At 37.6% G+C, this 1,153,433-nt stretch overlaps 5 protein-coding genes, 1 long non-coding RNA gene, 1 other non-coding gene and 1 pseudogene across 41 annotated transcripts; 3 read left to right on the top strand and 5 right to left on the bottom strand.

The window, feature by feature from the left end:
• Positions 1 to 31,125: 31,125 nt before the first annotated feature.
• On the top strand, positions 31,126 to 364,230 carry NELL2 (neural EGFL like 2). 5 transcript variants are annotated; one of them, XM_084957200.1, is made up of 21 exons: positions 31,126 to 31,228; positions 32,164 to 32,249; positions 32,716 to 32,844; positions 83,771 to 83,921; positions 113,546 to 113,719; positions 113,807 to 113,903; positions 116,212 to 116,284; positions 116,455 to 116,537; positions 117,787 to 117,915; positions 119,659 to 119,761; positions 168,447 to 168,538; positions 172,129 to 172,231; positions 181,111 to 181,239; positions 215,196 to 215,321; positions 269,260 to 269,382; positions 272,722 to 272,817; positions 337,920 to 338,060; positions 349,803 to 349,996; positions 351,714 to 351,890; positions 353,655 to 353,879; positions 363,510 to 364,230. In XM_084957200.1, exons 1-21 carry the CDS (start codon positions 31,209 to 31,211, stop codon positions 363,558 to 363,560), a joined length of 2,502 nt encoding a protein of 833 aa, XP_084813326.1. In that variant the 5' UTR covers positions 31,126 to 31,208; the 3' UTR covers positions 363,561 to 364,230. The 5 variants fall into 5 exon arrangements, with proteins under 5 accessions (XP_084813326.1, XP_020948236.2, XP_084813327.1 ...); XM_021092577.2 differs by having other exon boundaries at positions 31,126 to 31,464; XM_084957201.1 differs by lacking the exon at positions 31,126 to 31,228 and adding an exon at positions 31,692 to 31,774.
• A 15,183-nt stretch (positions 364,231 to 379,413) lies between these two features.
• LOC146403485 (E3 ubiquitin-protein ligase RBX1 pseudogene) lies at positions 379,414 to 379,883 on the bottom strand (annotated as a pseudogene).
• A 5,645-nt stretch (positions 379,884 to 385,528) lies between these two features.
• Positions 385,529 to 953,131, bottom strand: TMEM117 (transmembrane protein 117). 13 transcript variants are annotated; one of them, XR_014804026.1, is made up of 9 exons: positions 952,307 to 952,621; positions 943,462 to 943,766; positions 872,663 to 872,795; positions 702,212 to 702,311; positions 635,418 to 635,515; positions 549,623 to 549,782; positions 481,144 to 481,273; positions 467,033 to 467,732; positions 385,529 to 385,656 (listed from the first exon to the last, which is right to left on the bottom strand). XR_014804026.1 is itself a non-coding variant. In XM_084957212.1 (9 exons), the coding sequence occupies exons 3-9, from the start codon at positions 895,427 to 895,429 to the stop codon at positions 467,086 to 467,088; spliced, it is 1,320 nt and encodes a 439-aa protein (XP_084813338.1). In that variant the 5' UTR covers positions 895,430 to 895,522; positions 943,462 to 943,766; positions 952,307 to 952,621; the 3' UTR covers positions 466,744 to 467,085. The 13 variants fall into 13 exon arrangements, 10 of the variants coding, with proteins under 10 accessions (XP_084813338.1, XP_020948226.1, XP_020948227.1 ...); XR_014804025.1 differs by lacking the exon at positions 385,529 to 385,656 and adding an exon at positions 419,111 to 421,727; XR_014804024.1 differs by lacking the exon at positions 385,529 to 385,656 and adding an exon at positions 462,510 to 465,087.
• Positions 953,132 to 976,174: 23,043 nt separating this feature from the next.
• Positions 976,175 to 1,001,459, top strand: TWF1 (twinfilin actin binding protein 1). Of its 3 annotated transcripts, XM_084957226.1 has the most exons (10): positions 988,885 to 988,959; positions 990,613 to 990,690; positions 992,251 to 992,429; positions 993,850 to 993,945; positions 995,091 to 995,195; positions 996,038 to 996,058; positions 996,831 to 996,956; positions 997,229 to 997,379; positions 997,551 to 997,672; positions 999,301 to 1,001,459. In XM_084957226.1, the coding sequence occupies exons 1-10, from the start codon at positions 988,935 to 988,937 to the stop codon at positions 999,469 to 999,471; spliced, it is 1,074 nt and encodes a 357-aa protein (XP_084813352.1). In that variant the 5' UTR covers positions 988,885 to 988,934; the 3' UTR covers positions 999,472 to 1,001,459. The 3 variants fall into 3 exon arrangements, with proteins under 3 accessions (XP_084813351.1, XP_084813352.1, XP_005664212.1); XM_084957225.1 differs by lacking the exons at positions 988,885 to 988,959; positions 996,038 to 996,058 and adding an exon at positions 976,175 to 976,392; XM_005664155.4 differs by lacking the exon at positions 996,038 to 996,058.
• On the bottom strand, positions 977,273 to 1,008,561 carry LOC146403483 (uncharacterized). Of its 2 annotated transcripts, none has more exons than XR_014804084.1 (4): positions 1,008,240 to 1,008,531; positions 1,003,498 to 1,003,635; positions 990,868 to 990,992; positions 977,273 to 979,653 (listed from the first exon to the last, which is right to left on the bottom strand). It is a non-coding gene; the product is annotated as an uncharacterized LOC146403483 (long non-coding RNA). The 2 variants fall into 2 exon arrangements; XR_014804085.1 differs by lacking the exon at positions 977,273 to 979,653 and adding an exon at positions 983,735 to 985,533 and having other exon boundaries at positions 1,008,240 to 1,008,561.
• Positions 982,707 to 982,813, bottom strand: LOC146403484 (U6 spliceosomal RNA). Its single transcript, XR_014804694.1, has one exon. It is a non-coding gene; the product is annotated as a U6 spliceosomal RNA (small nuclear RNA).
• Positions 1,008,562 to 1,009,980: 1,419 nt separating the features above from the next.
• Positions 1,009,981 to 1,035,450, bottom strand: IRAK4 (interleukin 1 receptor associated kinase 4). 10 transcript variants are annotated; one of them, XM_085024369.1, is made up of 13 exons: positions 1,034,900 to 1,035,450; positions 1,032,579 to 1,032,646; positions 1,027,713 to 1,027,882; positions 1,026,141 to 1,026,286; positions 1,025,199 to 1,025,381; positions 1,024,570 to 1,024,730; positions 1,022,831 to 1,022,895; positions 1,020,259 to 1,020,373; positions 1,019,453 to 1,019,562; positions 1,015,881 to 1,016,064; positions 1,014,814 to 1,014,876; positions 1,012,086 to 1,012,244; positions 1,009,981 to 1,011,963 (listed from the first exon to the last, which is right to left on the bottom strand). In XM_085024369.1, the coding sequence occupies exons 3-13, from the start codon at positions 1,027,871 to 1,027,873 to the stop codon at positions 1,011,928 to 1,011,930; spliced, it is 1,383 nt and encodes a 460-aa protein (XP_084880495.1). In that variant the 5' UTR covers positions 1,027,874 to 1,027,882; positions 1,032,579 to 1,032,646; positions 1,034,900 to 1,035,450; the 3' UTR covers positions 1,009,981 to 1,011,927. The 10 variants fall into 10 exon arrangements, with proteins under 10 accessions (XP_084880495.1, XP_084880493.1, XP_084880494.1 ...); XM_085024367.1 differs by having other exon boundaries at positions 1,035,377 to 1,035,450; XM_085024368.1 differs by lacking the exon at positions 1,032,579 to 1,032,646.
• PUS7L (pseudouridine synthase 7 like) lies at positions 1,034,141 to 1,066,858 on the top strand. Of its 7 annotated transcripts, XR_014804023.1 has the most exons (11): positions 1,035,651 to 1,035,681; positions 1,038,441 to 1,038,562; positions 1,039,038 to 1,039,966; positions 1,049,133 to 1,049,292; positions 1,052,036 to 1,052,228; positions 1,055,374 to 1,055,472; positions 1,059,166 to 1,059,247; positions 1,061,374 to 1,061,654; positions 1,062,753 to 1,062,806; positions 1,063,830 to 1,064,328; positions 1,066,618 to 1,066,858. XR_014804023.1 is itself a non-coding variant. In XM_021092565.2 (10 exons), exons 3-10 carry the CDS (start codon positions 1,039,054 to 1,039,056, stop codon positions 1,064,154 to 1,064,156), a joined length of 2,109 nt encoding a protein of 702 aa, XP_020948224.2. In that variant the 5' UTR covers positions 1,035,651 to 1,035,681; positions 1,038,441 to 1,038,562; positions 1,039,038 to 1,039,053; the 3' UTR covers positions 1,064,157 to 1,064,710. The 7 variants fall into 7 exon arrangements, 5 of the variants coding, with proteins under 5 accessions (XP_013853409.3, XP_020948224.2, XP_084813333.1 ...); XR_014804022.1 differs by lacking the exon at positions 1,038,441 to 1,038,562; XM_021092565.2 differs by lacking the exon at positions 1,066,618 to 1,066,858 and having other exon boundaries at positions 1,063,830 to 1,064,710.
• The last annotated feature ends 86,575 nt before the right edge of the window (positions 1,066,859 to 1,153,433 follow it).

The raw sequence follows: 1,153,433 nt of genomic DNA, 5'->3' as shown, positions 1-1,153,433 counted from the left end.
TGCTCTGGAATAATGCACCATGGAACAAATCAGAGAAAAATCCTGTCTCCATGAAGCTTCTATTCTATTAAGGACAGACAATGAAATAAATAAGGAAAATATATGGGATTTAGATGTTATTAAATACTATGTAGAGAAAATTCTGGGAAAGACAATAGAAAATATGTGTACACAGTGGTTTGCAATTTTAAAAGAGGTGGTCAAGTCATCCAAAGAAGACATACAGATGGCCAACAGACACTTGAAAATATGATCAGTATCGCTAATTATTAGAGAAATGCAAATTAAAACTGCAGTGAGGTACCACCTTAAACCAGTCAGAATGGCCGTCATTAAAAAATCTACAAATAATAAATGCTGGAGAGGGTGTGGAGAAAAGGGAACCCTCCTAAACTGTTGGTGGGAATGTAAATTAGTGCACCCACTATGGAGAATAATATGAAGGTTCCTTAAAAAATTAAAAAAATAGAGTTATCACATGATCATGAAATCCTACTCTTAGGCATATATCTCGAGAAAACTCTAATTCAAAAATATACAGGCACTCCAATATTCATTATGGCACTATTTACAAGAGCCAAGGCATGGAAACAACTTAAATTCCATAGATAAAAGAATGAATAAAGAAGATATGGGGCAGATATGCAATGGAATATTAGTCCTAAAAAAGAATGAAATAATGCCATTCGCAGCAACAGGGATGGACCTGGAGATTATTATACTAAGTTAAGTCAGTCAGGCAAAGACAAATATCATATAATATCCCTTATATGTGAAATCTTTAAAAAATGATACAAATGATATTTACAAAACAGACCTAGAAAACAAACATATGGTTACCAAAGGGAATGGGTGGGGGGAGAGATATATTAGGAATTTGGGATTAACATATATGTACTACTATACATACAACAGATAAACAATAAGGACCCACTGTATAGCACAGGGAACTATACTCAATATCTTGTAATAACCTATGGTGGAAAGGAATCTGAAAATTTGCTATGTTGTGTTAGCTTGAAGTGTACAGGAAAGTGATTCAGATATATATCACAGCATATTAAATTAACCGTAAGTCAATAAAAAAAACTTTCTTATAAAAGAAAACAGGTGGTCAGGGAAAAACCTTATGGATACGGTGACATTTGAACCACATGAACATCTGCAGGAAGAATTTTCCAGGCAGAAAGAACAGCATGTGCACAGGCCTGACTGGCTTGTTCTGGAAACAATAAGAAGGATGAGGAGACAGAACTGAACAGGGGAAAAAGAGATCAGAGGAGTTATATCGACGAGATCATGGAAGACCTGGCAAGGACTTGGCTTTTATTCAAGCAAGATGGAAAAGCACTGAGAATTTTTGGGCAGAGGAGTGACACCATCTGACTTTTGTAGTGACGGGATCACCCCCTTTGCTTGCTGTTTTGAGCATAGACTAAGGGGAAGGACAGTAGCAGGGAAAGCAATTAGGAGACTGGAGTGGACCAAGGTGGTTATGGGTAGAAGTGGTACATAGTCAGGCTTGGGATAGGTACTGAAGAGGAGAAAAGAGGATGTACTGGACAGTTGGATGTGGGTTGTGAGAGAAGTGGCTCCAAGGTGTTTGACCTGAGTAATCAGTGTGATCCATACGTTTGCTGAAATGGGGAATATGGTTTTATTCAATCTGGAGGAAAAAGCCTGTTACCACCTTGTTATTATGAAACATCTATAAGAAGACTTCTCAGTTTTAATCCTCAGAATTTGAGTTTCTAAACTCTTTCTTACAATTTTACTTTTAAGGTAACTCTGAATCCTTTTTTTTTTTTTTTTTTTTTTTTTTTTTGGAGAGAAGTACAGTGACCTGAATTTTTAAGCAGCTATGAATTGAGTATGAATCATTATTTTTTAAAAAAACATATTAATGTTCGTGGATTTTCAAATTAAGAGTTTTGGGATGGCTTTGGTAAATTCACATCTGTTTCTAATTTGAAACATATTGCTTAATTCTACCTTGATCTCCCAATTACAACTGGCCACTATTTTTTGAATTGAGAAGGAGAAAAGTTACTGTATTGCATTCATCTTTGTTTCTAACTCTAGTTTGAAAGTTGACTTTTTTAAGTAACATTTTTTTTCTGAATATTAAAATAATGCATACTGATTTTGGGCAATTTGAAAAATGGGAAGAAGTACTATAAAGAAGCTAGCAATCAACTTTATTCCTTCATCCTTCTGTTACATTTTTATATCCTGACTTTTCCAACCAAGTTTGGGGAGAAAATAATGAGAGCCAGGAGACTGTGGCTCACTACCCAGGGTAAAGATTGATATTTCCATAAACTTTCCTACTTAAGAATCCAAATGGCCTTCTTTTATCTTACTTTCACCCATCTCTAAACAGGCTAAGGATTTATTACACACATTTCCCAGAATAAATGTGCAATGAAATACTTTGGGAAAAGAAAGAAAAACACCCCTACTGACCCAGCATATTTATTTTATTTACTTGACATAAAAACACATTGTGCTTGTTATATACTTTGCACTGTTCTAGGCATTTAAAAATATTAACTTACTAAATTTATTAAATCATCAGAACAGTGCTGACTTAGGTACTGTTACAGTTCCCATTTTACAGAGGAGAAAATCAGCACAGATTGGTTAAGTAATGTGCCCAAGGTCACACAGCAAGTAAGTGGAATAGTTAGGATTTAAATTCAGACAATTTGGCTCCCGAGTCTCAGTTCCAACTGCCACTATGGCCTGATGATTTTACAATAAGAATCCAAGTTCATTTTTGTTTTGTTCAGATAAACCCAGTAAGGATCTAATATTTTTATTCCTGTGACCATAATTTGAATTTCTGAGGCTTGAATATTTTTGTGCATGATTAATCTTAGCATGTAGAAGGTACTAAAAAATGTTTGTTGGATGAGGAATAGGTATATATGATATCACATGGTAAAAAACTAGTTTATATTGCAGTGATTTCCTCTTTGGCCCAGTAGCATCTTTCAGAATACATTCTCGCAGAACATTAGTCTTCTAATATGCTCCTTAAAAGGGAGTTCTGTGGTCAAATTACTTTGTAAAACTATATATTTTCTTTTTGAGATTCACAATGTCTATTTGTATATTAAGAAGGGCATATAGGAGTTCCCGTTGTGGCTCAGTGGTTAACGAATCCGACTAGGAACCATGAGGTTGCTGGTTTGATCCCTGGCCTTGCTCTGTGGGTTCAGGATCCGGCGTTGCCATGAGCTGTGGTGTAGGTTACAGGTGCGGCTCAGATCCCGCGTTGCTGTGGCTCTGGTGTAGGCTGGCAGCTACAGCTCCAATTAGACCCCTAGCCTGGGAACCTCCATATGCCGAGGGAGCGGCCCTAGAAAAGGCAAAAAGACCAAAAAAAGGCATATAAATGTAATAAAATTCATTGAATTAAAAAAAGGGCAGAAAAGTCTGAAGTAAATAAATCCTTTAAATTTTGTTTATTTGATCAGAGTCATCTTTTTCACATAATATCTGACAACACCTCACAGAACTAGTATTTATGGAACACACTTTGCCAAATAACTACTCAACAGTGGTAAAAACAGTCTGCTTTAGTCTAACAGACTACTTAACTCTTCTAAAAATAGATTACAAGGCTACATGCGTTTCCAATTTCATTTCACAAATGTAACATCCATTGTTTTTCTCCTCATAAACCATACCTCTCTCTTCACAATTAACCTAAATGTCCTGTGTATTTCATTCCTCTAGATTTTTCTGATGCTTTTCCATTTGCATGAGCTTTTTGCTTCCCGGTACCACCCTCTCCCAACACACAGACATACATAAACCTCCTTCAGTCTAAGCCCTCACTTGGTCCTCAAGCTTAGTTCAGATATCACCTATGGCCCTCCTCTGACTCAGAAAGCTTTAATCACCTCCTCGTTTTCAGGCTCCTAACGCTTGCTATGCAAATGTATATTTTATATATGTATATATAGTGTGTGTGTGTGTGTGTGTGTGTGTGTTGTTCTTTCTACTGTATGGGTGACTTGAAGGCAGGGATGTGTCTTTTACTAGTTTCTGTTTGCTTATCACATAGTAAATATTTTCAAGACAGCTATCTTGAAACCCTTCTTTAGTTTGCATTTTTAGTTGACCCTTGAACACCTTGGGTTTTAACTGCCTGGGTCTACTTAGATACAATTTGTTTTCAATACTAATGCTGCCGTAGTACATCATGTGCAGTTGGTCAGATCCCCAGATGTGGAACAACAGATACAGAGGAGTGGTAGATATGGAGGGCCGAGTGTAAGTCATACTTGGAGTTTTTTCAAGGATCAACCGTACTTTTGATTTAGATATGCTCATCCAAATCAGGTTGCCCGTAAGAGCTTTGTAGCTTTCTTTTTGGGTGACGGCAAAGATTAAAGAGATACATTCACTTTTTTGTAGTGTTCCATCTGTTTCGCCTTGTGAATAGTTATACTTTATGAGTATAATTGAAAATCTAACTGGGAATATTTAGTGTTTGCTGCTGAATCACAACGCCGTCATGGAGGTAAATGGTTACCACTAGAAATACATGTTATTGCTTATAGTCTCCCTAAGTTTGAACAATTCAATCAATGTTCAGAATGATTGCAACAGTTGTCTGAAAACTATGGATTTTCCTACTGATGTAGAGTAGTTAGAATACTCAGAGGAAATAATCTCATATTAAATGGCTCCTTCTTTATTATTCCTCCTGCCCCCATATTTGGAAAATTGTAATTTATTTTAAAATATAACTACTTACTCATTTTTTTAAACTTAATAGAGCATTGTATTGATTTCATAATTTCTCTGTTCTTAAGTGCTCTGTGCATAGGTATTGTTCTAAGGTCAAATATTTGAAAAGTAAATCTAAATAAATTATGTCAGCTGATTCTTCTTTCAGAGAAAATTGAAATACGTTAGTCATATGGAACCTTTTCTGAAGGATTCCTACAAAATAGAAGGGCATGAGCCAACTTTAAAGATGTCTAATGATTTACCCACTACTTAATAGAGTCCTTTTTAATCTTGATTGTTGAAATGGCTTTCAATTATCTGTCTTTCTCCTGTGGTCATTAATATTCTCTAAAAGGCAAAAGCAGATTACCATTCCTTATGATGAATACTTATCTTTAGTAGAACAAAGGTTCATCAACTCCTTATTGAATATAACCTTATTAATTGAATATTTTAGCTTCTGGCTCACTTCACTTCTCCCAAAACTTCTTCTGCTATAATTCTTAAAGATTTTTTTTTTTTTTTTTTGTCTTCCTGCCACCTCTTTGGGGCCGCTTCCGTGGCACATGGAGGTTCCCAGGCCAGGGGTCTAATCGGAGCTGTAGCCACCAGCCTACGCCAGAGCCACAGCAACGCAGGATCCGAGCCGCGTCTGCAACCTACACCACAGCTCACGGCAACGCCAGATCGTCAACCCACTGAGAAAGCGCAGGGACCAAACCCGCAACCTCATGGTTCCTAGTCGGATTCGTTAACCACTGCGCCACGACGGGAACTCCCAAAGATTTTAATATCCATGTGAATCTTGCTTCTACTACTTTAGCCAGTTGGTTCCTTGACATCCTGTCCTCTGTTATTCCTCAAATGCATTCTATGTTCATTCAAGATGATATCCTACTTAATAACTGTAGTTTTGCCATAATCTCGCTTTCAAGCATCCTTCCCCAACTATAAACTCTTATCTCCAGTTTATTTCCTAATACGCTGATTCAAAAATCCTTTGATCCCTACCTACCTACTATCCCCTCATTTCTTCATAGATTACTTACTGCCTTTTAAACCTAGCTTAAATTTCATGATTAATTACTATATCATTCTTTTGTATATACCCTCTATTCTTTTGTCATCATAAGACTGGTTAAATACAAATCTTGATCCCTGAACTCAAGTAGACATATAATGCTGCCTGGAAATCATATTTCTCCATGTCACTCATACTTCCATACTTTTACATGTCCATCTTATACCTCCCAAACTTCCAATATCTCTACTTCATCCTAACTTTAAACAGATGGGCCTGTTTTCCATTCCATTGAGAAAATAGAAACAACCAGAAGAGAACGTGCTTAAGCTTGTACCACCCCATTTAAGTTGTGCCTAAGCTCTGTCTTCTCTTGTTAATATGGATGAAGAGCTATCTGAATTTTCAGCAAATGCCATGCTTGTACATTAGATTCTATTTCTAGAAAGTACTCCAGAGCATCACTCCAGTGATTCTCCCTTTTTTTTCTTCAATCAACAGGTTTTTTTTTTTTCCCTCCCAAATGGTTCTTTTGCACCATCTTACAAAAGTAATGATACATCTTCTATTTTTTGAAAAAAGAAGCACCTCGTCCTGCTTAGCCCCCACAGGGGGAGCTGCACAAGCTGCTCCTAGTTATAGGTTCCTGGTCACTTATGATGGTCACTTATAATGTGAGAAAAAAAAATGTGTACATGTATGTGTAACTGGGTCACCATGTTGTACAGTAGCAAATTGACAGAACACTGTAAGCCAGCTATAATAAAAATAAAAAAATAAAAATCATTAGATATATATATTAAAAAAAGGCAGCCTTCTTTGATCCTACACTCCCTCCTCTCCTACTACCACCACATTTTCTCTTTCCTTTTGTGGCAAAATTGTTACAAAAGTTGTCAATCTTTACTGTCTCTAATTTCATTTTTCTCATATTGCTCTTGAGGTACTCCAAACTGGCTTCTGCCTCCGTCATTCAACTGAAATAGCCTTGGCCGAGGTTACTAATGACCTCCATGTTGCTAAATCCAAAGATCAAATATCAATCTTCATTTCTCTTGACCTACAAGCAGCGCTTGACACTTCCATGACACTGCCTTCTTTTAGTTTTGCTCCTGAGTCGCTGGCTTTTGTTCTCAGTCCTTTGCTATGTCTTTTTATCTTTCAGAACTCTTAACGTTGGAGCACCTCAGACCTCTTATTATTTTCTTTCTGTCTATTCTCATAGTTTTGGTGATCTCATTTGGTCTTTGGCTTTAAATGTCATCTACCTGCTGATGACTCCCGGATTTATATTTCCTATGAATGCCTTTCCTCAGAAGCTGCATCATGAAAGATACTTCCAGCTTAGTATCTCCATTTGGATGCCTGATAGTCATCTCAAGTATGATGTGTCCCACACTTGCCTTCTGATTCTTGCTTCTCTCCCCTTAACCATTTCTTCCTCTAGATTTTGTTTCGATAAATGTCAATTTTATTTTTCTTAGTTGTTCATTTAAAAGACCTTAGCATTTTCCTTGTTCCTCTCTTTTTCTTTTACTCCACATTTGATCTGTCAGCAAATTCAGTCTGCTCTGAAATCAGCTTATATCCCGAGTCTTACTACTTCTCACCATATTTACCCCTGATTTTCGTGGTCCGAGCGTCTTCATTCTCCTCTGGATTATTGCAGTGATCTGCTAGCTCCTCTACTCTTTTCTCCTCTAGCCATTGTCAGCACAGCCAGAATTGAGTGTTTTAAGATGTCATTTAATATCATTCCCTTGTTCAAAATCCTTCAGCAACTTGCCACTTCAAGAAAAAGCCAGCTTTCTTTCTTCTTTTTAAATTAATTAATTAATTAATTAATTTTTATTGTTATTTTTGACTCACAGGCTCACATGACTTGGCACCCTGTTCCATCTTTGCATCTCCTCTTACTCTGACCCAGCCCCAGCCGTACTGTTCCTGCTCTAGGCACACTATTCTTCTGTTCCTCAGTTCTGCCTAGAACACTCTGCCTCAAGCATCTGCTCTTCCCTCTGCCTAGAAACCCTGTTCCCTCATATATTGTCACTGCTCACTTCATTGCTTCCTTTAGGTCTTGACTCCAAGGCCCATCTTCGTGAGGCCTTTGCAAAACACCCTACTTAAAATTTTAACCTCTAGATGAACTTCCTGTTTCCCTTTCCCACTTTATTATTTCCCTAGTGCTTATGACCATCTAACATACTGTGTAATTAATTAATTGTAGTTAAATTAGTTTATTTTTTGTCTCTCCCATTTCCCTCAAAGTAAGCCTCTGGGAGAGTAGCAATTTTTGTCTGTTTGGTTCGTTAATATATCACCAGTTTCTGGCACGTAATAGACCTTCATTAAACATTTTGTAAATGAATATGTGCATGATAGTCACACCGAAAAGTTGTCTATTTGTGAGGATTCAAACCAAAGGGCCCCCTCTGGGGCTGTGAGTGCTGGTCAGTTAATACATGATCTGCCTGAGGATTGCAGGATACTTTGATGATGATATTGGCCAGAAGAAGACTTGAAATAATTCAGTTTGTCTTAAAGAATGATTTGGGAAGTAGGAGGAAGGCTCCTCTTCCACACAGTCATTCAGAGATTTGCTCTTCCGTCATGTGGCTTTTGTTGTATTTTGTTTTTTAAATCTTCAGGAGTCTCAGAACATTGCACTGGATATTTTTGCATCTGGCCAGCATGTGAGGAAAGAAAGAGAGTATGGAGGTTTTAGGAGCTAGTCTTTGGAGAGTTGAATATCACTTCTACCCATGTTCTGTTGGCCACAACACAGTCAAGAGCATTTCCTGAACAAAAGAGCTTCAGAAATCTATTCTTGCTGTGTCCTTAGGCTAAAAGAAAATCGAGTCTGTTGAACATATAGCATTATTTCTACTGCAGTGTCCGATCTAGATTTTTTCCATTTCCTCCCGTATTTAAGATACTTAATGCAGGAAAATGAAGTACAGTTTTTCTAAAATAACATTTAGTCTTTTAACTTGCTTTCTTTATAAACAAAAGAGTCCAAAAGAGCCCAAGACATTTGATAGCTTTGTTTTGAGTGCTCCTGGCTGTGCCTATGAATTTGCCTAGGCTCTAAAGATGCTAAATTTTAACATGGGAAACCATTCTTCTTTCCCACATCTTATTTTGTAAATATGGACCTTCATTGGTTTTCTGTTGTTTCTGAGAATGTTATGATCAGTTTCTGAGCTGTGTTCTACCACCTGCCAACCCTGACAGATATTTGACCAACCTCAGTAGGTGATTTTTACTCATATTTTCTTGTCAAATTTGAGAGGATTCACAGCTTCTTAAGATTCTGGTTTCACCAGCACTGTAAAGATTGGCCTTTTTATAAAAGCATGTTGATAAGATATTTACTATTTATTTGTACAAAAGAACAAAGGACAGAGCTCTCTTTGCTTTGAGAACTCTTGCTTATGACTGGGTCACTGTGTAGCAGAAATTGACACAACAGGGAGTTCCTGTTGTGACTCAGCAGCAATGAACACAACTAGTATCCTTGAAGATGCAGATTCAATCCCTGGACTTGCTCAGTGGGTTAAGGATCTGGTGCTGCTGTGAGCTGTGGTGTAGGTCTCAGCTGTGGCTTAAATCCCATGTTGCTGTGGCCCTAGAGTAGGCCGGCAGCTACATCTCTGATTTGACCCTTCATCTGGGAACTTCCGTGTTCCACAGGTGCAACCCTAAAAAAAGAGAAATAGAAAAAAGAAATTGACACAACAGTGTAAATCAACTATACTCTGAAAAACAAACAAACAAACAAAACCCAAAATATTCTGGTTTCCTGTTGTCTTCAAAATAAAATCCAGAGTCATTATGGCTTTCGAAGCTATGGGCTTCACTCACCTGTGCATCTTTAACACCTATTTGTCCACTTTATTCATCTAAACTATATTTTTATTCTTCACATGGGGAGGAAACATATGCTTACGATATACCATCTGTTTGGAATGTCCCACATCCTCTTTTCTACCCTTTAAAAATCAAGTTTTTAAAGTGCCAGGTTAAACATTCCTTTTTTAAAAAATTATTAATTTGCACTTGTGGCATATGGAAATTCCTGGGCAAGGGTCAAATTGGAGCTGTAGCTGAGGCCTACACCACAGCCAAGGCAATACCACATCCAAGCTGTATCCATAAGCTACACTGCAGCTTTGCAGCAACTCTGGATACCTAACCCACTGAGCAAGGCCAAGGGTTGAACCTGAATCCTCACAGATACTGTTTGTTTGTTTGTTTAATTGTTATTTCCCAATACAATTTTTTTTCTACTGTACAGCATGGTGACCCAGTTACACATACATGTACACATTCTATTTTCACACATTATCATGCTCCATCATAAGTGACAAGACATAGTTCCCAGTGCTACACAGCAGGACCTCATTGCTAATCCATTCCAAAGGCAATAGTTTGCATATATTAACCCCAAGCTCCCCACTCCCTCCCCTTCCGCCTTGGCAACCCAGTTCTTAACCTGCTGAGACACAATGAGAACTCCTAAACACTCCTTTTCTAAGAAAACTCCACCTGTCTCCTAGTTAATGTATTGCTTTTATCTTCTGTGCTCCTCTAATACTTTAAGTAATTTCTCTCTCATAAAACCAATTATGCTTTATTTTGGCCAGTAGTTTGCCTGTGTGTGTGTGTGTGTGTGTGTGTGTGTGTGTGTGTGTGTGTGTGTGTGTATATGTCTCTGAGGCTAGGCTACACAGTCCTTAAGGGCACATGCCCTTAGAGATAGATAACATTGCAGCTTTTACCACTCCTGTGTATACCTTAGCTATTAAATCCTTTATGGTATGTGGGTTGATTTTGATTAAAATTTTGAAGTTATGTTATTTCCTGTCATTTATTAACAAAGGGCACTTGACCAAGAGATGGAGATGTTAGAAATCTCTTGTCACCTTATTTAAAGAAGCCTATAGAGCTAACCTCAGCTGGGTATCCTGAACTAAAATATTCATTTTCTTATTTTTTTAAACTTTGCTTTGTGTTTCATATTAGCTTACACTAGCAAATATATTTAGCAACCAACAAGAAATGCTTAGTTGGGTGATTTTTGTGAAGTGGCACAACTTTTAGCCTTTAAGAAAAGACGTCTTGCTTTCTGATTCAGCCAAACTAAGAGCTGCCCTGATAGCCCTTCTCTCTGTCTTACTGAATAGTAATTACTCTTCTAACTACTTTGACCTAAATGGAGATCTCAGACTTTTGCTTTTTTTGTAATGTATCGGATGATTTATTTTTTCTAGTCTAATCAGAGAAATAGCAACTAATAGAAAATAGATTTTATTATCAGACTATGGTGCTTTATAAAACCAAAGGGAGCAAACTATTTTCTATTTATAGAGTATGTATTATGGTTTTTTTTGTTGTTGGTTTTTTTTTTTTTTTTTTTTTTTTTTGTCTTTTCTAGGGCTGCACGTGCTACATATGGAGGTTCCCAGACTAGGGGTCTAATCAGAGCTGTAGCCACTGGCCTACACCAGAGCCACAACAATGTGGGATCCGAGCCATGTCTGCAACCTACACCAGAGCTACGGCAACCCCAGATTCTTAACTCACTGTGCGAGGCCACGAATCAGACCCGCAACCTCCTGGTTCCTAGTTGGATTTGTTAACCACTAAGCCATGACAGGAACTCCTGTATTATGTTTTATTAATTGTCAAATTCAAGGTACACCAGTGTAGACATGTTAGATGGTAATGTAACCCAGTTGTCCACTTTTATGTTGGCAATGTAATGCCACCAAAGAAAGGTTGAACGATTCCTTTAAGGATAAGAATCTCAAGGTGGGAAGATGTGCCATGATGTGGTCGTGTTGGTATCACATTAATTGTGGGGGGGGGGGGCGATGTATGATTTCATAATATAAACTATAGAAAATAAAACACCAAAATTTTATTGAGTGGTATAGATACAGATCAGAATCCCCTGGAATTATGTTTAAAGGGAACATGAGTTTGGAAGAGCTTGAGAATTATGGCTTTGGGGCTTCCCACTCAACTACATGGGATCATGAAAATTGCAAGATGAATTTTCCTTCTTTTTTTTTTTTTTTTGTAACGGAGAGTTAGACCAAACTGTCATTTTGCATTTATTTGCAAAAATATATTTTTTATTTAATCATCTTATGAATATTAATCAACTATATAGATAGATGCAGAAAATGAGAAACTGATTTTAAGCATGACTAAAATAAGTAGAAATCTTAGCTCCAAATTGAGATGTCCTTTTTGCATTTCAACTGTTCCACTCTGTTTCCCTTAACTGAACTAAGAGCTCTTTACTAGATTGCTATAATCTCATCATCTCACCCTTTGAACAGAATTGACACTCAGTGATCCTGGTAAATAGATGCTCTTTTAGCACCAAAGCAAGAATCCAATATGCTACTGTTTTCTAAATGCCTAGAGGAAAGACTGCAGGAGACTTCCTTTCTACTTTCTCTACTTCCTGTCTTTTCTCTTGGCTAACTTCAACCATCAAATGTGAGAATCAATATCACCTTTTTTTTTTCTACCAGCTCCCTTTTGATTCATATCTCTCACCACATGTTTACTACTTATTATATCTTTTAGCTCCCCTCTCTCTGTTTTTTTTTTTTTTTTTTTTTTTATGCCTGTCATAGCTTCTACACTGTGTTCTAGCTAGACTTATGGAAAGGGACATTCTCAACTCTACCAGCCCTCTTCATAGTCTTTTTGATTTATGAAAACATAACATGTATATTTATGAGACATAGTGTATTTATGATAATAAAAGATAGTGTATTTATGAAAACATTCATAGTGATATCAATAGTTAATTGAAAATTCAGTATGCAGCACCCTCAGTTTCTACTTCCATATCATGTTACCATGGTATTTAGAAATCAGAATGCAATTGATGTTTAATTTTTTAAATCAAAACTTTGAAAAAAAAAAACTTTGTATAAAGGTGAACTTAAACACTTTTTTACTTGTATAAAGATAAACATAAATAAACATTTATTGTACTAGTATAAAGATAAACAGATAAATATTTATTTTCACATTTAATTAAGTATTTATTTTCTTGCATGCACTAAATGAGTTTAAATGCATAAGGCTCATAAATTATAACTATGATATATTAATTCTCATCAGATTATTGATTTCAAAAATCCCACCTGTAGCTGAAGACCTCAGATATCTAATTTTAAAGTTATAGAAATGGCAGCAATGCAAATACTGATGCTAGTAAGACAGGTCAAAGTGGATATATTTAATCTATACCATAAATTCAAGGCAAAATGTCATCAAAGTGAAAAATAACAAATTCAGAAAATCAGTACCTTCCTCATTATATTAGAGATAAATTAGGGCAGACTTATCTCTTTGCTGCAGAGAAGTGGGAATGAAAAAATAATCCATAAAATGTGAAAAATCATTTGGTAAGCCCAAGAAGATTTTTTTTTTTTTGCTTTTTAGACCTGAACCTGTGCCATATGGATGTTCCCAGGCTTCGGTGTCAAATGAGGGCTGCATCTGCCGGCCTATGCCACAGCCACAGCAATGCCAGATCCGAGCTGCATCAGCTACCTACACCACAGCTCGTGGCAGTGCTGGATCCTTAACCCACTGAGCAGGGCCAGGGATTGAACCCGTGTCCTCATGGATACTACCCAGGTTCATTATCACTGAGCCTCAATGGAAACTCCAAGAAGGTTTTTTTTTGTCTTTTTTTTTTTGTTGCTGTTGTTGTTGTTGCTATTTCTTGGGCCGCTCCCTCGGCATATGGAGGTTCCCAGGCTAGGGGTTGAATCGGAGCTGTAGCCACCGGCCTACGCCAGAGCCACAGCAACGCAGGATCCGAGCCGCGTCTGCAACCTACACCACAGCTCACGGCAACGCCGGATCGTAAACCCACTGAGCAAGGGCAGGGACTGAACCCGCGACCTCATGGTTCCTAGTCGGATTCGTTAACCACTGCGCCACGACGGGAACTCCCTCCAAGAAGGTTTTTTAAAGCAGAGAAGTCTTATGTATATTTTTTGTCATTATTAATACTGACTCAGGGCAAAATTCTAAGTTTGAACACTGAGAAATAAGAAAAGAAATTTGAAGTCAGAATGCTTTGCCTTCTCAAGGTATAGCATTGACAACTCCTCTCACAAAGCCTAACACATGATGAATTCATTCTTTGTGTGAAAGGCCACAAGCATTCATATGGTACATATGCAGGATCTGGTGTTAAACGGCCTTCTTCCTGCCTGATTCTTATCTGTGTAAATCTCTGCTCTTGACCTTAACATGCTTACCAGCTCAGTTCTCTAACTTCATATCCTAGAACCTAGCACAGCACTTCCTATAAAGTAGATTCTCAGTAAATGATTGTTGGAAAAAAAAAGAAACAAATAAGCAAAAGAACAAAGATACTTAAATAAAGAGAAAAAGAAAGACAAGTAAAAGATGAAATTTTGGAGTTCCCTGGTAGCCTAGAGGGTTAAGGATTCAGCATTGCCACTGCTGTGGCTCAGGGTCACTGCTATGGTGCGAATTCAGTCCCTGGCCTGGCAACTTCCGCATGTGGTGGGCATGGCCAAAAAAGATAAAATTACATAGATTATTACTGCATTGTTAAAAAAAAACTCAAAATGATCTCTTTTGTGACTTCTTTTTCACATCTAATTTTTCTTCCATATATCTATCCTCCTTTATCTTTAAGAGTTTCTTTTATTGCCATTTGTCCTAATTTTATCCCCTACGCCATATCCAGTTCCTTTTTTTCTGACTTCTATGACCAGGAAAATAGATATAAACCTTAGCCACTCATATAATGAGCAAAAATGAAATCTACACTAAGTCAGGTACTAAACTAGGATCTTGCACCTCAAAGGGTGAACAGGAATTCTTGTTTACAAGAAAGATACATTCTAGGTAGATGGAGTATAGTTAAGTAGTCAACTTTGTAAAGTGATGGAATATTTGTTTCAATAGAGGTGAATACTGAGTGCCATGGATTTGAAGAATATAGTAGAGAGCTGGGAGCACCCAACCCCAGCTGTGTGTGTGTGTGTGTATGTGTGTAAGGAAAGTGATAATCATGTGAGTCTTGAAGGACGGATGGAGGTTTGTCATTAGAGTGTAGAATGAGAGTGGGGCTGCAAGCTGAGAAATGGAAGGCTATTCTAGACAAAGCAAAGGGCATGATACAGAAAACCTAGCTTGTTTTGTACTTAGCTTTCTGTTATTTTGTCCTGCCCTCCCTCCCTTCCCATCTTATCTCACTTCCCCTTCTTTATTTCTTTTCTTTTTTACCTCCAGAAGTCTCGGGGCCTAAATAGTTCCTAGAAGGATGCAGTCGTACAATCAAAGGGAGGGGTCCTTTTTCACTCTTGCTACCCAGTGAATCTGAAAATGTTATTTTATATATTTTTCTAAGGTATGAGACATTTTTGTGGCTGTGCCTTATAAACTGCTGTAGAAAAAGTCTGTTTAGTGCATATTTATTGTACACCTGCAGTTTTCCTGACATTTGGGATTTGATGATAAAGGAAGGTAGACATATTCTCTGTCCCTACGGTGGTAGTGCGCTAGAAGGGAACCTAGATATTAAACAAATATCTATAAAGATGACAAGTTCATCCTGTCTATACTGCACATCTATACTGCTGGAAGCATGGAGTGTCGAGTGGCAGAGAGCATAGGGTATTCACGTGTGACCAGAGCATAGAGAGCTAGAGGGAAAGTGGCACAAGTTGAAGCTAGAGACCTGAGTGAAGATGACTTATACAGAGTCTTTAGGCCAAAGTTGCTCAAAGCATGGTGCTAGTTTTAAAATGTTTATAATGCATCCACATGAGATAACTAAAGAGCAAATGTTTAGAAACTCATTGCATTTTGACATTACCGCAGGATCTACATAGGTGGTTTGCAGTTTAAGTTTTATGTAGAAGTATCTTTTACTGGTGCAACTGTAATAATAGAAAAACATTCTGGAATAAATACCCAGATTTAGAAGCTGGTAAATTAACACACTGCTTTCTTCATCAAGAAAAAGCCTTGTTATGAGAAAATTTTAGCTGAACGAACAGCGTGTTTAGTAACAGCAAAAATTGTGAGGTATGGTAAGGCTAATGGGTTAAATCCTACTGCATTATTCTCTTTGTTTTGTGATGATGTGAAGGCTGAGCATAAGCAGCTATTTTTTCATGCTGAGTTATGGTGATTATACAAGGAAAACATTCTCTTGAGACCATTTGAACCATAAAAGTTTTATCCAATCATTTTTCTTTAGTTTTGAGAAATTTCAACATTTTATTTATTTTAAAATTTATTTATTTTAACTTTATCAAAGTATAGTTGACTTGCAATGTTGTGTTAGCTTCAGGTGTACAGCAAAGTGAATCAGTTATACATATACACATATCCATTCTTCAAACATTTTAAAGTTGTAAATTGGACAGCATAGATTTGGTTATGTATCTGACATCTTTGATATTTTAAAATGATCTAAATACATTCATGCAAGGGAGCAATGCAGACTATATTTCAAAATTAGATTAAAACCGACAAATAAAATTGAGAGTTAGAAGCTTGGAAGAACAATTTCTATAGATAGTTATGACATGTTCCATAATTTAATGAAGAAGATCAATGGGATAATTGATGATCTTGTCATCTTGACATCTGTGGGTATTGTACAAACTTGAATGAATGTTTGAAATTTTATTTTGTATCAAAAGAAGATCTGCACATAAAGATATAGTGGATCCAGCTTTCCTTTTAATGTTTGAAAGATAATGTAGGTTAACCATGATTTTACGTGATAAATTATTGTAACTTTACTGATAAAGGATTAAAGATGGATTTTGAAAATACAGCATCATTTGCTTCACTTTGGATAAAAATTAAGAACAAATACCCTGAGCTTACAGTAATTCATTTTCTTCCATTCCTGCCAATATAACTTGTGAGACTGATTTCTCTATTATGAGTGTTAATAAAACAAAACATAGATGTGTGTTATCCCCTGAGAGCAGCATCGTCATCAATCCAACCCAGATAAGTTAACAAGCAGAAAATATGCTCAATGATCGATAGACACAGTGTTCACTCAAAGTGTGTATAAAGCAATTTAATACAAGGGATTTTTATTTTCTTTATAACTTTTTGTTTTTTTATGATTGTGAATGATAAAAGTTATGAGCATAATCAGCAATTCTCTGTTTTAATCTCCTACATATGCACACTTTCAAGAAACAATGTATATGGTTTCTATAATTTTTCTCTGTTGTTTGTTTTGATTAGATTTATTGAAATGTAATTTTAGATCTGTTGAGTTTCTCTGTCTTTTAAGATTTATTTTTCTGGAAGTTCATTTTCTCATACTTTACAAACATAAGATTTTAAATCTCTAATCTGTTGATGGATTAGAGATTAAAAATTTGTCTGAGATCTCAATAAAACTACAGAGAAAATTAGTCTGTCCCCAAGATGGTTTGAGAAACACTTCTATGGGCAGGTTTAGGATTTTGGACACAGTCCCAAGGCAGGAAGAAGGCTTTAAATGTTGAAAGAGAGCTGTTATTCCCATTGTTGGGAATGCTGCATGGAAATTCACAGTTAGGAGGTATGAGAGACCCCAGCTGTCAGGCTTGCTTAAATGCTCAGAAGAGGCACACAGCTGATCTCAAACCCTGTGGCCAGCTGGGTTGAAGTTAGTACAAGTGGTGCCCTGTAGTCACTCCTGACGTGCAACCTCCGCCCACTCTGCACAAGAAAGAGTACCAATCAGACCCCAGAAAGACCTGATTTAGTTGCATTTAAGTAACATTAACAACTGTCTTTTAAGCGAGGGATGGCCTTTTAGGCTAAATTATTAGTAAAATCCTAATTATATGATCATGGACAATTACTAAATATAAGAAGGGTAATTTGGCTATGCTTTATTTAGAATAATCTAATTTTGGAGTTGAAAAGGACTTGGTGTTATTTAACTTAGGTTTAGGACTTGGTGTATTTAACTTGGGTTCAGGGTTTTGATAGAAAGAACTGATTGAGAGTTTGGGTCTTGGAAGTAAAGATTAGAGTTATACAGCCACAAACCAAGGAATACCTAAGGCTTCCAGGCACTAGAAAAGGCAAGAAAGGATCCTCCTCTAGAGGCTTCAGACCATCACCTTGATTTCAAACTTCCACCTTCCAGACCTGTGGAGAGGATATTTCTGTTGTTTTAAACCACCAGGTTTATAGTATTTTTTTATGGCAGCCCTAGAAAACTAGTGCATATGCTGATAGAGTGTTGTGAATAAATTTCTTTCGTGTGTGTACTTCCAAATGAGTTAAACTAACATGCTCTCCAGGATTGATTAGCATTTTAGAAAAGAGTTGGGGTGTTGGAATCAAGTTGTTATGATTTGTGGCCTAACTGTTCTCTTACTTGATATTGACCTTGGGCAGGTAACTTCATTTCTCTGTGCTTCAGCTTCTTCATCTGTAATAGTTTGGTGGTGATAATAATACTGATATTTACCTTATCATTTGTGATGTGAATGATGATGAAATGGAATAACTCATGAACACTTTTAAGCACAGTGTCGACAAGTTGGTAGGCACTTGTATGTGTTGGATATTTTCATGACTATGATAAATTGGCGGTGGTGGTGGACAAGATCCTTTGACTGTCCATTTGGACAGTGAGAGAAATGACAGCAGAGACACGTATGCTGTTTTTGTCAGTCTGGTGATGTTTTCCCCTTTAATCCAGTCATTCCGCTAAACTATTCATTCATGCACTTTGGAGATTGATCTTCACATACTGATTCCTTGTTCAAGTGCTCACATCACATCTTTTTTTTTTTTTTTTAAAGTTTTGTCCATGTATGGTTGATTTACAAGGTTGTGATAATTTCTACTGTACAACAAAGTGATTCAGTTATACAAATACACACATCCATTCTCTTTTGGATTCTTTTCCCTCATAGATTATCACAGAATATTGGGTAAAGTTTTCTGTGCTATCCCAAATGTTAACATCTTTAAAAAAAAAAAAAAATGAAATCCTGCTCCCAACCATACCCATATTCTCTCCGCTTGATGGTAACCTCGTGAGTTTTCCAGATGTCTCATCCAGTGTGGGAGAATGATTAGGAGATAGAAAGGTAGTTGCAGCATTATAAACATACGATTGCAATAGGCTCATTTCATTTCTTTTTTTTTTTTTTTTTTTTTTTTTTGTCTTTTTGCCACTTCTTGGGCCGCTCCCGCGGCATATGGAGGTTCCCAGGCTAGGGGTCCAATCGGAGATGTAACTGCCAGCCTACACCAGAGCCACAGCAACTCGGGATCTGAGCCACGTCTGCAAACTACACCACAGCTCACAGCAATGCCGGATCGTTAACCCACTAAGCAAGGGCAGGGACTGAACCCGCAACCTCATGGTTCCTAGTTGGATTCGTTAACCACTGCGCCACGACGGGAACTCCAGCTCATTTCATTTCTGACACATACTTGAAAACATCTTCAGTATTTAAATTATACTGTACTTTGCCAATATAGTCAATAGATATAGCTGTATAATTTGTAAAAGATATTGTTCTGAGTTCTTCTCAAGGCAGAATATGGAATCCCAATCTAAGGAATTGAATAGAAAAAGAGAGAGGCAGCTCCATTTAAATTTAAACAAGGATGCACTGAACCTCAAACTTACTTCTTAGCATTATTTTTGGCCTTAAATATGCAGCTCTGACGAAGATAGGCACCTGGTAGGAAATGCGGAAGAAGCTTTTTCTCTACAGAGTCCTTATCCACAGAAGGAAGAAGAAATCTGTTCTGGAAATAAAAATAATCTTTTTTTAAAGAAAAGTGTAACATATGACCACTTTAAAAGTTAAGAATGAACAAAAATTTTCCAATAAAAATAAAGGACTTTGACTCTTTTTTTTTTTTTTCGTATTTTTAGGGCTGTACCCGCAGTATATAGAGGTTCCCAGGCTATGGGTTGAATCAGAGCTCTAGCTGCTGGCCTACACCACAGCCATAGCAACTCGAGCTTGTGACCTACACCACAGCTCATGGCAACGCCAGATCCTTAACCCACTGAGCAAGGCCTGGGATTGGACCTGCATCTTCATGGATTGCTAGCCAGATTTGTTTCTGCTGAGCCATGATGGGAACTCCTAAAGGACTTTGATTCTTAAGGGGCATGATCCTGAGGTACCCAAGCTCCTGCAGAGGCAGTGGCTGAGCTGAGAGCAAAGGGCCTTTTATCAGTGTGTCCTGCAGGATAACTTCAATAACGTGGCCTCTTTGGGGGAGTGCATGTTGAATATGGATCTGCGTGGAATTGAAGCATGAAGAATTTTAGCAAGATCTGTTCCCATGGCTTCAGTGACCATTTCTGGGCTAGCCCAGACCTCTCTTCTTGATTCCAGTAGATTTGACATTGCTACCCAGATATGTGACAGATCCGTCAAATTCAGTGAGCTGTGGCCAGAGTGGCAGGGCAGAGGGAACAAGGATGGTGTCCTGTGAGTAAGGAACATCTCAAAAGAGAGCAAGTGAGCAGAGTGAAGAATTTGGACACTAGCAGCACACCCTAATCTGGAAGGATAATGATGGAGAAGATGCCTTCTCCACCGCTGTCCTGATAAAGTGTATGTACCCTTGGAGGCAGTGATACGGAGGGGGAGAATTTTTAATCGAGTTTAAACTGAAATGACCCAGGGGAAAAGAGAAGTGATTGAATCAGCCTGAAATTCACTAGATTAAGTTTTCTAGCAACTTTAAAAGGGGATAGCTATCATGGAGTGGTTACGAAAATCAATACCGGGGTCACACTATGTTTGAATCCTAGGTCTCCAAATATCAACTGTATGATCCTAGTGACGATACTTAACCTCTCTGTGCCTCAGTTTCCTCATCTGTAATATGGGTACCTCATAGCTTTATTATGAGAATTAGTGTGTTAATTCTATTAGACAATGTCTGACACATCGTAAGCCCTCAATAACAATAGTTAATTATTCCTTCACCAGGAAAAAGTGAGGTCTTACGCTGAATGTGAAGTATAAAAAATAAAGATACGCTTTTGCACATCTGAGTTTTGTCAATTAAAATAACATATCACCTATAGAAGGAAGTAGGATGCTACAATAGTTAAGCCAAAGGAAAAAAATATTTTGATGTGTGGACAAAGGGAATAGATAGGCAAAAAAGTGAAAAATATGTCTGTAATGTTGGAAAAATAGTTGTCAGTCATGTTGATGCAGTTTCCTGTGGAAGAGGGAGGAAACTCAAGGAAACGAAATGAATGTCAGTTCTTCATCCTAAGTTGGAGGCATTTTTGAGGCACTTTCTTGTGTACAATCAATAAGAGCCTGAAGTACTGAGATAAATAACAAGTGAGAATAAGTTGTCAATTTATTTTTGTTGCTAAAACACTTGTTACAAATCTGCTAATTTTACACAAGAGACTTTGCTTAGAAACTTAGACATCCATCAAAAATTGTTGAACTCGTTTTGAACCTGTAGTAGTGATCAAGACATGCACGAGATGAGCTTTTGCTGTATCTTAGCAGCTGTATAGAAGGTTCTGTAGACGCATGGGTGGTGCATAATTTTCTTGGAAGATCAAGAGGCAGTAGTCATATTTTTAAACTGACCTGTCACTGTTCATAAGGTCCCTTCGGACAAAGTGGTGCCTGGACCCTTGTTAGGATTTGCTGATCTGAGGCGTGGGAGCATGGGTGGACCTTGTTATATAAATGACTGAATTTGGAGACTGAGGCCTGCACTCTAGCTCTGAAATGAATGAGTTGTGTGATTTTGAACAGATTGTTTGATTTGTTTGTGTCTTGGTTTGCAAAATGAGAACTTTTCAAGCTTTCCTATTGAATGATGGTGAATGATGGCCAGTTTTCCCAGTAGGTCCCAGACTTAGCTCTGTGAACGTGGTGAGTCAGCTCACACAGGGAAAGGCTAAGGATGACCTGAAGACCCCCTGCACCACTTGTACATTTATCTCCCTGCTCACTCAGCAGCCCTGTCTTTCTTGTTTGCCTTCTCACAGCTCCAGCCTGTGGCCAGGACCGTAAAGCTGGAGATAGAGGCTGGCCCTGGCAGGGTGATGGAACTCTTGAGGCTTTTCTTCCTGTCAGAGGATTTGATGATATGTGTAAATAGACACCGTGGCTGGGTTCATGCTGAATCTGGGTCCCTGCCAGACTCTTTACGCTCCTAACACAAACTTGTCCTTGTTCTCAAGTTGTGGATTTGGGAAACCTGGTTTGGACTTTCCATCTAGTAACTACAGGTTCATCAAAAAGAAGATTCTGATGTCAGCATCTGAGCATTAAGAATTATGTGATGAGTCAGGAAAGATTTTGTATTATTGTGTCTTGAGGCCTGAACTTAATAAATTTCCTTTAAGGTATGGGCTATGAATAGCCTTAGAAAAAGAGAATGATTTTTGATGATAGCAGAGGCAGAGTCAAATAAAAATCTTCCTTTGAAAATGGAATTTTTAATGACTTCTATATTTACCATTTCTGGAGTTAAGTTATAGGATGAAGGAAGAATTCTGATATAAGTAAAGCTGGTTTCTAGGTATCACTTAGAATATCCTGGCCGCTAGCCCTTCCTGGGAGGGTTACTTTGTCTCTTTACGTGAGGCATAGCTCTATCCTTTAAGAGAAAGCCTTAAGCAAGGCCTGAAGCCAGCAGACCGGCTGGGTCCACATGGATGCTTTATTCTATTGAGATAAACACTATGTACTGCAGTGCATTGGCAGAGCCAGCCAATGCTCATTCTGCCTGCCTATTGGCAGTTAAAAATAAGGGCTGCATGGTGGGATGTGTTTTTAAACCGATGATTCATGGCTGTTGCAGACTGGTAACATTTGATAAGCCAGTAAGTCAGTCCTGTCCTCAGAACTCTGTCTATATCCATATCTGTCTATCTATTTATATGAAGTTAAAAAATATTTCAACCAACAAGGCTCACCAGGTAACAGTGCTGTTTAGTTAACCATTAGCTCATTTCCCCTTCCCTTTTCCTTGTTTATTCTTTTTTTTTAAAGTTTATTGAAGTATAGTTGGTTTACAATGTTGTGATCATTTCTGCTGTACAACACAGTGACTCAGTTATACATGAACACACGTCCATTCTCTCTCAGATTCTTTTCCCACATACATTATTACAGATTATTGGGTAGAGTTTCCTGTGGCCAGTCATTCCATATACTACAGTGTGCGTAAGTCTTTCTTATGGACTGATTTTAATTAGCAATATTTTGCATTATGGTAACTGAATCACAAAGGAGAATGACAGAAACAGACTAACCCTGATGTGGCACAGTTGAATGTGACAACACCAGGAGGAACTTGCATTTATGTATTTTCAAAGTGGACTTGACCTCTGCAGCCCTGGACTAGCTAGGCATTTACTCTTACGCTGTCCTGATGACAGGTGCAGGGAGGTTATGTTTGGCTCAGGAAAGAGGCAGTGGGCCAGGACCTCAACCCAGAGCTCCTGACTGAGTTCCAAGCTTGTTTCTTTTTGCCGTGCTGCCCCTAGAACTGAGTTTGAAATACTATTTCCCTTATTTTTCTTAGGGAGTTTCAGTTGAGTTGTGTAAGTAGTTCAAAGGACATGGAGAATATGAAGAATGTTGACTAAAAACCCAACCTTCTTCCCTATTTCAAACGGGCATCTCTTTTACCTTCTACTGTCACAAGTGAAAAACAGTGAGCCTTGGAAGGAAAGATGTCTGTGTTACACAAATTCTCTTCTCTCACTTACCATTCTTTTTTCCATGTTGTATGTAATCATTCTCATTTTGAAATGCTGCTTCTTGGAGTTCCCGTTGTGGCGCAGTGGTTAACAAATCTGACTAAGAACCGTGAGGTTTCAGGTTTGATCCCTGGCCTTGGTCAGTGGTTAAGGATCTGGCGTTGCTGTGAGCTACAGTGTAGATCGCAGACGCGGCTTGGATCCCACATTGCTGTGGCTGTGGTGTAGGCTGGTGGCTATAGCTCTGATTAGACCCCTAGCCTGGAAATCTCCATGTGCCATGGGAAGCAGCCCTGGAAAAGACAAAAAGACCAAAAAAAAAAAAAAAAAAAGAAAAAAAAAGAAACGCTGCTTCTTTATTATACTTTTTCTTTTACACTTTTTCTTTTTTCTGTTCTAATGTTATCAGTCTCCATTGATCTCTTTATACCCCTTCTAGTTTAATTCTATTTATAGAATCATTCTATTATGTTCTGTGGTCCTATTGCTTTGACAGAACCTCACAAAGTCTTGAAGGGGTCTTGTTAGGCCCTTTCAAATGACATGTAGGGTGAGAGAGGTGTTCAAGTCTATGGTTGGTTAAATAAATCTGAGCCACTCTGTCTTGAGTCCTGGAATAGAAATAAAAACTAAAGTACCCAGTTGGGGTTTTTTGTTTGTTTGTTTGTTTTGTCTTTTTACGGCTGCCCCTGAGGCAAATAGAAGTTCCCAGGCTAGGGGTCCAATCAGAGCTATAGCTGCTGGCCAATGCTACAGCCACAGCAATACCAAGCCTGAGCCACGTCTGTGACCTAAACCATAGCACATGGCAATGCCGGATCCTTAACCTACTGAGGGATTGAACCCTCGTCCTCATGGTTACTAGTCAGATTCATTTCTGCTGAGCCACAACGGGCACTTCTGTTGGTTGTTGATATAAAATGAAGGAAACAAGAAAATGTGTCAGAAATTACCCCATCGTTATCCCAATTTTTGTAACAGTCTACGATGCGTCAAAGAAGTGTATCGATCTATGTATTAGTAATGTGCTCCTTTTCATTGATGAATTGTGTTCCATTGCATGAATTCACCGTAGTTTATTTATCTATCAGTCTATTGGCATTTGGGCTGTTTCTGCATTTGGTTAAAATGAGTAAAGCTACTATAAAACATTCAGAAATGGATCTCCGTAAGGAGATCTGGTTTCATTTCTCTAAGTACCTAGGAGTGAATATTTCTCTTTATACGGAGCTTCCAAACAGTTTTCTAAAGGGCCTGTACCATTTTGATTCCCTCCAGCAAAGAAAGAGAGTTCATGTCACTTTTCATCTTATTGGTGCTTGGAATTGTCAATCTTTTAAACTTTAAACATTTCAGTAAGTGTGCATCACATTGTGGTTTTAATTTAGATTTCTTTAGTAACTACTGATATTGCACTTTTCATGTTCATTTTGGCCATCTGTACATCTCTTTTTGTCTATTTAGAAATTTTGTCTGTTTTCTTTTTTTAATTGAAAATCTTTGTCTTACTGAAATATGACTTTATATAATACGAATACAAGTGCTTTGTTAGATACATGTTTTGCAAATATTTTCTCCTACTCTGTATTTTGTCTTAATTTTCTTAACTGCATCTTCCAAAAAGCTAGTTTTTAATTTTAAAGTTATGCAAATTCTGTGCCTAGCCCAAGTCACAAAGATTTCCTGTGTTTTAAAGTTTTACTTTTCACACAAACTTCTGATCCATTTCAGATAAATTATTGCATGTAGTCCAAGATCAAGATTATGTATAAGAATTCTCTCCTTTCCTCTTTTCCTCTCCCTCCCTCCTTTCCTCCCTCCTTCCCTCTCTCCCTTCCTTCCTTTCTACCCATATGGATGTCCAGTTGTTCAAGCATCATTGTTAAAAATTATCCTTTATCCATTGAAATATCTGGATGTCTTTGTAAAAAAAAATCAGTTAAGCATATATGTGTGAGTCTATTCCTGTACTCTTTTTTTTTTTTAATTTCATTACCCTTATCCCAGCACCACACCATCTTGATTACTATAGGTTTATAGTATAATCTTAAAGTCAGTTTGCAGACATTTGGCCCTGTCCACACATCCATGACATTCAGTTCATGCAAAAAGGTCCTTGAAATTTGGTTCTATCCAAGTCCATGAGCATATTTGGTTCATGCCAGATGGTTTTGGACAGGACCAAATATCAAGGACCTTTTGGCATGGACCAAATGTCTCCATGGTCATTTTGGAAAGGACAAAATGTGGCCAAATATCAAGGACTTTTTGGCATGGATCAAATGGTCCTGCAAATATCAAGGACCTTTTGTTGTGGGCCAGATGTCTTATGGACATTTTGGACAGACCAAATATCCAAGACCTTTTGACATGGACAAAATATCTTCATGGACATTTTAGACAGGACCCAGTGTCCCACAAGGTTGACATCAGAGAGTGCAAATACTATAAATTTTCATTTTTTCTGGCTTTTAAATTTTCTTTACTTATGCCATATAAATTTTATAAGCAGCTTGTCAGTTGCTTCCAAAAAGCCTACTGAGATCTTGATTTTGAGTTTCTTGAATTTGTAGATAAATATGAGTATAATTGATACCTTAAGATATTAAATCCTCTTATCAATAACCATGGTAAATCTTTTCATGCATTTAGGTCTTCTTTAATTTCACTTGGCAATATTTTGTAGTCCACAGTGCAAAATATTATCTATATTTAGATTTCTCTGTAAGTATTTTGTTTTTAAATGCTATTATAAGTGGTGTGTGGTTTTTTTTTTTTTTTTTTACTTATATTTTCAGTTATTCTTTGCTAGCATATAGAAACAAAGTTGGTTTCCATATGTTGAACTGGTAACATTGCTGTACTCACTAGTGCTAGTAGCTTATTCATGGATGCTTTGGGAAGCTTTAAATATAGATGACCAAATTATTTTAGGAAGGTATTATTTCTTCCTTTCCAATTTGAATGGCTTTTATTTCTTGGCTTCTTGCATTGATTGCAAACTTCAATACAATGTTGCCTTCTTAATGTAAAATCTTTAAAAATGTCCTTTATCATACTGAAGAAGTTTCCTCATGTTGTTACTTTTCAGTTTTATCATCAATAGTTGCCGAATTTTGATAAATGCTTTTCTTGTGTCAATTGATATCCTAATGTAATATATCTTCTTTATGTTGTAAATGGGGTAGATTATACTGATAGATTAAAATGTTGGATCAACCTTGCATTCCAGGGATGAACTCTACTTCATTGTAGTTTATTGTTTTTTATATATTACAAATGTGATTTATTAATATTTGGTTGAGAATATTACAGGTATGTTCAAAGATACATTTTGTATCCATAGTTAAAAGGTATATTTTGTGTCTATGTTGTAGTTTTCTTTTTTGTTTTCTATTGTCTGTCTGATTTTGTTATAGGTAATTCTAGTCTCATAAAAGAGGTAAGAAGTGTTCACTCCTCTTCTGTTTTCTGGAAGATTTGTGTATAGTTGATGTTATTTCTTTAAATGTTTGGTGGAATTTAGCATTGAAACTATCTTGGATTGGAGGTTATTATTAATTATGAGAGGGAAATGTAGGGAGTTTCTAAGTATAATTGTGGCTTTTCTTATTTTTCCTTTAATTCTGTAACCATTTCTTTAGGGTTATGGTTTCATGTATTTGGAAATTTTGCTATTAGGTGCATACACATGTGGGATTGTTATGTCTTATTTGTGAATTGACTGTTTTATTATTAGTAGTGTACCTCTTTATCCCTGGTAATGTTTTTTGCTCTAGTCTTACTTTTTCTGATATTAATATAGCTATTCCAACTTTCTTTTGATCCATCTTTGCTTTGTATATCTTTAAAAAATACTTTTACCTTATTTGAAATGTTTGTTTGTTTGTTTGTTTGGTTTTTGCCACGCCCATGGCATGCAGAAGTTCCTGGGTCAGGGGTCGAAACTGCACCTCAGCAGTGACCCGAATGACAACGCTGGATTCTATAATCCGCTAGGCCACCAGGGAACTCCTGAAATGGGTTTCTTTTACCAGCGCATAGTTGGGGGACATTTTTCGAGTCCGTTGCAACAATCTTTGCCTTTTAATTGCTGTGTTTAGACCATTTACATTTAATGCAGTTAGGGATAGGTTTGGGTTTTGGGTTTCTATTTTATTTCTTTTTTCTTTATTCTTCTATTATCTATTTCTTTTTTAATCCTTTTTCTGCCTTCTTTCAAGTTACCTGAATGATTTTCATTTTATTTTGTTTTTCTATTAACTATGAATTTTTGTGTACTTTTTTAAAAATTAGCATTTTGGAGACTACAATATGCATACCTAACTTTCCATGGTCTACTTAAAGTCAACATGTTACACTTCAACTGGAATGTAAAAACTTTTCCATCATATTGGCTCATTTATCCTCATCTCTTTATGTTGTCATTGTCTTATGTATTACATCTACATGCATTTAAACTCCTTTGGACAATTTTTATTTTTATTTTTATTTTTTTGTCTTTTGTTCTATTAGGGCCGCACCCACAGCATATGGAGGTTCCCAGGCGAGGGGTCGAATTGGAGCTGCAGCTGCTGGCCTACACCACAGCCACAGCCACAGCCACATGGGATCCGAGCCACATCTGTGACCTACACCACAGCTCACGGCAATGCCGGATCCTTAACCCACTGAGTGAGGCCAGGGATCGAACCCACAACCTCATGGTTCCTAATTGGATTCATTTCTGCTGCGCCATGATGGGAACTCCCCTTTGGACAATTTTAAAATATTCTCTTTCAATCATTAGTGTAGCCAGAAGAATGGCTTCCCAGAGGTATCTACAGTCTCATTCCCAAAACCTGTGTATAAAGAAAAGAAACTTTGCAAATGTGATTATGATTAAGGGCCTTCAGATAATTACCCTAGATTATCAGGTAGCCCCAGAGTCATCATATAAGTCTTTAAAGCTGAGAACCTTTCCAAATTGTAGTGAGAGAACCAGAGAGAGTGCATTGTGAGAAGGACTTAGCCTGCTGTTGCTGGCTTTGAAGATCAGAAAAGGGGGCAGTGAGCTGAGGCATATAGACACTCTCTAGAAGCTGAAAAAGTATGAAAGTGGAGCTTTCTCTAAAACCTTTAGAAAGAAATACAACCTTGTCAACACTGAGCTTAACCTGATGACTAGTGTCAGATTTATGGCCAACAGAATTGTAAGATCATAAATTTGTATTATTTTAAGGCACTAAGTTTGTGATAATTTATTACAGCAGCAGTAGAAAACTAGTACAACCATCAAACTTATTTTAAAGGACTCAAGAATAATCTATTATATTTACCCAGATATTTGCCATTTCTATTCCTTTTTTTTTTTTTTATTCTTAATATGCTATTTGTCTTTCTGTTACCATTTCCCTTCTGTCTGAAGAACTTTCTTTAACAATTTTTTAGAACAGGTCTCCTTGTAATTAATTCTTACGTATTTTCCTAATCTGAGTTTGTTTTGCCTTCATCTTTATTCATAAAGGATATTTTCACCAGGTATAAAATTCTGGGATGAGAGAACTCTTTGCACACTTTAAAAAAATGTTGTTCCTCTTCTTCTCATCTACATAGTTTCTGATGAGAAGGCTGAATTCATTGACACTGTTACTTTCCTATAAGTAATGTATCATTTTCTTCTGATTGTTTAAAATTTTTTTCTTTGTGATAGTTTTCTTTTACTGTGGTTGTATCTGTTGATAGTTTTCTTTTCTGTTGTTTTAGAAATCCATGATATACCTAGTCATGGATTTCTTTTTCTTTTTTTTTTTTCCTATTTGGAATTCACTGAGTTTATCTATCTTTTTTTCCAAATTCAGTAAGTCTTAGGCCATTATTTCTTGAAATAATTTTTTTGGTACTGAACTCTTTCTCCTCTCCCTGGATTCCAATGACATGAAGGTCCAACCTTAAAATGTTAATAGCTCTAAGGTTGAGAACCCCTGCTTAGGTTGAGACCATCTCCCTAAACTAATACAATGACTTATCTTTATTATGGTTTTCTAAAGCTTTGCACTTTAGTTTTATAGAAACAACTCCCTCCCTCCTTACTCATATTTTAATGGTTTTCATAAATTTAATTAGATCACAGAATTACTATAGTAGGTTCAACTGGAATAATTTTGGATACAAAATACCATTCTTCTGGAGAGTTATTGTTGTGACTTAGTGGTAATGAACCCTACTAGTATCCATGAGGATGTGGATTCAATCCCTGGCCCTGCTCAGTGAGTTAAGGATATGGCATTGCCACAGCTGTGGTGTAGGCTGGCAGTTGCAGCTCAGATTAGACCCCTAGCCTGGGAACTTCCATATGCTTTGGGTGCAGCCATAAAAAATAAAATAAAACCAAGCAAACAAACAAAAAACAGGTTGTCAGAATACTATTCTTCTGGACAGAGCATAAATGTGTATGCCAAGTTTACTAACCACCAGGTTTCAGCCTATCATAGATGAGAGTCAGAGAGGTTAGAGAGTCCCCTTGAGTCTATGATTTGGTTGAATTTGATTAGGTTAGGAGAACTTCTACGTGAAAATATGCATATATATATATTTACTTTTTTTTCCTCTCATATTATCTTTTAGGTTTTAATGTAACTTTTGTAGATCCTTATTACAATTCATTATTTTAGATGTACTGCTATAAAAAGATTTTTAATTTCCTGATAAACAGTGTCTTTGAATTGATTCAGTTATATTAATTTCATTTTGTGTAGTTTTGCAAATTTAGGAAGTTTCATAATACTTCATCACATATCACATCACTTTGGAATATTTCTCAGTTTCTCAAAGTTTATAAAATCATAAATAGAATACAATGGAAAAATAGATAAGGAGAGATAATTGAAGATTATTTTGGAAAAAATTCCAGATTCTGATTTTTTTCCCTTAAAAATTCCAAGGTCAGAGCTAAACATGTTCCCACCTCCCCACTATAATGTAATATAGCACATATTGCTCTGCTGGAGTCCCAAACTGTACCTGGTAGGCATTTTGGTAACTAGCTGTGTAGCATCTTTTTGGAGAATTCAGACTCTACTTTTTTGAAAGGAAAGTTAAGTAACTCAATTGATCTTTGTACCAATGAACATTTTAATTGCTTTTGAGACTTGCTTTTCCAGAATGGGAATTTAGTGTCATTCAAAATTTGCCTCAAAATTTTAGGGCTATATTGAAAAATACTCTATGCCAATAACCTTGAGTATTTGATTTCAAATGACCTCACTGTTATGGTCTCACTGCCTGTGGTGAAGGATGGGTAGAGCTGCATGAATGTGGTCAGCAATGGGTGGCTTTTCTCTCTTGTCCAGGCTCCATTGTCGTCTTCTACTCAATTCTTCACCCCCTGGTCCCATTCTCCCTTCCCCTCACCCCCACTCCTATGTGTCATCTCTCTCTCTCTCATCTGTCTATTATTTTTCTCTTCTTTTCGGTGTGGGCAGACAGACTGGCTTTGCTACCCATGCCTCCTACTATGTGCCAGTCCTGGAGAACTAGAGATCGGTCTAAAAGCAGCGTTTGGCAGGGGGCGCGCGAGGTCCCGGAGCTGTCCAGCAGTTCCTGGCTAAGTTCTCCCTTGCGCTCTTCGCGCTGGGGAAGCTCTCCGCCGCCCCGCCCTGAACAGGGAACCTCTCCCTAATGCTACCAGGGCTTCCCAGGTTCCCCATCTGTCTCTGCCTGTTTCTCTCTACTTCCAGCCCCACCTCGGGAGCCTAGCTTGCCTTAGTAGTCTTCCTCCGCAACCCCCCGAGGGGGGTCCCCTCCCCAGTCCTCGCATGGGCTTCCCTCCTTTGCCTCAAGGGCGGGCGAGCGCACCTCTTTCTAGCCTTGCTTTCTGCTGTTGGGTGGTCCTCCTCTCAGTCTGTCTTTCCAGACACGCGCCCGAAATCGAGGGGTGAGAGCAAAGACCGCACATCAACTTAGCACCTTGAAATAAGATCATCCGATCCCGGAGGTTGACGTTGCCGGGGTCTGGGAGAGTGAAAAGGAGGGCGGAGGCTGCAGCGGCTCTGAGGCTCGCTAGACGGGGCTTGGAGACCGAGGAGCCCTTGCGGGAGAGGGACACCGGCGCCGGGCCTTGCCCGCGGGCCCTTTCCTTTCTCCTCCTCTCCCCGCCTCCCCGGCCCGCCCCTCCCTCTCCGAGGAGCAGTCTCTCCTCCGCGCGTCTCCGGGCGCTCTCTCCATTGTCTCTGCTTTTACAACAGGTTCGGGCGGCGGGGAAGGCGGGCGGGTGCGGGGCCGCCCCAGCTCCGGCTTCCTAGAGGCGGCCTCTCTTCCTTTGGGTGTGCATGCCTTCGGCTGCTTTGATTCGGCTTCAGGAGCTAATTCCCCGGTGGAGTAGCCCCCGGCGAGTCCGACCCCTCCCTTCGGGCCCCCTCCCAGCCCGCGGCCCGCCGCCTGGGCTCTGCGTGTGGGAATGATGTGCGCATTGGAGGGTCTAAGTTCTTCACGTGCCTGGGGGGTCCTCCCTTTTTTTTCTTAGGCAACCAAATCTACTAATTTTACTAATCAGTAAATCCAAGGCAGCGGCTGGAGAGACAAACGCTGTTTTCCCGCTTGATTCCAAGAACCTCTTCGCTTTTTATTTTTAAAGAGGGAGACGATGGACTGAGCAGATCCACACCATGGAGCCTCGGATCTTACTGAGAACATTCTGTTTGATCTTCGGTCTCGGAGCAGGTGAGTGGCCGCAGAGCTGGGGCGGGAGAAGGGATGGCCCCCGCCTTGGGGCAGCCCGAGCTGCCTGGGGACGCCTAGCTTTTCCTCCACCCAAAGTAGGTCTGGAGTGGGAAGCTTGGAGTAAGGAGTGGGTTTGGGTTTGGATTTTTTTTTTTTTTTTTTCCTTCCTGAGCTTGTCTTGGAGACCGCAGGGCGGGTCACACCCCTAGTCTAGGGTCTGAGGACCAAGGGGAACTTTACACTGAAAGGGGTTTAAAGTAGGTCACAGAAATGGGACTGGGTGCTTCGCTCTTTAAAGCTTGGCTGATCATCTCAGGTAAGGCTCTCAGCGGCGGAGGGAGTCGCCTCTCGTCGTCAGTTTCCAATATTGTCTCTAAGACGCGGTTCTTTGCTGCCCTGGAGGAAGAGGCTTGTGTTTTGATGGAGCTTTTCCTTTCTTTCCTCCTCCCTTCCCTACTCCCACCAGTTTGGGGGCTGGGTGTGGACCCCTCCCTACAGATTGACGTCCTAACGGAGTTAGAACTTGGGGAGTCCACGACCGGAGTGCGCCAGGTCCCCGGGCTGCATAATGGGACGAAAGCCTTTCTCTTTCAAGGTATGAAGAACGTGCTCAATCCCCAGTGTGGTTTCGGTTCGGATAACCCAGGAGGAGCTGGCCCCACCGTTCCTCCTAACTTCTGTTTTGCCTCATGGTTGACAATCTGAGCTGAGATGTGGAGGGTCATTGTGAAATACACCTTCCATCTCTTTTTAAGGGCTTGGTTTCTTTCCTCTCTCGCCCCTCTTCTTTCTTACTTTGTACTCTTGCCAGTTCTAATAGTCCCTTAATTACTGTACAGAAACTCCGATGGCAGATGGTTGATTTTGGAGTCTGGGGAACAATGAATTATAACACAAACGCCTCATTTGGGTGAAATTGACTTAGGTAGGAAATAGGGCAGCTTAATCTCTAGTTAAGACGCTGCTCTCTGAAAGTTTCAGGGACAGTGGTGCCCAGCTGGGGAGGAATTTCTTTATGTGGGTAGCTTTGTGGAAAAATTAATACCTCTCAGTAGTTTTATCTACTATCTGTAGTGTTTATATCACTGCCACAGTGTATTTGAGACAAGATTCCTTATTGAATGATCACGATTCTTCCTTCTCCATCATTGACAAGAGAAAAGAAATAATATTCTCTTAAAAATTTTGAAAATATTTCATATAAATGTTAATTCAAAAGTATTCCTTGTGTCACCATTAATCATGTACTTAGGATTTTAAAACTTCTTTTTGAAGTCCCTGAACATTGGCTATGCACAAATGTCTACGTTTAAAATTATATTTAAATGCTGTGTAGTCAGAAGCAAATTCCGGTGTATCAAGCCTTCAGCTTTGATTTACCAAAGCTTTTGAATGTTGCTTGGTTTGTGGGAAGATACTGTAATATGAGCTTCTAAAAGGTAGCTAAACACACACAGAAAGACTAGTTTCACATATGGTGAAGTATAGATGAAGGCAAAACAGAAACGGAATTTGGTTTAACATATACGATGGATTGGCTAAATCATCCCCCCGCCCCTGATTTTTCTTCTGTGATTATGGTGCTGTGGCTTAAAAAAAAAAAAAAAAAAAAAAAAAAAAGTGCAACTAATAATTAATGAAACGTTGGATATGCACAATAAAACCACTTCAGCAAATTTGCCACCGAGCAATAGGCATAAAATCAAACTTGAGTGTTTCTGTAGTGGTGTTGTTGCCTGATACAGCCAGTATGTGTCACCATGGACAGTAACACCAAAGCCTCCAGTTAAAAGGAGGAAATTGACATGTGTTGCATTTGTTTAAAACAAGTTCACTCTTAAAATAAGTTAAATGTAATTTTGTTTTAATTATGGTGAACCTACTAAATGTTTTTAGTGTGATGGATATTTGTTATAATATTCACTTAAAGGTCTTTTTTGTTGTTTTGGTGGGGAGTGGGGTTGTGACTTGGGACAATGAATCCTTTAAAAACGACCAAATCTGATAAAGGAAGTAAGGCTAGACTGTTGGCAAAATTCACAGAGTGGAATAAAAATGTCATTATGATTAAACTTCCATTTTTTCTTTTTCTTCTTCTTTTTTTTAAATCTCTGATTTTCAGTCCCTATCAGCTGGAAATAAAATTATTTCAGGACTGCCAATTTGAGTAACTGGGAAGCTTTACAGAAGCTAAAGCTCTTGATAAACAAATAGCACTGAAGCACCCTTAACATTTCCAAAGGTCCTTTAAATTATGTTCGTGTTCTTCTTGGCTTCCTCTAGAGAGTGTCTGAGCTGTCACACATGGAAACCTCAGGACTGTGCATTTTATGTTCTGATGCTAGATAGTTAGATAATTTCCAGGAAATAGTCTCAAAAGCATCAGTATATTTTCCTGGTTAATTTTTTAAAAGAAATGTTTAATATTCATTGTTATTTAAATTGTCAGTTCTTCAAGGTAGGCATTGTGTTGCAATTGAATTGTCCATAGTCATATAAATGCACATAGATGAATAGTTTTTGTTTCCTTGTTGGACCAAGCCCAATATTTAGGGTAAATACCTAACAAATATAGTTTTCTAGATTTGGAGATGTAAACTTTATTTCCTGCCAATTATGAACTATTATTTCATAAGCAAGTATTTGCTACCTGCTGTGTTCTCAGTAGGCATAAATTACTGATGTGCTTATTATGCTCTAATAATTTCTCTTATTCTAAGATTGAGATTATAGAATTGACAACAGGTGGATCTTTGGCCCTGCTTGGTAGTTCTGTGTTACCTTGGAAAGGTCTTTCCTCCGTTATTAGAGTGGTGAAAACTGTTGTTAAGGAGTCAGTCCTGACTTCCACTGCTCCACTGGGATTCCATGAGTTTTAAAGAGACGAAAGCTTTCAGCCTCTGAAGATTTTATGGATTGGATTTATAGTGAATTGAGAGTGCTGCAGATCTTTTTGTATAGTCTGTAAAATGTCATAGAAGGAATAGTAACACATTACAAAACCTGTGAGATGCTCTCAGATTTCATATAAACCTATCAGATAAGTTACTTTATGCTATCAGGTATGTTCCAAATAGATGGAACAGATTTTTGAACCATCACATTTCTTCTGCAGTAATACAACTATCTTCTTTTGTCTCTCATCTTTAAAGAAATTTCAGCATACAATTTCCTAGTGATTTTTGCTCATTTCATGTTGCTTCTCCTTTTGGTCACTTCATTCTTCTCTTTATTGGTTTGTAAGATATTTATGATTCAGTACTTTTTAAAATTAAATAATGTTTGTAAATTATTGTGTAATACCAATCTGTTACTTAATAACTATTCACCATATATGTATAATAAAAAAGAAATGTATTTCAAAGTCATATCTGATTTTCTTCATATATGGTATAACTAAAATTGTTTTGTTGTTGTTTATAGCTGCTCTGGAAATTGAGGTAATAAGATTCTAAATTAGATCATCCTTTGATACATATGGTTTTTGATCTGTGCCAATTACAATAATTTTCAAAGAAAAAAGTGAGCAGGCAACAGTTTGGAATCTGTATCACTCTCTTCCATGTATTTCTAGCTGCACTCTGACCCGTAGCCACAAAAATACACCTATGTTTTTAAAAATAGAGGAGTTGATACTGACAATCAAAAGACCTATGATAGGTTGTAAACAGTTCTGAAGTGTTAAGGACTAGCGCAATTATAAATAGACGTCTACCAACCTTGTTTAAAGTCTAGGGGATGTTCTTCGAGACAGTGATCATAATAACATTCTTTCCTCTTTGCACGTGAGAGACCAAGAGTGAGAGTATACAGAAGCATGGTTCTAGGACTTTTCTAAAAAAGAAAGTTCTTTGTAAAAAAATCTTCAGGATTTTTAGATCTTTGGTTTTAACATTTTGTTTGGCCAGGTTCCCAAACTAGATAGTTTCAATAAAATTTCTTCCAAGGTGTTCACAGATATTATGAGTCGTTAATCTCCACAGGAGAACTAGATAAAAATCAAAGTATACTTTTTCCCCTGAGTTGGTAATTTGAATAAATATTTTAGTAATTATTTTTAAGGAACGTTAAGATTTTAAAGGAAAAATGGTGTTCACAATCTACTCTTATGCCAGTATATGAAAACAGGAATGAAATTGGGCATTTGGTGGTGGGCCATTGGCTTGACTAGGCACAGGTAACTGCATTAAAGAAAGTGAGGTGGCATTGAGTGTCTTTAGTTTGATAGTTCATAAATGTTTGTGGACTTAGGTGGTCTTTGATGCTCCATTAGAATAGAATGAGTAAGAGATGGGCTTAGAAGCCAGATAGACCCTGGTGGAGTTGCTTAATTTCTCTGAGCTTTAGTTCAATTATAAAATTAATGTTGTTATGAGGATTTTTTGTGTGTGCAATTACTATTCCGCTAGGTGTTAGACATGTAACAAATGAAGTTAGAACTTTACTTTCATAGTGCCTTAAAAATAGTCATTAAACAAACAGTTACACAGATAATAATTTAATTGGTGTTAAGATAAATGATACGAAGAACAACTAAGGGTGTAATGGGAATCTATAGTCTTGCTTAGGGAGTCATAGGATCAGGGAAAGTGTTTTTGAAAAAGAGACATGTAACCTGGGAGATGAAGGATAAAGAAGGATAGTCTGGGAAGAGGAGCTGTGAGGATTCAGAAAAGAGGGGTAACACTGGCAAAGGACATAGCATGAGCAGAGATCCTGGGCCTGGAATGAGCCTGGTACATTTGAGAAAAATGGAAGAAATCTAGAGTAGTGGAGACACAGGCATTTTGATAGGAAATGAAGTAAAGAAAGAAAGCACAGATCAGGTTCCATGGTCGAGGATATTTATATGAAGAACCAAAATCTTTTCATTACACAAGATATATTGTGGTGGACAGGCTAATAGTATCTTAAAGATGTTCACCTCATAAGCCTAGGAACCTGAGAATATGCTGTGTTACATGTCAAGGGGGGATTGAGGTGGCAAATCAGCTGACCTTAAGATAAGAAAACAATCTTGGATGATCTGGGATGTTTTTGGAGTATGTGGGTAGGCCTCATGTAATCACAAAAGGTCCTTTAAATCTGCAAAAATGAGGTGGAAGAGTCATTGTCGGAGTGATGCAAAAAAGAAAGACTAGACTTGCCATTGCTGGCTTGGACTATAAAAGTGAGCCATGAGCTAAGCAATGTGGGCAGTCCCCAGAATTTGGATAAATAAGAAAACAAATTTTTGTTTAGTGTGTCCAGAAGGAATGCAGCATAGTGACAGCTTGATTTTAGCCAGGTGGCAGATTCCAATTTGGACTTCTGACCTCTAGAAATGTGAAATGATAAATGTGTATTGATTTAAGCCATTAAATTTGTCGTGATTTGTTATAGGAGCAATAGGAGATGAATATGGATTTTGATACATAGAAGTGGGAGTTGCTGTAAGAAATATCTAAAAATGTGGAGGGTGATTTTGAAATTGGGCAGTGGGCATAAGATGGAAAAATTTTGAGGAGCATGATAGAAAAATGTTAGGATAATAGACTATTAGTGGAAGTATGGATGTTGGTGATTCTACTAGAGAGGACTCAGAAGAAGATAGAAGAGCATGGTAGGAAAAACCCAGATCATCTTAGAGAAGACCTAAATTGTCATGAACAGACTATTTGTAGAAATATGGACATTAAAGGCAATACTAGTGAGGGTGCAGATAGGAATCAGGAACATGTTACTGGAAACTAAAGGAAAGGATGTCCTTGTTATATCGTGGCAGAAAACTTAGCTGAATTCTGTCCTGCAGTTATGTGGAAAGCAAAACTTATAAACATGAGCTTAGGTATTTCGCTGAGGTGGTTTATATATATAAAAGTGCATTCTGGCTTTTTCTTGCTGCCTATAGTAATATGTGAAAGGAGAGAGAGAGTATGAGGGAAGAACTGTTGAGCAGAAGGGAACCAGAACTTGATATTTGAGAAATTCTTAGCCTATCCAGCTTGCAAAATATGCTAAAATTAGGAGATTCACTGGCAGGGGAAAGTCTGCTCTGGAAAGAAAACCAATAGTATGGCTGAAAAACCGTTTGCTAGTGCTTCAGAAGTAAGGTCAGAGTATTCAGTCACATAGGAGGCTCTTTGAAGAAATTGCCGTGTGGATTCCCTCAAACATCTCAGCAGAAGCCTGGAAGAGAGATGGATTTATCTAGGAAATATTTGTGGAGGAGCTTCCTGTCTGATGAAGTAAATCTCCATGACACACGTGGGAGACCCACAGGGTTCTTGAAAAGACCATACCAGCAATAACACTCCGAGATTGGCCTGAAAGGGGAAGTGAGAGGATGCAATGAAGGTTGTTGGGACCACAAAATTCCACAGGCAAGAAACAGGCTGATTAAACTACTCAGCTGCAGATATACTCCACCTTCCATGGGCAGAACTGAGAGCCTGTAAGGCAGAGCTTGGGGCTCAGTTGGTAGAGCCAAGAATCACAGAGGATTATTCCCATCTTGAAACCAAATGCAGTTTGCCTGGCTGGATTTCAAAATTCCATGTGTCTGGTGTCTATTTTTTTTTTTTAACTTGCATTTTCTCCTTTTTTTGAATGGGAATGTCTATAACTGTTATCCTGTGTCTATCCCACCATTGAATTCTGGGGGAGACAACTTGTTTCTTGAGTTTCACAGGTTCACAGATGAGAGGAATTGTGTCTCAGGATGGATAATGCCCAAAGCCTCATTTATTTATTTAGTTATTTATTTTTTATTGAAGTGTAATTGGTTTACAGTGTTGTGTGTTGTGCTAATTAATGCTGTACAACAAAATGATTCAGTTATATTTATAATTTTTATATTAAGAATATATGAAGATATATGTATTCTTTTTTATATTATTTTCCATTATGGTTTATTATAGGACACTGAATGTAGTTCTCTGTGCCATTCAGTAGGAATTTATTGTTCATCCCCTCCGTGTGTAATAGTGTCCATCTTCTAACCCCGACCTCTCACTCCATCCCTCCCCCCTCTCCCTCTCCCTTGGCAACCATGAGTCTGTTCACCTTGTCTGTGAATCTGTTTCTGTTTTGTCGATAGGTTCATTTGTGTCATACTTTAGATTCCATGTATGTGAAATCATGTTATTTGTCTTTTTCTCTTTGACTTACTTTGCTTAGTATGATACTCTCTAATTGCATCCATGTTGCTGCAAATGGCGTTATTTCATTTGTTTTTATGGATGAGTAGTGTTCCATTGTATATATGTGCCACATTTTCTTACTCCATTCATCTGCTGATGGACATTTATGTTGTTTCCATGTCTATTGTGAATAGTGTTGCTGTGAACATGGGGCTGCATGTATCTTTTTTAATTATAGTTTTGTCTGGATATATGCCCAGGAGTGGGATTGCTGGATCATATGGTAATTCTTTTTTTTAGTTTTCTGAGGAGTCTCCATATGGTTTTCTGTAGTGGTTGCACCAACTTACACCACCCCCCTGCCAATGGTATAGGAGGGTTTCCATTTCTCCACACCCTCTCCAGCATTTGTTGTTCATAGACTTTTTAATGATGGCCATTCTGACCAATGTGAGGTGGTACCTCATTGTAGTTTTGAATTGGATTTCTCTAATAATTAGTGATGTTGAGCATTTTTTCATGTGCCTACTGGTCATCTGTACATCTCCTTTGGAGAAATGTCTGTTTAGGGCTTCTGCCCATTTTTAAATTGGGTTGGTTGTTGTTTTTATTGTTGAATTGTATGAGTTTTTTATATATTTTGGAGATTAAGCCCTTGTCAGTTCTGTTGTTTGCAAATATTTTGCAAATATTGTCTGTTTGTTTTTTAAATGGCTTCCTTTGCTATGCAAAAGTTGTAAGTTTGATTAGGTTTGTTAGTTTTTATCTCTGTTGCTTTGGGAGACTGACCTAAGGATACATTTGTATAATTTACGCCAGAGAATGTTTTGCCTACATTCTAGTCTAGGAATTTTATAGTTTCATGTCTTATATTTACAAGACCAGTGCTCTAACCCCTGAGCTATGGAGCCAACTGCTCATGTCTTATATTTAAATATTTAGGCCATTTTGAGTTTATTATAGTGCATACTGTGAGGGTGTGTTTTAATTTCATTGATTTTCATGTAGCTGCCTAGTTTTCCCAGCACCACTTGCTGAAGAGACTGTATTTTTCCCATTTTGTATTCTTGCCTCTTTTATGGAGGATTAATTGACCATAGGTTTGTGAGTTTATTTCTGGGCTCTCTATTTTGTTTTGTTGATCCTTATGTCTGTTTTTGTGACAATACCACATTATTTTGATCACTGTAGCTTTGCAGTATTGTCTTAAGGGTGGGAGAGTTATGCCTCTTGCCAAAGCCTCATTTGTACTTGATTTATATGGTGAAATTTGGGGCTTTGCAGTTGAAAAGATTTATATCATATTTTAAACTTTGGGTTGATATTCTAATGGGTTGAGACTTTGGGGGACTTTGAGATAGAGTAAATGTGTTTTGCCTGTGGGTTAGGGTAAGGGTCTTGCTGAAGGACAGGTTGTGGTAGGCTGAATAATGGTCCTCCAACTGTCCACATACTAAAGCCTCAGAACCTGTGAAGATGTTATGTTATGTGGTAAGGGGGTGCAGCTTAAGGTTGCCTAAGTAATTAAGATTGCTAATCAACGGACTTTAAAATATGGAGATTATTCTGGATTACTCATGGAATCAGGGGGTACCCACAGGGCCTTTGGGGGGTTAGTTCTCCCCAGGACAGCACCCTGGGCCATGGCTGTGACACTGTTTTAAATATGGAGGAGGGAGGAAGAGGTGTCAATGTGAAGCAATGTGAGAAAACCTTGATATTGATTGTTGCTGACTTTGAAGTTGGAAGGTGGTCATAAGCCAAAGAATATAGGCAGTTTCTGGAAGCTGTACAAAACAAGGAAATAGATTTTCCTTCAGAACCTCCAGGGGAAACACGGCCTCACAGACACCTTAATTTTAGCCCAGTGAGATTCGTTTTGGACTTCTGAACCACTGGAACTATGAGATGGTAAATTTGCAGTGATTTAGCCAGTAAGTTGGTGGTGATTTGTTACAGCAGCAGTAAGAAACTGATGTATATGTTAAACATTAGCATTCATTTATTTTGTAACTGAATTAAACTTTTTTTTGAGCCCTCCCTCAACTATGCATGAGAAAATACTTGCACAGTGGTTGGAAATTTGAACTAGCCAGTTAAAATTATCTTAGTCATTTGGAGCTCAACAGTTTTTTAAGTGTAAAGTCAGAGTCTTCATGCTAAATGCTGAGTCTTTAAGGAATTCTCTCCACCATTTAATTATGAGCTCATTCTGAGAACAAGCAGAGTAAAGCCAAGTGGTGGATTTTTTTTTAATTGTTTTTTTTTTTTTTTTTTTCAAAAATATACCCGTCCTCCCCATAACAAGTTAATCCAGAGGCTGAGGGGGGAAATGAGAAAGCATTTAGCATGGTGTTTGGCACCCAGTGAGGATGGTAGTCATAACTATGGACAAGGGACAGCCTAAGCAGAAGTACCCTATCAAAAGTGCCAGGGATCTCTGTAGGTTAGCAACTAGGTTTGATTTAGGAAGAGCAAGCGCAGTCATGACAGGCTGTGACAAGTGGATGACTTCGAATGTCAAGGCAGCGGTGCACCCTGGATGACAGCTGAAGTGAAGGGCCTTTCTTCGGCTTTACTCCATCCCCCACTGCCTCATTCTCCTCATGCTGGTCCCAAGCCCCACTCTTGCAGACACCTGTTATCTGTCCATAATTCACATAATTATCTGTCCATATGCTAACTCATAATTTCAGTATTAGATGCTGAGGCTTTATGGTCTGAAATGTCTCCTGTTGATTTTAGTTTAATTCAACTTAGCAAATATTTATTGCACTGCTACCATATGTGAGGATAGAATATACAGTATAAGAGAGGAAGGATGATGGCTACATGAATTATTACAGAAAGTACAGCAGGAACCAAAACTTAACTGTAAAGAGTGAAAAAGAAAATCGGGGACTTTTATCTTAAAGAAGGTAGAAACTATGAAAATATTTGTCCTAGTCTGTATTTGATGAAATGTAGGTAATCCTTTAACTATGAGCCAATTATAAGAACAAATGGAATCATGCCCTATATTTCTCCTGGCCACTAACAACTATGCGGCAGTTCCTTTCTCCAGATTATTTTTTGTGTTTCTTTTTCCCATTGAACTTTTATATATCATTCAGGACTCAGTTTGGCTGTCACTTAGGTTACAAGTTTTTCCTTTGGTAGAAGCATTGTTTCTTCTTTGGTGCTCTCTTAGCTTACTCTGCTAAAACCACCTCATGGTATTATAGCTAGTTTTTGTTTTTTTTTTTTTATGTAAAAACTCTGACCACTTTTATTTTCCTTGCTGCTACTTCCCTGATCCACATCGTGGCCTCTTTTTCCCGGATTCTTCCCCCGCAGCCTGTTCTCCACATCATCGCCAGAACAATCCCTATACATGATACATATCATGTCACTCACTGCTTTGCCCCAAACATTCATTGGTTCCCTGTTTCACTCAAAGTAAAAGGTTAAGTTTTTATTATGCCTGATGAAAACTTATTGAACACTCCCACCCCACCCCACCCCCTTACTTTCTGGCCTAATTAGCTGCTCTCTCCCCTGCTCACTTGGCTTTAACTCTGGTGACCTCCTTGCTGTTCCTTAAATAGGCCAGGTACTCTCCTGACTCAGGGCCTTTGCACTAGCTGTTTATTCTGCCTGGAACGCTATTCCCCCAAATATCTACATGTTTTTCCCCTTACTTTCTGCGAATCTTTTCTCAAAAATCAATTTGTTCATGAGGCCTACTCTGACCGCTGAGAAAAATTTCAACTTGTCCTCCACGCCACAGGTATTCTTGATCAGATTCTTATTCTGATCTGTTAGTTTCCATAACATTTGTCATCTAACGTGTCCTGTAATTCACTTATTTATCATTTGCATTTTTAATTCTATCTCTTCTAGAAAGTAAACTCTGTAAGAGCAAGACTTTTTGAATGTTTTATTCACTAGTATATCAGCCAAGTGTCTAGCACATGGTAAGAACTCCATAAATATTTGTCACATGAATCTACTTGTCTGCTGACTAGTTTGTGATCTCCTTGAGGCTTGGGGCTCTGAGTTGTACGCCTAGTGGCCTCCTGGCCTATTGTGGTGGTACATATAATGTACCACAGAAATGTACTATAGGTACTATAATGTACCATAATGTACCTCAGAAGACTATCAGTAAATGAATATTTTAACATTGAATTGGATCCATTTAGTCATGGCCAGTCTGATTTCTTTTTGTATGACATTATGATGTTTTATATTTACGTAACTTTAAAGAAGGCTGCAAAGCTCTTCTACGCAAAACACTTTCTTCTCTAGCCATAAGAAAAGGTAAGAGTTTTGAGAGGCATGGAAAAGATAGTTCTGCTTAACTTAGTCTCTGATTATTCTGAGAGGGCCCTTCTCCATCCCACGTGAGGTGTGCCGCAGAGGAGACGGCAGCATGGTGAAGAACTGGGACATCCTGAACACTTCTTGACAGTGAGAGTTTAAAATTTTAGTTTGAAGTATTTATTATGAATTCACCATTTTCTAGAGACACTCATACTCCTAGGAGCGTACTAAGAAAGATTTTGGAGGCAGGTAGGATTGACTTGACTTGGATTATCAGTGCTGTGGTACTTCTCCACTACTGCAAATAAACCAGACAAACTAGAGTATATCTAGAGGACAGCAACCGGAGTTGAAAGGTTTGGAAACCGTGTCAGATGAGGAGTTGAGAGCTTGGAATTTTTAGCCTGGAGAATACAAGGTAGTGGAGATATGACCCTATATTTTAGGTATTGGAGGGACAGTCATGTATAGGAGGACTTAGACTTATTTGGGGTTGTTCTAGAGCAGTGGTTTCCAAATGTCAGACTCATGATCACTGGTTAATTGACTGCCTTGTTGCAAAGATTTTCTGGCCTTCCTGAACCAACTAATCGGGAGTGAATCGTAGGAACTGATATTTTGAAAAAGCTTCCTGTGATTCTGATATTCAGCCAAGTTTGTGAACCATTGTCTAGAACTAAGCCATCCAATATAGCAGCCACTGGCCACATGTGGCTCTTGAGTGTTTGAAATGTTCCTGGTATGGACTGAGATGTAATGTAAGTGGAAAAATACACTTGAGATTCTGAAGGAAGTATAAAAAAAGAATATAAAATCTCAAAATTATGAAAATTAAAATCACCTTTTTTTCTTTGCTTGAAATTATTTATGGGGCTCACATTTGTGGCTCTCATACTTCTACTGGGCAGCACCATTATAAAAGGCAAAACTAGGATATGTAAAGAAAGTTGGGAAAAGGCAAATTTTGAGTCAGTGTAAAGAAAGCATTTTCAACAAATAAATCCAAAAATTAAGGGGCTTATTTTAAGCAGTATTTGTCTGTCTATCCACCCATCCATCCACCCAAGCCATCCATCTATCCATCCATTGAGAAACATGCTTCTAATAATACTCAAAGATTATTTCAGAAAAATACTCCTTCTCCCATTTCAGGGAAAATGTTTCAGTGGGGATGGGGGTGGGAATTAGACTAAATGATTTCTAAGATTACTTTAGTTCCAACTGAAAGTAAACTATCATGTTCCCTTTTTGATTAACTTTTCTTTTTATTGTAACCACAGATGTCCAGGACACCTTCTTTTCCGTCTATCTTACAATTCGTGACACGCTCTTCAAAGCAGTTTCCATTTAGAAAGCATCTTGGATTCTAGTACTGTGGAGTTTGCTACTGAGAGATACCCTCTCCTTTACTAGTGTGCTCTGCATTGTGTATCTGTTTTATCAATATTCCTCCTTAATGACAGTGATCTGCCTTACTTCTTCCATACACTGGTGTTTTAGTGTTTAATCTGTTTTGCTTGTCTATTTAAATGGAGAAATCCCCTAGGCAAGTAGTCTGAGTAATTCTAGGTTCTTGCAGTCTAACGCATTGTATTGATGGACCATTAAATGTCCCAGAAAAAGTGCCAAATAGATTAAGTATTTCAGAGCAGAACATAACCTATATTTTTAGAACCTATTTATATTTCCGGCAGGAATTGGTAGCTGAACATCCTCATTCTGAGTTGTGTGTGTTGACGTACGCTTGCAACTGAGTGGAGTTCTTCCTGGGACTGACAGACTGTTAAAAAGGAAAATAAAAATGGCAAATAAAGGTGGTTGCTCTGTGTTACCCATGAGATGCAGTGCTCCTAGTAACTGAATATTGAACCTGGGTGTTTGCTGAGAGCCTGTCAGTTTTGGAGGAGGATGTGTGGTTCACACATATGCTTTGGTATATTCTTACTACATTTCACCAAATTGCTAATTACACTGTAATTTATTTAAAGTGTATAAATACTCGTGAGAAACAGTTTATTTTGTAATACTATCATTCATATATTTGTTCTTCCTTTTGAGACATCTTCCAAAGTTCGCTTGAAATGCAAGTATTAATGTTATTGCTTTTGTTAATACTTTCTATCCCCCGATGTTCAGAGTGAATTTATATGGGATATTTAGTAGGTAATTTGATTCAGACATCTCAGAAAAGCACTGTGACTCTTATCTTCCTGTTTTTGCCTTTCAAACGAAAACAGAAGTTTTTTTTTTACTACAGGGAAGAAACATCATACCCCAGGAAAAAGGGAGAGATGCTTTAAAATGTCTCAGATGTGAAGTTGTTGAACTCGAATTTGAGTCCAGAGCATCCTAACTTGGGCTTTTCTGGGTTTCAGGACATTTCATGTTTCATTATTATTCTGAAAAAAACAAAACAAAACAAAACAAAACACATGGACATGACCACCAAATTTCTGTAAGATTCAGAGAACAGAAATTGGAACTCTTTTTTTTGTTTTGTTTTTTGTCTTTTTGCCTTTTCTAGGGCCGCTCCCGTGGCATATGGAGGTTCCCAGGCTAGGGGTCTAACTGGAGCTGTAGTTGCCGGCCTACGCCGGAGCCACAGCAACGCGGGATCCGAGCTGCGTCTGTGACCTACACCACAGCTCATGGCAACGCCAGATCCTTAACCCACTGAGCAGGCCAGGGATCAAACCGGAAACCTCATGGTTCCTAGTCAGATTCGTTAACCACTGAGCCACGACGGGAACTCCTGGAACTCATTTTAATTGGATTTTAACCTTCCTAACTCAAATCTGGGTTGCCTTTACCATATCCCTTAGCCAAATTCCTGCTGGAAGTTCATAACTAATTTCTGTGATAAACAATAATGCTAAAAAGACAGAATATTGTTTTGCTATACTTTTTTTTTAATCAAGCTATTATGGGTTAAAATTAAGAATTAGTTGAGGATTGAAACCAGTTGAATATAAGAACTTGACTTGGAGGGTGACTTTGCCATGTGGGGATTTGCAAGAAATCAGGCCCATGAAGGGAAAGAAAAGAGTGTAGAATAGATGATATGCATTGCCACTCACCTTGAAAACACTGACTGACTCTGCAGAGGTCAGTTTTTTTGAAGTTGCTACAAAAATTTCATTATCCTTATCATAGATGCCTCTCTACAACAAAGCATCTCAGAGTACATTTCATCCCTTTGCTGCTGTGGGTCCACTTTTTAATAATTGAGTTGCATTTCCAGTGAAAATAGTGTAATTTAAATTGTTCTTTGATAACACACTTCCAAATTAGAACATGTATCAGAGACTAATGGAAAAAAGTGAGTGTTCACTCTGTGAATCTTGACCAGGCAGGAAACTGTTGGGTGGGGAGAACCCACCTATTTAATGGATGACTGCTTTTTGTTATTTTCATCAGCAAATTAGTAAATTCAGAGGGCAAATTTGGGAAAAGGCCAGATAGGCTATGGAAAGTTGCAGGCTCATCTTCTTTGTAAAACTTTCCAGGACTGATGTTAATTATGCAAGCATCAGGCATGAAAAAAGCTGTGTTTTAAGTAAACACTCTCCGGGCTGTGACATGAAGAAACTAGAGGGAATGTTTAAACCACAGCCATCTGTGTGTAACAAAGCTTTTCTCTCATGGGAAAAGCACAGAATAGAGGTAGAAGTGCAGAACTACTTCATTTTAGACTTTCTGAAGTTATTATATAACCATGCAACAAATAGGTACTATGGGAGGCTTCATTTTTTTTCCCCCACACTGTCTTAGTAGGAGAAGTAGGTAAGGAAAATATAATTTAATTTTTTTCCAACAGTATATTTTGAGATATAACTCCATGGAAGGAAATGTTTAAATCCTTGAGATATAGAATTTCAGGTACAAGGTCCTCTATTCAAAGAAAAATAGTAAATCAAATGCTCTGTTGATGTTGATGACCAGTAGACAGTGAATGCATTAATATTTAGTGGATTAAATGGAGAGGACTTATAAATCTATAAAAATGAGAAAGAGCAAAGGAAAGTGTGGAATAAATGTTCTACGTTCTTGCTGCAGAGAAACTTACTTTTAATTAGACAACTAGAATGGAGTACACTTTCAAACAAAAGATTAAATGTTTTTGAAGGGCAAATTCTGTCCTTGTGGCATTGGAGGTACTGAGGAAGAACAAGATGATGACATAAGACACTACAAGCAGATTCAGCTGTCAGTGTGTGATGCATGAAAAGACCTGGGTATTGCTGGCTCTGGAACTGGGTCTCACTGGCACAGATTGCTGCCAACATTTGAAACTGAAATAGGCCATTTTGCACACAGCACATCCTCCCTCTGTAGGAGGAGTAGGGTTTATAATAAATGTTAGTCAGCCACTCCTCCGTCCTTCACATAGACCTGTTAAGCTTTTTTGTATTTTGATTTTGAAAGCACTGTCATCTTTGGAGCTATAGTTTAATTCTATCTATAGCTTTAGCTGTAAATAAGCAAGTCATTGGTGAGAAGTGAAAATTCATCAGGATGGTAAAAAAGGTTTTAAAAAGATAAAACTTTATGTCATTCTGTTTAGTATTACTGTGTACTAACAGTGGTTGCTTATCTTTTTTTGTAGGTACATATATTATTTATACTGACATGCAATCCTAAGCAAAAAGCCCAAATTTGGACTTGTCTAAAGTTTTAGTCCATTTAATGTTTCAGTATTTTTCTGATAGAAAATGCATAGAAATGGCTTTACCAAATCCATCACCAATTTTCCCTGAGGTTTACCATTAATATTTATGTACGTATGTAAATTCTTTACTCCTCTTGATTTGTGGTGGTGGGTCATGGTGGGTAGGTGTGTTTGGAAGACTAACCCAATCAGATATTGCTTACTATTTCCAAGAAAGTAGTGTGCTGATCAGAAAGATTGAAATATTTGTCTTATAAAGAAAACCTGTTTAGGGTTCTCCTGTTAATTCTTTGAACAAAAAGAGAAATGTTGGATTACTTGATTAATACAATGTGGATAGCATTCTAGCCCAATTCCATCCACAGTAATATATGTACCTACAATGTAGATATTTAAAGCATGCTGTATGGAAGGTAATTAGGCCCCTACACCTCCTGATAACCCCAAGAAGGAAATTGTTTTTGTTTCATCTACTCCCTTCTTCTGGATTCACCAGATTCTTCCTCAATTGCACTTTCTCCTTCCTGATCTCGTTGGCTCTTCTCTTTCATTGACATCTACATTGCTGTCATTGTCATCAAAGGTTTATCCAGCCTTCACGGGCTCCATTTAGTAGTATTGCCGGGGCTTTGTTACAAGTCCTTCTCATTTACAATTATTTATTCATTTTATTACCGTTCATTGTGTTCTTCAAGTTAGTAAATTTTGCAACCTTTGAGAAACTTATAGTTTCATAAACTTCTTTTATTCAATGAGCTGTACCCTATGGTTTTAGTGTGTCCTTCTGATGTTAACTTTTTACAGAAAAAAAAAAAATACTGTTTTGTATGGATACCCTCTTTGATGAAAGAAGCCTCACTCTCTAATTAAATGTACTCTTCAAAAATGGAATTATGGGAGTTCCCACTGTGGTGTAGTGGGTTAAGGATCTGGTGTTGCCATTGCTGTAGCATAGGTTGCAGCTGTAGCCCAGATTTGATCCCTGGACTGGGGAAATTCCATATGCCTTGGTGTGGCCAAAAAAAAATTAAATTATAAAAATCATCTTTAATAACCATTTGTAACAAAACCATTAATATATTGTGATTTTAGAACAAATCAAAATATTTTTGAAATGTCTCTCCCAGTACCATTAAAAAAATGACCAAGTGCATAGAATAGACATCCTTATCACTCCATTTTTTATACTTTTCCACCTTTGTGGGCACTACCCTTCCTACCTAGTTTGTTTTTATATTGTTGAAATTATTTATGTCAGCATTTTTTTATAATCATGAAAAATAATAATTAAAAAATCTTTTTCAGGTCTAGTAAATTAGGAGTTCTGTCTCTCACAGTGATCATTATTCTCTATGGGACCATGTTGGTCTATAGATACGTATATACTCACTGAGACACAATTAGCATACAACTGAGTGTATACATCTTGAGTGCTTAGTTTGATAATTTTGATAATTGTGTACAAATGTGTACCTACTATGCAAAACAAAGTAGAGGACATTACCATTCCCCTGGGAAGTTCCCTGACTCCTTTGCAGTCTGTTTTCCAGCCTATACCCTACAACCACACTCTGATTTCTTATGTGATAGATGAAGTTTGCTTATATTTTGGAATCATGAAGTAGATTTTGTGTCTGGTTTCTTTCACTTAACACCATGTTTTTGAGTTTATCCATGTTGTATGTATTAGCGATGCATTTGTTTTAATTGCTGAGTATTATTCTATTGTTTGAATATACCACAATTTGATTATTTTCCTATTGGTAAACATTTGGTATTTTTCTAGTGTTTGGCTATGTGAGTAAGGCTGCCATAAAAATTCTTGTACACATCTCTTTTGGACATATGCTTTATTTCTTTGGGGTAAATATGTCAGTGAGAAGTTTCTGGATAGATGTGTATTTAACTTTTTAAGAAACTGCCAATCAATTCTTCAGAGTGGCTCTATTATTTTGTATCAATTTGTGTTCATATAGAAATGCTCCACATCCTTACATTTGATTTTGTAGTATTTTTTTTTTTTAGCCAGTTTTGTGGGTATGAAGGGGTATATGTCTTTTTTTTTTTTGTCTTTTTGCCATTTCTTGGGCCGCTCCAGCGGCATATGGAGGTTCCCAGGCTAGGGGTCTAATCGGAGCTGTAGCCACCAGCCTACACCAGAGCCACAGCAACGCAAGATCCGAGCCACGTCTGCAACCTACACCACAGCTCACGGCAACGCCAGATCGTTAACCCACTGAGCAAGGGCAGGGATCGAACCCGCAACCTCATGGTTCCTAGTCGGATTCGTTAACCACTGTGCCACGATGGGAACTCCTATATGTCATTTTGGATTTAATTTGCATTTTCCTGATACAGCATGATTTACTATTCAGTTACTTCTTCTTGTGATATGTGTTCAGTTTTATTGATTCAAAAAATGAGTCAATCATCTTTTTAACTGTTGGTTCTCATAGACTATCTTCTTATATTGTAGAGGCAAATCATTTATCAGCTATATGCTTTGTGAATGTTTTCTCCCAGTTTTGGCTTGTTTATTCATTTTCTTAATGGAGTCCTTTGATGAACAGAGATATTTAACTTTGATGAAGTCCATTTTATCACTTTTTTCTTTTATGTGTTGTGTATTTTGTGTTCTGTCCAAGAAATATGATGTTCATCTAATTTTAAAAACCTCCTAAGTTGTGAGTTTTTTCTTCCCAACATGTAAATTCAGCAGAAAGAAATAGACCTATATCATTTTAATATTTTAAAGCAGATTATCACAAAATTATTGCTTACATGGTCAAGGCAAGTAACATAAATAAGCTTATTGAACCAGGTATGGGACTATAAGGAGTCATGAACTCAATAGCTAAATAGAAAGTTTCAGTTTCACTTAAAGCTATTCAAATTCAAATTTACATGTCCTGAGAAGGATGGGCCTATGGAGGGCAGGGTTGTAATCCCTACCTCAAGGAATTATTGAAATAGGAGTTCCCATTGTGGCTTAGCAGGTTAAGAACCCAACTAGTATCCATGAGGATGCAGTTCAACCCTTGGCCTCACTCAGTGGGTTAAGGATCCAGTGTTGCTGCAAGCTGTGGCATAGGTCACAGATGTGGCTCAGATCTGGTATTGCTGTGGCTGTGGTATAGGCCTGTAGCTGCAGCTCTGATTTGACCCCTAGTCTGGGAACTTCCATATGCTGCAGATGTGGCCCTAAAAAGACCAAAAAAAAAAAAAAAGAATTATTGAAATAGATTCTTATTAAATGATTTTTGTTCAGTGACCACTGCTTAAAGCATGAGCTCTTTTCAGGTGAGGAGTGATTGGTCTATTGATTAAAAAAAAAAAAAAAAAAAAGCTCAGTTTCTCAGATAAGAGAATCTGTCCATGCTGACTTTTTCTACAGTGGTGATGGTTCATGGAGAGAGGGGTGTGGCTTTGGTGACTTCACACGTAAATGGAAGACTTGAGATCTTGGGAGGCTTAATGCCCTGGTTCTTCTATTTGCCCTGTGTGTATATGTGTGTGTGTGTGTGTGTGTGTGTGTGTGTGTGTGTGTGAGAGAGAGAGAGAGAGAGAGAGAGAGAGAGAGAGAGAGAGAGAGAGAGAGAGAGAGGAGAGAGAGGTTGTCTGCTGTCTGTCCACCTCTATGCTGCTCTCTGGGGTAATGCCTTGTGCCCTCCTGAGGCCTGAGTCTCATTCCCACTGGACCCTAGCCTGGGTGCTTTGTGCCTCTGCATCACTCTCTCTTAAAGCCACCTCACTGCTTGGTATGCTCTCTGGCAAGGTCCCCAATCGGACCTTGGGAAAGTTAGATCTCAAGACATATCTCTTCCTTAGCCTGTTGCACTTCTGAATTTACCTCGAGGTAGCTATGCCCCAAGTTGATACAATTCAGCCCCAAAGCCATCATCTTCCAAAGTTCAAAGGGAGTGGCAGGAGGCCTCCTCTGTTCTCTTCGATGCCCTCCCTCATTTAATGCAACTCCCTCTCTCCAGGCCAAAGCTCCCATAGAAGAAAATCTTCTCTCTTTGCTCCTCTTTTTTATTTTCTTCACAAGCCTTTCCAGTCTTGTAAGGAATATTTTTAAATTTTAATTTTTTAATTAAAAAAAGCTCTCTTGCCTCTCCCTTCTCCCTCGCTGTCATGGTAGAAGGGGTATATTTAGCACATTACTAGGGATTTCTAAGAGCTGCATTCAACAAGCTTGGCTCTTGGTAGATACAGGAAGGACTTGAGAAATTTCTTAAATCCTCCCTGGAGATAGTAGCAAGTTTTCAAGGCTATGGTCTTCTGCAAAATCCTATTTTTGGATTACAGAAGTTGAATATTACTTAGGCTTTTATTCTTTGCATTCCTTCTGCACTGAGCCAAAATCATCCTCCTAGGCAGAAGGATGCTTAGGCTAGCTAAGGTGAATGCATTCAGAAAGGCACATTAATAATTTATAAAATATTATCCCTGTTACACATATGAAATAGAAATAAGTCTACTGTGTTAAATCTACTGTATTAGTCTCATTGGAGCTAAACAGTAAATAGTAAAGGGATATATGATTATAGTGCTTAAGGAACATGCACCTTAGTTTAGAAGAGAGGATTAATAGAAGTAAAATACATATATAAATAAGATAATAATCCAATGCACTTACTACTTGAGAATTATGATTTACATATTACATTCTTAGCCCTGTTTGTATCCTTTTGTAGCAGTGAGCTTGGCATGGGGTTAGGAACTGCTCTGCCCATAGTAATAAGAGTGATGGTAGTGACTGAACAGCTGAGTCTCTAGCCCATTGCCGTGGTCCTTTTTCTGTCCTGGCTTTTCAGCCCGGAAACCATCAGAAGCATAGAATGTCATATAATATTCTGAGTTCTGGTATCAGGCATTATACAGTATGGAGGAAAACTTTACCTGGTGATAATTAGCTGTTCTCTCTTATGCCCTTAAAAGGTATTCTGACATTAAAAGGCCACTTTCCAAAGACATTTCCAATTCAGAATGTTATTGTTTATGAGATGTCAGAGTGCCATGGAAGATAGATGGATTGCTTTTAATTTCAGAAAGTGGCGTAACTGAAAAATCCCAGGTAACATATGTATGTATCATACATAAAGATGGAAATAGAAAGGTCATTTAGAGAACTTAAAAATTATTGGCTTGAGAAGAACCAGAAAAAAAATGTTTTAGGATTTATTTGGCATTGATCATCTTAAATGGGTTCCATTGCTTAAATAAAATGTCATAATGCTTTGGCATATTGTCTGAAAGGTGAGGGGATGGAAGAGGAATTAGATTTTCTTTCACCTGGAACCCAGGCTACTCTACTATTGCAGCAACTTAAAATAAAATTGATTGCAGCAGGAGCAATATCAACATGATAAATGATAATGGTTCCAGAGGAGCTGTGCCGATCAATATTGTTAGTGATCCATAAACTGGGGCCTCTCTTAGTAAGATATGATATGATTTGACCACAGTGGCACAAGAAGCCATTCCCATCTGTGACATCCAGAATCTTTATAAGGGAGTTCTCCTGTGGCACAACAAGTGAAGGACCCAGCATTGTCACTGCAGTGGTTTGGGGTCATTGCTGTGGCACGGGTTTGATCCTTGGTCCAGGAATTTCCAAATGCCATGGGTGTAGCCGGAAAAAAAAAAAAGAATCTTCTTAAAAGCAAAATGTCCATGTAGATGCTGACATCATAGAGTGTCTGGCAATGCTGGACTTTTTTCTTAAGATAAATTCATCGTTAACTGTGATGGCTCCAAAGGAACTTTTGTGGTCTTTGAGGGTCAATAATCTGTAAATATATACTTGCATAATGAACCACAGATGTTATAAGAACACTTTTATAGACATCTGGCTTATAAGTTGTCTCTTAAATGGCCTTAAACCCTGTATATGGCCACGTCAGTGACTTTAGTGGATCTACCCCAATCATTAGTCCGTATGGTTATTAGCACTCCTGGTGTAAATGTTCCAAGTTTATTTTTATTATATTAGCATTTTTAAAAGTCCAGAATAAGCACTGCCTTAGCATGGAGCTCAAGTCATTTTCTAATCTAATATCTTAAATTTGAAAAGCCTTTAGGATTAAATCTTTAGCATGAATGGTGAATAACCACTACCTCTTGGCTCAAAGACTTTCCTGGGAAATGGAGGCAAATTGAATTTTGCTGTTACAAGATGTTTAGGGTGACTGTCATGTGAACTAAGAGTAGATGAGATAGTAAGACTAATTGGCCTTTAGTTTTCGCTTTAGGGCGCTGTATATGTGTGTGTATTTTATGAAAAATGTGTGGTTCATACAGTTTCAAATCTTAATCCTTCGCATTGGGTCATTTCTTTCCCTTCAGAATACCAAGTTTTCATTGAATTGAAAATGCAGCTTTTACCTTAAGAACTGCTCCCTTTCTCCAGCTTGCTTTCTAAATTGCAGTTGTCCAATAGAAAGATGTGCTGTGTGGAAATGTCCAGTATGGTGGCCATTAGCTACATGTGGTCATGCACACTTGAAATGTGGCTAGTGTGAATGAGGAACTGAACTTTAAAATTTGATTTAAATGTAATTTATTTAATAAATTTGCTTAAATAGACTTACATGTCTAGTGAACTGATACAGACACTGCACACAACACTTTAGGCCATATTGTACACTGCTGTCTGCTCTAATGAACGCCAGAAACTCTGAATACCGCCCGTCATTCCCGTCAGCTTCCCTGCGCCTGGTGAACTTTAAGTCAGGAATCATGCTATTTAATTAGGAAAGGCTTTTTACTCACTTAATGGTCTTTATCTCTTTATCACCAATTTGGGATAGGTAAGGTTTTTATTTGTCATGTACAACAATTAATAGGACAGTTGGCTTTTTATTTAATCTTCTTTTCTGAAGTTAGAAAGTGATCCACTACTTTGAATTTTTCTAGTTTATATAGAAAAAGAGGCTCTTCTTACATTTAGGAATCTTGCTGGAACTGTGGGACTCTCATTATTTCCATTTTTGAATGACATATATAGCTGATTAAGAGGCTATATCCAGAAAATATTCAGCAAAGGAGAAGTTGGAATTACCTAGAAGTTTATGGCTTGCCAGGATTAAAGTAATTGAATCAGTACCAATTGTAGTTTAAAAAATAGATTCCTTTTATATTGTTTGTACACAGTGATAAACTCTCTTTAAGGTGCTATTCTTCACTAATATGAGAAAAGGAAAATAGAGGTTTGCAGTGACCAGATCTCCAGAAATGAATACTTCCCACTTCAATAATGATTTTTTAAGTTATGGACTGAATTTTAAAATTAAGTAGACTTGTGCTCATCTTTAAAAATATTTTTCAGACTCTAATTTATATACAGCGAAATGCACATACATTAAGTACACAGCTTAGTGGGTCTGACGAATACACGTACCAGTGTATTCCTTATCTCATGACTCTAGGTACTCCAGCATTTCTCATGTAAAAAAAATTCAAGAATCCTTGTCCCTGTTTCCAGGTGATCCTTGCCACTCCCTTTCTGCCACCCCCACTTCTGAGGAAACTCTGATTTCCATAACTACAGCTCAGTTTTGCTTGTTCTATTTCCTCTGTGTAGATTCCTTTGTTCAGCATAATATTTTTGAGATTTGTCCATGGTATACACCTGAAACTTGTCTTTTGAAATTGTCATTGTATAAATATATCACAACTTGTTTTTACATTCTTTTGTTGATAGATATTTGGGTTGTTTCCCATTTGGGGTTCTTATTAAAGCTCCTGCAAAAATTCCTCTAAACACCTTTTTTGTACATAACCTTCCTTTTTTGTTGGTAAATATGGAGGAGTGGAATTTTTGGCCCATAGCATGGGTGTACTTTTTTTTTTTTGCCATTTCTTGGGCCACTCCCGCGGCATATGGAGGTTCCCAGGCTAGGGGTCTATCTGGAGCTGTAGCCGCCGGCCTACGGCAGAGCCACAGCAACGCGGGATCCGAGCCGTGTCTGCAACCTACACCTCAGCTCACAGCAACGCCAGATCCTTAACCCACTGAGAAAGGTCAGGGATCGAACGCGCAACCTCATGGTTCCTAGTTGGATTCGTTAACCACTTCGCCACGACGGGAACTCTAGCGTGGGTATACTTTTAACTTAGTAAAAAACTGTTAAACTATTTTTCTAAGCACTTGTACCATTTTATAGTCTCTCCAGCAATGTCCAAGAGTTCCAGGTGCTCCATACTTTCTCTTACATTTGGTGTTGTAAGAGTGGTGTTAACTGTAGCCATCCTCATGGGTGTATAGTGGTATCTCTAGCTTTAATTTGCATTCCTTAATGATGAGTAATGCTGAGTGCCTTTTCCTGTGCTTACTGGTCATTCGTATATCTTTTATGAAGTTTGTGTTCAGTTTTTTATTTACTTTTTATTGTATTTTTTAAATTATTGAGTTTTAGGAGTTCTTTTTTTAAAGTTTATTGAAGTATAGGTGGTTTACAATGTTGTGATCATGTCTGCTGTACAACACAGTGACTCAGTTATACATGAACACACGTCCATTTTTTTTCAGTTTTTTCCCCAAATAATCAAAGCTCTTTACATATTCTGATTAGAGATTCTTGATCATATATATATATATGCATATATGTGTGTGAATTTGTGTGTGTGTGTGTGTGTATGTATATATATATAGTAAATAATTTCTCTTATCTATAGCTTGGCTTTTCTTTTTTTTTAATGAAGTTCTTTTAAGGAGCAGAAGTTTTAGTTTTCTGGGATAGCTGCAACAAATTACTGTACATTTGGGGGCTTAAAACAATGGAAATTTATTCTCTTGCAGCTCTTAAGGCCAGAAGTCGGAAATCAAGATGTTAGTAAAGCTCCCTTTGAAGAATCCTTTCTTGCCTCTTCCTACCTTCTGGTGGCTCCCAGTGATCCTTGGTGTTCCCTGGCTTGTCTCTGCCTTATTCCAATTTCTGCTTTTGTCTTCATGTAGCCTTTTCCCTTCTGTGTGCGGGTCTGTTCTCCATGCTTTATACGGCCTTCTTTTTTGTTGTTGTTGTTGTTGTTTGCTTTTTAGAGCTGTACCTGGGGCATATGGAAGTTCCCAGGCTAGAATAGGGGGGGTTGAATCGGAACTGTGGCTGCCAGACTATGCCACAGCCACAGCCATACTGGATCCCAGCTGCGTCTGTGACCTATATCACAGCTCGTGGCAATGTCGGATCCTTAACCCACTGAGTAAGGTCAGGGATGGAACCCGCATCCTCGTGGATACTAGTCGAGTTCATTTCTGCTGAACCCTAACGGGAACTCCTACATGGTCTTCTTATAAGGTTATTGGTTTTAGGTCCCCCTCACCAGTTTGATTTGATGTTAACTTTCTTTACCTTAATATGAAATAAGGTCACATTCTGAAGTTACAATGAACATGAATTTTTCGGGAGACACTATTCAAGCCAATTTAAGACTTGCATATTTATTTTCCTAAAGTCTTTTGGTAAAACAGAAGCTTTTCACTTTGATGAAATCCAATTTATTTATTTTTAAAAAATTTTATGGTTCATGCTTTCTGTGCTCTGTCTAATAAAGCTGTGCCAACCCAAGTTGTGCTTTCTTCCAGAAGTTTTGTATCTTTTACCCAACCAACATTGAGGTCTATGGTGCCTTTTGAATCTGTTTTTGTTTTTATGGTATGAGATGGAATTCAAGGATGATTTTCTTTTCTATGTGGACATCTAATTTTGTCACCATGATTTATTGACAATATTGTCTTTTCCCCTTTGAATTACTTTGACGCTTTTGTAAAAATTAATTAAACATTATCTCTTTTTCTAGACTCTCTGAGCTATTCTTGTACCACTCTCTCTTTTTTTTTTTTTTTTTTTTGGTCTTTTTGCAATTTCTTGGGCCGCTCCCGCGGCATATGGAGGTTCCCAGGCTGGGAGTCCAATTGGAGCTGTAGCCGCCAACCTACACCACAGTACAGCAACACCGGATCTGAGCCACATCTGTGACCTACACCACGGCTCACGGCAACGCCGTATCCTTAACCCACTGAGCGAGGCCAGGAATTGAACTGCAACCTCATGGATCCTAGTCGGATTCGTTAACCACTGAGCTACACGGGAACTCCATACCACTCTCTCTTGATTACTGTGTTGAAATGAGGCTGTATAAGCCTTCCGTCTTCCTCTTTCCCTCCCTCTCTTCCTCTTTTCAGGATTGTTTCGGCTATTGTAGAATTTCTGTCTTCTTTTAGAGACCGCTGAGGGTTTTTTTGTTTGTTGGTTGGTTGTTTTGTTTTTCCTGATAGGCAGACACTTTACTGGAGGATTAGCATTATTCTGTTGGGGCTTGGTTTTAGGATTTGTTAAGGTGAGTCTGAGTAGCTGTTACTGTGTAGCTAAGGTGGTTCCACTACCTAAGGCCTGGCTTTTCTGGCTTGACTGCTTTTGGTGGTCAGAGAGGTCTCTCCACTCCGGATGGTCATAATCCAGTGGTTTGTGAGTGACTCTGGAGTTGCCGACCAGCTCCTCCTCTCCAGCAGCTGTTCTTCACTGAACTCTTAGTGTCTCAGTGTGTGCACAGCCGAATAACTGGGCTCACTTGGTTCTTGGGAACTCTATGTAGATTCCTAGAGCTCTTCCTCTGTGTAGTCATCTTCAGTCCCTGTGCAGCAAAGACTGCAGCTGTCTCTTTGAGCTTCATCCGTTTCCCTATGCCTCAGTTAGGAGCGCACACCTAGGCAGAAAGTCAGGATTCTCTCAAGGATCGCAGCCCTGTGGTAGTTGTCTGGTGATTAAAAATAGTTTCTTTCTATATTTGGTCTAATTTTACAGTTTTATATGGTAGGTATTAGGTAAGTCTGATAGCCATTTCTGTGTTATGGCTGAGACAAGAAGCAGGTGCTATCCTTTTGGAGAGAGAAAGGTAAATAGTATTACTAGTCAGATTCTTAGAGATTCTTCAAGATATCTAATTTTAAAAGATTTGATCTTTTAAAAGTTGAGGCAAGGTATATGATATAGAAGTAAGAGATGTGAAAAGGACCATGGGGTACCCTTAAAACCTTCAGCCAACTACTGGCAATCAGGGAGATTGCAGTAATTGTGAAATGTCATACCATAAAGCCTGCCAATTTCTGTTCTCTTCTCTCCATTATACTTTCAGCAAATAGATTTCTGAGGCATTACCCAGTGCTCAAGTGTTCACTGGTTTATTTGTTTTAAACTGTTGAATTTTAATAAAATTATTTTTATGGTTTCCCTCTAATAGGTAGTTATGCCAACAACAAAACACTACTTTCAGAATATTATAAATATCATGCTTAGGGGTCTGCCTGCTCATAGTGTTTTGCAAAGCTATTTGTTATCTCCTCAAATTCAGACACATAAACAACTGCCTTAGAAAGACATTTTTAGCATTTTAAAAGACATCTCTTTTCCTTGTATTTGACCTATTCCTGCCACAGAAAAAAAGAGAGAAAATGAATTGCTGCATTTGCGGGAGCACCTTTGACTTACTCGTGGTACAATTTGTTTTAAGTAGAGATCTATAAAAAAAAGTGGTTGAAACTTCTGTTGGTCAGGGAACCTTTATGATGCCTTGCTTAAATGGTTTGGTAAGAGAAATACAGTATATATCATGCCATTTAGAAAGAAAAATAAAGAGCCTTACTTAGGAAAGCACATTTCAACATCAGAGCAATAGGTATGCATTTTGAACCTACTCTGGTCCAGTTTGGAGTTTGCCTTTTTGGTTATGGAGAGTCATTAACTACTTAAAAAAAGGCCTCTATATAAAATGGCTGGGATGGTTTAATCAGTATTTGTCAACCATGTGTATGTATAAACCTTTTCCAAAGGGGGAAGAAAAAAATTCCTCTGAGTCCCATTATGTACCTAAATTATTTGTGTTATATTGTTCCTTAAATTTATGCAAACATAAAATAAAGTATAAATTCCTTGTGCTAATAACACTTATACTACTTTTAAATCAAAACATATTTACAAGTTAAATACAAACAAAGCTGTAAATATAAATTAGCAACATTAGTTTTATATGATGTATAAATTTTGCTGAAAAGCTGAATTATTATACACAATATAAATATGATGGTGACTGCTAAGATGCAAGTTCTTTAAAGCCCACTTCTTGTACTGTGGGATGACTCCATTTTCCCATCACTTTGCTGTAAATATTGCAGAACCTTTTTCAGCACTCATTCGGTATTGTAACTTGGCCATCTCTTAGTCTAAAAGCCATCATGTATGTGTATGTGTGTTACTTAAATGTATCTTTCTGTGTTTGTCAATTATTAGCATTTTAAAGAAATGCTGCAGTCAGTGCACTTATAAAGAAAAATACTAAGTAAGACAAACACGAATTTCATGACAGTCCTCCAGAAGGTAGTTTCAAGAGTGAATTGCTACTACTGTTAAATACTATTATCAAAACAAGCCTCAAAATGATATAATTCTTTAAAAAAAATTTTTTATTGGAGTATAAATTTTTTTATTGGAGTTATAGCAAAGTGACATTTATGTATATGTGTCACCCACACACACATATATCCATTCTTTCTCAGATTTTATTCTGTAATAGGTTATTACAGAATATTGAGTAGATTTCTCTATGCTATACAGTTGGTCTTTGTTGGTTATCTATTTTATATATATATATGTATGTGTATATGTGTATGTATATATGTATGTATGTGTATGTGTGTGTGTATATATGTATGTATGTGTATATGTATGTGTATATGTGTGTGTATATATGTGTGTGTGTGTATATATGTATGTATGTGTATATGTGTGTGTGTATATATGTGTGTGTGTATGTATATATGTATGTATGTGTATATGTGTGTGTGTATATATGTGTGTGTGTATATATGTGTGTGTGTGTGTGTATATATGTGTGTGTGTGTATAGTAGTGTGTATATGTTAATTCCAAACTCCTAATTTATCCTTCCCACTTGGTGTTTCCCCTTTGGTAACCATAAGTTTGATTTTGAAATCTGTGAGTCTGTTTCTCTTTTGTAAATAAGTTCTTTTCAAACGACATGATCATGATTCTTTTTTTTTTTAAAGGCATTTTTTTTTTGTTCTTTCCTTCTTTCTACTTTTTTTTGGGCCTCACCCACAGCATATGGAAGTTCTCAGGCTAGGGGTCAAATCAGAGCTGTAGCTGTTGGCCTACACCACAATCACAGCAACGAAGGATCCAAGCCACATCTGCAACCTACCTCACAGCTCACAGCTATGCTGGATCCTTAACCCACTGTGCGAGGCCAAGAATTGAACCTGCATTCTTATGGATATTAGTTGGCTTCGTTAACCACTGAGCCACAACGGGAACTCCTAAAATGGCATGATTCTTATAGATAACTTACTCTTAGGAATGCATCCTTGCTCATGCAGTTTAATAAACCATCGTTAGAATGCATTTGAAGAAGCAAAGGTTAGATGCAGGGAGGCTAGAAGACTATTGCAGCTGTCCAGAACTGAGACTGGAGCCTGAAGTAAAGTGGAAGTATAGAAATGGAAGAGAGTCAGTGGGTGGTGACTGATCACCAGCCCTGATATTCTAGTTTATTTGAAATATTTTATTTATTTATACAGTCATTTATTTCTTCATGTGATCATTCATTACTGGGGAGGCTGTCTTCTGAAATGATTGAAAATCTTGTCATCTGTCATTTCCTCATGGGATTGTTGAATGAGATAAAAAGTGTAAGATCTTGGTGTATAAGTTCTCAATAAACAAGGGCTATTATTAATCCATTCCCATTTATTGAGGTTTTTTTTAATTATTATTTTTTAAATAGTTATTTCCCCAATACATTTTTTTTAACTGTACAGCATGGTGACCCAGTTACACATACATGTACACATTCTGTTTTCTCACATTATCATGCTCCATCATAAGTGACTAGACGTAGTTCCCAGTGCTACGCAGCAGGATCTCATTGCTAATCCATTCCAAAGGCAATAGTTTGTATCTATTAACCTCAAGCTCCCCAACCAACCCACTCCCTCCCCCTACCCCTCCTCCTCCCCCTTGGCAACCACAAATCTATTGTCCAAGTCCATGATTTTCTTTTCTGTGGAAAGGTTTATTTCATTTATTGAGTTTTAAATTATGTCAGGAAGGGGACTAAACTTGGATAGATAAGGTAATGTTTTCAAGGCGTTCACAGGGTTACAAGTATCCTGTAACCTAGTGTGTTCTGCAGTGGTAAACTTCACAGCAGTTAGTGAACTGGCACTCTGAGGAGTAAGTTACCACCTCTCACAATCTAATAGTCTTCAAAACTGAGCTGGAACTTGGAAAGCATTTAGGTGCTTGTTTGACAGGTCACGGAGATAAGGAAAGACATTCTGGACAGAAGTACAGCATTTGCAAAGATATGGCAGTTCAAGAGCCTGCTGCACTTGGAGGCATGCAAGTAGTTGGGTATGGATGGACACGTGTGGGAGAGTGGGCTGGGATGTACTTGGAAGAGAAGCGACGATAAGGCCATGTTGAATTGTGAGAATCAGAATGGAAACCTGACCTGTGGTGTCTGTCTTGTAAGTGTGTGACACTGGTTATGGGAGGAACCAAGGACGCCTGGCTTGAGCAGTACAGCCAAGCCCAGCTGCCAGAAAAGCAATCCAAAGCTGTGTCCCCAGATGGCAGGCAAATTGTGTTATTCTGGGTGAGAAGAGCAGAATTATTATGGTTTTCTTTGGTGGGATCATGAACATTTTTCACCATGATCAGTCTTGACAGCACACTGAGGGAATGATAGTTTTCAAGTGAAATCTTCATTAAGTGAGTTGTGTTAGAAGTTTGAAAAAAAAATTCCAATAGTGGATAGAACTTTGAATTAGATTATTACCAGTATGCATTTCATATTAATGTTTCCGCATAAAATTGAAGGGCCTTTTTGGAAAGTACTTTTGTTTTGATATCATTCAGTAGTCAAATATTGATGTTATTCTTAATGCAGGATTCGTTTGGTTTTATATACTAATGCTCATGTTCTTAATCGATGTTTAGGAAGGGAAATCTTATGGATACTTAAAGCATTGATCTGGGTTATTGTTGCAAGTAATTCTGTTTTTATGACTTACGTTACATATCATTTATATATAATCGACCATCTCTGTTTTCTTCTAGTACAATTTTCTTTTTCTTTAGTACAATTGTTATAAGGAACATGAAAACATAACATAGATTGATTATAGTGCCTTAGTTTCCTTTAAAATATTTGTTTGGAGTTACCAAGGTTACCAAAGGGGCACATAAATATTCTGCAGAAACACAATTAGTACGATGGTACAAAATAGTCCTTCACAGATGGTATAAAGGAATGAGAGAAAAAATTTACAAAGATCATGATGAGAACAGGAAGTAGTGTAATATAAATTCACTCATGTGGCACAGATTGAAGTGTGCGTGGGGAGGTGTGGGAGATGCACAAAATTAAATCCCCTCATCACACTCTGAAAACTGCCATCTTGCAGTCATCAGGTCCTCCTCCTTCTCAGATGTTGAAGCTAGGCTCCCAGACCAGCAGAAGAAAATTTCATGGTTCAACATATTTCCACCTAAGTTGGTGAACTCATTTACACTTGTGGCTGTTAAAAGCTGTTGATGTGCATGTTGAAATGACTGTTCATATCTGCATCTGCTGGAGAAGTGTTCTCTTCTTCCCATGACTTTTCTGTCACATGGATTATAATAAAAATGTAAGTATTTCAGTTCTGCTAGAAGAGCTGTAGATGTGTCCTGGTAGCTGGCGTTGAGGCTTGACTGTTTATTTACATCTCTTTATTGATTTATCAATTTATACACATAAGTTTGAATTCCTTGAATATCAAAGTGTGAGTGTGTGTGATATTAATTGGGAACTTATTAGGTGCCAAGCTTTGTTCTAATATCCATATTAGTCCTGCCAGTGACCCTATATACTATTATTCCCATTTTACATATGGGAGGCAAGGTGACTGAGGCCCAGAGGGTTAAATAGCTTGAAAATGATGGATATAGCCTAGACAATCAGTATACACTCACTCCAGAGTAAATGTACATGTTCAAAAATGCTTATTCAAAAATGTTCCATTTGTGCCGTGAAGACCAGTACTCACAATTTGTAAATTACCTATGTAATTCATATTGACTCTACTTACAAAAAACATTTTTTTCCCAGTTGTTCCAAATGAGTAGTAGTTGTTGGGTTTTCAATATGGACAACATCATAAGTGCTCTTAGTGACCTTTCAAAGTATCCTCCATTGACACAATTTCAGACATCCTTTTTGTGCTTGTGATACCAAATTCTGGTACCGTATATCTCAGTGGGTTTTATTACCTTTAATAAAGGATATTTTCAACCTACATCTTCTAAATATTAAAGACAGGTAGAAGGATTTGAAATTAAACCCCTCAGACTCCAGTTCCTAGATACATTTTGAAAATGAGAGAGAGGGGCTCTGTGGATTGTGGTTTGCGCATGTTGCTCTTAGAGTCGAGGCTTCTTTGCAGTGCATCTGCAGCATTATAATCAAGTAACCCCTGTGCAGCTTTCACAAAGGCCATTTAACTCTTGGAACTCATATCTTTAGGAAGCTATTCTCTACTGACTTTAGGATATTGTAATAAAACTGACACAATATGAGTTCTTAATGGTACCTAGAAATCTGAGTGGATTTAATGTGGACAACCTAAGCCACTGAGTTCTGTAAGGAACATTGCAGTTACCAAACATGGGACAGAAGAGTCAGGGCCTTCGCCATCAGAAAACCAAGATGTAGTTCTAGTCCTCCCAAAATATTGGAAAAAGTATCTGGAAGATGTGAATCAACTTGGTAGGAAAAATACTTTAGATTATTCTTCTGTAGTGTTTGGTTTCAAGGTAGCTATCCAGAGGCACGACTATGGTGATGAGATGAGAAGGTGTGGGAAAGTGCTCAGAGGGTACCTGGCTCCTAACAAGCGGTCACTGAATGCTACCTGTGTGCTCGTCTAGCTGCTGTGATGGAGAAGTTAAGGGCATTCTTTGCAGTGGACAACCTGGCTTCAAATCCTGGCACTACCATTTATCAGCTAGTAACCCTAAGCAGTGGTCTCAACCAGGGACAACTTTATTGCCTAGGGGACATTTGGCCATGTTTAGAGACATTTCAGGTTGTCACCCTTCAGAGTGGGGTCCTACTGGAGGCCATAAATACTGCAGAGCATCACATAATGCTCAGAATAGACCCCTCCCCCAACAAATCATTCTCTGGTCTGAAATGCGAATCACGCTGAGGTTGAGAAACCCCAACCTAGAACAAGTAACTTTTTCCCTCTGTAAAATAAGAGCACTAATAGTGCCTACTTGGCTAACGTGAAGAGAGCACCTAGAAAAGTGCCTCATACACTGAGCACATGGTAAATGCTAGCTCTTGTTATTCTTTCAACAAATATTTGTAGAATGTTCACTATGTGCCAGGTGCTAGCCTAGATGCTAGGTATACATGCTAGACTGGTGTATTGCCTTTTTCTCTCTTTAACCCTCTGGTTATATATAATTTTCTCCTAATTTTCCTAATTTTCTCTTTTTGCCTCCCACTCATCCCTCTATTTCTTTAACTTTTACCTTCCTCTCTTTTTCCCCCTTTTTCCTTTGCCATCTCTCTACAACCCTTCCAGGGTATTTTTTTTAGCTTAATTTTTTTTTTTTTTTTTAAATACAGTAATCTCTCCAAAACACAAGTTTCCTTCATGTATTTCAGGACAGTGCTTTTTATATTGTAATTTTTGGCTCATTAGTGGGCCATGAAATTAATTTAGTAGGCCTTCACACAATGAAAAGAGACAAAACAAAACTGAACTGAATCCAAGAGAAGGCTCCAGTGCATGGCACATAGTATAGTTAAGTCTTGTTTAATGAAATTTTATTTGTATACATAAGTATAGCATTGTGGTAGTTCCTGCTATGGCACAGTAGGTTAATGATTTGGCTTGTCTCTGTGGTTAAGGCTCCGGCACTGGTGCAGCTGTGGCCTAGGTTGCAGATCTGGCTTGGATTTGATCCCTGGCCTGGGGAACTTTGATATGCATGGGTAAGGCTGGAAAAGAAAATACATTGTACCTGTTTGCCATGCAAAGTGCATTTCTCACTATGGGTAACAATCACAGGTTGGATTTATATGAATACACCTTTTGTGAAACCACGTAAATTAAAAATCTGAACTCTGAAGAGAGAGAGAGAGAAAGAGAGGAAGTCAAAACACTTTCCCTAATGGAAGTGGAAGGGAAAACAGGCCTGGTCTGTACCCTTCTGGAACTTGCCATTTCTAGCTTCAGGGGTCCCTGAAGAGGTGACCACTGTTCCCTGCGGCAGCAGCATTTATCATTGTTGGTGCTCTGAATGCCTCCCTCCTCTTAAAGTACAAGCTCTTTATCTCCTTATAAAAATCTTTCTTTTATACTTAGAAGAATCTAATAAAAGAAAAAAAATATTAACCCCTGCTTCCACGTCTCACAGTCATCTGAACTTGAGCATAACAAACCTCTCACCCTGATCCATATGCAAACACTGTCAGTATCTCCAAATGACCTTTGTCACAGGGGAGGTCTTTTTCATTCCATGTCACCACCACCCCCGCCACCAGGTAGAGAATGCCCTTCACCCTAGGACTGATTCTCTTCCTTCCTCACTAGCTTCGGGTATCTTAGTCTTTCTCCAGAGGTGCTGGGATCCCTGAGTTTCTTCTCTACCCTCCTTCTCTCATTGCTTCAGAGCTGCCAGGAGCATCTTAGGCTCCTGCTCTTGCTCTGGTAACCTAATATGGCCCAGGAGGGAGAACTTCCATTCCCTTTACAAGCACTGTTTAGGGAGGAGACATTCTTAGGGTCCTAAGTGCAAAGTTTAAATGTGGTTTCACAAGGAGGCCAAGCTGTAAAGGGTAGTCTGTGTCAGCACTTTTAGGCTTGGGGGTCTGAGTCCTTGTATGCCAGTCATTTCCAGTTCCTGAGCCAGTTCTGACCAGGACAGGGAATACACTGGAACTTCACCCCACTAGTGTGGGGTTACAACTCATTGCAATTCACTCTGCTAGTGACTGGTGCTTGGTGTTTGCAGGAGAGGCTGTATGCCTACCAAATCATACCTTTACCTTATGCCCCACTATGCTGGGCCAGGTCACATAACTGAGCTTCTGCTTTGGTTTTGTCTTAGCCCTACTGTTCTCTGAATAACAGTGTCTCTGCAAAGGCTGATCACAGAACCATGATTGGTTCCTGACCACCTGTCTAGACTCCCATTTCCCACCGCCCTCCTTCCCACACGCCGTATGTTCCAGCAGTATAAAATACCAGTAGATCCATGGAGGTGCATGTGGCTTTTTCTGCCTGGATTTCCCGACTTGAACCAAGCCAGAGTTCACCTTTCCCTCTTTGACTACTAGATATTAAACTGCGGCTCCCTTCTTCAGGGTCTAGTCTGTACTTGTTCTCTTATCCCATCCCTCTATTTCATCTTGGCTTCCAGATTTCTCCCTTCCCCATTGAGGTGCCAGGTATTCTGAGTTCAGTCTCCTGGACTTATGAAATCAGAATCTATTGGGTTTAAGTCAGCCACAGTAGACTGACTCACAGAAGACTGTTGAGTCTGAGGACCTAACCATCATGTATAATATTGCTCCTGTATAAAACTGTAGGTCAAAGTCCTAAAAACTGATCGATCAGTGATGTTTTAGAAATCGCCACATTTATAAATTGTCGTTTGACCATAGCAAAGTGTGAGTGTATGTATGTATATGTGCACACATGCACACACACATATACACACGTATTTATATATACCATATCTCTTCTGCATTTATGTTCATATTTTATGAAACAAAAGGGAAGAATGAAAAAGCATTCTCCAAATAAGAATTTAGAAGAAAAACAAAATTAGCGTATATTTCTAGTGAGTAAATGTGAAGTTGTACAGATAAGGGAGAGAAGGTATGCAAATGAGGAAATACATGCCTGAATCATTAGATGTTGGTACTTAAATAGAAAATATATTGTGGATGTTTGGGCTTCATTTTCTAAATTTGAAATGGGAATGTATCTTTCACATATCTGTATGTAATTCAGAGCCATATCTAAATGTAATATTAAGGTAGAAATACCATTTTTTCTTTCAAAATGCTAGAAAGAAAACAATTTTAAATTGGAATATGAGCCAAAGAGGAAGAAATATATGACTTGGGATAGCCTTAAAATAGGAAATTCTGGAATGAAATGAGACTGCTTTTTTAAAGCCACTCTCAGATATTATGGTTTCAAAAGAATTTTAAATCCTGGCAGTCTTCCTAGCCTGGAATAATGAGGTAGTTGGACCTGGAACTTAGTATGGGCCATACCTCCGTAAACCTGTGTGCAGGGTCAATTGTGTTTGCCTGAGATTATCAGACATTGCCTGGAGCTGTACAGCGAGTCTGAGTTGTAAAGCCTGCTTTAGTGGAGAATTAAGAGGGGGGAGGGGAGCGAAATCCTTACACAACCAAGGTAGGTATATTGTTTTGTCTTCCAAGCCTTAAAAAGGAAAATTAATTCAATTCTATTTAGCGAATATATATTGAACTTCTCTCTGTTTTAGGATATAATTACTGGTCGTTATTGGAATAGAAAAGTAAAATGTACAGTTCTTACCCTTAAGGAGATTAAGATCGGTCTTTCTGAGGATTTAAGACTGGCATATAAAGCAACTAGAAAAGAAACAGAAAAGGCTATAAGACAGCACAAAGTGCTACACTGAAAAAAAAAAAAAAAGAAAGAAAGTGCATAGTAAACAATCAGAGCTATAGACCGTCCTTGGAACAAAAAGAATTGTTAAGAAGGTAGGATGTGACATGTTAAATCCTGATGGCAATATAGTTCTAGGGTTATTTTAATGCCTAGATTCTCTTCTGTTTTAGTGTGTAAAATATAGTGAGGAAACTATCCATGGACTACTGTGTAGACTCTTGGCCTGAATAGTTTTTTTTTTTTTTTTTTTTTGTCTTTTTGCCTTTTTCTAGCGCCACACCTGCGGGATATGGAGGTTCCCAGGCTAGGGGTCCAATCGGAGCTGTAGCCACTGGCCTACGCCAGAGCCACAGCAACGCCAGATCCGAGCCTCGTCTGCAGTCTACACCATGCTCACGGCAATGCCGGATCCTTAACCCACTGAGTGAGGCCAGGGACTGAACCCACAACCTCATAGTTCCTAGTTGGCTTCATTAATCACTGAGCCATGACGGAACTCCACGCCTGAATAGTTTTTAAAAATTTAATTTTACACAGCAAAAGAAAAAAAAATACAAGAACATTAATTTGTTGAGTGTTTGAACATTTTATGTAGGTCAGCTCACAACTATCCCCCAAACTGATGGTGGAACTGAAAGAAGACAAGCCTAGTGCTTTTGTTTGGTTCTGGAAGGTGTTTCTGGACATTTAATTAGAAATTGCTTTCTCCAACATTCTGAAAATGTGTAGCATTTCTAAGAAACCACTCAACCCACACTGTTATCATGTCAGGGGAAAGTTTTGAACCTGTCATTAACTGAGGTCCTCTGTTATTCCTTTTTCTAGGAACATGCTCATCTCAGAGTGCTACAAGGATTAAGTTATTTTCCTAAATCTAGAGTCCTGCTGCAGACTTGCCTGTTTATATTCCAAGGGGAAAGGAGAGAGTCTTTGGTCTTAATACATAACAATATAAAGCATTATTGTGAACTTTTTGCACCATTCTAGTTTAGTTCATTGAAGTTATTGTCTTTTCTACCTTTTAAATCATACATATTAAACTGAGTGGCAATGCACAGGAATATCTGAAGGCAAAATGAATCTCTGACCTTTACTTGGTTATTTGAGCAAACAACAAATACTATTACAAGACTATACATGTACAGTATGTAGTAGTATAGAAATAGGTGGTGAAGTCATCAATGAACAGAGCAATTGGCCACACTGACTGTTTTCTGCATGGATTGTGCCAAAAAGGAGAATTACTGAATTGATTCCTCCTCTTGGAAAGCCTATCACAGAATGAGAGAAGACAGGATATGCCTCCAATATACATATCAACATCAGTGATAAAGGCAAGTATTTTCCTTTACAGGAAGTATTTGCCTCTTTTCTGATTCTGTAGCATCTAGACTTGCTCTGACTCCTTTTGGTTTCTGTTTGCATTTCTCCGATGATTAATGACATTGAGCATCTTTTCATGTGCCTCTTGGCCATCTGTATGTCCTCTTTCAAAAAATGTCTGTTCAGGCCCTCTGCCCATTTTTTTTTTTTTTTTTTTTTTTTGTCTTTTTAGCTATTTCTTGGGCCGCTCCCGCGGCATATGTAGGTTCCCAGGCTAGGGGTTGAATTGGAGCTGTAGCCACCGGCCTACGCCAGAGCCACAGCAACGCGGGATCCGAGCCGCGTCTGCAACCTACACCACAGCTCACGGCAACGCCGGATCGTTAACCCACTGAGCAAGGGCAGGGGCCGAACCCGCAACCTCATGGTTCCTAGTCGGATTCGTTAACCACTGCACCACGACGGGAACTCCCCTCTGCCCATTTTTTAACTGAGTTGCTTGTTTTTTGATATTGACTTATACTAGTTCTTTTATATATTTTGCATATCAACCCCTTACCAAATATATTGTTTGCAAGTATCTTCTCCCATTCAGTAGGTTGCCTTTCCATTTTGTTGATGGTTTCTTTGGTTGAAGTGATTCAAGTCTGAAGGAAAAGAGAGTGGAGAGTGATCAGCTTCCTTTTCTTTCTTTTTTCTTTTCTTTTCTTTTTTTTACTTTTTAGGGCTACGCCTGTGGCATATGGAAACTCCCAGGCTAGGTGTCGAATCAGAGCTGCAGCTGCCAGCCTGCACCACAGCACAGCAACACCAGATTCAACCTGTGGTCTGCAAACTACACCACAGATCGTGGCAATGACCAGATCCTAACCCACTGAGCGAAGCCGGGGATCAAACCAGCATCCTCATGGTTACTGGTTAGGTTCATTTCCATTGAGCCACAACAGGAACTCCCCAGTTTCCTTTTCAATAATATAAAATCTGGATTGTAGCACATATCACTTCTACTCATGTCCTTGTTACCAAACTTAAGTCACCCGAACTCTTTGGCTGGAATGTAGTTTCTAACTGGACAGCCGTGTGCCCAGATGAAAGTGGGGAGTTTTATTACTAAAAAGAAAATAACTATTGCCACTGGAGGACAAGGAGTAGTCTCTGCCACAGTAGAGAGTTCATCATATTGAATTATTCCTGATCTTTATTGCTAAGGCCCAGCACCTAGCAAGTACTCAATCAATGTATATTTGTTGAATTAATTAAAGTGAATGGGAAACTGGAGGCAATCCTTAGCTCAGGCATGGCTACTTAAGGAGAGATCCAAGTCTTGAAATGGTGGAGACATAAGCTTGGTAGCATTATATTTAAGGCTCCTGGGAATGGATGAATCAGTGGTGGAGATTATAGCTTCTAGGAAGGTGAAGTCCAGTTAAGCTTAGACAGTAAGTGAATCTTCTGTACTTTACTCAGGGATAGTATCAGCACTTAAATAGTGAATTTAATTTAGAAAAACTCAGAGGAGCAGGAAAAACTCCAAGAGGATGGATAGTAAGATGGGGTGGAGGAGGATATGAGGATGAGTGGGAGTTGGGGGGGGTGGTATCCAGTCTGCTTAATGGGACAAATCCAGTGGCCCTCACAGTTCAAAGTCAGGCAGCCATCATTTGATGGATCTGGCATCCTGACACTTTTTAGCAGGATTCATCCATTGCTGAGGATCAGCAGAGAGAATTGGCAAGATCCTGACTGAGCATCAGAGCCTCAACCAAGCAGATGGGTGTGCAGGGCAGAATTTCGAGTTCTAGGCTGGGAAACTGCAGTAGCAATTCAACTTCATAGATGGGGCCAACAGAGCAGGGCTGGGTAATGATTCATTTTAGAGGCTGCACAGATTCTCAGAGCTAATTTTTTTATTGTTGATTCTCTGAACAGTAAGATTTAATTCTGAGTCTCAGTTCTGATTTTCCAGCATCATTATTATAACTGGCCCAGAATTGGAGGGGAGGCAGATATGGGGCTTGGGGAAAAAAGGGCAGGGGTTGCTAAGGGGCTAGTGTCTGAGACTCTGGCCTGAGAAACTGATGATACTGTGTCCCATGTCCTCTGGTCCTTTATAATGCTGCTCTCTTTCTTGCAGTGAAAATGATAATTGTAAAAATATAGCACAATTTTGATATGGTGATACCTCATGATAATTGATATTTTTGTGTCTTATTATTCTTAAATAATTTAATTATTGTAATTAAAGAAAGGAAAAAGCAGCACAGACTCCCAAAATTGATGTCTCAGGTCGATTTGGCCTATTAGGTAGAAGATGAAAATGTGTATTTCAGCACTTCAGCTCTGCATAATTGATGGGGCACTAGGCACTATCTCTTTGGCTATTCAGCAAAGATTCGGTTAGCATCTGCTTGTGCAGTCTGAGGTTGCACAATTTATACACTTCATGTTTTAGAGATGTAAAACTGTCTCATAGAGCCCTATTCTTTATTCCTGTCAATTGATAGGTACAAATGAATGTCGAAGATATCTAATAAAAGCCTTGCCTGGATCCTGGATGTTTTCCTCCTTCTTTTTACATAATAAATCTACTAAGCCAAGCCAAACACTAGCATATATGTGGATAAAAAGATAGCCAGCTTTTTGAGTGGACAGACTTGTTTTTCTCTTATCTTCTCAGGGACTGTATGCCTATTGATCAGACTTCAAAGAAAATAAAGGAGTTAACATATGATTCACTATTCACTTAAAATTAATTTATATAAATTTCTTTTGAATCTCTAGTTACTCTCTTAATAAATGAACATTTTGCAAAGAGTAATTATATATGTATTTAAGATATACCTAGGTACCTATATATGGGATAATGTATAAGAGAGAAAGATTACTTAGTTGATGAATAGGTATATTTCACTATTAAGGTGAGTAATTTATTAGTTTAAGCACTACCTCGTCCATTATAACTGTGTCAGTATAGGAAGGTGTAGTTGAGCCTTTTCATCTACTCTTAAGGGTAACACCAATGAAAACTCAAGTTTTTCTCTTGTTTTTAAAGAAATTAAAATATTTCATATATTCAAGTTTTCAGTGGCTTTAGTTAAGGCAAATGGAAACTCTGTACATTATGACAGTCCATGACTCTAATTTTCTTTATGTATTTAAGACGTTGGCTCATATTAGTTAACATATTGTATGCATTCAGTTTGGGCTCAATCGGATATATTTTGAACTGCTTTGAACAAAGGTCTGCCAAATTACTGATTCTTAAATCTGCTTCATATGAGCAGATGAAGTTGTTGAGACTGCTGTCTATAGGTAATGAGGCAGGATCAAGAGAGGAATGTAGCCCATGGATTAAAGTTGTAAACGACGTCGTCATTATCATCATCATCGTTGTCATCCATCATCACATTCCCTCTTATATGCTTAGTATTTCTGCCCATTTGATCTTATTCTTGAGCAGTATTGCAGTTGGGAGAAGTGATGATAAACAGGTGTGCTGTTTCGGCTGGTTTACTTTCCTAATTTTGCTGGTAACAAAACAGCTGCTAACTTCACCAGTGAGGTTCTGAGGGACTGATAAACACTAACCAAAAACATCAATCTGATTATAAATCAAGTGCCAATTTTGATTTTAATCTTCAGTGAGGATTATAACCGTGAATGAAATCAAAATACTCATACTGGTTGATCTCTACTGCTCTGTCTGAATGAAAATGTACCTTGGAAGTCAGTTTTCAGAAAGTTGCTTTGTTGGTATGGAACCAAAACAAACAAAATGGAATAATCTTAATATCTTGTATTATGTCTGTTATGGGTAAACTTTTCATACTTTAATTTTAAGCATCAAAGTATAGAGATGTTTGGAGTTCCAACTGTAGCTCAGCAGAGACTAATCCAACTAGTGTCCATGGGGATGCAGGTTCGATACCTGGCCTCGCTCAGTGGGCCAGGGATCTGGTGTTGCCGTGAGCTGTGGTGTAGGTTGCAGATGAAGCTCAGATCCTGCATTGCTATGGCTGTAGTGTAGGCTTGCAACTGTAGCTCTGATTTGACCCCTAGCCTGGGAACTACCATGTGCCTTGGGTGAGGCAAACAAACAAACAAAAAACTATAGCGATGTTTTATTACTTGTAGCTCCCCTACATCCTGATTTCATTTTGTTCTACTTTATTACTGAAAATCTCAACATATGAGTCATAAATGAGTCACTTTAAGGCAAACATAGTTGCTAAATCCAGGAGTAGAACATACCTGTTCTTTTTTGTTTGTTTGTTTGTTTGATTAGTTAGTGAATGTTTATGTTTCGGATTTCTGGTTATATTCACGTATATATGTGCTTTTTTTTCTGAATTTTTTTTATTTTTTATTTTTTATTTTTATGTGGTTAGATATTCATAACATTAAGCCAGCAAACATTTCTGTAAATAATACATAATGATATATATGTTGATTATGCACTGAATAAAATCATAATTTGCTGTAGATGTGAAAGAAACATTTGAGATTATTTTGGGGTTTCATGAAGGGATGTTTCCGAGTTGACATCCTAGGAGCATGTCCTTGCCCTTCCTGAACCTAGGAATGTAAAGGCCATATTGATGTCTAAAGGATGAGGATGTGGCCTCATTAGATGATAGTTCACCAATGAAAAAGTTGTGGATTACTTATACATTTGTCTTAATAACTCTTTAAGGAGATTACTTGAAAAATGTCTTTTAAAAAAGCTTTTGGCTTTTTTTAGTGCACTTTGCATCTCAACAGGTTCAAGTATTAGCTGAGAGATGATGGGATATGAATAGTTTTGTAGTTTTGAAAAAACTAAATTGATCCAAGATCAAGAAAAAAATGGATTCATTTATCTTCAGAATGTATTTTTTAAAAAGCTACCTTAGAATAAGGACTGCTTTCCAGAGTGTGCGCCACCCTTGTGTTCCTGTGATAATAGGAAGCACATTGGCCTGGGTTGGGATCCTGGCTCCGCCACTTGGTAGGTTCATTTGTTAGGCTCATTCATATAAACTCTGCTGATGGCCTTGGAGAAGGTCAGTGAGAGGATGTGACCACCGGTTGACCCAGGAGGTAGTCCAGGGTAATCACAGGCCCTGCACCCCGTCCCATCCTTGGAATGTACATTCCACTGTTCCCACAGCGGGAGCTCTTTGTAAGGACACTGCCTTGAGGGAGCAGTGTGGTGCTGAGACCATTTGGATGGTATATATGACTGAACCCAGTTAAGCCCTCCATATAAACTCTGAAGATTCTGGAGGGCCACTGTGGCGATCTACTTGCCTTCAGACCTTCTAGAACAAGCCTGGTATGTAAGTTCCCTTGCTCATTAAACCTGCCACCTCCCAATCTGGAGCCGTCTACCTCTTTCTGCGGTTTTTCTTTGCCCTTCATGTATGGCACCCAGTTTCAGATTTCACTCAGGAAGCTCCTGAGTTTTGAACCAACAAGTTCCCAATATAGTAAGTTGATAGAAATCACCTCTGATTTTGAGCCACTTGTGAGGATAGTCGCAAGTGTCTGAGTTTCTCTAGTCTTCTCTCTCCTCATCTCTAATTTCTATTACTCTGGAGCTAATAATCCCATTTATTCAAAGTTGCTGTGGGGCTTAAATGAGTTGTTCATGTTTAAGGACTTTGCAAACTGCATACATCATGTTATCAAATTTTAATAGCTTTTAAAATTGTTTCTATTTTGCTGTTAAAGTTTGCACCATAAAGGCGTGGATATATTGATGGGAGAGTGGGAGAGATGGACGGCAACAATGAGAGTAATTCTAACTTCATCTATTTCTAACCTGAATTTAGAGGACAAGAACTTTTCATAGTTAGAGACTGGGGGGGAAAAAAAAAAAAGGTAACTTGGTGAGTTTTGGAACACTCTGAGTCAAACCATTCTGTGCTTGAGATTAAACTATTTTTATAATTGAATTTGCACATGGTATTTTTATTAGTCTGATTATGTGGCAGGAAATCAATTTAGTTTTCTTCACTCTCTGGACAAGACAGAGACCATCAGGGGGCAGAGACTCATTTGATTCATGATGGCAATTGCAGTGATGCAGTTTAAATGTGAAAGAAGAAAAGAATTCTTACCGATTTCTTTGTTGTTGAAAGATGGGCATATCCCTTCACTACTAATGGGCTAAAAATACTGAAAGAAGCTCCAATTTTGAGTCTTTTTCAGTAAACATCCGTATTAGCTACCACAGATAGCCTTGCATTAATCTATAGTCTATTTTAGAAAGAAAACAGCCTCTCTCTCCATCTCGCTCTCACTCTCCTCTGCCCTTAACCAGGTATGTGGTGGGTACACAGCACATTGTTTAAATCCCTAGGAATTGTTACTGCAGCTGCATGTGAACCGGTCACTCCATTCTGGTAGTCCCATAACTAAAAATGAATATTTGGATGTAATTGCTTCTGAGCTGTTTCATTATTTATTAATAACTGCTTTAAAATGCTATTCGTTATGTTCTTAGCGGGGTTTTTTTGGCTCTGCACACAATAAAAATGGAAAATGTTGAAACAAGTTTTGTTTTAAACGCAAGCAGTTTTCCAATTAAAAAGACCTAATGCAGCATGGGCATGCTGCTAAATCCTCCTGTAAGGCTTTGGAGTAGCATTTCAAAGCCCCCTTTTCAGCCAGTTTTTCTCTGAAGAGGCAGTTTCAAATGATCTTCAATATCCCTTCTTTGAGAAGAAATTCAGTTTCCTTTGGTTTTTGTCCTTAAAAGAATGCTCACTCACAGTTCTCTAGAAACAGAGGGTAGGCAAGTTTTTATCTTAAGAATAATTTGATAGCCAGAAACTTTTATGTCAATTTTTGTATGTGGAAATTGATATTTTGTGGTTGAGTTTAAGATACATAGAATGAAAGTAAGCTCAGAAAATCACCAGAAGGGTATATGGCTCTGGGTAGTTTTAGTGGGTTCCATAGCCTCATTGCTTGTACGAGTAATAATAATATGTGTCATAATCCTAAAAGCCAACACATGGTGTTGCTATATGCCAAGCACGGCTAGTCATCTGCATAGCTGGCACTGGAACCTCATGATTATGCTGGGTTCAGAACTTGTTCTCATAACCACCACATTTTTTTTTTGTTTTTTTGTTTTTTTGTCTTTTTGTCTTTTTGCATTTATCTAGGCCCGCTCCCGCGGCATATGGAGGTTCCCAGGTTAGGGGTCTAATCAAAGCTGTAGCCGACGGCCTGCGCCACAGCAACGCGGGATCCGAGCCACGTCTTCCACCTACACCACAGCTCATGGCAACACCGGATCCTTAACCCCCTCCTTGAGCGAGGCCAGGGATCGAACCCGCAACCTCATGATTCCTAGTCGGATTCGTTAACTACTGAGCCACGACAGGAACTCCACATTTTTCTTTTTATGTGTGCTTCCAAACAGGAGGTCTTGTTAAGTAATTGCTTAATACATACCTAAATTTAATTATGAATTCTTAAACCCTAAATGATAAAAATATAGTAAGATTAACTCTCATGTGGTGGTTTCTTTGACTTGATTTTCCATTGAGGACTAGAATTGGGTCTTAGAGAAATAATCACAGGAAGTCAGAAGTCTCTCAGAACATTATATCATCTTTGAGATGAAAATAGAAGGCAGGGGTGCTAATTTTACAAATTGGGAAACAGAAATGCAAATAGGGAAAGTGACCTTTCTTCATATCACTAGTAAGCTAGTCACTTAAGGAACTAAAAATGTCATCTTATGTAATTACTTTTTTTCTGGATTCTTTTCTGTATTGGTGCTCTCGAATTTGCCTCTCTGTAAGGGGCAGTAAAGCATGGATAAGGAAGGATGCCATGTTCAGGAGGCAGTGTGATTTATTGGACCGGAAATTGGCGTCTGCTACACCTCTAGCATGCAGGGTGAATCACAGGATTGTTCCTCGGTCTGCTTTTCTCACTGATAAAGGAAGTAGTAATAACTGTCCTTGTCAAGCTTTGTGAGAATAAAATGGAATGGTGATTCAAAGGGAAAAAGATATTATTTATACGCTTTGGAAGGACAAATGTTATTTGTACCAGATGTGCGGCATTATTAGTACAGGTATAAAGTTTTATGTGTTGTCCCTGCTGTGCTACAGCTTTAGTGTTTTTATGGTCCATCCTTTCATCTTCCTCTCATTCCTATGCTTCCGATGATTACTCAGGCACTCCTAGGACTTCAGATACTGTATTCTGATGGCCTCTACATCTAGACTGCCAACCTTGACCTTTCTCTTGGATCGCATTCTATAATGCCAGCCTCCTAGTGGACATGTCCACATGCATAGCCCATAACACCTCAGAGTGACCACTTCTAAAACTGAAATCCCATCTGGATACCATTGTGCTCCCTACTGCATTTCTGCATTCAGTCTCAAGCTGGAAACCTTGGATTCAATTAGATTCACTTTTTTTCCCCCATTCTTTTGCCTTTTGCTTGTATTTTATCAGTGACCAAATTCTTTAGATTCTGCTTCCTAAAAGAACTTCTTGAATTCTACCCCTCCTAATTTTTCTGAGCTACTCATAGAGTCCAGGCTCCCATCAAGTCCTTCCTGGACTTATGCATAATGAATACTTGGAAAACATGTTTTTAAAGGGAACAGTAAATTTACATATTATTAAAGTGAGGTCATAAGGGTTGGTGGGAGATGGTGTTCTCTTGACAGAAAGCTGGGAAGTATTATACTTCCTGTAGGAGCTCTCTCTGTCACATTTAGGTAACTTATGAGACTGATGTGCTACCTTCTGTGCTAACGAGGCAACTTATCTTTACCTGTGTCCTGGGCCCCTGGGCTGGGGGTGCCAGTGAAGAAGATTGTCCTGAGGCCATGGTAAGTCAGGCCAGCTTCTCTCCCTCCCGCTGGCCTTCTACATGGCCTCTCACTGCAACACAGGTGGGAAGTTCATGCAAGCCCCAGTGTTTAAACCTCTGAGAAATGAACTTGGTAATCAGGATGGAGATAAAAATAGTACCATTTTTCCTGTCTTTACATCATGATCTGAATGGGGCGTCTGTTTATCGTTTTTGTGCTGGAGGGACCGTCCTTCCTCCAAGTCACCCTAACCCCCATACAGGGAGAGAAACAGGAAGGTTATGGGCTGGGACAAGAGGTTGGACAGGGTGAGAGATCCCATCCTGAATTGTTACCCTGCGTGAGCACATAGGCTTAAGTCTAAGCTGGATGGGTCCCCACTTAGCACCCTGGTGGGACTCAGGATGGTTCTGCTCTGCAGGTCTCCTTAAGTGCTTCCTTAAGCATCTCAATGTAAATATCCATGCTGGTGTTCACCTGGCCTTTCTCTCATCAATGTGCCTGGCAGACAGTGAAAGAGCCAGTAAGTAGCTCTGTGTCACCATTCCTGGCGAAAGCCAAAAGCATCATTTTGACTTGGGGAAGGTAGTTTAGGGATGTTACAAATGTGAAATTTAACAAAAAGTCAGTGATTACCTGTCTTGCCAGTCTCTCAAGAGTTTTCCCTATGTTCGTTTTTTTTTTTTTTCTTTTTTCAACTAACCTTCCCTGGGGCTAATGGAGAAATTTTTCCAAAGTGCGGTTGACCAGTTTTTTTGTTTTTTGTTTTTAAATGGTTTCTCTCCAACTACATATTCCTTCATTGTATTTTCAACCATGGTGATTTATGTTTTCACCAACGATACTCAAATGTAGTCTGTTTTTTGCTCTTTCTTTCGGTCAATCTTCACATGTCATTCCATTTGAAAATGAAACAAACAAAACCCCACAAAAATAATAAAGCCTCTCAACTCTTCCCACAAATCTGACTCCAAATATGATAGGGAATTATATGGAGATTTAGTAAAGGTTTTCTTTGCCTACCAAATGACAGAACTTTCTAAAAACCTTTTTTTACATGTCTCTTCTCTAAAGTTCCACCTTGTCAGGTGTCTCTCATACCTTTCTCAGTCCCTTTTCTTTCACTATAAGAGCTCAAGCTCCCTGGGCCCCACCTTCCATCTATATCTCTGTAGCTCTGATCATCATTTTCTGTATTCAATGTAGTTCTTCTTCTTTTTCTCTCATTTGTGTCCACATCTATCACCCTGCTCAGCAAGACAAAGGATGCTGCCCAAGTTCTACCTGCCTAAAAAGGTGGAGGAGGGAGTATAATAAATCTTGAAAAAAATTTTTTAAATTATAGTTGATTTACATTTTTCTGTTAGTTTCTGCTGTACAGCAAAGCGACTCAGTCATACATTTAGGTACACTCTTTTTCTCATATTATCTTCAATCATGTTCTGTCACGATTGAATTATAGTTCCCCGTGCTATACAGCAGGACCTCATTGCTTAGCCATTCTAAATGTTATAGTTTGCATCTATTAACCCCAAACTCCCAGTCCATCTCACCGCCCCCCCCGCCCCGGCAACCACAAGTCTGCTGTCCATGTCTCTGAGTCTGTTTCTGCTCTATTGATACGTTCATCCATTCCATAATTTAGATTCCACATGATACCTGTCTTTCTCGTTCTGACTTACTTCACTTAGTATGGAAATCTCTAGCTGCATCCATGTTGCTGGAAATAGCATTATTTTGTTCTTTTTGTGGCTGAGTAGTATTCCATTGTGTATATGTACCACATCTTCTTAATCCATTCCTCTGCTGGCGGACATTTAGGTTGTTTCCATGTCTTGGCTCTTGTAAATAGTGTTGCAATGAACACAGGGGTGCATGTACCTTTTTGAATGAAAGTTCTGTCTGGCTACATGCCAAGGAGTGATTTCTGGATCATATGATAGTTCTATATTTAGTTTTTCAAGGCACCTCTATGCTGTATTCTATAGTGGTTGTACCAATTTACATTCCCACCAACAGTGGAAGAGGGTTCTCTCTTCTCCATACCCTCTCCAGCATTTGTTATTTGTAGTCTGATTGGTTTTTTTTGATTTTTATTTTTAGGGATGCACTTTTGGCATATGAAAGTTTCTGGGCCAGGGGTCAAAGAGGAGCTGCAGCTGTTGACCCATACCACAGCACGGCAATGCAAGACCTGAGCCAAGTCTGCGACCTACACCACAGCTCATGGTAATGCCAGATCCTTAACCCTCTGAGTGAGGCCAGGGATTGAACTCACATCCTCATGGATACTAGTTAGGTTTGTTTCCACTGAGCCACAATGGGAATTCCTGTAATCTTATTAATGATGGCCATTCTGACTGGTATGTGGTGGTACCTCATGGTAGTTTTGATTTGCATTTCTCTAATAATTAGTGATGTTGAGCTTTTTCATGTGTTTACTGGCCATCTGTATGTCTTCTTTGGAGAAATGTCTGTTTAGGTCTTCTGCCCATTTTTCATTTGGATTGTTTGTTTTTTTTTGCTTTTGAGTTTTATGAGTTGTTTGTATATTTTGATGATTAAGCCCTTGTCGGTTGCATCCTTTGCAACTGTGTTCTATCCTTCTGTAGGTTGTCTTTTCATTTTTTTTTTTTAAACAATGGTTTCCTTTGCTGTGCAAAAGCTTGTCAGTTTAATTTTGTCCCATTAATTTATTTTTGTTTTTATTTCAATTGCCTTGGGAGATTGACCTAAGAAAACATTTGTATGGTTAGGTCAGAGAATGTTTTGCCTATGTTCTTTATGAGTTTTATGGTGTCTTGTCTTATGTTTAAGTCTTTAGCCATTTTGAGTTTATTTTTGTGCATGGTGTGAGGATGTGTTCTAGTTTCATGATTTACGTGTGGCTGTCCAGTTTTCCCAGCACCACTTGCTGAAGAGACTGTCTTTTCCCCATTTTGTATTCTTGCCTCCTTCATTGAAGATGAATTGACCATAGGTGTCTGGGCTTACTTCTGGGTTCTCTGTTCTGCTCCATTGGTCCATATGTCTGTTTTTGTACCAGTACCACATTGTCTTGATTACTGTAGCTTTGTAATATTGCCTGAAGTCTGGGAGAGTTATGCCTCCTGCTTGCTTTTTGTTTCTCAGGGTTGCTTTGGCAATTCTGGTCTTTTGTAATTCCATATAAATTTTTGGAATATTTATTCTAGTTCTGTGAAAAATGTCATGTGTAATTTGATAAGGATCACATTACATATATAGATTGGGGAGCATAATACATCTTTATAATTCAGTTTTAATTTACCTCTATCAAATTAAAATGAAGTCATGAAGTTTGTGAATGCTTTACTTGTATACAGTTTGGAGTGGGTTAAAAATCAGCACTAAAAAACAAATTCATATTTACCAAAGGGGAAAGGCGGGGAGGGATAAATGAGATTAGAATTAAAACATACGACTACTATATATAAAGCATAGAACCAGTAAGGACCTACTCTATAGCACAGTATCTTTTAGTAACCTCTAACGGAAGAGAATGTAAGGACTACGTAGGCTAGGTAAGGCGTTCTCACTGGGGAAACTACTGGCATTTAGGGAGAACAGTCCTACATAGTCTAAAGCACAGAAAAGAGGAGAAGGCTTTGATAACAACAGAAACTGTGTTTCTGGCTCCCATCAACCCTCTGCACACACTGTGAATAGGAGAGCCTTATGCTCCCTTAGCAGATGGCTTGAATGATAGATTTTTTTCTTGCCCACTAAATCCATTTCTGTCCTTGGCTCTTTCTCCTGTATCCTCTGGGTCCTGAGACTGAGTACAAGACTCAACCAGAGGGAACTGTAGGGTAAAAATCTCTGCTCTCCCACTGCAACCTCTCTTGTCTATGCCTTCTCTAAGAGAGGGACGTGGAAATTAAGTTCCATGTATTTCTTTCAAAAATATGGTAGGATATTTGATTTTAATGTTTCATCCACTGCACAGAAGGCTGGGAGTGACTAATTTCAATGATCTTTTAAAAAATCTATTTATAGCAAGCCTTCTGGCTACAGATATCAACGTGGAAGGTGGCACATTGATTTAAATCCAGTTTTCTGTCACAAGGTGTCAGAAAAGCTAAATGGCTCTATCACAGTCTTTTAGGTCCTTTTCTCAGAAGGACATCTTTTGGTTCAGTGTGGACACTGACGTGGCTGTGGTACCCAGGATGTGGGAAGCATATGAGGAGAAAACTTGGGAACTTACTTCTTCAAACAGGATTCTTTGATTCTTTGCCTCAAAGACATTTTTTGAAAAAAAAAAAAAAAAAAAGGTCCCTGAAACACAAGCTCAGTAGTTCATGTGATTTACTGCCCCATGTCCGAGGTAGCAAAAAGTCTTCTTGAAATAATCTATCAGAAAAGTCTGGAATGGTATTTATCAGCAATTACTTGAAAATGTTTTCTTAAAGATGTTGCCTATCAAGGATGCTTTATAAAACCAAATTCTAGTCTATTTAATGTGTGTTTAATGTATGCACCTGTTTTCTTTTTCTTTTTTTAAAGATACTCCCAGAAGTATAAAAGCATCCACTGCTACAGCTGAACAGTTTTTTCAGAAGCTGAGAAATAAACATGAATTTACTGTTTTGGTGACCCTGAAACAGACCCACTTAAATTCTGGTGTGATTCTCTCCATCCACCACTTGGATCACAGGTATGTGTGGCTGCTGGAGTTTCCTTTGCTTTTTTTCCTATGTGGTGAAATTAACACATTAACATCAACAAAAGTAAGATATGCATGATTGGTTTAAAATAGCAAGAATAATTTTGCTACATTATGTAGAATCACCAACACAAGTAATTGAGATCAGCCTGGAAGGAGAAGGAGCTGCTGCTTTTGATGTTGCTCAGAGCGCACTGAAGTCACCATTTCTAAAACATATTTGTTAATGACTGAGCTCCTCATGAGGTATCTTCCTCAATGGGAAAGTCATGCATACTTCTAAACTGGTGGACAGTTAGCCACAAAAATACTGTATTCTGTGTCTTTAGGATATTAGAATGTCCTGGGTTTAGAGTTTAATAGTCTTATAATTTTAATCACAGATAAATTCTTTTTCCAACGCTCTTCTCAGACTGGGGCAGTTGCAGCTGTATCCTTGGATGTGTGTTGAATCAAAATGCTGTCGAGTATTTCCTAGCCTCTTGCACTTGTAGAAGCATATTCAGGAGAGCTGGTGGGAGTAGTGGGGGGGAGGGGAGAGGGGAAAGAAGAAATTCATTCATGACACTGAGCACATACATAAATTACTACAAAATAATATCAAACAGCTTAAAATGATTCCTTCCTGAAAGTTCTTTAAGTTCTGACAATGGAATTTCCTTCCTGTTCATATTTTGAATACCCAGTTCATGACTTTCTGCGGACCTTGGGCAAATCGTGTAACCTACCTGTGCTTCAGTGTCCTCATCTGTCATATGGGGATAGTACCAGTACCTCCTTCTTAGGTTGCTGTGAAGACTAAAGCGTTTTACATATACCGGGTTTTAATGGTCCTGTTCAGATGTGGGCAGAAACCTCTTGGTTTCTCTTATTAGAGATGGGGCAGCCTGGGACTTTGTGAATCTTTACTAAACCCTAAAAGGCAAACAGAGCAAATACAGGTTGAGAACAGGGTTCCTGATACATTCTGCCTGGATTACTCTCAGGGATTTAAGGCCCCATTTAATTCCATCTTTAACCCCAAAGGATGGACATAACTTCCCAGCCATCCCTCCCCCCAGCCTTGGGTTTCTTTCCCGCCAGGTTTTGGCCTGTGTTTAAGAGGAGGGTGTCATCCGCACATTCACTGGGTAATTGGCTTAAAGGGAGAGGTCCATGTCCAAGGGTTCACTGGGGCTTTTCCCCTTGGTGTGTTTCTGGTCCTCATCTTCAGGTGATTGATATCAGGTGAGCTCCTTGCTTACAACACTGTGACCCTGCCCTCTGAAGTTGGGCTTTAGGCAGCCTGACTCACACACTGCAAAGGATATTGTTCCTTCCCAGAGCAGCCTGATTTATTGCTGATTATTTCCCCTTGCTAAGAAAATTTCCCCAGTATTTTGGGCAGTAGATTTTTCTGCCCTGTGACTTTTTCCCGTTTGTAGAGACATGGAACTCACCCAACCTTTCTTCAGATAGCATCTCTCATGACCATCCCATCCAGATGGCCTGTTTTTGTTGGTCCCTAGAGTTGAATATATTAACTCCACAAATGTTTGACCAGTGTAGACGTCTTGTAATCTATGCATTTTCCATATGATGCTTATTAAAATAGTTTGAGATTTTTTTTTAGCGCCTTAGTCATGGTAAGGATATAGATAATGAAATACCCAACCTTTATCAGGTAGATCCTTGAAGAAGATATTCTGTCAGATAGATCCTTTCTTACTGTTCCTATAAAGTAGATTTGTTAACTGTAGAAAACTTGGAAAATTGACAAGTGTAATTAAGAAACAGGAAAACTCATGCAAATCGTATCACCCAAAGAAGACTGTTTTAATTTCTGTCATATTTTAATTCAATTTTTTTCCGTACATGTAGATATGCCATATTTTTTTTGATCAACTCCTTACTTTTGGATATTTAACTCATTTCTGTTTTAAACTCTAATAAATAATGCCATGATAAGTATATTTATACATAAATCTTTGTGCTCAGCTCTCATGCTTTCTAGTTATACTTGTTAAATTTATTGTTAAATCTCTAGTTTCTTGTTTTACTTATTCATTTTTCCTTTGTATCATCTACAAATTTGATGACATTTACTTGAAAAAATACCATATTTGAGATACAGGATATTTTCATATGTTATTAAAAATCATTTATATTTGTAAGGCACTTTTCCTTTGCTTAGTAAGCCATCAATTATCAAAGCCTTACCATTTTCCAGGCTCGGTACTCTGTGCCTTCCATGTGTTAGTTCATTTTATCATCAATATCCTAAAGTGGTTAAGAATGCAGATCTGGAGATGGACTGCATGCATTTCAGTCATAGCTCTAAGAATTATTGGCTTTGTGACCTCTTGCAAATTACTTACCTCTTCTGAACTTCAGAATCTCTGTTAATCTATATAAAATGCTTGATAATACTAGAGAAAAAAAGTCCACAATAGTCCCATCATATTGCAAGGTCATTATTATCATTATCATTTTACAGATAAGAAAAACAAGCCTTAGAGAGGTTAAGTTGTTAAAGGTTCTCAAGAGTAAGGGCGGGGTTTAAACAGGTAGTGTGATTGTAGAGCCGGTCTCCTGGACCTCTGTGCTATGCCTTCTCTCACAGTCTAGGAGAGATTGTCAGACTGGCTTCCCTTTTGCCTGGTGTGTGTGTGTGTGTGTGTGTGTGTGTGTTTACAGTATCACTTATCTAACTAGTGACAGAGTCAGGCTCTAAACCCTTTTCTTTTTCTTTTTTTTCTTCTAGTTTTATTGAGATATAATTGACATACAGCATTGTATTAAGTCTAAGGTGTACAGCATAAAACTTTTTCTTAAATACATCGAGAAGTAATTATCACAATATTTTTAGTGAAGATTCATCATCTCATATAGATACAAAATCAAAGAAATAGAAAAAAAGTTTTCCTTGTGATAAAAACGCTTAGGACTTACTGTCTTAACAACTTTTGTGTTTAACACATAGCAGAGTTAATTATATTTATAATAATATGTTCGTATTACTTTTTTATCTTATAATTAGTTTGTACCTTTTGACTGCCTTCATCCAATTCTCCCTGCCCCCCCGCCCCCAAATCCCTACCTCTGGGAACCAAAAATCTGATCTTTTTTTCTATGAGTTTGTTTGTTTTTGAAGTATAACTGACCTACAATACTGTTAGTTCTTGTTATACTACATAGTGATGCAATATTTGTGTAGATTTCAAAATAATCACAATACATCTAGTTAAGATATCATCATACAAAGATATTATATAATTATTGACTATATTTCCACACTATACGTTGCATACCTGAGACTCATTTATCTTGTAACTGGAAGTTTGCACCTCAAATTTGCACCTGAATCTCCCTCACTTACTTCTCCCTGCCCCCCAAACCCCACCTGTTGTTTCTCTGTATCTGGAACTCTGTTTCTATTTTATGTTTGTTCATTTGTTTTGTTTTTTAAGCTCTGCACATAAGCGAAGCCATATTCAGTATTCGTCTTTCTCTGTCTGACTTATTTCACTTAGCATAATTCAGATTCTTGAGTTTGGTATTTTTACCAGTCCACTGTGAAAGCTGCTAACCTCCCATCACCCTTACAGACCTTATGCTTTGCTTCGTGTTGTTTTTTTTCCTGTTATTGTTGCTGAAATTATCTTTCTGTCCTTAGTCTTACTCTTATCCATTTCTTTAGTTTCATCATTTCCTGAACTCTTATTTATTCTCTGCTTTTGTTTTTTCAAAAAAAATTCAGGTGCCTTATAGAGATATCCTTAGGGCAATGAGATAAAAGTAAAGTGAAATATGCAGATCTGGGCAAAGGAAAAAAACTGTCACTGTGGTTAGATGATTAAGGGAATGGAGCTATTCTTGGTTCTGAGACCAGATGCATATTTCTTCTATGACCTTTTATGGCAAAATGTAGTGAGTGCCTTTAGAGGAACAAGTTCAGAGGACCTTGTGTCAGCTGGTGGCATCAGGCCACAGTGCACTTAGGAGAAAGCAAGTCTATAGTGATGCCAGTACCATGCATCTAAGTGTAAAGGTGTTTGAAGTTAATAGCCTTTGAGGCTTTTGCTGGTGTGCACAAAAGTTCTGTGCAGCCAAGTTTTACTGCTCAAAATACCACTGGCACTTCTTATATGAAAGCCTGATAATATTCCATGTCCTGCTGGCAATATTCCACATAAATTGCTTTTCCCAGTGTAGCTCTTGAGTTACTGAATTCAAATTCAACTTTTCTGATAAACACCCGAATTGTAGTTATTCTTTGTTGATAGTTAAGTGAGAGTTAAGTGCTGAGATTCAACAGTAGTTGAATTGGAGGAAAAACTGATGTTTTATTATAAAAATTGAGGAGTCAAACAAAGACATGACTAAACAGAAGATGCCTACATCTGCCTGTGGTGGCTGAAATAGACAGTTCCCTAGGGCACAGTCAAGATTTTCCTGGGGAAGTAGTGTGGGTTCTATTCTCATAGTCTGATAGATTAACCCTCTAGCATATGAAATTTTAAATTAAGCTACAAATTTTAAACATTGCATATAATATTTATAGTGAATTTTACAAATTTGGAAAGTCATAAAGAAGGAAGCAAAGATAATCTGTGTTTTTACCCCCCAGGGATAGTTTCTAGTGATATTTTCAGTTGTAAGTGTCTTTAAAATGTATAGATTGTTATTTAAAACATTGAATCGTATTCTGTAATATATCTTATAACTTTTTAAAATTTAGCAAAATGTTTTGAGCATTTTCCTATGCCAATAAATATTCATTTATAATCTATTTGTTAATGACCAAAAAGTTTTCCATTACTGGATGCAAATTAAAACAGGGGAAATCTAATTCTCACATTCATCATTAAAAAAGTCAAACAAACAAAAAATGTCAAGTTTTGATTAATAGAATGATCTGAAGTACCTACTAAGTTGACCAGTTTACAAAATACGGTCCTGGATAAGTGAATACATTTATGTATTTCATAAGATGGTTTGCTGTAAACCAGATACATGTTGGAAAATGCCCATCAAACTGAACAGGTGATCTGTCATCCTTTATTGCAACTCCAGCTTTCTGTAAGGTCCATCTTGGGTCCATTTCCTTCCTTTTCAGGCAGAAGGAAGCTCATTTCCTAGTTGCTTTTGGGCATGGGAGAAGTGAGGTCCTAGTGCTCCACTGACCACAGGTTCTTGCCTTCTTCATAGGAAGCAAGAACTTGAGTTATTCCCCCATGAATTAGGCTCTATGAATTTGATCACAGAGTGCCTGCCACAGAACAAACACTCAATAAATGTTAGTGCTATTACCAGAGATGCGTGAAAGGGCTTCCCTCTTCCTCGTGTCAGTCGCTGACTTCAGTCTCATCTCCTTGCGGGTTGATGGCAGTAAGCTATCTTGAGATACCTGGCTAAGATACAGCTTGCTCTCACACCAGTGAAGTAGGGGGAAGTCAGTGAGAAACAGAGGCAGTGGGGAAGGTCAGCTCTGGCACTGGCAGAGGTGGAGATAGGTGGTATCATTCAGTAGGGTATAAATGCCAGGTCCAGTGGCTGGTCTGCTCATCATCTGCATGTCACTCCTTTCTCTCTGTTCATCCAAATCTTCTTCAGAGCTTCACTCACATCTCCATGAAGCTTTTACTGACCTTCCCAGTTTAGTTCATTTCTTTCTCCGTGCATTTTTTTTTTTTTTTTTTTTTTGTCTATTTGCTATTTATTGGGCCGCTCCCGCGGCATATGGAGGTTCCCAGGCTAGGGGTTGAATCGGAGCTGTAGCCTCTGGCCTATGCCAGAGCCACAGCAACGCGGGATCCGAGCTGCGTCTGCAACCTACACCACAGCTCACTGCAACGCCGGATCCTTAACCCACTGAGCAAGGGCAGGGATCGAACCCGCAACCTCATGGTTCCTAGTCGGATTCGTTAACCACTGCGCCATGACGGGGGGAACTCCTCCGTGCACTTTTTAAATTTGGGCCACCCCTCCTGGCTTGCTAACATGTAACATCTTATCTTGTTATTTTAATGTTCCACAGATATATGTCTGTATTAATTGCATATGACATTAAAAATATAATTTGCTGTAATCAATCACAATTATAACAATTGTGTATTGAAGGTTTAAAAATTTTAAATTGTAATTTAAAAAATTTGGTAACATGTTCTGTGGTTCAGTTTTTAAAAGGCACAGCAGGGTATAAAGAAAAACGTCTCCACCCCTGTCCTTGGCCACCTAATTTCTATCCCTGGAGGCAACCACTTTTATCATTAAAGATATTTTGAAAATAAGAAAAATGTAAAGAGGAAACTGTCTTTCAGCCAATCAGTGGTGTTCTGGAGTGGGCTTATACGGGCTGATGAGTTGAAACCTGGTGTGCTGGCTGGCATCATTGTTGTAGCTTCAAGTAGGCTATGGAAATCAGCACATGCTACAGAGCAGAGCTTTTATAAAAATGTATTTTTATTCATAAATATCTTTTTTTTCTTTTTGGCTGTACCCATGGCATATGGAAGTTCCTGAGGCAGGGGTCGAATCCAAGCCAAAGCCGCAACCTACACCACGTCTGTGGCAATGCTAGATCCTTAACCCACTGTACTGAACTGGGGATCGAATTTGTACCTCAGCAGCAACACAAGCTGCTGCAGAGACAATGCAGGATTCTTAACTCACTGTAGCACAGCGGGAACTCCTCAATATTCTTCTTCTTCTTCTTTTTTTTTTAAATGAATCTTTACTTTTTTCCTAATTCTTTTCTTCTCTCCCCTAAACAGTCTTAGAATTATTTCTCTAGAGAACAAAGAGCCAGTTGTAAACACTTACCAGCACCAGTGTCTATAGTTGTGGAATCTAGAGACAACCACAATAACACTCTGGAATGTAGCTTTTGTGATCCTTTTCCCAGGTGTACTTGTGTATTTGTGCAAAATTTTATGTAGTTGACAACAATATTTTATTAAATTTTTTTTTGTTATAGAGGATTGTGCATTAAACTTGCACACTCCATTCACCTGTCATGCTGTCATACAAAGTGAGATGCTAAATAAATATTTGGTGGATGAAGAAGTGAGTGGAAGATCAAGGGAAAGATTATCTGAGTACATCCAGAATCATAAATGACATCAGAGAATTTTCACCAGGCTAGGGCAAAGAATCTGGAGAATGTTCAAATTGCTCTATTGATGGGGGGTGCCTCATCTATCTTGAAATGTCATTAGCTCTAGGCATGAGGATTTCACTAACTGGCAGCTGCTGCCTCTGAGTGACTGTAAGTCAAGTTCTTAGGGAATAACAACACCTGTAATGAGCTATCTTGCAACATCTAAGCCACTGTGTGAAAGCTGGAAACCTAATCACACAATCTTGTTGGTTTGGACATATGAGTCTAACGGACATGCTGTGGGTTCTTGGGTGTCCAAAGTGAACTAAAAACAACATGGGAGTGAGAAAGGCAGACATCACAGAAGAGGGCTTAAGTCAAATCTTGGTACAGAAACACAGCTTCAAACAAAGCAACATCATCATGAAGCTCCTGGAACCTCATCAGCAGTGCCCTGGGCGGCTGTGAGCAAATTCTCCATTGGCCTTCCAACCTGAGATGCTGGTTTCAAATGGTGTTTTCCAAACAGGGGATAGTATTAAAAATTGGACCACAAAACTTCACATGAGCACAGTATAAAAAAGTTTGTGGCTCTTCTGCCAATTCTGTATACGTGTAGCCCATATCATTATTATCTAAAACAATAATGTATGGTACTTTAGGTCTTCAAAAACTAAGACACTTAGATCAAAGGAGTTTTCTCATCATTACCATTTTCTGGCTATTGTGTTTTGAAGGGAAAAAAAGAATAGAGAAATAATTCTAAGATATTAATTCACTTATCTCTTTGGATAAGAATTATAGAAGAGAAATAAGAAAACAATAAAGGCTCACTGAAAAGTGAAACTGTATTTATAAGTAAAAACAAACAAGAGAATTTCCCCAAATTCCAAAAGGACTCTGTTCTCTTTTTTCATGTTTTATGAAACTGCAGTTTCCTTAGGATAAATAAAATCCATTTGTTGTCCCTTGATATAGATTTGGTGCAGTCCCCCATATTCTGCACCAAATCTATGTAGTGTTATATTCTGTGGTTTATAATACTTCTCTTTATTTAAAATAGTTTTGAGATTTAAATATATAAATTGGTTCTCATGAGATTATAATTAGGAGTTTTCCTGATGTTTATGCCTCTAACTTTGAATGTTTTGCAAATAGCATACATGGAAATAGTTTGTGGTAATAAGTTTGCAAATATATACACAACTGTCTTGTAGTTTGTCATCATCTTCTATATTAATGAACTTGAGGTGAAATAAATGTAATTTTTTTCCTACTCTCTTAGTATTAATTATTATACATTCTAGATGAGTAAGAATGTATTTATGTAGGAGGCTGATAAAATATATCTCCATATTGGTGAGTGCCTGTCATGTATTAAGCCATTTCTTTCTTGATATTACTAAGTAAAAATTAAACTTACTGGCATTATTTGCTTGGCTTAATGGTTCTGAACTAAAAATAACTCCATTATAAAATTAACAGACTAGCATAACAGTTACTACATTTTCACTTTTTATTTGCACTTAATAAATAACATTAAAAATAATGGGATTAAAAATTTGAAACCCAAATTCTACATAATTAAAAATACTTTACTTATATTTTATTCTCTTCAAGTATGTTTCTACGTCATTATTTCTCTCTAACAAAATTGCATCTTTAATGTGTATTTTCATGCCTCCATTATTATTAGGAAAGTTGAAATGTGTATTTTAATGTGGTTAGGCCTACACATACCATTACAAGGCAGGGTGGGTTGCTCATCAGAGAAACTCAACTGAAGACTCAGCAAGCAAATGAGATTTCTCATATCACTTATATGTACCATGATTATATATAGGTGAAGTGGTGGAAAGAGGTATACATGTGGATATACAGAGGTTATTTCATGGAGCACAGGTCTGTTTCATGCGTAAGAAGCGAGGTTTTCTCTTTCCGGTCAGTGTTCCATTCTTTCTGCAGGGCCAATGAAGCAATCAGCTGCTGCAGCGGCAACTGTGGACTGACCGGCCACATCCACTCCCTGCACACATGTCACCTCTCTAGATGGAGATATAGAGGACAGGGGTATTTGTAGGCTCCTTCTTGTTTTGACCACGTCCGCTTATCAGACCTCAACTATCTTAAGTCATTACAAGACCCTTCTGCCACATCCATCTCGCGCTTCCTTATCTACTCTTTATAGCGGATAACAGGATATGAGTGTCTTGGCTGAATTGGCCCATGTAGCTACTAAAAATCAGCTTGCTACTCATTTTTTAAGTTTTCTTTTTTTCTTCTGGCATTCAAGTTATTTCTAATGATTAAATTATTTTTCTAAATATTGTTTCTTGGGAATAAAAAGTTTCAGAATGTTATTTTAATTCTTTCTTTTCTTCGATAAGCCCTTGTGACTTATTATTTCCCCTTTCACCATTTTTGATGAGGTTGACATGTTTAAATTTCAGGGAACAGCAAGCTCTCCTTGATTGCCTTCAAGGTATCAGCTTATGACTAAACGATTTACTTACTATCTAATCACATGTTTCACAAAGAATTTTCATGAAAAGATCCTGAAATGACTGACGATTTTCTTCAGTCATTAGCCCAGAATCTGTCTAGGATTAATTCCAAGAAATGTAATTTGTTGTGTGGTTGGATACAGTAGTATTTTCCCGTATTTTAGAAAAAAAGATTAAAAAAATACACAATGCCCAATTATCCTCAGAAAAGTTTATTCCAGTGTAAAGTGCAACAACCAAGATTGAGAATGGGAGTTTCACTGTATCCTGACTAAAATGGAGCATTATCACATTAAATAAATCTTTGCCATGTTGAGTTAGGAAATAGTATTTTGCATTTCTTTGATTACTAGTGAGATTGAACTTTTAAAAAGTGATTTTACTGTCCCTATACATTCTTTTTATAGATATCATTTTCTGTTGTTCTTTTCTTAGTGGTTTATATAATCTTGACTAATGACTACCTATGTGTCATAATTTTTTAACTTTTCATAATTTTTTTTGTTTTGCTAGCTGCCCATTAACTTTATCTGTTGTATTTTTATATTCATGAACTAAAATTATTTCATTTACTCTCATTTAATGCATTATTCCATTCAATCCTCACGATAATTCTGTGACATAGCAACTACTATTCCCATTTCACAGATAACTTAGACACTGAGATTAAATTTTTTGACTAAATTCTCATACTTAATAAGTGGTAGAGCCAGGCTTTTCACCCAAAACATTGGCTCTAGAGTTCTGTTCTTATTCATGTGTGTTTTTATTATTTAATTGTTATTTTGATTAATTTATTCCTTGTAGATCATTTATTTGAAGATGGCTTTTCTTACTCTGAAATTAGGTAGTCTTTCTTTTTTAAAATATATTTTTATGGTTTCCTTTTCATCTAATGCTTGAATTTCTCTAAAATTTTTTATCAAATAGGTAAGAAATGAGCTTTAAACATTTTTTGCCAAACAGATAACTGTTTTTTCAACATCATTTATTTAGCTCTTCATTCTCCCCTCATTTGGAACTTCTCCCTTTATCATAAGTTGGAATCCTATGTTTATATTAAAAATCGTTCTGGCCTCTCTCTTCTGTTTCATCAGTCTGTTTATTTTTGTGCCAGTGATACACTTGCATAAACTCTGTTTTATATTATAAATGTAGCTTTTCAATGTACACATTTTAGAAGTGCATATGCAAAAAAAAGTCACTGCCCAATTGTAATATTTTAATATATTGGCATATTCATAGGTGATATTCAGAATGTAGTGGGTGAATGTATAAATATAGATATGCCTATCCAACTTGGTGTGTGTATAATTTTCTACATGCCATGAATATATGAATACATATATGTACATAAAATATATATTTCAGGAAAGGCTTTAATACATGGTAATCTTAGCAGTTTAAAGTACCTATGTACTACTTTCTTCAGGGATTTTAAAAATTTACTAATAGGTGAAAAATAACACTTTGTTGGTGAGTTTGACTATTTTCTCAATACTTTATTGGCCATTTTTGTCTTCTTTTGTAAATATCCTATTTAGCTACATTGTTTATTTTTCTACATTCATTGATTTTACCGAAGTCCATTTAATAAGAATATGAATTCCATATCATCTCTATTTTTGAGTTGCCTTAAAATCTTTATGGTGATTTTTGATGTGCTATATTTTCTTAATTGATATGCAGTCAAATCAATAATTTATATCTCTAAAGGGTGGGATTATGTTAACGAGATAGGGAAGAAAGAATATGCTGTTTTCTCCTCCAAAGAAAAGAGAAAGCCAATTAGAAAATCACTGGAAAAGAAGAAAGTTTAAAACTTCCTTTATTAAAATTCATGGTCTATTATATAAAATAGAAACCAAGTTGGCATGATTTGGGGCAGTTTGTGGAAAGGAAGAAAAAACTCCATCTGTCCTTGATGTTAGTGACGTTCTTCTTTGGATGTTGATGACTTCATGCCAATGGGAAAAATTTTCTCCATAATATTTGACTCTGCAGTGAATACTAATATGTAGGCATTAATGTAAATACTGTTGATTAGTTTACAATTGATGTTTTAATTGGTGATCTGGAAAGGGGACAATACCACATCTATATTTAACTTTGCATCTTCATCTGCCACGCTGTATTTAACAAATGATCTTTGTCCAGCCTAATAAGAGCAAAGAATGGATGTCTTAAACTTAAATGTAGGTATACTTATCTAGTGTAATATCAAAAAGGTGAAGCTGGGTGGTACCAATGCCAGATACCCAGTAGCCCATTTTTTTCTCAAGTATTTGTCATGTCAAACGAAGAATCAGATCCTTATCAATTCCTAGCCTTTTATTCTGATGTGCTTATGACTGACTCCTGCAGCAAGACCACACTACTCTGATTGCTGTAGTTTTATGAGATTTTCTATCTCATAGTTCACATCTCTGTTCTTCTTGTTCAGAATTTTTTGCTGTGTTTAAGACTTCTTTCTTTAGCGTAAACTCTAGAATCAGTTTGATAAGTAAGTTTTATGAAAAAAAATTCCATTGGGATTTGTATTGGAATTATATCACATTTATAGATTAATGTGTTAGCATTTTTCTGATATTTATTTTTTTAATTCTAGTGGAGTGACTTAGCTCTTTGTTTTCTTTCATGTCTTCTTTTGTGTTCTTTATAATTGTCACCATAAATGGCATACACATATTTTGTTAGACTTATTCCTGGGAACCTTCTAGGCTGTGCTGTTACTCAGGTGGGATCTTTATTTTTTCCATTATATTTTCTAATTTGTAAAAAAAACAGAGATAACTATATTTCCAGAAAAATGGAATCTGCTTTGTATTAAAACTCACACCTTCCATGGTGTTTAATGGCTTTCCCTTTTGTCTCAGGAGGAAAGTTGGGTGCTTTGGTTACAACTCATGTTATAGTGAGAAGATTTTCAAGGTGCCGTCAAAGTTCATTTAATTATCTTTTCTTAATCTGACATACATAGATATGCACTGACATTTCAATGATCTTTTCCAAGATGAATGTTGAGGGATTGGTGTAATATATATTACAATTTTTCTCATTAAAACTTTTCCTTTTAGTCTTCTGATGTCATTATGAAACTTCCCAAATGCTCTTTAGGCCTTTGATCAATCCTTTATCATTTTTCAAAGATTCATTTAAAAGTTATATCTTTCTGCAGTTTATTGTCAAGTGACAGGAAATAGGATTCAGCTTATTTGTAACTCACTTTGTTATTTCTGTAGCTGTGGTGAAGCTTGTACCTTAAAAAAGACCTGTTCAAAATATTATTTTGTTGTCCTTTTTTGACATGGAGTTTTTTATCTCCATTACTTAAGAAACCTTATTTCCCCCGCTGTTGTACACACTTGAATTCTATTGATCTTGGCAAAGAATCATATTTTTTTGTGGTTGAAACCATGTATTGATGTATTTCATAACAGTTGAATACAAGTCATTCATAATTTTCCCCTTCTTTTTAGTGATTTGATCCATTGAGCATTTTGAAAGAAGGAGATAATTGACATGCTATCACCTTTCCTTTATACTTTAACCTTTGGTTATTTACAACACTAGGTGGTGTAAAAATTATGTTTGATTATTATTGAGGATGTTGAGTGTACCACAGAATACATGAATCACTGAACATTTTAGCTTAAATCCATTTAATTCATCTAGTAAAAGTACCCTAAACAGCACTAAAAGCGAAGTAAGATATATGTTTTGAGGAAAAAATTTGCTTTGCAAATGACTTAAGCTACATGCTTTGAAGCACTGAGCATTATATTTAAAATACTTTTTGCTAATATGGCATCTGAAAAACGGTTATCATTTCTAAAATTTACTGTTCTTTGGATATTAGTGAATTTTATGTTTTTAATATAATTATTAATAATTTGTTGGTATGTCTGATTTAATGAATAGTTTCTAAATACCCTTTGCCATTTTTACATGCGAATTTTGTTATTTTTCTTGTTTATTTCTAAGAACTTTTTTGTATGCTAAGAATGTCAACTCATTGTCAGTAATTTCTGCAGGAGAGTTCTCAGGTTAATAATTTATTTTAACTAAAACATTTTTTTTGAAATAATTTCAAGCCTACAGAAAAGTTACAAAGACAGTATGAAGAACTCCCATGTCTTCTCTTACCAGATTCCTAATTAGTAATATTTTTAGCTCATCTGCTCCCACCTTATCTCATTCCAGTGTGCCTTTTACTGACAGTATATACTCCATCACCTTTAAATACTCTACTGTTTATTTTCTTAAAATGACACTCTCCCTGTGTAACCAACACACACATTCCAATCAAGAAATCATCGACACCAAAATACCATCCAATCTCACACCCCACTCAAATTGCACAAGCTATCAAAACAGTGCCTTTTTTTTTTTATCTTGATCCATGATTCCATTCTAGAACACATGTTGCATTTGGTTGTCACATTTTGTTATTTCCTTCAGTCGGGAGTAGTTCCAGTCTTGACCTGTTTTTGCTGTCCTTTATGGTCTAAGAAGTAAAAGCATTTCATCCCTCAACCTGAGTCCATCTGATGTTTCCTCATCACTTAGCCTGTGCATTCTTACCACTCAGGCTATGTGTCTCATTAGGAACACCAAAAAATCATGCTGACCACATCTGGGGCTATACTAAGTCAATCTGTTTTACCATTGATGAGATTAACTTTGATCACCTGCTCAAATTAGTGATCTGCCAGATTCTACACTATTTTTTCCCTTTGATTTTGATTAGTACTTTATGGAAAGATAATTCAATTTTATTCCAATATTTTGTTTTTCATCAGACCTTCACCCACCTGCCTTAACATCCATTGATCAGTTCCCATCAATATCAGGTAGGATTGCTTCTTAGTGACATGAATAAAATGATAAAATCGAAAACTGAACTCATTCTAACTCAAACACATTTTTTATATTGTCAAAAAACTTAAGGAATATGTGCCATGTAAAGATATATTCATAAAAAGTAATAATTCAGACTTTCTTATATCTCCTTTTAAGTGCGCATCAGCACTCACTATGTAAGTTATCTTTAAATTAACTGCTGTATTTTTCTTTAATGAAAAGTACTCATCTATACTGAATGAAATTCAGAAAAAAATAATATGCTATTTTCCATAAAGGTGACTTGCTTAACTTTTCTACCTTTTTCTTGATAGCTTTATTTATAGTATTACATTAATTGCACTAAAAGCCACAGGCCTTCATTAAAAAAGGTCAGAGTGCATGTAAGATATATTTCCAGCAACTTTTTTTGAGGAACTTTTAAAGCATAGATGTCTTCTATGACATCTAGTTATTGGATTTTTATTTTCTGACATTTCTAATAGGTTAAAATGTTTTTTTCATTTAAAAATAAATCTGATTGTTTTCCATCAGTCAGTAACTGAAATAAATATATGACAACATCTTTCTATCCTCCAGTTTGTCAGTATGGCAGGAATTTTGTTCAATCACATTAAAAAAAGTTGTGCTTATTTTTTTTAAGCTCTCCATTTCTAACTAGCTTCGATAACATAGAGTAATAGGAACTAATAAATGCAAAAACAGTGTAAAAATGTCTGGTGATGTAAAATAAAGATTTGATAGAAATACAGACATTTTAGATATGAAAAGGGAAGGCCTGCATATACGGCAGATCATCATCCGGAGGAGTATCGATTCAGGAAAATGATGAAATGGGAAGCTCCTGGAGGGCTTGGGTTTTTCTCTTCTCCCCACTCTTCTCTGTGCCTGGTACAGTGCTTGCTGTAAAGAAGCCTAGTAGATATTTGAGGAATGACTATAGGAGGAGTGCAGAGCAGTTGCTGATATCTGGTGCTAGAGCAGTTTGCTGATTTTTTAGCTTCATTGAAGTGCTTTCTCTGCCTTATAAGGATTAACACTTTATTAGGTTCCTGTCCTGTGGCATGTAATCCCTTAAATACCTTACATGGATTAATCTCATTAAATGTGTATCACAATCTTAGAGGTAGATGCTATTATTATCCCTATTTTCCAGATAAGAAAATGGGGCCTTGAGAGGTTAAGTCTCATGTCCAAGATTACAGTAAGTGGCAGAATCAACATTTGAACCAAGCTGCCCGGCACCAGAGCCATTCTCCTAACCACTGTCTTGAGAGCTTTTCCATCTGCCTGTTTTAGAGCAGCACCATGGCCCTTCTACTTCCCTCCAAACCCAAGAATTCTATTGGCAGGGTTAATACTCATGCTTTCTATTGCCTTTGAAGACAACAGCCATATATTTTTCCTCTATTGAGCTTTTTCGTTATACTAAAAATTTTATCAGTAAATTTTCTTCCTTACAATTTATATCTTTATTTCAACAGCATCATCATGGCCTGTTGAAGTTGATACAGTATAAATAAAGCCATTGTGGTCTGCATGGTTGGGAAAATATTTTGTCTTTTCATTTTTTAAACTGTCTCTCCATAGAAAAAAGTTTGTGCTAGAAGTTAAAAATAAGATTCCTACCTTTTTGGCATATCCATCACAGTTATAATTTGGGACTGGGTTGCATCTGTTTTCTTTAGTTATGGGTGTACCCATTTTGATCGGTAACACTTGAAGTAATAGGCTCACTAAGAGCACAGTGTCATCTCAGTGGGTGACCTATGAATCCTGTTGCCTTCTTCCTTGGCTCTTATTTATTCTGAACAATAGAGGAGACATGATGACCCATGAAGCATGTCAGAAAACAGATGCTACAGTGTTGACAGCTTCCTCTCCCCTGTGACTAATTCCTTTCTTTCAAATACAGCCTGCCTAGAACTTCTAGCTGTCTTACATGCATCAGTGCTTTTCCTTTATTGTCTGCCCGTAGTTTCAGAATGTTGTTACATAGAAAGCTGCTGGAAATTCCTGCATGGGCCAACCTCTGTTGGCCTAAAGAAGTCTTATCGATTTTTCAGGACCTTAGGAAAGCAAAATGTTAACTTAAGAGGAAGATTTGAAACCAGATAAAATACTGCATGGAATCAAAGGGCATCAGGGGTCTTTGGGAGTCACTTAGTCACTCCAGATGGATGTTTTCCTAAAAGCATCATGAATCATTTTTAGGTGAAGGTGAAGATGAAAACTTACCATCTTGGGAATATAATTTGCTTCTGAAAATATTGTTTGTTGTTTATTCTTTGAAACAGTACAATTACATGCACACCTTAACACACTTGTAAAAGCATGGAAATTGAAAAGAATGTTGCTATATCCTCTTGGGAACACACACAGACACACACACACACACACACACACACACACACACACACACACACACAAATCCCAGTTCATCCAAAACTGTAATAGTATTTAATTTACGTATATAAATGTATATGGTTTTAAAGAGATCACTAAATTCTTTCTTTTGGGTCAAACTGACTTAAATAATTCTAACAGATAAAACTACATCCAGGAGAGATTTATTTATTTATTTATTTATTTATTTATTTATTTTCACAAAACTTGACTAAAACATCCAAATTCAGAAACTATAAAATGACATATTATCATTTTTTAAAAGTAAAATTAAGTACATAGTGTCATATATTCTAAATGATCTATTAACTAATTTAATGATTTCTCAATAAGCACATTTTTCCCTTTCAGACCATGCTCTACTTTTTTATGTGTATATATTTTTAGAGCTTTTCATATCAAAGTGGATGTGTTCTGAAAATTTGATATATAAAATATAATTTTTATATTTTTGAATTCTGTTTGACCATAAACACCTATCACAGATGGTTTCACAGATCCAAGGATAATTTATTCCACTTCCTTTCTACAGAAGTAGAATTGTACATACTCAGTTGAAAAGGAAATTCATGTTTTAGGTAGATCTTTTAAAATAACTTTCATCTTTAAATTCAAATGAAGTGATACCTCAGTTAATAAATCCCTTGGGATCAAATGTATTTCATTACTTAACTGTATTAAACTCACACAAGCACATTAAAGTCTTTCAAAACAGAACTGGTAGTTAGTGCTTTATTCAAATGACCAAATCTTTAAAATTTCTCCTCTAACGTATTAATCTGAGTTGTGTAGAAAAAGTAGAACCATTTCTGTAATTAGAGCAATATTACATATTTTAAAGGGATAGTAATTTAGAAAAGTTTTAGAAAGAAGAAAAGAGTGCAGTGCCCCATTCTCAGCCTACTACACTTCAATGTAAACCTCTTGGAGAGTTAGTTACTTTTCACTTCCTTTCAGATATCATTAATTAACCTCTCTACATTAGAATAAGGTCTTGAGGCAGAATAGCTTTGGAGATGCCCTCAGGAGTGGTATGGAAGTAATGCAGTCTCCAAATAGATGCCTTGAGTTTTCAGCAGTGGAGATTGTATTATATATAGCTTGGGAATTATTGCAAAGATCTTTTTTCTCCATGGATGTCAAACTAATGCTCCCCAGTTTTTGAAAGAACCATTGTTTTTCTCTTAGAATTGCAGTCACCTTGCTGTAATGAACTGAACCCAGATGTATGGGTCTGTTTTTAAACTATCCGTATGGTTCTTTTAGTCCATATTTCCATTCACGTACCCAACATTGCACAGTTTTAACTACTGTGGTTTTATAATAATTTTAGATATGGTAGTATAAACTCTCCAAATTTTGTTTTACTTCAAGTTTATCTTGGATATACTTGCATTTTTTACATTTCCTTGTAATTTTAAAAACAGCTTGATTTTTGGTTGGGATTTCATTAAATCTATACAAAAATTTGAGGAATGATTTACTTATTTCCATTAGAGATTTTAAGATTTCTCTCAGTAATATTTCATATACCATTTTATTTCACTTATTTTATAGAGTTACTGCACATTTTCTGTTAAATTTATTCTGAGGTGATGTTTTGATGTTAAATTTTATTTTCTACTTGTTAGCAATACAAGTGAATTTTGAATGACCTTCCAGTGACCTTTATTAATTTGTATTCTTTATTACTCATTTATTCATTATCCATTTACTGTTCATTATAATATTGACTGCCAATAATAGTGATAGTTCTTTTTTTTCAATGCTCGTACCTTAATATTTTTTTCCTATCTTATCGCACTGGCTGTTCAATTCAATATGGAATAAATATGGAATAAAATTATGTTAACTGACATCTTTATCGTCCCAATCTGATGGGGAAAACTTTTGCTATTCCATCATTACATATGATGCTTGTCATAGTTATTTTTATTGGTAGATTCCTCATCTCCTATAATGCAACTTCAGCTTTTATTCCTCAGAATTTAAAAAAGAATAAATGTTAAATTTTATCACATTATTTTGCAATTGCTAAACATTTAATTTTTCTCCTTTATTTGTTAATTTATATTGAGTTATACTGACTGATTTTCAAACTGTTAAATCAACCTTAAACTTCTGATATAAATCTCAGTAAGTTATGATCTATTATTCTTTTTAGATTATATCTGTTAATATTTGTTTAGGTTTTTTACATCTATTTTTATGAAATAAATTGGTTTGTAGTTTTCCTTTCTTGCAATGTCTTTAAAAGCTTTTTGCTTCATAAAATGTGTTAGGATATGCCCTCTTTTTACTAATCTCTGGAAGAATTTATAAAATATTGCTGTTAGTTTCTCCTTAAACTATTCAAAATAATTCACTGATCTAGCCATCTGAGATTGGAGTAAAGTTTGTGGGATGGTTTTAATTACACTTTACTTCTTTTTAGATTTAGTGTCCATATCCCTAACAAAGGCCAGCACTCCAACTGTGTATTAAATTGCATTCCTTCTTAGGGCCCTTCTTTGGGAATTCACTCATTCTTTTGCACTATTACTTTGTGCCCTCTCTGTTGGATATTACATAAGCACATAAATATGCTATAATATTTATATATATTTATATAATATTATATATTGATACAATATTTCATTTATTCAATATAATACAATTATTAGATAATTATACTACAATTGTACATACAATCATATAATACATCAATTATATAATATAATATAGTCTCAAAAATTCTCTACTGACCACAGTATTCAACTACTGCTCCTTGGTTTCCCTTTAGTTGTCTCCAGATCCCCTCCCTCACTCTTTATTGAGCCTTCTCCAGTGAGGCTCCAGCTCTCTCTGCCTCACTAAAAATGTACTTGTCAAAGTCAGCACAGATGTCTGCGTTTTCTTCAACTCTGAGTCCTCATTCTTTTGGACTTTGATTATTCCCTCCTTCCTGAGCTTGAGGAAGCTCCCACTTTTCTGGTTTTATTTCTCAGTCTCCTAGCCCCTTCCCCCTCACACCCAGACATCTGGATTTAAGACTCTTCCAGACTTCTTCCCTATATTCACTTAGTTCCTAAGTGATCTCATCTTGTCTAAGGGCTTTAAATCCCATCTCTATGAAACAGTTGTTTCCTAATTTTTTTCTCTTATCTTGATCTTTGCCCTTGGACTCCAGAATTGAATATTTGACAGTCCATCCCATCTTTACTTGGATATTAAGTTGAAATAACGAACTATGCATGTCAGAAGTCAAACTCACCATCCTCTTCCTCAAACTTGCTTTTCATTCAGTCCCCACCTCAGTAAATGGTAACTGCTTTCTTCTAGTTGTTCAGGCTGAAAACCTTGAAGTATTTCTTGATTTCTCTCCCACTTCACATTTAATCCTAAGAAAATCTTTTCACCCTTTTCATCACCTTCCCTGGTCCAAGCCACCTCTGGCAATAAGGTTCAAACTCATCTCTTTGATGCTGCTGCAACCTCCTATCCTCCATACAGTTTGTTCCTGGCACTGTAGCCAAATTGATTATATTAAAACAGTTCAAAAAACCCTCTCATGACTTTCTACTTACAGCAGCCCAAGTCATTTTATTAGACTCTGAGGCCCTAAATGTCCAGCCTCTCTCTTTCTGAGGCCTTTTTGACCTAACTTCCTACTATTCTGATCTTTCTTCATTTTACTCTAGCCGCATGGACTTCAGTGATATTCCTTGAATTTGCCAGGCAGGTTCCTACCTCAGGGTTATTGCGCATCTTCAGGGATTCACTAGATGTCACTTTTTCAGTGAGGCTTTTGCTGAACATCTTATTTTAAATATCCCCTTACCATACTCCTTATCCTCCTTCCCTACTTTAATTTTCTTCATAGATTTTTTTTTTTTTTACCGTGTAACCTATTTGTTTGATATGTTTTTTTCATTTACCTATTTCAATACACATTTTTTGTTTGTTTGTTTGTTTTTTGGCCACACCTGTGGCATGTGGAAGTTCTTGAATCTGGGATTGAACCCTCACCACAGCAGTGACAACACCAGATTCTTAACCCACTGAGCCACCAGAGAACTCCCTAGGACTGGTGTTTTTATCTCCTTGGTTCACATCCCTTGGAAACGTGTATGCCATTTGAATCAGCAATTTCATTTGTAATAATTTATTCCAAGAAGGTAATTGTGCAGGAGCACAAAGAAACATATATTAAAATATTTTTTAAGTATAAAAACCTGGAAAAAGTAATAGGAACTTGGATATTAAATAAATAATGGCACAGCTATACTGTAAAATACCATACTTCTGTTAAAAAGGATATGGCTTTACTTTTACTGATTTGGAAAGATTAAATTAAAAGGACTGCAAAGGATACATGCAGAAATATTGATGTTGATCATCTCATGCCAACGGTACCATTGGTAATCTGAATTTTCATCTTCATGTTTTGCGTATTTTCTTAAATTTTGTGTAATTATAACCAATTACTTTATGTCAAAAAATTGTATGCATATAAAACAAGTTGTCAAATTCTTCACAAGTAGCCACATTCTCCTTGGTCTTCTCATAAGGCAGGAATACTTAGCTTGGAGTCCATGATTGGATCTCATGGATCTGTGAACCCCCTGTAAAATCTGTAAGCCATATTTTCTACACGCTTTCTACACACTTGCACACATTCATTTTCAGATCATCGAAACAGTCCATATTCCCCAGCTGGCCTTCCTCAACCTTCTGTTTTCGTGTTCATTCCTGATAAAGTAGGGAAGACACATCTTCTTTGAGTCGGCCTCTCCTTTGAGCCTTTTGCTCCAATCTTTCACAAATTTCCATCTGCTTGGTCTTAGTCACAACTAAGTAGATCAAGGTGATGAGATGAGGGCCTAGCATTCAGTAGTTACCACCCTTTATCCAACAACTCGTTTCAGCTTTAGACTTCCATGGTTACTCTGTGCTATGGAGTGAATAGCCACTTATTATCAGTGCTTTATCATCTCTTTTCTTTCTCCATCTTTGTATAAGACCTTTCTCAAAGTGATATTTCACAAATACACAGATACCATTAAATTCTTCTGCCCTCCAGGATCATTCATAGCTCAAAGTGTTGTTTCTTAGAATCTGTGTGTGTGTGTGTGTGTGTGTGTGTGTGTGTGTGTGTGTGTGTGTTTGTGTGATGCTGGCCTTATCATTAGTAGTAATAAATTACCTCCACTTCATGAATGGCCATTTTTCCTTTTATTTTATTGTAAACTCAGTTACGTGGGGTAATAAGATGGACAGGTTTTCATTCAAGCATCATCTTTGATGCCAGAGCTTCAATCATGAATCATTTCCATTTGCTACTGATCTTTCCCCTTGGTGATATAATTTTGGCTCCTAGCTACATTATTCATGAAGAAGTTTTGTTACCCTCACTGACCTAGCTATATTCCTCTTCTTGCAGCAAGACTTTTATAGTATTATTATTATTAGTTTTGAAATGGCCAGACTTAATTTTCAGATAATGATGTGCTTATTATTGAGGATCTTCAGTGTTATTTGGCCTTATTCATTGCCATATTCTCAGCGCCCATAGTAAACATTTGGGGGAATAAGTGAATGAATAAATCCTAGTTTAAAAAACTGTCTTCCTTTTATGCTTTAATATAAGGAAGGTCTTTGTTTTGTAAAAACAAAATAATTGGCCTTAGGGAGTCGTGAATTATTGGTCACCAGATGAATTCAAACACATCGGATGACCATTTGATGGGAACATCATAGGTGATATTCAAGCATCGCTATTTGGGGTAGATTCTCATTAAATTACTTTCAGTCTGATGTTCATGTTTACACAAAAATAAACTCTGAAAATTTGCTGATGTTTAAATAACATGCATAAATATTCATTGGAAATACAAATCATCGTTGTAATGTCTATGGAGTGCTTACTCTATCGGGAACTGTGCAAAAAGTACTTCAGACTTATTTACAAAACAGCAATAGAAGGTCACAAATCTTACTACCTCTCTTCGATAGGGAAGGAAACTGAGGCTTGGAGATGATTTTTGACTTGTCCCATTATGAACTCTGGAGACAGAATTAAGATTCTGAGATTTTTTAAATTGCTGCCTTATACTGTCTTGCTGATGACCAAACACCATTAAAAACTAACAAAAATGGAATCATTTGATTCTAATGAAGAATGCCAGAAAATACACCTTTTACTCCCTACTCTCCCATCACCCTAAGTGTTTGAGGGAATCACTGGAAAAGGTGAGGTGAAATAGACAATTTTTTTTCTAATAAATAAACATAGCTGCCTAACACACAATAATTTTGGCCCTACCACTGGACTTCACATTTCATATTTTATTGGTTATAGCAGTAGAGCGTCCATAATACCAATGCCGTCAGCTTAGTTTCTATGAGATGGATTAATCTTCTGTTTTTATCTGTAACTTATGCCTCCTGATTTCTGCATTTTTTTTCAATTAAAATTCAAATTGCTTGTTATTCGCAGAATTGGCTATAAGGAGCTGGGTTTATCAATGATACCTAACCGGGACTCTGGCAATAATAAAAATAGTTACCATTTATTGAATGTTTACTTTGTTTCAAACACCATGCTTTATATGGCTCATTATATTGAATCCTTATTTTACAGATGAGGAAACTGAGGTGGTGAGAGGTCAGATCATAGGTAGTGGTAAGAGGTGGAGCTGGGTTTTCATTTTCAAAGCCTGTGCATGTTAATGTCTTTGCAGTTGTACCATCCATGAACCACATTAATGATATATACAGAACTAGAAGTGCAACGGCTTTCCTTTAGGTGACTAGTTTACAACTGGGTTGTAGCTTAATGTACTGAGATGATCCGATCATCTTTCTATTTATGTTTAATTTAAGGCAGCAGAAAAATTCTCATTTCATGTTGTGTGCAACCTTTTTGTCAGATGAGACATGACCTTGTTTTTATTCTTTGATCTTGAGTTATGAAGGAGGCTGTTAAAGTGAATGATGTCCTGCCACTGTTGCCTATTTCTCCCAAGCCTAATCTTAGTTTAATATTTCTGTCATTGCAAAGAATATTTGATTAGCAGAGGCATAAATTATTATAAATGGTGAACTTTATTTCTGATTTTAGTTACCTCTCAAAATTATGGATGGCAAATCAAAGAGACATTATACATTGAAGTGTGACAAATTATCTTCTTGGGATTTACAATGTGATTTTAATTTAAGGTAGTAAATGCTCATTAAACATAAAAGGGAAAATAAAGGACAATACAAAGAAGGTTAAAAATCACACATAGTTCTATCACTCAGTTGCTTTTAAAAACCTTGATACATTTCATTCCAATATATATTTTCCCCTTGGTCATAGCTGTAAGCAATGTGTTAGTTAAGGTTCTTGCTTGTAAGGTCAATTTGGAGCTGGTGGCAGACAAGGAGGGCAGTTTACAGAACTGATGTGAGGCTGAGACACCAGAATTTGGAGCAAGCACTAAGCAAAGGCGCCCTGATGGGCCAGCAAATCAAAAGCAAGATGCAGAGTGACGTTAATACAGCTTACTGGGATGCTGTTTCCCTACAGCAATGCAGGGGTCCCTCCTCTCCCCCACCTCCTTGCTGTGTTCCCTCCAGATTCCCAGTCCCATGGAAGAGCATCAGATGCTAGGGTGTGTCAGGGGCCCTCCCCTGGCTGCATAATGGGCAAAAAGGGAGAGAGAGGATTTGACCTTTGCTTTTTGAAATGAAAAAGATAGCGAATGTGTTCTGTATGTGCCTAGTAATGCTCTGAGTGTTTTCTAAAGTGAAATAACTCATTCTAATCCTCACAGAGGTCCTTTGAGGCAAGTACAATTCATGTCCCTGTTTTATGGTTGAGTAACCAGAGGAGGCACAGGAAGTTGAAGTAGCTTACCGCTGCTAAGAAGGCTACTAGAATGTGAACCTAGAGCTTGGGCTTTAGAGCTTGGCTGTCTAACCACACTGATCTGCCTCACCTCGGGGTGGGGGTATGGGTGACGGGGGAGGGGATCAGGCCTGCCTTTCTTTCAGATGTCACCCAGTAGGGGACAGATGGAGTTCTGGCAATAAATATGACTGTTAATAGAAAAAAGATGCATTGAGATATGCCCAGTGTTCATTACACATAGTTTTAAACTTGTATAATTGTATTTTCCTGTAATTTTATGTTTCCATATGGTTTTGTGTGTCTTAATAGTGACTGGTTTTGAAGTTATGGATTGACTCCTTTCAACCTGATTTCCCTTCTCTTAATGAGAGCCAATATTTGTTGAATAATAACCACATGCCAGGCACACTTCTAAATGTTTCATATCATTATTTTTCTCTTCCCAATTTTTTTTTGTGTATTACTTATCAATTTCATTTAAAAAAAAAACCTTATTGAATAATGCTGATAAAAATGTAACTTTTGGTAAAATATCTATTAACTTCTGAAGGGTCGTTATTGTGTGTGGAGCAGTGTTAGCCTCCTTGTTATTAAAGGATACTTGTAGTGCCTCAAGTTTAGGACTTCAGTACAGGTGACGTTTCTTTTTTTTTTTTTTTTTTTTGCTATTTCTTGGGCCGCTCCCGCAGCATATGGAGGTTCCCAGGCTAGGGGTCTAATCGGAGCTGTAGCCACCGGCCTACACCAGAGCCACAGCAACGCGGGATCCGAGCCGCATCTGCAACCTACACCACAGCTCACGGCAACGCTGGATCCTTAACCCACTGAGCAAGCGCAGGGACTGAACCCGCAACCTCATGGTTCCCAGTTGGATTCGTTAACCACTGCGCCACGACGGGAACTCCCCAGGTGACGTTTCTAATAATATCTAAGGATATTATTAGATATCTGATCCCAGACCAACAGCAGTGATATGTTTCTTGCCTCCATGTATAAAGACCTGAAGGTGTGTAGCAAGGGAGTGATGTGTTTTGCTGATGTTATCTTTTTAAAATGCAGGCACCTTTCCATCACTATAAAATTCACTAGTTGATTAGAAAATGAATACTTGGAGTTCCCGTCGTGGCGCAGTGGTTAATGAATCCGACTAGGAACCATGAGGTTGCGGGTTTGGTCCCTACCCTTGCTCAGCGGGTTAATGATCCGGCGTTGCCGTGAGCTGTGGTGTAGGTTGCAGACGCGGCTTGGATCCCTCGTTGCTGTGGCTCTGGTGTAGGCCGGCGGCTACAGCTCAGATTCGACCCCTAGCCTGGGAACCTCCATATGCCGCGGGAGCGGCCCAAAGAAATAGAAAAAAAATAAAAATAAAAATAAAGAAAAAAAGAAAGAAAATGAATACTTGTTATCAAATAATAAAATAGAAAGCCTCTCTGCTTGATATTTTCTGGATCAAAGACCAAATAAGTTGGCATTTTATTTATCCTTTATAAGTTCTACGCCTGATTTCTATTCTTGACTACTTAGTTTATTTTTTAAACTTAAAATAGAATTTTTACTGTATATGTATAAATTGATTAAAGAAGTGATATATAATTAATGAAGAAAATTCAAGGTTATAAAAATATTTGAAAAAGTTCTTCACATCTTTTTCCCTGAATTATACTCCCTTGGGGTAACTACTATTGACATTTTGGCTAATATCCTTCTTGATCTTTTTTTTCCTAACCATACACATACACAGACAATCTTGTCAAACTAAATGGGATCCCACAGAGCTTTTTTTAGTTTACTTAATAATGAACTATGGCATTGTTTCGCCTCAAAACTCATTCTTTCAGAGTGTGGCATAATGTGTTCCAGAATATGAATGTATCCTAATTCCCCTGTGAGTAGATAGTTACTATTTTAGTAGATTTCTACTATTTCAAATCTGCAGTGAGTACCTTCAGCTTTTACCATTGCTAATTTGTGCTATTAACTGCAGGATTTATTTTCAGTTTCAAATTGCTGATTTAAATATGCACATCTAATGTGTTGATAGTTTTACCAAACTGCCTTTCAAGAAACCCATGTCAGTTTATTTTGTCACAAATCATGTATCAGAGTGCTTATTTCCCTACAATCTTTTTGACACTGGATATTATTAATCGTTTTGATTATTTTGCTAATCTGACTTGTGAATCTGTTGAATTGCTTTTCTTTCTTTCTTTATTTGTTAGTGCTCTTCATGCATTGTGAACAGTAACCTCTGGTTTACATATATTTCATCTTGTGTTATGGAATGTTATTTGTTGTCTTAATTTTATTTATAGTATTTTTTCCAATGAGAAATTTTTAATTTTTATATAGTTAAATGTCATTAATTTATGTTTTATCTTATGGTTTCTGTTTTATCCTTATTTCTTTTCTTTTAAAATTATCATTTGTTTCCTTCTTTAGGATTATTCCTATCAGTGTACAAACACGCGTAGTATGTCTTATCAATCATAATACAGAAACCTCCCTTAGCACATGTCTTTTAGCAGCTACCTTCCCAGTTCTCTCAGTGTCTGTACTTGTCATCTCGTATTTATCTCTGCCATTGTTTCTTGAACTTACTTCAAGCAGGCATTCCTCCCTGAAATAGTGTTAGTGTTACCCAAAAGCCTTTGTTTTGCCAAATCCAATGGTTAAGTTTTTGGCTTACTTGACCAACCATTAGGGATATTTAATACAGCTCATTACTTCCTTTTGCTTGAGGCATCTTCTTCACTTTTTCCCTCTCTCTCACTAGCCTTTGGTTTCTTTTGCTAGTTTACCCTCATAATGTTAATCTGTCCTTTCATCTGTAATTACCTGGGTAATCTCTAGGTAATCCCTATGCCTTCATGGCTTTCAATACAACCTATATGTCTTTAACTCCCAAATTCTATCTTCATTATGGACCTCTCTCCATTTCAGACTTGAGATCTATTTGTCCTTTTTATGTGTCTCCTTGAGTGTTCATTAGTCACCTTAAACATAACATATCTAAGTTTAAAACTTCATTCAAGTTATCTTGTTTTTTTTTTTTTTAATTTGAGAATGTCTTGATTTCTTCATTTCTGAAGGATATTTTCACTGGATGTAGAATTCTGGAATAACAGCTTTTTCTTTCATCATGTGAAAAAATATTTTGCCACTTCATTCTGGCTTTCATTGTGTCTGCTGGGTAATCACTACCGTTCTAATTGATATTTCCTATACATAATATGTTAATTTTGTTCTGACCGCTTTCAATGTATTTTTCTTTGTTTTTAGTTTTTAGGTGTTTAATTATGATGAGTATTTCTTTGGGTTTATCTTATTTGAGGTTTGTTTAGATTCCTGTGAGTTTATATCTTTTTCCAAATTCAGAGATTTCAGCCATTATGTCTTCAAGTACTTTTTGAGTTCACCTCTTTCTCCTCTTTTATGGATTCTACAAATATGTTAGATCTTTTGTTATAATTCCACAGGTCTCTGTGACTCTATTCATTTTTTTTTTTCAGTCTATTTTCTTATTCAGGTTGGATAATTTTTCTTCTGTCTTCCAAATAACTGATTTTTTTTTCTTGGTCCCCTCCAATCTACTGGCTGGCCCACCCCTTGAGCTTTTATTTCAGTTATTGTATTTTCCAGTTCTGAAATTTCCTTTAGGTTCTTATTTGTTTAGATTTTCTGTTTCTTTGCTGAGGCTTTCTGTTTTTTTTTCATTTGTTTTAAGTGTGTTCAAATATGTTTGTAATTGCTTATTTTTTAAATCAATGCTTCTTTCAAATCTTTGGCAGGTGATTTTAACATCTGTATCATCTCAGTGTTGATTTTTATTGATTGTCTTTTTTACATTAAGATCTTTCTGGTTCTTGGCATGACATATTGTTTTTAATTGAAACCTGGATTTTTTTATACAATGTTCTGAGACTTGGATCTCATATAAACTCCATATTTTTTTGGGCTTTCTCTGTCACTGCTCTGGGAGGGGATGAGGGGGTATCATCTTGTTACTTCTAGGTGGAACTAGAAGTCCAGATTCCCTACTTGGCCTTTTCTTGACAATTCAGGGAGAACTTCTTTATTTCTGGGTAGAGAAGTCTAAGTTCCAACTCCCCACATGGTCTCTACCAGTCACTATGGTAGGGATGGTGTCATTACTACTGGGTTATGGTGAAAGTTCTGACCCTCCACTAGGTCTCCTCTGACACCACCCCATTGAGCAGAGGGCAGCGTGCTTTGTTACTAGGGATGGAAGTCTAAGTTCCTTCTCACATCCACTGATTCTGAGGATGGCTGGGGTGGGGGCAGGCCCTTACTGACTAATACAGTTAAAACCTAGGCCCTCTCTTTTACCTTCTCTGACACCTCTGGCAGAGGTGTTGGGTATCTCACTTCTGCCTCAAGAGAGGGGAAATCTGGGCTCCCCCTTAGCCTTTGCTGACATGTTTAGGGATAGGGTCAAAGTATTTCTAGTGGTGCTTGGCTGAATTAGAGTGATTGTTCTCTAGAGAGAAAGTTTTTATCTTTCTGGGCTTCTCCTTTTCTGATACTTTAGCTAGAGGGAGCAGGCTTTTGTGGGGAGTTTTTTTGTCTGCATCCATTGATATTTCTAGGTTTCTAGCTTCTTCAGCTCCAAGAATGGGATATACGAGGCAAAACAATAACCCAGTACACTCACCAGTCTGTTGTTACTTGGGTCTTGAATTCTTTAGATTTTTTTTCTCCATCTTTCAGACTCTTCTTATTGTTTGCTTTATAATATAATGTATAATTGTACTTACTGAGAGCAGTAGGAAAAGTATGTTGATTTCATCTTTCAGGATACAGTGGTCATGTCAATCACTTTTGAACCTTATTTTCAATGGACCCCATATGGCTCTTCTCTGTGCAGGTACCTGGAACTGGAAAGCAGTGGTCATCGGAATGAGGTCAGACTGCACTACCGCTCAGGTAGCCACCACCCTCACACAGAAGTGTTTCCTTACATTTTAGCTGATGATAAATGGCACAAACTCTCCTTAGCCATCAGCGCCTCCCACTTGATTTTACACATTGACTGCAATAAGTAAGTGAAATGTTCTAAGTTCAGAAAATGGAAGATTCTGAGAAATAGTGGTCAATTCATTACTTATTTGATGTTTCTTCTTTGCAGAATATATGAAAGAGTGGTGGAAAAGCCCTCCACAGACTTGCCTGTGGGCACAACATTTTGGCTGGGACAGAGAAATAATGCACATGGATATTTTAAGGTATCTTTTGGCTAAAGTCTGAGCATAAAGTGTAAATTGAAAACCTTCAAATGAGTTTGGAATAGTACCTTTTGCTTTTCATGGTGTAAAAGCAAAATAATGTGATTTGTATAGTTTTTTTTCTATTTGGTCTATTTCTATTTTTTTTTTTCACTGCTATTTTATTTAGCTGACTAATGCTATTTTCTCTTTTTTCCTAAATGAGTTTGATCTTTATACACAACAGAGATGGTCACAAGGCTGCAGTCAGGGCAGTTAACATATTCTCGAAATTAGGTATTCAAAAATAAGAATCTAAAATGTTAGTAAACAAGTAAACAAACTCTTCACCATCGAAATGTAACCTTTGATGATACTTTTATAGGGATGTGAATAATAGAAGATTAAAACTTTTCAACACTCATATTCATGGTCTCCTTGTACTCCTGAAAGTAAGAAAGGAAAACATATATACACAAATCTATCAAATTAGAAAGCAGTTATATAGATTTTCCTTATTGTCTGTTTAGAGAAACACTCCATAGAATTGCATCACAAGATCTAGAAGACATCCCATTCACCTTTCTGTATTTTCAAGATAGGGAAATAAAGTCTGGAAAATTGCTTGACTAAAGACCATAATGTAATCATTTTTCTCCCCAGTGATTCTGACAATGACTGTAATACAGAATTGCCTTTAAACAAAAGAATGGTAGATGATGTGTCTAACTCATGGACTTCTAGGTAGAGTAGGTACCAGTAACTTTAAAATTGTGTTCTAAGAAAGGTTTGTAATCCTAGAAAGATGTTTTTAAAACTTAACTCTAAATATTACCAGGTGTTTTCAATATAGTTCATCAAATCCTAGTCTTGCTGGCCTTGCTTGGTATAGGGACTTCTTTCCCCCTTTTTTACATGTGCATAAACCTGTTCAGAGAGGCTAAGTGATTTATCCAAAGCCAGTCACGGGGAATTGATCTCGTGCTTGTGAATCCTGAAAAATCAGTGCTTTTTTTTTTTTAACCCCCTTATGTCAAGGGTAACAGATTTGTGCTGTGAATGCCAAGTCCCTCCTCTGTTTAATCATGACAGTCATTCCCATGGAGCCCAGATGGAGCCTCAGAAACTTTCTCACATGTCCATTATGTGTGCTGCTCTAGGAGAAGTAATTTTTACCCAAGACCGTAAATGGTGCCCACTAGGCTTGGGCAGTACACAAACTGTAGAACTGTACATGGTAGCCTTGCTTCCGTGTTGCTACTTCCAAGTTTGCTGAATACAAGCTGCCTCCCTAATCCAAACCCTGCCACATAGTGGACTTAAATATTTATCATTTACACTGATATTCTTTTTATACCATGCTATCATCAGATTAAATATGTACAAGATATATAGGTCAGGACTTGACTGGTAAATCTTTGTAGTACACTCAGAATTGTCTTAATAATATCTTGGGACTGTCACATCTGTCATTAACATTCGGTTTGAATTTTTCAAAGGGATAAAGTGAAATATGAATGAAAGAAAATTTATAAAGGTGATGAAGAAAAGAGAGGGGTGCTGGGTGAAAGGATAGCTGGAGTGTGTCCGAAGAGGTCATTTCTGAGGTGCCATTTGGCCATTGCTTTAAGAGCTTTGTAAACTGGAAACTAATTATACCTTATTGATGGAGGATGCATATAAATTTTGCATATAAACATGTAATGTGACTCCTGTGTAAAATGAGTCATTTCCAGTTGGAATTTTGAAAAATTTAATGCTAAACTTTCTGTACTCCTAAGGATTCATCACTAAGTCTTGCTGTAACTGTTTAATAAATCTATTGTCCTTTTTAAATTGAGAAATTGATTTTAAAAGATCCAAGCGAGAAATGAGAAATGCTCAAATAAGCATTGCTCTTATGACTTAGTTTTTCCCTTCTTTTCTCTTCAATGATTGCAGTTAACTTAATATTGGTATCAGTTTCACTGTTGCTGAAACTAGAAGTGATTTTCAGGTTGACTTTTAAAGGTCATTTTCAAGCCTTTCTTCGGTGGCTAACTAAAAATAACTTCCCCAAACAACATGACTATTGCCTCTTAATTATATCTTGACATTTAATCTGAAGGCTTTAAAAATATTATCAATAAGAAAGTATGTGGGTAATCACCTATTTCACCTGATGTTTTTCTTTCCCGTTGGGTTGAAGTCAAAGCAATATATTCAAAAATATTTTACTGGGGGATTTGGGTGAGTCTGTCTTATAATGTTTCCTTTCATGAACTTGACTGTTGAACATAAAGTGAGTTGATGAAGGTAATACGTCTTTTTCAAAATTTTTCACATGCAGGGTATAATGCAAGATGTGCAATTACTTGTCATGCCCCAAGGATTTATTGCTCAGTGCCCAGATCTTAATCGCAGTAAGTCCATTAGTTCTCACACGATGTAATGAAAAGTGTGCTTCTTGCTTAATTTTGTCCGCAATGTCAGTTTGAAATTGGAGTGCTCGTATATTCGTTGTCAGCACAGACTTAACCATATTAAACTCCTTATAAATGTAACTCGACCAATACAGTATTTTTAATTGCAGCCTGTCCAACTTGCAATGACTTCCATGGACTTGTGCAGAAAATCATGGAGCTGCAGGACATTTTAGCCAAAACGTCAGCCAAGGTAAAAACTCCTTAGAAATGGAGTGTGGGGAGAGCTCAGAAATCCTTGGGATTCCTCACAGTTCCTTTTTTAAGCCCCATTATTCATCTGTGAGACTTTTTTTTATACCCTACCTTGTATTAGGACTGAATCAAAGTCTCTGCTCAAGGAAGGGGCATATAAATATTCAAACCCTAGCCATCTGTCTAACAAATGATTCAGTAAATCAAGAATGAGGTAGATTACTTGGTCTTTTTACTGCCTGCTACAATAGGATTTATTGTTTAATTCACTTTTGGTTATTATTTATTATTATTTAGTTTTTCTTTGCAAGGAAGGAGGGAAGAGGACATTATAAAGAATATGGACACTAGACTTATGTCAAGGAAATGGTCCCACAAAACCTTTCTACTGCTGTGCTACAGTTGTAGGATTATTTGCTCTCTTAAGCATGTGCCAAGTTCACTGACAACTTTGCCAGGCTTTGTCATGTTGTGTAGTAGTCACTGAGGTCCTGAATGTTGTGTTGTGTATGGGTGATTTGTTTCTGACACAAAATAAATTCTAAAATTTATGTTTGCACTTGAACAAACATATTCATGAAATTAAATATTTTTAAAAATGGAAACTGCTTTCTCTGAATTGTAGATGATGCTATTTTGATTTAGCCTTCATTTACATCTTATAAATCATATTTTTTTTTCTTCCAAAGAAGAGGGAGGGCATATTTATTATGAAAAGAAGAGAGGAAAAATTCTTTCTTTTAGATTAGGGTTTAAGTGATTTGCAGCAGCATGGATGGACTTAGAGATTACCATACTAAGTGAAGTAAGCCAGAAAGAGAAAGACAAGTACTGCAAGTTTTCACTTGTATGTGAAATCTAAAAGATGACACAGATGAACTAGTTTATGACACAGAAACAAACTCGCAAACATAGAGACCAGACTTGTGGTTCCCAAGGTGGAGGGTGAGTGGATAAGAGAGGGATGGATTGGGAGTTTGTGATAAGCAAACTATTATGTATAGAATGGATAAACAACAAGGTCCTACTGTATAGCACAGGGGACTATATTTAATATCCTGTAGTAAACCATAATGGAAAAGAGTATGAAAAAATAAAGGCTTAAGTATATTTATAAGCGATAGTTGATGGGCATAGCCATCATTACTGCTACCCACCAAAAAAACAGGTTGATACCCGTTGGAGTATTTTGCCTTTCTGCGTTGTTGGAACGGTGAACAATGTAAACCCCTCCCTTTGTGCCACAGCTGTCTCGAGCTGAACAGCGAATGAATCGATTGGACCAGTGCTATTGTGAAAGGACTTGCACCACGAAGGGAATTACCTACCGAGAATTCGAGTCCTGGACAGACGGCTGTAAGAACTGCACATGCCTGGTATGGCTTCCACTGGAGCTCAGCCTCAGGGAACTCAGATGCCCCCACTCTTTAAAAATTTATTAAAACAATGTAGTCATGAAAATTTCAAGACCCATTTCCTCAAGACACAACACTAAAGTGCCAGCAAACCCAGTCAAATCTAGAGAACTGTGTTGCATTATTAAAGACACTTTTTGGCCCATAAAGATGATTATGGTTAAAGAATGCTATAAAGTTTTAAATTTATTGGTACACATGAAGTTAATGATTTAAATTGGGTCAATAATAGGATTCCCAAAGGATTCCATTCTGTTTCCCTTAACTTTTCCAGGGATTTTCCCCCTCATTTTTTTATTCATGCATTTTGATATAACTAAATTATATGCAATAGGAAATACTCTGACAATACTGGGCTGTCAAGAGTATAAACAAGTAGTAGAGTTTAATCTTTAAAAATTTACTAAGAGTGAAATACAAATTAGAGAGTTTAAATAAAGACAATTTCTCTGCTCACAGTAAAGTAGAATATCTAGTGCATTATTATTTCAAACATATAAGTTCATTTTCAAAGAAAAATTCAAAATAAGTTTGGTTTTGAACTTTTATTTATTTTTTGTCTTTTTAGAACTGCACCCACAGTATATGGAGATTCCCTGGCTAGGGGGCTAGGAGTTGAATTGGAGCTGTAGCTGCTGGCCTACACCTCAGCCACAGCAACATCAGACCCAAGCCACATCTGCAACCTACACTACAGCTCAGGGCAACGCTGGATCCTTAATCCACTGTGGGAGGCCAGAGATCAAACCTGCATCCTCATGGATGCTGGTCAGATTTGCTTCTGCTGAGCCAGGACAGGAATTCCTGGTTTTGAACTTTTAAATTACTCATGAATCCATATGTTAAAGCTGGTTGACTGGGAAGAAGTCAGAAGTGTAAAAAAAATTTTTTTCCCAAGTTCATTCACTTTATCCAAAAGTGGAACACCCTGATGTAAGAAGGCCACAGTTAACTGCGAACTAACCATACAGGTGTGTATGTGTGCGTGTGTTTTGTATAATTTATATTTCAGGAACATACTATATTTCCACCAAAATTATAGCATTTTACAAATACAGTAAAACCTTTCCAACTTGTGAAATGGGTGCCAAAAATCAAATCGAGTAAAATACAAGCTTTGGTATGGTGAGGTCAATAAAATGACTAGAAAAGCAGCTAAGCTACCTGTGAGTTCTGGATAACCTTAAAGATTCAAATGCCTTGAGGTCCTCTTGGCACACTGGCATCTCCTTTGATGTTTGTCACCACCAGTTCATGGTGGTGGCCTATCCAAGCTTGAATGTCCATGGGAAGGTTTCTGCATCCTGAGACTGGGTCTCCAGGATGGCAGATTCCAGAAATCTCCTTTATCGATGCTCACTTTGTGAGTTATCTGGGGAGACTCAAGTGCCCCAAGCTTACCCTCAGCCTGTCAGTGGGTGCTCTTCCCCCCCACCCCTGTCCTCACCCACTTCACAACAGGAGGTGAGAACTTTGGCTCAGTTGCTGGACAGAAGATGGGACCAATTACCATCTGTGTTATGACTCAGTTTGTATTACTGTGGGTCTCTGTATTATGGCTCTTACTATATAATAGCCAAAGAAAACAGTGGTATTTATAGCATTTTATGTGAAGAGTTTGAAATTTAAGAAACATATTAAAAAATACTTGAAAGCTACCAAACTGCAACTTTGAAATCCTTTAAAATGCTGTTTTCTTCTTAGAATGGAACCATCCAGTGTGAAACTCTGATTTGCCCGAATCCTGACTGCCCACTCAAGTCGGCTCTTGCATATGTGGATGGCAAGTGCTGTAAAGAATGCAAATGTGAGCATAACCTTTATGATTAATACTTTTTTTGTCAAAAATAAAACTTGAATTAATAAATATTCACCCATCATTGGTTTAATCTGAGCAAGCCAAATAGCTTTTAGAAATGATGGAACTAGGAAGAATACCATCTCTTATTTGATTGAACAGTTCTTTTCCATTTTAAAATGCTATGTACTTGTATTCTAGCATGAACATTTTTTGGAGGAATTTATCCTGTAGAGTGACAGAAGTAGCAAAGATAGGTAAGAAACTTTGTGGAAGGCATTTCTGTCATTACAGTCCTTGTTACATTTTCTCCCAACTAAGTTAAGAACAGTCCACACTCAGCCAGGATAACCAAGGAAATCCATGATACAAGTGACCTACAGCAGCAGATGGTAACACAGCTCCACTAGTCCAAACCACGGAAGTACTCGTTGTTATAAGATCGGATGGTACAGTGTGGATGGGGTGGGGCCAAGGTTTTAATTCATAAAAAGAGGCTCACACTGATGAATGAGGCAGCAGTCTGCCTTTTAGTGGCTACTGTATACAGTTCGATTCTGAAGTCTGAAAATGCTCTTTGAATCGTAGCTATCCTCAAATGGGTTTTATAGCATTTATTAATAACAGAGAGCCTTGCATCTGTATTACACTTTAAAAGGTTGTCCTTGTTAAAAGTAGCAGTTAAATTTATCTGTTTTTTACCAAGGGCTAGTAACATGTGTGAAAACTGGGTAGTTATAAAGTGTGTAGAATATATAGGGTTATGTAAGTGTGATATAATCATATATGTATAATCACACATGCCCATGTGTGCAACTGCACACCCAAGACATGGGGTGGGGAGAAGAGGAGAGAGAGAAAAGGAGAGGGAGAGAAAAGTAATGCCTGCTTTTTCTAGGGTATCTCTGTTATGCTGGCTTACGCTAGCCCTCAGAGTGTGCAGGGTGCTACTTCTGGTCAGAGTGACAAGTTATCAGAGGAAAGTGAGGAAGTCTTTTTGTAGCCCATTTAATTCCCTTGGGAGCTCATTTATATTTAATTCTGTTGGGCTTTACATTGAGGCCGGTCCACCTCATGGGCATGTATTAGCTGAGCCAAGTAGATTTGGCTGAAGTGGGAAGGACTGAATGCAGTTGTTCTCACACATGGCACTAGAGAATATCCTTGGTGAAAGGTAATCTGTGTTCTTCCTTTAACTTGTCTTAAAGATGAAAAGCTTGTGAAGATATTCTGTAGTTTGCTTTGTAGGTGCTTGGAGATAGGAGGCCCTCTGTAGGACTGTAAATTCTTAACATGACAGTAATAGGAATCACATATTTTGCTTAAACTTCTTTTATCCTTTCCACGGATACTTCTACATTGTTACCTGTGAATGTGATGGATTTGCATTAAGTGATGTTGATTTTATTACAGACAGGCCCATTGAATAATGGACCATTGTGATAGATGGATTAGTCAGAAGTTGTGAATTTCAGTTCTGATTTTACCATTTGTCTCTGTTACCAACAGTAAGCTGCCTACTAAATCAGGCTATGCTTGAAATCTCCCCAACAAGCATGCAGTTAGACTTAATGAAATGGTAAAATACTTTGAGACTTATTAATGCAAAGTGCTTCTGGCAGCCTTTGGTGTTAATGATTAAAAATCAACTGTGTCTAGTATATAAAATAGTGAAAGCTTCAAGTAAGTGATCAGTGAGGGGACCACAACATCACTGGATAAGTACCGGAATAATTCATTTGAATCTTTCATTTCACATGGTTAAAAAATAACAAGGATTAACTGACTTTGTCTTTCTGGTTATAGTCACTGATATGAGTGCCATGAAATACAGAGGATTTGTGTCCTATGTTTGTATTTCTAGTATTTGAACTGGTTCTCATGAACTCAGCATTTTATGAGAGCTAGCAAGGTATTTTCAGTAAACACCCATTGAATTTTCTTTCCTGAGAGAAATAAGCATTTAGTTCATATGGTAAATATTATTAGGGATTATTTTGAAGTGTGTCTTCACATGCACGAATTTAAAACCAGTCACTAGAAATATTTCAGGAAATGCACTTCTGAAAAGTTTTACAAAGACCTATTTTATAAAAGATAGGTAATATTTAAAATAAATTTAATAATCATTAGCTGACTTGTTTGGATAATTCAGATTTTCCTATGTGCTGAAAGTGGGAGAAGCCAGTGGTTGTAGAGAACCAGGTTGTGTGTGTGTGTGTGTGTGTGTGTGTGTGTGTGTGTGTGTGTGTTTCACTGTTACATATGAGGGAAAGGAAATGGTCTTATTTTCCTATGTTAATTTCCCCAGTGTTATCATTGTTATAATTTTTGAGAACTTAATTTCAGTTGAATATAAGTTAATTTCTGTGTGTTTCACTTTTTAAAACACAGACATTATTAGCCTTCCTCTTATACCCTGCACTCATGATTTTTGAAACTCTTTGGTTCAATAGCCTTTTTAGTGACATAGGATTAACGAAATATATTCTTTAATGAGAACTGTTTGAAGAAATAAATCACTTACTCTTTCTCAAGCCCTCAGAATGTAAAACATATAACCCAACTGCTGAATGTTACTCTGCCAAGACCGTGACAAACAAAGCAAGTGCAGGCAGCCAGTCATTTTTGTTGTCCTTTATTTAATGTTTTCAGCCTCGCTTCATCGGGCCTGTTTGTGCAACTCAGAGTAGCCCTATTTTGCAGTCTGCTTTATATTTTCCCTCTGTAGCTTCAGCTCCAGCCCTTTATCCAAACATAAATACTGTTGAATAGCAAGAATGTTGTTGTTCTGGGAAGGAAGTCAGGGAGAACCAAGCCTGTCACTTTTCTTTATTTGAATCTACATAAGCAAAGTATTGGGTGGAGGGGCTTAACCTTTGATGCCCTCCCATTGAGCCTCTGTGGTGGAGTTCTACAGAGACAGGATGAAATGCAAAGGCAGGAATGTGATGATGCCAAACCATTAAGGTAATAAGAATCACAACTCTGTGTTAAGTCATATCACTTCCTTAGGTTAGAACGTACATACTTTGCTGCTCATGGGATTTTTACATTGTCCAAGAATACACATTTAGATTTTCCTGAGAATTTCTGTTTGAAAGTATTCAGTTTTGCCAGCTTGCTTTCTTCTTTAAAACCATCTACTGTAATTAATCTAAATGATCCACTTTTCTGCTGGTAACTAAGCTTACTAAACAGAGCCTTTTGGGGTTCTGGCTAGGTCTAGGGGATATTTCAAAGTAAGGAGAATTTGTTTCTGTCCCTTTATCTTTTCCCCTTTTAGCCGCCATTACCACACCCTTTATCCCACTCACAGGCTCTCAACTAGCCAACAGCAGGTTTGATTGACACAAATTCAAGGTAGTCCTAAAAATTATAAAGTATAAATATTTTGGGTGACATTAAATCTGAAATAAGATGAGGCCAAACTAATTGAAGTACATAAAAACCCAACTCAGGTTAAAAAAAAAAATCGGAAAATAATCGACTAAAGTTCTAGGAAATAGAAAGTTGCTGAAAATCACTGAAATTAGAAAAGCATTTAAAATATTCAGTGCATTCACTTATTTTCTTTCAGTGGATTGTAGGTTGATGTTTGAACACAAAGCTCTGCTTCACAGAAAAGGTGATTCATGAAAACAGGGAATCTGAAGCACATCTGAACTAATGCTGTAATGTATTTTGCAGAAGAGACTATATTTTAAAAACAACAAGGAAAGCAGATTTTCTCTCCCTTTCTAAAAAGGCATCAAATACAGGAAATGTGAATGTGGCTGTGAAAACTGGTTGGTACTTGCCTAGTATCCATAGTTATTTTAATTGGTATTTTCCCAAAGAAGCCAGTTTATCTGAATAAATTGAAATAATTCTATGGTTGAGTAAAATCAGAGTTTTTGTAGATAATTTGGTTACATTTTGATATGTTCTGTGCTGATTAGACATCATATTATTTTAAAAACCTTATCAGTTTAGGTGAAATGGACTTATTATAATGTCTTTGCCTATTTGAATAGTTAAAGCATGTGGGTTACAGAATCAGAGTGTGTGGGTTTGAATTTCAGTTCTCCTGCTTATTAGCTTATTAGTTGTGCAAATTTGGTCAATTTACTTATCCTCTCAGGGTCTCAGTTTTCTCATCCATAAATTATACCTAAGGGTTGGTGTAAGGGCTGAATGAGTAAAGCATGTAAAGTACTTAGAAGAGTGTCAGCTATTATTATTTTTATTTCAAGAACTATTCATGTTTTTATTAATGAAAATACAGAGTAGTGAAACTGTCTCATTGGCTCATACATCTTAAAGCTACACAGGACCTGAGAGATCTTCCCAATGGCAATTTCCTTTTAAAAGAAAGAAAAGTTTCATTATCCCCATTTTACACAGGAATAATGGAACCAGGGAGGTTAAAGGTTTTTCTAAGATCAGATAGTACACAAGGTTTTTTGTTTTTTTCTGTTTTTTTTTTTTTCAAATTCTGTTCTGATATACAGTACTGCTCTCCTCAAGGTCATTCCTCCCTCAGTATTTGGGATGGGTCTTGACCAGGGTTGACTTTATGCATTATATATTCTTTTGGTTCTGGCTTCTTTCATTCAAAATCATGTTTGTGAGATTCATCCATATTTTTCCATGTAGATGTTGGTTATTCATAGTTATTGCTGTTTATATTCATTTGTGTTAATGTTCTACTATTATTGAAGAATGAATTAGGTGGTTTTCAGTTTTGGTCTCCATAAATAGTCCTTCTATCAACATTCTTTATGTGTTTTTTTGGTGCTATGCATGCCTGATGGGTATACACTTTGGAATTTTTTGGCCACAGAGTAAAACTATTTTATTCTACAACAACTGTTTTACTCTTTGGCAAGATCATTTTGCCAACAGTTTTCTAAAGTGGTTATACCAGTTTGCCCTCCCACCAATGATGTATGAACATTCATTCCAGTTGCTCCACACTCTCTCCCACACTTGGCATTTTTGGTGTTTTTAATTTTAGGCAGTATGATAAATGATGTTGGTACATCATATAGTGTGTATTTCTGATTTGCATTTCCCTGATGCCTAATGAGGATGAGCAACTTTTCAAATATTTAGGGGCAAATTTCATTAATTTTAAATAATAGAAAATAAGAGTACGGAGTTCCCAATCATGGCTTAGTGGTTAACAAACCTGACTAGTTACCATGAAGTTGCGGGTTCTATCCCTGGCCTTGCTCAGTGGGTTAAGGATCTGGCGTTGCTATGAGCTGTGGTGTAGGTCACAGACGCAGCTCAGATCCTGCGTTGCTGTGGCTGTGGTGTAGGCTGGCAGCTACAGCTTCGATTCGACCCCTGGCCTGGAAACCTCCATATGCCGCTGGAGCGGCCCTAGAAAGACAGACAAAAAGACCAAAAAAAGAAAGAAAATAAGAGTAGATTTTAAAATATGAGCATTTTCCCAAAGAGCACTTTTCTTGCTTTGGCAGGAGATGGTAGTTTGAGAGGTTTGATTCTTTTATTTTCACATTAATGTGTAGGTATGAATGAATGTCACTTTAAAATACATAGTAAAGGAGGGGAGATTAAATGATTGTCAAGTAATTTGGGGACTTTTAAAAAAAGGAATGACAGTAATAAGGTTGACTCAGAGACTTTTAAATGTAAATAAAGAGAGGAAGTAGAAAAAGCAATGGGATAAATTCATCAAGCATCTCTTTATTCTTAAAAAAAAAGAAACGTAATTTATATAGGCTAACATTAAAAATGAAAATGATTTTGGAGCAACATAACCAATAAACTTAGCTGTCTGCAGTAATTCTGGAAGCATGGGAAATATGCAATATGCATTGGGGGTTGTCATGCATGAACACAATTATAAATTAGTTGGCTTTATAGCGACATGAGGACTACGTGACAGGAATGCTAATGCCGATTTAGGGGATCTATACAATAATGAAAAAGGTAGAAATAGCAATCAAAAGAAAGGTGTGTTCTTTTGTATATCAAGTGCAGTATTTTTAAAAAGTTTCCTAAAAGTCTTCAGTTGTTAAAGAATATTACATTAGCAAACCATTGAATGAGCTGAGAGATAATGGTGTCGCTATAAATCCTGCGCGTGGCCTTGGTCTGGATTCAGTCTTTTCTCCCCCCAAATTACCATAATTTAGTGTTTAAAATAATATTGGATAAATCATAGAATTAGGGCATTTTTCTAATTCTATAGGTATGTGTGAAAAATGGGCAAGAAAATAATTCACTTGTGCATTACTTAGTTAAGATCATTGAGATTATGTGGGGAATATTTTCACTAGAGACAGATGCTAAATTTTATTAAAGAGAGATTTCATCAAGATAATCCTGTAGGCTTCCTGAACACTGTCATCAATTTTGTGTTGATATTTTTCATAAATTCTTCAAATAGGCATTTGGCATACTGCTATCTTTCAAACATTATAAAAACTGATAAATGTCAAATCAGTGGAAAAAATACTGAACTGGCAATATATTAGGAAGCAAGAATAATTAACAATATAGCCTTCAGATTAATGACTATATGAGCCACTGCATGATGTATTTTAATGATCTTTAGAAAAATAAAAAAATCTGTTCTTAATTAGTCAGCTTATAGCAGAGCTGAGATGCCAGGAAAAGGCAAGGCAGATTTACAGGATGATGGCAATGTCACAATGATTTGCTGCTGTGTCCTCTATGCCACAGTTTGACTTAGTCATTCTTTCTTCCTAATCCTACTATGGCATTTTTAAAAAATTTTATTTTATTCAATTATAGTTGATTTACAATGTTGTGTTAATTTCTGCTGCACAGCAAAGTGATTGAGTTATAAGGCATAGAAGTTTTACATTTATATTCTTTTCCGTTATGGTTTTTAACAGGATATTAAATATGGCCCCCTGTGTTATACAGTAGGACTTTTTGTTTATCCATTCTGCATATAATAGTTTATATCTGCTAATCCCAAACTGCCAATCCATCCCTCCCTCACTCCCCACGCCCTTGGCAACCAGGATTTTTAATGTTTTATCTAAAATTAATGCACACATACAATAAATATTCAATCCATCCAAAAATATATAAAATAAAAAGCAAGAGTCTTCCTTCTCCCTCTCCCAAACTTCTAGTCCTCCTCTATCCTTACAGATGATTTTCAATGCATCCACTTACATATGCACGTGTAGACTTTTTCTGTGTGGTAAATAATGTCCTACATCTTCCTACACTTTTATCTTGGAGATGTTTCCATATCAACAAACTGTTAAAGTGGTTGCATAGTACCCTACTGTGTAATTTAGCATAATGGCATTTCTTCCCCCTCAAAGGGTATTTTAATTGTTTCTCATTTGTTGTTTCTCTTATGAGAAACTATATTGTGGGATGTCATTCATGCATAATCTGTGTGCACTTTTATAAAACTTTATCTATAGGGTAGGTCTCTAAGAGTGGAATTGTTATGTCAAAGATGATGGTGCTATTACATTTAGAATATATAAGCGATGAGGTCCTACTGTATAGCACAGGGAACCATATCGAGTCTCTTGGGATAGACCATGATGGAAGATAATATGAGAAAAAGAATGCACATATATATATATGTGTGTGTGTATAGATATATATATATACGACTGGATCACTTTGCTATACCACAGAAATTGACTCAACACTGTAAATCAACTATACCCTAATAAAAAATTGATTAAGTAAAATGATGGCATTTTTACGTATTGCCAGCTCTTGCTCTGCAATTACCCTCTGCTCTAAATTACAAAGACTGGCCCGGGGCGTTTTTCCCCTCTGTGAGGAGCACTTGGTGGCAGTGCTGAGGGAAACCTGAAAACAGCACTTTTCTCTGTTTCATGAGGTCTTTAAAAAAGGGCATCCAGGACATTTTTCTTTTTTCCAAGAAATGTTGACAAGGTAATATCAATTCATGGGAGATCCCTTAAGGAAAGACAGTCTATGGAAGCCTGAACTTTCTTGTTTTATCACAGACAGTGTTGTCTGGTGAGCTCATAGGGAATTATTGCTAAAATTAATTGCTGTTCCACATCTTTGGTAAATTCCATAGATGGCATGAGAATATATTGAATTTATTTATTTTTTTCTGAAATGAAAGTGGTTTTCCAGAAGATATAACTTGGTTACTGCCCTCTGATTTTGAGCCATTATGCTGTGCCTATTTAATCATGTTTTATTTTAAAATAATAGAAAGTACTCAGCCTCTAGTTCTTTACTCTGAATTGTAATTTCTCTTCATTATTAAGATTCTTGAATAAATGTATTTTGTGGATTTTATTATTTTTCATGCCCCATTACCTTTTCTGAAAAGGATTTCTCTGCCCATCTAATGACATTGCTTAAATGGCCTAAAACTCTTCAGAAGAAAGCTTTATGCAAATCTGTCAGTAATAATAATTAAATCAAACTGTCTAGCACAGTTCTTGGAGACTAAAAATGGGACTGTTTCAGTGATCAGGAGGCTAGTGCTCCTAAGTGGTAGAAGGCTTTGAAAGAAGTGAGAGGATTTCAGATTTATACCAAAGCAAAAGGGTGATGATCTGGATATCATTCATATGAGACAGAAGAGAAGAAAAACACTTAGGCAGAAAATGTAGCTTCTTATCTGCAGTGTTGTGAGATAATTGTTTTAAAAATGAGCTTATTTTCTTCTCAATAGAGATCACACAAAATGACATTTTGAAATCAGAATAGGGAAAAAATAAGATCTATGCAATTTATAGCATCTTACAAGTTGATTTCAGCAATTATGTGGCAAGTAGTAACTCGGGAAGGCCAACTGCATAATAAAGGTAAATGGACGTCATAGTGCCCATTGGAGAATAAAGCCACAGTGCCCTCCATCTCCAACAAAAAGTACAAAACAGCAACTCGGCAGACTCCCCGCTGGATGCCTCGAATACAGCGTGTGGCCCGTGTTCTCTGGTAACATACTTACAGACTGTCTAACATCAGTATAGATTAAAACATTAGATGACGAAAACACAATGATATGGGAGTTCAGTGTGAGGAAGGGTCAGAAGGGGATTCTCTTTTTCAGTTTAGAAATGCTTGTATAAAGTACAATTCAGGTACATTTCTTTTTTATACAAAAGCCTGCCTCATATTCAAAACTATTTAATTATGAAAAAATGCTTATAAAAATCACTTGAAATTGCTTTAAAAGGTGTTCCTAGGGTGGGTGATAATAATAAGATTGGAGCTGCATCCAACTCAGAAACATTAAACTTGTAAAAAAATCTCTTCCTTGGAATGGCTGCTACAATCCCATGGTCTGCTTCTAGAATATTCTATCTGCATTATATACTAGAACCTTTGCCTAGATTTTGCTTCTAAATGGCAACAGCTGCCATTCATACTCTGTTCACCCAGTTGCTGGAATGTTGTCTCTATTAGAAATTGGCTACATGGTCTCCAGAGTTTGAGCCACACTGGGTTTTTAGGATTTGATGTTCAGATTTTGGTCTTACTGTTTGTTTTATACTTTAGTTACAGTGTTGATGTAAATGCATCCCTGGGCTGGCTGATTTTCAGAATGGCCCTCGCTTGAATAGTATTTCAAGTTATGAAGACATGTCTCACAAACACTTGTGCAACAAACTCAGAAGCTTAGGAAAGAGAATTTTCAGTCTCCGCAGTTTCTTATACAGATAGAATATTTATGATTTTAACCATTGGCAAGTGACCCCAATGATCCGTGATAAATACATTCATAATTTTGTTGAGACCTGCATTTTCATTCAACAACCTGTGAGGCCTGTAAGTAGGAGCACACCGCTTAGCTCAGGGCCTCACAAATTTTAATAGGAATCTGAATCACCTGGGAATCCTAAAATGAAAATTATGATTGAGTGTTCTGGGGTGGGGTGTGAGATTTCACATTACTAACCAGCTCCTAGGTGATGCCGTTTTGGAACACACTTTGATTAAGAAAGATTTAGTTAGCGAGTGTGCTTTCCTGGTTGTTCAGCTTCTCCGTGGAGCTTTACTTTTCTCTCTTGGATCTTAAGTATGAAGTAAGGTCTCAGAATATGTTTTAGGATTTATGTTTTGAGCTAAAGCATCTGAGTATGAGAACTGAACATACGCCATTTCTGTTGCTTCTTATAATGGTTTCCAATTTATAGATGAGGAAACCAAAGCTTAAAGAGGTTACTTCTCTCACCCAAGATAATATAGGCAGTAAAGTGATGGCACCACAACTGAACACATGCACCGTTTCTCGTATACTGCCTCGTCCCCTTGGGATGTGTGATGTATTTCATTAGTGGAAAGAAAAAATCAATTTGAAAAGAGAAGTGAAAATTTTATGATGTTCTGGAGTCAGCAGTAATCATGTTAAAATGATATGGAAATACTTAAGAAATATAATTTTGTAATACTTTCTTCTGTACGCAGTAAGAAAGGAGAAAAGAATTGATATAAATTATTCTTCACACTACTGAAATGAAGTGTCTATGTCTATTTTGGAAGTGGAATTTTCATTGCTTTGTAGTATCTCATATGTGGGAAAGAGACAGTTGGTTCTGATAGTTCAAGAAAAGAAATTTTAAAAGCAAGTATTTTCTGGTTGGATTTTTATTTTATTTTTGCAAAGGACAGGGAAAACGCTTTGAATGAAAACTTAAAAGTGTCTACCGACAGGTGTATACTAACCTGGATTACTGACTAGAGTTCTTTTTTTTTAATCTGTTTTTATTTATTTATTTATTTATTTTGGTCTTTTTGTCTTTTTAGGGCTGCACCCATGGCACGTGGAGGTTCCCAGGCTAGGAGTCTAATCAGAGCTATAGCTGCCAGCCCATGCCACAGTGACAACACCAGATCTGAGCTGTGTCTGCGACCTACACCACAGCTCATGGCGATGCCACATCCTTAGCCCACTGAGCAAGGCCAGAGATCAAACCTGCAACCTCATTGTTCCTAGTCAGATTTGTTTCCACTGTGCCATGACGGAAACTCCTAGAATTCTTGAAAGTTTATAATTGCAGAGAATTCTTCCTCCTTGATCCCAAAATGTTTTTTTTTTTTTCCTTGAAGTTTTCTTTTCATTTTCATGAAATGAAGTCTTTTTCTAAATACTTTTGGTCAAATAATGCACATCAGTCTGACTTCCTGGGTCTTTAATAGCTTGCTACCATCTCATAAGGGCAGATAGTTTTAGCTTCTGTCAAGTGGTTCTGCTGAGATGAATTGTCCTGTCTCAATGTTAAATTAAACTGTTCTCTTCAAACTTATAACTGTTCGTGTCTGGTACAAATCGAAGTCTTTTTTTCTTTTCTTTTTTTTTTTTTCTATAAGTGTTGTGAGAGTAAGATTAATAAAAGCGACCTAGTGTTAGAAAACCTTGGGAGAATGCATTTTCCACCAGCTTAAATTCCCTCTTCTGCCTTGTGAAAATTCTCCAGTTAATCCATGCCTCAAAAGTGTGCCCTGTGCAGTTGATTCTTGGGGTTATGTCAGAGATGGTGGTCTCAACGAGTTAGTGAGCCTGCGCAAATGTACCACATGGTATAAAAGCGAGTGCATGCAGATGGACCTTGATATTCTCTCAAGTTTTAGTCAATTCAGGCCTTTTTGACCATTTTTAGATCCTCAAAGCTTATAGTAGCATGGTTTATAAGAAGACATGAAAGATGAACTTTTTTCACCTGAGTTATGATTAAATTTGGAAAGCTAATTATTATTTGGAGGAAAAGAATAACAAAGCATTGGGTAAGACAGTCTTTTTACACTGTATTGTGGCTAGGTATCATGTCCTCAAACCAATTAAAAAATCGAGGTTTTCTGATCACAAATGAGTTCATCTTGCAGCAAGCAGTGTTAAGAATTTCTCATTTGTGTTTATGCCTATAGTTTACCTCCAGCATTTCTCAGGCCCCGGATCTCAGAAAGGTCACTTTTATTTGTTGGTTGGGAAGGAGGGAGGGGGTGAGCTAGTATAGAACAAGATGAACATTGTACTTGTTCACTGATTTATTTCATTTGTTAATTTCCTTCAGTCTAGGGTTTCTAAATACTATAGGACTTAGAGCTGGGAGAGACAGTCATGTGAAATGGAATTGGATTAACTCTCTGGGCTGAGTTACCATATGCTCAGGAATGAGTTTAGGAGCTGGAGATCTTGGAATAATCCCAGAAATAGTAGGATGGGGATGATTGTTCTATGCATGTGGAAATTGAGTGAAAGAAAGTTAAAACTGTGCATCTTACCACTGTGTCTCTTGCCTATAATTTTCATTCATTTGAAAAATGGTTATTAAGCACCTCCTATGAATTAGTCCTTGCTAGACACTGAGAATATGGTGGTGAACAAAGTAAGATTATTCTCTGCCCTCACAAACCTAATAATCAAGTCAAGGAGAAGGACATTAATCATATAATAATCAAGTATACAGTGCACTGTTGTAGCAGTAAGATGTGAATAAAGCACCTGTAGTAAGTGAAATTCATTGAGCGTGGAGATCAGAGTGGCATCATTAGAAAATGAAGTGCCAGTTGAGATCTGATGAGCAAATAGCATTATACTAGAAAAGAGAAGAAAGAGGAAATGTTCAAGCTGAGAAATTTAATATGCAAAGGCTATGGGTACGAATTAGGATATTGTGAAAGGAGGCTTGTGTGGTTGATGTGCAGAGGGTCAAAGGCATGATGTGAGATGCAGCTGGAAAGGTAAGAAGGGGCCAGACTAAGGAGTTTTGTTTTTATCCTGAGAGTGATGGGATGCCAGTTACATATTTTAAGCAAGACAAATCTGTTTTTGCAATTATCCAGAGAGAAGATAATGGTAGTATTTTAATTAGATGGAAGTGATATATATTTAAGGTAGAGCCAATAGGATTTTCTAATGACTTGACATGGGTATGAGTGAAAGAGAGTCAGAGAGTTCCTTGGTGGCTTAGTGGTTAAGGATCCAGTGTTGTCACTAACTGTGGCTCTGGTCACTTCAATGGAGAGAGTTCAATTTCTGGGGGAAAAAAAAGAGGGGTGGGGGAAGAGTCAGGATGATTCCAAAGTGTTTGGATTGAGGAAGCGCAAGGATGGAATTGTATCGACGAAGATGGGGAAAGTTGCTATTTGAACTGGACTTGAGGGGTGGCTAAGATGAAGAGTTCAGTTTAGGTAGGTTCTGTTTGACATGTGTTATTAGCCATTTAAATGTAAACGTAGACAAGTAGTTGTATATTTGCATCTGGAGTCTCGGACAGAGGTCAAAAGCAGAATTGAAAAATCTGAATTGTTGAATTTTTTCCTATATTTGTTGTCAATTTTTATTTACTTTTTGAATTGATTTTTCATCTACATTGTCTGCTTTCAAATTCAGTTCTTTGTATTTTTGCTTCTTGATTTATAAAAGTTCTTTTTATAATAAAACATCTGTTATATCTGTTATGTATGTTGCAAACATTTTTTATAATGTACTTCTATTTATAGTGTTTTACAACATAAACATTTACAAATTTTATGTAATTGAATCTTTTAATCATGCTAAAAAAGAACTTTTCCTCTTTTTATTCATAAAAATATTTACCTTCTGATCTCTGAATGGCCCCTACTTTTTCATTTTAAGTTTAAACAATTTGAGATTTATTTTTCATACCTGAGATATTAATTCTAGCTCCATTTTTGTTTGTTTTTTTTTTTCCATACAAGTTAACCAATAATTTTGGTAGCATTCGTTTGAGAATTCTTTTGTTCAATGATTAACATGCTGCTTTATCTTACGATGTAAACTTTTAAAAAATATTCAAGTATTGTTGATTTACAATGTTGTGTTAATTTCTGTTATACAGCAAAGTGATTCAGATAGATAGATAGATAGATAGATAGATAGATACTCTTTTTTAAAAATATTCTTTTCCATTATGGTTTATAACAGGACATTGAATATATTTACTAAAGTAGGGTCTTGCTGATTATCCCCTCCGTGTATCATAGCTTATATCTGCTAACCCCCACTTTTCACTCTATTCCCCCTGTCCCTGTGGCAGCTACAAGTCTGTTCTCTGTGTCTGAGAGCTGTTTTCTGTTTCATAGATAGGTTCATTTGTTCCGTATTTCAAATTCCACATGTAAGTGATATCATATGGTATTTGTCTTTCTCTTTCTGACTTACTTCATTTAGTGTGATAATCTCTAATTGTATCTGTGTTGCTGCAAATGCCTGCCGTTTTATCACACATTAAATATTTACATATTTACATGTATTTAAGTTTGCTTCTAGGATTTCTCATGATCTATTAATCTATTTGTCTCTTATTGTACTGATTCTACAGTATTTTAATGATTGTAGCTTTCTAGTATGAGTTCTTATCTGGGAAAACCATTAGTGTTCTTTCTAAAAACTTCCTGAGCTTATTTTCTCTCATTTATTCTTCCAGATAACTTTTACATATCATGAGAATTATCTGCTCCTAAGTGGTTTTAGAAGCCCAGTCATATGTGTGTCTGATTCTGGTCCGGTACCTTTCTTGAGATAATTTTTCTTCTCCCCCTCCCCCCCATTTTTGGCTACCCTGCGGCATATGGAGTTCCCAGGCCAGGGATTAGATCCAAGCCATAGTTGTGACCTAAGCTGCAGCTGCAACAATGCTGGATCCTTAACCCAGTGTGCCTGGCAGAGAATTGAACCTGCATCCCAGCACTCCTAAGATACTGCCAATCCTGTTGTGCCACAGTGGAAGCTCCAAAATAATTCTTTGATGGATACCACAAGAAATGTTTGGGTGGTTATTTTTGTTTGTTATTTTGTAAGTATTACTGAAAGCAGTTTCATGGTTTAAGATTTGCAGTATTTCAGAACTTGCTGACAAGTTCAGGGGTATGACTATACAAACAGAATGCTTAAGTGGAAAAGGAATGAAATTTGCTGTATATAAAAAGGCAAGAAAACTTACATACTATGGGTTGAACAAGTTTTCCAAAGGTCTTTCGAAGTTTTCCAAGACAACATGGAGAGGAAGATTGTTTTTTAGGTTCCAGAGTCTCCAGTGACTCTGTCATAGACAGATGGTAGTAATGAGGAGAGATAATGGGGAAGGGACAGATGTCATAGAAATCAAAAGAGGATGGAATATTCTGTAAGGGTGAAAGAGTGATCTTTTGGAAATGACACTTCCTTTCTATTACAGGCATGCACGTGATGTGGGAAGATGAAAAATTTAAATGACATGGTTTCAGAGAAATAAACATTATCCTCACAGAAAATCTAAGTTTTAATCAGAGCAGGGAAGTGAAGGGTGCCTCTTGTGGGGTATTAGATTGTGGAGGGATATATATGGACAGTGGCTGAGATAGAGGATTAGAAGCCCTGTAGATCAATTGGTTTTTGTTTTGTAGAAGAAAATTACAAAATTTAGTAGCCTACAACAGTTTGGCAGGCTGAAATTCGGACTGGGTACCTGGGAATTTTTTTTCTTTTTAGTCTAGTTTTGGCTGGGTTTGCTCATGCATCTTACTTAGCTGGTGGGCTAATTCAGTTGGTTTATAACTGCCTCACATTTGGAGGCTGGGATAATGGCAGTCTCTTCCCATGTCTTCTTTCAACTTACCAGGTTAGTCCAGGGTTGTTCATTTTACAGTTGCAGATTTCTAAGGAAGTCCTGGCTTGCAGTCTCTTGAGACCTAGGCTAGGAACTCAGTCACACATTATTAATTCTACTGTATTCTGCTGGCTAGGTCAAGTCACAAGGCCAGTGCAATGATGAAAGACCTATAAAGTCACTTCAAAAGGGACAGGGAACAGAAAATGGTAGCCATTTTTCCAATCCTCAGTACCCTGGAAGGATGATTCAGGGGGAAGGAAATCCTGCGAGATACGAGGATGGAGGAAGGAGAGATGTGTCTGTCTTTGTTGCTTTCAAATTGTGGAGTTGTGGTCAAGGATGATGATATATGAAGCATGATGGGCTTCCCTGACTGCTAGGACTGGGTTCTTCCCTGACACTAACTTTCAACGCTGGTGCAACCTGCATTCTCAGTGGTATCTGGTGCTTGGTAAAACTAGAGGTCAACCACCATGTCTGAGGCCATTCCTGACTGAAGTGGCAGATGGTATGTTAGAGGCATGCAGTATTGCTTTTTGGAAAGAGTTACAAATAGAACAATAGAAATTTGGTATGGTGCCTTTGAAGAATACTATCTCAGAAAGGAAGGAACTAGGAGTGGTTAACTCTTGGGAGTTCAAACTCAAGGTATAAATAACAGTGGTCCTGGGTGAATGGCAAGGAAGGAGTGAGGCTTCTGAAGGAATTCTAATCCATATAGAACCAATTATTATTCTGTTTTACGCAAGGCAGGGTTTATTTGTCATTTATCTCCGTATCAACATCCCTTGATACTCTATCTATTGCACAGTGGATGCTCAATAAATGTTTTTACATCACTTAGTGAATTAGGTGTTCCATACTCTGACCCCATTTTCAAGAACCTTTATTGTACTATAGCTCTTCTATATATGTTAACAATAGGTTAACATTATGATATTTGTATATCTTTTTCAAAAGAATAATTTTTTTTTTTTTTGGTCTTTGGTCTTTTTAGGGTCACATCTGTGGCATATGGAGGTTCCCAAGCTAGGGGTCAAAACGGAGCTGTAGCTGCCGGCCTACACCACAGCCACAGCAATGCCGGATCTGAGCCTTGTCTGTGACCTACACCACACAGTTCATGGCAACGCCATATCCTTAACCCACTGAGTGAGGCCAGGGATCGAACCCACAACTTTGGTCAGTAGTCAGGTTCGTTAACCACTGAGCTACGATGGGGACCTCCCAAAATAATAATTGATTGCACTTTTGTTCACTGTCAGGTTTAGTCTTTCTGTATTTAAAGTGGGGATTTAATAAACAGAGTAATCAAGGGTTATGTGTGGCAGCAATTGACAAGGCTAATAACATTTTAAAGAGCATTCGTCTTGAAAAGAATAGAAGGAATTATCTTTTCTAAGTTCTTCACTTTGTCATGAATGTTGCAGATGTCACTCAGGGCAAGTTAAAACCATTTCCTGATTTTGAATACTTTGAGGATAAAAAAAATTCCCAATAATTCAATGATCACTGATAATATATCAGAAAACTAAGAACAGTTAACTGGGATAGTCTCTTTAGATTATGCTAAAAACAATGATGAGTTTGCATATATGCAGTATTAATGTTGGGTCGATATATCTCCTATGTCAAAAGAGACCTTTTCTATGCATGAAATAAAGTGTGTCCCACCAGATAAACAAAGCATGATGTTCATTTGTTTCCAGCTTTCACTATTGCAAAAATATTACCAATAATTATTATATCAAATTTAATCTATAAAACAAGAATTTATAGATCCAGCATTTTGACAGAGTGCTAAATTGTTCTCCAAGCTTTTACCAATTTAAACTTCAGTAATGTATGACTGTCTGTTTCTCTACACCACTCCAGACAAAGATATTCTCATCATTACATTAAAAAGAAACTATTTCCTAGTTTGATAGACGGTATATGATATCTCGCCCAGTGTGACTGAAGTACAATGAATGGTGTGGTGGTATAAGCAGGATGTTTTGTGATAAAGTTGGAGAAAAAGACACAGTACCCAGATAATACGGGTCTTTCAGGTAATTTGAAAGATCTTGATATTGAACTCCAAATTTCCAGGAAGCATTTGAAGGTCTTTAAACAGTAAAATGTGATAAAGTATTGCATTTTTAGATAGACGACTCTGCAGCAGTGTGAGAACTGGGCTGAAAAGAGCATGAGGGGATGTGGAGACATTAGACAACATTAACACTTAGCCCAGTGGGAGTGGTTGTAGTCTAGGGAAGGGTAATGGCTGCGGAACTGGAAAGATGTGAATGGATTTGAGTATGTAGGAAGAAGAACAGATTGTTTATCCTGCTTGGGTTTTGGGAAATAAAGGAGAGAGATGTGCTAGAAATAAGTTTCACATTTCAGATTGGAGAAAATAATGCATGATTATGCTATTTACTGAAGTGGAGAGCACCGGAATACACACAGGTTTGGGGGAGATTATCAGTTTAGTTTGATCATATTGAGTTGGAGATGCTCATGGATATTTAAGAAGAAATAATAAAGTTTGATGCATAAATCTGTAGTTTAGAGGAGAAGTCTGAATGGGAGATACAAATATATGGAAGTCATCTGTGTATAGATGATAACTGAAGCCATAGGAATGGTTGGAGTTATTTAGGGAGAGAATAGAGTGAGAGAAAATGGGGACAGGGACCAATCCATGAGGTACTTTAAGATTTAAAATCTATCAGAGGGGATGCAAACTATTGCTTTTGGAAAGGATTAGTAATGAGATCCTGCTGTGTAGCACTGAGAACTATGTCTAGTCACTTATGATGGAGCATGATAATGGGAGAAAAAAGAATGTATACATGTATGTGTAACTGGGTCACCATGCTGTACAGTGGAAAAAAATTGTATTGGGGAAATACCAATAAATAAAATAAAATAAAATCTATCAGAGGGGGATGAGCATGGAAAATCATCTGAGAAAGAGTTGCCAGAGACTTACATGGAAAATCAGCAGCATTTTTTGTACCAGGGAAGCTAAGGGAAGACTGTTTTTGGAAGGAGGGAGTGGTACATGATAAGAGAAGGCGCTGAGGGGATAAGAATGATGATAATCAACATTTTTCATCAGATTCAAAATATGGAGGCGATTGACATCATGAGAATACTTTTGTTGGGCCAGAAGGGAATCCAGATTAGAGTAGGCTCCGGGGAGTGGATGGCAAGAAAAATGGTGATGCTTTTTGCAATACATTTGTTTGTGAATGGGAGAAGAGATGGACCAGTTACTGGAAACACTTGGTAGGGTCCAAAGATTTTTTTTTTTCTTTTAATATGGCAGTGAATAGGAATAGATGATATTTCAATTTTGATGGCATGTATGAGAAAGAGAGAGAGATTGAAAATAGAATGGAGAAATTAATTGATGGTATAAACTGAGCAGAAATGGGATGGGTTCAGAGCATAATTGGGGGGTTTTGCCTTTGCTGGCTAGAGAGACACCCCCTGAATACAAAGGAGAAGGAAGGAAGAGTGGGTAGATACAGATGTAGATAATGTATTGATTTGATGGAAAGGAAGTTGAAGGAGTAGAGTCTTCTGACAGCTTTTATTTACTCCATGAAGTGAGACCCCAGGTGAATTACTGGGGAAAAGAGGCAGAGTCAAAGGTAGAGTAGAGACGGATTAAAAGATAGTTGCCTAAGAAATGTTAAAGTTGCTGACATCCATCTGTTGCTGCTCTTCATCCATCTGTTTATACAGTTTTCCCTGAACCTTTTGACAACTCAGATGCAGGCATGAGGAAAGTAGACTGTTTCATTCAAGGTTGGGATTTTGCTTTCTGGAAAAGCTGTTTATGATGTTGGCCAAAACCACATCAAACCTAGAGACTCATAAGATCTAAGATAGATAGATAAGAAGGTCTATCTATCCTAAACTGAGGGATAATAAATAAGGAGAATGTAAGTAAGCTCAGAGTGAATAGGAAGTATTAAGAGGACTAAAGAGGAAACGTGATGAGAGTAGTTGAGAAACAACTGAGACGTGTGAGGAGTTTGAGTCCAGAGTAAGTAGAATGTCTGATTTAGAGATTTTGGAGATAGAGCGGTTTGAGTGAGACCAGTGCAGAATAGGACCATGCAGATGAAGTGGAGGTGAGAGGTGAGGGTGGGGTCAAAGGAGCCAACAGGTGGGATGCTGAATGGATGAGTCACATGGATGCTAGAATCTTCCAGAATGTTGAAGACATTTGGATGGAGAGGGAGATTGGCTGGAAACCCAGATTTCAAAGTGAGCCATGAATTAAGAGGAATGTCCAATAGGTGTGTGTGTGTGTGTGTGTGTGTGTGTGTGTGTGTGTGTGCGTGTGTGTATGTGTGTAAAATGGTAAGAACGTTGGTGACATGAACCTCAAAGAGCAAGGCTTTTTTTGTAAGGGTAGAGAAGTGACACCAACAGTGTTTTCTGACTCTGAGGTGTGACTGTGTACTCGTGGTATACACGAATGTAGTATTTTCCTAGGCCTGCCATAAACAAAATACCACCGACTGGGTGGCTTAAGCAACAGAATTTTATTTCCTCAGAGTTCTGGAGGCTAGAAGTCCAGGATGAAGCTGTTGGCAGGTTTGGCTTCTCCTGAGGCCCTTCTCTTTGGCTTGTAGACATGTTCTCACATGTCCTCTTCTGTGTTCCTGCACGGTACTGTTGTCTCTGTGTGTCCAAATTTCCTCTTTTTATAAGTACATTAGTCAAGTTGGATTAGGGCTTAGGCCAATGGCCTCATTTTAACTTTATCACCTCTTCAAAGCCCTTACCTCCATCTACAGCTATATTGTGAGGTATTGGGGATTAGAGTCAACATCTGAATTTTAGGGGAACTCAGACCAGCCCATAAGCATGAAACATTCACGGTGGGAAAAGAGCATCCAGCTATCACTTGAGAGGCCCCTTAGGCAAATGGTATTCTTGTGGGAAAACCAGAAGGCCAAAGGACAAGAGGATGAAGCTATAAAAGGGATAGAATAGAATTCCAGAGGACTAGGTGAATTTGGCAGTGAGTAGATCTGTCGGTGTAAAAGGAGACTCATAATGCAGTTTAAAGATCAGTATTCAGGAGGACTGAATGCACAGAGTTCGTCTGGTTGGCTCACAAAGGGGGGAAAAAGGAGACATTTGACTCTTTGTTGAATTAGCTGTCGGTCTCATAGTATTGTCAATAGTCGGTCTTGATGGAAAAATTATGGGCTTGCAGTGCTTTTCACAGTATTTCACATTATTTTCTGCTGCTAAGTGAATAGATTTTTTCTTTTTTTAATTTTATACTTTATTATTTCTATAAAAGAAAGCTATTGATTTTGGTCTACTTATTTTATAACTCAATTATTGGTTCAAATAGTTTCTGAAGGATTCTTTTTTTCGGGTAATCATTCATACCATCCATAAATAGTGATCATTTTGCCTCTTTTCGAATATACTTCTAATCATATTAATTCTAATAATAATGATGACTCTAGAAATCCTTGTCATATATTGGCATATGGTAAGGACTAGATTTTATTCTTGGAAAATGAATGCAGTAGTCTAGTTAAAAGTTAATGGAATTTAAACCAGGGCTGGTGGCAGTGAAAATGAAAGAAAAGGAACAGCTTGTTCCTTTTAATACTTGGCTTTTGACTGAACATAGAGTCTGGAAGAGGAGAGCTAAAGATGGTTTCAATATTTCCCATTAGATAATAGGGAAATACAAGGAGGGTGCCTCTTGTATTTCACTGTTAAGTATAGAATTATTTCCTTATGGCAAATATTTGGAAGGATAAAAACTAGGATAAAGACTATTCATTATTTTAATACTTTTAGTCACAGACTACCAAACTGGATCTGTTATACGAGCTATGTTAACATTCTTCTTCATAACACTGGGTATCATTATTTAATTTTTTTTGTAAATCCGTAGGAGGAAACTGCTGTCTTGTTATTCCTTCATGAATTCTTTAAAAAAATTTTTAATTATAGTTTATTTACAATGTTCTGTCAATTTCTGCTGTACACCAAAGTGACCCAGTTATACATTTATATATATTCTTTCTTTTCTACATTATTCTCCATCATGTTCCATCACAAGTGATTAGCTATAGTTCCCTGTGATATACAGTAGGATCTCTTGCTTATCTACTCCAAATGCAATAGTTTGTGTCTACCAACCCCAAACTCCCAGTCCCTACCCCTCACCCCCACTCCTTCCTCATCCCTCTTGGCAACCACAAGTCAGTTCTCTATGTCCATGAGCTTGTTTCTTTTCTATAGATAGGTTTATTTGTGCCAAATATTAGATTCCAGAAATAAGTGATATCATATGGTATTTGTCTTTCTCTTTCTGACTTATTTCACTTAGCATGAGAGTCTATAGTTCCATCTGTGTTGCTGCAAATGGCATTATTTTGTTCTTTTTTATGGCTGGGTAGTATTCCATTGTTGATATGTACCACATCTTAATCCATTTCTCTGTCAATGGACATTTAGGTTGTTTCCATGTCTTGGCTATTGCGAATAGTGCTGCAATGAAGATAGGGGTGCGTGTATCTTTTTGAGTGAAAGTTTTATCTGGATATATGCCCAGGAGTGGGATTGTTGGATCATATGGTAGTTCCTTCATGAATTCTTAAAATGACCTTTCCTAATTGAGATCTGACAAATATTCTGTTATTTTTTTCTACTAGTCTGATTTTAATATTTAAACACATTTGGGGTTTATCTTTGCATATGGCACGAGATACAGATATGAATTTTTCCTCCAAAGAGTGACCTAGTTTTTATAACTTGACTTGGATGGCATTTTGAAAGAGAGAAATGCATCCTGGGAACTCTTTGTGAAAGGACAAACATTAAACCAACATACATTTATTAGAAAAAATTAATTAATTAGGAGTAAATTTAACAAAAAATATTAACACTATATTAGGTGCAAACTCCTCACTATGATATTTAAAACCCACAATCAGCAATGGAAAACTGGAAGTAAGCAAGCCATTATAGTACTAGCTAATATTTACTGAATGCTTACTGTATACCAGCCCTTGCACCAAGCATTTTGTATACTTATTATATACATTACCTCATTAAATCTCTGAAGCGGCCCTGTAATATTAAACTTATAATAATACTAAGTATTATTATTATTCCCTGAGGAAACAAAGTATGACCTGTATGCAGGTTACCTAGCCAAGTTGTAGGCCGCATTTCACCAACCTACTTACTATTCCCTCAAATTACCATATGTTTTACTAACTCCATGTTTTGTTTTGATGTGATTTGAGGCACACTGACAGCACTGTTCATGGTTAAGTCAAAGAGAGAAAAGAGAGTAGAAATTCATCCACTTATTCATTCATCAATTCTTTGAATGACTAAGTACTTTGATCTTCCAGGCAGGGGTTGAAGGGCAGGGGACAAGGTAAGGAATAAAAGATACGGAAATCTCTCTCTGACATGAGTAGAACCTATGTTTTTGTCGGGGAGAGAAGCAATAAACATAACGTAAATGACAAGGATGTGAGGTTCAAGGTACCATGAAGGGACAGTCAAGATAAGGATGTGGAGCAGGATGGGGCGGGGTGCTGTGGTCTCTGGAGGAGGTGGCATTTGAGCTGAGACCTGAAATAAGCAGTTATTTGGGAGACAGGGGTGCCAAGGCCCTAGGGAAGTCTTGTACTTGAACTGTGAAGAGCCTAGGCCTGGGGTAGCAGAGCCTGAGAGACATGGTGGGAGAGGAGGCCTGGCTTCCAAGATCCCTCCAGACTTTGTAAACTGTGTAAGGATCTAGGATGTTATTCTCAGCCTGCTCAGTGATTTAGGGGGTAGTAATGAGGACTCGAGCTTGGGCAGTGGCAGTGAGTGGGTCACCCCTGTGGCAGCGCAAGACTTGGCAGTTGACTGGAGGTATTTGTGGAAAGAGTCAATGACACCAACATTTTGAGGCTCAGCTGAAGTAACTGAGTGATGGTACTGTAGAGAGGAAAAGATGATTTGCAGGAAAAGACACCATCTGAAGGTGAGAAGTTGGGAAATGTATGCATTTAGGGAGTGGCAAATGGACCAGGAAGGATTAGCAACGAAGTAGGAGGGAAACTGAGGTAGAGTTGAGTCCTGGGGCATTTTCTAGGACTTCCTGAATGAAGATATAATGGTCTCTTAAGAATGCCCTTAGGTTTGCTGGGAGCCAAAAGCTGTAAGTGTGATGGTTATTAGCTGCATTTGGAATCAGATCTAGATTAGAGGTGTCTCTGTTTCTTGTTAATATTGTGAACCCAGGTAAGTCATTTAAGGTCACTTTAATTTCTTTCTTCCTTTGTTCTTTTTGTCTTTTTGCCATTTCTTGGGCTGCTCCCGCGGCATATGGAGGTTCCCAGGCTAGGGGTCTAATTGGAGCTGTAGCTGCCAGCCTACACCACAGCCACAGCAACGTAGGATCTGAGCCGCGTCTGCGACCTACACCACAGCTCACGGCAACGCTGGATCTTAACCCACTGAGCAAGGGCAGGGACTGAACCCGCAACCTCATGGTTCCTAGTCGGATTCGTTAACCACTGCGCCACGAGGGGAACTCTCCTTTGTTCATTTTTTATGTTATTTTTTGAAAGCTTAAATGAGGCACTGTATGTCAGCTGTACTGCTGGACAAAACAAGCCCGTATTAAATGGTTCTGTTATGATAATTAATCAATATTTGGTAATCATTTTAGGTGATATATATGAAATAATTTTGAGTGTGAAAGAAACTAGGTGTAAGGTGTTATTGATGTCAATAAAACTGAATTCCTAGTCTTTTCTGTATTGCTTTCTAACTCTAGTAGCTCCTATACTAATTTTATTACTTTAGACCATTATGTAGTAGTCAGTGTCTCATAGGAATATGTGTAAAGCAAAATGATGGTATTACCTTTTTGTAAAAATATTCAAATTGAAGGCTTAGATAATTAAAAGAAGCTCAGAATAATTTAATTTTGTAGTTCATATATTTAAAATTTTGATAACCTCATTTTTTTTACCTTAAATTTTAGCAGATTAAGAAAGACTTGCTTAAAAGTTGAAGTATTAATGTTTTTATGAGGTGTATAGCTTTAGAATTGTAGACTCAAAGGTAAATGTAGGAAAAATATGAAGTTTTGACCACAAAATAGTTTCTTATTTTGTCTTTCATGGATTTGTTTCTTGAAAACAAAATTAAATATTTGTAGCTAATAGTTAATTATTATTTTAAGAAGAAAGATAAAATATGCTTCAAATTTTCAATGAAATACATGGGAGATATCTTAGAGGCTCAAATGCTTCCAGCAACTGAGCCACTCCCTTGAGACCAGCAGGATCTCTACCTAAAATAGAATATAAAGAATAAAATATAACTGAATGCGAAAAGAAAATCTAAGATAGTCTTTGTCTTTAAAGAAAAAGTGATTTATCCACAACCAAAATAATATTAATACCTTTGCTATTCCTTCCGTCCCCTTTTCACTTACTTTGTAATTGTATTTTATTTTCTATTACCCTAGCTCTCATCCTTTAATGACCTCAATTTTCTGATTGGTCCTCTTTGACCTACACAGAAGCCTGCTTAAGCATTCAATGTGTCCTTTATGAAATTCTGTGGTGTTTTAATCTCCTCTGCAAGGTCCTTTGGGAGCTTTGTTCTGTTCTTTAACTGTAAGAGTGAAAGGGTGTTGCCAAGTCCTGATTTTTATTTTTCCTCCTGCTAGTAAGATGTTAAAGAGAACCCAACTATTGCCCACTCTGCTTTTATAATCACTCTTGTTAAAATTTTCTTTTGATATCAGGTAATTCTTAGAAATGCCTAATTCTAATTAAGTCATCTGACTTAAGTGCATTCATAACCTGCTATCTTCATTTTTCCATTTGAAATATTTTAATGCTTGTTATCAAACCTCATCTCTATGTGTGGTTTATCCAAACCCAGATGTGTAGAAACATAATAGAAAGAAGGGAGGGTTCCTGGAAGCTTGATCAGCCGTGTTGCTTTTGGCTGTTACCATGGCGCCTGGGAGAAGGGCACTGGAGAAGGGGATGAGGGGAGGCTTTTCCATGGGTAATGTTCACCCAAGTGCAGTACATTTTCTAATAATGCAAGTTTCTGACTACTGTATCTTCTATTAGTGATGTTTAGCCTTGGTAATCCAGAACTGTCAACTGAATAAATGGATTTTTCAAGTTGCTTGATTTTGCTTGCATTATGCAATGTAGTCACCTGAAAACATACAACTTATAACCCCCCTAAAACGTTTTGTTTCCTATCAATGAATCTTCAAGCATGAATGTATTAGGGTATAGCTACCTCCTAATAAAAACTTCAAAATTTTGTCCTAATATGAAATTTTCGTAAAATTTCCTCTTCTTATCTATTTAGCTCTGCTAGGCTTCTTCTAGAGGCTGTTAAGAAACATACCTCCCTTTTGCATTTGATCGGTAGCAGTACACACTTGTTAACTCTATTTTTGAAAAAAATGACAAAAGAAAAACTGGGTGACTTTCCCTTTGAAGAAGCACACTTTTGTAACTTTTTTTTTTTTTTTGGCTGTGCCCAAGGCATGTGGAAATTCCCAGGTTAGGGATCAAACCTGCACCACAGCAGTGATGCAAGCAGCTGCGGTGACAACACCGGACCCTTAACCCACTGCACCACAAGGGACCTCTACATCTTTCTAGTTTTAACTCCTGTGGAGGAGAGGTCTTTCCTCAGAATACGTATTGCACAAAGCTTGATATATGTATTCAGAATCTGTAATTTCTCATTTTCTCTTCCACTTTCCTAGGCTGGCTTTCATGGTTCATGTAATTCCTTCCCCCCTTTTGTGATGTTAATCTTATTGTTTGAGACTTTTTCCTGCCACTTCAGTGCCATGTACACTCACTCAGTGACAGAGTGTGCAAGACAGTGTTTTGCTTTGGGTTCTTTTTGTTGTTATTTATTTATTATTATTATTTTAAATTTCCCAAATACGTTATTTTTTTTCTACTGTACAGCATGGTGACCCAGTTACACATATATGTAAACATTTTTTTCTCACATTATTGTGCTCCATCATAAGTGACTAGATATAGTTCCCAGTGCTACACAACAGGATCTCATTGCTGATCCATTCCAAAGGCAATAGTCTGCATCTGTTAACCCCAAACTCCCAATCCATTTAGATAGTGCTTCTTATGTTATGGCCATTTCTCGGTTTGGGCCTCAACCTGCCTTTCTGCATAACTGCATTCTGAATGATGGCGCCACCTCTCCTGTTCTCCCACCACAATGTGCAGTTATTTCAAGAATGCCCGCTGTCTTCCCCTGAGCTTTCCTGCTCCTGTGAGGTATCACCTCTCTCTTGTTAGCTAAGCATAATGGCTTTGAAATATGTGTAAAAATTCTCAAATGCCATTAATTATTCTTACCCTCTCTTCTAAAGAGGTGACTAAATAGTTTCTTCAATAGGCATCACAGAAATTTTTGACCTAGGCTACATATGTCCTAGCTGGGAAAATCCAGAGGGAAAGAAAAATGGCCAAAAGTATATGAAAATAGAATCAGAAAAAATAGTAGGACAATAACAAACATTTATATATTTTTTCCCCCATATGTCAGTATACTGGAGAAAAGGATAAGGAAATATAGAGGGAAATTGAGATAACACTGAAGAAATATTAAGTATATGTAATAATTTTTAAAGAGCTGATAATGCATTTTTTATTCTCTCACCTTTATAGTAGTGATATAGTTGATGTAGCTGAACTGAATCTTTCTCCAGGGAAATTTCTTCTGCAGTTTGCCTTTAGCTAAACCTGTTGGGAGAAACTGAACTAAAGTAACAGGCAGCTTCAGGAGGTTCATTACCTGTTGATCTTTGATTTAAACCCTCGTCAATGCTAACAAAAAAAATCAGAATTAGTCCTTTTGGACCCATCTTTTTATTTAGAGGACTGATTTCATCATGCAAGATTGAAGTGGCATGAGTGATATCAATTGAGTGCTGAGATCTCTAATTCTATCAGAACCATTTTGCCACTCAGAGTCTCTAAATTATTTGTGTGTGTGCAAGTTTACCGTAATACAAATCCTAGAAAGTGGAGTAGTATTAACTTTGTTTTTATTTGTTTGTTTTGTTTTGTTTTTGGTCTCTCCCAATCTTTGTTAGCCTTTAATATTCCCTCTTTGGCATTCGATTTTATTGCTTGAATACTTAATTTGGAAAACTGATTTTAAATTCTGACTGCTTTAATTTGGTAAATGGACATACCTTTTCATTGCTTTCACACTGTCCAAGTTTGAAGAATTTGGTTTTTGTAAGCCAAAGCTGCCTGAATGTTTCCAATCCTATTCAATAAACAAAGTATGCCCTATTTAATTATAATGCCATGGAAACTAAGTATTTTTCAACCTTCAGTCTTTTACATGATCCCTTCTAAACCACATTATAAGTATAGTGAAGATAATAATAGTGATACTGATGTATTTAGGTTTGGTTCCTTTGCATACTAAAATACTAATATTTAGTATTTTAAGTATTAAAGAACAGAAAATAAAATCTGTTGAATACAGTTAATAAGATTTAATTCTATTATTTCTATAAAACATAGGATCATGTGGAAGTGCAAAAGAAGGAGTGATTCCTTGTCCATAGAGATTAAGGGATAGAGTGAATAATTTATGATTTATGAAAGTGTATCTACAAAGGAAAAAAGACTGTTTTTTGGTTGTGGTTGACTACATTTAAGACACAAAGAAGCATAAAGGGACACTTTCATTTGCATCTTATCTCTTAGCCTGTATGAATGTTAACGTTAACTTATGGTCTTAGACGGCAATATAGACAAATGTGCCCATCAGTTTTAAATTTCTGAAAAATGCTTTTGTGACTTCTAAACTTTTGCTGTCACTAAGTTCTGATAATTTACTTTGTCCACATTTTGTACAGTATATTGCTTCTCTGATGAAGAATCCTTATTTTATTTTATTATTATTATTTTGTCCATGCCTATGTCCTGCAGAAATTATGGGGCCAGGGATCAAACCCAAGCCACAGCAGTGACATTGCCAGATCCTTAACCCACTGAGCCACCAGGGAACTCAAGAATCATCATTTTAGAGATGAGAAAATTGAGAGTCAGATAACAGACAGTATAAATATTGATTAAAAGCCTGGACTCTGGAGCAAGACCTCCTGTTTTCAAATCCTGGCTTTGCTAATCACCATCTGAGTGAATTGCTATCATTTTAATTACTGTGTGACCATATAGATTGTCCATATCAATCCTGGATCAGAGTTTTTAATTTCCTGTCTGTTGCTATGCAACCACAAGCATGCTCTCCATGTACATGAGTTTGTTTCTTTTCTGTTGATAGGTTCATTTGTGCTGCATTTTAGATTCCAGATATATAAGAGATATCATATGGTATTTGTCTTTCTCCTTCTGACTTACTTCATTTAGTGTGAGAGTCTCTAGTTCCATCCATGTTGCTGCAAGTGGCATTATTTTGTTCTTTTTATGGCTAATATTCCATCATGTATATGTACCACATCTTCTAATCCATTCATCTGTTGATAGACATTTAGGTTGTTCCCATGTCTTGGCTATTGTGAATAGTGCTGCAATGAACATAGGTGTGCACCTATCTTTTTGAATGAAAGTTTTGTCTGGATATATGCCCAGGAGTGGGATTGCTGGATCATATAGTAGTTCTATATTTAGTTTTCCGAGGAGCCTCCATACTGTTTTCATAGTGATTATACCAATTTACATTCCCACCATCAGTAGAAGAGGGTTCCCTTTTCTCCACACCCTCTCCAGCATTTGTTATTTGTAGACTTACTAATGATAGCCATACTGACTGGTGTGAGGTGGTACTTTATTATAGTTTTGATTTACATTTCTCTAGTAATTAATGATGTTGAGCTTTTTTTTTTTTCATGTGCCTATTGACCATCCAAATGTCTTCTTTAGAGAAATGTTTGTAGGTTTTCTGCCTATTTTTCAATTGGGTTCTTTGTTCTCTTTGCTGTTGAGTTGTATGAGGGGCATGTGTGAATTTTAGATCTTTCCTTGCACAGAGGGTCACCTACATGTCAGCTGGTAACTGGTACAGAAGAAACCAAGTCTAAAACTAAGGAATATTTAATTCATATTCACTAGAATGAATACACATATCTATATCTATATCTATCTATATCTATATCTATATGTAAATGAACCACCATGGCTATATTCCAATACAACTGTATTTATTGATACTGAAACTTGAATTTCATATAATTTTCACATCTCATAAAATATTCTTTTCGTGTTTCCCTTGCCATTTAAAGATAGGAAAACTAGTTTTAGCTCCCAGGCTGTACAATATTCTATACTTGTAACTTAAATAATATTGTACATCAAATATACTTCAATTAAAAAATATTTTTTAAAATGATGATACCAGAAAAAAAAAAGAGTGACAGACGGATTTGCCCCGTGGGCCATAGTTTGCCAATACTGAGCTATCCCTTGGCTATTTTGACCAAGGAAATTCTAATCCTGATATTCATACATGTCGTAGGAACTTCCTTTTTCATACAATTTAGATAATAAAGAATATTCATTTTTCTTCTCTGAAACCACTTTTGGAAAAAAAAACTCCACAGGATTTTTTTTTTTTTGCTTTTATTTGTTTATTTATTTTTGGGAAATACATCTTTCTTTTGAGAGAATTTTTTAAATTCAAGTATAGTTGATTTACAATGTTTCAGGTATACAGAAAAATGATTGTTATACCTATATTTATAGCTATTCTTTTTCAGATTGTTTTCCATTATAGGTTATTACAAAATGTTAATTATATAGTTCCCTGTGCCATGCAATAATAGATCCTTGCTGTTTATCTATTTTGTATGTAGTGGATTTTGTTTGTATTTTTCATTTCCTGCTTTGATTTATAGATAAGGATACACACAGAGAAACATCATGACAAATTGTGTAGGAGGAATATAGGAAAGTATTAGAAACTATAAGAGGCAGATCTTGGGACTTAATTTATACAGTAATTCAGAAGACTTTCTATAAAAAAGTACCATTTAAAATCAGAAGGATGAATATGCAAAATGTGTGTGTGTGTGTGTGTGTGTGTGTGTGTTGAGAGACTATTCTAAAAAGAGGGCATAGCAAGTATTAAGCCCTCCAAGCCTGAAAGACCTTGGGCTTTAAATTCCAGTGTATCTGAATCAGCATCGTCAATGATCAGGAAGAGATAAGAAGTGGTACTTTTTTATTCTTTTGAGCAAAGCCTTAGTTCCAGGCACTTGGCTAGATACTTGAGATGTGAACATAATAACCCAGTCTTTCTCAATAACTTTACAGTTCAGTGAGGAGTGATAGATTACAGCATAATGTACTGAATGCCATGTAGAGATATGTGTAAGGTGCTGTGGATCCCTTGAGTAAAGGAAAATCTCTCCCTTTTGGGGGGTTCAGTGAAGGCCTCCCAGTGGAGGTCATATTTAATACATCTGAACTTTGCTGTAAGATCTTCCTTGAATAGTAACAGCTGGTTCCTTTGGCTTCATTATTGAGCCCCTCAGCAGATAATCTGTATTTTTTTCTTGTTATTTTGTAGTTGATCATGCATATCTTTGTAACCATTCTTGCCCCTCATTTGTATTGGGGTTTTAATTAGATCATGAGGGCCTGCAGAGTAAGAATTCTCTTATTTTGATACAGGGGGAGGGTATGCAGAGATAAGAGAAGAAGACTTAGTTTAATAATTAAATGAAAATATGGGATTAATGAAGAGTAAAACTTATGGGAAAGAACCAGCAAAAGAGTGGATGAATGATTCTCTGTTGGCCAATACTTGGTTAATGGTGGAATGTGATCAAATTGTTATGCAGCCAGGTAACAATGTTCTCATTGCTGGATTCATGTATTTATCATGGAGAACTATTAAAGGGCAATGAGAAGTATGTGCTAAAAAACAATGACAGGAAATCAGGTGATTTGGAATTTAAATAACAGTAGCAAGATCCTTAAAAATCTCTTCCATGAAAAATTAAAAAAGAATATGGAAAGAGTAGTCAAACAAATACTGAGTTTGCCTATTAAAGAGGTATAATTTTACCAACAAAAGAACAAACAGGCGTTTTGTTATTACAACTGATTATTGATTGTGAGCTCTGTGTGTGCTGTCGACACTGTTTGATTGCCCCACTTATTATAATGGCCAGTATTGCTATATTCTGAGCAATTATGCATGACCAAGAAAACGATGTTTAGCAGCTACACATGGGAAACTTAGAGTAAAATAAAATGCTCAAAAAGTGTGGGTGCTTAATATTAAACAAAGCAATTGTATTCTGAAATATTAAAAAAGAAATAATTTTATTAGTATATGGAGTTATTTAGAATTTTTTATTTTTTTATTATTATTATTTTTTGTCTTTTTAGGGCCGTTCTCATGACACATGGAGCTTCCCAGGCTAGGGGTCTAACTGGAGCTGTTGCTGCTGGCCTACGCCTCACCCACGCCAGATCCGAGTCACGTCTGCAACCTACACCACAGCTCATGGCAACACCGGATCCTTAACCCACTAAGTGAGGCCAGGGATCAAACCCACAACCTCATGGTTCCTAGTTAGATTCGTTTTGCTGCGCCACAACGGCAGCTCCCATAGAATTTTTTATATTTTTTATAGAATGAAGAAATATATTATTCACTCTGAATATTTTGATGAAAGCTTGTATAACTAAAAAGTAATCCTACAATTTTAGGTAATTAATTATAGCATTAAAAATAAAGCACAACAGTAAATCTGGTTAATGGATAGATGTGAAAATATTTACATTATGATAGTAATTTAAATGCATAAGTTTATACAATAAATTAAGGACATGTTTGTTACCTTAAATAAAAAACTTTATACTTGCATAGATAAGTTTGCAGGCATTATTACTGTATAGTGTTTTCTTTTTAACTTCATGGAGGTGGAAGACTAAGTATAAATTTGACTTTGCTGAGTCTATAACTGTGATTTTTATATAAAATTGCTATTTTCTAATGTCCTTGGCAATAAGAATAGTTGATTTAAAAGTTTAAGTTGGGAGTTCCCTTGTGGGTTAAGTGGGTTAAGGATCTGGTGTTGTCACTGCAGTGGCTTAGACCACTGCTATGGCACAGGTTTGATCTCTGGCCTGGGAACTTCCACATGCTGCAGGCACTGCCTAAGGAGAAAAAAAATAATAAAAATAAAAAGTTTAATTTGTCTAATGACAACTATTCTGGACTAACTGCTGATAGTAGACATTAGGTCATGACTTCCTTTTTGGTATCTCTTTGCCTTAGTGTTGATTTGTCAGAGCCACATGCTAGCAAAATTGGCTTTAATTAATAAAGCACCCCAGTAAGACTCCAAAGTTTACTTCTGATTTCTGTCAGTTTTGTTTTTGTTTTTTTAACAGAGCTGACCCTAAGATGTGTTTGCTGTTGAATGCTATTTTTAAAAGTCTGGTATCTACTTTGCAATTTAGACCTCTAGAATCTTAGTTTTGTAATTTCTATGTAGTATGGCTTCTGCGGGAGTCAAGAATTGTTTTAACAGCTCTTAATAGAGTTGTCAGCTTCTGTTTATTTATTTGTTTATTTGTTTACTTATCTACTTATTTATCTGAATTGAGTGCTTGTTTTTAATTTAGTTGACTAAAATTTTTATTATTGACTAATCTATCTTTAAAGTTAATTAGTTTTCAGTGACTAAGTGTTTATACTCTCCTTTTTTTTTTTTGTCTTTTTAGGGCCACACTTCTGTCATATAGAGGGTCCCAGGCAGGGGTCAAATTGGAGCCGTAGCTGCCAGCCAATGCCACAGCCATAGCAATGCCAGATCCGAGCTGCGTCTTCGACCTACACCATAGTTCACAGCAATGCAGGATCCTTAACCCACTGAGCAAGGCCAGGGATCGAACCCCTGTTCTCATAGATACTAGTCGGGTTTGTTAACCACTGAGCCATGATGGAAACTCCTCTTCTATTTTTAATCAATTAAAAAGAGGAAAGCTGAGAACAGAATTTGTTATTTTGGTTAAAGAAAGATTGTTATTTGAATTGACTTTTTCTGAAACAAACAAACAAAAAAAACTGAGAAAGGGAGATAAAATATTTTTTAAAGTTTTTAAAGAAATAAACAAAGTTGAAAAAAAGTAGGAAGAGATTACCAGACCAAAAATGAAGAGAAACCCAAAGAAGAGAACACAGTGAAATAAACAATCAGGTGAGATGAATTTAGCTGTGAGTGAGGGACTTTGTTCAATCCTGGAAATGTTGAGCTTTCCTTTCTGTGGCTTTTTGGAACAAAGGGGACAGAAATAAAGCCCAGTAGATATATAAGGTGAGAGTACACAGGACCTTCATCATAATAAACTGGCATTCTAAAGGCTGCACTTGAAAAATGAAGCCTGAGTTGCAGTCATCTTTTTTGTTCAGGAGGCCTCAAGCCTTGGATTTAGTTTAAGGTCCTGTATTATGCACTTGATATGCTCCTTTCTGGAGCAATCTGCCTTCATCTTAGACTTCAATTTATTCTTAGAAATATTTTTTTCAAGTACTATTAGGTACCTCAGGAAACAAAACACTAAGAATGAGAACTGGCAGAAAAGACAACTGAAATAGACTATAAAGAGGTCAGATTAGCATTAGCCAGCATTTAATATAATACAAGCATGCTTATCATGTTTAAAGAAATAACAAGTCTGGATTTATTTTCAGGGAACAGGAGAACATAAGATAGCTTTTTGGAAAAAAAAAAAAAAAAAAAAAAAACTCTGGAAATGGAAGAAGCAATAACTGGCTAAAAAGTACAACCTCAACAAATGGACTTAGTAGCAGAGAAGACAAAGATACATAAAGAATTAATGAACTGGAAAACAGGTCATAAGAAATTATCCAAAAGTCAGAAAGAAATTTTGTAAAAGATGGAATATATTAAAGAGAAAGAAGATTATGGTTGGATGTAGGAAATGTTTAGTATATGTTTCCTCTGAGTCCCAAAAGGAGAGGGAAGGGAAAATGGCTGAAAATTTTCTGGAACTGATAAAATACACTAATCTGCAAATTCAAATACACCAGAGAATCCTGTGAGAGATAGACATAAATCCTCATCTAGATACAATATAGTGAAATTTCAGAAAATTGAAAACAAAGAAAAATTCTAAAAGGGAGCCAATAACATTATTACTCTCAAAGGATAAATGGGTAGACTGATCACACTGACTTTTTTAGAGACTTTTTTTTTTTTTGGAGCAGTTTTAGTTAGGTTCACAACCAAACTGAGAGAAAGATATAGAGATTTCTCATGTACTTTGTGCCCTAGCACATGCATAGCCTCTCCCATTATCAACGTCACTCACCAGAATGGTACATTTGTTACCAAAGATGAACTGGCATTGAACATCATAATCACCCAAATTTCATAATTTATCTTAGAGTTTACTCTTGGCTTGTACATTCTATGGGTTTGGATAAATATAATGACATATATCCATTGTTATAATACCATATGGAGTATTTTCACTGCTTTAAATATCCTCTGTGCTCTGCCTGTTCATCCCTTTTCCCCAAGTCCCTGGGAACCACTACTTTTTTTTCTCTTTTTTTTTAGTGCCACACCTGTGGCATATGGAAGTTACCAGGATAGGGGTCAAATTGGATTTGCACCTGCCAGCCTATGCCACAGCCACAGCTATAGCGGATCTGAGCCGAATCAGCAAACTATGCTGCAGCTTGCAGCAACGCTGGATCCTTCAACCCATTGAGCAAGGCCAGGGATCAAACTTGCAAACTTGTGGATACTAGCCAGGTTCTTAACCTGCTGAGCCACAATGGGAACTCCCACCACTGCTCTTTTTATTGTCACCCTAGATTTGCTTTTTCTGGAATGTCGTATATTAGGAATTACACAGTATGTAGCCTTTCATATGGCTTCTTTCACTTATTAATAGGCATTTAAGACTTCTCTATATCTTTTCATAGTATGATAGATCATTTCTTTTTAGCACAGAATAATATTTCATTGTCTGGATGTACCAGAGTTTTCTTATTCACTCATTTATGGGAAGACATCTTGGTTGTGTCCAAGTTTTGGCAGTTTTGAATAAAGCTGCAACTTGCATCTTTGTGTGGGTTTTTGTGTGGACATAAATTTTCAACTGCTTGGATAAATATCAAGGAGAGTAGTTGCTGGCTCCCATGGTAGGAGTTTGTTTGGTTGTATAAGACACTGTTGAAATGTTTTCCTAAGTGACTGTAACATCTTGGGTTTCCACCAGCAATGTATGAGAGTTCCTATTGCTCTGCATCCTCTCCAGCATTTGGTCTTACCAGTGTTTTGGATCTTGGCCACTCTAATAGGTGTGTAGTGGTATCTTATTGTTTTAATTTGCATTTCCCTGATGACATATAATGTGGAGCACCTTCTCAGGTGTTTATTTGACATCTGCCTATCTTCTTTGGTGAAGTGTCTCTTAAGGTCTTTGGCTCACTTTTAAACCAGCTTAGTTTCTTCTTGAATTTTAAGAGTTCTTTGTGTATTTCGGATAACAGTCCTTTATCAAGATGTGTCTTTCGTAACTATTTTCTCTTGGTCTGTAGCTTATCTGCTAGTTCTCTTGACATTGTCTTTTGCAGAGCAGAGGTTTTAAGTTTTAATGAAATCTAGTTTTCAATTGTTTCTTTCATGAATCTTGCCTTTGGTGTTATATCTAAAAAGCCATCATCATATCCAAGGTCATTTAGATTTTATCCTATGTTATTTTCAAGGAGTTTTATAATTTTGGTGTTTTACATTTAGTTTTATTTTTTGGGGGGAGGGAGTGGGTGGTGGGAAACGCCTGTGGCATGTGGAAGTTCCCGGACCAGGTATCAAACCCGTGCCACTTCAGTGACGCTGGTAATCCACTGTGCAACAAAGGAGCTCCCACATTTAGTTCTGTAATCCATTTTGCACTAATTTTTGTGATGGGTGTAAGATCTGTGTTGAGATTTATTTTTTTGCTTATCTGGTTTCTTCAGCAACATTTGTTGGAAAGATTATCTTTTCTTCATTGTATTGCCTTTGCTCCTTTTTCAAAGATTAGGTGACAGTATTTATGCAGAGTCTGTTTCTGCCTCTCTATTCTGTTCCATTGATCTCTTTGTCAATTTTTTTTTTTTTTTTTTTGGCCAGTGTCACACTGTCTTGATTACTGTACCTTAACAACCATTCTTAAAGTTGGGTAGAGTCAGTTCTCGAACTTTGTTCTCCTTCCAAATTGTGGGCACTGACTTTTCAATAGCAGCAGTTGAAGCCAAAAGGGAGTGAAATGGTATCTTCAATATATGAAAGGAAAAGATTTCCTGACCTGGAATCCTATGCTTAATAGAAATAATTTCATCAGTGGAGTAAAGTAAAAATGTTTCAGAAAAATGAAAAGCTGAAAAAATTATTAAGTACATAGTGAGTAAATCTAAATAACTATTGATAGAATAAGACAATAATTATCATCATTCTCATAATATCTTATTTAAGAATGCATAGAATTAAAAAATACAGCAATAGCATTATGGTATAGTGGGGAGTGAAATGTGTTAAAATGTATTAGTGAGTGACAGTAGGGGAAATTAGAATGAGGAAAAAAATCAATCTAATGTAAATTATAAAACAGAAAAAGAAGCAGCATAGGCAGGGGAAAAAAGCACAAAATAAGATAGTAGATTTATAAATTAATTACATTAAATTTAATTAGGCTAAATGACCCAGTTTAAAAAAATAAATATTTTGAAGTGGAACTAATTATAATGAAATATATTTCATTATTCAAATATTCAGTTGAAATATTAATGAAATCCAGATCTATACTGTTCAAAAGATGCACATCTTAAACATAAGGATACAGAAAGGTTAAAAGTGAAATATTAGTAAAAGATAACCCATAGAAGAGAAAGCTAGTTTCTCCTGATTAGTATTAGGCAACACAGGCATTAAGGCAAGAAGTATTGCCAGAGTTTACTTCATAATCATAACATTTCCAATCACAGAGAAGACATAGCAATTTAAATTTGTATATACCTAATAATATAGCCTCAATATATATGAAACAAAGTTGACAGAACTACATGGAACAATAGATGAATTCACAGTCAGAGTGAAATTGCCAGAATTCACAGAATACAAGCACACACAAAAATCATCAAGAATACAGAGCAGTTAAATGTGATTAACAGTCCAAACCTAATGAACCTATTTGACCATTATGCTCCCAAAGTGCACTTTACATATTCCTTTAAACACCCCCAGAACATTTACAAATATGGATTCTGTCCTGGATGATAAAACTCATTCAACACATTTCAAAGAGTTAAATTATGTAGGATATATTATCTGAGCACAATGCAAGTAAGCTAGAAATCAGTAACAATAGGTAGATAAAAAATTCTTTCTTTTTTTTTTTTTTTTTTTTTGTCTTTTCAGGGCCACACCCGCAGCATATGGAGGTTCCCAGGCTAGGGGTCTAATTGGAGCTACAGCTGCCGGCCTATGTCAGAGCCACAGCAACGCCAGATCTGAGCCTTGTCTGCGACCTACACCATAGCTCACGGCAATGCCAACCCACTGAGTGAGGCCAGGGATCGAACCTGCAACCTCATGGTTCCTAGTCGGATTTGTTTCCACTGTGCCATGATGGGAACTCCAAGGTAGATAAAAAAACTCTATGCTGAAATTCATTCAGTTTCTCAAATAAGCCAAGATAATTTCCCCTCCTCCTGGAATATTTTCCTGTCATTTCCCCCCATGTTAGTTCCTCTCGGCATTTGGTCTCAGCTAAAACTTCATCTCCTAGAGAGGAAATCAACCCAAAGTAGTATTCCCTGATCAAATCCATGATGACCTCCTAGTTAACTCAGTGCCTGATTCTTGTTTGTTTTGTTTACTTAGATGAGGTTATTGCTTATTTGCCTGGTTAGTGGTTCTTGAATCCTCTATAGTGCAGATTTTTTCCGTCACTGTCACGTCTGTGTGCCCAAACATGAACTCGGTGTCCGGCATATAGAGGCCACTTGAAAAGTATTTATTGAGAGGATGAAAACAAACGTTTGCATAATTTTCTTCTTATTGAATGGAGGTGAGAGAAATTTAGCAATACACATGATAGCATCTTCAAAGCCATGAAAAATTATAGGAAGCCCTTTAATTTCTCCATTCCAGAGGCTTTGTGGGGAATGTAATCAAATTTTGACATAATATTATGAGAAGTCTTAAGTTCGGGGGTAATTTCATTCTTAATTTCCAGACTTAATGTGTTTAACATTTTAACCTCGATGTTTCATTTAGCATAGCTGTAGAAAATTCTACTTAATTGGCCCCCTAAGGGGTAAAATTGTCTGAGACTAGGAAAAAGTGATGTATTTTAACAAATATTTTGTCCCAAAATACAAGTACAGCTGTATTTAATGAGACTCAATCTCCAGTCTTACAGAGTGCATAAATTCTTCTCTTTCTGTCTGCCCCTGGCATCCCCTTCCTCTCCCTTATCTTCTCCTTTGTCCTCTGCTTCCATTAATCCTACTACTTTTTTTTTTTGAAATTACCAACATAAATAAATGATTTAGAAGTTAAGCCACTGGAGATAGATCTTTCGGTTTATGATGTTATCCTTAACTGTAGCATAAGAAGAAAATAATTTTGGCCAGATTCTTTTAGTAGCATCCTGTGTGTCACCCTCTGATATTATCCAGGCTGGAGATATATATTCCAAACTTACTGAATTGGCTAGTTGGGTTAATCTATACCGATGATGCTCATCACTGGCCATACATTGGAATCACCCTAATGCTCTTAAAAAATACTGATGCCCAGGCCTTTCCCCAAGAGATTCTGATTTGATTGATCTGGGTTCTATGCATGGGTATTTTCAATGATTGTTAGGTGCAAGCAGAGTTAATAATCAGTGATCTACAGTTTGGCTACCCAAAGTGTGATCACTAGACCAGCAGCATCAGTATCACTGGGGAGCTGACAAGACATGCAGAATCCCAAGCCCCACTCCAGAGCTGCCTAATCAGGATCTTCATTCATATAAGATCCACGTGATTTGAGAAGCACTCATCTGTAATTTCCATTGGCTTTGTTAAAAAAAAAAAAGTATCAGCTGAACTTGAGACTAAACCTGTACACTTATGCTGCCATAACAGCTTGAGTTAGATTTTTCTACCAAGAGGTAGATATTTGTTCCTAAACCTGTTTATGGCAACTCTAGTTGTATTATAGTTGTAATGTTATTGAAATGCCCTGAATGCATGTACATACATAATATGCAAGCCGATGATATATGAATGTGAGAAGAAATAAATTTTCTTCTGATAAAAATTAAGTTGAGTTGCTTTGGAAAAAGAAGATAAACTCAAACTGCTAAAAAATATACTCTTGAATTAGATGTCAGTAAGACAACTGTTAAATGTTATGAAAGAAAACAGGAGAAGAACAATCACTCTTCAGATTGCTTGGCGAGTATCTATCTTGTTTCACTTCAAACAAACAAAAACTTGGAAGTTGTAGGAGACACATTTTAAATTTTATTTATATAATCAAGATTACAATGAAGACAATCAAAGAATCCATACGCAAGAAAAGTGTTCTACTTCAAACATGTTTGAATGCATGTGGATGTGTTTTTGATTATAAAGTGCTTAAGGTACATATTTACTGCTGTCTCTGATTTCTCACTTTAACTAATCTTATTCAATGGACCAACTATCTCTTCAGATAATATGTAATAAGGAGGCTTCTATTGAATATCTATGTGACTGTCCCTATTTGAATATTAATTGTATTTTTCTCTTTTCCTAGTTCTTTTTTCTCTGCATAGTAAAATCCTTTTCAAGCTTAGCTGTACCTTGGCAGCTTTAAAAATTAAGAGGCCCAAGTCCTACCCTCTGAGCTTCTTATTATGCAGCTGGGCATAGAGTTTTCAGTGTACTTTGAGTGATTTTAATATGCATCCACAGTTGAGAACTGTTGGCCCAGTAGATGGGGAGTATATAAATTGGTTATAAAATCAATGTCTCATAAATCATTCCAGCTTACGAAGGTATCCTGACTAGATGTTCTTTAGGATCTGGGTTCTAAGCATATAATTATGATTATTATTCTATTCTATTCAATGAATGTATCGTGAGCACTATATCTGTGGTTTAAATCGCATCAAAGTGTTTCTTCCTCAGGGCTCATTTTTAAATGTTCCTCCCCTGGGAAGCATTTCCAGTTAAAACCTCAGAAGACTTTTTCTTCCTCTGAGTTGCTGGAGTTCCTTGTGCATGTGCTCATCTGTTTCCCATGCTAAGCTTCATGCTCCTTGAAGGCAGGAAGGTGCCTTCCTGGTACAGCACCTGGCTGAAGGAGGTTATCCTAGATGCTTCTTATTTCCGCCAGATATTGCCACTCTCGCTGCGAGTTTTTATGAAATTATTTTGCTTCTCTTTTGTTGCTTTCTGCTTTCATTTCTCCTGCTCAGTCTTGATTTATACTTTACAATCTTTCTGTCCCCCACTGCTTCCTCTGCATGTCTTATTCTACATGGAGCTGGCTCCCTTTAACCTTGTGCTTCTCTTCCTTTGGCTCATCTGTTTTGCATAATAGGAGGAGTTATGAACATACCCCCTCAGGAAACTGCATTTAAAATATGCCCAAGAGAGTTAACCTCCCCCACACCCCCACTCCTCACCCCCCCCCAACCTAATTTTTTCTTTGTTTTGACTGTACACAGAGGATGTTTTAATGATTCTTTCAGGGTCTTGTAATTTCTTAATTGAGCCCTGAAATGTGGTTTATAATGAAAAGAATCATGCTTTACAATTCACAAAGCATTTTATGTTCAATATCTTTGTCATTATAATAGTGAAACATACGCATGTCTAAAAGGTGCAGGTCATTTTGGGAAAATGTTCCTTAAACTGAAGATTAGGTGGTCAAATGGTCAAATTTTGACTGAGCTCACTGGATTCTTAGTGGTAAGAAAAGATACTCAGAAGGTCTATCAGATGAATTCTAGTCATGGCTTTGACATGGCAGTGTGTGAACTTTTCCTTATTATGTTATACATTATATTTTCTTTGTAAATTATAAAACCTGTCACCACATGTGTGTTCACATTGTCACTTTAATATTCATGTCAATACATGAATACTGTGTCCTTCTCTAAATCTTTATCTATGCTCATTAAATTTATTTTTCTTATCCCCAGGAGACTAAAAGAATTATTTGCATTGCTTTTTTTTTTTTTTAGGAATGCCTTCTATGGTATATAGGCTACGGTCAAGAATAAAGCCAGTGATAGAAAGGTAGCTTAATGAAAAGAATTTTAGCATCTATCCTAGTTATAATTTAAATGTATATAATTAAGTTAGGAGCAAAAGTACTGAATTCTTCCTTCCAGCTATAGACTTGGCCTTTTGGCTATGATCTTCTAAATTGCTTTCCCAGTATCTAGCCTTCTACCCAAAGGCTGATCTGAGTAGAGTGTTAGAATTTTTGCTTTTGTTCTATTCTGGAAGTTATTTTTATCTTCCTTTGCCTCCTACTCCTTCACTACTGCTAGTTTTATAGTATTTCAGGGTCTGTTCTCTTTTTGGAAGAACAGGCTACTGACCTAAATTAAGGCCCCCCAGGAGAAGCACTCTGGTCCTTTAGGAGCCCAAGGACATGATATGTATATAGGATGGGAAAGATGAGTTGTTCATCTCTCCTCATGATCTCATTTACTAACACTCTTATATTACTTTGGCAAACAACTAAATTCCCAAACAATTAATGAGATTTAGTTAAAGGAGGCAATCATGTATAATTAATGAATTTGTGAATTATTTAAATACTGAAATTCTGATCACTTAATAGCGTTGGCTCATAAAAATTGGTTTTATGTAGAGGAAGAAGAAAGTTTTGTCATTAAATTGCCCAAGCAGACTTCCCTTGTATGTTGCCTTGTATTATTCATGTTAATAAGTTACTGCTCTGACAGTAGCCAGTTACTTTTCATTAATTTGTAGACAGACCTGTTTCCATTTCAAGTGCTCCTGCTCTACTCCAGTGGAAAGTACGCTGCTATTTTACAGAAAGGGCAAAATATTTCTGAGACCCAATTTATAGAACTTTCATTATAAGAGGCAGAAATCAAAGGATAAGGCCAAATATGAAGGAAATGTGAAGATCAGAGAGGTCAGTTTTCTTGTTTTCAGGCTTTTCATCAAGCAGAGAGCTGGAAGAGAACTTAAAAAAAATTCAACAAATCTTTAGAGTTTATTATCCATGGTCAGTGCTAGGTGCTAAATATAAGATCCAGAGGCAAATAAGACACTGTTCCTGCCTCATGCAGGAAAGATAAAAAAGTGTACAACCAACTAGAGGACAGGAAAAATGAGTTCAGTGCTCTAATAGAGATTTAAGCTTCATAGAAGAGGGAAAATTAATTTATAGTACTTAGTCCTCAAAACTTTTATTATAACCATGTTGTTAAGAATTGACTCCAAGTGTGACCAGCTTACAAAAAAGACTGTGGGCTGGATAAATGCCACATGGCTGATTGGAGTCTTTTAAGAATATTGAAACACTTAGGTTTTTTTTGTTTGATTCCACAGAATCTTAGCCTGTTTCAAGAATACATTTATTCACACTCTTTTTTTAAAAGCTGTAATAAAAATATAAATGTACATAATTACAGATGACATAGTTTCTCATCCAACAGCTTTAGGTTGTAAATCACTAACCAATAACGATCATGTTGGCTCGAAATGAAATAACTGCCACTGTACATGGGGTTTTTAAGAGCCTACCCAGAGGAAATAAGGACTTCAGAAAACACCACACAAAAGCCGCTATTGTATACAACTCTGCCCTTAACAGCTTAAACAATCTAAAGATCAGTGATACCTGGTATTTTCAAAGAGAATTTTAAAGAAATCATAAATTTCATTTCTCACCTAGGTGAATTAATTATATTGGTTTTCTTCTTGGTATTTGTAACTTTTAATTTTGTGTCGTATCATTTTTAAAGGTGTTGATACCAACAGGGAAGTTTAGCGTAGATTCATGTATTTTCAATTCCATAATAAAAAGGAAAAGCTAAATATGTAGTGAAGGGGGAAATGTTTAAAAGTGAAATATATGCTTTTTTTTGCTTTTATATTCTAAAATATTGTTAGATAGATTTGGATAATTCTTTCTACAAAGGTTTGTGGAAATTAATTTAAATCTCATTAGCAGGATCTACATTTTCTATCTCTGCATTAATGACCAGTAAATCAGGATTTTAATGCGCAATTTAGGACTTTTAGAGTTTTACTGGCTTCTTTCACTTATCCACTTCTCAATCTATTCTATAAATTCCTTTTTACTTTTTTTGCAACTGACTTTCAAATTTGCATCTATAGCATTTCCTGTTTTCCTATTTCTTGTTAATTGTTAAAATGGGGGGAAGAGTAAGTGAAAATAATTAACATTAATTACTTTTACAGATTGTCTCATAATTATGGTGCTAGTAACCATGTTATTAGTGATGTTTAATATAGCTTTGGTAAAACATGTACCAGTTATTATAGCATCCTATTGAGTATCCCCAAATTCTACTTAATTTCCCTACCTGTGGCTTAATAGGTTGGTCTTTGGACTGCTCTAAGTGACATAATTCACACGATGTGAATGGTACTCTCTGATACAGTATGTACCAGAGTCATAGAAAATATGCATTTGACCTTGGTTAACATTAATAACTTGAGTAGCTGCAGTGCAGTGCTATGGTTTAGACTGACTTCATGGGCATCTAGCTTCTTAGGCCATAAAATGATAGGATTGTATGAATGAATTAATACCCATCCCTCTAGAAGCTTCGTATCTTAAAAGATATGTATGTGGTATACTCAGTAAAGTACTTAGCATAGAGCTTTGACAATGCAGCCGAGTTGACATAATTTCGCTTTAAGCTGGTAACTGATTTGGATGTAGGAATCCACAGTTAAGTCATGTGAAACTTAATGCTGTATATATCTGTGTGTGTGTATGTATGTACACCAGCAAGCACACACACACACAAAGTAGGAAAGAAATGAAGCTTCTGACTATGGACATGTGAATCCAATTAAATAAAAGAAGTAAGCAAGGAATTACCTTGTGGTACAGTAGGTTAAGTATCTGGCATTTTTACTGTAGTGGCCCGGGTCGCTGCTGTGGCACAGGTTCCATCCCTGGCCTGGGAATTTCCACATGCTGTAGGAGCAGCAAAAAAAAAAAAAAAAAGAAGAAGAAGAAAACAATCAATACAGCAAATGATTATTCCTTTGTCGTTTTGTTAAAGAAGTGATTTCTTTTACCTTATACTCTACTGGGGAATGGTAAGCAGGCAGGTACAATTCAGTTAGGAAATTCCAGAGACTTTCTTGGAGTCAATATGGAAGCCACAGTGATTATTATTATCTCTGGGGCTGACCTTGGTTAAGATGGGGAAAGATACCTGATCTGTTTCCTCTTCTCTGTTTTGACACTTGGTCTGTCCAGGGCTCAGTTCCTTCATCTTGCCTTCTTCTTGCCTATGGACCTCATTTTGATAAGCTATCTGGATTTTTCTTTAAAATGGATCTGAATTTTTAAAATGTCTCAATTTTCCCTCTTCACAATGTATCTGTACTGTGTTCCACTCTCATGCTCTTCTAAACCATCTATCTTTGTAAATTATTTCCCTTCATGGTCTAAATTGAATTACTATGCTAGCCACCTGTGCTGGGGGGTTGGTTATTCTTCCTGGGCACCCACGCTCCCTGTTCCATTCTCTCTCCTTCTCTGCCCCACTCTGTGCCCAGGGGCTAGATTTCTGCAGACTGCATCATCAACCCGGTCTCCTGGCCAGTGGGCTTTGGGTACGATTTGCCAGTGGGAGACACTGGCAGGAAATTGGAAGGCCGGAGGTGAGAGAGTTGGCCACGTTTCTTCCCTGTTCCTTCCCTGCACCTGGCTGGGTTTCTGGTGATGCCTGTGTCTCCCATGATTTCAGCTCCTACTGGACTGCCTCTTTGTAACTCTGGCTCACCTTGGGCTCAGTAAAACCATTTCCTCTCCTTATTCCTTAGCCCTAGGGTGATGATGAATTGTTATCGTTGCCAGAGTCTGGGTCCTTCTTCAGCCCTTATTTGTTTCTTCAGCTTTGATCTGGTTGTTCCTTCCTAGTTTACCCACTTGGTCTCCTGTATTTACCTGTAACTTATGAATTTCTCAGTTACAGCACAGGAGCTTGGTTTTTATTATAGGTACTTGTATATGAGTCTGTCTTCCCTACTCAGTAGTGAGAGGATGAACCATGTATCTTTGATCTTTGAATCCTAGTACCTCATAGACTACCCGGTATGTTAGTAGGACGTGTCAGTACACGTTTGTGAAATGTATTAAGAAATGCATATGACTTTCACTCTTGCAATCTACTCCTATGTCCCAGAGACATTCTAATGGTATGTTCAGGATTCCTTGTAATTTTAGGAATGTTTATAGATTTCTGAATTTAACATTTTTCCCCTAAAGAGTCTAGGGAAGGTGTACCTAATGGAATTATTAGGTATTTGAGATAAACCTCAGAAGTATGGAGAATCACAATTGGCCAAAAAAGAAGTGAGACAAAAATCACTCACCCTGTCTTCTCTTTAAGCCAAGTTTACCATGTTTGTGCTCATTGCTTGAAAGGAAGTGAAGCAATTGTGATCTCATTCATTTTTGTGCTTCTCTCTCTGCCAAGCTCCATTTGGTGCCCCATTGTCTCACAAGTTGCCTATTTGAGTCTTTTGAATTAAGAGTTTAGAACAGAAGGCCCATCTGCTCTGCATGAATATTAAATTATCATAAGACTTTGTATAAGGAGAATTTACCTTTGTGTTTTTTATAGTGTTTCCTTGTCCCTCTGTTCTAAGAAAAAGACTTGGAGCATCAGTTTTTTCTTTAATATACCCTTGGACCTGAATAGGCTGCAGTTATCAAGTTGTATAATATAATAGGCTTAGGAACCTTTGACTGGCGGGTGCTGAATAGAAGTAAGAAGGTTGTATTTATTTCCCTTATGTTATAAAATGTGGTACTTATTAAAAATAATTGAACATGCTATATGCCAGCTCTTGGTATTTTGAGGTTATTGAATCACGTAAGAAAAAAAGTACACTCTTAAAAATTACATGATGGAGAGATATATTTTATAATCAATCAGGTCATTAAGTAAATGCACATGCTATTTTAATTCATAAGATGATAGTATGCAACTGACAAATCTGTAGTTTCATTTTGAATATTCATGAGTGAGCAAGCTTCAGCCAGCTTTTAAGTAATATAATTTATGCAAGTAAGTTGTATTCTCTTCCAGCAGGCTCCAACACTTTAAAGTCAATTTGCTAGTAATATATATTATGTAGTGAAATTTGTTAATAAAAGCTGAGTAAGGAGATCAGTTGAAGGATGGCTTTTAAAATGTGCATGCTTTCCATTATTTAAAAATACACCTTTTAAATAATCAGTTAACTTTGTAGGAAAGACGAAAGTTGGATTAAATATGAATATTTGCCCAACCGTATATTATAGATGTTCAATATTAGTAAGAGAAGTGTGTCTCATTTCTTTGTTATAAAATTTTATAGGCAACATGATACTTCTAAAGATAATGGGATATATAAATTCTGAACAGGGACTTTGTTTTTTAACACTCACAGTGGAATTAAAACGAAATGTCCATACCCATTTTGTAAAATCTGTGTAGTTAATGTTGAAAATTGGATTTAGCAAATAGGGCTAACAAACTTCTGAGTTTTATCCTATCAGATGACCACTTCCTCTGGTCTTTTAAAGTAATTATTTTGGGTTGATCTAATTGTTATGGAACTCCAAAGTATCTACGGTAGTGAGTGCCCTTTGAAAGAAAAACAGTACAAATTTGCTAAACATAATTGGTTCAGAGTCTTAGAAGGGAAGGATGCCTAAGGTTAAGCTCAATTAGCTTCATGGTAAATCTCTCTCTGTTTAGGTGATGAGTCAAGGGTTGGGTAGTGTGAAACATTCCTTTTAAAAAAGCGAACAGTTCCCATTGGCTAAATGTTTGTCTGAATTATAAATATTTTGAAAGTCTCAAAAAATTATTTGATACTTTCTATGCATTTTCAGCAATTCACAATGTTTTCCCTATCAAATCAAAGTTATAGGTTTTTTGTTTTTGTTGTTGTTGTTGTTGTTTTCTTTTTATGGCTGCACCTGTGGCATATGGAAATTACCAGGCTAGGGATTAAATCATTGGAGCTGCAGCTAGGCCTACATCACAGCCATGGCAACACCAGGTCTGAGCCACATTTGTGACCTATGCTGCAGCTTAGGTTTATCCAGGTTAATGCTGGATCCTTAACCTGCTGAGCGAGGTCAGGGATCGAACCCATATCCTCATGAAGGCTGTTAGGTCCTTAACCCACTGAGCCACAATGGAAACTCCCAAAGTTCTGTTTTTTTTTTTTTTTTTTAATTTTTATTTAGTTGTGGTGGAAGCAAGGCAGGCCCAAATTAAGACCTTTCAACATCCTAAATAGGGTACCCTAACCCATTTCTACTTACAAATTAAAATAATACTACCCCATAAAATGTAAAATTTATATGTATGTATTTGAAATTAAAACAGTTTCTAATTTTATCTTTTAAAATTCTGTAATTGTTTATAAAAATGAGCTTTTCTTATATTTGTGTTGCCCCTACTTTGTAGCTGCCCTGAGCACGTGCTTATTGTGCCCTTAAGTGGAACATCATCTAGCAGGCAACTAATTGGCTTAGAGTCTGCTAAAGGGCATTCCTTTTTCAGAGTTTAATTCTGTCTTGCCATTGCCCCTTATCCTCTCTGAATCTCATTTTACTCTCTGAACTTAATGGGCATGAAGATAACTTGAGCCTACATATGCTTTATATTGGATTGAATTTACGTTTATAGTTGTTCAAACACCTTGAAAAGGCATAAGAACATGTGAGATATTGTTGCAAGATGATCTCAACACCTATAAGCTATTTTTCTGATGAAAAATTAAAATATATATATATATATATATATGTATTTTTTCTTCCAAAGCTGTATGCCAATTCCAAGGACAAACCTACTTTGAAGGAGAAAGAAATACAGTCTATTCCTCTTCCGGAGTGTGTGTTCTCTATGAATGCAAGGTAAGGAAACTCTTCATGTGTCTTTCAAAATTCTGTCAATTATATAAACACAGTAAATGTTTATTTAAAAATCTCACCCTCATAAAACCTTTAAAGCTTTCTCTTTTCTTAAAGAGAAAATTTAAGAAATTTAAGATAACTAATTATAGCTCAGATGTGTTGAAATGCTCATTATTTTTGCAATCATGTAAACTGGTGGTTGTAAAATAATTTCCCCAATGAATAAAAACATTTTTTGTCAAATTAAAGTTTTGTGAAGCTGTCATAGTCTCCAAATACAAATTAGCTCCTTGTTTGCTATTTTGAAAAAGGTGTAGATAAAGGTAGATTCAGCCTGTTGTCACTCTTAGTTTTGGTTCATTTTGGATTCATATGATAAATATCACTCAGTCCAATTAAAAACAAAACATAGAATTAACCTAATAAAAATCAGTTCTTAAATAGAGATGAGTCTAATATTGACCTTAATCCCTTTGGGATGAATCTTTTAAATGCTTTGAAAGGAAATGCTGTATAAATATACTCTCATGGTCTCTTGAAGTATATTTCCAAAAATATGATTCATTTTAACTCTGCTTCTTGACCTACTAATTAAAAAACTATATATGTTTCATAACATTTTTCATATTCGCCTTTTATAAACTATCATTTTATAGTCCTTGACCATAATATTACATTTCCAGCCATATTCTATCTGGAGGAACTGTCTGCATATAAAGTTTCTGCCTTAGGTTTTCATTTACATTTGATTATTAATTTTCTTTTTTAAACACCTCCTGTACATGGTTTTGGGGGATGATTTTCATATGCATAGATTATGTAGAAAGTTTAGATAAGTGATTTATTCTGCTTGCAATAAACTGTGAGCCTTCATGCGATCATTAAGTGTTGGGGAAAGGAAAATCCTCCACACCTTTCCAAGATGAGTTGAAGCTGAAAAAAGCCAGGTGTATACGTCATGCATCTTAAGTTGGAAGACATTTGGGAAAAGCAAGGAGGAGACGTAAAGAGGCAAAACTATGACAGATTTGATATCTGGAACGTGAAAGCTCTAATTTCTTCGTGCCCATTATAAGGTGTTCCGGCTGCTTCCTTTGGCTTCAGCTCTCCCAGGATGTAGGTTCCTGTCCTAAGGGAGCTGAGGCGTGGGGAACATTAACATGAATTGTTGCAGCTCTATCTCAAGGTGGGTTTTTCCCCATTAGCATCCCTTCAGCAATGCTGTTTTGAGTGGAGTAGTTCCCACTATAGGTGTAAGTCATGGAAGACTGAATGACATCTAGTAACACCAAGGAAATCAGAGATATGGTACTTTAAGTAGGTGGAAAACTTGTCAGCTGGTTCCTAAGTAAACTCTAACTTTGAAATATCAGCTCTAAATTTAAAAATTGTGAGATCATTTGAAAATTCTCCACTTTGTGTGTGTATGTATCCTTTTCATTTGACTAGTGTGTTCCATAACATGATAATTATGATTTAGAAGTTTACTGAGATAGTTTCCTATTTGATTTTAAAATACCTATAAAGTGATTTTATTTTATTTATTTAAAAATTTTTATTAACGTATAGTTGATTTACAATGTTCTGCCAATTTCTGCTCTACAGCAAAGTGACCCAGTCATGTACATATATATATATATATATATATATATATATATATATATAAACACACACATATATATGTGTGTGTGTGTATGTATGTATGTATATACATGTGTGTGTATATGTGTGTATATATATGTGTGTGCGTATATATCCCTTTTTCTCATATTATCTTCTATCATGTTCTGTCATAAGTAATTGAATGTAGTTCCCTGTACTATACAACAGGACCTCATTGCTTATTCATTCTAATGTAATAGTTTGCCTTTGCCTCTACTAACCCCAAACTGCCAGTCTGTCCCTCTCCCTCCGGATTTTATTTTAAATTGAGTTAGTGAGAAGCCTGTGTACAGAGAACTCTGCAGGTGCTTAGTAAATGTTGAGTGAATGAACAAATATTTCCTTTTATTTAGTTAAAGAAAAAGACCATTTTCTACCCTCTAATGCTGTGCTGTTTGGTAGAAATATGATGCAAGCCACACATGTGATTTTAATTGGGTTAAATGTTCTATAATTTCAACCCCATATGTCCAAAATATTATCATTTCAATATGTAACTAATGTAAAATTCTTAATGAAGTATTTTACATTCCTTTAACCATGCTAATGCATCAAGATATTGCATGTATTTTACACTTGCAATGAATGATCAAGAGCTCCATGTGGCTCTGGATTCTATAGCACAGCTCTAGCAGATTTTCATAAGCTCTTGTAATTCTTAACTAAATTCTTGACATTAAGGACCCCCATTATTTCTTCTCCCTTCAGGTTCCTGAGCTTCTGTATCTACACCTTTAAATAACTGACAGCTCTCTCAGGCCTCCATTTTCTGGGTTGTCAGTTCTAGTCCTTCTGTGGTCCTTGCTTGTCAGTATTGTGGCCTTGAAAAGGTATCCTGGGGTGTGTGTGAGCTTAATAGTAAACAGAAAAACAGTGTGGTTCTGAAAGTGAGATTTTCAGCATGGATATTACCGTCAAACCAAAGGAAGAGTAGCATTTGACCCCCTGTATGCATATGTTCCCCTACGTTCTTGATAAGAGATACTGGTGATTTGGAGGAGGGCCTTTCCATAGAGAAGCCAGGAAGAGGGAAATGTTGAAATGAGTGTTTCTGCAATAAAAGCAGTACTTATAGAAAAGACATAATAAAACTTAAGCTATTGATCAGCATTAAAACAGAAGCCTTTACCTTCCAATGGTTATTTTATTACTTCTGTATTGGTAAGCATGATGTAACACAGTGACCCTCACTCTTAAGAGATTGAAGGTTGATAGTATAGAAACCAAAAGTTTGAGGGCTGTGCTACTACATTTATCAGAAAAGTGTTCTGTATTTTGGCTTCTCTTTGGGAAGGATTTTACCGACTTTGGTCATTAGAACCATAATCATTTTACATTGATTTATTCATTCATTCAGGAAAAATTTTTAAACTGCCAGGTGTGTCCCAGAAAAATATACTAGCCATTGATGCACCAGAAACATAAATCCTGCCATTGTTTTCCTTATAATTTTGTGAAAAATTCACAGTATTCCTTGCTAGATTCACTTGTAAGAATCTCTTTATAACAGGTTAGGAAACTTTGAAATGAGAGTATTTAAAAAGCCCAGTATTTATTTGTTTATTTATTTATTTACTTATTTTTCAAAGTGAGCTGTTGATTTAATTCAAGCTGTATCTTCATTGTGATTGTCATCTGGATGTGCAAATATGTTGTAAACTCACAGAATCTTTTAGGATTACCCTGATATTTGGCAAATGGAAGTCGTGGCTGTGGTGTAGTATGGGCCCATTCTCAGAGATGTCTGTTCAACTTTAAAGACTTTCCAGTTGTGATTTAATGTCATTTTGCAAGTGAGTCTGTGACCTGTGCAGTTTATATCAGGATGAAAATTCTACTCTCATGCATTTCTTGCATACTGGATCTGGAAACTTCTGAGTGAGTCCCAATTAACAAGTTTAAAGCATTTGTATTCTTTTGTCTCACAGGACCAGACCATGAAGCTGGTTGAGAGCTCTAGCTGTCCAGCTCTGGACTGTCCAGAGTCTCATCAGATTACCTTGTCTCACAGCTGTTGCAAAGTCTGTAAAGGTAAGACCTCTCTGTAAAGTAAGATTTATGTGCGTGAGTCATACTAGGAGGCTAGTGCAACTGATACCAAATAGAACTTTTTATAAGCAAATTATTTCCCAAGACTATTGGAATTAAAATCAAGATGTTCCCATGCATTTCTGCTGGGTGTCTTGTCCCTGTCTCAAGCTCTGGGTCTCTAAATCTCTCTGTGTACTGGTGCTGAGTCAACATGACACTGTTGAAAACATCTATGCAACAGTACTGAGTTATTTTATTTATTTATTTATTTTTTTTTTCAGGAAGGTGGGGTTTCTTTTCAGTTTGTTTTGGTAATTGATATAGCATAATTCCCATGTTGACCATTTTATATTCTTCTCTTCACCATTCCACTCACCTTCACTGGTACGCTTCTATACTGCCAAGCAGAGAGAGGCTATCAGATGTGCAGTGCTTGTTCTGTGACGCCTCTGTGATGACAGGCCTATGCCAATAAGTAGAAGGATGTAGACCTTTAGTTCAATATTAGAAAATAGTAAAATTTTCAGAAATGTAGTGGGTTGCTTAAAAGTTGGTGAGTTGTCCATCACTAAATGTACTTTAACTTGGTATTTGGTTATAGATTTAAGTATTAAATTAAAGGACTGATTGTATGAAACTTTTTATGATCTCTACCAATCATGAAATTATATTTTTGTGAATCTCTTGTAGTGACTATGCAATGCACATTGAGGTCGTGGCTGCATCTTTACATTAATCTCTATATTCTTAATACCTGGTATAACACCTGGGATGTATTTGGGGCTCATAACTCATGTAGTTTGTATAGCAAACTGCCTTACATAAGGTACTAGGACTTGTTTTAATAATAGCCTTTGTGTTGGTGCTAAATACAGCTTAAATAGGAAAAAAGTATGAAAAAGAACCTTTACAAAACATAGCATTTTTTTTTCCTTTTAACGTCATCTCTTCAAAGTAGCATAAGATCCCCCTCTCCTGTTTTTAGGAGGGTGGTGCAGTGTTTTTCTTTTTAGCCCCTTCCTCCATAGATGCAGTTAAGAGTTTAAAAATCTCACTTCTGTGAAAGGCCCTTTGGGAATTTCGAAGTGGTTTAAGACTTGGTCTGCCCTTCAGGGAGCTGTCAGGGTAGTTCTCAGCAACCGAGGAACACTACTCAGAAGGACTGTAATCAAAGAGACAAATAAGAAGAGCTGCTAGAGTTTTCATCCTCATAGTTCCTGAGCCAGTGCCTTGCGCAGAGCATGTGCGGAATTTGTTATGAATTAAGAATGTTCATTCTAGGAGTTCTCACTGTGACACAGTGGGTTAAGGATCCAGTGTTGTCTCTAAGGTGATGTGGGTTCAATCGTGGTGTAGTGGGTTAAGGATCTGGTGCTGCTGCAGCTGTGGCAAAGGTTACAGCTGTAGTTCAGATTCAATCTTGGGATTTCCATATGCTGTGAATGCGGCCAAAAACAAACAAACAAACAAACAAAAACCCTCATCCTAATCACTTGATTTGAAAGCTAACTGGACTCACAACCTACAGCTTGACTTGAGTGTTTCTGGCAGCCAAAGGTAGGCTATACCAGAGCTTCTCAAGCTTAAATGTCTATACTCATAACTTAGGGATGTCAGTAAAGTGGAGATCCTGATCCAGTGGGGCTGGAGTCAAGCCCAAGAATCTGTGTTTATTTATTTATTTACTAATTTTTTATTGAGGTGTAGTTGATTTATAATGATTCAGGCATACAGCACAATGATTCAGTTCCATATATATATTCATATATATGAATCTACATTTCTAATTTCTAATAAGCTCCCAGGTAACTACTGGTCAACAAGGCCACACTTTGAGTGGTTGTCTTGTGCTGCATAACAGACTGCCCCAAAAGTGTGGTGGCTTAAAACAACAAACAGTTTATTATACAGGCATGTGATTTGCTATATTATACTTCCCAAATATTATGGTTTTTAAAAATTGAAGATTTGTGGCAATCCTGTAACCAGCAAGTCTGTCAGTGCCATTTTTTTTTTTCCAGTAGCATTTACTCACTTCATGTCTCTGTGTCATGCTTTGGTAATTCTTGCAATAGTTCAAACTTTTTCATTTCTTATGGTGGTCTGTGATCATTGATCTTTGATGTTGCTACTATGATTTGCTGACAGTTCAGATGGTGGTTTTCATTTTTTTTTACAATAAAGTATTTTTAAATTAAGTGAAGTACTCTTTATAAGAGGTAATGCTATTGTACATTTAGGAGACTACAGTATGGCATAAACATAACTTTATATGCACTGAGAAACTAAAATTTTTGCATGACTTGTATTGTGATATTTATGTTATTACAGTGGTCTGACTCTGAACCCACAGTATCTCTGAGATATCCCTGTATATTGCAATTTCGTGGGTCAGGAATTCTGACAAGGCTTAGCCAGGTGATTCTTCTGCTGCACATAGTGGGGTCACTCAGGTAGATGCTAGGCTGGGCTGAGGGTTCAAGATGGCCTCACCTATGCTGAGTATCTTAGGATGACAGGAAGGCTGAGCACAGCCAGAAGTCTCTCCCTCTCTTTATAATTGCAGGACTTCTCCCCATGGTCTCCCCAACAAGATGGTCATCAGATTTCTTAAATGGTGGCTTGTGGCATTTAAAGATGAGGTCTGGAACTGACATGGCATCATTTCTACCAGATTTCATTGATCAAAGCAGTTAAAGGGCAGCCCAAGTTCAAAGGGTAGAAGGGAAATAGACCCCACTATGATAGGAGGAGTGTTAAAAATTTGTGGCCATCTTCAGTGCACTGATGGTGTCCAGGAGCTACTCAGAGATGAGAGAGGCGACTATCATAGAAGTTAGTCAAAGTTGCTTAGGACAAAATTTGGGTAAGAAGCTGTGAATAGGGCCATTCAGATGTCAAGAGAAACCCTGATCACATTCATTTCTTTTTAAAGAGTGTTACTATATTACCAGAAGCAAGTCAAGAATGGAAAAGCCAGCTGCAAAAATTGTGTTCTATTAGTTTGCCTAGGAGTTCCCTGGTGGCTCAGGAGGTTAAGGATCCATCGCTGTCACTGCTATGGTGAGGGTTGCTGCTGAGGTGACGGTTCGATCCTTGGCCCAGGCACTTCTGCATGCCTAAGATGCAAGTAAAAAAAAAATGGCTATAGCTTAAAAAATTAATGTTTACACAGCACACTCAAAATACAGTGACAAAATATAATGTGACCTACACCCCCTCCACCTGAGATTCCAATACTGATGTTACCAACCAGACCCAGAACCAAACTCAAGTTCAGCCCCTCATTGCTCAAAAGTCAGTGTTCTAGAGACTGGGTTGGTGGAGAAAGAAAGATATTTTTATTCAGAAAGCTGGCAACCTGGGAAGATGGAAGGCTAGCAACCTCCAAAAGATGGCATCTCCAAGTTGCCAATTAGGGGACAAGAGTTTGCAAAGGAAAAGTTTCAGAGGGTTCAGGTAGGGGTTACATGTGGAGAAGCACAGTCAGCTCTGATAATCACCTCGAAACTGGTCATGGACTTGTCTGGTCAGTATCTTCCTGATGGTAAAAGGAGAGCCTTTAATATGCAGCTACAGGGTTGAAAGATCCTTTAGTTCCTCAATTTCTCGAGCATGCAAAGGTTATTCTTTACACATCTAATCACATTAAAGCTTATTCAGGCCTAGGTCATAGGTTTTCCTCAAAATGGAACTGGGGCTTCCAATATGGAATTGCCCTCACTAAGGGAGGAGCTCAGGTTCCTTGTTGTAATTCCTGAACAAGTGTTCCAGAGCCAGGTTTCAACATATGGGATGGAGCCTTGGCATCAAATTAAAAAACAAAACAAAAACAAAAAACTCTTCAGTAAATTCTTTTACACAGCCTGGATTGAGAACCACTGGTCTAGATAATGCTGGAACTGAAACTGGACAATTCAGGTGTTCTTGAAACATTTAGCTCTGTTTAAAATAAAGAGTGCTTCCATTTCTCACTTCAAATATATAGAATAAACAAATGAGTTCTCTTGACATACTCTGGCTTTTAAACTAAAAAATGTCACGTTTTGAAGGCTTAAATTTTGAGTCAACTCCTACACATGTTGTGACAAATTCATTTGTGATAAAATGACCCTCTGGTTTCCAGGCTTGTGTGCCTAGTGCTAAGGATGCCACGTTCGCATCTGAAAAAGTAAGTTGTTCAACAACAGTTAGTAAATATTCCCTGAGGGCACAGCATGAGATTAAAGTGTTGACCTTTCCACTGGGGGCGCAGCTAGTGGTTGGAAACCAAGCTGTGCCCTGGAATAAGCCTCCAAATCTCTAGACTCCAAGTCACATCCAGTCAGGACAATTTTCTAGGTACCCTGCTGTCTTCTGTCATAGCAGAAGAAGCAGGGTAGCAGGAATGCTCTTTTCACTTTTTTTCGTATTTGAGAGCTCTTTCAAGGAAGCTTGTAACAAACTACAGTAAAACAGAGACTTCACGATATGGCGAGGACTCTGACTTAGAAATGAACAGAATTAATGTGAAACGGTTTTCATGTCTTGGCCCTTCCCACTCTCCTTCTCCTCCCTTGGGTACCCCTTTCTCTGCTTGCAGACTACCCAGTCCTATTCCCTAGATGCCCAACTTTAATTTAGTGTTCACTTTGTCGTGCCTTACAGTTAGAAGTAAGAGGCGCACTCATGTGCATAAGACTGAGTGGATGTAGATTATTTGCTTCCAACTTCTGGATGACTCATGGTTCCCCACATCTTTCATTACATCTTCATGATTCTTATTGTCTGTATATCACAAAAATATCATTTAATTTTTAATATGTACCATTAGTCAACTCATTTTGTAAAAATTTAGTTTCATTCCTGAGCAGAGGTATCCATGAAATAATAGGATTATTTGTTAGAGTCATGTCTTTTTTAATACACATTAAAAAGTATTCCATTGCTATCAGTACTGTTAAAAAAAGTTCATCCATGCATGTGAACTACATCTTGGAAAAAAATCAAAATTATCCATCATCTGGCAAACAATACCAATATGAGTTAGTATTCTTTCAGGTGCAAGTGTAAGAACACCCAATCCAACTGACTAAAGCAAAAAAATGGAACATGTGGCCCCAGTAAGTGGCTTGATTCATATTGCAGATCTTGCCCTTCTGCTTAGATACATCTCTTTGTTCACCTACTCTGAGGTGGCTTTATTGTCAGGCTCTATGTGCTCTTAGGTAGACCCCTGACACTCTTATGCTCACGTTATGATACTCAGGCAGTGGAAGAGAAAGTTCAGTATCTTCGTGAGTTGAATGAAAGTCCTGGAATTGAGTTTCAATCATCTGCATTAGCCTGAATTGGATCATTTACTCAGGCCCGAAGAAAGTGCGTTCAGGCCAGTGGGGATGTGTTGATTGGTGTGGCCTTATCCCCTGGGCAGTGGAGTCCATTTTCCTGTCAGCACCTGTGCTGACAGTAAGGGTGACGAGTTCATCCCAGGTATGACTAAGTTTCTTTCTTTCTTTCTTTTTTTTTTTTTTTTCCCACAAAATGGAAGAAAAGACACCTGTAGGCAAAACCAACACATATTCACCTCAAAATTATTGTATTCTCTTTCTCCTGGTTATTATGTATAGCCTTTATTTATATTGTTCTTAACTCATAATCTTTTGTATTCACCCTTCCTACTTAGTCAGTCGTAGAGAAGTGCACATTAATATTTTATAGAAAGATCTAGTACACTTAATAAAAGACACAGAGCTTTAAGCAAATTTGAAAAGCTTACAAAAAGAATAGAAAATTTGGTATCCTTGTGGTTATAATCTAAAGAGGAAATAAAAGAAAGGCTTAACTGTATTAGATCACTGATTTATCTATACATCTATAACAAATATTGGAATTTTCTCTCGTAATAGGTATCTCAACATGTTTGGTTTGTGGCTTATTAGGAATACTCTAATTGCTTTCTTAGCAAATACTATACTATTACGCTTTTACATAGATGATCTAATTTGAACCTTACATTTTTGAGAGGTATATATTATCCTATTTTTACAGGTGAGAAAAACTGAAGGTTTACAAAGGTTAATTAACTTACACAGCTAGTAATTTACACAGCCAGGAAGTGGTAGAGATCAGATGTAAATCTAGGTCTTTCAACTCCAGAAGCCAAGCACAGATGTTTAGTCTTTTTTTTTTTTTTTTTTTTTGTCTTTTTTTTTGCTATTTCTTTGGGCCGCTCCCGCGGCATATGGAGATTCCCAGGCTAGGGGTCGAATCGGAGCGGTAGCCACCGGCCCTACACCACAACTCACGGCAATGCCGGATCGTTAACCCACTGAGCAAGGGCAGGGACCGAACCCGCAACCTCATGGTTCCTAGTCGGATTCGTTAACCACTGCGCCACGACGGGAACTCCAAGCACAGATGTTTAGAAATGCAGCTATGGCAGCAATCGGACTGTGGTTTATTGCCAACCAGTACTCTGATTTTTTTTGAAGTTATTCCCTATGGATTTGAAGCAAGTCTCTTTGAGTCTGAATTTTCCACCCAAGTTATGCTTTTGACCTTTGCATTTTTGTATCTAAGTGTTAAAACATCGAGGAGATTCAACAACTTATTTGTTAAGAAAATAAATCAGAAGGGTTATCTGACATTGTTTAGAATAAATTAGAATTTGACAGAATTTTCAGTTTTCCAGTCTCTGGGTTAATAACAATAATAAAACCCATCTGATGAAAAGTAAAGTACTCCCTAGCTGAACCTAAGGCAGTGAAAAAAGTAGACTCACATTGTTACCTGATGGTTGGAATATTCTTGCAGCAGTGAAACAGTGCTTGGTGGGCGTGGGCGTGCTATTTGATGCTGAGATGAGGGGATCTTACCATTACTTAGACAGAACCGGAAGTGGATTGCAATAGAGGTGGCATATGGCATAGTGATGGCGTGGATTAGGCCGAGTCTGAACAATGGGAGAAGAGGAAATGCAGCAGAGTGAAGTGTTGAAAAACAGTTTTGAAAAATATAAACTTATGAAAGAAAAATAAAAATGCATTGGGAATAGCACCTGTGCTTAGTCATGCCCTCTAGAAGTTCTTTGAAGCATTACAGGTAAAATTAAACAGATTTAGCACTATAAAAAACAGTACCTCTTCATTATCTTTGTATCTTAAGAAATGGGCCAGTATTTCTTTTAGTAACTTTGTTTTAATTTAGATTAAATATAAAGTGATTTGGGGGAACTTTTTCATTTTAGGCTGATGATGTGCTGAGCTATTGGGATAGAGAACGAAGATGACTCTTTAGCTGAGATTACTTCCCTTTTGACATTGTAAAAGGGCAGTGGAATACATTAAAAAATATGTTCTCAATTTAGCTACTTAAAGAAGAAAGAAATAAGACTCTAGGAGAAAACATTTTTAACTCTTCTTCTTAAGAATGAACTTTTCACTTCTAAACTTTCAGCCTTAATCGTAAGAATTTAGATTGTGAAAAATCTGCTCTAGAAAAGTTAAGCTGTCAAGTGATTTCAGTTCTGGTACTGACTATGTATTTTTTTCTGATCTCATACACCTCAGTTCTATTTTATTTTATTTCTGTGAAAATCACTAATACTTTTGATTTTTTTCCTATCCTTTTTTAATGCCACCGCTGTATTTTGAGAGCTTAACTCTTCCTACAGCTTATTAAATTGTCCAAATAATATCTTATCGTACATTGTGGTTGCATTTCATGTGAGATATGTTTTAACTCTGGGGAGATGGTCAACATATTCATTATGGGTACAAACCAGTTGGAAAGGACATCAATCCCTGTGCCGTACCAGAGTATACCTACTGTTTATGGTATAGTTTAGTTCACACTTTCACTGAATCGTAGAGTTCTGTGGTAATTGATAACCAATAAGATGAGCCAGTGTAGAACTTCTGTCTTCATGATTTGCTCAGGTAAGTGTCTTTTCTTGCCTGTAAGCAGATGAGTTTATTCTGAGCTACATGGAATATATTCTAAACCTCTTCTCTTTTGCACATAGTGGAATAGTAATTGATTAGACAATGTAAAAGCAGATAGGAAAGTTATACATCAGGCAATTTCAAAATTGTGTGAATGAGGTATAAGCATATATGATTTGTCTTAAATAGGGATTCCAGTGTTCAAGCTTTTCATCTCAGCATCTTAGATGATCTTTGAACAAGGGATTCACACAAGAAAAAGAGATCTGAGAAATTACATGTGATTAGTGTCACCGTTTATAAAATGTTCAGTTTTTCTTTCCTCTCATAAAGACTCTGGAATCTGTGAAATCTATGTAATTCATTCAAATTTTGGGGGGTTGTTTTGAATGAACATACATCATCTTAGAGATTTCTGGAATAAAATTAAAGTGATGTGATTTTCTTTTTTTTCCACAAGTTTATAGAGTTTTGTGGGTTTTTTTTTAAGGATGCCAGGTCATCAGTTTCATTTCTTAAACACACAACTTGCACATCTTATCTGGCTTGATCTGTATAACTTATAGTCATTGGTAATGTTCAGTCACTAATTCTCAGATCACTCTCCTTCCTCACTGTGTTATATTGTAAATCTTCATTTTGCACTCCAAGAATCTTTCTTTTTTTCTGATATTTGTTTGTAGGGCTGTAATTATAATATTAGGGACTAAAGATAGCATTTATCAAGTCAGAAACAAAGGAGACATAGAATTAACCTCAAGTAGGAGTTGAGTTAAACACATACAAAAAAACTTTTTAGTACACATAGCATGTGGTTCTGTAAACACTGGATGAAGCTATACACTTAAAAAATCAGGGAACTACAGCTTCTAAATCCAAGAAGATGTCAATGAGACAAAGTTTTTGGCTTTGTCATAATTTCATTTATCGTAATAAGTTTCTTTTTTCTTGTAGGTTATGACTTTTGTTCTGAAAGGCATAACTGCATGGAGAATTCTGTCTGCCGAAATCTGAATGACAGGGCTGTTTGTAGCTGTCGAGATGGCTTTAGAGCTCTTCGAGAAGACAATGCCTACTGTGAAGGTAATCCTCGTAATGATGTGTAGCTTGGCTGTATAATTCCCTGGGATTACTGCTTGCAAAATTTATTAATTTCCCAGGTTGTCAAGTTGATGGGCCCATTAACAGCAGTGAATTTAATTTGAAGCATATTAATCAGCTAAAAATAATTATCTTTCAAATTAAAGTTTTCCAGCTATCTGCTATATGTCAGACTAATAAGTTATTATGGCTGGGTTTCTTGAATTAGGACAATACTTCCACTGTGAAATTGCCTTCTTTTTTTCATAATTAGATATTCAGATAGCACCCATATTGACATGATTACTGTGGCTTGAAGTTAGAACTGTAGTCAGATTTTTGCCGACAATGTTGTATAACAAAGGCAGTCAATTATCAGGAAGATAAAGTGCCCACTGCTATTTTTGTTTGCTCCTCTCAGTAATCTCAGTGGTTGCATTCATGCTCTGTGGTATTTAGTAAATTGCTCCAGTGGTATAAATAGTTTCCTAGTTATTTTGAAAATCTTGACTATATTCAGGGTAATTTATTATCTCATTGAAATAGTCCAAATACAGTGAGGAGGCCCCGGACACTCACAAATACTATGGCTTTGACTATTCATGAAAACCTTAGAAGTCCACAAGACATAGTAATTTATAATTTCCCTGAGGCCCAGATTTGAAACATTCTCATTAATTATGTGACTAGCTAGCAGGTCTTGCAAGTAAAAACACTAATACAGTGGTATTTGGGCATTTGGATGGTTGTAAACTTACCTTTTCCAAATGTCAAGAATGTGCCATCACCCACTGTACAGCCCAGGGAACTATATCCACTCTCTTGGGACAGACCATGAAGAGAGATAGTATGAGAAAAAGAATGTATATATATGTATGAACGGTCACTATGCTGTACAACAGAAATTGACACAACACTGTAAATCAAGTATACCTTAATAAAAAAAAAAAGAAAAAAAAGGATGTGCCATCTTTTTTTTAGAGATCATGTTTAGCTATGTATGCTAATTTATTGGCCCTTGGGAAACCAATTTCTATTGGTTCCTTTAGCTTTCAATAGATTTTCTCTATCTTAAAAAAGGTATTCATTTTTTAAAGTGATTGTTTTTCCCAGTCTCTTCCTTGAAATGCTTCAGATTTACTCCTAAGCAGACCATTCCATTTTTGCCAAAGGAAAGAAATATTGCTTCCCTTCCCCATTTGTAGTGCGGATTTATTTAAAATTCCTCCTTTTGAGGAAGCTTCTATTGTGGCTCAGTGGTAGCGAGCCGGACTAGTATCCATGAGGGTGTGTGTTTGATCCCTAGCCTGGCTTAGTGGGTTAAGGATCCAGCATTGCCATGAGCTGTGGTGTAGTTCACAGATGCAGCTCACATCCCACATTGCTATGGCTGTGAATTTCCGTATGCTTCAGGTGCGGCTGTGAAAAGTAAAAATAAATAAATAAGTAAATAAAATTCCATATTTTGAAAGGGTTTGTATTAGAAACTAATTTAAACCTATCAGGCAAAATAATGTAATTGCATTAATATTTGAGATGTCTAATATATATTAAGTCCCCCTGATCTTGTTAATGTGTATATAATATGAAATTACATGATACAAATTCATATATCTTTTTGAGTCTTAGCTTTGTAATCAGTATTTATATTTTGAGCTGCTTCATTTCTGTTGTTGTTAATGATATTGTCTTGTAGTATATATTTAGTGAGCACCAACTGTGTATCAAGCACTTTTCTAGGCACTGGTTAATAAATGAGGAATAAGATTGATAAGGTTTCTGTGTTCAGGAGCTTGCATTCCAGGGAAAAGACAGAGAAAAAGTGGGTAACTTAGAGAAGGTAATTTAAAGTAGTAGTAGTAATAGGATGAAAATGAAACAGACTAATGTGTTAGAGATTTATTGGGGATTAATTTAGATGAGATGGTCAGGGAAAGCCTCTGGTGCTGGGGTTGGGAGAGGCTTGACAGGTGACTTGAGACTTGATGTTAAGAAAGGAGCATGGGAAGAACTGGAACAGGGCATTCCAACTACAAGGAATAGTAAGTAGAGAGACTGTACGTGGTGACTAGCTTGGATGTTCTGGAAACAGAAAGGAGGATAACTGATGGAGCAGATAAGTCAGTTAAGAAGCAGTTGGAGAATTAGGTAGAGGTGAGGTAAGATGGGGAGGCAGGCTCTAGGTATTTTAGAGTCATCTAGTAGGGGAGTGATATGCACAAACTTGTGTTAAAAAAAGAACTGGCTGAAGTTATGTTAGATGAACATATTGGATGGGGTTGGATGTGGTGGAGAACATAGAAATATAGACAGGAAGACCAGTTGCGCTATTGAGGAAGACCAGGCAAAGATGTTGATGGCCTGGAGTTCCCGTTGTAGTGCAGTGGTTAGCGAATCTGACTAGTAACCATGAGGTTGTGGGTTCGATACCTTGCCTTGCTTAGTGGGTGAAGGATTCGGCGTTATCGTGAGCTGTGGTGTAGGTTGCAGACGTGGCTCGGATCCTACATTGCTGTGATAGGCTGGCTGCTACAGCTCTGATTAGACCCCTGGCCTGGGAACCTCCATATGCCATGAGTGCGGCCCTAGAAAAGACAAAAAAAAAAAAAAAAAAAAAGATGTTGATGGCCTGATTTAAGAAAATGATAAGAGAGTTCAAGAGAAGGAGTGTATTCATGGTATGTTTTGCAAGTAGAGCCAACAATGCTTGCAGATAGTTCATTGTGGAGGAGAATTCAGCAGTGACGAAGTGGGGGTCAAAGTTTTGATTTTGAGCAACTCATGGATGATGTTGCCATTTATTGAGAAAGGAAAGAATTCAAAGGAAGGGGCTGAAAATTTAGATTAAATTACTAATCAGTGCAACCTGTTGAAAAGTGATTTAATTTTAAAGATTAGATCACTGTTTTTATCTACATGTTTAACTGTAGTACAAAATGGCAGCTGTTTTCCATTCTGAATGCATCACACTGAAAAATGGTTTGTAAAGTTTATTATGTTATTTGTCATTTAAGGATATAATCTTTAAAAGTTAATGATGGAAAAGTTTGTTGGTTTATTATAGGGATCTTGAATTTCTCATACATGAATCCTTCTACTATATTTTTTATTTGTATTAACAGGTTCTACAGTTAATTGATCAGTGTTCTGATCAAATTTGGCTTTCTTTTTCATTTTGTTATTGTTATTACTAACTTTAAGAATTTTATATTGAAATAAAATTGACTTAACATATTATATTAGTTTCAGATATATAACATGGTGATTCAATATTTTGATACATTACAAAATGATCACCATGATAAGTCTAGTTACCATCTGTCGCCATGCAAGTTATTATAATATTATTAACTATATTATCTATGCTATCTATTACATCCCAATGCTTACTTGTTTTGTAACTGGAGGTTTGTACCTCTTAATATCCCTCACTTACTTCACTCATTCCCCAAGCCCCTTCTCCTTGGCACCCACCAGTTTGTTCTCAGTATCAATGAGTCTATTTTGTTGTGTTTGATCCTTTGTTTTGTTCTGTAGTTTCTACATATAAGTTAAACTATTGGGTATTTCTATTTATTTGTCTGACTTATTTCAATTAGCATAATACCCTCTTGGTCAATCCATGTTGTCACAAATGCAAGATTTCTTTCTTTTTATGGTAGAGTAATATTCCATTGATTACCACATCTTCTATATTCTTTCATGTAGTAGTGGGCACCTAGGATGCTTCCATATCTTGGCTATTGTGAGTAATGTTTCAGTGAACATAGAGGTGCATATATTTTTTTGAATTAGTGTTTTTGTTTTCTTTGATGGAATTGCTGGATCTTCTGGTAGTTCTATTTTTAAGTTTTTGAGGGACATCCATACTGTTTTCCATAGTGACTCTACCAATTTAGATTCCCACCAACAATGCACAAACTTTCCTGTTTATCCACACCTTTACTAACACCTTTGTTGTCTTTTTGAGGATAGTCATATGACTGGTATGAGGTGGTATCTCACTGTAGTTTTGATTTCCATTTCCCTGGTGACTAGTGATGTTGAGCATTTTTTCATGTGTCTTGGTCATCTGTATGTCTTCTTTAGAAAAATGTTTATTTAGATATTCTGCCCATTTTTAATTGGGTTGTTTGTTTTCTTGATGTTGAGTTGTTATGAGTTCTTTGTATATTTTTGGATACTAACTTCTTATTAGATATATCTTTTGCAGCTTTCTTCTCCCATTAAGTAGACTACCTTTTCATTTTGTTGATAGTTTCCATTTCTTTATAAAAGCTTTTTAGTTTGATGCAGTTCCATTTGTATGTTATTGCCTACGGATACAAACCCCTAACAAATATTTCTAACACTGATGTCAAAGACTGTACTGCCTTGTTTTCCTCTAAGAGTTTTATGGATTCAGGAATTACATTTAAATCTTTAATCTGTTTTTGAGTTTATTTTTGTGTATGGTGTGAGAAAGTGGTCCAGTATGATTCTTTTACATGTAGCTGTCCAATTTCCCCAACACCATGTAATGAAGAGGCTGTCTTTTCCTTTTGTGATTTTTGCTTCGTTTTTCATAGATTAACTGACCACATAAGTGTGATTACATTTCTGGACTTTCTGTTCTGTTCCACTTACTTATATATTTGTCTGTTTTTGTGTCAGTACCATGCTGTTTTGATGACCATAGCTTTGTAGTATTGTTTGAAATTAGGCAGCATGATTCCTCTAGCTTTTTTCTTTTTCAAGATCACTTTGGAAATTCAGGGTCTTTTGTGTTTCCATACAAATTTTAGAATTACTTTTTCTAGTTCTATGAAAAATGTCATTGGTATTTTGATAGGGATTGCACTAAAACTGTAGATTGCCTTGGGAAGTATGGTTATTTTAACAACATCTAGCAATTTTCCATTTATTTTTGTGTCATCTTCAGTGTTTTTCATCATGTCTTAAACTTTACCGAGTACAGGTCTTTCACCTCCTTGGCTAGATTTATTCCTGGATATTTTATTCTTTCTGATGCAATTTAAATGGGATTTTTTTTTTTTTTCTTAATTTCTCTTTCTGGTAGTTATTTTTTTGTGTGTATAGAAACACAACAGATTCCTGTGTGGTAATTTTGCATCCTGAAACTTTACTGAATTTATTAGTTTAAGAATTTTTTGGAGTTCCTGTTGTGGTTTAGTGGCAATGAACCTGACTAGTATCCATGAAGATACATGTTCGATCCCTGGCCTTTCTCAGTGGATTAAGGATCTGGCATTGCTGTGAGCTGTGGTGTAGGTTGCAGATGTGACTCGGATCTGGCATTACTGTGGCTGTATTATAGTCTGGCAACTACAGCTCTGACTTGACCCCTAGCCTGGAACCTCCATATGCCATGGGTGTGAGGCCCTAAAAAAAAAAAAGAGAGAGAGAGAGAGAGAGAATTCTTTGTGGGATCTTTAGAATTTTGTATATATAGTATAGTGTCGTCTGAAAATATTAAAAGTTTTACTTCTTCCTTTCCAATTTGGATATCTTTTATCTCTCTCTCTCTCTCTCTTTTTTTTTTTTTTTGTCTGATTGCTATGGCTAGGCCATTCAATACTATGTTGAATAAAAGCAACAATAGTGGGTTTCCTGTCTTATTCTTGATCTTAGAAGAAAAGTTTTCAGCTTTTCACCATCAAGTTTATGTTAACTGCGTTTTGTCACATATGGCCTTTATTATGTTGCAGTATATTCCCTCTTTACTGACTTTGTTGAGTTTTTATCATAATGCATGTTGAATTTTGTCATAAGATTTGTCTGCATCTAATGAGATGCTCATATAATTTTTACTCTTCAGTTTGTTAGTATGGTTTATCACATGGATTGATTTGAGAATATTGAGCTCTCCTTGCATCCCCACCTCAGTAGCACTAGAGAAATTTGAGTTCATTTATTCGTTTGACAAATATTTTTTGAATACCTACTTTGTTCCAGGCTAGGCTCAAGGTAAAGCAGTAAATAAGGTACACATGACTGATATTTTCTCAGGCAAGGAAGATCATTGCACTAAAAAGCATTTAATTGCACATGTGGCAAGTGGCCTGAAAGAGAAATAGATTAACAGGGGTTCTGATCTAGATGGATGGTAGTGCTTGAATAAAAGAGTTTTTTCTCTGAGATCTGAAGATTGAGTAAAAATCAGCTATGCGTAGAAGTAAGTGTAGGAAAAAAGGGAATTTCCTAGGTGGAGGAGTCACCATGTCTCAAAGCCTTGAAGTGGAAAGGAGCACTTTTTAATAACTGAAGGAAGACAGAGAACAAAGCAGAGGTGCCTAATGAGATTGATGGTGGGAAGCAGGGCCTTGAAGGGCACAGCAAAGACTAAGGTTTTTATGTTAATAACAAGGGTGAGCCAATGAAAAGTTTTAAGCAGAGGACTGCTACGATCACGATGGTATTTTAAATAATTCACTTCTGTTTCGGGCTGAATGAGGGTAACAACTGGATGTGGGAAACCTGTGACTAGGTGATGGTGGTGGCTTGGAGTAAAAATGGGGATGGGGACATGGGTGTATTTGAGAGCATTTGTGCCCCTCAAAAATTCATGTTAAAGTCTTAACCTGTAGTTCCTTAGAATGTGAGCTTACTTGGAAATAGGGACGTTGCAAATGTAACTAATGAAGTTAAGATGCAAATTAAGATGAAGTCATACTGGAAAACGGCAGTACACCCTACTCCAGTCTGCCTGTCGTCCTTATAAAGAGAGGACGTTTTGATACTGACAGACAGGGAGAATGTCATGTCTACATTTAGGCAGAAATTTGGTTAATACACCTACAAGCCAAGCAACCCCAGCGATTTCTGGAAAAGTACCAGAGGTGAGGTGAAAAGCATGGAACCAGTTGTCCTACTCAGCCCTTAGAAGGCACCAGCCCTCTGACACCTTGATTATGGGTTATTAACCTATAAAATTGTGCAACAATAAATCTCTGTTGCTTAAGCCACCAGTTTGCGATGCTTGAAAATGCATACAATCTGACAGAAATATATTTTGCCTTTTGGTCTAATTATTTAGGATTTAATTATTACTCTAGGCTGCTTAATTTTTTATTTTTTTCCTTGAAAATTTATTTGATGCATATAGATTTAATTTCTCAAATCTATTTTTGATTTTTACCTAACTAAAGAATTAATACCTCGTTCTGAACTGGTTTATATCCAGTTGTCCAGTTGTAATGTACTTTATTATGTGTGATATTGTTTATTAAGGGATTCATATATTTTTGTATGTATTTTTACCACCCGTGGTGTAAATGTTTTGTGGCCATGAACTGTTTATTTTCCTTGAATTCTCCCATACTTCTAAAATAGAGATAGACAACTTAGAGTTTAAGAAACATTTTTTTATTGATGGTTTGAAATGCTTAATTAAACATGCTGAACAAATGGGCATCTTTAGGCTACCTCATCTCTAAAATATTCAGGATAAGTATCGAATTTACTAAATTGTGCTTATAGTGTATAAGAAAGTATTTTAATAGCTACCAAGATATTCAGTTGTTTTAAAGTTATTTTCCTTTAAAAATGTATATTCATTTAAAGGAAAATTATTTAAAAATTATTTCGAGTAGTGCAAGGAAAGGAATTTATTCATTTTTTAACACTGGTACTGATAAGTGACATGCATGCTAATGGCACACACACATCCCAGAAATTTCCCCATGTCCATCATTGCTTTTACTGAACACTCTAAGTTTTCACCCAAGATTTCAATTCTAGCTACAGTGTGCAAACCAACTGACTTGAATGTCAAATGTTTGGCATGTAGAAGGTGCTTAAATAAATGCCAATTGAAAGTGAAGATTAGAATCTTAATAAACATTTGTTTAGCATCCACTAAGCACCAGGCATGGCACACCTTCAGACGTGAACTATAAACAATTACGTTTAGATATCCAGTTCAAAAATATCTGGTTTGTTTTCTACCAGTCACACTAAAGGAAATATTGTCTCCTTCCACCCCATTTCTGGCTTTTTAATTCATTACTTTGGCTAATGATACCTCTTCTATCTTTGTTGTTGTTGTTGTTATGCATTTTAGTATCTTCTAGCCCAGGTACAAAATAATGTGAGCATAAATCTTAATAAAAAAAAAGTTATTTCTCTGTTTTTCCTATTTTTATTCTTTTTTTACCTGCTATATTGTTTGTCAGTAGGGCTATAATAAAAAATAAAACCAACAGCGAATAACCATATTGTTCTTTAGAGACATTTAGAATGCTTTCCACATACAATATCTTATTTCATCCAGTAGTCCTATGATGCAGGCATTATTATAATCTCCTGTTTTGTGGTTGGGAAGACTGAAGAGCTTGGAAGTAAAATGATTTTCCCCAAATCACTTATTCAGATAGCAAACAGCAAACCCAGGGTTCAAATTCATGTCACCTATCTTTAAACCCAGTATTTTTTAACTTTTACTACTACTTTTAATTTACTTATTAGATACCTCATCTAATTCTTATTTTTATAAGTAGATACCATGTAGGTTTTTCTTTAGAAAAAAAAAATTTTAAATCAGTTAACTGGCTTTAAAAATTGAATGTTTCTGAAAAGGAAAAAAAGATCTATAGTGCATCAGAAAAGCAGCTTGTTGGCATTAGAGAAATTCTGATGAGCTGGGACCACACTAAATAATCCACACAGGAAAGCAATGAGAAAACAAGCTCTCTTTCATTCCTTCCTGCCTTTCCCCTCCCGCCTTCCTTCTCCCTCCCCCATCCTTCCTTCCCTCCTTCTCTTCTTCCTCCCTTTCATCTTTCATCCCTTCTTTCTTTCCTTCCTTTTTTTTCTTTCTCAGCTTCACATCTAATTCATTTAGTGATGAATTCATGCCATAGCCAGTACCAACATAGTATTAATTATGGAATATAGAGCCAGTCTGAGAGAATTTTTCAAAGAGTTGCTCCAAGAGATGTGAAAGAAGAGATATAGAATAAACTAAATTCTCTGATTCAAAACCCAGCACACAGCTCTCCACTGGAACTAATGGAAGCCCCACTAACAGAGTAGGGATAAAAAACCAGAGGACCAAGCCCTATGGGATAATTAGGGAATTCTAGCTGGCATTGTACCTTTCAAAACTGTGGTTAATGATGCACTCTTTGTTGGGTGTTATGGTAGAGTTTCTTAAATAAAAAGGGAACAAGGTGATTGTATTAATCAGGATTCTCCAGAAAAACAGAACCAAGAGGACATATGTTAGGACATACACAAAGAGAGAAGGGGAGAAGAGAGATTATTAGAAACTGGCTCATGTGATGATGGAGGCTGAGAAGGGTCAAGATCTGCAGTTAGCAAGCTGGATACCCAGGAGAGTCGATAGTGTAGTTTCAGTCCAAGTCTAAAGACCTGAGAACCAGGAGAGCTAGTGGCATATATTTGAGCCCAAGGGCAGGGAACCAGTGTCCCAGCTCATCAGTCAGGCAAGCAAAGTTTCCTTCCTACTCAGTGCTTTTGTTCTTAAAAAAAAAAAAAAAAAAAAAGTCTTCAATCATTTGGATGGGGGCCACCTATATTAGGGAGAGCCATCTGCTTTACTCAGCTTACCAGTTCACATGTTAATCTCATTCAGAAATATCCTCATGGATAGACACACCCAGAATAGTGTTTGGTCAAGCACCTGGTCACCCAGCAGCCTAGTGTTGTTGACAAAATTAACCATCATAGTTACAAATTAAAAAAAAGAGAGAGAGAAGAGAAAAAGCATTTATGATGTTTCCAGATATGAACTAGCCTCTTAATGGCATAATCTGTTCCTCCAATCTAATGAAAATGTTGCCACATAAAACAGCTTTCGGCATTAATGCAATATGTCGAAACATTAGTTTTTAGGCATTGAAGAACATCTATTTAACATGTTCACAATGCTGAGGAAATAATATTTTGTTTTGTTCTGCATTTTCATGAAAACCATTCCTTCTCCAATTAAGAAGTGTTAGTGCAAAACTTCTGAAAATCCTTATCAAGTGACATAGCTAAATGTGAACTTGCATTGGCAGTTCTGGGCTTATTCATCATTTACTCTCTGTGATACTGCAGCTTTTCTCTAACTCAAAAACAATTTCCATTCATTTGTGAATTGGATTAAGTTTACCTTAAGCTACTCAAATCAGAGGAAAAGGACATTTTTTTTTCTCTGAAGTCATAGTCTCCTGTAATATAAAGGGAGGACTTTAAAAATTTTAAATCAAACCTAATACTCTAAATTTCTTTGTAGGCATAGTTTCTCATGCGAAGAAAGTTGAAGAAGCAGTCAGTGCTACCCATAAAACCTGTATATTATCCTTTTGAAACAAAACCCCTAGTTGTGTGACTTTCATGATCAGCTGATCCCCCCCCCCGCCACCAAATGTACATCTCTAGAAAGTAATCATATTTTTTAAAAAAAATTTTTTGCTGCCCCAGTGCATATGGAGTTCCCAGGCCTGGGTGACCTACACAGCTGGGGAAACACTGGATCCCCAATCCGCTGTGCCAGGGCAGGAATCGAACCTATGTGCTAACACTCCAGGGATCCCTTCAATCCTGTTGTGCCGTAACAGGAACTCCTAGAAAATACTCATATTTAAGTATAGGAGTTCATGATCCCTTTGGATGCTATATGGAGGAGAAATCACAGATCAGTTATCAATGAATGATATATCTAATTATTAAACAGAATTAAGAAGAAGTGTCTTCTCCTCTCTGAGGTGGATCTCCAGGCTTTTCTAGGATTTTGATTTATGATTGGCTTCTATCACTAGATGCGTATAGAGATTCTTTGTTTAGCATTCATTTATTCGCACTATATGTTGAGCACAGACTATGTGTCAGGTCTTAAATAGGTGCTGGTCAGAAAGTCATGGGCAAAACCAGTTACACCCCTGCTTTCATGGAGTTGACTTTCTAGTGGAGGTGACATTTAAAGTCTATGTCCATTTTCCAGACACAAGTGGAAATGAGAATTGTAATGATGCTGTTAAAATAAGTAGTCCTGGTTTTATTCTCTTTGAGCAGTTGTTTTATAAGATCATATTATTCATTAATAGCCATTATTATTTTTCCAAGGACCACAATATAGGCCATCACCTGGGAGCTGGTTAGAAATGCAGACTCTCATACTTTACCTCAGACCTACTGAATCAGATCTGCATGTTAACGAGATCTCCAGGTGATTCCTATGCATATAAAACTTTGAAGAGCACTAGTTTAAAGCATAGAGTGTATTAATTTGTTAATTTATCATCTTAATGACTTGGTAGCTAGCCAATGTTCAACTGGAGGGGAATTTTAGTGTTTACAGTCTCAGCTGATTTTCATCGGTATACAATTTCATATCCTCACCTTAGTTTCTTAGAGCACTCAGAGTTCAGAGGTTCAAGCTGCATCCAGTTCATCCAAAGAGCTTGTTAAAAATGCAGATTTCTGGGTAGTTCCCTGGCATCCTAGCAGTTAAGGACTCAGCATTGTCACTGCTTGGCTCAGGTTACTGCTCTAGTGAGGGTGAGGGTGCAGTCCCTGGCCCGGAGACTTCTACATGCTGTGGGTGCAGTTAAAAAAATAAAAAAGGAGTTCCCGTCGTGGCGCAGTGGTTAACGAATCCGACTAGGAACCATGAGGTTGCGGGTTCGGTCCCTGCCCTTGCTCAGTGGGTTAACAATCCTGCGTTGCTGTGAGCTGTGGTGTAGGTTGCAGACGCAGCTCGGATCCCGCGTTGCTGTGGCTCTGGCGTAGGCCAGTGGCTACAGCTCCGATTTGACCCCTAGCCTGGGACTCTCCATATGCCGCAGGAGCGGCCCAAGAAATGGCAAAAAGACAAAAAAAAAAAAGAGTTCCTGCCATAGCACAACAGGATCAGCAGTGTCTCTACAGGACCAGGACACAGGTTCAATCCCTGGCCTGCACAGTGGGTTAAAGGATCCAGTGTGGCCCGAGCTGCTGCGTAGGTCACAACTGGGGCTCAAATCTGATCCCTGGCCTGAGAATTCCATATGTCTTGGGGCGGCCAAAAAGAAAAGGAACAAACAAAAAATAGATTCCTGGACACAGTCTTTATTCTGGGTTGGGTCCCCCAAATCTGTACTTTTACAAGCTTTCCAGATGATTTTTATGCATGTTAAAGTTTTAAAAGGATTATTCTAAACAAATTCTATACTGACATCCTTCTAAGGAAGGATTTTTCAAAAATTGTTATTATTTTTAGTCTTCAGTTAATATAGTCCTCCCTAGAAAGATGAACTGCTGAGGCTGTGTGGTCATATATCCCTGTGTATCACAGTGGTGTTAGTTTAAACCAGGATTTCTCAACCTTGATGCTATTGACATTTTGGACTGGATAATTCCTTGTTGTCAGGGGCTGTCCTGTGTGTTACAGGATGTTTAGCAGCATCCCTGGCCTCTACCTACTATAGGCCAGTAGCACACTTATGTCCATCTCCCCACTTCCAGTTATGTTAACCAAAAATGTCTCTAGACATTGCCAGATTTCCCCAGGAGGACAAAATTGCTCCCAAGAGAGAATGATTGGTTTAAACTAAGTACATGACGCTAACCCCTAATCAATGCTTATTTGATTCTCTTGAAGACTTTTGGTTTTATGCCAAAGGTGAAGAGGGATTATGGACACGATCGTAAGGGCTGCCAGGAGCTTAGGGCTGGTTTAACAATGAATGGTGGGAAAGATACGTGGTGGTGGAAAAGGGATGAATGCTCACATTTGGACATAAACAATGCTCAGTCCCATAAAACAAAACAAAATTAGGAGGTAGAACTCCCCTCCACTCTGATTTTTAGTAGCTCTGAACATGTTGTGAAGATTGAAAAAGATGCTCCATGGTGTCTCAGGATTTTTGTAGTTTGGGGATGGGAACTTCTTTTAAGGTGAAAAGAAGGGACACAAGGATATGTACTAGCTTTGGCAGAGACTCAGAAGACATGGGAAGGCCTAGATGATGCACAGAGGCAGGGTAGTGAGCAGTGATGGTATGTATTGAATTATTCCCGAATCCATAGAAACACTCCGGGAACACTCAGAAGTGACTGGGAAATGTTGAAGGGAGGCCTCAGATTCATTAGCAGCCAAGGACATTTGTAGCCATAGCCTATAACATTTTTGAATTTCTGGTTTGATTTTGAGTTTTGTTTGGCCTAGTGTTCTCAACTATTTGCATTGCTTTGTAGTATGGTGGAAATATTTACTGCCAGCCAGTGTTAAGCATTTGTAACTGTCACTAGTTAATGCTGAAAAGTCAATTGGAACAAATACGTGTTTGCACAACTCCTTGTGGATAAAAAGTCATCCTGGTACCTAGATGGATACTTTGCAGATTTAGATGTGCATCTACCTGTATTTTTTTTTAATAATAAGTTGTGGATTTAATAGGCAATAAATGTAATATGTCTATATGATCAAATCTAAATCTTTTCATTTTTGGCAAATGGGAGCAGTTCTGATAGTATGGAAAGAACATTGCACAGAAAAAATTTTAATTTAATTTTAACTCCCACTATTTACTAATTATGGGAACTTGTGCAAATCACTGAATATATCCGAGCCTCCATCTCCTCAACTATTAAAGAAGGAGAAATTGTCTCATGGGGTTGTTGAGGGAGGAGAGGTTAAACAAGATGAAGTATTTGAAAATGCCTTCCTGGAAAAATAAGTCCTTGGTAAAAGATTTCCATTGAACTTGTCTTTTACACATGTGTTTATTACTCCCAATGTGTCAGTCAGTTCATGCAACAGGAACATATTTTTGGAACTAAGATATTATATTATTAGGTTATTAGAAATTTGAGGCAGCAATACTCTTAGGGTCCATGTGATAATATCTTATATTTTAAGGAGATCTTTAGCTACTTCAGTAATAACTGACTATGGATTATTTCTAGAACCAAACCACTTTATGGCAAGTTCCTTTCTGATCTGAATATAATTCTAACCAGTTCTTGGTTATAGAGTATATATAATGTTTGTTACAGAGTTTGTCCTCATTTTGCAAATTATATGGTGAGGCTTTAAATGTAACCATAGGGATTCATGTTATTTTTCTATAAATCAGTAGTGAGTTAAAATACTTATAATTACATGTGTATGTACTTGTTTATTAATATTAGGGGAATGTTTGCTTAGAATTAAGCAAAATCAGTTGTTGTAGGTGTCCTACTTGAAGTGGTGGTGCTTTATCAGTTTGTCTTTAAATAAAATTTTTTTAAAAAGCCACCTCCCTGGAAAGAATTCATTTGAAGTGAGATGTGAAGCATTACATGATTGACAATTTTTAAAATTTAAATTGATGGAAAAAACTTTTTTCCAACTTCATTAAGTTTAAGGTCATGTATAACTTAGAGATTAAATTGTAAACACAAGCTCTGTCTTGCCTTTCAAGAAAGCCAAGTCATATGTTCTAGTTAAATTTGTTAAAAATGTTGAAGTCAATTAGCAAACACTTGCTTGAAGTGAAACACAACTATTAGCATTCCTTTTACAATTCTCTTCCTCTCTTTATGGAGTCGTTAGTTTCAAAAATAAGAACAACTCCAACATAAAATGAAATTATCATGAGCAGCAAGGCCATCAGGTAAAAAAAAAAAGCCTTGGAGATAGGAGATGGAAGTTTGAGCGTGGCTAATGACAGGAAAACAGGATAGCTAGAAATACATAAGAATTGTACAAATAAAATAAATCTAACTTTGTTTCCATGGTCCTGAGATTATATTTAGAGTCGGTTGTGAAAACATGTGAATATGTGAAGAAAAATGAAATGGCATGGCCAAAGCAAAAAATATTAGTGTTAGTTTCACTGTTAATATTATGAATTGAATAGAAATAGGAATAAGATTTTAGGAGACAACAATAGCTGTGGATTGCAGGAAGCAGATAGGCACAAACTAAATGTCAGGAAAGGATGAGAGATTTGAGTTATATGGAGGAGGGCTTGGCTGGTTTAGGCAAATGACTGTTCCAGAGCAAAAAGAGCCTCATGTGTTTGGACACAAAGGACAGTTAGGAAATTGGTTCTACCCTGGGTGCACATCAACTGTTGGTTAAGAGGCAATCTCAACATTATGGTTCTAAATTGCATCTCTTATTGATTGGTATGGTATGAAAGAGATCCCTAGGATTTTGATAATATATATGAATATTTTCATTTTTACTTTTTATTCCATTTTAAATTTCTTTCAAGTAATTTTTCTTTACTATGAAGAGTGTACTCCTAAACAGATTTTTACAAATCGTCGATATCCTTAAATAAGAATGTGACAGGCAATAAATGGGACTGAAATTGCAGAGCATGTATGTTTGTTTATACTGAGTTGTTGTGGGTCATCCTTCCTAATCAGCATTAAATGTTGATGAAAATTGTCAAATTTAGCAATGCAATTTAGTCAGTGATTTATATATAAACAAACAATTGGAAATTGGAGTGGCTTCATATCTTTCATGAAAGCCCTGATATAATGTTTAGATTAATCGAATAACTCTGAATGGGCAGCAGTTTGGATATTGTAATGACTGAAACCCTTGTTTTTGGCAAAATAAATATATATTTATTTATTAAAGGAGTTTTTAATATTGAAAAATACTAATCTGCCTTCCTGGAAAGGAGGCAGTTCAACTCGATGAATTTTCAAATGCAACATGACAAGGCAATCTTTCAAATGAGCCGGTTGCAAGCAAGCTGGATTCAGCCAAAACAGCTACTAACTAGCCATGCATAAGCATGGATAAAAAGTGCAGAAGTAGAGACAGATGGACTCCCTATGGCCAAAGAGTTTAGAGAGACACTGTGGAGGAATTGGGACTTCATGTGGGCCTTGAAGAGTGAATCCAATTTAGATGGGCAGAGAAGAGTAAGCCAAGAGACAGAACAAGAGGAGTTTTTCTGCAATAGGAGGCTTATGTCCAGGTGTGTTAGTAGGTTAAACTGCAAAGGTAGAGGCCAGATTGTGGAGGAACAGTGGGTTATATGGAGTGATTCTACTCCAGATTTGCTGACCAACTGGCTTACAGTAAACATGTGAGACACTTCTCTACTTCAAACAGTTTCCTTGGCTGAGGAAAGAGAGTTACTCTGTTTTTTGGCCTAGGTCACAAGGGTTTTGTAAGAATGAACACATAGTGCCTATGAACATGCACTGTAAGAATCAGAGTGTTTCAAAAATGTCAGATGGTGGGGAGTTAATGTTGTGGCTCAGTGGAAATGAATCCAACTGGTATCCATAAGGATGCAGGTTCAATTCCTGGCCCCCCTCAGTGGGTTAAGGATCCAGCGTTGCCATGAGGTATGGTGTGGGTCCCAGACTCAGCTCCGATCCCACGTTGCTGTGACTGTGATGTAGGCCAGCAGTTGTAGCTCAGATTCAATCCCTAGGCTGGAAACTTCCATATGCTGCACCTGCACCCCTAAAAAGAGAAAAAGAAAAGTCAGGTGGTGGATCTGTCCAACTCTGTGTGCCTGGTTCCTCGCTGGGGGCTGCAGTCAGGTTGGTGATTTTACTGCGCTTCCCAGCTCAGTAAAATGCATCCTCTCGTTTCTCACAATGATTATTTCAGACCTTCACCATTTCCTGCCAGTTTTGACTCTACCCCTTCTTTTATTCTCAGCAGATACCTTCTTTACCAGGAACAGTATCTTCCTCATCCTCCTGCTCTCATTACATAAATCCACATTCTTCTCACACCCTTTCTTCCTCTCCCTCATCTCAGTGGAATAGGCACCCTGCCTCCTCTGAGTAATGGTCCATCTTAGTGCCAAATCTCCTCTCTTCCTGTCTTCAGAGGAAACATTCTCCATCCATTAGCCTCCCAAATTTGGTTTTCCACTTCTTTCTAGTTGCTGCTTCTCATCAGCATTAAATAAGCTTAAGTTCCTCCATTAACCCACCTACCCTTCTAGCTTTTGTGTTATTGCCCTCCTTTTTTTATAGTCAGATTACCTAAAGGTGTGATTTGTTTTCATTGTCTTTATTTCTTCATGCCAGGTGCTTTCCTAAACTCACTTCAGTCTAGATTTTTCATCCCATATCCCCTCCAGATTACACTCACCAAGATCACTGATAGCTTCTATAATGTTAAATCAGATATTTTTCAGTCCGTCTGTTGCTTGACCTCTCGGCAGCAATTAAATCTATTGATCACTTCCTCCTTCAAAACCTCATTTACCTTATCTACATGAAAGCACATTGTATTGATCAGGGGTTAGAGTTGCAAACAATAGAATCCACTCTGGCAGTTTAAGCAGGAAAGGAATATATTGGAGGCTGTGAGATGGTTCACAAGATTTGTGGGAGGACAGCTTTCAATGATGTTAAGCCAAGGCAGCACCTATCACATCTTGGCGCAAATCCTACCACCTCTGTCTCTTGGTGTCCACACAACAACTCACACAAATGCTGCCTACTTTCCACTGCTGACACCCAGGACTGGACTCCAGAAGCTGTACCACTGCTCCCACACTGAGTGCTGAATGCCTTCTCCACCAGGCTTGCTAGAAGATCTCATGGCCTTGCTTAGGCCCGAGTTCTCCTCTGAATTGAAGTTTGGCGTCAGTGCCCCTGATTGGCAGTCCTGGGTTACAGGCCTTTATTTTATCCATCAAGTACATTGGAAATTAAGAGTTGTGACTTTTATCTTGGGGAGATGATGATTCCCCAAATATAGAAGGTGTGTTGAAAAGATGACGCTACCCCCAGTTCAACATTTGTCTACTTCCAACACTCTTCCAGTTTGCTGCTACGTCTCTGAGCGATCTTTTCAGTCTCCGTTCTTCACTTGCCCCTTAAATGTTGAAGTTCCCCAGGGCTTCATCTTAATTTTCCTCTCCTTATCCAGCACCCTCTCCCTGGATGACATTGTCTAAGACCGTGGTTTTAATGACCTGCTCTGTGCGCAGGACTCCCAAATCTTGATCTCCAGCCTTGTCCTCTCTTCTCAGCCCTAGGCTTACATATCTGACAGATGCTTCCACAGTTCTACTCGGACATATCATAACCACCTCAAAATGAGCATGTCTAAATGCCATGCTTCTCTGTAATCCAGTGTATTCCTACATTTCCCATGGCACAGGTCCACCCAGTTGCTGAGAAGGAGGATGTTATTCTTGAGAGCTTCTTTCCTTCCTCTGCAGGTATCTAGGTCAGTCCCAGAGTGCATGAAATTTAGATCCCATGTAGAGGTTTTTTGTTTTTCAGGGTTTTTTTTGTGTGTTTTTTGTTTTGTTTTGTTTTGTTTTTGTCTTTTTAGGGCTGCACTCGTGGCATGTGGAAGTTCCCAGGCTAGGGGTCGAATCAGAGCTGCAGCTACCAGCCTACACCACAGCCACAGCAACTCGGCATCCGAGCTGAGCCTATGACCTACACCATAGCTCACAGCAACCCTGAATCCTTAACCTACTGAGCAAGGCCAGGGATTGAACCCATGTCCTCATGAATACTAGTTAGGTTCATTAACCACTGAGCCATGTTGGGAACTCCCAGCCGTGTAGAGTTTTTGAATCTGGCATACTATGTCCATATTCAATTGGAATAGACTGTCACAGACACAGAAAGCCAAACTACTAAGAAAGTGTCCTCCTCACTTCCAGTTTTGCTTCTCTCCACTCCATCCTCTGCCTTGCCATTAGAAAGATCCTGCTCAGCAACTCATGTCATCTCATTCCCTAGCTGACACCCTTTGGAGGAGAAGCCCACACACCCCTGTGCATGTGCTTATGTGGACCTTGGGTCTCTCTGGAAGGCTGCACCACAAATTAGTAACCATGGTTGTCTCAGGGATCGGAATGAGAGAACTGAATGGCTAAGGGTCAGACATACTTTTATTGTGTACTCTGTTGCATCTTGGAAAATTTCTACCATGTACATATGACATATTAAAAGACTGACTTAACGAACTTCAGTAGTTTCCCACTGATCATAGGATAATGTCAATCACTTTGATGTGGTCTGGAAGCCCTCCACAGAAAGCAGCTTCTGCTTACTTCATCAGCCACATTGAATGTCTTGCTATTTTTTGAGTAGGTAAAATGCTCTTCTTTTTCCCATCTCAGTTGGCTAACTCTGCTTCTCCTTTAGTCTTCTGGTCAGATGTCACATCCTCCGGGAAGCTTTGCCTTGCCTGTAAGACTGGATTTTGAGCCCTTGCTTTTTTTCCAGGTGGTACTATCCTTGTCAAATTCTCATAGCATTATTAGTAGTACTGGTGGTAATATCTCTTTCTCTTGTCAGAAAGACCATAAGCTCTGCAAGGACAGATACTACATCTCTCTTATTCAAGGCTGTGACATTGGTGTCCAAGTGAGTACTTTGGACACAGTATAAGATTTCAATAACTATTACGTACATGGATAAACCACGCATGCTTTTTTTCCTCTGCCCCTTAATATTCCAAATTATCTCACCTTTCCCCATAGGTATTAGTTTATGATCCACTCTCAGCTCTGTTGTGGTTTTCCTATTGCATGTCATTTTCTCTGTCTCTGTCTCTATCTTTCTCTCTCTCTGTCTGTCTCTGTCTCTATCTCTGTCTCTCTTTCACTGTCTCTGAATGTCTCTATATATACTTAAGTCAGGAATCCCAAAGCTAGCAGTAATATGTTCCGTTGAGGGTAGCAAGAAGACTGATACAATGCCAGGGCTCTCACTCTTCTTGAAGAAGGTACTGTACAATTCATAATGAATGGATTTTAAAACATGAATGAAGGAAATATGTGGCTACTATTTTGAGATGTCAAAAAATCATGCATTTCAGTAGCATTTGAGGGATGTAGTTTTTAATACATAAAAATTAATATTTGGTAAACAAACTCATTAATGCCAGTGACTTTAAAATATGATTGCTGGCAATTCATTTAAATGTTAGTTTATTTGTAAATGACATTTTAATTTATTCTTTACTAATTTTTCACTGAGCAGCCTACTTTTACTTGCAAATTTTTCTATTTTTACAAATACTCTTATCTTTCCAAATGTTACTCTCAAATCTCTTTCCAGAATTACATTTCTCAGAACTTAGCCTTTTTCTAGGTTTATGAATTAAGTTATTGATCTCTTTGCCAACTTTGCCAAGCCAGTTTTTCACAGTTGCTGGGCCAAGACTTTGTAATAACCCATACTTATCTGTATTATTCTTCTCTATGAGGAGTTCTTGCCATTGAGCTGTATGACTTCAAGATTTTACTGGCTGAGCAAGAAAGCATCAGTGTTCATTAATATGCTAATATAATCCTTTTACAGGGCAAAATCAAGAATGCTACAGCCTTGGAAATATACCATGCTTTAAAAAAATAGCATCACTCATATGCAGGGCATAAGATGAGGGTAGCTGGGTGATGTGCCAGAAGCACATAGGAGGGGGGCAGCATGCTTGAGTGCCCACTGCCTCTAGGGTTCCTGTGGAGACTGGTCTATGGCCAAAAGGAACATTAACTTGGGACCTGGGGTCTGGAAGCAGTGTTCTTACATTGATTGCTACTCATTAACCATGTAAACTTGTGCTAGAGGGATCTTCCAAAAACCTGATTCAGTTAACACTCTCCTGAAACCCTCCCCATTTCATAAGGATCAAATCCAGATTTTTTCATGTGGCTCAGGAAAGTTTCCTGGTCTGATACTTGCCACCTCTTTAATTTGTCTCTGGCTTCCTTATGCTTCCATTTCTTCAACTGTAAATGACTGGGGTTAGATTAGATGATTTTTAAAGTTCCTTTCAGATCTAAAAATCTATGACTGAATAATTACAAAGTCAGCCTCAGCTTTCAGATAGGATAAAAAGGAATTTATAAATTCCTGTTTCTAAAATAGATCAGCTTGAATTATCCTGGGGCAAGAGAAGCTGTTCAAGTATAAGAAACAGAGTTTACTTCTGCTTTTTAATTTGGGGAGAGTATGATTGGGTGTCCTACAAAATCCTAGAGAATCAGATTATTCACTGAAATCCTATAGATCATGTTCTCTGTGTTAGAATTATAAAGTATAAGGGCTGATAAAGACTTGGAAACCCCTAGCCTTTGTCTTTATATATGATTAAAGTCCAGAGAGATGAAATGCCTGTCTGGTATAATAGAGCCAAAGACTAGACTCCAGGCTTCTTTATTCCCACCAGAGTGTCCTTCCATGACAGAAGACTGTTTCACTACCGTGAATTATGTTTACTGTTCATACAGAAAGCCCATGTCTAAGTCAATGCTTGGGCGGTATTCTGGGAAGACAGAGGATTCACTCTGCCAATGTGAGCTCCAGGTCAGACCAGTGTGAATAAGGATGCTTATCTTTTCTTCTTCCAGATGAAAATCCATAAAAGGATTCACTGATATTCAGCAGATATTTGGTGAGGGCCAGCCATTGTTCTAGAACAAGTTCTCCTCTCCTGAATCTTACATTCCAATAGCAACAGATAACAGACATGCTAACAAATAACTTAATAGGAGAGTTTCAGATGTGGATAATTAATATGGAGCAACTGGGGGAGTTCCTGTTGTAGCTCAGTGGGTTAACAACCCAATTAGTACCCATAAGGATGTGGGTTTGATCCCTGGCCTTACTCAACGGGTTAAGGATCTGACATTGCAGTGAGCTGAGGTGTAGGTCATAGACTCGGCTCAGATCCTGCGTTGCTGTGGCTGTGGCTGTGGTGTAGGCTGGCAGCTACAGCTCCAATTCGACCCCTACCCTGGTAACTTACATATGCCACTGGTGAGGCCCTAAAAAAGAAAAAAAAGGCAAAAAATATATATGGAGCAACTAGGGCTGGCTGGGAGGGTTGCTATAGATTTAGTAACCACTTAAGACTCAGACTTATTACTTTGTGAACATTGTCATCACCTCGATTGCACTTCTCTTATTAATGCCACAATTGCATCTTACCAGCTCTTGTGGGATGTATTTTTCCTTAATGTCTTCATATCACAGCAGATGGATAACTTTCTTATATTTGTTGGGCATTTAAGTGCATGCACATTGTGTCTCCTATCCCATAACTGTATTTCCTTTTCTTTTCCCCTGCACAGACTCCATTGAAATGGAATAGTCTCTGTTCCTCAACATTTCATATTTTTGCTGCCTCTGCTGCCTGCACCAGACTTGAGTCATTACAGTACTGTTCTTTGAACACCTCTGTTTGACAGGAAACTCTGCTGTGGCAGCCCCCTCCAACTTTGTGCAAGTCAGTCACCTCAAGCCTGCTTGCTTCTTCAAAAGCCTCTTCAAGTCCTGCCATACTATCGCATATTCCTTAGTGGCCTCTGTCCTTAGTCATCAGCTGTCCTTTTTTTTTTTTTCCTTTTGGCACTTAGTATAGAGGACTCCATGTTGCTATTCATATAAATATTTCCTGGCTTCTTAGTTTCATTATCAGCTCCTCACGTTGGGAGAGGGAAGCATTATAAAATTATTTATGTCACCAAATATAAATTCCCAAATGCGTTAATTGGTGCTTGGAACAAATTAGAGCTGTGTTAGAAAAAAAAAGCTGGTTGCTCCCTATTTACCACACATTGTATATGTTTTTGTTATAGAGTATGCATCACTTCATAACATTATTGCTTGAGTGTTATTTCTCTAGCTGGAATTTGTCTTTGTTGCCTCATGCAGTAAATGGACATGGTTCCTGCCCATTACATACTTGTTGAAAAAGTGAATGAAGATTTTTCAAAAACAATGAGCTGTTTCAAACCCTGTAGTTTGCTCATGTACTTTGTGAATTTTAAGGAGGGGATAGGGGAAGGAGAGCAATATAATCATGCTGAAACTATTTGCCCATGCAATACTCTGTTTTCAAGGAACCATAAATCTTTCTTAGAGATACTGATATACAGGCTTAAAACATAGAAGACATCTAACTCCACCTAACTGGATGATGGTAATGATGATATTACTATTTCCTGGATTTTAATTTCTTTTAAGTCAGGGTCTATTCTTTAGCTCTCTGTACTGAATTTTGAAAGGACTGTTAAAAGCCACATGGTTCAGCAATGCACTCATTGCATGAATTTCTACAGTATGTCCAGCTCATGTTTGACTACTTCAATTTGGCAGGTAGCTGCCTTTTGTGGCAGCCCTTCTAGCAATGTGCTATTCTCTGCACTTAGAAAGTTCTAGTGAAGTATATATTCTGCCCCTGGTACTATCCACCTAAGGTTGTTTTTATACCTAAGGGTCATCCGTATGACTGAGAATTTGATAAAGTAACTTGGACACAAAAAACATATAATAGGTGTGTAGAGAGCTGAATTGTGAAAATCTTACTCATTAAGTCTTTGAATTGGGATTTGGGACTAAAATATACCCTGGATTAAGATTGAATATGTTTTCCACCTAATTAGTGTTTAGTTATGCCATTTTTGTGCCTGTGAGAATCTGCACATATAAGTAGAAGTGGCATTTTTGTAGCCTTGCAGTTTTAGTATGTAAATATGGCTTTCGAGGGACTTCTTTTCCTGAAGATGGGGCATGAGAAGTTTACAAAGGCAATCAGCAATTAGGTATGTAAGTTGATATTTTTTGATATTTTACGATGATTTTTTTTATATTTTACTTCTTTTCCCCTTGCAATACTGCTCCAAGAAATAGGTCTGGCACTTCGTATCTCTTAGTATGAATCATGTATTTCTGTGTGATCCAGATTATTCAAGTTCCCAAAATGCTTCACATTAAATAGGTTCCTGGTTTTTGTTTTGCAATCCTGCATTGTGTTCTCTCTGAGCATATGATAGTTTAAAAGGAAACTTCTACTAAAGAAAACTGGACAGGCCATGGCCCCCAACAATATGGGATGTAGACCTAACAATGAAAAGGCCTACTTGCCTTTTCACAAATTATCCCTTATTCATGTTACAAATCAAAATATCCCATAGTTTATAGCTGTAAGTAGAGTCATGTTGACAGAAACAGCCCCAATTCACTGCCCTCTTTTCTCCATCCTCTCCTACAGGACTCTAGTATTCTCAAAGTTCCCATTACTTAAGTGTTCTTGGGAGGGATCCGGGGTGTTTCAGATGTACATATGGGTTTTATTTGCCAGGTTTGGGGCTACACCTGCTAGGATAGGCTTCCTTCTCTAGGATACTATTTGGAGAGAGAGACTCTGCTTTCTATAGTTAATGTTTACTGCAGCTGGGGCTCAGTCCTGCTCTAGGCACTGAAGCTACTTCCTTGGCTCTATCAGGAACTATAGTCTCTCACTGGGAGCTACTCTTGTTTTGAGATGATGTCATGATGATCTCAAAAGTTCTTCTCTCCGATAACCAAGATATCATCCCGAGGTAAATTCTTCAAGCTTTTGTGCACATGGACTATTTGTGGCCATTCCTCCAGCTCGCAGCTTAAGCTCTGAGAACTTCTGCAATGGCTCTCAGCAACGTTGACTTCCTGCAGCACCCTCTCAGAGGCCAGGATTAAAGTCCTGTGATACAGCTGAGCATATTAAAAATCCCATATGATTCCTGTTATGATCTCTAGACTCTGGAAGCAAATGCGTTTTCATCATCTTCTCCCAGGGTGCCTGTAGTTTGAGTCTTTAGGCTGTAATTGAATGTGTACTTTACTTACAGACCAGTGCAAACCTTTAGCAGTAGCATGGCAACATGTGAAGAGTATTATGACAGAAGTCAGAAAATCTGAGTCATTTCAGATCTTCCTTAAAGTGACCTGGACACATTTATTCATTCATTCTACACCATTTATTGACCTCATCATGTACTGGACACTCTGTAAGGTATTATGCATACAAAAGTGAATTATATGCTCAGTTATTCATTTTTTTATTAAATGATAGTTGATTTACAATATGGTGTTAGTTTCAGGTGTATAGCAAAGTTATAAATATATATATATAAACATATATATTTATATAATATATATGTATTTTCAAATTTTTTTCCTTTATAGGTTATTACAAAATATTGAATATAGTTCACTGTGCTATACAGGAAACCCTTGTTGCTGTCTATTTTATGCATCTGTTAATCCATACTCCTAATTTACCCTTCCACTCCCTCACCTTTGGTAGCTGTAAGTTTGTTTTATATGTCTGTAAGTCTGTTTCTCTTTTGCATATAGATTCATTTGTATTATTTTTACATTCCACATATAAGTGATATGTAATATTTGCCTTACTCTCTCTGACTTACTTCACTTAGTATGAAGTATTGCTGAAAATGGCAATATTTCCTTCTTTTTTAAGGATGAGTAATATTCCATTGTGGTGTGTGTGTGTGTGTGTGTGTGTGTGTGTGTGTGTGTGTGTGTGTGTATCTCAAAAGGCAACTGAGCTCACATCTTCTTAAGCCAGTTGTTTTTTGATGGTCACTTGGGTTGTTTCCCTGCCTTGGCTATTATAAAAAGTGCTGCTATGATCTTTATATTGCATATATCTTTTCAAAATAGAGTTTTCATCTTTTTCAGATGTATACTCAGGAATGGGATTCCTGGTTCATATGGTAGCACTATTTATAATTTTTAAAGGAACCTCTATACTGTTTTCCATAGTGGCTTTACCAATTTACATTTGCACCATCAGTGCAGAAGTTCTCTTTTATCAGTACCCTCTCCAGCATTTATTATTTGTAGACTTTTTGATGGTAGCCATTCTGACCAGTGTGAGATACCTCATTTTGTTTTTGATTTGAAGTTCTGTGATAATTAGTGATGTTGAGCTTCATTTCATGTGCCTATGGCCATCTGTATATCTTCTCTGGAAAAAATTTATGTCTTCTACCTTTTTTTTTTTTTTTTTTTTTTTTTTTTGGTCTTTTTAGGACTGAACCTATGGCATAAGGAGGTTCCCAGGTGAGGGTTCATTTGGAGCCACAGCCACCAATCTATGCTATAGCTACAGCAACATCAGATCTGAGCTGTGACCTATGCCTCAACTTGCGGCAATGGCTGATCCTTTAACCCACTGAAGGAGGCCAGGGGTTGAACCTCCATCCTCCTGGATACTAGTTGGATTCTTAACTCACTGAGCCACAATGAGAACTCATTCTACCATTTTTGATTGAGTTGATTGTTTTTCACTATTGAGTAATATGAAATGTTTGCATATATTAGATATTAACTCCTTGTCAGTTCATTGTTTGCAAATATTTTCTCCCATTCCATAGGTTGTCTTTTCATTTTGTGGATGGTTTCCTTTACTTTTCAAAAGCTTTTGAATTTGATTAGGTCCCATTTGGTTATTTTTGCTTTTATTTCTTTTGCTTTGGGAGACTACAAATATTACTATGATTTATGTCCAAGAATATTTTTTACCTATGTTCTCGTCTAATGATTTTATGGTATCATCTTATATTTAGTTCTTTAAAACATTTTGAGTTTATTTTTGTATACAATATGAGAAACTTTTCTGATTTCACTCTTCCACATGTAGCTGTCCAGGTTTCCCAGCACCACTTATAGAAGAGTGTCTATTCTCCTCCATATAGTCTTTGCCTCTTTATCATAATTTACCTAGGTGTATAGCTTTATTTCTGGGTTCTATATTCTGTTCTATTGATCTATATGTCTGTTTTGGGACCAGTCCTGCTTTGTTTTGATTACTGCAGCTTTGTAGTAAAGAATGAGGTGTGGAACGTTAGGCTTCCAGCTTTGTTCTCTTTTCTTAGGATGGCTTCTGCAATCCTGAGTCTTTTTGGGTTCCATATAATCTTTAGATTATTTGTTCTAATTCTGTGACAGTATCATAGGTATTTTTATAGAGATCAAATTAAATCTGTAGATTGATTTGGGTAATATGGCAATTTAAATAGTATAAATTCTTTCAATCTGAGAGCATGAAATATTATTCTATTTCTTTCAACAATTTTCAGTTTCCTGTATCAATTTTATAGTTTTCAGCATATAGGGCTTTTATCTCCTTGGTTAAGTTTATTCATAGGCATTTTATTTATTCATTTTTTTCTTATGTGATTGTAAGGATTTTTTTTTTTTTTTGATCTTTTATCTTTATAGGGCTGGGGGTCTAATCACAGCTGTAGACGCTGGCCTACGCCACAGCCACAGCAATGCCAGATCTGAGCCACATCTGTGACCTACACCACAGCTCACGGCAATGCTGGATCCTTAATCCACTGAGCAAGGCCAGGGATCAAACCCGCAACCTCATGGTTCCTAGTCGGATTCGTTTCCGCTGCACTACAATGGGAAATCCAGGATTTTTTTTTCACTTTGTCTTTCTGGGTAGTGATAACCTCATAAAATGAATCTGTGAATGTTTCCTCCTCTTTAATTTTTGGAATAGAATAGTTTGAGAAGAGTAGGCTTAAGTTCTCTGTATGTTTTTTAGAATTCCCCAGTGATGCCCTGGACTTTTGATTGCAAGATTTTTTTTTTTTTTTTTTTTTTTTTTTTTTTTTTTTTTTTTTTTTTTTTACAGATTCTATCTCATTACTCTATTCAAATTATCAGTTTCTTCTTGACTCAACTTTGGAAAGCTGTATGTCTCTAGAAACTTGCCCATTTTTTCTAGGTTGTCCAGCTTGTTGATATATAACTGTTCATAGTATTCCTTTCTGAATTTTTTTTTTTTTCGTATTTCTATGGCATTACTTGTTTTTTGTGCTCTTTAATTTTTTATTTTGTTTATTTACGTCCTTTCTCTTCTTCTTGGTGAGCCTGGCTATAGGTATGTTGATGTTTATCTCTTTAAAAAAAAACAGCCCTTGGTTTTATTGATCTTTTCTATTGTTTTTGTGATCAATATTTTATTTATTTCTTCTCTGATCTTTATAATTTGTTTTTTTCTTTTGACTTGGATTTTGTTTATTCCTCTTTCTCTAATTACTTTAGGTGGTAGATTAGGTTGTTCATTTGAGATTTTTCTTATTTTTGAGGAAGATTTGTATCACTATGAACTTCCCTCATAACTACTTGTGCTACATCCTACAGAATTTGTGAGGTTGTGTTTTCCTTGTCGTTTGTCTTGAGGTATTTTCTGATTTTTTTCTTTGATTTTATTGTTTACTCATGGTTTTTTATAGTGTGTTCTTTAGTTTCTATGTGTTTTTTTATTTTTTATTTTTCTCTTTGTGGTTGATTTGTAGTTCCATGCCATTATGATAAGAAATGATGCTTGAATTAATTTCTATCCTCTTAAATGTGTTAATTCTTGTTTTGTAACCTAGCATGTGTTCTATCCTAGATAATGTTCCATCTGTACTTAAGAAGAATTTGTATTCTGTTTTTGTTGTTGTTGTTGTTGTTTTTAGATGAAGTATCTTGAATTAAATCCAGCTGGTAAATTGTATCATTTAGGATCTCTGTTCCTTTATCCATTTTCTGTCTGGAATTTCTGTTCATTGATATCAGTGAAGTGTTAAAGTCTCCTACTATAGGGAGTTCCCATCGTGGCACAGCAGAAATGAAACTGACTAGTATCCATGAGGATGCGGATTTGATCCCTGGCCTTGCTCAGTGGGTTAAGGATCCAGCATTGCTCTGAGCTGTGGTGTAGGTCACAGACATGGTTCAGATCTGGCATGACTGTGACTGTGGTGTAGGCCAGAGCTGCAGCTCTGATTTAACTCCTAGCCCAGGAACTTCTATAGGCCTCTGGTGCAGCCCTAAAAAGAAAAAGAAAGAAAAAGAAAAGTCTCCTACTCTTATTGTATTTCTGCCAGTTTTGCCCTTTACATCTCTTAGTATTTATTTTATATATTTAGATGCTGCAATATGGGGTATATATATGTTAATGAGTATAATATCCTCTTATTGTATTAATCCCCTCATTATTTTATAAAGTGTTATTTTTCTTTCTTTATTGACTTTGTTTTAAAGTCTAGTTTATCTAATATGAATATCACTACCCCTGCTTTCTTGTTATTTCTATGTGCATGAAATATCTTTTTCCACCCCCACATTTCAATTACTGTGTGTCTTTTGCCCTGGAGTGACTCTTTCCTAGGCAGCTTGTTGTAGCTCATGCTTTTTAATCCAATCTTCCACTCTATGTCTTTGATTAGAGCATCTAGCCCATTGACATTTAAAGTAATTATTGATAGGTGCATACTTATTTCCATTTTAACCCTTGATTTCTGGTTAATTTTGTAGTTCTTCTTAGTTTTTTCTTCTGTTTTTCCTTTTGTGACTTGATGTTTTATTTTGAAGGTATATGCTTGGGTTCCTTTCTGTTTGTTTTTTGACAATCTGTTGTATGTTTTTGTTTGGGGGTTACTCTGGTTTTCAAGTGTGTTGACCCATTACTATATCTACTTCCTTTTTTTTAATTAAAAAATGTTTGTTTTTTTTCTTTTTACTGGCAGCCATATGGAAGTTCTTGGGCTAGGAGTCAAGTCAGAGCCTCAGTTGCAGGCCTACATCACAGCCACAGCAACATGGGATCTGAGCAGCATCTGCAACCTGTGCCACATCTTGCAGCAATGCCAGATCCTTAACCCACTGATCCAGGCCAGGGATCAAACCTGTATCCTCACAGACATTATGTTAGGTTCTTATCCTGATGAACCACAGCAGGAACTTCTATATCTACTTCTTTTAGACTGGTGGTCCTATAAGTTCAAACACTTAAGAACTGAAAGGTCTACTTTTTTACCTCTACCCTACATTTTGTGAATTAGGTGTCCTGTTTTGCATCTTCATATTTATTCTTTTGCTGGTAATTATAATCACTTTTACAAAGTTTTGATTTTTCTTTGATCTATATACTGGCTTATTTCAGTGATCTTTAATCCTTTTATATATTTGACTTTCCTATTGTGATTTTTCCTTTCCTGTAGATTCTTGTTTCCTTTCTATTTAGAGAAGACCTTTCAGTATTTCCTTGGGTTAGATATAGTATTGCTGTATTCTTTTAGTTTTTGCTTGTTTGAAAGATTCTTTATCTTTCCTCTTACTTGAAATGATAATCTTGCTGGGTGGAATATCCTAGGTTGTAGTTTTTTTCCTTACAGGACTTTGGATATATCATGGCATTCCCTCTGGCCTGCAAAGTTTCTGCAGAGAAATTTGCTGTTAGCTTTATTGGCGGTCGGGGGGGAAATCCCTTGTAACTGACTTTTTGTTTTCCTCTTGCTGCCTTTGGAATCCTATCTTTAACTCTTTCCATTTAAATTATATGCATTAGTGTGGGTCTATTTGGGTTCATTTTGTTTGGGAATGTGTTTCCTGTGCTTCCTATTCCTTGATATACTTTTCTCCTATAGGTTTGGGAAGTTTTCAGCCATAATTTCTTCAAATACATTTTCAATCCTCTTTTCTCTCTCTTCCTTCTCCTTCTGGAACCCCTATTATTCATAGCTTGTCAGGCTTCATATTATCCCATAGATCTCATATGTTGCTTTCTTTTTTTTCTTTTTTCTTTTTTTTTTTTCATTTGTCTATCTACTTTTCTGATTTGGCAGTTGCCATTATTCTATCTTCTGGATCACTTATGTGTTCCTCTATATTATTTAGTCTGATATTCATCACTTCTAGATTGGTTTTCAGCTCTGTAACTGTCTAATTTTGACTGGTTCCTCTTTACAGTTTCTGGTTCCTTGTTACAGTGATCCACGTTTCTATTGATAATCTTTCTTAATTCTTTTAGCGTTTTTATTATCTCCTTTTTGAACTCAGGGTCTAATAGACTAGTGAGGTCTGCTTCATTTCATTATTTGTTATTTCATGGAATTTCTCTTGTTCTTTTAATTGAGTTCCTCTGCTTTTTTCATTTTACTTAACTTTCTATGTCTTGATGAATTTAGGAGAAACTCTTATCTAATGTGGTCTTAAAGGGCTGTTTTTATGTGGGTGCATCCTTGTATAGACTTTTTGCATCCAATATTTTTGTTGTTTTTGGTATGGATGCCAGCCACATCTTTCCTCAGAGTGTTCTGGCTGTTATCCCCTTGATAGAAGGTGTGATTTGTGTTGTGGTATCTGGATACTGTACTGGGTGTTGAGCAGAGCCACTTCTTTGTTCTGTGTCTGTCACAGCCTTATCGAGGGAAATATCTGCTCCTCCATTGTAGCAGGAGCCCTGGGAGTCAGGTTCAATAAGTCTTTGTTGCCCTTGAATGTATGCTCTCTATCCCAAAGGATGTGACCACTGAAGCAAGTGAGGCCCAGCAAAGCTATGCACTGTCTTTTCAGACATCTGTTGTTTTGTCCACCTGCAGCTCAAGGTTGCATCTCTTTCTCTGTTGTCTTTATTTCAGACCTAGTACTAGGCTGTGATGTGGAGTGGGCTAGTGCTAGGGGTCGGGGTGCTGTGGCTGCAGGAATCAAGTTGGTTGTGGATCTGGGCTGCCTCTGTGGCAGGCCTTTCCCAGGACCTGTCCACCCCTGATCTGGCTCTAAGCTGTGGTGTGGAACAAGAGCTCCTGCTGGAAATGAACTACTGTGTTCTTCTCACCAACGTCTTTTCACCTGAGATGTGCATTTCTATGGCACTAAGCCCTCAAAGCAGGTCACTATGGTCAGACCTGCCCCCACACTGTGGACTCTGTTAATGGTCTTCAAGGTCAGAGCCACCCACTCCATGCATGAGCCCATAATGTCTGCCAAAACCAGACCACCTCCTCCTGTGCAAGCATTGATGGGGTTCTCCAATGCCAGACCCATCTTGCCATGTGTGTGCTAACATAGGACTTCCAGGTTCAGCTGAAACCGTTCTGTGAGCCCTCTAGGCTGTCTCCATGGAGCCTAGCCACTGACTTCTAGCAGTACCACCAGCATGCATTTCAGACTAGGAAGCGTGGCAAGGTGGCAGCCATTGGCTCTACTCTCTCTGCCATGATTACCAGCAAGCCAACATGCACACACTCCTTGTGAACAAAGTCCAGAATCCTCCAGTGCCAGCCAACCTCCTAGCAGGAAAAGGGGATCCCCATGTCAAGGGTCTACATGGGGACTTTTCTTCACAGATTCTTCTCAAGGATGCCAATCTTATACTGATGCCTTTTTCTCTTTTTCATTTTCATCCTACCTGGTTACATGGAGATCTTTTTTGCAGCTTTTTTGGTTGTGCAAGAGATCTCCACTTTCCACTTATTTTTCAGTGAAAATTCTTCCACATATACATATAATTTTGATGTGTTTGTTGGAAGAGGTGAGCTTCACATCCAGATCTGCTTCACCTTCTGATTTGGTAAATAAAGCTTTATTCGAACCTTGTCAGTGTCATTCATTTACATATTATCTGTGGTTGATTTCATGCTGCAAAAGGTAAATAGTTTCAACAGAGATCCTAAGACCCCAATGCCTTAAATACTTACTCTCTGGCTCTTAGCTGAAAATTTTTGCTGACTCCTGCATTAGACTCTTCACAAAGAAAATTAAAAATAATATTATATCTGTGTTCCACCACAGATAATTAAATCAGAATTTGGAATGGGGCTTTGGGAGTTGGCACAAAAACCATTGTTTTTAAAAAGCATCTCATATAGATAGAAACACAAATAGATGATCCCTACCCTTAAGGAGTATATTTGACTTATTGGAAAGAAGAAGCTTACAAAAATTAATACACGTAAAGTAGATAAATCTGTAATGGGACCATTTACAAAATTCCAAGGGAGCACTGCATAGGGAACATTTTATTTTATTAGGGAGGTTTTCTCAGAGAGACATTTAAACAGATCCTTGAAAGGTAAATCAGTTGGTAGACAAGATCCACTGGGGGTGGCCATAGGGAGAAGAGGAGAAGAGAGAACAAGATATGCAAAAGAACGTAAGCATGAATGAGCATGGCCCGTACAAGGATTGATTGGAGCCTCAGTGTGCCCAGAATACTGAGAGGGAAGAGGGAGTGAGGTCATAGAATATAAAGCCAAAAAAGTAATGGCTGAACTGGGAAGGGCTTTGTATGCTAAGAAGCTTGTAACTTGCCCTGTTGACTTTTGTTTAGAAGTTGAATAGAAAATTGAATCTCTTTTGTAAAATAAGTAATTAGCTCAGATGATTGCCAAGAGCCTTCCAGCTCTAAAATTCAGCTTCCCAAGAGATTGTGTCAGTTGCTTCTTTTGACCTTCCCAGGACTGGGAACATAGTTGAATTTATATGAATGGCATGCCTCTTGTAGTATTGGGTCTCCCGGCTATCTCCTATAATTGATTCATTTTTTAAACAGTACCGATGAGGTCAATGCTGCTTTGTGCATTCACCACAAGGCCTTGAAAAAGTAGACTTCTGGAGGAAAAGAACCTTGCCTGGTCAATGTATTAAGGTCCTTAATAAAGAGTATTACATAATGATAAAATACTTGTAAAATACTTTATGTTCCATGCAGAGAGATGCTATAAAATGGGGACAGATTTATTGTGAACATTCACATTCTTCCTAGTTAGTATTAGTGCTTATCGTTTGCAAGTCTCTACACTCAAAACTTGGTATATGAATTACTATGGAAGTTCTCCAGTATGGTATCTTATTTTGATATTCTACAGCTTCTCATTTTTATCAGGCTCTACATTGTAATTTCATCTCTGTTCAGACACTTGCTAGGATACCTATATCTCTACTCGTATCTCTAATAAACTACATGTTATTGGTTTCATATATTTAAGTGATGTTTTTTAAATTCTGGTGTGTATTGAATATTATATTTAGCTCTTGCAGGGTCTTCCCAAGTGTACAGAATAGCCAGTGAATCAAAAAATAATATGTGGGAGGCTCAGTGATTGACGCTTCCAAGACTCTAAGGCAGTCCAGTCTCTACTCCCTGATTCATTTTATCAAACAGTTTACCAAAGGTAGATGACTGGACTGCATATTTCTAGATATATTTTAGAATGATGCAAGTCGAAATATAAACACATTTTTGAAACTCCAGCAAGAACTTTTAAGAAAAAATACTATAGTTTCTGTCACTTGAACATCAAGTGCTTCTATTAAAGGAGATATGTTGAACACTTTTAAAATATACTTTTCAATTAGTAAGTATCACCCTCTCCTCTTCAAAGAAAATTATAGAGAATCTCTAGAATCACGGCCACCATTGACCTCTCTGCCCTGTTCTTTCTTCACAGACGTTGATGAGTGTGCTGAAGGGCGCCATTACTGCCGTGAGAACACGATGTGTGTCAACACTCCGGGTTCCTTCATGTGCATCTGCAAAACTGGATACATCAGAATTGATGACTATTCATGTACAGGTAAACAGGCTACTTAGGAAATAAAACTTTCTGTGCCTTAAATTTACTTTTAAAAGATTCTTTCAACTTTATTATTATTTTTTTTTTTGAGAAACATGCCATAAATACCTTCTTATAACAAAACAAGTCATAAGCAAAAATGTGTCTTCTTGGTTTAGCAGTTAATTCTGAATCTGATCTAAGGAAAGGGCTATCTACTTGCCCTGGAGAAGTTTTACACTCCCTGTTAGAAAGAAAATATAAAGAACAAAATCAATAGGATACTAATTTTATATTTAAGTAGTATTTATACTCAAAACTTGTGTGAAGTCTATGGCAAATCTGAGAAACAACCCCTAAATAGGATTTCTTTTATATGACAGTAGACTCTTAAATAGAGGAATAATGAGGTAAATAATGTGATGTTTTCAGAAATAGATTCTTTGGAGTGCTAGGAAATGGGAAAGCTCCTTCATACTTCTGGGACATGCAGTTGAGTAATTGCATTATTCTTGTTGTAGTAACTACAAACTTCTTGTTTTGCTTATGTTTGTTTTATGAACTATCACTCCTGTTAGTACAGAGTCCTGCTCAGGGATAGCGTGAGTGTTAGTAGTGTCTGAAGTTGGTCCTAGGATAAAAGAACTTAATTCACTTCATATTCTATAAGTTTTAAACTATAGAATATGAAAGAAAATGGTGTTAGCAGAGTAGCTTGCAGACTTGGGGTTTGAAGAAATGTGGCTGTGAAATAAAACATTCTTTTGGATTTTTTTTTAAAAAAAAGAAACATAAAATAGTATATTTTAGGAAAACGTAGAATAATAAAAATAGAGAACATTTAACATTTTTGTCATTTTTACTCTACCTCCAACTTGTAATTTTTATCATGCGATTGTATAAACAATATTAGAAGTTTCCAGGGAAAGACTTTATAACAATTCTAGGTAAAAACGTGAATCTGTGGAGTTCCCGTCGTGGCGCAGTGGTTAACGAATCCGACTAGGAACCATGAGGTTGCGGGTTCGGTCCCTGCCCTTGCTCAGTGGGTTAACGATCCGGCGTTGCCGTGAGCTGTGGTGTAGGTTGCAGACGCGGCTCGGATCCCGCGTTGCTGTGGCTCTGGCGTAGGCCAGTGGCTACAGCTCCGATTCTACCCCTGGCCTGGGAACCTCCATATGCCGCAGGAGCGGCCCAAGAAATAGCAAAAAAGACAAAAAAAAAAAAAAAAAACGTGAATCTGTAATAAAAGTGTTACCTTATGCCTTTTTATTAGTGTGTCCTCTTCTAAGTCTTCATGACAGAGACCTCACTGCCTACTACAGATCTTCCGCAACTGAACAATGGGGTAGTGCCCCCATAAACCCATCATAAGCTGAAAATATCCTGAGTTGAATATGTATTTACTGCACCTGGCCTACTAAATATCAGAGCTTAGCCTGGCCTACCTCAGGATACTTATGATAGCCTACAATTGAGGGAAAAAAAAAGTCAGTGAACACAAAGCCTATTTTATATTAAAGTGTCGAATATCCCATGTAATTTATTGAATACTGTACTGAAACTGAAAAACAGAGCAGTTTAAGTGTATCAATTATATACACTTGGTTCATGGCCCCTGCCCAGTTTCCTGCGAGAGTATCATACTATATATCACTCATCTGGGAAAAAAATCAAAATTCAGAACTCAAAGTATACTTACTATTGAACGCATATCACGTTTGCACCATTGCAAAGTTGAAAAGTCAGAGGTTGAATCATCGTAAGTGAGGATCATCTGTACTTGATTCCCTGTTTATTAGACAGAACAAAGGGACGGTCCTTCCTCTAAATTCAAATGTAGTATTTACATAAAAACAAAACGATGACAATAAAATGTGATGAGCATCAACTTCCCAATCTATGGGGAATAACCAGAGATATCCTGAAGGTAGAAAATATGTTTAACATAGAATCGCTGGTGGATTTACAAATACTCTTTTGCTTATTTGTTTGTTTTTGTCAGTTCATCTTAAACATTTTCACATTATGGTAACAATTCTAACGCTTTTTCATTAGAAAATATGTAATCACACAGAGTGGCAAAGTATTTGATGGAGCGCCACAGAGATATTTATCAAATCAAAAAGAAATATAATAAAACAAGGCGTGGTGTTCCAGTTGTGGCTCAGAGGGTTAAGAACCCAGCTAATAGCCATGAGAATGCAGGTTCGCTCACTGGCCTTGGTCAGCATGTTAAGGATACACTGTTGCCACAAGCTGTCACAGATGAGGCTTGGATCTGGTATTGCTGTGGTTGTGGCATAGTCTAGAAGCTGCAGCTCCAGTTCAACCCCCTATCCTGGGAACTTTCACATGCCACAGGTGCGGCCCTAAAAAGAAAAAAGAAAAAAAAAAAAAAAAGAACAAGTTGTAATAAATACATGAAGAATACATGAAGAATAAAATAAAGTTTTGTTGTAATATTGGTAATATCAATAAATCTGAGTTCCAATGTAATGGTTAACAAAACAAACAAACAAAAAAAACTGTCTAAGATAAAACTACTCTCTCTAAGTGACAGTTCCAAGTATTCTCATTAGAAATAAGAGTGCTAGCAATTTTAAGGAGTCTTCAGATTCTTTAGCATTAGACACTTGAAAAAGTTTTGTGTGTTTTTATACATTCTAATGATTATTCTTCTTTTTCTTATAATCTTAAAAATTGTTTGAGACCAGTAGGAAGAGTGCATGACAGAAAATTTGACGTAGTGTTGAAGGAGGGGTGTTTCTTCAGGGAGTATTTTCAAGAAGTTCATTGCCAGTCTGATCCTGTCTGTTGGCTGTAAATCCAAGGACTGGTTCAGCTGTCATTCCTTACAGAGCATCTCTTGCTTTGGTCTTACCTCTCTCAGTGGATTTCTTTCCAAATAAAGTCCCACATATTATTGTTTGTTTCCTAACTACTTAGACTGAATTTCCCCTTAAGATTTCAAAGTATCTAATGATAAAAATGAAGTGTGTGTTTCTTTGTAAGAATACCTGTTTTGGCCATGATTTTTTTGTCTAAGCTTGGAATTTCACTGGTAGGTAACAGAATGCATTTCCTTAGTGATGTAACAGCATTTCCACTATTTCTATACTTCCATTTAAAGAGGAAGGACTTTCTTGTCCTTAAATTTCCTATCTACTCTATGTAGGTCTACAAATTTGAGAATTTACAGTCCATACATAAAAGTTGGATTTTCTTGGGACTATGAGTGGATTTGATTTTGTGCTCCAGAGTCAGGTGATCTTTGACAAAGCACTTTATGCTAGACATGCAAAATCAGCACATACTTAGGGTTCCCATAAAGGCAATGAATATCTTAATTCTCCCTCTTTGAATTTCCCCTCCACACTTTAGCATTAGCATCTGTACAGGAGGCTTGAGGAAATGACTCATCTCAGATGAAGGATTTGCATTATTGCCGAAGACAATCTAGACTGTACCTTTGCAAGAGCCCTTTTTGGCTAAGGAACCAGAGCCAGGAATTGTATGATCTGGCAGATAAGGGAATGCATTTCCTTAGTGATGTACCAGCATTTCCAACTTAGCACCAGTATTTCTGTACTTCCATTTAAAGAGGAAAGACTAGAGTAGGACCTTATTTCTCTGATAAAGATTGGGATTTATTTTTTCTGAACTATAGAAACAGACATTCACATACTTGCAGGAATAGGCCTTCAGAATAAATGTCAAGATACCATTGCATAGCCCTTCTCTGATGTTTGTGGCTGAGCTCTCAAAGGTCTGAATTTGTTTTGCCCTGTGCCTCTGCCCCTGTTTCCTATTGAAGAGCGACCTTCCACAGCATAACAACTGACACTATAAGCAATGAGGTCCTGCTGTATAACAGCACAGGGAACCATGTCTAATCATTTGTGATGGAACAGGATGGAGGATAATGTGAGAAAAAGAATGTATATAAATGTATAACTTGGTTACTTTGCTGTACAGCAGAAATTGACAGAACATTGTAAATCAACTATAATAAAAAATAAATACATAAAAAAAAAAACCCTGATGCTGTCAATACTGTACCTGGCAGCCTTTCAAATGTGATTATCCCATCTGAAAATTAATCAAGACATTATAATTTAAAGAAGAATCCAATGCAATACAAGTTACTTTATAGTCAAGACCTTTGATCAATAAAAGAAGCCTTTTTTCACTTTTATAACCTTGAGCTCTGGCAAAGAAATTACGTATGCTACAGAAGAATCACCTTCCATGGTTTGTAGAATTGCAGGTTTGTTTGGTTTTTTCTTACAGTTTCAAGTAATTTGAATTGTATTTCCCTCATGATCAGAGAATTTTGGAGATAGAAGGCTTTTTTTTTTCTTTTATGGTCACCCCGTGGCATATGGAGTTCCCTGAGCAGCGATCAGATCCCAACTGCAATTGCAACCTAAGCCACAGTTGCAGCAATGCTGATACCCTAACCCACTGTGGTGGACTGGGGATCAAAACTGTGTCTTGGCATTGCAGAGATGCTGCCAATCTCATTGCACTATAGAGGGAACTCTGGAGGTGGAAGAAGTCTTAAAGATAATCTAGTCTAATCTCCTAACTTCTACAAATGAGGAAACTGAGGCTGAGAAATTAATTGCCTTACCTGTGGTCATATGACTAGTGAGAGGCAAAACGGGGCCAGAAAATAAGACTTCTTTTTCTTAGCTCTTATGTTATTCACCATTTGTTTAATTTTCGACCACACACAAATAAGTAAGGAGAAAAGATTCATATTTTATCTAGAAATACATTATTCAATTTATAATCTTCAGTACTTTCTGTAGATTGTTTCACTTCATTAGCTTCAACTCCAAGAGGAATTTTTCCCCTACAGATCTTACAGTAATCATTCTAACTCATGTCAGTAGAAGAAACAGAAATCGCCATTTTCTGGAGTTCCCACTGTTGCTCTGCGGTTAACGAATCCGACTAGGAACCATGAGGTTGAGGGTTGGATCCCTGGCCTCGCTCAGTGGGTTAAGGATCCAGCGTTGCCGTGGGCTGTGGTGTAGGTCGCAGACGCGGCTCGGATCCTGCGTTGCTGTGGCTCTGGCGTAGGCTGTTGGCTACGGCACTAATTAGACCCCTAGCCTGGGAACCTCCATATGCCGTGGGTGCGGCCTTTAAAAAATACAAAAAGACAAAAAAAAAAAAAAAAAAAAAAGTAACTGCCATTTTCTGAGCTTCTGGCTCTGTTATATGGTTTCACTGATGACTCAGTTGCACCATTTGCACAAATGATGTGGCACTTTATATTCTTCTAAACTCATTAATATAATTTTCCTTCCAGTGAGGGTGTTTTTTCCCTAGTTAATTGTTCATAATCTCTGTCGTCGCATCTATCCTTTCCTATACTAGAGGAAAACATGGGTGCACCTACAAAGAAAGAGAAAGGAAGGAGAAGAGGAAGAAAAAGGGGAAGGAGGGAAGAAGGGAAGAAAGAAGGAGAGAAAAGACAGAGGGAAGGAAAGGAAAAGAGTTTGGATTCTACGAACCAAGATGTTAGAAGCCCATTCTTCCATCTCTCTGATTGCAAAAATAATTTTTATAAATAATGAAGTTTCTTGATTATTTATCTGGACTAATACCTTTCCTGGTTTGCTCAGATAGGCATTAATTAAAGTGGGCAGATTTTTCTGAGTCTTGCTAGACATCTCTTTTTGAAACGGTCTTGTGTAATGGACAAAGAAAAAAAAATATCTCTAGAATTAATATATATATATATATATATATATATATATATATATATATATAAATGAATCACTTTGCTGTACAGCGGAAATCAACACAGCACTGCATACCAACTATACTTCAATAAAAGAAATTAAAACAAAACAAAACAAACCCATTCTTAGCTTAACCTAGGGGAATGATTCTCCAACAGTAAAATCACAGACCTCACAGAGGTGGCAGAGGGGTTTTTTAGGGCCCCTTAAATTATGCTATCCTGATGCCTCCCCAGGATGCTCTCCACTGACCCAGACCGCTTCTGTTATTCCAGAGCTTCTAATGCTGGATTTGGTCCATGTCACATATGACAGATGGTCCATAACGTGTCTCAGCACAAGAAATTCTACTGGATACTTGATTTGTGTTGTTAAAGAGAGAACCAACCTCCTTCGGTGATCCCCAAGGAGTTTTACTTAAAGTACTTAACTTTTTATAGCATCAAATACTCCCTGTGCTTTTATTTTATGATCTCATTGTTGTAGTTACTTCTTTTTTTCTAACGTGGTCAATACTGAATTTTTTTTTTTTAAGGTTTTCATTACAATCCTATTTGTCAGACTTTATTACTGTTGGTTTTCTAGCATTTTCAAGAGTTTTGGATGCTATTGACCTGCACAGAAATTTACAGAGGATTTACTACTGGGCATCTGGAGCCAAGATTTTCAGTCAGTTGCAGCCCATGCATCCCCCTTCCTCACATAGCTGTCTCCTCTGTGTGTGTGTGTTTCTTTTAAATTCCCTATCAGCCAGGGCTGGAGAAAGGAATTTCCTTAAAGTGCTTATGATGCCAGAAAGATGTTACCGGAATCTGGGTTCTTGTTCAAGCAGTCAAAATGAAACTGACAGTATTAACGGCCTGAACCTAGCCAGAACACAGATTGGGACTTGAACCCACGGTTTTAAATTGGAATCACTCACCCCGTGTCTGGACTCACTGGGGTTCAGGTTCTTCACGTCTCCACGCAGAAGGAATTCAGTGAGAGACAAAGTGATAGGCAAGAAATAGATTTATCAGGATAGGACGCTTGTGAGAGATGCAAGGGGGCAGGCTGGTAAGCTCTCTGCCCCAGGATGTGGTGGGCTACAGTTTTTATCAGCCAAGGGGAGTCGGGGTTGGAAAAGCCTGCCTCTTCCTTTCTGGGAGTAGTAGCTCCTCCTTAACATCAGGCAAGGTGTGTATTCAAATCCACAGAAGGGTGGTCCTCAGACTCCTGCCCTTGGTCTGAATCTGAATGCAGGCCTCATCCCATCCCCCACCCAACGACCTGAGGCAATTCTCAAGGCTCCACTCATGAAGCAAAGCTGCCTTGTTCTGATGGGTTTTGAGCAATTTGTTTACTTCCAGTGATCTCTCAAAGTCCCCTAAGTTTCCCTCATTATCCGTGGTCCTTTATTGGGACTGCTAAAAAATACCTGTGTCTACTTCATTCCTATCAAAAGAATGAACTCCACAAACACAGGGACAGCAAGCAAGCAAAGTCTTTATTGCAGGAAAGGGAATAGCTCTCAGGGCTGCTGCTGGGAGTAGGGAAGTCGTGGTCGTTGCCATTGTCCTCGTCCCCTGCCCAGCTCTCTGTTGTCCTATAGGGGTTTTTATCCCTTAAAGATGGGGGGGTACCCACATGGGGTCCAGAAAGATGTGTTTTCTCCCATTGGCCTTGCCCAGTTACCTCTATCAGTCCTTGTTCAATAGGGGTTTTAGGGTGGAAATGTCCCGTAAGTTTTATGCTTTCTTTGCGCTTCTCTTCCCTTCGACTGAGTCTCCATTCCTCTCATTTCTTTTCTGTCAGTTGAGGAGTGGGTTAGAGATTAAGGTCCGTGTGGGCTGGGCGTAGGTACACTTCCCATAGTAAACAAGGCCTGTGGGGGTGTTTACTCTCTGGAGCCCTTAAACCACAAATGTTAATCAATAGCCATATCAAAGAATGCATGAAGCCCATGCTCCTACACTGACTACCTGAGTGAGTATTCTGGGGGCTTAAAGAGATGTTATTTTGGAAAGGCAGCATAAGAGTATTCCTTTTTATTCTACAGTCTTTCAAAAAGAATTTAAAAGGAAGCTGGTAATGTATTGTATGGATGTACAATAACTTTATTATCAACTGTTTAGAAATAGCTCTCAGTGGATTTATCAAAATCACAAGGATGGAGGAAGATAGATAATTCCTTGTGTGTACTGTGATAATTACTGGTATATAAATAGTAAAGGAAGTAAGAATATTGTGGTCAAGGGCAGAGAGGATGGGGGCCAGAGAAGCACGGATCAGAGAACAATGGCAAAAAACAGGGCTTACAAAAATCCTAATTATAAACAAAGTCGTTTTAGTAATAAAAGGCCTTGGCTCTTGATCTTTAGTGAAATGCTAGCACAAAAGAAATCTTTAGTGGATGCTAGCTGCTATTATTGTTGTTGTGGCTGTTATGATTGGAGAAAGGATCCTCTTGAAGGAATGTCTTGTTTCCCTAAGGCCCTTTCAACTGAGCGCTTTTCTCTGGTTACTTTTCAACTGAGTTATTTTATTATTAATGTAAATAGATAGCTTTGCTGGATCAATGGGTTCAACATTTTTTTAAATTTATTCAACACACCTATTAAGGACCTGTGAATAGGGACTTAAAAAAAGAAGAGACACTTGGTGGAACTGACTAGCTCCTTCTCTGGAAGTTAGAAAAACTCCCCTAGAAGGATCTGCAGCACCTCTGGGATTGGAGAGGTTCCTCCTATTGTTCTTGTGAGTGAGTGTTAATGGAGATGCTCCGGGGTTAGATGGCTACATCCATGCCCTACTGCGGATACTGATCTGCCCAGAGCAGAGACTCTGACCTCAAAATGTTAGTGAGTCTGGGCAGTTCTTGAGGAGGGCAGATTTTATGAGCCTGACTGCTTCTATGTGGATTTCTTTTCTAAAGAATCACAATCAGCAATCAGACAATCCTACCATCTAGCCACTAGTTGCCATGACTATTGGGAAAGACTTTTGCATTTTTATGAGCAACCACTCCAGATTTTCTTTTCCTGGAATCAGCATTACAAAATACGATACAATTGTGGCATATTTTATAAAATATGAGAAATCAGATTTTAGGTTTTTAAATTTAAAATATGGCCCTTCACGCGAGAAGCTGCTTCATTCATCTCCTATAGTTCACTGTATATTATTACACTGTGTAGTTATTACTGAGTAACTTGAAAGTCTAAACATGATCACAAAAGCCAATTAAAATACCCAGCCTCAGGACTCAAAGAATTTAAAATGAAAAGCTATTTTTGAACAAACAGAGTCAAGAAAACCTCTCTAGAAGAATGCACGCTGGAGTTCCTGTTGTGTCTCAGTTGGTTAAGAACCTGACTAGTATGCATAAGGATGCGGTTCCATCGGGTTAAGGATCCTGTGTTGCTGCAAGCTGTGGCATAGGTCTCAGACGTGGCTCAGATCCTGGCTATGGTGTAGCCAGCAGATGCAGCTCAGATTTGACCCGTAGCCTGCAAACTTCCATATGCTGCAGGTGCAGCCTTAAAAAAATAAATAAAAGTGCACTGTGGTTACCAGGAAGGGTTAATGTTTAGAAAAACTTCAGTCCACGTTTTGAAAACTTGCAGAGAACAGAAGTGAAACGTGTTGGTGCGGTTGGTGAAGAGGCCAAGGCCATCTGCTTATCTCTTTTCTGAAACACATATGTGCATGGATACAATTAGCAGTCAGCTCAAAATGGAACAGGCTCAAAGGCTCCAGGAGTTGAATTGCCTTTTTCAACATGAAAAGCTTGGAAGAATCTGTGCTACCTGACTGTCAGTGAGTGGGGGTGTATCATCCACCCTGATACAGCAGTTTCCAGGCCTGTCAGGGCCTTTATGCAGCATCTCAGCACAGCCTTCATATCCATGTACGACCTCCAGCCCAGCAATGTTTTGATTGTTGGAGCACCTGGTGGTGTGTGTCCACACGAGCTTGCCTTTGTGCAAGCTCACCTGAGCACAGGGATGATGGGAGCTGCCTCATTAGCCAGCCTCACCTGCTTTGACTTGGTTGCTAAACGCTAATTCACCTTTGTCCCAAATGGACTATTATTTGAGTTTTATTATGAGGGTTTTTTTAATATGTGAAAAGCACAGAGCTGAAACTCACATAGGAGAATAAAAAGATTATACATGCCAGGACTGTAATAATTGTGCTGTCTTAGCAACAGACACCTGTAGAGGATAGGATTATGGAAGCTGAGGTTTTAATGAATGCCTTTCATTTCCTTCCTTGATGGTTGGCTTTGTCATGTTAGCCAGAATGAAGGTTTGACCTTCCCCATGCCTCTTCACTGTTCCAGTGCTCCATGGGACAGAATTCATCTTCTGGTTCTGCCGCTGATCTAATCTTTCAGTGGGTATGTAACCTCCTGGTGACAGCGCTCTGTTTTGGTGTTCTTTCTTCCTCTCTAGTCCAAGGTGCCTCTGCAGTGTCATGTTCAGGTCATGGGTTGAAACCAAAAATGCCTCTGACTTGAACCTAGCCAGAACCCAGATTGGGACTTGAACCCACAGTTACGTTTTTAATTAGAGTCACTCACGTGGTATCTGGGCTTATTGAGGTTCAGGTTCTTTGTGTCTTAGCACAGAAGGAGTTCAGCTCGAGACAAAGTGATAGGCAAGAAATAGATTTATTAAGATAGTACTTGAGAGTTCCCGTTATGGCTCAGTGGGTTAAGAACCCAACTAGTATCCATGAGGATGTGGGTTCAATCCCTGGCCTCACTCTTTGGTTAAGGATCCAGCCTTCCCTCAAGCTGCAGTGTAGGTCACAGGTGCAGCTCAGATCTGGCATTGCTATGGCTGAGGGCCACAAGTGCAGCCCTAAAAAAAGCAAAAAAAAAAAAAGATAGATAGGATGATTGTGAGAGATACAAGTGGACAGGCCAGGAGGCTCTGCCCTGAGAATTAGGTGGGATACATTTTTATAATCCAAGGAAGGTGGGGAGAGGTAAAAGACCACCTCCTTCCTCGTTCTTTGAGTAGATGTTAGACTGACATCATTAGCTCCTTCCTATGGGTAGGAGAGTATTTGACCCTATGAGGTCAAACTAGGACTGTCATGATGCTTATTCATATCAGCAGAAGGTTGGTAACATATGCTAAGATATATTAAATCATCTCAGGTTTCCATGTAATGAGGGGCTCCTACTTGTGGATGTCATCTTTCCCTTAAATTCCTGTCCTTGATCCTAAGGGTCATTATTTTGCTTAACTTTCCTTGACACTAGAGCTTTGATCAGGGTGTACAGGAGGGTTATTGTCCAGTTTAATAGATGGAGATGGTGTAAATGAATCATTACTGTACATTACATTACATTCTCTAACAAAGGAATTTGCAGAGAGCTAAGGAAAGCCCAGAAGAGGCAGTGAATAAGCTGGTATAAGCCTGGTTTGGGCAGACATCACTAAGTGACATTTAAATTGAAGTTTTTAAGGATGAATAGATATTTCAGGAGAGGAAGAAATGAGAGAAGGCATTTTTGGAAGAAGGTAGATACAAAACTATAAGTTGTATAATAGCCGGTTTAGTGTGAATGGAATTGTTAGCGATAAAGCCAGAAAACCCTGTGCAAATTTTCAGAAATATTTTATGATTCCTAAAACATTTCATTTAGTCTGTACACCTTCGAATTGAGATGTACATGCTGAAGTGTCAATGTTGTACTTTGTTTTTGTTTTTATTTTTCTTTCTTCTTGAAGTTATTTATTAAATTGATGATACTTCTAATAATCAATGGGGAGATAGAATCAAGGTGATAAGAAATTTCACTTCAAAGAAGACAGAATGCTTTGTCAGAACTCCGTGAAAGCATATTTTCAGTGTGACCTAATGAGAAGTGAATTTAGAATTTTTCTTGAACAAAATCATAACCAGTAAGTCACTCCCTGAGGCATTTTTATACAGTAATTTGCAGGTACATACCATTAAATACAAGAACAGTAAGACAGGAAATGGCTAAAACAGTAACAAAACAAAACAAAACAAAACAAAACAAGATGGGAAATGGCTAAGAGTGCCATAGGGTTTTTTCCTTCGCTTGGTCCAAATCAAATCATAATCTTCTTTCTGGCCCTTTCTTCTCCATGAATATTTTGTGGCATTTTAGTTTATGGATACTAGCTCATTCAGGCTTCTTAGATTTGAGTCTTTGTTCTGCTGTGGACTAGCTGTGATTGTGAGCAATTTAGCCTGACCTCTTAGCCTCAGTTTCCTCATCTTTAAAATGGAATAATATTACATGCTTGTATGGTGTTTTTAGAATCAGATAAGATGATACATGCTAGGTCATCAGCATGACAGCTGGGACATAGTCTTTCCACCTAGCAGTTGTTACTGTTTCTAATTGTGGTCCCTCCAAAGATGTCCACAACCTAATTCCTAGAACCTTTAAATATGTTACCTTCATGGCAAGAGGGACTTTGCAGATCTGATTATGGTTGAAGACCTTGAAAAAAGGAACTTATCCTGGATCATCTGCAGGTGGGCTCAGTCTAATCACATGAGTCCTTAAAAGAGAATCTTTCCCAACTAATGTCAGATGGAGATGTGACTATAGCAAGATGGTCAGAAGATTGCAGCATCATTGGCTTTGAACATGGAGAGGGGGCCCTGGGCAGGAATATCCTCTAGAGGAACAAGCTCTGGAAGCTAGAAAATTTAACAGAGCCTCCAGAAAAGAACGCAGCCCTATGGACATCGTGATATTAGCTGGTAGACCTAGGTTGGGCATCTTCTGACCTATAGAACTTTAAGATCATGAATTTATATAGTTTAAGCCATTGAGCTGAGAGTAATTTGTTATAGTGATAATGGAAAACTAATACATTATTATTATTAGCTAACACTGTTGAATTGTCCCAAACTGTGTTTATTATTATTATTGTTATTATTATTAGTTTTTTTAGGGCTGCACCCACAGCGTATGGATGGTCCCAGGTTAGGGGTCAAATCAGAGTTGCAGTTGCCAGCCTACACCACAGCTATAACAATACCAGATCCCAGCTGCATCTGCAACCTACACTACAGCTCTTGGCAACACTGGATCCTTAACCCACTGAGTGAGGCCAAGGATGGAACCTGCATCCTCCTGGGTTCCAGTTGGATTCGTTACCCCTGAGACACAATGGGAACTCCCAAAACTGTATTTAAAAGTGATTTTCAGGAGTTCGCATTGGCTCAACAGGTTAAGAACCTGACTGCTATCCATGAGAATTTGGGTTCAGTCCCTGGCCTCACTCAGTGGGTTAAGGATCTGTCACTGCCGAAAGCCATGGCATAGGTCAAAGATGTAGCTTGGATCTGGCATTGCTGTGGCTGTGGCATAGGCCAGGAGCTGCAGCTCCAATTCGACCTCTAGCCAGGGAACTTCCATATGCCACATGTATGGCCCTAAAAAGAAAAATAAATAAATAAAAATAAAATATAAAAGTGATATTCAGTTCCCATCTGTTTTTTTTTTTTTTTTTGCTATTTCTTGGGCCGCTCCCTCGGCATATGGAGGTTCCCAGGCTAGGGGTCGAATCGGAGCTGTAGCCACCGGCCTACGCCACAGCCACAGCAATGCAGGATCCGAGCCGCGTCTGCAACCTACACCACAGCTCATGACAACACTGGATCCTTAACCCACTGAGCAAGGGTAGGGATCGAATCCACAACCTCATGGTTCCTCGTCGGATTCGTTAACCACTGCGCCACGACGGGAACTCCCCATCTGTTTTTTAACTGTTAAGGAATAAGAGTTCAATTCCACTAATCCCAGAGCAAGTCTGGTGTTTGTGGGGAAGGTTCGAGAGAGTGTATTAAGCAGAGGGCATCCAGTTCATATTTGTGTCTGAATTCCTCACTGTAACGATTGAGCTGCTCTTTTTCATATTTGGTTTTGGTGCAAAGGTTAAGAATACTCACTATCTTAAAAACATTTTCCTCATCTGCTTCTAATGAACACAAACACATGTACAATCGCACAACATCATGAAGAAATACATTTACCCAGGCACAGTAAATCCAATGATGACGTCATATGTTTTTCATCTATCTACTTTTTAAAAGATTCTGAACTTCACAATATGAAGAAAGCTGGCAGATAATAATTTGGAAAGCACTGTTTTAAAAATGTGTTGTAAACTTAGTTGTTGAGGCATGGCTACTGCCATAGATCTTTGGAATGGAGTGCAGGGTTATGAGAATGACCTGTTAATTCTGGAAGGCTCCACGCCAGTGAGACTATATCTGAGTCACAAATTAGTGACCAGCATTGACTCTTAGAGGCGATGTATTTGGCTTTGGGAACATTTTAACGACTCAACATTTAAACAGTGAAAAGATTTCATTATGGAAATCTGGATTTCCAGCCCGATTTCCAGAATGTTCCCCATTACTTCTGGATCTGAGACACTGCACCTCAACTATCAGATGAAGCTAAGTAGAAGAAGCCCTCTTAGGAGAAGAGGGTCCCCCACCCCAGTTCATCACAAACCCTCAGCTCCCAGTCACTGAAACTCACAGTTCTAGTAAGAAACTGCTATTTGAATAGCAGAATTCCTGTAGCCAGCCTGCCTTATCTACTTACTTTTTGTCTGTCTGACTCATGAATTAGAGTGTTATTAGTTTGCAGCCTATGATTTATCATCATAAAGTGATCGTAAATATGGTCATCTTAAGCCATGGAGATTTTAATATAGAAATAATGTCAAAGGTTTGGCTTTTTGTGAGTCATGTTCCTGCTAAATCCATAAATCACATGGAAATAAACCTCAGAAGAACCATCAGACACTTCAATAAATTTTGAATTCATCTCTATTGGTTTTCCTTGCGAAATTAAATAACCTTAAATAGTCATGTCACAAGCAGAATATATATACCGTGATAGCACAGTGTCAGATGGTTGGCCAATTTTTAAAACTCCAAATATTGAGTTCATTGCAAATTTTATACAAAACAAATTATTTAGAACCAAAACATACATAAAATTTGTTGACAAAGTAGCAAAGGTTCATGGAAGTAAAGCTGTCGTGAATAATGGATATTGTTTTGTTTTCTAATGGCCAGTCTATTCTCTGGTTGTAAGAGCTTTCGAAAGGAAGTGACAGCCAATGACTTGTAAGGAGATGACGGGATATTACATAGAATGTGATTATCTAAGAGAATATAACACCTAGATTCAGTTTACGGGGTTTCACTTTGAATTAATCGGCAAAAGAGGCTGTGTTACTGCAAGTCCTCTGCGAGAGGAGCTGGGCCAGGGGCTGTTGGCTTTAGCGTGGCTATTAATGATGCTTTTGATTTTGTTTGGCCTCTCTTTACACACCTAATGATTAGTGACAATACCCCTCCTTTTGCAGTAAAGCTCCCCACATTTCCAGAATCTGATGCAGAATCTGACAGGTCCAGTGATAAACAACTAAGAGAGCAGAGGGGCAAAGGGCCCTGTGCGGCTGCCTACCACCTGTCCTTGTGACCACTAGCAGCTCTCAGCCTTTCTGCATCTCAGCTTCCTAACAGCAAACAGGAGGAACGTATGATTTGTTTGTATGTTGTCAAGGCTCTTAGGAACAAGTAATAGGAAAAACTCTGGCTGTCTTAAGCTTAAAAAGATTTCCTGGAAAAGTGTGAGTGGCTCAGAGGAAACATATAAAGCTTGAGAAGCAGTCTGGAAAATGTACAGAGACCAGGGCATCTCTGGAGCCTTTGAAGCTCTAACAGTTTTCTCAGGATGGGGCAGTTATAAATGTCGCACCCCTGCCGCTGGGGGCCACAGCACAATGCTGTGCATGGACACACGGCACTGAAAATGAAACCTAACTGTTCCTTCGCTTTCCAGCCACCTACCTGGCATTCACAATTCCTGGGCAGAAGTGCGTAGTTGTTTTCGTTTACATCCCACGGCCAAATATTTGCCAAGTGGCAGGAGGTTGCTGGAGAGAAAGTGTTCTTGCCTTCTTTTGGCTTCCCTAGTGGGGCGAGGGGTGTGCTACCCCCTAGCTAGACTCATACATTGAATGATGTTTTCAAAATAGACACACAGTTGAAATGCTAGCTAGCCCAAGAGTAGAGGCAGAGGTGGAGAGGGTGGGGGAGACAGAGGGAAGAAGGAAAGAGAGAGAGAGAAATCTATATTACCCTTACTTCTTAATCTTCTCAGCTGATGTGGGGTTCTGTGGTAAGATTATATGTAAAAGAAGGCTGAATACCTTTCAAAGCATTATAAAAATATAATGTGGCATTATTTATTATTATTATTATTATTATTTATTACCATTGCCACTGTCATTATCCATTTCAAACCTTCATTATTTTTGACCTGGACATTTTGGATATACCACTGGCTGTCTCACTGTCTTTAATCATTTGCCTCTTTGTTACGACCTCAACTTTGTCACCAGCTTCATCTGCCTGTCTGGGGCAGACATTTCCTTCTCTAGAAACTCTAGTGACTTCCCATCGCTCAGAGAATAACTCTCATACAGCTTAGCAAAGCAGTCTGTCTTTCCAGCTTCATTTCCAACTTCTACAAAGGCTGCTTCTCTTTTGCAAAACTAATATAGAAGTTGACAGAACCACAGTGTAATGCAAAACTTGACAAGGTACCACACTATAATACAAATCTGATACAATTGCCTTCAGCTGCATTCTCAAACTCGATGAACCAAAGCTCTTAGCTTTTTAGGGTGTTGGAGGGAGGAAAGGAAATAGGAAGTAACTGACATGATCATCTGAGACTTCAGCAGTTCAATTCAAAGCATGTTTAACTTCGAGAGGATTCAACAGAGAGCATGCTCCGAGGCCTTCCAGCAAGAGAAGGCTTCCATTTTTCCCAACAGGTGTCAGTCTCCGAGTATAGCCCTATAACTCTTCCTGTCTGTTTCTACCCACCCCTTCTACACAATGGGGTTTCACCTAAACACAATGACCCGAGCAGTAGACACCCCTGCTCAGTGAAGAAAACTGAACAGCTAAATTACAGGAAACCAGGAGCAGCAGCACCTGTCCCCTTCCCTTCCAGCCCCGCAATGCATCACCCGGTAACTGGGCAACCAACTAAAAGTAGTGTTTCTCATTAACTGCATAATATTGCTACCTTTGTCTTACTTGATTAGATTTTTAGACTCCACTTATCCCATGATGGCAGATTTTATTATACCATTCTCCAAAAATGTCTTTGCTGATGTGGTTTTTACTGGCCAACACGGCTTTCATTCCGTTTTTGTTACTGAAATGCTACTCACTGTCTATGGCTCAGTAAACCTGGTTCACCTATGTGAAGTTTCTTTGAGCCTTCTCATCAGAAAGTGTGAGTTAATTTAGCAGCTAATGGCGTGAAGCTATGGTGGATTTAGTATTCATCTTAGTCACAGTATGACATTTTAAATAGATATCTTCATCTGCATTTCTATAGCTCATAATTAAATGTTTACTTTGTAGTTAGCTGTTTACACATCTGTATTCCCCCATTAAATTGTGTCTGTTATTTGAAGATAGGCTTTATGTCCTTTTCATCTCCACACCCACAGAGTGGAACTTGATGAATTCAATAAATATTTCTTAAATCAATGAATTATAGTTGGTACCTATCTCTATTAGAATGAGAGCAAGCAAGTGATCGACTAAAGCATTCACATGATTAGTACATTTTGCTGTTTTCAGAAGTAGTTTTTTTCTAGTTTATGTTTTTATTGAAGTATAGTTGATCTAAAGTGTTGTGCCAATTTTTGCTGTACAGCAAAGTGACCCAGCCATATATAGATACAGATACAGATACAGATACAGATACAGATACAGATACAGATACAGATACAGATACAGATACAGATACAGATATAGATACAGATACAGATACAGATACAGATACAGGTGTAGATATATACATTCCTTTTCTTATATTATCTTTCATCATGGTCTATGCCAAGAGACTGGATATAGTTCTCTGTTCTGTACAGTAGGACCTCATTGCTTATCCATTCTAAATGTAAGAGTTTGCATCTACTAACCCCAAACTTCTAGTCCATCCCACTCTCTGCCCCCCTTTGGCAACTACAAGTCTGTTCTTTATGTCTGTGAGTCTGTTTCTATTTTGTAGATAGGTTCATTTGTGCCATATCTTAGATTCCACATATAAGTGATATAGTTGTCTTTCTCTTTCTGACGTACTTCACTTAGTATTAGAATCTCTAGTTGCATCCATGTTGCTGCAAATGGCATTATTTCATTCTTTTTATGGCTGAGATTGTATATATGTAGTACATCTTAATCCATCATCTGTTGATGGACATTTGGATTGTTTCCATGTCTGGGCTATTATGAATAGCACTGCAATGAATACAGGGGTGCATATATCTTTTTGAATTATAGTCTCGTCTGGACATATACCCAGGATTGCTAGGTTATGATGTAGTTATCTATCAGAAGTAGTTCTATCAACAGAATTCAAGAGCCAGCCTTAGAGAGCATTTATATGAAATGTATGGCTATCATATCATGAATGCTTCCCATGTCATATTTATTTAATTTGCATGATCCCATGCAGGAGATATCCCTGTTGCACAGATGAGAAGAGAGCTTGAGTAACTTGCTCAGGTTCTCCACTATTATAAGTGAAGGATGAAAGGACATTTGGCTATTGTCTTCTTTCTCATTTTAAGGGGAGCAGAACTATCCTCAGAGAATAAATATGTGAGCTAATCATGTATTTGTGAATTTTGGCTCTGAGTCTTACCGTTCTCCAGTTCATGTCCTTTAGGTTATGTATCAGAGCTAGTCCTAGGTAGAGTTGTGGGAACCTACTACCTGCTCCTTGACATTAACTTCAGTGCCTTTGGCTTCTAGTAGCCTCAGGTTCCTTCTAGATGATTAGGATGGATGTATGCTGTCATACATTTTTATGTCCCCTCCGGCAGAACTCATAAACCCAGGAAGTCATTGAGAACTTATACATAAGACATTTATGCTAATAATAGCAAGAGCTAACATTTATTTGTGTTTACTATATACTGGATACAATGCTAAACCCTTTACATACATTTTCACATTTAATCTTATTAGCCCTTTTTTTGGATCAACTAAAAGATGATTATCCCCATTCTACATATGAAGGAACTAAGGCTAAAGGAGTTTTTGTAGCATCTTAAAATTACATGCTTTTAAGTGATAGGGCCACTCAGGGAAGCAAAAATTGTGTCCCAGTGATGTTTTGACCTAGCAATCAAAATAGCTACATGGATCAAGAGTGATTTTTAGCTCCATGCATTCAAGTTTTTCTCTGACTTCTTAATTGAATTCTTCATCTCATATTCAGTAGACAGTATGACACTGAACACAAGCGTCACTCTGGAGCCAGATCACCTGGGTTTGAATTCTGACTACGCAGCTTATCTGTGTGACCCTCAGCAAGTTACTTACTTTCAGTGCTTCTGTTTCCTCTTCTATAAAATAGGAATGAAAATTACTTCACACTCAGTATGAGGAATAGATGAGTTTATATACTTATATACCTAAGCCATATATAATATAACCTTCACAGCAGTGCTTGACCAAAATGTTTTGTTTTGTTTTTAATTTGGAAGATGTGCTTGTTGCTTTGTAAGAAGTAAGGGGTATATGAAAGGACTGATCACTTACTAGCTGGGAAACTCAACAGTTATGGTACTTCCCTGAGATTCTTTCTCTCTTGGTAAAATGGAAAAATTATACCTACCTTATAAAGGTATTATAAGGATGAAAAGTATTAGCTGTTTGAAGTTCCTACAACAATGACTACAAGATAACATACGGTTAACCCAATAATATAAAATTCTATTCTATTATTTAACTATGAAAGAGATTATTTTCCCCAAGGGGAAATTTGGAATTCAGAATAGGAAAACATCTCTCTCCCAATCTAACACATTTTTTGCCTTAGCCAACACCCATGTGCTAAAGCCATGGGCATCTAGGCCACCTGATTCCTTGCTCACTCTCCTCATCCAGTTCATCTACCTGTCCTTTGTTTTAGTTTTCAGAATAAGAGCTCAAATTCACACCCTTCTCTTTATCTTCCTCCCATGGTGCAAGTCTAAGTCACCCTATTGTTGTCACTACCAAATTGGTTTTTCATGTTTGCTCTTAGTATCTCTGATCTATTCTGTACACAGCAGCTACAGCAATAAATTAAAAGCAAAATTTGAACCATATTATGTTTGCTTATTGCCATTCAGTGGCTCCCCACTACACACTTATGATATAGCTTCTCCTTACCTCTTCTACTTTGTCTTATTCCACTCGGCCTTGCTTTTCATGTTTGGTCTTACCGCCCTCTTCTTATGACCTGGAAGATACTCCAAACCTATCTCTTCTTCAGAGATTTCTTATATTCTTCCCCTTTCATTTGGAGCACTTTCCCTCCCTTTCCTTTTGCACAGTTGCTTTCTCATATCCTTTAGGTTTTAACTTAAATATTACTTTCCTTGCCCACTTTATCTAGGCTCTTCCCCATCCCCTGTGGTTTTTCCCTAGCTCCTGTAAGCTCCACAAAGTCTAGGTTAAAATGTCCGCTGCTTCTGCTGTGTTCATCCCTATATACTCAGAACAGTTCCTGGGAGGTACTTGATGAACGACTATCAGTAGACTTTTGAGTCCATTAATTCATCCAACAAATATTTGTTGATTAGCTACCCAGAGCATCAGAGTTTTATAGAATAAAAATTAATATATTAGGGTCTGTGGAATGTTGTGTGTATACTTTACCTTCTCTGGTATAGGATGTCTGTAGAGTTTATTAGAGCCCTTTGGAAGACTGGCAATCAAAAACTTCATCACGAAGCTGAGCCTGAATTAAGAATTTTTTTTCCTTTGTTATATCCAGTTTCCATACTTGCCTGATTCTATTTGAGGAAAAAAATTAAAATACTAGTAGGTGGTTGCTATGGCTTTTTTTTTTCTTTTTAAAGTTACTTTGCATACAATTTATCTCAAGTGTTTGATACAGAATTAAATTCAGTTACATGCCACACTATGAGCTCGTCTTTCTGTCAATGCTGCTAGCTCCTTACTCAGGCTTTTTGCTAAACTAAGCCTACCTTGTATTTTTTTTCTTCTTCTGCAGTATAATGACATGAATATGTTATTCCAAGATTATCTCAGCAAAGGACTAGAACGGGGCTGTTAATCTCCTTGTGCTGGTTTCTGTGTTCACAGTCTATTCATAGCTAAATCTGTTTGTAGCCGTAGTAAATGTAAATTTGAGTCACTTTCAACCAGATATTCTTCTATTATTATTCCTTTCTAGTTTGTCTTACTCTGTCAGACATCTCCCTGATTAGATTAGTTTTTCCTTGGTGAATTCATTGATATTGTTCCAGGTAGAAACTCTTATCCAAGTTTCTAGCCTTTTAAAAAAAGTCTTAAAGTGTGGTGTTTTCTTTTCAGTTTTGCAAAATCTGTATGTTCTTATGAACTTAATAGAACCAGTCCACCAAAATGAATTCAGATAATATTTATCAATAGACACCCTACTGAAATTCAGGCGAAGACAATTTATACATGTTGTAGAAACTTGACATTAATGAATTTAAATATACCACATTTACGTGAAACCCTAATTTTGCTGCTTTCGTATTACTACATGTTTTCTTTCATATATGTTTTATTTTCTTTCTGATACAAAGGTATTTGATGTGCCCAATAAAATGAATACAGAAAGGTACAAAGGATGAGGAAGGAAATTAAAATCCTCCACTATCCTATCTCATAATATACTGCTGTTAATAGTCTTTTATCTATGCATGCAATGGATTCCTTTTGTAATAGTTTTTAAAATTACATTGGAATTATACTATATTATTTTTTACTCTTTTAAAATGCTCAGTTTGGTATGAATATTTTCGCATATCAATAATACATCACAGCATAATTTATAATGGTTTAACATTCTATAAAATAGATTAAACTCTATTTAGTCAGTCATATAAATTCAAAATTTTAAGCTCTTACCGAGATTTCATTTTTATAGATAACATGTGGTGGGGGAATTTTTGTAAGCCTCTCTGATAATTTCCTTAGAATACATTTGTATAAAGAGAATCACTAGGCCCAAGTTCTGCACATTTTAATACTTCAGATGTGTATTCTCAAATTGTCCTCTGAAAGTTTGTACCAAACATATTCCCATTCAGCGGTATATGAGAAGGCTAATTCTCTGAACTCTCATTTGCACTGGTACTTTTTCCCTTTTATCTATCAATTTCAAGGTTTAAAAACTATTTATCTTGTTATTTTCAATATCTTTTATTGCCAGAGGGTATGAACATTGTTTTATTATGTATGTATTTTTTATTTTGTGAATTGTGTTTATATCCTTTGACCCTTTTGTCTATTTTTGCTGTTGATATTTTTCTTACTGATCTCTAAAAATTATATGAGTTTTTAAAATCTTTTTCCGTTGAATAGCAGGGTAAGAATTATCAAGGTAAGAATTGTCAAAGTAAGAATCGTCTAGAAATCCTTGCCTAGAAGGTAAACTAACTCAATTTATTCTACCAGTCCACAACTATCCCAAGGGACTCATAAACTGAATAGTGGGGAAGTGCTATAGTGACTTCATTGATCAGTCCTTTTTAGCTTCAAAAAATTCTGTTTCTGTTTCTGTTCTGCAAGTTCATTTATATTTTTTTTTGGTTCCACATATAAGTGATATCATATGATGTTTATCTTTCACTGTCTGAACTTATTTGCAGAATAGAAACAAACTCACAGACTTTGAAAAAACATATGATTACCAAAGGGACAGTTGGTCAGGGAGGGATGGACTGAGGGTTTGAGAATGGCATATGCACACTGACGTATATGGAATGACTGGCCAACTGGACACAGAGAACTCTACCCAATATGCTGTGATAATCTCTATGGGAAGAGACTCTGAAAGAGAGTGGATTGTGTACATGTGTAACTCAATGACTTTGTTGTACAGCAGAAATTATTGCAGCCTTGTAAATCAACTATACTTCAATAAAACTTTAAAAAAATGAAAAAAGATGACATCACGAAATAAGCAATCAATGTTTCTAAACAAGCTGGAAAAAAAAAGTCCTGTGAATATTGCAAGGAAGGCAGTATCATTCCCATTTCACAGAGGAGAAAATTGTACTTCCAAAAACTGAGGAACTAGTACAAAACATCACCATTTTTAAATACCAGCATCATGACTGGGATAGTAAGTGTCAGACCTGCTATATCACCTTACGTGTGCTTATGATTGCCTCTTTTTCCCTTTTTTCTTTATTAAAATTTATTTTCCCTCACTTCTTTTTTTTTAAACAATACATCAGCACCAACAGGGGCATTGTAATCAATGTGGTTTTCGGTTGTCTCTCAAGTTGTCAGGGGAGATTGGCTTTATGTCACACACTAGGCATTACTAGATGCCTTGCAAAATGTGAATCAATTCATTATCTTTTATTTTGTCCGAATCACTTTTTATCATGCACTCAATTTGATTGAATTTTACAGTTAATTTTATTACTTATTTCTGGAAAGAAAATATTTTAAGTAGGCTGAGGGAAAAGAAATATGATTTAGCTGACCAAGAATTAAGACCCTCTTTGCATTGTTTCTGCTTCAAGCTTTGGCTGTGTATTATGTGCTTACTTATTTTCCTCCACTGATTTATTTTTCATATAAGAAGGTGAGAGTATTAACGTCATCATTTTTTCAGATATGTGCCTTGTTATGGTTTTTTGTTCATGGTGATGGTTTTGCATGGAGCTAGCCATACGCTTCTCGATTACATCGGGTTCCAAGAGAATGTAGCTGTGAGATTCTGGATAGGATCTTGTATTTGTGGAACATTTTTTCCCGTTTATAAAGTAAACATGGTTCTCTCCACCACTACTGCTCTTAACTGGTTTAGTTCTAATGTTTTGACATCCTTAGTTCTATGCTATCACCCAAACTCTTGGATTCTGAATACATTTGAGGACTGAAAGAAGTATTTGGAAACTAAAGCATCCTGGACAGAAAAGCATCCGCCTTATTGTTTATGCTTTATTGCATAGTTCCTATTTCATAATATGTTGCACTAAATTTGCCCACCTCGTTCCTCAAATATTCCTCAAATGTGAATAACATGTTAACTATATTATAACAAACATGATATGGAAGATCATTCAGTCTAATCATGGTCGTTGCTAGGCAACTATGTTCCAAAAATAGCAGCTGAAGCAGTGCAACCTCAGCATAAGATGTCTAAACAATGAAGAACATAGAAACTGATCACATGTGTACTAATTTTTACAAATTTTGAGTTGTCAATATGGCTTTTAATCAAAGCTAGAGAAAAACTAAGTGCTCAGTTTAAAGCTTTTGGAATTCAAGGAGGAAAATTAACTAATTGTTTGTAGGGACTGACAGCTCAGGATTCAAATCCCAGCTCTATTATTTAATTGCTGAGCAGCAGTAGGCAAAATATTTACCTCTCAGCCTTAGTTTTATCATCATTATTACAGTGATGATGATAACACATACCTTCTGGGGTTGTTGTGAAGACTCAGTGAGAAGTGTTCCATATAGTTCTTGGTATATAGTAAGTATTTGATAAGTTGATGATATGATGTTTGTGATGATGGTGATGATTCAAAAGAGCATGAAAACCATTTCTTTAACTCTTTCATATTTTTCAAGCGATCAATAAATATTTCTTGAGCATGAAACTTGAGTAATAAACTATACAAATAAGTGCTTGCCCCGGAAGAATTTACAATTCTCCTTGGGAGCTAGGTATTTATAAGAGAAAAGATAGTGATTGCCCAGCATATGCAAAGACCCTGAGCTGGGATAAAAAGTTAATGTGTTTAAGGGACTGAAAAAGGCTTTGGGTGTGTAGCATTATGAGCAGAGGGGGAGGTGGCATGAGGTAGAATGAAGGGGTAGGACAGCGCATATCATATAGAGTCTTAGATCATGGAAGGTGTTTGAATTTTAGTCTAGGCTTCATAGGAAACCTTTGAAGTGTTTTTTTTTTTTTATTTTTTTTTATTTTCCCACTGTACAGCAAAGGGGTCAGGTTATCCTTACATGTATACATTGCAATTACATTTTTCCCCCACCCTTTCTTCTGTTGCAACATGAGTATTTAGACATAGTTCTCAATGCTATTCAGCGGGATCTCCTTGTAAATCTATTCTAGGTTGTGTCTGATAAGCCCAAGCTCCCGATCCCTCCTACTCCCTCCCCCTCCCATCAGGCAACCACAAGTCTCTTAGCCAACCGAATCCAACAACACACCAAAAAAATTATACACCATGACCAGGTTGGGTTCATCCCAGGTTCACAAGGATGGTTCAACATACGCAAATCAATCAGCATCATACACCACACTAACAAAAAAAAAAGTCAAAAATCATATGATCACCTCAATAGATGCAGAAAAAGCATTTGACAAAGTTCAACATCCATTCATGATCAAGACCCTCGCCAAAGTGGGTATAGAGGGAACATTCCTGAATATCATCAAAGCCATTTATGATAAACCCACAGCAAATATAATACTCAATGGGGAAAAACTGAAAGCCTTCTCACTCAAATCTGGAACAAGACAGGGATGCCCACTCTCACCACTGCTCTTCAACATAGTTTTGGAAGTCTTAGCCACAGCAATTAGACAAACAAAAGAAATAAAAGGCATCCATATAGGAAGAGAAGAGATCAAACTGTCACTGTATGCAGATGACATGATACTATACCTAGAAAACCCTAAGGACTCAACCCCAAAACTCCTTGAACTGATTAATAAATTCAGCAAAGTGGCAGGATATAAGATGAACATTCAGAAGTCAGTTGCATTTCTGTATACCAGCAATGAAACATTAGAAAAGGAATACAAAAATACGATACCTTTTAAAATTGTACCTCACAAAATCAAATACCTCGGAATACACCTGACCAAAGAGGTAAAGGACCTATATGCCGAGAACTATAAAACTTTAATCAAAGAAATCAAAGAAGATGTAAAGAAATGGAAAGATATTCCATGTTCCTGGATTGGGAAAATCAATATTGTGAAAATGGCCATCCTACCCAAAGCAATCTACAGATTCAATGCAATCCCTATCAAATTACCCATGACATTTTTCACAGAACTAGAACAAACAATCCAAACATTTATATGGAACCACAAAAGACCCAGAATCGCCAAAGCAATCCTGAGAAACAAAAACCAAGCAGGAGGCATAACTCTCCCAGACTTCAAGAAATACTTTGAAGTGTTTCAAGCAAAGGAGAGATGTGATTTGATTTATGTTTTAAAGACATTTCTGTGAATTGTTTGGCAAATGGTTTGGTTGAAGGTAAGAGTGGACTTGAAAAGACCAGTTAGGAGGCTTTTCTAGGCTAAAGATGATAGGAACCCAGGCCAGGGTGACAGCCCTGGAAATGGAGGAAAGCTTGCAGATTCAAAACTGTAAGGGGGAATCACCAGTACTTGTGATGTATGGGTTGTACAGAATGAGGTCAAGAGAGGACACAAGCATGACTCATATTTCCAGATTGAGCAGCTGGGTACACAGTGATAGTGAAGAATGAATAAAATGTCAAGATTAGCAAGGAAGAAGAATTGACTTTTTAAGCAAAGAAATTGGCAGTGAAGGAACTCGAAGTCTTGTTAGGGAAATAACAGGTGGTCCAGTTCAGCTCAGGATGATTGATGTGTGTACCAGGCATGGAGTGGGATGGGGTGGGCGAGATAAAGTTGGAAAAGAGTTAGTTGGCATGAGTTCATGGATGTTAAGCAAGCATAAGTGAATGTGTATGGTTTATCCAGTTATGTCATTATTTACAATCAAGTCTACTCTCTTAGACTTTCTTTTCTGCTTTCCACTTTATGCCAGCCTAATCCTCAGGGAGAGTGATAAGGATAGGGAGAAGAACACAAGAACAGCTGTGTTATCCACTAGGGTAACCCCTGGCTACATGTGGCTCTTCAGCCTTTGAAATGTGGCTCAACTGAGTTAACAGGTAGTCAAGTGTAAAATATATACCAGATTATGAAGACTTTATATGAGAAAGGATTTTAAGAATCTAAGTAATTTTTGTATTGATTGTATGTTGAAATAGTATTTTGGAACAATTGAGTTGACTGAAATGTATTATTAAAATTATTTTCATTAAAATTTGTAATAGGGCTATTTGAAAAATTAAATTATGTATGTGATTGACATTATATTTCTGCTGAGCAGTGCTGATCTAGACTGATTCTTAGTCATGCCAATTTACCTGGGCCACCTGAAGAGTGAGTTTCCATATTGCCAGTCTATGATTTCTTGAAGGCTAGGATCCTGATGAGTAGAGCAAGTGAGATAGTGTGAATGAGTCATTCCAAGAGATATTATCAACAAACACTTAACCAGGGTCCTTGGATGAAGCTACAGGTCCAGCTTTACCTCCAAGAGCGATGTTAATTCTCTGCAATTCAGAATACAGGATATCTTTAAATATTCCATAGCCCTGCTAATTTCTCTTTGCATTGTTTGTTGCTCTTTTAGCTCTTTCTCCTCAAGATTTATATGATGGATTCTTCCTGTGAATGTTCTCTAATCAGCACTTCCACTCAAAATTATAGCATGTGCACATTACTGCTTTCAGCCAGGTGGTATCCTGATGCTAATCATAGAAATGTGAATATATTGAAGACTTTTATATAACCTGTATACATCATAAAATCCTCACAAAGTCCTTTAGCCTTCAGTGGTGTCTATGATATGATGATGTTTATTAATGGATTCTCTAAGGGATTACGAGACACTTGGGTGAATAATTATTGAGCATACATGAAAAAAAAGAGTTGGGAATCTGGTCAGGACAGAGTAAGTCTAAAAACCACTTCTGTTTCACTGGTTAAGAAAGACTATGTGAAAGAGAAGATGTTCCAGGAGTTATTAAATGGATAGCATTTCCAAATTAGGATGTATATGGGAAAGGATGTGTCATAAAAATTTCTGGGTTGAGGGTGAAAGAGTCACTGGAATAGAAGAAACAAAGGAAGGAGTCAGGAGAATAAGGAAACCTGGCAAAGGTAAAGAAAAGTCTTTGAAATTCTTGATCCATTCTATAACCTAAAGGTTCCAATGAAAGGTTAGAGCAATGGGGTGAAAGAAATACTGTCAAAGTAATTTTATAAGTCAGCTAGATAAGAATAGTATCATAGACAGAGGAGGTTAATCTCATGGAGTTAAATTTCATTTCTTTACATACTTTTTTTCTTGAGAAGATGTATTTCAGTTTTATACCCATTTCTTTTTGAATTTGTAAGGCTTATGTGGTATTGGATGGAAATAGCTCAGTGTCAGTTACATTTAGGGTAAGTGGTCAGTTTAAAAGGTTTATTTTAAGCAAAGCTTATTAGTTAGCAACCTTTCATTATGTCTGAATATATTTTCCTTTAGAATTTTACAGGGATGGTGTGAGTATAGGAAGAAAGGTAGCATTTTCTCCCTACATAGTAAAAGCTCTTTTAACCAGCCATAACTTAACCAACCCACCAGGTATACTAATATTTTCCAAGAACAGAGAGTTGTTCCATGTACACAAAATAAGTTGAATATATAGGAAAAACTTGATTCAGTCAAATCATTTAAAAATGTGTTATCAAGTTAGGTATGGTAAGAAAATGATAAAATATTTAGAAAAATCATAGAAATCTGCTATTCTTCATTCAGATTGCTCTGCAAGTATCTTTAATTTCTCACTCCACTCTAAATAAATTAAAGCTGAAATTCCTACGGAATGCATAATTGATATTCTTTATAAAAGAAAGAATTTTTGGAGCTCAAGACAAAGGATTTGACCTCCATTAGAAAAGGACAAGTAAATGCTCATTTGTATATTTGAAGTTAAGTATTTGAAATATGTATGTTTTACCTTGTGTGATTTGTTTCTTTCCCTATGACATGACCCCTAATAACACTGGGCAAAAGATTTCTGATGGATTTGACATTTTATAGAAAGGAGAGCACCCCAATCTAGCTACCATCGTAACTTACCACAACATATGTGGAGAACGTGGGTTAATACTCTGTTTCACCAGCACTTCTTTACCACTTATTCACATCTTATAAACTGGCATGTTTCTCTCTTCTGAATTTGCTGGCATGGAAGTCACCAGTGACCTCCAAAACACCTGCTCTAAATCCCTTTGCTTACCTCTTGCTGGCATTTTGTACTGTTGCCCTTGCCTCTTGAACCTCTCTTTCTCTGGCTTACATTTCTCTGCCTCTTCTTTTGCCTATCTGCATGCTTTCTTCCCCCTCCTACTCCTCTACTGGCTTATACTTCTTTCTATTCCTACCTTATTTCCTATTCTTCCAATTTCTTTCTTTCTTTTTTTTTTTTTTTTTTTGGTCTGCTCACAATTGTCCCATTCACTATTACCGTCAAGAAGACTCTGTTGCTCTCTGTGGACTCATTATAGCATTCTCTCTTTTGGTGTAAAAACTGTAGGGATAAGTGAATTATTATTAGAGCAAAAGGAATTAATAAGATGATTCTGAGTCAACTTGAATACTGGTGTATTTGGTCAGTGTAATCCTTCCTCAGATAATGGAGAAAGAATATATCAAATGCTGCTTCCTTCAATTTCCAATTTCCAGGCTTGATGTAGACAGTTTTTTCTTTTTTTTTTTAATATTTTAATACCATCAATTAAATGTTGGTCAACATCTCTTTTTCACTTTTTCCTTCAGCTTTTTAAGTAGAAATGATGATAATATTAAAAAAAGATTTTCTCCAATGTGTCGGGCATAGTTCCAGATGCTTTAATTTTCAAAACAATACCATACATTTGGTTTTATTAGACCCATTGCATAAGTGAGGAGTGTGAGGCACTGAAATTTTCGATAGCTTCCCTAAAATCCCTTGACTAATCAATACCGGTGCCCAGGTCTGCTCATTTTGAAAGCAATGTTTTTTAATAAATACATTTAACTCTATACATTTCTATCTAATCTTTATTTAAACTGCATCCCACAAATTTTAATATGTATCATTTAGAACCAAATAGTCTATAATTTCCATTTTTATTCCTCCTTAACACTTGGGAAATTTAAGTAGGTTTTCCCCATAACATATGGAACTTTTGCTTTCCTATTTTATTAATTTGCTTACCTAAAATAACTTTTATGGGTATCCATTTTTAATTGAAATATTTATAATGTTATATTAGTTCCAAGTATACAACATAGCAATTCAATATTTTTATAGATTATACTCCATTTAAAGTTGTTATAAAATATTGGCTATATTCCCTGTGTTATTCATTACATCCTTATATGTTATTTATTTTATATCTAGTATTTTGTACCTCTTAATCCCTTTCCCTTGTGTTGCCCCTATCCCTACCCCTCTCCGCACCAAACTGCTAGTTTGTTCTCTGTATCTGTGGATCTGTTTCTGTTTTGTTATAGTCATTCGTTTGTTTTATTTTTTAGATTCCACAGGTAAGTGAAAACATATGGTATTTGTCTTCTCCTATCTGACCTACTTCACTAAGCGTAATCCCCTTCAGGTCCGTCCATGTTGTTGCAAATGGCCAAATTTTCTTCTTTTTTTATGGCTGCATACTATCCTGTTGTGTATATATAGACTACATCTTTTTTTGTCCATTCTTCTGCTGATGAACACTTAGATTACTTCTATATCTTAGCTATTGTAAATACCATTGCTATGAATATTTGGATGCATAGGTATAAATATCTATTTTCATTCATTATGTTTTGAATTTTATTGTTTTAATTCTTAGGAAAACGAGAAGGGTAGCACAACATTGTTCCTATGCTTCACTTTCATATGACATAAATAAAAGACATGGATTCTATTCTCGAAGAGCTTGGTCTGTTAGAAAGTTTTATAACAAATAAAAGCAATCAAAAGAAGATAATATAATAATGCCTATGAGTTCTAAGTATGAGAAATTCAATGAGGATTGTCTCAATCAGAAACATTTTCATGAAAATGATGGAATGTGGGGTAGGTCTTAAGGAAGAATAGAATTTGCATGCATTTGGTAAAGGAAAGGTATTTCAGGTAAGGAAGCCAACGCACATGCAGTAAATACTGTGTTCTTAGGTCAGTGACTAAGCCATCCTTATTTTGCCCCTTGGAACACAGGAAGTAAGTCTAATCTTGGTTCCATATAACATTTCAAAATAATGTTCATGAAACTACTAAATCTCTAGAAGTGTCTATCCTTTTTTGAATTAACTCTTCCCTCAGTTATTATTCCTAATGAGTCTTTCCATTATGACTGCCCTATTGATGTATGTTTGTTAAACTTAATCCTTCTTAAGTGGGACCCTTAGAACAGGACATGACCCATGACTTCTTGAAGGGTAGTTCCCAGGATGAAACCCACAAGAAATACCAACTGTGAAGTCGTGAATACGGTATTGCCTTGTAGTGATAAAATCCACAGTGTGGCCATGTGACTGGGTCAGCTCAAAAGTAACTCATTTACTTTTCATAAGATACAAGCTTTTAAATGAAAAAGATCAATTAGATCAACGGGGTCTTCTTAAGTTATAAATTGAGAAGTTCAGACTTGGAGTTCAGCAGATCTGACTTTGAATCCTAGCTACCCCACTTAAAATTCCATGACCTTGGATGAATTTATTTAACCTCTTTATGCTTCATTTGCCTCATCTATAACAGGAGGATAAAGATACCTATTTCATGGAGTTGGTATGAAAATTAAATCAGAGAACAAAGTAAATCACATGTCGTAGTACTTGGCACATTGTAAATATTTAACAAGTAGCGGCTAAATAGCTTGGATATAAATGTCAGCCAAATGATGAGGCATTTTCCTGTTCATATCAACTCCACTTGATTATACCAGTATAAACTTTGTATCCCCAAGGTGCTAAAATGTTAAATATGCAAAATGTGCATATAGGTATTGCTTCCGTTTGAATAATGAACCGTAATTAATGGGGTTGTTCGTAACATAGGAACAAGTTCCTATGTTCACTATTTAAAGGGTCCCACTTAAGAAGAATTAAGTTTAATAGTGTTTCACTATTGATTATAAAATGTAATTGAAAGGTTTTGTTTGTTTGTTTTTGTTTTTGTTTTGTCTTTTTGCCATTTATTGGGCCGCTTCTGCAGCATGTGGAGGTTCCCAGGCTAGGGGTCGAATTGGAGCTGCAGCCGCCGGCCTACGCCACAGCCATAGCAATGCGGGATCCGAGCCGCATCTGCCGCATCTGCGACCTACACCACAGCTCACGGTAACACCTGATCCTTAACCCATTGAGCGAGGCCAGGGATCAAACCCGCAACTCATGGTTCCTAGTTGGATTTGTTAACCACTGAGCCACAACGGGAACTCCTGAAAGGTCTTTTCCTTTAAAAGATCCTCATTTGTTGAGGTACTACTACTTACGGGGATCATTTCAAAAGGACAAAGGCAGATTAGAAAAGACATTTTTTTGAGTAAACTGATATTCTAAAACTCTTCATGTACTCATAGTTCTAGGTGAGGAAATAACAACGTCAGTGTAGTTGAAAGTCTTTGACCATCAAAATAAAATGCAAGCCAGCTTCCGTGACTGGTGGTGGAGTCTGGAGAAAGTGGTTTGCTAATAAATATTTTCAGTCTGCATTTTGATTCAGTCATCATGATATTCATAAAAGTGAATGAGGAAAATAACCTTTTAACCCAGAAGTGCCAGAGAGAGTTACCGATGTATTATTTCATTATATGTGCCTAATTCATCTCTGAAATGGGGAGTCTCTCCATGAAGACTTTGTATTGATATGTGACTGTGAAGGGGACATCCTGTACATTTCCAGATCAACTTGCCTCTGACATCTTTGTGATGCTTTTGCCTCTGATTCCTTACTACTGGGACAGCACAACCCTGTATTCTGTTGCTAAACACAATGTGTTTCTAGCAGGGTCTTCATATTTTAATCCTCTAAATACCAATCTGGTTTTAGAAACTTCTGTTGACTAGATATTCTTATCAAAAGGGGAAAAATGTTTTCAATAAACTTTAAAAAACAATCTCCTGAGGTGATTTCCAGGTGATTTTTTTTTTTTTTTTTTTTTTTTTTTTGCAGATGCATTAAACTCTGCTAACCTAGTATTTTACTTTTATAGCGGGTTCTGTTAATATCCTGGAACTGAAATTATACCCTTTCATGCTTCAATTTGAAAGTGATTATTTTGTCCATTTGTATAGAAATAGTTCTCACTCATAAGTAAAATTAATACAGTAGAATAATATTATCGGACTTCTTTCCACCCCAATTTAGATATTCTTTATATAATATTACATCTCTTGAAATGTAACTGAATTCAAATAAAAGCCTAACATTATATAATTATGCTACATTGAATAGAGAAGCTGTTAGTCTTCTCCCTTAATACATATTTACTAGTCTTCAGACCTACAGAATTTCAAATTTAGAGTTATGAAGTGTGATAAGAGGGAAAGAAGCTCTTTAATTTGAAAGATGCATGGATCCAATTCATAATTATTGAGAGCCAGTTCTGAGCTGCGCATCAGTATAATCACACAATCCTTGCTCTCACTGACTACATTATCATCTAGGCAGGTAGAAGGAGTAGGTCAAAGACTAGTAAACAAGCAAGTGGGTGAATATTATCAAATGCAAAAGATTTCCTCTGAAGAAACGCTATAGAGTCCAGCATTGGGGACCTACTTAGATTATGTGATCAGATAGAGCCTCACTGGGGTCATGAGAGAGGAAGAGCCTGGGGAAGAACATTACAGGTGGAGAAATCCAGCAGGTCCACAAACCCTGAAATAAAATAACAGAAGGCAGGTCTCAGAGCTGGGAGAATAACACAGAACCCCATGTGACCAGAGATTGGAATAACAGACTTAATTACCTCCATCTCAGCTGCCTGAGACCAAATTTTGACTTGATTGTGTCCTATTGCAAGTAGCTGATTGTGTTACCTTTTTCTATCCTGTAAATGGGTAGGTATGCTGCAATTTTCAGTTGCCACTGGAAAACCGCAAAGTCTGAAAAATTCAGAGAGGATTTACTGATTTATCAGTTGCTTTCACTTTCAAAAGCAATACTATAATACCCATTGTGTTATTAACTAACAGTGCATGTTATTATATCTTAAAGTGTATAATTTTCTAAGTACATTTAGATATAAGATGTATATGGATATTTATATCTTTTTCTTTGTTATTGTTCTTGATATTCATATAGCACTTCCATTTTGATATTTGGATAGTGGTTATTTATCTTTGGTTACAAAAAACCAAAATATTAAACTTAAAAGTTAAGATGGGTCCAATTCTTTTGTATTGCTATGGAATGAGGATCTCTGTTTGTTTCACGTCACTGTGTACTTGAGTTACACATCAGCCCTCTTTTCTCATCTTTGTGTTTCACTGCTGGGTACATTCAAAACTGATTATCAAATACAAGTCCTTTACTTTTGACCTCCTCGCCTATTTATTCATCGGTTTCTGCTGATGATGCCCAACTGTGTTAGAACATGTGAACCCAATAAGAACACAATTAGTTCCACTTAATGATAATTGGCCTTCTGGTATAGTTTCCAGGAATATATTGCATCATTAAAGCAGGAACCACTGTTTTGCAAAATCAAAATCATATGGTTACTCATATACTTCTGTTAGCATATTGATGTTATCCATAGGGAAAAATAAGCGTGTTCCTTGAATGGACTTGCAAAAAGAGTTTGTGCTGCTTTCTTCCAAGTGGGCTGGTTTGTAATACTATGTTTAAACTATTAAATCTGCTAATCCCAGTCTTAGAATAGGAATTTGATAACAGGACTTTTAGAAAAGGGAAACAAGTTATATCTCTAGGCGAGTATTTACCTGTGCATTTTTATTTTTTATTCTGACAGTCTACCTGTAATTTGTGAAGGATTTTGGCCGGCAGCCAAACTCAGAGCAGTCAACTATTACAAATGTTTGCTTCTGTATGTATTCTCAAGTGTCATTATGGTTGAAATGAAATAAGTAACAAGTTTGGTGTACAGCAGATCACTCTAGCCCGGGTCTTTGTGGATACTCTACTGATTCGTTTCTCCAGACTTTTCTGGTGCATCTGCTTTTCTATGAAGTGTGTTCTGTGCATCTTTATAACCAGTAAGAACACATTCTTGATTTAAAGCAAAATTTTGTTGCAAAGATTTGCATTTCAGTGCAGAAAATTAAAGCAGAATGAATGAATGGATATCTGAATTATGCTAAATAATAAATGTCCATTTAGATTTGGGCTTTAATTTTTAAATGTTTATTTAGCAAAATACCACCTGAAATCTGTAGGCAAAGATTTTTATTGGATTGATGGGGAAAGCAGTTCTGAATTTCATAAAGCATTCACCAGGGAGACTGTATTGTCAGCAGCAGTAATTACAGCAGGTAATTGTGTCATTTACCCTGTTACAGACCACTGAATGTGACGAGCATGGGACATACCAGCTGTCACACCCTGTTAGCTTTCACGTTCTGGGATTTGCAAAATCACACTAGGACTCACTCTTGGTGAATGAAAGGAAAACAAAAATAAAGCGAGATTAAAAACGATTACAGCTTTTATAGAGAGACTTTTCTGGAAAACAAAAAATGTACATTTCTATAAAGTGGAAAGTCAGCCTAGGCATTCGTTTCCTTCCTGTTTGTTTCTTATAGTCAAAGGCCATTGGGCTGGAAGTAAATATAACTCAGACCCAATCTGCTGTTTATTAACTGTGACCTTGGATCAGTCATTTAATCCTCTTGAACCTCAGCTTCCTAACGTGGCCAATAAAAAATTTGATGAGGGATACAACTTCGAAGGTCTAATTTCCCTTTAAAAATTCTCTGTGTTTCTGCTGGGAATAAATTCTCCTTAGGGTGTTGTACATATACCAGTGAACAAAATAGGGGTTTTCAAACTTTTATTCCAGGGGGGAAGACAAACGCTATGTAAAACCTTTATATAGTGTCAAACGCTATGTAAAACCTTTATATAGTGTAACATTGGATAAGAGCAGGTGGGCTGTGAAGAAGGAATGCAAGGAAGCAAAGGTGTGAGACAGAACCTCTCTGTGGAGGCGCCCTCTGAGCAGAGGCCTGCAGTGAGTGAGCAAGCCATGAAACCACCTGGCTTAAGAGCATCTCAGGGGGGAAAACAGCAAAATGTTTTGTCTGTTCAAGGACCACAGAGGCCTGTGTGTCTGAGGGGAGGAGACAGGAGGAAGATGACTTCATTGTGGCACTCTGTGGCCATAGCACTGACTCAATTTTATTCAAAACGTGAGTGAAGGGAACCCAGAGACAGGTTGAGAGCCGGATGCCATGGGCATTTTAATTTTGGAAAGAAACTTTCCCCCTGCTGTATGAAATAAGGCTACCAATGGAAGTATTTGTTTTTTAGCATTATGCACTGAAATATATTGGTATATGACTAGTCTCTTTAAAGAAATCACCTGATTTCAGATTTATGGGGAAAATTTTAGGTAGTGATGTCAAAAAAGACTAATGATTATAGTTGACGTTCTTTTGCTATCTTTGGATTTTTTAAAAGAATTACCTTTGAGTTTCATTTTACCTTAGATAATGTGGAATCAGCAGGAACAATCACAAAGGAAGGAAAATGCAAACTTCATTTGTGCTGGCATGTTTAGTTTTCAACCTTATTTGGGGATATTATAACTTATTGCTAGATTTGATTAAACACAGAAAAAAATGAGTACTTTTCTAGGTATCATTCTCTAGAATAGTTGAATTGGGACAGAGAGAGTTCAGGAGCTTAAATCCAGTGAGACCTGAAGTAAAGTCTGCACATATTCAGCATTCAGGCCAGGACCTTATAACATTGTAGATGGATTTTTTTCTTCCATTTCTTCCTCATATATCATGCCAAACTGATTCTTTTTTTTTATGCATGAAAATATCCAATCAACAAACATCAATGGCGTAATAGGTTCCAGTCAAACATTCTGCCAAACACTAAGGATATAATAGGACTACCTACAGAAAGTTTGCTGGTGATAACATGCTTGATTAGGGATTAGGAATCTCTCTTAAAGGTATGTTTACACTTCAAACCTACCTTCTATCTTTACTTAGATATCCAATGATGGCTAGGAAATTGGTTGATGCCCATGTGGCAGGACTAACTTCCCTTTAACTGATCTTTTTTATGTCACTTGGTATAAAGACAAAAACACATCCTCCTTGTCATCAAGGAAATCATAACCTAGAAGTGAAAAATTGAGGTCCAGCAAGCTAAGGAAACAGGTTAGGAGAAGATACTGAGCCATGAAAGTGATGAGGTAGTGGCAAAGGAATGGGAAATTTACAGAAAGAAGACAAATTAATCTCTGCACTTTTACTTTCTGGTTCCCCAAATAAATCTATAATTAACATCAGTACTATACTTTTCCTAACATTCAGTTATACAGAAATATGTATAGCTGAATGATTTCCATCTTCTAGAGAATTCTATGTCTCAAAGGTTTCCAATCATGATCTCATCATTTTACTTTTCCTAGCATTGGGACTTTTGAGAATGGTCATATCCCATTTTCAAAATAATCATTTTGATTTAGTGTCTTAGTGCATTCAGGCTGCTGAAACAAAAATATCACAGACTAGGTGGCTTAAACTTTTATTTGTTACAGTTCTGGAGGCAGGGAAGTGTAAGATCAGGCATGTTTGTTGTTTGGTGTCAGCCTGCTTCCTGGTTTATAGATGAAGGTCTTCTTATGGCCTCATGTAGCAGAAGGGTCATGAGAATTTTCTGGGTCTCTTTTGTAAGGGCACTAATCTTATTCATGAGACCTCCATCCTCCTGATCTGATCACCTCCCTAAGGCTCCACCTCCAGATACCATCACAGGGGGGATTAGGCTTCAACAGATGAATCTGGGGGAGACAAAAACAACCAGTTCATAACATCCAGTTTGAATTTGTCCTGGGGTACAGTGGGTTGAGGATGGAGGAAGGAGAAGGCAGAGGCCAGATTAGAAGACAGAAAAAGTGAGAGAAGTCAGTCTGGCCGTCTCTGCCATCTAGGCCCAGGAGACTACTTGCAATAGCTCTTCTTTGTTAATTTGCAAATATTTCCCATTCTGCCTTCTTGCCTTCCTCCTTTTTTCTCACTTTATCTTAAAGGGACATTCTGACTGAGTGAATGGATGTTATCATTTGTGGGAAGATACCTGGAACATTTTTAAGTAGCCTTGAAAGAGGGAGTTTTTAAAAGTCAGTTGTACTAGATCTAAGCCCCTGAAAAAGGGGGAGAGGAAAGCAGGCAGTGATGAAGGAGGTGCTGGATGTAATTAGAGGAGGGAAGAATAAGATCTGTGAATACAAAGAGCACGTGTTTTCCCCAGAGCAGGACATCGTTGATTGTAATTAAAATATACTTGCAGTCAGGGAGAAGATTACAAGCTGCAGTTTTTAAAAAGAAAATTTTAATTGATATTGTGGAAGAAAATAAAGCAGAATGAGTTAATTGGAGAGGAATGTAAATAAAGCCTGCACTGGGAAGCAAGGACTAGAAACCAAGAGGTTAGAAGGCAAGTAGTGAAACTAGATGAGAAAGGAAAGCAAGTTAGCATCAGGATACAGCCTCACTTGTTATTCGGCTGTTCCTCATGCTGCACATCTTCAAATTTCTGTTTACATCCAAATAGCAATGTGATTGGGATTCCAGAGGCCAGAAGACGTAAGGACCAATGATGGGCATAGGGAGAAGGAAGAGGTGTGTCAGCCTGCTGCAGAGGGAAAAGGAAATGATGGGATGGCAGGTCCTTCCCAAACTCTTCTGCATATTTTCAGAGATTGCTAGGGGCAAGAGCTCCCTTCTGTGATAAACAGTGAGAAAAGAATGGTTGCATTTGAAGGAAATTCATCAGGTAAAAGGGATTCTGAATGGGGTTTAGAGAAAAAGCCATTTCAAATTTTTGAAAAGAATATAAAATAAAAAGCAGAGGCACTCTAACCATATTATCAGAAGAGATGGTTTTGAGCCGCATCTGCGACCTATACCACAGCTCAAGACAACACTGGATCCTTAACCCACTGAGTGAGGCCAGGGATCGAACCCACAGCCTAATGGATACTATTTGGTTTCATTTCCACTGAGGCACAATGGGAACTTCTCTGTCGTTTATTTTTTAAATTATTTTATTTTTTTTAAATGTTTCTAGAAATTGGAGTTCCCATCGTGGCGCAGTGGTTAATGAATCCAACTAGAAACCATGAGGTTGCAGGTTCGATCCCTGGCCTTGCTCAGTGGGTTAAGGATCCGGTGTTGCCATGAGCTGTGGTGTAGGTTGCAGATGCGGCTCAGATCCCGTGTTGCTGTGGCTCTGGTGTAGGCCGGTGACTGCAGCTGCCATTAGACCCCTAGCCTGGGAATCTCCATATTCGAAAAGGCAAAAAAGACCAAAAAAAAAAAAAAAAGTTTCTAGAAATTATCATGCTAAATGAAGTCAGCCATACAATGAGACACCAACATCAAATGCTTTCACTGACATGTGGAATGTGAAAAAAGGACAGACTGAACTTCTTTGCAGAACAGATGCTGACTCACAGACATTGAAAAACTTATGGTCTCCAGAGGAGACAGTTTGGGGGGTGGGGGGATGTGCTTGGGTTTTGAGATGGAAATTCTGTGAAATTGGATTGTGATGATCATTATACAACTGCAGATGTGATAAATTCATTTGAGTAATAAAAAAATAAAAAAATAAAATGTCTTACTGAAGTATAGCTGATTTGCAGTGTTGTAACAATTCCTGCTGTACAGCAAAGTGACCTAGTCATACATACACACACACACACACACACACACACACACAGATTTACATTCTTTTTCTTATATTATCTTTCACTATGATCTCTCCCATAGTTCTTCTTGGCAACCACAAGTCTGTTCTGTATGTCTGAGTCAGTTTCTGTTTATAGATAGGTTCATTTGTGCCATATTTTAAATTCTAAATATAAGTAATATCATATGGTATGTGTCTCTTTCTGACTTACTTCACTTAGTATGAGAATCTCTAGTTGCATCCATGTTGCTGCAAATGGCATTACTTTGTTCTTTTCATGGCTGAGTAGTATCCATTGTGTATATGCACTGCATCTTCTTAATCCATTCATCTGTCATGAGCATTTCGGTTGATTCCATGTCTTGGCTATTGTGAATAGAGCTGCGATGAACATAGGGGTGCATGTATCTTTTTGAGTGAACGTTTTGTCTGATATATGCCCAGGAGTGGAATTGCTGGATTGAATCATATAGAGAACTTACATATTTACAGCAATAAACATTATTGCAATTAGAAATATTAAATGATATTAAAAGATATTAGCTCTAACATGTCATATATAGTTGAATGCTATAAAATACAAAATATCCACAGAAGCATGAAATAAAAGTACACAAAAATAATTGTATATATGTATATATATCTTAGATGTTTTATCAAGGATGTTGAAGAAAAATATATATATACATATTCCTTTGGAATAGAAAAGAGTCTTATATTTGTATTTTGCTGTGGTAAAGACTCAAGTAACATGTTCCATGAGAGATGAATTTTGTAATGAAGCTCATTTTGAAAATTAAGTTTCCAAGTGAAAAAGTTGATGAATCTCTGTTGCCACATTGTCCCAACCCTTTAATATCTGAAGAATCATTTTATTTTCTATAGTTTAGAAGATAAAGTTCAGAATATGATATCTGCTCCAGGTGTGGAAGTCTGCTAAGATTATCTTAAAATGCATTGGAGAGACTTGTCTAGGTTGGAATACTGTGGTTGTTTTTCTTAGATGTTTTTATATTTCAAAAGCTCCCTTTTATGTTGCATTTTTTGTGATACTTTTTCTGATGCAGTTTGTTGAATATACTCTGTTCTTACTATTTTTTGTAGGCATTAAAGCAGAGCAGGCCTTAGAGCTTTAAATGAAAGAATAGATCACATGGCCTTAGGTGGGAATGATTTTTTTCTCCAGTGGAAGTGCTCACTACTTTGGGGAACTTTCTTTCTGTCTTTACCTTTCTTTCAAACAAATCTCAAAAGGGGAGAAATTGTGCCTCTTTCCAAATTTCATGTCAGGCAGCCCCGGTGAGGTTAAACACTGTCATCTCTTAAGCAGTGCATAGCTACTACTCTAAATGATAAATCCCAAGAATGTTATGTGGATTATGAGGGAGTACAATGTAAAATATAAAACATCAGATATGAAACACTCTAAGAAATTGAAAGGCATTGATTTTGTATAGATTGAAGCCTAATATTTATCCATGCACATTTACCAAGCACTTAATATGTCAGTTTTATAGCAAGAACTGAGGATTCAGAGATCTATAGTAAAACTTTCCTATCTCAGGAGTATACCGAGTAGTGGGGAATGGTAAGAGAATTGACAGTTGCTCACCATGTGATAACTTATGAATCATTTGCCTGCACTGGATTGTTCTAACTGTCTTCCATACATTACCTCCATTAATTCGTGCAACTCTGGGGAGAACATACAGATGTACAGTCCCTTATCTACAATTCTGAGCTCCAAAGGGTCCAGACAGCTCTGGACATTGAATTTTTTTTTTTATTTTTAAAATTCATTTAGTAGCACAATTTGATCTGATGCCATGTTATTTCTCATCTTTATTCATTTGTCCAATTTAGTGTGGATAGTCATACTTTTACTACAGAAATACTTGTTTGATAATGCTGTACTGCCCCAGATCCTGCTAGAGATTTTATTTCTGTACTGTTATTAGCTTCATTGAACAGAGGCGGAAACTGTGATTTAGAGAGATTAAGTAAATTCTGTGAGACCTGATAGCCAGTGAAAGGCAGAGCCAGGATCTGAGCAGAGGTAACCTGACTCCAAAGTCTTTATTCCTAATACCACTCTTCTGGCTTTCACATGCTGGGATGGAATTAAGCAAAAAGCTCTATGTGCCCTACAGGGTCCACCTCAGTTACACTAAGGGAGTTTTAAAAGGAAGGTTTTCTGAAGACGGGAACATTCATTTGAGTTGGAAAGTGTAGGAAAGTTCGAGTAGGGAAGGACTTTCTGGGCAAAAGGTGGGGATACATTTGTGAAATATACAGGGATAGGCTGCTGTAATCCTTGGCCTTTAGTAGAGTCTCAATAAATTATATTATTAATAAATGGATGCAATGGGGGAGTAGCAAATGTTCAGTTTGGTGAGAGCTAAATGTGGTAAGGAAAGTCTTGGTGCATAGGCAGTGCCTTGATGGATAGTAAAAACAGTGATATGCCACTAAAACAAACTAAGAGAGAAGAAGAGATAGAGGAGATAGAGGAAGGGATAGAGAGGATGAGATTTTGTCTGAAAAGTCATTATGGTAATGCTTTGGAAAAGTCCAAAACTGGGGCAGTGTTGTCATCAGGAGGCTACTGCAGTAAACCAAAAGAGGTGTTTTTGTGCCCAAATTTGGGCAACTGCAGAGCAGCTAGGACAGAGATGGGGAATAGAAATGAGAAGTACCAAGGAAGAAGTCTGGATGAATCGGTCCCTGAAGGTGGCGGCTGCAAAGAAGGGAAAAGAGGTATGTGGTAGCTTCCTGCTTTGGGAGGAAGAACAGTTCATAGACACGTTTAGCTGTGGGTAGGAAATCTGAGGACTTTCTTTCCTGATAACATGGATGATTTTCTGGGGAGTTAGTGGTAAGATTATGTGCCAAGAGTGGGGGAATCAGGATGGGGCAGGCATTTTAAAAGAAAGCAGCATAACTACTGGGGAATGGAAGAGAAAGCAAGAGATATGCAGAATTCTCACTACTTCTGTACCTTGAATATTTTGTATTAGCAGATCTCTGAATGTTTTGCATGTTAGATTGAGATATTCTTTATAGTGATTGATTCACTCATTAGCAAAAAGTCACTGGTGATCAATTTTGTGCCAGTCATTGTGTTGGATGTCAGGGGTGATTGATGAATTAGACCCAAGGCGTTAGCATCTAGGTGGTTATCTAACAGCTTTTGAAGGGGGAATGTTTACTTGGTTTCCTGTTACCCTCAATAGAGGTTATTAATTTCCTAATATGATCTTTGCTTTTATATTTTAATCTATCCTTTTTTTATTTTTGTCTGCACCTGCGGCATGTGAAAATTCCTAGGCCAGGGATCGAACCTGCACCACGATAGTGCCCCAAGCCACTGCAGTGACAATGCCAGATCCTTAACCTACTGCACAAGGGAACTCCCATATTTTGAGTTCTTAATTCTGTTTTCTTCTTTTCCATGAAAACCAAATCAAACCAAATCAGAACAGGAACAAGAATAATAAAATCCCTAAAAGTCAGAATCCCGCCTACTTCTTTTCACCTCACCACCATTTTCCCAGTCACTCAGATTTGAAACCTGAGTTATTTTTAATGCCTTTCTTCCTCTTGGCTCAAAAATGGATTCACTGTGGGGCGTATTAGTTCTGTGTCTACACCTGCCCCCTTTTCTCCAACATTGTGTCCATTCTATTGCAGACCCGCTTTTCAGCAGGTTCATTCCACAAAAGCATAGAAACTGAGGTGCAGAAAACACATAAGACATGATCGCTGCCTTAACGGGATTTGAATCTTATGATTTTGGTGCTAGCTTCCCAGCTCTTGTTCCTGTGTCCCGTAGTGCATCCATGTGCTGCACACTCATAGTACTCCTCAGGTGCTGGGCAGCTAATGAACACTCGGTGTCTGTCTGTTTGCTTCCTTCCCCTCTCACCTCCCCTCCTCCCACCGCTCCCCCTTATCCTTTTGTTTCACCTCTCAGTGTTGGGCAGACTCTTTTCTCAACTCTCAGTAATAATCTGACTCACAGGAGAAGAATAAAAGAAAGAAAGGGTTAAGAAGAGAAAGGAAGGCTGGCTTGCTAGCATCGGACACCCACATTTTCAGGGAGAATTAGTCTCTCCTCTTCTGCATATTGCTGTTAATTTCCCTGAAAATCACCTCTAATCTTATCATTGTCATTTTTTTATTATTCATCCGGAAGGGCTCGTTTATTGCCCACCAGATAAAATCATGTTATAATCCTGACCCTATTTACACGTATTCCTTGTGCTTCCCTTTCAGCCATCACCCAGGCCAGCTCAGCCACTTCATGGCCCTGCTTTACCCCGTGCTCTCTCCATATGGAATGCACTTTCCCACCTTTACACATTCAAGACTCTCTTGCTCGTCCTATTTCCTACATGACAGTTTTCCAGTATTGTGGGAACACCCCCCCAGTTGACCCCCATTTCTTCCTCTTTAAGCCTTTTGAGATCTGAATTTTAGGTTGTAGTTTTTTAAAACACTAAAGCAGTTCCCGCCCTGTGACTTCCTGGCTCTATGGCTTAAACAAGACATGTACTTGCTCTGGGAAAGCTCTGTATTCATGCGTGTAAAATAGGAATAATCATAGTACCGACCTGAAAAGTTTTTTATGAAGACTGAAGGGGATATTGTGTATGAAACAGTGCAATGCTTTGTAGTAGGTAGTAGGCACTTAAGACTGAGCTGTTGTCGCAGTTCCCATCATGGCTCAATGATAACGAACCTGAGTATCCATTGGATCTCTGGCCTCGCTCAGTGGGTTAAGGATACGGCTTTGCCATGGGCTGTGGTGTAGGTTGCAGACGTGGCTCAGATCTACTATCTATCTCATATGCTACAGGTTTGGCCCTAAAAAGACTAAAAAAAAAAAAAAGAGAGAGAAAGAACGAGTTATTGTCATTATTGCTATGATTTTCTCTTTTACAGCACTAAACAAGGGCTGCGATGTATCACAGTTAGTTATCTCTTCACATCACCAATAATGTAATAGTTCAAACCTTTCTTGAGGTCACATATCTTTACCTCTTTAAGCACTTCCTCCATGTGTGTTGAAAGAACAAATGAAAGTCATCTGACTGATGGTTAAAAGTATTTTGTTGCCGTACAGTGTGTTCAGGCAAAGCTTATTTCATGAAACACAAAATAAAGCCAGTGTTTTGCTAGGAAATTAAATTTGGATTACTTTGCAAAATTACTGTAAGGGTAGAGAGCAAATCTGAGTGCACTTTGGTTAAGATTCTTGATCAAATAAGGATTAGCCAAGGAGACTGAACATACCAGTGAAAAGACTAGAAGAAAATAAACTAAGCATGTCAAAGGAAGGAAATCTGAACAAATTCCTAGTTGCTAAACAAAATGAAGAATAACAAAAAGTCAGTATTGAATTGGTGTGGTCAGTGAACAGGAAACTTGAGTAGTGAACAAAAATTCCTGGTGTTAAAAATGAATTTTAGTGGGTTTGCTGCTGCTGTGGGCATGAAGCAAGTTTAAAGTATAATATCTTGTAGCTACTTGAATAGTGTTAAAATAAAAGATTTCTGTTGAAAAGACGTTGTAGCAAATAGATTTTTCTCTGTAATAGAAAGTAAGTAAATATGGTAACCATAAGAAACAAAATGAGTAGCTTCTGGTAAGTAAGAAAAGTTGTTTCAGTGGCATTTTGGAAACCAGAAGAATATCCAAAATGTATTTGATTTCAAAAAAGATTATGAAGAAAGCAAATTCTATGAGACATTTAGAATTTCTCCGAATAATTGAAGTAGAAAGAGAGCACATTATCTAGCTATAAAGACAAAATGAATTTTCCCAGTGAAGAAGATAATGAGAAGGTAACTAATTTCATTGAGTGTCTGTTATTTGCCCAGGTGTTTACAATTCATCATTTAAATTTATTCTTTCCAACTGTTTACTAGTATAGGTTTTAACTTCCTCATTTTAAATTTAAAAGTGTTAGCTAACTTTCCTATGGCCACTGAGAACTAGGATTAAAATGGCATCTCAAAGCCTATCTGGGAAGTGTATGTATCACACTGCCCCCTGCTTTTGTTCATTAAAATAATACATGATTTTCTCCTATTTCTACTTTATCCTTCATATTTACATAGGGTCCTAGTAGAGAACAGTTGGTGGAGGACATTTTAAACTAATGAATTTAACAGTCTTCCTTAAGAATCAGGGATCAGGAGTTAGTCCTGCGGCGCAACAGGATTGGCAGCATGTCTGCAGCGCCAGGACTTAGGTTAGATACCAGCCCAGTGCAATGGGTTAAAGAATCCAGTGCTGCCATGTCTGCGTGAACATCACAATTGTGGCTCAGGTCAGATCCCTGGCCCAGGAGCGCCATATGCCATGGGGTGGCCAAAAAAAGAAGAATCAGTGATCATTAGATCATTAGAACAAATATTTTAGGAGTTCCTGTTGTGGCACAGTGGAAATGAATCCAACTGGGAACCATGAGGTCACTGGTTCGATCCCTGGCCTCGCTCAGTGGGTTAAGTAGCAGCAACTAGGTTGCAGAGGTGACTTGGATCTGGCATTGTGGTGGCTGTGGCATAGGCCGATGGCTGTAGCTCCTATTAGACCCTTAGCCTGGGAACCTCCATATGCCACCGGTGCGGCCCTAGAAAGCACACACACACACAAAGTTTTAATTTCAGGAATGTATTTTGCTAGTGGCAGCGAGTACAATGTCTTCACATACCAGGCCACTACATATCTGTGGAGGGGAAGGAAGGAGGGAGAAGGAAGGAAGGAAGGAAAGCATTCCAGGTCTTTCCAATAGACCCCCACACCATCTGGAGATTGTTGAGTTGTAATAGAGAACATTCATTGTATTCAGTTTGTGCTTATTTTGAAAAGACTTGCCAGAGAGTTCCCGTCATGGCTCAGTGGTTAATGAATCCGACTAGGAACCATGAGGTTTCGGGTTCGATCCCTGGCCTTGCTCAGTGGGTTAAGGATCCAGCGTTGCTGTGAGCTGTGGTGTAGGTTGCAGACACAGCTCAATCCCTCACTGCTGTGGCTCTGCTGTAGGCCGGCGTCTACAGCTCTGATTAGACCCCCTAGCCTGGGAATCCCCATATGTCATGTGGGAGCAGCCCTAGAAAAGGCAAAATACAAAAAAAAAAAAAAAAAGACTTGCCATAGAATAATTATCTTGTGAATGTACTAAGGAGCTGCGGACAAACCCAAAGAGTTGTTTCATCTGAGAAACAGAAAGGGCTTGTATCATCTGGGGGACTCGCCATTGTTGCAGTTCTTGTTAGAGTACAAGAAGTCTCGGTTGCAGTCCCATGGTCTGCCTTGTCCTGATGCTCTTCACAGGCCAGTGCACACAGCTCCACATTGACTTTGGTGAGGACACATATGAGTGAAACTCATGGATGAGCTTCTGTAAACCTTACCAATATCTTAAGGCCAGCAATCTTACCAATCTGGTCTCCAGAAATATAGGAGGAAAATACCCAAGCAGCTCTACATTTTTGAAATAAACCGCTCATCTAGACATGTGGTTTGATGGTGTTACTGTAGGTTTCTCAAGAGTAATTTACACTTCCATGGACTTCCTTACTCCAAGACTTGTTCAGTCTTAGGCCTGAGGGAGATTGTTCCCAGGTTTCTAATAACCACATAATGGTTAAGACCTGAGGTAGGTTATCATTCCATGTAGAGCCATATTCTGCTGCATTCTTAGAGAGAATTTGCTCATCGCAAAATTATATTCTAGGAAATACTTGAATCAAGGAAAAGTGAAGCAGCTTTCTTTGGGGAACTTACACTTATGTGCATGATAGCTGCTGTTTTCCCAACATTTCTAGATTTGGACAGAATAAAAGGTGTGGCATAGACAATGTAATTCTTGTGACTGGAGAAATCCATCATAAGAAAAGAAAGGTTCTCTGAGGATACAGGGCCTGCTAGGAAGCTATGAAGATATATTACATTCTGTTATCTGAAGAGCGGAGTTTACAGTGTAAAGGTATCAAGCTAAAGGATCTATTATGTAGCCAGGGAGTGTAAAGCCAAATCAGTGGACAGGCAATGTTACCAAGAGCTGACCATTGGTAATAGAAAGAGGACTCTTGGGATGTTGGAGGTGTCTGTTTTCCAATCTGCATTAAGGTTGAGTTTCCAGAGATTTTTAAATTGGGGGAATTAGCACTGGAGTCCAAGTTCTCTGCTTTCTTTTTCAGGCATTTGTACTTGACCATATCGGTATCTTCCTTTTCTTCTGAAAATTCTGTCAACCGTGAGAAAATGGATTTTAGTATGAACAGAAAGTATCTTAGTGCTTTACTCTAAGGAGTTCTGTAATTTTCATAAAGCTCTTATAGGGTTAAAAAATACTAGAAAATACAATAAAGAAATAACTTCCTGATAACTTCATAAGCATGAGAAGACTTTTAGTGTAAACATTCCAAACCTGTAATTTGGATAATTACAAAGAAGAACACTAGAATAAAAAAAAAATAGATCGAGGAAGTTATATCCATTGGGAGTTACCATCACAGCTCAGAAGAAACGAATCTGACTAGTATTCACGAGGATGCAGGTTTGATCCCTGGCCTCACTCAGTGGGTTAAGGATACCTCATTGCCGTGAGCTGTGGTGTGAGTAGCAGATGCAGCTCAGATCCCGAGTTGCTGTGGCTGTGGTGTAGGCTGGCAGTTACAGCTCCGATTCGACCCCTACCCTGGGAACCTCCATATGCCACGGGTGCAGGAAAGAAAGAAAGAAGGAAGGAAGGAAGAAAGAAAGAGAGAGAGAGAAAGAAAGAAAGGGAGGGAGGGAGGGAGAGAGAGAGAGAGAGAGAGAGAGAGAGAAAGAAAGAAAGAAAGAAAGAAAGAAAGAAAGAAAGAAAGAAAGAAAGAAAGAAAGAAAGAAAGAAAAAGAAAGAAAGAAAGAAAGAAAGAAAGAAAGAAAGAAAGAAAGAAAGAAAGAAAGAAAGAAAGAAAGATGCATTAAATGTGTCAGGAGACCCTATTGCATAGCAATCAATGACTAAAGCTTTGGAGTCAGATGTTCTGATTCACAGCTCTACCACTTATCAAGCATGATACTTAATTAAACAAGCCAAGTTTAATTTCCTGAAAAATAATAATAATATTTCTTAATTAATATGAGGATTAAATGAGACAGTGTATATTACAAAGTCTGCAGTGTGTAGTAAGTGCTAAATTACAACTACGGTTATTGCAAATCATTCAAGTTCATTCAAATTTGTAACGGGCTCAAAATTCCAAAAACAAGAGAAGCAAAGTACATGAATGCTGTCTCAATTTGGAATCTGCATCGTCTTCCCCACACACATAAAAACAATCCATGTCAAATGCTCCATTCTCCATAAAGTCATTCTTGAATTCCCACCTGACCCAACTAGAAATGACTTCCTTCTTTGATCTCCATAACCTCTTTAAACAGAAATTACTTCCTCACTTCAGTATTTCTCATCGTGAAGCCATGTATTAAAGGCATTTGTGTTTTTGTCTTATCCCTCCAGCTAAACCATAAGCTCTGTGACTGTAGCTACTATTTATAATTATATATTTATTTCATTAGTATTTTTTAATCTCAAGAAGAAAATTGTATTTCATTGAATTAAAATGTAGATTTATTTAAATTACTTTTCACTCCAATTTTCTGTAGTATTTACATTTTGTATCACACTGAAATTCTTGAATAAAACATGCACTATGTGTATTGTATGTCTGTGTTGGAATCATAGTGAGGAAAGCGTGAATTTCAGAATGGCTGTCTTGTCTCTAGGTAACACATTCACTCTGGAAAGAGCTCAATATGAATACCAATTTTAAAGTCAATTTGAACCCAACTATATGTTATTATGACTGATAACCTGTTGGGTGTGGAGTCTTAAAACGATTTTTGATACATTAATTTATGCAGGTTAGGAGTTAATCAGTGAGACTAAATTGTTATTGCTATATGTGACATCTGCATTTAGGTGAATTCAGGTGTGTATATCATTACTTTTTTTCATAGAGGAACTTTACTATATTGACCTTTGTCACTGGTATGAAAACAGTTTTAGATAGTATGTAAAGATGAAGAGCAAACAAATTATGGGACATAGGGAAAATCTTTGCCAGCTATCATTATAATATCATCTATTCTGTATGTAATATCCTATAATAATTAACTCCTATATTACTTTTGTTTAGAACTTTGGAGAAATAATGTTTTCTTTCTATATGTTTTTTCTTTTTTCCCATTTTAGATACAAAAATTGTGAAATTTTTACTAAAAGCAGTATGTGCTAATATTCTTAATGAAAAGAAGAAGTGTGTTTGCCTTCAATTCCAGCTATTGTTTGCAGTGTCATGGCACATGAACAATGACATTTTAACTGATGATATGAAGATAGCATTGAATTTTATGGGTTAGATAATATGAACATAAGATCTGAAATATCTACATTTCAGTACATGTGAAATAAAACTTAGAATGCATTCACAATTACATCTAACATGCTTTTCTCAAACACTGGAACATAATATTTTAAATTTTGTCTTAATATTTCCCTCATTTTTAAAATTTTATTTTAACAGTGTTGGAGGAAGTATTAAAAATGAATAGACTGACTGGTAGGCTGGTGGTAGAGTCTTTAGGGATGTGTCAGTCAGGAAAAGGGTAAAAAGTTGACACTTGACCAAAACTGGATATGGAGCAGTAATAATTAACTATTTATTGAGATGACCTTATAGAATATTTGCTTCTTGCTCCATTCACATTGTCATTTGTAAAGGGCTGTCAAATTAAAGTTAATTCTTCTGTGAGACTAGAGTACAGGCATTTTAAAAGGCTTTTCTTAAGATAGTTTACTTCAGTTGGTAATTGTGAGTATAACCAACTTTAGGTAGAGTGAAAAAAATTAAAGTGACAGTGTAAAGGAACTAATACTAATGTCCAGGAGTTCCCAATACAGCTCAGTGAGCTAAGAGCCCAACATGGTGTCAGTGAGGATGTGGGTTTGATCCCTGGCCTCGCTCAGTGGGTTTAGGATCTGGTGTTGCTACAAGCTATAGCATAGGTCACAGATGTAGCTGGGATCCAGCATTGCTTCGGCTGTAGTGCAGGCCTCACCTGCAGTCCTGATTCAATCCCTAGCCCCAGAATATGCATATGCCACAAGTCTGGCACTAAAAAGAGAAAGAAAAAAAAAAAAGTCCTACTATCTTCATTAATATTTGAAATCTCCCAAATTAAACAAAACATCACCCATAGTAATATCAGCAAAAAACAGCTTAAATTTCCAGTAGCTCTCCGTTTGGCAACTAGTCTACATTTGAACAAAGAGGATTGACTTAAATGATAACAGCAGAGGAAGTATGTTTTCCTGATTTGGACATTCACTCTTTCAACCGTTTATTCAAGAAACTTTTTTTGAATGCTGAAATGAAATGCAAAAATAAATAAATAAATAAATAAAATTTTTCTCCCCAAATTCATACTCCTGGGTGAGGCCTGAAAATGGAGATCCAAGGAGAAGCAGACAAGTGTGATAAATACAATAAGCAAGCCTTGTATCTGGTGCTAAGGAAAATAATCAGAAGCTTCCAACTCTGCAAGAGGGGGAGAGAATGGTATTTGCACAGAAGACAAGCCATTTGGGTGTAGTCTTTAGAAGTGGCAAGAGAATTCCAGGAGCATCCATGGGGCAAACACTTCAGGCAGAGGGCACAATATATGTACAAGTGCATGCCAGTGCATTTAAAAACCTGAAAACTGTCCTCACCCTTGAGTTGCATAGGAACCACTTATTCCTTCCATTGGCTGCTGAGAGTAAATGACAACAGAGGAAACTAGATCCCAGGTTGTAGAATTAACATTTACTGAACATCATCAGACTGGATGCTAAACTGAATCTTGTTAGGCCCTTCCTCTACCCAGTTAGTCCCCTCTAATTAAGAAGACAGCCAAGGCAGGGATGAAAACAGCATCACATCAATCAGCAGCTGTCTTTAAAGGGCCTACGGCTGTCCATATAGAGATTTATAGATTAATGCCAGCACTTTGAATTGCACTGGGAAGAAAATTGGCAGCAGCTGCAAACTTCACGGTGTGGACTTATTTTGCTTCAGGCAGCTGAACGCAGAGGTAGGTGGGCTGCCCATTCTGGTCCTTCTGATTTTTTAATAGTGTCCAAGGGTAGACCCAATTAGGAGACCCATACACAATCTACCTATTTTCTAGACTATCATCAATATGCAAGAATTTATTTAAAAATTATGAAATATTCTAATTCTAGATAATAAAGGTGAAATTTTGTATAATTGGGAAATTCAGCGAGAAATTTGGAGAATAAGATATCTAGTTGTGCAATTCTTAAACCTTAGTGATTGAAAGCTCTCTTCCCTCTGAAAGATTATTAGGCATAATCTCTAAGAATTTTATTATAAGGCAGTTGTTAAAACTATCATAACTTGGGAGTTCCCGTCGTGGCACAGTGGTTAACGAATCTGACTAGGAACCATGAGGTTGCGGGTTCGGTCCCTGTCCTTGCTCAGTGGGTTAACGATCCGGCGTTGCCGTGAGCTGTGGTGTAGGCTGCAGACATGGCTCGGATCCCGCGTTGCTGTGGCTCTGGCGTAGGCCAGTGGCTACAGCTCCGATTCAACCCCTAGCCTGGGAACCTCCATATGCCGCGGGAGCGGCCCAAGAAATAGCAACAACAACAAAAAGACAAAAGACAAAAAAAAAAAAAAAAAAAAAAAAAAAAAACTATCATAACTTTGGGCTTAACGCAGGACATAGAATCATGAAATGTTAATCTTTATTTTAAAAAAATAAAACAGTATTCTATTTTAGTAGTTGAAATAAGTGATTTTAGGCTAATCTCAGCTGCATATGTCAAAGGCAATTTTTTTTTTCAAAATTACAGGCACATTACTATTATATTGTCTAGAATAATATACATATCATTTGGAATACAAAGAGTTCTAAAGTGAAAAGCAAATAATTTCTTTTTGCTTTGATTTACATAACAGTGAATTAATGGCTCAATTAATGTAAGTGTATTAAAATATATACTTAATTTTAGGCCTAAATAATATTTATATAAGAGACTAGATAATAAGCAGTGCTATTATAGGGATTTTAGATGGCTGAACTAGCTTGTATGCATTTTCTCACATATTTTATTTCCTGCTCATCTTGATTTTGATGTTGGATCTGTTTTCTTTCTCATATTTATTGTGTTCATTTATTCCATTTACATTGTTTCTGAACACTAATATTTCCATGAAGTTGGGCAGACCACCTAAGCCCTCTGAGCCACCATTGACTCATCTTTAAAATGGGGATAATGGGAGTTCCCATCATGGCTCAGTGGTTAACGAATCTGACTAGGAACCATAAGGTTGGGGTTCGATCCCTGGCCTTGCTCAGTGGGCTAAGGATCCAGCATTGCTGTGAGCTATGGTGTAGGTTGCAGATGTGGCTCAGATCCCTCACTGCTGTGGCTCCGGTGTATGCCGGCAGCTACAGCTCCGATTGGACCCCTAGCCTGGGAACCTCCAAATGCCGTGGGAGCGGCCCTAGAAAAGGCAAAAAGACAAAAAATTAAAATAAAATGAAATGGTGATAATGATATTGGTTCTGCCTCTCTCACAGGGTGGGGTGTTGGGTAGGGAGGTGGGCTGGGAAAATCAAATGATTTGGTGTTTTCAAAGGGTGAAGTGACACACATTTAAAGGAGGTATCATATTGATTGTATAGTTCATAGCTTGTTATTTGCACATGCTATAAAGGCAAGTTTGTCTTATTTAATAGAAGGATGATACTTTGCAAAAAGAGAGAACTTACTAAGAAATTCAGATATTCTTCCAGCAGGTTCCATGTGTACTTTTATGCCTACAATTGGGGATGAGAGTGTTAACTGCATCTAATTCCCAGAGTTTCAGCTCCATCAGGATTCCTGGAACAATACTATTAGGTATCCTTTCCTGTTACCTTTCTTCTGGTACAAGAGTTAGGTGGCAGATTAATTTCATAAGAATAATTTTCCAGATATGGACCACTGAGACTCTACAGCTGGCTCCAGGATCTGCTTCTGAGAATTGATCCCCATCCTTGCCTCGCCTCTCCTTCTATTCTTTCCTACTGGTGGTGGGCGTTTCACCCAAATCCTTTTGTGTTTAAGGTTTGTGGATGTGTATGCTATGTCTTCGTTTCAAGAGGAGTATACAATTCTTCAAACTATGAGCTCTTTAATAGGTGATTTGTGTATGTCTGGGTTGGGAAGAGATACCAACAATAACAAAGATGAAGGTGCAATTGAAAAACACAGTGTCTTTGAAAATTTATCTTTGAGTAACAAAAATATATCCTTCTTTCAGAACATGATGAGTGCATCACCAATCAGCACAACTGTGATGAAAATGCCTTATGCTTCAATACTGTTGGGGGACACAACTGCGTTTGCAAGCCAGGCTATACTGGGAATGGAACTACATGCAAAGGTAAAAGATTCAAGTGCCATCCCCTCTTCCATTCAAGAGAATGCAATCCATCTCCCCCTCCGTCCTGTTACCTACCTTCTGGGTACTTCCCACAGCCATTAAGAACTTGGCAATACAGTCCATGGTCTTTCTCCTGGGTCATGTCAGTGTTAAGTGGTCAAACTGTCCAGCAACTTTGATTTAATGTTCGATGACCTCCAACACAGTGGTTTTCACCTCTATTGGTCTCTAGCTGACTATAGCCATAATCACATCCTGGCACTTTTGTACAAAACTGCTCCATCTTTGAAACCTAGACTTTAACTTTTTATTGTCTAATCCCAAGTCTCTCTGCTTCCGGTTTGCCCACTCTGTTCTTTCCACAATTCATCTTTCATCTCTCTGACCTTTCCTTTTCATCCAGTTTACCAGTCTCCTCCCAGATTCAGATATTTATTTTTTTGAGTCCAAACATTATAGCTATATTTTTTTGGCCAGCACTGTCAACCCGTTTGTTCTACTACCATAATCCATTGTGGAACATCTACTAGGGGTCAGTCTGTGAGTTTTTCTTCTCTGTTCTCTCTCGTGAGCTAAGTACTAATTACTTGGGAGTATCAGGTTTCTATGTGTTATCATTTTTCATATTACCTAGTTTGTCCTAATAGCAATCAATAATTCTCGGATTTTCATTTCCACCAGAGATATCCCACCTCTAGCCCACCTCTCTTTCTTTCATTCCTTCTTTTTCCTTCATCAGATGAGCTTAGCTACGACTTCACAAGGAAATAGAGGTTCAGTTTTTGGAAACCCCACCCTCTTAGGTAGGCTAAAGTCCATATTCCTTATTAGGTCATACAGATTTATTTACAATTTGTCTAATTTAGGTATTTTAAGCTTCAAAACTGCCCATTCCTCAAATACACTGTGTTCATTATCCTGGAGTTTACTAGGGTTGATTTTCTTTGATTCCATGTGTATAGGAGGTAGGCAATAACAAGATATGATTATTAGTAGTTACCCATGAGCATGGGTCTAAGACCTGGTCTGCAATAATACATTGGACGCAGATATGGCTGGGCCAATGATTATTCTGTTTGTAAATGTCTTGGAAATCTGTAATTTAGGGCATTGCAAAGACCTACTAGATTAATCTGAGAAAATCTAGACTCCTAAAGTCCACAGCATAGTATAACTGAACTCATAGGACCTCCTCAAAGCATTTAATGTTCTGAGCGTTAAGATTCATCTGGGAACCCAACAGCTTCTCACTCTTATTTGTATTGGACTCTCACTCCTAATTAATATGAAGAATAAAGTACATAAAGAATTCTTATCTTTGAAGGAAGGAAGACTTGCAAGGATCCATAAATTTCTTCTGGAAGTTAGGACTACAGGCTGGATGGGTAAAGAATCTCCAATTTCTGTGGACATCTCTGCTGGGAATGTCAAAGCTGAGAAAAAAATAGTTTAGATGTAGGATCTGAATCATTGAGTACTGTGCTCTATCAGTAGGCTACAGAGTTCCCATTGTGGCCCAGTGGGTGAAGGACCTAACATTGTCTATATGAGGATGCAGATTCAGTCCTTCACCTCGCTCAGTGGATTAGGGATCTGGTATAGCCGTAAGCTATGGTGTAGGTCACACATGAAGCTTGGATCCAGTGTTGCTTTAGCTCCAATTTGACCCCTGGCCTGGGAACTATCATATGCCACAGGTGCACACATTAAAAAAAAAAAAAAAAAAAAAAAAAAGGAGCTCCCATTTGACTCAGTGGGAAGGAATCTGGCTAGTATCCATGAAGATGCAAGTTTGATCTCTGGCCTCGCTCAGTGGGTTAAGGATCTGGCGTTGCCATGAGCTGTGGTGTACGTCGCAGATATGGCTTGGATCTCATGTTGCTGTGGCTGTGGCATAGGCTGTGGCTGTTGCTGCAGCTCTGATTTGAACCCTAGTCTAGGAACCTCCATGTGCCACAGGTGTAGCACTAAAAAGACAATAAAAGAAGAAAGAAAGAAAACAAAAACAGGCCGCAACATTGCCGATTACTCCAAGGAAGACATAGACATGGTATGGTGGATGTACTCTTTATGAAGCTTAAATTCCCAGTCTCTTTGCAAGTCCTTGGTGACTTGATAGTCTTTTTGCCTGGGATGAAGAGAGACTAGAACCTAGAACCATAGAAGCTAAATGGTCTCTTCAGGCCCCTTCCTTTAACTCAGTAGCAGAATCTCAGATTTCTACAGTTTACCACTCCAAGAAAGTGTATCCTAACTAACTGAGGAGGCACATGCCAGAAAACAAGAGCAAAAGCTTTTGCTTTAGGCCTGGAGGAAGCTGCTCTGGTTTATCCATGTCAGACTTTGCCAGGCTGTGGGAACAGCGCTCAACATGACAGAGCCAAAAACTGAAGTGGAAACAGAGGTGTCTAAGGGCACTCAGTCTCACCCATCTTGTGTTTCTCACCCTTTCTGAAGGCGGTCCATCCCAGAAGATCCCCCTTGCAGTGGCTCAGAGCTTGGCTCCTTTTCCTACTCCTCGAAAAACTCCCCTCACCCTCAAACCCACTCTAACACAAGAAGCTATGCAAAAACTGAAGTGGAAACAGAAGGATCTAAGGGCACTCAGTCTCACCCATCTTGTGTTTCTCACCCTTTCTGAAGGCGGCCCTTTCTGCAATGGCTCAGAGCTTGGCTCCTTTTCCTACTCCTCGAAAAACTCCCCTCACCCTCAAACCCACTCTGACACAAGAAGCTATGCAGTGCTTTTGCCCTTGGTCCTGACCTATCCTTGGCAGAGGAATGCAAGACTTTTCCTGAAGACCCCTTTAGCAAATTCTCTTTATTGGCTAATTCATCACCAGGACTGATTTGGAACTTTTCAAAGAAAGGGGCATCTGTCTAGTATTTTGACACTTTGGACAGTAGGTAGAATGATCAGAGCGTCATAGGATTCAGTCATTGCTTATTTCCGTATCTTATTCTCTAGATGGTGATTTGCTCCTTGAGAAAACTGTCTAGGATAGCTGTCATTTTTTTAGGTTTAATTTCAAGCTGAATTGTTACAATGAGATGCACTACTAATTCTGATGTACTTCCTGCTGTGTAAGGTTACTGTTTCTGTTAGATGAAAGTTCAGCCTTTTTTTTTACAGGTGAAATATTTAACATTGGAAAGAGTACTGTTCTACAAATTGTGTTGAAGTTTCTTACCTATGTGGAAATAATTATATGAATGTGAAATCCTAATAGCATTTATGATTTGATGTCGACATCTCCAAGGAAATAAAGAAAAGCTGGTTTGGAGATGTTGAACTCCTTCCTTCCAGAGTGCTAAAGTCTCATGTCTGGATTATTTTAGCATTCTGCAAAGATGGCTGTAGGAATGGCGGAGCTTGTATTGCTGCTAATGTGTGTGCCTGCCCACAAGGCTTCACGGGGCCCAGCTGCGAAACAGGTAAGAATATCATTCCATCTTCTAGAAAATGAATTTTTAAGCCAGTGTATAAAGTAATCCATGAGGAAAATAATGTCTCAAGTGGGCTTTTGAAGCTTGGCGCTATTAACACGGAAGCTTAGGAGGCAGGAGGTGGGAAGTTTCAGTGATGCTTAACCACTGGGAGTTTTCCCCAAAGTCACAGAGATTTTGCAGCTATTATAACTAGAAGCATTTTGAACCTTTTCAGAAGAATAGATAGGATTGCCCAGGATTTTATGACTTCATAAATTCATTTTACTCATTTGGAGCCCTTTTATTTCCTGGAATCTATATGACCATGTTAAAGCATGACATTCAAGCTTATAACCAGCTCCTTTCCTAGGACACACTACTGCTTCCTGTGTTCACATTTGGGAATTTTTAATTAATTTTTACCTGATTCACTTAATATTTATTCAGTGTTTACAAAGTATTTAAAGTTTTCTGCTCCTTATTTATACCTCATCCAAGTCCATTCTGAACTTACTCTTTCTGATACAAATATGAGAAACTTTAAAAAATATTAAATATATATCTATATATGGAATTTGTATATAGCTTATGGCTCAAAGTAAGATGTTTTGTCAATCGAAAATACCCCTTGAGAGTTTTGAAATGCATTGAGTCTTAGCTGCTAATTAAAATCATGTCAGTAGTAGTTTTGGTTAAGTAGGTTCTAATAGATGACCTCACAAAGTCTGATTGTTCTCCCCTAAGAGAAAGCTGCTGCCACCGGTGATTGGTGGTCCCCACCTCCTATTGCTATCCGTAAATCTCCGTGCAGCAGGGGCAGTGAATGCTGAATCCATCCCACTTGCAGAGTCGTCTGATTTAATAAAAACACTGACTGATCAGAATGTGAGACCGAAAGTGCTCTGGTCCATTGGGAGGTGAAAATTTTACTGAACAGGTACTGCCACCAAACACAAAAGGATGCCACAAAAGGGCTCACATTACTGCATTGTTTCTTTCTACAAGAATCTCTAAGTGGTGCTCTTTAAACTTGAATAACTAATTTGTTGCAAAGGTCTCTAATAGAAAATGCCTAATGGCTATCTTTGATATGTGGAACTCTTATTTTTTTCATTGTAAAAATTTTCATTGAAGTACAGTTGATTTACAATGTTGTGATCATTTCTGCTGTACAACAAAGTGACTCAGTTATACATGAACACGCATCCATTCTTTTTCAGATTATCTTCCCACGTAGGTGATCACAGAATATTAGGTAGACGCCTGTGTGCTATACAGCAGTTTATGGGACTCTTTCTTAAGGAGATCATTTCCTAAATCAGGAGTTTCAAAATTCCTTGGGCATGGGAATCACCCATAGAGCTTGTTAACTTGTTAAAAAATACAGAGTTCTGGTAATTAACCATCCTAGAATGTATTGGATCAAAATCAGGCACTTCCACTGCAGTGGTTTTGCAATATTTCTATCCCATGATCTCTACCAGAACCCCACACACATCAAGGTACACCATGACTCTCCTGTATATTAATACTTAACGGTGACCGTGTTTCCTGAATACAGTATTTGTGCTGTTTCTGGTGCAAAGTTTGATACGGAAATAGTGGCTTTTTCAGGGCATTTTAATGGTATGGAATTTCAAAATTATAACTGTCCCAGAAAAATGTGGGATGAATAATGGCTATGTCCAATCCTGCGTATCTTTCTTCCCCTAGAAAAAAATTATATGATGAGATTTTGAAGCTCTGGAATGACATAAGATTAATTGAGCAATGTAAAATTTAAAACTGGAGTTAAAAATAACTCAACAGAATATTTAGCTTTCTCTTTTTAATTATCCTTGAACTTTTCAGCCTATAAGAGGATAATCCTGCACTGACTCTAAGTAGCTGTAGACAGCCAAGGGCGTTGAGATAGATAGATGTGAGTTTAAAATCGGGTTCTCCTGTTTCCTTGTTATATGGTCTTGGGCAAGGCACCTAACTTCTGCGTCTCTTACTCTTTATACATCACCTCTCTCTTCGCGAGTCTCCTTGGAGGTAAGTATTATCTTGGAGATACTATCCATTTCCAAACAAAAATATTGTGTTCATAGTGATTAAACTTTTTCAAGGTTACCAAGTTATCAGCTGAATACTAAGGTCTTTCTACTCCCAAATCCAGTTTTCGTAGCTATATCAGTGCTTTCCAGAGTTTCTTCTGAAGTCGTAATAATGACAGCAGAGAGAGAATACTTCCATCGAGGGAGGTCCTGAAATGACCCACCCCAAGGGTAAATGGAATTTCTTCAAAACATCATGGTTTAGCCCACAAAATCACTCATCTCTATTGCATGTATAAAACATTTAAGTTACAAGTGAGTGAAGCTGATGCTCCAAGACTGAGCCATAGTTTATCTTTGTCTTTCACCATCTCTTGGCCCAAGAGCATATTTTAGTATTTGAGCATCAAGGCATTCCTGGCTCCTCTCTGAGAAAATGTAACAGCAATTAACATTTACATTTACATCTCATTTATAGTGTACATTTACAGAAGCCTCAAGGCATCTGTCCCAATTATTATTCCAGGTCAGATCCTAACTCCTCACCTCCCAACACTACCACTTTTGTTGATATAGTTATAAATAGAAGGTGTGCCCTTTACAAAAAAAGTACTTTCAGATGAGAAGATGCCCATGTGAAATAATTCACCCATTTATTCCATAAATGTTTCGTTAGGATCTGTTATGTGCTGAGCACTGATCTAGAAACAGCATATAGCAGTGACCAAAACTGAAGCCCTTCTGTATGGACATTATGGTGGAGTAGGGTAGAGGGACTACAAACAGGAAAATAAATAAGGACATAAAATATTGTCAGGTAACCATTGGTAAAATACAACTAAAGAAGATAGTATAAAATCACTTTATTAACTTAGGGACCTTATATATGATAGGTATCATTATTATTATTGATACTTACTTTACTAATAAAAGTAATTAACACCAGCTTCTGTATCAAGTCCCAAAATTTCAGTGGTTAATATAAAAAATATATTGCTCATTCACATCTCAGTTTGTTTTGTTGAATGTGGTGGTGAGGAGAGTTGAAGGGAATTGAGATTGGGATTGGGACCCTGGCTGGTGCCATTTTGTGAAAAAGCCATACTCAGTACATGACCCCTAAAATCACCAGTCAGTACATGACCCCTAAAATCAAAATAGAAGAGGACCACAGAGAAAGCATGGAAAGTGCACACCCAGTGTTGCTGCCTCAGGTCCCTTCCTTTCACCTACCATCAGTGAGATCTAACCACATGGATTCAAGGGGTTTAGAAAATGTAGTTGAGCTTAGTGAGTGTCCAGGAAGATGAAACTGATTTGGTGAGCATCAAGCCAGTCTTTTGCCATGTCTGCTGTCTACTATCATTGCTGGTACTATTTACTTGAATCAATCAAACAATTTTCTACATTTCTCTGATCTAGTGAAGGTGAAAAACACAGAGTTACTTCTTTTTTTCGATTACTACCTCCTTTGCACTCCTGGCAGGGATGCTTACCTTGGAATTCCTGGACCCCCATAGGTCTATGGATGGACTTTGAGATCCATGAATTCTCCGAGTATCTGTGCATGCATACATTTTTCTGCAGAGAGAACCCAAGCTCTTAAAGATTTCACTTGGGTTCTATAATTTCCAACTAGTGAAGAACCACTAGGGAGAGAATCTTCAATGATTCTAAAGAGAACTAACTGATATTTCATTCTGTGACAGGTGATTCAAACTCAAATATCCAATGTTTCTTTGGGGACCCCAGAATGAATTCCACATCTTTCTTAAATCCAAGGACCCCAGAATGAATTCGCATCTCTTTCGTGACTCCTGCTTCATGTCCTCTTCCTCTTCTGTTTCCAAAACCTGGTCCTTCACTTCTGTTTTCTGTTTCAGTAAGTGGCAGGCACATCTACCACATTTTCTTATGCAATAGTCAAGGAACCATCCCTGTCATCCCTTTCCACGTTCAGTCAAGTCCTCAGGGTTCTCTTTTCTAGGGTCCATTTCTTTCCATTCTGGTTGCAAATACAAAGTTTAGGGATCCCAGGTGTTCTCTCCCCAGGCCAGTCTCCACAGACTATCAGAGCATAAATCTCATCATATCACCCCAGACAGAGAAACTTCAGTGCCTCCCATTACCTTTGGGATAAAGGTCATGTATCTTAATATGACATTCAAGATTAGACCCTTGCTAATCTACCCAGCTTTTACCTGCCTGTCCTCCTGTCTCCTCACCTCATTTCCACCCTAGGCATTCAGTTTCAGGGGGATTAAGGGTATAACTTCTTTGCTTTTGAATCTTTGAGACATAGGATAAGGCCTACGCCTTATTATGCACTCCGCAAATATTTGTTGAATAAGTAAACAAAGGTGGAAATGAGGAAGAAAAAGATGATGTGGTTGCTTCCATATCTGCTATCTGCTGGACATTCTAAATATGAGTGTAAAGCCGGTCCTTCAGGGTCATCTGGTCGTATCCACTCACATGGCACATGAAGTCATTAAGGCAAAGAGGTGAAGTATCTTAGACTTGATGTTTAATTGTGGATACAGATCTGCAATTTAGAACTCAAGTCTTCTGATTCTTATTCCAGTGTTTCCTCTTTCCTTCCTTCCTTTCTTTGTGCCTTCCTTCCTTCTTTTTTGCCAACACTCTGCTGTGTGCTCAGGAATTCCTCCTACTATCATCACTTACGAGGTCTGTGCTTTTTGTTATGCCCATCCCTTCAGCTAGCAGATAATCCTGTTGCCTTTGAACAGTGAAGACTATGGCAGTTTTTTCTCTCCAAAGGTAGGAAAAGCATCAGGATTGCCAAGATTTCTCAAGTATAGGAATGGCCTCATTTTGTCCTGCCAGAGCTGGGTGCTGCCTGATAGCTTAGAAAGGAGATTAATTCCTGGCCCCAGTGGCCATCTGTTGAGCCTTCACAGTAGACTCTCTGAGGATGAAGTAATAGGATTTACTGATTTTTTTTTTTTGAAAGACAATCTTAGTGTCCATGACGCTTGTTAACTTTAGTCGAAAAAGTCTCCTTTGAACTTTCTCTCCCCCTAATTTATTTAGTCTATTCTGCATCATGTGTTTCTTAGTGAAATGGTTGAATCCACTTATCAACACAAAGGGCTGTGAGTATGTTTTTTACTGAGTAAAATTAACTTTTTATGGCCTTTTTTAGCCACTGTGTAAGATCACCCACTTGTTCAGCATAACGTCTCTGTAATTAAACATCCTAATAGTTCATCACATGTTTGACTTGGATTTAGCAGGGTGATTATTTCCTGGATAACTCAATAAAATGTAATAGAAATCTATGTGCTGATGTTTAACAGCTCTATCCCTGCCATGCTGCATTTATTACACAATTGCTAAACCTCAGCAAACATGTATCTGCTGATATAATTAATATGCAGAGCTGTCTTATACGAAAAGTAAATTTTTCAATCATGCTTTACAGCATAACCCTAAAAGATATGACAGTCGTCTGTAAGTAACTGCTGACTTAAATCAAATTAAAATGCGTATAACTGGGAAAAAAAGTTGCTATCAGGTAACAAAGCTTAAAAAAATATCGAAGAAAAGGAGATCAGATATTTTGGTGATAAATGGCTTTGTGTGTGTGTATGTGTGTGTGTGTAACATAATGGGTTTCTTGGACCACAGATCAAAACATGAGATGAGATTTTAATTTTTTTCAGTGAGTAATTAAGTGAATATAAATTTAAGTTGCATCCCTGTTTTTGTTGCTTTTTGATATCTGTAGTTTCAAAATGATAAAATGAAGAATGAGGAATATATGCATGTTACTTTTCATCTAAGGTAACTTCAACTGGTTGAGGTTGATTGATTTTTTTAAAGTTTATATTATTGCTATGTATAAGTAGTAAAAATCATTTAATTCATTTATTGTAACAAAGTTATTTTGCTGGTAGTATGCATAATTTGCATTTATTATTAATTTTGAATTGTATTAAATTTCCTGATATGGTTAAACTGCTACATTTTTCATCATTAAAAGAATATATTGATTTAAATTCATGATCACATAGCTTTTTACAAAAGGCATATTTTCAGAAGCTTATGCCATTTATATTATTTTATATAAAAAGATGGAAAAAATTCAGAAGCAAAAGAAAATTTTCAAAACACTTCTGGCCCTTTTTTACCAAAATGACTTACGTAAAATTCCATCACCAAAATGTATTATCTTTTTGTGGGAGAAAAGAAGAATTTGAGTAAAAATGGTGAGCTACCATAGCTTAAAAAGAAAGAAAAATTTTAGATTGCTTTACTTTATTGACATCAGTGATCTTTTTGTAGAATTTTTTTTTTTTTTTTTTGTCTTTTTGCTATTTCTTGGGCCGCTCCCATGGCATATGGAGGTTCCCAGGCTAGGGGTCGAATCGGAGCTGCAGCCACCAGCCTATGCCAGAGCCACAGCAGTGAGGGATCCGAGCCGTGTCTGCAACCTACACCACAGCTCACGGCAACGCCGGATCGTTAACCCACTGAGGAAGGGCAGGGACCGAACCCGCAACCTCATCGTTTCTAGTCGGATTCGTTAACCACTGTACCAAGATGGGAACTCCTGTAGAATTATTTTTAATTCATTTTGTTCTAGCTAAACAAATACAAACTTCACGTTTAAAACTTTTTACTATAATAAAGAAAGTTTGTGATGAAGGACGTTTAGCCTCTGATCCTTCTATTAAAGTCACTTTCTCTGATTTGAATTTCTCAACGGGAAGAGACAAGACAGAGCAGATCATTTGGTGGTCTTTGTAATGTGGGGCCAGGCCTGTTAATCTGCCTATGATGTGGACTCTAGTCTAACTTGCTGAGACCCATCTGACCTTCAAACTTGGTCTCTAATGATAAGACTGAATTTGGTGAATGAATGTGTGTTAATGAACTTTGGATGAATCAGGGGTTTAGATCTCAATGTTACATTTTCCTGTTACCACATTAAAAAACCAAAAAACCAAAGAAACAAACAAAAAAACAAAAAAAAAAAACCTCTCGCCAAAATCTTTTAACCATTCCTGCATAGGAGTTATCTTCGGTACTTAAGACATATCTTCTCTTTATTTTGGTGATCCTTAACCTCTTTTAAATCACCTTTTTTTAATTGCCCAATGTTCTGCCAAACCTTGGTTCTCCTTGAAGCATTTAACAGAGGGGTCAAGAATAAATGGAGTCAGAGGGATATCAGCATGACTCCTAGCTCCACTGCTGACCAGCTGTGAACCTTTTCTATGCTACCTCATTTTTCTATGCCTTAATTCTTACATGCATAAAGTGAAGATAGTAATGTCTACCTCATGGGTTTGTTCTGGAGATTAAATGAAGTAATGTAAGCAAGGCACACAGCACCATGTCTTGGTTGTGGTAAGTAGTCAATAAATGATATTTGATGTGATTATATTGATATATCTTAAGTAAAATTTTACATGCAGAACTCTTTGAAGATTTTAGATGTCCTTAAATTAGCTGTGCATGGAGTTCCCATTGTGACTCAGCAGAATTAGAACCTGACTAGTATCCACGAGGATGCAGTTTTGGTCTTTGGTCTTGCTCACTGGGTTAAGGATCTGGTTTTGCCATAAGCTGCGGCATAGGTTGCAAATGTGGTTTGGATCTGGAGTTGCTATGGCTGGGCTTAGTTAGGTCTGCAGCTGCAGGTCTGATTGGACCCCCTACCCCAGGAAATTTCATATGCTGCAGATACAGCCCTAAAAAAATACATATATATATTTTTTAATTAGCTGTACATACGCTGAGATGTTATGAAAAGGGGTTAAGAATAAGAAATTATTCTAGTTTTCTTGATGTATTTATAAACCTGCTTTAGGTATAATTTTACTATACTTGAATGATTTTAAATGCTTAATTTAGGAATTTGCATTCTTTGCATTTACTTATAATTGCTTTATTTTAGTTCTAATTCAGATCTTTACACATTAATGTTTTATGGAAATTTAAGTCTTTGTACTATTCATAAAGTAGTTAAAAGTTCTCAGTGTTAAATCTCAAAGTCATTCTTCCAAGTCCTTCGGGTTAATTGGAAAAAATTCTTACTCTTTCCATGTATCAGTCATGTATAATAGATAACAGCTCTGATGGGGAAATTTTTCAGGCTCTTTTATTGTAAGGCCTACCTAATTAACACTGGAAATGAGGACACATCATGCAGTTAATGTAAGGGGGAAAAGTAGGTTTCAAACTGTTAGAAGACAGGTTTCCAAAAAAAAGCCAAGTGGATTTATTTGGGAATTTGGAAAAGATCTTCGCTTTTGCTTTAAAACTATTGAAGAGTTCCCCTGTGGCTCAGCAGGTAAAGAACCCCACATGGTGTCCACGAGGATGCAGGTTTGATCTTTGACCTAGATTTGTGAGTTAAGGATCCTGTGCTGTTGTAAGCTGTGGTGCAGGTCGCAGATGTGGCTTGTATCTGGAGTAGGCTTGTAGCCGAAGCTCTAATTTGACCCCTAGCAAGGGAACTTCCATGTGCCACAGGTGCAGCCCAAAAAAAGAAAAAGAAAAGAAAAATATTGATAATTTTTTTCAATGAATTACCTTTGAATATAACTTACTTAAATTATACCCTTGAGTTCCTAGTATCTATATCACCTCTTATTTTTTTATTCAAAGCAAACCAAACTGTCATTTTTGAGATTTCTCCTTGACATTAGTCTAAAATTAATTAACTGAATATTTCATTAATATTTTGAATAAGCAATATACATATATACATGGTATAAAATTTAAAAGGACTAAGATCATATGAAAAGTAAATTTCCTTTATGTATCTTCCCTAATCATTGCTTTATTCTCCTTAACAATGTGCCTTGGAAATCAGACTATTGATCCATTCTCACTAGACAGAGTGGAATAGGAAAGCCAGTGTTATAGGAGCCCGTTACCACCCCAACAGTAGACTTTTAATTTGTAACTTTGGGGTTGCCAATGAGAATGCACATTGTGGGCACAAGATCTTTCTTTTACTGTGGGTATGACTGGGAATGTTTTGCAACTTTCTCCTTCATATGTTCTAAGTATCTTTTTTATCTATGGAAGCTAATGAACTTCTATTCATTAGAAGTGTAATGGGAGAAGTACAAACTTGATGTCCCGAAGAGACTTTAGAAAGTGGTAAAGACATGAACAGCCATCGGGGACTTAGTTTTCTCTAATTCAAAATATATCTAGTATACATTTTATTTATAGTCAAATTATTTTTGCTTCTTGCATTCCATTTCTTCTATGTTTTGTTTCTTCCTGAAGGACTTCTTTTGTACTCTCTTAGAGTAAATCTGCTAGTGACAAACTCTCAGTCTTGGTCTGAAATGGGCTTTCTGCCATTTTTCACTCTTACGTGAGTTAGCTTTTTCTCTAAACATTATGAGAGAAGCATTCCACTGCTTTTTCAGCCTCTGAGATTTGCATTTTAGAAGTCTTCTGTCAGTTCACTTGTAATTCATTTGAAAATATGTTTTTGCTCTAGTTATTTCTTTTTTCATTTTTTAAAGTTTTATTGAAGTATAGTTGATTTACAAGTTTGTGAATATTTCTGCTGTACAACAAAGTTCATTTGGTTATACACATACACATATCTATCCTTTTTTAGATTCTTTTCCCATATAGGTTTTAAGACCTCCTCTTTCTTTGGGGTTTGTGGTTTCAATGCATTGTATCTGTATTTTTATTAACCTTATTTAGGCTCCTCTAGATGATTGACTCTGAGAAGTCATCTCTTTCATTTATTTTGGAAAACATCCAACCTTTATGTCCTTGAAAATTGCTTCTCTCCCATTCTCTTTATTTGTTCCTTCTAGACATCCTTTTGGATAAAGTTTGTTAAACTTCCTTTGGTATTTTCCATCTCTTTATCTCTCAGTGCTGTGGCCTTTGTAAGTTCTTGATATCTATTCCCCAGTCTATCACTTATTTCCTCTCTTCAGCTTTATCTAATCCTTTGTTAGCTTAGCCACTGAATTTTTTTTTTTTTTTAGTTCAGTAACTTTTTTATTTCTAAGAGTTCTCTTTTTCCAATCATTTGGTTCCTTTAGCCTTACTTCTTATTCATTTCTTGTAGTTTTGATTCTTTCTTTTATGTCCTTTAAACATTACATTATAATCTTTAGCAAAGTGTTATATTGTCTGAAATTCAACAGGGTCTAAATCTGCTTTTTACTTGTTTACCCATAATGCAGTGTTACTTAATGTGTTTTTCTCTCTTTTTTCCCCTTTCTTTCTTTTCTTTCTTGTTGTTTTTTTTTGTTGACTGACCTTATTTCACTGAAGCTTTATTTACCTGTGAGACCTGAGGTCTTTTCCCTCCCAGAGGAATTTTGCATTTGCTTCTGTAGATATACCAGGAATATTTCAGTCAATATTTGTGTTAATTTCTTTACCAAGAGGTATATCACACAGGTGGTATAAATTTAAAGCTCAAAACTCAGTAAAAGCAAACATTTTTTTCTCCCCACTGAAGCACAGGCAAAATGGTGCCTCCGCCTGATCTCCTGTGCTAGCAGTTGTTTTATTTGTATGTATGTGTTTGTACGTGTTCCCATCCTACACTTAAACTGAAGGTCCTCCCTTCAAGGGTCCTGCTGTCACCATGTGGGTCATAAAATCCAAGTCTAGCTTCTTATTGTGTCATATAGGTACTTCCATTTTTGAAAATTAGCTCAGTTATTAATTCAATATTATTTTTAAGCCATGTGTTTGTAGAAAGAAGATTTTAAGATGATGCGGTTCTCAGTATGACTGGAATTGGAAAGAAAATCACTCATTTTAAACATGTGATTTTACTGATGCTTAGTGACTCCTGCAAGCTATGAACTCTAGTTGCTAATAAATTTGCAGACTGTGAGGTAAAATTCATGGTGGCAGAATGAAAGTGGGGTTGAACATAGGAGGAAACAATGATAATCTGTTTACCTTAATAGAATATACTAGGAATGGAGCTGGGGTTGTAGCTACTTCTCTCTCTTCACTAAATTTCTGATGCTCCCAAAGACTGTCCTCCTTTCTGGAGGATTCTCATCCATGGCCAGTTCCCATGTCTTTCTTCATGGAAAGAGGCCACTGGGACTTAAGTGTAACAAACCTGTAGCAATCAGCTTTATCCAGCTGATAAGTGACTCTTCTTTAAGAACTCTACTGTTTTTTGAAAGGAAAAAAAAATATATATATATATAGATAGATAGATAGATAGATAGATAGATAGATAGATAGATAAAGATGAATCAAATTTGCAAATGACATAGATGGGAGGGTAGCTAATATGGTAAAAAATAGAACCAAGAGTCAAAATTATTCAGATTGTAGGAAAAAGGAGATCAAAATAACACTATGACATTGAGCAAATGTTTAAAAGTACCTCCTATGGTTGCCCTACTTTTGGCTTTCAAGTAAGGACACACTGCTTCTACCAGTGCCTCCTTTTAGATTCTTATTTCTGACCCCTCACATCTTGGGCCCACATCCATTGTGCCCTTTGCCCTGTCTTTTGACTTTGTTCTTTTCCTTAGTTGTCCTTTCTCTCTCCTCCCCCCTTTCCCTATGCCTCCTACTAGAGTATGGGTTGCTTGAGAATAGAAATGAAACCTACATTTCATTTGTGTTTCTCATAGGGTTTAGAATTTGGGTTAGAAAAAACAGTTGCACAGAATGAAGGCAACCAACTTTAATAAGAATTTCATGCTTTACTTGACTGCTGATCCAAGTTAAGTATGAGCAAAAATACAATGTGCTAGTTCTTAAAAGAAAATACATACATAGTCCGTGTTAAAAGAAACAGAGTATATACAAAATAATATAAGTATTAGTCTCCCTGAATTCTGTATTACTTATTCCATGGTGGAATATTATATTCACTTTGGCCATAAGACTTTAAGAAGATATTGGGAAGTGCAAGTGTGATTAGGGAAAAGTTATTTGGGACAGGAAAGCCTTAGCAGATATAAGAGGGTAACTGAATGAACCCTATCTCTTTAACCTAGAAATGGAAAAAAAAAAAAAAGAAAGAAAATTGAAAGTTGCTATCAAAGTTACTAGCGAACTATCCTTAAATACATGGAGAGAAAAGCTAGTATGTGAATTTATAATATTATTTGTATCTATAACATGAAAAACTAGTAAAGGTACCAGGAGAAAATCTGAGCTCCAAATTAGAAAGAGAGTGATCAAAAGAATCATAGAAAGTGGGATGGCCCAGCCTCCATATTCAAGTAGAATCTAGATGACCAAGTGTTGGAAACACTCAGGGCCCAGAGGATTTCCACACTGGGTCTAGTTGGCCTCGATTTATTGGGATGAGCTAGAACTCTTCTTGTTCTACAATTACTATACAACTTTTCGTAACAGCAGTTACTTCAGTCTTCATGTCTAGGGGTACTTTCTGAAGTGATAAAAAGGCCAATGTAGCATCATGGTCAAAAGTTAAGAGTGGGCCTGGAAGAGGGCTCTCCAGGTAAAAATCCAGGCTTCACCACTAACTACCTGTGGGGACTGGGACACGTTACTTAATTTTTATATGTCTCTGTTTCCTTGTTTTAAAATGAAGTGATAATAATAATACTTATTTTATTACCTTGTTGGGAAGATTACATTCGTTAATACATGCAAAGGGTTCCAATACTGGCTTAGTACATGTTATGACCTTACCCCTAATCACTACAGTAATCCTCTAGAATAATAAATATTACCAGATGAAGAAACTGAGGTTCAAAAAGATTAATTATCTCTGGGCTGCGAGGCCCGTAAAGTGGGGAAATAAGGAATCGTGCCCAGGGCTGATAGATTAAAATAATCTATGCCCTTTCTGCTCTAATATTTGGCCTCCACTGCAACATAAAGGTGATTAAATGCCTTTGAAAATGGCAGCAAACTTTGTGGAATATAGGTATCAAATTATCTAAATTAAACATTTATTAAGTTCCCGGGCACGCACAGCACAACGTGACATGTATATGAAGATGCAGAGAGTGAAATGAGGGTTTTTTTGTTTTTTTTTTCCTCTTGGGAGTTTATATCTGTGTTTGATGCACAGGGGAGCATTTTATCTAAATGACAGGGAAAGTACAGGTGGAAACAAAAATAATAGTGATACCTTTTAAGCGACTGCTAACTACTAATCTTGTCTGATATGGCAACCCCAGAAGAAATTGCTCTCAAGAAGAGTGAACTCTGGAGCTGTAACTCAGCAGTTACAATTTCCAGGGGAGGCTTCATGATAAACTCCTACTGGTGGGGCATGGAAGCAAGTAGACAGCTGATTAAATGTGTGAAAAGTACACTCCAAAGTGTTAGACCGGATTTTTATTGCCAAGTTTCTTGGTATTCAGTCTGAAGGTAATTATGAAGCTGAATAAGAGTGAACATCAGCCTCTCGTTTAATCAAAAGCCTTAACAAAACAAGTGAAAGAAATTCTCTGATATTCTTAGTCTTTTTAAGATGTGGAACTCCTTCTTCTTAGATGAGGTGTGTTTTCATTTGCCTTGAGAAGCCTTTAAAATATAAATTACTTACTCAGGCATTTTTTTTTTTTTTCCTCATCAGACTATAAAAGGCCCAACTCTGGTTTTAAAATGAACCTTGCTTTTTTCCTTTTTGTATAGAGCCAAGTTTATTTTTACTACCTCTTAATATTCTCTTTAAAAATGTTTAATTTGGAGTTCCTGCCATGGCTTAACTGGGTTACAAACCCAACATAGCCTCCATGAGAATGTGGGTTCAATCCCTGGCCTCACTCAGTGGGTTAAAGATCCAGCGTTGCCACAAGATGTGGCTGAGGTAGCAGATGTAGCTGGATCTGGTGTGGCTGTGGCTGTGACATAGGCTACAACTCCATTTCAACCCCTAGACTGGGAATTTATGTAGACTGCAGGTGCAGCTGTGAAAAAAAAAAAAGTTTAAGGAAAATAAAACCAGTTAACTGCAACTGTTTGTGTTTCTCTTTGCTTGAAAATCAGTCAATCTAATGAATTCTGTAAGCATAACAACTTATTATTCATTATGATCTTCCTGGTTTTGACCATTTATAGCAAAAAAATTAATTAAAACAAAGAGAGCTATAAACAGTCATAAATAGACAAGAATCAAAAGTAAGTTTCATGTGTTTCATAAAAGATGTCAAAACCTTTACTCAATGAATGATGGGAGTGGGAGTCTTTCCATAAATCACAAAACTTAATTACAAACCAAAGGGTGCTCAATCTCTGTTACACGGATAATTTTGCACCCTACACTAAGAGGCAAGATTTAGTAAGTGTCTAAAATCAATTAGAGTAGAATCAATCAACTTATTTTAGCTTATGTAGGAGCAGGATGGAGAGAGTTATTAGACTTTGTTGAAATTATTAATAAATATTCATACCATATTATCTGAGATAAAATCTTTTATGTTCAAGTTTCCATTCTTGAAAGGTAAATAGAAGGAAGATGTTTGTTGTACGCTTGTTGCGCTCATTTACCTTAGACTCACCCCACACCTAGAATGATGCTTTTGGAGATGAAATATAATTTCTTAATCGCTATTTCCAAAGGATTCAAATTTCTTGACCTTCTTGCAGCAAAGTCTTTCTAGCAACCCCCTTTTTCTTTGGTTTCCTTGACATGGCATTTTCTTCAGACTGTCATATTGCAACAACCTGATGTTGTAAATGTTATGACTCCCATTTTTGCAGAGAGAAGATAGAGAATTAAGCAAATTGCCCAAGGTGACATAGTTATCCAGTTGAAGGGTTTGGAGTTAAACACAATATGATATAAGTGGAAGGCCCATCTGTAAATGTTACCCTGTACCCCCACATGGCAGCCGCCACACACATGAGTTCTTACTGCTCTTCCTTCCCTGTCTGACTGTCTTTGTTTTTAGCTTTTTCCTTCTTCTCATCTCCTGAATATGGAGATTAAATTACACACTTGAGGAGTTCCCATTGTGACTAAGCAGAAGTGAATCTGACCAGCATCCATGAGGATGCAGGTTCGATCCCTGGCCTTGCTCAGTAGGTTAAAGATCTCGCGTTGCCATGAGCTGTGGTGTAGGTTGCAGACGTGACTCAGATCCTACGTTGCTGTGGCTGTGGTGTAAGCCAGCGGCTACATCTCCAATTTGACCCCTAGCCTGGGAACCTACATGTGCCATAGGTGCAGCCCTAAAAAAGACAAAAAAAAATAAAATAAAATAAATAAATAAATAAATTACACACTTGGTGATCTCTTAACATTGTTTCCTATGTGGTGTTCATCTACTGTCAGGTCTTCAAAAGGAATCATCCCATCCATACACCTCCATATCTTAACTTCCATGTCTCAAGGGGCTACTATCTGTTTCTCCTTGCATATTTTGCACAGTGTGGCTCCCTGCTTCCCTCATGTTATCTGGATCTTGGATGCGTTCCTTCCTCCATATTGGAATCTCCTTGGCCTGACAAATCCTTTATCTTCTTTCATTTCCTTCATTCCCCTCAAAGCAACACCAATACAAATAACGTGTAGCAGAATTTTAAAGAGATTTTGAGGATAAAGGATGAGGACTAAATAGGAACAAAGCAAAGGCCAAAAACCAAAATCATTAGTGAATATTAAAGAAATGCAAATCAAAACTACTAAGAGGTACCACCTTACACCAGCCGGAATGGCCATCATCAAAAAGTCTACGAACAGTAAATGCTGGAGAGAAAAGAGAACCTTCTCACACTGTTGATGGGAATGTAAATTGGTGCAGCCACTATTGAAGAGAGTATGGGGGTTCCTCTAAAAATTAAAATTAGACCTACTATATGATCCAGCAATCCCACTCCTGGGCATCTATCTGGAGAAAACCATAATTAGAAAAGATACATACACCCAATGTTCATTGCAGCACTGTTTACAATAGCCAAAACATGGAAGCAACCTAAATGTCCATCAACAGAGAAATGGATAAATAAGGTGCGATATACATATCCAATGGACTATTACTCAGTCATAAAAATGAATTAAATACAGTGAAAGATGAACACTGTGTTATATCGCTTTTATGTGGAATCTGAAAAAAAGGTTACAAATGAACTTATTTGCAGAACAGACACAGACTTTGCAGAACTTATAGTTACCAAAAGGGAACAGGTTTGTGGAGGGGAGTGATGGACTAGGGGTTTGGAATTGGCATATGCACACTGAGGTATATGGAATGATTGGCCAACAGGCACCTGCTGTATAGCAGAGAACTCTACCCAGTATTCTGTGTTAATCTATGTGGGAAAACAATCTGAAGGAGAATGGATATGTGTACATGTATAGCTGAATCACTTTGTTGTACAGCAGAAACTGTCACAACCTTATAAATCAACTATGCTTCAATAAAAGTTTAAGGAAAAAAAAATCAAACAGGGATCCCATTTTTCTGAAAATGCTTTGACTATTTCTTGCTACAGAGTTGGAGGCAGATTTTTCCATTACTCTACTTATCTGACTGTGCTTCCTTATTTCAAAGCCTTTGAAGAGCCCTAGTGATGTGCTTACTTGGTCATATATTTTTGTAAAGTTAGCAATAATTATATATTTTGGTAATCTCTATTTTCTGAAAGGTCTTTCAAAATTATAAAGGCTCTATCTCCAGATCTGCTCCTACTAAGTTAATTCTTCCAAGCAGGATGTCTCCTACCCTAAAGCTCCCATCATATTTCCACTCTCTCTAGACCCTTGTTTTTCCTGAGACCCTTATCCTCCTTGTAGCTTTCAATTTCAAACCTATAAGGTTGTCTCTCTCTCCTTCCCCCTTACCCACTGTCTTTCCTCTCCCCCATGTTCTGGGAGGAGGGAGTGAGAGCAACACCTTTCATATCCAAAGAAGTCATCACCATATTTTCCTAAAGCAAAACCTTTTCCTCCCTCATGACATGTGCCACTGTCCTGTTATGTTAAAATGATTTCAATTGTTACCATGGACTTGCTTTTAAAATTTCCTGACAGCTGATGAGCTGGTCATTATTGAAAACATAACCATATGCCAAAATTGTGCTAATTGCTCTACATTTATTAATTTAGTCATAAAAACAATGCTCTGAGGTATGTGTAATCATTTCCATGTTCATTTTAAGAACTAATGGTTAGTGAGGTTAAATAATGTGTCTAAGGTCACATAGGAGGCATATGGCAGGCTCTCGATTTAAATAGTTTTACTTGGCCCTCGACTTGCATTCATAACCCCTTCTCCAATTTACCATCCAGATATCAATATTTGTGACACGCTCGTTGATTTGTCCAACCAGAAGAAATCTTTCTTCTCAAGAGCCATGTCTGTACCAATTTTATTTGACTTTCCTCAAATTACCTTGTATTACTATTATTATTATTAGTCTTAAAGCACAAGAACTTAAACTCTTATGGAGCTTAGTTCAATGCTTTATGGAAATCAATCTGGTAATTTATGGATTGACTTTTATGTCTAAAAAACAATTTGGGTTATATCTAGATAAAGGACATAACTATTATGAAATTCATAAATAGGCTACTTTAAAAAAATTCTACTGAAAAGGGAAATCATTTAATACCTTAAGCAGAGTATTACTTAAATGGTTTATGTTCCTTAAGTGATGAACCCGGGCTGCATTATGGAAAATGTATACTTGTGTCATTCAAGTGCTTGAGAATGCAGTGTGTCATCTTTCCTAGTGGATGATATTGGCTGTAATAAGGAGGGGGGGTACTAGAAGAAACCACAGGTTGTTAGTTGAGAGGGGAAGCAACTGTAAGCCTAATTGGTGGCTTGCTAATAATAGCTCTCAACTGATTCTGAGAAATATGGCTACCAACATAGATACAAAAGGATAAAAGTGTACCTACAGAATGGATTAGGTTGAGTATATTTTAAGCTGTGTGTTATGAGTTGAGCGGACGTTAATGTGACTCAGTGAAGGGACTGTGAAGAGAAGGAGGCAGGACTGTTTTCTCAGATGGAATGGGTGTGAGAATAATGTGAGATGGAAAGTGGACACCAATCATTTGAGCAGCAAGTAAGGTATGTAGTGGGTTGGAGCAAATTGGCAATTTCTCTAAAAAGAATGGGTCTGTGCAAAGTTTCTTTGAGGCGGACTTCAGCAGTCATTCTGGTGAAGACATTTTGGTTTGCTTTTATTGTTACAAACACAGTTGAGAATAGTACTTAAGAGTAACCTTTTTTAGCAAGCCTTTCCTTAAAAGCAGAGCTTCTTTGGACTTGCAAAGACTGCTTGGAGCAAATGTTTTCATCTTTCTCTTTAAATGCCATAAAAGGAGTATTTTGATGTCCAGCTGTTCTTTTTTCACTGAACCGATGGAGCAGAATAAGGACAAATTCAGAGTTTCCCATATATGTAGGCAGACCAACGTCACGGTCAAAAGTGTGAGCTTTGGAGTCAGGATGCTGGAGTTCATTCTCCCAGGTCCACTGCTTAAGGCTATGTGATACTTGAGTGAGGAGCTGCATCTTTCTTTTTCTTTTCCTTTTTAAATTTTTTAATTTTTTGTATTTTATTGTAGTTGATTTATGTGTTAATTTCTGTCATACAGCAAAGTGACTCAGTTGTACAAATAAATATTCTTTTTCAATTTACAGGATAGTTCCCTATGCTATAGAGTAGGACCTTGTTGTTTACCCATCTTATATACACTAGTTTGCATCTGCTAATCCCAGGCTCACAAGGAAAGGATTGAGAGTTTTTCTCAATCTGTTGCCTCCTTTGTGAAAAGGGTTAACCAGGTACCCCTGGTGGTGGTTATGAGTATTAAGTGAGCTAATTCAGGTAAACAACAAAGTGCCTGGCGCATACTAAGTGCTAAATGAACCTTAAATAGGACTATTGAAATGAACTAAATGAAAGCATAGAGACAGAAACTTGGTTAGATGCTACCTGGGAGTGAGAGGAGGGGGAAGGGAGATGTTGCCAAAAGGTGTGTGAGAATAATGTGAGATGGAAAGTGGACACCAATCATTTGAGCAGCAAGTAAGGTATGTAGTGGGTTTCCCTTTGGGGTGATAAAACACTCTGGAAATAGTGATGATGATTGCACAACACTGTGGATTTAATTAATGCCATCAAATTGTGGATGGTATTTAAAATGATTAAAATGGAATTTGTTTGTGTTATATACTATCTACATAATAAAACAAACAAATATGAACACTTGTAAATGATGACTGTCACATAGGCTCAGATTCTTTTCTTTTGGTTCTGCCTAATGCCAGGAAGCACCTATTACATAATTTTAGGTCTGATGCACTGACTACTTTCCTTGTCACCTCTGGTGTCCTGTAATCCTAAAGGGAAGATCCCTAAGGTAGGGTGCCCTCTAAGATGTCCCCTGAGGGGGCTAGGAGCTCATGTTGGCAGTCTTAGGACCCCTAGGGCTCAGGGTCTGGAGAGAAACACTTGCATTAACAGAGTCCCACAGCTTCAGCACTGTAGCATGGATTGGGGGCTTTTTCCTGAAACCATGCCCCAGAGAGGAGGGATGAGTCCTGATGGGACCAACTCGGTCATGGTCACCGCTAGATGCACTAACAGTTTCACGCTCTTTACTCCATTCAGGTCAAGTGATCAAACACATGGATTCCAAATTTAAACCAGCTCTTTATCATTTTGTTTATTAGAGTATAGTTGATTTAAGTGTTGTATCAACTTCTGCTGTACAGCAGGGTAACCTAGTACATATACATACATCCTTCTTCTCATACTATCTTCCTTCATGTTCTATCCCAAGAGATTGGATGTAGTTCCCTGGGCTGTACAATAGAACTGCATTGCTTATCCATTCTAAATGTAATAGTTTGCATCTAAATTGTTTATCATTTTAGATCTAGAAGGTTTTTTACTAATTCAGCAGTAGACAGGTGACCATTATGGGAGCTCATTATGTGGTCCATAACAACCCAGAAACACCAGACCCAGACAGGACATTTTCTCCTGAGATTTCTTCCAATTTCTTAACAAGTTTTAGAGAATCTAGAGTTATTTTAAAAACACATCTCTTTTGCTCCATTAAAATTACTTCAAAATAAAATCTGATCCCTACTTGAAACACGGGGTTAGATTACCTAATCTCAGAAATTCTTTTTGACTCTGATTCTATGAATCACAACCACCCACCGTAACTTGTCATGAAAAGAAAATTGATATTATTTCAAATCATTCCCTTTACCAAGCTATGGAAATATATCTGAAATAATACATGTGACAATTTTGTAATGTAATATGCATTTACTGGATTTAAGTGATTATTAAACTTGTTATTTTTAAGCTGCTCTTTTTCATCAGTAATAATCATGATGATTATTTTAATTGCATTTCACTTTGACTAGTAGTAATTGTGTATGTAACTTTATATCTAAAATGTTTAAGTCAATGTTTCATTTACCAACTACTAGTTTAGATTAGAGATAGTTGTTAATTTGTATTACATGTGAGGCAGATATGCTCTTAGTCCCTTAACAAGCTCCAAGCTCCTGCTTTGTGCAGGACACCAGTCTAGGTACTGAGAATATGGCAGGGAAAGAAAGTGGGCAACATCCTTGCTCTCATAAAGCTTATTTCAACCTCCTCAAAAAAGTACCCATATATCTTAATAATTTAGATGCTAATATGCTATAGAACAAAATGGGGGAAAATTAGCTACTTCAGTGTGTCTGTTATTATACATGACATAGAAGCTCTGTGAACTAATTTTTATGATCCTTATTTTATAAGAGAGGAAATTACCTTAGGACGCTTGCAAGACACATTGAAGTACAGAACTTCTTATCAGACTATTTAGGCAATTCCATATAATTATTTTAAATATCTTAGCAAAATGGGGGAGAAATGAGAATTAGATGAGTATAGATAATTCTTCTCTGAACAGAGCCTGTGAGGATGATAATCCCTTATAAAAAATTAACAGCAATAAGAGAAATGCTTGTTTTTAGATATCTTGTGTACATGACACTTAAGTATCTAGTCTGTCTTCAAAGTCCGTTGCTTCTGCCCCACTCACTACAGCAGTGGTTTTCAATCAGAGATGATGTTGCCCCCCATAAAACACATGGCAATGACTGCAGACATTTTGGTGGTTATAACAAGGGAGAGAGGGCACTGCTGGTATTGAGTGGCTAAAGGCCAAAGATGCTACTCTCATGCTACAGTGCACAGGACAGAGCCCCATGGAAAAGAGGTATTCAACACGAGGTTAAAATAACTCTACATTAGAGGTAGCAACCATTAATTGGTGTGTTTATGCACATGTAAACATACATACTATCATGGCGTGCAAACGGAGATGATATTGTATGTATTCGCCTGTGATTTGCTCTTTCTACTTACTGCAAGTTGGAGGTCTTTCAGTCAGTACATTTAGTTCTTTTTCCTTCTAGAGAACTGCATAGCATTTTCTATATATGTGTAAGTGTATCATAACTTATTTAACACTTCTCATATCAATAGACATTTAGGTTGCTTTTGGTTTTTAGCTATTTCAAATGATTGCAGTGAACATCCTCGTAGGTATATTTTTGTACAAATGTGACAGCAGTCTTTAGGACTGTTTTCTAGAAGTGAAATTGCAAAGTCAAGTTGTATGAACATTTAAAAATGTGGTAGGTTTTCCCAACCCCTCCAGAAAGGATGTACCCAAGTTATATTCTCACCAGTTGTCTATAAGAATGACAAGAGTATTTTAAACTTTGCAAGTATATAACTAAAAAAGGAATATAATATTAGCAAATAAAATTGTGCTTGATTTCAAGAATGTTTGGACAAAGTCCCAAATCCTATTAAACTGTATCAAAACACATAATAATGGTCACTAGAAAATAGAATCTGATGATCACAGAAATCAACTCTGTTACACCAGCAATAACATTAAGGGGACTAACCCCCAGAGCAGGTTTATCCACCGTCTACATTGTACTGGAAAAATCTACCAGATAGCTAATGGATTCTGGCTGCCTTGTTAATATGATCCACTGTGTCATCTTCCTTCATCTAACTGCCTGGTAGTGGGAGTAACAGCAGTTGTCCACAGGATTTATAGCTACTTGGCTTTTCAGTAAGGCAGAGGAAAAATAAACCAGAAAGCAAGTCACCCACTGAGATCATTAGAAAAGGAACTATGAATAAATGAATTCTAAGAATGAGATATCGTTGGCTAGGAACTGAATCGGTAAAACAGGAATTAAATAATCTCTTTCCCTAACCTTCCCCAAACAGAACAACTATATAAATAAGGCCCAGGTATATAATACAGGAATAAGATTCAAGCCACCACTCTTCCTATGAAACTGAAAGAGCTGGTTATAAAGCATGATAGATTTGTTGGCTAAAAGAGCTCTGTATAACACGATAGCCCAAGGTGCATGTCTACTTTGTCAATAAATCTTAGGGAAATCCACAAATCATTTGTATGACATTCCTCACATGTTGCTATGTCATTAAGCTCTTTTTTTGTGATTTTTATTTTTTCCATTATAGTTGGTTTACAGTGTTCTGTCAATTTTCTAGTACGCAGCAAAGTGATCCAGTCACACACACATGTATATGTATATATACACATTCTTTTTCTCACATCATCCTCCATCACACTCCGTCACAAATGACTAGATATAGTTCTCAATGCCATACAGCAGGATCTCACCACTTATCCATTCCAAATGCAATAGTTTGCATCTACTGATGCCAGATTTCCAGTCCATCCCACTCCTTCACCCTCTCCCTTGGCAACAAGAAGTCTGTTCTCCAAGTCCATGAGTTTCTTTTCTGTGGAAAGGTTCATTTGTACCATACATTAGATTCCAGATATAAGTGATATCATATGGTATTTGTCTTTTTCTGACTTCACTTAGTCTGAGAGTCTCTTGTTCAATCCGTGTTGCTGTAAATGGCATTATTTTGTTCTTTTATATAGCTGAGTATTATTCCATTTTGTATATATACCACATCTTCTTAATTCAATGGACATTTAGGTTGTTTCCATGTCTTGACTATTGTGAATAGTGTTGCGATTATAAGGTGGTCACTCTGACTAGTCATCTGTGAGTAGACTCTAAGGTTACAGTGTTAGAAAACGTAGAGGCTTTCTCTCCCAATGGAGCTTATTTTTTTGGAGAGGAAACACACCTTTGCAAGTCAATTGTCTAATTATGTAACTACCTTTGTGATGAGATGAATGTGCGATGCAAGGATGTAACAGGGTACTTGACCTAGTCTAAAGAGTGAGTGGGGAAGGCATCCGCAAAGAAGTGACGTTGAAGTCAAGACAGAGGAACCACCTCACTTGTGAATGAACACTTACAGCAATTTGTCTCATGCTCAGGGTACAGGTCATATGTTTCTTAGTGTTTTCATCCATTTCAAGAACTAAACCTCCCTATACAATGAAAGCTTCCTAGAGAAAACTAACATCGTAAGTCTTTGACTTTTCTTTAATAATTAGCACCGTTCATGATACATTATAAAGGCCTAATAAATAATTTCATACATTTATTCATTTGTTTTACTCATCAGTATTGCCTAAGATGTACCTGTTGCTATTCTAAGCCCCCAGGAGATAATAGTGACCTGGGTGACAAGGTCATGCTCTCATGAGGTTTACATTATGGCGGGGGATCCAAACATATGTACAAGTAAATGATATGTAGTGTGATGTACTATAAGAGAAAATACATAGACTAATGTGGTGGAGTGTGAACATTAGAGGTTAGAGAAGTCTTTTTGAAAGAAATGGGGTTTCAGTTTTGAATTTATTCCATCAAACCATACAATACTCACGCCACCCCCCAGCCTTCCATGTTGAATGTTCACTGCCTCTCATTCATTGTGACTCTGCGTCTGTTCTTCCACCAGGCCTTCCTTGGTTCCCAGTATGCATGTGGATGACCCAACCAAAACCCTGGCTTTTCAGTTTTTTGATCTCCTCACCTCTTCATTTACCCCCTCCCACGGCCTTAACCTGGAGCTTGTCCTCACTTATAACTACACCATCCCCAAAATCTCACTTTCAAGTGTTTTTCTCTTAGGACATCCCTGCCTGTAGTCTATCTCACATACTCTAGTACCATTGATCCAGTAATTGTTTAACCTTATGGAGAACATTAATCCCTTTATCTAAATACTTTCCTAATACTCGCCTTGATTCTGTGGTTCATCAATCTAAACACTCCTTTATGAATATCATTAACTCATTGAGTCTTTCTCCCAACCTTGTATTATCTAACCAAACCCAGGCCCCTGTCAAACACAGCCCCTGACTTCTTCCACTCCGCTCCAGAGCAGCTGATGGTTGCTGGAGAAAAACACAGCTGTACTGACTCTAAGTTCATAAACACAGATGACCAGAGGGAGCTACCTGAGCTGAGCTGCCATTTCTGAGAATGTTCCTTTCACACTTTCCAGAATGACCATTTCACCCCCACTTCTGTCTCCGCAGTTCTGTCACATTACCCCTCACAACCTTCATCCACCCTCTACCACTGATGACCTCACCTTTAACTTCTTTGATACCTAAATGAAAAGGAGGAAGTAGCCTTGAAAAGATTTGGGGAAAACTGAAATTTTTGAAATTCTTTCTCTCCATCCTTTCTCAAAAATGATTGCTATAGCACTGTGTTTATAAGGCATAAGCTTAAAATGTTTTGTTTAATTGAATTTTTAAAATCCCAGCCATAAATGGATACTTTTTTCTTTTCGATATTTACATCTTTAAGCCCTCATCTAACCTTGCTTCTTCTTTTCCCAAATTCAAAACTTACAATATATTTCTAAGATCACTATGTGTTCAAGTTAAATCATATTTTCAATCACATTTTTCAATTAACTTTTATTACCTCATAATTTCACAGGGAAGATGACTCCAAGGCTTTAGAAATCCTAATTTTTACTTCAAAAATTACTCTGACTTTTTAAAAAAATGTATGTTTTATTCTTTCAACCAGTCTATAAAGACATGTAGTTAAAATGAGCCAATTAAAGGTTTTACACGGAGTTTCTATTGTGGCACAGTGGAAATGAATCTGACTAGTATCCATGAGGATGCAGGTTCGATCCCTAGCCTCTGTCAGTTGAGTTAAGGATCCAGCATTTCTGTGAGCTGTGGTGTAGGTCGCAGACATGGCTCGGATCCCACATTGCTGTGGCTGTGGTGTAGGCCGGCAGCTGTAGCTCCAACTCGACCCCTAGCAGCCTGGGAACTTCCATATGCCATAGATGTGGCCCTAAAAAGAAAAAAAAAAAAAAAAAGGTTTTACACATACTTTTTTAAGTATTAAAAGTTATTTTGTAGCTAAAACTCATTCCATTGGAATGTCTCATTCAATCTGTGTGTTGACTATCAGTGTTTCAACAACTGTAAAGAAATTGTTCCAGATATTTAGAAGAGTATTTTATAATAAGATCTTTAATGAACAGATAACTTCTCAGTTATGACTCAAGTTATAACCTTCTTTCATTTATTCTGCCTTCAGTATATCAAGTGCATGAGGTAGGCAATATCAAAAAGCAAAATTGCCTTTTTGCTTTTAAATTTCCTTAAGATGAAGAATTTTAATTACTTTTCCTCTGCTTAAAACCTACATACATAAGAGTAGTTGTCCATTGGTGGTGCATTGGTTAGTAAAGACTGGTGGCTTTAAGTGTAAGTCTAGAACTACTAGAAAGTTGTATTTATTCATTGAGAAACCTGAAGTTATCCTCATATGGAAATCACTTATACTAGAAATAGAATTACTTACATAAATGACTAAAGCTTTCAGAAGTTGAAATATGAGTTGTCCTATGCAAATTTTTAAATCTTTAAAAAAAATTATCTCAAAATAAGGTTTACCTGTAAATATGTTACCATATTGACCATTTTTGCAGTAATACTATTTTCAGTATTGGCTTAAAAAGCATTGCAATATTTCAAATTACAACTCAAACTCTTTCTACTCAGAAGGTCACAGAAACAGGCATTTGTTAGATGAGATGAGATGAACTACGTAGCTCACAAACTATAAAACATCCTGAGGTTTCTCTGTAGTGACTTTGGGAATTTAAATTCAATTTCCAGAAATTCAGCAAACCCAAGCCTTCTAATTTTTGTTTTCTATATTAGTATCTGGATATGTCCAGATGAGAATTTATACCTTAAAAATGGAAAGTGGTCTAAGATGGTCTAAAGAAGTCAATTGCTTTTGGCTCAAAAGTGAATTCATTTTTCTTATGATTTCTGGGGAGTTATAAACATCAGAGGAATAAATTCATCCATTTGGATCTCTATGGTATCAGTAATTTGACACTTTTAAAATCACTTGTAGATGTGGGTTTGATCCCTGGCCTCACTCAGTGGGTTAAGGATCTGGCATTGCTGCAAACAACAACATAGGTCACAGATGTGGCTCAGATCTGGCATTGCTGTGGCTGTGGTGTAGGCCAGCAGCTGCAGCTTTGATTCTACCTGTAGCCTGGGAACTTCCATATACCCCAGGTGCAGCCCTAAAAAAAGAGTAATTTTGAATATGCTGAGGTGTATAGACAAGCATTCACCTGAGATCCTTGGCTGGGCTGCTCTGCCAAAGGCATAAAAGTAACCATTTTATTCTGAAACAAGTGTTAATACTTAGCGCCCTGGCCTCATGCCTGTTCATCAAGCACTTTCAAACAGCTGAAGTAAACTGTTTTTGAGTGGAGCCATATTCTGATAGGTCCCAGAGGATATTAACTTGAAAATGTATATCCCCAGCTATTTAGATGCCTCACTACATAATACGGAATTATTTAATATTGCCCCCTTAAAGTATGAGTATAGTTTTAACACTAGTTTAACGCAGTTCTTTCTCACACTATTAAATCAACAGGGTAAGTTGTTTTTAAAGGCACATTTGGAATCAGAAGACAATACTTTAATTCCTGGTCCTGTCACTGGTTGTGCAAGATCAGAAAAAAGACTCTGTTAACTCTTTGAGCCTAAATCACCTCACCTCTAGAATGGGGACTATCTGTCATAAAGATAAGGCTTTCTGAGATGTCAAAGACATAATGAATTCCATAGCTCTACAAAACTGTTAAGCCATATTCAAATTTTTATAGCAACATCATTTTTATGGAGTCATTTTATGGGATTATTTAAGCTATCCAGAAGGCTTTGGGGAACCAAGAAATAAGTTCTTGGGATGGTTCTTAGAATGGTAAAGATTGGTTTTTAAAATGTGCTGCAATGGTATGTGTTTAGAGGAGGAACCTCTCTAAAAGGAATTTTGAATAAATTTTGTACCCACTTCAAATTAAGGTTAAATTTTATTAGATATACCCTTCTGACATAACCATCTTAACTGCATAATGTCATTCTTCTATTACAGGTTCATCAGAATAGCAAATAGTTATGTGGGAGATACATTTCGATTTAAGGAGAAAAGGGGAGGTATCTGTTGAGATTGAGTTGGGAGGAAGGGGAAGCCAACTCCCTCACAGTCTTACTTCACAGATCATGGGCTCTGACAGAAATGCACCACAAAGATGGCACCAACTACTCTTACGCATAAGAGGTAGAACAGATGCCACTCCATGGGCCTCAGAAGCTCCCTTCACCCCATCTTCCTCTCCTCACACAACATGGGCCCGCCCCTCAGAATAAAGCAACCTCTGGTGCATCTTCTGAAGTTCCACAGAGACTGGTTCATCTCAGGAAAGCATAGTGTCAACCTCATGGATTCTCAGCCAATATTCACAAACCATTCCGTGCTCAACTTTATTATCTGCAGTAATAAGATATGGGTACTATTTATAATTAAATCTACACGTGATTTTCAAAGTGTCAAATTACTGATACCATGGAGATCCAAATGGATGAATTTATTCCTCTGATGTTTGTAATTCCCCAGAAGTCACATGAAAAATGAATTCACTTTTGAGCCAAAAGCAATTGACTTCTTTAGACCATCTTAGACCACTCCACATTTTTAAGGTATAAATTCTTAACCCACTGCACCACAACATGAACAACTCAAAATTAATTTTTGGAAAAAATCTGATCTTACCTGTAAGTAGCCCCATTGTATACCTACAAGGGGAAGTGAACCCTGTGAGCTAATTCAAACTTCTGATTTTTTACTAAAACTTGTCACTTGGCCACCCAGGTGTTTGAATCTAAAGCAAAGTATTCTCTCTTTAGTCACAAAACAAAATAATGGCATTTCAGGGACTAATCAGAAAATTAAAATTGAAAGTGATTTTGATCTAACACTTGACAAAAGCTGATTTAAAGCCTCATGTCTTTGGAGTGTGATAATCACAATAAAATCTCAGAATCCATTCCTCTGGGTTCTCTCAGCCCCATGTCTGTATTGAGTAAGGTAATAAAGAACAAACAAAGCAATGCCTCTGAGAAAGACCTTTGCTAAGTTAGGGTTGGACCTGGGAGGGAAGAAAAGCAGGCATTTGAATTCTGTTTCTTTGCAAATCAATAATAAAACATTGACCATCACCTTAAGACATTTCACTTATATAGTACTCTTAGAATTCAAACCTAGAGAAAAATTTGTTTCTTTAGGAAAACTTATATGCGTCATTGTGCTGGATATTAAAAATTCTCTTTTTTTTTTTTGTGACTTTGTTGCCAGGAGGCTCATTTGCCTACACCTGATACCTCTTTTTATCTCCTGGGAAGCTTTTGCTGCCTTCATTTTAATTAGTTATAATCCCTTTGGGAAGTAGGCAAGATATTAATTAAATAGACACATATCTCTAAATACTAAGTAGAATCGAACCAAGGTCAAAAAGAGAGTAGCCTTCTTATGACTTTACTGTGGTACTCAATGCTTTTAAGGAATTTCCTTATTTCTCTTAACTGTCTTTTCGTATCCTTCGACCTTTTCCTATTTTGATCATTTTTTTTTTACTTTAAATTTATTTTCAAAATTGAAATATTATATATTTTTCCTTTAGTTACACCTGCAATACTGTATGAGATGATGGAGGTTGTTTGTTGCTGCTGTTTCTATATATTTAAATATTTTTTGTTTTTATGTATTTAATATTAGATTGCTGTATTTTAAAGATCTTATTGTGTTTACAACGTTTGTAAAAGAAAAGATGTGGCTCCTTGAAGAAAGTTAGTAAAGGAAAAAAAAAAAAAAAACCACTGGCAGAGGCTTGGAGGAGAGGGATTAAGAGTAGTATAAAATAGGGATTTCCCATTGTTGCACAGTTTAAATGAATCCAAATACTATCCATGAAGAAACAGGTTCAATCCCTGGCCTCACTCAGTGGGTTGGGGATCTGGCGTTGCTGTGAGCTGTGGTGTAGGTTGCAGATACCACTCAGGTCCCGAGTTGCTGTGGCTGGGGTGTAGCTGGCAGCTATAACTCTGATTTGACCCCTAGTCTGGGAACTTCCATATGCCAAGGGTACAGCCCTAGAAGGCAAAAAAAAAAAAAAAAAAAAAAAAAGAAAAAAAAGAAAAAAAGAAAGAAAAAGAAAAAGCATAGTATAAAATAGAAGAATCAAAATTTTAATTTAAAATAATACTTAATACTTTAATTCATACATATTTACTTAAGGGAAAATATTTCGTACTGCATGATATTCAGAATAAGTGCAGCCCAGCTCTTGTCTCTAAGGAATTTAAAATTCAATAGAGGAAACTGAAAATACACAAATTACTATAGCACATGGAGAAATAAAAAGATTCTAAAAATAGAAATTCCCTCTGATCACTGAAATCTGGGCAGAATTTTAAAATGCATGTTAGGTTTATTCAGGCTATGGTAAGGGTCAAGGGCAGTGGGATTACTATTATGCCATGGCCAAGAGTTCCTGTTGTGGCTCAGTGGGTTAAGGACCCACATTGTCTCTGTGAGGATGCGAGTTTGATCCTTGGCCTCTCTCAGTGGGTTAGGGATCCAGCGTTGCCACAAGCTGTGGCATAGGTCACAGATCCAGCTCAGATCCAGCTCTGCTATGGCTGTGGCTGTGGCCTAGGTTGGCAGCTAGAGCTCCAATTCATCCCCTGTCCCAGGAACTTCCATATGCTGAAGTGTGGCTGTAAAAAGGAAAAAAAAAAGCCGTGATTGAAGATGCACCAGTACAGTTGGAGCTGGTTTCAAGAGAAGGTGGGTTCTAGGGGGTAACCAGAAGACAAACACTTAACTGGAAATGATGATGATAGCGATAGGAGCAAGAAAGTGATCATACACTCAGTCATTCAACCCACGCTTGCTATTAGGAGAGGCACTGTGATTTAATGACAAAAAAGATTCCCTGCCTGCCCTCAAGGAGCTCATGGTTTAGGGGGGAACAGAAATCTATTCAAACAATCCCTCTGGTAATTCACAGTGTGATTCTGCTCAGTCCTACAGAGGGTACACAGCGGCACAGACTGCCTCCACCTCCTGTCTGGGCGGAGGGGGTTGACCTACTCAGGGATGCCCAGAATGCTCACCCAGGTGAGGGGGTTGAACTGAGACCTAAAGAAAGGGTAAAGGTTTAGTAAATGAAGTGCGGCGGAAGTGTGTTACCCACAGAGGACACTGCATGTGCAAAGGGCCTGTGATGGGGTCCGTGAGGCACATTCGAGGAATGGGAAGGAGGTCATGGTGCCTGGAACACAGAGGCGAGGGAGCGCCTGGTGTGCGATGAGGCTTTGGAGGCAGGTAGGGGCCAAACTATGAGGACCTTGTGGGTCCTTAACATTTTGGTGTTTATCCTCCAACCAAAGCACAACGACTCAATATTTTAAGTGTGGTCAGATTTTTAATTGCCTAGAGAAGAAACCAGACGGAAGTGAAAGTACGAATGGGAAGGAGAGCTAGGCAGCTACTCAAAAAAGATGTGATAAGAGTGAAGAAAATGAAAGTATATTGAGCGCTAACAGTGCCACAGGCACTGTGCTGTGTGCCTTTTAGGTCTTGAGAAGCTGCCCGGATAATTGTGGTGCTCTGTCAAAGTAAATTCACGTTTCCATTTCCTCGGCAGCCCCAGTGCATTAAACAAGCACAGTGTAGTTCCACTAAGATATTAGCCAAGATAGTGGAGCCAAAGGGATGACCAAAAGACAAGACCAAAGGACTGAGACTTTATCTCATGACATTTCCTTATAAATTACAGCTGTACTTCATATCTCTCTGATGTCAGTGCTTTGTAGCAAAAATACAGCAAATCAAGAAGTCCAGAAGCCTCTAAGAACCAAAGCTTCTAGGAGTTTGTAGAATTATGGGCCCGCCAATAAATACCCGTTGGGAAATGAATCCTAAAACCTCAATTATTAGGATCTATTTACTTAAAAAGTTAGAACAGTAGCTAACCATACTCATTTGTGCTAACTTCAATTTATTTTCTTTAGTCATTTTAAACAAACATTTGCTTTAGTGGCTATTCTATATAAGGCATTATATCAACACTGAGGATACAATAGTGAAAAAAAATAGGTGACAAATCCTGCCTCAGTGGAGCTTACGCTGTAGGGAGGGAACAGGTTATATAGGGAGGAACAGGTTATGTAAGTAAATATATAGTATATTAAATGAGACTTTACAGCAAATAGGATATGTCTTATTTCCATGATATTTATACTGTAGTTTGAATCTATAATCATATATATGTATATATATATATATTTTTTTTGCTTTTTTTTTAGGGCCACACCTGTGGCATATGGAGGTCCCCAGGCTAGTGGTCTACTCAGAGCTGCAGCTGCCAGCCACAGCCACAGTAACACCAGATCCAAGCTGCATCTGCAACCTGCACCACAGCTCATGGCAATGCCAGATCTTTAACCCACTGAGCAAGGCCAGGAATCGAACCTGAAACCTCATAGTTCCTAATTGGATTCATTTCCTCTGCGCCACGGTGGGAACTCCGTGGATCCTATAATTATATTTCTTCATGAAAAATTAAAGCAGATTGGGAGGTGTCAAGTATAGATGCATTTGGAGGTTGCAGTTATAGATGTCTAAGGAAAGTGTCACTGAGTCTGTGACATCATCATAAATACCTAAAGGAGATGAGGGAGTCAGCAGGCAAGTATATAGGGCAAGAATATTCTTGGCAGAGAGTGCAAAATCTCCAAAGTATTCGCACTTTTTGACTCAAACAGTATTTTCACATCCACTTAAAAATGCTGACGTTTTTGTAATATTGTAAATGCAAATTTGTAATATTTAATAAAAAGTTATATTGTCACAGATTAGGATTAAGTGGCTTTTTTGCTTTATCTTTTCAAATTCCATTTAATGGTTTTTAATGGTTTTTACTACAAGATATAATGTTTTAAAAGTTTCCTCTAAGGTTAAAAAAGAAAGATTGGAGTCCCCATTGTGGTTCAGTGGGTTAAGAACCTAACATAGTATCCCTGAGGATGTGGGTTCGATCCCTGGCCTCGCTCAGTGGGTTAAGAATCTGGCATTGCTGCAAGCTCCAACGTAGGTTGCAGATGCACCTCTGATCCGGTGTTGCCTCTAGTTTGGACGCCTAGCCCAGGGAACTTCCATATGCCACAGGTGCAGCTATAAAAAGAAAAAAAGAGAGAGGGATTATAAAAATAAGTGTTGTAGATATCTAAGCTGAATTTTTCAACGTAAAACAATACTGATAAAGTCACTGATGCTAGAGATGACCTTATTACCCACGGCCACCAGATTTTTGTTCATTTTTATCTTATACGTTTTCAGAGATTATGAAACTTAAGTATTTTTTTGGTAACCATAATTGGCACAGATTTTTCAAATGGTGAAAGTGCGATGAAAAAGATAAACAATCAAAAACTCTGGTTAGGGAAAAGACAAGGACCGAGACGGCTCTTGGGTTGCGTGATCTGGCGACTCGAAGTGGGTAATACTTGACCAAGACAGGAAGGCTCCCCAGATGGCGGCTGTGCAGAGCTCTGAGGGCACTGGTGTCTGTGTAGGCATTCTGTGCCGAATTTCCTAGAAAATGGTATAGTCTTCCCGTGTGCAATTAAAATCTTTCTTCATCGTGAAGAATTATATTAAATATTTTAAACAGGTCTCCTCCCACACGTATTAAGGTCTCTATTTCAGAGACCTCAATTACCCTCAGCTGAGCTATGTTTGCCAGTCTTCCATACCTATTACCTTCATCCTAATTAAGTATGTCTTTCCTTCCAACTATATATTCTGTGATTATGATCAGCTTTCTTTTAAATTGGAAACTCTGTTTTAAGCCATATATATTCTATTCTTTGCTCTTTCTAATATATGCATTGTTTCAGTAGCAGTGTTGTCTTCAGTTTGATTTCCTTTAGACCTGCGATTTTCTGTGTCTATTTTGCTTTCCTACACTCATTTTTAAAAAATTATTATTTAATTAATGTACTCCTAATAAGTGCTGTGGGAAATTTCCTTCTGTTTGGGGTGATGCTTTTTTCCTAGGCTGAATATTTTCTGTCTTTCTGTGCTATAGGGTTGTGACTGTTTTCCATAGTTTTCATGCATCAATTCAATTCCCTTTTCTCATATTTTACTCACACTTGTACAGTTTGGTCCAGATTTTGAATATGACTTCTTTCTGCCTCATCAGAGAACTGCTTTCTGTGCCCTCAGTTGTGGTTTGAGACTGGGTATTTTGAGCTCTATCCATAGATTTTTCTGGCTCGGGGGCCTGATGGCCTGAGGGGAGAGCTCAGCCAAGGGGGTGATATCTGAACTTTGCCCCTTACTTCTAGAGTTTCATCAAGTAATTGATGTAACAGTTCGATCCAGAAAGTCATAGAACTGTCGCATTTATACAGAGATTCAGCCTGAGGCTTCAGATCAGCCTCTGATTCCATGTGTCCTTTGGGCATTTTATTCTTTGAGAATCAGTCCTGTCATGCATATCTATTTCAGCTGTTTTTCCCCTGTACTAATTCCACCACTCCCTAGACAGAAAAGAATTTTCTTCTTGCCAGATCTGGGAGTATTCCTGAGAATCTCAAAATCTGATCTACTCTCTCACTTGGCTTCTTGAAAACGGGATGGGAAAAGGGATCTGGTCATGTCATATGGCCACATTTGGCTGCAGAGAACTTAGGTTTCTTTAGGTAAGCCATTGCATCATGCCCCTTTGTTCAGTTAGCTGTTGGTGGCGGTTTTTATTGTAGTTGTCTCCAAAATCTGTGCTGTTATCCATTCTACCATCTAAACAGTACATTTGCCAATACCCTTATATCACTCTAGCTCTTTCAATCACCTTACCGTAAACAGACTCAAAACCAAACACACTGAAATATTGTTGTCCAAAAGATACCTTAAAACAAATGAATATTAAGGCTTTCATATTTGCTATAATAAATTCCCAGTGTTTTCTAATTAGCTGAGGTTTTCATTTAGCATATTTCTCAAGAAATGAAAAGTATTATTACCAAAAGTAACAAACATTTGAATCATTTGATTTTAGAAGTGTTGGATTAAAAGATTTTAAGTAAAATATGTAATAAGAGGCATGGAATAATAGACTTTCTCTGAAGAAAGGAAGTATAAAATGAACTTCGTGACCCAACCAGAGTAATTTCTGATTTTTGTTTTGGTTTGGTTTGGTTTGGTTTTTGTCTTTTTAGGCCTGCACCCATGGGATACGGAGGTTCCCAGGCTAGGGGTCAAATCGGAGCTGCATCCGTTGGCCTACACCACAGCCACAGCAACGCCAGATCCAAACTGCATCTGCGACCTGACCTACACCACAGCTGATGGCAACGCCGGATCCCCACTGAGCGAGGCCAAGGATCAAACCTGCTTCCTCATGGATTCTAGTCAGACTCATTTCCACTGAGCCACAACGGGAACTCCCAGTAATTTCTGTTTTGAGCTATGTGCCATCTTATCAGTAATATTAAAAAGTCCATAACACTTTTGTTATGGGCTCTCTTTCTCTTTTTCTTGTTTTGTTTACTGCACATGTGGGTGGCTATAATCTGCATACCCTGTGACTATCCTGTGGTTGATATTGAGCCATAAGTTTTTACTAAAATAAAGTTTAAAATTTAGAAGCGAGTCAAGAAAAAGGCCATTGTGTAATCAACTTTTCATGTAGTTTATTTATCTTACAGTCATGCCCCCAAGAAATATTTATAAGGCTGAGGGTAAGAACTTCTCATATTGCATGTGTTACAGTGAAATGCTTCAAAACTCATTTTGGCATCTTGAATATATTTACTAAATATGGAAAATTCACTTATTCATTTATCTGATAAGTATTTATTGAATGCTCACCTTACCTGTGGCTGGAACTCTTCTAAATACTGGAGATGCTCTGATGAGCCAAATAAAATCTCTCTCCATACATAACTTTGCTTTAGAATGAAGGAAATGGACAATCAGTCTGTGAAAAAAATAATTACCTGATTGTGTTCTTAATAAGCACTCTCAAATTGCACCATTTACCCTTCAAAGTCAGCCATCGCTGCTCTGAGACACCGTATCAGGATATCAGTGCAGGCTCATTGCTGACTTGTGCCTAAATTGTGTTTTCTGGATGTTAGTCCTATGTACTCTGGGCTAAGCCCAAGAGGCACCCCTATGCATAAAAGTATATGAGAGGAGAATGAATAGCTGAAACTCTTTGAAGATTGCCCCATTTACTACTCCACCATCTAAAGAGGGGAAACGGTTGTAAAGGCTATTTAAAGGCTGACCCCCGTGATAGATTTTCCTCTTGCTGCTAAAATGTCTTTTGTTCACACAGCTGTTTTCAGAACCCTCTTTGTAAGATTCCTCCTGGCTTTTCTCTTAATATATAAAGCGTGTGCTGTGCTTCGAGCCTATTAATAAAGCACAATAGGGTTGTTGTGACCTTGATTCCTTATGGAAGAACCCCAGTAGGATTGTCAGTGCAGCTTCCACAGCTAGCTTGAAATATTAGCTGTCTTTGCAAGGCAAGAAAGTAGTACCACCCATTTTGCTAAATTTGGGTTGGACAAAATGCATTTCTGTCCAATTCTTCAGATGGCACATACTGACATTCACTAATTCACACCATATTCATGGGCTACAGGTAACAATTTTGCCCCAAGTCAAAGACGTGGGAAAATGAAGCAATTTAAGTTCCAAGGACATTTTGGCAGGGAGATAAATAGAGCCTTATCCTTTGAGAAAGACAGTCCTTATAAAAGATACAAAGTCAGAATGTAACTTTTTAAGCCAGTACTCAAAATTATAGTTGTGTTCTACCATTTAGTATATAATTTTTTTAGCTTCAATTTTAGTCGGCATTAACACACTCTGTGGCAGTGACACCAATGGGAAAATACAGTGCATACAAGTCACCAATAAAAAATTGAAGCATACATCTAATTCATCATGCCTAATTAAGTGTTCTGAATTATCAGCTTCCATTGTTACAAGTGTCATCTCCTTTGATACTATTGGCCACATAATAGGAGACTGTCACCATCCCAGTTGTCTGTGGGGCTGTGATTGATCAGTTTTTGACAACAAAGAAATGTTAACAGGGGTACATGGTGAAGCAGTCACTGGAAAAATCCCTTTCACAATATTTCTACCTAATTGGGAGTTCCGCCATCGCCACACATGGTATAGCAACCCGATTCAATTTCCTTTTACTCACATTTATTGGGAGCTATGGGGGTGTGCAGAAATCAATGGGGGATCAGGAGCCTGGAAAATTACATACTTGAAGAATTAATGAACTATAATTCCGTATTACGTTCTCAATCACATTGTGCTTCCTTTTCATTAATAGAACTAAATTGGTTTTCCATAGACAGGGTGCTTTTTAAAAATGCAATCATGCTTTTGCCCAGATTAAAAAAAAAAAAAGATAAAACTGTTACCTGCTTTTCAGATGAGGCTTGTTCTATCATGAAACTTGTCAGTAGGAAATTTATAGAGAAGAACTTATCTACTGTGTTAACTCAACCTGTTGTAGTGCCTTGAAATCAGTCCTTTAAATCCCTGGCTGGAAATTATAATTAATTTCTTACTCCTTGTTCTTTTTAAGGAGAAAAATGTTGTTGAATTAGATAGTACCACCTAATAGAGTGACAGCCAAAGACTTCTCTGAATAGAATGGATATTATATTTTTTCATAAAATTTTTCATAAATCAAAATTTAGTTAATATTCAGAATGCTTTTACTGTTTTAATAAGTATTTCAGTTGCTTCATATTATTTCTAGGTCCCAAATCATAAAAGCCTTTTAACATAATATTCAAAACTTATAAAATTGAAATCTAAACATAACTTGAAAAATATCTAGAGAGGTCTGAGACAGAGCCATTTATAAATTCAAATACAGATTATTTTCAGTATGAGGCAGTGATTAGTTTAGCTAAAGAAAGAAGTTCATCATGATAGGCATATAGCAGATATTTCTTTCTAACTAACAGGCTAGCTAAATTACAGTGTGCTTTATACACACACACACACACACACACACACACACACACACACACACACACACACACATACATGCTTTAGTTCAGAATCACAAATAAGCATGTGGCAGTCCAACCTTATAGAAGCAAATTCTGTCAGTATTTATGTGTCAGAAATAATTACATTAATTTTTAGAAATGATACTATTGTTACATACAAATCCCTCAAGTTCTAGACTTTAAGAATCAGTTCCTATTTCCTTTCTAAGTGATTCTCTTTTACGTACTATAGTGATGATATGATGAACTAAAAGCATAGAATAATACCTTCTTCTGGATGAATCGAATCCAAAGGCTTTTATGCTTCCATGCTCTCACTATTGTGTTCCATTTCCATGATATCAAGTCTCAAATCAAAATTCAGTCTCAATAGAACTTAAGCACTGCATAAAAACCAAGACATAATTTTTGTTATAAAGTAAGCCACAATTTTGAGTCAAAGTATTTAAGATTGCTTCCTAATTAGATGATTCTGTTGCTTCTTTCATGAAATTATGATCATTTCCTAGGTTTGAGCTTTTCACTTTTATCAAGCATTTATGTCATCCCTCACACATGCCAAACTCCATTTCCTACCACCGAATCACTTATTGTACAATCGTATGTCAAATCAAATTCCTTTCTTTTTCAACCTTCCTTTCTTTTAATGACTCTGGTCTTGCCATTCAGGCCAACCACACCCCATATATTTGTCCTTTTTCCTTCTGAAGATCTGAAATCCCATATAGGACAAAATAAATATAGGATAGTAAATATGGCACCTCATAATTTTCAAAAAATCTTCTGCAAAAACATTACAAAATAGGTATGTGTCCCTGTTTTAACAGATGATGAAGCTAGAATTAGCAAAGTTAGCTAAAATTTGCCTTTGAGTATAAGATATTAAATGCTTAAAGCTAAAATTTGAACTTAGATTTTTCTGATTCCAGCTATAGGACAAAACCCCCTAGCTGTGGATATGTGTCACTTTATTAGAATCCTTATGGTTATTCATGAAACATTTTTGTGTGTGCGTGAAGTTTCTACTGGGCTACATGCCAAAAAGGGCATTCGAACTCTATGATTAAGGTGTTGTTTTCATTTCTTTTCCTAATTTTCTTCATCCATTCCTGATAAATTTAACCCATTATCCATGCCATTTCTTCTCCCTGACATTATCTTCTCTTTATTTAGTGGTATCTGTGAATGCTAGTTATATCTTAACTTCTAAGGTTTTCTATTTGGATTTTTAATTTTCTTAATGGCAAAGGCTATTGTAAATCTCTAAACTATGCATTTATTGTCTATAAATAAATAATTCTGCAAACTAAACAAAACCTGGGAGATAGGCTCACTAATCACTCCCTCAACGACCTCAAATTGGTCACCAAATCCTGTCATTTTCCCTTTTAAATAGCTTTTGAATCTATGTAGGAAGACTTCCCCAACCTTCATCCCATTGCCATCACTCTTAGCATCTGTCCCCTAAACTGTAGTCAGAGCCTTCTAACTGCTCTTCCTGTTTCTGTGGTTCTTCTGTTGAAATCCATTGTCCAAACAGACAGAGGAATTGTTCTAAAATACAGATCAGATGAATCACTTTCCTACTTACAGTGACTCCAAGATTTAAAACTTCCTAGGAGTATGTAATCCTATAGCAAAATCCTATCCCCACTTACCACCTCAGCTTCAGCTTCTCCCACTTCCCATTCTGGCCCCACTAGACCATTCCCTCTAGCAATACTGCTAACAATACTAACAATAATAATAAAACTGTGATTGAGAATGTGTTCTGTGTATTGGATAATGTGTTCAGCACTCCATTTGCATTCTATAATTAAGCCTTACAACCCTATGAAGCAGATTAAAATTCTCTTTTACAAAGAAGAAAACAGAAGTCTGGGAAATTTAAAATGAGGTAGCCCCAGTGTTAAATAATTGCTGAATATCAAGGCAGATTCTGAACTTCGGCAGGCTGATTTTTGCACCCTCTCTAGATTAGGCTTGTGAATCATGTCCCTGTATCTTTGCACTTGCTCCTCTTGTTATCTGAAAGTACCCTTCCCCAACACAGAGCTTCCTAGCCAGCTTATGTTCCTCGCTCAGAACACTTCATTTTGACAGGCCTCTCATCCAAGAGTTAAAATTTGAAGGAACAGTCTTTCATCAGTTCTTAGATACACATATTTCATATTTTAACATTACAAAATCGGGAGGCATTTTATAACTGATGGTATATCATTGTTTAGCTAGCAGCAGTTTTCTTTCAGTAATTCATAAAATAATAACATGCAGCTTTTGATTAACGGCTAAGTTGGAGTTCATAAAATATGGTAACTTTAGAGCTCAACATCAATTTTGATACGACGTCTCTTGAAGGTTTAAAACAAAAGGAAGCGAGTACTTTTACAGTTCTGAACCCTGGAGGGGAGAACATTCCTGGCTCCTTGGGCCAGTGGATTTCTAACTTTAAGGCATACATTACATGAAGACTACATGAAAAAAATGCAGATTATCAGACTCCATTACCTGAAATTCTGATTTCATAAGTCTAGGGCAGAGATAAGACATCTGTGTTTTTATCTGGCATCTTCAGAGGACTCTGACTCCTTTAAGGGATGCAAAGCTGTTTTTATTATTCTCAAATGGAACTTCAGAATGAATATGGATTGAGATAGGTGTTAATTCTGATAATGTCACATATAGTCCCTCTGTTGAAATCCACTGGAAAAATGCACATGAGTGGTATTTGAAGACTATAGCATCTGTTGAAAGAAAAAGTGAGAGCATAATCTGAAAACATTAACTCAGTGTGGCTTGGGGGAACACCAAAATAAAACAACTTAAAGGTTCCTCTTGTGTCTAAAATGATGGATCGATTACTCACAGGTTGTGTGTTCCGAAAGTCCTCACAGGTAATTTATATACATATGCATATCCGTATTTCATATATACATATGTTTATAATCATATACATATATATGTGTGTGTTTATTAGACTGCGACTCTAATAGGGCACAGGCTCTGTCTTTATGCTCTCAAGGCCTAGCGCAGTGCCTGGAGTACTGTAGAGCCCCATCCAAGTGTGCATCACACACAGGGTTTCATAATAAAATACTGTACCTCCTTGAGAACACTGTATACGTGCTGGAGCTGAAACAGTCCGCCCCAAACACTGTTAATATTTATATCACTTAGCTTTCTCTTTGATAATGGAAATTATATCTCTGTTCTTTTTCCTTGATAAAGAATTTCCTTAATATAGCTTGTTTTGCTCCCCTTTTACCAAAAAAAAATATATATATATTTTGCTCTCTAATACTTTCTTCTACAGGTGCACCTTACTCCAGTATATTAATATCATTCACCTTCTGACTTGAATATTTGTTAACACACTAGCAGCTTTAGGAATAATTTTTAGTTGGAATTGGTAAGTCAAGTATATATCCTTTCATTACTGAAATGACGTAACTGGAGGAATATGAAAACAGAAATATTCCATCAGATGATATCACAAAGTAGTTCATTAAACCACAGAAATGGGTTATCATCTCATATGTACTTTTCCCAAAATAGTTGTCTTAGGGTTACACAGCAATATATGCTATATTCTTGACCTACAGGAAATTTAGTAAAATAAGATTACTGATAACTAACCATGATGGAAAGTTTTCAGCAGGAAATAATTATAGCATTTAAGGAACCAGAAGCAAACTGGTAGTTCTCTACATTTTGTAATATCTGTGACATTAACCTTTTATTCCTTCCACCCTATCTATCAATATACTTAGCAAGTATAAAAATAGAAAAAGCCATTTATATTAGAAAATATCAATAGAACTGACAGTTCTATATATTCAAGGATAATTAAATGTTTATAATGATGCCCTGGGGCATTGTAAGTTCCTTCTAAACCAGTAAAGAAAGATTGAATTATGTTTGGCATAGTTTTAATAGCTAATGGGTTTTCTTATCTTGCAATTATTTGGAAATATATCATTGAATGGTATATATGATGATCTTCTTAATTAGACTTACTCTCCAATTGAGTAAATTATGAAAGATAACTCACTAGAGTAGTAGTAGTATATTTATGCATATTTAAATAATACACCACCTTTAAAGCAGTGTTCTCTGCTTCAAATTCAGGACCCAGGATTTTGCTGGTGGCAAAGGCAGAAGAAAAAGAAAAAATTCCACATATAACTTCATCTCCTTTTTAATGCTGCATTTTTACCTTCTATCTTGATTTATCTGAACAACAGCAAAGAATAAAATAATTTGTTTTATGAGCTATTTTTCAGGCATGCAGTAATAGTGAAGTGGTATTAAGGTTCAATTATCTATTCTGTATTTTGTATCATCTGTCTTTCCTTTTTTACTAGTCTCATTTCCTTGGCCTAGAAATATACTCAAGTTTCATTATCTTAAGAGTCCATGAATCCTTGCTTTTCTTTTCCTTTCAAAATGCCAACATACCCTTCTCTTTTCTTTCATGGTCAAACTGTTTAGAGGTGAAATCTGTACTCCCTGTCTTTATTTTATTGACTTTCCATTTACTTTTCAACTGATTTCTACTTGTACCCCTTTGCTCCCATCTGAATTGCTATACCCAGCCATTTTCATTCTCTTTAACCAATTGGACACTGTCAAAAAGGATTTCTTTCTTGAATCCTTTCCACCCCTCACTGCTTGAGGCTGTTCTTCCTTTGATTCCTCTTCCTCAGTCTTATTTCTTATCTTGAATACTCTCCTTTAGCAATCCCATTTTCAAATCCATCCTCATGGTTTCATTTCAACAGTAGACAGCAAACACAACCGAATCGGCACACTGTTTCCAACTTAAATCCCAGATATGTGCTTTCAGTGGACAACTAGACATCTTTGCCTCTTGCACCTAGAGGCCCCCAGCAAAGTGATCTTCCATTATTCTCTCCTTCTTCCTCTCAACATGCAGTTAGACACCAGGTCTTGTAGATTCTGCCTCTCCAGGATCTCTGCATTGGTCCTCTCTGCTGCTGCCATCATTATCTCTACTGGTTGTCTCTATGGGCCTTCCTTCCTCTAATTTAGCTTTCTTCCTACCACCCCCCTCTTCTAATCTGCCTCCACACTTCTCTGGCCACATGACTGCCCTGTCTCTGCCCATGATTAACAGCACTCCGGAGGCTAGGACCAGACAAAGAATATGGGTACTTTGGGTTTCTGTTTTGCTGTATACTGTTTGGCAGTTAGTGGGAGCTGTGGCCCTTTGGTGGGGGCAAAACCAGATCAGAGTTTGATAAATAATCTGTAATCGAAAAGGGGCAAGGCACAGACGACAGCCATGGGGTAAGTTCCCTGAAGCAGAGGGTGGGAGCTCATGTTCAAAGCTGGAACTGAGGCACTTCCTAGGAGAATGAGCAAGGGCACATGGGAGCTGATTATCTGCTTTTTGCCACCATGGGCATGCTGAGAGAGCTTTGAGAGACAACTCAGGAAGAAATACCACATACTGCAAAGCGTTCTGGTCTCCACATTGCTTTCAGGATAGTATCTAAAATTTCATTTCTGGCAAACAAGTCCCTTCACCATCTGGCCCCAACTCATTATAAACGTGCCAGTGAATTCCTCCAGGTTGATTCCCACTTCCTCTGCTTCATCAGCTTCAATTATCTTACATCTGGTTTCTTCCCCTACTCTTAACTTCTTTGGGCTGATAACTTGATTATATCACCTGCCAAGTTTAGTGTTTGCTTCCTTCCTACATGTTTCTCAGAGATCTTGGTCTCACACACTCCCACCACCCCCGAGGGTCAGCTCTGCCCATCCTTCTGTCCTGCTTAGGTTTTAGACCAGCCCCTCTGGAATGGGAATGACCAGGTCATTTGTTGCTACAGCCACAGTGCCCAACATGGTGTTTTGAACTTATTCGACTCTAGTGATATTTGTTTGATTGAACTGGGCAGAAAAGCCCTGAAGGAAACCCTAGAAACCATATTTCCCCTTGTATCACACCAGCTCTGCTGGCTTTGAATCATCAATTTAGAGAGACTGGGCCCTTCCCCTCTCCATGTATCATAGAGACCAAAGAAGTTCAAGAACTTATTTTGGTAAATTTATCAATAACGCAGCCGGTGCTATCTAACTGTTGTGCTTGGCAGAGTGAACTGAAGGCAGCCTGCACCCTGAGCATGTGTGTGTCTATAAAGCGTGTGTACCTCTGTGGCTTAACCTCACCAGAGCCCCCTGCCAAGTACCTAGCCATCCTCTCCTCAATCAGTCCCCCACTGCTTAAGTAAGGGAAGTGGCAATGAAAGATGAACATGTTATCCAGCCCCAGGCATATTTGCTGTTGGATTTGTCTCCCGCTTAGGTAGACCACTTAGAGCCTCCTGCAAGTTGACTCACCCAGCAGACAAGCCCAGAGAACCCTCTCAACTGGGGCATTGAGTTCAGACTTCTTGGCCTCTTGTCGCAGTGGCCTCTGCAACTTTTAATAAAGCAAGTTTGAGATTTACCATTGGTTAAAAGTTATTGGAATTCAATTCTGGGATTCTGAGGTCCGTCCTTAGGTGAACTAGGCAGCTGATTGTGTTTGTAGCAGAGCGTCTTTGAAGTAGATGATGGTGTCGGCTGGCAAATAGTGCTAATGTGCTTCAGGAAAGCCGACCAACATTAATTGCATTCCTTCAATCAATTTTATTGTCAGTAATACAGAGGATCAAAGATTCTTAAGAAATGCTTTCTGCTGTAGGAATATGAGCTCAAGTGGAGGGTTGCTGATGGTAAGACTTTCACCAATAGCTTTAAAGCAAGTTTGTTAGGAGACTTAGAATGAGCCAGTAAGTGCTATAAATACTCGGGGGAGAAAAATTCCATCTCAGACTGGGCCTGACCTTCTAGCCCTTTCAAGATTCTACTCCCCACAACTGGGCTCATTGATTCCCAAGAAGGATGAGCAGCCTGCTGTCTACCAGCTCTTCCCATGAGCCTCAACCATGTTGATGGGGCTGTGCTAGACCCTCACGCAGTTATCTTTGCTTTCAGCAACATCTGGAAGGAACCGCAAGGCAGACTCACCTGCTGAGTTCAGTGAGTGCTCAGAGTTGTCACGCTCCTTCCTGGGTTGTGTGGTTTCCCCCTTCTGAAAGGGTTCAGTGTTCTTGAACCCGAGTTTTTGCAAAACCTCTCTGTCTGAATGTGAGACTAAAGTATTGTGTTCCTGTGGATTACTCCCATCCTAAGGGCACTGATCCTTAAGTTCCAAACTCTCATAGTCTCCCTTTACACCAACTCCCCCTCCTCTATTTCCCCCAATTTCTGTAATTAATTTTCTAATTTGTGTTGCTAATTTTGGCTCCTTTTCTAAGGACAGTTTGTTAACTTGAGTACTTGGAAGTTGTTTAATCATTGACAGTTGTGCACCAGTAGATGATTAAAAAAGCAGTTTCTGTCTATTGAATATGTGCATCAAGCTGAGAATGCCCAGTACCTTTTATTATGTATTTTAACAGTTTTATTGGGTTAAGATAAACATACAATAAGCTACGCATGTTTAAAGTAGAAAATTTGATATGTTTGGATAGATCACATACACCTGTGAAACCATCACCATAATGAAAAATCAAAATAGTTAACATATCCATCACCTCTCAAACTTTTATTTGAAAAAATATACCCCTTTGTAATGCCTTTCCCTTCCCCAGGAAGCTACTTATTTGATTTCTAATATTATATGTTATTTTGCATTTTCCTATTTTGTAGAACCAGAATTACATAGTGTGTGCTATATTGTTTCTTTATTCTATAGTCGATTTATTGATTTTTATTATTAGTTGACAGGGCATCCAGGCTAGTGAGATGCTTAAGAAGAGTGATATTTTAACATACCGTGGCTGAATTTGTGGGTTTACCACCTGTGAACAAGATGGCATCCATTCAGAATTTTCAAATATGCAGTTCTACAATTTGTCATAAAAATGTTACATTATTTTATTGCTTAAGTTTGAAGGCCTTCCTGAAAATTATTGATGATAATATAGTAATATGCTTTTAGCAACCACCACCCTAAGGTAGTTTCCAATACGTAGAACATTATATCCATAATCTGAAGTTTGTTCCATTACACTAGTCTCTCTACCGTATCAGAGTCTAATTAAGCCATAAACTATTTTGTACCTGGCCAAATCCTATTTGGGTGGGGCTAATATGTGTAAATTAGCTAATATGCTCAGGCATTAGGTTCCAGAAGAAAACAGCTTTGGGGTGTGTGTGTGTATATGTGTGTGTGTGTAATACTGTGTGAGTGTGCACATTGGCATGTGTAACATTTTTTTCTCAGAATGTTCAATTCATTGACCTCCGTAGTCTTTATGATTTATCTACTAAAATAGGGTACTTATTTTAAGCATTCCCAATGTGTAAATCACTATATATTTGGATTTTTTTTCATCCTCTACACTTGGTTACATTAATCATTGCTTCATTTTTTAAATAATTTTTTTTATGGCTGCACCTGTGGCATTTGGAAGTATCTGGGCTAGGAGTTGCATCAGAGCTGTAGCTGTGGCTTGCATCATGGCCACAGCAACACCAGATCCAAGCCACATCTGTGAACTATGCCACAGCTTATTGCAACACCAGATCCTTAACCTGCTGAACAAGGCAGGGATATAACCGGCATGCTCACTGAGACAACCTCGGAACCTTAACCCCCAGAGCCACAACTGGAACTCCTAAAGAATTTTTTTTCTTTAGAGGAGAAGGAAGAACATTTTACATGTTTGCTGAGGAAGCAATTCTTGAGTGTATTTAATAGGATTACTTACCTGGCTATGGATATGAAGCCCCAAACCAGTCTGAAACTAGCAGTTATTCTCTTGAAAATCTGCATTCTTAGGGTCAAAGTTTATATTAGATCATGAATCAACCTGGGATATAGAGGTGAAGAGACTCATTTGTAGGAAATGTTCACCTTTAACCATCCCTCCATGGCCCAATTGAAATAGGAAGATAAATAGATTAGATAATAGAAGCTGACCAAATAAAGCCTCAGCAATGAGAATGCCAAATTATAGGTCATATTTAATGGCACATTTGGGATTCTTGGCCTATGACAAAATAAAATTTGAAAGTCACAGCAATAACTTTAAGACATTCAGAAAAGAGCACTATTTGGGGATGGTTCCCTTCAAATGTAAGAACTTTATAAGTGGTTCATTTTTGTTCTTTTTTCATGTTTTCATATAGTCTTAACATCATATGCCAAAAATTATTTTGTAAATGTCTTCCTTGTGGAGGGTTCTGTATACTATGAAGAGAGTTCTGTATACTATGTGGTAATAATAATAACTATTGGTAGAAATCTGTTTTAACCAGGAAAAGGCAATATTTACATGAGAAAAATTTTAGAATAATTAGCTTCATTGTAAGAGGCCCTGTAATTGAAGTTTTCTGTGAAATTCCAGAAACAGTCAGTCTTAGTGGAGAGAGAGTTTGGGTCAATTAGAAAAAAAAATATTATTTTGAGGAAAATATATGGTGACATTTTAGAACCCTTCTAGGAGGTGATTACAGGACTTTAATTGCAGGATAATCTTTAAAAAGGGCAAGCTATATGGATATAATTCATATAGTTCATAATACTGAAGAATTAAGAGATGTAGAAAGCAAGCCAGAATTACCAGATAATCCTTTGATAACATTAATCTTTTGGGAAAATGTGTGTGTTCTGTATCCAAAACAGTATCAAATTACATATAGTGAGAAAAGTGCCTCGATAGTCTCACTAAGAGGTCTGCAGGTCATTAATTGCACCACTGAATTCCCAGACTTCACCATGGGTATGTCCTAGCAGTAATATCCCAAAGCTATGCACTCTGAACCCCTTATTATTAACAATCAGACCAGTCATTTTCTGGGGTCAGTCTCTTCAGAGTATACTAGAGTTGTGTTTGTATTTCCCTGGGTCCCTCCAGTTTGTGGGTCCAGGATAATTTCACCTTCTTTGAAGGGGTTCTGGTAGGCAGTGCGACAGGAGGGTGCTTTGTCACATAAGTAATCAAGGCTTGAAGTGCTTTCAGCAGTCATTGTGAGCGTCTCCACTCCAAGCTGGGCACCAGGTCCTATTCTTCTCCCCTCAGGTAGTCTTAAGGATCCTTCCCCAGGCCTCGCATCATCTCCTCATCAAATACTTTCCTGTTTTTTCTAGACACCCTTCACCAATCTATCCATCTTGGAATTGTCCAGTTTTTGATCAAGTTAATACTCTTGCTACACAGATCTGTCTTTCTTACTCCACTATGAGCTCCTCAAAGTCAGCTCCCATATTCTCTTCACTCCTGTACCCCAAGGTCTGCTAAATAGCAGGTTCTCAGTCAAGTCTGTTTCATGAACGAATAAATTACTTATACAAATGTGGGCATACATGGCTGGTATATATTACACATGCTTCTAGAAAAAATAATATCCCATGTTCAAGGGAGAAAAAATCATGAAGTAGAACACACTACAAACAGTACTTAGATTTGCCACACATGTGAGCTTGAAAGATAGATTTGACATAGTTTATATAGGCTATCATATTAAATTATGGGGATATTAGCAACAAATAAGGGTCCAAATACATCATGACTTAATCATAGGAGTTTATTTCTCAAATAACTGTTCAAAGTGAGTGTTTCTTACTGCTAGGAAATTTAGGGAATCAAACTCCTTCACCTCCCCTCTCATCCCTCTTTTCCTATTTCCAGGGATCTCATTAACTGTATCCAGCCAGCAGAAGGGTAAGAAAGTGGGTAAAGGGCAGCACATCTGTTTCCTAAAAGCCTTGGCTTCTCATATTCCATTGACTAAAACTCAGGTAGTCTAGCTGTTGCCAAGGAAGAAGAAAGGGTTTTCTGAGAATTGATAGGAACCTGCCAGAACAAGCATATTATCACTATTTTAATTCTTCCCAGGAGTTGCTTTCATTAGTTAAGTACCATGACTCTATTTTCTTCAAAATAACAAGTGATTAAATAGGTGAGTAGAAAAATGTATAGCCAACAAGGTAGAATTCCTCAATTAATTTTTGCTGCCTGTCTGATAAATTTCACTTTTCTCATTAATTTCTTTTGTTCTCCAGGCACAGGAGATATTAGAGTGGGAAGAATTACAAAGGTTATCTTCATAGTTTAGGGAGAACAGGCCACTCGGGCATAAATAAAGGTGATTTAACAGAAGGTCTTCCCAATTTTTAATGACCTGCCATAGAAAATTAAAAGCATAAGTTGCTTAATTTTGTAGTTTTGCATTATAGCTCTTTTTATTCATTGTATTTGAGATAGTTCCAGTTAAAATGTGGGACCAATTTAATATTTATGGTTTAAATTGAAATTTCAAAGCAGTTATTGTGGAGTTCCTGTCGTGGCTCAGTGGTTAACGAATCCGACTAGGAACCATGAGGTTGCAGGTTTGATCCCTGGCCTCGCTCAGTGGGTTAAGGATCCGGTGTTGCCATGAGCTGTGGTGTAGGTCGCAGACGTGGCTCAGATCCCATGTTGCTGTGGCTGTGGCATAAGCCGGGGCTACAGCTCTGATTAGACCCCTAGCCTGGGAACCTCCACATGCCTCGGATGCAGCCCTAGAAAAAGACCAAAAAAAAAAAAAAAGCAGTTATTGTTAGTGTAGTTCTTAAAGTTTTGGTTAATTGAAAATAAAATGACAGCTCTCAGTTTATATCATATCCTTCAAACCTTGTAAAAAAAAAAAAAAAAAAAAAAAAAAAACGAGTAGCTTAATCTTGTGAGTCAGCCTCCCTGATATTTTTTCTTTGATTTAGTCCAAAAATCCTTCTTGTTTTGGATTACTCACTGTGAGTGAGCCAGAGTTTCAAAGACGAGCACTTAAGTTGTGTTCTTAAATTCACTGCAGAATCATTTCCTTTGAAGAAATATAATTGCTTAATTAAGTTCATTTCATTAATGGTCTTTGAAATGCTTACAGATACTCATACGTGAACCCAGATGCCTCCTATTCATGACTTAGTCCTGTTTATTAAGGATGAATTCATCAGGGTTCAGCAGATATTTACCAAGCGCTACAGTACACCAGACTGTATCCTAGAAACAGAGGAACTCAAAGATGGATAGTGTATAATTCAAGCCCTCTGAGGGTTCATATTTAGAAACAACTTAAGTGTCCATCAGTGGATGAATCAATAGAGAAGATATGGTATACAAACAATGGAATATCGTTCAGCCATTAGAAAGAAGGAAATCTTACCATTTGCAACAACATGATGGACCTCGAGGGCAATATGCTAAGTAAAATAAGTCAGACAGAAAAAACAATACTCTGTGATGTCACTTAACATGTGGAATCTAAAAAAGCCAAACGCACAGAAGCAGAGAATAGAATGGTGGTTACTGGGGGCCGAGGGTTGGAGTAAATGAAGAGAGGATGGTCACAGAGGGCAAACTTCCAGCTAGAAGATGAATTCAAGTTCTGGGAATTGGATGCACAGCAATATGATTATAGTTAACAGTACTGTATTATATACTCAGAAGTTGCTAAGAGAGTAAATCTTACGTGCTCTCACCACAAAAAAGAAATGGTAATTATGTGACATGAAAGAGATGTTAGCTAAACTATGGTGGTCTTCATTTTGCAACATATAAGTGCCCCAAATTGACATGGGGCATACCTTAAATTTTCACAATAGTATATGCCAATTTTATCGCTATAAATCTGGAGGGGAAAAAAGTCTCGCAGGCTCCCAGCCAACTGTGGTGAGTTCAACAACACGTACAGCAGGAGAACTAGAACCCAGACAACTTGGGATGGTATCCTGGATACATAAGACAGGAGAAGAGCCTTGCAAATATGATTTTGATGAGTGGAGGGACGAGAATGTGTAGCTAGGAAAAAGGACACTTGTAGGCAAAGCATGGAGACAGAAGAGCCCAGTTCATTTTCGGGGAAGGGGAGGGCCAGTGTGAGTCTTGGAGCGTAGGATCTGTGGAAGGGCACATGGAAGAGGAGACCAGATGGCTTTGACCGTCTTTTGGAGTCATCAATTTATTAGGATACATAGGAGCTACTTTTCTAGTCCATCCCAGTTTTAGTTATAAACTCCATAGCCTTTGTGTAAATCTTTTTAAATTATAAAAGCAATATATATTTAATTTTACAAGCTTTATAAAATGAAGAAATATACAAAATAAAAATAATCTGTAGTATTACCAATTGGAGATAACTGCAGTCTTATTCAAAATGAAATACATGTTTACATACTAGAATAATATTCATAATTTTTTTTTTTTTGTCTTTTTGCCTTTTCGCCTTTTCTAGGGCTGCTCCCGTGGCATATGGAGGTTCCCAGGCTAGGGGTCTAATCAGAGATGTAGTCGCCGGCCTACGCCAGAGCCACAGCAGTGCAGGATCCGAGCCTCCTCTGCGACCTACACCACAGCTCATGTTAATGCCGGATCCTTAACACACTGAGCAAGGCCAGGGACTTAACCTGCAACCTCATGGTTCCTAGTTGGATTCATTAACCACTGAGCCACAACGGGAACTCCTAATATTCGTAATTTTTAATCCTGCTTTTTTATATGACATTTATCATAAGTGTATTTACATGTCATTAATAATTTTCTAAAGCATCATTTTAAGCAGTATAGCATTCCATTTTTTGCATGTGCCATAATTTATTTAATACTCCCTCACCACTGGGCATTATTAGATCATTATCTTTGCTCTAGCAGCTTAATACTGAGATAGTGTGGGTAAAACTAGACTTCCAGTTGCTTCTGTTGTTGACTGATACACTGAAACTACTAGAAGGACAGACTTCATGTCTTTACATGATTGGATCCTGCCTCTAAGCAGCAGAATAAATTCCTGGGAAACATGTTTCCCATGAAAACTACAAGTAGCTATGGCAGCTCTACTCATATAGGAATTGTTTTTCTTTTGGGTCCCTTTATATTATTTCTCCAGTTACTGTACAGATATTTTTTAACAGTGTGTGTGTGTGTGTATAAACAGTGGTGTGATGGAAACTACATGCAAAAGACAGATAAAGTACTGGCACTTAGTTGCCAAACAACTGTCAGTTACCTTCCCCTCTCCTGCCCCCCCTTAGTTCATCAGATAATCTTAAAAAGGTGGTCTAAAGGATTATTTTTCCTTTTTAAAATACCTTACTCAAGTACAGAATTAGACTGAGTCTGTAAGATCAAACCCTCAGGATTAGAAACCTTTTGATCTATCATTTGCTGCTGCCTTCATGGTAAAATCTCATTGTGCAATTGATGTGATTGATCATGAAGAAATAAGTTGTGGAAATGAACAAAAAATATAATTAGTCTGGAAGAAGTTTGATTCGGGGACCTCCTATTGACAGGACCAAACAGTTGCCATCAGTCTGTGTGGTTAAGAGGTTTTGGAGCCCATAAAAGAACACACTGTCTTTAAGAAACCCATAGGCTGTTTCACTTAATTGTAATTGGAAGGCGTTATTGGTTTGCTCAATTGCTTTCTTTTTGGTATTTTTTTCCCCTTCAATTATCTATGTGGGAAAGCTGTGATGTTTCATTGCTGGCTGAGAAGCCAGCATCAAGCTAATGGGTGTTTTAGCGGAGATGGAAACAGTCGTTATAAGAAAATGGTCTGAAAGTAGAGAGCGTGTCAGAGATCTGACACTTGCTCAGAGCCGATAGAAGCCATCCGTCCGTGTATTTCTTGCTTAGGACCCACTCAGAGCTCTACCTGCTGACTTCCTATTCAGATATGTGGCAACTGTAGTATCCCATTTCTTTGTTTATTGGCATCCGTGAGCTCGTTTTGCTCAAAGCAGTATTTCTCATGATGTAAGTTTGTCAGTTCGCAAATAAATACAGACCAGCTATTTTGACTGTCATCCTACCATTCCTGTCATGTCATTCAAGGTTTGCTTTCCTGAAAAACCAGTGAGTTCATCAAAATGCATAAGACCTTTTTGTAGTGCTATATTAATAATTAGAAAGCTTGCAATAAATTATTACACGAAAGCAATCCAGCCGTCTTATTCTTACTGAGTAGTTTGAGGAAATCAGCTTCTTTTTCCTCCTTCTGGAAATAATCTTGAGGTAGATCAAGTAGGCAGTCTAATCCTTGCTATTAAAAAGTGGCTCAGGGAAGCATAGGAATTAAGAGTTTCTTAGTTTTACCCTGATTAAAAGCAGTCTACTTATTATTATAGAGCTCGCAGTGGCTTCGCATTCATATTGTCTTGGGAGCCTAGCTATAATATCATATAATGTACGAAAAAAGCCTGCCTATTTTAAAAGCAGGTACTTGATTACAGTGTAATAAATGAATAAATGTTTTAAGTGATTGCTTGTATTGGCAGGAATAAATCTGGAAGTTTTTGCTCAGCGATGTTCTTCCTCAGTGACCTAGTTTTCCATGATCAGAGCTTCCGAGTGAGGTCATGTCTCTCCTGAATTTCACGTATTTCTTCACCTTACTATTCCTGCAGCCTCACATCTACTTTGTATCTGAGATGCTTGTGCTCATGCTATATCTTTTTTATTCGACTCTGGGCTCTTGATTATACTGCCATCGTGACTGGTATGTTTTCTATGAAAGACATTGGATATGTATTTGTGAGATGAATGAATCACTAAAAGTATTCTAAGTCTCATATACTACACATTAAGCTGAGCTACCTTGGAAAAATGGATAGCAATAGCAAATATCTTTTAAGTTTTAAGGAGTTTCCAGAATTGGAATGGTTCCTGCGGGTCCACTTGTGAACTTCCCACCTCGCTGCCAGCAATCCTCCTACAGTTACTCTGCTTTTCTATCCCTCCATTTTCCCCCAAGCACTGCCCTTCGTTCTTTTTTGTCTCTTTACAATCTCGACTTCGGTAGTTTCATCCACCTGTTCCAATTTCAGGAACATCCTGTGTATCAGTTCTGATTGTCTTATCCGCATGTCTCCGGTCCTGATAACCTTTTCCAGAGCCTCTGTCTCATTTTTCTTTTCATTTAGATATCACTACTTGCAAAGTTACTATCCCATTATACTCGACATTTTTTAAAATGAGGTCTCTGAATGGCCTTTAAAAATATTTTTATGAATATGAAAGAGAACAGATATGCGGTTTAAAAAAATCAAACAGAAGAACTTGGAATGAAAAATAATTGTCCCCCGACTCACTTCCTGCTTACCTTTTAGAAGCTTTTCTAAAAGGAGTTCCTCATCTGAACTACTTGGAGAAAATAACCCAAGAGATTAATTTCTCAGCTCTCCCAGAGATGGCACATGACTGGTACCATACCAGCTACACAGGAGAGAAGTTAATTCATGATTTACTCAGGATGCCTTAAAGTACTAGAACTTAATTCTTTTGTGAAAGTCCAGCTGAAACAAGGGGTGAAGGGAGCCCATTTTCCAATTCTCCTAATATGTTTATACCGGGCTTTGCTTAATTGGCAACTTTAAACATTGTCAGTAGACTTCCTGCTATGATAGATGATGATTTACCTCCCTTGTGCCACTGGCTTACCATATTCCCTTTATTCTAATGAAAGTTACCATTTTAGCCTTCACTAATATATGTTTTCACCTTCATTTCTTATTTTATCCACTATAAATAGTTTTTCTTGATTCCCTGTTTCAGCACAGAGTTGCAGTCTGAGTTCTGAGCAGACATGAAGATTTGGGAATAGTATTCAACCCATTACAAGTAATTGTCAGTGTATTAATAGCATTTGAGTATTTAAAGCCCTAGCATTGGATGAAATTATTAAGAAGTTAGTAGATGAAAAAGAAGATATCTAAGCAACGCCGAGTAGTTATGCTGCGAGCCACACAGGAAGTCCAGTCTAAGAATAGATACACAGGGAATTCAGACTTTTGTAGATTGAAAAAATAAGATCTGCAAAGAAGGCCAAGGTATAGTGGCCAGTGAGGTAAGAGAACGAAGACAGTGATAGATTCTTGCAAAGTAGAAAGGGTTTTAGAAGGAAAAAGTGGTGAACCACTGATAGGTCTTTCTCTACCTGGATTTAGTCATTTATTTTTTCATTACATCATCAGTAAAATTTTTAAAAATAGTCCATGGAGTTCCCGTCGTGGCGCAGTGGTTAACGAATCCAACTAGGAACCATGAGGTTGCGGGTTCAATCCCTGCCCTTGCTCAGTGGGTTAAGGATCCGGCGTTGCCGTGAGCTGTGGTGTAGGTCGCAGACGCGGCTCGGATCCCGCGTTGCTGTGGCTCTGGTGTAGGCCGGTGGCTACAGCTCTGATTCGACCCCTAGCCTCGGAACCTCTATATGCTGTGGGAGCGGCCCAAGAAATAGCAAAAAAAGACAAAAAAATAAAAATAAAATAAATAAAAATAGTCCATAGCACATAAGCCTTGTAAGAAATTATATGTCTTTTAATTTCTTTATCCTGGAGTTTCTACTTTGGCACAGTGGGTTAAGAATTCAACTGTAGCAGCTTGGGTAGCTGTGGAGGCATGGGTTCAAAGCCCAGCCTGGCACAGTGGATTAAAGTATCCAGCATTGCCACAGCTGTGGAGTGGGTTGCAGCTGTGGCTCAGAGTCAGTCTGTGTCCTGGAAACTTCCATATATCATGGGTATATCCTGCTTTTATAGGTATTTGACAGTTTTGTCAAGTATAGAATTCTAGAGTCAAAATCATTGCTTCATTATCCTACAATAAACATTGAGAAATGAGATGCTACACTGATTCTCATCCCTTTATGTGTAGTCTGTTATTTCCCTTCTGGAAAATAGTAAGATTTGTATTTTGCAAAATTTCAAAATGTGTATTTTGATGTGAATCTGTTTCATTCATTTGTGAGGCAGTGTTGTGAATGGGGTAAGGGTTTGACCTCTATATCTAGTGTATCTAGATTCAAATCCTAGTTTTGCCCCTTCAAAAACCTTGGGAAAAATTACTTAAACTTGGAGTATCTAAGCTACTTTCTCTTTGAAATTGGGAGAGTAATATTTCCTATCCCTGGGTCTGCTATGGTTATTGTATGAGTAAATATAGGTAAATTGCAAAGAACAGTGGCTGCCATATAGTGGGTCGTAAGTAAATATTGGCTATCATGTCATTATTCATCATTTAGAGAACATGGTAAGGCCTTTTAATCTGAAGACTAGAGTTCTGTGAAAAGTCCTTCAGTTATTATTTTTTAAAGATATTCTTTTATATTTATTTTTCTCTTTTCTTGGTATGAAATTTGTCTTTAATCGGAAGCTATACCCTTTGAGTTGGTGCCCTTTGCTTTTATTCTATCATATTTTTCTTCTATTTTCTATATGTTGCTCTCTTAGAGAGACCACTTCTACTTGATCTCCCAATATTATATTGTATTTATTAAAATTTTACCTATCATATTTTTAATTTCTAAGAATTCTTTTTTATTCTTTGAATATTCCTTTTTATAGCACTGTCTTCCAAATCTTTTTTTTTTTTTTTTTTTCCGTCTTTTTGCCTTTTCTAGGGCCGCTTCCGTGGCATATGGAGGTTCCCAGGCTAGGGGTCTAATCGGAGCTGTAGCCACCCGCCTACACCACAGCCACAGCAACGCGGGATCCGAGCTGCGTCTGCAACCTACACCACAGCTCACAGCCATGCCGGATCCTTAACCCACTGAGCAAGGCCAGGGATTGAACCCGCAACCTCATGGTTCCTAGTCAGATTTGTTAACCTGGAGTTCCCGTCGTGGCGCAGTGGTTAACAAAAAAAAAAAAAAAGATTTGTTAACCACTGAGCCATGATGGGAACTCCGCAAATCTATCTAAAGATATTAATTAGAAATAATTCCAAATCTATTTAAAGATAGTCTTCCAAATCTATTTAGTCTTCCAAATCTATTTAAAGATGTTAATTAGAAACATTTTAAGTTCTGTTCTGGGAATTATCTCTATTTCCTTCAGGGTCAGTTTTTATGATGGTATATCTTGGTTGTTCTGTAAGATGTTATAGACTTTTCCCAGGTATTTGTTTTTCTGTGATCTCGCATTAATGTTTAAGAGTGAATTAAAGGAAAAACCAACTTTGACCTGAGATATGACAGTAAGGTTTGTTGACTGGCAGACTTACATTGGGTGAGCTAAAAGGGAGTCGCTTTTTACAGTTTGGTCTCTAAATACTGAAATGCAAGGGACTTTGTTCTGAAGGATAAGTACTATATTAGCTACTTAATTTCTTCCAGATATTTCATTTATTTCCTTTACAAAAGAACCATCCATTCTAGCTTTGGGGGTAATTGCTTTCTTTCAGCAGTCTGCTCAAGGTGGGAGGAGATGAATGGGTTGATTGTGCATCAGTAGACCCTTAATTAACCCAGAAATTTATTGAATTTGCTTCTTTGCTGGTGATGTTTTACCTATTTTCTTTGTTTATGCTTTTCTTTGTTTCTTTAACATAATGTTTCTAAGAGTGAGAGGAAGAAGAGATTTAACAATGTTTTTAATCTTTCAAGCTTAATTAGAAGTTTTGATGTACTCTTTTTGTTAAAAAATTAATAATTTTTATAACATATTTAATATATAATTACATTTAGATTGTATTTTATGTATATGTCAAACACATTTTCTATACTAATTTTATTTCATTTAACACTAGTCAATTTTTTCACATAAATATTTAAAGTAGGATTAGGAAGTGTCATCTTATCATCTTGTTTCTGCATTTTAGTGAACACTTTCAAGCTGACACCCCTGCCTTCATTCCGAATCCTGAACTAGCAGGACTCAAAAGGTGGCCTGCTGAGCTTACCACTTAGTTACTTGATGTTATGAATGGATCATTCATTCACTCAGTAAATGTTTATAAATCTCACACTATGTGTTCAGTTCTTTGCTAGGTGTTAGAGGTATGGTTAAAAAAAAATAAATGTAGGCATAGTTGCTACCTATATGGAACATATTCAAAAAGATCAGCATTAATATTTATACCAAGTATTATTTTAAACTATTGTGATATTAAGGAGCTTTGGGGGTGAAAGAAATGTTTTATATCTTGATTGTGGTAGTGGTTACATGTCAAAACTCATGAAATTGTTTGTGATGTTTTGTGTATATCAATTTGACCTCAGTATAGTTGGTTTTAGGTCTAAGGAGATAATATACATAACCCCATGACTATAGTTGATAGCGCTGTATTGTGTAATAGAAACTTACTAAGAGAGCAGAACTTCAGTGTTCTCACCAAAATAAGTAAATAAATAAATAAGGTGGTGGATGTGTTAATTAACTTGCTAAGGGAATCCTTTCACCATTTACACATATATCAAATAAACATAGCATGCACTTTAAGTATTGTATTTGTTAATTGTACCTTAATAAAGCCAGAAGCAAATAATGTTGGTTTTTTAAAAAAGGGAGACAAAAATATTTAGGAATAGGTCCAGGCAAAATAGATTTCCTTTCAGAAATCTATAAAAACCATAAAAATAAAGAGGAAATACATCATGTGTATGAATTAAAATATTCAATAAAGATGTCAGTTCTTCCCAAATCAATGTATAGAATCAATGCAGACTTTCCCTTCCCCAATTTTTATTTGGTTTGGTGAGAAATTCACAAACTAATAGACAGAAAATGCAAAGAATAAATAAATAAACTTTGAAGTGTGGGGGAAAAGACGACCTATGATGACCATGCACTGTTTCTCCTGTGAGGCCTTGTAGAATTAACAATAGTTAACAGCAAACTATTAAGAAAAAGAGAATATTACTTATATAATTTAGAAATAGAAAACTCAGAGAGGTTTATTAAGATATTCAAAGTTAGGACTTCCCATTGAGGTTCGGCGGGTTAAGAACCCAACATACAGTCCATAAGAATGTGGGTTTGATCCCTGGCCTCACTCAGTGGCTTAGGAACTGATGTTGCAGCAAGCTACAATGTAGGTTGCAGATGCATCAGGGATCTGGTATTGCTGTGGCTGTGGTGTAGGCTGGCAGCTGCAGCTCCGATTCAACCCCTAGCTTGGGAACTTCTGTATGCTGCAGGTGCGGCCATTAAAAAAAAAAGAAGAAGAGGAAAAAAAAATTCAAAGTCATACTGCTGACAAGCCAAAGAGCTGGAATTCATTCATACTGAGATATATACTGAGACATCTCAAAGCATAGGCTGTTTCTGGTTGGCCAAGGGTTGATCTTAAGAGGAAGCCTAGTGTGGGAGAGTTCTGAACTTGGAGTTCAAAGAGTTCTGGTCCATGGTGTGACCTTGGGCAATGCATTTGTTTTCACCACTTCTTAGTCTATGATATAGGGATAAAGGGACTATATCTAGTCACTTGTTATGGAACATGATGGAGGATAATGTGAGAAAAAAAGTATATATATGTATGACTAGGTCACTTTGCTGTACAATAGAAATTGATAGAGCATTGTAAGTCAACTGTAAGAGAAAAAAATTAAAATCTTAAAAAAAAAAATAGGAGTTCCCATCAAGGTGCAGTGGTTAATAAATCTGACTAGGAACCATGAGGTTGTGGGTTCAATCCCTGGCCTTCCTCAGTGGGTTAAGGATCCAGCATTGCCGTGAGCTGTGGTGTAGGTTGCATATGAGGCTCAGATCCCACGTTGCTCTGGCTCTGGCATAGGCTGGTGGCTACAGCTCCGATTAGACCCCTAGCCTGGGAATCTCCATATGCCGCGGGAGTGGCCCTAGAAAAGGCAAAAAGACCAAAAAAAAAGCTCATGGGGGAGTTCCTACTGTGCTGCAATGGGATCAGTGGCATCTCTCCAGCACCAGGATGCAGGTTCAATCCCCGGCCTGGCACAGTCGGTTGAAGGATCAGGTGTTGCAGCATCTGCAGCTCAGATCTGATCTCTGGCCTGGAACTCTAAATGCCATGGATGCAGACATTAAAAAAAAAAAAAAAAATTTTTTTTTTGAAAGAATAGCTTACATGAATGTTGTGAAGACTAAATGATGTGATAAAGAAATTATGCTTTTTTTAAGAGCAGTCATTAACTTCCTAATTATGTACTATAAAGTAATGAACATAATTTTCACTAAATATACTTTGTAATCACTCAACTTGTGAAGAGGATTTTATGATTTTCAAAGTTTATTTACATATATTGTCATAGTTTATTTTCAAAAATTCATATGAGAAATTCAGTCTTCTTATGAAATGTTGGACAATATTATATATCCAAATGTGGCATAATTGTGAAAAACCGTAATGCTTACATGAGTTTGCTTTCCTTGAGCACTAATGTCTAAATGTGGGAAGCAGACTCCCCAGAAGCTCAACAAAAGACAGAAGGAAATGACCTTGTGATTTAAAAAAGAATGCTGCAGATAATCTAGAAAGCAAATAGTCCACATGTGGGTAATCAAAAATTGATTGATTGTTTCGAGGATGTTTAATTGCCTACTGTTTATCAATATAATTTAACTACCAGCGCATAGGCTTGTGATATAAATAAGCCAATCATTATTTTTTGTAAGAAATGATGTCAGGTTTTTATTAATGATAAGCAGTTTGAAACATAGCACTCTCATTCTTTGTTTTTGCCATTGAAAATACCGTGCTCATTTTAAAAAATAATTGTATTTTCTTTTCTTTGGTATAGGGTAGCAGGTTAAACTAGTGACCAGGGTCTGTTTTAGGTATGGATGGTTCTGTACATCGCACACATTTTATTCTTAGTTATATTGTCATGGTAGAAACAACTGTTACAACACATGAAAAAGGGTTTACATTCATGTGTCTCATTTTACAACTACACTTGATGTAACAAAGAAATAATTTGTCATTTTCCAAAGTGACCCTTTAAATGCTGATGTCAAAAGCCGTTTTCATTTGACTACGGCTGAAAACTGTGGTCTGTGACAATGTAGAAGTCACCCAGTCTTTTGTCACCATGCCTAGGGAGACAAAGAGAGCAAGATATTGACCTATGAGCTTTTTTTTTTTTCAGACATTTTCCTTTCTTGTTTATCTGCTTGTTGGTTTGTTTTTAATGACTATCTCAAAACATGTGCTTTCTAGAAAATCTATCCCTACAGTGCCTTCCACTTTCAATATCTAAGTCAATTTTGATCCCTGGAGTATGACTGCTGCTCATGACTGCTGTTGAATGGCTAAATATCTTTTAGATTTTAGATTCTCTGTGCTCTGGGACAGCATCTTAATATCATCACTAGCTGACTGTTCTAAATGCAGCCACTGAAAAAGTTGTAATTGTCCCTAAGGAACTAGAAACTAGTTCCTTTCTCAGACAGAATATATAATGAAATCAGTTTTTCATAAAATTTATTTTTAGTTTTTTATGTAATATACCTACAGGGTATAAAATTAAGGTCCTCAAAGACTAAATCATAAGAGCTTATACATCCTGTACTAATCTTTATGAATACTCTATTCAGTCTGAAAAGTAATTTATTCAAACTTGGTAGTTCTTCTATGGAATAAAATAATAAAATTTTCCTCCTCTAGGTCTACTGTTCTCTGTGTATCTAACTCAAATAATATGAAGTTTGAGTTTAACTGGCTTAAGGAAAGTACCAAAGAAATAAATTACTTGACTTGTTTTACTATTTTCTATTATATAACATGTAAAGCACAATGTGTGCATATTTGAAAGTACACACAATGTGTGCATTTTTATGTCATAGATCATAGTGACATTTGCATTTGAGTACTGATAAGATTTATTGAATTCTTAAATTGTGGATGATGTGTCAATTCTTTACTTACTAAGTGTTTATTGACTAATTGAGGATGCACATAACTAAGGATGTAAGTAACTAAGCTTACAGATGAGGCTATTTGTCTTTTACTTTAATTAAAGCCATAAAAAAAAAACTTACCTTCTGGTGGGAAGTGTGTACTTTGACAATTCAAGTACACTTCCATTTTCTACTCACTTTCACCAAAGTAGAAAAGTCTGCATAAACAAATCAAAATTAGCAGGAATATAAAATTGTAAAATAAAACAATGTACATTATCTGCTGAGTTTTCTTTTGCTATCTACCCTAAATGATAGCAAGTATATAGTTTGAGCCATGACATAGGTATACTTATACCGCATTTTGTCAATTCAGTAATATCTTAAATGAATTAAGATATCTCAGTACCTAAGGAATACTTGGTAAATCCTTTTGAAATATGAATAATTACTCCATATTTTATATTAGTGTTTTCAACACTTTAGTTATTTGTATGCCACTTTCATAAGTTTTGTCATATTCATAAATGATTTAGGCCAATATTTATTTAATATTGGTTCTGTGATTCCTTTCCCTTTTTATTATATTTTTTGCTTTGTAGGGCCCCACATGTGACATATGGAAGTTCCCAGGCTAGGAATTGAATCTGAGCTGTAGCTGCCAGCCTACACCACAGCCAGAGCAACAAGGGATCTGAGCTGCATCTTGCAGCTTACACCACAGCCATGGCAACACCAGATCCTTAACCCACTGAGCAAGGCCAGGGGTCAAACCCACATCCTCATGGATACCAGTTGGGTTCATAACCAGCTAAGCCACAACAGAACTCCCTCCTCTCACTTTTTAAATTTAAATACAAATTTACTACTGTACTATTGCTATAAATAGAAATAATTCAGAAATATAAAAATGTAGCCATTAAAATAAAGTATTTGCCTATCATCACCTAAATGCCATACTAGTGATGGCAGGTATATGACATGTTGAAAAACGCTTTCCTGTGTGATTATAAATTCAGATTTTCATAAATTTAATTTTCTTAAAACATAATTTAGATAGTAAGCCCAGTGAGGGCAGGAATTACTTCTGCTTTATGTATCTTTGTTTTCCCAACACTTAGCACTTGGCACATAACAGGCATTGAATAATTCTTGATTGGAAAATTAATGAGTGACATATGTATTTGCATACACATCCTCTAAAATACAACATAATAGTCATAATCAGATAATAAAATCATACTCAAATTGTATATGAACATAAATTATGGCCACCATATATTTCAATCTCCAGTCTTCAGAACACTAATATACTGCATAAGCATTTCTAATGACTTTAGTTGGTATGTCAAGGAAGGTTGCTGTGATATAAATAAAGAGAAGTGGGGATGAGGCAGTATAGGAGTGGGCCTGGTGATTGGAAAGAACGACAAGAAAAAATAAGTGAGGAGTAAAAATATAAATATATATCTGTGTCATGGGACCTGAGGTAACCCTATAACTGTGTTGTGGCAAGAAAAAGATGACTAAATTAAAGGGTAAGTAGAGATGTGAAAGTTGCTTCAGTGGAGAAGGCTCTGTTCCATTAGTAGTTACTTCCAAATCACCAACCTTAGTGACAAGATTCTTCCAAGATGAAGTACTCTAAACATCCCCTTTATGGCCTTTTTCCAATAAACTCACTTCTAAAGCTTAAATTCCAACCTGTTTTCTTTTGTCCTTGCACTTAAGAAATGACATAACCAATTTTCTGCATCATTTGGGTTAGAAGGAAAGACCATGTAAAGCTAAAATGAGCATAGCATTTTAGTCCCATTTATAAATCAGAGGTTCATCAGTTAGGGAGGCCCCTGAAAAACAAATAGGCTGCTTTATAAAAGCCATAAGGCCCTAGTAAATGGAAGCAGTCCACACCAGTTATGTGTCAGGAAGTCAGTGGTTCACTGATTTGACCACTAATAATTATTTTGACAAAAGGAATTACCGATGGTAGGAACTGATGCTTCAGAAGAGTCAAGTTATTCATAGTTCAGAAATAATGTTAAAAATTTGCAGTCATATAAAATACTTATGTTTGGCTTATGACCTAATCTAAGAGAACAGTTTGCACCTTGTTTTAGGGGAACTCTGGGGTTATCAAGACAGAAATGAGGGAGTTCCCTGGTGGCCTAGCAATTAAGGACTCAGTATTGTCAGTGCTGTGGCTCAGGTTTGATCCCTGGCCCTAGAACTTGGGTGCAGTCAAAAAAATAAAGAAAGAAAGAATAAAATGAGTGATGGCTTATTTCTCTTTTTTTAAGTATTTACTTATTCAAAAACTTATCTAGTTCAGGAGTTCCCGTCGTGGCGCAGTGGTTAACAAATCTGACTAGGAACCATGAGGTTGCGGGTTCGGTCCCTGGCCTTGCTCAGTGGGTTAACGATCTGGCGTTGCCGTGAGCTGTGGTGTAGGTTGCAGATGCGGCTCGGATCCTGCGTTGCTGTGGCTCTGGCATAGGCCGGTGGTTACAGCTCTGATTGGACTCCTAGCCTGGGAACCTCCATATGCCGCGGGAGCGGCCCAAGAAATAGCAAAAAGACAAAAAAAAAAAAAAAAAAAAAAAAAAAAATTTATCTACTTCAAAATTGAACATGGGAAAATAGGAAGTTTTTAAAGAAAATGGAAGAAATATATACTTCCAAGAATTTGGTGCTAGGTGTGACTGAACTCAGAAGGCAGTAGATACTGCTGAGAATGAGTGGATTGTCTGGGTGGGGAATGAGTCTAAAAAGTACCTGCTTCCCTTCAACAGGAAAGACGTTGTTATTGCTGGTCACTACAGCAGGGAATATGACATAGGTGCAGGAAACATATAAGAAAAGGCTATTCTCCCTTGGCAAGTGGAATCTACAGTCATGGAAAAGGGTTGTCAAGATGGATATTTTTGGCAGCTGCAATGGTATGGTGCCCTCAGATTACTTAGCCAGGCCTGAGTCAACTCCAAAGCATCCAGAAATGCAGAAGGTATATAAGAAGAAGGTGATATTCCAAAAGGCAACTCTAGGGATTACTTTTTCTTCTATGAGAGATTGAAGAGCTTTGGGTGGGGATCAGATATCCCATTAATCAACAGACTGAATAAGAAGAATAAAGGCTCATAACATTTGGGAACAGTAGTAAGCCACTGGAGAAAACATATGAGACTCAAGATACATGTTCTCTCTCTGTTTAGACAGTTTTGCAAGTTTCAAAACTGTCTACTTGTATGAAAGAGCACATGCCTGAAAGGCAGGCAGCTATGAACTTTCAGGTAGCCTTGGTTAAATCCCATAATTTGCTTTTGCCTCATTGTTTTCATACATTCAATATGTTAGCTACATAGCAAGATTTTTTGGAGGGTTGAGTGTAATGATATATGTGAAACTCATTGAAAAGTCACTTATGTGACATATATTCTCAAAAATATGAAGTGTATTTGAGAACATGTGAATGCTACTAGCATCTGTTGGAGATTATGCTGATAGTAGTAAAAGACCATCTCAGTGGCTTAAAGCAGAGAGGCTGGTTTTTTGCTCATACTATATGTCCATCCCAAGTAGAGAAGGAACAGGCCCTGTATCATCTTCGCCCAGGACTCAGGCTGACCTTCAGAGCTTCTGATAGTTGCTGGTCATTGTGATGGGGAAAGGGTATGTATGAATTACACACTGCTTCTTAAAGGCTTAAAATCACAGGTGTCCCTCCCTTGGCTTCAGGAAGTCACAAGGCTCCTAGCTTGTGTCCAGAAGAGCTAGATCTATTTGGTGAGTGGCATTAATGACTATCACAGATGGTTTCTTTCCACTTTCTACAGTTGGATGACTTTTGCAAAGGAGAAGTTGTCTAGAAGTATCTGCTGTTGCTCATATCACTTTCTTTCTGTGTAGTTTTCAACAACCAAGTAGACGTCTTGATTTTATGTTTTCTCAGTTTTAAGGATTTGCTGGCAATAAATATTTTAACAGCCAGTCAACAGAATATTTTAGTCTCTTTGAAAGAAAGGCATCAATTGTATCACATCTCGTTTGTGTTTTCTTTCCCAAATAGATATTGATGAATGCTCTGACGGCTTTGTTCAGTGTGACAGCCGTGCTAACTGCATTAACCTTCCTGGATGGTACCACTGCGAGTGCAGAGATGGCTACCATGACAATGGGATGTTTTCACCAAGTGGAGAATCGTGTGAAGGTCAGTACAAGGAGAAGACCTAGAGTTTAAGGTCTTGAAATCAAGGAATATGCAGTAGGATGTAAGTAGTAGACGTTCATCTAATATTCAAGGTATTGGTGATTTTTTGCTGTGTGTTTATACAACAGTGATTGGAAACTTGTTAAAATCTAACTTTTGCTTGCAAATTATGGTAATTATTTGATTTTTAGATAATTAAAACTTGCAACAGTAAACCGGTTCTCTCTGGATACTTGTAACTGTTGAAAGATGCCTATAGAATAAACCCATGATATAAGATACATTTTTTAAACAGAGGCATGTAAAAATCTGACCCCAAAAGAGCCAGAAAAATAGGCGAGGAATGCAGCATATAGGGAAAATAAGGGTAGATGGAATACAATGACGATATGGCCAAGGAAAACATACTACATGCTATTCTGGTCTATTCTTAATGAATCACTTGCCTGACAGATTCAGAGGTGTTAGTGAATGTTGTATGTTGGATACAGAAGAAAGATATGGTCCCTGCTTCAAAGAAGATGCCAATCTTATAGGAGTGGAAATTCAACCAAAATATATTTGATTTTACCATTGATTTTTACTTATTTCCAGTGAATTGATACCTCTGCTCCTTTATATTCTCTAATAAGGGGCACAATTTTTAGAAGGAGAGCAGAGTAAGCAAAAGCGCAGTGAATAATCACCAGGGAAACCACCCACACCAAAAGGATTTGCCGTCAGAGTTTGGCTTAGGGTTGGAAAGCAGACCTCGCAAAGTCATTATTTTCTCCATCGGTATTTGTATTTACACTTTCATAGAGTAACAGCCTGAGAGAATGATGTGGCTAAAATGACATAGTCAGTGGAAGCCTTGGAGAATCTAACTTAACAGTACTTGATGCCTAAATGATGAGCTGTCTTTTATCCTTGGGCCTCAAGAGGTTTTCACAAAGAGAAAAGTGGAACATATTTGGGTGATAGATGCCAAGGTACCCTGCATGCTTTTCCAGCAGCTGCAGAGCCCTGGGCCTTAAGCTGAAGTTTCATCTGGATGTTTTCACGGAACTGGAGTGCTAGTGCCTTACCAGCGGCTAACACCTGGCATTTGCAAATAACCACTTATCTGTGGTCTGAAGGCTTTACCTTGCACTTGTGACTATTCTGCAATGTGTACTTGCAGCCACCAAGAGAATGCCAGGAACCACAGACTGCAATTCAAGAAGCAGATCAGTGTGATTTTGCTCTTCCCTGATCAACTATTTTGCCTGTATTCTATAGTACATATGAGGAAGAAGTCTTCAGCACTACTTTTTTTAAGATCATCTTTTAAGTTACATATACAAGGAATGAATATAAGCTGATTATAAATAATTCAACTATGCAGAAGTATATACAGCAAAGCTGAACATGCATCTTCATTTCATCTCCCCCTTTTCCCCATCCTTTTCGCTTCTGTTCTAGGGGTAACCTCTGTTTAATTTTGCCTGGTATCCTATTCTGTGCACTGGAATGAGACTAGAAAAAAAAATATGCCCTCTTTTATCTTACTTTACATTTACAGCTGCTTTCACCATCTTTTAAATGTATGACCACACGTCTCAAGAGGGCTGTATTAGTGATCTATTGGTGTCTAACTAATTATCCCCCAAAATTAGCAGCTGAAAACAACAAAAGTTATTTCACAGACCCTGTGGGTGAAGAATCCATGCACAGACAGCTGGATTCCTCTGGTTCAGGTTTCTAATGAGGTTGCATTCAAATTATTGGCCAGGGCTGTGGTCTCATGTTGAAGACTTGTCTGGAATGAGAGTAAGGGGGATGGGTTGGGAGAATCTGTTTCCAAGGTCTTTTATGAGGCTCTGGGCAGGCCTTCCTTCCTCAGCAAAGAGCCGCTCCATGGAGCTGAGAGCTGGCTTCCCCTGGAATAAGCCCAAGAGAGACCATGTGCCTAAGAGGGCAAGTGCAGTCTTTCCATAACTGAATCTCCAATGCAATATTTCATCACTTCTCCCACAGTGTACATGTTCGAAGCCAGTCAGTAAGTTCAGCTCACATTCAAGGGGAGAGGATTACCCAAGAGTGTGGCTATTAAATGGTGAGGGTCACTGGGGGCCATCTTATAAACTGCCTTTTACAAGGGCCATCAGCATTGCCCAGCATTCCTGTTTTATTGCCTTAGTGACTTTCCTTTCAAACTCTCTCACACAATCATTTCATACCTTCTCCAGTCTCCTCATATTGTTGATACCACTTCCTTTCTCTTCTTTCTGTGTTCACATCTCTGCTTCTTATTTAACTGAGAAAAGAGAAGTACGTACTTTTCCACTGGGAACTTTGTTGGTTCACTCTCATTTACACATCTGTGAATCTTGCTTTCCCTCCCTCCTGTTTCTTTTTTTTTTTTTCTTTTTTTTTTTTTTGGTGGGGGGTGGTTGTTGTCTTTCCTAGGGCGGCACCTGCAGCATATGGAGGTTCCCAGGCTAGGGGCCTAATCGGAGCTGTAGCCACCAGCCTACACCACAGCCACGGCAGCGCGGGATCCAAGCCTCGTCTGCGACCTACACCACAGCTCACTGCAACGCCAGATCCTTAACCCACTGAGCGAGGCCAGGGATGGAACCTGCAACCTCATGGTTCCTAGTCGGATTCGTTAGCCATTGAGCCACGACAGGAACTCCCCTACTGTTTCGATGAATGAAGTTTCTTGTCTCCTGTCGAAGATCAAACTTTCTGTTGTACCTTACACCTCCCCTACTTGAGGTCTTTGCCCTCATACTATCCACCCTCTCTTTCATATCAAAAGCACTCTTCCTACTGCATCATTCTCGTCAGTAAACAAATAGCCTGGAGTAGCACCCAGGAGAACAAAAATAAACAAAAAGTAACTTCCCTTGACATCACCTAGTTTTTCAAAGAGTTCCCTTATTTTCCTGCTCCCTTTTATTTACTTTTTTTTCCTTTTTATGGCTGCATATGGGGCACATGGAAGTTCCCGGGCGAGGGGTCAAATTATAGCTGCAACTACAGGCTTACATCACAGCCATAGCAACACCAGATCCCGGCCGCATCTGTGACCTACTCCACAGCTTACAGCACCATCGGATCCTTAACTCACTGAACAAGGCCTGGGATCAAACTGCATCTGCATAGACACTATGTCAAGTTATCAATCCTCTGAGCCACAGTGGGAACTCTTGCCTGCTCCGTTTCAGAATAAGACTCTTTGAAAGAGTGTTCTGTACTTGGCTCTCTCCACCTTCTTGATTCCAGTGAGGCTCTGGCCCCAGTGCTCCAGTGACAGCTTTCCTTCCAACAGGACTCACAACTTCCATCTTGCCAAATCCACTGGTCCATGACTGTCTCCTTGCTTGACAGCTCAGGCCTTGGACCTAATTGACCATTGCTTCCTCATGAAAGACTTTTTCACTTGGCCATAAGGACATCCCTCCCTCCTGGCCTTCTCTTACTCTCAGACCTCTCCTTTCACTCTCCCAAGAGCTACATGTTCCAGTGTCCCAGGGCTCTTGTCAGTCCTCTCTATCCATTCTCGATCCCCAAATTAACCAGTTCTATAGTTTAAAATTACGCATGTCTATCCCTAATTCAGACATTTCCTTAGCTGCTTATTCATATCAAGTTGCCTGCTAGGTATCTCAGCTTGGATTTCTTTTTTTCTTTTCTTTTCTTTCTTTCCTTTTTTTTTTTTTAAACCACACCTGTGGCATGTAGAAGTTCCCAGGCTAGAGATGGAACTGTGCCACAGAGCGACAACCCTGGATCCTTAGACCCCCTATGCCACAAGTGAACTCCTAAACTTAGATTTCTTATGGACAACTCACACGTCATGACTAAAATGGAACTCCCCAGAGTTCCCGTCATGGCGCAGTGGTTAACGAATCCGACTAGGAACCATGAGGTTGCAGGTTCAATCCCTGGCCTTGCTCAGTGGGTTAAGGATCTGGTTGCCGTAAGCTGTGGTGTAGGTTGCAGATGCAGCTCAGATCCCGCGTTGCTGTGGCTGTGGTGTAGACCGGTGGCTACAGCTCCAATTAGACCCCAGCCTGGGAACCTCCATATGCCGCGGGAGCGGCCCAAGAAATAGCAACAACAACAACAAAAAGACAAAAAAAAAAAAAAATTAAAAAATAAAAAATAAAATGGAACTCCTGACTTAACTCCCTAACTCCTAGTTGCCTAAACACAGTTGCCCAGACCAACTTATTGGAGTCATTGTTTCTCTTTTCTTTACACTTCATACACAAAACATCAGCAAGTCTCATGATTTCAGTTTTCAAAATATATTCCCAATCTGACTACGTCTTACCATGTCTCTTCTAACCTAATGTTGGTCTAAGTCATAGTCTTTTTACTAGAGCACTCAGAATGATCTTCTAGATCTCAAGTTAAAGCACCTTACTCCTCTGTTCAAACTCCAGAGTAAAATACAAACCTTAACAATGGTATATGAGATCCTATTGTGGTTTGGCGGGTTAAGAACCTGACTAGTATCCATGAGGATGTGGGTTCCATCCCTGGTCTCACTCAGTGGGTTAAGGATCTGGCATTGCAACAAGCTGCCGCATTGGTCACAGATGTGGCTCAGATCCAGCATTGCCGTGGCTTAGTGTAGGCAGGCAGCTGCAGCTCCGATTTGACCACTAGCCTAGAAACTTCCATATGCTGCAGATGCAGCACTAAAATGAAAAACAGAAACAGTGGTTTACAAGGACCCGCATGATATGGGTACTTGGTTTTCTTGCCATTTCTCAAATATACCAAACTGAGTCCCTTTTCATGTGTTGTTCTTTATGTTTAGAATGATCTTCCCCCATATCTTTGCCTTCTTCTTTTATTTAAATTTATTACTCTAAAGTGGTTTCTCCTGGACTCCTCACTCAAAATAGCATCCTACACTGTTAATATCACTGAAGTGACACCATTCACTTACCTTGCTTCACTTTTCCTCGTATAAATTATAAGTTCTCCTGAAATGATTGTATTATTGTTTACTGGCTTTTACGTGCTATGCAATGCAAATTTCAAGAGTAATAGATTTTGTTCGCTTGTCAGTCACCAATGCCTAGAACAATATTTGGCACATAGTAGATGTTATATTTATGTATCTAATTAAGATAATTGAGGTGGATAATACATAGATGATAGATAGAAATATAGATAGATAGTATTTTAAAGTAGGTTAGGAACAGAATTAAATTTATAGTGTGATTTACAATAGTTAGGTAGTATGTTAGAAGTAAAGATATATATATACGATAGCATTCAGGACAAAACGGCAAAACATAATTAGTGAATTCATTAGTGTTCAAAAAGTCACAAGTAAAATTAAACTAGCTATTCAAATAATACATCATAAAAATGAATGCGGGCAATCTGTGAAATGCCTGTGCAGAAAAAGCTTTTTGAGGAAATCCCGTAAATACAGAAACAATTGGAAATCTTATTTTTTTGAAAAAGACCCAATTTTGGAAAGATGATTCCACTGTTATCTTCCAACAGAATTTACAATGTTTATCAGAAAAATCTACTACTCTTTCAGAAGACAGGGTGCTCTGAAGGATCTTTTAAAAGAACCAACCCATATTATATAAAAGAGAACCATAATGCTTTTTTTAACAACTATCTATTTACTGCAATTTCAGTGATTTGTAGAATTGTAATATTAGTATTTAGCAGGATGCAATTTTAAGAGTATGGTTATATTTTAGAAGGTTCCATTTTTCTTCTTCTGGTGGAAAGAAAAAAGCATATCAAAGTGGACAAAACCACAGTAGTAGGTTTATAATTATTCTGAAGTATAATATTCATACTTGAAGATGTGAATGCATAACTGTGTACTGTTTCACTGCTTTTTTAGGCTGTGTAATCTACAACAAACATGTTTATAAGCTTCAGTCATGCAAAGTGTAAGCAAGGGTACCGTTTCCTTTGTCTATATCATCATTTCTAACATGCCCCAAACTTGTCTCTCTCTGAGAATAAAGCCCAGTATTTTCCAAGAATATTTTATTTTCATGCCCACATTTCCCTTTATTGCTTTAATTTTTGGGTTATCTTCATGCTTGGTGGAATTTTTTTAAACTTGTATGACCAAAAAAAATTTATGCAGTAGCATCTTTTGAGCATTATGTTTAAGCCAAATGCTATCAATCCTTAATTTAAAGAAAAGGATGAAAATGAAATTAATCAACTCAACAAGTAGTTACTGAATACATGCACAGATTCCTTAAAGTACCTTACCAGGCATCAGCTGTATTGCATATATAAAAGAGGTATAGCCACTGTTCTCAGCTTGTAGTAGAGATAAAATATACACAGTGACAGCTGTCATACAAGATAGAAAGAGGTGAGTTTATCAATATAGGAGAAAGCTACCACGTTGAAAATGATGAACACATAAGAAAAATATAAATTCAGAACTATAAGGAAATGAAAGAAATTATTTCCTATTGGGATCAAGAAAGGATTGAGTATCTAGCAGTTGTTTCAGGACCTAAGTATGATGTGGTTCTTGGCAAGATGAGGTAGGGAGAATATGGACAAAGGAAATAGCTTTAAATGCCTTTCTAAGTTTGAACTTGAGTCTGAAGGTCTATTTTTCAGAAAGGGAATGATGAAAGTGCATCTCCACCAAATCCCTATTTTGACCCAGTCCTAGTTTCTGACCTGCACAGACCCATATATCCAGTGACCTACTGGACAGCTCTACCTGGAAGCTCAGAGGAAAGTGTATTTCAATATGTCTTAAACTGACTCATATTTTTCCTCGTCCATGACACCTACTTCCACTCCCCAGCAGAATCTTGCTCTTCTTTCTATAAATAGCATCAATGAAATTTTCCAAGCCTGAAATCTAAACATCATTCAGGACCCCTTCCTCTCCCTAATCTTTGCAGCCAACAAATCACTAAATGGCATTATCTTCATTGTTTCTCTGAATTGTTTTTTCTTTCTGTGCATCTCCACTGCTGCTACTCAGCACAGTATACCTAAGAGCACAGACTTAGACCCTGATAGCTGATGTTTCTATATGGACTCTATACTTACTGTGTAACCTTGGGAAAGTTATGCAACATTCCTAGGCCTTAATTTCCTGGTATATTATACAATAGGGATAATAATTATAACTTTCACGGTTGTTGTGAGGGTTAAACAAGTCATTATATGAAAGCACTTAAAATTTGATATATACCAACCACTATATAAGTGTTTGCTTTTATTACAGGACCATGTCTAGCTTAAAATACTGAACAGCCTATGGCTTGATATCCTGGCTTTATGTTCCAATCCATTTAATTCCCTTTTCCAAAATGAAGCCACAGCAATCTTTCTTTCTTTCTTTCTGTCTGTCTGTCTGTCTGACTGTCTTCCTTTCTTTCTTTTTCTTTTTATGATGGTACCTGTCTCATAGGGAAGTTCGCAGACTAGGAGTCGAATCAGAGCTGCAGCTGGGGGCCTATGCCACAACCATGGCAATACGGATTCAAGCCACATCTGTGACCTACATCACAGCTTGGAGCAATACTGGATTCTGAACCCACTAAGCAAGACCAGGGATCAAATCCACATCCTCACAGAGACACCAGGTCTTTAACACACTGAGCCACAATGGGAACTCCCAGAATCTTTCTAAAATAGATATCTGATTATAACTTTTTTTGAAATTCCCAAAATGCCATTTTATTTTCTTTATGATAAGGCAAAAATTTCTTATAACATGGCTTAACTGAGCCCTGAGAACCTCCTCAACTCCATATCTGCCCACTCTGCTCTCTCTGGACATTCCAGTTCATACCAACATTTCTGATCCTCTAACACATCTTTTATTTTTAATCTTCTTTTTTTCCTTTTTCACCGCCCTGAAGCATATGAAGTTCCTGGGCTAGGGATCAGATCCGAGCCACAGTTGCAACCTAAGCAGCTGTGGTAATGCTGGATCCTTAACCCACTGTGCCAGACCAGGGATCGAACCTGCATCCCAGTGCTCTCTAGATGCCGCTGCCACCAATCCCGTTGTGCCACAGTGGGAACTCCCTTATCTTTTTTTTTTTAATTGAAGTGTAATTGATTTACAAGTTGTGTTAGTTTCAGGTATACAGCAAAGTGATTCAGATATATATATCTATATATACACTTTTTCAAATTCTTTTTGTGCATGGTGTTAAGAAGTATTCTAATTTCATTCTTTTACATGTGGCTGTCCAGTTTTCCCAGCACCACTTATTGAATGGGCTGTGTTTTCTCCATTGTATATTCTTGCCTCCTTTGTCATAGATTAGTTGACTGTATGTGCGTGGGTTTAATTCTGGGATTTTTTCAAATTCTTTTCCCTTATAGGTTATTATAAAATATTGAGTATGGTTCCCTATGCTGTACAGTAGGTCCTTGTGGTATCCACTTTATATATAGTAGTGTGTGTATGTTAATCCCAAACTCTTAATTTATCCCTCCCTCCCCCATCCTCTTTGATAACCATAAGTTTGTTTTTTATGTCTATGGTTCTGTTTCTGTTTTGTATATAAGTTCATTTGCTGATCCTGTAACACATCTTGATGGCTCTGAACTTTGGGCCTTCAGACACACGCATACCTCTGACTAAACCACTCTATCTCCTCCTCTTGACTTGGCTAAGTCTTATTCATAATTTAATTGCCCCACCTGGAGAATGTGTATGTGGCAGGAGAAAGATCCAGAAAGAGCTACCAATGTGATAGGAAGCAAGTGAAGGAAATTTATCAGGGAGAGAGACTGAACCATGTTAAAGGTGCGGCTTAGCTCAAATCAGATGGAAACTGAGACTTTACCACCGGCTTTGGCAACTTTATTCAATCACTCACTAAAGGAGTTATAAATATTTTTAAAATTTTAAAGTATTTCTATATACTATAGTAGGCTTTTCAAAGCAGACTATACACTCTGTGTGTATTTAATGTAGTGATCTTACATGGTGATAAAACTACATGTAAAAATGAATTCCAAAATTCTATACTATTCTTCAACTGAGAATAATCTCTGCACTGGGAAACCCAGTTTAGATAACAAGCAGGAAAAGTAAGATGAGTTCAGATTAATCTAAATCTCATTGGACATCAAAGGGTAATAGTCCATTATGAGGATTCTGCCTACGTATTTCTCCAGGTATGACAAGTACATACGAGTTGTCAGCAACTTTTTACTCTATTTCTTTAACGTCAGTGTACTTTATTTAAGAGTGCATATTTTCTTTGTACCTGAACATCTTCACTTCTTTGTCTTCTGCATCAAATCCAAGGACCCTGTATGCCTTCAACCAATTAAAAAAAAGAAAAAGAAAGAAAAAAAAAAACTGTTAGCAGAGCTTTTATTTTAAATGTCAGGCCATATGAAGTGACTTTAAAAATCCAGCCATTGCCATGAATGGAATAATATCCTTATATTGTCAGATATTTAAAGGGTTAATATACAAATACATATGTATAAATGTAGTAAGTATTAAAAGAGTAGTAAGAGGTGTTTATAGAATTTGTGATCAAAGAGATCAAATAACTACAGTTAATGTTTTTCCTGCTTACTAAAACTCCTAATTATAAGAATAATGGGAGACAAATGTCAACTCATCAGATTCCTTATTATCATGAATAGACCAGGTGTAGATCTGCTTTATAAAATTAAATTGCCATTACCAAGAGAAAAATTTTTATGATGTTTCTTTGTATATAAACATATGTATATGTTATATACACACACACACACACACACACACACACACATATAAATATCAATGTAGTCTTAAAAGTTTTAGTATATCCTGGGGTTCCCGTTGTGGCGCAGTGGTTAACGAATCTGACTAGGAACCATGAGGTTGCAGGTTCGATCCCTGCCCTTGCTCAGTGGGTTAACGATCCGGTGTTGCCGTGAGCTGTGGTGTAGGTCGCAGACGCGGCTCGGATCCTGCGTTGCTGTGGCTCTGGCGTAGGCTGGCAGCTACAGCTCCGATTCAGCCCCTAGCCTGGGAACCTCCATATGCCATGGGAGCAGCCCAAAGAAATGGCAAAAAGACAAAAAAAAAAAAAAAAAAAAAGTTTTAGTATATCCCCATGCTGGCTAGAAGTTCTTTTTTTTGAGCATAGTCTTTAATTATAAACAGTATTATTCTTGACAAATCAAGCTATAATAAATTTTACTGTAGTTATAATAGAAACCTTTTTGGCTATTATCTCAATTCATTGGTTTTGTTGATATGAGAACTACTAAAAATCAAAGTACATAGAAATAATCAAGTAATTTATTTTCAGAAATGTATATTTGACAGAACATAAGCATTTAAGAATTTAAATGTGGCTAAAATATAATCTTGACTAGTCCATATACCCAAAAATGATGAAATGAAACCATTTAAGGAAGATAGTTACTAAACTCTGTCTTTATAATTTTGAAGGAAAATTGGTGTGCAGTTTCCAGAGTTTTTAACCTATACATTCCATCATCTCTCTAATTCGCTTTTCCTGCTGTGATTTAATTCTTTCTTTCTTGACCTTTACTCAGAGGAAATAGATGAAATAGGAAATAACTCCTTACTGCCATTCATACGATATCCCTGAAATGTATTTTGCCTTGTGACCTTTAAATGATGGGAATAAAGAGAATGGATCACATGTCCTCGTTTGGACCTGATCTCTGGGTCAACATGTGTTTGCTTTTCATCTATATGAAAATGCACTAGGCTGTGATTGCCATGGGATAGGTGAGGTTGGGAGAAGAGTGGGCAGTTGCCAGCTGAGTCAGGCAGAAGACGAAATGATGATCTGAAATGGCAAAGTTTAGAAGGGGGTGATTCTTTGTGAGAGAGGTGGTAATTGCTTTTGGTCATTTGCCATTCCATGGGTGAGGGGCAGGGTTCAAGAACAGTGTAAAAATGCCTGGGCTGTTAAGGGAAGAACACTTGGGCACACACTGGCAAGAGCTTACAGTGGGTGGGTGACATGGCTGAGAGAATGGGGCTTAATATTGAATAAAAATGCCTCAGGGGTCGCATAACAGTTCATCTCCCACTAAAAGAGGATTTTCTGTAAGCACCATTTTAGCATTGAGGATAATTTCCCCAATTAAAAAACAAAACAAAAAAACAAAACAAGAGATTTGTGGTTGCCTGATGGGAGGGGGAGGGAGTGGGAGGGATCGGGAGCTTGGGCTTATCAGACACAATTTAGAATAGATTTACAAGGAGATCCTGCTGAACAGCATTGAGAACTATGTCTAGATACTCATGTTGCAACAGAAGAAAGGGTGGGGGAAAAACTGTAATTGTAATGTATACATGTAAGGATAACCTGATCCCCTTGCTGTACAGTGGGAAAAGAAAAGAAAAAAAAAAAAAAAAAAAAAAAAACAAGAAAAACATAGGCACTTTCAGAATTTCCCACTGCAAAACTGTGTGTGTTTGATAAATTGAGCCCTATTCCTAACTTTCAAAAAGGATAAATATTTCATAAAGCCTAATGGTATTTACAGAGATGTAAAAGTTGAAAATCTAGCCAAGGTTATTTGGTGTTTGAAATCAAGCGTGATAATATTTTTTCCTGTGAAATCCCCAGATCATTAACATTGCTTTAGTCAGCATTAATAGGAAATGCATGCCAGGATGATGAAAATTAATTTACAGTTGAATGCTTTATGTCAGGAGACAACTTGCCGGATCGCGGTTGTTGGAAACTGAGCATTTTCTAAGCACATTGCCTGCTTGCTGCCTTTTCTTGGCTGTAGATATCGATGAGTGTGGGACCGGGAGGCACAGCTGTGCCAATGATACCATTTGCTTTAACTTGGATGGTGGATATGATTGCCGATGTCCTCATGGAAAGAATTGCACAGGGGACTGTGTTCACGATGGAAAAATTAAGCACAGTGGTCAGATTTGGGTGTTGGAAAATGACCGATGCTCTGTGTGCTCATGTCAGGTTGGTATAAATAAAACATTTTAACCATGTTGATCGAGGTGTAATTGGCATATATTTCAAGTGTACAGCTTGATGAACTTAGACAAACTTAGACAGATGCAAACATACACTTGACCACCGCACAAATAATATAACAGAACATTTTTATCTACCCAAAATGTTACCTCTGTCCTTTCTTTTTCTTAAATTTTTTTTTAATTTAAGTGGTTGATTTACGATGTTGTGCCATCTTCTGCTGTAAACCAAGTGACCCAGTCATATATATATATACACACACACACACATTCCCTTTCTAATATTTTCTTTCATCATGGTTTATCCCAAGAGACTGGACGTAGTTCCCTGTGCTGTACAGTAGGACCTCATTGTTTAACCATTTTAAATTTAATAGTTGCCTCTGTCCTTTCTAAGTTGGTCCCATACCCTTAGCCTCAAGCAAACACTGCTTCCAGTTACTATAGATTAGATTTGTATTGTCTAGAGCCTCATGGAAGTGAATTCATATAACACAGTTGGCTTTCTGTGTCTGCAGGTTACACATCCACAGATTCAACCAGCTTTGGATCAAAAATATTTGGAAAAAAATTCCAGAAAGTTCCAAAGAATTAAAACTTTCCCCTGCACTGGCAACTATTTACATAGCATTCACATTGTATTAGGTATTTCAGGTCATATAGAGATGACTTAAAGAATGTGCAAATCCTAGACCATTTTATGTAAGGGACTTGAGCATCCCTGGTTTTTGATTAGCACAGGTGTGCATACTCTTTTGCATCTGGCTTTCTCTCAGCATTATATTTTGACATTCATTTATATTCATTAGATGTATAAGTAACCATTTCTTTTTATTCCGGAAGAGTATTCCAGTGTATGGAAATACCGCAATTTGTTTATCTATTCACATGATAAAATTGTGCTTCTAACTATGCTAATGTTTCTATAGTCACAATATCATATTTGAGTGAATGCATAAATGAAGCTAACATGGACATACTATGGCTTGCAAGTGAAAAATATCTATTTGGGTTATATTTCAATTTTAGAGAGGTATTCTGTTATGTGTAACCAGTTGATAATAGACATTTAAATTATAGTTGAATGAATAATATCAAAGAGTCAGCTATTATTAAAGAAATTGATAACAGCTTGTACAAAAACAAAAGGTTAGAATATTCTAGAAACTTAATAATATGTCAAACATATTGACTAACTGCTAAATATAAACATTCAAGCCCTCACACGAAACAAAATTTGGTTAGTATTCAAATTACTGTACTAATAAATAAGTACACATATATTTATATATATATATATATATATATACACACACACACACAAATTTATTTATGTGTAAGGGCCTTGCAGTGGTTATTGTATTGTACTGGTTTTTTTTCCTAACAAATTTATTTCCAATCAAGTCATTTAAAGAGTAATGTCTGGAAAGAAAATTGGAAACTCTCCAACTTGGATAATTTCTATGTGTTAGCTACAAAATGGAATTTAAAAAAAAATCAATTTATTGTGTAAACAGCATGAGTTATCTCAACTTCCAAATCAACATCTGAGATTTTATATACATGTACATACATATACATACATATAATACATATATAATGTGTATGTGTGTGTGTGTGTGTGTGTACACACACGTACATATGATGTTAGTATATTGAGAAATGGAGGGTTTGGGTAACTGCTTTTCTTCCTTGTCACACAGAATGGATTTGTAATGTGTCGACGGATGGTCTGTGACTGTGAGAATCCCACAGTTGATCTTTTCTGCTGCCCTGAATGTGACCCAAGGCTGAGCAGTCAGTGCCTCCATCAAAATGGGGAAATCTTATACAACAGCGGTGACACCTGGGTCCAGAATTGCCAGCAGTGCCGCTGCTTGGTAAGTTTAGCCACATGAAGTTCAGGAAATGAAACATTTAAGCCCAGAATCTAAATAGGAAAGCAGCCTTGCTCTGCCCCCATCCCCACCTATGTTCAGTACCTGGCCATAGTGTTGGCAGTTATAAAAAGTGGTCCTGGTTAGAATGACAAAGCGACGGTGATGTATTCAAGACCGGAGAAGGCATATCTGGGGCTGGTTGTGGTCCACCATGATGTTAGCCTTTCGTGACTCTCTCCAGAGCTCCTGACTTCGCCAGTCCCATTACCCTAGACTTAGAGACAATTTATGAACAGAGCAGTGGCATTCAAAAAAATCATTTTTCCCAAGTACATCTTTTGTTAATGCATTTCTGTCAATTATGCTCAGACTTAAGAAAACAAAAGCAAAAGTAAAAAGAAAGTCATGCTTCTTTTTCCTTCTAAAGATTGTTCCTGTCACTGTTATTCTGGTGGACATCATTTTACACATAATGTGGATAAGCAATAAGCACATTAGAATATTAGAATTAAATGTATATATTTATGAAACTTCTATTGGAAAGAACAGGCGAAAAAGAAAACAAAAACTTGATAAGGAAAACGCAAATCATTTTTTTTTATTTGACCGAATTTCTTTTTTTCTTTCTAGTGGTATAAATGAAAAGAAAAACTTGTCTATGTGTCTTTATATAAGCAAGTTTCACAGTGCTGCTTTTAAAGTTAGGCGAGTTTCCTTTCTATCTGTGTGAGGATATTTTTAAAGCAATGCTTTTTTGTTGCTTCCTTTTTATACTTTCAACCCCAAAATCAATTGAAAGAGCAAGGTCAGTTTCTGTGCCTGAAGGCTGCTTTCATCTCCAAGATCATGAGATTCAGAATTATGAAGAAAATAAGGAAGCAGGTGGGAACCAAATTTTGAAAAGATCCGATTCACACAATTTTCCCATGTGGAATTAGAAAAGACTGAAATCATTTCCTAGTTTGGTTTTGTTTCATTTTTTTCCCAAAGTCCCTACACCAAGAAACATATGAATGAACAAAGGAAAACTGTCAAATTTTCTTCATATTTCTGTTATTTTCTTCTAAGTGGACAAAACTTTCTTTCTGCAGAAGGGAATAAATGAGAAATTAGGGGAAAAAAAGATCAAAAGAATGAAAAAAAAATTTCATATTCAAAAAGCTAAGTAAAAACCTCATCTGTAGTAAAACAATTCTCCTTTGGCATGAGAGAGAAAGGAGCATACAAATTCGATTGTTTTAAGAGAAAGGGTTTTTAGGAGTTCCCGTCGTGGCGCAGCAGAAACGAATCTGACTAGGAACCATGAGGTTGCAGGTTCTATCTCTGGTCTCTCTCAGTGGGTTAAGGATCCGGCGTTGCCATGAGCTGTGGTGTAGTTCGCAGACACGGCTCAGATCCTGAGTTGCTGTGGCGTAGACCAGCGGCTGGAGCTCCGATTAGACCCCTAGCCTGGGAACCTCCATATACCAGGGGTGCGGCCCTGAAAAGGACAAAAAAAAGAGAGAGAAAGGAAAGGATTTTATTTTCCTTTATTGTTGTTCTTGTTTAACCCCTGAAAAGAGTTTTAAAATCCATGTGCAGTATAGATCTCAGCTCTCTGATAGGGCTTTTGTGGATTCCCTACACATTCATGGCTGTGACGGTCTGAGAATTAATGTCCATCCAATAAATTGAGTATTCCGTAAACACTGCCCCTCTCTTCCTCCCTCCCTCCACAACTTCCTTCTCCCTCCTTCTGCCCTTGGACATCTGCTTTCCTTACAGCAAGGGGAAGTTGACTGTTGGCCCCTGCCATGCCCAGAGGTGGAGTGTGAATTCAGTGTCCTCCCAGAGAATGAGTGCTGCCCACGCTGTGTCACCGACCCTTGCCAAGCTGACACCATCCGCAATGACATCACCAAAACTTGCCTGGACGAGATGAATGTGGTTCGCTTCACTGGGTCCTCTTGGATCAAACATGGTACTGAGTGTACTCTCTGCCAGTGCAAGGTAAAGCCTGTTATAGTCAAGTAGGGTGCATTTGGCCAGCTGCACCCAGGATTCACAGATATTAATGTGCTTAACCTGGCCAGTGGAAAGCATCTTCTTTGCTATTTACTGTCCAGAGATGGGAGGAGGGCCACTCTGCTTTATTAGTGCCAGGGCTGACTGTCATATGCCTCCTCTGATACATATTAAGAGAGAAGGAAGTGCTTGGTCAAAAAAAAAAAAAATAAGTGTATCACCAGTTATTTATATCACAGAACAGAAAGAACCATGTAAATTGCCCTAAAGTATCTAACTGTACACATCTGAAAAAAAAAATACAAAAAAAATAAAACCCTACAACAACAAAATTCATGTTTCTTTCATGACAGAAGACAATATTATTTTATTGATTTTTATCTGGCCTTTTATGAGATAAGATATATCAATGAAGTAAACATATTAGGTTTTCCAAAGTGAAAATCAATATGGCGAAAATGGGGATGTTTCTTGGTTGGCTGTGATCAGTTACATTGAGTTGAAAAATTTAAGATCTGTTGTTTACCATACTTTATTTCTACAGCTGGAGAGAAATCACTGCTAAGATTTTTCTCTTTTATTTTCACGGGAAAATAGAGCAATGCACCTTTTAATTCAAGGAGAAAAAAATTACCAATTAGGTAGATACTTTGGTTATTGTTCCTACAAACATTTGATTTAGTGGTCATTGTACTTCATAGTCAAAATTTTGGTATCAACACTGAAACTAAGTAAAAAATCTGGAAAACTTAACAACAAAAAAGCAAAGATGTCAGATTTTTCCCAGTTTAGCACAGCCAGATATCTGTAAGTGCTCTGGTTCTTTAAGTGAGCATTTCCATTAAATTTTTTTTTCAATAGAGCAATTTAATTCAGATTCACTTAGTACAAATCTCTTACTAGAGTGGCTTGACATAACAGGACAAAGAAATATGAAATGCTTTAAGTTCTGCGATGCTATTATTATCTATTTCAAATCAAAATTTGTAGCTCTTTCAATCAATGCAATTTGTCAATCAAGCAAAGCTTTTTGGGGGGGAACATTTAATGCAGTTTTCTAAAAGTGCATTAGCACATCTGAAGTTACTATTACTATGAAAAGTTGCTAATAATGTATATGCAATGTTGCTTTAATATACGTGTAATATGAGTACATTTGAGTACATCTAATGGTGCATATCTAGAAATTTCAGTATTAATGACCAAGGGAAATTAAAGAAAATACATTCTGACATTTAATTACCAAATAGAGTTGAGTCTCCTTAAACTCTTAATCTGTCAGATTTTTGTTCTGAACAGTGACAACAAAAACATATACCGGGTGGAGGAATGAAAAACACACCAAATATGGCCCAGACAGATATTTCCAGTATGAAAAATGCATTCAGTAATAGGCAGAAAAACATTAGAGTGCTTTTTGGGGTAAAGCTGTGAATGATCTTGTCATTCACTGTAAACAGCTACTAGGATTTTTTGGCTCTTGATAGAAATGTATTCCAGAAAGTTTATTTTGGCATTAAATTCGTTTCTTGTCAGATAAGTGCCGATTCCCAGAAATTACTATTTGATACCATTTCCCTTTTCCCTTCAAATTAAGTATGAGTTATAAGAATATAGCTCAGTTTTTCCAAATTTTTCCCTAATACCCATTTTGTTATATTTGTTTTGTGGTATTTCAAAAATAAAATTTATGCCAAATAGGCTTGAGATGTTGCACTGGAGGTGAGCATTCATCACAATTTGGTGCTTTTGCAGCATTGTTTTTACTTATCTCCCCATCCTCCTGCTTCTGAGTTATTTGTTTAAGTCAACAAATACAAATTGTGTAGGCTCTTGTGCTAGTATCGGGATATAATGATGAGCAAAAACAGGCGCATTGTTCCTGGGAATTATGGCCCAGCAGCTTGTTGTCTAAACCCTGCTGGCAGCAGCCACGTGTGGCTATTTAAATTCATTGAAATTAAATTAAAAATCCAATTCTTTAGTCATGCAAGCCCCATTTCAACTGCACACATGTGCAAGTGGCTATCACATTAGACCACGTATAGAGAGAACATTTCTGTCATCACTGAATAGTCTATGGAAGGCAATGGTGTAGAGGTAAAGAATGTGGCCTCTGGAAATCAGCCTATCTGGGATCAAAGCCTGGTCAGCCACACTAGCAATGTCACCTCAAGGGACATTTATTAATCTCTCTGTGGCTCCATTTTCTTTCACCTGAAAATAGGAATAATAATATTACTTGCCTAGGAATAATTGTAGTACCTACTTGAGAAAGTTGCTGTAAGAATTAAGTGGAAGATCCATAGAAAAAGTTTCCCACGTATTTCCTCTGCATTCACAGTAAGTGCTCAGTAAATATTGGCAATTATTATTGTTGGTGGTGGAGTATATACATATTCATTAAGTCAGAAATCAAACAAAGACATTACAAACTGTGATGGGTGCTCTGAAGCTAAGATGTGGTGGGTGCTCTGTGCTAAGGCTCTGCAATGTGTGAACCAGCTCTACTGCCTGAGAAATTAGGAATTAGCTGGGAGAAAAAGGGTTAAGAGTTTTCCTTCCCTTTTTAAAGATGTCTTCAAATTTAATTTGTTTAGGTTAAAAAAAAAAATGTTTCCTCCACTCAGAAGCTGAACTCCAAAGTGAAGCTGAGTCCAAAGTGAATTACACATTTTGCTTTCCCTAAATCTAATAGAGACTACTCACCGTTATGATGGGTCAGACAGCTTTCAGGCAATTATGTTTTGAGCTCCAGATAATAAAGAGGGATGTACCCAGTTGAGGAATAAGGAGAGAGGAGGTAGTAAAGGGTCATTTTCTTTAATAAATTATCACTGAGTGGAACACTTTGGAAATTGGAAACCACAGGGCCACTTTTAACTCCTGGAGACTCTAGATGTAATGCTGAAATAACTGAAGTTTGGAAAAAATACAGTTTTATGAGGCGGGAGCTTGTTATCTTCCTAAATGTTGCCTCTATGTGTTAGCAACAGTAAACTTAAAGTCTGGAAAGTGGACATCTGTACTAAAATTAGAATAGATGACTAGATCTATGGAAAGAAGCACCTCATAAATGTGCAACAATGTAATAAAGCCTTTTAACATATGACCGGGGAGCTTTGCAAATCAAAAGAGGAAGACAGGATTATTCTGTAAATATTGGGATGACTGGACAGCAATTTGAGGAAGATAAGTTATATATATAGTATTATATTATATATCAAAGCAAATTCCATGTGGAAAAAGTATTACACATTAAAAATAAATCAAAGTAAAGTAATCAAAGATTTATCAAAATTCCAGACAGAAGATGCCTTTTCTAATTTAAAAGTGATGAAATACACTGCAAAGAAAATTTAGAGCTTCTATAGATACACAAAATTAGCAAAATAAGAAGCCACAACCAGAGAGTGGAAAAGTAGTTTCAGCAGATATGTGTTCTTTATTAGATTAAAAAAATATGAAAATTATTAATAAAAATATTTCCCCTTATATCAACAAAGGATGAATAACCAATTCACGGAAAAAAAATACAGCTTTGGAAAAAGGAAAAATTCATCTTTTAAAAAAATCTAAACAAATGTAAACTAACCTAATAGATTATTATTTTCATGTACTACAGTAAAAAAAAACTTTCATAATCACGTCTAACGCTGACAGAGATGTACTGGAATTGTAGTTCTTATGCATTGTTAAGTGACATTGAAAAATACATGTCAAGAGCCACACATACACCTCCTTGCCCACTCCCTGTGCCCACAGAAATATCCAAAAGATCCTATTAATTCCAGGTCTGAGAATCCAACCTAAAGAAATAATAGGCGTTCCAGGGTAGTTCAGTGGGTTAAGGATCTGGCATTGTCACTGTTGTGACTCAGGTTGCTACTGTGGTGCAGGTTCTATCCCTGGCCTAGTAACTTCCACCCCCTCAAAAACAAAAGAGAAATAATCTAAAATATGGAACAAGCAATATGCATCACAATTTCTACCTCAACATTAATTGGCATGCAGAATCGAGGAAAAAAACATAATATCCAACAATAGAAAAATATTAAATAAGTTATAGTAACTCTATGACATAATATACAATGTTATAGCATAATGATATATGTAATGATATGATTATAATTATTTAACCATTCAAGTGTTAACAATAATCATAATAAAAATTATAAAAATACTGTGTGATTACATATGCACTTTGATTACAAGAAGGTTGAAAATAAAGGGAATATGAAATGTCTGTGAGGACATACTAAAATATTGATAATAATGGGATTTAAATATATTAATTTTTATATAATTTATAACCACATAATGTATACATATATATTATAATTACATAGTATTATTATATCCATGTATATAACTTTAAAACATAACTAATGCACTAATAAAATATAGTAAGTGTTTGGTAAATAATAAATATATTAAATACAAATAATAGTAAGATATTTATCCTTTAATATATATTATATATAAACAATTTATTGAAAACTGAAACTCAGCTGTCTTCTAATCTTGATTTTGCAGAGTTTAGTATGCAGACTTCTTTACCAATAAATGAAGCCAGAGATAATAGAGTGTTAAGGAAATTTACTGTTGCTATGGAAAAATAATTAGATTTAATAATTAGTTATGGCAGTAAGTGATTAATTCCTAGCAATCTAAGTTTCAGATTTCATAAAAACCTGTTTTATTCTCGGTTTTATCAAGGTAAGGTTCTGTTAAGGGGAAATGCATGGTTATTATATATATAATTTAATGAGTTTGATGAATCAAAGTACAGAATATTTCCAACAATCTGGCAAGTATCTTTTTGTCCCCTTCCAGGCAATACCTCTTTCCTGCAGGAAAATCTCAACTGTATTTCATTAAAATAAATTTATTTTGCCTATTTAAAAATTTCATATAAGTGGAATAACACAATATGTATATACTCTTTTATGTCTAATGATGAACTGATCATTTTATCATTATATAGTATCCTTCTTACCTCCAGCAAGGCTTCTAGACTTGAAGGCAATTTTGTTTACGTGAAGGCTACTCATATAGCCACTCAGTGTATTATTTTTATCCATCCACTTTCAACCTATGGTTTTATATTTAAAGTGCATTTTTTATAGATAATGTAAGAATAGTTCTTACTTTTTTGTCCAGTATGACAAAGTGTTTTAATTGAAGTGTTTAGTCTATTTTCATTGAAGTGTTTAGTCTATTTTCATTTTTGACAGTGGTGGATTTAAGGCTACCATTTTGCCATTTGTTTTCTATTTTTGTTCCATCTGTTTTTTATATTCCTCTCATTCATTCTTTCCCTCTTTCTGTTTATTAATATTTTGTGTTATTCAGAGCTCCTGTTGTGATGCAGTGGAATGAAGGTTTGATCACTGGCCTCTCTCAGTGGATTAGGGATCCGGTGTTACCCAGAGCTGTGGTGTAGGTCATAGATGCGGGCTTGGATCCTGGGTTGCTGGGTTGTAGGCTGCAGCTCTGATTCAACCCCTAGCCTGGAAACTTCCATATGCCCTGGGTGTGGCCATAAAGAGAGAAAAAAAAAAAGTGTATTATTCAAATTTTGTTCTTTAGGATTCTTAGCTATAACTCTTAATAGTATTATTTTAGTTTTTGGTATAGGGATTGTAATATATATCATTGATTATTACAGTGTATTAAAATTTAATATTATACTAATTCATATAAAAGGTAAGAACTTTGGAATAATATAATCCCATTCTCCCAAACTTGGAGCCGTAACAGTCATATATTTTATAACTATGTATACTATAAATTCTGAAAGTCTGCGTTATTATTTTTGCTTTAATTAGTCAAATATCCTTTAAGGAAATTAATGGGGGGAAAAGCTCAATTTTTCTTTTATATTTATCCATATATTTACCATTCCTGGTGCGCTTCATTTCTTCTCATTCATTTGAATATCCATCTGGTGTCATTTCCCTTTAGCTTGAATAATGTCCTTTAGCATTTTCCATACTGTAGCTAACTGGCAATTAATTCTCTCAACTCATATTTTTCTGAAAATGTCTTTATTTTTAAAGGACATATTTTTTAAACATAGAATTCAGGATTGACAATTTTGTCCCAGCACTTTAGAGGTGGTACTCTATTGTTTTCTAGTTTCTGTTCTCATCAGGAGTCAGATATAATTTGTACTTTTGTTCCTTTATATGCAATATGTCTTTTTTTCTCTGACTCTTTTCATGATTCTTTATCTTTGGTTTTTACAGTTTTGACTGTGATGTACTTGAGCATGATTATTTTCTGTCTTTGTTCTCTCTGGTTGCTGGGCTTTTTGAATACCCAATTTGATGTTTTTTCTACCAACTATGAGAAAAATTTGGCCTCTGTTTCTTCAGATATTTTGTCTGTAGCATTTTCTCCTTCCTAGTCTTCTGGAACGCCAATGACACATGTATTATATGGTTTAATATTATCCTAAAGGTCAATGAGTTTCTATTTTTATTTCAGTCTTTTTCTCTTTGTTTTTTGTTTGTTTGTTTTGGCTACGCCCACACCATATGGAAGTTCCTGGGCCAGGGATCGAACCCCCACCACAGCACTGACCTGAGCCGCCACTAGGCTACCAGGTAACTCCTTTTCTTTGCTATAAAGATTGGACAATTTCTATTGTTTTTTTTCTTCAAAGTACTATTTCTTCTGCCATCTCTAGTCTGTTGTTGAACCCATCCAATGAATTTTTCATTCCAAATATTGCACTTTTCAGTTCCAGAATTTTTATTTAATTCTATTTATAGTTTTGTTTTTCTGCCACTATTTACCATCTTTTTTCACTCATTAGGACAACCTTTTTTTTTTACGTTGTTGTATGTATTTGTAAAAGATACTTTCCAGGCTTTATCTGCTAGTTACACCTTTAGATTAATTTTGTCTTTCTATTCCCTACTTTTTCTCTTGGTGGGCAGTTACTTTTCCCTGTCTTTCTTCACATGTTTATGGTTTACTGGATATTATGGGTAATATATGGTATGGACCCTACATGCCATTATTTTCCTGTGAATGATATTTATTTTTGTTCCAACAGATTGCACATTATAGGCTAATCTCCTTGCACTTGAGAAGGCAGGGCTTTACAGTGGTTAGGGAATCTACTCCAGATACACCCTTAGTTCTAGGGTGAATTTCTTAATCTTGAGGCATTGCTTTACTCCTAAGCATGGCCCTTTGGAGCTTTCAAGGGAAAATCTGAATTTTTTATCAGTTGTTTCTAACTTGATAGGAAACAGATTTTAAACACTCTTACCCACACTGAGCAGCATCTGAAATATCTGCTCAGACCTTTCAAATTTCAAGCTGTGACTCTCTGATTTAGAGTCTCTTCAGAGTCTCCTCTGCAATTGAGAGACCAGCCAAGAATTTGAGGGGAGTTTACATGCCGATTCACTCCCTCCTTTCTAGATATTTCCTCCTGAACATCCAGTCACTCTGGCAGCCCTAAATGTCCTCTGACATCTGGGGCCTCTCAGATTGTGGCTTTCTGCTTGAGTTATAGTTATCCTAAGCTTCACAAAAAGGGGGATGCGCTAAGGGAAAAAGCCAAGTAAAAATGCATCTCGAAAATTCCCGCCATGGCTCAGTGGTAAGAACCTGACTAGGATTCATGAGTTTTGATCCTTGGCCTCTCTCTCAATGGGTTAAGGATCCGACTTTGCTATGAGCTATGACATAGGTCACTGAAGTGGCTAGGATCTTGTGTTACTGTGGCTGTGGCCGGCAGTTCCAGCTCTGATTCGAACCCTAGCCTGGGAACTTCCATGTGCCACAGGCGTGACCCTAAAAAGCAAAAAAAAAACAGTGTCTGCCTGCTTTTAGTCACTACGCATTGCTTCAAATAGTTTTTCTGTTTTGTCCAAATTTTATACTTATCTGTAGGAGGGATAGTCTTATATGAGCAACTGTGCCATTCTGAAACTGGAACCTCAGTGGAATATTTTATTAATCTTTCTCATATGTACCATGTTTCCCTAATTGAGGAGCTTCCAATGACATGGTTTCTAGAGCATTTATGTTGTTATAGCAGAACATATTGATCTGGAATAAGAAAAACACTCCCTGGAAGATTTTGAAAGATACACCTTCCCTTCCTAAAAACATACTCGTGGGAACCAACATTTTTTTTTTTCTCTGTGAGATTCTAATGCTAGTTTCACATACTCAATGACAGAAGGCTCCAGAAATTCCCTCTCTTTCTGCTCAAAATCCATACAATTTGAGGAACTGATATTCTCAGGAATTGGCACATCCCTCACTTCATTGGATTAATGGGTTGGGAAAGATCATGTCAGCAGGTTATGGTCAGAAAACTCCGCCTCTGAGAATGAGGAAAAAGTGCTACTAGAAATGGCTGTCATATTTTTTTGCTCTCAGAATAAGAAATCTGCTTAATAACAATTTAAAAAGAAATAGGATTATGTTAAATTGATGATATTCTTCTTGGATATAGACTGGCTCTTCCCTCATTTCAACAAAGCTTCAACAAAGGCTTAAGTATCAAAGTCCTTTCTTAAGTTTTATCTTATATGAACTGACACTTTTGGTTTTATCATATTAAGGTTTAATACATTTTCAATCATCTAAAGCCAATTATATGAGAGAATATATCAAGCAGAAGATGAGTTTTAGAGTCAGACTAACCTGAATTTTAATCCCAACTGTACCATTTTATTAACTGTATGATTTTGGACATGATACTTAAGCTTTCTGATCTTCATTTTCTGAACCTGAAAAGTGTGGCTATTAATAGTGATCCTGCTGGGAATGCTTCGAGGTTGAAATTAGATACTGTATTTAAAGCGCCTGGCAAAGTGTCTGACACAGAGTACACACTCACCAGGTAGAAGGATATTACCATCTTATTTTATGATTGTGGTAGCAAGACTAACATTATCATTGTCATGAGCCAGCTGGTGGAAGAAAGTAAGAGTGCAAAGAATCTAAAGAATAAGACATAATTTTTGTTCTTTTTTGTAATACACTACACTCTTCTGAACTCTTTTCCCTTTAATGCCTTGACTCATTTTTTTCCCTGTGCTCTTGGCCTACCTTTTCACAGAGCTGCCTTGGGGTCTTGACATCACTTCTACAGAGGCGTCTACTCTGACCACCCCATCTAAGTAGCCAGTCTTTATTAATCTCATGACACCACCTAGGTTGTTTCTTCTCTGGCACGTTGCATGATGTTTGTACGATTGCTTCTGAAATTGTTCCCTCCAAAAAACTCTAAGCCCTGTCCTGTTGGAGTAGAAACCTTGTCTGCTTCATTCATCAGTATATCTAGCGCTCAATTTATTCAGTGCTTATTTTGTGAATGAATACAGACAATAACAAATATGATCGAAGAGACTGCCATGGGGTAAATAATGGTAGCCTATGATTTGCCACAAATAACTGGCCACAGGAGCCATGCCTGCAATAGTAGAAACATGAAAAGGGATCGGGCCTTTGAACTTTCAGGGGCATATAAATAACAAGTAAACCAGTTATGGTATGTTATATGTACTGGTCACTAAGTGTGGTATTGACTATTGGCTTAAAAATTCATGTCATGCTTTTTCCTTCCTCTCTCTTCTCTAGAATGGCCACATCTGTTGCTCAGTGGATCCACAGTGCCTTCAGGAACTGTGAAGTTAACTCTCTCACTGGAAATTTCTGTTTAAAGAATGTTCTTTCATTAAAAAGACCAAAAAAAAAAAAAAAGTTGAAACTTAAAGTGGATGATTTGGGGGCAGCTAAGTGCAGCATTGTTAATAGCTGAGTGAACTTTCAATTACGGAATTTGTGGAGCTTGAGAAAAATCACAAAAGGAAAATTCTTGGGGAAAAACTAGACCAGAATTCTGCCTCTCCTGCATCTGACATCAGCATGTAGAAGGGTGGGCGTGGAATACACCATGACATCGTGACCCCTGGACGTAGAGCCTGAGCTGATGGGAGCTTTGAAAGCCTCGAGCTTCACTGGTGCAGAAAATGTTCCTCTAGATCAGAGTCTTCTTGAATCAGTTCAGTTCTTCACTGCAAAAAAAGAAAAGAAAATGTAAGGCAGTGAATGAATTATATTTTCAGAAGCAAAGCAAAGATGCTATAACATGTTATATGTACAGTATACACTCTGAAAAGAAATCTGAAACAAGTTATTGTAATGATCAAAATAATGCACAGGCATGGTTACTTAATATTTTCTAACAAGAAAAGTCATCCCTATTTCATTGTTTTACTGCACTTAATATTATTTGGTTGAATTTGTTCAGTATAAGCTTGTTCTTGTGTAAAATTAAATAAATATTTCTCTTACCTTATAACATGTCCTAGTGTGTTCCCTTTTTTTTGGCCACACATGCAGCATGTAGAACTTCCCATGGCCAGGGATCAAACCCACGACACGGCAGCAACCTGAGCCGCTCCAGTGACAACACTGGGTCCTTAACCCACTGTGCCACAAGGGTGCTCGCCTAGTGTGTTCCTTTTCCCCACAGATGCTTCAACATACAAATTGCTTTCTAGTTCTGATGAAAATCTCCCATGGTGCTATTTCCAATGGAACATGATGGAGGATAATGTGGGAAAAAGAATGTGTATATATATGTATAACTGGGTCACTTTGCTGTTCAGCAGAAATTGAAAGAGCATTGTAAATCAGCTATAATAAAAAATTAAAAAAAAACCAAAATAGCATCAAATCGTAAGTAAAAAAATAGATAAATAGATTCTGGAATATGTATGCAATGGAATAATATATGCCAGTTAAAATGCATGATTTAGAACTAAGGTGTACCAATGTGGTTAGAACATTATATTATTTTCTGTACTTAAAATATATTTGCTTGAAATATGTCATTAAAAGGGTTATACACTGTCAAAAAAAAAAAAAGAAAGAAAGAAAGAAGATTTTCACTAAATTACCTGCCTGGGTCGGGGAGGGTGATGGATACCTCTGTTCTGCCTTCTCTGGATCTTCTCAGTCACCTTTTACACGGCCTTATATCCTGGGGGCTGACCTATACCCATTGTATTCATAGGTTCTCTTGTCCTCTGGATTCTGACTCAGCTTGACCTGTGGCACCCACCGGCAGGATATCAGGAAGAGGAAGTTTGTATATTTGCTCTGCTGGCTCCTTTCCTACCAGGTCACTACCATGATTAGCTGTGTCCCTTACTGAAGGCCACATCTCCTGACAGGTGGCCCTCTCTGTTCAGCTACTCTCTCCTGGTCCTAATAACTTCTATTTCCTTCTTCTGATTTATGGATCATAACAACTCTGGCTGTTTTGTCCTTGTGCATACCTGCTCTATTTCTTGTTATTTTCCCTATTTCCTATCATATTTCTATAAACAATTCCTTTGTTAAACTCTCTCTAATTAGCCAGCTTGAGTGTGCCATCTGTTTGCTGCCAGGACTCTGACTGGTATACATAAGGAGGGGAGTATGAGGGTTTCTTCAAGAATTGGCCCTTCCCATTTCATGTAAAACTTTAAAGAATCCCAATGTTAGGAGGGATTGTGATATTACATGTTAAACCTTTTGATGTACTAGAATCTCAGGAGGCAAAAAGTAAATTGACCGATGCCCAGTAGAGGTAGTTAATCCAATACTGCCCTATTCATATGTTTTGTACTAGGGTGAAAAGGAAATACAAATATTACCAAATTATGTTTTCATTGCACAGAGATTTCTTTAAAGAGAAAAATGGAAGTGGACAGGATCTGACCCCCACAAGCTACAGGAATGGTAAAGTGGCATTTAACAACCCTTTCCCCATTGCTATGGAAACAAGCTAATAAGAACTGATCTGAAGGATCATTTATAAATGTATTTGTACTTTGGCATCTGTACTATTTATTGAATATACGAATTCAAGTACCTCTCAATATTCCTTGGATTTATCATGAATGATTTTTTTCTCTGCAGCTTTTTATATATAATTTAAAATTTCAGCAGAGCATAAAATTTCTTTTTATCAAGTATTATTTACTATGATAACTAGCAATGTAGTCTCCAAGAGGGTATTAATTTGAAGTTTTTTTCATGTATTTGGTTCCTTATATAAATATTGGATTTCATATTACAAATTCCAAAAAATATACTTTATTTGCTTTCGTGAGAAAAGTTAGAGTATGTGCATGGGTATACATATACACACTCACAATCTACATCCATATACTTGTGCATATTCATCCCTTTGGTATTTTGTGCCTTCTGGTAAAAGAAGCAAGTCTGGAATTTCATACTCCCAATCTGTTATAAGTCTTTGTACGGCTCTGAGCATATTGGTGGTTTTCATAGCCTGGCTGCTATAGACTTCTGAAAGAAAGAAAACACATAACATTGAGAAGAAAAGAGGGAAAAAATAAGATCATGTTCTTCCAAGGACCATTAAAGCAATGGATGTGTTCAGATTGAATTTTTTTCCCTTCAAGGTTTATCCCATAAATAATAGATCCCTGGAAGAATTACTGTTTACCCCAGCAAGCAGTAATCAATTGCTTCTTAAGAACTTTGTTCCTTGAAAAATAGGTGGCTAATACCCTATTTCTTGCTCTGAAGATAATTGGCAAAGTGCCATGGCTGAATTATGCCTATGTTGTGGGAAAGTGAGAGTTAGGATGAGAGCGCCAATGAATTTAATTTAGAGGTACTTGGATCTTTTACACGCAGCCCTTGGTGGAAGCAGTCTTCGTTACATTTCCTTTATTTTCCTTTTCTGAGAGGAAAATGCCCAAGAATGTTTGAATATGATTCTTTGGTAACTCATGAATGGTAATCCATGTCATTTATCTCCCTTCCCAAAAGACTGCCTTATTGCTTGTTCCCTTTGCCTTATATGGTGAAAAAGAGAATCATTTATCATTGTTCAACTATACTGCAATATCATGGAATTCCTTTCTTCCTCCCAGTAGCTTGGGTATCTATTGATAGCCAAAGTTGACACACCTTATAATTGCCTTAAAAAAATGAATGGTATATCAAAGCTCTAAAACAGCAATCAATACCCTGTGTGTCAGAGTAGCAGAATTATTCAGTTGAACAAAGCTGAGGTTACATGTGATGAATAAAAAATAAGCTTCAACTCACTAAACATTACCTCACCTACTGAAACTCTGTGTTTCTGACTAGTTGAGGAATCTTCTGAAGGGTGGCAGTTCCCACAGACGCTACATGGTCAAGGTCCTATTGATCTATCACTCGGCCTTGATTGGACCAACATTTTGGAGAGAAGTGTTTGTTGTTGTTTTGCTACACCCGCAGCATAGGGAAGTTCCTGGGGCAGGGATCCAATCTGAGCCACAGCTGCAACCTACACTACAGCTGTGACCTATGCCACACCTGCAGTAATGCCACGTCCTTAACCCACTGGGCCAGGCTGGAGATTGAACCTGCACACAGCAGTGACCCATGCCACACCAGATCCTTAACCTGCAACACCACAGTGGGAATTCTGAAGACCTTTTTTTTTTTTTTCCAAATGTAGAGTGTTAGTGATACAGGGTAAATTGATCTCAGTGAGATTCATGCCAAGAGGATCCTTAAAGTCAATAAGGGATGCTTATGTTCTGTATATACTTTATTCCCCAGATGCTCCCCCTCTACAGTCGCTCTGTTGCAGTGAAGCTGGTTTACTGTGTTCTTACTGACCTTTCCTTATTGATGTACTGTTTTCTGTCCTAGAATTCAGTATCTTCCATAAAGGAATTGTCACCTCTTTGCAGAATAATTGCCCCTACTTAATAGACCTGCAGGTAGAAAGGCGGGAAGGCCTTGAGCTATAGTGGCTCTGGATCTATGGTGAAAATAAATTGGCAAATAATAGAATCATCGGAGGAGTTTGGAATAGGATCATTTGACTTACAGTTTCCTGTATACTTTGCATTTGCCAAGAGGCTAGGACCACTCCTCCAAACCTTTTATCTTTACACTGGGATTAAATCATTGTTCGTAGAGATGGTTGGTGTGACAGATTCTGAAGTTCTTTATTTTGAATGACAAATGGCACAATATATTACTGTCACCATCAAAAATATTACATTTAAAACATGCTCTCCATTTATCCCCAGTGTTAGATGCTTTAATAAAACACTCTGGAATGAGAGCGTGACTAGATGTAGAAATAGAAATATCAAGTGTATCTTTGAGTGATTTTCTTTCTCTTTCACAAAAACACAGCTATAAATAGGGGGAAAATAGGAAATATGATTTTTTTTGAAAAATACATGAGGAATCCAGGACTACATGTATCAGAAGAGATTGACAATCTTATGGAAAAAATATAAAATCCGCATTGAACAATGTATATATTTTTAAAGTCCTACCACATACTTAGTCACTGTGTGAAGAGTTCACAAAATGAATCAATTTCACCATCCAGATACCACAATGAATAAAATGTTTACAGAATGTAAGTATTCACATATTGCCTCCTCATGGTGGATGTCACTCCTAATGGGGGGAAAAGATAGTGAACAGATGAATAGCAGCTACGTCAGGTGGGGATAGGTGTTATGAAGAAAAAGCAAGCTGGTCAGGGTAGTGATATGGACGAGGGTGATGGTTTGAGTGGGATGAGCAGGAAGGCCCTTCTAAGATAAAGGGACATGGGAGCAGACACTTAAGAGAGGGAGTGCTGCATCTGCGAACCTGGAGGGAGAGAGTGACAGACCGTGAGTGGAGCGGGCAAGCTGAAACTTACAATGGATGTGGTCAGGGGAGTGGCTGGTCCCAAATCACACAGGTCTTCCTAGCCTTTATTAGAGATGAGCATTTTTATGCCTAGTGATTTGGAAGCTGTTAGAGAGTTTTGAGCATAGACGTAGTCCGATCACAGTTAAAGGATCCATCTGGGCCCTGTGTGGAGAATAGACAGGGGTGTGGGCTAGGATGGGGGGGTGTCTGGGGCACGAACCCAGCAGGTACATGTATAGCGCAGGATTTCTGACAAGATAAAGATTTGGACTAGGACAGGAACAATGAGGGTAAGAAGTGCAAACCAAAGGGATTTAACATTAAAAAAGATCCAGTTAAGTGAGAAAAAAAATGGGTAGGAAATAAAAGTAATTCTCCTCAGCAGTTCTAATAGAGAAAAATAATTATTTTGAGTGAAACTGAACTATTATAGAAAAGCAAAAGGCCAAGAATATTTTGAAGAATTCTATCGGGAAGCAAGGTAGACTTGTTCTACCACATATCAAGAGGATATAAAGCTGTAGGAATTAAGAATCATTGTTACGGGAATAAAGAAGATAAATGACAGGTCAATATATAACAGCATCAAGACCCTGGAAAAATCCCATTTTCAAATGGATACCTGATATGTGACAGTTTGTACCTCTTAATCCCCTGTCCCTATCTTGGTTTAGGTTGTTTTATTGCTTGTCCAAAGGCTATAGCAAGGAACAATTCCACTGGTGATGTACGCAATTACTTTTAAAAAAACCTTGTCACCATTGAATATGATCAATTTAATTTTAGTCTTCTATTTTGTTTCTTTTATAGGTGTAAAATGGTACATTACTGCTCTAATTTTAATTCCTTTAAATAACTGTGAATTTAAACTTATGCAGGCATTACCATTTTCTACTTGGGTCCTTTGTTCATGTATCTCTTGTTCTTTGATCAATTACACATGAGATAAACTATTAAAAGATATTCATGTGTAATTTTTGGAAATCCTTTGACAAGTTTTTGCCAATATTTCCCTCAAAATGTTGTTATACCTTATAGTTTATTTATTTTCATTTTTAGTATAAAGAATTTTACTATGTATCATTGAGGATTACAATTATAACCTCTTACATGTCTTCAAAATTCATATTATTATATCTCCAAATAGCTCCCTATGCACATTCTATAAATGTGAGACTCACCACTTCCAGAAACCATGCAAGAACCTATTTGAGTTCTTCTAAACATTGACTGAAATTGGTTTTATTAAATTTCAACTTAATGTATGTCATGTTGGTCCCAGTTCTACACCTGGGGCTGTACTAACTCCTCTTCAAGTATCCTTCTAGAACCCTCTTCCTCCAGTATTAAATTCCTCTAATTCCTTTAATCCATCTTGAGGGAAAAAAAATTGCAGCTATTCTCTTCTAGATATTCTCCCGTTGTTCATGTGCCCGTGTATGTGCCATGCCCAGGATCAAACCATATCCCAGGAGAAATCGCTCCAGCCAAACCCATGCTTGGTTTAGGACCTGAGACTATAAATTAGGACTCTTTTACTCAACTCCATTAAGAGAACATTTATATTCAATTTATGTTCTCCCACGTGTGTTTACGAAGTCATCTTTCTAAGAGCATATTCAATGCTGTATAAAGTCATGCTCTATTCGGTGGTATATCACTATTCCATAAAGAATCCACGAGCATGTATTTTCTGCTTCAAATTGAATTTTTCTAGTAATTTGGGCTTTTCATCTATAGTAAATACATTTCTCAGTGCAGCTCTTCTTGTGTCATTTCCTCGTCTCTAAAATATATTCCAAAGGAAGATAACTTTGCCTTCTTATGAATAAAACAGTTTGATTTTATTTTAATAATTTCAATCATTTTAACTGTGAAGCAAAGCCAGTAGAAACAGAATCATATCACTTTGGTTAAATTCTCACTCTACATAAGACACCAGTAAGACATTTTGCTAAGACATGATTAACAATAAAGACAGAGTTATTGTATTGACAGATGTGGCCTATGTTTTCTGAACGTTAGTTTTTATTATTCTGTAAGTATCATATGTTAATCATACGAGAATTTTATCTTCTTTATTTTTCTTTATGGAAAACTGCATATATGTATATACGAACAAAATATTCTCCATTCATCTACTGCAGATATAAAGATTGTTCTATATCTTGGCAATTGTGAATAATGCTGCAATGTGCAATGAACATGGGAGCAGATACCTCTCTGAGACCCTGTTTCCACTTCCTTCAGATATACACCCACAATTGAGATTGCTGGACTAGTTATACAACTTGTTCTTTTTTTAGTTTTTTGAGGAAACTGCATATTACTTCCATAGTGATGGAGCCTATTTACATTCCCAACAGTACATAGGACTTCCCTTTTCTCTACATTCTTGCCAAAACTTGTTATCTCTCGTTTTTCTGATAATAGTCATTCTAACCGTTGTGAGGTAATATCTCATTGTAATATTGATTGGCAATATCCTAATTAGTGATATCGAGCACTTGTCATGTACCTGTTGGCCATCTGTATATCTTCTCTGGAAAAATGGCTGTACAGATCATCTGCCATTTTTTAATCAGAATGTTTGTGGGTTTTGCTGTTGAGATGTGGGTTCTTTTATATGTTGGATATGAACCCTTTATTATATATATATACAATGTGAAAATATTTCCTCCCATCCCACAGGTGGCCTCTTCATTATGTCGACTTTTGTCTTTACTGTGCAGAAGCTTTTTAGTTTGAGGTAGTCTTTATTTTTCCTTTAACAAGCCTTTGCTGTTGTTTTCAAGTCCGAAAAATTTATTGCCAAGACCAACGTCAAGTAGCTTATCCCCTTTGGTTTTTCTAGGAGTTTTACAGTTTCAGGTCTTAAATGCAAGATTTAGTCCATTTTGAGTTGCTGTATGTGTATGATATAGGATAGGGGTCCAGTTTCATTCTTTTGCATGTGGCTGTTAGGTTTCCCAAAATAATTTATTAAAGAGACTATCATTTCCTCATGGTACAGTCTTGGTTCCCTTGTCATATCTATTGGCCATATATCCATGGGTTATATTATAGGCTCTGTATTTTGTTGATTTGATCTATGTGTCTGCTTTTATGCTGTAGATTTAGTGTGTCCATGGGAGGAGGTGAATTCAGGAGGCTCTTGTCTCCATCTTGGACCAGATCCTAACACTGTCTATCTGGTTTCTAACTCAGGCCTTACAACTTAGGGAGAAAAAAGATGTTCTAGCTCAGATAGAGTCCAGAGAGTTGACCAAAAGTGGGTTTGAGGCCAAAGCCCCATTTAAGGGCCAGAGAATAAATTCTCAGTTGCAACTACTCAACTCTGCTATTGTAGAGCTAATATATGAGTGCAGAGTGTGTGTTGTCAAGCAAAATACTATATAAGTGAATGCATGGTCATTTTTGGCTGATCGCCCACAGTTTGTCAACTTCTACTCAATGCTATAAATACCTGGGGGACGTGCAACAGCAATATATGTAGCCCATTGGGTATTCAGAAATCTGTTGCCCCGAACAGACTTGATTTTCTCTTTCTTATATGTAAACATAGAGAAAATTCATGATCAAAATCCCCAAAGCTGGAGTTTCTGTTGTGGTTCAGCAGGTTAAGAACCCAACATAGTCTCCGTGAAGATGCAAGTTCGATCCTTGGCTTCACTCAGTGGGTTAATAAGGATCCAGGGCTGCCACAAGCTGCAGTGTAGGTCACAGATGTGACTCCAATCTGGTGTGGCTGCAGCTGTGGTGTAGGCCTCAGCTGCACCATTTCCACCCCAGTCCAGGAATTTCCACATGCTGCAGGTGCTGCCATAAAAAGAAAAAATAATTTGAAAAGCATTTTAGTAAAACCAAAGTGAAGGAGACGACATTTGCAAAATCCACACATAGCCCACTTCAGTGAAACTCGCCTCTGTCTTCCCTTAGCCCCAAACTCTTTACCTCTTTACCCCAAACCAGTTAAAGCTGAGGATATATGCCTACAGAAAGGAGCATGCCTTTCCAAGGATCTGTAAATATTTTCCTGCCACTCATGTTAAGAGCCCAGGGCTTCAGAAATTGATTCTCAGGGTTCATCAGGCATAAGAGGCAGAGAGCCAACGAGACCCAGGACCCAGGATTTTCTTTCCCTACTTGACATGTAGAGGCAAGTGAATATATTTTCCTAATTTCTGAGTTAAGCGGAGTTACAACTTTGGAATCCAGTAAAGCAGACTCAGGTATCTTCTGTAAGCCTGACAACCTAAATCTGCTCATCTATAAAATGGAGTTAAAAGCCAAAAAAAAAAATTTTTTTTTAAATAAAATGCAGTTAACAGTATTGCCTACATTGTAGGGCTTTGGTGAGGATTTTTTTTTTTTTTTTTTTTTTGTATCTTTTCTAGGGTCGCACCCGCAGCATATGGAGGTTCCTAGGCTAGGGGTCTAATCGGAGTTGTAGCCACCGGCCTACGCCAGAGCCACAGCAACACCAGATCTGAGCCGCATCTGTGACCTACACCACAGCTCATGGGAACGCCAGATCCTTAACCCACTGAGCGAGGCCAGGGATCGAACCTGTAACCTCATGGTTTCTAATTGGATTTGTTAACCACTGAGCCACAACAGGAACTCCAAGTATATTTTTCTTAATACTTATTATGCTCAGGTGCCAAAAAGGCTGATAGAAGAATCTCTCTCCTGACTCCTTTACAAAAAGCCACTAAGAGCCGCCTAAAACCACTAGTTTGCTACCAATTATTCTGTTGAATTTTGTTCCCAAGATACTCATTTATTCAGATCCCCCCCAAAGAGAGTCAGTCTTTCCCCATTGGCAAATATACGTTATACTTTCTACATTTCTCTTCTTGAGCCATTCCACACATTATTATTCAAACAGAGTTCTTCATTCAGAGCCCAGAGGCAGTTACAAAATCGAGCTCACCAGAGCTCTGAGAAGCCCAGTCTTGTCCTGGTTCTGTGGATGCAAGATAGCTGCATCAGAAGGCTGTCCCATGAGGGCTTCTTTAGTCAAAGCCCTGCAGAGAACAAGAGGCAACAGCTCAGAAAAGTTTGGAAGAGATTGCAGAGCAACCTGATTTCTAACAACCAAATCTGTAAGAGATGCTATACTTTGATTTCTTGAAATCCCTTGAAATAGCATCAGAATTGATCTCCATCTGGAGCAAATGAAGGATATATATCCTTTACATCAATTCTAAGCAAATATTGCTTTCCAAGGGCCAGTGCTACCCACCGCCCTCTGAAATGTCCCATTCACCATGTAGCTGGTTTGATGTGGGTCCCAATCCATTAATTACCCCAACTCAAGAAGCCAGCATTTACAGGTACCTCTTTTTGTTGTTGTTGTTTTTGCTTTTTAGGGCCACACCTGAGGCACATGAAAGTTCCCAGGCTAGGGGTAGAATTGGAGCTGTAGCTGCTAGCCTACACCACAACCATAGCAATGCAGGATCCAAGCCACATCTGCGACCTACACCACAGCTCACAGCAACGCTGGATCCTTAACCCACTGAGAAGGTCAGGGGTTGAAACCATATCCTCATGGATACTAGTCAGGTTTGTTACCACTGAACCACGATGGGAACTCCTAGGCACCTTTTTTTTTTTAAAGTCTGTGTAAAACTATCTGTATCTTGGGGTTCTTGGAGGAGCATCAAGATGAGTTATCCAAAATTTCCCTAAATATTCTGAAAGATCTGGAAGTTGTTAGAAACCAAAAATGGGTTGGGCCTGAGTTCACATCTCTTCCCTGTCTTTTACTAAATCTTGGTGAGGTCCACATTCTAAAAAATGAGTATATATCCTAACATTATTGTCTTATGGACAGTGATACCTAATGTATGAGGTTGTCAAGATGATAACATTCTTTTGCTTGTTTATATTTATATTTTTATTACATAATCACTGAGATTAGTAGCTTTAACTGGGAAAATACGTAAAACCAAAGACGGTTCCCCATAGGACTGAATACACAGCTAATCCTGATGTAAATAACTTTGTGAGTTCCAAAGCAGAACAAAAGAAATTGAATGTTACTCCTAAACTTTAAACCAGCTCCCACAGTTAACAATGCAAATGTTGAGCAATACAAGAAAAAGGTGACAACTCCCAGTTTGAAAGCAGGAGATCTGCCTGGGTCCTGGTCAACACAAATGCCATGCTATGGTGCTCTTTGCAGTGAGATGTAGCCTCTGTCTGTTTTCCTTTCTCTGCTGCCTACAATTGAGGCCAGTATATGCCTACCTGTGGCATGGACTTTCTCGATCAATCCTTGGAGAATCTGAGGATATATTTTAAGAGCTTTATTCCAATTTTCTGGCACTTGGCATCTAGTGAGTCTTCTGATCTGGATTTAATTCCTACTTTACTTTTTCCTATATGTTCAAGTGCCTCTCCTATACTTGCACTCCTATTTCATTCCTTGTAGCATCTTCTCAGAATCTTTAGGTTTGAAACCATCTATTTATTGCCCTTTCAAATCCCTTCCCTATGACTGGAGTCTGAATGTCTGAATAGAAAGCTGCCCAGTGAACATGAAATTGATCTATCATATGAATGAGAAATAAAATGTAATTGTGTTGAGCTATTGAGATTTTAAAGCTGTTTGTTACTGCATTTAACCTAACTACTACTTAAATTTTCCAGTGGAAATTGAAGACTACGGTTTATCAGCAGGAAGGTAATCAGCAGATTGGAAATCAGGAATCTATTGTTTTATGAAAAAGACATTTGCAAAAATCTGTTGCCCACAATAATTTGGTAGGCAGACGTGTGCTTACACAATTGTAGCTCTGGGATAAAAGGTTAGAAAATGATGTTAGTTGCATATACAAACTAGTGTTGTTTGCATTTGGCAGGTTATTACAAACAAGAAATGAGTTCAGGAAAAAGTTGGCCACCTTGCAAGCAGAAATAAGAAGGAACAGAAAAAGTCTAAAAATGTGGGCCACCAAGCAGCTGGAAATACATATGTTTCTAGATGCCCAGTAGCAAGTGGTGTGACTGAGAAAGGCTTTGAGGCATCAAAAACTTCTGTTGATCAAAGTGACTAAGTCTTGCAGCAGAGATCACCCACGTTCGTACCCATTTTTAGCCACCACTAAATTAGGAAAAAAACAATTGGGATTAGGCAGTAAAATCAAGCTGATTAGAGATGAATATCTGGAAAGGATCTTTGGGTATGGTTGCAGGCACAGGGTACTGATTGCCAGCAAATAGATTGGAAGCTTTGTTCATGAGGAAATTGCATGGTAATGAAACCACAAGGATGGGTCTAAGGGAGCTTGTAATTAAAGAGCACAAAACAATTGTCCAGCAGACAGTGAGCCAACCAAACTCTGAAGCCCCAAGGAAGGTTCAGCCCACTTCTGATGGGTCAAGGAGGATAAGGGATAAGGAAGAAACTCCTAAAGGATGGGTCAGGGGGCCATAGAGCACAAATGTGCAAGTGAGTATCTTCCGGAGAGCTGATTCAAAGAAGAGTCAAAGTCGGCTCTCAGGGTCAGGAGGCTTCACAATGCTTGTCCAGCTGAGTTACCCATGACCGGTTTGTTTCTCCCTGTTTTACTCTTTCCAAACACAACTGTTCCTTATGGTGGCTGGCAGAGACAGATAATACGTGCGTAGTCACAGCACTCGGAGGAACTGTGCCTGATAGATTGTAGAGGACCTAACATTACCTGAGATCCCAGACTTTGGAAATGAGTATAATCTACATGTGAGAAAAAAGGAGCGAACAAAAATTTGGTTACCAAAAAGAGCAGGCAATAGTGCGGATATTTAGTAATATCCATGTTTCTTTTCTTGGACATGCAGAAAAACTACATTTCCCAGCCTCCTTTGCAGTTAGGTAGGTCTGCTAAGAGAGTTCTAGCTAATAGAATGTGGGCAGAAGTGAAATAGTCTAATTCTAGACATAGTCCACACAGCCTCCTGCCGTGGAGGGTGCCAAGGCTGTAGAAGAAAGATAGAAAATTACAGCCTACAGGCCGAATCTGGCTCACTGCCTATTTTCTTTAACATGTTAACATAAATATTTTTATTGAAAGTAACTCTTTTTCTAACCCCCCCCAAAATTATTAGAAGAGTGACGTTTTTGCAAAGCTCTTTTTATATCTGACTTAATAGAAGGCAGCTGGATTATCTCTGTCAGCTTCTTCATTCAACACCTTACTTTGCTTGAAATATGAAGAAAAGAAAAGCTGGCCTCATACAGCCATGCAGTTGGAAAAGGAACTTCATGAACCTTCTGAAAGGGTTTCACGTGCTCCAGGAGTCCTCAGACTGTACTTTGAGAACCACTGCAATAAACTGTACTTCTCAGTCGGAGACTATGCAGCCATTGAGTCAGTATTAGAACTAGTAATACCTTCCATTGTCAAGATTTTTTTATAATTTTTTTATTTTCCCACTGTACAGCAAGGGGGTCAGGTTATCCTTACATGTATACATTACAATTACATTTTTCCCCCCACCATTTGTTCTGTTGCAACATGAGTATCTAAACAAAGTTCTCAATGCTATTCAGCAGGATCTCCTTATAAATCTATTCTAAGTTGTGTCTGATAAGCCCAAGCTCCCGATCCCTCCCACTCCCTCCCCCTCCCATCAGGCAGCCACAAGTCTCTTCTCCAAGTCCATGATTTTCTTTTCTGAGGAGATGTTCATTTGTGCTGGATATTAGATTCCAGTTATAAGTGATATCATATGGTATTTGTCTTTGTCTTTCTGGCTCATTTCACTCAGTATGAGGTTCTCTAGTTCCATCCATGTTGCTGCAAATGGCATTATGTCATTCTTTTTTATGGCTGAGTAGTATTCCATTGTGTATATATACCACCTCTTCCGAATCCAATCCTCTGTCGATGGACATTTGGGTTGTTTCCATGTCCTGACTATTGTGAATAGTGCTGCAATGAACATGCGGGTGCACGTTTCTCTTTTAAGTAGAGTTTTGTCCGGATAGATGCCCAAGAGTGGGATTGCGGGGTCATATGGAAGTTCTATGTATAGATTTCTAAGGTCTCTCCAAACTGTTCTCCATAGTGGCTGTACCAGTTGACATTCCCACCAACAGTGCAGGAGTGTTCCCTTTTCTCCACAGCCCCTCCAGCACTTGTTATTTGTCGATTTATTAATGATGGCCATCCTGACTGGTGTGAGGTGGTATCTCATGGTAGTTTTGACTTGCATTTCTCTTATAATCAGCGATGTTGAGCATTTTTTCATGTTTGTTGGCCATCTGTATATCTTCTTTGGAGAAATGTCTATTCAGGTCTTTTGCCCATTTTTCCATTGATTGATTGGCTTTTTTGCTGTTGAGTTGTATAAGTTGTTTATATATTCTAGAGATTAAGACCTTGTCGGTTGCATCATTTGAAACTATTTTCTCCCATTCTGTAAGTTGTCTTTTTGTTTTCTTTTGGGTTTCCTTTGCTGTGCAAAAGCTTTTCAGTTTGATGAGGTCCCATGGGTTTATTTTTGCTCTAGTTTCTATTGCTTTGGGAGACTGACCTGAGAAAATATTCATGATGTTGATGTCAGAGAGTGTTTTGCTTATGTTTTCTTCTAGGAGTTTGATGGTGTCCTGTCTTCTATTTAAGTCTTTCAGCCATTTGGAGTTTATTTTTGTGCATGGTGTGAGGGTGTGTTCTAGTTTCACTGCTTTGCATGCAGCTGTCCAGGTTTCCCAGCAATGCTTGCTGAATAGACTTTCTTTTTTCCATTTTATGTTCTTGCCTCCCTTGTCCAAGATTAATTGACCATAGGTGTCAGGGTTTATTGCCGGGTTCTCTATTCTGTTCCATTCGTCTGTCTGTTTTGATACCAGTACCACACTGTTTTGATGACTGTGGCTTTGTAGTATTTCTTGAAGTCTGGGAGAGTGATGCCTCCTGCTTGGTTTTTGTTTCTCAGGATTGCTTTGGCGATTCTGGGTCTTTTGTGGTTCCATATAAATGTTAGGATTGTTTGTTCTAGTTCTGTGAAAAATGTCATGGGTAATTTGATAGGGATTGCATTGAATCTGTAGATTGCTTTGGGTAGTATGGCCATTTTTACAATATTGATTTTCCCAATCCAGGAACAGGGAAATATCTTTCCATTTCTTTACCCATTGTCAAGATTTTTAAACAAATTGCAAAGGGTAGTAGGGGAGGAAACGATTTCTCCCACGAACTCTATTTTAAATGATAGCAATTTTCAACTTCATAAATTGCTCTTTGCCAACCAATATCACATATGAGGTGTTTTTCAGGTTTACTGTTCCAAACTAAGAAGAGAAAGCAACATGTTTACACACAGTTTATATTTGTATAATGGTTTTACAGTTTATAAAGCCTCTTTCTGTGTTCACATGATGCCACTTAGTCCTTAGCCACCACTTCACTTTTTTTTTTTTTTTTTTTTTTTAAGGGCCACATCCACAGCCTATGGAGATTCCCAGGTTAGGGGTCCAATCAGAACTACAGCTGCCAGCCTACACCACAGCCACAGCAATGCCAGATCCAAGCCACGTCTAGCAGCCACTTTAGAGGGGAGGAAACCTTGGAGCAGAGAGGCTACTTGCCCAGGATTGCTATCAGTAACCAGGCTGTGGACCAGGCTTCCTCATAAGCAAGAAACACATTCTCAGGACCACTTTGCTCTGGCGCTAATGAAAAAACATCTCATTTTCAAAAGCTGGTTTTCCAACCTAAGAAGAGGGGTCCCTCTGTTTATGTTCACTCTTTTCACATATATAAGAGACAGCCTCTGTTCTAGAACCCAGCGGCATTTCACTTGACACAGAATATGATACAGCTGTAGGAATAACAATCTGAGAAGACAAAGCAGAAGAGACACATTTCTATCTCATGTATAATTAAGTAACAAGAAGGCAAGTCATTAGATGAATAACAAAACTGTTGAGGCTGATGGAAACATTCTTTTTCTAGTGTTTTACTTTTGGAATGTCCTCTCTCCATTGTCCAGTGGACGCATCTGCCGTGTTTGAGCCAACAGGAGACACAGTGGAAGTGAAAAGCGTGGTCACAGATTTCCCTTGCGACAACACTCTCTTCAGAAGAAGCAGGTGCCTGGTTAGCTCCACATTGTATGGAAAGATCCATAGCGCAGTTCCTGTAGATGGTGGTTATCAGCCACAACATCCCAGGCCCAGAGGGCTACAGTGTTCCGCTTTCTCATTTCAAAGTGCTTCTAGTCCGAGCTGTCATGGGTGTCACTCAAGGTGTCCGCATCCATTGCTGCAGCCATTTCAAAAACACAGTCTGTGGTCGTATTGCTTATTTTTGTACAACTGTGAGCTGAAATGGCTTTACATTTTTTGATTATTAAAAAAATAGGAATATTCTACAATATTCAAAACTATCTACAATTTAAATTGCAATGCCATAAATAAAGTTTTATTAGAACATACCATGTTCACATTTATTTCTATATTGTCTATGTCCATTTTTACATTAAATGGCAGAGTTAAATAAGTGTGACAGACTCTATGCAGTGCCCTCCTGCTGACTCAGTGTATTCTACATCACAATGATGCAGTTATAACTTAGCCTTTTAATTGCCATTCCATATCACTGTATTGTAACATTTTATTTTATTTTATTTTATTTTACTTTATTTTCAGTACCTATTCATCAGGTCAAAACAAAAAAGGAAGAAAAAGTGAGCTTCATATGGTATACATTTAAGGCCCAGTCGAGTGTGAAATTTTGTTGTCAAATTAGATGGCAAAGCATTGCGTTTTTTATACAATGAACCTTTTTAGCTGTGGTAGCCAAAATAATGCCCCCCGACCCAGAATCTGTGAATATGCTACCTTACATGTCAAAAGGAACTTTGCATACCTAAAGTCAAAATATTAAGGGACACCAAAAGGACTTTGCAGGTGCAATGAAGTTAAGAATCTTGAGTTAGAGAGACATTTTTAAAATTTACTATAATTTAAAAAACTTAACTAAGAAAAGTTCTCAGTTGAACAGCAAAAAAAAAAAAAATAGTATTACAGGACTTTATTTTAAAATATTTAGATTAATAGCATTTTGGTACATCAAATGGAGAGCACAGCAGTCTGAATAAATCTTGTCACAATACAACCCTTGTAAATAACATTGGTAATAAAAGAATTGGACCTCAGTATGCCACAGTCTTTAGTCTGTAGCTGCTACCTTATATCCCAGTGAATTTTCTTTCCTTTTTTTTTTTTTGTTTTTGTTTTTGTTTTTGCTTTTGTTAGTATATACACACACCAGCAAGTCATGGTCCCTGGGGGAGTCCCTTGTGATTCGACAGTGTAAGAAAAATGGATTGCTGTAAGGCTTTAACAGAATGTACCAATCTACTGTAGGAAACTTGTTTTTAAGAGAGTTAAAGACAAACATAAAAATGAGTCCACAAATTAACCAAATCCTAATTTCCACATATTCCACTTTTGGCTTTTATTTAACATTGACTGTATAATATTCTGGTACTATCACATGATTACAACCCCAAAACATACAGTTTTTACTTTAGTGTCTGTAAAAAGGGATTTAAAATGTGTAATTTAAACACTGAAGCTGAGCTGAATGCATTTTACCTATCCTACTTCAAATAACTTCTTAATTCCCAGCCCGAACCATGGAGTCAACTAGAAATCAATGAACAGGAGTTCCCTTGAACTTTCCAATGAACAGAAGTGAAGAACTTGTTAAAATATAAGTTTGCTCTCTGAAGTAATGAGATTATTTCCTTTGCAATACCGTATCCTTTCAGTGGCCAAACCTTGTAGTGCAAAGTAATAACTTACTCTGTATCAATACAAATATTGAAACATCATTAAAACCACTTTCTCTGTACAAAACAGTTTATGCCTGCATGACATAAAACAGCCCCTCATAGGAAGAACACAAAAGATATCTTAAACTCTTTCACTGTAGCGTTTAAAAGGCACATTGCAAAATCCCTTAACGCAGCTTTGGCTGCCTGGTCAGAATCTTATCATTGCAAAAAGACACTGAGAGCATTATCACCCTAGGAGCTGTAATATATTCACGAGGTTTCTTATAAAAGAGGAAGCAGGAGAGTCAGTCAGAAGAGGAAATGGGATGATGGAGACAGATGTTGATGTGATGCAATTGCTGGCTGGGGCCATGAGCCAAGGAATTTAGGAATCCTCTACAGGCTGTGCAAGGCAGGGAATTGGATTATCCCATAGATTCTCCAGAAGGGACACAGACCTACCAATACTTTGATTTTAGCCCAGTTAGACTCCCTTTGGATTTCTAACCTCCAGAACTGTAATATAATAATTTTGTATTATGTCAAGTGACTACGTTTGTGGTGCGAGAGCAGCAATAGGAAACTCATACAATAGGATATTTATATTACCAGAGTGAGTGAGTACACATGGAAATAGTTCCAAATGACTGAAAACAATGCCCAGACAAAGTAGAAAAGTTAAAATATCACAGTAGAATTTCTTCACAAAAGTTTAAAAACAAAAAAAGGGAGTTCTTGTCGTGGCTCAGTTGGTTAACAAACCCAACTAGGATCCATGAGGATGCGTGTTCGATCCCTGGCCTAAGTTAGTGGAGCAAGGATCCGGTGTTGCCATGAGCTGTGGTGTAGGTTGCAGACGCAGCTCGGATCTGGTGTGGCTGTGGCTGTGGCACAGGCTGGAAGCTATAGCTCCAATTTGACCCCAGCCTGGGAACCTCCATATGCTGCGGGAGTGACCCTAAAAATAGAGGCTGCAACCTAAGTAAATTTTCCACTGGCTTGTTGTTGGCCAGTAAGGAAGCTATTTACTGATGGTGATTTAATTAATTTGTGTTTGATTGCAGCTGAAGAAATGCATCCAGAAACTATTACCCTTTTGATGGGAATAATTGCTCAAAGAGTTAAGGATATTGGAAAAGACATCAACGGTTGACCAAAAAATTTAAGAATAAGGTAGATGATTTTGAGTGGTTTGTCTTCATTCTTGATGAGTAAATGTTACCTAGACCACTCAGTTGTTTAGTGGATAACATGTTTTAAGTTACTGAATCATCTGAGTGGAACAACTACAGCTGAACACCTTTTCAGTGACGTTGAGAAAACACTAATTCAGTGCAATCTGAAGTGGAAGCTGCTGAGATGTACTTTAACTAGTAAAAATATGTATGGAACAGAAAAGGATTCTGTTGGACAAATTCACAAATGTAGTGAAAAAAAAATAAGGTATTTCAAATTTATGGTTATCATCTTATTTACATCTTACATTGTCATTTATTTATGAGCTTATTAATATTATGTCTTATTTATTTATATAGTCTTATTTATTTATGAGCAATGACTTTGCAGAAAATATTTGAATCTATTGTGTTGGCGAAACAGAAGTGTCAACAGTATATTTCACTTGCTGTCATGGATTTATCCATCATCAATTCCATGATTTTTTTTTGTCAGGAATAGAAGCTGGATATCTTGCCTTGCCCTCCTACACAGTAGTTTGAAGGTTTAGCAGTGTTAATATTTTATTGTCAAAATGGCAATTTTTCTGAACAGGGAAGACTCTGCCCAGCCTCTGTTATCTAGCACACAATGACGGTGGAACTCATCTTTTCCCACAGAATTGCTAAAGTTTCATTTCAAGGCAAATTTCAAGGCAAAGTAGCTCTTATGTGGGAAACACATGCAATGTAAAGTTATTTCCATAATAACTTAATGTTAGTGGGGCCACAAGTAATGTCAAGCTGCTTTAACACTTTCTGTGCTGTAAGTATAAAACAAAACCCAAAAATTTTAATTCCCACAGAAATTGGCAGTGATAGGTTTTCCCAGCTCAAACTACTGTTATGGCAATATTTTTGGTATCTTAATGCAAGTACAAAAGAAATTTCCCTATTACAAAATCTATATAATTGTTCAATTGAGGAGCTTCTTCCTAATCTTTAATCAAAAGGGATGACGGGTTAAAAGGCAAGGGAAGACTCTAATAGAATCCTGAAACTGCCTTTCAAGAGATAAATACGGTCAATTAAAATCATACACTCATGGATTGATGATATCAGTCTTGGCAGAACTTAACCGCATGAAAAGATGAAATATAAAAAAAAATATATCAGTATAGACCAGCATTAACTTATGGACATTTTTAATCATTTTGATTATAGGGAAAGTAATTTTAAAACTCAATTAAACAAAACCGTATCCCCCCAACGAGATAATTCAGTTTTCCTCATTGGAAGGCTTAGATTACAGAAAACTGTGCTTAGTTGTTATACTTTAACTTTCATCAAAATAATATTTGCTGGAGTTCTCTGGTGGCACAGCGGGTTTAGGATCCAGTCACTGCAGCAGCTTGGGTCCTGCTGTGGCACAGGTTCTATCCCTGACCAGGGAACTTCCACATGCTGTGAGCATGGCCAAATTTTTTTTTGAAAAATTGTTGAAATTTGTTTTCTCCCTTGTTATGTAAGTACTTACACAATATCTTTGATTTTTTTCCTCTTGACTGGCAAAGCCTAAAATATTAACAATCTGACCCTCTGTAGAAAATGTTTTCTGACTCTGTAGAAGAGGTGGAGCTATTAGATACAACGAGGAGACTAGAATACTGATGACTATGTGGAAGGCTGATCATCACTGAACACAACTGGATCACTGAATAAGAAATTAATCTTCACTGCGGTAAGCCACCATGATTTGTGGGTTGTTTGTTACAACAGCCAGTGTTACTTACTATGACTAAATCAACCTTTTAATTATATGATTGAAATTCACATTTAAGGAAACCTCATAAACCGTGAGTGTTTCCAGGAAATACTAAGTCCCTTTAGGACACAGCTACAGATGCATTATCTTAGCAGAGTAAATCAGCCCAGGGAATTCATCTTTTGTTAATTCAGTCAACATTGTTCAAGGCACTGCGAGCAAGGTTATATGCAAGGTTGATTCAGTGTTTCTCTTAGAATTATAAACCTCACTTATTTGTGAGTTGAGCGATTTAATGCATTTAAATCAATAAATCATTAGAAGCCAGATGCAATCATTTGTTCCGTGGAAGTCTTTGCCTAGATGATGAAAGAACATGCATTTTTTTGCTTTCCTAAATGAGGAATTTCTTATCCTTTGGAATGATGCTAAACAGTTTCTTGCTTGAAAACTAGAAAAGAATATATCTTGAGGTCTGAATGGGACATTACTTTGAAATATCCCCAGAGAGAACACTAGGCAAACTTCTATAATAAAGTGCAGCCACCAGATTGTCAATATTTGTCCCAACTACATGAAGAATAGAGAAAGCAAAACATTGGGGAGAGAATTTTATTTTCCATTTGCATTGTGAAGTGAACAATTGCCTGAGGTGATTAGCATTTCACTTTCTGATTCAGAGTAGAATCACGTCCATAAAATTATTTAAACATGGCTCAATATTTCTTTTAAAATCATGTAAATATTTTCTGGATGTGTTTAATATGACTCTGTATCCCAGACCTCACCCCAATCATTCAAATTAGTTTTCCACAAATATTCCTAAGCATGAGAATCCCCTGGAGTAAATGTCTGTTAACGTGTCTTTTTTTTCCCTAAATTTTTTGATTGTTTTGTTTTATAGTGATTTTTATTTTTTCCATTATAGCTGCTTTACATGACTGTTTTTATACCCAGAAACTGAATCATGAGGTCAAGCAAAGGCCCAAGAGGCCCAAATCCACCTTGGAGGTTAAAGTGGATCCTGGGTTATGAATGGGGCTCACTCAGCCTCCATTCTGCCTTCTTAGAGTCCCTGGCAGTTAGGGTTCTGGCTACAAATTAATTCCACTACTTAGAATGTACTCGAAGAAATTTTGGAAGGCAAATTAAGGCAGAAGTTATCTTTCTGCCCCTTTTTGGCTATTTCTGCTTTCAAGTGTAGTTGTGGTCATGAGTTTTACCAGGTAACGTTTCAGTATCTGTTGTCCAATCTTCTATGTATTGAAGAGTGGCAGTTTCAAAGGCAGCAGTGGTGTCTCTCTTCATTTCTGGCATAGTTCCAATGATGACCTCTTGTTCTAGAATGTTCCTGGAGGCCCAAATATGAAAGTGCCTTGTTATATAACTTTTGACTCTTTTGTTAGCATCTAAGTCCCTGCATGATGTCCGTTCCTCCTTAAAATACCCAGAGCAGTTTCTATTTCTTGAGCTCAACTGTGCCTCATACAGGATGGGACATCAATGTTAACATTATACAGCCATGGGTGCTAGACCAGTACCATCCCTGTTCCTTTTAGAAACCTATTCTTTCCTCATTGTATAGAAATATTTGTGAGAAGATTCATTAATTGCATCCAGATGCCATTGAGTTTCCCTGGTTGATATTTGGACAAGTATGATTACCCACTATTACCCTACTCTCTACCTCCCTTCCCAACACACACTTCAAAAAATCAAGGATAATAGTAAGCCTTTTAACCATTGTTTCCTCTTGGCTGAGATCAGCCTTAGACTGCTACCATGGACTCTTTCCGGAAGGGCCGAAAGCATGATGAATGAGGGAAAAAGGCCATAAGAGTATACATTTCTTAAGGGCAGATGTTTTTGCTTGTTTTTTTTTTTTTTTCAATGCTACAATCATAACACCTAGAAAAGTGCTTGAGAGTCAATTATAATTTTGTAAAGCATTTGATGAATTGATGAATAGTTAGTGAAGATTTTTTGAATAATGCATTAATATGGGACTGTTTAATGGAGTTACTAGTTTTTATCAAGGTAAACATTTCAGAGCCTTGTCTTACCTCAGGCCAAGTATGGCATATTAAGGCTGAAAAAAATTGAGTATGCAGGATCCAAAAACAAGTATAGATCAACATAGCCTGGAATTTTTTTTTTCTTTTTGCCTTTTCTAGGGCCGCTCTCCACAGCATATGGAGGTTCCCAGGCTAGGGGTCCAATCGAAGCTGTAGCTGCCGGCCTATGCCAGAGCCACAGCAACATGAGATCTGAGCCGCGTCTGCAACCTACACCACAGCTCACGGCAACGCCAGATCCTAACCCACAGAGCAAGGGCAGGGATCGAACCCGCAACCTCATGTTTCCTGGTCGGATTCGTTAGCCACTGCACCACCACGGGAACTCCCATAGCCTGGAATTTTACTGACCAACCTAAGTCTCTGAATATTATGATTCTCACCTCATGGCTTTGTCCATTGGGCTGACCACTCTGTGACCCTAGATTACATCTTAGGTGTTGCTCTGAGCTGGTATTGGTCACAGCCAGACCCTCGAGTTATGTCTAGAAATGACTCTGCCAGCTTCCATCAGAATACCAAGCCTAGCTTTAGCATGGTTTTGGTTTTCTAAGCCCCTTACAATTAAGTGGGTGTTGAGGTGGAAACTTCATCCTATTAATAAGAACAAAATCAAAGTTATCAAAATCGGCATCCATATTTTAGAGTCAAGTTACGACGAGGTAGCTTAAAATTAAGCCCCAGAGCACTGGGCTAGTACATATAGCCCTCCTGCCTAAGGTCAAAATTGTCCCAAGAAATGTTGGTATGGCTGCTGATTGCCAGTGGACAACCTAGGAGGAGAAGCAGATTATACAAATTGATGTCAACTCTGCTGAGGGACATTTTATTTTCTTCATTTGTATCAGTCCCATTTGCTGATCCTTATCATCAAACATGGACGTTCCAAGATTGGAATAGAGGGGACAACAATCTCCAAGCAATATTTTGTCTCGCTCCATGATTTACATCTTTCTGCTAGGGTTCCCTCCCTTCCATCACCACTGCCACAGTCACTCTTTAAAACTGTGATCCGCCGGGGAGGGAAAAACAGACAAACAAGAAAACAACTTAATAACCTTCAGCACCGCTGAGCTATATTAGACTTTTAAAAATTACTGAAGAGAGATAAAATTTAAAAAGAGAAATATATAAAGTACATGGAAACTATTTCCCTAATAATAAACTCCCTTCTAGCCTTCAAAAAGGCCTGATACATTTTCACTTGTCTAACTTGGCTTCCAGCTCTCTTTGATTCTTTCCCATTTCCGTGAAACAGAGTGCACTTCTGTCCTCAGGTATGCTGATAAATTTTTCAGTCTTCTGTCTTAGGGAAAAATATCTTCTGTTCTAGTGAATATTGCAGTTGTTCTTGTACAACTCAATTAGTCTTTCTGAGTCGCTAAACCTGAATCACTTAGCCTGCATCAGAGCAAAAGACCAGATTTTGTTTTTATGATTCAGTTTCCAATCCCTGTTTGAACTTTGGACAGAACCCATTGGTTTTTATATAGCAAACATTTGTTGGAATCCTCTCATGCACCTCACACTGTGCAAGGTTCTAGGTATACCAGGATGAAACATGATGTGATTTGAACTGGAAACTTAATTTCAAAATAAATTACTAAATAAGGCAGGTATTGAGCAAAATGAAGGTTGCGATCCTTCTCATGGAATAGAGCACTGAATATGGCAAAAGCCACTGAAGACATGTAAATTTCAGTGGGACTGAGCTGTACTGTCTGTGAGACAGAACTTTTTTCTAAATCAGACTATATCAATGATGAAAGTAGTTCTTTGTTAAAAAAAAAAAACGGTGAGTTTGTAGTTTTATATTACGTTTAGCCTTCATCTTTTTAAACTTTGTTTTTTAATTACATATAAAATTTTCTTCTAATAAGGGATACCTAACATATAGTCATACTTTTGACAGTATTATATTAATACTTTTATATTTAATATTAATAATCCAGGGACAAGGTGATTTTAGATAGTTTGAATTCTTACAATCTCTTTAATTTCAAAAGAGTAAACTATCAATAAAACACAAGACTGTAGATACATAGAGTATTTTAAAGTTAACTTTTAATAACAAATAGGTTCTATTGACTTTATTCTTTCTAAATCCCTAGAGATCAGGAATGCAGAACACAGTTATTTCTGTTAATTTTCATTTAAATATTCTCTATTCCACTTAGTGTTTTACTTATTTTCAACAGTAGATATAGACTTTTTTATTTTTTATTTTATTTTATTTTTGCTTTTTAGTGTTGCACCCAAGGTATGTGGAAGTTCCCAGGCTAGGGGTAGAATCAGAGCTACAACTGCCAGCCTAGCCACAGCCACAGCAACACACAGGATCCAAGCCATGTCTATGACCTATACCACAGCTCATAGCAACGCTGGATCCTCAACCCATTGAGCAAGGACAGGGATCAAACCCACATCCTGGTGGATACTAGTCAGGTTTGTAACCATGCTGAGCCACAGCGGGAACTCCTTATATGTTTTCATTTTAAAAACTTAAAAATAATTCTCACAAATTTTCCTAAATTGGAGGCTATGTATTTTCTCTCAGTTTCTCTATGAAACTATTTCACTTATATTTGACAAGACAAAGGTAAAGGATTTTATTACAAGTGATGGAAAATGTATACAAATGTTCTTGAAATTTTAAAACTTGCTGTCAGCACTTACACAGCATCGCCGAAGAATCCTGGGAATCACTGAATCCTGTTTCCTCATTTTCCTGTTGTGATTCAGAAAGGAGAACTGATGTACACAGGACCACACATATTCTTAGTTTATGACAAAAATGGGAATGAAATCCAGAATTTTCGGTTTCTATTTTTGGACACTTTTTTTTTTAATAACATAACTGTCTCCTTAATTAGCAATAAGATAATCAAAGGTCACTTTTGAAATAAAAGTTGTAAGTAAAAAAATCATTATACCCCTGATTGTTAAATAGATCTATGATTTAAAAAATAATAGAAAATCCTATTTTTATAAGAGGGTATTTAAGAAATTAGATAGCATGTGGTTTTAAGTCAACATAATATCCTGATTATACATTACAATAAATCTTTTCAATCCAGAAGTATTTTTTGAATATTCCTACTTGCAGAGCACTGTCCTAGTTTTCAGGAAAAATACTTGGGGAAATTGGAAAGGAGTAAAAGAACATTATATTTTTATTTAAATAAAACCTTCAATATAGAAGTGGGGGGAGGGGGAACTATGAACAAAAAAAAAAAGAACTGTCTTGGTTTTTTTGGTCTTTAAATACCCCATGTTCCATTCCAAGTATAAATATTATACCTGTGTCTTTAATAAATTTCAGAATCTGATCACCTCTTACTATCTCTACCATTATATAATAAAGACTCTGACTCCATTTGCGGATGTTTAACTGTTTGCCCCTCCTTCTTCCCCTTCTGCCCCACCTCTGGGAGAACTGATGAAAAAGCCCCAGGCGCTCGTCCTCCTTTGATACCAGTGGGAGAGTCAAACCATGTGTGGAAACTCCCAGTCCAGCCCTATTCCCTGACCACCTGAAACCTCCAGGCCAGTATCCTGCTTGTTCAGCCACTTTGGACCATCTTGGGAGATTTGCCTGGTACTCTCCACAATGCCTTGTTATGTAAGTAATAAACCTTTCTATGCCTCCTCTTAAGGTGTGTTGGTGGGACGTGAGGGGGTTAATCTTGTCTGACATCTGAGCTCAGTTTTGGACAGAGGTGCATCTCATTTCTGTGGCGTGGCCACAACTCATTAGAACACTGGTTTAAGCTACCCACCGCCCCTTGCAATTTTAGATTAATGCAATAACCAACATTTTTGGTCTCCCAACTTCAGCTCTTGTCCCACTTGTGTCCACTTTCCATAAGGCAACCAGGGTGATAACTTAAACATGTAAGTCTATTTCCAACTAGAATTTAAGCCCCTTGAGGTCAGGGACTGTATTTTATTCATTGCTGTATCCTCAGTGGCAAGTATAGAGTGTGTCCTCAGTATTTGTCAAAGCATGCACACACAGGCACACACCAGAAACCATAGTTTTTAAAATACCCTGCTTGGGTAACTAAACAATTGCTTAATCCCACATCCTCTCTACAGACGCACAGATATACAATGAACATTGACAACTTTTTTTTTTAATGGCTGCACTCTTGGCATATGGAAGTTCTTGGACCAGGGGCTGAACCTAAGCCATAGCTGTAAATGCAGCTGCAGCAACGCTGGATCCTTTAACCCACTGTGCTGGGCTGGGAATTGAACCCACACCTCCACAGCCACCTGAGTCACTGCACCACATTAGGAACTGCAACAACATTTTTTGACTAGTCCAAATCTCTATTCTCCCTGGACAAGCAGATAAGGAGAAATATGCACAACTAAAAAGTTACACTAAAAATAACTTAGTTTTATTTCCTGGTCTTATTCTGGACATAACTTTGGCTATCAAAGAATTTCAATTGGCCTGCCACTTCTGCAGGGAGTCTAAGGCTACATCTTCACCTGAGAGCCATGGAGTTTGTTCATATTCAGGTAGATGGGAAAAGGAGAATGCCACAGTCAGTTGGTCCTAGTTTACCTCAGGCACTGTGGCAATTAAATAGAATGATGGTTCTATCAGCCATTTTCCAAATGCTCCGATATTTTATTTAGATTTCTGCTCTGCAATTTTCACATGGAAAGGCTGGTAAGATGCTATCTGGGAAGCTGCAGCTTGTCGGAACTGTTTTCTTTTTGTCCTATTGAATTGTTTCAGCATGGCAGTCCTTTGAAGGCAGTGGGAGCCCTGTGTTTGCATCTCTTCCAAAGAGATGCACTCTTACCGACGGCTTAAGAGAGAAGGTAGAAATCAGACTCCTTCTTTAAGCAAGGCATTTCCTACATGAAATGAGGGTCTCTGAGGACCTTCCGGAATTTAACAGTTTCATCTTCTACATATTTCTCTTGTTAAATCATAATTTAAGAAATAGATTTCAAACTATTCCTAGATGCAGAGATCAAGGATGTGTGATGCCCACACTAATAGAAATATGATATTATTGCATTTTAACCTTGTGGCAGTTCTGGCACTGGATGTAAAATCCTGGGTTTCTTTCTATCATCCTGCATATGAATTGGTGACTTTTAATTGGTTTTTTCATACTGTAGCTCTGCCTTTATTTGTAATTCTTTGTAACACTTAACGTCCAATGACGTGTATTCTTTTGCTTCTACTATTCTTGTCTCATTCATCTATATTTTAGGGACCTTTATAAGTTAGTCTTCCCCAGAGTATAAGTTAATTGAAGGCAAGGAAGATATTTTTGTGTCATTTCATTAACCTTGGGCCATAGACTTCACCGGAAATCAGATGGTCTGGTTGCAACCTAAAATCTTTCTATCAAATGTAATTCAGCACCCAGGGTTTCTTCATCCAAGTTTCTTTCTATTGAGATATAGTCAATATAAATATAATAATAATTTTGAGCCAACCCTTAGATGTCAAAGTAACTCATACCAGGGACAGAGAGGGTCAGAGACCTCTAGCAATAAGGTTCCATACCCCATACTTGATCTTGGTTCCATCAGCAGCTCCTAGTTAGTGGGGTCCGGCCAAGTTCTCTGTTAGGAGAGGCAGGGGTCTATTCTCACCACATGACTGAATTCATATACTCCTGTAAATTAATGTTTTGTGAAATGTCTCTCTTCATCTCTAATAATACCCCATATTTTAACAGTCTTACATTGTCTGCTGGTGATCCCACCGCTGTTAAGTGTTTGTATTATAGACTGTTTTCCCACTTTTGTTTTCAATCTTATCTAATGTATGTTTCTAGAAAGCAGCATATACTTGCTTTTTCCTTTTGCATGCAGTGAGAAAACTTGACTTATTACAGTATCATGAATATGATTGCTTTTCCCCACTTCCTTATTTAGTTGTAATGTTACAACTTACGATTTTTAAACTCCATCCCCACTCCCCCACCCTGCTCCTATTTTTTGTGTTACCCTTTTTTAATGTGAAAAATATCACTCCATAGACTTCGGGCTTTTATCATTTCTCTGCTGCATTAACATAGCCCAAACATGACTCAGGATGTCTAAATGCTGTTCTCTTAGCTTTGTTTTTAAGCAACTTCACTGTGATGTACTTTTATGTGGTTTCCTGTTTACTGTAATTGGGCTTTACAAAAATTCTTGAATAAGTGGCTCAATATCTTTAATAAATTTTGGAAAATTCTTTCTATCATCTATTAAATATTGTTTCTTGTCCATTCACTTAGTCCTTTCCTACTGACACTCTGTAGCGTGAAACTCTGTCTCCTTTCCATAAAATGATTTCATTATTATTTTATTTTGTGTAGGTTACTTATAAACAATAATTAATATACTACATAAGTAATATAATGTAATACATAAAGTCTGACAATTTATGCCTTTAAATCTTTCACTGATATATAATAACTAATATATCTGATTTTACTTTTTCCTTTCAAATGTATTGACTATTTTATCTCACAATTTGCTTTTTTTCCTTTTTAAAAAATTATTTCTGTTTTATTTAATTTGCTAATTCCATCTTTTGCTCCCTGTTTATTTGGAAGTTCCGTTGTACTTTTCTTTTTTTTTTTTTTTTTTGTCTTTTTGCTATTTCTTTGGGCCGCTTCCGCAGCATATGGAGGTTCCCAGGCTAGGGGTTGAATCGGAGCTGTAGCCCCCGGCCTACGCCAGAACCACAGCAACGCGGGATCCGAGCCGCGTCTGAAACCTACACCACAGCTCAGGGCAATGCCGGATCGTTAACCCACTGAGCAAGGGCAGGGACCAAACCCTCAACCTCATGGTTCCTAGTCGGATTCGTTAACCACTGCGCCACGACGGGAACTCCCCATTGTACTTTTCCAGCAACGAAAGATTGGCACTAAATTTTCCTTAGAGATTCACACACAGATATTATCTGTATTTACAGGCTGAAATCCTAACCCCCAGGTTCAGTAAAACTAACCAGTTTCTTCCCCAGACCATAGAAGAGGAAGCCCCTTAGGCTTTCCGCCCACCCCCAGGATCACAGCAGAACACAAGACTTCCTTTATACCCACTTCCTATATACCCTAACATATAGCAGCTGCTTGAATCTGGAGCTCAACAGCTTGGAGTTGCTTGGAAGAGGAGAGGAGGCTGTGTTCAGGTTGCTCTGTTTCCAGAATCCCAAGTGCCCTTCACACACTATCTCATTTAATCCTCCTGCGGAACATTTTCACAGAATTTATTCATCTCCATGATGTCTGCCTCAAGAGAGAGAGCCCATGTGACACCACATAGTGGCATGCACCTGTCTTTGGAGCTGAACTAAAGCACTGGTTTCAGATTATTTTTTTAGGATGCACTCCCTGGTACAATTTGAAGTCTATTCATTCCTTTCTGGAAGTGTCTCCAGCCCAGTGAACACTAAGACTAGATTAGTTGGAAGTCCTTCCCAGGTAATCTCTCCATGTCACCCAGATTCATATGCACAGATCAGTTCTAGAGAGTTGCCATCCCAAGGTATGCCTGGTTCCCCAGGACAGATATGACAATTATGACTACAGTAACAGCAATAATTACAATGATTTTGGTTACCAATTACTGATTTCTTATTTCACAACACCAGGCAGTTTTTAAAAAAAAAAAACTGTTGGAGTTCCTACTGCAGCTTAGCAGGTTAAGGACCCAATGTTGTCTCTGTGAGGATGTTGGTTCAATCCCTGGCCTCGCTCAGTGGGTTAAGGATCCAGCATTGCCATTAGTTGGAGTGTAGGTCACAGATGCAGCTCAGATCCAGTGTTACCATGGCTGTGGCTCTGATTCGACCACTAGCCTGAGAGCTTCCATATGCTGCAGGTGTAGACATTAAAAAAAGAAAAAAGCAAAGAAAATACTATTCACTTTTATAACTTTACAGGAGCATGTAATTATTCTCTTACTACAGATGAGGGAACCAGGGCTTTAGAGAGCTTAAATAACCTGCTCAAGTTCATTCAGCTTTTCAATGGAAGGTGAAAGACCACTGTAGGCCACCTGTCCTTCCTTCCATTGAATCCCAGGTGGTCAAGTTGGGCTCAGAGAAGCTGCTGGCTTCCCTGGAAACTCCTTAAGGTAGGGGAGGGTTGAAGTGATATAGTTCCAGTCCCAACCATGCTTCCAACAGAGCAGTGCAGCAAGGGAGTCCTGACAGTGAGGACAGGAAGTAGGTGAGAAATAGAATTGAAGAAGGCATTTCTCAACTTCTCCATCTGGGCTTCATTCTCTTCTTTCAATACTTCCTGTATTTCCTTACCATACCATGTGGAATACTAAAGCTCTTTTCCTTATTGCCAATGTCCCCATTTGTCTTCCTCTGTTTCCTCACTCCTGTTCTCAGCCCTATTCTTCTTCTTTTTTTTTTTTTTTCCGCCTTTTGAGGGCTCCACATGTGGCATATGGAAGTTCCTGGGCTAGGGGTCGAATTGGAGCTACAACGGCCGGCCTACACCACAGCCACAGCAACACAGGATCTGAGCCGCATCTGTAACCCACACTACAGCTCACGGCTACGCCACATCCTTAACCCACCTGGAGAGGCCAGAAATCAAGCCCACATTCTCATGGATACTAGTTGGATTCGTTAGCACTAAGCCACGAAGGGAACTCCTCATCCCTATTCTTAATCCCAAATGCTGACGTAGCACAAGATCTCTAGCAAAACTAAAGCTACAGGAGGCTTTAAAGATAAAGTGAGCAACACTCTTTATCTGGCAGAACTTGGGGCAGTAACTGAGGCCTCGAGTGGCTATGGGGTTTACCAGGGGTGAGAATCTTGACTCACAGCTCTGGTCCTCTGCACATCATGCTACCTCTTAAGATTTATACCCACTGGCTAGAAACATACAGCAGCTGCTTAAATCTGGCAGCTCATAGGACTTACCATTCTCTCTCAAGGATACTTAAGGAAAATTCCTGAAGATCTAATGCTTCAAAAACAGCTGACTGAAAAGACCGTCTAAAGGGCCCCTGGCTTTACTCACCCCACCACTCTTATAAGGGGTTAACTTCTGCCTTGAGGAAATGAAACTCATACTCTTGTATTTCTCCATTACATAAAGTAGAATGGACACAACAAAGATGAAGGCTGTAAAAATTAAATGTAGTATCTGTGTACCTTCTCATGGTTGATACTGGCTATCAATTGACATATTTATGCTTTCATCTTTATTCATTTGTGCTTTAACATCTAAATATATTAACAGTAATTAGAATATATCCTGGAGGTCTTTCCTGGTGTGTGAGTGTGTGTTTTTAAGCAGATTCATGTTTATGTCCTGAAGTCATCAGATTTAACATAAAAATAAAATTACTGCTTTAGACTCAAGCCCTAAAAGAAATAAGATTGGGTCTTCTTAAGAAACATCTAATATCCCTAGTCTATCATTTTTTTTTTTCTTTTTCTTTCTTCCTTCATTCATTCTCCTGCATCCAGTTAAATGTTTCTCCTCCAGGTGTATATGGATACTCTTGAGGCAAGAGAAAAGGCAATTCTCCTTAGCTTCAGATTACAGCAGAATATCATGAACTAGTTCAGTCAAGGGAACAAAGAGCGTTTCAGTTAGAATTTTTGGTTGCAAGCAACAGAAATCAACTTTAGGTAATTCAAGCTGATCTTGGAGAGGCATCAGTAAGTGATGGCTTGAAACAAGATCTTAATACCTTTCTCAGGAATTGAACTAAAGGCAGCCTGTGTGAAAACCAGGGAGTCTGAGCCACTAGACAGCCAGAAGCTAAAAGCAGAATTACCCTGATTCTTGCCCTCGTTGAAATGTTTAAAGGAGGCAAAGACCTTAAAGAACACATACAGGAGTTCCCGTCATGGCTCAGTGGTTAACGAATCCAACTAGGAACCATGAGGTTGAGGGTTCGATCCCTGGTCTCACTCTCTCACTCAGTGGGTTAAGGATCTGGCATTGCTGTGGTGTAGGTCACAGACATGGCTCAGATCCTGCGTTGCTGTGGCTGTGGCATAGGCCAGCGGCTACAGCTCTGATTAGACCCATAGTCTAGGAACCACCATATGCCATGGGAGCAGCCCTAGAAAGGGCAAAAAGACAAAAACAAAAACAAAAAACAAAAAACAGGTACAAAGTTTATTATTTAGAGACACTGTACCACATGTGGCAGAGCACACAGAGAAGTAATTTATTTATTTAAGCAGAAGCAAAGCAGCTATACACACCCCAAAGAGGAATTTGGGTGCAGGCATCCTCCTGAATGAGGAACACATCAGAGAGGTGATATACATCACTTATAGAAGACGGTTCTTCTGGGTATCTGTTTTCCTTTGGCCAGTTATGTCATTTTATTTCTCACACCTGACTGGACCCGGGGCCCTTCCCAATATGCATGCACATCTTTTGGTCAAAATGGGTTCCAGAGCAAAGGGTTCTGGGGAGGTTAATAGGACTTGTTATGGCCCTCCCTTTTTGATCCCTAGAAGTTTTTCTGCGCATGTGTAGTGGGGGGGATCTCCTTGACTCTAGGCCAGAATCAAGAAGACTTGGTATCCAGACGTCATAGGTCAATCCAATTAGAGCTTCTATGTGTCCACCATCACTACTGGATACTCCAAAGAGTCATCATTAGACAAACAACCTTTCTTTTGGAAATATAGTTAATTAATTATCCTTGTTTTTGACCCAATTCTTTTCAAGATTCAACATCCAGGTGGGGCGCATCTGATTGTCCAAGTCACATGCTTGTTGCTGGAGAGTGAGAGGAGGTAGTATCTGACACCTTCCTTTTAGCTGCAGTTTTACACAATGAGGGACGGTCCCCATAATCAGGAGGATATTTAAATATTAGGTAGCCAAAGAATCCATTTCAGATAGTTGACAACTTCCCAGTTTATTTAGAGACCTATTCTGGTTTAATTTCCCATTATCCTCATGAATTCATTAGCCTTTCTACACTCCTGGATTAACTGGGTAAATGATGACAGTCTGATTCGTCTGCATCCTGGTCAAAGGGGAGCTGGAAGCCCTTCCTATGGGAAATACACATATGGGACATAGTCTCAATAATGAGAGTTCTTCATTCTCAAAATAATTCTATGCCTAAGTGGCCTTAAAGTCTAGAGGGAAGGGAGTTCCCATTGTGGCTAAGTGGGTTAAGAACCACGTGAGGATGTGGAGTTTGATCCCTGGCCTCACTCAGTGGGTTAAGGATCCAGCTTCGCCTTGAGCTGTGGTGTGGGTGGCAGATGTGGCTTGGATCCTGCATTGCTGTGGCTGAGGTGTAGGCCAGCAGCTGCAGCTCTAACTGGATCCCTTGCCTGGGGACTTCCATATGCCATGGGTATGGACCTAAAAAATTAAAAAAAAAAAAAGTCTAGAGGGAAAATAAGTGTTTATAGACCCAACATTTAATATTATACCTGCTATATAACAAGTGAATGTTTGTTGAGTGCATACTTAGAAGAGTTACCTTTAGTGTATGCACTAATCTAATTTAATGACCACTATTATTATCCTAGTTTGCAAATCAGGCAACAAATATAGAGGTTAATGACTTCATTCTATTTGTTGTAGACCTAATAAGTGACAGAGTCCCCAGAAGCTGGGTCTATCTAGCCTCACAGGTGTGCTCTGCTCAGTGAGCAAAACTGGGGCTGAGCTGCATCTGCAACCCACGCCGCAGCTTGTGGCAAGGCCAATACCAAACCCACTGAAGCTGCATCCTCATGGACAACATGTTGGGTCCTTAACCTGCTAAGCCACAATGGGAACTCCAGTAGAGAGGTTTTTAAGGGGAACAAATAGTATCACATGCAAGAGGACAAAGGACTTCAAGATGGTCGGAATCTAGGCAGTCAGGGAGCAAGAGGAAATAGGAAGAATTTTTCCATTTCCATTTTAACTATAAAGATAGGGTTTCCACATATGTAAACCAATTCCTAAACAGAAACTTAACATAGCAAAGGAGGCATGAATTCTGGAGAGCTTAGAGGGGGAAAAAAAAAGAAAGAAAGAAAGAAAAAAGTTGACAGTTGCTAATTGGTTAATTAGTGCTTCACTAAAATGTCTCCAAATGTGATCGCTCCCAGATGAACAGTAGAAAAAGTAAGCAGGAAACACATTTAATGCGCTTGAAGTGGAATTCACATAGCTGTTAGTCAGATGAGCAGCTGGTCTGTATTTTCTTGCCCACTCTTTGCAAGGTAAGGCTTTCCTGAAGTAACATATGAAAATGTATAAAACAAAAGGGATCCTCAATAAATATTCCTTCAATTTTCTCCACCAACCTACTTTTCTCCTTCATTCCTTGTCTGCAAAGAGAGGCCCTGAGGCCTCTCCATGTGTTATCAGCAGAGAGAATCCCAAATGCATGTCACTCAACAGCAATTCCTGGAGGATGGGGTGGGGCTGCAATATGTCAGGGACAATTCTAGGCATTGAGAAAAAGCAATAAACCAAACACTCACGGTTCCTGTTCTTAGGGAACTTATAGTCTTGCACACCAATAGACTTTAAATCAATGATTACTTAACAACATTCATGATACGTGCTATGAAAATACAGGGACCACCACCCAGAATGCAAGGAGCCGAAAGGAAGGATCCCCAGCCTTGGAAATGATCCCCTTTTTCTTCTTTTTCCCTCCTTCAGCCAGGGATCCCATACGTGACATAATTGGGCAAGAATGGAAGAATTGGGTGCAATATTATCAATGTTTGCAGAAATCATGGGGTACCTTGCCTCCAGCTCAGACTCAGACCAAAGGCTTAGGAGGAGTCCCACTTAGTGCTCTTAGGGAGCAGGCATATGGTCAGCCACGTTGCATTGCCTAAGTCCCAAGGGAAGCTCCTGGCAACGCGCTTGGCAACGGAATCTCAGATAGCCTGAAAATAAGCAGGCAAAGGATGTTGGAGATGGCAGGTGCTCTTATTTTAATGTCAGTAGAGGATGATGGGGCTGAATGATTAACCTTATATTTTCTGTGTCCTTAAATCCCCATGTGGCTTTATAGCTAAGCAACCATTCTTGTCCTGGCACAGAGCTTTGGAGTATCTTTGCATCACAATCACGGAGGCATATGAGAGCCGTTTAATGTTTGTGGACAGCCAAAAACTATTACTTGATAATAATAGCTAACATTTATTGAGTACCTACATGCCAAGCACATTTCATACATGATTTCTTGGAAGCATTATTGTCCTAATTCATTGAGCCCCTGACACTGTAGCAAGCCAGGATTGGGGGTTTTCAAATTTAGTTCAGTCCCTAAGAGCTTAAATATTTCCTTTTGAGCAAAAGACTTCGAATCAGGATCTCAGAATTGTATTTAATATCAGGGGCAACTTTTTTACTCTGTCACCTAAGGCAAGTTATTTAGACCCTTGGGCAATGGTTCTTAAAGTGAAGGGGTTAAACTCGATACACTCTAAGATCATTCCCAGTGGTGCCATCTTTCTAATTCAACCTGATGAATCCTGCCTTCTATGTAGAAGGAAACCATGGTCACGAAGAGTTTTAAATCATTTGCTTTCCCTCCTCAAGAGAATACATGAAAAGAAAAAGAGAAGCTAATTTTTTTTTTTTTTTTGGTCTTTTTGCTATTTCTTGGGCCGCTCCCGTGGCTTATGGAGGTTCCCAGGCTAGGGGTCCAATCTGAGCTGTAGCCGCCTGCCTACGCCAGAGCCACAGCAACGCGGGATCTGAGCCGCGTCTGCGATCTACACCACAGCTCACGGCAACGCTGGATCGTTAACCCACTGAGCAAGGGCAGGGACCGAACCCGCAACCTCATGGTTCCTAGTCGGGTTCGTTAACCACTGCGCCACGACGGGAACTCCGAGAAGCTAATTTTAATGACACCTAGACTGACGCAGTATTTAGTTTCATTTTTTTTTTTCAAAATGTTTTCTAATTCCCTATGGGGATTCTTTCTACCTGGTTAGATAGAAACTTTAGAAGAGAAATTCAAGTCTTTTCCAGTGAATCTAAAATGAAATCCTAAGGAGAATACATTCTATTTATATACGAGTGAGGGTTGGGATGGGGACAGCCTTTCCACGTCCACATTTGCAGCAAGCTTTTGAAAAATGGCAATATAGATAAGATTTGTCAGTCTTCCCACCATGGCTAGATTTCAAACCTCTGAAAAGTTGGAAATAAGGATTGTCCTCTCAACTAGAGCCTAAGACCAAGTTCAATTTTCTGCTTTATCCAAGATTGTTGTGCAATCATAAAAAAAAAAAAAAAAAAAAACCCTCTAAAGCGACTCTTGCAAATTTCTCTGCCTCCAAAGAGAGAAAAATAAAACAGTTCGTGCCTCACCAGAGAGTGGTGAGAACTCATTCTTGTTTGTAAATGTGAATCCAATGATACTTGCAAAGTACGGTTTCTCTCTAATTTAAATTGGCCAGGTTATTGACTGAAGTCTGAGTAATTATTACAGCCAGAGTTTGGTGTGTAATTTGGTGCCATTCTTCCCTTTGCATTAATTTGGAGCTGGGTGGGAGCTTTAGGGCTTTCTGTGGAGACAGTGCCTATAATGATTTATTTAAATTCGGACCTCGCTTTCTAATTACGTTAATATTCAATCACCCCTATTACTGACTTGACTCTTAAGATGTTGAGAACATTTTCTATACATAGCATTTGGCGAAGTTTCCTGGCTCCTGTGCATTAAAAGCTATGAGAAAGGATGGGTTGCAGGGAAAAAAGAATACGCTGAGTGCTTTTCAATAATTCATCCTTCTTTGGAGGTGAAGATCCAGTATGTACCATTAGGAGCACAGTCTATACATTCAACAGTGTTGAAAATACTTGTGTTCACTGGAAGAGCTAGGTGTGTCATCAGACCCTCTGTGTCTTTGGTTAACAGTCGTGCAATGGTGTGTGAGGTAGCAGCACATCTCCTTGGCTCCTCCAGGAAGTGCCTACTTGGGACTTGACTGAGTTTACAGTGGTCACTTTGGAAGGCCATACCTTTTCACATGCAATCCCAAGAGAAAAGAACCAAGTGTTATCAAGCTCTAATTATTCCACTCACTATCTCCTGTCGTCTCTCCTTCCTCCCAAACTATTGACTTCCATCTCTTAAAATTCTCCCCTCCGCTCATGGCATGGCAGCCACAAGGGCTTCCTTTGTGTTCCCTCAAAAGCCACTCATTCCTAACCCCACCCCCAGGGCCCATCTGCTAACCCTCCAAGTTTTCCCCAAGTGCTTCCCACTTCCTGATGATCTCAAATACCGCTTATCAGCAGGCCACCCTGGTAACCCAGCAGGACCCTATGAGGCCTTCCCCCAGAATAGACCCCCCCACTCATGTCCTCCACCTGTACAGTTTGTATGTAGAAAAACTTCTTTAGTCAAAGGATAAACTTAGAGAAGTGAGAAAATGCATAAAGAAAGGAAAACAGTCAAGCAAGCCAAAATAATAATAGTTTAGCCATTCAACAAAGTCAAGGACCTTTAGCTCTTCCTTAAGGACTGTAGATAATATTCTGAGCCATGTCCTTTCAGCTGTTTTGCAGATATTGGAACCCTCACCAGGTGGAAGGAGTTAACTCTATGCCGCCCACAAGCACGTGGACCCCATATACCGGTTGCAACCTGAAGAGTGATGATGCTGGGTCCTGATTACCTCACCAATGACCAATCAGAAGAATGTCCATAAGCGGATCATGCCCTGCTACTTGAACTCTATAAGACTCCTCACTCCCCGACTCCAGGGTGGGACACGGTTTTGAGGGCACCAGCCCCCTTTGCCTGGCAAAGCAATAAAGCTATTTTTTTCTATTTCACCCAAGCTCCATCTCCATGATTTAAATAAGGCACAGCCACAGCAACTGAGGATCCAAGATACACCTTCGACCTACACCACAGCTCACGGCAATGCTGGATCTCCAACCCACTGAGCAAGGCCAGGGATCGACCCCGCATTCTCGTGGATACGACGAGTTGGATTCATTTTTGCAGCACCACAATGGGAAATCCCTATCATTCAGTTCTTAAAGGGACTCTGCTTTGTCCCTGAGACTGTTCGGTAAATAAGACACGCCTCTGCCCTCGTGGAGTAGAAATGGAAATGAGAAATGACATTCTAAACTCCAGAAGAATAGAGATTCTAATCTGTTGGTAGATACTCAGTAGCATTTGGTTGAATTCAATAATCACTCTTTGATTTAATGCCGCCACAATAGATAGGTATGAAGCAATGGGATACCAAAGGAGACTGTTTTCACAGAAGACCTTTGCTTTTCTCTGGAAAGATCCATAGGAATTTGGCTGACCCAGTGGGAAACCACGGAGATGTTCCACAGAGGCGGCAGTAGTTTGGGGGAGGCATGAAAGGACAAATCAGGTTTGGGAGGTAGCCCTGAGTACAGAAGTGTGGGGAAGATGGGAGGAGATATCAGGGAATCAGATAAGTGTCTTTTTGAGTCATAGTTGGGAAACCAGAAGTCACTGGATGTTGAATACAATTCTTCTCTCCAAATTTGCCTAAGGCCCCTAAATTGAGGACAATTGGTAAGAGGAGCAACAAGCACCTTATGAGATCTTATTGAGTCTAAAGCTCTCTTCTTTTTTCCTCACCCCTCCTTCCAGCTTATTTAAGAATTCCGTTTGTTGAAGAAGGGATTGATGGAGGCAGTGAATCTTATGCTTAGAGGAAAAGTACCTTACAGTTCTTTCTTCATCTCCCCAAACTGAGAGAAAAGGAGAGAGGGAGACATCCAGAGAGGCTGAGGTTGCCAGCAAAAAGAAGAGGGGATATTTTACCCCCCTGTGGATGCTTATTCAACCACAGAGAAACTCAGGCTCTTCCGAGTGTGGCTGCCAGAGGGGAGAGAATTCTTGGGAAATACACAAAGACCTTGAGGCTGTATACATTTCCTGAGCAGAGAATCCTGAAGATGAGAAGCTGGGCAGAGCTCCACATTCAGGCAGCAAGACTGGGAGCAAGGAGAAGGTCAGGGCTGTTTCCTTACCCTGTGTCATTGTGGCCAAGGGTCCCTCATAGACCATCACCCAAGGATAAGACCCGGTGTGTTGCGTTACTGAGGCAAGTGCTGTCAGGTGGGGGTCGGAGGAGGGGGGTGATGGGGAGTTGGAAAGGTCTAAAACTATTTCCCCAGAGAATGCTTCACCCACTGCCTGAATGTTATAGGGTGGAGATCCTTCTGAAGAGCTCCCAGAAATGCCTCTCTGGAAAGCTGGCATTTGGATGCTGCTATGGAGAGGGCACTGAACAAGTAACTCTGACCCCTTTTTTTAACCCCCTCAGTGGCTGTTCACCAGCCCAGATTCTAGAGCTAAAAGCAACAGGTTGAGGCATTTCTGCTGTGGCACAGCGGGTTGGGGATCTGGTGTGGCGGCAGCTGTGGTGTAGGTGGAAACTGCAGCTCAAATTTGATCCCTGGCCTGGGAACTTCCATAGGCCATGGGCGCAGCTGAAAAAGAAAAAAAAAGAAAGTACATAAAATCAACAGAATGAGGAGTTCCCATTGCAGCACAGTGGTAATGAACGGGACTAGTATGCGTGAGGACTCGGTTCGATGCCTGGCCTCGCTCAGTGGGTTAAGGATCCAGTGTTGCCGTGAGCCGTGGTGTAGGTTGCAGACAAATCTCCAGTCCAGCTTTCTGTGGCTGTGACTGTGGTGTAAGCTGGCAGCTGCACCTCCGATCTGACCCCTAGCCTGGGACTTCCGTATGCCATGGGTGCATGCCTAAAAAGACCAAAAAAAGAAAAAAGAAAAAAAAATCAACAGAATGAGAGGAAGAATTAGAGAAAAATAAATGAACAGACCCCTACCCCTTCCCTGCTGGAGGACTCCCTAGCTTTGAATTGGATGCTAAACTGAAGTTTTCATTCAGCCTGGGCTGTATTTGTTTTTCCAGGCTGAGCTGCAAATTGGCTGGATCATCAGATTCAGTGCCTCTGAGAAGCCCGTCACAAGATCTTGTCTTAACAGTGGACGCAGAGTTGTTCAAAGTTTTCAGTCAAGCAGACGTGTACAAAACTCACCATTTGAGAAGATAACATGAGCCCAACCTACCCTTCTCCTACAGCCCCGTCATTGCTTTCTCAGGTACTCCTCCACCTCTGGCACCTCAGTCAACTCTCCCTATTTCTAACATTTACCCGTACAGCAGTATTTGCCTCTCTTTCAGAGAAACACTGGCGGGTTTTGTACTTATTATCGACATTCTTTGATCAATGCCTCTCTCCCACACGTGCATGGGCGCTTAATGAGGAATCTTTTTTCTTTTTTTGCTATTTTATTTTTAGGGCCTAGCATTTCTTCCATAAAACACTTCCTAAATACATGGAAACAAATGCATACCGACCCCTCCTTTTATTGTAATTTGCCTGACTGCACCACTCCACAGATACTGCATTGGGCATAAATTTTAGGTTTGGGGCAACCCTGCATTGTCAGATGATAATTAGTGATTTTTCAGCCGTATTTTTTTCACTAAGGAATGTACATTTTAAGGCATAATTTTATCACACACTTAACAGACTGCAGTATGGTGTAAACATAAGTTTTCTATGCACTGGGAAATGAAAAAATTCATGCGACTGGCTTTATTTAGATGTTTGCTTCATTGCTATGGTCTGAAACAGAACCTGCAACATCCCTGAGGTCTGCCTGTACATATTCCTATGACCACACTGTCAATTCTCTGAAAGTAGGACCTCTGCCCTGTTGGTATTTATATCACTGAATTTATCTAGAGCACTACTCAACAACTCTTTGTTGAAATGAAATTCATTTTCAATTACCTTGACTGATTTTGAAATATCTGATAATTCCCACAATGCCATCTGGAGCCTCAGGGTTTTCCTGCGTCTCTTCCTTCCTGCTGGTCTCAGGTCACGTTGCTTTATCTCCTCGTGGGTTTTGTTATGTCATTGACTCTGTGTGTGACTTTGGTTTGAGTATTTCTAGAAATAATCCAGGATCTAAAACAATATACTCCTCCAGGAGAATTTTTATTTGCTTCTACGGGCCATGAATATTCAGGGATCATTTTGACTCCAATTTCAGAAGGAGATTTTCTGAGTGACATGGGCGGTTTGAAACCAGGCTGTAGTCGGAGAAAGGCTCTTGTAGTTCCCGTCCCGTGTTCTCCTGAGGCACAGCCTTCTGGGTCCCGATCCAAGATGCAGCCATTGTACCAAACTCCAAATGTGAACACTTTAAGGTTGTGGAAATTTTATTTCGTCTTCAGTGGTCTGGCCAGAATTAGCAAGTGTCCCCAGGGCAGAAGGAGCCATCAGGGAAGAGTCTTTTTCTCTTGCTAATGTTGGCCTTAGCATTCCTATCTGTTATCTCTGAACCTTTATGCAGCTGATTTTTACCTTGTCCCCATCTGTCCTAGCTGCTGCCAGTGACAGTCCTCAGAGCTGGTCCAAATGACCTCGTCCGTTATTACTGGGTGTTGAAATCCTGAAAACCCCAATGTTGAACTGACTTAATGCTCTTTTCTGTCTTTAAAAGAATGACCACTGGCTTTGGCAGATTTTAAATTAGCCATAGCGGGAAATCTTGGATTGTTGCCTGACTCCTGGGTAACATTTTGAAAGCTACCAGGAAATGTTAATTATATATCAAACTCTATGCCTCTAGAGTTCAGCCAAGGGCCTCCTCAACCTCAGAATGAAATGGAATACATTTAAACTTCCATGCAAGTCAGTCTTAATTCCCTATGAATCTGTTTTCATTTCGGTTATGACAAAAATGTGAGTAAGAATTAACATTGTGGTGACTTAAATCATTTCCACATAGAATCCACTTACTGAAACAACCAGATTTGTGAACAGACAAAAAGAAATAGAACAGTGATACTTGGCAGTTCAGACTCCATGGACAAGTCTTCTCTCTGTAGTGACTTTCAGCTTATTTATCTATTAATTCATCAAACATTTATCAGAACCCAAGGTGTGCCAGGTATGATAAAGGGTGCTGGGAATGGGAAGCCAAAATTGCAGCAGAGAGCCATGGTTCCTGTCCCCCCATTGTAAAGTGCATTCCCAGAACCCCTTAATGTGCTATTACTCTGAGAACTTTCCAAGACTTTCCAACACTCATTCGTGAATGTTTTATTTATTCTACTGTCCAAACACATTTGGAGTGGGTCCTGCAATTAGCACTTCATGGCAACAAGGGATAACCATGTGCCCGGAGCATTGACCAGGGGAGCGGGCAACAAAGGGTTTGCATGATGGGAGGAGAGCTGTCCGCTGATGGGGTGAGGGGAGGGGAGGCAGCTACCTGCATAGTCACCCTGAGCCCCAACTTCCATGTCTTTGTGTTGAGGGAGTAATCCCTGGGTGAAAATCCTTTTCTCCTCCTTCACCGCTTTTCTTAAGATGACTAAAGAGAACGATCAGAGTAAGACTTCTGCTCAGATGATGGGCAGGTGGCTGTCTATAAGAGGTCACAGCACCACTCCTGCCCTTTTCATAGATCAGAAGCTTTAGTGAAAAGCCAAGCGAGAACTGGAATTTTCCAAATTCACTCACGTTACATAGTCCTTAGACTGTTTCCTGCAATTCTTAGAAAGAAAGCAACTGTTAGGCCAAGCACAGTTTCTAAGTATGAAAGAGAATTAGAACGTTAAATAGACCAGCAAAATGCTGTGGAAATTAGTCAAGCTCATCATATTCATTCTTCTTGCGTCTTAAAACCAGGGCTGTGGCCAAGAAGTCACAATATCTCATCCCGCGCTCTCCCTATGATAAATAATTCAACCAAAATGATGCATCATTCAACCAAAATGATGCATCCTGGTAAAGTTCAAATATTTATGAATAAGCTGGTTGAACAAACCTGCCTTGAGCTTGGACATAGAAACTAAAGACAACGTCAAGGCTGTGACTGGACAGAGTAAGAAAATAAGAAGTGGGGGATGACAAGTGCGAAAGATTTGAGAATTAAAGGGCTAAAGGGCTACAGTATATGCAACTGTATTGACATCACAATTCATGTTTCTTGAGGAAGCTAATCTCACATTGGCTGTCTTAATTGTAAAATTGCGCTGTTTTTACCCTTGGTTTGCTATTATGTTAATTAATTAATTAAGTAATTGAAATTGGGCTTGGTTGTCCAATTAAATTTTAATTAATACAATAATTGGAAACAGTCAAACAAAGCATTGCTTACCAGCAGCCCTTTGAGACCTGCTTTTGAACAGATCAAAATGATTTATAATTAGGTGTCAATTATTTATATGTAAATGATATTGCTACAGAGCCTGAGGACATCTTGAAAAGTTTATTATGAAGAGGCTCAAACTTCTTTCCACCTACAGCCTTATTTATTTTTATAATTAATTTTCACAGTGAATAAACTAGCTTTTTCTCTGCTTGTTTTTAAAAAGTCTAAACTTATGGTAAGGGAATTCATAGAATTTTTCTTATGTTTTATTTAGTTCAGTCTTTCAAATAGGAGCCCATCCGTGGATAGCATTGTGTGTGTTTACAAGAACCAGTTTGACTAAATTCAGCTTAAGTCTGTTTCTTCTTTTTTTTCTTTAAGAGGAAATGTGTTATCAGCTAGATTGATTTATTCTGTCCCTTCCCTCCTTTTTGTTCATCCTTCCCCCTCCCTCCTTTCCTTCCCTCTCTTTTTTCCCCCCTTCCTCCTTCCCTTCTTTCCTTTTTTTCCTTCCTTCCTTCTTTCCTCCCTCCCTCCCTTCCCTTTTTTTTCTTTCATCCTTCCCTTCCCTCCTTCCCTCCTTCTTCTATGATCAGGCCACCCAGGATGACTGGTCTCTTGCTCTCTGTCCATCCCCTCCTCTCCCAGCCCTGCCTCACCTACACTCTACTCACATGACTGCCCTTTCCTCTTAACTATACAGCCGAGGAGCTCCCTTCATGACTCAGAGATTAATGAACCCAACTAGGATCCATGAGGATGTGGGTGCAATCCCTGGCCTCACACAGTGGGTTAAGGATCCAGCATTGCTGTGAGCCATGGTGTGGGTCACAGACAAGTCTCTGATCCTGAGTTTCAGTGGCTGTGGTGTAGGCCAGCAGCTGTAACTCCGATTGAACCCTTTGCCTGGAAACTTCCATATGCTACGATGCCACAGGTACAGCTCCAAAAAAGCAAAAAACAAAAAACAAGGAGTCCCCATCAGGGCACATCGAAACGAATCTGACTAGGAACCATGAGGTTGTGGGTTTGATCCCTGGCCTTGCTCAGTGGGTTAAGGATCCAGTGTTGCTCTGAGGTGTGGTTCAGGTCACAGATGCAGCTCAGATCTGGCATTGCTGTGGCTGTGGCGTAGGCAACTGTAGCTCTGATTAGACCCCTAGCCTGGGAACCTACGTATGCTGTGGGTGCAGCCCTAAAAAAAGACAAAAGACAAAACAAACAAACAAAAAAACCCCAAAACAAAACAAAACAACAACAAAAACCATACGGCCAAACTGGGAAATGCTGATGCCTATGTATTTGCCCCCAGCCCAGCTAGTGGTCATGCATGCCTTTAGATCAGAACTCTCTCCACTGTGATAGTTTGTCAAAGGAGTAGGGAGGGGTCTGCTCCTCTGCTGGTTTCTTTGGTAACCAGCAAACCAACCTGACATCAATTTCCCCATAATTGGTAACCTCCTCCTTCCTGTGGTAGTGAGGACTGCTGCCATGTCCTGCCTGCTGTCTGCCATCCATAGTGGGTGCTGCTCCAGGACCCTTTGGCTTCCGATACGCAAGATCCCCTCTCCAATAAACCACTGATGTCTCTGGGCTCTTCCTTCCTCCCTTTATTCCTTCCTTCCTTCCATCCTTCCTCTCTTTCTCTCCACTTCCCTCCCTCCATTCCTTCCTTCCTCGCTGCTACTTTGTAGGAATGTCCTAAGCTTTTCTGGTTAGGACACCCTGATCAAATCTTTGTTAAATATTGTTTTCATCAGAGGTATTTTGCACTCATATAGAACTTGTATAAACATTTTCTCCTCTTATCCTCACAATTTTATGGTATTTAGTGATAACTATTTTTTTTCCATTTTACAGATGGAAGTCTATGTCTCAGAAAAGCAAAGTATCCACCTCAAGATCAGCATTTACTAAGTAATGTAATTGCTACTATTACAACACACTTGCCAATATTAACCAATTTTATGTGCCATAAAATTAGAGAGCAAAATGTCTATTAAATGGTTCATGATTATGCCACCTAAACATATGGCAGAGTCTGGTCGACCTGCAAATATTCTCTTTCCCTCTCAGTTCATTGCTCTTTTTTCTAGTTTCACAGGCTAAGAGAACACCAGCATCTCTCCATGTTAGATAAACTTAGACTCCAATTCTGATCTCCGAACACAGAATCCTCTGAAATCCAATCTGAAAAACACAGAACATTTTAAAAGGTATTCTAACCTCTAATTTTGTCTATAAAATTAGAATATTTTGTTCTAATGTACATTTTTGGCTGTAGGTCAGAATCACTTTTTAATGTCTCCTATAAGATCTAGGTCCTTATCTAATGCTTCTTCCATGAAACTAGACAAGAGAGTCATACAATCTAGATGTAATTTTGACTTGTGATTCGGTTAATGCACCTATGGTGAACCATGTTTCGTCGCCCATTATAATTTCATATTTGTACTTACATAAATGCCCAGAACTAAGCATTTTTTCATTTTAAAAATATGTAAAGCACATATTTTAACGAGCACATGCTCTCTACACCTCTTCCTCTAACCTTTCTGACAATGCTAAAATTTCCTAACTTGGTAGATTTATGAATTAAAAAAACAATCAGTGGGAAAGTGTGTCCTCCATTAACCTAGGACAAAATGTTTCATCCATTAAAAACAAGAACCAAAAAACCTGACCATACTACTCCATGGAAATATTTCTGAAGGGTCAAATACAGCCACTATTGAAGAGTGGATAGAGAAAATGGGGATGTGATTTTAAAAATACATGAAAATATACACTCATGTACAAACAAGCAAAATATATTTAAACATGTGCATGCAAGATAAAACTGTAAAATACACATACTCATATAACCTATATAAATATGCCAGAAATACTCTAAGATGACCTCATTTCTCCTTAGGTGGCCGGAATATGTTGGTTGATTTACTTGGCAATAGATTAGAAGATGGACTGTTTTGCGTTAGGCTCCTACCTATTGCTTTACTATTTTATTTACATTTTGTTCTCATGTCCACAACTGGTTAAAACCCTAGTGGAGGAAATGTGCGCGAGTACTGGCTGGTGTCACAGGACCCTGGTATTGCATGGAAAGACGGTGGATGTAAGCAATTGCATATATTGCAATGATATCATTTACAAATGTATTCTTGTTAAAAACCTTCGAACACTGTGGTTGCTGAAAGAGGTCATCAAAGAGGAGATGACAACCAGTTGACCCAGGAGCTGGACCTGGGCAGGGCAACTGGAAGCTCCTTGCCTCCTCCCCTGGCCTTGGAATGTATGTTCTGTCCACCATTCCCCCTTGGGAGCTGTTTTCAAGGACTCAGCCTTGAGAGAACAGTGTGTTTTTGAGATCATCTTGACTGCGTATGTGACTGAACCCAGTTAAGATCTCTATAGAAACTTTTAAAATTCTGGCAGGTAGGGGTGGAGATTTATTCATCTTGTGACTTCCTAAGACAAGCCTCATATGTAAGTTCTCTTGCTTCTTAAACTTGCCACCTGTCCATCTGGAGTGCTCTGCCTCTTTCTTGGGTCTCTCCTTGCCCTCCACATATGAGAGCCAGTTTCAGATTTTACCCAAGAAGAACCAAAGATTTTGAACCTACAATGGCATAGAAATGTATTGCCTACTTAGAGGTTGTTGACCAAAACAAACAAAAAACAACAACATCAACAAAACACAAGGTAAAAGCCATGAATCATATTTATTCAGTGATTAGTGATGACTGTATTTCTCAGAGATCTCTGAGAAACTTCAGAAGAGGGAGGTAAGGGGCAGGTCAGTATATATGTGATTTTGGTGCATGGGTTAGTTGTAACCAGGCACACATCTTGGTAGAAGGTTGCTGCTAGGCATGAGGAACAGACATCTTAGGTAATGGTTTTAAGTACGGTAGTAATGATTTTCTAAATATGGCATGATGCAAGAATCCATAAAAAAGTGGCTTCTGAAAATAGCTCTCTGAAGAGCTCTTCTGCCAGTTTTCCCAGAGCACAGAGGGCCTCCTTCCTGACCTCTGCCCTGAATATCTTTCAGGATGTGCTGAAGATCAGCAACTACAGTAGCAAATGACCCTTATTATAAAGACATTGGCTCTTGCGCCAACTTGTAGATTCAAGTCCCCCAGTTCCTGCAATATTCACCACCAAGTATTTCTAAGAAACCCCAAAGCTGGTCTTAAGTGTTCTCATGATCACTAAGCCTCCCCCGCCGCCCTCCCCCCCGGGACTCTGCCGTTCTCCTTAGGTTCCAAAGATCGCTTTGGGCACCATTATCTTCTCGTAAACCCTGCCATTGCTCCCCTAGGCATCATAGCCTATGCGGTCAAGTCCACAGTAGATAAATGGGCAGGGGCGGAACACTTCTCTTCCCTTGTGTTATAATTCATCAGAGGGGTCCCCAAGCAGCCACTGCCTGTACATCAACACTTTCAGAGCTTTTATATAAAACCTCTGGTTCAGTTTTTAGTTATCGTGTTCTCTCTCTGGACATGCATCCAGGCCGGAGATGAATTTGAGTGACAGTCCCTATGTAGTACTTAAAATACTCATTCTCTTTCAGTGACAAAGGCATTGTTGCAAGTGGGTTATGCCTGCTTCCTTCTTCCCTCTACGGGAACACCTTTCCAGGAGGCTTCTCAGACCCTGTGGTCAGAGACTGAAGTCAGGGCTACGTCAAAGTGTTCTAGGCTTATCAGAATGTCAGCACTAGACATAGGTTGTTCTAAAGATAAAATCTTTGCTGTAGAAATAAGAACACAGTGATAGACTAGTAGGATGGAGAGGTCAGTTGGTGCTCTGATGTTTAGTTCAAAAAAATTAATGGCAATTTTTAGAAGTGAGCCAATGCCTAATAGTCATATTTCTTTGGGGAAAAGAGTCTAAGGGAAAACTACATGATTGGGAGTCAGCTTGTGGTTCCAAAATGGACAACCACCCTCTGCCTCCTGCAAAATGAGGAAGGTAATTCTGGAGATGGAGGCCAGGGCTTTATCACTTATTGGTTGTAAAATGTCTCTTATATTTAATTTTCTCATCTGCTAAATGGGTGATCCTAATAGAATACGGAAAAAACTATGGACTTAGATGCTGCACTCCTCCTCTTTGGACCAAAAACCGTATAATAATGTGTCACTCTCTCCTTTCCATTAGTGAAAACAAATGTACGTTTTATTACTTTTTAAACAGGAAAATTTAAAGAAACTTTTGTGCAACTCTCTTTATAACATAAGAACATCAAGAGCAGGTTGTTTTAATATTTTACAATTATGTCACTTCTACAAAATCAGGATAAGACAGCCTGGATAGAGGCTCTTTTAGACAGAAATCCTCTGTCCTTAGTTGCTGCTGTCTTGTGCTGGTTCTTCAGAAAGATCTATGTAGGGTTGCTCACGAGTCAGGCCTGAATACCCTGGATGCTAGTTGTATCTCACTCAGTTCCCTCCCTTCGCTTGGGGTCCTGGGACAATGGGGGAAGCAACTGAGAGTGAAATTACTGGCATATGCTGAGCACCTTGAGAAGCTTTGCCTTTAAGGACTGAATTTCTCGGTCTGATTAAGAAGAACCAGGGGTTAAGATGAAGTGCACGACTCTTCCTTCACTCTCATTAGTAATGAGTTGCTGAGCAGATTGGCTTTTGCACTATAAAGCACTCCATCCATATTTTTAGAGTATGGATGGGAGAATATCAGAACTGATTTATTAGGGAGCCATTACAGCCAAGACCGAGAAGCAAAGTCCCAAAAGGATGACTGGCATCCTGAGCTAGAAACATTATATCTAGTACAATGAACTGGAACCAAGAATTAAAATCCTGGAGTTCCCATCATGGCGAAATGGTTAACGAATCTGACTAGGGACCATGAGGTTTTGGGTTCGATCCCTGGCCTTGCTCAGCGGGTTAAGGATCCGGCATTGCTGTGGCTATGGCGTAGGCCGGTGGCTACAGCTCTGATTGGACCCCTAGCCTGGGAACCTCCACATGCGACCCTAGAAAAGGCAAAAAGACAAAACAAAACAAACAAAAAAAGAGAGAATTAAAATCCCAACAATAGAATCAATTCTCCTTTTTTTAACAGGTCACTTTAATTAAACCCATGATGACCCAAGAGTCTTTAGGGACTGTTTCTCAGCTGCCACATCCTGTTCTGCACTGATGTGAGGATTGCTGACATAGAGGCTAGAGAGGAGGGAAGTCACCAAGACGGAATGTCCTCTTCTGTGGTGTCTCCATCCCAGGTGTTCATTGTTCTGATCTGATGCTGCAGCTGCTGGGTTTGCACTGTGCTACAGCAGGAATTACAAATGGGAAGCCCACCCTTCTCTCCCCTGCAGACTGCATTCATCATAGGCTACAGAGAAGAGCTGTCTCGTGCTCCCCACTGTCTCTGCAAAGCTTAGGGAAAGAGCTCTTCAAGGTGAACCTTTTTTTTTTTTCCTTTTTCTTTTTTTTTAATGGCTGCACTCAAGGCAGGTGGAAGTACCCAGGCCAGGGATCAAACCTGCACCACAGCAGCAACCCAAGCTACTACAGTGACAACTAAGGATACTTAACCTGCTACACATAGGAGAATTCCCCATTTGGATTTTTTTTATATGTTCTCCTTCCCTAGGAGGGGGATTAGAAGCTTTCTGTCCAGCCCAAAATAGCTCTTCCCTTTTGTCATTAGCTTTTGCTTTTAATAATGGCCCATTGTCCTTTGTCTAAGCTTAGGAACCTCAGTCCTCTATTGCTTTAGCTTAATATTTTCCCCCTAAGGATTTTACTCTCAGTTCCTAAAGCAAATAAACTTATGTCACACCCACACTCACTAGTCTTCCAGAAGTATGTAGTCAAGTCTGGATTCCAGAGGGACATAAAGACTTCTACGGCAAACTGGGCCTCCCTGCTTATAAGGATAATAGCCTAGCCATAAAGTATTGAGAGTCACATGTATATTCTACACTTTAGGATTTTTTTTTTTTTGTCTTTTTAGGGCTGCACCCGTGGGCATATGGAGTTCCCAGACTAGGGGTCAAATCTATAGCCACAGCAACGCCAGATCCAAGTCTCGTCTATGACCTACACAACAGGTCATGGCAATGCCATGATGCACTGATGGAGGCCAGGCATCAAACCTGTGTCCTCATGGATGCTAGTCAGATTTGTTTCCACTGAGCCATGACGGGAATGCCCAGGACATTTTTTTTTTTTTTTTAAATAGGCATGCAACTAGTTGTCTGAGAAAGTTTATTTCTCTTTGCCTGGAAATGGAATGGAGCAGAATCTGTGACTCAATCAGTGGACTATAAACTGAATTTCCACTAAAACTGTGGTATTTCACCCCTCAAGTCATGTTCCTTGAAGGAAAAACATCACATCTGGAAGAAGCAGCTATGTGTGTCAGTCAATGTTCTAGCCGCTGAGTGGAACAGTGAATAAAATGACAAAATTCTGGCCCTTATGGAGCTGAACAAATAAGGTAAATCCAGATTGTGATTTTTACATGTAAGAACTTGTTTTAGTCATCTCAGGCATAACAAAACACCATAGGCTGGATAGCTTCAACAAGAGCAATTCGTTTCCTCACAGTTCTGGAGGCTGGAAGTTGCCAGCATGGTCAGGTTCTAGTGAGAGCTCTCTCCCAGTTTGCAGGTGGCTGCTTTTGTGCTATGGCCTCACATGTGGGGAGAGAGAGAACAAACTCTCTGGTGTCTCTTCTTAATAAGAGCACGAATCTAATCATGAGGTCCCCACCCTCATGACCTCACCTAAACCTAACTACCTTCCAAAGGCCATGTCTCCAAATACCATCGCACTGGAGACTAGGGGTTCAACATACAGATTTTAGGGACACACAATTTCCCATAGTAGAGCTGAGAAAATGACAACCCTGTGAGATGCTCAAGTAGAAATTATTCCAGACATAGAAATAGCAAATGCCAAAGCCCTGAATGTCTAAAGAGGACAGGGGGCAGATGTGATCGGAGATAAAGGAGGAAGAGTTGATACTGGCTTGGACTAGGACAGTGGTTCTGGAGAGAGAAGAATTAGATGGGTCAGAAATGCAGAACCATCAGGATTTATGAATTAGATGTGGAAGATGAGGAGGAGGAGGAATCAAGGTGAGTCCTGAGCCTTGGATGTACCATTAACCCAGAAAGGGAGAGTTCTGAGCTTATGAAGAGGGAGAGCAAAAGCAACTCTTCATAAAATCAGAAATTGGTAAACAGTTGACCCGAATGATCTCAGAAAGATTCCCATCAAACTATGGGTGAAAATTCTGAAATATAGTAAACATCTCTTCGAAATAATCCAAATAATATCCAAAATAATTCCCAGAGACTTCAAGTCTGGTAAAATGGAAACCAAAAAATCGAATTGATCAAAATTGGGTCATGGATCATGAATTCACACAATCCATTTTGATTCGCCTTCCCCCTATTTATTTCACTTTTATGATATCTATACATATGAGAAACAGATTATTTCTGTTTTAAAAAAACAGGAATAATCAAAATAACTAATATTTACATAGTGCTTACTTCAGTCTACTTTTCAGGTGCTTCACATATTATTAATTAAGTTAACTAGTGCAATTAGTTGATCCTTACAACAGTGCGCTCATTAGGCGCTTACAGAGGGTGGAATTGAGGCACAGTTTGCTGAAATGAACATCATAATGTGTCACAGCTAGTGAGTGAGCAGAGCCAGAATTAAACACAGGAATCTGAAACCAGAGCCCACCCACTACAGTGTCTCATTCATGATTAAGAAGGCTAATGAGATTGGGGCAATTAATATGTTAAGTACATGGATTTGCAGAACTAATGATTTTAGAAAAAACATTTGTAAAGATGCTTTTGTGTACCATGTAGACCCCAATAAAGTACAACTTCCAAGTATTTTAAGGTGCTTGTAACACAATAAGGACCTTTTCAGGTCAATCCAATGAGCTGGTCATGAGATAAACGGAGTCTGCCTTGTGGAGCTGGAATACTGGCCATCATTGTCCTCTAGAAATTGTTTGATCTATTCCACTAACTCTGAGCTGTTAAATTAATGTCAATCAATAACACTTACCTGTTTGTGCAAGCTGTCAACACATCTATTGCTATAAATATTGCAACCTGACAAATTGAAAGCAAAAAAATAATTTATTTCTTCAGTGCAGAATTATTTATTGACTTACCACTATGTACGAGCCACTGTACTAAGCATTGGGTTCTCTCACAGTTTTAACTGCTCTTCACACAAGACTTAGTTTCCTGATTTGGGTATAGAGAAAGAGAATGATTGAATTTTTAATATGACAATTTTAAAACCCAAGGTTGCTTTATATCCAATTCATTTTTTTCTGCATCATGATACTGCTTTCTTCTAATGAGTAATACACCAGTGCCCCTAAAGTGGTCCAACTGTCTTCAGTGATTTTTTTGAAATAATATGTTTTCAAAGATGTCATATATTTGCAGAGAAGGAGGCACTATTAATAGTTAGTGTGCTAGTCTAGCATTGCACTTAATGACAGAATGACCTGAGATGACATTTGGAACACAAATTTCACATGTTTCATATAATGATAACTTGCTTTGTGTTCTGAGTGGTGCTCACTAATTAGTTCTGCATGTTGTCAAAACATTTCCAACATCTCATTTTTATAGCATAATAGCCTTAGCCTGCCTCTTACTGGACAGATACCTCTGCTAGTTTTCCTGCACAGGTTGTATGGAATGAGAAAAATCAAGAGCCCCCTCCCCCGCCTCTTTCTTTTTAGGGCTGCATCTGCAGCATATGGAAGTTCCCAGGCCAGGGGTTGAATTGGAGCTGCAGCTGCTGGCCTACACAATAGCCACGGCAACACCAGATCCGAGCCACATCTGTGACCTATGCTGCAGCTTGTGGTAATGCAGGATCCTTCACCCACTGAGTGAGACTGAAACTGACAGCACTAATGGCCTGAACCTAGTCAGCACACAGGCTGGGACTTGAATGCACGTGCCAGGACTCAAACCCAGCCTAAACCCTGATTGGGACTTGAACCCATGGTTTTAAATTAGAATCACTCACCCAGTGACTGGACTCACAGAGGCTCAGGTTCTTTTTTTTTTTTTTTTTTTTTTTTTTTTGTCTTTTTGCCTTTTCTAGGGCTGCTCCCATGGCATATGGAAGTTCCCAGGCTAGGGGTCTAATCGGAGCTGTAGCCACTGGCCTACGCCAGAGCCACAGCAACGCGGGATCCAAGCCTCATCTGCAACCTACACCACAGCTCACAGCAATGCCAGATCCTTAACCCACTGAGCAAGGCCAGGGATCGAACCCACAACCTCATGGTTCTGGTCGGATTCGTTAACCACTGCGCCACGACAGGAACTTCCGAGGTTCAGGTTCTTTATGCCTCCACGAAAAAGGAATTCAGTGAGAGACAAAGTGATAGACAAGAATTAGATTTATTAGGATAGGATGCCTGTGAAAAATGCAAATGGACAGGCAAGGAGGCTCTGCCCTGAGGATCCGGTGGGCTACAGTGTTATCATCCAAGAGGAGTGGGGGTCGGAAAAGACCGCCTCCTCCTTTCTGGGAGTAGTAGCTTCTCCTTAGTATCCGGGGAAGGCATGTATTCAAATCAGCAGAAGGACTGAACTCAACTCCTGCCCTTGGTCTGAATCTGAACACAGGCCTCATCCCATCCCCCACCCAACCACCTGAGGCAATTCTCACATCCCCACTGGTCAGGCAAACCTGCCTTGTTCTGATGGCTGTTTTGAGCAATTTATTAATTTACAGTGACTTCCCAACATCCCCTAGATTTCCCTCTCTATCTAGGATCCTTTATTAGGACTTCTACAACCACCTGTGCCTACTCCATCCCTATCAAGACCAGGGATCGAAGTGCATCCTCATGGATACTAGCAGGGTTCTTAACCCAATGAGCCACAATGGGAACTTCCATCAGCCTATTTTTAACTTCAGTGAGAGGAATAAGCCCAGGAAGAGTTTCAGTTAAGCTTTGTATCCTCCTGATAGAGAAATACATGTTTTTTGGGTTGTTGTTTGTTTGTTTTTTCCTATTTAGATGTATCATTTACAAGCAGCAATTGACAGTTTTGCAGAACTAATGTTAGATCTTGTGGTTCTTTAAGATCTTACTTAGGGTGCTATGAGTGTATCTATAATCACCCTTCTCTGCCAAGTTCAATTCCATAGAGCTTTTTATCCTTGAATGTGTTCAATAAATGTTAAGACTGGCTAAGTAACTGGAAGAAAGCTATTAATCACTTGCGAAGCTAGGTGGTAGTGATTGAGTAAAGAGAAATCTGAACATTTTTCACAGGTCAAAATGTGCAAGGTTAGTGTGATTGTGTTTTTGATTTTAAATGCCTGTCAAATGAAGTATGAATTTTAACCTACTTAATTTTGCTGATTGTTAGAGAAAGGAATAATGGAGAGTTGATTCAGTCAGAACTGGAAGCCATTTGTGCACTTGAGCATAATTAATTCGTACATACATTCTGGTGAGTATATGGCTATTACTACTTTTAAACTAAAGGCAGAACATACCAGTGGAAAATTAGTTTGGAGCAAGAACTTCATACTTTTTATTCTGCTTATCATGCCAGGATGCCTGTTTATTAAAAATCATAACTCCTACACAAAAATTGTAATAGTAGTCCTGATTTAAAATGTCATTAAAATGAACATGGCTGGAAGTAAGTAGATTTGAGAAGAACCAGACTTTAGTTCTTTGTGTCACTACTCACTCTTACCTCTCCAAAAAGACCATCATCTATGTTCCATTTCTGCCTTTTTCTCATCTGAAATTTCCAGAGCTGTTGTAGGAGAAAATGTCCCGATAAAAAGGCAGAAAGGAGAGACCCCAGCGGCCACAATGACTAAGCAACGTCCAGCAACGGCCCCAACCACCCCTCCCCACACATCTGCTTCTGTAAACTTGTTTCCGCATCTATTACTTTGCCAGATCTCACTCTGGTCCGCCAAGCACGGACCCGGAAGAACGAGCCCATAAAAGCCTTGCGAAGCCCCTCTTCCGGGCTCAGACGCCAGCGTAATACACCTGAGTTCTCCACCTGGCCGAGCGCTCGCTTGGGTAGAAGAGCTGATCCGCTGCAGCCACAGAGCTGCTGGAGCTGGCAACTACCGCCACAGGGCTGTCGCCAGAGCTGATACGCTGCGTCGCAGGGCTGCTGGGCAGCTGCCGTAACATTTCTGGAGGCCTCAGTGAGATTTCAATTGTTCTGGCCCCTTGAGCCACCCAAATGGAGGCAAGGCCGCCCAGTAGCCGGGGAGCCTCGAACCCAACGAGGCAGCGCACCACCCAACGGTATCCCAGGTCCTCCTTCATGAGCGGCACTCCTGACTCCCAGGTGACCGAACCCCGACTGGACTCAGTGGAGAGACGGACCAACTCACCAGGAAGGCGTCTGGACAAGGTAAGGCCCCAGGCCAACCCCAGTCAGGTCCTGCCCCAGCGGGCAGAAGAGGGGGCTGCTCACCCCCTGAGGGTGCCTCCTGATCAGAAGCAGAGGAGCCTCTTGCTCGGGTGGAGCAACGGGCAGGTGTAGGTGATTGAAAGTTGGGCTTGATGGAGCTGCTAGTTAGGGACTCCCAGGGAGTGGGAGGCAATGTGATAACCTCTGAGTGTGTGTGAGGGTGAATGAGCGGCCTGATTCGCTTGCGCTTCAGGTTCGAGTTTGTGGCTCCACGGTCTTCGTGGCTACGGAGTCCGAGTGGGTCCCAACCTGCAGTTCCGTGGTGACCTCATATGGCTTATGGCTGTAGCGGACTCTGAGGGTTCTCTTCCCTCCCTGCGAGTCCAATCCAAGTTCGGGGCTTATACGAACCAGCCCATTGCTAAGAGGCACCTAAACTCCCGAGAGGGGGGCGGTCAGGCGGACATCTGAATGGCCACCTTCTGAGAAGGGGGCACCCTCCCTTGTTTTGTCTGCGACACCGGCACAGGGCGGCCACACGGGGTGGGACCTAACCCAGAAGCTCATGAGCCAGAGACCCCTGTGCTCCCACCATTTGGGCCATAAATTCCTCTGAGGAGATAATCTAACTTGACCTTGCCCCCAGGCCTCCAGGAACTCCCATCCCAGATTCTAAACCAGACATGGGACTGCCCATTTTGTTAGTTCATGGAGGCCCAGGATCTGAGTCAGGGAGGCAAGCCTGTCATCAGGGTATAGGGAGGATTGGGTACGAGGTCCCCTGTCCTTTGCCCAAAACATCAGAATGTGTCTGAGAGTGTCTCCCCGAGAACCGGGGCCTAGATGGATCAGAAACACTTGCAACAAAGCAGGTGCTCTCCCCGGTCATAGAGCGAGCTGAGTGGGAGCTGTCTTGCTTTCAGGAGTGGCGGAGGCAAAGCTACTGGGGATACTGCCCATGAGGTCAGAGAAGGTCTCATAATATCAGGCCATAGATGAGATCCACAGAAAGACACTGTGGGTTCGCCCAAGTCCAAACCCATGGTCCTAGACTGTGTGATCAAAGATTTCAAAAAGGGATTTTCTGAAGATTATGGTGTAAAACTAACCTGACCTTTCATCATTTCCTTTGCTATTACCTCGAATGGAGCTGTGGGGGCAAAGGAAACAGACCTCTAGATGTTAAGACCACCCCGAGTTGTTACCATGCCTGTGGGGGAAAAGGAGTTCATAACTAGTATCCATCCAACTCGGGCCAAGTGTTAGCCTCAGAGCCTGGGCATAGTCAGTTCTGCTTTTTGCAATTTACATTTACCCTGGTTGGAGGAATCGATGGCTGGTTCATCCAATTTACCTGTTAACTGTGGCTTAGAAACTAGAGGGCATGTCAAAGCAAGCATCCTAGGATTTGAAAACTAAGGGCAGGGGCTGTATGCCTGGGTTTTCTTCATCTCTGTCCAGAGACAGGCAATGGGCAGGGATGACGGGACGGGAGGCTATGCTGGAAAAGAGTGGTTAATTCTAGTCAGCCTGAGGACGGATGGGACATTTGACCACTGGTGTCTAGCGGCTCCATCTAAGAGAGGGGATGCCCTCACATAACCAAGAAGGGACAATAGGTGCTGGATGCTGGTCTTTTCTTTTTTGGATGGGAGCCACCTCCTCGAGCCTGGTGCATGGCTCAATAGCAACTCCTCTGACATGTGCCTTGAAGAACTGGAAAAAGTTTGACCCGGAGACTCTGAAAAAGAAAAATTTAATTTTCTTTTGCACAAAATCCTGGCCACTACGTAATCTGTCAGATGGAGAGTGATGGCCATCTGAAGGCTCTCCAGCTTACAATACTATTCTCCAATGAGGCCTATTTGATAGACGAGAAGGGGAATGGTCAGAGGTGCCTTGTGTCAGATCCTCTTTACGATGAGGGAAGACACTACACCGAGGAAGGCTTGTGGACTTTCTCAGTACATTATGCCAACTCCCTCAGGACCTAGGTGCCCACCATATCCTGGCCCAACTGGGTCAGACCCTCCAGAAGTTAATCAGCCTTCTCCAATACCACCCAAGGCTCCTCCTCTTCCCCCTCCAGTGCCAAAGTTATATCCCTCTCGACTTCCTGTACAAGAAGTGGCAAACAGAGAATGGGGACCGATACAGGTTCATACATACATCTATTTCACTTCAGGACTGAAGGCAAATAAAACCAGATTTGGGAAAACTGGCTGATGACCCAGATATATTGAGGTCTTTCAGGGTCTCATGCAGTCCTTTGAGTTAGCCTGGAAGGATGTCATGTTATTACAAAAACAGACATTGACTATAAGTAAAAAAAAAAAAAAAAAAAAAAAAAAAAAAAAAAACATAAAGTCTTCGAAACTGCTCAAAGCTGGGGAAGATAATGGAATGATGCTATAAATGCCAGAGGCAGATTAGAAGAGGAAGGAACAAGATTCCCCACAGGGTGTCAGGCAGTCCCTATGAGCGATCCCAGTTGGCCTGCTGATGAGGGAGATAACCACAGTTGGCATAGAAATCATTTTATTACTTGTATAGTTGAGGGATTAAAAGCCTCATGAGTAAAGCCCGTTAAAAACTATCGGAGGTTTACTAGGGGAACAAGAGGGTCCATCAGCTTTCTTAGAAAGACTCAGAAAGGCATTGAGAAAACATACACCAAGGAACCCAGAAACAATGGAGGGCTGGATAATTCTTAAGGATAAATTCATAGCTCAGTCAGTGCCAGATATATGGAGAAAGGTCCAAAAATTGGCTTTTGGCCCTGATCAGGACCTGGAGCCCCTCCTCGGAGTAGCAACTCAAATATGTTATAGTCGGGGCCAGGAAGAATGAAAGGAGAACAAGAGGAGAGACAGAGAAAAGGCTGAGGCTCTAGTTACAGGGCTACAGGGAGTTAACCTGGGAGCTTCCAAGGTGAGAGGACTAGGGCAGAGACCTATGCCCGGAGCCTGTTTCCTTTGCGGAAAAGAGGGACCCTTTAAATGGGAATGCCCCAAGCCTCAGACCAAGCACCTAGGCTGTGCCCCATCTGTTGGGGAGATCACTGGAAGAGGGACTGTCCCTGAAGACAAAGGTCTCTGGGGTTGACCCCTCAGGCCCAGGATCAAGACTGACGGGACATTTCCATAATGGCTCCTGTCCTTATCACCACTCAGGAGCCCTGGGTGACTCTAAATGTAGGAAGACAGCCTATTGACTTCCTCCTGGACACGGAAGCCACTTTTCAGTCCTCCTCTCCAATCCTGGGCCCCTCCCTCATGAATCTGCCACATTCATATTTCTGGCAAGCCAGTTACAAAATTTTTTTACCCAACCTTTGAGTTGTGACTGGGAATCCGTTTTCTTCTCTCATGCCTTTCTGATTGTTCCAGAGAGTCCAACTCCTCTTTTAGAAAGAGATATTATGTAAGAGGTTAAAGTCTCAATTCACGTGGCAATGGAGGATTTCCTGTCATGGCACAGCAGAAAGAAATCTGACTAGGAACCATGAGGTTGTGGGTTTGATCCCTGGCTTTGCTCAGTGGGTTGGGGATCCAGGCTGAGGTGAGCTGTGGTATAGATTGCAGATTCAGCCTCTTGCCAGGGAACCTCTGTATGCTGTGGGTGCAGCCCTAAAAAAAAATAAAAATAAAAATAAAATAAAAGGCATATGTCAATGAGCCTAATCAAGGTTTATGGTTGCCTTTGATGGAAGTATATATTGATGCAAAAGTCTGGGCCATAGGAGGAAAGATAGGAAGAGCAAAGAATGCTCAACTGGTGGAAATAAGTCTTAAAAATCAGAATTTATTTCTTTGCCAAAAGCAGTATCCTCTGAGACCCAACGCATGACAGGGACTTATCCCAATTATAGGAAATATAAGAGAACAGAGATTATTAATTGAATGTATCAGCCCTTGTAACACTCCTATATTGGGAGCACAAAACTTAACAGGGATTGGTGCCTAGTACAAGACCTTCATCTAATATATGAGACAGTGGTCCCATTACATCCAGTGGTGCCCAGTCCCTACACTCTTCTTTCACAAATTTCAGAAACAGCAGCGTGGGTTACTATATTAGATTTAGGAGTTCCCGTCGTGGCGCAGTGGTTGACGAGTCCGACTAGGAACCATGAGGTTGCGGGTTCGGTCCCTGCCCTTGCTCAGTGGGTTAATGATCTGGTGTTGCCGTGAGCTGTGGTGTAGGTTGCAGACACGGCTCAGATCCCGCGTTGCTGTGGCTCTGGCATAGGCCGGTGGCTACAGCTCCGATTAGCCTGGGAACCTCCATATGCCGTGGGAGCAGCCCAAGAAATAGCAAAAAGACAAAAAAAAAAAAAAAAAAAAAAAAAAGATTTAAAAGATGACTTTTCCTGCATTTCCTTGACTAAGGCTTTGCATATATAAATTCTCAAAATATGGAAGGTAACTAACTGGCCAGAATTAATTTTAGGTTCAAGTAAACTGGGAAATATTCAGTATTAAACTTATATCTTAAATTAGAATTGAAGTTTGCTGATCTAATTAATACATACATGTCGTTACAAAATGTCAACATTAGGTATAATATCTTATCGTACCTAGGTTTAACAGAAGTCAAATGAGACACTGAGACATCAGTTACTAAATAGAAACTAAAGGTATTTTGAATGATTAATCAATATGATCAGTGCCACCCTGAGATGGTCCCTATGAGAAAAACATGTGTTTTTAGAAATTATAAAGGACAGTCCATGGTTGCTTGAGAAAAGTAGAATGTGTGTGTTTTCAGTATAGAAGGAATGAAGAATGGAATTGCATTTTATTAAGGCAAAAGAAAGATAGTCTGTCTTTAGCTGATTGTTCTGGTTGGAAAATAAGGGACAGACTAATGTGGATACAGAAAGTGATACAAGGTGTGGAAAGTGGACACTGAGAAGAGAATTTTGTGCATGGTGGGGACTGTTTAGAATATATTTGAATAAGTTAACTTTAAAAGTAAGGTGGTGCCATAAATCATACTCCTCACAAGGACATAAGGTAGCTTTCAATGTCATGCTGACCAAGGAAACAGCATACAAATGCTTCATAACCAGCCAGAGAAATCAGAAAAACCATACAAGTTACCTGGGCTATTATAAAATCTAAATGTTGTATTCCTGATTGTTCACAGAATGTGTCTAATTCCCTGCTAGATCTTCAACAGTAGATTCATGAGCGGTCCTATCCAGCTCCAGCTTTTGGAGCTGCCCTGTGGAACCAGCTGACCTCCTCCTCCTGGTGAAAATATTTCTTCACCATATTCATTGTGATCTTGATCCTTTTATTGTATTTCTTGCTTCATTACATCCTGATTAAAAGCTATCAACCGTCAAATGTTGATAGAAGAGGTACCCAAAGCAAAGTATCAAAGCCCACTTGACCGTCCCATGAGTGGAGACCTAACTGCTTTCCCTAAAGATGCCCCTTTTCAGCAGGAAGAAGCAGAGCTGTCGTCACCCCTTTTCCCTGCAGTTAGAGTCTCCAACTTAGGTGGGGGGGGGGAATTGAGGCAGAATATTAACTCAGGTAGTCAGTGTAGAAACAGGGGCTTTGATACATTCTTTGATGTGGCTCTTGATTAACATTTGTAAATTAAGGGTTGCATAGCAACCCCAACTGCTTCTTCAGGGCTCAGACCCCAGACAGCGATCTCCTCTGAGCCCGCTGGCGTAATACACCTGAGTTCTCCACCTCTTCGAGTGCTCGCTTGGTTTCTCGCCAGGTGAAAGAGCTGATCCGCTGCAGCCACAGAGCTTCTGGAGCTGGTAACTACCACCACAGGGCTGTCGCCAGAGCTGATACGCTGCGGGGCAAAGCTGCTGGGCAGCCGCCGTAACACTGTATCACTTTAGTCACATCTCCGCCAGTTCCTGCTAACCCTCTTTGTCCAGGAGTAATTTCATAAAATTCTACTAATCCTCATTTACAGAGTGGTTTGCATCTTATAAAGAATTTTTTTTCATCCCTTCATGCAGTTCCTTAGAGTAAGATCCGCTTAACTCCAGAGGCAAATGTGATCAAACCGAGGCTCACGACCATTGAGTGCCATCGCCCACAGCCATGGGCTAGTAACCAGCAGCAAGGGAAGGAAACATGGTTACCATATCATAAGTCTGGACTATTTCTGCATGTGTGGATCTGAACCAGTTGTATCTGAAGTGTCTAGGTACTTGTTATAAATGCTGATTGCTGGGCTCCATCTCAGAATGACTGATTCAGAATCTCTTGCAACAGTGCCCATAAATCTCATTTTAAATAAGTACTATTGCTCCCGAAGGTTAGGTTGTTGTCTCGTCGCAGAAGGAATTCAGAAATGAGACAGAAATTGAGAGAGAAAAGCTTGGGTTTATTTAAGTGAGAAATACACTTCTTAAGGAGAGGCGGGCAGAGAGGCAAGCAGCTAGCTGCCCTGCGTTTTTTGGCACACTGGTTATATGTGGAATCCAACTGTATGGGTGGGATATTCACTGAGAAGGTGGGATTTGGGTGTCATATTCTTTAATTTTCATCCCAGCTTAACCTTCCCAAAGGAAGGATGGATTTTTGTCCTCATTTGGTTTTATCAGAAGTGTCATGGTGTGGGTGAATGATGGGTACTTCTTATCTGCATAGCTAATTTTATTGTAATGAGGGCATAATGAACGACAGGTTACATTCTGACACTGGAGATTCCAGCCCTTTTCCACCTTTCTTTGTCTACCCCAGGATACTTATCACCCCAAAAGCTGTGGTTTCCTATCAGTCTGGAGGTTCTGGCTTTTCTTTGTCCACCCATGGACCCTGAAGTTTGCATGATGTGTGATTTCCTGCCGTTTGGCCCCATACCACCCTTCTCTGCTCATGCCTAACTATATGCCTGCTGTAACACTATAAGTAATTCCAATGCAGACTCACTTTAAGAATCCCTATACCCTACTATGATGTCATTGAGAAAATCATCTATGTCAGCTTTTGAATGATTTTACTATGGTTTGTTTGCTTGTTTTGTTTGCTCTGACACATTTCATCCTCAGAACAAAACTGGTTGTTGCACAGAACAGGTATTAATTTTCCCCCCCTCTCCTCCCCCACCCCAATGTCTTTTAAGAGAGAGAAATTGAGACAAAGGGGCAAGCGATTTGCCCAAAGTCACACAGCCAGTCCCAGATTTAAAAGCATTTTTGCAATTTAAATATAAAGTGCCATTACCAGAAATCATTTGAGTAAGGCTGCCTTTTAATGTGAATCTGTGTTAGATGTGCTGTGGAGGAAAATACTTATGTTTCAGCAATGCTCATTTCTGTGGTGTAGTCTGTGCCAAAGTAGACATTGAAAATGGAGTGTAGATTTTAAAATTAGAAGTAATGAGCAAATCTTGACAGAAAAGGCAATACTGCCCTTTGAGAACTATCTTCTATTCTAAGTTCGAATTGATTGTACTATTTGTTTAGGTCTCCAAAGGTCTAATTAGAGCAACCGGAGGTTATAAATTCAAAGCCTCTGTGATAGGTCAACGGGGGTGTACCCTTTGGCTGTGACTGTTGGATTGAATGATAGTCCTACTAGTACGGAAGACAGAATCATTGCCTAATGATCTTCTCTGACTTCGGAGTCCTTTTTGAGCATGTTTCCATGTGTGACCCCGAGGCTTAAGGAAATTGGCTTGGCATTCACCTAGGATGGTCTATTTTTTTATTTATTTATTTTTGCAGTAAAAATTTGGGTGGAGATGACATGGCCAATTGCCATTGAAAAAGCTGAACTAAGGATCCAAGAGCAGAAAGATTGTGGATGTTTCTTATTAAATTGATTAGTAACTCATTCTTCTGTCATTTCTTCCTCCTCTATCCCCTCAAAGTTATGTCCTTTCCCTGCAAGGTTCAAGTCCTTGTTCCAGTCTGGGGTAACTCTGAAGGTTTCTTCCAGCTCCAAAGCATTCTGTAGGATTGGATGAGGTTTTTGCTGCAACTTCATCACAGTTTAATCTCTTCCTCTGCCTCATGCCACTTCTCTCACCCGTGCGTTCCCCACAGACCTCCTGCATGCAAATCTCAGGGTCTATTCTCAGAGAACTAATCCTACAACAGGGCCTTTGAGGACAATGAATGATTACTTTTCCCAAAGTCTAGTAAGAGGTCCGAAGACATCCATGCTGAATATATTTAAAGGAGACAGAACTAGTCTGTGACCACAGATTCTTATCAAACATTCCAGTCTACCTGAAGCCAGCCCTAAATGGAGAATAGTGGAACTTTCTCTTCTCTTCCCTGTGGACCACCCTTGCCTTTTCCTCCAAGCAGAAGTAGGGGTCTCGGAAGAGCTTTCAGTTGAAGTTGGGGCTGCCCACATAGAGAGACATTTTATTCTCTAATTGTAAATGACCAGAACTGCAGAGTCATTGGCCTTGACAAAAAACTTGGGGACCAAGAGGACACGATCAGAGAGTTACTGGGAGAACTGAACAAATCATCTTCTGAAGTTGGGGACATATGTTAGTGTGCTGTTAGGAGAAGCTCAAGAAAGGCAGTGGCACTGAAGCCCTGATCATTGCTAATTTTCTTTTTTGTTATGCAAGTGCCTGACTTGAGCTTTGATTGCCCAGGCTTCCATTTCAAAGGGACAACCTCTTCAAAGAAAACCATCTCAAACAAACACAGTGGCAACCATCCGGTTAGACAAAGAACCAGGCTGCTTCCCCAACTGAGGTTCTTTTGTTTCAGAGATCATTGCTGATTTGGATAACTTACCTTTGGGGCCACATTTACAAGTTCTCTTTCTTTCTTTTCTTTTTTTTTTTTTTTTTTCTGCAGCATATGGAGGTTCCCAGGCTAGGGGTGAATAGGAGCTGTAGTTGCCAGCCTACACAACAGTCACAGCAACGCGGGATCTGAGCCTTGTCTGCGACCTACACCACAGCTCACGGCAACGCCGGATCGTTAACCCACTGAGCAAGGACAGGGACCGAACCCGCAACCTCATGGTTCCTAGTCGGACTCGTTAACCACTAAGCCACGACGGGAACTCCATACAGGTTCTCTTTCTAAGCTTTAAATTCCTCTTTTATGGGGTTTTTTGTCTCTCCCCCCCCCCTTTTTATGGCAGCACTTGTGGCATGTAGAAATTTTGGGGCTGGGGTAGAATCAGAGCTGCAGCTGCTGACCTATACCACAGCTAGGGCAACACCAGAACTGAGCTGCATTTGTGATCTGCCCTAGCTTTCGACAATGCTGGATCCTTAACCCACAGACACCAGGGATCAAACCAGAATCCTCCTAGGGGATACTTACTCTATCAGGTTTCTAATCCACTGAGCCACAACGGGAACTCCACTGTTCTTCTGTTTTAAATTCACCATTAAAGAGTGAGTCCTCAAATCCTAGGCCCCCACCCTCAAGCCCAATAAAAGCAGAACCCCAGGCCTGCTACTACCTCCCTGTGTGGGCTCAGGTGTGTTACAATTTCCAAGTTCTGTGAGTAACAGCTTTTATTTTTTTCAATGTTTCTGATGGTTGGGTTACAGCAGGCAGATAGCTAGGTGTGAGCAGAGAAAGGGAGGCACAGGGCCAGGTGACAGAAAACCATGCATCTTATAAACTTCCGGGGTCTATGGGCTGACAAGGAAAAGCAGGAACCTCCAGATGGAGAGGAAATCACACATTGATTTTTCTTTTTTTTAGGGATGTTCTTTTGGACATATGGAAGTTCCCAGGCTATAGGTCAAATTAGAGCTGCAGCTGCAGCCTACACCACAGCCACAGCCACACAAGACCCAAGCCTTGTCTGCAACCTATGCCACTGCTTGCAGCAATGCTAAATTCTTAACCCACTGAGAAAGGCCTGGGATTGAACCTACATCCTTGTGGATACTAGTCTTCTTCTTTACCTGCTGAGCCATAATGGGAACTCCAGAAAATCACACATTTTGAGTGATGAGTGTCCTGGAAGCAGACAAAGAAAGGTGGGAAAATGTGGGAATCTCCAGTGTCTGAATGTAAGATTCATTACACCCTCATTACAATAAAATTAGCCTTGCAGCTAGGAAGATACCATCATGCACCAATGCTGTGACACTTTCCATCAAGGCTAAATAAGGACAAAAATCCCTACTTCCCCTTGGAAAGGTGAAATGGAATGAAAATCAGGAAATACAACCCCCTAACCTCTCCTTTCCAGTGAATATTCTGCTCCTTCATTTGTATGACCCTTGTACCTTGTGTGCCAAAGAAACGCAGGGCAGCTGTGCATCTGCCTGCCCACTCCCCTCTAGGGGTGTATTTCTTACTTAAATAAATTCTCACTTTATTTTCCCCATTTCCCGGTCTCATTTCTGAATTGTATGCATAAAGACAAGAACTTTTCACAGGGAGGAGTTGTTACAGAAGGGCATCTGGCAGTCAAAATAAGAACCATGAGTATTGGTCCAGTCACGACATTGGTTGTTGATAGGCTGAGACCAGCACAAAACAGGAAGTTAGAATAGCCTTGTGGAGTTCCCGTCGTGGCGCAGTGGTTAACGAATCCGACTAGGAACCATGAGGTTGCGGGTTCGGTCCCTGCCCTTGCTCATTGGGTTAACGATCCGGCATTGCCGTGAGCTGTGGTGTAGGTTGCAGACGCGGCTCGGATCCCGCGTTGCTGTGGCTCTGGCGTAGGCCGGTGGCTACAGCTCCGATACAACTCCTAGCCTGGGAACCTCCATATGCTGTGGGAGCGGCCCAAGAAATAGCAACAACAACAACAAAAGACAAAAAAAAAAAAAAAAAAAAAAAAAAAAAGAATAGCCTGTGTTTGCAGAGAGAAAAGAGAAGTATCAGAGGTCCCAGTAGCAAGGAGGCACGAGTTTCCATATTCCAGACAGAAGCTGTGCTAGAGTCGTCCTGATGTGACTTCAGTAGGGAAAGGCCAAGGGATATAAGTCAAAGTGCTGCAGGAAGGGGGGGCCCCTTCCAGGTCCTGAGAATGGGCTCTTGCCTAACACTCAGAAATGAATTGTTTGAGGAGACACACGAGATGACAAAGCAAAAGACTTTACTGGGAAGGGCTCCTGGGCTGAGAGCAGCAGGATGAAGGAACCCAGGAGGACTGCTCTGCCATGTGGCTTGAAGCCTCCGGTTTTATGAGAATGGGGCTAGTTTCTGGATTGGTCCTTGGCCAATCATCTTGTTCCTTCAGCCTGTACTTGGTCTGGCTCAGGGTCCTTCTTGGTGGCATGTGCACCTCTCAGCCCAGAGGGATTCCAGCACCAAGGATCCTGGGTGGCTGATTGTCTCCTCCTTCCTGTTGGGACCCCCCCCAAATCCTCTCAGTTAGTCTTCAGGGCAGCACCATGTTTCTCATTAAGGCCTCCTGTTGTGAGACAACTGATGCAAGCAGCTATTATTGTGGCTGGCCAAGGCGGGCAGTTTTGGTCAATGGTGTTCCAACAAAAGGACAGGACTGAGGGAGCGTTAATGGGGCCATCTGGCAAGTGCACTTCCGTGTCAGCCTCTGAGTTCTGCATCAAGGGTGCTTGGACTGGACACGTGCAGGAGGTCTCCTGTGGGATCTTCACTGATGATCATCTCTTCCAACTGAGCTCGATATTCCCAGTGGGAACCATTCTGCTTAAATACAAAACTAACCTTTGTGTTGTCTGCCAGTCTGATATCATTTTCCAGGTACAGCCTCTTTCCCATCCTCTCAGACGACTATGTCACAACCTATCCTCTCTCTTCAGAAGCCTACCACCTGGAGTTCCCGTCGTGGCGCAGTGGTTAACAAATCTGACTAGGAGCCATGAGGTTGCAGGTTCGATCCCTGACCTTGCTCAGTGGGTTAAGGATCCGGTGTTGCCGTGAGCTGTGGTGTAGGTTGCAGACGCAGCTCGGATCCCGCATTGCTGTGGCTCTGGTGTTGGTGGGCGGCTACAGCTTCGATTAGACTCCTAGCCTGGGAACCTCCATATGCTGGGGGAGCAGCCCTGGAAAAGGCAAAAAGACAAAAAAAAAAGAAAGAGATCTACCACCTTTCATCTCCTCTTACTTGATGATGTTTCCTCTTTCATGGAAAAAAAAAAGGTAAACCAATGAGACCTTCCACAAGCTCACACCATACCTACCTTCTTCACTGGATCTAAACCCATGTCCTCTGCCTCCCAGAGTTCCTGTGGGTTTGAGGTCACTCTCTCCACCTGGGCTCTGAATACTTCAGTCTCTCACCCCTTTGGGAACTTCACCTAGCAATTATCCCTTATTTTCTCTCTCCATGAAATCATGACTATGGACATACAGCTTAAAGTCATAATTCCCATCATAATAATTCTCAGGACCCTAATTTCCCTTCCAGCTATGTTTCACTTTTCTTGTCTCCCTTGTACCAGAGCTTTCCTGAAGAACCATAGAAACTCAATGTTTCCCTTTCTTCTTTCTCATTCTTTCTAAAACCCACTTTAATCAGGCTTTTATAACTCACCATTCCAACAAAATTGTTCTTGTCAAGGTCACCCATGGCCCCTACCTTGCTAAATCCCATGACCATTCTTGGTCTCCATCTTACGTCACCAATTGGCAGATTTGACACACTGGTCACTCTTTTCTTCAGAAACTCTCATGATTTGGCTTCTGGAACACTACCTTCTTGATTCTCATACCTCATTGGCCACTTACACTCAGTCATCCTGCTGATTTCACACAATCTCCTGACTTCTGAATTTCAGAGTATGCCCAGGCTCAGTGTTAGGTCCTTTCTCTGCCCTCACTTGGCGACCTTATCTTATCTCATGGAATAAAGTATCATTAATACTCTCACTGCTTCAAAATTTATATCTCAACCTTGGCCCGTTCTCCTGAATTATAGACTCATATAATAATTCCCTCACTAGGATCAAATCCTTGGAGTTATCCTTGACCTCTCTCTTACTCTGATATGATAAATTTAATTTGTCATAAAAGCCCTTTCAGCTTTATTTGAAAAGCATATCAAAAACTCAAATATTTCTTGTCACCCCTCCATAGCTATCTTAGTCCAAATCACCATGATTCCTTGAATGTACTTCAATCACCTCCTGTTTTCCTCAACTCAACATTCACTCCTCTAGATTCAAGTGGAGGATGTCTTTAAAACATCCTCCAGTGGAGTTCTTGTCATGGCTCGGTGGAAATGAATCTGACTAGCACCCACGAGGATGCAGGTTCAATACCTGGCTCTCTCAGTGCATTAAGAATCCAGCATTGCCATGTGCTGTGGTGTAGGTCAAAGATGTGGCTTGGATCCCACGATGCTGTGGCTGTGGCAGGCCATTGGCTACAGCTCCAATTTGACCGCTAGCCTGGGAACCTCCATATGCTGTATGTGCAGCCATTAAAAGACAATAAATAAATAAATAAATAAATAAATAAATAAATAAATAAAATATCCTCCAAGACTCTAACACGCTTTCTCTTCAAGAGTGATCTGTGGGCCAGCAAGCGTTGCATCACCTGTGAGCTTGTTAGAAATGCAGAATCTCAGGCCGTTACCCTTGACCCACTGCATCAGAAGTTAAAGATTTCCTGAGATCTTCAGGTGGTTTGTATTGCAGCCAAGGAGAGCATGGTCTTATGAGTTGTGACCCTCCCCTACATTCCCCATCAATTTCCAAATTTCTTATCATGCTGCCTCTGGATCCTGCCACTGCCTTCTTCCTTCCTCATTTCTGTTCTCTGAATACACCCACCATGCTCCATCTTCAAGGTCTTTGCATTTTCTTCTGTATGAAATATGCTTCCTTTGGTTATCTGTAGTGTTCTTCATTCATGGTTCTGCTCAGATGTCACCATCTCAGAGCTCTCTGCTGACTACCTTATCTAGCTGACCCACCCAATCCCCCATGGCTACAATCTCTTTCCCTCTTTCCCAACTATATATTGCACAGCTGATCTATTACAAATTTCTTTGGTTTTCTTATGTCTCTCCATGTTAGAATGTAAGAGTCATGAAAGCAGGAACTTTATATTGTCTACCATGAGAGTGTCTGGTTCCAGCAGGCCATCAATAAAATATTTGCTGAATTAATGAATAAATGCAACATGCACCCCAGCCATACCTGATTCTTTGCCATCCCGTGTACAAGCTCTATCGGCGCTCTTTCCTTTATCTTCTTCTATTGAAATGCTATCCAGACCCTAAACTTCCACTCAAACGCTGTGTCTTCCATGAAAACTTTTCTAACTTTTCCAGGTGAAAATAATTTGTCTTTCCTCCTTTTTATTGCTATTGTAGCATCTATCTCATCCTGCCTCATCCTTGCTATATTCAAATGATCCATCATCTTTTTATCAACCTTATTGAGTTACAAAATTTACATATAATGGAATAGACACATTGAGTTTATAGTTTGAGGACTTTGACAAATGTATGTATGCCCTGTCCAACCACTAACTCAATCAAGATATAGACTGTTTCCATCACCACAGAGATTTTGCCATACATTTTGCAGCCAGTCCTGTGGTCCCACTGATTCTTGCATCAGGAACTGATTAATCATATTCGTATCGTTAGAGCTTATTTTACCAGGTCTAAGGCTAGAATAAATCACATAGGACAAACTCTTTAGAATTTGGTTGATTTCACTCAGCATAGTGTTTGAAATTCATTCATGTTGTTTTGCATGTCAGCAGTTTCTCCTTTTTTGTTGCTGACTAGTATTCCATCATATAGATATACTACAATTTGTTTATCCCTTCACTCATCGGCAGACTGTTGGGTCACTTCCAGTTTGGGATGTTTTGAATACAGCTCCAGTGAACATTTCTGTTGATGTCTTTTGTTGGACATAAGCTTTTATTTATTCTGTACAAATACTTCAGTGTATTAGAGGTAGATTTTATGGTAAGCACTATTTATCTGTATAAAAATTGATACCATGTTTTATAAAGTGGTGGTGTAATTTATACTCCCATCAGCAATGTGTGAGAGTTTATTTTGCATTTCCCTGATGACAAAAGATGATGAGCTTCTTTTCAGGGTCTTGACATTGCTAATCTTTTTTTTGGAAAATATCTATTCAGGTCTTTTGCTCATTTTAAAAATTGACTTGTTTGTCTTCTTATTGTTGAGTTGTAAGTGTCCTTTGTATATTATTTATATTTATATCAACTTATTTTTATATGTGTTTATATATTTGGGATACAAATCATTTGTTAGAAATTATAAATATTTTCCCCTATTGTTGCTTGCCTTTTCATTTTCTTAAAATCATATTTTATTATTTATTTGTTTATTTATTTATCTATCTATCTGTCTATTTGGCCTGCCCACAGCATGCAGAAGTTCCTGGGCCAGAAAATGAACCAGTGCCACAGCAGCAACAACATTGAATCCTTAACCCCTTTAAGCCACCAGGGAACTCATTAAAAATCACACATTAAAAAGCAGAAGATTAGGAGTTCCCGTCGTGGCTCAGTGGTTAATGAATCTGACAAGGAACCATGAGGTTGTGGATTCGATCCCTACCCTTGCTCAGTGGGTTAAGGATCCAGTGTTGTCATGAGCTGTGGTGTAGGTTACAGACGCGGCTCGGATCCCGCGTTGCTGTGGCTCTGGCGTAGGCCGGTGGCTACAGCTCCGATTGGACCCCTAGCCTGGGAACCTCCATATGCCGTGGGAGTGGCCCTAGAAAAGGCAAAAAGACAAAAAAAAAAAAAAAAAAAAAAAAAAAAAAAAGCAGGAGATTAAATATCCTTTTTTCTTTGTTAGTACTTTTTATGGTCTACAAAAATCTTTGCATACCCCAGTGTCACCATCTTAAAGTCAAGAATTATTTCTGATTCAAGGCATTGTTTGCAAGTATTCAGTAGTGATATTTACCTGAATGTTGAATTCAAGAGTAATAGAGCTGGAAGAGAATGGATCTAAATGCAGATAATTGTCATCCCAGCTGTTTAGTTGATGATTAAACATGCAGGTGGTTAGCTAATATGTGACACCATTAAAATGGGGTTGCATCTATCATAACGTCCCCACTAACTCTGATCTTAGCAGTTATCCTTTTGTTGGGTCCAAAGAAGCATGGACTCAGTCACAGAGCCACAAGCAACAGGAACCACACCCATTTTAAACAATAAATGGATTTATAGAAAGGATATTGAGCACCTCATAAGGTCTGGGGGCAATGGCAAAAGCAGTTTTTGAAAAGAGGCAGGAACACAAAGGGTTCTGGAAGCTGAAAGGCTGGAAGATTCAACCTCTGCTAGTGCAATAGCTCTGCGGCCATCATCTCTGTTGAGTACCTATAGCAAACACCTCTGCTTCTATGGTCCGCCAGCCGGAGGGAACTTTAACTTTCCCTTAAGTTCTGCATTTTTTGTTCACAACTCAATATTATGGACAGAAGTATCAAATTCACTGAGCATGTTTTGTGGGTCAAAATTCACCAATCTAGATGCTGGGGATATACTCATGAACAAACTATATAAAAGCATTCTCCCTTATGAAGCTTATGGTGTTGAAGAAAGTGCAGATAATAACAATAAACATGATAAATGAGCAAAATATAAAAGGTCATGATGTGCCTCTTATTGGTGCCTCTTTCTGGAAGTAAGTAGAAGGTATATCTTCTATTTTGTTTTTGTCTTCTTGGGTTTGTTTCTTTGGCCATGCCTGCCACACGCAGATGCTCCCAGGCCAGGGATCGAATCCATGCTGCAGTGGTGACAATGTTGGATCCCCAACCCACTAGGCCACCAGGGAGCTCCTCTATCTCCTATTTTGGTTCTATAATAATCAAAATGAGCACTTCATCACATATATGCAAATGGGAGGGAATGAGACATTGGGGAGGCATGGATGTATGCCTATTATTTCATGTTTACCCAATAACATTTATTGACCACTTTGTTTCAGCTCCTATATAAGTCAGTTTCACATATATTATTATTTCATTTTATTCTCATGACAATCCTGTAATCCCTAAATTACTATCTACCAATTCTTGAGATAAGGCAACTGGGAGTTCAGAGTGGTTGTTTAGCTTATTTGAGCTTGGACAATAGGATTCATTCCAACGTTCTTCACCATGCCATTCTTCTAGTTACCAGGGAGATTTGGCTACTGGAACCTCAAATGATGGGAAGTTTATTGTGTGTTCAACTACTTTTGCATGGTTCCCATTCCCCACCCTTACACATGATAAATTCCACAAATGAGCCTTAACGATTTTACCTATGGCCCTCACCAATATTTCAAAATAATAACTGGCCCCTACTACAGTTCAAGGCTGATTATTTTCACTTCTGGGGATAAGAAATCAGAGGAAGAGAAGCAATTATTGCATCTTGCACTGAGTGATGAAGTGCTTCTCATCCGTATCAAGTCATATCACAAACTACATAAAACTGCATAAAAAATTACCAGCAAGTAGGAAAGTGTTTCCACTGACCTCAAAAGCACTCAGAGAGTCACTGATCTGGGGGGGGGGGGGTCACAAGAAGGACCATTATCATTGCTTGTTTTCTTTCATTAAGTGTTTACACTTGGCATTCTATTTGGCAGTAAGCTCAAGGTTATGCTGTCAGTGCAAGATCATTAGCTTTACAATTTTTCAAAAAGCGTTTACCTTAGCAAATGTTCATCCCAACCTCAGTGAACATGTTTATGTCCAGGTGTAAATCCTGTTGCTGGAAGAGCTGCTTGCTAATTACACTGGCTGCTGTTCTTTATTTCTCTATGCATGATTTGGGCAGCAGAAATTCATCAGAAACCTTTTCTTCCTGAACGGTATTAGCTGAAGATTTTAGCATAAGCTTGCGTTGTTGTGCCTTTGTAAGCAATTTCCTCCTGCCAGCTAGCCAGGTCAAGGTCTAAGGAGCTGTGCCTCTTTCACCCCTGCATCATCAGGGCAGCTAGAAAAAGTGATAAACGTCTAGTTATTTTTGGTTAAAGTGGTATCCGTTTGATGTCAGAAAATGTTCAAGCTGGTAAATATCTCTTCCTTGTTTTTTCTCCCTCTGAATGTTCTTTGAAAGGAAGGGGATATGATCTAAGAGGGAAGATAAGAGGAATTGGCAGATGTAAATGAGACTTTGAAAAGCTGGTACTGTGTTCAGATCTTGAGCTACGAGCATGACACTGTCCCTACCTTCAAAAAACCCCCAAGCTCCAAAACCCTCAGTCTAGGGACCAGAAGACCATGTAAGAAATAGTTGCAAAATATTGCAATATATACTTATTACAGGGATTGGCTCTGGTGATTAAGGTCAAAAAGTACAACCATGTGCTGTCTGTAAGCTGGGGAACCAGGAAAGCTGGTGTATGAGGCAGTAGAATAAGGGATTAGATAAGACTTGGGAATATGTTGGAGTGGCTTCAATGTGGAGTATGTTAGAAAGCATGGCAAGATGAGGGGGAAGGAAAGTTAAAAAGTGTTCCCAGAGTTCCAGGAATAAGAGAGAAGGTCTGAACACAGGCACACTTAACAAAGATGTATTTGAAGAAACGTACCGGATAGACGGACTAAGTCTGTGGGCTGATTGGATGGCTGACGTCAGGGAAAGCAAATAATCTAGAACAACTTCTTCATTCATGACTTGAGCATCTGAGTTAACTGAAGGGCCAGCTGTCAAATAGGAAATGGATGCAAACTGTTCTAAAGGCATTTTGGCAGGTCAGAAGATGTCAGCTTATGTGGTAAGTATGGCAGCCACTGGAGAAGCAGAGGTAGGTGAGGTCTACACCCTCCCCTCCCCACAACCTTGCACTAGATGGTGTGCCACTGTGAAAGCCAGTCTTAGGCAAAATTCCACTAAGAGCCCAGACATGACTAACCAAGCGGCACAAGAACAGTTCCACATTCTGCACCAGCCACCTGACGGGAACCTTGCAGCAAAGACCCAGGAGAAGTGATTCCAGAACTTTCTGAAGGAAAGGGCAGCCAACCTTCTAGTCTGATATGTTGCAAAGTGCTGTGTGGAGTGGGGGGGATGTCACACTTCCTCCCATTTGTGTGCAATTGGCATGTTAGCCTCAGGCTTTTGCTGGGTTCTTATTCCACGTTTGTGCAAGGGTAGTGAAGACTTGTAGAACATTACAAGTCAGTCATTTTTCTTGAATACACTCTTATCTTTAATCATTATTTTTTTAAGGGTTCTAATATCACTTAGGATGATTACATACACATTCTGGGGTCTTCAATTTTGATAATGATAATTCAAATGTTCAGGAACAACACTTGGAGCTTGATTTCTGATGGTACCCCCTCTGGGGAATAGACCAAAATTAACTTGTATAACTGTTCAAAACTTAAGCACACTTCACACTGCTAATGAAGTAAAATTTTAACCTAAAATTTTAAAGTAAATTATCAATACAATAGGAAGTTCTGTGGGAAAGTTTTAGACACACTAAATATATAATACCTTTGGTATTCAAGTGTATATATTTGGTAGGTATTTACGTATCTAAATCTAAAGTTTTGGAGAGAGGTCTTGGAATTGTAGAATTAGGCATCATCAATGCATCAACACAAAGAGTACAGATGTAAAAGGGGAGCCTAATGAACTGGCCTGAGTATACACATGTAAGTTAACATTTTGTTTGCATAAGCAACACAGAGTAGATTGCTTGATTTCCATTCCTCATGGATAGTAAATCAGACTGGCCGCACTAATGGCTTATATTAACTTATTAATCCTCAAATAACCCTGTGAGGTAGGTGTTATTATTCTACTTACTGTAGGTGAGGGTACCAAGGCACACATAGGTTAACTAACTTGTTTAACAGCACATAACTTAAGAAAAAAAAGCAATATGATGCCTCTGCCTTTGCCACTAAAGTGAAAATTTTTATTCCTTTTAGCAACAGAAACAAGACAGGTGATTTTACTAGGTGAGGGAAACAGGAATTTTTCTTCTATTTCTTTATTTCTGAAACAGGAAATCATGTTACTCTCTCTAAAAACTATTGAAATACGCTATTTGTTCCTGGAAGGTCCCGCCCTGCCTCAAAGCTTAATGAAGCTTCTTAATTAAACAAGTGGTCCTTGGGAAGAAGCATTTCTAAGTGGCAGATTGAAGGAGAGGGCGGACACCAACAGTAACCTGAGGCGGGACTCAGGAAAGGTTGATGTCCCTTTTCTCTGTGAGGGAAGGGAATTAATTGCTTGGCTCATCAATAAGTTCGGGCACGTGTGAGGAGCAATATTTGCATAACGCACACCAGACCTTCCTTACTGATGGCTTCTCGCTGGAGGGCTGTGTGTCCTCTTCTCTCTGCCACACAGGATCTGGAACTGAATTTACAGGTCTCCAGGGCCCACCAGGTAGAGAGGAATAGCCCACACCAGCTGCAGCACCGGGTCACAGCCATGAAGTCTTTGTGTGGCCACTGAGTGCAAATCCCAGAGGTGTTTCCACTGGAAACAGACCAGGGCTGCTAAGCCAGTGTAGCCCCTTTTCTCTTTACGGTGGTCTCACTGGCTGGGACCCCTCCAGGAGCTGTGCTGTGCCTGGGATGGTGGGTTTGCCATCTCACACTCAGAAGTCTAAATTATAAGACTTTTTTCTCATTTTTTTTCCCCCAGATGATTTTACCAATCTGCGTAGAGGCAGAGGCTGTGGAATATAGGGTTACAGACACAGACCACCAGGGTTCAGATCCCAGGCCCACCCTTGCTGTCTGTGACACTTGGGGACATCACATCATCCCCCCATGCTTTAATTTCCTCACCTGTAAAATGGAGGTTTTAATACTATCAACTTGCTACCTATTGAGAAGAGCTTAATAGTCCTGTGATAGAAAGTAGTGTTTAGTGATGGTTGCTATTATAAGTGTTAGCTGCTCTTATAATTTTCGGATCCAGTCAGAAAGCAGAACTGAGAAGAATGGGCTAAGGCATCCATCATATAACTTCACCTTGTGACTCACCTGGCTGTAATACACTAGGAGTTAATATATCACAGACATCCCACGACTATTTGGTAAATAGGACAACTCTATTGCAGCATGTGTCGTATATGTGTATTTTTCTATTCGAAGCATTTTGTTTAAGACATATAAGACAGACTTTTTGGACATGACTCCCGGGGTGGCTGTGTTTGGAGACACTGGCCTCTCTGAAAAGAGTAAGGGACATCCTAAGGGGGGAGCCCTGATCTAATAGGATTAGTGTGCTGATAAGAGACAGCCGGGGGTTCCCTCTCTCTCCAGTCTCCGAGGGAAGACCACATGAAGACGTAGTAAGAGAAAACGTCTGTCTGCAAACCACGGGGAGAACCTTCACCAGAAGCTGGATCAGCAAGAACCTCTATCTTTTTTATTTTTTAATTTTTTTTGGGGGGGGGGTGAAATCCTTATATGATTCTTTTTTTTCTCCCATTTTTAAAGTTTTATGAAGTTTAGTTGATATGCCATGTCGTGATCCTTTCTGCTGTATGACAAAGTGGATCTGTTATACAAATACACACATCCATTCTCTTTCTGATTCTTTTCCCACATAGATTATCACAGAATACTGGGTAGAGTTCCTTGTGCTATACAGCAGGTCCCCATTGGCCTATCATTCCATACACGTCCATGTGCATATATATGCCCATCCCAGACACCCCAGTCCAACCACCCCCACCTCTCCCCTTTGATAACCATAAGATTTTCAAAATATGTAAGTCTGTTTCTGTGCTGAAAATAAGTTCATTTGTATCTTTTTTTCAGAGTCCACATATAATATATCAGACCCTCCATCTTGAATATCTACCTTCCAGAACTATGAGAAAACAAACTTCTCTTGTTTAAGCCTCCTAGTCTATGGTATTTTGTTCTGGCTGCTTGAGCAGATTAATGAAGTGTTATAGTTGATTTATTATCTACCATGTTTATAATTGTTTTCTCTCTGTTGCACTTTTTTTCTTTTTTATTCTTTTTATTTTCTTTTTTCTCTTCTTTATTTATTTACTTCTTTGTCTTTTTAGGGCCACACCCATGGCATATGCTGGTTCTAGGGCTAGGGGTTGAATCAGAGGTGTAGCTGCCAGCCTACCCCATAGCCACAGCACCACCAGATCTGAGCCATGCCTGTGACTTACACCACAGCTCATGGCAACACCAGATCCTTAACGCACTGAGCGAGGCTAGGGACTGAACCTGTGTCCTCATGGATGCTAGTCAGATTTTTTTCCACTGAGCCATGATGGGAACGCCTCTCTTTTTCATTATTTATGTATTTATTTATTTTAGTTTTTTTCTCTTTCATTTTTTAAATCCTGCTCTCATTTTCTGCCTGCTTAGGCTGATTTGGATTGAACATTTAATATGATCCTATGTTCTCTCCTCTCTTAGCATATCGATTATACTTTTTTGGGGGGTTGCCCTAAGGTTTGCATTTATAGCTACTAACTAATGTAAATCCACTTTCAAATCACTGCTTCATATGTGGTACAGTGACCTTTACAGCAGAATATTACCAATCTCACCTATCTCTTAACAACCTTGCATTTCATTCATCCATAAGCCTAATTGCCCAGAATAGTATTGTTTGTTACAGCAGTTTTATTAATTTGAAGAAATAGTTTTGTATTTAAGTACTATTATTTAATAGTTCAGATTATTTAAGAAGAAGAAAAGTAAAATATTTTATTATTATGTTCCTTTATTCCTTCTCCAGCTCTCTTTCTTTCTTGATATAGAATAAAATTCTATGTAATTTTCCTACTCTCTGAAGAACTTCTAACATTTATAGGGCAGGCAATTAATAAATGAATTGTTTAAAGAAAGTATTTTTTCTTTTTTATGGGTGATAATTTTGCTGAGTATTGAATTCTAAGTTGATTTTTCGCTCAACTCTTTAAATACTTTACTCTCTTCTTGTTATGCAGTTTCTGATGAGAAGGCCAGTGTAACTTTTACTCTTATTCCTTTTCAGAAGACATATTTTTTTTCTCTGCCTTCTTTTACAGTTTTCTCTTTTTCTTTTGTTTTCCTTCAGTTTGAGTATGGCAGGCCTATGATATTAATTATGCTTGGTGTTTTCTAAGATTCCTTTACCTGTGGTTTAGTGTCTGTCATTGATTTTGGAAAATTCTCAGACTTCATACATTTTAGTATTTCTTCAGCTTTGTTTTCTCTTTCTTCTCCTTCTGGTATTCCAATTACATAACTGTTTCATCTTTTGAAATTGTTCCACAGTTCGGATTTCATGGTTTTTGAATTTCTATTCTTATTTTTTTTCCTCTCTCCATTTCAGTTAGAAAGTTTCTAATGACATATCTTCAAGTCCACTTATTTTTTCCTTAGCTGTATTTTGGCTATTGATGAGCCTGCCAAGGCTTTCTTTTTTGGGGGGAGGGGGCTACACCTGTGGCATATAGAGGTTCCTGGGTCAAAGACTGAACCTGCACTCAAGCAGTGAACTGAGCCTCTATAGTGATATGATGAATCCTTAACCTGATGTGCCACAAGGGAACTCCCGTGGCATACTTCATTTTGATCATAATTTTTAATTTTTAGCACTTCATGTTTATTCTTTTGGATTTTTCATCTCTTTGTTTATAGTACCAATATGTTCTTCTCCCTCTTCATTAGAGAACTTGATATGTTAATCATAGTATTTATATTCCCTAACTGATAATTCTAAAATCTATGCCATCTCTGAGTCTGGTTATTATGCTTGCTTAGTCTGCTTAGACTATGTTTGAGTCTTGCCTCTTAGCATACCTTGCAATATTTTGTGGAAAGCTGGATATGCATAGGATTATAGGAACTGGGTAAATACACAACTAGTGTGAGGTTTTATGCTAATCTGACTGGGGCCTGGGCCACATTTAATGTTTATTGTAGCTGTAGAGAACAGAGGCTTCCATTTCCTTTAATGTTCTTTTTTATGTCTCCCCTCTTATCTTGGGTTTCCCAAAGAACTGCTTCTTAAATAGAGTTTGTATCTTGCAACCCTTTCAGCTGTAATCCACTCTTATTATACTGAAGCCCTGTTGGTGTGACAGTAGGGTTTGGGGTAGGAGAAATGTTCTACAAATTTTATGTTCTACAAACTTTAAGTCTTTTAGTGGGTCTCTGTCTCTGGACTGTGACTTTTATAAATGTTCTAATTTTTTTTTTTCCTCTTTGGAGGTGAGACAGGAAGGTCAAAAGGAAATGGAGTGGGATAAGTGCCCTTCCCCCGGGTGGGTAGGACCTAGTAAAGTTGTTTTTCTTAGAAAGTAGGCTTTTGTTATGGAGAATTATTTTTCTCAGAATAATTTCTTTTCCCTGCTCCCTGCAAGAAAAAGATGAATTTTTTCTTGGCTGTTCACACACATGAGAACTTGGGGATTCCAGGAAGTGAACTCAGGAAAGTGTGGGGGCCCCTTAAGACGTGTCCCCCAAGAGTTCTCACTCTCAAGCTAGTCCTCACTCAGACTCTAAGTCAACAAAATGATCATTTAAATGTTCCTACCAGTTTTTGGCTCCAGTAGCTTCTAATCCAGAAAAGCTGATGTCAGCTGCAATTATTTGTGTTTGTTGTGAGTCTGTATTCACCTATTTGTCCAACTTTTTCCAGGGTGGAAGTTTGCCCTGTGACCTCAATTCTCTGATGAGACTAAGAAAAGTTGTTGATTTTTAGTTAATTCCTGGTATAAATATGGGTGCTTCCAAGTTCTTAATAGGTTGTAGCTGAGACCAGAAGGGTTTTACTTCTCTATTTAAATGATCAACTGCTCATTTGTTTCATTTTTTTATTATAGTACAACTGAGTTTCAACTGAGTTTAAGCACTTGAATTAACATTGCAGAAGAACTCGGAGTTCCCGTCGTGGCACAGTGGTTAACAAATCCGACTAGGAACCACGAGGTTGAGGGTTCGATCTCTGCCCTTGCTTAGTGGGTTAAGGATCCAGCATTACCATGAGTTGTGGTGTGGGTTGCAGACGCGGCTTGGATCCCGAGTTGCTGTGGCTCTGGCGTAGGCTGGTGGCTACAGCTCCGATTAGACCCCTAGCCTGGGAACCTCCATATGCTGTGGGAGCCGCTCAAGAAAAGGCAAAACAACAAAATAAATAAATAAATAAATAAATAAATAAAATATTGCAGAAGAACTACCACCGATTGGTTACAAATTGTTTCAGCCTATAGAGATGGGATTCGATTAGGCTTTCCTTCTATTTTTCTCTAACACTACTACCCCCACTGCCCCACTTTTCAAATTAAATACCAAAGTCTATTAAACAACTTCTGGCATGTTCTGTTCAAAATAAGAAAATAGGAGTTCCTATTGTGGCTCAGTGGGTTAAGAACACAACATAATGTCCATGAGGATGTGGGTTCTATCCCTGGCCTCACTCGTTGGGTTAAGGATCTGGCATTGCCACAAACTGCAGTGTGAACCACAGAGGCAGCTTGGATCCACTGCCGCTGTGGCTGCGGTGTAGGCCAGCCATTAAAAGAAAATAGAAGAAGAAAAACAACAACAAAATACTCAACATTGATGGATTCCTGCAAGTGGCCTTTAAGTGTAATTCAAAAGAAAGATGTGGTCATAGCTCACTTGCACTTCAGTGAAACCCTAGGACATCAATTTGGATTGACTGGTGCAATAAAGAGACGTAGAACCTAGATGGAATTCCATTGTGCCCACTAGCTCTCCAGGCTTCCTTTCTCAGTGCTAGTGAGTCCTTCTCCCTGGACTCACATTAATCTTTCCTTGTTCGTGCCCTGCCCCTACTCAGATGCCAGGTTATGATCCTGGAACCATCTGCCCAGAATTACCTAGGCTGTGTGATTAAAAGTACATGTTCTAGATCTTGAGTCAGAGTCTTGGGGATATAGAATCTGGAAATATAACTCCATCTTAATCCACCATAGGTTCTATATTCACTTAAATTTCAATGCTGCCGCTTTTATTTTCTTCTTTATTTTTTATATATTTAAAAAAATTAAAGTATAGTTGATTTATAATGTGCTAATTTCTTCTGTACAGCATAGTGATCTAGTAATACATTCTTTTTCTTATACTATCTTTTTTATCATGTTCTAGCCCAAGAGACTGGATATGGTTCCCTGTGCTGTTCAGTAGGACCTCATTGCTCATCCATTCTAAGTGCATCAATGCCACCACTTTTAGACTGAACATCTAAGAAAGCACCAAGTTAACAGTCTGAATGCATAAGATGCAATTCAAAGGTATCAAGTGGGCATATACTACCATTGTGCTATAAAGAACATAAAAGGAAGAAAGTCTGATCCATGCCTTCAAAACACAATAGTAGGAGGCATAGAACACACTGACTAATTACAATGCTTATCAAACTTAGAGACCTGTCATACAAAATGTAGGAAGAACGGCTTCTGAGTAAGGGGATCAAGTAGTGACATTTATATTAAGCTTTGAAAAATGTGGAAGGGAAGGTGTGTGTTCCAGGCAGAGGGAACCTCAGGGGCAATAGCAAGGACCTCGGCAACGATTGGGGATTATGGGAGAATGGGAGGAGGAGATGAAACCAGAAAGTAAACTGGTGACAGCCCTTCCCATTTTAAGGAATTCTGCTTTATTAAAAGAAAAGAGGGAGAGGAATTATGGGAGGTTTCTGAAGAGTGAGTGACACTATGAAATATTGTGGCAGAAATGTGAAAGGAAAGATTAAGATGAAAGACAGATGGGATGTCGTGGTAATAATCCATGTGATGGGTAATAGAAAGCTAGTCTGGGTGGGCAGCAGTGGAGGTGGAGAAGAAGGTCTTCAAAGTATATTAGAAGAGTTGAGATTTGCTGCCAGGTTCAATTTATTTTTAAAAAGTATTGAACAATATCAAAGTTGAGGTGGAGGTTTGTGGCTTGTAGATGAGCAGTGACAATAGTCAAATACCATCAGACTTAAGTTGATTGGATGATACGCCCACCTAGATGCTTTTGTAGACAAATGTCTCTGAGATTTTGAGATGATGATTACCTACTATGTACTAAAGGTAGCATGTCATAATGAAAGCAGATCTTAGACAAAATTCTGCCTTCCACTTTGACATGTATTAAATATTTTCTAAATTAGACATAAAACAGTGCATACAGTCTGTCATGTAGTCTTATCCACATCCCATCTCTCTGTGCTCTTAAGTGACTTACTGCAACTTGCGTGAAATGTTCACCTGACGCAGACTGAATAATATCTGAGAGGCAGAATGTGGTCACTTTTCTAGTAATCATCAAGAAACAAGGATTTGCTGATCCAGTGGCTGGAACCCAAAGGGTTCTCTAGGGATTAGGTCTCCAGTGCCTTTTCTACAAGTGCAATTCATCGGGAGACCCCTTGTGGATCATCAGGATAAGGACCCAACGTAGTCTCTGTGAGGATGTGGGTTTAATCCCTGGCCTCGCTCAGTGGGTTAACGATTTAGTGCTGCTTCAAGCTGCAGCACAGGTCGCAGATGCAGCTCGGATCCTGCAGTTCTGTGACTGTGGCATAGGCTGACAGCTGCAGCTCCCATTTGACCCCGGGAACTTTCATATGTTGCGGGTGCAGCCCTAAAAAGGAAGGAAGGAAAGAAAGAAGGAAAGAAAGAGGAAGAAAGAAAAAAATGCAGTTCATGGGATTTGCTAGGTTCTTATTCTGGGTTCATCTAAAAAATGAGAAGTATCATTAAAACATCCCTATCATTTGAATATCATTAATTTTACCAGTGAGAGTTCATTTCCAGCATTCATCATACTATGTAGTAAGACCAGTTCAGAGATCAACATGACTGGAACACTGTGGAAGGTACTCTGGAGAGTAGCCTCTCTGACCTAATGCTAGCTTGCTAGCTGACCGCCCCCTAGAAATGAGATTTCCTATTAGGACCACTTGCTACCTAGAACATACATTAAACAAACATTCACGCATTTGCGTCACTATATATTGAAGTATTTTAAAGTAAATTTTATATATTATAACACCAAGTTCTGGAATATAAGAAGAGAAATGGTTTTGAGGAAGGAAAAATAATTTGCTTATGTAAATCCTGACATTTTACAAAAATATATAGCTGTGCATAATAGGAGGATGTTTGATCATTGAAAACAATTTCTTTTCAAATTCACTTATTCTTTGCTCTTCTTCGGTTCTATGTACAATCCTCTGCCAACAGACACATATAGCAAAAGCTAACAGCAGTTTCCCACTAGCAGTTTTTTTCCTTGGGAATCTGCATTTGAGCAAATTGGTTTTCCAAAGCAATAAGAAAGAAAGATTATCTCAGAGCCAAAAACTGGCCAAGGAAATGACACATTCCAACATGTATGAATTTTAAGTGTGGCAATTCTCACAGAATGCTGCAGAAAATGGAAGCATACAATATGTTTGTACTCAAATTCGACTCTCATACTGAGATGTCTTCACCTTAAATTCTATGAGATGTTGCAGGGAGGGCATGAAAAGTAGATTCTGTTTGTCTGGCCATGGCAAATGTTCACAATGGCACAGGCAAAAGGATGGAATGAGCCTGTAAAAAAAGAATCTCTCTGATTTCTTCTTTACTCTTGCTGTCTTCCCATCATGCTGCTAGTATGAAGTCTGGGTGTGCAGCCCAGAGCCAGGCTATGCATATTGTTGGGGAGGAAGAAATTGCCCTCTACCCTTCTGGTTCTTCTGGATGATCTAAGAATTAAATTGAGAGATGAGGCACGTTAACAGGAGAAAAATCAAACAAAGGCGTTTTTTTGTTTTGTTTTGTTTTTGTTTATTTGTCTTTTTAGGGTTGCACCCGTGGCATATGGAGGTTCCCAGGCTAGGGGTCCAATCGGAGCTGTTGCTGCCTGCCTACACCACAGCCACAGCAACGCCATATCCGAGCCCTGTCTGCCGCCTACACCACAGGTCACGGCAAGGCTGGATCCTTAACCCACTGAGCAAGGCAAGGGATTGAACCTGAAACCTCATGGTTCCTAGTTGGATTTGTTTCTGCTTTGCCATGACGGGAACTACAAAACAAAGGTTTAATCATATGTACGCAGGGAAGAGATCCAGGAAAACTGAGTCACTCACCAAAATGGCCAAAGTCCTTCCCTCCAATACTACCTTCAGCTAAAGGCAAACGAGGGCATTGAGGGTAGTGGTTTAAGAGCTCAAGGTGGAGGAAGGAAATCTGCAAGAAGGTGGAAATGCAAATGTTTGGTACATAAGTGTTTGTTGCGCCAGGCAGAGACAATGGGGCACAGAGTGGACCGTGATGTCCAGGCCCTGCCTAGCTGTTTCCCCCACCACAACCAACTCATGTTCTTTGCAGAGATCTCTGATGATAGCTCTATTCTGGGAAAAGGCTCTCTATCTACATTCTTTTAGGTAGTTTGGGGTAAAGTCAAAATTTCTTCCCCGAGTCTTTTTGGTCTAGATAATTTTTATCTCAAAATAATCCACAAGGAGTTCCCATCATGGCTCAGGGGTAATGAACCTGACTAGTATCCATGAGGATGCAGGTTTGATCCCTGGCCCCGTGTAGTGGGTTAAGGATCTGGTGTAGCCATGAGCTGTGTTGTAGGTTGCAGATGAGGCCGGGGTCTTACATTGTGTGGCTATGGCATAGGCAAGCAGCTGTAACTCTGATTTGACTCCTAGCCTGGGAACTTACTTCCATATGCCATAGGGACAGCCCTTAAAAAAAGCCAAGAAAAAACCAAAAAAAAAAAAAAAAAAGTCCACAAGCCAAAGAGATATTTTGGCATGGCAAGATTTGCTCTCCTACAAATATTACATATCTATAGATGACATATGTATCTATACATTTGATTCTGACTAGTTCTGCAATGTTGTCCAAGTTCTGGAGCTTCTCTTGGGCTCAGTTTCTTTATAAAAAGGAGGAACTGATTATGCCCCTCACAGAGATTACGAGAGGGTCAAATGAGCTAATAATACATGTGAAGTGCTTAACCAGGTGCGTGGCTTGCAGTAAAGGACTCGGTAAACATTGCTGGTTACTATCTTCACTGCAGTGCAGTGTTGGGTGAGACTGAACTCAAAATTGTTGCAGCAGTTGTGGTCCTTTGCTATGGCCCTGTCGTTATTTTCTTTGTTGGGTAGACCCATCGATTTACCCCGCGGCTATTCTGTTTTTAGGTAGGAGTCTTTCGAGTAGTTCTTAGTCATATAAGGTAAGGCTGATTCCCCTTGAAGAAGAAAGAGCAGGGCATTCGGTCTGGGACAAGGGAAGTCCTTCTCAACACCCTTTGGTACATGGAAAGAGTAAATATGGGGCCCAGAAGCCTGCTGGAAGGAAGACAGACCTGCATCACCTCTTTTGAGGTTCAATATTACCTATTAGCAATTCCATAATGGAATCCCATGCTTTCCATGGGATTTTGGAAAGGAAGGAATAACAATCCCTAAAGGGGTGTGTACCATATGGGAAGGGACAGGCTCAACATCAAGTTAAAAACTGCTTTGGGGGCAGGGCTGCTTCCTGTCCACCATGACGTCAAGGCTAAAGAACTCTCAGGACCCAGCATCCTGCCCACTGCATTATGCACTGCATAAAGGATGGCCATGCACTGAGGATAAATAAACAAAAGTGCTTCACTTTGGGAACCCAAAGAGTGGATGGGGGTGGGGGTTGATTCCTCTTGAGCCTATTCCTTTTAAGGGTATAAATTCCAAAGGGTGTCATCTCAGCAGTGTGAATCAACCTTTTGTGACTGAAAGGGACTCATTTTCAACAGCATCCACATTTGGCAACGAGGAATCAATAGTGATAATGGATGAGCAGACTTGCCATTTCTCTCACATCCGGATGGGGCTGAGTGGCCCAGGGTTAACAACTGAATGAGAACACACCAGGGTGGTGTTACTGGATTCTGGATAATCTGGGCAAGCAAACTTTAAAAGATTAGTTAGGAAAATAAAAGAGATAAAATCATACATTATGTAAAACTGTCAGACACATACATTGTATTCATCTAAACTTTCATTCACTTATCCATTTATTCATTCGTTCATTCCTTTATTTATTCAATATGTGCTTTTCGAAGGTGCCATTTAAGAGAGAAAGCTCTATGAGACATGTTTTTGTTTCATGAAGGGGCCAATAATCCCATCAACCAGACATACTCTGTGGAGTAGCACATGAAGAAATATCATTACGTTTAATTTTTTACTATCTTGACAATGAAACACTGTATACTCAGAAAAATCCAAATCATCACCCAGTCACACGTACTGAAATGTTTCAGTGTGTGTGTGGGCACCTGTATGCTCACAAGCTTTGGGTTTACAGATTTGGGGGAGGGCAAAATACTTATACTAACCTGCTTGATTTTACTGTAATGACTGCTATTTTGGTGTGGAAGTTAGTTTTCCAAAACAAAATAAAAGCTCCATGACACACTACTTGGAGAAGAAAACTCTAGAAAGCCTACCTGATGGGGTCTCCCTCATCCACCTGTGGAGACAATCCAGTATCAGATCCAGATCCCATGCAAGCACTGCTTGTCTTGTCTTATGATGCCCACACTGGAAGAGGTACTGAAGAGTACCTCTAGTCACCTAGCAATGAATACCCACCCAGTGCCAATCAGCCCTTATGGTTCTAGAATAAATACATTTACTCCTCTGTTACGGATTATCAGGTATTTCTGCATCGGTTCAATAAGGGCAATATTATTGATAGTGAAGTAAAAGCAGAGTTGCATCTATGTATCTGTCTTTGTTCCTTTGCTAACCTACTATATTCTTGATCTGTAGATGCTGGAATAAACACATCTTTTGGATGCAAGAAGACAGCTGATCCAGTAGTTCCTAATTAATGTAATCTTTTTAAAAAGCATTCCAACACCCTTAGAAAGTCTTTGAGCACCAGGGCAGAATGAGGAAAGAGCTCACCGCACTTACTTAAAAATTCCTGTGCATAGCAGCATCTCGCTGAAGTGTTCTAATCAGCTGCCAGGCAGGCAGGACTCCTCCTAGCTTGTGGACCGCCCCAAGGCTCACAGAAACATGGTGGAGAGGGTCAGGTTGACAGATTGTTTGTGTTGTCTTAACGAGCACAAATTAACTGGTTTTGCTGAAAAATCTCTCTGGATTATGACAGACAAAACATCCTCAACAACATGGTATGTTTTCACTGGACAGCTCTGGTTTCTTCTTGTGGAGGCTGCCAATCCGGCTTGCCTGTTCTAGTTTATACCTAGTTAAATTTTTTGCCATGATGACTCAGTTCTGGCAATTCCCCAAATATGCAAACACAATATTAGCAAGCAGACGCAGAATATGTCATGTTTGTTTTTGTTTGTTTGTGTTTGTTTTTGTTTTCACCTGGGGTTTCCAATGATAGAGGCTGACATCAACTGTTGAGTTGTTTTTTTCTATCTGTTTAATTCCTCTTTCAGGGTAAATGCTTTCTTGTGAGCATTAACATATAACACAAAGACCTCCACAGTTTGTGCTCACTCTCCTTGTATCCATTCATATGCCTCCGCAACCCTGACCAGCCTGCCATGCCATTTGCCACCATCTATAGATTTATCTGTTTTTTAATTTTAATTTTAATTTTTTAATTTTTTGACTTTATTTATTTATATCACATCTGTAGTTGTATAATGATCATAACAATCTGATTTCACAGGATTTCCATCCCACAGCCCAAGTACATCCCCCCACTCCCCAAACTGTCTCCTCTGGAGACCATAAGTTTTTCAATGTCTGTGAGTCAGCATCTGTTCTGCAAAGAAGTTCAGTCTGTCCTTTTTTCACATTCCACATGTCAGTGAAAGCATTTGATGTTAGTGTCTCATTGTATGGCTGACTTCACTTAGCATGATTGTTTCTAGGTCCATCCATGTTGCTAAAAATGCCAGTATTTCATTCTTTTTAATGGCTGAGTAATATTCCATTGTATATATGTACCACATTTTCTTGATCCGCTCCTCTGTCGATGGACATTTAGGATGTTTCCATGTTTTGGCTATTGTAAATAGTGCTGCAATGAACATTGGAGTACATGTGTCTTTGCAAGTCGTGGTTTTCTCTGGATAGATGCCCAGGAGTGGGATTGCTGGATCAAATGGGAGTTCTATTTTTAGTTTTCTGAGGAATCTCCATACTGCTTTCCACAGTGGTTACACCAATTTACAATCCCACCAACAGTGTACTAGGGTTCCTTTTTCTCCACACCCTTTCCAGCACTTATTGTTTGTAGACTTTTTGATGATGGCCATTCTGGCTGGTGTAAGGTGGTACCTCAGAGTGGTTTTGATTTGCATCTCTCTAATAATGAGTGATGTTGAACATCTTTTCATGTGTTTCTTAGCCATCCATATATCTTCTCTGGAGAACTGTCTGTTTAGATCTTCTGCCCATTTTTTGATGGGGTTGTTTATTTTTTTGGTATGGAGCTGCAGAAGTTCTTTATAAATTTTGGAGATTAATCTCTTGTCAGTCAATTCACTTGCAAAGATTTTCTCCCATTCTGTGGGTTGTCTTTTCGTGTTGTTTAGGGTTTCCTTTGCTGTGCAGAAACTTTTCAGTGTGATTAGGTCCTATTTGTTTATTTTTCTTTTTATTGTCAATACTCTAAGAGGTGGATCTGAGAAGATGTTGCTGTCATTTATGTCAGAGAGTGTTTGGCCTATGTTTTCCTCTAGGAGTTTGATAGTGTCTGGTCTTATATCTAGGTCTTTAATCCATTTTGAGTTTATTTTTGTGCATGGTGTTATGGAGTGTTCTAATTTCATTCTTTTCCATGTGGCTGTCCAGTTTTCCCAGCACCACTTATTGAACAAGCTGTCCTTTCTCCATTGTATATTCTTGCCTCCTTTGTCATAGATAAATTGGCTGTAGGTGCGTGGGTTTAATTCTGGGCTTTCTATCCTGTTCCACTGATCTATATTTCTGTCTTTGTGCCGGTACCATGCGGTTTTGATGACTGTTGCTTTGTAGTATAGTCTGAAGACCGGGAGCCTGATTCCTCCAGCTCCGTTTTTCTTTTTCAGGATGTCTTTGGCTATTCTGGGTCTTTGGCGCTTCCAAACGTACTTTAAAATATTTTGTTCGAATTCTGTGAAAAATGTCCTTGGTAATTTGATAGGGATTGCATTGAATCTGTAGATTGCCTTAGGTAGTATAGTCATTTTGATAATATTAACTATTCCAATCCACGAGCATGGTATATCTTTCCATCTATTTGTGTCATCTTTGATTTCTTTCATCAGTGGCTTATAGTTTTCAGAATATAGGTCTTTTATCTCTTTAGGTAAGTTTACTCCTACGTATTTTATTCTTTTGGATGCAATGGTAAATGGGATTGCTTCCCTAATTTCTTTTTCTGCTCTTTCATTGTTAGTGTATAGAAATGCCGTCAATTTCTGTGTATTAGTTTTGTATCCTGCGACTTTGCCAAATTCGTGGATGAGCTCTAACAGTTTTCTGGTAGAGTCTTTAGGATTCTCTAGGTGTAGTATCACGTCATCTGCAAATAGTGATAGTTTTATTTCTTCCTTTCCAATTTGGATTCCTTTTATTTCTTTTACTTCTCTGATTGCCATGGCTAGGACTTCCAAAACTATGTTGAAGAGTAGTGGCGAGAGTGGACATCCTTGTCTTGTTCCTGATCTCAGTGGGAATTCTTTCAGCTTTTCACCATTGAGAATGATGTTTGCTGTGGGTTTGTCGTATATGGCCTTTATCATGTTGAGGTAGGTTCCCATTATGCCCACTTTCTGAAGGTTTTTTTATCAGAAATGGGTGTTGGATTTTGTCAAAGGCTTTTTCTGCATATAGATTTATCTATACTCTATCAGTGGGTTACTTTTCTTTCCACACAAGGTATATGACCATGTAAACCAACTAAAGCACTGTCCATTGGGAAGAATTTCTCTTTCCAATGTCTTCCAAGACTATACCTGAATAAGTCATATTAGATTCGCTGTCCATATTCAGCTGACTCTCATATACCAAGCCATCCACAAACCAAACTTGGTTCTTTTCTTATTTGTTGGTTACTTGGGATCTGTCATAGTCCATAGAAGAGATGCGAGACATATATTATGATGACAGAGGTGGGTGCTATTTTAGTTCAGGCAGCTGTAACAAAAATATCATAGACTGAGTGGCTAAAACAATAAATAGTAATTTCTCACATTTCTGGAGGCTGAGAAGTTCAGGATCAAGGTACCAGTAGATTTGGTGTCTGGCAAGGGCTGGCTTCTAGGTTCCCAGACAGCTGCCTTCTTGTAAGTCTTACATGCAGAAAGAGTCCACTCTGGGCTCTTTGTCTTCTTCAAAGGGCACATATCGCATTCTGGAGTCTTTATTCACAAAACTTCATCCAAACCTGATTGCTTACCAGAGTCCCCACCTCCAAACACCATCACATTGGGGATTAGGCTTCGAACATGTGAATTTTTTGAGGAGATAAACATTCAGTTCATAGCAGATGCCATGGGGTAGGGGTCTGGACTACCTGCTCCTGCCCCTTACTTGGCTCTCTGGTCCTGCCTGTGCTTGATATCAGATGTATCACTTTCATCTTATAAGCAGCTGTTGCTGGGACTACCCAACCTGTAACTGGCCCATAGGCAATTTAGCTGTATGGTCATGTGATGTCCCAACCCTGTGTCATGTCAGGATTGCTTTACACATATATTTCTCTGCTACAGATGGCAAGTCCATGCAAACCTGGAAGCCTTTTACACTGCCTGGTTTATGGACCGGGGCTGTATTTCTGTATGTGAAATACAGCTTGTTAGGCATTATCAATCTTCTTTTTCATCCTTTTTTTGTGTGTGGTAGCAGATGCAAGATCCAATAATTTTTTTTCTGCACCTACAGCATATGGAAGTTGAATCCGAGCTTTAGCTGCAGCAATGCCAGATCCTTAACCCACTGCATCACAGCAGGAGCTCCAAGATACACTAATTTCAATGGAGAAGTCCCAGCATGTTCTTAACCATACCATTGAACCACTAAAAATTTTATGAATGTGTCGGGCCCTTGAATTTTTTCAAGGGCCATATCCAACCCTATGGGGCATATATCTCTTACTAAGATCTTCTGTATCCTAGATATCTTCTGCTCATTGGGCCATACAAATATAATCGCATTGATAAAATGAGTCAACGTGAAGTTCTGTAGGATGTCTAGATGATCCAGAGTTCTTTGGACCATGTTTTGATGAAGGGCAAGAGAGTTCTCTGTCAGTAACAAAAGAAATGAATCGTTTTGTTTGACCCACAGAAATAGAAGTGGCTTCAGAGATTCCTTTCTGATTAAGACAGAGAATAATGCATTTGTATTGCCTCAAGAAGGGTGTATCCCTGGGCAAGGAGGCTCTTTGCAGCTGAGGCTCACTTGAGGAGCTGACAGCTGAATGTGTCAGTTAACTGCATCTCTGGCAGCTGGGCAGCACATCTCCATGTTCATCATGAGTCATTAAGAGGTTTTTTTTAATAGGAGGAACCCTCCTACACTGTTGCTTGGAATGTAAATCGGTACAACCACTATGGAAAACAGTATGGAGGTACCTCAGAAAACTAAATATAGAACTACCGTATGATCTAGGAATCCCTCTCTTGGGCATATATCCAGAAAAAAACTTTCCTTAAAAAAGACACATGCACCTGTATGTTCCTTGCAGTACTATTCACAATAGCTAAGATATGGAAACAATCTAAATGTCCATCCACAGATGATTGGATTAAGAAGATGTAGTATATACACAATGGAATACTACTCGGCCATAAAAAAGAACAAAATAATGTCATTTGCAGCAACATGGATGGAACTAGAGACTCTCATCCTGAGTGAAGTAAGTCAGAAAGAGAAAGACATACTCTATGATATCACATATCTGGAATCTAATATTTGGCACAAATGAACCTTTCCACAGAAAAGAAAATCACGGACTTGGAAAACAGACTTGTGGTTGCCAAGGGAGATAGGGAGGGAGTGGGATGGATTGGGAATCTGGGGTTAATAGATGCAAACTATTGCATTTGGAATGGATTAGCAATGAGATCCTGCTGTGTAACACTGGAAACTGTATTTAGTCACTGTGATGGAGCATGATGGAGGATAATGTGAGAAAAAGAATGTATACGTGTGTGTGTGTGTGTATGAGAGAGAGAGAGAGAGACTGGATCACTTTGCTATACAGCAGAAAATTGGCAGAATACTGTAAACCAACTATAATGGAAAAAATAAAAACCATTTTAAAAAAAGAGGTTTTTATTGGTATTGGTGCTCTTTTTTTTGACAATTAATAGCTAAACTGAGGGGTTTTTCCCCCTCCTTTTTAAAGGAGTGGACCAGAGCTAGAACTAAGATGATTAGCTTTCCATGTTTGCATGTTATTTGTGCATAGAAACCCAGATGTATCTGCCTTTTCATTCCTCCATCTATGGACTTAGGTTAACTTTTTAAAGAACAGTACATGTTTCACTTCATTGTATGAGTTGAAAGCTTTGCAAGTAATCTTTCAGTCCTTACAAAGGATCGTCTTTTCTGAGGCCCTTAAACGGGATGTCCTAACCCATATTGGTCACTATTTTCCCGCTGCCTGCAGTGAACTCTCAAACTAAGAGTCCCAGTTAAAACAAGGCTTGGTCGGTGTGTCATCTTCACCCAGGCAGGGGGTGAGTATTTTGTCCAGTTGTGAAGAGGGAGGCTAAAAACAACAGAGTCAAGGCTAAGTTGATTTAATGATCGTATTGTATTGATGGGGTCTTGACGTCCATTCTTGGTCAGAGTGATCTTTTAAAATATGCTATATCTAGGAGTTCCCGTCGTGGCGCAGTGGTTAACGAATCCGACTAGGAACCATGAGGTTGCAGGTTCGATCCCTGGCCTTGCTCGGTGGGTTAACGATCCGGCGTTGCCGCGAGCTGTGGTGTAGGTTGCAGACTCGGCTCGGATCCTGAGTTGCTGTGGCTCTGGCGTAGGCCGGTGGCTACAGCTCCAATTGGACCCCTAGCCTGGGAACCTCCATATGCTGCAGGTACAGCCCTAGAAAAGGCAAAAAGACCAAAAAAAAAAAAAAAAAAAAAAAAAAAAGCTGTATCTAATGATAGCATCTCCTGCTTAAAATTCTTTAGAGGTTTCCCATTTTCTTCAGAAAAATGTGCAAAGAACTCAACGTGGTCAGCAGGCATCTGCCCCTGCCCACCTCTCTCATCTGAAAGGAGATAGAGACATAAGAGTAAGCCTTCAAAAAAACTAGAGAGAGAGAGAGAAATGTACTATAAGAAAATGATTATACAAATAATCACTTGATTAGACTTATGGGAGCACTGCCATTACTTCTTTTTTTGAACGTAGACTCTTGTAAAAGCAGCTGCAATCTTTTCTACCTCAGCTAGGTATTATTTTCTGGCTTTTGTTTTTATTTTCACAAGAATGTCCTTCTACTTGTGAATTCAGCTTGGGTCAGTCACTGAGTGACTCCTACCAAAATTTATCAGTGTCCTTGGATAATATCTGCAGCAGTGAGGTCTGGTCTCAAAAGCCAGCTCCTGTTTGGGGTGGGATGGGTATTAAGGTATCTCTTTTTCCCATACAATGTGTCTGATGGGCAGGGCTAGAATACAGCCTTGTTTCTTGCCTGCAGTCCAGCTCTACTGGGACCCTTCCCGGAATCCCACACCACTTACATAGAGACGCCAACTACCCTAGAAAAGGAAAAGCAGTCCATCTCCCAGCTCTGGGCCATCCCCGTGTCCCTCCTTGGGCCTCTCCCAGGAATGCTTCCTGCTTCAAGCTGGACAGATTGCTCTGAAGCCATGACAACACCTTGACAGCTTTAGCAGTCTCTGTTGCTGCCCTTCCCCTCAGTACTTGATCCCTTGGATAAAGAGCATTTTCTGCCTTCTTGGACAACCATGGCCCTTTTAAACAGGTGAACCATGCAGGGAAATTAAACCCTTGGCCCTGGCTCCTGTTTTCCTTAATGTCCAGATGCATTCCTGTTTTTCAGTCTTGGGCTGTGACACATATTCAAGCCTTTCTCTGCTCTGTCCTTTAGAAAAGAAGACAGCAGGTGGGGCTAGTAGTGGGCTGGAGTAGGATGCAGCATACATTCCCTGCCTTGAGCTAAGAGGTGACTGATGATAAAATGCCAAGGAGACAGAAGGAGAGGACATGAAACATCTCCTCCCTAACGCTCCCCCCCACCCCCCATCCTCCTGCTAGATCTCAGGCTGGCAAAGCTGGCTTGGACAGTCACACGGAGCCCCCACGCTACAGATTCAGTTAGAGCTCTGTGCCAGTTTTCTGTTCTAGCCCATTCCAAACTAATCAAATTAATGGATGCTGCTGCTGGTTCTCATCACATGCCATTAAAATATAACTCTTTCATGAATAATTCTAAACACTGACTCAAAGCAATTGATTACAAGAACTACGTGTTTCAAATGGGAGGAATAATTGATGTTTTCAATATGTAAATGGCTTCTAAGGAATTCTGAGATCCAAGGTATAAGAGTACAGCTCTCATCACAGTTCATTTGAGTTCCCGAGCTCCTGACCTGTGTTTACTTTCCGATTTTGGCTTTCAGAGAACAATCTATAAACCCTGCAAACCTGTTCCATCATCTCCACTCTGTGGAGTCCTGCTGGTGGATTCCCTGAATGCTTTGGGTCTGCAGAGAGCTATGGACTGCTCACAAAATGATGTAGAATGAGGTAGCATATTTTCTTTCTTCTAAAAGACCAGCATCTCAGGGTACAGTCAGTCATCATGTTACTGCCTCCCCAAACAGTCACAGTGAAGAAGTCACCCATACCAACCTGTAGTAGAAGCAACTCACAAGTAGTAGTCATGTGAGGATATAGCACCTCTGTCTCAAGAATTAAAATGTGGAGTTCCAGTGGCTGCTCTGATTTGCTGCTCTTTGTTTTAATTGCTTCTAATGCTTTTCCTGCTTTGGGTCTCAGTACCTATCCTGAGGCACTTGAGGAAGAGTTGGCACACATTTTCTGGCTCAACTGTGACATTACCAGACAGCTAGATACACAGAAAACTCTCAAGACCCTAGAATCAAAAAATAACTGCTTCTTGGAATACGTCTAGATTCCCAAATGGCTGAATGAAAGGCCACCCAGTGGATACCTTGTTCAATAGCAACATGAGCAAGAAATGAAATTTTGTTGTGTGAGGGCACTGGGAATGTGGAGTTGCACACAATGATATTAAAAACCACTGGTGAACAGTAAGTGGTCACTGAAAAGGTGGAGTAATAGGATCATTAGACTCTAAAAAGATTGTTCTGGTAAAAGTACAGAAATGGATTACACTGGATAGGCTGAGCATTGGGAAGACCGGTTAAGACAACAAACACTGCAGTTATCCTGGGAAGAGAGATGACAGCTCTGCATGGCAGTAAGTGATAATGACAGACAGTAGGAGAGCAGACCTTTGAGACACAAAGCGTATACAATCTATTCCCACTGGAGACTTTGGACTTGTAAATGACAGGACCTCCTAGTTTTCTGGCATATTTAAATATTGCTCTTAAAATTCAAGAATGTTATAATGTGTTCAAAGATACTTGTACAGTAAATGATCATTATCAAATCTAAAGAGTCGTTGTTAGACTTGTCTTTCCTGATTGGGCCATTGCTCTTTCTCCCATGTTACACATTTTGTTTCAGTAACAAGTGACTGAATGCAGATCTCAAGACTTGGTTGGGTTGAAGTCTACTGGACTATCCAGATAAAATAATGCATTCAAGGCAAATATGTCTATAAGCTGAATGAAAAACTGTGACACTGCTTTAAAATGTCACTCTGTAAAGCACCATGGCTTGGCTGAGGTGTCACCTTTATTTCATGGGATATTCAGCTGGGCTCTTCCTAAAAGGGAAGGCTGGAGTGACACCCAGATTCAGAAATGGCTACCTCGACTGCATCCAAATACAGCCAGCAGATGCTGAAGAGCAAGGGCTCAGGTGTGTGTGTTGGCTCTCGTTTAAATGCAAAGACACAAGCACTTCCACTTCAGGATTTACGGAGGGTGGTGAATTACTGGCCTGATGAGAAAGTCCCGATACGAGAAGCTGGTAAAAAAATCATAAAAGGAAGGAAATAATTTAAGAACTCTACAGAGTGGAGGAAACCTGGAGGAATAAGTTTGGCCCAGCAGCTCCAAGGGATTATGGCCATTGATTTCAGACAATTCAGTGACTTGCTTTAAACGAAGGGATCTGGACTTCTGTGAAAAGTGAAAAGGGATTACATTGCCGTTTGTAGAGTTCAAAACAGCTACAGAGAGACAGAAAATGGGGAGCAGACAGCCTAACCCTGTTCAGTGGTGTCTAAAGCTGCTAGTGAAGGCAAGCCCAGTGGGCTCCCTTGAAAGGTGGGCACTAGGGGAGGACTGGAGCTCACATCTGTGTTATTACCTCTCATGTGCACAGCTTGCTGCAGTTCCCAGAGTGTGTTCACCTACAGACTTAGTGTGTTCTTTTCAAACACTGTGAGGTATTCCCATTTTGGGGATGAGAAACTAAAGGTTCATCGTGTTCCAGGGACACACTTTCTTTTCTTTTCTTTTTTGGCCACACCCTCAGCATATGGAAATTTCCAGGCTGGGGAGTGAACCCAGGCTGCTGTTGTAACCTGTGCCACAACTGTAGCAACGCCAGATCAAGGGACACGTTTTTAAGATCAGTGCTTGTCCCATCACATTTGCTCACCTTGGTAAAAATTTTCAAATTATGAATGGTTAGTTCATAACCGTAGTTGTTTCTAGAGGCCATATTCAAATGATGCTTTCTAAAACTGACCAATCATTTTTTTCCTGGTTCGAATATTCACAACTACCTATTCCTACCTTGACATCTGCCTGGGGGTACATTCAAAACAGGCACAGATCCATTCTTCCTCCGTCTCCCCAGGAAAGTGAAATCATGAAGGAAACCAATTCCAATATAATGAAACTGTATTAGGACCAATCTGTGCCTTGGTTTTATAAATGCAGCTTAAATCAGAACACCTGGCAATGAATGGAATGCTTCTGCCATTTAATTCAAACTTATCTGCTTCAATCATTTTACCTAACTGTAAATGGCTTCCAGACAGCTGTTAGAAATTATTTAACTTAGATTCTTGAGAGAGAAGAATTGCTAGAAATCAAGCATCTTATGGTTTTACAGTCATTCCTCGGGTGATCCTCAACAAATATCCTATTTGAAACAGACACTCTAGTTTGGATGGATGTTTCTGAAGGGTTGTAATGGAAAATAATGGGGCTTTGGAGTCAGACAAGCTTGAGGTCAAATCTTAACTCTGCATTTGCCAGCTCTATGACCTCGGGCAAGTTAATAAATTTCTCTGAACCTCAGTCTAATCATCTATAAGGAGAAATTAACCATACTCACCCTTAATGGTTAATGTGAGGATGACATTGACCTGGAATGATGTGTTTGCACATAGAAAACACTCAGTATACTATCACTTTGAGGACTGAATGGGTGAGGAGCATTTTGTAGTTCTCAATTATACCTTATAGTGGCCTTTCTCAATCACATAGGTTAAATTCTCATAAAGCCCAGGAGTACAATTCTTCAGGGTTAAAAAACTTAAGAGCTTATGAAAGATCTTGTGAGAGGACAGAGCTTAGAAAATAAACCATGAAATCCATTATATATGTTTTATATTCTCTAAAGTAAAAAAAAAAATTGATACTTCATACTCCATTAAAAATCAGCAGTGTTTTACACACATTAAAATCAGTAATACTACTAAATTAGTTTCTCACTAAAAATTTTTCAGACTGCCGATCACAAAGTACCCGCAAGATATTGTTGTTTACAAAGATGTTGGCTTTTATTTGCTGAGAATATGCTACAGACACTTTGTCCTCACGTTTGTTCTCCCATCAAGGATGCCACAGTACCTCTGAACTGTGGAGGGGTTGATTTTGTCCTTCTCTTCCTGTTGCCTCCTCCCCCAACATCTACATTTGTAGTTTGTTTCCTGGGTCCCAGGCTTCCTTTCCAGGGTCTTACTATGCTTCCTGGGGTAGATATGGCATAACTCGAGTGCCAGGGTGCTTAAGAAACCAGCCAACCTCTTGTGTAACCCCCCTCACCTATGCTGAACATAACTGTTTTGAGTCTCCTGCCTATCAGGTAGAAAAACTGCACACATGATAACTCTATGTTAAAGTTCTTTTCACAAAGGCCTTGCTCAACCTCCTGAAGTTTCAAAGCCCATTTGCACTAAAACTGCCATTTTTTCATTTCCAAATCTTCTTTGCTGCAGCCTCCATCCATGTTCCACCATCTGCCTAACCTTCTCTTTCTGTTATAAATATATGCCTCTTTTTTGAATTATCCTCGAGAAGAGTGACTTGTGAGCTCCAAATACTACATCTCAACTTCACTAGTTGCTCAAATTAGAGCACAGTTCTCTTCCAGCCTAAATGGTAGGAAGCCAACATTTATGACCTTGATTCTCCCAACTATACTTGTTCATATTAATCACAGTCACATGTACACAAACATGCTTAAAAATAAAAATAGGGATAAAGGAAAAAAAATACCAGCTTATCTGTTGCAGGACCAACTGAATTGCTCTCCCTCTTGTAACAGCCGGGCTGGCTAATTTTTAACAGCCGGGCTGGTGAGCGTTGGGTTCTGAGGGACAGAACTGGAAGAAATCTGGCTAAAGTGAGTAGGGAGTCATGTCATGGTCTGAGGGTGAAAAGCCAGGAAGAGCGTAATACCCAGATTGAGGTCGCATACCCAAGAATTTTAATTTAAAATAGGGGTCAGTTCACAGTGAGGATAGATAGGTGATAATGGTGGGATGCTGAGATTTTGGCTAAATATCAGATAATACAGTTGGCTTCACACATCAGAAGCCATCCATTATAGGGGCAGTTAAGAGTGACTTACTAACACATTTTTGTATTGGGTTGTGTTGGGACCCACAGGACAGCCAAATAAGGTTAACACATTTGCTCATGGAGTCCAGGATATAACAGCGGTATTGACTCCTCCCTTCAAATCTGAATGTCTGTGTTGGACAACTTTTTTCCACTGTACCATCAGCCAGTACTGCTATTGGGAGACCTGATTCAATAAAGTGAAAGGAGATTTTGTGCCTGGTGGATTCTTAGGATAAATGAAGAAGAAATAATTCTTAATGTTTCTAGTAGGATTCACTGGTGATTTTAGATGTGTTAGAAAATAAGTGAACATGCTAAGTGGCCTCCATGGGGAGAAGAGATAACTGATGGTGGTTAGTCAAGATACATGGGTATGTGGTGATCAGATTTATGTCCAGGCATATATTATCAGGGGCATAAATTCATAGCGTTTATTTAATTTTCAATTTAAACTTCTAATGAAGTACTCTACAATGTAGGCAACTAAAATTGTGTCAAATTAGTACAAATATAGCACTACATGGAAGAAAATAATATAATTACTAAACAGTAGGGAGTTCCCATCATGGCGCAGTGGTTAACGAATCTGACTAGGAACCATGAGGTTGCGGGTTCGATCCCTGGCCTCACTCAGTGGGTTAATGATCTGGCATTACCGTGAGCTGTGGTGTGGGTCACAGACGCGGCTTGATCCTGCATTGCTGTGGCTGTGGCGTAGGCCGGCAGCTACAGCTCCGATTCAACCCCTAGCCTGGGAACCTCCATATGCTGTGGCTGCGGCCCTAGAAAAGACAAAAAAAAAAAAAAAGAAAAAAAATTTTGATAAACTAAACAGTAGAAATATAGTTGTTTATAGTCCTTAAGCCTCCCTGCACTTAAGGGATCACATTTTTTATGCTTTCTTTAGAATTTTGGTTAGTAATTTTTCATCCTTTTTTAAAACTCTCCATTTCCTGAATTCAATACCTATTTTTTAGCTCTGTGGAGTCTAGTGACATATGACTCAGAATCTGAGACCAAACATGATGAATGGATGTGACTTGGACTTTGATTTCATTTCATTTTCTAATCTTTAATTGGTCTGGGTGCCAACGTGATGTGTGGGATCCAAGAGAGGTAGAGAAAGAAAATGGAAACCCATGTGGAGGTAAAAATGTCAAGACTGGTCCATACATTTGACTATTGGAAGCCATTGAAAGTTTGACTCTTGTTTGAGCATTAAAATGTCATCCCTGGAAATAAGTCCCTTTGATACGAAAATTCTTGGAAACTTTAAAGACATATTTTCTTATCATCTGAGAGCCAGCTTCTTTAGTCAGCCCCTAGAAAGACAAAGCATAGTGCTCTCAGGTTTGTTGCTTGGTTGGTTTTCTATCTTACTTTTGCTAATTAGATTCCTGCACTGAAGCACTTTTCCCTTACAACTCCCATAAAGATTCTCAAATAATATTTTCATAAGGACTGCCTAGTGACAATAAACAGTCACTTTTGAAATCAACTTCCTTCTTCATTCTACAAGACAATGACTTTCAGAATAAATAAAAAGATAGTCCTAAGTGGCATTATTTACTTGTCCCAAAGCCAAAAGCTGAATGTTCCATGCTATGCAAATTTGCTCCTGGCTAATTTTCCTCCACATCAGGGATAACACGATAAGTTTCTTTGGACAGAATGGTCAGTGGGTTACTATGGTGAGCTTGATCTCAGCAATTTCAGTGTCAAGAGATATTTATGATCCTAAGTACCCCATGCATGGTTATTAAAGGTAAAAGAAACAGCAGGGGCATGGTTCCAATTGCTTAGTAAACAATTGCAGAGGGATGTTTATTAAAGCTGGCTCTCAAGTGACAGATAAATGCATAGTTCTATTATGCATGCTAAGTTCAACATGCTGCAAGCTTAAAAGCAGATAGATCAAAACAAAGAGGTTTTAAAAAATCATAAAGACAAAATACAGCTATGTCAGTATGTGACGGGAAAATAATTTTGCCTTGAAAGTGATCTTCCCTAACCCCCTCAAGTAACATGTTACTACAATTTATGGAACAAAATTAAAAGCAAGTTGGGAGTGCTCCTCTTTGCTTGCTTGAGACTGAGTTAAAAAATATATATATTCTAAAGTGAGCTGCTGTTAAACTAAGATACAACTGATCTCTTCCATTATAAACAAAAAACTACATCACGTAATTCCTGATGCATAATTCTGATTTATTAATGTGCGATATTTAGATTTAAAAAAAACCCAAAACACCAAACACGCACACACAAAACAAACCAATAAACAGACTCATTCATGCATAACTTCTACCTCGCAAAGTTCCACAGCATGGTTTTTTAGAGGAGGGCCCTTGTTCAGGGTTGGAATATGTTTTCCAATTTTCACTGTCCAGAGCCATATTTGCAGACAGATGTACCAATACTGTAGATGGTAGGCTGCGCAACACTCATATGATTAAAACTTCAGTTCCTTGCTTTCTAGGGCTTTGTGTAAATGCCAATAAATTTGAGAGTTCACCTAACTGTGCCTCTTAACCTTTGTTCCCAAAGGTGAAGGGCAGGATTTTTAATCAAGTGGCAATTTATCTTTAATTAGGAAAACATAATTAGGTATTATTACCTAATTGCAATTACTGGTTGGAGAAAGTCATATTTCACAAGTAGTGACCCATGCTGGATGAGCGTTCTCCTATCTCAGAATTTTGCATGGGTATTTGGATGTGGCAGGCAGCCAATACAAATTCAAAAGTAACCACCATGCTTCTCTGCAGTCCAGCTGTCAAAGTCACCAATTCTGCTGCTGAATAAGAAACCCAGATGTACTTCCTGAGCCACATCTTGTCTATGTGTTTCCTGCTCAGACATCAAGTGTAGAAGAAAACAATTGTATTTAAAACACACAGACACACACACACACACACACACACACACACACACACACACACACACGTCAATTAGGCTAGAGAACTGTTCCACACTTGTTTCCGATACAGTTAAAAAGAGTTTAATGTCTCAAGGCACCACTATGGTTGAACATCAGATAACACGGGTAACCAGCTATTCTATTATGCTGTAAAGTCAGTAAGAAGCTTGTGCAAGTGTGAAAAGCAATCTCTAGAGGACTGTTAGATATACAGTAGGCACAGGTATCATAATACAAATAGAAAACAATGAGTCCTAGAAAAAGCATGTTGAGCACCGTTGTGGCCTTGTTTGTATTTCTTTACCTAACGCTACGTAAACCTTACATTTACAAAAGGAAAGACTAACCTTTGAAAGAGACACTCAAGGTTGCTTTGTGCGCTACCCTCAGAGAAGCGGATCTAGTTCGTGGGTGTACTTTTAGACGTCGTGGGCTCGGGGTCGGCCTCTGTCGCGCTGGTCGATTCATTCAGGTGCGAGCTCAGGTTCTCCGACGTGAGGTGGGAAGATTTGTAGACGATCTCGTTGAAGTCGGACCTGATGCACACCAAGGCGGGGTCGTTCAGCGGGTCTTCCACCGAGGCCTGCGTGTTTTCTCGCGTGATTCCCATGTCCTTGCTGTGTTCGGACGGGGATTTTCTTTTCATGCGCGTGTAAGTTTTATCTTGATTCTCCATGCCTTGCTCATTTTTCAGAAACCGTCCAAAGAACCAAATGAAGAATCCAAACCACACAAAAGCTATCAAACTAGGAACGAAAGCCAGGCACTTGACATCCAGGCTGGCCCCTATGAACCTGCTATGTAAGAACATGTCTCCTTCCACGTAGGTTTTGTTAGTCCGAGGGTTGGTGTGATTGGACCTCCATTCCCAGGACAGCTTGGTTCTGTTCAAATCCTTTAGACTCTCTGAGTCCTTCACTGTATATATCTTCTGCCCTGGGCCGATGTACTGTCCATATTCATGAGGCTTATAAAATATCTGGTTCTTCCACATGTTAAGATCCAAAATCAAGACCAGGAAGATAATTCCATAGTTAAACCATTTACCTGCATTAAAAAACAAATGCTGCATATGAGTCAAAGACCTTTGAAATGGCAATAGGGTTTTCTCCTATAAAATGGAGATAATGGTTTTATAGCGTAAGTTGTTCATGTTTTAGACCTGCTAATTTTTTGAGAGTGCCATGCTACCTACCATTAAGTGAATTGCCCAAGGGAATTTCCTAAATGGATTCTAGGCACTTGCAAATGTACCTGTAGATCCCAGGGCCAGTAATTTATGGTATTTACGCTAACTAGATGAAGTGTCCTAGTTTTTAAGGCACTACAGCTATACTCAAATTTGGTTCCATGTCAGTTATTCTCTGGAACATTTCAATTAAGTTTTAAAAACAAAGTTCTAATGAAATTCTTAGAGAAGTCTAATGTATGATTGAATATCCCTTACTGTTTTATAATTATGTCTGGGAAAGAAATAAATCATTTTGCAGTGCAAGCACAGCAGTACATCAATTGAATTCACATGGCTGTTTGTAGGTGACTGGTTGATTAAATCATTAGTTGATGTGATTCAGATCAATAATCCTTGAGCAAGACTTTAAAAATAATTGCATCAAATTCTCATTGAACAGAATCCATTAATCAGACATATAAATAGAGCCAAAGCTTTAGAAGACATGATTTGCAGAGATGGTAACTCCTATGATTTCTTTGTAGTATTTAAAAATCTTATATAAATAAGATTATTTATAGACATACTATCCAGTGAAATCTTTTATGTCTTTAAATGGAAAGAATGTGGGAAACTTTTCAAGGGGTACTAGATTCTACTATCAATTTTTGCTGTAATTATAATTTTTTGCAAATTTTACAATATCAAGTGTATCACAATAATACATTTAATACCTCATAGGTTTGCTATAGCAAGTTAAGTGGTATCTATATCTATATATAACGGTATAAAAGCTTCAGTTATAATTATTATATGTACTATACAAAATTATTGTATTTTATATTTAAAAATAGTGATACATGAGAGATAGGATCTTGGGCGAACTTGTTAAACTAAGATTGGTAAAAATGTATTTTGTAATATGTACTAAAATAGAACATATAGCAGTATAAAGCTATGATTATATAAGGAGTTTAGTAAAGTAGTTGATCCTCATCATTACACATTTGCAAGCTCCTATTATATGCAAGGTTGAAGGATTTTAATCCTGGGCTGCCTCTCAAACCTGCTAGCTATATGGCCTTTGGGTTAGTTTTTTAAATTCTCTAAACTCTGGTTTCTTTACAAGCAGAAAATAACAGTACTTATTAAAGCTGTTAGCATTTCATGAAATTATTAGATACTATGCACAATGGCTGGTACCTAATAGGAACTCAGTAATTGTTACTATTATTATGGTCAGAGCCTTGCCTAAATCTTGATAATGTCTTCATTTGTATGGGAAAGTGCAACTTTTCTCTGCAAAGAATTTACGTAAACCATATGAAGGGAAATTATAACTCTGCCGGTCCTGAAATCATTCAACTATACAGGGTTTATAATATTTGTCATGGAAGCTCTTGCCTGAATGATTTATTTTGCATACCCGGCCTGGAAAGTAAATTGGAACACTGGAAATGTTTCTAGATAGGATAAAATGTTTCTAACCTCTGGCACATTAAGTTCAAACCACTCCTGCCCTCTTGGATCTTCAAAACTAAAATCAACTATAAAACAAATTCAGAAATCTCAAGCCAGAGGTGTTCAAGCAAATACAAAGGTGAGCATCATTACCAAACATTTATTATACCCATTATTATTGTCTCTGTGTAGGATGCCTTAGTAGATGCTAAGGATATATGTTACTGCCTTCTCGGAAGGAACTCATCAACTTGTGGGGGAAAGAAGAGACATCGACAGATGGGTAATAATGAGGCCACATTTGAGAGGTGCCAAAGCAGTGATATAATCCATAAATGCTGAAGACACTGAGAAAATGGGATACAAACTGAGGGCACATTTCTGCAGAAAGGATTTTGAAGAAAGTAGCAATTCATGGGATCCCAGAAGGAAAGGCAGGACAGGGAATAGTTTTGAAAATATTATCTATAGTGTATGTTTTTATTATGCTGCAGATAGAAGAGGATACAGAAAAAGATCAGGTAATATGGATGAGAGGGGCTGAGGGGAGAGAGAAGGGAAGGAATGGAGAATATCATGGTGAAAAAATGGCAGAGCAGAATGAAAGACAGGTGAAGTGAGGAAGTTCGGGGATTCTCATTCAGTATCAAGGAGGCACTAATTTGTAGCTTCCACGATAGAAGCAGCTGCGAAAGGGGCTTTGGGTGCTTCACTGTTGTAGAAAGTCCATACTTATTCCCTTGCTGTAAAATACATGGGTTACAAAGCCAGACTGGACGGTGAGGACTTGGACTTGCATGGCTGACCATCACCTTCTTGACTCACCAGGATCCCTCAGAAAAAACATGTACCCTCTCTAGGTCACTTTTATAAACTCATGAATAGAGCAGTCCCTCATTAAGGGGACTCTGCTTCTAGGGTAACGAAGTCAGAGACGGAACATAAGGAGCATCACAGAATCAGGAAGGGCAAAGAGGAATGCTCATGGAGCTTGGGGAAGGATGCTTTTCCAGTGGGGAGGGGATGCCCAGTGAATGTTAAATAGTCAAAGGAAAAAAGTAAAATCAGAGGATGACGGTGGCAGTGAATGAACAGTAATCAAATCCAGGGAAGCCTGAGGATAGAAGGAGTTTTTTCCTTACTTGCAAATTATTTTTCTACTGCCAAGTTGAATGGTGCTGGGTCTGTTTGGCCACTAAACTTTCACAGTAAAGAATCATGTTATGTTATTTCTCATGTGACCTGGAGAGTGTGTGTATATTTAGACAGGATGAAGGAGGAGTAAATTAGGAAAGTGTTGCCTAAAGACGGTCTCTTCCGTAAGTGGTATTGGGAATGCTGGACAGCCACATGTCAATCAATGATGTTAGAACACACCCTCACGCCATACACAAAAATAAACTCAAAATGGCTTAAAGACTTAAATATAACACAGGACACATAAATCTCCTAGAAGAGAAGAGAGGCAAAACATTCTCTGACATAAATTGTACCAGTGTTTTCTTAGGGCAGTCTCCCAAGGCAATAGAAATAAAAGCAAAAATAAACAAATTAGATCTAATCAAACGTATAAGCTTTTGCACAGCAAAGGAAATTATAGAAAAAAATGTAAAGACAACATCCAGTCTGGGAGAAAATATTTGCAAATGATGAGACCGACGAGGGCTTAATTTCTAAAACACAAACAGCTCACATCACTCAATAACCAAAAACAACAACAACAAACAAACAAAATGAGCAGAAGACTTAAATGAACATTTCTCCAAAGAAGACACACAGATGATCATTAGGTATATGAAAAGATGTTCAGGGAGTTTCCGTCGTGGCTCATGGGAAATGAATCTGACTATCATCCATGAGAACATGAGGATGCAGGTTTGATTCCTGGCTCAGTGGGTTAAGGATCTGGTGTTGCTGTGAACTATGGTGTAGGTCACAGATGCGGTTTGGATCTGGCGTTGCTGTGGCTGTGGTGTAGGCCGGCAGCTACAATTCCTATTCAATCCCTAGCCTAGGAACTTCCATATGCCACAAGTGCGGCCCTCAAAAGACAAAAAAGAAAAAAAAAAAGAAAAAAAAAGAAAAGAAAAAAAAGAAATTTAATATTGCTAATATTAGAGAAATGCAAATCAAAACTACAATGAAGTATCACCTCATAGTGGTCAGAATGGCCATCATTTAAAAAGCCTGTAAAGGAGTTCCCATCGTGGCCCAGCGGAAACAAATCCGACTAGGAACCATGAGGTTGCAGGTTCAATCCCTCGCCTCCTAGCTCAGTGGGTTAAGGATCCCGCGTTGCCATGAGCTGTGGTGTAGGTCACAGATACAGCTTGGATCTGGCATTGCTGTGACCCTGGCGTAGGCCAGCGGCAACAGCTCTGATTAAACCCCTAGCCTGGGAACCTCCATATGCCGCAGGTGTGGCCCTAAAAAGACAAAAGACAAAAAAAAAAAAAGTCTGTAGATAATAAATGCTGGAGAAGGTGTGGAGAAAAAGAAACCCTCTTACACTGTTGGTGGGAATGTAAACTGGTGCAGCCACTACAGAAAGCAATATGGAGGTTCCTTAAAAAACTACAAATAGAGTTACCATACCACCCAGCAATCCCACTCCTGGGCACGTATCTGAGGAAACTCTAGTTTGAAAAGAAACATGCATGCTGATGTTCATTGCAGCACTATTTACAATAGGCAAGACATGGAGGCAACCTAAATGTCCATCAACAGAGGAATGAATAAAGAAGATGTAATATATATCTGTACACACACACACACACACACACACACACACACACACACACACACACACACACACACAATGGAATACTACTCAGCCATAAAGAGAAATAGATAATACCTGCAGCAACATATTAGACCTAGAGATTATCATACTAAGCGAAGTAACTCAGACAGAATAAGATAAATATCATACAACATCACTTATATGTGGAATCTAAAATATGACATAAGTAAACTTATTTACAAAACAGAAGCAGACTCACAAACATACATAGAAAACAGATTTATGGTTACCAACAGGGGAAGGGATAAATTAGGAGTTGGGGATTAGCAAGTACAAACTACTAGATATAAAATAAATAAACAACAAGATCCTCCTGTATAGCACAGGGAACTATATTTAATATCTTGTAATAACCTATAATGGAAAAGAATCTGAAAAAGAATATATGTATTTTTTCAGGGATTGCGAATCACTTTGCTGCACACCAGAAACTAACACAATAGTGTAAATCAACTCTACCTCAGTAAAACATAAAAAAAGAATGTGCCGCCTGACGTGGATGTCATCACCCTGCTCTAACACACCTTTACTGATGTGCGAGGAGTGCCAGAGGGACAAAAACCGTGGGCTGCACATCTGCAGATAGAGAGAGACCTAATGTCAACTGAAATAATACAACCCTGGGTTACTTGTTTCACGTCTCCAGATCTCAACAATTTTATTTTCATATTGAGGAAATGGAACCAGATGCTTCCAGTTCTGTGACTTCTCTCTACCCCCAAATCCTTCTACTTATTAACTATATGAACTCAAATTTTTTTGTTCTGTGAAATGGAGAATAAAACCAGTGTAACCACCTCAAAGGATTATTGTGAGGATAAGAGGAGAGGTTATATTTGAACGTTCTCTGACATATATTAAGTTTGCCCAAAATGTAGGGTAGTATTACTTCTGTGATTTCTTCCTTCTACCTCTTCAATCCAGTTAATATAAGATCTTGGTGATAGAACAGAGAGAGAGAGAGAGAGACAAGTGTGTAAGGGTTTGTAACAATGATATATCCTAAATGTTTCGGTTTGGATAAAACAGAAAGAATTACTTAGCACTGATATTAATGGGTAGAAGTCACAGACCAATTATCCAAGAGGACCCAGCATACCCCCCATATGTAAATATGCTCTGTGAATTAGCATATTTAAATAGTTAAAAATCCTTAGCAATTGATAATTTGTCTCCAGCTTGCAGTAGTATTAGTCTGGAGAAATGGTCTTTTATACACTCAAATTTTGAGGCTAAAGAACAGCAGATAGAAACCCCCCCTCCCCCCCTCCCTGTCCCCTAGCAGAGAGGTCATGTGGGGGTGGGGAAGTGCAGAGGGGAGAACTAAATTGAGACAGGATCCCTACTGATTCTTTTTCTTTCTCTATGAATGTAGCACTGTCCATCCCCACATTGCAGAGCCGCTAGTTGAAACTTGGAACAGCTGAAAATATAGAAGAAATGGGTCTTCTTACTTTTTGTTTGTTTCTAGGCTACCTGAAGTAAACGGCTGGTCAATTTATCTATCTGTACAGAGGAAAGATGTTCATCTTTCCCTAGCCATTCTTCCATTTTCCTACACATTGTTTTGTTTCCTTGGCAATAGTCTTTAAAAAATTATTTTCATGAGATAAATATAAACCAAAAAGCCAAATCAGGTGGGACAACTCAACCTTAGTGTTTTTGTCTATAAAGTAAAGGAGTTGAGCTATATAATTCTTCAGGTTTCTTCCCAGTCCTAAAAGTCTCTGATGAGTCTGTGAAATAAACTTTGCCTGCACCTTAATGTTTTATGATGAACCAGGAAATCTCACCATTAGAGCAAAAATGATGCTATACACAATATTCAGATGGAGAAAGCTTTCCTTGAAAAAAAAAAAAAAAGATTGTATACTCTGAGAAATGCTGTGTACCATAAAAAATAAATTTGAGTCCCTGAAATGACTCACATGAAAAGGTATAAGACACACAAAAAGAAAAGAATAGAAGCGCTTCTATTGCCATTTTCCCATGTGTGTTGTTGTGACCGTACAATCAACCATAACAAGAGGTTTGGTGTTTCACCATTAATCATATGAGAAATTTTGCATTTCCTCCTGTTGTTTCAACTATATAGCATAACGTAAATCAGCAAGGAGGAAGGGTAAGAATCCATATGTTATTTCTATAAATCTCCTTCTGGAAATACCTCCCTGTCTCCTTTAATGAGAAATCCCTGCATGGTGTTGGTGGGATTACTTCTTTCTTGTGTTTTGTGCTTTTAATGAAGCTTACCGATTGTCAGAAATGATATTATAATGGTAATTTTATCATTTTACTTTGTGGGAGTTTATAGAATCCTGGACCAGTTAATTTTACAAGAATTCTTTATTCCACAGAACCCTGATTTAGCATAGGAAATGACAACAGTTGTGGGGAAAGTGTTATTTTTTCAACTAAGGAAAAAGACTCTACGAGCTGGTATTTCCACCATGTAATGAACCTTTCATGATTCAAATATTCAATTATGATATTTGAAAAAATCGTTTAATCAGTAGGATTGCCAGTTAGCATTGAGATTGAGCTGTGCTGTGAGCACCTCTATGTCAAGTGGGTGTCACCCCTTGACCAAACCCTTGTGTCCAGCAGTCACGCTCCACAAAACCAGTTAGTACGCATTATGGGAAAGTAGGAAACTATGGCCTTGAAGAAGATGAGTTGTGGATAAAATTAAATAGGTAACAGTTTGCTATCATAGGCTTCTTGGCCATATTCAATGTCTTCTCACTCCAGAAGTGATCAGTGAAAACAGGGCTCACTGAGGTAGCCTCTCTTTAAGTCCCCCTAGGTAATTTAAGGATATCTAGAAATCACATTAAGTGCTTGGGCCATAGGAGATCATTTAGTAAATTGAAGCTATTTACTAATTAATTTATGAACCAATAAGAGTGGTTTGAGTTAATAAATTATCTTAAGACTTAAAAGCCAATAAATATAGCTTCTTAAAGTAGCTCTCATCATTATCAATAAAGTATGAGGTGCGGTGTCCAAAAAATTTTCAAGAGTCAAGCTTTAGTCTTTCAAATCAAATACATGTGTCACAATGATCTGGGGAATTCCATGATGCTGTCAAAAATCATATATAATCTGGAAAATTTGGAAAAGCAAAACATTTATGTCTTAGAGATTATGATTAATTATATATTTCAAGTCTTTTTTTTTTTTTTCTGTCCGTAAAGACAAATTTCTGAAAAGCATGTGAGGTTGGTTGTTTCATTTTCCTTTTAGGAAGTTTTTGTCTTTTTATGGAAGTTCCCGGGCTAAGGTTTGAATTAGAGCTGCAGTGCCAGCCTCCGCCACAGCCACAGCAACGCAGGAGCTGAGCTGCAGCTATAACTTATGCTGCAGCTTGCAGTAACGCCAGATCTTTTTTATTTTATTTTATTTTACTTTTTTATTGTTATTTCCCCAACACATTTTTTCCCCCACTGTACTGCATGGGGACCCAGTTACACATACATGTACATGTATACATACTTTTTTCTCCCTTTGTAATGGCCAGATCTTTAACCCACTGAATGAGGCCAGGGATCGAACCCACATCCCCATGGGTACTAGTTGGATTCTTACCCTGCTGAGCCACAACAGGAACTCCAGCATGTGAGTTTTATTCCCACAAATCTTCATCTATGCATAAATGAACCCAGGACACCTCAGTTTGGAAGGGCAGACCAGCTTAGGGGCAGCAAGGACTGGCTGGCTTTGGGTAAAGCCATCATGGCCTTGAAGAAGAGGAGTTGAGTTTGGGATGAATAAAAGGAATTGTTGCTTTATGTAGAAGTAAACACAGTTAATTCTTAGATCTGCAGAAATGCTCTGAAAATGGAAACTGCTTCAGGAAAAGTTTAGAAAAATTCACAACTAAGAGACTAGCAAGAGGTCTATGTGTCCTTTGGATAAATTTACCACCTTTGGGGGACTGTCATGTGAAGAGGAGGCATCATATTTCCCTATAACAAGTCCCTTGCTAATTTTGCTAGACGTGCTATTCTGCTGGATGGACCACTGTCCTGCCCTTGCCCAGCACTGTCCAAGATCTGACTGACACAGGAGAGCTCTTTAAAAAGCAATCTTTGGGAACTCATTTGCCAGGAATCATGCACGTATGGAAATAAAACAAAGGGGTTTTTATTAATTATTTGCCACATTCTTGCCATTGGTAAAGCACCTGTGCCCTGACAGTGCTCAGGAAACCGAAACAGAAAATGGACCTACAGAGGCTTGTTTATTTCTACATTTTCCATTTTTGCCAAAAGGGTTCCCCTGGGCATCACTGTGCCAGCAGTGTGAATTCTCTACTCACAGATGCACAGGCCTTCCTTCTGGCCTTTCCCCCAACCCCCTCCTAATTTACTCAGATGATGGCCACCAATGGGACACTTCCTTTGTCTGGCTGGGATGACAGATGGCAGAGCTTCCACCGGGATCGGCATTAATAGGACTCAGAGGAGCTTCCGAGACTGAATTGAGAGGCCATTCCTCTCTCGCCTCCAGAGGCTTAAATACACACTTCCAATTCATCTTTGCACTCACCTTAGAGGTAAAAGGGAAGAGGGCAGGAGAGATAATTATGCAGTTGCATTTAGCATTTACATTTAGGAGAAGAACAATGGACATGGGTGCTAAAAGCACTAACATGACCTAATCATTGTTTATCCCCTTTACAACTGAAGTCAAAATTCACAGAAAAAATACTGTAACACACCCTTGAATAGAGATGATTTATTTTTATAAGCTGTAGCCCAGTTTACAAAATGAAAGCTCATACATACTGCAGCAAACCATCTGTCAAGGGGGATCCAGATGAGCTAAGCAGATGCAACCATTCAAGTTATTTCTGACATGCATAAATAAAACTAGCTAGGAATCAGGATTAAAAAATACTCAAATCCTAAATGCTTTTAAAATGTCAAGGGGAACTTGTCAGTGTCAGAGAACTCTCTACATACAGGGCATTTTATTGGGAGAGAGATTTCTTTTTTCCATTCTGAGCTTTCTCCTTCTTGAGGACTCCAAACAGTAAATAACAGCAAAGAACTCAGAAGAGTGGATGAATACTCAGAGAACCCTCTCTCAGGCCACCAAATGCTTTTGCATTAAATAGGAAAGGCAGATTCTGGATGGATGAAAGAAAGCTTTAGGTAACACAGTAAGTTTATTGAGTGCTTCCTTGGGCAGGCTCTGTTTTAAGTACCTTGTACACGTTAATTTAGTTCTCACAGCAACCCTATGGGCTAAGTACCATTATTGTCCCCATTTAACAGATGAAAAAAATGAACCTCCAAGAGGTTTAAGAGCTTGACAAGGGCTATGCCATCAGTTAGTAGCAGGGCTGACACCTATGCATGAAATCTTTACATTCCATTCCCTCAACCTGCAGTGAACATCTTTTCTAGATCACAGAGAAATGAAAGTCAAGGCCAAGGTGAAGCCATCCTTGAAACTAGGAGAACCCTAGCCATTCTTGTCCAGGCTTTTCTGGTGCAGAACAAACACAGACAGAAAAAGCAATAGACAGAGCCATCTTGAGGTCTGAAGGATCCCTTCCTAGCTCTGGCTCCAGGTTCTTCTAGACCTTTCCGCAGTCATGCTCTGCTTTGAGACTTCTGATGGTCCCAGCCCTGGACTTTCTAGTTCCTGATAGGCTTCTACTACGTGCCTTTGCCACTAGCTACTCTGTTTCTACTGAATTTGCCTTCTGCCCCTTGGCTTTTGTTTTCAGAGGTACCTATAAAATAAATAAAAGCTGAGATAAGAGGAATTCTGTCTACAGAAAATGTTTCTCAGCAGCAGTGTTTCTCAAAGTGTGGTCCTCTGGCAGCCTGCATAGGCATCACTGGTGATGCTTGAGAGGATGCTGGGTTCCGGGTTCCACCTCACACCTGAGGCATTCAACTCTGAGTGTGAAGCTGATGGATCTTTTAAGCAAGCTCTCCAGGTGATTCTCACACACAGTAAGGTTTGGGAATTGTTGATGGATATAGAGGGTTTCATGCTTAAGAATCCCAGGGCTGATTCTATATTTTCCAAACATGGAAAACACTAAAGTCTCCCTGCAAAAAGAAGCAGAATGAGGAGGAGCCGATCAAGCTAGTGTTTGAGGTTCACTTGGAAATTTGTGGGCTACTACAATATGCCTTGAGCATATTAAAATACAACGTATAGCATCATGTTTTGCAGATTTTACCTGGGTTTGACCAGAACCAACTATCTTACAACATCACATAAAGTCAAAGGCCCTTCAGAGGAGAATAGTGGTACTCCAGAGTGGCTTCAGCAACTTCTTCAGCTGATTAATAGAATAAAGAGAGCATGTATATCTTATTCCCAACCTCACCATTCTTCCCTCCTTGCAGTGGTTTCACCTATGGTCACTATAAGATTGGCTGTGAAATCTGTGAGTTTGTTTCTATTTTATAAATAAGTTCTTTTGTGTCATTTTTTAAAATTAGATTCACTTTGCTGTACACCTGAAACTAATACAACATTGTAAGTCAACTATACTCCAATAAATTAAAAAAAACTCCAACCCCTCACAAAAAACTAAAAACAAAACCCCAAACAATACTAACCCCTCCAAACCCCCCAAAACCAAAAAACAATGAAAGCACCGAACAAAACAGGAGAACAAGAGGGGGAAAGTTCTGACATTCTTCAGCCTCCAAACCTATCACTGTTTTCCTAGAACTTTTTATCTTCGATCTGGGGCAGCACATGACCATCTTAGCACAACCTGCCTTATTTTGAATTTAAGCCCTATAATCCTCAAATACCTTGCTGGCAGGTCCAGGCACCCAATCACTTGCATGGGTCATTCCAGGGAGAAAGAGTGACCTCATCCGTGTCTTCTCAATCAGAAAGGAGCAGTTCTCTATGATCAGCATCACCTAGGGCAGCTTTACAAAAGTCCCATCCCTTGACCTTTGCCCAGACCTATTGGGTTAGAACCACTAGGAAGGGAGCCCAACAATCTGTATATTTATAAAGTTCCCCAGATGATATGATAACCAGCATAATTTAATAACCACTACACCAAAGCCTTAACTGCAATGTATTTCCACCTTCTGGCAGATTTTATCAACGTGTAGTCTCTATTATAAAAACTTAGCTAGTCTTTCTGTCTTTTGAGTTTTAGAAAATAATCCTTGGTGGGATGAAGGTTATAGGGTTCAAATGCACAGGAGGCTTTCCCTTGAAAGGAGTGATGCTGAATCTTCAGAGACACCTGTATGCCTGGCTCCCTTCCCAGACACGGCATACAATTTTTAGGTGTAATTTTGTATTCATATTCTTAAATAGAGCATTCCCAATTGTGTGAGCTTTTTGGATACCATAAAACCTGTCCCTACCCCTTTCTAGAAATGACAGCATATATGACAAAGCCATGCAAAAGAGCCCCTAATTACATATTTTGAACAGCTTTATTTTTCTTTCTGGCCAATGGGTTCTCCAATTATTTCTTTCCCCCATTTTTTAAACCTGATAGTCAATACTCAAGCGGTATATTTTTGACAAGGCTTCTGATATTTAGTCAGAGATAATATTAGGGCCATGATAGTCTGGGATAAGAGCTGAGAACAAGAACAGATGGTTCCAGCAAAAGCCCACCCAAAGGGATATGAGGATGCCATGTGTGTGATAGCTGTTTTAGAAGTCCAAGAGGGTAGCATGCTGCCGAGATTAAGTGGGGACTCTGAAACCACACTATGTGACCTGAACTCAAATTGATTGATTTACTCAGTGAATTTAATAGAGGGGCCTCATTCATTCTGAATAGGAAAAGAAACCTGCTGCATCTTCCCTATTCATGAGCTCATTCTCCAATTTAGGAAGGTCGCTTCATGCTCAAAGCAAAAAAACAGCCCTCAAGTTGGGAAGCAAAGAGATTCTCTCTCTCTCTCTCTCTTTTTTTTTTTTTTTTTTTTTGCAGTACTCAGATGTTCACGTTTTCTGGGCTCAGGCTATTTTTATTTGGCAGCACAGACGGCAGTGTAAGCACAGATTTCTTCAGCAGTTTTTATTAGAGCAGGTGTGGGATCTTAAGCCATTGTCCTTAAAACACATACATAGTCACTACCTGAATTTGGGAACTAATGCCATTCTTTCTTTGTGATCATTCACTTGTCAGCTTCTGGTTATAAAGAGAAATAAAGGTATAAAACATAACCCCAGGAAGCCTTTTTGAGATGAGAATGCCTGAGATGATGTGAAAGAATATTATAATAAATCATATTTGAGCCATTTAGAGAGCAGGACATATCTGAAAATGAAATAATCTGAGGATCCACCAGAGAATCACTGGTGACCCACATGCCACAGCAGTTAAGTTTTACTCAATCAAATGGGAGGTGGCTGAACTCCCTAAAGGCACATGGCCCGACTGGAGTCTAGGATTTCTTTGTTTGGATCTCAGCAGCAAATGAAGAACAAAGCAACAGAAATATTAATGTGGAAAAAATATACTGAGCCGAATGTTCTGAAAAAGAAACCCACCTAATGAACAAAACCAAGGCAGAGTGGCCTCCGGAGCATGGCAGAAGTAGCTAACAATTCACCCCAAAGATGTGTCCTTCCCTCTGATAACCCTAGGCTGGCACACTTGACATCCAATGATGATGAAAAGACTTGACATCATAGTGGCTGCCCAACGAGAATCCACATCTCCCCATTCTCCTTGATGCTTCGTGGGGCTCTCTCACTAGTTACACCTCATGGAATGTGGACAGAGGTGACATGCTCTTTTCCAGGCCAGGTGGTTAAGAAACAGGCAAGCCTTTTTAGTCATTTCCCCCATTTGCCCACTGGATGTTGACGTTGCAATGGAAGTCAAAGTCCCAGAATGATGGTCCAGAGCACCCTGGGGATCTAGAACTACCCTGTATGGTTAAATGAGGCAAATACAACTATATTCCTGTAAGCCCCTGCAATGTTACTATGTGCTTTTTTTTTTCATAGTAGCTAGCATCACTAACTAAAAGACAGTCAAATCGTGTTCAAAATTATACCTGTTATGTGAATATGATATTCCTCCTTGAAGATCTTCTGGAAGAAAGGAATCTTGAACTGCATGTGAGGCGTGTGCAACCCAGGAAGATTTACATCAACGTCTCCCATGAAATGTGGGAATTCCCAGTCCTGTCAGAGAAAATCGACGTGAAAACATATCTGTGATTTGTTTCATTCCTAAGCAGCAAAACACCAAAGATGGACTTTTTTATAAGCACTTATTTTAAAATCCTTTAAATGCAGCCAGCTGTTGGGTGTATCAGTTTTGTTCTGTGATGGTTATTTTATGTACATTAGGTTGCAGCATGCATTCAAAATCAAAATTAAGACATAACTTACATCCTCAGATTTTTTCCCTTTAATGTGGTAATAAGAAACCAATGCAGAATTCATTTGCATCTATATGTGTTTATCTCTTTCATTCTGGAGACCTGATCTTAAATTTTTTATAAAAAGGAAGTGATCCATATTTTACAGAAATATGGGGTAATTTAGTTATAGTTTGTTTCACTATTTTTTAAAAATAAGAACCTTAATAACAGCATATTTTATGTGAGAAGACAAAGTAAAGGAAATTGAATTCACTTAACCAAGTGCCTCAGTTCAAATCAAGGGAGTCTTATTAATCATCGCTACTAGCATCTATATGGAATGGAAAAATGCCAAAGACTCTCTTGCAATTTAGCATCAGTTTCAATCAAACGATGGAGGCCCTGACATGCTAGCATGAAGGGTAAGCAGTGAATTACTTCCCAAATTGTCATTAGTTATTTCCTTGTTGTCAAGGCAAAATCAGGTGGGATGACCCTCCTTCTCGTAAGGAAGGGAAACAGATACAAATGAGGATATTTTTAGGTGTCACATCGGCTCTTTGTTGTTGGATAGTGGCACAAAACTAAAGTTCATAATCACCACGTGAAGAAGAAATACACTAAATAATGAAAAAACATTTAGGGTTGAAGCCACTGACAGTAAGAGACCTATTTTGATTTCTAGTGATGAAATCCTAAATTGAGAGTCCTACACTGAGTGAATATTTTGAAAGAACTTGGATATGAAAAATTAATAAACAAAATATTAAGATTTCAATCCACCATTTCAATATTAAAAAGTTAAAATCCTCCAAGATTTCCACATATTCAGCTAACAGAAGTGTGCTAGTAATAGTGTGCCTGAACATGTGAGGAGTTTCTGTGTCCATCCCACTCTCCTCTTTGCTTAAAGTTCTGATTAAGGGAGAACAGACTTTAAGGAAAGGAGAATGTGTGAGTGGTGGTAACTAGGAAAGCTTTCAATGTCTATTCATTTCTTTTTCTTTTCCTTTTTGTTAACAGCCTCATTTGAGGCATTTGGAAGTTCCTGGGCTAGGGGTTGAATCAGAGCTGCAGCTGCAGGTCTCACCACAGCCACAGAAATTCGGAATCTGAGCAGCATCTGCAACCTACGCTTGCAGCTTGTGACCCTGCTGGATCCTTAACCCACTGAGCGAGGTCAGGGATCAAACCTGCATCCTCACAGACACAATGTCGGGTTCTTAACCAACTAATACACAATGGAAACTCCCAATGTCTGTAAATTTCTTAATCTATGGATCACTTAAATCCTTTAAAAAGAAATAAATACACAAGAAGAAAAAATGAAAAAATGCAATATCATTCCTTTCTGTTGATGTGTATGCAAATATCTTGTTGGTCTCACCTCTCCTAGTTTTTCAGGTATCGCCAGCAAATAGACATGTAATTTGGGAAATTCAGAAAGCCTAGAGCAGGAGAGCTGAATGAATTTGGAACATTGCAATCTAAAATATTAGTAAAAAATCAATTGGTAGTAATACCTGTGAACTATTGCATTTCATTAAAGTGCATTTGCCTTGTTTTTTTCCCCACTGAAACTATCTTGTTCTTTCAGTGTTACTGGGAAGCTTTTTGCAAAGAGAATTGAAATTGAATTTGGCCTTAAATATAAACTGACATTTCCCATAAAAAATTATGCTTGGCAAATAAAGGAACCAATAACCAGGGTATCTTTCACTAACCCTAGATAACAACACAAGTATTAGCAGTAGAGCAGTTCTCTTTTTCATTTCTTGGTTTAAGGAAGAGAATACTTTTTGGTAGTAACTTGGCAACTGTACCTAGTAAACATTTTTAGAAAGATGTTCTTGGACTGTTATCATTTAGCTTTTCATTTAATGAAAGGAATGTTTTCTACTGGGTATGAAATTGGTTTTAGTTTGAAAGTAATCTCTAGAGCTTTCTTGTAGCATGGGATCAAAATTTCATTCACCCAAGAAAGGTTCCTCAATCATTTCCCACTTGTACTTGAAGAGAGAAAGAAGAATTAAGGAAATGGAGAGCAGAGGAAAAAGAAGAGAAAGTCTTGCTCTTTATCTGGAAGGTGGCATTTTCCTTGTCTTTTTTTAAAACACTGAATCAAGGCAGGGAGTACGGGGGAAAAGTGTGGTGCCATCTAAGACATTTTTTTTTAAAAAAAAAGAGAACAAATAAAAAAGAACTGACACACACATTGTCTTAGATTCCTCTCTTCTACATTATTTTTTTTATATATTATAATGTGCAGGTTTTTGGTTTTCAAAACTTTTTTCCTTGGTCTTCGAACTCCCTATCTGCTTTCTCTCCCTGCTGCTTCGATTTCTGTAGTACAATTCCTACTCTGCACATTTCTGCAGACTCAGTGGTGAATCATGTACACTTTGACCTTAACTTGACTTGGAATGGAATGGTAATAATGATCATTGCTACTGCTTCAAACATATTTTGGGCTCATCTTTTTTTTTTTTTTTTGACTGAGGTATGAGTCAAAAAAAGTTGACTGGGCCACATAAGTTCCTGGACCAGGGATTGAACCCACACCACAGCAGTGATCTGAGCCACCGCACTGAGCCACCAGGGGACACCCTGTTTGGAGCTCATCTTAATGGACAATGGGCCACAGTGGGTGGTGATACCCCAAGTACTTATTTACAGAACATAAAAAAGGAGGGGGGATGATATTCTGAATCCCCATAGGTTTCAGTCTCTTCATTTGTCAACCTCACAGTTTCTTAAGAGGGTGAGACAAGGCCAGGATGGCAAGTAGCACATTGCTGGAGACAGTGAAGAGACAGAGAAATGGCCATCAAGCCTGGTTGATTGCCCAGCATGATTCTAAGTTCAGGTTGATCCTGAGAGTGAAGCAGAGGAGGCAGATATGTCTGTTTTCAGGAGACCACACATAAGGCTGCTTCTGGGTCCAGGTGGAAAAGGACAAAAACCATTTTCTCCTTTCTGGCCCCATCCATTGCACAGAACTGGCTTTCTGAAGTCTCTGATGAGACTTTAGTCAGAGCAGAGTCCTCCCCCAGGGTACCAGGAGCAGGACAATAGGGAAGGGCGCCTCCCTCCAAGGGACGTCATGTGAGGTAGCCTCAGAAGGAAGATAGACAGGAACAAGTGGGTTTCTTGTGCAATGAGGGTCACACTCTGGCCACCTCCAGAAATAACTGTTGGGGACTTTCACTGTGGTAGAGGGAGGCGCTGCTACTATGCAAGTAGGAGCTGGTGAGCTAGCAACATGTGACACTAAAGGCCAAGGACACTGGCAGACACTCGGGTTATAAGGTATAAATTATCAAGCACTTGCAATGTTCTAACATCTCCTGGGGCTACATATGCATATATACATTTGTATGCAAAATGATCTTTATTAACCCATTTTGAAGATGAGAAAAATTTGCCTCAAAGAGGTTAAGCCATTGCAAAATGATATAGCTGTCATTTGGCAGAGCCCAAGCTAAACAATCCATACTTTCTTCTGGGTACACAGTTTGGCCACCCCATGGCATATGTATATGGACTTCTAGGGGCAGGGATCAGATCTGAGCTGCAGTTTTGACCTACACATAGGCAATGCCAGATCCTTAACCTTTGTGCCAGGCCAGGGATCAAACCTGTGTCCCAGTGCTGCAAAGATGCCACTGATCCCATTGCACCACAGCAAGAACTCCAGTTCTCATATTTAATCTGATCCTAATTTGAAGAGGATCAAGTGTAACTTTCTCTCCACTAAGCAACTGTCTCAAGGATAGCTGGTTTCTAATCAGACTGATGAGCAGAAAGATTTGCCTAATGGGCGATTACTAGCAGATATTGAGATTCTCTTGGCATGAAAACTATGGATGTAGCCCAGTTTCATATGCAGACTGTAGGTAAATATTATGAGTGTCATGGCTTTCTTTCCACCTGCATAGATCTAAAAATGATATTTTGAACACAAGATGAAAATGTTCAATTAAGAGAATGATGAGGCAAGATGTGCTTGGCTACCAAGACCAGAGTAGAGACAGGCTGGTCCTGTGATTGCATGTTACAAAATGTTCATTTATTTTGTTCTTTAAGAAATGTTATCAGTATTCAGTAATTCAAAGCTTCTTTACTCCAGCCTGCTCTTAAATCTAACATTACCTTTAGAGGTCTGTCCCATCAGTGGCTCAGTAATATGAGAATTATTTAGGTACCTTGTGTCATGCACCCTATTCCAGTTCTCATCAGTTTATGGTGATGAACAGACTTCCAACTTTGTCTCTTGCTTCATATATGAGAAACAGTTGATTTCTATTCAGATGGGTGTATTTCCCATGGAAAAGTAAATGAACAGTGCCATGGAATACATCTACTCTTATTTCTCACACACAGCCATTTACTTTGGCCTAGAGCTATAAAGATCACATTTGAACATATAATTTGGACTGATATGTCCAAATGTGATTCTACCCAAGTGTGGCCCTATTATTCATGGGCCGCATCTGGACAGAATCTCAGGACAATGTTAAATACAGAGGCAAGATGGTCTCAGGATATCCTGGATTCATCATTTCCCCACATTTTCTCATTGAGACACATGCCTCGGGGCCAAGGAAAAGAACTTGATACTGTGCAGAGGAACTCAAGCTTGAAACCAACAGTGGTTTTGAATTCCCCAACTGGCATTCAATTTCCCAAATCAAATGGAGGGACCTCATTTCTATTTTGAGATGCATTAGAGGATAAAAGTGTAATAACATTGATTACTCTACCCTGCAAAAATAAAACCACAATATCAGAACAAAAGTCCCATCTTAGGGGGCCAAGACTGGCCACCTGGTTTTTGCAAAATTTAAGACACAAATTAGATCATACTTTACTAAAAAGTACTGATAACCATTTAGAAAAGAATTAACATATGGATGACTGGGTTACTATGCTGTACAGCAGAAATTGACAACACTGTAAATCAACTATACTCAACTAGATACCTAAATAGTGATTAAAATACCAACATTTTTTCAATGTAATAATTGAAGAGGAGAGGTCTATCTCCTCTTTAGAAGCATTAGATTATAAAGCTTTAAACGATTTCAAAAGCCAACTTTACAGATATGCTTCTTTCCTTTTGTTAATCCCTATTCCTCCTAATTTTTCAGAACTGAATTTAGATCCATGAATATCTGACCATCATTCAACCAAAAATGTCCCCAGCTTGTAAAGTGTCCTTAGCTTTTCTACGCTTATGGTGTCCTAGCAACAGGATTTTAGATGACAGAGAGCAGTGGTGGCCTGAAGAATTGTACTCATGCTCTGGGTGATATTTTTGTTTCTTATTGAGAATCGTGAGTGCCTGATTTCTTTCAGCCACACTCCGCTTCTCCTAATTGGCAAAATTGCCGTGGTATCACTTGGCTGAATAAATCCTTGGAAACCCTGACATATAGTAGATGCTGCTTATTTGTTTATTGCCTGCCTGCCCCGTTGGAACATAAGCTCCAGGGAGCTTACAGAATTTTATCTTGTTTTGTTCACTGCTGTATTTCCTGTATCTGAAGTAGTGCTCGGTCTACAGTGAGAATGCAAATACTTAATGAATTGATGAATGGAGCTCTCTGAAAATTAAAGATACATAACAATCCCTTTCTGGTTTCATGTAAATTAAAACAGGATGAATTTAGGGGAACAAAGACAACACAACAAATACTTGTTTTGTTTCAATAATATTATACAACAAACTGAGATTCATTATTATGAAAACAATGGTTGTTTCATTTTTTTTCCCCTATAAACAATGCATGCTGGAATTATACAGAGTAACCCAAAGATGAAGCCATTTGCCAAAGATCACAGAGGGAGACTGGATAATGAGAGGAAGAAAGTGAAGTCAAATGTAAATATTGTGAGATGAGGCGGTTAAGTTTGGGGAACCAGTACACATGGTCATTGGGCTGATCTAAGACACTCCTTTAGCCACCATGAGAATTAAACAAGCTCATGAGATAGGTCCAACCAAGTCAGAGAACAAGAGAAGAGAATGGAAACCTACATGTGATTTTAAAAAGGTGGGGGATAATTTCCCACAGCAGATAATTCCAGGAAGGTTATCAGGGCAAAGTTGAATATCAGAGTCGCCCTACAGTAAATGTGAAGGGTGCACAAAAGAGAGAATGTTACCTCCTAGATGTCTTTTGACAAACACTCTTTTCTTACAGGTTGTACTCTCATTTTCTCCTAATAGTCACTGTTGTTTTTTTTCCCCTCAAGGGGAAATGAATTCCATAACCTTCTGGAGTTCTCTCTTGGGAGTCGTATATGCTATTTAAAAGATTTAGAGCTGTTGAGGAAAAATCTTGGCTCTCTGGTTGAAGTAGGCTTTTTCAGCAAGTAGTAGAGATGGCAGACCTTATTTATCACTAAAACAAATCCAAGTCAAATGGTAAATTCTTACTTAAAATGTTTAAAGATGTTGACTCTTTCATGTGTTTTTGTGCATTCTAAGATACCGATGAACTCTCAAAATTGTTGTTGCCCAAACAATCTAATTTATCCTAAGGGCCTCTTTTGTAGTGTGATTTAATGTATTTTCTTCATCAATAGGCTTTTTTACTTGCCAAGGCCAATAGGAATTTTCCTGGCTGATTTTGAAACCAACACACATCAACAGTTTAGTGTTCATAAAAAAAAAGCAAATAAGTCAAGCCCAGAGTAGATTTGAGAAGTGAGTGTAGTTTGCTACTTTTAGGAGACTTTACCACGAGGCTCTGGAAGGATAGCAGTGAATTTTTTTAAAGCAACTTTTATTATAAATAGATATCTTGAAAGCATCATTCCTTTAAGCACAAAGTGGAAGAGTGTCTAATGAAATGCACTGGGCTTCATTTACAGATGTCCTGCCCTGGCAGATGGATGTGATGGAGGACAAAATAAAAGTTAGTCTTGCAAGTATTTACAACTAATAGAAATGCATCATGTGGCATCTAGGAATAACGGGAAATCAATACCCCTCACTAGGGCAATACAGTTCACCTGTATGCAAGGAAAGAGTGCTTGACATTTTAGAGACTCCTACGTGTGTGTCTTGTTGGGGGTGTGTGGGGGGAGACAAATCATTAATGATGACAAGTTGCTGACATCTAAAGTTAGTGCAAAGTCTAAAGAAACAGAGCGCCATAACTCAGTGATAGATCCCTTTTGGATAAAGTCTTCCATTCATCATCAAACAACAATTTGACCTACTTTGCACTTCTTAAGAAGAATGAATATTATATACATATATAATAAATTGGCATTTTTTTACTTAAATGGAAAACTCCTACTCCTTTTTTCTTAATAAGGAAAGAGTGAAATCTAGCAGAAGGAAGTTTCTGGACAGCACACTTTCATGTTATTTTTCAGACACTGGCTGCAGTTCAATAAGACACAGCCCTTGCTTATACTGTGCTTTATTGTATCTGCACATTTGGTATAAACTGTCACTGCTCCAGTGTCTGTTCTGGCTCTGTACATGCTGCTAGGAATGGTCACATTCAATTGTCTGAATGACTAATTTCTTCTATAGGCTACATGGGAAAATTAATTGCATACTGTCAAAAGGGTAGATAGTATCCTTGGTAAAATTTTCATTTAATATTGAAGTCATTTTTCTCTGTGAAAAATAATAATAGTGGAGATCAGTAGGTAAATGTGATTCAATATAAAAATTTCACAAACAATAAAGAGGATATGAAGTTGATCTAAATATCAACTGGGTAGTTGAGTAAGGACCTCTAGTATTTCTTGCAATAGTTTCACTTCTATTTTTATGATTTTAAAAATTAAGAATGTTGAGCATATATTCTCATAGAAAATAGAGCACTCAGTCAGAAGATAGCAATATAACATTGTGTCAAATAGTGATAAATGCTCTAAAGGAAATAAATCAGGGTAAGGGGATGGAGGGTGGTGAGTTAGAGGTGGGTACTAGTTTGGTTAGTCCCCCCCCCAAAAAAAAACTTCTTTGAGGGTGCCATTGGTATGAAAGAGCAAGCTCTGCAAATCTATGGAGGAGGAGCAGATTAGCTAGGAGGAGAAAATGCAAATGCCCTGAGGAGGGAAATGAGATGGGATTGCCCAAGAAACAGCAAGGTTAGAGTGGTTATAGGCAGCAGAGTGATGTGGAGAGTGGTAGTCTGGCTGCAGGAGAAATAAAGGCCAATTGAAAGACAACTGTAATAATTTAGGTGTGAGATGATGGAGGTTAAACAATGGTGGCCAGATGTTCAGATCAAGAAGTATTTTGAAGGTATCACCAACTGAGCTTCCGAATTTACCAGTTGGTCAGGCAACTAGTAAATGATACTATCACTTATTGAGAAGGGAGAGTTTGAGGAACCAATTCACTTGTAGAAGATAGGAAAGTGGATAAGAAATCCAGAGATTTCTTCAGAACATGTTATGAAACACCAAGGGGAGGTAACCTCTAGACAGTTGGGAAGCTTAGGGGAGATGAGGTATGAGAGACACCAGTGCACCTATTGATCTAAAGCCACAGAGCTGGATAGAATTGCCTAGGAAGGGAGTTTAGAAAGTCAAGATAAGAGGTCCAGAGACTGAGCACTGAGGCACTCGGACATTCAGAATTTGGAAGAGGAGAAGCCAACACGGAAAACTGACAAGGAATGACATCATTACAAGACGAATAGGAGACAGTGCATCCTAGAAGTCAGGTGAAAAAAGTGTTTCAAGAAGGAACAAGTGGTCAGCTCTGTTGAATGCAGCTGAAAGTTGGAGTAAGAAGATTGAAGATTAACCGTGGGACTTGGCAATATGAGGGTTCTTGACCTTGATAAGACTTCCAAGCTCCAGAGCAAGCTGATGTTGGGGACAAGGCCTGATTGCAGTTGGTTCAATAGAAAATGGGCAGTAGAGTAGAGGCCATAATTACAGAACTCTTATGACAGCTTTGCTCTTAGTGGGAACAGAGTAAAGAGGCAGTAACTAGAGACCATGATTCTTTTCATTTCAAAGAAATTTGTTAGTATGAAACAAATTCAGTTTTGGTAGAATAGGGGACTCTAAGTGAAACTCGAAATTTCCTTTTCATATTTTCAGTAGCTTCTGCAAAGGCTAATGTTAAAAGCTGGTGTGTACCCGTGTGGATGCTCAGTTATTTAGGGCTGGTGTCCATTCTGCCACTCTACCAGTAATTAAATATGCTGCCCATCACTTTATGAAATCAAGGTGGCTGTTTTTCTGAAAAGCAAAAAACAAAAAACAAAACCAAACAACAGTGGGCAAAGTTCACTGCATTTGGAATGCAGCAGACTCTTAGAAACCATAGGCTGGATCCTTGCTGCTCCGTACCCAATATGGTTTCTTTCTGTTTTCATCCTTCTCAGTAAAGGCAGTCAGAGAGTCTCTGCTTCTGACCCCCACGGACCACCCAGTGATAACATGAACAGAAAGTGAAACCTTTGGAGCAATGGATTTGAACTGCCAGACCTCCCATGCCTGTCTTCAATGAGTTTTAGGTCAAACGTGTTCATTCTCTGAGCTCAAGAGAAAAGTTATCAACCCTCAAGTAAGAGAGCTGAGATGAGGAAAACAGGATGTATAGGGTAGGGCAGGGGGATGGAAAGAATAAAACACGTTTTGTTGTTGTAGAATTATACCCTCAGTGAACTGAAAATTATTCTGAAACTACTTTTAGTCCAGAGGTCAAAGGCCAAGAAAAACCTAAAACACATTGTGTTCCTCTTTGAGAACCTCTGAGAGAGAGAGTCTACCAGCCCCACGGTCCTTCCGGAAAACAAGTTTACAAACTGCGGTAAAGAAGCCTTACATGCATGTTAGTAGTTGCCTGTCTTTATACTGACATGATCCCGTCAGAGAAGCCCGAGGTGAATACAGTGGGCTTGGTTTACAGAGTCCACATAGAACATTTTTTTTTTAGTAATATTTTTCATTAAATTTATTTTTATTTTTTATTAGGGTATAGTTGATTCACAGTGTTGTATCAATTTCTGCTGCACAGCATGGTACAGCATTCTTTTTCTCATACTATCTTCCATTGTATTCTATCCCAAGAGATTCTGCGTCAAGCATTCGAACCACGGTAAACCACATGCAAATGTATATGGCAAGTAAGCTTTTTCTCATTTTATAAGGGAGTAAACTGAGGCTCAAAGAACAGTCAAATATCTTGCTCAAAGCTGCACAATGGATACCAACAGGATTGGTACCCAGGTCCATCTGACTCCGGAGGTATTTTTATATACCATATCAAGCTTTTTCATAACTTTTTTTCAGTAGACTTTAATGTTTCAACTATCTTCCCACCCAAAAGCCAACTGTCATGCCAATAGGTGTTTCCTTTGGGTGTTAACTTATATCTGTAATGAAAACTTTCCTTTTTGTGGTATGTTGTAGTTCATCTTGAAATCATATTTTCTTAGAATTATTTTGATACCTGCAGCACATGAAGAGGGAGTCCTGTCTCATTTCCACCACAAAGTGACGGAATAGCAGTAGGTCTATGTTTATCCTGCGAGTTATTGACAAAGCCAACAAAATATGCATGCTGAGGTGCACATTTACCTCTAGATGGTTTATGACCATCTTAGAATTTTTACTGCCAATACACAGCGTTGGCACTAAACTTAGAATATTTCGGGTAATGAATACTCTCTCCCTAATTTCTCTGCAGTTCAGTTTTCTCACTGAGGATATCTTTCATCAGACTTAGGCACTCTGATGGTAGACTCCTATATCATTGCATTGAAAACAGGATGGATTTGGGAATGATTTAGTGCCCACTAGTGATGGCTATCAAACCTGGCAACTTCCTAAAAAGACACAACGTTTATGTTTCCTTGGAAGCTGTATGACAATGATATTTGTTCAACTAACACATTGTGGCTGTGCATATTATTAAGTCATCACATTTTATATTACATAGGTGACTTGAGGCAGAGTAAAAACACAAGAAAGAGCACTATAAGGACAATATAACATATTATCCTTATAGCGCTCTTTCTTGTGTTTATTTATACGTAGTAAAGTTTATATAGTGTATATATAATATATATATATATTCTGCATAGCTATCTAAAAACTCTTTTATCTCAAGTCTTTCTTGTTCTATATGTCAGTGAACTAAGTTACTATGTTATTAGGAATCCCTCACTTCAAGGATTAATTCTTCTTGCTCATAATTATGACAGATAGAAGATAGATACAATTTTCATAAATATATTATTAATGCTCTATTAAAAGCCCTTCTTGATATTTGAAGTTAAACATAATTATCAGTGTAAACAATATTGAAAAGTACATCTGTAACGTTAAGCGCTTTTTTTTTTGTTTTTTTGAGGGCCGCACACGCGGCATATGGAGGTTCCCAGGCTAGGGGTCTAATCAGAGCTGTAGCTGCAGGCCTACACCACAGCCACAGCAACGCCAGATCAGAGCCGCGTCTTCAACCTATACCACAGCTTATGGCAACACTGGATCCTTAACCCACTGAGCGAGGCCAGGGATTGAACCTGCTACCTCACGGTTCCTAGTCGGATTTGTCTCCGCTGTGCCACAATGGGAACTCCCCCTGTTGAAGCACTATATAGCATCTCTGTGTAATATATCAAATTTCTAATGAAATGTATCATATTTAGAAATATTACAAATGGAGTTCTATTGTGGTGCAGAGGGTTAAGGATCTGGCTTTGTCACTGCAGTGGCTTGGGTCGCTGCTGTACCACAGGTTTGATCCCTAGCCTGGAAACTTCAATTTGCCACAGGCTCAGCCCCTGCCAGCCACCCCCCCCCCAAAAAAAATACAAACAATATCCTTAAGCATACATAAAAACAAAGTAACACTGAACTTTGGGAAGCTGATAAAAACTATTACAAAATAATCTTATGCTACCTCAGGATAATATCTCGTAAAATTTTTATTCATAAAAATTGGTAAGCCTATGGTCTGAAAATTGACTTTTAATGCACGGAAAAGCTATATGAAAGCAATCATAAAAACTAAACATAAAACATAAAATTGTGCCTTCAAGCATTGGACTGTACTTGGTGAATCATAGGTAAATGTGAAATTATTACATTTGCCAGTTGCCAAAGGCTTTGCTTTATTGATATCTGCAACACATAGACATAAATCAATTAATAGGTTATTTTTCCTATATAAACCCAGGTGCACTTGATTCATTATTTCTCACTAGAGAAGAAGTTGGCAAATCAACGTCATTATAAAAACTGTTCAGGCAATAGACTACCTTCAGAAATTAGTTTTCGGAAAAAGATTCCAAATTGTTTTACAAAGTTAACAATTTGCTGATTGATCTCCACCCTCATCCCAATTCAGAGATACTAGGACTTTTAATTTTGTGTTTCTGTTTTAAATAATAAAGCCACTCTTAACAACCGTATACACACAGATTAAAAACTTCAACTAATCATGGATCATCTGCCTTGCAATACAGATACACAACTGCCTCAGCCAGAAATGCATAGCTCTTCAAATCTCCTCCTTGGAAATAATACAGATGAAGAATGTTTGGGTGTTTTAATGTAAGGACCTGCAAGAGATGCAAATTAACTCAGAATCAGTGAAAGATATCAATTGTACTTTCTGAAGCTCAGTTACGAACAATATGAAAGAACAAATATGACCATAATTAACAATTTTTTCTATTTTTCTTTTTCAAGTCAATGGTTTATGAATTAGCATGCTAACAGGAAGCCCAATATAAAAACTCCTATTATCTTTGAATTTGGAGTGGGGATGGCGATCAGTCAGCAAATTATAATTTAATTTTAGCTTGTTCTGCTTCTAAATGACTTATTTCTGTTTTGGTTTAGCCATTTTTTTTTTTTTTTTGGTCTCTTTTGTTCAGCCCTAAAGAAGCCAAAGAATGATATGAGATGTCTGGCCACAGTTGTTTGTTTCATCTCGGTACCTGCTTCTCTGTGATTTCCACAGTCTTTATTTTCCATTAAAAGCAGATCTCGCTTCTGCCACTGACATTTCTAAGTTAACACTTGTTTTGCTATCCTGGCTAAAAGCTAATCCCTTTTCTTCAGTTTTTTTTTTTAATGTGTCTTGTCTTTTCCTTTCATGCCATCATCTTTAATTTGCTAAATGTTGGCATATATGGCAATTGGTTGTGTTAGCACTCTTCTTTGGTGATACAATAGTGAATGAAGTAGATCTGGTTCTAGGCTCTGCCTTCCTGAGGTTCACAGTTTGAATGCAGCATAAGGACACAAACAGAATAATTTCAGAAAGTGACTAGTGCTAAAGAGAAAACAAGCCAGGATGATTGGTTGGCAGAAGCTACTTTAGATGAGGTTAGAGAAGATCTCCAGGTGGATAAAGCCTCTTCCGTGCAAGGTACCAGGTGCTGTGGTATATATTATGGATGCAACCAGGACTAAAACAAACAGACCGGTGGTGTCCCCACTATCAAGTAGTGGAAGCCCAGAGGGAACAACAGGTAAAAAACCTAGTGTCAATTAAAAGAATAAGGGGTAATAAGAGCTGTGAAGGGATTAAACTGAAGACTGAGAAAGAATAACAGAGAGGCCACTCAGGGAGGCATCACAGAAGAGGTGATCCCTGATTTGAGAACTGAATGAAAGTGATCCAGCCACACAAAAGGAGTTTAGAATATTGTGCAGAGCAAGTACTCAATTCTCTACTTTACGTCAGGTGCTCTGCTGTGTCCTAGGAAATACAGTGGTAAACAAACGCCTGTGTTTTTTCTTGGAGCTTATAGTCTAGTGGACAAGTCGGACCTGAATCAAATAATGAAGGAACTGCAACTTGATTCTTCTGGGTTAACTTGCATGGCCATGCCCATCCATCACTCACTTTACCATCAAATTATCACAGTTTTTGATATATGCAATTCTTCTTGGCCCCTTTTCTCAGCTCTGGCACCAAAGAATCTTCTGTGATACATGTATGGTATTAACTGTCATACATGTATGGTATTAACTGTTCCCATTTATGTGTTGATGATATGCTCCTTGAAGGTCCACTTCTTTATGTTTCTCTCAGTCCTCAGCATAAAACTGAACACATGGCAGGAAGTAAAAACCATTCGCTTGTTTAATTATTCATCAATATTTACAAAGAGCTTGCATGGTGCCAGAAACTGTACAAGCCTGTGGATACCAAAGATATAAATGGAAATTCAAGAAACTCATTCTCTAGAGAAGAAGTAAACAAGTTAAACAGGTTAACTTATAGGAAAATATGAACACATTAAAAGAGAGGCATGAAACAGGTCCCCAGGAGGAGTCTCTATTCAAGCTGTGCGAGAACAAGTACATTGACCAGTTATTCCCTTTCTTTCCACTTTCACAGTGGCCACCGGCTGCCGGATTGTGCAGTTCATCACCACGCGGTAGGAATAGCATAGAACCACATAAATTGCACATCGTTGCTCTAATTTGAGGAGTTACAGGTTTTAAACACAGAACAAGTGAATTTTTCCCAGGGAAGAATTCTGGTTTACCTACCTTTAGGTTATCTAAGGATCATCGTGCACAGGTCCACTGTCCCCCTCACTTTTATTAAGATATTATTGACATATAGTTTAAGTTTAAGCATAAGGTTAAGGTACACAACACAATGATCTGACTTATATATGTTGTCATATGATTACCACGACAGGTTTACGAACACTCGACACCTCATACAGATGCAACATTAAAGAAACAGACAAAAAATACAGAGTTAAAAAAAAAAGAAATAGAAAAAATTTTGTTTTGCGCTGTGATGAGAACTCTTAGGATTTATCGCCTTAAATTCCAAGTATGATGTACAGCAGCACTAATTATCATGTTGTACATGACATCCCCAGTTCTTACTTACTTACTTATCTTCTGATTGGAGTTTGTATCTTTTGACCACCTTCAGATAATTCCCCCTTGCTCCCCACCTCTGGTCGTCACACATCTGATCTCTTTTTCTACGAGTTTGTTTGTTGGTTTTGAAGTGTAACTGACCTACCAAACCAGTTAGTTCCTGGTATACAACATAGTGAGTCCACATTTCAAAACGATCACTAGGGTAAGTCTAGTTGTCACCTGTTATCATTCCATTTGTTCTCTGTATCTGACTCACTCTGTTTCTGTTTAGTTTCTTCATTTGTTTTTTAGATTTGTTTTTTAGATTCTACATACAAGTGTTTGTTCCTTTGTTTTGTTTTCTAGTTTCCAAATTATAACAGCATTTGTTTTTCTCTGTTTTGACTTAGTTCACTAAGTATAATACTCTCTAGGTCCATCCATATCATATTATCACAAACAGCAAGATTTCATTCTTTTTTATGGTTGTATAATGTGTGTGTGTGTGTGTGTGTGTGTGTGTGTGTGTCTTCATTTTCTTTGGATAAATACCCAGAAGTGGAATTGCTGGATCATATGGTAATTGTGTTTTCAATTTTTCAAGGAACTTCCATATTGTTTTCCACAGCGACTGCTGCAATTTACATTCCCACAAGGGCTCCCTTTTCTCCACATCCTTGCCAACACTTGTCTTTTTCTTAATAGACATTCTGACAGGCATGAGATGATGTCTCATTGTGGTTTTGACTTGCATTTCCCTGATTTTTAGTGATGTTCAGCATCTTTTTATGTGCCTATAAGTCTTTTTTTTTTTTTTTTTTGGTTTTTAGGGCTGAACTAGTGGCATATGGAGGTTCCCAGGCTAGGGGTCTAATTGGAGCTGCAGCTGCCAGCCACAGCCACAGCCACATCCACAGCAACATGGGATCCGAGCCATGTCTGCGACCTACACCACAGCTCATCACAACGCTGGGTCCTTAACCCACTGAGTGAGGCCAGGGATCAAACCTGTGTCCTCATGGATAGTAGTCAGGTTTATTAACCACTGAGCCATGATGGGAATTCCCTATAAGTCTTTTTTTTTCTTTTGAAAAAAATGCTTATTCAGGTCCGCTTCCCCTTTTTTAATTTGCTTTGTTCACATTTTTTTAGTGTTGAGTTGTATGAGTTCTCTGTATGTTTTGGATAATAACCCCTTGTTTAATATATCATTCATAAATATTTTCTTCCATTCCGTAGGTGGCCTTTTAACTTTGTTGATAGTTTCTTTCTCTGAGAAGCTTTTTAGTTTGATATAGTCCCATTTATTTATTTTTGCTTTTGTTTCCCTTCCTTGAGGAGAAATATCAAAAAAAAATTTTTTGCTAAAACTGATGCCAAAGAGCATACTTCCTATGTCTTCTTCTAGAAAATTTATGGTTTCAGATCTTACATTTAGGTCTTTAATCCATTTTGAATTTATTTTTTGTATATAGTGTAAGAAAGGAGTCCGGTGTGATTCTTTCGCATGCAGCTGTCCAGTTTTCCACCATTTACTGAAGAGACTATCTCTTCCCCATTATATATTGTTGCCTTCTTTGTCACAGACTGATTGCCCATATAAATGTGAGTTCATTTCTGGGCCTCGATATCTAGTTCCTTCCCCAGATTAGAAAAGTTCTCAGCTATTATTTAGTTAAGTCAGTTCTCTGTCCCTTTCTCTCTCTCTTTTCCTTCTGGGACACTTATGAAGTGAATGTTAGCATGCTTAATATTGTCCGAGGGGTCTCTTGAATTGTTCCCCCTTTTAAAAATTCTCTCTTCTTTTTATTTTATCTCATTTTTTTGATCAGCTTGAGTGATTTCCACTACTCTGTCTTCCTGGTCACTGATCTGTACCTCTGTATTATTTAATCTACTCTTGGTTCCTTCTAGTATATTTTTATTTTATTTTGTTTTTTGCTTTTTAGGGCCACACCCTTAGCATATGGAAGTTCCCAGGCTAGGGGTCAAATTGCACCTGCAGCTGCCAGCCTACGTATGCCACAGCCACAGCAATTTGGGATCTGAGTCACGTCTGTGACCTACACCACAGCTCATGGCAAGGCTGGATCCCAGACCCACTGAGCAAAGTCAGGGATCGAACCCACATCCTCATGGATACTAGGCAGATTCATTTCTGCTGTACCATGATGGGAACTCCTGTTCTAGTGTATTTTTAATTTTCAGTTATATTATTGTTCAGTTCTGTTTGGTTCTTCTTTACATTTTCTAACTATATTAAAAACTTCTCATATTTACTCTGTTCATCCACTCTTCTCCCAAGTTCTTTGAGCACCTTTACAATCATGACTCTTTACCAAGTATATTGCATATCTCCACTTCATTTAGTTCTTCTTCTGGGGTTTTATCTTATTCCTTCATTTGGAACATATTTATCTCTGTTCCTCCTTTTACCTAATTTTCTGTTTTTATTTATATGGATCTGGTAGGTTGGTTACATCTGATCTTGAAGAAGTGGGATTATGTAAGAAATGTCCCATGGGACCCAGCAGTACACTCGCTTCTGGTCACCAGAGTTATGTGTTTTAGGGGTGCCTCTATGTAGGCTATGTGGGGCCTCCTGTTGTGGTAAATTGACTATTATGGGCAGTGTGGTAGGTGGGCTGGCCAGTGGTCTGGTTAGTTGCCATACCCCGCCTTGTGCGAAGGCTGACAGCTGCTGGTGGGCAGGACTAGGTTCTGGGGAAACTAGCTATACTGGCCAGGAGTCCTGGGCCTGGGGCTGGCCTACAGGTGGGCAGTGTTGGGTCATGAAGCAACTGACCATGGAGTCCCGGGAGGTCCTGGGGCTAGTGCTGGCCCACTCTTGGGTGGAGCTGAGTCCTGAGGTAGCCAGCTGCCAGCTGGGAGGTCCTGGAGCTAATGTCAGTCTGCCAATAGGTAGGGCCAGGGGGTGAGGGGTTCCATGGTTGGTATCTGCCTGCTGTTGGGGCAGGCAAACAAAGCTGGCCATGGGGTCCAAGGTGACTTACTATACTGTCTCCACCCCGCCTACCTATCTCATTGTGGTTCCTTTAGACTTTTAGCTGAAAGAGGCCTTTTCTCCTAGTCTCCAGGTCACTCTCATAGATATTTGATCTGTAAATAGTTATAATTTGGGTGTGCCCATGGGAGGAGGTGAGCTCAGGGTCTTTGTATTCTACCATCTTGGCCACTTCACTGGATCCATTTTTTTTTTAAATAACATTTTGACTTAAGTCCTATTTTTCCAAAGATAGACTCTACTTACATGGGTATGTGGTAAAATGCAAAATGCAACTTAACAGAACTGCCACAGTGTTCAATGCATATCATTTGAACACCATTGCTAAAGCTATAAAAATGGGAATAGTTTGCAAAATTTCTGTGAGCTAGTAGAAATGTTTCTGGTGTCCTACATAAACCTGAGTCAATTTGCAACATTGCTTTCAACCATAAAAAAGATAAAAATGGGCATATGTGTTAAGATCAGCAAGAATATTGAGAAAAGTGATTAAAACCGCAAGATTCCCAAGTCCATGGTTAAGTCTGTATGCCTTATTCATATTTAACCTAGTATTGACTTCATATTCAAGCCATCATTTAGACTGATTACCACTTAGAGTACCATCAGCCAGGCAGTTTCCTTGGTCAGTATTTACATCACACATCAAGATTTTTTAATGTTTACCTTAACCAAAGCCAGTATTTTTTTATCCTTGACTCTTGAGGTAATTACTTTGGTAAATGACTATGACATAAATCAGATAACCATATAGCAACTCACCACTGAAACGGTTGTGTGCATAGCATTTTCCCCAATGCTTCTATAATTAATAAGAAAGCTGAAATCTTATTTACCTCCTTGAAATGGAACTTCAAGGTATTGATACACACATATACATCATTATTTTCAGAGAGAACATTTGACCTTGTAAATTAAAAGTAAGAGGACAGAGAAATTACCCCGCAAATCTACTTTCCTACATTTGGCATAAATTGTGTTTTCTATGAGCATCAACTTTCTCTTTTCTAACTGGTTTCACACTATCAAAGTAGTTAAACTGAATAAAGATATGATGGAAAATAAAATCAAACTGCTTGATGTGCAAAGACAAAAACACTTACTTTTTCAATTTTAAAGTGGCTGCTTTGCCAGCTTATAAACATAGTCAGTCTTTAGATAGATTTATTTTCTTATTATTTCTTTTTCTTACTTATATGTTAATTTTGGAGTATGTTTATGCAGTTATATTTTAACATATTTATACTTCCATATTAATCTGATAATTCCATGAGTGGAAATCTTTCTGCTAAGAAAATAGCAAAATATAAACATCTGGAGTTCCCATCATGGCTTAGTGGAAATGAATCAGAATAGCATCCATGAGGACACAGGTTTGATCTTTGGCCTCACTCAGTGGGTTAAGGATCCGGCGTTGCCATGAGCTGTGGTAGAGGTTGCAAATACAGCTCAGATCTTTTGACCCCTAGCCTGGAAACCTCCATATGCCACAGGTGCAGCCCTAAATATATCTCTAAAGAAATATATAGACATAGTATTATATAGAGATCTCTCTCTATATGTATATATAGATATACATCGATCTATATAGATATATAGAAATCCTTTTGCATAGAGTTTCAACTTATTGTTATTTAGTATGGTAAAAAAGTAGAAAAAAACCTTATGATAGAAGAGTGAAACAAACTGGTATATCAGTCCCTGGAAAATTATACAAGCATCTCAGAATTATAATTATGTAAACTTTATGATATATGGTTATAATACATGATATAAAACTGAATATACACTATAGTTCTAAGTGGAATCTTGCATATACATAGTAAAAAAAAAAATCAAACCAAATAAAAAAACTAGCAAAAGCTATGAAGATAATACACCAAATTTTTTCTGTTATGTAGTAAAATTACAGATGGTTTAAAAAGCCCTTGCTTTTCAAATTTCTAAAGTGTTCATGTATTATTTTAATTTGTAGCTACGAATATTTATAAACACACTCAAAACACTTTCACATTGTTCAGAGCAAATTCCTTAAAAAACAAATCTAATTCTAACCGTCAATTTCTTTCTTTAAACCCTAACCTTATACCATCTTATAAATCTTGCTTTTATTCAATCTTGCCTTTATTTACTTTTGGTTAAAGCAATTCCTTTTCAGCTCTGGGTTCAAAGGGGATATAATATCACCCGCGTTCTCCTAGTGTCCCCAGTGTGCTATGAGATTTAATGCGATAACGTCGGGGCAGCACTTTATGTTCCTTAGAGAAAGGTGCTGTATAAAAACAATGCATTATAATTATTTATGTTATTACACAACCCACAGAGATATTAGAGCCATGATTTATCACAGGCAGACAGGGCTGGACGCAATCCAAGTGCAGGTTGGGCCATATCCCTTAATGTCAGACTAGAAGATGCTTCCTGCACTGAGAGCATCAAATGCAAGCCCCACTTCCGTTCAATGTTAAAAACAGGATACTTTGTCCTGCTCTACAGCACAGAGACCTAGATCCAATCACTTGTGATAGAACACGACAGAAGATAATATGAGAAAAAGAATGTGCGTGTATGTGTGTACGTATATATATATGTATGTGTGTGAATATTTATGTATATATGACCGGGTCACTCTGCTGTATAGCAAAAATTGAGAGAAAATTATAAATCAAGTATACTTTAATAAAAATTTTTTAAAGCAGGATACTTTGGGTTTTATGTACAATCTTCTAAAAATTACAGTGTGCCATTTGCATTTGCTTGATAAACCACTCTTCCTGTCTTTGCTTAGTTCCAAGTGAATACATTCCCAATTATTTATGGGAAATAAGCTTCCAGAGCCAGCGTTGAAATCCAGCCCTTACTGATGACTAGAAATCATCAGATGATCTGAGGGATTTTGCGTGCTACTGAAGAATGACACATCTTCTGAATTGGATCAGAGGTCGTTTAGTAATGGCCACCCCTTCCCTTAGGTACAAATCCCCAACCAACCATTCATAGGTGGTTAACCACTTGCCGGGCATTTCTAGAGAAGGGATACTTTCCGTGCCTAAAAAAAAGTTCTGACACTTTGAATGTTCTCCTCCTCATGTAGCCGGATCCTGCCCTCCCATTGTTCTGCTTTCTGAAGCCACACGAAGTGTCCTTCCTTGACTTAGTATTTCATGAGGCTTCTTCATGCATGCAGCCAACACTTAGGCTGCAGCCATTGTGTAGGCTCCTTAGGAGGCTCTGGGGACACAGAAGATTATGACACTTCTCTGCCCTACAGGATCTCACAGTCTAAGGGGAACACAGACACCAAGATAGAGAAATACTTACAAACATGGTAAAGGCTGTGTGGCAGGTAGGAGGTAAAGTGCCAGGGGAGTGAAAGAAGGAAGAAGGTCATCCTGCCTGAGAGCTTCCAGAAAGGTTTCCCAGAGAAGGCGATATTTGTCCTCTGTTGAAAAGATGACTGAGATGGGCTAAGATTCTGCCAGCTGAAGAAATTGTGGGAGTACAGGAATAGATGGGAACAGGCCAGGTGCTCCTTTATAATTTTACATTTGGGTTCAGTTTGGTCATTTTTTGATAAATGCAGTCTTTCTTCTTGCTCTGTTTAACATGTAATCTCTGTCATTCTTTTCTTACCATATCATTCTAATCTATCTTCCCCAAGACACCTCCAGAGGAAAAGTAATTTAAGGCATTTCAAGACCTCTTATTATTAAAACATTGCCTCATCACCTGACACACATACTATTCCTGAGAATGTATTTCACAATGACACGAGAACTCAGTTTTCTCTTTTACTAAGTAGCATCTGCTTTTTCCATTTTTTTAAAAAAACTAAGCAGCATTTGCCTTTTCCATTTTGTTTTGTTTTGTTTTGTTTTGTTTTCTGACCTACAGTAGATATCCGCCACAGAAGATCATGGCCATAAACTTAGTGGGACATTGCTGGAAAGCCACTGAGGAATCTAATTGGCCTTTATGAAACTGTCTGGCTCCACTGCTGGAACTGCTGATTTTGCCTCCAGCTAATGACTGCTGAATATGTTTCCTGTTCTGCTTCTTCTCAGGGTCAGGTATAAGACTGATCTGGTCTCCTGCTGCAGTCATTCTTTCTTTTATATGCACTCCATTTTTCTGGAGCTATAAATAGACTACTCTATCAAGCATCTCTGTGTCAACTTTCTATTCCTCTATGATGAATATTTTTCCCCCAAATCCTCTTCAGTTCATCAGCCAAATGAATTCTTGGCCAGGTAGTCCCCTAGGGCTCTCCATACATATTTGAAAACATCCGATTTTAAGGTAGATACAGATTGGGTGATCACATGTAATGCCACACATCTCAAGAGGAAAAACCACAATTGAGTTATGTATTCTCTGAAGAGCCAATGGAAAGGAAGTGTCAGATCAAACAGAACTAAATCTTTTTATGTCTCTGACTTTCATTTTGAGAAACACAGAGCACTATCTCATTACTAAATTTAAACAGAAATTTGATCATTCTAAAGCAGTATCAACCAAAAGCTAAAGATTTCTAAACAAATATGTAGAGCTGAAAAGGCCAACTTGTATAAGAAAAACTCATTTTTCAAATTATCATGCATCATTTAATTTTTATAACATCATGCATGAAATTTTACTTACCTTGGCCTTTAGAAGTAATAATAAAAGCAGCACATATATCCATTTATTTTGGGTCTGCTGATTTTATTATTTTTAATATTAATAAAAAGTTGTATATTATAAGTATGCTGGTCAGAGTAATTTTAATTTCATGTTTTTCCCAGTAATTATGGTTCTGCATGGAATTTTTAAAAGCACTGAGAAGACATAAAATTTCTCCCAATGACTAATTCTCTTTACAGCTTCATACTACAAAAAAGTATTCCTCAAATTAAAAGCATTTAACTTTCTTTTCAGAACGATGTTCTTTTTGCAGCTTTTCGTTATCATGCATATACATCTGTCTTAAGAAATGAAATGGGAAAAGGGAAGAAAAGTAAATAAAAATGAAAGGAAGATAAATCTGTTCACTAGCCTCCTATATGACCCTGATGGAGAAAAGGCTTTACTAAGGGCGACTGCGGGGAAATGCAATTTCAGCTTTTTTTATGCCATGGTGATATATCTACCAGTGCTTGTGCTGTGCGGAGCACAGGAGCTTCATCCTAAAAGCAGGTCAGTTTTCAGAAATCACTTGGGATGAACTGCCAAAAACACTCTAAATGATATTCTAATTGCTGTGACCTCACTTGATTTTTGACAGAGGCAACAATTTGATCTGGATTTTCAAATTTTTTTTTTTTTTTGGCTTTTTAGGGCCACACCCACGGCATATGGAGGTTCCCAGGCTAGGGGTCGAATCATAGCTGTAGCTGGCGGCCTACACCACAGCCACAGCGATGCCAGCTCCAAACTGTGTCTGCCACCTACACCACCGCTCATGGTAATGCCGGATCCTTAACCCATTGAGTGAGGCCAGGGACTGAACTTGCATCCTCATGGATACTGGTCAGGTTCGTTTCCGCTGAGCCATGACAGGAACTCCCTCAAATAATTTTTATTAAAAATCTACAAGCAAATGTGATTAACTTTCCCCATGCTTCTCAAATCAGATTTATGTATCAGAATCAGAATTTATCTGTAGAGCTTGAATGAATAAAAAAGTATGTCAGGCCAGACTTTCCTAATGAAGATAGCCTCTTCCCAGCAATCAACTATTTTTTAAAAGAAAGAGAAAACAATATTGAGAATTTTATTTTTCATTTTACTTATTATTTATTTATTTATTTATGGCCACACTCACAGCCTGTGGAATTTCCTGGGTCAGGGATTGAACTCTTGCCATAGCAGTGACGCCAAGCCACAGCAGTGACAATGACAGATCCTTAACCTACTGAGCCGTCGGGGAATTCCTAAAAAGAGGATTTCAAAGAAATATCAAGGATATGGGCATATGCTTTGGATAAGAACTGGGTCAGCTGAAAACATAACCCACTGGTTGGCTACTTCTCTATCCATCCTGTATTTCATTTTCCTTATCCGGACTTTTGAAGCCAAGATCATTATGCTCTTCTCTGGATGCTGTCTTTGCTTTTCCTGCTGAATTAGGAGTGCTTTGCATATGGCAGGTTGTATGATTCTGTCTTTCTCCTCTGCTACATTGTAATAACTTAAAGGCAAAGACTGTATCTTATTATCGTTTGTACGTTTCCGCACCTGATAAGAAAGAATCGGTGAGTGAGCCAGTGAGTGAATCTATTCCAGAAAGCAGCTGCATTTTCCTAAATTAGGGAAACATGACAGATTAAGTCCTCAGGGGGAGAAGGAAGCTACTTCCGAAAGACTATTCAGCACTTCTCTGGGAACCCAAGACGCAGATTCCAGAAGGTATTCTCACATGGAGCGACATAGAGCAGCACCCAGCACTCTGAGGTTGATCTGACAGGAATGTCAATTGCCATGTTGTGATGAATACTGGAAGGATAGTACAAGGCTTAGAAAGGAGCAGTTCGCAGTGCTTAAACCAGCACATGCTAAAGGAGCCAAATGTTCTCCATTAAGAATTCTGCTAAAGCACTCTGGATTCCAGTTTTCATAGCTGTGAAGGTAACTACCTCATTCATATGTCTTCGAAGAACAGGTGGCTTCTTTTGACATGTGTTTGTAATAAACAAACTTACTGTCTGTTTAAACAACAGAAAATTTGTGTAACAGAGGCTCTGAAGAAGGAGTTAAATTAATCTATTACATATTAACTTTCACAGAAGAAAATTAAACATAGATTTGGAAAAGTTTGAGATCTAAGCCTTTGCAAGTGGTAGGATGTATCATTAATATTAGTCTATATATCAGGCTAGGGACTGAATCCCAGTTGTAGCCGTGACCTCTGCCACAGATCCTTTAAGCCACTGTACTGGGCCAGGGATTGAACCTCCACCTATGCAGCGCTGGAGCTGTTGTAGTCGGATTCTTAACGCACTGAACCACAGCAGAAACCCTAAGTCTATATAATATTTTAAGAGGGGGCACAAATGCAGTTTGCTTGAACTCCCGGACCAGTGGAACTCTGTTAAAAATTTTTACTTGATTAATAAAAATAATGATATAGCTTCAGTACTCATTGTGATTGAGAAAGACTGTCAATCAAAAATTCTGTTTTAATTATCTCACTGGCACAGGACTTTAAACCTGGAGCTACAGGCTAGGGTATAAGGGAATCAGTTATTTAACAAAAGCAACACTCCTTAAAGGATGAGAAAAGAGTGAGCCTTATAAAGAAAAGCAAACTTTGATGAGAGAAGAGCTCCATTGTAATAATTCCAATGCTTTACCCTCAAGCTTCTTTCTATGTCTTGGGCCTGTTTTTTTTTTTCTTTCTTTTTTAATTTAGTCCTTCATGCCATTAGTACACATTGCCTCATATCTACAAAAGACCCCTTTCTTAATCCAAAAACAAAAACCATAAGTGAAACAAAGTACTTTTCTCTTTCTTTTTAATATAACTAGGCCTAACATTAACATTCCAAAGAAAATATAAGAAAAAAATTAAGACATAAACACAGAATATAAAAATATTATATATATACACATATGATAAATGTACATAAACACACATGCACATATATATATGATTCTGAAACTACAGTAATTAATGCCATCACTTACTAGGCACTAAGAAATTTTTTATCTGGTGTGTTCTATTTTAAAATATGCCTTAGGAATTTCTTAGTGTTCAATAATGTTCTTGTTTCAAGACAATTGCCATAAAAACACTTTTTATGGCCTCCCAAACGCATCAACTCCCAAAGGTCCCTCTGGGTTTTTTAATCACAGGGCCCACAAAAGTTTCTAACTAGAAGCTGAGTCAAGTACCTTCTATTACTCCTTTGGTCTCTGTTTTTGATAAGCTCTCTTAAAAAAGCATAAACATACCCCTCTGAGGCCATGGTGCTCAGTCCTGACTCACTGGATTCTACCCGTACAAAGTCACTTTAATTACTCTACAGAGATATTTGGATACAGGTATTTTTTAAAGCTCAGAAAATTCTAATGTGCAGCTGAATTTGAAATCATTGCTCAAAAAGCCAAATACAGCAATGTTTACAGGCGATGTTTACAGTCTGATGATAGGGACAATTAATGGTCTAGACTATTTCTCTGACTTTTTAAAAATGCTGTCCTGTCATTCTGATTCCACGATTGCTAACACTTGTAAGAAAACCATCTCTATTATTAAGCAAAACACAAAGCTGCTTAAGAGGGAAGTGACATTTAATTGAAGATTGTTACCACCGTAAATTATTTTGGGAAGAGAGCCAGATACGTGAACATTAATTAATTACCTTGATGATTGTCTCTCCAGAGCTTTCCTTTGCTCATAAAGGGAGGATTTGGGGTTTACAATGTGAGAGAATTTCCTTCATAAATAAATACATCCTTATGTACACCATCAAAAATGGGAGGTTATGCTCAAAGACAGGAATGGTTCAGAGAAACTGATAACTTTTTCTTCTGTGAGTACTTAAAACTTAAAAGAGTATTCTTAGGAACACACTGGAGACTCTATCACAGGCTGTGAGTTTTCTACAGTTCAAATTTCTATATCTCTGTAGCTTACATAGAGGTTTAACATGCATGGCTTTGAAATCCTTTCAGAATCAGTTACTTGCAGGGAAAATTTCAAACTTTTAATTTAGAAAATTATTCACCAAGGAATACAATATTACAGGATAGGTAAGAGAAATCAATCACAATGGAAGAAAGCAAAGTGTGTGTGTGTGTGTGTGTGTGTGTGTGTGTGTGTGTGTGTGTGTGTAATGACAGGCTGGATAAAAGTCATGATGAAGGAGTTCCCTTCATGGCTCAGAGGTTAACAAACCCGACCAGGATCCATGAGGATGACGGTTCGATCCCTGGTCTCGCTCAGTGGGTTGAGGGCCTGGCATTGCCAAGAACTATGGTATAGGTTGCAGATGCAGCTCGGATCCCGTGTTGCTGCTGCTATGGTGTGGGCCAGCGGCTATAGCTCTGATTCGACCCCTAGCCTGAGAACTTACATATGCCATGAGTGCAGCCCTAAAAAGGAAAAAAAAAATCATGATGGAGAAGACTGACAAATAAATTACATTCAATTGTCTGTATGATGACAAATCAATGTTCTTATCAGAGAAAAAACAATTAAAATTATTTCATTGTAACACCCCCCCCCAACATGACCTCGTCTCACACAGCATCCCTCAGAGGGGCCTTTCTGTTAATGATGCACTTACTTAATACAACCTTATGCAAAGGGACAACCATTTCCACGAGCTGAAGATTTTAGTTATCATTAGTCTATGGCCTCTTTTTTCCCCTCTGTTGGAAAGTACAGTTAAAAATACACATAGACTGTCAACTACAGAGTAGGCACTCAACTCTGAAATCACTCTGCTGACTCAAATTGCGTTTGGAAGACAATTGGTCAAGCTGCATTTGACACAATAAGAAAAACTCAGCCACACATGCTGAGGTGACACAGCCTGGAAAACAAGGAACCAAGCACACATCCTGCTGCTTCATACCTTGGCTGTCACATAGAGTGTGCAAGCATCTAAGAGACAAAGAGACTTATGAGCACTCTTCCTGTTGAGAAAAGGAAAAAGAGGAAGAGAGACTGAGAGGGAAAGACCCTGTTGTGTATTTTGTGTGCTGCATGTTGCCCATGTATTTTGAAGAAAGGTTATGGACAACCACACCCTGTATTTTGAAGCAGAATGACCCAAACCCTGTTCATCTATTTTATCAGTAAAGAACATAGACTAGCATCATTATTCAGGAATTGAAAGTCGTGGAGATAAAATAGTTTAGATCCAGTCTTATGGAATACTGCAAGTGGCATATACCATGACCAAAGCAACACACCATTTGTAAATTACACTGCCAAGCATTTGTCCAAAATAATCATTTTGGACAAATAAAAGGAGAGCAGTGGGGACAAATAACAGAAGCCTTATTTCCTAGCTAAGACCTAGATCGAAATGATTTAAATTAACTTATTTAAAGCTAACTGAATTAAACAAATACAATGATTTTATTTTTATTGAATAGAATTTTAGAGGAAGGTAATACAATACTTCAAAAGACATAGTTTTGCAGATCTCAATTTCTTCATTTGTTAGAAGAGGAAACCTTAGTAGATGATCTGTAAGGTACCTTATACCTTTAAAATATTTTGTTTTTCTAGAAGTGAAATAAATAATCTTAGTAGAGGGTGAAAGCTATACTGTCCCTAATTGTCATTTTATTTGCAGCACCATAACAAAGAGAACCATAAAAAACAGTAAGTACCAGGCTCACAATTCAGATATATTTTTGATTTTAAAACATAGAAGTAATTACATCAATCCATTCAGAATAATAATAACAATCAGAAAACAAATAAATAATCGTGATATGTTGACTATGTAAATGAACTGCAATTAGCTTTCTGTTCACCTTAATCCCCCAGAGACTTTTGTACTGGTCTGTCCATGGAGTATGTCTTTAGCCCTCCACAATCTGCATGATAATGATAATGCTGATAATATTAATAATAGATACAAGTTATTTATACTCTACATTTGACATTCTATGTTATTGGATCTTCACAATAACACTATGGGGTTTTTTGTTTTATAAAACGAGAATATATAAACTCAGCTCCATGAGGTAAAGTCATCTACTCAACGTGTCTCAGCTGCTCCATGACAATTGCAAGAAATAAGTTCAGGTTGGGCTGAAATCTTTCCACTATTCCACATGCCAGAGGAGCTGAGGGCACCATGCACTGAAGAAAAGGGAGCTAGTAAAATTAACTGAAATTCAGAGTTTATACAATTCCCTCTGGATGACTCTGCCCAGGGAACGGTGCATCTCCCAGGGGTGCCCTTGGCATGGATCCATCTCCCTTTCCACCACACCATTTGCCAGGGGAGCCCTGCTCTCTTCCTTCTGCCCCTTTACCTAGCCCTCAAGTCCTAGCTTGCAGTTTGGAAATCCCATCCCCCTTCCCAAAGTTGAAATCTGATCTAACACCTAATGGCTGGTTTAATGCACTCCAATGTGGGGAGGTCCACCATGCTGGGGGCTAAAGATGGAAGAGGATGGCAAGAGACACAGGAGCAGTGTAAGCAATAGGACGTGGGGGTGGGGGGAGGCGTGGGGGTCCTTGCAGACCTAGGTCAATCATTCTGGGAACCTGAGATAGAACTCTGGACTTTTCACACCCAAATCCTCTTCATGTAGCAGTGATGGCCTGAGTAGAAAGGCGGAAGCACTGCGCATGTGCAGCCACGTGACAATGTAATGACATTTCCTGACCACAGGGTTCTGTCCCTAGCAGTGGACCAATAGGCATGCTTAGTCACAGACATTATAATACTGCACATGTCCCAGAGTTCCCGTCGTGGCTCAGTGGTGGACGAATTTGACTAGGAACCATGAGGTTGCAGGTTCGATCCCTGGCCTTGCTCAATGGGTTAAGGATCCGGCATGGCCTTGAGCTGTGGTGTAGGTTGCAGATGAGGCTTGGATCTCGCATTGCTGTGGCTCTGGTGTAGGCCGGCAGCTACAGCTCCGATTGGACCCCTAGCCTGGGAACCTCCATATGCCGTGGGAGTGGCCCTAGAAATGGCAAAAAGACAAAAAAAGGAAAAAAAAAAAAGTACTACACATGTCCCTGTCTGTAATCCTTCTTTGACTCTGCCAGATTTCCACCCTCTGAACCAAACCCAGTCCTTTGGTAATAGGCCGTATCTGCCCAAATTAGGCTCCTGCTTCCACCTCTTTGCATTACCAGGATAGTTTAACCTAGTTTGATGTTCCGATTTGTGCCAGCATGACTGGCTACATAATTTTTGGAGCTCTGCACAAAGTGAAATGTCAGGTCCCTTGTTCAAAAAGTATTACAAATTTCAAGACCCCCAAAGTAGAGCCTTAATCCAAGTGCAGATCCTTCTGAGCTCACGACCCATGTGACTATGCAGGTTTGCACACCTACAAAGTTGACCCTGCAGGTGTGTTCAGTCTTTACATGATGAAAAGCATATTCCCAGCTGGCTTTCCTCTGAGGATGTGAAAACAATATGATGCCTCTGTTGTTAAAACCATGTAGGGCAGCAGACACACTTTTGTCATAACTTCTGGTTCCTTAATTAATTATCTATCATTCTGTGACGTTACAGTTGTTGTTTTGAATGCAAGTCTGCTTCTCCTTACTTACTTTGCAACTAATATAAGACCTGCTTTAATATTTACCCCTCATCACCCTTGAGCTCAGCATTGACCAAGCCAGGTAATCTATCAGTATGAGTTGTCCTCCGACTCTATACAGGCTTCGCAACTCTCTGCCATGACCAGAGGCGTGGTCCCCACTCATTCAGTATCAGCCAAACACACTCAAGGATGATCAGTCTAGAGACAAGCTCTCCCAACCAAAAATGCTATTCCAGAGAGACTGTAACACAGCAAATGCAAAACTGTAGATTTTTTTTAAGCCAGTCATCATAATATTCTCTTGTCTATGAATATCATTTATTGATTTAACTACTTTATTTTAAATTGTGATTACATAACATAGAGGTGACCATCTTAACCGTTTTTAAATTCAGTCATGTTAAGTACATTTACGTTGCTACATAGCTGCATTTCTATCCATCTCCAGAACTTTTTTCATCTGTCTAAACTTTTTTAATCTTTCCAAACATGGAAACCCTGTATCCATCAAACAACTCCCCATTCCTCTTCCCCCAGGCCCTGACAACGACCTTTTAGGGTCTAGCTTATTTGATACAGACTGTTTGTTTTGTTTTTTGGCCTTGCTTGCAGCATGCGTGAGTTCCTGGGCCAAGGATCAAACCAACACCACAGCAGTGACAATGCTGGGTCCTTAACTCATAGAATCACCTGGGGACTCTGATACTAACTTCGGATGTAAATTTTTCAAGTGAGTGTGTAGAACTGGAGGAGAGTCCCTTTAGAGGCAATTAATAGACAGCCACTAAGTTTTAGAGAATTTTCTTAGCTCTGTAGGAAATAAGGCCTGAAAAGGAAAGTTGGATCTGGTTTCTGAGTTGGAAGTAATGTCTCCATCACCATTTCTCTTAAGCTGGCTGTCTCTTTTATTTCTCAAAAATGTTAAGATCCTTTTAAGTCAAATGTTTAAATCTAAACTTCCAAAGAGTTCTGTTTCTTAGGCAATTACAAAAGAAAAAAAAAAGTCTTTTTGTCTCATATTTAATGAAACAATAATCATTCAGGTAACCAGCCTGCAAACTCTCCTATTGTTAGGTATTTTAATGAGTCTTTTTTTTTTTTTTTTGACTAATCAGCACCTCATTTCTGCCTTACTTATCCTCAGATCACCCTTTGTACTGAGAACACTTTGCCTACATATGCAAATCGTTGCAGGCTGACCTTGATAAATGGTCTGTGTTTGTGTAATTTAGATTAGTTCAGTAATTGTTTGGAAGAGAGGCCAGAAATCCTCCCAGGGGTATTAAACATTCACATTCAGGACTTGGTGGTCTCTGAGGAAGCGAAGGTCGGACCAAAGTTGCTTTACTACCTTTGCCCAAGGTCAGGCTTCCTCTAGCTGCATATAAACAGCTGTCTGGACTCCTATCAGCTGGAAGCTGGCTGAAAAGAAGGGGTTGAGTCCCTTGATTTCCCAGGAAGCTGAAATGTGGTGAAGTTGACTAACCTTATATGCACTACTATATAAAAAATAGATGGGTAACAAGGACCCACAGGGTATAACACAGGGTAAGCTTCTTAATACTGTGTAATGACCTATAGGAGAAAAGAATCTGAAAAGGAATGGATATATGTGCATGTACAACTGATTCACTTTGCTGTACATCTGAAACTAACACAATTTTCTAAGTCAACTACACTCCAATAAAAATTTTTTTTTAAGTAAAGAAAAAAGCAGAGAGCAAAGCCAAATAGAAGCTGTAATAAAAATGGTCCTGCGGCCTTTTGCCATGACAATCTGCTATGGTTCTGCTTTAAAGAGCTGGTTCCCTAGAATAGTTCTTGAGAGACTGGTTGGCTGACTCGTAGCTTTACAACATATTTTAAGTTTGTTTTCTGATATAGAACTATTCCTTTTTTGTCTTTTAAAATATCTGGGGACTCTGAGTAACAGTGAGTACAGGAAGGATCACGATAGCCTCTAGGAATCTTGAGTTTGATGTCTACTTCCTTTTGCTCCCCTTACTGGACCTGACAGGAGGCTCAGTCCTGAACAGCTCTCCCGATGGGAGACCTCACTCCTGGCCAGGGCAGCCTCATCCAACAGCCTCACTGCTTAGTGTTCACGTCTTTCATCAGTCCAAATCTGTTTCCTTTAATGTCCTCCCCGATGCCGTCATACCCCTTTTGCCCAAAGCCAGCATGTTTTCATCCTTTTCTAAACTCTCATGTACACTGCTCTAATTTCCATCCCAGCTTCTCATCCAACTATATAACCCATCCAGATGCTTGTTCTGCCTTGATTCCAAATTCCTTCCTGCCACATTCTGGCTGGTTCACAGTCCAATCAAGAGGGTGGTGTCTACATTGAGACCCAACCCCAGCCCAGTTTATCACCTCAGGACAGAGGACAAGAAACATCAGCCCTAGTCTAGATGCTATGCTGCTCTTAAAATATGAAAATGTTCCCTTGGTCTTAAAATTCAAACATGCCTATAGACATAGATATGCCTCTCATTCCAAATCCATCTTTCACATCCTCTAGAGCCTCCAGGCCACATACCCCTCTCCCAAAGCCAAGTATGTGATATCTTCTGAGAAAGTTCTCTACATGCATAGCTAAGTTAAAGATGGTTAGAGATGAGAGGATGAGCCGATTCTTCCCCAAGCCTCATATGCTTTTAACAGGAAAGGACGTCCACAGCTGGAAACTGGTTAAAAAGTGAGCAGGCAGGCTCCTCGGATGTACTAAGACTGAACTGTGGTAGTGCTAGCTAGGCCTTCCAGAAAAGTAGAAAGCACAGCCTGATCAAAGTATTTCTAAACATGGTCCTATGGCCTTTAGACCTGATAGGTAAAAATGATAATCTTTGCTTTGATTGGTTTTGCTTAAGTTATGAGTGAGGTTGAACCTCCTTTAATAAGTTTATTACCCATTTATACTTATCAACTATATCTTTATATTTTTCACTATTTTTTCACCTTCATATAGTTGTTTCATCTAGAAGTGTTTTTAGTATTAAAGATTTAGGTTGAGATTCGATGTTTTTTTTTTTTTTTTTTTTTTTTTTTCCAGATAGCTGTTGCCTCAACAGTGATTCAATAATCTTTTCCCCACTGATATGAAATACCACCTTCATATTACATTAAATTATTCTATACGTATTTTATATGTGTTCTAAAACTGTACCTTAATCTAGTGAACTTCTGTCTATTTCTTGTTAATGCAGAAACTATTTTAGTTATGGCTTCATGATAACTTTAATATCAGGCTCAGATATTCATGGCTAATTTTGCACATGTATTTTTTCATTTTAAATGTAGAATTGCTAGGTTCCAAAAAAGTCTTTTTGGTTTCGGAATGTATATATATCTTACATATGATGAAGAAAAATATTAAAATACTGGCCATATTGAATCTTACTATTCAAAGCAAAGTGTGTTTTTATGTGTTTGCCTTGTTTGTTTGTTTGTTTTCTGCCACATACACAGAATGCATAAGTTCTTGGGCTGAGGATCTAACCTGTGCAACAGCAGCATCCCAAGACGCTACAGTGACAATGCCTGATCCTTGAGCCACAGGGGAATTTCATATTTTTTCTTATATAATTTAGCAGGCATCTTCAAGGGCTTCTTCACATCAAACCTATGTATTTTTATTAATTTTATGTGAACTAGCAAATCTTTTTCTATTGTGGTTGCTCTTATAAATGGGATAGCGTCTTTCACTGTCTTCTAAGTGGTTACTGATTATAGAAAATCTCTTTGATTTCTCTACATTAATTTCAAAGCCAAATATCTTTCTGAAAACTGTTTCTGTGCTGATTCTCTTGGTTTTCTGAGTATATGACCATATCAACTACAAACATGATGCTTTTGCTTTATGCCTTATGCTTCTTTTGTGTGTGTGTGTGTGTGTGTGTGTGTGTGTGTGTTTGCTATTTCTTTGGGCCACTCCCATGGCATATGGAGGTTCCCAGGCTAGGGGTAGAATCAGAGCTATAGCCACTGGCCTACGCCAGAGCCACAGCAACTCGGGATCTGAGCCGAGTCTGCAACCTATACCACAGCTCACGGCAACGCCGGATCATTAACCCACTGAGCAAGGGCAGGGACCGAACCCGCAACCTCGTGGTTCCTAGTCGGATTCGTTAACCACTGCACCATGACGGGAACTCCCTGCCTTATGCTTCTGATTTCTTTCTCTTGTTTAACATCATTGGCTACTACTTCAAGAACAGTGGGGTCAAAATGTGGCAGAAGTTTTAGATCATTTAAGTCATGTCCATTTCATTTCCCTTTTAAAATACCTTATGGCTGGAGTTCCCATTGAAGCACAATGGGAATCCAACTGCAGCAGCTCAGGTGGCTGTAGAGGGATGGGTTCAATCCCCAGCCCCGCACAGTGGGTTTAAGGATCTGGGGTGGCTATAGCTACAGCATAGGTCACAGCTGTGGCTCAGCTTTAATTTCTGGCATTTCTGGCCCAGGAACTTCCATATGCCACAGGTACCACCATTAAATAAGTAAATAAATAACATATGCTTGATAGAGGCTAGAAAACAAAAACAGCATTTCCCGGGGTCACTTGAAGCTTCAATTCTATCTGTAATCTAGCTCATGCTGAGGAGAAGACGTCTCCTTGTGAGATTTGGAGGGTAGCAGTGAGGCAAAGTGGGCTGTGCTTCTTGTCTGTTAATTCTGCAAGCCAGAAGCACAGTCTTAGAGGTTTTGAGGTCTTTTTCAACCAATCAGAGATTCTGTGTCTCATGTCTCCTTTTGTAGGTTTTGAGAGGCAGTAGGCAGAGGAACCATTTTTGCTGCCATAGGTCATGCCTGAGATGGAGTGGATATGAGGCCAAGCACTGGACTTCACTTTGTAATCACAACAGTGGCAGCAGCTCTCTTGATAGGCCAGTTCTAGGTTGGTGTCCTGAGGGACATACTTGGAACCTAAGCCTAGAGCTTGCTGCACCAACTCTTGAAACAATGTAATTCTTATCTTTGCTCCTCTATGAATTCTGTCTTGTGACCACTTCTACTTAAACAAGGTAGAATGGCTTCTGTTATCTGCCAACAAACCTAACTGATTAAACATCCTTATCTTGTTCCTAAGTTGAAAGGAAATGTATTGAGGATTCTAGTATTTCACCATTGAGTATGTTGCTGGCTTTTGAATGTGTGTATGCCTGTACAAATATATTTGCATAATATTTTTGAAATTATTTCTTTAATTTCCTCCATATTCATGGTTATTTACTCTTCTCATTTCTAATTTTATGAGTTTTTATCTCTCTTGAGTTCCTTTAGTTTCCTGCTTTGAAAGGTAATTTGCAGTTAACAAGCATACACTGTTCATCCACTATTTAAAAAAAAATGTTTTACACATGTTACTTTAAAGCTTATTTTCCACCTTCTTTTTCGTGTGTGTGTGTGTGTGTGTGTTCAAAGGGTAGAAGCCACACTTTACTTCCATTAAACTGCATCTTCTTAGATTTGGCCTAGAGTTTTATAATTGAATATATTATCTATGCCTTTCATATTTGTTTCATTTGTAAATTTGACTAAAATAAAATTTATATAATTTACTTAAAAAGAAAGAAGTTAAATAGGATAGGACTAAAAATAAAAGCCTGCTGCAAACCTTTAGAAATCACATTAAAGACATTGATTTTTTTAATTAACATATTTTTAAGTCCAATTTTCAATCAGTTCTGAATCCACCATATTAAACTCATACATTTCTTTACCTTAATTATGTTCAGGACATTGTGTTAAATTTCTCAAATAATTTACCAGTTGCCAGGAAGGTCAAGACCTGTTTGTTTGTTTTTTTTTAAATAATTGTTTCAATAAATTTTTAAAAATCCTTTTGTTTTTTGCTTTTTAGGGCTGTACTTGTGGCATGTGAACGTTCCCAGGCTAGGGGTCAAATCAGAGCTACAGCTGCTGGCCTATGCCACAGCCACAGCAATGCGGGATCCGAGTTGCATCTGTGACCTACACCACAGCTCACAGCAAGGCCGGATCCCAGACCCACTGAGAGAGGCCAGGGATCAAACCCACATCCTCGTGGACACTAGTCGGGTTTGTTTCCACTGAGCCATGATAGGAACTCCTAAAAATACTTTTTTTTTTTTTTGTCTTTTTGCCTTTTCTTGGGCCGCTCCCTCGGCATATGGAGATTCCCAGCAGGCTGGGGATCGAATTGGAGCCACAGCCGCTTGCCTAGCCAGAGCCACAGCAACGCGGGATCCGAGCCATGTCTGTAACCTACACCACAGCTCACGGCAGCACGGGATCGTTAACCCACTGAGCAAGGCCAGGGATCGTACCTGCAACCTCATGTTTCCTAGTCGGATTCATTAAACACTGAGCCACGATGGGAACTCCTAAAAATACTTCTTATAAAAATATTTTAAAAACAAGTTTCTGTAAACTTTAGTTCTAAGGTAACACTTATAACAGCCCTTAAAGTCAGAAATCAATAGTGTTTTTCGTTTTACGTTAAATATTGTCAGCATTTCTCCACTCTAGGTCAGTGGTTCTTATTATTCACTGCTTCTTTCTTTGTTCTGTGCTTTGCAAATGCATTAAATACTGTTTGGTTGCACTTATTTTCATCGACAGTTGATTTTATAATTTTGCCCAAAGTATTTTGCATTCCTTAATTCAACTAAGCCAAAATAGTTTGCATGTATATGTAGAAGTATAAAATAAATATATTTACAGATGAAGTGAATGTGTGTATATATATATGAGGGGGATTGCCACGAGGTAAATCCAAACTCAATTCCTTTTGTGAAGAAAAGAGCTACATTTTGTCTATTTCACTTTATTTTATTTTATTTATTTTAGGGCCACACTCATGACATAAGGAAGTTCCTAGGCTAGGGGTTGAATTGGAACTGTAGCTGCCAGCCTATGCCACAGCCACTGCAATGTCAGATCTGATCTGTGTCTGTGACCTACACTGCAGCTCATGGCAACACTGGATCCTTAACCCACTGAGGGAGGCCAGGGATCGAACCTGCATCCTCATGGATACTAGATGGTTTGGTTATCGTTGAGCCACAATGGGAACTCTAATTTTGTCAATTTTAAAACATGGTCAATTATAAGATACCCTTAAAATTAATTTAATTACCATTTTTAGAATGAAAAGAATACGGAATTAATGTACTCAGTGTATTCACTGGGTTCGAGATGCCTTTAGATGTGACAATGTGCACGTTAGAACAGCTTGTGTGCTGTGACTCTGACTCCTAAGGATCTCTAGCAAGTCTGATTGTCCTCATCTCCATCAGAAGTCATTATTTTTCTCTTTAGAATAACTTGGTCCTTTGGAACTACGGAATCAAGTCTTCAGTCTATAGCACAGGATGTCTCTGAAGGATGAAAGGCATGATTAACTGGAACTGGGATTCCTCCTTCGTGTCCTTGGACCTCTTTATCCCCTCCCAGCAGCTCTGCTACATCCTTACCTTACTAGATGCCACTAGGAGTTTTCTCTAAGTTTCCACAACCTCAAAGGAGTATCATGCACAGCAGAAAGGAATAGAAGTTAATGAAGAAACTGAGTTTCAAATAATATTTTAAAAGATCAGTCTTGCTTCTTACGTGTTTGAATTCATAACACTAGCCCCATCAACAGCTTCAATTTCTGGGTGTGCAAGAACTGCTCTAGCCAGCTGCAGGTCTTGCTGATGAAGTTTTGAATGAATAATTTTGTTATACTTGTAGAGTACAGCATGAGAGGGGAGGAAGGACAAGGAAGAAAAATCTAGATTTAAACATTTATACAGTATGCCATAGAGTAAGTACCCTTACCAACAATAAGTACTTACTCTATGATATGTTTTACATATAGACCTTATTTGGAAAAAGAAAAAGCTTTGGTTTAAAAAGGAAAGCCTTTAAAATGGAACTTTCAGGCATTTTTCCAATGCTTAATGGATTGCTTTAAAATATAAAACCAGGAATCCAGGAATTATTTGTTTCTGGTTTCCAATAAAGCTTCATTAATCATCACAGACCACTAAAAAATCAGTAAAATGTCATAAAAGCTTGCATTCCATTTTCCTACAAACCTAATGCTGACACTTCTATAGTGAATGGTTAGAAAACTGAATGGATTACACATGTTCGAGAATACAAATTAGTAGTTCATAGCAAATAGGAAATATGTGCATTTCTGTATGTATGCATGAAATATATCTATTACATTGGTTTTGCATTAGAACTTTTTATTCCTTACTATTAATTCATTTATTTCTTCCAATTCTGTTTTAAAGGAGTCCCAGATAAAATTTACTGTTACCATAACGCACACTTTTTAGGCAAAGACAATATTACAAAGGTTAAAGAACTTGCATAAGAGGAGTTCCCACTGTGGCTTTAGCAGGTTAAAAATACAACATAGTGGCCATGAGGATGCAGGTTCTATCCCTGGCCTCACTCAATGGGTTAAGAATCCGACTTTGCCACAAGCCATGGCATAAGTTGCAGATGTGCTCCAATCCACCATTACTGTGGCTGTGGTGTAGGCCGGCAGCTACAGCTCTGATTCGATCCCTAGTCTGAGAACTTCCATATGTTTTCGGTGCAGCCTTAAAACAAAAGGAAGAATGAACTTGCATTAGGTTACACACGAGTAAATGGAGGACCAGGGTTTGTACTCCAGCAAACCCAACTCTAGAATCTGTCTTCTTTAGCACAATACTACGTGGACTCCCCTAAAACATTCAGCAATAAATAGTCATATGCATTGTTCTCTGGCCAAAGAGTATGAATCAAATAACAGCACTCAAGAAATTAAGTTAAACATGTTGACTGCCATATCCTAAATTTGCTCTCTTTATAGAACACATATATCTTTCTACAGAAAAGCAACCTCTGTAATAAATCTTAAGCTGTTTTTATTTCTTATATTTAAAGTATTTTCCCTTAAAACTATGAAGTCTATGTGGCTTTAATGGCAAGAATTGTTTCTGGGATTTGATATATGTGAAATTAACACATACTACTATTTGAGTATTATTATACTTTTAAATATTATAAACGGGTTTATCCAGCAAAATCTGACTAATATGCTTCAATGCTGTTGTGTGGGTTGATAAACATGCATATGTTTTAAACCTAAGAATGAAAAAGCTTCACTACCAAAAACTGCTACACCTTTTCACCAAGATGATGGTAAAAATGTCTATAGATAGTATTAATTAAAAAAAAACTGAACTATAGTATTGCTACCATTTGATAGATTTTAGTTTTAACTTTAATGATAATGGATTTTAAATTCAGGAATTCTTCCTTTAAAGCCTAACTCTGCCATTAATTAACCAGATGGCACTGAACATGCCACCTAACCTCTCTGAGCACCTGTTCTTCCTCTGTAAATACCACCACCCTACCTGGTTAAACTTCTATGATGATCAATGAGATAAAAAGAAATGAGCATGAGAAGGATATTAAGAACATTTTTTTTTAAATATAAAATATTAGTTTAAAATGGCTTTGTTCAGAGCTTTATCTCTTTCAGACTTAGTTCTACCCTAAAAAATCTATCCTAGGAGTTCTTGTTGTGGAAAGGAATCTGAGTGGCATCCATGAGGATGCAGGTTCAATCCCTGGCCTCGCTCAGTGGGTTAAGGATCTGGCGTTGCCATGAGCTGTGGTGTAGGTAGCAGACGTGTCTTGGATCTGGTGTTGCTGTGGCTGTGGCGTAGGCCAGCGGCTACAGCTCTGATTCGACCCCTAGCCTGGAAACCTCTATATACCATGGATGCCACCCTAAAAAGACAAAAAACAAAAACAAAAGCAAAAACAAAACAAATCTATCCTAAATGCCTAGAAACTTCATCATGAGCATGTGAGCTTCATGCTCAAGGCCACCAGGGGCCCACATTTCCCAATGCATCAAATGCGTGCCTCCTCTTGATTTTTAAGAACCACCAGAGCCTGACTTCAGGCTGCCGATCCAGGGTTAGTTTCCACTGCTAACTACTATGGGTCTTGCTCCTCTTTTCAGCCCCAAATGACACACTGTCCCGTATTTCACTCCCGATCTTCCCAACATATTCTGTCTATTCCTTTTTCTATGTAGTGAATTCTCTTCCAGTCTTCAGAACCCAGTATTTTCCATGACCATCCTTGGACCCCATGAAGAACTTTTAGAGTATCGCTCATTTATGATGCTCTTTTTATATTGTCTGATTTTTGTTTGTGTTTTAGTCTTGCACTCCTCACTTAATTATAATCTCCTTAAGGTGAAATATATAGGTTTTCAAAACATTTTAATAGTGCTGAGCACATAACTAGTAATTTCTTTTCTGTCTTAGGTGATGCACCCAATATTCACTAAGCACCACGGTACCTGTTAAGTGTCAGGCACTGTGCAGAGCTGAGAAGTGAAGCAGGTGCTGCTGGCTCCTTACAGAGAGCAGAATGGAGGGGAGGTTCAATATGAATGTGAAGGTTCAACCTGAATATGCACACACATTCAGTAAAGAGTGGCCAGGTTCTTCTTTTAGGTAATCAGAGCAGGTTTCTCAGAGGAGATGACCCTTAGGCTAAGAATCCCCAGAAAGAAGAAGAGTCAACCATGCGAAATGGGCACTAATTAAATTTTTCAGCTTCCCAAAATGATTGAGCTAAAAGGGATCTGGAATTGTCCTGAGGGCCAAAGCCTCACTGTGACTTTTCAAGCATCTCATTTACAATCATGTTCTCCTAACTCTTAGTTTGGTAGGTTTTTCATTAAGATGCACAGCTTTACTCAGGCAAGCTAATGATATGTATAATGCACGCTATTTTCCCAAAGTCGATGAATCCATTCCCTTAATTACATTACTGGTCAAATGCTTGACTTGAAATAAAATGCCCTAAACTGAATATCAGTGTTTCCACAAAAGGTACAGTTCTGTATTGTAATTACTTGTCTTTGACTTGCATAGAATTTGGAAGAAAACTTAAGAAGAAAAACTCAATGTCATTAGTGAAAAGTTTGTCACCAAAGGCACAGTGAGAGAAGGGACACTATTATTTATTAGATGCACATTATGTGCCAGCCACTAGCAAATCTATTTTATAGTCTTCAAGAACTGTATTGAGGTAAATACAATAAAGCCCTTTTATAGACAATAAAACTGAGATTTCAGATAATTTAAGCAACCCATCTCAGGATGAAGAAGACAGATTTGAAACTCAAGTTTATATCCATCCAAAGTCTAACATCTTTCCCTACATCACCTTCTTTACCTAGTTGGTCAGAGAGGTGATCTTTAATCAGACTCTCCAGACCATGCCAGGCACCCCCCTTTCAATGTTCTCATATCTCTCCATACTTTTCCATAAGAAAAATCCCCACGGCTTGTACTTTTGTATTTATTTCTATATTTCATTGATTAATATCTGTTTTTGCCGCTAGATTCCAGGCTCCAAAAGGGCAATGCCATTATTACTTACCATATTTTATGCCCAGGGCCTGGAATACTGTTGGCATTTAATAAGTACTTATTAAACAAATGACATGTAAACCCTGTGGTCTGAAGCAAGAAACTCGAGAGTGGTTGATCTAAGATGCTTCCAGTAAGAACAACTCAGTCTCAGGGAAGTGAGAGATGTGCAAATTGCCTGATTTGTGTTTTTTTGTATTTGTCGTTTTGCCTTTTCTTGGGCCATTCCCGCAGCATGTGGAGGTTCCCAGGCTAGGGGTCGAATCAGAGATGTAGCCGCCAGCCTACGCCAGAGCCACAGCAACTCGGGATCCAAGCCGCGTCTGTGACCTACACCACAGCTCACGGCAACGCTGGATCCTTAACCCACCGAGCAAGGGCAGGGACCGAACCCGCAACCTCGTGGTTCCTAGTCGGATTCCTTAACCACTGAGCCAGGACAGGAACTCCTCTGATTTGTTTTTTACAACACATTGTTGTTACTTGGTTTGAAAATACTGAGAAACACTGTTTAGTAATCTATGACTCATCAGTTGTGAGAAAAATATGTAACATGATAAAAACAATTGTCACCATACAAAGACATATTTTAAATCTGTTGGTATCAACTCCAACTGAATAGGTATCGGTTTACACAAAATTATTTTGAAGTTAAAGCTATTTTAGAGTTACAGATATTTTAAATCCTCTGATTTAGTAGTCAAAATGATGCATACACACACAACTGCTTGACAAGAAATCAACACCGGTATTTAATATAAATTGAATGTCAGTATTTCCATAGTGATACAATTCTATATTTGTGTGTGTGTGTGTAGTTTAATTTTATTTTTATAAGCCTCTAGCTATAAGCCAATTTTGCCTAAAAAGAATCTCATAGGATTATGTTAGCACTTGAGAACTTATATGTTAATTATGTTGGGGTCAAAACTTTCATCTTGGACTACATTAGGGATGTATAGAGCAATTTTATCAGTGATCATACTATTACAAAATATTCAAAGGTAGCCTTATATAAGCATATTTAGTTTTTTTAATTGAATTTTTACTTTATATTGGAGTATAGTTAACTTACAGAGGTGTGCTAATTTCAGGTATAGCACAGAAGCCTCTACTCAATATGAGAAAAGACTCTAGATGAGAAAAGAATCTGAAAGAGAATGGCTATATGTATATGCATAACTGAAACACATTTGGTTTGCATTTCATTTGGCCCAGTTCTTTGTCTGACATAGCACAATCTGGTATAAGGCAGTGGAAAGACTGGTTTCATTAATTTAAATGAGGAGTTATTTTTTTTCACCTTCTCATAAGAAGTGAAATGCTCTGTACAAATGTACTGCGTTTCTGCAAAGTGAAAAAATGCTCTGAAGAAAAGAAAAAAAGGATTAAAGTAAAATGTTACGGAATTTATTTCTTACGACAACGCTTAGCAGCAGCATCACTGATCCCATCGTATAAATAAGGGAAGCTGAAGCCCAGATAAGTTCCATAATGTCTCTAAGGCGCCAGGACTGGTTAGTGACCCAGGCAGGGCGTGTCTCCTCTGGGCCTCAGTTCACACATGTGTAACAGAAAAATAATTAGGGCTTGATTTATGTGATAACTTAGTAAGTTTGATGCCTCCAGCACAGACATGTTACTTGGTAGACATTCATATAATTATTGAATAAATATTACTTTAATGAGCTAAATTTATTTTTGGGAGCACAGTAAAACCCAAGTGCCCAGAGTGACAAGAATGAACATTTTTCTCGCCAGTTCATGGATTTCATGGATAAGTGTCAAAGAGCAATATGTAGAGCTGGGTGCCTTGAGGGACAGAAGAGTGGCAGCAGGCAGGGATTCCGTCCCCAGGAAGCTACTCCCTCGATGGGAGGGAGAAATGCAGTGCACAAGAAAAGGTATCAGACAAGCTGAATAGTAAGAAATGTTGAATTCTATAGGAGCTTAGAAAGGTAGTCAATAGCATCCATTAAATTTCAATGAATTTCACAGCATCACTAATTCAGGAACAATCACCCTGTGATCCAAATAGACAACATTTAAGCTTAAACTGACAAACGATTTCCTGCTAATTGTTTAAAAGCTCTTTAACTCTTGGCATTCAGGCTGTACAGAGCTGAAACAAATAAGAAACCCAAAGGAGCACGGAAATGGGCTAGAACCTAATGGCTATTAGTGATGAGCTGGCCCAAAGAGGACTCTTGGCTTAGGAAACATGGCTGCTATTAAAAGCGAAAAGGATGTCAGAGGATCTTAGATCTCATGTGACAATTTCTGATATGGCATCATGGTGTTTTATTTCCAGTATGATGCCTTAGCTTCTATAGAAATTGAAAAGGCACTTAAGGAGTTCCCGTTGTGGCGCACTGGAAAAGAATCCGACTAGAACCCATGAGGCTCTGGGTTCCATCCCTGGCCTCGCTCAGTGGGTTAAGGATCCGGTGTGGCCGTGAGCTGTGGTGTAGGTTGCAGATGCGGCTCGGATCTGGCATTGCTATAGCTCTGGTGTAGGCCGGCAGCTATAGCTCTGATTCAACCCCTAGCCTGGGAACTTCCATATGCTGTGGGTGCAGCCCTAAAAATAAAATAAAATAAAATAAAATGGCACTTAAGATGATCAAGGAGTTTGAATGGCACAACTTATATGACTCACTGGCAGCTGGAAAAAAAAGAAAATGAAATACTTAAAATAAGCACCCCAATAGGGGAAATGTTAGAGCTGATTTGAAGGCCTTTAAAACTGAGCAATTCATTAAATGGTGTGATTCCAAGCTTTGTTTATATATTGGTTCTGGCAATCAAAGCATCTGTGGTTCAAACTAGCTGAACTATGTTTTACAACTTACAGTTGCATTGAAATACAGTGAGTGTAAAGGAAAATGTAAAATAGTATGGAATGAGACTATCACCACACAGGCAGATAACAAAACAGCAAGGTCCTCTTCCCGCTGTTTTCCAGGAGGAGGTTTCCTTCCACGTGTGGGTGTGTGCATACCTGTAGTCACTGTGTGGATGCTGGGGAGGTGGCAAGCTGTCCTTGTCTACACACAAGCTGCCTGTGTCCACAGGATTTCTGTACCTCATGTATCGATCACTGGTTGTTCTTGCCTTATAATTTTTCTATAGATTTAATGAGTATTTAATTAGAAACAAGAGCTTAGATCTGTCCAATACAGTCATCACTAGCCGTATGGGGCTAATGAGCCCTTGAAACAGGGCCAGTCGGAATTGAGAGGTGCTGTAAGTAGAAAATACACTAACGACTTAGTATGAAAAAGGAATGTAAAAATATCTCAATAATTTTATATTGATTACGTGTTAAAATGATAGCACTCTGGATAGATTGTGTTAACTAAAACATATTATTCACATTAATTTTATGTGTTTCTTTTTTTAAATGTGGCTACTAGAAAACTTCAAATTACATGGGTAGTTCACACTGTATTTCTATTGGACAGAGTTATCTAATAATAAGAGGTTTAGGAGGATAGAGGGCACCTAGGTTTATGAGGAAGCAGAGCTCCAAATAACTCAGAAATAAAGCTTTTCTTTCAACTGATATAAAAATGTTTATAACTTTAAAGAAAAACAAGAATGGTTCAGCATTAGTGAATGCAAATCGAAACCACAGTAAGGTGCTGCCTCATATTCATTAAGATGGGTATTATAAAAAAAAACCCCAAACAAACAGAAAATGAGTGTTTGAGAGGGTGGAGGAAACTGGAAACCTTGTGCACTATAGGTGGGAATGGAAAGTGGTGCAGTCACTACAGAGTATGTTATGACAGTTCCTCCAAAAATGAAAATCTGAATTACCATATTATCCACCATTTCCACTTGTGGGTAGATACACAAAAGAACTGAAAGCTGAGACTCAAACAGATATTTGTACACACATGTTCAGAGAGGCACTATTCACATTAGCCAAAATATAGAAACAACCCAAGTGTCCATGGTGGATGAAAGAATGAACAAAATGTGGTATATTAACACAATGGAATATGATTCAGTCTCAAAAAGGAAGGAAACTCTGACACATGCTTCAACATGAATAAACTTTGAAAATATTGTGGTAAATAGCAAGTCACAAAAGTTATAATACCACACGATTCTACTTATATGAGGTATGTAGAGCAGTCAAGTTCATAGGAACAAAATGTAGAATGGTGGTTGCCAGAGGCTGGGGAGGAGAGAATAAGGAGTTACTATTTAATGAGCACAGAGTTTCAGTTCTTCCACATGAAAAAAAATTCTAGAGATGGGTGGTGGTAATGACTACGGTAAGAAAAAAATCATTCTGACACTGTTAAAATGGTAAGGGGGACTTCATTCAGGACTATTGCAGTAGGTGTCAAAATTATCATAACAGGGGAGCAAGATTGGGCTCAATTTTTGTTTGTTTTTTTTTTTTGCCTTTTTTTTTTTTTTTTTTTTTTTGCCTTTTTACCTTTTCTAGGGCTGCTTCTGTGGCATATGGATGTTCCCAGGCTAGGGGTCAAATCGGAGCTATAACCTCCGACCTACGCCAGAGCCACAGCAACGTGGGATCCGTGCCGCGTCTGCAACCTACACCAGAGCTCACGGCAACGCCAGATTCTTAACCCACTGAGCAAGGCCAGGGATTGAACCCACAACCTCATGGTTTCTAGTCGGATTAGTTAACCATTGCGCCACGACGGGAACTCCTCAATTCTTTCTTTTTAATGGTTTCCTTTGCTGTGCAAAAGCTTGTAAATTTGAATGGATTAAGAAGATGTAGTACATATACATGATGGAATACTACTCAGCCATAAAAAAGAACAAAATAAAGCCATTTGCAGCAACATGGATGCAACTAGAGATGCTCATACTAAGTTAGAAAGAGAAAGATAAGTACCATATATCACTTACATGTGAAATCTAAAATATAGCACAAATGAATCTATCTATACAACAGAAACCGACTCACAGACATAGAGAACAGACTGTGACTGCCAAGCAGGAGAGGGAGGGAGTGGGATGGGTTGGGAGTTTGGGATTGGTAGGTGCAAACTATTACATTCAGAATTGATAAGTGCTGAGGTCTTGCTGTATAGCACCAGGAACTATATCCAATCACTTGTGATAGAACATGATAGAAGATAATAAGAGAAAAAGAATGTATACATATGTATGACTGGGTCACTTTGCCCTACGGCAGAAATTGACAGAACATTGTAAATCAACTATAATAAAAACTTTTTTTCAAAAAAAGGCTGAATAGTCCTGAAATATAAATAAATCAGTTCTTCTCTTGGGAAAAAAAAAAAAAAAAGACTGGGCTCAACTCTAAATACAGTCAAGAAGGCTGGGATTTAACATCCAAGGAGCAGAGTGAATGGGGATGGGGAAGGGGATGGTGTCAGTGGATGGAAAATTACTAGGAGGACACATCAAGGATAGGGGATTCTTACTAAACCAACCTGACAGGATGCTTACTGAAGGCCGGCCAGGGTGATCAGATATACAAGGCTAGGCAGTCTCCCTAAGATGACTAAGTAGGGCTTCTGCTCCAACGGTGTTAGGGAGCCTTGAGGACAAGGCTCAAGGCAGAGGCCTCGTGGAGAAGAGCACTCAGGCAAACCTGACTGCACTTTGCCAAGGAGAGAGTCTTTGTCATGGCACAACACTATGACTTGTACTTAATGCCACAGAACTGTACACTTAAAAATGGTGAAATCAGTCAATTCCATGTCATCTATATTTTACCACGATAAAAAAAATTACCAAAAAAAAAAAAAGCCCCAATAACCCATAACAAGTTATGGCTCATACCTGTCATGAGTTTCTCTCTTCTTTTTATTGTGATCTAAACTCCAAAAACTTCATTTCCATATCCTAATAAGGTTAAGGACTTTGTCATTAAAGCAAAGTGTCTTATACCAATATCTTAGTATTTTTAAGAAAATCATATTTCCATTGAGACCTTTCTTTTCCAAATTTCATATTACTTCTAACTATCCGGGACAGTTTCTTCTGAAAATGTTCCAATTTTATGTGGATCTTTTTGAAAACAGTTTTGGATACGTCAGGTGGATCAGTTCAGATTAATAATTAGCGCTGTTGAGCATCTTTTCACATGCCTATTGGCCATCTGCATGTCTTCTTTGGAGAAATGTCTATTTAGGTCAGATCAATTCAGACTAGAACTAAATTTATCACCTCCAATGTTTTAAATTTCATATTTGTCTTAATAGAGCCTTAGTTCCTTTTAGGTTTTTGTTGTTGTTGTTTTGTTTTGGCAGCAACAGCATGGTGTTGGTTCATACTCAGCAATAATGTTTTCCTGTCTATTGCTACTAAGCCTCTCGTGCTTTCAGTTTTATCTTTCAAAATCCTTATACCTCTTTGTAAGTAATTTAATATTATATTTGTCCAATGTTCTAGACATATGGTATTCAGAATATGTTCAACACTGAAACTCTGAGACATTCTATAGGAATCTGCAATAAAATCGAAGGTGTTCTGATTGAGGTGGATAGTCCCTCTTCTATCCACTACCACTTTTATGGTCTTTGCCTCCCCCTCAGTGGTCCCTATGACATATCTATAGAAGCTAGAGTTCTGGATATACAATTGTGTCTTAAAATATCAAAATTTGTTTTCTTATTTCTGACATTAGCACCCTAAATTCCTTAAACAGCTCACTTTGATTTCAAAGAAGATGTCATTGATGCAGCAGGAGACTTTGTGTACATTCTCTAACTTTTAATAACTATTTCTGATTTTCCCTTTGACTCATAAAACTGGGCTTTTTAATGGTCTCTGAACTCCCTGGTAATGAGATGATCTTTCTGCTACAGGAAGATTCTAGAATTCACTAGAAAAAAATGAGTTGAAATGGTAGCAAAAATCTAAGATGCATATTGGTCCAAATCCCTATCAAAAATATCTTTTAAATTATAACATTGATTATAACATTTGCTTTGCCTGGCTAGAATTTGCTGCTGTGTCTGGTCTGGGACAATAGTCTTCCAAAAGTAGCTGAATGAATGAACTACAAGAGTTAATAGTTTGTTCATGGAGTTGTTTACTACTGGCAGAATAAAATGTACTATTCCTTAAAGTTTCAAACCCAAAACAGAACTGAGTGTTAACAGTGCTGAAATTCTTGGTAGTTTTTATAATCCATGACATTAATTCAACTTGGCATATTTATAGAAACTCTTGCTACCTCACACTGGCTAAATGATGGTGATACTAAGATAAACACAATGGCTCGTGCCTTCAAGGAGCTCACAGTCTAGTGAGCCCTGCTTTGGAACTTGCAAAAGAAATCCGTCTTAGCTAATACAATTAGTATCTACTCAGGATGTTCTATCGTCAAAGAATGCAAGGGTTATTAATCACATTGAGAAAAAAAGTTCAGGTTTTTGATCAACTAGAGATAATGTCAAACTGCATTTGGATGACAAGTCTACTATTTAGAAAGTACTTAGCTGGCTCACTGCTCTACAGAGAAAAACACATTTGTAATCTGTCACAGAAGTTCGGGCCAGGGTCTGGCTGTTGAACTCACTGTGTGTGATGTGGAGGAATGCATTTTCCTTAATGGGCATTCCATGACAGCTCACTAGCCAACCCTGGAAGTGTGGAGATATGGGATTAAAATAGAGCTTCTGACCTTGGCAACTGTGGGGTTCGTACTGAGTCAGAACTTCAGCTGCACAGCAGACTGGTATCTGAAAGGACTGACTCCAGATGCAATAATACACTTGAGTAATTTGCTACGAAAAACTACAACTCCTACTTCAAATTTGCTGTGTAATAATAAAAAAAAATCTTCTATACAGTGGAAAGGAAAATTATCCATTAATGGCCACAGTGAAATATAAATATAACAGATGCTAAAATACGTTACGATGCTCATTATCCCAAGACATTTGGTGATTAACTATGCACATTCCCTTTTGTTATGCAAAAACATGCAGCCGCTTTATTGAACATTATAAGGATTCCTAAGCAAGTAAAAATGAGCATGTCTTTCAGTTAACATGCTGTATAACACCAATCAAATTTTCAACCCAAGCATAAACATCTTCCACTTAATCATCTCGGCAAAAATTATACATTTGGTTCAGAACATAATGCTGCTACTCCTTTATATATATCAAGCATGTTTAATTCTTTTCCTTTTATTTATCCTCTTAAACAGAGTTTTATGTCTGAATGCATTATAAATTCACTCGACTTTCAATAACTGCTGAAGTGTGATTTATAGAGTTGGGATCCCCTCTCTACTTTTTAAATATTCACTAAACTTGTCTATTTAAATTTCATTAATATTTTTGGAGATGATGAGAATCTTAGAAAAACATTTGATTCATTTGATTCATTTTTGTAGCCTGAGTACTAGCCTGTACCTAATAAATATTAACTACATATTAATATATGTAAATATATAAAAATACATCTTTGGTCTTTTCAATGACTTTTCTGGGCAAGGTCACTGTGATGAGATCCTAGAAAGAGGATCATAGGAGAAATGAACTCCCAAAGATTCTGGCCTGAACAGAGCTCTCACATGGCTGAGGGCTGAGAGAAGAGGCACTGCTGGGTCAGATAGCTTGTGACACTCAGATTTTGGAAAGAGGAGAGATTCATGGACCTGTTGAGTTTTGAAGAAACCTCCACCCTCATGTGGGCCACACGTTGAGGGACATGTGACGAGAGGCGTGAGGCTTCCAGAGGAGGCTGGGATTGTAAGGGATCTCATAGGACACTGAGTGTTCTCTTAAAGACAATAAGAGCCAGAAAGGATTCCAGTGAAGTGACAGATGACAGACATTTGGTAAAGGGGAATTCGCAGTGGAAGATTTCAACACACTATTCTCCGTAGAGCTTTCTACTACCACGGAGAATAGCTGCATGCTCTCTTCCACTTGACAGTGGAAGATAACGAGCACATTCCTTTCCCAAGTCTCTGCTTTAAACTATACATCCCCACCCCTCCATCATTCCTATGTCATTCTTTCTGGTTCTCTCAATACCCTGGTTGTTGGCCTTTGTGCATGTTCTCTAGTTTGTCAATGTCTCTTTTGAAACACAGTGGCCACAGCTGAACATACAAGGCAGAACTCGCAAAGGAAGAGATTGATAGATTCCACCAGACCTAAACTAAAAAAAGCTACCTATTGAACAAACCCTATCACAAACCAAAATGTGAGTCTCTGATTACCTGTATCAGAATCATATTTGGGCCTTCTAAGATTCAGATTCCGGATTCTACCCCGACCTTTTCTATGGTACTTTCTATGAGCAGTATTCAGGAATTTGCATCAAACACAGGACTCTTCATGTACAAACACACACACAGACACACATACACACATACACAGCAACCCTTCGCCACACACAGACGTACTGGGTGATTCTTGGGCAGACTCAAGCTTGACAACAGCTGTTGCAAACCATCTTAAAAGCAAAACTCAGGACAAATATTTATAACATATATAACATGAAGCGAGGTAAGATCTTCAATGTGCAAAGAGTTATTACAAACCAATGAGGAAAACAGAAAGCATCATAAGAGAAAACTGAAAAGCCAGTTCATAAAAAGAATAAATACAGCCAACCAAGAAGAAAAGAAACGATCATCTTCACTATGTGTCCATCTCTTATCTTCAATTTTAAAGTTGAAAAGCTCTGAAAATAAAATTTAATCCGAATTGAGTTCATTTGGTGGCAAAACCTGTCAAAAAGGGATTATATTGATGATTTGTGTATGTCCTGCTTTGTGTGGATATTCATTTTCACTGCAGAGGGATGCAGAAGGATTTGTTTGTTTATAGTTGGCTATGTTATTTTGAGCCCCTAAGGTGGTTGGAGAATGTACAGTTCTGTTTTATCTTGTAAAAGTCAAAAAGAAATCCAAATTTTAAAAGAACTGAACTAATGATCATATAGACATATGAAATTAAAGAACTGTATATCAAAAGGAAATACTCCCTTTTTGCCAATCAAATTACACACACAAATCCAATATTCTTTGCTGTTGAGTGGACTGGTCACCTTCTAGCACTTATCATAAAATTATAAATAGAACAGGAGTTCCCATCATGGCGCAGTGGTTAACGAATCCGAGTAGGAACCATGAGGTTGTGGATTCGATCCCTAGCTTCACTCAGTGGGTCAAGGATCCAGCGTTGCTGTGAGCTGTGGTGTAGGTTGCAGACGTGGCTCCTCGGATCCCACGTTGCTGTGGCTCTGGCGTAGGCCAGTGGCTATAGCTCCGATTCAACCCCTAGCCTGGGGACCGCCACACGCCATGGGAGAGGCCCAAGAAAAGGCAAAAAGAAAAAACCAAAACAAACAAACAAAAAATTATAAATAAAACAACCTCTAGAGGGAAATCTAACTGAGCATATTAGAAGTCATTATAATAACATGCAACACTTTTTACCTAGCAATTCAACTTCTGAGAATTTATTTCAAGAAAATAATCATTGTATCATGTGCACTGAAGCACCACAATCAGTAATAAAATGGAAACAATGTTTAACAATAGGGAATCTGTTAATCCCATTAGTGATGAAATTATAATACATTAATTAAAATAATTTTGTGAAAAAACATGTAATGATGTGGAAAATTTTAATAACACTGTGAAGTGAAAAAGCAGGTTTCAAAAATAATATTGCAGAGGATGATTCTGTTTTGGGAAAAATATATATGTCATTATTACAATAATAAGTTAAAGAGTACAAATAATGATGAATTTATCTAGAAGACTGTATCATAAATAATTTATTTCTTCTTCACTCTGTTTTGTGCCTTCCAGTTTTATTTTTTCCAAAAACTTGAAAAGCTTTTGTGATTTAAAAGTCAATCATGAGAAGAATGTGGAACTCACTTTCCTGAAAAACATATCAAAAGTACATCTATGAGTGGAACAATTCCCTTGGAAAACCAACTAAAAACTGGCAGAAGATCTCTTGCACAACCAAAGCTGCAAGAAAGATCCCCATGTAGCTGGGTAGGACAAAAAAAAAAAAAAAAAAGTATTAGGATGGAACCTGTGCCTTTGGGAGGGAGTTGTGAAAGAAGAAAGGTTCCCTAGCTCTGAGAATCTCCTTCATCAGTTGGGAGGTCCCCCAGGACAGACGGGGAGAAGACCCCAGACAGAAAGGACTGGATTCTGTTTGCAAGGAGTATATGGATGCTGGCTTGCTGGCAATCAGGACAGAGAGAGACCTGCACCGATGGCTGCCAGCTATTGCACTTCCCAGCCAGAACTTCATGCTGGGCAGGGCTGCTAATATGCACTGTAGCTAGGCACTGAAACTCTTGGCTCCAGTGGACAGTCCCTTTGAGAGAAGACTCAGTCTAGCTGCACAGAAACAGCCAGGAGGGCCTGGAATGTGGTCCTGGCTGCCACTGTTAACTTGTGCAGGGTGGGATGCAGGTCCGTCATAGAAGCTCCATATCAGCTCACACAAGACAGGGCATGGGTCTGCCACAAGAGCCCTACTGTTGGTACGTTTACCAGGGCATGGCTCCAGTGATAGTGGGCTTTGTGGGCTCACATAGGATGGGACAGGGCTGACATCGAGCCAATGGTCAGCTCTACCACAGTGGAAACAGGTTTGAGGGCAGCTCTTTGTTAGTCTGCACACCAAGTGGTGAGCAGCGTCACAGAAATGAATATTCCTCAGATAGCCTCTTCTCCAGCAGGAGCACTCCATTCCCACCTACCTCATGCTATAGCTTGGAGCTAGATCTGGGGGCTTCTATTGTAATCAGGGAGCTGACACCACCCCAAACAGGGCTGTGACAGCCACAGAACAAAGAAGAGATCCTGCCCAACATCCAGTGCAGCTCTGGTCACCACAACACCAATCAAAGCCCCCTTCAAGGGAATAACGGTCAACACACTCTGAGGAAAGATGTGTCAGGCAATCATAACAAAAATAACCCTCGTGCCAAAAGTACTGGACTCACACAGTCCACACAGGGATACTCTCACAAACAAACAAACAAACAAACAAACAAACAAACAAACAAAAAACCAGTCCTTTAAGATCACAGTGGATAACTGTTTCTCTTAAAGTCATAGAGACAGAAAAATTTAGGCAAAATGAAAGAGCAGAGAAATTACTCCCAATTAAAAGAATAAGAGAAATCTGAAAAAAACAAAGTGAAATAGATCGTGTCAGTCTACTAGATCCTGAATTCAAAAGGAGGTAATAAAATATGGTAAAGGCATTAAGGAAGCTTATCAAGATAAATGCAGATCCAGATATCCAGGAACAGGAAGCACACAGCATCCCCAAAAGATGAACCAAAACAGACTCACACCAAGACATACCATAATTAAAGTGGGAAAAAAAACTGAAGATAAAGAGAAGATTCTAAACCAGCAAGAGAAAACACAGCATGAGTTACAAGGAACTGCTATAAGCCTATCAGCTGATTTATCTACAGAGACTTTGCAGGCCAGAAGGGAGTGGCAGGATATATTCAAAGTCCTGAGAGGATACTCAACCTAGGATACTCTGGCCAGAAAGAATATCAGTTAGGATAGAAGGAGAGACTAAGAATTTCTCAGACAAGCAAAAACAAAGAATGCATCAACACTAAACCTACCCTAAACGAAATACTGAAAGTAAAATAGAAAATAAGCAAATGCAATTCTAAAAGGGAAGTTCACAATGATACAAGCCTCCCTAAAGAAACAAGAAAAATCTTGAATAAACATTCTAACCTACAATCTAAAAGAAGTAGAAAAAGATGAACAAAGCCCAATATCAGCAGAAGGAAGCATATAATAACGATCAGAGAGAAAATAAATAAAATAGAGATCACAAAAGCATTAGAAAAGATCACTAAAACCAAAAGCTGGTTTTTTTTTTTGAAAAGATAAAAACTGACAAACATCTAGCCAGACTCAAGAAGAGAGGACCCAAGTAAACAAAATGTGAAATGAAGGAGGAGAAATAATCAATGTAATAAATGCACAAAAAAATCATAAAAGAATTCTATGAATGTTATATTCCAACAAATTGGACATGGAAATGGGCAAGTTTCTAAAACACACAGCTTGCAAAGTCTAGTCAAGAAGAAAGGGATAATTGAACATACAAATAGTTAAAAGTTAAATAGAACCTGTAAAAACAAAACAAAACAAAAACTCCCTGCATACACAAGTCCAGAACCAGATGGCTTCCCTGGGAAATTCTACCAAACATACAAATAAAAACATACTGATCCTTCTCAAACTACTCCAAAAGACTGAAGAGGAGGGAACACTCTCAAAGTCATTCTATGAAGCCACCATCACCCTGATACCAAAACCAGACACTGCCAGAAATCTTTGGCGAATATAAATGCAAATATCCTCAACAAAATATTAGCAAATTGAATCCAAATAATACATTAAAAGGGTCATAAACCATGACCAAGTGGGATTCATTCCAGGGTGGCAAGAATGTTTCAACATACGCAAATTAACCAATATGATATACCACATTAACAAAAGTAAAGAAAAAAACCACATGATCATTTCAATATATGCAGAAAAAGCATTAGATAAAATTCAGCATACATTCATGATAAAACTTTCACCAAAGTGCATATAGAGGGAATACCGTTCAACATAATAAAAGCCATTTATGACAAACCCACAGCCAACATAATAATTAATGGTGAAAAGCTGAAAGCCTTCCCACCACTAGCTAATATAATATTGTAAATAAATGATACTTCAATAAAAAAGTTGACATATTTTTAATGTAGTACCCCAAACTCAACACAATTCTGCTGAAATGTTCTGACCATGATCAAATAAAATGGAGCTATTACACCTTATGCCCCGGACACTTCTACTAATACAGCCCATGTTGACATAATAAAAGATGACTTAACAATATATTCATAATTTGGTATAGTTTAAACAGGTTTCAGGTTTCCATATAAAGCATAATTATGATAATGATAATGACAGTCATGGTTATAACAATAAATCATAAGAAAGGAAATCTAATGAAATTACAGGTAACCAGAAGCTATGCTGCCAAAAATACTTCTCCAGGGAGGTGCTTTCTTATGTCCACCTCCTTTTTTCTTCCATATGTTAGGAATGGCTTAAGGATGTGGAAACAAACAAACAAACAAAAAAAAAAACCTCTCTAATTTTAAACTTAACAGTGCGAGATAATAAGGGTACTTTCTTTTTCTCTCTAAACATGGAGATTATTGACCTCACATAAAAATGGGGTAGAGAATGAGGATGTGTAGAAAGGCTGGAAAAAACAGACTGTAATCCAAATAGCTCCTTTATGATTCCAGAGCACAACAAAAGACAGAAACTCTCAATTCATTTATAGGACTAATACAACCATGATAAAAATTAGCAGGAAAGAAGAATATATACATCTCACTTAGAAATATACTTGCAAAACTGACTTCAGCTGTATATTATAAACAAGGCACTACTGCCAAGTGGGATATACTCTAGTGATGTAAGGATGGGCCAAAGTAAGAAATCTCTTCTCATATTTTATTACTTTAGGAGTTCAAACCATAAAACATACTAAAAGAAAAGCACATCTGAGATTATCTCTTGCAATACTGAAAAGTTGTTTTAATTATTAAAAATTCATCATAAATTCCTGATAAAAACTTAGCAAACATTTTTCTTAATGTGTTAGACACCAACAGCAAAAATGAAACTTAATAGTCAAACAAATGTATAAGAAAAAACCCCCATAGAACCTCAATAATGAAATCCAATCAGCTCATGAGCTGGATGTTCATAAAGTAATTTTAATAGCCACCAAATATTTAGCAGAAGGAAATAAACTTGATCTAACTGATACTGAAAAGCTAAAACATGGTAAGACCATGACCTCTGGACTAGCAATAATGTCCCATATCGGTCAAGATGTGGGCGAACTCACATTACTGCTATAAAAATTACCAAAAAGTCGGTGCTTTGAAGCAACACAAATTTATTATCTTATAGTTCTGGAGGTCGAAAGTTCAAAATGGTCCTCATGAAGCTAAAATCAAGATGTTGGCAGGACTGTCTTCCTTCTGGAAGCTCTAGGAGAGGATCCTTCTTGCCCTTTTCTGATTTTAGATGCTGCCTCCATTTCTTGGCTTATTAGCCCTCTTCCTTTATCTGCAAAGCCAGCAGTATCGGGCCAAGTCCTTCTCCTGATGCTATCTCTGTTTCTACCACCTTCTTCGTAATATGAGACAAAGAATGTATAAATATCTATGACTGGGTCACTTATGCTGTATAGCAGAAATTGGCACAAAACTGTAAATCAACTATACTTTCAAAAAATTTAAAAATGGAAAAAACCTCAACTTATAAATACAAATATGTTTTATAATTACACATAGACATTTAATAATTATATCATGATCTGAATGTTCTATAAGCCTATAACTGTCCCTTCTTCTTTTATTTTGAAATAAAGACAATTCATTTAAAGAACAACAACAACAAAAAATAAAGACCTTTGTAATTACATTGGGCCCTCTTGGGTATTCCAGGAAAACGTCCTTATTTTAATTCAAGGTCAGTTGACTCGAAACTTTAATTCCAGTGTAACTTCTTTTGCTTTCGCCATGTACTGTAACATATTTGTAGGTCCTGGGGATTAGGATCTCTCTCTCTCTCTCTTTGTGTGTGTGTGTGTGTGTGTGTGTGTGTGTGTGTGTGTTTGTGTGTGTGTGTGTGTGGTGGTGGGTGCGTGGTGGGGAGAGGGACATTATTCTGCCTACCACACCAGATTTTTTTTTAGTCACTATTGATGGTGTATATATTGTCACAATCTTTCTGGCAGATTGGCTTTAAAAATGTCCCTGTAAGTTACTGCGCATTAAGGGACTGCAGTTGTATATTAATTAGATTTGCAAATTCCCTTTTTTATAGCACAGTGTTAAAACAGATCTCAAAAGAACTGTCGAAAATATCTGCACTGACCCCCCACTATCAAGTTCGGTGGTTGATGATTTGCTCTTTCTAACCTCATAAGCAAGTTACAGTCATTCAGAGATGGGAATAATTTTCTGAAACATTCAAAAACACATAAGACTTATTCTTACTGAGAGATGAGGACATTAGAAAGCCATTTTAATAGTGATTTGAAGTGTCCCATGAATTTGAACAGAAATAGTGAGAGTGCTTAAAAACTCTAGATCTCTGAGAATCAGTAATTTTAAAAAGATGTTTCATTATTCCTTTAAGTATTTATTTCATTGGGACAACCTCAGAAAAAAATACACACTGTATTTCCAAGAGAACTCTAGCAGTCAAACAGAAAATGTTTCTGAGCTGCTTATCATGCAAAGGCAGACAGAAGTTACACCTGGACCAAGCTGAAGATGATAAGCTCGTCTGAAAAACACCATCAATTCATTTTGTTCTAATTTTAAAATAAAAGAAATGACATTGTACTTATATATGTGAAAGTTGACAGTAACTTTAACTAAGGTAGAGGTTTATACAAGGGTCTACAGGAGAAATTTCTCACTCAAGAGATGTTCAACAGAAAGAACACAAGCTTGACTGGAAGACAGCTGAGAGAAAGCTTTGAAATTTCCTAGTCTTTTTGACTTGAGTGACTAAGTGTATAACTGAGGCATTCAGGACATGATGAGCCAGAGATGTCCATAACATCTAGGCAGATATAGCCAGCGGCAGTTAGCTCTCCAGGTCTGAAATTCAACAGAGGCACCTGGGCTTGAGAAAGCTTAAAGACCAGCCTAAAAGGAGGACTGGAAGCCAATGGCAGTAGATGAAACCGCCTTGAAGAAACAGCTGGGAAGAAAATATAAAGGGACAAGGGCAGAACCTCACGTATACCTATGTTTAAAGGGTAGTGAGGGGGAGTGATTTTGACAAACTGGATCAAAAAGACAGAGACATATAGTTTAGCTTTGAGCTGATACAGAGGTAGGTCCATGGAAACCAAAAAAGGAAATAGTTTCAAATGTTTAATAACTAAGAGGCAGTCATAGGATAAAGTGGATGCCCCCATCAGATCTTACTTCTATACCTACTCATTACAAGTAAGGACCCACTAAATTTCATACTTGTGTTATCAGCATGTACTTTGGCCTCTATGACCATGTCCTTTCCTCATTCTTGCCCATAAGTCCACCTTAAATTGAAAAGGGAGGATGGGGCTGGGAGAAAATGATGCAAAAAAGGTTTAGAGAATATACATATTTTAACAAATTTTCTTGGGAAGCCAGATGTAAAACCGCATATGAGAGAACCCAACTTTTCAGAAAATCCTCTCTCCCAAATTCTATCAACTATGGTGGCTGCTACTTCTATGTCGTCTCTTTCTTTCCCCACAACAACTCCTTCCAACCTTCTGCCTCTTAGTGTCCTACTGCATGGGCCGGAACTACCTCTACATCCCCGAGTTTCTTAATTTTGCAACCATACCTATCATCCTTTTCATTAAAACAAAGGATATGCCTTGGCACCCACCCACTTTAGAAGGAATGAATAGAATTATAAATAACTAATTTGCATTTTTTCCATGACATACTTTTGAGTAAAGATGTATTTTATTATAAAACTGAGAAACACATACCTCCTTAGTTTCATGCTAATCCTATACTTTAGATCCTAACTTGCCAAATAAATGTAGTCAGCTACTGAAATCAAAGTTTAAATAAATGGTAAGCATCTCAGACATAAACACAGTTTTCAGCAAAGGGATGCATTTTCATCCAAATATATTTTCATCAAAAAAATAGAGAAAAATGCACCAGGTACATATTTGATGTTAACTGCTCAGCTTTTCACAGTATGCACCACAGGAATGATGTAGTTTTATAGGAGAAATGCAAAATTCTGAACAATTCCCCAAACTTCATCAAATGCAATAAAATCCAAGTACCATCTGGTAATTTGGAATTTTCCTTAGGTTTTTTATGGATAGCCATCTGAATTGCAGTAATTACAGACATTCACTTATTGCTAGTGCATTACCTTAGAGCAGTGAGTTTCAGAGAAATCACCTTCAGGCTAAATAAAAACTCGTATTCATAGACCAAATCCTCCGGTAACTCTGATACCATTAGCTATAAGAAGACCCAAGAATCTGCATTTTTAACCAGCTTGCCAGTGACCATGATCACAAGAATTGTCTCTAATATCCAGTAATCCCCCGTACCGCTGCACACTTACTAAACCAGAAGCTTCTGGCAATTTTCCCATAGCCAAAGAATTCTCATTTTGGCAAGAGTTTTGGTAATTTTTATGATCAGGTAAAGGTTTAAATCATCCTCTTAGTGTATATCTCTACTAGGAGATTATGGCTGCAATGCACTGTTATTGAGACTCCAACTTTTTTACATATCATCACATTGTTATAGTTTTCTTTAGCTATGATCAAAAGAAGCCTGAATGATTAACTGTAATTCAAAGCATAACTCTGAAACTTTTTTCCAGCCAAATTATTTTCTTCTATCCAGATTATATAATTTCAATGTGCAAAACCTTCACACACCAAGTGCCTTTTTCAGACTATCATAAAAATCCTGAAACACGGGTCAGGAAAACAAAAAAAAAAAACACTGTCATGCCATAGATGGGAAAACGGATTTCTAGAAATGAAGCGACTTAACCAGGGTCACACTGCCACCAAGAAATAAAGTCTTGGCTCTAGTCTATTGCAGGTGTGTTCCTGTCATTCACTAAGCTTCCTGCCACATGCCAAGTGCTTTGCTTTGGACACTGGCTATATTACTTGATTTGATATGCGCAATACTGCAAGGCATCAAAAAAGTATCAGCTATGAAGCCATATGGCTCTTTTTTTTTTTTTTAAATCCCTATTTTGCTGAATGCAGATCATGTATATTTTGGGCAATTCCAATTTTCCTCATTTGTTAAATTACAGATAATATCAATCTTGTAGGGGGACAATATCAGGCTTGTAGGGGAATATGCGCGTCCAGGCATCCAAGACAGCGCCCAGAATATAGTAAGGGCTCAGTGAATGCTAGCCTTTTGTTTTTGTTTCTGCTTTCCTGCCTCCTTCTCCCTCCTTTCTGGTATTCTCTTTAGTCCAGTTGTATTTCCACTGCACATTCCACTCTTAATAGCTTGTTCCTCATTTTCACTATGAAGGGTTCTCATTATGGTCTCCTGGTGTTGGATCAATCTCTAGTCTAACTAGACTAGACTGGGCTTTGAGCTACTTGCTGCACAATAATGCCCAAGGCTTTTCTTGCATGTCTGACTCCAGAGTTAATGGACCTTTGACTTAGAAACTACCCATTAGATGGTCTCAACTACACTTTTCTCTCTCAAGACTTCATCCTTGCAAGTGGCTCCCACTATAAGAATGGTGTATCAAGTGGACATTGCACACACAGGGTAACAGGGAGGAACCTTCAATTTCCTGGGTCCTGCTCATGGGTCAACTGGCGGTCATGTCCTCATCACTACCTCCTTCAATACCCCTACAAAACTCTAGTCCAAAGTACAACCAGACTGTCAGTTTGAAACCTATCCCAGCAAAGCTGAGGGCCCAAAGAAATGACTGACGGGGTCTGTCCTTAACGTTACACTTTTTTGTCATGTATAAGTGCGGCAATGACAGACAAGTGGCAACACTGCACATGACATCCAGGGAGAACCATGATACACACACACCAAAGATGGAGTGAAGGCCAGGGCTGGACCATCCTTTCAGGATGAAGATCAAGCACTGACCATCCCTAGGCACCTGCAAACAATGCACTGCCTGAAAAAATACAAATTTAAGAGAGTTCTATTTTCCTGCCTCAGCATGGCTTCAAAAAAAAAAAAAAAAAAAAACCCCACTGCTCATGTGCAACAGTACAGAATTTATAACTTGCCAGTTTTTTATTAGTGTTCTAGTTCTCTTTTTAAAAAAATACCCTGGGGTCTGAAGCTTTTAAGTGGGGATAAAACTTGAATGTCTCTATTTTCCACTTGCTTAACCAAATCTTATAATTCCTTCAAGCTACATTCTCCCCACATTATCCATAAAGACTTGAATGATCTCTCCTGCTCACTATAATCCCTCATAGAACTTACTGCCTCTTTCAAAATTTTGGTCTATTTTATTTGCTAACCAGTTTTGTTTTCAAGTGAGTGTGTTTGTCACACCAGTACCCATGATGGGATCCTAAATTTTATTTTGCCTGATAACCCCAATGCTTCCAGCTCACCTATTACCCTCTGACCGAGGTCCCTGATACCTTGGGTCACCGGCTAAGATCTGTTCTCTGGCATCTCCTGGCCACTTGCCTGGCCTCTGTCATGCAGCATGGATATGTTTTATTATGTTAAGTTTGTCTGTTATGATAAGTCTGTCTGCTGTCTGGAGACCAGTTACTGGAACTACTAATAAATATATTGAGGTTCCCCTCAATGATTCTCCTTGAAGAGTCTGTCTCCCCATTGGACAGAATGTCAGAGATCCAAATGATGACAGTAAATAAAGTTGAGATTCAACCTCTTAGATTGGCATTTATGGTTAATCCAGTTATTATTTAAAGGAAAAACCCTTATTCCATAAAATTATGTGGGACCTATAACAGACATGGGCCCATTACTATGTTTTCAAATAGGAATGTAGATCTTACATAAGCAAAATAAAGATGTAAAACAAATGTGAAGCGTTTTAAATATTTGGAAGAAGAAAGTTGTATAAGGGATTCCTGAAGCTGAAAAGTGGTGGACAGATACTAAAACAACCCTTTTCTTTCTGTGCAGCGTGTAAACAAAATAGCTGAAATAACTTATCCTGAAAATATATGCCAACTTGTCAAAACACCATGGCTATTTAATTAAAATAGCTTCATGCTTGTTGCTCTGCCCTCTGTTCTAAAGGAATTGATAACACTTTCAAAATTTATGACCTTGAAAGAAGTGCAATACTAAAGTCAGCTCCACGGAGTTTTAAAATAAAGTATATCAAGAATCATAATGTCTATTTTTTTAAACCAGTCAACCTGCTTCTGAGAATGATGCACAGAACAGAAAAGAAACACATTTTAGATGTTACAAAGTGAAATGTTTGTAGAGTGCAATGTTCATAATTATTTTTTCAGGGCATTAAGAATTACTTTTCAGGAAATATCACTTCTCTCTTAAGTGCTTTCCAACTAGACCAAAGAGTCCTTTTTAATACTTAACTGAGCATTTTATTTCAGATTTTTATTTGGATATTTAATTATGGCAGGGTCATACTTCAGTGGAAATGACCTAATCTAATGTTACTGATGATTCATTCTCCTGTTGTTGGTAAACATTTTACTTCTTGAAAAATCTCACGTGCTTTGGCTTTTCTGAAATAATGTTATGTTCATTCCTTTGTTCTTTCATTCATCAAAATATTCATGGTAAAGCTGCTGTACGTGAGTTAGCTGTGGGAAGGAAAAACCTGAAAAGAATCCCACATTTCCTCTCAAGCTCACCTTACAGGAGGAAGGCAGGTATGTAGGTACAAAGGTGATAGGCAGGTACACAGATAAATTACAAGACAGAGAAGAATTGAACAAATGTATCAACAGTGTTTCCACACACATATTCCCCAAAAGATGATTCTTGAGTCTTTCTTCTTCCCTTTAAAAGCTTCTCTTCTAAAAGATTTCTCTTATCACCTTGAAGCACATAAAACTATTACATACATAAGGCATATTTTATCTATATTATCTACATTATTTTACTATATTATTTATGTATCTAATTATATACATAAATCTAAGATACACAGAGATGAAAGAAGCTTTCTAGAGGAAAGGCTGTTAAGAAGAAAGAAGAAAGGTTCGCGTCCTCCGCCTCCTGGGCACTATGTGCAGCAGATGCTACCTCGAATCCTAGGCTCCATTCATCCAGTTGTGCAACTCAATAGTTTTTTAATTTCCCTACACCAATTCCCTAGAGTTCAGTTACATACAGTATTTGTGAGAAACCAAGAATAAAAGAAACAGATGTAATAACAGACATAACTTCAGCCTCCCTGGTCATTGCCACTGCCTCCACCCACCCACATACACTGGAGAATTTTACTGACTCTTTAGCTCATGCCTGCCTATGTCCATCTTTCTGGCTCCTCATCTCTCTGCCCTTTCTCTTCCCTCTTTCCCTCTTTCTCTCTTTTTATCTAGTTAAAAAAAAAAAAAAAAAAGCCCAGAATGCTCTTGAGCTTATGAAGAGAAACTTCCTTCTTCTAAAGCCTTCATATCAGCAACTAGATCCTGGGAGGGTGGGTTATTTGAATTTAAAAGTGGCAAGGTAGGAATTTCCACTGTCTGAATCACCCATCTAAATAAAGGCAGGCTTTCTTAAATGTCTCTCGTTTTCAACTCACATTTATTCTATTAAATTGTGGATTCCTCTATGCAGCTACAAACTCCTGAGGACAGTGTCACTGATCTTTCATCTCCCTTTGTCTTGTCCCCTGTCTCCAGCACCTGGTGCAATGCATACTAGGAATGAATTTGTAAACGCTTTCTGAACTTAATGGAACAAAACTGAATTCTCACCTTGATGATTATGATACTACTCCTAGCTGGAAAAAAAGCTAGTTCATTGTTCTGCCTTTTCAAATTCTAGCTGCCTGTACTCCTAGTCTAAGGAGTAGATGCTGCTCTGATGCTACTCTGTCTACACAGAGCTCTCTTTCTCTCTCTCCCCCTCTCCCCACCCCCCATGAACTCTTAAGACACTTTTCTGTTTTTTGCTTACTCTACAACACATCATATTTTTATTCTTATTTGTCTTAGGTATATCTTTTCTTCAATCTAGCAGAAAAAAAGTGAGTAGGTAGAATATAACTGCAAATTAAATACTTATGCAAGGACTTAAAGTAGTATATAAAAGTTAAATGACATAAATATTAAATGAATTTGAGATAAGATGTCCTCAGAAGGAAGCATTCTTTACAATTCATTTCTTATGTTCTGTGGTATTGTGTGATTTATATTAGACATACTATATTTTATTGGCATCTGTTTATGCCTTAGTTCTAGTGAATTTACTAAAACTGTAGAAAAATGTGCTACCATAAATCGTTTTCACAATAAATGTAGAAAGAATTTTATTTAAAAGATACTCATAAAAATATATAATTGTACTTACACTAAGTGTATTTCAGAATTGACTGACTAATTTTGTTACAATAAAATCTTTACAGCAGTAGTATCATATCTTAATGGTTTCTTTTCTTTAAAAAAAAAAAAAAAACCATTAAAATATCTTTCAATCATATAAGTTGAATTTTCCGACCATTAGAAAAGCCTAGGGTCGATTGCTTTTAAATCACTTAAATAATTTTAACAAGGGAAAACCTTTTAGTAAAACCACCCCCTCTATTTCCACCTATTATGCTACTTTTCTATTTTTCTCTTGTCTGGAATATGTGACTGTGAAGTGGATTAGATAATTGTTTAGTTGGTAGTGGACTTGTTAGGATATTGGTGTTCTATATATTTTAGAAATTTGAATATATATGCCTTTGGGGCTCTGTTTCCTTCAGTCCACTCTCTCAGCACATGCACTAGCTCCTTGAACTTCAACATGACATTCCCAAAGAGGACAAAGTTTGCTTGAGACTCAGTGCTAAAATACCACTTCTTTGTCCTCATCAAGCAGTTATTACCCTGGGCCTACTGCTGCCCATATAAGGCTCTGTGCTACAGCAGCTCCATGGATATATGGTTTTAAGCTATGCCTTCTGCTCTATAGAGCAGGAAAAGGTGAAACGCTGATTTGCTGTTCTTGTAGGATGTGTTTCAGGAGTTGCAAGGAGGAAGTAACTTTAATGAGGGGGTGTTGGAATGGTCTTCCATGGTAAAGTCTACACAAGCAGAGCAGGAGAGAGACACAATCTGGAAAGGAAAACAAGGCTCACAGGCATCCTGGAAGAAGCATGTGTAGTCGGGGCCAAGTATTAGCCTTGGGGCTTGGGTAGATACAGACCATAGAAAATGTAGGCGAAAACACAGCCAAGACCAGACCACAGAGGGTACTGAGAAACCTCCTGAAGTCTGGACTTTGTTCTTGGACAATGGGAGTCACTGACAATATTTTGGGTTGAGAAGTGAAATATACAATATGATATTTCAGACTGGAAGGTTATGAGCGTTAAGCTCTATAGGGTGTATGGGACAAGGGGATGTCTGGAAGGTTACACAGGAACATGATTTTACAATAGCAGAGGAGAGTCAGGACTGGAATGGTGCAGAGAAATGAGAAGGAAAGATTAGGCTACAAGAGACACAGCAAAAGATAAATCAATTGTCCTGGTTGGCTGATTCAGTAAGAGTTAACAGACCTATTTTGGGGGCTTCATTTTTTACTCTTTCTTGTATTAGACACCTATTAATTTGGCCTTTGAATCCCAGCCTCTCTTGTTTTTCTTTGGGACTGCCCACCCAGTTCACAGATGGGCATAGGACAATCCAGTCCCAGCTATCCCTGCCCTAGAATCCAGAATTAGATCTGACAGCTAGAGAGTGCCTCTGCGGTGTTGGCTGTGTCCATTTTCTTCCATAGGAACAGGAGAACTGAAAACCTACTTTATAGTATAAGGGAAAAAGAAAGCAGAAGTGGGGAAAAAAATAAGCGAAAGAGAGAGATGGAGAATGAGAGCTAGGTCCAGGTTCCCTGTTACATCTGCTTTTATGTGTCCCAAAAATGCTACTGCATTCCTCTTTAATTCTACAGGACACCCTCATAACACAGTAATGCATTTCCCCCTTTTGTTAAGTCAGCTTGGCAGTTACTGTTAATTGTCGCCCAAATGGTCCAAAATGATATATTCCTCATCACGAACTCTCTGTCTTCAGTCACTTGGTACTCTGGCCACTCAGTGAACACACCAGTACTTCACTGACTCTGCATTTTCATGCCATTTTCTTCATGTTGAATTCTTTTCCCTTCCAAATCCTGCTGACTCTGCCTGCATAAATCTTAACTATCTTTCCTTCCTCCCCTCTTTAGTAAGTACTTTTTTGAGTGAGTCCATAACAGCTGCAAATTGTAACATTTTCCCATTCCAAGTCCCTGATTTAGTGAACTGGAAGAATAATTAAAACTACAGAAAGAGAATAGAAAGTGGTGGATGGTAGCAGGAAATCAGGAAATTTATGCTTTCACCTATACTAACTTAAACAAATTAAAAGACAATGGCTTACTTGGCTACTAATACCTTGACTTTAAGATAGGTTTGGAGAGGTGCCAATAGGCCACTTGGCCAAAGTAGATATTTTACATAAGGCCTTATATTATTTTAGGAGGGGTATGAGATGCAAGAAGATAAAAATAACCTCTAAACAAGTAATGAATGACAGTGCTGTATGAGTGCTATAAATTCAATTTTACAAATATCCAGAGGAGGTCCTATAGAAAAAGAAAGACAGATATAGAACCTTGCCATTGCTTCCTTACTTGAAGTCCAGGGCTTTTTTCACTATGCTAAACTATCCCACGGGAAGTTTTAAAAAATACATCAATTTTTAGATGAGACCAAGTATTCAGTTTCATTTTTAAAAGCAATAATATATTTTAAACTGTCATCCATTAAAACAGTAATATCCTCTAGGAACCATCTTGAGCCTCATGCCTGGGCTATGATATATACAAAAAAAATAAAATAAAATAAAACAACAACCACCACAACAAAAAAAACCCATCCACAACAGATTGTTATTCTCTTTTAAAACACTAAAGACTATCTCTTATAAAGGCCTCTCTTTGCCTCTAGAAATGAGAAAAGCAATCTGCTATCTTGTGAAATCTCACATAAATTCAGAACACAATGAAGTTTACTTTCCCTTCAGCAATGGAGCCTTTGTTCTGGTTGACTTATAATGCCTCTGGAGGGGAAGACCCAAGATTGCCTTCTGAAAGGAATAAGAAAATGTCTAGCAAATGGATGGACATTTAATGAACAAGATAAAGTGCCAAGTAATGGTTAATGTCTCTTTCTGCCCTGTTCAAGGAACACCCCTAAAACCCCAAAGCATTCACACCAGAAGATTACATGAGTTGCACTGGATAGCATGATGCTATTGTACAAACAATCTGTTGCTAAGCAGGGCAGAAATATTGTTTACATGAAAATGGAATGATCTCTGGTGAATACTGAAAGAAAGTGATAATTTCCATAACCAGAAAAAGCATCTTTATATGATTTTATTTCCACTGCTCTATAACCCTGAGTTGCTTTGGCATTTGCTTACCTCTGCTTTGTTGGCTTTATATCATCCTCATCTCTGCAGTGTTCCATTTTCTAAACGACAGGTGTCTTTTTGTTTTTTGTTTTTTGTTTTTTTTTGGTTTTATTTTTTCTCTGAAGCAGTGGCCAAAACAAAACAAACAAAAAAACCAACAAAAAACCCACAAACACAACCATTCTGTATGGTTTCCAGGAGCCACCCTGTAATAGTCATACAATGAATTTTTGGTGCCCTTCTCATTAAAACCCAATGGGCCTGTCCTCCCAGTAAAATTGCAGAAAATATGATCAGAGAAGGATCCATTAATAGCAACTGTACACTATGCATTTCTCCAGCTTTATGGAGCCTTTCACTGGCTAGTGTTTGTTGTACTGAGAACAAAGCCTGGAATGGCTTCTGTGAGAGGAGGAAAATACAAAGACACTTACCTGCATTACAATAAGGAGGTCAAAGACCAAGATGAAAGAAGCCAGGAAGGCTCTGGAAACTTCATCACTGGGCAAAAATCCCCGATTCAGCTTGTCCCAGCTGATCCAGTCAGTTGTAATGACAAGTACAACCACAGAAGTCAGAGTGAAAAGAACCGTCCTGCAAGGAACAAGACAGCCAGTAAAGAACATTAGGCATAATAATATAGAGTGGAGAATGCATGTGATCTGCTGTATTAAATGTCTACCCCTTGCCAAGTACCTATCCTAAAGCATACTCACCCAAAAGGAAGATGAAAAAAGAAGCAAATTAAGAGCTTTCTTTATACACATTACTATACATAAAATAGATAACTAACAGGGACCTACTGTACAACACAAGGAAATCTAGCCAAAATTCTGTAATAACTTGTATGGGAAAAAAAAGGAATGGCTATAAGCATGACTAATTCACTTTGCTATACACCTTAAACTAATACAACATTACAAGTCAATTATACTCCAATAAAAATTTTTTAAAAATCAATTAGAAGAAGGGATGACAGCATCTTTTCCAAGATTTTCCCTAGAGAACAATAAGGTAATGATTACAGAACAAATAACAGAATATTACAGATAACCTTGGTCAGTGCAATATATGTCCCAAAGAGAGCACTGGTTGCAACTCTCATTACATGTACACATGTATGTTGTTTTACTGAAGGGGGTGAAAAAAATATATACATAAGCTTAAGGCTGATGCGTAACGGGGTCTTTGTGTTCCATTATCATCCTACAAAAGAGGGGCATAGTTAGACTTGGTCCTTTCATCATCCCCTTAGCCTGACGCGCTCCGTAGAGGAACCACCACTTCATGCCAATTGCATGGCCCTTCTCTTCAGAGGGCTCCCATCAGAGGTGGCTTGTGACCTAGGGACTTTCCCAGGTCACACCACGTCTGATCCCCATCCCTCACTACAAGATAACAAGGGGCCTGAGATTTCTCTCTTATATATTTTTCATCCTCTGTAAAATCTTGCATAATTATGTGCAGATGGAGGTCAAAGAATATTTGCAAAAATTGTAGCAATTATCAACTAAGCTTTGTATAAAAATTTAAAAAAATACTTAAATTAGTCTTTAATACTGACATTCAAAGTAAATCTAAAATATGGACAGTGAAAGCACTATCTTTCAGAAAACTGTCCGTAATATAGTTAAGCCTCTGTTTTCACAGCTATCTTTATATCTGTATATTGTTTTGAAATAAAAAAGTGAAAATAAAAGTGAATAAATATTTTGAAAATAATTTTAATGTAAAAGAATAAAGGAAATAGAGAAAAAAAGGAAAAATGGAAGAAAAAATATGGAGGTGAATGATACCATAAAAGAACATACATTCTTTTTTTTTTTTTTTTTTTTTTTTTTACACTTTTTCTTTTAGGGACACACCCGCAGCATATGGAAGTTCCCAGGCTAGGGGTCGAATTAGAGCTATAGCTGCCAGCCTACACCACAGCCACAGCAACGCGGGATCTGAGCCATGTCTGTGCCTACACCACAGCTCATGGCAACGCCGGATCCTTAACCCACTGAGTAAGGCCAGGGATCAAACCTGCATCCTCATGGATGCTAATGGGGTTCGTTAACTGCTGAGCCATGAAGGAAATTCTGAACACACATTCATTTTGGCAATTAACTACTTGCTTTTGCCTTTCAGTGTCATAATAATTGACACTTAATAATATGAATCATTATAGAATTCTCTTAATAGTTGAAAAAAATACAAGAATATGAATCATTATAGAATTCTCTTAATAGTTGAGTAAAATACAAATTTCTTCACTAAAATTTTGGATTTCCTTTTCACGACTTTTTATTTGGAACAAGTTGATAAAATGAATTTAATGAACTTCCTTTAGATTAGCAGCCCCCAATAAATAGAACACACACATTTTTTTAATTTAGAAAATAAAAATTTCTAAAAAAAATTACTTATTTTATTAAAATTGCAGACTCTCAAAAGGATTTGACTCATGATCTCTAAAATATAAATTAAAGATTGTCTTTGCTACTGTTTAGAATATCTTTGAGCATTTCCAGAAATTTGATCACATTAAATGGGCATGGGAGAAATTCTAAATAATTATTAAAATACAACAGAAAAAAACCACAAATATTACACAGTCAAACAAAAGAATAATGGAATTTTAAGCAAATTTTACTCCAGGTTGTCAATTTGTTTGTTTTTGTCTTTTTGAGCTTGGGAAACTTTAAGCAAATTTGAAGGAAATTATCACAATTTCTTCTGTCAAGAAGAATACTATCACAACTTCCATGAAGTGTGTGTGTGTGTGTGTGTGTGTGTGTGTGTGTGTGTATTATTCTTTGAAGATCCTTTTGATAATAAGGGTATATTTCCTCATCACTCATAAATTTTCCTTTGTGTGTTTCGCAAGGATGTTACGAATATGTATAGTTCTTCAGGATGTACTGTATGAGTGTGCAGGGTGGTAAATGGTTGGGATCCTAATTCTCAAGCTCCCCCTTCTTTGCCTCCCCGCAGTCCTTCACCAGGTCTCCCATGTCCCTCTTATCCAGCACTACAGGGTGAATTCCTGGTGAAATAGGGATACTCCAGCACCTCATTCCAGTTTTATCTCCAGCATCCATTCTACTGGTCTAAGTCTGTGGTTGAAAGGTTAGGACTTTTAGTATCATTCCTGCACTTTCCCCAATAGCTATCTAGAACCCTGTTTATGTGAGGACAGTTGGTTTACATAGAAATTCATATTCTGGAGTTCCCGTCGTGGGACAGTGGTTAACGAATCTGACTAGGAACCATGAGGTTGCAGGTTCGGTCCCTGGCCTTACTCAGTGGGTTAAAGGAGCCGGCGTTGCCGTGACCTGTGGTGTAGCTTGCAGACGCGGCTCGGATCCCGCGTTGCTGTGGCTGTGGTGTAGGCCGGCGGCTGCAGCTCCGATTGGACCCCTAGCCTGGGAACCTCCATATGCTTCAGGAGCGGCCCTAGAAAAGGCAAAAAGACAAAATAAATTAATTAATTAAAAAAAAAGAAATTCATATTCTAATGTTACTTCATTGGTCTAAATGTGTAAACTGATATTGTAAAATTGAATACTAATTGAGTCATGTTTTTAGGTGTCAAAATCTGGGGTTTGGGGATAAATATTTGCTTGAGCAATCATAAACCTCATCTATTACAAGATTTATAAAAGAGTTTTTCTTACTCAGGCTAATAACCTCACTGTGAATAAAGTCATTAAAATTAATCATGAAAACTCTTTGGTAATTAGAACTTATCATAACCTGTTGTAAGAGCTTCCTAAGACCAAATCTGTGCCAACTCACATCTTAGGTGTTTGCTTTATATGATATATTTCATTTATCCAAAATATAATAATACTCTTCCTGAGAGCTTTTCATAGAAATTTTTCTGATTTTATTAAGTACTTCGGCTTTGACAAAGAGTATTGCTTCTGATCTCAAGAAAAAGTTACCGGTAATATTTTATTACTCCAAAGGGATATTAAAGGAGGTATTCTGCCTGATATTTTCTTTTTTCTTTCTTCTTTTTTTTTTTTTTTTTTTGTCTTTTTGCCTTTTCTAGGGCCGCTCCTGAAGCATAGCGGCATATGGAGGTTCCCAGGCTAGGGGTCGAATCAGAGCTGTAGCTGCCGGCCTACACCAGAGCCACAGTAACGCGGGATCCGAGCCGCGTATGTGACCTTCACCATAGCTCACGGCAACACCGGATCCTTAATCCACTGAGCAAGGCCAGGGACCGAACCTGCAACCTCATGGTTCCTAGTCGGATTCGTTAACCACTGCGCCACGACGGCAACTCCCCCGCCTGATATTTAATATTTAGTATACAAAAAGAATAAAAATGGCAACCATTAAATATGAATGTGTACAGAGCACAGAAAAAGCCTAAAATTAAGTCTGAAACAATGGAAAAAATAAAAGGAAAGCAGGGACCAAAATACATTAATTGGTCATTCCACTTCCAAAATTATACTCAGTGCCTTATATAGACATAGATATAGAAGCAAGTGCTTTATTTTTCTGAGCTTGTGGTTTGTTTTTCTGTTGTAAAATTGATAAACTTTACGATGCTATGATAATTCAGTTAAAACACCAGTTTAAAAGAGCCATGACTCAAGTTATACAAAAAGAGTCTCTTTTATGTGAAACCTCTCTGAAGGAAACAGTAATAACGGATTATTTTTACAGGCTTATGCCACTGGTAATGTGTCAGGGATGGGTATAAGAGCTTTACACAAATTAACTAGTATAACATCTCTATTATCATTCCTTCCAATTTACAAGAACAGAAACTGAGTCACAGAAAGTTCAAATAATCGTATCTGAGTTACGGACTTTATACACTGTATGAAATATGTGTTATAAGTTGATTCAAACCCAAGCTGACTCCTGACACTGTGTGTCTCAACCATCATACACATTGAAGCACTTAATTTCACCCTCTTGCTACTACGTCTGTAGCTAAGATTTCACTTATTTTCCATTTTTATTTTAAGTATAATACTGGAAAATTATTATCCAAAAGTACACTGAAAACTAAAACTGACAGGGAATGATTAAAAGGGATATTTTTTCGGCAGTGAAAATGGAACCTCATGGGTGCTAGCCATCAATACAACATACTCAGGTTTTTATTTAACTGATATGGTTGAAAGGATGTTTACTCTGGACCATGATTCTTGGGAGTTCCAGCTTCTTTTTTTAAATAGCATCCAATTAAACAATTATCTGGATTATTTCCTTTCAAGCTGCAGCCAGCACCAGCAGGGCATCCTCGCTCATCAATTCCACTGTCTCTGGTTTCTGGCCATCAGTCAAATGGAAAGAACTCATACATAATTATCAGCTTGAGTGGTTAGTCTCACTTTGTTTTCAAATTTCCAGTTTGTTTGCTGTTCCTCAATTGCTGCTAATTCCTCTTAGATTAATAGGAATTAGAATGTGAGACCAAGAAGGGTGAACAGAGCTTTTCTAATTCAATGCTTCCAATCTCTGGGCTCCTGGGAACCATGGAGTTGCTAAGAAAATGTGAATTATACCTTCACTCTAAGTTGTTGGTAAAGTTAAAAAATAAAATGCTTCCAGGGAGTTCCCTTCGTGGCTCAGCAATTAACAATCCCAACTAGTATCCATGAGGATGTGGGTTTGATCCCTGGCCTCGCTCACTGGGTTAAGGATCTGACGTCACCTTGAGGTGTGGTATGGATTGCAGATGTGGCTCGGATTCCCCGTGGCTGTGGCTGTGGCATAGGCCAGCATCTGTAGCTCTGATTCAACCCCTAGCAGCCTGGGCACTTCCATATGCCATGAGTGCAGACCTAAAAAAAAAAAAGAAAGCAAAACTAAACTAAACTAAAATGCTTCCAGAGAGGTTGGGGACTCAACTCGCGTCACACAGACTGCCAGTGACAGAACTGCCACAAGAACTGACTCTGAGCAAGGACTAGCCCTAGTAAACCACTTAAGCTAAAAATCGGCAGATATGCTAAAAATTTAATATCATCTGGATCTCACCTAGAAACATACTCACTTTATAGCCTACTCGAATATCTATTATATATGGTGATTGGAAACAGAGTAGTGCATTTGGATGAATCAAGATAATTCCCCCAATTGTGGTTTAATTCACAGTCTTAACCATTCTTCCACCCTAATTTTCATATTTTTAAAAATATTGAACTTCTATTTTAAGTAACCAAATTAATTAATACTGCTTTTATTCTCCCATTTATAATGACTTGAGGATAGACATATTGCATAGGCAAACAGTTTGAAAGCAGGAATTAAGTCAAGAGAGAGAACTGACATCAAGCTTAGATTATCCACAGAAGGCTAACTCAGTGTTAAATATCACACAATTTCATTGTGATAGAACCAGGTAACAGGAATATATAAAATCTTCTAACAGACTATAAATTGAGCCAAACAAAATTGCCAACATTTGATCACGTTTTATCCTACTAAAAATATCAATTCCAGGAGTTCCCATCATGGCTCAGCAGAAACAAATCTGACTAGCATCCTTGAGGATGCAGGTTTGATCCTTGGCCTTGCTCAGTAGGTTGAGCATTGCCATGAGCTGTGGTGTCACAGACGTGGCTTGGATCTGGTGTTGCTGTGGCTGTGGTGTAGGCCATCGGCTACAGCTCTGATTCACCCTGTAGCCTGGGAACGTCTGTAAGCCTTGGGTGCGGCCCTAAAGAAAAAAAAAAAGCAATTTCACGTGATTCAACATAATATGCTTCTATGTGTTTTCATGTATTAGCCATTCTTCATGTTCTAAGATGTTTATAATCTTTGATTCCAGTCATGAATAACCTATTCCTTTCTGATCATGCTGTACAATTACTGTAATGGCTAAAGGAAATAAACATAACTTTTATTTCTTTCTACAATACTTGCATTAAAATGTTAGAACTCAATCAGAACAAGTCAGATCGTGTTTCATAATTTCTCATAGCAAAATAAAAATTTGCATATTTTATAAAAATGAAAGGTTTAAGGTTATCACTACAAAAAAAGAATGAATGCCTGGATCAGGATAGCAAATTTAATTTTACAGTTAAGTTAGATATAGTCTCATATTTCAAAGTATTAAATACTTGAAATGAAATGTGACATAGCCACAGACTCTTATATGATTTAATATCATAATTTTTCACTAAGTTGTTTAGAGGGGAAAAAACAATAAGCAGGCATAAATAGAAGAATGCTTTCCTTCGATTTTCATCACAAAACTGAAAGCCAGTTCAGGCAGGTAGTTTCACTCTGAACTCTAATTACCAGCACACAGAAGTCACAGATGGCCATGAGAGAATGCTGACACTTTCCATTTTGCTTGTTTTAATTGTCAATGTGGCCACTGGAACCCTGAGTAAAACAATCAGCACTTGGGCTCTCAGGCCAGTTCATTCTGAAATTCAGGAGTTTACTCAGCACCATAGCCTAGCTGATGAGGTCAAGGTTGCTTCTTAGAAGTCTGTCCTTCCAGTCTCCTCCCTGGGGATCTGGAAGCACCAAGGGCACACAGAGGTAATGCTTGCTAAGGGACCTAGGGAACAAGAACAGCTTCTCCATGTGGCCTTCCTTAAATAAACGCCACTGCCAGTTCTTGGCCAACCTGAACACACTGGTTAAGATGGGATTCCTGTTGGGCATAGGTCACAGCTGCAGCTGGGATCTGATCCCTGGCCAGGAAACTCCCTATGCTGCAGGGCAGCCAAAAAAAAAAAAAAAAAAAAAAAAAAAAGGGATTTCTGAGAAAGAAAGAAGATGCATTTATTAGCCTATCTTGTTTGTGACTCCATTGGGATCTGGAGTCTGTAAAGGAAATTATTACATTCTAATGTTGTCCATTAAACTATACACTTATGTGTTATTTATCTTATAACTCTCTATAACTTCATGAAGAGAAGTGCCCCGAACATAGCAGGAGTTCAAAAAGCACTGAACAAACGGAAATCAAGAAACAACTTGGTAACTCTTGTTCCTGAAAAGGCATGAAAGAGGTGGCTGAAAAAAACATTTCTGGATAGGGGCCTTTGGCCATGCAGATGGTAATTTATGTGGACAGTGTCCTGGCATCCTAATTTATGTAAACAATGCCCCTTGGGGTTTTGCAGGGTCTAACGATTGCAACTTTATGTGGAGCCCTGAGCATTGGCAATCTTGATATAAGAGGTGGCACATGAATGACCACATTTCTTTTAGTGGCTTGAATTCCTCTACCTATGTCTGACTGAAGTTTGTTTACTTCAGAGATACTTAAAAGCAGCTTATTGATACAGAGCATGGTTAGTCTTGGTCAGGAGAAATCATTTTCGTTTCAATGTGTTTCACAGTTTTAGGTGTAGAGTAAAATATACAAAAACGTATATTTTATTTATTTATTTATTTGTTTCTTTAGGGCCGCACCTGTGATATATGGAGGTTTCCAGGCTAGAGGTTGTATTGGAGCTGTAGCTGCCGGCCAATGCCACAGCAATGGCAATGTGGGATCCAAGCCGCATCTACCACCTACACCACAGTTCTCAGCAACACCAGATCCTTAACCCACTGAGCAAGGTCATGGATCAAACCTGCGTCCTCCTGGATACTAGTAAGGTTCATTACCGCTGAGCCACAATGGGAACTCCTGAAAACATATATTTTGGAAGAAAATACTTGGTAGACAGCAAAGTCCTTACAATTTAAGCTGTGTCATTCATTACTGATTATTAATGACCAGCACATTATAGATATTTGAGAAACAGTATGAATAAATTAATCTATTTAACCAGGTTCAGGAAATACTAACCCCTTACTCTTCACCAAACTCGGATACTTCTACAGTTGATGGTACTTCCTCCAGTGTCTACAGAGCAGAGAAAGAGGCGTGTGCAATGCAAAATTAGGTCGCATGAGCCTAATGGGCTGTTAATCCTCTGTGTCTCTTAGCAAACTCACCAGCCCAATTTTTCTTCCTAGTGAATTACTTTGTACACGCAAATAATTCACTAATCCCATAGAGGGAAACATATGAGATGTACTCTACTAAATCTTAGCCCAGGTATAAACTATTGCCACAGGTTCAGTAATGAAAAGATAAGGCTGTACATAAATGCCCATTAACTACGGATAATGTCAGCAAGAACTATATCTATTGTTTATATAAATAAATAAGAGCTATGATACTCCAAACGTACTTTTGCCTTTAAAAAATGCAAAATATGAAATTTAAGTTAAATATACCACGTTGCATTTTTTCCTATTAAGTTTGTTTTTAAAAAAAAAAAAAAAAAAACTCCATAGGATCTCGTGGGGTGAACAGAACAAAAGTATGCTTTGTTTCATTTAAAAAATAGGAATGAGGGAGTTTCTGTTGTGATGCAGTGGAAATGAATCCGACTAATATCCATAAGGATGCGGGTTCGATCCCTAAAGTCGCTCAGTGAGTCAGGGATCTGGTGTTGCTGTGGCTGAGGTGTAGGCTGGCAGCAACAGCTCCGACTCGACCCCTAGCCTGGGAACTTCCACATGCCATGGGTGCAGCTCTAAAAAGCAAAAAAGAAAAAAATTTTAAAATAGGAATGAATTTACATACTGGGTTAAAAATAAAAGACAGATGAATGGATAAAGAAGATGTGGTATATATGCATTTATGTGTATATATATACACAAACACAATGGAATATTACTCAGCCATAAATAAGGATGAAGTAATGCATTTGCAGCAACATGTATGGACATGGAGATTATCATGTTAAGTGAAATAAGTGGAGACAGAGGAAGACAAATATCATATGATATCACTTATATGTAGAATCTAAAAAAGATACTAATGAACTTATTTATTTATGTTTATTATTTATATATTTATGTGAGTCTATTTATTTGTAGATAGACTCACAGACATAGATAACAAACCTATGGTTACCAAAGGAGATAGTGGGGAATGGGGGAGAGATAAATTGGGAGTTTGAGATTAACATATACACAGTCCTATATATAAAGCAGGCAAACAACAAGGACTACTGTATAGCACAGGGAACTCTATTCAATATCTTTTAATAACCTTTAATGGGAAAGAATCTGAAGAAAAATATATATATAACTGAATCACTTTGTTGAAACTAATACAACATTGTAAATTAACTATACTTTAATGAAAAAATAAAGATTCAGGTAAAATTTTGTGACTTTGTTGAAGCCAAGATGTTTACATAAGTAAAACAAACCAAGGAGTATCAACTCAAATATCTCTTGAAGAGGATATATCATCTGGAGACTGTCAATAAAGAAGAATGCTTTCAGAGCCTCCCACAAGAAAGAATCCTTTCAGAGACATTGGGCTCGCTCATGACATAATGGCTGGGAAAGTAGATGTTATGGACATAAAATACTTTTCTTTTATGAAAGACTACAAAGAAGACCACAGGAACATAAAAATTCCCTTAAGTTATACAAAAATATTTAAAAGAAATCATGTCATGTCACGATGGGAGATCAAAAAATTTGTGTATTAGGATTCATAAGGGATACACTTCATTCTTGAATTCTAATGACAAAATTTTAAAAAACATCTAAAGATTTATTATCGCAGATATATTTTATTTTCTCTTGGGAAACTGTGAGGAATCTTTGATATATTTATAAATAATTCAGAACAAACTAGAAATAAAAAAAAAAACACCACCTCACTCAAAATAGGGGAAAAAGTATGTCAGCACTAGTGATCAGAGGACCAATTTATAAGTTTGATTTAATTAATACTAGATTGTTGACATTTCATTTCATCTCATTTTTTCCTTTTCAGAGCCACACCTGCGGTATATAGAAGTTCCCAGGCTAGAGGTCCAGTGGAAGCTGTGGCTGTCAGCCTATGCCACAGCCATAGCAATGCAGGATCTGAGCTATGTCAATGACCTATATCATGGCTTAAGGCAACACCGGCTCCTTAACCCACTGAGTGAGGCCAGGAATTGAACCTGCATCCTCATGGATACTAGTCGGTTTCTTAAATCGCTGAGTCTCAACAGGAACTGCTATTGACATTTTAAAGGGAGATCATCCGCCTTGTCTGGGTCAATCCAGTGGAGAATTTTGTAGCTGTGGAAAAGTGAAATATCATCAAGAATTTAGAAAGCGTCTTGAAAGAAAGTGCTATTTCAGGTAATATACAAGACTGAAAAGCAATATTGCTTTTTGAATGCGAAAGGCATGTTGTAATGCATGGGGGGACACAGAGAATTCAACCAACATTTGTGGAGCATCTACACTGCCAAAGGCACAGAGCTAAACTGAAGAGACACAGGAATGATCTCTGTCCTTAAGGAAACTGTCACCAGCTAAAGGCTGACAATGTATACAAAACAATCATACCCAAAGTGAAGCAAAAACCATGGTGCTAATTGAAGTTTCCAGGGATATATCTGATTTGTTTTAAGGCAGGTATGAGGAATAAGTGGGAGGTTTAATGAAATTATACCTAAAAAATGAGTACATTTCAATAGAAGAACAGATATTGCAAGCCAAAGATAAATTTGAAAGAAAATATGGAAATGGTAGGGGGTGACAGTGACACTTGAGGGGAAAGGGGCAGATGTTTCCAAAGTTTCTACCCTGTGTGACTAAAAGGATTATGAAATCCATAACTGAAGTGAGAAAAATGAAATAAAGCAGGAATGAAATATCCTGTTTTGGATACATTGTTGAGCTTAAGGGGCTGGTAGAACATCTATACAGGAATGAACAAGAGTCAGCTGGAGATAGGGATGCCGGCCAAGGAAAGATTAGGCCCTGAATTTTGATTCATTCGAATACACGTAATTATTAAAGACATGAAGATGAATAAGACTTTTCAGTTAAAAATATAAAAATGAAATAAAAGAGTAGAAAAAATCAAGGAAAAAGTCTTCAAAACTTGTATCTTTCTATAATACATCCAGAGAAGGCCAGAAGTTGACAAGGCCAGACACACATGACATGATATATGAACAAACCCCAAATAAAACAATATTAGAGAAACCAGGAAGAAAGACGATTTCAAAAATGAACTTGTGGGAGTTTCTGCTGTGGCTCAATGGGATCAGCAGTGCCTTTGGAGCCCTGGGACACAGGTTCTATCCTTGACCCCAGCACAGTGGGTTAAGGACCTGGTGTTTTCCACAGCCATAGCATAGGCCACAACTGCAGCTCACATCTGATCCCTGGCCCAAGAACTCCACATGCTGTGGAGAAGCTAAAAAATTTAAAGAAAGAAAAAAAAAGATTGAATTATTTGTGGTCAAACCCCCAAAACACTACATAGAAGTTTTAGGGGATAAAGACTGAAGATGGACCAATGTCGAGGACACTTCTTTAACACAAGACTCCTTTGAAAACTGCAAAATTGGATGTAAATATAGTTTTAGTTATTTTCTCTGTAAACTAAGTTATGTGCCTAATTTGGGTTCTGCTTCCAGGATCTCTACAAGCAAAGAGCAAGGGACAAATGAGGAAATTATTTGGTCAATCCATTGAAAACCACTTGGCTGCAATTAGCCAAGTAATAGACAATTTCATTAGAGTTTACCCATGTATCTCAAGCAAAATCATTCACTGTTTTGCAGGATGGCTTCAGTCCTGGAGGGAAGTGAAAGCACTGACTGAGAATGCATAGAGAGCAGACACCAGTAGGAATGTATGAATGATATGGTTCTGATACAGAGGATATATATAAAATACACTTGAAAGTAAAATTAATACAATGTATACTAAACTTGGATGATGTTTATAGAAATAGGGAAGTTGGAAAGAAAGTTGGTTTGAGAATAGATTATAAGATGGCTATTCAGAGAGCTGCAGAAACCTACCTTCCCTGGTAGTCCCCTGGGTCCTGGGAACAGGTGATCTTCTAAGATGACCCCCAATGATCCTCGCCCTTGTACAATCTCCTCCCCTTGAGTTTGGGCAGAACCTATGAATACTGTAGGCTATCATTCCTGTGATGATGTTACTTTCTATGTCAAAAGAGATTCTGGAAGATTTCATGCAGATTACTAAGCAGTTAGCCTTGGTTAATCAAATGAGAAGTGATCTGCATGGTCCTAACCAATCAAAAGAGCAGAGCATTTTCTCTGTGAAAGGGGTTCTCCTTGATTGAGATGGAGGAGGTCACGGGACAAGAATGTGAATGACCCTCCAGGAGCTGAAAGCAGCCTGGCAGACAGCAAGAAAATAGGGTTGGCAGTCCTATAACTACAAGGAACTGAAATCTGCCAACAACAGAAATGAGCTCGGAAAGAACCTTTTGTACTGGATGAGAAAGTAGTTAGCTGACAACATGACTTAAGAAGCCTGAGCAGAGAATTCAGCCACATCTTGCCAGACTTCTGATCTGCAGAACTGCAAGATAATAAATGAGTTTTTTTTTTTCTTTTTTTTAAGACACTACGTTGGTGGTCCTTTGTTACATAGCAATAGAAAACTAATACAGCTCTAGAAATTTAGGATTCTTGGGATCTTAAAATTATTGCTTATTGGAAAAATCTCCAAGCCAGATATAAAAAAAGAAATGCTTAGCTCTTGAAACTTGAGATAATTAAGATCAATTAAAATCGTTACCTGTTCGAGCTGGAAAATAAACCCAGGCTTCTGTGGAACATCTATTCACAATGCTCACTAAATTAGAAAACCAAAATTAGCCTTAAAAGAAAATTTGGTCCAGCTACTTGTCTCCAAGTGCATAAGTAATTATACAGGGAAGGCTCTATCTATGTCTTTTAAAATTTAACAAGAAAGAACGATGCTTTCAAAGCGCATCCAAGCATATTAAAATGCCACCTAATAACTAAATGCAATTTCTCTTGGTTAAATTTAACTACTCTTATTCTAGAAGATTATTAGTCAGGAGCTACTCCATGAGAAAAACTCTTCACATATTTAAAAAGAAAACTTTGTCAAAGGAAAGAGAAGAACTGGCTTCTGGTCATGGGTCATAGTGTTTTCTTATATGTGCTCAGAAGAATCAGTTACTCTCAGGCTTAATTTCTTATCTCTGAAATGATGAGAATGATCATGACAATGATGAAGAAGAACAAGTAGATGACAGTGATAACAGTTATAAGGTATTAGGTGGCTATAATTATATTATTGTATGGATATACTCAATACTCAAATGAATCCTGTGAAGGTAAACGGTATTCCTCACCCCATGTGGCATAAGAAATTAAGTAACTTGTCCAAGGTCACAAAGCTATTAAATACAGAGCTTAGATTTAAACCCATGTGTCTCTGACCCCAAGGGCAAGCTCTTAGCCACTATGTTATTCTGACTTACTTATAAATGAGGTTGTGAGGATTGAATAACGTATGTGAGATAACTGAACATTTCAAACATTGCTTTTATGTTTAAAAGGCAATAATTCAATCATTCTTTAGTTGTATTTCTCCAAATTATTCAATAGGTATTCAAGGATAAAGCTGCTACAAGTTATCTCTCTCAAGGAGTTGAGGTTTTCTTTCAAAAATATAACGTGTGTTTTTTTAATTAGAGATGATACACATACACAAACCCTTAGTTTTCACTGGTGATAATTTTCTCTGCTTTGTTTGGTAGCATTAAGTGATAAAAGGACCACCCACTCTGGAGCTGGCGGTGCACTTGCACAGGCACAGAAATATCTGATTTGGTCTAATGGGGTCTTGGAAAGTATCATCCATTAACTTGGTGAAATTAGGTGATTTTCAAAAATTATCATCATATTACGATTAATTTCAAAACCATTTAAATGATCTGAGGTGTCGGAGTCTCTGTTAAGTAGTTCACAAAGGGAGGTGTTTTTTTTTTCTTTTTACATCCAAGGCATGTGGAAGTTCCCAGGTGGGCTAGGGGTCAAATTGGAGCTGCAGCTGTCAGCCTACTCCACAGCCACAGCAACATGGACCTATGCCACAGCTTGGGGAAACACCAGAACCTTAACCCACTGAGTGATGCCAGGGATTGAACCCACAACCTCATGGATACTAGTCAGATTCTTAACCCACTGAATCACTACAGGAACTCCGGGACTTTTTTTTTTTTTTAAGTAAATAAAATGTGGGTGAACTAAACTTATCTAGTTAAAAATTGTGCATTTTATTTAGTCTTCTGGCCTCATTCCTTACAGCTACAGTTGAGGAATTTAGCTCTCTGAAACCATTCATTACTCACCTAAGAACAAAGGGCCCTAGGGCCATTCTGCCTTCCTTTTCAGTTAGGGATTTTAGAAGGTCAAAGACTGGCTCATCCTCCTTTTTCTTCACTTTCACTGCAAGATGTTTATACTCTTTGACACTGGTGATGTCATATGAATTTAACTGTGTGTTTGGTAACAAGATTTTGGGATGGCTTGAGTAAGCACTATTACAACACATTGGATGGGAGCTTTCAAAAGATATGTCAAACCCCTACCTTATTATGCTTGTGATATAGTCCAAACCCCTTGTTATAGGATATAGGGGGCTAAAATGTGGGTACCAGCTGGTGAGGACTCTTTCTCCCTCTATCATTCCCTTTCCAAACCCTGGAAAGATCACAATCAAGGGGAAGTGAGATATATATAGGTGGGGGATGGGGCGGGCTGCCAGACAGTTGAAGCTTAGCTACAGAACATGACAGAGAGAGAGAAAAAAAACCTGAACCATAAAAAAGAACGAAATAATGCCATTTGCAGCAACATGGATGGAACTAGAGATTATCATGCTAAGTGAAGTAAGTCAGAAAGAGAAAGACAAATATCAAATGCTATCATTTACACATGGAATCTAAAAAAATGATACACGTGAACTTATTTACAAAACAGAAACAGACTCACAAACATAAAAAACAAACTTATGGTTACCAAAGGGGAAAGGGGGTGGTGGAAGGATAAATTAGGGGTTTTGGATTATCAGATACAAATTACTATATATAAAATAAATAATAAGGTGATATTACATAGCACAGGGAACTATATTCAATATCCTGGAATAAACCATAATGGAAAAGAATACAAAAAATAATATATATCTTTATCACTTTGCTGTATACCAGAAACTAACACAATATTGCAAATCAACTGTTATACTTCAGTAAAAAATTTCAAAAAGAGAGGAAAATAGAGAAATAAAACAAACAAAAAAAGTAAAGAAAATTAGGTTTTTTTTAATTCCATCTTTCTAGTACTTAAATGTAAGACTTTTGATCCTAAAAAGCTTTTCTGAACCTATCTTTTCAATTAGCCTTAACCTATGCTTTGCTTTTCCAAATAAGCCATGAGCGGACTCCAGTGAATGTCTGTGCCAAATCTCAAATTCTTAAACGATTATACTTATTAGGGAAGTTTATAATCTTTACCTTTTCTACCACTAGCCTCTTCTGTAGTGGTGCAGTAATGGACTTTTAGCAAGTATGAAACCCCCAACTAGCTGAAAATTAAGAAACCAAATAAAGTTTTTAGGCAGATTCTTGGATATTTAAAGATAAACATCTTTTACATCAAGATGATAAACTGATTTCTTTTGTTAACCAGTCCAAGTCCTGTTGATGTTTTAATAATATAAAAAGAAATAAATCCATAGCGCAAGGAGAACATGAGTGAGAGATTTTGATGAATTTCCCGAAGACGAAGATAATTGGATTTGGACGTATGTGACACAAAGTGAAAGCAGGAGCACAGGCATGTACAAAGGCTTCCTGGAGCCGTCTTCACTGCAGTGGGCATTCCAGAGACATGCAAAGTGAGGAGACGGGTCCTACTGTAAAGGGAACTATATCCAAACTCTTGGGAGGGAACATGATGGAAGATGGCATGAGAAAAAAGAATGTACACATGTTTATACACACACACACACACACACACACATATACACATTCCCTAGGTCCCTTTGCTGTATAGTAGAAATTGCCACAAAACTTTAAACCAGCTATACTTTAATAAAAAATTAAAATAAAAATACAAAAAGAAAAGCAGGAGGGGAAGTGCAGTGGGAATAAGGCTAGTATAACTGTCTTTAGCCTATTCTCTTACTATCCACGATTTTGGGCAGCTGTTTGAGTATGAAAACAGATAATACATCTGATATTGGTTCTGGTTATATGGTTTTCACTAAATGTCACATTTAATTGCATGACCAGTCATATTATTTTATTCTTCAGTGAATCAAATTTAAAAATATAACATATAGGAGTTCCCGTCACGGCTCAGTGGTTAACGAATCTGACTAGGAACCATGAGGTTGCAGGTTCAATCTGTGGCCTCGCTCAGAGGGTTAAGGATCTGGCATTGCCATGAGCTGTGGTGTAGGTTGTAGACGCGGCTCGGATCCGGCATTGCTGTGGCTCTGGCGTAGGCCGGTGGCTACAGCTCTGATTAGACCCCTAGCCTGGGAATCTCCACATGCCAGGGGTGTGGCCCTAGAAAAGATGAAAGGACAAAAACAAAAAAACCCAAAAAAACCCAAAAAACACAAAAATATGTAATTTAAAAACCCTTAGTGGGTTTACAAATGTTGGACTGAATCAATAGACAAAACATGGAAGGCAATTAATGTTTCTTCCTATGACAGAAGGAATAATTAACCTCAACAATGTAAAAAAAAATATATATATAGAAGTTTGGAGGGTGTGGAAGGGCAAAATGTAGAGAGAAATATGGAACCATTATTTAAAGGCAAGAAATAGAAGAACTAAAATTGAGAAAATAAATAAGAAATAATGCAAAGAGTGGGCTGGAGGGGCATTAAAAGGTAGTATTAGGGTAGATTTCCCATTTTTGATAGTTTGTTGTTATTTGCTACTACTTAAAGTTGATACATTAAAAAATAGAGTAATCAAATTATTTAGGATTATGAAAATGTGAAGAACCTAATACAGGAAGAGTTTGAAGTACTCTGGGGAACAATAATAGTTTTGAAGTTTTGTTTTTACTATAATGTATGTATCACTTATTGAATAATAAAAATACCACATAACAAACCTCAAAGTCACTCTATGTTACATATCAGACAATGGAGGCAGAAGAAACTTGTCTGGGTATCAGATCTCCATAAAGTTATTATTATATAACATAGGAGAAAGTTTCCCAATTCATTTAATAAGACTGACAAAGATAGTAACAGAAAGAAAATTATGGGTCTCCCTTAATATAAAATGGTCCTCTTACTAATTAAAGCTTGAGGAAATTAAATTTAAAACCACAAAGATATACTGCCATACACTTACTAGTTTGACAAAAATGTAAGTCTGAGAATCTGAGAATAACAAGTATTGATGACACTGTGGAGCAGTGTGAGGTGAATTACAGCATTAAAAATGTTATGATCACTTTGGAAAACTATTTAGTACTATGTAATACAATTGAAAAAGCACATACCATATGAGCCACTTATGGATATATACACTAAAGAAATTCTTGCATGTCACACTGGAATTTTTCTACCATTATTGATCAGAACGATAGCTGGAAAAGCAACACTAATGCAATGGATGCATAAATTGCCTTGCATTAATGCAAAGAAATACTTACCCTGATGAAAATTAATAACTCTCAGTTGCACCAACAACATAAACTCACAGTTGTAATGTTGAGTGAAAAAAGCAAGATGTAAAAGAATATATGCATTCACATAAAATTCAAAAATGAATAATTCATTATATATTATTTAGGGGTGCAAGTTATAGTTGGTAAAACTATCAAGAAAACCAAGTAAATCAGTATTACAAAATATAAATTCTGGTTAACTTAATCTGTTTACCTTACAGAGTAAAGAACTACAATCTAGAGTCCTTATATTTATTTCTTGACCTAAGTAGTGGGTACTTGAGAGCTAAAGTGAAACAGCAGATAGATAGATAGATAGATAGATAGATAGATAGATAGGGAGACAGGAAGTCTCAATATTGTCAAGATGTCAGTTTTCTTTAAATTGGTCTAAAGATTCAACACAATCCTAATCAAGATTCTAGCAAGTTACTTTGAGAATATCAACAAACTGATTCTAAAGGTTATACAGAAAGACAAAAAATCCAGAATAGCCAACAAGATATTAAGGAGAATCAAATCAGATCATGAACTCAAGTCTTACTATTAATTTATAGTAATAAAGATATGATGAAAGCATAGATAAGATATGATGAAAGTACAGACAAATTGATTAAGGTGACAAAATAGCCCAGAAACAAATACAAACAAATACAGTCAATGATTTTTGACAAAGGAGCAAAAGAAATCCAATGGAGAAAATGGTGGATATAAATCCTACTATACCTCCAATTACATTAAACATAAATAGATTAAATGCTCAAATCAAAAGGGAGAGTTTGACAGAATGGATTTTTAAAAATATACAGCATCTATAAGAGAAATATTATAGATTTCAAGACACAAACACTTTGAAAGTAAAAGTATGCAAAAAAGCACAAAATAATGCCATTTGCAGCAACATGGATGCAATTAGAGATTCTCATATAAAGTGAAGTAAATCAGACAGAAAAAGACAAATACCATATGATATCACTTATATGTGGAATCTAAAATATGGCACAAATGAACCTACCTACAGAACAGAAACAGACTCACACAGACATGGAGAACAAATTTGTGGTTGCCAAGAGGGAGGGGGAGGGAGTCGGATGGACTGGAAGTTTGGGTTTAGTTAGACGCAAACTATTACAATGAGGTCTACTGTATAACACAGCGAACTATATCTAATCTCTTGAAATAGAACATGATGGAATATAATATGAGAAAAAGAATCTATATATCTATGGATATGGCTGGGTCACTGCTGTACAGCAGAAATTAATACAACATTGTAAATAAACTATACTTTAGTAAAAAAAAAAAAGCTTAAAAAATTAAAAAGAATGAAAGAGAAGATACCACTGAAGATGAAGATTCTGGAGACATAAAAAGATCATAAGGAAAAACTATGAAAATTAAATTCAATAACCTAGCCAAATGGACAAATTTATTTGAAAACATAAACTACCAAAACCAAGAAGAAGAAGAAATAGTAAACCTAAATAGACTTATACAAACCAACATAATTGTATTCATAATCCAAAATCCTCCTGCAGAGAAATTCCTGGCCAGATAACATTCTTGAAGAACTGTGCTAAACTTTTAAGGAACAATTAACAATCTTACACATTCTAAAACAAGAAAAGAGAGAGAAGAAATTTTGCCATTTGCAACAATATAAACAGACCTGGAGAGTATTATGCTTAGTGAAATAAGTCAAAGAAAGACAAATACTATATGTTACCATTTATATGTGGAATATGAAAAATAAAACAAGGAAATGAATATTTTTAAAAGTATGTAAAAAGATACATCACAGAAACTAACCAAAAGAGAGCTGGAGTGGCTATACTAATGTCAGACAAATAGAGTTTAGAATAAATTGTTCCCAGAGGTAAAGTAGATTATTTAATGATAAAAAGTCAATCTATTAGGCAATTATAACAATTATAAAACACATATGAACCTAAAAACAGAGCCCCCAAAATACAGCAAACAAAACTGACAGAATTAAAAGGAGAAATAGGTAATTCAATGATAACATTTGGAAGTGCCAACACTTCACTTTCCTCAAAGGATTGTGCCACTAGACTTAATGCCAGCAAACAAAAGCAATACTTGAACAGTACTATAAATTAAATGGGCCTAACAGACATGCACAGAATATTATACCTAAGAAAAGCAGAATATGCATTTTCAAGTGCCCACTAAACATTCTGCAGGGTAGACCATATGTTGGGCCATAAAACAAGTCTCAATAATTTTGAAGAGGCTGATGTAAAAACAAAGTGTATTCTCTGGCCACAATGGAATTATATCAGACAAAAACATCAAAAGGAAATTTGGGGAAATCAAAAATATGTAGAAAAAACAACACATTCTTAAATAGTCAATGGATCAAAGAATAAATTGCAAGGGAAATTAGGAAATATTTTAAAATGAATTAAAAAAATCACAACAAATAAGATCTTATGGGATATGCTATTTAGAAGAAAAGTTGCAGCTGTAAATACCTATATTAAAAAAGACAATCTCAAATGAGTAACTTAACCTTATGTCTTAGGAATTCAGAAAAAGTAGAGCAAGCTAAAACCAAAGCACGAAATGAAGGAAAATGTTAAGAAAGACAGCCAACTGAGGACTAGATAAATAAAATGTGTTTTATCATATATAGAATATTACTTGGCAATAAGATAGAATAAATATTAATAAATGCTATACCATAAAAAAAACCTCAAAAATATTATGGTAAGTAAAAGAAACCAGTCGCAAAGACTACATATTATATAGTTTCATTTATAAGAAATATCCAGAATAAGTAAAATATAGTAAACATAACATACATTGAGGATTCCCACGGGAAAGAAGAAATGAGGAGCAACTAATTAATGAGTACCAGATTTTCTTTGCTGTGATGAAAATGTTTTGGAACTAAATAGAGGTGGTAGTTATACATTATATATGTACCAAATGTCACTGACGTGTATATTTTAAAACTGTTAATTTATGTCAATTTCACTTCAAAAAAAAAAAAACCATAAAGGTTGAAAAAAGACAAAAGCATATCCTGAATTTGTTCACTTGTCTCCTTGTCCACTGTTTATTCTCTAGCCTAAGGCACTGTCCTCGCTCACCTGAACTACATGGACAGGCTTAATTATCACTTAGAGTTTTTGACTCCCTGTGATAAATGCTGCACAGAGCAACCAAAGGGACCTTTTAAAAATAATCCGGGTTGTATCACTCACTTCCTCCAATGATTTCACTTGGAATGAAACCCGAACACCCTACCTTGGACCTACATGATGTCACCTTGTTCCCATATCCAGTGTCATCTGGTACCATTTTCTCTGGCCTTTCCCGTATTTGCGGATCACACCAAGTTTCTCCTGGCTGTGCAGCTTCTGTATTTCTGTTCCTTCTTTGCTGGTTATCATATAGTGTTCAGCTTAAACCTCAGATGAGGGTTCTCAATCAAAAACAGCTACCTAAGCATTCTTTTTCATGTCATTTTATCTTACTTCCAATAAGCAACCTTTTTTCTATTTTTTTCTCTTGCTTGTTTTCTATTTGTTTGCTCATCATCTACTATCCCCAAACACATTTTCTGCAATCATACTGTTTGGTTTCTAATTCCAGCTTTGTTACTTTTGGGATAACTAATATTATCTGTATATAACTCATAAGGCTATTGTGAAGATTAAATGTAGCAATGTTTATAGAATGCTTAAATAATTCCTAGCTTTAAAATGTAACTATGGTAATTATTATTCCTTATTTTGGTTCTTTTAGTGAACATCCATATACACAATGAAATTCAGAATTTTATTTTATTATTATTATAGCATAGTTCATTTGCAGTGTTGTGTCAATTTCTGCTATACAGCATGGTGACCCACTCATATATATATATGTGACCCAGTCATTCATATAAATATAAATATAAATATAAATATAAATATAAATATAAATATAAATATAAATATACATACACCTTCTTTTTCTCATACTTATCTTCCATCATGTTCTATCCCAAGAAATCGGAGATAGTTCCCTATGCTATAGAGTAGGACCTCATTGCTTATCCATTCTAAATGTAATCATTTGCATCTACCAACCCCCATCCCACTTCCTGCTCCCCCTTTGTAACCACAAGTCTGTTCTCTGTATTTGTGAGTGAACTTCAGTATTATATATATACTACACACACACACACACACACACACACACACTCACAGCACATCTTTGTATTTGTCTCCTTTTGTTGGTTTAATTGTATCCAGAAAAGCATCTGTCTTGTTAATTTTCTGTGATTCTCTCAGTAGTTTGGTCCACCTGACACACATACACACACACACTATCGAAAAAACAAAGGCTGCCCTTGCAGCAGTTAGGAAAGACTCCCCTCTCCTATGCCTTCCCTTACACTTCCCCATCAATGTCACTGTCATCTGAGGGAGCTCTGAGTAGACCTCTCTACTCCACCCCCACCAACACACACACACATACCCTTTTCTCAGAAACACTGGCCCATGGCTCAAGAGCCACACAGTTCACAGATATTCAGAGGAATAGCACTGCTGCTGGGTCACACCAAACCAAGCGTAGTAGCACAATGTTCACATCTGTGCTCAACCAGGAAAACAAATGCCATGGGGTGAAGCTTGATTAAGTTATAAAATCAAGAAGGTGAGAGAACACTGAATTGATTCTGAATTCCCAGCTAGTGGGAGATCTTCTAGATAGACAACAGAGATGGAAATAATGAACAATAAACTGATGAAAAACAACCTATTCAGAAAAAAGAGATTATCTCCTATTCACCCATTAAACTGAGAGTTCTATCATATTAATTGTGTCTCGTGTATACAAATAGTCAAAGTTAGCTTATTTGTAGGAATACTGAAAATTCTTTAGAAAGCCATGAAATTGAGAATGCAACATTTTAGAGCCCAAAACAGGGATTCTAATTATTGAGTTGAAAATATTGTAAAACATTAAACAATTCCATTACTTCAAAAATGTTAATGTGTTCTTCCAGGATATAAAATGCACCTTCAATGAAATAAATTATGAACTGTGAGAATATGGCTTGATTACTCTATTTTGTTTGGCTGGTGAAGGAATATGTGCATTATGTATTTATACTGCTCATGTATAGTGATGTATTTTTCCATTATTTTTCCTTATGAGAGGGAGAACAACAATTCCAAAAATGGCATAGCAGCACTGATAGCAGGTCAGTCAAGTGGCCAATTATCTCCAGGGACAGCATTCTTATCTAGATGGCACTATCTTGCCTTAAAGGTGCCATATCATGCAAGACATGCTTGAAATAATAAATGCAGAACTGATGTCATGTTTTTCTAATGGCATAAGAAATCATATTAAACAAACATACAGAGAAACACTAGGTTTCTTTAAAATATTTTATGTTATAGGTAAAAAGAACTCTAAGTTTATTTTACCATATCATTAACTTCCCCCAATGAAAGTATTATCTATTTCGAGCACAGCTAATTTAAGTTGAAGTTTTAAGATATAAATGCCACTGCCTCTCTGTGATACAGCAAAAGTCAGAGCTTTACACAAAGTAAAATTTCAATAAAATTACTACATAAAAAATAGAGCAGAGATTAACACAAATTCTGGTCAAGAGATTTTTCTTACCTAGTTTCTATTCTTAAAGGTTACTGCTTCATTTAGAAAGAAATATTAAAAATCAATCTCATTCCATGAAAATAGTGGTATATCATATTAGATTAACTGGTATAAGATTATACAAAATGGATCACAAACTATATGAAACTTCACTCTGGTGGCTGAGTATGAGGAGATTCATATCTATTACTCTTGTGCCTCAGACAAGCTACTTCCCTCCTCTCTCTTGAACACGTGCATTTGTGGAGGCAAAAGGAATGAATCGAATTATCCGTTCTTCTGGTTCTACACTGAATGAACAAGAAATCCCTGCCATCTACTTCAATCCAAAGGAAAAGGGAGGTTTCCTTTTATTTCCATAGTATTATAGTATCCTGTAACAAACAAATATCCCGTTATGCAAATTTATAGAAATTGGAATACACACAAATACATACACATTACATAATGTTTATGTAATAAGCTGAAAAATTTGTGGCACAATTCACATTTTAGAAGGTTGACTATAGTCAGTATAATACTTTTTTCTTACTTTTAAGATAGAACTTGCCTTTAGTATAAAAATGTTTGGGAGGAGCCTGGAAGAATTTGACTCACATCCTAACAGGTTTGTCTTTTACACAAATCCCATATGGATTTTCTTTTAATAGCAAAAACATTTTCTGTTTACATTCCAGTTCATTAAACAAGGTAATTTTCCAACTTTGAACAAAGGTCATTATCTTGTAATTTGTACCCAAATCAATAGAGATTTACAATAAGATGAATTTTACAAGATGCAAGGTAAAAAAATAAGCTACTCCAGAATGTCATTCAAAAGGGCTTCCTGACTTGCTTTTAATTGAGCTTTACTATAATGCTTTGTTCCAAACTCCATTCAAAATGCTGACGCATGTAAAGGTTTTTCAAAGACTCCTACTTTTCAATTCACCATTCAACTGGGAAAATCACAATAGTTTTCCTTACCAGTTAAATGGCATTATATCAACAGCAGGGGTATTTGAACACCACAGCATCTCCCATCCATATTCCTATTATTAAATTAGGCTGCTTCCTTAAGCTTTATTTTTTTAATATGGCCTCTCCCCAAATAATAATACAAGCGTCTGCAGCATCAAGGTTTTCAAATATAAACCTATAAGTGAATGCAGTACCAAATAAGCCAAAATTTCAATGATACTAAATGGCTTTTTAAATATGATCCCAAGAATCTAGAATTTGGCTGCTACAATGACCACAAATTTCAGACTTTTGGCATGCTCCACATTATATTCTGAACTTCTGATCAAATGTCATGGAAAAATAGTTTTTGAGTAAGGTAGACCTATGTTTGAATCACAGTTCTGCTCTTTCCTAATTATGTGATAATAAGTAAGTTATTTACCCGCTTTGAGCACAAGCATCTTCATTCGTGAGAAGAGGATAGTACCTACACTGATCTCTGGGGAGAAGAAGATGGAAGAGTAGGAGGATGCAGAGCTCACTTGCTGCCAAGAACACATCAAAAATATATTTACCACAGTTCCCTGATGGCTAAGTGGGCTAAGGATCCAGCACTGTCACTGCTGTATCTCGGGTTGCCACTGTGGCATGGATTCAATCCCTGGCCCTAGAACTGCTGCATGCCACAGGTGAAGCCAAAACAGTAAAAAAATAAAATAACTTTCTTATTAAAAAATATATCTACATGTGGAGAAGTTCTTACTGAAAACTGATTTGAGACTGGCAGACAAACTTTTGTACCACCTAGGCTGCAAGAAAGATCATGTCGAATCAGGTAGTCAGGGAAGAGAAGCAATCAGGTTGGAACCTATGCCCAGGTGGGGCATGCATGATATGTTTAAAGAGCTAAAAGGAAAAAGGCTGCAACCTAGAATACTCTATCCAGCGATATCATCACTTAGAACTGAAGAATAGATAAAGAAATTTTTAGACAAGCAAAAACTAAAAGAGTTTGTCACTATTAAAGCTACCATATAAGAAATGTTAAGGGAGTTCCCGTCATGGCTCAGTGGTTAACGAATCCAAATCCGACTAGGAACCATGAGGTTGTGGGTTCAATCCCTGGCCTCGTTCAGTGGGTTAAGGATCCAGTGTTGCCGTGAGCTGTGGTGTAGGTTGCAGACGTGGCTCGGATCTTGCATTGCTGTGGCTCTGGTGTAGGCCGGTGGCTGCAGCTCTGATTGGACCCCTAGCCTGGGAGCCTCCATATGCCGTGGGCAGCAGCCCTGGAAAGGGCAAAAAGACCAAAAAAAAAAAAAAAAAAGGAAATGTTAAAAGATCTTGTCTAATGGAAAAGAGAAATGGCTACAAGAAGTCATTACCTACAGGAAAGGAAAAATCCCACTGGTAAAGGCAAATATATAGTCAAGGCTGTGGATCAACCACTGAAATAAGCTGGTACCGACACTAAAAGACAAAAACTACAACAAACAGTGAAGGGATAAACATGATGATGTAAAGTATGATATCAAAAACACAAAACATGGGGGAGGGAGCTAAAAATGTAGAACTTTTAGAATGTGCTTAAACCTAAATGACTATGAGTTGAAAACAAGTAGATATAGTTATACGTCATATACATGAACCCCATGGTAACCACAAATCAAAAACCTACAGTAGATACACAAAAACAAGAGGGAAAAGAATACAAGAACCACTAGAGGAAATCATCAAACTACCAGGGGTGAAACTAAAAAAAGAAAAGAACTAGGAAGATGTACAAAACCAATGTGATATATCACATTAACAAATGGAAGAGTAAAAATCACATGATTATCTCAAAAGATGCAGAAAAAGCATTCAACAAGATTCAACACTATGATAAAAACATTATACAAGGGTGAAGTACTGAAAGTTTTCCCACTAAATTCAAGGATGCCTACACTCACCATTTCTATATAACATAGTGTTGGAAACCCTAGAAATAGCAGTCAGACAAGAAAAAAAAAATAAAGGGCATCTAAATTGGAAAGGAGGAAGTAAAACTGCAGCTATTTGCAGATACATGATACTACATATATAAAACCCTAAGGACTCTACTAAAGAAATGATTAGAACTGATAAATGAATTCAGTAAATTTGCAGGATGCAAGATTAGCTAGCATAAAGAAATCTGTTGTTTTTCTATACACTAATACTAAACTCTCAGGAAGAGAAAGAAAGCAATCTTGTTTAAAATCAAATCAAAAAGAATAAAATATCTAGGAATAAACATAACCAAGGAGGTGAAAGGCCTTTTAAAAAACTGTACAACATTGATCAAGGAATTTGAGGATGATACAAAGAAATGGAAAGATGTACCATGTTCACAGACTGGAAGAACTGACATTGTTAAATAGTAGATACTATCCAAAACAATCTACAGATTTAATGTAATTCCTATCAAAATGACCAGGACATTTTTCACAGACATATAATAAATAATCCTAAAATATACATGGAACTACAAAATACCCTGAATAGCCAAATCAATCTTGAGAAAAATGAAAATCAAGCTGGAAATAAGCTTCCTGAATTCTGATTATACTGTGAAGCTACAATAATCAAAACAGTGCGGTACTGGCATAAAACAAACACACAGATCAATGGAACAGAATAAAGAGCCCACAATTAAACCTACAGACTTATGGTTAACTAATCTGTGACAAAGGTTGCAAGGATATACAATGGAGAAAAGACAGTCTTCAATAAGTGGTTCTGAGAAAACTGGATTGCTACGTGTAAAAGAATGAAATGAGAACATTTTATCTCACCATAAAGAAAAATAAAATAAACTCAAAATGGATTAAAGACCTAATGTAAAACCAGAAGTCACACATTTCCTAGAAGAAAACATAGACCAAACACTCTTAGATACGAATTGGAGGAATATTTCTTTGGGTATATGTCTTTTAAGGCAAAGGAAACTAAAGCCTAAATAAACAAATGAGATCTAATTAAATTTAAAAGCTTTGTTTTTTTTTTACAGCAAAGAAAACAATCAATAAAATGGAAAGACAACTTAGAGAACAGAACAGAAAAATACTTGCAAATGATATGACCGACAAGGAGCTAATATCCCAAATACGAAAACAACTCATACAAAAACCAAACAACCCAATTTAAAAGCAGGCAAATGATCTGACATTTTTTTCCAAGGAAGATATACAGATGGCCAACAGGCCCATGAAAAAAAATGTTCAACATTGCTAATCACCAAAGAAATACAAATCAAAATCACAATGAGATATAACCTCATACCTGTCAGAATCTTTATCATCAAAAAGTCTACAAATAACAAAAGTTGACTGGAATGTGAAGAAAAGTGAACTGTGATACATCATTGGTAGTAATGTAATACTGATGCTATGGAAAACAATAGGATTTTCCTCAAAAAACTCAAAGCAGAACTACCATGTTATCTCGTGATTCCACTCTTGGGTATATAGCCAAATGAAATGTAAACATTAATTTGAAAAGATACATGCACGTTAACGTTCAGAGCAGCATTATTTACAATAGCCAAGATATACATCAAATGGATAAAGAAGACACAGAGTGTGTATATATATATATACATGTATACATGTATATATATATATACACATGCAATGGAATATTTATCAGCCATTAAAAAGAATGAAATTAGCCATTTGCACCAACATGGATGGACCTAGAGGATATCATACTTAGTGAAATAAGTTAGAGAAATACAAATACCCTGCGTGATCACTTATACATAGTATATAAAAAATACAACCAGTGAATATAACAAAAAGGAAACATACTCAAAGATACAGAGAATAAACTAGTGGTTGCCAGTGTGGAGACAGAAGGAGGGAGAAGCAAGATAGGGGAAAAGAATGAAAAGGTGCAAACTTCTATATAAAGTAAATAATCTACAAGGATGTATTACACAGAACAGGGAAATAGGGCTATTTTTTTTATAACTTTAAGTTGAGTATAATCTAAAATACTGAATCACTATGCTGTATACATGAAACTAATATAATATCATAAATTAACAAAACTTTTATTAAAAAAAAAGATTGTACCTATCCCTTCCACGAAGTTGTTCACAGAGTCAATCATATAAAGCCCTTACAATATAGGAGGTATTCCATAAATAATCACTATTTCCTTTATTTTTTTTTTTTTGCTTTTTCAATTTATATTTTTTAAATTTATATTTTAAGAAGGACAAAAAACAGTATATTTTTGTAACCTGTATATACTTACTGTTCAAAAATATATAAAAATTCCACGACAAACTGTGAAAAACTGAATTTATTCAACTAATAGAGATACTGGTAGAAGAAGGTATATACTATATAAATTCTAATATGCAACTCATAAATACCAAATAGAATACTTTAAAAGCAGCTTGTTAGGATTTTCTCCCTCTTTTTACTTGTGGAGTCTGATTAAGATGCTTAACCTCAAGATTTATGCCCATCTGCTTCTCCTCCAGCTGCCAGAATCTATGATTTACATATGGTTTCTCACTGTAAAACTAGTGGAGGCTCAGGAGGGATGGAAGATGGTTTAGAAAAACTAAACTAAACCCTATCCATGAATTTATATTCATCTTTCTTTCTCCTTCTAAACTTGCACAGCCTGAAGTACATGTTGTCATGGCAAACAATGATCACTGAAGTAAAATGAATTCACTCTGAATAGTATTTTCCCCAAATAACCAGTAAGAAATAATGTACACTTTTTGGTTTTGTATTTACCGTGGAAGAGAGTAATAGATGATATGACCAACATTAAAAACAGAGGATAGTAGAAAACACCAACAAAATGGGAAGTTCTTTCCTATTAAGGACCTCCTTTTTGATAGGTATCCATTACGGCATCCTTCAGGTACAATTTCTTTTGGTATTACATGGCTCCTCATCTAACAACAAAATAATTTTTACATCTATGCTCCTGCATGCCACGGCAGGACCAGGGGAAAGGTTTAGACCCCTCTTACACAGGAGAGAAGTCAAAAAATTACAAGAGAATCTATAAGGCATAATCTCATAATGATTCCCATTGTAAACACAGTGGTGACTATAAATTGCTTAAGAACATGCTTTCTTAGCTTTCGAGAATATCTTGTGGATATTTGTGGGATTATTTGGGTGACCAACTTGGGTCTTCTGGACACAAGAATGGTGTGCCATGGAAAAACATTATCACCAGTCCCTACTGTGGTCTGCCTACCTTGGAGCAGTAGCAAAGCCAGTTTTTGCCAGTGAAGCAAACCAGCATAAGGTGGTCGAAGTGGGTATCAACACGATGTTCCAAATGTTTTCAAAGGTCACGTACCTCTTAGTCACTTTCATGGTAGTTTTTTGTTTGGTTGGTTGGTTGTTTTTTTAGGGCTGCAACCGAGGGCATGTGGAAGTTTCCAGGCCAGGGGCTGAATTGGAGCTACAGCTCCTAGCCTACACCACAGTCACAGCAATTTAGGATCTGAGCCCACAGCTCAGAGCAATACCAGATCCTTAACCCCCTGAGCAGGGCCAGGAATCGAACCAGATCCTTAACCCCCTGAGCAGAACCAGCAATACCAGATCCTTAACCCCCTGAGCAGAACCAGGAATCATGGACACGTTAGGTTCATTTTTACTGAGCCACAACAGGAACTCTGCGGTGGTTTTTTAAAAGAAGAAAATTTTATTCCTAATAACAATGATTTCCTAAACAAAATGGGTTTCATTCTTCCACTCATCAAATATTAGCAGTACTAAATATGGGTATAAACTAAATATGAGTTATAAACACTTTAATAATAGTCTCATAGTACATATTTATTTAGTTTCCACGGGCTTTTTTCTCTAACTCTAAGAAATAATTTTAGTTCCAAGAGGGTAATGTTTTTTTAATATGAGCAATGTTATTAATTAATCATTGTAATGATAAGGATGCACAGAAATATCAAAGCACCCATTGCAGTGAATGCCATGATGTATTGTTCCTAGAGGTACATATTTAACTGCATACTAATTGTAGAGCAGCTAAGATTGTAGAAATCTTGTATAACTGTTGCCCATAATCTTCCTAATCATGATCATCACCCCCAAAGCTCAATATAGTCTGTCATCTCTCCTTGAGAGAAGTCAATATATTCATAGATTTCTGGAAAGCCTTGAGATATAAAAAAGAAAAGCAGTTGCCCAGTTAAAAAAACAAAGAGGGCTATAAAGGCTGAAACTTTGGAATCCTGACTCAGACACTTAGTCCACTCTGGAATATAAGACATGTTTTTAAGTCCTCTCAGACTCAGTTTCCTCATCTTAAAACTGAGGTTACAATAACTACGTCATTGCGTGTTGAGAAGAGTAAATGACATAATTTATATAATTCACCCAGAACTCTGGAGGGACTCATATTGCAGGCTGTTATATTACCAAACTAGAACATTGAGGAGAAGGATTGCCACCTCATAGGAAGACTTAGCCCAGGTTATTAGGAGAGCAATTACACCTCACCTTAATTTAGTAAGAAACAGTGACTTGAAATACTAGAGGGATAATAGGACATTGATACAAATAGTGAAGCAATTTTCATTCAAATGTTTGGACACAAAGACAGAAATATAACACAAGCCAGAAGTATGAGCCACATACATAAAATTTGATTTTCTAGTAGCCACAGTTTTTTAAAAAGTAAAAAGAAAACGGTGATTTATTTTAATAATATATTTAGCCCAATGTATCTGAATATTATCATTATAGCATGTAATCAATATAAAGCTAGGAATTTGATATTCTTTCTTTTTCCTCTTACTGAATCCTTGAAATCAGTGAACTGTACACTTAACGCATATGGCGGCTCAAATCACCGTATTTCAGATGCTCAGTGGCCACATGTTGCTGGTGGCCCCGTGTTGGAAAATGCAGATTGATGCAGCACCTGGATGAAGGGCTGAACTGATCAACACTCATCTCAGTGTTCCAACTGCCTGTGAGCGCAGCCACTACTGCAAGTTTGCTAATTCCGGGTTTTATATGAGATTCTCAAGGAAATCTATCTTCTCCATCTAAATGCCTTAAAAGAAACATTGACTATTGAATTGTGCAAATCTTTCCAAGGTAAAATGTAATTACAAATGTTTTGAACCCATCTTTAATGTTTCTTCAAAAGAGTTTGAATAAATATAGACTCTTTCATCTAACAAGGTTGATTTTTTCTCCTGTAAGAGTTTAAATAAAAGCAATGTCAAAACACTCTAATCTTTTTTCCCCCTGGTGATGCTTTAGTGCTAAAAATAATTCCCTAGAATACACACCATATGTCATCAGGGAAGAGGAAAAAATTTTTTTCATAAGTGAATGAAACTTTATAATCAGCCATAATGAGCTCTAAGTCTTTCAAAGTGTTGAAGGAAATAGAACAGCCATTATTCAATGAGGCCATGTTTGTTCATACATTACAGACAGTAACTGTCTAAGGTAACAAGAGCTAATGTCAAAGCAAAAAGACAAACATATATATATATATATATATATATATATATATACTTTTTTTTTTTTTTTTTTTTTTTGTCTTTTTGCTATTTCTTGGGCTGCTCCCACGGCATATGGAGGTTCCCAGGCTAGGAGTCTAATCGGAGCTGTAGCCACCGGCCTATGCTAGAGCCACAGCAATGTGGGATCCGAGCCGCATCTGCAACCTACACCACAGCTCACAGCAACGCCGGGTCGTCAACCCACTGAGCAAGGGCAGGGACCAAACCCGCAACCTCATGGTTCCTAGTCGGATTCGTTAACCACTGCACCACGACGGGAACTCCCCATATATTTTTAAAAACTTAATGAAATGAATAGGGGTCTTCTTTTATGTTGTGGGATGGTTGTACCACTGTCTGACAATAAACATGATGCCACAGATGCATTTTTTTTTTTTTTTTGTCTTTTTGCTATTTCTTTGGGCCGCTTCTGTGGCATATAGAGGTTCCCAGGCTAGAGGTCTAATCGGAGCTGTAGCCACTGGCCACGCCAGAGCCACAGCAACTCGGGATCCGAGCCGCGTCTGCAACCTACACCACAGCTCACGGCAACGCCGGATCGTTAACCCACCGAGCAAGGGCAGGGACTGAACCCGCAACCTCATGGTTCCTAGTCGGATTCGTTAACCACTGCACCACGACGGGAACTCCCCATATATTTTTAAAAACTTAATGAAATGAATAGGGGTCTTCTTTTATGTTGTGGGATGGTTGTACCACTGTCTGACAATAAACATGATGCCACAGATGCATTTTTTTTTTTTTTTTGTCTTTTTGCTATTTCTTTGGGCCGCTTCTGTGGCATATAGAGGTTCCCAGGCTAGAGGTCTAATCGGAGCTGTAGCCACTGGCCACGCCAGAGCCACAGCAACTCGGGATCCGAGCCGCGTCTGCAACCTACACCACAGCTCACGGCAACGCCGGATCGTTAACCCACCGAGCAAGGGCAGGGACTGAACCCGCAACCTCATGGTTCCTAGTCGGATTCGTTAACCACTGCGCCACGCCGGGAACTCCCCACAGATGCATTTCGTTCACAGATGTCTACCTAATACTTTGGTACCTATTAAGTTGAAATCAAAGCTGAGCCAAGAGAAGAAAATTCCTAGGAAAAAGTTAATTAAGTTTATATTATGAAAAAAAGTAATATGCAAACTACTTTTATTTAAGAAGTATTATTTATTTCCTTTTTTATTTTTTGAAGTATAATTGGCAAAAAGTATATATTTATGGCATACAATGTGATGTTTTGATAAACACACATTGTGAAATGATTACCATAATCAAGCTAATTAACAAGTCCTTGATCTCACGTAGTTAGACTTTTTGTGTGATGAGAGCATTTAAGATCTACTCTCGGCAAATTTCAAGTATACAATACAATCATGCTTTACATTAGATCTCCAGATTTATTCGTTTTGCATAACTGAAACTTTGTAGCCTTTGACCACCATCTCTCCATTTCAAATTATGTTTTATCTTTCTCTAAAGTTAACAGATATAAATAATCTCTAGGTCTTCTGAATCTGCTTATTTTAAAGATATAGGATGCAGGAGTTCCCATTGTGGCACAGCAGAAACGAATCCGACTAGCATCCATGAGGGTGCAAGTTACATCACTGGCCATGTTCAGTGGGTCAGAGATCTGGCGTTGCCGTGAGCTGTGGTGTAGGTTGCAGATGCGTCTAGGATCCTGCATTGCTGTGGCTGTGATGTAGGCCTGCAGCTGTATCTCCTGTTCAACCCCTAGCCTGGGAACTTCCATATGCCACGAGTATAGCCTTAAAAAGCTGAACATAAATAAATAAATAAACATATAGGATGCAAATTATTCTAAAGAAGGCTATGACAACTAACAAAGTTATGACTGAACAGTAATGAATTAAGAAAGATAACAGCAGAAATAACTTTGGCTCAACTGAAAAACATATGTGCACAATATATACTTTATTTAAAATAGAGACACATTTTCTCATAGCTTTTCTCCTTATTGCAAATTACGTCTCTTTGTTCTGAGAAGAAATGCAAAACAAAAAGTTTCTTCTGCATGATGTGTTCTATTCCATTGTGTAGAGCCAATGGACTGGAAGTTGAGTGGTGTCCAGATTGGAGTGGCTGGTTTGTGTCTGCAACATCTCCTTCCCCTCTCTGCTAATGACCTACGACATGGGCTGTTAGAGGACTCAATGTGGTAGCATATGCATAAGCATCTGGCATATAGCACATATTTCATAACTCCCTTTTCCTTTATGTGTGGAAGGGTTCATTAGGATGGATAGAGGTCATTTTTTAGGGACAGCAGGAGCCAGTCACAGAACTGGAAAAGGGAAGAGACTAAGCAGAGACCTGGGCTATGTATTTAAATAACGTCCAAGTCATAAACTCTTTTTAAAAAGACTTAAAAACCAAACAAATTATCACCCCACACTGAGACTGGTAAAAATCAATAACCTGTAGAAATAAATTGTGCATTTTTAAAAATCTTTCTTTTTGTTAATTTATTTTGTTATTTAGTTAGTTTTACTGAAATATAGTTGACTTACAATGTTGTAGTAGTTTCAGGTGTACAGCAAAGTGAATCAGTTTTATGTGAGTGTATGTGTGTACACATCCATTCTTTTTTTCCCATATGGGTTAATTATAGAATATTGAGTAGACTTCCCTGTGCTGTATACTAGGTCCTTGTTAGTTATCTATTTTGTATACAGTAGTAAGTATGTTATTCCCATCCGCCTAATTTATCCCCCCACAGTAACTCTTAACGTAATGAAAGTGCTTTAAAGGCACTAACTTTTAAAATAGAAACATTTCTCTTATTATGCCAGTTGATGCTATTTTCAGAAGCAGAAATCAAGTAAAATAAAAGCCCATGTTATTTCATACTTTTTAATTGTATCTGTAAATTCTTTTTGGGGTTCGTGACATCATACTAAATTCTAATGCATTATATTACTACTGGCCATAACTTTTGGTATAAAATCCAAGAATGCATAGTAATATAAGGCCGTAAAATTCCACATTGTATAAATCTACATCAAAACCCACATGAAATACCCATGTATTATTTATAAGAGTAATTTCATCTTGTGATTCTGATCAAATCATAAATAATGAGATGAGGCTGAAAATGAAATTTAGTTTTATTGAAATATGTGATTGCATATTTCTTTCCTTTCTCATATTTAAAAGGTTAAAACATGACATTTGGGGTCTGCATTCAATACTAACTGCTTTAAGTATAATAATGAGATTCTATATATCTGACCAACAGCGCTTTAAACACTGTAGGCTGGATGGGGCTGCAATTTTTAAAAATGCAAAACGGCAATAAAAGAACCAGAAAAAGGTATGCTATTCCTTTAAAAATATACATGTAGTTTGTTATATATGTACATACATGCATGTATAAAATTTATATGGCATATAAATTATCTTTATATCTTTATGTGTCCATATAGAATGTGCATATATTTAAAAAAATTTTTAAAAAAATACTGATGATCACAAGTGATGTCCCTAACTAGTGTTTCCAGTAATGTAACTGGAGTTATGACTAATATGAATAATTTAATATAAAAGGCCCTTGAGGATCTGAGGCATTGTCTGGATTGGCTCCCTCTGTCAGGTGATTAACACTTCATGGAACAACAATCCTGTAGTTATCATCACTGTCCAGTAATGTATCCTCATTCTGAAATATGAAAGTGTTGTTTTTAAAAATATTTTCTTTTTTTTTTTTTTTTTTTTTTTTTTTGCTGTTTAGGGCCCTACCTGTGGCATATGGAAGTTCCCAGGCTAAGGGTCTAATCAGAGCTACAGCTGCTGGCCTACACCACAGGCACAGCAATGCGGGATCTGAGCCATGTCTGAGGCCCATACCACAGCTCACAGCAACACCGGATCCCCAACCCACTTAGCAAGGCCAGGGATTGAAACTGCGTCCTCATCTACATCTAGTACTTTCTTAAATTATGCCCCTATAAGCGAAATAATTGCTGAATCAAAGGCTAAGGCTATTTTACTGGTACTTTCCATATTGTAAACATTGTTTCTTGGAAAGTTGAATCAAAGTTCACCCCTACTAGCAGTGTATGAAGTTCTATCTTTATGTTACTCTGTAGAAACTTAACAAATATCTAGGTCAATTTGATGAGCAAAAACGGTATCCTATAGCTCTCATTCAAATTTCTATGATCAGTAATGAGGTGTAAATTTTATATGTTTAGTAGTCATTTTCGTGCATTTTCTATAAACTTTATTTTCAGAGTGTTTTTCAAATTGATTAATTCTTTAATAACAATATTAATCATCTTCTCTGAAAATGTTTTCCAATGTGCCAATCACTTAAAATACTTTATAGCTATTTTTATCAAGCATATATATGCAAATATACATATGTATATATTATATAGTCAATATATTGATTTTTTCACTTACGATTCTTTCTTTTTATGATTAGAAATGTTATAATTAGGAGTTTATATAACTATTCACACATAAGACATTCTACTACATATTTTTATTTTTGTTTCATAGTGGTTTTTATTAAAGTTATTGTTTAGCCTGAGTTTTTTTTTTTTTTTTCGTCAAATGGGAAAGAAATTCGGATCAAACTTAATTTTTTTCCCAAAAGATCATGTTTCCAAGCTTTTCTACTGAGACCATTCTTCATGGTTTTGTAATGTTTGTCTTTGATTGTGTCTGTTTGTGTTTGTGGTGTGCATGTGGGGGGAAGATGTCAGTATAGCATGGTGTTTTTATGTACATTCTGAAGTCACAGTGGATATGTGTGACTCTTCCACTTACTAGTGTGTGGCCTTAAATTACCTAATCTCTCTATAACCAAATGGTCTAAGTGTGAGGTGTGGGTAGCAATGACAGTCCCATGCAGATGCTCTAAGAATGGCACGAAGTCAACATATATTATATGTTTATACCCAGCATATACCCAGAGAATACTAACTTGCCTGCTGAATCAATCAAGCCAATCAAACAATCCCAGTTGCTAAACTTCTGGAGCCTATTAGATGTGTCTTTGTGAAAAGGAGCTCCTGACAACCAACACTTGAAATTCAGCATCTTGCCCTTGTGTTCAATTTGTGGAGGCTGATGTAGACCTATCACGATCCCACCTTCGCCACCCCCTGCCTCATCGTTTATGGGAAAAACAAAAACAAAAACCAAAAAGACATCGCAGGCTTCTCAGCACAGTGTTTAAGGCAGCCCCTGGTTATTCCCTATTTCCAGCCTTTCCTCCAAATCTTGACATGGTTATGCTCCAGTTTTCTGGTTTCAGTGTGGATGACTGCTTCTTGCCTTAAGGTGCCTCCTTAGGGCAGAGTGAGCTGTGCATAAATCAGAGGAGCCCAGATTTTAAGTTGATCATCCTGAACATCCTTTCCAAATACGGTAGAAATTTCAGCAATGTCTATCCTAATAATTTGATCTGCTTTTTGATTCTGGGGCCCATACCAGAATGTTCTAATTTTTAATTGCATAATTTAAAAAGATAATAAATCAGGTCAAATATGTCCTCTCCACATACAGACACTCACCCTATTCTTAGGTTGGGTTTCTGATTTGAACAAGTAATCATATTTCAATTCAAAAATGTATCAAATCAAAACGGTATAAACTTCAAACTTACATGATATTACATGCCATGATTATCTCAATAAAAATTTAAAAAAAATTCTCACTCGTTTGTTTCTTATGTTTCGTATTTCTTTTCTTTTTTTTTTTTTTTTTTTTTAGGGCAACACCCATGGTATAATATGGAGGTTCCCAGGCTAGGGGTCGAATCAGAGCTACAGCTGTTGGCCTATACCACAGCCATAGCAATGCAGGATCTGAGCTGCATCTGGACCTACACCAAAGCTCACGGTAATGCCAGATTCCCAACTCACTGAGTGAGGCCAGGGATCAAACCCACATCTTCATGGATACTAGTCAGATTGGTTTCCACTGTATCACAATGGGAACGCCTCTTTCCTATGTTTTAATGGATAATTTTTTAAGAAGAAGGAAAGCAATGTTAGATGTACTGTTTAAAACATAGTTCTAAAATGCTTTGGTTTTTAGATATTTGCGATTTAAGCCTTGATTTTTGTTTTTAAATTAGAGCCTCGATATGGAGAGGATTGCTTTTTTCTTATCTTTCCCCACTCTTTCTCCTCTTTCTTAATAACTGTTATCACCTTCTTTTTGCTAAGTAATTAATATCAACAACAATAAAAACAATAAAATCCTACTTGATATTCGTTATTGTTCTCATTTTGCTGGAGAATAACATTCTTTTTTTCTCCTGGGCAGAGGTAGGTGGGTCTGACATTTCCCTACATGCCTTTGGTGCCTACCCTATGTCAAACACCATGAGGAGCTTTCCACAACCCTGTAGAAAAACTGAGACTCAGAGGGTTAAATAAGGTGTTCCAGGTCACGCAGCTGAGAAAGGCATTCCATCCAGTGTAAATCAAGCCTGTATTAACTCAATTACTAGGAAGCAATTCTAAAATGTGTGGATGAGCCAAAAGGTGTGAAAATGAAGAGAAGGACCCCTGAAAATAAGTGGGAGATAACAAAGATGGAGGAGGACTCCATAAAAAAATGGTATTCAAGCCAACTCTTTGGATATGGATAAAGATGAAGTGGTGGAAAATGGAGGAAGGCCCTCTGAACAAGGGCAAAGCATGGTCAACATCTCTCCAGATATGCACAGGAGAGTGTATGGGCTTGTGAGTAGATGGCAGGTAAACTGGTGTACAGGTAGTCAAGAGATGGAGACACCAATGGGGGTGGACCAGATGGCTGTGAAGAAGCTTCATTTTTGTTGTTGTTGTTAGCAATGAAGCCGGGGGCAGGAGATGGTGAAGGTGGGGTAAGGATGATCTCTGGGTAGGTTATTACCACTTAGAATATAAAGCTTTCTGAGAGTGATCCAGCCCAATCAGCCTTTTAAGAAGGTAATGCTGAGAGACAACTCCATGTAGTTATGCTGAATAGTATTCAGCCATAAAAAAGGACAAAATAATGCCATTTGCAATAACATGGATGCAACTAGAGATTCACGTACTAAGTGAAGTGAGTCAGAAAGAGAAAGACAAATACTATATGATATCACTTATATGTGGAATCTAAAATATGGCACAAATGAACCTATCTACAAAACAGAGACAGATTCAACAGACATAGAGAACAGACTTGTGGTTGTGGGGATGGGGGGGAGTGGGATGGACTAGGAGTTTAGGGTTAGTAGATATAAACCACTACTTTTAGAATGGAGAAGCGATGAGGTCCTACTGTATAGCACAGGGAACTATAACCAGTCTCTTGGGAGAGAACATCATGGAAGACAACACAAGAAAAAGAATATATATACACACACACACACACACGCACACATATATGTGTGACAGTGTCACTATGCCTTACAGCAGAAACTAGCACAACATTGTAAATCAACTATACTTTAATTTAAAAAATACATATTAAAAAGAAGAAGCCAGTGCTGGATGTTTTACTTTGCACTTACTTGTCTGTGACCTTAGAAATGCATGCTTGACTTATCTACAGGTAAAAGATTTTAAGACCATTTCTTTCAACCACCTAGGGGACAGAGTCACTAACTAAAAGATTAGTTAGGACTGCTGGAAGACTCTGTGTCAACTAATAAGATTATTTGGTATTTCCAATTATTCTGTGACCAACGTTAGAAATTAAATCAATGCATCATTTTTAAAAACTACCTTTCATCTATATGAAGGAGCTGTAAAACTTTGCCTCCGTGATCTGGAAAGGGGTCAAACTACACTCAGCCTCATGTTGCCATCACAGATGATTAGATGCCAGGTCTCAGGGGAGTTGAACCCATTATCTTATAAGCATCCTTAGGATTTCCTCAGTATAAGAAAAGTATCCAACCGATGGCCGATAGGCCCTAAATGCCAGGAGCTTTCCCAGCTCATCAATTGGCCATGACAGATCTGTCAGTAACCACCTTTTAAATGCCTCCCTGGGATTTCAGGTTTCCATTTTGGAAGGGCTGTTTTCATTTTATATCCAGTTAAATTATGGTGATGCTTCAGCCCTTCCCTTTAATAATGTCATAAATCTATTTCAAAGACAAATGCCTGGGCTTTGTGGTATATCCTTCAGAGCTGTCACTCACTCTGGAGCACGGCTCTGGGCCCTGTAATGCCAGTTTCCCAGGACGAGATTATATGTAACGGGGGAAGGGTTGGGGCATCTACCAGAGCAATCCATGAGAACCCTCTCAAAACCTTGACGTTCTTGGGATATTTTGCCCATTATGTGGATTCTAGTTATTGGATAATTCCATTTCCTGTCGACTTCAGCCTAGAAAAATAAATGAGTAACTTTGTCCAATGAGTTTATTATTAGTATTGCACATACGTGTAAATATAAACCCCAACAACATGTCTCTATTAAATATCTTCATATTCTTTGTGGTTAAAAAAAAAGATACAGCAGAGAAGAAAATATTGCCTTCTCATTCCATTGCCTTTTTTTTTTTTCCTGAAAACTTTTTTAGGTTTGATTTAATCAGTAATACTAAAATAGCTCCATTATTCACTAATGGCACAAAGTGCAGCTAGAAACTACCATCCGGACCTCTCTTTGTGAGAGGGAAAAGTAATGATCTGAAGATACCGATTATAGCAATAACATAAGTGAATTGTAATGTGAAGGCCTAAATGCCACTGCTGTGAGCAGAAATGGGAGTTTTACTAATGCTGATACTTTCTATTAAATGGGCTGAAGATTGTCTGGCATACTCTTAATAGTGCCAAATTGATTAATGAGGCAGTACTGGGTGCCTGAATGCTAATCCCAAACTCCTCTTCTCCCTCTCTGTCTGCACTTCTTAAAATGATTAAAAATAACCACTGTTTTCTGAGTGATTGTCAGTCAAATCTCTCTGCAAGATGCGGTATACACAGGGCCCAGAAATGTTTTTAGACCATCTAGCATCAGCTCACCGGAAGGCGCTGAATAAATTAAACCAAAAATATAAACCCCAGGTTGATGTGTTTGAACTTCTCAGCAAACATTCTTCATACATATTTAATTGCTCCACGGAGACTGTTACTGTTTGGAGAGGTTCCAGGCATTATTTCCATTCCATTAATTAGTAAGCTTACAGGGTGTCTACTCCTTAACCCAAAATGATTGATTCTATAAATGCCTTCCCACTTACTGACCTGAACACTAATTGAGTTTGTGTATAGATTAAAAGGAAAAGTGTGTTTTCAGAAATTGTTCAAAATATATTGCTGTCACTTAAATTCCTTGTAGCAGGAGAAAATGGCATGGCTAAATGATGACACTAAACATCTTAACTGAATTGGCTTTTTAAAGCACGATGTGCAGCAAACTAAGTCATGGAAATGGAAAAAGCAACTGAAATAGATTTTTCAATGCAAAAGCACACAGCCTTCTTTATAAGGAGAATAAACATTGTGGATATATTAACATCTTATTCTGCTAACTTCCAGCTCTACACATGGCAAATGAATTTATCTAAGAAAATATAAATTTCTTATATTCTATTATAGAAACTAAAACTTAGAATATCTTATTATTTAGTTCTGCTCAAGAAAGGAAGTTAAACATTTCTTAAGGTTCTTTCACAGTCTTAAAATAGTGACATGTACATTATTCTACCAGCAAAGTTCTACCTTCATACATAGGTCAAGGTAAGACATAATGAATTAATTTTAACTTGATGTGGTTCAGCTTGAGAAACTAACCTTATAAGTCTCATGTTTATTCACTTCTTCATGTTTATTCACCTATAGATGTGTCCAATTAAAATTCTTAGAACTCTAGGCTCATATAGAATGAGTGAAAGCAATTTCTGTAAAATGATGCATTAATAATTGTTTTGACCCTGCACATATGGACTTATATGAATGCTACGTACATTATGCATTTCTTTTAAATAGTCATTTCCCATCTAAGAATGCAAGCTAATTTAATATCATAGCTAGTTCTGTGTTCCTGATCTTATTACCTTTTCTTTTCTAATAATTATTCTAATGTCCACTAAAAGTGTTCCTTTTAGTCCTCTTATTATTCTATCCAGAGTTCTCAGTAGTACTTAGTTTCCGCCCCAATTTTCCCTTAAATAATTAAATTTAAAGAATACATGGCTTTGATTCATTCATACTTAGTATTTAATCTGATTTTTAAAACCTGAGAAATACGTAAACTCTTAGGTTGTAATAATATATAGTCCCCTCCAGGGTTTCACTGGTATATCCTAATTAATTGATCCTGACATTAAATTACACAAGGTAATAACTTAGAAGCCTATTTTTGCATATGTTTTAAAGACAGTTCTAATCTGACCTAAATCTCATAATGCCAGCATTGAAAAAAGTAATGTATAAAAAGATACAGATGAATTCAAAATCAAAGATTAACATAAGAATATCGAGGATATTTAATTTCTGCGATTACCTGGAGTTGATTGAAAAGACATGACTAGGTGACTTCTGGAAAATGTTAATGATTAAAAAAAAGGAATGTCTGAACTATATGCAAGGCACAAAAAGCAAGGAAGGGATAGAGCCACGGTAAAAAGAGAACGGTTTCCCAACAAAAATGTCAACAGGATTTTAAGTATCACAAGTTCACTTTAAAATTAGAAACAAAAGAATAGCCAAGAAAATTCTGAACAACAACAAAAAAATGGAGCCAGTCATCCAGATACTATACTATAAAATTCCACTAATTAAAACAGTTTAGTGCTGATAGAAGGATGAAAACTGAACCACTAGAGAAAATTTAAAATTTCTGAGATTATTCCATGATGACCATGGTATTTCAAATTTGTGAGGGAAAAAAATGACTCAGCAAATAAATAATGGTAGGACTACTAGATTGCCAGCTTAAAAAATAATGGTGGTTTCCTTATCTTATAGTTTAAAACAAAATAAATTCCTAATGAATCACAGGCTTAAACTCAAAGAAGTAAAGTCATAAAACTACCAGAAGAAGGGAAAAAAAAATATTTCTTTACAATCTCAGAGCAGAAGAGCACCACTAATTGTAACACAATACTAGAAGTCATAGTAGAAAGACTGATACATTAAGTTACATACAAATAAAATATTTCTGCAAGGCAAAAAAAAAAAAAAACCCAAAAAACAAACAAAACAACCCATAACAACCAATAAAGCCCACCATTATCAAATAAAAAGGAAATTATCAGTGCCATTCAAAATAAAAGGAGTACAAATCAAAACTACAAGGAATCACCGATTTTTTAATCTATCAAAGGCAAGGATTAAAATTTTTGATCTTATGCAGTGTTGGTAAAAAGTGCCTGATAAAACAAATTGTAAAATAATCCCATGCATTACCAGTGATAGTGCAATTTGGTACAACTTCTAAGAAAAGCAATTCATGAATACTTAATTTAAAATGTACACTCCATTTAGCCCAGCAGCTACATTTCTGAGTTTCATACAAAGGTGAAATAATGAATATATTTGAGATATTCACTACAAACATTTGAAAACATGTACATGTGTATGAACTGGGAAGAGGTTAAATAAATTACGGTTCATCTATGCAATGTGGAAAGATCTACAAAATTATTACTAAATGAAAAGCATGCAGAACAGTGTCTGTAATATACTCTCATAACATTTGTATGCAGTAACCAAAAAGCAATAAAATATGCACATGTGTAAATGGACAACATATAAATATACTCATATATCATTTCTAAAGTGATACAAAGTATAGTTAGCAATAGTTTCTGGAAGAACCCAGTGACTGAGAAATGAGAGTAAGAGAGAATGAAAAATGCCACAAGTCGTTGCAATCTGTCCCCCTTTCTTCCCATAGGGATGGAACATGTGGTTACTCCATGGGCATCTGGCAGTCAAACCCAGAGTAGGCATGTAGCTAGAGTTAGGCCATTAGGATGTAAATGTAAATTAGATACACAGCTTTTGGAATATGCCCTTAAAGGAAGAGAGATGTGTGCTCTTAATTACTCCCTTCCTCTTCCCCTTCTTCCCCACAGGCTGGAATGTGAAGACTCAAACTGGATTTCCAGCATCTATCTTGGCTCATGAATTAAGATGCCGAAGATAGCAGTGCAGCAAAATATAAGGAGGTTGGAAATCTGCCAATCATGCAGCCATTGTACTGGCCCTTGATTGTTCACTCTTGGAGTCTTTTCAAGACACTCTTATTCTCAGGTTTCTGTCACTCAGCTAAATATGATCTTAACTAATACAGAGGGTGATGCATTTTGCCTAAATACATTTCACTTAAATTTTGTTTTATGTGGATGTATTTCCCATTCAAAATAACTTCAAAGTGTTATTATTTTAAATAAAACCAAATAAAGGATGTTATTTTATCAAAACAGAAAGCAGAAATTATCAATGTCTACTTGGATTATGTCTTTTGTGACAATAATAATCTTTAAAATTTTTGACTAAGGCATATGTGTTATTATCTCAGATGTTCACAGAGTGTAAAATAGCAGCTCGCAATTTCATATCAGACTTAGGTTCTAAGTGTGTGCACGTGAATGTGCATTAGTGCATGAGTGTGAATGCATGTGCATGTGTGTGACTATCTCAAGATAACTAAACTTCTAGCAAATAAGTTAATACCTGTATTATTGACCTGCTTTATAAACTTAATGAAGAAAGAAAAGCTAAAGGGGTGAAGAGCATCATGCACCCATTTCCAAAGTCACATTTCATACCTTTGAAAGTGATGTGCTGGTAAATTTTATGTCTCCCATTGGAAAATTTCAACACAGGATTATTGAACAGATTAGAACAATTTAAGATAAATATGGAAATCACTGAGAGCTAAATGGGTTCAAGAAGAGCAAGACATACGAATGTACAATTCATGTTTTTTTAAAAAAATTTTTGGCTGCATCTGAGGCATGCGTAAGTTCCCAGGCCAGGGATCGAATCCATACTACAATAGCGACCCAAGCCACTGCAGTGACAATGCCAGATCCTTAACATGCAAGAAAACCCCCCAAAATTCATGTTTTAATGAGGGCTTTATATTGATAAATGAGAGTAATGCTGTGCCAGGGAGCATCTTAACTTCAGTGTATTTGATAAAATTTTCTGATGGGACAATCCTTCCTTAATGCTGCAAGTGAACTGTAACTTATTGAATTACCATTCCCCAAAAGTGATAAATAGTGACAGCTATAATTCTTGCCTGGAGGGGAGAGGGCAATAGTGTCATGTTACCAGGACTGTGTTCAACCTTATTCTGTTCAACATTTTTAATTGACTATTTAAATAAATACAAATTTTGCTTAAAAAATTTTGAGTGACAAAAATTATGAAATAAATACCTTGAATGACAAAATCAAGATTTAAGAAGACTTCAACAAGCTAGAAATGATAGTCTAAACCTACAGGTAAATAAGGCAATATATTTAACAAGGGAAAATTAAAAATCTTACATTATAATAGAAAATGGGGAGACATGTTAATATAGGTATGATTGACATTAACCTCAATTTGAACACATAAAATGTCACGACTATCAAAATAATCTGAAGCAGCATCAAGCAGAATTAAAAGAAGTACAATAAGTAGGATAAAAGATGTATCCAAATGATACAATCACATGTGGTGACCAATGATCAATTGAATGCCTTTGTATTAAAAGATACCCTAATCAAATTGAAGCCAGTTGAATATGTCAGCAGGACCCAGGATGGAACAAATCCTATGACTTCACAGATAATAAGGGAAACATATCTTTGTCTTTAGTTATGAGGATTATTATTGAGAACAGAGTTATGATTAGGTTAAGTTTTATAGCCATGTATGTACTAGAATTAGGAAAACTGGAACCCACTGCTTGCCTGTTTCTTTCTTCTCACCTTCCTTTTCATCCTCCCTTCCTCAAATGTTTGCTGAGTGTTACTATTACGTACCACTGTATTGGCATTTGGGATACAAAAATCAATTTTAAATTCCATTATGAACTTACAGTCTTTGTAAATACATTCCATAGGGAAGTGCTTCATTATTGCTTCACCCTCTTGCCTATGCTTCACTTCTTTTAACTTTTCTTATAAATGCTCTGTTGCAAAATACACATATTTCTCCTTATCTGTAATTTCTTCACATTTATTTCTAAAGCAATGTGAAAGTGTAAGCGTGTTTCCCTGATGGACTCAAACCCATGACCCTACATAAAGAATTACTTTCCTGTCTGTCTTTTCTCATGAGTCTACACAGGAGTTTGAGTGCCCCATTACAGTACAGCATTCTGCATACGTCAGTGCTCAATAAATATCTGCACATACAACTGTTCCATTTAGTATGGTTTTAATGAATACAGAAATAACATTTCTGTATGTGCACATTTAAAATACATTAAATTATCTTCATCTTATAGTGTCTCATCTGTGCCTTGAGGTTATAGAACATTCATTCACTTATTCAATAGGTGTTTATATGATATCTATTGTATGCCATGATTTGTACTGGACAATGTTGACTAAATTATCAAAAAATAGCTATAGTCACAGTCTTTAAGGAGCTTACCAACTAGGAGGGGTATAAAAACAAGTGTAAATTACAACATAGAATGTACGCTGTAATAGAGAAACTAGATATTCTATGAAAGGAGGATTAACAATTTAAACAATATTTAAGGGCTTGGGAAGGCTTTACTGAATAAAAAATGTCTAAATTAAGTCCTAAAGAATAAGAAAAATTGAGTGGATGCAGAGTGAGTGTTCCAGGCAAATGAAATTTGAGAGTTCAGCATCAGGACATAGGGAACTACGAAATTCAGTTCAAACCTTGGATGATAAATTAAAAAGGCTGGGTAACATATGAAGACAATATTCTTTAAAAGTATTAAAAAACTAATAAGGTAGTGAGTAATTACTGGGATAAAATAGAGAAGTTATACCAGCAAGGTAGTCTCTTGTGAATCAAAGTTGGTTTTGTTTGGAAGAAGTCTTCCAATCAGTTCTGACCTGATGACCTTGAGCAGCTGGTAATTCAAAACGAAAGCCTTGTTGCTCATATCAGAGGGTGGGCCCTCTGATAAACCATCTCTGGCTCTAAGTTGAGAACATGAAAAGCTATATCCTTAAGACAGGGTGAACGGTTAATAACATGGCCCTTGCATGGGCTCTCATCCCAGCTTTATTATTTCATTACGGGCAGTTCATGATCCTCCAAGCCTTGGACTTATTGAGAAAGATCTGAAATTCCTTACAGAAGAAACAAAAAACATGCTAAAGAAAGAAATCATCATCCTAAGCCTCAAATTATTCCTATAAAGAATATTCTCTAGGTATACAAAATGCCATCATAGAATCAAAGATGCCCAGGTATGCAACGAAAGAATATACCAAGAGTGAGAACCAGTAGAACGATATAAACATTCAGTCAAAATATTCAGACATGAGAGGTATCAGTCACAGACCATTAAGAAACTATGTTTACTATAAGAAATAAAAGTCAAAAAATAAAACTTGGACTTTAAAATTTCTAGAGGGAACTAAACACTTGTAAAATGACATGAAAAACTTGGGGAAATTTTAGAAATAAAAATAATGACTAAAATTAAGAACAGGATTAATAGAATATTAAAGAGAGAACTAATTAACCAGACATAGGCCAGAAGAACCTCTTAAGAACATAGCATGAAGGGGAGTTCCCATTGTTGCACAGCAGAAATGAATCCAACTAGGAACCATGAGGTTGTGGGTTCAATCCCTGGCCTCACTCAGTGGGTTAAGGATCCAGCATTGCTGTGAGCTGTGGTATAGGCCACAGACATGGCTCAGATCTGGCATTGCTGTGGCTGTGGCATAGGCTAGCAGCTATAGCTCTGATTAGACCCCTAGCCTGGGAACCTCCATATGCTGCAGGTATGGCCCTAAAAAGAAAAAAAAAAAAAAAAAAAAAAAAAGAAGAAGAAGAACATAGCATGGAGAGACAAAATGGTGATGAAAAAAAAACAGGTGTGAATAAGAGAATAGAGGATGTAGTGAGAAGGTTTAAGGTGCATTTGATTGGAGCCCAGATAGAGATGTGAAAGAGAATAGAATAGTGGCAGTATAGGAAAAAAATAGAAATTAAGAAATTTTGAAAATTTAGGAATAAAAGTAGTCTATTGAATCAATAATCAGAAGAATTCCAAGCATTCTAAGAATTCCATACATATCATTTTATATATATATTAAAATGTATAAATATAGATATATTTATAAATATAATATATATTTATATTATATAAAATATATTTAAATATATATAATCTATATATTATATAATATTTTATATAATTATTAAATTAAAATATAAATACATATAACTTGCTCAGTGGGTCAGGGATCCAGCATTGCCATGAGCTGTGGTGTAAGTTACAGACATGGCTCAGATCCTGCATTGCAATGGCTGTGGCATAGGCCAGCAGCTACAGCTCTGATTCAACCCCTAGCCTGGGAACTTCCATATGTCATGAGAGTGGCCCTAAAAAGCAAAAAAAAAAAAAAAAAATTAGATAATAGCTTAAACCCAAATATATCAGTGTTTACATTAAATGATCAAAATTCTCCAGTCAAAGGAATGATTTCAGATGGTACCTAAAAAAATGTATGTGCACTGACAGAGACATCTAAAATTTAAGATCCAAAATTGGTGAAAGTAAACAAATGGAAAAAAAATACCCAAGATAACAGGAGAGAGCAGGTTTTCTATATTAATATCAGGACTAAGCCTTTCCAGAAATAGACCCACTAGAAAATAACATCAGAAAATTTTAAGAATTATAAGAATTTTAAGATTTTATGCATCATTAAGTTGGTCTCAAAATATAAAACTCATGTGTTAGCACAATGAAAAGAAATAGACTCCACAATCATTGCCAATGGTAAGGGGAAGCTTTAATATCTACATATAGCTCTTAGTAACTGAAACAAAGAGGCAAAAAAATCAGTAAAAATACAGAAGAATTAAAATACAATGAATAGACTTTACCTAAAAGATATATAAAGAAATGTGTGCTCTCAAAATATAAAATAGAAATTTTCAAAGATGTAGAAGATTTTCAAAAAGTGAGCATAAGTAAATGCTTAAAAAATATATCTTGATATATTTCAAAATGTTGAAATTATACAAAGTACATACTCTGGACAAAATTCAAAGATGCTAGAAATCAACAAATAGCTAACTACAAAATATTCGTATATAATTAAAGTAATACTTTTTATATAACTAAAGGCATATATTAGAAAGGTATACCTGTGAAATAATGAACTAAGTATCACTTTCAGGCTGTTAGACAAGGAAACAACAAAAAATGTAGACAATAAGGAAATAATATCAGCAATTTATGAAAAAATACAATGAAGATTATTAACCAAGGAGCACTTAAACATAAAGCAAATATTATGAGACAAAAAAAAATGAAATTGACAGTACTACAATAATAATAGGGGACTTTAGCATCCCATTTATCAATGAAGAGATTATCCAAAAGAAAGTTAACAAGGAAATATTGGGATTAAATAATATTTACCAGATGAACTAATACATATATATATCAATACAAAAAAGACATTTTATCTGAAACAGTAATATACACACTGTTTTCAAGTGCACACAGATAATTCTCCAGGATAGATCACATGTTAGGGCACAAAACAAGCTGCAAAAATTTAAGAACACTGAAATTATGCCAAGCCTTTTCCAACCACAAGGCTTTGGGACTAGAAATAAACTACAAGGAAAAAAACCTGCAAAAAACATAAACACATGGAGTCTAAACAACATGCTCCTAAATAAACAATAGATCACCAGAGGAAATCAAAAGACACCTGGAGATAAAAGAAAATAGAAACAAAATGTTTCAAAAATCTATGGAATGCAGCAAAGGCAGGTATAAAAGGGAAAGTTAGAGCATTATAAACCTAACTCGGGAAATAAAAAAATTCTCAAATAAACAATCCAATTTTAGAAACTCATAAAAGAAGAACAAATAAAACCCAAAGATAGTAAATGAAAAAAAATCATAAGATCAGAGCAGAAAAAAAGATAAAAAAGACAATAGACAGAATGGATGAAATTAAAAACTAGTTCATGGAAAAGAGAAAATTGATAAATCTTTAGCCAGGCTTATGAATAAAAAAAAAGATAAGGGTCCCAGACAAATAAAATCAGAAGGAAAGAAGAGAAATTAAAACTGACACCAAAGAAATATAAAATATCATGAGATTACTACAAAAAAGTATGTGCTAACAAATTGGACAACCTAGAAGAAATGGTCAAACCCCTAGAAACTTAAATCTTTCAAGGCTGAATTAGGAAGAAACAGAAAATTTGAACAGATCAATTACTAGAAATGATACTGAATAAATAATCAAAAACTCCCAATAAACAAAAGTCTAGGACCACATGGCCTTACAGGTAAATTCTATAAAATATTTGAAAAAAAATCAATATTGATTTCCAAAAAATTGAAGAGTAAGGGACTCCTCTAAATTCTTTCTATGATATCACCACTGCCTTGATAATAGAACTAGACAAAGATACTACTACCAAAAAAGAATAAATTCCAAAATCATAGGTCAATATCTTTGGTGAAAATAGGAGCAAAAATCCTCAACAAGTTATTAGCAAACTGAATTTAAATACATTAAAAGGTTCATACACCATGATCAAGTTGGACTTATTCCAGAGAGGCAAAGATGATTTAATATCCACAAATCAATCAATGTGATGCAGCGCATTAACAAAACAAAGAATAAAAATCACATAATCATCTCAATAGATGTAGAAAAAGCTTTTAACAAAATTCAATATCCGTTTATAATAAAAACTCTCTACAAAGTAGGTGTAGAGAAGCATAATAAAGGCTTATATGACAAACTTACCGCTAACATCATAATCAATGGTGAAAAGTTAAAGGCATTTCCTCTAAGATCAGGAATAAGACAAGAATGCCCAATCTTGCAATTTTTATTCACCATAGTATTAAAAGTCCTAGACACAGCTATAAGACAAGAAATAGAAATAGAAGGCATCCAAATTGAAAGAGAAGAAGTAAAAGTACCACTGTTTGCAGATGAAATGATATTATATATAGAAATCTTACAGGTGCTACTGAAAAACTATTAGTACTAATAAATTAATTCACTAAAGTTGCAGTATAAAAAATTAATATATAAAAATATGTAGTATTTGTATACACTAACAATGATCTATCAGAGAGAGAAATTAAGAAAACAATTTTATAACTGCATGAAAAAAATAAAGTACCTAGGAATAAATTTAACCAAAGAAGTGAAAGACCTGTACTATGAAAACTGTAAGACACTGCTGAAAGAAACTCAAGAAGACACAAATGGAAAGGTATACTAAGCTCATGGATTTGAAGAATTAAGGTTAAAATGTACGTTTTACCAATAGCAATCTACAGATTCAATGCAATCCCTGCCAAAATCCCAATGACCTTTTTTACAGAAATAAAACAAAAATTTAATTTATACAGAGCCATAAAGACCCAGAATAGCAAGGCAATCTTGAGGGAAAAAGAAAAAAAAGAAAAAGAAAACAAAGCTGGGGGTACCATGCTCCTTGATTTCAAATTATTTTACAAAGCTTTAATAATAAAAATAGCATGACATTGGCAGAAAAACAGCTAATAGTCCAAAGGAACAGAATTGAGGACCCAGGAAAAAAACCATACACATGCGGACAACTAATTTACAACAAAAGAGGAAAGAATCTACTCTGCAAAAAAGACAGTCTCTCCAGAAGATATTGTTGAGAAAACTGAATTGTCACATCCAAAAGAGTGAAACTAGACTGCTATCTCACACCACACACAAAAATAAATTGAAGATGTATTAAAGAATTGAACGTAAGACTGGAATCATAAAACTCCTAGATGAAAACATAAGCAATAAGTTTTAATAAACATCTTAGCAATAAGCTTTTGGATCTGTCTCCTCAGGCAAGGGAAACAAAACAAGAATAAATGAATAGGACTGTATAAAACTAAAAAGCCTTTGCACAGTGAAGGAAACTATCAGTAAAACGAAAAGGTAATCTACTGAGCAGGAGAATATATTTGCAAATGATATGTCTGATAAGAAGTTAGTATCAAAATATGTAAAGAAATTTATAAATTAATATCAAAAAACTCCCAATCTAATTTAAAAATGGGAAAGTGTCTTGATTTTATATTTCTCCAAAAACACATAAATATCAATTAGACACATGAAAAGATCCTCAACATCACCAATCATGAAGGAAATACTTTACACATGTCAGAATGGCTACTGTCAGAAAGCCAACAAATAACAAGCGTTGGCAAGTATGTGGAGAAAATGGGACCCTTCTACTTTCTTGGTGGGAAAAACTGCTAAAGTCATTACAGAAAACAGTTAAGAAGTCTCTTCAAAAAATTAAAAATAAAACTACCTTACAATCAGCAATTCTGTTCTGGGTATTTCTCAGAAGAAAATATAAACACTAATTTGGAAAGATATATATGTCCCTGTGTTTACTACATCTTTATTTACAATTGCCCAGGTATGGAAGCAACCTAAATGCCCATCTGTAGTTGAACGGATAAAGGAAATGTGAGATATAGACACACAATGGAATATTACATAAAAAGAGTGAAATTTGCCATTTATGACAACATGGATGGACCTAGAGAGTATTATTATTTTCATTGAAGTAAGTCACATGGAAAAAAACAAATACTGTGTGATCTGGAATCTACAAAACAAAACAAACAAAACCCAAAACGAAACAGAATCAGACATAGATACAGAGACCAAACTGGTGGTTGCCATAGGAGAGGAAAGTAGAGAACTGGGAGAAATAGGTGAAGTTTAAGAGATACCAACTTCCAGTTATAAAATAAGTCAGGAGGATGCCACATACAGCATAAGTAATACTGTCAATATACTGTGATAATTTCATATGGTGACAGATTGTTACTAGCCTTACTTTAATTCTTTCATAATGTATTTGATTGTCAAATCACTATGTTATACTCCTGAAACTAACATAATAGTGTATGTCGATACTTCAATTAAAAAGGAAGGCCAATAAAAACATGGTTAGTTCTTTGAAAAGGCTAATTAATATTGGGAAACTGTAAAAAAAAATGATAAAGAAAAAAGAAATACACATAACTAGAATCAGGAATGAAAAAGAAACCATGGATACAAATCCTGCACACCTTAAAGATACTATGAGATTAAGAACAAGTTTATGACAAAATGTGAAAATGTAGACCAAATTGTATAAATGCTGAGAAAAGTATAATTGATCAAAACAAACTTGACAAATATTAAAATGTGACTGTCAATCAGCCTACAATACTCAGAGTAAGGAATTATTTACAAAGGAATTATTTATAAAGAAAATACTCAAAGTAAGGAATTATTTGTACAGAAAAGTCTCTAAACTCAAATGCTTTTTTTTGAGTTTTGCCAAACATTCAAGAAATAATTAATTACAGTTTTATACAAATGCTTCCTGAGAATAGAAAAAGACTGTACAATCCTTAACTTATTCTATGATATATGCACAAGGATAGCATAAGAAAAGGAAAATACAGGCCAATACTGTATGTGAACCCAGATATAGGAACCCTAAAGAAGTATTAGCAATTGAATCTAGCAATACATAAAAAGTAAAATATGTTACTAAGTTGTTTTTTTACTAGATTATGCAGATTATTTTAATATTGGCAAATTAATCAACATACAAAAATGTACGTAATAGCGCTGTTAATAATGTCTAAAACTTGGATGTACCCCCACATGTTCTTCAAAGTGAGAATAAACAAATAATGTTATGTTCACACAATAGAATTTCATTCCATAGTCAAAAAAAAAGAATCATGTATACATACAATAACATGAGTAAACAAACAATAAAAATGTTATGTGAAAAAGGAAGTGACATGATATCTTTTTCCCACAAACAAATAAGAAAGATACAATAAAATGTTTCATAAAGAGAATAGATTTCAGAATTATTTTTGCTTTGGTAGGCAAGTAATGAAATGGAAGCAGATCATGTAAGTATATGTCAATTATCGTGAGCAATATAGCTACTGTTTTGCAAGACAGGGCTACACATATTTAATGCATTATTAAAAACAGTTAACTAAAATAATTAACTGAATGCATAATGTTAGCACAAATGAAATAGATGAGACAGTGTCCTGACTCAAGAATTATAATTAATCTAATTCTGTGTATCTGAGGTTCAGAAAAAAACTTTTATAGGAAAATCAATCAGTGTAATGCACCACATTAAAAACAGAGTTCTTATGTGACTCATTGGGTTAAGAACCTGACATAGTGTCCATGAAGATGCAGGTTCGATTCCTGGCCTTGCTCAGTGTGTTAAGGATCCAGCATTGCTGCAAGCTCCAGGGAAGGTTGCAGATGCAGCTCAGAACTGGTGTTGCCATACCTATGGTATAGGGCCTGCAGCTGCAGCTCAGATTCTACCCTTAGCCCAGGAACTTCTCTATATGCCACAGGTGCAGCCATTAAAAAAAAAAAAAAAAAAAAAAAAAAAAAAGAAAGAAATACAAAAATAAACAAATGAGACCCAATTAAACTTAAAAGCCTTTGCACAGCAAAGGGAATCATAAACAAAAACAACTCACAGAATGAGAGAAAAAATTTGCAAATGAAGTGACTGACAAGAGTTAATCTCCAAAATCTACAAACAACTCCAGCAGCTCAATATCAGAAAACAAATAACCCAATCAAAAAATGGGTTCTACATAGACATTTCTCCAAAGAAGACATACAGATGGCAAAAATGTAAACACATAAAAAGATGCTCAACATTGCTAATTATGAGAAAAATGCAAATCAAAACTACTATGAGGTACCACCTTACACCAGTCAGAATAGCCATCATCAAAATGTCTACAAACAATAAATACTGGAGAGGGTGTGGAGAAAAGGGAACCAACCCTCTTACAGTGTTGGTGGGAATATAAATTGGTGCAACCTCTATGGAGAACAGAATGGAGGTTCCTCAAAAAACCGAAAATTGAATTACCATATAATCCAACAATTCCACTCCTGGGCATCTATCTGTAGGAAACCATGAGTCAAAAACATACATGTACCCTAATGTTCACTGTAGCACTATATACAATAGTCAAGACATGGAAGCAACCTAAAGGTCCATCAACAGAGGAATGGATAAAGAAGATGTAGTACGTATATACAATGGACTATTACTCAGCCATAAAAAAGAATGAAATAATGGCATTTGCAGCAACATGGATGGATCTAGAAATTATCATACTAAGTGAAGTCAGACAGTGAGAGACAAACATCATATGATATCACTTATATGTGGACTCTGAAAACAGGATACAAATGAACTTATTTGAAGAATAGAAACAGACTCACAGACTTTGAAAAACTTATAGTTACCAAAAGGGACAGGTGGGGGAGGAGGGAAGAATGGCCTGGGGGTTTGGGATGTAAATGTTCTAAAATAGGTTGTGATGATGGTTATATAACAATAATAAAATTCATTGAATTATTTTTAAAACTTTTATAAGAAAAATCAATGTAATGCACCACATTAACTGAAATATATATATATATATATATATATATATATATATATATATATATATATAAAATCATATAATTATCTCCACAGGTGCAGAAAATAATTTTAAGAAATTCAACATCCACACATAATACAATTCTAAGAAATTAAGAATGGAAAGAAAAGGTTACTAATCTAATAAAGGCAAACTACAGATGAACTCACTGCAAATATCATACTTAATAAAGATATTATTGCAGTGAGGAACTCAACTACTCTCACTTCTACTGGCGTTATTGTGTTGGTGGCATTAGCCATCACAGTAAGGCAAGAAAAAAACAAACAACACAACTGAAAAATGGGCAGAAGACCTAAATAGACATTTCTTCAAAGACATACAGATGGCCAGCAGGCACATGATAAAATGCTCAACATAATTAATTATTAGAGAAATGCAAATCAAAACTACAATGAGGTACCACCTCAATACCAGTTAGAGTGGCCATCATTAACAAGTCAACAAATAATAAATGCTGGAGAGGGTGTGGAGAAAAGAATACCCTGCTTCACTGTTGGTGGGAATGTAAACTAGTATGACACTATGGAAAACAACATGGAGGTTCCTCAGAAAACTAAATACAGAACTACCATATGGCCCAGCAATCCTACTCCTGAGTATATATCCAGATAAAAGTTCACTGAAAAAGATGCATGTATCCTTTGGTCCACTGCAGTACTATTCACAATAGCTAAGATATGGAAACAACCTAAATGCCCATCTATAGATTAATGGATTAGGAAGACGTGGTACATGTACACAATGGAATACTACTTAGAGATAAAAAGAACAAAATAATGCCATTTTCAGCAACATGGATGGAACTAGAGACTCTCATACTGAATGAAGTAAGTCAGAAAGAGAAAGACAGACACCATGTGCTATCACTTATAAGTGGAGTTTAAAATATGGCACAGGGAGTCCCCGTCGTGGCGCAGTGGTTAACGAATCCGACTAGGAACCATGAGGTTGCGGGTTCAGTTCCTGCGCTTGCTCAGTGGGTTAAGGATCCGGCATTGCCGTGAGCTGTGGTGTAGGTTGCAGACACGGCTCGGATCCCATGTTGCTGTGGCTCTGGTGTAGGCTGGTGACTACAGCTCCGATTAGACCCCTAGCCTGGGAACCTCCATATGCCGTGGGAGCGGTCCAAGAAATAGCAAAAAAAAAAAAAAAAAAATATGGCACAAATGATCTACCTACAAAAGAGAAAAGATCATGGACATGGAGGATAGTGTGTTTGCTGGGGGGGTGGGGGAGGGAGTGGGATGGATTTTGAGTCTGGGGTTAATAGATGAAAACTGCTGCATTTGGAGTAGATGGGCAATGAGATCGTGCTGTATAGCACAGGGAACTGTATGGCTAATCACTTGTGATGGAACATGATAGAGGATAGTGTGAGAAAAAGAATATATATATATAAAATGTGTGTATGTGTATGACTGGGTCACTTTGTTGTACAGCAGAAATTGACAGGGCATTATAAATCAATCACAATAAAAATTGTAAAAATTAAATAAAAGGCATAAGGACTGAAAAAAGTAAACCCCAAACTGTCATTATTCACAAAAATTAAAATAAATTGCACATAACACATTAAAATTTAGTAGGAGAACTTAGTAAGCTTTCTGGCTACATGGTCAATATATAAAATCTAGTTTTAGTCTATGTACCAGCAAAAGTTGTAAAATGAAACTCTGGCAAAAGACTAATGTACCATAGTATCCAAAAATACCAAGTGCCTCATAACATATCAAAATTATATACTTTATTGAGAAACATTTTAAAACATTCAAATAAAGGAAAATGTATTCATGCTCAAGAATAAGAAATTTCAAAATTGGTAAAATGTGGGGTTTTTAAAGATTGATCTATAGTTTCAATGAAATTGTGTCCAAATTTCCAGTTTTGGGGGGAAGTTAACATGCTGATATAACTAGAGATACTCACTAAAGCATGTATAAACCTTATAAATTAAGAGTGAAAGAATGGGAGTTCCCATTGTGGTGTAGCAGAAATGAATCCGACTAGTAGCCACGAGGTTATGGGTTCGATCCCTGGCCTCGCTCAGTGGGTTAAGGATCCGGCATTGCCATGAGCTGTAGTATAGGTTGCAGATGCGGCTTGGATCTGGCTGTGGTGTAGGCCTCTGGCTATAGCTTCAATTCGACCCCTAGCCTGGGAGCCTCTATACGCTGTAGGTGTGGCCCTAAAAAGCAATAAAGAAAAAAAAGTGAAAGAATGAAAACACAGACCATAATTATATAAATTTTAAAAAGGGAAAGAACTAAACCACACTATTTAGGAATTCATGTGCAATTGAAAAGCTAGAACACACCCTCACAACATGCACAAAAATAAACTTGAAATGGCTGAAAGACTTAAATATAAGACAAGACACCATCAAACTCCTGGAAGAGAATAGGTAAAACATTCTCTGATATCAACCTTATGAATATTTTCTCAGGTCATTCTCCCAAAGCAACAGAAATAAAAGCAAAAATAAACCAATGGGAACTAATCAAACTGACAAGCTTTTGCATAGTAAAGGAAACCAAAAAGAAAACAAAAAGACATCTTACAGAATGGGAGAAAATAGTTTCAAATGATGCAACTGACAAGGGCTTAATCTCTAGAATATACGAGCAACTTATACAACTCAACAGCAAAAAAGCTAATAACCCAACTGAAAAATGGGCAAAAGACCTGAAGAGACATTTCTCCAAGGAAGATATACAGATGGCCAACAAGCACATGCAAAAATGCTCAGCATCCCTTATTATTAGAGAAATGCAAATCAAAACTACCATGAGATACTACCTCACACCAGTCAGAATGGTCATCATTAATAAGTCCACAAATAACAAATGCTGGAGGGTGTGTGAAGAAAAGGGAACCCTCCTGCACCCTTGGTGGGAATGTAAGCTGGTACAACCACTATGGAGAACTGTATGGAGGTATCTTAGAAAACTATACATAGAACTACCATACGACCCAGCAATCCCACTCTTGGGCATATATCTGGACAAAATTTTCCTTGAAAAAGACACATGCACCCGCATGTTCATTGCAGCTCTATTCACAATAGCCAACACATGGAAACAATCCAAATGTCCATCAACGAATGATTGGATTAGGAAGATGTGGTATATACACACAGTGGAATACTACTCAGCCATAAAAAAAGAACAAAATAATGTCATTTGCAGCAACATGGATGGAACTAGAGACCTCTCATCCTGAGTGAAGTACGTCAGAAAGAGAAAGATAAATATCATATGATATCTCTTATATCTGGAATCTAATATACGGCACAAATGAACCTTTCCACAGAAAAGAAAATCATGGACTTGGAGAATAGACTTGTGGTTGCCAAGGGGGAAGGGGAGGGAGTGGGAGGAACTGGGAGCTTGGGGTAAATAGATGCAGAATGTTGCCTTCAGAATGGATTAGCAATGGGATCCTGCTGTGTAGCACTGGGAACTCTGTCTAGTCACTTATGATGGAACACATAATGTGGGAAAAAAGAATGTATATGTGTATGTGTTACTGGGTCACCATGCTGTACAGTAGAAAAAAAACATATGTATAAATAAATGAAAAAAAAAAACAGGGAATAAAGTTCAAACAGTAGTTAACTTCAGGCTGTGGGGTGAAAGAAATAAGGAGGGTTTAGTATAAAAGACATTGGAAGGCCTCTGGAATTTTGGTGTTTTTTGGTTTTTTGTTTTTCTTTCTTGACTTAGCAGAGGATATGCAGGTGTTCACTTCATAATTACTCATTGCACAGTACATTATGTTTGAGTCTTTTTTCTCTGTGTGTGTTTTATTTCACAATTTGAAGAAAAGATTTTAAGTGCTCCATGCAGAGGGGATAAAATGTGTAAAGTTATAAAGGCAAGCGATTAGTGTCAAGCCATGTGGAAACCAAAGACATTTATTATGGCTAGAGCGAAGAGTGTCAGGGAGCTGCTAGTGGGACGTGACAAGAGGTGAAGCTCAAGAATCAAACAAGTCTTAAAAAACTGACTTTGAAATCCTGTTAAAATTTGTGGAAGTTTTCATAAGAGCCATCTTAAGGCGGGGGGGGTGTCACTGAAAGACTTTAAACAAGGCAGACATTTTATTCTGGCTTTTGGGTGAAGGATGGGTTAAGAGTGAGCAAGGATGCAGGCAGGATGGTGAGTTAAGTAGCTAGTGTGGCATTTCAGAAGAAAGAGGGTGATAGTCTGGACAGGGGAAATGGGAGGAAGGATAGCAAACACTAGACAGATACCACAGCTATGAAAAGGAAGAATTTTGGGGACTTGAATTATTGGCTGTACTGGTGATGGATAGAAAATAAAAGTAAATTGATGATTATGCCATTCTTATACAGAGAGGATGAGTGAGAGGGAGAGAGAAAGAAGGGTATGAGGGGTGGGGTAGGAGAGAAGAGAAAAAAGCAGAAGAGAGCAGAAAACAATGAGTTCCCTTTGGGAGTCTCTGGGACATTCAAGATGAGATATCCAGTAAACAGTACAAGCTTACCATCCATCTAGTACATAGTTACTGGATGTCTGCTGTTCTAGCACTAAGAATATTCAGGAGAATCAACCAACAGAAGCCCCGCCCTCATGAAACATTCATAAATCTGAAGCTTAGGTAAAAACCTGGTGGAGACAGAGAACTGGGAGCCATCATTTGCTTTCCAATACATATTTTTGGTATATGAAAATTATTAGTGAATGAAAGTCAATATTTCTATAAAACCATAGCACATGATTCAGTAAGTTGGATAAACAACAAGATGAAAGAATAACCCTATATATTGTCTAAAAGCACATCATTAACACATGTAGCTGACTGCAGCGTTAGGTAGCTCACCAAGTTGAACAAAGGAGGATTTTTAAAATGTAAAAATAATTTGTTCACATTAATTTCGTAAGTAAATATTTCACTGCTGTGTGTGTTGAATGTGGCTCCCTATTAAAAGCATTAGAATAAAGAGTAACATTTTTCCCCAATGCCTATACATGCAATCTACAATAAATTTTCTTCCAATGTTGTTAACATGTGTTAAGTGTTACAACACAAATTATAGTTCCCAAAGGATATTTTATAAACAGTGGAAGTGGAGGTGGTAGAAGTAGAAGCAAATCTATGGGCTCTACCAATTTCACAAAGCAAGGAGGCAAATGTGCAGAAAACGCTTCAAGAGATTAGGAATCAAAAGATGGTTTCTAGAAAAGTGAAAAATGGATGGATGGGGGGATCTAGAAGCGAATTGCTCCAGAATCCCTGTGTGATGTGCATGAGCTGTGCAGTTTGCCCTTTCCTCTAAAACGGCACCTTATTTGGGCTCAGTGAGCACAGGTTCCTCTCTGGTAATTATGCACTAGGAACTGTGACCTTGTTCCAACCTCTGGGAGGTCATGGTCATAGTGGGGAGTGGCTCTACTCACCCATAAATACAGAGTTTGAGCCTTTGATTTTGTTTGGTATTGATTCACTTAAAGTAGAATGGTCTATATAAGCTAGGATGTTTCATTAGGCATCTCAACTTAACATTTAATAGTTTATTGCTCAAACCAGAAACTTGGGAAGTAACACCTCTTTTCCTTTTCTCTCTGTTAATCAGTCTTTTTGAATAATAACTTGGGTTATTTTAATAGGCACCTGTCCAAAGATAAATCTTAATTCTTATCTCCAAATTTGCTTCTCTGCCAACACTCCATCTCTAAATGGCATCATCATCTTCCCAAGTGCTAAAGACCACACGTTACAAGTCAAAATTTTCAGATCATCTCCATCCTTTATGCCTCATGTCTTTTTTTCTTCCAAGACATATTCTGAATCTGTATATACCTCTTTGCATCCATTGCTACCATTTTGGTGCAAGCCAATCTTATGTCTTGCCTAGGTGACTGTTTTTCATATTGCCTACCTACAACCATTCTCTACATGATAACTAGAATGGCTATTTTTTTTAATTGACTAAAATTTCACAATGGCTTTCTGCTCTACTCCTTTGGGTGACCTGTAGGTGTCATACCACATCTTGTCCCCTCCTGCTTCTAGGACCTATCTAATCTCAAAGAGCTCTCCAGCTGCTTCACTTCCTGTAAGCCAAACTGGCCTTCTTTCTATGCTCAAAACATATCAGGGTTTTGCATGAATCATTTCCTCTGCATGGCATGCTTTCTTCTGGATCTTTGTATGGCTGGCTCCCTCCTGTTATTCAATTCTCTAGTTAATTCCCACAGAATTTCCCTGACCACATAATTTAAAGTGGCCTCTTTGGGTCAAAAACCATTATGGGCTTTTTTCTTAATGATTTGCTTATTTATTTGGTTTTGCCTGTATAACCTCATCAGAACGTACACTGTAAGCAGGTATCGGATCTGGTTTTTTCTCAAATATGTTCAGTTTCTAAAACAGTGACTGACACACACCAGGTACTAAATAACTATTTGTCAAATTAATAAACCACTCCTTCGTGTCTAAAAAGTCAGTAAATCCTGTCAGTTTTCCTTCCAAAATATATCCAGCATCAATCTATATCTTTTCATCTCAGCTGCTTCCTGAGAAGCCACCAATGTCGATCTCAAGGGTGCCTGTAATGTCCTCTTAATTGGTCTCCTTGCTGCCCTTAGCAGCCAGAGAATCCTTACAAATGTAAATGAAATCATATTGTGCATCTGTTTAAAACTGTCCATGACTTCCAATTTCCCTTAGAACAAAATCTCAACACCTAAGGTGATCCAGTCCCTTCTGCCCACGCATGCTCCTCTACCAATACCTCCCTCCTTCATAATTCTGTTGTGTCTCTCCCTAACTCGACTTGTCAATGAAACTTTCTGGACCTTGGGTCCTTCAGCTATAAAAATAGCATTGCTGGGAAGGCATAAGGAGCTCCATAAACATTTACTGGACACGTGCTGTGTGCCAGGAACTCTGCCGGGCCCTGGGAACAGAAATATGAACAGGCTTAGTGGCTGCCTTTGAGGAGACCAACATGTAAATAAACAAACCACATGACAGTGCAGTGGCAGCTGTAACAGAGGGGAAGCCCAGTGACATGAGTCAAAGGGTGCTGAATCCACTGGCAGAGCCCAGGAAGCCTTCACAGAAGAGGAGATAATCCTTGAAAGGTCCTTTATAGGTTGTAAAGCACAGCAGAAATGCAAAGTATGTAAGTATTATTGCTCAGAGAAGTAAGTATAAGGTTTGTTTCCAGTAAAGCCTGCTCTGCCTTAACACATGATGAGGCAGAAAAAGCTGTTTGAAGAAAGTGAATTTCTAGCTAACTTGAAAACCCATTTTGTTCCAACTTGCAAACATTTCAAAAATCTAATAATCCATTTCTTGCTTTCGTAAGTGTAATAGACTAAACACGATTGAATCTTTTCTTTCATGACTGCAAATAATAAAGTGCCCCAGGGTCATGTTTCTGCAAATCAACTACTGCTGTGACTCTGTAATGCAAATATTGACTACGTGGGCGATTGGGCATAACAAGTAATGAGCCAAAGGCATCCAGGCCCTAGAAACTGCATTTGCAGAAATCCATGATATTAGGTGGGTTTTGTATTATTTAATGCTTTATTATTTTTTTTTAAATCATGGGGACTGGGATTGGTTGGGTTGATTTTATTATGTGTATATTACACATGTGTATTAGTTTGCTTAGGACTGCTATAACACAGTACCACAGACTAAGTGGCATAAACATCAGAAATTAATTTTCTCTCAAATCTGGAGCCTAGAAGTCCAAGACCAAGATGTTGGCAGAATTGGTTTCTTTTTGAGGTCTCTCTCCTTTGTCTCCTCCCCTTGTCTTCACATGATCTTCCCTCCATGTGTCTGTGTCTTAATTTTATCTTCTAATAGGGATACCAGTCATAGGGGAATATCACCCACACTAATGACCTCATGTAAACTTCATTACCTCTCTAATGACCCAATTTCCAAATAGAATCACATTTTGAGTCCTAAATATGAATTTTGGGTAGACATATTCAGCCTATAACACATGTATGTCATATATATATGTGTGTGTCATATATCACATGTATTATCTATAGCATATTATATATAATATATAACATCACATAAATAATTGTGTGTGTGTATATATATACACATATATATACACATGTGTGTGTGTGTGTGTGTGTATATATATGTATATATATATATATATATATGAGACATTTTGGGTTGAATATTTTTATTGATGTCACTGAAATTCAGGTGAAGCAAACTCTCCCCACTTCAGGGTAGAAGAAAATCGATAATACTAAACTCAGGGGGTTTTCTAGTTGCTTAGTATACCTTAGGTAGAAAGAAATAATTCATTCCATTTATGCTATTTTAAGGGCATTTCCACTGACCTTTTTCTCTGCCCCCTCATCCCATTCTTATCCAGAAACAGAGCCCTTGTCTCATCCCAGTGCCCATGATATGGAAAAGTGGCCATGGTGCCTGAACAGACAGTAACAGCTTCATTAGTACAACTTCTGAACCATCCCTGGCAGTGATTCTGCCTGACTTGGGTAATTGTGGAGGTTCCCCCAAAGGACAAAAAGGCCCCTGAAGGCAGCTACATAATTTTTTTTTCCATTTCTTTCATTAAATATTTAGAGTGCATGCAAATGTATAATTTATAAGCACCATGATAAGGTGAAACAAACATGAGAGTTTAAAACTGTTTTTATGACATTACATGAACAGGAGTTTCTTCCTGTACATAATAGAGTTATAACCACATTTAGTGCATCAGGTTTCATGAAAATGTGATAATATATTTAAAACAGCAACCTTTGTAGGGTCTCAAAAATATTAGTACCCTTTCTCCTTCTCCCAATCCAGTCCAGAAAATTTCACCCACTGGGGGTATAACTTTGGGAAAGAATATTCCTATAGTGCAGATAATCAGGGATCCCTTAACTGGACTCTTCTAAAGCTAGAGCAGATTTACTGCAAGCAATGATGCTCAGGGTCCAATTCATTAACCTCAGAGACCTGTGGTTGGCACTACAATATACTGCATAAAAATTATACTAAAGTCGCCGGTGAAGATATTTATATACTAAAATTGCTTTAATGGAAACAAACAATTAAATGTCTTTGTGTAATGTAGGTGTGAAATTAGAATCCAGTTGAAAATTTTATGATTTTATACACACACACACATATACACACATATATATTTACATCTGAAGCTAAAAAGGAAAAATATAAGCTCATTTATCCACAGGGGTAAAAAAAAAAAAAATATTAAATTGCTGTTGATAGTTTCAACCTTGGCAACATCCTGTTCTTTTAATTCCAGCAACTCTATCGCTGCACTATTTTTGCAATGTGACTGGGATAATTCAAATGTATGCCAAGTACATTTTAATGTAGTTTCATGGCAGTTTTTTGGCCTGTCATTTCCTTGCTGTGATACTCCAATTTCATTTCATTAAGTACTAAGCTACTTCATGATACATTACAAGAGAGTCCCAGCCAGAAATTTAGAAGTGTGAGAGGACACCTAAAAGTGGTGTGTTCTTTCTCATTTGAATAAAATAAAGGATTTTTCCTTCAACATATTGTCATTGTTTCCCTTCCTACCCCAAACTGACCACTCCATACCAAGACACATGATAATGCTCTACTGGGAAAGTGCAGCCTTAGTGATTCTACCTTACCAAAGCTGCAGATACAAATAAATCATGCAGATCTCCGGGCACTGAGCTCGGCTTTCCCATCCCTTATAGGTGGAGGGAAGGATAGAAGCCTAGAGGTGTACGTGTCTGCACCGCCCTAGAAATTTAGGTCAACAACAATCAAACACACCAAAATTGCCAAGAGAAGCCAAATCTGATTGTCTGCTTCACCCTGCCAATGGGCTGGGCTTGTTCAGAAGATGAGGACTATCTAGGGGTGAGATTTATCGCCCTGGCTGTCAACATAGCTCCCCCATATCTTACTAACTTTGTACTGTTTACAGAGCTTAGTGTTCTCTCATCTTTCTTTGGTAAATATCCCCCCTCGTGCCCTAATACTTATCACTTCCCTTCTTACTCAAAGAAAATACCTGTAACTTCATTCCAATTCCTACTACCTGCCTTTGCCTTGACTCCCTTACACACACAGGTGCAACTGGGAAAACAATGTTTTTAATAGTGTTCAGAACCATGTATAAAAAATAAGTAAATTTTAATCTGAGTGGTAAGAAAGACTCCATCAAACATGCATAAAAAATGAAGGATCGAGTTTCAAATGAACTAGATCTAGGCAGAAGCCACCATGAGGAGAGAAGGTCTAGGGTGGTGGTTGAGAAAATTTTATCGCAATAGGAAGGCCCAAGTCATCTATAGGAACAAAATTCATATGGAGAGAGTTCCAGTTGTGGCACAGCGGAAACGAGTCTGACTAGTATCCATGAAGATGCGGTTGGATCTTTGATCCCTGGCCTTGCTCAGTGGGTTGGAGATCTGGCGTTGCCATGAGCTGTGGTATAGGTTGCAGATGAGGCTCAGATCCTGCGTTGCTGTGGCTGTGCCATAGGCTACCAGCTCTAGCTCTGATTTAACCCCTAGCCTGGGGACTTCCATATGCCAGGGGTGTGGTTCTAAGAAGAAAAAAAAAAAAAAGAGAGAGAAAAGAAATTCATATGGAGTGGCTTAGGGACCAATGACTAAAAGAGAGTTTTCAAATTCTTGACTTATGACTTTTCCCCAAAGTTCATAGTCTCATCATCTTCTTGGGTCCACAACAGCCATATGTGATTTACAGAATAAAGTATTCTGAAAAGATTGACATTTCTAGTGAGTATACTATAGGGCATTATAGCATTGCTTACATGCAAGACCAGGGCTGAATGAAATGGAAATTATATTCTGAAAATATTAAACCAATATATTTTAATCCATGGTGTCCTTGCTAATTCCTAGCTTCAATATCTCACAGCTGAATATCTATCCAGAGGCCTGGCTGACTTGAACACAGGAGTAGAGGTAATAGAGGATAGATGCAATATAAGAGAAATTCCTGTCCATGGAAATAAGAGATCTACTATTCTAGCCTGAGAATAATGGAAGTAAAAGAGGGATAGAAAAAGGATGAAGAGATCAAACAGCCAATAAATATCTTATTCCCCTACATGACTAGGGTCCGCTTTAAGGAGGGAGGAGTGACATATAGAAATGACCAAATAAGAAAGCCCTTAAGCACATCAGGGCTTCTCAGGCTGTAGTCTGAGGAAGTGGCCAGTCTTTCCTACAAGAGAATGATGTCACAGTTTTAGGGCATTTGTAGAAGGATTGGCTATCCATAAGAGAGTAAACTTGCCAGAGAAACCTCCTGGAGAGGACAGCAGAGGCCTGCAATCAAGACAAAGGAACTGTTAAGACTTGAGTGGGGAGAGGCAAATGGAATTCCTAACTAGCAAAGGACTTAAAAGGTCAGACAGAATCAATTGTACCTCAGTCATCACTGTCCACAAATAAGACTAAACCAATAAGTCCACTGTGGAGATCAGCAAAGATATGGAGACTGCCCTCTCCTCCATCATTATCAAGTAAGATAAGCAAGTCAAAAGCGGGAGTTCCCGTGATGGCTCAGTGGTTAATGAACCCGACTAGGAACCATGAGGTTGCAGGTTAGATCCCTGGCCTCCCTCAGTGGGTTAAGGATCTGGCATTGCCGTGAGCTGTGGTAATTAGACCCCTAGCCTGGGAACCTCCATATGTCATGTGTGCGACCCTAAAAAAAGACAAAAAAAAAAAGAAGAAGAAGAAAGGTATGATCAGAGATCAGAACATGCTCTAACCTCTTTGCATACCTAAAACATATATATTTGAGATACCTCTCCACTGAGGTGGGAATGATACCAGTAAATAAAATGGAAAAGTCCATAGTTAGAATCTTATACCAAGGCTAGAACATCGACCATATGAAGCCTGTGGTTGCTGCAGCCTTGAGGTCTATGCAGAAGTGAGCAATCATCTCCTTCTATAAACAACTGAAGTTTATTTAATGATTTGGGAGAAGGCTCCTTGAATTGTTAGAAAAGGGGATAGATGTCCTTTTCTTCTCTCTGATTCAATGAGGATATAGTATTTCAAAAACTGAGCCCAAGTATATTTAAGAAGTTTATAGTAGGACAGAATTTTAGAGATGTATGAGGTCTTCATCTGTATGTTACCAACATGACTCATCACTAATGATGTTAAGCTTAGACATAGAGCTGGGGTAATGGTTGCAAAATTTCTCCACTGTAAGGTTAATACTTTTTGCCCTTTCCCTACTCTACTCCTTGGAAGCAAGACACAAACTTCAACTCAAGAGAGGAAGAGTTAAGCTTCACGATCTTGAAGGGAAGAGTTTCTACATAAATTATTTAGGATTCTTCTATGACAGGGTTTCTATCTGCTTCCTATTTACTTATTCAATTATTTCTTTATATTAATATGGACTCATGAATATTTATTTGATACTTTGGATTATAATCCAGTGCTATTTCACTGATTTTGTTCATTCAATTGTTTGGACTTTGGCCATTGGGAGCTCTTTCAAGTTGATTCATGAGTTCCTTTGACGTGCCTCCATCATTTTGTTTTTCAAAACTTCCTTAATTTCTGGCACAAGATTCTTCAGGATAATTTTATATACTCTCTGACTCAGACCTTGAATCAGTCATTTCTCCCAAGTGTCTTGGTTCCTTTTATTGGAGGACATTAGACACCAAGATTTAAGCCCTGGTGAAACCAAGATTTGAGCCCTGGTGTGCTCATTGCTACCAGGGTGTCATTCTGTGCCTAAGCCCCCTCAGCACACAAGATAGGAAATACATGTGCCTGTTCTAACCCATATATACAAGCTTACCTAAAATCATTTCTTTATATATCTATCTGTCTCAATATTAAGCTAAATATGAGTTTATACTGATGTTTCTGGCTCTAATCTAGTACCACGCTGTTGATCACAGCCTTCCCCCACTACTTATTTTGTAACTTCCCTCTCTCACAGTGAGAAATTTTCTTAAAACCACACACTATTCATTAATTCATTAATTCCAGTATGCATGTGAAGCAGGCTTAGAATTATTAACCCATATCTCCATGAAAAATAACTTTACCATCTAAAACACAGTTATGTCTAATTCCCCTCTCCCCCTTTTTTGTCTTTCAGTTTCCAGTCAAAGCAGTTTCCCAAAGTTACTTAGATCAGCATCTTTTTTATCTCTACCTTTCATGTCATTCAATATCCTGCCAAAACATAGCTTCTAATGGCTGAATAGTGTTCCATAAAATAAGCGTGCTAAAATGAATGTTTCCTTACAATGTTACTTTGCGTTAATTATTATTCTGAGCATTTCATGTCTGTCCAAACACATAGACAACCTTAGATAGGAAAATCTCATCCAACCAGAATCATATAATTTCAGAATGCATGGAACATTGGATATCTTGTAATCAATGCTGGAATATTCTCTCTATCTGGCAGATATTTTCTGTAGGGATGTTGAACTCACTATTTGCCAAGGAACAGAATCCTTCTTTGACTAGCTGTAATGTTTAACATCTCACTTCTAGTGTTCCCCAGTAAAATGCTGGGGTTTTGTGGTGGTTGTTAGTGCCAGCCTTTAAGGTATCAACTATAACCTTTATTTTCAACCTTGCAAACATGTTTTAAAGAAATCAACTCCTGAAGATAAAACAAGAAAAACAGGAATTGGCTTTTCATATGAGCACTTAAGTGAATTTCTGTTAATATATCATGCTTTATTGGCATATTAAACTACATATTGTACATCTTCTTCCTGCCTAATTCCAGTAATTGAGAGAAAATGACATACAATTACATTAATTTAAACTACACAGAATGTTCTGATTATTACTGTTGGCTTATAAGAGCTGTTACTTTAACATATCCAATTATCAGCAAGTTCTTTTAGTTTAAATTATATCGATTTAAAAAAATAATACAGGGAAGTAATGTGATATAGGACAAAGAATATTAAATCAGGAACCAACATCCCTGAGTGTTTGTTGCCATAGAGACATTAATTAATTTTGTGACCTTGGGTAGGTCACTGAGCTGACTTTGTTTATTTTTATTTTTTTGCCAATAATATGAGAGTATTAGAATATAAGTAGATAAACTCAAAGGATTCTTAGACTTTATTTAGTGAACACCAATTCATTTGCAAGAAGAAAGAAGGAGTTATTTTTGTGTGTGAAAAAATATGACTAATCATTGATAACGATGCTAAATGTCTTAAACTCTTGGAATAAGCAAGGCTGCTCAACGCAGTGTTGTGCAGGCTCTGAAATCAGCCTGACTTCACTTGAATCCCAGCTTTGTTGCTCACCAACTAAGCAACCTCACTAAGTCACAGGTTTTCTTTAAAATGAAAATAATGCAAATTTGTGCAGCTACTATGAATAACAGTATGAAGAGTCCTTAAAAAACTAAAAAATAGAGTTAACACATGATTCAGAAATCCTACTCCTAGATATATATCTGGAAAATACAAAAACTCAAACTTGAAAGGATACATGCACCCCAATGTTCATGGCATCACTATTTACAATAGCCAAGGCATAGAATCAATCTAAATGTCCATTAACAAAGAAATGGATAAAGAAGATATGGTATGTATGTATACAATGGAATATTACTCAGCCATAAAAATGAATAAAATAATGCCATTTTAAGCAATGCAGTTGGACCTAGAGGTTATCATACTAAGTAGGTCAGATAGAGAAAGACAAATATATCACTTACATGTAGAATATAAATAAAAAAAGAAAAAAAATGATACAAATGAATTAAACTCCAGAACAGAAACAGACCCACAGACATAGAAAAAAAACTTAGGTTACCAAAGGGGAAAGGTAGGGAGAGGGATAAATTAGGAGTTTGGGATTAACAGATACACACTACTGTATATAAAATAGATAAATGACAAGGACCTACTGTATAGCACAGGGAACTATATTCAATTCCTATAATAACCCATAATGGAAAAGAACCTGAAAAAGAATGTGTGTCTGTGTGTATACACCCACACATACATATATATGTAACTGAATCACTCTGCTTTAAACCAGAAACTAACATAACATTGCAAAACAGCTCTACTTCAGTATAAAAAATTTTAAAAATAAATAAAATGCAAATATTAATGATAATTACACTGCAGAGTGGTGATATGGATTAAAAGAAATAATGACTATGAATTCCAATCCTGGGCACACAGAAAGCACTCAATAAATGACAGCCATTTTATAATAGATTTATTAGAATATTTCAATAGCGAGTCAATGACTGAAAAGGTGATATGGTTGAGAATCATAATCATATAAAAAGGACTTGAAACCAGTGCTAATTCTTATATGGAGGTCTGGATCATATATGATACTTTGGATAGAGTACCTGCTACTCAGAGGGCAAGATCGGTCCTGGGCTAATCATCACAGTCTATCAAGAAGGCAAGTTTATAGCTGGAAAGGTAACTATAATGTTGTGCCAGATCACTCAGAAAGGACTCCACTATCACCAGAAATATGGTACCCAAACCACAAGGAATCCAGCAGAGTAGCATGTGGAAAAGGGTCAAAAGTCCTGAAGTTGTTCAAATGTCTGAAATGAGGAGACAGTAGAGGGTCACAGACCTCTATGTAGGAGACCAGACTGTGTTTATGACATTTCACATTCTGAAAATGCTTCTTTTTGCACTTTTTATTTTTACTTCCTTTTTTTCCTTTCTTTTCTTTCTTTCTTTTTTTGTTTTTTGTTTTTTGTTTTTTGTTTTCTCTTTAGGGCTACACCTGTGGCATATGGAAGCTGCCAGGCAGGGGGCTGAATCAGAGCTGCAGCTGCCAGCCTACACCACAGCTTATGGCAACACCAGATCTGTAACCCACTGAGCAAGACCAGGGATTGAACCCACATCCTTACAGAGACAATATCAGGTCCTTGGCCTGCTAAACTGCAAAGGAAATTAAAAAAAAAAACAACAAAACTTTCTTTTTGCCAGGTACCCAGTTGGACCTGAGAATACTGACTATCCAATTTTCCTATGAGTTCTCTGTTACTTCCTGCTGGATCTGAGGTTTTTATTCTCAGTGCTTCCTCTTGACTTCCGCTTTCTTCAAGGCTCTAATTAGATCTAACTTCCTCCATGATTATTTCCATGACTATCTTAATCCTCTTTGGTAATGTTCCATTTTCAAATGGAGCTCATGGTCAGCATGAGATAATTTTTGTTCATGAACCATCTCAAGTTACCTGCCACTCATTGTATTTATGTGTGTTTTGACTTACATGGATCTTGGGAGCTTGGATCATGAGGCAAGTTTTCTCTGTCTTCTACAATTCAAGCTCAGCATGGAGTCTATTTTAGCAGCTTAGTGAATGCTTGCTTAAAGCACTGCTGATTCTGAACTACCTAAGACAAATATAAGGACAGGTTTAAAGAAGACTGGCAGAGAGCAGCATTTACTTTTCAAAAGTTCACTGAGCCAAACTGAAAATGTGTTGGACTAAAAATATATTCAACTCCTAAATGCATGCATCATAAGAAAATATTCATAGTATGTGATGTGTTGTCTAAAGCGCATCAAATCTTGAAAGAGTTCTAATAGCTTCCATTAATTAATGAATACATTTTATTTCAGCACCCACAAAAGAATATGCATCTAAAAGATCATAAAGAACTTCAACAAATAAATATATTGCATATTTCTACACTGAGTACCAAACCAGATGAAATCCAAATAATCTTTTAATTTTTATTATTTAGATCTTTCTCTCTCTTTTTTTACATAAAGGACATTATTGAGACAACTAGTGAACTTTGAATAAGGTCTATAAATAAAGGATTGTATCAATATTAATTTTCTGATTTTGACAACCAGACTGTGTGAAAAATATCTTTAAGAAATGTAACAAAGTATTTACTCTTTCTTAAAAGAGTTTTAGGAAGTGCGACAAAATAGTTATCCTTTCCTAACAGAACGACATTCTCTCACCTGACTACAGTCTAATTATCAAAATCAGGAAATTAATATTGATACCTTACCATTACCTAATGAATATATTTATAGCAAGTCAGAAATAATGATAAAGCAAATGTCAGAAAATTTGTCTGCTGGGGAACATGGATGAAAGGTATACAGGAACCCTTTGTACTAATCTCACACTTTCGTTACGTTGAAAATATTTCAAAATAAAAACATTAGATTTATAATTCAAACCAGTAAAAAATGAGTTCCCACTGTGGCTCAGTGGGTTAAGAATCCGACTGAGTGTCCATGAGGATGCGGGTTCAATCCCTGGTCTTGGGGTTAAATATCTGGTGTTGCTTCAAACTGTGATGTAGGTGACAGATATGGTTCAGATTCATTGTTGCCATGGATGCGGCGTAGGCCTCAGCTGCAGCTCCAAGTCCAGCTCTACCTGGGAAGTTCCATATGCCACAGGTGTGGCCATAAAAAGACTGAAAAAAGAAACACTAAAATATTTAAAGTACTGTTTATGCTGGATATGCTGTCCTAGTTGGTTTGGGCTGCTGTAACAAAATACCATAGACTGGCTTATAAACCACAGGTACGTGTTTCTCACAGTTCTGGAGTCTGGAGAGTCCCAGATCAAGATACAAGTAGATTCAGTGTCTGGTGAGACCCTGTTTCTCGGTTCATTGCCAGCCAGCGTCTTGCTGTGTCCTCATGTGGTGGAGGGATGAGGGAGCAATCTGGGGCCTCCTGTATAAGGGTACTAATCCCATCCATGAAGCCTCTGTCCACTCTCATGACCAAATCCCCTCTCAGAGGCTTCACCTCCAAATACCATCATATGGGGATTAGGTTTCAACAGATGAGTTTTAGACACAAATGTTCAATCTACAGTATGTGCTTCTGTAATATATGCCTCCTACCTCTAAAGTCTCTTCACATTCCATTCCTATTTTACCTCTTGGGGTATATTTTGTTCCAAAATTGCATATGCCCATCAGGCAGGCCAAATCCTTCTTTCCCAACCCCACTTCCAATAGAAATGTAAATTCCTCATTCAATTTCCAAAACTCAGATATTTGTACTGAACTACAAGGGTCTGTACAAAGTAAGTAATCATGTAACACATAATTTAAAAATTAAGAGAAGGAGTTCCCATTGTGGTTCAATGGAAATGAACCCGACCAGCATCCATGAAGATGAAGGTTCAATCCTTGGCCTCTCTCAGTGGGTTAAAAATCTGGTGTTGCCATGAGCTGTAGTGTAGGTTACAGACACGGCTTGGATCCCAGATTATTACTGTGGCTGTGGTGTAGCCTGGCAGCTGCAGCTCTGACTCAGCCCCTAGCCTGGGAACTTCCATGTGCCATGAGTGTGGCCCTAAAAAGCAAAAAAAAAAAAAAAAAAAGAAAGTGCCTTTCTAGAGCATCATTCTGAGTCTAGATAAACACTTGAAAGGCTGTTAAAATGACATTTTACATTTAAGAAAATAACATAATGTCTAATACACATAGGAAAAAGTTCTTCCTCATTCTTTGACTTAAAGGACATCAAAAAAAAGTCAAGACAGTACTTTTAAATTATGTCCTTCATAACAGCCCACCTTCAATGAAAGATGTCCCATCAACGTCACCAATGGTTGATTAACCTCCAAAACAATGCTGGTTTGTGCAGTGGAGGTCTGGGACAAAAGCTAAAATTCAGGATAAGTAATAGTGAGACACCAAGGTGGAGCCAAAGAGAAACAGAGATGACACTGTAGATAACAGGGTGAAGAGTTAGTGTGGACAACACTTTCAAAGACTGTGACCGGAAGAGAGAGAGAACTGGAAGTGGGTACAGTCCCTGGTATTTGTTTCTTTCCTAGAACTTATTATGGCCTACAGCTTTTATTTGTTTATTTCTACCTTACCAACAATCTAGAAAAAGTCTTACATGCGGGCAAGAACTGTGTATGTTTCCTGTTCGCTGTTGCAAGCCCAGGAGAATGCCTAACAGTCAACAGATTTGAATGACTGACTGAACAGAGACAAGCTTGCTTTTATTTCTCAATACAAAGCTTTGTCCAGCTTACACATGGAGACCTTGCTTCTTGTTTGGTTTTTGGATATGGGTCAGTCATATGCCCAGCCATTATCGTCAGATTTTATTTAACCATTAGGTTAGTAAACATATATGTGAGAACAAATTCATAGTACCTCATCTGATTTGGCACCTGCCTATACATTCTACCTCTAGTTCATCAGCAAGCTTCCTAAGTGCACCAACACCCATCAAAGCATTTTAGCCTTTCATACTGTTAATGCATTCAAGCCTTCTCCTAGAGAGGGCCCAGGGAGCTCTAGTCAGCAGGGGGAAATACAGGAAGAGGACACACTGAAAACAACACCTGGCTTTATGGAACCAGCACTGCTGGGAGGAATTCATGTTGAATTTGGGTGACAGCAGCAGCGTGCTCCCAGAAAGAAACTGCACATTGATGGTGACTGCCATAGGCCTCAAGTCGTCTCGGGTGGACCCTGCCCTGAACGCCCCACCTCCTTTAATTTCACTCCATGGCTCATAAAATAAACCATGGTTCCCTTCCAGCTGCAAATGGTAAAAGAGTTGCCTTGCAGAGAACATGAGCGTCTTAGGTACCAGCAATTCTGGTTTGAAAACCAATCAGTTGTGAGTTTCCAGCAGTAATCAATGTACTACAGAACTCAAGTTGGTGGCTCACCGATGTCAGCGCGAGATGTGAATCATGGGCTCTCAACAACCAGCTGTACCCTGGTGACACGGAGACTTTGTGGTTGCCCCATTCAATCTGCAAAAAAGCTGAAGGACAGTTCTGATGGGAGTGATTTAAATAAAGAATGACAGCTCTTCTAATATGATCATTGTCTCCTGAATGGGAAATCTTAATTCTAACAGGCAGGTTTTGACCAAAGCACACGAAAACAAACCCTTTTTCAAAGGAGGATTTTATGCCAGCATCAACGTTTTTACTCTAAGACATTTGTATTGTGGCCGCTTTGTAAATATTTGCAGGAGGACGTTAAATACATCAAAGAATTCCACCAATGGTTATTGAAGGTACCGGGAAAGAGCAAGAGTGAAAATAATATCTGGGCTTTCTAACAGGCGGAGTCACAGAAATACTTGGAGTTTTATTGATTCGAAAGACTTGCGTTTTTTGGTCAGCTCGAGATGGCAGGACTGGGAGCATGTATCATGAGAAAGAACAAAAAGACAGGCAGGAATTCCCACCTTACTGAAGTGGATCGAGTCACTAAACTGGGTCTAATGCTGCTTTCTCTCTTCCAGAATTTATTGTTTCTATTTTAATTTTGTGCATTTATACTATTATACTCGAACTCAGGGACCTTTGAAAACATGACCTACACTTTTAAAATTTAATAAGTATAACTTAGGCCTCCCGGCTCAAGGGAGTATTCCATTCAAACAGGAAATTTAAGACCTAAGAGGAATAACTCTGTTCTACCAGTAACTATTACACAGAAAAACCATGCAGTATTCCAAAGCCTTTATTAAAGGGCATTTTCTTTCAAAGATTCATAAATTGAAGGATTATTCTTGGGCTCCGGGAGCAAATTCCAGGCTTTAGCAACTGGAAAGAAGGCTTTTGATAGGGAGGTACTAGTAAGTAATTTAACCAGTTTATTTAATTATTTTTCCCTAAACTTCACTCACCTTTAAGAGATGAGGAAATTTTCACCTTTTTAACTTGAGCCTTAAGTTAAAAACTTCCAGGATCACTGTGGGGCTGATGTTGCATCACTGAAGAAACACATCCCACAGAATTTTCCTGGACTTTCCTAATTGTAGGGAAAGCACAAAATTTGGAACCAAGATGATTTTTTCAAGTACTGAAATAAATATTTCTAAAAATGTTTTAGAAAAAAACTCAGAAGCATTATACATTTTCTTATAAAGCACTAGTTAACTACAAAGCTAAAATACTTTTGACTCTCCTTTCGTCATTTACAATGCCTCTACCTACAGAAATTTTCACAAATATCCCAGAGCATGGTAGGTCTGAAAGTCCTCACCAACACGGTTAATTTAAAAGAGTGTATTTAATGCCTCCTGTGTGCCAGGCACCACACTAAGTCCGAGGAACCTGGTAAGTAAGACGGTCTTCCTACTCCTGCTCTCAAGTAATCTGGGCAGAAATATATGGAGGAAACTTAGTCACCATTTTGACCTTCATACATTTCTTTAAGTTTTTAAAGGTTTTTAGATTTAAAGTCCTATGAGCTATTTATTCTCCAGCTCTCTACTAAAAAATGAGAATAACATACCTAGTAAATTTTCACCCGACAATTTAAAAGGCTTGAACTCAATAGCTGTGCAGCAAGTAATTTGAAATGAGCTGTCTCTCAGGGGAAAAATGAATATGCTCTGGATAAGACAAATCAATTAATAGCCACATCGGTAAATATATTTAATTTTTTGCAGGGAATTTTCATTTTTAAATATAGATATCCCTCCAGTCTTCTCTCTCACTTTATTAGTAGCCTCACTGTTCGCCTTTCCTCCTCTTCTAACCATGGATTGACTGGGTACAAGTCTGGCATCTATCAGCAACATCCAGAAAAACATTCTTGCCAAGCTCATCACTGATGCTTCTCTTAGAGGGAAATCCCATAGGCAGGCACTTTGCATTTTGATCTTATTTGATATCTTGCCAGCACTTGACTGTTGGCATGACTATGTCTCTTGATAGTCTCCCTTTCCTTGACATCTATGACACACCCGTTTTGGACTTTTCATTTTTTTTTTTTTTTAATCCCCGTCTTTCTCTGCCTTCTCTGTAGATGCCTTTTCTGGCTGCTCCCAGATAAAGGAGCTCCATGGTTTTATCTTGGCAGATCTTTTATTTTTACTCAGATATTTTTATCTAATGATATCTACATAAGGATTAAAATGTAAACCAAAATACAAACGTTAGTTATATTCCTGTCTCAGCTCTCACTCCTTAACTTCTCAGCTTCAGATCCATTTAAAGAACTCTTCCCAGGTATTTCAATTAGTACTTCAAGTTCAACAATGTTAAGGTCTGGACTCAAATGCCCTTACTTAAGACATTTTCTGCCACCAGGATCTCCTATCTCAGTGAGTAATACAATCATTAGTTCAGTTGCTCTAGCCTAATTCAACACTACCTTGAACTTCTCCCTCTGCCTCACTCTGCAAGCTGAATGAATCACAATGTTTCCTCTGGTCTGGCTCCTGCTTTCCTAGCAAAGCCATCCCTAGAACTCACCTCACACCATAACACAGCACCTATACCTTAGGGGGTAGTGCCTCTCACCCCCATAGTTCTCACCAGATAGAAAGTTATGCATGAGTCCTTATTTTCTATCTCTAAATTGTATCATCAACCTCAGGAGAGCCCCTAGTGCTGACAATACCAACCAACATTTTAACACCAATTAAAGCAAAATGACAGACAAATGGATTACGAAGATGCGGTATATACACACAATGAAATACTACTTGGCCATAAAAAAGAATGAAATAATGCCATCTATAGCAACATGGATAGAACTAGAGACTCTCATCCTGAGTGAAGTAAGTCAGAAAGAGAAAGACAAATACCATATGATATGACTTACATCTGGAATCTAATATAAGGCACAAATCAACCTTTCCACAGAAAAGAAAATCATGGACTTGCAGAATAGACTTGTGGTTGCCAAGGGGGAGGGGAAGGAGGAGGGCGAGGGAATGGGATGGTTGGGGAGCTTGAGGTTAATAGATACAAACTATTGCCTTTGGAATGGATTAGCAATGAGATCTTGCTGTGTAGCACTGGGAACTATGTCTAGTCACTTATGATGGAGCATGGTAACATGTGAAAATAGAATGTGTACATGTATGTGTAACTGGGTCACCGTGATGTACAGTAGAAAAAAAATTGTGAAATAACTATTAAAAAATAAAAAATATATAGTTATTTAAAAAAACAAAACAAACAAACAAACAAAATGGTAACAACTTACCCAAAATACTAAGTAGTAAAGGCAGGACTGGGCCCAGAGTCTATGCTTCCAACCACTATTTCCTATTGTACTCAGCACTTAAGTGTTTACTTAAATAATAAAAACAAGATTTGTTCTTAATTCAGCAAAGTTAAGTCGAGAAGGGCATGGAATTGTGTTAATGCCCAGGCATCAATATATGCCTGAGGGATATACCTTTTAAGTGAAAATCTCCAAATAACATGAGAACACATTAATCAGACAAGACAGTAATGCAACAACCATCACCTTTTATCCAGCAGTAGGAAACTTTATCTCTAGCAAGAAAACCAAGTGAAGCATATCCTTGGATGCTTCTGCTAAGAGGTAGCCAGATTTAAATGTAGCCTGTTAATTTAGCACAGCATTTAAAAGTTAAGGTATTTGGGAGCTCCCACTGCGGTGCAACGGGATCAGCAGCATCTTGGGAGCACTGGGACTCAGGTTCAATCCCTGGTCACACATAGTGGGTTAAAAGATCCAGCACTGCTGCAGCTGTGGCTTAGGTTGAGACTGTGCCACCGACCTGATCCCTGGTCTGGGAGCTCCATATGCCAAGGGATGGTCAAACATGAAAAAAAAGAAGAAGAAAATTGGAGTTCCTGCTGTGGATCAGTGGTAAAGAACCAGACTAGTATCCATGAGTATGTGGGTTCAATCCCTGGCTCTGCTCAGTGGGTTAAGGATTCATTTTTGCCATGAGCTGTGGTGTAGGTCACAAGCGCAGCTCGGATCTGGTGTTGCTGTGGCTGTGGTGTAGGATGGCAGCTGCAGCTCTGATTCTACCCCTAGCCTGGAAACTTCCTTATGCCACAGCTGCAGCCCTAAAAAGACCAAAAAGAAAAAGAAAAAAATGTAGGTAACTTATTCAACAGGTACAGTTATATGATTTGGGTTCTGCTTTTTCTCATGGATGCAGCTTTTAATTAAAGACACATAACCGCATAAAGACATAGTGAAATGGAAGGAAAGCAGAAGGCAAAAAGACAAAATTCATCCAGAAAAAAGATATGGGCTAATTTATCCTTTGGGAAGTGAGGCAAGGAATTCTGCATATTCTTGTTGCCCTTGGAACTGTGCATGAATTATTGTCTAATGTAAAATTTTTGCTCATAATGATGATAGAACTATACAGAACATATTAAATTATAATTAGTAACCTCTATATTATAAAACAATATGCAATCCTTTTCCAGTTAAAAATGTAGAGTCATGGAATCTTCAAGGGTGATGAAAATTTGAAGTGATTTACTTTTTTTTCTCATCCTACACAGCATCCCTGAAAGATTATGTATCCTTGGCAGGACTACTTCCACTGATGGGGAATTCAGAAGTTCACCAAGTAGGCTTACTCGGCGGCTCTCATTATTAGGGAATTCTTTCATACACGTATCTAAATCTGCTTCCACGTGACTTACACTCACTAGTCCACCTGGGCTGCAATGACAAAGTATCACACACTGGGTGGCTTATAAACATCAGAAATTTGTTTCTCACAGTTCTAGAGGTGGGAAGTTCGAGATGAAGGCACCAGCATAGTTATATTTGGTGAGGGGCTCCTTCCTAATTCATAGCCAGCACTTTCTTGTTGTGTCCTCACATGGTGGCAAGGGCTAGGAGTTTCTCTGGGGCCTTTTTTTAATAAAGGCACTATCCCATTTCTGAAGACTCCACTGCCATGCATGACCTAAGCACCTCTCAAAGGCCCCCCTGCTTAATACCATTCCATAGAGTATTAAGATTTCAACATAGAAATTTTGGAGTTCCCAGTGTAGTGCAGCGGGTTAAGGGTCTGGCATTGTTGCAGCTGTGGTGTAGATAACAGCTGCAGCTCAGATTCCATCCCTGGATCAGGAACTTCCATGTGTCACTAGTGCAGCCAAAAAAAAAAAAAAAATCAGTATAGGAATTTTGAAGGGACACTAACATTCAGAATACAGCAGTCTGTATTCTGCCCTCTGGAGCCAAGCATAAAGGATTATTCCCTCTCCAACACTTTAATCTTAAATAGAAAATAGCACTGCAGAGCTGAAAAGGATCACACAGAATAACAAAACACATTGCTTTTGCAGAAAGGATAATGGAAACTCAGAGCAGCCATACAGTTGGCTGTTAGTAGAGTTATTACTAAAACCCTTCTGACTGACCTTTTCCCTGATTCTCAGGTCTTTTTTTATTACTTTATTACATTTCATTGTTATTATGATCGTGTTACTCTCCCACACATATATATTAAGACATTAATCATTTCTTGATTAGCTCTCGTCTGGTCAAAGTTAAACAGCCTTGTTAGACTTGAATAATAACCACGATGGTCAAAGCAGGAAAACCAGCAGCAGCTACATTTGTTCCTCAGTCAACAATAAAGATAATCATGATCAAGAGATGCCCACTCGAACCCCTAGAGCACTAGATAAAGTACTTTTTAAAGTTATAAAGATACTAATCATCCAAGAAAGAAAAAGCAAAAGATAATCTTCTCTATGCAATAGAATGGAATGGAAGTGGACAGCTGTACACAGATGCATACAACAATGCACTGTGTTTTCCAAGTTCCAAGAATCTGAGTCATCACAGACCACGGTTTTTATCAAATGCTTTGTAACACATGTATTACCATCTTTCCAGCCTTCGCCATTAGTCTTCTTGCCATTTGCTGTCTGACCCTTTAGACAAAATTGTTAGCTTTCTGTTGTGTCGGCACTCCACTTCTAGGGATCAGTGTCTGTAGACGCCAGGATAGGCTGGTTTATGTAGCAGGATCAAGCAACCCCCAAATCTCAGTGGCTTAACATTTGCAAAGGCTGGTGCCTCTCTCGCATTTTATGTCCTGTGTGTTGTTAAGGAAGCTGGGATTATTCAGGTCACTCAGGGAACCTGCATGACAAAGCCTCCAGCTAGTCACAAATTTCCATACCTACTATCAAGAAAGGAGCCCCCTTCAGTGCTTCTCATGGGCAAATAAAGGGCTTCTACCTAGAGGTGACACATGCCTCTTTCACTTATATTTCGAACATTCAAAGCAAGTCATGTGATCAGAGGGGGCAAAAAAGTGCACTTCTCTTATGTGTGTCCAAGGAAAGACCCTGAAGTATCCTTGAAGCCCCAGTGACCACCAGCTCTCCCATTCCCTTTTTCTGCCAGTTCCTCTACTATACACAGAAGAGTGCCTTCCCTTATTTGTTAAAAAAAGAAAAAGTTAAGCCTTGAGCGTTCCCACTGTGGCTCAGCAGAAATAAACCCGACTGCTATCCATGAGGATGCAGGTTCAATCCCTGGCCTTGCTCAGTGGGTTGGGGATCCAGCATTGCCATGCACTGTGGGGTGTAGGTCACAGACACAGCTCGTACCTGGTGTTGCTGTGGCTGTGGCGCAGGCCAGCAGATGTAGCTCCGATTCCATCCCCAGTCTGGTAACTTCCATATGCTGCAGCTGCAGCCCTAAAAAAAGAAAAAAAAAGTTAAGTCTTTGAGAAATATCATCCCTAAATGCAAATGCACGCCCTCAAAAGCATGCAAATTGTGTCTCTAGAGAGTAAAGAAAGCAGCGATATAGGAGCTAACATAAATATCCTATAATTTGTTTTCTTTCTATGTTTATGTATACATTTACTTCAGGCACAGGTGAGTGAAAATGGGTTTTGATAGTCCCTCTGGAAAATAGAACAGTGTATGGCATTAACCTAGGATTTAGATTCTTAAATTGTTTTTATTTTTAAAATTAATATAAGGGCTGGGAACAGGGCTTTAGAAAGGAAGTTCTAGAAATAGTCTGCCCTTTCTCATTTAGTGTTTTCAAATCAACCACAATTTCATCTCCTCCTAGGCATAAAGACCCTTGTGCTACAGCAGACTCATCTTCACACAATTACTAAAGGAAATAGGTATCATTCTCTCCAATGCAGAGACATCTATCACTAAGAATCAAGGAAGGACTCAGCCACAGAATTGCAAAAGAAATAGTTTCTGACAGGGATTTGTGAGTTAAAGCACCTACGCCTAGGTAAAAGGTAAGTTTACTAGAACAAAATTGCATGTTGTATGGTTTAAACTGTGGCACATAATCATACTGCAACTTTTAAGGGCCTTTGAAAAATTCTGTCTCCACCACAGATTTTTCACATGAATCTCTCTCTCCTTAACTAGGGCAAAACCAAAAGAAAATACCTCTTTTTGAGTGGGTGACATGTAGTATGTAAATTCTATCTTTCCTTTCATTTAAAACCCTGCCAATGATTTCTGTATTTTTATCTCCTAGAGCTAAAAAAAAAAATGCCCTTTATACTTGCTAAATCCCTTTTATCTGAAAAAATATGAACAAAAAGGGAGATTTCTTTGCTTGCCACATAATTTCCATCTTCAACTGTTTGTATCAGATTTTTTCTTTTTTAAAAACCATGAATACTATTGTCGAGATAATCTAACTATATGTAATGGATAAAATAGGAAAAAATACGTTCAAAGTGGCATTTCAATTTTCCTCCAGAAGTTCCCCTGTTGGTGCAGTGGGTTAAGGATCTGGCACTGTGGCTCCTCTGGTCCTGCAGTGGCACAGGTTCAATCCTGGGCCCATGAACTTTTGTATGCCACAGACACAGCCAAAAAAATTTTTTTTCCTCCAGATGTTTTATGCTCTCCATGATTTGAAATACTACTTTCGCAATATACAATGAAAAATCATCTCTAAAAATATTAATAATCAATAATTTTAAAGAAACAATGGCTACAAGAATAAATGTTTATTTTCTTTAGTGTTTAGTTTGCTCTCCATTCAAGAATATTACTATGTGTCAGTGACTAATTAAATTATTTTATAACATTCAAAATATGCTTCAGATTATCCATGGGGGCTGTGTTATCACATATGTCAAAAGCAAACCCATTTATATAAAAAGACTGGTAATACATAGATTTGATGGACATATTTAATAATGTTTAAGGAAAATGTACTAAGATGATTATGGAAAAATATAGTATAGATTCCTTTCCTCTGAAACCATTAATTGCAATTAAAAGCAGCTAATGATTATAATGGGGGCATTCAGATATACATGACTCACCTTTGCAACTAATATACACGTGACCTTGGTAACTGACCACACTGAACGATAATCAATGGGCTGCCGTGAAGATACATTAAATAATACAAAATATCTGTAAACATAGTAAATTCATATTTTTATAGGAGAGATAATCCATAAATACCTTTCATATCGGAGAAAATCTCCTTTTAAAATATGATTTTTTTTTTTTTTGGCTTCACCTACAGCATATGCAAGTTGCCAGGCCAGGGATCAAACCTGTGCCATAGCAGTAACTCCAGACACAGAATTGACAATGCAGGATCCTCAATCTGCTAGGCCACCAGGGAACTCCTAAAATGTGGTTCGTAAAACTGCTGGACGTAATTTTATAGGGTGGACTGATTCCCCAGAATCTCACATCCTTATTTAGCACCATTACCTAAAAAAGGATTAAGGATAATCATTTTGAATTTGCACTTCAATGTATCCTAGAGACAATCCTAGCATTATAAGAACTGGGGCTCTGGAGTCAGAGTCCTATGCTTATAATAACTGTACCTTGTCAGGCTTAAATGAATAAATACATAGAATGTTAAGTACTTAGCACAGTGCCTAGAGCAAAATATACCTTCAATAAATACTTGCTGTAAGTATTATATTTTATTTAGACAAGCTACATGGAGAGTTTATAAACTGGAAAAACATGAAGGTTAAACACACCATAAATAGGCACACCAGGAGTTTCCCTGGTGGCTCAGCAGGTTAAGGATCTAGTGTTATCACTTCAGTGGCTTAGGTTGCTGTTGTGGCATGGGTGCCAGTCCATAACCCCTGGAACTTCCCCATGCTGCACGCACAGCCAAAGAAAAGAAAAAAAGCATAAAGGCCACACTTGACTCAGAAACAAGGTGTGAATAAACATGTACGGAATCATATTCATTTTACAACATTATTGAAAAATCTACTTTTGTTTACCTGCTAATAATTGAGTTCCAAAGGCCATGAATCTCTAGCAATATTTAGTGATAATGCAAAAGCACAAAGATAGCTTAGAGTGTCTATTTTCCCCTAAGTACTGCGTGACCATGATTTTTTTGTGGCTTGTACATGAAAAAAAAAAATTAAGCCTCAGAATTAAATCTAAGAATCAACGGATTTTATTTTTGTTTTGAAAGGCAGGTGAACAGAATGCAATTTATGAAGTGCAAGTTATCAACTGTTGCCAGGCTTCTGAGCGCCAGTGGACATAACTTTTCATACATCAAGTTGTATCACTGCATTTGGACAGTATCACACAGCCTGGTGGAAGCGCCCTTATTGCTGTCTCTATTTTCCTGTCATTTTTGTCTAAAAGTGTTCAAATACACATAAATAATGTTGACACTACATAAAAACAAAGCTCTGTGAGACATGGGTTGTTTTTTAATCCCAATGATAAGGCAGAGGAGCCAAAGGAAATTACGTAAAGAAGTGCCAATGAGCCAGATGTGATCTGTAAAAAGGTTCCCTCTCTGTATGATTTCTACAAAGCAAAATTATATCCTGTCAGATATACTGGAAATTCAGTATTTACTGGAGATATTTTTATATCAGATTTTATTGATGAAAATTATAGCTTATTTTTGCTGAATCAAAAACCTACATCCCTCTGGTGAAATCTTATTTGCTCTATTGTATTAGTGAATGTACGTCTTATAAATATGTAGCTACGACAATGCATAAGTTGAAATTAATTCATAAAATAATTAGAACAATGTTAATCATGCTCATGGAGCACAATGTCCACTGGAAGTGCCTCTCTAGATAGAATCCTCTATATCTAAAGAAAACTACGTTCAACTCAAGCACTTTGTGAATGAGGCAAGACATGTCAATAAGTGAAACAATCTCTTACCAGAATAAAATGATCCTCACATTTCCCTTCTTCCAGAAAGCTCTTGCAGATTTTCCCCAGTCAGGATAGGGTTTGTCCTGAAGCATCATATCGGTGACCTGAAGCAATGAAAGAAACTTATTTAGTACTTTCAGAAATCTTCCATTCAGATTTTAATACACATTAATGCACATTTGGCTAAGAATAAAATATGTATCTATTTTATCACTGGAATATATGCAGAGGAGTTCCAGTTGTGGCTCAGTGGGTTATTGAACCCGACAATGTCTCCATGAGAATGCCGGTTGGATCCCTGGCCTTGCTCAGTGGGCTCAGCATCCGGTGTTGCCATGGCTGTGGCTCAGGCCGCATAGGCTGGCAGCTGCAGCCCCAACCTGACCCCAGCCCAGGAACTTCCATATGCCACAGGTGCAGCCCTAAAAAGAGAAAAAAATAATATATGCAGATATTAAAATTAGAAGAATATACTTCCTTCTGTTAAAAATTTTATTAATTCATTTGACTTTACATAACAATGAGCATATTTTAGCTCACTCCATAGAGCAAATAGTGATATTCTTTTAAAAACATCAATCAACATAACCTTATAGAAGGAGGCATCTTTAAGATACTATTAACTTCTCCATAGAAATAACATAATGCAATAAATAAAATGACATATTCCTTTTGTCTACATCAGAAACTCTAAAATCCAAATATCTGCTGATGTGTCTCGATCTTCACCCAATGTCACTCGTCAAAATATTACCTTCCTTTCTTTCCACTTTTCCCTTCAAGGCTGTGTGCACCAACTTGAACCCTTTTTATTGCATATTTATTCTAATTTTCTAGCATTCTTCCAAAAATGTTCTCTTTTTCTCATGTGCACAGACTCTGCTGTTTTGAGGCTTTGGGTAAAGTCACACGACCACTGCCAGGTCTTCCCTGCTTCCTCCAACTGCAGTTCTCCATCCATCCTTCTCATGTCTTATATTCCTTTCTGCATTCTACTTTCCTTACTTAGGTACATTTTCCCTACATTATGTACATTTCCTTACTTATGTACATTTGTTCTCTAAGCTTTAAAATTCTTGAAAGTGAAGATTTATCTTTGCATCCTTTCTAGAGAATCTTTTATGAAAAGACTTCAAAATACTTGCTCAAAGAAGATAGGATAAAATGAACTCATATAAATGCTTGTTTTTAAAAATGCATTAACAGCAAGATCAAGGTAAAGGATTAAGAGGTACAAATCCCCAGGTACAAAATAAATAAGCTACAAGGATATATTGTACAACACAGGGAATATAGCCAATATTTTATAATAACATTAAATAGAGTAGAACCTATAAAATGCCAACCCATTATGTTGTACACCTGAAACTAATACTGTAAATCAACTATACTTCCATTTTAAAAAAGCACAAAAAATGCATCCACAAAGTAAACTGTTCATTGGCCACATCTTATATTAATATATTCAGCAAATATTCAAAATAATCATAAATAAATAACATAACTATAAAAGCATTTTTAAAAATCCAGTGGGAATGGGGAACGAATTTCCCTCTTCAAATAAAAGAAAATGTGTTTGTGTATGTGTACACACATGCACACACACGTGCAAAAGCACAATTTCTTTTTCCCAGAAAAATCTACACTCCCTTCAAGAGAGAATATTATTTCATTAATTATATATTTAACTGATAATGTTCGAATTCAAACAAACAAAAGACATTCAAAATTAAGAAAATATTATAGACAGAAATGCTGAATTGAGTATGGAAGAATTTTCATCATCCATTCAAATATACTTCTCTTTTGCTCTCTTTAAAGTGTTATTATTACATTTAAGTAAAACTTGCAATAAATGCCTGACTGGAAAGGGTGAGATTTAAGCATTCATGGTAAAGTGTCTGATTGGGTGGGGGGTCTTTTGGATCAGTGACCCCTTTAAAAGTACGGATTGTTCCATGGAAGGCACATCAATTCTCAAGCAAGCCTGACTTCTTGTGCTACACACAGCATCAGGGAGATGGTCTCTAGAAACATTCACTGGCATGTCAGAGCTTCACATGCTCACTTCGGACGCAATCAGAAGAGAGGGTGAGGAACCCAGTCCCCGGGAAATATTCAGTCTTAATTCTTTGTATTCTCTCTGAACATCATTTCATAAAGAGAACACCCATGCTTCTTTTGGTTCATAAGAACTTAAGAAAAGCCATTGACCTTCACTGGGTAACACTGTGGATTTACGCCAGCTCTTTCTAAGTTAGGGCTGCACTAACTTTATGTGATGTGGCTTTACACTGAATCTTCAGTTCAACAATCCTAAGTGTTTTTAATATAAACTCTCAGTTAATTTCTTTATATGGTTAATGACTTTGGTAACTGTGAATGCAACCAATATTAAGATTTCAAAAGGGAAAAAAACCCACTTGTTTCACTTTTAAAAGGAAACGTATTTATCGATGATGTTCTCATCTATTTTTTTTCTTTGTGATCCTTTACAAGATTTTATTTACTCTCAGACTAATGCCCATAGATTGTATCTTCAATCAAAAAAAAAAAGATTCATGATCTTTAGCAGAATGAACAGAGGGAATATGGTAGAATAAAAATTAACCACGAATCAAGTGAGTTACACTGCTACTGGTAAATGAGTAAAACCCAAATCAGAGAAATTTAAATTCCATACATTCCTAGGCATAAAAAGAATTCTATAACTCCCTTTGAGGAAAGAATTGCTATTCTGCCAAATACAACAATTTCACCCACTGCCCCATAATAACCTTCTTGAATAACAATTCCTTTGTCAAATTTTATTTTTACAAAACCTCAAGGTTAAGTAAATAATACTTAAATAGATAGTTCACGTTTCACCAGTTTTGTAAAAGATTTAATTAGTTCTCTTCAGCAATATTTATCCTGTTTCAAAAAGAGCCTGAATGGTAATAAATATTTTCAAGGAACGGAATGATTACTGAGTAGATTTTATTCAATTTTCGATGTTTTCTCCAGGGCACTTTCTGAGAAATACTTATTATATTTTCTAGGAGGCAATCTGCTGGTATATGACCAATTATTACAGCAGCATGTTTTGTAAAAATGACATTCAAGGATAAAGGATTTTCTTAGGAAGATAGCAAGAGGAAGCAAAAACATTTTTTTCTGATGCTAGACAGCTGGTCTTTTTCACCTCCAGCTCCAACTCTTTAAGTCATATCATCAGATCAATGTCAGGTCACTTGCAGCTAAATTGGCAGAAGCAGAGACAGTGATTAAAGGGATGCATTCAATAAAGAAAAATCCAATTACCTTTTGTATTAGAGAAATCAAATTCATTTCTGGTTGTTGGTCAAGGATAGTCTTTGTGGGAAAAGATGCAGGAAGCGGGGCGGGGCAGGGGGAAGATTGAGGACACTGCAACAAGGTTGCTGTGTAGCATAAATACAACACAACACTTGTTGACTCTTCTCTCCCAGGAAGACTATTAGCATTTGAAATTGCAAGTCTTTGCTTCTAAACTGGGAGACATCAGTTTAACCCTTCCACAACCATTCCCTTCTCCTTTCCTCTCTACTGGATCTTTGTATAAAACCCAGCACTTCCTTAGGCTCCTATCACATTATGCCTTGTCAGGAGTCTTTCTGAGTAGAATATCCACTTATTTTAGGGTTTGAGTATTGTGCAATCTGAGCAAGAACATATAGATTGAGATTTAAAAGTCAGTAAATGTTTGTAAAAGCAAGGAATCTCTGCAGGCATCTAAGGGAAAACTTTGCTCTTCTGTGCTTTGAGCCTGCATGGTGTGGAAGTCAAGGACAGCAGGAAGTGAACAATGACATCAGCAATACCTTACATTTGCTTTAGAGCTTCATGGATCACTTCTTGGATGTACTTTTTTTTTGGGGGGGGGGGAGTTCTTTTTAGGGCCACACCTGTGGCATCCAGAGTTCCTGTCATGGCTCCGGAATTGATCATTTAAAAGATGTAAGTGCTATTCTATTAATACACAAGCACATGTTCAGAAATAATGAACAAACGCATATAATTTTGCAACTTTTCTCAACTTAATTATATAGCTTGAACATCATAATATATCAGTACATGCAAAGCTATTTAAATAATTTTTTTCAGTCTTCTAGGCTACATTTTTATGTGCATTCTACTGAAATATAAAAGGTTTGCTGTATAGCATAGGGAAATTACTCGATACTCTGTAATAATCTATATCAGAAAATAATCTGAACAAGAATGGATATATGTATATGTATATTTGATTCACTTTGCTGTACCCCTGAAAATACTACAACATTGTAAGTCAACTCTACTCCAATAAAATTTTCTAAAAAGGTTTCTAATTTTTTCCGATTATCTTTATAATTAAACTTTATTTAATAGATGTATTTACTATTTCTTTCAATTTTATTTACTCCCTAATCTGAGCATTGACAAAGTTATCTTTCTGTTTCTTCTCCCTCTGCCTTTTCCTCCTCCAGCACCCTATTGAACTTATTTTTCCTATTAACTTTCTGACTCTTTTGAGTACTTTAGATCCTTATTTATCATCTTTAAATGATATCTTCCCTCGATCTATAAAAATAAGAAAACCAAAATATTATACTTTCTTACATTATATATTATTTCTATGTTGTTACGGCTTGGGAGTACTCTATGCTCTGGTCTATAAACAGAAGTCATGCGTTTCTTTTCATCTTCGTTCTGTAACAACATTGACTCAATGATATTTTTCCAGTATTCCTGCTGGAGTCTTTCCACTATTCCAACGCCCGAACTTATTTCTCCACTACATTCTTAGGGAAGGGTCATGAGAACAATGCAGCCAACAACCAAATTGTTTATTTTCTTTATACTCGACAAACAATTAGGCTGGGTACAAAGGTGCTGAATCACATTTTTCTTCCTTAGAATTGAACACATCACTTTACGTTCTTAACACTGTTGAGTGATGCCAAGGAGAAATATCCGCAAACTGGATCCTGAAATTTTTTTCCATCTTTTACAGGTAAATTGGTCTTTATTGCTTGAATGTCCACAGTATTCTTTTTTAAATTTAATTTTCACTTTGTACTGGAGTATAGTTGATTTACAATGTTGTATTACTTGGGGGTAAACAGTAAAGTGACTCAGTTATGCATATGCATATATCCATTCTTTTTTAAATTATTAAATTATCCATTCTTTGTCAGGTTATTATGGAATATTGAGTAGAGTTTAGTGTAATAATTTTGCCAAGTTTATTGACTGTTTGTCACTTTTCTAGGCCCAATTCACCCTTGCAGTCAAAAGATTCAAGTCTTTATTCTGATAAATCTTTTAGGAATACTTAAATACTGCTTTACTTATTCATTTTTTTAGTTCCATTTTTTAGAGAAACAATTATGTAGATGTTGGTTTTTCTCACATCTATGTCTACGCCTATTTTTAACGTTGAATTTCACTCTCTCAGTCATATACCTTACCATGATTTTGGGTGTGTCAATTAATATTGGTGGAGGTTCCAATTTAACCTTTATTTATCTAATTTTTTCTCTTCTGCATTTCTTTCCTGAGCCTATCATCTCTTGTATTCTATTTTATTATTTCACACCATCCTCTCTAAATTCTTGTATCATTGCTTTGAAGTCTTATTTTTTAAAGACAGTGATTTCTAGTCACTCATGAGGGAACATGATGGAGGATAATGTGAGAAAAATGTAGGTACATGTGTGACTGGGTCACTTTGCTGGATAGTAGAAATTGACAGAACACTGTAAACTAACTATAATGGAAAAAACAGGAGTTCCCGTGGTGGCGCAGTGGTTAACGAATCCGACTAGGAACCATGAGGTTGCGGGTTCGGTCCCTGCCCTTGCTCAGTGGGTTAACGATCCGGCGTTGCCATGAGCTGTGGTGTAGGTTGCAGACGCGGCTCGGATCCCGTGTTGCTGTGGCTCTGGTGTAGGCCGGTGGCTACAGCTCTGATTGGACCCCTAGCCTGGGAACCTCCATATGCCGTGGGAGCGGCCCAAGAAATAGCAAAAAGACAAAAAATGAAAAACAAAAAAAAAAGAAAAAATAAAAATCATTAAAAAAATAAACAAATAATTCACCCCCCCACACAAAAAAGACAATGATTTGATTTTTTTTTTTTTTTTTTTTTTTTTTTTCAGTTCACTGGGATTCTTTATCACACTTTTCCCCCGGTTTCCGGTATCATTTCTCTGGTAGAGGGTTCTTCATCCTTTATTGGATTTTCTTGTAATTTTCCTTCTTTTTTTTCTTTATTGACAAATTCTCACCCAGGTTCCTTGTAATGGATTGCCATCTGAATGATGTGAGTTTTTTTGGACTCATTTCTGCAAAAGGCTCATGCAGAGGGGTGGCAGTGCCTACTTGCAATCAGAACACCCCAACCCCACTCCTCCAGGCCTTTTAGGGAGGGCCACGTACTTGGGAGAACGGTCCTTTGCCAACTCTGCCTCAGATCAGGAGTCACCATATCTCCTCCTAGCATTGTCTTGAAACATAGTTAATCATCACTGTATTTGACAACTTTCCCCCGAAATCATGCTTCTGATTTAGAAATGCGATCTAGTCTTATTTAAGAGAAAGGGATGTTTTGTTTTGTTGTGTTGTGTTGTGTTGTTTTTAATTTTATTATAGTTGATTTCCAATGTTGTATTAGTTTTAGATGTACAGCCAAGCGAATCAGTTACACACATACATATATCCATTCTTTTTTCCCATATAGGTTATTACAAGTTACTGAGTAGATTTCCCTATGCTATACAGTAAATTCTTGTTAATTATCCATTCTATATGTCAGTGTATATATGTTATTTCCATCTTCCCAATTCTTCCCTCTCCCAGTGGTTTCCCCCATGGTAACCTGAAGTTTGGTTTTGAAATCTGTGGGTTTTTATTTTATAAATAAGTTCTTGTTATCATCTTTGTTAGATTCCACATATAAATGACATCATATGATATTTGTCTTTCTCTGACTTACTTCCCTTACATGATAATCTCTAGGTTCATCCATGTTGCTCCAAATGGCATTATTCCATTCTTTTTTTCTGGCTGAGTAATATTCCATTGCACATATGTACCACATCCTCTTTATCCATTCATCTATTGATGGACATTTAGGTTGCTTCCTTGTCTTGGCTATTGTAAACAGTGCTGTGATGAACAATGGGGCATGTATCCTTTCAAATTATGTTTTTCCTCCAGATATATACCCAGGAATGGGATTGCTGGATTATTTGGTAATTCTATATTTACTTTTATAAGGAACCTCCATACTGTCCTCCATAGTAGTTGCACCAATTTGCATTCCTACCAACAGTGTAGAAGTGTTCCTTTTCTCTAGACCCTCTCTAGCATTTATTTTTTGGTAAACTTTTTGACAATTATCATTCTGACTGGTGTGGGGTAGTACCTCATTATAGTTCTTATTTGCATTTCTCCAATAAGTGGTGATGTTGAGCATCTTTTCATGTTTTTTTGTTTTGCCATCTGTCTGTCTTCTTTGGAGAAATTCCTATTCGGATCTTCTGCACATTTTTTGAATGGGTTGTTTATTATAATCTCTTGATGCTCGTACTCCACATTCTTTTAGTTCATTGCCCAAATATTCTTATTTTAAAATGAAAATACTATATTTCTATTTAAAGTGATTAATAAAAGGCTTGTTTACAATGACATGTATTTTTGGCAATTTTGAGGTCATACCACCAAAAATAATTACTATGTCTATGATATAGTTGTTTCTTTGTTTTAATGGTATCCGTCAGATGACGTAAATAATATTCAAAGCTAGCTTTTATTTAACATTGTTTTAATTTAATGTCTTTACCAAATAAAACTTTACTCAAAATAAAACATTTAAACATAATATGAGATTTTTTTAAGAATTTGAACATGAGGCAGTTTCAGATTTTCTGAGATATTATTTTAAAAAATAGTTTTGCTTTATATTCAGCTTATGTAGAATATAAAAATTTAATTAGGTTATCTGACCACCTATAATTATTACATAAGTGAAATCTGAAAAGTTTTAGTCAATGGCGTGATAAGTATCCTGTAAGACCATTTATAATTTTCATCTTTTAAAGATAACAGTGCTAATGGTTTCCCAGTTCAACAGTATCTCTCATCTCATGAAATGTAGAGAAAAATATATCATCAGCAATGGATGATTTTCATGAATTTCTACAATTACTTTTCAAACACTTGGATAAAGGTCCCTGTATGATTGTTACTATGACCAACATTTGTTTTTGTTATTTGCTTTTTAGTTCCCTGTCCAATTAAGAAAATCAATTGAGACTATTAGTAAAGTTGCTATATAGCTATAATATTCTTTTCTTGACTTTATTGATGTCACTTTTATTTAGATTTTATTGAGGCATATAACAGGTACACATTAATTGTAGAAACATTCTTTAGATGAAATTATAAGCCAGTATATGGCACTTCCTAATAAGCATGAGTAAGCAACTAGTGCCTAGTTTTCAACACTAAGCAAACCCACATTTTGGCATATGCTTTGAAATTCCCTATAGTGGTTCATTCAGGGATAGGAAGTCACAAAGTTTCTTTAATGTATAATAGCAGACTTTAGTTTTGAGGGCTTTAGCTGCCCAAAGACTGATGGTTCAGGATACACTGATTTGCCAGTAGCCAACGCCAACATAAAAATATGTGAATCTTCACATTCCCAAGCCAAGAGGAGAGACTGCTTATCATTACAAATAACCTGATCGTAACAAGTCATTGATCACACACCAGGAAATGTCAACACTCAAACTGGAGAGGAGGAAAAGATGGTAAGCAAGGCTCCAGTATTTCTTTAAACTGTTCGTTTTACTTCTTTGCTTCTGAGCAGATTGATGTACAAGTCCTTGTTCATACTGCAGCCATCTATCCGCAAATCCTCCCAACATCATCAACATTATAGTGAGGAGTGTAGGTCCTTTTTTTATGTTTGCTGACTATTTTTAAGCTTCACCACTCACTGTTCTTTTGCCCCACATCTGGGAAAGCTGATGAGAAAACCAAAGATCTCCTTCCTTTGGCATCAGTAAAAGTCGCAACCACATGCAGGAACCCTCACCCTTGATCCCCCATAAAAACCCCAAGTCAGTCTCTTTTCCCAACTCCTTCAAGCCATGTTTGGATCTGCTTGGGAGCCACCATGCTCTCTGAGAACCTTTACTAGGTGAGAAAGAAATCATTTCATACCCCGTTGGTGCAAGTGTGACATTACCATGGTCAACATTTGAACAAATTTGGGAGAAGAGGGTCCATCCAACTTCAATCAAGTGGTCACAGCAATAACAAACTTGACATCACAAACAGAGGGGTACTTGTGTGTGAATTGTTTTTCAGATCTTTGAGATCCTAACTTTTCATTATGGATTCTTGGCACCTTCTGATACCAACATATTTTTTCATCACCAAACAGTAGTGCAAAAGGCTTCAAATGAGATACTTCTAAGAGATCATATCAAGGACACATCAATGTATTACTATCATTATTATTATTATTATTATTATTATTATTATTATTATTTTGGCTGTACCCATGGCATGCAGAAGTTCCCAGGCCAGGAATCAAACCTGCACCAGAGCAGTGACAACACTGGACCCTTAACTACTAGGCCACCAGGGAACTCCAGAAATTTTGGTGTATTCTTGAAACTTTAGCTCCACACATCAAAGGCTAATATATAAATACAAAAGCTGATTTGATTTAAATTCTTCATATAAAATAGGGAGAAACTAAAAGATCCCAACTCTAGTAACCATGCCCTGAATGTCAACGGAGCCAGTAAAATACAAAAAAATTTAAAGAGGTTGAATTAACCCTGCAAACTTACTCACTGCCAAAATATAAGCTCCATGAATGCAGAGATTTTGTATGCTCTGTTCACACTCTGTCCCCATCCTTTAGCACTGTATCTCATATACTATCGGGTCTCAGTAAACATTTATGGAATGAATGAATAAAAGGATACATGGATGAATGGGTAAGCAAAAGGGGATCCAAAGGAGCATGGAAGTGGGGAAAGCTAGGATAAACAGTGCAGTCCAAGGGGCCTTTTTAGTATTCTCTATTTAAAGCCTCTGCAGTAATTAGTGTTGAGGATGATGCTAAAAGAGGTGGTAATGGAGTTCCCATTGTGGCTCAGTAGAAACAAATCTGACCAGCACCCCTTAGGACACAGGTTCTATCCCTGGCCTCGCTCAGTCAGTTAAGGATCCGGTGACGCTGTGAACTGCAGTGTAGGTCGCAGACGTGGCTTGGATCTGGCATTGTGGTGGCTGTGGTGTCGCCGGCAGCTACAGCTCCTATTCGACCCCTAGCCTGGGAACCTCCACATGCTGTGGGTGCAGCCCTAAAAAAAGAAAAACAAAAAAGAGGTGGTAGGAGTAGTTGGTGGGAGGAGTAGTGATACATGGAGGGGAGGATATTCCTTTTCTCTGAGCCCTGCCTCTTCATGGCTTGGAAGAGTAGGAAAACACAGGAGTTATAAAGTTAAGATTCCAAAAGCAGTAGAAAAGGTCTTTATTAACTCCTGAAAAAATAAAGAATCAAATATAATTTCAAAGAAGAAGAGGTATATGCTATTCACATTATGCATATGAATAATATATGTAGTCCATTATAAATTTATTTATAGATGAAATACATAAGGATACATATCGACCACCTATTTTATTTTGTCTTGTTTTGTTAAGTAATCTTCCCAGATCTTAATTTTTTTATTTTTTAATTTTTAAAGTTTAGTTGATTTACAGTGTTCTGTCAAGGTCTGCTATACAGTAAAGTGACCCAGTCATATATATGTATACATTCTTTTCTCATATTATCTTCTATCATGTTCTATTACAAATGATTGGATATAGTTCCCTGTGCTATACAGCAGGACCTCACTGCTTACCCATTCTAAATGTAATGGTTTGCATCTACCCACCCCAAACTTGATCCAACAGTAGCACATTTTCATATGCTTTATTTGCGGTGCTAATACATTGTACAACACTAGGGGATGCTGTGTGGTGGCCTGGAGTTGGACAGTGACCAGCCTATGCATCCCTTATATGGTAGTCCTGTTTTATTGATATCTTCGCATCCCTTATAGCTTAACATTATTTTCTTATTCTCCCTGTTATGGAAACTCTATATGGAATTGAAGTCTAAAAGCATTTCTTTGACACTAGGGAAATACTGTACTGTACAGGACCATGTATGCAGTTTTCCCCATTCACTGCTACCTGACCCCACCACACACACCGCGTGCACACACGCACACACACACATACACACACACACACAAATCAGTCTTACATAACAGCACTTCCAACTGAGACAAAGAAAGAGCCAAGGTCCAACCAGAAAGGATTATGCATACTCGCCAAGGAACATTAGCTGAGTATACAATTAAGCAAATGGAAACCACAGATGAAATTTCTTAGTGTTGCCTTCAATGAATTGCTATAAGAAATATCATAAAATCACTGGCAAACATCTACTGGTGAACATTAAACCTGGAATGTATTCTACAGCTTTTTAGAAGCACAACCAGGATTTCATAAAGCATGAATATTAATGCACCTGCTTATTATCTCCAATGATAGCCTGCACTGCTTTTGTGATGTATTGCACCTTATTGCTGGATCCCTACTGATTTACAATGAGTCATAGACTGTTTTATTATTAAGTAAGGAAATTGGGCATGTCTCAGAATATAGAAGCATTTAGAAAAAGATACCTGAATCATCTGAATACAGAAATATACACAATCTAAAAGTACCTTCTCAGGCAAGGTCTGCAGACTTTCAAATAGTGTGTTAACAAATGCAAAATAAATACGATGTGCCCCAGTACAATTTGCTCTCTACCACACTGAATTATAATTTATAATAAATGGAAAGAATGAGAATTATTATCGGTTTTGCTGAGCAAGAAGCCAACAGAAAAATATTTGCACCATCTTCTGACATGTTATTCCTATGAGTGGCTAAATTATCAAATGACAATAGCTCGACACTACATGGTTAAGCATTTATTTTTGTTTTGTGGCTTGAAAGAATAAGTGGTTTTCAGTATCTACACCTTCTCTGTTTTGTTAACATAGAATAAGTGATGGTTACTAGAGAAATTCATTGTACTAAGTATGCAAAATATGATGGTTTTGTTACTGTACATATGAGTGGAGGGTCCAAAGAAAGGCAAATAAAGGATGCCTTCAGAATTGTGATTCTAAGAACCATTATTCACGAAGGAGCCCTTGGAACACAGAAAGAGCCAACATCTCCTCAAAGGGACAATCAATCTCATTTTAAGGATCTCAGCATCCCAGTTTCTGAATGAAATACCTTACACAAGCTAGCTCTAATGACAGAACCAATGGAGCTGGCTCGGTCTCCCACACCCAGTACTACTATGTATCATAACGTTTATCAAAAAGTTTTCCTCAACTCTGTAAGGTGACAGATTCAAATTTATAGGCCACTGAGTTGAAAAGAAGTTCAAATGGCTTGACATTCCTACTGTGAGTAAACAGTAAGTCCAAGAAAAGGCTGCTAAATCAACCATCTAATATAACCACCTTCGTTCTGTTTTCAGAATTTGAGAGACTATCAAGTAAGACAACCACCAAGTAACATGTTCAAGCAAGCATTATTTCTATGCTCTATTGTTGCCTGAAGACAGATATAGTTATAATACTACAGACTAAATGTTTGGGTGATGTAATAGCAAGCTCACAGTTCAAAAGCAACGACTTAACTGTGTATCTTTGCAATAAGATTATTTCAGCATTAGGTATCTAAAAATAAAACTAAGTATTTTCATTTCAAATACAGGTAACATAACATATTTCATTTTTAAAAATGAAACCTAGAAAGTATGCTTTAATTAAGCCATTTTCTGTTGTTTTTTACTATATCACAAATAGCTACATATTCAAGATACTTTCATTCTAATTATTAAAAACGGTATATATATCACAGAGCATATAATGTATTAAGGCATAAAGAAAACAAATAAATTGAACTGCATGTTCCTACTACCTACCTTGAAAACACAGAATAAAAACAAAGACTTTTATTCCTTCTGTGTACTTATCCTCAGTAAAATTATCCTGTCTATCCCTATAAGAAGTAACCAAAATTATAATCTTGTATTTTATAAAGAAAGTCCGGGACCGCCATGTCTGGGAAGGACTAAATGGCCCATAAGGGAGAAGCAACACCTAGAGACCCAGAATGGACAACAAATAAAAGCAACTTTTACCTTACATCGCACAGTACCCGTTTTATCTGGTGAGCCTGATTGCATTTTCATGCAAGCTTACTCTCCTTGATAAGCTTTGCCTTATTGCTTTGCTTAAGCATGTACTCAGCTCTGAATTGCTTCTTTGCTGGCTGCTGGAACCTATCTCCAGCTGACAACTTGTTACACGGCAACAGAAAACTAATACACAGCTTATAGTTTGGAATTACTTTAAACTAGTCTGTCCATCTTTGTCCTTTAACAAGAAAGTTACATTAATTGTGCCTACTAATATAATTAATTTCTACTACTTAATTTAATATCCCCTATTGCTTCAACTTTTTCCCTTCATTTTTGCCTTCTTTCAGACAGTGCCTTTATTTGTATTTCATTTCTTTCTTCTCTGTTGTTTAGAGGCTATATTATTTATTTCTATTTTGCTAGGAATTTGCCCTAGAAGTTTTACTCTGTATACATAAATTAATAAAGTCTAGTTAATCAATATCACCACTTGACTCCCAAACAACTCAAAGAACTTATAGGGATTCAGCTCTGATCACTCCTTTCCAACTTGTATGCAAATTTTCCAGAATTTTAGTTCCATCTGGCTTTTACTACCAATAGCTTATTTCTAACAAATAAGTCATTATGGTTAATTTTTCACATAGTCATTTTTTTGCTTATATGTAAAAGGATACTAAACATTTTTTGGCCCATAAAACCCTTCTAGCATCTCAGGCTACCTTTTTAAGATCATTTTTCTTGTATCTTAATTGTAATGTTGCCTTGAGGAGTTTCTTTAGTGAGGGCTTGTAAAGATAAATTTTGCTTTACTTTTTCTGAAAATTTGTACTTTGCTGTTGTTATTACAAAAGAGTTTTTGCAGTGTATACTGTTCTGAGATAATTTTCCTTTAACACATGGAAGGGATTATTCTCCTGGCCTCCTTTGTTGCTGGTTAGAAATCATCAATCTGTCATTTCTTTACAGGTAACTTGTTCTTCTGTTACTTTTAAGGTTATTTTTCCTTTGATCATATGTAGTTTCACTCTCACTTGTCTAGGTATGATTTTTTTTTTCTATTTTGATTTTATTGTGATTCTGGAAGCTGAAAGTTCATGCGTTTCAACCAATAGGGAAAATCTAAGCCTTTTTTCCCTTCAAATATTGCTTCACCCCATTCTCTGTTTCCATTTTCTGGAATTTTGACAGATGCGCATAAAAACATCTCACGTCATGTCTTTTACCTTCTTATAAATATTTTCTATTTCTCTGTACCTCATTATGGAAAAAAGATGCATTTTATACTTTAATAGTTATTTTTGTCTTAATCTGTGCTCTTTAACCCAACAACTAAAATTTTCATTTCAATAATTATATATTTTTATTCCTAAAAGTTCAATTTGGGTCATTTTCAAATGACCCAGTCTTTCATTCTTTAGTTTTATTTCCAAATTTCTCTTTATTTATGTGAATATATTATTTGAAAATATGATATTATGTTCTATATAGAAAATTCTGAAAACTAAAATCTGTGTGGGTCTGATTCTGCTAGTTGTCTTTACTGCTATTACTCATGATACTTGTTTTTTGCATGTTTCATAAATTTTGATTATACATTCATGTTTATTGGCATTTTATTTATGGAGGAATTTTAAGGACAGATTTGTTAATGTGTTCCCTTGGAGAGAATCCAGGCCTGGTTGTGAAGAGCCCAAAAAACTTCCAACCCAAGATCACATTAAAATAAATTCTTATATCCAATCCTTTGTAGTAGAACATGATGGCAGATAATATAGAAAAAGAATGTGTATATATGTGTATGACTGGGTCACTTTGCTGTACATCAGAAATTGACACAACACTGTAAATCAAGTTTTAAAAAAAGATGTGATACATATCTATAATGGAATACTACTCAGCCATAAAAAGAACAAAACAATGCATTTTGCAGCAACATGGATGCAACTGGATTATACTAAGTGAAGTAATTCAGAAAGAGAAAGACAAATACCATATGATATCACTTATATGTGGAATCTAAAATATGACACAAATGAACCTATCTACAAAACAGACACAGACTCACAGACAAGAACAGACTCGTGGTTGCCAAGGGGGAGGGGAGAAGGTTGGGGAGGGGTAGAGTGGGAAGTTGGGATTAGCAGATGTAAGCTATTATATATAGGATGGATAAACAATAAGGTCCTGCTGTATAGTACAGAGAACGATATTCAGTGTCCTATGATAAACCACAATGGAACAAAATATTTTTTAAACCACAATAGAACAGAATATATATATGTACGTATAACTGAATCACTTTGCTGTACTGAAGAAATTAACACAACAGTATAAATCAACTATACACTTCAATAAAAATTTTTTTAAAGATCAGAAAAAAATTCTTAGAGTATGGTTTTTAGCTCTTCAAGTAGTACAAATTTGGGCCATCGTCCTATGTGGGTAACAGTTTATGGTTATAAACTCTTGGGGGAGACTTCAATTTCTCCTCTCTTCAGAACCCATGACAGGACAACGAAGTTTCTAAGGTGTTTCTCTATTTAGCACAAATTTTTACAAGTTAACATTTTCACTGAGAGTGCAGTTCTCAGGGTGCCTGGCTTTTTGTTGACTGTTCCTGATTTGATGACATATCTCATCTGGGCGCTTAGTTTTGTCTTCCTGTCCTCACAGGACTATAAAAACAGAAGCTCTAAGTCACTAACGACCAGCAGATGCCTTCAGACCAGTCACTGTCCCTCTCTCTACCTGTCTGGGTTTAAGTTGCATTTTATTTTTGGTCTCTAATGATATTCTTTATTTTCCTAAAAAGAGACTATGGTTTTGAAAAGATTGCTACTATTATCTGTTTGTTTGATTTGAAAATAGACACATATGGTCAAGGTGTTTTGTGTTGGAAGGGGTGGTTTTTGTTACTTTATCGCTTTTTCCGGTTACCTAGGTCACCGTATGCCCAGAAACAGTGCAATTTTTCCACATCCTTTCTGTGCCCTCACTTTAGCACTGTACAGAACGTGTTTCAACATAGATTTCAAGTTTTTATCATTAATTCTAGGAAGGTATGATTAATATCTAGAAATAATTAATTCTGGAAAGAATAAAGATATTCGACAGTTTTCAAAGGCACCCAGCCAAAGAAACTTCACAGGTTCTCTGTTTTCTTTTCTTCAAGTTTACAAGTACAAAGCTGGGTGCACTGGAGAAATGCCTCCACTCCCCACACCTACCTCATCTCTACCTTTAATTGATCTGAAGCAGAGAAAATGCTAATCAAGTTTTCACTTTATATCTTTGAGAGCTTAACATACGTTTATTGAAAACCAATTAACATGCATTTTCTCCATGAATGGGCCATTATTATGTTCCCAGTTTGGGGAGGAGAAGAAACTTGATTATTGGTCCAAGGTCAAAGTGTGACAAAGCCAAGATGCAGACTAAACGCATGTACTCCCAATTCCAAAGTCCACGCTACTGGCCAATGTACTCTGTGCCTACTTCACTAACAAAATGATGTTTTACTCTTAACAAATAATTGATCATCTATGTGCAGCATTTTTTGTAAAAGCATATTTTATTCACTCAATGCATTCAGATCGTATGTCACCTACATTAAAGATACAATAATTTGCAAAGCACTCTTAGAAAGATCAGTTCGTGTGTGCTCACAGTCATTCAAGAAACATCTTAAAGTCACAATTTAGTGTCAATCTTACCCTTATACACTCCCCTTTATGTGTAAAGCTGACTCTGATCATAAATACACAAATAAAATGCACATCCACTGACTCCTTTATGTTTCATCATGGATTTGGAAAATATTTATACATTTTATAAGTACTTATTAAATATTTTCCTTTTTAAAGGTCTTCTGACCACCCCACACTGATATACTTATTTATTTAGAGAACAAAATAAGGTGCTAGTTCAACTCTATTTAAAGCAATGTTCAATTTACTAACTGACCACTAACTTTATGGCTCTAACTAAGCACTGGGATAGTTCGCTGACTGGCTTCAGGTTGTTCTTCCTTATACTGGAGATGGTAAGCCCTGTGTCTCTCATAAGACTGATGTGGGCCTGTGGTGGTTAATTTCATCTGTTAACTGGACTAGGCTGAGGGATGCTCAGATAGCTGATGAAACATCATTTGAGTGTGTCTGTGAGGGGCCTTCTAGAAGAGGTTAGCATTTGGATTGGTTGACTAGGTAAGGAAGATACTGGGACTGATGGGCATCATCAAATCCATGGAGATCCCGATTAGACAAAAAGGAAGAGGAAAGGTGAATCTGTTCTTCTTGCTCCTGTGGGAACATTCGTCTTCTCCTGACCTTGGACATTGGTACTCCTAGTTTTGGGGGCCTTCAATATTCAGACTGGGACTTCTACCACTGGTCCCTTATTCTCAGGCCTGTGGACCTAGACTTATATCAGTGACTCCCTGGCTCTTAGACTTTTGGATTCAGACTGAATTATACCACTGGCTTTCTTGGCTCTCCAGCTCACAGACAGCTCTCTCTCTCTCTCTCCATATGTGTGTATGTGTGTGTGTGTGTGTGTGTGTGTGTGTGTGTGTGTGTGTGTAGAGAGAGAGAGATAGACAGATATGTATATCTGATATATTCGTCTCCTACTGGTTCTGTTTCTCTGGTGAGCCTTGACTAATACAGGCCTGGAAGAGAAGATACTATTAAATGAACCAATATGTAAGGTCATTACTGAACAAAGCAAGCATATCTTTGAGTCCCTGCCCTCAAGAAGTTTAGAACCAGGCAGTAGACCATACCAAATCAATTTGATGCAGGACAGAACAAAATATAAGTTGACGTTATTACAAGTCTGTCATCTCTTAGCTAAAATTTACTAGGGCCAGATACATTTTAGGATTTAGAGTTCTTTAGATTATCGATGGGGAACATAGTACATATATAGTTAATCAGGTAACACTTCAGCAATAAAACATATTCATGTTTCTGTAACAAGAAACATGAGTCTTCTTACTTACTAGGGTAAATAAAGAGCACAAAGAGCCTCCTGTCAAGTTAACACTTAAACTTTGACAAAGGAGGTGAGAATATGCAATGGGAAAAAAGATAGTTTCTTCTGCAAATGGTATTAAGAAAATTGGACAGCCCATATAAATCAATAATTAGAACATACCCTCTCACCATATACAAAAATAAACTCCAAATGGCTTAAAAACTTAAACATAAGACAGGACACCATAAAACTCCCAGAATAGAACACAGACAAAACATTCTCTGACATAAATCCTACAAATGTTTTCTCAGGTCAGTCTCTCAAGGCAATCAAAATAAAAGCAAAAATAAACAAATGAGATCTAATCAAATTTACAAGCTTTTTTATGACACAGGAAACCATAACAAAGTGAAGACAACCTATAGAATGGGAGAAAATATTTACAAATGACGAGACCTACAAAAGGCATAATTTCCAAAATATACAAAGAGCTCATACAATTCAACAACAAAAACTGATCCAATAGAAAAATGGGCAGAAGACTTAGACATTTCTCCAAAGAAGAATTACAAATTGCCAATAGGCACATGACAAAATGCTCAACATCACTAATGATTGAAGAAAAATGCAAATAGAAACTATTATGAGGTACCACCTCACACAGGGGAGAATGGCCATCATTAAAAAATCAACAAAAAAACAAATGCTGGAGAGAATGTGGAGAAAAGGGATCCCTCCTATATTGTTGGTGGGAATGTAAGTTGGTACACCCACTATGGAAAACAATATGGATGTTCCTCAGAAAACAAGAATAGAGTTACCATATGATCCAGCAATCCTACTTCCGGCATATACCTGGACAAAACTATAATTCAAAAAGATACGCTCACCCCTGTGTTCATAGTCCCACTATTTGCGATAGCCAAGACTTGGAAACAACATAAATGTTCATTGATAGAAGAATGTATAAAGAAGACATGGTACATATACACAATGGGATACTACTCAGCCATAAAAAAGAAAGAAAGAATGCCATCTGTAGCAACATGGATGCAGCCAGAGATTCTCACATTAAGTAGGTCAGAAAAGAAAGACAAATACTGTATGATATCATTTATACGTGGAAACTAAAATATAACAGAAATGAACCTATCTACAGAACAAAAGCAGACTCACAAACATAGAGATCAGACTTGTGGTTGCCAAGGGAATAGTGCGGAGGGATGGAGTTGGAAGTTGGGGTTAGCAGATCTAAGCTATTATACATGGAGAGGATAAACAACAAAATCCTATTGTGTAGCGCAGAGAACTATATTCAATGTCCTATAATAAACCACAGTGGAGAAGAATAGTTTTTTATTATATGTGTATATATACATATACATATAGCAATCACTGCTATACAACAGAAATAGCACACTGTCATATCCTTTCGTACAGTACACAACATTGTAAATCAACTAGACTTCAATTGAAAAAAAAAGAGCCTCATGTTAACTCAGATCTGGTTTTGTCAAAAATGAAGGCAACGTAGGTTTTGCCAAGAAGTGAGTTATAAAATCTTTTTATTTTATTTTATTTTTTTTTTTGGTGTTCAAAGCTTTTGGTATTTTGTAATTCTAGATAAAGAGTTATAAATCTCAGGTGTGTTTAATGAAATAATTATCATGTTTCCAACTCTAATTATTCATTTCAGTTATCCACAGATTTATCTGAAAAAATGGGTTCGTTCTCTTTCTGTAAGAAGCCAATGACAGGCATCAGAATCACCTCAGTAGTGTTCCTGTCACATGGTTGCTGAGTCTCACACCAGGGCATTCAGATCCTATTTGTCCAAAAAAGTACCCAGTACTTAGTATTTTTTCCAAAGTCTTACAAATGATTTGCTACATGCCCTTTATTGAGAACCATGATGTTAAGAGATAATATTTTTGCTTTATATCTGCCTCAGTAGCATAAGAAAATAAACATACAAGAATATTTCATATTAAGTTAATCACTCCCTGCATCAAAAGCTGCTTTTCAGAACCTTAGTGTTTTGGATGCTACATTTTAAGTTTCAGAATATCATGAAAGTGGGCTACCCATTATTTTGAGTGGCCATTTTCATTATGATTACTTTCCCTAGCTGGACATTTTTGTGGTTCACACTGTGTGCACAGTTGGTATGGACCAGTCTTTGGTCTACATCTGGTCCTGTTGGTCATCTCTGTTCCTTTAATTGAGCAATTTAATAAGCTTTTGGCATAGGTCTGTGAACCTCTGTCAAAAAAACCATGCTGTGTTGCTACTCATTTAAAAACAGACAACCCCAGAATTTCAAACATTTTCAGCCATTTCAAAGTCAGGACAAAGGTCCAAGAGTTTAAAAGTTTTGACTTAAACTCTGGAATTTCACTTGAAAAATACATCTAATTTTCCAAAATCACTGCTACATACAGGTAGAGTGACGCAAACAAGTTTATTTTGATAGCATTTCTAAGTTCTCTCCTTAAGTGTTGAAGAATAGCAGTATATTACTGATTTTCTTTGCCCATTTAAGATTTCTGAAACTTTTTCCTTTCCCTTTTACACAAGAGATATTTATTAAGCACTGCAGGTTGCTGAGATTTTTTGTTGTTGTTGTTGTTATAAGGAGTAACATGATGATATTTTATTTTTTCTTTCGGGTATAGCCACTGTCATATCCTTTCGTACAGTACAAAAAAGTTAATAAAATTCATGCTCATGATAACATGAGCCTAAGGTAAATACCTTTATGACTCAAGAGTATAGTATTGCACAGAAGAAAATCTAACATTCTTTTAGCGTCTGTAGCTTATGAAAACCATGCTCACAAACCTTTATATAGTTTTCACAGTGATAACTAATCCTTTCATACAGTACAGTGAAATACCATTTTCTGCAATAGGAGTTGACTGAAAGAAAGGTTCAGTAAATACATTTTTGATGTAAGTATTAAGATGCAAAATAAGTCCATTCCTAATGAAGGCAATGAACTGGACATGGGAATCACTCATTTATTCAATAAACAGGTATTAAGAATTATCAGTGTTCTAAAGCACTATTCTAGATTCTTGCGCTACATCAGTGAAAACAAATAAAAATTATGTATTAACATTCTAGTGGGAGAAATCAAATTTAACAATAAACACAATAAATCAGTTACATAATATGTTCTAAGGCAATAAGTGACATGGAAAAAAAGAAAAATATGAGCATTGTAAGACAGATGGGACGGCCAGAGGGAGGTAGCAGCAGAAGATGGAGGAGGGGATGTTTGCAATTGTACTTGGGGTGGTAAGGACAGGCTTCATTGAGAAGGTGGCATTTGAGCAAAATGGACAGCAGGTGGAAGATGCCAAACACAGAACAGCAGGAGCAAGGAGGCTTGTTACTAAAGTCTGCTGGTGTCCTCCATTTATCCAATGACCTATGAAGACAAGAGTCAGGAAGTATCTGGTGCCTGATGACTTCCTCTGTGCTCTGGCCCCTAAGAATAGCATAATGAGGGCTGAGTTGCTCTAGAAACTGTGATAATCTGCCATTACTCTCAGATTCTCTTTGCCAAGCTAAGAGGTCCTTGAATCAGTTCAGCATTAAGATGTACTAAGAACCGAAACCAGTTTCAGAAAAACAATAAAGAAAAATGAATCAGGATTAGCAGCAAAGGGTCAGCAGCAAGGCAAAGCCGAAGTCTTTTATTGGATGTTCAAATGGAAAGTTAACCAAGTTACTGAAAGAGAAAACAAAATCATAGGCCTAAAAGAGAAGCCCAAATCCGGAAGAAGTAAAGTCAGATATGGAGATGTAAGCAGCTCACATTGGTCAGCTAAATTTCACGTGCTCTTGATGACTGGGTATATGCTGTCCTGCCTCATGAAGTGTCCCTAAATTTTTTTTAAGTTTTATTGAAGTATAGTGAATTTACAAGGTTGTGATAATTTCTGCTGTACAACAAAGTGACCCAGTCATACATATACACATATCAATTCTCTCTCAGATTCCTTTCCCACAAAGAATATCACAAAATACTGGGTAGAGTTCTCTGTGCTATATAGCAGGTCCCCATTGGACAGCTCCCTTTAAATTTGTTCTGAAGGAGGTATTGTATGCAAGTTTCCAAATATGCAATCCAACCCAAATACCGGGTTGAATTCTTTTCCCTCTCTTAAGCCATCCTTAAGCCATTCTAAGATCCACCTAAAAAAAAAAAAAAAAAAAAAAGAGGATTTAATTTCATCAGCTGCCTCTTGAAATAGAAAGTTAGCTCTATTGATTCTTCCTTGGACCTAGTGGATGGACAGATCAATGCTAAGTAAATCATTGGTTAGAGCCCCGTATGAGTCAGTTAGGGTCTTAAAAAGCACCTCTCTGCTCAATACATGTATACTTACACCCCTTACATGAAGCAGCCCTCTCAAACAGCAAGTACTGATGGTCAAATGGGGTTGCTTATGGGGTAGCAGGTGGTTGATCTCAAACACTGGGACACAGTGCTTTGCCTGAAAAATTGCCCACATATTTGTTTGGTTTAATTCTATTTATGACTCAAGATGCAGCACAAATACCATATACCTATTTCCCCCAGTAGATGATGAGTTCCTCTAGGCTACAGATCCCACTGTATTCAACCTGAATTTCCCCTCATTTTCTTTGGCACGTAGTATTATTTCAGAAAGCATTACTGAGAATGGATTAATGTGTATATACAACTGCTTCACTTTGTTGTACACTTGAAACTAATACAATACTGTTAAGTCAACTATACTCCAATAAAATTTAAAATAAAATAAAATGATAAAAAAAAACAAACGACAACAAAAACATTACTGAGGGACAAGCCTTAAGAATATATAGCCCTTGCTCTTCAGGGACTTTCAAATATTTGATCAATGATTAAATGAAAAAAATGAATATTAAGCTAACAGAATTAGTTCTAAAGGGCATAATATGAGAAACTACATGGTCAAAATTCCTCATAGCGCATACAACATAAAATAATACACTTTTGAAAGATAGAAAAATGAGATTTCTGCTTTGACAAACATATTGATCAAAGGAACCAAAGGAAATATTAAAGATCATAATGACCTCGATTTTTTTCCTTTTCACCTCTGTCCACCTTGATTAGACTGATGTGGGGAAAATAAATATGCAAATATAAAAGTCTGGATACATTTAAAAAGCACATATACGATAAATAGTTTTAAGAAGCCTCCCTAGTGAGAGTCCATCTGTGCGAGAAATTAACATGTACTAGAAAACTTGACTGCCTTCAGAATTAAATAAGAAGGATGGCTAAATATAAAATTACTGCTGGTTTAGTATAAGATTATTTTCTATATACTCCCAGGGTCTCTCACTTCAAATCACTCCTGAAGAGACTGTTCTGCATGTTTAAAGATAGGATAACTCCCTAGTCCACCAGAGAACCACCACTGAGTCTTACTCTTTTGAATTGAAATTTTCACTTGTCTCCAAAGCACTCAGCACAGAATAGCAATGATTTGGGAGATTGGAGATGAAATTAATTTTGCTTTTCTAGTGTCATTATTAACTAATATTTTTTACAAGTTCACAACTTTTATTTCTTTCAGTTTTCTTTCACCAAGTCATTACAAAGTGAAGGATGCTAAGGTAGTCCTTCTTTAGGGAGAGAGAAATTAGTCTTCTTAGATATACAACGTGGCTACTCAAATTTATGTTAAACTGAGCAGAGTTCTGAATATTACCGGAGTTTTTTAAACATATGTTTCTTACAAAAATAGGCTATTATGATAGTAAATCATTCTCATTTACACCTACCGTGTTCCATAGGAAAACTGGTTAAGTATGACACAACATATGGGGATGTTTGATGGTAAGCAATTCACATATGCACGCCTCTCTCTCTGCATCTTTTCATGTGCGCTTAACAGCTCAGAGAGAATTTGCAAAGTTGGCTATCGGTTAAAAGCACGAGTAAGGATACCTCTCACTAGACTAACTTTTCTTCATTTGCCAACCCTAGGTCTCTGGGGCATGAGATGTTCTGATTACTTTCATTGAGGCACAAGTTTCAGTGAGAAGGCCAGTCAACAGGGGTTGCTTGACTCAGCTGTCAGTGTTGGTACTGGACAGGCTAGGACTTTCCATGATATCTGTAAAAGCAGGTGTCAAAATCCTAACCATACCTCATTATCACAAGTCCCAAAGGCCCTTTTCACAAAGTGGAGGTTTTGGCAAAGATTCTAAGCAAATCATCTGCTGACCATTCTTCATTCCTCCTGCTGAATGCCTTAGAAGTTCCTATTGACTATATATGACTTTCTGTCTCACATTGCTGCAGAATATTCTGATGACCTGTTTTAAAATTTCTCCTTTGTGTTGGGACAGGGTAGGTAGCATGTGAGAAAAGACACTAATGATAACACTGTAAGAAAGCAGGGGCTTATGTTCATATATTAGCTTACGTGTATACGTTAGGTCTGAGAATGAACAAGCGATCTGATAAACTGCTTTATCTCAAATATCAACCAAATTCAATTTTGCTGTGCATCATGTTACACAGGAGTGGATAAACTATTAAATAAAGGACCCCCAAGCCATGATTTCATATAGCAGAGACCCTCTGATTCAGAGAACAGAGTGCAATATTGTGGCACATACAACAATAGTTACATGGATGCACATCTAATAATAGGGACCAAATAATGTAATAGAGCCATTACTAATAATTCTCTCATATGAATGGGGAAAATATTATAAATACACCAAAATTTAAACATCACTATCTCTAGCTGAAGATTATTGGTGACGTGGTTTTTTTTTCTTTATATATTTCTGAGCATACTAAATCCTACAACCCTATCAATGAAAAAGACATAACAATGTAATTGATGGTTATAATGATGTCCACAGGAGCATTTTAATACCCTAAAATATGAAAAAAATAAAGGAGTATACTAAGATAGGAAAGGCAACTAATAGATCTAGAAAGTTATTTTAAATTAAAATTTTGGAGTAAAAGGGTTTTTTTGTGTAATTACACATCAAAAGAAGTTCTTTCTCTGTGTAGGATAGGTGACACTGGCCAACTCGTTAAACCTTTGCCAATCAGGCTATTAGACACCTTCAACCAGTTGTATGTCTAAGTATGTCAGGGGGTATAAGTCTGAATTAGCTACCAGGCTCTTTACTGGTTTTTGTAATAATGTTATCATGCCTCAAAACCTTTTCAGGATATAGAGAGGACATGGTGAAATGTCACATAGTTCTTTTGTCATTGTTGCTGACAGATCGTACTGGACGAGATGGAGGGACATGAACAGTGTGTGGTTTAATGAGGGGATATTGATGACGATGGTGCTGGCAGTTATGGCAGGGAAGGTAAACCATTCATCAAAGATGTGTGCTCTTTTTTACCAAGCACTAAGTTAACCCCAGGAAGTGGCCACCAGCCAAGGACCCCATTTCCTGAGCCCTCTTTGCAGCTGAGTGAGGACATATGACTAATTCTTCTCAATGGAATATGAATTTTTAATTTCACGTCTACCTGGTGGTAGTTATGAAGCGGGTGTGCTTTTTATACTCTTCTACCTAGATAAAGAAGACACTGAGACCTTAAGAGATGGCTGAGCTCCCCAATGAAAAGAACCTGTGTCCTGAATCACAGCATAGAAGAAAGCTACCTGCCAACCAGAACAGCCCACCTGGTACTGTTACACTGTACTAAAATCTTGGGGTTATTTATTATTGCAGCAGGTGTTTCTCTGAATAACACAATGATGTCAGGATTAATTGAGTACTTAACTAGGTCCCGAGCATTATACTAGGCAATTTACATATATCATTCCGTTTAAAGTGTTTCCCATAATCTGAGAGGTAGATATATCATCTCTTTTAAAGATTAAAAAAAAAATCTCAATCTTAATTAAAATTAACCTGTTTTATGTGGTAGGTTTGAAAATCTTATCTAGGATTTCTGACTTTTCAACCCATGCTCTTAACTACAGTGGGTATTTACAGGTGTCAAATGAATGACTTTATTCAAAGAGTTTGATTAATGAAATGACACTCACCTAGAGGGAATGCTGAGGTTTAATATATTAATCAGTGAGTTGGATGATATACAGTTCTATGCTTCAAACCTGCAGGTGACAGGGAACTGGCAGAATAAGTAGACTACATTAAAAAAAAAAAAACTTTTCTGTACAGCATAAATTGGCACAACATTGTACATCAACTATAATTTTTTAAAAAAGATCAAACCCTATATTAAAAAATGTAGAAATGGCCTGAATCTTACAAGTTAAAATTAAATAAAGCTAAATTTAATTTCTATCATCACAGCTAATAAACAAATTAGACAGTATGAGAGAGGCATGGTTTAGCAGCAGCCTATGTGACAATGTATAGTTGTTAGTACATTCAATATGAATCAATAAATTGGTGTGATTATGAAAAATGAATGCAATGTGGAGCCAAATTAGTAGCATATCTAAAACATGAGAGGTGATAGTATAGCTCTTTTCTGGGTTGGCTGGGCCACAGCTGGAGCAATGAATTATATTGTGTAACCCACATTTTAAGAGAAATATTGATAAAATAGTAACTGGGATATTGAGACATACTGAAGTCAAGTTAATTGAGAAATGACTTAAGCTGTAAATGCATACCCTCAGAAGAAAATACTTGGGTGAATTATATTATGTGTCTTTAAATATATAATAGCGCTTCGTATGGAAGAGGAAGTTTTGGTGTTACTGCAACAGTTAGAACAAAAATCAAAAATATAAGCTCAAGTGATTTCAGGTCACTGTAAGAATTCAAAGGGTCAATGAAGAGCTGGGATGGGTTTTCCATGAGATAATATGAAAACTGCAGGCATCCAAGCCTAGACAATTCATTGACCAAGTTTTAGGTAACAATCCAGTGAAAACTGAAATTAACAATTATTATATTCTCTTTCAAAACTGAGAAATGATAATTAAATGGATAATTTGTAACTGTACATTTTAACCAATGCCTACCCCAATCGGCTCTCACTTTATAAGGTGTAAATACTGAATTATTAATAACTTTCCTGAGGCGTGGTGAATCAGGTGAGACAAAGTCTAAGAAAAAGAAGTATGAGGGGTTTCAGCCTGAGTACACCCAGCTCACGACCATTAATTAAATTTGCAACAATCTGTTTCACATTATCTGCAGAAACACAGCTGCAGGCAAATGTGGAACACAAATAAGATGTAATAAATAAATATTTCAATTATAGTCCAGGTTAGTGATTATATGTGTGGAAAGAGTAGATGCTTTTTAAGATTGAGGTGCTGGGACTGCTAAGAGATTGTTCACTTGGCATTGAGCCTTAAATGAACTATAACAGTAAATCTTTTGTGTAAAGAAGAAAAGGAAGACAGATGTTCAACATTTGCCCAGTATATTTTTCTTCATCTAGCAAAGTGTGCAGATTTAGATACCTGATCATTTTGCCCAGAATAGTTGTATATCTTTCTGTTCAAAAGCACTATCTCCCTCTGAAGTGGTCTATACTGCATTATAAACAGAATCCTCCCACAATAAAATGGTTTGTAATTTGATTTTTTTAAATCTTTGAAGTGCAGCTGGAATAACAGTTGCTCAACATGAATTACATGATGGGCTGTAGCTATTTTCCAAGTCCTTTCTGAGTTGGCCTCTGTTACACTGCATTGGTCCTCTGTTGCTTTTTTTTTTTTTTTTATGTTCATAACACTGTCACTCAGTTTTTCTGTTGTTTCATAAAATTCTTTAAGGACAGCATTTTAATTATGTTGAGACCATTACTTCACATTCTTTCCATCGCCAGCTGGAATGCCAGTACTGGGGCAATGCAGAAAATGAAATGGTTGTGGTCAAATGAAGACTACCCAATTTTAATCTTCATACAGGATTTTTTTAAATTTTAATTTTTAAAACCTTATTGGGGTATCGTTGATTTACAATGTTGCATTAGCTTCAGGTTTACAGCAAAGTGAATCAGTTATATATATATATATATATATATATATAGATATACATATATATCTATATATCTCCATTCTGTTTTCCCATATAAGTTATTATAAAACATTGAGTAGACCCCCCCATGCTATACAGTAGGTCTTTGTTAGTTATCTACTTTATGTATAGTAGTGTATATGTGTTAATCTCATCCTCCAAGTCTATCCCTCCCCCCAAGGTTTCCCCTTTAGTAACCCTAAATTTGATTTTGAAATCTGTGAGTTTCTTTCTGTTTCATAAATAAATTATCTTGCATCATTTTTATGAGATTCCACATATAAGTGATATCATATGCTATTTGTCTTTCTCTGTCTGACTTACTTCACTTAGTATGATCATCTCTAGATCTGTCCATGTTGCTTCAAATGGCATTATTTCATTCTTTCTTATGAATAAGTAGTATTCCATTGTACGTATGTACCACATCTTTATCCATTCTTCTGTCAATGGACACTGACTCAGAAACACACAGGATTATTTTTAAAGGGAAAAATCCTTCCTTTTCGCTTAGTAAACAAAGCTTTAAAAGCTGAAAACAAGCTCTCTGTCCAACGTCCTTTGGACTCTAAGTTGCTACTCGAACTGCCTCCTTTCCCCCATACTTAAGGCAGAAATTCAGTTACTCTGGACAGACATGTTTGAGAGCCTCGTAGGTGCTGAGATGATGGGGCTCCATGAATTAACAAATCATAGCTCTTTCCACTGAGGAGTTCATAGTTTAAGGGGATTTCTATGCATGAAATTACTAACTTAAAAAGGTTTCCAGGAGTTCCCATCGTGGCGCAGCAGAAACGAATCCAACTAGGAACCATGAAGTTGCGGGTTCAATCCCTGGCCTTGCTCAGTGGGTTAAGGATCCGGCGTTGTTGTGAGCTGTGGTGTAAGTCGGCAGCTGTAGCTCCAGTTAGACCCCTAGCCTGGGAACCTCCATATGCCGCGGGTGCTGCCCTAAAATAGCGAAAAGAAAAAAAAAATAAAATAAATAAAAAGGTTTACACACTTAAGTACTAAGTTACCACTTACACAGCTCACTTTAATAAAGGCATATGGTTCACTCATTCATTCATTCCACAGATGGATTTACTGAGCACCTACTTTGTGAAAAACCCTGTTCTGGGTGATAGGTATGCAATAAAGAACAAAAAATATTTGTAAAATATCCCTGCTCTAGCAGAGTTTAAATTCTACTACAAATGCTAATGTGATTAGCCCTAAGGGAGGCAAGAACTTTCATATGCCAATGGTGGAAGCACAACTTAGGTATAATGTTCAAGAAGAAAACTGGAAACATGTATAAGATTAAGCTTCTTGTTTCTTAAAAATTGAACAAATAGACGAAAAACCCTCCTTAGCTCCATCTCATCCTTGGGCTTCTATCTCTCTCCTTTAAGAAACTTCTTAATAAATCATTTATACTTCCTGTTCCTTCTCTTCACCTCCCACTTAACCCAACCCTCTCCAAATAATTTCTATATCATAACGCAGCTGAACTAACTTAATACATATCAATACAGACCATCCATTTCAATCAAACCAATAACCCTTTTTTCCAGTATTTTGCTTGCATGATTCTCAGCAGCACTGGCCACTGTTGGTCATGCCTTCTTTAAAAAATTCTCTGTCCTTTGATTTACAATATCATTCTTATTTACTCCCATCTGTGTTGTCAGCCTTTATTAATTTACCATTTATAGCTTTACCTCCTTTATCAAAAAATAGGTGATGTTCCATGGCCTTTATCCTAGGCTATCATGTTCATCTCTATCTACACTCTAGGCTCAGGTAAGCCCACCAAGTCCCATGACATCTACAATCATCTGACAGCCATAAATGTCAGAATATGTATCTCCAACACTGTACTCGTCCTAAGTAATGGGTTTTCAGGAGTCTTTCAGCCATCTCAAACTCAGCATAGTAATCCCCACCCCTTTTCCCATCAAATCCTCCTTCCAGTGCTCCGTCTCACTGAATAACGTGAACATTTTCCCAGTTTCATAAGCCAGAAATCAGGGTCATCCTTGACTCTTGCATTCTTAGTGCCCACCAAGAGTTATCACAGAATCTTGCCAATCCAACCTCCAAAATCCCTCTCAAGTCTGTTCTCTGCCTCCACCATTACCACCGTAGCATATATAAGCTCCATCTTCTCTGGCCTGGACTCCTAACTGATATTTCTGCATCAACTCTGCTTCTTTTCCAATTCCTCCATTTTCAGCTAAAGTAGTGAACAAATCTGTTTTGTATATCCTTACCATTCAATAGAATTACCATGGCCTTAAAAAAGCCTTGGAAACCTCATCCTTCAACCTCTCCAGTTCTATCCCCCCCTCAGTTCTGCTGCTTCAGCTAGAAACCTGCAACTTCAGGGCCCTTGTACTTCTCTGAATCTCTTTCTCTTTGGATTTTTCACTGTGTTGCGTCTCCCCAGATTCCATATTCCTGCTGCCAAAACCACTCTTGACTTTCATCTTTCATGTGCCACCACTTTAAAAAAGTGTTCTGATTTGCTGAGTTTAAGCCAGGATTTTCTGATGTGTGATAATCTCATTAAATCAGTATTATATAATGCTTATCGAAATGTTCAATACATTTGAACAAATGTCTTCATTGACTTATAAACTCTATGAAGGTACAAATCATGTTTATATTGTTTTAAGAGTATCCCCAGAAACTAACACAATGTTGGTTACAATATACATATTCAATACATTATTGTTGAATGAAAGAAGGTATAAATGAGTGACTGTATTAAGAGTATTCAAAATTCTGGACTAAGAAAACTCAAGATAAAGGAAAATATAATACACAAAATTACCTTGCAATGTTATATGTTAAAAGGAGTAAACTACTTAAATTAAAAAAAAAACTCAAATAAAGTATGTTAGAGCAGAGGTTAGCAAACTTTTTCTGAAAAGGGTTGGATAGTAAATATTTTAGGACTTTTGATCTATACAGCCTCTGTCACAGCTTTTCAACTCTGCCAATGTAGCATAAAAACAGAGATAACATATGATCCTACAGTTCCACTCCTGGGCATATAGCCAGAAAAAAACATAATTTGAAAAGATACATGCATCCCAATGTTCACAGTGGCACTGTTTACGACAGTCAAGATATGGAAGTAACATAAATGTCCACTGACAGAGGAATGGATAAAGAAGATGTGGTATACAATGGGATATTACTCAGCCATAAAAAAGAATGAAATAATGCCATTTTAAGCAACATAGATGGACAGAGAGATTATCATACTAAGTGATAAGGCAGACAGAGAAAGACAACTATCATATGCGGAATCTAAAAAAAATTAATACAAATGAACTTATATACAAAACAGAAATAGAGTCACAGACATAAAAAACAAACTTATGGTTACCAAAGGGGAAATGGGGGAGGGAAGGATAAGTTTAAGAGGGTGGGATTACCATACATACACCACTGTATCTAAATTATCAAGGGCCTATTGGGAGTTATACTCAATATTTTGCAATAACCTATGAGAGAAAAGAATTTATATTTATATAAATGTATAGCTGAATTTATACACACACACACACACATTATTTATATATATGTATAACTGAATCACTTGGCTGTACACTTGAAAACTAACACAATGTGGTATCAAAACTATACTTCAATTAAAAAAAAAAAGCCACACACAATATGTAAACAAATCAGTGTGGCCCCATTACATTAAAACTTTATTTACAAAGACTAGCATTAGGCTGCATTTGGCCCACTGGCCATAGTTCCCTGATCCCTTTATTAAAGTATCTATATAATGGTGCATTTGTCAGTCTTTAAAAATATTTACAAAGTGTGTTCAATAACATGCTGAGATCATAATGTGAAGAAAAATGAGACTCTGCAAATCGTACACAGAGATTTAAAATATTTGCATGGAAAAAAGTCTGAAAATTAATAAACCAAATGTTAAAAGCAGTTACCAGTGAGTCACAGAGGTATGGAAAAATGTTTTCCCTTCAAATATTTCTGAATTTTCTTAAATACTAACCACTTATTTTACGTTTATTAATAGATAATAATCAGAATGCATCATTATAATAATTAGGAAAAATAAGCATTAAAGTCCATTAAATATGAAAAAAATTCAATTGTAAGCAACTAGAAGAAAATACAGAGATAATATTTATCTGGTCTCTTGATAAAGGAGGACTTTCTATGACCAAAATTTATGAAAGAAATGTCAAAGGAATAAAGAAACATCAGGGCAAATAACTCCCAACTAAAATGCCATTGCAAAAACAGTTCTAATTTACATCCTCAGCAAAATACATGAAGTTATTACATTAACAAAACAATGACAGGGTACTTAAAAAGGAGACAAAGATGTTTTGAAAATTACCAAAGACCTACTGTATAGGTGTATGTAGAAAAGTTGGAAAAAAAAAAAAATAGAAGCAGTGTTATGCATTGAATTATGTCTCCTTAAAAGATATGTTGAAATCCTACCTCCAAGTACCTTAGAATGTGACCGTATTTGCAAATAAGTTCTTGGAAGAGAAAGATCAAGATGGCAGAGGAGTAAGACGTGGCACTCACTTTCTCCTACAAACACATCAAAAAAAATACTTACACACAGAATGATTCACACAGAACATCTGGTGAACACTGGCAGAAGACCTTAAACCTCTGAAAAGGGCAAGAAACCCTGCACATAACTGGGTAGAACAAAAGGAAAATAGAGAGAGAGAGAGAAGGAATTGGCACAGGACTAGCACCTCAAAAAGGGAGCTGTTAAAGAGGAAAGGAACCCACACCCTGGGAAGCTACCTAACTGATGGAGAGATCAGCTGAGACAGAGGAACTTCAAAGTTACAAGAAAAGCACAGAGCTGGACTGAGGAGGGAAAAGCAGAGTGACAGCAGCACAGATCATCTGTACCACCATCACCTGGACACCACAGCCTGAGAGGCTTGAGGAGGGTGTGGGTGTGGAAACTCAGGCTCCAGAGGTCACTTCCAGGGAGAGAAATATGGTTGGCTGTGTGTAGACAGAATGAGGGGCTAGGGAGCATGGCGCCTTGGGCTAGGGAGCTGAGTACAATAGCTGAGGGAACCCGGGAAAAGGTCGGCCTACAGGAGAAGCAAGGCACCATTTTGGGGGAGGGCAAGAGGAGGAGGGGTGGATTGCCATAGGAATACGTTTCCCTGTACAGGCATGGACTTTCAGAGGGTAGGATGCACCTGGCACTGGTAATGGGTAGTGAGGTACCACTTGCACGGGCTACAGGCTACAGGAAGACTCTTGTGTGGGCTACAGGTGGCCAGGCACCTCTTGGGTGAGCTAAGGGCAGTGCAGGGCTAAGCATGATGTAGTGCATTCTGCATGATCTATAGGCAGTGGGGAAAAACCACAAAAGTCACCTCAGACACCATAGATAGGCATGGCTTGCCATCTCTAGGAGTCTGTAAACAGGCACCACCTATGGCCCCAGGCACCACAGAGGTCAGCAAAGAAGAGGGCACTGCAACTGAGCACCACCCATTGTTGTTCTCACTCCCTTGGGAACACACCTGCTCTGCTGCTGCCACTGCCAAATGCTCCGGGCACCACCTACACCTGCCTGCTCATTGTCACTTCCCAGGGCCCTGCAACTAGGAGCAATCTGCACCAACTTCCCATGGGTCCTTGCCACTGCCAAGGGCCCAGCAACCAGGCACTAGCTACTAGCCCTGCCCATTGCCTCTATCTCCCTGAAAGTACACATAGCACCTTAGAAACAAAAAGTAAGCTCTCACAAAATACTCAGGGGTGCTCGTGCATATAAATAGCCTTCCAAGACTACAGTAGTTGGTTTTCCCTAAACTCATAGCATAAGAAAAATATAAGCAAAATGAAGAAGCTCAGGAACCATTCCCCATTAAAAGAATAGGAGAATTCCCCTAAAGGATCAAATAATGAAACAGACCTCTGCAGTCTAACAGACACTGAGTTCAAAAAGGAAAGAGTGAAAATACTGAAGGAATTAAGAGCAAATATGAAGGGATTAAGAGCAGATATGAACAATAATGCATATTACTTTAAAAAGGAACTAGAAAATATGAGGAGCCAAGAAAAATTAGAAAATTCATTTAGAGAGACATGAGCTGAGTTAAAGTCACTGAAGAGCAGAATAGATAATGCAGGGAATGGATTAGTGACTTGGAAGACAGAATAATGGAAATCACCCAATCAGGACAGCAGACAGAAAACCAAGTGAAAAAACATGGAAGCAATATAAGAGATCTATGGGGTAATATAAAGCATGCCAGTCTATGCATAATAGGGATTCCAAAGGAGTAGAAAAAGAAAAGGGGATTGAAAATATATTTGAAGAAATTATGGCTAAAAAAACTCTCCAAATCTAAAGGATGCATACATCAAGATACAGGAAGCAAAGAGAGCCCCAAACAAGTTGAACCTAAACAGGCCCACACCAAGCCATATTATAATAAAAACGGCAAAAGTTAAACAGAGGATTCTAAAGTCAGCAAGAGAAAAACAGACTTAATTATAAGGAAACCCCCATAAGGCTATCAGCTGATTTCTCTATAAAAACACTACAGGCCAGGAGAGAGAAGAAAGATATATTCAAAGTTCTAAAAGGGAAAAATTTGCAGCCTAGAATATTCTACCCAGAAAGAATATCATTTAAAACAGAAGGAGAAATAAAGAACAACAACAACAACAAAAATGAATACAGCAATACTATACCCATTCTAAAAGAAATGCTGAAAGGGCTACTCTAAATAAAAAAGAAGTAAGAAGGAATAAGGTGAAGGAAATCACAATTGGAAAGTAATCACTTAAATAAGCCATATACAGATCTAAAAGGAAAAGAAAAACTTACTGTAAGAGCAATGATAAACACAACGAACAGCAAAAGGACAAATATGAAGATGTTAAAAAAGGACTTCAAAATCATAAAATGTGGAGAAGGAAAGTAAGAAAATCTATACTCTTTACTTTTTTAGAATGTGTTTGAGCCTATATATCTATCAGGCTAAAGCAAGAAGACATAGGAAAGAGTTAACATACTTGAAAAACAGGGCAACCACAAATCAAAACCAAACATTACAGCCACAAAAACTAAAAAGAAGAGGACATAAACATAAAATAAAAGGAAATTATCCAACAAAGGAGAAACATAGAATCAACTGGAAAACAAGGTTTAAAATGGCAATAAATACGTATTTATCAATAATTACCTTAAATGTCAATGGACTGAACACTCCAATCAAAAGACAAAGAGTGGCAAACTGGATAAAAAAGCAAGGGCTTACAATATGCTGTCTATAAGAGACTCACCTTAGGGCAAAGGACACATATAAATTGAAAGTAAGGGGATGGAAAAAGATTTTTCGTGTGAATGGAGAAGACAGAAAGCAGGAGTCACAATACTCATATCAGACAAAACAGGCTTTAAGATGAAGGCCATAAAGAAAGGCAAAGAAGGACACTATTTAATGATAAAAATATTCATTCAAGAAGAGGATAGAATAATCATCAATATATGTGCCCCTAATATAGGAGCACCCAGATACATACAACAAATACTAACAGACATAGAAGCAGAACTATTACTGTTACTATTATTACTATTGCTACTATTATTGTATTGGGAATACAGTAATAGTAGGAGACTTTAACACCCTACTCATATCAATAGACAGATCCTCTACATAGAAAATTAATAAGGCAAATGAGATCCTAATTGACACAATAGAAAAGTTAGACTTAATTGACATTTTCAGGACATTACATACAAAAAAAAAATCAGAATATACATACATTTCAAGTGCACATGGAACATTCTCAAGGACTGACCACATACTGGGGTACAAAACTAACCTCAACAAATTTAAGAGTATAGAAATTATTTCAAGTATCTTCGCTGACCACAATGGCATGAAATTAGAAAGCAACCACAGGAAAAGAAATGAGAAAAAAACTGACTACATGGGGACTAAACATCATGCTACTAAAAAACCAATGGGTCAACAAGGAAATCAAAAGAGAAATTAAAAAATACTTCAAGACAAATAATAATGAAAACACAACCATTCAAAATCTATGGGATGCTGCAAAGGCAGTGCTTAGAGGGAAGTTCATATAACAATACAGGCCTTCCTCAAAAAGAAGAAAAATCTCAAATCAACAATTTAACTCATCACCTAAAAGAACTAGAAAAAGATGAACAAACAAAACCTAAAGTCAACAGAAGGAAGGAAATCATAAAAATCAGTGAGGAAATTAATAAAATAGAGATTCAAAAAACAACAGAAAAAAATCGATAAGACCAAGAGCTGATTCTCTGAAAGGGTAAACAAAATTGACAAACTTCTGGCCAGACTCACCAAGAAGAGGAGAGGAAAAATGCAAATAAAGAAAACAAGAAATGCAAAATGAGAAATCTCAACAGATACTGCATAAATACAAAAAAAAAATAAGAGAGTACAATGAACAATTATATGCCAACAAATTTGACAATCTAGAAGAAATGGACAACTTTCTAGAGACTTAGAGCCCACCAAAACTGAATCAAGAAGAAATAGATCAACTGAACAGACTGATTACTAGAAATGAAATTGAATATGTAATAAAAACACTTCCTAAAAACAAAGAGCCATGACCAGATGGCTTCAGAAGCAAATTCTACCAAACATACAAAGAACTTACACCCATCCTTCTTAAACTTTTCCAAAAAGGTTGAAGAAGAAAGAACATGACCAAAGACATTGTATGAAGCCACAATCACTCTAATACCAAAACCAGACAAAAATACTACCAAACAAGAAAATTATAGGTCAATATCTTTGATGAATATATATGCAAAAATTCTCAACAAAATTTTAACCAACAACATATAAAAAGATCATACACTACGACTAAGTGGGATTCATCCCAAGTTCATAAGAATAGTTCAGCATATACAAATCAGTCAATGTCATACACCACATTAACAAAAGAAAAGTAAAAAAACCACATGATCATCTCAACAGCTGCAGAAAAAGCATTTGACAAAGTCCAACATCCATTCATGATTAAAAACTTACCAAAGTGGGGAAAGAGCATACCTTACCATAATGAAACCCATTTATGACAAACCCACAGCCAATATAATACTCAATGAAGAAAAGCTAAAAGCTTCCCCACTAAAATCTCAAACAAGACAAGGATGCCCACTCTCACCACTTTTATTCAACATAATAATGGAAGTCCTAGCCACAGCAATCAGACAAACAAAAGAAATAAAAGGTATCCAAAATGGAAGAGAAGAGGTAAAATTGTCACTCTATGCAGATGACATGCCACAATATACACAAAACCCTAAGGACTCCACACAAAAACTACTTGAGCAGATCAACAAATTCAGCAATGTACCAGGAAATAAGATAAACATTCACAAGTCAGTTGCATTTTTGTTTACTGACAATTAAATATAAGAAAAGGAATGTAAAAATACAATACCTTTTAAAATTGCACTCCCAAAAATTAAATATCTAGGAATAAACCTGACTAGGAGGTGAAAAACTTATATGCTAAGAACTATAAAACATTAATCAAACATAAACTATAAAACATTAAAGAAGATTCAAGGAAATGGAAAGATATTCCATGCTCCTGGATTGAAAAAATTAATATCATAAAAATGGCCATACTACCCAAAGCAATCTACAGATTCAACGCAATCCCTATCAAATTACCCATGATATTTTTCACAGAACTAAAGCAAACAATCCAAAAATTTATATGGAACCATAAAATATCCAGAATTGCCAAAGCAATCCTGAGGAACAAAAACCAAGCAGGAGGCATAAGTCTCCCCGAACTCAGAGAATATTACAAAGCTACAGTAATCAAGACAGTGTGGTACTGGTTTCAAAATAGACATACAGACCAATGGAACAGAATAGAGAACCCAGAAATAAACCCACATGCCTATAGTCAATTAATCTATGACAAAGGAAGCAAGAATGTAAAATGGGAAAAATACAGTCTCTTCAGCAAAGATACTGGGAAAACTGGACAGCTGCATATAAATCAATGAAACTGGAACACACCCTCAACCATGCACAAAAATAAACTCAAAATGGGTAAAGACTTAAACATAAGACAAGACACCATCAAACTCCTAGAAGAGAACATAGGCAAAACATTTTCTGACATCAACCATAAAAATGTTTTCTTAGGTCAGACTCCCAGGCAATAGAAATAAAAACAAAAATAAACCAATGGGAACTAATCAATTAAATATAAGAAAAGGAATGTAAAAATACAATACCTTACAATACCTTACAAGCTTTTGCACAGCAAAGGAAATCGTTTAAAAAAAAAAAAAAGAAAACCTATGGAATGGGAGAAAACAGTTTAAGATTATGCAACTGACAAGGGCTTAACCTCTAAAATATACAAACAGCTTAAACAACTCAACAGCAAAAAAACAACAGCCCAAATGAAAACTGGGCAGAAGATCTGAAACATTTCTCCAAAGAGGATATACAGATGAAAAACAGGCACATTAAAAAAAATCCTCAACATCACTGATTAATAGAGAAGTGCAAATCAAAACTATTATGAGATACCACCTCACACCAGTCAGAATGGCCATCATTAACAAGTCAACAAATAACAAATGCTGGAAAGGTTGTGAAGAAAAGAAAACCCTCCTTCACTGTTGGTGGGAATGTAAACTGGTTCAACCACTATGGAAAACATTATGGAGGTACCTCAGAAAACTAAATATAGACCTACTATATGACACACTAATCCCACTCCTAGGCATATATCCAGACAAAACTTTCATTGGAAAAGATACATGCACCTGTACGTTCATTGCAGCACTATTCACAATAGCCAAGACATGGAAACAACCTATATATCCATCAACAGATGAATGGATTAAGAAGCTGTGGTACATATACCCAATGGAATATGCTCAGCCATAAAAAAAGAACAAAATAATGCCATTTGCAGCAACATGGATAGAATTAGAGACTCTCATACTAAGTGAAATCAGAAAGAGAAAAGCAAATGCCATATGATACCACTTATATCTGGAATCTAATAAATGGCACAAATGAACTTTCTACAGAAGAGAAACAAACTCATTGGGGTGGAGAACACACTTGTGGTTGCCAAGGGGAGGGGGAGGTAGTGGGCTGGACTTGGGAGTTTGGGTGGGTAGATGCAAACTATTGCATTTGGAGTGGATAAGCAATGAGATCTGCTTTATAGCACAGGTAACTATAGTGATTTGTGATGGAACATGATGGAAGATAATATGAGAAAAAGAATGTATATGTGTGAATATGTGTGTGTGTGACTGAGTCACTTTGCTGTACAGCAGAAATTGAGAAAATATTGTAAATCAACTATAATACAAAAAAAATCTTACAAAAAAAGAAAATAAGTTCTTTACACATGTAATTGGTTAAGATGTCCTACTGGAATAAGGTGGACACCTAACTGAATATGACTGGTGTCCTTGTAAGAAGAGGGGAAAGACAGAGGGAAAAAGAGAAGGGCCACTTTATAAAGACACAGAGATACATAGGGAGAAGTCAGTCATGTGAAGATGGAGGCAGGCATGAGAAGTCTGCTGCTACAAGCCAAAGAATGCCTGGGGCCCTCAGAAGCCAGGAAGAGGCAAGAAACGAGCCTCCTCCAGCTCTTCAATAGGAGTGTGGTGCTGCTAACACTTTGATTTCAGATTTCTAGCCTCCAAAATTGTGGGAGAATAAATATCTATTTTTTAAGCCTCCTATTTTATAGTACTTTGTTATGGCAGCCCTGGGGGGAAAAATACAGAGAGCAAATAACAGAATTGATGATGTGCTGAAACAACTTCTGAAAATCGTCCTCTAGTGGCTTTCTACTGGCCTTAGAGTAAAAGCCATTCTTCTTTTTATTTTTCCATTTTTTAAAGTTTTATTGAAGCATAGCTGATTTACAACACTGTGATAATTTCTGCTGTATAACAAAGTGACTCAGTTATACATGTAAACATCCATTCTCTTTCTAATTCTTTTCCCATATAGATTATCACAGAATATTGGGTAGTGCTCCCTGTGCTATACAGCTGGTCCCTGTTGGGCAATCATTCCATATACTTTAGTGTGCATTGCCAATCCCAAATCCCCAGTCCATCCCTCCCTTGCCCCAACCTGTCCCCTCTGGTAATCAGAAATTTTTCAAAGTCTTTGTGAGTATTTCTGTTCTGCAATAAGTTCATCTGTATCCTTTTATTTAGATGCCACATGTAAAAGCCATTCTTCTTCACAAAGTCCTCAATCACTGCCTGATGTGGCTACTGCTCACCTCACATTTTCATCACCTAAGCATGTCTGACTTGCCCATGATGCTCCAGCCACATTGGCCTTCCTCGAGTTCCCTAAATACAGCAATCTCTTAGCTGTCTCAGGGTTTTGCACACACTACTTCATCTGCCTAGAACATTCTTCCTACAGTTTCTCTCTGCCTGGTCCTTTCTCATACCTCTGGTGTCAACAAAAATCTTACTGTTTCTGACCATCCTCTGATATTCTCCATCACAGTTCTCAGTTTGTAAAATAGAGAATATTCACATTGGGGGAAATCTACCATAGAGAAGACAGTCAGAGAGAGCCTCTTGAGAAGGTGACATGTTGGACCCCTGAATAAACAAAACATTTTTATTATAATATTATGTACTATTGCTAAAAAGCATAACTTGGGAGAAATCTCTGAGGAATTGACTAATTATATTAAGAGGCTTTAAAAATATGTTCCAAATAAATAAATGGGGAAGAAGGGATAGTTCTTCCATTCGAAAGAAGTCCTAAAAATAAATGTAGAACGAATAGGGGAAATATAAAATCCATACAAGGCAAACACCACGGTAATAACTGTTTTTGGCAAAATCCACTGACGTATGTGAAAATTAGTGGTCAAGGTTTGAGGAGAAATAGAATATTTGTTATCATCTCAAAGTTATATCCCCCAAGTTTTTTTTTGTCAATTACAAAAGAGAAAATGTGGGATTCTGGATCAGATCTTGGAACAGAAAAGGACATTGGCAGAAAAACTGATTAAAATTCCAATATGGCAGAAAAACTGATTAAAATTCCAATAAGATCTGTATTCAGTTAATAGTGTTGTACCAATGTCAATTTTCTCTTTCATATAATTATGTTACATAAGACATTAAAGGAAGGAGGGTGGAGGATATACAGCTACTCTCTGTATTATTTTTGCAACTGTTTTGTCAATCCAAAGTTATTTCCCCAAAAGTTTAAGATAAAAAAAAAAATACGTAAGTCACAAGGAAAGAGTATATTGCTCCATCAGGATGGAAAAGTTACTGGTTCTCCTGTTAGAAGGCAGAAAGATTGGTTCTATATATCTTGTTGGCCTAAAAGGAATGTGCATATGTCTATATAGAAAATTCGGTTTTTAAAAAAGTTCATCCTAAAAAGAAAAGCAGAGTTGGAGGTCTGACACTTGATGATTTCAAAAATTACTACAAAGCTACAGAAGTTAAAACAACGTGGTACTGGCAAAGAGAGGGACATACAGACAAACAGAATAGAGAGTTCAGAAATAAAAACCTGCATGTATGGTTAGGTGATTTTTGACAAGGGTTCTAAGACCACACAAAAGTGAAAGGACAGTCTTTTCAAGAAATGGTGTTGGCAAGTTCCCACTGTGGTTCAGTGGTAATGAACCCGACTAATATCCATGAGGATATGGGTTCTGATTCCCTGGCCTCACCCAGTGGGTTAAGGATCTGGCATTGCCGTGAGCTGTGGTATAGGTTGAAGGTGAGGCTGGGATCCTTCATTGCTGTGGCTGTGGCATAGGCTGGCAGCTACAGCTTCGATATGACCCCTACTTGGGGAACTTCCAAATGCCACAAGTGTGACTCTAAAAAGAAAAATGGTGTTGGTAAAATCAGATATCCAAATGCAAAAGAATGAACTTGGACCCTTTCCTTATACCACATACAAAAATTAACTCAAAATAAATCAAAGACCTAAACATAAAAAAACTAAAATAATTAACTTTTTAGAGAAAAAATAGGAGTAAGTCTTCAGGACATTGGGTTTGTCAATGATTTCTTAGATACGACACCTAAACCATAGGCAGCAAAACAAAAAAACAGATAAATTGGACTTCATCAAAATTAAAAACTTTTGTATATCAAAAGACAGTATCAACAGTGAAATGGAAGTTCGAGGATTGGGAGAAAATATTTGCAAATCATCTATCTGATAAGGAGTTAATATTTGGCATACATGAAGAACTCCCACAACTCAACAACAGAAAACAATCTGATTAAAAATCATTAAAGGATGGAGTGCCCATTGTGGCTCAGTGGAAATGAACCTGACTAGTATCCATGAGGATGTGGGTTCAATCCCTGGCCTCACTCAGTGGCTTAAGGACCTTGCATTGCTGTGAGCTGTGGTGTAGACACAGCTCGGATCCCACGTTGCTGTGGCTGTGGTGTAGAATGACAGCTGCACTCTGATTGGACTCCTAGCTTGGGAACTTCCATATGATGCAGGTATAGCCCTAAAAAGCAAAAAAAAAAAAAAAAAAAAAAAAGTTAAAGGACTTAAAAAGACATTTAAGAAGATATACAGATAGCTAATAAGCTGTTTAAAAAGTGCTCAACAGCATTAGTCATTAGGGAAATGCAACTAAATACTACAGTGAAACACTACTTCACATTCAATAAGATGACTTTTTTAAGTTTAGGTTTTATTATTTTTTGGCCATAATCCCGGCATATGGAAGTTCCTGGGTCAGGGACTGAATCTGAGCTGTAGCTATGACCTGAGCCACTGCAGAGACAGCACTGGATCCTCAACCTGCTGTGCCACAGCAGGAACTCCAAAATTGGTTTTTTTATTATTATTACTTTTTTCTAATTATACTTGATTTACAACACTGTGCCAATTTCTGCTGTACAACAAAGTGACCTAGGCATACAAATATCCAAACAAAAATTAACAGCTGTTGGTGAGAGTGGAACTCTTGTGCATTGCTAGTGGGAATGCGAAATAGTATGGCTCCTATAGAAAACCATATGGTGGTTCTTCAAACAAAAAACATAGAATTATGATATGAAACAGAAATTCCACTTCTGGAGGAATAACTGAAAGCACAGACTTGAAGAGATATGTGTACACCAGTATTCCTAGTAACATGTTCACTGCAGCCAAAAAGTGGAAACAACCCAAATATCCATCAGTGGATGAATAAAAACACCAAAAACAGTATACACGCACAGTGGAATATTATTCAGCTTTAAAAAGGTAGGAAATTCTGGTAGATACTACAATGTAGATGACCCTTGAGGACATTAGGTTAGGTAAAATAAGTGAATCACAAAAAGACAAATATTAGTGATCCCATTTATATGAGGTGCCTAGAATAGTCAAATTCATAGAAACAGAAAGTAGAATGGCTTTTGCCAGGAGTTGGATGGAGGAGAGAATGGAAGTTATTGTTTAATGGATAGAGAGTTTCAATTTGGAAAGATGAAAAAGTCATGGAGGTTAATGGTGCTGATGCTTCCAGAAGAATGTGAGTTAATACCACTGAATTCAATATTCAAAGATGGTTAAATTTTATATTTTATGTATTCTTTCACAGAAAAACAATTAAGTATATATTTTGGGGGTCAAAAGTTCTAATTTGGGGCATCCCTATTAAGAAAATAACATGAAAAAATTGAAAAAGCTTCATACATAACATATAATTTAGAATAGCACAACACTAGAAGAGCCTAAATGCCTAACAATGAAAGAATCCTTGATCAAATTAGGTTATGATCACACAGTATTATGATGCAGTCCTTGAAAAGATTTCAAGTCTGCTCTCCATGTCTGCGATCTGTTTCTATTTTGCAGATAGGATCATTTGTGCCATATTTTAAATTCCACATGTAAGTGATATCATGTGGTATTTGTCAGTTTACTTACATCACTTAGTATGAGAATTTCTAGTTGCATCCCTGTTGCTGCAAATGGCATTACTTTATCCTTTTTATGGCTGTGTAGTATTCCATTGTTTACATGTCCCACATCTTCTTATTCCATTCATCTGTCGATGGACATTTAGGTTGTTTCCATGTCTTGGATATTGTGAATAGTGCTGTGATGTTGGGGGTCGGGGTGGGGAGGGAGTGGGATGGATGGGGAGTTTGGGGTTAGTAGATACAAACTATTATATTTAGAATGTACATCACAGGGAACTGTGTCCAATCTCTTGGGGATAGAACATGACGGAAGAGAGTATGAAAAAAAGAATGTGTATGTCTGACTGGGTCACTCTGCTGTACAGAGGAAACTGACAGAACATTATAAATCAACTATACTTTAATAAAAAAGTTTTTTAAAAAAGAGAAACAAGATTTCAATAACACTGGGTAAATGCTCATATTAGGATGCTAAGTGATAGAATTTAGAATATAACATTGAAATGTAATTATAATAATGTATAAAAGTAGAAACATTTTCAAAGGAAATAAAATGTGTTTTTGTCAGGGTGGTAGGAAGATGAGTGAATTTTTTTCTTCTTTTTAGTTTTCCTTCATTTCAGTAACACCCATATATTTTTTGGACAAATAAAATGTTTGGGGGAGATAATCATCACAGCAGCAGATGCTCAAGGTGGCCCATCAATCCTGCAGATTCAAGATTTTTTTACTGCCCTAACTTAGTACAGGAACCTGGGAAACAAAAGGACAGTTTGGAATTTTCAAGAGGAGAGTGAATAACCTTTTTTATAGTTGACAGTGCTAGACTCTGAACTGCATGCCTCTATTGTGCATACTGTAACCTATAATGTGTAAGGCAGCCTCATAATTATATCTGTACACATCAGATTCTTTACTTTTCTGGGAAAGAAACTAGGACTCAGTAAAGCTATGTAACTTCCTCAGTGTCCCACAAATTGGAAGTGGCAGAGCTGAAGCCAGAACCTCAATCACCTGATTCCATGGTTTATAACACTAAATCTCCAACAGTATAAGGGCAAGAGGAGTGTGCATAGGTATCCAAAAATTGTATTATTCTCTCGGTGGGGGGGGGACTTAATATAAGACAAATTCTTTATATTCCAAGAGGACTACAGTGCATTCAGTATTGTTATATACAAGGATTTGACAAGAGAATCATCCGTGGTGATATTTCCTATGATACACAACAAATTAACGTCTAGTACAACAAAGTATATTTCACTGCATATAATGTCGCATAAAAATACACTCAGAAAAAAAAAATACTCTAGGAGCCATCCTTTTGTATGAATTCCAAACTTCTGAGATACACAAGTAGACCAAAGATGTAAAAATCCCACAAGAGATGTGGCAATCTTTATAAGAAGAGGGTTCATTCAACCAACATTTATCAATCAGCCACAGTGGACTAGATATAATACTTGTATGAAACAGAAAATTATAGGCTTTGCATTTTGACAGGCTCTGGTTATATTTAAGCCATTTCTGTACTTGATAAGAAGCCTTGCACATTTGGGTAAGGAGGTTAATTTCAAAGGCAGAGTACTTGGGGAATTCTGTGCAGAAATTGCTCATAACCATTCAATAAAGAAGATTTTGCAGAATGCTTATATTTGTGTGAACATAACAGTCTGACTAGAGGGCTAATAAATATAATCTTTTAACTGTAAGGCTTGTAGCAGCATGACCACTGAAGTAGTCAAACATGTTTATTTTAGAAAATTTGATTTGTCCACTTAGAGACAGACCAGTCTTATGTAATTCACCCCATAAAGACAACTCACCCAAATGTAAGCATTTTCAATGCTTAGGCCACCTCTCCTCGGAAGACTGTTCTCAGTAAAAAGATGCAGGTTAACTGGTCCAAACACAATGTGAAACTTCATTTCCTCCACAAAAATTACCTCCCCAAAATGTCCGCTTTTTTTTTTTTTTTTCCTTTTTTGTCCACACCCGAGCCATGTGGAAGTTCCCAGGCCAAGGATGGAATCTGAGCTACACCTGCAACCTACACCATAGCTGAGGCAAAGCCAGATACTTAACCTGCTCTGCCACAGTGGGAACTCCTCAAATGTTCACTTTTATATATTAAAAAAAAAAAAAGGTCAACTGGAGGTGTTAGTGCTACTAACCATGAATGTGGTTAAGATGTATCATCCAGTTGAAGCAATTCTCAGAATACTGACAGGGTCACTGTGCTCATAGCTGCTGCTCTAACTGCCCACCATTCCCAGCTTCTTAATTCAGATCCCCTTATTATGCTCCAGAGCTTAAGGAATCTTCTAGGTTACTCTCTCCATCTCAAACTCTTGTTCTGTATTTCCATTCTGCTGTCTTTGAACAGGGTTCTTGGCCAGAATCTCAGAGTGGGCTTTGGCTTACATTTCAACCCCTTGATGCTGTTTCTCTGGTCTCCCTCACTCCATTGTATATTCTTTGGGGGATGGAGAAGATATTATACCCAAACCCACCCAGCTCCTGCCCATATGTCCCCTAGGTCTTGGAGCCAGTTCAATTATCTTGGGATCCCTCTCATTTGGGGAGAAAACAAGAGGTTATTCTAGCCTAGGGCCAAATGCTAAATGAAAACAAGAAAATAATTGAAAAAAAAAAGTCAGCTGATTTGGCATATTATGATGAGTGGCTTCAATAATTCTAAATGTGATTAGAAAATTAGACATACCTGTTTTAAAACATAAAAACTAATCAGGGAGTTCCCATTATGGCTTAGCGGGTTGAGGACTGGACATTTTCTCTGTGCGGATGAGGGTTCCATCCCTGGCTTCACTCAGTCGGTTAAGGATCAGCATTGCTGCAAGGTGCAGCATCGATTGCAGAAGTGGCTCCAATCTGGTATTGCTGTGACTGTGGTGTAGGTCCCAGTTGCTGCTCCGATTCAACTCCTAGCCTAGGAACTTCCATGTGTCACAGGTACAGCCATAAAAAATTTACAAAAAGAAAAGCAATAAGGTTGCTAGCTAGAATGTTACATTTTAGAGCCCCATTTCTGAATACTAGGTCATCAATGGCAATCTAACGATGCTTGAAATTAGTACAGTTTGACGATGCCCACCGTTTTATTCTGGGAGGAGTCAGTGAAATAGTTTTTTCAATCACCATTCTAGCTTAAGCAAAATAAAGCCAGTTTTTCTCTTTTCATGTTCAATGCTATAAACATGAAGGCATAGTGCTTTCAAAAGTGTCACACATTTTCCTGTTGCTTCTAAGGCAAAGCATGCACAGATAAGAATATATTTACGACTGATTCTATTATCTTCTTGTAACTTTAGTGAAAGATCATTTCAGAAATGCAGACTTAGCTAAGGATAGAAATTCTGCACTGATCCTAGATATATGTAGCATTCATCCTGGGAAAAAAAATGGTTTTAGAGCATTTAAAGCTCTCCATATCCCTAAATGTTATGTCATGGAATCATCTTGTGGACAGACGGTATTAAGAATGTTTGAAAAGCCTTAGTGAGCAATTTTTAAATGATGCACATACTGCTGAAGAATTCTAATCTTATTTCTTAAGTGTGCTGGTATCTAGACTTCTGTTTAAATGCAAACATTATGGATTTTCTAAATTGTTCTCTTTCTTCCAAAGAAGAATCTGTAAGCTTTGTGGCAAGCCATCTCTAAAGTTTTCTAGCTGATTTCTTCAAACGGCAAAAGCCTTCTGTAAGACTCTTCAACAGACATGTAAGTAAGCTGAGGCTGGCCAGGGGGTGTCTTTGATCCACAGGCTAGTGTTGCAGAAATTAGCCATACGGATTTCCACAATGCTGTTGACCAGTCAAAACACACAGATAGCATCAGTGAAGATTTTTACAGGGTACAAAAATAACTTGGAAAAGGCTTTTTTTTTTTTTAAATCCATGATTCGATAATTAATTTAGAGAAAGCCAAGCATGTAATATCCATGGAAATGATCACACAACTCAATGCACATCAGTCTACTTTTATGAAATGAAGGCAAGATGACATCAAAGCTGTTTGCCATGGAACAAGTGCATGGGCCACTGTGTGATCAGTATGCATTCAATCTGAGAATGATCATGATTTCATCCACACATTCATTCATTCATTTTTTTTTTTTTTGTCTTTTTTTGACTTTTCTAGGGCCGCTCCCGCGGCACATGGAGATTCCCAGGCTAGGGGTCTAATCAGAGCTGTAGATGCCAGCCCATGCCCAGAGCCACAGCAATGCGGGATCCGAGCCGCGTCTGCAACCTACACCACAGCTCACAGTAACGCCAGATCCTTAACCCACTGAGCAAGGCCAGGGACCAAACCCGCAACCTCATGGCTTCTAGTCAGATTTGTTAACCACTGCGCCACGACGGGAACTCCACATTCATTCATTCTATCCTAATGCTACATAAACAGATACAACTGGAAGGAAGGAAGAAGGAAAAGGAGAAGAGATAATAGCAACTTGTGAAAGCAATAATGTCTTGGCAACAAAAACATCTGGACCAGGGCAGCCCAAGCAGCCAGTCAATGGCTATACTTTAGGTCAGATTCTGATAAGCTAGGAGATGGGGAGAGTAACAAATGAGGGCATGTTTCTAATGGAAGAAATCAGGGACAAATTCTTTTTCCCCAAATTCAGCTCTGAGGAGGGAGAAAAAAAAAGCACCCTAAGAGCAAAGTGCCAACTGCCACTCCTGGAGAGCTAGCACATTAATTCAGAGCAAGCTTAAGAAGTGGGGACAGTGGGAACAGGAAGTAGCAGCACCCCCCAAAGGTCTGAATGGGGGGCACTATGTCAACTGCCATAGAGGAACGGAATGGGTATTTGAAGGTCAGGGTGGACTACAAATTCTCTATCCACATCCAGTGTCCAAAGTTGATATGATTCTCTTCTTATGTCTCTGACTATTCATTCTGTTTAATTTGTAGTTATTTTATATATCATTGTCTAGAATGCCTGTGTTCTCTGGAGCTCCAATACAGCATACTCCTTTTCTTATCCTTTCAATTCTCTTTAGTGGTTTCAAATCATAGACAAATTCTGATGATTCCCAAGTGACTGTCTAGAGCCCAGTTAAATTTCTGTATCCAACTGCTGAATATACATCTATGTCCCTGATGCCCTGAACCAACATGAACAGCTGATCTCACCACCTCCCTCAGCATATAATTCTCACCTTCATGAATTATAGATCTTGGTGCTGAGGACCTAAGACATCACCTGGAACAGCTAGGCATTCAATGAAAATGAATGAATTAATTAATGTACCAGAACCATAAATCAACAAGAGTAGGGAATAAATATAACAGGACAACAAACTGAAGGATGGAAAATAAATGATATCATAGTAATAACAAAAATTAACATGCACTAAGTGCTTCTTATGTGCTATGTATGTCAGGCATTTTTCTAAGTGCTCCATCTGCATTAACTCATTTAATCTATAGATTTATTGAATGTAAACTATTAAGTCTTTGTGCTAGGGTATATCACAGACATATATGCATTCAGAAATGACAGCATATAAAATTCAATTGATTTAATTCACAAAATCCCCTACTCACTTTCCTTTTAAAGAGGTGGGATAATGAAAAGAATAACAGCTAGCATTTATGACAGCCCACTGTGACCCAAGTTCCTCATTAAGTGATTTACAAGGATGTAGGTATCAGTTCATTTTACAAATACTGAAAGTAAGGCCTTGACTATATAATACCTAAGTATTTGAACCCAGCCCTAGGCAAATTCAACATTCTTTCCACTACAAATAAAAGGGGTTAATTTATCTTTATCATTTTTTGTTTGTTAATATAGGGACATAGGCAAAAAATTTCAGAAACGTTTTCGTCAGAACACAACTATAGACACAAACTTCCAGGGATTAAGTTGCATTTGTATTAAACATTAAGCAGAATAAGAACATACTTTTGGTGTCAAATAAATGAGATGTTACTCAATTTCCATAATAATCCCATTGCCCAAGACTCACAAAACCTCTTAGTCATAATCAGTTAATAACCGTGTAATCTTTGGCATATAAAGCCTTCATTTCTTCAACTGAAAAAAAGGAAGTAATAATAAAATACCTAATGGCACTGGGTCTAAATAAATCAATAGATTTTAAACATTTAGGAGTTCTTGCCAATGAGCTTAATAAATTTTATATGTTATTGTTACTATGGCAGCTATTCCTTTAGAATCACAAATCTGAGTCAGGGCACTGACACAATAGCTTTTTAAACACTATCATGAAATCCAACTTTGAACGGTTGTTTTTCTGGAAAATTATGTACAATTCAAGTTTTTAAAAATAGCATTTTTCTTAAAATAAGCTTCATTGATGGATTATTTTGCACTGTGACCTATCTCTTCCTTTTACCATTTATTTCCTAAAATAAAAAATTTAAAGGGTAAGGGAAAATGGAGAAACCTGGATTTTTATACATTAATTAACTTTCCTCCATAAAACCCATGTGTGTGTGTGTGTGTGTGTGTGTGTGTGTGTAAAAGTACCAGAGCAACGTAATTTAGATGCTCAATAAAATGTCAACTGATTTGGGGATCTGAAAGAGTTAATGCTGGAGTTCCTGCTGTGGCTCAGTGGTAACGAACTGGACTAGTATCCACGAGGACACAGGTTCGATCCCTGGCCTTTCTCAGTGGGTTAAGGATCTGGTGTTGCAGTGAGCTGTGGTGTAGGTCACAGGCACAGCTTGGATCTGGTGTTGCTGTGGCTGTGGCATAGGCCGGTAGCTACAGCTTCAATTCAACCACTAGCCTGGGAACCTCCATATGCCATGGGTGTGGCCCTCCAAAGACAAAAACAAACAAAACCAAGAGTTGATGCTGCTTACAAATGCAGGAGCCTTATTCTGGGGAGTGGCTTGGATATTTACACATTCTCAGCCTTTGTTTTTATCTTTGGAACTCCTTCAGGAAGTGTCACATTGTTTTCCAGATTAGTGGCAGGGTCCTGCTAATTTACAATCTGCCACTTCCTCTCTCAGTCTTCCTTTGGCCTGGGTCAAAGTGCTTTCATCCACTCTCTGATTTGAAACTAGGAACCTGGGTGGAGATGTGTATTATTCTAAATTGCCTACATTTGCTTCTGGCGCCTTCTCTGTCATTTCCACATCAGCACTTTGTTTCTCACCAGGCAATCTGGTAGCTTGGATTCTTTTTTTAAGTTACTTTTAGTACCTCAAGACTCATCCCAATTAAGTCTATTCTGTTGATGATTTCAACAAAGTTACAAAGCAATTAATAAAATTTTTTTCAGCATTTCTACTCTTAATGGTATGTTTAGGGAGACCAGGAAATATACTTACCTTTGAGGGTATCGAGTACTAATTCACAGGCATGCAGAAATTATATGCCTCACAGTTTGACATCAAATCTTGTGATTATCTGGCTGCACATTATACTCATGAATTTCAAGGATGAATGGGCAAAGCCTTCATTAAAAATTATGGACCCACTGGTTAGGGGAAAAAAATGCTAACATCGAAAGCAGGATTGGCATTTGGTAAGCGTTCAAAAGCTGCAATTGTTTCAGCCTGATTAACCATTCACACCTTTGCATTTGTTTTCGAAACCTCAACCATCTGACTTTGGTTTTGTCTCTTTAAAAAAAAAGTTTTCAAAGAGTAAAATAATATGGACATTGCGGTCTATTGTTTCTGCAGGAAAAGAGAATAAGAGCTCAAGTCCCAACAAGCCGGCACATAATGTTTCTCAAATAATGTGGGTGATTTAAAAGAGTTTAAAAGGGAAGGAAAAGAAAAGAACGCAGAGGTTTTTCAGGCGGTAGCAGATATTATATCTGTAGAGGATTTTGGGGGCTCTACGGGTACCAGCGTTCTCCTTTCCATAGGTGCAGTAACTTGATGACTAGCAATCACTATCGCTCACTGCCCCCACTGCTAAAAGGCTTTTCCAAGACCTATATAGTTCTTTCCAATTCCCTCTCCCTTAAATATTTTTCCTTTACCCCTTGATTCCCAATCATCCCGATTTTTACAGAATTTCCCTGCAGACCCCCTCCTCCCACCAGCGCTAGCCATCACACATGTATCAGCCTCGTCTCTTAGGCTGCAGGCATCTTGTATCCTCACCCCTTGCTCCTCCTCACCACCCTTCCCCACCACTTGCACATTAGCTGCAATCTGTCAGCCAGCTGTACCGCAGCAAGGAAGCCAAAGAGCAGGGCGGACACTGACAGCTATTGACAGCACAGTCAATGATCGCTTTTCCTATTGTGCAGAATCTTTGTAATTGACTTTTTCAGGCCTGGCCAATTTTTTAAGTTCCCAAATGCAATTTAATTTTTACAATAACATTTTTAAAGTTTTTTTTTTTTTTTTTTTATGTTCCATCCATACGAAAACACCTATACCCAACATTTAAAACTCAACAATATATGATTAAATTTTTTAAGATGCCATGGCAACCAACGATTAACTCTGAATTTGAATAAAAGAACTCAGCCTCCCTTAAAAATCTTCTCTTAGCTGGAAAGAATACTAATATAATCTTATGTGGAGTCTTGTCAAGTGCATTCAAGAAATGTCGAACTATATTTTTAGCCATGGAGTTTGCTTAATCCCATAAGACTCTATCTCGCCTTTATGTTGACAAATGAACAGGACTGAAATATCAGGGATCTGAGCTTCTGTCAAGATCCACTTCACATCAAAAGTTGTTGTTCTTGCACAGCTGTTTTCTCAAAACTTCTGAATTAAAATCTACACGTACCTTATCTTATGATTCCCCTGGGTTTTCTATTGAATTCCTTTGTTGTCACACCTTAATTGACTCCAAGCTTTACTTTTATAGACAAGTCAATGAACTGTTGTGGAAACATAACTCAGCAGGAAAATCAGATGAGAGGCTCTGGATAATTGTCATTGACTAGGAAAATGTCATCTTTACATATCTGCTTCCCAAGTTTGTTTCTTGAATGGCTTATTCGGCCCAAACTCCCTCCCTTTCATATTTTTCTGCAAGTAATCCATTTTAGAGAATATAAAATTAGGACTTTTCAATAAAATCTGCAGCTTATATCCTACCGAAATAGGACTCAAAATATATGGTAAGAAACTGTTTTAAATGAGTGCCTTCTTTTGCCTTTAATCATCGTGGAGGAATTTCAATATTTGGAACGCAGAACCATCAGAAGAGAATCTGATGAGATAGTTTCATGGCAGTTAAAAGTGTAAATTATCTACTCTGTGTCAAGATTATATTTTAAAATTCAGTTTCTCCCAACATTACTATTTACTCACTTATTTTAGTAAATAGGAACTAGGATTTATTTACTCAAGATTGTCTTGTCATCCTTTGGAAAGCATAGCTGAGATACTCCTTAAAGAATATAAACTTTTCATTGGGAGTTTTCATCACTAAACATAATTCATATAATTCATATCTTAATTCCCATAAACAGAGGAGATTCTGGCAAAAGACATAACATAGCATCATGTATATTTATACTTTAGAGCGATCTACTTAAAGCTGACCTCATTTTAAAAAACACGTAAAACAGTGAATATAATCTTGGTGTTAGTTCAGTTTGGCTGAGCTGTGGGTATGAAAGCATAGCAAAAATAAAAAGATGTTAAAATTAGTAAAAAAAAAAAGTCTTCATTCAGAAAATGCAAATTGTAAACTGTATTTTAAGATGTTCTCATTTATGAACACCATAATTTTTGAAATTAACACTAACACTATTAACAGTCATAATTCCACAGGCTTTATCTTTATCTCACAGCAGTTCACAGCCATATTCTCTAAGAAATAATTGTTAAACATAAGCCACCCACCAATACTTCAAAGCACATGGAGATCTGAGGGAGTGGGTCATTTGCTAACGGGAGGGTGGGTTGAAAGGAAGTTTAGGTGGATGATACTCTATTAGAATTGGCAAAATTATGGCATAACTATTCTTTTCCATATTACGAGCTAGGAGGTGGGGGTATGCCTGTCATGCTATCTGGAGAGGCAAACTTCTTGAACAATTTAAGTCAAAACCCAGGTATAGCAATGTTGGTCGACCTTTCAGCACAGCTGGTATGCTTTTAGGGGAATCGGCTATGAGTACCAGAAGGAAGCCAAATCCACAGTTGCTCTGTAAGAAGAAGCCCGAATCAAGTCCTAGATGTACCACTGAAGGCCCGGGGAAGTGTATAGAGTATTTGCATTGCGCTGTGGCAATGTGCGTGCCCTTGGGGTGCTGCGATTCTGTGGGGAGGCCAGCCCTTCTGTCACTCATGTTGCCTTCATTCCTCTTTCTCTGTTGTCCTGGCAACACAAGATTCCTTCCTTTGACTTCTCATCAGCCTCAATAGCAGATGGTTATGACTCCCTCACATATGTCCAAATACTCCCAGTCCAAACTTTCTCGAATTAACAAAGAGCAATGGTCCCAAACTTGCCTGCATATTAGAACTCTGGGAACGTTTTAAAAATTCCAACACCCAGGTTACAATCCAGACAAATTAAGTCCCGGTCTCTGCGAGTGAGACATAGGAGTCAGTGGTCTCTGAAGCTCCATGGCACATGGCAAAATAAAGACAAGTTTGGGAACCACTGCCTTATGGATTGCAGGTAAAAAAAAAAAATTGATCGGAGCAACCAACTGAACAATAAACTTGGTTCATTGTACCAACACAGAAACTGCCTCAGAGCTTTATAAATATTGACACGTTAATGCTCTTCATATTCCTTTAAGATTTGCACAATGCGTATTCATTAGGTATTGAATTAGGTACTTTAGGTACACGCCACTTTCCTACATGAACCTAAGCCAGTCAGTCCGTCAGCCTGTACAGCATGAGCCCTAGGTCTCTGTGCACCATGCTGGTCACGGTTAACCTGACCACAACAACAAGCACTGCATTAACACCTCAGAAAGTGTTTACTGTGAAAATATTTTTTGCCCACTTGAGCCTTGAATGTTGGGTTAGATGAGCGCTAAGAGGTACAAGGACCTGAGCTGTTCTCATCAGCTGTGATTAGAGCACCGGGAGTTCTCCCCTGCATGTCAGTGGCCATAACAAGACAGGAAGAACCAACCCTCAGAGGATGGATACGTTCACGAGGTGCAATTGAGAGGTTCCGAAACGGAAGCTGCCCAAAGTCCACTCCTCACTAGATCTCGACACTCCTCTAGTGCATCAGTCTGCAGCTCAATGAAAGCACGACGCAGATGGCCAGTCGGTAGGATCCGTGCTGAAGTTAGAGCCTCCTTCTCGTTCCTGGTGTTGCTGAACTGAAGTTGGATGTCTCTTTGCAGAGAATGGACTCTCTGCTTCACCACAGCTCCCCTCCCGCTTTACCACCGCCCTTTTATATCAGACCTCATGTTTCACACTTTACTAGGGTGGCCTGACCCTCAGGGCATTTGGATGTGCAACTCTAGTATTTATTATTTATTCAAGTTTAACACAGAAAGCCATTCTCACTCCTTAATATCTCACCACAAACTGAGGATTTAGGATTCTGAAAGAAAGCAAGGAAAATCTGAATAGACCAAAAGATGGTGTAGGATGTTCCTACACAGCATGAACACTTGCCAACCCAGCAAGTCTTCTGAAGGGCTGGCTGGGGCAAGACCCTTAAGGGATTCCATTAAGAAGAGATAACTTAACTTTAAATGCAATGATATCAGAACTCCATTTTTACCATATTGAATATATTCTAATGTTTACTCCATTGCTCATTTGTTATTATTCTGTAGCTACTTAGGATGTATTTATTAAGGGACTAGATTAAAGAATAAGGGACGGAGACTCAGAAGTGTCTCGGACTACGAAGGGTCTGTAACTTTGAAGCATCAAAATTTGGTAAAATACTCAAAAATGACACATAGAGACAACTTATTTGATGAGTAACACACTTGCGGAGGAAAAAGGGTAGTTTGAATAGAGGCAAAAACATGATATCTGCAGAAATACTGGGGCTAAAATAGCACAAAAAATAGATTTGTACAATCCCCCACTTAGCAGAATATGCTCTAAGTCCCACAGGGCTTTTGATACTAGAGAACATATTCTCTCAAAAATGTTATGACTTATAGAGATAGTCAATTGGAAGTGTCAGCAACTTCAGAAAGATATCAATGGTACCACCATAGAGACTTTTAAGTCTAAGAAAGCAAAGTGTATGAACAGGTACCAAAAATAATTGTTCTGCTTGTTAAGTGTGTGTCAGAAAGATACCAATGGTACCACCATAGAGACTTTTAAGTCTAAGAAAGCAAAGTGCATGAACAGGTACCAAAAATAATTGTTTTGCTTGTTAAGTGTTCGTACAGTCAAAATAAAAGATGGGTAAAATATATATTTGCTTTATGACACATGGACGGATGTCTGAATTTTAGAAAAAAATGAATTTTTAAATGGTCTTGAAAAACTATTTTATATTTCTACCAATACAATCAATTCAATTTGTTGGTAGGTAAACATGTCAACAATTTTATTTTTATTTATTTATTTATTTATTTTTGCTATTTCTTGGGCCGCTCCCGCGGCATATGGAGGTTCCCAGGCTAGGGGTCGAATCGGAGCTGTAGCCACTGGCCTACACCAGAGCCACAGCAACGCGGGATCCGAGCTGCGTCTGCAACCTACACCACAGCTCACAGCAATGCCGGATCCTTAACCCAGTGAGCAAGGGCAGGAACTGAACCCGCAACCTCATGGTTCCTAGTCGGATTCGTTAACCACTGCACCACGACGGGAACTCCCAACAATTTTATGTTTAATTGTACTTAGTCCCCTTTTAATACTCAAAAGCTTTGTATAACAAGGCTATAAATTATAAGGTCATTATATAAATAAATATTCATTAAATGAGTAAATGGGTTTAGATGTCTAGTATCTGGTTAAACAGAAAATTGATTCATTCCAGTAATCTCTTATCAAAACAAATTAGGATGCACTTTTTTAATCTTCATTTAGATTTGTCAAAAATCTCCCATTGATTCTGTCACCTCCAGTTGAAATTGAAAATGTTAAATAGAAATTAGGATAATTATAAGACAAATCAAGGGAAAAAGTACTCAGATTTTAAAAGTTATTAGCTTTCAGTTTTCTTCAATAGGTACAGGTTTACAGTATCTTTTATGTTGTATTTTATTTTATTTTATTTTTTGTCTTTTTAGGGCTGCACCCATGGCTATGGAGGTCCCCAGGCTAGGGGTCTAATCGGAGCTGTTGCTGCCTGCCTACACCATAGCCACAGCAACACAGGATCTGAGTCCCGTCTGCAACCTATGCCACAGCTCACAGCAACGCCAGATCCTTAATCCACTGAGTAAGGCCAGGGATTGAACTTGCATCCTCATGTATGCTAGTCAGATTCGTTTCTGCTGAGCCACAACAGGAACTCCTTATGATGTATTTTAAAACCTTTACAAGAGGTGCTCTTCTTTTCAATGAAAACAGATGACTTCTCTCTAGGTTTCCTGTTTTTCCTCAAGCACTTGACTCATTTAGGTATCACTTCGCAAATCTACTGTGCTTAGCAGTCAAGAACAATTTGGAATTTTTAAGTTGGCACAGGTGGTGTCCTAACTTTCTGTGAGCCCTGGTCTACAGCGTTAAAGAAACTACTAGTGTGAACTTAATCTTCTGTTCTATTTCCTATCTTCAGGAATGTCAAAGGTTATTTATTTGATATTATACTTAACTAATAAGTTCCATCAGTATTGTATGCTTAATCGATGCTCTTCTTTGTGCAACAGCATGTTTACAAAGCCGCATAAGATGTTTCATCGAGAAACTCAGTAGACTAGCGAAGGATGCTGGAGTCAAGCTCAAGTCTGGGATAAACTTTAACATGTTCTGTCAGTCAGGGAAGTTCTTTATTTCCCAATCAGACCTCAGCTATATAAGAACAGAGAAGAATATATGCCAAACAAGATTTTACTTAACCATTCGTTACCCAAATATTCCTTCAGTTCACTCAAAACTTGACGAAATAGTTTTTATAAAGCAACCACAAAACATAAGTACTAGGCAATTCATCGCTATAAATTTCTTTTTGATGTTTACAGAGCATTTAATTACAAATGCAATCTTTAGCGCTCTAAAAATCCTTGGGATAAACAACTGCTAAAGGATAGCAATTTCATATAAACAACACTTAGCACTTAAAAAACCAGGTATTGAACTATCTATCTTACTAATATTATAATAGAAAGGCATTCTTTTACTTTATTCCAGCCCCAGAAATAAGATGTTTTCAACCACCTACATTTGTCAGAAGGGAATAGGAAAAATAGCTGAGTTTTCTCAGATGGAAAAGTAATAGTTTGGCTGAGAGGTAATGTACTATCACTTAGTACCTGAAAAACTATGTACTCCCCTTTCCCAAATAATGACAAAATTCAACAAATTTTCTTGACACACTGGCAGGAAAAAGGTGTCAAATTAATTTCTATATCCGTATTCTATGTCTTATTAATATCTATGATTAAATATTCCTGAGAAAATTATTTAGCCTGGCAGGATAGTAGAGTAGCTGAAAGCACTGAAAACTTTGGAAACTAATTGAAAATTCACACACACACACACCCCACAATGGCTGGCCCACAGGAAGAGGCGCTAAATAAAATATTAAAAATGTATATGGGAAATAATGCAACTACTTTAAAACTACTACAAAAAGGAGCACACAGATTTTTTCTTTTTTTGAGGTTCTAATGTGAACTCATATGACCAACCAGTATTCATTTTATGGTATTTCTGACTTTCAGAAGAAAAAAAATATCAATGTCTCCTGGCTTTTATTTAAACTTCAGGCAAATGACTGACAAATGGTGTTTTTAAAAGTGTGGACCATCATGTTAAAAAAATCACAGTGTGTGGACAAAAAGGACACCTGCCTTGAGGAAGTATAAACCAAGTAACAGAAGTAAGGTAATGGAATTGAAAGATGCTAAAATTAAGCTGGGGATGGAAGAGATAAGAAGTGAGTATCTTCTGCCTCTAGTGGGAAGGACTTTCTATAAGAGATGTCCCTAGTGTCTTTCTCAGCTTAATGTACTTCAATCCAATGCACTTTCCTAGGTGCCTTGCATACACTTAGAATAATATATTCCATAAATTTTTAATAAATGAATATAAATTACATACAATATACCTATAACATATTATGGAATTTCTGACAGACATTGAGTTGGGAATTACAGCAAAGACAGATTTTGTGCTTCTATCCTTAAATATCTATATTCTATACGACAATATACTTTACTCAGAAATCTTTTTTTTCATCTTACATCATGTTCTGTTAGTACTTTAAAAATCCAAGAATCCTAAAAATTAAAAGACTCTCGATCACCATTTCTGATGCTATCTGAAAATACGAGGCTAGACTCTCCTGTCATTAATTTTTTAGTGAGAACTTATTATTTTGAAGGTACACGAAACACAATGCTAAAATATTTATAGATACATTAAAATATTTATACATTCAAAAGCAAAATGGCAATATTTGTTTCCCTCTAAATATTTCTGATGAATAAAAAAGGAAATGTAAAAAAAAAAAATCCTCTTTTAGGCTCTTCATTTCCATTAAATAATCAAAAGACCTGACAATGTTCTCTTTGATGATTCCATCTTGGGTTTTCCATCTTTGCTGCCATTCCATCTTGGATCTGCTCTTGGGTAGTTATTGCTGGCAGCCCACCCAGATTCTCTTCACCTACGTACACTCCATTCCCCAAGAACATAACACCTGCCCAATGGATCAAACCAAGGGTAGACTACCTGGCATTATGTGACTACATCTTTGCTTGCCTCCTTCCCTCTCTCTCTTCTGCTTCTCTGATCTCCTTAAAAATTTCTCTAAGAGTATTTTCTCATTAATCATGCCCCAAATCCCTGTGGCATGTCCTTTTCCATGGTAGCTCATTTAAGAGAGAATCTTCAGAGAAAGATAGTAAATTATTTCAATGCTTGATCTAGTTTCCAACTGCACTGTATAAAAATAATGAAATGCAACACAAACTCATCAAACATGGGGTTAGCTAATCTAGAAAGTAGACTGCCATCACAAACTAGCTTCAATGAACAGTCAGAGAAACAGAACAAAAGAGAAAAATCTCGGGTAATGCTGGGCTTTTGGGTCCAGCTCCAATGGCTAAATATCTGATTTACCCATTCCATTGGTCAAGTATACCTGTTCAGTGAGTTTTCTATGATCCTTCTATTCAATGGTTCACAGTTTAAATTCTTTTATTATGAAATTCGGTAAAGCTATTATTGCTACTTTATTTCAGATATTAAATCATTTCAACTATGCTCTTTATTCTGTCATTTTGAAATATCAGTGTGAAAGAAATAATTAGAAAACTGGCATTGATCATAATCTGAATTGACAAGCTTAATTCCAGACAGAATAACAAGCTAGATGTGATGTTGGTTATATTCCAGGTTATTGTTCACTGACAAACTTATCATTTGCAGAACAGTGCAAATGATAAGTCCACAAAATAGTGACATGGACATAATAGAAAATTCTGAACTGAATAAACTATTATTAATTCAGTGAAATGAAAAAAATACAGATAATCACACCCCTTTCATAGTAAGTGTGCAGTAAACATAGAAAAAACCTCACCAGAGTTCCCATTGTGGCTCAGAGGGTTAAGAACATGGCTAGTATCTATGAGAATGCAGTTCAATCCCTGGCCTTGCTCAGTGGGTTAAGGATCCAGCATTCCCACAAGCTGCAGTGTAGGTCTAAGATCTGGCTCACACCTGGTGTTGCTATGTCTGTGGCACAGGCCTGTAGCTGCAGCTCCGATTAGACCCCTAGCATGGGAACTTCCATATGCTGTGGGTGCAGCCCTAAAAAGAACAACAAAAGACCCCAAAATACTCATAAAATTTTAGATGCATATTTATAATCATGAAATTTATTTCATATTTTCTGTACTTAAGCTAGAAGGAATACTTTACTTTCAAATGCTGCAGAAGTATTTTCTCTCTCCACTCTGTTCTAGATTTGCAAATAAATGCTAACCTAGCAATACAAATTATTCTCAAGTATATACCATTCTTCAACCTGCTCTGCCTCTGTCCACAGAAGTTCAACCAATTTTCTGTCTCACATAGTACATAACAGCTCTCTGCTTACATGGCTGAAGGGATATATCTCAACCTAGTTCCCTTCCATTATTCCTGGGAGCAGAACTGGGCCCCTGACAGCAAGCATGTCCATTTCAGGTACCTTCTGATGAGATCAGAAAAACTCAGTCTTAATTCAATCCAAGAATACCTTTTACACTCAAAGGTTACATCACCATTCCGGGAGAATTACATCAACATTCTACTAATTTCCATTCAAGGGTGTTTCCTAGTCTGTGTCTTTCTGGTTACAGAAATAATCTTAATGGGAGAGAATGCATGGCCTTATTCGGTGGGGAGAGGGAAGGTGGGAGAGGGTTGACATCTCGGGCCCTTGAACAGTCAGCTCTGCTTCCTCCATGTTTCCAATACTTTAGAATGCCCATTTTACAATAATAAGTCACAAGACTGAACAAGAAAAAAGAAACAGAACTTAATGCTTATGTGCTCTTACGATACATCTATCATAATTATATCCATTTCCTCTTTCAATAAATATTTCCTGAGCACCTATTTTATGCCTGGTACCACGTTGGGTGCTAGGAATACGATTATGAACACAACTGACATTGTAACTCCATTCAAGAAGTTCATAGTCAAGGAAGGGAGAAAGAGCTTTCAGCTTTGATTCAAACACAATTTTTTCCCTTTCTTTCTTTTTCTTCCTTCCTTCCTTCCTTCCTTCCTTCCTACCTTTTTCCTTTTCTTTTCTTTGTTTTTTTGGCCACACCTGCAACATATAGAAGTTCCCAGGCCACGGCTCGAATCTGAGCCAGAGCTGCAACCTACGCCACAGCAGTGGCAAAGACAGATCCTAAACTCACTGTACCCGGTCAGGGATAGAACCAGTGCCTCCACAGAGACAAGCTGGATCACTAACCCACCGCAGCACAGCAGGAACTCCCAATAAACAAGATTTTTTGAAACAAAGATAATAGCAATATAAATATGAATTTAAAAATCTCTCTGAACAAATGGAAAATGTGTGAAAAATAAGAAGACAGAATTTTTCACTCAAATACTTAGAGATAATATGGTAATTACACATGAAAGAGGCATGACTAAAATAGAAGGGTAAAACAGACATTTAAAAAACACTTATTTTTCTCTAAATTCACATTCTTACTAGAGCTTCGAAAGAGAGATTAAAACTTAAATTTTTAAGCTTTAATCCAAATACAAAGGTTATGGTCTATCCAACCAAATACATTTCCGCATGAAGATATTGTCTGAGTTTATCTCTAATGGAACTCTGACTTTCAAGCAGGAAAACAAAAAAAAGTCTGTTAAAATCACGCATAATTTTAAAAACAAATCGTTACTCTGCAACTGAGCAGGACACTATGGGGGGCTTCCCTAAACAGATTCCTCTACCTGCCTCTTGTTTGGCGAAAATTTTAATCTCCTAAACTTTCCCAAGTTCCAAAGAGTACATTTAATCAGAGACATGAGACAATGCAAAAAGAAAGGAAAACAGTCAAACCAGACAAAACAATAGTTTAGCCATTCAACAAAGTCAAGGACCTTTAGTTCCTCCTCAAGGACTGTAGATAATATTCTGAGCCATGTCTTTTGAGCTGTTTTGCAGACACTGAAACCCTCCCTTGGTAGAAGAAGTTAATTGTATGCCGTCCACAAGCACACAGACCCCAGACCAGCTGGAGTCATAAGACTGATGATGTCAACTCTCAGTCATCTCACTACCAACCAATAAGAAGAGTGTCCATGAGCCGAGGACACACTGCACAACTCTCCTCCCCCTACTCTGTCTTTAAACACATTTTCTTGAAAGCCTCTGGGGCATTCAGGCCTTTTGAGCACTAGCTTCCTGGACTCTTTGCTTGGCGCCCTGGGATAAACACTGCACGCTTCACCACCACCCAGTGTCAGTAGATTGGTTTTGTTGGGTGCAGGCATGTGGTCTCAAGTTTCGTTTGGTAACAACTATAACAACCTGAAATAAAGGCAAAGGCTATTAACAAACAATTTAATTGTTTTACATGTATATGACATGACACTACAGTGGAAGCTTTGCCATATGGTCACATATACACAAACACCTAGAGACAATTCTGGGATTGATTCATCCATGCCAACCAAGGTCCCATGAATATTGTGAGTTATACACAAGGGTATGTGGTTTGATGATGTGGGTTGCTTTATAACTTTAGTGTTTACTATGAGAACTGACTTTCTTCCATCATGACTCAACTTCACTTTATTTTTATCCTCCTTTACCTCCCCACAACCATGAACTTCAAAAACCTGGAGTCTGATTTCCCTGCCACTATCAGGAGCCATGTACCACTTACTGATGTAAGAGAAAGCCACCAGAGCAGGAGGAAGCAGGGGCTGGGGAAAGGGGGTGATAATCAGGTATAGATAAAGAGGAAGGGACTCCTTCCTCCTGTAGTAAGTGAGGGGCAGAAGCAAGGGCCATCATTATGTCCTCAGAATCCACTGCCACCTTGAACCTCAGCAAAGGCTGTGACCTCTGTCTTCCAAAGCGGAAGGTGGTAAAACTGGAGCCATGTGTTTTGGGACCGGCCGAACTTCCCCAGCTCCTCACTTAAAGGCATGAACATGGGCCAATACAGGAATACACAGCCACGGTGTCGCATGAGACACTCAGCATTTTTGTTTCATGTACGTCTTCATGATAGAGCTCTTCTCTGCAACTAACATGAGGGGCCAGCTCAAGGCTGAATTACACCACTCAGCATTTTATGTATTTCTTTTATACTAATTTTTAAAAATTTATTTGAGAAAAAATTGATAACTTTAACCCTGATACATCTATCTATAGATAGATAGATATATCTTCCTCTGCCCAAGACATACCAAAAAAGCCCAGAAACGTTAGGACTACCTGGGAAATTGAACTTAGTGGAGCTTGACACAGTAATGTGAGGGCCAAAGACCTTTGTCAGATTGGTTAAAATCAGCTTCACCTATGGATCACATCAGTCCTGATGTGCCTTTTAAAACCATAGAAAAGTTCTGAATTATTTCCACCAAAGAAAAATCCTCAATTTCTGAAATAAGCTGAAAGTCACACTTTTATTAGAAAGGTAAATAGTCACTTGCTTTTCCAGGACAGTCACCTTCATCATTGATATTCATTTCATGATGAGAATTCTATGGACAAATGAAGGTCAAAGCTTCCTTAGTCTCCTCTCAGGAGGAAAACTATTATTTTTTAAAATGTTATCAAGGCACACATATGTAGACATATAAATATTTATACGGAAACTTACCACCTAGTCAGTGAATAGAAATGGGAATAAGAATGATGTGTTCTGGGAACCCTCCCTGTGTGACTGTATTTTCAAATCAGGAGAGAGCCGTTTCTTTTGCCACGTCTATCCCTGTGGCTGATAGCGAAAGGTCAGGATTTCAGATAACAAAAGCAAAAAGGGATTTTGATTCTCCCCCAGTTTATAGAGAGGAAAAGATGAGAGAGGCTCCCGAAGGTTAAGTGACTTAAGATCACATTGCTGGGTTAAACCTATAACACAGTTTTCTTGACTTTCAATCCAGGGCTACTTCTGTGGTATTGGAAGTATTGATCAGAGCAGTAATCTATGGTATAGGAAAAGGTTAAAAGTTAATAGATTAGCCCGTAGAAATAGGGGCACGAAAGTCATAAATTTAGGGGAAACGCTGAAAGTCGGCCAGACACTGGAGAGAAAGAAAGACCACAGATTAAACTGTGGAATTAACTGGAATTCCCCTAAACCACAAGAGTAGGGCAGGAGAGTGCAGGGTTAAAAATCCACCCAGGAAGGGTGAAAGGTCGTTGGTCAAATTGTCCTGTGCATTTGCTCTCAATGGTGCATCAGACCTCACTTTATGGTTCAAAGAAAAGCAGCCTCACTTAAAAAAAATATATATATACATATATAACCAATAAATAGGGGCAGAGCTCTATGTGGCCTTCTAGGAAACACTATTTTGACGGTAAGACTAGGGAGAAGTTGGGTTGAACTGGCTCACAAATACATAATGATGTCATCATGAGAAAGAAAATGATTTATGTATCAAATGGCTGACTTGAGCCTAAAAACTCCAGGGTGGCTCAAAAACAGGCTAGACAAACTCTTTTTATGGTTACTCTTGCAGGATGATGACAGTAGTAGCAGTTAAGATATAATTGCTATCCATTCCTGGATAACATCTGTTCTAGGTAAGAAGCAAAGTTATCAACAGACATGTCAATGGCAGTAACTGTAGTGACAACACCCCTGCAGGACCAGGGACACATCTATAGGTGTGTCCTTGCCAAGTCGTGTTTACTTTGGGCATCACTCTTCTTTTGGTTAAGTCCCCTCATTTTCAAGTGAATGAATGAGTAAAGCTAATTAGGATTAACTACACTTATGAAAGGTGTCAATGAAGGTTAAAATGTTCCTTTTTTTTTTTAAATGCCACACCTATTGCACATGGAAGCTCCCAGCCAGGGGTCAAATCGGAGCTGCAGCTGCAGGCCTAGGCCACAGCCACAGCAACACCAGATCCAAGCTGCATCTGTGACCTACACCTCAGCTTGCAGCAATGCCAGATCCTTAGCCCACTGAGCAAGGTCAGAGATGGAACCCGCATCCTCATGGATACTATGTTGGGTTCTCGACCTGCTGTGCCACAATGGGAACTCCAAAATGCTCCATTTTTATGAGAGTTATGCTCTTTGCACTTTGGGATTCTCTTATAAGCTTATAGGACCTAGGGTCTTTAAGCTACATACTATCTTTAATTAACCCAATGGTTAAAAACAGAAATTACCCTCTTGGCAGATAAGCTCAGCATAAAACATGGTTTGTCTATTTGTTGCAGGCTTATAACAATAAAGACTTATAATGCACCAAAGAGATTAGACAACTCTCAGAACTCTTTAGTTCCCATTAAGTTAGTAGGTTCAATAAGGAAAACAAATGTAGAAAGCTATTGTTAAAGTCTTTTAAAAATGTTTCATACGGTCTTCTGACACAGGCCAAACAATAGTTCTTACCTGAAAAGTGCACATGTAAAAAAATTAATCTTCACAAAATTATTTAGAAATTCACAGGGAAGAAGTTTCTATGACTGTGTATAGGTTTGTATATACACACATATATGCACATGTATATATCTTTATGCATATGCATATATATATTTTACATATCAATATCCCAGTGGACAGCCATCAATAGTATTATAATTGCATTGATTTTTTTTCCCTGAGGTTAAGAGAGACTGCATACATTCTCTCGATTTATCTACACTCATGAATTTGTTTTCACTTGAAAGAAAGGTAACTATTTTGCTCACAGCCGTCAAAAGCAGCATTACAAACATGTCTTTGAGCTGACGTTCGGAATGAGTGAAGTTAAAATTTCTTACCATCCAAGCCGTGACAAAGTCCCCCATCCAGGTCCCTACTGCAGCTAATTTCATGAAACTTTCATTTCGGATGCCCATATAGTCTGTAATGATATATGCTCTGTGGAAACAAACACACAAGACATTGTCCAGACTCAGAGAGCCATATAGGCAAAGCTTTCTGGTTCACCAACATGCAAAGGGACTTCTCCCCTTTTACCAAGCTTTCTTGCTTTTGTCTCATCATATATGCTTATAAGTCTGAAAGGCTAGAAAGAGCTCTGAGGGTGTCTGGGTCAGTTCCAATTAGATGTAAAGATGAATTATGGCTTATACCAATAACCATGTGCATTTCGTTTTTGAGCTGTAGGACTGACAACAGCTTTTGGAAAATCAAACAGAAATACTCAGCAAAAGCATCATTTCACGCTCACTCAAGTATGAGGAGAGCAGAAACAATTCCTGAATTAGAGGAACTTGAAAGGAAGAGAAGAGCTCACTTTCCTTCAGTCTGTCAAGTTAGAACTATTGAAAAGGTGCTGGAAATAGGCTGTAGGCATAATATCATACCTGAATAATGTTCAGAAGAATATTAAATTTTGAGAAAAATCTCCATCCAGTGAAGCAGTAACACGCACTGAATCATGTCAAAGACGTGTGGCTTAAATTATTATTGAATAATAATAGCCAGAAGGTTTAATTCCACCATTCTTTTGGCATAGCTAATCCCTATTTGCTGGCTATAATACCAATTCATATTCCTCACAGCTCAGAAAGAGATTCAAAAGGACACCTGATCATTAAATACATTAAGACCATGCTTACTGTTTATCAAGCATTTTCATTTTCTCATTTATAGTTAAGAAAATCTGAAGTATTATTTTTCCCATTCTGTAACTGCTCTAGAAAAGTGGGACTCAAAAGAGATCACTTAACCTGCCCAATCAATACCACATTACTAATGAATGGTAGTTAGGAACCAAATTTCTCTCTATGAATTTTTTTAACTCTAAGTTTTTTTAATTCATATTTCTCTTGCTTTAAATTTCACTCCTTTTCTTAAACATAATAATACCTACACAACTTAGAGTACTAGTTACACTTGAATCTTCTTAGATCAACTTTAAAGCAATATGACGTAGAATGACATGTTGGATAGTTATCTACTGAAACTATAAAGAAGCCCATTTTGAAGTCACTGAGAGTTAAATCATCTCCAATTCAGTTATTATTTTTTCTGGAATTATTTCAGACAGTTTTTTCATCCATAAAATAAACAGATATTTTAAAAAATGTTATTTAACAACAAAAACAATCAAATTTTTAAAACAATTCTTTGTTCGCATGCTTCATTCACCCACCTTGGAGGGGCTATGTATATATCTTCAGGTCTCACTTCAATATCCATGGGTTTCCATAATAGCCAAACAATTTTAGTTACCATAAATCGCATTCTACCAAATGTGCTAGAGATTGTTGTTAGCAATTTAAATAAAGTCTCCATCAACTTTCATATCAACACAATGAAACATACTGTTATTTTTGTTTTGCAAATATGGAATTGAGGTTTTAGAGAAATTTTGCAACTTTCTCAAGGTCGAGCATCTAATACATTTAGTAAAGGGATACAAGATTTGAATCTATATTTGATTGGCTCCCAAATCCAGGCACTTAACCACTGTGCTATAGCTTCTTCCTACAAGTGTTAGTGAAGATATAAAAGACACAAAGAATATCTCTCTTCTCTGGTATTTTGGTAAGACAATGCGACTTAAGACAATTCCTGTGAGGATAATTCATCATAAGTCAAAAGTAGCATCAAGAAGCTACAGCTCCCCAGAGCTACCACCATGTCTTAGACTCCCACCTATACTGAATTTACTCATCTAAGCAGTTCTTGAGCAGTGAACTCAGTACATTATAGAGTATTAGCTCTGGCCACTGTCCAGCTCTTTAATTACATCTATTTTGAAGATTTTGTTCAATGATAAATCTCTACCTGTCCACTTTGTCAATGAATTCTAGACTACACTGGGCTAGGGTAGAAGTTTCAGGCTGCATTTCTTGTGGTTGTATAGATGTGTGTAAGAGAAGGCATTGTTCTTCTATTTCGGTATCTAAAAATAGGGGATAATGTGGTAAGCATGCAACCAACCAATGATCCAGCCAAGAAAAAATAAAAAAACTAAATAAAATACAAAATTACTCCCCAAATTTGCTTAAAGATATGAGAGCTGATGAAGCAATGAGGACAAGAAAAACCAAGATACCAGATTGGAGAGAATTGTGAAAAGGTTAACTACAGTTTCTCTGGGGACATTAGCTGATTCCTTGTTCAAGGCAAGAGGATGAGAATCTGGACTTGGCCTGGGAAGAGGGCAGTCTCACTGGTTAAAGAGGCAACATTCAAAACAGGGAGCCAAGATTCTTGTGATAAAGGAGAGGCCCAGAAGAGAGCAGGACACCCAGTTGGTTTTCCTTTGAAGACATTTGCCAGATTATGAGCTTGTGCAGGTAAAATGCTAACAGAGTAAGCAGAAAGTCTCTGTAAAGTATAGCAGAGGTTTGGCAAGTTCACCATGCTGAGGAAACTATTATAATTCAGAACTTGCCAGAGGGAATGACCCAAGAGATTATACAGAATAGAGAGGGCTAGAGAAAACCAGAGATGTATGGGACCTTGATGAAATTGTAAATCAGTCCTGACCCAGTCCATTCCATGATTGAATTAAGGTGATTAGTTTCTACTGTTTCCCTCCAACAGAGGAAAGAGTGACCCTTTTCAGGAAGAATAAAATATCATCTAGATCCTCCATATATTTCATGTATAAAATCCATCATTTCTTTAAAAATTACTAGGATGTTAAAAAAAGAGGACCCTACCACTGAAAACCAAGAGAAAAAACAATAGCTAAACTAGATAACAAGCTCCATGAGAACTAGGGTTATTTTGTCCATTCTTTTCACTGTTAATTCCTCAGAACCCAGAGCATAGCCTACAAACAGTAAGTGATCAGTAAACATCTGCTTAATTTATGAATTAAGAAACTGGTAAACCTAGGGTTTAATCCCTAGAAATGGCAGTAAAATAAGATTGAATCATAAAGAACTTTTCCACAAAGAGGTTAAACATGCTTTTAAATTGTTTTGTGTTCACTTTATTGCTGCAGCTACAGTTACAATTCTTTCACTACAGAATAACTACCTGTATTCATCTAAATATATGTATCAGCACAAAAGAGAGAAATGCCCCTCTCTGTGACTGGGTGCCATGATAATGCAGAAAAGATGACACAGACAATTTATGAATGAACTAATATATTTAAAAATGAAGAGTTAAAAATTAGTAGTTATTCTTAATTTTGCTTCTTTGGACAAATATGGAGAAGAATTACAAATATATATGCCCTAAACAGTTTAAGCTACTACCTTATTGATCTGCATACCCATTAACATTTAACAATATTTCCTGCCCAGGTTGAAAAGGACACCATTTGCATATATTTATATCATAAATTTCAGCCAGTTTGAATATCATGTTGGACTCTGAAAAAGTGAAGCTATGGATCTTATATACCCAATGGTTTTAGGGAGTGATTCAGAATTAAATTTTATTTGCTAGGAATAACAATTAAATTTTTAGTTTTGTTCAGAGTTTTAGCTAATTATTTCAACTATTCATACATCTTTCATTTGTTCTGTTTTGTACTTTAGCTGGTTATTTCCACTGGGCATAGATCTGGAATATACTGCAGTCCTACCAGCCTTCCAGGGAAATATTTATCATTGATATTCAAAGATTCTAAATGAATTTCTTTTCAGGCTACAACTCGGTTTTCATTTTTTCTTGAGATTTCAAGTTTAGCCTGTCAAATTCATACCACATGTGTGGCAACATCAATATACAGGATCTTGGAAAGGTTCATAATTATCATAACAACCTGAAAACATGAGCTACTAAGCCTGTCATACCTAGTGAAAGCTGTGTGCTACATGGCCATCAACTAAACAGATTCTAACATGGGCTAAAGAGTCAGTACAACTATAATATAGTGAATTGGCCTTACAGGTGAGAGTCTTGATCACTACCAACAAAAGCTACAGTTTACTTCAGTCTATTACTTATATGTAAGTGGATGCAGTCAATGCCAGGTGATTTAGAAGCAAGATCTCTGAAAGTTTAACAAGAGGCAGTAAACATAGATCAGCAAACCAATATGGATTCATGCTTCGCTGAAGATCCATCTGTGGCCAGCTGGATTCATAATGTCACATCTGTCTCTTCCAGCCATGTTTAGGCAACACAAACAAGAATTGGGGGCTTCATACACAAGTAAATCATAGATAAGGAGTTGACTTAACATGACTGCAGACCTGCATTAAACACAAAGAAACTAAAGCAAAAACTCTAAATGTTCTGAAGGCTTTGAGATGAAAAATCTGTCACTATAAAAATGTCAGAAATTAAACCTAGATTTATTATAGTAATGTTTTTCAATCTTTTTGTTTGCAATGAAATGATTAACAGCCTTTAATCCAGTCACTGGGTCAACTATTATCCAAATAACTGCATTTTAATAGTATTATCCAAATAACCACATACTAAAGAATTCAATACATGGGTATGGACCTTCTAAGCAAGACCTAGGGTATGAAGTTATGGAGAAAGATCCAATGAATGTCATAAATTTTGAAGACAATTGTTACAAGGAGATTGGAATGGCTAGAATTGCATCTGTACCTAAAAATGCTTAGAGATAAAATTCCATCACTAATTTCCCAACTTTAGTCATTCATTGGTTCTAATTCTATAAGGAAGACATATATAAATAGAGTAAAGATTGAGTTTTCATTGAATAAACCGATCCTAACTGTTAACACATGCACATTAAATCAACCCTTCCTTTCATTCTTCGCCTTGCTTCAGCACATTCAGTGAAATTCATTTGTAGTAGATAGAGAAACCTTAAAATAACAACAATTCCTCCCTCTTTTTTACCCTTCACATTTTATTAATCAGTAAGGTTACTTTTAAAAGGCCCTCAAATCTATGCTGTTTTTCTGGCATTGCCACTGCCAACATTTTAACTCTGTTCATAATATCTCTAATCTGAATTATGCAAGAGCCTCCTATTTCTATATGACTATCTTCACCTTATTATAGATGCTTTACTGCCACTATGGTAACTTCTGTGGGATTAATCAGCTGTACTAGAGGAGCACGAGTCCTGGAATTAGAAAGTACCAGGTTTGCACACCACTTCTCCACTGTATAACCTGGGACAAATGATCAACTTGATAATCATCCATTCCCTTATCTGTATAAAGGGGATAAAAAATGTGTTCCCTTCGCAAGAGTTTCTTACGAATTACATGAAATAAAGAATGTAAAGCTTCAAAGCACAACTATTTCAGAATAGGTACGTGAAAAAAAAAAAAAAAAGGCAGATCTCTGACCTACTGACCATTTCCAAAGTAACATAGTGGTTCCCATGGAATAAGCATGGACAAGAGGATCCTTCACTCTCTACAAGCCATCTTATTTTTTTAGACTCATCTTTTTTCTCACAGCCCCCTCTTTGTCCATCATGAAGCCAATCTCACCAAATATCCCATCATTCTATGATGTACCCCAGCATCTTTGTATTCAGTGCTCTCTTTTTTCTGGAACGCCATCCCCTTCCTTCTGTCCCAGTATTACTAACTCAGCATGTCCACTGAGAAATATCCTGCTGTTATCCCTGAAAGTCATCCCTTCCATGGTGTTACTATAACACGATGAATATACTTCTAGGTCTGCCCCTCTCTCCCACAAGACTTAGTTTATCAAGGGTGAAGAACACGTTTCTTTCACCTAAATAGATGAAATTCTTTGTTCAGTGTACACATTATCATTTAGGAAAACAAAAATATTTAAATGAATTAAGTAGTCGATTGATATAAAAAGATTATTTAGATCATCTGATACCAGAGCCAAAATGATAAAGATTAAAAAAAAATGATTTGCAATGTAAGAGAAAATAAAAGAAAGCCACAGATAAATTGCGGGTCATGTAATTAACTATGATGTTCTAACAAAGAATAGAATATCAATGTATCATTTGTATACCTCTTCTAGAATAAAAAGATAGAGGCCAGAATATAACCAGATCGAAATGAAGAACACATCCTCAACTTTCTGCAGTCACACACTGTAATTTATTTAATTTAAATATAATTTAGTTGACTAATAATGAAAAAAGTAAAATAATGTAAAATCTCTGAATGGTATCTACTGAATCATTATTTTAAAACAATTCTCTTAAAGGAGGCTATATCAATACATAATTTCATGCACCAATTTGCTGGCACAAACAGGGAAAGAGCTATATAAAAAATACATTTATTTTATCCATGTGAAAAAAGAAAGAAAATTTATTTCATTGCCCTTCAAATGTATACTGTCAAACTACATTTGTTGTTTGTCCTTTAAAGTCAAAATTTAGAAGTTTACAAGGCTGTAAAACAATATAGCCTCAAAAATAATATAAAAGTTACAGAATTTTTCTGGTTACACTCAAGTTTTTTTCTCAGTTCACTTTTTATCAACTTTACAAATACTCCAGGAATATACAATCTAATTGGATGCTCAAAATGGGCCTGTTTTGTACCTGAAATGAATTAAATAATCATAACCAAGACACTTTGTGAATCTTTACTAAAGTCATTGGAAAAATAATAGAAAGACCAATTTTTTTAAAAAACCTGAGTTTGTTACTAAGAGAAACTTAATAAACCACAAAGGAATCCAGAAAAAAATCACAAATTACCTAACATTAATTTCATATATAACTTAATCACATTTTAATGTTAAATAACATTCGGTGCATTTATAACTATATAAAATATATCTGAACTGTGAAAGTGAATTGCAAGCTAACCCAGAATGGCATTCATTAATTTATCCTACATAATGATACTTCCTTCCAAACTAATTAGAAAGGCATAAAATAACTTACAGATTCTACTAAGATTCTGATACTGCGCAAAGTAAGACAAAAAGCAAGTTTGGTGTTAATGGATATATGTCAGTGAAGGTATGTGTTCATGGCTGTTTTTAACAAAACAAAATATATGAGAAATAATGGAGTGAAAACACTGGGACATAAATACAATAATTAACTTTTGTCTGAAACCATAGTATTTCTACTGTAACAAAGTAAAAACATAAAAAATGAGACTCTTTCTACTTCCTACAGAATGTTCAAACTCAAAATACAATTGCTTTGCAATAATGTGATAATTTTTTTTTTCCTTCTCTTTTCCTTCCTCTCCTTCCCCTTCTCCTTCTTCATCTCCTTTTGGATATGAATTTAAGCACTGCTTATTCTCTTCTCCATGACTACTTGACACTGTTTCTCAATCATTTATTCCCTATTCTTGTTGAAGAAATTTTAGGCTTCAGCATTATAAAATGTGGAGGGGGGAGGCTATTTTTCCATCTAAGAACTATTCTTGCAGCATATGAATTTATATTAGACAAGCATGTATCATATTTCATATTACTTTACTCATTAAGCAAATCGTTATTGATGTCTCCCTAGATGCTAGACCACGAGCCTAATTTTCCAAGAGGAAAGAAATAGCATCCCACAGCTAGGGGTTACTTCCTGGATTACCATCCAATACCTCTTGTCTAATAATTTCCTCCCTCCTGCATCACTTTCTCCCAGTTCATAGAGTCAAGGGGTGAGCTTTGGACACATGCATACTGTAATAACCAAGCATGCTTATTTTTTTTTTTTTTCCTTTTCTGGTAATTTAAAACCAAGATTTGGAGAGAGAGGAAATAGCTTCCAGGAAGTTGAATTTTAAAAAGCTCAGTAATACTGGTGACCACATTCTATCCCCTGTGAACTGGGAAACTAAATTTGCAGCAAGAAATAACGAGAGATAGAGATAGAGATCAAGATGGGAAAGGGAGGGTTGAGGCAGGACCAAAGAAGAAAGACAGGAGAGTTGGAGCCACGGGAGTCTAATTCTTAAGCCTTCTGGAGACCTGCATTTCTGCACTTTGGATTCCGCAGAACACCCTGTTAATTCCTAGAAATTATAACTGCCCTCATCTTTGTTCTTAAGATAGCTTGACTGAGCTTCTGCTAGTTGCAATGAAAGGAGATGCAACTATTCACTAAGAAAAAAAATGTAGAACCTAAAAATGCAGTTTTGAATATTTTGTTCGGTTTTAACAATACTGTAATAACCCCTTTTAGAAAGGAAGGGCACCAAATTGGCTGCAAGATAAGAATCACCAGTGTGGCCGACAGACTGAGGTTTGTTTTCAGACTACTAACAAGAACAGGTTCATTCTTTATGTCACTGCCCAAGACAATGGAGAGACTCTTGTTTAAATCTCAATGTACTATTTACGTATACAAATTTGTAAGTGTGCCAAAGTTTAAAATAAGATTTCCCTCCCCAGTTAAAAATGTGTAGGTGTATTCTAGTTAAAATCAATCTGTTAGAATGCATTTCCATTTTGTCAGATGTAGGGCACACCATGAATGTCAAATGAGTAACAGTAAGTGAGGGAGTATCTATGCATTTAACAGATTAAAAAGTAAGTAAGATGTTATATCTCTTAGTTTGCTAATCTAAAGGGCGCCTTCTTTTGAAATAAAACATGTTGACAAAAGACTAAATATAAATAGATTGTGTGGTTTAGAGAGATTGGAGTCTGCATTTCCCACCATTAAGGATATTCATGGGTCTGCTACAAAGTGTCAGGAGACGGTAACAAAAAGATTAGATTATGTGGATTGCCTTTAGTGTAGAATACAGAGCTGAGAGAGTGTCCACAGGGATTTGTGAGGGGAGCCCTAGGACTGAGTTTGCCTATGGTATGAGTGACTTGGAGTAGCAGATAGAGGACTCTGAAACACTTCCCAGCTGTTAAACGCTACCGGGATGCTAACTAGCACACACCTTTGCCCTCAGTCATCTCTGGATTTGGACCCTCTGGGTAGGAGCCAAGCTTGCTCATGGGGCATCTCTTTAGCCTAACAATGAGTGTCTAATTATCATCAAATGCACTTCAAATTAGACGTGAGATCATTCTTATTGCTCTATAAAGTTGCTCTGCAATCTCACTAATTATACGGCTTCATTTGCTTTATTTAACAGTAAAGAATTGCATGTTCTGCTTTTGCAATGTTTGCTTCACAGGCTATGCCACACCAGCCTATGTAAGAAAAAAAAAAAAGGAAATAAGGCCACATTTTCACCCACTTGTTCAGGTCCAGTAAATTTCTCTCAAATAATTCAATGAGTTTTCATTGTTTCATTTGTGCTTTTGTCTTTTGCTTTTTACAGCTGCACCTGTGGCATATGGAAGTTCCTAGGCTAGGGGTCGAATTGGAGCTATAGCTGAGGCCTATGCCACAGCCACAGCAACACCAGATCTCAGCTGCGTCTGTGACCTTCACCGCAGCTTGTGGCAACCCGGGATACTTAACCCACTGAGTGAGGCCAGGGATCAAACCCACATCCTCGTCAAGACTATGTCAGGTTCTTTACCCAAGGAGCCACAGTGGGAACTCCTCATTTGTGCTTTTATTTTTTATTTATTTTTGCTTTTTATGGCCGTACCTGTGGCATATGGAAGTTCCTGGGCCAGGGGTGGAATCAGAGCTATAGCTGCCAGCCTACACCACAGCCATGGCGATGCCAGATCCTAGCCGAATCTGTGACCTATAGCATAGCTCATGGCAACACAGGATCCCTAACCCACTGAGCAGGGCCAGAGAAAGAACCCACATCCTCATGGATACTAGTTGGGTTTGTTACTGCTGAGCTACAATGGGAACTCCCATTTGTGCTTTTAGAACTAGTACTTTTAGGGACCTTTTTTCCTTTTTTAGGGACCTATTGTACCCTTTGATACCTTCTCCAATTCTGTTATCAGTCATCAATGGCCCCACCTTATGACCCTATGTCTGTGCCAGTACATGCTAATATCAACATTGCTGTTGATGCCTTATAGCCTCAAATACCCATGGAGATAATGGAAAAATGCTTCTTATTCATTTATTTTAATTGAGTTAACATTGGCCTATAACATTATATAAGTTTCATGTGTACAACATTATGTTTCAATTCCTGGACACATTACAGTATGCTCACCACCAAAGTTTAGTTGCTGGGGATTTCTACAAAATGTATAAAGAAAAATACCAATTCTTCTCAAACTATTTCCCCCAAATCAAATTTCCTCCCGAATTCATTCTATGAGGCCACCACTGCCCTGATATCCAAACCTGACAAAGACACTACCAAAAAAAAATAAAATAAAATAAAATAAAAATAAGACGTCATTATCGCTGATGAATACAGATGGAAAAATGCTCAGTAAAATGTTGGCAGTTCAAATTCAACAATATATAAGAAGGATCACATACCATCATCAAGTACAATTTATTCCAGAGATGCAGAAGTGGTCCAATAACTGCAAATCAATTAATGTGATAAGAGCACATTAACAAAGAGAAGGATAAAAGTTACAATGATCATCTCAATGGATGCAGAAAAAGGCATGTGAAAAAAATTCAGCACGCATTCATGATAAACCCCTCATCAAAGTGGCTATAGAGGGAACACATCTTAACATAATAAAAGCCATTTATGAAAAATCCATATCTAACATCAGCATCAGTGGTGAAAAGCTGAAAGCCTCTCCTCTAAAATCAGGAACAAGACAAGGATTGCCACTCTCACCTCTTCTATTTCATATAATATTGGAAGGGCTAGCCATGACAATCAGACAAGAAAAAGAAATAAAAGGCATCCAAATTAAAAAGGAAGAAATAAAACTGTCACTATTTACAGAAGACACATATAGAAAACCCTAAAGTTCCCACCAAAAAAACTACTAGAATTAATAAGTGAATTCTGTAAAGTTCCCAGATACGAGATTAATATATAGAAATCTGTTGCCTTTCTATACACTAATAATGAACTATCAGAAAGAGAAAGCAAGAAAACAATCTCATTTAAAATCATGGGAAAAGAATAAAAGTCAAAAAGAGTAAAATACTTAGCAATAAACTTAAAACAAGGAGGTGAAAGAACAAAATAATGCCATTTTGTAGTAACATGGATGCATGTAGAGATTCTCATACTGAGTGAAGTAAGTCAAAAAGAGCAAGAAAAATGCCATATGATATCACTTTATGTGGAATCTAAAAAATAGGCACAAAAGCGTATCTACGAAATAGAAACAGACTCAAAGACATGGAGGACAGACTTGTAGCTGCCAAGGGGAAGGAAGAGTGAGAGGGATGGACTGAGAATTTGGGGTTAGTAGATACAAACTATTACATTTAAAATGGATAAACAACAAGGTCCTACTATACAGCATAGGAAACTACATCAAATCTCCTGGAATAGACCATGATGGAAAAGAATATAAAAAGTAGATGTGTGTGTGTGTGTGTATGTGTGTATACACTGAGTCACTTCTTGTACAGCAGAAATTGGCACAACATTGTAAATCAACTATATTTTAATTTTGAAAAAGAAGATGTGGTATTTATATGCCACAGAGTATTACTCAGCCATAAAAAAGGAATGTCATTCTGCCATTTGCAAAAATGTGGATGGGCCTACAGGGTATTAATGCTTAGTAAAATAACTGAGATAGGGAATGGCAAATACTGTTTAAAACTAATAAAACCAGAAGATGAAACTTACTCCACCTAGATAATATGGATGTTTGCTATCTGGAAAAACTCAAGCAGAGAGTTAGACACCTTAGAGAAAATAGAAACTATAAAAAATACAACTTTTTTATATTAAATTGTGTCTCACTACCCGCAATACTGTTTATCCGGGTTGAAGACAGAAGTTTCATCTCAAAGAAAACTGACCAGCTCTGCCCTCCCCAAAAAGCTTATGCATAACTGGGGATACCACAGTGAAATAAACAATTTCCTATCAACCACAATCCCCCACCAAAGTCTTACTGGTCACAAGCCTGTCTATGCACAGAGACTTTCCATCATATTTTATTGGCACTATCAAAAAATTAACACGCTTCAGACATTACCATATATTTGAGGAAAATTTATAACAAGGAAAAAAAGCTCAAAACTAAACAAAAATGAGATGCTCAGTGGAAACAGACAATACAGAAAGCAGAGGAAAAAAAGTGTGCAGATAGAATAAGGTCACTTTTTCAGAGTTGCAAAATCAAAATTCAATTATATGTTGTCTATAAAAAAATACAAACTAAGACTACATAAAGGTTAAAATTAAAATAGTAAAAAAGGTTGAAAAAATAACATGCAAACAATAACAAGAAATGTGGTGTAGCTATAATAATATCAATTAAGGCAAATGTATTTTTATAAATTAGAGAACTTTACTAATGACAAAAGACTCAACTTATCAGAAAGAAAAAATGGAAATACACAATAGTGAGGATAAGCAAAGCTGATCTTGTGAAAAGACATAAAATTGATCACTCTCTAGTAAGACTGATTAAAATATAAAGTATGTATAACCAATGTCAGAAACGAAAAAGAGGCATCGCTGCAGATCCTTCAAAGAGTAAACCAATGGGTGTACATTTTATGAAATTTAAATGAAATCAATACATTTCTAGAAAAACACTTGCAAATTACCAAAATGTACACAGGAATCATAAAAAGTATTTTAAAAACAGGTCTATGCACCACATTGAATTTATAATTAGAAACTTTACCATAGGAAAATTCCAGGCCCAGATGTGCACATGGGCACCAAGAGAAATGTGCAGGAATGTTTATAGCATCATTATTTATAATAGCCTGAAACTGGAAACAGCCAGAATGTCTATCAACAGAAAAATGGATAAATATATTACAGCACAGTCACACAATGGAGACTATTCAACAACGAAAATGAACAAATTACCACTATACAAAGCCTGGATGGAGCTCAGAAACTTACATAAAAGAAGCCAGGACACCCCCCCCCCCAAAAAAAAGAACATATTGTATGCTTTTAGGTCTATAAAGCTCAGAAATAGGCAAAACTAAACTACAGTGATTAGGAAAGTATTATAAGCAGTAAAACTACAAAGCAAGAAAGCAAAAGGCATAACAGTGAGATAGGGGTTACTTTGGAGAAAGAGAGGTTTATTATTAGGAATGACAGCCAGGGGGCTTCTGGGGTGCTGGCAATGATTTTTTGTTTCATGCAAATTGTAATAACACGAGTATGATGGGTGTTCACTTAAAATATTTGAAAATGGTTTACTTTGCAATAATTAAGCTGTATATATATGTTATATGTGCTTTTGTATAGGTATATAATTTCCACATTAAAAAATCAAGGTACTTGTTATTATAGAAAATATTAACTAATGGTAGGTATTACTTTCATCTTATAGGAGAAAGACAGGGATAGCAAAAGATCAACACAGCTTTTGGGAGGAAATTATGTTTTGGTTGGATTGGAGAGTCCAGCAAAGGGAGGCAGAGGAGCAACAAAGATTCCTGAATTATGAGCAAGCTCATGTGTGTTGAAGCCATGCAATCAGTGAGCCATCCTGGCTAAAGCAAGGACAATATGAAGGAATAATCAAAGATGAAACTGAAAATTAAGGATGTTGGAAAGGGCCCTGAAGACCTACAAGGTAATTGAGCTTCTGTTTTAGAGCTTGTGGACAATTCTTGGAATTTAGGCTGTTTGAGCTTCTTCCATAAGGGCTGTATTTGAAATACTTTTCTGCTTTTTCACTAGCCATGCTTCTTGGTGACTCAATAGAAAAGTGATGATATAGCTTTATCAAACACAAGGACTACCACATTGACATCCATAGTGCCTGATAAGGGAGAGAGTAAATCAAGGGCCATTTGAAAGACCCATAAAAATGTACATTTCCTTCAATGATTTCAAGGGGTGAAACGCAAAGTCAGCTCATGAAGGTCCCTGCATTAGGATAAGAAAGTTACTGGAGAAGGCAAATAAGAAAGCGTATAATAAACCTTCGTGACTCTAGCAAAGCTTTTTAAGACCCCCGGACATGCAGAACAGGTTACTGGAGAGGAAACGTGTCCATCTACTCTTCAAGGGGGAAGACTCAGAAGCTTGTTGAGGATGTGACTACAGGCTTGGAGTAAAAATCATGAGCAGAAGTTCCTACTGTGGTTCAATGGGTTAAGAACTCGACACAGTGTCCGTGAGGATGCAGGTTTGACCGCTGGCCTCCCTCAGTGGGTTAAGGATCTGGCCCTGCTGCAAGTTGTGGTGTAGGTCACAGATGGGGCTCAGATCCCACACGTTGCTGTGGCTGTGGTGTAGGCCTGCAGCTGCAGCTCCAATTCCACCTCTAGCCCAGGAACTTCCATATGTCACAGGTGTGGCCCTAAAAAGAAAAAAACAAAGCAAAACTGTGAGCAAAGTAGCGGCCAAGCTGCTGACTCAGGGTCAGGAATGGGAGATGTGTTTTCAGTACCTGGTGTGACTGATGGAAGCTCTTCTGAACTTAGTCACTCTGAGGTCTGGAACAGGCTACTGGCCTAGTTGGGTCTGGGTCTGGGGGAGCCCAAGGCTGAGTGGACAGGAGTGCAGGTAACTATGCAGTGCGGGGCCTCAAAAGCCACACTATGTGGCAGCAAGATACATGTACAGTAGAAGATAATCAAAGTTCCTCTATGGCTCCCATTTGAAAAAGACCCCAGTGACCCCACATTGGATAGATAAGGCACCAGAATTAGGCCAATGGTAGGTAAAATTTCAAAAGGGAGGCTGGACTCCTTGCGAGTCAATACAGGAGGATCTCAAGTCATCAAGTCAAAAAGTTAAAATAAATCAGCCCAGAGCTGTGCTCCGAGTTTTGAAACATTCATGCCACCAACATATGACACCAGAGATGCTGCACAATCAACTTGAATCTGCTGGGTGTAGGCATCATACTCCACAAATATTGGAAACACAGGCCTTGTGTAGGCATTAAAGATCTGTTTGCCTGGGGATTTTTCTTCAGGCACCTCAGATACAAGGAACACATCCAGGCCTGAAATAATAGGCACTTAAGATGCCTCCCAGCCAGCTGCAACTTAACTTGAAGGAGAGGGTTGGCTATTGAGTCATTCTTTCAGCAATATTGATTGAACACCTCCCACAGGCCTGGAATTCTGCGAGGTGCTGGGAATACAAAGATGAGTAAGACATGGTCATTACCATTTAGCAAATGAAAAAAGACATGCAAACAAATCAACAGAGCCCTGGGTGGAAAATGCACACCCGGGGAGAGGCAGAGTTGAGAGATGCTCAATTCTTCTGGCATGAAGGAGAGGGGCCAGGGAAGAGTGGGCTTCACAGAGCAGGGAAAGATGAGAGAAAAATGTGTTTGAGCTAGAAGGATACAGATGTACAAAGGCAAAGAGGGCTGAAAGCAGCAGGTGTTAAAGGGAACAGCAAAGGGATGCCTGCAGATGCTGCCAGAATGCTCGGTGAGACAGGAAGGAAGGCTGGGAGGCTAGGGCTGCACCACAGAAGGCTCTGCACAGCCTTCCAAAGTCTGCGTTTTAAAACACTCACTGAAGTGGGAACATTAGAATAACGAACTCCAATACCTTACCCAACCTCAACTTGGATATTATCTACTCCAAAATGCTTTCCATTTAAGAAACTGTTATCTGTCAGGGTTCTCCAGAGAAACAGACCTGTAGGAGATATATGGATAGACAGATAGATAGACAGACAGACAGACATGATATGTGTTGCGAGACATGTTTTCATAATATTTTCTTAGCCTCTTTGCCGAAAACTCCATCTTGTCCTTCCTTACTTCGTCCCATTTTCCTGCTTGAGAAACAGTCACGGTGATGGTAAATGACTTAAGCTTAAGAACAAAGACCTAAGGGCATGGGTTATTTGCGGGGTCAGCTGAATGAGGACATAATACAATGGTCTAGGCGCGTGGACCTGTGCAGATTGGCACGCCATTTGCACAAGCATGATATGTCCTCTAAAGAGTAAGAGAAAGAGGAACCTCATGACCAAGTGGTTTATGAGTGGTCGTTAACAGAATATGCATTAGCAAAGAGAACCAAGGTGCAAACCTATGCACACAGGGTTGTAGCAAATAGGCATGCCCTTTGTGGAAGGACAGTGAGGATTCTCTGAAGTGCTATACATAGACAGCTAACTCAAATGCTAATGATTCTTAAATGCCTATAGTTTAAAGTAAAAAGTTAATCATTTACCAGCTAAGTGACTTTTAAAATAATAAAAAAACCCCTATATCCTGCATCTACAACCCCCTTTTTGCTTGACGTCATCCTCAAGAGCACAATCAAAGCAGCGTGGTTCCTTGAGGCGGCGCTCTTGGTCCCTGAGACCTTGAGTCCCCCGGTTCCCACCTTTACTTAAGATAAATGTCTCTGTGTCTTGTTTTATGTTAACTTTCTTTCCTTAAGTTCCACAGCACCCGTTCTTCAGCCCCATCCTGCTGAGCTGGTCCCGGCAGGTATGTAGGTGACAGGTAGATATGACAGATAAAGACGACAGTAGGTGATAGAAATAGACAGAGATATAGACAAATACATAAATAGAGAGGAAGAGGCAGACAAACAAACAGATACACATACACATGCATATGACATGAAAAAACAGATTTCTTTCAAGGAATTGGCTTATATGGTCACGGGGCTGATAAGCCTGAAATGTGTAGGGCAGACCAGCAGGTTGGAACTCCTTGGGAAGGAGCTGAGGTTGCCATCTTCAGGAAAAATCTTTTCTTTCTCTGGGAGACTGTTTTTGCTCTCAAGGCCCTTCACCTGATTGGATAAGGTCCCCCACATTATGGAGCGTAAGCGCCTTTTCTTCAGGTCAATTAAGTGCAGATGTTAACACATCTACAAAAGACCTTTCCAGCAACACCTAGATTAGCATTTCCTTCAATAGCTGGGCACAAGATCTCAGCTGAGTTTACACAGAAAACAAACCACCACAGAAGTCATAGTCCCAATTTACATTTAAAGATATACTTATTTTTACAACAAAAATACAATTCCCATTAACATCTGATTCAACATTTTAAAATCCCTATGATGGTCATTTTAGGACGTAACACAGAACTCCTGCTACATTGCCTCCACTTTCCCCAACACACAGTCACACACGTACACATAAAATACACAAAAAAGTACCTCATCATATAGAGATGCTTCTCATCAATACTCTGAGCAGTCAATATTGATTCAGCCAAACCTTATTATTTTACCATTCAAACTGAAATTTCACAATATTTCTGAAATTTTAATTCATTTCCATGAACCCATACCTGTATCTTCACCTGTAATTACTTTTGTTTTGTTTCAACACAAGGGTCTGTAAGCTTTTCCTCTTGACTCCTTTTGGAGGTTCTTACTTACATTAGAATTATTTTGCTTCGAGCATCAACTTCTATTCTTATGTTGTAGCAGCTACATGTGAAGAGGTAAATTACACACATTCATGTCCAACCAATACACTCTTTTGAAACCCCAAGGTATTCACTTTTAATTCTTCTTAAACAGAGAGGGCATGGTTACAATGGGTATTTTTATCAAATGACCTATTTTGTTTTTCATTAAAAGCAGACCACCCTCTCAACAAACTAAACTATCCCCTGCATATAGTACACCTGGCACACTGGAGTAAGCAGCCGTCAGCCTGTGAGAAACACTGTGGAATGCTGAATAGCACATGAAGTCACCAGCAGCCAGAACTCTGAAGATCAGAAACCATCTCTGGAATCCTGATGGTTTCAGGGCACGATATAAACACAAGTAGAAGTATCTAACATAGTATCGAATGTTGTGGGTATTTAGTGAGGACGTGTTCAATCTGAAGAGAAAAGGACAAATTTCACTTCTGGAGAAACACAACCTTTGATGGGTGAGGCAGGCGTGGATGTTGATATCAAACCAAACTGAGTATTGTATATATTTATGCTCAGTTACTAATAGAATATATTTACTATGAATTTTAGGATCACTCATACTCAAAAATATACTTTTAGACATCTTTATAGAGTCCTTAAATGAGGTGATTCATTCTTTGTGAATTGGTTTGTTACAGGGCAGGAGAAGGCCTAGGGACCCACCTCTCAACCTCTTAAGAAAGGCTGCCATGTATGGGTCCCCATAACCAAAACCCAGCAGGGGGCCTGAGCAATCAGAGTCCGAACTGGGATCCCAAATCTAGGGTGAGGTGATAACGAAGCCCATTTAGAGCTGCTCAGCCAGTTGAAAAAGATCGAATCATCAAATTCAGAGAGATGATTTAATAGAAATGCAGGCACCAGGGGATAAAAATCAGATCATGTCCATAGGCAGGCACCAGGGAAGCTGGTAGCAACTCCTGAGCTGAAAAGTAGGCCCTCTGGTTATACATGTGGTTAGCTTTTTATCCAGCTCCTGGAGCTGGAGTGAGAGCATGCTAGGAGTGCTTCAAATGAGCAGAAGAACAGGCACAAGGGATGCCTCCAGATAAATATCTGCCTGAGCCTGGTGAGCCTTATCTATTTTACAGTCCATGTGTAAGTGCACACATGTAAGGAAAACTGGGCAGATGGCACCCTTTATTCAACATTACTTTGATAAAGTGGTCAGTGGTTTTCATTTGTCTAACAATCTACATGCAAATCGGCAGCCCTCAAAATTGAGAACAGAAGACAGCAAAAGGGAAAACTATCATTTTTACTAATTTGAAGTCTTTGTTGTCTTTTCAACTGAATTGTCCCATTTTCTTTCATCCCTTCACATTATGGCTTTACCTGATCTGGGCACTCACCTTCCAGGGCACCAGGTGATGGCACTGACCACACCGCCGCTGTTCTGGGCCCCATCACCTACCCTCCACTTTGAGTTTTCCTTCTTCAAGTCCTTCCCTCATCATTCTACTGACTTTATGCCTGACTCTTTCTCTCCTCCCAGATTACTGTTTCCTTAAAGAGCCTCTCTGGATTTCATTTCTTCCTTTCCCAAGACTCTACTTCCCAGACTTCTCGGCTCCCTTGCCCTGCCCATCCTTCAGTCCTGATTCATGCTCAGCTCATTCTCAGTCTTGGTTACATCTAGATTCACCTGAGGAACTTTCAAGAGACATCACTGCCTGGGCCCCTTCTCAACAGAGTCTGATTTCAGTGAGCTGCTGTGTGGGCTGTAGACATCAGTATTTTTAAAAAATGTCTGGTGATGCTAAGACACAGCCAGTCTTGGGAACCATTGTGTAGCTAAAGCTTCTTTACTCTGCTCCTGGTGGTCTGGAAGCTGATATGGGGCAAGCATCATCACCAGGCTGGGCCATAAAGGGTCTGGGGAGTCACCACAAAGGACCACTGTAAAGCAGAACATGCTGTAAGAAGTAGAATATATTCTAAGAATCATAAGCACCAAATGATAAGCACTAAGAATGATAAGCACCAAAATGACATGTTTAAGTACCTTTGAATATATCAGGATTGATTAAAGCTGGAGCTTATGAAAAGGAAACTTTTACAGCCTCCTAACTTCTAACAAAGGGCCCTCATTTATTCATTAGACTGAGCATCCACCAGATTAACAGTCAATCTCATTCAGAAACACTATGACCATTCAGCCATCAGGAGATATCGAAAGTCTGCTCAGGGTGCTGCTCCACGTTTAGCTTCCCAAATCCCCTCTGCCAGCTCATGAAAAAATGATGAAAATATCAAAGAACAATCTGCTTCGGCATCATCAATTTAAAAGCACACGGCATATGATGACATAATTATATCTTTGATGATTAACAAAACCAGAATTTATTTAAATCAGAGACCTTCTGGTTGAAATGAGCTGCAATCACAAGGGGATGTGCCTGGTACACACTGCATTCAAAGTGTAGCATAAAAAATCAACATAACCCACCCTAACCGCTCTTGTTCACTTTGGAGTGAGTTTCCCCAAAAAACTGACTCCAGACATGGAGTGGAACATGAATTATGAGTAAAGATGAACAGTTTAACATTACTTTAGGTTATATAGCCATTTGGGGAAGGCCTCTTTGCTAATAGCTGCATTATTTTCCCAGATGACACCTGAGAACAGGAAAAGATAAAATGCAATAATTGGGTTTTAAAACCATAGATGGAAATGAAACTACTTAGGGCAAAAACAAAAACATAACGACATTTGTCCAAAGGGTACTCCACAAATAAATCATGATAAGTTTTAACATGTGAAAAAGTTCTGATACCTGGAAAACAGAGGCGGAAAAAAAAGCAACATATATTAATCTTAAGAAAATCATATATTGCATAATACCTGAAGAGCTATGAGAAAACACTTTACTTTCTTCCACTAATTCCTACTAAAATATATGGACGAACAAAATAACATGGCAAATAATCTACTCCTTTCTGTCTCATATATACTGTAATCTCCAGCCATACTAAGCTTGCCCCAGCTTTTCTATGTCCGCTTTTCTGTCTTCTCAATCACAGCATTCTTTTCCCTCTGGCTAATTTAGGCACTTAATAAACTTTTGTTGGTGAAATAATTCTTAAAAAAATCTGGGTCATTATTTAATGAGAAAGGCACTGGCCTGAATATAAAATGCTATTATTTTTCACAGGTTCCCTTTATTTTGTTGCTTTCTTCTTTTAAAAAATTTTTGATCATAAAAGTGAAAAAGCTCACTATAAAAATATAAAAGGCATTAAAAATTGGGGTGAAGATGTCATCTGACATTCCATCATCACTCAGAACAACTGCTACAATTTCCTCCCAATATATTTTCTAAATAAAAAAATCAAGATGTATGTAAGGATAAAATGTGGCAGAAGATTAGAAAGATGATGGATAATTAGATAGATCACTTATAGAAATAAATTGGAAAATAATTACAAACGAAAGAATTGATATTAATAACCCCAATAAATCTATAACGCAAAAATATAATAAGACATTTTACTTACAATATTTCTTGACTAAAAGAAGCAGGAGGTACTTGAAAGAGTCAAATAATATCATACTGACATAACGGCATGGTAAAGTGAACAGTAATGGATGACCACAAGATAAAATTATAAATAGTTTGCATGTTGGGGAGTTCCTGCCATGGCTCAGTGGTTAACGAATCCAACTAGGAACCATAAGGTTGCAGGTTCAATCCTTGGCCTCACTCAGTGGGTTGCTGTGGCTCTAGCGTAGGCCGGTGGCTACAGCTCCGACTGGACCCCTAGCTTGGGAACCTCCACGTGCTGTGGGTGCGGCCCTAGAAAAGACAGAAAGATAAAAACAAAAAACAAAAAACAAACAAAAAAAATAGTTTGCATGCTCAATATAGATGATGTTAAAATGATGCTCTAAAATAAACAGGAGGTTATTCCATAATTCTCTTGTTTCTCTATCCCGCACTTGTTAAAAGCAAGACATAGCCTGGATTTGTCTCAGAACCCCTTATGACTTTGGGATCAAAATATTGTATATGTTCACCCCTAGCCAAGGCACTGACCAACTCCAGCAGAGGAACTCTCTCAAGGGTATGTCCAGAAGCCCCAGGACAGAGTGGGTAGACTTTGGTAACATAACCAATTATGGTACAATCGATTCAACTAATGCGTTACGAATAGTAAAATGGCATTGATATAGATAGTTAAAGACGGTGACTTCAAGTCTATGCAGAATATGCTATAATTAAAAGTAAACAAACAAAAACACAGTACGGGTAAAGGAAGGCTTCAATGTAGAAATGGCATGAGAACCGAAATTTAATGAATGAGTCAATTTAGGGAAGGCAAGAGAGGTAGTGGGAATTTCAGGTGGAGGAAACAATCCAAGTAAGAATTACTAGACAAGAGAGACTTTGATTCATTTAAGGAGCTCAAAGTACTCAGAAACGGAAGCCCAGACAAAGGGTTAATCAAAGGAGAGGATCGGAGTGAAGAGGGACAAAGCTGGAAACGCAGCCAAGAACCTCATCCTGAAGGAGGAAGAATTTAAATTTAATCCAGAGTGTAAAGCGATGCTTTCAATGATCCTCAGCTTCTATGTCAGATGATTTAATTTGTGTTTTATTGATACTAAGCTGACAGCAGCATGGATATTTGACTGATGGGGCCACAGTGAGATGAAATTTCACCAGTTAGGCTGTTGCAGTGCGTCAGGTGAAAGACAGGAACCTGGATAAGGAACCGGCAGCAGAGAGGAGGAGGTGGAGATGCGGTCAAAGCTAATAAGGGATAAGAATCAACAGAATTTCCTCATTCACAGGATGAGGATGATAAGAAATAGGATGGAGTTAAGAGTAACATCTCTATTTCTGCTTTGGTAACCAAGTGGGTGGTAATGCCATTCATCAGAATGGAAAATACAAGAAGAGAAGCAAATGTGAAGAAAAGTGATACATTCAGTTTTGGAAATGCTGAGATTGCTCTGCATGTGGAACACTAGAGACATGCCCAGTAGGTAGTTCGATATATGAGTCTGTGCTGGGCTGCAGAGAAGGAGGCAAGAGCACTTAGGGTAGAGGTGGAGATTGCACTTGGTACTTATAAAAGTGGATAAAATTCTGTAAACAGAAGAAAGGGGAAGCAAGGTCAGAATCCCAAGAATATCAACCTCAAAGGACTTGAAAGAGGAGAAAAGAATCCACACTGTTTAAAGAGAGGGCTGCTCCAGAGATGGGAGGAAAAGAGTAGGAGTATTGTAATAAAATTCAACAAGAAATTCAAGAAAATGGAATATAATAGGAACTTCAAAAAAGAAGAGATGATTGACACTGTGAAATGCTTAAATGAAGTGAAAAATTAAGAATTGAAGTTTATCCGTTAAATTTAACATTAAGGTCACTGTTGACCTTGGCAAGAACATGCTGAGTAGAGGGAAATATTAAAGTGCAATGGGTCTGGTCATATACAGGAAGAAAGGAAATGGATACATTGAGTATAGGCATTAACTTTAATTCCAAAAATTTGGCTGTAAAGGAACAGAAAGACACACCAATAATAGGCCACACAAGCTTAAGGAAAGAGACATAATTGTGCTTCTAATGGAGGGAATGAATCAGAACGCATGTTATCATGTATCATGGCTATTTGTTTGACTGCAGAGACACTAACTCAGGCATAGCAGTGGCTCAATAAATATTATTCTGTCAATGAGTAAATGAATGAGGCATTTGATCAGAAGTAATATGAAGAATCTAAAGCATATGATATGGTGAATGCATTCAAACTTAAAAATTATACAAACAGCCCAGTGTCGCAGAATAAAACTGGAGTGGGATCGGGTACATCTGAGTTTTAGTTCATCTGACCAAAAACCCAAACCCAAACCAAAAAAATCACAAGTTTGCATGACTTTAGTGAAAAAAAAAAAATCCAATAATTTGACCAGGAATACCAGAGGCTTTAATTCACCCTCAAGTCTGATGGATTGGGCACAGATGCCTGGAACACTGCATTGTGAAGTTTGGGGTTTTGTCTACTGAAGAGAGCAAAGGATCATAAAGGATCAGCAATGTCTGCTCTGTGCACAGGAAGAGTAGTAGGTGACACGTGTGATGTATTATTGACCAACCCTAAAATAGTTCATGTATACAGCTCTTAAAAGTAAGAAAATATGTGACTTATGGTCTTTTCCTGAAAATTCATTCAAAATAAAGTTTTAAAAAGAAAATTCTACAGTGAATTGAAGACTAGAAAGATGTTTTATTCATGGCTTCTTTCAGATTCTTTTTTTATTAAAACCAAACTATCATGGGTAGACTAACAAGTTCACATGTAGGAAATCTGGGAATAGTAGCATTTTGTAGGACATAGCAGTGTTTGTCATGTTATCTAACTACTCAGAAGAACAGTGTGTACCCTACCTCCAGCCTTTACACTTCTGCTAATACTCAGGCAGTGATTTCTCAGCATCCATGGTGCTCTATGGCCATTCTTTTGTTAATCTCGGGAGACTGTTCTGATGAAGGTTAGTGGTTACCCTCACTGACCAGATGCGAAACAAAGCACAGAAAGAATAAATTACTCTACAGAGCAAACCCAAAGTGGATGGAAGAATGGTTTCTTTGCTCAAGCAGATCCAAGGCCTGATTTAGACATATGCTCAACCATCTGAGAACAGTACAGAGAAAGGCCTCCTTGAAGTCTAGATTTAGTTTCCTTGAGTAATTGCATTCACCCAATACTATGCTATTAAAAACAATCCTAAGTGTAGAAGTGAGCCCTCTATTTTGAGTTTCTATCTTGCCACAAAGTAGTATAACTGCCATAATCACTCATTTGCAAGCACCAGCAACTACCTCATTCCTGCCTGCCATCATATAGAGACATAAAAAAGGACATACAAAAGTGAATGTTGCCATTTTTCTTTAGAACAGAAGCTTAGAAAATTCTCCTTTGTGGCTCAGTGGTTAAGGAACCTCTCCAGTAACCGTGAGGACACAGGTTATATCCTTGGCCTTGCTCAGTGGGTTAAGGATCTGGTGTTGCATTGAGCTGTGGTGTAGGTCTCAGACGCGGCTCGGATATCGTGTTGCTGTGGCTGTGGCGTAGGCTGGCAGCTACAGCTCCACCTGGACCCCTAGCCTGGAACCTCCATATGCCGCGGGTGCGGCCCTAAAAAGACAAAAAGACAACAAAATGAAATAATAAATAAAATAGAAGTTCAACTAAATAATGTGTTACCTTTGGCATAAATGATCAGTGGGATAAGTAAAGAAAGAGAGATCAGCTATCCCTTTTATAGTCTATTGAGTAGATGCAATGATCATAGTTCAACATATCTTCGAATGAAGATTTAGTCCAATTTAAACTGTTGAGAAGATTTTACTTATTTTCCTGTATAGTGTCAGAATGAAAATTAATCAAAGTTATTAACTCAAATAAACAAATACGGAAAGGGCCTATTTGGCTCATAAAAAGCAGGTCAGACACTAATGACTTTTTTGCCATGTTATGAAATTGGCTCAGTGAGAATGTGAGCAACTTTTGGAAGCGTTCTCCTACAATTATTGCATACTATGTCTCTTTAACATGAAAACAAAAGTGTTTCAGAGATTCAATTCTGGCCATCTGTCCACAAAGAAAACAAGACTCTTTCATAAAAATTAATTTTATTTTTAATATTAATTTTCTTAGAAGGGACTATGTGAATTGGGTAGATGTCCAAAAAGGTTTTGCATTTCTAGTATTTTTGAATGAATTTTTTAAGATTTTGTATTTCTTGAATTTCTTTTATTTTTTGAATTTTTTGTACCTGTTAATACACTGAGTTCTGGGATCATGCAAACCTGGGTTCAAATCCACATCCTACAGTTTACCAGCCCTAGAGAATAGGGGAAGGTTGACTTTTTTTTCTTATCTGACTCCTTAAAAAGTACTCAATGAATGGTCCGTTGGTTGTTATTGTTTTATTATACCATCATCAACATTACTGACAGGTAGATGAGTAATCATTCATCCTGATTGCCATCTAAGGAAGATAAGTTTGTTACGCGTGCAATGTTAGTAGTGAAATAGCTTTAAAAAGAGAAAAAGGATGCATGTGTGCATAGGTATAACTGAAACCTCTTTGATGTACAGCAGAAATTATCACAACATTGAAAATCAACTATACTTCAATAAAACTTAAAAAAACTTTTTTTTTAAAAGAGAAAAGGGATATAAAAGTAACAAGCAAAACGCCATACAAACTCTGTTTTACAAAGGAAAGTCGACATCTCTAGGAAAGGGACTAAGCAATCGCAAAATCTGAGACAGTAAATAGTCAATCTGTAATGAGAGAGCTCATCTTAGAGTCTACATTCAAACTACTCAATGTCTTTGTCTATTACTTTGTCAATTATTAATTTGGTGTCAACTATTAATTTGGATTACATAACCTATAGAAGAAATTTTTTGCACTACTATTTTATTTTCCCAGATACATATTTGTTATTCAAAATAACAGCAATATATAATTGTCATTCAAAGCAACAGATCACTTGGTACAGTTAAAGTATAACAGAAAGAAAAATCGGAGTTCCATATTTTAAAATCTTGGGCTCTGTCACTTATAGTCATGTTTGACCTCAAGCCAATGACTCACTCTTTTAGAAAACCACCTGTTTTCATATATTTAAAATGGAGATAACACCAATCATAGGGCCTTTGTAAGGTTTAAATAAATGAATAAATTTAGAACACCTAGCAAATGGTACTGGCCCAATAAATATTTGTGACACACACATGAAAAACACAACTTACACCTTACATCATTGAAAATGTTTAAATGATACAATTTTGATTGAATTGATTGTATGCACTGAAAATATATCTTAAAAATAGAGGAAAAAATGATTGGGGGGGACCTACAGCTATAATTTAAATGACTTGAGTTTGCTATTATAGGTAATGTACTAATAATTCTACCTTACAGCAACATTATTTACACCCAGTTCCCAGTAAGTGCTGCAGGGCAGTTTACATTTAGCAGCATCTGTGAAAAGGTGGTCCAGAGTGATCATTCAGACACTGGCAACTCCACATCTTGCCTGTAGTGAACCCTGCTTCCTTCTCTTGTCTTGATGCCCTCTCTTCTACCCTGCAAGGGCAGTGCCAATTTCACTCTTCTTATAAGAGTTTATACTGTCAAGTTTTAGTTCTGGTGAACCTGTGACCATGGACACTAGAGCCTTCTCTTCAACTGTGACATGAGAGTTAGTGGGGGTCAGGGAGAAAAAAACTAAATCACCTTTTAACTTCTAAAGTGCTTAAGGGGAAAACCTAGTAAACACCATAAAAAAAAGTCAAGGATGAGATATTGTACCTACTTGGGAGAAAAGAAAAATGGTTGTATTGATTCAGCCATATGACTTTCTCACAGATAACACGAGCCTTAATATCTGTCACCTCATTGCCCTGTGGATTTCAATAGAAGGTGCCGGGATCCTCAACACACAGAATTCTCGATCAGGCTGCGTACACGAAGAGCCAATCTCAGAAAAAGATAAGAGGAAATCTGCCCCAAAGGCTGAAAATTAAAAAGGAATGAGAAGAATAGAAAAAAATCCTAGAGAAGAAATATGGCAAAGTTAACGAGAGAAAGACAAAGAAGAATGCCACCAGCATCAACAAAAGAAAGAGGAGAAGCCCCCATGTAAGTAGAAAGATACTATAACAAATAGCTACAATCTGCGAAACCCCAGGGTTAAAAATGGGACCTGGAAAGATACTGCTCACAGGTAAGCAGGGTTCCGTGTTCCTCAGAGCAGAACTCCATGTAATGTCCCTTCCCTTGGACTTCTAATATCAGACAATGAAGGAACTTGACACTTCTCTGGTCCAAGGCACTGTCCATGAGTTAATAGAAAAAAATCCTCTCAAAAGGAAAAGATAGGGAGTTTTTCCAAAGAAAGTGTACAGCAGGAGGAAGGAGATACCAGAAAATAACACTCTTAAAGTAAGTAATCATAAAAACTTTTCTGTCCTCAAGTCATCACAAACATAGAAATTTTCCTCTAAGCCCAATTTGTAATGCCACCAAAAAACCAAAAATACAATGAACATGAGATTTATAAAGGAGAAGAGCAGTGTTTGCACTGTTTCTGAAAAATGTTTGCTTATACTGCACACTGGGGCGAGAAAGATGGGGCAGAACTATTGAGGGGTAGAGGGAGAACAAAAAAAATGAACAAAGAGAAAGAAAAACAAAGAAGCAGAAATAAGAGGCATAAACCAGAGAGATGGATAAGGGCAAAAAGACGCAGATTTACTGGGGGAAAAGGGACTTCGAGAAATTACCTAATTCACATCTCTGCATTCAGGTCACTTCATTCCTAAATTGGTTAAAAGGAAACAGATCTTTTCAGATCGATAGATAAACAAATTTGGAGAGTTTCATGAATAAACTATTCTAGATGGCCATATCTGGGAAATGTTCCTCTGGCAAACATAAATCCTACAGGCTTTGTTGTGTTTTCTTCTCAATATTAGTGGAGGGTGGTCTGAGTTTATTCTCTAGGAAACAATTTTTCATTCCCCTATCTCCCCGCAGGCTTTTTCTTCTCTTGGCTGAATAATTGTTCTTTTACCTGTTTTTCATGCTTCTAATTTTCTAAACTTTTAATTATCTTTATTGGTTTCCTGAGTATCCTCTGAAAATCCTCTGAAGCCCACCTCAGAGTGATCTATTAACAGGAGCCACAAAGAACACGTTTAGATCATTGTACGGAGCTTGGAGGAGACTTAAAGTTACACAGGCTGCATTTCCTTTGACCATCGCAATCTGCCCTTCATACAAATGTTGCCATTACCTGAACTGGTATCGATGGAGAAAAGGCATCAAGAGATTAAATAAAGGTGGGCATTGGAGACTCCTTGTCCAGGAGGGGACAGACATGTGGGCAGAAGCAGAGTTCAGAGGAGGGGAGAGGAAGGACATGAGCACGGAGGGAGAATGGAAGCCAAATTCAGGGGCTTGTGTACCACGGTAAGGACTTCAGTTTTACCCACTGGGCACAGGTTTTAAGCAATCGAGTGGAGAATCAGGTTTGTTTTAAGGGGTGACTATTGTGGCCACATTTATAGTGTGATCTGGTCCTGGTGGGAATGGCTCGTGCCCAGCAATCTGTGAGGACCTGGGAAGTCTCTTGCAACAGATCAGGTGAGAAGGCAAATGCTATGGAAATGGAAGATTTGGGATCACATTCTGGGGCCATTAAAGAACAGAGGAAGGAGCACCTGTGAAAGAGATGGTGCGCAAGCAGTCAAAGAAGCCAGAGGGCTGATGGGGAGAGAGGCACAGAGGCTACCAACAAGTTCTGGTATCTTGGTGCAGCAGGAGAAAAGCTGCAACGAGCTGAGAAAGAAATACTCAGAGACAAAACCTGTTCTACCTGGGAGCTTTCTAGTGATGGTGAGGAACAAGATAAATTGGGGGGAAACTGAAGGGGCAGAGAAGGAGTTTTGCTCTGGGTGAAGTTACAGATAGAAGAGAATAAGCAGAATATGAGCCAACTATCAGACAGCATTATACTTCTATGGGTGAAAACACATCAGCACTTGGCAATGAGTGAGCCTTAGCTAAAAATAGATGGAATCTGGCACAAAATACTCCCACCATTTGAAGTATCTAAGCATTAATATGTGCAGTAAACCTGAGGTGATTAGGATATTTAAATGGAATGTACTGGTCTCTGCATGTATAGATATTTTTATATATTCCAAACTCTCCAACTAGCACTGCCCATAGGGGGGAAAAATGACCAACAATACAAATACAAATAATAAATCCTAATTCTTTTTTTTCATTTATTTTGTTTTAATTCTTAAGAATTTCACTTAGTTTTTAAATTGAAGTATAGTTGATTTACAATGTTGTGCTAGTTTCTGGTGTCAGCAAAGTGATTCAATTATACATATATATGTATTCTTTTTCATATTCTTTTAAAAAAGTAAGCAAATCAAAGAAAAAAGGGAAAGAAAGGATAAATTAGGAGTTTGGGATTAGCAGATACAAACTACTAAATATAAAATAGATAACAAGGTCTTAATAGCACAGGGAACTACTTAATATCTTATAATAATCCATAATGAATAAATCCTAACTCCAACACTATCAGTCACTATATTTCTTTGCCCCACATAGGGTAATAGAATGCTAGTGATTCCCAGCTGGCATGTTTATGGGGCATGAAATAACCCACGTTTTAACTTTTGGCTTCAGCATTATTTTCAGTACACCATGTAATATAAGAGTACCTAGCATTGCGTCCAGTCCATCATGGAGGGTAAATGGATTGAACCAAACTGTCACTATCTGCAGAGTCCTGATGAGCCTGATTACTTGCCTCCAAAAGAATCATTCAGGAGTTCTTGTTGTGGCTCAGCGGTAACAAATCTGACTAGTATCCCTGAGAATGTGGATTCAATCCCTGGCTTCACTCAGTGGCTTAAGGATCTGGTGTTGCTGTGTGAGCTGCAGTGTAGGTCACAGACATGGCTCGGATCTGGTGCTGCTATGTGGCTGTAGTGTAGGCTGGCGGCTATAACTCCAATGAGACCCCTAGCCTAGGAAATTCCATATGTCACACATGTGGCCCTAAAAAACAAACAAACAAAAATCATTTAAATGTAATACAATTTTAAACACTTCTGGGAAGCTTCTGCAGTCTGATTTCCATGCTCCTCTGCAAACTGTAACTAGTGTTGCCCTCAACGCAGTATCAGGACATCATCCTCAAGGTCCCTAAGGCCACATGCTTGCTCAGCGGCCAATTTGATAGGGCTTCTATACCCAGTCTCGCCTTTCCACTGGTACCAGTTTGTCTCGGTGGACTTTTTCAAAGTACTCTTCCATCTACACATGGCAAAGTAATAGATCCTGTTTCTTGTTCTGCTCTCCATCAATAACATTTGGCCTTGCCATTCTAACCTCTTTATGTTAAAACTGTATTGTATGGAGTTCTAAATCAGGATTCCACTAGATGCACCTGCTCATCCAGGCTTTAAGTCTATCTAATTTTATCAGATCCACATATTTTATCTGGAAACAGGGTTGTACCACTAGTCGGAGAACAAAACAAAACAGAAACACTGTTTTAAAAGTTTAAATGTCCTGCTGCATCGTTTTTTATAAACCTAAGTAATGTTGAAATAATTAAATGACCACATAGCTCACTACTTACAGCATCCTAAAGAAAAGTGTTCACATTCCCATTTCAAATTTGTTTTTTTTAATTTTTTCTTTTTCTTTTATTTTTATTAAAGCATAGTTGATTTACAGCGTTGTGTCAATTTCTGCTGTACAGCATAGTGACCCAGTCGTATGCACATACATATATACACATTCTTTTTCTCATACTATCTTCTATCATATTCTACTCCAAGAGATTAGATGTAGATCCCTGTGCTATACTTTGAAAGCAAAAAGTATAGTGCTAATACCAATCCTTTCAACCAAGTCTACTGAGGACTATAATACCATTTTGGGGCATGAAAAGCAAAATATCACTGAGATCTGCATAGGACAATGGTAAAAAATAGATTATTAGTCATCGGGCACAAATCTATTTCAGTATTTTGTGCTGAAGTTTTAAGAACTAAGAAGAAAAGAAAAATGCTGATACCAAAAAAAAGACATGTTGTTAAAGGATAATTAGTTGCTTCTCTACTATCTCTTTAGAAAAGTGGAAGTAACTTCAGGGCTTTTTTTTTTTTTTTTTTTTTTTTTTTCAGTATAGCCTGAGGTTGGCTTTGCCAATAACCAAATAACAGCAGACTTCCAAGCAGATGGGCAAGAAACAAGTGTCAAAGGCAAATTAACACATCATGAGACCGCTCTGATCCTTGCACAGTAGAAAGACATCCCATAAGATGATGGGCTGGCCTTTTGCCAGCCACACCTGAACCAGGAGATGTCTGGGCTAAGACGAGATCAAGGAATCACTTGATGAAAAGGAAGCACTAAGAGGAAACAAGAAGAGTTCATCCATTCCACTGCTGCCTTAAAGGCAATATCTCTCAGACCTATGCCCTCTATTATTTGGAGGACTGGAATAAGACCTATTCCTTCCAGAAATTTTAAGAACAACAATAGCTAACCAGAAACATTGGACATCGCCAAGTAGCCAAGCTGACTATTTCTCAAGAGACTCAGAGAGTGATGATAGCATAGGGTCTGGCCCCCAGCCTTTAATATTCAAAAACCTGATTTTTATTACACTCTAAAAAAGGCTCCATCTCCTAGGGGTGAATTCATAATAGACTGATGTAACATACATAATGCTAATGGCCATATTTTAATTTTATTTATTTATTTATTTATTTATTGTCTTTTTGCCATTTCTTGGGCCGCTCCTGTGGCATATGGAGGTTCCCAGGCTAGGGGTCGAATCAGAGCTGTAGCCGCCGGCCTACACCAGAGCCACAGCAACGCAGAATCCAAGCCTCATCTGCAACCTACACCACAGCTCATGGCAACGCCGGATCGTTAACCCACTGAGCAAGGCCAGCGATCGAACCCGCAACCTCATGGTTCCTAGTCAGATTCGTTAACCACTGAGCCACGACGGGAACTCCGCTAATGGCCATATTTTAAAAGGGCAATATCAACATCACAAGGACCAAAGTCCTCATATTTGCTTAACCAGAGTATTCTTTCTCAATAGGCAGACACACCAGGGAATCCAAATTATGACCATAAAAAAGAAAAAAGAACCTTAGTTAGATGACATGGCGATTTAGTAATAACAGACAACCATGCCTGCTGCCCTGTCTTCAAAAGAGTGGTGCTCTGGGCAATGAAAAAGGGTAGTACCACCGACATCCTGTCTCCTGGACAATGCTCAGCCAAATCTTGCCCGCACTGACCTCTGTGGCTGTAAGTTCTGTGAGGGGCGCAGGGACACTGTCTTCTTGTTCATCAGTGCATCCCAAGTCTGGTACCTGATAGGCACTCAATATATCTATGTAGGCTGAATGAACTCAATTCACCTTTTTATACATTAGCAAGGCTGACTGAGGCGGGCTGTATTTTCAAATGCATGGCTATTCAATCAGGTTACTATAGAACCTGCTGACTCAGGGGCAGTCTTATGCTAAAGCTGACTTTACCCATGTCTGCTCGAATCTATTAAATATGAATTCTCAAAAGGAAGCGCCTACAGTCTTTATTTCATAATTCATTATGGATGTATAACTAAACTGTCCCCAAACACCATAAACACTCATTTTGACCTCTTCCAGATTACTTCTGGCTAATACAATTCCAATTTGGCCACTGGGGGTGAAGCTCCAGAAGCCATCTTTGAGTCATGGGAATTAACATCTAAACTGGAAATAAGTGGAAATTGTGAGTTGTCTTGTTCTCTCTCTTTCTTCTTCATCCCCAGTGCTTTTTATCCTCAACTTTCTTTTGAGTCTAAAGGCCCACTTTCACTTCTCCTGTACCAACGTAATACTCACTGTTCAACCTCCACTCCTTTCTACTTCTAAGAAAGAAATCCTATTTCTCATCTCACTTTTCTCCTTATTTCCATCCAGTCCCATCCCATTTCTATCTTTAAACTACCCATCCCCTCCTTCAAAACCATCTTTGACATGAACTTCATGCAAGACGACTTTTCAATCCTAGTCATGGAATGAGTTTGCTTATTTTTCTCCATGTTATTGCCAGGAAATTGTCTGTCTTGAAGAGTTCACACACAAAATGCCAGAAAAAAATATTAAACTAAATAAAGCAAATAAAATTGTTGATGTTTCAGGTTAAGACTCTTATTAAAATGCAGGTATGTTTTTGTGCAATGTCTGTTGTATGTGGACAGGTATGTATACAATAGACAAATACTCTTCCTTTCCACTGCTTTCACATTGCAGAAGCAGAAAGAACAAGTTGTAGTAGTGATGCAATGAATGAATCCCTTCAGTGCCCAAATAATATATTTTTTATCACACCAGCCGCCACCAACAAAAGTTGATCAGCATGGCTACAGCATAACTAATTAATGAACTAGTTTTGGTAAGATCACACAGCTGATGTAAAAATATGACGGTATGTAGATATTAATGTCACACACTTTCAGAAAAATAATATTTATTAGTTGTTTATAAAATAAAGGGTCTAACAGAGTTCCTGCACAGTAGGGATTTTTGAAATTTTAATTCTCCCTTTTTCTCTTTAGCTGAGTACACACTATACACATACACATACACATGTATGCATTTTCTTTCCCAAATTTGTTGGGTTCATTAATTGATAATGACTGAATTTTGAGAAAGATCAACATTCAAAGATCAAAATGTATACCCACAGGATGGATTTTTCTTAGTAATAATGGAATTTTTGATGTACTTTCATAACTAGAATGGGAATAATTAAATATCAAACACTAAAGAAAAATTAAAATGGATATTCCTATCGATTGAATTATGCTCTTTCATCAACCATCTGATCTTGCTCCTTGTGCTAGAGATGTCAAAGATAATTTTTAACACTTTTTACTAATGCATTTCCTTCATCACTCCTTCTGGGACTTTCTATATAATCAGCAACCTGGCCAAAATAAAAATTTAGGAACCATTACTATTAATAAATGCAAGCTCCTGGGTAAAGTGTCAAAACATTTCCAAAGGGCCAGATTTTAACCTCCTATTCATGCCAGTCACTTCTCTCCAATTACCAAATGCATGCTGTTCTAACCGAGGTGCACATTTTTAAAGTCTGACATTGACATGCACTGCACAGAGATCAGAACTGGGCAGAGGTCCATGACTTACTATGATTTATATTCTGTCACTGAAGCTAATGCATAGCGAATGGTTCAAAATCCTCTTCCCTTTCTCCGACCCTTTAAATGGAATCAAGCATAGGCACAATATTAATTTTGAAGTTAACTTACTCTAATTGAATGGCAATGCTTTATTATAGTCATGTATCAAATAAGGACCATAATACATCACAAATGACATAGGTAAAGTAGATCCTTTTACGCTTTGCTTTTCATTCTCCTGAATTTTTTTATCCACAATTGCTTTAACTACCATATTAGTATATTCATAAACTCTTGTTAGTAAATTAGCACTACTAAATTATCCCTATATCAGCAATAGCATTCCTAATGATATGCAAACCAGTTCACACTTCTTCAAACAGAGGTGTACTCATATCATAGAAACCCACAGCTAAAGGAATTTTAGGTGGTCATCCAGTCTATATGCCCTCCTTTGAGAAGAATTTATTATCTAACATGTATTCCACTTCCATCCCCTCAGACAGTTCTATCTCTTATTAACATTCAAGATAAAGTAATGAATTAGTGATATTTCTTTAATATTTCATAAAAAAAATCACATAGTACCAGATCTACCCTCTTAACAAATTGTTCATTGTATAATGCAGTATCACTAACTATAACCACAGAGCTGAAGAGAAGATCTCTAGAATATTTTCATATTATACATATTTTCAAATTGAAAATTTATACCCACTGAATACCAATTTCCATTTCCTTCCTGTCCACAATTTCTAGCCATCACCATTCTACTTTCTGCTTCTATAGGTTTGACTACTTTATATACCTGATACAGTTGGTATCATGCAGAAATTTTCCTTCTATGACTACCTTATTTTACACGGCAAAATTCCTTCAAGATCCATCCATGTTGCTGCTTGTGATAGGATTTCCTTTTTAAGGCTGAATAATATTCTATCACACAACACACATACACACACCATATTTTCTTTATTCATGCATCTATTTACATCACTTCCACATTTGCCTGCAATGAATAATGCTACAGTGAACATGAGAGTGCAAATATCTCTTTGAGATCCTGATTTCAATTCTTTTAGATATATACCCAAGAAGGAGGAGTGCTGAACATATGGTAAGTTTTATTTTCAATTTTTTGAGAAATGTCCATACTCTTTCTGTAGTGACTCTACCATTTCACATTCCACCAACAGTGCACAGGGTTCCAATTTCTTCACATCCTCACCAAAACTAGTTATTTTTTGTTTTTTGTTTGTTTTAGGTCCTCTTAACTAGTGCGAAGTGATATCTCACTGTGGTTTTACAGAATAGTACTGGCATAAAGACAGATTTAGAGAAAAATGAAAGAGATTACAGAGCCTGTAAATCCACACCCTTATGGTCACCTGATCTTCTACGAGGTCACCAAGAATACACAATGGGGAAAGGACAGTTTCTTCAACAGATGGTGTTGGAAAAACTGGATTTCCACATGCAAAAAAAAAAAAGAAAAAAAAGAAAAGAAAAAAAAAAAAACAAAACGAAACTGAAACTTAAGACCTGAAACTGTAATCTGTAAGGGGAAAATCATCATGACACTGGTCTTGGCAATGATGTCTTGGATATGATGCCAAAAGCACAAGCAACAAAAGCAAACATAGACTGAAAAAAACTCCTGCACAATAAAGGAAACAATCAACAGAGTGAAAAAGTAACCTACAGAATGGGGGAAAAAATTCCACAAACCACATATTTGATAAGAGGTTATATCCAAAATATGTAGGAAATTCCTACAAATAAATAGAAAAAAAAAACTAATTAAAAGATGGCCAAGGCTATGCTATGTTAATCATTTCTCCATATATGCTGATCAAATCAATATGTTCTACACCTTAAATTTACCCAGTTATATATCAATTCTATCTCAATACGGCTGGAGGAAAAAATGGGCACAGGAGTTGAACCATATTTCCTAAAGAAGACATAAAAATAGCCAACAGGCATATGAAAAAAAATTGCTCAAAATCAGTAATCATAAGGAAATGATTTTTTTGTTTTTTTGTCTTTTTGCTATTTCTTTGGGCCGCTCCCACGGCATATTGGAGGTTCCCAGGCTAGGGGTCGAATAGAGGCTGTAGCCACCGGCCTACACCAGAGCCACAGCAACGTGGGATCTGAACTGCGTCTGCGACCTACACCACAGCTCACGGCAATGCCAGATCCCTAACCCACTGAGCAAGGGCAGGGACCAAACCCGCAACCTCATGGTTCCTAGTCGGATTCATTAACCACTGCACCACAACGGGGACTCCCAAGGAAATGATATTTTTAAAAGATCATATTCAATGAAAAAAAGATGATTCTCAGTGATGTGTTGATTTACAACTTTCCAGAAAACAACAGGAACTTCCTATAGTGAGTTGAAAATCGAAAATGATTTTTAATATCTGTCTGCCTTTCATTTAAACATGAGAATTGGCTTAAAACAAAACGGTGAGGTCTGTGCTGACACCCTCTGTCCCCATGAGAAGTAATCTAGCCTCTCTGACTCTTATTCATATGAATTGTGAGAACTGAATGATACATGTAAAAAGATGTAAAAACACTTCATAAAAATAAACAACTATTTAATTATAGGACCAATGATAAAAATGGAATTTATGAAAGTAATAATTAGAAAGACCAAAATGAGAAAGAAAAGAGTCTTTATGGTTTTATACTACAGGGATCTGGATATAATCAATTTAACTTGAAAAACAAGAGAAAATCTGTTGCATTATTCTTTCTTCTGAAAACAAAACAAAACAAAACAAAAACAAAGCAATTTAGCCTAATCCAGCTCAAAGCCATATCAGCATTCTTATAGATCCAGAACTTTATCCTGCTCACCCTGAAATTTTACAGGCTATCTCCCTCTCCCGAGAACACTTGCCCTCTCTTCTTACCCTCATTTTGGTCTAATTTCTAGTGGTCTTCAGATTGCAACTTAAATGTCACTGCTTCAAGGGAACTTTCCTGCTCCCAACACTGTTCCAAACTAGGTCAGGCAAATTCCCCTTATTTTAGACTTTCTCTTTTTAAAATTACAGTTAATTTACAATGTTGTGCCAATTTCTGATGTACAGCATAGTGACCCAGCCATATGTATACATTCTTTTTCTCATACTATCTTCCATCATGTTCTATCTGAAGAGATAGGACACAGTTCCCTGTACTGTACAGTAGGACCTCATCGTTCATCCATTCTAAATGTACTAGCTTGCATCTACTAATCCCAAACTCCCTGTCCATCCCACTCCTTCCCTCCTCCTCCCTGGCAACCACAAGTCTGTTCTCTATGTCTATAATTGTGTTTCTGTTTTGTAGAAAGGTTCATTTGTGCCATATTTTAGATTCTACATATAAGTGATATCATATGGTATTTGTCTTTCTCTTTCCAACTTACTTCACTTAGTATGAGAATCTCTAGTTGAATCCATGTTTCTATGAACGGTATTATTTCATTCTTTTTTATGGCTGAGTAGTATTCCATTGTATATATGTACCACATCTTTTTCATTCATCTGTCAACGGACATTTAGGCTGTTTCCACGTCTTGGATACTGCTATGAACATAGACGGGTGCATGCATATTTTTGAATTATAGTTTTATCTGGATATATGCCCAAGAGTGGGATTGTTGGATAGATTTTCAAAGCACTTTAACTTCTTCGTATCATTTAAGAACATCACAATCACAAAGTTATTTGACTGTAATGTACACTCCATGTGCACAGAGGTTATGTCTGTCTTACTCTGTTCACATCTACTCCCTGGCATAGTGTTCAAGTCCAATAACTAAGCAGCAGGAAAAAATGAGTAACTAATACTCAGCCTCTCCATCTCTAGGTGGAAGCTGATGAAGCTCTTCCACACAGCTTGAGTTCTTTGCGTAAGTGTCTGGTTTTCTGCTGTGTGTGGCTACTTTTGGATAACTTCAATATTTTTGTTTCTATGAGTTGGTCTCAAAGATGGCACAGGCAGGATCTTACACAAGGGGTGAAAGGTGATGCCATTTCAATGACTCTGAGTGTTCCCCAGAGGGTGATAAAGTAATTTCATCTATATAAGACAGCATTCAAGCACATTGTCCTCTACTTTCTAGGTGAGTTGATCTCATCATGCATTGCCCAGGAAAGCCCCAGTTCTAGGTTTCAAGGCCCGCTTGATAACTGGCCCATGGTGCTAAACTCAGCTGCTCATTGGTTGGCTCTGAGACATCAAATCTTGACAGAAAGTGTGAGTAAGAAATATACTTTCAAAAATTACATGATTTTATCAGCATGTGAAGCATCTAGAATGAAATAAAAGCCTACACAAAATTGAGCATTTAATCCCACACACTGATATGAGAATGACTTAGTTCTATACTTAGCTCTGTGTTATTTTGTTATAAAGAAGAGTAGCTGACAAATCTCAGATTCGTCATTGTGATCAGCATAACCCTTCCTCCCTACATGCTAATTCATATTCCAAGATGAGGTATCTGAGCTTTGTATCTCCTGTGTGTCATCTGAGGCAGCTATACTTTTCCTCTTGTCAGCGCTACAAATCTCATGGCTTAAAATTAATTTTCTTAAACCCCACCTTTGTTGCCAGGAAATGTGGGTGTAGCATTTGCAAGGAATAGCCAACATATTTAAATAAATGGTTACAATATAGCATGACTGGATTACATTGATCAGAATTTTTTCCAGGGCAACAGAGAAGGGATTGGAAAAAAACAAAAAAAAACCAAAAACCTGGTAACATGCAATTTTCAATTGGTTTTCTACTCCAGGTTCTTTTGGGTAAATATAATATCTAGACTGCTGTCCTTTCCAAAGCCTTGAATTTTGAAAAGAATGCAAAGTTGACTGTATTCTGCCCTCCTTGTGCAAACTGACTCTGCAATGCTGAGAGCAGAAACATTTTCCTTTCTGACCTTAATATCAATCAGTGGACTCTGTCAAACTTGACGTTTTATTGTCCCTTCCTTAGTGGCATGCTGTAAATAGAAACATTATTGTTATAAATTGTTCTTTGGAGTTTGACATTGTACAAATTACACTGCGTACTCTATTTTATTAAATGGTAAAACTCAGCAGGCTTTCTATCAGGAGGCCAGCCTATGGTACTTTGTTCTAAGAAATGAGTGCTATGTTGGCAGGCTAAGCAAAAGGTCTCATCATAACCATTCTGTCAGCAAATAAGTCATAAAATCTTTTCTTAGGATACACATTAAGGCATTTGTCCTGATCTTTAATATATACCTTAAAATAGAGAGGCAATACACTGCATCTCAGCATGGGGTGGTGCCTGTATGCAGCAAAGAACCAACATGTAAACACAGTACCAAGGCTTAGTACACATCAAAAAGGCAACAGAATGGAAGTCAAGAGGGATCAAGAGTTTTTCTCAATTTAAAAAGGTATTTAAGTCAATCACAAGTGTCTACAAAAATACCATGTCCAAGGTACCAGGAAAGACATATGTTATACAAAGAATAATAAGGTTGTGTTCATGAAGCTTATGGTCCAGTGGGGTAAGTACTGGATAAACATATGCAGCAAGAAAAGACAAAAGTGCATGACAAATGACTATTAATCACAATAGATGCTCGAGGACAAGAGTTGGCAACATGGCCCCTTTATAAATAATTATTATAAATTATTTGTAGGTAATTTTATTGGGTCACTGCCATGCTTGCTTTTTGAAACATTAGCTAAGACTGCAGAATTGAATAGTTGCAACAGAGATCTTATCAAACCTAAAATATTTACTGCCTTTACTGAAAAAGTGTGTCAACCTCTGCACTGGGTTGATAAAGAAGGGTTTAAAGAATAGGCAGAAATCCCTGAAGGAAGGAAATGAGAGAGCAGTGCTCTAAGCTGAGGAACCAAATGAGCAAAAGTGCAGAGGGGGGAGTCCGTGAGTTGGAGCAATACATAGGCCCACCTGGCTTATGGGGGTTGAGGTGACTGTTTAGAGAAGGTGACCACATGGAAATGCTGGTTTTGAGTTGAGCACAAGAATGACAAAGTTGGGTTACCTACACGCCGAGTGAGGAAATGAGGACTTTCTCTTTACGGTCAACAGAAGAGAGCTTTGTTATGACGGTGACTGTTGTTTGTTCTACTTTGTTTGGTCTGGTTTGGTTTTGCCTTGTTTTACTGTTTCTATTTGCTTTGCTTTGTTTCACTTCTTTAGATGAGTAGAATACATGAAAGTTATAGTTTTCAGAAAATACTACCATTTTTTTTTTACTTCAGGAAAGCAGTCTTTTTATCTCATCTAACCAGATCAGTTTACAGCAGAGCAAAGAAAATAGTCAAACAGCTTTTGAAACCAACTCTATAAATTCATCCTTCCTTTACATTCATTTCAAAGAAAATTTAACATCATTATTTATAGTTTCTTATCCAGCACATACTTGTGTTCCTTTCACCTGTGATCCATATTTTCTTCATGTTTATGACTTGAAGAATCAAAGCCCTGAGCAGTAACAGAGATAAAGAATGGTCTTTGACCCTGTTCTTTTTTGATTTACAGGGTGTGTGGTGCTGTCATTTTGATTTGCCCAAAGGTTAAAGCTTAAAGACAGTACAGAAAGTGCAATCCTCCAAAGAGATAAATACACCAGGGCCAGCTCCCAGGCAAATGGTATTTGATATTTTTCTCCAGACATCAGCCATTTTAGTCTAGGGCTGGGGCTACTGATCAGCCTAGGAAAGCATCCAGTGATCCTAATGGTAGCCCAGTTTCAAACCATTTGTGCCTATCAGGCCTCTCTGAAAAGTACAGATACTTTGTGAGGCAAGCATTTAGGTTCATCATAGATGTAATCCCAGAATCCAACTAAGCAAAACCGCTCAATCTGTGGGTTACCTGTGAACAAAGTCCACCTTTCAGGCATCATCCAGGACCAGATAAGTCAGAGATTACAGGGTCACTGGAAAGTTAAATGCAGACTTCAGTTTTGATTCTAATCAGTCTCATGCCCCAGAGGCTATGCTGGAACAAGACTTAACTAACCTACTTGCATGGAGAATTTTCAGGTTACACACATATGGGAGGAAATATGCTACAATGGAAAAATCACAGGCTTGCAACTGGAAGGTCTGAGTTTAATTTTACCAGCTGGGCTCCCTTGAGCCAATCATTTAATGCACCTGAACATAATATTCTCCCACCTGTAAAATGACGTTAATTATAATCTCACAGTGGGGGGGGGGTCAAGTAGAAAATATTAGTTAGACTACACTGAGAACTTCAAGCTAATCTACAAACGCTTCTTGTCGTTAGCACTTCATTTTTATACAGGCAGTTCCTAAACTATTGTCTGGGGGTGGGGAGGGGTGCTTTTAGCTCCACAACAAAGCTATTTTTATAGCAAAACTAGGCTTTTGTTTGACTTTTTACTCCGATTAACTCAAATGTACAGGGGAATTTTCCCAAGGCTCAGTGGTATATTGGTGACATTATCAATGACAGAGTTGCTGATGAAAGAGTGTTTTTGTGTACCTTTGTGTTTTTCAGAAATTTCTAACATAAATCTTTGAAGTCCTCAATAATTGTTAAGTGTGTAAAGGGGTTTTGATATTAAAGTGTTTCAAAACTACTGTTTTATAAGTTTAGAGATGCTTAAACGTACTTTACAAGCAAATAAAAATACACACTACTCCTTTGGTAAATATATGAGTAGATTAAAGAGGTTGAGAGAGATATATTTACATATTATACACTTATGAGATTATCAGTTTAAAAATAATACAAATGGAAAATAAAAACACTGCAAGTTCTGTTATATCAACTAAGGTGCTTATTGAGTGTTTTTTATTACTTAGCACATTGCTCTAAGGCACACACAAGAAAGTCCAACACACTTCCTGATCAAAAGACCTTGAGACAATTAGTGAACAAAAGAGTATTTTATAAAGAAATATAAATCACTGAACAAAATCTGAGTTACTTATTTTGGTAAAATTAGTAATATAATCAGATAATTTGGAACTAAATGTACGCATGGCAAAAGCAAAAAGTAAAAAGAATCTGAACAGGAATAGATCTATATCAGCAATCAATATTATCTGTAAAGTCACAATATAAATAATGAATATTAATTTAACTAAAATGAGACAAAAATTGTTGGTTTTTGGACTTGTTGATCTCAGAAGTTGACACTGGTTGTTGCAACAATTGCCCAAAAGTATTTTCTGGCCTCACATACTATATTCACGCAATACAGTAACAGAAGGAAGTGAAAACTATTTTAAAAAATCGTGCTTCAATTTTTTACAATAGTCAAGACATGGAAAGAACAAGTGTCCATTGATGGATGAATAAATAAAGAAGTTGTTAAAGAAATAGCAAAAAGACAAAAAAAAAAGAAGTTGTGGTATGTACATATGGAATATTATTGAGCCATAAAAAATGAGGAAATTCTACCATTTGCAACAACATAGATGGAACCTGAAGGCATTATGCTAAGTGAAATAAGTCAGACAAAGAAAGACAAATAGTATATGATCTCATTTACATGTGGAATTAAAAAAAAAAAAACAAACTCATAGAAAAAGAGGGGTTAACAGAGGATAGGGGAAGGGGGGATTGGAGAAAAGTGATCAGAAGGCACAAACTCCCAGTTGTAAGGTAAATAAGTCCTAGGATGTCACGTATAACACGATGACTACAGCTAACATTGCTGTATGATACACACAGAAGTTAAGAGCACACCTCTTAAGAATTCTCATCACAAGAAGAATTTTCTTCTTTTTTTCTTTTTATTGTATCTTCATGAGATGAGATAAAAGCTGGACCTACAGCGGTAATATCACCGTACATGTAAATCAAAGTGTCATGTTGCATGACTTAAACTGACACAGAGATGTATGTCAATTATTTTTCAATAAAACTGGGGGAGGGATTGGACTTATTTTTTTGATACTGTAACAATTCACCAAAATCTCAATTATATAACACAACTGCTTATGGACACCCCTCAACTATCTGAATCTCTCATCTCTCCATACAGATTTTTTTGTTTCAGATTTGAGCCAAAAGCAGAGAAACTCAAGCAGGTCTAGATCCGAATAGAATCTAAGTATACAGCCAGAATGGAGAACAAACCTATCTTTAGGATGGAAAAACAGGACCAAAGCAAGAAGTAGGCAGGAGTTAAGAGTTGAAAGCAATATCCAGGACACCCCAAGCCAAAGCATTTTAAACATTCAATACCCTATTGAAACAAAAGTATGGCAGAGACCAGCTCCCACTGCTGTGAGCTTTCTGGATCACTCTTCTTTATTAACACTGATACTTAGGAGTAAATTGTTCTTAGATAACTTAGAGTGAGAACTTTGGTAAAGAAAGAGAATTCATGCAATAAAACTCCATACTGCAGAACAATTTGAGAGATTATTTTAAGATTCATAGAAAAGAGTAGAATAAAGATTATATTAGCAAAATTAGGTCTGACAAAGATTAGGTCAATAAAAAATCAGGCTAAAATAGGGTGTGCCACAATGGCTTCAGGGAAAATTTTAAATCAATCTGTCTCTCCAAAAACTATGACCACAGAAGAAGTTGCAATCTTAAAATAACCTCTACTTTATTTCTTTTCTTTCTTCTTTCTGAAAAAGATAGCTACAAGAAGTGGATAAAAGTATATTTACAGGTTTTATAATTGCTATATTCAGAAATAATTATATATGAGGATAAAAAAGATAATTTCTTTCTTCAAGGGAAAAGAGAAAATATATAATTTTAAAGTAGTAGAGATTCAATGAACTAATAATATACAAGCGCTAAAATTTACTATTAGTAACTATTCTTCACACATGAGAAAGCACCATTTTGCTTTTCTCTAAATAAATCTTTCTCCATCTAGTTTCTGTGGTGTTGAAAACAGACTCTTGAATCCCTGCAGGAGAAAGCTGGAGGTGATCTACTCTTGAATGTATACTCAGATCAAGCTCCGCATTGATAACTTGGTGATAGTAAACCAGAGAATGTGGTTATAACAGAGACCCCAGAATCACTAGCAACTCGAAAAGAATAATGGCTTAGATTTTTATTTAAAAGTTCAAATGAATACATGCTATGTTTCTATTAGCCAACTACATTTCTTAAATTTGTGGTTATGATACAGATACACTGGATCATTTAATAATTCAACATGAAAGTATTTATTGGGCATTTATTATATGTGAAATAAGACAAAGTTCCTGTCAAATCAACTTTCAGCTGATTATGTGAAATAAAACAAATACAAAGGTAGCCCCCCCGAAAATTATAAAATGAGTTGCTTTTATGTTTGAAATAAAGGTTTAGTAAGGCAAGCTTATGAATTAAAAGCAAAACATGGGGTACATCAAATTTGTAAAGATTGATAACAACACAGAATCAATGTCATTTTCTTTGCAGGTAACACTTAATGAACACTTGCTACATGTCAGGCACTGATATCATTTAATCTTCGCAACAACCCTACGCACAGCAACTGCTGAATGTAATTTTCAAATATTGTGCTAATATTAGATGGTACAGAGAAACAAAGATCTCAGAGAAGTTCTCCCATATAAAGCTTCCTAACTCCTCAGACCTAAGAACTCTTCACCCCCCTGGGGAGCACTGGTTTAAATGTTTGATGATACCAGCAGGGTAGGGTGCTCTTTTATATAGGAAGCATCAGCAGAGAGAATACATTCAGCCTGAAATCCAACATGGTCATGGTTATGCTACCGTAAACATATGAAGTTAACGAGTAAATTAGGATTACATGGGGGCCTGAGATCCGGTGAGGAGCACTGAAAAGCATGGGTCTTGGAAATTCAAACCATCTCACCAGGTATAAAAGGTGAAGTCAAAAATTATCCCAATCATCTATCAGTGGACATTTGGTTGATTCCATGTCTTGGCTATTGTGAATAGTGCTGCAATGAACATGCGGGTGCATGTGTCTTTTTTAAGGAAAGTTTTCTCCGGATATATGCCCAAGAGTGGAATTGCTGGGTCATATGGTAGTACTATGTATAGATTTCTAAGGTACCTCCATACTGTTCTCCATAGTGGTTGTATCCGCTTACATTCCCACCAACAGTGCAGGAGGGTTCCCTTAGCAATATGATCCTGCTGTGTAGCACTGGGAACTCTGTCTATTCACTTACGATGGAATATGTAATGTGAGAAAAAAAATGTATACATGTAAGTGTAACTGTGTCATCATGCTGCACAGTAGGAAAAAACATATATATAAATAAATGATAAAAAAATTATCCCAGATAGTGATAATTGATACAGATGAAGGAAAGAATGAAAAACACCTAACAGGGAAAGCTCTTTCTTCAAATAATACACTCTCCTCTTACAGCTGAAATATCACAATTGGATTTTAAAGTTGTATTTTAAATAATTACAATAATTAATATAATTACATTTAAGTAGCTTTTATATTGATACTGTTACTATTGACAATGGCATAATGATATCCTACTCGCAAGAGCTTTAAAAATAAAAAAGAACTGCAGATATGGTATCAATGGCTTAAGCAGTAATCAAGCTGAACGTTCAATTCACTGGATATCAGAAGACTTTTCAAATACAAAGTATAATATAAATGATGATTAATTAATGTCAAATAAAAGCATCAAACCAAGTTTAGTACTCAGCTTGTCCCAATAATAGATATATTAGGATTTAAAAGCTTTAGGATAAAGGATCAGTATCAGCTCTGAGTTTAAAAATCTAAACAGGAGTTCCTGTCGTGGCGCAGTGGTTAACGAATCCGACTAGGAGCCAGGAGGTTGCGGGTTCAGTCCCTGCCCTTGCTCAGTGGGTTAACGATCCGGCGTTGCCGTGAGCTGTGGTGTAGGTTGCAGACACGGCTCGGATCCTGCGTTGCTGTGGCTCTGGCGTAGGCCGGTGGCTACAGCTCTGATTCAACCCCTAGCCTGGGAACCTCCATATGCCACGGGAGCGGCCCACGAAATAGCAACAACAACAACAACAAAAAAAAAAAAAAAAAAAATCTAAGCATATTTTGAGCTTATAAAAAATATATATATAAACATATATATAAACCATATATATAAACCGTATTATATATATACCACATATATATACCCTAAATATACAAACCATATATATATATATATATAAACCATATATATATGTCCTTAAGTCTGTCATCTACCTTGAACATGACATTTAATCAGAGATGGGCATTCTCTTGATGGAGACCATTTTACATAAATAAAAATTATCACTGCTTTACAGAATCTACATAATTTCTGAAGGCCTGTTGGGTTCCAAACTCTTTTGCTGGTGTCTTTTATTGTCATTAAGGGTAATTTTATTTAGGAAAATGGATTTTAATACAAATCAATAAAAAATACAAATAACTCAATAGGGAGGGAAAAAGTGAACAAAAGACATGACAAGATAAAAAATATTTAACAAAAAAAGAAACATGTAAAAGTAATAAAAATATAAAAAGATGTTCACCCTCACTAGTAATTAGGGAAATGAAAAGTAAGACATAACGAGATCATTTTATACCCAATAGATTGGCACAAATTAAGAATCCCGACAATATCAAGTGCTAGTGAGGATGCGGATCATATGGGATGTTACTACAATAGTATAAGCATTCTTAAAAACAATGTGTCATAATATGGCAAAAATAATTTGTCATTATATGGTGAATTCATCATTTGGATAAACTACGATATTGCATAGTTTAAACTACTCTTCTTCATTATTTGCCCTAGAAAAACTTTTGTAAACATGTATCAGCAGATGCTTACACTAACCAATTCAAAGCAGCACAATATAAAATATGGGGAAAAAATGAACTTGAACAAAAGTTCATGATAGGCTAATGGATAAATAGCTTGTGGTATATTCACTCAATGGAATATTTTATTGCAAGGAAAATGAATGAAATACAGTCAGATACAGTATCAGAGACAGAAAAAACAAATTACAAAAGTTCAAAGATAAGCATTAGCAATGCCGTGGGGAGGGGAGTGTTATGATACCTAAAATTATTTTAAAATAGAAGGATGAGAATAATGAAAACAAGGTTCAAAATAATTTCTATCCCTGAAGGGATCCAGGGTACTACTAGTAGTGGGTTTTTTTTTTAATATATGAAATAATGGTATTTATTTATTTTGGCTCTGTCCATGGCATATGGAATTTCCCAGGCCAGGGATCAAACCTATGCCATATCAGTGACCTAAGCCACAGCAGTGTCCACATTGGATCAATAACCCACTGAGCCACAAGAGAACTCCTATTAATAGTGTTCTGATTCTGGAGTTCCTGTAGTGGTTCAGTGGTTAACGAACTCGACTAGCAACCATGAGGATATGGGTTCGATCCTTGGCCTCGCTCAGTGGGTTAAGGATCCGGTGTTGCTGTGAGCCGTGGCGCAGGTCCCAGATATAGCTTGGATCCTGTGTTGCTGTGGCTGTGGCATAGGCCGGTGGCTATGGCTCTGATTTGACTCCTAGCCAGGGAACCTCCATATGGCCTGGGTGTGGCCCTGAAAAGGCAAAAGACAACAACAACAACAACAATAAAAAATATAGTGTTCTGAATCTGACTTGGGTGGTAGTGCTCATTATTTTGTTGTGCTGTATAACATACCTGTGTGTTGCATAAGTTATTTTATATTTGTAAATTATATATTTAAAGTCTTTAAAGATTCACATGTAATTCTACATTACATAATTATCATATCATAGTTGTAATTATTTCTAATTTTTCTCCTTTATTTCTGGCAAGTACTTTTACGTAACTAATTTTTCCCAACTATATTTTATTGATCAATCATTTATATGTGCTGTGGAAAAAACATAAGAATAGGTAATGTGATGTTTACTATTTTATTTAGAAGAAAATATATTTTATATCTATATCTATGTCTATAGCTCTATAAATAGATTGACTTGAAACATAAAATCTATAGAAAACAGTAGCTATAGAACCTGTAGAAAATACTTTCTTCATACACAATTAGACATCATTTAACTTGATTAGTAGTATCCACTGTTTCCCATATTTCTAGTAAAAAAACTGAATTTAGACTGAGATCCTTTAAAATGCTAATTGTTAAATCCTTTTCTAACTCTTACTCAAATTTCCTATGCTACCATAGACCCCATAAAGAGCATGGGTACAATTTTGATTTTATATAAAATAATGTAAGTAAAGATTAATATGGTAACAGCGTCATTCTGAGAGAATTATTCTACTTATTTGAACCTATAAGCAAAGAATCATTTTTGTTCAACTAATCTTAAATCTCAAATATACAGGTAAAATTTCATAAAAAGAAATTAAATAATATTTTGATTGTCTTCACCTAGGAAAGTTTTCCTCATATTTCTGTTAGAAAAGGTTTTAATAGTTTCTCACATTAAGATTTATACAACTAACTCCCTCTCACAGTAATATCAGCTCTGGCTCTAAAACCTTGCTGTTTTATATGTGACTTACTAAATTATGCTGATGTGATTTTATTAATGGAATTAGGAGACACTGTGTTTCTAATTTACACAGCTTCCAATAAAGAACCTGCTTGATAAGATTAGAGATTTATTTGTTTACTAACTTAGTCAGAAGTTTTGCATTTTGGACTTACTCCAGCCTCTAAAGAAGACACAAGGGAGTCATTAACTTTAAAAATAATTAGAATCAATAATCATGGAAGCCTCAGACTCAAAATCTAAAGAAGCATTAACCAGAAGAAAGTCATTCTAAGGCAGAAATCTAAGATTTATATTCCAAGGCCATCTAATTATTGATTCTCTACAAATCAATTCCTTTATGTATAAACGGATGATTACAGACCACAGAAGCTTCTGTCTCAGTATGAATAATCATAGAGATTTGCATATATTTTTAATACTGCATGGCACAGAGGAACTATAAAAAATAAATTGGGAACATGAAATGCTAGAACACCATGCATCTAATTAGGATTACATTTAGCTGAGTTAAATCAGATACAAATACAGTGTGTGATTTCACAAATGTATTGTTTTCAAATTTATGGCAATTAATTACCTCAGGGACATGATAGATATGACTAAATTAAAGTCTTCCAAACTACAGTTTAAACTCAATCAGAAGAAAAAGTACACAGCTAAAATGGATCATTCTTTCAGTACCTATATTTTTGAGCTTCATATGTCAATGTATTCATCTATTCCTTCAAAATGTATTTACAGGGAAACTACCCCATGCCATGCAAATGCCGATGTGATCAAAGCTGTTACAATTATGTGTTCATAAGATTAGCCCATAAATAATTATGGCCTAAAGTCGGATTTAATTACAAAAACTACTTATTTTTTTCTTACACAGTTGTAGATCAAAATCAGAAACTACGAAGTTCCCTTGTGGCACAGCGGGTTAAGGACTGGGCATTGCCACAGCTATGATGCAGGTTGAAACTGCAGCAAGGGTTTGATCCCTGGCCTGGGAACTTCCACATGCCAAGGCTGAAGCCACAGCAGCAACAACAAAATAGAAACTAAATATTTAAGAACAGTAAATGGCAAACTTTTTTCTGTAAAGGGCCAGGGAGTAAATATTTTAGGCTTCATACAGACTGTCCCTGTTGCAACAACTCTACTCTGCTATTGCAACATAAAAGCAACCATACATAACAAACAATATATAAATGAATTGGCATGGCTACAGTTCAATAACACTGTATTAATGGGCACTTAAGCTGCACTCAAACAATCTTCACATGTCATGAAATATTATTTTTCTTTTTTTAACCATTAAAAAAGTGTGAATATCATTCCATCTATTCCTATTTTCTCTTATGATTCTGTAAATGTCTTCTCTGTTTACTTGGTTACTAAAAGTTTTGGTGTAAAGATGAAGAGCATCTTCTATTTGGTTCTTACTAGCAACAAGTATTACTAGAAGGACAGGCAGGACTTGGAAAGATGGAGATAGGAGAAGAGCCTTACAGGAAGAGGGACAAAGCTCTGACAGTCCACAGCCTGCACAGATTAGAAGATACACTGGGAACAGAAAAGAGTTTCATTTGTTTAGAGCCAAAGATATCTGCAGAGAGCTACAGCAGAATAAGGAAAAAGCAAGTGGTAAAAGGATATAAATAGCACATCAGAGAGTTCAGATTTCGGAGGTGGTATAGCAGACTTGTTGAAAGCACAGGTTCTGGAGTCAAACTGCCCATTTCCTGGTTCTGACACTTATTAGCTAGGTGACCCTGGTTCTCTCTCTTTCACTTTCCTCACTGATAAATGGATACTGTGATAGTGCCAAACTCATTAGAGTATATTGAAGATTAAATGAGTTAAGACCTGTAGCACCTGGTGTGCAATATATATTTAGTAAGTGTTAACTTTGGAAACCATAAAGAAAACGAAAAGACAACACATAGAATGGGAGAAAATATTTGCAAATGAAGGGACCAACAAGAGATTAATCTCCAATATCTACAAACAGCTCATGAAGCTCATCATCAAACAAACAAATAAACCCAATTGAAAAATAAAACAAAACAGGCATAAGACCCAAACAGACATTTCTGCAAAAAAGACATGCAGATGGCCAACAAGTACATAAAGAGATGGTCCACATCACATTTCACAAGTATTAGAGAAATGCAAGTCAAAACTACAATGTGGTATCACCTCACACTGGTCAGAATGGCAATCATCAAAAAGTCAGTAAACAATAAATGCCGGAGAGGCTGTGGAGAAAAGGGAACCCTCCTACACTGTTGGTGGGAATGTAAATTAGTGCAACTGCTATGTATAACAGTATGGAAGTTCCTTAACAAACTAAAAATAGAACTATCATAGGATCCAGCAATCCCATTCCTGGGCATATATATAGAGAAAACCATAATTCAAGAGGATACATGCACCTCAATGTTCATAACAGCACTATTTACAACAGCCAATATGTGGAAGCAATCTAAATGGCCATCCACAGAGGAATGGATAAAGAGATGTGAGATATATATATATATATATATATATATATATATATATATATATATATATATATATATATATACACACACATATATACATATATATAATAGTGGAATATTACTCTGTCATGAAAAAGAATGAAATAATGCCATTTGCAGCAACATGGATGGACTTAGAGATTATCATACTAAGTGAAGTAAGCCAGACAAAGATAAATATCATATTATATCACTTATATGTGGAACCTAAAAAAAAATGATACAAATGAACATATTTACAAAATGGAAACAGACTCATAGACTTTGAAAACAAATTTATGGTTACCAAAGGGGAAAAGGTGAGAGGGAGGGAAAAATTAGGTGTTTGGGGTTAACATATGCACACTACTATATATAAAACAGATAATAAACAAGGACCTACTATATGGCACAGGAAACTCTACTTAATATTCTGTAGTAACCTATAAGGAAAAATAACCAGAAAAAGAATAGATATATGTATATGTATAACTAAATCACTTTGCTATATACCTGAAACTAACACAACATTGTAAATCAACTATACTCCAATGTAAAATAAAAAATTAATTTAAAAAAGCACTTTGAGACAAACAAAATAAATAAAAGGTATCCAAATAGGAAGAGAAGAGGTAAAACTGTCACTGTATGCAGATAACATGATACTATATATAGAAAACCCTAAGGACTCAACCCAAAAACTACCTGAACTGATCAACAAATTCAGCAAAGTAGCAGGATATAAGATTAACATTCAGAAATCAGGCACATTTCTGCATACTAACAATGAAATATTAGAAAAGGAATACAAAAATACAATACCTTTTAAAATTGCACCCCCCAAAAATCAGATGCCTGGGAATACATCTGACCAAGGAGGTGAAAGACTAATATGCCAAGAACTATAAAACATTAATCAAGGAAATTAAAGAAGATGTAAAGAAATGGAAAGATATTCCATGCTCCTGGGTTGGAAGAATTAATATTGTAAAAATGGTCATACTACCCAAAGCAATCTACAGATTCAATGCAATCCCTATCAAATTACCCATGACATTTCTCATAGAACTGGAACAAACAATCCAAAAATTTATATGGAACCACAAAAGACCCAGAATCGCCAACACAATCCTGAGGAACAAAAACCAAGCAGGAGGCATCACTCTCCCAGACTTCAGGCAATATTACAAAGCCACAGCCATCAAGACAGTGTGGTACTGGTACCAAAACAGATATACAGACCAATGGAACAGAATAGAGAACCCAGAAATAAACCCAGACACCTATGGTCAATTAATCTTTGACAAAGGAGGCAAGAACATAAAATGGGAAAGAGACAGACTTTTCAGCAAGCATTGCTGGGAAACCTGGACAGCTGCATGCAAATCAATGAAATTAGAACACACCCTCACACCCTGCACAAAAATAAACTCAAAATGGCTAAAAGACTTAAATATAAGACAAGACACCATCAAACTCCTGGAAGAGAACATAGGTAAAACATTCTCTGACATCAACCTTATGAATATTTTCTCAGGTCATTCTCCCAAAGCAACAGAATAAAAGCAAAAATTAACCAATGGGACCTAATCCCAAACTGACAACCTTTTGCATATCAAAGGAAACCAAAAAGAAAACAAAAATATAACTTCCAGAATGGGAGAAAATATTTTCAAACGATGCAACTGATGAGGGCTTAATCTCTAATATATACAAACAACTTATAAACAATTCAACAGCAAAAAAACAACAACCCAACTGAAAAATGGGCAAAAGACTTGAACAGACATTTCTCCAAGGAAGATATACAGATGGCCAACAAGCATGTGAACAAATGCTCGACATCACTGATTATTAGACAAATATAAATCAAAACTACCATGAGATACCACCTCACACCAGTCAGAATGGCCACTGTTACTAAGTCCACAAATAACAAATGCTAGAGGAGGTGTGGATAAAAGGGAACCCTCCTGCACTGTTGGTGGGAATGTAAGCTGGTACAACCACCATGGAGATCAGTATGGAGATATCTTAGAAATCTATACATAGAACTACCATATTACCCAGTAATCTCACTCTTGGGCATATACCCAGACAAAACTTTCCTTGAAAAAGACACATGAACCTGCATGTTCAGCACTATTCACAATAGCCAAGACATAGAAACAATCCAAATGTCCATCAACAAATGACTAGATTAGGAAGATGTGGTATATACACAGTGGAATACTACTCAGTCATAAAAATGAAAAAAATAATGCCATTTGCAGCAACCTGGATGGAACTAGAGACTCTCATACTGAGTGAGGTTAAGTCAGAAAGAGAAAGACAAATACCATATTATATCACTTATATCTGGAATCTAATATGTGGCACAAATGAACCTTTCCACAGAAAAGAAAATCATGGACGTGGAGAATAGACTTGTGGTTGCCAAGGGGGAGGGGGAGGGTGTGGGGTGGATTGGGAGTTTGGAGTAAATAGATGCAGAATGTTGCCTTCAGAATGGATTAGCAATAGGATCCTGCTGTATAGCACTGGGAACTATGTCTCGTCACTTATGATGGAACATGATAATGTGAGAAAAAAAATTGTATTGGGGAAATAACAATACAAAAAATTTTTTTAAAAATGAAAACAATCAGTGGAGAAACCTGACAAAACTACCTCAGCCAAGTGATCAAGGTCAATAGCAACAAATGAACTGGTACTGGATTATAACCCTAAGTATAAAACATTATGAGCCCACAGTGATATAAATGATTAAATAAATGAATGCAGGGAAAAAAAAGAAAAACTCTTTTATTGCATTTAATTTGAATTCATTTTTAAAAGTATCTCTCCGAGGATAAAGAATATTGGCATGTTTTTCCTTGGTCCTATAAAATCTTACGTTGAGTTTATCAGATCTTCTTTATCCAAGATATCTTTACCTATATTTAAACTGTGGAATTGAAACATGTAAAAGGAAATATATTGTAAGTTGAGTCCAAAGTGCCTTCCCTGTGGTTCATCCAATCACGTGTATGTTCTTGAGTTGCCCAGAGAATACATTCTCTGCCACAAATGACCCACCATGGATGAACCAACTGTGTATCATAAACGATGTCAAAATGGAATATCCAGCTGAGAAGAGTTGCTTTTCCTAGAACATTAAAAGAGCTATTTCATGTGTGTTGCATGACATCTGTTCTCAAACAGCTCATCTATTTTCAATGTTTTGATATAGTTACATTAACTATTACAAGAAATCAGATAATTCTATCAGATCTTAAATATTTATGGATAGCTGGCACATCACTCTGCTCCAAAGGAATGCTCCAGCAAAACATTAGTTGAAGAAAGAGAAGAGTGCCAATAGTATGAAAATGTCTTTTAAACTAATGGTGTTCCATTTATTAAAATTAAACCTTTCAAATAATTACATTTCCTTTTTCTGAGTTTTTATCAATACAAAGGTTATGATTATTTAATTCCTATAATTTTCCTTTCTGATTTTTTTTTTGTCTCTTGATTTTACATTTCTTTTGAATGACTTGCTTGTAGGAAATGTCAAGGAAATATCAGCTTTTTTGGTCCCTCAGGTTTCTTTGGGTTTGCATACTCTAAGAATAATAACATATTTCAGTATCAGAGAATTTCTAAAGCTATGTCTTTGAGAAGAAGAGATTTCCCATGAATAAGAACATTTAAGATATGAACCAGGAACCTGGAACTTTCAGCAAATGGAATAATAAAATCATGCTGCTGGAGTCATTTGTTTAGTTTGAAGTACTCTCCAAAATCATGAAGCAGTAACATCCTGCATCTTTTTCAAGGTCACAACTGCAAGTGAAATTATCTTAAAGCTTCTCAGTTGTTCTTAGAAGGTAACTCTTCATTTAAAAAAAAAGAAAGCTTAGAACATAATTTGGCAATTGAGCAGATGGTATTTCAAAATGAGAGCAAAATTTTCTAGGAGTCACTCCCTTCAAATCAACATAAAGGTGCTGTAAATTAACCAAGCTCAGAGCTGAAGTGTGTGACATTGTATCTGGTCACATAAAGGGCTAGAAGGTGTATAGGTCAAGCCATTGTTTATGTTTCTAAGTAATGAATTCAGCTCAGATCGTTCCAATGTAAGCCGAAAAAAAAAGAGAGAGAGAAAAGAAAAAGCTCTTTTTGGTAAATGTTCTCACACAGGTTATAAACCAAAATGGTTCAAACATTAAGTGAAAACAAAGCTCTCTAAATTCTGCAAAACTTCAGAGCAGAGTTCTCAACCTGTTGGCAGCAAGTTGTACCTGTGGCGATGCCAACCTCAGAGTAGCATCAGTAAAGAAACAGGTTAGGAGGGTGATATAAATGTGACTCATTTGAGCAACTGTTCTAATGAACACTTTCCATTGCCTTCGGCAGGCTAAGAATATTAAAGCTTCATTCCTGCTGAGGATGCCTGGATATTTTCTTTTTGTTAACTCCCCAGGAGCTTGTTGTAATGTCTCCTGGTAAGTATAATACGGTGCTACATTCTGTAGTTGCCAGCTGGTAGGAGCAGAAACACCTGGCCAAGGTACTTGTTAAATGGCATATTTCTTCTCCATGGCAGGCGCGGCAGACCGAGAAATCTGCTTCTTAGTTTGGTATTTTTTTAACATGGTATACGAAGTGTCAAACCAATAGTTCCAGTCTTTACTTTCATTCCCAGAAATGGGTGGTGGATTTTATTTCTGTTGGTTTCCTTTCTTCCATTGTGCTAACCATTTTACAACTGGCTAAAACGAAGCCACTGTTAGTTCTTTATCCATCACTGTGCTCAATGGCAAAGTTCAACTACTAAAAAGACTAATATTTTTATCCATGGATTATCAGAAATTACATATATTTTGCATACTGATTACTCAAATATATAACAGCATTCAGTATTGGCTAATTGGGGATATGTATCCATTTTTGAATCGACAGTATAAATAGAGGATCATGGACAGAATCCCTCACCTGTGTATGAAATGGCCTTTGACTTAACGAGCTGAGAGGTGTGAGAAAGAAATAAAACCCCTCCTAAACACCACAGTAATAACCCATTATTATTTTTTACAAAAAGGGGATGAATTAGTAACATTTCTTTTTCTTTTTTTTTTTTTTTTTTGGTCTTTTTGTCTTTTTGCTATTTCTTGGGCCGCTCCCGCGGCATATGGAGGTTCCCAGGCTAGGGGTCCAATCGGAGCTGTAGCCACCGGCCTAGGCCAGAGCCACAGCAACGCGGGATCCGAGCCGCATCTGCAACCTACACCACAGCTCATGGCAACGCCGGATCCCTAACCCACTGAGCAAGGGCAGGGACCAAACCCGCAACCTCATGGTTCCTAGTCGGATTCGTTAACCACTGCGCCACGACGGGAACTCCAACATTTCTATTAAGAATTGTTTTTTCCTTGCCTTTGGTGTTCAGGTTATGATTTGCTTGACTGTTATGTTGCCTCACACATTACTGAAGTCCAATTATTCCCAAGATTAATTAATAGAAATCAAGGAGGCTCATTTGTTGAGAGAACCTATATGTCACAGGCCACACTAACTCAAAATACAAGATAGGTCTTCATCTTATCAACAACACACCTCTCTGATGTCATTTTCTCACTTGCTCTTAAAGCACCTCTAGCCCCTTACAAAATCCATTCCAATTATTTCTCAGAGAGTGCAGACAATTTCTCACATGCGTTTTTGACACAATACCTGACATGTGCCATTCTCCTCCTACTGTACCACAATGACATCAGCTCACTTTCACAATGGAGCTGGTGGTGGGTGTTTATCTGCTGCTTGACTCTCTGAAGCCCTTTAAAACCTAAAAGGGAACTTTGTCACCAGTGGTGGCACTGCCACTCCCTCTTGGCCAATGCCAGTCCACAGAGCTATGGTGATGATAACACCATGGCAGCACCAACACAGTGGGGTCAGAGCCCAGCTTTGCTGAAGTCAAAAGAAACCCTCTCCCTAGTCTTTGTGACATACCACATGACTGTGGCTCCATATATGTTGGCCTTATGCTTCCAATATCTTCTAGATAGTCTCATTTTAAAAGGGCACTCTGAGTTTTTAAAGTTATCATATGATTTTGTAATCCCCTTCCTGGGCATATATATACCTGGAGAAAACTATACTTAGAAAAGATATATGCATCCTGGTGTTCACACCAGTACTATTCACAATAGCCAAGACATGGAAGCAACATAAATCGACAGATGAATGGATAAAGAAGATGTGGTATATAGATATAATGGAATATTACTCAGCCCTAAAAAGAATGAAATAATGTCCTTTGCAGCAACATGGATGGACCTATAGATTACCATACTAAGTGAAGCAAGCCAGACAAATACAAATGTCATGTGGTATCGTTTATGTGGAATCAAAAAAAAAAAGAAAAAGAAAAGTAAAGAACACACAAATGAGCACACACAAATAAGCTCAACACACAAGTGAACTTATTTACAAAACATAAATATACCAACAGACATAGAAAACAAACTTATGGTTACCAAAGTGGAGGAGAGCAGGGATAATAAGGAGGCTGGGATTAACATATACACACTATTATGTATAAAATAGATAACCAACAAGGACCTACTGTATAGCACAGGAATTATACTAAATATTTTATAATAACCTATAAGGGAAAGGAATCCGAAAAATAATATATATATGTATATGTGTGTATATATACATATTTTAAATGTGAGGTTTATATATAATATGCATATATAATAGTTTATTTATATATGTATATATACACATAATAACCTAATAATCTATAAAATAGATAACCGACAAGGACCTACTGTATATCACAGGGAATTATACTAAATATTCTGTATTCTGTGATGTATAGCCGAAACTAACAAAACATTATAAATCAACTATACTTCAAATTTAAAAAAAAATTTAAATAAAATAGCACTTCAATTTGCCCCGAACAGTTTGGATTAAGCTCATTGCCTGACTCTACCTTTCTTCTTGCACATCCTTTCCTAGGAGGATCCTATACACCTTAGGATGAAGAAAGCTTTACTATTCCTGTTTTATTAATGAATAAAATCTGGCTTAGAAACAAGTCTCACTACGTAATTTATGAGATTTAGCGTAAAATGAAAATGCAGGGCTCCTTATTCGAAAAAACTACAAATTTCAAGATAGAGACAGCAAAACATTAAACCAAGGGCAAAGTCTTCCTGGATGCCAGGCCCCTGTGTAACTGCACATGTCGCACAACCTCAAAGCCAGCTCTACACAGAGAAGTAAAGTAACCTGCCAAAGGCTATACAGCTACTGCATGCCTGAGTCAGGATTTGAAAACAGAAGTCTGACTCCAGCCAGCCCGATGTCCCCAGATTCAAGGTCACCGGCTCCTCTATTTCTCATGCAACACTGCCATCATCCCTCAGATGTGCCCAGTCCCGGCCAAAACTTAATGGGAGAGCTTCATGTTCAAGATGGGAATCACAGGAGTTCCCTTGTGGCTCAGTGGGTTAAGGATCCAGCACTGCCCCTGAAGCAGCTTGGGTCAATGTTGTCGTGCTGATTTGATCCCTGGCCTGGGAACTTCCACATTCCATGGGCATGGCTGAAAGAAAGAAAGAACCAAAGAAAGAACCAAAGAAAGAAAAAGAAAAAAAGATGGGAGTCACAAAGTAACCCTAGTCTAGTCTCTTATATATAAAGTTAATAGCAAACCAGCTTAAGAACTGAGCACTCATTACCACGGAGAAAGCACAAGGCAAGGGTAAAGTGAAAACACTCAATTTCTGACAAAATGGAATGAAGCTTTGGCGCAAAGAAGAAATAGACTAGGAAAAATAATGCTTTCATGTACATAGGTAACAGTTCATATCCCTTTCCATTTTTTTTCTAAATTACTTCAAAGTAAGGGATGCTCCCATGTTTTGAAGAATTCCACGAAGAGAGAGAGACTACAACCTTCATGCAAAGGTTCAATTTACCTCTTCCTCTGAAATTCTCCCCGCTGAAATGAAACACTGCGATTTTTTTTAAGAAGCACGATTTTGACTGAAACACACTTGTTGAACATCATTCTGCACTAGACCAGAATTGTCAATGTGTATTCTGATAAAGTCCCAAGTCAGACAGATGTGGAACTAAAGCCTCATTTATACCTATTACTTACTGGCAATGGAACCTTGGGGAATTTACATTATCTCTCTGAGCTTTATATCTGTGATCGAGTGAGATAATGCCTAGCCAATAAGCATTCAAAAACTATTTTTATTTCTTCCTTTTATGTTAAACACTTAACTTTCCTGATACTGCTTGCATGACTGAGCTTTTGTAAGCTGATTTTTATAGGATCTATGAGTTTATTTCTTTTACTTTTTTTTTTTTAGAAATGACTGAGAGGTATTTAATAAATAAAAACTGCCATCACAATTCCTGTATATCCCAATTTATAAAGGATCACCCAGGTTGATACTCATCTCAGCTTAAAAGAATCCCTTTTTATTCTCAAAAGCGTCCTATTTTGGATGATAGATTTTATGAACATTCTGGTATAATTCAAAAGTTACCAGTCCTCCATTCCAAATAAGCTGTTTTTTACAAAAATTTTCTGTGTTTATAGCTATGCAAAATCCATCCAAAAATAGGGAAATTATATTCATTTATCAACATGTTTAATTGACATTTGCTTTCTGTAACCTGTTAGACATGTGAGGCCAACAAAAATCAAAAACAAAAGCTTTATGATTAGTTTTCTGCTTGTATATTTTTTCCTGGCCTTTCCAAAATGACTCGTGAACCAGAAACTTTATCAAGAACCATGTTCCTAGATTAAAATAATAAAACATCCTTTAATTTTCCCTTACAGAAGAGATTGCTTTTCTTCTGTCACTTACATTTTCTACATTTCTCAGTTTGGGTAACTCAAAATACAGAATCAAACAAGGAAGCTGGATTTGCAAACATAATCAGAGTGATGTCATGCTTTGTTTACACCACATCCTCAGCACTGGCTCCCCAAGAGGCTCTTTCCAACACCTCTCCTGGGCTCCCACCTCCAGCACCACTTGGTGCTGCTCTGACCTATCTGGTACTCATTACACTGCCTTGCTTTTCACCTTTAAAGACATGCCTATGTCCCCATCTATACAATAGGCTCCTTGAGGTCAGTTGAAAAACCTCCACAATAATAGTAACTGAAATTAAAATGCTAAATATTGGAGTTCCCGCTGTGGTGCAGCGGGTTAAGAATCCAACTGCAGCAGCTCAGCTGGCTACAGAGGCGTGGGCTGATCCCCACCTACCCATCACCTGGGAACTTTCATGTGCTGCAAGTACAGTCATAGAAAAAATAAAAACATATAAGTAAAAAATAAAATATTAAATATATGCTCAATGTTTTACATTTAGTTATTGCAGAAAGATCCCCTAAAGTATACCTTACAGATTTTTTGGTAATATCTTTTATTGTTATTTTAAATTATTTTTATTTTTTCCATTATAGATGGTTTACAGTGTTCTGCCAATTTTCTGCTGTACAGCAAAGTGACCCAGTCACACACACTCACACACATACACACACACACACGTATATATATACATTCTTTTTCTCACATTATCCAGATTTTTTTCCCCCTTATGCCTTTTATTTATTTATTTATTTATTTATTTTCCCACTGTACAGCAAGGGGGTCAGGTTATCCTCACATTTTTTTTTTTAATGAGGCTCAGAGGAGAGAAGTAACCCTTGTCTGGGTTCACCCCACTAACAAGAGTCAAAAGCAAGATAGGACCCAGAGTCCTTTTGACTCTTAAGTCTATGCTCTTAGCTTGGTTATTCTTCTGTACATGGTACCAAAACACATAGAGTTCTCTGGGCATGGAAAACAGAATTCTCCAGGCAAAGGGCAGTGTAAATGCTCAAAAGTAATGCATTTACTCACATGTTTAAATAAGCTTATAATACAGAATAGGCAAGCAAATTTTAAAGCTTTTCAACAGGAAACCAAAGACAATATATTTCCTAAATCTGTTCTTTTAATACATTATTTCTCAGCTTAGCACCTGGCACATATTCTGACAAAAGACACTCAATCAACATTTGCTGAATGAAGAAACAAACATATATTCAAGACAACAGCCTTGGGACTTTTGTCCTGGCTTATTCTTTGTGTTGCAGGCCGATCTTCCTCTTTCAACAGAGCGTCCCCCCCAAACCCTCACCCCGACCCTGCAGGCCTGAGCCCAATGTCAGGTCTGAGTGACATCCAGGGGACCTGAATGCTTGGCCTCAAGGCAGATCTGGTGAATTTGGCTGATGAGGCAAGAACCTATCACCAAAGTAACTCAAAGCCCAGGAACCTAATTCTTGTCAGAAAGAAGCAAGAAACAAAAGACACCTTCTCTACCTAGGATTCAGAAAGAAAGAAGCAATGCAGATGTAAAGATGGTTAGTGACAAGAGCAGTATTTTTAGCTTCCTCTGAGAATCTCTTCCAGTGTGTCTGGCTGTGTGAGGGAAATAAAAAATTACAGAATCAAAGCAAGGGGGAAAAATAAAGCATGCTGCACGTTGCCCTCTTTGTATTTTCTTAAAACGTCTGCAATCTTACCTAGGAAAGGGGCTGCTCTGCTTCTTCTATACTTTCTCTAAGTTCTCAAAGTCAGATTGGAATAAATGGGAAAAATCTCTACTGGAGAAAACCTGTTTATCATTATTCGTGAGCAGAGCATCAATCTGTTTTCTCCCAACTCCTGGATGTGAAGTGAGAAACTGCCTGAATTCCTGGTGCAGTTCTGACTCCTGAATATCAATTTTGAGCAATATTTCTCTAAATGACCTTTGCAGAGGACCTGCATCAAAATCATCTGGATACTAAGTGCAGATTCCCAGATGTGGCTTCACCCCCTACTTAACCAGCCTATGAACCTACACATTACCTTTTTAAAAAATATTTTATTGGAGTATAGTTGACTTACAATGTTGTGTAAATTTCAGGTGCAGAGCAAAGTGAATCAGTTATACATATACATGTGTCCACTCTTTTTCAGATTCTTTTCCCATACAGGTCATTATAGAATACTGAGTTGATTTCCTTGTGCTATACAGTAGGTCCTTGATAATTATTTATTTTATATATAGTAGTGTGTATGGGTTAATCCGCAACTCATAATTGATGCCCTCCCCCCACCACAATAACCATAGTTTTAGAACATACATTTCAAAAGAAACTCCTTAACTAATTTTTAAGCACATAGATATTTGAAAACCAACCACACTGACCATGAACCAGGCCACAGCAAAGCCCATTTATAGGATACTTCTGATATCAACTATTTCTGAATCCAGTCCCTGAGACTTCCTAGGATTTTATCACCTTTCCCAATTTTTCCCTAGAGTCTTTTTTTGTTTGTTTGTTTTTGTTTTTTGCTAGAGTGTTTAGGACAGTGTAGAAATCTGTTACTATTTAAATGAGCAAAACATGCTTGGATCCAAAACCCAGTTTGGGGTTGCTTATTGGTTGTCATTTTAAGCAATTTATCATCTCTAAATTTCAGTTTCTTTATCTGTAACACAGAAATAGGAATAAAAATAGTAACATCCCACACTTTGTGGTAAGGATTAAGTGCAGTTTGCACTCCCAATATTGTAAATACATTAAAATTCCCATTCCTCATAATCCTTTATGCTTTTAATCCTTATGCCTAAGTTTAGGGTCTAGCTGTGTTTATTCAGAGCCAAGTCAGAGCCTTGGGTCATTAATTATTTTGGTCCCAAGGTTTCTAGGATAAGAAAAAATCTCAGCCCTGTGAAAGGGGAGGGTGAACACACACCTGGAGAGAAGGCAGATCCAAAGCTGAAGAGCAACAGGAGCCCCTCCCAGCTGCGCTGGCTCCTTGAAAAGGGAGGGAAAATGCCCATCTGGCATGGAGCGCAGCTGTTCTGCTTTTCTGAGCTACTTGGAAACTCAGCTTTAATCAAATCTTAGAGAAAACCACAGATTTAGTCAAAAGGCAAAGGGCAGTTATCTTTATAAAATAATTATGCAATTCACCAAATTAATGAAAAGATATTTTCTTGACAGAATGAGCTCTCCTGACACATTTTAAATGCTCCTGCAAGAAATACTCTACCCGTGAATTCTCGGCAACTCTGCCACTAAGTTCCAGACCAGAAAGGACGGCTTTGCTTCTTCCTCCCAGAATAATGCTTTTCCCTCCCGCCTCAGCTATCTGTTTGGCCTCGAGGCGCTCAGATCTCAGGTGACCAGAAAAATAGCCACAGAGTAACTTCAGTCTACAAGCCTTCAGACAGAGCCAGAGCCTTCCAGTAGTCTCTCATTTACTGGAGGAGACTGTATCCAAAGGATACGGTGCCAGCCGGGGAGAGAATCCAGGCTTTTCATAGGATTCTAAAGTTAGGTGCCGGGAAATAATGAACAAGAGTCAGTGACATCTGTTTTTGTCCCTGCCTTGTGCCCTGCCACTAAACGACCTGTAAGGCAGGCATTTCCCCTGTGGGTCCTGACTTTCTTATCTGCACAAGGGAGTTTACTATCCTTTCCCTGCCTTCCCCCAAAAGGTCATTATAGGACCCAAATGAGAAAATGTACATGAAAGAGCCTGCTCACTTGATAAAGCAACACAGATAAAATGGATCATGATTGTCAGACATGATAGGTTACCTGACCTGGCACCCATCCCCAACTTCTTTTCTTGCCTTGCTGTAAGGGCTAAGAAAACAAATATTTTAACTTTCTCATCCTCAACTAGAGAAAAAATAGCCTGTTCCACAGAGGTGAAGCTTCCCAAGTAGAGGTGGCTAGCATTTCCTTTCCTTGGTTCTTTCTGCCTTGAACAAAGATATGATGACTTTGTTCTATGCTCTACTAAACAGTATGTTCATACTCCAACCATGAGGCAAAGCGCACAGGAGGAAAGCTGCTCCGTGGAGGCTGGTAGAAAAGAAAGATAAAAAGAGCCTGAGTCTATGATCGCATCATGGAAATGCTGAACCAACTTCAGAAAACTTCAGCACCAAAAACAAATTCAAGAAAATGAATACCCTCTTCATTTAAACCACTATTAATACTGGGATTGGCAGCCACATATATTCCTAACTGAGATAATAATAAAAGCCAGAATACTAAAGATACATGCACCCCTATGTTCACTGCACCACTATTCACAACCGCCAAGACATGGAAACAAGCCAAATGTCCACAGACAGGTGAATGGATTAAGATGATGTGGAACACACGCAGAGTGGAATACTACTCAGCCATAAAAAGAACAAAATAATGCCATTTGCAGCAACATGGATGCAACTGGAGAATCTCATACCAAGTGAGTTAGTCACAAAGAAGAAGACAAACACCATACAAAATCACTTATAGATGGAATCTAAAATATGGCACAAATGAACTTATTTACATAACAGAAACATTCTCACAGACATAGAGAACAGACTTGTGGCTGCCAAAGGTGGGGGTGGGGGGGGAAGGGAGTGGGATGAATGGGGAGTTTGGGGTGGTAAATTCAAACTATTACATTTTGAATGGATAAACAAGGTCCTGCTATACAATATAGGTAACTGTGTTCAGTTTCTTAGGGTAGAACAGGATACATGTATATATATGTGTGTGTGTGTGTTTACTGGGTCACTATGCTACACACCAAAAATTGAACACAATCAACTATGCTCTAATAAAAACAACAGAAAAAAATAAAAATTAAGTCAGATCATGTCACTCCTTGGCTTCTAAACACCCACAATGACTTCCTACCTCACTCAGAGTACACTCTTCCCAATGCCCAAAAAAGCCCTACACAATCTGCCCCTTGTGAACTCCCCGACCTCAATACCTGCCATCTTCCTTGGTCTTAACACACCAGGACACTCCTGCCTCAAGCGTTTTTTTTTCCTTTACTGTTTTCTCAGCCTATCTTTCCAAAGACATCTGGTAGGCTCACTCCCTTTCATTTGCCAGGCCTTTGCTGAAATGTTATCTTTCAGTGAGGCCTTTCTTCTCCCCGATATCTAATAGCAAAAACTGCTCCTGCCTAGCCATGTTTTACTTATCTGTATCACTTAATATTAATACAGATCAAACTATACATTTCAGGAAATTACATATTTCACCCCATTAAATATATATATATTTTGTGTCTTCTTGCCTTTTCTAGGGCCACTCCCACGGCAGTTCCCGAGCTAGGAAGTTCCCTGGCTAGGGATCTAATCGGAGCTGTAGCCACAGGCCTACACCAGAGCCGCAGCAACGCGGGATCCGAGCCACATCTGCAGCCTACACCACAGCTCACGGCAACGCCGGATCCTCAACCCACTGAGCAAGGCCAGGGATCGAACCCACAACCTCATGGTTCCTAGTTGGACTCGTCAACCACTGAGCCAAAATGGGAACTCCCCCATTTAATATTTGAGGGTTTATAACTTTCTGAATGGTAAAGGGATTAACAATGTTTTTAAAAATCATTATTTATGCCATGACATCTTTCAAGAAAAGATTTGAGGCACTTTATAAAACAAGTCACAGGCAGAGTAAACCATTACATAAACAAACATAATTAGAAGTCATAAGGAGTAGAGATTTTAATTTCTATTTATTCTAAGCCCTTTGGGGTTAGCTCAAATTCCTTGGTAAAAGTCAAGGAAAATAATTAATTGTGACAACTGGCTGTTATCATTGCTAGATACCCACGCCAATTTTACAAAGCTGCCTATACCAAATAAATACAGTCCATATTCTTTGAGGCCTGGAGTGTGTTTTTTTTTTTTTTTTTTTGCTATTTCTTGGGCCACTCCCACGGCATATGGAGGTTCCCAGGCTAGGGGTCAAATCGGAGCTGTGGCCACCGGCCTACACCAGAGCCACAGCAACGCTGGATCCGAGCCGCATCTGCAACCTACACCACAGCTCACGGAAACGTCGGATTGTTAACCCACTGAGCAAGGGCAGGGACCGAACCCGCAACCTCATGGTTCCTAGTCGGATTCGTTAACCACTGCGCCACGACGGGAACTCCGAGTTTCTTTTAATTAGGCAATGGCTTCGAAACAAAACAGGTAACACAGGTAACTCAAAACACTTTGCTTGTTTACTCTGGCTCCCCAGTCAGCAGGAAAGCTACACATAGTTCCAAACAATACTTAGAAAACTGTCTTTTGCTTCTGAAGTGAAAGCCTATCCCCAACCCCATGTACTTATTCCTCAAACCTTTACCAGACTCCTCACCTGGTCTTTCTCAAAGATCCTAATGGGTGGCTCTCAAAACATATTCATCATTTACTTCATTTGCATGTGATGTTCTCCTTATAAATCATTAACATGGAGAAAGGGCCCATGTTACAGGAGTAACGAGGAAAACCACTGCCCCCCATTACCAAATTGCAGCTACATCTGTTAATCTGCCTAAGAGTGGGATTTTTTCATCTCATCTCTGTTGCTCACCACATGAACTCTTTCTTGATAATAAGGAAAATTTCAGTTCAGCACATTTAATGAAGTCCCTATACCCTGAATGATTGACATGGATCTCTAAAAATAAAATTTGCAGCATGCTGGGGTTTTATCTTTTCCAAATAAAGGTATAATCCTATAATCATTTATACATTTCTCTATGAACTATTTATCTAATTTTAAAAAGATTATGAAATTAAAAATAATTTTCATAATCATTAGTGCCAAGATGGTGGAGTAGGAAGTCCCTGAGTTTACCTCTTCCCATGGGCACACCAAAATCACCACTATCTATAGAACAACATTTTTTTTTTTTTTTGTCTTTTCTAGGGGCGCACCCATGGCACATGGAGGTTGCCAGGCTAGGGGTCTAATCAGAGCTGTAGCCGCTGGTCTACGCCAGAGCCACAGCAAAGTGGCTCTGAGCCTCGTCTGCGAGCTACACCACAGCTCATGGCAACACCGGATCCTTAACTCATTGAGCAAGGCCTGCAACCTCATGTTCCTAGTCGGATTCATTAACCACTGATTCACGACGGGAACTCCAGAACAACTATTAATGAGAATGCACAAATATTAGTAGAAAAGATCTTCTACAACTGAAGATTAAAAAAAGAAGTAATAAGACATAATAAGATGGTAGGAGGAACAGAGACCCAGTGCAATCAAGACCCACACCCCTGAGCAGGCAACTGATAAACTGGAGGATAACCACAACTGCAGAGGTTTTTCAATAGGTGCAAGGAGTCTGAGCCCTACACTGGGCTCCCCAACCCATTGGTGCTGCACAGGAAAGACACTGGTTTTGAAGGCCAGGAGGGCTTGTGTTCAGGGAAGCTAGAGGGCTATAGGAAATAGAGGATCTGCTCTTAAAGGGTGCATGCAAAAATTTCACACACTCTGAGACCCAGCACGTATGCAGTAATTTGAAAGGTCCCTGGGTCAGACCCACCTGCTGATCTTGAAGAGCCTCCCAGACAAGCAGGAGGCAACTGGGACTCTCCTGGGGACTATCAGAGAGACTGGTGACAGCCATCTGGGATGTGGACACTGCTGTTAGCAAGCACCATTTAGCAATCTTCCATCTAGCCTATTAGTGCAGGGGTTTAAATTAGAAATCTATGTGATGAGTTCAATGTAATGATAACAAAAAATGCTCAACAAACTCAGGAGAAAATGGACGAACATGGTGAGAAGTTTAACAAAGAGTTAGACAGCACAAACAGAAGAACCAAACAGAGCTGAAGAATATAATAACCAAGATAAAAAGTACACTAGAAGGAATCAAGAGTAGATTAGATAATAACGTAGAATAGATCAGCAATCCAGAAGACGGAGTAGTAGAAGTCACACAACCTGAACAAAAAAAAGGGGGGGGGGGGTTAAAAATGAAGAAAGTTTTTTTTTATCATTGAGATAATTTACTTTATTTACATGTAAAGATAAAAATGAATTAAGACACATGTTATCCTAATGACAGCACCAAAAATCAGAAATAATAAATTCAGTAAATCTCCCTGATATGAAATTAATGTATAGAAGTCTGTTGCATCTCTGTACACTAACAATAAACTATCAGAAATATAAATTAAGAAAATGATTTCATTTATAATTGCATTCCAAAATACCTAAGAACAAATCTAAACAAGGAGGTAAAAGAACTGTACTGGAAAAACTATAAGACATAGATGAAAGAAACAAGGAGGCAACACAAACAAATGGAAAGAGATATTATCATGCTCACAGATTGGGAGACTTAATATAGTTAAGATAACCATATTCCACGAGGCAATCTACAGATACAATGCAATCCCTAATAAAATACCAATGGCATTTTTCATAGAACTAGAACAGACGGTTCTAAAATTTGTATAGCAACACAGAGACTCCAAATAACCAAAACAATATTGAGGAAGAAGAATAAAGCTGGAGGTATCATGCTCCCTGACTTCACACTATACTACGAAGCTAAATTAATCCAAAAATATATACAGCACTGGCATAAAAACAGCCAGGCAGATCAATAAAACAGAATCAAAATTTCAGAAATAAACCTATATGTATATGGTTGATTAAACTATGAAAGAGCCAAAATACACAATGGGAATAAGACAACCTCTTCAATAAATGCTGTTGGAAAAACTGGACAGCTACACACAAAAGAATATGACTGCATCACTTTCTCACACAATACACAAAAATAAACCCAAAATGGATTCAAGTCTTAAATGTAAGTCCTGAACCTACAAAACTCCTATAAGAAAACATAGGCAGTACACTATTTTACAGCAGCCTTAATGATATATATATATTTTTGGATCTATCTCCTCAGGCAAAGGAAACAAAAGTGAAAATAAACAAATGGGATTACATTAAACTGAAAAGCTTTCGCCCAGTCACGGAAACCATCAACTAAATGAAAAGGCAGCCTATTGAACAGAAGAAGATATTTACAAACAATTTAGCTGATAAGAAGTTAATATCTATAACATACAGAGAACTCATACAACTCAACATGAAAAAACTACCTGTTTAAAGAAATGGTCAGAGCTGTACAGCACAGGGAACTGTGTCAGCTCTCCTGGGATAGAACAAGATGGAAGAGGATATGAGAAAAATAGTGTGTCTCTGTGTGTGTGTCTGTGTGTCCGTGTGTGTGTGTGTCTGTGTGTGTGTATGGCTGGGTCAATTTGCTGTACAGCATAAATTCATACGACATTATAAATCAATACACTTTAAAAAAATGAGCAGAAAACCTGAAAATTTTTTCAAAGACATGCAGGTGGCTAACAGACACATGAAAACATACTCAACATCACTAATCATCAGGTAAAAATAAATCAAAATCACAATGAGATACTTCACACCTGTCAGAACAGCTATTATCAAAAAGACAACAGATAACAAGTATCGGCAAGTATGTGGAGAAAGGGGCCCTTGTGCACTGCTGCTGGGATTGTAAAGTGGTACAGCCACTGTGGAAAACATTATAGAGGTTCCTCAAAAAATTAAAAAATAGTTCCACTTCTGGGCATTTTTTGAAGAAAACAAAAACACTGATTTGTAAAGATATTCATACTCCTATGTTCATTTGTTCACTGCCGCATCATTTACAATAGCCAAGATATGGAAGCAATCCAATTGAATGATGAATGGTCAAAGAAGAGATGGGGTGTGTGTGTGTATAATATGGTATATGTGTGCGTGTGTGTGTGTGTATGTATACATATATATATATATTATAATTAAAAATTTCGCACTGATAAAAAGAATGAAATCTTGCATTTGGAATGACATGAAATGGACCTAGGAGGTATTATTTAAATGAAATAAGTCAGACAGAGAAAGACAAATACCTTATGATTTCGCTTATAGGTGGAATCTAAAAAATCAAGTGAGCAAACAAAACAGAAACACTCGAAAGAAAGAAATATTTAGAATTCTAAATTCTAGGAACTGTTAAAAGCTCAGAGGATAATGGTAAAAATAACCAAAGCCTCTGCTTCATGGAGTTTATAGTTTACTAGTATTCTAATGTATTAATTTTAATCTTTATTTTATCAGGTTGTATTACTAAAGGTAAACTAATGAGGTTTTTATAATTTTGCACCAAATTAAGCATAAGCCTCCCACTGCTTAAAACTGAAGACAGAAATTTCCTTGTGGTACAGAGGGTTAAGGATCCAGCATTGTTACTGCAGCGGCTCAGGTCACTGCTGAGGTGCAGGTTTGATCCCTGCCCCAGGAACTTCCACGCGCCACAGGCACGGCAAAAAAACAAAACAAAACAAAAACTGAACTGAGAGTAGTTTATCATACCGCATTAGTAATCATCTATTTCAGGAGAGAAATCTGTTTAAAAAATGGATTTTAAAAGAATTCATCACCTGAGTCATTATACACATGACACTGCAAAACACTGTATAGAAGTCTCCACCAGTTGACTTACAATATATGCACACACCTTCTTAAAGAGCCACTTGACAAAACACCCTTGCAATTTAAAAAACCTGAGCACCAGTTAATGGCAGATTCACGGATTTGGTTTTGGTCTAGATTGCAAGCCCTAAACACTGCTGAAATAAATGAGGATAAGATTCCAAATCCTGTTCCCATGAAAAGCATATATATTATGCAAATAGCTGAAGTTTAACCAAAAATAAGCACCACTATTTAAGCAGATGCTCTTTAAACTTTTTGAAAGCAAAGCAGAACTAATGTCCACGGATTGACATTGTCCCCATGGCTTTAAGGAGAAATGTCCTCCAAGCTATTTAATTTTGGCCTGACTCCAGAAGTTTGTCATCATCTGTTTTTAAACAGTCGTCTCATACTCTGTGGTTTTCTTTCTTGATCCAGCAAGCCATAGGTCTCTCTTCAGAACTGCTTCTCAATAAACCCAAGGAGACCCCCCAAGAGGCCCATAAATTCACCTTAGCCTACAAACATATTAAGAATCTCCTGAACACAGAGAGAGGTTTTCTCCTAAGAAACTATTTTAATTTTCCCTCCTCCCATCTGATGAATGTCATATTTGAAAGGAACAAGCCAATTAATTCACAACCCCTTCGTTGGTTGCCCTTAGCAACTACCTTGAGACCTTAAGGGAACTTTCTTCCCTCAGACCGATGCATCCTTTACAACATCAGAAAATTGCATATACTTTTAATTGGCCTTATTACATCTCCCAAGGATGAAATGAAGTAAGAATAATGTACAGAGTGAAAAAAAACAAAACCAGGAGTGGCAATTTTTTATCCTCTTTAAAAACCACATAGAAACTTTATTTTTTTCTGCTGGCATATCTGTTAGAGGTTACTTTGAGTAGTAAGATGGCATTTTGAAAAGCAGACGAGCATTGCTAATAAAATATTCGAGGTTATGCAGTGAATACAAACTGCCAATTGGGGATTTAATGGCTCTTCAGCATTTTTTCATACCCCTAAAAATTTCTTCTTGCTTCAAAATAGAAATAGTTCTATATTGAAGAAATACTAATATACAGTCCTCATTTTTCAGTAAAGAAAGTGATAAAAGATTCTTGGAGACAGGATGTTTCAGCCCGAGTCTCTCTACAGGTTCTTTGCACCATCACTTTCCATCAGAGGCGAGACAGTTCCTGTTTCAGTTTCAGCAAAATGTTCCGACTGTTTAAATGTGAAGACATCTCACAGCTCCTTCAGCAAGTACACTACACCCTTTTCTCCATGAGCCAGAGCATTAATGCATTTTTTAAAAAAACAAATCTTTAAAATTAGATTTCTAGGATTACATCTCAAAGTCCTTTCAGAAACTGGACCTGGAAGCATGATGATCTCACTATTATGGCCACAAGTAAACTTTGGGACATTCTTTCCATTTCAGTAACCACTTGCAGATTTTTGTCACAGCATTTATCAAATAAGATTCTCTAGAGGGCGAGACATATTGGCCCAGCTCATCTTTTCTTGCTAGGCCACGGATCATAAGTCACTAAGTAAGTGCAGCTTAGCTGTCACACATCAAGGGACTCCCACACGCCAACCCGCTGTCACCCAGGGCAGACTCAGACAATTTGGTTAAAACCATGGCTCCCAGATCCATCCCTTCAGTGGGAACTTTAAACATGAAAGTTCCAGAGTTCCCATCGTGGCGCAGCAGAAACAAATCTGACTATTTGTTTCCATGAGGAAGCGGGTTTGATCCCTGGCCTCGCTCAGTGAGTTAAGGATCCAGCATTGCCATGAGCTGTGCTGTAGGTCACAGACGCAGCTCGGATCTGGCATTGCTGTGGCTGTGGTGTTGGCTGGCAGCTGTAGCTCCAAGTTGACCCCTAGCCTGCGAACCTCCATATGCCACAGGTACGGCCTTAAAAAGACCAAAAAAAAAAAAAAAAAAAAGAAAAGAAAAAAAAAAGAAAATTTCTCTTCCAAGGGACAATGGGTAGAGGAATGCCATAAAACCTATCTGATATAGCCCATAAGAGCAAAATCCAGAAGTAGTTATTGGCAGGATAAACCACATTTGGATGATTCCAGCAAGGTAGAGTCTCAGGGGCAAAAAATGAAGATATTTTATAGATAATAAGGACACCTACATAGATACTTGCATTAGATGCCCTAAGACATAGATTTAGTTAGTAGGACTTTCTTTTTTAATAAAACTGGCATCTATCCACTTGACACAATTTGAAGCATAGTATATAGTTCTTCTTACCTAAATATACCCCTAGACTTTATTCATTTCTATCCCAAATGGCACCGTTGCCAAAAAATACATAAAACTAATGCAGTGGCATTCAAAACTATCTTTCTCTGCTGCGTGACAATCATTTTACTCACTTGTTCAATCAAAACATTCCAAGCCCACCATTTAGCCCTGCTTCCTCACACCTATTTTTCAAGTCTAATCTCATGCTGAACCTTTGATCTCATGCTCCCTACCCTTCCCTTCTTCAAACCCATAAATGTATTAATTCAACTATTCTAATCTTAAACCCATACAAAACAACCCTAACAAATTAAATGTTCATGAACATGGGCCCTCCTCCTTATGGGGTGACTACCTCAGTGATCTACCAACACTGATATAAATCTTATTTAAAAAAAAAAAAAACTAATAGTACCAAGCATGTTTTAACTTTTGTAGTTTTACTGAAATGCGTGAGAATAATAGGAGGTGTCATGCAATACAAAGAATAGATTTTCATTTTTATAAAAAGGCTAAATAAAACAAAACTCTATTAAATACATCTCTTTCTCAGTCTCTTTCCTTGACCCCAGACACTGCATCCTGCCTGGAAATCCTCCCACTAGAAAGTGCTGAAACCAGCCTTTCCTGTTTCTCTCACATTTATATTGCAGAGTAAAAAAAAAAAAAAAAAAAAAAGAAAAAGAAAAAGAAATACTTCAATATAAAACATAGCCTAGCCAAGCTCCAGCGGCTTCCTCTCAACCATCTTCTCAGAAAAGTTCTTCCCATCTTGCCAAGATATTCTCACATGAGTTGCAAAGAGGATAATATGCTCTCCATATCATTACCCAAAACTCTCCTCTGACCTCAGACTCCAAAGGCCCACTCTTTCTCCTGTGCACTGCCCAATTTCTCCAGAGGAATATAGGACCGCGGCCTCTGATTTCTAGCCATGAACTCCTCCTTAATTCCTATGCAATAAATCTTTTCAACTCTCCACTGAAGCTATTTTCTTGAACTTCACCAAAGACCTCTTAACTATCAAAGCAGGGTTTGTCTAGTTTTCTTTTTTTCTTTCTTTTTTTCTTTTTTTTGTCTTTTAGGGCCGCACCTGTGGCGTATGGAGGTTCCCAGGGTAGGGGTCTAATCGGAGCTGTAGCTACTGGCCTACACCACAGCCACAGCAACGCCAGATCCGAGCCGTGTCTGCGACCTATACCACAGCTCACGGCAATGCCAGATCCTTAACCCACTGAGCAAGGCGAGGGATCATGGATCCTCATGGATCCTAGTCGGGTTTGCTAACCGCTGAGCCATGACAGGAACTTCTAATTTTCTTTTTTGTGCATCTTCTCAGAACCACTGAAAACCTTCCTCTTTGAACTCTTGCCTTGGGGATGTCATCATAAAAGCAGAACTCGAAGTCAGATAATCCTTGGTGCAAATCCAACTTTGCCACTTTAAAACTGCATGGATAGCCTGATATAATAACCGAAGCCTCCTTTTCTGGTTTGGAATTTGGCGATAGTATTTCATTGGATTATTATTAAAATAAAGTGAGTTAAGGTCACCATACAGTGACCGCACCTGGTAGGAGATGTCACCCCTCTCCCAGCACATGTGACAATCTTCTCTCTTCTTCTCTCTCCTTTTCCCTCGATGTCCCTTTATCTTTTACTGGTCTTGCCTCCTCCTATCTGCTCAATGTGAGCATTCGCCCAAGTTAGTTAAGACGCTGTGCTTCCCCCTCTTATCCTATCCTCCTTCTCTTCATCTCCTTCTGTTAGTCTCTCTCTTCCCCTCTCTCTCCCCCCTCCCTCCTTTATATCTCTTTGTATATCCCTCTCTGTGTGCGTCTATCTATGTGTATGTCTGTGACATATACAGCCCCAACCTTTCCTCCGTGCCTCTCCCTCTTAAAATCTCCTATAGTTGAAAAAGACTCACCTTCTTATCTCTGAACACTGCTCCTCTCCACACAAACTTCTCTCTATAAATGTTGCCATTATTCTCGCAAGTAAAATTATGCAACAACTCCCCCAGTGCCTAGAATGTGAAGTCCACTGTCTCCTGGACCTATCACATCGAAGCTCTCTGCAGCCAGCCAGCCTCCAACCTCCGCTGTTCCCCCAGGGTACCTCAAACGCACCAAGTGAACCCCTGCTCTTCAGCCTTTGCTCTTGTGGGTCCTCTCACCTAGAATCATCTCTGCATGTCCCCCAATTTTAACCTACATCCCAGGTTCCTTCAAAGCCTAGACCACCTTCCACTTCCCCCTCGATTCTTCAGGTGTCCCAAGCTTCCGCTCCTCCCCACTAACTACAGTGGTTGCTGTTGGTGAGTTTCTTCACATGCGTTGGTAAAGGAAAAAAGGGGCAATTCTAGAAAAGAAGGAATAATGAAATATCTCTGAAGTCTCTTAGGTACCCTAGTCACTGGGCTAGGGGCTTTCACTAATGCTCTCTCAATGCTCCTCAAAGGTGGATAATACCATTTCTGCATGTGCTACTGTTCAGAGTGAAAAGCCTTCTCATTTGTCCTATTAGGAATCATTTCATGATATTCACTTTCTCGTTTTCTTTTTTTTGTTTCAAAATCCCAAGATAGTTGAGATAGTCTAAGCCTAAAATGTGTCATAACAGAATTATTCAAGCTACAGAGAAGCTGTTTTCACTATGTTCTTCTTATTTAGGCTGTCACCATTTAGCCAAGTGAGAGGATGGGTCTCTAACTTTAGTCCATAAAGCTGTCACTGTGATCCTCATGGACAATTTACAGTGACATGCCCATAGGCATGTCAAGAAGAAATACATAGGAATGTCACAGTCAAATACTTGGTGGCAATTTATTCTGCTTTTTCCGTTGCTGTAATTTTAATGAGCCCACTGCAAGTTCTCATGTGGGACCTGCAATCCATTAGAGAAGGCTGCTGTATATACTATGTAGGTACGTGCCTGTCATAGAGTGATTTGCTGACAAAATGAAAATTATGCCTTATTTCCTCCGTGTGACAAGAGGTAAAATGGTGCAAACTTTTGTAAATGACTTACAAAATGATGCCATAGCCCATTTACACTTTTTCTCAAGTAAAGACTTCCCCAAAAAGAAAGCGTGAGATTATCACATGTTTTTAAACTACTGCAATACATTTCTTAGCACAAAGGCTGGCAGAACTGTCTCAAAAGACAAGCTTCTCTCCTTATAACAATGGGGACTTTGGGTGGGGGAAGTGATATATAATCACTTCTTTCACAGTTTTTATTTATACATTTTGTCTTTATCTTAAAAGAGATTTGATAAAGTGACAAGAAAATGGGTGTCAATAAGCCATTTGCTTATAAATATTTTTTAATTTCTTTCTAAATTGTAGATGTTCTGAGTAAATTAAAATGCATTCATTCCTTCTTTAGCTCATACAACTGATTTCGCTGATCTATAATGTTTACAGAGGAGAATGTACAAAATACATTGACAACATAGTGAACCAATAAAAGCTGAAGGTTTAACAGCAGAATTCCTCAGTCTACACAGCTCAGATTAGACATGGTTCATATCTACCACTGCAGTTTACTGCAATAGCTGTATGCACATTACAGAAACTATTTCCCTGCCAAAGAAGAAACACTTTTCAGAATGAATGTCGCCATGTGGATATTTTTTTTTTAAATCACCATGACAACTTTTACTCTTTCAATACATGTATTTGTTAACTGCTTGAAACAACGTAAAGGAGAAATATCCTGAAAGTAAGACCCAGGGTTTGGTTCATCTATAAACTGATGCTGGAGAAAAATACAATAACCCAAGCAAATGATTACATTGGTATTCACAGCATAGAAAAACTGATCCAGGTAATATTACCTACCAATGCCTTTCTGGGTAACACCTGGTGAAACAGCTTTCTGTTGTGATTATAGGAGATCACGTTCAGCAAGAAAATATAGGTTTCACATGTTGTCACACTGATTTGACTATCTCTTGTTGTATAAGTGAGCTTTCATTTTTGACTAGAGGCTGCTTGGATTCCTTAGCGAATGTATTATTTTGACAAGTTAAATTGCCCAGTATCTGATGTCAATAACAAGTCTGATGATTGCTCCAGAAAAGAGCATTTCTATTTCCGCCATCTCTTCTATATTGTTGGTTTTCTCCAAATTAAATATTGAATAAAAATAAATAATGAAACACAGCTGTTCTCAAGTGGCTTCTTATCAACGTAACTGGAATAAAAGAAATGTTTCGGCAGTGATTTATTTTCACACAGGATAATAAGCTTGGTTAAATAAAATTGGAAAAACTGGCAAAATCCTGACATTGTGAATTGAAGCCTATGCAGGTGTTAGACCAGACCTAGTTACCACTGCTTAAAACATAGACACCGTTTAATGCAAAACAAATCAGCTTCATGCAAGCTTTGTTATCCAATTTTATCCTGACATATATTTTATAGTTTTATGTCTAGTTAAATCAAAGAACAGAGAAGAAAATGGTTTTCCCCCACAGTCACAGCTCATCAGTGGCAGAATTACGTCCAGAATCGAGGTCTCGAAACATTTTGAATAGTGTTCTTCAGATTGCTCTCAATAGTTTACATTGCAATTGACATATTTTTTGGATAAATCTTTAGTTTTCTAATCTATCAGCTGGCATTATACTTTCTTTTTACCCAAAATGCATAATCATAGCAGTGACTTTTCACGGCAAATTTTTCCTCAGGATCTGTGACATTCTCTGCCACTACATGCTAATTTAGAGAAGAACTTTTACTCTCTTTCAGAGATAGGAGTGGCATTGACTTGCCATTTGGGGGGTTTGAGGAGTTTGCAAAGCAGTTATTTGATGATATCTCCTTGTTATCACTTCAAAATACAAAACATAACCCATTATCTTATGTCTTTGCCTATTATTTGCCTACTAGAAGTTCCTTAAGAACAGGGCTTCTGTCTGTCTTAGGCATGAATCTCCAGAACTTCAGCAGGACCGTAACTGGCACATAGTAGGGGGCCATGAAATTTTCTGTTGAATAAGCGATTCATTCAGAAGATACTCTTAATTTAGATATAGAGCTTATTTTCTAATGGGGTCAGGGGATCACAAAACACAGCCACCGTCTTAGATTTAACATGTCAAAGTGAAAAATAAATGAGTGTTCAATCACACGATTGGAAGACAGCCATCATTTAAGATAATTTCCTTCAAAATTCTTAGGCAGAAATAGGGTTGGGCTCTCTGGCTTTCTCCCTGGGATTCTGAGTATCTCATAGGCCTGAGACTTGCTTTTGGTCAAGCCCTGGCATCCATTCCTCCATCCCGCTCCTGTTTGCTCTGTGTATCAGTTTGTGCCAGCCTTTAGTGGAACCCAGGCCTCCCTACATACTGGGCTTGTTAAGTTTTCAGGTGACCTACACAAGGCTACTATTCCTCAATCCTTGACACCATGATGTAGGCTCCATGTAGAGTTCCACTTTGTAAGGCAATCTTCCCCAAACCTCAAATTTATGGCTTCCATCTAGTCTTGCATTTCTGGATTAAAGAATCTGTACAGGCAATATGAGCAAAGAGTCTGAACCAGACTGCCTGGGTTTAAATTGTAAGGCTCTGCCACTTCTAGATGGGGAAACGTGAGCAAATTTTAAAACCTCTCTTGGTCTTTTAAATTAGGACAATAATACAGCCTGTGCCACAAAGTTATTCTGAAAACTTGAAAATAATATAAAATACATATACTATATATATTTCTATTTTTACACACACACACACATCACTTAGCAGAGTGCCTGGCACAGTGTTGTGCTTGTTGTTATCAGGCTGAATGGACGACCTATGGTTCATTTTTCTCCTGTATCATGCACTTTTCCACAGACATCCTCTAAGTATAATTTAGGTTAAAGCACAAAGAGACCGTCAAGCTCAGGCCTCTGCTATCTGCTAACGTGGCCACACCCTTCTTCGAAGCTATATTCTAATCCCACAGCTGTTATTAACATCACTAAATTCCTTCCAACTCTCTGTTCATATCAGTGTAATGAAGACTTTAAAATACTCAATCTCTAGAAAAAAAAGATTAAAATATAACCCAAAATGTTAATTTGAAAAATGAAACGTTTCTGTTGGAAAACCTTTCCCAACATAGTAAAACAGTTGGTTTAAGAACCAAGGTCTAAAAAGGGTGGAAAAATCCTTATTCACTCATCTGGGGAAGAAAATTAGTGAGACATTTGAAAAAGTAATTTGTTAATTTATTTAAAAATGCTTACAAATGTGTATATTTGTATATATCTTATAATTCCACTTTGTACAATGACTGATACAGATTTAGATATGTGAATCACATCATGATGCGTTTTAAAAAATAAAAAGCTAGGAATTCCTGCCATAGTACAGTGAGTTAAGGCTCAGACAATAGCATCTCGGGTCGCTACAGAGGCACGGGTTTGATCCTTGGCCCAGGAACTTCGATACGCCATGTGTCTGGCCATTAAAAAAAAAAAAAAAAAAAAAAGCTGGAAACAAACTGCCAAATGAAGAACGTCGAATGCCACTCATCATATGGTTCTACATGAATTCTACACAAATTAAGTCACCAGCCGCGACAGTTGCTGACCATCAGCACACCCTGAAAGACGTTCAGGGTGGAGATCAGGAATGAGGGACTCTGTGCTCCGGGAAAACTGGAAGAAGAGACCTTCAGATGGATATTTGCAGGATCAAATTTTTATGAACCTGATTCTTGCATCTTCTCATACTTAGAAAAGCACTGAAACTGTTAACTAAGACATCTCTTCCTTGTGACGAGTAGCAACCTTGACAGATATGCAGTGCTGCATGAATGCATGTTACCCCGTTGCCAAAATTTCATATATACTGATCTCCCCCCTTACCTCTTCGGAAGAATTTCTCAGAGCTCCTTAGGGGCTATTTTACGGGCTACCGTACTCACTAAGACAGAATAAACTTGACTCACAGCTTTTATATTTGTTTGTTTTAGTTAACAAAGCTAAAGTATAATAATAGGCTATATAATTTTTTGAATTAAGCATTCAATAAATAGCTCTAGCAAGTCATAACTAAATTGTATAATATATTAAAGATGTGGAGGAGTTCCCATCATGGCTCAGTGTTAAGAACCCACCTAGTATCAGTGAGAACGCAAGTTCCATCCCTGGCCTTGCTCAGTGGGTTAAGGATCTCGTGTTGCTGAGAGCTGTGGTGTAGATCACAGACACAGCTCAGATCCTGAATTACTGTGCTGTGGTGTAGGCTGGCAGCTGCAGTTCCAATTCAACCCCTGGCCTGGAAACTTCCATGTGCCGTGGGTGTGGCCCTAAGAAAAGCAAAAAAATAAAAAATAAAAAATGTGGAAAATGATTATGACATACATGAAAAACCAGGAACAAGATGTAGTAGGATAAAAGTTTTGCTTAAAGAGGAGTGTATATATCTTACTTAAAACACATTTATAGCCCCCAATATGTTTCAGACACTATGCTGAACACTTTACAAATATTAATTTAATACTCATATATACCCTGTAAGAAATGCATTATTATTACCACTTTACAAATGAGGTACATAGGGCACAGAGAGGGAAGCAAATCAGCCTGGTGTCACACAGCTAGTTCGTGGACACACCAGGTTTTGAACTCCAGGATTCTGACCCTGAGTCCATCCTCTTATTCACTATTTTTTTTCTAAAGTTGATTTATGACGATCCATATTTTGAATTTTTCTATGGTGAATGTGTATTATTTTTATTATAATCAAAGTGATTTTAGGTCTGTGCTGGGAAATATGGATAAAGGATAACAGTGTCACCAGGGCCAGATAACTGTTATGAACAGCTAAATGTTCACTCTTCACCAAAGCTGGCATTTATTTTCATGAAAAATATCTCCAATGCAGATAATCAGTACAGATATAAAAATTTTTTAATGTATTTGCTTAATCTAAATTTTCCTTTCTCTATTTAGAAAAATAAAAAGCTCCCTGCTAACTTTTTAAAATAAATTGTATCACAGATTTGTACTTTCCTTATTTTAAGATGTTCTCTATGTTATGAATATTGAATTTGAGTCATCAAATCGTCAATCTTTCATAAAGAAACAGAGTAATAAACCTGTGTTACTGAGCCAGGTTCGATTTGCCCAATGTGGAGCAGGCCAAGATGCTGATACCAAGGTTTGCAGCAAAGAGAAGGTTTATTCACAAGGCAGCCAAGCCAGAGACAGGAGAACAAGTCTCAGATCCACCTCCCTGAAAGCAAGGGGCTCAGGGTTGATGCAATAAAGAATAAAGAAGCAGGGCAGTTGGAGAGTAGGGAGCGTGGGAAAAGATGATTGGGAAAAGCTGTGGAAACTATTGCCCTGTGCAAGGGTAAGCTCGCTAAAGGCCTCTACATGTTAAAAAATGGATACGCTTGGCAAGATCAGAGGGTAGAGTTTTCAGCCCTCTGACGTCAAAAGGTCATCTAGCAGCAGACACTCACACTTGCCCAGGTGGAGGGTCAATGGCCCTATCCAGTCTTAACCAGCTCAACTCGCACTCAACACAGCTGTCTCCAGGTTCCTGGAAAACAACTCAGGCAAACATGTCATGTAGGTGATGTGCCTTTTCAAGGACATGCACATCTTTTGAAGCAACAATGAAAACAACTTTGATCAGTGAAGGCAGAGGAAATGGATTTGACAAATGATGACCCACAGTTTCATATGTAGCTCTCTGCTAGATATCTGAGCAGGGTTAACACCGGGTAGCTTATGGCGTGGCTGGTCTGTGGACTATGCTGGCATTTAGGGTCATGGACATTTTTTAGAGAATGAGGCAAGTCTACATCAACAATCCTGTTGTTACCTAAAATATCAGTCATCACACAGTCTAAATCGTAAGCCTAAAAGCTACCAGAAAAGAGTGCGCCAAGCGATAATAAGGTACTTCTAATTTTTCAAACACATTTTGCCAAGAATTCCAAAGTTTGACTTTATTTATGATATCCTTTTTGAAATATGCCAAACAGTTTTTAAGACAACTTTTCCATGCTGCTTTCAAAACTATCATTACCAACCCCCCGACACAGTTTAGTTGAATTTCCAAACTGATTGTTCATATATTCAGAGAGATTTGCAAGAAAATCGATTTCCAGATTACAAAAAAGAGCAGTCTTTTGAGAAGTCTCAATATGATCCCAAGGTGTGCTTCAAAGTCAAAGCATTTTAGTTCCCTCAACATCTTTGAAAATTTACAAATTACCACATAAATTATTCCTTTCTAATCCCTGATTAAGATTTATAGGCACTTAGATTCTTTCTAAATACGAACCTTTCAAAATAGGAAAATATCCTTCTTAAAATATGCTTTGGTACCAGGGGATCTCCATTCAAATTGATTCACCAAAGGCAGGACCTTCATGGTGTTTACAGCAAACATTTTAAAAATGTCACTAGTTATCAGGGATGCCATTTTTCAACGAGTGCTTTGAACTGCATCATTTCCCTTCATTTATGATGACAAAATTCCAAGAACAAAGTTATCTTACCCAAATTTAAAGGTCATACTTGTTCTGTATGAACTAACAGTTACATCAGAATAGTTCTGTTGTACTTTCACTGTTTAACAGGATGTTAAATGGAGTTCTTCCTGTCTCACTTTTGTCTGAGGCCTTAAACAATAGACACCAGTCCATTCCAGATTTCAAGGTGGTGGTATAATAAGAAAATGTATTTGATCTTTGTCTCAGGTTCCAGACACAAAGCTTCAAAAATTCTTGGCTTTCCTAAGTCTCTTGTTTTTTCATGCAAGCCATCCCAAAATACACGCTATACCAAAATGTGTGCTAGCAAAGTGACTCATGGTGGTGGTGGGGAGGGGTCAGGTGTGGTCAGATAGCTTCTGGATTGAAAGGCTGCCTGCCAGAGAAACCAGCCACAGGATCAGAGGGTTAGAATTTTCAGCCCTGGAGTTCCCATCGTGGCGCAGTGGTTAACGAACCCGACTAGGAACCATGAGGTTGCGGGTTCGGTCCCTGCCCTTGCTCAGTGGGTTAACGATCCGGCATTGCCGTGCGCTGTGGTGTAGGTTGCAGATGCGGCTCGGATCCCGCGTTGCTGTGGCTCTGGTGTAGGCCGGTGGCTACAGCTCCGATTCTGCCCCTAGCCTGGGAACTTCCATATGCCACAGGAGTGGCCCAAAGAAATAGCAAAAAGACAAAAAAAAAAAAAAAAGAAAAAAAAGAAATTTCAGTCCTACCCCCTAACCTCCCAGGAAGGAAAGGGGACGAAAGATTGAGTTCAGCAATTATTGCCAATGGAAAGTTCCCATTGTGGCTCAGTGGGAACAAACCCAACTAGTATCCATGAGGACATGGGTTTGGTCCCCGACACCACTCAGTGGGTTAAGGATCTGGCACTGCCATGAGCTGTGGTATGGGTTGCAGACACAGCTTGGATCTGGTATCGATGTGGCTGTGGCATAGGCCAGCAGCTGTAGCTCTGATTCTCCTCCTAGCCTGAGAACTTCCAAATGCTGTAGGTGCCACCCTAAAAAAAAAAATAATATTACCAATGAATTACACCATCATGCCTATGAAATCAAACCTAGATAATAGCTCTCAACCCTGAGGCTTGGAGATCTTCCTGGTTGGAGAACATACTGATGTGCTGGGTAGGTGAGGTGTCTGGAGGGGGCATGGAAGCTCTGTGCTCAGGAGCCTTCTAGATTTGCTACTTTAAGTATCATTTTATCTGGCTGCTCATTTGTATCCTTTATAAAATGCTCTTTGGTTATTTATTTATTTATTTACTTATTGCTTTTTAGGGCTACACCCACAGCATATGGAGGTTCCCAGGCTACGGGTTCAATCGGAGCTATAGCTGCATCAAATCCGAGCCACATCTGTGACCTACACCACAGCTCCCTGCAACGCCAGATCCTTAACCCACTGAGTGAGGCCAGAGATAGAACCCGCAACCTCATGGTTCCTAGTCGTTTCCACTGTGCCACGACAGGAACTTCTAAAATACTTCTTTGTAAGTATAGTACTTTCTTGAGTTCTGTGCCATTCTAGTGTATTTTCAAACCTGAAGGGGGATTGTGGAAATTCCTGAACTTGTAGCCAAATTAAACAAAAGCATGGGCAGCACTACAATGGAGGACTTGCAGCTAGCATCTTTAATGATAGCAGTCATGTGCAACTGAGACCTTTAAACTATAGGGTCTGTGCTAATGAGGGTAGTTAGTATCAGAACTGAATTAAATTGCAGGACATCCCGTTGGTGTCAAAGACCACTAAAGAAACTTACAAAGGAGGTGGTAAGAACCTCGTGTACAATCTTGATCTGGACACCCACATCTGAGGCTGGAGAAACTGAGAGGAAAGGCTGGAAATTATAAGCATTCTTGGTAATTCCTTAGGGTCAAGGAGGGATGTTCTTCAACCTTATTCCAGGGAATGCAATAGCAGAGAAATTCACTTGGGTGTCCTTAGAATGTGTCTCTTAAGGATACGTTTGGCTGGTACGGGGTCTACCTCTGAGAAATCTGAAGAGGAAGAGACTGGCTGGCTACCTGACCTAACAGTCTTGCCAAGGGTGGTCCCTGTACTGGGGACAGGCCACAGCAGCAGACTGAGTCGAGCTAAAGGGGATATGACTCTTTACCCTGGGTCAGATATGGACCATGCTTCAGAGGGCCAACAAGAGGTGCCTTAGATTCTAGCAAAGAGGGTCCTTGGGATAGAGTGGAGAGACTGGAAGTGTCTGGGAGGTGAGGGTGGAACCATAATTGGTACCCAGGACAATCCATGTCAAGGGAACTAGAAGGGAGAAAGCCCCAGCAATGCTGCATGAGAGTCTCCTAAGAACCCACAAAAGCACCGACGACCGCCCGGAGAGTCCCAGCACAGCTGATCAGGACAGTTACAGTCAGTGATGACCCCTCCTGCCCCATACCGCCTTGCCCTTCCTTTGCTGGAGGAGTCCAGAGGCAGCCTAAAACACTGGGAAAAGAAATCAGAGTGCTAGGGGATAAAGAGGCCAATCATCACCCAAAGCAGTCTGAGTCAGAAGGAAAGGGGAGGTTTGATTATTGCCCAGGACTGCACTGGGCCCACTTCAAAAGGGAGCAAAAGTAACCAAATGAATTTATTTTTACCTAAAAGATGTCAGAAAAGTCCTGCGATGCGACCAATTTTATCAAAGGGGATTGGAAAGGGTGAAAACGGTCGCAAAAAACAAACAAAAAAACCTCGAACATTTTGAAGAAAATGAATCATTCACTGAGATAAATGTCTTTCAGCAACTTTACCAGCATTGTTAATGTTTATTGAGTTTTATCATGTGCCACACACATGATACCTCATTGAACTACAGGTACTATTATTTTCATCTTTATTTTTGATAAGGAAACTGAAACTTGGGTAAATGAAATAAATTACCAATATTCCACATCTACGTAGGGGTAGGGCTGGCATCTGAATCCAGATCATTCTGACAGCAGGAATGGTGCCATTAGTTAAAGTACCATGTGAGCTTGCCAACTGAATGCAGGTTTTTAAAACCATGTTGATAAAAATGGATAATAACTAAGTCCATACAATTTCTCTTGAAGTTTCTACTACATACTTAGGGTCAGTTGCCTCTGCATTAATTTGAGCAGTAGGTGGGGTGCATGTGGGACATGGCTATTCGGAGACTAAGACCCCCACTTTGCTCCCACCTCTGTGTCACCATTCCTCCCATTCATGCAGTCCTTAATTACCAACTTCTTTATCAAGATGATAGGATTTCCACAAACAGCTGGATCAAGGCGAATCTAAAGAGATGCTCCTAAATGGTTATCTGATTTACCACTTGACAGGAGGGGAAATACGGAGTGAAAGAATACATAATGCTCAATTTTCCTCTTCCAACCTTATTCGTGCCAGAGCCTGGTTTTACAATAATTTTTAATTATATACCTCCAGGCTTCCAGTATATTTTATTATTCATTTATTCTTGAGAAATGAAAGGAAGTTTGACATTTCTTGTATATACAGAGAGATAGCAGCATTTTTGCTACCGTTGTTCACCAGAACAAATGTGGATATTATCTATTATTATCATTGTCATCATCCTCATTATTATTATCCTCTCTCCAGTATCAAATTGCCATCACTACTGTGATCTGGGGGGAAGGTTTGCAACACCTCTGACATTCCACAGGATTTATCATATTTTGCGACTGCAAGTTCCCCTCAGGACATCAAGGGCATCCGTGTGTATGTCTATGTACATGTCTTTCACATTCCAGAGCGCCCCACCTGGAACTTTCCATGCAGTCTGCGACACACTGGGGAATCCTTCAAAATGAATGGCTCCACAGTATATAACACATAAAGGGATTATTACTGTTGTCCTCAATTATCTCAAATCCCAAGGATGGTAATAAATGAAGGCTCAGGAATAATGAAATAATAAATTTTCATTTAGGAGAAGTAGCAATCTGAATATCCTTAATACATGCCATCACTCTCCCTCCTAAACTTCCTAGATCATGGGTGATATTGCCCTTGAATGTCAGGAAGATTAAATCTTCAGTCTTTACTGATGTAAATTCTTAACTCAAGGGACAATAAGGCTTTCTTTGTGAAACAAAAGGTGACAGCTAAAAATGGTTTAAAAAAATCACTCTTTAGAACTATATTATTAGCAACAGATCTCTGAATGGTTCTCTTACCAGACTGAAAATTCCTTAAAATCATGGACTAGCAAGTACAATGCCTCAAAATAGGTCTGTTCCATCTATATTAGATTTTTTAAAGATTTTAAAGGAGAAACAGAAACACCCTCAGAGAGAGAGGGACAAAGAGCTGGGAAAGACAACCAGGAAAGTGCTTCATCTACACATCAATTTCTCAGTACCTATGAAGCAGGGTCCCAGGCTGAGCAACTGTAATCTATTCCCCGTGAACAGATAACCTCAAGATAAAAGTTGCATCCTGCTTGGACAAAAGATAGAGATCATCTGTTTCTCATTCTTGAGGTCAAGCAGACCTCCGGAACCACACACTCGCAGAAAGGTTCCTCAGGGGTCAGAGAAAGGAGAGGCACCAGACTCTGTCCACCCTGTCAATTTCCCAGAGACCCTTGAGCTAAAACCCATCCTGAGGGCAGGGCCCTGAGTTGGTCAAAACCAGACAAAGCAAGATGATTGGCCAGAGGAGGCCGGGAAGGACTGCCCCCATACAAAGGATTTAAATGACCTCCAAAGCGTGTCTTGCTCTCTTCCTCTCCTGCTCTTTCCGTCTGTCTCTGTCTTTCTCTCTCCCTTTCCACACACCTTCCCCAACCCCAGCCTGCCTGTGCCTGTATTTTCTCCACAGCTATCTTCCTATCTCTTAATAAACCTTGCCTGTGCTTTCTCCATAGCTATCTTCTCTCTCTTCTCTCTTTAAATAAATACTTAATTGCCTCACTATCCTCAGTCTCTTTGCCAAATTCTTTCTCCAAAGGGACAAGATTCTGGGGACCCACATTTAAGCGGTTAGGGTTCAGCATTCTCACCCAACAGCCACCCTAGAACACCTACAGTCTGCTAGGTAGACCAACCTGCACTAAGCTCTGACCTTGGCTGATATCTGGAAAGACCCACCCAGCAAACGAAGCCTGTGGTCTGGATTCTCCAACTGCCCAGAAGCTCTTTTCTTCTGCTGGGGTCCTGGCTTTCCAATGGCCGCACCACTCCTCCCTCTAACCCCACACCTCACTTCCCCTCATTCTGCGACACAACTGTGAATTACTGACTGCTTTGCCTTATCTGTCCTTCCATCCTCCTGGTTGATCAAGTACAGACTGTAGTTAACTTTTCTGTAAAATTTGTCAAATAAAATGAAGTTTTATTCCTCACTGATTGTCGATCGTTATTTGCTCTGGAAAGTTTTTTTGTTTTTTTTTCTTTTTTTGCAAGGTTGCAAAATCTAAAATTAATTCTTTGGACTTCTTTCCAATTGAAAGCCATTAACCTAGCATTTCATTTTAAAAGAGGGCACAAATGATTACATTTGAGCCACATTTCTTAAACGGTCTGACTGGATTTAAAATGAATATTGTTTCAGTTTTATGTCTCCCACAGTTTTAATGTTTCATACTGTATGATTTTGAACACAATGTTTTGATTATTCCTTAAAAAAATCAAAAATATTAGGTATTTGTTCTCTTTTCCTAATCTGAAACCCACAATAATAATTTGTAAAACTATAATTTGTTTTTACTGAATTATTCAAAATATAATCTGAATGTATGTGTCTTGTGGGTTAAAATCATTTTTACAGACTATTTGTATTTTTGATGAATAATTTTACAAAGTCATAAAAACTGTCATTATTTTATGTATGAATACATGTAAACTTGTCTCTTAGCACTCACACATAACTTGTCACAAGTGAAGAAATAAACACATGGATAGGGGCTAGTCTAGGGATTCTTCAACCAACATTAAAATTAGGATGGAATTATTCATTGTTTAATATATATTTTCTAATATTGTCCATTCAAATATCAGTACTGTGCCAAGAACTATAAAGAATATAAAGACAAACATCATTATAGCATTAAACGCCTCTGCTATGACACACTGATTTGTTATAACACTGTTTCTGAAAGTGTTATTTTTTTCCACAAAGAAACACCCCAAATGGTATGTGTTTATATTTCTTATACTGTGAATGTTAATATGTTCACAGCCATTGACAGCCAGTGCGACAAATGCACTTGCACAGTTTTGGCCAACTGGTATTAATCTATCATGCTAAAATTTTTCTTAGCCAATGAGCACACTGCCCTGCTAGGAGTTGAACATGCTTTGAAATAGTTACTGTGCATTTAGCTGTGACCTTTATTTTTGTCTTGTATTTTGTGTAATGTAAACAAGTTTAATCCATAAGAGCTAAAAAAAAAAAATGTAAATGATAGTATGTACCAAAATTTGTCAGATTTTGCTAGTGCTGTTGTAGAAATGTGTAGAAATACGTATAACCCTTAATGTATATTAAAGAAAAAAGCTGAAAATTAATGAGTTCATTATCTATCTCAAAAAGTTATACGACAGTATAATAAATGCAAAGAAGATGGAAAAAGAGGATTAACCTATGTTAGAGAATTAAAGGAACAGAAACAAAGAAAAATGATTAGAGGATAAACACAGCCAAAAATGGGGTCTTTGGAATGACAATAAAACTGATAATTCCCTCAGAAAAACCAATCAAGAATAACAGAGAGAAAACAAAGGTAATAATGTTAGGAATAAAAAGGGACATCATTATAAAGTCTACAAATATTAAAATTATAAGAGTATTATAACACATGATGAGTTTGAAAATGTAAATAAAATTGATACTTTTCTAGAATAATACAACAAAACTGAAACCAGGAAAAAAATTTTTAATAATCTTACAATTACCAAGAAATTAAACCTGTAATTAAAAAAATACTTCCCAACAACTTCAAGCCTAGATACTTTTACTACCAACATTTAAAGGAAAAACATAAACTTTTCCAGAGAATAGGTAAAAAAAGAATTTTTTTCAAATTATTTCAGTCAGCCTAACCTTGATACTAAATTCTGGTAAGAAATTAATGCAAAAGGAAAATTAGAAGTCAGTTCCACCTGTAGACATAAATGCAAATATCCTAAACAAAATCAGCCAATCATATTCAACACTATATAAAATGAACAGCGTACTTTGATCAATTTGGAATTTTTCCCTGAAGGTCTACCACTTTAGGTTTTATAGTCTATAATCATGTAAGGGACTGGATTAAAGCCAATGGAGTATGAAAATTAGCTAGTAAAACTATAGACTCCTAAACACAGCAAAAAATTTAAAAAAGGAATACCCTCTACAAAATAATGAGCTAGAAAATAAAATCACCCTACAGAAAGAAATGAGAGAAAAAAAGTATGTTTTGAATATAGATTGAGGTAAAGGATTTGGAGACTGAATTCACAATATTTGTGTGGTCAAAAAAACCCAAGCCAAAACACTGATATTGAGGAATACAAGGCCGATAGAGGCTAGAGTTACATATGAGGCACACTCAGTTTCTCTCTGAAGTAGAGCACTTTAAATGCAAAGCTCAGAAAATGCCGTGGATTCTAAGTTCAAGTGTATATACTGTAATAACATGGGCAAATAAGTAACCAGAATACAAAAAATAGCAGAAAACAACAAAATCAGACAAAAATTGTTGAAATTATTTTAACTTGAAATAATTTCAACTTTTTAATAATTTCAACTTTTTTAATAATTTCAACTTGAAATAATTTTTTAATAATTTCAACTTGAAATAATTTCAACTTTTTAATATAAAATAACTATTTTCAATGACATTTGAAGAAAATGTTTCGAAAGACTTTAAGATATTAAAAATAAGTGAATCTTATTTTGAATAAGGTTAAAAATCTTTTGAAAAAAATTCTCCTCCAAAAAAAACTAATAGAATTTTAGGAACTGAAAGGTATAGTTATAAATGTGAGGAAAAAAACGAATAGGCTAAAAGGTAAATTATATGTAGTTAAAAGAAAAATTAGTGAAATGGAATATAAATATGAAGACATTACTCAGAGGTAGTAAAGAAGCTTAATCTGGTCAGAGAACATTTCTTACAAGATATAGATAATGTGAAATTTTCTGAGACGTCTTTTATAGCTGACCCATTAAATGGCCAATTTTTGTGTATATTCTATGTGATTTGAGAATACTATTATATGATTCAACAGAGTGCTGTTTTCTTCCATCAGATTAAGTAGCTAATTACGCTGTTCACATAACATTTACTTTTTCTGAGTACTTATTTTTCCATTTCTCCTTTTAATTCTGTTAATAGTTGTTCTCTGCACTTTGATACTGTGTTATTAGGTCTGTCACAAAATGTTCCAGGCAAGTTGAACATTTTTTGTTACATAGTATATGATGATCTCAACAGAGAATAGTCAAATCATAAAATTTAACATCCACTCATGAAAAAAAGGAAACAAATTCTCATCTATGAATAAAAGGAAACTTTTTTGTCTTAAGAATATAGAAAAAAAAATCAAAATCTTAAAACACCCATTGAAAATCAGAAGCAAGTCAATTTCCAATGCCACTAAAATTCAGTATTGTATTGGAGGCTCATGTCAATGCTATAACAGAACAATAAGATATAGAATACTATATATATATAGTATTGGAAGTGAAGAAATAAAACCACCATTATTTACTGATAATAGGACTGTCTACCAAGCAGCCTAGAAAAAATGTACATATAAATTGCTGAAATTATGAACAGATCTTAGCCAATTTTCCAGATACAAGGACATTACCTAAAACTTAATTGCATGCCTATATATCCCAACCAAAAAAAAAAAGTGTTAGAAAACTTACTTTTACGAGGCAAGAAAAGACATTTAGAACAGTCACATAAGACATAAAAAAAAAAAAAACTTACTGGTATTCTGGAGCCAGTTTGTACAGCTTGAAAGAACAAATTGTTAAATTTTCAAGAATTGTACAAGCCAATTTTTAACTAATGCCACTTTTAAAAATTAAATTATATAAACATACAATCAAATACCTGTGTCATTATATTTTACAATTATTTATGACCTTGAGTTTCTTTACATCTACTGTTTCTGTCTGGTGGGATTACTATATAATAGTGTACTTCTCCACATCTCTTCCCAACTCTGCATTCATATTAGTAGTGTGAAATTGGGCATGGAAGGGTAATTTGTGCCATGGAAATCAGCAAACTCTACAAATCATTCCCTGTCTCTCCCTCCCCAGAGGCATGCTGTTAAACATTTACCAGCATATCACTGACCCCAGGAATAAATCTACCAAAAGATGTAAAATGTCTTTACAGAGGAAATTATAAAAATTAATTTATTGAGTACCTACTGTGTACCAGGAACTATTCCAAAGTGTAACCAAACAGATAAATACTTGCTCTCACTTATATCAAGGAGAAACAATATGTAATAAGGCGTTAACGACTATATAGTAAAATAAAAGTATTGCAGGAGAGGACAAGGGTTATAATTTTAAGTAGGCTGGACAGGGAAGACCTCATTGAGAAGGAAAAATTCAATTAAAAAACAGAATAAAGAGAAAAAAAAAACTAAGTGAAAGGAAAAATGTAACACATTCATGTGTTAGAACCTCAAAATTTGCCATTTATCTATTCATGGATTGTGGCGCCAATCAAAATCTCAGAAGTTTTTGGTAGGAAATTATTAATCTAATTCTAAAATTTACAAGAAAGAGCAAAGGTCCAATAATAGTCAAGATTCCTGAAGAAGAGCAAGGCTGAGAGCTTTTACCTAATTAATATTAATTTATTATAAAGTTATAGTAATTACAATAATATAGCATTGGGCACAGGGATAGAATAGAGTCCAGAAACAAATCCTCACAAATCTGGGAAATTTACACATACCGGAGAAAATTAAAGATTGACTGGGGAGGACAGGAGAGAGCCTCCAATAACTAGTGTCTGGACAAAGAGGTATTATTATTTAAAAACAAAACAAGCAAAGAAAGAAAATCAGATCTATATTTCACACAATATAATAAAAATTAATTTCAGGGAGTTCCCGGTGTGGCGCAGTGGTTAACGAATCCGACTAGGAACCATGAGGTTGCGGGTTCGGTCCCTGCCCTGGCTCAGTGGGTTAACGAACGATCTGGCGTTGCCGTGAGCTGTGGTGTAGGTTGCGGACGCAGCTCGGATCTGGCACTGCTGTGGCTCTGGCGTAGGCTGGTGGCTACAGCTCTGATTAGACCCCTAGCCTGGGAACCTCCATATGCCGCGAGAGCGGCCCAAAGAAATAGCAAAAAGACAAAAAATAAATAAATAAATAAATAAAAAATAAAAATTAATTTCAAATGGAAAAAGAACTTAAATGTGAAAAAAAGAAAGCTTTAAAACTAAATTTAGAAGACAGGGGAACATCTTCATGACCTCAGGTTACAGAAGGATTTCTTAAAGAAGAAATATAAATACATAATCTGCGGAGAAAAACAGTTAATAAATTCACCTACTAATAAATTAATGTTTATAATTTCCTCCATAAAGACATTAAAAACTTTAATCAAAAGAAAAACCAACAAAGTGAAAAACAAGCCACAATGAATTTATATGATGGCTGAGATGTGCTTAGAGCTGGGCAATGGTGACCCAGGGCTCAGGGCACTGCTCTCTCTACTTCCATATGTTTGAAATGTTTCATAATAAATGATCTAAAAGGTGACAAGTTTGGAGAAATTATTAGTGACACATTTACCCAGGGGGAAAAAAAAAAGATTAACATCCAAAGCATTTGAAGAATAGTTAAAAATTTAACAAGAAAAATAAGGAATTCAATGGGAAAAAAGGGCAGGGGCCACATACATGAATATTTTTCACAGAAGAATAGGAAAGATCAATAAACAAAAGAAAGACTGCATCTATAATCAAGGGAATTAAAATTAAAACCCCAATGAGAAATCTACCTACCTATCAGATGGGCAAAAAAGTTAAAGTTTGATGAGAATATAAATAAATAAGCACTGATCTGCAGCTGATGGACGTGTCATTGAAAGAGTCAATTTGGAGAAAAATTTGGTATTATCTAACAAAGTAGAGATGCACATAATCTACAAACCTACAATCTGACTTCTAGTAATATTTGCTATCTGTATATAATGTACACAAGGACACATGTCCAAGAATATCTTATCAGCCATGTTTAAAATGGCAAAAAAACCCCAAAAAAACAAAAACACCCTGCAAACAACCAAAGTTTCCACTAAGTACAGAAAGGACAAATTATGTGTGGTATTTTCCTTCAACTGGAATACAGCAGTGAAAATAAATAAACTTTAGCTGTGAACAACAAAACAGATATGTCTCCAGTAAATTCAGTTGAATATTAAGTTGAATGAATAAAAAGCAAGTCTTAGAAAGATACATTATTTATATTAAGTTCCAGAAATGCAAAAATAAATAATATAGTCATTAAAATGTATTTACATGTGATAAAATATGAAGAAAAGCAAATGATTATAGACACAAAATCCATTATGGAAATTTCCCTGGGACAGGATGAGAGATCAGAGAGACACCTAAAGAGGGCCTCAGGAGGTTGCTAAGGTTCTCGTCCTTACCTTACCCTGAGTGGTGGGTAGAGGGTTGTTCCTTTCATCATTATCCTTTCAGCCTTTTTTTGGGGGGGGGTTATGCCCACAGCATGCAGAAGTTCCCGGGCCAGAGACTGACTTTGTACCACAGCAGTAACAACATGAGACCATTAGCCCACCAGGCCATTAGGGAACTCCTTTTCTTATTATTATTCTTTAAACTTACAAATGTTTTATATACTTTTGCTACCTGATACATTTCATAATACATATACTGATTTTAAAAAGAGTAATATATAATCATTTTGGTAGGAGAGCTGTTCCCACTTCAGAGTGAGATGATAATCTCAGAGAGCTGTAATGATCCCTATGACCTATAAACTTTCAACTATATTATTTTATTTTATTTTTGTCTTTTGTCTTTTTAGGGCCACACCCGTGGCATAGGGAGGTTCTCAGGCTAGGGGTCGAATCAGAGCTTATAGCTGTCAGCCTATCCCACAGTCACAGCAACATGGGATCCGAGCCGCATCTGCAACCTACACCACAGCTCACAGCAACGCCGGATCGTTAACCCACTGAGCGAGGCCAGGGATTGAACCGGTGTCCTCATGGATACTAGTCAGTTCATTAATCACTGAGCCGTGATGGGAACTGCTCAACTCTATTATTAGCACCCCCAAACCTATACAGAACAGCGTAGAGCTAAACCACAGAGAGTCAAGAGCTTGAAAATACTGCATGTGAGAGAATGGCCTCCTGTTGTGCAGTAAAACACTTGCCATCTCTTTCATGTGATAAAACACCTATAGGAGACTCAGGGGCCCTGAAACAGTCCCTCCAACTGCCCGCCTTACCCTTCCAGTGTGACTGTAGTTGTTTTCATCTGTAATCGAATGGCATTCGCACGGAAGAAATGCCGTCCCCACTGTCAACCTGTTGTAACAGCCACAGAGTTAGTTGTCAAGCAGAGTCGACCTAGCTAATTGCAAGGCCTCAACACTGTGACACTGCCAGCAGGTAACAGTTATCTTACTCTAAACCAGACTGACGAGTTCTCTTGTGGCAAGGATCTGACGATGTCACTGCAGTGGCTTGTGTTGCTTCTGTGGCTCAGGTTTGATTCCTGGCCCAGGAAATTCCACCTGATGTGGGCACGGTCAAAACCAAAAGCAAACCAAACAAAACAAAAACACCAGACTGAGCAATAATAACAAAGATTATGGACTTTAAAGAAAGAGTAAATTTCAGTTTAACGTGCTGGATTAAGGGAACAGCAATGATGCAGTCTCCCACCTACTCTCCCTGCCTCAATCAGTCCATCTGTATATTTCTAGTTAAAAAAATACTGTCTTATTGACTAATTTATATTTGTTTCCCTCACTAGGCCATAAGTTTCTTGAGTGCTGGAACAATATTTTATTCCTTTTCAAATGCCCAGCATTGAGCATATAGTAAACGATAAATACAAAATGAATAAAATCTTAATGACAGAACACATAAGAATTCATCTCCTCAATTCCTTTGTTTTTTTCAGGCAAGAAAACTTGAGACCATGTGCACTTCTCAAATGCATAGAGAGTTATTTTGTTTGAATCCTTATATTTCAAAAGTACATAGCATGGTATTACCTTCCTAAGTACAGGTTTTTCCAAAGTAAAATATTCATTCATTATGTTGTTTTGCATTTTAATTTTGAGTTTAATTTATTGAGTGGATAGCTCTAGGTGGTATTCAACCACTAAAATGTGATGTGAGCTCTCTCTTTCAGCAATGTTTTTACATCTAAGACTACAGTCTACTGTAGCTACCAAAAACTGAAAATTCTGTATCTGCAGAATTCTAACATGACTTTGGGGGCAAACACCAAAAACCTAACTGCATTAAAAGTCACACATAAAATTTAGTGTATTTGGAATTATTTAACAACTATTATTTATATTGTTTATTTATAGCTAATACTAACACTATCACACACAAACCCAATGTAACTAATTTACCCATAGGGCCACTCAAACCAAGGACAGGGGCCCTATTTTCACCACTCTCAATATCTGGCATCTGTAAATTTCCTTTACTTTCACAGGGTCTTAGCTACCCCTGTGAAAGGAGGTTGACTGTATTTTATCCAGCATTTCTAGATGTTTGTATTGGGAGGGTTTCTCTGATGTAAAATCTGTCACAATATAATAAGTGGAAGCACAGGTTTCTCCCACTACCCAAAAGTACTGTGTTCCTATGAAACCCTTCAAAAGTCAAGAAAATAGAAAGTGAAAAAGCAGTTATTCGAGGACACATCTTGCTAACAGAGACACAAAATCAATCAAGAAAAAGCACTAATACTCAGAGACACCATTCAAAGCTATGGCAGCTTGATGCTGAGTGTTGTTCCCAGGGAAAGAGTCTGGCAGTGGCACTCCTGCTGCTTGGGGTGTGTGCTGTCTCCGTAATGGTTCACTACGACAAAACAAACCCTAAACCCTATTTTGGCCTTGGTCTTCCTTGCAAAAGCAAGATTTCTAGTGGTTAGTGAAAATGGGTACAAATGTTATTAAAGTGAGGTGGGTGTAAGGCAAGTTTTCAAAAAGTAGGCGATACCTGTAAAACCTCTATCCTAAGAAAGAATTTATCATCTTCTAATTTTTCTCGTCTTCCTTTTGGTGAGGGATTTAAAAGTGCACACAGTCTGTGCTCTAAGATTAACATCACCAGGGAATGAATGGATAATACAATAATGACACGAAGGATCTCTGCTGTTGACAAGGTAGACAAGAATGGTAAAAAAAAAAAAAAAAAAAAAACATAATCAGTACATCTCTACCTCCATTGAACCGAAGAAAACATCAAATTCTATTAATGGTCTTTTATTCCACTCTGAGAAAATCACCAGTATCCTTAAGCTGAAGACAGAAAGATGAGTACATCTATTTGGCAGAGTCCCATCTAATCCATTACCCACCCCCAAATCAAGGTGAGTTGCATTAAAAGCATTTTTATTAGATTCTATTCAGTCATCCTTGAAGGAGAAAGAAGAAACCTAGAAGTCGATGTCAAAATACGCTTCTGTATTTAGAAAATTCTTTCTGTTGAAGAGATTAAGAGAATTACCCTCAAATCTAGAGACTATCATTAAGGAAATGTTTGGATCCCAATCATACCAGTGCGTGACCTTTGACAAATCACTGTATAATTTTAAGACCTCAGTTATTTTAAGTCTTAACTCAGGTAACGGGGAAATGGCTCTACAGCTATGAGATAATAGGCTTCTATCAAGGACATATGATGGAGACAATCAAAGGATCAATTTTCAGAACTGGCAAGTTATCATGGAACAATCCTAAACTTGAACAATGATTGATCTATTGATTGATTCAGTCATTCATTCATCCACCTCATGCCTATGTCCTCTCTATACAGGCAAATATAGAAATATCATAATATTTTTAAAAATAATTATAACCAGAGTTCCCATTGTGGCTCAGTGGTTAACAAACCTGACTAGGATCCATGGGGACTTGGGTTCGATCCCTGGCCTTGCTCAGTGGGTTAAGGATCCAGCATTGCCGTGAGCTGTGGTGTAGGTTGCAGACTCGGCTTGGTCACAGATGTGGCTCAGATCCCAAGTTGCTGTGACTGTGGTGTAAACTGGCAGCCACAGCTCTGATTCAACCCCTAGCCTGGGCACCTCCATGTACCATAGGTGCGGCCCTAAAAAGACAAAAGACAAAACAAAAAACCAAACAGAGAAACAAAAAAGTAACCTTAACCTGGTCAAACTGCTTACTGACAATAAATAACAGGTATATATTTCAAATATGTATAGAAAACCTAAGAGTATGTAGTATCTCACTCAGGACCTGGCAGAAGGGCACTAGTGGCCTAGATTCAAACACAAGTCATCTCTATATGCGAACAGTCTCATTAATAACACTTGAAAGGCACACTGACATACAGTATGCCTGAAGTTCTAAACTGTAACCCTCTACCATTCATTCAGTCAGTCGCTGTTAAGGAATTTGATTAAAATGTAATAAGCCAGAGAGATAAAGACAAATACTGGATGCTATCACTTATATATGGAATCTGAAAGAAAGAAAGAAAGAGAGAGAGAGAGGGAGGGAGGGAGGGAGGGAGGGAGGAAGGGAAGTCAAACTCATAGGAACAGAAAGCAGAAAAGTGGTTACCCTGGGCTAAAGAGTAAGGGAAATAGTTTGGTAAAAGGATACTAACTTCTAACCATAAAATGAATAAGATATGAGGGTCTAAGGTATAATATCAGGGACTATAGCTGATAATACTGTATTGTATAATTGAAATTCGCTGAGAGAGTAGAATTTCCATATTCTCAAAGACAAAGAAATTTGATTAAAAATGTGACATGTTAACAGCAAGTGCTTTCCCACGTGATGCAGTGAGAAAGAACCATCTCTCAGGTAATATTCCTGACAAAAAATGCACTGCCTGAATCCAATCATGAGAAACATCGGAGAAACTCATATTTACATTTAGAGGTACTCTACAACATTACTGAATTATCCTGTCTTAAAAGGTCAAGGTTATAAAAAGCTAAGGAATGATCTGATGTTAAAAAAGAGAGATGTGACATCTAAATGCAATACGTGATCTTGGCTTGCATCCTGGACTAATAACAACTGCTGTAATAAACATTAATGAAATTGTTCTCAAAATTTGGATGTGGACTGTGGATTAACCATTAATATCATACTAGTGTTAAGGTGTCCTGAACTTTACAACTACCATGTGTTTATAAACAAACAAAAAAAATGTCCTTAAAGAAGACACTTTTAAAAAATAAAACAGGTATTTAGGGGGATTATGCACAATAACAATAGGTATGTATGAAGAAAAAATGATAGGGCAAACATGGACAAAGTGTTAATAGGGGCATTCTGTGACTATTTTTATAATTTCTTTATAAGTTTTAAATTATATCAAATAAACAGCTAAGAGAATAACTGAATGTGTATTTCCCAGTCAAGGATTTGGGAATATACAAATATTCTAGGCAGACATGGTGCCCACCCTTATGGTGTAGAGGAGAAACAGATTGAAAAAAAGTAAAATACATAAAATAATTACAAATTGTGGTAATGGTTATAAAAAAACAGAATGCATAAATAAGAAATAATAGGAGTGAGTAGAAAGGTTTCAGTGGGAACCCCTGATGTAAAGGTCAGGGAATGTCTCTCTGAGAAAGTGACATATACGCGGAGACATGTGCAAACCTCAGGAAAAGCAGCAAAGGCATATGGCATAGCATGTGCTAAGGTCACGAAGGGGGTCCTCAGGTTTTACATCACAGTCTAAACTTACAAGGAAAGGCAGAAAAAAAAAAAAAAAAAAACCCATGGCAGCAGGAGACTAAAGCAGCAGGAGTATAAAATCAGAATAGCCTATGGTATTATTTTGGACATAAAGACATGCTTCAAACAAAGTAATACCACTATAGACATATAGAAAATAGCCACAGTAAGGAAAAAAGCCAGTGCTTCTCATTTGAGTGAAAGAGAATAATTACAAGGCCAAGAATTGATAAATCATAGAATAACAAGGTCACCTACTATAGTCCCACACCAGTCAATATGCGGCTTGCAAAGGGGGGGGGGGGCTTTTTGGTCTTATATTAATTTGTGTTCACAACTAAAGAGTAACCATTCTCAGATTCATCTTTAAAAGAGAAAGACAAGTGACCTGAGCAATCTGAAATTTCCTTCAAAAGGATGTGTAAATGACCCAGGAAGGGATGGATAGCCCTTTGACTGTACCTGAATTTCATAAACTCTTCATCAAGAATTGCAGCTGTGTAATGAATCTAAATTTGGAGTTCTATCATATATGTAACTGACAGAAGATTTGAAATACCATCTGTCATCATATTTAAACTTCAGAAATCTTCTCTAGAAATGTTCCTTTTCTCAAGGAAAGAAGGTTCTTCAATACAATTTAGCAGAATAAAAAATGAGATGTTCCAACAGGCTGCCAGCATCTTTTTTTCCCCTAAAATACAACATCTGAATTCACAAATCGTCCCAGAATTTCATTATGAAATGTTCCTAAACTCTTGAAAAGTCCTTCAACACCAATCACTAGAGCAATGAAAAAGGAATTTCTTCCTGCATTCTTGTTTTCTATCTCTAAATAAGTGAATTCAGTTTTAACACTGACTCATTTCTCCATATCTTTCATTTACCATACAGTTTATTTTCCTAAATTTTCACATGAGTTAAAGTCTAAACTCTGCCTATTTCTGTGTTAGCAGAACCAGAAGCCTGGCTAGGATGAATATTTATGAAAAGTTAAACAAATCTAAACTTTACCTAATTCTTTCTTCAATGAAAATCGGTATTGCACAAATCAGCACAGTTGCACACCTCTTGCAGTTCAACTTGGCTTCTGCCTCAGCGTTTGATGAAGGTGATGATGATGATGAAGATGATAAAAACTGTCTTTAATGTATGTCAGTATTTTACAGGCATCTCTTCATCTACTCCATACAGTCATTTGAGCATCAAAATCTCCGTTTTATACAAGAGGAAACTAAAGCCTAGCAAAATCAAGTTCCCTGGCTAAGGTCATTCACTTGATTAGTTACTATGTACTGAGCCCTATCACATAAGTGGTGGAGCAACCTATTCACTGGCTGTAACTGGAAATCTAACTAATCTAATCTGTCTATGCTTAAGAACACAGGGAGTTCCCTTCTTGGCTTAACGGTTAAGGAACCTGACCAGGATCCATGAGGATGCGGGTTCAACCCCTGGCCTCAGTGGGTGAAGGATCTGGCGTTACCAAGAGCTGTGGTGTAGGTCACAGACACGGCTCGGATCCTGCATTGCTGTGGCTGTGGCATCGGCCAGCAGATGTAGCTCTGATTAGACCCCTAGCCCGGGAACTTCCATATGCCTCAGGTGCAGCCCTAAAAAAAGCAAAAAAAAAAAAAAAAAAAAGTTTGGGTAAATTTGCCTCCTAATGACCATAATCCCTGACTTCTTTTTACTTGTTATTTGTTTTCCCTCCCTCCTTCCTTCCCTTTCTTCCTCCCTCTAGCCTTCTCTCCATCCCTTCTTTCATTTATTCAGCTGTCTCCTGCTTTCTTCCCCCAAAGACTTATAGCACAGACATCTGTGTTATATAAGAGACGTTAAATAATCTCCTTGCTTTTGTTTCATAATAACTTGTTTTCATCAGTGCATGTGGTCAACCCATGCTTCCTAAATGATTCATCCCAGAAATAAACACTGCAAGGTTGCGGAGTGCTCCCTTTCACATCTGCCTATCCAGCAATCATATTTTTATTGTACACGTTGTCTAGGTCACCTTATTTTCATTTGACTTCATTTTCCATCAAAGACATTTCTGCTGCTCAGCATAGAGTCTAAGGAGATGTACCAATTACCTTCTTCATTTTATTTCTGCATTGTCTTTTCTGTAACCCCCTTACTGCAGTGCACCGGACCAACTTCACACATCTCCTGAGAACTGCACTTAGCAGTGATGCATTGGCTCACACAGAGAAAATGTCAAAAGTTTATTGTGTATTCTGATCGCACTTTACCATGCTAGTCTTCTGGAAAGGGCTTCCTGTCCTCGTGAACAGTTTTAGAAAGACTACCTCAGTCACCTACGGCTGCTGTTGTTCAAGCACCGTCCTTGCTTTTTTCTGTTAAGAGGACTGGGCTCATCAATCCAACATGAGTAAAAGCATTGAGTATCATGTCGGAGCCACTGAGCTGTAGTCTGATAATTAATCTGCTTCCTCTTTTGTAGTTTTTTTATTAGATGCCAGAACTCATTGATGTAATTCACTGTCTGAAAGTTAAATTGAAATAAGAAGCCTCCTTTTCTTTTGTAATTCCTCTCTGTATTTGAGTAATGTTTTTGTGACTTGAGTATATAATACATGTAAAAAAGACATGAACGTGAACCATAAGAAAGGGATATATGAGAATTATTTTGATCATTTTGAGGGCATTTTTATTCTGGGGCAATATTTCCTTCCAACATTTCACACTATTCACATTTTAGAGTTGTTTTTCACATAAAGGCAGAATTATTGTGCAAAGTCTGAATGGCTTTTTGGACCTGAGTATTACCTACTCTGAAATGTCTTACTCTGTAACATGCTCACATGCCTCATGTAGATGACATATCTGATACTTGTACTTCATTTCACCATTGAAGCACATACATAATACACGTTTATGTCTATGCATTAGAAACATTTGAAGGAGATATCTTTTGATCCTCAGAGCAACCCTATGAAGGAAGTAGTATAATTACCTTCATTTGGCAATAAAAAAAATAAGATTCAGAAAAGGTTCCCCCAGGAGTTCCCATTGTGGCTCAGAAGTAACAAACCTAACCAGTATCTATGAGGATGTGGGTTCAATCCCTGGCCTTGCTCAGTGGGTCGGGGATTCAGCATTGCCATGAGCTGTGGTGTAGGTCACAGATATGGCTCGGATCCCATGTTGCTGTGGCATAAGCTGGCAGCTGCAGCTCTAATTTGACCCGTAGCCTGGGAACCTCCATATGCCATGGGTGTAGCCCTAAAAAGAAAAAGTTCCTCTTGGTCACCTAAGTTGTATGGCTAAGATCTGAAGATAGTCTATCCTCTTAATTACACAGTGCTTTAGAGTTTACCAACTTATTTTATCCCTTTTTTGTCACCTCTCTATTGTCATGTGGTCAATAAAAAGAAGTACAAGTAGCATCATCATTATTTTACAGCCTTGCAAGTGAACCTCAGAGAGGCTAAATGACTTGTCCAAGGTCACACAGTAATAAATAGCCAAGGTTCAAACTCAAGGCCTCTAACTTTAACTCCTCTGCTATTTCACTTATCCTGCTGTCTTTATTGCTCACATAAAAAGAACCACCAAATTACTATTTCACACCATGAAGGAATAACAATTATTAGCACATCATTTATATAGCTTCATCTCCTTCATACTCAGTCTAAAGCAAACCTATTTATTTTATTGCTTTTAAAAGATATACTCATAGGGAGTTCCCTGGTGACTCAGTGGGTTAAGGATCTAGCATTTTCACAGCTGTGGCATAGGTTCGATCCCTGGCCCTGGTATGTCTGCGTGCCACAGGTGTGGCCAAAAAAATTTATAAATTTAAAAAAAAATAAATAAATTCTAAAAAAAAAATATATATATATATATGTGTGTGTATATACTCATAGATATACATCAGACCTATGTGGTAAGTTTGAGGACTTGGGCGTTGACCAATGAAGAGGCAGAGCCATGAGAGGCAGTAACACACAACATGCTTTACTGCACAGCATTAGAGTTGCTTAAGAGCAAACATTCCTCCCAATTACAGACCATCCAGAGTAGTGATAGAGGTCACCACTCAGAAGGAAAATGAGTCAAAGGATTTCTGGGGCAGAAGGAGAAACTGGAGGGAGCTTACGTGTCTAGGTAGGATTGCTCGGCACCAACGGGCAGAGCCTCTGGGTCGAAGAGCTCCAAAGGGCAGGAGGTCTTGGGGTCTTTCATAGCGAGGGTCTGTCTTATTTACAGGCAGTAGCTGTTGGGTGCAGTTTCACATGTACGTAAAGTAGGCAGGTTCCAAATGGCTAAAATATGCTTATTTGGGCTCTATTAAAAGCAACTGAATGTATGAGAATTTGAATTTGATGCCAGCTAACTATCCTAGTCTGCTATGAAGTGACCATAGCAGCCTTGTTAGTCTAATACGTACACAGATACCATGTTTGGGTCATTTACATAGTAATATACAAATCTCCACTCTGGAGACTGAATGTCAGTTAATTTGTGCAGTGGAAAAGAAAAACCGTTAAATACATGAGTTTTCCTCCTGTTTATACTTTGAACAAACAAGCTGATGGCCCTGCCCTGACTTCAGACTATGAGTAGAAAGAAATAAATGCTGGGTTTTGCCAGCCTTGTAATTTCCATCACCAACCTCAGCTAGCACTAGAAATCACAGCATACATTATTGACTTAACAAACTGAGGAGTAAACTGAAGAACAATTTTGCGTTTTGTCATTTCTATGTATTATAGCTGCTGTTCTGTTTTCAGCATTCTCCCAAAAGGAACAGAGTGGCTGAGTTCTAGCTGCTAGCTAATTTTAGCAAACTGCCAACTCCTTAAAAGTATCCTTAAGTTAGAGTTCCCTTGTGGCACAGTGGGTTAAGGATCCAGCACTGTCACTGGGGTTGCTGCTATGGCACAAGTTTGATTCCTGCCCTGGGAACTTCCTCATGCTGCAGGAGTGGCTTAAAAAAAAAAAAAAAAAAAGAAAGAAAAAAAAAAAAGAAACCCATAAAATACCCTGACTATTGAGAACTCAAGAATGTTTGTAAAAGCCCTGGCGTTTCAATGAAAACTCCTGAGTCCCAGGTTTAAATCAGCATTCATAGCCTTGGAGGATGCACAGAGTTTGAAGCATATTTGCTTTAACATTCACACAAAACTTTAGGAATGAAGACATACATGACAATGTTAGGACAAGTCCCTCAATTTATAGATGAGAGTAAATGATGTCCCCAGATCACACAGGTAGATGGAAGCCAAGGACAGACTAGACGGGAGGAGTCTTGAGGTCAAAAGGAGTTACTGATTTCTACTACACGACGTTGCCATCTCATACATCCTTCGCAAGTGGTCTTTGACCAGAGGACGAATGTATGGACGGTGGAAAGTAGGAGGCATAACACCATGGGTTTTTTAGCACACTGACTCTTGTCAGATTGGGCTCCATGTAATTTAAAGACATAAAGTAACTCTGATTCACTGATCTGAATACTGCTAACACAGAACCTTACTGTTTTCATTTTTAAAAAATAGAAAGAGGAGTTCCCGTCGTGGCGCAGTGGTTAATGAATCCGACTAGGAACCATGAGGTTGCGGGTTCGGTCCCTGCCCTTGCTCAGTGGGTTAACGATCCGGCGTTGCCGTGAGCTGTGGTGTAGGTTGCAGACGCGGCTCGGATCCCGCGTTGCTGTGGCTCTGGCGTAGGCCGGTGGCTACAGCTCCGATTCAACCCCTAGCCTGGGAACCTCCATATGCCGCGGGAGCGGCCCAAGAAATAGCAACAACAACAACAACAAAAAAAAAAAAAAATAGAAAGAGTTAAGTTATTTCTCTAGCAGACTCACAGATACAGAGAACAAACTAGCAGTTACCAGTTTGGCTGCAGCGGGGGCGGGGAGGGGAGTGATAGGTGATGGGAAATACAAACTATTGGGTGTCAGACAGGGTCAATGATGTGTTGTAGAACACGGGGAATAGAGCCAGTATTTTGTAATATCTGTAAGTGGGCCATAACCTTTAAAAATTGTATTACGAATTGTTCGGAGTTCTTGTCATGAAGCAGCAGAAACAAACCCGACTAGTATCCATGAGGATGCAGTTTGATCCCTGGCCTCACTCTGTGGGGCGGGGATCTGGTGTTGCTGTGAGTTGTGGTGTAGGTCACAGATGCAGCTCGGATCCCACTTTGCTGTGGCTGTGGTGTAGGCCAGCAGCTGCAGCTCCAAATCAACCCCTAGCCTGGGAACTTCCATAGGCTGTGGGTGCAGCCTTAAAAATGCCAAAAAAAACTGTAGTAAAAATTTTTTGAAAGAAGAGTTAAGCTGTTTGTCTTATCAAAGATATCATAGATCTGATCTTTGGATTTGTCCAAAAGACCTGGAATTCTTTAATCCTAGTTTATTTCTTTATTTTTAGTAAGCATTTATTTTTTCATTTTTTAAAATTTTGTTACAGTATAGCTGAATTAAAGTGTTGTGTCAATTTCTGCCATACAGCATAGTGACCCAGTCAAACATATATACACATTCTTTTTCTTATACTATCTTCCATCATGGTCTACCCCCAAGAGATTGGATACAGTTCCCCGAGCTGTGCAGTAGGACCTCCTTGCTTATCCATTCTAAATGTGATAGTTTGCATCTACCAACCCCAAACTCCATCCATTTCAAAAACTGCAAATTGATAAGGAAATGCTATTACTGACTAAAGCATTTCCTATGTTACAGAGTGGCAGAAAGAAGAAGGATTTCTGTTTGCTGAGTATCATCGCCAGATTCTAGTACAATGTGACAACAATGATTCTGCTCAAAGAGCAGAACCTTCATTCTGTTCAAAGAAGATTTTTTTTCCAAAGTTGGGGGGTTGTCATACATGGAATGAGAAAAATCAAAGCAGCTTAGGAGGGTTCATTATGCATGTTCATGGAGGCTTTATTAAAACACTTCCAAACTTTCCAGAGGTACTAATTCCATCTTTCCATAATTAAGAATGAAAGACCTCCCATGCCTGTATGCAATACAAAAGGCAGCATTTGACTAATTGATAATCTAAACATATTTGTGCTGATTGATGAATCTGCCATTTTAAAGAAATAAAAATTAATCAAAAATTATGTTTATGAACTGAATCATCAGATAAAACTTAAAATAATGACCATGTGACACTTGAACGTCTTTGTCTAAATGTCTTTATCCAGAAGAAGAGAGAGGAGGAGGATGAGGAAGATGAAGAGGAGGAGAAATGTAAAGTGAAGGGAAGCCAGACCAGGTAGTAAAAGATCTGAGTCCTGGTCCTGATTCCAGGTCTTATTAACTGTGTGCAGATGAGAGTGAGCCTGTACCCTCAGAGCCCCCGTTTCCAGGCTACCTCTCTCTCGGGGCTGCCTCAGGTGAGCATGCTTGGGAAATACAATGGCTCGTCCAGCAGCAGAACTGTCTGTGTGCCGTCATTCAGGGAAGGCTGCCTGCTGTACAGATTTGCCTGCAATGATCCTCACCTCAGTTTTTTGATGTTTCACATTCTGATGGAAGGATGAGAGGTCATACCAGAGGAGCTTGCCGCAAGATCTAGAAAAAATGTCTGCCCTTCATCATAAAGCCCCACCGGAAACAACAGTCTTCCATACCGAAACCCAATTAAACAAGCAAAAAACTCCACGGGCGATTAGGATACATAAATCAACTCCTTCCCTGACCTCTGCCCAGAGCTGAGAACCACTGACTTAGATGAAGTCTACTTGTGGTTAAGTGCAGCGAAAATAGTGGAGAGTCAATTATCAAGAGTACTTTCTGGATGAAATAATTGATAAGGTCCTAGGAGTTGTTGTTCAAGACACATTATAAGCAGTGGGAAGAAATCCTAGTAGCAGAAGTCTCCATTTATGTAACAAGCAATAGAATAAAAAGTACAGAGGGTTCGCTTCAAAATCTGAGAAACGTAGCATTTTTATTAAAACAATTGTCTCCAAGTTACTGCAGCCATTTCTAATTAGACGTCTTTCAAATCTATTTCATATAGTACATACTCTATTCACCAAAAGCATCAGAGAAGTGTTTTAAATTTGAGTTTTTCTTGCATGCTTACAGCTCTTGCAAACTCAGTAGGTCTAAGACAACAACTTTTGACCTTTCCTTAAAGCTTACATATCATTTTGAAATGATCTGAAAGAAAATCCAAAGTTGAGGAAGGAAGAAAAAACATGATGAATCTCTTAAATGAAAGAGCCCTTTATTCAGACAGCAAAGACTGTTGTCTTTTGTAAGCATTTCAGAAGGCTACTTGACGAGCCATGGTTAGCACGATTCCACACATTTTGATGCTTCGTGTCTAAATTAAAGACAAAGGCAGAAAGAGATTGTGTCTGGGCACAGCTGCATCGCACAGCATGAAATGAACCCCAGCAGAGGGGTCTAGTCACCACGAGCAGCGGGCACACACCAAACTGGGAGTGATTAATGTGGGATTCGCCAACTAGATAGCCTAATTAAATAACAGTGGTTAATTACTAATTAGTATGTGGCTTATGTAGATAGAAGCATTTAAACTTGTCAAATGTTTAAAAAAAAAAACACTGAAAAAAATCAAAGTTCTGTCATTTCAGTGATCTATTTAAAAATGATGCATCAAAGAGTCAGGATTTTTTTTCCATCCTTTGTCTAGCCAAAACACATATTGAAGAAGTTGCTTCTACCTTTCGAAAACTGACTTTCTCATTCTGTTTCAGTAAAAACGTCGCTTTTGATATTATAAAAGGCTATAACGCTACAATGAAATAATTTGAAGTGGGGGGAGGCTTATTGTAGTTCCTATTTTTCATTTAAACCCCAGAATATTTGAAATGTAGCCACTGCTAATCAGCTGGACACAGTCAGTTCTCACTTCTTACATGTTTATTTTTTGCACATTTAGAAAGCTCTCGTTTCAGTCAAACCCCCTCTATTTAGCCAATCCAGTAACACACATTCAGAACATTCAGCATATGCAAATTTACTGTTCATGACATGCTCTGTCCTTGGGGGCTAAGGAGGGGCTCTGTAGGATCTGAGATCTGCTTTTGGAAATCCTGTAAGACTTGCTTCCACTACTGTGAGATTTGGGAGCCTTTTTTTTTTTCCTTTGGCGTCGATAGAAAAAAATACCATCTGTCTCTTCATTACCCTTAAAAAAAAAAAAAAAAAAGGAAGAAAGGAAAAGAAAAGCTTGACATGGCATACTGATGCCAACCTTTACTCTCAATTATGTATGATCTAAAGGAACACACACAGAAGGCTTCATGAATAATGCTTTCCCCTTTAGTGAAAAGTGTAGGTGGAAATACTATACACATGCTCCTAAATGGGCAGATCAGATCAATGCCCATCTTTACTAAGCATTAACCTTACCAAACAAACCAACTAAATACCTTTCCTGTCTCCTTGGTGATCGTGACACATGTGCTGCCTTAAAACAAAAACCATAAACAAAAGATAGCACTGTAAAATCCCAACACATGTGCCTGAAAGAGGCGGGGGGGGGGGGTTATTGCATAATTTATCAGTGTGTGGCCCAAATACCATTCTTATCAGAATTATCAAGGATGCTTCTGGAGTCCCCTGGTGGCTCAGCGGGATAGGATCTGGCATGGTCACTGCAGTGGCTCAGGTCACTGCCATGGTACAGGTTTGATCCCTAGCCTCATTTAAAAATAAATAAATAAAAAAATAAAAGGGATGTTTGCGGTTCCCATCCACACCTCTGGGAATCCTGCATTTTTGACAAGCACTCCTAGGCAATACTGGTAACCACCTAAATTGCAAGGGTAGTTGTGGCGTTTACCCTCCAGAGAGGAAGAGCCCCTCTGGACCTTCCTCTCATCAACACCCCTTCAGACATTTTGCTCACTGTTTGCCTCCATCTTCATCCCCAGGAGCTCTGAGAAGAAGAAAGAAAACAGATTTTCAACCCTGGCTAAAGAGGAAAGGGAAGAAGAGTGTTGTTTCCTATCATATTAAAACTACTCATTGATTGAACTGTAAACTAATGGAGTGAAAGCCCTAGCTGGAAAAAAAAAAACAAAAAACAAAAACTTGGATATTCCAAAAATAGTCATTAAGTTAGGAGGAAGAAAGTTGAAGAAGGAAAGGGAAAAAGGAAACCATTCCTAGGGCAGAGGGACAGAGAAAAAGTGGGGAGGCTGCTATGGCTTTGAGATGGTCCTGCTCCCTCTTGAGAAGTAAACTGGGAGTGAATTCCCAAAACTAGATCTGGGGGAGACGGCTGCTAAAAGAAATCACATTTACTAGCTCCGGGCCAGGAGGAATGGCTGCACACACACCAATGGCTGGACAGCTGGCTGCCCTTTAAGATACAGGAAACAATCATATAATTCTCTAAGGAGTTCCCATTGTGGCTCAGAGGTTAACAACCCAACTAGTATCCATGAGGACATGGGCTCGATTCCTGGACTTGCTCAGTGGGTTAAGGATCTGGGGTTGCCATGAGCTGTGATGTAGGTTGCAGACTCAGCTCGGATCCAGCGTTGCTGTGGCTCTGGTGTAGGCCAGCGGCTGCAGCTCTGATTCGACCCCTAGCCTGGGAACCTCCATATGCCATGGGTGCAGCCCTAAAAAGGCAAAAAAAAAAAAAAATGCTCTGAAAGAGTAGCAAGTAAGGAAGCAGAGGTGGTCATCAGAAAGCAAAGTCTATAATCAGACTCTGGGGAGGCAGAACTCTGTCAACCCCACCACCAACAGCAGCAGAGAGGAGGGGCCAGTGCCAGCAATCTAGCTAGTGGGGGCACCCGCAGACTAGCAGTTCATGACTGAGCATTATTGTTGAATTTGTTTTTGAAGGAGTAGAGATTGCAGCTTTGTAGTATTTCTAAGACAGTGGGCTTTTGTAATTAAAACTGTCCCCTTGCCCCTCTACCCCCAAAACTTCTACATTCAATTTTTAAACTCCATTATACACAAATGAGTTGTATAGTTTTGCTGGGGCTTTTTTGTTTTGTCATTTTTACTTTTATATAGCAAATAAACCTCAGTTACAATGTGTATTTAACATACTATTGGGGGTTAACTTAGGAACATATCACTGCTTATTTTATTGGTTCTATGAGAAAAACGCATTCTTAGTTCCAAAGTAGCAATTTAAAAACAAAATTTTGGAACAGTACATCTGGGTAATTGGAGACCCTGTGCAACTAAATTCAGGCAAGTTAGAGCTCCTGAATAGACCTCTTTGTTATAAGTGTTTATCCACAGTGCCCTCTAGCGGTTATTAAAATTAATGTCATTTCAACACAGACCAAAAGAAAAAGAAAAAAAAAAAGTCTCCTGAGCAAACGCTTGTCTATATTTGAAATGAATGCATGTATTTAAACATCTCAGATCTACACAATCGAAGAATTTTATATCTGGGAAATACTAGTAAATATCATTTGAGTTTATTACAAAGTCTAAATTTACTGTTACTTGATCATGACACAAAAATATGTTCTTTCTGGAATCAATCCAGCTTTCCATTTGGTTCTGTTCTTTTTAATTAAGGACATCAGTATGGACCCAAGAATAAGCAATTCAAGGAAACTTTTTTTTCTGATTTGAATTTTCTATTTTCTTTTTGTTTTTTGAAGTCCACCTTGCTCTCCTCTAGATGATACACTATTCCTGGACAGATCTTATAGCTAGTAACAGGGTAATAACAGCCAAAGAGGGGAAAAAAATGTTTTCCATGGTGACTTCATCATCTGTGTCTGAAATCTCAAATTTTTTTTTTTTTTTGTCTTTTTGTTGTTGTTGTTGTTGTTGTTGCTGCTGCTCTCTTGGGCTGCTTCCGCAGCATATGGAGGTTCCCAGGCTAGGGGTTGAATCGGAGCTGTAGCCACCGGCCTACGCCAGAGCCACAGCAACGCGGGATCCGAGCCGCGTCTGCAACCTACACCACAGCTCACGGCAACGCCAGATCATTAACCCACTGAGCAAGGGCAGGGACCGAACCCGCGACCTCATCGTTCCTAGTCGGATTCGTTAACCACTGCGCCACGACGGGAACTCCTCAAATGTTTTGATTTATGCATTATTACTGCAGTCTCCTGATTTGTTTTTTTCTGAACTGAGTTTCTAAGGTTTTTTCAGATGCCCCTCAACAAATAAAACCTCCAAAGTGAAGTTAAAAATACACATTACAGTAGGCTTTGTGCTGTCCTCAGCCTAGAGGCAAGGTAATTTACCTCAAGCTTAATTAAATTATACTATTTTCACATACTTATCATAGTATTTCACAGAACATGAAGGGAAAACACAATACAACAAATAGAGTTTCTAAAGATCACAGTAAGGAGAACAAAGAAAACGAGGAAAGAAAAGAGCCCAATATGAAAGCACAACATTAAAGAAAGAAAAAAAAGTCAGAGTAACCAGGAGATGGAAAAACAAGTGTCCATTTTCCTTATTACATCTATGTGATTAATCACAAAGTTTCAAAAGATACACAACCCATGGAACTGGGTGGTATAGCATTGCTTTTGATCATGCATAGATCTACTAACCAAATAATGTAAGGTCAGGAAGTTGGCTATAACATACAGAGGCTTCTAGAGTGTTAACCCAGAACCAGCAGCATCCACATCATCCAGGATCTTGTTCAAAATTCCCAGGCCCCACCCAAGACCTTCTGAATCTGCATATCTACGTCTTCCTGAGCCTTGCAGGAGATTCTGGTGACCACTACATTTTGAGATCCGCTGTGACAGAACATCAAATATGGACCTTAATTGGAGGCAGAATTCAGAAAACCTCTGTTCAAATTCTGGGACAATTCTCAGCAGCCTGATCTTAAGCATCAGTTTCCTCATTTTTGAAAAGAACACCATAATACCCACCTGATACAACTAGTGAGCTCCTTGATACCACTAGTGCTTAAGTCTAATATTTCATTCATTCATATTTTTAAAAAAAGATTTACTGAGCACCTACTGTGTGCCAAGAACTGTTCTAGATGCTGCTTGGGATCTATCAGTGAACAAAACTGAAAACTCCTTGCTTTCCTGAAGCTTATAACTCCAGTGGTATAAAACACACCCTAACTAATAACCATATTGTCGTAGTTTCCTAGGGCTGCCATAAGGAAGTACCACAAACGGGATGCTTAAACCACAGGATGTCCTTAGGGTTGGTTCCTTCTGAGAGCCATGAGGGAGGTGTTCCAGGCCTTTCTCCTTGGCTTGTAGATGGCTGTCTTCTCCCTGTGTCTCTTCTTACTGTCTTCCTTCTGTGTCTGTCTCTCTTTCTCCTTTTTCTAAGGGTTCCCATTGTATTGGATTTTGCCCACCTAATGATCTCATTTAACACAATTACCTCCATAAAGGTCCTATCTCCAAGTAAGGTCACATTCTGAGGTCTTAATTCTACAGGCCATTAGGTCTCCAACCTATCGTTTTTGAGGGGGACACAATTCAACCCATAATGCACCTTAAGTAAGGAATTATTAGTAAGTTAGATGATAAATCATGCTAAGGAAAAAATTTAGTTAGGATAATTGGGTCTGGGAGTACTGGAGTTGAAGACAGAACAGAAGAGAATTTAAATAAGGACAGAGCAGGCCTCAGTGCATAGCTGACATTTGAGCAGAGCCTTGAAGGGGTCTTAGTATGGATGTCACAGAAACACCAAGGACCAGTAGATGATTTTCTGGGTCCACTTCAAGCCTAAGATTCATCACTACCCTTTGTCCTATCCAGCTCTCCGCTGTGTGCTATGCAGAGTGAATCCACTGGGGGACTGGGCTCAATACAGGAATCTACAGTCCCAGCTATTTTTTTTCCAGGCTCCTGTTTCAAGAAAATCTGGAGATTTATACTGAAAGTCATTTCTACAAATTTCCTAAAACTCAGAGAAACAAGGATCACTAAAGCCAACATGTATTTCCCCAGGACATCAAAATATCAATATCATATTCTGTGAAACAAAACCAGAAATGTTAGCATCTGTATCACCACAGCTACTTTATCTGATTCCCTGGAATGCAGCTGATAGCACCATGTCATCTACCTTTCCTAAAAACAAATGTTCCTAAAAAAAAAAAGTTTCTTTTTTAAAATATTCAAGACTTCCTGAAGGATTTTTTTTTTTTTTTTTTTTTTTTTTTGTCTTTTTGCCATTTTCTTGGGCCGCTCTTACAGCATATGGAGGTTCCCAGGCTAGGGATCTAATTGGAGCTGTAGCTGCCGGCCTACACCAGAGCCACAGCAATGCGGGATCTGAGCCGCGTCTGCAACCTACACCACAGCTCACGGCAACGCCGGATCGTTAACCCACTGAGCAAGGTCAGGGATCGAACCCGCAACCTCATGGTTCCTAGTTGGGTTCGTTAACCACTGAGCCACGACGGGAACTCCTGAAGGATATTATTAACCAAAATCGACAGCAGTATGAAAAGTTCACACTTTAAGTTCCATGGAGTTGAGCCTTATATTCTTCTTTCTAAATTTTTTTTATGGCCACACCCACAGCACAGGGAAGTTCCCAGGCCAGGGATTGAATCCCAGCCACAGCTGTGACCCACCCAGCTGTGGCAATGCCAGATCCTTTAACTCACTGCACTGGGCTAAGAATTAAACCCGCACCTCCATAGCTACCCAAGATGCTGCAGTCAGATTCTTAACCCATTGCACCACAGTAGGAACTCCAGCCTCATATTCTTCTAACAGTATATTTCTAGATTTGTTTTCATTATTGCGATTTCCTACAATGCACACACGGATATGTTTTTTACATGACGTAAGTGACTGTGTGTTTCTCCTGAGGAGATGTAAGGTAGTACAGTAGAAATACCACTGGGTATCTGAGGACTTGAGTTCAATCTCAGTAATTAATTTACCATCAGCCCAAAGGACCAGTTGCCTCAACTATATGTAAGGTAAATAATAGACAGTCTTTGTCGCTCTCAGACTTCCGGCTGACACCCACACACCTGAGGGAAGTGACACACTTCTCTCAGTATCCGAGATTCACTAGAACATTGTATGAGACTGCAGGTAGAGGTTAAGGGTAGAATATCTTTTTTGAAAGATTACACCAGGAAACTATGAAGTATCCCTAGAGGACAAGATGAGCTATAATGTCATGGCCATCTTTCACTGCTAGAAACATTCAGAACCTTCTAGCCACAGCCTCTGGTCCATCTGGTCCCTGAGCCTACTCCGAGACTGGTAGTCAATGCACCACTAGCACTATTACCACGGTCGCCATCTCCAACATCCCGCTCTGCCCTGACCACTCCTCACTGCTACTGCTAGTACTCCGATGCGTAGTACTACTTGACCGAGTGCGCATTATATGACAGGCACTGTGCCAAGCATTGTGGTTACGATATTTTGACATATAATCCCAAGTGTGAAAAGCATCACTTTATCTTCACTGTAGTAGAAATTTCCACTTCTAGCTTCCAGGCAGAAACATCACAATCCTCATGATAATGCAGCTCCTCAAGGGCCCAGGTTCTAAGGTCTTCTGTACATCTTTCTTATCGTCCCATCCTTTCATCTTTCTCATCTCATCTGACCCACAGAGGAAATATGTCCACGCCACTTTCAGAGGAAGAAGGATTTTATCTTTTGCGCATTAGGGTTCCCAGTGAAACTCGGTAGGGCTGCCTTGGCTATCCACCTGCTTTGGCCTATCGACCTGCAACCATTTCTGTCCTATTGCCATTATGCTGTAGGAATGAAGAAGATACTGAGCATGGCTCCACACTTTCCAGGCTGCACACAATGATCAAGACACAGACGTTCCCCAGGTATGTCTGAGGAGACAGTTTTTCTCCCTGTGCCGCTCCCCTGCAAAGCCTGTTGGGTATTCTCAGTCACTGTCACCAACAGGTGTCTTACTCTCCGACTTCCAAGGACGGTTACTTTTATCAGTCAACTTGAATAACTTAAGTCATTCAAACACTTTTCTAGATGCTGCTATGAGGGGATTTTTTTAGATGTGATGGACATCTATAATCACCTGACTTGAAGTAAAGGAGGATTTGTCTCAATGATGCATGGACCCTCATCTAATCCAAGGAAAGATATTAAATGCAAAATTAAGGTTTTCCTGAAGAAGAATAAATTCTACTTGATATCAGCAGTATCAGCTCTTGCCTAAGAGTGTCCCGCCTGCCAGCCTACTCTACAGATTTCAAACTCACCAGCCCCTACAACCACAAGCCAGTTCCTAGGTTGGTTCTGTGTGGGTGTGTGCGTGCGTGTGTGTGCATGCGTGAGTGTGTGTGTGTGCGTGTGTGTGTGTTCATTTCATCCCCTACCAGTTCTGTATCTATGGAGAACCCTAATATATTTCTCCTCCTATTCTCCCTTCTTTAAGCAAAAGAATTTTTATTTTAATATTTCAAAATAGTATCCCATTGCATGTAAATTTAAGTTAACTCAGTTCTCAGAAACACTGTATACAACAGAAATGTTTATCTACATTTTGCAGATAAGGAAATGCAGGCTTAGAGAGGTGAGATAATGGGCCAAAGGTCATGCAGCAACCAAGTGGTTAAGCAGGTACCAGCTAATCTCTAATCTCTTGCCCACTAGCTGATACACCCTAAAATTACTCTTCCTAATGGCTGTTGCCTGATGTAATTTCATGTGTCTGCTTGACTGGATCATGGGGTGCTCAGAATAAAGATTTTTTCCAGATACATCTGTGAGGTTCCAGATAAGACTAACATTTGAACTGGTGGACTGGGTCAAGCAGATGGCCCTCCCCAATGTGGGTGGACACCATCCAATCCATTGAAGGACTGAATAAAACAGAAAGGCAAAAGAAGGGAGAATTTGTTCTCTCAGCCTGACTGCTTCAGCTGGGACATCAGGCTGCTGTCCTTAGACAGACTTGCTCCATCCGTCCTCCTGGTTCTCAGACCTTTGAACTAGGACTGAAATTTACACGGAAGACTTTCCAGCTTATAGACAGTAGATCATAAAATTTCTCAGCCTTATAATCAAATGACCCAGTTCCCCAGAATAAATCTCATCTGTTACTTATATAATTTACATATTTACATGTATATTTTTTCCTATTGGTTCTGTTTCTTTGGATAACCCTAGTAGCGCATACCTACATGCTAACACATCTGCAATGACACCATGGAACCCATAAATGTTTTTCTGCAACTTTCCATTCAGCCCTGCTTGTGATTAGCCAGTTTCGACAAACAGACTTTGCCTTTGTTTTCTAATGCATGTCTATTCTTTGGTAGAATCTAGAGATCTGCATTGATAGCTATGTTCTTGGCTACAGCCTTAAAAACCTTTCCAGTTCTTGCCTTTCTCCCAGCCAGTGTCTGGATTAGCTTGTCTCTGTAATTCTCAAGCAGTAATTTAAATCCTACACTTAAAGGCAGAACTACTATTTTCCTTGCAAAGTGATCTGCATATTGACTTATTGAGATGGACTTTTGTGTAGATCTTATCTACTTAATTCCACAACCTTTAAACACCGACACCTTTAGTAATCAGTTCCACCACTAATAACAATACAGTCTCCTTATATCCCCCTGTTGCCCCATGTAGTTGAAGAAATCATGCCACCGACCGAATCTGTTGTAAGAAGGAACACTAGTATGGGAATGAGCATGGCTTTGGAGAATAGAGTTAGATTCAAATCTAGGCTCCACCACTTACTAGGTATTCGACCTTGGAAAAGGCATCTCCCTGAGGCTCAGTTTACTCATATGTAAAGTGGAGAAAACAATAACAACAATGGCATCAACAAGAAGAGTAATAGTAGAAGTACCTACAAAGTCTCATTCATAAAAATTAAATGAGAAAATACATATCAAGGGCCTAACTCATGCCAGACCCATGACAGTCACTCAGTAAATATTAACATCAGTGATGATGATAATGATGACAGTGATGATGATGAAATATCACAGGTTCCATGCAGATGTTCTTATTTTTTGGCCACATCCACATCGTGCGGAAGTTCCCAGGCCAGGGATCGAACCCGTACCACAGCAGCAACCTGAGCCTCAGCAATGACAATGCCAGATCCTTAAACCACCAAGCCACCAAGGAATGCTTAAATGTTCTTATTTTTAAAACTTGAGGGTAATGGGAGAAATGGGGAAGGCATAGGAAGAAATAAGAAACAAGGTCTCATTAATGAAGGAGCTGATAACTAGTCTCAACTATATGAGAAGCAGCTGGGACTTTAATAACAGGGTATATACCCTGAGAGTAGGAAGTGGGAAACACAGAAACACAAAGGCAGAAAGAGAATCTCTTCACTGTTTCATATTCATTTTTCTGTCTCTATATCAGAGAAAAAAAGAAAAGAAGAAGAAAAGAAAATTAAAACTGGGAGTTCCCGTTGTGGTGCAGTGGTTAACAAATTCGACCAGGAACCATGAAGTTGCCGGTTCGATCCCTGGCCTTGCTCAGTGGGTTAAGGATCCAGTGTTGCTGTGAGCTGTGGTGTAGGCCAGTGGCTACAGCTCCGATTGGACCCCTAGCCTGGGAACCTCCATATGCCATGGGAGCAGCCCTAGAAAAGGCAAAAAGACAAAAAAAAAAAAATTAAAACTGAACTAAAATAAACAGGTGTCCATGCATCATTTCTCCTGTTCTTGCTACTATTTTTGTTAGCAAGAACCACATGAAAATAGATGTTCCAGAAAATCTCTGCTCCAGGAGTGTGAATCTTAATGCTTGCATGTGCAGATTTTGGAGTCAAATGTATCTGAGTTCTATCACATTTCTACCATTTGTCAGCTTATCTAAGCTCTTTCAGTCTCTGTTTTCTCATCTATAACTTCCCAGGTTAATGTGTTAGAATACTTTGTAGAAAGTAACAGAAACCCAGATCAAGGGAGCTTCAAGGGAAAGAGAATTTACTGGAGTTCCCACTGTGGTACAGTGGGTGAAGAATCTGACTGCAGTGTCTTGGGTTTCTGGAGAGGTGTGGGTTCAATCCCTGGCACAGTGTAGTAGACTAAAGGATCTGGCATTGCCATAGCTGTGATGTAGGTCACACCTGTGGCTCGGATTCAATCCCTGACCAGGGAACTTCCATATGCTATGGGTGGGCCATAAAAAGAAGGAAGGAAAGGAAGGGAGGGAGGGAGGGGTAAAGACAGGAAAGAAGAGAATTTACTGGCTCAAAGCATCCAAAAAAAGATTGAGCACATGAGTCCTTGGAAGCCAGAGATGAAGCTCAGTTTCAGGAACAATTGGAATTACAGCTGGGTGCTCTTTTCTGACTCTTCTATCTGCTCTCTGCATTGTCAGTTTATTTATTTTTTCTTACTGGGACCAACAATTATAGTCAATGAAATCTCCCATGGAATTTAGTTAATAGAGAAGTTCCAAGTTTAAAAATTTCCTGGGGAAACAGTTCGATTAGCTAAGTTCAATTAGCTTACCTCCAATCCAACCAAATACAGCCGATGGGAGATGGTTAAATAAGAACACTCATGTTCCTGCAGTAACCACATGGATGGTGGTGGACTGGGGACAGGAGACAAGATGATACTGGGCAGAAAATCCCACTAAATTAATATATTTAAACTTCTTAAAATAACGCTTATAAAAAAATTTAGGAATATGTTTCAGTGAAAATAATGCATTAAATTTAAGTAAAATTGGATATAAAATTGTCTATGGAGTAAAATCTAAACTTTAGAAAACATAATCTATACTAAAATCACAGAAAATGCACTAAAACATTAAATGTTTTTCATGGGTAATAGAATCATAAGTAATTTTCATTTTCTTAAAAATGTTTTTTATGGTACTACTTTTTTTCTAAAATGGGCTTGTATTATTACTTATACAATAAGAGGGAAAACAATAAAAGATTTCTATCATGACTATTGTTTTAACATTATCTGTACTTATTTCAGATTAAACCTTGCAATACCTAAGACTCAGGTTCATAGCCAGCTCAGTTTACAACCTAGTAACAACCCTAGAGCCAGAAGGTTTATAAGCTTTCTTGTGACTTCTGTGGGATTTGTGAATGTTGTCTAGAGAACATGCGCTTATTTAGAGACAGAGCTATAAGAAGTTCTCAGAGATGATCCATTAACATCACATAGGTTGTTAATTTTTCAATCTGGCTATTTATCATATTACCATTATTGTTTCTGTGATGTTTGAGTTGTTAATAGTCTACTTTCTCATGTCCTGTGACTTTGGTTCATTCAATGTTCTGTAGATCATACAAAGTTCAGACCATGAGCTACCACTAGGTGATGAGAAGACAACTGCTGCTTTCACCTTTGAAGACTATTCTAGATCTTCAATGAGTATAGATAAATAGCTCCAATTTATCTGATAATGGTGCCCAATTTTGTAAACTGTGTGACCTTCAGCAAATTCCTTAATTTCTGAACGCCAATCTCCTCACCTATCACAAAGATGCAGCTTCTAATGTACAAGATTTCTGCATGGATTAAATGAACTAACACTTGCAATAAATACATGATGGGCCTGGCACACAGTAGGCATGAATCAAAAGTCCATTTTTTCCTTCAGCCCCCTTCCCAATTCCATTCCTTCTCTCCTCTCCCAAGCCTAACAGAGGCCACTTTCTAACAATCATGTGTCAGATAAGTAAACACAAAATGTGATTTCCCTTGAATATGCATATTCACATATTCACTATGACAAAGGGATAATAGAACCCTTTCAATTTACTGAAAAGCTGCATTGAAATGCACTACTAGATTTTAAAAAAAAGAAAGAAAAATACGAGATGTCTGGACCATGTAGCTATTGCTAATATCCAAAATTCTGGACTTTCCCACTATTTTGTTGCTGTTGTTTATGTGTATGTTTCTTTGCTTATTTTCCCATCTCTGATCAAAAAAATAGCAAAATTTAATGATTACATAAAAGCTTTTCTAAGGAAAGAATTTTTACACATCATTAAAAGCTAAGTTTAAAATGACCTGAAAAGCTTTCTTTTGTTATAATGAGATATAGGAATATTAGAAGATAAAGACACATCAAGTCTGTTGAATCATGATATTCCACTGTAACTAAATATTTTGATGGATTTATTATTAATAAACATACTTCCATTCATCACAGACAGAGCTTATTACCTGACTCTGGTTGGAGAAAGCACAAAAATACCAATGGTTCTTGACCTTGGTAATAGTGTAGGACCTTTTTAGAACTAAATGATCTCTCCCCTCATAGAAAGATAAATGCATTTAAAAACTTTTTCACTTTCTAATTTCCAGGAGTTAATCCCATCTAGAAGACACTGACAGGAGACCCAACAGACTCAGGTCCATCTCTGGCTTAGAAGATTATCTAAATACCCTACATTAACATCTTAACTGTCATGAAAAAATTCTCACAATAAATCAACCATTCTTACGATGGGTGCTTCATGAATTTGGAATGAATATGGAATGCTTCATGAATTTTCACGACATTGGCTTATGCACACTCTTGTATATGGAATGGATGGTCAATGGGGACCTACAGTATAGCACAGGGAACTCTACCCAACATTCTGTGATAGCCTATATGGGAAAAGAATCTGAAAAAACAAAAAGAAAATACACTGTCAAGATACAACTAGAGTTTTAAAAGAAAAAAATTTTTCTTAACCAGAACTATTTTGAAAATACTTTCATATATATAATTCTATATCTGTTCCCTGAGACAGATATACAGTGATTTATTTTTTTTAATTTCCCTTCCATTTTTTTCTCAGAACTTTCACCCCTTCTGTCTTCTCTCCAGCCGATCCCAAACACTTAACACAAGTGTTCATGTATATGCCGGGAATAATGTGTTCCCAGTCATCAGGCTTAGGAAGACAGTTCACATCTCCTTAATCTATCCCCTTGAAAAGAGTTAAGAATACGTTTAATTGAACTGAGGTATACAATATAGTGATAGATATCAACGTAATGTCCATTGTATAGATGTCTTACAGCTAGGAAGTAACTGAGTTGGGGTTACATTTCCGCACAAAGGCTACAATTTGACCAGCTGATGCCCTAGACTTTTATTTGAAGGCCTTGACTCCAGAAAGATCAAGAAAAACACTCTAGTTCAAAGACTTCCATCTCTGTGCTTCTCTCTCTGCCTACATTATCAGGGACAGTCTCCCCTTTCTGTAACTTTTATCACACTCTTTTTAGGAAGCCATCATTTAACAATTCCACTCTGTTGTCTACTGTTATCAGTCAACATGCCTTTTACTGAGGATCTACCATGTGCCAAGAATTGGATTCTGGGGGAAAACCAGCAAATATGACATGTTCCCTGATCTCTAGGCTCTTGAGTTTAGAGGTGGGGTACAACAAAAAAGTTATTATAACCCCATGTGGTAAATAGTTAGGAAGGTAAGAATAAAAGTCTTTGAGAGCACTTTACAAATAAAAATACTTCTTGGAGAAAGTATATTAACTGAAGCTTGACAGATGAGTAGAACAAAGCCTGAGGAAAGGAAGAGGCATGATGGGAAGTGCACCACAGCTCAGGCAAAGGAATGAGTGGAATGGGGGCTCCAGCCAGACCTAGAGACCTGCAAGACCTGAGAGAGCATGGAGAGCTGCCACACTGTCTAAATTTCAGGATATGGACTATAAGGTACAGGAGCCCTGTACTAGAAATAGCCTGGAGAAGCAGATCAGGGCTGGATCACTAAGGGCATTGTCATATAAACCAGTTCATACTGAAGTACATGCAGAGCAATGACTTTTAAGACAGTGATTAACATGCTCAGATTTGCATTTTAAGTTCATTTTTGCTTCGATGTGGGTAAACGGACTCAAAGCTGGGGCTGGAAACATGGAAACCAGTGTGGAGGCTACTGTAACAATTCAAATGAGAAATGATGAACTAATCTAAGGCAATACAATGGGGAGCAAATAAGTAACTTTCTTTTTTTCTCTCTCTCATCTTATTCACAGAGAGTAATAAGAACTGACATTTATTGAGCACTTACTACATGGCAGGCTCTCTCCTAAATGTTTTATGTTTGACTCTTTTCATCCCAAAACCAACTCTTGTCTTATAGATGAGGATACTGAGGTTCATTGTCAAGGGTCTCGAGGTCAGAGATATAATCTTAAATTTCTTTCATTATATCATATATACAAAGGAAATGGAATGATGATAGATAGATAGATAAGAGCCCAATAAATATCTGTGGATTGATTATAACAATTATTTGCCAATGGAACAAAGTTTCTTAGAAGGAGATAACTTTCCATCTCCCAAATTTCTCAAGCAGAGACTATGTGATGACTTGCCAAGCATGATTTAGAACAAAATCCTGCATTTTGTGGAAGTTTCCAGAAAATTCTAAAGCCCCTAAGAACACTAGTAATTCAATGACTGTATGATTCAGTAAATTTGAAGGAAGAACCACCTGCTAATTAATAGAAAGCTTAGGATTCCTGAGCATGCAAGACTCTCTATCAGTAGGACAATCAGTGCTAATCTCAAACAGTCATCATTTTATCCTCTGGCTACTATTTCTGATGCCCTCTTTCAATGCTCCTTATATGACTGGACAAAAGAAAATACCCATGTATGTGCAGTAAGGATACTCTGATCACGCATGTATCTTTGGAGACCCAATCAAAGTATAATAGAAAGAAAGAGATTTTATTAAATTCCTCTTAGGTCCATCTTAATTTCCTAAAGCACTGGGCATGTAATAATATGCTAATTTTCACAGACAATGTAGCATTTTAGAGTAGAATTAGGGATATATTTTGAGGAAAGATTGAAAAATCTCTCAAGTCAAGGGACTATGCCTTTATTGCTTTTCTGCTATTAACTTGCTCTGGGACTTTAGGCAAGCCCCTTAAGCCTCTCTCAGCTTCATTTGTACCTCATTTGTAAAATAAGGAATAATGCTTAACAACTACCTCGGAGGGATATACTGAAAAAATAATGAGCTAATATAGACAGGCAAGATGCTTTGAGATTGTTGGATCAAAGATCCAGCACATTAAATCCTAATTAATTTAAATGAATTAAAGATGCATACAAATCCTGTTAATGTATATACTTCAGAGGAATGGACTGTGATATTATAAACTATACAGAAACTTTTACAGCGTGAGGTGTAAAAAACATTTAAATACAAGATCATTTTCTAAATGTTCTCACCTTTTAGATTAAAAGCCAGCAGTGCTAATTGCACCTTCTTCTAAAACTCCAGAGGATATGGAGATATCTCATGATAACATTTTAAAGGGAAACGTGGAGTTACCTTGAAGTCATTTTTGGATAATAAAATGGTTTAAAGTCTAATTTCTGAAACTGTAAGAGAAAAGAACTAGTATTCGCTTGACCCTCAATACCTACATTTGCCCACATTTCTCATGTGGGTTTAGAACAGGCACAGGGTTAACAGCTGCCAGGAATACTAGTGTTCTAGACTGAAGAGTGACGATCCATTTCTCTACATTCTCCGTTCCAAGAACTGCCTTTAAGAGTAGTTTAAAAGCCAATTTTCTTACAATTAATATTTCCTAAGTCAGATCAGCTCCCACATTAGGAAATGTTGGCCTTGATTTATGTACCAGGTTAAATCTTAGCAAAGGGCATGTTTCCCATTTGAGAAATTACAGCCTAAAATGGTCTCTGAGAGCAAGTATATAATCTAGTCATTGTCTCATTCAAATGTGTTGCCTTTAAGGTATTCAGATATAACACAGAAATTAAAATCTGTTTCTTTAGGAGTCAGGCAATGCCACCGATCCCAAAGATGTAAAAGATTTTAAAACCTAAGTCCATAAATAAAGATAAATTATTCCATGCTGCCATTTGAGAATGAAATCTTAGGCAGAAATCAAAATAATAATAATAATAGTTACTGTCATTACTTGAGAAACAGAGGAACAGATTCAATGGAGCTAGAATTTGCTGGAAGGCGCTTTGACATTTTAGAAGGCTTAAGCATTTAGGTGCGAATCCCCCTAAGACAGGATATTTGTCCAGAAGAAGTATACTCAAATTAAAAGTGGCCATCCATCTGATTGGAATCTTCCAAGCTGAAATCTTCAATACCCAAATGTTAAGCTATAGTCACAGATATTCAGCCAGTTTTTGAAAAAGGATGGAAACCAGCTATAGATAGAATAAACCGTAGAATATGGAATAATATTGCAGTTAAAGAAAATACAGCAGTAGAGATATTATAGGTCTTACCTTTGTGAAACCACAACTAAATTTCAAATACAAATGAGTTATCAAGAAAGCATAACTGCAAAACTACCAGTCGGCCTAATTTCCACTCTAGTAAGGTTTGAATCAAGAGCAGTGACTGGAAGACAATGAATAAAATAATCATATGCCCAAGAATGACAAATTCTGAAAACCCATCCCAGAAATATGAAAACGGAGTTGGAAGGAAAAAGCTTGTGCCTATTTGTAAATCTATTTTTTAAAATTTCATGAAAACCAAGCAAGAAATTGAATGTAACATGTGTATCTTATTAGCACTGGTAGAAGGGTGAGTAAACACCCCCCACCAGTGCCACCCCTTCCCTTGCCCTTGCCCACCATGAACACTGCTTATTGGAAAATAACTCTTCCCACTGAGCATGGAAAGGGTCTTTGAATCCTCTTTAAAATACTGCCACTGCATAGTCACTACCTATCAACTGAAGTTGGGTTCTGAGGTAACATCTATTTTCCAAGCCCAGCTTACTCAATGGGGAAAAAAAAGGTGTTTATAACTAAAAAGTAGCGGCTTTTCATTTATGTCTTACACTTAACCAACACAAAAATACATAACAATAGTTTTGAAAAATGACAGTTATCCTTCAGAGCAACCTCTAATTGACTTTCCAATCTATTTCCCATGCAACTCCCATTGGTAACCACTGTTAGTATTTGACGTAATTATAGAATTTGCACTATAATTTATCATGTTTCCTCAAGTCTAAATGTTTTCCTTCTAATTTACAACAATTTAACAACAGCTTTGCTAAAGGAAAACAACAAATGAAATACTACCATATTAACGTAACCATAAAATGTGACATTACCAAATTTCAGTCATTAAAAATTTTTAAATATGTGACATATATGTAATTTATATAAACTAAACTTTGAAACTCCACCTTCTATCTCTTATTAAAAGTAATTTTAAACTAAGGGTTAAAAACCACAAATACACACACACACACACACACACACACGGATCTCACTTTTGCAATGCTGCTAGGCATCTAATATATTTTTTTAAATCAACAGATGAGTCTTATGTGCCCTTTTTGTGAAGATTTATTGCCACACACTATGTTATTTTATTTTTTTATAAAAAATATTTTACTGAAACTTTTATATTACAGTGCTTCAAGGGTTAACTATTTTCCAAAGCACACATGTCATTGCTAAGGCTAAGATTCCAAAGAGGTTTTAACAAAAAAGGAGCATATTATTTTAGTTGTTATAAAATTAGAATATGGCAACAATATCTTGAGATATTAAAATTGGTGGTTTTCTATGAGTAACTGCAGATATTAAAGAGAGCTGAAAACAAGATTCCACTCCATTTCCAAATACTCATGTGTTTTTCCTCCCAAATATAGAAATGCATATTAATTTTCAACTTCATTGAGGAGGCCAAGAAAGGTTTAATCACTTATAGATATGACTGAACTCAGAAATGGAGAACTCTGAATCATCAGAACAGAATGTAGGCTGATAAGTGAATTCATTTTTGTTTCTAAAATATGAATATATTCATCACCCTAACTTTACAAAAGAAGAAATAAGTCAATAATCAGATTACAAGTTCTAATTTATTAGCAACTAAAGCAATACAAATTAAAATTAAAATTTGAATATTGTCAATTAGATATTATTCTTTAAGCTCACCTAGGGCATACAAAACTCCCAAGAAATAAACTAACTAGAAAACTAGAGTGATATCAGTAAGATCGTGGAGTAGGAAATCCTGAACCCATCCTCTTCCCCACCACCACTACCAAACGCACTAATTCAGCAACAAGTTCCAGAAAAATGTCTTCGTGAGAAATTCAGAAACTAACTGAAAGGTTCCTGCACATCGGAGAATGCAAAACCAGACCTAATGAAGCCAGTTGGGAGGTCCGGATATCCTGGTGCAGTGCCATATGCTGAGGAAGAGATCCTCCAGTCCCTAGCTTCACTCAGGGAAGGAAAGGGATTGGCTCTTGTGTCCAGCAGAGCCTCCCCAGAAAAATGTTTTCTGTCTTGACTGCTCTGATAGGTTCATTACAAACCAGCCACCCAGGGGAAAATAGAGATAGTATCTTGGGCTAGCAAAAACCACAGATTTTCTGCCTGTTAAGTACACTTGAGTGAATAAAAAAATCCCATCTCTGTTTCCCCCTGGGGAGGGAAAGAGTTGATTTGTATGTCTAATGACCTAACTTCTCTGGGACCACCCAAGAACTAGCATCTGTCTTGCCAATTTTGGATTTCGAATGAAGCCTGGCATGGTCCAGCAGCCTGGGGAAGAGTGAAGGTAAGAACTTAGACTGATGGACACCACAGATCCTCCCTCTTGCTCAACATATCATAAACAGATGAAAAAATTCCAACTCTCAGATTTCCCTCAGGGAGGGAGAGAGTTGATCCACACATCCAGTGCCCTAACTTCTCCAGGGATGCCTACATAATTAGCATCTGTTTTACCAGTTTTGAAGTATAAGTCAAGCACAGCCTAACTACCTGGGAGAGAATAGAGACAGGAGTTTGCACTAAGAGTTGCTGTCTTGTTACCCCCACCCAGCTCACCACAGAACAAGTGGACTAAAACAAAAGCTGCCTACCTCACGCAGAAGAAGAAAAGCATTCATAGAGGCCTCCAGAATCTCTGGAAAGGATATTTGGTGGGGGTCTTTTTCTGTACAAAGCTGTTCTATGAAGACCGAGATAGGCGTTTGCTTTGTCCAATGCAGAGATGACACAGAGAGTTAAGAAAAATAAGGAATCAGGCAAAAATATCCAAAAGGAATAGGATACATTTTCAGAAACTGACCAAAAAGAAAAAAAAACTAATGACTTACTTAACATATAGCTAAAAAAAATAACTGTCATAAAAATGAACACGGAGGACAAGAGAACAATGAATGATCAAAGACAGAATTTAAACAAAGAGGTAGAAATTATTTTTAAAGTAGCAAAACAGAAATCATAGAGCTAAAGAACACAATAATTTAAATGAAAAATTCACAAGAAGGATCCAACAGGAGGCCAGAGTAAACAGAAGAAAGAATTGATGAATTCAAAGATATACCATTAGAAATAATTAAGTCGAAGAAGCAAAAAGAAAAAAAAAAGAATGAAAAAGAGTGAAGAAAGCTTAAGGGATGTATGGGATACCAAGAGATGAACTGTTACACACATTATTAGAGTCTCAGAATGAAAAGAGAGCTCAAAGGACAAGAAAACTTCCTTAAAGTAATAATGCTGAAAACATTCCAATTCCAGGGAAGAGAAAGATAAACCCAAAGAATTCCACAAGAAGATATATTATAACCAAATTGTCAAAAGTCAAAATACAATGAGGGAATTTTGAAAGCAGCAACAGGAAAGTGATTTTGTCACATACAAAGGAAAGTGACTTTTGTCACATACTTATAACACTTTAAGGGAATAATGAATAGTGACGTGAATAAGTAAAGGGAAAGAAAAATTGCCAACAAAGAATGTAAAGAGCAAAAATCTCCCAGCATTGTCATTGCAGCAGTTCAGGTCACTGCAGCAGTGTGAGTTCCATCCCTGGCCCAGGAACTTCCACATGCCTCGGACACAACCAAATTAAAAAAAAAAAAAAATCACATGATTATCCTAATAAATGGGAAAAAGCATTAAATGAATTTCATGATAAAAAAAATCTTTCATGGGGGGAATACAATTAATCACAAAACAATATAGGGGGAGGAAAAAAGCTGATTTGAAAATAAAATAAAACTTATGGAAATGAAAAATATAATCTAAAATTTAAAATTTAATTAGTAGGCCAAACAACAGAAATCTAGTTCAAAATTTTGAGAGGTAATTAGTGAACTGGAAAACATCTGTGGACAATATATAATATGGCATAAAGAGATAGAGAGAAAATAAGATCTTATTCTTCTTTGTTTGTTTGTCTTTTCTAGGGCCGCTTCCTGTGGCATACGGAGGTTCCCAGGCAAGGGGTCGAATCGGAGCTGTAGCCACTGGCCTACACCAGAGCCACAGCAACGCGGGATCCAAGCCGCGTCTGCGACCTACACCACAGCTCACGGCAACGCCGGATCGTTAACCCACTGAGCAAGGGCAGGAACCGAACCCGCCACCTCATGGTTCCTAGTCGGATTCGTTAACCACTGCGCCATGACGGGAACTCCAATAAGATCTTATTCTTAAGAAGAAATAAATTAAGAGGAAAAGAATAAGATGAGATGGCACAATTTACATGCTACTGAAATTTCATATAGGGTATTATGGAAATGAGGGAGAGGCACCATCTAAAATTATAATAGTTGAGAATTTTCCAAAAATCACTAAATATGCTAATTCTAAAATTTGGAAATCACAAAAATTTTAAGCAAGATAAATTAAAAGAAATCCATTATTTACACATATTGTAGTGAAATGCAGAACTTCAAACATAAATAAATCATAAGAGCAGTAATGTAGAGGGAACAATTATTATCTAGAAAAAAATTATACAGATGTCAGCAACATACATGTAATGGGACAACAGAATAATATTTTCAAAGTACCAAAGAAAACTAACAGTCCTGTCTAATTCTATATATTTATATCCTTCATTTAAAAAAAAAAGGCAAAATAAAAGAAAAAACTTAGCTGGATTTATGCCAAAAAGTTAATTATAATTTCTTCTAAGTACATTATTTATAGGGGATTTTTATTTCTTTATAGTTTTGAATTTTAAAAACCTTCTACAGTGGACCAATGTTGTTTTCAACATTAACAATTAACACTAAAGAGAAGTGGCCAAGATTATGCACTAGAAGGACTCTAAGGTCACCTCCTCTTGTGAGCACACCAAAATCACAACTAACTGCAGAATACCCATTGATGAAAAAGACTGGGATCTTCCAGTAAAGATTTTACACTAAGGACATAAAGAAGGAACTACAATGAGATGAATAGGAGAGATGGACTCATGATATGATCAAATCCCATGCCCACAAACTGGAAAATTATATTATAGAGTTTTGCCAGAAGGAATGAGAGTTCTGAGCCCCACATCAGGCTGCCCCAGCCCAGAGGTCTAGCACTAGGAAGAAGAGCCCCCAGAGCATATAGCTTTGAAGGCCAGTGAGACCCAGGGCAAAAGTAGTACTTTTATAGGTGCCTAAACCTACCTGCTGTTTTGGGAGGGTCTCCTGGGGAGACAGGGGGTGGCTGCGGCTCAGACTGGGGACATAGACATTGGTGGAAGATATACCACCAGAAAGCATTCTTCTGGGTGAACTCTCCTGGAGGCTAACAATTTGGCACCAAGACCTTGCCCCACACAAAAGTCTGTAGGCTTCTCAGTGCTAGGATGCCTCAGACTGAAAAACAAGCTGGGAAGCCCCATCCATCAGGAGAAAGGCTGCCTAAAGACTTCTTGAGCCCATAGCTACCTCTAGACGTGCCCCTAGATGCAATCCTGCCCACCAGAGGACCAAGAACCAGCTTCACCCACCAGGGGGCAGACACCAGAAGCAAGTAAACTAGAGTCCTACAGCCTACAGCCTAAGTCTGCAAACACAGGCCAGAAACTATCTTGGGACCAGCTGGCCCTGGCCCTTGGGTGACAAGAGGGGAGTACACAGCTGGGATGGGATACACAGCATGTTTCCTACAGTGAGCCACTTCTCCAAGTCAAGAAATGTAATTAACCTATCACATACATGTAAGTACAAGTAGCAATACACAATGAGGCAACGGAGGATATATATTCATACATATTCATCTGAGGATACATATTCAGATGAAGAAACAAGATAAAACACCAGAAAAACAACTAAGTGAAGTGGAGATAGGCAATCTACATGAGAAACAGTTCAGAGTAATGATCATAAAGATGATTAAATAACTCAGTAGGAGAATGGATGCATCAAGTGATATATTACAAGTTTTTAACAAAAAATTAGAAAATATAAAGAACAAACAGAATAGAAGAATACAATAACTGAAATGAAGAATCCACTAGAAGGAATCAACAGTAGACTAAATGAGGTAGAAGAACAGATCAGTGAGCTGATGGAAGAGTAATGGAAATCACTACTGCCAAACAGAAAAAAGAAGAAAGAATGAAAGGAAAGGTCAATATCAAGCTCACTAATATTTGCATTAGTCCCAAAAGGAGATAGGGGGTCCCAAAAGGAGAAGATAAAGAGAAAAAAGCCCTTAAATACATAAAACAAATATTTACTATCATAAAAGGAGAAATTCACAGTAATACAATAATAGTAGGAGATTTTAATAGCTATTTAAATCAGTAAACAAATCATCCAGACAGAAAATCTAGTAATAAAAATAAGCTTTAAATGACACACTAGATGAACTTATTAGATATACACAGACCATTTCGACCAAAAGCAGCAGAATACACATTTTTTTCAAATACACATTGCACATTCTTGAGAATGAATACCACACAAGCCCACAAAAAAGTCTTAATAAATGTAAGAAGACTGAAATCATATTAAGAAGCTTTTCCCACCAAAACACTATGAAACTTGAAACTAACTACAAGAAAAAAATGACAGAAACACAAACACATGAAGTCTAAGCAACATACTATTAAACAACCAATGGATCACTAAGGAATAAAAGATAAAATCAAAAAATACTTGTAGACAAATGAAAATGAAAACACAATATTTCAAAATTTATGAGATGCAGCAAAAACAGTTCTAGAAGGGAAATTTATAGTATACAGATCTACCTCAGGAAACAAGAAAAATATCAAATAAACAATCCAAGCTTACTTCAAAAGGAACTTTAAAAAGAACAAACAAAACCCAAATTAGTAGAAAAAGGGAAATAATAAAGATCAGAACAGAAACACATGAAATAAAGACAAAAAACAAAATAAATGGTCAATGAAACTACGAGCTACAAAAGTGACAAACCTTTAGCCAGACTTAACAAAAAAAATAAATAAAGCCCAAATAAATAAAATCAGAAAGGAAAGAGAATTTACAAATGACACCACAGAAATACAAAGGATCATAAGATATTAAAATGAACAATTATATGCCAACAAATTGGACAATCTAGAAGAAATCATAAATTCCAAAAAGCATACAATATTCTAAGACTGAATCAGGAAAAAACAGAAAATAAGAACAGATCAATTACTAATAAAGGAACTGAATCAGTATTCAAAAAACATAAGAGAAGACACTATAAACCTCCTAGAAGAGAACATAGGCAAAACATTCTCTGATAATCAATCATACAAATGTTTTCTTAGGTTAGTCTCCCAAGGCCATAAGAATAAAAACAAAAATAAACCAATGTGACCTAACCAAATTATAAGCTTTTGCACAGCAAAACCATAAAAAAAAGTCAAAGTACAGAATGTGAGAAAATAGCTGCAAACGATGCAACCTACAAGGGCTTAATCTACAAAATATACAAACAATTCATACAACTCAACAGCAAAAAACAAAAAAAACCCCAAGCGAAAAATGAGCAGAATAACTAAATAGACATTTCTCCATAGAAGACATACAAATGGCCAACAGGCACATGAAAAAATGCTCAACATCACTAATTATTAGGGAAATGCATATCAAAACTGCAATGAGGTACCACCTCACTCCGATCAGAATGGCCATCATTAATAAGTCTACAAATAACAAATACTGGAGAGGGTGTGGAGAAAAGGGAACCCTCCTACACTGTTGGAGGGAATGTAAATTATGGAAAACAGCATGGAGGTGCCTCAGAAAACTAAATACAGAACTACCATATGACCCAGCAATCCCACTCTTGGGCATATATCCGGAGAAAACTTTCCTTGAAAAAGACACATGCACCCGCATGTTCATTGCAGCACTATTCACAACAGCTAAGACATGGAAACAATCTAAATGTCCAAAGACAGATGAATGGATTAAGAAGATATGGTATATACACACAATGGAATACTATCAGCCATTTACAGCAACACTGATGGAACTAGAGACTCTCATGCTAAGTGAAATAAGTAGAAGGAGAAAGACAAATCCCATATGATATCACTTATATCTAGAATTTAATATATGGCACAAATGAATGATCTACAGAAAAGAAACAAACACATGGACATGGAGAACAGACTTGTGGTTGCCAAGATGGAGAGAGAGGAAGTGGGAGGGACTGGGAGTGTGGGGTTAGTAGATGCCAACTATTGCATTTGGAATGGACAGCAATGAGATTCTGCTCTATAGTCCAAGGAACTATATCAGTCACTTGTGATGGGACATGATGGAGGATAATGTGAAAAAAAGACAAAAAAAATCTATATATGTATAATTGGATCACTTTATTGTACAGCAGAAACTGACAACATTGTAAATCAACTATAATATTTTTTTAAAAAAAAAAGCAAAAATAAATAAATGAGATTACAGAAAACCAAAAACCTTTTGTGTAGGGAATGAAAGGGCACTTACTGAATGGAAGAAAATATTTGAAAATTACATATAGGATAAGAGGTTAATATCCAAAATATACAAAGAACTCATACAACTCAATATCAAAAAGACAATCTAATTAAAATGGGCAAAATACCTGAGCAGACATTTCTCCAAAAAACACATACACATGGCCAACATGCATATGAAAATCAGGGAAATGCAAATCAAAACAATGAGATCATACTTCACATCTGTCAGAATAGCTGTCATCAAGAAGACAACAAATAACAATTATCAAACATGTGAAGAAAAGTGAACCCTCATGCACCGTTTCTAGGAATGTAAATTAGTATAGCCACAACGGAAAACAGTACAAAGGTTCTCATGGGGATGTAATATACAGCATAAGGAATACAGTCAATAATATGCTAACAATTTTTTGTAGTAACAGATGGCTTCTATACTTATTGTGGTGATCATATCATAATGTATTAAATGTCAAATCCCTATGTTGTACACTTGAAGCTAGCATAGTACTATATGTCAACCATACTTCAATTAAAAAATGTTAAATGGATTTAATAAAAAACTGAATCATTTATGTTTAAATGATGTATAGTGAAAGAGGTTCTTTGTATTGGGTTGCTTACTGTTGGTTATATCTTTGACTATAAATAATAAAAGTACTTATAATAAAAGTACAATTTCATAAAGTAAAAAACAAAACTAAATACTTAAACATTAATCCAAAGGTCCTTCTTTTCCTAAAATTTTTGACCCTGAAAGGACCATTTAAGACTAGAAGTGGGTTGTTTCCATGTCTTGGCTATTGTGAATAGTGCTGCAATGAACATGCGGGTGCACGTGTCTCTTTTAAGTAGAGTTTTGTCCGGATAGATGCCCAAAAGTGGGATTGCGGGGTCATATGGAAGTTCGATGTATAGATTTCTAAGGAAGATGTGGTATATATACACAATGGAATACTACTCAGCCATAAAAAAGAATGACATCATGCCATTTGCAGCAACATGGATGCAGCTAGAGAATCTCATACTGAGTGAAATGAGCCAGAAAGACAAAGACAAATACCATATATCACTTATAACTGGAATCTAATATCCAGCACAAATGAACATCTCCTTAGAAAAGAAAATCATGGACTTGGAGAAGAGACTTGTGGCTGCCTGATGGGAGGGGGAGGGAGTGGGAGGGATTGGGAGCTTGGGTTTATCAGACACAACTTAGAATAGATTTACAAGGAGATCCTGCTGAATAGCATTGAGAACTTTGTCTAGATACTCATGTTGCAACAGAAGAAAGGGTGGGGGAAAAATGTAATTGTAATGTATACATGTAAGGATAACCTGACCCCCTTGCTGTACAGTGGGAAAAAAAAAAAAAAAAAGTTAAAAAAAAAAAAAAAGACTAGAAGTGGGACAGTGGAATTATAACCTGGTACTGACAAAATGTTACTGAGCCAGAACTTTCGATCTGAGTGGCCACACTGGACCTCTACTAATGGTTTCTTCTTCCAGCATGAATTAGCCTATTAGAGATCAGCAGTCAAAAGTGTGGCCCCATAAATCAACTATACATAAAAAAAAAAGTAATAAACTATTTTTACAAAAAAAAAAACGTGGCTCTATGCGCCAAAGTAGCAATCCTGCTGGGGTTCCATACTCAGGTAATCTTATTTTGTTTGGGAAATTACCTTCTTTTAATCACCTTCAGTTTCTATCATTTGTTTACAAACATTTTTTTAAAATTAACGTATCTGGCTACAATTATAAGCTGATTACTGTTGTTAAATCTTCCCTTCCAAAGTTAATATTCCAAATACAAAACACAGAATTTGAAAAGGAAATCAATAATAATCACATCACAATTAGATTTCACAAGCACTTTTAGAATGAAAAAAAAATTCTCCTAGTTAATGTTATTAAAGTTATGCTCTTCGTAATAGTTTCTTAAATTGCAGTTACCTATCAAACTATATTGTGACAAATAACCTGGCCATTTTGGAATATACCATATTTTAGAAAAACTGTATCACCTTTTTTGTCTAAATATTACTTCCATATAAATATAAAGATTTGACCTTGTAATTTTCAATGTTTCATTGCAATTTTACTAGCGTTGGGGCTCTAGCAGAATCCTGCTGTTTTCCTTGCAATAAAACGACTTTAAAATAACTTTCCAGCCCACACTTTACTTGGTGAGCACAGAGGATGACGGCTTTTAAAAATCTCTAATCAATCTATAAAGCACACTCGAGAATTTCAAGTTACCGTCTGAATTCTCTGCATGCAAAGATTCATAGGAACTTATGGGCATTTTCTTTCTATTGTTTCCTATCAAGTGATTTCCAGTTATTAATTTGCAATCTTTATTCATGTTGGGTAAGTATAAAAAAATAATCTCAAAGGGAGAAGATTCAAATAAACCCATCGAGCAGAAATTTATTTCACTTCAAAGAAACTTCCATTGGAAATGCTCCTATTTTGTTGATATTTTCTTATAAGCCTTTCTCCTCCCACAGTTAACGGAAAGGTTCCATTTTGCAAATAAAAGAAGACATTTCAGCATGTGGGCTGATTTTTAAAAAGAACATTCCATTTTGCATGATTGAAGGAAAATGAGATTAACAGAGGTAGTAATAGATTGTGATAGAATGTTTTCCCCTCATCTCTTTCAGACACCAAATCTCAGTAACAAATGTTTCAGTTCAAAACACAGCACTGCATCCTAACTCGTGCAATGCTTTTTTTTTTTTTTTCCTCTTTATTGGGTTCTAAAAGGGTCTATCAATAAGGGAAATTTATGTTCTAATCTCTTCCACTCCAGAAGAATCACATCTTTCCTAAGGTCACGATTGTCTTTAAGTCTCAAAGAAATGTTAGTAGATGCTGCAAAAAAGAGATTAACTGCAGTCGAAAAGGTCAGGTGCTCATCACCTGATTAAAACACTATGTCAGTGTAATATAGTAGTCAAGGAACACCTTTCAGATAAATCAAGAATGGGAAATAGACGTATATTTTTAATACCCTCTTGGTTATGAGCAGTCTGGTTTCACAAGCTCATGGGAAGGCCATATGGGCTAACAGGGTGGCTTAAGAGCTTTTTTAAAAAGCTATGCATTATAAAAATTCTATTATGCTTTGTGAACCAACACATAAAAATAACTACAATTTATAAAACAGTACCAATCCTTAATCTGTACCACTACTAATATTTTCTACTCTATTCTTTCTTTTTAAAAATGCTTTTGAGACTCTGAGACTTGCTAACAGTGACCTTGGACAAGGTATTTACCCTCTCTTAATCTGTCTTTTCACTCTGAGCTCAGAGAATGAAATGAGCTAACATAAGTGAAGTTCTTGGCACTATGAGCTCTCCATGTATGTTCATTCCCTCCTGACCACACCACTCTTTTATTTTCTTTAGAGTCTATGCTCATATTACGTTGACCAAAATCAAAAATTAAAATGCATCAAAAAAAATTAAATGTGGCATTCCATTGTGGCTCAGCAGGTTAAGAACCCTGACATAGCGTCTGAGGATGTGGGTCCAAACCCTGGCCACGCTCAGTGGGTTAAGGATCTGGCGTTGCCACAGACTGACTTAGGTCACAGATGCGGCTCAGATCCAGTGTTGCCGTGGCCATGGTATAGGCCTTGGCTGCAGCTCCAATTCCAGCTCTAGCCCAGGAACTTTCATATGCGGCAGGTGTGGCCATAAAAAGGAAAAACAATTATGTACACACAAATGCAATAGATGGCTTTGGTAACTACTTAATTTATCAGACCTCCTTCTATCCATCACACTGCACTGCCTGCTTCCTCACTAATACGTAACTCTCTTTGACCAATGAGATATAAGAAAATATGAGACCAACAGAGGCTTAAGAATTCCTTGCACATTGGGCTTGTCTTCCTACTACTGGAAACTCCCTCTTGCAATTTTTGGAATGCTGCCACCATGTAAACAAGCCTCTACAAACCTGTTGGGGACTTGTGGTCCAGCCAGCCAAGAGCAAGAACCAACAGAGAAACATGTAAGGTCATCCTAAAGCATGTCGGGCTACAGATGCATGAGATGGGCAGAAGAATACCCAGATAACTCACCCTGAATTGCTGACCCACAGACAGATGAACAAATAAAATGGCTATTTTATTTAAGCCACTAAAATAGTGGGCTCTAAGGCACTTAATTTGGGAATGGTTTATTGTGCAGCTTTTTCAAATGCACAGTTATTTTCAACTTTGGAGTAAGAGTTTAAAAATAAGAATCTGCTTGAAAAGACAGATTAAGAAAATCCTTAACCAGGGGAAATCAGGTCAAAGGACTCTTTTTTTTTCCCCAAAAATTCATGTGCTCTGGTCTTTGATGGCTGAGCTCCTAAACAAAATATATAATAAATAAATATTCTATTTTTCATGATGATATCACAAGAGAAGTAAAAGAAGAAATATTTTATTCCTAGGTAACCTCCAGGATGGACTGAGCAATTTAGGGTGTGATTTTTTCCTGAAGAAAAAAGGCAGAAAAAATAACTTTTGAGAGAAAATGGGGATCTTTCCGCAATATGAGCGAAGTGAAAAATACTAAGATGCCACTTAAAAAACTTGTCAAGTATATATGGGGAAATAAATAAAATAATTATACTAATATACAAAAATTAAAATATAATATATTCACCATAAATTAATTAATTAATTTATTTATTTATTTTGTCTTTTTGCCATTTCTTGGGCTGTTCCCGAGGCATATGGAAGTTCCCAGGCTAGGTAGGGGTCGAATCAGAGCTGTAGCCACTGGCCTACGCCACAGCCACAGCAATGAGGGATCCAAGCCACGTCTGCAACCTACACCACAGCTCACGGCAACACCGGATCCTCAACCCACTGAGCAAGGCCAGGGATCGAACCCAAAACACCATGGTTCCTAGTTGGATTCATTAACCACTGATCCACGACGGGAATTCCCCTTCACCATCAATTTAAAAAGAGACTTTATCACTAAGCTTCTTGGATACCTGATTTTATAGGAACCTGATCAAAATAGGCAATGTTAAAATATGGGACACACTTATATGTGGAATCTAAAATATGATACAAATGAACTTATTTACAAAACAGAAACAGAGTCACAAACACAGAAAACAAACTTATGGTTACCAAAGGGGAAAGGGGCAGGGGAGAGAGATAAATTAGGAGTTTGGAATTAGCACATACAAACTACTATACATAAAACAGATAAACAACAAGGTTCAACTGTATAGCACAGGGAACAATATTCAATATCTTATAATTAGCTATAATGGAAAAGAATCTGAAAAGGAATATATATATATATATATATATATATATATATATATGTATGTATACACATATGTATAACTGAATCACTGTGCTCTATACAAGAAACTAGCACAACATTGTAAATCAACTAAATACCAAATGCTGGAGGGGGTGTGGAGAAAAAGGAACCCTCCTGCACCCTTGGTGGGAATGTAAGCTGGTACAACTGTTATGGAGAACAGTATGAAGGTACCTTAGAAAACTATACATAGAACTACCATATGACCCAGCAATCCCACTCTTGGGCATATATCCGGAGAAAACTTTCCTTGAAAAAGACACATACACCCGCATGTTCGTTGCAGCACTCTTCACAATAGCCAAGACATGGAAACAACCTAAATGTCCATTAACAGATGACTGGATTAGGAAGATGTGGTATATATATATATACATATATATACACACACACATATATATACATACACATATATATATATACATATATATATACATACACATATATATATATACAATGGAATACTACTCAGCCATAAAAAGAACAAAATAGTGTTCTTTTGTAGAGCAACATGGCAGCAACATGGATGGAACTAAAGACTCTCATACTGAATGAAGTAAATCAGAAAGAGAATGAAAAATACCATATGATATCACTTATGTCTGGAATCTAACATAGGGCACAAATGAACCTTTCCACAGGGGAAAAAAAAAATCATGGACTTGGAGAATAGACTTGTGGTTGTCAAGGGGGTGTGGGAGGGAGTGGGACGGATGGAGAGCTTGGGATTAACAGATGCAGACTACTGCCTTTGGAGTGGATTAGCAATGAGATCCTGCTGTTTAGCACTGGGAACTATGTCTAGTTACTTATGATGGAGCCTGATAATGGGAGAAAAAAGAATGTATACATGTATGTGTAACTGGGTCACCAAGCTGCACAGTAGAAAATTGACAGAACACTGTAAACCAGCTATAATGGAAAAAAAAAAAATCATTATTTAAAAAAATTCTTTGATTTTTTAAATTAATTTTAATTAATTTTTAAAAATAAAAAATTTTAAATATATGGGTCATAATAAGGTACATCATGAGAAATTTGGGCAATAAAACACAAATATAGGGTACAATAAAAAGTAAAGTATCTTAAATAACTAATAACTATAACTTGATCCAAGGTACTATTTTTTGATGTGATTAATTAGAAGGGAAATGGCCAGAAAACAAGAGAGTGTGGGTTTCCTGGCTGGCCCTATCTTTTCCATACCAGTAAAGAAAGCACCTGTCAGGTCAACGTGTCCACTGACTCTGCCTAGCAGACCTCACCCTTTTGTGGAGTTGGAGGCATTAGAACCTCGTGTGAGTATACATTCAATCAGTGCCTACTCCCATCTATTTAGATTCACACTCACCCTGGACTCCTCTGATAATCTGACTTCCAACATTATATTCTTCGGAAAAACTATTTAAGCTGACTCAGTTTAAGCTGACATGTGTAGTTTTGTCCTAAAATAATAAATTCACATTCCTAATTACAGATGAAAATAAAATTTTATTTACTTGTACAAATAGAACCAAATGCATCTAAAATAAATTAAAAAGTTGTACAAATAAAAAAATCAAAGTTAATATCTCTTGAAAAGGTCATTTCCATAGTAGAACCCAATTTCCTCATCATTTAGACTTCATTTTATGAGGCAATATTGTGCTCCGTGGCAAACACTGATGTCTCCTGTTATGATAATGCTAAGGGATTTTAGACTTGGAAAAGACATTAGAGGTCAACAGGTTTCCCCAATCACCCAAAGGGAAGATGTTTTCCATAGTCTCCTTGACAACTGGCTTTTCTACTAGCTGTTTGAACCCTGTCAGAGAGCTAACTCATCATTAGACCAACAGATCACTTCCGTTTCAGATGGCATTAATAGTTAAAAAACTCCTGCTTATATTAAGCCCGAACGGATTCTCTATAAATGTGATTCATTCATCTTTTTTCTGTCCCTCAGGCACTACAGAGATTAAGACTACTCCCAATTGTACATGACAGCTCTTCAAGTGTTTGAAGGCAAAGATAACATTCCCCAGACTAAAACCCCGATTTAACAGTTGCTCAAATCAAATAGTCAGAAAACCCTTTATTAGCATGATCTGGTCTCCAAATACAAGCAGAGGGCCGGTAAACCTTTTAGCATATGAACTGAGACCTGATCAAAATGTGCGAGACATGGTCTAAGCCTACTGAGTACGATTATTTTCCTTATTTTGGAAGACAACTCTATGTATTATGGCATTAGCCTTCTTAATAGTCATGACACACTAGTGTTTCCCATTCAGCTTGCAGTCAGCTACAACTTTAAGATAAACAAACTTCCATGAAGAATACAACCTGTATTTTTCTGGTAGAATCGAAGTATAGGATCTAAAGTCGTCTTTAATTTTCCGCTTGTTACTTTCAGCCCACTACTCTAGTGTATGGAGATTCTTTTTTGTTTTGTTGTTGTTGTTGTTTTGCCTTTTAGGGCTGCCCTCATGGCATGTGGAGGTTCCCAGGCTAGGGGTCCAATCGGAGCTACCGCTGCCAGCCTACACCACAGCCAAACCATAGCAATGCCCGTTTCAAGCCGCATCTGTGACCTACACCACAGCTCATGGCAACGCCGGATCCTTAACCCACTGAGCAAGGCCAGGGATCAAACCTGTATCTTCATGGATCCTAGTCGGGTTCACTAACTGCTGAGCCACGATGGGAACTCCCTGGAGATTCATAATGCTAATTCTTTCTTTTTTTTTTTCCTTGTCTTTTTGCCATATCTTGGGCCATTCCTGTGGCATATGGAGGTTCCCAGGCTAGGGGTCGAATCGGAGCTGTAGCCACCAGCCTACGCCAGGGCCACAGCAACGCGGGATCCGAGCCGCGTCTGCAGACCTACACCACAGCTCACAGCAATGTGGGATCGTTAACCCACTGAGCAAGGCCAGGGATCGAACCCGCAACCTCATGGTTCCTAGTTGGATTCGTTAACCACTGCGCCACGACGGGAACTCCCCTTAATGCTAATTCTTTTAGCCAAGTTCCTCCCAACACTACTGATAGGCTGACAGGCCAGGGACAGATCCAGAGCTCAGTGGCACACCATTAGAGATTCTGAGGGTCATCTGGCCACTAGTCCTTTAAATACGTGGTTCTCCATGTCATCCTAAAAGCATATCGTTCTATGCTTTTTTTTTTTTTTTTTTCCAGTATAAAACGATTGCTTGTCACAAAGGCATTGGGTTTCTGGCAAAAAAAAAAAATCGTCTTTGTTGAATGGAGAATGCATTGTACCCTGATAGTACATTAATGTTTGGTGTTTTTTGTTTTTTGGGTTTTTTCTTGTCTTTTTGCCTTTACGTGAGCCCCTCCCGCGGCATATGGAGGTTCCCAGGCTAGGAGTCAAATCGGAGCTATAGCCACCAAACTACGCCAGAGCCACAGCAACTCGGGATCCGAGCCGCGTCTGCAATCTACACCACAGCTCACGGCAACGCAGGATCGTTAACCCACTGAGCAAGGCCAGGGACCGAACGCGCCACCTCATGGTTCCTAGTCGGATTCATTAACCACTGCACCATGACGGGAACTCCACTGTTTGGTGTTTAAAGGTTGATTTTCAAAAGGAAAAAAATTATATTTACACGTGTTTTTAATTGCCAAACTAATCCTATAAAGTAGGTGTTACCATTTTTACTTTATAGCTGGGAAGCCTCAATGTGACTAAAACTGCAGGTTGCCTTGGAGTCAGAAAGCCTTCATTTGAATTCTGACTCTGAACAACACAATATCAGCTACTTAACCTTTGCTAGCGGCCTCTCGTTCTAAGATTTTCATAAGCATTAAATAAAATGATACACATAAATCATGTAACATAGCACCTGGCAAACAGTAAGGTCTTGATAAGTATTATCTTCAATTATTATAGCCTAAGATAAAAGAGTCAGAAAAGTGGCAGAGGCAGAATCTGAAACAGAGTTTGACCCCAAAGCTACTATAAATATGCATAGTCAAGGACACATAGAATTAATTTTTTTTTTTTTGTCTTTTTAGGGCCACACTCGCGGCATATGGAGGTTCCCAGGCTAAGGGCTGAATGGGAGCTGTACCTGCTGGCCTACGCCATGGTAACGGCAACACGGGATCCAAGCCTCATCTGCAACCTACACCACAGCTCATGGAAATGCCAGATCCTTAACCCACTGAGCAAGGCCAGGGATCAAACCTGCATCCTCATGGATGCTAGTCAGATTCATTTCCATTGAACCACAACGGGACCTCCTAATTTTTTTTTTTCTTCTAGCAAATACAATTAGTCTTTCTGATTATCCTTTGACACAATAAAAAATAAAAATAGGATTTTAATATTAACAAAAGAAACAATGCAACAAAAGACATAGCCCAATTATGTTATAGTGACAACTTAAGGACAAAACCAGGCTAAAAACTAGGTCAGAGGATCAAGATGGGTAACACTGTAGCCAAATGGTAGCTCAAGGCAGGATATCTGTGAGGCAACTGGAAATTCCTTGGCTGTTCAGTATTTGAGGACAAATGTTGAAAGACAGTTTGATTTTGATTTGTTATATAAATTTACCTTGTCCTTAATACCTCCCTGATCTTCCTGGGCTTTAGACTACCCACTAAATTCATACTTAGGAGGGTAAATTATTCATTAGCATTACACATTATTAACAGACACATCAATATTGCTGAGGATGTAAATCTCAAAAGAAGACATACATATGTACAACAGATAGGTTTTTTTTTTAAATGTTCAGCCTCATTAATCATCAGGGAAATTCGAATCAAAATCACAACATCACCTCACACCTCCTAGAATGGCTGTCACCAAAAAGGCAAAAGATAAACATTACTAAGGACATGGAAGAAAGGGAGCCCTTGTACACTGTTGGTGGGAATGCAAGTTGGTGCAGCCATTACAGAAAGTAGTATGGAGGTTCCCCAAAAAGTTAAAAATAGAACTACCATAGGATCCAGCAATCCCATGACTGGGTATATACCCAAAGGAAAGAAAATCATTATCTCAAAGAGCTACTCATTTCACTGTAGTGTCATTCACAGTAGCCAAGATATGGGAATAATCAAAATGTTCATTAAAAGATGACTGAATAAAGCAAATGTGGTATATTATACAAGGGAATATCATTCTGCTTTTAAAAAGATGGAAATTCTGTCACATGTGACAACAAGGGTGGACTGTAAGTACAATATGCTAGGTGAAATAAGCCAGGAGCAGAAAAACAATACTGCATGATCTCACTCACATGTGGAATCTAAAAAGTTCAACTCGTAGAATCAGAGAGTAGGATGGTGGTTGTCAGGGGCTGGGAGGTGGGGGGGTGGGGAATGGGAGATGGTGGTCAAAGAGCACAAAGCTCCAGTTATGCAAGGTGAATACAGTCTAGAGATCGAATGGATAGCATGGTGGAAATTAACAAAACTTATACTTGAAATTTGCCAAAAGAATAGACTAAAGGGTTCTCACTAGGAGTTTCTGACATAGTACAATTTGACCCCTAGTTTGGGAACTTCCATATGCCGCAGATGCATCCCTAAAAAGCAAAAACAAACAAACAAACAAAATTGTTCTCGCCACAAAAAAAAAAAGTAGCTATGTAAGATGACGGGTGTGTTAATTAGCTTGTTTTAGTAATATTTAGCAATATTTCACTATTTACATATAGCAGATCATCACACTGTACACCTTATGTATATGCAATAACTCAGTTATAACTCAGTAAAGCTGAGGAGGAAAAATACAAAGATAAGAAAATACATAATTGTATATCTTAACATTTTCTAATTTAAAAAAAAACCATTTCTGTGTTGCAGTAAAGTTACCATGTATTAAATATATAACTGGAATGAAGATAAAAAAATGTACATCTGGAAACAGGTAAGGTAAGGTAGAAGTTCAGTCATAAATTTGCTTATCTTAGTTATTAGATTAAAAAGACATAGAGAAATAAGGACAGAAATGCTGCTTTTCTGAGAGAACAAAAAGGAGTGTTCTTCCACTATCAGGTATCTGTCGGACAAATATGTGTTTAATCACTAAGCACTCCTTTAAAAATATCTTAAAGAATCAAGAACTCAGAGGTAGTATAAATTCTTCATAGAACTTCCTTTCCAAGGACTAATTCCCAGGTAATATTCTTTCATTTTAAACAAATAGTAACATCAATATTCTCCTATAAGATAAGTTTTCCTATGAAACTGGAGACTCTCAGACTAAGTGAAGTAAGTCAGAAAGAGAAATATCATAAGAGATCACTCATATGTGGAATATAAAATATGGCACAAATGAACCTAACTGCAAAACAGAAACAGAATCAGGGATATTGAGAACAGGCTTGTCTTTGCCAAGGGGGAAGGGGAAGGGAGTGGGATGGATGGGGAGTTTGGGGTTGATAGATGTAAACTATTACATTTAGAATGGATAAGCAATGAGGTCCTGCTGTACAGCACAGGGAACTATATCCAGTCTCTTGGAATACAGAATGATGGAAGATAGCATGAGAAAAAGAATGTATATATATGTATGACTGGATCATTATGTCGTACAGGAGAAACTGACATAATACTTGCAAATCAACTATACTCTAATAAAAATAAAATTTTAAAAATTATAAATATAATCAAATATTACAATGCTGAAGTTTGCTTAAAGTCTCTAAAATTAGGACTCAACTAGAGGTGTATAATCAGGGCTTCTCTGGACACAGATTAATGATAAAAGATGGTGAAATGTCACAGTTCTGTATCAGGTGAAAAATCAGGTAGAATGATACAGACAAATCTTTCCAGAGCATAAAAAAGCAGGACACTCTTCTCTTCCAATTGTGGCTTAAGCTCAAATGACTGAAGGGTATAGCAAAAGTTACTTTATTCTATTTAATTAGTCCCTTCTTTATCTCACCTGATAACTAGAACTGTTGCACTATAATCCATAAGAATTCTTTTTTTTTCTTTAATACACCTCAGCTGACAAAACTATGCAAAACCTTTTTTAGCTTCTCAGGTGTCTTAGTTCTCAAGCAAACTTCACTATTTTAAAAATAAGAAAGTCACTAAAATTTGACATATAAAAATGGGTCACCATCTTGATTTAGGAATAGCCAAAGAAGTTCACCTGAAACTTCCTTTAAATAGCTGCCTTCAAAGAAGTATCTCAAATAGGAATGATACCATCTTTGAAACTGATCCCAAACCAAGGACCCAATGTTGCCTGAGCAGCCTTGAATGTCAGGCTCTGTAGCAATAAGCAGATGACAGTTCCAAAGTACATGCATTGCAAAGGGCAGCCAGTCTTGTTTCAGGGTTTTCTACTAAACACACTCCAAAGTAATAACCACTTTTTAAGAGGAAAATAAATTAACAAAACATCACTGAAAGGATTACGTCACTTTACTCTGCACGAACACTTTCAAATCCATCCTCATCAACGCGTACACTCCTCAAGACAAGTCTAAAGTATTTCTCTAAATTATTCTTCTAAAGTATTTTCCTAAATTATTTTTCTGAAGTATTTTCCTAACTTATTTTTAAAGTATTTTTTCATTCTGTAGAGAAGGAAATTGAGGCTCAGAGACATAAACAATTAGTTAGCTTATGATCTGACATAAACAGATCCAAGACTCAAACCTTCACCATCCCCCAAAACTTCCAGCATTATCCATGGTTCCAAATCCAAAGTCTTATCTTCTTGGTTCCTCTGTGTAAGAGGAGCAAGAAATGTACGGAGGTAAATGTAGAACTTTTTGTTAAGAAGAGCAAGAAATATATGGAGGTAAATGTAGCACTCCCCAGACATGTTTATTTAGAATAAAAACAATATTTCTCCATGATACAAGAGAGCCCAGGAAGAGTGTCTCAAATCTAGAAAGACTACAGCAAATATCTCAGAGCACATGCTCTACTTATACTTAGGGTGATCAAAACAGCCCCAGGAAGCCACTCTTTTGAACTGCTGCATGAGGGGTACCGCTGCAGTTATGTGATGCATAACAGGGTATGCAAACAGGGTTTGAACCTTGGCTCTGCCACATTTACTTCACCCCTGATCAAGCACACTAAAGCAACACAGGAACCAAAATGAAAAACTGATTTCACACAGGGCCAAATCTGCCGTTGGCAACCTCTGACTACAGACATCATGGTATTGATGTGAAATAAAATATCCCTAAATCCCCCCATGTTGTAAAAAAGCACGCAGCCATCACTTAACTTTGAGTAAAATCTTTTGGTTGTAAAGCAGGTGGATATTTTTGTCTTACTGGCAACCTCCCTGCCATGGAGGAATGCTGACAAAATTTGATGTGTTAGCTGAAAAGTTTGGAAAGGCTCACAGAAGCTAAAGAACTAAATGAGTAAAAAGCCCGTAGTAAACACAGTAGTTCCTTAGACACATCACTCCTCTGAAAATCATTCAAAAATACGTATCTCATTAACATGTGGTCAGCTTGTTACTTTTTGACAGGTAATTTAGTGTCACTGTACTATACCACAGACACATTGATAAGACTTTCCTGGAGTTCCCATCATGGCTCAGTGGTTAACGAACCAGACCAGTACCCATGAGGATGTGAGTTTGATCCCTGGTCTCACTCAGTGGGTTAAGGATCTGGTGGTGCCGTGACCTGTGGTGTGGGTTGCAGACGCGGCTCAGATTCTGTGTTGCTGTGGCTGTCGGGTAGGCTGGTGGCTGCAGATCTGATTGGACCCCTAGCCTGGGAACCTCCCTATGCCACGGGTGCATCCCTAAAAAGACAAAAGAAAAAAAAAAAAAAAGACTTTCCTGTATGTGTTAGACATTCATTCTTGGGTAGCAATTTAGGCAATTGAGAATTATGTTAATTCTTTCAGTTCACTGTAGTATCATTTAAAATGTCACCTTGCAGTTCCTGTTGTGGCTCAGAGGATTAAGAATCTGACAAGTATCCAAGAGGATGCAGGTCCAATTCCCTGGTCTTGTTCATTGGGTTAAGGATCCGGCATTGTGGTAAGCTGCAGCGTAGGCTGCAGATGCAGCTCAGATCTGGCATTGCTGTGACTGTGGTGTAGGCTGGCAGCTACAGCTCTGATTCAACCCCTAGCCCACACACTTCATATGCCACAAGTGCAGCCCTAAAAAGAAAAAAAAAATAAAGATAAAAAATAAAATGTCACATTTACAGACTGCTGAGATAATACATCTTTTGGAAAGAAAATTCAATAAGTCTGTTCAATCAACACTTATTTACTTGTTATGTGCCTGGTAGAAACTGCACTCAGTGTGCTATTAATACTGCAGCAAAGAAAACAGGCAGAAGAGGCTGATATTGCTGTAGTATCAAACCACCAGAAATTTCAGTGGCTTAACCCAGCAAATATTTGTTTTTCATTCATGCTACATGTTTCATGCAGTCTGCAGGGCCCTAGCTCACTAAAGGACTTGGGCTGATAGAGGCTCATCATCTTGTAGCTGAACCATCTGGAACATTTCATCTTCTAGGTTACCACACATGGGAACAGAGCACCAAAAAACAGTTCACCAAGGAAAATGGACAAATTCTTAGAAAGATCAATTAATCTACAACAAAGGAGATACGAATATACAATGGAGAAAAGACAGTCTCTTCAATAAGTGGTGCAGGGAAAACTGGACAGTCATATAAAAGAATGAAATTAGAATATTCTCTAACACCATACGTAAAAATAAACTCAAAGTGGATTAAAGACCTAAATGTAAGACCAGATACTATAAAACTCTTAGAGGAAAACATAGGCAGAACACTCTTTGACACAAAGTGCACAATGTTCTTTTGGATCCACTTCCTAGAGTAATAAAAAGAAAAACAAAATAAACAAATGGGATCTAATCAAACTTAAAAACTTTTGCACAGTTAGGGAAACCATAAACAAAATAAAAAGACAACCCACATAATTGGAGAAAATATTTTCAAATGAAGTGACCAACAAAGGATTAATATTTAAAATACACAAACAGCGCATACAGCTCAATATCAAAAAAATAACCCAATCAAAAAATTGGCAGATGATCTATACCAACATTTCTCCAAAGAAGACACACAGAAGGCCAAGAAACACATGAAAAGATGCTCAATATTGCTAATTATTAGAGAAATCCAAATCAAAAGTACAATAACGTATTATCTCATACTGGTCAGAATGGCCATCATCAAACAGTCTACAAACAGTAAATGCTCAAGAAATTGTGAAGAAAAGGGAACACTCCTACACTGTTGGTGGGAATGTAAATTGGTTCAACCACTAAGGAGAACATATGGAGGGCCCTTAAAAACTTAAATATAGAAATTGATCCAGCAGTCCCACTCTTAGTCATATATCTGGAGAAAACCATAATTTTAAAAGATACATACATCCCAATGTTCATTGCATCACCATTAACAATAGACAGGACATAGAAGCAACTTAAATGTCTAAATAATGACAGGGCCCAAATAAATAAAGTCAGAAATGAAAGAGGAGACATGACAACCAATACTAAAAAAATACAAAGGATCATAAGAAATTACTGCAAAATAATTATATGCCAATAAAATAGACAACCTAAAAGAAATGAGTAAGTCCTAGAAATGTACAATCGTTGAAGACTGAATCAGGAAGAAACAGAAAATATGAACAGACCATTTACTGGTAATTAAACTGAATCTGTAAGCAAAATACTCCCAATATGTCTGGGTCCAGATGATTTCACAGGGGGATTCTACAAAACATTTAAAGCTTTCTCAAACAATTTTTAAAAATTAAAGAGGAAGAAATGCTTCTGAATTCATCCTTCAAAGCCAGCATCAACTTGATGCTAAAACAAAACAAAGACACACACACAACTTATAGATCAGTATCACTAATGAACATAGATAACAAAAAATTCACAATAAAATATTAGCAAGCCAAATCTAATGATACTTTCAAAGGATCATACACCATGATCAAGAGGGATTTAACCTACAGATGCAGGATGGTTGAATAGCCACAAATCAATCAATATGATATACCACTTAACAAAATAAAGAGTAAATATCATATGATTATCTCAATGCAGAAAAAGATTGATACAGAAAAAGAGCTTCTGTCAAAATTCAACATTCATTTATGACAATACACTCAACAGAATGGATACAGAGGGAACAGAACAAAATGAAAGTTATGTATGATAAAGCCAGTTAAATGCCTTTACTCCAACATTAGTAACAAGATAAAGGTTCTTACTCTTGACACTTTCATTCAACACAGTATTGGAAGTCCTAGCCATAGTAACAGACAGGAAAAAGAATTTTTAAAAACCCAATTTGGAAATGAAGAATTAAAACTGTCACTGTTTACAAATGACATTAATACTAGAAATAGAAAATCCTAAAGATTCCACAAAAAAACTTTTAGAAATAATAAATTCAGTAAAATTGCAGGAGACAAAATTAATAAACAGAATTCTTCACATTTCTATAACCTAATAACAAACTATCAAAAGAGAAAAATAAGAAAACAATCCAATTTACAATCACATCAAAGAGAATAAAATACTTAGAGATATAACCAAATGAGTAAAAGACTTGTACTCTGAAAACTATAAGACACTAATGAAAGAAATTGAAGAGAACATATACAAATGATAGGATATATTGTGCAAGAGTTCCCATCATGGCTCAAAAGACTATGTATGTATATATGATTAAAAAACTGTGCAGCAGACCAGAATATTTTTTCCAAAAGAGACATACAGATGGCCAAAAGGCACCTGAAAAGATGTTCAACATTAGTAACCACCTTGGAAATAAATGCAAACCAAAACCACAGTGAGACATTACCTCACACCCATCAGAATGGCTATTATCTAAAAAATAACAAATAATAAGTGTTGGCAAGGATATGGAGAAAAGGGAACTCTTATACACTGTTGGTAGGAATGTAAATCGGTGCTGCCACTATGGAAAACAGTATGGAGGCTCCTCAAAAATTGAAAAATATACATTGTTTTTCTCATAGTCCATCATGTTCTACCCCAAGAGACCAAGAGACTGGATAAGAATGTGTGTGTATGTACACATATAATATATTCTTGCTGTACAGCAGAAATTGCCACAACATTGTAAACCAAATATTCTTTAATTTTAAAAAATAAAAGACAAAAAAAAAGAGAAATAGAACTGCCTTAACTAGCAACCTAAGTTCTGTCTATAGTTGAATGGATAAAGAAGATGCGGTATCTATACACATAATGGAATACTACTCAGCCATAAAAAATGAAATATTTCTAGTTGTCATAGCATGAGTGGATCTAGAGAATACTATACTGAGTGAAATAAGTCATGTAGAGAAATACAAATACCATATGATTTCAGTTATATGTGGAACCTAAAAATAAAACAAACAAAACAAAATGAAAACATAATCATAGACACAGAGATCAAATGCATGGCTGAGAGAGGGGAAGAAGGTGTGATATAGGTAATGGGGATTAAGAGGTACAAACCTCTAGTTTAAAATTTTTAATTATGAGGATGCAATGTATAGCATAAGAAATATGATAGAAAATATTTGAATGGGGACAGATGATTACTAGATTTATTGCGGTGATCATTTCATATGTATACAAAGTGAATTTTCACCTAAAAACAAAAGCAAAAACATTACTGCCCTCATAAAACTCATAATTTGATGGGAAATATATACAGGTAAAAAGGCAATTAAAACAGTGTGGGAGCTCCCATCACGACTGCATAGTAACAAACCCAACTAATATCCATGAGGACAGGGGTTCAATCCCTGGCCTCGCTCAGTGAGTTAAGGATCCAGCATTGCCATGAGCTGCAGTGTAGGTTGCAGATGAGGCTCAGATCTGGAATTGCTATGGCTGTGTTGTAGGCTGGTAGCTGCAGCTCTGATTTGACCCCTAGTCTGGGAACTTCCATATACCTCAGGTGTGACCCTAGGGAAAACAAACAAACAAACAAAAAAAAAAACAGTGTGGTTGGAGTTCCCTTGTGGCACAGTGGGTTAAGGATCCAGGGCTATCAATGCAGCGGCTTAGGTCACTGCTGTGGTGCAGGTTTGATCCCTGGCCCAATTTCCACATGCTGCAGGCATGGCCAAAAAAAAAAAACAAAAAACAAAAAAACAACAACAACAACAACAAAACAAAACAAAAAAAAAAACCTCAAAACAAACAAACAAAAACAGTGTGGTAAATGTTATGATGTGGATGATGCAGAGAATTACGGGAATATAAAGAAGAAACATTTTACCTAACCTTTAAGTGTTAGTAGGATTTTCCCAAAGGATGTGATGTCTAAGCAGAGACCCGAATAGAGTTAGCCAGAGGATCAGCAGTGGAAAGGTTGGAAGGGAAGTAAAAGAACTTATTCAAAGACCCAGAAGTGAGAAGGGGACCATTCTATTTGTAGACTAAGTTTACTCTGGATGGAACTTAGTTTTGGGGCAAAAGCAGTAAAACAGCAAAATAATGAAGTAAGCTAGGACCACATTATCTTGAGTCTTTCAGCCATGGGAGAACTTAGACTTTATTATGAAAACAATGAAAATCTATTGAAGAGTTGTAAGCAGGGATCTCTGTGTTTTAGAGGAATCACCACAGCGTGGAGGACTGAAAAGGGGCAGCTACTGCAGAAAACCCAGGAAGAAAGAATAGGGGAGTAACACCAAGGACAGACCTAAGTAGACAGATATGAGAGCTTTTTAGCACATCGAATCAAACAGCCTTTGTGATTTACCACATTATGAAATAAGCAAAAGCAAAAATGAACAGTATCTAAGTGTCTGGCTTAGCAATTGATTAGATAATAGTGTCATTCACTGTACGGAACAGAGGAGGCTGGCAGGGCTGTGAAGTGGGGTGTGAACTGAGTTCAACTTGAGATTTATCAAGGCTGAATATTGTTGAGATGTTCAAATGGATATTTATGGTAAGAGCACAATACGCTGCTCAGAAGAAAAATCAGAGCTAAACACAACTATTTTACAATCACACATGTGAAATGTGTCAATCAAGCCGGAAGGGTGGGTCTCATACAAAGAGGCTGGTGAGAGTGAGAAAATCAGATTAGAACCCTCAGAGGTGGGAGCCTTAAAAAATTAAAAAGCGATACCTTGAGAGGAGAGATTAAAGAGAGGAAGGGAGTGTATGGACACAGAAGCCAAGGATACAGAGCATTTCAAGAAGGCAGGGCTGGTCACAAGCGCCAAGTGCTGGAGGGAAAGGTCAAGCAAAATAAAGATTGCGAGGTATCCATTGGATGGTTTGACAAGGAGGTGACGGGTGACCAGGCAGATTTTGAACACATCCAGAACAATGGCAAGATTTACAGCAAAGAGCAAGACTGAGACAGGTGTGAAAGCCTTTTAGTGAGTGAGAGAAAAAAATCAGCAAGTTGCTAGATAACAGAATGGAAGAATTGCAAAGTGAATGCCAGAAGCCACCAAGGGTTTTCAGATGAGGGCAGGGTGTAATTTTTAATTAATTTTTAAAGGGTTGATAATAAATGTGCTGCACACTTACAGACATCTATCACAAAGAGTATTTTGCGCCTATCTTTTCTGGAAACCACTGAGAAGAATTTTCTGTTTCATTCTGCAGAGTAAAAGGATATTCCCATAGCTCTCTTGTGCTTTCTTTGATTAGGGATGCTGTGACATTACTAGCTCAAAGGGTTTTGTCGTATCTTTTTATATTTCTGCTTGTAATATAATTCTGACTTCCTGAAGTAAAATTCAAACTCATTTCCTGCTAAAAGGATATACATATAAATCAGCGTGTCACACAAAGCTCAGGAGAAAGTGTTAAGTGATTTTAGTAAGAAGTATTTGCTTATGTGCAAGCTGCAGGAAAAACTGCCAAGTCTGGAAATAGTTTTAAATACAGGTACTTTCTCAGGCCTAACTGAAAGAGCATTACACAATTATTCCTAAATTAAAGTGGTATATGGCACCTGTAATCTGATGACTCAAAGAATGTGCATTGCTCTAAAGAGAGAAATGGAAAATTCCTGCGGAGTTTTAGCTACCCCTAGAGTCAGAATAGGATGAGAAGTTGCCTGGACTTAGCCTTCCTTTGGCAGGTTTTTCAAATTGAATACTTAACCTTTTTTGTAACAAATACTAAAAAAAATTGTGTTCCGGACAAGTCATGGAAATATATAACCGGAAAAAATTTAAGATGTTACTACTGCCCACTACTTTTTCCTTGATCACAAGTAGAATGCTATACCTGAAAGACAACCCACCCATCTACAGGAAAAAATGGACAAACCCTTTTTTAAAAATTATAGTTGATTTACACTGTTGTGCCGACTTCTGCTATACAGCATAGCAACCCAGTCATACACACACACACACACACACACACACACACACACACACACACATCTATATACATTCCTTTTCTCATACAATCTTCCATCATGTTCTACCCTGAGAGGTTGGATATAGTTCCCTGAGCTTTACAGTAGGACCTCATTGCTTATCCATTCTAAATGTATTGACAAACACCTTTGCTGTGATGCTTGATATTGTTGAAAAAGCCCAGTATGCAAGATGCTTTCCTTGGAAACTCATGAGTTCCACTTGGGTGCTATATCTACAATTAGGTTAGTCCTTGAGACTGGAAATAAAGACAATATTGACATACTGGCAAAGAACCAGCTCACTAAAATTCTTTGTTCTAAAATTGTTCTAATTACTGCGAGGAAATTGCTAGGAATGTCATTGAGAATATGGTTCTTTTCATTTTCAGAGGGTCCTCTCTAGGAAAACTTACAGGAAATTTTTCTCTCCAGTTTCCATAAGAAAGATCAATAGTGTTTCTCCCAAATATCTACCGTATGATACAGTGTGTGGTCTCTGTGCCTGAGATTACCTGTTGATTATTTACTAATATTCCGTAAGACCTCTCTATGGTCTCCTCACCATCAGCATGGAAGAAGACATCCAGAAAACAGAGAGCTGAAAATAAAATTAGTGCAGAGGATGGAGGAGAGCATAGGAAAAATTCCTACCCAGTATATACGCAGGGGTTTTGTGGCCATTCTGAGTGTGTGTGTGTGTAAATATGTATATATCGCTCTGCTTTCTGAACATTTTCATCACAAAGAACCCACAGTGCAATTAGTTATCAACTGTGGAAAACAAATTATCACAAAATTTAACAATTTAAAATTTAAAATAGAACAATTTAAAATAGAAAATAATTATTATTTCATAGTTTCTGTGGATCAGGATTCTAAGCACAGTTTAACTGGGTCCTCTGGCTAGGGTCTTTCACAGGCTATGAATCACCATATCGGCTTAGGCTATAGTCTTCTCAAGGCTTAATTTGGGAGGATCTGTTTGTAATCACTCATGAGGCTGTTGGCAGACCTCAGGTCCTTGCTGGCCATTTTTGGAGATGTGGGCTTCTCATAAGACAACTCCCAGTACGGTGGACTGTTGCCCCAAGCAAGGGCTAGGGAGGGCAGGGGAGAGAAGGGAATGGAAGAGGGTGGAAGGGAAGGGAAGGACAAACAAGGCAGAAGCCTAATCTTGGGATTAGCATTTCATCTCTATTACTATATTCAACTCATCAGAAGTGAGCCATTAGAGTCAACCTACAGTCAAGGGGAGGGGAACACAGGGCTTGAACCCCAGGAGGTAGGAATCATTGAGACCATCTCTAGAGGCTGCGCACTGCACACAGAGTTATTTTCTCACATTACAGGGACTCCTCCTCACCCCTATTGGATCTGAGATGAGAAAACGGGGCTTCATAGCTTTGCCCGAAGCAAAATGGGCAAATCGTAATAATTTTCATAAACGATAGCCAAGGGCAGAGAAAATGGAATCAGACTGGTCAGTCAGCCCTTAACCTTGGACATTCTTTGGTCAATCACTAAGGCCCTTTCTGAGTCTTCACTATGAAGAGAGAGTCCTAGGACTTCATTTTTTGCCTCGTATCTCTTTCTTACTCCTAAAATGTGAAATATCTGATACAGGTTATTCCTATAAAAGAGCAGGATTTTCATTTTTAATCTTAACATTATCTCATGGTTCCTGTTAGAACAGAACTTGACTGCAAATTAGTTACAACTGTTGGGGAATACTCAGTGTGCCTCAAGGCCAAGACCTTATTCTAGAACAACCTGAATTATCCTCTCCCTCCTGGTCTCTCTCCCACTGATTTTAGGTAAGGTAACCATATGCTTCAATTAGCCTTCACAGTTGATGCCTTTTCTCCTGTTACTATTAATAGCATTCACATTCCTTTTCAAATGTGACTTGGTTTGGATAATAAATTACAAAATCATCCTATTTTTAGATAATACCATGTAGGCTTTTTCCCTCATTCTATTCTGTTTTTTATAGGGATTTGTTTAGGGAGCTGTAGGGAGTGGAATGAGGGGAACACCTCTTTTCTTCTTCTTTTTCAGGTGAGAAGGACTCAGAGAAGGAAAAATAGAATTAAAAGAGCGAGGTTCCCTTTGTGGACTCTTCCTAGCCTTTCAGTTCTCCAAGCAGTGGTGCATATTCAACATATACTTAATAAAGCAGCAAAGACCATTGAGCAGAATTTGAAAAGATATATTTGGCAAGGAAAAAAATAACACCAGTGGACAACACTAAAAACAAAGTAAACTAGGAGTTTTCTGGTGGCTCAGCGGGTTAAGTATCTGGCATTGTCATTGCTGTGGCACAGGTTCAATCCCTGGCGTAGCAACTTCTGTGTGCAAAAAAAAAAAAAAAAAAAAAAAAAAAGTAATAACTAAATTTACAGAAACATATGGGCAAGCCTGCTTTGACTGTCTCTCTATCCTTCTGGACAAATGAGAACGTCCTGGGTAACTGTAAAAGCAGGTAGAGCAATCCACACAGCAGATGGCTCCAAGCCAAGCCGACTTACACAGGTCACAGTCTCTCACTCCAGTGCTTTTTCTGGGCTATGATGGAAGAGATAATGTAGATATGCAACCATGCGATTTACTATCTACCCTGGTTTCAACCAGTCAGGGAAGAAACATTGCTAGGTGCAGTGAGGTTATGTGCCCAGCAGCTTTCAAGCTCAGGCTTAATTTAATTCTTTTTTTCTTTTTTTAATTTAAATTCTTCCCCTCTCATGACCTCATCCTTTGCCGTTAGCCAACTCCTCCCCTAACTTTCCCAGAAGTAGGAGTTGACTTGAACACATATTTTTCTACCTCCAGTTATTACTTCACTCATACTATAATATTACTTGCTTGGGAAGGGGGCCCCGTTGCCAGGGAAAGCAGAAGGAGTACTTCAAGTTCAGCCTCAGTTGGCTTCTCTATTCTAACTGATCAAATTCCAACTGCATTCTTGACTCATCTCAGTTTTGTAGACAAAAGAAAGTAAAACACTTCACCATCCCTCTGACTTATTATACATTTTGTCCATATCATCCTATGACCCAGCTGACCTATGTCTTTTCTCCTTAACTCACTAACTCATGTATTTCTACTCTGCAGGGATGAAATTCAAAGTGTTTAGAACAGACATGACATGAAAAGTACTAGTCAGAATGGGTGCATTCACCAAATCAGAATGTACACTAGCCACAGACAAGAACTGAGCCAAAGACATACCAACCACCAATCTAACTAACCCTGATACCTCTCCTTCCTGCTAGCAAACAGATTTCTCCTCTGATCAATCATTGCACACTTAACAACTTGATTGGCCATCTAACATTATCAACATATACAACTGAGTGTTATATTTTGATAAGAAATTCATCTATGTCTTTTATGTAAAATCATAGGATGACGATTTTTTAAAATTAATTTATATATCTATTCCCTTTAAAGGAAGAAAGTTAGAAGGTGAAGAACGCTATTAAGGGTAGTATATACAGAAAGGAGTATATTTTGCTACTGAGACAGATACTAATCTTTTCTGATTTACCTTAGTTTTAAAATTTTTCACTGGAGCCACTCATTTAGTGTCCTAATTCTGAGATACCCACTTCAGTAGCTCTCAACATGCAGCCCATAAACTTCCTCATATTATAAACAGAACTTGGGAGGCTGGGGAAGAAGGTCCACACTGATCATTAGACTCTCCATAACTCCTGATGTTAACTCTACCTTGTTACTGACTCTTCTCTCTCTCTCTCTTTTTTCTTATTTAAGTCCACACCTACAGCATATGGAAGCTCCCAGGCTAGGGGTAGAATCTGAGCTGCAGCTGCAGGCTTACACCACAGCTGTAGCAACACCAGATCCGAGTCGCATCTGTGACCTATGCTGCAGCTTGAGATAACACCACATACTTAACCCACTTGGCAAGGCCAGGGGTCAAACCCGTATCCTCACAGATACCATGTCAGGTTCTTAATCTGCTGAGCCACAAAGGGAGTTTCTCTCTTTTTTTTTTAATTGTCACTGATTCTCAAGTAATCTATATATTTAGTCTATAACCATAACAGGTAATCTCCTGTTGCCAAACTTGACTTGGATCTGCTCACCCTAGATTCTTACCGTGTCTTTATAATCCATCGTCACTTATTGTCTGGCTATGATTAAATGTGTCCATAATCATCTTTCTGAACCAGCTCTGGATACTTCTTTGATCCCAGGGAGATCAGTCAAGGAAGTACCCCCAAAATATGTTCTTTTTAATTAACGGGGTCAACCTCAGAAAAATTAACAGTGTCAATAGTCTGGCTTTGTCTGAGACCTTATTCCTGAAGAACATGAGGAGAAATGGCTACTGTGAATTTTTTTTAAGAACTGTCCCACAGCCAAAGGATCTAGGCAATAAGCGAATTCTCTGGAAGCAATACACCACATAGGTGCACAAATCTAGCTTCTTTACTAGTTTAGGTCTTAGAATTTTCATAAACTCACCCTAACTGACTCACCTATAGATGGTGTAGTGAAATGATAATCAAGGCATCTTCTCCAAGACTCTTAAATTATTTAAGAAGCTGACTTAGCTTTCTCTTTTCTTTGGAACCCCCTGTATGCTTTAACTTGACATAATCCAAACAGAAATATCACATCTGTTGCTCGTTCAACACCTACAAAATCTTGTGTATTTCTCAGTTTTGTGTACATCCACATATTCAATTAAGATGACTCTGTAAGGTCAGTGTATACATATTGCTGCAATTTCTCCTTCCTGGGTAGTTACTCATAACTATATCATCAGTGGTTTATTCTGGTACTTAGCTTTATGTTTGCCCATCAAATTATCTAATAAAAGTAAATGGTTTAATTAATAAATAGATTTGATTACCCAATAATTAATATTTTCTACATATATACACATATATGTAAAACAGTATATTGAATGTGTACTATTATATAACATATATTTTATAATACATAAAAAAACAGAATATACATTGTAGATAGTATATGGACAGTCTTGAAGTAAACACATCTATTAAATCTTTGCTAAAAGAATATAATTATTTTATATGTGATATATATTTATTCCTGCTAATACACATGATGTTGAATATTTTATTCTTTGCAACATACCTGGAAACCATCCTCCGATCTTTTAAAATATGCATTTTAGGGAGAGAGAATTAAAATAGGTAGGCTACAAAAATAGAAGTCAAAATCCAATACTCCTTTACTTCCTTCAATTTTTTATTTTGTTGGTTTATTATAAAGGATTATTCATCTCTTATTATAACGTAGTTTTTTTTAATTCGCTAAGGATATTCATTCCATGTGCATTGATCTTTGAGTACCCCATTTGTAAGGAATTTCAATATTACAATTATTATTATGCCCTTCTATGTCTTTTGACACTAACTTTTTTATGCACATTTACTTCTCTAGAAGAAAAAATAGAGTGCTGGGTACACTCCTGGTAGCCTAAGGGAAACTGAAATAGAAGTTAACCAGCTGCAGCATCTCCTTGAGGAAAGCACATGCAGGCTTGCTTTCCTCCCCCATGAAAAACTCATTATCTTCCTGCATTGGTGCAAAAGAAGCTGTAGACATTCCAAACCCAGCAGCCCGAGCAGTGTATATAATTGTGCTGCAACTGATATCACTGGAACAAGGAACTTTTTGAATGATAAGAGATGTTTATCAACAGAATTCTGTATACTGTTTTTCATCAAACCCTCAAGAATAACTATGGGGTTAACAGATTACAAATGGGATACCTTGTCACAGAAATGTCATTTCCTAAATTAGTGCTGGGTTATCTGGCATTAATTTATTAAACTGTATAACTTTTGGTAAACCTTGAGCCTTGGGCTATCATGTACATCAATTTTTCATGTCTGGAAAGTATTTATTTCCTGCATGTTCATTACTGAGGAAAAGGAATTGAGATGGAACTTAAAGATTTTTACTGTTTTATACAGGTCCCTAGATAACAGATACACACACAAAACATGCACACACAGACCACTGTCATTAATTTCCATGATGTCATCCATAATTCCACAAAACTTCCCTTTCTAAAAAAGTCAAAATTAGCAAATAATCATTTAGTAACTTAATATATGTTTGACTTCCTTTTTTGAATCCTAGTGAAATATTATCATTAGATTTCTGTATTTACTTTTCATGGATGAAAAATAAAAGAAAGAATAGCTTAAGTGTATTCACAAAGATGCATTTCTATAGCATTCAAGGCTCGTGCTATATAGTCCATGTACTAACTTCATTCTTAAGTAAATTTAAGATTATGCATTAGGTTTCATGGCATAGGAAATTAATTTTTATTGAAGACCTCTTGGTTCCAGGCATTCATTTGGGCATTTTTTAAGAACCTGATAATAATTATTATAATTTTATGGTAATGTAAGATCATTGCCATAAATTACATCATCAAATTACATCACTACATTTTCCAAAGTATTTACTGTTATTATAACAATCAAAGTTTAATGAAAGCTAAAATATTTGAGAAACTATATGTTTTCTATCATCATAACAGCAACTAGCATTTATCGGGAGCTCCTTATGTGGCGGGCATCCCATCAATTGTTTTTGCATACACTGTTATGTCTGATTATCACAGCAACACTAAGGTAGGCACCAATATCTTCATTTCATGCTGGAGGAACTCAGGCTCAGGAAGGGAAGGCACCTAAGGTCACACAGCTGCAGGGTGTCAGGACAAAAGCACACACTGTTTCTACTTCACCACATTGCCTAAAGGCAACCAAGATTTTTTATAGTCTTTTTCTTGTTTCGTTTGTTTTGCTTTTTCGGGCCATACCTGTGGCATATGGAAGTTCCCAGGCTAGAGGTCAAATCGGACTGCAGGTGCCAGCCACAGCAATGCAGAATCCAAATCATGTTGGTGACCTACACCACAGCTCATGACGACCATGGATCCTTAACCCACTGAGTAGAACCAGGGATTGAACCCATATCTTCATGGGTACTAGTCGGGTTCGTTATCCTTGAGCCACAACAGGAACTCCACAATCGTAAATTTAGTTTGTTTCTCCAGTGTAGAAGGCATGCTTTTCCAGAAGAAGAAGAATGCTAACACTAATGCTAATAAGAACCCTACCATAATTCATTTCTTTAAAAAAAAAAAAAAAAGGAAACTGGATAACTTTTCTGAGTTATTTTTGCCAGTAATTAGCTAAGATGGGGCTACAATCCAGATATCTGACTCCTGGATCAGAATTCTTTCCAAGTAATAAGCTGATAAACTGTTTCATGAGAAAGTTGAAATCAGCAACTGTGAACCATGATCACAGAACACCTCCTAAGTGTAACAAATCAGTGTAGATTCTGGACAGATAATAATGTACAACCACTGAGTAATAAGAATGCAACACTGACTGTTTTTCATTAGTGTTTTGAAACTTCATCAATTTGGACACCACTAAAGGTAAATCGGTGACAATTTGAACATGCTGCGCTATTTTAACTTTGTACTATCAAAATCAAGTAACGTGTAACCAAATAACATTAAAACCAGCCACCTCAGCCCTGTTGCTACACTGCCTCAGGCTAAACAAGTCTGTCTGTCTCTCCCCCTCCCTCCATCCCTCCCTTCCTTTCTCTCTCACCAAGCCTCCCCCCACCCCTCCCTCCCTCCAGTGCCCCATGGGGTCAGCCCTCTCAACCAGACTTAGCCATTCATTTCCAGCTTTTCTTCATACCAGTCCATTCTGGGCAACCAGCTCTGCCCCTTCCTCCCAGCCTTAGTAATTAATTGTGCTATTATTGTGAATTAAACATACAAGCAAGTCAATGTTTAGCCTAATTAAGAGTGAAGCCAACAAATTATTTAAAGCACCACTCCAGCAGAATTTGCATTCAGTCTTGTATTAGCAGCCAATCAAGCTTTTCAGCTATTGATTCAAGTACTTTCAGGCTGCAGTAATGCTTCCAGCGAGGCTTTCTCCCCACCCCAGCTTCTGCACCCGGCCCCAGGTCTCCATCATTTACCCATCCCTACATCCAGTGTTTTATGACCCACCACTGAAAGTAATATCAGGAGTTCCCTTTGCGGCTCAGCGGTAATGAACCCAACTAGTATCCTTGACAATGTGGGTTCAATCCCTGGTCTCGCTCAGTGGGTTAAGGATCCAGCATTGCCATGAGCTGTGGTGTAGGAAGCAGATGCAGCTCTGATCTGGTGTCACAGTGGCTGTGTTGTAGGGCAGCAGCTGTAGCTCCTATTTGACCCTTCACCTGGGAACTTCCATTTGCTGCACATGAGGCCCTAAAAAGCACACACACACACAAAGAATAATATCAGAGACTTTTTTTTTTTTATTTGCTACAATTTAAATGGATAGCTTTGTACTTCAGCAATTTTGTCAGTTTGGGTCATACAAAAACATTACTAAAGACTATTTAAATTCTTTCTTGTCATTTCCAAAAATAAATCTAGCATCTTTCAAACTGAATAAACAAACTCACACACATTCCTGCCTTAGACAGAATGAAGCTACCTGTGTAAACAATGAGAGCAGGCCAACCAGCTTTGTACTTAAAGAGCAAGATTGAAAATCATGGCTCTGAAAAATAAAAACCTGTACCAGGGCTCCTACTTTTAGGCCAATGATGACTAAGGGGGGAATGTCTGATTAAGGAATCTGAAAGCATGAGTGAGGGTTTTAAAAACAGTGAACTTAGTAAAGAAAAAATACCATCTGGAGTAAAATTTCACCCTGATTTTTTTCCATCAAAGGGTAGTTCAGCATTGGGCAAACTAATGTGCTAAAACCTACATCCCTGGCAATAGAAACTGGAGGCTAAAAAATCAGTCTTTTCTGATATAATGGATGCACACACTGATGGACCAGAATATGGTCATTCTTCAAAAAAAATAAGGATAAGAGTGTGACAAGCTAAGGTCTAGGTCTGCTGTGTACATGCATCTTGAACAATTTCAATGCAACCTATAGACAGAGGTGTGCTAATCTCTCACTGTATTTCTCCCTGTTTTTCCTCTTCAACCTCGTTTGCTTTGGCTGCCCCCTCTGTACACAGAAGCCATGCAGTTTAGATTTTTAAAAAGGGTTGATTTCAAATAGTCCCTCCTGTCACCTTCCCTCAACCAGCCTCATCACCCCCCCTCACTGAGAGTGCTCACTGCGCTCATCCAGTGAGTGCGCCACAGAATTTCTTACCAAAATTTATGAGGAAGAAACAGGAGAAACAGTCTATTCCACTTTCCTTACAGTCACCACCTGATTCTTACTTGTCATTTCTTTAGGTCCTGAATATAAATACTAATATTTATTTTCAAAATTGCCCGAATCATTTTGTCTTTCCAATTCTGTGCCTGCAATACTTAACACATATTGATAAGTTAATTAATATTTATGAAACTCCTCTGGAAAAGGCTTGGTATCAGGAAAATAATAAAAACTTTTCTTTGTGATTAACACTAGAAAACAATTGGCTTCTTCACAGCTTACCCTAAATAGTAAGCATTCTTGGGAAACTTAATCTAGTTCATGGAGAAATTGTAATCAGTGAGTTGAGGGTCTAATTTCCTCAGTGCTAAAGGCAATATTTATCCTTGCATTTCTTGAGGAAGTCTATAAACATATAGATGTGCATGTGTACTATGTGCTATATGTATATGAACTATTATATAAACCTGATTTAGAATATAAAGGGGGAACAAGCACATCACAAAAGAAGTGCTTATGATAGAGCTCATTAGGTGGATTTCTTTAAAAAGCCCATCAACCACTAAGAACGTGACTATTTCAACACCAAGTTTCAGAATTCAGAAGGAGGACCTCTTCTTTTCAAAGGAGAAAATCCCTGCCTGCAAGACAGTGAAACGCGTGGAAAACACGCTCTTTGCTGCCATCAAGTGGCTCTTTTCGGAATCTTTTTCAAAACCTCAACTGTGGTGCGAATGCTCTGCTTTCCCGCTGCTTCATTCCTTACACAAGACACCTGTGTTCCCTTTGGAGGCATGCACTCTTTGAAAAGACCAAGCAAGTCTTTCCTAAATTAGGGCTTAATACTATGGATGCCATAAAAATCCCATAACTAAGAAGTTCTTGAGAAAGACAATGTCCAAAAAGGTTTAGAGTCCAAACACACAAAGCCCTTCCCAGCCCCACCTGACGCACTGGGTTTCTGTCAGTAAAGTCCTCAACCTGGACTTGGAAGCACAGCTCTCCCTTTTTACCAATAGAAAGTTTCTAGTAGATTGGATTTAGGACATCTAGTGAACACAGAGGAAACGTTTTAAACATTGGAGAGAGAGTCATTTAGAATCGTGTGTTAGTAAAGTCCTGGAAATGCGGGGAGACGGTGGTTTCATAGTTCTTTCTATTGATGTCCCGCAGTCTCGGGGCTTCAGTCCTGTATGGAAACAATGCAGTACACTATTGAACTGTGACTGCTAATCACCCTAATTTTAACTTGGTTGATGGCTTTGCCTCTTTTTCTTTGCGTATCTTCCCTTTTCTCTCCCAAGAGGGTTAATTAAACATACAGTTGAATGAAAGGAGAAAGGACAATTGCTATTTTAAAAACACTGCAAAACCCAAACGCTGTGGGAGCAGGCCCTTTGTAATCTGAGAAGTCAGCAGCATTCATCTCAGAGTATTGGTGAGATGGAACATGCATCGATTTTGGTTATGAAAGGAAAAGTCTCAGACAGATCAAAGTGGACACATGTTGAGAAGAGAGGGAACTAAATTGCTCTGTATAAGGAACCAAAGGAATTCTGTAAGTTATTGTGGTGAAGGGTGCTCCAGAGAGAAAGAGAAATGTGAAACCAGGGAAAGAGAATGGCCAGGGGAGTCTGGGGGTTCTAAAATCCAAAGACAATGTTTATGAAAACCTTAAACCCACACCTGTGTCTGTGAGTTCCTGGAAGTTTTGTGTTGTCCACCCACAGCCCAGTCTAAGTCAGACAACTTCCTAGATACGACCCGTGCTGGTGGTTATATGTTTTCCAGTCCATCTTTTCTCAGTAACAGGACCATCCACTGTGGGGACTTCTGTTTCAGTGTCTCACTTACATAAATGAATGAATGTTTATTACTTATCCTGACATGAGAGTTAAAACCCGAGTCTTTGAGTCACTAAGTGTCACCTCAGAGGCTCACTGTGCTGGTGTTCAGATTTTTCTTCATTCTTGGCCTTGGGGTTTTTTCTGACCTTTGGGTAAACCCAGCAATGCATCTATGAAGGGTCTATCAGGGTGCTGGGAAAACTGGACAGCTACAAGCAAAACAATCAAACTAGACTACTTTCTCACACATATACAAAAATAAACTCAAAATGGATTAAAGACTTAAATGTAAGACCTGAGACCACAAAACTCCCAGAAGGAAAGAGGCAGTAAGCTCTTTGACAGAAATCTTAGCAATATTTTTTGAATCTGTCTCCTCAGGCAACGGAAACAAAAGCAAAAATAAACAAATAGGACTACATCAAAGTGAAAAGCCTTTTTGCACAGTGAAGGAAACTAGCAACAAAACAAAAAGACTGCCTACCCAATGGGAGACATTTCAAAACAACATATTTGATAAGGGGTCAATATTCAAAATATACAAAGAACTCATACAAGTCAACATTAAAAAACAAAACAAAACAAAACAAAACAAAACAAAAAAAAAACAGATTTGAAAGTCAGCAGAGGACCTCAAGAGACATCTCTCCAAAGACACAGATGACCAACAGGCACATGAAAAGATTTTCAACGCCACTAATTATAGGGAAATACAAATCAAAACCACAGTATCACCTCACACCTGTCAGAATGGCTATCATCAAAAAGACAACAAATAACAAGTGCTGGCAAGGATGTGGAGAAAAGGGAACGGTCTCACTGTAGGTGAGAATGTAAATTGGCACAGTCACTAGGGAAAACAATACGGAGGCTCCTCAAAAAAAGAAAAATAGAACTACCCTATAATCTAACAATTTCACTTCTGGGTGAAATTATACCCCCCCCAAAACAAAAATATGAATTTGAAAAGATACATGCACAGCAATGTTCGTTGCAGTATTATTTATAATAGCCAAAATATGGAGTCAACCCATCCATAGATGAAGGGATAAAGAATATACACATACCACATATGTATAATGGAATATTAGTCCTAAAAAAAAAAATGACATTTTGCCATTGCAATGGACAGATCTAGAGGGTATTATGCCAAGTGAAATAAATCAGACAAACTCTGTATGACTCGCTTTCATGTGCCATGTAAAAAATAAAAAAAGGGAGTTCCTGTTGTGGTGCAGCGAAAACAAAACTGATTAGGAACCATGAGGTTGCGGGTTTGATCCCTGGACTTGCTCAGTGGGTTAAGGATCCAGCGTTACCATGAGCTGTGGTGTAGGCTGCAGACGCGGCTCGGGATGTGGCGTTGCTGCGACTCTGGTGTAGGCCAGCGGCTACAGCTCTGATTAGACCCCTGCCCTGGGAACCTCCATATGCTGCAGGGGTGGCCCTAAAAGGACAAAAGACAAAAAAAAAAAAAAAAAGACACAAACAAAACAACATGAAAACAGTTATAGATGCAGAGAACAAAAAGGTGGTTGCCAGACAGAAAGGAGATGATGTGGGTGAAACAGAAAGGGGCTAAGAGGTACAGACCTCAAGTTATAAAATAAATAAGCTGCAGGAATATAATATACAGAATAAGGTAATATATGGTCAATAATATAACTGCATATGGGGACAGATGCTTACTAGACTTGCAGTGATCATTTCATAATGTATGCAATATCAAAACACTATGCAGTACACCTGAAACTGACATAATATTGACCTTCAGCTATATTTCAAACCACTCAATCAATGTGAATCACATCTAAAAAATAAAAATGGGGAGGAGAATTGAGGGTTTGGAATTAGCAAATGCAACTAGTATATATAGGATGGATAAACAACCAAGTCCTACTCCATAGCACAAGGAACTAAATTCAATATTCTATTATAAGCCATCATGAAAAAGAATATGAAAAAGAATGTATAGGAGTTCCTGCTGTGGCTCAGTGGGAACGAACCTGACTAGCATCCATGAAGATGCGGGTCCGATCCCTGGCCTCACTCAGTGGGTTAAGGATCCAGCGCTGCCATGAACTGTGGTGTAGGTCACAAGCGCAGCTCGGATCTGGTGTTGCTGTGGCTGTGGCGTAGGCCGGCAGCTGCAGCTCCCATTATACCCCTAGCCTGGGAACTTCCATATGCGGTATGTGCAGCCCTAAAAAGACAAAAAATAAAATAAAAAATAAAAATAAAAATAATGTGTGTGTGTATCTGAATCATTTTTCTGTGCAGCAGAAATTAACACAACATTGTAAATCAACCATGCTTCAATAAAATTTTAAAATGATAAACAAAACTAAATGAGGGAGAAAAAGAGAATCTAAGGCTGCATGATATTTTTCAGCATTTCTAAAGGTTTTGTAGGCAGAGAGGCTTCAGGTTAACTAGTCTTCCACATTGTGTAAAGGGATTTGTTCATCAAATGTCTGGATGTAAAACTCTGCCCAGGATGAGAGCCTTCTCTGCACAGAACCTCACACACTTACGGAAGATGAACTTAGTTTTGTCTGGGTGACTTAAGAATAAAGTGGTTATGACAGCAGCAATTTGGTGGCATGAGGTGTGGAGGGGCAGAATGAGAAGCAGAGGTGAGAAGAGACTTCCCGGTAGTGGAGGAATTATGGATAGTCTGAGCACTGGTCGCTTGAGCCCATCTGGAACTGCCCCTTTCCCTCTCCACCACACTGCCTCTCAACTTGGCTGCCCACTGAGGGCCAAAGTCACAAGAGTGGGTGTGTATATACTTCAGGGAATCCGCTGTAACGAGCACTACAGGAGCAGGCAACGCGACTCTCATCAAGTCAACTCTGGCTAAAACGATCAAGGTTCTGGTCTGATAAACTTAGTGATTTTGTTTTCTGTAACAAGAGATCAGTGGACACTGACTGACCCTAAACTTATAACTAATCCTAAAATTGGGGGGAAAAAGAGAAAAAAAAAAAAGCAAGTCATTCTAGGGAAAGTTCCTTTTTCCTCTCTAAAACCCTACAACCACCCTTTGTAAGCCTGAAGGCTTCTGTTTGAGAAGAGAGTCCTACAATGCAGAAATACAAGTCTAGCTGTCATAGAAAATCCTTGAAACCCTTTTTGGTATGGTTCTAGACCGACAGTCCTAGACAGATCCACAGATCAGCACAGTTTGGAATCCTCAGTGCAAATCAGTGTAAAGAATCCAGAATTCCCCTCTACCACCAGCAACCCTCTGATATAAAACCAGTCATGATATCTGTGTGCCTACTGTCCTTTCTGTAGCTTCTGGGTCCATCATTCCCTGCCCTAAACAGGATGGGGCAATGCTTCAGAGAACATGGGGTCTCCTGAAGCACCCCCAAGGCACAGTCGTATTCACTTGCTTTAAGAACTAATCGTATGCCAGGTTTGCATGCCTACATTAAAGTGCTCACTAGTTCAAACGGCATGTGACATAACAGTGGATCATGCATCCTTTATAAATGGCAATTCAATTGTTACATCTGTAGAACTAAAACATTTGTCCCTGGCTTTGAATTTTTTGAAAAGTGGCCCCATTGAAGATGTCCTGTCAAGAAAAGATCCTTTCAACAAACATGAGGCATATTGGTGAGAAGCTCAAGAGTCATATAAGAATATGGAATACTGTATTTAGTCTGGCAGTAAGAGAATCACCTTCAATTTTACTTAAGACAGATGCACATAAATTCTAGAGTAACTCTTCTCTTATTTCCTGCACACACCTCCTCCTCCTTTCAATTTTCAAATTCAATTTGAATGGTAAAAACACAAAGAAACATTAATAGACAACAGGATCAACCCTCCAAGGAATCTGGGCCAACCTAAAGGCAGGCAGTATTACTGGAATTCACCACTTCATAGCTCAACTCCGTCTCTATTTTTGTTCAAAATAGAGATTTAATCATAATGTAATCTTGGGCAAGTGATGAAACCTTTCTAGCCCTCAGTTTCTTGATCTATAAAGTGGAAATAATAAAAATACTTATTGCAGTGAGTCATTGGGAGGTTTGAAACCATTCATGTCTGTTCCTGAATGGTCAAAAACTGTTAGTTCTCACTGAAATTAGCTTTATCAACAGAAATTGAAGAAACATTGTAAATCAACTATACTTTAATAAAAATAAAATAAAATTAGCTTTATTATTAGCTACTGGGTGTTTTGCAATGTGGCAAGAAATATCTATTATGACATTTAATTATCTTTAAATTTGCTTCTTTACTCAGAATAAGCACTTCCAGTTAGCACAGACCTCATTAGCTCCATATTAAAAAAAAAAAAAAAGGTAGAATTAGATGAAAAGTCAACTTCCAAGTAAAGGATATGGTTTATGTACATACACTATTTAATATTTTATTTCATGCAACAACTTGAAGAGAGTTTCAAATAGATCCCTTCCTCTTCTGGACCCAGTGCTGAGCATGCACCATTCTTCTCAGAGAGGCTTTTGACTTTGTTAGATAATTCTAAGAACACCATTGCCTGTTCCATTATACAAGCACTGCTCTAAGGCTCAGGCTTTTTCTGACTAGCCATGGGTTAGAATCTGTAACTCCACAATTAAAAATAGACTTGGTATGAATGGCATCATTCAAAGCCCAAGAAGTAATTACAATGCATTTTGATAACTTCCTAAAGCCTAATAAACATGTGACCTACCATCACATTCTTGAATTTACTTCTTGTAAGCATGAACTAAAGTATAAACCTTGTAAATACATGCTTTTCCTTTACTATTCATCTCCTTTACTGGTGGGAGGGAAAACAATAACATTTTAATTGAGCTATCCCTCTCAGTATTGAACAGTGGTGGCTAAAATCTATACATATAACATCAAAACAATTGCACTAGAGAACTGGCTGACAATCTCTCCTAGCCTGCATGTAGAAGAAAAGGACATTAGCTGGCTAGCCAATCTATTGCAGAGGTTAGATCAAAACCTTCCTCAGGAACTATTTCGGGGCACATCAAATATCTAAAGCGGTTTATTATTGTCACTAATCTAATTCTTAACACTGTAAGTTAAGCCATTCTCCTTATATTCTGCCCTTAACACTTACAAAGAGCAAACCAAGAACTGGAGAAAGTTATTTAAAAAAAAAAAAAACCTACAATCTACTTGTTAGCACATCTTCATGCCATGGTGATCCGATTAGTGACTTGATAAGTATAGATTACAACCCTGTATTTAATACAGGGTGGCCCACTTTTAAAAACAGCCTATTATAACAAAGGCCTTGCTGTTCGAACTGCCAAAAAGAGAGTTTTTTTTAAATACCACTAGTATCAAACACTTTAATTGAGCCACACATAGTAGAGCAATGGAATTGTAAACCCAGAGTCCTTCATCTTAGCACAGCTCTAATAATCCTGTGAATATAAACAAGTCAATAAGATTTTCTGATGCTCATATTCTCTGTCATTACAACAGAATTAGTACCTACTCTCAAACCACCGCACGGAGAAGACCTAAAGAACAAGGAGCACAGTTAAGTGTTGTAAAATGCTATAAGCTCCTTGGAGAAAAGATGCTACATGTTCTAAAAAAGAAAAACGCACAGATTATCCCTATTAGGGTAGAATATTTGTAATGAAGATGTAGGCTGCTACAAACTAAAAAAAGTACTGAATTCTTACAAGTTCCAAATATAACACTCACCACAGTAGAAAGGGGAAAGGTAACCTACCCCATGTTCCCATCCATTAGAAGAATCGTGTTGTATATGTGAGAAAATATGAAGAGAAACAGAATTGTGCTGAAGAACATTGTCATCCATGACCCATGGTCTTCTCGAAACATTTTTAACCGGAGCAACTGACCTGCAACATAAATAGCATGGGAAATCAATGTACACTGTAACTCAAAATTCATTCAGCTCAGCTTTATTTTGGTGAAATCTCTATTGTCTCATTAATATTCTGCAGTCTTTGCCCTAGGACTTATCCTATGGTGAAACCACTAATATCCTTTCTGACCTTTTGTAAATAAGTGATGAAATCTAAGATTACCCCCATACCATCAGTCTGAGCAAAGAATACTAAACTAGCATGAGAATCTGGTATACAGACATCACTCATTATGCTGGTATGAAAACAAGACTAATTAGAACACTATTACCTGCTATTTTTATTTCACAAATACGTTTTTGGTTCACTCCTTTTGAAAGTATTTAAGCAAGGCAAATGGTAAAAATGTTACATAAATTCTGTATAAATCCCCTTTGCTTCCACAGACCCATTCCCAGTCCTGGCCAGGTGATAAAACCAAGGTAGACTTCACTAATAAGAAGATCCAGTTGTAAAGGTACTTGAAAACACTGAACAGTAAAAATAAAGTCTCTGTCATAAGAGACAGAAGGCTTGGCTGTACTCTTAGTTAAAATACCTATGGAGTTCCCGTTGTGGCTCAGTGGGATAAGAACCCAACAAGATGTATCTAAGGATGTGAGTTCGATTCTTGGCCTTGCTCAATGGGTTAGGGATCCAGAGTTGCCCTAAGCTTCAGTGCAGGTTGCAAACGCAGCTTGGATCTGGTGTTGCCGTGGCTGTGGCATAGGCCAGCAGCTGCAGCTCCAAATCAACCCCTAGCCCATCAACCCCTGCACAGGAGCAGTCATAAAAAGAAAATATATAAATAAATAAACAAACCCACATACAGGCTGGTGCCCAAGTATGTGGGGTGTGTGGGGCCTCGTGGCATGTACATGTGTTCTGGAGTTAGTGTGGCTCCTAGAAAAACATAATTTCTACCCTGATGCCTAAAATTCCATTTACAAAGATAATTGATAAAATTAGAAAAGGAACCCATGGACAAGATGAAAAGACAGCCTACAGAATGGGATAAAATATTTGCAAATTATATGACTGATAAGGGGCTAATATCCAATATATATAAACAGCTCACACAACTCAATATCAAAAAACAAACCACCCAATTTAAAAAACATGGGCAGAAGAACTGAAGATATTTTTTTCAAAGAGGACATGCAGATATCCAGTAAGCACATGAAAAGATGCTCAATATCAGAGTTCCCATCACGGCACAGAAGAAATGAATCCAACTAGGAACCATGAGGTTGCGGGTTCAATCCCTGGCCTCACTCAGTGGGTTAAGGATCCAGCGTTGCTATGAGCTGTGGTGCAGGTTGCAGACCCAGCTTGGATCCCGCGTTGCTGTGGCTCTGGTGTACACTGGCAGCAAGAGCTATGATTAAACCGCAGCCTGGGAACCTCCGTATGCCGTGGGCGTGGCCCTAAAAGAGGACAAAAGACAAAAAGAAAAAGAAAAAAGAAAAGATGCTCAATATTTGTAAATCAAAACCACAATGAGATATCACCTCAGACCTGTCAGAAAAGCCAAAAGAACACAAATAACAAATGTTGGTAAGGATGTGGAAGAAAGGGAACATTTGCATACTGTTGGTAGTAAAGTGGATTGGTGCAGCTATTACATAAAACAGTGTAGAGCTTTCTTAAGAAACTAAAAATAGAACTACCATATAACTCAGTAATTCCACTCCTGAGTATATATCCAAAAAAACCAAAAATACTAATTCAAAAAGATACACGTACTCCATAGCATTATTTACAATTGCCAAGATATGGAAGCAATTTAAGGGTCCATCAACAGATTAATGGATAAAAGAATATTAATGGAATATTACTTATCTATAAAAAGGATGAAATTTTGCCATTTGCAACAACATGGGTGGACTTGGAGAGTATTATGCTAAGTGAAACACATCAGAGAAAGATGAATACTGTCTAATATCACTTATATGTGGAATCTAAAATATGAAACCAAGTACTAAATATAAAAAAGAAACAGACAGATACGAAGAACTAACTAGTGGTTGCAAGTGGGGAGAAGAAAGTGGTGAGGGGCAATATAAGGGTAGGAAATTATGAAGAAAAACTATTATGTATAAAATAAGCTATAGCTACAAAGATATATTGTACAACTTAAGGAATATGGCCAATATTTTATAACTATGAATAGAGTATAATCTTTAAACATTATGAATCACTATACTATACATCTGTAACATACATAATATCACCAACTATGCCTCAATAAAAATAATAATAAAAAATAATGTTAAAATGCAAATGCTTCAGAGTTCACATTGTGGCTCAGCAGGTTAAGGACCTGACCTAGTCTCTGAGGATTCAGATTGGATCCCTAGCCTTGCTCAGTGGGTTAAGGATCCGGCATTGCCTCAAGCTGCAGCACAGGTCACAGATGCAGCTCTGATCTAGCATTGCTGTGGCTGTGGCGTAGGCCCCTGACCTAGGAACTTCCATATGCCCCAGGTGTGGCCATAAACAGAAAAAAATAATAAAATGCAAATACATCCAGGAGGAAAATGTATAAGGATGAACACTGAAGTAAAAATTACTAATGTCATAATTAGTTCAGATAAATATTTTGATTTATAATAGAATGAGAACTCAGAGCACTACTATCCTGAAAGGGGAGGAAGAGAAAACAGACAAACAAACCAATATGAGATTGAGAAGAAAATAAACATAAGTCAGCCTGGCTTCTCCTAAGAGAAAGTGTATCTAATCACTGATGAGGAAGACGATTCACATATGGGAACTGCAATAAAAATAGCGTAGGTCTGAAATCTTAACAGTAGCATTTCTTACTGGAGAAGAGACTCCCTTTTTTGATGGTATGCCAAAGTTATGGGAAAAACATGTATATTTCCATCTGGAAATTATCTCTCTAGGGACAGATAGTAGCTCTCATGAAGGTGACAATATAGGAAGAAATCATCTTTTAAGACTTAACTACTAAAATTTCCTTTGTCCCTTTCTTTCATGAAAATAGCACATTAGATTTCATTTGGAAGCCAGGCTAAGAGAAACATTACCCTTGCAAGAACTTTAAATGGAGCAAAAAGGGGAGATTTGGTTACATTATCTGGTTTATTGGCCTGCACATGAAAAGCAAAGGACAAATCTGAAAGTCAGGGAGCCTGAATTATAACTGAAAGAAGACTGTGGAAAATGTTCTACTGAAGCAAAGAACACTAACACTGCAAACTACAGTCTTACAGAACTTGCTGATTAACTGAATCAATAATTATGGAAAGCCAGGGATTTGCAAATTTCCATACTACACATTGGCAGGAATATTATAAATAGAAATTAGACACAGAATGCTTGAGAGTCAAAAACTCATGCTACAAATACCTTAAAGCAAACTGCAAAGAATATTATTCATCCACTGAACAAATAAGTAACGTGCTTATTACTTGCCAGCTAGTGGTTCTAGCTGCTGGAGAGAACAGCTGTGAGCAAGGCAGGAAGGTGTCTGAAGTCAACCATCATTTGGGTATTTAATAAAAATGTGATCTTATTTTAGACTGGTGGACTCAATGTTGCCTTTGCTGCAAGACCTTCAGCCTGAAACCAAGACATTTCTTTAATTCAGCAGTTGATACTGAAGAACTGCTAAGACCAGCAATTAGAGATCCTGAAAATTAAAATGTGCATTTCCTTCTTAACATATGCATATGTCAAAAAATCCACTAATGGATGTACTTTACAAGTCAAATAATAATGCTGGTGACTTAGGAGTGCTTTGCAAAATAAAAAATAGTGGATTGACTGCACATGGCTGAAATAATACAGAGTTAGTAAAATGAAAAATGTGACAGTACCATTTATGCTGTCATTGCCGAACTCATTGTCTGGCACTAATTTCAGTCATTAGAGTCTTAAAACAAAATGGCAGGTTAACACAGCTTGAACTTCACTTGAAATACACAATAAAAGTGCTGCAATATATTAAGGCCAGAACTGGTGTGACCAAAACATTGAGTCAATCACATATAAAAAATCTCCGATTAAGCTGCTTCATGGTTAACTCATTGAGAGTCCATCCTAATGCTAGAAGCATGTATACATAGACTGCTATCAGTTGACTTCCCATGCAATCTAATCAAACCAAGAACCTCAGCATTATCTGAGGATATCACATCAAAATGTACTATCATTGCCCTGTAGGGTGACCATACATTTGGTTTCTCTGCAACAGTAGTGGCTCATAACTGTTGTCCTGGCATAATTATTAATCGTGCCCTCTTCCTTTCTGAAGTGTACTGGTTTGGATAATAAGTTATTTGCCACCTTTCCTATGGGTCACAGAATTGAGAAGTTTTTTAACACTTTTCTTGAAAGGAGTTTCAGGAGATAACTGAGTGAAAACGGTCTTTATAGGTCAAAAGAAGTAGAAGACATCAGTCACTAAGAGGGGTACACCTTGTCAGCAGACAAGGTGATAAATGACTTTTATTTTAATCGCAGATATTTGTAAATCTGAGTACAGATTTATGTTACTAATAAAATATAATCTTGGTTGTATGGAACATCACCTTTGATATGGTCAAGGAAATTGGAAAATAAATCTTAAAACAATGAAGCATTCAGGTGGTATACAAGCCTACATTTGTATTGGAGGTGAGGGCTGGAAGGCACAGGGTTTGATCTTCATGAGTATTAGTTAAAGTGAACTGAAATAGCCTAGAATCTCAGACTCTTTCCCGGAGAGACAGTAAGTTTAGAACCACTATAATGTCATAAAATTCAAACATGGACAATGACCTAAAAGCATATTAAAATATATATGATGAGGAATTCCCATTGTGGTGCAGCAGGTTAAGGATCCAGCACTGTCTCTGCAGTGGTGCGGATTCCATCTCCAGCCCAGTGCAGTGGGTTAAGGATCCAGCATCACCACGGCTGCGGCATAGGTTGCAGCTGAGGCTCAGATTCAGTCCCTGGCCCAGGAACTTGCATATGCTGTGGGTGCAGACAAAAAAAAAAAAAAATACACACACACATACACACACATATGATGAGCTCACATATATTGTGGGAAACAGAGGTAAAGTGTAAGAAAATTATGGAGAAACTACTTGGTTGGTTTCTTGGCTTTTTGCTGCTGTGTTCTCATCAGCAAAAGAATGTCAAGGAACATTTCCTTTTTACCTCACAGTCAGACTTTTTATTCTAACTTCTGGGTCCCTTTTCTTCAGGAGTGGTTTTCACAAGGAGACCGTAAACAAATAAATAAACTAAATGGTCTCAGAGGAAGAGTGGAAGTGTTGCGCTTCCGGATAAGAGATGGGGGTACTCCTGGGTGGTTGCTAAGGCAAGACTGGACAGAGTGAGGGCTGCCAGATTCACTGATATTCTTTCATTCATTCATTCACAAATATTTTGGCCTCCAAGGTAGCAGAACCGTATTTCGGTTTGATCCCATGGATGACAGTGAAGGCCTTGGAAGTCAGGTACGGAGTCTGAGCCAGCTCCAAAGGAACGAGGCCAGTAGAGCAGCCACCCACCTTCAGAAGGAATGTAATGACCTGGGTAGGATCCCAGACATCTCTTGGTGAGGTCACTGAGAGGACATGACAGCTGGCTGACCCAAGAGCTGTACTCAGGCAATCAGAGGCGCCTCACCCTCTCCCCTGGCCTTGCAATGGATGCTCTGCCCACCCTTCCTGCAGTGAAATCTGTTTTCAAGAAGGCAGTCTTTAAAGAGCTGTGTGTTGTTGAGCCCATCTGGACAGAATGCGTAACTGAACCCCTCCAGATCAACTCTGGACTCTGGTGGGCGGGTACAGAGATTGACTTGCCTTGCAGCCGCCCAAGACAAGCCTAACCAATCTCCAGCGGTCTGCTTCATTCTCTGGTCTGTGCTTCCCTCCAGGTATTGGGAGCCAGTTTCAGATTTCACCCAGGAAGTTCCTGAGGTTGCAAACTTACACTGTCTTCGATAGCATCCTAGTGCCAAACAGGAGGCAGGGGACCACCACCCACACAGCAATAGGGGGGGGGGGGGGAGGAGGTAAATGCAGACTCAAGGATTTGTTTCCAGGATCCCTATAAGCCCTGGGACTGCTTTAAACTCTAAAGATTTTTTTTAAAAACTCTGAAAAATTACCAATTGTGTACACTCAGTTCACTTCAGTAAGCAGGAACTCTGAGTGAGATTTATTTAATTTAGAGGGGAAAGTGTGGCATTACACATACTATCCTGACCAGGAAATAGGAAAAGAGGCATCTTACTCAAGAGGACTCCAAACCTAAATGAGTATTACTATCCATTAAGTCTTCGGTTCCAAAATCTACATATGATATGGCCAACCAAATATATATATTGTATACCTGCATACACTTATGTATACATACACATACATAAGAAACAAATGTAATCTGCAGTTATTGAAAGGAATATATTTAATTTGTAGGGGTCAAAAAGCAGTCAAAGTCAGCATAACAGTCATTCTATGTACCAATAAGAATAGTTTCCATTGCAAATAACCAAAACAATGGTTCCAAAGTCTTTGCTCTTTTTTTTGTTTTGTTTTGGCTGCGCCTGAGACATGCAGAAGTTTCCAAGCCAGGGATCCAGGAGCGAACTTGTGCCACAGCAGTGAAAATGCCAGATCCTTAAATTGCTAAGCCCCCAGAGAACTTCCAAAGCCCTTGCTTTTAATTATTATAGAACACTTAGACTTCAGATGCACTCCAAAAAATGGTATTACCAAAGATGAAAGTTAAATATCATTTTAAATTAAAAAATAAGACAAAAATGAAAAATAAAACAAAAAAAGCTAACAAGAAGCTTAAGTTATAAGAAGTCTATTTTGGAGTTCCCATTACGGTGCAATGGGATTGCCTGGCATCTCTGAGGCTCTGGAACACAGGTAGGATCTCCTGCACTTCACAGTGGTTTAAAGGATCCAGCACTGCATTGCCACAGCTACAGCACAGGTCAAAACTGCAGCTTGGATCTGATCCCTTGGCCAGGGCCTCCATGTGCCATGGGTGTGGCCATGAAAAGAAAGAAAAAAAAATCTATCTTTATTGGCTTCTCATATTTTCTAACAAGGCCATTTGTTCCCTTAACAAAAAAATTATTTTCTCCTTACCCTAAACATTTAGAAAACAATGTAAATTTAGTTTAACTAAACAGTAAAATGCCTTCAAGAAAGGCTTGATCCAGCACTCAAACAATATGATTAAGGCCTCCACTTCCCAGCTTTGTTTCTTCAGGGCAGGGTCTAGCCATCTTCTCCAACACAGTCATACATATTCTCTATAATCACAGGATGACTGCAGCAATCCTGAGGAATATGTCTTCATTTCTGTCTGGGGAATAAGGCATACTTCTTTTGTTCTAGCATTTCTGCAGAAAGTCATGTGATTAACTCTACTTGGGCTTGTTTGGGTCTTGAAGTCAGAGTTGTGAAAAACAATAATTTGCTAAGCCTGTGTCACATGTTCCACTCCTACAGCCAGATGAAATTAGTGCTCTTGCACTAAAGTGATCCACAATTGCAAGGAAAATATAACAAACAAATTATTGAAAAAGGCAGAGCCCTAAGATGAAAGGTCCTTGGGTCCTTGAATCACTACTTAGAACAGAGGTATCTACCATATTTGGGCTTTGTATGAGTACAAAATTCAACTGAGATGCAGTCATTCAATATTTTGGAGGGTTTTATTACTACTGCTAGTATTATCTTACCAGATACCAGGTGACCAGTATCTTATATCTTATACAAGATAAATCAAAAGTCCTGAGAAGGAAGAAAGAATGGGATTTAAAATGGCCCAAGTGCACATGAAAAGATGCTCAACATCTCTAATTATTAGAGGAATGCAAATCAAAACTATAAGAGGTACCACTTCGCACTGGTCAGAATAGCCAACATTAAATAGTTTACAAGCAACAAGAGAAGGTGTGGAGAAAAGGGAACCCTACTACACTGTTGATGGGAATAATGGTACAACCACTATGGAAAACAGTATGGAGGTTTCTCAGAAAACTAAAAATATAAGTACTATATGATCCAACAACCCCACTCTTGGGCATATGTATGGACAAAACTATAATTCAAAAAATTGAATTCTATGTTCACAGCAGCACTTTTCACAATAGCCAAGACATGGAAATAACATAACTGTCCATCAATGAGGAAGTGTGGTGTATATATATACAATGTTATACTACTCAGCCAGAAAAAAGAACAAAATAATGTCATTTGTAGCAACATGGATGCAACTAGAGTTTATCATACTAAAGGAAGTAAATCAGAAAGAGAAAGATAAATACCATGTGATATCACTTATATGTGGAATCTGAAATATGGCACAAATGAACCTATCCACATAACAGGAACAGACTCACAGACACAGAGAACAGACTTGGGGTTGCCAAGGGGGAGAGGGGAGACTGGGAGTTTGGGGTTAGTAGATCCCAACTATTACATTTAGAATGTATAATCAATAATGTCCTCCTGTATGTCAGTTCCCTTTCCCATTCTCCTCAGGAACTATATCCAATCTCCCGGGATAGACCACGGCGGAAAATAATATTTTTAAAAAAGCATGTATACATATGTATGAGTGAGTCACTTTCTTGTATAGCAGAAATTGGCACAACATTGTAAATCAACCATAATTAAAGAATAAATAAAATGAAACTTATGATATTATTTTAAAAAGGACCCAAGTGGAAACTTTATTTCCTTATCTTTCTTTACGTCTCTAGTACACAGTAATACACAGCAGAATACACAGTAATTTTTGAGTGAAATACTGATGGGCAGATTCTAGAAGGGAAATTAAGACCTACTCTCAAGTCCTCCAAAAGAAAAATTCTACAAGAGAAATAAAGGGGAAAAAGAACCTTGTTGGCAATGATGTAGTCATCATTCAGACCACTCATCCTCAGAAGACGCAAGCCTGTATAGTTTACTGTGTGTGCACCGTACCTACTATAAATTGCTACACAGGGAGGACCACATTTGTCTTCTTCACCACTGGTGTCCCCGTGGCATTGGCACCTAGCATGTCTTAAATAAATAAATATTTGTCCAATAGATAAAAAAAAAGGAAGGGACACACAAATGATCAAACAAATGAACAAACAATAGTCCACTGTGTGACTAAAAACCCTCTGTCTTGGTAGATCTGGCTCTTACTACACCTGCCCTCTGAGCCTGAGGAGCCCTGCAGTTCTATAAGCTTCGCTTCCTCTCCACTTCCTCCCCATCAATTAACCACCTCCTGAGATCTATTCCCTCCTCATCAGCATGAAGCTCCTGTTTCCTTTACCAGAATTTTTTTCCAGCACCCTTGTTTCCTGTGTACCCTATACTTATTCTATTCTTGCAAAACCCCCAACTCTGATTAGAGCTACAATTTGCTTTCTCCAATTTCAATAAACTGAAAAAACTACACAAATGGGTTGATAAGCTACTACATAATCATGATTCTCCCAGCACTGCACATGAATATCTTTTCTTGTCCTTGTCAGTTCTCTTTCCCATTCTCCTTAGCAACCATTTCAAGTTTCACCACAAAGCTTCTAATATGCCTCTTTCACTTTTAGAGTATGACCTTAGTCCTAATTTCAAGGACATACTGTTACCACCAAACATGATTTCCTTCAGCTTCCTTCCCACTCACATGCATCCACTATCTACTTTCACTGTTATTCCTACTTTCATCCTTTGTTTCTCAGAAGACTCAGGGCTCCTCCTGCAAAGGATCCCACATGTGCCTTTTCAAAGTCATACCCTCTCTCATTGCCTTGCTTCACCAGCCATCCTTTCTTTCCTTTGTATTTCCAATCTCTCCCTTTCTCCTCATTCCCTGACCTCTGTCTCTAAGGCATCTTGAGTCCACTCTAAAAACAATGCTGTCTTGATCTCATGTCTTTGAACTATCAACCATTCAATTTCCCTTCTCATCCAGACTTCAAGAAAGAGTAATCATCATTCCCGCCCACTGAGATCTTACTTGCAAAGCGAACACTCTGTTGAAATTGTTATAGTAAATGTTAATGGCTCCCACCATTGCCAAACGCTGCAGAAATATATTGACCCTTAACTTATGGATATCTCTGTTACACCTGACATTAGAGTCACCCACTCTGTCCTTTTGGACACTCTACTTCCTTGGCTTCTAACACCAAACACTTCTTGTTCTTCTACTTTCTTGATTATTGTCATCACTTTTAGGGGCATCTCCTCCACTTGCAGCATAAATGACAATGTTCCCTGTGGTCTGTCCTCAGTTTTTGTCTTCATCTTTTCACCACAATGGTAAAATTTCGAGGGTAGCCTCTAAAAGAGTAGATATTGAAAGCATAACTTATAAACAAAAATGAAGGAGTAGAGGAGAGATAGAGAAGCAAAAGAAACAAATGAACAAAATTCAATTACCCTCCCTCCCTGCTTCTCAGAAAAGGGAAGAAAGAAGGAAAACCTGAATAATAGAAAACACAAAAAATGGTGGGAGAATCACATCATAATATAAATGTAGGAGTTCCCATCGTGGCACAGGGGAAATGAATTTGACTAGGCTCCATGAGGATGCAGGTTCGATCCCTGGCCTTGCTCAGTGAGTTAAGGATCTGGCATTGCCAGGAGCTGTGGTGTAGATTGCAGACACAGCTCAGATCTGGCATTGCTGTGGTTATGGCATTGACCAGTGGCTATAGCTCCAATTCAACCCTTAGCCTGGAAACCTCCAAAGACCTCAGGGATGGCCCTAAAAGGCAAAAAAAAAAAAAATATATATATTCATATATATGAATGCAATATTTTGATCACTAGATAGGGCAATAATTGTTAGAGGATAAAAAACTGAAGGAAAAGAATCAATGATGTATGTTTGAAAGAGACGTATAAGAATATAGAAAGGCTGGAAGTAATCAGGAATAAAATTATTTACCAGACAAAATTAACCAGAAAAAAAGCTAGACTGGGTGCAAATTCTAGATAAAATATATTTAAAGTAAAAAAATTATATTAGGAGTAGAGAGGATAATTACATAATGACAAATATTAAACTCTCCAGGTAAATATGATGACTAAAATCATAGGTACCAAATAAGACAGATTCAAAATATATAAAACAAAATCTAATAGAACTGGAGCAAAAAATTAGGAAAGCCACTATCGTAGTGTTAGATTTTAACAACCCTCTGTTATTTATTGATAGGTCATGCAGACAAAAAAGTTAATAAAGAAACAGAATATTTGAATAATAAAATTTAAATGTGATTTAATAACATATTGAACACTGCATATAGTAATTAGAGAATACTTATTTTCTTCTAATGTACATTGAAAACTTTAAAAATTATGTTATAAAAAGCTCAGCAAAATTCAAAGACTACATATCACACAGACCACACTTCCAAACACAACATAATCAATTAGAAATTAATAACAAAAATTTAATAATTTCCATATCTCATGGTTCAGAAATTTTGAAACATTTCAAATAACTCATGTATAAAAAAGAAATTCTAATGGAAATGAATATTTGGAATTAAATGATTTTCAAAATATTCCATATCAAATACAAAGAATGCAACAAAAGCATTAAAAATGGGAGATTTAGTCTTCAATTGCTTATATCACAAAAGAAAGTCTGAACATCTATAAGCTAAATATTCCACTTAAGAGGGAAGGATAAGAAGAGAATAAACTTGTAAGGTGATATTAAAGATAAGAGCAAATACTAATTAAATTGAAGGTAAAAATAAAATACAAAGCCAAAAAAATTGTCTTATAAAACAGACAGGTCTCTTACTAGATTGATGAAGAAAAAAGGGAGAAGGAAGTAAAAGGTATTAGAAATGAAAAAGGTATATAACTACAAATGTTACAGGGATAAAAAATGGACCTTATAAAATATTTAACTTGAAAATTATTTAACTTCTCAAAATATATTAAAGATGCATAAAACTTGAATTATTCTAAAACTATTAAAAAATTATTCATTAGTTCAAACTAAAGCTACTAAAAAAATTATTCAGTAATTCAAACATCTTTTTATAAAGAGTATTATGTCCCAAAGGTTTGATAAAGGAGTTCTTTCAAACATGCAAGTAACACTTAATTTCAATCTTTCAAAAATTCTTCTCTAGAATTTCATAATTCATTAAATATCTACTTAACAGAGTAGATATTGACTAGGACAGCTAATGTTAATTTAAATCTGATGTTCAGATGTTACTTCTTTCTCAGACTGTATATATTTCATAGCTCATGAAAAAACTTCTCAGAAGAATTTAAGTACTCTAGTTCCTGAATTTCTATTGATAGCTTAGGAAAAGCAATCTGACTGGAACAAGAATGTTCAATCTACAGTCACATAGTGCTTTATTAAAATTTAGGAAAACTCAATTTTCCATAAATGGGAGAGATACGCTAGCCAGATTTTGAGGACTAAAGCTCCCTGGGTGTTTCTCCTGAGTTTAGGAAAGAATTTCATATGGCCCATTCTGAAATGAATTATTCCATTAAAATACTAAAGGTTCCTTGTCAGATGATTGTGACAAATAATTCCAAGATATATAGAACCAAATCTGAGAGGTATTATATTTTTCTAAAAACATACTTTATCAGTATATAGGTTAATAATCTTCTAAATTCAATATTTTTTCAACAAATATTATTTATGCAGCTATTAAAAGTAGAGGAGATACATATGTTTAACAGGTGCCATGTTTTGTATATTGTGGCAGGTGGCTGGTTTGAATCTACAGTAGGAATTCAATCAGGTCCAATACACTGAAAGGAAAAATTTCTAATAATTTCAATAATTTATTTTCTTGAGATATTCTAGCTGTGTATAAAATGCAATTGGCAAGACAACACTGCTTCTAAAGCACGATGACACCTATTACGGTGAAGCTCAGCCCATGGATGCAGGATGGAGCCCTGTGAGACACAGGAACATACTGTTTGGGTACTTGGGAATAAAGTATATAATGCAGAGATGCAAACAGGAACATTTTCTCCACCTTTGGGTAGAAACTGGCACAGATTTAAAATAAGAAAGATCTCATGGAGTTCATCTTTATTTTAGCAGCTTGACAGCTTATAATTTTGGGAGCACTGGAAACCAGAGTATAGGCATGAATCTCAAATAGAGTAGGTTAAACATGATGTCATAACAGAGGTGAGACACCAGCCTCAGTCAGCCCCAGCCAGCCCCATCCCACCCCACAAAAGACAGTAGACAGCCACAGAAGGCACTAGAACAGAATATAACTTCATCAACCATATAATAAGCCCCCAGAGTCTATAAGAAATCAGTGTTTGAGATTTTAAGGAAGGCAAGAAATTAGAGGTTTCAAAGAGTCGGTGAAATTGTACTATGCATGTAAATACGACTCTCTAGCCCAGGTCAATACTTTCAACCAAAACAAACATTTGTAAATTGTGATAGTCAAAATCAGATGGCTCCCTACTGATTTCCACCTCTTGCTAGTCACCCCTGTGTAGAATCTTCCTACACCTATAGACTAGCCTGTGTGACTAATGAAATATGGTTTAATTGACAAGTGACTTTCAAGGCCAGGTTTGAAAGACTTTGCCGTTTCCACCTTGGTCTGGCTCTTGAATTGCTACTTTCAACCAAATACTTTCAACCAAAACAAACATTTGTAAATTGTGATAGTCAAAATCAGATGGCTCCCTACTGATTTCCACCTCTTGCTAGTCACCCCTGTGTAGAATCTTCCTACACCTATAGACTAGCCTGTGTGACTAATGAAATATGGTTTAATTGACAAGTGACTTTCAAGGCCAGGTTTGAAAGACTTTGCCGTTTCCACCTTGGTCTGGCTCTTGAATTGCTACCCTGGGGGAAATCGGCTGTCACGTCTTAGGGATATCGAGTTGCCCTGCGAAAAAAATCCATGTAGTGTGGAACTGAGGGCTCCAGCCAACAGCCGGCACCAACTTGCCACCCACTTGAGAGAGCCATCTTGGAAGAGAACTTTCCCATCAAGCCTTCACAAGCCTGGAGCCCTGGCCAATACATTCACAACCTCATGGGAGGCCCCAAGGTGGAACCAGCCAAATTGCTCTCACATTCCTCCCCCCACCCCAGAGCTACTGTATGAGGTCACAAATATTTATTATTGTTTTCAACCTCTGAATTTTGAGAAAATGTGTTACACAGCAATAAGTAACTCTAGGCTCTGTAATTATTCTGAAAGCTAATACAGGAACCACTTCAGAGATGTGAAGCATGAAAATAATAAAAGCTAACATGATATATGATTTTATGAGGAAAGACCTGAAATCACAAACTAGAAAATAAAAGTACAATATTCATAGTGTAAATGCATACTTTACCTTAATAAAGCATTTGTCATTTTGGTGACAGAGCAAAAGAACCTTTGTGGAAACAACCTTCATAGCATGAAAGCCTTGAAATAATTGAGTAACTTCAAAGGGTAGTTTTTGTGTAGAAAATACCACTAATCATATTTTCTTTTGATCTCTACTATAATTTACTTAATGTGGCACATTTCTTACCATATTTTATATCTTTTTAATCATAGTTTTGTTGTATATATTAACACTAACAATAAATATATGAGTTACTTTAGATGATCAATGTTTATGAAAACTGAATAACAATGCAATATAATTTTAGAAGTTAGGGCTTTTTTCATCTTTGAGCATACAGGCAATATTGCTTCCAAGTTTTAGTCTTCTGAGACATATAATGTATCTCAGATATAAAAAGACTAAACAAACAAAACAAATAAGGACCCACGCTGCATTCCGGATAGCCAACAAACTGTATTTACGGAAGAGAGAGAAATGTATACAACCCACTAGAATTCACAGTATCATTTTTGCTTGAAATCCTACTCCTACAGAATCCACTTATTTAACAAACACTTTTATATAGTGTTATGGTCTTCTAGGCTGTGTTATAGTTACTTAAGTAAAGAGTTACTTATGTAGCTTTATCATCCTAAGCTTTGATGGCTATAATTTAATATTTAGATGGTAAAAATTGCTTTCCCATCCTGAACATCACAACTGTTTCTCTCTATGACTTAATCACTGTTGAATATTACTGACATTTATTTTTCTGTATGTGAGGAGATGAAAAGTCTATGGTTAGAATACTGGTATATTTCTTAATACCTTCAATTCAAAGAACTGTTCATCCTCAATGCAGTTCCATCACCATACAGAATGAAATTGGCTATTTTTATAGTACACCAACTTGAAATTATGACAGAAAAATTTTAAAGTTTGTATTTAATCAAGTATGCAAACCAGCAGCTTCAGAGAGATCAGTAGGAAAATCTTTCCAAACATAATCTCATTTGAATTAGTTTCTTACACAGTCTTAGAAATAGTTATTTGTCAGTGCCTGGGGAAGTAATAATTTACGATGTGTTGGTGGTGATGAATATTGATACTGTAACAATCTAGATGTTACTGTGGTTTATCATTAAGACATAAGATTAAATAGTGATACCTATTGCAGGAGAACACTGGGAATCATCTGTGAAATTGCCAACGTGTGACCAGATGTCACCCTAATTTGCACATTAAATACATGGAAAAAAAAACATTTTTAGATAGCTGCAAAATGCAGAGTATTACCTGAAATCTCAGCTATTCCTTTTATTAAATATGTCAAGGTAAATCCATTAGAACTGTTTATACCATTTTTTTCTAAGCAGAATATCACAAGATGATTAACACTTTTAGGGGGATGTCTTTTTCTGCGTCCAGGTTATTTCCTTCCAGTTCTACCAGCTACATCACTTCTACCCTCTCTCCACTTCCAGGGGAGAAGTGCTTATCTGAATGATCATTGTGGAAGAAGAAAATTGGGATGTATAGCTCAGCACCTTTTCTCTTGAGACCCAGCTTCTCCTGGAGAGCATCTCAAATTCTCCTGTGCTTCTCTAGGGGAGGTGTGTCTGGGTAGTAGTGCCTGGGACTAGGAAGCCTCCTTAATTCTGTTAAGAAGTCACCTTGCCTGCACATACAAGCTACATTCTCCAGTACATTGTTTTCCAGAATAAAATAGTGTCTTGTCCACCATAATATTATTTCTGTCTCTTAATTTATGTAGAACTTGGGCAGGAAGAGGGTGCTTCTTCTTAGGTCTACTAAAGAACTTAAAAAAACAGTGATTAGGAGTTCCCATTGTGGCCCAGTGGGTTAAGAACCCGACATAGTATCTGTGAGGATGGATCCCTGGCCTCACTCAGATCTTGGGTTAAGGATCTGGCATTGCCACAAGCTTCAGCATAAGTCACAGATGAAGCTTGGATCCCAGCATTGCTGCAGCTGTGGTGTAGGCCTGCAGCTGCAGCTCTGATTCAACCCCTAGCCTGAGAATTTCCATATGCTTCAAGTGCATCCTTAGATTAAAAAAAAAAAAAAAAAATCAGTGATTAGAACGATCAAATACTCTACAAAAAGACAAAATACAACCACCCAAATGATAATGAGCATTTTCATGAATTCCAACTTTTATACTTAGATAAACTCTGAGTTGTTTAAAGTTACAATAAAGGGACTCAAAGAATTTAGGCAAAGGTAAGATTCTCAAATTAACATGGATTGATCAAAAAAACCTCAAACAAAGGCGATTTTCAGGGTGTTCCCACTGTGGCTCAGTGGAAATGAATCTAACTAGTATCCATGAGGACACAGGTTCAGACCCTGGCCTTGTTCAGTGGGTTAAGGATCCAGAGCTGCCGTGAGCTGAGGTGTAGGCCGCAGATGCAGCTCAGATCCCCCTTTGCTGTGGCCATGGCGTAAGCTGGCAGCTGTAGCTCCAATTGGACCCCTAGCCTGGGAACCGCCATATGCAATGGGTAGAGCCCTAAAAAGACAAATTAAAAAAGAAAAGGGGAAAAAAAAGGTGATTTTCAGACTAAGTGAAAGGTAATATTAAGATGATGCCCTGCTAACATAAATTCACTAAATTCATCACCTTATTGTAACGCCTTTGCTTTACAAAAACAGAGACATTTAAATCACTTAGTATAATTAAACCAGAAGCACAAATAAGGCTAGATTTGTCTGCATGTGAATTTCAGTAGCATTCTGTATTTTTCATCACTGTCAGGAAGGATGTTTTATTTTCTAATATGCCCTTAAGTTCAAGCAAAAAATAGAAATAATTAGATTCATAATCAATCTTTATAGACAATGAAGTTCCTGCTCCAATCTCTAAATGTATATTAAGAGAACCCATCCCATGCATAATGCCTTCTAACACCAAAGAAAAGGAAAATCTAGGCAAGTGTTGAGAGAAACCAAAGTTCACGAGACCCATATTTGACTCAGTGTTAAATCCAGTGAAGACACCTTATTGTGTTTTTTACTGGTCTTATTGACACGTGGTAGGCAGTTTGGAAAAAGAAAGATTTAGGTCTATGTACAGTACAGTTCAGAATGAAAAAAAAAATCACCTTAAGAGTATAATAATGGGCCTTTGGGAGCTGTGTGAATAACAAGAGAAAAGCAGTCAAACAAGGGAAAGATGGAGACATAGCCAACCTAAGGAAGTCATTGAATGGAAGGAATGTCAGCAGTAAAGGGATGAAACACTTTTATTCAATGAATAGTTGTTGAGAGACTCTCTGTGTAGAGCATAATCTTAACTGCCGTCATGAATGTGAAAACTGTTCCTTCCTTCAAGGAACTTGACATTTAGCTGTGGAGAGGAAATACACAGTAACAAAAGGGAAGGAACAAAATGTGATTAAATAACAATCAAGTGGTTATTTAATAGATGATAATAGAGAAAAAAGAAAGAATGGAAGAATGAGAGAGTGGAAAAAAGTTTTTTACTGACTCTTCCTCTTTGCTAAGGTTTTTCACATAACACCTCATTCAAATGTCACAGAAGCACAAGGTATGACTGCCCCCAATTTATAGATGAGAAAGTAAAGGCTCAGAGAGATTACATCATTTGTCCAAGATCACATAACTAGTAAGTCATATATCTAGGATCAAAACCTAGCTCTATCATATTCTAAATCTTTTTCCCTTTCCATTAAACAATATTTATTTTAATATAAGAAACTCTATGCAATGGAAACCTAGCACTGGAAAATGAGCAAAACACATGCACTCCTCCATGCATCCACTAAATAGGAACTGAATACCTTCTCTGAGTACATGCATGTGCTAGCGGGGGAAATGATCAGAAAGAAAATCATGTGTCTACATTTTTGACATAGCTAGAGAAAGGTAGGTGAAGATAGATAGATAGATAGACAGACAGACAGATAGACAGATAGATGAACAAATGAAAATAATATAGAACTAGGTAAGAAAAGCACAACAGAAAAACCAGAAAATGCTATAGGATTCAAGTAAGGATAGACCACATTATTTTAAGAGAATCAATAAAAGCATAATAAAAGGCAGAAAGGTGGACAGGTTTATTCTCACTGGAGCCAAAGATTCCAGTTTTGGAGGACAAATGAACAAAAGTTATGGAAACCAAATATAGATCAAGGACCAACAAAAGCAATAGTATAAATCAAGTATAAGACACAGGAAGTGACTACAGGAGAGAAAGCAGAAAGGTAAATTAGGGTCAGATCATGGAAGACCTCAAATATCTGGCTAAGCATTACACTTAATTTTTTTTTCATTTTTTAAAGTTTTGTTGAAATACAGTTAATTTACACGGTTGTGATCATTTCTGCTCTAACACAAAGTGATTCAATTATACATGTACACACATCCATTCTTTGTCAGATTCTTTCTCCACACAGACCATCACAGAATATTGGGTAGAGTTCCCTGTGCTATACAGCAGGTCTCTGTTGGCCAATCATTGCATACATCACAGTGTGCATATGCCAATCCCAAACCCCCAGTTCATCCCTCCTCCTGCCAACCCGCCCCTTTGGTAACCATAAGTTTGTTTTCAAAGTCTATGTGTCTGTTGCTATTCTGAAAATAGGTTCATTTGTATCCTTTTCTTAGATGTCACATATATAAGTGATATATGATGTTTGTCTTTGCACTGTCTGACTAACTTCACTTGGTATGATAATCTCTAGGTCCATCCATTTTGTTGCAAATGCCATTATTTCATTCTTTTTTGTGGCTGAGCAGCACTCCTTTGTATATATGTACCACATTTTCTTTATGCATTCCTGTCAATGGACATTTAGATTGCTTCCACTGTAAACAGTGCCTGTTATGCTTAATTTTGAATACAATGAATAATAAGGTTTCCAAGCAGAGAAGAGACACTCTCTGAGTTAATGCTTTAGAAGATAAATTTATACAAAATTATTCATATTACAAAGGATGGATTTTACAATGCTATTGGAATAGCACAGGTTTTAATGGGTATGATGGCAGACAGAATGATAAAAGGAGGGAAGTACAAAGACATTTAAGAGTTAAAATCTATAAAATTTGTTAACTGATAACCTATTGAATATAAAGGAAAGAGAGGTCAGAGAATGGCTTCAGCATTTCAAAGTCAAGAAACTGAGAAATGGCAGTGGCAGTAACAGGAAAGGAAATGATGCAGAGATGGACGGCTAGGCTGGGGGTGCTGCGGAGGAAAGATGTTAGAGATTGAATCTGGAGTTCTCATAAAATCTCAAAATGGAGGGGTCCTAAGTGAAACAGAAATATTATGAGTGATGTTGGACCTGGAGATCGATGCTTGGATTGCATCAACCCAGAGCTTATCAGTGACTTCTTTAGAGTAAATAAAGGCACCAAAAGAGAGAACACCCACCTAGGAAAGAAGAAAGAAATTGAGAGGAGGGTTATAGCTACAATCCTGGAGTTTTTAAATTATAGAAGCAGCTATCTCATGTGGTTCATTTAGTACTTGTAGAAAACTGGAAGTTAAGGAATGAAAAAAAAGAGACCAAAAAAAAAAAAAAAAAAAGCAGAGTAGACAAAATAGAATAGACAAGGTTGATCACAGAAATCAAAGAAGAAAACTTCGACGAGAGTAGGGTTAACGTTATCGAAATTTACAGAAGCGAATGAAGACAGGAAAAGGGATTTGATGTGAAGATGGTCAATTGAGGCTGAAAAAAGCATTTCTAGAAGCACGGGGAAAATGTTAAGGAGGCTTTAAGTTGCTGACTGAAAAAAAAACATGCACAATGTTTTATTCAGTGGACAAAACTGAGGACTTAAACTGGGGACACAGAATCTCAGCTAACTCTGAGACACTGCTCCAAAGAGGCAAGAGAGGCACCAGGTTACCTAAGGGGTTTTTGCAACAAAGACCAGGAGGTCGGAACATCAAAGATTACTGTTAATTAAAGAAAACTAGACATCTAAATGAAAGAATTCAGCACTTTTCTATGTATGGGAAGATGCAAAGTCTGGGCTCACTGAAATAATACCTTTAATATACACCTCAGCTACCTGAGGCCAGTATCCTATGCCTCAGCATCTTCAGAGGTGGCTGAAAGGCTGACTGCTAGATAGGAGGGCACCCTCCCTCCATCCTGAATTCCCTCAGGGCTCACCAGTGGGGCGGCTGTAATGTGACTGATGGCTTGATGGCTGAAACATCCTTTGTTTACTGATATGTCAGGTAATATTTTTCGTTCACAAAGTATTGGCTAAGGCAGAATGCTGTAGACCTCAGTAGAAGGCAGGATAATTCCTAGTGTTCAAGAGACAGGCACAGAGCCAAAGGCAACCAGACTCACTTGAAGCATTGTATCAAGCAAGCAGCTGATTCATTTTTCAAAAAAGAAAAGGAAAAGGATGGGGGGAAATTCAAAGACAAGGTCTAAAGTCCAGAAAGCATCCACCATGAAATACAGAATGAGAAGCAACGTCTAACTAATTAACTACTCAGTTATATAAAGCTGTCCAAAAGGATCAATATAGTGAAATAACCTTTTGTTTAGGCAGTGATTAATTCTCACAGTGAGGTTGGCACAGAAAAACTTTGCTATTAAACTTTGTAAGAATTTGGTGACAAATTAAAAAAGAGAAATTCAAAATAAAATGTGTTCAAAATCCCTGCAATAGGTGTTCTAAAAGTGGAACAAAAAATATGATCGCTGATGACATAAAAATAACCATCACCTTTCATCAAGCTATACCAGATGGAGCCTGCATACACAAAAAGGGCACAGTCGCTAATTATAAAAAAAAAAGAATTGCTTGGACAGGAAGAGAATGATGTCCCTGGTAAAAGCCATAATCACGGCACTCTGTTGGGAGTCCGACAGCACCGCGTAGGCAATATTTTTGTCAAATAAGGTGTGTCTGACAGTTATATTCTATCACAGGCTGTGTCCTTGATGATATGAGTATTCTGGTAAAATGGAAATAGAAACTGAAGGATTTCCCAACCCACTAGAGAAGAACACTAAGATATCAATCTAACAAACTGGTAAGGATGACTCAATGCCACAGACCAGGAGATTGGAACAGAGATCAAAACAGAAATATCAATCAACCTCATTGCAGCAGTGTTTACGATAGCCAGGACATAGAAGCAACCTAAATATTCACTGACAGAGGAATGGATAAAGAAGATGTGGTATATATGGTAAAATTGAATCACTCTTCTGGATGGCATGAATTAAAACAACATTGTAAATCAACTCTACTTCAATAAAAAACATTTTTTAAAAAGGGATGATTTTAAAACAGCATTGGAAATCAACTCTACTTCAATAAAAAACATTTTTTACAAAGGGATGATCTGTCCCCATCCCCACATCAAACTTGCAGCAAGGATAAGGAAGCATAAGAAGGGACCGCAATCTCAACGGAGAACGGGGAGCATGCTCATCAGCACTAAGATTCTTAAGAGACCTGCAGGCATGAGAAGGGGAATACGTACTGATAGAGAGGAAGAGGAGCAAAGCCTAAGCAGCATCAGAACAAGTTTACTAGCCATCATTCCTCCATAGATAAGTGTTGCCAGCACCAAGCCCTCCATGCTCACTTTCCCTAGCCCCCTTCTGTCCCCTACACTCCACACACCAATTGTATATCAGGCTGTAGGATGTGGGCTTGCACTTTATTTAGCCCAAGTCTTCTATGACCCCCTGTCTAGCCCAGGATGCACCAGAGAAACAGTGGAAAGGATAAAACATTTTTCTACCTTTCACATCTGGATGTTTATATCTAACATCCCAAAAACATATGGGAGAATTAAGCCCACTGCAATGCATCAATATAAATGGAAGATCCCATGACACTGTTTATCTTATTTGACAAGACATTTAATATTCTCTCACTTGTAATACTGCTGCTCTCAACTGTATTTCGGTAAACAAATAGAAAATAATTATTTTTCTTTTGCCATAATGGATGTGAACAAAGTGTGCAACGAAAAGCAGATGTCAAGATTTTCCTTTATTCTGGTATTAAGGTATACTGTGTGATTCTGGGCCTTGTGCAAATCCAATGTGTATTGATCTTCTAGAGATAAAATAGTAGAGTGCAAAAGGGCAACTTCTCACACAATGGCAAAAAATGGAAGTGACTCATAAACTTAAGAAAACAACTGGGTGTTAGGTTTAAATTGAGTGACTGTTGCACATGGTCAAATATACCTCTAATTGCTTCTGCCTCTTCCCTTGCATTCTGCTGCTGTGCAAATGCCATTCAGACAGTCTCAGCCTTCTACAAAGAAAAGTCCTTCTCCAGGAGCTCCCTTCTCCTTGGATCCTTCATATCACAATGTGACAGGAGAGACCCCTAAGACAAATGTTATTAACCTATGAGAACATGTGGACATAAAATATGATCATAAAACTGTGACTTTTTTATTACTTGACATCATCTTGCCTAATCAATATTTATTAAACATAAGGCATTTTCCTGTGCAGGAAGATAAATTAGAATCAGACACCAAGCTCAAGGATTTAGAGTTTGGTAGCTATGTCCTTAAAGTCAGGTTTTCTAAGTGGAGTCCAAGAACCCATAGACAATTCCTAAATAAACTTTCAGAGGCTTCTAAAACTCTTTAAGCAAATGCAACGCATTTTATGTTGGTATCGCCACTTGGCAGAGTGAGATGTTTGGTAGATATCAAATTCTCAAAAGGATCAGTGGCCCCCATGAGGTCAAGAACCACTGACTAGGGGCTTATAAAAAGCATTCCATCTCTCAGAACACATCCAGTTGCTCAAAGCATGTTTTGAACTTTTCCCTCAGAATGCTTCAGAACCCAGGACATCTTTTGTGAATAATCTCAATGAAGCCAAGTCTTCCTTGGACAAGGCTCTGATTTTTTTAAATTCCTCCAAAAGCACAGAGGGAAAACACGATGGGTAAATGATTAAACTGTGAAGTTTATTTCTGGTTGAAATGAATAAAAATATAAAGTAATGGGATAAACTTTCCTGGAGGACATAAAGGAGATTAAAGACTATGTGTTAACTGAAAACCGCATGGAAAAGAACCAATAAAAACATCACTACCCTAAGAATATTAACCAAGGGGAGAAAAAACACATTTTTTTAATTCCTTGAACAAATATTTATTGTACTATACTCTGTATATATTGTTGAAAATACAGAAAAAGGATGGGGTGGGGTGGGCTGGGACCAGTAGATGCAAGCTCTTGCATTTAGAATGGATAAGCAATGAGGTCCTGCTGTACAGCTCAGGGAACTACATCCAGTCTCTTGGGATAGAACATGATGGAATAAAAGACAAGAAAAGGAAGGTATAGGACTTTCCATTATGGCTCAGTGGGTTACAAACCTGACTAGTATCCATGAGGATGCAAGTTCAATCCCTGGCCTCACTCAGCGGGTTAAGGATCCAGAGTTGCTGTGAGCTGTGGTGTAGGTTGCAGACACAGCTTGGCTCCTATGTTGTTGTGGCTGTGGCGTAGGCTGGCAGCTGTAGCTCCAATTCGACCCCTAGCCTGGGAATTTCCATATGCCTTTTCCTTTTTTCCACATATATATGACTGGGTGGTCACTTTGCTGTACAGCAGAAATTGGCACAACATTGTAAATCAACTATAATTTTTAAAATATATCTAAAAAAGAAAATACAGACAAAAACCCCTGCCCTCATGGAGCTTCCATTCCACCATCTTCGCTTAATAATTCAATTCATCTAACATATACAGGTCAACTATGAATAAGTATTAATAGAAATAAAATAGAAAAGTAAAATAGAAATAAAAAGCAAATATGTCATGGAGAAAATAATTTTTAGGTAGAAAATTATTCATGGCAAAATATAATGTAATGCTTAATATTCTGATAAAAATATATTTGATGAAAATGAATAGAATCACTATAACCACAACATAGAAATCAAGAAATCAATGATATCACATCCTTGATAATTCTAAGAACATATATCTTCTTAATTATACTCAGTCACCTGATCTAAACAAAAGCAACAGAAAAATTTCAGGGATTTGGGAGCACGAGATCATGAGATAACATAGAGACAATGAAAAATAAGGTTGTCAACAGAACAGGCTGGGGCAGAGTTGACTCCCTTCTCTATAAAGTATAAGGAGATGCCAGAGCCAGGAGTTCATGGAAAAAGAAAGTTCTTGCTCTAAAACTAAATTACTTCCCTAAATTAAATGAACAAATTAGTCCTCATCCTTCTTTAATCTGAACACTGCAGATTATTTTTAACACCCTCCAGCTACAGATAAAAAAGCCCAGACATAACATTTTTCTGACACTACTTTTATACACACACAAATAAAGCAGAATAAAAAGTGACAAGTCGTTTAAAAAGTATATGTTAACTGTATAACTGAATCACTTCGCTGTACAGCAGAGCTTAACACAAAAATTAACACGACATCGTAAATCAATTACGATAAAAATTTTAAAAATAAAAAAAATGCAGAGATACTGCAAATTACCTCTTTTTAACCAAATAAAAATCAGTAAAGCAAGTGTATGTGAACGGATTTAACAGCTGATGTAATGAGAGAAACGTCATGGGAGAAAGTCTCCATCTGTGGGGTGGATCAGGGGGAAAAGGAAGATTATCCTGTGCTCCCCATTCCTCATGACGACTGCCCACCAGCCCTCCTGTCATGTGCCTCAAAAACTGGACTGGGTGCATATTGGGGATAAGAGAAAGAACAAGCAATCTTTAAATATTCCAGCTTGAGTACTAAGAAACTCATCTGATCTCTTTCAATGGAAGCCACCTTTTCAAAGCTTTCTCTGCAAATTTAAGGAACTAGAAATCTTGAGGCGGGATGTGTGCACACCCACACAAGTGCTCATGCTCAGAAACTAGACCTTTGGATATGCAAATATTGAAGCATGCACTCTTTTGGAGTGAAGAATCTGAGACAATAAGGAACTAAACTGCTTGGTATAATGACACAGAGGGGTTGTTTTGTGTGGGTATAGGGAGTATTCACTGTATAAGGGTTTTCTCCAGATGGGTGGAGGATCAGAGAAATGGAAGACGAGGTATTCAGCTGGGGGTGATAAATGACTAACTGGTACAAAAGGGCAGGTCAGGACCTTGGGAGAAAGACTCTCCTGCAAAAGGGTGTGGTGAGGACTCTGGCACTGGTGACATCAAAATCAGTTTTAGGAATTATCTTGTGGCTCAGGTTAAGAATCTGGTGTTGTCACTACAGTAGCCTGGGTCGTTGCTGTGGCTCAGGTTTGACCCTTGGCCTGGGAACCTCTATATGCCATGGGCGTGGCCAAAAAAAATCAATTTTCACATCTTGTTATAGGCTGTCTAATGCACTCATGTAATCTTCAGGCCTGAAGTTAAGCATAGTTTAATATATGCAGATTGAATCTGGATGAAGATTTTTCTCCAGGCTATGGAAATTCAGTGACAACTCAAAAACCAAATCATTGTCAACAGATCTCTCTGATTCAAACACATTCTGCTCTGCCATTTGGATTTAGAAACAGAACAATGCCTTACCTGTCAAGCCATGAATTTGTTCTTCACTAATTTAAATGTTTGTTTCACTCACAAGTGAAAGAAACAGCTCCCCAATCTTTCAAAAAATGGTTTTTTACATCATAAAATGATTCCCAGCAATTCAGGATCTACTGAGAAATTCCCATTTAAAAGATGAACAAAATAGTAATATCATAAAGGATTTTAAAAGTTAAAAAAAAATGTTTTTAAGGAAATAAAATTTCTCTTAGTGAGCTACTTAAAGAATCTGGTTTATCCTTCATTTGGAAAAGATTTTTTTTTGCCACACCCACGGCATGCAGAAATTCCCGAGCCAGGGATTGAAAGTGTATCACAGAAGCAACCCAGGCTGCTTCAGTGACAACACCAGATCCTTAACCTGCTGTATCACAAGAGAACTCCTAAAAAGATTTTTTTTAAGATTCTTTTTAATCTGTGATGATGCTAAAGTGCTCAACCAAACTGATTTTAGAAAAATCAAAATGCTTCTTTTCTTAAATTATTCCATCTGGCAAAACGATCATGCATTCACTTAGATAAAACCCAATACCCTGTGAATGCATGATCAGGAAATATGATAGGGATGAGAGTTAAAAGAATTGAGCTTTGTTTCATTTTGTGGAAGAAAAAGTTAAGACACCAGAAGGACAGTACTCGAGTACCTAAAGGAGACATTGAGGCAGAAGTAAACACTCAACCACTAGCAAGATTAGAAAGGACAGGATTCCTGTTCCAAGAGGTCAGATAACTAGATAACCATGGGTAGGCATGTACATGGCCCAGGCTGAGCTCAGCTTCCAGAAGAGTGTTGCTTCGGTTGACTGGTCTCCAAGAAAAAGAGCCCACTGGCAGAAACTTTAAGGGGGCGGGGGGGGGGGGCAGTTATATCAGACATTTTTACATTTTCTCTAATGTCAGAGCTTCCCCAAAGTCCACATCTAAGGTTACAAATGTTCCCTTTTCACTAACCTCCTCATCTTGTCTTTATCTAAAAATCCACTCAATGGGTTATATTGTTCAAGTATTATAACAATTTTAAATGAAATTGAGTGCTGATTACTCCAAGTGACACATGAAAATCATTCTAATAAAATTTTCTGCTGCACTGATGTGTCCGTTTTAGAAAAGGGGGTTGCTACTAGGCTAATTTGTATTTTTCTCTGTTCAATAGTCAATAACTCCCTTTTGTGCTCAATTGACCTCATGTCCTCAACACTCAATTTCTTAGAAAAAATTCTTATTAGAACACTGGCAGAAGTAGTAATCAGCAGTGCTTAGTGACCTTTTACCATTCAGCCCTTGAGAAACCAGACTTTCCTTTTCATAATTTTATGATATCTACTTTCTTTGACTCGGAGCCAAAGAAATTCAATACTTATTCTGAAAAGTCCCTGACAACTAGCACCAAGAGAGGTCTGATATATATTTTATTCCTGTTCTAAATGTAACTGGACACTAGGAAATCAAGTTCAGGAGATTTTAAAACTGGTAAGAATAAGGTTGCTAATGTCACAATTCAAAAATTCAATCAATAGCTCATGAGTTTTCCAGAAAAGGTCAACCAGAAAATAGATATTCAACCCTTTAGTATGTAATTTAGTCAAAATAATTTACTGGTAGTACTTGCTTTCAAAGGTACTACTGTGCATTTCTCCTTGCTAAGCTACTGTTGGCTTTTAATCATTCATGCAGTTTTTCAAGATCATACTGAAATCTTATTTCCCAAAGTACAAGCTACTATTTTTATTTAATGTCAGTTGAGTAATTAATGACTTGTTCTCTAATGTATCAATTTAATGGAAGTGTTAAATAGCACTCAATCTAGGACTGGCTCCTCCAGATCACTATATATCCTTCAAACTTCTTTAAAACACTGATAGTTATCTTTTGGTGATACTACTGTGGTCTGTCTGTTTCTAATACCCCACTAGCCCCACGCCTCCTCTCCCCACAGTGGGAGCCACTTAATCTCTCCTGGAGGTTCAATCTTATCTCAGGCTTTGGACCAATAGCATCCTCATGAGACTGGAACATTGGCTCATTATAGGGCAGTAGATATCAAGTCAACCTTGCTTTTAGTCCAACCCTGATAACTGATCCTTTGGCAAAGTTTTAACAACTAGGCTTCTGACTAATTCCTGAAACCAAGTTCCATTTGATCCTCTAGATGTGGTAACTGGGTCCCTTGCTCACTTTCCTCTGTGCCTGGTTCTCTGTCCTGATAAAACCATTACATCTGCTCTCTATATACCACAAAGTACCTTCCTGTGTGGATCCCCACCCCCCGACCCAGTGTTTGTAGTTCTGTCCTGGTCTCACATTCCATCTCATCCTCAACCTCCTCCACTAAAGGGCATGTCTATTTCCAACTTCCAGATCCCCTAATCCTCCTCTGTTTCAACGCAGTGCACACTGTCAATGCCTGACTCTGTCTCAAGATATACAACCAAGTGTAAATTCACCAACACCAATGAAATGCATAATTGATCAAAAAATATTTTAATAGATTTATGAAATTATGTAGGTTGAGTAATCCATCATCTCACCAAAGCCTAAAAAAGTACAAATTTTAGGTAATATCATAAGAAATGGTATAATATTTGCTGAAAATTGAATCCCATTCTCTCCTGAAAATGACTAGCCAAAACGATTGATTAATATTAATTTCATGGGATATGTACACTTTTTCCTTTTTGAAACACAGACCTGAAGCACACTTCACTTATTCTTCATAAATTCTTCTAAAAAGTTAGTAGCTCTGTAATCCCTCTGCTCTCTTATTTTATACACTAAAATACAAATTCAATTTTTACTTTTCTTGGTAAGGAGAATAGTAAATGCAAATTAGATAAGGAAGGCCAAACGAATGATCTATTATTGACAAAGAAGGCGTCTGGAAAAAAGGAACTCCTAGGTGCTACTAGTGGAAGTGTAACTTGTCCCAGAGCTTTTGAGAAAGTTATTGTATAATTTGTTTCCAGAACTCTTTACAAATTCAATTTATTTTGACCCAATAATTCCCTTTATAGGAGTATTCCCTAAAAAAATTCAGACATTTAAACAAAGATTTATTCACAAAAAAAATTTCATTTCTATCAGCAGAAAAAAATTACCTAAATAAGCAATGAGATTTGGTTCAATAAACTACAGTATATCTATATCATAGGAAACTATATAGTCCTTTTTAAATTATATTATCTTATAGTACTTAACACAGTGGGAAAATTTCCAGAATCAAAAAATTTTATTCTGGTTTAATCAAGAGTGGTGGAATATGGCAGATGATTTTAATTTGCTCCCTCTTTCTTTCTCTCCCCCCCACCTCGTTCAGTTCTGTAGTTTCCAAATCTTCTATACTAAGTATGCATTGCTCTTAAAATAGCCTGGAAAAGAAAGAGAAAATAAAAGATAATTTAAAAGCATGAGAATATCTTGAATATAATAAAAGATATAACTAATTTTCTCTTTTTAATTCCTTAATAAATTAATAGGGATGATTTCCCAAAACAGTTGTGCTCAGTGCTACAACTTCTTAATCGACCTCTATGTGGTGGCTGCTCCCTTCTTTAGAACATGGTCCCAGCAGACGTCCAAGGCATATCTTAAGAAAAAAGCATGAAAGCAGATACACCAAAAACGCTGTGTATATTTATATACTCTATCTAAATGCAATACACTGCAGCAAACTCCAGCTGTCTAATCCCACCCATAGGTTTTTTACTGCAGTTAGGAAAATCAGACAGTTCGAGAACAAATTGAGAAAACGGTAGGTGGGCTCCAAGTTTCAAAATAAAAACTCACCTTCAATTCTCACCCCATCAGTTCAACAGGAAAGGATTAGTATGAACACTTACTGAGCGCTACTGATTTTGAACACTTTTATATTCATATACATATGAGGATTAAATGAATATACATGAATCCTTATGAAAAACCTCTTCAGGGACAAGAAAAGGAGTTTGTACAAGGTCACAAATCTATGAAGTGGCAAATCCAGCTCTCATGGCCTATGAAGCTCATTTTCTTTCTACTACACTCCTTAGGGCTAATGATTCTGCTAATTTAGGATTGGACAACTAAAGAGAACTATGTATATAAAGCTCCTTCGACTATGCTGGGCACTAAGCAAGTGCTCAAGGATGATAGCTATTTTTCACAATTGCAGACAAAGTTAGTGGGTTTTGTATATTCTCACTTCAAAAAGAATTAAAACCTGGGAAAATATACCTTAAATGAATTTCAAAGGTCTTCTGTTAGTTGAATTGGCTTATTAAGAAAACAAACTACAATTTCCTATGCGCCCAATATGCCAAAGTCACTATGTGGTAAATTTCTGTTCTGTTATTCTGAATAAGAATGATCAAGAAATGATGGAGTTCCCATTGTAGCTCAGTGGTAACAAACCCAACTAGTACCCATGGGGACGTGGGTTCAATCCCTGGCCTCCCCCAGAAGGTTAAGGATTCAGCATTGCCATGAGCTGTGGTATAGGGTCGCAGACACAGCTCGGAACTGGAGATGCTGTGGCTGTGGCGTCGGCCAGCAGCTGCAGCTCTAATTCATCCCCTAGCCTGGGAACTCATAAATGCTGCAGGTGCAGCCCTAAAAAACAAAAAGAAAAAAAAAGAAAAAAAAATTTAGATATGAGGCTGTTAAGTACTGCTACTTTGAAATGCATATATGGACTATCAATGCTTTACACAGTAAATTACTCTAACATATACTGAAATAAAGTATATCTTTTGATAATCCAGAAGACAGTTTGGAATCTTTCACAAATCATGAACATAAATTGCCACTGTGTTCTAGACAGAAGACGCAGAAGGAAGACATTCAGGAAGCTGTGCTCAAGATAATCCAACTTTTGCTTCATGCCTCACAAATCTTGCTAGGAGGATGCCTTCAATTGGAGCTAAAGGAAATCTTCTAAGTTTCTGAATTAAACATGTTCCAGGACCAGACTTCAAACAGCATGAGTTTAAACAAAACAGCATAACCATCTACTGCTCTCACGTGGCTGAATTGGGCCTTGTATTGAATTCTCACTAGTCTGAAAGGTTCATATATGGGGACAGAGGCTTCATTCTCAAGATCTTTTTGATCTTGCCATTACACCTGGTTATCACATAGACTTGACAGATACCCACTGACTGCCAGCCACTCCAATGGCAGCGGAAGATGACTGCTGTCTTCTTTGACCAGACTGAGAAGCTGAAGGTTCTCAAATTAGTCAGATAGGTTACTTTCCCAAATACTTGCAAGCCAAGCCTACTTTCTGTAGACCTCAGACTCTCTGGGTTTCTTGCAAATGTTAACAAATCTGTCCAGGAGTTTAATTTCAAGAGGAGTGTTATATAAGAGAAACAGTCTGTTAGAGCACAAATAACTACTGTGCTGGAGACTGTGAAGTAAGTAATTCAATGCCAACATCACGAGGAGCTCTCACCCATACGAAACTGTTTAGGGGACACTGTATTAGGTCAATAAGATCAACTCACTCCTGGGATTCCAGAGTCACTATTTGCCTACAACCCAAATATCTAAAATGGGTTACAAATGAGATGAAAACATCCTCCCATCCCACAGGCAGCTCTAGGCAGGTCTGGAAATATGGACTTCAAGTAGAGTCCAGTATTATCAATCATGCCCTAAGTAGGGTCTCTTATTTATCATTATTAACCATAATATATCTTAAAAGTCTAGATTGACACTGAAAATGCCCAGAAGGGTATAAATAACATTATAATTATATTACTAAGAGAAAAATAACACTTTTAAAAGAAAGTCATGAGACTCAGATCCTTGCAATTAATTTAAAAATTATCCATGAGCTTTATGACTCACTTGGAGGGAAAGACAAAGAATTCTATTTTGACTTGTTGATTTTCAGTTGCCAGTAAACAAACAGTGGAATCTAGGAAAGAAGTCAAGGCTATGAAGTGTGTGTGCGATGTATATTTAACAGTCACCTTCATAGAGATGATAGCTGATACCACGGGAACAGACAAGAACAAGAGAGAAGTCTGGACAAAGGAAACTAAAAGAAAAGGCACAGCGAGTGTCCATATTTTGGAGGATAAAAAGAAAGGCAAGCACAGGAGGAGATGTTAAGCAATGGAGGAATTAGAATTACTGGTACCTTAAAAGCCAGGGAAAACAAACTTTTGAGAACGTGGTCCTGGGCAGAAGCTGGAAAATGCAGTGAGAGCCTAAGGAAGAGGTGGAGTGAGAAAAGATGGCATCTGGCAATGTTTTGGTCAAAGCATTCTGGGTTGCAAAAAATACTCAAGTGAAGGAGGATTTAGTTAATCACCTGAGAGGCAATCTTAGAAAGCAAGCAACTAAAGAGAGGTTCAGACTTAGAGAAAGTTGAACTGGGAACTAACTACAACCAAAGCCACCCTTTCGAAGTCTCCAATTTTTGTCTTTTCGCTTTGAGCACAGGCCAACATGGTTGTCTGATTCAAAAACATATTAAATGAAAGGATGATCATCTACCATAAACTGAAACTTCTCAGTCTTAGTGCAAACTCATTAGAGAATCTGACATGCTGACAAGCTGAGGTTCAGCTAATGCGTTCAGCAGCCTTGGGTCACGAGCACATTGCTAGTCATAGGCCCAGATCTGCCAACAGTCCCCTTGAATGTTCCTCATCTGCAATATGACGCTGGCAAATTCTCTCCACACCTCAGACACATTTGTGAGAATAAAATTTAAAAGTGGATGTTAAAGACAGTTTATTAAACTTCACATCCCCCACAGCACACATCACAGAACTTTGCCTAGTAAAGATTTAATGACTTTCATTTAGCTGTAAACTGTAAAACTATTCAAATGTAAGACATATCCAAAGCTACAATTAATCTACCCACTGAATGTAGTGGATATTCGATATTTATTTACTGAACTGAGTTATTTTTCATTTCAGCATATATTTCCTAAGAATATTGCCATGTAACTTCTATTCAAGAAACTAGTACTGAAAACCAGTGATAAGATGACAGGTTAGATAGACCCTAGCAATACAAAGATGAACCAGCTGTGGCGCTCCCATCGTGGCACAGCGGAAACAAATCCTACTAGGAACAATGAGGTTGTGGTTCCATCTGTTCTTCAATCCCACATCCTCTTTGCTTCCAGGTCCAGGCCATGGAATCTGTTTTCTCACCTCTGTCGTCCTTGAGCAGATTGGCCTTTTCCTGGCTACTGAGGCTGCACCAGTCCTCACTCTGACCCCAAGTAAGTGTGCACCCCTTCCCATCCTCCAAGCCGGGCAGTAAGAAGGAACCCATTAGATCTAATGGAGTCAAAGTGCTTGTCTCTCCTGCATTTGGGGCCCCTGTTCTGAGACCCCACATTTGCACTGCTCAAAGTCCTGGCCATAAAGTAGACCAGCCCTGAAGGCAGACTCCAGTTGCACCATTTTCAAGAGCACATTTATTTTAGTTTCTCATAAAAGCCCCTCTATTTGCCACCAAAGATTCCCCTTCCAACTGTTTAATTTTTCATGATGTTGTTTCAACAACCTGCCATGATTTGTTTTAATCAGTTTTGTGTACATTGCAGGAAATAGCAGGAAGAAAAGAACATTCTTTACTCTTAGCCTGCATTAGTCATTACTCTCCCTAGAGAACAGCTATTTACAAGATACCAAATAACATCTTCTCCCAGGAAATCTCCTCCTGAGTACTGGATTCTAGTTTTGTTCCAAGCAGGAGTCCTGATGTCTGCTTCGGGTGAGACTGAGAGCAGGTACACCTCCATGAAAATAGGTGAGGCCCCTTCATCTCTATCCAGAGCAAGAGAGCTGTAAGGGGGGAAGCCATCTCCGATTCTCTCTGAAGCACCACGTGTTGACAACAAGCCTACCTGGGTGTGGGTCACCTTGATCTCAGGGTCCTCACTAAGCCTGCCTTCACTAGGACCAATACACACAGAGCTGAATTGTTCACACCAAAAGAGGCCAGGTGGCCGCCCTGCTCTCAAGTGACTGGGCTTGCTACTAATCCATGAGCTGTTTTTTGGCTCACAGCCTCCCTTTCACAAATGGGATCAGACAGAAAAACGAAAACAGGAAGAGTGGAGAGGGAACGTGGGAGATGGTGGAGACAGGTGTCTGGAAGACTCCATTTAAATGGGTATTTCCTACCAAGAAAATACTGTCTTCCTGAGAGGACACAGGTCAAGATCTCTTATCAACAGAAGGCTTTTACTGGAAACCGTGAAACAAGCATACACTTCTGGAAATGCTAGAAGGAACTAAAGAGTTACCACTAAAACTAATACTTTAAATTTTAAAATGGACTTTTTTGGGAAAGTGGGTTTATATGACTGTTTTATTCCACCAAGAGTTATCTAGTAAATGACTGAAAATAATACTATGCAATATTAAATAGTGATTTAAAAGTCTGTTCCCACATTGAAATTGATGAAAGCTTTTTAATTAATAAAGCAATAGACAGCAATAATATTTTCATAAGAATGAAACAACTATTTCAGCTCTTTGCTGTCAGTATAGGTAACTTTTGGCTCCTTTCTCTAATGCAGTAGGCCAATTTCCTCCTTAAGATAGATTTGGTCGGCTAGTTATGTTTTCATAACTAGAATGGTTGGTCATATTATTGCTGGATTCTAAAGAAGGTAATTTTTTAATTTTTTCTATTTAGTATATTTTCTTTTAATATTTTATTAAATTATAGTTGATTTTCAATCTTGTGTCATTTTTGCTGTACAGCAAAGTGACTCAGTCATATATATACATTCCTTTTCTTATATTATCTTCCATCATGGTTTATCCCAAGCAATTGAATATAGCTACTGTGCTATACAGTAGGACCTCATTGTTTATCCATTCTAAATGTAATAGTTGGCAACTATTAACTCCAAACTCCCAGTCCATCCCACTCCCTCCTCCCTCCCCCTTGGCAACTCCAAGTCTATTCTCTGTGTCTGTGAATCTGTTCCTGTTCTGTGCCATATTTTAGATTCCATGTATAAGTGATATATGATATTTGTCTTTCTCTTTTTGACTTACTTCACTTAGTATGAGAATCTATAGTTGCATCCATGTTGATGCAAATAGTGTTATTTCATTCTTTTTTATGGCTGAGTAGTATTCCATTGCACATACCTTCCACATCTTCTTAATCCATTCATCTGTCAATGGAAATTTAGGTTGTTTCTATGTCTTGGTTATTGTGAATACTGCTGCTATGAACATATGGGGCATGTATCTTTCTGAATTTTAATTTTGTCAGGATTTATGCCAAGGGGTGGGATTGCTGGATCATGTGGTAGTTCTATATTTAGTTTTCTGAGGAACCACCATACTGCTTTCCATAATGGTTGCACCAATTTACATTCCCACCAAGTATGTAGGAGGGTTCCCTTTTCTCCACACCCTCTCCAACATTTGTTATTTGTAGACTTATTAATGATGGCCATTCTGATTGGTGTGAGGAGGCAGTCCGGTGCAGTTTTGATGTGTATTTCTCTAATAATTAGTTATGCTGAGCATCTCTTCATGTGCCTACAGGCCATCCATATGTAATATTATAAAATAAGCACAATTTTAGAAGTGGGCTGCCAGGGTCTCCTAATGAAAGAGAAATCCAAAAGACCCATTCTCTCCTGACCACTATTCACATATACCCTCCTCTCACATCAGCCTGCAAAACTAGCAAGTGCTTTGGGGAATTCCAGTTAGCTGACTGGCTGGCTGTTGCCTCATTTCCTAATTGTTTTGCTGGACTTAGTTAATCTAATTCCAAATCACAAGAAACCTATTCTGGTCTCAGTATTAAGATCTCAATAAGTTGGTAGTTACCTTTGACAGGCTTTGAATAAGAAATGTGATGATGAAGAGGAACAAGCTGAATAATTAATGTTTATATGTACATTTAATACATCAAGAAGAAACAGAGAAAACAAGAAATACATGAACCAGACTCTTGCAACGGTTTCCCATTTTAAAATTCATGTCTACAAAATAACTAAAATCAGTTCTTGAGAATGCAATACGACTTGTTTGTATACCTTTTCTTCTTTATTTACCCAATGAAACTTATCTGTATGGATTAAATAATTTAGATACCCTCATGTTTTGCAAAGAAAAAAAAAGCAAAAATGTAGAACTCTATTTACAATGAAATTTCAGTTGGAAATTTGAGGAGGGAAAAAACCGTTCAAGAACCTGAGAGCTTAATATTTTTTAAAAGCAGTCCAAATCAGAATGTTATTACACTGTCTCAACCTCAGCACGGCATAACCAAGAAAAATAAGTCCCAGAACTGATACAAGCCTCAGTTATGAAAGAAGAGGCTACAGAGAAGTGAACATCTTTACTGTTAGTTTCTTTCTCCAAATGTCTGAAATAAATTACTTGCCTATTTCAAAATTTTTAAATCGACAACTGATCATTGCAATAAGGTGCTATTTTCAGTATATTCCACAAGACGGCACCCTTTCCCCAGGAAGGAAAGCCTCATTTATATACATATGCAGCTCAACTACAAAACGTTCATGCTCACTGACCGAAACTGAATTTAAAAATGATTTCCTATAAAGGAAACTTCTAAGAAATGAGCAACCTTTTGAAATAATTCTAATGAAATTTTTGATGTGAAACAATGAAAATTGATGCTTCCAGAAAGTGCAGATCTCCCTAAAATTGCCCTCAAAATCAAGGGTAAAATGAGGGAACTTGATTAAGCAAAGGATCTAAACATAATACATCTGTACTGTTTAGGAGTTCCCATTGTGGCTCAGTGGGTTAAGGACCCGATGTTTTCTCTGTGAGGATGCGGATTTGATCACTGCCCTTGCTCAGTGGGTTAAAAATACAGGTCTGCAGCATAGGTTGCAGATGCAGCTCAGATCCAGTGTTGCCATAGCTGTGGGGTAGGCCGCAGCTACAACTCCAATTCTACCTCTGGCTCAGGAACTTCCTTATGAGTCAGGGGCAGCCATAAAAAGAAAAAAAAAAAAAAAAAAAAAAAAGGACTGTTTAGAACAATACTGGGGAACAGAAATATGAGAGTCTTCTGCAATTTTAAATGTTGTAGTGATCACAACCAAAAGAAGAAAAAAAAAGTGAAATTGATTTCAATAATATATTTTACTTAACCGATATGTCCAAAGTACCATTTCAACATGTAATCAATGTACAATTTGTTAGTAAAATATTTCACATCTTTTTCGCATTCATCCTGGTGTACACATTATGTGTCCAACACATCTCAATTTGTATTAGACTCACTTCTTATGTGGCCAGTGGCTACCGTATGGAGAGTGTGTGTTCAGAGAACCTAACCTACTTCACTTAGTATCAAACTTAATTTCTGATTAAAAAAGCTAAACTGGAGTTCCTGTCATGATGCAGCAGAAACGAATCTGACCAGAACCATGAGGTTGCAGGTTCAATCCCTGGCCTCGCTCAGTGGGTTAAGGATCTGGCATTGCTGTGAACTATGGTGTAGGTCACAGACGCGGCTTGGATCTGGCATTACTGTGGCTGTGGTGTAGGCTGGCAGCTACAGCTCCAGCTAGACCCCTAGCCTGGGAACCTACATATGCTGTGGGTGTGGCCCTAAAAAAAAAAAAAAAAAAAAAAAGAAATGCAGGAAGGTATAACAGACCAAAAAGTTGAAAGCTGTTACATACATAAGATAGATATTTCATGTCATGCCTACAGTAATTTTTTAAAAAAAAGAACAAGCATTAAAAAGTGGATTTAGGAGTTCCCATCGTGGCGCAGCAGAAATGAATCTGACTAGGAACCATGAGGATGCAGGTTCAATCCCTGGCCTCTCTCAGTGGGTTGAGGATCTGGCATTGCTGTAAGCTGTGGTGTAGGTCACAGATGCAGCTTGGATCCTGCATTGCTGTGGCTGTGTCGTAGGCCAGCAGCTGTAGCTCTGACTAGACCCCTAGCCTGGGAATCTCCATCTGCTGCGGGCTCAGCCCTAAAAAGACAAAAGACCGAAAAAAAAAAAAAAAAGTGGCTTTAACAAGCATCTTCTCATTATGAGATACAGAATTCTCTATTTAACCAGCCTTGCTAGTTAGAACGTTCTGAATCCCAGATAGAAAAAAAAGCATAAATGGCCTATTTATCAATCCTGATTCTTTCTTCATAATATGCTGTACTTCTACATGAAGAATGGGAAATTGATATAAAAGCATTCCTAACAAAAACGAAAAGGATTGACTTCTCATTAGGAACATAAGAGAAACCAATCCTTTTCATTTTTGTTAAGAATCCTTTTCAGGATCTTGAGTCCTGAGAGTAGACTAGGTTTTATTTTTCTTGTCAAGCGGGAGAGCACACGTTTAAAAGACAAGCTTGTTTCTTTTACAAGAAGGGTTTATGAGAGCAGTGAAATACAATCGCTTTGAGAAACTGCAGCAGCAAGAGGTCACACCACACTGCCTCAATGGAAACGTGGCTAAAGGATAGCACTGCCTCTGGGCCTACAGGCAAGTCTTCAGGGAACCTGCACCTGGTACCAAGGCACAACTAACTGAAATTGGGTGATGTAACTTTTTCTTTAGGAACTGCATGCCCAGAAGGAGTGGGCATTCATCTGCAATTCCTCAGGCTCCCCAAGCCTCTGCAAAACCTCAACCATGTAATTGTATGAGGTAATTTGAAATTGGACACAAGTGACTGACAGGCGGATTTTCTTTCTGCACAGAAAAAAATAAAAGATAAAAATTCAAGTTAGTGATGAATTTAAAAGTCCTCCAACCATGTAACAAGGTTGGTTATATGTTGTATTCAAGTAATAGTATATAGTTCAGGAAGTAACCAAAGTAATTTAAAAAAAAAAAAGTTCACACTGAGAAGAAAGAAAGCAATGCCTTAGAGTGGTGTGCAAGTTTATCATTATCATTTACGGAGATTTTATATCCCCTAACTACTTGATCCTCACAAAACTGTAGAATTGAAGGCAGGTATTATTACTACATTTTATAAATGAGGAGACTAAGACTCAGAAAGTCTCCTACTGACAGTTGATGAAATGAGGAATGTGAAAAATAAAATACTACTTGAAGAATATTAGACATTCCAGTGTCTCAAAGGAAGCTTTCATTTATTTTCCCTACATATGAATCATTCTTCTGTTTTGGCGAGACAGGTTTCCTTCCTCAGGGTCTATTACAGCCTCAGGTATATTTTTTTCTAGCCAGCCAGGATCACTCTCAATCTTCCTCCAGCGAAGGAAGCTTCCTGGAGACTTAGCAGCAGCCTCTGCAGCAATGTGCCTCTGTGTACCAGCACGCTCTCAATTATTCAAGATAACACAGTAAGACCTGGGGATAGATTACCCCAAATGCAGCAGAAACAAATTAACGGCTGAGTTAGATAAACTTGAATAAATGAATGTTTTAAATTGTGCATATTGATAAAATGCAAATTGATGAAATCTGCTGAGAGGAGCCGGTGCTCTCCTTAAAAGCAGGTAGGTACAAGATGACTACTTAGAATCTAAAATCTCTATGGAAAAGGCAGAGCCCACATCACACTCAGAGTGAGGAGCAGGCAGAAACTGCACTTCTCTGCATGTTAGTTGCTAGCCCACTTGCCTTACCCAATAACAAAACTATATTTACTGTGTTGGATCTGATACTAGGACAGCTTGTAAAAGTTTACTTCAGAGTGATGTGGTACTCCACTGACCTCACCAATGGGATTATATATAGAATCATATCCTTATATATATGGTGGCCCAATAGCCAGTACGGAAGCTTTTTGCTTCTATCTTGCCATTCAATTTAATTGAGTATTTTTTTTTAATTTTGCTTATAAAGTTTATAAAGCTTTAAATTTTTTGAATAAAAATGCTTTACACTATATTTATTATAAAATCTTAAAAACTATAAAATCTGGGTAAGATTGTAAATTGGTGCAACCACTGGGGAAAGCGATATGGAGATTCCTCAGAAAACTAAAAATAGAACTCCCATTTGATCCAGCAATCCCACTCTTGGGCATCTATCCAGAGAAAACCACGACTCACAAAGACACATGTAATCCAATGTTCATTGCAGCACTATTTACAATAGCCAAAACATGGAAACAACCTAAATGTCCATCGACAGAGGAGTGGATCAAGAAGATGTGGTACATATACACAATGGAATATTACTCAGCCATTAAAAAGAATGAAATACCGGCATTTTTAGCAACATGGATGGACCTAGAAATTATCATGCTAAGTGAAGTCAGCCATACAATGAGACACCAACATCATATGCTTTCACTGACATGTGGAATCTGAAAAAAGGACAGACTGAACTTCTTTGCAGAACAGATGCTGACTACTCACAGACAGTAAAAAATTTATGGTCTCCAGAGGAGATAGTTTGGGGGGTGGGGGGATGTGCTTGGGCTGTGGGATGGAAATCCTGTGAAATCAGATTGTTATGATCATTATACAACTACAGATGTGATAAATTCATTTGAGTAATAAAAAATAAAATAAATAAAAAATATAAAATCTGCCTTATTCACTAACCTATGTTACCACTCATATATGACCCTGTTGAATTTACAGTAGAGTTTAAATCCTGAAACTCTTACAAGAGCTGACTAATTTCAACATATGCTTTGGATAAAACAATTTATATATGCATTTAAAATATAACCATGTTAAAGTAATATTAAATATTATAGTGTCCAGATCTCTGATCTAATACTGTATGGCAAACTCACAAGTTAGCACGTATGATTTAATATTTGTGATTATCATTTATGATTTAACTCAAATACATTTTGTTTATTGGCTAATCAAGTATAAGCACAGCTTTCTAGGAATGCCTTTCAACAGATAATTTCAGAATATCATTGGTACATATTTATAAACCTATCACCTATTATATTTAAGCCACTGTGTTGTCTGTTCAGAGGCTTTCAATTATCAAGCTTTTACCTATAAGTAATAACCAAATCTACTTTCTAATAAAGTATTTATTTTACTTTTGGTATCTAAATTACTAAAACGTCTCACTTTAAAATGATTTTTCTATAGTGCTATCATGCTTTAAAATTCCTTAAGCATAACAAAAGCTTTTTCCCTTAAACGCTGCTCTCTCCAAGACAAAGTTTCAATCAAAATCCTGATAAATCTAGTGAGTTACCAAAAAGCACAAACTTAGCTACATCCTATTGTTTCCACTCTGTTTAATTCTATATATTTGGCTGCTACAAAATTTGTTCCTTCCTCTTACCTATTGAAAATTACAGATTATTTCTAAAAACAATTTCCTAAATTGATACATTTTGGCTATTTCATCCACTATTTCCTCTTCTGAAAAATTGGTTGTTTGACATGAATCAAGCCAGGATGTAAGTGGACCATGATTTTCAGCAGCCTTTCTGAGGACGATTGCCTCTGAGAACATCAATAACTGGAGAAATCCCAACAGTTCAGCTGTTACCTTGTGTAAAATAATACACCAAATTAAGTTAACTTGAAAAGTCATCCTGACTTCAGGGCACACTCTTCAAAGCTCTGAAATTCCTCTGGGGATGGCGGGAAGCTCTCTAGTCTAGAAAGCAGTTTATGGAAAAGTTAGTTTGTTAAGGCTGTTTGTAGAAAAGTTAGTTTGTGATATCTTTCTTGATCTTTGTTTTTAACTCTTTACTACAAAAGTGAAACTTCCCAATTGTAACATGTGAAACAATGAAAACAAGTAGTCACACACACTGCCTAAGACAGAGTTTTAAAAACCTGAGTGTATCCTCTGGCAACTTTCTCTATGTTCAAACGAAGAAAGTACACACACATATAACATGTGACCACATGTATGATATGTATAGGTGCATATGTGCTTTGCTTTTTGGTTTTACGAATACAAGATGATACCGTGCACATTACTCTGGAACTTGTGCTTCTCCCTTAGCTTCGTGGACACCACCATGGGACAATAGATACAGATAAATTTAACGGCTACATAATATTATGTAGCATGGATGGTGCACATTTTATTCAATCTTTTCCTTATCTGTGGTCGTTCACATCGATATCAGCTATTTACTGCTCAAATCCCATAAATATTTATACATATGTTTATATAAAACCATTCTTATTTCTATAGGATAGATTCTTCCAATTAATGAGTCAAAGATTATGGCGGCTTTTAAACAAATAGCTATTTCTTCAAGTTGAAAAATAAAAGTAAATAGGACAAATCGGCAGTAAGTAACAACTCAAAAATGTGCATATCTTTGGACTCAGAAATTCCAATTCTAGCAATTTTTCCTAAAGAAATAATAGACCCAATGAGCATATTTTTAAATGGTATTTGAATCTATAAAAGAGGAAAATGTAAAAAATCCAAAAATTTAAGAAAACCATTAAATTATGTTGGACACCCAAAACAACACTAAGCATACACTAAAACTGTACACTACGCATTAAAATTTTTGAAAATGTATCTTTCTTTTTTTTTTTTTTTTTTTTTGTCTTTTTGCCTTTTCTAGGGCCACTTCCGCGGCATATGGAGGTTCCCAGGCTAGGGGTCTAATCGGAGCTGTGGCCACCGGCCTACGCCAGAGCCACAGCAACGCAAGATCCGAGCCGCGTCTGCGACCTACACCACAGCTCATGGCAAGTTAACCCACTGAGCAAGGGCAGGGACCGAACCTACAACCTCATAGTTCCTAGTCGGATTCGTTAACCACTGCGCCACGACGGGAACTCCATGAAAATGTATCTTTCTTGACAAGAAAAGATGTTTATTTAAAAATTGCTATATAAGAAAGAAAGAATAACAGAATTTCATTGTAAAATAATTTCAAAGATAGGGATACTGAGGAAAAGGATAGGCTATGTCAAAATAGTTATTTCTCTATAGTAAAATTAAGTATAATTTTTCACTTCATACATTGTCCAACATCTATTCAATAGTTACTGTATGTCTATACATCAGGCATTATGTTAACATAGGTTGAAAAAAAGGAGGAACTGAATGAAAATGACTGTGTGTGTCTGTGAAAGCAGGAGGAGAACAGAGGCTCAGACAAAGAGAGAGGCTTTAGGAAGTAGAGAGGGTGGGTCAAAGGTTCAAAAAATACTTGAAATTATTTAACTTAATCTTTCTAACAAGGCTGAGAGATACTACCATGCCCAGTGTACTGTAAACAGTTTATAAATTGCCAAGGTTACTGAGCAAGTAAGTGGTAGAATATTAAGTCTCAGATCTTAAGATTCCTATAGTCTCAGCAATCCAACATAAGCAGAAATAATGTGTGCTACCTCCAGGCAAAGGCATATAGAATCAAGTATTCCTTTGACATCCTCTTGTTCTCCATCAGGCAGCTGGATATTAATGAGCGGGATGCCCTTGACAACCACATCTGGAAGTTCCTGAATCACGCTCGAGGTGACAGAACACCACCAAAGGAAACTGAGTTGAGAGCTTGAACCTGGCTGAGGCCTGCCATGGCAAAGAACAGGTGGGACACCTGGGGTAGGAGCCAACTGATGAACCAGTCAGAGACCCAGGGAGCCAAGTCAGCCAGGGATCACCACCACACCTGAACAATATAAGAAACACCAAATCACAAGTTTGGGTTTTTTTTTTTTTTTTTTTTTTCCTTCTTATAGCCTTACTTGCAACATATGGAAGTTCCCTGGCTAGGGGTCAAATCAGAGCTGCAGCTGCCAGCCACAGCCACAGCAATGAAGGATCTGAGTCACATCTGCTGCCTATGCCACAGCTTGCAGCAACACCAGATCCTTAACCCATTCGGTGAGGCCAGGAATCAAACGTGAATCCTCACGGACACTATGTCAGGTTCTTAACCTGCTGAGCTACAACAGGAACTCCCAAATCATGAGTTTTATCAGCTGCTAATCTTTACCATAGACATCAGTATGGCAAACAATCTCCAGAGTGAAAGGGACGAAGCCATGGAGACAGGATGAGCCCACCATGCAGATCATGAAAGGCACACTCTTCCACCAGACCCTCAGGCGGCAGGGTGGAAAGGGAGAGGGAGAGAAAAGCTGAAATAATGAGCTGTCTGCCTACCCAAAGGACTCAGTCAATCAAAACTGCTCCAACAAGCTATTTGAGTTTGAACAGACTAAACATTTAAACTGTTCACATTTTCCATGTGAATAAGTTTGCCAAATGAGACTAAAGGCAGAGTTTCCAGCCATGTGTGGACTGAGCCTGTGGACCTACATCATTCTAAAAAAGTAAGCAATACATAATGGGAAAGGGCAAAGAGTAAGACGTAAAGACAAGGCAAAATGGCCTCCGATTTTTTTTCCCTTGCTCATTGTTAGCCAAACCCAATAATGATCTGATAATTTGTCATTCTTCCTTTCAACGATAAATAAAGCAGCCCGACATGTTTTTGTTCCAGGCCCTGTCCTAAATTAGATTCTTTGAATTTTAAGCAGCCAGATGATCAATCCAGCCAAAGTCACAATCAGGGGAAAGAGCAAATAAAATAAAGAGCTTGAGAAATGAATTTATGAAAGAGATTCTATTAGCCATGATCCTGCATGACTTTCAGAATGGAAATGAGACACATATAAGCGGAACTGCTTGAGCTATTGAACCATTAAGCAGTAACATATCTCAAGAGCTTGAATGTGGATTTCCAGTTAAAACTCAGTTAAATCTGTTCTGGGGGTCCTGCCAAATCTCCTGTAAAACTTAGCTTAGGGTCAGCCCTCTCTGCTTATCCCCTTGCCTGACCAGACTCTGCATCTGTTTATGCACACCTCATGCACCACGCCACACAGACACACACCAAATACATACACACTTCCCCACTGTTTGTTTCAATTCCATTGTTGTGGGTTTTAGCAATTTTTGTTGTTGTTGTCTTTTTTTTTGTCTTTTTAGGGCTGTACCTTCAGCATGTGGAAGTTCCCAGGCTAGGAATTGAATCATTGAATCAGAACTGTAGCTGCTGGCTATGGCTACAGCCACAGCAACACAGGATCCAAGCTGCATCTGTGACCTATAACGCAGCTCATGGCAACACCAGATTCCTAACCTACTCAGTGAGGCCAGAGATCAAATTCAAGTCCTCATGGATACTAGCTGGGTTCCTTTCTGCTGAGTCACAAGGGGAACTCCAGTTTTAGCAAATCTTGATGATGCAAAAACTATTTGTATTTCGCTTTTTAAAAACATCATTTATAAAATACTTTGGGGCAGCCTGCATCTATTAAATGATTGAGGCTAACTTGTTTTTCACAGAGAAGAATTAATACAGTCAGTATTAACTGGTTCAGTTCCCTTGGGGATCTCCTATTACTTGAGAAGCAAGGAGAGAAAACTTATCAAATATCAAATGTTATTTACTAGCAAGAAAACATAGTTTCCACCTACATCTCCAGAGGGATCTTGGCCACCCTGGCTTCACTCCATCCCACAAGATCCAATTTGTTATCACCATTACCCTTCCAGAAATTAGAGGTTTGAGTGAGTATTTAGATGGCGACGAAGCCAATACATTAGATGGTAGCTCAAATTAACTCAAATTGATATGTGCAGCATATTATTTGTGTGCCAAGTACCAACAAAGGACTTAAACTGAAGAACAAGTCAAATTAAAAAGAACACTAAGAATGTAGTGATCAACCATCCTCTTTAGATTAAAAACAAAAAAAGAGAATAGAGATTGGGGAAAACAGACTAGATGAGGCCATCTTCCAGGATTTAATGCTGCTCGTAAGTCTTTTTGAGCTCTCGCCCTTGAAAAGAGGAGGCAAATTAAAGTTCCATAACACCTTCCTATTTATTGTTATGGCAAAGCAGAATGTTCTCATCTTCACCATTTTCACTCCCTCCTGCAAAGTTATGAAGTAAGAAAGTTTTTATTTACTAGTCCCAAGGAAAAAAATACCAACAATTACCAAAATGGGGAGAACTAGGACAGGAAAACAAGAATAAAATAAAGTATTGAAAAGAAGAAAGTCAAAATAGAAGATTAAAGAACAGTAAGTGAAGACACATATATAGATTTTTCAGTTCAGACTAAAGGCAAGAAATCTCAAAAATAATTATAACTCACCGGCTGTAATGATAAGTAAGTAAAAGATGTTTGGAAGAATAAAAAGAAATAATAGAGAAAATAAGCATATGTAGATAACTTTAAGAAAGAATAAAAAGAATGCAAGAAACAAAAATAAAATATCACAAATTCAAGTACTTATGTTGAAAAAAGGCAAGAAAACTCTCAGAATGAAACAGGAAATGACAACAAAAGGTAAGAAATAAAAGCTAACAAAAAAGATACAGTAAAAGTGGGTATAAAAACAGCAAACAAGAGGGACAAAAACCTTGAAAGATTTTTAAAAGCTTCAAAATGAAAGTGAGCAACATTTTTTTTTAATGCCACAAAATTAACAAAAATGTTTTCCTGCTTCAGTATAAGTCTCAGATTTTGGTTAATATCCATGACAAGCAAAAACAGTAGAAGATTAAATGTTTCTATTATATTCGATATAAAAATAACTGATAAATTAGAGCTTCATCAGAGCTGTGAACATCTGAACGTGTTGATTAAGCTTGATTCCTTTATATCATACTTCAAAGTTGACAGATTTCAGGTATATGTAAATATTAGTCATATACAAACAGGTTTTGATTAGTTTCTTTCTTTCTTTCTTTTTTTTTTTTTTTGCTTTTTAGGGCCACACCCATGGCTTATGGAGATTGCCAGGCTAGGGGTCGAATTGGAGCTACAGCTGCCGGCCTACACCACAGCCACAGCAACACAGGATCCAAGCCATGTCTGCGACCTACACCACAGACGTGGCAACGCCAGATCCTTAACCCCCTGAGCAAGGCCAGGAATCAAGCCCACAACCTCATGGTTCCTAGTCGGATTCGTTTCTGCTGTGCCACAACGGGAACTCTTGATTAGTTTCTTAAACAAATAATTAACTCTTAAAATAATCCCTATGCTGCACAGCACCTGCGAAATGTTCCAGCTTATCCTGTTCTGAGCTTATTTAAATGGGAGAAAAGTAAGATTTTCATTTATTTTTAAACTGTGGGATAACACTTGAAAAATTCAAATATATAAAGTATTATCATTCCATAAAAAGGATAAAGTAGAAGCAATTTTTATTACAAACTGTTGCCTCTATTTTAACCATCACCACATTTAATGATTATTCTCTATTTGCAACATCTTTCTGTCTTTCTTAAAGTATTTATCACTACTGAGTGCCTGCTTCTTAAAATTTTGTTTCCTGTGGCATCTTTGACACAATTCTGTACTGGTCTTCTTCCATTCTCTTTGCCTACTGCCCCTACTTTTTAAACTCTGACTTTATAATCTTCTACTTCAATATATTTTCCAACACAGTAAAATACTTCATTTGCATCAGCATTTCTTTTCTTTCTCTCTTTGCCAAAAACGAATCATAAGAATAAAAGTATAATCTGTGGATATTATAGAAATTGCATAATGCTTGTAAGGGTACTGAGAATTCAAAGACGGCTAATTTTTATTTCATGACATTCTTTCTCTTCACCATGGAGCAAGACATACTTACTACTTGATGATAGAGTGGGGAAGCACATTATTATCTTAAATGTCACAATTTGAAGATGGAAAGATTCAAAATTACCTTGGCAACCAGAAGACTGTCAATAAATCATGCTTAACCTCCTCAAGCAGAGTATATCATATAATGATTTACGACTTTACATTCTTGAGTAAGCTAATTCTGATAACATTAAGACACATACAAAAGCTGAATAATGGGGACAAAACTACAATTCTAAAAGATACCTGTCCCTATAGGTTCAGAGTAGCACTATTCACAACAGCCAAGACATGTAAACAACCTAAATGTCTGCCAAGAGAAGAATGGATTTAAAAAATGTGGCACATACAATGGAATACCACTCAGCCATAAAAAAGAATAAAATAATGCCATCTGCAGCAACATGGGTAGAACTAGAGACTCTCATACTAAGTGAAGTAAGTCAGAAAGAGAAAGACAAATACCATATGATATCACTTATATGTGGAATCTAAAAAATGGCACAGATGAACCTATCTACAAAACAGATCCACAGACATATAGAGAACAGACCTGAGGTTGCCAAAGGTAAGGGGGGAGGAAGTGGGATGGGCTGAGAGTTTGAGGTTAGTAAATGCAAACTAACATTTTACTACATTTAGAGTGGATAAGCAATGAGGTCCTGCCGTATAGCACAGGGAACTGTATCCAATCACTTGTGACAGAACATGATGGAAGATAATATGAGAAAAAGAATATACATATATATATATATACACACGCATATATATTTATGTGACTGGGTCACTTTCCTGTACAGTAGAAATTGACACAACATTGTAAATCAACTATACTTTAATTTTAAAAAGTGATTTTAAAAAGCTAGATAATGGAAAGTATTTGGAATTCTCAACTAAAAGTTAGCAAATTAGACGCCGAAGAAAAATTATCTTGCCAAAAAGAATTTTCTTACTTAACACCTGCAGTGTCACTGAGTTCCACAATGGCCAAACAGATACAATGCCTTAGTCATAAGTTTTCTGAACAATGTTGTCACTTATTTTTAGAATAGTATCTGCTCATCTTGATGGTCTGTGCCAATACTGTTTCCAAGCCAATTTTTTATTACTATGGATATAAGCCAAAAATGGAAAATGATGAGCCTGTGGTTTAGGTATGTAGAAGGTAGTAAAAGCATGGTCACAATTCACCCCCACGAATTAGCAGAGGTTGCCTAATCATTTACATCAATAACCTTTGAGCCATTACCGTTTAAGATTTAACCCAATTACATATTTAATAATTAACAAATACACTGACTAAGTAATGGAAAAATTAAGATAGGATCCAGAAAGCTCATCAACTGATAAGGTTGTTTGGTTTTTTTTTTTCCCCTGTCAGAACAATACTCAGATGAATTGTTGAAGACCCAATAGGGCTTAATACCGTGCTCTGAACACCAGGGGAAAAGATCCCCCAGAGAGGCTTGGGAAAAAGTCCCCAATTAATCTTTTATGAAACATTAACTTCTTTTTGGCATACATCAATTATCAAATCAAATCAATACCAAGTCAATCCACTCTTGAATGCTGCAAAATAGCTCTGTGATAGTTTAAACAGTTGTGTTAAAATAAACACTAGTCACTGCCATGCAGCCAACCTAGACATTTTATTCAGGGTTAATTTCTAGTCATAAAAGGGCCATACCGGTGAGGATGAAACTACAGAGAGAAGGTTGCTTCTTCACATTATCTAACATAAAAGACACCTGCCTTCATTCATTCATCTATTCCTGCAGTTATTTGAAGAAGTATTTTTTAAATTCCAGCATTCTGCAAGATGAAAGGGACTGATACAAAGACAAGTCAGGGGGTACCATTTGGAATAAATGAAGAAAAGATAAGATTTGACATGTAGAGATGCAAGGGTGAGTTTGAAAGGCAGGAAATGATGAGGCAAGAACCGGGAATAGAAAGGAGCACAACTGGGTGACCAAGAGGAAACTGTGGTGGAGAGTGATAAACTGGGAGGATGGGATTAACACATAACACACCACTATGTATAAAATAGGAGCTCCCGTCTTGGCTCAGCGGAAATGAATCCAACTAGGAACCATGAGGTTGTGGGTTTGATCCCTGGCCTCGCTCAGTGGGTTAAGGATCTGGGTTTGCCCTGAGCTGTGGTGTAGACTGCAGAGGAGGATTGGACCTGGTGTTTCTGTGGCTGTGGTGTAGGCTGGCAGCTGTAGCTCCTATTGGACCTCTAGCCTGGGAACCTCCACATGCCGTGGTATGGCCCTAAAAAGCAAAAAAAAAAAAAAAAAAAAAAAAAAAAAAAAAAAAAAAAAAAAAAAATAGATATCTATTTTATATATATATATATAAAATAGATATCTAACAGGGACCTATTTAGAGCACAGGAAGGTCTACTCCATGTCCTGTAATAACTTCTATGGGGAAAAAAAATGGATATGTGTATAACTGATTCACTTTGCTGTAAACCGAAGCTAATACAACACTGTAAATCAACTATAACCCAACGAAAGTTTAAAAAATAAAAAAATAGGAGTTCCCCTTGTGGCTTGGTGGGTTAAAAACCCAACATAGTATCCATGAGGATGTGGGCTGGATCCCTGGCCTCACTCAATGGGTTAGGGATCCAGCATTGCCGCAAGCTGTGGCGTAGGTCACAGACACAACTCGGATCTGGCATTGCTATGACTGTGGTGTAGGCCAGCAGCCGCAGCTCTGATTCAGCCCTTAGCCTGGGAACGTCCATATGCTGCAGGTGTGGCTGTAAAAAGAAAAAAAGAAAAAACAAATTTTTAAAGAAGAAAGCAGCACAAATGAGCCTCATGGCCCAGGTTTTAACATTTGTATTCTACTCTGCATGCAAAAATAAAATGGCAGCAAGACACCAGCTGTTTGGTCACAGTATTTGAAAGCATGTTCTAGTTGGCCCACAAATATCTGTTACCTGTGGCAGAAAAGAGTCAGAAATATTCAGTTCTGCTGAGTATGCTACACATAATAAATTGTCCTCTATCTCTCCATGCCCTTACTACTATATATGTCTGACAAATATGTTACTATTTGCAAAGAGCTTAGAACTGTGTCAAGCACATACCATCATACAAGTTTTCAATAATAATGAATGAATCCTTGATTCTCTTATTTGCATAGAGAGTAACACCCACCAGTCCTCAAGGCCACAGAAAAATGGAACCATTTAAGCTGGGAAATTTCTTTGTGGAGAGATTTTTGATCAATTTATTATGTAGATATAAAGCTATTCAGAGATTTCTTCTATGTTAGTCTCAAACTATGTCTATCAAGAAATTTGTCTGTGTCTTTTGTGTGGCTTTTTGGAATTCACCAGCAGAAATAAACTGGCATTCCCTACACTTCTGATCTGATTAGGAGCTGTAGTGACCTTTCCTCTTTAATTCTTGAGATTAGCAACTTGTCTCTCTTTGCTTCTTAATCAATCTCATCAGCAATTTCTAGTCTTATTAATTTTTTCAAAATAATCAACCTTGGGCTTTATTCACTTCTCTATTTTCCATTTTCCTTCCACTCATATCTTTATCTCTTCCTTTCTACTTAACTTTTTGGTTCGATTTGCCTTTCTTTTCTTAGCCTCTGAAGACAGAAATGGAGCAATGAACTAAAACCTTTCTTCTTTTCTAACATAAGCATTTAAAATATAAATTTACCTCTAAGCATTGCTTTTGTTACATCCCATAGATTTTGATGTTTTCTTTATTATCATTCAGTTAGAAATATTTGCTAACTTCTCTTGCAAATTCTTCTCTGACCATAGGTATTTAGAAATGTGTCTGAAATTTCCAAATATTTGGGGATTTCCTCTGTGTGTTATACGTTGTGTGTATTTGGTTTTGATTTCTAATTTAACACCTTTATGATCAGATGATTTTATGCTCTATGATTTTATCTTCTGAAATTCATTTAGACTTCTTTTATGTTCCAGGCAGTAAATAAATGAATAAATCCTTGATTCTCCCTTTTGCTTAGAGAAGAATAAAGCTTAGTCTACCTTGGCGAATGTTGCATTCCCCTTAAACAAAATGTATAAGCTGATTTTTTTTTGTTTAATATTAGTTTTTAAACAGCCTATATTATTATTAATTTTTCTGTATAATTTACTAATTACTGAAAGAAGAAAGATAAATTACACAACTATGCTTATGGAATTATTTTTTCTCTTTTTAATTCTGTCAGTTTTAGCTTCAGATGTTTTGAATCTCTATAATTGGATACATATATGACAGCTATATATTCTTCATGAATCAACCCATTCATCATTTTGAAATGTCCACCTTGGTTATTTTGTCTGATACTGACATACTCACACCAGTTTTCTTACACTGTTTATATGATATAGTCATTTTCCATCCTATCGACTTCAATTGCACTGTCTTCATATCTAAAGTATCTCTCTTACAAACAGTAAGCACATGCTTGGATAAAGTTTTTATTCGTTCTGACAATCTCTGCCTTTTCATAGCAATGTTTAGGTTTTTGCTTTCAATCTAATTATAGATATGGCTGGGTTTAGGTCTACCACTCTGTTGCATGGTTTATCCTTATCCCATCTGTATACTCTTTGCCACTTCTTTCCTGTCTTCCTTTGGCATAATAAAATATTTTTAAATTAACTTTAAGTTCCTCCTATTTATAGTTCTCATATACCCATCCATTTTATTCTTTTTCTGTGACTGTTCTAAAGATTGCAACATGACTCCTTAATTTATCATAGTTTAGGATGAACATTGTGCCACTTCACAAAACATATGAGAATCTTGCCACAGCATAATTCCATTTACCTCCACCCTTTGTGTTATTACTGTCATATATTCTGTATCATCAGCATTATAAAGAAAACCTCAGAATACAATATTATAATTTTTCCTATATACATCCAGTTGTCTTTTAAAGAAATTAAAGAAAAGAAAATCTTTTAATTTATCCCCTTATTTATAACTTCTAGAGCTCTCCAGTCTTTCCTGCCGATTTGAATTTCTATCTGTTTCTATCTTACTCTCTAAAGAACTGTCTTTAGCATTTCTTACAGTGCAAGTCTACTGGGGATAAATGTCTCATTTATTCGAAAAAAAATTTTATTTGCCTTAATTTGGAAATATATGTTGTAGATACAGAATATAGAATTCTGGATTGAATTGTTTATTTCTTTCAGTACTTCAAAGATATTTTCTGGCCTTGTTTGCAACAAGAAATTAACCATTATTCACATAATTGTTCATTCCCCTCTATAAAATGTGAATTATTCTCTGCTTTTAAAAATCATCATTTTATCTTAGGTATTCAGCTGTTTGAGTATGAAATTATTGGTGGTCTTCTTTGTATTAACCTACTTTTCCATGAACAATGTGTAAACTACACTTGAAGTCCTTGTCTGTTCATCAATTTCTGGGTCATCTGGGTACCTGTTTCAATTAACTACTTTTTCTTTGGGTTATGAGTCACATTGTCCTGGGGTTTTGTTTTTGGTTCTGTTTTTTCATAACTCAATTTTTTATTTTATGCTGGACATTATGAGTGATACATTGTAGAGACTCTTCATTCTGTTATCTTCCTCTAAAGAGCATTAATTTCTGGTTCTACCCAACACTTAAAATTTTGGCTCATCACCTTGAACTTATATGGGCTTGATTTTATACTTGGTTAGGGTGGGACTGTGTTGGTTTCCTCCTCCTACCTGGGGCAAATCCCACAGCCCTAGGATATAATCTTTCTTTCTAATGGGTAGCCCTTCTGGAGTTTCAATGGAAAGCCCAAAGTGTTTATCTATTCTTCTAACTTAGTATAACTCAAACTCCAAACTTTCTTTCCTGTAGTAGGCAGCCACTAAACTCTGTTCAGCTCTTTAAACCTTCCAGCCAGAACTTTTCTCTAGGCTTCTTGACAATTCCTCCAATTATGCATAGCTCAGGACTGGTCAAGCATTTAAGTAGAGTTTATACACAAAATTTGGGATTTCCAGGACTTCCAGGATTTCTCTCATTACTTTCTAACTGCTCTATCAGCCCCTGAACTGCATACTCAGAGTCTTCACATCAAAAGAACTACAGCTTTCTACTAAAGTTATAGCCGCTTCCATGCTCAGGGGGTTGAGGGGAGGAGCTACCTTCAGTGTTAAAGCTATATATACATGGATCTCACCAGTACGGCTCTCTTTCATCAGGATGGAATCCCCTCCAGTTTCTGCTTCTTTTGATCATGCTCCTATGCCTTAAAATAGTAGTGCTAGGGGAGGGAGAAGGACTATAAAGTTATAATTTCCATCAATAAGAAGATGAGTCTAATACAAGCTATTCCATATTACTTGGACTGAAAGCCCGAACATACCCAATATGTATTGAATAAGTATGTGTATAGATAGGCATTTCAACCTCAATGTGTCCAAAACAGAAACTTGATTTTCACCCTCAAATCTTTTACTCCCCAATCTCTCTACCTTATTAAATAGCAATTCAATCCACCACCCAGTTGCTCAAACACACACACACACACACACACCACAATTCATTCTTAAATCTTATGTGTTTCACTCATATCCAATCCATCATCAAACCCTGTAGGATCAACCTCCAAAAATCATCATAAGTCCATCCACTTCTCTCCATCTCCACACTACCATCCTGAATCAAACCACCATACTCTTTCATAAGGACTAATACAGCAATCTCCTAACAACCAGTTAGAAGTTAAGTCTCCTCGATTGCTTTCTTTCCCCCATAGAGCCATTCTTTTCAAAGCAACCCAAATCATCACTATAAAAACCTAAATCAGATCATGTCATTTCTCTGCTCAAAATCTTATGATAGCTTAGTCTTAAAATGAAATAAAATTTCTTTACCCTGACCTGCCAAGACCTACATCATTAATTCCTTCTTCTTCCTCCTCCCTCTTTAGCTTCCATGAACATCCTTAATATTTCTCAAGCATATCAAAAGTATTTTTAACCACTCATGGAATTTTTAATTTGCTATTTCTTCAATTTGCAGTTCACTTCTTCGAGATTTTCCCTTGATGAGCTCCTTCTCATCATTCAGGTCTTAGTTCCAATCTAACCTCCGCAAAGGGAGCTAATTTGACTGCTTACTTAAAGAAGCCTCCACATCACACCCCAGCATTTTCTGTTGCAACTCCCTGTCTTGTTTTCTTTACAGAATATATGGCATTATTTGAAATTATCTCTTTTTAAAAATTGCATTTATTTTAAAATTTCTGTTTTAGTAAGGATAAGCCAGGTTATGCCACAACAACAAATGACTTCAAAATCTCAAGGGTTTAAACAGCATGGTTTATTCCTTTCTCATAGTGTATGTCAATTAAGAGTCAGCTAGGAGCTCTCTTCTACACTGGCTTCACTCTGGGACTCAGGCAAACAGAGCAGCCACTATCTGGAACATTGCTGGTTGCTGAGCAAATCAGGAAACAAAGCTGGAGAGTCTTGCCTGTGTAATCAAATGCTCTGGCTCAGAACTGTTACCCCTGCTCACAACTAAGCAGGAAGAATTAATCACAAGACCACGAGGAACAATCCCATGTTCCAAAGATGGGTGAGACAAAAAGATCTGATGAACTTCATGAAGGACCACAATGATTTATCTATGCCCCCTAGAGTATAGAGTATGTGAGGAAAAAAATTTTTTTTTTTTTTGCCCAAGCCTGTGGCTTGCAGAAGTTCCTAGACCAGTACCAGGGAATAAATGATGTGGGCTCTCAATTCCCAGACCAGGGATTGAACCCAGGCCACGGTAGGTAAGTGCCAAATCTTCACCACGAGGCTACCAGGGAACTCCTGAGAAAAGCATCTCAAGTGTCTTCTTGTTTTTCTTATTATTCACTGTGGTATTCCCAGTTCCTAGAATTGGGCCTCTGATATAAGAGACACTCTAAAAATACGTCTTGAATGAATGTATAACATTTTCTTTATAAATATTTCTTAGATACCTAAAAACAGAAAATCTAGGCTTGCTTCAAGTATTTTGTCTGAAAATCTTTTTTACTCGTTTTCTGAGAACAAGTAAAAATATTCTTCTTTCATTTTTAATTTGATCCGACATCTAGAATTCAGCTGTTAAATACATTCTCTGTCCCGGTTTAAGCATGCATTGCCAAGCGCTTTTGTTTACAAAATTCAGTGAAGGGGTCAGTCTAGTAATCTGTTTAGGCTCTAAATAGAAGCAGAAAGGCAACCTAGATATACATGAATAGGGTCATTTTTCATGTGGCTAAACTAACAGACTCATGGCTGGGGTCACAATGGGGAAAAAAACCTGGCAAGGGCTGTGAGCTTTGATCCCTAGAACACGCCACCCCCTTTCTATGGACAGAACATCTATTCAGCCCTAGACAAAGAAAGATGCTTTTCTTACTCTATGGGGGAAATATGAGCATCAGGACAGACAAGTGGGACTGCCCCACAACTGCAGCTTCCAGGAACATCTTCCCCACCTCCCCTGCTGAAAGCACCGCTACAGCGATACCACTGCTGGCAGCAGGGACAGGGACAGGCACAGAGTAGAGACACTCTTTGAAATTATTAAATAACTCAACCACCACTTAAAAAGCAGCTTCTGTCTGCAGCAACAAGGACAGACCTAGAGATTACCATACTAAGTGAAGTAAGTCAGAGAAAGACAAACATTATATGATATCACCTACATGTGGAATCTAAAAAAAAAAAGATACAAATGAACTTATTTCCTTACAGACTTCAAAAACAAACCTACAGGTTACCAAAGTGGAGATGGCGGGGGTGGGGTGGGGATCTGGGATTGGCACATGCACACTATTGTATGTGGAGCGGATGGTTGACTGGGACCTGCACAGCGAACTCTACCCAGTATTCTCGGGATAACCTATATGGGAAAAGAATCTGGAAAAGAGTGGCTATGTGTATATGTATAACTGAATCACTTTGCTGTAAAGAAGAAATTATCACAACATTGTAAATTAACAAGATTTCAATAAAACTTTAAAAAATGCAGTGGCGGGGAGGGATTTCCTGTCATGGCTCAGTGGAAACAAATCTGACTGGCATCCATGAGGATTCGGGTTCGATCCCTGGCCTTTCTCAGTGGGTTAAGGATCCGGTGTTGCCATGAGCTGTGGTGTAGGTCGCAGATGCAGCTCTTATCCCAAGTTGCTGTGGCTGTGGTGTAGGCCTCAACTACGGCTCCAATTCTACCCCTATCCTGGGAACCTCCATATGGCTCGGTGTGGTCCTAAAAAGACAAAAAGGAAAAAAAAAAGAAAAAAGTGGTGGGGGGAAGCAGCTTTCTTCACTTTTTTTTTTCTTTTTAGGGCCGCACCATGGCATATGGAAGTTCCCAGGCTCAGGGTCAAATGTGAGCTGCAGCTGAGGCCTACGCCACAACCACAGCAACAGTGGATCCAAGCCACATCTGCAATCTACACCATGGCTCATGGCAATACCATATCCTTAACCCACTGAGCAAGGCCAGGATTCAAACCCACATCTTCACGGAGACTACTATGGGGTTCTTAACCCACCGAGCTACAAGAACTCTGCTTTCTTCACTTCTATATCCCACTGGAGGTAGGGTGGTGGTAGGCACCCCAATAAAGGAGACATAATGGGGAGTTCAGAAGAGTAAAGAAATTGCCAAAATAAAGAAAGCAGTGATTGTGGACTAGTTCAGAGTAAATGAAGAAGCAGGGCTCAAGGGTTTCACTGAAACAGTGATTCTAAAAACAGTACATCTGTATCAAAAACTAAATTCTTAAAGTCATATTGATGTATTTGTTCATTAGTGCTTTCATTTTACTTATGGGAAAGGGCTGTTTACAGTGAAATGCCCGTCTGTGATCCTACCAGCCCACCTCGACCCCGCTTCTACTTTCTCTTCTGCTCACCCTGCTCAGACATCGGCCTCTATGCTATTCATCAAACACTCACAATACACTATTACCTTGGGGCTTTCTCTGCTTTCTTCTTGGGTAGTCCCACCCTGCCCCCCGAAAGCTACTCAAGGTGCTCCTTCAGCTGCTTCAGGCCTTTGTTCAAACGTCCCCTTATCAGAGAGGAAATTCTGGCAACTCCCATAGGCCCCTTCCTAGAATTCTCCTTGTTTTATCCGTTGCCACATTTACTGCCCTCCCACATAATATGCAATGACTTCTTTGCCTATTGTCCATCTTTTCCCATTAGAATGTAAGCTCCATCAGGGCAGGAGCTTTACTTGTTCAATGCTGCTTCCATAGAACCTAGAAAAAGCTCAGTCAGTAATTACTGAATGAACAAAATCAAGCCCTTAGATAATGCAGACTCCTATACTTTCCAAGTGAACTGAGACAAATCAAAGTGCATTATTCAAAAGAATGGACAAGGGCAGGCAAACGCTAAGCTTCAAACAGAAATTCAGTGGCATCAGTGTCTTCACAGCTTTACATGCCTAATTGTGAACATAAATCTGCTCTTGCCTAGAGTGACTTCTTGTGTTACAAATAACCAGAATAATACACCCATTACTTTCAGGAAACAGAAAAGAAGGTAGGATGATCTAATGATAATTTAAGTTCCAATTTTACAAGGGGATTGATATGTCTTATGTTCCATAAATGACATGAATGGACTCAGGAAACAGAAGAACTTAAAATGAAAATCTGGAGTTCCCGTCGTGGCTCAGTGGTTAGCGAATCCAACTAGGAACCATGAGGCTGCGGGTTTGATCCCTGGCCTTGCTCAGTGGGTTAAGGATCTGGTGTTGCTGTGAGCTGTGGTGTAGGTCGCAGATGCAGCTCGGACCCCACGTTGCTGTGGCTGTGGTATAGGCCAGCAGGTGTAGCTCCAATTGGACCCCTAGCCTGGGAACTTCCACATGCTGAAGGTGTGGCCCTAAAAAAAAAAAAAAAAAAAAATCAGAAAAGTAAAATGAAAATCTTATTTCTAAAAGAAGAAGAGTGTGCTTGCACTGTCAGGTCTTCCTTCATACCCTCTCTTCCCTTCCTTCTCTGCTACTCCATCCTCATCTAAATCGGGCCTTGACACCTGAGGTCAGGTGTACCCTCCCAGCTGCCGCAGCACACCTCCTGCCTCAAGACCAGCTCCTCCTGCGATGAAAACTTTTAATTTTCTTCCTGGAATTCATATTTTGGGCTTGGGGGCCAGGGAGGGTCCACAACAAGCTTGTACTACTTTTGTAATTTAAAATTTGAAAATGACAGAGGCGTTCCATGGCTCGCTATTGTTTCCAAAATAAATTTTAAGCTTCTGAACTCGAAATTCAATACCCTCCACAATTTGCTCCATGCCTTCCCTCTCCTGCCTTCACTCAATTCGAATCTGCAGGTGCCGAAAAACTGCCCCCTTCACATTCTACCCCAAGACTATTTGTCCTCTTCTTCTCCCACCACTTTGTCCTTGCCATGTTTTCAGCTTAGAATGCCCTCCTTCTCCCTCCAACAGAATTCTACCGCAAGTCTAAGGGCTAGCTCAGAATCGGACTCAGGAACTCTGGTAGAAATTATGGTCAGGTACACACTTTGTGAGAGATTAGCCATTGTTAGAGGTGTCAAATATGGTCTGAAAATATAAGGATGCTCTCACCAACTCCACCCACACTGAGAGGCTAGGTTCCTATGAATCCCTACTTGTATTATGAAGCCTTATTTAACCACCTGTTGGGTATGACTTCTTGCCCATTTTGGAGGCGATGGCCTATCCCACTAACAAGGCAATTATCATATGCTGGCATCGCAGTTATAGCACGGCTGGATTTTCATGCCTGTGCCTCATCTCCTTAGCTCTCGGCAACCTCCAGAAAGACAGTGTCTCATGGCACCAGCACTCTCTGATGCAAATAATAGGTACTTAGTATGTTCTTTGGGAATGATGCTGCAAAAGGGCACAGTTCATATAGGAATAGTTTGGGAAGGACATAAAAGAAAGTGGGGATAGGTCAAGAAGCAGCAAGAAACACTGCTCTGTATTCTCTCCTGAAAGGGTCACTTGGGTGCAGTCACAAGAGGAAACACAGGCAAGGCTCGGGAAAATAGGTACCATGCTCACAAGCACTACGAGACAGAATCACTGCCTGCCACCTGGGGGCCACAAGGGATGGGGGAGTGGGGGACCAAGGGAGCAGGCTCAAACAGCCTGGTGTGGCCAAGAGAGTAAGGATCCACGGACAAGTGACTTTAACAGGGGGGATCAGGGGTGTACAAGCAAAAGGTGTGATATATTTTGCTGGTGTGTCTGAATGTCACTGGGTCACATTCGGGGGTGGCAAGAAGGGGGACCTGAGGCAGAGGCCAGCCCATCACACTGGTGTACCTGGTCACCTGGGTTGGGGGCTCACAGCCTACCCGTAAGGATGCTGAGGCAGCAGGAAAACATGAAGTTTAAAATTTACAGTGCAAGCATTAATTTCCCCAGGCTGCTGGAGGGCAAGTTCAAATTCATTCTCCCAGGGTTCTGTGCTTACTCACTTCACCTACTCCTAGCGGGTCTATTCATTTCAGTGGGTGTGTCCTCAAGGACCCACAAAGAATCTTAAGGAGCATGGACTTGCCTAGGGAAATCCTGATGTGTCATCACATTCCTCTGGAATCACAGGGAAAACGTCAAGGCCAAGACTGTGAGATTCATGATGGCCGCAAGGGCAGGGAGCCCTAGGCCGAGATCTTCTGGGTCAGCAGCCAGGACAGGCTTTGCCCAGGAACTGTACCACCTCTTTCGGGGAGGGCTGGTCAGACAGGAGGTAGTGCCGGAAAAGCTCCCTGCACAGAGGCAAAGTGGAGCGAAGCCATGGGAGGGGCCTCATGCAACCGAGTCCTGAGGCAGATGGGGCTCAAGGCTTCTGGTTCACCATCTGCGACGCCTGAAAAGGTGCCCGCCTAGGAGCCAGAAGGCTTACATTTATGTTCCAATTACTGCTGGCTACTGTGTGACCTTGGAGCCTGGCAAATCAACCCTGGACATTCTGTTTATCCAACAACAAGTCTGAGACGCAGCCATGATGAAAATACAAATTAAAAACACCAGAAGTGGAATTCCCTGGTAGCCTAGCAGTTAAGGATCCCATATTGTCGCTGCTGCAGCAAGGGCTCAATCTCTGGCCCGAGAAGTTCCACATGCCGCAGGTGTACCCAAAAAAATAGAGGGAAAAAAAAAACCTACTTAAACCACCACTGATAATCAAAATCAGAATCAAATATAAGTTTCAAGGCCACCACTGGAAAGGAACTAACTAAAGTTTGTCATTGGCGAGGTTGTGCACCCCATAGTCCAGCCTGACCCCCGGGCACGCCACATCTTTTAATGGCCTTTCTTCCCCTTCTACCCAGAATCTGCACAGTGAGACAGCTACCATATCAGAACGGTCACCTGCATTCTCCCATCTACAAGCACTCACCCTCTGAACCTCGATCAACCAGCAATGACAATGGTTAACCTCCTTGTTAGTTCATCACACCTCCCAAGTAGAATAATACTTCAGCCCAGTAAAGACACTTTCAAGAAATAATTCTAGGAGTTCCCTTTGTGGCTCAGTGGTTAATGAACCTGACTGAGATCCATGAGGATGAGGGTTCGATCCCTGACCTCGCTCAGTGGGTTAAGGAGTGGTGTTGCTGTGAGCTGTGGGGTAGGCCAGCAATTACAGCTCCGACTTGACCCTAGCCTGGGAACTTCCATATGATGCCACGGGTGCAGGCCCTAAAATAAAAGCAAAAAAAGAAAGAAAGAAAAAAATAATAATTCCAGGTATAGGCATTAATAAAAGAGAAAACAAACCAGGAAAAACTTATTTTCAAGCCACTCTCCTTCCCACCCAGAACTATTTACCCTATTATTTGAACAACAAACAAATAAACCCTCTAACAATATAGTTTGAAATGAACAAGGGATCTGTTACTCTTCCCTTCCAGTCAACCTGCTGTCTAGTTCCACCCTGGCTCGTTGCATTTCGCTTATCAGTGAAGCCATTTCTCTTAGCACTGTGCCTGTGGGTCTCCCTGCTGTGATTCCACTGGATAGTTGTTTTCACAAGAAATTTCTACCATTACCTCCCATAGGAGGGGAATGAGAGGAGGAAGTAGAGGTCTGGATTGAACCTGGTAAGGAAAGGGTGCTTGGGCTTCTGAATGACTCTTTTTGATCAGGTACAGTAAAAAGAAAAATACCTGGTTAATAATTGCTTAATTACAATGCTCTAACCTGAGTTAGTTTTATTAAGTTCTTGAAGAATCCGGTTACAGCATTTGAATCCTCTGTCCTAGGGGAACTAGAGCAGCCAGTCGACCCTAGAACACTGTAAGCAGCAGATGGCTCCTAGTTCTGATGGAGGCACAGCTGACTGCGCTGCAAACTAAACAGGGCACCTAACAGGTGCAGAAGGAAACGGCCAAAGACGGGATTTCCAGCCTCACCTTCCTTTCCTGCTTGACAAAAGGGAACAAAAGGGAACATTACAAGAAGGGGATAAGTTTTTTTGTCAAGGACTACCATCAAATTCCCCTATGAAGAAGGGTGTTCCTTGGAGGTTTTTTGTTTGTTTGTTTAGGGCCACACATGCAGCATATGGAGGTTCCCAGGCTAGGGGTTGCATCGGAGCTACAGCTGCAGGCCTGTGCCACAGCCACAGCAATGCCAATCCAAGCTCCATCTGTGACCTGTGCCACAGCTCACAGCAACGCCAGATCTTTAACCCACAGAGCCAGGGATCGAACCCTCATCCTCATGGATGCTAGTTGGATTCTTAACCTGCTGGGCCACAACAGAAACTCCACTGGAGATTTTAATGTTAAATATAATTTTCCCAGCTTACCTTTCCTAACCTCTCATATCAAAAACTTCCCTTTTTTTTCTCCTGGGCTAAAGACCACGCCAAGCAATAGCATAATATTGCTCTCTCGCATGAATTCTGTGCTGACTTCTGACTCTAAAGTTATTTAACTCTACGAAAAGGAACATGTTGACAATTCAAGCATCTAGAAAAATGACGATTCTGGCACTGTATATACATTGGTGGAGAATGAAGACTGTTATAAACATATAAATAATATCTATCATGAGTATCAATACTGTATCTTGAGAAGACAAAGCTAAAAACTAAGTAACGTTTGGCTACATGTGTGGCATTTGTTCAAGCAATTCTTTCTAAAGGAAGTACATATCACTTTGAGAGTACAATACTTACATACATTTATATTTTAACATATATATATATATTTAACATACTATCAAGTATCAGGGTCGTTGCTATCAGCTCTCAGGGTCATTTACACTATTCAGCTATTCAGACCTCAAACTAACACAAAAGAGGTCAGATCACACCCACATCACTGCATTAAAATGACAGTTGTTCTTTCCTAAATATCTGACGAAATCTGTTTCTAGATACAGGAATATCAAAATAGTGATATCCCAGGACTACTTTACCCATATTTTCCAGGATATCTGAATCTTTTCTTTTTTGAAGTGGTAAAATCATATGTGTAGCTCAAACACAAAGAAAAAAGATTTAAACCAAATTCAAAGCTAAGAAAGAGAAAACAAATAAGCATTTACCTTTATTAAATCCATTAAATGACAACACATTGCTGAGTTATTTGTATTTAATGGGTGACAGCCTTCTGTTTAGATAAAATGAAAGGAGGGGGAAAAAAAGCCCTAGAATTTGTCTTCTCAGCTTTCTAGATGTATTGAGAATGCTTTATTCAGAACTTCCTGTTTAAAATTAAAACAGACATAGGTCCACAGAAAATAGCAAACTCTTTCATATTTTGGATACTATAAACACAAGAAAAAACTCTTTCAACATGTATTTTTCTTCTGTATTTGACTAGTTATCAGTCAAACCATTAGTTTGTTAAACAGACTTCTAATAAAGAACTGTAATATCTACGCAAGGGGATATCTTGGGGAACAAAATATTTAGATGAAATGTTGCTTACAGTCAAGCACAGGTCGATTATCCAGTTTCTGAAATTCTGAAATCCAAAAGACTCTGACTTTGCAACTTATTTGTAGGCAAGACCTGACCAAACCTGAATTCATTTAGCAGCAAAACCTAACCTGAACTGATCTGAGGCTGTTTATAGCCTTTACACCACTTCATGTGAATATATGTATTCAGCTACAGATACAGTAATGTGTTTGATGATAGAGTATTTCTTTAGCCCCACAGGGCAAGCTACTAAATATAAGCATATGCACTGAAGTTGGAAACATATCCAGTCTCGAAGGTTGGGTAAGAAATGATGGGCCGGATTAAGGTTAGTCAAGCCATACTGAGCTGTACTGAGCACCACTCAAGGTCAATGGGCCATCACCTATGTTCTCATGATTTGAACCCACCATTTACTGAACTTATATCCAGCTCCTCTAACTGGATTCTCCTAATAACTCTTTTGTTAATAAGATGATCACTCCCTTAGTCACCCATCCCAAACTTCCTAGCTTCCTATAATTTCACCCTTACTCTCACCTCCTCATATCCCATCAGCTGTTGAAGCTTCACAAAGTTGCAAGAATCCCGCTCCTGCTGCCCACTGTCCCACCCCGTTCCAGACTCGCCTGAACAATCTCAAACCTGCAGGAATACAGGAGGCTCCAAAAACACTTTCCTACATCCTTTCACTCCCCTAATATCTCCCTCTTCCTCCAATTCCCACCAGATTCTGCTTCAAGATGAATTGTGTCATCATCTCCCATCTTGTCCAAATACTCATCTTGATTCAAGTACTGCAATGGAAGAGATAAAGTCCAAAATATAAGACCAGCATATAAAGACCAAGAATTTCGACACAAGTTGCTTTTCCACTGCACCTCTTGCTCTTTCCTAACACAAACCTTTCACCTGGGTCAAAATGAGCAGGACCTCCTCAGTTTTCATCCACCCTGCAAAAAGCTAAGTAACTGTTTTCATCTCTTTGGCTCACGCCCGCTACCCTACAACCTTAAACTTGAAATGAATTTGTTGCATCATATCGGACAATTTTAATCTCACTCATGCTTCAGACTCCTTACATCCCACATGGGCAACAAAGTTTTCTTTCGCCTTTCTGGTCCATTGCGAACTCCCTTCTTGAATTCCTACAGCTCTCACAGTCTGTAGGATTCAGCTGATACTTGATATTCATTTCCTTGTATTATCAGAGTAATTAATTTTTCATGCATATGTACCTTATCTCTTTAACCAGATTTTAAATTCCTTGAGACTAGAGACCGTGTCTGATATTTTATAAAGGAACAAATGAATACAATTCTATAGCTTACAATAAAAAGGCAACATTGGCAAAGGTAAAATGTAAAAGACAAAGGAATATTAATTTATTTATTCATTTAAATGGATCAAATAATACTATGTGCCCAGCATTGTTTCAGACAAGGAGGATTAAATGATAAGCAACACAATGCGATCCCTGCTCTTGTGAGATTTATGGTACGGCTAGGAAATGAGACACTAATGAAATAAATATACAAATGAGTATATATGTTTTGAAAAAGGAACTTTACAATATTAACAGGCCCAGAATCATTTTCATACACTCTACCTGTCTGCTCATCCTGAGTCATTCTGCCCTTCTTTCATGTTAAAAAGAAAACTGCAAATAGCAGAGGCTCTCTGCACATGTTAGAAAACAAAGAAACGAGGGAGTGCCAACAGCAGGAGCCATTCATTTGTCACAATCTTGATGTTCTAAGATCCAGCCTCAGATAAAGCTATTCAATCAGAAGGCATTATTTAGACCCTGATCACTCTACCCCCCGTATAATTACTTTCAGGGAATAGAGTATCACAAAGTGCTCTTATGTTTAAAGCCATATGTTAAACTTTTATGAAAGTTTGCTTTAAAACACAAGAATACAAAATCCATTTCTGCACTTGACATCTTTCCATTCAGTGTCTCCTGCACACACACACAAATCCTTACCAGAATTTAGGGCAAGATATTCCAGAATTTAGGGCAAAGAAAAATTCCCATGAAACTTGCAGTTTTCATCATTTCTGATACCCAAAGCTGCACAATGTATCACATTTCCCCTTTTGCCTAGCCTCCAAGGAAGCTCAAAAACCAACAAGGTGGCAAAATTCATGAAACTGAAACATATTTGGTTCTGTAGTCCTCATTCCCATTCCTTTTGTATTAAATATAAATAACAACTTTTTTGTAAATCATTTCAATTCCCTTTTGGAATAAAAATGATTTCCTGAATAAGCTAAAAAACTTAAAGTCCCCCATTTGTATAAGTCTTATTAGAATAATAATTTTAGATGTCTCTAGTCATGGATATCCCCAATGCAAAATCTTCAAAAAAACTATGATTCATTATTTGAACACATATTTATTTTTTTAACAATGGAATCATCCAAAAAATGGAAAAGAAAGGCATTGGAAGATATACTAATATTCCAATGGAATCCAATTTTCATAAATCCCTAATATAATAACCACCTTAACAAGATTCAGTGTTAAACCTAAAGAAATTTTTCTAAAATGTATTCATTCTGATTTCACATGTGCTCTTAAATTATATTTTGCACTTGGGAAATGTAGGATTTGCGACGAGTCTGAAATCTTAAAATTTTAGCCCTGATATGTAGAAAAACCAACTCTCATTTTATGCCAATCACACACCACAGGTGAGAGGGGAATAGTTTTAAATGCGCTTAATCATTTCTGTCTCTGATAAAATGCAATTTCCAATTTGCCAGAGTCAGTATTTTTCTTTGGGACAAATCCCACTACAAATTGTAAAACATGAGAGGGTTTCACACTGTTAACTAAATAGCCACAAAACTGTAACATTCATGTCTCACAAAAACCAAAACTGAGAACCAACACACTGGATGAAATCACATGCTCACACAATCATTCCCTCTTCCTCACCTGTGCTTTAAAATGGCAATCTTGTGTCATCCCTTTGGAGTCTCCTGAGACTTTCCATAATAAAACAAATGAGGGAAGACTCAACAAACTAATAAATGAAAGGGGTAGCAGCAGTCTATCATATAGTTTTACTTGGCACTTCATTAGAGAATTACAAAAAAAAAAAAAAGAAACTGTTTACTTGATCACACAAAATGATTCGGATTATTGTGTCAACCGTACCAATTTCTGTAGCAAAAAAAAAAAAAAAAAAAAAAAAAACACCACTTCTGGGCTTTTATTAATAATCCCACTCTTCCCAACATACATACACCTTCCTCACCACTGCCATCACCAACCATAGCTTGGATCTACAAATTGTTAAAGGTTTAGATATGGCCTCTCAAACAAACGAATTATGTACAAATGCTAGTCTGAGGGGAGTAAGGGAAGAATCATTTATCACATTCCAAATCAATGAGACTGATGTGTGCACCTGCATTAAATTTTGGGCTCTTTTCCGTAAGGCTGCACGGCTTCAGTTCCAGAGCACCGTGCCATACATTCCTTGGCGTGAGTGGACACAGTTGGAGGTGGAGGAAAGACAACTTAAGCCTGACAGGAGGGAGTCAGAGAACGTGTCACAGAGAAGATGATGCTTGAACTTGGATATGAAGGAAAAAGAGAAATTAGCCAAAATAACAAGAAGATGACAAGCATAACAGGCACAGGAGAGCACACATGCAAAGGCAGAGAGACAAGAGAGAACATAGGAGGTTGGAGAACCAGGAAATAAATCTGCCCAGTGTGCAATGTTAAAAGACCAGGTGGAAAGTCAGGGAGGAGGGGATGGCAACGTGCTTTGGATACAACTAGAGTTTAGATTTGTTCTGTAGGTCACAGGAGTGTAACCGAGCAGGACCCTGTGGAGCCCTCCCAGAGTGGACACCACCCCACCCACATTCATGTCCTCCACTTGCCTTTTTATCTATAGAAAAACTTTAGTCAAAGAACCAATTTAATCAGAGAAGCAGAAAAAAAAAAATACAGAGGAAAAAAAACAGTAATAATAATTCAGCCATTCAACAAAAGTCAAGGACCTTTGGTCCTTCAAAGACTGTAGATGATATTCTGAGCCATGTCCTTGAAGCTGCTTTTCAGGTGCTGAAGCCTCCAGCAGGTGGAAAAAGTCAACTGCACACTGCCCATAAGCACCAAGACCCCAGAATGGTTGAAACCGGAAGGTTGATGATGCTGACTCCCAGTGACCTCACCTCCCACCAATCGGGAAAATGTCCATGAACTGACCGCGCCCTGCTCCTCAAACACTATAAGACTCCTCACCACCCCCTCCAATGGGGGCACAGTCCTTGAGGCGTTAGCCTGCTCTGTTCCCCTCTTTGACTGGCAGTGAAAGCTACTTTTTCTATTTCCTCCAACTATGCCTCCGAGTTTCTATTTGGCATCAGTGTACAGAGGCAGCCAATATTTCGGCAACTGGAGCCATGTTAAAAAAAAAAAGATTCCAATAGCAGAATCTAGAATGCATTAGAGAAGGAGAGAACCATTAGGAGCAAATGACTAAGAGACTGTGAATGAAGGAAGAAACCACAGACGTTAAGAAGGATAGAAGGAGACGACAATTTGGAGTCCAGCAGAAAATTCAACTGGGAGTCTAGTTATTATCCTACCCGGTTATCGCCAAGTATTGTGGAAGATTATTACTCCTTCTCTAATAGCCTATATAATTTCATAGATTTTTTAGTAAGAAAAGCAAAGTAACTTGCCAAATAGAAGTGATTAAGCTGACTATATTATAAAATCTTTTCTATTGTAAGCAAAATTTAAAAGGACCCACTTTAGCATTATTTTAAAATAATTTGTAGTCAATAAAACTACTTGAAATATAGAGTATTTTCAGGACTGAATTATTAATACCAATAAGAGAATTAAAAAGTAAGCCATGGCTAAATGTGATTTCAGTATAAGAGATAAGACTACAATAGAATAACTTAACAAAATGTAGCAATTACAAAGCCAGATGATCTGCCCCTTATTATCAATACCATTCTTTTGACCATATGCTTCTCATTTGATCTTATAATAAAGGCAGATAACTTTTCACCAAACTGCACATTTTGGTCTAAGGTTGCCCTAGCTTTCTACGCTGAGCAAATTTATGGAATGGATTACAAATATATCCAGCCACTGCTTATAATGGGCAGCTATTGCTTTATCTGCCCAGCACCCTTCACCCACTTTTGAAAACTGTCTTCTACTTACCACCTCCCCTTGACCTCTTTTATCCATTTGATGACAACCATCACATCATGTTGGCTCAATGTCCAGTGGACAGCCCAGTTCACACCCAGTTCCTAGTTACCCTCTGTGTCAATGACCCAGCTCCACATTTAACTTTAATTCCACTCCCTAAGGAACACACCCTGGTTGGGAATCACCACTGAAGAAGGGTTGTACTGCGTTGCCACAGGCCATCTAGCCACACCCATCAGCCCTTTCCCTTTTCAAACTCCCACTGCACCTGCTCCGTTTCACTCAAATCCTCAGGCCCTTACCCACCCATCCCCAGATCACCTTCCCCTCTTCCTCTCTAGGTCCAGCCAGAACCCCCCACTCATCAAATCAATCTGTCTTTTACTAGAACTCTCCATTTATTTTTCATCCTTTGTTTCCAATACAACAAGCCTGAGCATTCCCTGCCCAGATGAATCACTCAAATTCTGTTCCAGGTGACTGAGCTCTCACAGAGAAAACTGCTCAGCTGTTCAGACGGGTGTCATTCAAATGGACAGTGGCCGACTGCCCCGGGGGCACTGCGAGCACCAGAAACCCTTTTATTTGTCCTAGTCGGTTCACATCCACACTTCCTAGAGTAGCTCTTCCAACTCTGAGCACTTTCTCAAGCCCCTTGCTCATCAGCCCCTCCATCTTTTCCTTCAGCTCCTCCCTCCTGTCATCAGGTGAGAGCACATTCGGCGCCCGCTCCCCCACCTCAACCACACCTACTAGAGAACCAACATTCATCTCACTCTCCCTTGCTGTCCTCTCTAAGGCCACTATTTGTGCCTGTGTCTGTGACTTATATGTATCTATATACCTATTTTTTGTTACTTCCCTAAACCACTGCCATTTATTTCTAAGCAAACTTCTAGACTGAAAATACCCACACTTCATCACCTATAATCTCATAATTGCTAAATTCAAATTTTATTACTAAGTTCTCTTCCTAATTGACCCAGGAGCATTTAAAACTTTCTTTTGCCCCATAGCACTTATCACCTCTTTGCATATTATGCATTTATTTCTTTAGCACTTTCTCCCTCCTGTAGGATGTGTTTATGAGGGCAGATACCCTGCTTTTTTGATTCGGTGTCTAGAATAGGGCCTGGCATAATAAGTAACCAATGAATATTTGTTGAATAAGTAGCACCCACCCCCTGGCTAAAATCCACTGGGCCAGAGGTAGGAACCACACCCAAAGTGGGTCAACTTCATTTAAACCTAGCAGTTTAAACTTGGAAGGAGGAGTCAAACCAGGCTTTGAGAGCAGATATGAAGTGATCTTCAGTGGGAAGGGAAGATAAAGCAGATACGATAGAGAGGTGGAGATAAAGACCATCCTGATGGGATTCAAGGCCCTATTTCCAGCTAGCCCGATTATCAAAGCAAATCCTACAATCCTACCCTTGGTCTCTGTGAACTATCCCAATATCCTTAGAGTAAGTTACCTTTTAAACAATGTAGTCTCTTTTTCTGTTGCTTACTATCAAGAGATTCCTCACTACAGCACTGTTCTGTGGTTCATCAGGCTCAAATTAAACACCCTGAAGCCAATGTTCAAAAAAAGAGGAAAGAAAGAAATGAGGGCAGAAAGTTAGAGTCCCTGTTCTAATTCTCCGAATGAACATGTGTAAATATATAGGCAATGGTTAGCTTGCTTTACTGAGAATGTGGTGGGATATGGAGGCATTCTCTTTATGATGTACAAACCCTCTATAATAAACTACTTAGGTACGGTTTATGAGAAAAGAGCTATTTCCATGCCTTCTCTAAATAAGATTACACACATATTCATTTGAGCTGTAACACCGTTTTTTAAAAATTAAGTTTAGAACTAATTTTACCCCATGCCAATATTCCTTAGGCCACAGAAAAGTACACCATTAAACAAAGAATAGTTGAGGAACCAGAGTTATAAAAGCGCATAGCAAATTAAGGCTGGAAGGCAAACTGAAAAGCATCCTAAATTGGCATTTAGAAATAGCAACACTCTATCCTGGAGAACAGAATTAAATAATTATCTACGAGTTACATTCCATGGGTACTTACCAAACAAACGCTGATGGAACAGAAATTTGCCAGCTATTAGTCCTATGAGAATGGCAAGTAGCCATAGAAGCACCTTCAGAAGCCTCCAGCCAACTCCTCTAGGGTATTTATTTGTTACAAACGAAAAACAGTTTCCAACAACAATCACATTGGCTTCTGTCTGGCTATGAGAAACAGGGTCCTCCGCAAATATCAAGAAGTTAAAGAAGATCACCAAGTAAGCCACAATCATGCGAGACCAGGGATGCTGGAAATAATAACGAAAGTCTTTACCCATCCTTCAAAACTTCACTGCCGTAGTTTACCTGCGTAAGAAAAGACACACACGGAGTTAGAGCAGCAAAACAAACTCTCTTCCTGTTATCTGTTCAGATTCAAAACAGCTCAATAAAGAGGTATTTGGGGAGTTCCAGTTGTAGCTCAGCAGGTTAAGGACCCGACATAGTCTCTGTGAGGATGCAGGTTCGATTCCAGGCCTCTCTCAGTGGGTTAAGGATCTGGCCTTGCCGCAAGCTGTGGCGTAGGTCGCAGAGGCAGCTCTGATTAGATCCCTAGGCCCGGGAACTTCCAAAGGCCACACCTGTGGCCATAAAAAGAAAAAAAAAAATTTTTTAAAATATAAAAGAGGTTTTTGGAAAAGATCTGCTCCTATTTATGGCACCAAGACAAGTCCGAGGTTGAGGATAATAAATATTGCTCCTTTCCTGTCAGCTCATCATCCCTCTGATCATATGGGGATTCAGGAAAGAAAGTAAAAGCGTTGGGGGAGAGTAAAGGACCTGAGAAGGCAGAGCATGGCCCAAAGTTGGGATGAATGACTGAGACGACTTGTCGAAATCATCTCAGGAGGAAATGCAGAACAAAACAACAAGGCAATACTCACCCTCTGTTAGATTATTATGTTTTATGTTACAAACATAATACAGATCATTTAAAAATTAAAGCAGGTAGACTGAGCACGTATGAACAAAAAATAAACACACTTCTCTGCCCAAATCCCTCTCCTCAGGGTTAAGGTCCCTTAATAACTTGCTGCATATACTTCCAGACCTTTTTTTTTAAACATTGAAAAATGTTCACAGCCTATGTGTCAAATAATTTCCAACAGAGAGTAAGTTTCAGGAAATAGCTAAGTCTATGGAGGAATAGTTGCACACAGGAGGGCCTGGGCAACTCTGCTGTGGAAGGGAGGAGGAAGGGGAAGCTTTTGCAGAGGAGGATATACCCAAATTAGAGGTTGGAGGAGTAGGAGGACTTTTTTTTTCCCCCAGTGAAGAAGGCAAGAGCACCCAATCAAGGCACATGAGAAGGCTCGGAGGCACTGCAAAATACGGTCCTAACATGGACATGCGCTGAGAGTACAAAAGCTTTCTTAAAATGCTGATGTCCAGGCCCCACCCCCTAAATCTTGCTCAGCGCCTCTCTCTGCCCTCTTTGGGCGCCAGCCAGCCTGCCCACGGGACGCAAAGGAACACAAGCCTACCTTGGTCCACCAGGACTGTGTCCAGGTGATTAAGTCTATGTAATTCTGGGACTGTTTTGGCGAGCCCATGTGGTGCTCAGATTAAGCTACAGCTCCTTTTTTTTTTTTTTTTTTTTTTGGCCACCCCTCCGGCACATGGAAGTTCCCAGGCCAGGAATCGAACACAGCAGGGACCCAAGCTGCTGCCATGGCAATGCTGGATCCTTAACCCACTGTGCCCCAAGAGAAGTCCTATAGCTCTCTTTTTTCCCAGCAATAAAGCTGATTAAACCTGAGGAAGCAATAATAATAATAGATTCTCATTTTGCACGTGGCTAAAAATACGAAGATCAAGTCACAAGCCTGAGATAACTTTAAGTCAATAGAAGATCTGAGAATAGGCCCCAAGGCTCCCACGTTCCAGTTCAATGTTCTGCACTGATGAATGTCAATTAAATTCACAATCTAAGCTAATGAAGACTTGTCTGAGCCATTTTAGTAAAGGAAGGCAAATGCGCAAAAAGACTGGCAATAAAATTTAGCAAAACAGTCACTGTGCCTTGGATTCATAAACCTTCTAAGAAATGTCAAGTCCCTAATGATCTTCATGAATACTCTGAGATATCTGTTCCTAGGGGCTGTAGCTCAGATCACATAAGGAACGGTGATTGTTTCCTAGGTGAAGTTCATCACCCAAAGACCCATGTGGTTCTCACAACAATGAGATCAGAGAAAGTGGAGAAGAACGGAAGCAAACATCATGCGGTGTCAAGGAATTCAATGTGCAAGGATGGGTCAGCTGTCAATTCAAGTTCATGCAGCATCTTTAGAAATGTCCAAAGACCATTATCAAAAGAGAACACAGAGGAAAACCTCAAGGACAATGAGACTTGAAGTGGGAATTGTTTCCACCTGCCCATCAGAACTGAACAGGAGTATCAACTGAGAAGTTAACAGGTTTCTCTTGTTGCTTCTCCTACCAGTGAGGGATTCTGGTGTCGATGCCTCCCCCCCCCCCACACCTCCCTTCCCCACCCACACACAAGCAAGGCAGCAGGATTTAAAGCACTGAATACATGCTCTTTTTTAAATAAATGCTTTGTGAGGGTTGGCATCTATCTATTTTATTGGTGTTGTTTTTTAACCTCAGAATCCTGCTTTGTAGGCTCTGTTAATGCCCACATGCCCAAACTGAATTAGAACATTCCACAAAATGTGGAGACAGCAGTTCCTCTCCAGTATTTATACTGCTTCAAGAGAGGGAACTCTAACACCGAACAACAATCCTGCTGTGTTACGGATCCTCATTCCCACAGCAGTGCTATGAATGCTATCACTCCCATGCTACAGGTAAGGAAACAAAGAAGCAGAGCAGGTGTTGCCTCATTAGCTCACATAGCTAGTGAGTGGAAGAGCTGGCACTTGAATCAAAATCCATCCCTAGCCCTTGATCCCGTGAACACATCACAACAAAGCTCGAAGGGTTTGTTCCCATAAATACTTCCCATCATGTTTACATACTGAATCTGTTAGAGGAACAGATTTGATGACTTGGACACGAGCCTAGTAAACAGGATCATTTGGCCTTTTTATTTTACACTAAATGTGGTTATTTATTCTTGCCTCATATCCCAAAGCTGAAGCGACGTCTTCTAGGGAGTCCCAAATTTCAAAACCTGCATCATATCCTGAGTAACACCTGTGCCTGCCTCCACTTCCTAACTTCATACACAAGGTTGCTGTAAGTTTGCCTAGTGCTCTTGGCCTGCTAACCAGAGCATCAGAACTGCTTTTCCCTCTGAGGTTCCCATAAAGCATCTTGCTGGTCAATACAACCATTTGACGATTCTAATGTTAATGATCCAGGATTAAGGCTGTTCAAATTGACTGTGCTACTTGGCATACGTAACCCTTTGAATTTTTTTTCAAACTCAATTCTCCTACCGTAGATGAGCTTTTATCTCAAATAAATGTGCGTTTATCTTAGCTCTTAGCAGATCACGGTCAAATGATCCATTGATGTGCTGTCTCCCTCACTAGATCATAACGTCCCAGAGAAGGGGCTGTTTACTTTCAGGGCACACACAGTCCTGGGCTCATAGTAAGCAGTCGGTAAACACCTACTGGATGGGAGGTACACTGTAAAAGAGAAGTCCCCTCACTGTTTCAGATGAGAAGGCAGAGCAACCCACCACTTACCTCCACTAAGGGAAGAGGAGAGCAGCTGAGACCAAAGGCTGCAAGACGACTCTGCCAGGAACAAGCACTGAGGCGCCCCGCCCCCGCCCCCGCCCCGCCCTCTGAGAACCAGACTAACTCATACCATTCAATTCCCTCTCGTAAGTCATGGTATCATCAGTGAGGCCATATCATCAATTAGGCCACTAGCAATATCTTGGACACCTCTGCTTTTTTACCTAACAGCAGTGTCAAAGATATGGTAACGATAGGCTGAAACTTTATATACAGTCTGATAATCCACAGGCCTTCAGTTGTGGTTTCCAATATTTACAGCAGATATTAGAAATGTCATGATTTTCCTACATGCCAGTCTTTCACCTGGTACTAAAGGCTAAGAATGGAAAAATAGAAAGGTAGGTAATTACATTCAAGCTGGGTTGAACAAAGGCACAGCAAAAGCCGTCTCTGGGGCAGGCACTGAGCAAGTTCTGTGGCTGGAACACAGGGCACCTGGGGATGTCCTGGGAAAGTTAAGGATAATGTGGGGCCCATTTAAGGAAGAATATACAGAAGAAATACTGTTCTGTATGTTACTGAGTAAAGACTATGAAATCAAAGTTTTCAGAGCAGAAGAGCGGTACAATGGCTTAGGGCAGGGTTTTGAAAAGATTTCTCCGTCAGTTGGGAAAATGATTCACTGGAATGAGGCATGATGAAAATGGAAAGACTAGTTTGGACACAACGCTAACAGTTTATGTAAAAGACAATCAGGTCTGAGACTAGAACAACACTGACAGCCTAATAATTATTGCAATAATGTGTTTGATTGAACCAGAGCATCCCACCTTCCTTCCTATGGTCTTTACAAATAGATGCAAATACTCAAGGACTTCAGGTGTGTGAATTTCATGTTTCTCAGCAGGGACCCTGGCTCAGGTGATACTTTCTGCATAAGGACAAGTAGGATCAAGACGGCATGTATTTGCACATGTGTATGTAAAAGACCTTGATGAACTAATAAAATATGCTATAAAAAATTACTACTAGCCAAGAAAGGGCACTTGAAGCACAGCCCTGCTAAGGTAGGTTTTGGTCTCTAGTAATACCTAACCAGGCAGCATGAACATTGTTTTCACTGTGAAGCACTATTCCATGATAAAAAAAAAATTGCATCTACAAATTTTCTGAAGCTCCTTGATATGTGTATCTGAAAATTCACCTGCAACCTTTCTTAGCTCTTATCAGAGAGCTTATTAAAAATGATTGTCCCTGTACTCTGCCAAGAGTGGGAACTTTCCTTCAGCACCTTGAATCCAATTTCTTAAAAAGTAATTTTTAAAAAGACTTCCTGTACTTTATTTTTTGCGGTATGCACTTCGTGAAGCAGACAGCTGTGTTTTGGGCACTTCTTGGCTGTATCCATACGAAACAAAGCTAAAGGCTACTTTCTTCAATTGAGCTAGCTATAGTATTATACTAACGTATGTAACGTTGTTTTCAGTTTACAGAAGATTTTTACAATCACTTCATTTAATCCTTAGGAAATACTTTTAAAACTGCCTCACCAAAGGGCAGACAGAGCTTTAAGTTATTAATATCACTTCCTCCAAAGATAAATAATGATAGCCTATATTTATACCACATTTTACCTCTTAATGTTCTGAATGGGTAAAAGCACACCATTAGAATGACTTTACAGAAATGATCAAAGGAATCAGGAACATTTGTTTTTCTGAAGGTAAAACAAATGGCAGCAGGAAGAATATGGTCCAGTTCTACCTGACTCAGCTACTCAGTTCTGTGACCTCGGGCAAATCCAGAAGATCTCTGAGGTCCTATTTATTCACCTATAAAATCCTAATGAAAGTACTTTCCTCACAAGGCTGTAGTGAAGACTAAAGGAAATGTCATTTGTCAAGGGCCTGGCCACTTTCAGGTACTTCCTGCTCTGAAGACCACTGTTAAAATACAAGTGACTCTTGGTTGCTGCCATTAAACATGAGCATGAAAAGAATATCGACTATATATTACATTTACTGGGTGCTTTTTATATGCTGTTCTCAGTGGCAAAGGGTTTGAATATAACAACTCCACAACACAACGGATGGAGAGCATCCCGATTTTACAAACATTGAAAACGAGGCTCAGAACGTTCAAGTTACTTGTCCAAAATCATATATAGAAAGCGGTGAAGTCCAGATTCATTAATTCCATAATCTCATCATTTGTTTGTTCACTACTTCCTGACTGCCCATGTGGGCCAGGCACTGGCCTAAGCGTGAAGGTTACAAACAGACAACACTCCAGCTGCCTTGCCTCAGAGTCTCAATTGAGGGAATCAGACAGTAAACAGAGAAAAATTAAATACACAGTATTTTAGGAAGCTGTAAGTTGATGGAGAAAATTAAAGCAGGAGAAAGTTAAAGAGTGTGGGAAGAATGCCTCACTATAATGTGACAATTGCACAGTTGTGAAAGAAGGAAATGAGACAGGCAGATATCTGGGGAAAGAGTGATCCAGAGAGAGAACCCCAAATCATAAAGACCTGTGCTGGGTGCATGATTCATGCATTTAAGGAACAGCCAAGAGGCGAGTGTGACTGGACAGGGTATCGGTGCAGGGGAGTATGAAAGGACCAGAGAGGTCTGGGCAGCAGCAGCAGCATCAGACCTTGAGGCCATCCTGCCATGTGGGCTTCACCCTGTGTGAGATGGGAAGGAGAGTGATGCAATCTGACCACTCCACCGGATGCTTGGAAATGTATCAGATTCTGGATACATTAAAAAGGAACAGCTGATGGACAGGATGTGGACAAGACCTGTCAAACCCCAGAATGGACTTTTCATTTCCTGAGATGGTGAATGCATTACCTGAGAAGCACACTGTTGGACCAGGTAGCGGCAACGTGATAATAATAAACGTTCTAGAGTGCCTTTTCTATGTTGGGCTCTTGACAAGCAGTTCTCATGCATTATCTCAATTAACCCTAATCCTAATGAAGAAACAGAGATTTTAAAGGGTTATAATCTGCCCGGGGTCATACAGTTACTGACTGGCAGAGGAAGGCGGAACTACCTCTTTATGACCCCAAAGTCAATAAGCCTAACTACCACTGTGTGTACTACAGTGTGAACTTCTGTGTGTTCTCTACAGTGCGAAGTATAACACCTAATGAAATTCCGGTGGGAAGGGAGTAAGACCTGGATAATGACTTGCACCTAGTAGGCAAGCAATAAAACCTTTGCTGATAGATTTGTTAAATGAAAAAATAAGTAGATGGATGACAGCTGGATAAGAGACCCGCCTTAGGTAAGAAAAAAGCACTGAAGATTCAATTCCAGACAGAAGAGACTCTGGATAATGGAATATCCAAATCTGTAAAAGGAGAAATGGCAGAAGATGAGAAAACCAAATATATAGTTACCTAGACCAGCCCTGAAATAAGGATAGGTCTTAGCTTACTATCTTGAATGGTTTGATGGAAAGGCAGACAGCAATGAGGAGATGACACACAGCATTTTACATAATGCAAGTGCTTAATGCAGGTTTTAAAAATACAAATAGCAATAACAACAGAAGTAAAGTTGGAACTTCTTACTTTTTATCCAACACAAGAGACCACACAGCCTTTTAAACAAAAAAGCAACCTTTTAAGTCAATCAATGAAACCACCATAAGTGGCCTTGCTCAGATACCAGGATGGTATTTTTGTGGTACCCTAGCTGATTTAGAGCATCACATCCATAAATCACTTCCTAGACTTTTCTTCACACTGTTTCAACCTTAAAGTTATTTTCTTCCCTTGTTTTTATCCCGCAATCTTTGGAAAAACAAAGCACTGAACCAATGCAAGTTTTTAAAATAGAGAAGCTGAAAGCAAAGCAGGTCTTGGGTTCTCTCTGAAATAAGACATGAGCCATTTTCCATAAAAATGGCAAAATATTTATGAGCCTTTTCATGTCCTAAAGTAGAAAAATAATCACCAATGCTTCAAAAATGTTTAGCCTTCCTTTTCAGTGACATGCGTCGATGAGAAAGAATTAATCACCGTGATCATATTCACCAAAAAAGTAAGTTAATGAATAAAACAAAATTCATTCATATCTGAAATTGTTTGTTAAATGATTGGGAGTTTTAAGAAACAAATCAAATACAATAAACAAGTACTGGCTTCTGGTCACAAGGATCAGATGAAGACGGTATGGGGTGGGGATAAACAGCTGAGTCAAAATATCAAAATTCATAATTACCTTTCAATTACAAAGGCCAGGGGAGGAGAAATAGAGTTAGAAAGTATATGCATGGCAAAAATTCAGTACTTTACAGCAAACATAGCTCTTACTACTACTGCTCTTTATAGTCAATAAATTGGAGGAACTTTTTTCTAAAGACAAACAAAACCCTGAAATCTTCCTACAAGTCCTTCTATGTATTTCAAACAACATTTCATTATAAGGAGGGAAATGCATTTCTTCAACATACTTTTACTCAAAAATTTGTTGTCGTTGTTCATGAGACTTTTATCTACATATAAATACAAAAATAAGCATGTGATGTTTACTAGCATCTCTCTCTCTCTCTCTCATACACACACACTCGCTTATTGTTCCACTGAGGGTAGAATGAATAAGGGCAGAGTGGACCCGCATGGGTCAAAAACTCTTGTGGGGCCCTGACATTTTCAAAATTAGGAATCGACAAATAAATAGTTTTATTAATCACGATGAAGTTAGTAAACACCCCACATGCAAGTTTTATGGGGGCTGGGGGGGTTGTATTTTTAAGAACACTCCTGAACTACAACCTGTTAATTTCATTAACAAACAATCCTGGGGCTTTTGCTCAGTTCCCTTCCTAGAAATCACTGAAGCGAGGAAAGTTCACCGGCTGTCCCGGCGACATCCCTCACCCCCCGGAGCCCAGCAGTCGGAGGGTCCCCCGAGCCCTCCCCGCGAGTCTCCCCTGCCCCTCCCGCAGGAGGGCTGGGCGGCCCCCCTCCAGGGCTCTTGCCCCCCCGCAGCGCGCTGGCCCGTGAAGGGAGAAGGAGGTGCGTGGCGGCGGGCCGGGGACCGCAACCGGGGCCGCAGTCGCGGGAAGGGATGAGAAGGCGGTGCAGCTGCAGGCGGCCGAGCCGGGAGGGCTCCGCTGCGGCGGGACCGAGCGGCGGGGGAGGCGCGCCGGGCGCCCGGGCCTCGTACTCACCGAGGGGGCCGCGCGGGTTCCGGGCGTCCGCACTCGGGAGAGCCGGTGGAGCGCAGCCCTCCGCCGCGCCCGCGGCCTCGCTGGGAAGCGCGGCGAGACGGACAGGCGGCGTCGCTGCCGCTGCTGCTGTCACCGAGCTATAAATACCGGCTCGGCCCACACCCGCCGCCGCCTACGCCGGGCGCCCTCCGCAAAGTCCGCCGGCCGCGGGCCGGGCCGCGGGAGCGCAAGGGCGACGCCGCCGCGCTGATGACCGCGCCGGCTCCAGCTGTGCTGCTGCCTCCGCAGCTGGAGGCATGGCCTCCCGCCGCCCCCGCCCCGCCCTCGCCCTCGCCCTCCCGCTTCTTCAGCTCCAACCCGAGCCAGGGGCCCGACTCCAGCCCTGGCGCCGTGTGCCGCGGCCGAGCCTGCCGGGGCCCGTCCGTCCTCTGCAGAGCGCGCGGCGGCGGTGGACGACTTTGGTACCCAGCGGGGACTGACCGCAGGGGGCGGCGGGCCTTCAGCCTAGCCTGTCAGCTGCAGTCCTTTCTACCCGGAGGTATAGGCTAACTTCTTATAAAACCCACCATTCTGAGGGAAACCAATGAGGTTCCCATGTGGAATATCCTCTAAGAGCTGCAAACTTTCGAAGGCATCTCCGGTCACAGGGCATCCTTTCTGCCTTTGTCTATGGGTGGTGTGGAGGGGTGGGGGTAGGGCGAGACAGAGCCCTCGAGGATCTGAGAAGTGTTAAACTTTCCAAACTATCTAGTCTGATAACACGCACACGCTAATGTCACACATGTACACACATATTTACAAACTCACATACACTTAGAAATGAACAGATGCATACATATGTCTGCACACATATATATAGAAGTATGCACAAGCACAATTTTTAACCTTTTGGCATCTTGAAGTTCTCAGCATTCTGTAAATGATTCATTTGCGGCATGCAGGAGGAAGACCCTCTGAGCACATTGACCCATTCCTTTCTTCCCGATGTAACATCTTTTCCATCACATATGTGTGTAGCCTTTGTTTCCATTCACACTCAATAACCATTAACCTCGGTTTACAGGTTGCTTATAATATATTCAAAGCTGCTATCCAGCATACTGTTAGTCCGTGCTAAGGGAAGTGATCACTAGTTGGTACAGTCAAGTGGGAAATGAGATAGTTCATATCTACTTCAGTAGCAAACTTTATGAGGAGAAAGCCTCTCTCCTGGACCAGCAGCATGATTCATATGGATTGGGTAGCAAGAGGGAGAGCTGAGATGTCAGCAGATTTTGAGATGGGATGGAGAGAGGCTCCTAGTCCTGCAGTGTAGCTGGTATACACAGGGATCACCCGGAGGTCAGTGCCCACTTTTCATTAGTTTGACATTAGTTCTGCTTCTAAGAATGACTACACACATCTGCATTGTGATCACAGTTTGTGCTCATTTTATATAACTCTCAGCTTAGTGAAGCTTTCACACATTTTCCCAGAAAGAGTTGTTTCCTGTGCCAGCACTTTGTACATTTCACTATGACCTTTCTTACCTTTGCTGTACTTTTTTGCAACATCTTTTTCTCTCCCACTAAGGTATAAACTCTTTGAAGGCAGTGAGTAACTCTTACTCACCACTGCATCCTCAATACTTAACATAATGAGGTATAGTAATGGGTCAATAAAGAGCAGAATAATAACTATTCCATAGTTTAAGCATTAGGGTCTAAAATCATAATCAGGATTATTTTACAAAAATTATTAAACTGCATAACTAATTAAAATAGCCTCCATGCGATATATATAGTGAACTATACTTGATTTACAATATTATATTAGTTTCAGGTATGCAGCATAGTGAAATTTTTTTATATCGTATACTCCATTTAAAATTACTTATAAAATAATGGCTATATTTCCCTGTGTTATATAAAATAAGCTTGTAGCTTATTTATCTTATACGTAGTAGTGTGTACCTCTTAAACCCCTATCCCACCTTGTTCCCTCCCCACTCCCTCTCCCTATTGGTAACTACTAGCTCTCTATGTCTGTAAGTCTGTTTCTGTTTGTCATATTCATTTGTTTGTTTTATTTTTTAGAATACACATGTAAGTGATAACATACAATATTTATATTTGTATGACTTTTTTCACTAAACATAATATCCTTCCAGGTCCATCCATTTTGTTGTAAATGGTAGAATATCACTCTTTTTTTTAGCTGAGTAGTATTCCATTTCATATAGGCATCACATCTTTATCTGCTGATAGACACTTAGATTGCTTCCATATCTTAGCTGGTATAAATTATTCTGCTATGAACATTGGGGTGCATGTATCTTATCAAATTTATCTTTTTGGTTTTTTTCAGCTATATACCCAGGAGCAGATTGCTGTATTGTAAGGCAGCTCTATTTTTAGTTTTTTGAGGAACTTCGGTACTGTTTTCTACAGTGGCTACACCAATTTACATCCCCACTAATGGTGTGCTGTGTTCCCTTTTCTCCACACCCTTACCATGAGTTATACATTCCTTGTATCTTCATTTGAAGTAAGGAGTCTTCAATCAGTTAAAACTGGAAAGTAGTAAAGCTTCAAAAGTTGCGCAGAATGATACTGAGATCTGTAGCTTATTCACCACCACCACCCCCCAAAAAAAACCCAAAACAAAACAAAACAGAAGGCACTTTTCCTATCACTGAAAAACAGTGTTAAAAAAACATTGTATTTCAAAGAATATTGGAATAGAAATCACTAAGTAGCTTCTCTTCTGTCTACTTGAGAGATAGAATTCACTCTACTCCAGGATTGGTTGAATTACCTGGGTATCTACTAGAATGCATTTCAATTAATCAGAATTGAAATGGCCTCGGTTACATGGTACTCATTCCCCTACCTTCACATGGCTGGCATTTCAGCATCCGGTCTTGCTTCCTTTAATAATAATTTTAAGAATATGCTTAACCAATGCTTTCTATTTGCTCTTAGTTGAGAGGTCTCAAAGTTTAAAGAACACAATTTTCCAGGACCACTTCAAGGAGAAATATTGAAATGAGCAAGATTTTCTTCCATAGCAATGCTCCCTTGTACCACTGACCAAGAAGCTGGTGGCCTTTGCTCTGATAGCTTCCTAGGATCTCCAGTTCAGACCTACCTAAGAACCAGACAGGGGAATATCTTCTACATTTGATCTTTGGCACAATAACATGTAGTAACAAAAGCTCAATTTATGGAAGGCTTACTGGGCACCAGGCCCATTCCACGTATTAAAATGTTTAATCTCTGCGACAAACCCATGAGATCACTGCTATGAGTCTCAATTCCATGTTTACCTTTGAGGAAAGAGATACACAGAGGCCGAGAAGTTCATGCAAGATGCATGAACTAGCCAGAGTGGTAGAGTAAGCATCAGAAACCAGGCAATGTGTCTCACCACCCTGCCCACATTTTAACCTCTCATCTTACACTTCCTCCTTGTGCACCTCAAAAGGGATGTGAGTTTTATATCTAGGAAACCTAAGATAGGGGACACTGGTGTGAATTCTGGTTCTGTCACAATCCTGACCGCAACCATGAGCAAACTGCTACTGTAAAATTACAATAAGAATTCCTAGGTCTTCTTTTCTCCACCATTGAAGTTGGGAAATATTAGATCTGGACATGGACTTAGGGCTCCAAGGGAGGTCATTCTGCCTAGTCAAGGACAGATCCTATTCAGGATTTAGGATTCAGGATAGTGTTCTTGACATTCTCCAGTCTCTTTCCATCCTGGTCATTACCTACTCACTGGGAGGTTTAAATGCCCTCTAATGTGTGTAAGACACCTATACAATGCCAGGTACATGATAGGTGCTCAATAATGGCCATTATTCCTCCCTAGCCAATCTTAATGTGCTATAAAAACTTTCCTCAGGGCCAAAATCTATTGGTCCAGTACACAGATTGCTTACTTGCAACCTTACAAAATTAACCATTTCTCTAGTGTTGGCTAGCAGTGTTTCTTTCTTTCTTTTTTTCTTTCTTTTTTTCTTTCTTTCTTTCTCTTTCTTTCTTTCTTTCTTTTTCTTCCTTCCTTCCTTCCTTCCTTCCTTCCTTCCTTCCTTCCTTCCTTCTTTTTCTTTTAAGGCCACACCTGCTGCACATGGGAGTTCCCAAACTAGAAGTCAAATTGAAGCTGCAGCTGCAGCTGCAGTCTACACCACAGCCACAGCAACAATGGATCTGAGCTGCCGCCAGATCCTTAACTCACTGAACAAGGCCAGGGATGGAACCTGCATGCTCACAGATACTATGTTGGGTTCCTAACCCACTGAGCCACAATGGGAACTCCTGCAAATGGTGTATATGAAAACCCCAGTAAGAAACTAAGATGCCAGAGCTTCATATCTCCCCTACTCATTTCATCCAAACAGCTCCATTTCTTTCCTTTATAGGCAGCAAATTGGCTACAGTTTCAGACAATGTCAGGGTAATGATAGAAAACAGTTTAAGTAGAAAACCCTCAAATGACACTAGCCACTCATCTGCCTACTCTCCCCACACACACAAAGTCAACCCTGCAGACAGGCTTAAAATGTGTCTTATTTCCATAGAATTCCTTTGTAAAATCTGACACAAGGAGGCAGAAGTTTTAAGTAGCCACATGAGATGACATTTTTCTTTTTACCTCGTCTACCCAGTAGATTAATAATATAGTTAAACTCTGTATTATTTTTTAAAAGGGGAAAGACAAGCTCAATATACATTTCAAAATTTGGTAAAAATTTTGATCATAACCACATGGTATCCTCTCTAAAGGGCCCTTTGAAAACAAAGGGAAACTGTTGCCAGAAGCATCAGTAATCTGTATCAAATCTATGAGGAAACCCTTTAATCAGTGATTTGATAAACTCCAAGCCAAACTATTTTTAACTGCCAATAGGTCCATCAGAATGATGCTAATTGCACATGCTAAATATAAACAGCCTAATATGCTTTTTGCCAAAGAGGCAAGGATAGAAGGGTGAGCCTGATCTATAATTTTCTTCTGATATTTTCTCTACTGCCAGAATTTTCCTCAAAAGTCCTAATGTTTAGGCTCATAGTATGCAGTGTACACTGATATACTTTAGTTACTCCACAGATCCTGAATTTTACTGGGAAGAGATGATCATCTCATATCTACTGCTTGGAATATTAGAGGCTGTGCTCTGGGATCCTGGTTCTGCACACAGAGTGGCAATGTGATATTCAGCAAATTACTTAATGTCTCTGTACATTAGTGGTACCTACCTCCTAGGTGGTTAGAGGGATTCAATCATGTGTGCTACCCTTTTAACATTTGGTCGGGTCCAGATTAAGTTCTCCATAAATGTCCTTTTTATTATCATAATTATTTATCTCATCCCTGCCATACTTATATTCTGCATGTCCCCCAGAGTTCTGTCATCAATGGACTTTAGCCTGTAGGTGAACTGGGCAGAGGAATTTTTCCATACAGTTTTTTTGTTTGTTTGTTTATGGTCGCACCTATGGCATATGGAAATTCCCAGACCAAAGGTCAAATCCGGAGCAGCGGCTGAAGGCCTATGCCACAGCCATGGCAACACCAGTTCTGAGCCACATCTGTGACCAACACCCACAGCTTGCAGCAATGTGGGATACTTAACCCACTGAGCAAAGCCAGGGATCGATCCCACATCCTCACAGACACCATGTTAAGTTCTTAACCTGCTAAGCCACAATGAGAATTCCTGTATAGTTCTTTCTTTTTTTTCCTTTTTTTTTCTTTAAGGAGTCATGTATGCAAAGGGTGGACCATCAGGCATAGCAGAAGTAGAGCTGTCACCTGACTGGTGGCCAGCATGGGCCCTGATTCATACCCACCCTGAAGAATCTGCATAAATGCAAGTTTCTTCAAAGAGCCATTTCTCTTATGCTGACAGAGAGGGGCAATTGTTTCACCGCCCACTCCCTTCAGTTCTTTTTCTTGCCTCTTCTTGCTTTCTCCTCTGCCCCCACGCACTCCTGCATACACAGAGGCCCTAAGAACTGACCAGGGCCTCACTTTCAGGGAGCAGCACTTCAGTGAGATTGGGGATGACCTCGTCCACAGGAATATGATTGCTGGTTTTAAATGGCAAATCTGCCTTAGGGCATTTTTGAGCTGACTTACTCTTTCTTTCTGCTTGGTTTCTCCTAAAACAAATGGCCTTTTTTTTTTTTTTTTTTTTTTTTTTTAAATTCTTCAGACTTTGGTGTTCCCGTTGTGGCGCAGTGGTTAACGAATCCAACTAGGAACCATGAGGTTGCGGGTTCAATCCCTGGCCTTGCTCAGTGAGTTAAGGATCTGGTGTTGCCATGAGCTGGGGTGTAGGTTGCAGACACGGCTTGGATCCCGCGTTGCTGTGGCTGTGGTGTAGGCTGGCGGCTACAGCTCTGATTAGACCCCTAGCCTGGGAACCTCCATATGCCGTGGAAGCGGCCATAGAAAAGGCAAAAAGACAAACAAACAAAAAATTCTTCAGACTTTTTCCAACACACCCACTTAGACAGATTTCATAGACTTAGCCCAAGGAGGAGAGGCTCTATTCAAGGGCCTTCAAAACTCTTGATTTCATGGAAAGTACAAAATATACCACCCAATCAATAAACATATCCAAAGCAACCAGCCCATCAATGCACTTCAAGGTGCTGAGGTTTTAAAGATAAACACAACATGTCTGCTTCCTCAGGAAACTCATGATCTAAATGAGCAGACAAGAGATTGATTATAATCACTATCAATAGTAATAAAAGGCAACTTGCAATCAGGGCCAAACGCATTTTACTGACCATAAGGGCTATAGATAGTTAGTAAAACTATCCTTAGGAATTGCTGTAGAAAACCAGATGGAAGAAGATGCTTGAAGCAAACACTGAAGGATAAGGAGAATTTAGAAAAGCAAAAAAGGGAGAAAGAAGAAATTCCAGGCAAAGGGAAGCAACGCAGAAATAATGGTCATTACCTACAAGGTTCTCAATCAACACACCCTAAAGCAGGGGAGGAAGAGAGGGAAGACTGATAGGAGAGAAAGTGGGAAGAGGAGATGAAGAGAAGCAGCTGGAAAGAGCAGGAATATTATGGCCCATTCACAGGAACAGGTGGTCAGGGATAGTGGATCATATCATTTGGAGAAGTAGGGAAAGCCAGATTATTGAGAAGGGACTTTTCAGTTCCAGCTATGTTAGCACTAAGGGGCTTAGGGCCGGAAGATAGGCTAGGGGAGGGTAAAACAGAAGATAAGAGAAATAATTGGCACTAGGACTTTTTAAAAATAGAAGGAAAAATGATTTGCTTCTGTATTTGAAGACAGTGGTCATGTTTTCACATAGCCACGGAATGAAAAATAGTAGCCTGGGAGTTCCCATTGTGGATCAGCAGGTTAAGAACCTGATGTTGCCTCTGTGAGGATGTGGGTTCAATCTCTGGCCTCACTCAGTGAGTTAAGGATCCAACATTGAGGCAAGCTGTGGCTCAGATCTGGTGTTGCATGGCTGTGGAGTAGGCCTGCAGCTCTGATTCGACCTTTGGTCTGGGAATTTCCATATGGTACAGGTGTGGCAGTAAAGAGGAAAAAAAAATGGAAGGAAAGAAAAAAGAAAAGGAAGAAAGAAAGAAAGCAGGAAGGAAGGAAAGAAGGAAGGAGGGAAGAAAGGAAGGAAGGAAGGAAAAGAAAAGAGAAAAGAAGGGAGAGAGAAAGGAAGAAAGAAAGGAAGAAGCCTAACTCTATCCATAGACTTAGAAGGGTTTCTCTCCCTGCCTCTCTTAAGAGCTAAAGCGAGCCATTCTCCCCACTTTTCCCCCAAATAAGGAAAGGGCTTCAAAAGGTTTTTTTTTTTTTTTTTTCCAATGCCTGGGGCCACTACTCCATCATAGCTGCTCAGCCCAGAGGACTGGCTGACCCACTCCTCCATGTTTTAGGATGCCATTAAAAAGATGAGTCTCCACAGACATAGAGAACAGACTTGTGGTTGCCAAGGGGGAGGGATGGACTGGGAGTTTGGGGCTAGGAGATGCACACTATTATATATAGTATGAGATGGATAAACAAGGTCCTACTATATAGCACTGGGAACTATATTCATTATACTGTCATAAACCATAATAGAAAATAATATGAGAAGGAATGTATCTGTATATACATACATATGTGTGTGTGTGTATATCTGAATCACTTTGCTGTACAGCAGAGATTAATGCAACCTTGTAAATCAACTATACTTCAATAAAATAATTTTTTCAAAAAGATGAGTCTCTGCAAATAGTGACAGGTAAAAAGGTCATTATTTAAACATGACATGATACTTTATACAGAGAGCTCTAAAGTCTTCACTCAAAAACTGTTAGAGTAAATGAATTCAGCAAAGTTAGAGGACACAAGATTAATATACAGCAATCTGTTGAAGTTCTATATACCAATAATGAAATATCAGAAACAGAAAGTTAGGGGAAAAATTGCATCAAGAAGAGTAAAATATCTAGGAATAAACTTAACCAAGGGGGTGAAAGATCTATACTCTGAAAATTATAAAACATTGATGAAGGATATTGAAGATGATCCCAAGAAATAGAAAGATGGGATTTCCTATTAGGGCTCAGCAGTAAAGAACCTGACTAGCATTTAGAGGATGTGGATTTGATCCGTGGCCTTGCTCAGTGGGTTAAGGATCCAGCATTGCCATGAACTGTGGTATTGGTTACAGATGTGGCTTGGATCTGGCATTGCTGTGCTGTAGTGTATGCTGCCAGCAACAGCCCCAATTTGACCCCTAGCCTGGGAACTTCCATATGCCATGAGGGCAGCCCTAAAAAGACAAAAAGGAAAAGAAGGTAATAGAAAGATATCCTATGCTCTCAAATTGGAAGAATTAATATTGCTAAAATGGCCATACTACCCAAAGCAATCTACAGATTGAATGCAATCCCTATCAAAATACCCATGACATTTTTCACAAAACTGGAACATACAATCCTAAAATTCACATGGAACCATAAAAGACCTCAAACTGCCAAAGCAATCTTGAGAAAAAAGAACAAAGCTGGAGTCATACCCTTCCCAGACTATACCACAAAGGTATAGTAATCAAAGCAGTGTGGTATTGGCACAAAAAACAGACACACTGATCAGTGGAACAGAACAGAGAACCCAGAAATAAACCCATACACCTATGGTCAATTTATCTATGACAAAGGAGGCAAGAATATACAATGTGGAAACAAAGTCTCTTCAACAAGTGGTGCTGGAAAAACTGGACAGCCACATGTAAAACAATGAAATTAAATACTTCCTGGAGTTCCTGATGTGGCACAGCTGGTAAAGGATCCCGCATTGTCTCTGTAAGAGTGTAGGTTTGATCCTTGGCTCAGCACAGTGGGTTAAGGATCTAGTATTGTTGCAGCTGTGGCATAGGTTGCAGCTGCAGCTCAGATTCAATCCCTGGCCTGCGAACTTCCGTATGCCATGTGTACAGCCAAAAAAGAAAAAAAAATTCCTGACACCATACAAAAACAAACTCAAAATGTTTTAAAGATCTAAATGTAAGAATGAAAACCATAAAACTCCTAGAACAGAACTAGGCAGAACACTCTGTTTCAGTTATTTTTTTCTTTTTCTTTCTTTTTTTTTTTTTTGTTTTTTTTGTTTTTTTTTAGGGACGAACCTGGAATGCATATGGAAGTTTCCTGGCTAGGGGTCAAATTAGAGTTGCAGCTGCCACAGCCATAGCAATGCCAGATATGTGACCTATACCACATGCACTGCAATGCTAGGTTCTTAACCCACTGAGTGAGACCAGGGATCAAACCCACATCTTCATGGATAGTAGTCAAGTTCATAACCCCCTGAGCTACAATAGGAACTCCCAGAACACTCTTTGCCATAAACTGTAGTAATATTTTCTGAATCATTTTCCTAAGGCAAAGGAAACAAAGGCAAAAATAAACAAATAGGACTTAATCAAACTTAAAAAGAATTTGCACGGCAAAGGAAACTATTGACAAAATGAAAAGATAACATATAGAATGGGAGAATATATCTGCAAATAATGTGATCAACAAGAGGTTAATATCCAAAATATATAAATAGTTCATACGTTCAACACTAAAAAATAAACCACCTAATCAAAAAATTCAAAGACCTGAATAGGTGTTTTTCTTAAGAAGACACACAGATAACTACCAAGTACATGAAACAATCCTCAATCACTATTTAATAAAGAAATGCGAATTAAAACCATAATAAGATATCATCTCACACCTGTCAGAATGGCTATCATCAGAAGATTACAAATAACAAATGTTGTTGAGGATGGACACAACCCAGTGCCCATCAACAGACAATTTGGTCAAGAAGATATGGCACACATATACAGTGGTATATTAATAAGTCAAAAAAAGAATGAAGTTCTGTTATTTGAAGCAAAGCAGATGGGCCTAGAGAATATTGTGCTTAGTGAAATAAGTCAGACAAAGACAAATACTGTATGATATAACCTACCTGTGGAAATGGAAGAATATAAATGAATGTATGTGCCAAACAGAAACAGACTCACAGATACAGAAAACAAACTTGTGGTTACCAAAGAGAAAAGGGGAGGGGGGAAAGACAAATTAAGGATATGGGATTAACCTACAAAGTACTATGTACAAAACAGATAAGTAACAAGGATATACTTTATAGCACAAGGAATTATAATCATCTTGTAATAACCTACAATAGAGTAAAATCTGCACAAATACGGAATTCATTACGCCAGCCACCTGAAACTAATATTGTAAATCAACTATACTTCAATACAAAATGAGTTAATTTTAAGAAGTTGAGTACCACAGATAACATTATCTTCTCATAGTGAGTTAGGTGTTATAATTCTTAAAAATATTGTAGACTAATTTATCCATGGCACAATCCACAGCCCCCTATCCTCAAGAAAGCAAGTATCTCCTGTCCTCACTATACGTAATATTTCCTAGGCTGATGTAACAAATTACCATAAATGGTCACCTAAAACTACAGAAACTTATTTCCTCAGAGTCTTGGGGGACGAAAGTCTGAAACCGGTGTACCATCAGGGCTTTCACCTGCCCAGGATTCTAGAAGAGAATCCTTTCTTGCCTCTTCTGGCTTCTAGTGGTTCCTGGTGATCCTGGGCTTGTTAGATGTATCACTCTAACCTCTGCCTCCAACTTCACATCATCTTCCTGTCTGTGTGTGTGTCCAAACCACCCCCTTTTTTCTCTTATGACAACAGTCACTGGAGGAGTTCCCGTTGTGGCTCAGCGGGTTACGAACCTGACACAGTGTCTATGAGGATGTGGATGCAATCTCTGGCCTCGCTCAGAGGGTTAAGGATCTGGAGTTGCCGCAAGCTGCCATGTAGGACCCACACCAAGTCCAGCATGATTTCATCTCAAGATCCTTAACTAATTACATTTACAAGGACCTTATTTTCAGATAAGATCATGTTCTGAGTTTCCAAGTGAACATAAATTTGGGGGGGGGATACTATTCAACCTATTGCACTTGCATTCGTACATAAGCAAGTATCCCCTGTATAAATGCTATGATTTTCTTTTACAGTACTAGGTTCTTCCTCCAATTATAGGGTAAAAATACATGAAAGAAGTCATTTACCTAATGATAAAGTGTTTTTTTTTTTAAATATTCCTCTGAATAATGTTATCCAAAGCTCTCACATTGTGACTCCAGCATAGTACAGCATAGGTTTTTATTTTGCTTCTATTGTGGATGTATATTAGGTCTCTGAATGCCAAACTGTTGAAAGTTATTTAAGCTTTCATTCCAAAATGTAAAGCCATCATGCTTTACTGTGTAAGACACTTCCCGGTTCCAGCGATGTGGCAGTGAAGAAGAAAAAAAAAAGCCCAGGCTCTCATCATATACTTAATTCCAATGAGTGTGCAGATAGCAAATATAAATATAAAATGCATAATGATATAACCTTAGACAGTGAGACATGCTATTAAGAAAAGTAGGTAGAGGGGGAGGGGCAAAGTAGGGATGTGGGATTAAGAGATACAAGTTACTATCTTTAAAACAGATAAAGAGTTCCTGTTGTGTCTGAGCCATTAAGAACCCAACTAGTATCCATGAGGATTCAGGTTGCCTTGCTCATTGGGTTAAGGAGCCAACATTGCCATGAGCTGCAGTGTAGGTTACAGATATGGCTTAGATCCCATGTGGCTGTGGCTGTGGTGTAGGCCTGCAGTTGTGGGTCCAGTTTGACCCCTAGCCTGGGAACTTCCATATGCTGTAGGTGCGGCCCTTAAAATACATATAATAAAATAGATAAGAAACAAGAATATATTGTAGAGTGCAGGGAATTACAGCCATTATCTTGTAATAACTTTTAATGGGGTATAATCTGTAAATATACTAAATCATAATGATGTACACCTGAAACTAATATAATATTGTCAATCAAATGTACTTTAATTAAAAAAAAAAGAAAAGTAGGTGGAATCAGAGCATGGAGAAAAATATGGAAATTTTAGAAAGAGTGGCCGAGGTGGGCTTCTCTTTAGGGATATTTATGCAGAATAATTAAGGTAGCTCCTTGCTGCCACAGCCTTATATCTATTTCTTTTATTGCATTTTTTTACTAGAGGTGCTAAATGGTCCACATACTACTTTAAACATAATTTTCTCTAATACAACCATAGTTCTTCATGTCAAAGGCATTTCTGGTCATTGCATTGCCAGCCAAGCATAGATTGATTCATCTGTGTGCACTCTTCTGCATGCGGACAGATACAGAAAAGACACAACAAAAATCCCCAGTATCATGTAGGTTCCCTAGAGTGGGGTTTGCATTCCAGTATTAGACATGAAAACAGAAAACTGAGGTTTGATCTCCTCTCTCTTACTTCTCTCTTACCTTTAGCAACTCACTTTATAGTTTGAAGCCTCAGTTTTCAAGTCTGGAATGTGAGGAAACTGGATGAGACCCTCTGAAGGCCCTTTTGACTCTGGGGCCGGTTCTTTTAGAGTGGGTAGCAACCTTACTTACCATACCACAGTTAAATATGATTTCAATTCTGGCAGCCCCAATATCACGAGTAGAAAATAATAGCAAGGATCCTAGATCCTGGGGTCTATAGTTAGGTGGATGGTATGATTATGGGAAGAAGATGACATTATTTATTTTGAAGCAGAGGTCCCAGCTGGCACCTGGAAAGATGGTGAGCAGATTTAGCCTCAGGGGGTATTAAGCTGCCAAAAACTAAATGGGGAATGCAGTGGCTTCAAGAAAAGAATGAATTAATACATATGAAATACTTAAAAGAGTGCCTGGCACAGAGTAAACTTCAATAAATAAAGCTGTTATTATTATTGGCTTGTCCCAGAAGTACTACCTTACACTTAGCAAGCCAAGGGAGAGTAACTGAGCAGATGTGATGAAGCCTGGATAGGAAAGCCAAGCTTGATAGGCATGCTGGTGACTACCATATACCCCTGCACCCTGAATACTAGTCCCTATTCACTAAAGGTGCAAATGTCGATTTCTGGCATGGACAATTAAGTTGATGAGATGCATGTCGATGAAATAATAAATATAAGTCTGTGTGTAGGCCTTGAAAGGAAATAGCAAATTTGGATTCATATACTAAGTTTGAGATATCCAGATAAAAAGATGGTGGAGATTTCCAGTAGGCAGTTGTGTATACAAATCTGTAACTTAGGCAGGAAACTAGGACTGAAATAACAGATGCGCCAGCCATCAGCATCCATTATGAGTCAGTATTTATAAAGCATGGTCTCCAGACCATCTGTGTTACAGTAAACTAAGGTGGGTGTTAAGAGCAACTTCCAGAACCCAATTATTGAATCAGAATCTCCTGCAGGGGCATTTAGTAATCTCTGTTTTAATAAGCTCCTGAGTGATTCTTAGGCACATTTATGTTAGAGAAACACAGATAGAGGGAATTCTTGATGTTATGGCTCTGTTGACCAAGTTGCAGGAGAGAATATAGGAGAAAAGGCAGCCAGGGAAGTCTTGTTGATACCGCCCCGCAACATCTGGAATCCCAACACCTGATGACACCTATTAAGTGAGAAGATCAGGTAATCTATGCTTGGGATTCATCCCAGACCAATGAAATCCATTTCTCTTAGAGGGGATGAGGCAGGGTCTTTCCCTCCAGAGTCCTAAATAGCTGCCCTATACCAAAGCTTGCAAACTGGTGGCAATTTGGCCTGCTGAATTATTTTCTTTGACCTTACACTACTTTAAAACTTTAACTTAGCTGTAAATATTTAAAAACCAATAGCTTCCACACTTTAAAAAATGAATTTCTAGCTTCTCAAGAAAACTTGAAAAACTAGCCTTGCTGGACCTACATTCATGGCAAAACAGCGGACCTAAAAAAAAAGGTCTTTTACAGTCATTTGAGGCACTTGCCTGGACCCCTGGTCTCTGAAGGCATTTGAGGCTTATAATACCCTTTACCAAGGTGTTTCATCCTCTCAGCTTCCCCCGCCCCTCTGTCCTCATCCCAGCCTTTTGTCACAGATCCCAAAGTCTCCTAGACCATGGCACATAGATGTGGAAACGTGAAACATGCCCCACCTCATCTGCTGTTTCATTTTGTTTTGTTTTTTAGGGCCACACCTGCGGCATATGGAAATTCCCAGGCCAGCGCTGCAGCTGGTGGCCTACGCCACAGCCATAGCAACTCTGGACCTACACTGCAGCTTGTGGCAACGTTGGATCCTTAACTCACTGAGTGAGGCCAGAGATCGAGCCCAGATCCTCACGGAGACTGTGTCGGATTCTTAACCTGCTGAACCACAACAGAAAGCTCCACATCTGGTTTTATCCTCTAACTCAAAGCTCATGTCTTGGACCTGTAGTTGCCAACGTCTCAGGTCCCAGGGAGAGAACTGGGGCAGCTGCCGTGAAAGCAGTGCTCACCTCAGGCCAGGGTGCAGCCAACGCTGATACTGACACTAATGCATTCTACCCGCAGGGGCTGGGCTCCCACTAACCGTACATCAGCTGGACACCTGTTCCCTGCAATGAACTCTGGCAAGCCTCTCGCCTCAGTGAAATCACACCTCTTTGGGAGGGAGCTACACTGGTTTGTTTAAGCGGAGAGCTTCCCCAGGTCTCTGGAGGGCTGGATTTGGGGAGAGGAATTTGAGAAGCATCCCCTCCCTGTAATGAAGAACTTCCTCGAGTCTCTGTTGTCTCTCTTTCTCTTGCGGATAACCCTAGTAGCCACAAACGTTAGCTAATATATTGGTTGTTATTTTTGGAAATATCAACGCTAGGCATTTGCACATAATTTTTGGTGTTTTCGTGCTGTGAGAATATGTATATATTAATGTAAGTAATTTGTTACTTAAAACTGCTAAGCTGGCAGAAAATGTTTTCTATTTCCAATAACAGGGGAAAAACTTGAAAGTTAGCATTTGAGTTGATGTAGAAGGTAATTCAATTAATTTATTATCCACACATAAAAATTAAAAATAAAACGTACTTGTATAATTTTGTTTCAGGGGGTTTTCAGCTGTACTCAAAAGAATGTTCCTGACCCTCTCACCTCCTCTTTTATCTTGAGTAAGCAGGTAGTATAATGAAAAGACAGCAGTTTTTTTGGAGTTAGTCCTGGGTCCAAATCTTGTTTTGCAACATACTCTATCTAACACAGATATCCTGTCTAAAATATTTAGCTAATAATGTATAAGTAAGGATTAAACAAAATAGTAAAAGTCAAACATCTGGTATATCCCAATACATCTTCTTACCTTCTCAACAGATCTTTAAGTTTCATTCCTGTGGATGAAAGTTCTAATGAAAGGTCTCACATTTTTGCAATAAAATTCCTACATGAATATCTCACCAAAATCTTAATGGAAAAATATCATCAAATCCTTTGGGTCCATGACTTAGTACTCTAATATACGTTACGGATTCGGTTTGTACAATAGGTCAAATATTGTTATAATTACTGTTATTAAATAGAACTCTCTGTAGAGAAAAAGATGCTTAAGTTTTGGTAGATTGCCACTTACTTCAAGCAATATTTAATTCATTCTTTCAGTAAGTATTTAGTGGGTACTGCAAGAACGACTAAGATAGCATTATCCAGTTCATCTTACAAAGACCAGTAAATGTATTACCATTATCCTGCAACATAGAAACTGAGGAGCAAGTATCCTATAAGAGCACAGGGTACTGAACTACTAGCTTTGCCTAGAGATGTAGAAGGGTTCACAGAAGTAGCAACAGGTGATATTACAAGATTACTATGAAAAGAATTTTATCATTACAGATAGAGCTTGTTTCAATGGCATTTTACTTGTATATTATTTCACATTAATTTGTGTTCTGCTTTCTGAATCCATAGGTTGCTTTCTTTATGAATGCCTCCTCCCCAAATAGATTTACTGCATTTAAGAGAGATAAATCCAAGGAACTTAAAAAAAAAGGATTCCCTCATTTCTAAAATATCATAATACAAAAATTTTTTTCTTAAAATCTTTGTAAAATATAATGAAAAATTTAAAGGGTCTTAGACCTTTAAGGATTTTGTAAATACTAAGCTACAGCAATTTATAAAATTATTAAAGTTAGTTTTGCCATGTAACCGACCTATATTACACTATATCATTACTGAACAAGCAGTAATCATGGATTTACTTGAATCTGCAAAACCAAAGTTTTTATTACTTCCCGTGAGTTTCTCTACAGGATTTAACAGCAAGAAAAGAAAAAATCTTGTTTTGGAGTTCCCATCGTGGCACAGGAGAAATGAATCTCACTAGGAACCATGAGGTTGTGGGTTCGATCCCTGTCCTCACTCAGTGGGTTAAGGATCCGGCGTTGCCGTGAGCTGTGGGGTAGGTCACAGACATGGCTCAGATCTGGTGTGACTGTGGCTGTGGCTGTATTGTAGCCTGGCAGTTTCAGCTCTGATAAGCCCCCTAGCCTGGGAACTTCTATATGCGGCCCTAAAAAGACAAAAAGACAAAAAAAAAGAAAAAGAAGAAAAAAAGAAAAAATCTTGTTTTAATAAGGGTGTTGGGTTGTATCTGGGCTCACATAAGAGCTAAGTGAGGGTCTTTCTGAGCCAGGTCTCTAATAGAAGTTATCTCACAAATGTGCTTTAGAAACATCCACGTAAACACATGGGCAGAATCTTGGGTGCATAGAGAGCAGTCATGAAATCTTGAATATCAATACCATATCCACAAACTCCTGGATCTCCTAGTTTATGAAAAGACATGGGCCATCATCTTTTCTTTCTGTGTGGTCCTCCCCATGACACAAACAAGATCCTGTTAGGCCCATATCCACATGGCCACATCCAGAGCTGGTTCACCCAATGCGGACTCCTATGCCCTCATGGCTGACACTCAAGAAACACATAAAATAAAATAAATTACTGTGAAATTTATCTTCCTAGAGGAGGTCAAAATCCCCCCTTCAGTAGCCTTGCAAATAATGACATTTGAAGCACAACAAAAGGAGAATTAAGGTGGGTTTTGATCAGCTTTGCCACTGCCAATCTGTTTCACCTTGGCTGAGTTCACTGATCTCTGTGCCTTCAGGGCCATAATGCAACCCAGTTTACTCCATGTACTGATGTGTATTTTTACTAAGGAACAAGTTTTTTTTTGTTTTTGTTTTTTTTTTTTTTGGCCACACACACACGGCATCTGGAAGCTCCCTGCCCAGGGATGGATTCCGAGCCATAGCTGTGACCTATGCTGCAACTGCCACAAAGCCAGATCCTTAACCCACTGCACAGGGCTGGGGATTGAACCCATAATACCACAGAGACTACACCAGATCCTTAACCTGCTGCACATCAGGGGGAATTCCACAACAAGATTTCTTCATGTGACAATATGAGTATTGGACACACAAATAATTAAGTCAATTTAATCTCTAAGGTTTCCTAATTATGAATAATTTATATTGAGTGGTATTAAATGCAAATTTTATTCATTTTATGTCTGTATACATCTCATAGAGCGATAGTCAAGTTTGGTAAACACTCAAGTCATCTACTTGTCTCTGTGTGTTCGAGACTAACTCGTCTTATTTTTATGAGATAGCAGTGCTCTTACTCCCAATGTCTTTTATTATGAGGACAATAATATGGAAACGATGCATGAAACTGCACATCTGCAGAATAAAGAATGCTGGTTGCTTATTTTTCCACAGTAATGCATTGATTTAGTTTGGAAAATACACCTTGAATTACATGCTGGTAAGAAGCAGAGAGCTGGAATATTTGAAAAATATGTAATGAATAAACATAGGCCTTTTTTTCCTAATTTTATTTTACCATATTTATTCAACTGCCTTTATCTGGGAAATATAAGCTTAGATATTTTCCACATAGAAAATGGCCACAAAATGATGAGAAGGGCAATACAATTCTTTCTAGAATTCAGCAGCAGCCTATAGAGTTATGTGCTGTAGTGATGCATATTTCAATTTCACCACCCAGTCACAACTAGGATAATAGAGAAAATCAATGCTGTTGGATCAGACATCCCTTCTGAAATATCATAAGGGGAAATGCAATACTATTCCGAGAAACAAAATAGGGTAGTTCATCTTACAGTGGTGTCTGCCACCAATAAAGCTTTAGAATCGAAAATCAGAAAACCCACAATAAATAGATTCAGAGGCAGATAGAGGTCCCTATTCTCTTCCTTTACTAAAGTAAAGAAGCAAGAAAGTGAGTAAAAGCTTGGAATGAACTGTGTCTATACCACTTCACAGAATGTGAATTATTAGGTCAACAATCAAAAAACTGGTCAATAAGGGCTCCTCCCCCCACTTATGTAGTGACTTAATCAGTAGCTGTGACCTAATGCTGCCTTTCCACCTACAATTCAGGGTCTTCGGCTTCATGTTAATCGTGTTCTCAATTTATTCATTCCATCATAGAGAACTGTGGAAATGCCATCTGTTTTGATAGAACGATGTGATATTGAGTTGAAAGAACAAAGGACAAGGAACGAAAAGGAAAGTGATGAAAAGAAATCAAAAGTGGACAGGCATGATGGAGATATGTTGCTCTCTAAAATATTATGGAAACACATATCCCTCTCATCTCTATTTCTCACCCTATTAAAAACATCAAAATCTGAACTAAGCCTAGAAGGGTGATATTAAAACATTAAGATTAAGAGAACTGATACAAAATTTAAAAGAAAGAGAGGAAGGCTAAGGTGGGGAGGAGGGACTGCAGCTTCCTCATAAATTAGAACACAAACATTTGTTTAAAAGTTCATTTTATTCTCCAGTACATGGAATTTTCAAAAACTGTCAGCACTTACTTCTATGTACATTCTATTCCCCACAGGATTTGATTTACTCAGCTACCTAGAACTAATCATACATAAATGGATAGAAGTGAGAATCTATTTGTACAACCTTATCTGCAAGTTTTAAAGTGCATGTAGGAAAAAAAAAATCAAAGTTCTTTTTAAAAATAACACTGTGAAGATGCACTTAAGATTCTACAAACTCATCAGAGAAGCATTCTTGAAAAGTGGCACCTTCCTCGCTATATATATATATATATTTTTTTTTTTGTCTTTTTACCATTATCTTGGACCGCTCCAGCAGCATATGGAGGTTCCCAGGCTAGGGGTCGAATCGGAGCTGTAACTGCCAGCCTATACCAGAGCCACAGCAACACAAGATCGAGTCGCGTCTGCGACCTACACCACAGCTCACGGCAAGTTAACCCACTGAGCAAGGGCAGAGACCGAATCGGCAAGCTCATGGTTCCTAGTCGGATTCGTTAACCACTGCACCACGATGGGAACTCCCTCCTCCCTGTATTTTTGAGCTGCTAAGTCAATGCAAGCCTGTTCTATCACTAAGTACCTATTTTCAAGAAGAAAGTTAAAAGTGGCCATAAGTCTTTGTGCTTCTATGTTTTTTAAAAATAGTGTCATCACTCACGAGATAAACTAAGTAGCTCTAAATTTAGATATGAAACTAACCTCTCTGAAGAATAAAGCTCTTATGTTTGCATTAATATAGCTGATATAAGTAAATTTTATCCTAGTGGGAGTTAAGAAATAATTCAGTCTAAGTCTGAGCTTAGAAAAAACTATGCTTTTATATATTCTGCATTGATGATAAGTGGAAACAACCAATTTAATGTATGTTCCTTCCAAAATATTCTAGCATAATTGTGTTCATATACTAATATAATGTATAGTCTGAAAAAAATTTTTAAAAAAAACCTCAAAAGAATGCTATGGTTCCTTTTTTTCATTTTTAAAGTTTTGTCGAAGTATAGTTGATTCACAATGTTGTGATAATTTCTGCCGCACACAAAGTGAGTCAGTTTTATATATATATACACACATCAATCCTTTTTCAGAAATTTTTCCATATAGAACTTCACAGAATATACATATAATTTTTTTCTTCCCACATCTATGTCATGTCAAAGTTCCTGAACCAGGGATCAAACCCTTGTCACAGCAGTGACAACACCGGATCCTTAACCTATTGTGCCACAAGAGAACTCCTGCTGTGGTCCTTGTCAGTTGGCTTTACAATGTTTCAATAGTTTCCACTGCCTTCGTTGCAAGCCCATTCCACTTATTTAAGCCCATAAATTCAAATTTTGCTTTTGTCAAGTCAGGACTCCAAATGGAAATGAACAACGAGCGTATCCTTCTCAGTCATACAGCAAAGGGAGAATCTTTGAACGCATCCTTAATCCTCCGAAAAGGAATTTTCATCCAATAAGTATGTTTTAAGAATATAATTCTTATGAACAAGAATATATTTCCCTTATCAGCTTGTTATCTTTTCAGGTAAAGCTGATGCTTTTGACAGAGATCTATAAAGATTTCTTTGAGAGTTAACAGACACGCTTTCTACACAAATTGCATCCTAACAATTTAAAGTTACATGAATTTTTAATTCAATTCCATCATTTATTCTTATTTTTAAAGAGCATGCTTGAGCCAATATTTATCTTCATTTAAATGTTGACTTTTCAAACACCCTTTATCTGTTCAAATGCTCCAGAATCCAGTGTAGTCAGCTGAAAAGGTTAGGGAAGTTAGGATATTTCTGTATTCTTTCAAAGCTCTTAGTTTCCAAATAACTTCAATTTATTTTAAATTCTTCATGGACTTCAGGTTGTGTGAAATTTTAGTTACATCCTCTGCATAAAATTAATATATATCAGATGCCAGAGGAAATATGCTAGCTAGCATCACATCATAGTTTGGATCTCAAGTAGTTTATTTTCAATAACTTCAATAATATTAATATATCATTTTAAAGAACCTTTAGTTCGTGATAAGTCATTTCAAAAAGCAATCATCATAGTGCAGTTAATTTCAGAAGATCAAGAAATTTGGAGGATTCTGCTTGAATCAAATGGCCAAAGTGAAACACTGGCATGTTTCTTTCTCTGCGACTAGTTTCTAAATCCAGGGTCCACCAATCCTCCTGTTCCCCCAGCTACTCTTTTATCTCAACCATCTCTCCAGAGCTTTAGACTGTTATGGGTAGTGGGCAGGAGGTGAATGTCAGGAGATAGTCCTGTGAATGACTGTGTAATGGGCAAAATGTATGGCCCACTATCACTCCTCCCTCTACCCTTCCCCCAAAGGGGAGTGGCTCAAAATGCCATTTGAAGTGGTTGCTCTGGACTCTGAGTTTAAAATCCTTTACAAACTGTACACAAAATAAGTAACTTTTTTAAAATGTTCACAACACAGAAACATCCTACAATAGTCGAATGTCTGCTCAATGTACAATAATATGCAAAACAAGCAGATGTTTCATTTAAGCATTCTGAAATTTGGCACACTAAAATTTGAAGCCATAAACAGCTGAGAAGTACAATACACTTTTAGGTGGCAAATCAAATCAGTGGAGAGCCCTACCCGCCCCCTTCTCTTGCACTGCCGTCCTACCCTTGTGGTTAACCAGCTATGGGGTCTCTTGATTTCCGCATTGCCTTTGTGTTCAAAATGATGCTGCTGATGGCTGGCGTTGTTGTTTTGCCTGGGTGCAACTGTGGCTAAGAGCCGGCTGCACGATCTATCCATGGGGCATTTGAGGGAAGGTGGCCATTTGGTATGTGGCTGTTGTAGCAATTTTCACAGCCTGTTACTGTTTACAGCTTTGGGCTCTTCACTTTGCATGCTACCTGACACCTTGACTCTGCACAAGTGACCTACTTTTTACTTCATGATCTGCTGTTGCTATTTCCTGGCATTTTATAGCCAGCTGCCTCATTTGAAAACATACCCCTCTGTATCCTCATAACACCTCTCCTGTGTCTTCCGCAATTCCCTCTGCTTCAGTTCCCCAGACAGCTGATACTTGGGTATTCCATTGTCAAAGCTGAGACAACTGGCATGGGTAAGAGGCAGGAAAAGACTTCCCTGACTCGTACATGTCTCTCACAACATGTCATAAGATTTAAAATTCTTATTATTGCTAAGGCACTGGCAATTTACATCCAAAATTAAAGTGCTAAAGTTCCCCATAAATGATATATGGAAAGGGTAACCAATAACATAATAGTCACTATTTCTTCAACATCTACTATGAGCCAGCCACTGTCTATAATTGTCCTTAAAACCCAAAAACTCCTGTAAGGAGTTACTATTGCATAGTATCCATTATACAAATGAGGCAAGTGAGAGTTCCAGAAGGGCTAAGTAAAAATCTCCAGGATGATACGTAGCAAGTGCCAGGGTGAGATTCAAACCCAGCACTTTCTCACCCTAAAGCACAAGGATGCCACCCTGCACATTGGTAATGCAGCCGAGCAGCCTCGGTCAGTCACTCACACCTAGTGCCAGAGCTGGGGTGCTCCATTAATATTTGATGAAGCTGTGAATGAGCACCTTGCTGTGAATTAGTTTACTGGCTTCCAGTTACCTGGCAAGTATTATGAACAAGTGAGAGCCTGGACAAGTGACCTGTGGTAGGAGGAAGGAAAGGTACAGCACAGAGCAGAGGACCCTGCACCATCGGGCTGCAGGGAGACACCATCTGGAGCAACCAGGGAAGAAACACAAAGTTACTCTAATGTTAGAAGGATGGCAGTGAGTAGAATAGGGGAAACAAACAAACAAACATACACACACAGCAAAAATAAGAGTACCAAAACAACTTGGGGCTAAGGTTGTGCTCACAGAGGGCTGTGCTGCACTGTGGTGTATGGAATGGTTGGCCAATGGGGACCTGCTGTATAGCACAGGGAACTCTACCCAATATCTTGTGATAATCTATGTGGAAAAGAGCCTGAAAAAGAATGGATGTGTGTGTATGTATAACTGGATCACTGCATTGTACTGCAGAAACTATCACAGCATTGTAAACCAACAATACTTCAATAAAACTTTAAAAAAAGAAAGAAAGAAAAAAAAAAAAAGAGGACTGTGCTACTCTCCTCCCTGCTTCCCTCCTTTTACCATCTCATGGTCAACACCACACAGCTAAGCAGTCTCAGACATGAGATTAGAATCCAGAGGTTTTCCCACTGGGAGGTACAGCTGCCCATATGCACATTCAGACTTGACATTTTTAAAAGCGCAACTTAGCTCCCTTTGAGCCATATTTTTCTCATGCACATCAGTCACTGGCTCAAATGTATTTCTCTTCCAGACTTGAAGTGTAGAATAGGAAGAGCTGTATTCTTTTGAACACTGTATGTCAGGCCACCCAAGATGGCTATTCTCTTGCTCTGTGTACATTCCCTGTCCGACCAGTCCCTGCCTTACCTTCACCCTACTCTACTCACATGACTGACCTTCTCTCTGAACCATACGGCCTAATCAGTAAATGCCTACATACTTGCCCTGGGCCCCAGCTAGTGATTGTTCTAATCTTTAGATCAGAACATCTCTACCAGGAGAGCTTATTGAAGGGAAGGTGAATGGTGTGCTTCTCTGCTGGTTTCCCTGATAACAGACGAGCTAACCTGACGTCAATTTACCTACAACTGGTAACCTCCCTGTCCCCTAGCCCCTTCTGCAATAGTGAAGACTGCCGCCATGTCCTGCCTACCATCTACGGTGTGGTGTTGCTCCAGGACCTTGCCTCAGACATGTAAGATCCCCTATCCATTAAACCACTGACGTCTCTGTTGTTGACTCTAGGCTCTTTCTTTAGTCTTGACGCTGTGCAAGTACAGGGCTTGCAGGTCAGTGGGGTGCAGCCGAATGACACTTATTCTAGTCCCATTATGAACATCTAAGATGTGCAGCAACAGGAAGAATATACCTGAGGATCCACTAGGGATCCCTCCCTCTGTCCCACTTCACTGTTAATGAGCTAGGATGGGAAACAACAGGGCATTGACAATGGTTGTAGGAGGAAGGAAGGGAAAGAAGAAAGATGGGATGGAAGGGATAGAGGGCAGGAGGAAAAACAATCTTTAAAAACAAACAGTATCATTCCTCTGTCCATGGACTTCAGGTGGCTTCCATGTCTTGGCTGTTGTAAATGGCACTGCTATAAACACTGGGGTGCATATGCCTTTTTTAATTATGGTTTTTTCCAGATACATGCCCACGAGTGGGACTGCTGGATCACATGGTAGTTCTTTTTTTAGCTTTTTAAGGAACTTCCATACCATTTTCCATAGTAGCTGCACTAGTTTACATTCCCACCAACAGTGTAGCAGAGTTCACTTTTCTCCACACTCTCTCCAGCATATATCATTTGTAGATTTTTGATAATGGCCCTTCTGACCAGTGTGAGGTGGTACCTTACTGTAGTTTTGATTTGCATTTCTCTAATAATTAGTGATATTGATAATCTTTTCATGTGTTTTTTTGCCATCTGTATGTCTTCTTTGGAGAAATGTTTATAGATTATCATACTAAGTGAAGTAAGACCAAGAAAGAAAAATATCACATGGTATCACTTATATGTGGAATCTAAAAAAAATGATAAAAATGAACCTATTTACAAAACAGAAACAGACTCAGACTTTGAAAACAAATTTATGGTTACCAAAAGGGACAGGTAGGGGGAAGGGATAAATTAGGAGTTTGGGATTAACATATATACATGATGATATATAAAATAGTTAGTCAATGAGGACCTTCTACATAGCACAGGGAAGTCTACTCAGTATGCTGTAATAACCTAAATGGGAAAAGAATTTGAAAAAGAATGTTATATATGTATAGTATAACCGAATCAGTCTGCTGTATACTTTAAACTATCACAATGTTGCAAATAACTATACTTCAACATAAAATAAAAAGTAAATTAAAAAACACCAACAAACAAACAAAATCAAAGCTAAAGTGGGTTGGAGGTTATCGTGTCTAGAGCCAGGGAAAGTGACCCTTGAGTTAACTGGACCTGTGTTGCCCTGTGAAAGAATGGTTGAAGAAGAAATAAGAGTCAATGAGTAAGGGTTTTGAAATGAGCTTCTTTGAGAGGGAGCGTAACGAACAAGAGAAATGGACAGATGAGACCCGCGTGGGCTGCCCAAGCTAAGGGCTACAGTACAAAGAAATAAATTCTGATGTTATTTCAGAGAAAGGAAAAGAAAAAAAGAGTTCAGGATATGAAAGGTGAGAATTAAAAAGCAGTTCAGAAAACCTGAATGAAACCCAGCACGTAGCGTTGTCTACGAGAAGGCTGGTAAACAGTGCAATTGGGATGGACCCTCTGAGCCAGTGAGTCACATGACTAAAAGCAGAACAGCGCCATCGTGAAGGTAAGAATTGGACCTGGGAACCGAGTAGCAAAGCCAGCTTCTTTTTAACGAGAGAGATCAGACTAGTCCTAGGATCAAAGTAACCTGGTTTAATAAGATCAATCAGAATTGCCAAGCGCAAGGGCTAGTGATGAACTGGGAGGTAGAAATGAGAAGTATATGGAGGAATCTATTAATGGATGAAGTCCTTGCCAACTTAATATTTGAAGAGTAAGCATAAAAGTAAGACCTAGCCATTTCTTTCTCTCATATATTTATATACCCTTCACTTTCTTCTTGCTGTAATAAAGTATGGTGCACATTACTTGTATTAAACTCAGAGTTCCTATCTGGCTCAGTGGTTAACGAATCCGACTAGGAACCATGAGGTTGTGGGTTTGATCCCTGGCCTTGCTCAGTGGGTTAAGGATCTGGCGTTGCCATGAGCTGTGGTGTAGGCTGCAGCTACAGCTCCAATTAGACCCCTAGCCTAGGAAGAAAAAGGCAAAAAGACATGAAAATAAATAAATACATAAAATAAACTGCATAGTGAGTAAAGAGAAAGAAAAGGTGGGACAAGTCCCCATGCTCCTGAAGAGTCCTTGGTCCCATTCCACTCAGTTCTCCAACAAGCTTGACTCCATGGACAACAGGTAAAACATAAGTGACAAGAAAAGCCAGAGACACAGTTCTTAAGAGTTTTTTCTTTTAGGAGCTGTCTTTGAGAACTCATTTAACAGAGAGCAGATAAAATAATGTCCAATCTAAGATGGCAGGTAAAGAAGAGGGTACAAACCAGGATTGTAAGATTACATCATAAATTTGGACAGGGAATACTGACGTCTGTTTATATTATTATTTGGCAAAGCTAGTCAACAAGTAGACTCCTAAATATATTTTCAAGATAGTTAAAAATTTTCAATTTCTATATAACATTGGGTTGAGTTAATATTTAGGAAAATGTCAAAATTCAAAATACATATGCCTCTTAAAATGTTTGTTACTAGAGAAGTAAATCTCACTAAAGTTTAAAAACATTTTTTAAAGAATAGAGAAGCATTTATATATTTTGAAAGATGTATAGTATTTCTAAATCTGATAAAGAATACATATCTATCTGCTTCTGTACAAAGGAATATTTTTTGCTTCCCTTATTTAGCAAAGTTATAGGAAAACTCTGCCACTTTCTATCTTGTTACACGCAGGGAATGCAAAATATCAATTAGATACAATTTCACTTTTAAAATTATATGTATTCCTTGCTGTCCAAATTTTCACTAATTGCTATCCAAAATTCAGCAACCAAAGGGATTTGGATAATATAACATCTCTCATTTTACAAACCTGCTATCCAGGGTCTCTGTGCATGTTTACATTACAGTTTTGGTGAAGCAGAATGTCTTATTTATGAAATATATTTGTCTGCTAGTAACAGAGACTGGAAATAATATCAGCTTAAGTAGGCAGAAAGTATTTTTCTCACATGTAAAGGAAGTCTGAAGGTAGGCATGCCAGGTCTGATATGAGAGAATTGCTGTCATCAGGAACCCAAGTTCCTCTGTCTTTTTTCCAGCTATCCAGATTTGTGGCTTTTCTCATCGAGGTTGCCTCAAGTCCAAGACAGCAGCTAAAACTTCAGCCATCACGTCCTCATTCTAGTAGGAAACAGGAGGAAATGGGAAATAAGAAAGGATCCTCACCAGCTATTTAGTTTTAAGAAGCCTTTCCAGACTCACCCAACAGCTTTTCCATCTCACTGGCCAGAATTTAATCACATGGCTACATCTAGCCTAAGGGAGGTGAACATGCAAACTTTTATCTGGGCAACTTGCCCTATCAAATAAAATCTGAGCTTTCTTGTTAAGGAATAAGAATACTGTGTAGTACCCATTAGTCTCAGCAACAATGTTATTAGAATATTTAAAATACATAGGCTGCAATACAATTATTTTAATGACTTTTGAACAATCCCCTTTTCTGCAATTCATTTTACTACTCTTCCCATCATTAACATATGAAATATAACTTAACTCCCTTAATGGCACATCCCTAACAAAAGTCACCATAAGAAACTAGACTTTTAATTAATTAATTAATTTATTTATTTATTTACTTTTATGGCCACAGCATATCGAAATTCCCCAGCTAGGGGTCGAATCAGAGCTGCAGCTGAGGGCCTATGCCACAGCCACAGCAACACCACATCTGAGCTGCTTCTGGTACCTACTCGGCAGCTTGCAGAAACCCCAGATCCTTAACCCACTGAGCAAGGCCAGGTTTTGAACCTGAACCTGCATCCTAATGTACACTGTGTCAGGTTCTCAATTGGCTAAGCCAGAAAGGGAACTCCTAGTCTACCTTAAAAAAAAAAAAAAAAAAAACAGAATAGATACACTAAAGCTTTAGTATAAAGTCTTTGTTATGGAATTGTATGTAACAAAAAGTTAATCCATTTTGGATTCCAACCAGGAGATTACGATTTTCAGGCACCACCAAAGGATAGTTTAGGATGAGGGTGAAGGGCCTTAAATTTCCCATAATCTTGCTTAGTTCCAGTCCTCTCCACCCCAATTATTTGATACAAATGGTCACACAGATACACATACATAAGCACAAAACCCCCTGCTAGGTAAGCTAAGCTTCACAACGACCCTTGCACAGCTTTCTAAACAGATTGAAGATACTAGTCCTAAATTTCTCTCATATGGAAATGCCAGAGTGACTACAAAATACTTAAAGGACATACAAGGTGGCCACCACTGTGGACTTGTATTAGAGAGGTTTTTCATGTATGCTGTAAAAATGTTAGGTGAGATTTGGGGTGTTAATCACTAGAAAAGACAGAGAAATAGGAAAAGGGAGAGCACTGTATTTTCAAAGCAGTTTGCAAATATTCCCTTAGCCATTTAAACCATCCAAGCCATGCGAAGACATTAGAGATAATGAGAATGAAGTTCAAGATCCTGTTGCTAAGGCAGTCTTCCAAATCAGGGTGAAAATCCTACTATAAATAATACATTAAAAAGCTGGTTGCTTTGTGCTTTCCTGCCCTTTGATTCCGGTATTCATCCTTATCATTATAAACAGCTTTTTTGAACCAAAGTGTTCACTGTTTCTTTCATTAGAAAGTGCATATCACTTAAGATTACTTTAGCCCAGATTTCATTCTGGAAGAGAGTGACAAAGAGATATTATTTGCTCAAATTGATCTTCAACCCAAACTATTCTGTTTCCTTGGCGACTCATTCAAGCACACAGAGCCCTGCTGAAATGAAAGGATCTTCTGTGATATACTCTATTGTGTTAAAAGTTTTAGCAGGTGTTTATTACAGATTGTTGGAGGTTAAAATTACATGCATATAAAAAGTTGCTTAATGCCTGATCCTCACTTTTTATGGCCAAGGGTTAGTTTTCTTGTTTGATGCTTTATAATTCTAAGGAACTGTAAATAAGATAAAAGCAGTTAACAGTGATATTGTGGTTTTATGAACCTATATAAGAAACCAACGTTGGGTCATTGCTTTTGATGTTTGGAAATTGAGTCTAAGTTTATTAACTCTGTTTTTAATGATATTATTTTGAAAAACAGACTGTCTGTTGCATACTATATGCTTTAAAAATACCGTGTTGTGTTGAACTTAATTCTGACTAGCAGATAAGAAGCCTAACATACATTGATCATCTAACACATGTCAAAAGCTTTATAAAATCGTATCTCACTTGATTTTCATGACAATCACGAGATATTGGTATTGGCATAAGAGAAAATTAAGGCTCAGAGAGGTTAAATTTTTTTTTGCTTTTGGTCATAGAGCTTCTACATGGCTTTTTCTTCTATAACAGGGCTTATTCTTTAGGAAAGCCTAAAGCAAACAGTGCAGTTCTTTATAATAAATTCTCTCACAAAAGAAGAAATGATTCACTTTCATCAAAAGTTTCCCATTCAGAGATGAGGTGAATGAATGATTCTTTAGGATTCATATGTATACCCACTATGTGCAAGCACATGGACATTAATGCTGTACACACTGTATTCTCTTCCAGGTATAAAAACTTTATGGAGGATGTGAGTTTTTCGATGTCCTTATTTTACAAGTGACCAAGCAAATGTAGGTCAGAAGTCCTAAACTACCAGTTGATAGTCAAAATTTTTTTTTTGTGCGTGTGTGTGTCTTTTTGCCTTTTCTTGGGCCCCTCCCGCGGCATATGGAGGTTCGCAGGCTAGGGGTCTAATCGGAGCTGTAGCCACTAGCCTACTCTAGAGCCACAGCAACGTGAGATCCGAGCTTCGTCTGTGACCTACACCACAGCTCACGGCAATGCCGGATCCTTAACCCACTGATCAAGGCCAGGGATCAAACCCACAACCTCATGGTTCCTAGTCGGATTCGTTAACCACTGTGCCACGAAGGGAACTCCAAAAAAAAAAAAAAAAAAAAAAAATTTAAACAGAGATTTTATATAAAATACTGATTTCTGAGTTTATTTGAAAATCAGAAGATTGGTTACCTGGGCCCAGATATCCGTGGAACCTCAGTCCTTTGGAGTTGAATAGTTGTAGCTCCTTTCACTTTTATTTATTTATTTTTTTGGAATTCCTTTTAGATGGAAATTGTGTTCCATTTGGGTACCACAGCCTCCATCTATCGGGTTTGTTCATTTATGTTTTTTAAATGCCCTTGATATGCATTTAAGTTTGTGACTTTTTTAAAATATGGAACACTTCATGAATTTGCATGTCATCTTTGCACAGGGGCCATACTAATCTTCTCTTTATTGTTCCAATTTTAGCGTATGTGCTACCAAAGCGAGCATGAGTTTGCGAATTCTGGGGTTCTAAGCACTAGCTATATACCAAACTGTAAAAAGCAGGAATTCTAAGCCTGTATTTCAAATTCGAGATCCATCTGCCCTCATACAGTAATTGTCTTTCATTCCTGGGGCAGTGTTTACTAGATCAACCAGACTCCTTAGCCAAGGATGATCTGATACTTGAGCCAAGCAGGGTCAGTCATATGCTCTCCTAGGAATTTGGAATTTGGACTTAGAAACAACTGCTTAATCTCTTCATGTGGCTAGAACTGGGATTGTTAATTGGGATGGGCAAGGTGGCCACAATCTGCCATTTTGACTGCACAAGCAGTGAGATCCCATTTAAAGAGAAGTAGAAATGAAGCCAGCCCTTGGGACACATGAGCTTCTCCTGTATCCTTATAATACATCCTGTTATTTGCATACATGACCTTAAAATGGTTTTTGTCTCTTATAAACACTTGTCCTTCAAATTTGCTGACTTCCCTCTCTATGCCTTGATATCCAAATCCCTGAAAGTTAAAAAATAAAACCTGATAATGTGTCATTCAACCTGTCAGATGGAATTACATTGGTGCTCAAGTATATACATGCATTCTTTCAAAAGAGTAAACCATTATACAAATCTAAGGTACTATTATTATGACATTTCTAACAAATGTTTAATAACTAGAGACATAATAGATTAGAAAAAGTGGGAAAATATTCATGGTTAGAGCAGAGAATTCATACATATAAATAATAGGAAAAAGAATACATAATTTGATAGCATCAACAATAAGATGCCACTGTTATATCAGTTAATTTTTAAGGAAAAAGGTAAGGGTTAAGAGGATGCAATTTTTACAACTGTCTGAGTAGTCGCTGCTAAAAACATCATTACCATAAAAATAAAGATTTGTTAAAGAAAAATCTTATAATGTAGATTTTTCAAAAGAAATCGGGTTTAATTGCATACACTAATTGGAATTGTTTCCAAACAGTTGTTTTACTGAGTGAATATATAATCATTTTAATTACCAAAAAATCATATGATTTGCTAACTTAAACAAGCTTTCATGGAAACTGTTCAGCACCCTTATTTCACAGTTCCACTGAGGACAAGTGACTCAGCAACATCCATTTCCACATGCAAAATGAAAATCACTAACATCTTTTAAATTCCAGAAATGTTTCCAGAGCACTATGATAGTGATTCCATCTCCAATTTGAGAAACAAAGTATTGAATGAAGGAACAAATGAATACATGTGAGATGCAAAAAGGAACACGATAAAGTCCTCGATATAAAGGACTACACAGTCTAATAGGAAGATTGGGGTGAGTTCATGTTCATCTGTGACTACAGGAGAGAGTGAGAGAGGTGCTAGGACAGACACAGGAAATGCTAAAGGCATTTGAAGAAACAAGACTTCATATATATTTGAGACTGAAAAAAGGCTTCATGGAAGTTGTTACGACTCCAAAGGATGGGTTAAATATTAAAAGGCCAAGACAGCAGAAGAGAGCTGGTTGTATAGGTAGGGAGTGAGGAGTCTGGCTTCCAAATTAGGAAAACAGCAGAAGACAATGCACTACAGTTTGACTAAGGCATAGGGCACAGATAGGAAAGACACTGCAGAGGGCATTCATTGGGTGTCAAGTTGAGGAGTTTGGACCATATTCTGCAGGCAGGGGGAGGCACCGAGAGTCAGCGTATGGTGACTGACCGGTCAGAAGAGCATTTCAGGAAACAAACTTCACAACTAAGAGATTTATAAATGTGAGGCCAATGCAGAAAACAATATAAGGTAAGAATAGAGCAAGAAGACACAAAAAAGGGAACCCAAAGATGAGTCTTGCTTTCAGAAGCAAAACCAGTTGAATCTATAACATTTGGAAAAATAATTGGATGTGAGGAGCTGAAAGAGGCATATGTGCGGGATTGGAAAAAATGGAATAATTCATTTGACATTAATTAACTACTGTTTAATGCTCCGTTGAACTTTGCTAAGTAATTGGCAAGAAATGATTCACTGAATAGAGACAGAATAGGGAAGAGTTCAGCCTCGTAGTTCCAGGTTTGAGCATTTTAATTATGACCTATGCTAATTTGGTAACTGATACCAGAGATATGGCTAACGTAAACAAGATCTCCTAGGTCTGGAGGCAGCCTTGTGTGGCAGGGCCTGCTTTTAAGTGATGGTATCATACTGAGAAACACTGAAGTCTAGAAGTGGATTAGTTTGCTGAGACATAATAAATTTATTTATCACATCTGTTGACAAAATGAGGTAAAGAAGACAGACAAGGAGTTAAAGGATATTAGTGAGTGTTCTCCACAGAAATAAAATCAATGATGTGTGTATACATAGAAAGAGAGATTTATTTTAAGCAAATGGCAAAGGCAATTGTGGAGACCTGGTGAGCCCAAAATCTGAGGGAATAACCCTGCAGAATAGAGAATCAGGGAAGTTTCAATTCAAGTCCAAAGGCAGTCTGCTGGCAGGATTCCTTGCTTTAGTGAGATCAGTCTTTGATCTAAGAAGATCTTCAACTAATTGGATGAGGCGTATCCATATCATGGAAGACAACGAGCTTTACTCAAAGTCTACCAACTTAAGTCCTCTCGTGGCTCAGCTGCTTAAGGATCCAGCATTGCTACTGTTGTGGCTCTAGTTACTGTTGTGGTGTGGGTTCAATCTCTGGAGTGGAAACTTCTGCATGCTGCAGTTGCAGTTACAACTGGGGAAAAAAAAAAAAAAAAGTCTATCAACTTAAATGTTAATTTTATCCCCCCAGACATCTCTCATAGCAACATCCAGAATAATGTTTGACAGTAACACTCTGGGCACTATGGCCCAGCCAAGTTAAGAAGATCACTTTAGTGCACTGTCAAAGAAGAAAAAAAGGAATATATCAAGAAGAAGCAGTGATCAAGAGTATCAAAGTCCTCAGATATTTGTAGCAGGTTGATGGTTGAATGGTAACTCCCCCAAAAGATATGTCTGTATCCTAATTTTGGGACCTGTGAATGTTACCTTATTTGGAAAAAGAGTCTTTGCAGATGCAATTTATTTAAGGATATTAAAATGAAGAGATCATCCTGCAGTACCTGAGTGGATCATTTTTTTTATGGCCCCACCCAAGCTAGGGGTCAAATCGGAGCTGTAGCTGAGGCCTATACCACAGCTACAGCAACATCAGTTCTGAATAGCATCTGCAACCTATACCACAGCTAAGCTTATAGCAACACCAGATTCTTAACCCACTGAGCCAGGCCAGAGACTGAATCCGCATCCTTCTAGAGACAATGTCAGGTCCTCACCCATTGAGCCACAAGAACTCCCTGGGTGGGTCTTAAATCCAATAACAAGTGACAAATGACATTATGGAAAGGGATGTAGAACAATGTGATATTGAAACTGTAAACTACCCTGAACTAATATTTTGTGTGGTGTCAGAAAGACATCAAGTACCACTATGTCTCCCTCCAAAGTCTGCAGTCCCCTAGGAGCTCCCAGCACAGTTTGGAAACGATGGACTTAAGGAGTGAGAGGTGAGAAAGTGAATAGAGAAAGTGTAGATGATATTTGTAAAACATTTGCAGAAACTTAGGGAAGAAAAGCTAGATGATATTCAAAAGATTAACAAAGGTAAGAGGAGTAACAACAAAAATAAAATATACTGGACTACATCAAAATTAAAAAACTGTGCCCCAAGAGACACAATCAACCAAATGAAAAGGAAACCTATAGAATGGGAGAAAATATTTGCAAATCACATATCTGGTCATTATTCAGACTATATAAAGTACCCCTACAACTCTATATCCAAACAAACAACTCATTTTAAAAATGAATAGACATTTCTCCAAAGAAGACATACAAATGGCCAACAAATACATAAAAAGATGCTCAACCTCACTAATCATTAGGGAAATGTACATCATACCCACAATGAGATAACCACCTCAAATCCACTAGGATAACTACTACAAAAACAAACAAAAATAGAAAGTAATAACTGTTGACAAGGATGTGGAGAAACTGGAACCCTTGTGCACTGTTTGTGGGACTGTAAAATGCTACAGCCACAGTGGAAAAGAGTACGGAGTGTCCTCAAAAACATTAAAATGGGATTTACCATACAATCTAGCAACTCCACTTCTGGGTACATAACCCAAAGAATTGAAAGCAGGGACACAGATATATCCATGTTCATAGCAGTATTATTCATAATAGCCAAAAAAGTGGAAGCAACCTGCGTGCCCATTGATGGGTGAATGGATAAGCAAAATATGGCATAGACATACACTGGAATATTATTTAGTCTTTAAAAGGAAAGAAATTCGACATGCTACAACATGGAGGAAACTTGAAGACATTAGGCTAAGTGAAATAAGCCAGTCATAAAAAGACAAATACTGTATGATTCCATTTATATGAGGTACTAAGAGTATTTAAATTATAAAGACAGATACAGAATATTGTTTGCTAGGGCCTGGAGGTTGGGTTGGAATAGAAAGTTGTTTAATGTTAATATAAAGTTTCAATTTTGCAAGATGAAAAGTCTTGGAGATTCCCTGCACAAGGTGAATGTATATAAAAAACACTACTGAACTGAACACTTAAAAATGGTTGAGATACCTGGACTTTCCTCCTCGTCAAGGCTGAACATGCAGAGGTCTTCTCTAAGCATGAATATGGAGAGTTATTTTTTTCTCATCAGTACTGTTGAGTAATGCCAACTTCCCTAAACAATTTTCCCTAGTTACCAGAACATGAATCAGCAAAAAAATTGCAGGTGCTCAACACTGCTATCAAAACTGGTAAATCAGGGTGAACTGTTGAGTCAGGAAGAATTTGGTTAGACCAAAACTCCTCCGTACATTTCTTAAATCCAAATAAGTTATAAAATTCAATTGTGCTTACTCCAGAATGAGGCTGCATTTAAGAAACAAAGCTTAAATAATAAGGAACAGAGCACAGCAAACTTGTTTGCCATGACAATCGTAAAGAAAAAGTTACCCACCTGCTAGTTAATTGAACACACGCTGCATTTAAAGTGATTTCGTTCACTTGCATTCATATATCAGCCTGTACAAAGTATTTATTGATAATGAGACTGTACTTTCATATACTTGTCAGGTCAAAGTCCTAAAAAAAAAGATTGAGTTTTCTACCTAGGAAACGATAATCTAGGAGTACTAGAAAAGTAGTAGAAAAATAACTTCTAAAATTACACTTAGAAAGGGAAATCCACGTTCAGAAAAACAGAAAATAAAAAATAATTTTTCATAATATCACCTGTGGGAACTTAGAAATTACCCTAATGAATCTTGAATAATTACCTGATTAAAGAAGTAAATGGCCAATCTAAAGCAGAACAGTGCTCCAGTTTAGAACGATAGAATTGACCACAGAAAAGTCAAGTCACTTAATGTTCTCACTCTCAGTGACTCTTTTTAGAATGAAGAGAAAGGAAAACCTGGTCTTTAAACGTGCCCAACTAAAAAAAGCAGTTAACTGAGATTAGCTTAATTTAAAAGCGTAGGGGACTTTGTTGGGACACTGCCTGTTATCATTTTAAAAAATGGGTCAGGGAGTGACTTTTCAAGTTAAATTGTATAGACCGCAGAAGGAGTAAACAAAGAAGGATATGTGCACATCCTTTTAAAGCTGGAAATGCGTTCAGTAAAATATTCATTTCCTTTTTTGAGCACCCTTTGAACCAGTGAGTGGCGGCGCTGGCCGGGTCGCTAGAGGGCAGGGTCGCTAGAAGGCAGACCCCAGAGGCCAAAGCCATCATATTTTGTGTCACCGTGCTGAAGCAGGAAAAGCAGCGACAAATACGGAGGAGAGTGATCCCCCGGCAGAGAGCAGGAATCGAGGCCCGGGGGCGTGGACCCACAGTCCGGCTGCGCGGAGTGGGCGAGGGTGGCAGTAAGCAGGCAGTAGCGGCGGCGGCGGGGGCGCGCGAGGACGCCGCGGGGCTCGCAGGGCTCGCAGGGAGGGGCGGGGCGATGGCGGGTCGCAGACCGATGACGAGGCGGGGCCGGCGAAGGAGCCGCCACTTCCTGGAGCCACCGGCCGGGGCCGCTCGCTGCAACTCAGCGCCGGAGCCGGGAGCCCGCGGCCGCCGCCATGTCCCACCAGACCGGCATCCAAGGTAACTGCGCCGGCATTGCCCGCGGGAAGGGGCTCCCGGGAGGCCCCGGGCGACCCGGGCAGGCAACAGGACGGGCAGAGCTAGAGTCGGGCGGGGAGCACAGGGAGTCCGTCTCGGGGGCGATCCGGGCCTCCGCGCTCTCGGACCGGGCGCTCCCGGCCTGCCGCCCTCCCAGCCCGGGCCCGGCCGCCGCCACGTTGCCTGCGGACCCGAAATTCTCCCGAGCGGAGGAGTTGGGTTTTGGAGGCGGCCGGGGTGAAGGGGGCGTGCCGTCCGCCGCCGCCGGCGTTAGCCCAGCTTTCCTCCTTCTTATCCCGCTGGGAAGATTTGGAACAGTGGAGGCGATTGCAACTCCTTTTGCTGGCTGGAGGCGGGCGAATTTTCTTTTTCCCGGTCCAAAGGAGTTGTTACAGGATTTCGATTATGAGAAGGATGCAGGAATCTTATATATTTCCAAACTCTTCCGCATTTTCTTCCAAAATGAGAACATCAGCACCGTTGTATGTATCCTGAGTGTGAGGCATGTTGATCCTTCTTAGGTACTCCCCAGGGAACTGAAAAGTCTAATCCGTCTGGCTGCCTTTAATTATCCCGTGCAGGCAATTGAATGTGCTGTTACATTTGCCCAGTATTATTTACTGATTTGAAAACGGACAGTTGAAAGCTCTCACCTCATCAGAATCAAAGCATATGTCCCAGGGTTATTCAGGATCACTGAACGAGTTCTAATATAAACATAAGCTCTTCTGTTAATAAGACAACGAATCCTTTCCTCAGATGTCGTCTAATTGTATTTTGTTTTTAAGGGTCTTTGACACCGCCCCACACCTCCCCTTTCAAACACAAACCCAAGCAAAATATTTAGTCTCAAATCTAAAAGCATTGTTTCATTTGTCTGCGTTAGTTTCCATATATAAATATGTAGTTACTGACTTGCATGCTTGAGCCTTGTAACAAGCACTATTAAATAGTGGTTTTTGCTGTCAATACACAACCCAAGAACAAAATTAGAACAAAATTGAAGCTTTAATAGGAACACAAGGGCTAGGTTATTAAATATGTATTTGCTCAATGAGATTATTCCAGCTTTTTGAGAAGTACAGCCTAGAAAAGTAGAATCATAAGCATAAGCTTGAATGAATTTTATTGGCTTTTTCTTTTTTGTTCCCCGACGTTTTTGTTTTTAATGTGAAAATGTAGAAAATAACTTGATGAAGGGGAGGTGTATTTATCATATGCTTGAAATTGGACCAGAAGAGAATGAAAGCATGTTTTCAGCATTTTTCAAACAAGCAATAAAGGTGTTTTTTTCAGAATTGTGATTTGTTCCTTATTGGGTTTGAGAAACTTTAATACATTCACTCTCAGTATTATTTTTTGTGATGGAATTATCTAGCCAAAGAAGATTAAAATTAATATACCTTTAAAACATAAATTAAATATACTAGTTGTATCTACTATATCTAACATGGTAGATATCTACAATATCTACTGTGTTACACCTTTTAAGTTGTATAATTTAAATTACTGATAAGGTAACACTGCATATTCAAGATTTTTCTTCGTATTTCATTTTTTCCTTATTCTAGCATTACAAACTATTAATACATAAATATAAAAAATAGGTTTACTTGTCTTTATCTTTTTCCCCAGCAAGTGAAGATGTTAAAGATATCTTTGCCAGAGCAAGAAATGGAAAATACAGGCTTCTGAAAATATCTATTGAAAATGGTTAGTTAAACATTTTTAAATATTGTTTGTCCTTGGAATATTGGGTGTTATCTTTTCAAACTTCTAAAACATTGTCAGTGATTAGGACTGTTAATAAATGTGAAACAAGTTCAGAACTTGCCTTTAGTTAAACTTGAATCCTCTACATTTTGGCATGTCCCTCAGGCCCATGCTTACCTTCTGAATTCTGTGGTTGATGATCAGGGAAACAAAAAGATGTTTTTTGGTGTGACATCTTCCTGTTTTACTTTTTGTGTCTCAGTTTCTGTACCATAATCTCTGTCTCATGTCAGTGCTTGCATCTGTGGAATGGAAATCAGTAACAGGTGATTATCCCTCCAAAATAGTTTCTTGTGAATTGTTATTAATGTAAATTAACATTATGGAGTAGAAAGATATCAAACTGCCATTTTCTTGACTTGATTGCAGTGTATGCTGCTGAAATAATTCTACCCTTTCTTATTTTGGGAATAAGTTGCGAGAATGTAACGAACTATAATTTGATCCTTTTGAAATAAAGCTGTAAGCAGGGGAATTTGTTGGGTGGAGAATCTTTTAATTCAGCTAGATTTGAGTGTGAACAATTAATATTATAACTACTTAATCACAAATGAATATGTTAAAATAGTCCATTGACCTAATTTCTTAAATACCTTGAAATATTTTGCTTTGGAAAAATATCTTGCCTTTTCATAAACTAGAACTAATTCTAATTTACCTTCCATTTTTTCTTATATATTAAAAATACCAAAGTAGTTTGACAAAGATGCAATTGTTCTGCATATATTAACGCACTTAACGAGAATAAACATATACTATAAAGCAGCATATCTTAGAACTATTGAACTAAAGTATTAAATGTAGTTACTTCCTAACTGACTAGTTAAGTAAAATGGAAAAGTTTATCTAACTAATATCTCTACAGAAGGAAAATGACAATATTTCCTATATCACTATTTTCTGCTTTTACTTTATTTTTGTTTTGAGAAAGTTTTAAATTAGGAAATTATGAAGAGTAAATAACAAATACTTCCATCTCCTCTTAAATTAATAACATTTATCATATTTGCTTCAAGCATTTTTTTGATTTAATGTTTTTGTGATATAACAATATTGACTTTTAAACTTTTACTTCCTGACCTCCTCCTCATGAGGCAACTATGTTAGGAATTTTATATTTGTATAATCTGTTTTTTATATGTATTCCTAAGTAACATATGGTGTTGTTTTGAGTTTTTAAGTTCATAAAAACTGACATTTTTTCTGCATCCTTTTTTGGTAAACATTATTTTTATAATTAGTTTTGATAGTGGGTCACAAATACTTATTCCTTTCTTGTGTTTTTTATATCATTATTTTAACTATGCTGATCATAATTTTATTTCTGTTTTTAGTACTTTCTATTATAATTATTTTCTGTGTTGCAACCTTTGCCCTTCCTATTTTTTGATGTAAATAATGGCAATTAAGAACTAACTAAATTAATTCTTCTGTTATCCATTACTCTACCATTTGGTTATTTCAAACCATTTATATATTTTTTAAAATTGTTTTTCATAGAGAAACTTGTGATTGGATCATGTAGGCAGCCTTCAGATTCCTGGGATAAGGATTATGATTCCTTTGTTTTACCCATGTTGGAGGACAAACAACCGTGCTATATATTATTCAGGTTGGATTCTCAGAATGCCCAGGGATATGAATGGATATTCATTGCATGGTCTCCAGACCATTCCCATGTAAGTAAATTTTTTGTAACTTGTTTAACATTAAATGCTAGAAAAATTTTTTTCTGTAATATTCCTAGGCCAAGAGAAAGTTAAGAAGCAATAGTCATTTCCTGTGAAGGGAATGATAATGGAAAAAAAAAATCCTTGGGGAGTTCCGTTGTAGTCATGGCTCAGTGGTTAACGAACCCGACTAGTATGCATGAGGATGCAGGTTTGATCCCTGGCTGCGCTCAATGCGTTAAGGATCTGGCATTGCCTAGAGCTGGGATGTAGGCTGCAGACATGGCTTGGACCTGTCGTTGCTGTGGCTATGGCATAGGCTGGTAGCCACAGCTCCATTTCGACCTCTAGCATGGGAACCTCCATATGCCACTGGTGTGGCCCTAAAAAGACAAAGAAAAATCCTTAGGTTACTAATCTGGAATTGGGAGTAAGGTACTTAGATTCAGAAGTCTTGACCTTGATTGAAATCAATAGAATTATTACTAATTTTAAATTTAAAAATTTGTGGCAGTTATAAGTGGCCATGGACCTCTGAAGAATAAAGGTTACTACTTTGCTCTGAAAATAATAATTGTAATAATTCTGAGAACTAAAAATCTTATATGAAATATTCTTAGTAGCTACCCTTCAAGCGATGGGCATACAAACAAGTATAACTTTTAAGAAAGTTAGTAGTACACTGATTAAGAGAACAAAATAAAATAAAGAATTAATATATGGATGCTGCCCGGTATTTTAAAGATTAATTCTCTTGTTTCTTGTAGAAAATTTAAATTTTAAAAGTTACATAGATAACATTCTCAAAAGTCATCCCCTCCTATTTAATTTATATATCCTGTCTGAAAAATACTGAGTTTGATGGTGCAAAATTACAGAATGATTTCTTTTGGTTGGCTGTTACCTTTAATAGTTTTCTATAGATGCTATTGGACTCTTTAATAGTAGTGTATATTGTAGTTCTTTTCGTCTTTGTCCTTCAAAGAATGGTTTATGCAATAGATATGCTAGGAGTATTTGATTCTTAAGCAGCTTGTTGATATCTGACCTAGACTTGCTTTGAGTAAAATGTCTGTATCAAGGTAACTTCATTTCATTGATTTTAAAGTAGTGTTTTAAGTTGTTTTTTTTTTTTAATTCTTGAACTTATTTTATACTTGAAAAAAGGAGTAACTTTTAAAGTTTTTTTCCTATTTTTTGAAAAATAGACTTATGAGATCTACATTAGTAGGCAGCGATATGTTAGAAACTGATGTGGTGATGGTTATTTGTACACACATACTTTAGCATGTTAACAGTTAATAGACTTCGGCTTTGTCATAGTTTATTTTGAATGTGCTTGAAGATTTTAATAAATTCATTAAAGTGCTTTCTTTTGTAATGATAGTTTTCATCTATAAGCTTATAAGTAAACTTTGACAATTACTAGGTTCGTCAGAAAATGTTGTATGCAGCAACAAGGGCAACTCTGAAAAAGGAGTTTGGAGGTGGCCACATTAAAGATGAAGTATTTGGAACAGTAAAGGTATAAAACTTATACTTTTATGTGGATTCTATATGTTGCAGTTGAAACATGTAAAGAACTCCTAAGTAACATGTTAATTAATGTGAATTCTGATTGTTAAATCTGTAAGCATAAGAGAGGAAATATTGTTACATTTCATATGATACACAAATTAACTGAAATTTCATACTTATTACCCTTTTGATACATGTTGGAATCTCCTGTGTTAGTCTTCAAAAACTAGAATAGCCCTTAGAGATCATCCAGTTCAACCTCTTGTTTAGTTCAACCTTTTCATTTTAAAGATGAGGAAATAGGCTCAGAAAAATGAGAGACTACTTAAAAGAGACAGTAATTTTTAGATAGCTTGGATATTTAGACTTGCACTGTGGAAGCATTAACTGTATTATTTAAACCAGAACATTGAAGCAGGTGAATTGATAGTTGGGTAACTGTTGATTAATTAATTTAGTTAGGTATGATTAAGAATTTACTATTATAAAATGTATATGATAAATACATGCATTTATACATACACACGAAAATTATATGCCATTATAATACAGAATTTAGAATCTGAATATACTGATTATTAAATAATTATGGGGCAGACTTCCCCAGAAGTTTAGTAATAATTATCCTGTAACTTAAAGCGTGACTAGGTTCATCATGTGACTGGCCTTACCACCACCACACTCATACAAAAGATTTAGTCATTCTCCACCTTAGGAAAGAAGCAGGGCTACTCCCTTAAAAATTTTTTTTTTGTGTCTTTTCTAGGGCTGCTCCTCAGCACATGGAGGTTCCCAGGCGAGGGGTCCAATCAGAGGTGTAGCCACTGGCCTACGCCACGGCCACAGCAACGTGGGATCCGAGCCGTGTCTGCAACCTACCCTACAGCTCATGGCAACCCCGGATCCTTAACCCACTGAGCAAGGCCATGGATTGAACCCTCAATCTCATGGTTCCTAGTCAGATTCGCTAACCATTGAGCCATGACGGGAACTCCCCTTAAAATTTTTTGAACCCTATAGAAGATTAAAAAAAATAAAATTACTATTAAACTCTTATTGCTCTTTATTTTCCATTAAAACATTTACTTTTAATAATTTTGTTTTTCCTAAATTAGCCTCACAACTAGTAACAGTCAATTTCTGTGCTTCCAGGAAGATGTATCACTCCATGGATATAAAAAGTATTTGCTGTCGCAGTCTTCTCCTGCCCCACTGACTGCAGCTGAGGAAGAATTACGACAGATTAAAATTAATGAGGTAAATTACCATTTTGAAACTTCGTAAGATTTTAAGTGCTTAAAAATATGTTTTTTACTAATAGATGTAGATGTAGCTATAGAATAAATAAAATAGTTTTACAATTAGTCTATTCATTTTAGAGAGAAGACTACATACATGCTCTTTATTTTCAGGAAGAGAGTTAAAAGTGAATATTGCACTTCATGTCAACTTCATAAATAGCTTTCTCTTGTCTTTATAACGTATGTGATAGATTAGTAATCTTCAGAAGTACAACTGTTTTTAACTTTGTTAAATAAATGGGACAAGTATGTGTTACACATTTATTGTGAAGGATATTATATCTAATGAGGTTGCCTGAGGAAGGTTTGTTTTTATTATTTCAGAGAATACTAATGACTAAAAAAAGTAAAATATAAATGCTGTAGTGGGTTTAGGATTTCTGAAGCTCTATAAATTAACTTCTGTGGACACTACTTGGATGGATATGTATGTGTAACCATCTCACACACGGGAGATGGTTATTTGAGTACATGATTAACATGTTAGAGTCAAACTTATTTATAAATTTTATCCATGTTATAGTTTATCATATTTCTAATGTGTTAACTGCAGCCATGCTAAGTTAAAAGAGCCCCTATGCTTCTACTGGAATTTTACAGAAGAGAAAAAGTAGCAGAAACCATTATTCATTTGTCTGAGTAACAGACTAATAAGAATTGGTTTAGAAAGTGATTGAATATTATTTAATATTGACCTGATAGCAAGGAGCTTTCTTTAAATCTTAAGTTATTTGAGTAGGGATTTTTTACATGATTTTTTTTATGAGGTTGATAGTTTGCTTTATTCCTTGCAATCAGAACCCAGAGGATCATATTGGGGTATGCATTTGCGTATATTCGATGATGTTTTCATTATCCAGTACCATTTATGCTGTAGAATCTCCATTCATTTTTTTTAAAGTAAAATTTCTCTTTGACTTTCTTTTGTAACATTGCAAATGAGACCTTTACTAAGCTATCATTTATTGAATATAAAAATCTTAAATATGTGCATTGAAACTTTCTTGAAGTACCGTTCTGCTTTTCTGACACATGCACACCCATGTTTTAATAATAAAAGCTCTAAGTCTGGAGCTTCTGCAGTAGTGTAATTTGTTGGGCTGTGTTGTGTCTTTGTACTGTTTGTACTTCTTTCAATTCAGTGCATGGTGTTTGTGTTGCATTTTACATCTAACAAAGTAAAGTTCTATACATATTGTACATATATCGCATTGTTCATTAATTTTAAGTAAGATTTTGTAATTAAAGGTATAATCTGTAGATACTTCAAAGAGCTTATGAACTCACTGCGATTGTGCCAAATCAAACATAAACAAACCAAAACCCCCAAAGCCCCACTAACATGGCACACTCACTCAGATGTTCACTTCCAGCATTTTCATCAAAATGAGGCATATACTCTGCATGTTCACAAAGTGCTAGCAGAACCTACATAAATGTGAAAAATTGTTTGCTTTTTAAGTTTTAAGTGTTAATTATATTAAAATGGGCAAGAGTGGAATGCCACTCACTCTGTGGAGGTTGGATTTTCTTTGCTGTCTGACAGTGGTACATGCTAAACTTCATCAGTAAATTGAATCTGTCATACTAGGTACAAACTGACGTGAGTGTGGACACTAAGCATCAAACACTACAAGGAGTAGCATTCCCTATTTCTCGAGAAGCTTTTCAGGCTTTGGAAAAATTGAATAATAGACAGCTCAACTATGTGCAGTTGGTAAGTGACATAATGATTCTTATAAACTGGCTTCTCTTTTTGGTAGCTTATACCTTATAGGATAAGGTTTATTTTTAATGGATTTTAAATCTTTCTATTTGCTTCCTGATTATTTTTTATTCTTTTTTTTTTTTTAACTACAAAGCAGTATTGTGTTTACTTTGGAAAAAGTGAAAATGTGCAGGTTTCCTCTTATCTCCTAGCCTTGTAATTATAAATTTTAAACTTCTGTGTATCTGTTTTAATGAATATATTTTGTTTCTTATTGACAGGAAATAGATATAAAAAATGAAGTTATAATTTTGGCCAACACAGTCAATACAGAACTAAAAGATTTGCCAAAGAGGATTCCCAAGGATTCAGCACGTTATCATTTCTTTCTGTATAAACATTCCCATGAAGGAGACTATTTGGAGTCTATAGGTAGATGATACATTTTTTTTAGCGTGTTTCTTTCAGTTTGTTCATTGTTATTTCATCACTATATTCTTTCTTGTTTTTTGGCCAGAGGACTTAGTTGTAGTTTTATGAGGCTTAGCATGTTTTTTAATTGATAATGCTGCTTATTGGACTTACTCTTATTTTAATTTACAGTTTTTATTTATTCAATGCCTGGATACACGTGCAGTATAAGAGAACGAATGCTGTATTCTAGCTGCAAGAGCCCTCTGCTAGAGATTGTAGAAAGACAACTACAAATGGATGTCATTAGAAAGGTAATTACCTATTTATCTAAGTGATTTTACCTAATTTATCTTATTAATATATTTAATACCTACATATTTATTTTACAATTTTTAATTTTGCTAGATTTTTATTGTGTTTTTATGTAGTTCCTAATATATTGTGATTTGTAATGAAAGTTTTCTTGTTCCCAACATAAATCCTTAGGAACTCCTGTAAGTGCTTGGGAATGACCTAAATCCCTTTTGATCTTTAATATGTAGCCACGAGCCACAAGTGGCTGTTTAAATTTAAATATATACAAATTAAATGAAACTTAAAAATCAGTTCCCTAAAAGCACTAGCCAAGTAGCCACATTTCAAGTGCTCATTAACCACACGTGGCCAGTGGCTCTGTGTTGGATGGTACAGAATTGAGAGAACATTTCCATATTGCACTGCTGGGTAGTGCTGCTAGAGCTACAGACTTGTGATTGTCTCAAGACCTCTTATTAATAAGGAACTATAGTCTCCATTTATATCTGAATCATAGATGGTTGAGAATTTTTCTGGTTTCTTTCTTTTGGTCTTTTTAGAGCCACACCCTTGGCACATGGAGGTTCCTAGGCTAGGGGTCAAATCGGAGCTACAGCTACCAGCCGACACCACAGGCACAGCAATGCAGGATCTGAGCCACGTCTGCAACCTACACCACAGCTCATGGCAACGCCGGATCCTTAACCCACTGAGCAAGGCCAGAGATCAAACCTGTGTCCTCATGGATACTAGTCAGATTCGTTTCCACTGAGTCATGACAGGAACTCCCCATGAATCTTTCTAGTTTTTGAGAAAGGAGAGAATGAGCTTAAACATATGAATTTTGGAAGCCAAGTTACCAGTTTTCTTAAATGTGTTTTCTTCAGTGGAGGTGAGGCATAGGGAAAGATAGGGTTTATTCTTGAGCCCTTCAACTCTTAAAACACAGGTCCTTACAAACTACCAGTGTTTTAGGTACTGAGCCCTTTAAGAGCTTTGTAAGTTCTTAAGAATCACCTTCTATGGCAGGGGCTGGCTGACTTTCTACCAGAGGACCAGATAGTAAATATTTTGGGCTTTGCTAGGCTACATATGCTCGTCACATATCCTTCTCTGTTTTTATCATTTTGTATGTTTTTGTAACCCTTTAAAAATGTAAAATACATTCTTAACTTGAGTTAGATTTGGCCAACCACTATTGTAGAGTGATTTCAAGTGACAAAAAAAAAAAAAAAAAAAAAAAGAGAGAAGAAAAAGTATCAAGTGACCCAGATGATGAAGAGGCCTTAGTAATGTTTCTTGAAAATGTGTAGAGTATCAAAGCAGAACAACTTGAGAATATAGTGGTGACTCCTACTACACTACTTTTAAATATTGGTTAAATTAGAGAAGAAAAGAAAGAAGCAAATAGAAAATGAATATAGATGATTACATATTCAGGCAACTCATTTAGCTTCCCTTCTCTCTCCCCCAAAAAGATGAAAGTGAAACTATTTGCATATGGCACTTGGTTCTTTCTTGTTGGAATGGATATTATATATTTTACTTGTGAGCATTCACCAGAAAATTGGCTTAGTGCTTATATTAGGTTTTCAATGTTGTGTTTTTTCATGTTGCCTAATGCTTTGCTAATTTCACCTTACAGATCGAGATAGACAATGGGGATGAGTTGACTGCAGACTTCCTTTATGAAGAAGTACACCCTAAGCAGCATGCACATAAACAAAGTTTTGCAAAACCAAAAGGTCCTTCAGGAAAAAGAGGAATTCGAAGACTAATTAGGGGTCCAGCGGAAACCGAAGCCACTACTGATTAAAATTATTATTTTAAGTGTTAGACCATACTAGTTTTTTAAAAGTCCAGCTTTTAGTACAGGAGAACTGAAATCATTCCATGTTGATATATAGTAGGGAAAAGAATTGTACTTTTTGAAAATTAGCACTTTTCACTTCTGTGTGTTTTTAAAATTAATATTATAGAAGACTCATGATTTCTATTTTTGAGTTAAAGCTAGAAAAGGGTTCAACATAATGATGTTTAATTTCATTACAGTTTTCAGAGAGTGATGATTCCACGCTTTCACATAATTCTTAAAATTTTATACAGCTGGGCCAATTACAGAAAGTCTAATGTCTAAAAGTACGATATAGTTCTTACTCTTTAGTGAGATAACAATTTTTTTTAAGGGAGCAAGAAAGACCTTAAACTATTCATTCCACTGAATGAATATGTTAAGGACCAGGTTAGATTATTTTCTAAGTTGAAAACTTCATGTGCCTAGGAAAAGGTGGAAAGTTGCTTGCTCTGAGCAGTGCTCACTCAGATTGTGGGATCACATCTGCAACTTTTAGAAACAGTGCTTTATTGCAGCAGTCTTTTCTATTTGACTTTTTCGTTTTTTAAATGGCATTAAAATTTCAGAAGATCAGGTTCACTCTGAAACCTTAAGGGTACCAGATATTTTCTATACTGCAGGATTTCTGATGATGTTGAGAGACATGTTTAAATAGCTTTAGTAAATTCTCTTTCTAGTGCTTAAAAAAATTTTCCACTTCAAAAGTAAGTCATTTCATTATATGTAGTTTGAGGCCAAATATTTATGTTCAGTTGAATATTAAATACCTATCATTCAAAAGCAAACAAAACTAAATATTATTGAAAAAGTTTTAAACATCAAGATTGATTTCTCCCTAAAACCACTTATTTATAAGTAAATTGTGTTTCTTGGCACTTTTGGCCAAATATTCAGATTTAATAAAATTCTTTTCCAGTCCTAGTACATCAGGCTAACACAGTTAAGCACTTAAGAATCTTGTTTCATTTTATTTCTTATTTCAAAATACATTTAACTGTTTAGATTCTAAACTTTGCAGTTTCAGTTATAAACTTCAGAGATTTTTGAGCCTCGTTTTCTTCAATACTTGAAATAGAGGAAGCTCGAACACTTCATCATGTTTAACCTGATAAACCTGCTGTAAGAGCCATACTTTTGAGGCGTTTTCTAAGTGAACCATGGGGATCCAGGATTTAGAATTTCTTGATCTAAACTTCGTGCTGCATAAAGAAAATAATCAGAAATACACATTTCATAGTATAAAATAATGAAACACTTATTTTTACACTTTATTATCTAACGATATATGCACCTTTCAGAAATTCAATGTGTGTTCAAGTAAAGCATGTTAGAATAATTATGAGTTGGCAAGTTTTTTTTTTTTTTTTCTAGAATTAAGAGTATTTGTGTGGGGTTTTGTTTGTTTACAAATAATCAGACTAATATTTAAACATACAAAATAATTGACAGTAATTTTGCACTTGTTTACGAAAGATACACTTCTCAGTTTTTCCGTGGGTGCACACGTAGACACATACACACAAACTACTGCATTGAGAATCCTGGAGCTGTGTTGTGGACCATAGACCAAGCTGCTGAAGCTGTTATTTTTGGTCAGGAAGAATGTTAACCTGTCATGAAGGTATAAAATAATTTAGAAGTGAATGTTTTTCTATCCCATCCATGTGCAATTATACTCTTAAATCCTACTACACTACATGAAAGTGGACATTCCAGAATATAGATGTGATTATATAATCTTAATTATTATTAAACTGATGATTGTTGAAAATCAGTGACGCATTTGTTATAGAGTATAACTCATCGTTTACAGTATGCTTAGGTGGCATCATAAATAGAAGGTGAATAAAGTATTCCCAATAAATTTATATAGTGGTGAGGAATTACTTGCCTTCTGTGGACATTTTATAAGTGCATTTTATATTGCAATAAAATTTTTTCTCTTTAAATTGTGTACTAAGTTGTTTTCTAGTGTAACTTTTTTTTTTTTTTTTTAATGTTTAGGTAAGTCTGTATAGTGCAATATCTTGTGGTAAGTTAGAAATCCCATCCATCTATTTGTTAATTAACCTATCTAAAGGAAAAGGAATTTCAAATAGCTTGAAACTAGGCAAGTTGTATCAATAGAGGGCTTAATCAACTTTCCCACTGCTGTAGCAGTAATGAAAATAACATGAGTTAAGATAGTTGTTAGAAGCAACCTGGGACAGCAGGGTGACCAACATACTTGACGCTAAGCTGTCCAGAGAGATTTCATCCAACAAATACTCCATTTTGTAACTTGCTATCAAACATCTTTATTATTAGGGCTGTATTTAAAAATGGATGTTATTTGGTAGCAGTATTAGAAGATGGAGAATTGTCCTTTTAAGGACAGGGCTGATTGTGAAGACTTTTATGCTAAATTCTTTAAGGCATTTCTACTCAGAACTAAAACAATGTGCCTGAGGTATTGTAGCTTGGTATATATCCTTTTACACATTTTCTTTGCCTATACAGCTGTATGTTATGAGAATAAGAGGTTTTTTTATTTTTGTCTTTTTTAGGGCTGTGCCTGCTACATATGGAAGTTCCTGGGCTAGGAGTCAAAACAGAGCTGCAGCTGTAGGCCTACAGCACAGCCATCCCAGATCTGCAACCTATGCCTCAGCTTGCAGCAATGCTTGATCTTTAACCCACAAAGAGAGGCCAGGGATCAAATCCACATCCTCATGGTTACTAGTTGGGTTCTTAACCTGCTGAGCCACGAAGGGAACTCCCTGCTTCTTTTTTTCTTTTTTTTTTTTTTAAAGCACTGATTCTGGGACTTTATCTCCAAAGATTTTGATAACAGTAAGTGGGCCCAGAAATCACATGGTTCCACAAATGATTAGTGTGCAACATTGCCTTTAATGTAAATTGAGTCCTCCCCCCATTCAGCCAAAAAACTGCACAAGTATTCCTGTTTATTGGCATATAGTTATGATTAATGGTAACATCTCATACAAAGTCTAGTCCTTACTGTTGCCCACTAGCTTCTGCATGACTTGGCCCATGGCTCTCTCCACCTCCCTTGATGAGCCTGCTCTGGCTCAGCCAATGGCTGTATGTCTGAAGGACCAAGTACACTGCTGCTCAGGAACGTTGTGCTGTTCCTCACACTGGTCACTCTATCCCCATGTCTACATCTCTTCCTCAAGGTCTCTGCTCCAGTGTCTTAAAAAAGTCTTCCCTGACCTCCCAATCTGATTGTACTGCCTGTCCTTCTTTCACCTTAATCCTGCTTATTTTTCCCCCTAGCACTTAGGAATTACATATCTATGTATATAGTGTTGTCTCCTCCACTAAAATACAAAGTCATTGCGGGGAAAGGGACTTGGTTTTATTCACTGATGCATCCTTAGGACCCGGAACAGTGTCTAGGACATAGTGGATGTTTTATTTGTTGAATAAAAGAATGCAATTTTACCTTTCTTTGGACACTAGAGAAAGAACATTTAAGCAGTGGTAGGTTTAGCACAGAGGCTCTGGCCTCCGTTGCTGTATATCTGGGCAGAGGAAAGGTCACTAGCCCTGACAGAGCTGGTCCTTGGAGGACCACAGTGTCTACCATGGGAGCATCAAGTGTCTTCCAGCGGTGGGGGTGGGGGGGTTCCTCATTCAGCTGACTTCTGGAAAGACCAAGACAAGTCTACCTAATTGCAGGTGCTGATCCACCACCATCCACATTTGCTAGAATTCTGTCAGACTGTAATGCTCTTTAAAACTCTGAATGCTTAACAGGAAGAGGCAAGCCATTAATGGGAGTTAAATTAATTTCTTACTTTCCTATTAACAAGCTGTACGGATAAGAACACACGGGTCGTGTGTGTGTTGCGGGGGGCGGCACCACCATTAACTGGCTATATGACTGAATCGGTTAAAGTATCACTGCCATACTAATGCATAACCAACTACCCCCAGATGTAGTGGTTTAAAACAGCAATGATTTCCCACAAGTTGACTGACCTCTCCCACACATCTGTGATCTGCTGGCAGGTTGGCTGGTCTAGAATGACCTCATCTGAGATAACTCGTCTCTGCTCTGCATGGTCTCTGAGCAGCAGCATGTTGGCCCTGGCTTGTTCTCATGGCAGTGGCAGCATTCTGAGAGAGAAAGAGCAAAGCAGCACACAAGAGCTCTTGAGGCCCATGCTTGGAACTGAAACATCACTTTTTCTGCATTCTATTGTTCACAGCAAATTACAAGGCCATTCTGGATCTAAGGACTGGGAAAATGAACCTCTTAATGGGAAGAATTACAAACCATATTGCAAAGGGCATGGATGTAGAGAAGAATGGAGAATTGCAATCTAACACAATGGACATGAGGGACAAGTTATTAAAATTTGGGGCAACGATTACCTCAAAAAGAAAAAAACACGGGAGTTCCTGCTGTAGCACAGCAAGTTAAGGATCCATCCTGTCTCTGCAGCAGCTCAGAGACACAATCCCTAGTCCGGCCCATGGGTTAAGGATCTAGTGGATTCCATCCCTGGCCCGGGAATTTCCATAATCCGTGGGTATGGCTTCCCCCCAAAAAAGACAAAAATAGGACCTACATAATAGAGTTATTAAATGTGATCATGCTCTTAACAGAATGCTTGGCAAAAGAGTTAGCTCTCAAAAAATGACGGAGATGATGATTATGGCAATACGAAGACAAAGAGCAAAGTAAAGGTTATACACTGATGTCAGATGCCCGAGTTAAAAACCCCAGCTGTGCAATTTATTAGCTGCATAATCTCAGGCAAATTACTTCACTTTCCTCATATGTAAAATGTGAATAAAAATATTACCAAATTCATAGGACTGTTATGATTTACTAAGTTATTATAGGGGAAGCACTTTGAACAGTGCTCATATCTGTTTAATACAAACAGTGCAACATAGAACTTTTAAAAAATTACAAGTTTAAAATGAACATACTTAACAGTTTATCATTACTAATGATGCTTGGGATACTATGGGAACACAGAGGAGAGGAGAGGCACCTATTTTTATTTGGGGAATCAGAAAAGACTTTGTGAATACCTGCTTTGAATAGAAGAAGTGGTATGAGAAACAAGGTCTTACTATAGCACAGGGACTATATTCAATCTTCTGGGATGGACCAGAAAACTGGTCACTTCGCTATACAGCAGAAATTGGCACAGAATTATAAATCAACTATAATTTAAAAAAAGCTGGTATGAGTGTTTCAGGTGGACAAAGCAGGAAAGAAAAGGAAGAGAGGCTGAAGAGAAGGAGGGACAGTATGCCCAAATACACAGAGAGCCATGTCATGTTTAGAAAATTCCTAGAAATGCAGTTGTTTGGAAGAAAAGTGTATTTCAGACTGGTTGGCTAAAGATGAGAACTACAAAATCTGGTCATATGCATATGAATATCTGAAACTCCATAATTAGATAAGATACCTAGGTCTAGAAAGAAGAGCACCCCGGATAGAATCAATATTATTCTACTTTCACTAGGATCAGACTGGGTAATTCAGATCAAATCTTTCCCTGAGGAAAACTAGGGGAAAAGTTTTGCTCAGTGGCACCAGAGTGCTAATAAGGTAGTGATGAAATAGAACTAAGATATAAGAGTCAATAAAAATCCAAAGAGATGAAACTAACATTGGGCTACTGTTTCCCTGGGGCCATTTGTCAGCTCTAGCACAAGCTATAAATAGATGTGTACATGTATTTTTTCGAAGTACCTGATTCCAGGTTTTTTGTTTTTGGGTTTGCTTTTTTTTTTTTTTTTTTGATATAAACCAAAGAGTAAAACTGCCATGTCATTGGTAATCCTATGTTTAACTTTTTGAAGAACTATCAAATTGTTTTCCAGAGTGGCTGCACCATTCCCATCAGCAACGCACAAAAGTTCCAATTTCCCCATATCCTCAACAACATTTATTTATTATTATAGTCATCCTAGTGGTTGTGAAGAGGTATCTCATTGTGGTTTTGATCTGCATTTCCCTAATGACTAATGCCACTGAGCATTTTTTTTGTGGTTATTGGGCTTTTGTATATTTCCTTGGAGAAATTTCTATTCAGATCTTTTGCCTATTTTTAAATTATTTATATTTAAAAAATTGTTTATATATTTTTATTACTGACTTGTATGAGTGCTTTATATATTCTGGAGAGTAGATGCTAATCACATGTATGATTTTCAAATATGCCATCCTATGATTGTCTTTTCACTTTCTTGACAATGTCCTTTGATAAACAAAAGTTTTTAATGTTGATCAAATCCAATCAATCCTTTTTTTCCCCTTCTGCTTGTGCTTTGCTGTCAAATCTAAGAAACTGTTACCTAATCCAGGATCAAAAATATTTATACCTGTTTTATTCTAAAAGTTTCATAATTTAATCTCTTATTTAGGTATTCCATCCATTTTGAATTAATTTTTATATATAATGTGAAGTAGGGTCCAGTCATTCTGTTCCAGGTAGATATCGAATTGTCCCAATAGCATCTATTGAAAAAATTATTTTTCCTCCACTGAATGGTCTTGACAAACAATTGATAATATATATGTGAGTTTATTTCTGGACTTTCAATTCTGTGTCATTGATCTATCTACTCTGACAGTATCACGCTGTCTTAATTAGTATATTTTTGTAATTGGGAAGTATGAGTTCTCAACTTTGTTCTTTTGTAAATACTTTGGCTATTCTTGGCTATTATATATGATACTAACTGTGGGGTTTAGGGTTTTGTTTTGTTTTGAGATGTCTTTTATCATATTGAGGAATTTTCCCTCCATTCTTAATTTGTGAGTGATTTTTGTCATGAGTGGATTTTGTCAAATGCTTTCTCTACTGCTATGATCACGTGTTTTTTATCTTTTATTCTATTTAAATGATGTATTAAGTCACTGATTTTTGTATGTTAAACAAATCTTGCATTCCTGGGATAAATTCTACTTGATGTAGGCGTGCAATTTTTCTTTTATGTTGCTGGATTCATTTTGCCAGAATTTGGGGTCCGGTTTGTGTCTACTTTGGGCACTGGGCACTGTGTCTACTTTTCTGTTGAGTGTTTTGTTGTGTGTTTTTCATTCATCATAAGTATTTTATAGTTTACCTCATAATTTCTTCTTTATTCATTGGCTATTTAGGAGTGTGTTAATTTACACATATTTGTGAATTCACCAAATTTCCTTCTGTTATTAATTTCTAATTTCATTTTCTTGGGTTGGAATACATGCTTTGTATGATTTAAATCCTTTTGAAACTGAGACTTTTCCTATTTTTTGGAACCTGTACATGTTGCCTTACTGGGTAAATTGTTCTTTGCAAATATGACTAAGTTAAAGATTCTGAGATGAGAAGATTATCATTGGATTATCCGCGTGGGCCCTAAGTACAGTCATATGTTTACCTCTAAAAGAGAGGCAGAGGAAATTTGAATACAGGAACAGAAGAGAAAGTAAAATTAAGATGGAGGCATAAGTTCGAATGATGTGGCCACAAACTAAGAATACTGGTAAGAATACTGGCAGCCAATAGATGCTGGAAGAAACAAGGAGTGGATTCTCCCCAGAGCCTCTCGGGGAATACAGCCCTGCCAACACCTTGATTTTGGCCCAGTGATAACTGATTTTGGACTTCTAACCTCTAGAACTGTGAGGGAATAAATTTCTGATTTAAGCCACCAACATTGTGGCAATTTGTTACACCAGCCCCAGGAAACCAACACACCTTTTTAATGGACCAACCATGGTCTATTCTAGAGAATCATTCATGTATAGCTGAGAATGTGTATTCTGCTACTGTTTGAGTGTTCTATAGATGTCTGTTGGTCTATTTGACTTACGATGCTGCTCAAGTGTTCTACTTGTCAACCTCTACCTAGTTCTATTCATTAAGTTTGGTATTAGACTCCAACAATTATTGTTGAATTGTCTGTTTTCTCTCTCAATTATGTCAGTTATTATTTCATGTATTTTGAGACTGTTGTTAAATACATGTTTATAATTGTTGTCTTCTTGAAGAACATTTTTATTACTATAAAAAGTGGTTCTTTTGTCTCAAATTTTATATTGTTTGATACTAGCATAGCTATGCCAACTCTCTTCCGGTTACTGCTTGCATGTCATAGCTTTATCCATAGTTTTTTCATTCACTTACTTTCAACCTACTTGCATCTTTGAACCTAAAGTGAGTTTCTCATAGACAGAATATAGTTGGACTATGTATTTTTAGCCATTTTTCAATCTCTCCCTTTTAATTGGTAAGTATAATCTGCTTACATTTAATGTAATTACTGAGCGTGAAGGATTACATTTGCCATTTTGCAATTTATTTTCTGTATGTTTTATGTCATTTTTGTTTCTCAGTTCCTCCATTAATGCCTTTTGTGTTAAGTATATAAGTTCTCAGGTAATATTTTAATTTCCTTGCCACTTCTTTTACCATAATTTTTGAGTTATTTTCTTAGTGGTGCCCTGGAATTATAATTAACATCTTAATTTATAAAAATCTAGTTTGGAGTATTAGCAACTAAATTTCAATATTATATAGAAATTTCATTTATGCATAGGTCTGTGCCATGCCCCCTCCTTTGTACTGTTATCATAAAAATTATATCTTTATACATTGTGTCCAACAACACAGATTTATAATTATTGCTTTATGCACTTATTTTTTAAATAAGATAGGAGAAAAAGAGTTGCAAACAAAAATTGTATTTGTAATGTCTTTTATATTTACCTATTTAGTAGCTTTACTGGTGCTTTTTATTTCTTCCTGTGGATTTTAGTTATTCTCTGGTGTTCTTTTATTTCAGCCTGAAGGATTCACTCTTTTCTCAAAGGGTAGATCCTCTTGTGACAAATTCTCTCACCTTTTGTTTATCTGTGAATGTCTCATTTTCTCCTTCAATACTGAAGGATAATTTTGTTAGAATTACTGGTTGACATTCTTTTTCTTCCAGCACTTAAATATATCACCCTACTGCTTCTTGGCCTCTACAGTTTCTGGTGAAAAATCAACTAAAGATCTTATTGAGGATCCCTTATACTTGCTGAATCTCTTCTTTCTTGCTGCTTTTAAGATTGTCTTTGATTATAATATGTTTAGGAGTTGATCTCTTTGAGTTCATCTTACTTGCTTTACATTCTTGGATGTGTAAATTAATGTCTTTCCTCAAATTTGGAAAAAAAATTTCCATTCTTTCTTCAAATATTCTTTCTAGCACTTTCTCATTTCTACTTCTGGAACTCGCATTTACATATGTTGGTTATCTTGAAGGTGTCCCACGGGTCTCTTACAATCTGCTGATTTTTCTTCTTTTATTCGAAAGATTTATCTTCAAGGCTGTTGATTCCTTTTTTTGTTTGTTTTTCCTGCTCATATCTGCTGATTAGGCTTTCTAGTGAATTTGTCATTTCAACTTCAGATTTTCTATTTTTTCTATTTGGCTTCTTTTTATGATTTATAGCTCTATATTGATATTCTCTACTTGGTAAGACACTGTTCTCATACTCTTCTTAGGTCTTCATATATGATTTTCTTTAGCTATTGAACACATTTAAAATAGTTGATTTAAAGTTTTTGTCTAGTAAGTACAACATCTGGACTTCCTTAGGTAAGTTTCTACTGACTTTCTTTTTTACTGGGTACAGGCCATAATTTGCTGTTTCTTTGCATGTCTAGTATATTTTTTTGTTGAAAACTGGGCACTTAATGTAATGTAGCAACTCAAAAATTAGACTCTGTCTCCTTCCCAAGGTCTATTGTTGTTGTTGCTAATTGTTATAGTCAGTGTTTATTTAGTGATTTTAATGAACTAATTTTGTAAAGCCTGTATTATTGGTAATGTGTGGCCACTGAAGTCTCTATTTAGTTAGTCATCAGCTGATGAATGGACAAAGATTCATTAAACATCTGAATCCAATAAATCTAGTTTTTGCTAAAGGCTTTGTACACATGTTGAGACATACTGTCAGCCAGGCAGTTTAGACTATGTGTTAATCTTCACTTTTGCTTGTACAGAGCCTGAAGGTCAGCCAGAGGTGAGAGCTTAGAGTCTTCTCAGGTTGTCTGAGCATGCATGTGGCCTTACACATGTGCATGGATTTCTGGGTAATGGACATCTTATTCCTCAGCTTTTCCTTTTAAGCTTTTTGGTTAACTTATTGTTTGTCCCAGTGGTTATTCACCACCTCAGGCAGCTTTGATTAAAACATCTGCCAGCAAATGGTTTTGACAAATGACTCCACCTAGAGGCTTTCAGCACTAGGTTACCTTTAGTCAGGTCAAATAAAGATAAGCCTTTGAATGGGGTCTTCCAGGGAACCATGAGACAGGTCCAATAATTACAACGGTTTCAGAATCAGGCTCTGAAAAACCCTCAGCTCTCTTCTGTTCTCTCTGCTACCAAAAATGTGGGCTATTATTTTTCAAGGCTACTGCTGAGACAGGAAGCAGAGGATGGAAACTAATCAAAGGCTTCCAGGAACCCTGAGAACATTTATTCAAGAAAAACAGCTGAATCTCACTTACATATTGCAAAATGATTACCACCACAGCATTAGTTACTAATTCTTAAAAGAGGTGAAGACACCATCTGGCTATTAAGGTGGCTGTAGCAGGAGAAGGGGCCCTCTCAGTCTAGGATTTGGATTTCAGGACTGTGGGACAGCCTGGGATGATCAATCTCTGATGATTTAATTCATACCACCTAAACTTTCAAAAGATTCAGTGTAAACCAGAATGTGATTTTACTAATCATAAAAATACATTCTTCAATAGAAACTGATATGCAGGTTGTAATGCTTTGTCACTGTGCATTATTTTCTAAAAGTCAAATCCAGACAAAGAAATCAAAATAAAAAGAAAAGCCTGCCAGATAAAAATGACATTAGTACAAGGCAAAAGATTACATGACCTTAATCACTATCTTCATCAAATTTACCCCTAAATAGCAAGTAGAATAAAATATGTGACATAATCTGAAACACAGTATTCCTTTTCCCAGGATAGTAGTAGAAACTTTGTGACAAGATTTTCTTCTTTGTTTGCTGCTAAGGCTAAGATCTCTGATAATATAGCCTAACACACAGATAAAACTTGCTTCAATTTAGGTTTTGTTTTTTTTTCCCCTTAAATTACAGTATATTCTAATCATTTTTGAGATAATATACTGCTATCCATTTTTCTTTTTTTCTTTTTGGTTTTGGGTTTTGTTAAAATTCTTAGCCAAGGGAATCTATCACAATACATAGTTTTAATGTTTTCTTAACATTTCTCACTACCTGATGTTATTTTATTTATTTGCATATTATCGTCTCCATCTGAATGGAGACAGAGAACAAGGATTTCCTGAGAAGGAGGACGTTGAATATGTACACTGCTTCTGTAAGTGCCTTGGCCACAGAAAACAATCAATAAATATTTGTTGAATTAATTTACTGATTCTTGTTTTAGGTGAGGGTATTCCATGAGACGAATTTTCTTAATTTCATCAGTGGAACGAAATCCTAGCAATAATTTTGGAGTCTTACTGCCATTGCCTTCTTAACGACTATTTTTGAGACTACAACTTGAATGATTAACAAGCCAGTCCTATCTAGGTCCATCCTTAACGTGGAATAGTATGACTTTTAATGGAATATGAGGAGAGTTTGGTCTCTCTTGGTTATTAGGTCAGGTCCTCCCAGCAGCATCTCCCTACTAATACTCAAAGTCAGCTGATGAGGGACTTTAACTGCATCTACGAAATGTCTTCTCATGTGGCATATAGCAAAAATCTAACAGTGGCCATATCGTCATGGGCGTATCATCAGGACATATTTGGTCTGCAGTGAATGATTGCTTAAAACAGCACAGTCACCCTATAAACAAGTGACTGTATTAGGGTTTTATAATCATTTATACACACTTTAAATTTTCTATCATTTTATAAGTTACAAAGTGCTTGTGCATATTCTGCATCACTTGATTTTCATGACTACCTGTCAGAAAGGCACAGCAGATATGATTCCAACATTACAAGTGAAAAAAACCAAGGCTCAAAGCAGCTAAGAGACTTTCCAAAGCTTTAGAGAAAACTAGTAGTAGAGTCAGGCTTCAACCCAGGGGCTTTTCATTCTATGGTCCAGTCCTCTTTTCTGCTAATTCTGTAGTTTTCAAACTGTTTGGTGAGGTTCCAAGGAACTGTCTCAGGGATTGCTGTAAGAGCTTAGAGTAACACTAAGAAAATAGAGGTAAGTGTTGATATAAGAGATATACTTTTGTCTGTTCTCTATGTTGAGGGTTCTACACAAACTTTAATAACCATTGCACTTCACCATACTGCCTTATTAAAGGTAAAGAATGTTTAAATGTTTTTTTTTTAGTTTAAAAAATGATGTAGATAGCTGTATATAAAAAGCCAAGAGTCCATTTCAGTAAAGTTTTAAGAAGCTGTCATTTCTTGCAGCAGCTGTTGAACCTTTTATAAAGAAAGAAAAAACAAAAAGAACTGCATTAAAAAATTGGTTTGAAATGTACACTAAGAAAAAAAAATACAAACCCCACTTCCTTCACTTTCTAAATAAGAATAAAAGTTAATACCTTCTTAATGTCTGGTCTCTTATTTTTCTTTTCATGCAGACACTGACTGGCAACAGAGTACATAGTTTCAATGGAAGTGGAATCAGTGTCATTCATCTTCTTATCAATATAATCTTCAATTGTTTTTTCCTCATCTTCAATTTCTTCTTTAATATCTAGCTTTAAAACAAATGTTAAAACTTTAAGAGTTTCAAATAAAAATGAAACTAATCAGATAAATTTTTAAAATTTATTTATAAAAAATTCAATTTACATTATAATTAATTTATATTATCAATTATAAATAATATATTTTAATTATTTAATCAACATCACAGTAACATCTTATTTTACCATCTACTTGATAGCCTTATTAAGAATTGCGGACATGTAGGACAAATCCTATTTATTTATTTATGCATACATGCACACATACCTCCTAGAAACTTATATCTTTTGTTTTCTGCTTTTTACATATATGTGACTGAGCTAATTGCTTTCATATACCCATCACAGCAACATTTACTAGGCTGCCCACACAGGTTGCCTGCCTCTTGCTGTGCCCCTAATAATGCAATTCCAACTTCTGAATGCAGACCCCCTTCTTTGTACAGGCGAACTTCTCTATGGGTACTCACATTATTGAATCTAAGAGAAAGAGGGAGGAGGAAAAGGGGGGCAGGGACATGATGAAAAAGTAAAGAATAGGGAGAGAGGTGTGAGACTAGGATGGTATACTGGATTAAGTGATGATCCCCTGCGTTCCCTCCCCCCCAAATGATATGTTCAAGTCCTAATTCCCAGAACCTGTGAATATAGCTTAATTTGGAGAAAAAAGTCTTTGCAGATGCAATTATGTTAAGCATTTTGAGATGAAATCATCCTGGATTACTCAGGTGGGACTTAAATCCAATGACAAGCATTTGTATAAGAGACAGAAAGAATCACAGACATACACCCAGAGGAGAAGACCATGTGATCACAGAGGCAGAAATGGGAGTGATGTGGCTACAAGTCAGGGAATGTCCGTAGCCCCCAGGTGCTGGAAGAGGCAAAGAAATATTCTCCCCTAGAGTCTCCAGAGGCAGCCCTGACAGAATCTTGATTTCGGGCTTCTAGTTTCCAGAACAATGAAAGAATAAAACTTTCAAGTAAAGCCCCGTTTTGTGGTAAATTTTTTCCTCCTTTATTTTTATTTTTTAAATTTAAATTTTATTTTTATGGCCACACCTGTGGTATATGGAAGCTCTGGGGCTAGGAGTCGAATCTGAGCTGCTATGTCACAGCCAAAGCAACGTGGGATCTTGAGGTGATGCTGGATCCTTAACCCACTGATCAAACTTGCATCCTCACAGAGACAACATCAATGTTGGGTTCTTAACCCACTGAGCCACAGTGGGAACTGCTTCTCCTCTATTTTTAATCTACACACTTTCTCTGTATAATCCAATCAACACAAAGCTTTATATATGCTGTACACTAATGGCTCAAAAAACTGTAACTCTGGCCTAAGCTACTGCCTAACCTCAAAGAACCTGTGGGACAGAGGATTTTCTTTGTGGAAGACAAAATTTCACTAAGTACTACTGTAAAATATTGTGAAATATTATGAAAATATTATTCATATTCAATAAATATTACCTGTAGGAATATTGTAATATACAGACATTGTACTTGTAACTTTTCCTAAAAGTATGGCACCAAGCTCTTGAACAAATATCTTATACTTTTTGACTTTGTAATTCTTATTCTAGGGAAAGAATCCAATATATACATGTTGTCTGAATTTGTTACACTGATTTGTCCCATTAGAACACATAAAATAGAACAAAGTCAGTATAGTTATTTAACTAATTCTGAGAAAAAACTTATAAATAGTGGTAGGCATTTCTGTAAGTCTTTTTAAAAATTTTTTTTAAATTTTTTTGTATTTTTAGGGCTGCACCCATGGCATATGGCGGTTACCGGGCTAGGGATCGAATTGGAGCTGTAGCTGCTGGCCTACGCCACCACAGCGATGCAGGATCTGAGCCACATCTGTGACCTACACTATAGCTCACGGCAATGCCGGATCCTTAACCGTTGAGCAAGGCCAGGGATCAAACCTATGTTCCCATGGATGCTAGTCAGATTTGCTGAGCCACGACAGGAACTCCTGTAAGTCTTTAATTTTATAAAGAGACCCTTTAAGTTCTTAAAATGTACTACTTATGGAAAAAAAAAAGCATGACATAATTTTCCCATAGTTTTAGCATTCAGTTAGTCTATTTATATAATTGTCAACAATGCCTAACATAACACACAAGTAAAGTTTTCTATATAACTTCATAAAAAATTCTCCATAATTGAAATGGATAGAGAATTTTATTCGCAATTCTATTCTGATACAAATTTCAAAGGAAGCCATGCTGCTTTTCCTCTCTGAGCTGAAAATGCTGTTAGTAATCACCCTGAAGGTAACAAAATAAAAACATACTAAAGAGACCTCAGAAATCATAAAGCTCTCTTCTGATTTTACCCAAAAGGAAACTAGAACAGAGAAAATATGTGTCTTTTTCAAGCTTCAAAAATACTTCATGGCAGAGCAGAGATTAGAAATATTTGATGCTTTTGCCATATGCCACCATGTAATTGCCAAAGGAAAGATTGCCAATAGAAAATGACATTTCTAGGTGCAAAATTTACCCATATAAATGTAGATTATAAATGCAAAGAGAAAAGAACTGGAGAAGATGAATCTTTCAGTTACCAATAACTGAGGTTCACGGTGTTCATCCACAGCTGGAAGTCCAGTTATTATTTCTAATAGAACCTATGAAAAAAACACATTAATATATGACTCAAGGCAATACATAGAAACTAGAAGGAACTTAGCCCTTGATTATGAAATCTGTTTAACCATTTGCACACACTGCATTCTGTCTTTTAGACATGAAAGCAGAAATATCATGAGCTGGGGTCATTTTTCCCTGCTCTTTTTTTCCCAGACACCTAGGATCCCACCTATCTCCACAAGCATTCTTTTCCACTGGCAACTTATTAAACAACCATCCCCTCTCAACACATGTTCTGAACACTTCTTTTCCTGTCTTGCAGAGGATTTTTCACAAGAATAATTTTCTCTGGCTTGAAGACAAATACTATTTTCTAAACTGCAAGCATATCCTAGAACCCTGAGCCTTAACTTCACAGAACTATGAAGGTAAATATCCGTAAATGAAACACAGGAATAAGAAAGATAAAGAAGCACCCAATTTCTCTAACCACTCCCACCCGCTCCTCACACTATCATAAGTTATTAGCAATAGATCAGAAAATGCCAAAGCATACTTTTAAAATTTGGTCATTTTTAAAACATGACCCTAAAGTTCATTTTTAAAATATGACCCTAAAGTCATAAACTATGACCCTAAAGTATGGTATGGTTTGTTGTATGAACTGATTTAAGTTACATGCTAATTTATGAGGATAGTGTGGCAAAAAATTATTTTTTGCAGTAATTTCAGAAATCAATTTAACAGTTTTTATAACTTTCTCATTTAACTAGAGGTTAAATTGAATAATTTACACCTTTATATAAAAGAGCTAAATAAGACAGCTGTATTCAAAATGTTCTATTTTAATTTCACAATTATAGCCAGAATGATTATTGTTATTAATTATATATATAATATATGATTATACATTAATAACATTAATATATTTTAATAATATATTCTAAATATATTGTTATAAGTATATATTAATGCTATATTCCATCATTATATACATAATATAATACAAGAAAATAATGTATAATATATATGTGGAACTTACCACACCAAAGCTGTAGATGTCAGATTTGGGTGTTATTTCTCCTCGCAAAGCTTCAGGTGCCATATAAGCTGTTGTTCCCACAATTCTGCTAGTCATGACTGTCTGGGCAAACTTCTCAGAAGCCCGTGCAAGCCCAAAGTCAGATATCTTGGCTGTAAAGTCTTCATCTAATAAGATATTTGCACTGAAAAAAAGTTTTTTTCTTTTCAAGCAAATCAAACATTTCCTTAGATAGGTGTATGAATGTATTATTTACAGAGTATCCTATTTCATAATATACAGCATAAAAGTGTGAAATTTATGTAAAGAAACCGGGATTTCAGATTAAAGCTAAAGAGATGTAACTGTCTTCTTTTTTACTTTGTTTCTTGAGGAAAAACTTTAGGAGAATAAAAGTGAAATAAAACTGTCCATGTTAGTGATAGATATTCTTATTATTTCACAAATAATTTATTACAGGGTTACCTCCCTCAAAGAGTCCTAATGGGCCATTCTTAAGACCTTTCCTAAAATTGTTTTTTTTTTTTTTTCTTTTTAGGGCTACACCTATAGCACATGAAAGTTCCCAGGCCAGGAGTTGAATTAGAACTATAGCTGCCAGCCTATATCACAGCCATAGCAATGCTGGATCCAAGCCATGTCTGCAACCTACACCACAGCTCATGCAACGCTGGATCCTTAACCCACTGAGCGAGGCCAGGGATCGAACTTGCATCCTCACGCATCCTAGTCAGGTTCGTTACCATTGAGCCACAACAGGAACTTCCTAAAATTTCTTATTTCATTTAAAAACAAATTTCCAAAGTATCTCAAATATTTATTTATTTCATTTGATGGGGGGGATACTATCTGAAATCTTTTGATGAGGAAAGAAATAGGGCTAAAAGGTCTTAATTCATTTTATGCATTCAACCCATACACTCCTTCTTTCATTTAACAAAACTTTATTGAGGATTCCCAATGTATTATAACCTTTAAGCTTTGTGCTGGGCATGGGGGGAATCTTCAGATCTGATCTGTGACAAAGGTATGTGAATAATTTTTAAAAATCCAGTAAGTATTCCAGAACAGTGATATCAGGCTCAAAGTGCTGGGAGTACAACCATGTGTCTAGAAAAACTGCAGAAAATTCCAAAGAGAAAGTGAAAAGTATGCGTAGTCTTGAAGGATTATTAGAATCTTGATGTTAAATGAGGGAAAGAAAGGCACTGCCGGCAAAGGGAGCAACATGAACAGTATGATGAAAACATTAAAACATAAGATCAATTTGAAGAAACTGGTGTCTATGGAACAGAGAATTGAAACTTTATCCTGTGAGCAACTGGATCCCAGCTCAAGGTTTCGTAGTAGGGAATGATGTTCCCAGACTTGATTTTTAGAGTCATAACCTGGCAGCATAGTCGTGAATGGATGAAAACTGGCACAGACTGGTTAAAGGATAATCAGGAGAGTTTGTAATAAAGCAGGCAAGAGATAATGAGGGTCTAAATAAAGACTGGTGGTGGGGAGAAGGTGCTAATTTTAAGGCATACTCAATAGAACTTTGTAATTTGTATGATATGAGGAATAAGAGTCTTTAGCTTGGGAGATAGGATGTATCTTGACTTCATGAAATTTAGGAAAGAAATACAAGAGGAAAAGTTTGGGTTGGAAAAGAAAAGAGTTTGATTTCTAACATGTTGACTTAGAGGCTGCTGTGGTGCATCTCAGGGGGGTCACTTGGTCTGAAGATACTGAAACTATAGGATTGGAGGCTGATGATACAGACTTGACAATTAGCCACATATAGATAGCAGCTTAAGGCGATATATCACTCAGCAAGAATGTGTAGAATGTGCGTTCCCGTAGTGGCTCAGCAGTCATGAACCCAACTAGGATGCATGAGGATGTGGGCTCAATCCCTGGTCTTGCTCAGTGGGTTAAGGATCCGGGGTTGCCACAAGCTGCAGCATGGGTCTCAGACAGGGCTCAGATCCAGTGTTGCCATGGCTGTGGCATAGGCCTCAGATGCTGCTCTGATTCAACCCCTAGCCTGGGAGCTTCCATATGCCACAGGTGCAGCCATCAAAAGAAAAAAAATAAAAAGCAACTGACATTTTTGACTCATTCCTTCTTGGAAAACTCTCTTTCCTTGTTCTCAGGGATACCACACTCTCTTGGCTCTCAGCTTATGTGCATACTTTTTAGATTCCTTTTTGGACTCGTTCTCTTCTACTTGGCCATTAAGTCTTAACGTTATTCAGGACTAATTCTTGGGAATCTTTCCTAATCTATATCTCTCCTAAAGTGAAGACAATCATATAACAGGTCTTCAGATCTATGCAAGTCATACACATACAGACATCTTCAGCTCAGACTTCATTCAGCTCCAAACATGTATAGCGCACTGTTTAACATCTCCACTTCTACATCTTAAAAGAACCTCTAAGACAAGCTGCAAGAGAACTCACATTTTCCATCCCAACCTGGTCCTCTTTCAGTGCTTTCTACATAGGTGAATCATGCCACAATCATTTCAGAATGCAGTTCTGGAAGCCATAAATGCCAGTGTCACTCCTGACATGTTCCTCTCCTTGAGCCCTCTGCAGCCAAGAATTGGCAAGCCCTGCCGTCTTAATTTCTCAGATCTGTTCATGTCTCTTCACATGAGCTGTCACCATCAAGCCTTCTATGATAGGCTGCAAACTACCCCATCTTATAAACTGTTCTCTACACTCAAGTCAAGGTGATCTTCTCAAAACTTAAATATGATGCCATATTCTTATTGACTTTCAATGGCATCTGATTACACCTATGATAAAATTAAAGTCCTTATCTTGATCTTTTAGGTCCTACAGGGCTTAGCTCCCCGCCTGCTGCTCTAATTGTATCTTATATCATTCACCCCTTCAATTTCTGCACTTCAACAATTTACTTCACTTCCTGTAATTTGCCATGGTCCTATGTTTCCTCTGAACACTGGTCTTACAAATGTGGTTCCTTCTTCCTAGAATTCTCTTTCCCCAGACTCTATAGCTGCCCTCAAATTGTGCCTGTTTATTTCTTGTTCACACTTTGAATCTCTCTTAAACGTCATTTTCTCAGGGAATTCTTCTTTATACTAAGACTACAGACTATACTCTATAAAGTTCTATTATTTTGTTATTATTTGATTGCTGTCAGATGCTACAAATGCTACTTTTGCTAACTATACCACCTATAGTACCTATCATATAGTAGGTGCTCAATTAATATTTGCTAATAAATACATAACAAGGAAGATAACTGAATGCACGCATGGAGGATGAAAGTGATTCAGAAAAGAGTGATGATCCAGAAAATAAGATGGACAATAATTTTGACAAGGCAAAGTGGTCAAGAAGAACAGAATAACACTATTTTAAAAAAATCCAATTAGGATGAATAGTAGAAATAGGTCACTGGGTTGGAAATAAGGTAAGTTACAGACATTCTTAGCGAGAAGCGCGTTCATGGAGTGCTCTGGGTTAAGACGTGCATGTGAATAGTGAATAGATAGAGGAACAGAAAATTCTTCTTTGGTTTCCCAAAAGCTTTATAACAGTAGCATTTACCTTTTAATATCTCTATGAATATGATGGTTTTCATGTAAAAAACTGAGGCCATTAGCTGCACCCTGAGCAATCTTGCATCTCATGTACCAAGAGAGTGGTGGAGTATCATCCTTATGAATTAAGAAACAAACCAATTTTTAAAAAAGAGAGGATTAAAAACATCTATAGAAAATATACAACAGAACATGTTTTCCTAAGCACTACAGAAAGTGATATTCTATTGCTAAGAATTTAGGGTTATCTTTTTTTTAAGTTGTTAAACAACAATCTCTAAATAAGATCAAATAAGGGTTAGCATTTCTTATTTAACAATAAAAATATAGGCGTTCCCGCTGTAGCACAGCAGAGGCAAATCTGACTAGTAACCATGAGGTTGTGGGTTTGATCCCTGGCCTTGCTCAGTGTGTTAAAGATCCAGCGTTGCCGTGAGCTGTGCTGTAGGCTGCAGACGTGGCTCGGATTCTGCGTGGCTGTGGCTGTGGCATAGGCTGGCAGCTGTAGCTCCAATTAGACCCCTAGCCTGGGAACCTCCATATGGCACAGGTGCGGCCCTAAAAGGCAAACAACAACAACAATAAAAATATATAAAAGCATCTGTAAAGTCTAGCTTTGAGTGATAATTTTACATTTTAGATTATCACCTGATAGAGTGGCAATTCCAACTGCTTACGGGTCAACTGTATAGTTTTCACAGACCATGAAAAATATTAAGATTAATACAGTTTAAATGATCCTGTCACAAAGTAAACAGCAGTATTCCAACCCAGGAACAGAAAGCCAAACAATCTTATGAACAAACATCTTACCAAGCAAGACAGTCGGTCTAGCAGTGAACCATTGGACATGTAAACATATACTAAGCAGAGGTCATCTCCATCACTTGAGAAACCAAGTAGTTCTACTAAGTTTTCATGCTGACACCTGTGACAAACAATTTTCCACTAAAGTTATTATGATACATACAAATATTTAGCTGCAGGTCGGAAGTTATTCATTTAGAGCTTCACCAGGAAAAAAAGAGCAAGAAATAATTATATGCTATATATCATTATAATATGATACATATGTTTCTAATATATTTACATGCTTCCTATAACTGCTTATACTTTTCAGCAAACAGTTTTACTTTCAATCAATATTGATCAACATTAGAAGCAAAACCTCTCTTGATTTTATAGTAAAAGCTCAATAATTCATATCATTGGTACTTGCAATAGTTTGGTTAAGAACTAGGCTAATGTTTAACCTTTGTTTCACGTAATTTTCAATGCTGGCACAAACAAGATTTCAAGAAGTTTGTTGAAACCCTTTTAAGACTTCTCCAACACATCCAAAGCACTGACTTAACAGATATTTGATTTTTAATCACATCAAATTTACACATTTCTAATCATTAATCATATCTGGTTATTGATAACCTAGTTTGAGTTTCTTTATATACTTGAAGGTAAGAAAACTAAAGAGAGCTGAAGTATACCAGAACTGCAGGCATCTGTGGTATAGTAGAAAGAAAATTGGGCTTAAAGTCCAGCTCTGCCGTCTCCTGGAAGTGTAACTTTTCACAAGGCCTTACCGAGCCTCGGTAATTTTATCTGGTAAATGTGGAAAATAATACCTATTATGTAACATGGATGCTGTGAGAATTTAATAAAATACATATGAGAGCCTACAACTATTTCATGAAATGTAAATTAAGAGTAAGTGCCCCATTTTCCACCAAACTGGCAAATTTGAAAAATGAATGGATAACATTTATTTGCTGAGTTTACACCATTATACAAGACACTGCAGAGTGACTGACCTGCTTGGTTTTATTTAATCCTTACCACAACGTAATGAAGTAAGTACTTCATTATTAAAATCATTATCCCGTTTTATAGATGAAAAAACTAATGACTAGACAATTAAGAAACTTGACCAAGGTCATTCTGCTAATAGGTTCTGAGATTGGTACTTATTAAAAAGTAGTAGTACTACTTAATGGTGTTGAGGTAGCAGTGAAGTTTGAAATTGTAATACTTTGCTGGAAGAAGGATAAATTATCATAACTTATCTACAAAGCCATTTAGACAAATGCTTAGAAAGAATATAAAAAGTTCATGCATTCAGAACCAGTAATTCTTCTCCTAGGACTGTATTCTGATTAAATAAACAGATTTGCATTTAAGGATTTATATACAAAAAGATTTCAGGGTGCTTTAATTTGTAATACTGAAAATTAAAAACAAACCTAGAAGAGTAATGATTAAATAAAATATAATCCTTACATAACACTAGAATATTGTACAATAAATTTAAGTGTCTTAAAAATTCATTTTTAATGACATGGTAAAATGCTACACATTCATGAAGCAATTATATCAAAATATCAGCAGTTGTTATCTCTGAGTGACATATTTAAGAAATGATTTTTATTATTTAAAAAATATTTTCCTGTATGTCCCAGATTATCTATTTTGAAGTAGTTACTTTTAGGATCGGAAGGTGGGGCAGGGGTGAGGAGAATAAATCCTAAATAGAAGAGTTTTTTTTTCAGAAAGAGTTATTTTTACTGTGAATGAGTAACTTCCAGTCTATTCTTCCTTGAGGTTAAGCAACTACAATTGGTAATTTACAGCAATAGGTAGAATGAATATAAAATGGTAACTACCATTAAGGATTTAGATCAAAAGTTCAAATTCTGGAGTCAGACAGATCTGGATTTGGAACCTGCATATTTATTGTTTATATGGCCTTGGGCAAGTTATTTAACATTTCTAAACCTCAATGGGAAGAAAAATTGTGTGTGTGTGTGTGTGTTTATAGTGATTGTTATGAGGATTTAATGAGACAATGCACATAAAATACATTGCATAGTTTCTGGTCTATTGCACATCTTCAACTATTAATCACTATAATTATTAGAATACATTTCCTAATTTTTTTCTCTTTCGCCTCCTGACGATGTCCAACAATTTTCAAACATACCGAGTCAATGCCTTCTAAACATTCTTGCATAGAACACTTCTCTGGTGTGTGGTGTTAACTTATATCTAAGGAATATTTGGTATGTTCTCTATATCTATATATCTATTGTACCTACAATTTATCCTTTGTGAATTTGGGGAGCGGAAGGCATGATGATGGAAGACAGCTGAAATTCCATGTAACTTTGCCATGATTTAGAATAATGAGTGCTGTTTAATGTATACACATATGGCTATATGTAGTCATAGAACTGTAGAGTCAAAGTTCTTTCAGGTCCTCTAATGTAAACCCTTTATTTTGATTTACATATTTGAAACTATCACTAGTTCATGGCACACTCTGGGCAAGAAACAGGCCCCTTACCCCTTGTCCTGCTCTTTTCCACTGTAGCACACTGCCATATGAACTTACTTTGCCAGTACTTTTATTTCTTGATCAAACTGTTGTTTCAGTTCTTCAGTACTAATGTCAACCACCTGAAAAAATAACATACAATATAATACCTACAATAACCTCAAGGCTCGTAAAGCTAGAAGGGTGCAAGAGATCCTCTGGCTAGTCCTGCCTTCTTTAAAACAGGAAGGAATCATCCTTTCTATTTTATAGAACTGAGAACTAGAAATAATAGTGAGTTGCTTAAATATTAGTGATGGCTGGTTAGTGGAAGGAAGAAAACCTTATAAACCATGTAACTACATAAACAGCATGGAGTCATTGTGAGAACAAAATGAAATAATAGAGACGTCACTGCAAAAACTTCTAAAACAATTCAGCGTAACAGAAAGCAGAATCAAATTTGAAGGCAAAAAGGATGACTCCCTTTGTTGTACAGCAGAAATTATCACAACCTTGTAAATCAACTATACGTCAACAAAACTTAAAAAAAAGAAAAACAAGACCTGCAAAAGTATTTGCAATATGCATGACAAAGGGTAACTATCTTCATCATATAAATGTGTACTGTATTGACATTTTTAGAATACAATAAAGATTTAAATATAACAAATAAATAAGTAAATAGTAAACCCTCTGAAAGAGATGGGAACAAAGTACATAGACAAGAATTTTTTTTTGATGTTTTTATTGCATATTTTCTAATTTTTATTTTTTAAAAAAATGTATTGAAGTATAATTGATTTATACTGTTGTGTTAATTTCTGCTGTACAGCAAAGTGATTGTCATACATATGTATTTTCTTTTTCATATTCTTTTCCATGTGGTTTATTTCGGGATATTGAATATAGTTCCCTGTGCTATACAGTAGGACCTTGTTGTTCACCCATCCTATATAGAGTAGTTTGCATCTGCTAATATCAAACTCTCAATCCTTCCCTACCTCTTCACACCGCCCCCACACCTTGGTATAACTGCAAGTCTGTTCTCTATGTCTTGAGTCTGTTTCTGTTTTGTAGATAAATTCATTTGAGTCATCTTTTAGATTCCATGTATAGGTAATACCATATGGAATCTGTCTTTTTCTGACCTAATTCACTTAGTATGATAATCTCTAGGTCTATCCATGTTGCTGCGAATAAACTTTATTTTTAAATGAGAAAAGTAATACAAGAAAGTTATTTTTATAAAATTCTCTTAGAATTTTACCATTTTTACCTCGATTCTCAACTTTGTTTTGTGAATCATATGTATAATTGGAGATTATACATAAGATCACATTTATGTATAAGTACATTTTTGCAGGGATGGAGTCCATAACTTTCAACAAAATTTTAAATGTGAAAAACCACCAGCTTAGGAGTTCCCATTGTGGCCTAGTGAATTACGAACTAGACAAAGTGTCCATGAGGATGAGGGTTCTATCCCTGGCCTCACTCAGGGGGTTAAGGATCCAGCATTGCAGCAAGCTACAGCCTAGGTCGCAGATGCAGCTTGGACCTGATGGCTTTTGTTGTGGCGTAGGCCTACAGTTGCAGCCCTGATTTGACTCCTAGCCCGGGAACTTCCATATGCCACAGACATGGGCCTGAAAAAGAAAAGAAAAAAAAAAAAAGAAATACTAGAATGATGTTTATTTAAAGAGAATATACCCAGAAACAATACATCTCCTAAAGATTAATTTAAAATTTATTATACAGCACACCAGGAAGCAACTCTTCCTTTAACTCTTTCTCTTCCTGAAAATATAACTTACTGCTGCAAGCTTCTTCACTGCAACAGCCCTGTTGTTCACGTAGCCTTTATACACAACTCCAAATCCTCCCTCTCCCATCTTGTTACCACCAATAGAAACGGGTCGCTCATCAAAGTTATTTGTAACATCCTTCAATTCACAGAACGCAAAACTGTGAAAACCTGTAATGTCAATAGAATAAGGAAAAAAGGACTTTAATAAAAAAGAAACTGGTTTTAGTAACTTCAGTAGTTCCTCAATTTGGGTATTTCATACATATGCAAATATTTACAACTTTGGATTAGGTTTTTACCCTCTGGAGGAGGGTAAAAACATTTTTTAAATACAAAGTTTAAGCTTTGAGAATTCTGTTTGGTGGTCCTCCAGTTCATTCTTTCCTTTATAAAACAATCTTTTAAGTTAGGTAAGCATTACTCATGGTTTCACAGCTTCTGTGGTTGTCTGTACATACTACTGCCTCTCCTCACTGACAACATTAATACAATGAAATGGTTCTTAATAAATCAGAAGGAAAAAGACCACAAAAGAGCTATTGCCAGAGTGTACAAATAAAAGGAAGGATTTATTTTAAAGCAGTGATGGTCTTAAAGACAAACCCACCAGTGGAAAGCACTGCAAATGTTACTTACGTGTATCACTAACTTCTAAACTTTTACTTTCTGGACTTGAAGAGTCTGGTGGCATAGAGTTGTGTTCAGGATTCTGACAGGGCATCACAGATGTCCTGTTTGAACCGTAGAGAGGCATCTGTTTCTGCTCAACTGTTACAGTGACTTTAGAAGGCAGTGTGTTAATGGGTTTGGGAACAGCATCTGACAAATGAAATAAGATACAAGTTGTCTTTTCATAAGAAAAAATGTTTGTGAATAAGTTAAACTAGGAACTGAGTTCAAGTAATATCATTCCAGTTTCTACATACTAGCCTCATATTTTCAGAGCATGACCTAAGAAGCTATCTAGTAAGAATTTATAAATTTTGATAAGGATGGGTAAGACAGTGTTTCCAAAAAGTGGTCCATGAGCCACTTACATCAGAAGCACTGACGTACTTGTTTAAAAACATAAACCTTGAGCCTAATTTAAGAATTCTAAAAACGAGGTCTGAAGGAGCGCCTAGGAAGCTACATGTTGATCAAGAATTTCAGGTGATTCTTATGTCCTTGGAAGGATAAGAACCACTGGTATAAATGGTATCAAAGGGAAAAAAGTAGCTTATGAGGAAGGCAATGCAAGGAATCCATGATCACAGAGTTCTATCAAGGTGGAAGTTAAAGATGAAAAATAAAAAGAACTTTTTTTTTTGGTCCTTGTAAACTTCCTATTGGCACAAGACTATCTGACTTAAATGGTGAGATCAGACTCAATTCTGGAGCCTCCATTTCTCAGCAGCAAGTCTGCAGTACTTCACATCTGGGTTACTTGTTAAAAAGGTGGGAAGAATTGAAAGAGTGCAAAGGAGTCTTAAACGTGAAGTTAATTTACTATGGGAAAAAGTAAGAGAAGAAATGTTCCTATTTTTGCCACTTATCTTTCCACTCTAATGATTGATCCCCTAGATACACTCAGTTTACCTGGAAGCAAAAGACTTGCAGGGGCAAAAAACTCATTTTGGACCAAGAGATCCACAAGATCACCAACTGTGCAATTTGTGGTGCCCCAGTCAAACAGTAATTCACAAGTGGGACTTTTTCCAGTTTGAAGTAATGCTTCGAATCTCCTTAAGGCAAGTAACAAAGAAACAAGGTTAGTATTTAAAAAGAGTTAACTTTTTTTTTTTTTTTTGTCTTTTTAAGTCTGCACCCGTGGCATATGGAGGTTCCCAGGCTAGGGGTCTAATCGGAGCTGTAGCGGCCGGCCTACGCCAGAGCCACAGCAACGCCAGATCTGAACCTTGTCTGCGGCCTACACCACAGCTCAAGGCAACGCTGGATCCTTAACCCGCTGAGTGAGGCCAGGGATTGAACTTGCAACCTCATGGTTCCTAGTCGGATTCGTTAATCACTGAGCCATGACGGAAACTCCAAAAAAGAGTTAACATTTAAACAGGAATCATTCTCCCTGCCCCTGTCTGTCTGTGCAGCTGCTTTTGCGTGTAGGCCAGATGCCTTGTACAACACCTCCCAGTGTAAAGTTGTCTAACTACTTTCTCGTGATGAAATTTAGGTTAAAATTTTTTGGTAAGAACCCTACATAGAGGACAATGTATCCTTGGCACTGCCTCGCATCCAGAGGCACACAAAGGCAGTGTGTACCATTACTGACATCCCACGTACTTGGTTACGGAGGGGTTACTTCAGCTTTTTCTCTCTACAAAAGTACCTTTTCCCTTTGCGATTCATAAACAACCTGTGGATAGTACTTTGAAATCTTTGTATATCTTGTTCATGAACACCCTTTTACCTATGGTTTTAGCACTCATTGGTGAGCCCTTGTGAATCAGTTACTCACTGGTAGTTGTAAATTGGTAACTTTTTAGTTTTATCATTCTCTTAATGGTTATTCACTGCCATTATTCCATAAAGAAGAGTCTTGTCTCCTTGCTACCACTCCCTTACCTATGCTCTAAAAGTTTTTAACAGTTAATATCAACAAGTTGTCTAGAAAAATAGTTTTCAAGGTTTAAACTTAAGCTAAGAAAGGATTTTTCAGTACTATGTTCGATCATTTCCTGCCTAAGACTTAAGAAGTCTACTCACAGATGTGTATGTGTATAAGCAACTTTAAAATGTTAATTTGAAGAATTCCCAAAATATACGGTCAAAGTACATTAGAGACGCACAGACGTTACTAGAGATTCCTATAATATTCTTATGTTATTTCAATGTGGAAATGACGGGTGTGAGGCAGAGTGAACTGTCTGCTTGCCAGACAGAGAACTAGTATAAAAGTTAGAGTCTTGATTCTCATCCCCAAAACTTATTTGCAAGATCACAATATTGGCCTAGCTAATATACTGAAGAATGAAGTAAAAATTGCAAAAAAAAATTTTTTTTAAATTAAAAAGGGGAGATATATTTATTACCATTATGTCCCCTGGAGAGAGGTTTATTTTCTGAACTGCAACATTAGACAGCATTTGTACCCATTAATCATTCTAGATTGTGATGTAAGAATTTAAAGAGAAAAAGAATTTTATAGGTTACCTTATATGAAACTGGTTGTATCTGTCATCACCAGATGGTTTTTTAATAGCTACTGCTAACTTCTTCCATCCTTCTTGAGGATCAATAAAATCTGACAACTTCCTAATTAGTCCAACATTGAGGCAGCGCACATATGTTGAAGCTGTTATGGGTTTGTTCATCTTTTGTTCCTAAAATATGGAAAATTCTCATTAAAATTTTGTAGTAGCTTTAGCGATGACATCTGTAAGCTTATATATGTCACACTTTGCTCTAATATATGAAATGTTGGCAACTGGTCACACCATAATAAAGGAATACTCAGAAACCAATCACTTGATATTTTAGCCTTTTTTCATCTCTAAATACCAATATAAAAAATTGATTTTTTCTTTGACATTTTCCAACTAAAACTTACATTAAGTTGCAAGTTTACTTTTTTTTCCAGAAAAATTCCTGTAAATATATTCAGGAATCAAACTATTATATGCAGAATGGATAAGCAACAAAATCCCACTGTACGTATAGTACACAAACTATTCAATATCCTGTAATAAACTATCATGGAAAAGCGCATGAAAAAGAATGCATAAATACGAATAACTGAATCACAGTGCCATATAGCAGAAATTGACACAACATTGTAAATCAACTGTATAACTAAAACAAATTTAAAAAATTTATTTTTCAATTTAAAATATTTTTCTCAACCAGTATTTATTTACTACTAAACATTCATGCAACATTCAGTGATAGATGTAAAAAAAAGTGCTGACATAATTTGAATGGCAGTAAAAAAATATGGTCTATCCACCAGCGTTTCACATAACACATTCTTCCTTGACTTTGCCACAATTTTTGAGCCCATCAGACCTGCCTGATCATTCACTCCCTACTGAGGTGAATCCTGTGGTTCAGGGCTTTACTACTCTCTGGACAGAAACTCTATTTCTTCAGACCCCTTTTTTTTTCCTGTTCCTCCACCCTGGAGAGCTGTAGCCAGGGATAAATCACACAATTTTACTTGTACACCAGAGATGCTGAACACAGCTTTGGAGAACTAAGCAACCCAGCAGACTGGTGTGAATACAAATTTAGGGGACCCCTTTCAATTGTGCCTTCAAAACTGCCATTAAGCTTCCTACCTGTCTTTGCTCATGGTCTTTAGTGATTATTATTTCACATTTAGCTCTCCCCACATGGCTTTATTTGATCTCCCATGCTAAGCAGGTGATGATTTTTCCTTCTAATTAATCAAAACAAATAAATTTAGATATTCTTGTCATTGACTCTCCTGCTCCCCTACCGATTTTTATTTTTAAAATGCAATCTAATTAATTTGAAGAGTAATGCAGAGATTCATAGGGTACAAAATTCAGAAGCTATAAAAGAGTAAGAAGCAGAAGTCTCCCTGTGTCTTACACCTCTGTATAAGCATCTCTTCTCGTTTGCCTTCTTTGACCATCATCTCTTGGTAGGTCCATCTACTTTCAACCTACTTATCGTTCTCCACTGCACAATGTATTTGTAATCATATATTTATTTGTTTAATTGTTTACTAATGGTCTCCCCCATTAGACTATAAGCTCTAAGAGTTCAAGGACTATGCTCATTTTATTTACTAATATATAACTAATTACTAGCATATTATAGATACTGGTGTAGTTAGGTGTTAGGAATGAATGAACAAATTTCTTGCCCAGTACCATGCCAGGTGATTTACATATTTCATTTAATCCTCACAGTGACTAAGGCAGTTTTAGCATCTTTATTTCACAAAGTGAAAGAGCCTGGTCTTGAACCCAGACCTGGCTCCAAAATTCATGCCATATGTCCCCATTTTTCTAACTCAATGCTTTGTTCCTGTCATTCTCATTTCTAGAAAGACTAATTAATTCCTTTTATTTATCCATGCATTCAATAAACATATACGCCAGGCTTTGCACTCGGTGATGAGTGCATTGCAGAGAAGAGAACCTCTTTGTGTTCTCAGTCTAACAAGGGATACACACAATTACAATGAGTGTAAATGTTACAAGAAGTGTGAGCAGAGTGTTAATGGGGCGGGGAGATGGGGCATCAATGGAAGCGCTCTGAGGGAGGTATGTCAAGACAGACTTGGAGGGGGTGGGAGGGTGGGAAGATAAGTGAAAAGGAGTGAGAATAACTCTGAAAGGAAATTGCAAGCAGCAGGAATAGCAAGGGAAAGCATTGGTTAGGCTAAAGCAAGGTTTTTTTTTGTTTGTTTGTTTGTTTGTTTGTTTTTAACAGCTGGGTCATGACACTGGGGAGGTAGGCAAGGGCCAAGTCGTCATGTTCCTCATATGCTATAACAAAGAGTTTCAAGTTGATACCAAAAGTTACAAGGGAGCCACTTCAGGATTTTAAGGACAGGTGTATGTGAACTTACTTTGTTAAATGTATTCCTCTGGATAAGAAAAATTGAAGGATTGTATATTGAGGCAAAGAGATCAGTTGAAAAACTTTACAATAATATAGAAATGAAAGCCTGAAGAGAGTCTACCATCAGGCAATGGAGAAGAAAATGCTTCAAAGATTTAGGAGGCCAAATGAAAATAATTTCAGAATGTTAGAAGCAAAGGAGCCTGAAGAAAACAAAGAAGCTGATTCCTAGCTTTTTCTCCCTTGGGTAATTACATAGATGAGAGAGGAAAGAATGTGTTCAGTTCTGGTCATGTTAAATGTGAAAAATTTACCTCTGGCACCATCTAAAGGAGTTGGTACTAAGTAGTAGATATTTGGTCTGGAGCTTAGGAGAGAGGTTTAGGTAAAGAATCTTCATTAGGTTCATTCTCATATATTCATTTTTGAATAGTTGGTTGGAGCAACAGGTAAATAAGAGTCTACCTATTAGGAATATACAGAACATGTAGCAATGAAAAGAAAAAAAGAAACTTTTAAAAAAGTACTGACAAATTATGGAGGTTAAGAAGAGAACTAGGACAGTGGCATATCAGAGATTTCTAGAATGGGCAACAGGTTGGTATAAAAGACAAGGAGAGGTCAAATAAATACTGACGAGTGTGTTAAATCTGGAAACCAGAAGGCCATTGGGGAACTTAAGAACAATTTTAGTGGCATAAATGCACTTTCCAAGAAGCCTGACCTAGAAGGGAGGAAGGAAGGAAGGAAGGGAAGGAAGAAGGAAGGTAGCAACTTTCAGACTAGGTCTCAATACTCCTTACACTCTTTAAAAATTACTATGGACTCCAAAGAGCTTTTGTTTATATTGATTGTATTACCAATATTTACCACATTAGAAACTGACACTGAGGAATTTAAAAATTATTTACTAATTTAAAATAATGTACTATATGTTAGCATACATAATATTTAATAAGATAACGGTATTTCCCCCTAAAAAATGAGTGACATTATTTTACAGTTTTGCAAATCTCTTTAATTTCCAACTTAATAGAAGACAGTCTGATTCTAGTATCTGTTTCTGTGTTCAATCTGCTGCAGTATATTACTTTGGATGACATATATGAAGACAATCCAGGTGCACATAGCTATACAGTTGGAAAGCAAGGAGTATATTAAGAGTCATTTTACAAAGTAGGACATATTCTTCTTTGATTCCATACTAAAACTTGATAAGTGATAATTCCCTGAAAGTTCACTGCAATGTGGAATCTGAAACTGTATCAGTGAACTTTGTCACATTAAAATCCACTGCCCTCAGCATGAATCTTTACCCCTATGTGATTGTGACCTTATGAATCCCTTGAAAGAAACTCAGGGATCCCAACCACCTCCTGAGAACTGCCAGTTTAAGGTTTAAGACTTAAGCTTGGTTGAAGATACAAAAGGGAGAGTGAATAGAGCATCGGTAAAAGGGTCAAACTTGAATAAAAGAAAGTCTGTTCTCAGTGTAGAAAGGGGGAAGCAGAGGTTTAGATATAGACAAATTTGAAGGGAGAGGAATAATTCCCATACAGAGGAGGTCATCTAGGACTAGGTTAAAAATTGCCCGAGCACCCCTGGTAAATGACTACTTGCTATTCTTTGAAGTTTAACACAAAAGGCACTACAGCTTTCCCTGATATTCATCTCTTTTGCTTCAAATTGTCCTTCTTCTATTATAACAATTGCATTTTATTATTTAATGTGTCTGCCTTCTCTCCTAGATGACGTGCTCTTCTGGGCAGGGATTCAACCAAATTCAACTTCAGCAGCTACTCAGAATATTTATGTTGAATGGGAGAAAGGATGATTTTATTTTTTTAAATTAAGAATTTATATCTGCCTGGGAGTTCCCCTTGTGGCTTAGTGGTAATGAGCCTGACTAGTATCCATCAGGACATGGGTTTGATCCCTGGCCTCGCTCAGTGGGTTAAGGATGCTGCGTTGCCATGAACTGTGGTCTAGGTTGCAGACACAGCTCGAATCCTGAATTGCTGTGGCTGTGGCATAGGCAGGCAGCTGCAGCTCTGATTTGACTCCTAGCCTGGGAACTTCCATATGCTGCGGGTGCAGACTTAAAAAAAGACAAAAAAAAAAATCATATCTGCTTATTATTTTTGCAGTTGCTACATTCATAGTAATTTTTCTTATGTATTCATATTTCTCTCCACTGTAGGAAGTACAATGTGATTGACAAATTTAGTAAATCTAGAATTGCTTAGTAATTCTGAATGCTTGAGCTAAAATACTCAGAGGATACTGAGGATAAACTCTGTTTATCTAAAGACTAATGGACAAATTCCACCCAGATTTCTAGCAGAGGTGATAGTATAGGAATGCCAAAAAAGGAAGGTACAAGCCTGGAAGTTGTAAATCTCAGAATGTAAAATGTTACTTTAAACATACATTCATCTATCACCACCAACACACATTTGGAAGAACATACACCAACATACTAACCGTGGTTCTCTCTTGATGGTGATTTATATGGTTGTTTTGTTTTCAATTGCTTTTCTGCATTTTCTATACTGAAAATAAAATATTTGTGCAGAAAAAATTAAGAAGTGCCACCTCTTTCAAAGTGTTCAAGATTTTACTTGAGTGCACTTAGGAGTAATAGAACTGGAGCTGGATATATGACTGACAAATAAATACAAAAATATATCATGACTGTTTTCTCATATCATTCATTAATTCTCATGTTAAAGAAAAACGATTGACATTTTCATAGAAGACAACTCAGCCAAGAATATGATGTAAGGTGATAACTGAGAAATAATACTAAAACCAGTGCCTGCGGGTGGAACTCAATGCCCTCTCACCCATATGTATATTTTCAAACGAAGTACTGGGCTCAAAGTATGAATTTAAAACATTCTTGTCAAACAAGTTAATAAAATTCTAAGACTGTGCTTCATTAGCACTCTGATCAGAAGAAGAGAGTGTAGAAGAGTGGAGAGAAGATGGACTTTGAGGTTGCCTGGGTCAAGGTCCTATTGTGACCTGGGCCAACTGTGACCTGGGTCAATAACTCACTTTCTCTGGACCTTGGTTTCTTCATCTGAGAAACAGAGAGGTCATACCTAAGAGTTACGCTAAGATTTAAAATCAACAAATGCCTAAGGCATTTGATAATCCTATTGATAATAAGTTATCAAAGAAAATATATAGTGATGATTATTTTATGGCAGAAGTTATTCTTATGCCACATTAAAAAAAAAAAAAGAAATGTGCAGAGGTGTATTTAAGCCCAGTTTTTACAATAGTGGGGAAGGGCAACTGAAAGAGTGGAACTAAGAGATCTGAGTACATCACTAAGCTTTTCATGGTGAGAGTCTTATGTTATTAAGCACAGTATCTTTAATATGTTTATAACCTTCCTAAAATACATCATTTGCTCCCATGCTTTCTTAAACAAAATATTCTAGATAATCATTTATCTATATTTTTGGACAACACAACATCGTCATTATGAACAAAAGCTGGTGATATTTTCTAGATCTAATAAATTATATAGGCTGCCCTCTCAAATGGGGATATGTACAGGTATTCCATATATAAAACTTAACATACTATTCTCAAACACTGATTTAACTCAAAGGTTAAATAATTTAAAACATTTTGGATATTTTTTTAAAAACCAAAATATTCATTTAACAAATATGTACTGAATCTACTTTGCATTAGAGATAAAGCGTTAGGAAAATGAGAAAAAAAATTAATGAAATTCAGGGAGCTTATATTCTAATAGAGGAAGACAGGCAATAAGCATTTGTTCTGTAGTACATTAGATGGTGCCAAATGGAATGGAAAAAAAAAAAAAAAACAACTGAGAAGTGGTTTTAATTTTAAGTAGAGCAGTCAGAGTTGGCTCCAAGAAGAAGGAGCCCTTTGATGAAAGGTTTGAAGGAATGAGAAAGCTAGCCACTGGTATATCTGTGGGAAAGGTTTCCAGGCAAAAGGAACAGTTAAATGCAAAAGGTCTGGAATGGGTCCACTAGGAAACAGCAAGGAGACAGACCAGAGAAGAGGGAGCAGAAAAGTAGAACAGATGAGAGAGGTAATGGGGCCAGATCTGCTAGGGCCCTATAGCCTTTGTATTGACTTTACCTTCTCAGTGAGATGAGAAGACAGTGTAGGTTTTGAGAATAGGAGAAACATGCTCTATGCTCATGTCTTAAAAAGACAATAGGGGTTGCTGAAGAGAATAAAGGATATTAAAGGCAGAGAAGCAGGAAGAGACCAAGTAGTAGAATACAGCCAGGTGGGAGATGCTGGCGGCTTGGATCCCAGTGGTAACAAAGACGGTAGAAGTCTTAGAATGCTGGCTATTTCCTAAGGTAGAGCACAAGGAATCCTCAGTCCTTATGTGAAACTTAGAAAGAGGCACCAAGGTTTCTGCCCTGAACGAACTTCCTGACTTTTACTGAGCTGGAGAACACTGTGGAAGGGTCAAGTTTAGCCTGGAAGTTCAGGGGCGCTGTTTGGACAGTTAAAAAGCAAACTTCAAATGATTGTTGAGCATGCAAACAAGAAAAGACAAGAAATCTGAACTTTCTGACGGATCTCTTCAAGGATTACTCCCAGAAAGGGAAAAGGCAAATTTGAATACTCTCTGCTCTTGGGGCTCCCTGGGCAGATACGCTTTTTAAGCACCAAGAAAACCATTTGGTCCCATTCTAAACGGCTAACATGCTTTTTCGAGGTCTGCTTTCATCCCTTCGTTCCGTCTCTCGTTTCCAGGCTGTCGGTACACTTTTCCCATCTGATAAGGTACTTACAACCTCGCTGCAACTTTCTAATTTCCTGGAAGCCTGAGAAACAAGCTAGTTAGAATCTTGTTGGGGTTCGGACTGCATCTCCGCTGAGCGCTGGTCTTACTTCCTGGTTCTCCGGAAAAGAGTTTTCATTCCGTAATCGGGTTCTCGGAACACACGGCCCGAGAACTGAGAAACTGAGGTGAGCTCCAAAGGAAGCACCGAGGGTCGCCTCTCCACGCCCCACGCTCCTCCTCAGGTACCGCTAGCTTTCTGATCCCCTGGGACCCACCAAGTCTTTATCCCGGAAAAAGTGCTGCGCACGCAACCTACTTCCTCCTCTAACTTTTCTCACTTGGGCTGAAGATAAGAATGGTGATTTTTTTTTTTTTTTCCTTCTGAAACGGGTCCCTGACAACCTTGGGGCAGAGGAACAGAGGCCAGGGCGCGCACCTTGGACATCCCGCGGAGGAGGTGGCGCGCTCGGCGGGAACGCCTTACCTGCCCAAGCGCGGGGTGCCGGGGGCGGGCGGAGCGCCTCGGGGCTGAGCCAGCTGTCCGGGAACCCCGGCTCTAGGATGGGCCGGGGCGGGCCCAACACGTCAGGCCCCGCCCAGGACCGCCCCCATTCCGCTCCCTTCCTTCCTTTTTGTGCTTCCAGGCGGCTCCACAGCAGGTCTCTTGCGAGGCGCTTCTTTAAGTGGAGCCTGCTCCTTTAAATACGCCCCTGTCGGAGGCGAAATAGTTTAAAGCTTCCGGGCATGCGCACAGCGCTGTGCCGAAGAATGCCTCCTCCTGGATGTGAGGTAGACCGGGTCGAGCTTCTTGCGCCACGTGGGACTTGTGTGTGGAGAGATAAGATTGGCCTTGGGTCCCTGACCCTCTGTCCCCAAGAGGAGGGCGACGGGAGCTAGTATCGCGCCTTGGGATAGGCGGGGGTACGGGGAGGAGAAGCAGCTAGTGGAGCTGCAGGGTGCATCTTGGGTGCCTGTGAACGAGCCTGAAGGCTACGCACCAGGAGATTTTAGTCCTGTGGGTTGGTGACCGAAATAGGAAGTGGGGAGAGGCGGAGCGTTGGCGGTGGAAGAAACTGGAGGCGCTACTGTCTTTTCAAACATCCTCCCAGAATCTGCCCTGGGCCAACAATTGCCCAGCCTTGGATCAGCCAAACTATGCTTTCCCTCTCCACCCTGAACGTCTGTGCCTAACTCCATGTGGGTTCTTTGGCTGCCCTCCAGCACAGTTCCACTCTTGGTTGTCATTCCCTCATCGTTCCCTCTAGTCGTTCTACCAACTGAGAACGTCCTTATTTATATCTTCCTTTTACTGGGTATAGAGTAGATCATTATTCTTCCCAAGGCCAATTCTGCAGGGAGCTCTTGGTCATATCACATTGCTTTCCAGCTCCTCTAACTCTTCATCAGATCTATCTTGCTCAGTCACCTTACTAAAACATCCTTTTGGATTGTGGCATTTTTCTATTCAAGCACCTCTAATGGCCCTCCTTTGACCACTCGGTGGATTCCAAGTCCTTGATAAGGCGTTCAGTGTCTTACCTAGTTTGGCACTAATCCAGCTGTATTTTCCAAAACCGTACTGGAAAACCTTTTCTCCACCTGCTCTGTATCCAACCTGTTCAGTGTTCTCTAACACGTGGCATATTTTGTTTGTGTATCACTTATGTCTCTCCTCTTTTTTGTGGCTTAAACTGTTTTGAAGTCTTGACCACTTCTTGCATTATGCCTTTGCTGATTTCGTAGGCAGAATTTCTTCTTCTTCACTCTTACAGCTGTTATTTTGTACTAGCTGTTTCATTTATTCAACGATCAGTATTTCTTGTGCACCTACTATGTTCTTGACACTGTTCTAATTGTGAGATGATCAGTGAATAAGGCAGACAAGGTTCTTGCCATTAGATAGAAATGGTATGCAGAAAATGCAAGAGGATGTTGTGAAAAAAATAGTGGTTTTCTGGTTCCTTTGAATTATTGATCAGGGGAGACCTCTTTGAGGATGTTATTGGGGAAGGGCTGATTGAATCAGTAGGAGTAGTTAGCACAGAGGAACTGAAGAAGGCCAGTGTAGCTGGAATATGGTAGGCAATTGAGAAAGGGTACAAGATAGACTTAGAGAATAGAGTCCAAAATCTTAGAAGTTTTGGGAAGCCAGGGTAAATTATTTGGATTATATTATAAACATGATTAGAGGATTTTAAACAGGGCTGTGATAAAATTTAATTTAACTTTTAAATCATCTTTCTGAATCCTATGTGGAGAATGGACTATGGTGGACTAGTAGAGTAGAGATTAGAGGCCTTCATGATGTGTAAGAATTTCTGCAATGGAAGTTCTAAAGTAGAGGTGATGAAAGGACAGCAGGAGTCATCAGAGAACCAGATGCCTAAAGGTGATGCAGCTTTTGGTGAAGAGAAAGTCAAAGCTCTGTCCCAGATGAAGTGGAAGTGGTTTGAGGTTGAGATTGAGGAACTGAGAGACTGTGATATTAAATAGATAATCCACATGGATGGTCATGGAGGTCATGCTGGGTAGGAAGACAGTCAGCCAGGTATTAGAGTCATCAGTGACTGAAGAAGAATTGTCTTGGCACCAGACAGAAGCTGACAGCAAATAGTACAGCCTGATTGCATGAACTTCAAGGGAAATGGGATTTGGGGAGGTAGAGGAGGAAATCATGGTTTGGAAGGAGCCGTGGCAAACATAGGAAATATTTACAACCCCCAGGCCCCAAGGTGGGTATGAAAGGAAAGTAGCCCTCACTTGTGAGGACTATAGCAGAAGCAGCATGGGCAAAATAGCCAAGTTTCAGTTAAGGCGAGAAACTGAGGATACTGTGCAAGAAATTAGGGAATAAGGGAAAATAAAATAGATCCTATACAGTCCCTAGGGAATTAGGATATAGAGAATGTGCTGTGATTTCTGCATGGCGTAATAGAAAGGGTGGTGTTGGGGTGGTTTTCTAACTTGGTTCAGATTAGTAGGATACACTGGAGAAATGAGATGAAGGTCCAGGTCAGGATGAGTTAGTTACCTGGAGAGTATGGTTAATGTAAAGAACTGAGTACAGGTCCCCTGGGCATTTTATCTTTCCTAAAACTCCATCTGGTACTGTAGCCACAGGTTCTGTGAAGAATGAGTGACGTTTTCCTCGTAGGACTTTTGTCTGCTGCTTCAAAAAGGTCTGGTCTGTAAAGATTTCTCCTCTCTGATGCTAAACAGAGATGGCTGAAATTTTCGTCTGGGTCAACCTCAAAAGCTTCTATCTGTAAAAGTTTCTCTCTGAGCTTTTAAGAAGGCTTAAGGTCGAGGGGTAATTTAAACCTACCTTGAAGCATAATCACATTGCAAGTTGGTTTTAGAACTTCATTTTGCTATCAGTTTGGACTATTTCATCCTGGCTTCTCCCCATCCCTTCTCCCATCCCTGTCCCTTCACATACAAATGTCTAGCCACAATTTCTCTGGAATTAGGTGGAAATTTTAGGTTTCAGGGATGGAGTTTAAACAAATCATTGTAAGCAGTTGTATAGTCTTGTCTTGTCTTTGTAGGCCTACAAATGGCATTGAACTTGAAATAGACCATTTTAATCCTGGAATTTTAATAGACAGAAGCCTGGAGTGGATGAAGAATCAAGTTGCAGATCACCAGATATACCAGAACAAGTTTGCCTGTTAGTTCATCTTGGTATCGGAGAGTCAAAATACACATGATAGGGAGTTACTGTTGTGGCTCAGCGGTAATGAATCCGACTAGTATCCACGAGGACATGGTTTTGATCCCTGGCCTCGGTCAGCAGATTAAGGATCTAGCATTGCCATGAGCTGTTGTGTAGACTCGGCTCAGATCCGAGTTGCTGTGGCTGTGGTGTAGGCCAGCAGCTACAGCTACAGCTACGATTTGACCCCTAGCCTGGGGACTTCCGAATGCCGGGAGTGTGGCCCTAAAAAACCAAAGGGGAAAAAAAAAAAAAGCCAAAACCAAAAAAACACATGGTATATAGAAATAAATTAGTCATGTCTTTTAAGGGGACTCAGGATTGAAAGGGAGAAAGAAGATTTATCTTAACAAATCCTAAAAACCTATTTCTTTTTTGTTTCCAGAATTTTTCATTCTGGTAATTGACTACTTCTTTGTTTCTTTTGTAGGCATTGTTATTTAAGAATGGAAGAGGACACAGATTTTAGAATCAGGTTTAATTCTTTGTGTTTCATTACTGATCATGTTGGATTTCATGGCACCATAAAAAGCTCACCAAGTGACTTTGTGGTTATTGAGATTGATGAGCAGGGACAACTAGTTAATAAAGCCAGTGATGAACATGTTTACAAGGTTCATAAAGTACTACCTGAGCCAAATAATTTGGCTAAAAAACCAAAACTAGATCTTCAAAATGTATCCTTTGAAGAGAGAAGCAATCAAGAAGTCAAGACTTCAGCTGGGTGCTCGGATGATGACCAAAATTATGAGCCTGCTTCTGAAAAGGCAGATACTATCAAAGATGGAATTTTGAGAGGTGAAAAAGAACATCTTGATGTATTCGGCTCCTTGTTAGATGAAAAAACTAATGAATTACTGAATCAGTATGCCGGTGATATAAAAGAGAAGTGGAATTCTAAAACTGAGCTAATTGGACCATCTCCTGAATTCTCATTAGGTAGAATCCTTGACAAAAACCAGAGGGCTACCCTGCATAGTGCTGTTAGGCAGAAATTTCCTTTTTTAATAACTGTAGGAAAAAACAGTGAAATTGTTGTAAAACCAAATCTTGAGTGTAAAGAACTCTGTCACTTGGTATCTGAAGAAGAAGCATTTGGCTTTTTTAAATATTTGGATGCACGGAAAGAAAATTCCAAATTTACCTTTAAATCTGATACAGACAAAGAGCACAGAAAAGCTGTCCACCATTTTGTCAACAAAAAATTTGGAAATCTTGTGGAAACCAAATCTTTTCCTGAACTGAATTACGGTGCTGATAATCCAAATGTAGTGATTACAGTAAGATTTCGGGAAAAAGCACACAAACACAAGAAAAGGTCTCTTCATGAATGCCCAGAAAGAAAAGTTATACACACAGGTAATTGAATAAATCATTACCATTTTCTTGGATAAATGTAGTGAAAATTGTGTGAAGGTTGAATAATTTCAAATCAATGTAATAGACTTGTTCAGAGAGATGTTGGAAACAATATATGCATCTATTTTTTAATGGAAGTTATAAAGTTTCAAAATACACTAATTGTAAAAATTAACCTTATTGATGAAAGTGTGGTTAACACAGACATTTATTTATTTATTTATTTATTTATTTTGTCTTTTTGTAGCTATTTCTCGGGCCACTCCCGTGGCATATGGAGGTTCCCAGGCTAGGGGTCCAATTGGAGCTGTAGCCACCGGCCTACGCCAGAGCCACAGCAACGCGGGATCCGAGCCGCGTCTGCAACCTACACCACAGCTCACGGCAACGCCGGATCGTTAACCCACTGAGCAAGGGCAGGGACCGAACCCTCAACCTCATGGTTCCTAGTCGGATTCTTTAACCACTGCGCCACGACGGGAACTCCAACACAGACATTTATATTTAACATAGTCACAAATGTATAAGGTTGGAGCAGTAATTTTGTGTTTAATGTCTTAGGGGGAGTAAATCTTTTTTTGGTCGTTCTGAGGCATATGGAGTTCCCTGGCCAGGGATCAGATCACAGCCGCAGTTGTGACCTACGTTGCAGCGGTGGCAACACTGGATCTTAACCCACTGTATTGGGCTGGGGATCAAACCTGCATCCCAGTGCTCCAGAGATGCTGCCAATCCCATTGTGCCACAGTGGGGACTCTTGGGGAGTAAATCTTGTTTTTGTATTTTGAACGTTATCTTAATTATTTGGAGAGAAGTAGAATATGTTTGCTGTGCTTGGGGAAATGAAGAGAATACTTGTAATCTAAAACAACTGGGCCCAAGGGAGGGAACCTGAGTCTTTTCGAGAAGAGGTTTGAGATGCATGCATGCATTATAATCGCCAGAAGGGCTTGTTGAGAGAGATTTCTGACACCTTTTCTCAGAGTTTCTTATTTAGAACATTTGGAGCAGGATTTTCAAACTTCCCAGATGATGCTTTTTCTGCTGGTTTGGGCACCATATTTTGAGAATGACTTTTTAGGGACTGTAGGCATTTCCTAGGGTGGGATGGAAATGATGAAATCTCACTCTACAATTTCAGCCGACCAGATTTCATTGGCCTGTGATAGACTACATGAAGGATGGCACATGATTCAGAGGGTCCTCTTTTATAAGTAAACAGCAAAGATAAAAGCAGCAACCTAGAATTTGGGTTGTACTTTAAAAATGGGTAGTAGTAAAGCCTAATTCACAATGATACTCTTAGGGATTAAGTGAAATAATAAATGCAAATGTTTAGTGCACAACCATTATGCAAATGTTGGTGTCTTCTTGGAAACTTGTCTGGTTGTGTGACTTGCCTTTTCTATGAGAAAGCTGCTAGTATAGGAGTGACACATTAAGCATGCAGTGAATGTTAACAGATAAATGCATTTTGAAGGAAAAACAAAACTAGCTTGAGGGGAGAATTACTGATCAATGGTTTCAGCAGTTGCAGGTTTTGTACTACTTGAAATTCTATTTTATTAATGAACCAAAAGACTGTGAAAACTTTTTATGTATTAGTTTAAATTTTACAAAAACTGAATAATTGGAGAGATATGTATTCAAGGGGGGAACTGATGGTTCAGTAGAGGATAGTATGAAGATACTGGGATACGTATAAATCCAAGAACAAAGAGAAAGATAGAGATAAACTTTGCCTATCCTAGATTTTGCTTAGGCTAGCCTTTTGTAAGAATGAAAACAGCTCATCTATAAGAAAACTTCTTTAATATGTAGACCTAGAAAATAGAACACTTAAAAGAAATGTTTATTTTAATTGTTATAAAATATGCATAACATAAAATTTACCGTTTTAAGTGTACATACAGGTTAATGGCATTAAATACATTCACATTGTTGTACACCGGTCACTACCATCCATCTCTGTAAGCTTTTCATCTCCTCAAACTGAAACTCTGTGTGGACTGAACAGTAACCGTGTACTCTCCCCTCCCCTTAGCCACTGATAAGCTCCATTCTGCTGTCTGTCTCTGAATTTGTCTACTCTAGATGTCTCATATAAGTGGAATCATATGATATTTGTCCTTTTTCTGATTGTCTTATTTCACATAGCTTCTATAAGGTTCATCCATGCTGTGACTATGTTAGAATGTTACTTTTTAAGGCTGAATAATATTCTGTTGTATGTTTATACCACATCCATTCATTTACCAGTGGACATGGTTGCTTCTGTCTTCTGGCTATTGTGAATAATGCTGCTATGAACATGGCTATGAAAATATTTAAGTTCCTGTTTTCAGTTCTTTGGGCTATATACCCCAAAATGGAATGGCTGGATCATAGAGTAATTCTATGTTTAGTTTTTTTGCGGCAGTGCTATTCTTGCACCCACAGCATATGGAGGTTCTCAGCTAAGGATAGAACTGAAGCTACAGCTGCCAGCCTGTGCCACAGCCACAGCAACGAGGGATCCGAGCGGTGGCTATGACCTATACCGCAGTTCACCCTGTGCCACGAGGGGAAATCCTTAGACATATAAAAAAATTTTTTTTTCTTTCACAGCTGCACCTGTGAAAGAGGTGCACCTTTTCTTTCACAGCTGCACCTGTGGCGTGTGAAATTTCCCGGACTAGTAGTTACATTGGAGCTGCAGCTGAGGCCTGCACCATAGCTACAGCGACACTGGCTGTGAGCCCAATCTGTAATCTACACCTCATCTTGTGGCAATGTTGGATCCTTAACCTAGGGATTGAACCCACATCCCCATAGAGAAAATGTCCGGGTCCTTAACCCACTGAACCACAATGCGAACTCCCTTAGACACTTTTTAGGGCTGAACCTGCAGCATATGGAAGTTCCCAGGCTAGAGGTCTAATCCAGGCTACAGCTGCCAGCCATGGCCACACCAATACCAGGTCCTTAACCTACTGAGCGAGGCCAGGGATCAAACCAGCATCCTCATGGACACTAGTTGGACTCCTTTCTGCTGCACCACAACAGGAACTCCTAGACACTTTTTTGAAGAAGAAATTATGTAATAAATTTAAGCATCCAGTAAAATTTTCATTTTAGGTATTGCATTTTCCCAGCTCTAGAAGTTTATTTGATTCTTTCTTAATTTTTCAATTTCTTATTATGTTCATGTTTTCCTATAATCTTTCAGCCTATTTTTAATAGGTCTTTAAAAATATTTGTCTGCTAATTCCATCTCTATCATTTCTGGGTCTGTTTTTGTTAACTGACTTTTATTTGGTTCATGGGTCACATTTTCCTGCCTCTCTGCATGTCAGACGTTGCGAGTGTTACTCTGTTGAGTGTCTGGATTTTGTTGTCTTGTTTTAGAGAAGATTGAGCTTTGTTCTGGCAGGTAGGAGGGAATTTTCAGGTCCATTTGAGACTTCATCTTGAGTTTTATCAGGACTGTCATATAGCTCTACTATGTATCCAAGAAGCCTTATCCACACTGGACCTGGTATAGATGAAAACCTGCTAGAATTTGAGCTGATGTGTTAATGTTAAGTTCGGGAGGCATTGGGAAGGAATGACTATATTTTGAATGGGGGTAGGACATGAGGTATTAGAGCCAGAAGATAGGTTGTGGTTCTCAACAGCTGAAAAGACTGTATTCTCCTGGTATTCACACAGTGGCCTTTGTGACCAGTGGAACATGAGAAAAGTGATGGTGTGTGATGGTGTCCAAGGCTAATTTATAAAAGATACTGCCTTTTTGGCCCATGTTTCTTGGATTGCTCATTCTGGGGTGAGCCAGTTACCGAACTGTGAGGATATTCAAGCGGCACTTTGGAGAGGAGTGGAGGCCACCGGCCAATAGCCAGCACCACCTTGATAGCCATGTGAATGAGTGATCCCCTTGGAAATGGATCTTCCAACTCCTATCAGGAGTTTTGCATAACTGCAGCCCTAGCCACGTCTAACTGCAACCTCCTGAGAGAGCCTGAGCTAGAGTCATGGAACCAAGGTGCCCCTGAATTTCTGAGCCAGAGAAACTGAGCAATAAGTGAACGGTGTAAGCTGGTAGGGTTCGGGGCGACTTGTTATACAATATTAGATAAATGATACATAGCATTTAATTCTAGGTATGCTGATTACTAATCAGCAGTGAATTTAAGGAATCACCTATGCAAATTGCTGGAATACTTTCTCTGCATAGCTTCATCTTATTCAGCCCCACGAATTCTATCCTACTGGGCTTTCCTGAACTCTAGCCTCTTAATTCAGCAGCACCACTGTGCTCTATCCAGATTCCTCCTCGTTGACTCAGAAATTACCTTTAGTTAGAAAATTTTGATATTTTATGACTCACCGCATTTGTTTTGCTTTTCTTTTGGAACACAATTCTGTGCTGCCTCTAGTCCAAGGTCTAAAAACAGGTGTTTCATATATTTTGTCTCGTTTTCTATTTGTTTACGGTGGTAATTTAAGTGTAGTACCGATTATTCCAGCGTGGTGCTAGAAGTGGATGTCTCTAAAACTGAATTTTAAAATTTAGCATAGTTGATTTTCTTTTTAAATACTTTTGTTTCTTCCAAGTAATTAGAAAATATCCTAAATCTTATAAATTAACATAAATTTGGTGACCTGTGAGTTTTCATTTATGTTCCCATATTATTTACTAAGTTGATGAAGTTTCAATATAAAAAGACAAATTTAAATCAATTGGACATTTTTAATTGGAATCACTTGAATCTCATTATCTTATACATTCAAGTACATAAGATGCAGAGTTATGAACACAAATACTAAAAATCATGGATTTGAATATCTTAAATATTTCTATTCTAAATTCTGTATCTTTGTGGATTAAAAAAAACTATGCCCTAGGGCTAATCAGCAATAAACTGACATAATCTCTAACCCTTTGGAGGCTCCTTCTTAGATGGCTGAGTTTAGTGACGTAATGACCTGTGAGTGACACATCCAGAGTGTCAAGGGTGGATTGAACATACTGAATTCTGGTTATCAAACACATGGACTTTAAAACTTTGTCCTCCTTACTTTGTACCATATGTTTCTTGGTCTGTTTTTCACAATTTGCAACTCCTAGCTAGGCTGCTGAAACATTTTTAAGATATTTTAGTGATATCTGTCTAGCTCCATAGATTTGGTATATTAGAAGAATGACTATATTTTTTCGTATTATTACTTTTTGATTCTCAAATTTTTGGTTCCAGGGCTTAGTGTAACTCTTATAAATTACTGTGAACACCAAACAGCTTTTGTTTATGAGGTAATTATATTTACCATAAAAGCTATTTAAAACAAAATTTTAAAAATATGAATTTATTTAAAATCATCTATTTTATTTTTGGATAAAGGAGGCCTAAAGGTCCGAATTCCAAGTTATAAATAATTAAGTCCTAGGGATAAAATGTAGAGTATGGTGACTATGGTTAATAATACTGTACTGTGTATTTGCAAGTTGTTAAAAAAGTAGATCTTAAAAGTTTTGTATCTGTGTGGTGATGAACATCGACTAGACTTATTGTGATTGTTTCATAATATGTACACATATTGAGTCATTATTGCAGATTTTATACTTTTTCACAGATGATATATATGTATATACTCTGCATATTTTAAATTTTTTTAATTCAATGAATTTTATTATATTTATAGTTTTACAGCCATCATCACAACCTAATTTTAGAACAGTTCCATCCCAAACCCTTAGCCCATCCCAACCTGTCTCCATTGGTAACCATAAGTTTTTCAAAGTCTGTGAATCTGTTTCTGTTCTACAATTAAGTTCATTGTATCCTTTTTTTTAGATTCCACATGTAAGTGATAGCATATGATGTTTATGTTTCACTGTCTAACTTCCTTTAGCATGACGATTTCTAGGTCCAGCCATGTTCTTACAAATACCAGTATTTCATTCTTTTTTATGGCTGACTAATATTTCATTGTGTGTATGTACCAGATCTTCTTTATCCACTCCTCTGTCAAAGGACATTTAGGTTGCTTCCATGTCTTGGCTATTGTATATAGTGCTTCAGTGAACTTTGGAGTACATGTGTATTTTTGAATCATGGTTTTTCCTGGATAGATGCCCAGTTGTGGAATTGCTGGATCATGTAATTCTATTTTTAGTTTTTTGAGGAATCTCCGTATGGTTTTCCATATTGGTTGCACGAATTTACATTCTCACCATCAGTGTAAGAGAGTTCCCTTTTCTCCACACCCTCTCCAGCATTTATTATTTGTAGATTTTTTGATGATGGCCATTCTGGCTGGTGTTAAGGTGATAACCGCACAGTAGTTTTGATTTGTATTTCTCTAATAATTAGTGATGTTGAACATCTTTTCATGTGTTTTTTTTTTTTTTTTGCCATCTGTATGTTGTCTTTGGAGAATTGTCTGTTTAGATCTTCTGCCCATTTTTTTGATGGGATTGTTTGTTTTTTTGCTATTGAGCTGCTGGAGGTGTTTATATATTTTGGAGATTAATCCCTTGTCAGTCACTTCATTTGAAAATATTTTCTCTAATTGTGTGGGTTGTCTTTTCGTTTTGTTTAGGGTCTCCTTTGATGTGCAAAAACTTTTAAGTTTAATTAGGTCCCACTTGTTTATTTTTGTTTTTATTGTCATTGCTCTAGGAGGTGGATCTGAGAAGATATTGCCATGGTTTATGTCAGAGAGTGTTTGGCCCATGTTTTCCTCTGAGACTTAGAGTATCCAGTCTTATATTTAGGTCTTTAATCCATTTTGAGTATATTTTTGATTATGGTGTTAGGGAGTGTTCTAATTTCATTCTTTTACATGTAGCTGTCCAGTTTTCCCAGTACCACTTATGGAAGGGACTGTCTTTTTTCCATTATATTTTCTTGTCTCCTTTGTCATAGATTAGTTGACTGTAGGTACGTGGGTTTAATTCTGGGCTTTCTGTTCTGTTCCACTTCTGTTTTTGTGTCAGTACCATACTATTTTGATGACTGTAGCCTTGCAGTATAGATTGAGGTCACGGAGCCTTATTCCTCCAGCTCCATTTTTTCTCAGATTGTTTTGGCTATTCTGGGTCTTTTGTGCTTCTGAACAAACTTTAAATTATTTTGTTCTATTTCTGTGAAAGATGCCATTGGTAACTTGATGGAGATTGCATTGAATCTGTAGATTGCTTTGGGTAGTATAGTCATTTTGATAATAATTGATTCTTCCAATCCAAGAGCATGGTATATCTTTCCATCTGTTTGTGTCATTTTTGACTTCTTTCATCAGCATCTTATAGTTTTTAGAGTACAGGTTTCTTGTGTCTTTAGGTAGGTTATTCCTAGTATTCTATTCTTTTTGCGGTGATGATAAATGGTATGGTTTCCCTGATTTCTCTTTCTAATCTCTCATTGTTAGTATATAGAAATGTGGTCAATTTCTTTGTATTAATTTTGTATTCCTGCAGCCTTACCAAATTCATTGATGCGCTCTAATAGTTTTCAGGTAGTACTCTGCATATTTTTGAAACTTGCTGTTTTCGTATTTTTAGAGATTACTTATATAGAGATCTAAAGAACTTGCACATTTTCCCCTTTCTTTTAAACAACACGATTTCTAAATTGTGGATATTAAAGCCTTTTGTTTAATTATTTCATGTATTCAGGGATAGGTGGGTAAATAGAGAGAGAAATATATGAATAGATAAATAGAGAGGTAGATTTCATATCCTTCTCCTTCTGAGTCACGTTTATGTTAAATGTTCATTTTTCTTAGAAAACTCTTCAGAGAGACCCTTGTAGCTACTGATGACAGTTACAAGAGTTAAACAAAGACAAAGTATTCTACAGAAAACCCTGCATTTCCTTTTCATGATTTGAGTGGAGAGGGCTGTACTTTGAAGCATCTTGTATGTAAATATTTTGAACTAAGAACTGCAGTATGTTGTTACTGTCAATGCTGACAGGTTATATTGTATAGGCCACCAAGTTGGGGGGCTTTTTCAGTGGGCAGTAGTTATTACTGGCCTTGTTGCTTCTCTTGACTTCGGCTGCCTCACTCTCACCCTCTCATCTAGTAACATTTTAAGCACCTACCCTGAAGCAAGCGCTGTTTTATTCACTGATGTGCTGGCCAGGTATTCCCAGTCTCTGGGCCACACAAACTTAAAGAGATAGATTATAACATGGTGTTTGGTGTCGTGATATAGATAATGACAACTTATGGAGACATGCAGGTTTAAGTAATCAACTCTTTGTAATATTCATTTATTCATTCAGTCAACAAATATTTGAACAGAAATATGTACTAGACTGAGGGTATTATCATCACTAAAACAAACCTGATCCCTGCTTTGAGAGCTTTCAGGCTTTGAAAAGCCAGAAAGGACTTGAGGGAGAACTGCTGTGGCTAGTGGGTCCTGAAGCATTACTAGAAGTATGGCTAATAAGAAATAGAGGGTACATTAGACAGGAATGAAAATGTGCAAAAGTACAAAACTGTGGAAGGTTCTAGTTCCCAAGGCTGATGGGAAATTCTCTGTGTTAGGTTTTTATGCTATGTGAATGTAAGTGACACATACAGAGTTTGGAAAGGTCGATTGACTGGGGCCAGCATGACTAGGGCAAACATGAATGCCAAATCAGGGGATTTGGAGTCTTTCTCTGTAAGTCTTTATGGGACAGCTAGCATTTTAAATATGAGAGCTGAAATCTATGAGGTTTTGGAGTTCGCATTGTGGGTCAGCAGTAATGAGCCTGACTAGGCACCATGAGGTTGTGGGTTTGATCCCTGGCCTCACTCAGTGGGTTAAGGATCTGGAGTTGCTGTGATCTGTGGTGTAGGTTGCAGATGTGGCTCAGATCTGGCATTGCTGTGGCTATGGTATAGGCTGGCAGCTGCAGCTCTGATTCAACCCTTAGCCTGGGAATTTCCATAGGCTACTAGTGCGGCCTTAAAAAAAAAAATTATGAAATGTATGAGATTTTGTATTTTACAGATTGTATTTTGATTAAAAAATATTCCTTATTTAATGAATGATTTTATTGTAATGATCTGTCTGCTAAGAATAGAATCAATTTGTGTTAGCTGCTTTGTTTGTGTATTTATTTGTGTGTTTTTTTAGAGTCTAACTCAAAGCTGTTTTTTTTGTATTCTGGACTTGTTTTCGTTTCAGCCTTTACCCTACGAAAAGAAAATCTTGAAATGTTTGAAGCGGTTGGTTTTTTAGCTATCAAACTTGGAGTGATTCCTTCGGATTTTAGTTATGCAGGACTTAAAGACAAGAAAGCCATCACTTATCAAGCAATGGTTGTTAGAAAAGTGACACCAGAGAGGTAATAAGATATTACTTTAAAGCCTAGAACTTTCTATGTTTTTTTCTTTTTGTTTTTTTGTTTGTTTGTTTGTTTGTTTTTTGCTTTTTAGGGCTGTACCCATGGCATGGCATGTGAAAGTTCCTAGGTTAGGGGTTGAATCGGAGATGCAGCTGCTGGTCTACCCACAGCCATAGCAAAATGGGATCCAAGCTGCGTCTTCGACCTACACCATAGCCCACAGCAATGCTGGATCCTTAACCGACTGAGTGAAGCCAGGGATCGAACCAGCATCCTCATGGATACTAGTCAGGCTCTAGTTACCACTGAGACACAACGGGAACTCCTGGAACTTTATTTTCTTATTGCATCAAAGAAATAAATCTAAGATTAAAAATTCAGAATAATACCAGGAGTACATTAACCTCACTGTCAATGGTAATTAATTACAGGCTTACGAGCAGCACATTCTGCATTAGTAGTGTAATTGTCTTCTAAATAGAGTTATGTCTTAAATTTACATTGAAAATATAGGTAGTTTTAGGATAGAAATTTTGGGAAGCAGATGATTTTAAATGATCTAAATTGTTTCTAAATATTCTGTTCTGTATTCAAATATGTGTTCATATTCAGGACAGTGTCTTACAAAACCTTTTCTTTTTCTGACTACTATAATACTTTATACTTTTCTTACATTTAAATAAATCTTTGTTTAATAGAATGTAAAGTACTCAAGTTTAGCTTCCCTTCAGTGTAATCAAATTTAAAAATTTTTTTTGTTATTGTAAAAGAATTGCATGTTTATTGTAGAAGATTTAGAAAATAGAAAAAAGTATAAAAAAGATATCAAATGTCATTAAAAATTCTCTTAGAAATAACTACAGTAACATTTTGATCTGTTTCTTTACAGACTTTTTTCAGAGACTATGCTACATACACATGCTATGCAAACATTTTTATGTATGTGAAAATCACACTACATGTGCAATATATATTTTACTTGGAAAAAAATAAAATAATTAGGTGTTTTCCTTTTATTTTATTTTTTTTTTAGGTTGTGCCCACAACATGCAGAAATTCTCGGGCTGGGGATCGAACTTGCACCATATCAGTGACCTGAGCTATAGCAGTGACAACATTGGATCCTTAACCAACTAGGTCCTGGGGAACTCTTATGATTAATAGTTTTAATGAAACTTTATGTCATGAAATATTTCAAAATCCTGTTCACTAGAGTTCCCTGGTGGCCTAGCTGGTTAAGGATCCAACATTGTCACTGCTGTGGCACAGGTTCAATCACTGGCTTGGTAACTTCTGCATGCTGGCATGGCCAAAAAAAAAAAAGTGTGCATTATATAAACTAATTTGTTTAATCTTCCCTTATTTTTGGATATGGAAATTCATTCTAGTTTTTCATTGGACATACTACTGTGATTAATGTTAACGTACTTAAATCTGGTCCTTGTGGATACTTTCCTTAAGATAAACTTAAAAAAGTCGAGTCATTGGACCAAAATTCTGCCTAACTTGATGTAATATTGATATATTAATCCTTAGTCATCAGATGTTTTAGTGTCCACTATTTGCAGGTGGATGTTTCTAAGCTTTTATATGAAGGATAAAAAAAAATGTATATGATTTTGTCTTTGTGGTCAATGAGTGCAGTACAGTAAGAGAGAATGGCTTTAGATGTTAAAAGGTATTTAGGTGTTAGAATCTAGTTTTTAACCACCAAAGATGAAACAGGTTTTTAGTTTCTAGAAGGAAAGAGTGCTTTGATTTGGCTTATGGATATGTGATTTTAATTTCCCTTCAACTAATAGTAAGATTTTAGCAGATGCAGAAAATCTGAAGATATTTGGGAGGGACAGTAAGCTAAACAATCTGTCTAGTAAAGCAGATAGTTCCTATAAGGAATAAAGAAAATATAGATGAAAAGAAAAATTTATGCCATTTCTTTTTCTTTCCTTTTTTTTTTTAGTGGCTGCACCAGCAGCATATGGAAGTTCCCAGGATAGGAGTCAAATTGGAGCTGTAGCTGCCAGCCTACACTACAGCCACAGCAACACCATATCCCAGCCAAGTCTGCAACCTACATCCCAGCGCTCGGCAACATTGGATCCTTAACTCACGGAGTGAGGCCAGGGATCGAACTCTAGGGATCAAACCCACTGGATACTAGTTGGGTTCATCCACTGCTTCACCATGCGAACTCCTATGTCATTTCTTATAGGAGCGTCAAAGTTAGGCTAAGACAATTGGAATCAGTTATTTAGATGTTGGTGAAGAATTGAAAATTTGAGTAAGGAAGTATTAAGAGCAGAATTTTAGGAAAATCCTCTGATACTAATGGTTTTTTAGTAATGTTGGGGAAAAGAAAAGAGACCAAGCAGGAAAAGCCAGGAAGAGTGGAGAAGAGTTAAGAGGTTCTGTCACTTGGACTAGGGAGAATCAGAAAACTATATACATGGTGATAGCATTAGGCATGTGTGTTCCAGTTCTTAAAATAACTCTGTTAATATAATCCTATGATAATGGGTTTTTAGTGCACATTTATTTGTTGAAGTAAGTGAAAGGTATTTTTGAAATATTCCTTCAAATGTTTGTTTTAATATTCTGATAAAAGTGGTTGTCTGCCAGCCGTCATGAAATGAAACTTATTTTAAAAATATTTTTAACATACTTTTTAAACATTAGTTTAAGCATTTAAACTAATAATTTAAATGTAAGATTTAACTGAGTCTATATGATTTATCATTTATAGGTTGAAAAATATTGAAAAAGAACTTGAAAAGAAAAGAATGAATATACTTAACATTCGGTCTGTGGATGATTCCCTTAGACTTGGTCAGCTCAAAGGAAATCATTTTGATATTGTCATCAGAAATTTAAAAAACCAAATAAATGATTCCACAAACCTGAGAGAGAGAATTTTGGAGGCTATAGAAAATGTGAAGGTAAGAAAACTCCACTTTATTTTTATGTATTTATTTAATTTTTAGTGCTGTACCCACGGCATGTGGAAGTTCCCAGGTTAGGGGCTGAATTGGAGCAATAGCTGCTGGCCTACACCACAGCCTCAGCAATGTGGGATCCTTAGCCCACTGAGCGAGGCCAGGGATCAAACCAGCAACCTCATGGTCACTAGTAGGATTGTTTCTGCTGTGCTGCAGTGGGAACTCTCAAGAAGTTCCACTTTAAAATAGAGTATTATAGGGTAATCTTTATGGTTCTTCTCCTTACATTGAGAAAAGAAGGGCAGTTTTTTGTTTTATTTTGTACCTTTTCTTTTTATGTGCATGTCTAATTATTTTTTAAAGTGATAATTATGGCCATTTGACTTATTTCTAAGTTGCTTCTTAGTAAATTTTTGTATTGAAAAAACACTTGGTAGTGTAATTTAAAAAAATTAAATGTGTAAGGTTCCCTGTGGGGGGGCTATCATTATAAAAAGGTAGATTTTTTTTTTTAAGCATATGCCATATATAGTAGTATTTCAGGCAAAGGGATTAATTTTGGGGGGGGGGACTTTGTTCAGTAATTCTTTTCAGAAATCTTTGGTAAGTAGTTTTTAATTACTCTTCAGAATCATGCACCATCTTTTTTCAATTTAATTTTGAATTTTGTTTCAGTGTATACAAATGATACATCACCTACATTTTATCATGTCTTATAGTAAAAAATTACTTACCATAAGTTTTTAAGTGACATTTGCCAGGCATCTCAGTATGTACATACAGCTGATCATCAGTCTTACCATCCAGATTGTGGGTAAGCAAACAGTTCTCTGAAAAGAGCCAGATGATAGTTATTTGTAGCTTTGTAGGCTTAATGGGCTCTGTTGCAGCTACTCTGCTGCTCTTGTGTGGAAGTAGTCATGGATAGTACGTAAGTGAACGAGATGTCTGTGTTCCAGCAAAACTTTATTTTTGCAAAAACAGGTGTTGGTCCAGATTTGACCTGTGGGCTGGTTAGTTTGCCAACCCCTGAGATCATAATTCTCAATGTGGCGTCTCTACCCCTAAACCAATTAAATAAGGACCTCTGGGGATGCAGCTTAGGCATTAACATTAAAAAAAAAAAACCAATTCCCTCAATAATTCTACTTTACAGCTGCCATTGTGAAACAAGGTGGAAGTTTCTGACCACAGAGGCCTTATTACACAATTTTATGCCTCTTCAGCAGGAAAACAAGCAAACAGAAAACAGGTTTTAATCAAAATCGATATTATTTTTTACATTCAGGAAACTATCTTCTACCAAAGATTTTAAAAATCCAGCACATTTACTTACACGTGGCATTCCCCGATTGTATATTCTTTATATGGTTGTTTTTTCCTTAAAAAAAATTTTTTTTTTCATAACAGACTATTAGAAAGATATCCCTTAAAAAAGGGAATGGAATTTTCTGAACTCTGGTAGCATTTACTGCCTGTCTTTCATTTGGTACTTATGGTTATACAACTGCCCATTTAACACCCCCCCCCCCCGCCCCCGGAATACTCTTGGCTTTAGCCAGCTTTCCTTTAGTTCTCATGATGAGAAAAAGAAAGTTGAGAAGCCCTGAAAATAAGAAGTCTTTGGAGTTTTGTTGTAAAGGGTTGTAGCTCTGATTGCTATAAACCTTTTGTTTTAGCTAACCCCATGTAATTTGGAGGAGGTATCTAAAACTACTCTGGTATTTGTGGGATCTTGTCTGATGTTACTTTTCCAAATTTGAAATAATTAAAAACATTTAACTATGAGACTTAATATAGGGAATATTCACGCTGTCTGCAGTTGAACATTGTGAATGGCACGAGGTAAGGATGCAGTTCCCTGTGTGCCATGCTGATAACAAATTGTCTTAGTATCCTGGAATTGGTGCTCAGTAATCATTATTGAATGAATATTATATTCCCCCAAAAAATGGGTGTAGAGGACTCTTTTGTCTTTCAAGAAACCTTTGGGGCCTGGTGTTTACTTTGTGAGCACATGTTTAACCACTGACCAATGTCTTTAATGGTTGCAGTGGTAAATTACAATTTTCTATTCTTGGTGAAGTGACACCACGCCACTGTCTTGGCCCAGGCTTTTAGAAATTGAAAAACCAACTGTTATATATACATACAGGAGCCAGGACTTGCTGGATATGAAAATAAATCTGTTTCACATTTCATGTATCCCCAGACAGCTGAAATCTCAAAATCAGAAAGAGCTTCAGGGCAAAGAGCAGATCCAGTATTAGGTAACCAGTTCATCCCTCTTTTCCCAGTTTTAGCACTAAAAGCCACATCCCAGAAAACTCCTCAGTAATGTGAATGAAAAGCTGACATATTTTTAAAGCTTTTTCACTTATTTTCTAACTTTCAATCATTTGTTCTTTTCCTTTCTATTCCTAAGTGCATAGCATTTCTCAGATTATTTGGTCTCCATGTGTAATTGCCAATTATAGAATTATTTTATTAAAATAACTATGAAGAGAAAGACTGCATTACAGATTCTGATACAATAATTGCATTTAGTTGTCTTAGTTTGGGACTGTTAACAAAGAACCATTGATGGGGTGCCTTTTTAAACAGCAGAAAATTATTTCTTATAGTTCTGGAGGCTGGAAGCCTGAGAACAACATGCCTGTATGGTCTTCTTAGTGTATTCACACATGGCAGGAAGAAAATGAGCTAGCTCCATGGCCTTTTCTTATAAGGGTGCTAATCTTTTCATGAGGGCTCTACTCTCATGACCTAATTACCTCCCCAAGTGCTCACCTCCAAATACCATCATGTTGGAGGTTAGGATTTCAACGTACAAATTTCGGGGGCATGCAGGCATGCAGTCCGTAAAAATATACTTTTTTTTTTTTTGCTTTTTAGGGCTGTACCTGTGGTATATGGAAGTTCCCAGGCTAGGGGTTGAATCCAAGCCCCAGCCATAGCAACACAGGATTCAGGCTGTGTCTGTGACCTACACCACAGTTCAAGGCAATGCTGGATCCTTAATCCACTGAGCAAGGCCAGGAATTGAACCCATGTCCTCATGAATACTAGTCAGGTTCATAACCTGCTGAGCCACAGTGGGAACTGCCAATATAGTTTAAATTAATTGTTTTTTTTTAATTTATAGAATAAAGGGTTTGTGAATTACTATGGACCACAGAGATTTGGGATGGGAAGGAAAGTTCACACAGACCAAATTGGATTGGCTTTGCTGAAGAGTGAAATGGTAAGGATTTTTTAAACATATGAACTTAACCTCTTTTGTCAGTTGTACTTACTACAAAAGCCAGCTCCTTGCTTTCTTAACCCAGGATTTAAATGCATGTGTGCATACATGTATATACATTATCTCACTGAGCATTTATTGGGCAGCCACTACATTCTTGGTATCACATTACAAGAAAGCAATCTCTCCAGCGACAGATGAATTGATTAAGGTGAAGTACATACCCACACGGGAATATTACTCAGCTACAAAAAAGAATGAAATAATGCCATTTGCAGCAACATGAACGCAACTAAAGAGTTTCATACTAAATGAAGTAAGTCAGAAAGAGAAAGACAAGTACTGTATGATATTACTTTGATGTGGAATCTAAAATACGGCCCAAATGAATCTGTCTGCAAAACAGAAACAGACCCACAGGCAAGGAGAATAGACCTGTGGTTGCTAAGGGGGAGAGGGGAAGGAGAGGGATGGACTGAGAGTTTGGGGGTAGTAGATGCAAACTATTATATTTAGAATGGATAGACAGCAAAGTCCTCCTGTGTCGTGCAGGGAACTATATCCCATATCCCGGGATAGATCATAATGGAAAGGAATATAAAAAAGAATATATATATGTGTATAACTAAGCTCTACAACAGAAACTGGCACAACATTGTAAATCAAGTATAAAAGCAAGTCACATGTGATGCCCCCCCCCCCCGTATTTAATCCTGTTTAAGACTTAGCAGGGAATTGACCAATACTCACCAAATTCTCAGTGAGCTAAACAAAGGGTTTAAAGGAAACTTATACCCTATTATTCCAGAAATCTGGTATCAGATATAATAAAAGATTTCACCCAAAGCCAGAGACAAAAGAGGAGCAGCAAGTTAGAATAAAAAAATCTGGCTAGTTTCAAAAGAAACTGAAAATGTGTGTCAGGAGTAAGAAGCCATATTTGCCCAATTACTATAATTATGTGTATTTTAAATGTGTATTTTATATATAGTTATGCATTATATATACACATATATTTTCACACTTGATGGAGTGCACATAATAGAAACTACAAAGCTATGAAAATTACATATACGAGCAAATGCAAGATTATTCGTGTGATAGTGTTGTGCTCACCCTTTTGTGTTCTGATAAGTTTTCTTGAGTTGAAGGGAAAGAAACAGTAAAAGCATGTGTGAGAAGCATTGTGCTTGTAAACGTTATCTTACACGTGGAAATAAGGCTGAGAGCTGATGACGTCCACCACACCTGCAAGTTTGTAGTCTGTTTTGGGCTTAACATTTCTGAGGGATTTTAGCACATGAAATGTGACTTATATGATGATGGGTTTAGAAGCCACATTGCTGAGAAATGATTAAATGAAGTGTTTTTTCAGTCTAGAAAATTTGGAAGAGGAAATTGGCTTATTGGAGATATTGCGATGTTGTCATGTGAAAGAAACATTTAATAGTGTGGGGTCTGCGGGACGCACCATGTGTTCTACCGGAGTTCTACCATTTGTCAAATATGTCACTATGGACAGCCTAGTTACTTTCCCAAGCCTTGGTTTTCTTAACTGTAAAATGGAAATTGTATGTATTTTACAAACTTTTTGTGAGAATTAAATGGAATAACTTTGGTGAAAGCACCTAGTGTAGTGCCAGGCTCATAGTGGACAAGTGTTCAAAAATATGATTAGACTGTGAGTGTTCTGGTTTTACAACAATAGAAATTAAAGGAGCCAAGTTTTCACGTAGTGTAGGAAAGACTTTTCTAACTGTTGCCCAAAGGAATGAGCTTCTTCCTCTACCATCCCCACCCCAAGAACTGGAAATTCCTGTTGCTGTCATAGCATTTAAACAAAAGGTAGATCACACCCATTCAATGGTTACCTCTTTCAAACTTCATCTTCCATGCTCCTAATTATTTGTTAATTTTGCTACAGTATCAGTTATCAGTTATTGCTGTGGAACAAAATTTTCCCCAAACCTAGTGGATTAAAACTGCAAGTGTTTATCATCTCACTGTTTCTGAGGGTCAGAAATCCAGGAGCAGCTCAGCTGGGTGTCCCTGTGTCAGGGTCTTTCATGTGTTTGCACTTAGCTATCAGCCTAGAGACTCTGTCTCTGAGGACTTGCTTCAGCACAGAGGATCTGCAGCCAAACTCTCTTGGTGGTTCTTGGCAGCAATCTTTAGTTCCTTTCTTTATCTCTCTCTCTCTCTCTCTTTTTTTTTTTTTTTTTTTTTTTTTTTTTGCTTTTTAGAGCTGCACCTGCTGTATATGGAAATTCCCAGGCTAGAGGTTGAATCGGAGCTGCAGCTGCTGGCCACAGCCACAGCCACAGCCATGCCAGATCTGAGTTGCATCTACAACTTACACTGCAGCTTGAGGCAACACCAGATCCTTAACCCACTGAGGGAGGCCAAGGATCGAACCTACATCCTCATGGACAGCATGTCAGGTTCTTAACCACTGAGCCACAATGGGAACGCTATGGAACTTTTATTTTCTTGCCATAGTGCTACACATGGCATGGCTTCCCCTAGAATGAGGAATCCAAGAGCACAAGAGTGAGAGAGAGAGAGACAACAGAAACCTCGGTTCTTTCAAACCTCGGGAGGATCAGATCTTCTCTTTTTCCGTATCCCATGGTCCCTGATGAGTGTGGGAGAGAACTGCCCCAGTGTGGGTGCAGATGGTAGAGACCATGGTGGGGGGGAGGGTGGAGGTGGAGGTGGAAGGGGATGCCTTTGAGTTTGGCTCCCATAGCTGGGAAGGCATATTTTTTTCCTTTTCACTGAAGCATCCCCTTCCCAGCCTTTGCATTCTAAATGCCTCAGTTTAAATTCTTCTCCCACTACCCAAGAATGAGTGAATTCCCTTATCTTGTGACCTCATAGCCTCCTGGACTTCCCAGCTTAGGTTTGATTATATTTTATAATTATTGCTTATTTCATCTTTTCTGATAAACAAAGACCATATCTCTCTTGCTCAGTGCTCTATCCCTGGCACAGTGCCTTGGACATGGCAGATGCTTAATAATATTTGTTCGAATGAATGAATGATGTAAAAGAAGAATGAGCTGGAGGTTAGGTTGATTGACCTATTTTAAGATCCTATCTTACTCTAAGACACAGAAATAAGTTACAGTGCTGGAGAAAGTGATACAATACAGGGGCTAGTAGATAACGTTTTTTAAAAAAATTAAGGAACATCTTTTAGTCCATTTATGTTTTAAAAGAAAATATTAAAGTTGGCAATTTAAATAAAAATACTTTGGCAATTATTTCTAAGAGCAAAGAATTCTGAGACTTGAGAACACAAATGAAATGAGTGGTTTGCCATTCCCCTGTGCTTGTTTCCCTCCCTTTTTTGGTTGTGTGTGTTTGGTTAAGTCTGAGTTTTATGTCATCACTTCATACTTGCATTCATACCTTGATGATAGAGGCAAAGAATGACAGAGAAAGAACTGTAGAAGCGATGGAGGGGCACTTTTTCAATCCATGATATTTTCCACTTATGTATAAGTTGCTTTGTTCAGGAGGTTAATTCTAAATTTAACATTCTTTAACTTTTGAATGCTTAAAGATAAAATTGCCGTGTCAAATACCATTTGTCAATAGCCTATTCTTTTAAGATGCTAGTTTGTACATTTTTTAAAAAAAGCAATTTTTAATTTTCGTATAACATGTTTACTTGCTTGATTTTTTAAGGTGAAAGCTGTAAAATTATTTCTTACACCAGAAGATTCGGATGATCCTGTAAATAGAGCAAAGAAGTATTTTCTTCAAACAGGTACTTACAAGTTCCTTTACCCCATACAGAGCCATGCAGATATATAATTTGAGTGTCATGTCAGTGGGAGGGTATTCATTGCAACATAAATGTGATAAGAAATAGACTTTAATACATTATATATTCAAACATTTTTATTATGTGCCCTAGGCACTCTCTTTTTGGTCAGATCTCTGGGACTTTTAACTGTTCTAACTTTTACTCGGGGAGTAGGGATAAGAGGAGAGATAATTTGGGGGCTTTTCTTGGCCTAAATCCTCGCAGGAGATTCTCAGTTCTGAACTAGTACCAATGGATATGTAATTCACTATAGTCAGAGGAGACTGAAAAATGAACTAAATAGAAGTGCATTTCTTATATCTGACACCTTGTGCATTGTTTTTGGTCTAGTTGCCATTTAGCCCTAACTGCTAGTTGTCAAAACTTTAGCTCATTATATGTAAATGCATAATAGGAAGCACCAAGAAAAGGTTGTTACGTGTGGATTCTAGAGTCAGCCTCCATGGGGTTAACTTTCAGCTTGAGCATTTCTCAACTCTATGGTCTTGCGCAAGTGATTTAGCCTCATTGTTTAGTTCCTTCATCTGCAAGTTGAAACTGATAATTGTTAAAAGTCTGTTTAGGACTTAAATAAAATAGTAGATATACTACTCTTAAAATAGTGCCTGGCACATACTAAATACTGAATAAATATTACTTGTATTTAAATAATAACAGTAGGAGTTCCTGTCATGGCTCAGCAGTTAATGAACCCGACTAACATCCATGAGGACAAGGGTTTGATCCCTGGCCTCTCTCAGTGGGCTAAGGATCTGGCGTTGCTGTGAGCTGTGGTGTAGGTCACAGATGCAACGTGGGTCCAGCATGGCTGTGGCTGTGGCGTAGGCCGGCGGCTACAGCTCCGATTTGACCCCTAGTCTGGGAACCTCCATATGCCGTGGGTGTGGCCACCAAAAAGACAAAAATAGACCAAAAATAAATAAATAAATAAATAAATAATAACAGTAATCTTAACATTTTAAGTTCACTCATTCATACGATCTACATATATGTGCATACTGAATTTTACTTACATTGAAATAAAGACATCAGTTTTCAGATATCTCCAATCATTATTTTTAATTATGCACATATTACCTAAATGTAATTATTCATAGGAGAAAAATATTTTTATGTTACATCAGAATCTGTAAACAGTGTGAGCATTTCAAAATTTTGAGTAATTTCAGTAATACTAAAGAATATTCAAAATAAGATACTCTTGTAGGGCCTTGAGAAAATAATTTCCTTATGGCAGGATTCTTAAACTCTAGTGTGTATAAGAAACTTGGTGCATTTATTAAAATGCTGATTCCAAGGTCCTACCTGAATAAGCATCTTTGTCCTGTAGTCTGTTTTGTTTGTTTCTGGCCACATCCATGGCATATGAAAGTTCTCAGTTCAGGAACTGAATCTGAGCTGTAGCTGTGAAATACACCACAGTTGTGTTAATGCCAGATCCTTAACCCACCGTGCCACAGTAGGAACTCCCCAATAGTCTAATTTTAAAAATCGTCCTACTAGTAAGACATAATAATGGTACTTGAAGGCTCCAGATGTCAATCTTTCTTATTCAAAAAGTTCTGAATAAGATTTCCTGGGGATTTCCCGGGTGGCGCAGCCATTAAGGATCCAATGTTGTCACTGCGGCAGCCTGGGTAGCTGCTGTGGCATGGGTTCAATCCCTGGCCCGGGAACTTCTGCATGCCCCAGGCATGGCCAAAAGAAAAAAAAAAAAAATTCTGTGTAAAATGTCCATAATAGCTCTTTAAAAATCTCCAAGCTCAAGGGTTTATGTAATGCTTTTAAAAAAAAGTCCTCTAAATAACTGCAAATTAGCTTATCTCCATTCTGAATTGGAATTACTAATGTTATGCTTTTTTTTTAAGTAGGGAAAGTGAATGAATATTATAATTAATGATCTTTATTTAAAAAGAATCTCTTTGAGTGTAGCTAGATTTCTAGTTGGTGCTGAATATCATCTTTGTATATTCACAGGATAGCGTGGTTCATTTGGAGGGCATAGCAGAGGTCTCTATAACTGGCCTTTAAATGAAAGTTTCTAATTGCTCTTTTCTTTATTTCAGACGATGCTAAGGGCACACTCTCACTGATGCCTGAATTCAAGGTGCGGGAGAGAGCATTGCTGGAGTCCTTGCATCGCTTTGGCATGACAGAGGAGGGCTGTGTCCAGGCCTGGTTCTCTTTCCCCCATTCTATGCGTATATTCTATGTTCATGCTTATAGCAGCAAAATCTGGAATGAGGCAGCATCTTACAGACTTGCCACCTATGGATCCAGGGTGGTGGAGGGGGACTTGGTCTGTTTGGAGGAAGATGTTGACGATGAGCATTTACCAAGTAGTAAAGTAAGTGTCATTTCACCAAGAGTAGTTACCACACCAGGAACAGGAATTTTCAGAAGCCTTTATTTTAGAGACAATTTAAAACTACCCATTTTTTTTTAACTTATATATCAACTTATATTTGCTCATCTCCTGCTTCTACTCTGCTCTCAGCTAAGGCTTAGCATGCCATTAAATGGAATTATTTATTCTGTGGCCTAGAGCAACATTTCTCAAACTTATCACACACCTCTCTTCTTCCTAGTATGTGTGACACTTATTACTAGTCTATGAGGCCTATTTTGGGAAGCAGTATTTCTCATAGACTTTTTTGACATTTGCTGGGCACAGAGGTTAGGGAGTGGTTTGATGGAAGCAGATTTTTTTTTTATTAATGATTTTTTATTTTTTTCCATTATAACTGGTTTACAGTGTTCTGTCAGTTTTCTACTGTATAGCAAGTTGACCCAGTCACACGTACATATATACATTTTTTTTCTCACATTATCATGCTCCATCATAAGTCACTAGATACAGTTCTCAGTACTATACAGCAGGATCTCATTGCTTATCCATTCCAAAGGCAATAGCTGGAAGAAGATTTTTCATTCAGCATAATACAAATCAACTTTGCAATTTATGTATGCATGTATGTATGTGTTTTTCTTTTTTGGCTACCCCATGACATTTGGAGTTCCTGGGCTAGGGATCAGATCTAAGCCATGCTTGTGACCTACGCAGTAGTTGAGGCAATGTTGGATCCCTAACCCACTGTGTGAGGCTGGAGATCGAACCTGCACCCCAGCACTCAAAGATGCATCACATTGCACCACAGGGGGATCTCCAACTTTGCTATTTAGAAAAACGTTGTTGGTAACTGAGCTGAAGGTGTCACTTCATTGTTAGGCTGCCACCAGTCTCCATATGTTTCCATTGCAATTTCCGCTGATTAAAACAGAAAGAATCATTCTGATTTTTAAGCCATCTATTCCTCTAGAAATAATTGTGAAAAGATCTTGTTTGGGGATGGAGTCAAATTATACATAACAGAGTTAGAGCATATTGAGGGAATTTGGAACATATGAGAATCATGTGTATTTTTATCATGTTTTTAACAAATAGGTTCATCTGGTAACTGAAGAAGATGAATCAGCTAATACATATGCAATACATCAGGTAAATTGTTTAAAAATTAATATCATTTAGATGGAAAGGTAGACATTGTGCCCAAAAGACAAAATGTTTACAAGTTACACTCCCCCCTTCTTCTTTTCCTACCACTTTTAATTCAGTATAATTTATGCCCAATAAAATATACTCTCCTCAGTTTATAGTTTACGAGTTTTGACAAACGTATACAGTCATATGACCACCAAAAAAATCAAGATAAAGAATGATGTCATCTCTCCCCAGACTTTGGGTCTCTTTTGTAGTTACCCTTCCTTCCCTACTGGCAAGGACTCACCTGTTTTCTGTCCTATAGTTTTGAAAGAATGTCATAGAAATGGAATCATATATGGCCTTTTGTGTCTGGCTTCTTTCAGTAAGCATAAAGAATTTGAAATTTATTATGTTGCGTGTATTTGAGTTTTTTACCTTGTATCTTTTTCTGACTATTTTTTGGTTCCAGTTCCAGGAAAGTGTCTAGAAGTTATCAGCAGAGGAAGAAACCCCCTCAAAATGCAATGTTTACTCATAAGCAGCTGAGAAAATAAACATTGTTTTTGCTGCTTCTTATTTGCTTTCATATTTTTTAAATAAGGAAGAACAGTATAACATTAACCAAAATACCGTTACTACCCTCTGTTGAGCAATAGGGGTTATTCTTTGTGTTCCAGAAGGAATATGCTTTTAGAATTGTATGCCTGCCTAGAAATTAAATTTGTTGGATAATTAAATATACCTCATCTCTTATACATTAATAGCAGTTTGTCTAATAATATCTGACTTGAATGGGTTACCTTGGTTATTGAGGCCTTCTTGATTTTAGTTAGCTCTTCTCTTTGCCTGGAAGCCTCCAAAAGAGTCAGAATAGTATAGTATTCAGTAGCATGTTTTAGGCTGATTGTAGTATTTATATCCTGAATCTCTTTTTTACAGATTTTTTACAAATTTCCCAGTTGTAAAAGTAAAATATGGTCGTATATTTTTCTGAAGGCTGTTTCACATTCTTTTCTTTTTCCCTTTTCTCTTGCACAGGTGGTTCTTCCAGTGCTTGGATACAATATTCAGTATCCAAAGAACAAAGTAGGGCAGTGGTACCAGGAGGTACTCAGCAGAGATGGACTACAAACTTGTAGATTTAAAATACCTCCTCTGAAACTGAATGTTCCGGGATGCTATAGAAAGATTTTGAAACATCCCCATAATCTCTCATACCAACTAATAGAAGACGCTGATATTGATGTCAAAAAGGACGGTTCTCACATCGACGAAGCAACTGTATCTCTTTTGATCTCTTTTGATCTTGATGCTTCCTGTTATGCCACAGTCTGTCTGAGGGAAATAATGAAGCATGACTTTTAAAACCAATACCCTTGATATAAACGGGTATGTGCCATTTTTTAAAGGAAAGGGAGTTAAAATTTCTTGAGCATCTACCATGTACTAGGAACTTTATAATCGTTGTCTCCTTTGATTACATGGCATCCTGATGAAGTAGAAGTTGATATTAAACATTCCAAAGGATGTACACCTAGTAAGTGTCAGATCTGAATTTAAGACTTTTTGTTCTTTCTATGATCTAATGTCTCAGTGACCTTTATTCTGTGTTGCAAAAGTTGTACTCTTTCTGGATTATTAGGAACATATACTGCCAGATAACATTAAAGAAGGTAACATTACAAAATATTCTTGGGATAATGTTTATATCCTTTATCCTTGCTTAAAATGTGGATGAAACTAGGTTGTAATGAAAACATATAGTTGGAGAGAGAAGATGGATGAAGCATTTTAAGTGTTGTCATTCTTTCCTGTTTTTGAAATTATTGATCAGAATAATACATCAGGGAAGTATAATCCCTCTGTGATAGCTAACTTTTTATGAAATAAATAATCTTGGATGAAGGTTGAAATTAAAATTTTCATACAGTTTCTTTATCTTGACATATGTAAACCTCCACTTTATTTTCTGTTTCCTAAAACATATAACTTAACTTTAATTTTTTTATTTATATATATATTTTTTTGGCTGTTCAAGTGGCATGTGGAAATTCCTGGGCTTGGGATCAAACCCACACCACTGTAGTAGCCTGAGCAACAGCGGTGACAGTGCCAGATCCTTAGCTGCTAGGCCACTGGGGAACTCCAAAATACGGATTTTTAGAGTCAGACATATCTGGGCTCAGACTCCAGCTCTGACACTGTGTAGTGACTTTTTGGGTGTTATTGTTTCTTTTTGAGGCTCACTTAAGGACTCAAGATGGCACCAACCTCATAAGCAACAAATAATAGAATTATCTCTACTTTTTTCTGTTTCTCATAAATCATCCTTAACCACTTTCTATCAGTTAAATTTGGGAGAAAATGGAATATACTGATTGGGAAGATCTGAGTGTTCTTTTATTGCTGGTAGCATTATATAATAATGAAATTTAAAAAGCAATGGAGAGTATTATATATCAGTAATTTGGTGCTTTTATACACTTAGGTCAGTCAAACCATTTTGGGTATATTAGAGTAAGGAAATAAAATTCAGAAGAAGGAAAAAAAACTATATGCAACCCGAAGTTTACTTACTGCAACATTTTTATATGTAATGAAAGAAATTAGAAATAGTTTGGAAGTCCAGCATTAGGTAACTAATTAAACGAGATGTATCAACTGGATGGCAAAACATATAATTATTATTTGAAATGACTAGCCGATGGGGACCAACTATATAGCACAGAGAACTCTACCCAGTGTTCTGTGATAATCTAAGGGAAAAGAATCTGAGAGAGAATGGACGTGTGTATATATATGACTGGGTCACTTTGTTGTACAGCAGAAATTGTCATAACCTTGTAAATTAACTACAACAAAACTTAAAAAAAAATAAAAACAAAAAAGGTTTTGGGTATGTGAGAAAATGTTGCCCCTCGAAAGCAGAATACATATATTACAGAACATACATATTACAAATGCAGTACATACACTGAATGTAGCTTTTACAAATGAGAATCACTTTAGTGCAGTGATTAAAAATATAGATACTTGGAACAAACTTCCTTAGTTTGAACTTTAGCTTTGCCACTTATAGGATTGTGGCCTTGGACAAGTTATACTTTGTGTGCTTCAGTTTCAACATTTATAAAACAGGGAAAATCACAAACCTAAGCCTATTGTGATGATTTGCTGAGTTAATATATGTAAAGCAGCTTAAAAGAGTGCCTAGCACTTTGTTGTTATTAAATAAATGTCCACAAATGCAAGTTTGAGAGGGAACGGAAAAGACAGTGCCATTCTGTTAAGCTCATGGAATGTTGGCATTTTTTTAATACAAAAAAGTTCCTTTTTTGTCATTATATATTTTCATAATAAATAAATTCAGGACACAAAAATTGCAGAGTGTAGTGTCATGGATTTTAAAATTTACCTTTATCACCTGAATGTTTATTGAAAATGAAATGATGCTACTATTAAGTAGTAAAATAATTAGGAAAATATTTTAACTTTATTTTATGTGATAAATTATATCTTCTAAATGTAATCAGAAAGTGAAACACTAAACAATTACATCCCCGTTTTCTTTTAAACGTTGGGTAGCAATTAGAAAATAAGAAAGCATGAAAATGGGCCATCACTGATATTATTTTCCTTGCCTGTAGATGGCACTATAATTTTAGGTATCTTTCTAATTTATTTATTTAATGCCATGGCCATGTGTTGTAAAGACAGGATCACTAAACATTTCAAGCCACCATAAAATGTATTCAGATACTGTTCATATGGAAAAGTATTTTATATACCAAATAATATTTGCTATGTTATTTATTTTTTTTTTCAGTTTAAAGGCTTGAGTAGACTTTGGAGCAAATGATGATCAGTCACCTAGGTTTTTGCAGTTTTTCTGGAGCATTTCAGGCTTTCAGAAGAAGAATATTTGGATTAGTTTTAATTTTCAACATTGCATTTGACACTGAGCAGTAGTGCCTCAGGATTACTAAGGTAAAACAAATTGAGGTCTTTTTATTAAGATAAAAACAGTTGGGTTTTTGTAAGTTGTAATAAACTGAAGTCATATACAACTTGTGATCCAAGTCACATTTGTTGAGTGTCTGATTGGCAGGCACATCCACCCCTCATGTAATCCATGCATTCACCCTGTAGGCAGGACTGTTTTCCTTTTTCGTAGATGAGAAAATATCTGAGTGGTTTACCATCAAACAAGATGGTATGTGGTTGAACTTGATTATGCTTCCTAGATCAGTACTACCTTCATCTACTTAATATATGCTTTCTGGAAATATGGTTTTTTGGTTCATAACTCCCATTTCCACCAACTTGGTATTTCTTGCCATTGATTAATAGACATATGTCCTGAGAAAAACAAGATTCCTTTTGAGATTCTGAGACCAAAACAAAAGTAAAGGAGATCCTTTAGGACATTCCCAAATCATTTTGGGATATTTTCCATAGCATTTTGGGACTTGTATCACAGTGATAGGCAAAATTATTATAGCTCATAGGAAGTTATTTTAAATGATACCTTGTATAATATTAACTATCATTGAAAAAGTACAGCAGTAAGAGGGTTGCTTTTTTTCAATACTCTTTCAATCCTCTTTTTTTTTTTTTTTTGTTTTTTTCGCTTTTTAGGGCCATACCTGCGGCATCCCAGGCTAGGGGTCGAATTGGAGCTGCAGATCCTGGCCTATGCTGCAGTCACAGCAATGCTGGATCCTTAACCCACTGAGTGAGGCCAGGGATTGAACCTGCGTCCTCATGGACACTAGTTTGGTTTGTTACCACTGAGCCACAACAGGAACTCCTCTTTTAATCTTTTAATCAATCATTCTGTTTAAGAAAAGGAGAAAGCTTGCTGATACAATTTTACATATATTGTTTGCTGGTTTACCTGGTTAACAGAGATAGTGCAAGCCAGGAATACCACCAGCAGGCAACAATATCTAACTAGAATTTCATAATGCCTCTTTGTTTTATTGTTTTTCTAGTTACCTTTTAATTATGGCAAATAATCTTGGTTTTCCACTTATGTGATGTTTCTTTTAAAAATAAATTTAGGGAGTTCCCGTCGTGGCTCAGCAGAAACGAATCTGACTAGTATCAATCTGACTAGTATCCATGAGGATGTGGGTTCGATCCCTGTCCTTGCTCAGTGGGTTAGGGATCCAGCCATGAGCTGTGGTGTAGGTCTCAGATGTGGCCTGGATCTGACTTGGCTGCGGCTGTGTCATAGGCTGGGAGGTGTAGCTCCAATTTGACCCCATAGCCTAGGAACTACCATATGCTACAGGTGTGGCTCCAAAAAAAAAGGGTGGAAATAAATTTAATTTTTAAAAGAAAGAATCCATTCAAAGGTAAGAAGGAACTACTAGTATAGATATAGCAGTAATTATTACAGTAATACATGCATGATTGAAGTTTGGGAAATAGTGAGTGCCTGAACTCAGAGAGGGCCTCTACCACTACATTAGTGTGTGGCTTTAGTAACCCACTGCATTTCTCTGTTGTGATCTCAGGTTTGAAGTAATGTTAGTAATCATTTTTCAGTTCAGGACGATATTGCATCAAGCGAAATAATGAAAATATACAAATTCAAGATATTATGAACACAAGTACTAATGATCACATGCCACATCTAAATTTAAAATTTCACTAATAAGGGATTTTATTTTATAAAATCTTTTTTTTAAAAAAAAGGAGTTTCCTGGTGGCTCAGTGGGTTAAGGATCCAGTATTGTCACTGCTGTGGCTCAGGTGGCTTCTGTGGTACGAGTTCAATCCCTGGCCCTAGAACTTCTGCATGCCATGGTGCAGCCAAAAAAAAAAAAAAAAAAAAAAAAAAGAGAGAGAGAGAGAAAGAGAGAATCTTATGAAACACTGAACTGTGTCCAGCACCTAGTAAATTTTCAATAAATGTCAGCTAATATTATTATAGTTAACATTATGTTAACATTACTTATGCTCTCTGATAAAAGTTTTACAGTTGAATTGTTAATGAATTTCTCTTGAGATCTGATCTGAGGCTGTCCTAGCATAAAGTAATAATTCAGCATACTCTTAGATTTATTTATTTATTTTTTGTAGGTGGAAAGAACTATGTATTTCTAAATCTGGGAATTCAGCAGTTCATTCAGATTAAGGTTTTTAAGAACTATCTAGGTCAGTGTTCCTCAATATTTTAAATCTAGGGACTACCCTTACTTTAACCAATCTACCTCATTTGTCCAAAAAAAAAAAATAAAGCTGTGTATGACAATGCAGAATTTTCTTGCATTAACATCAGGTTAGGAGAAGAGGTTGGAGGGAGGTATTGGGAATAAGGGAAATACATTTTTTTCTTTATGTACTTCTGAAATGTTTGGGTATTTAAGCAAGAATATATTTGCGTATTAATTTTGCAGTTAATTGAAAAATACTTAAGGTTCAGAGAAGGTAAGTCAAAGGAATTGGTGGATTATGATTTTGTTTTTTCAGAATGATTCTGGTAGAAAAATTGCAGAAGAAGGAATACTCTCAAGCTCATTCTGTGAAGCCACCATCACCCTGATACCAAAATCAGATAAAGATAACACAAAAAAAATTATAGGCCAATATTACTGATGAACATAGATGCAAAAATCCTCAACAAAATATTAGTGAACCTCATACAAATATATATTAAAAAGGTCGTACACCATAATCAAGTGGGTTTTATCCCCGGGGACACAAGGATTCTTCACTATCACAGATCTGTCAATGTGATATACCACATCAACAAACTGAAAAATAAAAACCATACGATCATCTCAGTAGATGCAGAAAAAGCTTTTGACAAAATTCAACACCCATTCCTGATAAAAACTCTCCAGAGAGTGGGCATAGAGGGGAACTACCTCAATATAATGGAAGTCATTTATGACAAACCCACAGCTAACATCATTCTCAACGGTGAAAAACTGAAAACATTTCTACTAAGATCAGGAACAAGACAAAGATACCCACGTTCACCAATGTTATTCCTCATAGTTTTGGAAATCCTAGCCATGGCTATCAGAAGAAAAAGAAATAAAGGGAATCCAAATTGGAAAAGAAGTAAAACTATCACTGTTTGCAGATGACATGATATAGTATACTTAGAAAATCCTAGAGACGCTACCAGAAAACGATTAGTGCTCATCAATGAATTTGGTAAAGTCGCAGGATACAAAATTAATACACAGAAATCAATTGCGTTTCTATATACTAATAATGAAAAATCAGAAAGAGAAATTGGGGAAACAAGCCCATTTACCATCAAATCAAAAAGAATAAAATACCTAGGAATAAACCTACCTAAAGAGACAAAAGCTTGTCTAAAGCTGTAAGATGCTGAAGAAAGAAACCGAAGATGACGCAAATAGAAGGAAAGATATACCATGCTCTTGGATTGGAGGAATCTATATAGTCAACATGACAGTACTACCTAAGGCAATCTACAGATTCAATGCCATCCCTATCAAATTACCCGTGCCATTCTTTACAGAACTAAAACAAAATGTCTGTGTGTGTGTGTGTGTGTGTGTGTGTGTGTGTATGTATTGTCTTTTTGGGGCTGCACTTGCAGCATATGGATGTTCCCAGGCTAGGGGTCCAATCAGAGCTGTAGCCACCAGCCTACGCCAGAGCCACAGCAATGCCAGATCTGAGCTGCATCTGCAACCTACACCACAGCTGATGGCAACGCCAGATCCTTAACGCACTGAGTGAGGCCAGGGATTGAACTCACAACCTCATGGTCCCTAGTCGGATTTGTTTCCCACTGCGCCACAACGGGAACTCCCTAAGACAAAATATTTTAAAATTTGTATGGAAACAAAAAAGACCTCAAATAGTAATATTGAGTGCCCCTAAGTTAAAGGCACTTCGTAAGATCCTATGGGGAAAGACAGATAAATCAGATAATATCCCTGCCTTTGAGAAATTAACAGTGTTATATCCTTGAAGATATCATTTGAAATTCCAAATGCAAAAAAGAAATATGCAGACTACTAGATGGCCAAGACAAAAGCAGCATTTTTACTTTTTACTTCTGACTCACTGTTTGACCAATAATAGGTTTCTTGACCTCACAGCATCTCATTCTGAATCCCTAAATGATACTTACATTAACATTTCTAAGCACGTTGAAATCTCCTAAAATATGCTTTGAACTATTCAATCTAAGTGCTGCTTTCTAGAAAGCTACTAGTTTAAAGAATGGGAAATGGTGTTAATGGAGTTAATCTTATGTAATTTCAGTGTGGGTTGTCAGGAATACCTTTAAGTAAAGAAAAGGACTCTAATCTTCTTAAGCAATTCATTTTCTCAGCAACTGTGAGGAAGGAGCTAATTTACTCTGCCTGTGTACCAAGACCCAGTCATATTAAAGGAAAGTTTTACTCATGGAGAGAAGTCAGGATACCCATGGAATTGTTTATATTTAGACATTAGAAAATATGACAAAATTTAGCATTAACTTGTCTTTTTTGTATATCAGTTTCCTTAATAAATACTCAACTCGATTACCAATATTTTCTGTTACAAGGAGGGAATTTAATCATGGAGTCAAAACGAGAGCTATTTGGTGGTTTTTAAATGGAAGAGAACAAAGAGCTTGTCACTTCTCAGCTGAGTATTTGAGCAGCAAGATGGGTGGGGAGTGGAGAAGGTTAGGGACTCAATTCTTTATGCTTTGATTCCAAGTCACCCTTCTCTGATAAGCCTTCCTGGCATTTTCTTAGACTGGTTAAGTCAGGATTCTAAATTTTTCACTACAATAGGGTTTTAATCTTAGCTGATGATTGTTTCCACCCCCACCCCTGGTAATAAAGGACTAGTGTTCTTTTCTGAAAAAGGAAGATGAAGACTCTATAAATTTATAATTTCCTTAGGTTATAATAAAATGTGGTGGGGTTTTTTGGATATAATTTTTTACTAGGAAACTAATTTTTTCATAGAGTATCTTAAGGGCAATCTAATAGATTTTTTATGGTATGTAAATAATAACAATGCACTTTTCACATTTTTAGGAACTAATAGAAAAACCAGGAAGCAGTTATGCTAAAATCAAAGATCATTCTTGCAAGGCATTGAAAGAGAAAACTTTAATTTCATTGTGAAGTATTTGATGATTTTGTTTTTAATGTACATATTGTCTTTCGTTTTGATTGCTGGGATAATTTTCTGACTGACTGCTTACATTCTTTACTATAACTGGTCTGTCTTTGTATACTAATGTCAGTTACCCTGTGAGAAGTAGAAATCTGATCCTGTCCTTGTGTCAAGACCATGTAACATTTCAGTGGCTTCCCAGAATCTATGGAATGAAAGTCTAAATTTCTAAACACAGCACATGTAGACCTGCACGGTATGGCTTCAGATTATCCTTCAAGTGTCATCTGCCTCCTACTCTGTAAAGCATACCATTTGCTTCAGCTCTATTTGCTCCTTTCCAAATATAGCAAGTTTTCCCATGTTATGCATCTTAACATTCCATTCCTCTTGGCAGAACATCCTCTCTGCTTAGGTTTTATCTGTATAACACTCTTACTGCTCACACCATGTTACATTTATTTGATTCAAAATCTGGCTCATATACTACTAACTATTCAAGGGCATTTATCTTTATACCTTGGGTACCCATCAGTGCCTGACACATAGTAGGCTTAGAAATGCTGAATGAGGAGTTCCCATTGAAGCTCAGTGGGTTAAGAACCCAACATAGTGTCTGTGAGGATATGGGTTAAGGATCCAGTGTTGCTGCAACCTGTGGTATAGATTGTGGATGTTGGTCAGATCTGGCGATGCTGTGGTGTACATCTGCAGCTGCAGATCCGATTTGACCCTTAGCCTAGGAACTTCTGTATGCCACAGGTGTGGCCTCCACCCCCACAAAAAAGGAAAGAAAAAAAATGCTGAATGAGACAATACTACAAAGCTACAGTAATCAAAACAGCATATGGGTACAAAAATAGACATTTGAATCAAGGGAACAGAATAGAGAGTCCAGAAGTAAACCCTATGGTCAATTAATCTTCAACAAGTGGTTCTGGGGAAAGTGGGCATCTGCATATAAATTGATGAAGTAAAAACACACCCTCACTCCATGCACAAAAATAAACTCAAAATGGCTTAAAGACTTAAACATAAGACATAATACCATAAAATTCCTAGAAGAGAACATAGACAAGACATTATGTGACATCAATCATACAAATGTTTTATTAGGCCAGTCTCCCAAGGCAATAGAAATTAAAACAAAAATAAACAAATGGGACCTAATCAAACTTAAACAAGCTTTTGCACAGCAAAGGAAACCATTAAAAAAAAATAATAACTGAAAAGACAACCCACAGAATGGGATAAAATAGTTTCAAATGATGAAACCAACAAAGTTGTATCCTCCAAAATATACAAACTACTCATACAACTCAACAATAAAAAAAAACAATGCGAAATTGGATGGTGATGATCATTGGTCAACTACAGGTGTGATAAATTCATTGAGTAATAAAAAAAAACAATGCAATTGGAAAATGGGCAGAAGGTCTAAGTAGACATTTCTTCAAAGAAGACATATGGATGGTTGGGAGGCACATGGAAAGATTCTCATCATCACTAATTATTAAAGAAATGCAAATCAGGAATTCTTTTATGGTGCAGTGGGTTAAGGATCAAGTGTTATCACTGCAACAGCTTGAGTTGCTGTTGTGGCACAGGTCTGTTCCTGGCCTGGGGACTTCTGCATGCCATAGGCATATGACCATCACTAATAAGCCTATAAATAACAAATGCTAGGAGGGTGTGGAGAAAAAGGAACCCTTGTTGGTGGAAATGTAAATTGGTAAAACTACCCTGGAGAACAGTATGGAGGTTCCTCAGATAACTGAATATAGATCTACCTATGATCCAGCAATCCACTCCAAGCATCTATCCAGGGAAAACTGTGATTCCAAAAGATAAATGTACCCCATTGTTCCTGCAGCACTATTTGCAATAGCCAAGATAAAGCAACCTAACTATCCATCAACAGAGGAATGGCTAAAGAAGATGCAGTGCATATATGCAATGGAATATTACTCAGCCATAAAAAGGATGAAATAATGGCATTTGTAGCAACATGGATGGACCTAGAAATTATCTTACTAAGTGAAGCTAGTCAGATAATGAGAGACAAACATCATATAATATCACTTTTATGTAGAATTACATACAAATGAACTTATTTGTGAAATGTAAACAGACTCACAGACTTTGAAAAACTTATGGTTACCAAAGAGGAAGGGTGGGGGGCACGGAGGGGTGAACTGGGAGTTTGGAATGGAAATGTTCTAAAATTAATTTGTGATGATGTTTGTGCAACTATAAATATAATAAAACTCATTGAATTATAAAAAAATAAAATATTTAAAAATCCACCCCCCCCACAAAAAGACACATGAATCCCTCTGTTCATAGCAGCACTATTCACAATAGTCACTTATATGTGGAATCTAAAATATAGCACAAATGAACCTATCTACAAAGCAGAAACAGATTCACAGAGATCGAGAATAGATTTGTGGTTGCCGAGGGGGTGGGATGGACTGGGAGTTTGGGGTTAGTAGATGCGCACTATTACATTTAGAATGGATAAACAATAAGATCCTACAGTATAGCACAGGGAACTCTATCCAACCTACTGGGATAGACCATGATGGAAAATAATATTTAAAAAAAGAAAGTGTATATGTATATCTGAGACACTTTCCTGTACAGCAGAAAGTGATATAACATTACAAATAAACTATTCTTTAATTTAAAAAATGCTGAATAGGAGTTCCCGTCTTGGCTTAGTGGTTTATGAACCTGACTAGTAACCATGGGGTTGCAGGTTCCATCCCTGGCCTTGCTCAGTGGGTTAAGGATCTGGCATTGTCATGAGCTGTGGTGTAGGTTGCAGACGAGGATCAGATCCTGCATTGCTATGGCTGTGGCATAGGCCTGTGGTTACAGCTCCAATTAGACCCCTAGCCTGGGACTCTCCATATGCCATGGGTATAGCCCTAAAAAGACAAAAGAACAAAAAATAAATTTTTAAAAAATGCTGAATAAATACCATAAACACGCCTTAGTAAATTTACTTGGTAAATATATGTATCTCAGGAAAGTTCTAAAATAGTTCTTTATCCCCAGAGAAAGTTTAGAATATCAGAATTGTAACTTATTATAATGCTTTTCTGCTTTTAAGTGAATTACCAAAATAGTTTTAATCCTTTCATTGTTGTCATCACTACCTATAAAATATCTAAATTTGATTTAAATATTAAATGCATTCTAGAATTTTATTACAACTCAGAACAAGCTCTTAGGGAATGTAATCATTCTCATTTTACAAATAAAGATTCTTGGGCTTGAAGAGGCTAAGTAACTTACTGTGGGTTGCAAAGAGAATTTGCCCTCGCTCTTTTTGTTTTTAAGGCCTATGGTGATAACTACTTTGCTCTGCTGATTCCTAATGCGAAACACCTCACGTCACTTTGCTTAACTAGTGATTATTTAATTTCTTCCCATCTCTGAATTTACCTGTTTATTTCTAATACTTCATAGGATTAAGGCAAATTGACAGGGGAGTGGGGTGGGAAACTTACTTTGTGACCTAATGATAATGGCTATTACTCATTTAACACTATGTGCTTAGCATTTTACATCTTACCAAAAAGTACTTACCTATGGGATAAGTACTGTTATTTCTATTTTACAAATAAGGACACAGAGATAGACTGCAACTAAGAAACTTGAGAGGGGTAAAACATGGAGCCAGAGCTTAAACCCAGATGCATTTTCTTACAGAATTCAGAGGCTCTTGAGCCATCAACTTGGTTCAAAATTAAATGGTAGTGACTTTGGTCATGTCATAGAAACCAGCACAAATGTTATATTGGGGAAGTTCCCATCACCCATTCATGTTCAAAGACAGTAAGCAGCACAGGAAAAAAAAAAAAAAAAAGAAGAAGAAGCCAGATGTCATGAATGAGTGCCAGCAAAAACTAAAGACAGTGTAAATAGTCTTGCAGGACTTCAAAATTCTAGACATAGACTTCAGGTTGACTATTTTTAAAGAAGTAAGAGACAAGCTTGAAATATGCAGAGAACAAGAAGCTAAAGCACAATCTGGCATGTTTGAAAAAGAACCAACAGACTTTCTAGAAGTGAAAATGTAATAATCAAAACTTAAAGCTCACAAGTTTAATAACATTACACAAAATTGAAAGCAAATTATTAAACCAAAATACAAGCCCAAAGAAATCCAGACTGGAACAATGAGGCTTTTTTTTTTTTTTTTTTTTTTTTAAATACAGAAATGAGACATGGATGATAGAGTGAGAAAATCCAAAAATACATTTGTTTGGAACCTGAAGGAAAGGTGAAAGAATAAGGTAAATACAGCTTTTGAACAAATAGTGGCTGAGAATTATTTGGAACTAATAAGACACTAAAATAGAGATTTGAGAAATCCAATGAATCCCAAGTAGTGTAAATAAAAATAAAGCCAAATTGAGATATATCATAATGAATATACAACACATTTGCTCAGATTCATAGGAAAGTAATTGTTAATGCGAGTGTTTTTAATACAAAATTGATTGTATATAATTCTGATGTGTGCAGGTCGTGAAATGCTTCTAGGAAAAGAATTGCTGTAAATGCGTTTATTATAATGATGTTGGTGTATTCTGCTATGAAAAATATGGCAAAAGGTCCGGCTGCGTATTCTACATTAAAGCCTGATACAAGTTCTGATTCTCTTTGGTAATAAAAAGAAAAATCTAAAAAGCAGCTGGATAAGGATTTTTCTCAGGGAATGACAGCTAACCCTCCAGAGCAATGATGAGATATATTGAAATAACTCAGAAAGTTTGCACCTAAGTACTGCCCCTCACAATAAGAAATTAAAACAAAAACAAACTTCAGGCAAAAGGTAGAGGGTCCCAAATCAAAAGCCTAAGGAAGAGGAATGCATGAGGAACAAGAAAAGTGGTAAATATTATGTATTGTTAAATTTAAGCAGACATTAACTTAATAAAATGATAATAAGTCTATAATATCTTCTGTGTTAAAAATGATAATAAGTTAAAACATAGCACCTAGGAGGGAGCTAAAAAGAACTAATGATCTAATATTGTATCATCTGTAAAATTGGATAAGTATATATATTGATTGATCTTTGATAAATTGGATTTGCATGGTATAATATCTATAATAATCACTAAAATAATAAAAACAGTTATAACACCCAAACTAGGTGCAGGATGATTTCTCTAACAATGTGTGCTCAACAAATATATATAACTCTGACTAGTCATATTTATTTCCTTGTGTTTTTCTCCTTTACTTTTCTTTTTCTTCTTTGTTCATGCCCCTATGCTCTCAGTCTTCATTTGACAACTGACTTGATCAGTTCCATAGCCACAAAAAGTCATAAGAAGTTGGCTTCATAAGATACTTCTGTGACCTTTGTACTGATGGTTTCTTAGTGTTCCCCAAAGAAAACTCACTAGGAGCCAGCTCTCAACTGCAATGCCTACTCTTGTTTCACAGTGAAATATATTCTTGTACCACAATGAAATATATCCTTGTACTTGTAACCCCCTCCTTGCTTATTTACCTCTCCTAGGTATTGTTCATGTTTTAATGCTTTCAGAAAAGCTGAGGGTTGTCCTACAATTTTCTCAGCCTATTTCTGGAGTGTTAGAATGCTTATTTTTACCATGCAGTCACTTTTGACGTGACCCATCAAGTAACATATTTTGACAATCAACTTAATTATTCCAGTAATTGCAGTGGACTAGAATTTCTCCTAGTAGGAGCTATTGGGAAATTTCCCATGTGTTTAGTAAGACAAATTAGGGAATTTAACATTTAAGCCCTTGGTTATGGTTTTTATAATTGGGTTTAATGTCATCCGAGACAATAAGCCTTATTAGTCATGAGTTAAATTGTAGGTCTCTGCCAAAACACCCTCAGGTGACTTGTGATATGAATGTGGTTGTGCAAGTGGGTTTTTTCCCCCTTCTCTTTGGATGAAAATCATATAAGAGCAATATGGAAAACAACATTTTTAAAAAACCAGTAAACAGTACAATAAGCAAATTTAAAGTGCATGTAAGAGCTGCCATGAGTAGCCAAGACTGAAAAAAAGTTGCATGGTAGGAAGTGGGAAAAAAAAGTGGCAGGAGGGTTCAATAACAGAAGATCTCAAAAAACTTTAAAACAAACAAATAAACAAAGCCAAAACCAACCAAACAAATGCTTTTTCTAAATATGAGGGGTCTACTCTAAAGAGAAAATTTGCTAAGTAAGGCTGGTGGCAGAAACTACCAAATCTGGTTTGGGGCTGAAGAAGACATCTCAAACAATGATGTTGTATTTGTAGGAAGCAAAAGAGAGAGTATTTGATTTATAAATCATGGGAAATTATCCTGGCCTCTCCCTCCTAACTAGGAACCTCCTGCAAATGTCTGGCCCAGGAAAATTCAAGTCATTTAATAATAAATAATAAAGAAGACTGGCACTTTTGGGGAAGAAAAGATAAACACTTGGGAAGAACAGCAAAATTTACCAATGGCCTGTAGAAAGGTGGCCATAAAGAACATAAAAATTGTAACATACACTTTTATTTTTTGGTAAAGCAATCACTTCTAAGAGAGAAGATAAATAAGAAATGAAAGAAGGAAGAAAGAAAAGAACATAAGAAATATAAGGAAAGACAAATGGAGAAGGAAAGGAAACCTGAGACAGCAGATTTCAAGAAAGATGCAGAAAACAAAAATTAAACCATCCGACAAATGAAGATGAAATTGAGGCAAGCACAGAAAACAGGAGACAAGAAGAATACAAGGAACAAAAAGTAAAGAGAACGAACTTGAACTCTCGTAAATATTTGAAGATTTACACATATACAAGCATATACAAAAGAAACAATAAAATGTTAATAGGATGTAAAAGGATACAAAAGACCTTCATGTTTGTAGTAACAAAGTCTGAGGCAAAATAAAAATTATACTTTTCTCTGGAATTATAAGAGTCTTGGATGCAAGGAAGGCTTGATAGACTGAGTACTAGGGTGAAATCAGTTCTCCGTAGTTAGCCGAGAGCCATATTTGCTTCCACACCTCAGGGTAGATAAACCCACCCTAACTAAAACAATGGACCAGCTTCAGAGCAACTCAGTCCTAGAAAGAATCAGAATAAACAGCCTTTCTTTCCAACAACCACATTAGGAAGGAACTTGCACTGTTGGAGAAATAATTAAAATATACTGGTCCTTTATACTTAATGTTGAGAATGAAACTTAAAACAAAAGCAAAACATTCAATGAAATAAGAAAATGTGATCCTCAATGGAAACTTAATAGTAAAATACTTAGCAGTTTCCCTTAAGATCCGAAAAAAAAAAAAAAGGCAATGATGTCTGCACTTAAACTAGAGATCCTAGCCATTGAAATAAAGCAAGGAAAAGAAATTAAATGCATAAAGTTTGGGAGGGAAAAAATAGATTTTCATCTTTGAAAGACAATATGATGGCGTACATAGAAAATAGAAAGGAATCTATAAGAAGAGCTGCAAGAGGATCTACAAGAGCAAAACAAACAGCTGGAACTGTTAAATGATTTTAGCCAGTTTACAAATTATGAAGTTAAGGTACAAAAGTCAACTTTATTTCTATACAATAGTGATGAATAATTGAACAGTGATATGTTAAAAATAATACTATTTATGGGAGTTCCTGTCATGGCTCAGCAGAAATGAATCCAACTAGTATTCATGAGGATGACGGTTGATCCCTGGCCTTGCTCAGTGAGTTAAGGATCCAGCGTTGCCATAGGTGCATCTGTGCCATAGGTCACAGATGCACCTTGGTTCCTGCATTGCTCTGGCTGTGGCATAGGTCAGTGGCTGCATCTCCAATATGACCCCTAGCCTGGGAACCTCCTTTTGCAGTGGGTGTGGCCCTAAAAGCAAAAAAAACCAAAATAAAACAAAAAAACTATTTACAATAGCATAAAAATATGAAATGTTTAGGAATATATTTAATAAAGATTTACATGTCCTCTCTATACCATTAACAACAAAACATTTCTGAGAGAAGGAAAATGTTCATCAAATGGAAGACTCAATATTTTTAAGATGTCAGTTCACCCCAAATTGGTATGTATATTTAATTAAATACAACCATTTGTGTGAAAAAAAATGGTACAAATGACTTGAAAAACTATTTGGCAATTTTTCATATATTTAAACATACCCCTACTGCATGACTCAGCAATCCCATTCCAAGATATTTATCAAAGATTAGTGAAAACATATGTCCCCAAGAAATTTTCAAAATGTTGTTCAAAAATTCACAGTGACTTTATTTATAATAGCCAATAATTAGAAACACCCCAAACATCTATAAAAGGGTAATGGATAAAGAAATGGTAATCTATTCATACAATAAAAGAAAAATTTTAAGAGATGTGCAACAACACGCCTGAATATAAAAAATATTGTATTGCACGAGTGAAGCCAGGAGTGAAAGAGAACATGTGCTGTGTTCAAAGAAGACAAAATAAACTATGGTAACAAAAATCAGGACAGTTGATTCTTTAGCGTGTATGTGGGGTGGCTGGTGAATGCGGTGCAGAAGCAAAGGGGGCTGGATCTCAGGGCCTGAGGAAACATTTTTGTGTAAAGGAAATATTCTATATCCTGTTTGGGATAGGGTAAATGGATTTATAAGTTTGCTAAAACTTGTTAGACTGTCTATCCTTAAGATTTGCACATTTCACTATATGTCGATTATACATGAATAAAATATTATAACCTGTATGTGGCAGCCAAGGAGCTCTTTCATTCAGATAGTCCTTCAAAGAGTGACCCTACTCTGTGGCATGCCATTTGTTTATAGCCCCCAGCTGTGGCGTCTTCAGAATGTGTCATGGCATTGGAGCTGATAGGTGCTCTCTGCAGCTCTGGCCAGCGGCTTTCCAAGACATGAGGATCAGATCCTGGCCATTTCTGGGCAGTCTTTGCTGTAGAGCTCCCCAGACCCCCAACCCTGAGGACTGACCACAGTGTGTTCAAACCTGCACTAGTTTGAGGCTCTTCCTACCCAGCTGTCCTTGCTTTCTCCTCTCTTTGCTCAAATTTCAGACCAGTACCATGGTCTAAAGGCTTTTCCAGCCTACTTCTGCTTCCTTCCACCTTTAACTTTCACCCGCTTTATCCTTAGCAATCTCTTGAATGTCTAACACCATCTTGGCTTTTGACACAAACTTTCAGTTAAAAAATATTCTGGGATGAAAATGAGATCCCGAATATATCATATCAACACGTTTATATCAGCTTAATTCCAGAAATTTTTTTTTTCCCAGAAAGAAATCACCCTTTGTGCTTTTATGCTATTATGCAGCAGGCTCACCTAAAACAAATATATTTAATGGTTGGATATAAAGTTGTGAACAAAGGCAAATGCCAACGGAAAGGAGAAGTCATGATCTTAATATCAGATTAGGAAGAATTCAAACCAAAACACATTAAGAAGAAATATTCTTTTGACAGCATGGAGAGACATTTCAGATATAGGTGACTTTAATGGCAACTGACAAACATAAGGATGAAGAGAATTAGGGGAAATTTCCCCTGAAAGCAAATATCTGAACATATGACTTGTTCTGTAGTTTATTTACTTTATTAAATCTATGGGGATGAGCCAAAAATATTTATTTTGTTTATTCTTGGATCCAGCTCTCTCTTCAAAAATTTTCTTTAATTACTGAAATATACGTTCTCTCTGAGAAACTTATAACATCTGTTTTAAATAGTTAGGCATGAAAATTTCCAAAGTAATTCAAATCCATTCATAGCATTTATCTCAGTTGAAACTATGAATTTATTTCTATGATTATTTGATCAATGTCTCTCTGGCCATAGAATGGGATCCAGGAGAGCAGGAACATTATTTGTTGGTTGATTGGTTTTTACTTGTTTATCATTGTATCCTCCACATCTTAACACAGTGTGTGTCACATAGTAGGTACTCAATATTCTTCTGAATAAATAAATGAAGAACAGGACACAACAGTAGTGGTATAATTCCTTCTGAAGGATGGCAGCTAAATTTATTCCTTCTTAATTCAATTCTCTTTGGAAGTAGAGAGATGCTGTGCTCACTCATTGATTCATCTATTCACTCAACAAATATTAATTTACATGGGAGACACTATGCCAAGCATGGAATACACAGTGATAACAGGAATAGATATAATTCCTGCACTTGAGGAGCTCACATCCTGGAAGAACGGTTTAAGAACTTATCAATTCTCTATTTCTAATATTTTATGTACAACTATGATTATATATTTGCAATGGTACTATATAGGAGTGCTCTCCTGAGCTCTTTTCTTATTTGATACCCATAGCTCAGATGTCATCTCCATTTTACAGATAAACAGATGCTAAAAGGTTATACTTTGAATAAATGAGTTCATTTTATGAAAAAATATTGAGTGCCTACTATGTTTCAGGAACTTTTCTAGGAGCTGAAAACAGCAATGAGCAAGGCAGAGAAGGACCCTTCTAGGGGGAGATGGCAAACAATAAAGAAGTGAAAAAGTAAGTTTTAATAGTAATAGGTATTATAGAAGGAATAAATCGAGTGATAAAATTAGAGGGTGAAGAGAGGGGAATCGAGGGAAGGACCCTCTGAAGTGTTGACACTGAAATTAAGAAGTGAAGAGTTAGATCAGACATTTGAATTCTTGGCGAAACCGTCAGAGGGAGTGCCAAGTCATAGGCAATGAGCAGGATGCAGCTTGGCATATTCAAGTTAACAAGAAAGCTGGTGTTATGGAGCAGTGGGTTACATGGCATGAGGTGAGATTCAGGATGAAGTGACCCAGATCATACAGGGTCCTACAGGCCACCGAAATCCTGCTCACATTGAGAAGCTAATGGGAATTTAAATAACTTACTTAGCATGGGTATTCACAGATGAGGCTTTCTTAGCAAGCATAAAATAAGCCAATTGAGCTTAAACTTGATTTCCAAGAAAATGTGGACTCAATGGAAAAGTTGAAAGCGATTATTTTACAATCAGCTGGGGAGTTTCCCTTAGGCCACCATGAATCCCCTTGGAGACACAAAAGGTGGTCTTCTTCAGGACTGTGGGGGTGGGATAAGGGGGCCGGCTGTGCCCGGGAGACACTGAGCATATCATTCCTTAGGACAGTTTTTGAGAAGACTTCTTGTTGGGAGGGAAAGGATATAATCAGAGTTTTTGAGTTTATCAACTCCTCAACCTCCTACCTGCCACCCCCCAACCTCACTGATGTAAGAGAGAGAAAAACGACTGTGATTCTAGGTTCTTAGTCTTTAATGTGATAAAGAGTGGAAATTGGCCCTGTGTGACCTTGGGAACCAAGTGTGGGGCCATCTTTGTAGGGTTTATCTCTGGGTAGGTGAGCTCTAACTCTCTTCATGACCTGAGGTTGGATGAACAGGGGTATGTGTCATGTGCACACACTGTCTTATGGTCTATTATAAGAGTTTTCAACAGCTCTTACAAAAAAGAAACAATGGCAGAACCAGCTCTCTCTCCCTCTCTCTGTTTCAGTGTTGAAGACAGAGTGAACTTTGCTACTGGGTAAGGTCAGGGATTTTGGAGAATTCAGGAGAAAGAAGGAGCCCAAAGAGAGATGTCGAACTTCCTACTAAAAAGACAGGTATGGGCTAAAGCGATTAATTGGAAAAGTAAGGATGCGACTTTATGTGCACCCCAAATTTATGTGGCAATTTGTATATGTAAAAATTACATATGCCTCAAGAATTTGACTTGTCTGTGGGATCAAAACAATATATGGCATACCAAATTATGTGAATTATTTGAGATTCAGGAGCTCCTTCAGGATCACGAAACCAGAGTTTATGTTCTTATCCAGTAGTAGTATTTTTGGGGGTGAGGGGCTATCCATTACATTTCTTTTTAATGCTGTTATCACTATTTGGTATTCTGTTTTGTTGTTGCTGTTGTTGGGTTTTGACTTATGGCTAAGTATATTCTATGTTCAGTCACTTTTGCCATTGCTCAAACAGTAACTGATGAGTTGTTTTAATAACTTATGTTCTATGTGTTGGATGAATATGCATTTGAAGCTGTTAGTTCTTTCTGGGCCTCTTGGTGTACAGGGTTGCTTCACTAAAGAATCCTCCATAAAGACTTTGTGTTGAAGCCATTTGATACTTGATTTTTTCCCCCCTTGGCTGCCCAGACTCTATTGCCCTTTTCTAACTGCACTCTGATTTGCTCCTTTCAAATTACCCATCTTTTGTTGTGTGCGGTCTTCATGTGAGGGATATCCAAGTGCTCAATTTGCTCCTATAGAAACCAAAGAAATTCATTGGCTCTTCCTGCCAATCCTTCCTCTAACCTTCCCCAGTATTGTCCAGAGTAAGGTAAGTGACTCAGATATGACCAATCAATTGTTCTCTGGGGAGACTGACACTTGAGTGGGATAATGAGAGAGAAGAAACTCTTGTTTATGTCTGAGCAGTGTGGTCCCATGGGATCGGGAAGACTTTCTGGGGTTGTCTGGTTCCACTTCCCAACCGTGTTCTTCAGCTCTCCCTTAGGGCATGTAAGCTGCTCATTTCATTATCTTTTCTCTTGACTTCAATGAGGCAGGTTTGGTTTCTGTTGCTTGTTACTAAAGAATCCTAAATAATACACGAACCATGCCAAGGTCTTTCCTAACTTCCCATTCCCACAAATAAATCCTTTGGGGATTTAGCTCCCACCAGGAAAATAGATAACTAAGGTGATAACGAAATGCTCATCATGATTTTAATAGTAGAATGTATTACTCCTGCCAGATACTGTTTGCATTTTCATACGAAATGCTTTAACGGAATAAATGTTTTGGTAATAATGTGGTAGGGTCTTACTCAAAGGTTGCCAGGGACCATTTGAACACTATTTCTCACACTTCCAGCACAGCAGACATAATGTTCACAGTTGACACTTTTAGCAAGAGACAAAAGGGCAAAGAAGAGGGATACAGAGAGATGAAGAGAGCAGGAATTATTCTAGACTCGCGTACTCCAAAAGCCCCTTAAAGCCTTCGTAAGCTTAATTCTAACCTAAGCAGTTTCTTCTTCTCTTGCATATTTCATATTTGTGTTTCCACTTTGTATTTCAGCTTAGTGTTTTCAAAATTTACACAAAAGAAGGAGAGATAATACAATGCACTTTTTTTTAATATTTTGTAAGACCATGTTTTAAGATTTACCAGTTTTTTTAAATAATATATAAAAAAAACTTAAGATTCCATTTTTCTCTTTGTAACTTCTTTCAAGGCCAATGAAAATAAGCATTTGTGAACCTGAACATAATTTTATTAAATCTGAAATAAGCATTAGAATCAGGAAGTAATATTTTAAGATAAGGTGATTTCTTAGTATTATTTTATCTAAATAAATACATTCTTAAAAAAATAGTTGTGTTTATTTTGGCTTATATTTTCTTTTATTGATTTTTGGTCTCTGGTTAGTATATCTCATAGTCATTTATTTTAACTATCTCTCAAATAGCAAATAATACATTGCTTTATATTACTTCGTATGTTCTATATCCAACATATTCTGTATATTGGAGTTGAATCATTACTTGCAGCTATTTTCCTGTTTCAGTGGTATGTAAGCAGCATTTAAAATTTCGATTACATTTTAATTGTTTGCCCTTCTTTCTGTAACATAAATGGACCAAATAATCTGAATATCTGTACTTTATATTTTTAGCCTTATTATTTTGCCATTTTCTTCATTTTCCCCCTCATTTTGATTAGTCAAAATCTAATCATCCTAACAAGTCTTCCAGTTCTTCTAAGAATGTTCCAGCGTAAACCTTCCTATCTCTAACATTCATCTACCATGGACCTTGGGTTCCTTTGTGATCATTTGTTTGTTGTCTTTTATTCAGCATTCCATATATTTTCCCCTCAACTGGATTGCAGATTCCCTGAGATCAGGGACTGAGGCAGTATAGCTAAACATTTTAGGATCATGTACTGGATTGCTTTGGGTGAATCCCTGCACTTATACTATTTACTGTGGGCATAAGACAACTTCTCTAAACAGTTTCCTCTTCTTAAAACTACTGGAAAATAAATGTCCTTTCCTAGTTTTCGATATATTTACATAGCGATTTAGCACCATTTGCTGTACTTAATCTTGATAATATTCAATTAAATATATGTTATTATCCTCACTTTGTATAAGGACCTTTTTGCTCTAAGAAGCCAGGATCTTGCATAAGATGACAATATAAGAGGTGGAACCAAGGCTTGACCCTAAGGGTATTCGTCTACACCACAGTCCTTTCATACTGATGGTATTAAATCAGGTGATTGATGAGTTGTCTCTTGCTTAAAATCTTTTCCTGCTTGGGCTTTGTTACCGGTAGACAGCTGTTAATGTCTTTGCATTTCTCCCTGTCCAATTTCTTGCAAACTTCCCTACTTTCCACCTCCAGACTTTTAAGAACAGGAGAGGCTTAATTATGTATCAGCTACCACTTTGCTATGTCTAATCGAACCCTGAAATTAATTTGAAATTTCCTGCTTGACTTGAAAAGTCATTTTGTACTTTCCAACCTCATCTCTTGATCACCTTGCTGTGACTGCATAGCTGAGTCACTCTTTCATGTTCACTGCTCCGTCCGCTTACTTCCTTTCTTCCCCTCAAGCCATTACATCTGTCCTTCCTTACAAAATATGTTTCTTGTTGATTGAATCTGTTTCTAATTCCAGTCTTCAATCATCCTTCATTGCCTGGAGGACTTACAGCTTGTCCGAAAGCCCATTTGTAATTTTACCCCTTTACTTTATATTTCTTCTTGTCTTTCTTAATTTTTCTTAGGAATCTTTGTTCTATTGATTTTCTTAACGCATGATCTCTTCATCTATTGCTTGTTTAAGCTTTACTGTTTTGCTGTGCTTGCTGTAGCAGAGTGAGTTGAAATTTATCTGGTAATAATCACACACATATTGTTAATTAGAATTTACTCTATAACTCTGTGGATTGCAAAAAAACCTATCCCTGCCTCTTTTATCAATCTGAATTTTAAAAACTAGGATTTTATTTTGTTTTAAAGATGATGGAATTTCAGGAGTAGGTAAAATATGAGTAAGATAGAAATTTCTGTGAAAATTTCGGTACACTACAATACTACATCAAGATAAATAGGTAGATTTTGACATAAATATGTGGCTAGGTGTCTGTAAAATATTTGAGCTTTTCTCTCTCTCTCTCTCTGTGGATGTAGGAAACTATGCCTATCTCTGAATGATGATTGCTCTTTCTCTCATAGCAGCATGAAAACACAGTAGATGTAATGATCCAGGGTGCCTCCGCCACTTGAGTTTTCCCTTTCAGGGTTTAGCTCTCAGGCCTAGAGCCTAAAAGAGTAAAACTATATTCTCACATTTAAAACCAAATGTTTGGAGTTCCCGTCATGGCTCAGCAGTTAATGAACCTGACGATCATCCATGAGGACGTGGGTTCGATCCCTGGCCTAGCTCAGTGGATTAAGGAACCCACATTGCTGTGAGCTGTGGTGTTGGTTGCAGACCCAGCTCGGACTCTGCGTTGCTGTGGCTCTGGCTTGGGCTGGCGGCTACAGCTCCGATTAGACCCCTAGCCTGGGAACCTCCATATGCCACGGTGTGGCCATAAAAAGACGAAAAAAAAAAAAAAAAAAAAAAAAAAACCCCAAAAAACAAAAAAACAAAAAAAACCAAATGTTTTATTTCAGGTTGCCAATAATGATATAATTTATGCATTATCTTTGGGAAGACATTATACTAGTTGGCAATACTTAATTCTACCAGAGTGAGAATGTTGTACTAGGGTCTTCACTAAATTGGCCCACCCCTTGATTTTAAGGGATCCTAACTTGACTGCTCTTGTGATCTTACATTTGATAAAACTCTATCATGCTCATAAATTTACTCAAGAAAGTTTAACACATGTGGAGTCTGGTTCCCTGTGTCAAGAAGTGCCTTATTTTTTGTTCTCTTATTTCTTCTTCCCAGCCAAGTGTATCTGAAGTTTCAAGCCAGTCTTTTGCTATAAGACAAATTCTAGCCCTGGAATAAACATATGGAGAGACTTAAACTCAGACTCCTCAGCCCAATAATAAACCTTATTTCTACCATTGATTACTTATGCCTGTTTGTTCAAAGCCTTCTAATGGGAACCTAAGCCCTTGCTACTAAGCTCTTTGGCTTGAGTTTCTGATCATTTATTGCTCAGAATCTCTAATCTTTGGTCACAGTCTTCTAGCATGGCTTCAAGTCCTCCTAGATACCTGATCTACTGAGGTCTAATTGGGGTCCAAGATACTCACCAGCTCCAGCCTGCCTTTGCTAATTTTTGTGACCTGGTTCTCCTTTAGTCACAGCCTTAACAACTCTTATGCCACATTCCTAGTTCTGCCTCTGTCACCTCCATGCTTTTGAATTTTAGTCTAAACTCTGGTTAAATACCTGGTTATTCATTCTACAGCTTGCATATTATGTGTAAGGAGAAATGCTGTCTTTCTAAAAGCACAACTTTGGAATGTAATCAAATATAACATAAGGAATAAATCAAAAGAATGAGGAATGCTCACATGTCAACACACTTTGTCAAATGAATGAATACATCAGATTATCTGCAGTTAGAAACAGCAACAGAACTATTGAAATTTTCATTTGATAAATGAATTGGAAAGGCTGAAATAGCCTCACTATTCTAGTACCTCAGACTTTCGGCAGATCTTGCTAAGGCTGATTTACTTTTAGGTATAAGTTAAAAAGATCAAGCTGTAATAATTTCCAGTACAGTAGTGAAGCAGTTGCTTCATTTTACATATATAAATGCAGTTCCCTAACCGATACTTGTCTTATGGTTTCATTGCCATTATAAACCTTGTTAGTGGTGTACAAAATTTTTATATCTGTATTGAGACTTTTAATAGGATATGCATCCTAGAGAAGAGGGATCTTAGTACGCGGCACTAATGTCCAAGAAAATGAACTGATGCGATCTCATGTATAAGATATGGTAACATATCAGTGCCGGTAACAGAAACCCCAAATAACAATGGTTTCAATAAGAGAGCGACTTAGTGAAGAAATGTCTCAAGTAAAATTCCAAAATGGGCAGTGCATGTGCTGTAGTGGAGATCTAGCCTTCACAGTCGCGGGAACCAGACTCCACCTATCTGGCTCTGCAATACACAGATTTCTATTCCCAAAGTCTACTCTTAGTCCAAATTGGCTGCTGCGCCCACAGTTTTAAGACAGAGGGGAAAAAGGGACCAAGAAAGGGGCAAAAGTTGTGGGCCAACTACTTTTAAAGAAACTTACATGTTATTAGCTAGAATTCAGTCATATGCCACATTAAGCAACAAAGGAGATCAGGAAATGTGGGTCATATTCTGGGCATCCATGAATCCAACTAAAATGTCATAAGCTCTTTGATTATGAAAGAAGGTGAGGAGAGTAAATGGGCAACAAGGATTCTGTACCACTATATGTGAATTACTTTGGTTTAAGGATGCTCTGAAAACAAAGATTGAAATAGTTAATTATTTTGATTAGACATTGGAGATTATTGCAAGGGAGATGTAAATTTTAATAAAAAATTGCCGTGTGTTTACATATACATCTTGTCAATTTTGCAATTGAAACACACTTGGAATAAGGGATAGAAATAATAAGTAAATAGTAAAAGTAAAACATTAGGCTTAACATCTAATTAATTGTCTACCAAACCAGGTCGAGTATAAAGAATTGCTCAAAATCATCTGAAATTAAAATAAAGCTTCTTAGTAAAGTAGAATTTTAGTAATTCCTACATTATTGCTTTGAGTGTGAAAAAAAGGAAAAGAACAGAGCAGTTGCTTGATTCGGATCAGATGAACTAGAAATCCTTTTAACAGGAGGTCAGGGGTAGTGGGGCTAGTAGCATCAAAGAGAATTAGGAGAAGAGGATGTGAAACACACACACACATACATGTGTGCACAATGGAATACCACTCAGTCATCAATGAAAATTTTCCATTTGCAACAACAGGGATGGACCTGGAGGAAATTACACTTACTGAAATAAGTCACACAAAGAAAGACAAATACTGTATATTATCACTTATATGTGGAAGCTAAAAAATAAGACAAACTAGTGAATGTAACAAAAAATAGGCTCACAAATTTAAAGAGTAAATTAATCGTTACCTGTGGGGAGAGAAAAGAAAGCAGGGGCAAGATAAGGGTAGGGGATGAAGAGGTACAGACTACTACGACAAAATAAATAAGCTACAAGGATATATTGTACAGCAGGGCAATATTTTACAATAACTTTAAAAAGTATAAACTATAAAAATTTTGAATCATTACGTTGTACACCTGAGACTAATATAATATTATAAATCAACTATACCTCAATTAAAATAACAAAGAATTAGGAAGGTATAAACATGTTGCAGACAAATCTTTGCAGTAAGTACTGAATGTAACAATGATAAATTTTGCATTTCTTTGATATTTGCATATTGTGATTGAACACATTAAAAAATGAAGAAGAAATGTCCAGAAACTTATGTTCTACGTAAGTTTAAAAAGAGAATTCATTCAAGAAAGTTTCAAATTTGGTGATCTCTTATTTCATTATCTGTATCACTTGTTTTCCACAATCTTTTTCTTTTTCTTTTGCACCAACATTCGTAAGATATCAAAAATGTCCTCCACTCTTTCTATGCTCAATTTATATTTTATTTGGTGGAGGGAAGCTTAGAGTTTTTTTGTTTTTTTAAAATGCTTTTACACTTGAAAAGATTGAATTCTCTAAGGTTACTTTTCAACAGATGTCATTTATTAAATTGTTATGTTTCCTCATTAATCTTAGCATTTTTCTCATCTGTCCTGCTATGAAAATGTAACCAAAATAAAACTTTAGGGACAGTTTGAGGCATCTACTGCCCACTCCCTTCCTTTCTTTGCTTCTGGAAGCAGCTGTGTTTTAGAACAAGGGGGGGATAATAATACAAAGAAGGCTTTCTTGGTATCTTCTTCTGTCATTGCTGGGAATTTACAATATTGATATGTGTTTTGTAGTTCACAAGTATTATTTGTTGGTCATTAACATTTTGTGCAATAAAATTAGGCTTCTCACCAAACTATTTTTTTTTTAATCAGAAGTTTAAATGAGTTAAGTCATTCATCCGTCTCTTCTTTCCTTTGGGTACCAGGGGGGCAGGATGCAGGTATCCAAGAGTGATGGTACCGATGAAGCCATGAAAGTGCAGTCCACCTACATTTAGGGAAGAAAAGTCTACAAAAATAAATAAATAAAAAGGATATTTAGAAGAGTGTGGAGCAAGGGTGGATGGGGCCTGAGTTTATTTAATATGGGAGGAGGAAGTTTCTTCTTTAAGAATCAGAATACAAAATACCTTTACAAGCTTAAAACAGATGAACACATGACCACATTGATTGGGCTGCTTCTGGGGTCTTGGAGGTGGCCTTACAAGGGCGAGGCCCTGAAGTGTCTTTAGCTGCGTAAGTTTGCCTCTGCTCGGTCCACAGTGCTGTTTATATGTGCTTTGTGGTGTTTTTTTGTTTGTTTGTTTGTTTGTTTTTTGTCTTTTGCCATTTCTTGGGCCACTCCCTCGGCACATGGGAGGTTCCCAAGCCAGGGGTCTAATCGGAGCTGTAGCTGCCGGCCTACGCCAGAGCCACAGCAACGCAGGATCTGAGCCGTGTCTGTGAGCTACACCACAGCTCACGGCAACGCCGGATCGTTAACCCACTTAGTAAGGGCAGGGACCGAACCCACAACCTCATGGTTCCTAGTCGGATTCGTTAACCACTGCGCCACGACGGGAACTCCCAGGTTTTGCTGTTAATTTGTGTCACACTTCACCTGGGCCCCCCATTTGAATTAGACTTTTCAAGCTAAGTATTGGATTTGTTATTTCACAGGATAGAAGTTGGGCAGGTTGGCCCAGGCTTAGGACTCTTCCTGTAGAGCCTCTTTTGGCCCATATGTCAGAATGTAGAAATTGTCTTTTTGTTTTCTCTCTAACAAGAGATCCTAAGGAGGAGTTCCTGCTGTGGTGGAGTGGGTTAAGGATCTGGCGTTTTCTCTGTGGCAGCACAGGTTTGAGATCCCCAGCCTGGGGAACCAGCGCTGCCCCCTCTGTGGCATAGGTCACAGATGCAGCTTGGACTTGATCCCTGGCCCGGGAACTTCCATATGCCATGGTGCAGCCAAAAAAAGGGAGGGGGGGCATAAGGAGTTTTTGTTTGTGTTTCAGAAGGGGAATGATTAATGAAGAACTTTCTTCTTAAGAACCATGATAAGTTGTGTCCCTTCATTCTATATGTATTGATAATCCAGTGCAAATAAAATATTTCAAGTAGAAATCCAAATGTCATGAAATGTAATGGCGAAAATCCATGTATAACTTCTGCGAGCTCCCCATCAGCTAGATTAGGAAGTACAAAATTGGATATGTTTGTGTGTGTAGATGTATATGATAATTTTTTCACCTTAACCAGCAAGGATTTTCACTTAAAAAACAGAGAACTTCTTGGCACTTTATATTTGTAGGTTATTGAAATGCACTTTAATTATAAATAAATGAGATTTTTAGATAAATATTATACATATATATTTGCTTTTTAGGGCCATATCCATAGCATATGGAACTTCCCAGGCTAGGGGTCGAAGCAGAGCAACAGCTGCTGGCCACAGCAACACCAGATCTGAGCTGTATCTGCGACCGACACAACTCAGGGCAGTGCTGGATCCTTTAACCCTCTGAGCAGGGCCAGGGATCAAATCCACGTCTAGATGGATACAGTGGGTTCCTTTCCACTGAGCCACATGGAAACTCCCACATAATTATATTTTAAAATATAAAATATTGGGTAGTGATATGCTTACATCTACATTATTGAAATACTTGTGTTAGAATTTCCTGTAGAATTTGTTTTGTTTTGTAAATACATTGCATGGAGAGGTGAGTTTTGAAGCCAGGCATTGTGACTCTCAACTCAAGCCCTTAAACCATGCTTTATTACCCACAGTGCCCCTTGCCAATTATAGATGCTAGTTATTTTAAAGCATTGTTGGTATAACAGGCAGAACAATTTTAAGGTGTTTTTTTTTTATTTTTTATTTTTTTTATTTTTTAAATTGCATTCTTTAATTACCTGTGAGATTAAAGTTCTAAATGTATCATATTTTAGTTTCTTTTTTGGTGAATTGTCTGCTCCCCTCAATATGTTCAAATTTTATTTATTGATTTTTAAGAATTCTTTACATGTTAAGGATATTAACCTTTAACTGTCATGAATATGGCAGCCATATTCAAATCTATTTATTTCCTACAATATGGCATACTCTACTACCTTGCTCCTGCTTCGTCAACTGTATTGTTTTCGCTCTTGCTGCATAATCCTTACTCTTCCAAGTCTCAGTTTAATCTTTTTGTCAGTAGGGCTTTCCTTGAAACCCTGGATGGTGAGAGCCCCTTCTAGACAACCAAAACACTCTGTACTTTCCTTTCTTAAACACAAATCATACTTTTATTTACTTGTCTAAAGTGTATCCATTCTAACAGGATAAATTATCTGAGTGCAAGCATCTTGTCAATACTTCTTGCCTTCGTCAAAGAAATCCCAATAAAGGTTCTGGCTGACTTTCCCCTTGGTCCTTTTTGCCTCTGATGGACCTTGGTGCTTCCCCCTGTGACTCTGCAGGACGTGTGGTATCCCCCTTCACTGGGACCTGTGAGTATAATAAACTTTCTCCCACACCTTGTTTTGTTTCTTCTCAACTTTACCGTATCCTATACAATATGTACATTCTTAGAACAATATCTCTAGAGCTAGGGCAGTGCTTGGCACTCAATATTTGAGGAATAAATACAGACGGCCTTTTGTGAAATAGATAAAAGATCAATCTTTGACTTCACAATGTCTTTTCCTTTTTTTTTTTTTGATTTTTAAAAAAATTGAAGTATAGGTGTTGCCTAGTGGCTGAGTGGTTAAGGAATCAGAATTTGACATGTCACTGCTGTGGCTCAGGTTTGATCTCTGGTCTGGGAACTTCTGCATGCTGCAGGCACAGGCAAAAAAAAAAAAAAAAAAAAAAAAATTGAAGTATAGTTGATTTACAATCTTGTGTTAGTTTGAGGTGTATGGCAAACTGATTCAGTTAAACATATATATATAGACATTTTTTCAATTATTTTCTATTATAGGTTATTATAAGATATTGAATATAGTTCCCTGTGCTATATAATAACTCCTTGTTTGTTTTATATATGGTAATATGTATCTGTTAATCCAATACTCCAAATTTATCCCTCCTACCCTTCCTCTTTGATAACCATAAATTTGTTTTCTGTGTCTATGAGTTCATTTCTAGTTTGTAAATAAGTTCATTTGTATTTTTTTTTAAGATTCCACACATATTTTTAAAAGAAATAACTGGGAGCTCCCCTTGTGCAGCAGAAACACATGCAACTAGCATCGATGAGGATATGGGTTCAATCCCTGACCTTGCTCAGTGGGTCGGGGATCCAGCATTGCTGTGAGTTATGGTGGAGGTCGCAGAAGTGGCTTAGATCCCATGTGGCTGTGGCCCATAGCTGTAGCTCTGACTCCACCTCTAGCCTGGGAAATTCCATATGCCACGAATGCAACCCTAAAAAGCAAAAAAAAAAAAAACAACAAAAAAAAAACCCAACCAAAACAAAACAGAAACAAAAAAAAAGAGAAGAGAAAGAAGTAACTGGACAAGTGTACAAACTTTATGTCTGAAGTAGCTTATTACCCCATAGTGATAATAGTAAAAGAAAATCTGAACCACACAAATTCCTAACAACAAAGAAATTGATTAAATAAGTAAAACCAAGAATGGAATTCTATGCAGTCACTAATAGTAATTTGAATTCACACCATCTATTAATATGTTAATATTAATATCTATTAACATGGAAAGATGTTCATAACATTTTAAATTAAAAAGTAAGTTATAATGATAGTAACAATATTGATAACTTACACTTAAATTGCATTTACTATTTGTTACAAAGACTATGTGTGGCTTGATAATATTTTCATAAACATATACTTACACAGAAAAATGTCTGGATGAGACAGTTCAATTTTGACTAGGCTGAGAGATAATTTTCTTTAAAATTTTTTTTCTAAAATGAATATGTAAAACCAATGGGCTATATAATAGCAGATAGATTTAATTTTTTAAAAGATCTAGAAGTTATCTAGGAGTAAACCCAGTGGATAAGATAGATAATGCTTATATCTAATTATACAACAGTAAAGTTGATTTTCCTGGTGACACGTAAAGTGGTTCTAAAGACATTTCCAAGATTGGAGTTCCAAAAATACATTGAGTGAGAGCAGTACAGTGGTAATGAGTGTCCTTTCTCCCAGGAGGACACTTTCAAAAGATAGCTTTTACTTGAATAAGTAATTGTTGCTAAGGTTGTTTAAAAAGATTCATTTTTAAGGTAATGCATTCATCTAGTATAACAGATGTATCATACTATACTGATGCACTAAAATTTATCGACACCACAATGTACTGGAAGTAGGATGAATGATGGCTCTCAAAGACATCAGGTGCTAATCCCTAGGACCTGAATGTTACCATAGATGGTAGAAAGGAGATACGGAGGTTGTCCTGGATTATCTTAATAGGCCCTAAATGCCATCATAAGAGGGAGTCAGAGAGAAATTTGGCATGAAAGAGAAGACAGTGTGACCATGGAGGCAAATATTAGAATGATGTGGCCATAAGTCAAGGAATGTTGACAGTCTCCAGAGGGAGTGTGGCCTTACTGAAATGCTGATTGAGGACTCCTAGACTCCAGAACTATGAGAGAATAAATTTCGGCTCTTAAACCATAAAGTTTCTGGTAATTTGTTATAGCAGCTGTAAGAAACTAATGTAGTACTAGCTATATATTCATGATATTGGAATCTGGCTTATTTTCATTCTTTGACTGACATTTTAGTAAAAGAAGAAACAAAGCTAATGCATGTTATTAAAATGTAGATTAATGCTACTAGTTTAGTAGTATATACTTTTTTAAATTGAGATAACTCACATATCATAAAATTCACCCTTTGTACATTTAAGTATGTTCACAAAGTTATACAGAACCATTACTACTATCAAATTCCAGAATATTGTCATCATCCCCTAAAAAAACCCAGTACCCATTAGCTATCACTCCAAATTTGTCCCCGTCCCAGTCCCTGGCAATGACTGATCTATTTTTGTTTATGATCTTGTGGTTTCTAAACTTTTGATTTATAGAATTATACAATATGTGACTTTTTGTTTCTGACTTCTTTCACTTTGCAAAATGTTTTCAAGGTTTCAACATGTTTGCATGTTGTAGCATCTTTCAGCTTCACATTTCACTTTATTCTTTTTGGGGGATGAATAATATTTCATTTTATGAATATACCACAATTTGTTTATCCATTCATCAGCTGATAAACATTTAGATTATTTGTACTTTTTAGTTATGATGAACAATGTTTCGTAAACATTCATCTGTAAGTTTTTGTGTAGACATATGCTTTCATTTTTCTTGTTTGTATACCTAGGAGTGGAACTGCTAGAGGATATGGTAACTATATGTTAATTTTTTTGAGGAAATGCCAAACTGTTTTCCATAGTGGCTGCACAATTTTGTATTCCCACCAGCAATGTATGAGGGTTCTGTTTCTCTACATTTTTTCCAATACTTGGTATTGTATGTCATTTTGATAGCTATACTAGCAGGTGTGTTGTGATATCACATTATGGTTCCAATTCACATTTCTTTCATGATTAATGATGTTGACCAGTATTCTATGTGCTTGTTGCCCATTTATGTATTTTCATTGTTGAAATATCTATTCAAATCATCTGCTTATCTTTTATTGGATGATTTTTTTCTTTAAAGAGGAGATTTAATTGTAAGAGTTTTCTAGATTCTAGATACAAGTCCTATATCAGATATATGATTTACAAATATTTTCTTTCATTCTGTGGGTTGTCTTTTAACTTTCTTGATAGTGTCTTTTGAGCATAAACATTTATAATTTTGATCAAGTACAGTTTATCTGTTTTTTTTTTTCCTTTGATGCTTATGCTTTTGGTGTCATGTCTAAGAAACCAATGCCTAATCCAAGGTCAGAAAGATTTGTGCTTATGTTTTCCTCTAAGAGTTCTATAGTTTTAGTGTTTGTTTGGTTCTTTGATGAATTTTTAGTTAATTTTTGAATATGGTATAAGATAGGGGTTCCAACTTAATTGTTTTGCATATAGGCATCCAATAGTCTGAGCACAGTTTTTTGAAAAGATTATTTTTTCCCTATTGAGGTTTCATGGTACTTTTTCCAAAAATTAGTCCACACAAGGATTTATTTCTGTATTCTGAATTATATTCCAGTGATATATATGTCTAACTTTATGCCAGCAACACACTGTCTTGATTACTGTAAATTGTGGTTAAGTTTAAAATCAAGAAGTATGAGTTCTCCAGTTTGATTCTTCTTTTCCAAAACAGTTTTGGCTATCCTCACATCTCCATATAAATTTAACAATCAGCTTGTCTACTAATTCTGTGGAGCCAGCTCGGGATTTTCCTAAAAATCGTATTGAATTTCTAGATGAATTTGGGGAATAATTGCATCTTGACAATATTAAGTCTGCCAATCCATGAACAAATACTATCTTTCAATTTTTAGATCTTTAATGTGTTTCAATGATTTTTTTTAGTTTTAGTACACCTCTTGCTTTTGTTTTGTTAAATTTATTCCTAAATATTTTTTTAAAATTTAATTATAGTTGCTTTACAATGTTGTGCCAGTATTCCTAAGTATTTTATTACTTTTATAATATCATAATTGGAATAGTATCTGTTTTATTAGTGTGTAAGTTATGAATTGTTTGATGAGCAGAGGTTTTTTTTGGGAGGCACACCCACGGCATGTGAAAGTTCCTAGGCCAGGGGTCGAACCCCCACCACCACAGTTGCAGCCCTCGCCACACCTGCAGCAATGCTGGACCCTTAACCTGCTGCACCACAAGGGAACTTCTGATGAGTAGTTTTGATAGGTTTTGATTACATGGTATTTTTAACTGTTATAATACTATGGGGAAGAATGACGTCACAACTATGAACAAGACAGTTTTATGTGAAAGGCCAACCAGATTTCTTTGGTATTATTCACTTGCTATTTACATGCTAAGCTTATCCTCTAACCCAGTGTTTCCCAGATTTCACTATCTTCCTTTCTACCCTCATGACTCTTGCCATATCTGCATGTCATTTAATATGTTTTTAAAAATATAATTACCATTTAAACTTAAAAGTACATTTAACAAAAATAAATTTTTTTTTCTATTTCGAATCCCTCCTTTACCTTGATATTCACCTGGTTGTGACTCCAATATCTAAAAGAACTTTTATACAAAAGAAAAAAAAAAGATTCAGGGAGCAAATACATAAATCCCTTTTAATATGTATTACTCTAAATATATTATTATTAGAATATTCTTTCATGTACTACCTACAATTGTTTGTAGGTAATCATGAGTTTACTCCTCTTTAGGAATCTCTCCCATAACCAGCTTAATTTACTGGATGAAATAGAAATGTCCCTAAAATTTATTTTATGGTGGTTAGATTATCTCTTAATGACACAAAACAGAGATTTAGAGTTATCAGACTACCTAGGCAAAAGACAGGAGTAATTCCTCCAGTTCTTGATTTTTTTCTTTTCTAAGGAATATCTAAAGGATATATATATACACTATATATATACATATATACACTATATATATACATATATACACTATATATATACATATATACACTACATATATACATATATACACTATATATATACTATATATATGGGATATATACTATATATATATATATATATATATAGTTAGTGATACTTTGCTGAATAAAATCTGCTTTCATTCAGTGCTCCATGGATTACATCATGCTGCTATCTGATAAATATAAATAATTTCCTCCTAGAGGGTAGAGAATGTGTATTTAACTTGCCTCATACAGCATGCAGAATAACATTATGTTCATTTGGGCACTTAATAAATGCAAGTTGATGATATAATGCATTTGTTAATCACCAATCATCCTGAAAAATAATGATGTCCCCAGAGCTGATGGGTCCACCCCAGAGTTTTCTTATTGAGGGTGGAACATTATGAGAGGCCTCCACTTAAAAGGAAACAGTAGAAAAATTGTTCGGCTTTTCAGCAAAAAAGAGAGCGCTTTTGTCCTTGATAATTTAATTTCTTTTCAAAGCTAAGAATTACCTGAATGTTTATTTTATTTGGAGAATAACAATATTTATTTAAATAATAATGTAAAGCATTTCATCTAGAAAAGAAAACACTTCATCTCTGGATTTTTAAACAACCTTTCAATAGAAACCAGACCACAGGATCCTTGGCACAAAGAACTAGTAAAGGGTTAAGAGGTAGGGAAACAGACTCTTCTCTATCTCTTGATGCAAGAGTGTTGAAACATTTAGAAAAACACCAAAAGTAGACTTATTCCACTGCTCTATTTACCTGCAAATTCCCAGTTCAGCTTCTTCAAGAGGGGAAAGCCATTTCTTATAGTTATTGCCCTGGTCTGGCAAAGAAAGAGCTAAAAGCGTTGTATTCTAACTAGTTACTAATAGAAGGATACGATTCATGTAATTTGGTTTTGAGCATAAAATTTCCTAAATGTAACACTTTGGAAAAAAAAAACAATCAGTGCAGCTAAAGAAAGGTGGGGGGTGTTATTGCATTTAATAAACCCACAAGAGTATTTAAGAAGCTTTATTATCTAATAGAGATGTTGAATTACTTTATAGACTGGTACCATGTTGCTATAAACCTAAAAGATACACCTGAATTGAATTATAGTGTTTATTAATTAATTTATTTATTTTATTAAATGATGAGAGCCTTTTCCCTAAGAGCAAACGATTAATTTACTGTGTCATGACCTGCATCTTTCCCATTTGTAAAACATATGTTCCTGTATTTCCTTTGATTTCATTGTAATCTTGATTGAAGAGTTGTTAGCTTGATTAGAAAGATGATAAGGTATCTATCTGACTGGCAATCTAAATAGAAATTCCTGTCCAAATGTGACAGGAAACTTCTTCATCAAATGCCCAGACTAACGGTAATGTAATTATTTGTCTTCCTGTGAAAATGGCCTTTATAATTCAAGATGTTTGGATACTTGCATGCAGAGTTTAGGATTAATGAAACAACTGGTAATCCTAAATCCTTAAACATCCATAAGCCTATAAATTTTTTTGTTGTTGTTCTTTTAAAGACAGAGTAATTTGGAGTTGCTTGTGGCACAGTGGGTTAAGGATCTGGTGTTGTCACTGCAGCAGCTTGGGTCACGGTTGTGGTGCAGGTTCAATCCCTGGCCCAGGAACTTCTACATACTGTGGGCACAGTGAAAAAAAAAAAAAAGGCAAGGAAGTTTGATTATAGTTTCAAAATTGTTTTACAAGATTAAAAGCAAAACTAGGTCTATATTTCCTTTCTTGGGATTTTTTTAAATAATAGCAAATACATCAAATAAGAAAGGCAAGCAGATAATATCACTAATTATTAGGGAAATGCAAATCAAAACTGCAATGAGGCACCACCTCATACTGGTCAGTATGGCTGTCATTAACAAGTCTACACATAACAAATGCTAGAGAGGGTGTGGAGAAAAGGGAACCCTCCTACACTGTTGGTGGGAATGTAAATTGATATAACTACTATGAAAAACAGTATGGAAGTTGCTCAGAAAACTAAATATGAAATTACCATATGATCTAGCAATGCCACTCCTGGGCATATATCCAGACAAACTATAATTCAAAAAGATACATGCACCCCTATGTTCACAGCAGCACTATTCACAGTAGCCAAGACATGGAGACAACCTAAATGTCTATCGGCAGATGAATGGATCAAGCAGATGTGGTACATATATACAATGGAATATTATTCAGCCATAAAAAGGACAAAATAATGCCATTTACAGCAACATGGATGGAACTAGAGACTCTCATACTAAGTGAAGTAAGTCAGGAAGAGAGAGAAATACCATATGGTATTTATATCTGGAATCTAAAATATGGCACAAATGGACCTATCTACAGAACAGAAACAAACTCATGGACATGGAGAATAGACTTGTGGTTGCCAAAAGGGAAGGGGAAGGGTGTGGAATGGACTGGGAATTTGGGGTTAGTAGATGCAAACTCTTGCATATGGAGTGGATAAACAATGAGGTCATGCTATATAGCACAGGGAACTATATCCAATTACTTGTAATGGACATGATGAAATATTATATGATAAAAAGAATGTATACATGTGTATTACTGGGTCACTTTGCTGTACAGCAGAAATTGACAGGACATTGTAAATAAACTGTAATAGAAAGAAAGGCAAGCAGAGGGATCTGTGGGTTTAAATAATGAAAAATTGAAGTGAACAGATAAAAGGTCTCAGATCAGGCCTCTTGGTAATGGGAAAGTTCAACCCTTTCGCCAGAACACATCTACTTTTGCTTTGATATCATCGAGGTCATTGGATCAAATCATTTCCCTTCTCTATCTTGTCTCCTTGGTCTTGGGAACAACAAATCCAACCCTGCTAAGTCATAGCTCTTATTTCAGGGTCCTTGTTTTCAGACCCAAACTAAGACAAGCCCCTTCTCAGACTTGTTTGCCATAAAAATATGTATATAAATTGGGATTTAGTTTTTCTATGTCCTGTGATCATACAGCATTATATTAAAACAAGTTTCTGAATTTTTATGATTATTATGAATACAGAAATAATTTAATTATTTATTTATTTATTTATTTATTTTTGTCTTTTGTCCTTTTAGGGCCAAACCCGCTGTATATGGAGGTTTCCAGGCTAGGGGTTCAATTGGAGCTGTAGCTTCTGGCCTACACCACAGCCACAGCAACATCAGATCCGAGTCAAGTCTGTGACCTACACCATAGCTCAGAGCAACGCCGGATTCTTAACCCACTGAGCGAGGCCAGGGATTGAACCCACAACCTCATGGTTCCTAGTCGGATTCGTTTCTGCTGCGCCACGACAGGAACTCCAGAAATAATTTTAAATGTACACATTATGTGTTTTGATGAGTGGTAAATACAAAAATAAATTTTTTTAATAATATATCTCTTAATGAGGTAGAAATTGGACCAGTTCCCCTAATTAGTTTATGTACCCATGAATGATTATTCTGCTGAGGGTATTTCCTGGAACAATATATTATGGTAAGATTCAAGATGGATGAGAATTATGTTTGCTATTATAAGGGGAAAATGGCCGTCACGAAAGGAAAATTGGGCAAGAAAAACTTGCCTGTTTATCAAAGACACTTTCTCAGGTAGCGTCTTGGGGAATTTTAGAGTCCTTATATAAATTGATTCCTTGAAAAATATCTATGAAGATTGGAGTGATGCCGCTATAAGCCAGTAGTGACAGCAGCCACCAGCATAGGTGTGTACTGAGGAATAAGCTTAGCCTAAGCTTCATGCTCTCTAGTAGAGGCTAAGGACTTTCTCTGATAAAGAAATCCTTATGCCAATCTGAGCTCACTGTCTCTGGAATGCTAATTCCAAACTATCTGGGAACAGCCAAGAGACCTGGAGAGTGCTCCAGAAGCTTTGGAATTATGTATGAACTAAATTCATTTCGATGCAATGACCATTAGCTTTAGTGACATTTTTTCATTTTTAAAAAGTTTATAATCTTTAAACTTATTTTTCTATTGAGAAATCTAGCTCGGAAGTAAAACTAATCTAAATGCTGTAACTCCCTGACAATTTCTCAGATTGACCCTGCTTTGCGTTTTCCTTGTCCTGATATTTATCTTTGTCTTCTTCCTTTTATGATTTGAAAAATTCAGAGAAGGAAGAAGTTAAAAATTACAAAACATGACACAGCACAAAGAGCTGTTAATGTTTTGGCTTTTTTGGTTTTTGTCTTTTCCCTATCTATGTTCTTTAAAAAGACTATATAAGTAACAGAGTATTAGTTTTCTGTGGCTGCTGTAACCAATGACCACAAACTGGGTGACTTAAAACAACAGAAATTTTATTCTGTACTAGTTCTGGAAGACTTGTGTCTGAAGTCAGTTTCATCAGGCCAAAATACAAGATATTTTCAGTTTCATCCTCCTCTTGGATGTTCTCAGAGAGAATCCATTCCTTGCCTCTTCCAGTTTCTGGTTGCTGCTGCTCTTACTTGGCTGGTGGCTGTATTGCTCCAGTCTTCAAAGTCAACATCTTCAAATCTCTCTCTGTGCTATCTTCTTACTGCCTTCTTCTGTGTGTCTGTGTCGAATCCCTTCCACCTCTGTGTTATAAATGTACTTATGATTGTATTTAGAACTCACCCAGATAATCTAGGATAATCTCTTTATTTCAAAATCTTTAGTCTATTCATTTTGGGGTTGGTATATGGAAACTATTACATTCAGAATGGATAAGCAATGAGGTCCTACTGTATAGCACAGAAAACTACATCCAATCTCCTGGGATAGACCAAGATGGAAAATATTTTTTTTTTTTTATGTCCTCCACGGCATATGGAGGTTCCCAGGCTAGGGTCTAATCGGAGCTGTTGCTGCCGGCCTACACCACAGCAACGCCGTATCTGAGCCTCGTCTGTGACCTACACCACAGCTCACGGCATTGCCGGATCTTTAACCCACTGAGTGAGGCTGAACCTGCAGCCTCATTGTTCCTAGTCGGATTCATTTTCGCTGCGCCATGACGGGAACTCCTGAAAAATAATATTAAAAAAGAATGTATATATATGTATGACTGAGTCATTTTGCTGTGCAGCAGAAATTGGTACAACATTGTAAATCAATATACTTTAATTAAAAAATGTTTGGTTTATTCACATCTGCAAAGTCCTTTTCATATAAGAGAACATTTATAGGTTCTGAGATTAGAATCTGATATCTTTGGTGGTGAGAATGCATTTTAAGCCTACTGCACATATGAATATATAGTCCATTTAAGTTAAAATTCAGAATGTTGCAGAGAAAGCCAAAATCCCGAAAATCTCAAGTCCAGCTGTCTCTGTATTCTCTTTGAAGTCACCACCATGTCTAGTTTGTTATCCTTCTAGTACTTTCAAGAACCTTTTACCTTTCCATATATGTATGTATATCCATAGAAAATATCTGCCATTGTTTTTGTGTAGATGTGTATATGTAAGCCCCACAATGTTAATATGTTGTTCTGATCATTTTTGCAACTTGGCTTCTTTTTACTCAAAGTCTTTTGTGGGTAAAGTTGCATAGATGTAATTTAAAATACTTTATAAAAAATTACAGTGTTTCACCTTAAATAGGTGCCACATATTGTCTACTCCCTTATTTATGGCTGGTTAAATTATTTCTATTTTTTTCTACTCTACACAATATCCCAGTATAGGCATCCTTCTGTAAGGACACGTACTACTGAAAAAGTGTATGAAAGAAGAGTTTTCCCTACAACCTGACCTATACTTCATGTTCTCAGATATTTTACATTTTATTCAAATTATTAATATTATCTAGACCTAGTCTGTATTGTTGAGATAAAATTATAATTTCATTATTTTCCATTTTTTTAGTCAATTTTCAAACCATATATATTAACTCTCCCATATTTTTCCCATTTTCCTCTTCTATCATGTGGTAGGTTAGTTTATATGTATAAATCTGTTTATTATGTCTTTATTTTGTATAGTGAAATAAATTTTATATTGTTGTTCTATTTACCTTTCTCCGCAGTACTTGTCTACTTTCTCATTTGTTCATGATCTCTTTCCTGCTACTATAATAAATAAATTCTAGTGATTTGTAACCATTGCATTCCTAGCACATAAAAATAATACCTGGTACATAGTAGATGATCGATAAACATTTATTGAATAAAGTTTTTTAAACTCGCTAGCTTAAATAGTCATTTTAGGTGATATTTTCTCTGATATATTACTACCTTTGTGTATGTGTGTTTGTGCCAATAGATATATAATATAGTTAAAACATCTAGCTTTTAATTAGATATGAAAACTGCTTCATAGTATTGGGAGACATATTCTTTATGGGTCTTCTCATATTTCCTCTTATCTTGTGAGGAGAGACAGGGAATGCCTTTGTTTAATATTCTATTTTTAAAGATGTTTTTACACCAGAGGTGGCTCATGGGTCAGTTTGGCTTGCCATCTGTTGTCAATAAATTTTTGTTATAACTTAGCTACATCCATCATCTATTTACATATTGTCTATTTCTGCTCTCACACTACAATAGAAATAGCAGAGTAATTGCAACAGAGACCATATGGCCTGCAAAGCCTAACATATTTATGTTTATCTCTGTCCTTTTACAGAAAAACTTGCTGAACCCTGGTATAGCAGATAGCCTTGGAAGATAGAGGTAGTATCTCCCTTTAATAAAAGGCAGGTTTGTTTGTTCTCTGGTATGACAAATAAGGTCAGGCAGGCTTACAGCCCATTATGAAAGGTTCAGATTCCCTAAGCTCAGGATTGCACTCCTGTAATGTAACCTACCACTACGTGTGCAGACATCACTGGCTCTCTGCACATCACCCTATGGGAGCTAGAGCTCAGGGACAGGGCAAATGCTGATCCTTAAGCCATTGCTTTTGCTGTGACTAATAGACTTTCCTTTATGGAGATGTCTGTCTTCTGCAAACATCCAGGAAACTGGCAGCCTGATTTATTATCTTGCAAGTAGGGTAAAATCTCTTATACTTCCCAGTTCTTGACCATAATATCCATCAGATTTTTATTTTCAAAATTTAAAAACAGCATTTCTATTGACTGCAGAAAAATGCTCTATTAGCCTATAGCAAGTTACTTATAATATTATTTTGTGATGTAACTACTATTAAAATGCCTTTGGAAATTTTTCTGTCTGATCCACTCTGCCACATCTTGGCTTTTTATATCAGCATCACAAAGGCGAGGATACACCTCAAATGTGTTCAGTCTTCTCTAACAATGTATACTATAACTGTAATTTGTGATTTTTCTTTTCTTTTGGCTTTAGATATGTTTTTAATCTGTACTTCATAAGAGGACAAAAGGTTTTCTACCTCCTGACAGACTTTTTAATCTGGCTACATTTGCATTGTTCTAATATTCTAGCAATTCTTGAAAAATATATATTTACTTTATGTTGTGTCATTATTGATTTTCTTGGTTCTTAATCCTATTTTGTAAAATTCTCTTATAATATCCAAGATCTCATGGTTGTTCTGCTTTTCCATCCCCCAAGTCATCTCCACTCTCTCTCTGAAACATCTGCAAATTCATTATATATTTTCAAGATTAAAAGAGAAGTATTTCTTACTGGGGAAGAAAATCACTGTTTTTGGTAAATCATTAGTTTGTTAATGGACTCTTGAACCACTAACCTAAAATTACGCAGTTAAGGACCTTGACCATTTTCCATGATAAACATAACCATATTCTTAGCCCAAGGAGAAGAAATGAACACAGAAGAGATCCTTCAGCCTTAGTTAAAAACAAGTTATGCCTGAAGTCTAAAATAGGAAGAAAATCAAGCCAATACTTTTTTTTTTAAATGGCTGTACTTCTGGCATATGGAAGTTCTGGGCCAGAGATTGAATCTGAGCCACAGCTACAACCTGCACCACAGTGGTGGCAATGCCAGATCCTTAACCCACTGTGCCAGGCCAGGGATGGAACCCACACCTCAGAGGAGACCTGAGCCACAGCGGTTGGATTCTTAATCCACTGTGCCACGACGGGGATTCCTCAAACCAATTATTTATTTATTTATTTATTTTGGCTGCCGCCGCAGCATATTGAAGTTCCTGGGCCAGGGACCAAATCCGATCCAGAGCTGTGACTTATGCTGCAGCTATTGCAATGATAGATCCTTAACCCACTGCACTGGGCTGGGGATTGAACCAGTGCCTTCATAGAGACAAGCTTGATCATTTACCAGCTGTGCCACAGCAGGAATTCCAAGCCAATAATTTTTAGCTTTGAAGTTCTTAAATTAAAAAAAATATAAAAATAAGATTTATATTATCTAAATAGGAGCTCATTTTTATAAAAGGGTATAAGAAACTCTTTACATACACATTTTTCATTAATACAACCCTATACTTTATATATCCTTTTGAAATAGTTGAATTGATCTCCTATAGTCAAAGCAATGTTATAAGTGTGTTATTCCACTTACAGCATGTTTTGAGAAAGATAATGGGTCACAGATGATGATATGAATCCTCATGAACTATTGTCTTATTATAAAGAGTTCATGACCTTCAAGATAAGTGATTTTATCATGAAAATAAGAAATAGTGAAGGAGATCCTATTTAAAAAATAAATTTTCATTTATTTTGGCATTTGAATAGAATCACATTTTTTCTGATAATGGTTTTAATGAAAGAAGTCAATATCTAGCATGATTACAGAAGTTTAATTTATTGTAAGGAATGTGCTCCAAACAAAAGATAGTTGAAGGAGATTAATTTATCCTTATCTTTTTTAGCAACACCAAAATGGTTGTAAGAAATTTGTTTAAGTTTTTCCTAGGACTGTGTGACCTTGAGCTAGCCAGCCACTGTACTTTTTTTAGTGCCAAAGAAATTATTTAGATTAATAATCAGTGACACAAAGATTCTTGAAGGCTTTAAAATAAAATAGGTAATTATACTTTGTCAGTAAGTGTTGCCGTATAGGTCAGCTTGTGATTATCAGTCTTTTAAACAGCTACGTGTCAAGGTTAATCATGGGCCACTATTATGACTACTTAGAGCAATTACGATTCATGATTTTACTTTTCCACTTTATGATGTCCAACCTTTCTTTAATATTAACCTTCTCTTTTCTGAAAGCTTCCACGAAATTGGTGGATCTGCTCTCTCTCTTCCTTGGTTCCCATAGCTATGCTAAAGGTTGCAGATATATTACTAAGCTTTAATTTCTTTGTTGCCTGCCTGGCATATGGACAATATATTTATGCTCTTGGACTGTCTGGAAATTGAACCATCTTCTCTTCACACAAACCAAAACTAGTTTCAGTGATGACAGCTTGGCCAAATACCAAGGTCCTAACTTTTAGTTATTCTTGCTGGTTATTTATTATAAAGAACATATCACATGTAGTTATTAGGAAAATCTTATCAGTTGTAAAGAGGGAAAGCTGTAATAAAGTTTAAAATGTGGCAGTGAAGAGTCTGATTGCTTACTGATTCAAACTAGAAAAAAATATCATCATGACCCATAAGTCAGAGTTAGGTAATGGAACTGGTGGAGTTTGCAGAAGGACTATTAAATAACAAAAGAAGGTTTAGGTTTATATTAAAGCCAATCTGATCCAAACAACAAATCTATGAATTAGATATTTTTCATAAACTCCATTTACAATTGATGGCCTAAGGCTTAGAAAGAGTAATGATTTGTCCTAGAAAATACATGTAGTGAGTTGCAGAGAGACTATTAAACTTTAGTTCTTAACTTCTCTACAGCAGCATGCTTACTTAAGAAGTTAACAGAGAAGATATGTTATAAGAGGAGAAAAGGGGAGGAGAATATATTCAATGTTCGTGTAATTCTCCATTTTTTTTCCTCATGTGGCCAGAAAATATCATTTACTATTCTAACTTATTGCTAAAATGTATTTATTTGGGGAGAATCGAGAGTAGTTTCAGGGTTTTCTATTCATCTCCTTTAGAATGGATTAATTTATTACAGCTGCTACTTAAATGTAGCCGTTTTGGAAGAACTTCCAGTTTTTTGGCCGTTGAGAACTGAGAAAGTCAATTTTAATCGGAAACAGGAATTTGCCTTGGAGGGGGTTGTGGTGTGGTGACTGGAAAGATGGGGGGAGAGAAGAGTGTGGGAGTTGAAAGGGTATGAAAAGGAACCCTATACAAATATAGACCATTTTCTTCTGTGCTAAGGGCCAGACAAGAAATCTGGGATGGAAGAAAGGCAAGACTAGGGTTAGCAAAATGATACTCTGATTCGATTTTCTTCACTGCCTCATTCATCTTATCCTGGTTCTACTTATTTTCAGAAAGCCATTGTCAAAAGATAAGGTTTCATGGTGGAGCCCTTCTGTTCATGTCAGTTAAGAGAGCAATCTGTTGTGGCCAAGACTGACAGGGATGAACTGAAGTGGGTGGGGAGGCAGAGGCAATAGCTGCCTCTTGTGCCCTACTCTATCCTTAATGGGAAACAGACAATCCAAACGCCTCTTGCAAATGCTCAGAGCTACCTCAGTCAGACATAGTAAGCATTATTGTGTTATCCTTTATTCTGTCTTTATCTTATGAGTATACAGACACTTAAAAAAAACTGCACTAGCATTTTTACAACATACTTCATTCTATTAAGACTTATCTTGAATTGAGATTACTGAGTTCCTTCTTAGGATCCACTTAACATACTAATGCACATATTTGCCCTTATAGACCCATTCTTACAAGTGACTTAAAAGACTTAAAGGGCAGCTTTAAAATACTTAAAGGATATTTTATATAGGAAGAGAGAATTCTTTATAAGAATGTCCTCATATTTGGTGAACAAATTTTGCCTAAACTGAAGTACAATGCAGCGGTTACAGGTTCTATTTCAATTTAAATAGCATGTCTATTAAAACGTGAACATTTATTTCAAAATGTAGCTATGCCTTTCCAAGTACAATAACCTTTTGACACAAGTTCCTCTTCATTCATGAGCTTTTGCTAGTCGGAAAATTTCCATTCCTTAATGATTTATATTCACTCGATAATAGAATTATATAAGAACTAAAGATGGAGTCAACTAAAGAATAAATAAGATGTTTTTTGTTATATATATTTAAAGAAAGTATATTTAGAAAGATTTGGAAATTTAAAACAAACTTTCTAATTTCAATCTTTGATTGAAAGGCTGTAAATTATGAGATGAGCCAATGACTGTCCATGTGAGATTGTAATATGTAGATAAATAACCAAAATGATTTACTTGGGTGAATTCAACACATATTTTTACTATTTTGTAAATTTCTACAGTTTGATTATAAATAATGCTTTCAGAGAAATTACCAGAATCCTATAGCTTAAGTTTATAGATGTGAAACCAAGCGAGACTCCATGGGACCTTTGGGGAGAGTGACCTCTATGTCCCCTGATGCTCGTTTGTAAAAAAGCTTTAATGTCTTAGGCCTTCCCTAAGTTCCAAAGAGCAAATTTAATCAGAAAAGTGAGAAAGTGGAGAAACAAAGGAAAGAAGTCAAGGAAGAAAAAATAATAATAGGTTCGCTGTGAAACAGTTGAGGACCTTTAGTTCCTCTTCAGGGGCTGTAGATAATATCCTTAGCCATGTCCTTGAGTTGTTTTGCAGATATTAAAATCCTCACCAGGTGGAAGAAGCTAACTGCATGATGACCATGAGCACATAGCCACAGACTGTCTGAAGCCTGAGAGTTGATAATGTTGATTCCCAAAGTAACAATTACCTCACTACCAACCAATGGGAAGAATAACCTGGAGCCGATCAGGCATTCTGCAACCCTCTCCCTCACCTTGCCATTGTAAATACCCTTCTCTGAAAGCCATCTGAGAGCCTGGGTCTTTTGAGAACTAGCTTCCTATTCTCCTTGCTGGGCCTTGCAATAAATGCTGTACTTTGCTTCGCCACAACCTGGTATCAGTATTGGCTTTGCTGTAGGTTGAGCAAGCAGACCTAAGTTTGGTTTAGGAACAGATGGTTGTTTGCATATAATATTTGCTTCTTAATGTGAGGACACATTTTGACTTTAAAATGTGCGAGTTATTTACAGTGAGGTGAATAGCCCACTGTAGTCAAAGACAAGTGTTTAACAAATGTAGAAACTGCCCCTCAACAGTTTTTTCCCCTAAAGGCAAGTTAAAATACTTTCCTGGTACTTAGAGAAGGCCTAGTTTTCTACCATCTTTGCCAGAACTCTCATGGTCCATATTGTGTACTTGCCCTTTAATTATTGGCTTGTGTTTCATGTGTGGTTTAATTCAAGACAAAGCAACTTCAAGGGAAAGGCTTTGGGCTGTTAGGTGGGGAATAAAATTTTGTTGTTATTTCAGGTATAGAAAGGGTCAATCGTGAAGTTTTTTTCTGGGAAGAATCTATCCCAGTCTCTGTGTTCAGTATGATATTGAAGCTCTAGGGATTAGCTGGTTTGCCTTTAAGGGTATGAGAGAGTGATAGATAGCTTGTTACTCTTGTCTCTTATTTTCTAAACTTTGAAATACCTGATTTATCTTGAAAGCAAAAAAGTTGATTCTAAATTTTCAAAAGATGAGTAAGACAAAGGTTAAAATTATAGCTATTTATTTTTAAAATATAGTTATTTAAGAATAGAATATGACTAATTAAGATGCATTTAAAATCATTTAAGATGTTTCAATTCAATAGAAGATTGAGTTGGAAGAAATTCTAATTCATTTTCAAGCAAATTCACTGAATTGGAATTTCAGATAATGTACTAACAGATATTAACTTTTTAGACTATTAATTTTTGGTAATAAGCCAATTTGTAGTAAAATCCAACCAGCCTAAAAAATGTTTCTTTAAAGCTTTAGCACAGCAATTATGGATATGCAAATTATTTTGATAAATAAAAATACTTCATATGTAAAAATGTTGAACAGAGCGTCTGTTTAGAAATACATTATCAGAGGAGGAAGCCTCCAAAGGAACATAATAATTAGATAATCAGAAGAGAGTATTATCAAGTTGAAAAGGGAGTAAAGTTTGGAGAAGCAGTGCAAGTAAACAGTTTTTTTTTTTTTTTTTCTTTTTGTGGCCACACCCACGGCGTATGGAGGTTCCCAGGCTAGAGGTCAAATTGGAGCTACAGCTGCTGGCCTACACCACAGCCATGGCAATGCAGGATCCAAGCCATGTCTGCAACCTACACCACAGCTCATGGCAATGCCAGACCCTTAACCCTGAGCAGTGTTAATGCAGCAGAAAGGTCCAGAAAAATAAAGACTGAGAAGATTACATTACATGGCAATTTGGTGTTTATTTTTTTATTTTTATTTTTTAGGTTAGAAGAGATTTATTGAATACACTGCTAAGGGAAGCTGTGGATAGGAGAGCTCACCTGCCTTGGAGTAATGGTTTGGGCTTTTTTTTTTTTTTTTTTTAATTAAGGGAATGGCTTCTCACCAGCCTCTCTCAGTTCCAACCATGTAAATAAGGAATTGAAACATGGCAGTTCTGGTTGGCTGATATTGGAGGCTGCTCATTAGTTGGTTGGAGTTTAACACAAACACAAAATGATTTGTGTATAAAACGGCTTCCTTTCCCCCAAATCATTTGGCGTTTGAGCAAAGGTCTCATCTTCTATAGTTGCTTTGTGATGATCAGGGGTGATGGGTTGGTCCTATCTTATTGATGACCTCTCTGAGAGCTGTTTGGGTGGAATCGTACAGTTGGAAATTAGGTTGCTGAGGCTTAAAGACAAAATGGGACATGAAAAGTTAGAGATGGAAGATTAGGCTCATTTTTCAAGTCTGGATGGTTAAAAGAATGATCGTCAGTATCAAAGGAAATTATAAGACTAAGGGGGAGTTTTGGGGGAGAGAGGTGTTATGTACACAAGACAGAAAAGGCCACTGTCAGGAGAGAAGGTAAAAAGAAGGGAGAAGAAAGGTGATTAATAAATACTTATTGAAGGCCTGAATTCCTTTATTCTATTAGCCCAAGTGAAGATACACCAAGAAACAGATTCTTTTTGAACTTTGTTTAAAGTTCAAAATCAAGACAAGATAAAAAGTGTTTCTAAAGATTAAAGAGATGTATTTATATCTAAAATTTCTTGGTGATACATACTTTCCCAAGCTATTTAAAAAAATCAACTTCCATCATTCTTTTCTTATCAAATTTCATCTAGTTGGGAAGTGTTTCCTATTTCCTATTTTGGAAATGGGTTTGGGTAAGATGATATTTCTTAAATATTTAGTAGAATTAACCAATAGCCAACTGTGACTAGATTTTTTCCTTTATGGGAGTGTTATTATTTAATTCATCTAATATATATGGAAATATATAAGTATTTATAAACCTCTTCTCTTCAGAGTTTTTATTTCTTCTTTATCAGTGTTGATAAGTTGTGTTTTTCTAGAAATGTGTCTATTTCATTTAAAATTTAAAATTAATTGGCATACTTTTTTGATAATGGCTTATGGCTTTGTTGATTTTTTCCACTTTTTTTGTTTTTTTTTTATGTCACTGATTTCTGCTATCTTTATTCTTTCACTTCTTCTACTGTCTTTAGGTTTAATTTGTTACTCTTTTCCTAACTTCCTATAATGGGTATTTAGGTAATCTATTTCTGCCATTATTCATTTCTAATATAAGCGTTTAAAGACAAATTTTCCTTTTAGCACAACTCTACTTGCATAGCAGATTTTGAAATATCATGTATTCATTATGATTCAGCTCAATATATTTTTTAATTTACGTTTTTCTTAGTTTTAATCCATGGGCTATTTAAAAGTTTATTCCTAAGTTTCAAAATATTTGCGTTTTTTCCTTCTTTTTATGACTGCATCTGTGGCATATGTAAGTTCCTGCGCCAGGGGTCAAACTGGAGTTGCAGCTGGGGCCTATGCCACAGCTACAGCAAAGCTAGATCAGAGCCACATCTGTGACCTACACTTTATAGCTACACCAGATCCTTAACCCACTGAGCGAAGCCAGGAATCAAACCCAGATCCTCATAGAGACAATGTCAGGTCCTTAACCCACTGAGCCACAATGGGAACTCCCTAAAATAGTTGAGGTTTTAAAAATGGTGTTTTTTGGAGTTCCCTTCGTGGTGCAGCAGAAATGAATCCGACTAGGAACCATGAGTTTGCAAGTTCTATCCCTGGCCTTGCTCAGTGGATTAAGGAATTGGCATTGCTGTGAGCTGCGGTATAGGCTGGCAGCTACAGTTCCAATTAGACTTCTAGCCCAGGAACCTTCACATGCCATGAGTGAGGCCCTAAAAAGACAAAAGACCAATAAATAAATAAATAAATAAATGGTATTTTTTGATATTGACTTCTACCTTACTCCTTTCGTAATATAAAATTATATCTGTTAATCCAATCATTTTACATTTTTTACTTTGATTTTTTACGTTCACATAGATTTACTTTGTTATTTAGCATATTGTCAATTCTGGTAAAGTTTTATGTACACTTATAAATAATGTATATTCTGAAGTTTGGAGTGATGTGTTCTACTATGTTGATCAGGTCAATTTTGATAACAATGTTATTCAAATTGTCTGTTTCTTCCCTATGTGTGTATGTCCTTGTTCTGTCAATTGCTGGGAAGTATATTAAAATCTATCATTTTGAGTACATATTTATCTATTTCTCTTTTTAGTTTTTATCAAATTTTGCTTTATATACTTAGAAGCTATGTTACCATGTGCATACAAATTTGAGTTTTACCTCATTTTGGTGGATTGACACTTCAACCATAATGAAATGTCTCTATTTCTAGTAATGCTTCTGCCTTAAATTTTATTTTGGCTGATATAGTTATGGAAGTATAGCTATGTAAGTATATAGTTTCTTACTTTTTGTGTGCCATATTTTTACTTTAAAAAAAACCTTTTTTGGATCTTTATTCTTAATGTGTCTCTTGTAAGCATATAGTTGTTTTTTAATCCATTCTGGTGATATTGGAGTTATATTTGCAGGATTTAGTTATTTTACATTAAGATAATTATTGGTATATTTAGCTTAAATCTTTTATTTGTTTTCTTGTGTTTTATTTTCCCTTGTCTCCCCTTTCCTTCTTTCTTTAGGGTTAATTAGGTAATCGTTATTGTTCCCATTTTTTAAAAATTTCAATGTGTAGGAAGCAAGAGGATGAGAAATTTTACTCACTTTATACCTTGTGTACTCTCAATATCTTGTTCTTATATTTTAAAATAGATTTTATAGAAATAATGCTATTTTGCTCAGTTTCTGAGTTGTTATTTTAGACAGTTTATTACAGCATTTTCTAGTGGCTTCAGGTGAAATTAGTGAAGGTTATGCTTTGAAAGGATCATTTCGAACAGATTCATGGCAGACATAAAATATGCAGAATTACTCTGTGATTTGTCTTGAAAGTGAGAGGCCTTATGATTGATTGTGGCCAATGAAACATTAAGATCTACGTTCTTCTTATAGAAAAGTCTGCTTCACATCAATAGGATAAAAAAGTGAAAAAAAAAGTTAAAGTAACTACTGTGTTATTTCTGAAGCAAATGATTTTGGAATAATGTGCATAAAGCTATCTTAACATGTAAAAGGTCAGTTTCTCCTTTAAATACTTTCAGAGGTGGATACATAATTGTTGTGTATCTCAGTTCTTGTTTTTGCTATCAAATAGTTAATATAAGGACAGTGCCACAAATACAGAAATCTTGTTGTTGTTCCAATACTTTTTCCTATTAAATTTGTACTTAGCAGAGTAACTAATGCCACTGCTTAGAATTTTGATTTATTTTGTCAGTGTGCTTGGACTACAGGAGATAATTATGAGATAAACTAAAACTTTGAATTTATGTTGTTTGTGAGCTACTGAAATTTCCAGTTTTGTCATAAGTCATCTAATCCAGTTGAAGCAAATTGAATTTGGGTTGTAATTCAAGCCTTTCCCACCTAACTTGATATTTGGCTTTAATTTCCTCACCTGTTGGTTAAGAGTTCATAAAATGTTTGCATGTGGCTGTTTCTGTGAGGTGAAGTGCCCCCGGTGTGTTTTACAGTTTCCCTGGAACCAGAAACTGTATCCTGAAAAAATTTCATCCTTTTAATGACAAAGGAAAGCAATTATATAAATATAGATGATTTTCCCTCCTCTGTGTTCCTTTATCCTATCCCCAAATGAATCCAGATAACATAAACTAACTAAACTCTTCTAAATATATAAAACATATTAAGAACAACAAAACAGTCAGGATAAAAAAAAAATCTAAGCGCTATAATAGGTACTTAATACATAATTATTTAGCACTTCCCACGTGCCAGACTTTGTGCTAAACATTTCCAAATGTTAACTAATTTTGAGCCTCCTCACACCGCTAGGAGGTAGACACTATTACTAGTAATAATCCTTCCCACAGTTTACACAGGAGGAAATGTAGATATTGAGGGGTTGAGAAACATGGCCAGCATCACAAAACATCTAGCAATGGAGCTGAAGTTCCAACTCTCCCATCTGTGTTCCTAAGTGCCTAATTGTACTGCATCTCAGTAAATGATGGTGCGTTTATTGATTATTTTAAGTAAAAAATGATGGCCTGGTGAATCTGTAGTGAGTGAGTTTTTTTGCTTTACAATTAGTATGTGGCATGCTGGCCTGTCTCCCACATTAGATGGCAAGAAATGTGAGCAAAGAAACATTATCTCTTTTTGTATCCTCTGAGCCACACCATAAGAATTATTAACCACTTGCGCTCAAAATCGAGTCTTATTTGTAGATGAATTAATAGTCTGTCATTATACACCCCATATGGCATTTAACTTCTCAGATTGCCCAATTCCCCAGCAGTTATATTCAGTGTAAGGCCAGTGCCTTAAATGTCACAAGGAGGTGACATTCGCATTGTATACATGGCCAGTTGCACATCCTATATGGCCAAGTTCATTGGCTGTGTTGTACAAGTCAGAATTTTTTGATCTACATTATTAAGGATGATTGCCTCTCTTGATGTAGACAAGGTATGCTGGTAAACCCAAGGAAGTGAACAGAAGGTGTTCTAGGGTTAATTGCAGTGAGTACTTCACCTTCACTAAGACACTGTAACATAGTGTTTAGGAATTAGGATCTAGAGTCTGAAAATCCAAACTCAAATCCTGACTCTATTCTTTACAAGCTGGTGATGACTGGCAAGTCTATCATTCAGGGCTTCAGGGAGTCCCCACCTATAAATGGAAATTTTAGTTACCACTGAATAGGAGTTTTATAAAGACTAAATGAGTTAAAGTAAGAAAAGTGTTTAGAATCGTGCCTAGGTTTTAGAATGGATATACAAATTTTAATTATATTTAAAATTATTATAATTATTAGTATAATTATATAATGTTAAATATATTATATTGATAATGAATCTCCGTGGGCCCATGTTTTCTAATTTATAAATAAAGATAGGGAAGCAGGAGATGAGGTGGGTGAGGTAGGGTGGAGTCAAGTGGTGTGGAGGTGGGGATGGAAGAGAAGGAATTGAGATCAGTGTTTATTAAGCTTTTGAAATTAACAACCTGTGAAATGTGTATATTTGCAAACATATATACACAGATTTGTGGCATTGGGGATGCCTAAGACCACCTTTAGATTTGATGGTTTACTAGAAGGATCCACAGAACTCAGGAAAGCTGTAATCCCCATGGTTATGGTTTATTACAGCAAAAGATACAGATTAAAATTAGCAGTGGACAAAGGTGCATAGGATGGAGGCTAGAAGAAACAAGACTCAAGCTTTTGGTGGTCCTCTTCCAGTGAAGTCACACAGACAGCAGGCAGTGTTTACCTCTCCAAGTAATGACATATGACAACAAGTGTGGCCAAGCGGGAAGCACACTGGATCTTTGGTGGCCAGGGTTAGGATTGAGGGTCTAACATATAGTCATGGAGCATTCCCATGACTGACCTTAGCTATTCAGTCTCCAGACTCTCCCAGAGGTCAAACTGTGCAGGCAAACAAAAATGGGCATTCACCATAAATCACATTGTTAGCAGAAAGAATCTGGTATGGCCCAAGGCTCAAGTATATAGAGATACTTTGATTAGGCAGAATATTCCCAGGGTTTAGAGATCATCTCCCAGGAGCCAGTCAAGAGGTGGTCCTGAGCATCTTGGGAATATATAGGGTTTGGAAAAATCAGGCCTGAGTTAATCCTTTACTGCACATACCTATATATATATATATATATATATATATATTTCGACGAAGGTAGGTTTAGGGGAAAATTATTAAAATACAAAATTTTAAATTTTACAAGTAAAACTATTAAATTAACACTATATTCAGCTACCACCATCATTTGCTAAAACAAAAGTCATTTATCAGCAAAATAAAAGGGAAAGACTCAATTGCAGATAAGAATGTCCTTCCCAAGAAAAGACATTCATATACTCTCATACACAGAGTAAATAATATTATTAAAATATATAAATATGTAATATAGAGGTTTAAGGCATGCCTACGTGTATTATTTTTGAACTGTTGTCAATTTGGGAATATATATTTTATTATGTATCATAAAGTAGAGCTTATTCATCCAACTTTTTCCTGTACTATGTTTTTGTTTTTTTTTTTCACAGTTAAACTTAGAAAATACTATTTCACATGGGAATTTTGACTAGAGATATTTGGAATATGCTGGGAAAATTAAGAAAGTCTAAGCCATGCCTTTGGCTATAGTTGGGGTAAGTGGCCAGAAAGGGCTGCAGGAAGGGGGCTGAATAGTTCTCTAACACCAACTGCTTTGAGAGGAGCAGCCCAGAATTTATACAAAAAGAATGTTTTGGATCTGAACAATAATGCTAGATGACAGAAAAGTGTTTGGAAATCACTGGGCTAGATGGGCTTCTTGAGTTCATCTGCAAATTACTTGATTCTGGAAATACAAACCAAACCAACCAACCAAACAACCAACCAACCAACCAACCAAACGAAAAGCAACCACACAGGTGTTGATTGCAAAGCATTTGTGATGGAGCTACAGAGGTAAAACTAACAGGAATGAAAGAATACAAAAGAATTTCATGCCAAATAAATGAACTAACTCTAGAAATCAGAAGGTTTGAGAATGATAAAAAGCCACAGGGAAGATGAGAAATTTGATCTGGTCCATAAAGAACCCACAGGATTTGAAAAAGTAGAAGAAAGAGAAGTCTTTCTAGATGGGAGGCAGAGCATGAGCTGAGGCAAAGAGGACGGGGCTAATCACAGAGCACACCAATGCCACTGGGGCTGTACCAGCATAAGTGGGTGGGTCTTGTAGAAGAGTAAAAAAATCCCGACTTCATAAGAAAAGAGCAAATTAGACAGGTCTATTCTATTCTAATGTTAGGCGGCAGAGTTAGACTGTGAATTGCGGTGAATGACATCTACAGATTTTTGAGAAGCAGAGTGATTTTACTTAATTTCTGAAGTAAAAAAAAAGTTGTATAAAGTTATATATTTCATACATACATATGCTATATGTCAGACGCCATTCAGGGTACCTGTAAGGAGTGGATATATCAGATGTAGCTTGTGCTGCTAAACGCCTTGGCAACTGGTTCCCTGGAGGAAAATGAGTCCTGATTCATAGTCTTCACTGACTTCTGTGGTGTAATCATCCCCACTGTGGCCAACATCAAGCTATTCACACTGAATTCAGAATTCAGGAGAGGTGTGAGTAATCTGGTTTTTCCAGCTGGTGTGAGCCAGCTCCAGCACATTGCTGGAGATTCCTAGCTCTCAAAACTCTTAAGAGTCATCTAGCAATATTGCAGAGGGTAACTTGGCAGAGGAAGGACATAGTGGCCCTGAAATCTGGCCGTTTGCTGTATCTAGGCATAAAGTGATATGCAGATGTGGTAGCAGTGAAAATGGGGAGAAATAGGTGGACAATGGGATAATTTTAAAGGAAGTTGTGTTTATAGATTTGGAAACACAACTGTGGGTGATAAGGGAAAAGTTAAAGATTGACTTCAGAGCACTGAATTCAGGAGACTGGGAGAACCATTATTAGAAACAGAGTAGCTGTCCTATTACCTGGGCCACTCTCCATCCCTGTGCTCTTTCACCCCAGCAGCTGAAGCTCTTTCACTTCTTGTTTTGGCTAAATCCTACCCCAGGCTCTGGGACTAATCTTGGCCTATGTAAAGGAAGTTCTTAAAAACTTTATGAGAAGCAGCTGTGTGATAAAATGAACTGACCCGAGTCCTGGGTTCAGGAACTAAAGGTTTGGTTTCAAATCCTGGCTCTAGTTCTTGCTAGCAATGTGGCCTCAGATGGTTTGCTTCCAACTATTAGACTTCAGATTCCTTCTCTGAAATATTAGGATCATTATGATTAACAATTCACTTTCATATATACTATCTTCCTTAATCCTCAAAACTGCTCGGTACAGAAGACCATTCCGGTATTAATAACACCCCATATTGCTCATGGCTTAGAGGACTTAGAACTCATAGCTAATGATAGAAACAGGAATCCAGGTATTTTGACTGCCAGTGTTAATCATAGTTAAGTTTTTAAAAATCTTAACTATGGGCCATAGATTTTATATGTGCTAATTATTTAACCCCAATGAATCTCTCACCATCACACTGTGAGCCCCAATCTCTAAAGAAGCTGAGGTTTATAATTGAGGTAAACTGCTCATATTCAGAGAGCTGTAAAGTGGTGAAAACTATGTCTTCTCCATGACATCAGCTCTCTTATTTCTCTTTTAAGGGATGGTATATAAGATGCTTAATGCAAGAAAAAGTATTTGGTAAATTTAACTCCACTGTGGACTTCATTTTGTTATCCAATCTCATTTGAAATTAGTCATTCACTAATATTACAAGTACGTAAACAGTACAAGTGGAGTTCAACACCCATATTTTAATAAAGCCATAGCTTTACTGCTCTAAACCAAAGTATGAATTATATTTTTAAGAATGTATTTTAACCTGATTATCTTAAGTGTAAGGATGAATGCACAATTAGCCATTACAATTAAAATTAACATTAAATTGACAATGCAGTCATAATTAGGGGAGTAGTTATTTTGCGTTTAAAATGTATATTGCAGTCATAATTTACATTTTATAAAAAATATTTATTCATTTCTAGAAGCTATGAATCTGACCATCACTTAAGAAAATTTAGAAAACTGTTTCCACAAGTCAAGAAATAAATGTGAATGATATGATTAGTAGATAGATTCGATTTCTTTCAAAGAAAGTATTTCTGGGAGGTTCCTGAAGAAAATACCATCTGACCAAAGGCCATTCAAACCACCAGGATGCAAGAACCAACCTAAACTATTTCAGGAAATTATATTTAAGTTGCTTCATTATCAGTTTCTCCTATAGCTCCAATTAAACATAAATCCAACAAGTATGTAAAACTATAAGTTTATGCGGTTATGTCTATTTGTAAAATTACAAATTATTGGAAATAAATAGGCAAGGCAAATTTCTTCCTTTCCTTGGGATATTGGACAAAATTGCTCTATGATATAACACCAAATTTGTAATGTATCCTTTGAAAATTCAACCTGTATGCTGTTATATCAATGCCTTTGCTTAGAAATATTTGTTTCTAACATTTCTAAGAAAGCCACTGAAACACCTTTAATAGATCTACTTGGCCACAGATGATAAAAACTTCTGATGGATATATAGAAGCGTTTATATAGCATGTTGTACTTCCTGTATATCTCCTTGCACAATGTTGCTAGAAAAAGTCATTCCAGTATATTTACATAATTTCCTAACTGTGTGTTTGGTCAAATTAGAGAAACAGATGGTGATCCTCCAATAGTTTTGTTGTGGATCTTGGTCTCAACACAAAGCTGCAACTCTCTTTATCAAGTCTGCTTGCTCTTCTGGGCCAGTATTAGATATTCTGCTTGGTTTTCTTTCATATACTTCTGGTTTTTCCATCAGTAAATAATCCTCTAATTTATTTGACAGAATACATTTATATAATATCTTCTCTTTAAAATGTATGCTATGGGGAGTTCCTGATGTGGCACAGAGGTTTAAGAATCTCACTGTAGCAGCTCAGGTCACTTCAGAGGCATGGGTTCGATCCCCAGCCTGGTGCAGCAGTGGGTTAAGGATCTGTTGTTGCCTCAGCTTGTGATGTAGGTTGCAGCTGCAGCTCACATTCAATCCCTGGCCCAGGAACTTGCATATGCTGTGAGTGCAGCCATTAAAAATAAATAAATGAACAAATAAATAAAAATATACATTGAGGTATATGGAATGATTGGCCAATGAGGACCTTCTGTATAGCACAGGGGACTCTACCCAATGTTCTGGGATGGTCTAAGTAGGAAAGGAATCTGAAACAGAATGGATGTGTACATGTAGAGCTGAATCACTTTGTCGTAGAGCGGAAATTATTACGACATTGCAAGTCAACTACATTTCAATAAAACTTTAAAAAATGAAAAAAAAATTACACAAGGGGTTCTCTTTGTGGCTCACTGGGTTAAGGACTTGGCATCACTGCTGAGGTACAGGTTCAAACCCTGGCTCAGGAATTTCTGCATGACATAGGTACGGCCAAAAAATAAAAAAAATAGTAATGACTGTAATGAAAGACAAGAGAAAATAATATTAATTTAAAAAAATAAAAAATAAAAAAATAACAAGATACAGGAGTGTACAAATGGGTATGATCATGACGGTAAGTAACATACCAAGCTTTTAATAAAAATAAAAAAATAAAAATTAAAAAATTAAAATCATACAGTGTCATAAAACAACAGACTATAGAAATCCTACAGAATGCTATCATTAAAAATAATCTAATTGGTTTCATTTCCCACAATTCCATTTGAGATTGTTTAAATCTAAACCACATATTCTTCACACCCTAAAACCTGTTTCTAAAATTATCATCTTAACTTGTATTCTCTAATATTTTCCTAAACAGTATTTTCTCATAAATTTAAACAAAAGAATCTATGAAACCTCTAAAAATTTATCATTCTGACTTCTACCTATGTCTTAGGTTGGGTTCCTTGGGAACTCAAAAGAGATTAGTATGTGGATATTTATTAGGGAGTGTTCTTCTAGGAAGGGATATGGCAGAAGCAGGATCTGGCAAAGAAACAGGGTTGAAATATAATGTGGTCCCAATGAAGGTCTTAGGCAACCCTTGAGGGGTGTAGCTCTGGAACAAGGGTGGTCTTTCAAATTATCCTGACCCCTGAGCAAAGAGACTGGATTTTATATTCTGTATAGATTAGTCATTGGATGTGGACTGCCCTCAGAAGGAGCAGTGATCTCAGGGGAGGCAATTTTTTTTTTAAAGCCAGAGCATTCCACCTAAAAGGGTTATTTTCAAGCCACATTCTCAGTGGCTCTGTTCTTATTTATTTTGACTTGATTTCATTAGAGACCAACTCCCCTCCCCTCCCCCCACCCCCAATGTTCAATGAGACTGAAGATAACCCAAGCAAGTGGTCTATTACTTGAACTCATGGCAGCTTTGAAATGAAGGTTTTTTGTTTGTTTGTTTGTTTTTTGTCTTTTTGCCATTTCTTGGGCCACTCCCGCGGCATATGGAGGTTCCCAGGCTAGGGGTCGAATCGGAGCTGTAGCTGTCAGCCTATGCCAGAGCCACAGCAATGCAGGATCCGAGCCGCGTCTGTGACCTACACCACAGCTCACGGCAACGCCGGATCATTAACCCACTGAGCAAGGGCAGGGATCGAACCCGCAACCTCATGGTTCCTAGTCGGATTCGTTAACCACTGTGCTACGACGGGAACTCGCAAAATGAAGGTTTTTGCTGGTAGTAAAAGATTTGGTGCAACTTTTCTCCAAGAACACACAGTTGGGTTGACACTTATGAAATAAAGGGAAAATCAAGGTGGGACTATAAAATATCAGTGTATACAGTTTATCACTATAAAATTCTAGACTCCTGTACATTGATAAAGAATGGAGTGACTTTTTTTTTTAAACAAGGTAGACTTGTAACAGGATGTCAAATGAGGTTATTCCCATTTTCCTTGAATTTCTGCTAAAGCTGAAAGCTAAGACGAAGTTTCTAAAATCCCTGTATCCTACATTCAAGGAGCTTTCAGAAGTCAAATTTAACTTAACTAATTAATTAGGTTACTTAATTAATTAGGTTACCCATAACCACCTTCACCTCCTCTCCCAGCAGCTAAAATGAAAATAGGCCAAAAAGAGAACAAGAATCATCCATTAGTCTTTTGGGGAGAGTGGCGTCCATGAAGATTGGCTGAGAAGAAGGGGCTGCTTCTAGTACCAAGGAGAAGTGTTCTGTGACAATCACTTGTAAAAGATTAAGGAGGTAGCAAGAAGGGGAAGGTAGAATCTTTTTCTCCTGGTTGTTAATATGTTATAAATATGATTTGCTTCTGGTCTACCTAAGCAGGGGTAGGGTATATTAGAGAGAAATCCGGGGCTAAGATGAGACCCTCACTCTTGGTAGTCTGGCAAGTATATATGAATTTCTCATAGAAGAGGGCTGGTCTTGGACTGTGTTGCTGCTGTTTTCCCTGGATCAAGAAACTCAACAGTGGAAGGTGGAAGACAGACTTTCCTTGGTGGGGACTGAGGAGTGAGTAAGAGGATGAAATGCAGCTGATTTCCTATTTTAGGAAACTATTCAATAATAAGGACCCTGGAGGAGCCAGGATGTGGATACTTGCCACACTGACGTCATTGACTGTTGAGCAGATAAGAGTGACATCTCCAAAGAGGGGACTGCTATGGGCTGTCATGTAAAGATTCAATAAACCAGGCACCTTAGATATTGCTTTACCTTCCTTGGTTCTGAAAGCTGAGCTATTCCCTCTGGAATAGCTTCTTACCAGAAGATTCTACTGATCCAGGGTGCTCTTCTATATTGTTCATTCTTACTTGGCCAAGAAGTGCTGATGGAAGATTCTCCATGACTGCAGTTGAAGGATTGCAGTTGATTTCCTGACTTTATATAATATTCCGCCTTACTAATTATGTGATCTTGGAAATTTAGTGAATAGTTTTGTTCCCCAGTTTCCTTATCTGTTGTTATGTGGGGACAATAAAAGTGCTATGTTATACTGTTGTTGTGAGGCTTAAGAGCACACAGTTTATGCAAATAATTCAGTATAGAGCCTGGGATATTGTATGTCCTCAATAAATGTTTACTATTGATGAATAGGTTTCTGGCTTGTTATGTCACTGTTTGATATTGAACCCTGCCATGAATCTGTAGCCCACATGATTGGGATTCCTACTCTTTCAAGGTGTTTGAAGATTTTGTCTTCATTTCCAGCCACTGGTGAAGTTCCTTATTCAAATTAAATGCCTGATGTTGCCATTTTCTTGGCTTAGAATAATGAGTATAAAAAATCAGGGTACTTAAACACCATCTGGGGGGTACTTCTAAAAATAAGTATCTTAATATTTCACTCACAGAAATTCTGATTCAGTAGATCTGGAGTAGAGCTCAGAAGGTCATCTGTAGATCACACTTTCATAAATACTGGCCTAAATTAGTATTGTAGAATCCTGTTGGTGGGACTCACTCATCATCCAGCACCCACTTGGGTGGTGATATTGACCCAGATTTAACAAATATTTATTGAGCAGCTACTACATGCCAGGCACTTTTGAAGGCATTCAAAAGATATTTGTAAATAAGATAATGTCCCCACTCCCACGTAGTTCCCTGTATAATGGGAGAGACTAACAAGTAAATCAGTGCTTATAAAAGAACATAATATATCATTCTATCTGCTAAGAAGTCTGTTTCTTCCCCCTTTGTCCAGTTAACTCATACTCATGCTTATCAAATTTCCTTCCCTGACCTTCCTGACTAGGTCAAATACCCATATTCTATTCTCTAATAACACCATGTGTCTCTTTTTTGTAATGGTTATTATTGTTGTAAAGTTTCCTTTTGTGGTGCTTATTCAGTTTTCTTTCTTCTGCACTAGACTGCTTCTTAGCACAGAACTTGTCTGTATTTACTTACCTTGATATTCCAAGCACCCAGTATTCAATAATTATTGATCGACTGAATGAACATATGAGTAGAATGCATTCTGTGATAGGAGTAAATAAAGAATAAAACAGAAGTACAGAGGAAAGAGACCAGAAGCAGTCTTTGAAGGGCAGAGATGGTTCATCGGAGAAAGTGCTACCAAACCCCAGTGTGAGGAATGAGCCACGTGATCCAAGTGAATATCGTGGGTCAAGAGTGGATGGACCAGGTGGTTTGGTCCATAGGACCAAAACTCCAACATCTGGCTTTCATGAACATACAGATAGTCACTGAGGCCACAGGTGTGAAGAATCTTATTTCGGAAGAGTGTATAGTGTGGTAGGTAAAAAAATAAAAACAAAGACCAAAAGCCAAGGACAGATTCCCGAGATGATGAAAAATATCATCACGTCTCAAGTTAATGGATTTTTTCTTTTGATGTTGCGTACTCTCAGAGAAAACTCTGTGGCCAAAGTTTTTAATGGAAGCTGTCTTTACAAACATTCTTACTTATTTAGCATGAAAAGGTGTTTGAAAATCTGATCAACAGATTCTCATATTAAAAAGTGGAGTCCATTTCCAGGGAGCTGGAAAATAAAAGATGTCTAGTAATGACTTGTGTGGGCTTTGTCTCGCTTGGACCCAGACATAATTGTTTATAAGTAAGAATGTTCACAGGCCCTAGGCAAGTTGTTCTCCAGGCATTTTCCCTCCTAACTTTCCATGCCTAACCCTAGACCAGGTAATCAACTGCTGATGTTGAGACTTCTAAACATGGACTGTGTGGATAGCTGGAATTGCTTTGTGGAAAGATTTTTTTATTTCAATTTCTAATCCAAAGGTAAGCAAGGGCCTTTCACATAAATGTTTCTGGCTTTTATGGAAAAAAAAAGTCAGAAATCCTGGCAATTCTAGGTGAAAACACTTTGTCTGGCAAAAATAAGCAGCTGCCCCTTTTAGACAAGCCCTCAAATGGCCATCACTCAGGTAATATGCATGTGTAGCATCCAAAGGCTTTTGAGTTTTAACTCCTAACCTGCTCCTCCTGGGCTATAAATACTATTCTCCAGCCTGTCCCCAGGCTGCAGCATTTAAGCCTTTTTTAAGCAGGAAGTCCAAAAGCCAGTCAGTTCCTCCTTAGCACAGCTCTGTGGTCCTGTAGTCCTAAAAGTATCCTAGGGCCTCCTGGAAGGCCAGAATGTAACTAATTTGTGCCACACTTGAGGGGGCAGCTTTTCAGAGAATCCCTCAAAACCAAAAAAGGCTTTTATTTTATATTTCTTCTTAAAATAATTTTACGTATGTATGTATGTATATATGTATCTTTTTACGGCCACACCTATGGCATATAAATTCCCAGGCTAGGGGTTGAAAAGGGGCTGCAGCTGCAGGCCTATGCCACAGCCTTGGCAACGCAGATCTGAGCCACATCTTTGACCTATGCTACAGCTTGCAGCAATGCCGGATCCTTAACCCACTGAGTACGGCCAGAGATCTAACCCAAATCCTCACAGATACTGTGTCGGGTCCTTAACCTTCGGAGCCAAACAGGAACTCCCTATAGGACCATGGCCCTGTTGGGCAAAATTTCACGTACCTAAGTGCAAGTTAATGCAAGTGAATTTCCACGGAATAAGGAAGATCTTTCTCTTTCAGCAATGTATCCTTTGACTGGAATAATGGGGCCCGTAGTCTCCCCACTTTCATCACGATGCAGACCACTCAAGTGAGTCGTCACGAAACAAGGTTACTTATTTATTATTCTATGGTGGGGAACATCACAAATAGGATTCTTTGCCATATGTGTTAAATGACAGTTAAAACATGATGGGAAAAGTATTCCAAAGATATGATCCTTCCAGCCAAAATTTTGCTAACAAATTTTAAAATTCAGTGACTCAGTTAATATCAAAATAGTGAATGTTTTCTCCAATAATTGGCACTTTTGGACTTTAAAACTTATGGAATCTTTCCTGAAAATGATATAGCATTGGAAAATCTCATGTAATGTAAAGTCTCTTTACTCCAGCCCTTTGCCAGAGCCCAGATTTTCATGGCTAGGTAAAACACACTTTCTTTTACTTTCTTTCTTTTTTTTTCCTTTTATTTTGCTATTAGAAATTACCAACAGGAAGGGAAACATGTCCTTTTCATTCATGCTTCATAATATATAGTATTACCCAACAATAGAGCTGGGAGAGTCTTTAAAGATCATATAATAGAGCAAAAGTATTTCATTTTTACACGTTAAATCCTTGGCAGATATTTTTAGATCTAGTTGTATTTGACTAGTTTCCATTATGTTTCTAGGCTTTGATCTAGAAGATTCCTTATCTGTGGTCTACATAAAATGAATTAAAAAACATTGCCTTTCATCTCCTGAAGGCTCTGCTTCTTTTTCTTGATTTGTCCTTCCTCTCACTGGTTCCTGGTAAGAATTTTTTTTTTCCTTGATGAACCAGTTCCTTTTTCTGTTTCTACAAAAGGACTGGTAGATGTCACTTCACATTTGTCAAGCCTACAGCGCATAATCCTTTTAGCATGGGGTATTTTACAATATCTTCCTGGGCTTCCTCTTTACCATCCTAGTCTTCCAAATTGCTAAGTAATTGAACTACATGATTAAGAAACATTAGCCAATTTTGGAGAATGAACACAAACTCTATATTTCATTTCTATATACAGGGGAATCCAATGACTGATTTTGGGCAGTTCACTCAATTGTCTGAATTAGCTGTATAGTTTCAGAACTTAGGGCAGCCATATTTAAAATTTAACCACAAACTTTATAAGATTTAGTATTTAAGTCACTGTCTTAATGTTACTTTAGGACAGCGTAAATATTTAATATTTCTCTAAGGCAGTACTTAATAGTATTTGACATTCAATCTCATGGTGGCATTAAAGAAGCTGAAAAATAATTTCCTTTGCCTTGGGCATGATACCATGCTTCTGTTATTCAATATTTAATCTGATCCTTACTTAAGCCAGTTTAAAACATGTAGTTAATATTTTAATTACTCCGTGGGAGACTATATAATTTATTCGCACATTCACAAGCAATTAAAGCATGTATTTCCTAGAAAGCCACAATAGTTTGAAAGAATTTTTGATTTAAAATTTAAAATTTGTTTGGCTTTAAAAATTGTAGTAATGTGTTCCAAATATCATGTCGACTTCTCCAAATGATTGTGCCTTTTTTGTTAACAAAAACTTCAAAGCTTAAATAAATAAATAAATAGATAGATAGATAGATAAATGAATGGAGTTCCCGTCGTGGTGCAGTGGTTAATGAATCCGACTAGGAACCATGAGGTTGCAGTTTAGATCCCTGGCCTTGCTCAATGGGTTAAGGATCTGGCGTTGCTGTGAGCTGTGGTGTAGGTTGCAGACTTGGCTCCATCCCCGTGTTGCTGTGGCTGTGGCATAGGCTGGTGGCTATGGCTCGGATTAGACCCCTAGCCTGGGAACCTCCGTATGCCGCGGGAAGCGGCCCTAGAAAAGGCAAAAAGACAAAAAATAAAAAATAAATAAATTAAAAAAAAATTCAAAGCCAACTTATTCATCAAATAGTGTGGCAGATAGAAACAGTGCATTGGTTATGATTTTAAAATATCAAATTAATAATCTATTGTCTCTATAATATCTATAGGTGTAATATAGTTTTATTCTGTCATTCACCACTCACCATTTCTGTGTACAAAATGTTAAAAGAAACGTGTAAAAATCTTATTTCTGAAGTTATTTTAAACATGATTTTAATGGAAATGACATATGAGCACAGAATATACCAAGTACTAACAACCTAAAATTAACCAATAAGAACCTGAAATGCATACCATTGAAAAAAATATAAAAGCTGAATTCTTAGAAAATTCTACCTGGCTCCCTGCATCTTAGCTGAGGTTGTTGTTACTGCTTTCATAATTAAATTATGGACATTCCCTATCAAGCCTTAGCTGAAAGTAAAATTTCCTGATCAAGTTATTAATTACTAAATGTAAGGAAATGCTGGCAACCCATAATTTAATCTTCACAGAAGTAATAGTTCTGGTATAATTAAAGGATAGTTTAATCCAACAGTTCTATAAAATTTGCTTAGTTTAATTTCAAAAGTATGTTTATGGTGTGGTCTGTTTAATTAGAAAAGCTTTCTTTGTTTTGCTCTAGTGCAATTTAAATATCTCTCCCAAGAATATATTCTACTACAAATATACAAGCTAGAACATAAGGTGAAATTTGTTAAAAACCCTCAAAGTCAGAAATTTTAAGAGATTATAAGTATTTGGATTACTGAGACTTGCTGAATGAAGATTTTCATTTGATCTCTTCTTTTCCACAGTGGTACAGACATAACTAAATAAGGCTTTCTGGAAGTTTAAGAAACTTCCTATAAACACATTATTTTGTGGCCTTTTGTAAGTGTCCATTTTATTACATTCTAGTCAAATGCTATTTAAATTAAATAGCAAGATATTTATTTCTTATTTATTATAAATATAAATAAATAATAATAAATATCCAAGATATTTATTTATTATTCCCATTATAAAATTATCCAAATAGTTTTAATGAGTTAATAACATTTAACACGTTTCAGAGAAGTTAAATGTCCTTACATATATGAAACACAAAACTGAGATTCATTTTGTATGAATTCATTAACTGATTATTCCCTGTGCTTTGTCAACCTTCCAGGACTGTTCTAATTAATTGGCTAGATCAGCATGTCCACATACTTATGCATAGTTCAATTCTCACCTGCCTTCAAAACATTCAGCATTAAGAAGCAGCATAAAACAAAAATTTTTGTAAGCACATGGGGTCCAGCCTTCCAGGAGAGCGAGTGCTCAGTTCTAAGTGGAAGTTTGGCGTCTGAGCCTAGGTTATTACTAGACCTAGATATTCCAAAATCCCCTGAAACCAGTCCTTAAAGTTTCTTGGAGCCCATGTTGGACTCTGGATCCAGCATCCCCACTTCAAGGGGAGCTGAGAATTTATCTCATTCATCTGTAAGGGCTGAGGAAGTGTTATGGGTAGTCAGTATCCGTTAGAATAAAATCCCTAGGAGTTCCTGTTGTGTCTCAATGGGTTAAGAATCCAACATAGTGTGTGTGAGGATGTGGGTTTGATCCGTGGCTTGCTCAGTGGGTTAAGGATCCTACGTTGCCACAAGCTGCAACATAGGTCTCAGATGTGGCTCGGACCTGGCGTGGCTGTGGCCGTGGCTATGGTGTAGGCTGGCAGCTGTAGCTCCAATTCAACCCCTAGCCTGGTACCTTCCATATGCTACAGGTGCAACCCTAATAAGAAAAAAAAAAAAAAAGAAAGAAAGAAAGAAAGAAAGAAAAAAATCTCTGGATTTGACCTAACTACTCTCTGAACCTCAATACTGGAGTCAAGCAGAGTTTTGATGAGCCTTAGGAAGTCTACTTAAATTACTAGCCTATTAGACCTTCCTTTCTCTGGACAGTTGAATAGTAATGTTAACCCGCATTTGACATTAGCCACTTTATGTTAACGCACAATTGACATTAGCCACTTTATGTTATACTCTCTTCATAGCCACATTATATGTGTGCAGTGATATACATGCACATATAAATATGTGACATATATTTTTATATTAATTAGTAGACTATATTTGTAAATGTACTATACTATAAGGATATTCATGTAGGAGTTCCCTGGTGGCCTGATGGTTAAAGGATCCCACATTGTCACTGCTGTGGCTAGGGTCACTGTTGTGGCTTGGGTTTGATCCCTGACCAGAGAACTTCCACATGCTGCAGGATTGGCAAAAAAAAGTGGGGGGGGGGAGATATTTGCTTAGGGACAAAATGTGGGAATAAAATGTGAAGCTAGGAGTTCCTGTCGTGACGCAGTGAAAATGAATCTGACTAGGAACCATGAGGTTTCAGGTTCGATCCCTGGCCTCGCTCAGTGGGTTAAGGATCTGGCATTGCTGTGAGCTCTGGTGTAGGTTCAGACATGGCTCAGGTCTGGTGTTGCTGTGGCTGTGGTGTAAGCCAGCATCTGTAGCTCAGATTTGACCCCTAGTCTGGGAATCTCCATATGCCATGGGTATAGCCCTAAAAAAAAAAAAAAAAAAAAAAGTCAAACTAACCTAAGGATTAATTAGTTTTTGAAAAATTTTTGTTCTTAAAAATGTGTGTCATTTTTATCATGTATATATGAGTGAGAGAGAAGGAGCGAGAACAAAATGGAAGGAGGAAAGGAGAGAAGAGAGAGAGGGAATATGGGCTGACTACCATTGTACATATAGAATCTAACATATATTTGGATTACTGAGACTTGCTGAATGAAGATTTTCACTTGATCTCTTCTTTTCTACAGTGGTACAGATTACTAAATAAGACTTTCTTATTCATGACATTCTAACCCAACCCCTTCATTTTGTGCTAGAGGCAAAAAAACTCCAGGGATTTGTGATCTGGTTATATATACATATTTTAAGTTTTATTGATGTATAGCTGATTTACAATGTTGTGATAATTTCTACTCTATAGCAAAGTGATTCAGTTATAGTTATCCACACATATCTTTTTTTTTTTTTTTTTCAGATTCTCACCCCACATAGATTATCACAGAATATTGGGTAGAGTTCCCTGTGCTATACAGCAGGCCCCGTTGGCCAGTCATTCTGTATACCTCAGTGTGCATATGTCAATCCCAAACCCCCAGTCCATCCCTCCCCACCACCTATCCCCTTTGGTTACCATAAGTTTGTTTTCAAAGTCGGTGTGTCTGTTTCTGTTCTGCAAATGAGTTCGTTTGTATCCTTTTTTAAGATTCCACATATAAGTACTATCATATGATGTTTGTCTTTCACTGACTAATTTCACCTTGTATAATAATCTCTAGGTCCATCCATGTTGCTTCAAATAGCATTATTTCATGCTTTTTTTATGGCTGAGTAATATTCCAGTGTATACATGTACCACATCTTCTTTATCCATTCCTCTGTCAATGGACATTTAGACTGTCTTGGGTATTATAAATAGTGCTTCAATGAACATTGGGGTGCATGTATCTTTGAATTATGTTTTTCTCTGGATATATGCCCAGGAATGGGATTGCTGGATCATATCTTTTATTCTCTCTTAGTGTATTAATTTGAGAAAATTTCAGGGATTAGCAGAATAGAAATGGTAAAAGAAGAATGAACAAAGCAAACTGGGGAGGTTGACATAGTTTTTATCTCTGAATGACTCTTGCAATTCAATTATAAGTGCTCATGTATCTAGATTAACACTATCTGTATTTAATATGCTTATTTCATCTTCCCCTTTAGATGACAAGGTTATTTACAGTAGAGGAAAAGCGTTTTCTAGAACCTATTCTCAGCAGTGCTGCATCAAGCCCAGCCAAATGACAATTCCAGAGTGAGGGAGAAACAAAAACCTTGTAGGAAACCAAGGACCAAGGGTCTATCTTTTATGACTTGTTCTAAAAACATGCTTCTAGGAGTTCCCACTGTGGCTCAGTGGTAATGAACCTGAGTAGTATCCATGAGGATGTGGTTTTAATGCCTTGGCCTCACCAGTGAGTTAAGGATCCAGCGTTGCCATGAGCTGTGGTGTAGATTGCAGATGCAGTTCGGATCTTGCATTTTTATGGCTGTGGCATAGGCTGGCAGCTGCAGCTCTGATTTGACCCCTAGCCTGGGAACTTCCGTATGCCAAAGGCACGGCCCATATGCCACAGGCATGGCCCTAAAAAGCAGAAAAGAAAAGAAAAGAAAAGACCCCAAAACACTCCTAATCCTAAGCTTCTAAGAATTTTCCTTAAACTTTTCCCTTCTTTTTCCTTTCATATTTTCTGTCAAAACTCTGTTTTTCAATGTACAATGCAAATACCAATGCTTTGTGATATTCATTGAAATGTAACTTAATCAAATTTTTTTCTATTTAGGCAACAGTTCCCAGGCTAGATGTTGAAGCTGAACTTCAGCTGCCAGCCACAACCACAGCAATGCCAGATCTGAGCCTCATCTGCAACCTACACCACAGCTCAAGGCAGCACTGGATCCTTAACCTACTGAGCAAGGCCAGGGATCAAACCCCCATCCTCAGGGATACTAGTTGGGTTTGTAACCCACTGAGTCATAGCAGGAACTCCCCTAATCAATTTTATTGTATTGCCTGGTATTGTATTAATTATATGCATGTCTGTATCATCTATTAAATCACAGAACTGCCTCTGGAACTAATGGGTTATGACAGGTGGTGTAGGTGGAGTTCAGACCCTTAGCTTTTTTTTTTTAATTACAGATTTTTATTTTTTCCATTATAGTTGGCTTACAGTGTTCTGTCAATATTCTACTGTACAGCAAAGTGACCCAGTCACATGTACATATATATATATATATGTATATGGATATATATACATATACACACACACATTCTTCTTCTCACATTATCCTTCATCATGCTCCATCACAAGTGATTAGTAGTTCCCAGTGCTATACAGCAGGATCTCATTACCTATCCATTCCAAATGCAACCCCCTAGCTTTTATATAACAATATATTGGGAAGAACCAATACACCTTCTTTGATATAACTTTCAGACTGCTAGACCAAAGTTTAAAAATCACTACCAACATTTTTAATTACTGAAGAGATTATTTTATTAATTTCTCTAACGTGGCATCCTTGGAATGAACAGTTCTCCAGTAAGTGAATACATCAGTAGCTATCTCAGCGGGTAAGTTAAAAGAACTCTGTGGCATTTTAGCTTAAACCACAATGCATACACTCAGCCTTCCTGCTTGAATACCAGTCTTTCTCAAATGTTGAACTGGGAGAATGACAGACTCTCAAATGTTTTTGGGAGTGGCAGGGAAGAGAAAGACTCAGAGCCCCTGGAATTGATTTATGAATAAGGGCGATGAGGTTTTATGGAGTGGAAACTAACAGATGGTTCACACTTTTTTTTTTTTTTCCCTACTCACCATCCCCAACCCCCGCTGGAGCTCCTTCTGGAATATACATTCTGTACTGGCACAAAGGCCAAAAGCTTTTTGGAAGATCTCCTGGAGTCACACATGGTGATGACTTTCGGGCTCCCCAGTCTCCAGATTCATTGTTGTGGATATTGTGGGGGATGAGTTTTTTTCTTCTTCTTATAAAACTGTCTTACCAGACACAGTTCATCAGAGGCTTGGGGAGTCACAGGTGTGCTTTTTAAGCTTCTAGTCTAGACAGAAAGTATAAAAACATTAGTCAACCTATTCAAATTCATTTAAATGACTTGTGAGTAGATTTCTTCTAAGTTCATTTAATGAACATCAGTCACTAATATTTTTTATTCTTTTAAGAACCAGGCATGGTTGGAAAAAACCATTCTTTGGGGAAAAAAAGTATGTTTAAAAATTTTATTTATATTTCAGCCTGCTTACACATTTCACTGAAGTAAAAGGGAGCTTATTTTATGCACGCTGCTACTTGATGTCCTAGAATTTTTAATTTTGTTTAAAATGTAAAACAGATTCTTAAACATATAGTACTATTGAACATGGAACTTGAGTTTAAAACACTTTAGCTGTTATCTGATCTTACCATCTTCTAATGCGAGAATCATATAATAAAACATAAGGATGTAACCTCATGTTTTGGCATTATTTTAGACAACTCTCCCTTCAGGAAGCCAGCTACCTCACAAGACAGCCCATTTGTTATCCAGCTGTACTTTACTGAAGTTTTTCTTTTTATCAAGGCCCAATTTGCCTATAGGAAAGATGCCACCACAGCTCAATTTTTGTTCTACCTTTTTAGAGTCTGCAGACTTCTAATCTCGCTCCCAGAAAAGTCCTTTAAATATGTGAAGATACACATTATGCCTCTGCCTGAGACTTTTCTATATTATGCGCACTTATTTCAAAACCATTTTTTCGTGTAACATCGATTCCCAGATCCTTTCATCCCTAGTCACACTTACCAGGAACATTTCCCAATTTGTCAAATGTCCTTCCTAAATTTGTGAGAAATGCTTTTATAACTGAATTTTTTTATAAGCTCAGCTATTTCAAGTGACCCAAGCTTTAAAACAATATACCAAAAATGCGATTAACAACGATTATTAAAGTTAATTACCAAACATTTTACTTTTTCTGATATTGCCCACTATACTATCACAAGCACAAAAACTAACTTGTCAATTCTTCATTCTGATACAGAAGAATAAGTATTTTCAACTTCAGCAAAATCAATCTTCCATCATCGACTCACACAAACCTGCTAATATTTTGCTGTGTATATGTTCACATGTTCTTGTTCCAGGTTCTTCTCATCTCCTCAAGGAAACTCCACTAATAAGCTTCTTTCTCCCTTGACTGAGAAAGTCCTCGAATTGAATGATTTTCCTCTTCCATGTAATTCTTCCAGCCTGGAGAAGAAAATAGCAATCTCCTGGCCACTATCAATAACAACTACTCTCTTTTTTTGAGATTTACACCATTCCTATTGTCAGCAGCATCTTCTATTAAGTCCTAGGACTATATCTCTCCTTCCATAGTGAGTTAAGTCGTTAGATCACAATGTATATCATCTCCACTTTACATATATATTACCTCGGAATCTCACCATCTCCAGTGATTTGCACGTCCATTCCCCTTTTCCTATCCAGCTGCATACAGCTTGGACTGAGCTGGAATTTGCCTTTCCTGTAATTCTCGCCAATTAGTCCTAACTTCCGCAGCTTCTCCACATCTTTGCATAGGTCCATTGCATATCTGCCTTCATTTCAATCTTAAACTCTCAAAATAACATTTCTGACCCAAAATGCGTTATCTATCTAACCTGGGGACCTACGGAACCTAAGTTGAGTACTCCTTGATTCTTGGACCCTTTGACTTTCCTTAATTCTCTCGTTTCATCATCTCTTTAATTGTTTCTTTTATCAGCCTGCTTCCTGTGGCCAGGTACTTCACTCAGACATTTACAACTTCTCTAAAATTCCTAGTCAGATCCTAACTTTTCCCTTTTTTTTTTTCCTGTTTCTACCTTCCAGATGGCAATCATTGATGGTCAAAACCTGATTGATAAATTCTATATATTTGTGCTGTTTAACTTCAATGATATTATTCTTTTATGTAATTAGTATGGATTGAGAAGATGCTATGTGGGCCAGCAACTGTGCTGAGTCCTGGCCACTGAAAGAGAAATTCAGTTCAGTTCTTGCCTCTAAAGAGGTAGCAATCTAGTAAGGAAACTCACCACAAACAAATGATTTTCTACCCATGAACTATCCCAGAATGTAGATAGGTTCAACATTCATTTAGAGTATAGAGGAAAGAATAAGAAATAATTCTGCCAGAGTTTATAGGAAGTCTTCGGAATGAAAAAAAAAAGTATTTTTTTTTTCAGTCTTGAGTGATGAGATATATTTTCTTGTTAAGGTGGTGGGGAAAAGAGTAGAGGGCATGTCGAGCAGGTTGAACATCATGACTAAGAATGAAGGGGTGGGGAGCTCCCTGGTGGTTAGTGGCTAAGGATTTGGTATTGTCACAGCTGCGGTGGGTGTTCCATCCCTGGCCTGGGAACTTTTGCATGCTGTGGGTGTGGCAGAAATAAAAATAAAAAATGTGAAGTGTGGAAATGCACAACAGGTTACAAACCTAGGGTTAAGATGATCAAAAGGGAAGATACTAAGAGAGAATAATAGAAAGACAGACTTGAGTCACATTGAGAAGGATTTCGTGCTCTGGAGTTCAGAACTTATTTTACAAGCTAGAATTCCCAGGCTGAGTTCTATGAGAAATACTGTCCAGTTTGTTTGTTAATTTTTTTTTCTGTGAAAAAAAGGTCTTTGTGATCATATAAATTGAGAAAATTCTGTAATACTCAAAGCCTGCTAAAGTATTGGTAATTTACACTCACGTATTAAAAATTCTAAAATTCCTGTATGAATAAGTGATTTAATTTTGTTTACCTCAGGGTCTTCTAACACAAGCAGATGTGATCTCCTTCCTCTGAATTCTTCTTTATTGTTTAAATGGTATCCATTTGAACAGGGCAAACTCTTGGTGTTTGAGCATTTTGAAGGAGAATTAGAAATCCATGGAGTATAATATTTGCTGAGGTGTCATTTTGAACAGCTAGTGCTTCACAGCCAGTGTGTCAACGTGAGTCATAAAGCAGGTATGACCGTCTAGACAGACACACAAAACCTACACATCTCAATGCAGCAGTGCTGCTCTCTGTGATACCTTAATTTGTCAAAATGACCTTTTGATGCTTGCATTATTATATCCACTTTAGCTACAGTGTCACTGATAAAATTTTGTGCTGGTATTTGGGGATTAAAAACATCTCTGAACATAATTTCAAGATATACTTTTTTGTCCCTTATTCTAGCTTGCATGCTTGCATGCTTTTTGTAGTGAAGGCTGCATTTTTTTTGTTGTTGTTGTGTTTTTGCTTTTTAGGGCCACACCCGTGGCATGTGTAGGTTCTCAGGCTAGGGGTCGAATGGGAGCTGTAGCTGCCAGCCTACACCACAGACACAGCAATGCAGGATCTGAGCCATGTCTGCGACCTACACCACAGGTCACAGCAATGCCGGATCCTTAACCCACTGAGCGAGGTCAGGGATCAAACCTGTGTCCTCAAGGATGCTAGTCAGATTCCTTAACTGCTGAGCCACTACGGGAACTCCAGTCAAGGCTGCATTTTGATGAGCCCTATTTCTTTTTTTCTTTACTATCTACATTTTATTTGCTTTTAAAAAACGTGTTGAAGTATAGTTGATTTATAATGTTAGTTTCTGCTGTACAGCAAAGTGATTAAGTTATATATACTATATATATATATGTATGTATGTATGTATTCTTTTTAATATTCTTTTCCATTCTGGTTTATCACAGGATATTGAATAGAGTTCCCATGCTGCCGGGTAGGACCTTACTGTTTATCCATCCTGCATGTAATAGTTTGCATTTTAATCTTGAACTCCCAATCTTTCCCTCCCCACTCCCTTGTGATGACCCTATTCTTCTACCACCCTCAGCACTTGTGGCAATTTGTGGAACCCTATGGGTTCTCAATCAATGTCTGAGAAATGAGTCAATGATATGGTTTGTAAATTCAGAGAAAAGAGGTTATATAGGGAACATAGACTGGGTAACTTGAGAGAAAATATCTAAAAGGAAAGTAATAAATGGCGAAAAAAATAAATTACTAGAGCCAGAGCAATGCAAAATAAGCCAAGAGTTACATAGTTGTGAATTTAAATTCAATGAAATATTTTCAAGATCCACTGGAGGTTTTATAGGAGAGTATAATCAGAGCACATTGGTAGTTATATCTTAACTTACTCAATTGAAAAGATATTCAGGGAAAAGCATTTAATGATGAAAACATTGCCAACTCCAGGCCTAGTACTAATGCCCAGAGTCCAGGTGAGGGAGTAAAGTAGAGATTTAAGGGAAATGGCAAATTTTTTAATAATAAATTTGTACAAAACTAATGGCAGAATTGCAATATATATTAGTTTGCTAGGGCTGTCATAAAAAAGTACCACAGACTAGATGGCTTAAACAACAGAAATGTATCTTGTCTAGAATTCTATTCTAGTTCTAGAATCTAAAAGTCCAAAATCTAGGTGTTGGCAGGCTTGGTTCCTTTTGAGGGCTGTGAGGGAGGGATCTGTCCAGGCATCTCTCCTTGGCTTGTATTTGGCCATCTTCTTGCTATATCTCTTCATATCATCTTTCTGCTATCTGTGTCTCTGTGTCCAAATCTCCCCTTTTTTATGGCAACACCAGTCTTACTGGATTAGGGGCCCATCCTAATGGTCTCATTTTAACTTGATTACTTTTATAAAGGCCCAGTTTCAAAATAAGGTCATGTTCTGAGGTTCTGGGGATTGGGACTTCAATATAAGAATTCTAGGGTGACACAATTCAACCCCTAACACATTTTCAGTGTTTTCCCTGGATAAGGATAGCAGGAAAGGAAGATGAATTCGTTTAACACTTATTTATTGAATTCCATTTGTATATCTAACATCAAACTAAGTAAAGGTATATCTTCAAGGTCTTGCAGTCTCTTGGGCAAGACAGATACATAAATAACTAATGATAACACAATGTATTCAGAGTAATAATAATAATTATAATTTACAAAATGTTAGCTAAGACAAGAAAGGAGAGGGAGATACTCATGGACCAAATGGATGTTCTAGCCCTTTGGGTCCATTTGACCTTCCAGCTTCACAGCTCACCATCAACTGACATTTTCTTCCATATCTATTATTTTTAGCCTTCCACGATAAATCTGATTGACGTGGCTGTATTTGTCTGGGTAGTCTTTCATACCAAGTCATGAAATAGACTTCTGGTGGACTTCATGTTGTGTAATCTTGGCATTAATTATTGACAACTATCTAGCTATCTGTGGGGTGCAGAGGTAGAAGCATAGAGTCCATTGTTCCTTTAGCAAAATCTGCGAACAACAGATATGTTGACCTAAATAGAGTAGGTATTTCACAGCACCATTTTTTAAAAAGCAGAATTTAAATCTCTGCTTCGATTCATCCACTTTACTCGCTAAACAGTGCTCTTTTTAAACTCTCTAACTCTCCTATTAACAAACTTTGAGTTTGATTTGGCCTTTTCAGGCTTGATGTTTGTGGTATATACATTCTAATTCACCTCAGTTTTATAGGTTGAGCGCATTGAATTAAAATGATCATAAAGTCTCTGTGTGATCAAAGCCAGAAATGTGTAACATTTTGTTATTGCAAAGTAGTAATGTAGCACTGTGGACAGTAACATAGCAATTCGAAGAGCCTAGCATGTATTCATAGTTGGCATTGCACACTGAGTCTCTTTCTTCCTCACTTCACCCTGGGATTAAGATTTGAATCTGATCCCCTTGTCCTTGAGTTTATCTACCTCTTTTTAAGAAAACAAATGATTTCTGTCTAAAGTTAATTATAATCTACATGTAGTAAATTTACTAAATTGCTTCCAGACCTCTACTTTTTTTTTTTTAAGAAGCAGACTAGAAAGAAATATTTGTTCTTTAAAAAGAATCTTTGTTTTTGTCTAAAGGTACATTTTCTTTAGCTATTTAAGTTTGCTTAGTTTCCGTTATGGTTGAAAATGGCACCTAGAGAAACTTGAAAGAGTTAGAATGGACTTGGTTTTCTGCAAATATTTTACAGAAATGCAAATTTACTTGAAAAAACTGGCAAAAACACAAATTTCTGGAAAGTTTTTGTTATGACCAAAAGGAGAGAAGGAAAATGCAATCCATTGCCTCTTTCAATACTGATTGATTGGCAATGACTGATTTAGGGCTGTGTTGAGAGTAAAATTTGAAGGGAGTGGAAATGGGTTCTGAGGTTCAGTTAATGATCTCTGCTGCATATATGGAATGGGTGCTGTGCTGTGTAGTTTCCACCTCAATATTAATGCCATACAGAAATGGGTGAGGAGCATTCCATTAAAAACGAGCATGTCTGTAACAACATTTGGAGTAGAAACAAAGCATGTTATGCTTTGTTACACATACATAAGATTCTCTTATAACTACATAAGATTCTCTAATCCACTTAGTTATTAGCTATCCAGTAAGTTACCAGAGGCATTTGAAGTGGGGAAAGCATACCCTCATTTCTCCTACTTCTATTCCTAGAGAGTATTTGAATATGAGGACCGTATGGCCTTATGCTCCTTTCTCAAGAACAGGGCCAAAATAGGACTCCTAATAATGCACCAAGACCCCAAATGCAAAGGAAAAATAGCTATGGAGGCTATAAGTGGCTATAGAATAGGTCTTAAGGTTGATGTACCATCAGATCTGAGGCAAGAAATTGACGACAAGAAGTTAAAGAAAGGAAAATTGACTTTGTCCTGTATAAGAAGTAAGCAGGAATGTGATGATGGGGGGCAGGTGGCAGAAAAGAGAATATGAGGGAGAGAAAATAAAGAGACCAAGCACCATGTCAGGAGCCATCAACTTAAATGCAGTCAGTAGAGAATTCCTGATTGTGGGATGGTAGAATAATTTTTAGCAACATTGGTTCTAGCTTTCCATTTTATGATATATCGTAAACTCAGTTTATCTTCCCAATAAGTGTAAAACCACTAGTAAATTTTTTGGGGAAAAGAGGATAGTTTATGTAAGCTCTTACAAAACCCCCACACTGTAGCTATTTTTAAAATTATTCTTAATCCTAATTTGGTCCACCATTCACATTGTTGCAGATCACCTCCTCGAAAACTTAGATTTCTGTTTCTTGTAATATGATGCAATCGTCACACTTCTCCAGTATTCCCCACAGAATCCTTTCATAAGGGACTAGACAAGTATGGCAGACAACTTTTATTTGTTTACCTACTATATATTGTACTAACTTTAAAAAAAGTTTTGCATAGAATTTTTTACATTATTTTAAAAATATTATTTTCCGTCTTGGTCTATCTCAGGAATTTAGATATAGTTCCCTGTGCTATACTGCAGGACCTTGTTGTTTACCCATTCTATATTAAAAAATAGTTTTTATTTACTAAGCCTAAACTCTAAGTCCATCCCTCTCCCTCCCCCCCCTCCCCCTTGGAAACCACAAATCTGTTCTCCATGTCTGTGGGTCTATTTCTGTTTTGTAGATAGATTCATTTGTCTCATATTTTAGATTCCACATGTAAGTGATGTCATATGGTATTTGTCTTTCTCTTTCTGACTTACTTCACTTAGTAGGAGAATCTCTAGTTGCATCCATGGGGCTGTGGCATTATTCTATTATTTTTTATGGCTGAGTAGTATTCCACAGTATATAAGTACTATATCTTCTTAATCCATTCATCTGTCATTGGACATTTTGTACTAATTTTTAAGAAATGTTTTCCCCTCCAACTCATTTAAAATAAGTATTCATGTTTGTACGTTATGTCCACTACTATATTTTCGATGGTCAAAAACAGTTTTTGACCTATAGCAGGTATTCAATAAATACTTTTAGAATAAAAGGCAAGTAAAATTTTTATAAAATAAGTTACCTTAATTATGTGTAATGCAACTGGATATAATCTAGTCTGGTCTGTAACACACTTAATTCTAAAAGTGTGAATCAACAATCCACTAAATTGATTATATGACCCACCCGTGATCAAGACCTACAGTTTGAGAAACATTGACTTAAACAATAAGGATGGGACTTCTGTGTCCAGCATGGTTGTGTAAGCAGACTATAGCCCCTTTTTTCTATTAATTATGAATAAAGTATCAGGAAAAAAGGGCTACCTGAGGACTCTGAAAAATAAAAGTAGGAAAGATAGAGTCAAAAGTTAATGCACAGAGTATGTTTTCCACTTTTTTTTCTCTTCTGCTTTGCACCAAGGGTGGACCCCAGTCACAGAGTAGCATTTCACAGCATGGATGCATGAAGGGCTAAAACCTCAGTAGAAAGATGATCTTTACAATCAGAGAAACCAGCAAAGAAGGTTCTGGGAGCTGGAGAGTGAGGAAAAATTATTAGGGCAGAGAAAGCCAGAGAAGAGTTTCCGTTAACTCTGTGTATAAACCTGCAGAAATCTCAGGCTCATTTTTTTTTTAGATTTTTATTTTTTCTATTATAGTTGATTTACAATGTTCTGTCAGTTTCTGCTCTACAGTCAGGCTCATTTTTAAAAAATCTTGTACAGGCTCTAGGAGAGAAAGTGTTCTTTAGAACTGAACCAAGATTTAAACCATCACCCACAAGAAGTGATACAGAATTTGTGGTCTGAATGTAATCATGATGATTGCCTGCCAAATGAAAATCATTATGCTCCATAGGGTTATAATGGGAATTAGAGTCTATACAGCATTCACAATGTCCATTACACAATACAGAATTAATCAGCATACAACCAGGAAAACTTGGACAGTTATCAAGGGAAAAAAAAGCAGATGATATTAGAATTATTAGGCAAAGATTTTAAAGGAGCTATTATAACTATGTTTTATGAAAAAAAAGGAAAACATCTGAAATGAATAAAACAGAATTTTCCAGCAGATAAGTAGAAACTATAAAAAGGAATGAAATGGAAAGGTTAGAACTTAAAAATTAGAATCTCTAAAATAAAAAATTTTCTTGGTGAGCTCCATGGCAGAATGTAGAAGACAGAAGAGTTTGAAAATAGGTAAGTGAATATTATGCAATTTGAAGAATAGAGAGGAAAAAGTTAAAGAAAAATGTATATGACAATATCAAAAGGTTAAACATACATGTGTCTGGAGTTCCAGAAGCAGAGAAAAATGAGACTGGAGCAGTAAATGTTTTTGAAGGAATAATGGCTGGAAATTTTTACCAATTTTGGAAAAGATAAAAATGTACATATTGGAGTTCATGGCTCAGCAGTAACAAACACCACTAGTATCCATAAGGACATGGGTTTGATCTCTGGCCTCACTCAGTGGTAAAGGATCTGGCATTGCCTTGAGCTGTGGTGTAGGTCACAGATACTTGCATTGCTATGGCTGTGGTGTAGGCTGACAGCTATGTCTCTGTTTTGACCCCTGGCCTTGGAATATCCATATACCACAGTTGCAGCCTAAAACAAAACAAAACAAAACAAAAAACCCCACAACATATTGAATAAGTTTAGTAAACACCTAAATAAGATAAACTCAAAGAGAATAAAATTTAAACACATCATACTCAACTGCAGGAAAGTTAAAAAAATTAAATCTTATAAGTAGATAAATAAAAGTGACATAATTTATTTAATAGACAATGATTTGAGTGGTGAAAGTTTTCTCATAAAAAAAAATGAGGTCAGAGCAGAGGAGTGGCCAAGGTGGCAGAGTAGGAAGAACTTAAGCTCACCTCCTCCATGGGAAAACCAATATTACAACTATTTACAGGGCAGCTATTGATGAGAAAGACCAGAAAATCAGAGAAAAATATCTTCTAAACTAAATATATAAAGAAGAAACCATGGTGAGATGGGAAGGAGGGGCAGAAATACACTATAATCAAGACTCATACTCCTGGGTGGGTTACCCACAAATTATACATCCACAAATAGGATAATTATAATTTCAGAGGTTCTCCCCAAAGAGCAAGGGTCTGAGCCCTACAATGGGCTCTCAAACCTAGAGATCCTGCACTAGGAAGATTACCTCTCAGAACGTTCAGCTGTGAAGGCCAACAGGGTTTACTTTGGGGAGAGATAGAGGGATGTAGAAGATAAATTCCACTCTTAAAAGGTGTGCACAAAATTTCGCATACTCTAAGACCCAAGGCAGAAGCAATAATTTGAAAGGAACCTGGGTCATACCCACTTGATGATCTTGGAGAGTGCTGGAGACTCTGGCAGCATTCATCTTGGGGAGATTGTTCCATTGCTGGGACACTGGTACTAGCAAGTACTATTTTGGAATCCTCCTCTAGCTTATTACCATTGATACTGGGCACCACCCACCAGCCTGTGGGCCTAGAACTGGGATGCCTCAGAGAAAGCAACTAGCTGATTGGGACATAGCCTCTACCAATCAGCAGGCCAGCAGGCTTTGGACTTGTGAACCTCCAGCAGCCCTGGTACTTATCCCCACCTCCTAGCAGATTGATACCAATACCAGGACCTCCAGGCCATGGAGTCAGAGACCCTTGGACTGGCCCTACCCACCAGTGGGCCAACACTAGTCTTAGGATCAACTAGTCCCTGATCTTAATCATCAATGGGCAGACATCAACCCCAGGACACTCAGGGCCCTGGTGTTGGGACCCAGCTCCATCCAACAGTGGATCAGCACTAGACCCAGGACCTAGTGTCATCAACTGGTGGGCTGGCACTAGCCCCAAGATACACTCCAGATTCACCCAACACTAAATGGACACTAGCTTTAGAACTGCTGCAGCCATACATCCTGCCATGTCATGACCCAGTCCACCCACCAGCAGGCCAACAAAATTTCTGAGCTACCTTGGGCCTCTCAGCCAGCCAATTGAGGATCCATCTCTACACACCAGCTGGACAACACCTTAAGCACCTTGGACCATACAGCCAGCTGTGTCAAGAACTTGTCCTGCCTACCAGAAGGCTGACACTAGATTTGGGGCACACAGCTTGGAAACCAGCTTATCTAGGGCCTGTCTCTGCCCACTAGTGGTCCAGCACTAGTCATGGAGCCCCTTGACTCTCTTAAGACAGTGACCTCATGATCCATCCCCACCCACCAGCAGTGCCACACAAGGCAAGGCCCAGAAACTAATCAGATGGAGATCAGCACCCACAGTCAGCTTGCCACAACAGAGGGGTCCAAGAAGTTTACAAAGCAGGCACCCCTAAAGCATGTAGCTCTGGTGACCAGAGGGGAATGTGCTGCTGGTACAAATAGGATGTTTCTTTTTTTTTTTTTTTTTTTTGTCTTTTTGCCATTTCTTGGGCCGCTCCTGCAGCAAATGGAGGTTCCCAGGCTAGGGGTCGAATTGGAGCTGTGGTCACTGGCCTATGCCAGAGCCACAGCAACACGGGATCCGAGCTGCATCTGCAACCTACACCACAGCTCATGGCAACGCTGGATCATTAACCCACTGAGCAAGGGCAGGGACCGAACCCGCAACCTCATGGTTCCTAGTCGGATTCGTTAACCACTGCGCCACGATGGGAACTCCAGGATGTTTCTTAAAAAGGGCCACTTCTCCAAGATCAGGAGACATAATCAATGTACCAAATACATGGAAATAAAAACAATGAATTAGGAAAAAGAGGCGACAGAGAAATATGTTTCAAATGAAGACACAAGATAGAATCCTGGAAGCAGGACTAAGTGGAGTGGTGATAAGAAATCCATCCAATAAAGAATTCAAGATAATGTTCATATACATGCTCAAAAATCTCAGGAGAAGGAAGAATAAACACAGTGAGAAGTTTAAGATTAGAAATATAAAGAAGGATCAAGCAGAGCTGAAGAATATAATAACTGAATAAAAATACAATAGAAGGACTTGAAAGAGATTAGATGGACACAGAAGAACAGATCAGCAAACTGAAAGTCAGAGTAGTGGAAATCACTGAATATGAACAGAAAAAGAAAAAATAATGTTAAAAAATGAAGATAGTTCAAGTGACCTCTGTGACATTAAGCATACTAACATTCACATTATAAGGATCCATTATAAGGGAAGGAGAAGAGAGAAAAAATGGGGCAGAGAACATGTATGAAGACATAATAGCTGAAAACTTCCCTTACCTGTGAAAGAAAACAAACATCCAGATTTAGGAAGCACAGAGAGTTCCAAACAGGATCAATCCAAAGAGGACCACACCATGACACATTTAATTAAGATTGTAAAATTAAAGATAAAGGGAGGGGAAAATAACAACAAATTACATAAAAAGGAACTCCCAAAAGGCTATCAGCTGACTTTTCAGCAGAAACTCTGCAGGCCAGAAGGGAGTGGAATAATAATAATTTAAATGATGAAAGAGGAAAATCTACAACCAAGAATACTCTATGCATAATAATACTCTATTATTCAGATTTGAAGAAGAGAGCAAAAGTCTTACAAGAAAAAGCTAACAGAGTTCAATACCAAAACACCTACTTTACAAAAATGTTAATAGGACTTGTCTAAGCAGAAAAGAAAAGGTCATAGCTATAGGAATATGAAAGTTACAAAAGAAAAATCTCATTGGTGAAGGCAAACATACAGTACACATAGCAGATTAACCAAAAATAAAGCTACTAGGAAGGTTAAAAGGTGAAAGGAATAAAACCATCTCTATCCAAATAAGTACTTAAGGGATACACAGAATAAAAATATGTAAATTATGATGTCAAAAACATTAAATGTAGGAGGGACATAAAAAATGCAGGGTTATTAAAGTGCATTCAAACTTAAGGCCATGTGTGCATGAGTGTGTATATGTGTGTGTGTAACACATAACACTAAAGAAAGTCATAATATCACAAGGAAAGAGAGCAAAAGAAGTGGAAAAGAGCAAAAAAGTACTGTAAAACAACCCACAAACAATTAACAAAGTGGAAAGACATAAATAACTATCAATTTACATTAAATGTTAATGGACTAAATATTCCAGTTAAAAGATACAGAGAAGCTGAATGTGTACAAATACAAGTTACGTATATGCTGCCTACAAAAGACTCATTTCAGATTTAAAGATACACACAGACTGAAAGTGAGGGCATAAAAAAGGGTATTCCATGAAATGAAAATAAAAAGAAAGCAAGGATAGTGATACTTATATCAGATAAAATAGACTTGAAAACAAAGACCATAATAAGTGGCAAAGAACATTATGTACTGACCAAGGGATCAATCTAATAAAAAGAATTAACAATTGTAAATATATATGCACACAACATAAGAACATCTAAATACATAAAGCAAATATTAGCAGATGTAAAGGAGAAATTTAATCTAATAATGTATAACAAAGATTATGCACCACAACCAAGGGGGGATTTATCCTAGGTATGCAAGTCTGATTTTACATTTGAAAATAAATTAATATCACATAACAGACTAAAAAATAAAAATCACATGGTTATCTGGAGTAGATGCAGAAAGAGCATTTGGTGAAATCTAAAAACCATTCATGTTAAAAATGTTCAGCAAAATAGGAATAGAGGGAACAGTCTACCTTAAAAAGAATATCTACAACCCCCCTGCAGCTAACATCATACTTAATAAGGAGAAAAGTGAATCTTTCCTGCAAAGATCAGGAAGAAAGCAAGGATGTTCCCTATCATCACTGAATTTATATGTCATACTGAAAATCCTAGCTAAGGCAGTAAGATTCAAAAAAAAGAAACAGAATGGGAATGATGAAATAAAACTGTATTTGTGATGACATGATTGTTTATGTATAAAACCCAAACTAATTGATAAAAGCTAAACAAAACAGAACAAAACAATTGCTGGTACTAATAAGGGATTATAGGAAAGTTGTAGAATAAATGGTTAATGTACAAAATCAATCAGTTCCCTATACACCAGCAATGAACATGCTAAATTTGAGATTAAAAACAATTACCTTTTACATTAGCTTTCCCCAAATGATATATTTAGGTATAAATCTAACAAAATATGTACAAGATCTATATGAGGAAAACTATAAAACTTTGATGAAAGATACCAGTGGAGAACTAAATAAATGGAGAAATATTCCATGCTCATGGATAGGATGACACAATATTGTCAAGATGTAAGTTCTTGCCAACTTGGTCTAGAGATTCAACCCAATCCCAATCAAAATCCCAGCAAGTTATTTTGTAGATGTAGACAAAATTATCTAAAATTTTTATGGAGAGGCAAAAGACCCAGAATAGCTAACTCAATATTGATGGAGAAGAAAAAGTTGGAGTCTGCCACTACCAAACTGATAATAAAGCTACAATAATCAAGACAGATTTATATTGGCAAAATGATAAAGAAATAGATCAGTAGAACAGAATAGAGAGCACAGAAATAGACTCCCTTAAATATAATCAACTGGTACTGATGAAGGAGCAAAAGGGAAAAAGATGGAGAAAAATAATATTTTCAACAAATGTGCTGGAACAATTGAACATCCACATGCAAAAGGTCAATCTAGATACAAACCTTACACCTTCATAAAAATTAGCTCAAAATGGATTATAGATTTAAATGTAAAATGCAAAAGTATGAAACTTCTAGAAGAAAATATAGAAGAAAATCCAGATGATCTTGGGTATGGTAATGTCTTTTATGGTACAATACTCATGATCCATGAAAGAAATAATTGATAAGTTGGACTCATTGAAAATAAAATCTTTTGCTCTGCAAAAGACAATATGAATATAATTAGAAGATAAGGCAGAGACTGGGAGAAAGTATTTGCAAAAGACACATCTGATAAAGTACTATTATCCAAAATATGCAAAGGTAGAGATCAAAATGGCAGAGTAAGATGATGTGGAGCTCACCCTACATGAATGCATCACAAATGCGTCTATATGTGGAAGAAGCCACACTGAAAACCAACCAGAAACTGGCATAAAAACTCTTGTTCAGCAAAGGCTGTAAGAAAGATACACATGTAATTGGGTAGGAAGGGGGAAAAAAGTGATCAGATCCCACTAAAATCTGGAGAAGACAAGGATGCCCACTCTCACCACTTTTATTCAACATGTTATTGTAAGTCCTGGCCACAGCAATTAGACAAGAGAAAGAAATAAAAGATATCCCAATTGTAAGAGAAGAGGTAAAATTTTCACTATATGCAGATGACATGATACTATATATAGAAAACCCTAAGAACTCCACACAAAAACTACTCAAACTGGTAATCAAATTCTGCAAAGTAGCAAGATACAAGATCAATACTCAAATCAGTGGCATTTCTGTATACTAACAATGAAATATCAGAAAAGGAAGGTTAAAAAAATACCTTTTAAAATTGCATGAAAAATTAAAATATCTAGGAATGAACCTGACCAAGGAGATGAAAGACTTATACACTGAGACCTATAAAAAATAAATCAAGGAAATTAAAGAGGATTCAAAGAAATGGAAAAATATAACATGTTCTGGGTTTGGAAGAATTAATATTGTTAAAACGGCCCTACTATCCAAAGCAATCTACAGATTAATGTGACCCTTATCAAATTATCCATAATATTTTTCACTGAACTAGAACAAATAATCCAAAAATTATATGGAACCATAAAAGACCCAGAATTGTCCAAGTAATACTGAGGAAAAAAAACAAGGCAGGAGGCATAACTCTCCCAGACTTAAGAAAATACTACAAAGCTACAGTACTCAAAATAACATGGTACTGGTATAAAAACAGACATATGGATCAATGGAACAGAATAGAGAGTTCAGAAATAAACCCTACAGTCAATTAATCTTAGCAAAGGAGGTAAGAATATAAAATGGGGAAAAGGCAGTTTCTTCAGCAAGTGGTGCTGGGAAAACTGGACAGCTGCATGTAAATCAATGAAATAAGAACACACTCTCACACCATGCACAAAAATAAATTCAAAATGGCTTAAAGACTTAAACATAAGGCATGACACCACAAAACTCCTAGAAGAGAAAATTAAAACGAGAATGTAATGCTACCACATACCTATTAAATGGCCAAAATCCAAGACAATGACACCACCAAATAATTTGGAGCAGGAGAAACCCATTCATTGCCAATGTGAATGCAAAGTGGTATAGTCACATTGGAAGACAGTTTGGCAGTTTCTTACAAAAGTAAACCTGCTTTGTTTTTATGACTGAGTGGTATTCCATTGCGTACATATACCACATCTTCTTAATCCATTCATCTGTTGATGGACATTTAGGTTGTTTCTATGTCTTGGCTATTGTGAATAATGCTGCAAAGAACATATGGGTGCATGCATCTTTTTCAATGAACATACAGGTGTATGTATCTTTTTCAAGGAAAGTTTTGTCTGGATATATGCCCAAGAGTGGGATTTATGGGTCATATGGTAGTTCTATTTTTAGTTTTCTGCAGTACCTCCATATTGTTTTCCATAGTGGTTGTACCAATTTACATTCCCATCAACAATGAGGGAAGGAATACTTTTCTCCACACCATCTCAGCATTTGTTATTTGTTGATTTGTTAATGATGGCTATTCTGGTAGGTGTAAGATGGTACTTCATAGTAGTTTTGATTTGTATTTCTCTAATAATCAGTGGTGTTAAGCATTTTTTTCACATGCATGTTGGCCATCTATATATCTTCTTTAGAAAAATGTCTGTTTTGGTCTTTTGGCCATTTTTCAATTGGGTTGTTTTTTGTGTGTGTGTGTGTGTGTGTGTGTTTTGCTGTTGAGTTGTATAAGTTGTTTGTATATTTTAGAGATTAAGTCTTTGTCAGCTGTATCATTTGAAACTATTTTCTCCCGTTCCATAGGTTGTCTTTTTTTTTATGGTTTACTTTGCTATGCAAAATGTCATTTTGGTTAGGTCCCATTGATTTATTTCTGCTTTTATTTCTGTTGCTTTGGGAGACTGACATGAGAAAACATTTGTAAGGTTGATGTCAGAGAATGTTTTGCCTATGTTCTTTTCTAGGAATTTGATGGTGTCTTGTCTTCTGTTTATGAGTTGATTTTTGTGCATGGTGTGAGGGTGTGTTCCAGTTTGATTGACTTACATGTGGCTGTCCAGTTTGCCCAGCACCATTTTCTGAAAGACTGTCTTCTCCCCATTTTATATTCTTGCCTCCTTTGTCAAAGATTAATTGACCATAGGTATCTTGGTTCATTTCTGGGTTCTCTGTTCTGTTCCATTTGTCTGTATGTCTGTTTTGGTAGCAGCACCACACTGTCTTGATTACTGTGGCTTTGTAATACTGCCTGAAGTCTGGGAGAGTTATCCCTCCTGCTTGGCTTTTGTTCCTCAGGATTGCTTTGGCAATTCTGGGTCTTTTGTGGTTCCATATAAATTTTTGGATTATTTGTTCTAGTTCTGTGAGAAATGTCATGCGTAATTTGATAGGGATTGCATTGAATCTGCAGATTGCATAGGGTAGTATGGCCGTTTTTACAATATGAATTCTTCCAACCCAGGAGCATGGAATATCTTTCCATTTCTTTGAATTCTTTTTAATTTCCTTGATGAATGTTTTATACTTCTCAGCATATAAGTCTCTCACCTCCTTGGTCAGGTTTATTCCTAGGTATTTAATTTTGGGGGGTGCAATTTTAAAAGATCTTGTATTTTTTATTACTTTTCTAATAGTTCATTGTTAGTATACAGAAATGCAACTGATTGCTGAATGTTAATCTTGTATTCTGCTACTTTGCTGAATTTGTGGATCAGATGGAGTAGTTTTTGTGTGGAGTTCTTAGGGTTTTCTATATATAGTATCATGTCATCTGCATACAATGACGATTTTACCTCTTCTGTTCCAACTTGGATACTTTATTTCTTTTGTTTGTCTGATTGCTGTGGCTAGGACTTCCAATACTATATTTAATAAAAGTGGTGAGAGTGGGCATTCTTGTCTTGTTCCAGATTTTAGGTGGAAAGCTTTCAGCTTTTCTCCATTGAGTATTATATTTGCTGTGGGTTTATCATAAATGGCTTTTATTATTTTAAGCTATGTTCCTTCTATACCTACTTTGGTGAGAGTTTTTATCATGAATGGATGTTGGACCTAAATGTCCATCGACAGATGAATGGATTTAGAAGATGTGGTGTATGTACACAGTGGAATATTACTCAGCCATAAAAATGAACAAAATAATGCCATTTGCAGCAACATGGATGGAACTAGAGGCTCTTATACTGAGTGAAGTAAGTTAAAAAGAGAAAGACAAATACCACATGATATCACTTATACCTGGAATCTAATATATGGCACAAATGAAACTTCCCACAGAAAAGAAACTCATGGACTTGGAGAACTCACTTTTGGTTGCCAAGGGGAAAGGGGAGGGAGTGGGATGGATGGGAGGGAGTCTGGGGTTAATATATGCAAACTGTTGCATTTGGAGTAGATAAGCAATGAGATCCTGCTGTATAGCCAAGGGAACTATAGTCACTTATAATGGAACATGATGGAGGATAATGTGAGAAAAAGAACATATGTATATATGTATGACTGGGTCACTTTGCTATACAGTGGAAATTGACAGAACACTGTAAATCAACTATAATGGAAAAAATAAAAATCATAACAAAAGTAAACATACTTTTCCCACATAATCCAGCAGTTGTGCCCTTTGGTCTTTACCCAAAGGAACTGAAACTTATGTCCACACA

Source organism: Sus scrofa, chromosome 5 (assembly GCF_054392235.1).
Source record: "Sus scrofa isolate SSC_HxYL_T2T_F1_AM1 chromosome 5, Sscrofa_HxYL_maternal_Yorkshire_Landrace_v2.0, whole genome shotgun sequence".
Lineage (NCBI taxonomy): Eukaryota > Metazoa > Chordata > Mammalia > Artiodactyla > Suidae > Sus > Sus scrofa.
Note: the sequence above shows the minus strand (reverse complement) of the source record. Positions and strands in the feature narration are given on the sequence as shown.

Excerpts from the sequence above, each read along its gene's own strand:
- NELL2 (XM_021092577.2), top strand. The coding sequence starts at position 31,346 with ATGGGCTTCCCTCCTTTGCCTCAAGGGCGGGCGAGCGCACCTCTTTCT. Across the intron at positions 116,538-117,786 it reads TAGCCAAAACGTCAGCCAAG|CTGTCTCGAGCTGAACAGCG; the intron begins GTAAAAACTCCT and ends TTTGTGCCACAG. Across the intron at positions 168,539-172,128 it reads GTGTTCTCTATGAATGCAAG|GACCAGACCATGAAGCTGGT; the intron begins GTAAGGAAACTC and ends TTTGTCTCACAG.
- TMEM117 (XM_021092567.2), bottom strand. The coding sequence starts at position 943,738 with ATGGGTAAAGACTTTCGTTATTATTTCCAGCATCCCTGGTCTCGCATG. Across the intron at positions 702,312-872,662 it reads CTAATGGATGGGAACATGGG|AGCATATATCATTACAGACT; the intron begins GTAGGTTACCTT and ends TTGTTTCCACAG. Across the intron at positions 635,516-702,211 it reads ACTTTGTCACGGCTTGGATG|GTCACCGATATGATGCTTCA; the intron begins GTAAGAAATTTT and ends TCATTGCTTCAG.
- TWF1 (XM_084957225.1), top strand. The coding sequence starts at position 976,338 with ATGTCCTGCCTACCATCTACGGTGTGGTGTTGCTCCAGGACCTTGCCT. Across the intron at positions 976,393-990,612 it reads CAGGACCTTGCCTCAGACAT|CAAGTGAAGATGTTAAAGAT; the intron begins GTAAGATCCCCT and ends CTTTTTCCCCAG. Across the intron at positions 997,380-997,550 it reads AGACTATTTGGAGTCTATAG|TTTTTATTTATTCAATGCCT; the intron begins GTAGATGATACA and ends TTTAATTTACAG.
- IRAK4 (XM_085024365.1), bottom strand. Across the intron at positions 1,020,374-1,022,830 it reads GAAATAAAAGTACTGGCAAA|GTGTCAGCATGAAAACTTAG; the intron begins GTAAGTTCATAT and ends TGTTTGTCACAG. Across the intron at positions 1,014,877-1,015,880 it reads ACATCTACAGCTTTGGTGTG|GTTCTATTAGAAATAATAAC; the intron begins GTAAGTTCCACA and ends TTTTTTTCATAG.
- PUS7L (XM_013997955.3), top strand. The coding sequence starts at position 1,039,054 with ATGGAAGAGGACACAGATTTTAGAATCAGGTTTAATTCTTTGTGTTTC. Across the intron at positions 1,049,293-1,052,035 it reads AGAAAAGTGACACCAGAGAG|GTTGAAAAATATTGAAAAAG; the intron begins GTAATAAGATAT and ends TATCATTTATAG. Across the intron at positions 1,061,655-1,062,752 it reads AGCATTTACCAAGTAGTAAA|GTTCATCTGGTAACTGAAGA; the intron begins GTAAGTGTCATT and ends TTTAACAAATAG.